The 1,153,433-nt window shown below is 43.6% G+C and overlaps 4 protein-coding genes across 5 annotated transcripts; all 4 read right to left on the reverse strand.

The window, feature by feature from the left end:
- Positions 1-2,438: 2,438 nt before the first annotated feature.
- BMP3 (bone morphogenetic protein 3) lies at positions 2,439-96,815 on the reverse strand. The gene is made up of 3 exons (XM_068271138.1): positions 96,015-96,815; positions 29,518-30,416; positions 2,439-3,356 (listed from the first exon to the last, which is right to left on the reverse strand). Exons 1-3 carry the CDS (start codon positions 96,322-96,324, stop codon positions 3,165-3,167), a joined length of 1,401 nt encoding a protein of 466 aa, XP_068127239.1. The 5' UTR covers positions 96,325-96,815; the 3' UTR covers positions 2,439-3,164.
- Positions 96,816-191,625: 94,810 nt separating this feature from the next.
- Positions 191,626-192,813, reverse strand: LOC137505415 (piggyBac transposable element-derived protein 4-like). Its single transcript, XM_068233525.1, has one exon. The coding sequence runs from the start codon at positions 192,811-192,813 to the stop codon at positions 191,626-191,628; it is 1,188 nt and encodes a 395-aa protein (XP_068089626.1).
- An 88,829-nt stretch (positions 192,814-281,642) lies between these two features.
- CFAP299 (cilia and flagella associated protein 299) lies at positions 281,643-915,952 on the reverse strand. Its single transcript, XM_068271140.1, has 6 exons — positions 915,800-915,952; positions 873,972-874,102; positions 720,123-720,213; positions 375,712-375,854; positions 300,637-300,766; positions 281,643-281,802 (listed from the first exon to the last, which is right to left on the reverse strand). Exons 1-6 carry the CDS (start codon positions 915,908-915,910, stop codon positions 281,707-281,709), a joined length of 702 nt encoding a protein of 233 aa, XP_068127241.1. The 5' UTR covers positions 915,911-915,952; the 3' UTR covers positions 281,643-281,706.
- Positions 915,953-1,077,642: 161,690 nt separating this feature from the next.
- FGF5 (fibroblast growth factor 5) lies at positions 1,077,643-1,146,044 on the reverse strand. 2 transcript variants are annotated; one of them, XM_068271141.1, is made up of 3 exons: positions 1,145,178-1,146,044; positions 1,107,663-1,107,766; positions 1,077,643-1,078,379 (listed from the first exon to the last, which is right to left on the reverse strand). In XM_068271141.1, exons 1-3 carry the CDS (start codon positions 1,145,500-1,145,502, stop codon positions 1,078,029-1,078,031), a joined length of 780 nt encoding a protein of 259 aa, XP_068127242.1. In that variant the 5' UTR covers positions 1,145,503-1,146,044; the 3' UTR covers positions 1,077,643-1,078,028. The 2 variants fall into 2 exon arrangements, with proteins under 2 accessions (XP_068127242.1, XP_068127243.1); XM_068271142.1 differs by lacking the exon at positions 1,145,178-1,146,044 and adding an exon at positions 1,123,177-1,123,193.
- Between the last annotated feature and the right edge of the window lie 7,389 nt (positions 1,146,045-1,153,433).

Below are 1,153,433 nucleotides of genomic sequence, written 5' to 3' on the forward strand. Positions count from 1 at the left end.
GCTGGGCTGTATAGGCAGATCCAGCCTCTGCATGCAGATAACATTCTTCAAACCCACCTCGGGTTCTCTTTAAGAGAAAACAAACAGTAGTATGAAATAGAGAATGATGACATCTGCAAACGTATGGTATTTATCTTATCTGGATATGTATCATTTCTATACATAAAGTGTTATAGTACTTATGCTAAAATATAGGGATGGTAGTAAATGCCCATTTCCGCTGAAATTCCGATTTCTGCCAATGCCAATTACCGTTTTTTGTTCTGATTTTCCGTTCTACCGATTTCCATTTTTTGCAATTTCTGAGGAGTATTTTGTCATTACATCCAACAGACAATGCAAAAAAATGCCCCAAAAACCTGGAAATCAGAGAAACTGAATCTTGTGATTTGTCTTGTGATTTGTCTAAAATTACTGCAGTTATCCGATTTTTGCTGAAAATGTCTGCATTTGCTTATTGGTCCAATGCTTTTCTGTGTTTGATCTAAAATTACAGAGCTGCGGTAAATCCAATTTGTATAATTTCAATTTCCGATTATTCTTTTGAATAATGCAGTACTTGCACTACTCATTTCAGCTCTGTTGTAAAATGCAAGCAATGTCACTCATAATGTTAACATTACATACAAGAGTCATCACTAGCCAGTACTTCCTACTCGTTGCTCATAGAAGTGCTGATAACATCTGCACAGGGATGATAGAAAATATATACTGTATATAGTTTACAAACAGGGAGAGGGAATGAGCTCTGATAAAGCAGTGTGATTATTTTAGATTAGTACCTTACAGATCAGTACACAGTGTGAAAGCAGGTGATTTGGGCATCAGAGTTTGGTTAAACCACCTGCTTTGGTATAAAGTCTGATGGACTAAGAACACAGCTCAAAACTTATGTGACTTAGAAGGTTTCGTGGACCAGGTGTCAAAACCAAAGCTAAAGGGACAAAGATGAGGAAAGCTGATTATTGGTTATGGTAACATGATAAATAGAAGGATTAGGAGGATTAAGAGCAGACATTAGGCTAGGCAATTCTTAGGAGAACTCATAGAGAAACATGAGATCAGTTTGATCAGCTGATAGATTTGTAAGGCACTGAGTTACTGGTCAGTGGCATAACTAAGGAGCTTGGGGCCCCAACGACAGTTTTACATGGGGTCCCAAGCATTCTAGTGTCAGATATGTATAATCAGAGTAAGAAAATAGCTTGTTAAGGATTACCACTATTCAATGCACAAATAGAAGTGTCCATTATCAGCATAACACCAATAAAAAGCTAATAAGTTGGATGAAAGAGGACCCCTAGTGGGCCCCTCTGGGTCCAGGACCCCGGTGCGGTTGCAACCTCTGTATCCCCTATTGCTACGCCACTGCTGGTCATAATCATGCATTAAACCATGAGGTCATCACAGTAAATCAGAACCTTACAAATCTATTAGCTGATCACATAACTGAGCACATGCTTATCCATGAGTTCTCCTTAGCGCTGCCATTCCTGATGTCTAATCTTAATCCTCCTGCTAGGTGGCATACTCTATCGCTTCTCTCCACCGCTCCTAAGTCCCGTATTTACTTAATTTCGTCTTCCAAGAGCAAAGAGCATACAGAGAAGGCAAAGGGGCGGGGAGGAGACATGAAAGGGGTGGGGGAAAGGCAGTGTAGGGCTAATGAGAGCTGGGAAAGTGGTGTTCACAGTGCAGTGCGGGGTGGGGGGGGGGAGCAGAGAATGTCACAGATGGGACACAGAGGCATGTCATGGAACAGAGAACATGCCCCTGTGTCCCATCTGCTCTTATCTTTGTCATTTTCTACATAGCTAGATTTCATAGTTTTACTAGTGTACAGTGTCATCTTACCTTGCAGGCCAGGGCTGCAGAGTGTGTATTATCTGTCACATGTGGCCTGCCATCTGCAGACCGAAGTAACATTTTACACTTGTTTCAAATACTAAAGCATTATTTCTTGTTCTAAACACCCGAGAATGTTTATATTAGAAGGGCACAGCAAGGCCAAGCAGTAAGGCAACGCTGTAGACCTTATGATTGTAGCAGCGCCCTTCAACTATCATATTTAACGCTGTAGACCTTTACAGCTCTTTGCTGAGAGCATTGACAGAAATAAATAAAAGCATTCGGAAAAAAAATACAAAAATAAAAAAGATATGTGTGAAATTGTCCATGTAAAATGATTTCCCATAACTAAATCAGGTTCTTGGTATCCCTGTTTCTCTTCTGCAGCATGGTAATATTTTTTTTCACATTAAATAAATGATCATCTTTAGGCTTCCATTGTAAATGTCATGTGACAATCAGGTTTTTATATTGTGATTTTCATATTTTGACATTTTAGGGAAAAACAATCACTGTGCCTACCAAAATACATTCTGTATCCTTGTAACAAAGCAGCAAGCAGATTTATTTTTGTGGAACTGTATAACAAAATTAAATATTGTTTATTTTACATTTTTTTTTAGCATTTTTCATGTCCATTTTGTTTACACTATTTAAAAAAGTGCTGGTTAAAAAAAAAAAATAGAAAATCAATAAAATTTTCAATTATGTTACACAAACTCAAAACAAACCACTTCCCATGATGTATATGTTCAGACTATTTAAAAGTACTAACGTGCAGAGAAGAACACTCGATAGTCCTTCAGATCTTCTGAGCATCAAATATTTAACTTCCTGTCCATTCTGTGGTAACAGATGTGTGTAACAGACACAAGAAATGCACGGACTGTATACATATATAAAACAAAAAAAACAAAAAAAAAATGAAAAAACACCATAGGCAGGTGAATGCTGAAAGTCTGAAGGCACATTACATTACAACTTCAGCTGTTCAAATTTCTAGTCTTTTTTTTCCCAGTACAAAAATAAATGTGTCTTTGAAAAAGTAAAAAGACTCCTGTTTTCTTTAGAGCTTATTTGATTCAAGAGCTTATCTTCTCCTGTGCTATATGTCAGTTTTCAATGAGTTCACTGACCAAAGTCCAGCATTAATTGAACACAGCAGACGTCCATAGCCCGGTATTTTATAATATATACTTTTGTAATTTTTTTTTGCATTGCTCTCTTTCTCACCCAGGCTGGAACATTTCAGGAAACGGTTGTAGTGAAAGTGCAAATCTGAAGTTTACTATGAACAGCTTTGAAAGCTTGAACTGTTATCTGCAGGCGCAGGACTCCACTGTCATGTTGGGATAAACCTTGAGCACAACATTCTTATTTTCATCAAAAAACAGAATGCTGAGAGACGACATTTTTTCTGGAACGCAGCAAGGCTCGGGGATGCCAGGTACCACGCCCACCGCACGCACAATGCTCTGGATAGTGGCGTGGTTGGATGGCTTCAAGGACTGCAAAAGAATAAGAGTGACATAATCAGAATGTGAATAATTGATCACATAAGCAAACATTCTATTTCACATGTTGTACACATAAATTATATTATGAAACTAATGAGATCATCTAACTTGTAGATGAACCAGTTCACTGTGGGACAGCACTGGACAAATGATTCTATTTCTCTTCTGATTCAAATATCAGTAAAGTCTGTTAAGGTCAAAAAAACATTTTATGTTCCAAGGCTTTTTTTTTTTACTGTTCACACTAGATGGATCCCCAAAGATGAAAAAAAAGTCTGATTTTACAGCTGACTGCTAGCCGGTCTCAATCATGTGATCACTGCATGGCCTCTGCATTGGTGCAAAGACCAGTCTTATATTAGAGGGGATGGGGCTTGACATACAAACTAAATAGTTTAGCCCAGTGTTTCTCAAGCTTGTCCTCGTAACTCCCCAATGGTGCATGTTTTGCAGGCAACCTCACCTATACACAGGTGGGGTAATTAGCCACTTCAGGATTCTGCGTACGCATAAGTACGCCCCTGAATCCTGAAGCGGTTTCCATGGAAACGGCCGCTTGTATGAGCGGCCGTTCCATGTCAGTTCACGGAGGGTGTCTCTGTGAACACCCTGCGAGCCTCCAATCGCGGCTCGCAGGGTAAATGTATATACGTGGGGAAGATCTTCCCCGCTGTTTACATACATACGGCACTGGTGCGCAGCAGCGCCGTAGAGGAGATTGGCGATCCCCGGCCTCTGATTGCCCGGGGATTGCCGGATTGCCGGCATCTGATAGGCTGAAGCCTATCTGAGGCGGTGCAGGACAGATTTCCGGATTTCCGCTCACAGGGGGAGGGAGAGGGAGGGAAGGAGGCCAGAAAGCGTTGCGGAGGAGGGCTTTGAAGAGCCCCCCCCCCGCAAGCGCAAACAGCCGGCGGTGATCAGACCCCCCCCCAGCAGGACATCCCCCTAGTGGGGAAAAAAGGGGGGAAGTCTGATCGCCCTGGCTGCTATCTGATCTGTGCTGCGGGCTGAAGAGCCCCCGCAGCTCAGATCATCCAAACCACCCGAAACCCGGAAGTGGTTAGTGGCTCATCTAGGGGGATTTCATGTAGCAGAGACACTAACTATCCCACCTGTGCATAGGTGAGGTTGCCTGCAAAACATGCTCCGTTAAGGGAGTCATGAGGATGGGTTTGAGAAACACTTGTTTAGCCAAATTTTGGGACCACCAAGTTTTTAAAGGAATCTCATTAGTTACAGCTGACTGCATTGTTAAGAAGGTAAGTCTACAGAGTGTACAGCTTTACCACCTGATAGGTTTACAACATTTTTACAGGATCCCTGTAAAGTGAAAAGTCATTAGTACAAAAACCCCTTGTCTTCAGTAAGCTGATTCAGATCATTTATCATGTAACATAGAACTAGTAATTATGCAGGCCTTCATAGCACTAAAACATTTTTTTTCTTTCTGCAAATCAGATACTTTCACTATTTATTACTTTGAACCACACTTATGTTGTAAAGCAGGAGACAAGAAGGATGCATTTCTCTGATTTTATTAATTACTGTTTAGTGCGTATGAAGCTGATTTGCATTAAATATACAGTACATACAATAATCAATGTCTGATCCATTGACCCTTTGAATGTCTATTCAGCTGAAGTAGGTAAAATGGATGCTGCATAGACCACAATGTTAATTCCGGCTATAGCAGTGGCAGGAGGCAAAAAATGGTAGTAGGCGGCGCAGGAGTTTTAAGCAGGGAAGGGGGCAGATATTGGCAGAGATTACAATGTAGGGGGTAGATTAGTGTTAGGCATCAGTAGAAGGAGGGTTAGTGTGAGAAGAGGGTTAAGTTAGGATGTTGATAAAAATTTTACTGTCAGAACTGGCCACTGCTCAATAGCAGAATGTCAGCAATTAACTGATCTTCTACTTGTGGCTATTCCCGGTGCCCAAATAACCATAGCACCTTATTTACATGTATGATGTACAGCGCCCCCTATCCTACTGGAACTATTCCTATTCTTTGAACTGTGATTGGCTGCAATATTGTGTTTTGTCTCTTGTTCCTTTACCCTTTCCACTTTCCATGTATGTTCCTCCAAGCCTTACATGTATGTTCACATGAACTTTCATGCTTACTATCAGCTTTGAACATCAAACAATTATCAAATGTCAATATTTGTCCCAAATCCATTCCAGTCAAGTCTGAGCTCATTTAAAGCTCCTCCTGTTTTATTTTGGGTGTCTGTTTTTTTCTTGCTGAATGTTGATATCCTTAATATGAATATTAGTCATGATGCCCATTAGAGAACGCACACTAGAGAATAGTGGTCCTGGGTGCACACACCCAGGGCTGTGGTCTCCCCTTGTGTGTGTGCCCCCACTGCATGCAACAAACTAACCTGACACAGATGCAGGGACATGGAAGGACACAGACACAGGGGTTTTATTATATAGGATGTCACATTTTTTTATATTTCAACAATAAATGGGTCAGTTTCATTTCTAGATATTGACTACTACATCTCAGCATGACCTGTAGCTGTTCTAAACTGCAACACATTTCACAGATTCAGTTCTATGGTACTTACTTCAGGCTTTCTAGCAGTCAGAACCAGGGATATGATAATGATTGGCCCTTCACTGTAGCAAATGCACTGTATATTTTAAATAGATTGCACATATGTACACAACATATGTACTGCCTCTATACTTGAGTCCGTTTTTCCTACTCTGGAGTAACGGATAGCTTTTCACAGTTAATTGATACATAATGTCTCTGCAGACCCTGTGAAGCCATGCCAAAAGCTGAACTAGCCAAAAACATTGTAAACATGAGTCAGACACTGTTGCTGGTAACATACATTTTAACTGATCCAGCTAGACTATATAAGAACAAGTAAAGAAAAGGCATAATGTTTGCACTATTCTGTTCTGTAAAGCTCAGGTGATTTGTGCTTGCCAGGAACTATTTGTCATTTACTCTATTTTTCCATCTTAGCTAGATACATAAAGTGTACTGTTATATATTGTTCATTTTTGTTGAAGTCTATGGCTTGTATTCACAACCTTTCAACATTTAACTCTGTGTCTTTCCACATGTGCTAGTCCCATGTGCCAAATAAATGCAGGGACAGCTTCACCCTGTTCTGTTGTGGACAACAATGTTAATACTCACTTCCTTTTGTTTAGTGCACAGGCCAGGATGACTACTGTGATCATCGTTAATGAGAGACTGTGCACGTGATCTAGCTAATACACATCTTGGAGTAGACCAATGATGAAAAAAGTAATAGTAATCGTCAAAACATCAAGCCATGCACAGTCTGAGCCTACCAAACAATCACCACATGACTATACAAAGTGAATACTTGGTTATTTCATGCTTGTCAATTGCCTTGCTAATGGTCCATTTCTTTGGCTTTGGTATTTATTTTCACCTGCTTGGTGACAATCTGTTGTGTGCTTGTGAACTAGATGTATTAATACTTTTTTCATAATCTTTTTATTCTTGTTTTAAGTTTTTGGGGAGAATTATAATAATGAGGATTTAATAATATTATCTAGCATACCTATCTCTGGTTTAGCCATACTGTTCTTATTTCTTACAAAAGAAACGTTTTTCCTAACAATTTCTACATAATTTATACGTAGAATGTTATATGAATCAAAACCTTTAAACTATGAAGTACTTTAACCACTTCAGCCTATCTGGATGAGAATACTCATCGTTCGGCAGTATTTCCATGTCAGTAGTTGTGGAAGGGAAGCAAGGCTTCCCCGAAACAATCGCAGTCCTGTAATGAATGGAAATGACCAGGATCAGTGGCCATGTCCTTTCATAATTAAGAACGTGAATTAAAGTAAAAAAAAGAAACACTTCCTGGCAATCCAGGGAGTGTTTCTATCGCCATCTAGTGGTGAAAAGTTAACTTACTTATCGGTATGCCCGACATTGTGCCCGACATGCGATCAAATGGGTGTAAAACGTTTAGCTAGCACTAGGCTAGTTAGTACAAGTGTCCAGATCAGATCCCCCCCGATACCCCTGTTAACATATTATCCAGTCTGGATCCAGCGATCGTGCAGCCTCCCTGCACAGCTTTCGTCTCTCTATTGGGAGGATCGGGTTTGCGCATTACGTAATGACATCGGCAACGTCATGTGCGATCCTCCCCATAGTGAAGACTGAAGCTGTACGGGGAGGCTGCGCTGATCGCTGGATCCAGGCTGGGTAATGTATAAACGGGGGAGAGGCAGGGATCGAGGACCGCTGGACACTTGTACTAGCTAGCCTAGTGCCAGCTAAATGTTTTACACCCATTTGATCACATTAATTAACTTGGGGACAAAAACTGGCAAAACCTCCTGAGCTGCGTAACGCTCAGGAGGTGAAATTACACACACCACACATTTTTAATAAAAATAAAAAAATATAATGAATCCCTTCTAAAGCTGCTGATGTGCATCTACTGCACCTGCGTGAGAGCTGCTCTCGGTCACGCTGACGTCATCTGGAGTGTTCTGCGCAGGCGCAGTACACTCAAGATAACATTAGCGTGATTGACAGTGTCGCTCGCGCCGGCCAGGTCGGCATCTACACTGGAGGGGAACCTGAGCCACCAGCTGGATGTGGAGCTGCGGCGAGGGCACAGGTCTGCTGCCAGGGGCTGGAAGAAGCCCCAGGTAAGTACATCTTTTTTTAAATCAGCTCTTTCCCTTTAAGGACGTAGCTTTTTTAAAGAGACTCCGTAACAAAAATTGCATCCTGTTTTTTATCATCCTACAAGTTCTAAAAGCTATTCTAATGTGTTCTGGCTTACTGCAGCACTTTGTACTATCACAGTCTCTGTAATAAATCAATGTATCTTTCCCTTGTCAGACTTGTCAGCCTGTGTCTGGAAGGCTGCCAAGTTCTTCAGTGTTGTGGTTCTGCTATGCACTCCCCCCTCAGGGGGGAAAAAAACACACAAATGATCTCTTGAGATTCAAAAGGAATGCTGTATACAGCCTGCTTGTGTATGGATGTATTTTCTATGTGTGGACATACTGTACATCAATCTACTTCCTGTTTTGGTGGCCATTTTGTTTGTTTATAAACAAACTTTTTAAAACTGTTTTTAACCACTTTTAATGCGGCGGGGAGCGGCGAAATTGTGACAGAGGGTAATAGGAGATGTCCCTTAACGCACTGGTATGTTTACTTTTGTGCGATTTTAACAATACAGATTCTCTTTAAAAAACATGTATGTCATGGGATATCTTACTGTTAGTACATAAGGGCTTACAATTGACAGGACACAAAAGAAAAATCCCCAAAGAGAAAAAATACACCTTTATTTCCAAATAATATATTGGAGCCATACATTGTACTAGGAACAAAATTTAAATGTTGTGATAGTCAGGACTAATGGGAAAGTAAATTGGGGCGTTTTATTTATAGTAGCATTGCTTAATTTTTAACTAGAGTGGATTGAATTGGATAAATAGTGTATTAATTTCTGTATTTGCGTACAAAATGAATAGAAAATAAAGCAATTACTGAAAACAAGTATCACCCACAAAAAGCTTAATTTGTGGCAAAAAAAACAAGATATAGATTTTTTACGTGTGATGAGTAGTGGTAAAGTTATTGGTGAATGAATAGGAGGAGCGCTGACAGGGGAAAATTGCTTCCGTCCTTGAGGTGAAAACAACTGTAGGCTGAACCAGTTAAACAAGTGTTCCCCAATCCTGTCCTCAGGGCCCACCAACGGTGCATGTTTTGTAGAAATCCACAGAGGTAGTTAATTAGCTCTGGTGAGACACTAATTACCTCACCTGTGCATGTTTGTGGTTTTCTGCAAAACGTGTACTGTTGGTGGGCCCTGAGGACAGGGTTGGGGAACTCTGAGGCCAGCTGCCCTCTTCAAGGCCAGTGAATATTCATATTGTATTTCCCTCTAAAATTTGTTAGAAGAAGATTTTTCACCTGCATCAGTTCATATCTAGGCTACGGCATAGATTTCAATCACTCACTGCCACATAGTCATGCTCTCATCACAACCCAAATACGTACTTGTAATTTAACTGACTCCCTCGAGAAATTTGGGTGACACCATAGGTGCCCATATTAAAAAAGTGAAATACCTGCTATAGACAGAAACTAAGAAATCAAAACTTCTATGCGGTGGAACTCTGTAGGAACAGCGGTGGACATGCTGGGAGCTGTAGTTCGCCAGAGTTTGGCTACACTGTAGCTGAACTGTGATGCAAAATAACAGTGAGTGGGGGTGGTTAGTGTCAGGAGTAGGTGGGGGTGGTTAGTGTTTGAAGTAAGTGAGGGGGTGCTTGGTGTTATGCTTCCCTACAAGTTACTTCCTGCTGAATATTGATGAAGTGGGAGCATTCTGTGTAAGGGTATTCCTAAATTATGCAAAGAAGGACTACCAGTAAATGGTGATACCATGGGTGCATACCAGTTGCTGTGTCATTCGTTATGTAGTAGTTCTACAAAGTGCAGTAGTGCTAGTGTAACAGAAATGCACCATGGCTAAATATCCCCACTTAAGGAGAGCTACATAAGCAAATCAAAAATTGTAGATTCAAATACAAATAACTGGTATACTCCAAACAACAAATGGCACCAAAACACTGTATAAAACATCATCTCAATGGATAGGGAGAACCAGGGATGACAAGTGAGGCACAGAAATATACCTTTAAGAAGGGGTAATGTAGAACATTTTGTGAGAATATTTTATCTATTGGGAATGTCTGTAGCTCTAGCACTACAAGGACATTAGATTCTTCATATTTTGACCTTCTTATAATACAGTATATACCATACACTGTTTGTGAATGTAAGTTATTTATATATAATGGGGACCTGCCACCTAATTATATTTAGCAATATAAATCTGGATCTATATATGCGGGTATAGCATTTTTTTCAGGCACTGTATTGCTTTACTTGCTGCTTTTATTTTTTGTATTAGAATGATCCATTCCTATCTGTAATCAATAAAAACAATAAAATCTATGTATTATTCAGTTGATAGAACTGTTTATAATGAGGGGGGCAGGGTGGACATGACAGCTCTTCAGTTTTTATACCCCTACTGAGTTGTGCCCCCACTGATACAGTTTGTGAATCTTTGTTGCCTGTATGTATTCTGGAACAGATAACACAACAATTATATGACCTGCAATCTGTTTTTTACTCTACATGTATGGCTATAGCGTGGTTGTTAAATCAAACTATCACTTCTACAGTACAGATAATCAGTGACATGGTAATGATCACCTGATCGTCACCCCGCCGCTTCCCTCCATAGCAACAGAACACATTGCTAGCCTCAAGGCTAGGGATGTGTCTCTACAACATCAATCCCCAAATTGTTGCTCGAGGGATCATTTTCCGATCCCCAATAGGCGACAATTATCGGACGTGACGTAGCTTTTGTATTAACTCATTAACTGCGACAAGTTACTTCAATCTCAAAAAACATTTTATGACTATACAATAGAACATCCTACAGACCCCAGTTCAAACTCATGGTGTTGGGCTGCAAGAATGGGTCTGGTCCATGTAAGGGTTACAGATGACATTGAAATTTCCAAAAGGGGAAGTAGCCTTTAGCTACAAATAAAGAAGTCCTATTGGTTTTCAATGTTGCCGATAATTCATAAAAGAAAACAAAGTATGAGGAATTAGGGAGGCCCCCTGGTGGTCACGTGTCATTTAATTAGGAGAAACCTGTTCAAGTGCTTAAAGGGGAACTGAAGAGAGAAGTATATGGAGGCTGTCATGTTTATTTCCTTTTAGACAATACCAGTTGCCTGGCAGCCCTGCTGATCCTCTGCCTCTAATACTATTAGCCATAGCCCCTGAACAAGCATGCAGCAGATCAGGTGTTTCAGTGGTTCAGACTTATAAGTCTGATCTGACAAGACTAGCTGCATGCTTGTTTCTGGTTTTAATCAGATACTACTGCAGAGAAATAGACCAGCAGGGCTGCCAGGCAACTGGTATTGATTAAAAGGAAATAAACATGACAGCCTCCATATACCTCTCTCTTCAGTTCCCCTTTAAGTACTATATATGAAGATGTGGAACTCAGTGAGTTATACCTAATATCTATAAGTTATATTTTTATGCTTAGGATAGGCTTTATTTTTGTGTTTAGGAAGACACTTGTTTCAGTTTTAGTGGGAGATAGTGACATTCTCACCTGGAGCCAGTTTCCATTTTTCCAAGAATCAGCTTCTTCCTTGACCAATTTGACCACTTGAGTGAAAGCTTGTTAAAATCAGAAGTTTGGCTGATAATTTTATGTATAAGCTATTCTGCTGTTGCACTGGGTTGTGGTAATCATGGTCAGTGATTTGATGGGTTGCTTGAGAGAGGTTGGGAGAAAAGAAAGTTACCTTAGAAAAGCTGTCTCAAAGTGTTTGGAGATTTTTGTGGCTTTTAATGGTTTCCTTCCTTTTAGTATGACCGAAATAGAGGCACGTGATAATGGAAAGTTTTTAGGATGAATTTTGGCTTTAGGAGGCAATGAACCTTGTCAGTTATAAAAATCTTGTTCCTCTGTGCCAGGGAGTATGGATTTTATGTCTCTGCATGTATTTCTTAAGTTTTTTGGCAATATTAATTCAGGGATTCAGACAGTTCCTGCTAGTCTTGTCTTCCATGTCTGCAGTTTTCATTTTTAGCCATTGCACTTCTTCCTTTAGTTCCCAGTGGGCATCCCCAATTATCTTATGAGCTGCAACATGTTCTGACAAGGTGGATTTAATATGAAAAACTCTATGAATTCAGCCATGAAGCTTTTCACTTCGGGATAGAAAGAGTTAATGTCAGATTGTACTGTTTATTTCCTCTTGAAAACAAGAGCATTTCTTTTACACGTATTTGTGAGTGGGCTAGTGTGAGTTTGGGGTCATTCTGTAAAGGTTCCTCTGTTTACTGTGTTCCCCAGTGTTAGTTAGTCCTCTGTCCGGCCTGTGACTTTATGGTCTAGGCTTCCTTATTTTTATTCTTGCCCCAACAAAATGTCTAATTGAGTGGTATCTGGCAAGGAGACCTCTCAATCAGAGGAGTTTAGCAGGGGTAAGTCTTTGCTAAGTGTCTCTTCTGGTTCTCCCTTAATTGCAGTGCATTGTTGCTGCTCCCCACCACTTTTGCACCTGCCTGGGAAAAACTAAATTTTTACATTGGAGTAACAGGGTTCTTCATTCCTTTTCCCACCATACATTCAGTATGTGATTGGTGTAAGTCAATGGTGGTGCTTCAAGTTTTACTACCTTAATTAACGTCCCTAAATTCCCTGACCCTTATTTTGAGGCTCCTCTGCAGTAGTCTGAAGTTAAGCATTCATCTACACTCCACCAAACTCTTGTTTATCATTTTTATTAAAACAATAATTTGCCTTTGACATCTCTGAGCTTTTCTGTGCAGACTTAAAAAAAAACCAGAATTAAATATTTTTCTTTTGACTATTTCTTCAACTTGAAAGAAGAATGTGCTACGCTATCAATGTCAACCAGCTATAATTAACCTTTGGGCTCCGTGCCCAATCAGTTAGAGGCTCGGGAATTCTGAAAATACAGGTGGCCCAAATTGGTTGAACTTACAGAAAATGTTACAAACACGTCCAAAATTTCCCTGCTTGTAAATTGTAGAACTTGATATTACATTTCGAAAACATGTGCTATATCCAATTCCACCCAACCCCATTTCACAAATGAGAATGGAAGCCAATTCATACTTTCAGTTCCACAGATAAACACCGCAAGCAAACTGTAGAAGCATTAAACCTAAACTTCAAGCCCTCTATTGTAACCTGAACTCACATAGCTTAACTAAAATGAGTACTCTATTCCATGTAACAAAAAGCATAAAGAGGACCTATACCCGTGAAAACAGATTAGGTATAATCGGCTTTAAATATATGTATTATTTTCATTTACTATGATTTTATGTTTGTATAATAAGACAAGTCCCTTCAAGATAAAACAAATCAATAACACACTATTAACTTATATCCTTGTCCTGGAAGCACTATCTAAATAAGCAATCTGTTGTTAGCTGTTCTGAATGCATTTTGTTTATGTTATTATTATGCATGTTGTATGCAGTTCATTATCATTGGACCAAACTAGTGTAGAGGTCACAGACAAAGATAAGTTCATAATCTGTATTCTGCTTGCTGCTCTGCATAAGGACATATGTGCAAAAATGAGCAACAATGTGACCTTTTCACCTCTTCCTGCAGTTCACCATTACTTTGAGTGACAGTCATTATTATTACGGGAAACTACAACCTGTAAGATCTTTTTTTCAGATATGAATAATGTGAACGTCATTTTCCTGTAAATAAGCATAGAACGTAGTGATGATTTGAAGGCTTTTTTCACCCCAGGGCCCATATGCAATTAACTTGTCAATAAAATGCCCTTTAAACTACCAGCAAGCAAGTAAATATTCAAAATAATTTTGATAGTACTTTTTCACCTACTTTTTGGTACTTTTTCAATTGCAATATACTGAAAAGTTCTCCCAAGAGAAAACTCAGGAGAAAAAGTGAATTGCATATGGGGCCATGTGTGAAAAGCTAACAAGGTCTTATCCAGATCCTCTGCCATAGTGGCTAGTGTTGGGCGAACATCTAGATGTTCGGGTTCGGGCCGAACAGGCCGAACATGTCCGCGATGTTCGGGTGTTCGACCCGAACTCCGAACATAATGGAAGTCAATGGGGACCTGAACTTTTGTGCTTTGTAAAGCCTCCTTACATGCTACATACCCCAAATTTACAGGGTATGTGCACCTTGGGAGTGGGTACAAGAGGAAAAAAAAATTTAGCAAAAAGAGCTTATAGTTTTTGAGAAAATCGATTTTAAAGTTTCAAAGGGAAAACTGTCTTTTAAATGCGGGAAATGTCTGTTTTCTTTGCACAGGTAACATGCTTTTTGTCGGCATGCAGTCATAAATGTAATACATATAAGAGGTTCCAGGAAAAGGGACCGGTAATGCTAACCCAGCAGCAGCACACGTGATGGAACAGGAGGAGGGTGGCGCAGGAGGAGAAGGCCACGCTTTGAGACACAACAACCCAGGCCTTGCATGAGGACAAGAAGCGTGCGGATAGCATGCTTTGTACCACCATGCAGTCATAAATGTAATAAAGATAAGTGGTTCAATAAACAGGGACCACGCGGCAACGCTAACCCAGCAGCAGCACACGTGATGGAACAGGAGGAGGCGCAGGAGGAGAAGGCCACGCTTTGTGAGACACAACAACCCAGGCCTTGCATGAGGACAAAAAGCGTGCGGAGAGCATGCTTTGTACCGCCATGTAGTCATAAATGTAATAAAGATAAGAGGTTCAATAAACAGGGACCACGCGGCAACGCTAACCCAGCAGCAGCAGCAGCAGCAGCACACGTGATGGAACAGGAGGAGGCGCAGGAGGAGAAGGCCACGCTTTGTGAGACACAACAACCCAGGCCTTGCATGAGGACAAAAAGCGTGCGGATAGCATGCTTTGTACCGCCATGTAGTCATAAATGTAATAAAGATAAGAGGTTCCATAAACAGGGACCGGCAACGGTAACCCAGCAGCAGCAGCAGCAGCAGCAGCACACGTGATGGAACAGGAGGAGGCGCAGGAGGAGAAGGCCACGCTTTGTGAGACACAACAACCCAGGCCTTGCATGAGGACAAAAAGCGTGCGGATAGCATGCTTTGTACCGCCATGTAGTCATAAATGTAATAAAGATAAGAGGTTCAATAAACAGGGACCACGCGGCAACGCTAACCCAGCAGCAGCAGCAGCAGCAGCACACGTGATGGAACAGGAGGAGGCGCAGGAGGAGAAGGCCACGCTTTGTGAGACACAACAACCCAGGCCTTGCATGAGGACAAAAAGCGTGCGGATAGCATGCTTTGTACCGCCATGTAGTCATAAATGTAATAAAGATAAGAGGTTCCATAAACAGGGACCACGCGGCAACGGTAACCCAGCAGCAGCAGCAGCAGCAGCAGCACACGTGATGGAACAGGAGGAGGCGCAGGAGGAGAAGGCCACGCTTTGTGAGACACAACAACCCAGGCCTTGCATGAGGACAAAAAGCGTGCGGATATAGCAGCAATGCTTTTTGCCGCCATGCAGTCATAAATGTAATACAGATGAGAGGTTCAATAAACAGGGACCGGAAACGCTAAACCATCCCAGATGTTCATCGGTCATGTTACTTGGTTGGGGTCCAGGAGTGTTGCGTAGTCGTTTCCAATCCAGGATTGATTCATTTTAATTTGAGTCAGACGGTCTGCATTTTCTGTGGAGAGGCGGATACGCCGATCTGTGATGATGCCTCCGGCAGCACTGAAACAGCGTTCCGACATAACGCTGGCTGCCGGGCAAGCCAGCACCTCTATTGCGTACATTGCCAGTTCGTGCCAGGTGTCTAGCTTCATGCCCGGTTTCAGGTCCAGCGGTGCCAGCCACAAATCCGTCTGTTCCTTTATTCCCCTCCAAATTTCCTCCCCTGTGTGCTGCTTATCCCCAAGGCAGATCAGCTTCAGCAACGCTTGCTGACGCATGCCAACAGCTGTGCTGCACTGCTTCCACGATCCTACTGCTGCTGGTGCTGGGTTAGCATTTCCGGATGAGGTACAGCTTTGAGATGCGTTGGAGGAGAAGGAGTCAGAGAGGTAGGTGCTGCTGTTGTTATCCAGCTGTTTGCGGCGTGGGCAACACCCGCGCCGTAGCAGGTGAGGAATCGCTGCCAGGCTCCACAAGGTTCACCCAGTGCGCGGTAAGGGAGATGTATCGACCCTGGCCGAACGCACTCGTCCAGGTGTCAGTGGTGAGGTGAACCTTGCAGGCAACGGCATTCTTCAAGCTTCGGGTTATTTAGCTGACCACGTGCTCATGCAACTCAGGCACTGCAGAGCGCGCAAAGTGGTAGCGGCTGGGAACAACGTAACGTGGGATGGCCACTGACATCATGCCCTTGAAGCTGTTTGTCTCCACCACTCGATATGGCAGCATTTCGCAGGCCAGAAGCTTGGCTATGCTGGCTGGCTGTTACTGCCACGGCCCGGGGGTCATTTGCTGGCAATTTCCTCTTGTGCTCAAACATCTCAGAGACAGACAACTCAACCGTAGCGCTGCACACCGAAGGGCTGTTGGTTGTTGTGTTTGATGAACACTGGGAGACCTCAAGAGCACTAGTCCGGAAAGTGACAGTGTCAGCATCGTCTGATGTTTGTGAATGTTGTGAACCACGCAATGGCTGGGCTACTGCTGCTGCTGAGGCGGGTCTGGTGGTGAGTCTGGTGAACCCAAGGGAGGCAGTGTTGCTGGTGGTACCCTGTCCTGCCGCGTTTGCCCACAGAGTGGGATGTTTGGATAGAATGTGGCGGCTCATGCTGGTGGTGGAGAGGTTGTTAATACTTTTCCCCCTGCTCAGGCGGGTCTTGCACACCTTGCAAATCGCCATGGTAACATCCTCAGTGCAGTCTTCAAAGAAAGCCCAGACTTTAACTGGCTGAGGACTCGGACCTCGTGCGTGATGTGCTGGTGCTGCTTAACCCACTGCTGGACGCTTGAGAGGTCATCCAAGTAATTATCTGGTCCTGTTCTTTTGGATCTGTGAGGGTTGTTGTCCTGGACAACATGGGCAGTATTGAGTGGGTTTTCTTGGGTGCTCCCCTGTGGCCTGTACGTGAACCGTCAGGGGAAACACCTCTTCCCTTGCCCCTCCCTCTTTCACCGGATTTCTTCCTCATTTCACTTATCCTTAAAGTACACGCTGACTGGCAGCAGTACAGTGGCAGTACAGAAATGCTATACAGTGGTGGGTGAGCGGTGTACCACTATTGTCAGCAGTGACACAGAGCACAATGCTATACAGTGGCGGGTGAGCGGTGTACTACTGTTCCCAGCAGACACAGAGTGGAAGTAAACACAATGCTATATAGTGTGGCTGAGCCGTGTACACAGAGTGGCATTAAACACAATGCTATATAGTCTGCTATATAGTCACCCCGAACAGGGTGATGTTCTGCAGAACCCGAACAGTGGCAAACACTGTTCGCCCAACACTACTGGGAGGGAACGCAGATTTTAGTACCTAAACACACGATACAACATGTTTTCCGGGGTCGGACTCTGAGGCACATACAGATGGTCCCGATCATCATCCTCATCATACAACTCTTCTCCTGAGTCTGACCCACCCACCACCTCTGCCACCCCAACATCCCCAGACACAGACCCCTCATCGTCCTCAACATTAACTTGGGATGCTGGCCTGAGCCAGACCTCCTCCTCCACATCAGGCCCCATCATCTCCTCAATGGCAGCCCTCATTAATCGCTCTGGCGACGGACTGATGGACACAACGTTCTCCTCCGGGGAGGGCTGCTGCTGACCACTGGCTGCTGGGGTGGATGTTATAGCTTGCGTGGGGCGTTGGCTGTTGCTGTTGTTGGGAGTGCTGCTCACAGCGGAGGTCTCTGGGGAACTCATGTTGAGCTCATATAGTGGTTGACGGTGAGTGGAGTATTACTGATCCCAGCAATATACACACTGACTGGCAGAGTACGCAATGCTATATAGTGTGGCTGAGCGGTGTACACAGAGTGGCAGTAAACACAATGCTATATAGTCTGGCTGAGCGAGCGGTGTACTACTGTTCCCAGCAGAATCAGAGTGGCAGTAAACAATGGTATATAGTCTGGCTGAGCGGTGTACACAGAGTGTCAGTAAACAATGGTATATAGTCTGGCTGAGCGAGCGGTGTACTACTGTTCCCAGCAGAATCAGAGTGGCAGTAAACAATGGTATATAGTCTGGCTGAGCGGTGTACACAGAGTGTCAGTAAACAATGGTATATAGTCTGGCTGAGCGGTGTACACACAATGCTATATAGTCTGCTATATAGTGTCAGTAAACAATGGTATATAGTCTGGCTGAGCGAGCGGTGTACTACTGTTCCCAGCAGAATCAGAGTGGCAGTAAACAATGGTATATAGTCTGGCTGAGCGGTGTACACAGAGTTTCAGTAAACAATGGTATATAGTCTGGCTGAGCGGTGTACACAGAGTGTCAGTAAACAATGGTATATAGTCTGGCTGAGCGGTGTACACAGAGTGGCAGTAAACACAATGCTATATAGTCTGGCTGAGCGAGCGGTGTACTACTGTTCCCAGCAGAATCAGAGTGGCAGTAAACAATGGTATATAGTCTGGCTGAGCGGTGTACACAGAGTGTCAGTAAACAATGGTATATAGTCTGGCTGAGCGGTGTACACAGAGTGTCAGTAAACAATGGTATATAGTCTGGCTGAGCGGTGTACACAGAGTGGCAGTAAACACAATGCTATATACTCTGGCTGAGCGAGCGGTGTACTACTGTTCCCAGCAGACACAGAACAGTGAACAGAATGCTATATAGTGTGGCTGAGCGAGCGGTGTACCACTATTCCCAGCAGACACAGAACAGTGAACAGAATGCTATATAGTGTGGCTGAGCGGGCGGTGTACCACTATTCCCAGCAGACACAGAACAGTGAACAGAATGCTATATAGTGTGGATGAGCGAGCGGTGTACCACTATTCCCAGCAGACACAGAACAGTAAACAGAATGCTATATAGTGTGGCTGAGCGAGCGGTGTACCACTATTCCCAGCAGACACAGAACAGTGAACAGAATGCTATATAGTGTGGCTGAGCGAGCGGTGTACCACTATTCCCAGCAGACACAGAACAGTGCACAGAATGCTATATAGTGTGGCTGAGCGAGCGGTGTACCACTATTCCCAGCAGACACAGAACAGTAAACAGAATGCTATATAGTGTGGCTGAGCGAGCGGTGTACCACTATTCCCAGCAGACACAGAACAGTAAACAGAATGCTATATAGTGTGGCTGAGCGAGCGGTGTACCACTATTCCAAGCAGACACAGAACAGTGAACAGAATGCTATATAGTGTGGCTGAGCGAGCGGTGTACCACTATTCCCAGCAGACACAGAGTGGCAGTAAACAGAATGCTATATAGTGTGGCTGAGCGAGGTACACAGAGTGGCAGTAAACAGAATGCTATATAGTGTGGCTGAGCAAGCGGTGTACTACTATTCCCAGCAGACACAGAGTGGCAGTAAACAGAATGCTATATAGTGTGGCTGAGCGAGGTACACAGAGTGGCAGTAAACAGAATGCTATATAGTGTGGCTGAGCAAGCGGTGTACTACTGTTCCCAGCAGTGACACAATGACAGGGGGGACCCTGGCTAGTGTGGCTGGAGCGCGAACTACCCTGCCTGCCTACCCAAAGCTAAACCCACAGACAAATGGCGGAGATATGACGTGGTTCGGGTATTTATTTACCCGAACCACGTGACCGTTCGGCCAATCAGAGCGCGTTCGGGTCCGAACCACGTGACCCGTTCGGCCAATCACAGCGCTAGCCGAACGTTCGGGGAACGTTCGGCCATGCGCTCTTAGTTCGGCCATATGGCCGAACGGTTTGGCCGAGCACCGTCAGGTGTTCGGCCGAACTCGAACATCACCCGAACAGGGTGATGTTCTGCAGAACCCGAACAGTGGCGAACACTGTTCGCCCAACACTAATAGTGGCATGGTTCTACCATCTACATTACATTACATTACATGGTGTTTGTCATATATACTGTGCCAATATGCAAATAATCTAATGGATTTAACTAATTATAATTACAATAGCTTTCCTCAGATTATGCCCCTGATCACTCAGTGGTCACCCCAGCTCCAGGAAGAGGCACAGGTCTCTGGAAATGCACAGGACACCGGATTACTCTAGTCACCGACCCTGAACAAGCATCAAAGGTTGTTGACCAAAGTCTGACTGTATTAGCTACATGTTTGTGTGTATTTCAGACACTACTGCAGTCAAAGATATCAGCAGGACTGCCAGGCATCTGGTATTGTTTGAAAGTAAATAAATATGGCAGCCACCATATGCATCTTTTGTCAGTTTCCCTTTAAGGACACAATGCAGTTATTATCAGGAAAGCTGAGTAACTGAAGTAGCCACTAGATGGAGACTCTACAAATCTATATATAAAGTAAAGTTAAAAATATAATAGCAAGGATGAAAAAAATGTTAAAGCAAAAATAACACATTACAAACCTAATTGATGAGCTCAATGAAAATACATAAAAAATAATGAAGCTCTCAGACTGCTGCTTGTTTCTGGAAGAGGCCTAACTCAGCCAGTGTTCCCATGTCTATTGGCCTTCTGTTGCACCTCAAAATCAATATTGAATTTGAAGGAAAGTAAACAAAGGTTCTTAGAATAAAAAATAATCCACAGTTGTTCAGAAATCATAGATTTCACCTGTAAGTTTCAAACAACCATAGAGTCTAAAACTATTCAGTGCTCTGAACTCCCTTCCTAACCCATTGTCTCCCTCACTTGCTCTGTGTGTGTTATCTCACAATGTGAAATATGATTACAGAAAAAAATTGTAAAAAATATCTGATATAATAAGTAGCTACAGTTTGCAATAGTCTGTCTTCCAAAACTCCTGGCATCAACCTGATATCATTTTTTAATGCAGAAATAAAGTCAAATAATGAAGACAGCCTGATGAAAAACAAAGTTGTAGTAGTAAGAGCAGTAACCCCACAGCAGAGTTATTGGTGACACTGTCCTCTCTTATTTATGCACATGCTCAATCCACATGGTAACTTTCAATGGTAACACTTCCTGTCTTACACCTTTCTCTGTCTTTGTTAACCCTGAGACTCTGCCAGTAGAACCTGCATTCATACCTCCTTTCCTAGCAAACACATAACCTTCTTCAGACCTCTACACCACTTGAAAGCAGATGATACCAATACTCTGGACCTCTTCTGACGCTTCTCTGTCTATTCTCTATAAAGTTTCATGTTGCCTGTTGGCCATTTCCTTACAGATGGCAAACAAGTACTTAGAATTCTGCTGGAATATCACTAAAATTTTCATCTTACCCCTCACCTTCAAAACCTACCCCCGAACTATAAACACAGGCAAGTTGCCTTGGTGTCATCTTTGTCTCTTTATTCTCTTTCACTCGTCCAAATACATCTTGCCATTCCAATCTGTCCAACATTTTTAAGATACACTAATTTCTATGCCCAGATCCCACTAGTACATGATGTCACTGACTTTTGTCTTCTTACACTTTGTATTACACTAACTAGAGCCTCACTTCTAGAGTTAATCATGAACAATACAGCTAGACCTCTCTGTCCTTCTCACTATTCCCTATCTGCTGCTCCTCTCTGTAAATATTTACGCTGGCTTCTATTTTACCTCCAAGTTAATCCAAGCTGCTATGGCTACAGGGGCGTAACTACAAATCATTGGGCTCCCAGCAAAGCTTTGATGGGGCCCCCAATGTTCACACCCTTTCCCTTGCTTGCCCCTGGTGACCCTTATAGCCTGGGGCCCATCTTGCAAGGGTCATAAAACAAGTGTGGCCAATGTAATCTTCATACCCATAACACGTGTAGCCCCCAAACACACCTGCTCTAAAGGATGGACTCCTTTATTATAGGGAGTGAAGTCATAGTTGGGTCCCCTTGAAAGCTCTGAACCCCCTTGCGGTCGCAGGGGAAGCTCCTCTGTAGTTATGACTATCTCTCCACTGCTCCTGTCCTGCTAACATTTATGTCATTCAAACCTCTTGCAATGCACAAATTTAAAACTTCTCTAGAGCTTCCCCCACTCTTTCGAATTCTCTCCCTTTTCCAATAAGTCTTGCTCCTAGACGGGAATTGCCCGATACCAAATATGTATAGTTTTCGGTTGCTTGACAGTTTGAACAACAAAGGCCGAAATTTAACACTAACCTCTGCCACAAACCAAATGCAAAGCAGCGCACATCCAAAACCACGTACAAAAGCTTTGGGCACAGGTCCTCTTCACTTCTAAACCTGCCTGCTGCTTTGCTGCATCCGCCATATGAGGACACAGCAGCAGGCAGCACAGAGCTTTTGTAAGTGGTTTCTGCTGCGCGCTACTCTACATGATGATAGAGGCATGCCCCATAACTTGAGACCGGATGGTTGAGTTCCAGATAACCAGGACTTTACTGTAATAATAACAATAAAATGGACAGTAAAATTAATAATAATAAATGTTTGTCCACATGATGCCCTATCCTTCCCTATTTCATTACCTCATTTAAAACTAGCAAGGATGCCTGTAGGGGAGTTCTGACAATAATGCATTTAAACAGTCAGCTCTAATATAAAACAATTTGGAAAAAGCAGGGTTTTTTTCCATTTAACAGGTCAAAGACTAATTCCCAGCTCCCTAAGTATTGAATTCTTCCCCATCACACTCTTTACCTCTCATCATTTTCTAAAGGAAAATTAAAAAATGTTTCCTTCTTCTTTAAAGCCTATGAAACAAATAATAAATTCTCCCCTGCTATGACCCTTCATTCCTCTATTGCATTTTGCTGTCTTTTAAAATCATAAATATTGGATAGTAGATGTATGGTTTTAACTGTCAGAATAATATTTGTGTGAACTTACCAGGTACGGTTCATGCTTATCATTGAGAAAAACTGAATGTTTTTTTAGCATGCACTTTTTTCGCATTCAAATTCGCGATTGTATGTGAACTTTTATATGCCTTTTTTGCCGCAGCTAATGAAAGTCAAGAGGAATTTGCATGCAATGTGCAAATTTATGGTACTAGATGTAAGGTTTTTTTTCACACATGCAGGAGTGAGATACTCCAATGACTTTCATCATATGTGCGCCAAACCCTGCCTAAATTTACAGATTTAATTATTAGATGAATGATAGCCTTAAAAAGTTCCCCAGTCCCCATTCTTTTCCCATAGAATGGGGGTTTAATCTTATATTATAAAGAAATAGGACCACAACAGCTTTCATTTTTGGCAATCCTAGCTTCCACGCACTAACATAAGTTGGCATTTGACAATTGCATGTGAATGCTTCATCAAATATAAGGCATACATACATACTAGATCAGTGTTGCTCTTAAAGGGGAACTATGGAGAAAAATTGTAAAATGTAAAATATGTGTAAACATATACAATTAAGAAGTACATTTTTTCCAGAGTAAAATGAGCCATAAATTACTTTTCTCCTATGTTGCTGTCACTTACAGTAGGTAGTAGAAATCTGACAGAAGTGACAGGTCTTGGACTAGTCTATCTCTTCATAGGGGATTCTCAGGGATATATTTATTTTCAAAAGCACTTAGTGAAAGGCAGTTGCTCTGTCCGACTGCCAAAAAACTGTGTAGCGAGCAGGGAAGCTGGTCAGCATCATTGTTTAAATCCTTTTTAGGGAATATCTGTATAAAGAATAAAAGCCTTGCTGAGAATCCCCTATGAAGAGATGGGCTAGTCAAAAACCTGTCACTTCTGTCAGATTTCTACTACCTACTGTAAGTGACAGCAACATAGGAGAGAAGTAATTTATGGCTCATTTTACTCCGGAATAAACGTACTTCTTATTTGTATATGTTTGCACATATTTTAAATTGTACAGTTTTTCGCTGTAGTGCCCCTTTAAGGACTGATGCTTGATCATTAGGGTAACATGTAGGAGGAATGAGCACTGTAGAGACACATCTCACAGCAATAGTGTGTACTGTAAATGAAGAGGGAAAGAGGGCGAATGGGGCAGAGCACAAGTACCTTCCAACAGCTGGGTAAGATCAAGTACAATGGGCTCAGTTTGTCATTTAGCAATCTAGCGGGATGGAATACTAAATGAGGTCAAGAAGCAGCTATACATACATTAGATTCTGGACTGAAATGGTGGCAAATGACAATCTTGGCCAAGGACTATCTAGCATGTGTAAGAAGCAAAAACTGCTGGCAAAAGTTTACTGAATTTGTTAAAAAAAAATGTGGCTCAGCCACTTATGCAAATCTATACACAGTTCCCTCCCACTCAACACCAGAATTCACCACCAACACTGAGATGTTTGGCACACTCAGACATTTGCATTAGATGTGTCATCCATTTCTGCTACTCATAGGACATAGGCTGAGTGATGGTATAACCTTTAATATTTTTACACCACTAACAATTTGGCATTTTCATTCAATACAGCTAGGCACTTAGCATTGTTTCACACCAACAGTGCTTTAAAGAGCTTTTGTGTTCAACCAATGCTTTGCAGCGTTTTAAAAGGCACTTGGACAATACAATTCTATGGGCTATTTCACACCAAATCCCTATAAGATCACTCCAAAATTGCTCCAAAAAGAATAGCGCTTTTTGGTGTAAAACAGTCCTCATGGCATTAATAGAAGAGTGTGCTTAGTGCATAGTTTTTATTTTCTCTTTTGTTTGGAAGGGGGTATCTGAATCTGAGTTATATTCAAACAATCGTCGATCAATCACTGTTCATTATCTCAACTGAGGAGGAACAGCCTGATACCATTTGTAGCTAGAGAATGCTGGTAATAGAGAGAATTAGGACAATAATAACTAAATCTGCTGATTGCTTGTTCTTTTGAGAATGCGTAGCTGTAAGTAACTCGTGGTACTATTTTCATAAATATAATTTTATTATGTACTACTCAAATTAAGCAGCAAGCCGTCACTAACAGAAAACCAGAGCATGGAGGATACACTTTTCCCAATTTTTATAATTAAGTATGGTAAAATAATCTCCAAATCATGAATGCATGACAGTAGCCTAGATAAGGGTGTCCTAAATGTTTCATGTTATTTAATATAAGAATGTCAAACAGCATACAGCACCCATTTAAAGGTCTGGTGATTAATGATATAAAAGAGAGACTAGCCGAATTTTTAATCTTTGGCAGCCTGTCTAAAATGAAGATAGCTGTAATAAAGTTCCGGTTTTGTAACATTCTCTGCCCAGTTAACTCACTGAACCTTGGCCTTATTTACCAAATGAATTACTTCCTGGAGCAGGTTTGGATATAATCATGGATGTAATCATTTGAAGCTAATTGTAATCAAATATTCAAAATTGTTTCCTAGAATTACTAGTTTTGAGACAAAAAAAAATTACGAGACAGGAAAGCGGGAAACCTAATAACACAAGACTGGAATGGCATGGGCAGAGATTGCCCTGAGAATTCAGCGAACCCCATGGTCTCCTTATAGTTTTGACCAATCAATTTATTAAAACCTACACATTTCCTTCACATTGAGATTTTCCACCATCAGAAATGTTCAGTACATTATTTAATCTTATTTTTTTCATTTAAAGTAAGAAACATTGTCATAGGAGTAGTGTTCATGAGTCAATCCCTTATTCAGATCCTAATGATTGGTACTGAATTATAATGAGCATCCAAATACATGAGCATCCAAATACATATTTTACAAGCAGTCCTATAACTTAGGGTGTATTCACATTGTAATAGTTGAAAAAAATGCTAAAATACTGACTGGAGCTTTTGTAGGATTTGCCTGGGATTGACTGTTACTTTAAGCTAAATGGTACTTGTTTTTATTTTGTTTTCTTTTGTTTTGCTGGGGCTGGCAGGTATATCCACTGATTGTTATGTAGGTCAAGTCACTAGTCAGCACCACCAAAATGCCAGTATCAGGATTCTAATTAAAGCCAACCAGCAGTAGGTTGTAGCAGAAACTGTCCTCATGGGGGGAAATGGTAATGCAAGTATGAACAGCCATAAACAGTCTAGGAATGCTGTTGGAGTTAAAGGACCACTATCGAGAACATCTTAAAATGTAAAATACATGTAAACTCATTCAAATAAGAAGTACATTTCATCCAGAGCAAAATGAGCTATACATTTCTTTTCTCCTACTAAGCTAAAAGCTGCCACTTATAGTACGTAGTAGAAATCTGGTTAGAGAAACCGAGAGCCCAATATAGTGTAGTATGTTCAGCATAAAATTAGTAAAGATAATTAGTGAGAAGAGTATACTCACAAACGTGGGTTACCACAAAGGCAACCACTGTGTAGGCAGGTGAGGAGATTAGACCTGTCCTCACTCAGGATTAAGAAGTCGCTCTCTGTAGATCAGAAACGGGGTAGATCACCCCTCCACCAGGGGTGGACACGGTACAGCAAACAGGGAACAGTGGTGCCAGCCGGGTAGAAGTGGATAAAACCTTTAAAATTTGCTTGGAGGAAGCGGTGGACTTACCTCCATAAAGCAGACACAAAAGAAGGTCTGTATAATAATAATCACATTTATTATATAGTACCCCAAAAGTGCAACGCGTTTCGCAGGCCACGCCCGCTTCATCAGTTGGCTGATGGTGTAATGGTTAAGGGCTCTGCCTCTGACACAGGAGACCAGGGTTCGAATCTCGGCTCTGCCTGTTCAGTAAGCCAGCACTAATTCAGTAGGAGACTTTGGCAAGTCTCCCTTATACTGCTACTGCCAATAGAGCGCGCCCTAGTGGCTGCTGCTCTGCTCTGGCGCTTTGAGTCCGCAAGGAGAAAAGCGCAATATAAATGTTATTTGTCTTGTCTTGTCTTGTCTTGATCAGGCAATAAACGTGGGGACAAACAGAATTTCAGCAGTAGCCGAATAGCGCCTCAATGCACTCGTAGTCTCCTGCTACTGCTGAAATTCTGTTTGTCGCCACGTTTATTGCCTGATGAAGTGGGCGTGGCCTGCGAAACGCATTGCACTTTTGGGGTACTATATAATAAATGTGATTACTATTATACAGACAGTCTTTCGTGTCTGCTTTATGGAGGTAAGTCCACCGCTTCCTCCAAGCAAATTTTAAAGGTTTTATCCACTTTTACCCTGCTGGCGCCTCTGTTCCCCGTTTGCTGTAGTAGAAATCTGACACAACCGACAGCTTTTGAAGTAGCCATTCTTCACTAGGGGGGGGGGGGGGGGGGGTTCTCAGGGTTTTCTTTATTTTAAAAACCACTTAGCAAATGGAGGTTGCTTCCTCCAACTGCACAAAAAGTGTAAAGCAAGTAGGGAGACTGGCCAGCATCTTTATATAAATCCTTTTCAGGGAGTGTCTTTTGAAAGAGACTCTGAAGCGAGTCTAAATTCTCTTTTTTAACTTGTATTCATTTTAAGCACCATAAGCCCTGCTAAACTGCCGCTATCCCACGGCAAAACGAGGGGTTTATACCCCCCAAATCCCCTCCGCTGGGTCCGGGGACCGCTTCCTGCTTGAGGCAGAGCTTAGGGCTGTAGCGAGTCAATCCCCGCTGATCGCCGCCTCTACCCGCCCCTCTCATTCTTCCTTCACTGAGATAGGCGGGGAGAGGTGGAGATCCGCCGACAGATTGACACGCATGGAGGCAGAGCTGCAGCTCAAAGCTCTGCCTCCATGAGCAGCAAAATCCAGGACCAAGAAAGTTGTGGATTTTGCAGAGGGGATTTGGGTGGTATAAACCCCTCGTTTTGCCGCGGGATAGCAGGAATACAAGTTAAAAAAGAGAATTTAGACTCGCTTCAGAATCTCTTTAAAGAATAAAGGCCATGATGGGAATCCTGAAGAGAAGGACTAGTCTAAAACCAGTCGGTTCTGTCAGATTTCTACTAGCTACTGTAAGTGACAGCAACATAGGAGAAAATAAATGTATGGCTCATTTACTCTGGAAGCAATATACTTCTTATTTGTATGTATTAACATGTATTTTAATTTTTTTCACGATAGCGGTCCTTTAAGAAACAGGCATGACATTTATGGGTACAAGATGTGCCAGGTGTCTGGTAGGTACTTAAAGTGGACCCAAATTAAAAATACAAGATTTCAGAAATAAAATCCATTTTCTAAATTATAATGATAAATTGCAGCCTTTTTTCAGCTGCATGATGACAAATATAAAATATTTTACATTCATTGGAGGAACCCCTCCCTTCCTTTCATATTGCCAGGAATTTCCGGCAAACTGGTGGAGGAGATAAAAAAACAAAAACAAAACACAGGCTGCTACTGATGATATCACAGGGGAGGTGATTTCAGCTTGTGTGAGATTTCACATAGAGGACACCCCTGTGAGGGAGGGTAGCTGATGACAAACACACCCATGATCTAAATCCTCCTACTAAGCTCAGAAGTAATGGCTGCCACCTGAATAACCCTACTTATGAAAAGAAAAGGGTGAAAAGCATGCACTGAAATGCTCATAGACTTAAAGGAGTGTTTATTTATCTTTGTATGTGTCAGAGTAGTGCAACTAAATATTTTGAATTAAAAAAATGTTTGGTTTGAGTCCTCTTTAAAAAACGATGAATTCTCAGATTGACTAAAAAAAACAACAATAAACATGGACTAATCATTGCTTACATTTCCTGTCCCCTCTCTGACAACATCCTCTATTTATAAACTCTATCTGTATTCATCTTGAACTTATTGATGACGCCATATCATATCTTATGCTATATTTTCACATTAAATGATTGAATAGCCTACTTCTGTTTGGATGCTCATGTGCTACAAAACAGAACTTCTTGAAGGGTATGACTCCTGAACGCCAGTTATGTAGTTATTAAAATGAGTGAAAATAACACTAACATCACATGCAGTACTTAGCTTTTGTGATCCACCAGGATGTAAAATCTTTGCATTACATGAATTTTTCCTGTAGAGGTGATTTTAACTGACCCCTGGAACCTCAAAAGTGCCTGACTCTCACCCCTACCCATAGAAGTCCTTCAAACTGAGGGCAATATATCAAGCTATTTATAATCAGCTGTTTGAATATGGGAAACTTCCACTTCAAAGTATGTTGTGTTTAGCTTTACTGGTTCTTTAAGGAAACTGATAAAGCGGTGTCGGAATGCCTGGTTTTAGCAGAAGTGTGAAATGTGGGGAATAACAAATGCAGCAAAAAGTGCAACATGAACCTCCACCAGCGGACAAAAGGTCATACTTTTCTACATAACAAGGCATTATAGTTTGGATACGGTACAAGAAATCCTTACACATAAACCATGAGTTTTTAAATCTCACTATTTTAACAACTACACTTACAGAACAGATATAAAAATTTTACTTATTTACAGTTTCATTGGGCTCCCTAATAAAACAGCTGGAATATTTTATTAAGAAAAAAAAAAGATGTTCAGTTCATAAAATGAGATACACTTTCCTGCCTGGTACTATGTGAACCTACACTTTGATATAAAAGCCAGTGTTAAAATACTATTAAAATATTTACTGTACCTTTGACATTGGGAACTGGCATGCACCTGAGCAGTAATATGCATCAAAGGATTTAGGGGAAATAATCCATTCGCTCCAGCCGATATCCGCAAAATCTACTTTTAGATAACGTCGAGCACAGTTGCGTGGCTCATTCCACTGCTTTCTTCTGGCTTTTTTCAGAGTGTGTTCATCAAACTGCAGGGTTTGCCCTTTCTGCCGCCCGCTCTTCCTCAGCTTTTTCTTAGATTTACCCTTCTCTGCTGGCTGTACTTGAAGAGCTTTGTAAGGTTTCTTTTCTACCCAAGTCTCTTCACCTTCATTGTATTGGTACTCTGCTCCTGGCAGCTCATTGTTTTGTAAGGGCAATAGAATATCAGTTGACCGTCTACTCCTCTGCTCTATAGGTCCTTGTTTCCTATGGGTCTTATGAACTACAGGAGCTCGTTGTCCATGCAAACTAGCAACCACACTGTCAGGCTCAGAAATGGCTGAGTCATTGGCGTAAACCAGGATATAAGGTTTATGTCCTAGCAGTTGTCGTCTTCTTTGACTGGCAGTGTCAACCGTCATGTTAATGGCAATGAGGGTTTCACCACGTTGTTTGGCTTCACACAGTATTTGAGTAATATCCTTCCAGTGCCAAGCTGGTATGTCACGGTAGGCGGTAGAAATGTTTATAAGAAAAGTACCCAGAACTCTTGTTTGGTTCTCAAGGGATGCAAAACTAGATACTGCTAAATCTATGGAGATATCAGGCTTTTTGTGTCCACGCCTGGGACAAGACGTTGAATGCAGGCATCTCAAGGTTGTATTTAAAATATCTCCAAGATAATAATGAAATGTGGCTGACAATATATTTTCTGAAGTAGTAAGTGATGTCAAATTGAATATGTGTTGATTAATATCTTCATTGTCCCCTAGGAAAAAAATAAATAGGAATCAGTAAGCAGTCTTAGTACAGTCTTGTAGTCCTAAGGTTCACAAGACATGACCATAATAATTTAAATGTTTCTTATATTTAGTATCAAAATACTTTTATTTGGCAAAGTGTCATGCATGTTGTTATAAGTATACAAAAAATGAGTCCCAACATGGGCTCCAAAGTATTTTACAGTACAGCAAAAGTATAAAACAATGTATAACAGTAAATATAAAAAGGAATAAAAATATTCATATTTCCAAACATGCAGAGATATTCTGAGTACTTGTTATAAAGACATTTAAGGGTTAAAATTGTATTGGCTGTTTCTATCTCATCTATTTATTGCAGAATGCATTTCTTGGGGGTCTAGTCAGTCAAATCTCTATAAGCGATTGGGATCCTTTCGATAAACCTTTCACAATGCACGGAATCCACATCTTCTGAAAATGTGTGCTATTAGCAGAAATAATTGCATTTATATGCTCACATGGAAGAGGAATGTTGATTTTGTCTAATACTTGTGGGTAGAATAATAGTGATGAGTTCCAGTAAGCTGCTATGCGAGTTTTTGTAGCCAAGGCAATAAACTGAGTTACTGCATATTCTAGAATATATGTTGACCTTGTGTATAAATTGACCTCAATGTTTGACCCTCTTAACCACTTGAGGACCTAGGGCTTTCTACCCCTTAAGGACCGGCCACTTTTTTTCCATTCAGACCACTGCAGCTTTCACGGTTTATTGCTCGCTCATACAACCTACCACCTAAATGAATTTTGGCTCCTTTTCTTGTCACTAATAAAGCTTTCTTTTGGTGCTATTTGATTGCTCCTGCGATTTTTACTTTTTATTATATTCATCAAAAAAGACATGAATTTTGGGAAAAAAAATGATTTTTTTTACTTTCTGTGCTGACATTTTTCAAATAAAGTAAAAATGTCTGTATACATGCAGCGCGAAAAATGTGGACAAACAGGTTTTTGATTAAAAAAAACCCATTCAGTGTATATTTATTGGTTTGGGTAAAAGTTATAGCGTTTACAAACTATGGTGCAAAAAGTGAATTTTCTCATTTTCAAGCATCTATGACTTTTCTGACCCCCTGTCATGTTTCATGAGGGGCTAGAATTCCAGGATAGTATAAATACCCCCCAAATGACCCCATTTTGGAAAGAAGACATCCCAAAGTATTCACTGAGAGGCATAGTGAGTTCATAGAAGATATTATTTTTTGTCACAAGTAAGCGGAAAATGACACTTTGTGAGAAAAAAAAAGAAAAAGTTTCCATTTCTTCTAACTTGCGACAAAAAAAATTGAAATCTGCCACGGACTCACCATGCCCCTCTCTGAATACCTTGAAGGGTCTACTTTCCAAAATGGGGTCATTTGTGGGGTGTGTTTACTGTCCTGACATTTTGGGGGGTGCTAAATTGTAAGCACCCCTGTAAAGCCTAAAGGTACTCATTGGACTTTGGGCCCTTTAGCGCAGTTAGGGTGCAAAAAAGTGCCACACATGTGGTATCGCCGTACTCAGGAGAAGTAGTATAATGTGTTTTGGGGTGTATTTTTACACATACCCATGCTGGGTGGGAGAAATATCTCTGTAAATGACAATTTGTTAATTTTTTTTACACACAATTGTCCATTTACAGAGATCTTTCTCCCACTCAGCATGGGTATGTGTAAAAATACACCCCAAAACACATTATACTACTTCTCCTGAGTACGGCGATACCACATGTGTGGCACTTTTTTGCACCCTAACTGCGCTAAAGGGCCCAAAGTCCAATGAGTACCTTTAGGATTTCACAGGTCATTTTGAGAAATTTCGTTTCAAGACTACTCCTCACGGTTTAGGGCCCCTAAAATGCCAGGGCAGTATAGGAACCCCACAAATGACCCCATTTTAGAAAGAAGACACCCCAAGGTATTCCGTTAGGAGTATGGTGAGTTCATAGAAGATTTTATTTTTTGTCAAAAGTTAGCGGAAAATGACACTTTGTGAAAAAACACAATCAAAATCAATTTCCGCTAACTTATAATTGTTTTTTTTTCACAAAGTGTCATTTTCCGCTAACTTGGGACAAAAAATAAAATCTTCTATGAACTCACCATACTCCTAACGGAATACCTTTGGGTGTCTTCTTTCTAGAATGGGGTCATTTGTGGGGTTCCTATACTGCCCTGGCATTTTAGGGGCCCTAAACCGTGAGGAGTAGTCTTGAAACCAAATGTTGCAAAATGACCTGTGAAATCCTAAAGGTACTCATTGAACTTTGGGCCCCTTAGCGTACTTAGGGTGTAAAAAAGTGCCACACGTGGTACCGCCGTACTCAGGAGAAGTAGTATAATGTGTTTTGGGGTGTATTTTTACACATACCCATGCTAAGTGGGAGAAATATCTCTGTAAATGACAATTGTTTGATGTTTTTTACACACAATTGTCCATTTACATAGAAATTTCTCCCACCCAGCATGGGTATGTGTAAAAATACACCCCAAAACACATTATACTACTTTTCCTAAGTACGGCGGTACCACATGTGTGACACTTTTTTGCAGCCTAGGTGCGCTAAGGGGCCCAACGTCCTATTCACAGGTCATTTTGAGGCATTTGTTTTCTAGACTACTCCTCGCGGTTTAGGGCCCCTAAAATGCCAGGGCAGTATAGGAACCCCACAAGTGACCCCATTTTAGAAAGAAGACACCACAAGGTATTCCGTTAAGTGTATGGCGAGTTCATAGAAGATTTTATTTTTTGTCACAAGTTAGTGAAAAATGACACTTGGGGTGTCTTTTTCTAAAATGGGGTCACTTGTGGGGTTCCTATACCGCCCTGGCATTTTACGGGCCCAAAACCGTGAGTAGTCTGGAAACCAAATGTCTCAAAATGACTGTTCAGGGGTATAAGCATTTGCAAATTTTGATGACAGGTGGTCTATGAGGGGGCGAATTATGTGGAACCGGTCATAAGCAGGGTGGCCTTTTAGAGGACAGGTTGTATTGGGCCTGATCTGATGGATAGGAGTGCTAGGGGGGTGACAGCAGGTGATTGATGGGTGTCTCAGGGGGTGGTTAGAGGGGAAAATAGATGCAATCAATGCACTGGGGAGGTGATCGGAAGGGGATCTGAGGGTTTGGCCGAGTGATCAGGAGCCCACACGGGGCAAATTAGGGCCTGATCTGATGGGTAGGTGTGTTAGGGGGTGACAGGAGGTGATTGATGGGTGTCTCAAGGTGTGATTAGAGGGGGGAATAGATGCAAGCAATGCACTGGCGAGGTGATCAGGGCTGGGGTCTGAGAGCATTCTGAGGGTGTGGGCGGGTGATTGAGTGCCCTAGGGGCAATTAGGGGTCTAATCTGATAGGTAGCAGTGACAGGGGGTGATTGATGGGTAATTAGTGGGTGTTTAGGGTAGAGAACAGATGTAAACACTGCACTTGGGAGGTGATCGGACGTCGGATCTGCGGGCGATCTATTGGTGTGGGTGGGTGATCAGATTGCCCGCAAGGGGCAGGTTAGGGGCTGATTGATGGGTGGCAGTGACAGCGGGTGATTGATGGGTGGCAGTGACAGGGGGTGATTGATGGGTGGCAGTGACAGGGGGTGATTGATGGGTGATTGATAGGTGATTGATAGGTGATTGACAGGTGATTGACAGGTAATCAGTGGGTTATTACAGGGGAGAACAGATGTAAATATTGCACTGGCGAATTGATAAGGGGGGGTCTGAGGGCAATCTGAGCGTGTAGGCGGGTGATTGGGTGCCCGCAAGGGGCAGATTAGGGTCTGATCTGATGGGTAACAGTGAAAGGTGGTGATAGGGGGTGATTAATGGGTGATTGATGGGTAATTAGTGGGTGTTTAGAGGAGAGAATAGATGTAAACGCTGCGCTTGGGTGGTGATCTGATGTCGGATCTGCGGGCGATCTATTGGTGTGGGTGGGTGATCAGATTGCCCGCAAGGGGCAGGTTAGGGGCTGATTGATGGGTGGCAGTGACAGGGGGTGATTGATGGGTGATTGACAGGTGATTGACAGGTGATCAGGGGGGATAGATGCATACAGTACATGGGGTGGGGGGGTCTGGGGGGGGGTCTGGGGAGAATCTGAGGGGTGGGGGGTGATCAGGAGGGAGCAGGGGGGGGATAAAAAAAAAATAGCGTTGACAGATAGTGACAGGGAGTGATTGATAGGTGATTAGGGGGGTGATTGGGTGCAAACAGGGGTCTGGGGGGTGGGCAGGGGGGGTCTGATGGGTGCTGTGGGCGATCTGGGGCGGGGGGGGAAATCAGTGTGCTTGGTGCAGACTAGGGTGGCTGCAGCCTGCCCTGGTGGTCCCTCGGACACTGGGACCACCAGGGCAGGAGGCAGCCTGTATAATACACTTTGTAAACATTACAAAGTGTATTATACACTTTGTATGCGGCGATCGTCGGGTTAACATCCCGCCGGCGCTTCCGTATGGCCGGCGGGATGTTGCGGCGGGTGAGCGGCACCAGGCGGAGGCGGAGGATCGCGTCACTGATGACGCGATCGCTCCGCCCATGCCCCTACAAGGACCGCCGCCATTTGTCAATACGGCGGTCCTTGCGGGGTCCTCTTCCCGGCCGCCAATTGTATATACGGCGGTCGGGAAGTGGTTAACCTACTTGGCGGTATGATTCTTTCCAGATTTTAAGGTCTAAAAGTGGTACAATTTTTTATGTGCTTTTAGACCCTAAAATTCAGAAAACATACCTCGAAGAGATTCTGCAGTAGCCCCGGAACAGAACTTTCCTCCCTGGGATCCAGTGCTGCAGTTCTTCCTCCTGTCCTCCAAGTGGCACGCTACCTCTAAGGTGAGATCACTGTATGTCATCACGTGAGAAACAGCGATCTCACCTGAGGCATTTAGAGCCTTGGGGACCTGAAGAAAAGCGTCCAGATCCTGGGGGAGGTGAGCTATACACATGGCTCCGTTGCACTGACTGCATATTCCTTCCGGCAGCTACTCCAAACCAGGCTCAGGAATACCGATCCCATTACCTTTTTTCACCAAAATTCTTGCTTTAAAGCTGAGAATACATAGTAGTTTGTGTAGAGGGTATAGCACAGAGTCTGGTTTTAGCCCTAATAGTGTGATTTCTCAACCCAAATAACTATGTAACCATACTCCTTTGGATGCGGTTTAAAGTTATTGGTACCACTGTTTAAGTTCAAAATTTGCTCTAAAATCCAGGTACCATGCTTTTTGAAAGGGAACGGACATGGCCCTGGGAGAGCTTATTTAAAACAGAATATAAGAGCGATAGTGTTCATTTTTGCATTTGGTCATGTATAATTATCTCCTCAAAATAAGTCAACTGGGGTACCTGTTTTATATTTGTGGAGTGAAATACAGTGACAAATGTGTCTTGCTCTAAATCACTCTGGTGGCAATGGTTGTCTAGAAAATGGTCACAGCTCAGCGTTGCCCCACATAACAGGATGTTTTGTATGGTAAATCCACCATAGAAATTTAAGTAGTGTGGTTTCAGTATCTGGGTTGTGAAAATTTTTTTAAATCTTACAACCCTATTCAAAATATCACACAAAGATAAATATAATTAGAACCTGTTGTCTGGGGACTTTATTTCCTTTTGACATATATCAAGACATGTATAGGCACAGCTCTAGGGAATAAACAGAGACAAGGGCCCCTATTCCAATCACTATTTCTCCTAAGTTTCCTCCTAGGTGATATTTTCACATCTTATCAATAAAATGCATTTTAAACCAGCGGCCAGCAAGAAAATACTCAGTAAAAATGTTGACAGTACCTTTTTACCTACTTTTTGGTACTTTTTTTTAATTGCAGAATGCTGGAAAGTTATTTTAAACAAAAGATGAAAAAATATCTCAAAAGAGAAAAGGTGAATTGAATAAGGGCCCAGGAGGAATACCATACAATAGGCCATATAGATTAAAGGTAGGCATTTATTTACAGGTTAAGGTTAGTGTGCAAAAACTAGGGTACACTCATCAAAGGAGAACAGTTGGTGAAGGTTTAGTACTTGGTACAGAGGTACAGCGGAGAGTGGTTAAAAAATTAGGGAAAAGTAAAGGGTCAAGATAGCCTTGTGAGTAAGTAGGGCAACAGTTGAATTTTGGAAAAATTCTGATATCCTGCACCAAGAGAGAACCACCAGATCATATTCTTTTAGTATGTTAGCATTGCTATTTTTACTATTTAGAATATTCTCCTCGTGTTTGCATGGGCTTGCTCTGGGCACTCTGGGTTCTTCCCACATCCCAAAAACATACTAACAGGTTAACTGGCTTCCCCCTAAACTATGGTAGGGGCATTAGTAAGCATAAAAGTGCTCTATCAAAAACTACAAAAATGAACTTTATAACCAATAAACCTAAATAAATTAGCCTGAAAAGGTAACTAAATAGTCTAAACAATTAAATATCAATCAATGAATATGATCTGCACTAAATAACTAAGTAATTATGCAAATTAAGTATAAAATATTTTTCATTCACATAGAGCTGTTTTTGTTTTCACACTTCACTTTACTTTCTTCAAAGCTCATGTTTTTGGGAAAAACAGTATCTAACCTGCAATGTATCCAATATCCCTCTATACCCAAGCTGCATGGCAAGACAGGTCAGCTGAGAGCTAGTAGCTAATTTACTGTGACTGCCCTCAGTACTGGTAATGGTCATATAATATAACAGGATACACTGAGAGTATGCAGCATCGTATAACAGCCTGGAGAGCACGCATAAGAGGCACAGTTTTTGAAGACAGTTTTAGTTGGTTTATTACTTTGTTTCCCTTTCAAATAGCATGTTGTCAGATATTACAGATATACGGTACATCGTTTTTCTGCTTATTGCTGCTTTACCATGATTATTCTTTAGTGTTTTGTTTCTCAGAGCAAATCTATCAGTCTTTTTATATTTACCCAAAAATATATAATAATAGTTTGTTTATTGCTTTAAAAACATATTAACAGCATAATTAAGCAGACAACCACTAGAGGGAGTGGTTGCAATTTACACACAATCTGTTTGTATATATACACATTGATAACATGAACTGGATGATAAATGTACCTCAGCACTGACAATACCAATAGGCTATAGCCACTGATTTATTTAATTCCTGAAGCAATCATTCATAAAGCCACCGTATAATATATTTGCCTAACTATAAAAGTCCATGGATACACTTCCAATACAAAGAGAAAACACACATTTTTACCCATCCTGTTAAGCTTCCTTCATAGTTTGTAACTGCGCCCACACTGGCGAAACTGGCAGAAACACGGATTCTCAGGCTAAGAAACACTGGAGAGCTGTAAAATAGGGCTTTGTGGAAAATATAAGTAAAGTACGGCATGTGTGTACATTCAGCCTGGACTGGAAGCAGACCAAAGAATATGAAAAGCAGGCTCACTGTTTTATTCACAGACTCAGTGTGCCCAATCTTTTATAATCTAATTACACATGTGTCTCGTTTGGGTGTTCATCCTTCGGTGCAGCTGAAAAATGAGCTGTCATAAATTTTTAACAGAAACTAATTAGTATGAGAGTATTAAATGATGTAGTAATCCCTTTAATACAGTGAGTGAGATCCGTGAAGGAGTCTTTAAAATGAAATTGTTTGCTAATAAGTCTAATGTGATGGTCAGCTGTAAAAGCATTACCTACACCAAACAGCAGAAAAGTCTTTTATGTCATCGTGTAACGCGAGCCAAAGTGGATTTCCTAAAATGAGTGGTGAATTCCTGTCAAGGGTCCATGTAAGCGCTGCTTATAAGGGAAGTGGCCAACCTACAGTAAGAACTGGCTTTTAAACTGGTTAGTTTGTCTGGGATGTTAGTTAATACATTAAAAACAATGTGCTTTCTCTTGCTTTTTAAATAGGTTATCGTTACTAACATTATTCATGAGTCTGTTTCAGCCTTTTAGGAATCCTGACCTTGAAATACCCCAGTGATGTAACTAGCTAGTTAATTGATAAATTAAATTAGACTTGGACATGCCTCCCTGCACCTGTAGGTGACAGATGGGATTTAAACATGTATAATAAAATACAGCCATGCTTTTTTTCACTGGATAATGATGACTAAAGCATCTTGTTACTGTATGGAGAGAACTAGACCAAATGCAATGCCTTAATTTCAGAATAGATTGCAGATATACATTTCCTAGTAATTTGTCAGTAAACAGAACCCTGATGGTCTCAAGGAAATGTTATTGTCCTGCGTCACTGTAAGTCCTGAGAACTATGTTATACTATTTAGACTTTACCTTAGGCAACAGGTGAACAGTCCTACACCATGAAGAAGACCAGTGGCATCAAACACTCCAAGAAGTGCCAAAAGAAAGATCTTCTTACTGCATACTGACAACGGTATTAAACTATCTAGGCTTAGAGGAAATGGTCAGGTCAGGTGAAGTTAGTTTTAACAAAAAAGATTAGGATATAGATTAGGGTTGTGTAATGTTTTAAAAGTGTCGTTTTGGGTTAGGCTTATGTCAAAGGTTAGAATAGTGTTAGGCATTCAAAGGTAAAAGTTAGTCCAAGGTTAAATATAGGGATGCCAGCAGTGAGAAATGGGTTATACTCAGTCTTAGACAAAGGAAAATAAAGTTTACATTTAAAAATGGGGCTGGTGGAGAAGGGTAAGTTAGTGTTGGGCTAGGTCAGGGGAGATTATTCAGAAAAACAGAATATCAAGATTTCAATATTTATATTTTAACCACTTAATGACATGCTGACTTATAAAAACGTCCTGCTAGAGCCTCTTAATGGCTCCAGGACGTTTTTCTAAGTCAGACAGTGCTGCTGCCGCAGCGCGCTCCCACGTGTGCATTCCCCGTGCGCGTGCACGTGAACATAGTGAAAAAAAAACACCAAAGAAAAAATACACCTTTATTTCCAAATACTATATTGTCACCATACTTTGCACTAGGGACATAATTAAAATCTTGTGATAACCAGAACAAATAGGCAGATAAAATGTGTGGGTTTTATGCACAGTAGCAGTGTTTATATTAAAACCATAGGGGATGAAATTAGAGAAATAGTGTATTTTTTCATTTTTTTCTTGTTTTTCCCTTTAAAATGCATAGAAAATAAAGTAATTACTGAAAACAAATATCAACCCCAAAAAGCCCAATTGGTGGTGAAAAAAGCAAGATATAGATCATTTCATTGTGATTAGTAGTGATTAAGCTATTGGCAAATGAAAGGGATGAACACTGAAAGGTGAAAATCGCCATTGTCCTTTACGGTAAAAACGCCTTTGGGGTGAAGTGGTTAATTGATTTTATTTATTTAGCATTAAAATTGGCCTGCCATCTTCCGCAGTTCTTTACAGAGTATATAGTCTTGTTACAAACTATCCCTCAAAGGAACTCGCAACCTAAGCCTAATATAGTCATATATCCATCATACGCTTATAATAATTTTGGGAAGAAAGCCAATTAACTTCTGTGTATGATTTTTGGGTATGTGCTGAGAGGAAATCCATGCAAACAGACATGCATATACAGTAGTGTCCTGGCCCAGATTTGCACCAGGATCCAACAATCCTATAAACTATAATATTTACCCTGATAATCTGAATCCAGTTTAATTGTGTGAGGATATTGGCATCATATACAAATGTACATGCAGGCAAAAGGGTTGTGTGTACTCTTAGAATACATGCATCCGTTTTAAGCAGTAGGCATTCCTTACTAAGCATACAGTATATAGATTAACCATATATTGATTATATAAAGTCTACTTATACCCGGCAAAAAAAAAAAAATCTAGTAAAATGATGTGTAATATCTGAGAACTGTTATATATTCCCTAGGTCCCATGCTCTCCGACTTCTGTCATGCGCCAGTATTGCTTGTTATGCTTTGTTAACGAAATGTCATGTCTGTACCTGTCACATATTTATTTGCAGGTTCTTCAAATCAGGGATGAGTTGACATACCATATAATAGTTTTCACCCACTGCATGTACATTTTCACAAAAATATTTTTTTTTGCGTGCTTTATTTAAAAAATGGTGGATCTTTACAGAGGTCTTTAGGATAGATGCGTCAAAAGGACAATCACTACTTATCTTATGCATCACTGCTAAATATCAAGTAAATGTAAATCCTTACCATAAAACTCAAGTCAACAGAGGAGGCCAAGGTGACATAAAAAGTAATGGGCCCATACTGCTCTGAAGTGGGCAATGCCCTTGTCTTACTGCAGACAACATTATGGGTGTGGGGTCTTTAAGACCTATACATAAGGAAAATTACTTTTCTGTAGCTGCTACTTAAAGCAGGATATTTTATTTTTGTACATGACCTTGACTGGATGCTAGTAGTAACATTAGTATTTTCACAGTGAACAAACCATGCTTACTTAAAACTCCGACATCTGCATTGGTTTCTTGTAGTGTATATACTATTAGGATATTTTCCTTTTCATTTTGAGACATAGGAAAAAGGGGGGGGGGGTAGGGGTAGTTGGGTATCAAGCCAAAAATACTGTAGAAGGATTGGTTAACTTTACTGCACTTAAAAAAATGTCTTTTTTCATCTGTGATGAATGTGGTTAAAGGGACACTTAAGTCAAACAAAAAAAATGAGTTTTACTCACCTGGGGCTTCCAATAGCCCCCTGCAGCTGTCCGGTGCCCTCGCCATCTCCCTCCGATCCTCCTGGCCCCACCGGCAGCCACTTGCTGTTTCGGTGACAAGAGCTGACAGGCTGGGGACGCGAGTGATTCTTCGCGTTCCTGGCCACAATAGCACCATCTATGCTGCTATGGCATATATCATATACCATATAGCAGCATAGAGGGTGCTAATGTGTCTGGGAACGCGAAGAATCACTCGCGTCCCCAGCCTGTCAGCTCCTGTCACCGAAACAGGAAGTGGCTGCTGGCGGGGCCAGGAGGCTCGGAGAGAGACAGCGAATGCACCGGACAGCTGCAGGGGGCTATTGGAAGCCCTAGGTGAGTAAAACTCATTTTTTTTGTTTGACTTAAGTGTCCCTTTAACCAAAATACATTTACCTTGCCTTTGCCTAAAACTAAGCAGCAATGACATGGAACAAAGGAATGATACTGGGCAGTGCAGTGGCTCAATAGTTAGCATTCTTGTCCTGTAAAACTAGATCCCCAAGCTCCAAAACCACAGAGGATACCAAATGTGCAGCGTTCCTATATTCTGGTCATGTCTATTTTGTTCTTTTCCATGATCTGTCTTCCCAAGTCATACTAATAAATGAATTTCACCCCCCCCCCCCAAAAAAAAATCTGCCCCTATGCCGTAATCAATATTATATGGCCCTCTGAGGGCCCTTTTCCACTACGGCGTTTGCGATGGCTGAATCGCAAAACCGCAAACCGCTAGTGATTTTTCAAATTGCTACAGCTTGCTTTTAACATAGGAATCGCGGTAGGTCATTTCCACTACCGTGATTCGTTTTTTACCCGATCGCGATCGCGCGGCGGAGTGTTTATTGCCGCGATTTTGCTATGCAATGCATAGTATAGCAAAATCGCGATCACAAACGTCGGAAAATCGCCACGAAATTTTGTGCATTTGCTGAATCGCAATCACTAGCGTTCAGCGCGAACACTAGTGATTGCTAGTAGAAAAGGGCCCTGAGGCACAAATGGGGTAGGCATAAAATGTACAAATTTTAAAGTGGAGTAGACATTAGACTATATCTATATCATACCCAATAAACAAAACCTCGAAACGCGAGGGCATTGCAATTTACACAAATCCCAAGCGCTGCAGTGCGAATAGTTTCATAAGGAAACAGTGTGCACAGCCCTTTGTTCATCACTGGCGATCAGCAATGCACTGAAACGCTGCAGAAAAACGCCTCAGTGTGAATGGGCCCTTACTGTAACTAGACAAGACAAGATGCTGCAAGGTTAAAAACAAGATAATGAATATCAGGTAGCTATTGATTGTTTACCTGATCATCCACAAATCTATTGTTTAGGCCTAGAACATGTTTAATGTTCCCTGCAAAGTGCTGGTAGAAAGGATACTGTTACAAAAGTGCAAACAGGCAACTCTAAAAACCTTCGCTGGTTCGGCTATAGCAGATCAGAAAAGCACTACTTCATAATGTTAATATATAAAATAAAAATAATCCCGTGTTGACAGAAATAAAATATAGGATTAGAGGAGTTACACTTTAAAGTGTGAAGGACGCAGCAATTCTATGACACACAAATATGGATTTCACAGTGTATCACAAATTGCAATAAAAGCCAGTAGGTGGAGCTGTATTCTAAAACATTGCAAAGACAACACAAGAAAAATGCCACATTATAGGATTAATCAGACTAGCACATGTCTCCTGTGCTTTTCAGTTAAAAAATGGTCACAATTCTCCACTTTAAACGCAAATGTATAGATTTGCAGGAAAGCTAATTAAATCAGGATGGCGATGATGATTGATAACATACAAACTGAATACAGTATATACTACTACCAAAGCTGCTAGCCTAGTAAAGATCACAAGGGGCTATTGTGAACTAAGTGCTACAGTCACATTTAGCATACATAACTGACAAAGGAATAGACCGTGTATAGTTACGTCTAGATGCACAAAAAGCTAAATAAAGTAAAACAATTACAATACAATAATTTAATTTAATTAATTTCTATAGCGCTTTTCTCCCATAGGACTCAAAGCGCTTCCTATCCTATCCAAACCAATATTTGCTTGGTATTGGTAACGATGAGCACATGTGAACCAGCATGTTTTCATCAGCTGTACAGTGATTAAAGGGGAACTTCAGCCTAAACAAACATACTGTCATCAAGTTACATTAGTTATGTTAATTAGAATAGATGGGTAATATAATCTCTTACTCACCCTGTTTTAAAAGGACAGGCAAATGTTTGTGATCCATGGGGGCTGCCATCTTTGTCATGGGGGCAGCCATCTTTTTGGTTGAAAGGAGGTGACAAGGAGCATGAGACACAGTTCCAACTGTCCTGTGTCCTGATAACCCCTCCCAGCTGCACACGCTAGGCTTCAAATCTCAAATTCAAAATGTAAAAAAAAAAAAAATTACACCAAAACAGCAGAACGAGAACAACAAAATCAGAAATCCAATCATGCTTTGCACAGCATCAGGGGAAAAAAGCCCGGGCAGTTTTCTTCTGTGCAGCTAAAAATGAGGCTTGTATAAGGGAAACAAAGTTCTGATGCTGTGAAACTGTTAAAGAAACACAAAGCCTTTTCAGTGCTGCTGAGTTGATTTTTAGTCCGGAGGTTCACTTCAGCACCAATATGCTGACAGTCATCAGGTGGTAATTACTTTTATCTACATGAATTCAGCTAAAGGCAAGCCAGTATTTGTTCCAGTATGTGCAATTGTGTCTTTTGTTTGTAAGGGCTTTATTCACACAGGTGTTTGAAAGGGGGCATTCAGTGAACAGTTCTGACACTTGCACGGTGCCAACTCAAACACCATGTGCAGAGGAAAAGACCAAGGTGGTGGCATGTGCCTGCATGAATGTCATGTTACTCTGAACTGCAGGTATCATTCAATCCCATGCTGCGATTCCAAAATGGGTCATTCCTTATGATGACTTCAAGCAGCATCTACATCTGCCATGGTGAGTGATGACTGACTGCCTTTAATTATGCTGGGAGTGGGATTTGTTCAGACTGCAGTGTTCTCCCCAGAATTTTTTTCCAGCCGGGTGGCATGAAATAGTAGCCAGGTGGGGCAAAATGAGAGAATGCAGGGCTGGTGCTTCTGTGCTCAACTCCGCTTCTAGCATAGGAGGAGGTGAGCTGATAACAACCAGGTGTTCATCAAAACTAGCTGGGTGGAGCACCCAGCTAAAAGAGCCTGGGGAGAACACTGGACTGATTTGAAGATGCAGGGCAGCTATGAATGAAGGTTCATGCACAGATAGCTGGGACTTTCCAATGGCACTGCCAAGTGCAGAGCCTACAATGTGCTGCCTAGTTTTCTCCAGATGCTTGCAGGTGGTATCACTGAGGAGAAGCTTGCTGCTTGTGAGGTGAGCTTTCATTTTTTCAGCTTACCAAAGAAAAATGTTTGGTAAAATGGTGTTAAAAACAAAACAAAACCTTGAAAAGTAAATGGGAACTTGGTTAATCCATGATGGAAAAGCATCTGGGTGCCCCAGGTTGTTGCCACTCATCCAGTGTGGAGAGAACAACCACATCAGCAGATTACAATTGTGCAGGAGTTAGATGACCAATGCTGAATGATTAAGACCTTTTGCTTTTAAAGATGATTATTTTTCAGCAGGATTTATCATCTCATGTGTGCACTGGGAAAGGAGTCTATGTATAGCTTCCTTCCCTGGCCATTGTAAGAACCCAGCTTGCAGTTGAACAATAAATGGATAGTCAGAGTTTTCTGTAGTTCTGAAACAGGAGTTTAATGCTTATGGCCAGGATTTTTTTTAATTCTTGTGACCTCCTCCATAGCATCCCCCCTCTTCAGCAAAATTAACTACTATTTAACTATACTACCCACCAAAGTCCACCATTATACTTATGTGTTGACATCATGCTAGGTCTTCTTACCATGTCTCTGTTGTGTATTGCAGGAGGGCTTCTGCATCACAGCAACTCCTCCTACTGTAGTCATTTTTGTGAGGCAGTGTGACACTATCCTCTCCCCCCCCCCCCCCTTTTGATGCTGATTGGAGGGCAGCATATCTATTGAAACCATTACCTTTTCTCTTGTTTTGACCAGTGACAGGTGGATATGGCTACATCAGAGTGATCTGTCAGGGGATGCAGCATTGGGGTTTTTGTTCTGAATCTTCTGGGATGTGGCACAGGACATTGTGGGAGGGAGGGCGATTATATGTCTGCCTTTCAATTTGTTGAGTACTCCCGTAGGTGAGACTATGTCGGATTTTGAGGAGTGGAAGTACATCTTTAATACAGGTGAGGATTAAAATGAATTCCTGAGTTCGGGCTTGAAGGGTCATCTACTGAAAAAGATGTCTTTAATAGTGTCATTGCATTGCAGTGTTTAGTATTATAGCACAGGGCCGGATTCAGGCCTAGGTCACCTAGGCCATGGCCTAGGGCACCACAGAAGCAAGGGCACCAAAGCAGCAGGCTAAACTGGTGCAACATTTGCAAGCTTGCAAATGCTGCAGTGCAGGGAGATCAGGCGAGCGCCTGACTGCGGTACTCTGCTGCTAGCTGTCTGTGCGGCAGCCATCTTGCTCTCTGTGCATGTTTGCATTGTGGGTGGCGGCTATGTACTTGGACAGCATTGGAGACAGAGGGGAAGAGGAAGCTTCTGCACTGGAGATGAGCTAAGAAATGAATGACATGGATGGCTGCTGCGGTGTGAAGGTGAGCTGGTTACCTATACTGAAAGGGGGGGGGGATTAAGGGAGTCATCTGGCTACCTATATAACTATACTGGAGGGAAAGTGGGGAGAGGTCATCTGGCTACCTATACTGGGGAAAGGGGGAGGAGTCATCTGGCTACCTATACTTGGGGGGGTCATCAGGCTACTTATACTAGAGGGAAGAGGGGGGGGCGGCTGGTGACATTGGCCTAGGGTGGTAAAGAGTACAAATCCAGCCCTGTTATAGCATGCTGGCATTTCATAGGAATTAATATCCAAAGCATTTACCAAAGCTTTCACCACAAGTAGAATCCAGTTCCATCTAGGTTACGTCATCCCTTTTCCTGTCTGGAGAGCAATGAGGAAAATGTACTTAAAGGGGAACACAGAGAGCAGTAAAATCAGATGTAGCTTTAATGTTCCACTTTATCTGTGTATTAACCACTTTACCCCCACGCGTACGGATTTCTTTGTCCCTTTTTCTATCCTTTCACTACCAGGGACGGAGAAATCCGTACTTTCCGTGATCCCGCCGCTGCCCGCGCTCCCGCTCGCTCTAGCGCGCACTCCCGCTCGTAAACACGCCGCCGGCCGCTCGCCCGGAGATCAATGAACGGGAAAATCCATTCCCGTTCATTGATCTAAGCCCCGCAATGATCCGCTGCCTCTCCGATAAGCAGTGCGATCATTGTGGAAAAAAAAAACTTTCCCAGCCTCCTAGTACTTCCTGCAAGCGTCCGGAAGGACTATATGACTTTTTTGAAGTCGCTACACATTTGGCATTCTTCATAGACATTCTAAATGCTGGAGATTCCCTGTGACATATTCCACTCACTGTCACACAGACTGTGACAGTCTGAATCACTTGCTGGCTTCTGCAGCTGCTGCTGACTGTGGCTTGCTAGTCTGCATGTCTCCCCTCCTGCAGAACAGTCTTTTCACAGCATTTCTCATGTGTGGGAGACTCCCTGACTTCACTACAGATTTATGTTATGAGGCAGAGCCAGGTCACCGTTTTGCTGCTGCCCAGAACACTTACTTATATTCCTGTCTGGCTTTGATGCGGACGGAGCTGCCAGCAACAGTGCTAGGGATGCCTCTCTCTCAGAGCCGGATTAAGGCCAAATGGGGCCCTAGGCAGGGTAACCATCTTGGGCCTCCCCTCCCAACCCTACATACCTATTTTGTTTCTCAAGCAAATGCAAACATAGACACTCGAGGTGACATGTGACATGATAGACATGTGTATGTACAGTGCCTAACACACAAATAACTATGCTGTGTTCCTTTTTTTTCTTTCTCTGTCTGAAAGAGTTAAATATCATGTATGTAAGTGGCTGACTCAGTTCTGACTCAGACAGGAAGTGACTACAGTGTGACCCTCACTGATAAGAAATACAACTATAAACACTTTCCTAACAGAAAATGGCTTCTGAGAGCAATAAAACAATAAAAAGGGGAATTTCTTATCAGTGAGGGTCACACTGCAATCACTTCCTGTCTGAGTCAGGACTGAGTCAGCAACTTACATACCTGATATTTAACTCTTTCAGGCAGAGAAAGAAAAAAAAGGAACACAGCCTAGTTATTTGTGTGCTTGGCAGTGTACATACACATGTCTATCTCATCATGTCACATGTCACTTCGGGTATCCTTTAAAAGTTCTGTCACTCAAAACAGTGTTTCATTATTGCTTCAGGTGGCATTATACCAGGAAACTCAGCACTTCTCATCTACAACTGACTCTGCTTGGGTGGAAAGCATTCTGTGTAGTCAGCCGTAGTGTATTTATATGGCTGATATTGTTTTCTACATATACATGCTTGTTTGGCTTTGTGCTATGTAGCATGTATTATAAAGAGAAGAGAAGTGGAAGGCATCTTGTTGTAGAATACAATAGCAATCAGCCAAATAAATCCACAATGGCTGACTGAACTGACTGATTTCCACCCAAGACGAGTCGTTTGTAGATGAGAAGAGATACCTTTTATAGACAAAACACTAACCTCTCTACATGGATTTATAGGGAGACAGAAAGGGAATTACATTAGATGGTAAGGTCAGCCGTCAGGGAGGGGATTATGTTAGGCAGAGTGGTAAGGTTAGGTGTGGATCAGGAATTTGTGATATGGGAAATTGTTGGGGTTAAACTAAGGAACAAATGGAATTAAACACAAAATAGCCAGCCAAATATAAAGTTACAAGGCTGGAAATATGCCTCTTCTCACACCAAATTTACCTAGTCACAGTTTAAAACACAGTGGAACAGGGCTATGCATTGTAATAATTAGAAATGCAGTAGTAACCTATAGCTGGAGGTATAGCAGGTGGGACTGTCAGCAACTCAGTGCTGGACAAAACACACGCATTACCTGAGATGCTAGCGTGAACTTGTGCTCTCCAGCAGCTGCAGCTCAGTCATGCCTCTGCACTCATTCATGTTCCCAGCACCTTGTGACCTTTGACCCTGGACTGTTGAAGCATGGCGTCTACTGGCTGGAAGCAGGATCAGACATTACACTGACTTTCCAGCTCCCTATTATGCAGACAGCAGCTCTCTGCACTCCCTCCCCCCTCATATGCACACGCAGTACTGTAGCAGGAGAACTGTGTGCACAGTGCTGACAGAAACAGCCATCCTGCCGACATGCCAGGCACAGACTGATCCTCTCCGGTTGCTGATTGGCTCTTATGATGTAAATAAAACTCGTAATCATTCTGCAGCAGCTAGCATCTATGACACTGCTCGTTCTATGCATCCCAGGCCATCACAGCTTCTTAAATCGCAGGGGATTTGCCTCTGACATGCATTTAGAGAAGCAAAGAGCAGTGTTATAGTTGCTAGCAGGAGGGGGATGATGCAAAGGGATTGCTGCATCCAACAACCGATGACTGGCCTGCGCTGCGCTGTCACACTGAGCCTGAAGCTGGAGGCACTATTAAACTTCAGGAGGAGGGAGGGGAAGGGCCAATAACTTCAGCAGCGTCTCCCAGCCACAGTGAGCTGAGCACACTGACTAAAGTCAAGTGGTGCGGGCTGGAGCGGAGAGCGTCTCGTTACCATGGTAACGGTGACGCTTAGCCTTTTGGAAACTGATTGCCGCTGCAGCAGGCAGCCATGGTAAAAGAATCGATCAGCTGCCAGATAATTACATGCTGGGGCCCCTTAGCCGCAGCGGCAGCAGCAGGCATTAACACACAACATATTACATGCTGAAAGGGCCCTTTAGAGCCTGCATGGGGCCCTAAGCAGAAGCTTGTTGTGCCTGGTTGAAGATCCGGCTCTGCTCTCTCTCTCTCTCTCTGAGTGACTGGAGAGAGGCGCCAAGAAGATAAATGAGAGGCTCACGCCATGGTCGGAGGGAAGAGGACGCTACACTCACTGCAGTCACTGCCTCCTCAGATAGGAGTGAGGAAACCTGTAAAGTTCACCTCCCACTCAAGTCCTATATGCCTAAACAGCATGTGTGCAATCCGATCACATAAATTTGTATGGCCCTAATTAGCTCATCTTGGTCATGTGTTCATGTCTCACTTCAAACCCACATGTTCATGACTAACCAGTGTGAGACTTTCAAATTAATCACATGGTCAAAAGCTAAAACAAATCTAAAGCTGCAGCAGAGGGATGATTTACATCCTACTCTGTGCAGTAAGATAATCAATGTGGGTAGGTGGAAATTTCGAACTGTCCTAATGGTTGCAAATAAGTGTTATTTGGAATTAGTAGAAATTTTAGAAAGTCATATCTACTAACAGATTTTAATAAACCGGTAAGTATAATAACATAATATGACTAAATGGCTTGTGTACCACTGAATATGGTGTATTGATTTTTTTTTGCCCAAAACTGGAGGTTCATTTTCAAGGTACATTGTGTGACCTTTCCAGCTCCAGTTATCTTACTGTAATATTTTGGTGTTGGCACCTTTGGGCACCTAGTACAACTTCATAGGTATTTCCAGATGCTCATAACCTCACCCCGATAAAGTGATTTCATAATGTGATCCCATAATGTGCTCAATAATTAAATGACATTTTATATAGCTCTAATTTAATTACCTGATCTTGTTTTGATATAAATTGATCATAAAGTGCATGGCCAAGCTGCTGTCAGAGTCTGTGAGGGACAGGGCTGCACCGTAAATCAATCAGATTCTACATGTTTGCAGCTTAATTGATTCTACATGGGTCAACAATCATGAGATCAACAACCACATAGCTCTGTACTTCACCAAGTGGTACAAAGCTAGAGAGTGCCATGCTTTAACCACTTCCTGACCAGAATTCTGCTGATGTGCTGATCTGATATGCTGATATCTGATCAAAATGAAGTGGAACAAAATGGCAATTAAGCACATCACCCCAATCAATCTCCTTTCAGAAATCAGTTGTTTATGTCCTAGATCAGGTGACTAGCTAACCATGTGTGATTACATTTAATCTAACATAATAGCAGAATGAGTTAATAGGATGAAGAAGACTCAATTATTATGTTTCTACACAGTGTTGACATTGTCCGCAGTGCTTTACAGAGTACATAATAATGACACTACCTGCCCCTCACAGTTCAGTCACTGCTATTGTCCCCATCAGAGTCTAACATCGATTCTGGGGGGAACCAGTTAACTTATCAGTACGGTTTTGAAATATGAGTACAAACCTTAGTGTTTAGAATAAAACAGAAACAATAAAGCATAATTATACTGTCAGTACAGTTTGAGTTATCAAAAATAGACCTATACAATAGCTTTAAATTTAACAGCAGGCTGTAGAATCTTTCAGCAGAAACGGATACTCTAGTATGTGAGACCTGTGAAAGCTGGCAGTTTTGCTAATATATGTAAGTTTCTTGTCCCTCTAGACACTAGAGGTCACTATTATACTATTATATTTGACTGAGTAGTGTCCACCCTGGTGCTGGAGGGAACAGAAATGGACTGCAATCACCAATGATCCAGGCTTCTGCAGACCCCAGTGGTCTAATTTGTCAGTCCTTCTGCCAGTTTTAATGCTGCTGAACTAACTACGCCCAAAATAAATGCTAACACAAAGCCAATAAACTGCTATAGCTCAAAGTAACCAACAACCAAAGCGACTCAACTCAGCGCATGTTGTGTGCCACATATTGCCTGTTATCGGTGCAGATATAGCTGCAATGCTATAGTCTGCGCCTGCATACTAGTAATTCAGGTGCTGGCAATTTCCTCTGTTAGTTGCACTTCAGGTTAAATTTCAGTTGCAGCCAATTTTTTGCTGTATTGTTTTCATTTCAGCTGCAGCCTGATTAGGAGTGCTGCCAATTTTTCGCTGTTCTTTATAAAGAATGCTGGCAATAGCTGGAACCCAAATTATGTGTGCCCCCTGAGTTGCTACGACTCAGAGGGGTAATTTTAGATGCTTATACCCCTGAACAGTCATTTTGAGGCATTTGGTTTCTAGACTACTCCTCACGGTTTTGGGCCTCTAAAATGCCAGGGCAGTATAGGAACCTCACAAGTGACCCCATTTTAGAACGAAGACACCCTAAGTTATTTTGTTAGGTGTATGGTGAGTTCATAGAAGATTTTATTTTTTGTCACAGGTTAGTGGAAAATGACACTGTGAAGCATACATTTGAAATCGGCGCCGGTAGACTTGGGCGCAGGATACATATATAGCTGATCCTGCTTCTGCACAAGTCCGGGCCGATTTAATTACTATTCCCCCTCCAGGCCGACATGGATAGTGGGGGAATGAAATAATTCGGCTTCCAGCGACTGCTGGAGGCCGAATTATTATGTTTTTAAGCAACTTTGGCTCTGTCTTCTGACGGAGCCGACGTTACTCACTGAGCGCTTCAATAGGAATGATTCCTATTGAAGTCTATGGAGGCGCCGGCTGCGCCTAAATATAGCAGCGGTGAAAAGCACTGCTCCGACTGTGAAATAAAACAATAAAAATCAATTTCCGCTAACTTGTGACAAAAAAAAAATCTTCTATGAACTCACCATACTCCTAACGGAATACCTTGGGGTGTCTTCGTTCTAAAATGGGGTCACTTGTGAGGTTCCTATACTGCCCTGGCATTTTAGGGGCCCTAAACCGTGAGGAGTAGTCTAGAAACCAAATGCCTCAAAATGACCTGTGAAATCCTAAAGGTACCCATAGGATGTTGGGCCCCTTAGCGCACCTAGGCTGCAAAAAAAGTGTCACACATGTGGTATTGCCGTACTCAGGAGAAGTAGTATAATGTGTTTTGGGGTGTATTTTTACACATACCCATGCTGGGTGGGAGAAATATCTCTGTAAATGGACAATTGTGTGTAAAAAGAATCAAAAAAATCTCAATTACAGAGATATTTCTCCCACCCAGCACGGGTATGTGTAAAAATACACCACAAAACACATTATACTATTTTTCCTGAGTACGGCGATACCACATGTGTGACAGTTTTTTGCAGCCTAGGTGCGCTAAGGGGTCCAAAGTCCTGTGAGCACCTTTAGGCTTTACAGGGGTGCTTACAATTTAGCACCCCCAAAATGCCAGGAGAGAAAACACACCCCACAAATGACCCCATTTTGGAAAGTAGACATCTCAAAGTATTCAGAGAGGGGCATGGTGAGTCCGTGGCAGATTTCATTTTTTTTGTCACAAGTTAGCAGAAATGGCATCTTTTTTTTTTGTCACTAAGTGTCATTTTCTGCTAACTTGTGACAAAAAATAAAATCTTCTATGAACTCACCATGCCTCTTAGTGAATACTTTGGGATGTCTTCTTTCCAAAATGGGGTCATTTGGGGGGTATTTATACTATCCTGGAATTCTAGCACCTCATGAAACCTGACAGGTAAAAAAAAAGAAAAGTCAGAGATGCTTCAAAATAGGAAAATTCACTTTTTGCACCATAGTTTGTAAATGCTACAACTTTTACCCAAACCAATAAATATACACTTATTGGGGTTTTTTTTTATCAAAGACATGTAGCACAATAAATTTGGACAAAAATGTATATAGAAATTTAACTTTATTTGAAAAATGTCAGCCCAGAAAGTTAAAAAAAAACATTTTTTTGACAAAATTCATGTCTTTTTTGATGAATATAATAAAAACTAAAAATCGCAGCGGCAATCAAATAGCACCAAAAGAAAGCTGTATTAGTGACAAGAAAAGGAGGTAAAATTCATTTAGATAGTAGGTTGTATGACTGAGCAATAAACCGTTAAAGCTGCAGTGGTCTGAATGGAAACAAAGTGTCAGGTCCTTATGCGGTTAAGAATTGGAGGCCTAAAATTCTAGAAATAAAAATGTACCGCTTTTAGACCCATAAACTCAGACAGAAATAAACCTCCAGGGAGGTTCAAGAGGAACTGCAGTAAAAATAGCATAATGAAAAGAAGTGCCTACCGTATTTTTCGGACAATAAGACGCTCCGGACCATAAGACGCACCTACATTTAGAGGGAAAAGAAAAATATACCAAACCTGGTGTGTCCATGGTCCAAGAGCATCTTGTGGACCTTTTCACCAAACGCTGTCTATGTATATACCACTGTGCCACACGCTATCCCCTCTGTATATACACCCCCAGTCTATATCCTCAGTCACACACTACCCTCATCTCTATATACCGCCTATCACCTATGTTAAAAGCACATTTGATGTCTGTGGCATCCTTAGTTGCATTTTATGTCACAAGCTAGAGAGTTCAAATCATGATACATACAAGCTGGCAGTATAATCAGAAATATTAAAATACTGTATACTTTTACTTCATAAGTCAGCACCCTAAACAACTTGAAATATATTGAAATAAGCATGTCAAATTATAATGACCACGCTGGTTGCCCAGCACTAAAGATTACAAATCACACATATAAACACATAATTTTCAATCAAAAAGCAAACAGCAGATTTGTAAACACCAGGGCCCAAATGCAATTCACTTTTTCACTTGAGTTATCTCCAAGTTGACATTTTCACACCTTGTCATAAAATCCATTTTAAGCCACCAGTAAACAAGAAAATACTCAAAATAATTTTGATAATACTTTTTCTTAACTTTTTGGTACTTTTTCAGATCACAAAATGCTGAAAAGTTATTTAAAAAGAAGTTGAAAAATTATCTCCTAGGAGAAAACTCAGGTGAAAAAGTTAATTGCATATGGGCCCAGGTGCCCACACAGAAGCAGCCTGCTTTTTTTTAAAAAAACTGTCACCTGTCTTGACTCTGCTCTGCAAATTACCAGAGTCTGGTGCAGAGAGGCCACCATGCTGCCTATGGCACTCTCGCAGCCGTAACACGTGCAAGCAGAGAGAGTGCATCTGGACAGAGGACAAAGCGTGCGGTGAAGGTAGAGGCGATCGTAGCTGGAGGCGGTGGTAATTGTAGCTGAAGATGAAGGTGGACAAAGCACTGATGCCGATCGGGACTGGAGACGGAGGAGGCACTGGTGCCAATCGGGACTGCTCTGCGGGTTACCGGAGTATGGAGCAGAGAGGCCGCCATGCTGCTTCAAGCCCTCTCACAGCCATAATGCATGCACGCAGTGAGAGGGCTCCTGGACAGAGCGTTCGGAGGTATTCGTAGCTGGAGGCGGTGGTGATCGTGGATACAGATGGAGGGTTAGGACTGGAGGTGGAGGAGACGCTCATGCAATCAGGGCTGGAGGTGGAGGAGACGCTGATGCCGATCGGGGCTGGAGGCGGAGGAGACGTTGATGCCGATCGGGGCTGGAAGCGGAGGAGATGCTCATGCGATCAGGTCTTGGAGGTGGAGGCGACGCTGATGCCGATCGGGGCTGGAGGTGGAGGAGGCATTGGGGCTAGGGGGGCGGAAGTGGTGCCAATCCTGGCTGAAGATGGTGGAGGTGCTGGGAAGGATCAGGGCTGGAGACCGGGGACTTGAAGCGCATGGCCAGATAGGTTGATAGTGCTACCACTGCGCATTCTGCAATTTGTACTCTAAATTAACGTACATTCGGACTATAAGACACACTAGGTTTTTCCCCCCACTTTTGGGGGAGAAAAAGTGCGTGTTATGCCTGGCATACACGGCTCGACTGCAGGCTTATCAATCGAGCCGCTGATGGCTCGATTGATAATATCCGACAGGTCCGATGACCTGCCGGATAGATTCCCTGCTCGATCCCCGCCGGCGGACAATAGCGGGGAATCAAGCGGCTGATAAGGAGCGCTGGCGGGGACGAGCGGGACGAGTGGGGACGCGGCGGGAGTCAAACCGACGGCTAATCGTGTATGCCCAGCATTATAGTCCGAAAAATATGGTAATTTTTTTTACAATAATTATTTATGAATTACTTAGTCATTGTTTGCCCATTGTAAAATCTTGCCTCTCCCTGATTTATAGTCTGACATTTATCACATGGTGACATTTTTACTGCTGGCAGATGATGTCTGTGGAAAGAGATGATGCATTTTTGGCAGTTGGAAACAGCTGTTATTTTTCCCACAATGCAACAAGGCTCCTACAATGTGATGTCAGCACCTTGGTACCGACATCACACTGTGGTAGGGGTTTCACCCAGGGCCGGTTCTAGTCTTTTTGCTGCCTGAGGCAAACTTGTGAGGATGTGACCACCCCCCCCCACTCTTCCCGAACTGGAATGATCGCACAGCACCAGAAAATTTGCACCACACGTTATAGCTGCAGTGAGCCCACGCAAAAACTCCCTCAGTATAGGTAGGTAGCCAGGTACAAGTGCCCCCAGTATTGGTAGCTAGGTACAGTTGCCCCCAGTATAGGTTAGCCAGGTACAGTTGCCCCCAGTATAGGTTGGCCAGGCACTCTCTTCACTTCCAGTTTCTGCCCGGTGCTGCTCACAGACTTCTGCCACCTGAGGAAGTCACCTCACTTGGCATCATGGGCGGACCAGACCTGGTTTCACCACATACAAAGCCCCCTGATGATCTGTTTGCGAAAAGGAAATATTTTTCATTGGAAAGGAGGTATCAGCTACTGAATGGGATGAAGTTCAATTCTTGGTTACGGTTTCACTTTAAGGAACTATTTATTCCTTCCAAAGAGAAAGGAACACTCAAAAATAGAAGTACAGATGTTGATTCTACGTGAGGATTCATTATGAAGATGAGCAGACTGTAGGTCATTTGCGGGAAGATAAAAGTGTTTAGAGACAAGATGTACATTGTTATGCACATGCACAGGAAGAGTAGAGGAAGACAACTGCACATATCTTTCATTCAAATCTTTTTGTTTGAACTTGTAGATGAAAATAGCACACAGCAGCGCTGTAGCTATACTGAACATTACATGGATAGACTTCTGTAAGGAAATGTCTTATGACAGTCAGTCATTTCTTTTCCATGTATGATGCCTTTATACAGAATATGCCTTTATACTGTATGATGACTTCATACAGTATGCTGTCACCACTACTGGATGTAGTAACAGGTTGGAGAGATAGGTTGCAGATATATTTATGTTTATTCTCCACACACACGTTGTTTCACTCTACAAGTCAAAGTGTAAAATAACACAAAGCTTCTTCATGAATATATCAGCTTTCAAAACCTCAACTATTTCATCACCAGGTTTGCCAAGTGTGTCATCTGGAAGAAAAGCCTATAAAGGCATTCATGGCTTATGCAGAATGATATGGCAGTGAAGATAATATTTTATGGGTATCTGCTATTTTTTATTAATAAGTCACTGTTTTAATTGCAAATCTGCATTTGATTTCCTGACTTTCAAAAATGATTTGCACGACTAGAAACAGAACATAAAGTAACCACACTGAGGTACATTCATGGCCTTTTCCTAAGTTTGCGTATTTCAGTGCCTTATTAACTAAACAAGAAATAGATATAGCATATTAATTTTCCATAGGTATCGATAGTTATCTATTCTGGTTATATTGCGCACCACTAGTCAAAGAGCTTAAAAATATTAGCTTTTAGTTCACCTAAGGTGTGTATTTGTTCCTTGGAGACCTCACAATCTAATCCCAAGAATAATTATAGTCTAATGTTCCTATTAATATCTAATGTCAATTTTAGCAGGAGCCAGCTAACTTTGCACCAGCATGTTTCTGAAGTGTGGGAGCAACCCGAGTCCAGTGAAAACCCACATAAGCACAGGGAGGACAGACAAACACCATGCAAACTCCATGCAGTGAAAACCCACATAAACACAGGGAGGACAGACAAACACCATGCAGATAGTGCTGGGACAGATTTGAATTTGGGACTCTAGCACTGCAATGCAAAACTGCTGTCCATTAGGCCCGGTTCACATTAGCGGCTGCTATCCGGAATCGCCGTGCCGGAGCCGTGCCGGAGCCGGACCGCATGCGGACCGGACGAAACGGACGCACGGCATAGCAATGAAAGTCTATGCGACCGTTCACATGCGTCCGTTTCGTCCGGACCGGAGCCGGACCGGATCCGGACTCCGGCGTCCGTTCCAACATGCGCTATTTTTTGGTCCGGCTGGTCCGGCTGACGTATCCGGACCGGAGCCGGAATGTTGCATCCGGCCAATGGAAACCAATGAGAACCGGAGAGCGCACAACACACTGGCTATAAAAACCGGATGTTGTACCACACTTCCTATGCTGACTCTATGGTATGGTGGCCATTTTGGATGGGGACCACATGGCACCAGCGTTCACAGAGTGGAGCAGCAGTGACTTCATGCTGGAGCTCTTTGGCAGCAATATGGAGCAGGATCTGTCTGATAGCGAGGGGGTGAGGCCCTACACATCAGAAGACCTCATCCTACAGGTGCAGCAGGTACCAGCCCTGTGGGACAAGGGGGATGCGGACCACAGCAACATCAAAAAATGCAGAGGCCTGTGGAAAAAAATTGCCAAGCTGTATGTGGAGGACTTTGAGCACTTGAGCAAGAGACAGCAAGGCACAGAGGGTATGTTGACTAGAAGTTTTTGGGGGGGGCTTGTGGTTTAAGCTTGTGATGTACTCCACTTTTGCTATGGATTTGTGTCACCCACGTGTTGCCCACCCACCCGTGGCCCACCCACCTGTTCCCCACCCACCTGTACCGCACCTGTGATGTATCCCACCCACCTGTACCCCACCTGTGATGTACTCCACCTGTGCTGTATCCCACCCACCTGTGATGTATCCCACCCACCTGTACCCCACCTGTGATGTATCCCACCCACCTGTACCCCACCTGTGATGTATCCCACCCACCTGTACCCCACCTGTGATGTATCCCACCTGTGATGTATCCCACCCACCAGTACCCCACCTGTGATGTATCCCACCCTCCTGTACCCCACCTGTGATGTATCCCACCTGTGATGTATCCCACCCACCTGTGATGTATCCCACCCACCTGTACCCCACCTGTGATGTATCCCACCCACCTGTACCCCACCTGTGATGTATCCCACCCACCTGTACCCCACCTGTGATGTATCCCACCCACCTGTACCCCACCTGTGATGTATCCCACCCACCTGTACCCCACCTGTGATGTATCCCACCCACCTCTACCCCACCTGTGATGTATCCCACCCACCTCTACCCCACCTGTGATGTATCCCACCTGTGATGTATCCCACCCACCTGTACCCCACCTGTGCTGTATCCCACCCACCTGTGATGTATCACACCCACCTGTACCCCACCTGTGATGTATCCCACCCACCTGTACCCCACCTGTGATGTATCCCACCTGTGATGTATCCCACCCACCTGTGATGTATCCCACCCACCTGTACCCCACCTGTGATGTATCCCACCCACCTGTACCCCACCTGTGATGTATCCCACCCACCTGTACCCCACCTGTGATGTATCCCACCCACCTCTACCCCACCTGTGATGTATCCCACCTGTGATGTATCCCACCCACCTGTACCCCACCTGTGATGTACCCCACCTGTGCTGTATCCCACCCACCTGTGATGTATCCCACCCACCTGTACCCCACCTGTGATGTATCCCACCCACCTGTACCCCACCTGTGATGTATCCCACCTGTGATGTATCCCACCCACCAGTACCCCACCTGTGATGTATCCCACCCACCTGTACCCCACCTGTGATGTATCCCACCTGTGATGTATCCCACCCACCTGTGATGTATCCCACCCACCTGCGATGTACCCCACCTGTGCACATAAAACATACACAATGACCAATTATTATACATCAATTTATTGTAAAAAATTAATACATTTAAAATCACTCAAAAACTTGAAACTCCAAAATAAACACATTTCAACAAAACATATTAAAAACCAAACATTCACCCTCGTCCTGGTGGTGTGGTAAAATAAAGTCTCAGTTGGTCCCTGTTCCGCAGTGACACTACCCTTGGCCTGGTTGCATACCTCCGCAGGGGCATTAGTGGAAGCACATTCGGGGGTTCCGGAGTCTCTCTTTCCTCCTGCCGCACAAAGTTGTGGAGGATGCATGCTGCCTTCACCACGACAACTGCGTTGCCCGGTTTCAGCAGCATGGGCGTGTGGAACACCCTCCACTTTGACACCAGGATCCCAAATGTGCACTCCACCATTCTCCTTGCACGGCTCAACCGAGCATTGAAGTGTAGCTGGCTGGCATCAAGTCCCCTGTCTGGGTACGGACGCATTACATGGTCGGACAGGGCGAAGGCCTCGTCCCCCACAAACACATAGGGGTAGGCCGGTGCCCTTGTCCCAGGCCAGGGTCTGTCACGGGGGAGACGCAGTCTGCCTTCCTCCATCAGCCGGCAAAGGGTCGTACGCTGGAAAATTCCAGAGTCATTGGAACTACCGTACGACCCCACATCCACGTACACAAACTTGTAGTCCGCATCTGCCACTGCCATTAGAACAATGCTGAAGTATTTTTTATAGTTGAAATAATGGCTGCCACTCCCCACGGGTTTCTGAATCCGGATGTGTTTCCCATCCAGTGCGCCAACACAATTAGGAAACTTGCACTCGGTCCAGAAGCCCTGGGCGATCTCCTCTCATTTCGTGGTGTCCGGCACAGGCATGTATCTGGCCCTCAGTCGCGTCCAAAGGATCCTCGAAGTCCTCACGACGATGCCTGCCACCGTGCTCTTCCCAATACGAAATGTGACATGTAGCGATGTATATGTTTGTCCAGTTGCGATGTACCTACAAGAGAAATAATCGAAATCAATTTTTCATGTCGTTACAGGAGAAAGGTTCAAGACAAGGTGGCGCAATATACGGGATGCATACGTGAAATGGCTACGGAAGAAAAAACTTGCCGAACGAAGTGGCAGTGGCGGGGGAAGGCGACAAAAAGACTACCAATTTGCCAAGCAATTGTCTTTCATCAATGCAAGCCTGGAACCTAGACTGTAAGTACCACTACTGTGGGCAGGAACTGAGAGCTCATTTACCATGACTTCAGCCATGTATTGCTATGGCCTCAATTCCCATGGCTAGCGAACTTTTCTCACAAGCTTTATCAAATGTTGGGTAGAAACGGTTGATAAAGTGATTGCTAGTGTTTGCTAGCTCTGTGAATTGACGCCACATGCTGTTTGGCACACCAATAAATATTGTTTTTATCTACAGGACTGAAGACAATTTGGAGCAAGAGGAACCGACCCAGGAGGCACGGTTCAGCAGTGAGGAGAGCTTGGTGGATGATGACGTCGCCGATGTAACCTATTGCCCCGAGGAGAGGAGTAGGAGGAGGGAGTCCTTAATCCCAACTCTCTCCTTTGATGATGACTTGGCAGAAGAGAGCTTGGATGTTGAGGTTGCAGGACCGAGTGTGGAAGAAGCTGAACCTCCACAATCGACCGCTATGGAAGCTCCAGGGGAACAAGAACAAAGTGAGGAGCACCGAGAGACTGCAGCACAACCAGCGCGCAGGGCAACCCCGACACAGGCCAGAGGACGGGAAGATGCTGCCACACCACCAGTGAGGACCACCACACCAGTGAGGCGTCGAGGTACCCTCCCCCCAACAAGGAGAGAGACAGAGTCCGAGATGTCCGGGGCTGTCTCCGGACTTCTCGGGATTCTTCAGAGCCACCAAACTCTCATAACCCGGCAGTTGCAAGATGAGGACAGGGGCCATATCATGGAGCAGTACAAGTCCCACATCACTTCACTGCAATGTGAGCTCGACGCTGTACATGGGCACTACAGGGACGAGCTTAAAATGATGCATGAGATGCACAGAGGAGAAATCGACCAACTGCGTTCGCAGCATCATCAGTCGGTGGGCCAGCTGCAGAACATGATGCAGCAAATGCATCAACAAAGCAAGGAACTACTGAAATTGCAGGCACACCCGTGTTTTCACACTGTGATGTCTCTAATACCATATCTGGAAAAGGTGCCTTCCCAAAACCTGATGGCGTGCCATTCCAATTTGCTGGAGGTGATTAAACAGCACATGGACACGCCATTATTGCAACCACCAATTTTTAGACCCCCACAACCAACAGCGGTGCCCACCTGGCAATCATCACAGATGTACACCGGCTACAGAGGCAGTCAATATGGGCCACCGCTGTCAGGGTCCAGCTCATCCACGACCAGCACCCAAGAGAGTCCAGATTTCCAGGCAGCAACTCCCACCTTTTCGAGTAGTGGTGCCGATACAATTTGAAAAAAAAAGTCAAATTGTTCCTGGACATGCTCCTCTGAATACCTCCGATCCTCGGAGGAAGGATACCATCACAGGGCTTTTTAACTTTTGGTTTTGCTGGACTTGAACTTTAGGGCCTGGTGTCCCCGAAAGACACTACCTGGGTCACAACCTTGTGCCTGTTGCACTGCACCTGTAGTCCTGCACCTGTGCCTTTGATTCCTCTTGTTCCTTACTTTGTTGATCCTAATCACTTGCACAAGACCCTTGGAGCCATGGGTGAAGGACACCTTCACTGGTCAGTGAGAGGCCTAGCCTTTTCACTGACCTGTGTCCTTCATCCATGGCTCAGAGGGTCCTGTGCCAGTGGTTAGGTTTTAGAAGCACTAATAATTTAGGGCCTGGTGTCCCCGAAAGACACTACCTGGGTCACAACCTTGTGCCTGTTGCACTGCACCTGTAGTCCTGCACCTGTGCCTTTGATTCCTCTTGTTCCTTACTTTGTTGTTCCTAATCACTTGCACAAGACCCTTGGAGCCATGGGTGAAGGACACCTTCACTGGTCGGTGAGAGGCCTAGCCTTTTCACTGACCTGTGTCCTTCATCCATGGCTCAGAGGGTCCTGTGCCAGTGGTTAGGTTTTAGAAGCACTAATAATTTAGGGCCTGGTGTCCCCGAAAGACACTACCTGGGTCACAACCTTGTGCCTGTTGCACTGCACCTGTAGTCCTGCTCCTGTGCCTTTGATTCCTCTTGTTCCTTACTTTGTTGATCCTAATCACTTGCACAAGACCCTTGGAGCCATGGGTGAAGGACACCTTCACTGGTCGGTGAGAGGCCTAGCCTTTTCACTGACCTGTGTCCTTCATCCATGGCTCAGAGGGTCCTGTGCCAGTGGTTAGGTTTTAGAAGCACTAATAATTTAGGGCCTGGTGTCCCCGAAAGACACTACCTGGGTCACAACCTTGTGCCTGTTGCACTGCACCTGTAGTCCTGCTCCTCTGCCATCGGTTCCTCTTGCTCCTCACTTTGTTCTTGTTCCTAACCACTTGCACAAGACCCTTTGAACCATGGATGAAGGACACCTTGACTGGTCGGTGAGAGGCCTAGCCTTTTCACTGACCTGTGTCCTTCATCCATGGCTCAGAGGGTCCTGTGCCAGTGGTTAGGTTTTTAAAGCACTTCAATTTTAGGGCCTGGTGTCCCCGAAAGACACTACCTGGGTCACAACCTTGTGCCTGTTGCACTGCACCTGTAGTCCTGCTCCTCTGCCATCGGTTCCTCTTGCTCCTCACTTTGTTCTTGTTCCTTACCACTTGCACAAGACCCTTGGAGCCATGGATGAAGGACACCTTGACTGGTCGGTGAGAGGCCTAGCCTTTTCACTGACCTGTGTCCTTCATCCATGGCTCAGAGGGTCATGTGCCAGTGGTTAGGTTTTTGAAGCACTTCAATTTTAGGGCCTGGTGTCCCCGAAAGACACTACCTTGGTCACAACCTTGTGCCTGTTGCACTGCACCTGTAGTCATGCACCTCTGCCATCGGTTCCTCTTGCTCCTCACTTTTTTCTTGTTCCTAATTACTTGCACAAGACCCTTGAAACCATGGATGAAGGACACCTACACTGGTCGGTGAGAGGCCTAGCCTTTTCACTGACCTGTGTCCTTCATCCATGGCTCAGAGGGTCATGTGCCAGTGGTTAGGTTTTTAAAGCACTTCAATTTTAGGGCCTGGTGTCCCCGAAAGACACTACCTGGGTCACAACCTTGTGCCTGTTGCACTGCACCTGTAGTCATGCACCTCTGCCATCGGTTCCTCTTGCTCCTCACTTTGTTCTTGTTCCTAACCACTTGCACAAGACCCTTTGAACCATGGATGAAGGACACCTTGACTGGTCGGTGAGAGGCCTAGCCTTTTCACTGACCTGTGTCCTTCACCCATGGCTCAGAGGGTCCTGTGCCAGTGGTTAGGTTTTTAAAGCACTTCAATTTTAGGGCCTGGTGTCCCCGAAAGACACTACCTGGGTCACAACCTTGTGCCTGTTGCACTGCACCTGTAGTCCTGCTCCTCTGCCATCGGTTCCTCTTGCTCCTCACTTTGTTCTTGTTCCTAACCACTTGCACAAGACCCTTGGAGCCATGGATGAAGGACACCTTGACTGGTCGGTGAGAGGCCTAGCCTTTTCACTGACCTGTGTCCTTCATCCATGGCTCAGAGGGTCATGTGCCAGTGGTTAGGTTTTTGAATCACTTCAATTTTAGGGCCTGGTGTCCCCGAAAGACACTACCTGGGTCACAACCTTGTGCCTGTTGCACTGCACCTGTAGTCATGCACCTCTGCCATCGGTTCCTCTTGCTCCTCACTTTTTTCTTGTTCCTAACCACTTGCACAAGACCCTTGAAACCATGGATGAAGGACACCTACACTGGTCGGTGAGAGGCCTAGCCTTTTCACTGACCTGTGTCCTTCATCCATGGCTCAGAGGGTCATGTGCCAGTGGTTAGGTTTTTGAAGCACTTCAATTTTAGGGCCTGGTGTCCCCGAAAGACACTACCTTGGTCACAACCTTGTGCCTGTTGCACTGCACCTGTAGTCATGCACCTCTGCCATCGGTTCCTCTTGCTCCTCACTTTTTTCTTGTTCCTAACCACTTGCACAAGACCCTTGAAACCATGGATGAAGGACACCTACACTGGTCGGTGAGAGGCCTAGCCTTTTCACTGACCTGTGTCCTTCATCCATGGCTCAGAGGGTCATGTGCCAGTGGTTAGGTTTTTAAAGCACTTCAATTTTAGGGCCTGGTGTCCCCGAAAGACACTACCTGGGTCACAACCTTGTGCCTGTTGCACTGCACCTGTAGTCATGCACCTCTGCCATCGGTTCCTCTTGCTCCTCACTTTGTTCTTGTTCCTAACCACTTGCACAAGACCCTTTGAACCATGGATGAAGGACACCTTGACTGGTCGGTGAGAGGCCTAGCCTTTTCACTGACCTGTGTCCTTCACCCATGGCTCAGAGGGTCCTGTGCCAGTGGTTAGGTTTTTAAAGCACTTCAATTTTAGGGCCTGGTGTCCCCGAAAGACACTACCTGGGTCACAACCTTGTGCCTGTTGCACTGCACCTGTAGTCCTGCTCCTCTGCCATCGGTTCCTCTTGCTCCTCACTTTGTTCTTGTTCCTAACCACTTGCACAAGACCCTTGGAGCCATGGATGAAGGACACCTTGACTGGTCGGTGAGAGGCCTAGCCTTTTCACTGACCTGTGTCCTTCATCCATGGCTCAGAGGGTCATGTGCCAGTGGTTAGGTTTTTGAAGCACTTCAATTTTAGGGCCTGGTGTCCCCGAAAGACACTACCTGGGTCACAACCTTGTGCCTGTTGCACTGCACCTGTAGTCATGCACCTCTGCCATCGGTTCCTCTTGCTCCTCACTTTTTTCTTGTTCCTAACCACTTGCACAAGACCCTTGAAACCATGGATGAAGGACACCTACACTGGTCGGTGAGAGGCCTAGCCTTTTCACTGACCTGTGTCCTTCATCCATGGCTCAGAGGGTCATGTGCCAGTGGTTAGGTTTTTGAAGCACTTCAATTTTAGGGCCTGGTGTCCCCGAAAGACACTACCTTGGTCACAACCTTGTGCCTGTTGCACTGCACCTGTAGTCATGCACCTCTGCCATCGGTTCCTCTTGCTCCTCACTTTTTTCTTGTTCCTAACCACTTGCACAAGACCCTTAAACCATGGATGAAGGACACCTACACTGGTCGGTGAGAGGCCTAGCCTTTTCACTGACCTGTGTCCTTCATCCATGGCTCAGAGGGTCATGTGCCAGTGGTTAGGTTTTTAAAGCACTTCAATTTTAGGGCCTGGTGTCCCCGAAAGACACTACCTGGGTCACAACCTTGTGCCTGTTGCACTGCACCTGTAGTCATGCACCTCTGCCATCGGTTCCTCTTGCTCCTCACTTTGTTCTTGTTCCTAACCACTTGCACAAGACCCTTTGAACCATGGATGAAGGACACCTTGACTGGTCAGTGAGAGGCCTAGCCTTTTCACTGACCTGTGTCCTTCACCCATGGCTCAGAGGGTCCTGTGCCAGTGGTTAGGTTTTTAAAGCACTTCAATTTTAGGGCCTGGTGTCCCCGAAAGACACTACCTGGGTCACAACCTTGTGCCTGTTGCACTGCACCTGTAGTCCTGCTCCTCTGCCATCGGTTCCTCTTGCTCCTCACTTTGTTCTTGTTCCTAACCACTTGCACAAGACCCTTGGAGCCATGGATGAAGGACACCTTGACTGGTCGGTGAGAGGCCTAGCCTTTTCACTGACCTGTGTCCTTCATCCATGGCTCAGAGGGTCATGTGCCAGTGGTTAGGTTTTTGAAGCACTTCAATTTTAGGGCCTGGTGTCCCCGAAAGACACTACCTGGGTCACAACCTTGTGCCTGTTGCACTGCACCTGTAGTCATGCACCTCTGCCATCGGTTCCTCTTGCTCCTCACTTTTTTCTTGTTCCTAACCACTTGCACAAGACCCTTGAAACCATGGATGAAGGACACCTACACTGGTCGGTGAGAGGCCTAGCCTTTTCACTGACCTGTGTCCTTCATCCATGGCTCAGAGGGTCCTGTGCCAGTGGTTAGGTTTTTGAAGCACTTCAATTTATTAGGGCCTGGTGTCCCCGAAAGACACTTGGGCAGCTATGCCCTACAACTCTTCCAGCACAAAGTTGGGGGTTGGTGTTCCTTAAAACTGACCGGGCTATACCATAGATATGTTATTTTTTTGTCTTCCATGTTGGAAGAATGTTTCCATGTTGGAAAGTGGTTGTTTTTGCAATAAAAAAATTTGTTTTTACATACCTCAGTGTGATGAGTAGTTGTTCTTGTGGTGTGACTGCTCTCCTGAACGTGGTATCCTTCTTCCTAAGGTCATCCTTCACCATCTCCAAAAGGGTATCAAACCTGTCAGGAGATGGAAAGGAAGAAGCTGTAAAGTATGTTGTGGGACAAGGTGTTGGGTGGAGGATGGGGGAGGTGTGTTTACAGAGGTTTGGGAGTGTTGTGGAGGGTGGGGGTGTACTGTATAGCTAGGTATACAGGGGTGTGGGGGTCAGGGTGGTGTGTTTAGCTAGGTATACAGGGATGAGGTGTTGTGGGGGTGAGGGTGGGGTGTTTAGGAATGGTGGGGGTTGGTGTATTTAGGCCTATATACTTACAGGGGAATAGACATCCGAGTGTAGCTGTAGAACTTCTGTGGGTGTCGTCTGAGGTCCCGGTAAAGGGCCTGGAACTCTCCCTTCCTCTGCCTCCTGGCTAGTAGAGGGTGCACCCACCATCTCCTGCGAGGAGCACGCCTTCTCCCCACATAGTAGTAGGTAAACAACAGGAAGGAGAGAATTCCCAGGTAATAAGCGTAAAAAATGACTGGATCCATGGTCCCAACTGCTGTCTCTGTATCCAAGGATGGTCTCCACACGTCCAGCTGTCTCCAACAATGACCCCAGAGCTTCTGCTGACCTCCCAGAACCCCAGGTATTTATACAGGTTGTTATCTCTTTAAGAATCCGGATCCGGACCGGAACCGTGTTCATACCGCACGGAAACCGTATGCAACCGGACCGGATCCGGACAGGAACCGTACGGTTCAGGTCCGATCCGGCTCCGGTGCGGTCCGGACATCCGGTGCGGTTTTTGCAAAACCGCAAGTGTGAACGGGGCCTTACACATACATGTACAAAGGTTCCTGGAAAAAGGGAGCAGGGGTTTGCCACTAGTAGAATATTGCTATGATTAGTGATACTACTGAATTCCAATTTAAATATTTACCAATAATTATTATGGCTAAATCTAACCCTACTCTCACACAGGACCCTCCCACTACCAATCCTTAACCCTAAACCCCTAAGAACTCCGCCCCCGTGGCAGCTAACCTTAAGACCTTCCCTGATGGTGCCTAACCCACATCCCCCCAAACCCTTCCTCCCCCTCTACTAGAAAGCAGCGATGTGCAGAAAACAAGGTAAATTTTAGCATCTGCAAGCGCTGATTAGTGGTAATAATTTCAAATAGGAGCACCCAATAGAATCTCGGGCCCCAGGTCTTGCGGAAATCAATGCATATCACAGCCATTATAAAAGCTGCGATTTGTGGCAAAGAAGGTACATTTTGGTGCCCGGAGGCAGCCGATAGTGGCCATCATGTGCCTAAATTTCCTTTCTTTGCCGCTAATTGCAGCTTTTATAATAGGTACCGATGGGGGCATCATTTTTTCCGAAAGGGCTCTTGCGCCCTTTTTTCTGGCTTTGGCCAGAAGTGAAGCAAAATAGATTTCCTGCAAGATTAAGGCTAGGGATAAGATTAGGCAACATCTCTATCAAATCTATTTTGCTTAACCAGAAATCACTCAAACGTCAACTTCTTGAAAGATTGTTCCTTCCACACTCTAAAAACATACTGATAAGTTAACTTTTTTGGGGGGTATTCGACTATGACTATGGTAGGGATTTAATTGCATGCTGCTCTGACGGACAATTAGTGACATGACTATGTACTCTCTAGATCAGGGCTTTTCAACCTTTCCACTAATTGTACCACTTTTATTGCCTGAAAACTTTCAAGTACCACCAGTGTGCCTGCGCAGTAGATTGGATGCGATCGGGCTTGGCTGTTTCTGCTGGAGCCTGAATGGAGAGCAGCTACTGTGCATGCGCACACCGATTAGGAGAAATATGGGGCTCCCAGCACTGGATCCCATCTACTGAGGAGGAAGGGGGAAAACCTCTTTAGGATAGAAAGGCCTCCCCTTCCGAGGTAAGTACCTAGCCCCCGGGGCACTTTTTTCTTACAAGGTACACTTTAAGAAAAAAAGGCATTTGGGAGGGGAAAAGTAGGAGGCATTGGTGGGGAAAAAACTACAATTAGATTGCTAGTCTACATATTATCAGTATTGGCAATCTACAGGTAGATTGCCAATATAGGTAGCCATACAAGTCCCCCCCCCCACACACACACACGCTTGATTATAGGTAGCCTGGCCCCGCCACCAGAGAGCTGAGAGCTAGGCAGTGACTCACCACAAAGTTCAGATCCCCCCTTGCTCCCTCCTTGCTGTGCTGCCCTGCGGAATAGTTCACACCTCAGATCATCGGTAAGCCAGCCGCAGTGATGAGACAGCCAGGCAAGCGGTGCACAGTGACGGTGTGTATACTTCAAATGAGCAGTGATGTCACTTTCTGTATCTGCGCCATTACTGTGCACCGTTGGCCTGGCTGTCTCCTCCACACTACTCTGAGGTCTGAAGTATGCTGCAGAGCAGCACAGCAAGGAGCGAGGGAGGGGGAGCCAAACTTTGTGGAGGCAGGACAGGACCAGGATAAGTGGCAGGTGGACAAAAAAGTGGCAGGCAAACCTGGTGTGTACCACCTGGCCAACAGCAAAGTACCACCGGTGGCAAGCGTACCACAGGTGCAAAGCCCTGGTCTAGAGAGATTAGCCTGTCTAATTAGGTCTTATCAACAAGTAAACAGCAAGTGTAAATTAGAGCTGTCAGGTGTGCTACAATGTGCTATAGTTTGGGCTAATATGTACACAGGAGGTTAACCCCTTTGTGTTCCTAGGACACCAGAAAGTATACACTGCAGTGTTTTTGTAAGATTTCTGTAAGTTGTAACAAAGAAATGTTTTTCTTTAAAGTTATGATGCTGTTGCTTATCTCCTTAGAGCAGAGAGGAAGCTCTCAGTTTAGGTCCGCTTCAAAAGCTGACAGAACCAACAGGTTTTGGGCTAGTCCATCTCCTCACGATGGAGTCTCAGGGTTTCCCTTTGTTTTCAAAGGCATTTGCTGAACGGCCATTGTTAAGTCTGACTGCCAAAATAGTGTGCGAGTAGGGATGCTGGCTGGTCCTATTTTGGCAGTTAGACTTAGCAACTGCCATTTAGGGCCCTGCTGGGCCGATTTGCATCATTTTTTTTGCAACACACAGCTAGCACTTTGCTAGCTGCGTGTGCACTCCGATCGCCGCCGCTCCGCGCCGATTAGCCGCCGCTCGCCGCCCCCAAATCCTGTTCTTTGAACGGGATTTCCTGATCGCAGATCGCCGGAGGCACAGCGGCTATCATGTAGCGAGCCCTAGGCTCGCTGCATGATTTAAAAAAAAAAAAAAAAAAAAACTGCTGCACTGCCCCCTGGCGGTTTTTAATAGACCGCCAGGAGGGTTAACTGCTTACTTTTTCAGTATAGTGGTCCTTTAAAATGGTAATTTGATAACAACCGTGAAGGTCAGGATGTACTGCTGCATTGCTGAGCTTACTTCAGTAATGTGCTACAGACTCATGTGCTGTGCTGTGTTCTGACAATAAACTGCTGGTGCATCTCTGCGCCAACACACTGCTGTCTCATTTCAATTAATACTGCCATGCAGAGCAGCACACGTGCCATACATTTTTGTAAAGAGAAGTAAATGGTTGGCACTCCAAAAAATTGGTACAGAAAGATCTGTAATTCATCCTGTAATGAAGATAATCCAAAATTTCCAAAGCAACAAAGTATCACTTTATCAAGAAAAAAACAGTGCAAGTTCATCTGAAAAACAACTCCGCCCGCAACAATAAATCACCACAATGCATAATAAATAAATACATTTGAAGTAGCCCAAGAAAAAGAGGGTGACCATCGTGGAGGAACACAAGTACCAAACACTAAGGTAGAGAATGTGTGGACAAGTTTCAAAGGTGGCTAAAAGCGCTAGCCTGGAAAGAGAACCACTATGAAAGTTGAAGCCAATAAATGGGAGCAAGATAAGAAGATAAAAAGCCAACATAGGCTTTTTCCTCCACTCCCTCTTTAGGGCTCGTTTCCACTGTTGCGGTGCGGAATCGCCTGGATTCCACCGCGGAGGAAATCGCATGCGGATGCGTTTTCGCATGCTGTTTTCCCCGCGATTTCGCATGCGATTTCGCATGGCTAAGAAGCAGGCGAATTTAACCATGTCACTGCCTGTGTAAATTTCCATAACATTACATGCGAAATCGCACGTGAAATCGCGGGGAAAACCGCATGACAAAGACGCATGCGATTTCCCTATTAAAAGCATTGCAGGCGATTCGCCCGCATTCCAGCCGCACGCGAAATCTGACGGCTCTGACGTGCAGATTTCCCCCGCACACCAAAACGCACCCGCACGACGCACAAGTGGAAACAATCCCATCCACTTGTATTGCCTATGCGAATCCGCATAATTCGCTATAGTGGAAACGAGCCCTTACAGTTATCCATATAATAATTCCTTTTTTTTTTTTGTATAGCGCTTTTCTCCTGTCGGACTCAAAGTGCTTGCGAGGCAGCCACTACAGCGCACTCAGTAGGCAGTAGCAGTGTTAGAGTGTGTTGCCCAAAGAACTCCTTACGGAATAGGTGCTGGCTTATTGAATAGGAAGACCCAAGATTTGAACCCAGGTCTCCTGTGCCAGAGGCAGAGCCCTTAACCATTACACTATCCAGCCACCATATCTGACACCTGTCACTGTTTTTAGAGATAGCCAGTTTTAAATTGTGCAAATCATCACAAAGCATCACGCAAATCTAGCCTCCAAAACACAAAATGAAGTGGCAAATCAACATTCAACATTAAGGACCTCAAGGCTTGTGTTTGCAAAATAAATAAAGTAAACAATTGGAAAAGGATAGTCGAAAAATGGAAGTTGAAAAATGACAGTTGGAAAATAATGGCAGTTGAAAAACAGTTGAAATTTGGCTGTTGGAAAATGACAGTTGAGAAATGGCAGTTTAAAAATGACAGTTGAAAAACAACAGTTAAAATTTGGCAGTTGGAAAATGAGAGTTAGAAAATGGCAGTTGGAAAATGACAGTTAAAATTTGACAGTTGGAAAATGGCAGTTAAAAAACAACAGTTGAAAAATGACAGTTGGAAAATGGCAATTAAAATTTGACAGTTGGAAAATGTCAGTTGAAAAATGACAGTTGGAAAATGGCGGTTGGAAAATAACAGTTGGAAAATGACAGTTGAAAAATGGCAGTTGAAAATGACAGTTGAAAAATGGCAGTTAAAACATGACAGTTGGAAAATGGCAGTTAAAAAATGACAGTTGAAAAATGGCAGTTAAAATTTGACAGTTGAAAAATGACAGTTAGAAAATGGCAGTTGGAAAATGGCAGTTGGAAAATGACAGTTGGAAAATGGCAGTTGAAAAATGGCAGTTGGAAAATGACAGTTGAAAAATGACAGTTGGAAAATGACAGTTAAACTTTTAACTGCCATTTTCCAACTGTCATTTTCCAACTGCCATTTTCCAACTGTCAAATTTTAACTGCCATTTTCCAACTGCCATTTTCCAACTGTCATTTTCCAACTGTCATTTTCCAACCGCCATTTTCCAACTGTCATTTTTCAACTGCCTTTTTCCAACTGTCAAATTTTAACTGCCATTTTCCAACTGCCATTTTCCAACTGCCATTTTCCAACTGTCATTTTTCAACTGCCATTTTCCAACTGTCAAATTTTAACTGCCAATTTCCAACTGTCATTTTTCAACTGACATTTTCTAACTAATTTTCCAACTGCCATTTCCCAACTGTCATTTTCTAACTGTCATTTTTAAACTGTCAAATTTTAACTGCCAATTTCCAACTGCCAATTTCCAACTGTCATTTTCCAACTGACATTTTCTAACTGTAATTTTCCAACTGCCATTTCCCAACTGTCATTTTAACTGTCATTTTTAAACTACCAAATTTCAACTGCCCGTTTCTAACTGTCTTATTTAAACTGTAATTTTCCAACTGTCAAATTTCAATTGTTTACCACTACTACAGTGAAAAAAGTGAGCAGTTGAAGGAGAAATTAAGTGAGAGGCATATTGAGGCTTCCATATTTATTTCCTTTTAAGCAATGCCAGTTACAGTTACTATCATGCTGATCCTCTGCCTCTAATTCTTTTAGCCACAGCTCCTGAACAAGCACATGCAGATCAGGTGTTTCTGACATTATTGTCAGATCTGACAAGGTTAGCTGCATGCTTGTTTCTGGTGTGATTCAGACACTTCTGCAGAGACATAGATCAGCAGGGTTGCCAGTCAACTCATACAGTTTAAGGGCTCTTTCACAGTGCGACTTTAAAGTCGCACGTTACAACAACATGTAACGCACAGTAACTTACAGCAATGAAAAATCAATGGGCTGTTTACAGTGCAGATGTTGCGTTGGTGTCTAATGTTGCACGTTAAATGAAAGTGCTGCATGCTATGCGTTATACACGTTTTTAGCTGCGTTAGACTGTTTGCACATGCTCAGTAACGTTTTCTTTTTTTTTTACGCATGCGCCATTTTTGTTCTATCACTGTGCGACGAAAACGGCGCACCAAACGCAGCGCTAAATAACGTCAAAGTTATAGTCTTTCAATGCGTTGCATTGGGGGCACATTATGCGACCTTAACGTCGCACCAAACGCAACGTCTTACTGTGTAAAAGGCCTAAAAGGAAATTAATATATTGCAGCCACCGTATTCTTCTTACTGAAGTTGCCTTTAAAGGAGTTCTTTTGCATCCTAAGAATGAAACAAGCTGACAAGTAAGTCAGCTGGTAAGTACCTGGGGCTTCTATTGGCCCCCTGCAGCGGTAATGTCCCACGCCGTCCTCTTTCGATGCTCCGGGTATATGGGAGGGGAAAAGTAGGAGGTATTGGTGGGGAAAACGACTACAATTAGATTGCAAGCCTACATATTGTCAGTATTGGCAATCTGTAGGTAGATTGCCAATATAGGTAGCCTTGCAAGTTTCTCTCCCCCCCCTCCCCCGCATACATATGAACTGCCCGCCAGGCAGAGCCAGATTAAGATCACACAGGGCCCCAAGCAGAGCAATAAATTTGGGGCCCCCTCCTCAGCCACCCTGTTGAAAGGATGCCTCCCCCCCCCAGTATAGGTGACCAGATGTCTCTGCAGTATAGGTAGTTGGCTGTCCCCCTACTATAGGTAGTAGCCAGATGTCCCCCCCCCCCAGAATAGATAGCAAGACAACTCCCCAGTAAAGGTAGCCAGATGTTCCCCCAGTATAGGTAGCCAAGTGACACCCCCCCCCCCCCCCACTATAGGTAGCCAGATGTCAACAGATGTATCGCCACTTTAATTCCCCAAGGCTTATTCCTCCCCCCACTCACTTACTGTATGTCCTCCCCTTTGTCACCATCTCCCTCTGTCAGGCCACACATCTTTACTGATCTCCCTCCTGGCACCATGATCCCTGGCTCACTGAGGGCTCTTTCACAGTGCGACGTTAAAGTCGCACGTTATAAAATACTTTAACGCAGAGTAACGCAAAGCACTACAAAGTCTGTGCGACATTCACAGTGCACAGTTGCGTTGTGTGTAACGTGTAGCGTTATTAAAAAGTGCTGCATGCTGTGCATTTAACAATGAATCTGCTGCGTTGTGTGTGTTGTACATGCTCAGTAATGTTTTTTTTCCTTTTTTAAACTGTTCCTCATGCGCCATTTTCGTTCCATAGTAAATACATTTTGTAACATGCGACTTTAAAGTCACACTGTGAAAGTGTATATGCGTTGCTTTAGCGCCGCGTTGTGCGACCTTAACGTTGCATCAAACACAACGTCCTACTGTGTTAGTAGCCTCATGCTAATATCCGAAGTTTCGGTACGCCTACTTCTATCACTGTTTTCACTACCCCCCTCCCCCCCCTCAACATCCATGCCTTTTTGGTGGTCAGTTGCAATGCATCACTGCCCACACACAACCCACTTTACTATAGTATGAAACCCTACAGGCCACATCCATACTCAGTACTGACAGGTGATTCGATGATAGTGAAATAATCTGTCAGTAACAATTGATGCATGTATGGCCAGCTTTAGAATATGGTTTCTAATAAGATTGGAGAGAGGAGAGAGAAGGCAAAGCAGGTGGTTTTGTTATATGGCGCTCAGCACCGGTTACCCAAACCAGGAGCCCCATAGCAGCAATAATTTGCTGTGCGGGACGCGTAAGGGAAATTCGGGGCTTTGGTGATTGCCGCACCCCAAATTACACTTCCCTCAGAGTTGCGATGACTTGGAGCGAGAATGGTATTTATCGCCACCGGGGAGATTATTGGCAGCAGGAAAGGCCGTCATTCGGCGCTCCTGGCGCCCAACTCACCTACAGCGTACAAATACTCAGGGCTCAGACACACTATAAGCGATTTTCTGAGTGCTTTTAGCCATCAGAGCTTTCTGAGAGCTTTTTAAAAAAAACGCTCAAATTGACTTACATTAAAATCATGGTAAAATCACGATTTTGGTAAAATTGCTCAGAAAAGTGCTTATAGTGCGTCTGAGCCCTTATGCAGAGAAGGGGAGAAACGGTGAGGAGAGAAAAGCTGAGAGGGAAGAAGATATTTGCCTCACCAGAATTGTACTTTTATTTAGCTTTTCTGTATGACACAAGAAGACACAAACACCCAGCACTAGGGGAAGAGGGAAACAAAGGTGAATGAGGGAGGGCTGGTGCACACCAAGAGCAATTTGAAAAGTACTTGGCTAATGTTACCCTATGAAAGTGTTCCACAGCGGCATTGTGTTTTTTTTAAAATCGCAAACATGCAGCATGTAGCATTTTTTGGAGCAATTCATTCAAAAAATCGCTCTGAAAATCACCTTACAAAATCGTACTCCCAAACTGCTAGCGATTGCTATTGCGATTTTGGGGTGCACTAGCCCAGAGAGAGGAGGAGTGGAGAGAAATTGAGAATAGCCTGAGATGGAGCAGAGAGCTTCTTTGTATTGCAGTCCCACATCACACAGAGGCTACTTGCCTGCAATAGGATTCCTGTCCCTGCTAGTCTCTCACACAAGTCAGAAAGCAGCACTCCTGGAGTCTAGGGACCGTCAAAAACTTTTCAACTTGTTTAACACCTTATCCACACATGCAGTCATTATAACATAGGGGAGAGACCAGACAGATATTTTCCCACAGACCCTCCAGGCAAGCTCTGCATCATGCTGTGTATATTTACCAGCTTGCCTGCCCTCTAATTGCACTTTTATCAGCTAGCCTAGTGCTTCACATTGCCTTGCAACAACAAACCTGAATACACCAGATGCTGGACCAGCCCTAAATCACTGAATAAAAGGTGGTCTGGGGGTAAATCTCCCCCCTTCTCCCATGTAATAGATACTTTGCTCCCCTCTGCTCACACTTTGCAAATTGCATCTTTTTAGCTGCCAGATAATGCAACAGCATGCCAAACTAACAAGATTCACGTCTGAGCTTGGCTGTGGCCACACTCAGGTATAACTGGGGTGATAAAACTAACGGTAAATGATGGTGCTATCATGCAAGAAAAATTAACTACAGATGTAGCCTTAGCCCTGGCTAGCAAGTAGTTCTGCTGTGTGTTTACAAAACATTTTTATTAGTGGAGAACGCTGGACAGAGATCACACAAATAACATTAGTCATTCCAGACCCCAGCCTGTGTCTGACAGCTAAACTAAGGAGGAGAGGGGGAGGAAGATCCAGGAGGAAACATTGTCTGTATGTGTCTTATTATCTGTTATGCAGAGCATTCCTGAAGACTTTGTTTTTTACTGACCATAAAGTGTTACATCAACAGGGGCAATAAATCTTTAGCAAAGAAACAGTAGTAGGACTGGCACTCAAATGGTTCCTGGAACAATAAATCTTTATTGGGGCTGCCGGGGGCCCCTGACCTTTCACTAGATCAAAGCAACTGCCTCTTTTGCCTGGTGGATAATCCGGCTCTGCCGCCGGGAGACTGGGGCGCCGGATACAGCTGGTATACGGCTATTGCTGGAAGCCGAATTGCAGTGTTTTAAAAGCAACTTCAGCACTTCTGATGGCGCCGAAGTTACTGACTGTGCGCCGCTATAGCCATAATTCCTATTTCGGCCTATGATGGCGTCGGCTGCGCCCAAATCTCCTGCACTGTTATTACAGTGCCCGCCCCCCCGCGCATAATTATAGGTAGCCTAGTCCCACCATCAGGGAGCTGAGAGCTAGGCAGTGACTCACCACCATCAATATTGTCGTATGTATATCCCATATGGAAACAAAATATCTAGGAATAAAAAAAGGCCTCTATGGATGAATAGAAAGGTTAAAGATAAAATGAAGAGGAAAAAGAATGCCTATAAGGTCTTAAAACAGGAGGGGACCGAGGCTGCACTAAGCAATTATAAGGAGTGCAATAAAAATTGTAAAAAAGAAATTAGGCAGGCAAAGATTGAAGCTGAAAAAAAAATCGCTAAGGATATCAAATCTAACCCAAAAAAGTTTTACAAGTACATTAACTCTAAAAAAAGAAAGGTTGACTATATATGACTCCTAAAGGATGAGGGTGGGAACTCAATGGTGGATGACCAAGGTAAGGCAGAGTTACTAAATGCTTTCTTTGCTTCTGTCTTCACAAAAGAAACAGCACTGTTGCAAATTACAGAGGCAGAAGAGTCTCAATCTTCTAACTGTAATATTAAATACTTAACGCAGGAAGAAGTGAAGGCAAGACTAAATAAATTAAAAATAGACAAGGCACCTGGCCCGGATGGCATGCATCCTCGGGTCCTAAGGGAATTAAGTTCAGTTATAGATAAACCCCTTTATCTTATCTTTTGCAACTGGCAGAGTCCCAGTGGATTGGCGTACAGCCCACGTTTTCCCATTATTTTTCCCATTATTTAAGAAGGGCAAAAAATCAGATCCAGGAAATTATAGACCTGTAAGCTTAACATCAGTTGTATGCAAACTATTTGAGGGGTTACTAAGAGATACTATACATGGCTTCATAGTAGAAAATAATCTTATTTCTCAGCATCAACATGGGTTTACTAAAGACAGGTCCTGTTTGACTAGCATGCTCAGCTTTTATGAGGTAGTGAATGCTAATATGGATATTGGGAATGCTGTAGATGTGATATACTTGGACTTTGCAAAGGCCTTCAACACTGTTCCCCACAAAAGTCTGGTGCAAAAGTTGAGGATGCAAGGACTGGGGAAGAGTCTGTGTTCATGGATAGGGAACTGGCTAATGGACAGAAAACAAAGAGTTGTGGTCAATGGATCGTACTCAAAATGGGAGACTGTTAGCAGTGGAGTCCCACAGGGGTCTGTTCTGGGTCCAGTGCTCTTCACTTTATTTATTAATGACCTAGTAGATGCAGTAGTGAGCAATGTTGCTATTTTTGCAGATGATACAAAATTGTGCAGAATCATCAACTCTCAGGAAGATAGTGTCATATTGCAACAGGATCTGGATAGGATGGCTATATGGGCACATACATGGCAGATGAAATTCAATGTTGACAAATGTAAAGTCATGCATTTTGGACGTACTAATGGTCTAGCACCATACAAAATAAATGGAGAGCAGCACAGCAAGGAGCGAGGGAGTAGGAGCCAAACTTTGTGGAGGCGGGTCAGGACCAGGACAAGTGGCATGCAGGCAATAAAGTGGCAGGCAAACCTGGTGTGTACCACATGGCCAACAGCAAAGTACCACCGGTGGTACGCGTACCACAGGTTGAAAAGCCTTGCTCTAAAGCACCAAAGAAGATGTCAGCACTAGGCAGATGAATAATAATAGTAGTAAATTGCAAAAACATCTCCTGAGAGCAGGGCTGGTTCTAGACTTTTTGCTGCAAAAAAACAATGTTGCGAAAATATTAAAATTTAAAATATCTGTAAATATATACAAATAAGAAGTACATTTCTTCCAGAGTAAAATGAGCCATAAATTACTTTTCTCCTATGTTGCTGTTACTTACAGTGAGTAGTAGAAATCTGACATTACCGACAGGTTTTGGGCTAGTCCATCTCTCCATAAAAAAACTACATTCACTAAACCTTCTTTTCAAAATGATCACTAGTTTCCAGAGACACAAACTGTTGGAATGTACAATACAAGCTGTTGGAAAGTAAGTAATAGTGAAGGTGAACACAGACAAGTAGAGATCCTGAGTTTCTCTATTGCTTAGGCCCCATTTACACTTACAGAGTCTCTGAAGTCTCTTTTTTTACCTTATTTTGTTAAACAATACTCTTCAGCATTAAAGGAGTCATCAGGCAAAAAAAAAAATGAGTTTCACTTACCAGCGGGAATGCGTAAAAATGTACGCAATGCGGCCCGCCGACCCCGAGGTCGGCAAAAACTAAACTAGCTGACGGAGGGGGACCAGAGCAGCAGCGAGTGACTACGAGGGCACAGGATGGCTGCATAGGGCTGGTAGAAGCCCCAGCTAGGTGAAACTCATTTTTTTTTCTTTGCCTGATGACTCCTTTAATGTCCAAGTTGAATCGCTGCATCCCTGCGGCAGATGAGTGATTTATTACTGAGAAATCGACCTGCAAAGTTCCATGACTGATCGGGCTGCCCTGGAGAGGCTGAGCTTTGAGCTATAGCTCTGCCTCTCTGCAATCAATCTACGCGGATCTTTGCCTCCTCCCCGCCCCTCTCAGTGAAAGAAGACCGAGAGGGGTGAGGATAGGCGGCGATCGGCGGAGATTGACTGCGGAGGAGGCAGAGCTACAGCGTAAAGCTCTGCCTCTTCAAGGAAGTAAAGCCCTGCAAGCCCGGGATCTTTCCAGGGCTACATTTCAGTAATAAATCACTCATCTGCCGTGGGGATGCGGCGATTCTACTTGGGCATTAATGCTTAATTAATGCTTAAGAGGATTGTTTAACAAAATAAGGTAAAAAAAAAGAGACTTCAGAGTCTCTTTAAGAACAACTGAGTAATGCCCATGTTTCCCAATGACTAAGTTCACACTATACGCATTTTAACTAAAAGATTTTTCATAATGTACTACTATGGAGAAGAAAAAAAAACTGATTAAGTGTAAATGGGGTCTTACTGAAGCCACCTTTATCAGCAAAGCAAATGGTCAGTTTCCGTACATTTTCCCATCTTATTTTCCCACCTACCTGTGTAACTTAAAGTATATCTCAAGAACAAAAAACATATTCACAATATGTTTATTTGGAACCTGACATTTCATTTACATGGCACCACTAAAAATCTGTATTGCTTCTGTCTGGGAGGGTCCTCATCCCTCTGCAATACTACTATACTTTATTGTCTGTTGCCTTTTTCAAATCAACTCTATGTGTAACGGTTGGGTGTAGCAACTCAGATGTCTGATCATATTGTGATCTGCAGAATCACCAGCGATGCAGACGCTATACTTGATTATGTGGTGATCTGCAGAATCACCAATAATAACAGTATAGCTTCTAGGATGATATGAGTGTAGTGCTTGGTGCAACCTTAACTTTAATAGTTTGCAAGGCCTTACCAGAGGGGCTGGTAAGGCACTATCAGTACACCCACTGTACAGCTTTGAACAGACCTTCCCAGAGGACTAGAGAAGGTACCAACAAAGAGAATACAGAGAATAGGCTAACTAGTCCTTACCAGAGGAGCTGGCTAGGGACTACTGACGAATAAATTACGAGTGCTCATCAGTGGAGCTGATGAGCCTCAGAACCAATAAGGCTAGGCCTCTCCAGAGGTGCTGGTGGGCACTAGCTGCGAGAGCACTGATAAGTACGGCCAGACCTTCCAGAGGAGATGGCTATGTACTATCAGATACAGAAGCCGTAATAGAGTACAGTAACTAATAGTTTTGCGAGACCTCACCAGAGGGGCTGGTGAGGTCCTATCAGTACGTACAAGAGTACAAGCCCCAGCAAGCTGGAGATGCAGATACTGTGGAGATAGAATCTCCCGAGGAGCGGGTGATTCAGACTGTACTGCAACCTAGTGATCACCTGAGGAGCAGGTGATCAAGACTGTACTGCAGCCTAGAGGACACCTGAGGAGCAGGTGTTACAAACAATACTGCAACTAATGATCACCTGAGGAGCAGGTGATTAAGACTGTACTGCAGCCTAGAGGACACCTGAGGAGCAGGTGTTACAAACAATACTGCAACTAATGATCACCTGAGGAGCAGGTGATTAAGACTGTACTGCAGCCTAGAGGACACCTGAGGAGCAGGTGTTACAAACAATACTGCAACTAATGATCACCTGAGGAGCAGGCGATTAAGACTGTACTGCAGCCTAGAGGACATCTGAGGAGCAGGTGTTACGAACAATACTGCAACTAATGATCACCTGAGGAGCAGGCGATTAAGACTGCACTGCAGCCTAGTGGACACCTGAGGAGCAGGTGTTTCTATACTAAGAATCCCTCACCAGAGGCTAGGCCCTCTGGTGAGGACAGAGTGGTCAGACAGGCAAAGTTCGGCAACAGAGAGGACAGTATCAGTACAGAATCGTGAGGCAGGAGGGATAACGGGTAATCAGGCAGAGGTTCAGCAACAAGTCAGATAGGCAGAAGTACAAAATCAGTGAGCAGATGCAAGGTCAGAGTCTAGCCGGAATCATACACAGAATAATCAATAACAAAGTAGCAATATCCTAGTCTAGGTATGAAGTCCTTGGTTTCAACACCTGGGATCTAGTCTAAGGTCTGAGCGCTAACACGAATGTATTCACGACAGCAGACAACCCCTGAATGAAGCCCGGAGGCTTAAGAAGCAGAGGGGACCTCACAGGCACGCCCCCTGCAGTCAGCCAATCCGGGGCACCGTGAGGCTCCTCTGACGTCAGCCGACCAGCAGGTCAGCTGACGAGCCTCCTCCGAGCATAAAGGTCCTGTCTGTGGGCGCGCCCACGCGAGACAGCGACCCTGAGGGCACAAGACAGTCCTGTCCTCGGCGTCCTAGACGCCAGAGGGACGGGCAGGGGCACGGAGGCAGCTGCAACGGCGGTGCAGTCCGCCGCAGCTGCACTCGTTACACTATGGTTATTTTAATACGCTGAAATGCTTTATCATACCAACAGGAGATAAGAACGTCCTCAGGTACATCTAGAGTGAGTTCTTCTGGGTTTTATTCAGACAGGAATCATGGTCAGCCAGACCAGGGCATGATTTGGATAAAGTGCTAATGAAGTGACAAATAAAATCAGTAAAACAGTCTAGTGAGAACACAGTACTATATTTTCCTGTCCTCTGTTAATTCTGCACTCTTGTTTCTATGACCGAAGATAATCTATACAGTTTTCTTTATACCACTATAGTTTTAACTACTGATCCTCATGACAGGTGATTCCAAATTCCATATCCAGTTATTCAGGTTTGTAACAGAGGCACCTTAAGATACTGTGTTCTACCTAATGCTGAGAATACACGGTTCATTTTTAAGCTGATAAGATGGTTCGATAGATAATTTCTGACATGTCCGATCTCACTTTCGATTCCATGGCCGCTCGTTTTCTGATAGAGGTGAATGGAAAAAGATAAGAAAAACGAGCGGAAGATAAGTGAATCGAGAGCTGAATCGAGTGGCAAAAACGATCGAGAGCAGAAACGCACGGCAGAAACGAACCGTGAATTCCCAGCATTGCTCTTCAGGTGTACTACATCTACCAGCATGCTGTCTTCTTTTTAATCCAAGTTTATCAATACTGGAAAAGCTACTGAAGACACTAATATGCTTTGAAAAAGGAATGGTCCCAGCAGACCGCAGCATGTTTGGAGTGCAGACACTGATGTCGGTGCTGAGGTATATTTAGAAATACAGTGAACTTTAAAACTTGACATGATTAGTGACTTTACATAAATCTGATTTAATTCAGTTATCCCAGGTGTGGGGCTTGGAAAGGACTCTACAGACAGCCACACAGATGAGGTCTGCTCTGAAATATCAAACATCACGTTCTAGTGAAAATGCATGTTATCTCCTGGGCCAGGGTGGCTGGAGAATTGTACTCTTTGTACATAAGGAAAGAGAGTAGAGAGCCAACTACAACTCCCACCGATCACACGAGCAGGGCTCTCGAGCAGCAGATCTGGAAAAAGTATTCAGTATCAAGCAGATAAGGGAGTTCAGATTCAAAGCAGGTGTTTCATGCATAACGCCTGATTTTTTACGTCTCAGCAAAGACATTCAAACAATTTAGGAGGATGATGTGTTTAGAAAAAAAATAACTAACATGTGCTTTTAATAATTAAACACCCAGGAAAGGTTAGAAGGTTATATGTTAAATGTGGGGTAAAACGCAAGAGCTCTAAGAAATGGATGCACTGTTTCTATCTGTTATGTTATCTGTAAGTTAGTATGTGGATATACCAATCTGAGTTAAAAAAAACAAACTGTAGTTTAATGTGTAAAAAAAATAAATCATCCTGAATGCGAATAACAATTCAAGTTCACCAAGATTTTAATTTAGAAGTAAATGTATCACAAAGCTAGGCAATACTGAGCATGGTGAAAAATTCATTAACCTAAGATTAACTTTCATCCATCTTCGTACCTTTTACCCTTATCTACCCTCATCTGACTTTAGGCTCCACCCCATAAATTTCCAAGCATCACTATTGGTCCTTTTACAATACATGAGGCTTTTATATGCTCAATGCACATTTTAATTGCTGTCAAAATGTATTTATTGAGAGTAAAGATTACAGATACACTGAGCCTTATATTCCCATGCATATTTCACTGAAGGCTTATTGTGATTTTGGTTTGCTTTGTCAGAAACTCAGTTATCACCCAGGTCTGTGAAACAAAATGTGGTCCTGCCTAAAGCCTTGTACACACGCTAGATGAAACTTGGCAATAACGACCCCATCTGCTTAGAATCTAGCGTGAGTACATCAGCCCCTGACGCCTCAGCCAGCGATCAACCCTGTGGATCGACTTGGTGGAGCGCTGGCCAAGAGCATTGTTCCTGTAAATCGCCTCACCCTCTGTGTGACGCTCTATCATGCCCCTCCACATAGCAACAGAACTCATCACCAGTCTGGACACTAACAACGCACCTGTACAGCGTCAGCCCTGCATTGTTGCATTGAGTCCTGATCCCTTGTGAGCAAATTGCCTTGTACTTGTGTATGAAGTTTTAGATGTTAAATAGATCCAGATACATGCTTTATACATAATATAAACATAAAAAGACCTCTTTCTGCGAGGTTATGCATGACTTCCTCACACATAACCTCTTCCCACACACAGCATCAAGACTTCTCTGGGCATGTTCAAGGCTCAGACCACACCTTTTCACACGCACATACCCATCTTTATCTCTCTGTCTTAACCATCATCCTCTTAGCCATAGCTCTACTTCCTCAACTTGCTTTATATGATATTCGCCCACATTTTAAACTGTCTTGATTATGCAGAATCCTTTTCTCCATCTATGTCATCATTTGTACTTCTCATGTATGGAGGTTTGTCACCTGCACCCCCAGCAATGTACAATGCTAAAGAATATGTTGGCTATTTGTGGATCAGCATTACCTGCAGCTTTCAGAAATAGATTACCAACTAACGTTTCATTTAGACATTGAACAGGAGCCATTCTCATTGGAGGTGGTTGTGTCATGTTTCCTTTGAAACTGCAGCGGTTTCTATTCACTTTCTTTATTATTTAAATAACTCAACATCCTCCTGTGAGACGTCCCTTTGCAAACTCTGCCCATTAAAAGGCAATGGGATTTCTGAAGTGAGACAAGCTCATGATGGGTGTAGTTTCTGTAAATAGCTGTGAATTACAATCATATTTGTGGGGCCCTAAGGAACCCTAGTGACGTGACTGGAGCTCATCTTTAAAGGCATTATCTATAGGTTACAATCTCAAGTACCCCTAGACATACTTCTGTTTGGCTCAGGGGGTATAAATTGTAAATATAAAAAATGTAATAAGGAATTACTAATAGCAGCAGGTAAAACACCATATTTCATTAAGCAATACTTACTATAATAATGTTGAGAAACCCTGATCTACAGCAACATTTTGCTATCTTGACAAAAAGCACATTTCCGAGTTTCCTATAGCTAGTTCGCACACTCTCCAAACGGAAGCACCTAACATTCCCAAATCACCTTACCCAGTAATCGTGTAATCAGAAAAAAAAGGAAGTCACAGCAAGGCAATCTGTCAGTATTTATCTTTATATTTAAGATTAAAAAATGCATGCATTTTCCATGGGCTTGCTGATTTTACAACAGTCAGCCCCTTCAGGGACCTTTTTAAATCTGATATGCCTGTAGATCTTTTATCACATATCATACGTTCTCCCCAAGGGCAATCAACTGTGCTGCTGCCTTATCTTAGTAAAAAGTAATGCTGATTGGGCAAAAATTTCCAGCCCTCTTCATTGACACGTATTTTTAATCCTGGTTTTCCAAAGCTGAAGCATTATTTTTTATAGCATGAAGAATTGGTATGTAACATGCACATTATCACACGTTATCCAGAAATGTACTGTAGAAAATGTGTTAAGGTAGCCATACACCTAGTGATGTATGGGCAGATTTGACCAAGAGACAAATCTCTCTCTTATCCAATCTGATAAGAGAGAGATCTGTCAGCTGCCCATACACCACAGGTCGATTCCTGATCAATTTCATGCTGAAATCGATCCAAAATCGGCCCTGTGCGCTGCCTCACTGCTGTGCTCCCCCCAATGCCCACCAGGCCAAAGTGATACATTACCTGTCCATGGCCTCTGCCTGCCTCCCGCTGGCCTCCAGGCGCATTCTCTTCTTCGCATACATGCATGCACCATGTGGTCTCCTAGTAAGGGTGCGCATGTGTGACATCACACGTGCGCCATTACCAGGAAACCACGTAGGGTGCGCGTGTATGCGGAAGAGGAGAATGTTTCCGGAGCAGTGGGGGAGCAGAGGAGGCCACGGACAGGTAATGTATACACTTTGGCACGGTGGGCACAGCGGCGAGGCAGAGGATGGTTGCGTCGATCGTTGGGAAATTGCAGACCATTCCCGCCACTAACCTGACCAACAAACTTTGGCCCAACTTCTTGCAGCATGCGCTATCGACAAAGCGACCAATTTCAGGACTGAAATTGGTCACTTTGTCAGTCGGGCAAGCACTTGGCAGCACCGACTTTCATCCAATTCGATTATAATAATCAAATTTGATGGTCGATTGGCCACCAAGTCGTCTGATGTATGGCCACCTTTAGGATAACATGGTCTGTTACCGCATAGAGATGTGGACATGCCCATACAGATGTACGGGCAGGAAATTCAATTATATACAAGGATGAAGACGCACTCCCAGATCACTGGGGAGTGTAACGGTCAGCCTGTCAGAGCACCGACAGACACACTTACAGTTATTCCAAAGGTGACCAGCACTTCAAAACATATATGGACATGGACGGATCTATGCCAACAAGATAGCATCCATGCTGCATCTTTGAATACTTGCCATGATGTACCTGGCCTTGGAAAACAACTTTATCTTTGTGTAGTGATTGACTCACTGTGGACTTTTGGCTAAGTTGGTACTATTGGCTGTCATTGTCAACTTGGCCAGCATTTCTGAATAAAATGTACAAATTTCAGGCGAACATGATTTGAAGTGCTGGTCGTCTAAATTACTGGGCGGCAAATACACATGCCTCAACCAGTTCAATGCAACATGTATAGCATGAACCAGGGGTCTAGTCGTGGGAAAAGAGGTGAATGGACTCACCCAAAAAACTCCTGCGCGCGGCGCGCCAAAAAATGGGCTTGGTCAAGCATAACATGGGCGTGGTCATGGGTGGAGCCAAATATACATGACCTTAGCAGTGGTGTAAAAGGTCTGCCAGGGAAGTTTGAGCTCTGCCATAGTGTATCCCCCAAAAATAGATGTAATCTGACAGCATTTCACCAAAAAGACACGTAATCTGGCAGAAGTTCCTCCAAAATACAGATAATATGGCAGTGGTCCTCACAAAATAGACAATCTGGCAGCAGCAGTTCCCCCAACATACACACAATCTGGAAGCAGTTCCCCAAAATACGCAAAACCTGGCAGCGGATCACCCAAAATACAAGTAACACCCAAAATACATGTAATCTGGCAGCAGTGGTCCCCCAAACATACACAACCTGGCAGCAGTTCCCCAAAATATGCGTAATCTGGCAGCAGCCATTTGCTTAACATACACATAATCTGGCAGCTGTTTCCCAAAATACACTTAATCTGTTAACAGCGGTTCCCCAAAAATACAGATAATCTGACAGCAGTTCCCCCAAAATAGGTACCGCCAGCATAGGTAGCCAGGTCTCCCCAGTATAAGTAGCCATGAGTATAGTTGTCCCCAGAATAGGTAGCCAGGTGTATAATGTCCCCAGAATAGGTAGCAAGGTGTACAGATGTCCCCAGAATAGGTAGCCAGGTATATAGATGTCCCCAGAAAAGGTGGCCAGGTGTATAGATGTTCTCAGTATATGTAGCTAGGTGTATAGGTGTCCCAAGCATATGTAGCTAGGTGTATTGGTGTCCCCAGTATATGTAGCCAGGTCTATAGGTGTCCAGTATAGCCAGGTCTATAGGTACCCCAGAATAGGTAGCCAGATGTCCCCACTAGGAGGGGAGGCAGCGCAGAGAAGAGGGATCGGTGGTGGGCAAAGCGGTGGGGAAGGGGGGACGTCCTCCCCTTCCCTCACCTTGGGGCTCCCACCTTCCTCACTCTCCCCCTCCAGAACTAAAATTTGCTGGTGGCTGGCAGCGGGAGGGACTTACCTCTTCCTTGTTCCAAGCACCGAGGAAGTAGTCATGTCCAGTTCATGAGTGATTGCACAATTAAAGGTAAAGAGGCGCCGTGGTTGAAATAAAGGCATCTAAAAACAGCTTAAAATCGAGGAAATAATATGAGGTGGCTTACCTCAATAACGAAATCCTTGTATATGACAAAATATTTTTATTTAGCACAGGCAACACATTTCACGGGTCCAAGCCCGCTTCATCAGGCCAGTAAAAGTGCCAAAAGTGCCAAATGATGGCACTTTTATTGGCCTGATGAAGCGGGCTTGGACCCGCGAAACGCGTTGCCTGTGCTAAATAAAAATCTTTTGTCATATACAAGGATTTCGTTATTGAGGTAAGCCACCTCATATTATTTCCTCGATTTTAAGCTGTTTTTAGATGCTTTTATTTCAACTAGGGCGCCTCTTTACCTTTAATTGTGCATAACTATACCCCCAAACAATCTGTGTTTGAGGGGTGGTGACAGACCACCTGTGGGTGCCCCACAGTGGACACCTGTCCCTACTTTTTCAAGGAGAGCGACCACATCCAGGTCCCGGCTGGGACTACCCCGAGTGGAGTCGGGTTTATGGTCTCCACCTGCTTCCTACGGTTGGTTGCCCTTGCAACCTCCTTTTGTGAGTAGTAATTTATTGAAATTCCTTTTTTCAATTGCATACTAATATACTACACTATTGGGCTCCCGTATTTGTCTCCTATATTTTTTTCCCTGCAAGGTGCTGAGACACCCCCACTACACTTCATGAGTGATTGGTTCATTTGAACCGGTTCATCACACTGTTGAGTTGAGTGAACCGGCTCATCACACTGAACCCAATCAATTCAGTGGATGAGACAGGAACTGCAGCTGTACACTGTGTGCAGCTGCAGTTCCTGTCTCATCCACTGAACTGATTCGGTTCAGTGTGATGAGTTGGATCACTCAACTCACAGGAAAGAACCGGCTCAAATGAACTAGACTTCACTACTTACCCGGCACTTGGAATGAGACGGAGGTAAGTCCCGCCCACTGCCAGCCCCCGCAAATTTTAGTTGTGGGGGGAGAGTGAGGAAGGGGGAGCCCCAAGGTCAGGGAGGAGCGGAGACATCCCCCCTTCCCCGCTGTGCCCATGATCTCTCCTTCTTCTCTGCGCTCTCTCCCTCCACACATGCTAGGGTGGACATCATTCACCCTCTGAAAAAAGCAGATGGACGTCGTCCACCCGCGTTCAAGCCCGACTCAACCCCTGGCGTGAACTCACCCTAAGTGTACTGCCAAGGGACTGCAGAAGACATAGACGAGTCTTTGGAAAGTAGAAGTATTTAATTAAAGCGGACCTCCAACGTAAGTTAGCATTAGTGTCTCTAACTCTATAAATTATACTGCATTACAATACCCAGAAATTCCTTAACTCACCCCCTCCTCCATGCTACACCATATAAAGTGAAGGTCCCATCCCCATTAGGGCATAACACTGGAGGCTGGGTCACCTTCTCCACAGCCCAGTCTCCAGCTCTTTACCTAACTCTGAGCTCTGTGGCCGAAGTGTAATAACACAATATTCCTGTTTGAAGAGGAAATTCTGTGTGTTTACGCTGCAGCCACAGAGCTGAGGGTACACTACAGAGTGGAGGTTGGGCTGTGGAGGAGATAACCCAGCCTCCAGGAAAAATGCCTTAGCTTTATTCCGTAACAAGCACCTTATATGGCATAGTATGGAGGAGGGAAATTGCGGCTATCGTCATGCAATATACCTTAATACTCTAACTTGCACTGGAGGTCTACTTTAACATTTGTGTTTGGCAACCACTTAACATAGATAAATTCAATATAGACAGCTATCTCTGGGAGTCCCTCACAACATCAAGCAGATTCCGTACCTCTCACATAATTCTCACTGCAAGAACTTGCTTGAAGCAACAAAGAGGAAAACAATTTTCTTGTACAACTGTGACCATTTCTCATAGTTACATAATTAGTTGGGTTAAAAAAAAAAGACATTTGCCAATCGAGTTCAACCAGAAAGTATGGTACTAGCATAACACTAACACTAGCCTACACCTTACATATCCCAGTTGATCTAGAGGAAGGTGAAAAACTCTTACAGGGCTTGGACCAATTAGGCCTAAAAGGGAGAAAAAACTTCCTTCCCAGTTACAAATTGCAATCAGATAAAATCCCTGGATCAACACTGTTGGGAATTACCTAGTAATTATAGCCATGGATCTCCTTCAATGCAAAGAAAGCATCCAAGCCCCCTTTACATGCATATATAGAATTTGCCATAACTACTTCCCATAGTAATATTTCCACATTTTAACCCCACTTACTTAAAAAAAACCCTTCCTGAATAGGTGGCAGAAACTTTTTCGCTCCATACCCAAGTCATGTCAAGTTGCCCTCTGCACAAACCTAGTGACAAAAGGCTCATCTGCCAAGCTTTTATATTGCCTTCTGATGTATTTATACATGTTAATTAGATCTACTATATGGCTTCTTTTTTCGAGACTATATAAGCCCAGTTTATGTAACCTTTCCTGGTAAATGGGGACCTTCCATCCCTCTGATCAACTTTGTGGCTTGTCTCCTTGTGGCCTTACTAGAGAGCTAAACAGAGCAAATATTATGCTAGCATCCCACATTTTTATTTCCCTTTTAATACATCCCAAATGGTACCGTATTTGCTTACAATTATTTAACTTGTCAACCAGTACTCCTAAATCCCAAGTTTGATGCACCCATCTATAGCCCATTTATTTTATTCAATATTACTCTGTCAAAGTTCTCAAAACTTCTGCATGTCTTTGGCTATTCTACCTATGCAAAACAAAAAAATGAAGCTGGTCACAAAAACTGGTGTCATACTCAAATTGAAATCTATTCTTTTCAAACTGAATGGATAAACATTTGTGTTTATTAAGAGCAGAGTTTCGCAAGAAAAATCTCCAAACTCACAAATCGGCCACAGACCCGGGGAAGCAGAAGATACATTAGCAAATGAAAACCATCAGTTGACGAAAAATTTCCTGGCAACTGTGTTTGTTAACTAGCTGCTGGCTATTTGATTGGCAGCTGGTGGTGTTCAAGATCTGCAAAGTAGATACATTTTCTACTCATTCCTAATTATGAGTGAATTCGAAAGTCACAGGAAAGTTACAGGCAACATGCTACTTGCTTCTAGTCAGAGCATTAAGCCCCATCTACACGATACGATTCTTTATACGATTCAATTTACGATCCGATTAAATCCGACATGTCCGATCGGGATTCGATTCGATTCAATTCGATTTGCTATTGTTTGCAATGGCAAATCGAACTGAATTGAATCGAATTCTGATCAGACATGTCGGATTTAATCGGATCGTAAATAGAATCGTAATTGAATCGTATAAAGAATCGTATCGTGTAGATGGGGCTTTAGACTTAGCTGCGGACAGTGGTTATCAAAGCAATACAACTCAACTAACACACTTTTTAAAGGAAAAATGAGGAAAAGATCCAAGTTCCTTGTTTTATTAAAAAAATAACTACACATCTACGCTATGAGTATGTCATGAACTTGACTGTGGCATGTCCTGTTGGTTGCAGCTGAGCAGTTACCAGAAGCTCAGAGCTGTGGCTGTTATGAGCAATCCTTCTCCCTGTTTCTTGTCTGTCTACTCCTGCTGTCATCTGAGCTGGATCCTCCACAGTGCATCCCACACTTCTTTGTGATATTACCCAGTAATGCCTGTCTTTGCCTAGTGGGTTCTGGTATTATCTCTGTCTTCCTTCCTTCAGTCTCTATACTTTGCGCAATAAGGCTTGGGTGTATCTGTGTGCTGGGTAAACGCATCAAGTCTCTCGAAGGTGACTGCAGTGGAGATTGGGGCCCAGAGACTGAAGCAACTGCCTCACTTCTGCCCCATCTTCCTTGGCTCTGGTTTTAGCAAATTATCCAGTAATTCTCCACTACAGAACCATGGGAAAATTTTCAAACAGGTATGACAACTCCAATTCATTAAACCTTTTGGCTGTAAAGTACCATTTCAGCACCCAGCAAACCCAAAAGTATTCAGCATTAGAGATGAAGGATCAAGGAGATGCTAATGTTCAAAGTTGATGCAAAATTTTCCTGCAATTTGTGTGGAGCTTGGAACTGTGATTGGCCTGCAAGTAACCTGCAAGTGCGTGTGATTGGCCCAATCCAAGAGTTCCTAATTTTCCAAGTTGCACATTTTGTGTTTTTGTGATCTGTGTGCATCTTGGATTTGGGCCAATCACACACACTTGCAGGTTACTTGCAGGCCAATCACACGCACTTTCAGGTTACTTGCAGGCCAATCACATGCAATTGCAGGCTACTTGCAGGCCAATCACACGCACTTGCAGGTTACTTGCAGGCCAATCCCACGCACTTGCAGGTTACTTGCAGGCCAATCACATGCAATTGCAGGCTACTTGCAGGCCAATCACACACACTTGCAGGTTACTTGTCGGCTAATCACACACACTTGCAGGTTACTTGCAGGCCAATCACATGCACTTGCAGGTTACTTGCAGGCCAATCACACGCACTCCAGGATGCATACAAATCCCAACAAAATTTGCAACAACTTGGAAAATTAGAAACTCATGGATGGTTTCCATTTAATGTTTTAACAAAAAGTTAAGGTAGATTTACATTTTAAGAGGGGTTTTTTTAGGACTTTCTAACTTTGCTAGGTGCTGCAAATATATTTCCTGAGTAACATGTAAAATGATCTCAAGAAAAAGATTTGTGTAGAAATGTTAATGAAATGAATGCCCAAGTGAAACAAATCATGAGACAAGTATATTGAAAAGTTCCATGCATTTATACACTGCTCTGGTATTTTGGATTTGAATATACTTTAAAAAAATGAATGTTTTGGAGTTCAGAGGCGCATCTGAGGGGTCAAGCTAACAAATCAAAAGATTACATGTCATTAACATAAATGATATAAAACATTACTACATTAACTACTATTAATCATTTAGTTCTTACAGCCTCATGAAACATACTGTATTCAATCTCCAAAAGAATCTGCTATAGCCATTAATTAATACTGATGATGTAAAGTTTCCAGTATCTATAATCATACTCTGATCACTAAGATATAGTGCATAGATGACCTCTCCCTTGCACATGAGATCTGCGAAACCTACTATTTTATTTGCAAAGCACTGATAAAATAGCAGCCCGACAAGCCAAAGCACTAGTTAATCATTGCCCAGGCTGAGGTGTATATGATATAATTAATTCGCATTACATAGATTGGACTGCCCTAACACTTTTCTCACTGCCAAAACATTTACCAGAGGCCGTAGGGACCCCAGATGTCTGGCTTCCAATTAAGAACTCATCTTTAGGAAGCCCTTAAAACATGAAGCCTGCACACACAGCATGGAGATAATCCCCTGTTAAAGGACAAGTGAGATGGAGGTAATGCTGTGCAGTTAACAAAGTGAATCATTCTACACTGTATCACTGTGTACAATGGGAGGACAGGGAGCCAATGAAAGTCCCAGTGTTTTTACCCATGCGCTGCCCTTTCCAACTCTCTCCTGTTTACTCTGGCAGAGAATGGATTAATGTAATTAACTCCACACTCTTTCCGCTGCCAAAGGTGTGATCAAAACACAACACAGCATTGCTTCATCACAATCTGCACTTTTATACGCACTCTGCAGATTTTTCCACTGCGAAATGATAAATTGATGTCTGAAATGTGAGTGGAGGTTTTATATCAGCTCAGGTTCTCCTCCTGTGTCTAGAGAGGGTACTTGGATCGCCTGTGGGTATGCACCTGCTCACAAATAGACTCTTGCAAGAACTTTACAAGCCCTGCATTGCTGACTTCTTCAGGAGACCTGAGATTTGTTCAACATGCCTCCTAGCCTTGTTCCTACTGAGTATTACCGGCTGCACAAATACCGACCAAAAGAGGCTACAGCAACAGGCTTGTCGCACATATTAACCTCTTCGCCTCTCCGGAAAACTTCAGCCTGATCTTAATAGATTTCAGATTAAAAAAGTGTCCTTGAGATTCAATAACAAATGAAGGTTCAGGCTGGAGGTAAGAATGCAAACGGACTGACATTTTTCCAAATAGGCTGTCAAGATGCTTTGTCTTCATGTTATCATAAGAAACACATGCTGGCAAGCATTCCACTTATTCTGTGAATGTGGACATTGTAAGGGAAATAAACTGGACTGTGACACTTAACCACATGCAATACTCGCTGCTCACATCCTTACCAACTACATCCTATCAATAGGCAAAGTGGGTACTATTTTGGGTCAGAGAAACCCTAGGTAGTCAGTTGTTTGATTTGACATTTTGTTTTATTGATTGAGTGTGTGCAGAAGAGTGAAGCACGATGAGTGATTGCCAGGCACATAGCTTTTTCATTAGATTTGTGCGGAAATCTGATTGATTGAGAGTTGTGCACAGTGGTAAAGCAATGTTCCTCTGTTTTCCTTTTTAACGCTGCATATTGTTTGCCGAACTTTACCATAGTGTCATCAACGCATCATTGCATTTTCGTCCTAAACCAAGCTAGAGTTAATTTTCTTATACTAAATGGCAGTGTAGATCCTGCCCTAAGTACAGGTATATTTATATTATATATGTACAATAAGGTATGTAGACATGACCAGCTTGTCATTTGGGCATTGCAGCCAAAATAAAAACCTGTGCTGACTGAGCTGAGAGCACAAATACAAGTTCAGCTGAGCATGCATGTTTATTACTATGGAGGAAGGAGGAGGCATCCCCAGCACCAGAGAAAATCCAGCCTTGTCAATAGCTTTTTCCCCCAGCAGAAGTGAATCAGAGCCCCAGGGGACGCCTGTACAGATAGACAGACTGGCCAGCCTGACTGTAAACATCCAAGCTTACTGACTGTCTCTGGTGTCTGTTCACAGATGCACTTGGCTACAGGTGTATTGAGTTAACATGAAACTATTCCATATACACACACATATTTCTCATATATCAAACAGGTGTTGCCCTATTTGGACTTATTTAAGGGCTGGTTCTCACGGGAGATTGCAGGTTGTTTTCTGTTGACTGTGGGTTAAGCGCTCCTGGGTTAAGCGCTGCCCATTCAAGTGAATGGCAGAGCTTGTCTCTTACTTTTTCCGATGTTTGCGCGAACGTCGCGTATTGATCCTGATTTTTCCTGTAATTTCAGCCGATCCTGGAAGCAAAATGCAGCTAGCGGGGTCGCTTACCGCCGCGTCTCCGTGTCACCCTGTGGGATTGAAAACCGATGATCACGGCAGAAAGCCGCTGAAAGCCATCAAATGCTCATCTGTACACTTGCAGAAAAGCATTTGACCGAAACGCCGCAGGACGCCCGGCAGTCGCCCGTGTGAACCAGCCCTTACGTCTTGGCACAAAAAAGCCCAAGAGAGCACTCCGCCATACAAACAAACATAGAATGGGTAACATAGTCTGTGCCGCCAAATGCTGACACTTGACTGGCTGCCATAGATTAATTGTTATTCTTATTATGGCTTTATATAGCACCAGCATCTTCATGAGCTCCAGTGTGGCCATGTGTTTAATACGTTCTCTGTTAATGAGGGTCCTAGCTCAAAAAGAAAATGATGTTTGGCAGGTAACAGGGACCTATTCTGCAGCAGTAGTATAGCATTGCACCATGTTAGCAATCACTTTTGCAAGGTACACACTATGAGATTTTTTGGCAGATTTACTGTCAGATCGATTATTTCCAACATGTCTGATCTGATTTTCGATCGATTTCTGATCATTTTACGATCGATTTTCGACTGGTTTCTGTTCACTCCTATTAGAAATCGATCGGAAAATGATCGGACATGTTGAAAATAATCAATCTGACAGTAAATCTGCCAGAAAATCTCATAGTGTGTACCTAGCATTACAGCAGAAGGTTTTGAACAAGGATGATACATGTATTTACAAATTAAATAGTATATAAAACAACAGGGCTTTCTTTGAGGCAAGGAACACACTTGTCCTAGCTGTTTTTTCACACGATTTTGAGGTTTCTGTCCCTTTGAGCTTGCACTTTTCCATACTCGATTTTCTGTGTTTGTTTGCAATTTTCCATATTGCAATAAAATATTAGGAGCATGCGTATCGTACGGAAAAAAGCCAAAAGCTGTCGGATTTAAAATTGCGGGGGTAAAATGCGAATGCGGAATATGAAGGCAAGCAAACAATGTGCGATTCCTGAGTGGACCATTAACTATAATGGCTAGTGTGGCAGTGTGGGTTTTGCTGTGCGTGGCAAAACATGCCAAAATGTAACTAGTGTGTTCCTTGCCTGAGGGGTATTCAGATTTGGTTTAGGAATTTTATTTGGAAGAAGTTTGAGAGATAATGTTATGTCACTTTATAAAATAGTTACAAACACCACAATTTATAATGAAATTGCAAGTGCAGTTGTAGCTAACAGCATGAGACAAACTTTCATATAGGTCACATAAGTACACAGTCTGCTCCATCCAATGCTGTGCACTGTAACTTGGTCAGTTACCACAATATATAGGTTACATCACTCCTAATACTGTATGTAATCTTTACCTGAAAAACTCTGACTAATAGCAATGGTACAATAGTTACAGTTGTAAGATCTGACATGACACAACTAAGATAAAACATACCCAGTGATGATATAATCTTGATTGTACAATTTTACTAAACTTTTGTAATAAGTAAAAAGTGTAAAGCGACAGAATATTCTTTAAATTGATACTTAATGTAGACCCTCATATAACATAAAAGTGGTAAGATCATACAACCAAGATTGTATTGTTAGTGAGGGGAGAGAGAGAGAGAGAGAGAGAGAGAGAGATGTAATTTACATAGAAGTTAAAAAAAATTATATATCCATACACTTCTAACCACTATTATGAAACATTAATTTGATAATGACTTGATAACTGAAGGTACATATATCTCAGGTATATGCAATAAATGACAGAATTTATGGATGCTCAGAATTTGCTTATAGTCTGATAAAGAACAGATCCCAAAAGCAAGTTAGGTATAGATTTTGCAGCATGTATAGAAGAGGTGCACAGATGACATTCTTACTGCTACTCACCATTCAGAGCTCTGAAACTTCTCACCGTGTTGCCATCCTTCAGGGGCAGCTGGTGCCTGGCAGTGTCTCTTCCCCTTCCTCCACCACCAGCACCACTGTATTTATCGTAGAGTCTGAGCATATGCTCGGAGACGGTGTCCCCTATGGGCAGCACAGCTTCTTCATGCTTGTCAGGATCAGCTGCTCCTAGCACAGTCCCAGAGCTAGCGCTCCTCATGCCAGCCAGACCTTCCTTTGCGAGTTCCCCAAAGCACAGGCAGCTGCTGCAAGCCAACCACAGCAGGAGCCAGGCAGGGCACTCTGCAGCCATCTCCACAGCTGCAGCAATGACAGACCGGGCACCACAAAAGTCAACCAAGTCCAGAATTTAGATAGTAACCGTTTCTTGTTCAGTGCATATACAATAATTTATTCATACAAAATCCACAAAATATCTCCCCAAATGCCTACTTTACAGAATGAAAGTGAGTGTGACAGGCTGCTAATGAAGTGTACGATATCTGTGCAGATGTTCTTTGCACTCAGCGTTCCTTTGGTATATTGGAGTGATGGTGATCAGTCCCTGCTGCCTCTTGTGTAAATCTTGTCTGTGCTTTCCTACGCCTCTTGCCAGGACTTTTGACTGCTGTGAGAGGCGCTGCTTGGCCGTGGTTTTGTGTGTAAGTTCAGGGCTGAACTATTCAGCCTCCTATTCAGAAGACAGCCAATAGCAGGTCTCTGCTCTGACAAACCTGCAAAGCTTACAGCAAGAGCAATCCATAGTGCTACTGCAGATAGCTCCTAGCGCAGCTGCTGCTGTGTGTGTGTTCTTGTCGCTTTTGCTCCATTGCTTTCATCCTGGCTGCCACCACACCTCTAAGCTCCACCTTGGCAGAGAAACTACCACCCAAACCTCTATCCTAATTGATTATTCCTTCCTGCTGAACAATGCACATCTGTCATTTATGTACCAGCACAGCTCCTTTTACTCACTACTGACATTTTCTACATGCATTCTTTCATCCACTGACAGAAGTTGAAGTAAAAACAGCTCAGTGTAACTCACTATGTTTGAAAGCTGAACTCCAGGAAAAAGGACACCTGAGCCCATATGCGATTCACTTTTCCTCCTGAGTTTTCTCCTAGGAGATACATTTTCATCTTCTGTTTAAAATTACTTTTCATCATTTTACAATTGAAAAAGTGCCAATGAGTAGTTGAAAAAAGGACTATAAAAATTCTTTTGAGCATTTTCTTGCTTGTGGTTTTAAAGGCATTTTATTGACAAGTTTCAAAATATAACATAGGAGAAAACTAAGGAGAAATAGTGAGTTGCATATGGATACGGGCGGATGTGGGCAATATACTGTGCCAGCACGGTGGCGTAGTGGTTAGTACTCTCGCATTGCAGCGCTAGGTCCCCGGTTCAAATCCCAACCAGGTCAACATTGGCAAGGAGTTTGTATGTTCTCCCCATGTCTGTGTGGGTTTCCTCTGGGCACTCCGGTTTCCTCCTACATCCCAAAAAGATACAGATAAGTTAATTGACTTCTCCCTAAATTGCCCCTAGATTATGAAACATGCCCTACACGACACTTGCATAGACATATGCATTGTGAGCCCCTCTGAGGGACAGTTAGTGACAAAATAATATACTCTGTACAGCGCTGCATAAAATGTTGGCACTACATAAATACTTCAATAAACAAATAAAATATACCGCCCATGGCAAACACTGAAATTGCACCCCCAGTCAGAGCCCCATTCCCCTCTAAAAACAGAGATGGTACACTAGGCTTAAAGGGACACTGTAGAGGGGTCGGGGGAAAATTAGTTGAACTTACCCGGGGCTGATAATAGTCCCCCGCAGACATCCTGTGCCCGTGCAGCCACTCACTGATGCTCCGGCCCCGCCTCCGGTTCAGTTCTGGAATTTCAGACTTTAAAGTCTGAAAACCACTGCCCCTGCGTTGCCGTGTCCTCGATCCCGCTGATGTCACCAGGAGCATACTGCGCAGGCCCAGCATGGTCTGTGTCTGCGCAGTACGCTCCTGGTGACATCAGCGGGATTGAGGACATGGCAACGCAGGCGCAGTGGTTTTCAGACTTTAAAGTCTGAAATTCCAGAAGTGAACCGGAAGCAGGGTCGGAGCATCGGTGAGTGGCTGCGCGGGCACAGGATGTCTGCGGGGGACCATTAGAAGCCCCGGGTAAGTTCAACTCATTTTCCCCCGACCCCCTACAGTGTCCCTTTAATGTATATTTACTCGGGGCTTACTCCAGCCCCACGAGCAGCGCTGAGTCTCTTACTGTCCTCCTTGGCCCTTCCATTCTGGCGCTACGACTGCCGGTAATCCGGCCAGTCCCTGCCAGTAGAGGTCTTTTGTGCATGCGCAATCGGCCGCGAGTGCGCCCCCGCCGTGCTCCTGTCCTATGCAGCGTTCCTCCGGCACAGAACGCTCCTGGGGACACGTAGCCGAGTCGTGCATGCGTGCACCCATTGGGATTACCGGGAGTATGGCGAGGGACTCAGCGCTGCTCATAGGGCTAGAAGAAGCCACGGATAGGTATAAATTAAGCCTCGTGAACCATCTCTGGTTTACTTTAAGGTTGCCTGTGCTTTCTGGCTCTGGGTATTGCCTCTCTGTACTCTTGACAATTGTGCGGTCCATAGATACCAGAGTTTAATATGCCCCCGGATACATAAATTGAGAAGCCATGGTCCCCTAGATATTAGAATTAAGTAGCCATGAGACCCAAAATTAAACAAATAAATTAATAGTCACATGCTTCCAGATAGTAGAATAAAGTAGCCCCATGATTCCAGATAAAAGAATCAGATATTCCTATGCCTCCAAGTGCACCCTATATACATAAATTAAGTAACCATGTTGCCCAGATAACAGAATTAATCTGATCTGAGGTCTGACAGGTTGGTACAGGGGCAGGTATGATGATGCAGCACAAGGACCGGCATGACAGTGCAGCACAGGGGCAGGCATGGCACCCATCGTGCTGTAGAGCCCATGGCATGAGCCATGCCTGCACCCCTCTAGATGTGCCACTGCATATGGGCCCTGAAGTGAGAGGGATGCCATATGTATTTCCTTTTAGAGCAAACCTGAAGTGTGAAAACACTCTTCAGGTTTGATACTTACCAAAGAAGAGGGATACTATAGAGCAGAGCCGGGACAAGGTCCTCCAGCACCCAAGGCTGAGATAGCAAAGTGCGCCCCTCCATCCCTCCCACCACAGCCATCACACACTGATTGCTATTAGACTAAGAAGCGCCACAGGGCCCACAACCTCCCCAACACCTGAATATCTAGTTATATGGCTTGCAGTCACTGCCATGTATCCCCTTTTCTTATTTCTTTCTGATTCAAACACAATTAGGAATGACAGCTGAATGAATTTTGCGCCCCCTCCTACACTGCGCCCTGAGGCTGGAGCCTCTCCAGCCTATGCCTCGGCCCGGCCCTGCTATAGAGCCTTTCCACTACTCTGTGCTGCTCATCGTTTCCCGAGTACTTACAAAGATAAGTGCAGCTGGATTGCACATGCTCAGGTCCAGGCTTGCGCACACGCGTTACTTATGCACACGCGTTACTTATGCACTCGTCTTCAGATGTTATCAAAGACTTGAGTACTTCCGAAGGCTGCCTGAAATGTACTGAAGCGCTATTTGACCTAACAGGTTGAAGAAGTTTACTTAAGCACAGCGCAGGAACGACGGCCAGGACAGGGGAACGGGAATGCTCTATAGTATCCAGAGCCGTACCTCTTTTTAGGTAAGTATCAAATCTGAAGAGTTCAGGGTCACTTTAAACAGTGCAAATTACCTGGCTGCCCTGTTGATCCTTTGCCTGTAAATTATATAAATTCGGATCATTTAATGCTACACAGTGCTGTCCCATTCAGTACAGTTAATGCTAGGTACACACGATGCAATTTTCTGACAGCTTTACAGTCAGATTGATTATTTCCAATCTGATTTCCGATTTTTCAAACGATTTTTAAAAGAAATGAACGGAAAATAAATTGAAAAATCGATTGGAAATCAGATTGTTCATGTTGGAAATAATCGATTTGACAGGAAATCTGTCAGAAAATTGCATCGTGTGTACCTACCATAAATGAGGTGAGTTTTACAATATAGAGCAAGACAGATGCCATGTGTTATTTGTAAAAAGCATGGCCACATCAGGGTCAGATTTAGCACTAGGCATTGTAGGCTTGAGCCTACAGGCACCATGTGCACAAAGGCAGCAGTGCACATCAGTCACTCTGTCACCCGAGACAGTGCTGCACAACTGCAGCCACCTCTGACGAGCATCCACTCAGTTTATTTCTTTGCTGCAGGCGTATGTTGGTCCAGGGGGAGGGGGACTTTTCCCCAAAGCCACTGCCTCCTCAATCAGTGATGATGGCCAAGTCGGTGCAGTAATGTATTTAAATTCTCAGTGCCGCAACCACTTGGATTTAAGGCCACATCCCCAGTTCACCCACACCAGTCAGAACATTCCTGCCCGCCATTGTGCTGGCCAGAGTGCATGGCATTAGCTGAACTTCCTCCTACTCACTGACAACCGGAAGCCTAGGCTGCTCGCTAGTGGCTAGCTGCGAAATTCCATCTCCCTCCTGAATCAGCATTTTTTTCTAAAACTTACGATATCTTCTCACAGTCCAGGTCCCAGCTCTGCAGCAGCAGCCCAAACCCAGGTCTGTGGCCATTGAATAATGAAATGCGATTTGGATGTGGCCACAGAGCTGCTGGATGGACTGTAAGAAGAAAAATGTCATGGTGCTTTTTCCGACATGATGGCAGGGCTTTTGGATATATTTAGGGTTTTACATTGAGCGGGTGAGTAAATGATATTTTGGTTTGTGAATTATTACAAAACCAATCATTCACAAACCGAAAATGTAATTTACTCACTTACTAGCTGAACAACTGTAAGGCTGGTTTTACATCTATTTTATGCATTATGGATGGTTGGGACGCATCCCACCACAATGCAAAAAATGACAAACATATGTCCCTGAGGCAGAGTGTGCCAACAGGGTCATATGGATAGCGCTGCGCCACACTCAGTGATGCAGTCCCTAGGCAGGAAGATCATCACTGAGATTCCCGTCTGCGGCAGGGGGCGGAGACACACCAAATCACTGAACACTACTTATAATTACCTGCCTGTGAAACTATCACACATTTTGTGCTATTAGTACATGTGTTATCAGTATAAGAAAAGAGGTGTGGCTTTGGGGTAGGGCCTGTGCTGACGCATGGCGTTTAGGGCGCCAGAACTTCTGTATCTATAGGCTCCTGAGCTGTAATTCCGGCCACTTGTGTTGCAGAGCATTGGGAGAGTTTGCCTGGTCCTTAGCAAAATGTCCTAAGACATAGGTAAAAGAGCCCTTACTGCTTCCGTGTGGTGACAGAACCTATTGATTTTTTAGTGAAAGGCATGACACAGAGATGTTATGATCATGCCTTAATATTTAATGTTACATTTTCATATTAAAACTAGACCTAAAATTGAAAAACACACAGCAGGACTGCTGGTGACTGGTTCAGTATTGCTAACTGGCCTGTGATGCAATATTCTATAGACAGTAGCAGGGGCACTAATAGGATCTCATCTGAGACAATCTGGGGCATCCCCAACCCCCCAAAGCAACAAGCGCTGGCTTCAGCCATGCATGCACACTCCCAGCCCTCCCCTGCTAGGCACCCCACGTTGTATGAACACCAGCAGACTCCAGAGACAGACAGCGAGCGACAGTGCAGCTAGCCAGGAGGTGGGCATACCTGATCAGCAGTCCCACGCCGCTTGGCTGTATCAGTGCAGAGCTTCCATCTCCTTCCTTCCTTCTCTGCATGGTGCATGCTGCCCAAACTAGAGGCTTGACTCAAATTGATGATGTGGCCACTCAGAATATCCATATGCAGCTGCATCATCAAGTCGAGACAAACCTCTAGCGGGGGCAGACAATCAGGGCACCATGGCAGAACCTTCTTGTCCTTCGCCACTAGACAGTAGGATGTAAAGTCCTGACTTTGTCAGACACTTGTCACTATCTTCTAAGTAGAACCACATCGCTGCTACCTACTTTCAGCATGACTAGCTTTACAGTAACACTAGGTAGTGAGCATGCGCATGTGCCATATGACATTAGTCTATAGGAGCTAGAACTTGCCAGATTTAGACAAGCTTGAAGGCAGCAATGAAATAAGAGTAAAGAGTGCCAAACTACACAGAACTTTCTCCACTATGTGTTTTTTATAAAAATGTTGTTGGCCTTTAAAACCAAACATTAATTTCCTGCAAGCCTGCAAAATAATGCAATGCAATGGGGGTGGGGGGTGCTTGAAAAATTCTGGTGCCCACTGCCCAACAATAGTGGTCACAATGCTTGCCAAAGGGATAAGAATTTGAAGCCCTACCATGCAATGCATCCTTCACTGCTGAGAGATCAATTTGTAAACAGATAAACAAAGCAAAAAGGAACTTCATGCTCCCAGGTCCCTGTCTGCTGGTCAGTATGGTCAGTATTGGTCAGTATGCTTGAAGGATGAGAGCTAGTATTATTGTATTATTCATGTGATAAACCCCCCTCCACCCCCCCCCCCCCCCCCCCCCACCACCACCACCACCACCACCACCACCACCACCACTACAAACACACCCAAAAGCTTAGGTCAGATTAGGAGTGGTTATTATTTAGTTAGTATTTATGTAGAGCTGATATCTTCCGCAGCACTGTATATGATCTTGTCATTAACTGTCCCTCAGAGTAATAGCCATAGCAGCTGCTATGGGGCCCCAGAGCCTAGTTCGCCCAGATGGTACTTAATATATTCCCCATTTTGTGTTTCTCCACCCTCTGACTTTGTCTCAGTGCCTATGAACGATATGCAGTGTTGATTGCATGATAATGTAAATTGTCCAATTAACTCATATCCATAGGGGAGGGTCAGGTGGTATTGCTTAAGAGTACCTTCATCTGAGGGCCCCATGAAAGTTTTGCTATGGGGCCCCATGATCTCCAGTTACACCACTGAAGGGTCTCACAATCTTTAGGGGAATTTAATTTAGGGGAAGCCAGTTAAATTATCTGTATGTTTTTTGAATGTGAGAGGAAAACAGAGTGCCCAGAGGAAACCCAGGCAGACACGGGGAGCGCATACAAACTCCATGCAGATAGAGCCCTGGCTGGTATTCGAACCAAAACCCAGTGCTGCAAGGTAAGAGTGCTATCCACTACCCCACCATTCTCAGTATTATCACACCAACTCCTATGTGAGGTAAATCTCATGCTAACAGTAGTAAACACTGTGCATCTAAATTAAAGCAAATCTGAAGCGAAAATGAACTTATGAGATAATAAATTGTATGTGCAGTACAAATAATTCATAGAACATTAGTAGTAAAGAAAAGAATCTCATATTTTTATTTTGAGTTTTATAGCTTTATGTATAACATAGCATTATACTGTCACAGTGGCAGAATCCACACTCTGAATTTTAAGCTGTAAAACGGAGCAGAGCTAATGACCCTTTGAATGTTCTTGCAGTAAAACCTTATTTCTAGCTTTCTCTCACTGTTTCTCGGCTGTTTAAGCTTTTAAAAAAACAGCACTGAGTTGGACCAAGTTGGTCAAATAGGTCAGAGAAGCTCTTTTGTATAAATAACAACTCAAGTGTTTCAACTCTTCCTGTACCAGAAAACAATAGGAGACTCTTTACTTTGCTATTAATGTTCTATTTATAAACCATACTACACATACAATGTATTATTTTCACTTCAGATTTGCTTTAAGTAATCTGATTTATGCTAAAATTACTATAGCCTTTCTGGTCATCAGTAAAAAATACCCAATGTATCTTTAGCTACAGTGTTATTCAGACAGTGAGGCCAGAGACACACTGGGCCATATGCAATTAGCTTTTTCACCTGAGTTTTCTCCTAGGAGACAATTTTTCATCTTCTATTTAAAGTAACTTTCCAGTACTTTTCAAGCAAAAAAGGACCAGAAAGTAAATGAAAAAGTACTATAACAATTATTTTGAGTTTTTGTTGCTTTCTGGTGGCTTAAAAGGCATTTTATTGACAAGTTTAACCACTTAAGCCTAACTGGACGAAAATTTTCGTCCAGTTAGGCTGCGCGCACTCTCGCGGGTCGCGCACGCTCCCGCAGGCCCCCCTGTGCGCGCCCCCGCTGCTGGCCGCTAGCCCACCGATCAGTGCTAGCCCACCGATCAGTGAAAGGGATTATAAATCCCTTTCGCTGATCGGACCCCCCCCCCCCCCCCCCCGTAGAAAAGCCGACAGCATCTCTTCAGACGCTGCGGCTTTTCTGAGCTCTGGTCTCCTTTCTTCTGCCTGGGAGCGAGATCGATCGCTCCCAGGACTTTTTGATTGTGGCCATCTTGTGGCCAAATAGCTAACTACACCAAAAACACTTAACACTGAATAAAATACATTTACAAACATTTACAATTCCCTGTTTACCTCCCACACCAAAAAATACCCACATACAAGTTTAAATTAAAAAAAAAAAAATTACAATAAAAAAAACAAAAAAAAACATAAATAGTTACCTAAGGGTCTGAACTTTTTAAATATGCATGTCAAAGGAGTATATCAATATGATTTAATAAATTATGGGCTTCTAAATAGTGATGGACGCAAATTGAAAAAATGCACCTTTATTTCCAAATAAAATATTGTCGCCATACATTGTGATAGGGACATAATTTTAACGGTGTAATACCCAGGGCATATGGGCAAATACAATACGTGAGTTTTAATTATGGAGGCATGTATTATTTTAAAACTATAATGGCTGAAAACTGAGAAATAATGAATTTTTTTCCGTTTTTTTCTTATTCTTTCTGTTAAAATGCATTTACAGTAAAGTGGCTCTTAGCAAAATGTACCACCCACAGAAAGCCTAATTGGTGGCGGAAAAAACAAGATATAGATCAATTTATTGTGATGAGTAGTGATAAAGTTATTGGCAAATGAATGGGAGGTGAAAGTTGCTCGGATGTAAAAAAATTTCAACCCTGTGGGCTTAAGTGGTTAAAAATACCACTTAGGAGAAAACTCAGGAGAAAAGGTTAATTGCATATGGGCCACTGTGAGCGCTTTCTAAGCACTTTTTCTGACCATCAGTGTTGTCTGAGAATTTTGTTGTTGTTTTTTTAAACTCTCCCATTGCATTAAAATTGCGGTAAAATCACCACGATTGTGATTTTTTGAAAAATCGCGATCTTGATGACCACAATTTTAATGCAAAGTCAATGGGAGTGTTTTTTTTTTTTGTTTTTTTTTTAAACGATCAGAGACTGCTGATGGTCAGAAAAGCACTCAGAAAGTACTCACAGTGTGTCTCAGGCCTGAGGAAGGATTCACACTTGTCCAAGAGAAAAATGCTTGCGAGTATACTGTACATACCGTATATGCAATTCCACATTTTGCAATTTTTTTGTTTACGGTTGTGCGAATGTTTGTGTATGTTTTTGTATTTATTTCTTTTGTATTTTTTTTATTTTTGTATTGTGTTTTGTTTTTCTGCCTGAAAGAAGCTATTAAAATGACAAACACATATACACACAGGTAGACACAGTCAGACATACACACATGTACAAACATCCTTTATGCTTTCTTAAATTTTAGTTTTTATAATATAACACGGTGTTTACTTACAGCTGTTCTTCGCACCGCACCACCAGTGATTTAATCAACACACATATATACAAGTATGAATGAATAATAACTAATTTTAGCTTGTTCATATGGCCATGCATACTCAGTATGCCATACTCCTGTTATCATGCTTTGTTCAGTCAACTGTGTTATGACCTAGTAATAGAGTGGTTGAACACTTACACAGTTCTGTGGTCACAGATTTGCTTGAATTAATGAATTCTGCTGGTATGAGAACGGCGCAGCTAAGAAAGGATTTATTTTTTGTAAAGCTCTAACCAGCAATTTGAAATTTTAAGGACTATTTTAGTTAAACTCACAATTCCCATATTTGCTATCTCAAGTTCATACGATAAAATCTTTTATATAGCTGAATATGAAGTCTGTCAGGTATTTAAGTTTTAATGTTCCTCTACAATGCATACTTTTTTACTTTATTTTTATTATTGCCCATACAAGCTAATGATTTAATAGGAATACAAGCTCCAAACCAAAGCTTAGTAATAGGAAACAGGTGGGTACCCTTGGGGCATCCAATAAATTTTAAAAGTACTGGCACGGTCATCCATTCCTTTTATAGATAAAATAGACTTATAATATGTGTTGCATATTAATTATTCATTTATTTCATGTTATTTGTGTTTGCAATTAAACACCTGCCGCTTGGAGGTAGTGAAACGAATGTTGGTTAAGCTTCAGTTGCAGAGTAGTGTAGTACTCTTCAGTGCCAGAGGTTTACAGTTGTGTACCTATAATTTCTGTGTGCTGAACATCTGCACAAACCACATCTGTTGTTCTGTATGCATAATCTTACACTTTGTAAGCTGGGTTATTAAAGGTAAGTATTTCTATTAAAGAGGAACTGTACTGAAAATAGCATAATTAATATAATTGCTTATTTTTTACAATATTCATTTATAAGTTATTTAGTCAGTATTTGCCCATTGTAAAACCATTCCTCATCCTGATTTATAGTCCGGAATTGAATACAGGTAGTGATATATTTGGTCTTGTCAAGTGCAGCTCTGCAGAATGTTTGTTTGCTGAGAGCTCCAACACCAATACAAAATGTACAAGAAGAGAATCAGCCTAGCACGGGGAGGGCAGGGTTAAATACCAATAAACAGGGATATTTGTGCTGAAACCAGGAAAATTACCATAAACGTGGCCTTGAAAATGTCCTGCTTTCTACTTTACATCACTACAGTACCTTTTTAAGAGGTCAAGCTGGCTCTGGGGGCTAAACTTCCTCCCCCACAGTGCAAAACTGGTAACATTGCACCTGGGGCTAGCATCTTTCATATCTCCATGTAGGTGGAAATCCGTTGTATTCTATTGGAGTATGTAAATAATGTTTTGCAGAAAATTGATCTGCAGTTTCTTGTGTCAACCCGGAGGAGGCAAGTCCACCCTCCTCATTTTTAAAAGTTTTAGATCTTTTTATCCTTCTGGTGCCTCTGTATCCATACCTCATCTGAAGATTATGGGCAGATTCGACAAATAGACAAATTTATCTCTAATCGACTCTGATACAAGATAAATTTGTGTCTTTGTCGAAGCCCAAATACTGCAGACCGATTCTTGTCTGATTTCAGTATGAAATCTTCAGGGAATTGGCCATCTGCCCTGCCGCTGCCCCCCTAATGTATATATGTGCCCCATGTGTGTGCATAGCGTCAGTCGCAAGACGCTATGTGCCGTATGTGTGTATGCGGCTGATAGAACCCAGAGAGACGGACGGACACCATGCTGAGGCTGACACAGGTAATGCATAAATGCACACACGGGAGGGAGGGGGCACATTTATACATTAGTGGGGCAGCAGCGGGGGGTTTGACGCTCTGTCGCTCGTTCTGAATCGGCTGCCATACCGCTGGACACCCGATCGACCAACTTCGGGCCGACATCTTGCTCCATGCGCAATCGACTAACGCCACCAATTTCGGCCCGAAATTGGTCACATCGTCCTTCGGGCCTGCACTTGGCGGCACCGATTTTCACCCAATTCGATAATAATAATTGAATTGGTTGCTCAATCGGCCACCAAAGTCGCCTGACGAATGGGCACCTTAAGTTTTAAGATACATGAGAAAGGAATGTCTCTTATATAAGTAATGTGTAGCTATCTACAGCAGCCACTCAGTAGATAGCTACAAATAATTGCAGGGGCTGCTCCCACTATAGTTACGCCCCTGGGCAAAAAGAGTGCTGATGTTCATCTACTGATTACTCAGCAGTCAGCAATAGCAGCAACAAATATAAAACGATCTCTTGAGAAAGTGATCTTCTTTCTCAAGTAACACTTTTGCTATAAAGAATGTGCAATAATAAAAAGATAACAGAAAGTGTTTAAAGAATGTCAATCAATATTATATACATGTACACACCAAATGGACTTTACTGATGCATGTTAAAGGCTTTCTGCAGGCTCAACTTCTACTAATTGGATGCCTCGCTTTCTTGCTGCTAGTGCACTTCATTTACCACTTCCAGACATTGATAATTCAAATCTACACCTTGTTTTGATCCTGTTATACCTGCCAGGGCGTAGATTTCAATCATCCTGCCACACGCTCCAGCCCCTCGCGTCGCACTCTCCCCGCTGCAGATCACTTGCCCTGGCGTCTATATGACAGCAGAGCTGTGTGAGCCGACCAGGAGCCGATTCCATTGGCTTACATTGATGGACAGCGTCAGAAGCGGCTCCTGACCTGCTCACACAGCTCTGCCGTCATAGCACAACTACTGCGCCTGCGCAGTGCGCCGCGGACCACGTGGCCATAATTGACAGCGCCGCTTCGCCCAGGCGCAGTAAGGCCTACCCCACGGTTGGCCTCTGCACCGTGCTGGGAGCCCGGTACGGTAGCGGAGAGCAGAGCGGTCAGCGTGGGACAATCGGCTGCAAGGGGCTGGAGAAAGCCACAGGTGAGTAAACTTCATTTTTTACATTTTGTCTGATGATTCCTTTAAGGGGACAGAGACTGCTGGTTTGGAAGTGGCTAAGAATACATGTTTACAAATTGCTATAAATACCTGAATTCACTGATTAGCAGTGCCATCAGCTGACCTCCAACCCTTTGGGTGGCCACACACTATACTAAAAAAGATCAAATTTTACGGTAATTCGGCAAAAATGATCGGTTGCTCCGAAAAATCGAATGCTTTTTTTTTCATTCAGTCGACAAATCTGATTGAATTTCCCATTTTTATTCGATAAAAGAAGATTGGGAGTGTTGGATTTTCTGATCAATTTTTATGAAAATTGATTGTCAATTACTTGATGTACAGACCTAAGCTACTTTTTCAATAATTTTTTTTTATAATTGGAAAAAATTTTACATATGTATGTGATACATTGGTCAGATTTTTGAAATGTTACAACCAATTAGAAAAATCGATTGCAATTCTTGAAATGAAGATACTTAAAAAATTGTATGGTGTGTTGCCACCTTTTGGCTTTTACTGAGGATTGGCAGGCTTCCCTTCTGCCCTTCAAACCACACCTTAGCACTTCAGCCCACCCCTCTCAATTGAACCCAGGAAGCTGACTGGGGAGTGTCAGTTTAGCCAAACCTCCCCTCACAGAACACAATACTCCTGCAGTTAAGCAGGGATAGGGGGACCACCAAATGTAGCAGGTTGTTCATGTGACTGTGTTGCTAATCTCTGAATTCAGATATTTATAGCATTTATAATGATGCATTCATCGTACTGCAACGCTCTAATACCGCCGGTTACGGCGTTAGCAGTTTGAAATCGGCACCAGAGTGAAGAGTTTCTAGCAAAATATATATGACATTTGTTGTAGAAATAAGTTTACATGAAAAAAAGTTGCAGAAAACCTCTGCTGACTTAGGCTTACAATAATAAGATACTATAAGAAATTAAATATGCTCGACTTAGGTTCAGTTGCTTGGGTCTCTCTGCAGCAATTTGGATCAGCAAACATGCCGCACACATGTAACTTCAGTGTATCGGGCACCCACCTGCATGCTCACACCACTGTTTGTTTCCAGTGCAATTGGCTTGAACTTTCTGCCACACTCTTGGTTTAAAATTATGCTGCAATGCTGCTAGTTTCTTTTCCTATATAGGTCTGCACATCGCTGTGGGCCAAGCAATCGGCTGAAGGATCCCATTTGCAGGTGACATAATCCACTGGTTTGACTACCCTGTCTCGTTCTGCTTGGGTTGACAGGAAGTGTAAGTGTGCAGATTGATTTTCTTGCCCTCCGTATTGAATAAAAATATCCATTACACCTTAGCAAAGGTTCTGCAGAGAGGGTCAAGTATGTGGCCATTTTTATACAGCATGATGGAAGCAGGAATAAAACCTTCATCTTATTAAAAGTGTATGATTGAATAGAATATTTACTTTTATTACAATTCTGGGGGCTGTTATCTTTGCCCAAGGGCAGATACTTACTAAAACTGTGAGAGCCATACTGAACCATAAGACGCACCTAGGACAAAATCCAGGGGAAAAAAAAACGAAACCTGGTGTGTCCATGGTGCAGGGGTGTCATGTGGAGTTCCTTTTCCCAAGCTGCTTCCATAATCCCCTCCAGTTACAGAAATTACAGCACAGTGGATTCAGCACAGATGCTCCCTCAGCCCCTGATCCAATCTGCTTCAGCTGGTCTGCGACTCTTCTGCTATCTCTCTTACTGCTCCTGACAACATACGCAATGTAATTACTTCATGTAATTTTGGCAAATTCGATTCTGATCGTAATTATGATTTCATAGGTAATCTTGATTTCACGTAATTTAGTGTAATTTTCATACAAATGCATTAAAGTCTGTGAAGCATAAGAAAACAAATTGTCACTTATGAGAAAACACATTTTTGCACAACATATTGAGTCTATGAATGAACAAAGAAAAATGTTCGCGTGTAAGAAAACACATTTTTGCATAAATGCATTCAAGTCTATGGGCATGACAGTTATATTTTTGGAAAAGATGATGCACCTTTGCAATATTATGGCTTATAATTGTAATCATTTTACTCATGAGGTAAATTATAAAGTGTTTGATAAAGCTTAGTGAATTGAGGCCTATGTCCAGTTATGCCCCTGCTAGCCACTAAACAAAATTCTCTTTATTCTATCCCCTAATACTAACTCTCCAACAATAGCACTTAACCCTAACCAGCACCCCAAACTGTTTCTTACTGTCCATAGTTTTCACTTCCCTGCACTAAACCATTGCAATCAGGGCCAAAATCTTGACAACCAATACTTCAGCTATACAATACCAGAACACTATTGTTGTCAAGATTTTGGCCCTGATTGCAATGGTTTAGTGCAGGGAAGTGAAAACTATGCACAGTAAGTAACAGTTTGGGGTGGCGGTTTAGGGTTAAGTGCTAATGTTGGAGAGTAAAGCAGCCCATACACTCAGCCGATTTTCTGGCCGACCGATCGATCGATTGCAAATCGGTTGGCCAATCGACCGATCGATGGCCGATTTCGATCGATTTCGATGGATTTCCATCGAACTTGCAGGGTGGAAAATTTAGGTCGATCTGATGAGATTGCTTATCAGTTTGCATTGGCCTTAATGGAAATCTGATGGCAAAAAAATGCCATCAGATCGAATTTCAATAGATTTCAAACTGAAATCTATTGGAATTCTATCCTGGTAAAAAATGTTCTAAAAACGCATCAGATAGATCATCAGATGCATTTCTTATCTATCTGCTGCCAATCTGACGAGTGTATGGGCACCTTTAGTATTAGGGGATAGAATAAAGAGACTTTTGTTTATTGGCTAGCAGGGGCGTAACTAGACATCACTGAGCCCCCCTGCGAAACTTTGGAAGCCCCCCACCCCCCTTACTTTCTGCACAGGAAAACCGAGGACCAATGTGTTTTCCTCATGCAGATAGAAACCCTTAGGCAGGGAACACACTTGACTGTTTTCGTGCGCGTTTTCTGCACAGAATAACTGAGAACTCATATTAATCAATGTGCTAGCACACACTTACTGTGTTGTTCGCACGCAGAAAAAAACTGACATTCTGCATGATGACTCTGCACATTTTGGCAGTTTCATTTACATCAGCTGCTGTGAAAAAACGCGTGCGTTTTCCTGCATGGAAACACACTTGGACCTCGATTCATCAAGACTTATCGAATTGGTTAACGACAGTTTGGTAAAATACCGAATTCGTTAAGTTGACTTCAGGATTCATCAAATTTATCTACAGCTGTTAGCGAGCATTCGGTAATAATTTGGTAATCATTCGTTAGTGATGCGTTAAAATGGAAGAAAGTGCAATTCATGAAAATAAAAGTGGGCGTGGTTTAGCGTTACATTTAGGATTAGTTATCTCCTTCACTGCTCTGTCGTTATTGTCAGATCATTGCTGACAGAGAAGATGGAGCTATTTGAAGTGGTTATGTATCAGCTGAGAGGGATTCAAAGGCGCAGAAGGGCAAGAATATGGTCTAGAACCATATTAATTTGCAAGAGAAAGGATTTATTTGCTATAAAAGGACATCTGCATTTCTCTTGAATCATCTTGTAAGAGAACACAGACAGTGCCAGGGTTAACTAATTTGCTAGCTGCACTATATTTTTTTTTAGAAAAGGCTCCTATCAAATTGTGGGATTGTCCCAAGCCACTTCCAGAATCCTGGTCCAGGTGTTGAGCCCTATTCAGAATGTTGCTACATAGTATTCAAAGCACTGCCTTTTACCCACAATTCCATGGGAATCTTATGGCCTTGTGTTAAATTACCGATGTAAAATGGAAATATCGCCACGTTACCGAATGGTTACCGAATTGTTATCGAATTCACACCTTGATGAATACAACTAGAAATCGATAAACTTCGAATTCGGTAATTTAACAAACTGGAAAAAGTTATCTCAAAGACAATGATGAATCCAGGCCTTGGTGTGCAGAAAAAGTATGGAGAAAAACGCGCGCGGAAAACTTAAAGTCAAGTGTGTTCCCTGCCTTAGACTTAAGAAATGTCAGGCAATCTATGCTACCCCAAAATCTACTTACCCGGGGCTTCCTCCAGCCCCTTGCAGCTGACAAGTCCCTCGTTGCAGCTCTGCTCCCAGTACATACATACATACACACACACACACGCTATATGGAGGAACAATAATGACATGCTGAACATAAGATATAGTATTCACTGTAACTTTGGCAAAACATTCAGAATGTCACTGATTGATACTGTTATTATAGGATCTTGGACTCAGTATGAGACAATAAGCTCTCAATGAGGCAGTGACCGTTAGACATCAATCTTTCCCATTCCACTGTGTCCAGTAATCAGACACCTTAAGGTCACTAGCCTGTGTGTAATAAGAATCTAGGAATCTCTTCTGAGGGAAGGTCTACAACTTTTTTTTAACGTGTGACTGCTTTGTTTGTAACATTGTACATGAAGTCATCAGAACTGCTGCAGTCTGAGACAGATGTTTTTCTACAAACCCTAGGGAGCAGGGACAGTGTACAAATTTCAAAGTGTGTATGATTCCTTATCTGTGTGGTAGACACATGCAGTCAACATAACAATGGTAGGAGAGTAGAATACATTTTCTCTCCATGCCCTTAGTTGTCAGTCCCTTAAACTTTTCCCCCCACGGTGGCTTCTGGGCCCCCCTGCGGAGGCATCCCTTGCAGGGTCTATTGTTATGCCCCTGTTGGCTAGGCTTGAGAGGTTAGTGTAAGGTGTAAGAAAGAGGTTGATGTTCAGGGGTTGCAAGTACGCATCAGGAAAGGGTTACTGTGAAGGGGGAGGTTAATATTAATCACCAAGAAAAAGTTAAGGTTTAACGAGAGAAGCTATGGTTAGATTCCGGTAGGGGGATATGTTAGTTGTGGGGATCATTTACAGCCAGTTGTATTACAGGTGAGAAACAACAACCGCACCACTGAAAATACCATCACATAGTCAAAGTGCAGTGCCAGTACCAGAATCAAACATGCTAAATTCAAACACACTAAGCAGGGCTGCCATCTAAAAAAACACACACACACACACCACACACACACACACACACACACACACACACACACACACACACACACACACACACACGATTAAATAAAAATTGATAGATGTATGGCTACCTTAAGTTGTCACAACCATTCAGATTAAATAATAATGTAGTCACACACCTCTAGATAAAATAATTAAGTAGCCAAGAGCCTCCCAATAAACAAATTAAATAGTAGCTGTGTCAAGATAAAATAATAAAAAATGAGGATAGTAGCTATGTAAACACAGTGAGTAAGTAACCATGTTCCCCAGATAACAGAATCAAGTAGCCATGCGCCCATATATATCAATATTTGGTAGCCAGATGTGCCCCTAGATATTAGGCAGCCATAGCTGTCCCCCAATTAGCAGAATTAAGAAGTCCTGTGCGTGCCCCATTTAGCAGTATCAGGTAAACCCCAAGTTCTAATTAGGATTGGAACTATAGCATTTAGGTGCTAGGTGCTGGCTGTGGTGGGTGGGAGGGAGCATCAAAGTGCTGGCTGGAGTGGGTAGGTGCTGGTTTGGGTGGGAGGGAGCTAGGTTGGATAGGAGGGAGGCTAGGAGTTTGCTGGGGTAGGTAGAGTGCTGGCTGGAAGGTCTGGGTGCTGCCTGGTGTGCGTGGGAGTTCTGGGTGCTAGCTAGGGTGGGTGAGGGCTGGGAGCTGGCTGGGGTGGGTGGCAAGGCTGGTTGTCTCACAGACCTCAGATCAGGGTCCCCCCCCCCCCCCCTCACTCACAGCAGACCTGCAGATAAGCACAGCTTGTCTGAGTAACAACTCACCCGATTCTATCACATAGTTATATATAGTTACATAGTTACATAGTTATTTTGGTTGAAAAAAGACATACATCCATCGAGTTCAACCAGTACAAAGTACAACACCAGCCTGCTCCCTCACATATCCCTGTTGATCCAGAGAAAGGCGAAAAAAACCTTACAAGGCATGGTCCAATTAGCCCCAAATGGGAAAAATTCCTTCCCGACTCCAGATGGCAAACAGATAAAATCCCTGGATCACGGTAGTCTTCATTGCTCTGCTCTCTCCTGAAGCCCTCTAATCATTCTGCTCTGCCTCCATCTGTGCCCTGGTTCTGCATGTTACCTGAGTTCATCCGACATGCAGGAAGACCGGGGCAGAGAGAGCCAGAGTAGAAGGATCGCAGAGTGCAGGAAAGAGTGCAGAGAAGATAGAAGTCTCGCGTTGGAATCAGGTGGGTTGTTACACAGATACCGTGGCTTCAGAGGGCAGGGCAGCAGAAAGGGGACAAGGATTTTTTTATAGATTGTTGAAGCTGGGGCCCATGTGGCAGAGCTACTGTTCGGACCCCGGATGCCCCATACTGCGCTATTGGCTGTATTGCCTTGATGGCGGCTCTGCTAATTTGTCCCCCCCCCCCACACACACACACACATGCATAAAGCTGTTCAGATAATTATTTGAACAGCCTTACTGTCCTGACTGGCTTCTACCCCACTTACCAGTCCTCTGAAGGCTCTCTGTGTCCTGACACATCCCTTATTGGGCAAACTGGGGTATACCCTACTATGGTTAAACTGTGTAGCTCTTCTGCTTTACGCACAGTGGCACTCCATCACATGCATTGAAGTGTCACCAGTACCCCAGCACATGAAGCAAACCAGGAGGAAGAGTCAAAGCATATTAAAAAAATTATAAATCGGTAAAGACACATTTCTGAGAATAAAGTGTTATTTATTTATTTGTAACATTTCCAAACTCTATTGAATCAACCTATCCATTTGTATGAATGCAAATCCATTTTCATTGTAGCCATAGTAGTATAAAATAAGCTAAGGTAATTTTTTTTTTTTACTTTATCTAGAATACTGATTCTGTGATATTAATGTGCATAAGAAAATGTCATGTGGTATGAAATCACTGTGCAAGAAAACCACTAACTGATCTTCTACTTCTATAAAGATGAACTGACCATATTTGAAGGCTGTATAATATGGGGAGTATCTTTAGAAACAAGTTGCTCTACTACAGAAACATTATAAAGGAACTGAGCTTAACACATCAAATCTGTTGGGGGAAGGTAACCAACATTATTAGTCATTATTTATTTGAAGAACTAGTGACTTACTCACTCCAGAAACCAATAGGGATGCAGTTATTGTTCAGTCTATTCAAAACCACAAGATCAGGTGACATATCTAGCACCTATGTATGCCTTTGGGTGCCAATCTACCGTTGTATTTTTCTAAATGTCATAAAAAATTGTACAGTGTGCTGATGCATGCAAAAATCTAATTGTGATAAAACATGACACCAAGTACACTGTGTATGTGCTGTATTTTGTCAAGACATGCAGTACAAGTATTGATATATTTATGTCCCACAGATGATGTAATAGTCTCAAATAAGTCATAATCATACTGAATTTAGTCATTCTACAGGAGATGCTCTCTTGAAAAAAAAGAGCTTTTTATATTACCATTAATTTATCATACATACCGTAAATATATTCAAGCTAACATAGACATGAATCAGAGTGGAATGTTTCTGTGTTGCAGAGATTCTTTACCATCTCACATCTGTATATCATACAGAAGTAAATGGCTAACAAAGATTATCATAGATTCAACACAAAGCCGTTTGAATGGGGGCTGGACAGATAGGCCTTTTATCACACTTCCAACAAGTAGTCTGTGTTGTTAACAGATAAGAGAGGTCTAGACTATTACCTAAACAAAGAGACTTTTCACTCATTTTACTCAAAATGTATTCTACTCCAGACATGTCATTATTACATAGATTTTGGAACACAAATATAGAGTGTCAGTCATCCTTTTATCTATATAATCATTGCCACATCTAAAGCAAACCTTCTAGTAACGCAGTCTATTAGTCACTGACATAATTTAACTTAACATTTAAATAGTTTACAAATGCCATTGGTTTCACTTTCTAAAATGTTAAAAGGAACATACAATTGTTTTTGTTTAGATTGATTCTAATTTCATTTCTTTGCAGACTTGTAACTGTAGGTTTGATGTGTTTTTTAATTAATTATTAATCCATTTTTTTAATTAACCGAAATTGGGACCATGGTAGGTAGAATCGACGCCGCATCTTTGGCTCTCTAACTCTGATGCAGCATAGATTCTACGCCCCAGCTTTCTGCAGTCCCGAGACGATCGGTACTCACAACAGGAAGTAAACTCAGCTGTCATGTGACAGCCAAAATTCCTCCTATGGGTAAAGAGCCAGTTTCATTGACTCCTTACCAGGTGATCACTGCGAGGCAATTACAGAATGGCCGTGTTAAAACAGGGCTCTGGTCCTTAAGGGGCCAGAGTGGCAGCGTCTGTAATGAGTTTATCAATTTTCCTTTTACAAGATAAAATAAAATACAAAAAAATAAAACATTCTGATGGATGCATATAGCTTGTAAAGGCTCCCTGCGTAGACATTATAAAGGGTGCTCTAATGTGCATACAATATTTAATATTAATATTATACTTTAATAAATAACACTGCATCAAAAATAATTATTCACAAGCCTGAATCTACACTCTTAAACTCCTCTGATCTGTCAGGAAAAGAAGTCATTAAGGGAAAAGTTTTTTACTTCAGGTTACGTTCAGTTTGGCAAAAAAAAAAAGATTTTGGTATAACTTGGGAAAAATTATAACCGTTAAACCTTAATTTTCATATTCAAATCTTCAAAACAGCAGGCCCTGATGCAGTTAAACTTCTTTCTTAGTTTTCTCAAAGAATATTAAAAAATAGGGTCTCTTTTTAAACTTGATTCATCACTATGTTTGTATGTTTGATTATCATGGGTTTTCACAATGGATTAATCATGGAATGTATAATAAAGCATTTTATAATTTTATGTGAAGCACTTTTATCCATATAATATTTGTTGTTAGTTTTTTTTGTTTCACATTTTACAGATTTGACATCTAATATTTGATATTCCCCATAAGAAGACCAAGTTATTCCTTGTTTTAATACTTTTTTCAGTGACTAGCTGGCAAAAACATATCTAAAATTGTTTTTCCCAAATTTTGATCATCTCACTGTCACGTCACATTACTGACTGATAATGTTCCCCAAAATTTGAACAGTTTATGTATCTGAAGCATGAAATGTATTATTACTTTTCTTAAATACTTTTTAGTGCTTTTTAAATTGGGCCTGAACTCTTGCACAAGACAGAAGGAAAACATATAGAAATGCACCCTGTATGTATTTAGAGTGTTTAGCTTGTCTAATTCCCCCTCATTTGTGTCTAATCACAAGTCGTAATTTGATCTCTCCCCTGTGTCAGATGACTGCCACAGCTCATTTGAAAGCACAGGATGTTAACAATATGTCTGCTTCCATGAAAGCAAGAAGTAGAAATCAGGATTTTTATCAGCTGTAACAAAGAAATGTTTTTAACTACATAACGACCGCATCACACCGAAGGACGTGACCGCGGCGGCAGCCCCAGGACTGCCTAGCGCCGACCAGCGTCAAGTCCTGGAGCAGCAGTTTCCCAGGAAACGGCCACACGCATGCGCCATCGTTAACAATATGTTGTACACGAAAGGGCAAAGAAATCCCCTTTGTTTACATCCGTACAGCGCTGCGGTCTCCAGCAGTGTTGTACGAGATCAGCGATTCCCGGCCTCTGATTGCCCAGGGATCGCCGTCCTCACATAGGCTGATGCCTATGAGAGGCGGAGAACAGGACGGATCGTCGTGTTCAATCAAGTGGGCAGAGGGGAGGGAGGAAGGAGAGGGAGGAGGACGGAGCCAAAGAGAGCCTCCATGAGGCAATAAAACAAATAAAAAACAAGTGCAGCAGCGATCTGACATCTCCGGCGGCATGTCCCCTTAGGGACAAAAATAGGAGGTGAGTCCGATCGCTGGGCTCCTTAGCTGGGCTGTGCAGGAGGCTGAAATGACTGCACAGCCCAGTGCAGCAAAAAAGGACCTAGTCGTTAGGAGGGTTTAACACTGCGGTCGTCAAGTTGTTAACTTGCAAGGGACTGAAAATGTATTTTGCAGATACGAAGAGAAAATATCCTGAGATATGTTTCTCCAGGAGATCTTTCAATTAGATCAGGGTCACAAAGTCAGATTTTTGGTGTTAATGGTTCCTATTTAGCATTGCTTAAAGTGGATCCGAGATGAACGTTTATTCATTGCATAATTGTGTTCCTTACATATAGTTTATAGGGCATTCCTTAAGCCAAATACTTTTTTTGTTTTGTTTTAATACTCTAATTCCCTATAAACTAAACAAGCCTCGCCCACAGCTTCTCCAAAACGCCAAGGCACTCAGACCCATGTAGCAAGGGCTTATGGGAGCTCAGTCTGGGAAGGAGGAGGAGGAGGTTACTAGCCAGAGATTTCAGAGGCAAAGGGGAGGGAAGAGTGAATTTTTTACAGGCTGAGGGGTGGACATGCAGTTGCAGATTACCTGTATAATGATGACAAACAGAACATGGCTCTCTCATTGTATCACAGGAAAAAATCCTCATAAACTGTTGAAGCTGTATGCAGCAAGATTTGCTGTGTAAACTATCTAAACTTTAGATAAGATATATAGACAGGTTACTTGTTATAGTTAGTTTTTCATCTCGGATCCGCTTTAATTTTGATCATGTGCAAAATGAAATTTACTACAGGAAAAAATATTCATGTGAAAAGGGAATTTAGTTCTTCAAATTCAATAAAATTCCATACAAAACATCTAATTTCTGAGGATAATTGCACACTGTTTAAAAGGTCAGCTAAGCTGCAAAATAATGGTGAATTCACCTGCCTTTCATAACAGTCCACACTGTTATTGTATGATTATATTATTGTATTATTTGTTGCAGTGCTCAGTTTCACAAACACATGGAGCCCAATGAAGGTGCAGCTTTACTTGAAATGTCAAACTCAATCGGTCCAATCCAATTATTTTTTCCTAAGTTTTTTCCTAGGGGTTGCAGTAATTTTTCATTTTATTTTCATCTTCGGTTTAAAATAACTTTACAGCAATCTGAAATGGAAAAAGTACCAAAATGTTGGTGAAAAGGTACTATCAAACTGATTCTAAGTATTTTCTTATCTGCTGGTGGCTTAAAAGGCATTTCATTGATAAGGTTTGAAAATGTCACCTAGGAGAAACCATGAATTGGATCAGGCCCGATGTGTGCAATTTGGGGGTTTTCTTTCTTTTTCTTGAGTTGGTTTAATATTATTTGTATATTGGTTACACTACTGGTCGATTGCCACCAGATCGACCATTAGATAGATCCCTCTGTGACCTAATCTGATCAAAGAGGGATCTATTGGCTGCCTACACTGCAAACAGATTTTGAAACAATTTCACTATGAAATCAATTCGCAATCTGTGGAGTTGCCGCTGCCGCCGCCCCCGGCATACATTACCTGATCCTGCCAGCGCGAGTCCCCCGGTCTCCGCTGTCTCTTCTCCGCTTTGGGCTTCAGTTTCACTTTACTTCCTGGCAGGGGAAGTTTAAACAGTAGAGGGCGCTCTACTGTTTAAACTTCCCCAACAGGAAGTAAGTGAAGCCAGCCGGAGCCCAGCGCGGAGAAGGGACCAGGGACAGCGGGGACACGCTCTGGCACATTAGGTAATGTATTGCCGCTAGCGTTGGTCATCGGACATTCGAACGCCGCTATCGACACACTCCCGACCCGCCGGCGATTGAGTGAAATTTTCTGCACGGACAGATCGACTGGATTGATCGATTTCAGACGGAAATCAGTCAGTCAGTGTTTGCGCATCTATTTCACAGCAGATTCGATCACAGTGATTGAATCTGCTGTCTATCGGCGGGAAATCGAGTGTATGGGCACCTCTACTTTGATAGGTGAATGATTTCCCCCATCTTTTTCTGATTATAGGGCAGGCATATACTGGTTCTAAATTGACTGTTAAAGACCTAGCGATTTTTCGCTAGAAATTGGATTGTTAGTGGCCACCAGATTGGTATGCACAGATTTAGACCAGTATTTTCATTATTGTTGTTAATGTTTTTTTTTTCATTCAATGAGGTTAATCATATGAATTATTCATATGGGCACAGAAGCAGTATTACACCCTATGCATTAATTGGGATATAGCAGGAAAAAAACAGATTTGGTAATGCACTTGAAAAGTCATCACAGAGTGTGTGGGGTGGCTCGTACTGTGTATGCAGGGGTAGCTGCTGCCTCCCTTGTGATGCGCCCCATACCACGTTCCATCCTCTTACACTTCTACCTCTTAAACTGGAACTGTATGAAGACATCTAAGGTCAACTTAAAGGTCTGGCATGGGATCTTTGTATTTCAAGGTCGACACTTAAAGTGGATCCGAGATGAACTTTTACTCATTGCATAATTGTGTTCCTTACATATAGTTTATAGGGCATTCCTCAAGCCAAATACTTGTTTTGTTTTGTTTTAATACCCTGATTTCCTATAAACTAAATAAGCCACACCCACAGCTTCTCCAGAGTGCCTTGGCGCTTGCAAGGGATTGTGGGATTTCAGTCTGGGCAGGTGAAAAAGGTGTTACTAGCTATAGATTTCAGAGGCAGAGTTTTCACAATCTGAGAGCTGCAGTGCAGATACAGATCAGTTGCCTGTGTAATGGAGGAGATAAGAGTGGAGTTTTCACAGAATATGCAGATTAGCATGCCTAGATACAGATAAGCTTGCCTGTGTGTGTAATTGTGTAATAGTGACAAGCAGAAAACATGTCTGCTCCCATTGTATCACAGGAAAAAATATTAATATTACTGTTGAAGCTGTTTGAACATAGATTTGCTGTGTAAACTATCTAAACTTTAGATAAGATATATAGACAAGTCACTTGTTATATTTAGTTTTTCATCTCGGATCCGCTTTAAGACATAGGACTAAGAAATGTTACTATAATAACTGAGAAAGGCTTGTTTACAATCATACTGGTTATACACATTTACTACAACCAATCATATTTATAGTTATAGTGAGGTGCTTTGATTTTTGGAAATGTTCTTCTCAGGCACCAGTAAATCATTGCAATAGATACAGTATAACCATTTTGGTGCTATGAAATATTAAATTTGACTGCCAAACTCCAGGGGCGTTCCTAGGGTCCTTGGAGATCGGTGGCACCTGGGGGCACTAGGTGGGGGATATATGCGCCGTGGCAAAAAAATGGGCGTGGTCATGCAGTGAGTGGGCGTGGCCATGGGTGGGGCCAATCGTACATTAGATTAGGACAGCGGTGGCGAACTTTTTGGAGAACCGAACTGCAACCCACAAGTCACTTATCTATCGCAAAGTGGCAACAGCAATTTAAACTAAATATACTATACAAACGTTTTAACACATACATGAACATTCTGGAAAATCCAAGTTGAAAAACTGTGAAGATAAACAATTTCATCGATCCTACTGCTGAAAAAATATATTCATTTTTTTAGAACCTCCCAGTTTTATTTTCTGTTTCAAAAAGCTAAAAAAAAGTAGGTTTAATGCTATTGTCTCATATGATGATGATTCAGCTTTTCCCATAGTCTCGCAGTTAGCAATCATGTGACCCCCAACAAGACAAATTCAGCAATCATGAGGCCCCTATCAAGACAAATTCAGAAATCATGAGGCCCCCAACAAGACAAATTCAGCAATCATGAGGCCCCAACATGACAAAGTCAGCAAGCGTGAGGCCCCCAACAAGACAAATTCAGCAATCATGAGGCCACCAACAAATCATGAGGCCCCCAACAAGACAAATTCAGCAAGCGTGAGGCCCCCAACAAGACAAATTCAGCAATCATGAGGCCCCCAACAAATCATGAGGCACGCAACAAGACAAATTCAGCAATCTTGAGGCCCCCAACAAGACAAATTCAGCAATCTTGAGGCCCCCAACAAGACAAATTCAGCAGTCATGAGGCACATAAATAGACAGCATTTCACCTAAATAGGCAGAATGTCCCCTTAATATGGTAGACACCTCTCACCTGGCTTCTGAATTCTCTTCTACTGGCTGCTGTGCCTGGCAATACTGTTTTTGGCTGGATTGGGGATGATGTGTGAGCTTAAAGGCCTGACAGTGATGCTGTGGCCTGGCTGGCGGGGATGCTTGCTGAGGCCGATGTTGTGGCTGGGTTGGCTGGCAGTGATGCTGGGCTGTGCTTGGCTGGTTGAAGTAAATGCTGGCCTGACTGGTGGTGATGCTGTGGCCTTTTTGACAGTGATTCTGGGCTGGTTGGCTGGTGGTGATTCTGGGCTGGTTGGCTGGTGGTTGGCTGGGCTGGTTGGCTGGTGGTGATTCTGGGCTGGTTGGCTGGTGGTTGGCTGGCCTGGATAGTTTAATTAGCAACAGGTGCCCCATAGTTAAGGTAGCGCCAGGAGGACCCCAGTTTAGGTAGTGACAGGAGCCCCCCAGTTCAGGTAGGGACAGGAGCCCCCCAGCTCATTTAGTGACAGGAGCCCCCCAGTGTATGTAGTGACAGGCACCCCCAGTTAGATAGTGAGTGACAGCAGGGACCCCCAGTTAGATAGTGAGTGACAGCAGGGACCCCCAGTTAGATAGTGAGTGACAGCAGGGACCCCCAGTTAGATAGTGAGTGACAGCAGGGACCCTCAGTTAGGTAGTGAGTGACAGCAGGGACCCCTAGTTAGGAAGTGAGTGACAGCAGGGACCCCCAGTTAGGTAGTGAGTGACAGTAGGGACCCCCGTTAGGTAGTGAGTGAGTGACAGGGACCCCCGTTAGGTAGTGAGTGACAGCAGGGACCCCCATTAGGTAGTGAGTGACAGCAGGGACCCCCAGTTAGGTAGTGAGTGACAGCAGGGACCCCCAGTTAGGTAGTGAGTGACAGTAGGGACCCCCGTTAGGTAGTGAGTGAGTGACAGGGACCCCCGTTAGGTAGTGAGTGACAGCAGGGACCCCCATTAGGTAGTGAGTGACAGAAGGGACCCCCAGTTAGTAAGTGACAGCAGGGACCCCCAGTTAGGTAGTGACAGCAGGGACCCCGGTTAGGTAGTGAGTGACAGCAGGGACCCCCAGTTAGTGAGTGACAGCAGGGACCCCCAGTTAGGTAGTGAGTGACAGCAGGGACCCCCGTTAGGTAGTGAGTGACAGCAGGGACCCCCGTTAGGTAGTGAGTGACAGCAGGGACCCCCGTCAGTTAGTGAGTGACAGCAGGGACCCCCGTTAGTTAGTGAGTGACAGCATCGACCCCCGTTAGGTAGTGAGTGAGTGACAGGGACCCCCGTTAGGTAGTGAGTGACAGCAGGGACCCCCATTAGGGAGTGAGTGACAGAAGGGACCCCCATTAGGTAGTGAGTGACAGCAGGGACCCCCAGTTAGGTAGTGAGTGACAGCAGGGACCCCCAGTTAGGTAGTGAGTGACAGCAGGGACCCCTGTTAGGTAGTGAGTGACAGCAGGGACCCCCGTTAGGTATTGAGTAAAAGCAGGGACCCCCGTTAGGTAGTGAGTGACAGCAGGGACCCCCGTTAGTTAGTGAGTGACAGCAGGGACCCCCGTTAGTTAGTGAGTGAGTGACAGGGACCCCCGTTAGTTAGTGAGTGACAGCAGGGACCCCCGTTAGGTAGTGAGTGAGTGACAGGGAGCCACGTTAGGTAGTGAGTGACAGCAGGGACCCCCATTAGGTAGTGAGTGACAGCAGGGACCCCCAGTTAGGTAGTTAGTGACAGCAGGGTCCCCCAGTTAGATAGTGAGTGACAGCAGGGACCCCCAGTTAGATAGTGACAGCAGGGACCCCCATTAGTTAGTGAGTGACAGCAGGGACCCCCATTAGTTAGTGAGTGACAGCAGGGACCCCCATTAGTTAGTGAGTGACAGCAGGGACCCCCATTAGTTAGTGAGTGACAGCAGGGACCTCCATTAGTTAGTGAGTGACAGCAGGGACCCCATTAGTTACTGAGTGACAGCAGGGACCCCCATTAGTTAGTGAGTGACAGCAGGGACCCCCATTAGTTACTGAGTGACAGCAGGAACCCCCATTAGTTACTGAGTGACAGCAGGGACCCCCGTTAGGTAGTGAGTGACAGCAGGGACCCCCATTAGGTAGTGAGTGACAGCAGGGACCCCCATTAGGTAGTGAGTGACAGCAGGGACCCCCATTAGGGAGTGACAGCAGGGACCCCCAGTTAGGTAGTGAGTGACAGCAGGGTCCCCCAGTTAGATAGTGAGTGACAGCAGGGACCCCCAGTTAGATAGTGACAGCAGGGACCCACATTAGTTAGTGAGTGACAGCAGGGAACCCCATTAGGTAGTGAGTAACAGCAGGGACCCCCATTAGTTAGTGAGTGACAGCAGGGACCCCCATTAGTTACTGAGTGACAGCAGGGACCCCCATTAGTTAGTGAGTGACAGCAGGGACCCCCATTAGTTACTGAGTGACAGCAGGGACCCCCGTTAGGTAGTGAGTGACAGCAGGGACCCCCATTAGGTAGTGAGTGACAGCAGGGACCCCCATTAGGTAGTGAGTGACAGCAGGGACCCCCATTAGTTACTGAGTGACAGCAGGGACCCCCGTTAGGTAGTGAGTGACAGCAGGGACCCCCGTTAGTTAGTGTGACAGCAGGGACCCCGTTAGGTAGTGAGTGAGTGACAGCAGGGACCCCCGTTTAGTGCCAGGCGAGCTCCCCACCCCACCTACCTTGCCGGGTGTTCCGACGTGATATAAAGTGTTGGAGCACCAGCCGCGTCAGACCTCAGGATCAGTGGGCGACCCGACCAGATAGAGCGGGCGCCGGGCACAAATATGCGGAAGTGATGTCACTTCCGCATATCAGCGGTGTCCGCTAGGTCCTAGCGCCCGCTCTATCTGGTCGCCCGGCGCTGATCGAGGTCTGACGCTGCTGTGTGGCAGTGGGGACAGCCGGGGGGCAGCGGCGGCCGGGAGATCCATGGCACCCCAGGACAGATTGGGGGCACAGCCCCCCCCCAAAATAGGGCTAGCGACGCTTCTGCCAAACTCTAAGTCAAGAACTACCCAACATTTAACAGCAAACCATCACAAAACAATTAACTCTAAACAAACTATTACCCAGCACCTAACACAAATCACATCCTCACTTATAACCTCATAGATTCCCCACACCAGAACCATAAATTATTGACAGCATGTTCACAGCCCACTGGTAAAAATATTAACATAGTGTCAGTCAGTATATCAAAATAGTATTTGTGCTGTGTTTTATATACAATGAAACAACATCAACAGAAAAACTGTTCAATGTAGATGATGGTGGGAATACAGAGCAGTTATCAGAATTCACAAGGCCCCTTACTACCTGCTGACACATGGCTCCTTCCAGACACCACCCCCCATTTACTCTGTCACTGACATCCATGGCACAGACAGAACCCTGCAGTGTAAAGAAGAACATAACTTAGAGCGCAGGAAGACCATGACAGTGTGAATAAAGAGCTCATGTACAGAACTGTGACCTCTCTTACTCATAGAAATGACAGGGGAAGTCTTTTGATTGCCATACAAAAGTGATTACTCCATTAAAGCAATACATGCAGCCTTTCCTTTTTATTTCCACATGTGAATGTAGCAATCATTTTCATCAATGTTAGCCTAGCAAAAGAATAAAAAAAAAAACTGACGCCAGTATTTAAAAGAAGAAAAAAATGTGAGAGAGACACAAACAGGGAAAATGTTGTTGAAAGTAAAAAAAACAAAAGACAGTGGGGCACCGCCAATCATTTGGGTCCCCTAAATTAGTATTAACCTGATTGCATTCCCATGGCTACAAAAAAGGCTGTCAAAATTTTGTCAAGCACTTAATTGCATATTAAAATATACTAAATGATTTCTAATAACCTCTACTTCAAACTAAAAAGGAAATACTATAATTAATAAAGAACATTATAAAAACAATCGAAATACAACATCAATGCCAAACTACAGAAAATCACAACTATCTAGGCAACAAATCACTGATGTTACAGCGCTTCTTCCCTTTGGCTTTTAAAATTGCCATTTTGTGATGCTTTTTTAGTATCTACATTAACGGAAAGAAGTATTTGATCCCCAGCTGATTTTGCTTGTTTGCCCTCTGACCAAGAAATCACTTGTCTATAATGGTACTGGTAGGTTTATTGTAACTGTGAGAGAGAGAACTAAAGAGCCCTCAAAAACCCAGTGCTTCAAAATCAGATCTTAAGTGCATTGTACTGAGTGAAATAAGTATTTGTGCCCCTATCAAAAGATGACTTAGTACTTGGTGGCAAAACCCTTGTTACAGAGGTACATTTCTTGTAATTGGCCAAGAGGTGTTCTTACGTGACACCTTTTGCTGATCCTCTCCAAGTCAGTAAGGTTTTGAGACTCATGTTTAACAACTTAAACCTTCAGCTTCCTACACAGATTTTCTATTGGATTGAGGTTTGTAGACTGGTCTGGAGGACCTTCATGTGCTTCTTCTTGATCCATTCCTGTTGCCTTGGCCATGTGTTTTGGGTCATTGTAATGTTGGAATACCCATCCACAACCCATTTTCAGGGAAGGAGGTGCTCACCCAAGATTTCACAGAACATCCGTCCATTGTTCCTTCAATGCAGTGAAGGTGTCGTTTTCCCCCAAAGAAAAACACCCCCAAGGCATAATATGTCTAGTGTCCAACTCCATGATTGACAGTGGGGATGGGGTTCTTGGGATCATAGGATGCATTCCTCCGCCTCCTCCAAAAATGGTGAGTTAAGTTGACGCCAAAAAGCTCAATTTTTGTCTCATCTGACCACAACACTTCCACCGAGTTCTCCTCTGGATCATGTGCTGTCTTGAGCAATGGGAGTTTGCTGGCTCTGCAAGATTTGAGTCTTTCATGGAGTAGTGTGTTATTAGTTGTTTTAGTGATGATTATGGTCCCCCCTTATACTTATTGGCTGCTTTGTCACTATTCCCATGATCACTTCAACTCCAGGAGATGAGATCTTGCATGGAACCCCAGATCGAGCAAGACTGACAATTATTTTTTGTTTATTTGATTTGGAAATTATTGCACGGACTGTTGTCACCTTTTCAGCACGCTGCTTGGCTATAGTCTTATTGCCCAGTCCAGGCATGTGCAGGCCTACAATCTTGTTCCTGACATCCTTGGACAACTCTTTGGTCTTGGCTATGAAGGCTAGTTTGAAATCTGACTGATTGTTTGCTTCTGTGGACAGGTGTCTTTTATACAGGCTCTGTAACAAGCTGGGATTAGGAGCACTCCCATATAGTGATGAGCCGAACCTCCGATTTTAGGTTCGCTAACCGGGTTCGCGAACTTCCGCAGAAGATTCGGTTCGCGAAAAAGTTTGCGAACCGCAATAGACTTCAATGGGGAGGCGAACTTTGAAAAATAGAAAAAAATATGCTGGCCACAAAAGTGATGGAAAAGATGTTTCAAGGGGTCTAACACCTGGAGGGGGGCATGGCGGAGTGGGATACACGCCAAAAGTCCCGGGGAAAAATCTGGATTGAACGCAAAACAGCGTTTTAAGGGCAGAAATCACACTGAATGCTAAATTGCAGGCCTAACGTGCTTTAAAACATCTTGCATGTGTATACATCAATCAGGTAGTGTAATTAGAGTTCTGCTTCACACTGACACACCAAACTAACTGTGTAACGCACCGCAAGTTACCAGCTGTTTGTGTAGTGATGGCCATGCTGGACTACTGCGCAACATGCCGAGATTGCTCTTCCTCACTCAGTGATGTCAGGTAATGTGTGACTGCCTTATCAACTTTCCATGGCATTGTTAAAAAGCTTACGTTTTGTTTTTAAATTACATTTTCTACTTGCTGTGTACTTGTTCAGTACCGCTACAATGAGAATCCTATGGAGGCGGGCAAGTCTGGTATTGTGACCCCGGGTAACGGCCGGGGAATGAGGGTTTGAATCCGGTGTGGAGTCTGAGCAACGGCTACCACTACACATCCAAGGAGGGCAGCAGGCAGGCATGCACGCCCGCCCCGAGGTAGTGACCAAAAATAACAATACAGAAGGAGGACTTTCAAGGCCCTGCTGTGTATTTGAATGAATGTACTTTAAATCCTTTAATGAGAACCAGTTATGGCGGGCAAAGATGACACCACATTCCATTCAGGAGAATCATATGGAGGCGGGCAAGTCTGCCATTTGTGACCATGGGTAACGGCCGGGGAATGAGGGATGGAATCCGGGGGGAGCCTGAGCAACGGCTACCACTACACAGGCAAGGAGGGCAGCAGGCAGGCATGCACGCCCGCCCGCCCCGAGGTAGTGACCAAAAATAACAATACAGGACTCAGGAGGACTTTTGAGGCCCTAATTGTAATGAATCAACTTTAAATACTTTAACGGGAATCCGTTATGGAGGGCAAGTCTGCCATTGTCACCACGGGTAATGGGCGGGGAATAAAGGTTGGATTCCGGCCCGAAGTGGGAGTCTCCTGAGACCCATGCTGTACCTGCCCTGACCGTGCTTTGCAGACCAGGCATCTGTGGTCAGAGGTGAGTTCACTCAACACAAAAGGTAGTTATATGCAGAAAGGTGAGTTCACTGAACACAAAAAGGTAGCTATATGCAGTGAGGTGAGTTCACTCAACCCAAAGGTAGTTATATATGCAGTGAGGTGAGTTCACTGAACACAAAAGGTAGCTATGTGCAGTGAGGTGAGTTCACTCAACCCAAAGGTAGTTATATATGCAGTGAGGTGAGTTCACTGAACACAAAAGGTAGCTATATGCAGTGAGGTGAGTTCACTCAACCCAAAGGTAGTTATATATGCAGTGAGGTGAGTTCACTGAACACAAAAGGTAGTTAGATGCAGTCAGCTGAGTTCACTTAACACAAAGGTAGTTATATGCAGTGAGGTGAGTTCACTCAACCCAAAGGTAGTTATATATGCAGTGAGGTGAGTTCACTGAACACAAAAGGCAGTTAGATGCAGTCAGCTGAGTTCACTCAACACAAAGGTAGTTATATGCAGTGAGGTGAGTTCACTCAACAGAAAAGGTAGATATGCAGTGAGGTGAGTTCACTCAACTTAAAAGGTAGTTATATGCAGTGAGGCAAGTTTACTCAACACAAAAGGTAGTTATGTGCAGCGAGGTGGGTTCACTCAACACAAACGTAGGTGTATGCAGTGATGAGGTGGGTTAACTAAACACAACAGGTACTAGTAGTAGGTAAATGCAGTACTGGGTGGGTAGTACAATGTGCAGCTCCCTGTCACACACACAGGTAATCACTGAATGTGCTGCTGATGCTGGTGGGCTGCTGGCAGTGGGACACACACAGTATGAATTAGCAATGCTGTCTAAGCAACACAATTGTCTCACACACATAGGTAGTCACTGAATGTGCTGCTGCTGCTGGTGGGCTGCTTGCAGTGGGACACACAGTATGGATTAGCAATGCTGTCTAAGCAACACAAGTGTCAGTTTCAAACACAGAAAAAAAAATTGATCACACGAGCAGGATGAGCTCTGAAAAGAGCTAATCAGAATCAGAGTCGAACAGCTTGGGAGAAGAAGGTGTTCTTCCACCTGGTGGTTTTGGATGGTATAGCCCTATAGCGACGGCCCAGCGGGATGGAGCTTAAAGTGGCGGCTGCCCGGGTGAGCGGGGTCACGGGAGATCATGGTGGCCCTCTTCCTCATCCTATTGGAGTGGAGGAGGTCGAGAGGTGGAAGAGGAGATCCGATGATCTTCTCCGCGTCCGTTATGACTCTCTCCATTTTGTGTTTGTCGCTGGCCGTTGCACCAGCATACCAGACAATGACTGAGGAGTAGAGGATGGATTCTATGGTGGAAGTATAGAAACTGGTCAGCAGCTCCCTGGGCATGCCAAATCTCTTCAATTGGCGCAGGAAGAACAGCCTCTGCTGAGATTTCTTCTGGATTTTGGTGGTGTTCTGTTCCCACTTCAGATTGTTTGTCAGAGTCGTGCCGAGGAACCGCACAGATGTCACCCTAGAAACTTTGGTTCCCCCAATGAGGACAGGTGGGAGGGGGGGAGGGTTTCTCCTGAAATCAGCGACTAGCTCGACAGTCTTTGCTGCGTTGAGGACTAGGTTGTTGTCCTTGCACCAGTTGCATATTCTCTCTACTTCGCTGCGGTACTCCAACTCCCCGTTTCTACCAATAAGGCCAATGATAGTGGTGTCATCTGTGAATTTGATGACTTTCACAGAGTCAGTGGATGAGATGCAGTTATTGGTATAGAGGGAGAACAGTAGAGGTGACAGAACACAGCCTTGTGGAGCCCTTGTATTGGTGGTTCGAACACTGGAGAGGTGGTTGCCGAGCTTCACCTGCTGCGTTCTGTTTGTCAGGAAGTCTTTGATTCATGCCCGAAGAGTAGGGTCAACTCCGAGCTGCGTCAGATTGGTTCTGGGGCGCTATTATAGCAATAAGATTCAGCTAGGAGCAAGCTAAGAAGGCAAGAGCCTGACTAATCTGTCCCTAGGAGAACAAGTCTGCAGCAGCTGTCCCTAGTCTGTCTCTAGCAGGCACACAAGTGAGGCTAATGGCCGCCGGAGCCTGCCTTATACAAGGGGGGGTGGAGCTCCAGGGCTTAGTATAGCCAGATTGGCTACAATGCGCCTGCTTACTGTGATGCAGAGGGTCAAAGTCGACCCTCATAGAGCATTATGGGGCGAATCGAACTTCCGGGAAAGTTCGCCTTCGCCGGCCAAGGCGAACCACCCTGGGTTCTCTGGCGAACACGTTCGGCCCATCTCTACTCCCATACAGAAGGTGCTTCTAATCTCGTTACCTGCATACACCTGGGAGCCTGAAATCTTGCTGGTTGATAGGGGATCAACTAGTTATGTCATGCATTACAGTTCACATCAAGCTATGACTTCAGGGCACATTGCAATTACAGACTAGTCATTTCTTGGTCAGAAAGTAATCAAGCCAAATCAGTAGAGTTTCAATTACTTTTTCCCACTCAGTGTATATGTATTATTATTTTAACACTCAAATATTTGCTAAGTTAGCCAAAGTAGTTGTTGGCAGCATTATGGCTACAACAGATTGTTTGTGTACTGCAATACCAAGCTAACATTAAGTAATGAGATATGTTTAATTTTTAATAGTTTGATGTACTGTAGTTGTAGAGAATGATTTGGCAGTACTGTGAAGATTATACAAATGTTTGCCTATACAGATTGGCGCTTTATATATCAATAATAATAATAATTGTTGAATATATCACTTTACCATTCCAAGAGAAGTCTGTAAAAGATACATTAGATCTAGCTGTGCTTAGAGAGGAGAGCAGAAGGTGGCATAAAGTCTTTATTTCTCACAGTTTGGATGATGCAGATGAGGGCAGCAACATCAGAGACAGTGATATGAAAAAGTATTTGGCCATTCCTGATTTCTTATTTTTTTGCATTTCTGTCACACGTTTTAGATCATCAAACACATTCAATGCAAAAAATAACCCGAATAAACACAAAATGCAGTATTTGATGATTTTATTTATTAAGGAAAAAAATATCCAAACCTACATGACCCTATGCACAAAACGAATTGCTCCTTAAGCTCCTTAAGCTTAATAACTGGTTGTGCTACCCTTAACAGCCACAACTGCAATAAAGCATTTGTGATAACTGGCAAAGAGTCATTCACATTGCTGTGCAAGAATTTTGGCCCACTCTTCTTTGCAGAATTGTTTTAATTCAACCATGTTGGAGGATTTCAGAGCATGAATCGCCATCCTAAGGTCATACCACATCATTTCAACTGGATTCAAGTCTGGACTTTAAACTTTAAGCCACTTCAAACCTTCATTTTATTTTTCTAAGCCATTCACAAGTGGAATTGCTGGTGTGTTTTGGACCATTGTCCGGCTGCACAACCCAGTTGTGCTTCAGTTTAAGGTCATGAACTGATGGCTGGGCATTCTCCTTCAGGATTTTTGGTAGAGAGCAGAATTTATGATTTCATCAGTCATAGCAAGTAGTCCAGTTCCTGAAGCAGCAAAGCAGCCCCAGACCATTACACTACCACCACCATGTTTGACTGTTGGCATGATGTTCTTTTTCTGAAATGGAATGTTACTTTTAGGCCATCTTTCACACCTTCCAAAAAGTTCAAATTTTATTTCATAGGAATCTTAGGAATCACCAAGATTTTTTTTCAGAAGTGAGAAGAGCCTTTTTGTGCTTTTTGGTGTTTTTTTTTCCTTTTGGAACTCCGCCATGCAAGCCATGTAGGTTTAGTCGCTTTCTTCCGGTTGAGTCATGAACACTGACCTTAACTGAGGCAAGTGTGGCCTGAAGTTCTTTAGGTAATGGGCAAGCATGGGCGTCCGCACATATGGCAAAACCGGGCATCTGCCCGAGCCTGGCCGCCCGTATGCCCCCCCTGGCTGCGTGCCCGTGCAGCCAGCAGGAGGGGAACAGCGCAGAGAAGGGAGAGAGCTATGGGCACAGTGGGGAAGGGCGGACGTCTCCCCCCCCTTCCCTCACCTTAGGGGGCTCTCTCTCCCTCGCTGTCCCCTCCGGAATGAAGTGTGCAGCAGCTGGCAGCGGGCGGAACTTACCTCCTCTCGCTCCTGCGCCGGAAGTTCTATTGCCGCACTCTGGTCTGGATCAGGCCAGAGTAGCGGCTAATCCATCCGGCGCGTGCGACGAGAGGAGGTAAGTTCCGCCCGCTGCCAGCCGCTGCACACTTCATTCCGGACTCCGGAGGGAGAGCCCCCTAAGGTGAGTGCCCATAGCTCTCCCTCTTCTCTCCGCTGCTCCCCTCCTCCTGCACACATGGCCACTTTTTCTGGGGACATATCCCCCTGGCTACATATACTGGGACATATACTCCTGCCTACATATACTGGGACATATACCCCTGCCTACATATACTGGGACATATACCCCTGCCTACATATACTGGGACATATACCCCTGCCTACATATACTGGGACATATACCCCTGCCTACATATACTGGGACATATACCCCTGCCTACATATACTGGGACATATACCCCTGCCTACATATACTGGGACATATACCCCTGCCTACATATACTGGGACATATACACCTGCCTACATATACTGGGACATATACCCCCTGCCTACATATACTGGGACATATACCCCTGCCTACATATACTGGGACATATACCCCTGCCTACATATACTGGGACATATACCCCTGCCTACATATACTGGGACATATACCCCTGCCTACATATACTGGGACATATACGCCTGCCTACATATACTGGGACATATACCCCTGCCTACATATACTGGGACATATACCCCTGCCTACATATACTGGGACATATACCCCTGCCTACATATACTGGGACATATACCCCCTGCCTACATATACTGAGACATATACCCCTGGCTACATACACTGGGACATATACCCCTGCCTACATATACTGAGACATATACCCCCTGCCTACATATACTGGGACATATACACCTGCCTACATATACTGGGACATATCCCCCTGGCTACATATACTGGGACATATCCCCCTGGCTACATATACTGGGACATATACCACCTGCCTACATATACTGGGACATATACCCCTGCCTACATATACTGGGACATATACCCCCTGCCTACATATACTGGGACATATACCCCCTGCCTACATATACTGGGACATATACCCCTGCCTACATATACTGGGACATATCCCCCTGGCTACATATACTGGGACATATCCCCTTGGCTACATATACTGGGACATATACCCCCTGCCTACATATACTGGGACATATACCCCTGGCTACTTTTTCTGGGGACATATACCCCTGCCTACATATACTGGGACATATGCCCCTGGCTACATATACTGGGACATATACCCCCTGCCTACATATACTGGGACATATACCCCCTGCCTACATATACTGGGATATATCCCCCTGCCTACATATACTGGGACATATACCCCTGCCTACATATACTGGGACATATACGCCTGCCTACATATACTGGGACATATACCCCTGCCTACATATACTGGGACATATCCCCCTGGCTACATATACTGGGACATATCCCCCTGCCTACATATACTGGGACATATACCTTGCCTACATATACTGGGACATATACCCCTGGCTACTTTTTCTGGGGACATATACCCCTGCCTACATATACTGGGGCATATCCCCCTGGCTACATATACTGGGACATATACCCCCTGCCTACATATACTGGGACATATACCCCTGCCTACATATACTGGGCACATATACCCCTGGCTACCTGTTCTGGGGACATCTCTACCCCTGGCTACCAGTTCTGGGGACATCTATACCGCTGGCCACCTATTCTGGGGACACCTATAGACCTGGGGCTACCTATTTTTGGGGAACCACTGCTGTCAGATTGAGTGTATTTTGGGGAACTGCTGCCAGGTGAGAGGTGTCTACATATTAAGGGGGCATTCTGCCTATTTATGTGAAAAGCTGTCTATTTATGTGCCTCATGACTGCTGAATTTGTCTTGTTGCGGGCCTCATGGTTACTGACTTTGTCTTGTTGGGGGCCTCATGATTTGTTGGGGGCCTCAAGATTGCTGAATTTGTCTTGTTGGGGGCCTCATGATTGCTGAATTTGTCTTGTTGGGGGCCTCATGATTGCTGAATTTGTCTTGTTGGGGGCCTCATGATTGCTGAGTTGGTCATGTTGAGGGCCTCATGATTGCTGAATTTGTCTTGATGGGGGGGGGGCCTCATGATTGCTGAATTTGTCTTGTTGGGGGTCACATGATTGCTAACTGCGAGACTATGGAAAAAGCTGAATCATCATCATATGAGACAATAGCATTAAACCTACTTTTTCCGCTTTTTAAAACAGAAAATGAAACTGGGAGGTTCTAAAAAAAATGAATAATTTTTTTCAGGAGTACGATGGATAAAATTGTTTATCTTCATAGTTTATTTTCAACTTAATTTTCCATAATGTTCATGTATGAGTTAAAACGTTTGTATTTAGTTTAAATTGCTGTTGGCACTTTGTGATAGTAAAGTGACTTTGCAGTTTGGACACTCGACCTCCAAAAGGTTCGCCACCACTGTCCTAATGTAATGTCCCACCATTGCTTAGTTCATGTAAACTTGTCTCCACCTACGACCACACCCACATTCTGGTTTATGACCACACCCATTTTACGGCGCATGACGTAGCTCCATTTTTTGGCGCGCCACACAACAGCAGCCCAAATCTTTTTACTCCCCACTTTTTGCCCCCCCCTGGAAAATTTTCTGCGGACGCCCATGTATACTATAAAATATGATTTTCTTCTTATTGTGATAAGGATTTATCTCCTGGAATTTCAAATAAGACACTACAAACAATTTATGAGGCAAGACATCTAAGCCACTGTAATTATTGAGTGTTAAATCATACATGTGATCTGTTTGTTCCAAAAATAGAAAACAGAAATGCACAACCCATTCACTAAATGTATTTAAATGTTGAATAAAGTGGCAGTGATATAACCTGAGAGATGTCAAAGTAATGCTGTAACGATTGTGGAATCGTCTCCGTGGTCAGCGCACCAGACGTGCGCTGACGCGGAGGATTTCCTCCACAAGCGTATTATTGCGGACACCCAGGCTAGGTGCTATGCACCCGCAGAGGGCAATTCCCACCGGCAGATGGCGCTGTGGAGTGCAGGCGAACACAGCCGCTGCACAGCCACAGATGCCAAATGGGAATTGTACAGATCCGGGACAAGGTACAATCAGGCAGGGCTGGATAGCCCACAGGGAACAGAGCAAAAGGACAGAACCAATGTGTGCCCACCAAATTAGTCACCACCCAGCGACGGCGAACACACAACGGTGGAAACGAAGTAGGAAACGCAATCGCAAGAATGGCGATTGCCAATAGCGACACAAGACTGAGCAGGACAGAGCACAAGGGTAGCAAAGGCACAGCAAATCATACAATAAGGAGATACGGAAAATAATAAACGCTAGCTAACCGCGAACACCGCACTCATTCGCAACAGTGCACGCGGTTATGCGCGATCTCCACGTGATAAGCACAATAGAGACAAGCACGCCTAACTAACCAAAGACAGACAAACATGAAACAGAGAACGCGAGCGCTTGCTTAACGGTTACCTCACCGAGCCTCCAGCAAGCATAGCAGACAAGACAGACACACGAAAACAGGGACAAGCGACAGAAGGATCCCCAGCGCTAGCGAAAAGTAGCTAGCGCGATCCCAGGAGACAGAGTAGCAGAACAGAAGGATCCCCAGCGCTAGCGAAAAGTGGCTAGCGCGATCCCAGGAGACAGAACAGAAGGATCCCCAGCACTAGCGCTAGGGCGAGTGTGATCCAAACACACGGCAGACAGAACAGATGAGGTAGGCAGAAACAACCGCTGTTCCAACCTACACTCCAGACTCAATCAGAAGGATCTACAGGCGCTAACGCTAGGGCTTGTACGATCCAAACACAAGACAGACGGAACAGGCAAAACAGATAATACAACCTGACTGGACTAGAAGGGGAGCCTAAAGCAACCCCCAGGAATTAACTATACTAGATAGCAATGGCTGACACTCCAGCAGTGTCCATCAGGAACAGACCATGGAAGGGAAATGTCCAGCAAAGCATTCTGGGAGCAGAATGCTTTTATAGTGCTAGTCATCAAAAGAAGGCAGGTAACGGATTTGCATGACTAATGTATGCAAATTCCTCAGCAACACAAGCTGCAGAACTGACAGAAAATCTCTCTTAAAGAGACCTGCAGAATGCAGACGTGAACAGTGGTCAAAACGCTGCCTGTCTGCACAGGCAGCTGAGCAGATTCTCACAGTACCTCCCCTTCTAGGGTCGAATTCCAGACGACCCTCAAAACCGATATTTCCAAACCATTCGAACAGAAGACTCATGAAGGTCGGGGCAGCCCGACAAGGTCCAATTCCAGAGTCAGTCCACCCGAAACCGACCTCATCGGAAACAGAAGCCACCGAAACATGCCCACCAGTACTACCAGTCTCAGTATAACACCCATCAGGACTGTGAACGCCAGAGAAGAAGCCATCGACACCCTCCAGACAATACCCACCACCTTCCAAGGAGCGTCCGAAAATACCAAACCTGCCACAATACCTGTTCGAAGTGTCCCTTACAACACAAAAGCCACCGTTGATCTTATCCAGGGTACCAAGCAAAATCTCTCCCGGAATCTCCCAGAACCTTTTGAAGCTCCACAGAGATCCCAAGAGGGTAGAACAATCACCAGGCTCACATGGAGAATTACCAAGAACCCCCATGGAACCAATGACAATTCCGGATTCAGAATTACGAGGACACCCATCAAGATCAAGACTTTCAGGGACCACTTCTGGGCATGCAAGCAGGCAGGCCATATCAGAGCATGTCTCCACCGAGGAAGCATCTGAGTACGCTGGTAACCGAGGCACACTTGAGCTTTCTGGGTCACAGAGCACACTGGGGTACACCAGCACAGGAGAAACCTCAGGACATGTCGGGGAACTGCCAACCTCAGAGTCCGGCACGTCAAGACCAAAACCAGTACCGGGCAGAGAATCATCATGAGTGGAGGTCACAGGCACTGGACTTTCAAAAGAAGACTCGGATACAAATTCAGAAATTTCTGTGACAATAATATCATCATTGACTACACAGGCGTGAAGCTCCATCAGAGCTGAAAAGGTAGCCAGCAAGGCAGCAATGCCTACTGAAGTGGGCAACACCTCAGAAGGACTTGGGGGGCAGGAGACGTCTCCTACAAGTTCTGCACCCTTTGGGAGGAACTCGGAGATCTCCAGGAGGTCAGACAGGACCTCAGGAACATCCTTTTTCAAGTTTCCTAAGAAGGATTCTGACCTATCCATGTTACAGGGCAAGGCTTGAACTTTATTTTGTGAACCGGGCAGATGTCCCAGGGAAGGTTCCACCATAAACTGAGACTGAATTTCATCATCAGGACAGGGATACACAGAAATATCTAGTGAAACTAACTCTGGCTTTCTGAGTTTCGTTTCACTGCAGGGAAATTCCTCCATAGCAGTCAAACCAGACTGCAATTCCAAAATAGCAGAGAAACAGGTAACAATGGTTGCAATACCTAGACGAGCCTCTAGGGACACTGCAGGACATTTTAAACAAGGTAATATTGACTCATCCAGATTACTGGGTGGAGAGTCAGTACTTACTTCAGAATCAGACTCGCAAATGTCAATGCGAGTGGACATAATGTCTTTATTCATGATACAGGGCAGGCTCAGAGACACCTTCTCTGGACAGAGCAAAGGTGCTTCAGTATCAGGTTTACAAAACCAAAGTGCTGTCTCACTCTTAGACTCGGCTAACGATGTCGAATCCGAGGAGACAGAACGCAAAATTTGCGAATCCACAATCGCTTTAGGTTGCGAAACCGAACACTCCAAAGACAGGGATTCTGAGGTCTCCAGGCTGGATTGCTGGATCTCAGAAACGCCAGCTGACAATGTATCTTTACAAACGTCACCTGAATGACGTACACGTAATTCATTCAGAATCAATTTCCACATACAAATCAGCGGACTCACAAAGTCAAATTCACACCCCTTTTTTTCTCTTAAGGCAGAAGCATAACTTATACATGCTCTCAAGACAGATTCACTTCTGGCAATGTAGTACTCACAAAACGACTCTGAATCGTTCTCCAATTCATACACCAACGCTTCGAGCTGTTTTTTCTGGAACGGGGGCTCCCATTCACACCTGACTAGGTCTGAGCATTCATACTGAACAATGTTAGGGGAAGTTGTGACAACAACATGAGGAATCATATTAATTTTACTCTTGAAACTGCATCGTTTGGGAATTTTCCCCATAGCGAGATCATAGATGGGGGATCTTAAAGTAGTACTGAGAGAAGATCTGTTTTTACATGACAAGGGATCCCACAAATCATTGACAAAGCTGACACACTCACGCCGATCACAATCGACAGGAACATCTGAGAAACCGGCATCAGATCGCACAGATTTAACCTCTAAACAAACGGGAGAAACTCCATCAGAATTCACGCAGGTGTCCACAGTCAAGGCACACCCATTCATTTCAGGTCGCACAGTGTCCAAACTCACTTGCTTTACTCCAGAAAGACAGGAATAATCATGTGACAATGGTGTCTCTTTATTGGAAATAATTGGTTGGTGTGTGTGCAATTCGTCCAAAATAGTCTGCCACACATAAATCACCAGATCCACATCACACTCATCACATTCATCAGAATCGATCAAAAGGTACATAGAGTCGAGACAATCATTCAGGTCATCCGCGCTCTTTGCGATATAAAAATCGCAAAAGGCTTTCCAATCGAAATCAAACTCTTCCAACAAGGCCCCAATCTCCCATGAGGCAAATGGCGGTTCAAACAACCCAGTATCTAGGTAATCTCCATATGGGTTGGGGTCAGGAACGAGGACAGACTTTTTAACTGCTTTAATGTAGTGTGCGATCCTACCTATAATAGGATCCACATATGCCTTTGCCTCAGGCAATGACATCTGAACAAAATCGAAGGTTCCCTCTGCCCTGGGAATTTTGGTTTGGCTGGACATTCTGTAACGATTGTGGAATCGTCTCCGTGGTCAGCGCACCAGACGTGCGCTGACGCGGAGGATTTCCTCCACAAGCGTATTATTGCGGACACCCAGGCTAGGTGCTATGCACCCGCAGAGGGCAATTCCCACCGGCAGATGGCGCTGTGGAGTGCAGGCGAACACAGCCGCTGCACAGCCACAGATGCCAAATGGGAATTGTACAGATCCGGGACAAGGTACAATCAGGCAGGGCTGGATAGCCCACAGGGAACAGAGCAAAAGGACAGAACCAATGTGTGCCCACCAAATTAGTCACCACCCAGCGACGGCGAACACACAACGGTGGAAACGAAGTAGGAAACGCAATCGCAAGAATGGCGATTGCCAATAGCGACACAAGACTGAGCAGGACAGAGCACAAGGGTAGCAAAGGCACAGCAAATCATACAATAAGAAGATACGGAAAATAATAAACGCTAGCTAACCGCGAACACCGCACTCATTCGCAACAGTGCACGCGGTTATGCGCGATCTCCACGTGATAAGCACAATAGAGACAAGCACGCCTAACTAACCAAAGACAGACAAACATGAAACAGAGAACGCGAGCGCTTGCTTAACGGTTACCTCACCGAGCCTCCAGCAAGCATAGCAGACAAGACAGACACACGAAAACAGGGACAAGCGACAGAAGGATCCCCAGCGCTAGCGAAAAGTAGCTAGCGCGATCCCAGGAGACAGAGTAGCAGAACAGAAGGATCCCCAGCGCTAGCGAAAAGTGGCTAGCGCGATCCCAGAAGACAGAACAGAAGGATCCCCAGCGCTAGCGAAAAGTGGCTAGCGCGATCCCAGAAGACAGAACAGAAGGATCCCCAGCACTAGCAAAAAGTAGCTAGCGCGATCCCAGGAGACAGAGTAGCAGAACAGAAGGATCCCCAGCGCTAGCGAAAAGTGGCTAGCGCGATCCCAGAAGACAGAACAGAAGGATCCCCAGCGCTAGCGAAAAGTGGCTAGCGCGATCCCAGGAGACAGAACAGAAGGATCCCCAGCACTAGCGCTAGGGCGAGTGTGATCCAAACACACGGCAGACAGAACAGATGAGGTAGGCAGAAACAACCGCTGTTCCAACCTACACTCCAGACTCAATCAGAAGGATCTACAGCCGCTAACGCTAGGGCTTGTACGATCCAAACACAAGACAGACGGAACAGGCAAAACAGATAATACAACCTGACTGGACTAGAAGGGGAGCCTAAAGCAACCCCCAGGAATTAACTATACTAGATAGCAATGGCTGACACTCCAGCAGTGTCCATCAGGAACAGACCATGGAAGGGAAATGTCCAGCAAAGCATTCTGGGAGCAGAATGCTTTTATAGTGCTAGTCATCAAAAGAAGGCAGGTAACGGATTTGCATGACTAATGTATGCAAATTCCTCAGCAACACAAGCTGCAGAACTGACAGAAAATCTCTCTTAAAGAGACCTGCAGAATGCAGACGTGAACAGTGGTCAAAACGCTGCCTGTCTGCACAGGCAGCTGAGCAGATTCTCACAAATGCCTAAGAGTTAATCAGGTATTTTGGCAGAAGTTCAGGTACGTTAGCAGACATCCAATTCTGTGACATATGAATGGCTGTGCTGCGTAAGACAAGCTGGCTCACTTTTGTTTCTACCTTCAGAGTCTAGGCAGGTTTAAAATTACTTTTTGAGTAATGGTTTATTTTTTTGCCACACTATATTATATAATTAAAATGTCTTGATAGGAAGTAACTAATAGGAGGCATTGCTAAAGTGAAGGTCAGTGAACTCGTAAAGAAGGTTTCCAGGTTTACCGAATAAATAATGCCTCCAAAAGTGGGGGGTCTGTTTATATGTGAGTTATGTGTGGGGGTGTGGTTATAGTTACCTTTCCTCGTTCGTGGCAGCGTTTCCTGTGCAGCTCTGCTAGCTAGATGTCCAGGTTTCACTTCCTTCTTGTCCTGGGAGGCACTCTGCCCCACATACAGGGGGTAGATTAGGGGGAGACATGGGGGGGGGGTTAAGCTTATCCATGGGTCACCTATTATTAGGGTGTTTCAGGGGGGAAGGTTTGGGGAGTCGGCCTATGCAAGCGACAGCTTATAAACGAGTATATATGGGTAGTCCCAGGATAAATCTAGACAGTAGATAAAATATAGCAAACATCTTGATGGGCAAATGTATATCCAATCAACAATGCCCAATGTGCATCAACAGTTTAATCAACCAAGCAGGCCTGAACTGCACCAGGACACTCTCTGTAAAAAGTTTGTATGTTGTTCCAGTATTTGCATGAATTTTCTCTGGGTACTCTAGTTTCCTTCTACATCCAAAAAATGTAAAGCTAGGTCCCCCAAAATATTGACCTTAATCCCCTTGGGCAACACTGTTGGGCCAGTTTGTACAGATGCGTGTCAGCTATGTAGCTGACAATACTTTCAGTTGCTATGTGGGGGTGGAGGGACAATGGAGTGACACATGCATGACTTCACGTTGCAGGTGTGGGAACACTGTGCACAAAGGAGTTGGCCGTCGCTCAGTGAATTTGATTTGCTGGGTGGATCTCTTGCTGAGCAGTGGATGGGGGCTACTGCACACACGCCTGACTATTGGCTGAGGCGGTCGTTATCTGCCGCCTCAGCTGACTTAAGTCATGCGTATGTAGGAGGTTTTAAACTACAACAGGAACATAAGACAATGACTGACTGTAGTAGAGATTAGATTGTGAAATGCTCTGAGGGCCAGATAGTGACATGATCGTATACAATATGTTAAAGCACTGGGAAAGATGTCAGCGCTATATAAATAGAATATTATTATTTAGTATTTATATACCACTGACATCTTCTGCAGTGCTGTTCAGAGTATAAAGTCTTGTCACTTAATTGTCCCTCACAATCTAATCCCTATCATTTTCATATATCCATCATAGTCTAGGGCAGATTTTAGGAAGCCAATTAACTTATCTGCATGTTTTTGGGATATGGGAGGAAACCAGAGTGTCCAGAGAAAACACGGGGAGAACATAGCAATTTTGTGCAGATAGTGCCCTGGCTGGGTTTTGAACTAGAGACCCAGTGCTGCATGGCCAGAGTGTTATACACTGCACCACCTTAATAATTTATCAACTTAAATACATTATAGGTATTCTTCTGATACCTGGGAAAATACTAAAGGATAACGTAATATACCTGACATATATCAGATCCCAGAAGAGTAACAATTATTTACAGCGGTGTAGAATTTTACAATTCCAAGAATTATTTTAGATTTAAAAAAAAAAAATCATGAGTCCTGGGCTGGTTTAACATGACTTATTTAACTGAATAGCCTTCCAGTGTTCAAGCTTTTTATACACATTCTTCAGAATAATTGAGAGAGAATTGAATTAATTTGACAGCTGTTGTCACAGTAATACTGTATATCTTTTAGTTAGTATATATTGTATGGATTATGTGAAAATTTAAATTAAGCAGTATTATAACTTTAGTGAAGTCTTGGCAATTGACCTGTGGGTCTTATACATTTATAGGTGTTAAAAAGCTTTCTTCAAGTGAATTAATGCCTCATTGTACAGGGTTTTACATTTAATTCAATTATCAAATTAACACCTAAAAAGTTGGGCCATGTTTTAACTCCCCTGGGTTATTAAAATAACCTGAACATTAGAATAGTGTATTACGCATGTTGGTGGGTGATTTCCTTCGCTTTTGGTGAGTTATCTTCATTTCCACACCTCACTTATTACTTACTGCTTTACTTTCTTTCTAATTTTTGTATGCTTTTTTTCACCCCCCCCCCCCCCCCCCCCCACACACACACACACACTCTAAAGTCTCTTTTAACCTCTTCTTCTCCTTCAAATTGCAAGGTGGGTTGGAGGCACCCAGGGGTAGTAGGATAGTGGTTTGGCAAAAAAGGTGGGAAGAAAGGCTTACCTTCAAGAAGACATTCCCACAGTATGAAATTTTGCTAATAAAAAATAATCTTACTTTCTGCATAATACTTTTATTTTAAGAACATTTCATACTGTGGGAATGTCTTCTTGAAGGTAAGACTTTCTTACCACATTTTTGCCACACCACTATCCTACTTCCCCTGGGTGCCTGCTACCCTCCCTGCAGTCTATACAAGTAATCCCTCACTGAGGGAAGCTTTGACTGCCTCTCGTAGAGTGAGACCGCACCCCCTTTTGTTTGGAGCAGCGACACTACACTTGAGCCACAAGGCCAAGTGGGGATGGGGCTTCCCCACATCCCCATATACAGTAAGTGGTTGCTTTTCTGGCAACCCAGCCTTGTGAGTAAATAATTTTACATTACTGTTGTTATCCTGGGAACCTAAAACAATATATATTTTTTTAACTCAGCAAGTAATTTTATTGAGGAAAGTGTCAGTTGACAGTATCAGACATTCTCTGTACGCAGGCAGGATAGCAATGAAAGTATAAACATTTCATCATACAGTGGAAATGTGATGCGGCAGAGAAAAGACTTGAATACATGACCTTGCTGGATAGCAGAAGATGGTAACAATTAAACAGTTTAACAACTAAAACAATTGTAATAGGGTAGAAAAAATACCCTGGGCCCCGCCTTGGCCAAATACACCCAAGAAAAATAAAAAAATAAAAAATTAGTATACTTATCACCGTGTCAAGAAAGAGGGTATGGTCAAGAGCGCACTGCTTGTGTCCAGGGGTCCCAGATAAACTGTTATTTGGCAACAGCACCACGTCGCTGATAAATGACAATTTGTAAGACAATTTGTAAGACATAAAGAATTAATTGCGTAGTATATTTATTATATGTATTCGGTGAAATGATATTGAGCAAGCAAATGTTAGGGTTAAGAGCCACAGAGCAGCCCATCTTATCATACAAAAATGTTATTACTTGTTGCCAATATAAGTTTACCTCAGGACCACATCATATGAAAAATGGTACCTTGATCAAGGGCACCTAAAACTATATTACACAAAACTGGGCTCCATATGTCCCTGTGTGTTTTTTCGTTTCTCTACAAGTATCCACTCTCCTTCAGAGATGGTCAGTGAGATACTAATAATTATGGCTTGCATGAAAATTGAATGTAAATGGAACACATCTTGGAAAGTCCCTATGTCCATGTCATGGACATGAAGCTCAACCCCACCCAGTGCCCAGGAAAGGTTGTGGTAACTACCACCACATCTGTGGTGACAGATCCTTCAGGGTGACATATAGAGATGGCCCAAACCTCCAATTTTCAGTTCGCAAACCGCAAAAGTTCAGTTCGGGCGAACTTTTGCGAGCCGCAATAGACTTCAATGGGGAGGCGAACTGTGAAAACTAGAAACACTTATGCTGGCCACAAAAGTGATGGAAAAGATGTTTCAAGGGGTCTAACATCTGAGTTTTTGCATGGATGAGTGGAATAGTCACCAAAAGTCCTGGGGAAAAATCTGGATTTGACGCAGAGCAGCATTTTAAGGGCAGAAATCACATTGAATGCTAAATTGCAGGCCTAAAGTACTTTAAAACAGCTTGCATGTGTATACATCAATCAGGGAGTGTAATTAGAGTACTGCTTCACACTGACACACCAAACTCATTGTGTAACGCACCACACACAGCTGTTCAGCTGTTTGTGTAGTGAAGGCCGTGCTGGACTGGTGCACACCATGGCGAGAGTGCAGGCCATGGCGGTTTTCAAGCCCATATGGTCGCCGGGCTGTGGTAGCTCAATGATAGAACAACAGTGACTGTCAAATTTGGTCTGTCCACAATGAAACAACGACCTTATTATTTTGGGTGTGCGCCTACCCAGCTCCCCCCCCCCCCCCCCCCCGAGGCACTCATATAGCCGTCGGTCATTGCTTCATTGTGATAAGCAAGCCCCTTTACCGCGGCAAGGTAATGATTATGAAGGGGAATTGGCACATGTACATGCCTTTTGTTTTGTTGTTGCAGCTGCAGTGCAGCCAGAAAAATTAGGCAGGCATGTACACGCACCAGAAAAATTTGTATAGCTGCTGCTGCTAGCAGCAGCCTTAAAAATTCAGGAATCCACCTGGAGTCCTGGACCCTGTTGGTGGTGGCGGAGAAGGCAGTCAAGCGGCCTGCGGACAGAGGTGCTGTGTGGGGAGTAGAGATGGCCCGAGCCTCCGATTTTCGGTCCGCGAAACTTCAGTTCGCGCGAACTTTCGCGAACCGCAATAGACTTCAATGGGGAGGCGAACTTTGAAAACTAGAAAAGTGTATGCTGGCCACAAAAGTGATGGAAAAGATGTTTCAAGGGGTCTAACATCTGGAGGGGGGCATGGCGGAGTGGGATACACGCCAAAAGTCCCGGGGGAAAAATCTGGATTTGCCGCAAAGCAGCGTTTTAAGGGCAGAAATCACATTGAATGCTAATTTGCAGGCCTAAAGTGCTTTAAAACATCTTGCATGTGTATACATCAATCAGGGTGTGTAAATTAGAGTACTGCTTCACACTGACACACCAAACTCACTGTGTAACGCACCGCAAACATGAAGGGGAATTGGCACATGTACATGCCTTTTGTTTTGTTGTTGCAGCTGCAGTGCAGCCAGAAAAATTAGGCAGGCATGTACACGCACCAGAAAAATTAGTATAGCGGCCGCTGCTAGCAGCGGCCTTAAAAATTCAGGAATCCACCTAGAGTCCTGGACCCTGTTGGTGGTGGCGGAGAAGGCAGTCAAGCAGCCTGCGGGCAGAGGTGCTGTGTGGGGAGCGACTTAGTCTTGGGGCAGACAGTCACACGGCGTGCAGGCAGAGATGCTGTGTGTGGGGACTGACTTAGTCTTCGGGCGGCCAGTAGCCCTCCGGGATCCATGCCTCATTCATTTTGATAAAGGTGAGGTACTGAACACTTTTGTGACTTAGGCGAATTCTCAGTGACAGGCACAGTGACACTGCATGCGCTCACATAGGTAGGTGGGTGCACTGTGAACAACAGGTAGGTAAATGCAGTGATGGGTATTATAATGTGCACCTGTCACACACAGACAGGTACCGGACAGGCACAGTAACAATGTGTGCGCTCACGTAGGTAGGTGGGTGCACTGTGAACAACAGGTGGGTATATGCAGTGATGGGTATTATAATGTGCACCTGCCACACACAGACAGGTACTGGACAGGCCCAGTGACACTGCATGTGCTCACGTAGGTAGGTGGGTGCACTGTGAACAACAGGTAGGTATATGCAGTGATGGGTATTATAATGTGCACCTGTCACACACAGACAGGTACCAGACAGGCACAGTGACACTGCGTGCACTCACGTAGGTAGGTGGGTGCACTGAAGTGAACAACAGGTAGGTATATGCAGTGATGGGTATTACAATATGCACCTGTCACACACAGACAGGTACCGGACAGGCACAGTGACACTGCGTGCGCTCACGTAGGTAGGTGGGTGCACTGTGAACAACAGGTAGGTATATGCAGTGATGGGTATTACAATGTGCACCTGTCACACACAGACAGGTACCGGACAGGCACAGTGACACTGCATGCGCTCACGTAGGTAGGTGGGTGCACTGTGAACAACAGGTAGGTATATACAGTGATGGGTATTATAATGTGCACCTGGCACAGTAGTAATTATACCACCAAGGGGCCAAAGGCCAGCTGCAACTCACTGACAGGGCTGTATAAATTGCAAGGGGGCCACACACAAAAAAAAATAGATCACAAGAACAAGATTAGCTCTCAAAAGAGCTGTTGAGGGGTGCATTTTTAGCAATAAGAATCAGCAAGGAGCAAGCTAAGAAGCCTACAAGAGCCTAACTAAGGTTTTCCTATAGGTCTCTGCACAGCATCTCTCCCTTCTCTAATTACTGCAGACACACGAGTGAGTCCAAGGCCTGACGCTGCCTGCCTTTTATAAGGGGGGGGGGGGCTGATTGGCTACAATGTGCCTGCTGACTGTGATGTAGAGGGTCAAAGTTGACCCTAGTGATACACTATGGGGGCAAATCGAACTCGCCGACGAACCGTTCGGGCCATCTCTAGAGACATATGCTGGAATCTCGGATTATTAAAGAAGCTGCCAGTTACCTAGAATCCCCTTGGGTTTGGATTGGGCGTAGGCATAAATAAATATCCCTTACCCATTACCACAAAAAGAAAAAAACTGGAATAAAAAAAAACACTTTAACAAACAAAAAGTAATTTCCTAAGAAGAAAAACATTTTTTCCTTTTTTTTTTTGCTTTCTTACTGTGGCGTGACGTAATCCAAGTATATTGAGCTGTCCTAATTTTTGCCATCTCTTGGGGTCAATATTGAAAAAGGAGCCCTGGTAAAAGTATCGTTGAATCTCCCACTGAGTTTCCACATTGATTTAAGGGTTGAAACAAGAAACAGTTAAATCATGTATGGCCTTTTTGACCACAAAAATCTAATACTTTTTACTGCTTGGTCAAATAATTTGAAAATAATTTGACAGGCATTAACAAGAGCCATAATGTTATCATTTCTGAGACTTTGATTAGAATCTCCGGGTCTGGAGGGCGTGGCCTGGTCGTGAGAGGAAATGGCCACTTAAACACAGAGCGCTGTGTCTTATCTCTACAAAATGGCACAGACAGACTCGCGACTCCACTGTTTGGGTTCACCATACTGTAGGGTGACCATATTTTGATTTCCAAAAAAAGAGGACGATTGGCATGGCCTCCAGACGAATTCAGACAAGCTTCTTGGTGGTTGATGAACATTATTTATTATACTTCTGTCTGTGTCGCTCTCTGCTCTGATCCCTGGCCTGTCTGCAGTCTGCACTTCTCCCTGTCTGTGTCTGTAACGTTCTCTGCTCTGATCCCTGGCCTGTCTGCAGTCTGCACTGCTCCCTGTCTGTGTCGCTCTCAGCTCTGATCCCTGGCCTGTCTACAGTCTGCACTGCTCCCTGTCTGTCTGTGTCACTCTCTGCTCTGATCCCTGGCCTGTCTGCAGTCTGCACTGCTCCCTGTCTGTGTCGCAGATTGTGCAGCTCTGTTGGTACTGCGCATTCTCCTGCACAACGTGTGTGCTACGTCATCCTCCACCGCAGCAGCGTATAAATCATTACTGCTCCCACAGCCCAGCGTGACTTCACTATACTCCGCCCTTCTCCGCTGCCCCTCTGCTCCGCAATTTAAATGATTGTTTTTATTACTTCACATTTTCACACACTAGAAAGAAACATTCATAAACACTGCAACAGCAGAAAGTCGGGCATACACTGTAATTTGTCCAGTTCTGATGACGTGCACGTGATGACGTTACACTTAAGCATGCTGGGCTGCTCATTCTGTCATTACACCGGACATTTTCATGAATTTCTAAAACCCGCCAGGACGCCCCGGACAGGACGTAAAAAGTGGGCATGTCCGGGCAAAAGAGGTCGCTTGGTCACCCTACCATACTGCCATCCAATTCCTTACACTCCAGAGCTTTCTGACTATATGGTCAGAAACAAGAAAACTGGTAGGACCTCAGCAAAGGACTTCTTCATTTCAAACTGTACAGCTATGCAGTGCTTGACTCACAGGCTGCTGGCAAGCAGCAAAAACAGCTACAGACTGCCACAAGAAGTGCCCAGAAGAAGTAGAGAAGCAGGCTGAATCTATTAAAGAGCTGGAGCAAGGGTATTGGGCTTCTTCTCCAGTGGACACTTCACCACAGAAGCAACCTGCATCCAATTGTCATGCAGCAGCAGCAGCATAAGGTTAAATTAGCATGAGAAGCCCACCGAATCGTCCACAAACATTTCAAAATGTGAGGTATTTTGCTGACATATCACCCATGGCAGCAGCACAAAGTACAAACATGTTTTAATGCGACTAAAGCTCTGAGAGAAAAAGGAATACCCTACAAGTGGGGGTTCCCTACAAAATAAATTGTGGTGAAACAGGGTCACACTTTTCTTTTTAAATACCCAGAGGAGGTCATATCTCAGCTTCAGATGGATAGGCTTGCCCTCTCCCTTAAAGAGAACCTGTACTGAGTAAAAATATTTAAAATAAACACATGAGGTAACTTCAAATGAACATTGCATAGTTACCTTGCCATCAGTTCCTCTCAGAAGCTCACCATTTTCTTCTGACAATAATCTCTTCCAGTTCTGACAATATTTTGTCAGATCTGAAATATATCAGTTGCTGTCAGTAAAATAGCAGTTGCTGTCAGTTATAGCTGAGAGGAAAACAGATGTAGGTAATGTCCATGTTTCCCTACTGCTCAAGTGGGTGATGTTACAGTTTAACTGTGTGCTGACCAGAAAGCTGTTATGGGTAATGGCCATTTTCAAAATTGAGGACGGAAAATTCCCTTGATCACAGTGAACAAATAGGACGCGGGTCAGGAGAAAGACACTGGGGAGTAGACAGGGCCGGCCTTAGGTTTCACAGCGCCCTGAGCGAAACCGGATTTTGTTGCCCCCCCCCATAAGTAGCATAGTTGTCCCCATATAGGTAGCATAGTTGCCGCCAGTGTAGGTAGTATAGTTGCCCCATATAGGTAGCATAGCTGCCCTCAGTGTAGCTAGTACAGTTTCCCCTAGTGTAGTAGCATGGTTTCCCCCAGTGTAGGTAGTTTGCCCCCAGCAGTGTAGGTAGTTTGCCCCCAGCGTAGGTAGCTTGCCCCCAGCGTAGGTAGCTTGCCCCCAGCGTAGGTAGCTTGCCCCCAGCGTAGGTAGCTTGCCCCAGTATGCCCCCAGTGTAGGTAGCTTGCCCCAGTATGCCCCCAGCGTAGGTAGCTTGCCCCAGTATGCCCCCAACGTAGGTAGCTTGCCCCAGTATGACCCCAGCGTAGGTAGCTTGCCCCAGTATACCCCCAGCGTAGGTAGCTTGCCCCAGTATGCCCCCAGTGTAGGTAGCTTGCCCCAGTATGCCCCCAGCGTAGGTAGCTTGCCCCAGTATGCCCCCAGCGTAGGTAGCTTGCCCCAGTATGCCCCCAGCGTAGGTAGCTTGCCCCAGTATGCCCCCAGCGTAGGTAGCTTGCCCCAGTATGCCCCCAGCATAGGTAGCTTGCCCCAGTATGCCCCCAGCGTAGGCAGCTTGCCCCAGTATGCCCCCAGCGTAGGTAGCTTGCCCCCAGTGTAGGTAGCTTGCCCCCAGCGTAGGTAGCTTGCCCCAGTATGCCCCCAGCGTAGGTAGCTTGCCCCAGTATACCCCCAGCATAGGTAGCTTGCCCCAGTATACCCCCAGCATAGGTAGCTTGCCCCAGTATGCTACCACTGTAGGTAGCTTGCCCCAGTATGCCCCCAGCGTAGGTAGCTTGCCCCCAGCGTAGGTAGCTTGCCCCAGTATGCCCCCAGCATAGGTAGCTTGCCCCTGTATGCCCCCAGCGTAGGTAGCTTGCCCCAGTATGCCCCCAGCGTAGGTAGCTTGCCCCAGTATGCCCCCACCGTAGGTAGCTTGCCCCAGTATGCCCCCAGCGTAGGTAGCTTGCCCCTGTATGCCCCCAGCGTAGGTAGCTTGCCCCAGTGTGCCCCCAGCGTAGGTAGCTTGCTTCAGTATGCCCCCAGCGTAGGTAGCTTGCCCCAGTATGCCCCCAGCGTAGGTAGCTTGCCCCTGTATGCCCCCAGTGTAAGTAGCTTGCCCCAGTATGCCCCCAGCATAGGTAGCTTGCCCCAGTATACCCCCAGCGTAGGTAGCTTGCCCCAGTATGCCCCCAGCGTAGGTAGCTTGCCCCAGCATGCCCCCAGCGTAGGTAGCTTGCCCCTGTATGCCCCCAGTGTAAGTAGCTTGCCCCCAGCGTAGGTAGCTTGCCCCAGTATGCCCCCCCCCTCCTTTATGTGGCAGCGGGCCGGGCAGAGACTGACTCACCTGACATCCAGCTCCAGCGCCGACGTCACTCTTCTCTCCCTGCTCCATCTGTAGTTAGAGCAGGCTACAAGAAAATGGCCGCCGTTTGTCTGCATTTGTGGACGTCGGCGGCCATTTTCTTGTAGTCCTGCTCTAAAGACAGACTGAGAGGACACCGGGAGACAGCGGGGCGGCAAGGGGCGACAGGGCACATGCGCCCTTGAGAGCACGGCGCCCTGAGCGACCGCACAGGTCGCTCATAGCAAAGGCCGGCCCTGGGAGTAGACTACATGGAAGGTAAGTATGACTTGTGTATGCTTATTTTGACTTTTAATTTTCAGTTCAGGTTTTCTTTAAGCCTCACTATTGTGCCAAAGACTGGCAGGCAGTGGGGGGCACACAGAGAAAATCCAAAACTAGCCCAAGTAAATCACCTCAGGCCTTAGAAGAAGACACATAACTGTCTAGCATTAAAGCATTTTTTTATATATGGCCCTTCAGCAAGCAGTTACTGTATATGCTACCTTTAGAGTCATAAGGAGTTTTATATGTTTTTATATTAACTTAACTTTTATTATATTTTGCTACCTATTGATTACAACTCAGGTCATACTGAAAACCCAACTGAACTTAGTTTCCAGGGAAGTTAGCTTTTTGGGGGGCAACTTTGTCTCATTTAATAAAATGTAATAAATGTTTTGGTGTATAATGTATTTCCCTATTCGTCTGTTAATAATGTTAATAATAAGGCTACTGTGGCCATTTCAATCTAAGTCACAGTGTGCGTCCGAGTTTTTGTGTTTGTGTTTTGTTCTGCAGGGAAAAAGATGACAAAAATTAACCCATCTTTCTTTGCCTTAACCATTTTGGGACCACGTGCATTAGATTCTACGCTGCACTAGTGGCTGTTCTAGCCTGATACGGCGTAGAATCTACGCCACCCATCGTTACCACTCCCCGATGCGATCATGCGCACCAGAGAGGGGAGATTATGCTGTCATATGACAGCTGACATCTCCCCTGAGTGATCAGCAGCCATTGCGTATAGCTGCTGATCACATGATCACTACGATTGCCGGCAGATCGTAGTGATCACTAACAATGCTGCGGTGGTAAAGGGTAAGGAAGAGGATCCACTCACCTCCCTGCTGTTGCCACGACGATCGGCACTCCCCTCTGTTCTGGCCGGTATCTCTGCTTCCTCTGACGTCAGCGATGGGTCCCGGCTTGATGACGTCATCAAGCCGTGACCCGGAACTGAGCGGCAGTAGGAGCAGAGATGTCAGCCAGAGCAGAGGGGTCCCCTGCGGCTCATCACTGGAGCCTGGAAGGTGAAGGATGGGTGCCAGTGATGGGGGACACTGGGCTACAGGGCGGACACTGTGCCCAGAAAGCCCCACTAGGGATCTCGCTGCCTGACCCCCCAAACACCCCCCCCCCCCCCCCAGCAAAATGCCTGGCCCTTAAGGGGGGAGAAGCGGCAGGTCCCGACAGGGTTAAAGTAAGCATGTTTGTGTCTGTATGTTCTGTGCGTGAGAGGGACTGAAATAGAGAGATTGAGAGAGAAAGAGAGAGAGAGTCTGAGAGAGAGTCTGAGAGAGAGAGGGGGAGAGAGAGGGGGAGAGAGAGAGAGAGAGAGAGAGACAGACAGAGAGTCCCATATGCAATTCACTTTTTCTCCTGAGTTTTCTCCTAGGAGATAATTTTTCATCTTCAATTTCAATAATATTTAAAATAACTTTTTAGCAAAAGGTACCAACAAGTAGGTGGAAAGTACAATCAAAATTATTTTTAGTATTTGTTTGCTTCCGGGTGGTTTAAAAGGCATTTTATTTACAAGTTGTGAAAATATCACCTAGGAGAAAACTCAGGTGAAAAAGTGAATTGCATATGGGCCCGGGAAAGAGAGAGATAGAGGGAGAGAGATAGAGGGAGAGAGATAGAGGGCCATATGCAATTCATTTTTCTCTTAAAGAGGATCTGTGATGCATTTACAGCATAGTAAAATAAACATATAACCTTTTACCCCGTTATGACCTCTCTTCATTTTTCCTATTATCGCTGCTCCCCACTGCCAAAAAAATAGGCCAATTAATGCCTATCTAACCTACACTGGGGGAAGCTGCCTATCTAACCTATACTGGAGAAACCTACCTATTTAACCTACACTGGGGGAAGCTGCCTATATAATCTATACTGGGGGAAGCTGCCTATCTAACCTACACTGGGGGAAGCTGCCTATATAATCTATACTGGGGGAAGCTGCCTATCTAACCTACACTGGGGACGCTGCCTATATAATCTATACAGGGGGGAGCTGCCTATCTAACCTACACTGGGGGAAGCTGCCTATCTAACCTACACTGGGGGAAGCTGCCTATATAATCTATACTGGGGGAAGCTGCCTATCTAACCTACACTGGGGACGCTGCCTATATAATCTATACAGGGGGAAGCTGCCTATCTAACCTACACTGGGGGAAGCTGCCTATCTAACCTACACTGGGGGAAGCTGCCTATATAATCTATACAGGGGGGAGCTGCCTATCTAACCTACACTGGGGGAAGCTGCCTATCTAACCTACACTGGGGGAAGCTGCCTATATAATCTATACTGGGGGAAGCTGCCTATCTAACCTACACTGGGGGACGCTGCCTATATAATCTATACTGGGGGAAGCTGCCTATCTAACCTACACTGGGGGAAGCTGCCCATCTAACCTATGCGGGAGGAAGCTACCTATCTACAGCCAAGCAAAGCTCCAGGGCCCCAGCCCAGCAAAGCAGAGCCCTCAGCAAAGTAAACCCTCCAGCCTAGCAAAACCTCCTGGTCCCGGCCCAGCAAAGCATACAGCCAAGCAAAGCCTAGTAAAGCCCCCAGCCCAGCAAAGCCCCCCAAAATGCCCCCAGCAAATTTCCCAGCCCAGCAAAGCCCTAGCAAGTCACCTAGCAAAGCCAGGCCGGCTCAATATCACTGTCAGCCAGGCCGGCACACCATCACCGTCAGCCAGGCCGGCACAGCACCACCACCAGCCAGGCCGGCACAGCATCACCACCAGCCGAGTACAGCGCACAGGCCAGCCAGCCGAAGGCAAGACAGAAGCCAGTTGAGGGGCTTATATATGTGAAATACTGCCTATTGAATATATTTAAGTTACGCCACTGCTATGTTCAAGTACATTTGGCCCCACCTATGACCACGCCCACTTTACATGGCATGACCATGCCCAAATTCATTATCTCTTGGTGCCCAGGGGTGCCCCGGATCTCCTAGGAACCTAGAAACGCCCCTTCTCAGTATAATCTTGAACATGCTTTTTAACCTTCTTTTTAGTACTTTTTCAGTTTCAGAGTGCTAAAAAAATATGTTAAACAGAAAATTAAAAAATTTCTCCTAGGAGAAAGCTCAGGTGAAAAAGTGAATTGCATATGGGCCTCAGTCTCTCTCATATGCAATTCACTTTTGCTCTGAGTTTTCTCCTAGGACATAATTTTTCATCTTCAAATTAAAATAACTTTGTAGCACTTTTTAATTGAAAAAGTACCAAAAAGTATGTGAGAAAGTACTATTAAAATAATTTTGAGCATTTTCTTGCTTGCTGGTGGTTTAAAAGTCTTTTTATTGAAAATTTGTGAAAATGTCACCTAGGAGAAAACTGAATTGCATATGGGACTGAGAGAGGGACTGAGACCCATATGCAATTCACTTTTTTACCACAAGTTTTCTCCTAGGAGATAATTTTTCATATTCTGTTTAAAATCGTTTTTCAGCCCTCTGCAACTGAAAAAATACCAAAAGTAGGTGAAAAAGTCCTGTCAAGGTATATTCTTGCATTTTCTTGCTTGCCGGTGGCTAAACTACTTAAGCACCACGTCACGCCAATGGGCATGACCTCGGCGGCAGCCCCAGGACTGCCTAACACCAATAGGCATCAAGTCCTGGGGCTGCCTTTTGCAGAAGTTTGTGCACACGCTGCGCATGCATCTCTGTTTGGTAGGCGGAGCTCTGCCTTCAGTCTCCCAGCAGCGATTGCCGCTCGGTGACTGTTAGAAGGCGAAACCGCCGTCTATTTACTAGGTACAGCGATGCGATCTAAGGCAGCGCTCTACAGGGGACAGCCGTGTCACTTGGCTGTCCCCTCCAGAGGGACAAAAGCGATCCGCTGTGAAAGGCTGATGCCTATCACAGCCGATCGCGCTGATTGGCTGGCGGGGGGGGAAGGGGGGGAAGAGGAAAAAAAATAGTAAAAAATATTAGAAAAATAAAGACATAAATATTTATTATTAAAAAAAAAAAAAACATGCTATAAAAAAAACTTTTTCTCTTGAGTTTTCACCTAGGTGATATTTTTAAATTTGTTAATTAAATTACTTTAAGGCTTCTTGCACACAGGGACATTACAGGCGCACGTTAGTGCAGCCTGTAACGCTCCCCCAATGCACAGCAATGTAGCACAAGTGGGCTGTTCACACTGCCCACGTTGCGTTACATTGTAACGCAGCAAAGTGCTGCATGCTGTGCGTTCTCCGCGGCTAAGCCGCGTTAGACTGTTTGCACATGCTCAGTCATGTTGGGGAGGAGGGGAGAGCGGCCGGGCACATGGCTAATTAATATTCACTGCACTCAGTGACGTGCAGTGTTTACTTCCTGGAGCGGCCGCTCTGTGCGGCGATTGGCCGGGCGGGACCACGTGATGCCGCATGCGTCCAAGAGTAGGCATCACGGATGGCAGAGTGAGCTGCACAACGCGGCTCACTCCGACATCCACACCAGAGAGCACCAGGCGTTGCGTTAGGGGTTATGTGCCCTATAACGTCCCCTAAACGCAACGTCCTGGTGTGAAGCTAGCCTAAACCACCAAAAAGCAAGAAAATACTCAAAATAATGAATATAGTACATTTTTACTTCTTTTTGGTAATTTTTCAGATGACAAATTATCTCCTAGAAGAAAACTCAGGAGTAAAACTTAATTGCATATGGGCCATAGAGAGAGCAAGATTGAGAGAGACAGCGATAGAAAAAGTGAATTAGGAGAAATTAGAAGAGAGATAGATGGATAAATAGATGAGAGAGAGAGAGAGAGAGAGAGAGAGAGAGAGAGAGAGAGAGAGAGAGAGATTAAAGTGAAATTCCACTTTCCTGTTGCCTATCATCATACAGATGGATTGATCTATTGACTCTGCCTTCCCCAACTCCTCATCCCATCTCCATGATGAGACTGTAATCCTGACAGTGCTGCACAAATCTTTTTGTAATGTGATATTATTAAAAATTACATTTTATTTTTATTTTCAGCTGGCATTGGACCATAGGTACAAACTGTCTTGTTTACAAGACTGCAACTAGGGCTGTGTTTGCAGTACAAACTGCCTATTTTGCTCTTCCTGTACAAGCTGCATAGAGCAGAAGCCTTTGGAATATTTTCCCCACAGTTGCAGCAATTACTGGGAGCATTTTTGCTATTCCCATCTACCTGTCTCTGTTGGAATACTGTGGAATGGTTATGTTTGTATATACAAGATAAATACTGTATAAGCAAGCTTGGCTAATAACTGTCATTAATCTACGCAATGTATTCAATGGACTGACTGCATATTTCTGAGTGGAAGGTGTACATTGAGGCAGGGTTCACATTTGTTAAAATTTGCATGCAATTAGCGATTTTCTGAAAACACGATAGACGTACTGTACATATAACGTATTTTAATTGCATTGCATTTTATTTGTGTTCCTATGCCAATTTGCATTAATGATTTTTCTGCATGAAAAACTTAGATGGCAGGTTTGCTTATTTTCATGTGCAATGTGCGCTTTGTGTTTTAATTCAAGTCCATGGGAAGCAGAAAAAAATCCGAAATTTTTTTTTTTGCACAAAAAAAATTGTTGCTTGGAACTTAAGTCAATTATATCTATATTTCCTTTAAAACAATTATATTTGTATTCACAGAAAAATCTGATGAAAACGCATACAACAAATACAAAAACACACACTAATGTTTGTTTAAAAAGAATACACAAATTGTGTGTGTGAAAAGATACATGCTTTTCCCCAATGAGTGTGATGCTCTCTAAGGATTTTGCTGAACCACAGGAATAGTGAATCACTCCTCAAATGTATCTTCTTCTCTGCCACCGCACAGTTGTATAACTAAAAAAATAACAAAATGAAAAAATATAAACATAATAAAAAAAAAATAAACAGAAAATTGAGAAGAAAAACCTAATATGGAGGTTAGCACTTACTTTAGGGTTAACATAAACTGAGCATCTGGGTGCTAGTAAGTGCAGCAAAGTTCTCAAACTCATAAATGGTATATGTTTTGGGGCGGCAGCAAGCATTTACTAACTGATGCCGGGGCTACTCCATAGTCTATATGGAGGCCTCCATCTTCTCTGTCCCTATACCAAAGGTTGAAGTACCCACGGTGATGTCATGTGTCCCAGGCTGATGCGGTCCATGCCAGGAGATGTAGTTCTTTAACCCATTCAGGTTCCGTGGTTTTCACGTGAGAAATGTTCACCTCCCATTCATCAGCCTATAACTTTATCACTACTTATCACAATGAACTGATCTATATCTTGTTTTTTTCCGCCACCAATTAGGCTTTCTTTGGGGGGTACATTTTGCTAAGAGCCACTTTAGTGTAAACGTATTTTGACAGGAAGAATAAGAAAAAAATGGAAAAATTCATTATTTCTCAGTTTTCAGCCATTATAGTTTTAAAATAATACATGCCTCCATAATTAAAACTCACGTATTGTATTTGCCCATATGTCCCGATTATTACACCGTTAAAATTATGTCCCTATCACAATGTATAGCGACAATATTTTATTTGGAAATAAAGGTGCATTTTTTCCATTTTGCATCTATCACTATTAACAGGTTTAAAATAAAAAAAATATAGAAATATTTCATCTTTACATTGATATTTAAAAAGTTTAGACCCTTAGGTAAATGTTTTTTTTTTTTATTGTAATGGTTTTTGTTTTTTTATAGTAAACATTTTATTTGGGTAGTTTTTGGAGGGTGGGAGGTAAACAATAGATTTATAATGTAAATGTGTGTTTATTTTAATTTATTTTTACTTTCAGTTGTAGTATTACTTTTTGGCCACAAGATGGCGGCCATGAGTTTGTTTACATGATGTCATTTTAAGCGTAACACACGCTTAGAGTGACGCATCGGGGAGGGAACGGCCAGAAAAGGCGCAGCTTCCGAGAGAAGCTGTCGCTTTTTCAGCGGGGGAGAGGAATCAGTGATCGGGCACCATAGCCCGATACATTGATTCCCTGGCTACCGAATCCGCGGCCAGGAGTGCGCGTGCACGCGTGAGATCGGCCGGTAGCGCGCATGGTTCCTGGACATAGTTTCTACGTCCAGGAACCAAAATAGGTTAATGTGATTAGAGCACAACATCCCCACTGGTACTTCACCTGTATTTCTGCTGTAACTTTAACATTGATTTTAAAAACTACAATCTTTTTGACCAACCCCCCCCCCCCCGCCCCCTTTTCACACTTTCTGCCCTAACATACCTAGCAAATTTGGGGATTCTAGCATGTTGAGGGTTGAGGGGATTAGAGCTTAACCACTAAAGTCGGCTGTTATTTTGCTGAATTTTTGCAGTCGAATCAGGTGTTTTTCAGGTCAGCTAGATCTGAATGAGAACAGCCATATTCTGGTCAAATATAATCCAAACACCAACACTAGTCACCACCAGCCCCATTTACTGTTTTATTTCTAAGAATTTAGTGGGGCTTTAATGGTAATTTATAATAAAAATAATTAACAATAAACAAATCTCAAAACACAATGCAGAAAATGCCTTCTCACCGTATTTTGGTTTTAAATTACTGTGAGTACAGTAATCTTTTGTAAAATAAATATTGCAAACAAAATCAAGCTACCCTGGTGTAGTGAACAAATACAGAATGACATGTATTTCAGCTTGCATGCAGTTGTTTCAGACTACACTGCAATCATCATTGCAAGGTTTTCACAATTATAACTCTACACTTTACACCAGCAGTGCTGGGGGCTCAACTGGCCACACCCCCCGAAATACATGAGTTTACCTGGCTTCATCCACTTTACTTACATAATGACTAAACCTCTTCATTGAAGTGAAAGTTATGATGAAAATGTAACGTTTTATAGAAGGCGGTGCCAGTGCTGCACTATCGCTTATTATAGAGTGTTTATTATTACTTATTAATTCAGCTTTCTATTATGAAGAGTAAATTAGAAAAAAAGGTAAAAAGTTGACAACCTCTTTGCTTTCAGCTATGCTTACAAGTTCCCTGTGGTCATAATTACCCTAATATACCTCCCTAATCCCTCATTTCCCAGCGTTATTATGTGAAGCATTTGTCAGTGTACACTTGCCTGCCTTCAGACACTGTCGTGACACGCAAGGTAAACCAGGCAATTATTATATCAAAAGGGTGGTTTCAGTCCTTGTTTAATAAGATAATCAGCCTGCCGAGGATTAAACTTGTGCAACATGAATCATTTTCCAACATGAAATATATTTCCCCTGAGTTCCGAAATGTAACTGCCTACTGTGCTAGTTCTGAATATTATTATCTTCATCATGACTGTAGAAGATTTCACCTCTCAGGGATCTGCTATGTCTGACACACTCACTCACATCACTGGCTAATGAGTGAAAAGTGATGAAAGAGCTTTAAGTAGGGTTTTTTTGAAAAGTGGCAAGCACATTCCTGTCGGAAACTTATCCTGCTGTCCGTGAGGTGTTTCTAAAGAGACTATGAAAGCTGTCATTTTCACACATCTTACATGATATGCATCCTGAGCTGTGAAGTAGCCTCTTGACCTCTTGCCACCCTCGAGTTTCTCAAGAAACTTTAATAAAAGTCTCATAATGCCTGTAATGTATTTTCATTTCAAGCATGAAAACTGGGAAGGTCAAGCTGTCAGCAAAACATGAAAACACCCAGAAGCTAGACTGATGTGAATAGTGCTCCTGCTGTTTGCTCTAGGAGGACAGGCTGAACTGTTTAATTACAAATTGAACTCAATTATTATCCATGTAGAATCTTCAGAAGTGACTTTATTCTATAGTGGTGCTCACCTTTTTGCTTGATCTGTGTGTTCTTTTTTCCAAATTTATTGACATAGTAAGTGTGCTCAAAATAAAATGTTGGGTTTAAGTTGCATGTCACCTACTTGTTCTTTAGAAGCAAGAAGTTTGGAATCAGGACGATACTATTTATTGGCTGACTTAAAAGAAAAAGAGTAAGCTTTCGGCTTATGAGCTTTCGTCAGACTCTGTTCCTGTATGCTGACAAGATGTTAGAAAACACAGCTTATATACATTCACATCAGAAGGAGATACATAGATTGTTTTGCAAATATAAATAAATGTCATTCATATGCTAACACGGTACAATACTCTCCTACTCTGTAGTGTTTTTCTTTGGAACTCTTACAGTTGTTCTTTAGAAGTAATAGTAATACAACACCCTTACACATTCTACTTCCTATGACACAGTGGTAGCTATAGGCATCCATAGACAACTTTCCAGAAGTGGACACTTTTTTTGTACATTATAAAAGTAAGGGACATTGGCCCTGATTCCGGATGTGGGGATAAAATTGACGCTCTATATAGCTGAGAGAAAGCACTGCCAGCACTGAAAAAACAACTACTTGTAAAAAAAGGGGGGGGGGGGGAATGACTGCATGTAACGATTTGTGTCAGCAAGGAACAGAATTTTGATTATTAGGTGACCTGCAGTATCACCTATAATGCAGATATATACCTGATTATATGGTGATCTGCAGAATCACCTATAATACTGGTATATAAGAAACTGATGTGACAACAAATAGCAATGAGTGATTGGTGCAACAGTAGTACTGATAGCTTTGGCAATACCTCACCAGAGGAGCTGGTGGGTACTAACAGTACAGTGCCCCTCACCAGAGTCAAGGGCCCTCTGGTGACAGTAGAGTGGTCAGACAGATCGGGTTCGGCAACAGACAGACAGATGCAGTACAAAATCAGGAGGCAGAGACAGGAAGGTATAAGGAAGCAGAGTCGGCAGCAAGATCAGATGGGCAGAGGTACAGAGTCACTGAGCAGAAGAGTAGTCAGAACGAGCCAGAGTCATGCACAAATAATAACACAGTAATGTAAAACTTTAAGGCTATCAAACAATTCCTATCTTCTGTGAAATCCCCGGTTTCCTCCCGGATCAAAGCACACCGGAACTATCTAAGGGTTTGAACGCTAACACAGAGTATTTGCAACAGCAGACAAGTTGTGAGTGATTCAGCTAGGCTTATGAAGCAGAGGAGACCCCTCTGGCACGCCCCCTCCTAACAGCCAATGAGGAGCAGCGAGCGTCTCCTCTGACGTCAGCCGACCGGCCGGGCAGCTGACGCGCCTCCTCCCCGCATAAAGGTCCTGTCTGTGCGTGCGCGCACGCGACAAAGCAACCCTATGTGCAACTGACAGACCCGTCCTCGGCGTGCTAGACGCCTGAGGCACGGATACATAGCTAAAGAGGGAGCTGGAGGCAGCTGTGGTGGTAGTGCTGTTCACCGCGGCTGCCTCTCCAACGTTTGTTACACTGCAGCATTAAAAGGGATTTGCAAAACAGTCTATTAACCTCCTTGGCGGTAACCCCGAACGTAGTTTGGGGTAAGCCGCCGGAGGGTACCGCTCAGGCCCTGCTGGGCCGATTTGTCTAATTTTTTTTTTGCTGGACGCAGCTAGCACTTTGCTAGCTGCGCCAGCACCCCGATCGCCGCCGCCGCGCGCCCGATCGCCGCTATCCGGTGCGGCGCGCGGCCCCCCCAGACCCCGTGCGCTGCCTGGCCAATCAGTGCCAGGCAGCGCCGAGGGATGGCCCGGGACTCCCAATGACGTCCCGACGTCAGTGACGTCGGTGACGTCATCCCGCCCGTCGCCATGGCGACGGGGGAAGCCCTCCAGGAAATCCCGTTCTTTGAACGGGATTTCCTGATCGGAGATCGCCGAAGGCGATCGAAGAGGGCGGGGGGATGCCGCTGAGCAGCGGCTATCATGTAGCGAGCCCTGGGCTCGCTACATGATATAGAAAAAAAATTTTTTTTAAAAACTGCTGCGCTCCCTCCTGGCGGATTTTTTTATACCGCCAGGAGGGTTAAAGAGGAACTCCAGTGAAAATAAAGTAATAAAAAGTGCTTAATTTTTACAATAATTATGTATAAATGATTTAGTCAGTGTTTGCTCATTGTAAAATCTTTCCTCTCCCTGATTTACATTCAGACATTTATCACATGGTGACATTTTTACTGCTGGCAGGTGATGTCACTGGAAGGAGATGCTGCTTGCTTTTTTGGCAGTTGGAAACAGATGTTATTTCCCACAATACAACAAGGCTCCCACAGTGTGATGACATCAAACTGTGGGAGGGGTTTCACCAAAAAATCAGCCATACAGAGCCTTTGATGATCAGTTTAAGAAAAGGAATAGATTTCTCATGGGAAAGGGGGTATCAGCTACTGATTGGGATGAAGTTCAATTCTTGGTTACGGTTTCTCTTTAAGTCTCTTTGGCCTCACTTCTGGTAGGGTTATCAAACAAATTACCTCATGTGAGTTAATTTACCTCATGATGTAATGACATTTAGCAATTCTGGTAGGTTTTAGTCCTGCTTTACCTCATGAGGTAATTTACCAAAAATAGCTATTCTCATGGAAATTAGGGGGCATGTTAGCACATAATTTACCGATCAGTTTAAGACCTGCCTGTACCTGGAGGTAAAGTCAATTTGCATGCATTTTGCAGTTTTTAGTGGTGTTCCTATTGCTGTTTTAGTGTCGTTCCTATTCAGGTTGTGTAATAGAAAAGAATTGTGGAAATAAAACTACAAATATTTACTGATTTTTTTAAATTTTTTTTTAATAAGGGATGTTTATAATTGCACTTTTCATAGGTTGCTACATAATCAAATACACCTTCCTCCCTCAAAAACAAATAAAAAAATCTTCCAAACTAATGGAAGACAGATCCAAATCCTAACTTATGGAAGACAATTAAAGACTACTATTATTTATTTACTGAATGCTTACCACTGAAATACCTCATGTTTTACCTCACTTTATGCATTTACTTCATGTTTTACCGCATGTTTTACCTCATGTTCGGAAATTGAGAAAAATCTTTCCGAATTGCTATATAAGGAGGTAAATACCTCATGAGGTATTTTACCTACAAAAAAATATTTACCTCACATAGCTACCAGAGTTGAGGCCAATTGTGTTAAGATCTGTGATGATTTTTATGCCCTTATACAGCTTATCCACTGATCTAGAGTCATGCGACAATGTTGTCTGTTTGTTAACCAGGAAGTGTTAAATAAAGTTTACTCAGAGAGCAGAGGAAAAAAAAGAGAGAACAGTGTGTGATCCTGAAAGAAACCAAAGCATGGTGCCTGTGTGCAGTTTATCCTCTGTTACAGATCTGCTGTAACTTCCAAAACAAGATTACAAAAGCAGCATCAGGGTGGCTATCCCATCTTTTAAATCAAAATGACAGCACTTTGAAACATTTTAGAAATTTTGTAAAATAATATTTTAATGTGAAGCACACTACTCTACTTTGAAAAAGAAAAGTGTTCCAAGCTTGTGGAGTATCATAATTTTTCAGTCATCCTTCTTAAAGAGACTCTGAAGTCTCTAAAAAAAAGTCTTTTTATTTCACAAATATGTTTAATATCTTAGCCCTAACTAAACTGCCGCATTCCCGCCACTGTAAACTATCTAAATCCCCCCTAACTCACCCTCCCTCTCCCCTGCAAAATCCACGACTTTCTTGGTCATGGATTTTGCTGCCCTAAGAGCTTCCGTGTGAGGCAGAGCTATGAGCTGCAGCCCTGCCTCACACACGTCTGTCAGCGGCAGATCTCCGCCTCTCCCCCGCCCCTCTCAGTGAAGGAAGACTGAGAGGGGCGGGAGAGAGGCGGTGATCCGGGCTGAAAGATGCGCTGAGAGGCAGAGCTGCGGCTCATAGCTCTGCCTCTCACAGAAGCGCTGCCCGTATTGCCCCCCGGGGAGTTTGGGGGGATTTAGATAGTTTACAGCAGCGGGAATTCGGCGGTTTAGTTAGAGCTAAGATATTAAACATATTTGTGAAATAAACAGACTTTTTTTTAGAGACTTCAGAGTCTCTTTAAATCATTTGATCATGTAGTATGTTCCTCCTTTAACAAGACTTCCAAGCTCAATGGGGGAGCAGCAGTGTTACACAGTTCCTCGCTAATACCAGGCAGGGCCGGCCCGCTCATGAGGTGGGGTGAAACTTTTGCCTCAGGTGGCAAAATTCCAGGGGCGGCACCCGCCCGTCCGTGGGTGCGGGGAGCCGGCCGCCGAGCTGGAGGGGTAGCTGGCAGCCCCTCCAGCTCGGCGGCCCCCCAGAGCGGGGGGGGGGTGGCGGCGGAATTTTTTTTTTTGCCTCAGGCGGCAAATAGTCTAGGGCCGGCCCTGATACCAGGAGGCATTATTTTGAGCTAACTGGCACCTTTGTACACACTTTAGATTGACCTCATTCAGAGTAATAAATTCTGATCATTTCAGAATGAAATTTGAACCTCATACAGCTATACCTTGACATTGCTGGTCTTTTGTTGGAATTTTACTGGTCAGTTTGATGCCCTGATTACTTTTTTTTATATGAAAGTAGTAAAGGGCACTCTCACAGCTTGGCACTACTAATGCATATTAGTAAATCCTACAAGTGTGTATGGAGTATCAGCACACCACTGGCCTGAGATTATAGGCTGAAATAGGATACTTGTGTTTTAGGGATACAGGCTATAAGAAGGAGTGAGCACACTGAAAGTGCAAAACTAGGACTAAAGCAACAACACAGTACTAAGAAAGTAAATACCGCTTTAGGGTCCACTACACTGCTCATATACAGTACAAAATACCTACAATAACTGGAGTCACAAATCAAATAAATACAAGAATATCTATTAACACAGCATTACAAATCTGAAAGGAGCAAGGGATGCTCTCTAAAGCACACTTCAATGTTAGGTCCTGAACAATATTCAGTAATATACCTGAGCCCCTTGGCATTATGCACATTTTTATCTTGGGGTTTATTGGCACATTAGACCCGGGCTGTAGTATTTGTCTGGCTTACCTTCCCCCAACCCAAGTTTCATGTCTATTATTATTATTATTATTGTTATTTAGTATTTATATAGCGCAACATATTACGCAGCGCTGTACAGTGTGTATATATATATATATATATATATATATATATATGGCCAGCCTTGGGAAAGGTCAGGGGTGTTGCGTGAATCCACCTTATCACTCATTCCCCCCCTCCAAAAAAAAAAAATATTTATCTCTGTGTCAGTATGTGGTATTGTTTAGATACTGGTGGCCAGAAACTCTGTAATACAGTTTAGATTGATCTGAGAATGCTATTCAGTATCAGTATAACACCAGTATGTGCATGGAATGGATATGGATTTCACTGTAAAATTATTTTACTGACTTGCAGTACGTTGTGTTTAAAGGCTGCTGAGCCTTTTCTTTAGAAAAAAAAAACAAAAACCCTGTGATGCGGGGAGCATGGGAATGTGCCTGAAAATTTTTTTTTATTTTTTTTTAGTTTAACACTATTCTAAGAATATTTCTGAAGCCCTTTGTTGTGCAGTTCATTACAGGCAATTCATTACATTTCTGTACGTACCTAACTTATATGGCTCATGAAAAGTTACGTTCCTTTTCCTTAACAACATCGTAGTACAATATGAAGGGAAGGAAAACGATTTTATTTTCACTAGGCCATAAGATTAGTCATTAACTATATTAACTGTTTCATTGGAATGTTCCTGCCTCTTAATGTCCTAGCAACCTGCTGATTTTTAGCACCCTCTCACTTTCCCATAACTTGCGGTTTATTTATTTAATGTCAATCTCATTTTGTTTATTTATTTCATGAAAGGTAATATTGTTCCCCTGACTTGTCCTGTGTTCTTGTTTAAACATTAACAGTAGTGCATATATACTGCTCCTTTTTTTTTTAGGTACTATTTTGTCCAAGATAGCAAATCTTTACCTGTAGAGTATTTTACTCATTATGTTAGATTGCTCTTTTTATCAGAAGCTTAACTCGTGTTAGTAAACTCAATGATATGGAACACTTTTAACCCTTCCCAATCCTATGTCAGACTATGTCCGACATTGGCCTTTTCCTCCATGGGTCCAATGTCAGACATAATCCAACATAGGGACACTGGCTGTCGCTAGATGGTTTTGTTGCTGGGTAAATACGACACTTTGATCAATGTCTGTCCCGTTCTCCACCACTGCGGCACATAATATAAATATTATGTGAGCGCATTTGGGCTTGCCCTACGGCTTCCCCCTATGCAGATCAAAGTATCAATCATGGTCCAATACTTTGATTCCCTTACAACACTACACTACACTACAAGTAGATTGTAAAGGACTCCTGGGTACATCGCAAATAATTTTTTAAAATAGTGCACCGGACGCTGACTGTGATGCGCCGCTGTACCATCTAATTGTGCTGCTCTTTTGCCCTATGCAGAGCTGCATGCAGGCAGCAAGAGGAGGCACAGAGAGACGTGCGGCAAGAGAGCCAGGGGCGGACCTTCCACTTCTTCCTTCCTGGCTCGCCCATCTTCCTACTCGGCCACCGCTCAGCTGCCCTCCACCACCACATTGCAATCCCCCTTGCTGGTGCTGCATGCCGGCTCGGAGACCCCATATCAGCGGCGAGGAGAGCAGAGTGGTGACCTTGCAGTGGCATATATACATGCCGTTATTAGGCCACCTGTCACCTTTCTACTGCAGGTCACCACTGATATGAGGTCTACACGCTGGGCATGCAGCACAAGCGAGTGGGATCCAAGTGTGGAGGAGGAAGGCGGCCGCCGCTTGGTCAGGTTAACAGCTGTGGCCAGTGGAGGGTGGCGGGGAGCATACTTGGCTACCTATACTGGAGCACATATGCCTGGTTACCTATACTGGAGATATGCCTGGCTACCTATACTGGAGCACATATGTCTGGCTACCTATACTGGAGTACATATGTCATGCTACCTATACTGGAGCACACATGTCTGGCTACCTACACTGGAGAACATATACCTGGCTACCTATACTGGGGCTCATATACCTGGCTACCTATAATGGAGCACATACACTAACCTAAAGGATTATTAGGAACACCTGTTCAATTTCTCATTAATGCAGTTATCTAACCAACCAATCACATGGCAGTTGCTTCAATGTATTTAGGGGTGTGGTCCTGGTCAAGAGTCAAGACAATGGCCTCAATTCACTAAGCTCATCGCCTGTCTTCATTAACGTTTCTAGAGTGGTCACCATGGTGATGATGTGGTATTCAGGAAACATTTTACCTCAGGGAAACCTAAAGTTAACTCTTCTGTCTTTAAGTTAACGCTTCAATCCTTAAAATAACTCCACAGTTAAAGACAGGCAGTGAATTGAGGCCAATGGCCTCAATTCACTAAGATCATGTTGGAGATAATAAGGCAAGAGAAAACTTACCTCCACACAGTGAGAGAGTTATTTTATCTCTTCATTCCTTAAGTTACCTCTTCTGTAGTTAATTTACCTCCTCTGTAGTTAAAGAGGAGCTGTTAGGTATAGGGTCTCAGAGAAAATAAACACATATATCAGTAGCTAAAGATTGGCTGTACTTACATTACATATGCATTTCACTGTCCACGTTTGGATTTCACAGAAATTGTATATAGTATATGCAGAGAATGATGCTCCTGACAGCTCATGGCAGGTTCCATGTTTGTGAAGCCAAATGTGTCGTCATGTCCTGCCTGCTTCTGATCACAGAACAGCTCATACTGAATAACACAGTGTGCAGTGCATATTAATGAGCCATGTGGCTAGGAACAATAGCGGACTCCTGCAGTGTACTCTGCCAGGAGATTTATCTGTGCTGTGGCTGGACTGAGTTTTAGAAGCTGCTGAAACTTGATCCCGTCTTCTCCTTAGCAGCCGAGGGGAGGGCCCCAGAATGCTTTGCAGTATGTTATGCGGCTTGCGTCCTGCTTAGCTCTAAGCATTGCTGATAAGCATACATCAAAGGTAAGATAGATCTTTATCTTCAGTAATGTCTTTTTGGCTTCCTTCTAAACTGTTTAACACAGGAGACTAGAGGTTTAAATTAGCTTCTGCAGCCTGACAGTTACTCTTTAAGTTACCTCCTCTGTAGTTATTTTCACACACAGTTAACCTCCTTGGTGGTAACCCCAGGCAGCGCTAATGGGCGGATCGGGACTCCCTTAGACGTCACGACGTCCATGACGTCGGTGACGTCATCCGGTCCCGTCGCCGTAGCGACGGGGGAAGCCCTCCAGGAAATCCCGTTCTTTGAACGGGATTTCCTGATCGCCTATCGCCGGAGGCGATCGGAGGGGCTGGGGGGATGCCGCTGAGCAGTGGCTATCATGTAGCGAGCCCTAGGCTCGCTACATAATTTAAAAAAAAAAAAAGCAAAAAAAACGGCAGCGCTGCCCCCTGGCGGTTTTTAATATACCGCCAGGGAGGTCAATAAACAGCCTGTCTTTAACCTCTTGAGGACTGCAGGGCTAAACCCCCCTAGTGACCAGGCCATTTTTGGTAAAATTGCCCACTGCAGCTTTAAGGCCAAGCTGCAGGGCCGCACAACACAGCACAGCAGTGATCCCCCCCCTCTTTTCTCCCGACCAACAGAGCTCTCTGTTGGTGGGGTCTGATCGCTCCCCCCATGTTTATTTTTTTAATAATAAATATTATTGTTCCTGCTTTTTTTTTTTTTTAAAACTGTGTCTTTAAAACCCTTCCCTCCCTCCCCACAGCCAGCCAATTACGGCGATCGGCTGTCATAGGCTTCTGCCTATGATAGACGGTCGCTCTCTTGTCCCCCAGGGGGACAGCCATGTCACACAGCTGTCCCCAGTGCAGCGCTGCTGCTGATCGCAGCGCTGCACAGCGTAAATAGATGGCGATCACGCTGTCTAACAGACTTCCGAGCGACAATAGCCGCTCGGAGACTGAAGGCGGGGCGGAGCTCCGCCCCCCAAGCAGGAGATGCACGCGCAGCGTGCGCGCGATCTCCTACATTAGCTGGCCCCAAGACTTTACGCCAATCGACGTTAGGCAGTCCTGGGGCTTCCGCCGCGGCCACGCCCATCGGCGTGACGCGGGCGGCAAGAGGTTAACTCTGGAGTTATTTTAAGGATTGAAGAGGTAACTTAACCTATTTTGGTTCCTGGACGTAGAAACTACGTCCAGGAACCATGCGCGCTACCGCACGCTCCCGCGGCCGATCGCGCGCGTGCACGCGCACTCCCGGCCGCGGATTCGGTAGCCACGGAATCAATGTATCGGGCTATGGTGCCCGATCACTGATTCCTCTCCCCTGCTGAAAAAGCGACAGCTTCTCTCGGAAGTTGTGCTTTTTCTGGCCGTTGCCTCCCCCCTGCGTCACTCTAAGCGTGTGTTACGCTTAGAGTGACGTCATGTAAACAAACTCATGGCCGCCATCTTGTGGCCAAAAAGTAAAACTACAACTAAAAGTAAAAAAAAATTAAAAACCTCACACAATTACATTATAAAACTATAGTTTACACCCCACCCTCCCAAAAATACCCAAATAAAATGTTTAATATAAAAAAAAAAACATTACAATTAAAAAAAAACAACATGTAAATATTTACCTAAGGGTCTATACTTTTTAAATATCAATGTAAAGATGAAAATATTTCTATATTTTTTTTATTTTAAACTTGTAAATAGTGATAGATGCAAAACGGAAAAAATGCACCTTTATTTCCAAATGAAATATTGTCGCCATACATTGTGATAGGGACATAATTTTAACGGTGTAATAACCGGGACATATGGGCAAATACAATACGTGAGTTTTAATTATTGAGGCATGTATTATTTTAAAACTATAATGGCTGAAAACTGAGAAATAATGATTTTTTCCGTTTTTTTCTTATTCTTCCTGTTAAAATGCATTTACAGTAAAGTGGCTCTTAGCAAAATGTACCCCCCAAAGAAAGCCTAATTAGTGGCGGAAAAAACAAGATATAGATCAGTTCATTGTGATAAGTAGTGATAAAGTTATAGGCTAATGAATGGGAGGTGAACATTTCTCAAGTGAAAACGACGGAACGCGAATGGGTTAAAGACAGAAGAGTTAACTTTAGGTTTGCCTGAGGTAAAATGTTTCCTGAATACCACATGCCTCATCACCATGGTGATAACTCTAGAAACATTAGAATGGGTAGCCTCAATACTCCAGTCAATGGAAAGTTGAAGTCACCCATAACTATGACCTAATTTTTACTTGCAGCTTTTTCAGTCTGCTGTAGTAATTGTAGTTCTGCAGCTTCATGAATATGTGGTGGCCTGTAGCATACCCCAATAAGCAATTGGCAACCTTTATTTCCACCATGAATATTTACCCAAACGGACTTCACATCTTCACAATCTTCCTCCATCTCATCCTTCAGGACAGCTGTAAAATAATTCTTAACAAAGAGACAAACCCCTCCACCTTCTTTCCCTGTTCTATTATACCTAAACACATTGTATCCCTCTAAATTCACTATCCAGTCATGGCTTTCATCTATTCATGTCTCAGTTATTCCCACAGTGTCATAGCCTTTGTCAATCAGAATGAACTCTAGTTCGTCCATTTTATTTGCAAGGCTCCTAGCATTGGTTACCATGCACTTTATGTTTTTACCACCACATTTTCCAATTTTGGTTACATGAAATTGGCTACTTGAAGTTTTACCAACCTCCTTACTCTTTACACTGTCCCCACCCCCATAATGTTAGGCTCCCACTGTCTTTTTACCTTATCTTGTCTACATATTGAGACTTTACCCTCCCACCTCCCCCCAGATCCTAGTTTAAAATCTCCTCCAACTGTTAAGCCAGCTTCTCCCCCAGTGCAGCTGCACCCTCCCCATTAAGGTGCAGCCCATCCCTGCTGTAGAACCTGTAGCCGACTGCAAAGTCTGCCTAGTTCTCCAGGAACCCAAACCCCTCCTTCCTACACCAATTTCTCAGCCACTTATTTAACTCCCTAAGCTCCCTCTGTCTCTCAGATGTAGCACATGGCACTGGCAGTATTTCAGAAAATACCACCTTGGAGGTCCTTGCTTTAAGTTTATCTCCAAGTACCTGAAAATCCTTTTTGAGGACCTTCCATCTCCCACTAACTTTGTCATTGGTGACAATGTGTACCATGACAGCCGGGTCTTCCCCAGACCCACGCAATAATCTGTCAATTCTTTCCACTACATGCCGAACCCGAGCGCCCGGGAGACAACAGACTGTACGGCATTCACGGTTTCTTTGACAGATTACCCTATCTGTGTACCTAATAATTGAATCCCCTACCGCCAGTATCTGTCTAGCCTTAGCTGCACTCCTATTCCCTTTCTTTATGCCCCTTGGTTGCTAAGGGACACATCCTGCTGCAGTATTGCTACTCCAGAATCATCCTCCCCAATATTACGCAAACAAGCATACTTATTAGGGAGGGACAACTCGGGACTAGCCTCCCTGCCACTTTTTCCCCTAACCCTTCTAACTGTGACCCAACTAGCGGCTACCTCTTCTTCTTGCTCCGGCTGTACTCCACCCACCTCATCTTCACTGGTTCCCTCCAGTGTCTGGATCGTGAGATCCAAGCTCTTCTCCATGTTGTGTATGCTTCTCAGTGTTGCGAGATGCTTATTTAGCTCTGCGACTTCCGCCTCTAATTGAGCAACACGCACACACCCAGGGCAACCGTAAACACCCTCAATCTGCTGATCAAGGCATGCATACATGTTGCAGGATGTACACTGTACTGCATTGTCCAACATGATGACTATTGTATGGGGAAAAATTACTTAAAGTAAACTGTGGTGGTAAAAGATGAAACGGGAGAGTGAGTGAAGCTGGGGTGGAGGAGATGGAGAGTGAGCAAAGCGGGGGAGTGAGTTAAGCTGGGGAGTGAGTAAAGCTGGGGTGGAGGAGAGGGAGTGAAGCTGGGGTGGAGTGAGTGAAGCTGGGGAGTGAGTGAAGTTGGGGTGGAGGAGAAGGAGAGGGAGTGAAGCTGGGGTGGAGTCCTCAAAACTCAAAGAATACACCACAACGTGCCTAGCACATTCTAACCAATGCAAAAAAACACAATATTGGTTGAAGGGTAATTATTTTTTTTATTTTTTTTTTTAGTCCTTACCTGCTGCTTAAAGTATTTGCTCCCCTTTTGTGCCTGTGTTGTAACGCCTGTTTTTAACACCTATGCCACTTGTGTCGAAGCCAATTAGTGAGCAAGTCACAGACTGAGCAAGCTCAGGTACTGAGTCCTGAAGCTGTCCAAATACCTCCTGTTACAGTTATTTTTTAAAAATACTTTGCACTGTAGCCACTGGAACTTGAAAACATTTAGAAATGGCCTTGTAGCCCTTTCCTGACTTGTGAGAAGCCACATTGCCCAGCCGCTGGTCCTCACTGAGCTCCTTTGTCTTAGCCATGACTGTCCACAAAGCAACTGAGGAGAGCTACTGTTTTTCACTGGTTGAGTTGATTAAAACAGCTGCTCCCAATTAATCAGGGTAATTAGTATGCTTTAGAACAGCTTGGACTATTTCAAATGGTATAGAACTTTGAGTTTTCCCACAGACTGTGACAGTTTGTAAAGGGTATGAATAATTATGGACTGGACACTTTTTGCTCACATGTAAATAAGAGCTGAGAAATGTTTTTCTCCACAATAATGCCTCTTGTACACCGTCTTACTATATTTTGGGAGACACCTATGTCATTTCCTGTCAAAAAATTACTTGCTGGTTGAATAAAAGTAACTTTAAGTCAAAATTTGCAGGGGTATGAATAATTATGGGCAGCAGTGTATGTCTGGCTAACTATACTATGGCACATATGCCTAGCTACCTATACTGGAGCACATATATCTGGCTACCTATACTATGGCACATATGCCTAGCTACCTATACTGGAGCACATATGTCTGGCTACCTATTGTTAGGAACTCACCTGGAGATTCCCGCAATGCAACCGCTCCTGATGTAAGTAACGTTGGGTCCTCCACTTCCGCATGTCGAAGGCCGTCCTCCGCTGGTGATGCGCGCACTGGGGATCGCTCTGCGCATACTGGTGGGCGGATGTCTCGCTCCTTTCGCCCGCAGTATGGTCTAAGGCGGTGACAGAGGTAGTGTCAGCTGACAGGATAGTCAGCTGACACTTAGGCAGGGGTTTATTTAATAAATATAAAATAATGGATGCTGACCCTGGCTGGGATTGAACCCTGGTCTCTTACATCAGAGGTGATGCCCTTAAGCAGTATGCTATAGCTGACACACAGTCAATATATTTTGCTACCTGTGTCAGCTGATCTCTTGGTCAGCTGAAACTTAAACAGGATTATTGCCTGCATGTGATTGGCTTTGGCTGCTGTGTGCATGTAGCTGGCCACTGATTGGTTGCATGAAGTATTTAAACCTGCTGAGTGTTTTCTGTCATTGCCCGTGATAGCTTTGGCTGTGTGCTTCTGTTGGGTGTGAGTTATTGCTTATTGATTATCTGTGTACCGACTTTGCCTGGAATCTGAATACTCTCTGCCTGCTGCCTGAACCGACCTCTGCTTAGAATCTGACTACTCTCTGCCTGCCGCCTGAACCGACCTTCTGCTTGATACCTGACTACTCTCTGATCTCTGCCCAGACCGACCTAGGATTTCCTGACCTTGATTTCGCCTTCTCCTTGCGTACCTCAATACTTCTGATTATACGTATATGACCTCGGATTGTTACTGGACTTTTCTTATCGCCTGTTAGGTTCGGGTGAGTTACATAGTTCACTCTATGTTCAGCTCCTATGCCTTGCACCTACAAGGCCTGGGTGTAACCGAAGTCGGGCAGGTGTTGTTTCAAGCGGGGAAGCGCCACACAGGGTGAAGAAGGTGGGGATGGATTGGGGCATAGGAGCTGAGCTGTGAGCTGATAACTTGCCAAGCCTGACATTACTCCTATACTGGAGCACCTATGTCTGGCTACCTATACTGGAGCACCTATGCCTTGCTACCTATACTGGGGGAACATATGCCTGGCTACCTATACTGTGGCACCAATGCCTGGCTAACTACAGTGGTTTGCAAAAAGCATCCGGCCCCTTTGAAGTTTTCCACATTTTGTCATATTACTGCCACAAACATGAATCAATTTTATTGGAATTCCACGTGAAAGACCAATACAAAGTGGTGTACACGTGAGAAGTGGAATTAAAATCATACATGATTCCAAACATTTTTTACAAATAAATAACTGCAAAGTGGGGTGTGCGTAATTATTCAGCCCCCTGAGTCAATACTTTGTAGAACCACCTTTAGCTGCAATTACAGCTGCCAGTCTTTTAGGGTACCGTATTTTTCGCCTTATAAGATGCTTCCGGAATATAAGACGCACCCAGGTTTAGAGGGCAAAAACCAGGGAAAAAATATATATATACTAAACCTGAAGCGTCCATGTTCCAGGAGCGTCTTGTAGGTGTTCTCCCCTAATTGGTATCCTCTTGTGTCCCCTTCTGTCCCCAGGTGCCCCCCCCCAAATGTCACCTTCTGTACTCAGGTGTCCCCTTCTGTCCCCAGGTCTCCTCCTAGGTGTCCCCCCTTCTGTCCCCCGGTCCTCATTTCTGTCCTCCTAGGTGTCCCCCCTTCTGTCCCCCGGTCCTCATTTCTGTCCTCCTAGGTGCCCCCCTCCTGTCCTCAGGTGCTCCCCTCCTGTCCTTAAATGCCCCCCTCTTGTCCTAAAATGCCCCCTCCTGTCCGCAGGTGCCCCCCTCCTGTCCCTGATACATTTCCCATGTCCCCGGTACATTTCCCGTGACCAAGTTTCCCTCCCCCGTGTCACCGCTTCCCTCCCTCATGTTACCGCTACTTCCCCGTGTCACCGCTAAAGTTCCTGGGTGTATCTGCTCCCCATTTAAATGAGTAAGTGTGTAGCTGCAGGCTCTTACCTCTCCAGCAGCGCCCGCGGAATAGCTGACCTTTTCACTGCCGTACTTCTCGCTCTAGTGTTGGCTTGTATTGATGACGCATCAGTACAAGCTGCGGTCACTAGAGCGAGAAGTGCGGCGGTGAAGAGGTCAGCTATCCCCGCGGGCGCTACTGGAGAGGTAAGAGCCTGCAGCTACACACTTACTCATTTAAATGGAGATCAGATACACCCAGGAACTTTAGCGGTGACACGGGGAAGTAGCGGTGACATGAGGGAGGGAAGCGGTGACACGGGGGAGGGAAACTTGGTAACGGAAAATGTAGCGGGGACATGGGAAATGTATCGGGGACACTGGTAATGGAAGTGGAGGTGCAGGACAGAGCAGGCAAACAGGCAGGGAATACCGACATGGCGGCGGGTTCCGGTTCGAATCGTCAGGTATTCCCTGCCTTTGCCGTATAAGACGCAGGGACTTTTTCACCCCATTTTTTGGGGAGAAAAAGTGCGTCTTATATGGCGGAAAATACGGTATGTCTCTACCAGCTTTGCACATCTAGAGACTGAAATCCTTGCCCATGCTTCTTTGCAAAACAGCTCCAGCTCAGTCAGATTAGAGGAACAGCGTTTGTGAACAGCAGTTTTCAGATCTTGCCACAGATTCTCGAATGGATTTAGATCTGGACTTTGACTGGGCCATTCTAACACATAGATATATTTTGTTTTAAACCATTCCATTGTTGCCCTGGCTTTATGTTTAGGGTCATTGTCCTGCTGGAAGGTGAACCTCCGCCCCAGTCTCAAGTCTTGCAGTCTCCAAGAGGTTTTCTTCCAAGTTTGCCCTATATTTGGCTCCATCCATCTTCCCATCAACTCTGACCAGCTTCCCTATCCCTGCTGAAGAGATGCACCCCCCATGATGCTGCCACCACCATATTTGACAGTGGGGATGGTGTGTTCAGAGTGATGTGCAGTGTTAGTTTTCTGCCACACATAGCGTTTTGCATTTTGGCCAAAAAGTTCAATTTTGGTCTCATCTGACCAGAGCACCTTCTTCCACATGTTTGCTGTGTCCCCCATATGGCTTGTGGCAAACTGCAAACGGGAATTCTTATGCTTTTCTGTTAACAATGGCTTTCTTCTTGCCACTCTTCCATAAAGGGCAAATTTGTGCAGTGCACGACTAATAGTTGTCCTATGGACAGATTCCCCCACCTGATCTGTAGATCTCTGCAGCTCGTCCAGAGTCACCATGGGCCTCTTGACTGCATTTCTGCTCAGCGCTCTCCTGTTCGGCCTGTGAGTTTAGGTGGACGGCCTTCTCTTGGTAGGTTTACAGTTGTGCCATACTCCTTCCATTTCGGAATAATCGCTTGAACAGTGCTCCGTGGGATCTTCAATGCTTTGGAAATCTTTTTGTAGCCTAAGCCTGCTTTAAATTTCTCAATAACTTTATCCCTGACCTGTCTGGTGTGTTCTTTGGACTTCATGGTGTTGTTGCTCCTCCCAATATTCTCTTAGACAACCTCTGAGGCCGTCATAGAGCAGCTGTATTAGTACTGAAATTAGATTACACACAGGTGCACTCTATTTAGTCATTAGCACTCATCAGGCAATGTCTATGGGCAACTGACTGCACTCAGACCAAAGGGGGCTGAATAATTACGCACACCCCACTTTTCAGTTATTTATTTGTAAAATCATGTATGATTTTCGTTCCACTTTTCACGTGTACACTGCTTTGTATTGGTCTTTCACGTGGAATTCCAATACAATTGATTCATGTTTGTGGCAGTACTATAACAAAATGTGGAAAACTTCAAGGGGGCTGAATACTTTTGCAAACCACTGTATACTGAGGGCACCTATACCTGGCTATCTATACTGGGGCATATGCAAAGTTTAGCATTTTAAATGTTGGTAGATCTCTAGGGCTCTGCAATTTTCAAAGTAGCTTGTGAGTTTAAAAAGTGCGGGCACCCCTGCTCTAGAGCAAGGATGTACAGATCCTCTGGATCACTGCTGCCACTGCAAATTTATTGTTAATCACAAACTTCTAGAGACAGCAGTGATCCAGAGGGTCTGTATCTTCCTGCCAGCACACCAAAAAAGAAAAGTGTTGGGGGGACCCTATGTGATCACAAAATAGGATTGAAAAGGGTTAAATTACCTGGTAAGGAGCCCCTTTATTAGTAAATATTCATAAAAATGCATGCTGCAGACTTCCCAGAAGGTTCTGTCCTCTTCCTAAACAGCACTGTGTTGGCTGTTGAATCATTAAACTGGGCTGCTTTAAGTCCTGTGACCAGGTCTTTCAGCCTAGGAAGTCTTACCTGACATGAAAACAATGGACATATTGGGGTTGATTCATCAAGCTGAGCTGCTAAAGCAGTGCGGCTTAATGACAGGAGCAAGAGCTCAGTGCGCGCTATACTGCAGTAGTGCAGCTAGCGTGCACTGGTAACTTACGCTTGTTCCTTCTAACTAACAGCCATTCCACTGAACCCGCCCTGAGCCTGGGTGGGTCCAGTGGCTTTAATTGACTCGATCCCCACACTTTGATTTGATTTTTTCGAGTGCCTCCAGCCACCTTTCAGTAATCACTTAAATTCCTTCTGTAAATTACAAATACAAAGTTATATCACAAGCCTAGAATGAAAAGGGGGATCATTCAAGAACAAAAGAGCCCTCTCCTGAGGATAGGCATGGTTATTAGGTGTGAGAGCCTTTCTATTAGCAACACTTGTGTAAAATGGAAAATAAAACTCAGCAAACAAACAGTATTCAGAATACTTGGCTCCCCTGTTACCCAACCAATCTACTACCACAATATGAAACAGCCATGAGATCGTCCCTTACTCCAAATAGGAAGTTTAGACAACAGAGCACATCATCTGATAGATACTGAAGATGTGGCCCAGAGATATGGACACCAACTCATATTTGGTGGGCTTATCCTCAATTCATGAATTCTGGTCGAAAAATAGCAGAGTACTTTAAAAAGGTAAAGAAAGTCCCCTAATGCTATGACTGTCCTCTGGCGATTTGGAGCAGCGCAAAAGTTTCCACTCACAAATTAGTGAACATGCGTATAGAGGTTGCAACTTTGGTGGGCAGGAAGCTGATCATGGAGATGATGGAGGAAGAGCAGATCCGAAAACCCTCCATATAACTAGAGGAATAATGTCTCTTTCATGATACACCACCCAGAATAATCCTAAACATTTAAGTCTAGATATACTCTGTTAAGTGCTGCGGAAGATGTCAGAGCTATATAAATACTAAATAAAAACTACAATACTTATCGGATAATAGAGGAAGATGGACTTTACTAGATTTAGAAGCAACTGAGTGGAAAGGGAGGATGACACTGAGTGGGAGTGTTTTTTTGTTTGTTGTTGTCTGTTTCTTCGCCTCCTTTATTTTTAAAGATTATTCGAGCTTTTCCTTTTTTTAAATTTTTTTTTTGTTACAAACAATGATGTAACCATAATAATAATAACAACCAACCCCTTGGTAAGCAGTGTTGTGATGAAGCCTTGACTGCTTAAGGAGAGAAAAAAAAGAATACCTTTTAATATCCCAGTGCTAGACAACACCATGTTTGCCCATTGAAGATGTAGGCAAAGGACTGAATTGTCCAAGCTACTGGTCAATGAGTGTTGGTACCTGTAGAAAGGCTACTTTCACTGCTGAACTGATTTTGCTGGCTGTATGCTGGCTTGTTCCATTTAAGTACCTCTGTGATTAGACCACACTTGAACTCTTTACATGCTCACCGTAAACTCACACATGCCAGCTGAAGAAGATGTGTAGTGTACCATATTTTTCTAACATCTCTGTATTGTCACTTGCTTCCCTAATACAAATTACATTATACAACAAATTTGCAAAGGCTCAGAGGTGACTTCCATAAAGCTACTGTTTAATTTACAATACAGAGCCATTGTTTACAAAAGTGCAAAGTGGTGGCTTAACATTGGATGCTCTGTATAAAAGTAATACATCTAGGACTACTTCTATAGACATAACAGATAAACAGATTGAGAGAGCCCCAGCACAGTGGCCATATGCTTTTACTGAATTTTTAGTGTAATTGTGCAAATGTAAACAGGATCAGACAGGAATCCCTTGAAATACGTTATTTGGCATTGATGTTTATTGGATGGAATGTAATACCCGCAATTCAGTCATACACCTCTTCTATGGATAAAGCATTTTTAGAAAGATGTACTATGCTGTCTTGTAACTTCTGTTAAACAAATTCCTCTTCGTATGGACCTGTTGTGTTTCCATAGAAATAATATTAAATGTAATGTAAATTAAAGCAACAGATTTTGATCAGTGATTTATACAGCGTAAGTGGTATGTGAGAGGAAGTGCAGGGTAATACAAACTAAACCTCAGAACGTTACATTTCACAATATGACAGGTCATCAATTGCACGGCGGGCTGTTTGGACAAATGTGTGCTACAACCAAAGCTCAGAGAGATCTATTAACTGTTAGCAATTCCTTTTAGCCTGTGTTATGATGATATATATATATATATATATATATATATATATATATATATATATATATATATATATATATATATATATCCACCCCCCCCCCCCTAATTGTGGTAGATCCAGTATTTTGGCAAAGTTAATTGTCATTTACAAACAGTAGGGTATTGTACTGTGTGTTAGTCATCAGTAAAAGAAATAAGTTTGAATTAGGGTGATACAATTTATTGGCTAACTTAGAGGTAACAAAGTAAGCTTTCAAATAAAAAGCCCTTTTCAGACTTTGTTCCTGTAAACTGATAAGATGGTAGAACATAATCTTTTCAGTATACAGGAAATCCGAAGAAGGCTTATTAGTCGAAAGTATGCTTTTTTTTTCTTACCTTTAAAGTGAACCCGAGGTGAGAGGGATTAGGAAGCTGCCATATTTATTTCATTTTAAACAATACCAGTTACCTGGCTGTCCTGCTGATCCTCTGGCACTAATACTTTTATCAAACACTGGGTCCGTGTGGACAAGCCCTATAAGTACATAGATATACAAGCGTATCACTTGCTCGAGTTAATATCTAAAATAGATCAATGTGAAATCACATAGTTATGTAATTCCTCAGATGGGGTTTCTGATAGAAATGTACAGTGCAAGCTGCTAAGTATGGAGGTCCTTGCTGATCCCCCACACTCCTGGTATGGCCTGTCAGAGTGTGGTGTAGCTATTCCATACAAAATAAACAATCAGGCCCCACTGACACTGAATAATGCACTCCAACAAAACTCCTTATCATGAATGGAAGGGATCAATGGCCCAGATAGAGAGTTGTCAGTAGGTAACAGTGCATACATTCAGAATGACAGGTAGGAGGTATATACAAAGAGTGGATCGTGCTCTATAATAAAAGTGCTGTAATATGGTTCTCTGACATGTTTCACCTCACGGCTTTTTCAAAAAGATGCTATACATATTTACAGTAAAAATGTGGTAACATATATACACAGTGCACCCCCCACCAGCAGTATAACCCCCAGCAAATGCCCCAGTCAGAGCTGTGCGGCCGCGTTCGGCGCAGGATTAAGTACTGTGGGGATATGAAGGACACGCCCATAAAGGCGTGGATGTCCGGTATCCGTATACCTGTTCCGGGGCAGATGCGGAATATGGTGCATAATTGGCTACGTCATACGTGTGTCCCGGTGTCTGTATGGATGCATAGCGTTGGGACAGCAGGTGACGCGAGACCGGCATCGCTTACAATGACGTTACTTCCGGAGACGTCACTTCCGGATTCCGCGTTCAGCTGCTTACTAGTATCGAGCGTTGGTATGGTAACCAGACGCTCATTGTCCTGTGCGAGTCAGCGAGTTTGTTGTATGTACACGTTGGCATGGTAACGGCGGCCATTTTGGATGTATGTTTACATCTTAATATATATATATATAGCGCCTGTGTACAACGCCTCCTCGTAAGTATTAGAGATTGTAAAACAATCAAGCCGCAACGCCACATATCCAAAGAAGTAGGGGAGGAGGGAAGGGGGAAACTGTCAAACCCTCCATATATTTGTTAGGACACACTATGTATTATTGATTGCACATAGTGATTTCTGCCACCTCTCTGGGCTGGGCAGATACATCTGTGAGCCGCAATATTAAAACGATTGTGAACAATTTAGGAGTAAAGTGAAGTGAAGGCAGGAAATAGCTAATGGGACGCATTAGGGAAGTGGATGTCCTGAGAAGCATTGTTGGGACATAATAGAAACAAGGGGCACATACTATCTCTCCAATGTGGAGACATTACAGCTAGCCCTACCAGGTGAAAAAACATGACCTGGATCATGTACACTGAGACTGCTTTTAGACAGGTAGTGTGTATCCCAGTGTACCATGTCTATCTATGTCACAAATCCCTAAGGAGTTCCCATAAGGGTGATGTATAGACACACATACATGTATATGTAAATATCTATCCCTCTCCAAATGGATCCGTAATCATATTTTCATAGAAAACAGGCTAGATTAAAGTTCTCATTCAGGCCAAGAGGTGCGACTGTATTTAAACAAAAAATCCATTGGGACTCAACTTGTGTTAATTTTTTGTCCAGATTGCCTCCTCTGGTATGCTTTCTCCATTGTTGTATACCCCAAAAGGATATATCAAACCTGGACTGTGGGTGTACCTGGTTCATATGCCTAGCTATCGGAGTATCATTTTTATGCTTTATATCTCCAATATGTTCAAGTACTCGCTCTTTCAGAGCTCGTGTTGTCTTACCCACATACCAAAGGTTACACTTGCATCTCGCTCCATACACCACAGATTTAGTGTTGCAGGTGATGAAGGAGAGAATCTTGTAGCATCGACCATTTTGTGGGCATATAAATTGCTTAGTTTTGGCATATATTTACAGGCTTTACACCTTCCACAATGGAAAGATCCATTTGGTTTAGATGGTAGCCAGGTTTGAGTCTGAGATGAATTATTAGAGAAAGTACTATGGACAAGGAGGTCCCTCAAGTTGGCTGCTCTCCTATATGTCACCAATGGATTGGGGGGCAGGAATTTGGACAGATCTTTATCTTTCTGTAATATTGGCCAATAATGTTTGAGGATCTCGAAGACTGCATGTGATTGTACTGTGTACGTACCAACCAGGCGGGGGACAGATCGAGGTTGACTGGCTGGATCAGAGGATTTATTTGTATTTATACCAGCTCTCTTTCTGGGGTTCTTTGTAAGTGTATCTACACGAGGAGTATTTTTTGCTCGAATGTAGGCTCTATCAATCACTCCATGAGGGAAGCCTCTCTGTAGGAATCTATTATTTAGAGTTACACACTCTTTTTCAAAGCTCTGTTCACTTGAGCAGTTCCTCCGCGCTCTGAGAAACTGTCCAGTAGGTATACTTTTGCGTAAGGATAGAGGGTGGGAACTGTCCCATTTTAACAGAGAGTTGGTGGAGGTCGGTTTACGGAAAATTTCGGTTTCCAATTTCCCAGTGTCACTGATCGTAATAGTCAGATCAAGAAAATTAATCTGTTTGTCATTCACTTCAGACGTAAATCTCATCCCTATTTCATTCCGATTGAGTAGTAACATAAAATCGTCAAAAAGTTCTCTAGGTCCTTCCCATAGGATGATGATGTCATCAATAAAACGCCCCCAATAGGTGATGTGTGAGGTGTAAAATTCCATGACCTCAGAGAATACAATCGTGTCTTCCCACCAGCCCAGGAAGAGGTTTGCATAGGATGGGGCACAAGCCGTCCCCATCGCACTTCCCCTGAGCTGGTGGTACACCTTACCCCCAAAGAGAAAGATATTATGTGTCAGGACAAACCGTAATAATTGCAGTAGTGTGGAATTATGTTTTTCCAAATGTTGTCCCCTTGTACAAAGGAAGTATTGTATTTCCTTGATCCCTAGCTTGTGCTGTATATTGCTATACAGGGATTGAACATCTATACTAGCGAGCAAAGTATCAGCTGGGACCTCAACATCCTGTAACCGTATAAGAACGTCCTTTGTATCTTTCAAGTATGATGGTAAAGATTCTACAAAAGGGCGTAGGAATTTATCAATGTATTTACTAATCTCATCAGTTAGGTTCTCACATCCTGACACAATAGGGCGTCCTGGTGGTGGCATCCTTTTCTTATGTATCTTTGGTAATGCGTAAAATACCGCTAAAACCGGATGGTCGGTGGCGCGCTTTAATCTGTCATAGTCCCCAGAGTCCATTCCCCCACTATCAAAGCATGATTTCAAAAGGGACTGTAATTGTGTCTGATGTTCTTTTAGTGGGTTACAGGGCAAAACTGCATATTGGCTAGTGTCGTTCAATAGCTCCATGCACATATCCTTGTACATATTTACATTCATTACCACTATGTTCCCCCCTTTGTCTGCTGGTTTTATAATTATTTCATCATTCTTTTTCAGTGTATCAAGGGCTAATCTTTCCTCTTTATTCAAATTATCATGCAATTGGACCCTTGCAGTGTCAGATTCCAATTTCCTAAGGGCTCTTGTAACCATGTCCACGAATGCGTGAATCTGGGGATACTGTGTCAATGAAGGACAATATGTGCTTTTGCTCTGCATACCACTAGGTGGGGCCAGTTTGTGTGTGCCCTCTAAATTTTCCCTCATTAAATCTTCCAAGGCTTCTAAGGCCTCTTTTTCATTGCGATTCGTTTTTTTGTCTTTGGCTTCTTTTGATTCAAACATTTTAAGTAGCGCCAGTTTCCTGGCAAAAAGGTTCACGTCTTTGACCCATTCAAATGCATTATACTTAGCTGTAAGTACAAATGACAGGCCCTTAGTAAGTAGGGAGGATTGGACCTTAGACAGGGGATATGATGACAAGTTAATAACACGCATAGTGCTTTCATTCTCAGCTTTATTAGCTACCATTGATGGTTGAGTCCCCCTCGTTTCTGGCCAGTGTACCCCCAATGTTTCCTGTCTCTCAGGTTTTTTCTGGTCTGGGTTTCTTCCTCCGTATTTACACATTGTGAGCTTGGAATTCTCGGAGCAATATCTAAAAAACCTTCCTGAGGATTTGACCTTATATATCTTTTATTAGGTGGTCTTTTGGGTGTATTTTTTCTGTACTTTCTATGGCCTCTCGGGACAGTAGGTTCAGCTGACGTATTAGATTCACTGCCTGACTGCGTTTCAGTGTCAGACGGATGGGTGGGTTGTTGTTCCGTGGGTACTTTTGGTTGGGTTTTCTCTGCCCATGTATAGACTTTATTATTTTTAAAATCAAGACAGTCCCTCTGGAACTTTTTTTGTTTTCTGGTCTTAATTTCTTCAGTATACGCTTGTACTTTTCTTTCTAATTTAGCCTCGAATTTTTCAAAGTCCGGATGACCGGATAGCTCGAGGAGCAATTTTTGTTCACCCAATAGTTTCTCTCGAATTTTTTCGGAGTATTTAAGTTCGTAATCATGCAAGTACTTAATCTGTTCTAACGTTTGTCTCGTTTTAAGCTCTTCCCACCCTGTCATAAATGTTATATCGTCAGTATGTGAATGGGGTCTGGTTAGATTACGCAGGCCCCTAACTGCGATGTTTTCTTTTAGGTAGACAATAAAGCTAGCCACTTCCCAGGATGATCTGGTGAAGTCTTTGTAGGTTTTAAAAATGTCTCTTAAATACTGGCTCTACGTCTGTATCTGCACTGTATGTGTCTACATCATTGTCCTCCACAGTATTAATACCGGTGAATGTATCCCTAGCTACATTTTTTAGGGATTCTATTGTGGGTAGGCTTTCGGATAGATAGGCCATCCCACAGAAGTCGGTGCTCGGTACACCAAAGGCACAAATATGAACAGCAAACACTATCCGAGTTAGGTACCAGGGAAATATATATCAAACACTGGGTCCGTGCGGACAAGCTCTATAAGTACATAGATATACAAGCGTATCACTTGCTCGAGTTAATATCTAAAATAGATCAATGTGAAATCACATAGTTATGTAATTCCTCAGATGGGGTTTCTGATAGAAATGTACAGTGCGAGCTGCTAAGTATGGAGGTCCTTGCTGATCCCCCACACTCCTGGTATGGCCTGTCAGAGTGTGGTGCAGCTATTCCATACAAAATAAACAATCAGGCCCCACTGACACTGAATAATGCACTCCAACAAAACTCCTTATCATGAATGGAAGGGATCAATGGCCCAGATAGAGAGTTGTCAGTAGGTAACAGTGCATACATTCAGAATGACAGGTAGGAGGTATATACAAAGAGTGGATCGTGCTCTATAATAAAAGTGCTGTAATATGGTTCTCTGACATGTTTCACCTCACGGCTTTTTCAAAAAGATGCTATACATATTTACAGTAAAAATGTGGAAACATATATACACAGTGCACCCCCCACCAGCAGTATAACCCCCAACAAATGCCCCAGTCAGAGCTGTGCGGCCGCGTTCGGCGCAGGATTAAGTACTGTAGGGATATGAAGGACACGCCCATAAAGGCGTGGATGTCCGGTATCCGTATACCTGTTCCGGGGCAGATGCGGAATATGGTGCATAATTGGCTACGCCATACGTGTGTCCCGGTGTCTGTATGGATGCATAGCGTTGGGACAGCAGGTTACGCGAGACCGGCATCGCTTACAATGACGTCACTTCCGGAGACGTCACTTCCGGATTCCGCGTTCAGCTGCTTACTAGTATCGAGCGTTGGTATGGTAACCAGACGCTCATTGTCCTGTGCGAGTCAGCGAGTTTATTGTATGTACACGTTGGCATGGTAACGGCGGCCATTTTGGATGTATGTTTACATCTTAATATATATATATATAGCGCCTGTGTACAATGCCTCCTCGTAAGTATTAGAAATTGTAAAACAATCAAGCCGTAACACCACATATCCAAAGAAGTAGGGGAGGAGGGAAGGGGGAAACTGTCAAACCCTCCATATATTTGTTAGGACACACTATGTATTATTGATTGCACATAGTGATTTCTGCCACCTCTCTGGGCTGGGCAGATACATCTGTGAGCCGCAATATTAAAACGATTGTGAACAATTTAGGAGTAAAGTGAAGTGAAGGCAGGAAATAGCTAATGGGACGCATTAGGGAAGTGGATGTCCTGAGAAGCATTGTTGGGACATAATAGAAACAAGGGGCACATACTATCTCTCCCATGTGGAGACATTACAGCTAGCCCTTCCAGGGGAAAAAAAGATGTAAACATACATCCAAAATGGCCGCCGTTACCATGCCAACGTGTACATACAACAAACTCGCTGACTCGCACAGGACAATGAGCGTCTGGTTACCATACCAACGCTCGATACTAGTAAGCAGCTGAACGCGGAATCCGGAAGTGACATCTCCGGAAGTGACGTCATTGTAAGCGATGCCGGTCTCGCGTCACCTGCTGTCCCAACGCTATGCATCCATACAGACACCGGGACACACGTATGGTGTAGCCAATTATGCACCATATTCCGCATCTGCTCCGAAACAGGTATACGGATACCGGACATCCACGCCTTTATGGGCGTGTCCTTCATATCCCTACAGTACTTAATCCTGCGCTGAACGCGGCCGCACAGCTCTGACTGGGGCATTTGTTGGGGGTTATACTGTTGGTGGTGGGTGCACTGTGTATACATGTTACCACATTTTTACTGTAAATATGTGTAGCATCTTTTTGAAAAAGCCGTGAGGTGAAACATGTCAGAGAACCATATTACAGCACTTTTATTATAGAGCACGATCCACTCTTTGTATATACCTCCTACCTGTCATTCTGAATGTATGCACTGTTACCTACTGACAACTCTCTATCTGGGCCATTGATCCCTTCCATTCATGATAAGGAGTTTTGTTGGAGTGCATTATTCAGTGTCAGTGGGGCCTGATTGTTTATTTTGTATGGAATAGCTGCACCACACTCTGACAGGCCATACCAGGAGTGTGGGGGATCAGCAAGGACCTCCATACTTAGCAGCTCGCACTGTACATTTCTATCAGAAACCCCATCTGAGGAATTACATAACTATGTGATTTCACATTGATCTATTTTAGATATTAACTCGAGCAAGTGATACGCTTGTATATCTATGTACTTATAGGGCTTGTCCGCACGGACCCAGTGTTTGATATATATTTCCCTGGTACCTAACTCGGATAGTGTTTGCTGTTCACTAATACTTTTAGCCAAAGACCCTGAACAAGCATGCAGCAGATCAGGGGGTTCTGACATTATTGTCAGATCTGACAAGATTAGCGGCATGCTTGTTTCTGGTGTGATTCAGACACTACTGCCGCCAAATAGATCAGCAGGCCTGGCAGGCAACTGGTATTGTTTAAAAGAAAATAAATATGGCAGCCTCCATATCCCTCTTTCCTCAGGTTCACTTTAAAGGACTTCCCAAGCGAGGAGAATTACAATCTGTTTACTCACCTGGGGCTTCTTCCAGCCCCTAGGAGCCGTTTCAGTCTCTCGTCGCAGCCTCGGTCCTCCTCGGTGTCCCGCTGGCCGCTTGTAATGATCGCGATCGCTGGGGGGGTGGGCTCTTCTGCGCCCCGCGCATCCATGTCATGCACATTTCACCTGTGCAGTAGTTGTGTGCAGACGCAGTATGCGCCAGATGACGCAGACACACGGGCACGAGTGCCAGCACAGGAGCAGAAGAGCCGACCCCACCGGCTGGTCCCGATCATTACGGGCGGCCAGCAGGACACCGAGGAGGACCGGTGGTGCGGTGAGAGACTGAAACGGCTTCTAGGGTCTGGAAGAAGACCCAGGTGAGTAAACAGATTGTAATCCTCCTCGCTTGGGAAGTCCTTTAAAGAGGAACTCCAGTGAAAATAATGTAATAAAAAAAGTGCTTAATTTTCACAATAATTATGTATAAATCATTTAGTCAGTATTTGCGGATTGTAAAATCTTTCCTCTCCCTGATTTACATTCTGACATTTATCACATGGTGACATTTTTACTGCTGGCAGGTGATGGCAGTGGAAGGAAATGCTGCTTGCTTTTTTGGCAATTGGAAACAGCTGTTAATTCCCACAATGCAAAAAGGCTCCCACAGTGTGATGTCAGAAGCATTGTCCTGACATCATACCGTAGGAGGGGTTTTACCACAATATCAGCCATACAGAGCCCCCTGATGATCCATTTGTGAAAGGGAAATGATTTCTCATGGGAAAGGGGGTATCAGCTACTGATTGGGGTGAAGTTCAATTCTTGGTTACAGTTTCTCTTAAAGTTAGCAAAAAAATGGTATCATCCTGATTCAAAACTTCTTGTCATTTACAAGGGAGCATCTTATCTCTGATAGGCAGAGTTGAAGTGTGGATTGGAGAAGTCAGTGACAGATGTGTAGCTAGATTATGGCACCAAAGCCTATAACCACTACATCCTATTTTACCGTCAGAAGGGAGAGAGCCTCAGGTATTGAGGAAAGAAGCACCTTAATACTAAGTGTGATTGTGTGATATAATACTACAGCTATTCATTCATCTCATGGGATGTTATAGCAAAATATGAAGTACTAAGCAGTGTGTGTTTTGGTGAAACAATGCATAAATCACATTTTCAAGTTGATATCAGCAGATGTGCAATGTAAATCCTATTGCAAAGTTTGGGGCAGAAACAATGCCTCACATGATCGCATACACAGCCAAACATGCAAAAGCTGCAGGAGGTAGGATGTGTCAGGTCCAGGCTTGAAAACAGCAAGAGGATGCATCAGTCAGTGGCTGGAGGAAAGGTTTGGCCATAATTGCTAGTGGATGATATGGTCTGCAAGAAACACAGGACTCCTATTCAATTGAGCTTTGTCCAACATTTTCTCTCAAGAGATGAATTTTCCTCTTATGTAAAAAATTATTTTGCAGCACATGGCAACTAAAATAGGTACTAAAAATAGGTAAATACAGGGGATCTATTCTGGGGTGGCCTGGATGTCCCCCAGGCAGAGTCAGCTGTGGTGCCTCAATGGCGGGCATGCTGGTAGCTATGGTGTATAAATGGGGGGTATGCTGGGTGCTGTGGTGCCTCCATGTGGACATACTGGGTGTTGATTTGCCATGATGGGCACTGTGAAGCCTTTATGTGGGGGCATGCAGGAAGCTGTGGTTCTTCTTTGGGGGCATTCTGGGAATTGTGGTGCCTTAATATGAGGCCCATGGGAGCATGGGAGGGGATCCACTAGAAGGATGGAGAGGAGGCTTCATCCAACATTTTTCTGGGCAGGCCTACTTAGACTCCTGTTAAGTTCATGTAAATGTGGCTCCACCCATGACCACACCCACATCTGGTACGTGGCCACACCCATTTTCCAGCTGGATTGCCCAAAAGTGCCCTGAATCTCTTGGGATCCTAGCAACGCCCCTGGGTAAATAAGTCATATCAAACTTTTTTTTGAGTACTTTCTGGCTTACTGTGGGCTTAAAAAGATGTTTCATTGATAAGGCATTGAAAACATCTCCTGGGAGAAAAAAAAAGATTGAATTGAGTCTGCAGTGTGTTGCAGTGTTGTGCTCAAATGTTATGCTCAAAGCAGCCTAACAGCACTTGCTCTACAGTTCCGCTATGGACTCTAAGGGGAGATAATTAGTTATATGTACAGTACAGTGTATAATTCAGCTATGCCCTTGTAAATGGATTGAGCACTACTGATCAAGTGGATTATATAATAATTCAGCAGACACTTTGTCTTAATGAATAGACAAAGGAATCTCCAATGCTTATTCCTCACCATATTATGTCAGTGACATTTCATTTCCCTTCTGACACTTCTTCCAAACCCTGGAGCCACTGAACATGACAGAGTTACCTTTGACACAGAGAACTTAACTTCTTGAGTAGGATCTTTGAAATCCAATACTGAATCAGCTAATACTATTTTACTGTTCTAATTAAGATGTCTCATATTACATACATTTATTGTATCCTTTCTAATAGTTGGTGTTGGCTACACATTAGAGATGGTAACAATATTTCACAACCTTCTCTGAGAAAAGGAATGAATGTCGGCGCCAGCAGTGAAGAGCTTTAAATCTGAATGCACAGGCACTTTTCCAAATATTTAAAAACTGAGCCAAGGAAATGGAATGGCTGCTGGTTAGTTAACCAGCTGCCAGCTAACTGACAAGCAGATACTGAGTCTGTTAGCTCAGGTTCAAATCACAGGAAGTTTGCACATAAAGCTGAATTTTAAGTTGATATCTGGTTCAAAGTTACCATACTAGTAGATTACATATTAACCTCCTGGGCGTTTCAATTCTCCCTTAATTTCTGTCCAAAAAAGTCTATGGAATTTTCCAATGAATTTTTTTTTTAATATTTCAGGCCTGTAACTTACCAAATCATTAGCAAACAAGGTTCTAGTGCTTATCCTAAGCATAATAAAATAATAAAACATGAAAATCATGGCAAAGAAAACATTTAATAGTAACAATACGTAAACAAAACATCTTAATTCACATCAAGCAGCAGTTGCAGCACAAAAAGTATTGAAACATCAATACACTTCCTGAGTATGAAATATTTTAAAGCAAGGGACAGCACAAAGTCCTATATCACATTCAGGGCAGTAAAAGCGCGTCTCCTTGCGCACCTTTTTTCCATTCGGCCCCCTCTTAGAGCAGCACACCACGCACATGCGGGTAGGTGTTGCTTTGCGCTCAGTGGGTGGCACATGCTCTACAAAATGACGTCCTGTTAGTCGCACTGGATTTACGACATAGGAGGCACGACGTCCTGGTCTATTCGCCTCAGATTGTGGTTGCTGATGTTGTAAGCATATTTCCTCACAAACCTTCAAAATGTAGTCAAAGTGAGGAAGAGGCCTGTCATTTTGTTTCTTGTAGAGGACATAAGAATTCCAAAGACACTGCTCCACCAGATGTCTAAAGATTTTTTTGTAATATTTGCGCTGCTGTTTGCGCACAACGGGGTAGAATGTTATGCACTGGTCAGCACGGTCCACCCCACCCATTGTCTGATTATAATCCAGAATGACCTGGGGTTTCTGGATTGTCTTCCCAGCACGATTCTTGGCTGCAGCAGTGTCAGTGTTATGGACTGTTGACAAAACGGAAACATCTTTTTTGTCCTTCCAGCGGAGGGCCATCAGTTTACCCTTCTGCCATGCTGTGATTTCCCCTGGCTTCAGCTTCTGAGCTGAAAAGGCTGATGGCAGATTGCGACGGTTAGGCCGGACAGTGCCATATGAATCAGTCTTGTGTCTGATGAGGTGTTCATATAGTTCAGGGGAGGTGTAGTAATTATTTGTGGTCAGGCAATATCCCTGACCAAGAAGCGGTGAAATGAGGGAGAGGACAGAGGCAGATGCAAGGCCAAACTGGCTATAGCTGGGGTCAAATTGTGTGCCTTTACCAGTGTATATAATGGCATTCCAAATATATCCGGAATTAGATTCGCACAATACAAACGATTTTATCCCAAATCTGGCACGCTTGGAAGAGATATACTGTTTCCAGGCAAGTCTCCCCTTATACGCCATTAGGCTTTCATCTACGCTAACGTCTCTTTCTGGAACATACACGGACTGAAATTTGCGTATGACCATTTGAAATAGGTCGTAGATCTTCCACAGTTTGGGGGCAGGATGGGTGGCCTCATCAAAGGTCTCATTATTCATGAAATGCAGGTTTTTCATGATGAGGCTAAATCTGTTTTCTGACATGACAGTCACAAAAAAAGGTGTAGCAATCAGTCGGTTGGTGCTCCAATATGATGTCTGGCGGGGTTTCCCCACAACCCCTTGGAGGATGAGGATGGCCAGGAATAGCCATATATCATCCTGGGTGACTGGTTCCCACCTTTTTCCCCTAGCAAACCTCCTGGGGCAGGATTATTCTGGGTAGGGTCTTTAGCGATCCATGTGCGGATGCTCTCAACCTCTTCGGTGAAGTCATCGCTGTCAGACTCTGAGTCAGATGATGACATGTTCGCCACATAGCTGTCACTTGAGTCTGAGAATAACAGCTGCTCATCCTCGCTGTCATCAAACTCCTGCATCAGGGTTCGCGGGGAGAGGCGTCTACGGGAGCTGGAAGCCATTACAGGGCAGGCGGCAGAAAAAACGTAGTCGTTATTCGGAGCAATGGTCAATCCAGGTGGCAATCAAAGCGTCGTCGTTATCCAAAAGCAAGGGTCAAATCCAGGCGGCAATCAAAGCGTTGTCGTTATCAAAAAGCAAGGGTCAAATCCAGGCGGCAGTCGATAGAATAGTCGATAGTCCAAGCAAGGGTCAAAACCAGAAAAATCAGCAGAAATATCAGTGCAAGTGTCACCAGCAAAATCCAAACAGCAAATGGTGTTTTTTTTTTCCTATGTGTTATTTTATTTATACTGTTTCAAACTTGTTATTTTTTACTGAGTATTGGATTGGATACATGTGTATTCAATCCAATACAAATTCAAATTTACCGCCGCGCCCCCTAGCGTCGACTTCACGTGCGACGTCATTGCGTGTGGCTAAAGGAGAGGAGGAAGGAGACGCGAAAGGAGGAGGGACCGGAGGGAACGGAGGGGACCAGAGGACGGGATCGGTGGCCCAGAGGACGGGATCGGTGGCCAAGAGGACGTGATCGGAAGGCCCAGAGGAGAGGATCGGAGGGCATAAGAGGGTGGAGGGACGCGGAAAGAGATGCGAACCGGAGGGGACCAGAGGACGGGATCGGAGGGCGGGATCTGAAGGCTCGTCCTGACCAGAAGGCATCAGAGACACTGGGGACCGTCCGGAGAAAGGGGACTGCGCACCCTGTACCAGGGCAACCCATGGTAAAGTGCTGGGAAACTTTTTTTTTTTACCCCGACACTGTATCGGGATTATCTAAATGGGCATCTTTTTTCACCCCGATACAGTGTCGGGATTATCTGCCAGAGGGTTAATGCAACCTGCTCCAAACAGGCGTGGGATAAAATGTCTGATTAAAAGTAAACATATTTAATAACAGTACACAGCTCTGACGTTTGTGTAATAGAACACAGGGGCAACAATTTATTAAACTATATGCACTGTGCAATGGAACTGGATATATATTGCCACTCAGTCTTCCTTGCATTGTTTCCTATCATAGGCAGGTGCAGTTCAGGGATGGGGTGGGGTCTGGGGAGCCAGAAGCCAAGGTGGTTGAGGGCAACCACTGGTAGATGAGTATGGGTCTGCTGGGGTTTTTGGGATAGTGGGATTTGGGATGGGGTAGAGGAAGTTAAACATAAGGAAACTGTAATGGATAGCAATGAATGTGGTTCCACATATATATTTTGGCTCTCCTCTTCCTTGCCATGTGACAGTGCCTATTCTCATACAGGACTCTGATGTCTGAAGTCCTTACACAGCCAGTAGATGTGAGAAAGGTATTTGTCCTTGCTATCTGAAAAAAAGTGGAGTGCTGCATTATGGTTTAGAAACATGGAAAATATATTATTAGTTATTCAAAGCGCTCAAGCTAGTGGTCACATTAGTTAAAATCAGAGTGCGCTTACACCTGAGTACAGCAATACTCCTCAAAGAGTGATACGCTGGTGAAGGGCAATGTTCTCCTTGATCTACATTGAGGTTACGGGGAGCCGCAAGACTTGCATAGGCCATTAAGGGTGGGCGGTCTGTGTGTGGTTCATTTACTCGGTCCAATGTGATGGATTTCAGTCTCGAGAATAGGTGCACTGATTGTTTTTAGACATTTTTACCTTAGAGGTCTCTATCCCCTTATATATTATTTTCACTGGTATTAAGACTACAATAATATATTTTCCATTGTTTACAATAAAAGTCCAGCGCACATCTCCACATAAATGCAAATCACAATCCAGAAACAAGTGCTGATGCTTCAATTTGCACTTGTTACTGGATTGTGACTTTTATTGTAAACAATGGAAAATATATTATTGTAGTCTTAATACCAGTGAAAATAATATATAAGGGGATAGAGACCTCTAAGGTAAAAATGTCTAAAAACAATCAGTGCACCTATTCTCGAGACTGAAATCCATCACATTGGACAGAGTAAATGAACCACACACAGACCGCCCACCCTTAATGGCCTATGCAAGTCTTGCGGCTCCCCGTAACCTCAATGAAGATCAAGGAGAACATTGCCCTTCACCAGCGTATCACTCTATAGATGATGCAATACACAATACTTCTCCTAAATGATGTATTACACAATGCATACCGTAAGTATGAACTGACGCAGAAAACCTTCTTACAAAAATGTTAAAATGAAACAGAAAACAAATACTGGCCTTGGTAGTTGACAGCTGTCATTATCTGAAAATGTAAAGCAGTTATATCTACCAAAGGTGGCTACTTTGAGGAGTGAAACGTTTAGAATACATTTTAGTTTATATATGGATTCCATAACTTCAGTTGCTTGTTTGTTCTACACTTTTATTTCAGAGTACAGTGAGACATTGAACTGCTGAAATTTCAATAGAAAACTTTTGACTACATATATGAAATCAAAATTCATACAATCTGCCGTTGACCTTTTCAAAGAGAACACGCTACATTTGCTTTTGTAGTATAAAGAACATCACCAGGACTTAAAAGTGTATTTGAAATGACTATTTACTTTTCAAAATAAGGAAGTGGGACCACCGTGTCAAATGATACGGGACAGGAGTCTCAGGGCTGGAGAAGTCAACGAGCTGGGGCAATTGCTTTTGCAAGTTGAAACCATTCATCCATCTGACTTTAAAGATGAGTGGAAAATAGAGCCTGAAGATGTGTTTTTCTTTTGGTAAATACTGTATATGGTATAAAGGGCTGCACCTGCAGCAGTTCAATAAATTCTGCACCTGTGCTTTTGTTTTGCTTTCAGTGAGTAGTTCCCTGGTCTGCATCAGTCCTCCCCACCTCCCTCACACAGACACCCTGCAGACAGATACAACAATGACTTCCATTCATCTTGGCTGCCCTTCTGTATTCTTAATGTTAGAGATTTTCTTCCTGGTATACATTCTCCCACTCTAATGCTGTGACACAAAGAGACAGCAGCACAAGGCCAAAGCACACAGGAACATTCAAAATAATGTGTTCTCTAGAAATGGAGAACAATCAGGAAACTACACGAGTAGCTAAACAGACTTGAAGAATCAATTTGTTAAGAAAAACTTAATTTTGTTGATTAATCCATTGTATTTTACATAGTTACATAGTTATTTGGGTTGAAAAAAGACATATGTCCATCGAGTTCAACCAGAAAATGAAGAACAACACCAGCCTGCTCCCTCACATATCCCTGTTCATCATCAAGCTGGCAGAAATGAAAAATGATAACTATTATACATGATTTAGTTAGTATGATTTTTTATGTTCAGTTGTTTCTTGCTTTTTTATGAACTTCTCTGTAGACTCCTGTCCTTATTTCACATAAAACACAATGTGCTGCTAGGACGGATCCAGTTGGGGCTCTGCAGTTGTGCCCTTGCTGCCTTGCACCGACGAATTGTGCTTGGCATAGGCCGCAAGTCATTTTTTATTTAACATAAAACTCCAGTTCACACACAGATGTTTTCCTATGTTTTTGTAGGCATAGTTACAGATCCTGTTTATGTCTATGCAGAAGTGCCTAGATTAGCTAGTGCCAAATAAATCACTTGTAAAATACCTGATAAGGATCCCAGACACTGGCCACTTCCTACACAGCAGACTGCCTGTGCTGTGGGCAGTAATCTTCTGGGACAGACTCAGACTGTGCCAGCCCACTTCCATTCTGAACAGTGGAGACAATGATATTCAGACTCCAGAAGCAGCCAAACGCACAGAGCATAACGTATTACTCACAGCAGCATCTGGTCATGTGGTCAAAAGACAGGATTTTCATCTGCAGTAAGCTCGCATTTTCACACATTTAAAGTGGCCCTGAACTCTTGCACAGCACAGAAAGGAAACACATAGAAATGCACTCTGTATGTATTTAGAGAGTTTAGCCTGTCTAATTCCCCCTCATCTGTGACTAATCACAACTGTAATTTGATCTCTCAACTGTGTCAGCTCAGGAATCTCTGCTGCCTCAGCAGAGCAGCTAATTTGTAAACACAAGATGTTAACCCTAAGCATGCTTCCATGAAAGCAGGAAGTAGAGACACTGCATATGTATTGCATGATTTGTATCAGCTGTAATAAAGAATTGTTTTTCTTTAAAGGTCATTATGCTGTTGCTTATCTTTTAGAGCAGAGAGGATGTTCTGAGTTCAGGTATGCTTCAAGCACTCTGAGCTGGATGTTAACTTTAACAGCATATTTGTTTTAATTTTTAAGAAGAGACAGGCCTCTCTTTTGGAAGTTTTTAGCCGTAAGCGTTACATGGATTTTGCACAAAGCAGCAATTCATTTTTGTCAAGCATGTAGCTGGGGAAGCAATGGTAGATCAATATCCTCATTGTTTTTAATGCATCGAGCAGTATAGAGGTGGCAGGGTGGCAGATTATTCCATTATTCATCAGATTTGTGTTGATGAATCAAATGATGCAATACAGTACATCAATTGCTAAACGTAGTCCAGGAATAATCGATTATCTGCAGAGTTGGTACACGTCCCATGTTACAGCTAGCTTAGAAAAGACTCGGAATCGGCACTCTAAAATTTCACCACAGTAAACAGGCTTTTTTTAGTCAGGCCGAGTTATTTATCCTCATTGGGTTTATACTGCTTAGGCTGCTGTTTAAGTAATATTAATTAAATTGGTCACTTAGCAAGATGATGGCATACAAGTAATATACTGTACAATCATTTTCCTAAATCACTTTGCAAAGTGTGCTTTATGCGGGCAAGTTAGCTGTGAATTATGAAGAACATGACCTCTGTTAAACAAGACGCAGTAAGCCTACACATCATCTTCTTCCCATAGTGCAATTGATTTCACTATATAATATGTTCCAAGAATTAGTCCTTTACCAGCAAAACACGAGCTACTAAATATTACTTTAGCAGTTTTTTTTTTTTTAACAAATAGTCAGTTAATGTTTAATTTGAATCAAGGAGGAATCTCCTATTGAATCCGTAACAATCTATTATATCTGTTTTTGGTAGCTTAGTTTTGTTAGGCTGGTTAAAACTGGGCTGTAATTAGGTCGGTGGTATAGTTTACTACTACAGCTCCTGAATTTGCTGTTAACTCCAGGTTCATATCTTGAAAGAGCATCTGGGCACTTGTAAAGTGATTTGAAATAAAGCAGGCCTGCACTTTCTCAAAGCAAGTTGTGTTTATAGATGAATGCTGAACAGCTAATTCTCTGCTTCTATGCTGTCTTGGCATTACAACAGTGCCAACCCACATCCCAATTATCTATCTCTTAGTGTTTCTTAGTGTTTGGTGTGGCTTACTAGTGTTGTCAAACTTCTGTCATTTAGGATTACTCACAAAGATGTTAACATTTTTGGATATATTTTTAGCAAATTAACGAACACATTTTTTGATTGCTTTGTATGGGGATCCTGGTCTTGTTCAGCTCAGTGCTCTATGTTTCTCTTAACTAACCAGCTACATACCTTGCCTATTTTGGAATTTTATCTGCTAGTTTTGTTCATCAGTATCAACACAGCTGGGCCAATTCACCACTGCTACTTCAGTGATAACCTAGTACTCTCTACAGGGATCCTATTCTTTATCCAGCCAATCAGGTCAGGATGAATACAATTTGTATGTGTTTAGAATGTAGCACCCTTGCTTGGATAATATGTGATCACTGTAATGGTGGTCATACATGGTACAATTTTTTCATACAATCTTACCATTTTTATGTAATATAAGGGAGCTGCCTAAATTATCCTTTCAGTATATTCACTTAATTTACCCTTATACTACATAGAAATGGTAAGATTGTATAAAAAAATTGTACCATGTATGGCCACCATTAGGGGTTGCTGAAAGGAATGTAAACAAATGGTTTCTGCAGTGTTTAAGCATAACCCAAAAGAGTGTTGCAATACTTTCTAATCTTATAGCAAAACACAGCCAAAAATGTCAATCTAGGCTTGCTAGATCACCAGTGGTGTATTACTGAATGGGGATCCTCAGAGCTCACTGGAGATTCCATAGTAAATTAACACAGTATGGTATTGATTGAGCTATGTTAGAAGCATTTACTAAGACACAAATAAAATAAGCAGTTGTGAAAACTGGAACAGCCATGGACAATGCTGTGGTTTGCATTGCAGTTCATCTGAGCACAGAACATCTCTTCAGTGATTACTGGGACTTGGTAAATAAGCAATGCTAATGTATCTTCTTAAGAAAGTAAGAGAAGGTTAGTGTCAGGGGGATGAAAATGAAGTCAGAGAGATGAAGTTACTTGGATAAATTAGGATTAGCAGTAGATTAGTGTTAGGTCTTTTTTTTCAAGGATTTAGGTTAAGGTTAGGTGACAGATTGGGTCACAGATGTCAAACCCATGACACATGGGCCAAATGTGGCCCCTTCTTGCCATTTTATGTGGCCATTGAAAGCTTAAAATGTGCATCATTGTAAGCAGTAAAGGAACTGTACACTGCCTTCCTCATCCAGAGGAAGTCGTGTTTCTGTTTGAAACATTGTCAGTTTAAGCACAGGTGCAGCAACAGCCTACACGACCCCTCCTTGGATACAAACTCCTCCATGTGGCTGGTAAAACACACACACACACCTACAAATTTCTTCCACCTGGCATTCTCTCTCCACATAGCAGAGTAGTACAGCGGAGCAGTGTAATATTTTCCTGCTCCTGCAGTTCGCCATGCCTCTACTGTTCTTCCCAGCAGCTGCACACTCTATATTTCCTACAGATCACATGACATGCAGCCAGAGGTATGCAGGATAGAGCATGTGACTGTCAGGAAGGTCGGAGTTAATGCGAAGCAGCACTGGAGCAGGAAAATACTAAACTTCTGCTCTGCAGAAGGACAGTGTGAGCGGGTTCCCAGGCCCTCCCACTATCGCTATAATTATGCCACTTAATTTGAAACTGTTCAATAAATGTCGAATCTTATTACAATTTTGGACCACAAATTAGACTTTGTTTTATTTTTTGGCCCCTTCCTTTTTTTAGTTTGACACCACTAAATTAGGTTATGGTTTTGGGGAAAATGTAAAGTTAGATGCAAGGTTAAAGTTAGACGTATAAGGAGGAAGGATGACAAGTAAGCATTAAATGCAGAGTTAAACACGATAAGGGTGAGGCTAAAGCTGGGGATAATACAGGAAGTAGTGTGGGTTTGTCTGGATGGGCAGTATCACAGCCGGTAGAGGTCACATTGGAGCAGATAAAGTCGGGGGTGTCATATTTAAATATACAGTCTGATGTTCTGTGCCCAGTTATACAGTACCAAGCTACGGGATCCAAAATCATATGAATGCAGCCAGTAATGTAATACAATGACACACAGTTTTACATGATCCATTGTCGGCTATACTATAGCTGAGTGCCCACCACTATTTCCAGCACCCAAATTAACCTCCTGGCACTCAGTTCTAGTCTAGCCAAATGCCCATTACCCCAAACACATTCGTCTGAACCACCTTAGCTGAAGATTCCTCAGTTATACTATAGCTGAGCACCCATTAACCCAACACCACCACTATCCATAGCCAGAGTTGTGCTAGACAATGCATTCCCTGCTGCTAGACAGATTTCGGCTACATAATAGCCAAACTCCAATGTCTTGTGTGCTGTGAGAAAACGCGGAAAAGCCGCCGCGTGTACTCAAAACAGGGCGGCTGATTCTGCGTCCAACGCGGCGGTTAGCACGCATGGACCTACACCTAGTAGTATGGACAAACGCGGAGAAACCGCCGCATGCTTTGATAGCGGTGCGGCGGATTCCGCGTCCAGCACAGCGGGTGCTTTACAACACATGTCTGGTGTGGCTGGGACTGATAGTCCACACAGGTTCAGAAGGACGCGCGCGCGCGCTGAGAGGCAGAACTTATATGACAGCCAGAAGGGAGTCAGCTGACCAAGCCGGTCAGCTGACGGTTCTACCACTTTCCATTGGTCCAGCACTTAGGGGAGGCGCTGGAGAGCGCTTTGCTATATATACTGGGTGCTGGTCATTCTCTGGTTGTCTGCCGTTGCGATCACTACGTGGTAGCACTCAGACCTTTTTGTCAGAATTTGTATTATTTCTGAAATACTTCAGACTAGTTCCAGGGTGTTGACGATCAAGGACCTCACACCCATAGACTAGGAATACTGTGTATTATCTGTGTTATACTTCAGACTAGTTCCAGGGTGTTGATGACTACGGAGCTCACACCTAAGACTAGGAATTAGCTTTATCATCCTGTTATTCTTCAGACTAGTTCCAGGGTGTTGATGACTACGGAGCTCACACCCATGACTAGGAATTAGCTTTACCATTCTGTTATTCTTCAGACTAGTTCCAGGGTGTTGGTGATCAAGGAGCTCACACCTATAGACTAGACATTGTTGATTATTTGTTATGACCTTCTGCTTTCCTGACCTCTCTTCTGATCTCTGATTTTGTACCTCGCTATATCTGATACTCCGTTGCCAAACCTTGCTTGTCTTAGGACTCTGTATCCGTCTCTTTCCACTGTATCTTATCTGTCTGTCTGTTGCACTCTGGTCCTTCCCTCTCTCAGCCTGACTCCTCCCCTTGAGGAGCTTCAGGCCATTGGAAGGAGCTTGCTCTTGGGCAGTATTCCTTACTGCTTTGCACCCTCAATACGGGTGCTCTCCTCAAAGTATTACTGTTGCACCAAACACTCATCTTACTCAGGTGTCCAGAGGTTAGAGGTATATCGGATTATCGGTTATACTGTAGATCATCAATAATCGGGTATATATCTGTATTCTCGGTGATACTGCAGATCACCGATAATCAGATCCTCTCTATGTTACACCGATCGTTACAGAACGGCAGACCAAATACAAATGGACGCACTCACCGGCCGTCTGGGCACACACCACTTCAGTGGATAACATCAACCAAGTGCTGGGTAATTACCAGGCGTTAATTGACGCTTTGTCCGGGTCTATACAAACCCTCCAGACGGCTGTGGATGAAGTGCGATCTCCTCCTAGCACAGACATACGTATGCCTGTACCTGAAAAGTTTTCTGGTCACAGATCTGACTTCCGAAATTTTAGGAGTAGAGTGTTATCATACTTTGAGTTGAGACCTAGATCCTCAGGAACTATGGCCCAAAGGGTCACATTTATTAAAACTTTGTTATCAGGTGATTTTCAGACCTGGGCGTGCAGTCTGCCCACCGGAGACTTAGCCCTGACCTCTGTGGAGGAATTTTTTAAAGCCATGGCTATAATTTACGATGATCCAGACATTGCCTCGACTTCTGAGCGGAAGCTCAAACTGTTACGTCAAGGCAAGAGTCCGGTTGAAGAGTATGCTGCTGAATTTAGGAGGTGGTCAGTGTCAGCCAGGTTGGACACCTTTGCCCTTTTGGATTGTTTCTTATCAGGGTTGTCAGATGAGGTCTCCGATCTTATGTTAAGTCAGCCTGAACCTAAGTCCGTCGATGAGGCCATTTCATCGGCCATTAGGATAGATCGTCGGCTGCGCTATCAGAGACAGACCCGGGGTAGAAACCATGGGAGAATGGTATCCCATGCTGCGCCCCCTGTGACTCCACCTCCTCCCGTTTCGCCTCCACCTGAGCCAATGCAGATTGGTCGGTCAAAAGTCTCAGGCGGAGTGGAAACGCAGGATATCAGAGCAGCTTTGTCTTTATTGTGCAGAGGAGGGTCATAAAGTACAGAATTGACCTAAGAAATCGGGAAACGCTACTGCCTAGGAGTAGTTGGGGGTAATACCCTAGGCGTGCAATTTTTACCCCTAGATGATGATCGGTTGCTTCTTCCTTGTAATGTTTCATGGGAGGATAAATCTGAAGTCACTGAAGCCTTCATTGACTCAGGCTCAGCGGCTAATTTTATGGATTTTGAATTTGCAAAAAAATTGGGTATTCCGCTCACCCCGGTAAAACCACCTATTCAAGTTACGGCAGTGGATGATTCTCCTTTGCAGTGTAACAGTCCTTTGTCACAGATTCCAGAGGTGGAAGTCACTATAGGGGTGCTGCATAGGGAGAATTTGCATTTTTTGTGTTACACATGACAACCTCCACGATCATTCTTGGCATGCCTTGGTTAAAACTTGACTCCCCTCAGATTAATTGGGCCACTGGTCAGCTAACTAGCTGGTCGTCCCATTGCTTTCATCATTGTTTAGCAAAGGTAGCCTTGGGCCAGACCAAGATTCACATGGAGGGAGTGCCGGATCAGTATTCTGAATTTTCAGACGTGTTTTGTCCGAAATCAGCCGATAAACTTCCTCCACATCGCCCTTTCGATTGTCCCATCGATCTCCGGTCTGGTTGTATGCCCCCTAGAGGTCATCTCTACAATTTGTCTGGGCCGGAAAAGTTGGCCATGCAGGAGTACATCCGTGAAAATCTAGCTAAAGGGTTCATTCGCCCTTCCCGGTCACCTGCTGGAGCAGGTTTCTTTTTTGTGAAGAAAAAATACGGAGGTCTACGGCCATGCATTGATTATCGTGGTCTGAATAAAATCACAGTAAAGAATCGCTATCCTTTGCCTTTGATAGACGATTTATTTACTCAGATCACCAATGCTAAGATTTTCTCAAAATTGGATTTGCGGGGTGCATACAACCTGGTGCGGATCAGAGAGGGCGATGAGTGGAAGACGGCCTTTAACACACCTGATGGGCATTACGAGTACCTGGTGATGCCCTTCGGGTTGTGTAACGCTCCGGCCGTCTTTCAGGAACTCATTAATGAGGTGTTCAGGGAGGTTTTGGGTAAATTTGTCCTGGTATATCTGGATGATATACTAATCTTCTCAGATAACCTCTCAGAACACAGGGCTCATGTCAGATTTGTGCTGCACAAGCTAAGACAGAACATGCTTTATGCTAAATTGGAGAAATGCATTTTTGAGGTTACATCTGTCGCCTTTTTGGGGTACATAATTTCTACCTCGGGCCTTTCTATAGACCCTGCCAAAGTCTCTGCTGTCCTGGAGTGGCCTCAGCGAGTAGGACTGAAGGCTCTCCAGAGGTTCTTAGGGTTCGCTAATTACTATAGAAGGTTCATAAAGGGGTACTCCACAGTCATTGCACCCCTCACCAGTCTCACAAAGAAAGGGGCAGATACCAACCACTGGTCCCCTGAAGCTTTGGCTGCTTTCTCCACTTTGAAAGAACTATTTTGTTCTGCACCCATTTTGACACATCCTATTGTGATGATTTGCTCAGCTGCCTGTGCAGGCAGGCAGCTTTTTGACCATTGTGTAGGTTTGCATGCTGCAGGACTCTGGAAAGAAGAGCTTCTGTCAGTTTTGCAGCTTGTGCTTGCTGAGGAATTTGCATATGTTGTCATGCAAATTGCCTGGCCACATTCATTGGAGGCGTGTACTATAAGTACTATGTGTGTCCCACAATGCTTTGCTGTTCATAAGGAGTCTTCCTGTGAAACACTCTGGAGAGTGTCAGCCATGCTCTTGGTTTGAAGATCAGCTTAGAGTAATTCCTGGAAACTGTGCTAGGCAGATTCCATAGTGCAGTTAGGATTGTTTATCTGTTTGTTTGTTTGTTCTGTTGCTGTTGTCCTGTCCCAGCGGTGGTCGACAGGAAATGGTTCTGATCTCTGTTCTTGGAGTATAGCTGGTTCAGCGGTTGCTACCAGCTATCTCTTCTGTTCTGTCTCCTGGGATCGCGCTAGCCACTTTTCGCTAGCGCTGTGGATCCTTCTGTTCTGTCTCCTGGGATCGCGCTAGCCACTTTTCGCTAGCGCTGTGGATTTTTCTGTTCTGTCTCCTGGGATCGCGCTAGCCACTTTCCGCTAGTGCTGTGGATCCTTCTGTTCTGCTACTCTGTACCTGGATCGCGCTAGCCACTTTTCGCTAGTGCTGTGGATCCTATCTCTCGCTTGTCCCTGTTTTCGTGTGTCTGTCTTGTCTGCTACGACCGCTTGCTGGAGGCTCGGTGAGGTAACCGTTAAGCAAGCGTTCGCGTCCTCTGTTTCATGTTTGTCTGTCGATGGTTAGTTAGGCGTGCTTGTCTCTATTGTGCTTATCACGAGGAGACCGCGCATAACCGCGTGCACTGTTGCGAATGAGTGCGGTGTTCGCGGTTAGCTAGCGTTTGTTATTTTTCGCATCTTCTCATTGTATTATTTGCTGTGCCTTTGCTACCCTCGTATTCTGTTCTGATCTGCCTTGTGTCACGTCTGGCGATCGCACCTCTCGCGATCGCGTTCCTATTCCATATCTGCTGTTGTGTGTGCGCGGTCGCGGGGTGGCGACTGGATTGGCGCACACACATACAACCTGTCCCTTTGCTCGTTGTCACTCGCAATCGCCTCTCTTGCGATTGCGTTCTGTGCTCCGTACAATTCCTGTCAGGCATTTGTGGAGGTACAGGATTGGTTCCTCTGCACTCCCCAGCGCCATCTGCCGACAGGAATTTCCCTCTACAGGTGCGTAGCACCTTTTGCTGGGTGCCTGCAACTATACGCTTGTGGAGGATTTCCGCCGTATCAGCGCACGCGTTGTGCGCTGATCACGGAGAAAGTTCCACAATCTTTACAGTATGAACAGCCCAACCCAAAACCCCAGTGTAGACGGATTTTCCGATTTGTACGATTTTGTCGAATATGGCTCTTGTACCTTTAAGAGATTTAAAAAACTTGAACCTGAATCAGCAGACAAATTTTTGTCTGAGTGTACGAAACTGTTAGCGAACCCTGAATCCCAATGCACCCCAGTGTCTACCTGGGCCCCCCAAATGGTCTACATTCTGTTGGGGGGCGAAATGTCAATGTGGGCTTATGATGTGTTAGATCAGGGGTCCCCAACCCCCGGTCCGCGACCCAATACCGGGCCGCGGGGCGTTTCGCACCGGGCCGCGGCAAATCCCCTGCCTCACAATGATTTTTTTGCTGGTGACTACCGTCCCGCCCCCTCCTTCATTAGCCGCAAGTGCATGCGGCTACATCTCCGCCTGCACGCATTAGAGCGCAGCCGCGGAAGCCAGAAGTCACGCCCAGCCCAGCCCATCCCATCTTTCTCGGCGTCAGCGTGTGTAGCCTATGCAGCTGCGCTTTTCCCGGGCAGTGTGAGGCAGCGAGACAGGGGGATAGCGTGCCGTGATAGCGTGGCCGTGGTGGACCGTATTCAAAATACATTCTCTTCTCGGTAAGGCAGCTGTCTATATACCAGCGTTTTTCCACCTTTGAATCTAGCCTCACTACCTGTTCCGATACTTCTGTGCTGCATAGGTCAGGCCTTAGGCCTGGGATTGTTACACATGCAATTTAACAAGTATGCAGTGATCATAGTTATGTGCAGTTTTTGATCCACCTCTTGCTGGCTTGTTTGCGGGCTAACTATACTTGCTATACTGGGCTAACTATACTTGCTATACTCGGCTAACTATACTTGCTATACTGGGCTAACTATACTTGCTATACTGGGCTAACTATACTTGCTATTCTGGGTTAACTATACTTGCTATTCTGGGCTAACTATACTTGCTATACTGGAATAACTACTTGCTATACTGGGCTAACTATACTTGCTATACTGGGTTAACTATACTTGCTATACTAGGCTAACTGTACTTGCTATACTGGGCTGACTGTACTTGCTATACTGGGGTAACTACTGGCTATACTGGGGTAGCTATACTTGCTATACTAGGCTAACTGTACTTGCTATACTGGGGTAACTATGCTTGCTATACTAGGCTAACTGTACTTTCTATACTGGGGTAACTACTGGCTATACTGGGGTAGCTATACTTGCTATACTAGGCTAACTGTACTTGCTATACTCTGGTAACTATGCTTGCTATACTAGGCTAACTGTACTTGCTATACTGGGGTAGCTATACTTGCTATACTAGGCTAACTGTACTTGCTATACTGGGGTAGCTATACTTGCTATACTAGGCTAACTGTACTTGCTATACTGGGGTAACTACTGGCTATACTGGGGTAGCTATACTTGCTATACTAGGCTAACTGCACTTGCTATAGTGTGGTAACTGTACTTGCTATACTGGGCTAACTGTACTTGCTATACTGTGGTAACTGTACTTGCTATACTGGGCTAACTGTACTTGCTATACTGTGGTAACTGTACTTGCTATACTGTGGTAACTGTACTTGCTATACTGGGGTAACTATACTTGCTATACTAGGCTAACTGTACTGGCTATACTGTGGTAACTGTACTTGCTATACTGGGGTAACTATACTTGCTATACTAGGCTAACTGTACTTGCTATACTGGGGTAGCTATACTTGCTATACTAGGCTAACTGTACTTGCTATACTGGGGTAACTACTGGCTATACTGGGGTAGCTATACTTGCTATACTAGGCTAACTGCACTTGCTATAGTGTGGTAACTGTACTTGCTATACTGGGCTAACTGTACTTGCTATACTGTGGTAACTGTACTTGCTATACTGGGCTAACTGTACTTGCTATACTGTGGTAACTGTACTTGCTATACTGTGGTAACTGTACTTGCTATACTGGGGTAACTATACTTGCTATACTAGGCTAACTGTACTGGCTATACTGTGGTAACTGTACTTGCTATACTGGGGTAACTATACTTGCTATACTAGGCTAACTGTACTTGCTATACTGTGGAAACTGTACTTGCTATACTGTGGAATCTAAGAAAAAAGGGGGGGCTGCTGCCGCTAACACTAGCCACGCCCACTCACCCCTCCCACCCCCCCACCCACCCCGCCCCCAGGGGGGCCCCGGAGAAAATTTTGGTCGGGATAGTGGGCCCCGGGCTCAAAAAGGTTGGGGACCCCTGTGTTAGATCATACCACCCTGAGTCAAAGACCCCTGGAATTCTTGGCCTTTTTAATTCACAATTGGCTGAGATTACCTCAATTACCATACCACCTTAATGAGTTGTTGTCAGCAGCTCAATCAGCTGTTCCATCTACTCTTTCATCCATAAAGCAGCCATCCAAAGCCTCTAAGTCTAAACGTAAAAGATCTAGGAAGGCTTCCCAGCGGAAAGATCCGTTGCCCATAGCAACCACAAATAAAGAGGTTATTTCTGTCAAGTCTGAAATGGGCAAAACCATGCAGTATGATAATGATGTTTATAATGCATCTGCTGATCAGTTTCCAGGTTTTTTGCCCCAATCCAAAGCTTATGTGGATCCTGCTATAGGTAGGATCGCACACTACATTAAAGCAGTTAAAAAATCTGTTCTTGTTCCTGAACTCCACCCCTATGGAGATTATCTGGATACTGGCCTGTTTGAACCCCCATTTGCTTCCTGGGATGTTGGGGCCTTGCTGGAGGAATTCAATTTTGATTGGAAAGCCTTTTGCGATTTTTACATCGCAAAAAGCGAAGATGTCTTGAATGCTTGTCTCGATTCTGTGTACCTTCTGATTGATTCCGATGAGTGTGACAAGGATGATGTGGATCTGGTGATCTATGTATGGCAAACGATTTTGGATGAGTTGCACACACACCAACCAATTGATTCCAATAAAGAGACATTGTTGTCGGATGATTGTTCCTGTCTTTCTGGGGTAAAGCATGAGAGTCTTGACTTTGTGCAATCTGAAATGAATGAGTATGCTGCTGTGGTTGATTCCTGTGCGAATCCTGAAGGATTCTCTCCTGACAGTGTGCAGTTTGAATCTGTGCGATCTGATGCCTGTTTCTCGGATGTTCCTGCAGATTGTGATCAGCATGAGTCTGCCGGTTTCCTCAAGGATGTGTGGGATCCTTTGTCATTTAGAAACAGATCTTTGAGATCTTCCATCTGTGACCCTGCTATGGGGAAAGTTTCTCGACTGTGCAGCGTCAAAAGTGAAATTAGTGTGCCTAATAAAGTTTATCCTGTTGATGTCGCTATTTCTTCTGCAGATGAGTCTCTGTCTCGCCCTGTTCTCACCTGTAAGGGCCCGTTGCCTGGGGACAGTTGCTGCAGCGTTTCGGTCCTAGATGCCTTGCAGTTTGCTCCGCAGATCGCGGAGGTTTGCGCTATGGATGCGTCAGTTTCACAACATAAAGTGATTTTTGATTCGCAGGTTTTGCGTCCTGGCTCCTCGGATTTGACATTGTTGGCCGAATCTAAGAGTGAGACAGCGCTTCGGTTTTGCGAATCTGACTCTGAAACATTGTTGCTGGGTCCAGAGAGAGTTTCTCTGAGCCTGCCCTGTACCATGAATAACAATTTGATGTCCAATCACACTGACATTTGTGAGTCCCTTTCTTGCTCTGAGGGAAGTGCTGATTCTGCACCCTGTACTCTGGATGAGTCAATGTGGCCTTGCTTAGAATCCCATGCAGTGTCCCTAGAGGCTCGTCTGGGTATTGCCACTATACTCACCTGTTTTTCTGCAGTTTTGGAGTTGCAAGCTAGTTTGAATGCTACGCAGAATTCTGGGTGCAGCGAGATTAAAGTTAGGGAGTCAGTGTGTGGTTCAGTGAATATTCCTGTACATTCCGCTCATGATGATGAAATTCAGTCTCAGTTTATGGTGGAACCTTCATGGGACATCTGCCCTGTTCACAAAATAAAGTTACAGTTTTGCCCTGTAACATGGATAGTACAGAATCATTCTTAGAAAACTTGAAAAATGATGTTCCTGAGGTCTTGTTTGATGTTCTGGAGGTCTCCGAGTTCCTCCCAAAGAGTGCAGAACTTGTAGGAGATGTCTCCTGCCCCCCAAGTCCTTCTGAGGTGTTGCCCTCTTCCGTAGGCATTGCTGCCTTGCTGGCTACCTTTTCAGCTCTGGTGGAGCTTCAGTCATGTGTAGTCAATGATGATATTGCAGTCACAGAAATTTCCGAATTTGAATCTGAGTCTTCCTTTGAAAGTCCAGTGCTTGAGACCATTGCTCGTGATGATTTTCTGCTCGGTCCTGGTTTTGGTTTCCTCGTGTCGGACTCTGAGGTTGGCAGTTCCCCAACATGTCCTGAGGTTTCTCCTGTGCTGGTGTACCCCAATGTGCTCTGTGACCCAGAAAGCCCAAGTGTGCCTTGGTTACCAGCATACTCAGATGCTTCCTCGGTGGAGACATGTTCTGATTTAGCCTGCCTGCTTGCATGCCCAGAAGTGGTCCCTGAAAGTCTTGATCTTGATGGGTGTCCTCGTAATTCTGAGTCTGGAATTGTCATTGGTTCCATAGGGGTTCTTGATAGTTCTCCATATGAGCCTGGTGATTGTTCTGCCCTCTTGGGATCTCTGTGGAGCTTCAAAAGGTTCTGGGAGATTCCGGGAGAAATTTTGCTTGGTACCCTGGATAAGATCAACGGTGGCTTTTGTGTTGTAAGGGACACTTCGAACAGGTTTTGTGGCAGATTTGGTATTTTCGGACGCTCCTTGGAAGGTGGTGGGTATTGTCTGGAGGGTTTCGGTGGCTTCTTCTCTGGTATCCACAGTCCTGATGGGTGTTACGCTGAGACTTGTAGTGCTGATGGGCATGTTTCGGTGGCTTCTGTTTCCGATGAGGTCGGTTTCGGGTGGACTGACTCTGGAATTGGACTTTGTCGGGCTGTCCCGACCTTCATGAGTCTTCAGTTTGAGTCTGTTGCTAATAGCAATTGTGAGGGTCGTCTGGAATTCGACCCTGGAGGGGGGGGGGGGGGGGGGGTACTGTGATGATTTGCTCAGCTGCCTGTGCAGGCAGGCAGCTTTTTGACCATTGTGTAGGTTTGCATGCTGCAGGACTCTGGAAAGAAGAGCTTCTGTCAGTTTTGCAGCTTGTGCTTGCTGAGGAATTTGCATATGTTGTCATGCAAATTGCCTGGCCACATTGATTGGAGGCGTGTACTATAAGTACTATGTGTGTCCCACAATGCTTTGCTGTTCATAAGGAGTCTTCCTGTAAAACACTCTGGAAAGTGTCAGCCATGCTCTTGGTTTGAAGATCAGCTTAGAGTAATTCCTGGAAACTGTGCTAGGCAGATTCCATAGTGCAGTTAGGATTGTTTATCTGTTTCTTTGTTTGTTCTGTTGCTGTTGTCCTGTCCCAGCGGTGGTTGACAGGAAATGGTTCTGATCTCTGTTCTTGGAGTATAGCTGGTGCAGCGGTTGCTACCAGCTATCTCTTCTGTTCTGTCTCCTGGGATCGCGCTAGCCACTTTTCGCTAGCGCTGTGGATCCTTCTGTTCTGTCTCCTGGGATCGCGCTAGCCACTTTTCGCTAGCGCTGTGGATCCTTCTGTTCTGTCTCCTGGGATCGCGCTAGCCACTTTTCGCTAGCGCTATGGATCCTTCTGTTCTGTCTCCTGGGATCGCGCTAGCCACTTTCCGCTAGTGCTGTGGATCCTTCTGTTCTGCTACTCTGTACCTGGATCGCGCTAGCCACTTTTCGCTAGTGCTGTGGATCCTATCTCTCGCTTGTCCCTGTTTTCGTGTGTCTGTCTTGTCTGCTACGACCGCTTGCTGGAGGCTCGGTGAGGTAACCGTTAAGCAAGCGTTCGCATCCTCTGTTTCATGTTTGTCTGTCGATGGTTAGTTAGGCGTGCTTGTCTCTATTGTGCTTATCACGTGGAGACCGCGCATAACCGCGTGCACTGTTGCGAATGAGGGCGGTGTTCGCGGTTAGCTAGCATTTGTTATTTTCCGCATCTTCTCATTGTATTATTTGCTGTGCCTTTGCTACCCTCGTATTCTGTTCTGATCTGCCTTGTGTCACGTCTGGCGATCGCACCTCTCACGATCGCGTTCCTATTTCATATCTGCTGTTGTGTGTGCACGATCGCGGGGTGGCGACTGGATTGGCGCACACACATACAACCTGTCCCTTTGCTCGTTCTCATTCGCAATCGCCTCTCTTGCGATTGCGTTCTGCGCTTCGTACAATTCCTGTCTGGCATTTGTGGAGATACAGAGGATTGGTTCCTCTGCACTCCCCAGCGCCATCTGCCGACAGGAATTTTCCTCTACAGGTGCGTAGCACCTTTTGCTGGGTGCCTGCAAATATACGCTTGTGGAGGATTTCCGCTGTGATCAGCGCACGCGTTGTGCGCTGATCACGGAGAAAGTTCCACAATCTTTACACCTATCCCTTTATTGTAGAGGTGGATGCCTCAGAGGTCGGGGTGGGGGCTGTGCTGTCTCAGCGTTCTGGGTTGCAGGGAAGATTACACTCGTGTGACTATTTTTCCCGTGGGTTTTCACCAGCAGAGAAAAACTACGATATAGGCAACAGGGAGCTCCTAGCCATTAAATTGGCCTTTGAAGAATAGCGTCATTGGCTAGAAGGACCAGAACATACGATTACAGTTTACACTGATCACAAAAATTTGGAGTGCATTGAGGTGGCTAAGAGATTAAGTCCCCGTCAGGCTCGATGGTCACTGTTTTTCTCGAGATTCAGATTTGTAATTACGTATACTCCGGGTAGTAAAAACATTAAAGCGGATGCTTTATCCAGATGCTTTGAGCCAGAGACAGCACAGCCCTCAGACCCAGAGACTATTATCCCACAGAAGGTGGTATTGGCAGCCACAGAGACCTGGAAGAACTGGATGGAGACTTTGGGTCCCTTCCAGCAGGATGTTCCTGAGGGAAAGCCTGAAGGGGTCATGTTTGTACCATTGCCATTTTGTCTCCAGATATTGCAAATGTTCCACTCCCACAAAAATGCTGGACATCCTGGGGCCGCCAGAACACAGGATCTTGTTGCTAGGTGTGCTTGGTGGCCTTCATTGGCGACGGATTGCAAGGAGTATGTGAAAGAATGTGCAGTGTGTGCAAAAAGCAAACCCTCCCGTCTGGCACCTGTGGGAACATTGTAGCCTTTGCCCACCCCGAGTGAACCATGGACCCACTTATCCATGGATTTTGTGGGTGAGCTCCTGAGGTCTGAAGGCATGTCGGTCATCTGGGTGGTAGTCGACAGATTCAGTAAAATGGCCCATTTCGTGCCCCTAAAAGGACTCCCATCGGCCCAAGAGTTGGCCGATCTTTTCATCATGCACATTTTCCGGCTACATGGCATCCCGGAAAATATAGTGTTAGATCGGGGAGTTCAATTTGTTTCGAAGTTTTGGAGGGCATTTTGTCATCAATTGGGCATGGAACTGTCGTTTTCGTCGGGCTACCACCCACAGACCAATGGTCAGACCGAGAGAATTAACCATTCACTGGAACAGTTTCTAAGGTGTTATGTCGCGGATGCGCAAAATGATTGGGTCAAGTTCTTGCCGTTTGCAGAATTTGCACACAATAATTTGAAAAGCTCTTCCTCTGGATTCTCTCCATTTCAGGTGGTAACTGGAAAGTTGCCTAAGTTCTCCCCACTGCCAGTAGCTTCCACTCCGTTTCCAGCTTTGGAGGCTTGGCAAGAGTCATTTAAGAACATTTGGGGAATCGTGAAAAAAAATCTAGAGAAGGCCTTTCAGAGTCAGAAAAGTCAAGCTGACAAGAAACGTTCCATAGAATGGAAGTTCCGGCCAGGAGACTTGGTCTGGGTGTCCACTCGTCATTTGACTTTAAAACAGCCTTTGCCCAAGTTAGGACCCAGATTTGTGGGCCCTTTTCCAGTAACCAGGAAAATCAACAATGTTACTTATGCCATTGATCTTCCTGCCAGCATGCGTGGGGTAAGATCGTTCCATGTATCCCTGCTTAAGCCAGCAGTACATGTAGGTTCCACTCCTCGTCCTCCTGTGATGGTGGATGACCAACCTGAGTATGAAGTGGAAAAGATTTTAGACTCACGTATAGTACAGAACTCGGTACAGTACTTGGTTCACTGGAAGGGTTACGGCATAGAGGAAAGAACATGGGTACCTGATTGCCGCATGCATGCGGATGAAGTAAAGAAGGAATTTCACACCCTACATCCTGAGAAACCGGGTAGGAGCTGTCCGGAGTCCACTCCTCAGGGGGGGGTACTGTGAGAAAACGCGGAAAAGCCGCCGCGTGTACTCAAAACAGGGCGGCTGATTTCGCGTCCAACGCGGCGGTTGGCACGCATGGGCCTACACCTAGTAGTATGGACAAACGCGGAGAAACCGCCGCATGCTTTGATAGCGGTGCGGCGGATTCCGCGTCCAGCATGGCTTTTGCTTTACAACACATGTCTGGTGTGGCTGGGACTGATAGTCCACACGGGTTCAGAAGGACGCGCGCGCGCGCTGAGAGGCAGAACTTATATGACAGCCAGAAGGGAGTCAGATGACCAAGCCGGTCAGCTGATGGTTCTACCACTTTCCATTGGTCCAGCACTTAGGGGAGGCGCTGGAGAGCGCTTTGCTATATATACTGGGTGCTGGTCATTCTCTGGTTGTCTGCCGTTGCGATCACTACATGGTAGCACTCAGACCTTTTTGTCAGAATCTGTATTATTTCTGTTATACTTCAGACTAGTTCCAGGGTGTTGACGATCAAGGACCTCACACCCATAGACTAGGAATACTGTGTATTATCTGTGTTATACTTCAGACTAGTTCCAGGGTGTTGATGACTACAGAGCTCACACCCAAGACTAGGAATTAGCTTTATCATCCTGTTATTCTTCAGACTAGTTCCAGGGTGTTGATGATCAAGGAGCTCACACCTATAGACTAGACATTGTTGATTATTTGTTATGACCTTCTGCTTTCCTGACCTCTCTTCTGATCTCTGATTTTGTACCTCGCTATATCTGATACTCCGTTGCCAAACCTTGCTTGTCTTAGGACTCTGTATCCGTCTCTTTCCACTGTATCTTATCTGTCTGTCTGTTGCCGACCTGGCTTGTCCGACCTCGAGAGCTATCTCCTCTGTTTAGAGATAGTTCACAGACCTGTCAGTGACACTCCACCATTGGTGTCACTTACACTCTGGTCCTTACTTCTCTCAGCCTGACTCCTCCCCTTGGGGAGCTTCAGGCCATTGGAAGGAGCTTGTTCTTGGGCAGTATCCCTTACTGCCTTGCACCCTCAATACGGGTGCTCTCCTCAAAGTATTACTGTTGCACCAAACACTCATCTTACTCAGGTGTCCAGAGGTTAGGTATATCGGATTATCGGTGATACTGCAGATCATCAATAATCGGGTATATATCTGTATTCTCGGTGATACTGCAGATCACCGATAATCAGATCCTCTCTGTGTTACACCGATCGTTACATGTGCAAACTACATTCTTGGTGCAGCCATAGCCACTGATTACATTGGGGGCTATGGTAATGCCCAAATCACCAGGCACGCCATGCACCTAAAATCCATTCTTCGCCGTTTTGAGTTATGCCTTACAATGGTCTGTACTGTACTTTCATTTCTGGTCCCCTGATACACCTATATCTCTTTCTGCTTACATATGGAATAGTCCATGTAATTTATACCTATTTACTCCTTTAAACTTTTCTTTCATATCGGGTCAATGCCTCTGTGCCATCTCAAAAGTGACCTTCAGCTTTCTTGATCAACTTCCCAAACATTTCTATATTATCATATCGTTAACATGATAAAAGACCCAGGGAAAAATGTATTTGGTTTATTAGTTAAGTGGCTACTGCTTAGAAGAGGTAACATGATTACCGTAGTTTGTTGGTGGTCTAACACCAAAGGCATCCTTGACCTAAAAGTTAAGGTATCACGTTAAAACTGCCCCAGGTGTTCCTTCGCTGATATGAACTAGAAAACAAGAAAAAGAGATTAATGCAAACTAGTGTAGTATGTATAAAATATTTAGCAGACAGAACAGATGGGCAGATTGAGACTGTATTTTGTAGTGTTTCAGCTGATCATACTCCAATGTGCGGAGAAGTACTCATAGGAAAGGGAGCAATACCTGTCAAGTCAAACTTGATGCAAACTAGAAACTGGAGTGTATACATCACTACCCGAACCTGGAAGTACCGTAAATCTACTCCGACTGAACACTGCCTTCCACCGACCCTGTTTTTCTTTAAAATGCCTGTTTCACAAATCCAGTTCTATGGATAGCACCTGCCTCTTATCCTAATAATCAGTTTTCTGACTAATTAAAACAAAGGATATCATTTTCTGGCTAACCTAGAAGTTGAAAAAGGAAAGGTTTCCATATATGACCTTCTTAAGACTCTCATCCTGTATGTGAGGCTGAACCTGTAATCCTATTTCTAAAGCCTTTTCACAGTAATTAACATTTATCACCTTAACTTTAGAGGAGTTATGACAACGTAATTAGTGATAGTGAAGGGCCTTTTGGTAATTGAAAAATCCCCATACATAAATGTGAAATGTAACTGAAAGAATAACCTATTTTTACTAAACAAATTCATAGGTCTGGAAAAACGGTTTTGTTTTTAAATGATGCACTTCATCTGGTCGTTTTTTGTCTCAATTTATTTGTTTATTTTTTTACATTTAAATTTAGTTACTTACTAATTTTATTTTATGTATTGTCATTATTGCATTCCAGTTCCTGGACTTTTATGGACTTGGAATGGTGTGGGTGCAGGTAGGGAACCATCAAGTGAGAAGTAGGACCAGCAGGTGAATTTTTAAAGTAAATCTGAAGGTTTTTTGTTGTTGTAAAGTTTCATACTTATGTCAGTTTGGGGAAGACTCTGTATGCTCTAGAGGCTTCCCCGATCCTCCAGGACCCCTGTGCCGCTAGCCAGACAATGCGCAGGCTCATAGGTGGCTGCACCCGCGCAGTAGCACGGAGAAAAATAGACATGCTCAAGTGACCCTGTGCTACTACGCATGCTGTGCTCACACATGGAGGGGTGTGTGGTGGCGAGCAATCATCAACTTTAAAGGAGAAGATTGTTTAAAGGGTCCCAGCGTAGTTTGATCTAATAGTGAATTGGCCCATTTTCACTTACTGAATTTTTTCACAGAATTGCAGTGTATTTTGTTTACAATTCGCCTGTCACTTTTTTACAAATTCGCCAGAACATTTCAGGATGAAGATGCATTGAAGACAATGGGGCAGACTTTAGCGGTTAATAGCAAAGCCCCCATACATGTTATAATAACAATGGGTATGTTAACCAGTTGAGGACCGTAGGCTTACACCCCCCTTAGTGACCAGGCTATATTTTACAATTCAGGGCTCTGCAGCTTTAAAAGCTCGCTGCAGAGCCATAATACTTAGCACACAAATGAATTTTGTCCCCTTTTTTTGCCACCAACAGAGCTTTCTGTTGGTGGCATCTGATCGCTGCTGCTATGTTTGTTTGCTTTTTTATTAATTTTCTGATTATTTTTTAATAAACAAATTCTATTTTTCTTTAAATTTAACTACCCATCATCCCTCCCCCCGAGAGCCAATCTGTGTGATAGGCTCTCATAGGCATCAGACTATGAGAGCCGATCACTTTTGTGGCCAATGGAGGGGACAGCTCAGTGTCAGAGCTGTCCCCGTACTGCGCTGCTGTAGATCGCAGGGCTGTACACTGAAATAAACATTTTTTTTAAACTGTCTGCTAGTGGCACATCAGCGCACTCGATCGCCTGCAATCTCTTCCCTTAGGACTTTACACCAATTGGCGTTAGGCGGTCCTGGGGGAGCTGCCGTGTTCACGCCAATTGGCGTGGGGCGGTCATAAGAGGGTTAAGGAGAAAAGCCTTCCTCCCATCAAGGACAGATGGCAAAGTCCCCCCAGAAGGAGAGCAACTGCTGCACTTTTGAAAGGCACTGCAACAGCATAGTTACTGATGGAGATTGGGGTTTCTTTGTAGACAGTGTGATATAAAACATATCTCATACGTCTTCTTTTTTTCTTACTACTTATAATTTCTATTAAAGGTACTGTACCTTTAACATTTTTATCTATTGTTATGTTTTAAATAAGATTGTCCTTTTCTGGCATTGTTCAGTAGAGTATAATGGCAATGCGAAAGCAAATACAGTATCTGCAAATATGTAACTTAATTATAATAAAAAACACACAACACGTGATTGCATAATTATTTACCCACTTCAACTGAGTGTTTATTGTTGCAAATTTGGCAGCAATTGCAGCTCAGATTCTGGATGGATACGTTTCTATATCAGCTTTGCAAGTCTGAACACAATTGTTTTTTCCCCATTCCTCTTTGGAAAACTGCCCAGTTATATTAGGTAAGATGGGTTGTTTTGAAGCCCATAATAATGATAATCGATTGTGCACATCAAGAGATTATTTTTAAAAATACGATTAGAATTTTTGATAGCTCAAATGATTTTTCGCTAGAAATTGGACTGTTAGTGGTCACCTGCTCTGGTTGAACTCGATGAACGTATGTCTTTTTTCAACCCAAATAACTATGTAACTATGTAACCTTTAGGTAGTCATACCAGATTGTATGCAGTGGTGTAGCTAAGGAGCTGTGGGCCCCGATGCAAGTTTTACATTGGGCCCCCCTAAGCATTCTATACATAGCAATTGATACAGTGCACCAAAACCTGACAATGGCAACTACGGTGTCAGAGGTGCCAGAAGGGGGTGGGGAACAGTTTGTTAATGATTACCACTATTCAAAGTATCTATAGAAGTGATTATTTTCAGCACAGGACCAACAAGAGCTAATACTACAGTTGAGGGAGGGCCCCTCGGGGCCCCTATGGCCCAAATGTAGTTGCAACCTCTGCAACCCCTATTGCTACGCCCCTGATTGTATGCTTGAGTATGCTTGCCTAAAGAGATTAATTTTAAGGTTGCATTTGAACATATTCAGAACTGGTGAGTCCTGAATGAGTTGTGAGTGAGTGTTCCAGCTGGGGAGAGGCTCCTTGGAAGCCATGAATGGGTACTTGGACAGAAATTAGTACAGTGGATGAGAGGAGGAAATAATTTCCCAAATAGAGAGATTCAGGATGATATCTTGGAATTGGTGCATTGACATATAGAGGAACCTCGTTATCCAGAGCTGTATAAATTAGGATTAGAAGCTTGAAGTGACAAGGTAGCCAGAGGGGAGGAGTATATGGGGAATATGAGGAATGAAAAGCAAGGTGGATGAGTGAAGTAGCGTAGTTCAGTAGTGGTGTCTGTCAGTTCCTGGTAGGTTTCACAGGAAGGCATTCATCATCAAGAGCCATCAAGTCAATGTCAACTCATGTCGACTACTTGGGTAGAGTGTCTACAGAAATAATTGTCTTCCATTTAGTTCTCATAACAGTGATGTTTCCATTGTGCTTGTCATTGATTCGTCTCAATTAAAGTCGGTCCCCTTCTTTTCTTTCTCTCCCGGTTCCATGCATAATAAACTGTTTTAAAGTTCAAAGGCATCAGTATGCTCTGTCACACTTTTCCACCATCCAGCTTTCATGATCATAGAGTATGTTTGAAAAGACCAAAGCTCCTCAAGTCTTTTTTTGCTTGCTCAGAGATACAATTAGGCTTCTACATCTTTTAAAGCCTTTATTGCAGTCCTTCCAATTATTTGTCTTTATCCAATCTCTTGGCTGCTGATTCTTATTATATTGATCCCTGAACCCAAAAGGTAAAAATTGTGTCCTACTTCAATATTTTACTCTGCAGTACTGACAGCTGATGTTGAGCCTGTTGTGATTACCTTATTTTCTAATATATTTAGTTTAAATCCCAGTTCCTTATATTGGGCCTGATGCACTACACTGTGCTAAAGTGGCAATGCAAGAGCACATGGCAATTTTACAGTTATTAAAGCTGGGGGATCACTGCACATTAACCTTTTAGCAGCACGGGTATTACCGGGTTAACATACACATTGCTATGGTAATGCACGACTCACTCGTGGTGCTAAAGGGTTAACGTGCGGTGCCCTGTCTTAACGTGCGTGCGAGGTAATGTACTGCAATAAAGGTTAATGAGTGGTGCCCTGCATTGCCAGGAGTGCTCTGGGCAAGCATGGTTTATTCTTTTGAGAACCACAGATCGCAGATAAAATATTCTCTTTTTTCCTTCCGTTTAAAATTACTTTACTGCACTCTGCAACTGAAAAAGTGCCAAGTAGATGAAAAAAATTATGTTGAAATTATTCTGAGTATTTTCTTGCTTTTATTGATAAGGTGTCAAAATATCACCTAGGAGAAAACTTGAGAGAAAAAGTGAATTGAATAGGGGCCATTATGTGATAAGACTTAACGCATGTTATTCTACTTAGCAACAAAATATCTTTTAAAACTCCAACAGTAAATAATTAATCAAAACTATTTTAACCACTTGAGGATCACAGTCTTGCTACCCCTTAAGGACCAGAGCCTTTTTTTCCATTCAAACCACTGCAGCTTTCACGGTTTATTGCTCGGTTATACAACCTACTATCTAAATGAATTTTCCCTCCTTTTCTTGACACTAATACAACTTTATTTTGGTGCTATTTGATTGCTGCTGCGATTTTTAGTTTTTATTATATTCATAAAAAAGACATGAATTTTGTTAAAAAAAATGATTTTTTTTTTAACTTTCTGTGATACAATTTGTCAAATAAAGTAAAATTTCTGTATACATTTTTGTCCAAATTTATTGTGCTTCATGTCTTTGATTAAAAAAAAACATTCAGTGTATATTTATTGGTTTGGGTAAAAGTTATAGCGTTTACAAACTATGGTGCCAAAAGTGAATTTTCCCATTTTGAAGCATCTCTGACTCTTCTGACCACCTGTCATGTTTCATGAGGTGCTAAGATTCCAGGATAGTATAAATACCCCCCAAATGACCCCATTTTGGAAAGAAGACATCCCAAAGTATTCACTGAGAGGCATGGTGAGTTCATAGAAGATTTAATTTTTTGTCACAAGTTAGCGGAAAATGACACTTTGAAACAAAAATAAAACAAAAAAGGTTTCCATTTCTGCTAACTTGTGACAAAAAAAACCCCACCATGCCCCTCTCTGAATACCTTGAAGTGTCTACTTTCCAAAATGGGGTCATTTGTGTGGTGTGTTTACTGTCCTGGCATTTTGGGGGGTGCTAAATTGTAAGCACCCCTGTAAAGCCTAAAGGTGCTCATTGGACTTTGGGCCCCTTAGCGCAGTTAGGCTGCAAAGAAGTGCCACACATGTGGTATTGCCGTACTCAGGAGAAGTAGTATAATGTGTTTTGGGGTGTATTTTTACACATACCCATGCTGGGTGGGAATGACAATGTTTTGATTTTTTTTACACACAATTGTTCATTTACATGGGTATGTGTACAAATACACCCCAAAACACATTATACTACTTCTCCTGAGTACAGCGATACCACATGTGTGGCACTTTTTTGCACCCTAACTGCGCTAAGGGGCCCAAAGTCCAATGAGTACCTTTAGGATTTCACAGGTCGTTTTGAGACATTTGGTTTCAAGACTACGCCTCACGGTTTAGGGCCCCTAAAATACCAGGGCAGTTTAGGAACCCCACAAGTGACCCCATTTTAGAAAGACAACACCACAAGGTATTCTGTTAGGAGTATGGTGAGTTCATAGAAGATTTTATTTTTTGTCACAAGTTAGCGGAAATTGACACTTTGTGAAAAAAAACCCAATAAAAATCAATTTCCGCTAACTTGTGACAAAAAATAAAATCTTCTATGAACTCACCATACTACTAACGGTATACCTTGGGGCAGAGGCGTAGCTAGGATTTTCAGTGCCCGGGGACAAAGACTATTAATGCGCCCCCCCAAAGTCAAGGTTGCGGCGCGCGCAGCGCACCGCACCAAAAAGGGGCGTGGTCACATAATAAATGTGGGCGTGGTTATGGGTGGAGCCAAATGTATATGGAGGTTAGCAGGCTCACGCTCACCCACCCTCCCTCAGTATGTACCTTCCAGCATGTTCCAAGACAAATTCAGCAATCATGAGCCCCCCCCATCAAGACAAATTCAGCAATCATGAGGCCCCCAACATAACCAACGCAGCAATCATGAGGCCCCCAACAAGACAAATTTAGCAATCATGAGGCCCCCAACAAGACAAATTCAGCGATCTTGAGGCCCCCAACAAATCATGAGGCCCCCAACAAGACAAATTCAGTAACCATGAGGCCCCCAAAAAGACAAATTCAGCAGTCATGAGTCACATAAATAGACAGCATTTCACATAAATAGGTAGAATGCCCCCTTAATATGGTAGACGCCTCTCACCTGGCAGCAGTTCTCCAAAATACACTCAATCTGACGTGGTTCCCCAAAAATAGGTAGCCCCAGGTCTATAGTTGTCCCCAGAATAGGTGGCCAGCAGTATAGATGTCCCCAGAATAGGTGGCCAGCGGTATAGATGTCCCCAAAACAGGTAGCCAGGGGTAGAGATGTCCACAGAACAGTTAGCCAGGGGTATATGTGCCCAGTATATGTAGGCAGGGGTATGTGTGCCCAGTATATGTAGCCAGAGGTATATGTGCCCAGTATATGTAGCCAGTGGTATATATGCCCAGTATATGTAGCCAGGAGAATAATATGTGCCCAGTATATATAGTCAGGCGTATATGTGCCCAGTATATGTAGCCAGGGGTATATATGCCCAGTATATGTAGCCAGGGGTATATATGCCCAGTATATGTAGCCAGGGGGTATATATGCCCAGTCCACATAGCCAGGGGGTATATATGCCCAGTATATGTAGCCAGGGGTATATATGCCCAATATATGTAGGCAGGGGGTATATATGCCCAGTATATATAGGCAGGGGTATATATGCCCAGTATATGTAGCCAGGGGTATATATGCCAAGTATATGTAGCCAGGGGGTATATATGCCCAGTATATGTAGCCAGGGGTATATATGCCCAGTATATGTAGCCAGGGGTATATATGCACAGTATATGTAGCCAGGGGGTATATATGCCCAGTTCACGTAGCCAGGGGGTATATATGCCCAGTATATGTAGCCAGGAGTATATATGCCCAGTATATGTAGCCAGGGGTATATATGCCCAGTATAAGTAGCCAGGGGGTATATATGCCCAGTATATGTAGCCAGTGGTATATATGCCCAGTATATATAGCCAGGGGGTATATATGCCCAGTCCACGTAGCCAGGGGTATATATGCCCAGTATATGTAGCCAGGGGTATATATGCCCAGTATATGTAGCCAGGGGTATATATGCCCAGTATAAGTAGCCAGGGGGTATATATGCCCAGTCCACGTAGCCAGGTTGTATATATGCCCAGTATATGTAGCCAGGGGTATATATGCCCAGTATATGTAGCCAGGGGGTATATATGCCCAGTCCACGTAGCCAGGGGGTATATATGCCCAGTATATGTAGCCAGGGGTATATATGCCCAGTATATGTAGCCAGGGGTATATATGCCCAGTATATGTAGGCAGGGGTATATGTGCCCAAAATAGGTAGCCAGGGGTATATGTGCCCAGAGTAGGTAGCCAGGGGTATATGTGCCCAGAGTAGGTAGCCAGAGGTATATGTGCCCAGAGTAGGTAGCCAGGGGTATATGTGCCCAGAGTAGGTAGCCAGGGGTATATGTGCCCAGAGTAGGTAGCCAGGGGTATAGGTGCCCAGAGTAGGTAGCCAGGGGTATAGGTGCCCAGGGTAGGTAGCCAGGGGTATATGCCCAGTATACGTAATTAGGGGTATATGTGCCCAATATATGTAGGCAGGGGTATATGTGCCCAGAGTAGGTAGCCAGGGGTATATGTGCCCAGAGTAGGTAGCCAGGGGTATATGCCCAGTATATGTAGTTAGGGGTATATGTGCCCATTATATGTAGGCAGGGGTATATGTGCCCAGAGTAGGTAGCCAGGGTTATATGTGGCCAGAGTAGGTAGCCAGTGGTATGCCCAGTATATGTAGTTAGGGGTATATGTGCCCAATATATGTAGGCAGGGGTATATGTGCCTAGAGTAGGTAGCCAGGGGTATATGTGCCCAGAGTAGATCGCCAGGGGTATATGTGCCCAGAGTAGGTAGCCAGTAGCCAGGGGAATATGTGCCCAGAGTAGGTAGCCAGAGGTATAGGTGCCCAGAGTAGGTAGCCAGTAGCCAGGGGTATATGTGCCCAGAGTAGGTAGCCAGAGGTATAGGTGCCCAGAGTAGGTAGCCAGTAGCCAGGGGTATATGTGCCCAGAGTAGGTAGCCAGAGGTATAGGTGCCCAGAGTAGGTAGCCAGTAGCCAGGGGTATATGTGCCCAGAGTAGGTAGCCAGAGGTATAGGTGCCCAGAGTAGGTAGCCAGGTGTCCCCCTCCCCAGCAGGAGGGGAGCAGCGCAGAGAAGAGGAAGAGCTGCTCTCTCTCCCTCGCTGTCCCCTCCAATGTCTGTCCGGTGGCTGGCAGCGGCGGGCGGAACTTACCTCCATCTCGTCGCAGCGCCGGATGGATCTGCCGCTACTCTGGTCTGGTCCAGACCAGAGCAGCGGCTGCGCACCCGAACTTCCGGCCGGTGTTCCGACGCGGCGCTGGAGCGTGACGGAGGTGAGTTCCGCCCGCCAGTGCCAGCCACCGGACAGACATTGGAGGGGACACCGAGGGAGAGAGAGAGCACCTAAGGTGAGGGAAGGAGGGGGGAGATGGCCCCCCTTCCCCACCGTCCGCACAGCTCTCTCTCTTCTCTGCGCTGCTCCCCTCAGCCAAAAAAAAAAAACCCCGAAGCTCAGCTGGGCGCCCTTGGGGACCCGGCGCCCCGGGGCACTTGTCCTACCCCGACCCCCCTAGCTCCGCGCCTGCCTTGGGGTGTCTTATTTCTAAAATGGGGTCACTTGTGGGGTTCCTATACTGCCCTGGCATTTTAGGGGCCCTAAACCGTGAGGAGTAGTCTTGAAACCAAATTTCTCAAAATGACCTGTGAAATCCTAAAGGTACTCATTGGACTTTGGGCCCCTTAGCGCAGTTAGGGTGCAAAAAAGTGCCACACATGTGGTACCGCCGTACTCAGGAGAAGTAGTATAATGTGTTTTGTGCTGTATTTTTACATATACCCATGCTGGGTGGGAGAAATATCTCTGTAAATGACAATTTTTTGATTTTTTTTACACACAATTGTTCATTTACAGAGATATTTCTCCCAGCCAGCATGGGTATGTGTAAAAATACACCACAAAACACATTATACTACTTCTCCTGAGTATGGCGATACCACATGTGTGGCACTTTTTTGCACCCTAACTGCGCTACGGGGCCCAACATCCTATGAGTACCTTTAGGATTTCACAGGTCATTTTAATGCATTTGGTTTCTAGACTACTCCTCACGGTTTAGGGCCCCTAAAATGCCAGGCAGTATATGGACCCCACAAGTGACCCCATTTTAGAAAGAAGACACCCCAAGGTATTCCGTTAGTAGTATGGTGAGTTTATAGAAGATTTTATTTTTTTGTCACAAGTTAGCGGAAATTGATTTTTTTTTTCACAAAGTGTCATTTTCCACTAACTTGTGACAAAAAATAAAATCTTCTATGAACTCACCATACTACTGACGGATTACCTTGGGGTGTTTTCTTTCTAAAATGGGGTCACTTGTGGGGTTCCTACACTGCCCTGGCATTTTAGGGGCCCTAAACGTGAGGCGTAGTCTGGAAAGCAAATGCCTCAAAATGACCTGTGAATAGGACGTTGGGCCCCTTAGTGCACCTAGATTGCAAAAAAGTGTCACACATGCGGTATCACCGTACTTAAGAGAAGTAGTATAATGTGTTTTGGGGTGTATTTTTACACATACCCATGCTAGGTGGGAGAAATATCTCTGTAAATGGACAATTGTGTGTAAAAAAATAAAAAAAATTGTCATTTACAGAGATATTTCTCCCACCCAACATGGGTATGTGTAAAAATACACCCCAAAACACATTATACTACTTCTCCTGAGTACGGCGATACCACATGTGTGACCCTTTTTTTCACCCTAACTGCGCTAAGGGGCCCAACGTCCTATTCACGGGTCATTTTGAGGCATTTGGTTTCAAGACTACTCACGGTTTAGGGCCTCTAAAATGCCAGGGCAGTATAGAAATCCCACAAGTGACCCCATTTTAGAAAGAAGACACCCCAAGATATTCCGTTAGGTGTATGGTGAGTTCATAGAAGATTTTATTTTTTGTCACAAGTTAGTGGAAAATGACACTTTGTGAAAAAAACAATAAAAATCAATTTCGGCTAACTTTTGACAAAAAATAAAATCTTCTATGAACTCGTCATACACCTAACGGAATACCTTGTGGTGTCTTTTTTTTCTAAAATTGGGTCACTTGTGGGTTTCCTATACTGCCCTGGCATTTTAGGGGCCCAAAACTGTGAGGAGTAGTCTGTAAACCAAATGCCTCAAAATGTCTGTTCAGGGGTATAAGCATCAGCAAATTTTGATGACAGGTGGTCTATGAGGGGGCTAATTTTGTGGAACCGATCATAAGCAGGGTGGCCTCTCAGATGACAGGTTGTACTGGGCCTGATCTGATGGATAGGAGTGCTAGGGGGGTGACAGGAGGTGATTGATGGGTGTCTCAGGGGGTGATTAGAGGGGAAAATAGATGAAATGAATGCACTGGGGAGGTGATCGGAAAGGGGTCTGAGGGGGATCTGAGGGTTTGGCCGAGTGATCATAAGCCAACACGGGGCAAATTAGGGCCTGATCTGATGAGTAGGTGTGCTAGGGGGTGACAGGTGGTGACAGGAGGTGATTGATGGGTGTCTCAAGGTTTGATTAGAGGGGGGGGGGGATAGATGCAAGCAATGCACTGGCAAGGTGATCAGGGCTGGGGTCTGAGGGTGTTATGAGGGTGTGGGCGGGTGATTGGGTGCCCTAGAGGCAAATAGGGGTCTGATCTGATGGGTAGCAGTGATAGGTGGTGACAGGGGTGATTGATGGGTAATTAGTGGGTGTTTAGAGGAGAGAACAGATGTAAACAATGCACTTGGGAGGTGATCTGACGGCGGGTTTGCGGGCGATCTGATGGTGTGGGTGGGTGATCATATTGCCCGAAAGGGGCAGGTTAGGGGCTGATTGATGGGTGGCAGTGACAGGGGGTGATTGATGGGTGATTGACGGGTGATTGATAGGTGATTAGTGGGTTATTACAGGGAAGAACAGATGTAAATAATGCCCTGGCGAATTGATAAGGGGGGGTCTTAGGGCAATCTGAGCGTGTGGGCGGTTGATTGGGTGCCCGCAAGGGGCAGATTAGCATCTAATCTGATTAGTAACAGTGATAGGGGGTAATTGATGGGTGATTGATGGGTAATTAGTGGGTGTTTAGAGGAGAGAACAGATGTAAACAATGCACTTGGGAGGTGATCTGACGGCGGGTTTGCGGGCGATCTGATGGTGTGGGTGGTGATCAGATTGCCCGCAAGGGGCAGGTTAGGGGCTGATTGATGGGTGGCAGTGACAGGGGGTGATTGATGGGTGATGAACAGGTGATTGACAGGTGATCAGGGGGGATAGATGCATACAGTACACGGAGGGGGGGGGTCTAGGGGGGGGTCTGGGGAGAATCTGAGGGGTGGGGGGGTGATCAGGAGTCCCCAGGGGGGCAGTTTAGGGAATAAAAAAAATTGCGTTGACAAATAGTGACAGGGAGTGATTGATGGGTTATTAGGGGGGTGATTGGGTGCAAACAGTGGTGGGCAGGGGGGGTCTGAGGGGTGCTGTGGGCGATCAGAGGGAAGGGGGGAGATCAGTGTGTTTGGGTGCAGACTAGGGTGGCTGCAGTCTGCCCTGGTGGTCCCTCGGACACTGGGACCACCGGGGCAGGAGGCAGCCTGTATAATACACTTTGTATACATTACAAAGTGTATTATACACTTTGTATGCGGCGATCGTGGGGTTAATAACGTTCGGAAGCGCCGGCGGGTTGTCGTCGCAGGTGAGCGGCGCCAGTTGCCGGGGGAAGCGACTGTCATCAATGACGCGATCGCTCCCCCGGCAAGCCGAAAGGTGGTGGTTAATATTACTTTTTTAACTACTTTTTATTACTTTTTCAATTGACAGGTGCTTAACTTTTTTTTAGATAATATGAAAAATTACCTCTTAATTGAATATGGACCAGTCTCTTTTGTTTTCTTGTTCAGTAATTATGCAAGTTTCATTATAGTACTTGTGCTTATCATGTGTCAAATATCTTTGAAATTGCCTGTTTAGCTGTTTTATGAATGCTATTTCTTACACATTTTTTACTTTCTCCCCGCCTCTTTGTAATTTCCAAAGCCTAGGCTGTCATATTAATTTCATCTCTTTCTTGATCTTGGTAAGTCTGCTTTCATATTCTTCTTTGGCTGTAACGCTGTTTTCTTTCCACAACCCTTCTGTCTATGACCACCTTTATGTAAACTCATTTTGTATATTTGTAAGATTCTATTTGGGGGTCTGCATAGTTGTGCCATTCTTCCGGAGTTTGAACATCTAACTGAATATCAGCAAATCATAATATGTGCTACAGTCTGAGCCTCGCAATGTCTTAGCTCTTCCATTTCCTAGCACACATATTGAATTCAGTGTTATGCTGGTAAACCCCATTGAGAGGTATCTAGGTATACAAAATGTCTCTGAAGCAGGTTTTAGCAATAAGCAGTTTACTGGCTTCACAGCATTCAGTGAGTGTCTTCTGCCTCCTATGCAATATACTACTCTCTGTCTGCCGCCTGCACCGACCTCTGGCTGGATTTTGCCTACTCTCTGTCTGCCGCCTGCACCGACCTCTACCTGGATTATGACTACTTTCTGCCTGCTGCCTGCACAGACATCTGTCTGGATTTTGACAACTTTCTGCCTGCCGGCTGCACCAACCTCTGCCTGGATTTTGACTGTTCTCTGCCGGCCGCCTGCACTGACCTCTGCCTGGGTTTTGACTACTCTCTGCCTTTCACAATTTTTTTTGTTAAATTTATTCATAAATTTCATTAATTCAACAGTTTTGTGTTCCAGTCTTTTATTTATATGCAGAATGTCTGCCAGGCTTTTATTCTGATATATTTTGGTGAGTTATGACTTAAGAATTGGAGACCTAAAATTCTTGTAAAATACCGCTTTCAGACGCATAAATCCATACAGAAATGCACCGCCAGGGAGGTTAAAGTGTAACCAGAGATGGGGAAAAAACAAAACTGGGGCCTTCCTCCAGCCCCCTTCAGGCTATTGCCCCCCTAGCCTTCCTCCCATGCCGCCTCAATCCTCCTGCAAGTCGGCTTCAGACGGCGCATACGCAATCCAGTGCTCCTAGCGCCAGGAGCTTTCTACACCAGCACAGTAGTTCTGCGCAGGCCCAAAATGTGACAGGGGACTTCTCAGACGTACTGGGCCATCCAGCGGGGGATCCGAGCAACCCGGGAGGACTGCAAGGGAGCCAACTGCCAGAAAGGGGCTGGAGGAAGCCACAGGTACATATACATTTTTTTTTTACCTCAGGATTCCTTTAAGCTATATGCACATTTAAACTACTGTTTCCAAAGCTTAATTTATTGATTGTATTTGGCAATTGTTTAACCCTCCTGGAGGTTTAATTATTTCCGCCAGGAGGCAGCACAACAGTTTTTTTTTTTTAAATCATGTAGCGAGCCTGGGGCTCGCTACATGATAGCCGCTGCTCAGCGGCATCCCCCCGCCCGCTTCGATCGCCTTCGGCGATCTCCGATCAGGAAATCCCGTTCAAAGAACGGGATTTCCTGGAGGGCTTCCCCGTCGCCATGGCGACGGGGCGGGATGACGTCACGTCATTGGGAGTCCTGATCCACCCCTCAGCGCTGCCTGGCACTGATTGGCCAGGCAGCGCACGGGGTCTGGGGGGGTGCGCAGTGCGACGGCGAGCGGCGATCGAGCGCGGGGCGGCGGCGATCGGTGTGCTGATGCAGCTAGCAACGTGCTAACTGCGTCCAGCAAAAAAAAAAAATTAAGTAAATCGGCCCAGAAGGTCCTGAGAAAACCTCCTGCGCGGCTTACCCCGAACTATGTTCGGGGTTACCGCCAGGAAGGTTAACAATGAGTGGAAGTCCCTACATGAATGACAGCCACCTGGAAACAGAGATCTCTCCTGCTGCATTGCTAAAGAAACCTGGGCAGACCTGCACGCACTTTTCAATCAATCAATCAATCAATCAATCAATCAATCAATCAATCATGATGGTTTCAGTCTAATGTGTGTACAAAGCTTTAAACTTAGCCATGTGGTTATAGATATAATCCTTTCCACGCTCCTCTGGTGTGAAAGGAATTCCAAATGATCAGACTTGAATGATTAATGTATCAAAAAGAAAATTTAAACAATAAAAAAAAAGTAGAAAAATAAATACACCCACACATATCATAACTTAAGGCAGGGAGAACAATGAAGTCATGTGAAATACAATTTAGGCCCTGTGTACATGTCAGTGCCAACATGTCACTCACATATTAATATATTTAAAAGTGTGGTGAAACCAGATCACTTATTTCTTCTCTGTCAGTATCAATCATTATAGTTAAAGCGAGAGTTGTTACAAGGTTTCATTTTATTGTCCATTTTATTCCAAGAACAATGTTAATGCCAAAGCACTATATTCACACTGATGTTTATAAGAGGCAACTGAGGTTGGATTACCATGGTTAGAGAAAAATGGAAAATACATGTTATTCAGCAAGATAAAGGCTTGTGTGAGTGAGTGAGTGTGCATTGCCATGCAAGTGCACAAACTGGAATTCACAACATGTTTTGCAGTTGAAATGAGTAAAGAAGGCTTATAAAAACATTTATCAGAATTTTACTGCTGTCTTAGTTGAAGAGATTTCTCCTCATTTACTGACCCAGTAATAGGTTCACAGTGAGCAAGTGAAAGATGATATCACCAAAGGTGACACAGTCATCAGTGAAACACATTTTTTTTGTAGCTGTGTGGGAAAGACAAAGGGTTCATCCCTAATGTTCCTATTGCTGTCTTTATCCCTGAAAAATGTTCTCGGTTCCTGTCTCACTGACACTCAGTGGATGAATCCATTTGGTGACACTGTTACAATTGCGATTGTCAAATCTGTGGGTGGGACATCATCCAAGACCTCCTCATTGGACTATGTCCCACCCACAGATGTAACAATCGTGATTGTTGACAGTACCAGCTAGTAGATTCATCCTATGACATTCTGAAATGCTGATCGGTCAATACTGGCACTGTCAGCAACTAATTAAAGTGAGGCACACTCTTCCTAAGGGGAAAACTTTTTTTTTTACTATTTTTAATATATTTTTTTATATTTTACTTGTTTTTTTCCTCCTTTTGTACAGTTCCTATACAGGTTGTTTGGCATGATCAGCGTTTGTGGCCAGGCAGGCTTTTCTTCCATATGCCAAACATATCATGTCATGTTCTTGGAACATACAACACAGTTGTTGAGGCACACCATGTTGTTTGTGTACTGGGGGTATTTGCTTAAGAGTTTTAATGAAGCATTGAATCCTTTGTACCCATGGAACCAAAAGAGCTCAGTTGCCAATCACTAAGGCCTCTTTCACAGTGCGACGTTAAAGTCGCACGTTATAAAATGTTCCAACGCAGACTAACGCACAGCAATGCAAAGTCTGTGCGACATTCACAGTGCACACGTTGCATGGTGTGTAACGTGTAGCAATATTTGGAAAGTGCTGCATGCTGTGCGTTTAGCAATACATTTGCTGCGTTGTGTGTTGCACATGCTCAGTAATTTTTTTTTTAAATGTAACGCATGCGCCGTTTTTGTTCCATCACTGTGCAACGAAAAGGGAGCACTAAGAGACACATAACGTAGTACAAAATAACGTCCAATTTTATAACCTACATGCGCTGCGTTAGGGGCATGTTGTGCGACTTTAACATCGCATCAAACGCACCGCCCACTGTGAAAGAGGCCTCAAGGTCTCTTTGAATATGTTCCACTAAAGAAGTCTTGCTCCAGCATAGTATGAGATCTCAACCTGGTGACTACTGTGCTGTTCATCTCAGTGCACCTTCCTTGGTGCAAAAAAGAAAGAAAAAAAATGAGATGCAGGAGCTTCATTAGACCTACAGCATGCACAATTATGCCTAATTTAAAGAGGAACTCCAGTGAAAATAATGTAATAAAAAAGTGCTTAATTTTTACAATAATTACTGTATGTATAAATGATTTAGTCAGTGTTTGCTCGTTGTAAAATCTTTCCTCTCCCTGATTGACATACTGACATTTATCACATGGTGACATTTTTACTGCTGGCAGGTGATGTCAGTGGAAGGAGATGCTGTTTGCTTTTTTGGCAGTTGGAAAAAGCTGTTATTTCTTACAATTCAAAAAGGCTCCTGTAACGATCGGTGAAGCACAGAGAGGATCTGATTACCGATGATCTGCAGTATCACTGGGAATACAGATGTATACCAGATTATAAGTGATCTGCAGTATCACCGATAATCCGATATACCAGCTAACCTCTGTTCACCTGAGTAGAGTGTAGTGTTTTGGTGTAACAGTAACACTTTGAGGACAAAGCCTCAGCGCAGTCAGAGTACTGCACGTATTCCTTCCGCAGACCTGGACTCTCCAAGACGGGAGGAGTCAGGCTGACAGTAGGAAGGATTGTCTGAAAGTAACCCTCTGGAGGAAGAGTCACTAACAGAACGGGGAACCGCCTCTAACAGTAAGGTCAGTTCTCGAGGTCGGACAAGCCAGGTCGTACACACACGGACAGATGAAGTACAAGATCAGGAGTCAAAGGCGGAGTCTAAGTACAGGCAGGGGTCGGCAACAGGGTATCAGATATATCGAGGCACAAGATCAGGAGGCAGAAGCAGGTTCTTAGGATGAGCCGGGGTTCGGCAACAGAGTATCAGAAATATCGAGGTACAAGATCAGAGTTCAGGAGGATAGTCAGGCAGGCAAAAGGTCAAAACAGATAATCACAATCAAACTAGTACTTTAAGCTATCAACAGAATCTAGCTAAGTGTAGGATTACAGCTCCAGCTGGTCCCGGCACACTTGCGGATCTGACTACGGATCTGGGTGCTCCCACGTATGTGATCGCAACGCCAGACACCAGAGAAATGACCAGCCAGCAGTATATATACACACTCATCTTCCCAGCACCTCCCCAAGTGCTGGACCAATGCGGAGTGGAGCCAGAGTTAGCTGACCAGCCTGGTCAGCTGACTCACTTCGGGCTGCTATAAATGACCTGCCTCTCCGCGCGCACGCGCGTCCTTCTAAACCTGAAGGGACTACGAGTCCCAGCCACAGCAGCCCCGCTCTGCGGTGTCTCCGCAGCGGGGACATGCACGCTAACCGCCGCGTCCGACGCGGCGGTTATACCGCGCTCCGCCATGCCCTGCACTGGGACAGCCGCCTCAGACTGAGTGGAGGCGGCTGCCTCCCCGTGCTTAGCCACATCGTGCGCGGAAAGAGCCGCCTGACGCTGACTTTTCTTCCGCGATTACTGACAGCTCCCACAGTGTCATATCAGAACTTCAGAGCTGTGAGGCGCTGACATCACACTGTGGGAGGGGTTTCACCACAAAATCAGCCATACAGAGCCCCTGATGATCCGTTTGAGAAAAGGAAGAGATTTCTCATGGGAAAGGGGGTATCCGCTACTGATTGGGATGACGTTCAATTCTTGGTTACTGTTTCTCTTTAAGCAAGTCACTTTGGTTATATTTAGTATGATGGTATATACTGTGATTAGGCCTTCATATTTTGGGTTATGAAATATCCCACCTGTATGATGAAATATCCCACCTCTCTGAAGCAGTTAAGGCCTGTACCCAATACATGATTTCTACAATGATTCTGACAGCTGACGATTTTTTGATCGATGAGTAATTGTTTCCAGGATCTCGCAATATTGGTACATGCGCGATTACATGAACGACGTTTGGCAACATGCGGCAATAACAAACTTCACGGCGGATCTTTAAGATCCCTGAGGACACCACCCAAAGTACCGCGATCGCTTGACTTCCTATTTGCGGCCGTCGTATGCCATCACATGTAGCCACGGGCAGGAGGATTGATCAGGGAACGCTCATCGTCGGAAGACTTCACTGAGATCCATCTTCCTGCATAGTCAGGTGAGTATTCAGCTTAAGTTATGCATGGGAAAGTGGAAAGAAAGTGATAAAAGACCGGTAGCAATATGGATAGATTTCACAAAAAGTATGATAGGAACACCACTATGAAAACTAGAGAATGTGAGGTTTTGATTAGTCTGAATGTAGCTTTTTCGGTGCCAAAGCAGGGTTTGAATGGGAAAAGGGAGAAGCTTAGTATGAAGGCTGGGTTATTGTAAAAGTATGTTAGTATGAAGATAGAAACAAACTAGAATGCACTGTGCAGCACAATTTTGTACATGGAATCTACAGTACTCTATTCATTGTTTCTGCGGATGTGCAAGTTTTAGACTGTGTTTTTTGTTGTGTTTGTTTTATTTTTTTGATTCATTGGGCTCCATTCTCAATCGCACATGCGGCAATGGATTTTCTACTGCAAAATTACCGTCAGGTGTAATTTCCGCATTTTTTCCAAATTCACAAAAAATTTCTGGATGTTTTCCACATGCGAGTATATTGTGTAAAACATGTGCAGAAACAGGGGGAAACAGAAGGTAAACATGCAGAAAAAAAGTTGTAAAAAAAAAAAGTTTAAAAGTCCTGCAAACACAGCGCTAAAGGTTCTAGACTCAATTTAACTCAATGGGAATCTAAATATATCACCAGGTACTTGTAGGTGATATAAAATCTGTAGAAATAAGACACCCCTTTTTCATTGTGAATTCCGTCTCTGCAGAAAATAATTTTTATTTACCGACTTTTGCGGCCATTTTTCCGCATTATTTTTTCCCGCACTTTTTCCACATGTGGAAAAAACAAGCAGAAAACTTTGTGAGTGTCAAGGTGGTCTTATTTCAGTTGGGAATTCACCGCAATTGGATTACGGCATGCAGAAAATCATTGTGAATAAAGCCCAATGTGTGATATGATGTGCCGTTAACCTATGCTTTTTGATATTTTGGGTTTATTACACTAGTGCCCATTGCATTTTGTTTTATTTTAGTTTACATTTCACTTTTTCTTTGTTTCTAAACTATGTGATTGACAGGCATAGTGGACAAAGGTGATAGATTTATTCTTTTTGTCAATGGTTAGTCATTTCACAGAAATGTAGATTTGGTGGAGCATGAATTTTAGGCCCCAAAGCAATGCAAAGGTTGCTAAGGTCAATAGTGTAGTTACTTGAACCATCCTGTGCAAATATGGTATCTAGAGATATAATGCCACCCAGAAAGATGACACCAGGTAACCCAACACCTGAGCCAAAATTAGTATTGTATAGAAACACTTCAGCCATATTATTAAGTCTGAAGGTATGTCAAGTAATTTCAGAGATGTGTATACAGTGGAGTCTTGGTTTGTGAGCACAATTTGTTCTGAAAACATGCTTGTAATTGAAAACTCTCTTATATCAAAGTGAATTCCCCTATAAAGTTTAATGGAAACTCAGATGATTTGTTTCACAATCCAAAAACCATTATAGAAAAATATTTAATACAAAGTACTGTATTGTATAAAGTAACAATGTAAAAAAGACTTTCACTATAACTAACACAATCATTGCTATCTGTTGGCAAACCTCAACGTCATGACCTGTGCTTTAAGTATCCTGCTGCTAGCAACACTGCACATTTCCACTATCTCCCAGCAGATGTCTCTCCTCATATTGTGAACTCTGCCGGTCTATGGCTTACCAGCAGATGGAACTCTGTGAACATTCTGAACAGTCACCTGACCAATGCGCTGCATATATAAGGTTGCCTCTGCTATGCAGGAGCTGCTAGATCATTGTGTGCTAACAGCCTTGAGATTCTGGTCATCAGCCCTAGTTCCCAGTGTCTTGTTCCTTGCCCAAGTTATCTGGCTCCGTGGTATTGACCTCCTGCCTTGTCCGATTACTCTCCTTGCTTACTGTCTGTGTTATTTGAAATGCTGGTTATTGACCCTTGCCTGTCTAAAAGGTTCATACAAACCAACTAACAATCTGTCCAACTATCTGACAAACTTGTCTGTTGGAAAATAAGTTGGGTGTGTGTATGGTTGGCAAACAACTGGATGACCAACTAATAACAGGTTGTTTGCCAGATGCAACCGGAGGATCAATCTAACCAACTATCATGCAGGTTGAAACGTGTTTACAAGTCTTTTGAACAAATTTGTTGTTTTTGAATGCGGACATGTTGTGCAGTTTGTCATTTCGTTTTTGTGCATAGTATTTACGTGAGTTGGTTGTTTAGTTGGTTGGCGCCTATGTACGTACTTGTCATGCAAACAACTTGTATGGTTGGTCATGTTGTGCGGTTGGTTGTACATTAAGCTGGATGTGTGTATGAGCCTTAACGGTTCCCCTGTGTGCTGATTTGCTTCTACATTTCTCTATGATTCTTGCCATTGTGTATATATTGGGTGATCCATGTTTTTGCATATTTGCTGTTATATATACTGTATTAGTTTAGTTAGTCAGGGTTGAATTTGTGGTGTTTCTAATTGTACTATTGCATGCATATTGTTGTGTGTATATTACTGGAGTGTGTGTGTGTGTGTGTGTGTGTGTGTGTGTGTGTGTGTGTGTGTGTGTGTGTGTATGTGTATATATATTGCACTATATAATATATATATATACTGTGCAGCGCTGCGTAAGATGTTGGCGCTATATAAAAAATACTAAATAATAATAATATAAATTAACATGTTTATATATAATTTAATGTTATTTTGAAATGCATGGTACAAACACTTCACTGAGAAGGACAGACAGCCTGCAAAAAGTCCATAGACATATCATACAGTGACAAAATATTTCACATATAAAGCTAAATAAAGCATTTATAGCCTCTATGCAGTAGAGTCAAGAAAGGATTGCCACCCCCCAAACATGTTATTCACTTTTACATCCATTATGCAAACCTCAGCATTTCCTTGCAAGGGATCTCCTGTTACTGTCTTGTCTTGATAACAATCTGAATGCACAGATCATTACCTTTTTTGTGTAGCTTTAACAAGAAACATTTCCAATGACAGTGGCTTTTGCCTACTTTTGGGGATTTCACAGAAATGTGACATTGTACAGTGCCTACACACAGATTAGGTACATTTAAGTACAGTCCTGCAGTGTCAAACCACCACCTCAGTTGTAATGGCATGACACAGTATAGGTTTAGTGCTTGTATATCAAGACGTTGCTTGTATATTAAGTCAAAATTTCATTAAAAAATTAGCTTGTCTTGAAAAGCGTTCTTAACCACTTCCCGACCGCCGTATATACAATTGGCAGCCGGGAAGTGCACCCCGCAAGGACCGCCGTATAGACAAATGGCGGCGGTCCTTGTAGGGGCATGGGCGGAGCGATCGCGTCATCCGTGACGCGATCCTCCGCCTCCGCCTGGCGCCGCTCACCCGCCGCAACATCCCGCCGGCCATACGGAAGCGCCGGCGGGATGTTAACCCGACGATCGCCGCATACAAAGTGTATAATACACTTTGTAATGTTTACAAAGTGTATTATACAGGCTGCCTCCTGCCCTGGTGGTCCCAGTGTCCGAGGGACCACCAGGGCAGGCTGCAGCCACCCTAGTCTGCACCAAGCACACTGATTTCCCCCCCCCTGCCCCAGATCGCCCACAGCACCCATCAGACCCCCCCCCTGCCCACCCCCCAGACCCCTGTTTGCACCCAATCACCCCCCTAATCACCCATCAATCACTCCCTGTCACTATCTGTCAACGCTATTTTTTTTATCCCCCCCTGCCCCCTGCTCCCTCCTGATCACCCCCCACCCCTCAGATTCTCCCCAGACCCCCCCCCCTGTGTACTGTATGCATCTATCCCCCCTGATCACCTGTCAATCACCTGTCAATCACCCCCTGTCACTGCCACCCATCAATCAGACCCTAACCTGCCCCTTGCGGGCAATCTGATCACCCCCCCCCCACACACACACACACACCAATAGATCGCCCGCAGATCCGACATCAGATCACCTCCCAAATCCATTGTTTACATCTATTCTCTCCTCTAAACACCCACTAATTACCCATCAATCACCCATCAATCACCCCCTATCACCACCTGTCACTTTTACCTATCAGATCAGACCCTAATCTGCCCCTTGCGGGCACCCAATCACCCGCCCACACGCTCAGATTGCCCTCTGACCCCCCCTTATCAATTCGCCAGTGCATTAATTACATCTGTTCTTCCCTGTAATAACCCACTGATCACCTGTCAATCACCTGCCAATCACCTATCACCCATCAATCACCCCCTGTCACTGCCACCCATCAATCAGCCCCTAACCTGCCCCTTGCGGGCAATCTGATCACCCACCCACACCATTAGATCGCCCGCAAACCCGCCGTCAGATTACCTCCCAAATGTATTGTTTACATCTGTTATCTTCTCTAAACACCCACTAATTACCCATCAATCACCCATCAATCATCCCCTATCACCACCTGTCACTGTTACCTATCAGATCAGACCCTAATCTGCCCCTTGCGGGCACCCAATCACCCGCCCACATGCTCAGATTGCCCTCAGACCCCCCCCCCCCTTATCAATTCGCCAGTGCATTAATTACATCTGTCCTTCCCTGTAATAACCCACTGACCACCTGTCAATCACCTGCCAATCACCTATCACCCATCAATCACCCCCTGTCACTGCCACCCAACAATCAGCCCCTAACCTGCCCCTTGCGGGCAATCTGATCACCCACCCACACCAATAGATCGCCCGCAGATCCGACATCAGATCACCACCCAAGCGCAGCGTTTACATCTATTCTCTCCTCTAAACACCCACTAATTACCCATCAATCACCCATCAATCACCCCCTATCACCACCTGTCACTGTTACCCATCAGATCAGACCCTAATCTGCCCCTTGCGGGCACCCAATCACCCGCCTACACGCTCAGATTGCCCTCAGACCCCCCTCTTATCAATTCGCCAGTGCAATATTTACATCTGTTCTCCCCTGTAATAACCCACTGATTACCTGTCAATCACCTATCAATCACCCATCAATCACCCCCTGTCACTGCCACCCATCAATCACCCCCTGTCACTGCCACCCATCAATCACCCGCTGTCACTGCCACCCATCAATCAGCCCCTAACCTGCCCCTTGCGGGTAATCTGATCACCCACCCACACCAATAGATCGCCCGCAGATCCGACGTCCGATCACCTCCCAAGTGCAGTGTTTACATCTGTTCTCTACCCTAAACACCCACTAATTACCCATCAATCACCCCCTGTCACTGCTACCTATCAGATTAGACCCCTATCTGCCCCTAGGGCACTCAATCACCCGCCCACACCCTCAGAATGCCCTCAGACCCCAGCCCTGATCACCTCGCCAGTGCATTGCTTGCATCTATTCCCCCCTCTAATCACACCTTAAGACACCCATCAATCACCTCCTGTCACCCCCTAGCACACCTACCCATCAGATCAGGCCCTAATTTGCCCCGTGTGGGCTCCTGATCACTCGGCCAAACCCTCAGATCCCCCTCAGACCCCCTTCCGATCACCTCCCCAGTGCATTGATTGCATCTATTTTCCCCTCTAACCACCCCCTGAGACACCCATCAATCACCTCCTGTCACCCCCCCTAGCACTCCTATCCATCAGATCAGGCCCAATACAACCTGCCACCCTGCTTATGACCGGTTCCACAAAATTCGCCCCCTCGTAGACCACCTGTCATCAAAATTTGCAGATGCTTATACCTCTGAACAGTCATTTTGAGACATTTGGTTTCCAGACTACTCACGGTTTTGGGCCCGTAAAATGCCAGGGCGGTATAGGAACCCCACAAGTGACCCCATTTTAGAAAAAAAGACACCCCAAGGTATTCTGTTAGGTGTATGACGAGTTCATAGAAGATTTTATTTTTTGTCAAAAGTTAGCGGAAATTGATTTTTATTGTTTTTTTTTCACAAAGTGTCTTTTTTCACTAACTTGTGACAAAAAATAAAATCTTCTATGAACTCGCCATACACCTAACGGAATACCTTGGGGTGTCTTCTTTCTAAAATGGGGTCACTTGTGGGGTTCCTATACTGCCCTGGCATTTTAGGGCCCCCAAACCGCGAGGAGTAGTCTAGAAAACAAATGCCTCAAAATGACCTGTGAATAGGACGTTGGGCCCCTTAGCGCACCTAGGCTGCAAAAAAGTGTCACATGTGGTACCGCCGTACTCAGGAAAAGTAGTATAATGTGTTTTGGGGTGTATTTTTACACATACCCATGCTGGGTGGGAGAAATTTCTATGTAAATGGACAATTGTGTGTAAAAAAAATCAAACAATTGTCATTTACAGAGATATTTCTCCCACTTAGCATGGGTATGTGTAAAAATACACCACAAAACACATTATACTACTTCTCCTGAGTACGGCGGTACCACATGTGTGGCACTTTTTTACACCCTAAGTACGCTAAGGGGCCCAAAGTCCAATGAGTACCTTTAGGATTTCACAGGTCATTTTGCGACATTTGGTTTCAAGACTACTCCTCACGGTTTAGGGCCCCTAAAATGCCAGGGCAGTATAGGAACCCCACAAATGACCCCATTCTAGAAAGAAGACACCCAAAGGTATTCCGTTAGGAGTATGGTGAGTTCATAGAAGATTTTATTTTTTGTCACAAGTTAGCGGAAAATGAAACTTTGTGAAAAAAAAAACAATTAAAATCAATTTCCGCTAACTTGTGACAAAAAAATAAAAACTTCTATGAACTCACCATACTCCTAACGGAATACCTTGGGGTGTCTTCTTTTTAAAATGGGGTCATTAGCGGGGTTCCTATACTGCCCTGGCATTTTAGGGGTCCTAAACCGTGAGGAGTAGTCTTGAAACAAAAATGACCTGTGAAATCCTAAAGGTACTCATTGGACTTTGGGCCCCTTAGCGCAGTTAGGGTGCAAAAAAGTGCCACACATGTGGTATCGCCGTACTCGGGAGAAGTAGTACAATGTGTTTTGGGGTGTATTTTTACACATACCCATGCTGGGTGGGAGAAATACCTCTGTAAATGACAATCTTTTGATTTTTTTACACACAATTGTCCATTTACAGAGTTATTTCTCCCACCCAGGATGGGTATGTGTAAAAATACACCCCAAAACACATTGTACTACTTCTCCTGAGTACGGCGATACCACATGTGTGGCACTTTTTTGCACCCTAACTGCGCTAAGGGGCCCAAAGTCCAATGAGTACCTTTAGGATTTCACAGGTCATTTTGAGAAATTTTGTTTCAAGACTACTCCTCACGGTTTAGGGCCCCTAAAATGCCAGGACAGTATAGGAACCCCACAAATAACTCCATTTTAGAAAGAAGACACCCCAAGGTATTCTGTTAGTAGTACGGTGAGTTCATAGAAGATTTTATTTTTTGTCACAAGTTAGCGGAAATTGATTTTTATTGGTTTTTTTCACAAAGGGTCATTTTCCGCTAACTTGTGACAAAAAATAAAATCTTCTATGAACTCACCGTACTACTAACAGAATACCTTGGGGTGTCTTCTTTCCTAAAATGGGGTCATTTGTGGGGTTCCTATACTGTCCTGGCATTTTAGGGGCCCTAAACCGTGAGGAGTAGTCTTGAAACGAAATTTCTCAAAATGACCTGTGAAATCCTAAAGGTACTCATTGGACTTTGGGCCCCTTAGCGCAGTTAGGGTGCAAAAAAGTGCCACACATGTGGTATCGCCGTACTCAGGAGAAGTAGTATAATGTGTTTTGGGGTGTATTTGTACACATACCCATGCTGAGTGGGAGAAAGATCTCTGTAAATGGACAATTATGTGTAAAAAAAATTAAAAAATTGTCATTTACAGAGATATTTCTCCCACCCAGCATGGGTATGTGTAAAAATACACCCCAAAACACATTATACTACTTCTCCTGAGTACGGCAATACCACATGTGTGGCACTTTATTGCAGCCTAACTGCGCTAAGGGGCCCAAAGTCCAATGAGCACCTTTAGGCTTTACAGGGGTGCTTACAAATTAGCACCCCCCAAAATGCGAGGACAGTAAACACACCCCACAAATGACCCCATTTTGGAAAGTAGACACTTCAAGGTATTCAGAGAGGGGCATGGTGAGTCCGTGGCAGATTTCATTTTTTTTGTCGCAAGTTAGAAGAAATGGAAACTTTTTTTTTTGTTGTTGTCACAAAGTGTCATTTTCCGCTTACTTGTGACAAAAATTAATATCTTCTATGAACTCACTATGCCTCTCAGTGAATACTTTGGGATGTCTTCTTTCCAAAATGGGGTCATTTGGGGGGTATTTATACTATCCTGGAATTCTAGCCCCTCATGAAACATGTCAGGTGGTCAGAAAAGTCATAGATGCTTCAAAATGGGAAAATTCACTTTTTGCACCATAGTTTGTAAACGCTATAACTTTTACCCAAACCAATAAATATACACTGAATGGTTTTTTTTAATAAAAACATGTTTGTCCACATTTTTCGCGCTGCATGTATACAGAAATTTTACTTTATTTGAAAAATGTCAGCACAGAAAGTTAAAAAAATCATTTTTTTGCCAAAATTCATGTCTTTTTTGATGAATATAATAAAAAGTAAAAATTGCAGGAGCAATCAAATAGCACCAAAAGAAAGCATTATTAGTGACAAGAAAAGGAGCCAAAATTCATTTAGGTGGTAGGTTGTATGAGCGAGCAATAAACCGTGAAAGCTGCAGTGGTCTGAATGGAAAAAAAGTGGCCGGTCCTTAAGGGGTAGAAAGCCCTAGGTCCTCAAGTGGTTAAACCATTGTACTTGCAATCCAAGGTTTTACTGTATTGCTACATTTTGCATTGCTATATGAGTAATACCTTGCAGCACTGTGAAGATGGCCAGGGTCAACAGTGTGGCCACTTGACCTATACTGTGCAAACATAGTACCTCAGGATATAATGCCACCCAGGAAGGTAACACCAGGTAACCCAACACCTGAGTCATAATTAGTATTGCAATAGCAACACTTCAATAATTCAAGTGTGTCAAGTAATTTCAGAAATATGTACAGTATATTGCCACATTCCTGTTTCCCGGCTATCTATATGTGTACAAATAATATTACACCTATCAGTGTTTCATTATAGGTTCAGTACTTTTATTTTTAGAAGGTCTGATCCTTCTTTCTAATTGGTCACTGAGTGAAGTGACTCACTCTGAATAGATTAAAATTCCTGTTGGTTCTAATCATTTCAATGGTTTTAATGATCTATGGATTGTTGGTGGCCCGTATCAAAATAACTGTCCATACAAATAACTTGTGCGGACACCTTGTTCTTTTCCCTAATTTGGGGAAATCTGTCCTCAACATCCATGTCTTTAAAAAAAACATGTTTGTTTGTCCTGTGAATATAAATCTTGACCTACACAGTTACATATAGCTATTTGGGTTGAAAAAAGACATATGTCCATTGAGTTCAACCAGAAAATAAGGGCCTGTAGCATTATAAAATCATTGGCACCTGTTAGACTAAATCTGAATGACACACTACTCTCCTACTCTGCTAATCATCCAGTGTTAATACTAACCATTCGAGGGTCGTGTAAGAAGTAAAATATCAATCCAGGTCACTAAATCTGCTAAAGGTTTTGTTGCTTTGTTCAGAATGATTTTGATTTTCAGAACTGCCTACCTGCCATAATTCTGCTCTGATATCTGTCACTGCAATGTTCTCTGACCTGCAAATCAGGACTTTGAAACTATTAAAAGGCTAAAACAGCAAGTACCAGTCCTTAAAATTGGGACTTTTTTTTAAGTAAAAAGATTTATTAACTTTGGGGTCATCTCAAGTGTTCATTCGTGAGCAATTCTTTTTATAGTCTGTTCTTGATCTTCACTGCATACTTTTACAAACTATAGAACAAAACTGGTATGTCTGAAGCCACTTAAATGACTCCTGTACTTCTCATACAGAGCAGACTGAGACTATTTTTATTTTCTCTGAAATGTAAATTAACATAGCTTAATTTCTCTTCTAAATTAAATGTGTCTATTGTGAAGTATGGAAACAAGAACTAGAGTGAGTAGCCACCTGCTGAGGATCACGGAAGCATCAGGTTCAAAGGAGATTCACTCACAAGCTGCATCGCTGTGCACTACTCGGCAGAGGGAAACAGGAGAGGGGCCATGGAAAGGGAGGAATGATGTTGGCACCCCTCCCTGCATCCTCCGACTTCCCAATGCTAATCCACTCCACTGGCTGGAGCCTTGTTCGCTTTTGCCCAGGTGTCACCCCTTCCATTGTGAAACTCAGTGCGGCCCACCCTCAACACCCCACTTAGTATGTTACTAGCATTAATGGCTAATCAGAATGATAAAATGCTAGCATTTGGAGAGCTGCACACAAAATAAAATTTTGTCTTGGGAACTCTTCAACTCTGAAAATTGTATTTACATGGGTACTTCATCTGCATAATTATACTACTGAAATCAGCGGGACCAACACCAATCAATGCAAACAGGTGACTGATACAAAAAAGTCAATAGTTCAGTGGTCAACACACTCAAACTAAATAGCACTAGAATACCACAGTTTGTAGCTACTGCACATCCCTCAAATCAACTGGGATTGCTGTAAACCCAATATATACGTCAAACCACAGATAGCTGATGCTCCTGCGCTGCTCCAGATTATAAAGCAGATACACCTTTAAAAATTGAAGAAAGACTGCAATTAGCGTAAAACTGCAATCCTATTGGGCCACCACCACACCACTACACATGCAGATATGCCCTTACACTGTGTGACCGGTGAGTAGATCACTAAAATCTAAGCACCATAGATGGGGTCTCCCCTCCGCTCCGGTCACATCAAGGTTTCAAAGATCCTTAAAGAGAACCCGAGGCGAGGTTCTAACAATGAAATCCCCATACAGAGGCTGGGTCTGCCTAAAGAGCCCAGCCTCTGTTGCTATTTAGATTCCCCCCAAGCCCCCCCCTGCGCTCAGCGAGACCCCATAATTCACAGCCGCGCTGTGCGGCTGTGTTTACTTTTGTAACGTCAGTCTCCACTCTCTCCTGCCTCCTGCAGAGCTCCGGTCCCCGCCCGCATCCCTTCCCTCTAATCAGCGTGGAGGGAAGGGACGTGGGCGGGGACCGGAGCGATGCAGGAGGCGGGGGAGAGCGGAGACTGGCATTACACATGTAAACTCAGCCGCTGCTGACACGCTCAGTGTCGGCAGCACGGCCCCCCTAATATTTTTAGATCATTTGTGGAAATCATGAATGCTGTGTCTTCCTGAAAAAAAATATATACATACCAGGGGCTAAACACTGCGATTACGGGAGACCATGTCTTTGGAGCCTAGATGGCAGTGATCTACTCATCGGCCACACAGTGAAAGGGCATATCTGCACATTTGGTGGTGGCGCAATACGATAGCAGTATTTCCCTAGGTGATTGATGCAACTCCGAAAAACATGTCCCAGTCAGTAAGGCTTAGTTGGGTGTAGTTATAAAGTAAAGACTTTTTGGTTAAGTACAATAAACTATAAAATCTAATTACAGATTACAAATCATTTACTTAACAGCTTTGATTTTGCAAATAACTGGTATAACAGATATCACAATATTACAAATTGCAATACCACTTTTTAAAATAAATGATACATTAAAAATAATTTTAATCACTGTCGATTTTGTGGTTTTAAAAGTAAACCATAATGAAGAAAGGAATTTTTGTAGTTAGCAAGAGTGGACAACGTACTTGCAAAAAGTTATTTAAGACTTGTCATTTACAAGAGTAAATAAAGCTGTATTTATCATTTGATAACTACTCAAATAACAGATCTCCATTTGTTTTCTGATAAATAATTACTTTTCAGGAGGACAGCCAGATAAATTGGCAAGCGAATTCAGTAGATGTATCTTGAACAATAACAAATCCAAAAAATTAAATGAATAGGGAAGGTCACTGAGATGCCAATAGTTCTGTGTCTATGCTAGATTACGCACATTTTATTTACAAATGTATGCAGCATGAACATGAACTAGTCAAATCTCACCAAGGTGGAGCTCCTTTCATCCAGAAGAATCAGTATCAATTTTATTTCGCCAAGTAAGTTTGCACCTACAAGGAATTTGTCTTGGCAGTTGCTTAACAATCACAAACAAAAACAATACAAGGACAGACAGTGTGTATATTACAAGTCAAGGACATTATAAGTATAGTGGCAGTAAGCAATGTGAGAATTGTTCATTTACAGTTCTGTGCTGATTACTATCAAGTCCTGGCAGCTCTAACGTGGTTCAGCATTAAGTATGGCTACCGCTTGAGGAAAAAAGCTGTTCCTGTGTCTAGAGGTTTTGGTAGCGATTGACCGGAATCTTACTCCTGAAGGCATGCGCTGGAAGATGGAGTGAGCTGGGTGAGAGGGGTCGGAGGCAATTTTGGTTGCTCTTTTTCTGCACCTGCTAGCGTAAAGATCCTGCAGGGAAGGTAAGCTACAGCCAATTATCCTTTCCGCTGTTCGGATGATGCGCTACAGCCTCCCTTTTCTAATGCTGAGCAGGAGCTGAACCATACAGTCATAGATGATGTTATGGTGAATTCAATAATTGCAGTGTAGAACTGCACCATTAAATTTTGAGGTAGGCCAAACTTTTTCATCTGCCGTAGATGGTACATCCTCTGTTGCGATTTCTTGACAATAGTGGCCGTATTGTTATCCCATTTTAGTTTGTGTGAGATCGTGGACCCAAGAAACTTGAATGACTCTACCTGGGTTATTGTGGATCCATTTATGGTTAAGGGGAGGTGCTGGGGGGGAGATCTCCTAAAGTCTATTATCATCTCCATGGTTTAGAGAGCATTTAGTTCCAAGTTGTTGCTGCAGCACCAGGAGGAAAGCTGTCCGACCACATGCCTGTATGCAGATTCATCCCCGTTTTGTATGAGACCAACTACTGTTGTGTCATCTGCAAACTTCAGAACCTTAACAGATGGATCTGTGGAGATGCAGTCATTGGTGTACAGTGAGTAGAGCAGTGGGGAAAGCACACAGCCCTGGGGTGCCCCAGTACTGACGGTCAGAGAGCTTGATGTGTGTTTACCAAGTCTAACACGCTGTCTCCTATCGGTTAGGAAATCGGTTATCCATTTGCAGATGGATTCAGGTATGTGTAGCTGGGAGAGCTTGCTGTGTAGCAGAGATGGGATTATGGTATTAAATGCAGAGCTATAATCTATAAATAAAATCCTGGTGTAGGTTCCTGGGGTGTCTAGATGCTGTAGTACATAATGCATACACATGTTCACGGCATCATCTGCGGATCTATTAGGCCTGTAGGCAAATTGCAGAGAGTCCAGCAAGGGATCTGTGATAGATTTAAGATAAGCCATTAACAGTTTTTCGAATGCTTTCATGACCAATGATTTCAGGGCAACAGGCCTGTAATCATTTAAACATGTAGGTTTTGAATTTTTTGGGATTGGTACAATAGTTGAGCATTTAAAACAGGCCGGAACAATTGAGAGTTCGAGAGATGCTTTGAATATGTCTGTGAATACAGGAGCTAATTGATCGGCACAGAGTTTCAAGCATTTCGCAGACAAAGAGTCTGGCCTCATTGCTTTCCTAGTGTTTTGTCTTTTGAAGAGTTTGTTAACATCTGATTGGCATAGTGTAGAGCATGCACATCTGGGGACAGGTCAATAGATTGTGTCTGGCCTCCTGTGTTGTGTAGATGTTGAGGCACCGCAGGGGGTGGAGACGTTGGCTGGCAGGAAGAGTGTTCAGTTTGCCTGCTGCAGAGATGGAAATTATGCAAATTGACTTGGTGTGTTTGGCTTTTGTTGCTAGTGTCAAACCTGCAATAAAATGTATTCAGTTCATTTGCAAGCTGCAGATTGTGTAGTGAGGGCAGAGATTTCCTCCTGTAGCTGGTAATTTCATGCAGAGATTTCCATATTGTGAATGAGTCGGCGTTTGAACATTGTTTCTCAAGTTTTTTAGAATAATCTTTTTTTGCGTCAGTAATGGCTCTCTGCAGCTTGTATTTCGCAGCTTTGTACAGGACTTCATCGCCTGTACGATATGCCCTTTCTTTATCGAGGCGCAGCTTCCTAAGATGTGATGTAAACCAGGGTTTATCGTTATTGTACCTGGTGCACTTTTTTGTGGGGATGCAGGACTCTTCACAAAAGGTAATATATGATGTCACAGCATCAGTGTATTCATTTAGATCACTGGTGGATTCTTTAAATATATTCCAGTTTGTTAAATCAAAGCAGCTCTGTAGTTTTTCTACAGCTTCACTCGTCCATTTCTTAACTGTGGTCACTACAGGTTTGGCAGTTTTTAGTCTTTGGATGTATGTTGGGATAAGCTGTACAACAGCATGATCAGAGTTCCCCAAAGCTGCCCTGCTGACAGAGTGATACGAGTCCTTAGTCGTAGTGTAACAGTGATCAAGTGTCTTACCTTCTCTAGTTGCGCTTGTGACTTGTTGCCTGTATTTGGGGAGTTCTTTGGAAAGATTAGCACTGTTGAAATCCCCTAGTATGATAAAAAAAGAATCTGGGTACTCCCTTTCCACCTCGGTGATTTGATCTGCGAGATCTTGGAGCGCAGGCTGCATACATGTTTGTGGAGGGATGTACACAGCAACCAAAATAAATCCAATTTCAAGCTGCATAAATTTGCATACAAAATTTACATAATCCTACATAAACTCAGAAATATTTGCATCTTACTGACCATCCTTAGAAATGAAAAGTGCTCCTCGGTGCTTGCTGTAATATGCAGCACTTTTGACAGCAAAAAACAATGATAATGGGTGATTTACCAAAAAATTCTGAACACACCCTACAGACCCTGCCTGTAGTAAGTACTAACAGATTAAAAAAAAAAAAAACTAGGATACAGCAACACAAAACAGGAACAATTGTGTGGTGCTTAAACAAAACACCCGACTATAAACTAGTTAGATTAATTTGCAACAGGTCAATAAAATAAATGGTTATTAAAGAGACTCTGTAACATTAAAAATCTCCCCTGGGGGGTACTCACCTCGGGTGGGGGAAGCCTCCGGATCCTAATGAGGCTTCCCACGCCGTCCTCTGTCCCACGGGGGTCTCGCCGCAGCCCTCCGAACAGCCGGCGACTGTGCCGACTGTCAGTTCAATATTTACCTTTGCTGGCTCCAGCGGGGGCGCTGTGGCGACTTTCTGCACGGAAATAGACGGAAATACCCGATCTCCGTCGGGTCCGCTCTACTGCGCAGGCGCCGGAAACTTGCGCCTGCGCAGTAGAGCAGACCCGACGGTGATCGGGTATTTCCGCCTACTTCGGCGCCGAGAGGCATCAGAGCGCCTGCGCAGGAGCCAGGAAGGTAAATATTGCGTCACAGCTGTACGGAGGGCTACAGCGAGACCCCCGAGGGACGCAGGACGGCGTGGGAAGCCTCATTAGGATCCTGAGGCTTCCCCCACCCGAGGTGAGTACCCCCCAGGGGCCGTTTTGTCGTTACAGTTCCTCTTTAAAGGCATCCCAGAAAAGCTGAATTTCTCTGAAGTAAAAATATAGACAAATATTCCAGCATTAATTTGAATAATTTTGAATAATGTTTTTACGTGAAAAAATGCAAATGTTACAATTTCATCATCTACTGTACACAACTAACATTTTCAGAGAATCTGGAGAAATCTCTGTATGCAAGGTACAAGGCTGAACGCCAATACTGGATAACTTTGATCTTAAAACCAAACATGACTGTAAGCAAAATAATTGTATGGACAAAGTATTAGTAAGTGAATGCAGTTTATCAATGTAACACAGAATCAAGTTAAAACGTAATCAAGCAAAAAAGATTCAGACACACCACTTCTCATTTCAGGTGGACAGAGGCAAAGTGGGAAATGGAATTTTAGATTATTTGTGGAAATCATGAATGCTGTGTCTTCCTGACTAAAGAGAAGGGCTATATAGCTTGTTATCAGCACGCAGTTCAAGTGCCAGCCTGTTGAGGCATAGGAAGCCTTCAAATCTGGATTCTGGAAAGGCACCAATAATGATGTTGAAGCAACATATGATGTTGTTCAGACAATGTTTTTTTTTTTCTAGGATGACAATGGCCTCAATTCACTAAGCTTAACTCCTGTCTTTAATAACTCTTCTGAGCTGTTTTACAGTTATCACAATTATATCACCATGGTGATAACTGTAAAACAGCTCAGAAGAGTTATTAAAGACAGGAGTTAAGCTTAGTGAATTGAGGCCAATGTCATGCCACATTCTGAACATATTACAACATCAACATTATATACTAAAAGAGATCTGTTCCTAAACTGGACTTTCCTGCAAGCCTGTCAACCATTGAAAACATTTGCTACATTCTCAAATGAAAAATAAGATAAAGGAGACCCTAAATTGTTGAGCAGCTGAAATCCTATATCAGGCAAGAATGATTAAGCAACTTTCAAATGAATAGCAACTGAACTCCTCCATTCCCAAACATTTACAGACTGTTACCTGAAAAAAAATCCTCACCTTAGAAGAGGGAAAACTCTGAACCCAATAGCCCCAACCTGGTCCTCTCTCTGTCTCCTCATACCCCCACTCTATGTGTTTTCAAATCAAATACAGCTTTACTGGCATGACCAAGATTCATACAAGCATCGCCAAAGCAGGGAGAAATGGGGGATATGGAAGGGGGTGGGGTATGGGGTACAATGGGTTAGCTTTCCTTCACTGACTTCACTAATCCATTACTTTCTAAAAATTAATGTGCTTTTTTTTCAAACTGGTGGCATTTTACATGTTGTAAATTAACATTATCGTACTTGATGGCAAATTTTAAGTTTTTAACCTTTGCTTGAATTTACTGTATCCCTCCGTCTATATTGTTACAATAACATTCTACTGTAGTTATGTTCATTGTTTGTGTTAGAACACATTGGGCACAATACAATGAAACCACCAGCAAACAAGAAAATACTCAAAATAATTTTGATAGTACTTTTTCAAGGAAGGGAAGCGGCGCTGTAGAGGAGGCGGGGGAGTGGCAGAGAGTGACAGTCTGCATGTAAACAGCCTGCTAGCGACATGCAGCGTGTCGCTAGCACATCAGTTTGATTTATGGGGGACAGCTGAGCACAGGGGACGTCCTGGGGGGGAACAGTATAATAGCAGAAGCTGGTGATTATATGCAGAACTCTCTGTGTGGTAATTGAATTCTTAAAACCCACCTCAGGTTCTCGTTAAGGTCAGCAGCATGCAACATCAAAGGGTGCTCTACGTATCTCTCTAGCGGCTGCTTGTGCGTAGACTGGAGCCGACTGACGGCAGTTACGGCGCCCGATTCCCGAAGCTGCAGACAGCGAAGGACGGCGGTGTGGGTGCGATCCATGTGGATGGGGCTGGAGGAAGCCCCAGGTATGTATAAATCTTTTTTTATAGTTCAGCTCTGAGTCCCTTTAACCCATTCAGGTTCCGTCGTTTTCACGTTAGAAATGTTCACCTCCCATTCATTAGCCTATAACTTTATCACTACTTATCACAATGCACTGATCTATATCTTGTTTTTTCCGCCACCAATTAGGCTTTCTTTGGGGGGTACATTTTGCTAAGAGCCACTTTACTGTAAATGCATTTAAACAGGAAGAATAAGAAAAAAATGGAAAAATTCATTATTTCTCAGTTTTCAGCCATTATAGTTTTAAAATAATACATGCCTCCATAATTAAAACTCACGTATTGTATTTGCCCATATGTCCCGGTTATTACACCGTTAAAATGATGTCCCTATCACAATGTATGGCGACAATATTTTATTTGGAAATAAAGGTGCATTTTTTCCATTTTGCATCTATCACTATTTACAAGTTTAAAATAAAAAAAATATAGAAATATTTCATCTTTACATTGATATTTAAAAAGTTTAGACCCTTAGGTAAATATTTACATGTTTTTGTTTTTTTATTGTAATGGATTTTTTTTTTAAAGTAAACATTTTATTTGGGTACTTTTGGGAGGGTGGGAGGTAAACAATAGATTTATAATGTAAATGTGTGTTAATTCTTTTTTTTTTTTTCAGGTGTAGTATTACTTTTTGGCCACAAGATGGCGGCCATGAGTTTGTTTACGTGACGTCACTCTAAGCGTAGCATGCGCTTAGAGTGACACATCGGGAAGGGAACGGCCAGAAAAGGCGCAGCTTCCGAGAGAAGCTGTCGCTTTTTCAGCAGGGGAGAGGAATCAGTGATCGGGCTCCATAGCCCGATACATTGATTCCTTGGCTACCGAATCCGCGGCCGGGAGTGCGCGTGCACGATCGGCCGCGGGAGCGCGCGGTAGCCCGCATGGTTCCTGGACGTAGAAACTACGTCCAGGAACCAAAATAGGTTAAGCTCACTTTGCTTTTAGGCATATGTTTGCCTAGCATCAGGGCCGGGCCGAGGCATAGGCTGGAGAGGCTCCAGCCTCAGGGCGCAGTGTAGGAGGGGGCGCACAATTCATTCAGCTGTCATTCCTAATTGTGTATGAAGCAGAAAGAAATAAGAAAAGGAGATACATGGCAGTGACTGCAAGCCAGATAACTAGATATTAAGGGGTTGGTGGGGTTGGGGGCCCTGTGGCCCTCTTAGTCTAATGGCAATCAGTGTGTGATGGCTGGGGTGGCAGGGATGGAGGGGTGCACTTTGGTGTCTCAGCCTTGGGTGCTGGAGGACCTTGTCCCGGCTCTGCCTAGCATCCTCCTTGGTAGTAGAAATCAATTCTAGGTTTAGATGGGCTTTAAATAAATTGGGTGTAATAACCTTATTTTGAAAAACAGTTAAAAAAATGAGCAGCTGAATAGAACGATCAGGCTAAAGGTGGCCATTCATGATACCCTGTTTAGTGAATGAGCATATTTTTGACTAGATTGTTTACATCATATAATATATTATGTGAAAACAAATCAGCTGATGGGCCCAATGAACCCTGAGGATTTGTGCACATCTGAAATCGAAATAGCTGAGGTCAGCATTTTGCGATTTTGAAAGTGATTTTTTTCCCCCTCCCAGCACTTTCCCCCTCCCAGCACTTACCTGGGCACTACGATTTTTTGCAATCGCTTTTCTATGCACTTCTGCAGAGGGATTTGTGTCAGGAAGTGAACTATTTGACCTGGAAATGAATAAACACAATGTATTTATTCATCAAAGCTCGAACGCAATCACTGCACAAAGCAATTTTGTTGGCGTTTTGTGCTTTTCCTATACCTTCCATTCTAGCAAAATTACCTTAAACATGGTGCAGGGAGCGCTTTGCTGAGCGGATCGGAAATGAACCACTCATATGTGAACACTCTCATAGGGAATCATTGCACAAGCGTTTTTAGGGGCGAATTTTTTAAATCGCCAGCGCTTAAACAAAACGCAGAACATCCTAGGTTTGAACAAGCCCTCAATGATCACAGTATTAATCAATCAGCATGGCAGATTTTTTCATAAATAAGATCACCATGGGGTTTCGACATTAGGAATTGTTTGAATCTTTTTATGCTGTAGATTGATTAAATATCATTTTTTCTTTCAATTGAAATGATCTTATTGAAAATGCATTTGCTCGCTAAAAATTGTACCATTGATAGGTGAGCTGATTGAGCACCTGAGCATTCTAGCCGCAATTGGACAAGTCTGGAAATGAACTGCGCAGAGACTGTAAAGGAAGGTTTGGGTGTGGTGTTCACCAATCAGTGTCTGCTGCCACGACTACAAGTAAGGATATTTTAAATTACAAAATCACTTGTGTAGCACTGGTATTTTCAATGAAAGTTTAGCTTTTTATCAATAGCTACCGCATGCAGCTGTTCCATGTTTGCCCCAGTTTTAGCACCACATTTTTAAGCCTGAAAACAATTGTAAATACATGACCAATAAGCAGAGTTAATCTTTGCTTCTGTAACTTTCTTTTAATCAATTGTAATGATCTCTGGTTTGTTAATTGTCCAGGTGCATCTTATTCACTAAGTTATCCAGCTTGCCTTAAGCCTGACCCGCTGACCCTGTGGACATCCCCTGGCTTTACCAGCATTCTTTTATTAGTGCTTTGTCCTAGGTCCTGACTTGCTTCACCACCCTCTGCTTTGTGTATGTGCTTTTATTAGCCTTCTTTTGTATGTTTTCATTAAGATCACACAAAAAGCAAAATAATGTCTCACAACCCAGCTGACTATCTATCTATCTATCTATCTATCTATCTATTTATCTATCTATCTATCTATCTATCTATCTATCTATCTATCGTAATGTTTAAATTAAATTGTGATGGTCGGAAGCTCTTTTTTTAACCACTTGCCGACCGCACACTCATAACGTGCGTCGGCAAAGTGGCAGCTGCAGGACCAGCGACGCAGTACTGCGTCGCCAGCTGCAGCCTAATTAATCAGGAAGCAGCCGCTCGTACGAGCGGCTGCTTCCTGTCAATTCACGGCGGGGGGCTCCGTGAATAGCCTGCGGGCCGCCGATGGCGGCTCGCAGGCTAGATGTAAACACAAGCGGAAATAATCCGCTTTGTTTACATTTGTACGGCGCTGCTGCGCAGCAGCGCCGTAAGGCAGATCGGCGATCCCCGGCCAATCAGCGGCCGGGGATCGCCTCCATGTGACAGGGGACGTCCTGTCACTGGCTGCACAGGACGGATAGCGTCCTGTGCAGCCCAGATCTCCCGGGGGAGCAGGTAGGAGAGGGAGGGGGAGGATTTCGCCGCGGAGGGGGGCTTTGAGGTGCCCCCCCCGCAAAATGCCAGCCAGGAGGAGCGATCAGACCCCCCTGCACATCATCCCCCTAGTGGGGAAAAAAGGGGGGCGATCTGATCGCTCTGAGTGCCCTTTGATCTGTGCTGGGGGCTGCACAGCCCACCCAGCACAGATCACCTAAACCAGCGCTGGTCCTTAAGGGGGGGGTAAAGGGTGGGTCCTCAAGTGGTTAAATAATGCTGCTAACATTATTGCATTAGTATTAAAGACATGGGAAACACCTGAGAGCTCTACCCACTGCCATTCGCTAGCATGAGTGGAGGTGACAGTAGGTGTGTTTTCATATATATGGGTTTGGCAGCAGTCACTGGAGCATTTTTCTTTAACCACTTGCCGACCGCACACTCATACCGTGCGGCGGCAAAGTGGTAGCTGGAGGACCAGCGACGCAGATCTGCGTCGCCAGGTGCCTCCCTAATTAATCCTGTTAGATCACGGAGCGGGTCTCCGTGAATAGCCTGTGAGCCGCTGATCGCGGCTCGCAGACTAAATGTAAATGCAGGAGACATTTGTCTCCTTTGTTTACATTGTATGGCGCTGCTGCGCAGCAGCGCCGTAAGGCAGATCGGCGATCCCCGGCCAATCAGCGGCCGGGGATCGCCGCCATGTGACAGCGAACATCCTGTCACAGGCTGCACAGGACGGATAGCTTCCTGTGCAGCCCCGATCACCGGGGGGGACAGGTAGGAGAGGGAGGGGGGGGAATGTCGCCGCGGAGGGGGGCTTTGAGGTGCCCCCCCCGCAACATGCCACCAGCAGGAGCGATCAGACCACCCCTGCACATCATCCCCATAGGGGGGAAAAAAGGGGGGGGATCTGATCGCTCTGCATGCCAGCTGATCTGCGCTGGGGGCTGCAGAGCCCACCCAGCACAGATCACAAAAATCAGCGCTGGTCCTTAAGGGGGGGTAAAGGGTGGGTCCTCAAGTGGTTAAAAGTTGCTTCACACCAAAAGTGTTTTTCTACAAGTTTCTACAATTTAGTGTGGACTATTTCCCACTAGAGTCATTTGCTTTAATAAAAGTCGCGAAAGCTCTGCTTGTAGCATTTTTGCAGCGATTGCGCTTCTGTAGAAAGTATAGAAAAGCAAAAGCATCGTGAAAATGGTTTACTAAAAATTGTAAGCCCTTTTTGGTGTAAAACAGCCCTCAGAGGTGGTTATACACATATGCTCCTTACATCTGCATTCAGGCTTCACTCTAATCCACAAAGGTATACTGTATGCAGGTGGTGATAAGGGTGCTGCTCTTCTCCCCTCAGTCACTGATATGCTGCAATACCTACCATTACACTTACACTACAGCAGTTGTAAGCAGAGTAGCTAATTGGTCTTTCATGACCAGGAGAGATGCAGACACTTACAGACCTAAAGAGCAGATGCTCTGTAATCCACCTGCAAATAGTCTACTGTCCAGTTGCTGGATAGTGTATTGACATAGGAGGCCAGAGCTTGAATTTAGGCTCTTCCTACTCAGTAAGCCTGTACCTATCCAGCAAGGAATCCTAGGACAAGATTCCCTCACACTGCAGGGTGGCATACTGAGAATGCCCTTAGTGGCTGCAGCTCTCAAACGCAAACGCAAGTGCTATACAAATGTTAGAGCAGAACAGAATTAGAATAGTATAGCTGCTGATTCATTATGAAGTGAACAGCTGATCCATTCCACAGACAACAGCTCAGTGGCTAATTAGAGGTGGCAAAGGGGAATCTTCTATAGTGGATTCTTGCCAGTGTGGTGTCGATATAGCGTTCCTAGTTAGGTAGCCAGCTGTGATGCTGGTAGCCCCGACTCTGCATAAAGGAGTTTCCTTGGAGGATGAGGTTGTAACAGAGGAGCGTGCAGGACAGGCAAAGGGTACATAGGAAGAGGTATCTCCTTGGCTTGTGAGGACCTGGAGTGGATGCCACAGCTCCATTAACAATGGCCACACTGTAGCCCCTCCAGACTCCTGCATGGTAAAGCTGCAAGTAGAGCTAAGCACTGATGGTTAGCATAGCCCTTCAGTCTGAGATCAGCTGGGGAGGGCTCTGCCTATCCCCCCTCCAACACCCACCTTACTACCAGCCCAGTCCGTGTTGCTAAAGCAGATCACCCTGTGTCCTGCCAGAACTTCTGCCTGGTAGATCATGCAAACACTCAAGCCCAAATCACTCATCTGCCTGGCATTCTCACAGGGCAACGCATCCTGACACTGTATTCCGAAAGTCCTTGCTGACTGGAGGACTGCCAGTACTAGGCATTAGGCCACGGATCAGCTGTCGGTTTTGTGATCAATAAGCTGCTATATGATCTGGATATAGACTTTTGTGTGCGTAATACCAGAGTGGCCACTTGGTCAACAACTTAATACGCAAGTTCCCAGGTTTGTTCTGTGCTCAGTACTTTGTAGTATGAAGAGAGAACAGTAATAGCATCTTTGTCTCTGAAAAAAAAATATCACACTAAATGTTAAAAAAGGCCTGGCAGTGAGCTGGTGATAGCAAACTGGGTAAGATCTTAGCAGTTCTCTATCCATAGACAAGATTTGCAAGCCAGAACGATTTCCAATTTTCAGTCTTGACATGAAAATAAAGTTTACTGCCACTTCAGGTTAGTATTTTAATTATCATAAATAATAGGGTGTCAATGACCCTATACTTTTGCAGTAATGTGCTAACAGAAAGGGCTAGGAGATCCATCACAAACAATCACAAACAACCACACCCCTTTGACTGGTGGCCTCCAGTTCTCTGTCTTACCTGTAAGTCCGCTATTAGGTAGAGATGCAGAGATATCCAGAAGTTCCAACTAATCAGGTGGGGTATAGTCAGTGCCAATAGCAGGAAAGACTGTCAGCTGGAGGCTCAGGGCCTGAGGAAGAGTCTGAGCTTTTGTAAAGCATTTCCTATTCCCCTCTCTAGCCACATTATTACATAATTAGGTTGTTGGGGAGACAAAAAACCCAACATAAGTGATTTTAAAAGTTTGCCTCTGCGATAGCAGCAGTCATTTTCATATCAGCGCAACACGCTGGAAGGGGTTTTCTGGCTTACAGCTCTTGTTTGCAGCAGCTAAGGTAGAACTGGAGGGATCTTAAAGATAGCAAAGGAGGTTCATTTATAAAAGGAGACCATAATAATTTGTGCAGTTTATAAAAACATATTTTTGCGAAAAATGCTGCGATTTTTTTTCCCAAAAAGTTGGGTGGAATGGAATAGTTTCCCTTCTTTCTTCTCTACATGATGTATGAAGCTTAATTTCAGGCACACAGCTAAACAAATACAAGATGGTTGAGCCTGATTGGCAGACATTACAGCCCTTCACCTAACAGACTGCGATAGCAAGCTATGTATGTATTTCATGAGATTATATCTAGTTCCAAAAAAAAAAAAAAAGGTAGAATGTATTAGAGCTGTATGTTTGCTTTTTCCTTATCCATATGATAAGGAATATGATAAAACCCTACTAGTTTTTCAGAACTTAAAGGGGGACTATGGCGAAAAATTGTAAAATTTAAAATATGTGCAAACATAGACAAATAAAAGTAGTTTTTTTCCAGAGTAAAATGAGTTATAAATTACTTTTCTCCTATGCTGCTGTCACTTACAGTAGGTAGTAGAAATCTGACAGAAGTGACAAGTTTTGGACTAGTCCATCTCTTCATAGGGGATTCTCATGGGTTTATTTATTTTCAAAAGCACTTAGTGAATGGCAGTTGCTCCGTCCAATTGCCAAAAAAGTGTGTAGCGAGCAGGGAGCCTGGCCAGCATCATTGTTTAAATCCTTTTTAGGGAATATCTTTATACAGAATAATAACCTTGCTGAGAATCCCCTATGAAGAGATGGACTAGCCCAAAACCTGTCGCTTCTGTCAAATTTCTACTACCTACTGTAAGTGACATCAACATAGGATAAAAGTAATGTATGGCTCATTTTACTCTGGAAAAAACATACTTCTTATTTGTTTATGTTTGCACATATTTTATATTTTAAAACTTTTTCGCCATAGTGCCCCTTTAACTGCTACTTCATATCAATTCTTACTCTGAAAGGAATTCAGGTCTTTAAGGTTGTGGGTAGATTCTGCATTGTGTAAAATTTACTAATAGAGAGACAGGATAAGGTAGAAGCAGGGCCGTATCTATTAAGAGGCACCCGTGGGGGGGGCGGCCACCTATAGTTCAATATTTTTCATTTTTTTTTTTTTATTCATAAACTTAAATTTTTTTTTCTTTTTTTTGTTGGGCGGGGGGGGGGGGGGGGTGCGGGGGGAGCGGCGGAGAGCGCACCTACAGATGACGAGGGGAGCTCTCACCCCCGCCCTCCAGCACAGTGGCAGCGGCCGGCCAGGAGTCAGGACATGATCCTGGTCTCTGCATGCCGCCTCCTGGTCTAGTGACGTCACTAGACCAGTAGGCAGCATGCAGAGTTCAGGATCATGTCTGCCACTCTGCTGGAGGGCGGGAGCGAGTCGGGAGAAGCGTGAAGGACGCGCTGGCAACTGCAGCCCAGCTTCCCAGCCAGGAGCCAGCTCGCCCAGCCAGGTAGGTACCCAGCCAGCACACTGCCCAGCCAGGTACCCAGCCAGCCCGCATGCCCAGCCAGGTACCCAGCCAGCCCGCATGCCCAGCCAGGTACCCAGCCAGCCCGCATGCCCAGCCAGGTACCCAGCCAGCCTGCATGCCCAGCCAGGTACCCAGCCAGCCCGCTGCCCAGCCAGGTACCCAGCCAGGTACCCAGCCAGCCCGCATGCCCAGCCAGGTACCCAGCCAGCCCACTGCCCAGCCAGGTACCCAGCCAGCCCGCATGCCCAGCCAGGTACCCAGCCAGCCCGCTGCCCAGCCAGGTACCCAGCCAGCCCGCTGCCCAGCCAGGTACCCAGCCAGCCCGCATGCCCAGCCAGGTACCCAGCCAGCCCGCATGCCCAGCCAGGTACCCAGCCAGCCCGCATGCCCAGCCAGATACCCAGCCAGCCCGCATGCCCAGCCAGGTACCCAGCCAGCCCGCATGCCCAGCCAGGTACCCAGCCAGCCCGCATGCCCAGCCAGGTACCCAGCCAGCCCGCTGCCCAGCCAGGTACCCAGCCAGCCCGCTGCCCAGCCAGGTACCCAGCCAGCCCGCATGCTCAGCCAGGTACCCAGCCAGCCCGCATGCCCAGCCAGGTACCCAGCCAGCCCGCATGCCCAGCCAGGTACCCAGCCAGCCCGCATGCCCAGCCAGGTACCCAGCCAGCCCGCATGCCCAGCCAGGTACCCAGCCAGCCCGCATGCCCAGCCAGGTACCCAGCCAGCCCGCTGCCCAGCCAGGTACCCAGCCAGCCCGCTGCCCAGCCAGGTACCCAGCCAGCCCGCATGCCCAGCCAGGTACCCAGCCAGCCCGCATGCCCAGCCAGGTACCCAGCCAGCCCGCATGCCCAGCCAGGTACCCAGGTAGCCCGCATGCCCAGCCAGGTACCCAGCCAGCCCGCATGCCCAGCCAGGTACCCAGCCAGCCCGCATGCCCAGCCAGGTACCCAGCCAGCCCGCATGCCCAGCCAGGTACCCAGCCAGCCCGCATGCTCAGCCAGGTACCCAGCCAGCCCGCTGCCCAGCCAGGTACCCAGCCAGCCCGCATGCCCAGCCAGGTACCCAGCCAGCCCGCATGCCCAGCCAGGTACCCAGCCAGCCCGCATGCCCAGCCAGGTACCCAGCCAGCCCGCATGCCCAGCCAGGTACCCAGCCAGCCCGCATGCCCAGCCAGGTACCCAGCCAGCCCACATGCCCAGCCAGGTACCCAGCCAGCCCGCTGCCCAGCCAGGTACCCAGCCAGCCCGCTGCCCCGCCAGGTACCCAGCCAGCCCGCTGCCCAGCCAGGTACCCAGCCAGCCCGCATGCCCAGCCAGGTACCCAGCCAGCCCGCATGCCCAGCCAGGTACCCAGCCAGCCCGCATGCCCAGCCAGGTACCCAGCCAGCCCGCATGCCCAGCCAGGTACCCAGCCAGCCCGCATGCCCAGCCAGGTACCCAGCCAGCCCGCATGCCCAGCCAGGTACCCAGCCAGCCCGCATGCCCAGCCAGGTACCCAGCCAGCCCGCATGCCCAGCCAGGTACCCAGCCAGCCCGCTGCCCAGCCAGGTACCCAGCCAGCCCGCATGCCCAGCCAGGTACCCAGCCAGCCCGCATGCCCAGCCAGGTACCCAGCCAGCCCGCATGCCCAGCCAGGTACCCAGCCAGCCCGCATGCCCAGCCAGGTACCCAGCCAGCCCGCATGCCCAGCCAGGTACCCAGCCAGCCCGCATGCCCAGCCAGGTACCCAGCCAGCCCGCATGCCCAGCCAGGTACCCAGCCAGCCCGCATGCCCAGCCAGGTACCCAGCCAGCCCGCATGCCCAGCCAGGTACCCAGCCAGCCCGCATGCCCAGCCAGGTACCCAGCCAGCCCGCATGCGGAGCCAGGTACCCAGCCAGCCCGCATGCCCAGCCAGCCCGCATGTGGAGCCAGGTACCCAGCCAGCCCGCATGCCCAGCCAGGTACCCAGCCAGCCCGCTGCCCAGCCAGGTACCCAGCCAGGTCCCCAGCCAGCCCGCATACCCAGCCAGCCCGCATGCCCAGCCAGGTACCCAGCCAGCCCACTGCCCGCTTTCCCAGCCAGCCCACTGCCCGCTTTCCCAGCCAGCCCACTGCCCGCTTTCCCAGCCAGCCCACTGCCCGCTTTCCCGGCCAGCCCACTGCCCGCTTTCCCAGCCAGCCCACTGCCCGCTCGCCCAGCCAGGTACCAAGCCAGTCCACTGCCCGCTTTCCCAGCCAGGTACCCAGCCAACCCACTGCCCGCTCGCCCAGCCACCCAGCCTGCCCACTCGCCCAGCCTGGTACCCAGCCCACTGCCCGCTCGCTTAGCCAGGCAGTGGCTGGATAGTGTAATGGTTAAGGGCTCTGCTTCTGACACAGGAGACCTGGGTTCAAATCTCGGCTCTGCCTGTTCAGTAAGCCAGCACCTATTCAGTAAGGAGTTTCTTGGGCAAGTCTCCTTAACATTGCAACTGCCTACTGAGTGCGCACTAGTGGCTGCCTCGCAAGTGCTTTGAGTCCGACAGGAGAAAGGCGCTATACAAATACTTGAATTAATTACTCAGCCTGCCCACTGCTTGCTCACCCAGCTACCCAGCCAGCCCACTACCCGCTCAGCCAGGCCACTGGTGTTATGCTGCCCACTGTGTGATTTACTGCTGAAATGCTGCCCACGTTGTGATTATTTTCTGGTGAAATGTTGCCCACATTGCAATTATTCTCTGCTGAAATGTTGCCCACATTGCAATTATTCTTTGCTGAAATGTTGCCCACATTGTGATTATTTTCTGGTGAAATGTTGCCCACATTGCAATTATTATCTGCTGAAATGTTGCCCACATTGCGATTATTCTTTGCTGAAATGTTGCCCACATTGTGATTATTTTCTGGTGAAATGTTGCCCACATTGCGATTATTTTCTGGTGAAATGTTGCCCACATTGCGATTATTTTCTGGTGAAATGTTGCCCACATTTCGATTATTTTCTGGTGAAATGTTGCCCACATTGCGATTATTTTCTGGTGAAATGTTGCCCACATTGCGATTATTTTCTGGTGAAATGTTGCCCACATTGCGATTATTTTCTGGTGAAATGTTGCCCACATTGCGATTATTCTTGCTTAAATGTTGCACTCATTGCGATTATTTTCTGGTGAAATGTTGCCCACATTGCGATTATTTTCTGGTGAAATGTTGCCCACATTGCGATTATTTTCTGGTGAAATGTTGCCCACATTGCGATTATTTTCTGGTGAAATGTTGCCCACATTGCGATTATTTTCTGGTGAAATGTTGCCCACATTGCGATTATTCTTTGCTTAAATGTTGCACTCATTGCGATTATTTTCTGGTGAAATGTTGACCACATTGCGATTATTTTCTGGTGAAATGTTGCCCACATTGTGATTATTTTCTGGTGAAATGTTGTCCACATTGCAATTATTCTCTGCTAAAATGCTGCACACATTGCGATTATTTTATGGTGAAACACTGCCACATTATGATTATTTGGCACCTAGGGGGGGGGGGGCCCATCCAAATTCTCACAAGGGGGCCCAGTGATTTCTAGTTACGCCCCTGACTACTACCTAAACTGGGGATACCTATAGACTTGGATATCTATACTGGGGACACCTATAGTATGTCTACATTTGGACACCTATAGACCTGGCTACTGTACTTATACTAATTATTTATATAGCGCCAACATATTACGCAGCGCTGTACAGAGTATGTATTGTTTTGTCACATAACTGTCCCACAGAGGGGCTCACAATCTAATCCCTACCATAGTCATATGTCTATGTATGTATCGTAGTCTAGGGCCAATTTTTAGGGGAAGCCAATTAACATTATACTTATCTGTATCGTATGTTGTTGGGATGTGGGAGGAAACCAGAGTGTCTTAAGGAAACCCACACAGACAAAGGGAGAACATACAAACTCCTTGCAGATGTTGAACTTGCTAGGATTCGAACCAGGAACCCAGTGCTGCAAGGCGAGAGTGCTAACCACTACGCCACCATGCTGCCATACTACTGAACTATATTGCACTTACATCTTCAGCAGTACTTCACGGAGTACGTAGTCATGTCACTGACTATCCTCTGAGGAGCTTACAATCTAATTCTCCCATAGTCTAATGTCCTACCATATTATTATGTATTTATATAGCACTGGCATCTTCTGCAGCACTTTGCAGAGAACAGTCATGTTACTGACTTTTCTCAGGGGAGCTCACACTCTAATACCTACCACTATTTTGTGCGAGAGAACACTGGCTAATGTGTGGGGTTTTTTTTTGGGGGGGGGACATTTCCTACTTGCTTTTTTAAGGTCACTTTACTCATACCCGGGGAGAAACCATGGCCCCACTGACTTTGGGCTGCACTCTTACTAAGATATTTTAATTGGCCACACCCACTGTGTTATGGACACGCCCATTGCATTCTGTGGCCACGCCCATTTGTTCTCCTAGGGGGCGCCGTAGGTTTGGTGTGCCTAGGGGAGCCCAAACCCTAAATACAGCCCTGGGTGGAAGGTATTACTACTCAATACCACTTTGAAAAATAACTTCTACAGAGATTAAAAATCAAGCTGACCTGCTTTGATTAATTCCTCTACCTAATGTATTTATCTTGACTGTTTTAAATAATAGTTGTTGAGATTCCAATGATTATATTCCAACCTTTATTTTATTAATTTCAGTTCCCCAAAATGTTTGTTTATTGTCTGTTTAATATTTCACATATTATTTATAGCAAGGCATTATCACAGTACTCATCTGCCATGATCGTCTCCCTGAAGGGCCCAGTGCACACCAAAACCGCTAGCAGATCGTCAAAACGCTAGCGGTTTTGGGAGCAGAGAGACGATATTTGACGGGTGCACACCGAGCGGATTTTGTATGAGATCCGCCGGACGCATCCGCATCAGCATCCGCGTGGCTAATGTACCTCTATGGGCTGGTGCACGCCGGCGGTTTGAGGTTTTAAGCAAACCGCAAACGTGCAGCAAGAGGTACGTTTGCGGCTTGCTAAAAACCTCAAACCGCCGGTGTGCACCAGCCCATAGAGATACATTAGCCACGCGGATTTTCACAGCAGATGCGGCCGGCCGATACAGTGATTATCATGCTATTAATGAACACTGTGGTAATTGTAAAAAGACAGCCCACAATAACACACTATATTCATTATAATTAATATTCATTCATCACAATAGATGGTAATCACATGCCATAGCTTTTTCAGGGCAGCGTATGTTTATAGTCTGTTCAATAGCTGGAATTTACTGTATTATTGTAAGACTCGAGGCAGCTGCGGCGAACAGCACTGCCGCCGCAGCTGCCTCCATGCGGCCATCCACCCGTCCGGTGTCTAGGATGCCGAGGACGGAACTTTCGCTCGGGCAGGGGGTCACCTTAGCGCGAGGGCGCGCGCATAGACGGAACCTTTAAGCGGGGAGGAAGGCCGTCAGCTGACCTGCTGGTCGGCTGACGTCAGAGGAGTCCCACGGCGCCCAGGATTGGCTGATGGCAGGGGGCGTGCCGGTGGGGTCTCCTCTGCTTCTTAAGCCTCCGGGCTTCATTCTAGCTTTGTCTGTTGTCGTGAATGCTTGCGTGTTAGCGCTCAGACCTTAGGCTAGTTCCCTGGTGTTGATGCTAAGGATTTCACACCTAGACTAGGATATTGCTATCTTGTTATTGTTATTGTTTAGACTAGTTCCCGGGTGTTGATGCCAAGGACTTCACACCCAGACTAGGACATTGCTTACTGTTTGATCTCCTGTGTATGACTCTTTGCAATTACCCTGACTCTGATCCTGCTTTCCGATCCTGTACTTTCGCTTATCTGCCTACCTGTTGCTGAACCTCTGCCTGATTACCGATTACTCTCTTGTCTCACGATTCTGTACCGATACGTACCTTCCTGTTGCTGAACCTCCACCTGATTACCGATTACTCTCTTGTCTCATGATCCTGTACTGATTCTTACCTCTCTGTTGCCGAACCTTGCCTGCCTGACCATTCTACTCATCAGTGGGCCCTCGCCACTGGTGAGGTGTTAACTACGCCAGCTCCGCTGGAGAAGCAGTTCTGCTAGGCCATAGTTCAGCCTTATTACCTGCTCGTTAGGTACCTGTCATTGTAGTATTACTGTGTCTCACAGGCTGCAGTACAGTCTGTCTCACCCGCCCCTCGGGTGTTCATTTGCCTGCAGTATATTCTGAAACAACCGCTCCCCGGGAGATTCAGCCTCTTCAGTATTGTTCCTCCAGCTTGCTGGAGGTTGTACGGTAGTGCACGGTCAGTGTACTGTTTTGTACCTCACCAGGCCCTCTGGTGAGGTCTCATTAACCATTAAAGTTACGGTTACACCAAATCACTACACTCTCTGCTCCTTGTCTGCTATACTAGTATTATTGGTGATTCTGCAGATCACCCATAATCGGGTATAGCGTCTGTATTATTGGTGATTCTGCAGATCACCATATAATCAGACATCTGAGCTACGACACCCTACCGTTACAATTATATAAAAGAAACTTCAAAAAGGAAAATAATACCAGTAGAGCTGAAAAATCAATACCATTCAATCATGATATAGGCATACAATCATAACAAAAGGGAAAAACAAATGGCCCATAACAGGTAGCTGTAAGAAGCAATCTTATGAATCGGATTCTTGCAATATACTGCAGAATCCCCCATTAACTTTAGAGAACCATGGTTGAGTCGGAGACTCTATATACAGAGTTCTTCTTTAACCCCCTTGGCGGTATGAAAAATACCGCCAGGGGGCAGCGCAGCAGTTTTTTTTTAATTTTTTTTTTTTAAATCATGTAGCGAGCCCAGGGCTCGCTACATGATAGCCGCTGCTCAGCGGCATCCCCCCAGCCCCGCCGATCGCCTCCGGTGATAGGCGATCAGGAAATCCCGTTCAAAGAACGGGATTTCCTGGAGGGCTTCCCTAGGTCGCCATGGCGACGGGGTGGGATGACGTCGGGACGTCATTGGGAGACCCGATCCACCCCTTGGCGCTGCCTGGCACTGATTGGCCAGGCAGCGCAGGGGTCTGGGGGGGGGGGGGGCCGCGCGCCGCACTGGATAGCGGCGATCGGGCGCGCGGCGGCGGCGATCGGGGTGCTGGCGCAGCTAGCAAAGTGCTAGCTGCGTCCAGCAAAAAAAAAATTATGAAAATCGGCCCAGCAGGGCCTGAGCGGCACCCTCCGGCGGCTTAACCCGTGTCCAGCACGGGGTTACCGCTAAGGAGGTTAAGAGACATTCTAAGAGGGAAACAGTTCTGAGGTTTAGTGTACATTTTGCTTATGTTTCAAAAAAGCGACGGAGCGGTATCAGCTCAAATGTACAGACTGGCCGGCAGTAGCGGGGTAAACATAAGTGTTGTCATATTTCTGAAAGGTAAACAATCCTAGTAGAACATAAAACAATTCATTTCCTGGTAATGAGGAAGGAAGTGCCATACAGCAAAGTCACCTAGTTCTGAAATTCAGGCAACGAGAAGTCTCAGCTAACCGGCATGCCTGTGGGATAACGGGGACTACAGTTTTGGGGTATTGGGGGGTGTTGAGGCATTTTAAATAAATACTTACCGGACAGGAGCCGCTTTCATTGGCTCCTGACGCTGTCTATCAATGTGAGCCAATGTGATTGGTTCTTCGTGATCATGTGGTCAGGAGCCAATGAAAGCGGCTGCTGACCTTCTCACAGAGCTTTGCCATCTTATAGAGTGCTTGCTTACAGGATGGAATTAATAAAAAATGACTGTGGCCATCTTGTGTCCAAATAGTAAAACTACATGTACATAATTTTTTTTTCACACAAAACACAATAAAGTACTTTTTAAATTAACTGTTTACCTCCCACACCCAAAAAATACTTAAATCAAATTTTTAACTTAAAAAAAATAAATAAATTACAATGTGGAAAACAAAACATAAATAGTTACCTAAGGGTCTGAACTTTTTAATATGCATGTTAAACAATGACAAAACTGACAAACAATGATTTTTTTCCCATTTATTTTCTATTATTCCCGTTAAAATGCATTTAGCATAAAATAATTCTTAGGCAAAACGTACCACCCAAAGAAAGCCTAATTGGTTGTGAAAAAAACAAGGTGTAAATCATTTTGTTGTGAGAAGTAGTGATAGCATTATTGGCGAATGAAAGGGAGGAGCGCTGAAAGGTGAGAATTGCTCTGGTCCATAAGGAGAAAACCCCTCAGTGGTAAAATGGTTAAAGAACACCTTGACTAAGCAGAATCTGTGCAGTGCCATTGTTGACTCCCTTTTTAAAAATGCTACTTTCTGGGCTGCTGTGCTGGCCTTCTGCCTTTTACAATATCTGGCATCTAATACTCCAGAACAAATGAGCAGATCAGGTGCTCTGAACCTAACTTAGAAACTACTCCTTCAAAAGATCAGCTTGACCACTAGGATGTGCACCCAGAATGTTTAGAGGAAATGAAAGATGGCTGCCTCTATATTAATCTGTATTTAGATTTCCTTTATATGCTAATAAAAATCTCTGCATATATAAGAAAACACAATAAGGTAAGAAGCAACATTCTTTTGTAGCTTTTAGTTGCAGCCTCAATTTATCCTTTTTCAGTCCAGCTAACCCCTGGTTGTGCCAAGTCCCCAGGAACTCCTGTAAAATCATTGTTTTCCTAAGCTAATAAAAAGAGCACTCATGCAAAACTCAAGTACTAATGTTATGCTGTAGCCAGAGCCTAAAGAATTGAGAAAAGCTGCAAAGAAAGGAAACTATAAAACACCTTTCAGTAAAGTAACTGACTTGCCAGCATTCTTACAGCATTTACGAGAGCTTTTCGATGGTGTGAACCACTTTGTATGTGTTATATGGGACCTGGTAAGGACACACAATATTCAAACTGTTTATCTGCTGGGAAAAGTAAAAAAAGTCAAGCGCAAATACATTTTAGGATAACACCAGCTAACACTGAAAAATAAAATAACTTTGACTAAAAGTTAATTACAATAATTCTGCAGGTGCTGTATATACAGTATGTTCTTAAAATATAAAAGTTGTTGCACTTTATTAGAATTAGCTTTGGAATATTATATTGCTAAAAAAAAAAAATACATTCTATTCTGTGTATCAAGGCAAAAGTTTAAAATACTTTCACACTGACACGTTGGGGTGCTTTGTACAGTGACAGACACTGTTTTTTTTTGCACTGCAACATGCTGCAATTCAAAGTCTATGCAGTTTACACCTTGTCAGTTGCAATGCCATGCATTGGTACAATACAGAACATGTGGTGCATTTCCAAAAACTGCACACAGCGAAGCACACATTAGCCAGGGAAGAAGCACTTTGGTCAGTTGCTTCTTTGCCGGCATTTTATCGCACGCCACCAAAAATATATTTTTTAGCAGTCTTAAATGCATGTTATTATGCAACATAAAGTAAAGTCCCAGTGATAAACTAGATTCTAGAAACAAATTAGGGCCTGATGCAATACGTTTTGGAAATAATGTGATACTAGTGGACAGTGGAGTCCACTGTCAACTGGGCCCATTTGGGTCATCAAACTCCTGTTTGTATGGTGAGCTTTATATATTTTTTTTGCCTAAATTAGGTGATAAAATTAAGGCCAACTAGTTCAACAATGATAGGAACCAAATGTAAACATTTCAAACAGAACAGGCTTTTGAGCAGTGCAGATTGTCCAAATGATGGGGCTATTATTGAAGAAAAGTTACCTACAGATGTACTTGGCTAGTTTGCTGGCATGCTTTAATTCTTACTTGTTTGCAAGCTGCTCCTGTGTTGACAGATCACAAATAAATCCTTCCAGCTCCAGCCTTTGTCTCCGGACTCTACAAGCAAGGGGAGAGGAAATACTGTGTAATTCCTTGGGCCATATGCAATTCTCCTTTTCACCTGCGTTTTTCTCTTAGGAGAAAATTTTTCATTTTCGATTTAAAATAACTTTACAGCACTTTTCAACTAAAAAAGTACCGAAAAGTAGGTGAAAAAGTACTATCAAACTTATTTTGAGTATTTTCTTGCTTTCTGGTGACGTAAAGGGCATTTTATTGACAAGTTTAAAAATATCACCTAGGAGAAAAGTCAGGAGAATAAGTTAATTGCATACTGGCCCTTATCTTAAGAGCTAAGCATTGCTGAAAACTAGAGATTTTATTTAACAGACCTGGTTCAAAACTTCCTGTCTGTAAAATACAAGCTTCAGCTTATTAGCTAGTTTTAAAAAAAACCCAGAAAGCTTTCAGTTCGCAAGCCTTCTTCAGACCCTATTCATGTTGACTGACAATGTTAAAACATACAAACCGAAGGAGGTAGAGAGATTTTTTATTTTGCAAATATAAGTGTCATCCAGATATATTAATTATAAGCGATCTTGCAAGGGTTGTGAGGTATTTATGGCAAATAGTTAAGACCCTTGTTTTTACAGGGGGGACACTCCCGGGGGCACAGTGATTCTGGGGGGAGGGGGGGGGGACAGTACTCCAGTCTAGCACCATGCCAGTGGAAAATATGATCTCCTGCTTTCTCCCCAGATGTATTTATGAATCTCCATTTGCATGCAAGAGATTACACAGTCCCCTCTGAAATGATCCCTTTGGAGGGAGGGGGAAAAATGCACATAGCACACTACATAAACATTTGGGAATGTGGTCAACTTAATTTGGGTTTGTGCAAATTTAAGTGGGGAATGGTCATCAGAACTGAAATGTGGTAATAGCTCAGTCACACAGTGGTGTACAATATAAGCAGGTCAGTATATACACATTACCCGAATAATGTAATTAAGCAACATGACCCCCAAAATCATAATTGGGCTACCTGTCCCCAAATAACTATTAGGGCCCTTTTCCACTATCGCAGTTTCCGCCGCGATTCCGCAGAGTTTCCCCGCACATGAATCGCACGGGGAAACTCTGCCATAGGGGATGACAGCGCCGCGGCAGAATCACTTGCAGGAGCGATTCGGCCGGAACCCCCCCGCAGAATTTTGCGGCGGAGGCTGCGAATCCCATAGCCGTGCATGGCACGGCTCATGTATTCGCCTGCGATCCCGCCCACCCGCTCAGTGCCGGCGTGCGTCTGCGAGACGCACGCCGCACTAGTGGAAACGAGCCCTTAGACAGTAGCATATCTCCAAAAAACAACTAGCTTGCCTTCAAAGTGAGAAGTTATCACTATGCTTTGTCTGCATGTCACTTTTAGAACTCATGTTCCATCCATATTTATAAGATCCTACACAAGTTCATCTCAAACCACGCGCTCTGCTTTTCTCTTTTAACTTCTCACTACTCACCTCTTCTATAGAACTTCTCCCAGCCTTTCTTAGGCCTCTTTCACACTACACACTGCTCAATGCGCAGTATATATTTTTTTCTTCATGAAAATATTACAGAACTCACTTGATGGCTACATTAGGGTTTCTTGAGATAAGAGTCAGGCACATTTTGATGAGAAGTACAGCATTTGGGTCTCCACATACCAGCAAAGTCAGCATCAGAAGCAGTATGTTAGAGATACAGTTAATTAATGACAGTACAGTCTGCTAGAATGCAGCAATTTGCATAGCAATGCCTCTGTATTCTTCTTTTCTTTCCTAAAATATATTATGCTAGGTGCTATAGACCTATCGTGCAGATAAACTGAGAAAACATCTTGTAGCAAAACCTCAAGAGAAAGGTTAGCTGAATCAGAGCAAAGCTCTCCCTGCAACTGAAGATGTCTAAATACTTATTGGCCTAATGAGGATTGGATATTATAATTTCAGTTCTTGATTATCAGGGTTTAAACCGCCAGGAGCATCCTTCTGCACTGTTGTTCATTGCCTGGTGCTGGATTGTCAAACACATTGCTACAATTATAGAGATAGGATTAACTGAAACTAATGATATGTAATTACTTAATTTAACAGGTGTCAAGAAGTAACAAGTCTTGTCAGAGTATGGAGGAGGGGTTTTAATTGATTTATTTGAAGTCGTTTTACTGGTCCCTTCTCTGGATTGGTGAGTGTGTGTGGCTTTTTTTTTTAGAGTCTTATCTCCTTGGCATCACGTAAAATTAAAATGTTATGCAGTTATTATTATTATTATTATTATTTATTGTATTTATAAAGCGCCAACATATTACGCAGCGCTGAACATTAATTTAGGTTACAGACAATATTTAGGGGTGACATACAGCAATATGACAATACAGGAATACAAGAAAACCAGATCACACAGCACAGTATTAGTACAAGGTAATGCTTAGTCACTGGATGAAGCATGGAGATTAGGCAAGTTAGGTTCACTCAAATGCATGGCATGGGTTCACAGTAATGGAGGTGCCAGATCAGGTAGGACACAAAAGGAGGAGGACCCTGCCCAAAGGCTTACAATCTCGAGGGAGAGGTAAGGACACGAATGGTAGGGGACCAGAGTTCAGCTGTAGGTTTAGAGCACTTGTGAGGGGTAGTAGGCCAGAGTGAAAAGGTGAGTTTTGAGGGCTTTCTTGAAGATGTTGAAGGAGGGGGCTGCCCTAATGGGTGGAGGTAGGGAGTTCCATAGTGTTGGAGCAGCTCTTGAGAAGTCCTGGAGGCGAGCATGGAACTGGGTGATGCGGGGGGTGGTTAGGCGAAGTTCATTGGAAGAGCGGAGTGAGCGGCTAGGTGTGTACCTCTGAGTAAGATCGGAAATGTAGGTTGGACAGGTTTTGTGGACAGATTTGTAGGTCAGACACAGTATCTTGAATCTGATTCTGGACTGGATAGGAAGCCAGTGGAGGGATTCTAGGAGGGGATCTGCCGTGGTGGAGCGATGGGAGCAGTGGATAATTCTGGCTGCCGCATTCATGATGGACTGCAGTGGGGCTGTTCGGGTCATAGGGAGACCAGACAGCAGGGCATTGCAGTAGTCAAGACGGGAAATTATGAGGGCATGGATGAGGAGTTTGGTGGTGGCAGAGGTCAGGAAAGGGCGAATCTTACAGATGTTACGAAGGTGGAAGTTGCAGGACTTTGTGAGGTTTTGGATGTGGGAAGTGAAGGAGAGTGTGGAGTCCAGGGTGACACCCAGACAGCGGGCTTGAGATTTAGGGCGAATGGTAGTGTGGTTAACAGTGACATGCACATCTGGGAGGTTCGTGGATGGCCGGGGTGGGAAGATCATAAATTCCGTTTTGTCTAGATTTCGTTTCAGGAACCTAGCAGACATCCAGGAGGAGATGGCGGATAGGCAGGAGGAGACCTTGTCCATGGTAGTGGTGGATATGTCAGGGGTGTGGAGGTAGATCTGGGTGTCATCTGCATACAGATGGTAGTTAAAACCCATGGAGGAGATAACCTTGCCAATGGAGGATGTGTATAGGGTGAACAGTAGGGGGCCAAGGACCGAACCTTGAGGGACTCCCACCGAGAGGTGGTTGGGGGTGGACGAGGACTCATTGAATGTGGTCGTGAAGGAGCGGTTGGAGAGGTAGGATGAAAGCCAGTACAGGGCGAGATCGTGAATGCCCAAGGACTGGAGGGACTGGAGGAGTAGGGGATGATCTACTGTGTCAAAAGCTGCTGACAGGTCAAGGAGGAGGAGAATGGAGTATTTACCTTCAGCTTTAGCTAAGGCAAGGTCGTTGACCACTTTGGTGAGAGCAGTTTCGGTTGAGTGGGCAGGCCGAAATCCAGATTGGAGTGGGTCTAGCAGTGAGTTAGCATTGAGGTACTGGGTCAGGCGTTTGTGAACCAGACGCTCAAGGAGTTTTGAGGCAAAGGGGAGGAGGGAGATAGGACGGTAGTTGGAGGGTAGCGAGGGGTCGAGTGAGGGTTTCTTGAGCAGGGGTAGTACAATGGCCTGCTTGAAGTCTGTGGGGAAGGTGCCTGTGGATAGGGAGAGGTTGAACAGGGTAGTGAGGACTGGGGCCAATTCCGTGAAGTGAGGCTGGAGTAGATCCGAAGGGATGGAGTCAAGGGGGGAGGTAGTGGTATGGGAAGTCTGCAGTAGGTGGTTGACTTCCTCGGTGGTAGTAGGAGTGAAGGATGTGAGGGGAGGATAGGGTGGAGGAGGAGCTGGTTGGGAGGGGGTGGGAGGTGAAGATTGGAGATTGGATATTTCCTGGCGGATGGAGACAATTTTGTTGGTGAAGTGGGTGGCTAAATCTGTGGCAGAGAGGGAGGAAACGGAGGGTGGGGGGGTGGGTTTAAGCAGGGAGTTGAAGGTGGCAAAAAGACGCCGGGGGTTGGAAGCTTGTGCTCCGATGAGCTTGGTAAAGTATTCCTGCTTCGCATGAGCAAGGGCAGTGTGGAACTGCAGCAGGTTGGTCTTGTACTGTAGGAAATCTTGGTTAAGTCTAGTTTTTCTCCATTTCCGTTCAGTGGCGCGTGTTTTCCTCTGGAGGATGCGAATATGGGTAGTGCGCCAGGGCTGGGGGTTAGGGGGTCGGTTATGGCGAAATATTGGTGGAGCAGCTTTCTCTAGGGCTGATGAGAGAGTTTGGCGATACTGAGCTGCAGCAAGATTAGGACAGGTTAGGGTGGGGAGAGTGGAGGAGAGGGCATGGAGGGGGTCAGCAAGGACACTAGGGTTGAGCTTGCGTAGGTCTCGCTGCCATCGACCAGGTGGGTGGGTGGCTAATTTGGAGGTGCCTTCCGTGAGGAGGTTGAAGGTGAGAAGGTGATGGTCTGAGGGTGGAAAGGGTGCAATGTCAAGGTCTGCAATGGTGGTGGATTTAGTGAGTACAAGGTCGAGAGTGTGACCTGCAGTGTGAGTGGGGGTGTCGGCGTGTTGTACAAGTCCAAGTGAGTTGGCAATGGTGAGTAGCCGGGTCACAGCAGAGCTCTGGGCTTCATCGATGGGAATATTGAAATCCCCAAGGATGATGGTGGGGAGGTCAGAGGAGAGGATATGAGGGAGCCAGGAGGCAAGGTCATCGAGAAATTGTGGGGTGGAGCTCGGAGGGCGGTATAAGACCGCAACAATGGCAGGGAGGGGGTGGTAGAGGCGAATGGTGTGGGCCTCAAAGGATGTGAATTGTAGAGAGGTAGGTGGTGTGAGGACACGGAAGGTGCAGGATGGGGAGAGGAGCAGACCCACCCCTCCCCCGGTCCTGTTGTCTGGTCTGGGGGTGTGACTGAGGTGAAGACCCCCATAGGAGAGGGCAGCCTCTGCGGCAGAGTCAGAGGGGGTGAGCCATGTCTCAGTGAGTGCAAGGATGGTGAAGGATTTGGAGAGGAAGAGGTCGTGGACTGCTGTAAGTTTGTTGCGGACGGATCTGGCATTCCAGAGACCGCAGGGTAGGGGGAGTATGTGTTTGTGGGTGGGATGGATGGAAATAAGGTTGGAGCGAGGATGGGTGTTGAGGTTATTTGTGGACAGAGGGCTGTGAAGTGTATGGAGCAGGTCAGCAGGGGATGCTTGTCTGGCAGCAGGCTGTGGCCCAGGATTGGGTGATATATCACCAGCTGCAAGTAAGAGTAGGAGGGAGAGAGTAAGCAAATGTGAATGGGATTTAAATGTTTGTGAGGTTTTTGAGCTGCTGGAGGGAGAGAGAGTCTTCAGGAGAGCTAACAGCTCGTGAGAAGCTGAGTAAGGTGAGGAAAGCAGAGCAGGTGAAATGAATATGGTGTGTGGTACATTGGGAGGATGCATATTGCAATGCAACTTGTAGATGTTTGCAGACAGGCAGAACATAAGAAAAAGTGCAGTAAACATGGTAATGGTCTCTGATTATAACCAGGAAGTTTCCAACCACTAAACAGTTTAAATGAGTATGCAGTTAGTGCAAGCAAACCTGTGTAAATAAGGAAGCAGAGTCTACTTGGCTGTGCAGCATATGTCCAGCAGTAGCATTTTTAGCAACAGCATTGGAGGCAGTTGTGGATGCAGAGTAGTTGTTTCCAGCAGAGTCCTGTGGCTGTTGAATCCTGTTTGAATTCCTGGGTGAATTCCTGGTAAATTCTTGGTAAGTTGTGAAGCACTTTGTAATAAATGGCACTTCGGAATTAAATGGCACAAGTGACCTAGGCCACGAGTGACCAAGTTCCAGCTCTTAAATAGGTATGGTAGCTGCCATGGCTGAATTGGAAGTGATTCTCAATTAGAAATTGGGAAAACAGTTCAGCTGAGGATGGGAGTGGCTACCAAAAACCAGGCCTGCTCCAATAAATAATTACTGCTCACTGGGCCGGAACACAAAGGATTCACAAATGTAATATGGGAATTTACTAACACTGCTGAACTACTTAAATTTATATTAAACAATCTTAGTAGCAATGTATGCAGCAGTGTACCAATTAAATCGTGCAGATAACGTTTGGAGTCACAGATTGTACAGCAGACTTTGCAAGGGAGTAGCAAGCATCCCAATTAAATCGTGCAGATAACGATTGGAGTTGTCAAGTTATGACGTCTATGTAAAGTAAACTGTACAGGACACATTAAAGAAATCACATTTAGTATTACAGTGATATTTTAGGTGAGATGGTGGACAATTTCTAAGTAAGAAGCTAGCCATGGAGCTGTCTTCAGCAACCGAAGACATAACAACAAAACTTTTATTGACTAACTGTACAAGATTTCTTTGCAAGCTTTCGAAACGTTAAGTTTCTTCTGCAGGCATGTTTCAGAACTGGATCAGAACCATACATATGGTCTAAAGTGGTTATGGTGGAATCTGAAAGCCCCCTTAAATAATTATAGGACTTCCAAATGTAAAAATGTTATTTAAAGCTGACTATGGTTCTGATCTAGTTCTGAAACATGCCTGAAGAAGAAACTTAAACTTTCGAAAGCTTGCAAAGAAATATTGTACAGTTAGTCATTAAAAGTATCACCTAAACAACTTTTGTTGTTATGTCTTTGGATTCTCTCCATGACTAATATCGGACCACATGCAACTGTTTTCAGCAACATGCATCACTTTTTTCCTCCGTGTTTTTATTTCTTAATTTTTTAAAAATGCTGAATACAATATAAAAACTGTAGCCTCTGAAACTGCTTGTGCCCCATGCTAGCTAGCATTACCAGAATGGCTGAGCCAGAAAATACCAACCCGCATAGTCTATAAGGGGTACTCTGCAGAAGAGAGGTAGAAAACCTTCCTTTTCTTCTTTCTCCCGCACAACCCCCTTGTTCATATCATCCACACCTCATGCTTGGAGAGGTAAATGTACCTATCCCATACTTGTGGCAGTATGTTCTAGAGTGGTTATGTTGGAATCTGATATATATATTTATATATATATATATATATATATATATATATATATATATATATATATATATATATATATATATATATATTCTCATTATCTTCTCTTGCGATGTCAAATTCTGCATGCTTCTTCTTTCATTTCCATATGTATATTTCTCTCTTCTTAAGAATTATTTTCTTCTAGTTTTCTATTATTCTATTTTTCTGCTTTCTTTCTTCTGTAAGCTTGCTTGCACGGCTGCCCGTGGCACTACAGCCACACCTCCACGGCACCCACCAACATCGCAGCTCCTGGTACACCTCTCCCATCTCTCCAGTGTTGGCCTACATAAAATGCAGCTCAATATGGGTATAAATATTCTACCATATTTTTTGTTTTTATTACACAGTGTTCTGCACACATATTGGTGTCGTCTTTCTTCCATTAGGTTAGAAAGAAAGAGAAAAGAACACAAGCCAGAATTTTTCCCCATTGACTTCAATGAGATCAAATTCAGCTCACAGATGAACAGGAATATTGCTACTGATGCAGTGGAACTGCAGCATACATATGAATAATTAATCATGTACATATTTCTCTTACACATACAAACCAATGCATATGTGGAACCTCTTGAGTGGAATGATTTAGTGTTTGTCAGTCAGGCTTCTAAACTGGTGCATCTCATTATATTTTTCCTGTGTGTCACAGATGCCCAGAGCAGACTTTGATGAATAGTTCTTTAAGTAATCAATGGTGGTACAAAGTGATTTGGAAAATTATTTCCTGGTTAGCAAGTTCTGCAGGTTTCAAACTACAGTGTAGAGATGAAAGGACTCACTCAGGTACTAATTATGCTTGTAGACCTCTGTTACATGTCTAGAAGTAGATGCTCCTGCTGCCTTCTGAATGACAAGTTTCATAGGGAAAAGCCAATATTATAACGCTACTGCAGCATTACCAAGTATGGCTTGGAAACTGAAACACACTCAAAAAGCTGAGCTTTAATTTACGGAAATTCTAGTAAACATATTAAGCATTACTTCTGGAGCTAAAACACGTCCACATCACAGGAATTGGTTTCCTACTCTAATAACATCCCATGGGCATGGAAACATATACCTGGGTTCCAGTGATTAAAGTCTGCAGTACAAAATGTCATGCAATCTATTCATCAGATCACTGTGCTACGTGGCTTGTTAATAGAGTTTGTTTATGTTGCGGTCCTATCCCTCCAGAGCATATATTTACACAAATGAAGCAACATTTCTTGGACAACAATGTGTTTTCTCTCTCCAACTCATCGTGTATGACATAAATGTTACATGCAGCTCACTTACAACGCATTGCCTTGCAGCCTATTTATATTAAAATGATCATGGTAGTAATCAACAGGAATTCTTTAATATGATTTTACTATTTTCATCATGAGAACAATGTAGTAACTTTTCCTAGGAAGTTTTTGGCTCCAAATGACCATAATATTATGAAAAGACTGAAATTATTATTTTACAATTTTAGAAATGTCATAGCATTAGCAGTCAGTACTTTATAAGAAAAGGGGAATGCAGATATTTTCCAGGATTGGATATTGAGTTTCATTCTGTGAGAATTTTAGGTTGAAAGTCCATGTAAAACCAAAATGAAAAATAAATGGATACGTTGTATGTCCTTATGCAGTGCTTCGGATTCACTATATTGCTAAAGTGCGATCGCGATTCGCGCAAATTGCGTGCGCAAAAGTCTGCGATCGCGCGAATCGCGGCACTTTGCGTGCGCAAAAGTCAGCGAATGGCACTTCACGTGCTAACTGTTTAACACACCCGGGCTAAACAGTTAGCACCGCTTTGTGAATCAAGCCCTTAATGTATAACCTATTTGTTAACTAATACTTGGCTTCTGTTTTTTAGACTGCCAATACCTTCCCTGGATGCCATTGAGGAGGAATGGTCATATGAAAATGTCATTAAAACTACAAGATTACATGTTGTTAATCCATTGTAAGATATAGGAAATTCCTCTCAAGCATGGAGATACAGAAAGTTGTAAGTATCTCCTGCCTGCCCTGGTTCCTGTGGCAATCAGCTCTCACCTGTGGTTTGTACTGCAGCTGTTCTGTATTTGCATGTAACTGGTCCCAGCTTGACGACTTCATATATCTGGGACCCAGTAGAAGCGATAGAGAAGGCCAGCTGCAGTACAATGCATGGGAGTGCCATGATCTCTCCTAGACCATGTCCATTTCCTTACCAGCAGTGTTTACTGCTGCTGATCTTTGCCAGGAGGGGTGGGGGGCAACTAGACTACCGGGTACAGCTATATGGGGGGAAGGGGAAACACTAGACTACTGGGTTCAGCTGCAAGAGGGGAGGGGGCACCACTAGACTACCAGGGAAACCTATAAGCGGGGGGATGGACACTAGACTATCAGAGTACGCTATAAGGGAGCGGATCACCAGGAAACGCAATGAGGCAGGTGGGAGGTACCATTTGACTAACAGGGACAACTGTAAGGGGTAGTGAAGACCTTTAGACTACCAGGATAAGCTGTAAGGGGGAGGGGGACAACTAGGCTATCAGGGAAAGCTATAGGGAGGAGGACACTAGACTACTAGGGAGGGTTATAAGGGGGAAGGGGAATCATCAGGTCTAGATGTGAAATGGTTAATAAGGTGGTCAGCAATGGAGTTTTTCTGGATCCAATAAGTGTATTTTTTTCATTGGTTCTCTGATAAAGTCACTATTTGAGGTGCTGCTGATTTGCATTGGCTGTTATCATTTAAAGCACTGTTGCTGATAGTTTCCGCCATTTAAAGGCTTCCTATATGATCCTGGTTGCCCATGGAGCACGCCCTGAGTGGCTGCAGCTCAGAAGGGATTTGAGTCCACTAGGAGAAAAGCACAATATAAATGCTCTTTGTCTTGTCTAGAAACTTCTTGATCTTTACATAAGGAGCCTCCCTGTCCTCATTTGGCCAGTAGGATGTCTAATAACTGGCAGGGTGTATGTGTTAATGGCTTGTAATGTTGTTCTTTCCATTGAGTTGGCTCTTGGATGTTACCGTTTTACTTGCCTCCTGATCTCATCAACTATGGGATATCTAGGTACTTATAACAGGTCTGGTAAAAGTACATACCAAACATACAAATATTTTATGTCTGGTATGTGACCAGCTGCTCCAACACCAACAATCACAAGTAGGCCGACCCCTTGGAGACCTGCAAAAGAGAATAGTAATGGGCTCTGACTGACAGAAATGGCACTCCACTTTAACTCTCTGTGCCATTTGCCAAAGTGACATACAGAAATCCCTGGGCTCTTCATCCACTAATGAATCTGTGTTGGTGTTCACCATCACTACCCACAAAACCAGATACAAGCCTGCCGCTCCTCTCTCATGCAATGCCTCCAAAGGGACTGCTGTCTTGCTGTGGTTGCTGATGTCACATTTAAAAAAACGGATATTCTCTTAATCTGTGCAGTCAAATGTATGGAAAATATAAGTATTGCTCCTTTACCTACAACAAACAAAATACTTGCTGACTGTATATTGGTACTTAATGTTACAATGTACTGTATGCACTCAATCTTTATCTTTTTTGCACGGTTTAGTAATTGATTGCCAGCTATTAAACCTTTATTGCTCTGGTGCTTTATGACCTTGGTTACCATTTGCAGCGGGTGCATTATCACTAGGTTTTTCTTTCCCATCTCCTACTACCACTATGAATGGTGCACCAAGATCTTCAACCACAGGGACCTTGTGTCACATGCAGACAACTGGTTACTGTTAGTACAGATGTATTCTATCTACCCTTCTACTTCAGGTTCACTTTAGCTACAATACATGTAAAAAGATTAAACCAGTTCAGCAGTAGAGATTTACGCAGATCTATAAGATCATGTTACATCCAGCCACTGCTTATATTAAAGGTAGAAATTGGTATGTCTTTCTCCATTTGGACCAACTATATTTGGAACTTATCTAAATCCCCAAGGCCTAGGGCAGTGCCTTTATCTGTAGTTCCACAAGATTGTGTTTGACTGGATATTTCCTTGTCAGACATTATTAGAAGCAGTAGGCAGAAGGCAGTAAAGGGCACACTCTATGGGGTGCATAAACAATGTATTGAGTAAATATATTGTCAGCCTGCATGTAATTGTAAGTCTTTGCCTGCTTTTACTTAATAAATTGTTTTTGCAAGTGGTACACCCTTCATCTCCCAAAATTAAAGGAGACTTGGAAATAATTTGACAGCGCACATAAGAGCTGCTGTTCTCCTATTTCACCCCCTGCCACATCTATCCTTTGAAGTTGACGTTTGAGTGTCGGATGCTGTCTCTTCTGATCTTCAGTACAAAAAAAGGAGACTATGAATGTTTATATCTATTTAACCAAGCTCCAGAAAGGAAAGCTATACAAAAGCATTGTCATTATGCTCTACTTTATTATTGATTTTTGTCTGCTTTCTCAATGATCATAACTTGGCTAAAATATATTACATATTTTATATGTTATTGCCATGTTTATTAATAATAACGTCAGCGTGTTTGAGTCAGTGGAAGGCCACGCAGTGTGGGTACACTTATGAGTTGCCATGGTGATATGCCACTATGATGGAGGAGGCGGGGAGCAGTGGGAGTGTGGCTCCAGAACTTCCCTCTGCTCGGCACTCATTGCTATAATCACAAAGGGGGATCAGCCAGGCAATTATTAATGTCTATGTACAGTATCTATACTGATAAAAGGGGGGGGGGGGAATTTATGGTAAACAACTAACAATAGGTACAAGAGTTTTAAAAAGTGAGTTCCATCCCAGTTTAAAGCAAATCTTTTAAAGTGAAATAAAAAAAAAAAACAGATACTCACCTATGGCGAGGGAAGACTCTGGGTCCTATAGAGCCTTCCTGTTCCTCTCCTGGTCCCCTCGTTCCACATCCTCCCCGTGTATAAATACACCAATGGGTCAATGACTGCTGTGTTCTGCCATGGGAGGCTTCGAAAGTCTCTCACACACTCGCACATGTGCAGTATGGAGCTGTCTGTCTTCAGGAGCACTCAAGCTCAACCCACTCTGATCTCAGTTGTATACATTCACAGCTCATGTTTGCATTATTATTATTTTTTTATTACACAATACTATGTTCACATGAAAAATAAAAGAGGCAAAATAGTTTTGCTGTCTCAATCACCTTTATTGAGCACAAACTGCTGTTTATTCTCATATGAAATGACAGGTTAGGTCTTACGTCTGGTGATATGATCGTAGATAACAGCTTGTATGTAAAGGTCACTCTGTATAGGGGTCCGAGATGAATTATCTCCTGGTGAAGCCTGAATATCAAAGAAAATAACAATTTACTCAAGAGAAACCAAAATGTTTATTAGACAACTATGTACTCTGTTACACTTGGATATGGCATTACCAGCATTTGTTGACAAGAGTATAAAGCAACAGAACTGAATGATGTTTTTATAATTGTAACATTGTACTGCCATTTTCTATATTGCCGTACAGAGCAATGGTTTATGTATTGTATAACATGTTTTGTAGTTACAGAATATATACAGTATTTGTCCATTGATTGGTGGTGGTGAGGTAGCAAAGCTTTCTAGAAGGTGCATGAAAACCCCCTGCCCTTTGCTAGTGCTCAGTCATAGTTATTGTGTGCATAGATGACAGGTGCTGAATGACTAAGCTGACCTCATAATTGATTAAATGACTACAAACACATATATAATATAACACAGCGATGTGTTGTCAATGTTGAGCTAATATATATACAGGTGCAACTCAATAAATTACACTATCATTAAAAAAGTTAATTTATTTCAGTAATTGAATTCAGAAAGTAAGATTAATATATTATATAGATTGATTACACACAGAGTGATATTGTTCAAAGTTTTTTTCTTTCAAATTTTCTGATTATGGTTTATAGGTAATTAAAACCCTAAATTCAGTATCTCAGAAAATTATAATACTGTAAACAAGTGAAAAGAGGAGGTAGAGAGGGGAAACATTGGGGGAAGCGGGTTGTGAAATGAATTGGACAGGCAAACCCCACCATGAAGTTGCATCAGAGCACAGCAAATGCTGTCCTCAGATGTTTTTTTGGCTGTCAAGTACTGGCACCGTGTGTCAAACGTGACATGCGCAGTGTTACCAAATGCTGCCTGCAGGTAATTGCAGCCGAAAGGCGCTTGTAGGAGGCAGCTGGGAGGCTGAGCTGCCCCACAAGTGAGCAGTTCAAGGTCTAACAGATCTAGCAGCGTAAGTGTCACAAGAAAGGGTGGAATGATGTGATGCTGCTGATGCTAACGGTCTGCATTATGAATCAAACAAAATGCCAAAACTGCATGGAATTCCAAAGAAATCTGAATTTTGTCAATTCTAAGTTTACATTGTAAAATCATGAAACTGTAATTTATCGCAAATATTTTTTTCTCACTAACCATTAGATTTATTATGGTTAGTGTAAATTTGAAAAAATATATTCAGAATAGATTACAAGTTCTCTTGGAATTTTTGCTTTCATGTCCCTCGTGCATCCTAAGCAGAGATGAGCACTGTTCCGGCGTGTACAGGGGCTTGATCCATGGCAGAAGGGGTTAACTTACCTGTGTCGCCACCTCTTGTGCTGCGCTGCACGCTGCCCTGCATCTTCCCGACACTTCCCCCTTTAATTACATGTGGAGGCAGAAGTGTTGAGAACATGGAGAGTGGAGTGCTGCCCATCAGTGAGGTGTTGCCACAGGTAAGTTAGCCCCTTCTGTGGTGGACCATACCACTGCACACAGGTCACTTTTGGGTTAAAAAATAGGCCACAAGCTATAAACTGCCAATTGTCTAAACACCCCATGCAGCAGGTGCAGAGTGTGCTGCGGAGCATGCTGCAGTATGTATAACTACTTGCTTTCTCTAGTGTCCTGTGCAGCTTCTGAGCTGGTTAGTGACCACTAGTGCTCCAGGCTAACTGTTATTTTATTGCAGTGAGCTTGGAGCTCTAGTGGCCAGTTCAGAAAGCTGCTAGGAACACCAAAGGGTGCAAGCCAGAGTGATGACAGGTAGAGCTATACATACCGCAGCATGCTCTTCAATGCACTCTGCATACAGGAGCCCCTGCAGCATGTCACCTGCGTTACAACACTTGTGGATAAGCCACCCTTCCCACACACACTCCCCTTGATAAAGCGAGGTGACGCTCGCGGAACTAGTGGGATCTTGTCCTCTGAGGGGATTCCTTGTTCCCTGCTGTGCTGCTGAGATTGACTTCACCATTTCTGGGCTAAGTATCTCCTATTTTTTGCACTACTCCACTTTATGCTCTTTTTCCTATGGGCTGCTCCTTTGCCTTAATTTTCTATTAGGCATCTTATCACTAGTAATACTGTATAGCTGGATAGCAATTGTGCACTTTATTTCATAATTTTATATACGCGATATATATTCATGTGTTTTTTTTGTTTTTTTTAGGTTTCATTGCACAGGTGTTGTTTATTGGTCTTGCATCACACTAGGTTGTATACTGAACCCGGGTTCTACCCCTGTTGGGATCAATATTGAGCCTACTGTGGGGTTTTATATCTGACAGCAGCATTGTGTCATTATACAATATATTGCATTTAGAGTGATTGTTTCATATGCAGCAGGGATCATGTTGGAATATTTGCTTGGTTTTTAAATGGTTTTATTCTTAATTGAATCATCAGTACTGTGATTATTAATATACCCAATGTTGAATAAAGATTTTTGTTATACTTTTTCAAATTTTGCTGTGGGAGGTGCTATTTTTTAGGGCTTTCTTCCTCTACCATATAATTTCCCACACACTTTACACCCAAAATTAGGGTGTCAAAAATATGGCCTATCAGCAATGATATAAGGTAACTTTCACAATTTTTGAATCAGAATTTTGTAAATTTTGACTTTCAACTTTAAATTGTAATATTCTGATGTGAATGTCAGAATTTGGAATTCCGCTTAATCATTGCACCTATCCCTATATGCTGATGTTCGATATCCAGTCAGAAGACTGTGCTCATTATCTCAGATCAGATTACTCTCATTGTGCTGTGTAGATGGGGTGAATAACTGAATGAAATGGCTGGACAGTGTACTGGTTAAGGGCACTGCCTCTGACATGGGAGACCAGGGTTTGAATCCTGGCTAGGGTCAGTACCTATTCAGTAAGAATTCCTTGGGCAAGACTTCCTAACACTGCAGGGTGGCCTCCTAGTGGCTGCAGCTCTTGAGCGCTTTAAGTCAAACAGGAGGAAAGCGATATGCAAATTTTCAGATTATTATTAAAGCTTTTGTAAGTCATTTGGCAGAGAAGACATATTCTCTTTCCCATGTGTATTTAGCATTCTGTCCGGAGTTAGTTTCAGCTTGCTCGGTGAATTTAGATCATAAACGATATACTTGGCTAAAACGGTTCAGCTTCTGCAAACACTTTACACACTGTCCATATTAAAATAAAAAGTCTGCAAATGGCTATGGGTACACTTTGAAGCAGCTATGCCACTTTGCCTCTGAACAGTTTTAAAGCCTGTTAGTAAACATTTCATATACACATGATGTAATTAGACACTCTCATCTGGAAGACAACAGAGAAAGCCTATAGCACCAGATGCACTGAAGAAAATTGATGTCATTAATTTTGTTAACATGAAAAAATCTGGTTGAGTTATTCTCGTTTGCTCAGGTTTGCAGCTGTAAAGTCTGAATAAACAATCTTGTGAGCATTTTTCTGTAGTGATTAAAGCAGTACACTAAAGTGCAATCTACACAGCACTGTAGTGCATATCAGATATAACCCTAGGTAAAGAAACAGTAACAATTTACCATCATTAAGACAGACATACCAAATCATGTTTCCATTATTAAACATGCATTCAACAAAAAGGAGGATCCTGACTTCACAATGTTTGCCCGAGTACAAAGCTTAGTAATGTAAATATTGATTGTAGTTTATAAATAAGACATCTGAGTTAATCCTTGCAGCATCATTAAGTAGGGTCATACATAGGAAGCAGCTGCTGTAAGGTAAACATGATCAATAATATTAATAATGTTTCTAGTTTGTTTAAAAGTGAATTGTTTATTATTGCTTTTCATGAATTATGTGAATGTGCCTTCCCACCTAGATATACAGAGTTGATCCTACATATCCAGATTATACTTCCTGACATATATGAGTTAATAAATATACAGGTATCGTAATTGGTTCAGTGCAAGACCCGGAGACATGACTGGTCTTAACGTGTGCTACTGGTCAAAACGGCAAAACTATCTCAGAATAAAGACAAATATAAACAACCCGTTTTCTAAACTTGAATATTTACAGTGGAGGAAATAATTATTTGACCCCTCACTGATTTTGTAAGTTTGTCCAATGACAAAGAAATGAAAAGTCTCAGAACAGTATCATTTCAATGGTAGGTTTATTTTAACAGTGGCAGATAGCACATCAAAAGGAAAATCGAAAAAATAACCTCAAATAAAAGATAGCAACTGACTTGCATTTCATTGAGCGAAATAAGTTTTTGAACCCTCTAACAATAAAAGACTTAATACTTAGTGGAAAAACCCTTGTTTGCAAGCACAGAGGTCAAACGTTTCTTGTAATTGATGATCAAGTTTGCACACATTTTAGGAGGAATGTTGGTCCACTCCTCTTTGCAGATCATCTCTAAATCCCTAAGGTTTCGAGGCTGTCTCTGTGCAACTCTGAGCTTGAGCTCCCTCCATAGGTTTTCTATTGGATTAAGGTCCGGAGACTGACTAGGCCACTCCATGACCTTAATGTGCTTCTTCTTGAGCCACTCCTTTGTTGCCTTTGCTGTATGTTTTGGGTCATTGTCGTGCTGGAACACCCATCCACGACCCATTTTCAGTTTCCTGGCAGAGGGAAAGAGGTTGTCGTTCAGGATTTCACGATACATGGCTCCGTCCATTTTCCCGTTAATGCGATTAAGTTGTCCTGTGCCCTTAGCAGAAAAACACCCCCAAAGCAAAATGTTTCCACCCCCATGCTTGACAGTGGGGACGGTGTTTTGGAGGTCATAGGCAGCATTTTTCTTCCTCCAAACACAGCGAGTTGAGTTAATGCCAAAGAGCTCTATTTTGGTCTCATCAGACCACAGCACCTTCTCCCAGTCACTCACAGAATCATTCAGGTGTTCATTGACAAACGTCAGACGGGCCTGCACATGTGCCTTCTTGAGCAGGGGGACCTTGCGAGCCCTGCAGGATTTTAATCCATTGCGGTGTAATGTGTTTCCAATGGTTTTCTTGGTGACTGTGGTCCCTGCTAATTTGAGGTCATTTACTAACTCCTCCTGTGTAGTTCTAGGATGCTTTTTCTTCTTTCTCAGAACCATTGATACCCCACGAGGTGAGATCTTGCGTGGAGCCCCAGAGCGAGGTCGATTGATGGTCATTTTGTGCTCCTTCCATTTTCGAACAATCGCACCAACAGTTGTCACCTTCTCTCCCAGCTTCTTGCTAATGGTTTTGTAGCCCATTCCAGCCTTGTGCAGGTCTACAATTTTGTCTCTGACATCCTTGGACAGCTCTTTGGTCTTTCCCATGTTGGAGAGTTTGGAGTCTGCTTGATTGATTGATTCTGTGGACAGGTGTCTTTTATACAGGTGACTAGTTAAGACAGGTGTCCTTAATGAGGGTGACTAATTGAGTAGAAGTGTCTAACCACTCTGTGGGAGCCAGAACTCTTAATGGTTGGTAGGGGTTCAAAAACTTATTTCACTCAATGAAATGCAAATCAGTTGCTATCTTTTATTTAAGGTTATTTTTTCGATTTTCCTTTTGATGTGCTATCTGCCACTGTTAAAATAAACCTACCATTGAAATGATACTGTTCTGAGACTTTTCATTTCTTTGTCATTGGACAAACTTACAAAATCAGTGAGGGGTCAAATAACTATTTCCTCCACTGTATATAGATGTCTGACAATTCTTACTGTAATTTGGAAAAGTTTGATTTCACTTTAATATACATCAGGTAAAATGGAAATTTTGCCTTGGCTACACATAATAGTGAACCAGAGGTCAGACTTATATGGAGGCTGCCATATTAATTTCCTTTTAAGCAATACCAATTGCCTGGCTGTCCTGCTGATCCTCTGCCTCTAATACCTCTGCCTCTAATACTTTTTGTCATAGACCCTGAACAAGCATGCAGCAGATCAGGTGTTTGACATTGTCAGATCTGACTGGATTAGCCGCATGCTTGTTTCTGGTGTAGGTCAGACATTACTGCAGCCAAATAGATCAGCAGGGCTGCCAGGCAACTGTTATTGATTAACAGGAAACAAATATGGCAGCCTCCATATCACTCTCACCTCGTGTTAACATTAAAGGGAACAAGAATGGAGAGGGATCTAGTGGCTGCCATATTTATTTCCTTTCAAACAATATCAGTTGCCTGGCAGCCCTTCTGATCTCTCTGGCTGCAGAAGTTTATGGATCACATACTTGAAATAAGCATGTGGGTAATCTAGTCAGACTTCAGCTAGAACACCTGATCTGCATGCTTGTTCAGGTTCTATAGCTAAAAATATTAGAGACAGAGGATCAGCAGGGCAGCCGGGCAATTTGCATTATTTAAAAGGAAATCAATACGTCAGCCTCCACATCCCTCTCAGTACAGGTGTGCTTTAATCAAACATACTGAAGTCTTGTTTACAGAGACCATCCCATACACAAGAGCACTTTTCTGCAGAGGTTTTCAAGCATTTATTTTAAAAGCTTAGAAGACATTGATGTACATCAAATAGTCACTTAAAGCGGATCCAAGATGAAAAAGTAACTATAACAAATAACTTGTCTATATATATTATCTAAAGTTTAGATAGTTTACACAGCAAATCTAGCTGCACACAGCTTTAAAAGTTTATGATTATTTATTGCTGTGATACAATGAGGGCAGCCATGTTCTGTTTGTCACATTGTCACAGGCCTGAGGGCTGGAGATGCTATGCTATTAGCTTTCCTGTGTGTAAATTCAGTCCGCTCTCCTCCTCCCCCCTCCCCTCTGCCTCTGAAATCTCTGGCTAGTAACCTCCTCCTCCCGCCCAGACTGAGTTCCCATAAGCCCCTGCTACCTGGGACTGAGTGGCAAGGCTCTCTGAAAAGCTGTGGACGAGGCTTGCTTAGTTTATAGGGAATTAGAGTATTAAAACAAAAGAAAAAAAGTATTTGTCTTGAGGAATGCCCTATAAAGTATATGAAAGGAACACAATTATGCAATGAGTAAAAGTTTATCTCGGATCCACTTTAAAGTTGTAGTTGATGGGGAAAGCAGATTCAGGTTTAGGCGACCAGCAGAACCTGGTTAGGTTTGGTATGAGTGCTGATTGGAAGTAATGACACTGTCCCTGTTTGAAAACTCAGTTGGACCACTGTATTCTTTAGTGTTCTGTGAGGGTGAGTATTGCAGGTATGCAATAGAGTATTACATTAAAGGATACCCGAATTAACATGTGACGTGATGAGATAGACATGGGTATGTACAGTGCCTAGCACACAAATAGCTATACTGTGTTCCTTTTTTCTTCCTCTGCCTGAAAGAGTTAAACATCAGGTATGTAAGTGGCTGACTCAGTCCTGACTCAGACAGGAAGTGACTACAGAGTGACCATCACTGATAACAAATTCCAACTATAAAACACTTTCCTAGCAAAAAATGGCTTCTGAGAGCAGGAAAGAGATAAAAAGGGTCAATCGTCCATAGATTTTAGCTCTGGCCTACTTCAATAAATGTGTCATTGAGCAAAAACAATAAAACAGTTAAAACTTAAAAAGTAGATTTAAACAAAAAATAAAACTGGAATATCTTAAAAAGTAATTTTTGGGAGAAGGAAGATAGATACAATTGTTTATTTCATTAGTTTATTTTCGCTTCAAGTGTCCTTTAAGCAGTGGCATAACTACAAATAATACTTTGTTGGGGCCCCCAATGTTCACACCCTTTCCCTTGCCTGCCCCTGGTGACAGTCACAGTCTGGGTCCCCACTTTGCAAGGGTCATAAAGCAAGTGTGGCCATCATAATCTTCACAACCATTACAGGTGTAGCCACAATAACACGTGATCTGAAGGATGGACCCTTTATCAGAAGGAGTGAAGTAGTAGTTGGGCCCCCTCAAAGCTCTGGGCCCCCCTGTAGTTGCGCCCCTGGCGTTAAGCATTGGAGAAGTGGTAATAAGAATCTTGCTATATTACATCAATGACACAGTGATGAAACAATTAGCCGTGTTGCTCCATTTTGGTGGTGAAAGTGACAGCCAAGTGAATGATGGAGCATGTTCAGTGAGACAACATTGCCTATACTAAAAAACTGTTGCTAGATAAAAGGCCAATTTAAGGCGGTATAAAACCCTGACATAATATTCAATAAAAACATGCTTTCCTACTTTTTATATGTGGTACTGTTATCATATTTGCTGTGAGCTGCCTTTGCATTTTATTCATAACTGGTCGTGTTTCATCTTGTAATATAAGTAGAAATGCTTTCTGAGGGTCTGACTGTGTTCAGGAGAGTCTGCAGTGTCAGAGAAGTATTTACTTAATTGCATCAAGTGAGGAATGTAAACACAAGATAACATTATCTCCAGTTCGGATGCGTCCATCTTTCTCTGCAGGGAACTTGTAAGTCCTGTGTTTAACTAATTGAATGCTGTTCTAGTAAAAAAAAAATGGCGGTAGTATATAATATGCTGTAAATAATTGTTTAGAGGAAAGAAATGCTGGGTTTCATTCCGCTTTAAGGGGAACCTAAAGTAATGGAAAAAAAACAGTTGAACTTACCTGGGGCTTCTACCTTCCCCCTGTAGCACCCTGTGCCTGCGTCGTGACCAGCCGATCCTCTGGTCCCCCACATTGACCCACTTTTAGTACCAGTGGCTCAGCAGGTCGATGGCCACTGCGCATGCACAGGATATTCCCGGCGATGGTAGCACGATCGAGGAGGCGTGTGCCCAGGGCCTCGCAGGCGCAGTGGCCATCAACTTGCTGAGTCGCCTGAATCAAAAGTGGATCGCTGTGGGGGACCAGATGATTGGTTTTTCACAAAGGGCGTCTGCAGGGGAACGGTAGAAGCCCCAGGTAAGTCAAACTGGTTTTTTTTTCCATGACTTTAGGTTCCCTTTAATGTGAGCATGCAGCTCCACCTGGCACATCATTCGAATGGACTTAGTGTCAGAGAAACTGAGAATGTGAGTGCACCAGGTGGATTTCCAGAGCCCTCACAAAAGAAAAGATGCAATGATGAGTTTAAGTGTGCAGGAACACTTTTCAAACATTTTTAATCTCCTAAAGCTGATGTGTGATGAACCTTGTAATTATCATTTTGACCCAGAATCAAAACAAAAATTCAGTGCCTGGAAATTTCCACTGCTCAGAAAATTTAAATTTTTTGGTAACTAAAAATATTAATTCTGCTGTTCTTTGCTTTACAGTATAATCCTGTGTTTCGCCAAATACTGCAGATTGAATCACAAATGGTGGTTATATATATATTGATTTTGTCTCCCACAAACGTTGCAACCATTGGTGGTGGAATATATTATCTAATCAGTGACTTTGTATGAGTACTTTGTGGGGGCCATTCACGCTCATTATAAGACTCTGGCCAAACACAGGCCTACAGGCAATGTGAACCTATATATGTGTTAGTATGTTGCTACACAGTTAGTGCACTTTCTGCATCAATAATCACCCAAGTAATCCATGATTGTATGATTGTGTGCATGAGATGCAAACTATGCTCGTGTGAGACCTGTCATATGACCTCAGAATTATTTTATAGCATATGGCTCATAGTTTTGCCATTTAATATTGATTTAATAAAAATATGAATTTAGAACTGATGAGTCACCTCAACATTCATTGATTCACTATATACTGATGTTGAGATCATGCTCCAATTCGAAGTAGTTAGAAGTATTTTGCTATTAGGTGGTAGTGGTAGAAAGGAGCTTTCAAAAAAAGTTTGTAAAATCTCCCTCCACTCTTCATCATAGGTGGTTCTTTGATTTGGCCAATGATTTATTATGCTTAGGGGTTGGCCTCAAACCCCCTAACCTCTACCAGCCCAGCAATACACTAACCTTGTCCACCGAGTTCCTTTTTATTATATTAAGTATTTAATAAATCTTACATTTTATTATTGAAGGCCATGTAGTATTTGGTTAATTTCCCAGACCAGCATGCCAGGTAGGTTTTGTTTTGGCTGCGTTTTAGTAATTTTGCCTTCCTTGGGGGTGGAGATCTGGGTGGATTGTATAATCCATAATTTAATATTAAATTGGTTCCAGCCTGTAAAAAATCCAGAAATTACTTATTGGGACATTCAGATTTCAAACTACTTAAAGGAAACCTGCTTTAAAAAAATCATCTTAAAAGGCTGGATACATTTACATATTTAATGAATGATAATAATTAAGGACATGCCAGTTTCTTGTTTTTTTATTTCATGTTTGTATATATTTTTTGAGTAATATTTTTAGTTGCAAAGGTTTTTATTGTTTTTTCAACAGCAAACAATGGCCCAATAAGGCTTGGCACAATCATAGTACATAACATACACATTTGAGTAATATTTGTATGGTCCAGTGAATTTGCCTTCTTAGAATGACTGTTGTTTCCATTGTAAAAAGTGTTGAGCTTCCAACTGTCAATTTGAAAGTGCTGAATTGCAGCTGAAACAAGAAACATGACTGGTTCCTATGGGCAACAAGCACAAACACTTCCCACACATGTGAACCTGTGATGCAGGATTATCTCTCTCTCTCAGGAAAAACGGACCTAGGTTAGAAGAAGACGGATGTCCACTAATCCTGGCACTAATATCACATGACCGTGCTTTAAATGATGGAATGTGGACAAAGGGTCACTTTAAGTATGTGACCAAAATGCCAAGAAAATGACCATTTACGCTCCAAGGTAATGCACACAACCACTGAGTTTGAAGCTTAAAGTGGCTATGCTGGACCACAGCGATTGTTAGAAGATTGCCCATACTTCACTTGCAGTAGGATCTAGTATTTAATTAGTACAACGTGTGGGCAAACACTGATAGACCAGAACCAGTGGTGATCTCACGAATGGTCGTGATCACGGGTACGCGTGATTCACGCCCATTTTTCCGCATCACAAACGCCGTGACCCGCATGCCGTGATCCGCATGGATCACGACATCGCGTCAAATCCGGATCACGGCATGCGTACACAAATACGGGTCACGACCCGTTATCACGGCCGTGATGCGGATTTTTCCCAAAACATGTCACTGGGCCAATCAGAGGCCCCTGACGCAGGCTAGAGCAACCAATCAAAGGAGGGGAGGCTTACTACCCTGTTGAAACTTCCAAACAGTTGTACGCTTGCCCATTGCCCAGCACGCAATAGAACACGTACGTTTTTACATGTACGAGCCAAAGTAACGCATGCGCAGTTCGTGAGTATGGGTACTGACCCGCTATTACGCATTAAAGACTATGGCATGTACATACATGCGGATTTTTTTACCTACCGATACGCGAGTACTGGTAATGCTGCAAGCTAATGCGCAATGAAGACTACGACACGTACATACATGCGGATATTTATGTACACATCGCCTACCTATCCGCATGCGCATGCGCACTCTCAGCTGTTAACACGTACATTTCTACGCATGGCGGCATGGCGATACGCATGGAAAGTATACGGGTTACGACCAGTCACGACACGGCATTGCGGAATTTTTGCCATACTGAACACGGGGAAAGACGGGGTCGAGCCGGTTGCGGCAAAATACACGGGACGCAATCACGGGTTGACACGGATGCGGCTACAATAATAACGGCCGCATGCGGATCCGTGATCAAGAGGTATTCAAGCATCACTGACCAGAACTTGTGTTTTGCTTTTTTTGTTTTGGTTTACAAATGAACCAGGCCCATGTTATCATTCTCTGTTAAAAATGCTTCCAGCACTTTGCAGATAAGCCAAGTTTTGCTCATCTATAAAACTTGGCTAATCACTACTTCTGTGCCTCTAGGTGCCTCACAGAGTGTGCAATTCTGCATTTTTCATTCATTATTGCTAAGGGGGAGGCTTTGAAGCTTTAGTCATAAATAAGGCAGCATGCAATTTATTAGGGGCTTTAAACATGACTCAATGACATCACTAAGCATTAGTGAAAACTGATTGGATGGCAGTTGTTAGAAATACAGTGTTGCTTCAGTGCATGACCTTTTCGTAATAACAAGTAGCATTTGCATCCAAATTGTAAATTAGTGAAACTAACCTTGGCAGCATGTGGTACTAAGTCTACTCCCAGCCTTTGATGTAGTTATGCTCTATTGAGTAACTACCAAACAAACTTTATTATATGGTTTAATAAAGAATGGAATGTATTAAATTAACATTCAACAAAAAACAGCAGTATAAATAAACAAACATTAAATTATTCTCTTTTTAGGAACAGGAAGACACATGTATTATGTTTGCCCTGGTTTACGTAGCGGACTAACGAAATCATTCAGAAAATCTTGTCAGATTAGAATTGTTTTACCGAAGATAAGTCACATGTAGCAGTTTGTAATTATGCACAGTTATCCCTTCTTTAGGCTGGGTGCGCACATAACATAACATGAAAGGCTGCGTTTTATGTCATGTTTTCACAGTGTTTTTGAAAACACAGGCATACAAAAAGACATTATTGCTAAAAGAACCAGTTCACCTGAGCCCTAATTTGCATCAGTTTAGTCTGCTCTGCTGGAGGCAGATAGTAGATGATTTACCTTCATCTTGTTCTCCTCCCTATTGGGTAAAGTTCCCTCTATGAAATTATTTTCTGCAGGGTGGGTGTTCCCCAGCTGGTGAACAGTTCTCACTCTGCAGCATCTCCCTGTGGTGGTGAAATATAACACTTAATGGCCAGCACTACAACTCATCAGATTCTTATCAATATGTTATTCTGCTGTGGCTGCAGTGCAAGTCAGGGCCTGATGGAACCCCATTTTCTACTGAGGTCATAAGGCTATCCCACAGTGTCACTTTATGCGTATCCTTAAAGTTAACCAAAGAGCTCATAAAGTAAAGAATCCATAATTACCCGGGGCTTCCTCCCACCCCATAAACACTTGTGAGTCCACCGCCGTCCTCCGAAATCAGCCCCGGTATGTTGCTAAATCGCGCCAGTCCTCGCATGCACAGAAGACCCAGACTGGACCCGACTGAGCAAATTATCCGTGGTGATCGCGGCTGAATTTTTGGGGATTTTTTGTTTAATCAGTATATACATGATATGTAGGATGAGATTAAAGGCACTATCACTGTGTTAACGCTTAACACAAGCTTTGAAGTATAATATAATCCATGGAAGATGTTTCTAGTTTATAACTTTGCCTATACAAAAAAGAAGTTGGGCTATTGCAAGCCAAATTAGTTTCAGTGTGGATACACTAAATTTAACGTTAAAAAATACCAGGATTTAAAAAACAAAGAGCCTATAATGTAAATGCTTCCAGGATTGGTAAATGTCAGCAGCAATAACTCACCTGCTCGCCCATAAATTATTACAAGTTTGAAACTCTACCCCTTCCATTGGCAAAACCACTGTAACAGTTTTTTCCTAAAGTTTTCCAAAGATGTGGCCACACCCACCTATGTTTCCTCAGTCCACCCCCAGCTCAGCAGCCACAACCTAAAAAGCAGCTGCCAGGCTGGGTAAGGGCTGTGACAATGCGGCTACAGATCTTCAGAAGACTTAAGATGAAAAAATAGTCATGGCAGTCTTGTTGATGGAGGGGGTGGAGTTTCAGAACTAAGTGGGTGAGTTACTGCTGCTGACAACTACAGATTCTTGCAGCCGACACAGAGCTTTACAATAAGGGCTCTTTCAAGCCAACTGAGACTGACAGACCACTCAAATTACTCTTCTTTGCAACCATGACAACAGTAGTCTGTGTAATTTAGTGTCTGTGTACAGTTAGTGATATATATGACTGTAAACTCCCAGTACAAAAAACTTAATTCGATAAATACATCCATAGGCCAATTAAGAATTGTATAGTGCAATAAATATGGAAAAGCATTAAAGTGAAATAAAACTCTGACATAACATTCAATAAAAATGTTTTTTCCTACTTTTTATTACCCGTACAGTTACCATATTTGCTGTTGTGCAAAAGTAATACAGTGGTTTGCAAAAGTATTCAGCCCCATTGAAGTTTTCCACATTTTGTCACATTACTGCCACAAACATGAATCAATTTTATTGGAATTCCACGTGAAAGACCAATACAAAGTGGTGTACACGTGAGAAGTGGAACGAAAATCATACACGATTCCAAACATTTTTTACAAATAAATAACTGCAAAGTGGGGTGTGCATAATTATTCGGCCCCCTTTGGTCTGAATGCAGTCAGTTGCCCATAGACATTGCCTGGTGAGTGCTAATGACTAAATAGAGTGCACCTTTGTGTAATCTAATGTCAGTACAAACACAGCTGCTCTGTGATGGCCTCAGAGGTTGTCTAAGAGAATATTGGGAGAAACAACACCATGAAGTCCAAAGAACACACCAGACAGGTCAGGGATAAAGTTATTGAGAAATTTAAAGCAGGCTTAGGCTACAAAAAGATTTCCAAAGCCTTGAACATCCCACAGAGCATTGTTCAAGCGATTATTCAGAAATGGAAGGAGTATGGCACAACTGTAAACCTACCAAGACAAGGCTGTCCACCTAAACTCACAGGCCGAACAAGGAGAGCGCTGATCAGAAATGCAGTCAAGAGGCCCATGGTGACTCCGGATGAGTTGCAGAGATCTACAGCTCAGGGGGGGGATTCTGTCAATAGGACAACTATTAGTCATGCACTGCACAAAGTTGGCCTTTATGGAAGAACGGCAAGAAGAAAGCCATTGTTAACAGAAAAGCATAAGAAGTCCCCTTTGCAGTTTGCCACAAGCCATGTGGGGGACACGGCAAACGTGGAAGAAGGTGCTCTGGTCAGATGAGACCAAAATGGAACTTTTTGGCCAAAATGCAAAACGCTATGTGTGGCGGAAAACTAACACTGTACATAACTCTGAACACACCATCCCCACTGTCAAATATGATGGTGGCAGCATCATGCTCTGGGGGTGCTTCTCTTCAGCAGGGACAGGGAAGCTGGTCAGAGTTGATGGGAAGATGGATGGAGCCAAATACAGGGCAATCTTGGAAGAAAACCTCTTGGAGTCTGCAAAAGACTTGAGACTGGGGAGGAAGGTTCACCTTTCAGCAGGACAACCACCCTAAACCTAAAGCCAGAGCAACAATGGAATGGTTTAAAACAAATCATATCCATGTGTTAGAATGGCCCAGTCAAAGTCCAGATCTAAATTCAATCGAGAATCTGTGGCAAGATCTGAAAACTGCTGTTCACAAACGCTGTCCATCTAATCTGACTGAGCTGGAGCTGTTTTGCAAAGATGAATGGGCAAGGATTTCAGTCTCTAGATGTGCAAATCTGGTAGAGACATACCCTAAAAGACTGGCTGCTGTAATTGCAGCAAAAGGTGGTTCTACAAAGTATTGACTCAGGGGGCTGAATAATTATGCACACCTCACTTTGCAGTTATTATTATTTTTTAAATAATGGAATCCTGTATGATTTTCGTTCCACTTCTTACGTGTACACCACTTTGTATTGGTCTTTCACATGGAATTCCAATAAAATTGATTCATGTTTGTGGCAGTAATATGACAAAATGTGGAAAACTTCAAGGGGGCCGAATACTTTTGCAAACCACTGTATTTACAAATTACAAGTTCCCAAAGTACAGTTTATCTGCTCTTAAAGCTGTCATTGTATTTTATTCATAGCTGTTATAATTATAAATTAAAATCTTCTATCGAGCTCTTCTGAACTGTGTGCATGCTTGAAGCAGAGAGACCTCGTTTTCAGCACAGCTATGAATGTAACTGAGGAATGTAAAGAAAAGACAATGTTATCTTCTCTTCAGATGAAGATTATAAGCTGAAGGGGCTTTCTATGGCACGACAAAGTGCAGTGTTTAACTGTCTGAATGCTCTTCTGCTAAAAAAATTTTTTTGTGGTAGTTGGTTTAAAGCTGCAAATATTTTTTTGAACTGCTGAGTTTCAAACCACTTCAACATTGTTTTCCATATTTATTGCACTATACCGTACAATTCTTAATTGGCCTATGGATGGATTTATTGAATGATTTTTTGTACTTGCTGTACTTTTTTGCACGTTTTGGAAAATTAAAGATAAAGCTCATCTTCAGTACTGGTTTCCTGATATTTTTCTACCTATGCACATCCTTGTATTTAATTATGATCTTGCTTGGTGAAGTGGAATGCCATTAAGGATTTATGCTTAACCACCTTACAACTGCCTAACGCCAATTGGCAGTCACAAGGTGGCTCCCCCAGGACCGCGTAACGCCGATTGGCGTGAAGTCCTGTGGGAGTATTTTGCAGGGGATCGCGAGTGCGGATGTGTGTGCAAGCATCCCCGCTGAATGATGGAGCAGAGCTCTGACATCAGCCTGCTAGCCCGCGATCACGGCTAGTAGGCTGCTAGAAATTGCGAAAAAAATTCTAACGGTTGCACAGCGCTGCGATCTACAGCAACGCTCTGTCACTGAGCTGTCCCCAGCAGAGTTGGGGACATCAGAGCTGATGCCTATGAGAGACGATCATGCTGATTGGTTCTCCGGGGGGAGGGAGGGTAGGAATTTTAAAAAAAAGTAATTTTTATTTTTAAAAAAAAGTTTAAGTTATTATTAATAATAAAAGGTTGCAGCAGCAATCAGATGCCACCAACAGAAAGCTTTTTTGTTTTGCTCCATGCCTTTCAAGAATGTTCTCCTTTCTCTGCATCAGATGTTTTTTATGGTGAAGGATGTGTTTTTTTCTTTTTATATATTAACATCATTTTTTTTAACTAATATATCAACTTTGCCAGGTGCATGTTTTGGGGCTGTCATAAAGATAGCAGCCTCCATATTTGTATCATTTTAGGTTGCCTTTAACCTCCTAGCCGGTTATTCCAAGCTGAGCTCGGGGTAACACGCGCAGGAGGATTGCTCTGGCCCTGCTGGGCCGATTTTCGCAATTTTTTTTCCTACACGCAGCTAGCACTTTGCTAGCTGCGTGTGGTACGCGATCGCCGCCACTAAACGCAGATTCGCCGTGCCGAGCCGCCCCCCCAGACCCCTGCGCAGCCAGGCCTGGCCAGGCAGCGCTGAGGGGTAGATCGGGATTCCCTCTGACGTCCCGACGTCCATGACGTCTGTGACGTCATCCCGCCCTGTCGCCATGGCGACCGGGGAAGCCCAGCAGGAAATCCCGTTCTGAACGGGATTTCCTGCTTACTCTGATCGCCGGAGGCGATCGGAGTGGCTGGGGGGATGCCGCTGCTCAGCGGCTATCATATAGCTAGCGCTAGGCTAGCTACATGATTTTTTAAAAAAAAAGTGCTGTGCTGCCCCCTTGCTGCGAGAATTGGACCGGCAAGGGGGTTATACGCAGTTCCAGAGTTTTTTATCCCAGTCTGCCCCTATAACAGATCAAAGTAATCTGTCATTTCCCCCTCCCCCTCCCAAAAAATAAAGTAAAAAGCTTACACACTGGTTACATTTTCAGCTAAATGGATTGGCAGACTTCTTGGCAGTCTGTGCACTGCCCCAGTCTGCTGAGGATCACCTTCCCCACAAGCTATCCCTAGAGGGAGGATGACCCTTCACAATGCCCTGCACCCCAACCCAGGATCAATTACAGGATAAAATAGTTAATTTGGGCGCACCACCTAAAATGGTATAAATTGGACGTCAGGCGCCCACTGGCAATAGAAAGAAACATCAGTATAACGCGTTACAATATGGTTAGAGTGTGCAAGGGTTAGGCATTTAGGAAGGGGTTATGGTAATTAATTCGACCCTGCTACAAATTGTACTCAGGCTATAAGAGGAAACTATGACTATGGTGGGGAGTACAGTTAGTGACATAAGTTGTGTGTGGTCCGGTATTAGTCATGTAGAGAATCCGAAGACATAAAAACAAAAGTTGTTTAGGTGTACCTTTAATGACTAACTGTGTAGTTTGTGACATGACTATGGACTCTGTAAAGCGCTGCAGAAGATGCCAGTACTGTGTAAATATGTACTGATAATAATAGATTAAGGGGGGTAAAGAGACAAGATTTATGAGTTATTCACTGCAGGTAAAATCTTAGGCTATAAATGATACCAATGCTGTTTTGCTCACTAGATACTATTCTTTTTTTTTGCCCAACCACTGATAATACAAAATGTCACCACTTGGGTTTGGGATTGCTGAAAGAGTTGTCTAAATGTAGAAGTGCAGAGAATTCTGGTGATGATATTTCACATAAGGCATTAATAACAAATAATATAAAGAGTAAAATCCAGTTTCTCAACAGCTATACAGAGCGGAAAAAAAAACAATTTTAGGTGTAGCTCACCTTAAAGTTCACCTTTAATTAACACCTTTAATTAACAGTCATTTTGCCAACACCATTACTGTTAAAATAACCAAAGCAGAATTCTGTGTACTGACAGAATCGGTTGTAGCAAATGCCATGTTTAACTTCTACAGTGACACGATTACTTTAGAAAAGCACTAAAGACATTTTATGGATGAAAAGTTCTTTGCAAAGTCAAGAATGGGGATAGTACACACTTTACACAGGACATTTATCACTATAACTACATTGTAAGTCAGGAAGCATGTTTAAAAATACAGCAAAAGTGACATTTATTTGCTTTTCTAATGAACTACCTGATACATCTGTGTGTTTAAAACTGTATAATGAAAAGGTTCCATGATGGATTCCCTTTTACACAACCTAAAATAACAAGGAATACATATTTCTACGTGTGACTGAGCTGTGAACAATGACTCTCTGAGCTTTAAAAGACCATACAGATCCCTCATTTCAAACAGATCCTTAAATATATAAACACACAAAGGAGTAACAATATTAGTCCTCGAGTTGCTAAGTGATACCACTTGTGAAGCCATGAAACGCAGGCAGTAAAAACAGAGCAGAATCCTTAAAACATATGGTAATCTGAGAGGAGAAGTGAAAATTGCTGCTTTGCTCTGGGAAAAATATTTACCTTAGGATCCACGTTTAGTATTTTCCTGTCCCTCTTATTTTTAAACAGTAATCCTGATGAATTTTCTGCAATCACTTGGTAATTTGGACTTGCATTTGAAGTTGAAACGTGGGTTTCCCAGTTGTAAAAACTGCAAGAAAGAGAAACAGGGAAATCATTTCACCAGCTATACTGTGAAGGCATTCTCTCACACGCTTAGGGGGGAACTCTAGGCTCCTAGGAAATCCCTTTACAGATTTCAACCACTCCCTTGATTAGGTTCATTTTAAAAACTTGCAAATACCAGATTTTTAATATCCTGATGACAAAATCATTCTAGCTCAACTTTGCTATACCAGCTGCAAGGCTACTGACATACTGCCTTCTTTAACACGTTTGTTAGACTCAGCATTACACTTCTCATTATCCCAAGCAGTGACTGCCACCTGTTAAAAGACCAATATAGTGAACATGTGTACATTTTAAAATATATGTGAATTAGTTGTACAGTTATCCTATAGTAAACTATGTTCCTTTAAAAAATGTGATGGATCTGACATATGTTGGACTAATCCATCTCCTCACAGGGGATACTTAACCACCCTGGCGTTCTATTAAGATCGCCAGGGCGGCTGCGGAAGGGGTTTTTTTAAATAAAAAAAAAACTATTTCATGCAGCCAACTGAAATTTGGCTGCATGAAAGCCCACTAGATGGCGCTCCGGAGGCGTTCTTCTGATCGCCTCCGGCGGCCAAAAGTAACACGGAAGGCCGCAATGAGCGGCCTTCCGTGTTTTGCTTACTTCGTCGCTATGGCGACGAGCGGAGTGATGTCATGGCCGGAACTATTTGTTTCGGCTGCGCAGGGCTCAGGCGGCTGGAGGGGACCCTCTTTCGCCGCTGCTCGCGGCGGATCGCCGCAGAGCGGCAGCGATCAGGCAGCACACGCGGCTGGCAAAGTGCCGGCTGCGTGTGCTGCACTTTATTTGAACAAAATCGGCCCAGCAGGGCCTGAGCGGCACCCTCTGGCGGTACTGGACGAGCTGAGCTCGTCCATACCGCTAAGGTGGTTAAGAATGCCTTTATTTTCAAAAGAGCTCCCTACTCCACAACTGCGCTTTCCAAACCCTAAAAGAAATTTTAAAACACGCACATAGTGCGAAGTATTGTATTAAAAAAACACAATCTGCACCCCGTGCATGCACTCCTGAGGGTAGTGCCTCCACCGTGTATGGGATCTCAACCACTCTCCCAATGTGATTGCACTCACCAAAAGCGCTTCTTGAGTATAAGCATATCATATATAAAGATGTCAGCCGAGGAAAATCTTCATATAAAAACTTTCCAATTTATTGCCACAAGTGATACAGGTTGACAGCGGGTACATACGATCCTACCGCGGATTATAACAGAGTCGCACACCACCACACTGCCTCTCCTGCTTCTTCCTCGTACTCCTGTGACGTCAGCGCCCACACCTCCGACTCCGCCCTACGCGCTTCGTCACGTTACGTGACTCATTCATTCGTCACGTTACGTGACTCAAAAGAGCTCCCTGGATTACAGCAGCACACTCCAACTGCCAGAATAATCTACACAGAAGGAGACTGGCTTTCCAGCACCATTGTAAATTTCCTTTACAGGGTGTGTTTTTGAAAAAAATAAATAAAATGCTGAAAATTCCTAGTGAGGAGATGGGCTGGTCCAGAATTGGCCAGCTCTGTTAAATATTTACTGTTTATTACTTGTAGCAACAGCTACAAAGGAAAAAAAAATAATTTGCAGTCTATTTTAGTCTGGTACAAACATACATCAAATACAGATGCATTCTGAATATTACAATATTTAGTGATAGTTATCCTTTAAGAGGCTGTTAACTGTTTTAAGGTTGATGCCAACTTTTAGTTCTGTTGGTCATCCTGTGAAAAAGGAATTAGTAAATACATTAACTAATTACCATTGTCATTGTAAAATAAAAAGTGAGGTAAATAATTTGGTTCCGCAACTGCAGGAACATACAAGCAATGACAGAGGACTTACAATATCATGATTTACCCTTATACATCTGTGGGTACCAAATGTCTTTTTGTAAATTTGTCTACTCCAGACAAAATGTCACATGTCCTCTTTAAGTCTCATTTTACAATTATTTTGTCTTGTAATTTGTATTATTAAATACATTGGATTCACTGTCTCTGCTTAAAGCAGACCTGAATTCAGCACTTCCTCTCTGCTCTAAAAGATAAGCAACAGCATAATAACCTTGAAAGAAAAACATTTATTTGTTACAGCTGATACAAACCCTCCAATAAATCTGCAGTGATTCTACTTCCTGCTTTTAATGGAAGCAGACATATTGTTAACATCCTGTGCTTTTACATTAGCTTATCTGCCGTGGTAGTCAGCTGACACATCAGAGAGATTAAATTACAGTTGTGATTAAGCACAGATGAGGGGGAATTAGACAAGCTAAACTCTCTAAATACATACAGTGTGCATTTCTCTATGTTTTCCTTCTGTCCAGTGCAAGAGTTCAGGGCCACTTTAAAGGCAGTACTGTAGGGGGGTCGGGGGAAAATGAGTTGAACTTACCTGGGGCTTTAATGGTCCCCCGCAGACTTCCTGTGCCCGCACAGCCACTCACCAATGCTCCGGTCTCGCCTCCAGCTCACTTTTGGAATCTCTGACTTTAAAGTCGGAAAACCACTGCGCCTGCGTGGCTGTGTCCTCGCTCCTGCTGACTTCACCAGGAGTATATTGCGCATGCCCAGTATAGTCTGCGCCCTAGCAGTACACTCCTGGTGACATCAGCGGGAGCGAGGACAAGGCTGCGCAGGCGCAGTGGTTTTCTGACAGTACCATATTTAAAGTCGGAAATTACAGAAGTGAATCGAAGGTGGGGACCGGAGCATCAGTGAGTGGCTGCATGAGCACAGGACGTCAGCGGGGGACCATAAGAAGCCCCGTGTAAGTTCCACTCTTTTTCCCCTTACCACCCTACAGTAGTCATTTAAGCAGCCATGGAAGAATGCACAGTTAATGAAAAGTTTGTATCATCGTAGAAGTAATGTGTCGGCATCATAAACCATAATTGTCTCAGGCTAATCTAAAGAAAATCTCACATCAGAAATAGTCAGAAATTCTAAAAAGCTCACATCATAAATAATCAACTTTCATACTTGTCCTATCATTTTTAGTGACATTTAGGTACAAATACAGTTGTTTACACTAAAGCATAAGACAAACAAGTAGACATCAAAATCAACAAGCCTAGAAAGACTCATTAGACCGCATAGGAGAAAAACACATTATATACATGTTATGTTTGGCCTCTATCAACTAATAATTTCCCTTCTGATAAATTGTATGCTGGCTCATGGACTGTGAAACCTTATCCTATGGAAATATAGACTTTCTCAGGATAATCTTCGTTAACAGTCTTTTTGCAAACTATCAGCAAACTATCACAAAACCCTCCAACCCACCTACAATAAGAGAAATATAAAACAATGTAAGAAAAAAACTAAAAAAAACCTTAAAAGCACAGCTCAAAATGGAATAGAAACCCTGCAGATAAAAATAACATAAGAAGATAGAAATATACATAAAAAGAAGATGCCACAAGATACAAATATACAAAATAAAAAAGAAGGAAAGAAGGATGCAGAACAGAAGAAAGTATACAGCCCAGCAGGGGAAATAAGGACATACATGAAAGTATAATATTACGGGTGGAAAAAAAATAAAGAAGAAAATACATTTATTTTATTATTTTTAATACAATAATATTTTGTTTATACAGTATTTCAACTAAAGTTTTAACTTACTTTTATAAATAGGTAGAAAATCATTTATTTGCATGTAAAGGAGAAGACTTTTGGGAGATGCCCTTATTACTAAAGGGGCTTCCATATTCAATATTATTATTATTATTATTATTGATTTATAAAGCGCCAACTTATTCCGTGGCGCTGTACAAAGTAAGAAACAAACATGGGGTACATAATACAGACAATGGTGTACACTAATATACAAGATACATAATTAGTGACAAAATACAAAAAAATGATACTGCATACAGAATACAAAATACAGAATTGGTAATGACAGTGATAAAAGTAACATGATGAATAAAATGTATAATGATTTCCAAGACACAAAAGGGGGAGAGAGCCCTGCCCTTGCGAGCTTACAATCTAAAGGTAATGGGGGGAAACAAGAGGAGGGGTAGTATACGATAAAATATATAAAGGCAGTGTGTTTTAGGATACCTAGTAGGAGTGCAATTTGGTCTTAGGACAAAGGGAAGTGGCCTAGGGTAGCGCATATGCTTGTCGGAACAAATGAGTTTTTAGAGAGCGTTTAAAAGTAACAAAGGTTGGTGAGTGACGGATGTGTTGTGGGAGGAAATTCCAGAGAAGGGGCGAAGCGCGTGCAAAATCTTGTAAGCGTGAATGTGAGGAGGTGATTCTAGAGGAGGACAACAGAAGATCGTGTGCAGATCTGAGATTACGATTGAGTTTGTATCTGGAAATTAGTGATGATATGTACCGGGGAGAGAGATTGTGGAGAGCTTTGTAGATTAGGGTTAGGAGTTTGAACTGGATCCTCTGGATCCAGTTCAGCTGAGTTCAGTACCGACTGAAGCGGGGACAGTTTGTTAGAAGGTAGTCCACAAAGTAGTACATTGCAGTAGTCCAGACGAGAAATTATAAGAGTATGTATTAACATTTTGGTTGTGTCTTGAGTGAGAAAGGGACGGATGCGAGATATATTTTTGAGTTGGAGATGGCAGGAGCTGGTTATGGAGTTAAGATGAGGAATAAAAGAGAGAGAAGAGTCAAATATTACCCCCAAGCACCGTGCTTTGGGAACTGAAGTTATGGGAGTGTTATTAACATTTATAGTTACTTCAGGCAGAGAGGTGGCCAGAGACGGTGGAAAAATTATTAGTTCCGTTTTACTCATATTAAGTTTTAGGAAGTGAGAGGACATGAAGGAGGATATAGCAGACAAGCAGTCAGGAACACGTTTGAGGAGGGAGTTAAGGTCTGGGTCCGAGAGGTACAGTTGCGTATCGTCTGCATACAGGTGGTATTGAAACCCGAATGAGTTGATTGAGTCACCAAGACCGTGCATGTAGATGGAAAAGAGGAGAGGACCAAGGACAGAGCCTTGAAGAACCCCAACAGACAAAGCATGAGGAGAAGAGATCTGATCTGAGTAGGAGACTGTGAAGGACCTTCCAGAGAGGTAGGAAGATAACCATGTGAGAGCAAGGCCCTTTATTCCTACATTTGAAAGTATTTGTAAGAGTAAGGTGTGGTCAACCGTATCAAATGCTGATGACAGGTCAATAAGGATGAGTATGGAAAATTGACCTTTGGATTTGGCTGTAAGAAGGTCATTTGGTAAGGGCCGATTCTGTGGAGTGGTTGGAGCGAAAACCAGACTGGAACTGATCAAGTAGGGAGTTAGCTGATAAATAATGGCTTAATTCTGCATGTATGTGGCGTTCAATTACTTTGGATGCAAACGGGAGAAGTGAGACTGGGCGGTAGTTGGCGAGTGTGGCAGGATCTAGAGATGGTTTTTTAAGTACTGGTGTCACAACAGCCTTTTTGAGTGGCGACGGAAAGATGCCAGTGGAGACGGACAGGTTAAATAGCGATGTTAGTGCAGACATGAGAAATGAGGATAGGTGCGGAATGAAATGGGAGGGAATAGGATCCAAAGAACAAGTGGTTAGATTAGCTTTGGATATTATAGAGGAGAGAGAATGTTCAGAGAGTGGAGAGAAGGCAGTTAGAGAGCAGTCAATGAGAGGTGTGGAGGTGGGATTTGAGGGCTGCTTGGAGAATTCACTTCTGATTTTGTCAATTTTATCAGTGAAGTATGTTGCAAATTCTTCAGCTGATAAGCAAGATGAAGGAGGAGGAGGAGGGGGATGGAGAACGGAGTTGAAGGTGCTGAACAAGCGTTTTGGATTGTGTACTTGGGCGAATATTAGGGTGGAAAAATGGCCTGTTTTGCCACAGAGAGCGCATTTCTAAAGTTGTTCAAGGCTATTTTATATGTGATGAAGTCCTCATTTGTGTTACTTTTCCTCCAACGCCTTTCCGCTGCTCTAGAGCATCTTTTTAACTGTTTAGTGTCAATATCAAGCCTTGCCTCCACTAGTACAGAGTGGGGATAAGCCCCTGCTTATGCTCACAGGCATATGTATGCACAGAGCTTTCAAACATGAAACCATTGGCACTGCTAGACATACACACATTTATTTGATCAATATGTGGGAGGCCATCATCTGGCCATTGCAATGGTTAGCAATGTGTAGGTAAATGTGCCCAGACTAACAGGCTCAAGCAACAGGGTACATAACGCCCTGAAGATCCACTCAAGCTACTGCCACATCTGCTGCTCACTGGTGTCTTCCTTGTTCTATCCAGCCATCCATTATGGGTGGCATTTAGCTTTATGATCACATATATTTAGCTTATAACTAATATTGCCTTGTTACCCTATTATTTTATAATCAGTTAACACTATGCTTGGCACTCTTGTTTTTATCACTTAGGCCTCAATTCACTAAGCTTTAACAAACACTTTATCAAACGTTTGATAATTTACCTCATGGGTAAAATCTAATTTTGAATTCACTTATGTGTTATAGATTTATTGAACGTTTTATCGATAAAATGTTCGATAAATCTATAACACATTAGTGAATTCAAAATTAGATTTTACCCATGAGGTAAATTATCAAACGTTTGATAAAGTGTTTGATAAAGCTTAGTGAATTGAGGCCTTATTCTTCTACAGTAGGTGTCAAAACAATAACTACTCATATGGATCATCTTACACACTTATTTTAATAGCAAGCTGCTATCAAGCCAGCTAATATACTTGGGCATTCCAATGGAAACTGGTATTGCTATGGTACATGAGTATATTCATATCCCTTGTATCACTGTAAGCCTCTATTTCTCTATGTTACTCACTCCCCAACTCTTCCATAGGAGTAAGTCATTTCTAATGGTCCATGGCTGCATACCTGCTAATCCCCACATCCCATGCACAGTACCAAATTTATGTGCAATTCTTATTATAACTTTGCGCAGATGAACTACTACCCCAAACATAAATACTGTGACTGGCAATGTATCATCACTTTTGCTTAGAGGCAACATTACAGTATACAAGTGTATGTAGTGAGAAAAATGTACAGGTGGCTTTGTTGGTGTATTGGGTCAGGGCCACAGGATAATAAGGCAAAGCAAATGCACTCATTCATGAGTCATATTGTTCCAAGTAACGCAGTACATAAACATTTCAAACATCTGGAATAAGCAATTAACATATATCATCTTCAGAAAGCATGTTCATAATAAACTCTGCAACTTCCCTTCTCAACAATATGTAAAGTGTAGTTTAGAACTCACTAGCACATGATACCACTCCCAAAGCTATTCCAGTGCTCTGGAATTACAGTGTAGCACTCCTCTGTACAAATCATCTGCTGTGTGGACAACTGTTCTCCATGGGCACTGATGTTTAAAAACTCAAGGACCCTTGGCTGAGCACTGGACATTACGAGAGTAAAATATGTACCACCTTAGGAGAATCCAGCAGTAAAATGATTGTCCATGAATTACTGCACCAGGGAGCAATGAATGCAAGAACGCTTGGACAGCTGAAGGAACAGTGTTACAAGGTTAATATGCTTGCACAGTAATAATTTTTCACATAGCTGGTCACATAAAGATAGCATCTTTTTAGTGCAGAGGACTACTTAAGGTAATTTACAAACAGGATTTGAAATAGAAAAGTATTGCTGTGGTACAGGTGTCAAAAACCTGAGCGATTCTTGCCTTTTTCATGATTGCTAACTCAGTAAAGGACCGCCCTTAAAGCGTTGCTATCATATAAATCCGGCATAGCAGGGTCTGAACGATCTACAACATTAATTATAGATTGATGGTGTACCTTGAAATGAATCAGAGCACTCAGTATATGATTTTATATAAAAAATTGTATTTGTTTATCATACAGCATATATACAAAATATGAACAGTTCCAAGTAGTGTTTCCTTCTAACAGTACTCCATCTCATCAAGGCTTTATAGCCAAGCGATCATCCACCTTCTAAGCACATTCAAAAAAGAATATAACAGTTGTGTTATGTAGAATAAGATCAAAAGTAGTCTCGTCTGTATCAATAGCTGTGTATCTAGTAGCTGTGTAAAACTTGTAGTAATCTTCTTAAAGAAATGGCTTAAAAAATAGCTTCTAAAAAAACTTCTTGCTAACATCTTAACAAAACTTGAAGCTGAAAAATTAATAAAGTAAATCACCAGAATATTAAGCATATTACCCCTTCTCTGTCATCTCTTCAGCATCTAGAACCACATGTGGGAAGGTTGCTTCTGCCTCGTGTGTCTTCTCAGGAGATTGGTAGGCTTGTGCAAACTATGAGCTTTCAGCTCCTACTTTTATAGGGATTGGATGCAATATGGCTGCCTAATCTGCACTTTCCCTAATTCCCAGGTTCTGATTGGCTGAAACTTCTGTGCGTCAATGCTTTATTATGTTTTGAATACCAAAATCATAATATTATTATTTATAAATTCTGATTAGGTAATTTCTGACGCAGTTAATTAAAAATGGACGTCACCAGCCATCTTGTCTGCTGGTTGACTTTTTTGCCCCAGACATTGAACTTCCAAACGGTAAAAAATTTCATTCATGATGCATTTATGATAATGTGTCCTTTTGCTAATTAGTTTGGAATGTGTCTGTCCTTTTTCAGACATAAGATTGGTCAGGTTGACACTGTAACACTGTAAAGAGTCTTCAGCAATGTAAGGCTTATTGAAACATACAGGGCTTCTAATATACCTATTTAATTGCTGAAGACTATTTAGTGTTACAGTGTCAACCTGACAAATCTTATGTCTGAAAAAGGACAGACACATTCCAAACTAATTAGCAGAAGGACACATTATCAGAAATGCGTCATGAATGACATTGTTTACTGTTTGGAAGTTTAATGTCTAGGGCAAAAAAGTCAACCAGCAGACAAGATGGCTAGTGACGTCCATTTTTAATTAACTATGTCAGAAATGACCTAATCAGAAGTTATAAACAATAATATTATGATTTTGATATTCAAAACATGATAAAGCATTGACGCACAGAAGTTTCAGCAAATCAGAACCTGGGAATTAGGGAAAGTCCAGATTAGGCAACCATATTGCATCCAATCACTATAAAAGTAGGAGCTGAAAGCTCATAGTTTGCACAAGCCTACCAATCTCCTGAGAAGACACACGAGGCAGAAGCTACCTTCCCACACGTGGTTCTAGATGCTGAAGAGATGACAGAGAAGGGGTAATATGCGTAATATTCTGGTGATGTACTTTATTAATTTTTCAGCTTCAAGTTTTGTTAAGATGTTAGCAAGAAGTTTTTTTAGAAGCTATTTTTTAAGCCATTTCTTTAAGAAGATTACTACAAGTTTTACACAGCTACTAAATACACAGCTATTGATACAGACGAGACTACTTTTGATCTTATTCTACATAACACAACTGTTATATTCTTTTTTGAATGTGCTTAGAAGATGGATGATCGCTTGGCTATAAAGGCCATGATGAGATGGAATACTGTTAGGAGGAAACACTACTTGGAACTGTTCATACTTTGTATATATGCTATATGATAAGCAAATACAATTTTTTATATAAAATCATATACTGAGTGCTCTGATTCATTTCAAGGTACACCGTCAATCTATAATTACTGTTATAGAGGGTTCAGACCCCGCTATGCCGGATTTATATGATAGCAGCGCTTTTAATGAGTTAGCAATCATGAAAAAGGCAAGAATTGCGCAGGTTTTTGACACAGGGTCAGCACAAAGCAAAACGGCTACTACCAATGAGCTCAAATTTTGAATAGTAGAAATTTTTGTAGCAAAATTTGCAAATACAATACAAAATCATGATGCAAAATTTCAAGCGTACATATTTAGTTCACATCTAATTTAGTTCACATCTAATCATAATTACGATGTGTAATTTGGCAATGACTCATTAATAGTTTTAATGGATTTTCCCAAGATACACAATTTTTTTTTGTGTGAAAATGAGAACTTTATTGAAAATGTGTTTTATCATGCCCCACAGATGTCAATGCTTTTGGCATAAAAGAATTTTATCAAGTCCATGGACTTCATTGCTTTTGGAGAAAATGTGTATTGTCATGCCCATACACTTCAATGCATTTCACGAAAATGGGCATATTCACTCAATTGTGATTGTACTGTCACAAGTTAGGCGATAACACATCAGTGGATTCCATGAATGTTGTTTCTTGTTGCTTGCGAAAATTATGTGAATGTTACACAAAATCAAAGTTGCCCACAAAATCTTTATTACAATCATGTACATTCACAAAACTGAAATGACCAATTATGATCAACACTAATGGCACCACACTCAAGAATGGTAACTAACTAGTTCGCATTCTTCCTTGCAGTTCTGGGATTCTGGGTTCAAACTAAACCTGTAACACTATAAGAAAGACATGTGTACATATTTACTGTGTTACATTGTAACGATTGGTGTCAGCACGCAGAGAGAATCTGATTATTGATGATCTGCAGTATCACCAAGAATGCAGATATATAACTGATTATTGATGATCTGCAGTATCACCGATAATCAGATATATTGCTAACCTCTGGACACCTATAGATATGTGAGTGTTTGGTGTAACAGTAGTACTTTGAGTGATGTACCTGCTGAGCAGGCGATATACAGTAAAGAAACACTGCTCTGGGAGCACAGGAACCTTCCAGCAGCCTGAGGCTCTCCGAGGAGAGGAGTCAGGCTGAAGACAGGAAGGGCCTAAGAGTGAGTGACACCTAAAGGTGGATGTCACTATCTGATCTGGAGACTATCTCTTAAGGGGAGAGATAGCTCTCGAGGTCGGGCACGCCGGGTCGGCAACACACTGACAGATAAAGTACAAAGACAGAAGGCTGATTCGGTATCCAAGTCAAGCAGGGTCTGGCAATGGGATATCAGATATGCGAGGTACCGAATCAGAAGACAGAGGAGTAGTCAGAAAAGCTATAAGTTATAACATATATCAAACAATGCCTATTCTGGGTGCGAGATCCTTGGTCTCAGCACCCCGGAACTAGTCTGAAGAATACACCGATGATAATACAGTTCACTAGACTGGGTGCGAGGTCCGTAGTCTCAGCACCCTGGAACTAGTCTGAAAGATAACACAGATGGTAGTACGGTTACCTAAGCTGGGTGTGAGGTCCTTGGTCTCTACACCCCGGAACTAGCTTGAAGTATAACACAGATGATAACACAGTTCCCTAAGCTGGGTGTGAGGTCCTTGGTCTCTACACCCTGGAACTAGCTTAAGCATAAACAGAATACAATTCAAATAATCTGACTAAGTGTGTATTCCCAGGTCCACCTGGTTCAAACACACTGAAGGATCTGACTAGGTCTGAGTGCTTCCACGTAGTGATCGCAACGGCAGACAATTTTCAAGTGACCAGCAGGAACTATATATGGAGTAGTGCTCTCCAGCACCACCCCTAATTGCTCAACCAATAGTATCCCGCTCAGGAGTCAGCTGATCGGCGTGGTCAGCTGACTCTTCCTGCTTAGTATAAGAATTCTGCCTCTCAGCGCGCGCGTGTATTCCTAAGCCTATGTGCACTAACAGACTCAGCCACACCAGACACACGCTGCCGCGTGCAAACCGCCGCGCTGGACGCGGAACCAGCCGCCTTACTGTTGTTGCATGCGGCGGCTTTTCCGCGTTCTGCCCTGCTACCAAACTCACACTTCCGCGTGCCAACCGCCGCACTGGACGCGGAATCAGCCGCCTACTCAGTAGCACCTGTGGCGGCTTTTCCGCGATCTCTCACATACATAAAATATAATAGTAGATCAATTGTCTTTCTTCAGAAAGTAGCCCTAAAGTGTAGAAGGCACTATAGACTGGGGACCTTGCTGGAGGCAATAGCAAGATACAAAGTCCAGGTTAATCCCCCAGATAACCCCACAACCCAGCTGATGCATCTCCACCAGAAACAAAAATAAACTAAATTATGAACATTAGAAAATATTCCAACTGCTGCCACATATGCCTTTTACACCTATTGATGCAGGGCTTCAAAAATGTACTTGAAAACAATGTAATAAAGTATATAACTGAAAATTATAAACTACAATTACAAACTAAAAATGTAAATGTAATTCATATTATATACACTAGCTGAATACTTCAATAATAAATTAAAACTGAACATGAAAAAAAACATTTTTCCAGAAGTTTTTGCCATGATACAAAGCCCTGGGGAAAGCTTTTTGGTCCACTTTTAACTACATCAACTCACACTAGAAAAGCAAAAGAGATTTTAAGTGGCTCCATACAGTTATTGCCCCAGTAATAGTCTAATTAGGTATAACAACCATCCAAACCACCCATTGTGAATGATTCCAGTTACGTGGCCTGAATGAGCTAGTTTTAATACCTTTGATTCATGGAATTTAAGCAAGCGTTAAAGTTCCTTCACTAACATAGCAATTTACATTAGGGAGCTCCTCTAAATTAAATCTTTATTCACACTACTTTCTTAAACTGGTCATAATTGGTTTTGTGGTCTAGCAAATGATTAATATGTTTTTGATTCCTTCTGGGAACATAAAATATGCAACCATGGACATAATCCAAGGTCACTTAGTCACAATCAGCATCCAGCAACCGCTATGTCAATACCACATAAAGTATACACAGGAGAGGCTAGTGTCTGAGATAGATGGTTGTTTCATTGCATGGAAAGATGTCTCTGATTCGACATATGAAGGTCATTTAGAGCAGCCTGAGATAACTTGAGCAAAACTATTACTCTTCTATGATGCACATAATCCAAGAAAGACATCAAAGAGGGGGAAAAGAAACAAATGCGCTTCTTCCCTAGAGTTTTATCCATGATTGCTCAAATAAAGCTGAATAAACATTTTTGAGATAGCTAATGCCTTTGACATTATAATAATGTTAAACAGAAACCTGATAGACTGAAGATGTATGTTCGTTTAAAGAAAGGCTGTAACAACATTTGCCAAGTACTGTACATGCACTTGTCTCATGATGCAAAGAGATTTGGTAGATGAAGTGGTGTACATAAAAGCCACAAGGCAAAATCTTAAAATAGGCTCCTGATATCATAATCAAAGCACATACTGTAACAGGCAATTTCAGCTGGTGGATATCTGCTTTCTTGCAGGGTTTGTGTTTCATTTTCACTTAGTTTCAGATTTTTACAACAGGTAACAGAAAGTGGAAGCAGAGAAATAAAGATACATGCTGGTTCGTATTGTATAAAATGCAAGTTAGAGTCTATGATATGCATGAAAAATCGTTCACTACACCATCAACTAACCAATATTTGCTTCTTATCTATTAAAACCAATCAATCAAGAAAATGCAAATTTTAGTTTTACAAAAATCCAGTCGGACGATTTTTTTTAAAAATAATCATTCATAAACGATTGTGCCAATCAAATGAGATTATTTTCAACCAATCCAATCAGAATTTCTGATCGATCGAATGATTTTTCGCTAGAAATTGGACCGTTAGTGGCTACTTTAAGTATAGATAGACAGCAGTGCCAGGTGTCCATTGTTGATGGACAGCAGTACCAGGTGTCCATTGTTACTATTTGAAATACACATGGGTAACAACAACATGTCAACTTTTAGATGTTTTTGCATTTAAAGGGTAACTGCGCCTTTGTAGTGACCAGTGCTGAAAAGCTGTAAATGAGGTGTTGATGAATACTTTGATGACATTTTTATTTTGTCTACATGGATATCACAAGGTTTCAGCATGGCCTGGCTTCTGAAGACCCGACTTTCAAGAGCTCACAGGCTCAACTGCAGATGGATGATTTTGACAGTAATTTTAAGTAAGCCCAGATCTGCAACTGCATTGCTTTCCCTCTAAAAACAGAAACGTAATGCCACGGAACAGAAAAGTTCCATCGCACATTATACAACCGTTGTGTCATACACAGTGAAGCATACAGGTAATGAAAACTATGCTTTACTGTCACTGCCAATGAATGTGTTATGTAGTAATGCACTGCATGCACTGCCTTGGGATACTTTAGCCCGTTGGGCTGCATTGTGCTCGATGCAATATGAATGCCCCATAGACTTACAATTGCAGTGTGACTTTTTGCCTTAAAGTGGCATTTCTACATTGCTCTAAAAGATTCCTTACAGCTTTAAAGCTACTATCACAGAAAATTTGTATCAGAACATCACTGAAACAATTAAACACAGCACCTTGTCCTGCCATGTAAAGGCTATTCAGCTTGAAATCTGCATCCAGACTGGAGATAACAGTATCTTTGTTTACATTCCAATGTTGTTACATTTGTGTGTAAACAACTCAAACACTCTCTGAGAAGCTCTCTCAGCTTCAATCATACACACAGTTCAGAACAGCTCGCTAGAACATTTTAATATATAATAAAATGCATTGGCAGCTTTCAGGGCAAGATAAACTACAATTTGGAAACTTGTAATTTCTAGACAGACAATATTACTTGTGCACAAAAGCAAATATGATAACTGTAGGAGTTATAAAAAGCAGGAAAACACATTGTTATTGATTGTTATGTCAGAGTGTCAGACCACTTTAAAATGCCTACATTACATCACAACACAAAGCCCCACTGTGCAAGGCAGGGCTTCTTGGCACGTGACTCGCAGCGCCTAATGCTCAGCTGCTGACTTTTGCCTTGCTATGACGCGTCACGCGTACATGTAATTCAGGGATCCAGCAATTGCCGGACCCCAAATTACTTCTTCCTCCAAGTTGCTACAAATCAGAGGGGGAATAATTTTTAACACCATCTGGAATTTCAGCAGCAGCAGGGTGAGCCATCATTTGGTTTACTCTGCGCCAAAAAGACCAGGCAGTGAAAACACATGTACGCCCACTGTAAACGTAGCCAAAGGGAAGGACTTGTCTGCTGCAGGACCAGAATGCAGGCATGATGCCTGACAACCACCATTCATATAAGAGGGCTGCTGAGGCCTTGTTAAATCTGGGTAAGTGGATAGAATCTAATGAGCCTGAAATATTAAGCTACTGCACAGACAGAATCAGAATGTAACGGAGCTATAGACTATGTATATATTTTCATGGATAAGCAACTGACATTTGTAAAACAAGGTTATCAAGTAGCTTGCAGAAGTACAGTATGTGCATCTTTTTTCCCGAGGGGCCAGAACCCTTTGCAGTTTCCAGATTCCAGCCTTTTGAAAAAAAGAGTTAAAGAGGAACCGTAAAGACATATAGTAGAATATAACTGGTAGTTTATTATTCAGGATACCCACTTTTATCCTAGTTTTAGCAACAGAAACTCTTCACATATCTATAAATTGCTGTATATTGGTATGTACGCCTGCCTAGGCTATGATGTCACGCAGCCTTCTGCCTTACAGCACTCTGGGAAGCCAGGTGTTGTTTCTGGTCACTTCACAACAGACATCACACAGTGATGCACCTTGCCAGCAATAAAAATGTCACCATCTGTGGTAAATTATAAAATAAAAATATAAATTGGGGTGAGCAAAAATTTTACAGTGGGAAAAAACTGCCTGAATACATTAATATTGTACAAAATAAGCAATTTTATTCATTAAGCAATATTCAGTAAAATTCTTCTTTAACATCTGCTCCTAAAATAAACACCTAATACAATTAATAAAAATGTTTGGCTTTATTTAGTCACGCCATTTAGTAATGCACAACAATAGTCAGTAATAAATTCATTGCACTCATCCCAAGACCAGGCCTTCCTCTATGAGGTCCCGTTGCCTGGCAACTCTGCTCCAAATATAACAGAATGTAATTTTAGGATAATTTAGAACTTGTACCATTCATTTGATAATAATTATTGGATCCTAGGCCAAGGATCTGCTACTTAATTCCAGATTTTGCATCTTGGTCCATCCTAATAATGTGGAAAGAGATCAGTCAGGTCATTGTTCATATCCATATTTCCCTGAAGAGGATAACATTTAACAAGGCATATTATTTGCAAATATAGGCAAAAATGAAGATCCACTGTATTCCACTTTTTGTGATTGAGCTCTTGAAAAGCTACAGCTGCAACAATTGATATGCTACTAAGGATTCAACATAAGTCAATTGCATTTTTAGGAAACATCTAAACCTTTAAAAAAACCTTAACTATATATTGGACAATTTTTAATTTATCCCCTACAGAGTTGTTGGGTCACTCACTGATTCACTAAGGCATTTCCAGTGATCCCTGAGTATTCCAAGCGAGAATGCTAGAAAAGATCTAGTAATCCTGCCATGAGCTCATTGAAGAACGCATAATGTAATTTCACATAAGGGGCTCGATTCTCTAAAGTGTGATAACTGCTATCACAGCAGTTATCACGCAAGCTGCCGTGTGCAAAAGGTAGCGCGCGAACAGCGTTATTTTGCGTGATAAGCGAAGGTTTGCACGCAATCACGTGCACTTTACACGTGAAAAGCGCACGTTATCACGCGCAAAGTTTCACTTATCACGCAAAGTAATGCTGTTGGCGCGCTACCCTTTGCACGCAGCAGCTTGCGTGATAACTGCTGTGATAGCAGTTATCACACTTTAGAGAATTGAGCCCAAGATGTGGTATTAAGGCTGTTAAAGTGAGCCTCCGGACTAAAAATCTACTCAGCAGAATTGAAAAGGCTTGGTGTTTCTTTAACAGTTTCACAGCATCAGAACTTTGTTTTTCTTACCAAAGCATCATTTTTAGCTGCATTTTTAGCTAAGCTCCACCCATCAAAGGAAAAAAAGCCCATTCTTTTTTTCCCTGATGCTGTGCAGAGCATGATGGGATTTCCTATGTTGTTATTCACGTTGCCTAGCAACTGGGAGAGGTGCTCAGGACACAGGACAGTTGGAACTGTGTCTAATGCACCCTGTCACCTTCTTTCAACCAAAAAGATGGCTGCCATCATGAAATCAAACATTTGCCTGTTCTTTTAAAACAGGGTGGGTAAGAGATTATATTACCTATCTATTTTAATTATCATAACTAATATAACTTAATGACAGTATGTTTGTTTAGGCTGAAGTTCCTCTTTAATGTCCAAAATAGAGATATACCTCACGGGCTGCGGAAGAGCATTATCACTCAGATGTAGTGATAGTATGACCCATACATTTCCCAGAAGAAATGATCTTATACCCACTTAGGGATCTACAGCAAATCTTACATAGGTTTAAGATGGTGTAATTACAAAGAGGTCAGCATGAGAAACCATACGCAAAATATATTATGTACTAAAAAGACTGAGGCCCCATTCACACTTAAAATAGTAGTACAGAGGCGCCAACAGGGTAAAAACAGTATTTCTTTAAAATGGATAAAATGAAGTAGGTAGCGGTGGACTTACTCCTCCAAAACAGACACAAAAAATTGCTGTTTTAAGCAAAAATCAGTTTATTTACATACTCCGAACAAGGTGCAACGCGTTTCGCGGGTATCTCCCACTTCCTCAGGCAATAAATAGGAGCATATCACTGTTGACAGAAGACAGTATGCTAAGTGCTCATACAGACAGCCAAGATATAAAAAAATTATATATAGAATATTTTCATAAAACGGGCTTTGAATTAAATATATATCTGTGCAGATGTGTGCTCATATTTCTCTCTCCATATACATACATACATACATATATATATATATACAGGATCTTCTAAAAAAAATTAGCATATTGTGATAATGTTCATTATTTTCTGTAATTTACTGATAAACATTAGACATTTAGATTCAAATACACACAACTGAAGTAGTTCAAGCCTTTTATTGTTTTAATATTGATGATTTTGGCATACAGCTCATGAAAACCCAAATTTCCTATCTCAAAAAATTAGCATATTTCATCCGACCAATAAAAGAAAAGTTTTAAAACAAAAAAAGTCAACCTTCAAATAATTATGTTCAGTTATGCACTCAATACTTGGTCGGGAATCCTTTTGCAGAAATGACTGCTTCAATGCGGCGTGGCATGGAGGCAATCAGCCTGTGGCACTGCTCAGGTGTTATGGAGGCCCAGGATGCTTTGATAGTGGCCTTAAGCTCATCCAGAGTGTTGGGTCTTGTGTCTCTCAACTTTCTCTTCACAATATCCCACAGATTCTCTATGGGGTTCAGGTCAGGAGAGTTGGCAGGCCAATTAAACATAGTAAAACCATGGTCAGTAAACCATTTACCAGTGGTTTTGGCACTGTGAGCAGGTGCCAGGTCGTGCTAAAAAATGAAATCTTCATCTCCATAAAGCTTTTCAGCAGATGGAAGCATGAACCCACTTTTGAACCAGAAACAGCGGCAGAAGCGCCTGACCTGGGCTACAGAGAAGCAGCAGTGGACTGTTGCTCGGTGGTCCAAAGTACTTTTTTCGGATGAAAGCAACTTTTACATGTCATTCGGAAATCAAGGTGCCAGAGTCTGGAGGAAGACTGGGGGGGGGTTGTGGTTTTTTGCAGCTATTTTCCCTCGATCACGTTTAGTGCTTCTATAGCACTGAAATGCGATCGCTGGGAAATCGCCTGAAAATGGTGCAGGCTACACATTTGCGTTTGGCGATTTGCATAAATCACCGGCGATTAACGCAAATCGCCCAAGTAAGAACGGGTCCTTAGGGTTTTATAGCACTGGCGCTTTAAAAAGTGCTAGCGCTTGAGCGTTTTGCCGAAATTGCCGGCAAAACGCTCTAGTGTGAATGGGCCCTTAGAGCTCATTTGGTCTTAATTTAAGTTACCTTCCTATAATGCAAGAATAGACAAGATGAAATATACACTTCATTCATTATTTATTTTTTTCTATTTAATTGTTTATGTCAAACACAACAAAAAAGAACAGAGAGCATTGTAAAACAATATCTGAAACGAAAAAAGACAAGAAATGCAGACACAGGTTTCAGATACTTTAGGTGTGGTCTGATACTGAAACATAAATTAAAATAAATTCAAACCTGCTCTGGAAGGAATGATACAAAGGAAACAGAAGGTTATGGGAAATGCCTCTGGATAAAAGATCGATGAACTGGTTGGGAAAAAGAATGAGCCAACTTAAACATGGGTAATTTAAATCACGGAGTCTGAATGAACCCCTTCCAAGGTTATTTCCACAGAACATTTGATAAAGATGTTATTAACGAAAAAATATATGTGGTTTCATAGCAAAATCTTTCATTTCTAATATATCCAGAGAATGATTGCTATAGATGGATAAACGCACTTAAGCAAAAGGTTATAAAACATGCCACATAGAGCGCTTTGGACTATTTAACTTGGACCTCTTTACATAAATGATATCACCAAATGAGTCACAATTAAGGACTTATCTTGTAGCCCCTGTGTATATTACTGCCGAGAGTTTGTCTATGACACCACGACACAAACATATTCTCTATTGGAATGACCCTACTAAAAAAGTGCACTATTATGATTCTAAATAACCTAAAGGAACTTGATAACAATTTTACATTAAGAAGGCTCTGAAAATCTTGGGCAAAAACTATATTACTGTTTAATATTAAAGGGAAGGTCCAGGGACTAGCAAAAACAAAAAACAAAAATCCAAATCCACTTACCTGGGGCTTTCTCCAGCCCATGGCAGGCAGGAGGTGTACTCGGTGCCGCTCCGCAGGCTCCCAGTGGTCTCTGGTGGTGCGCCCGACTTGGCCAGGCCGGCTGCCAGGTCGGGCTTCTTCTGCGCTCCAATCTGCGTCTCACTGGTGCGCGCTGACGTCATTGGACGTCCTCCGGGCTGTACTATGCAGGCTCAGTAGTTCTGAGAGCTTTTTGAAAACACTGGAAACTGGACAATGCAATCCTATGGACCATTTCATACAGAATTGTTTTAGTTAAAATTCCTGCATGTAGCATTGCAATTCTGTAACAAGTATAGAAAAGCAAAAGCACTGTGAAAATAACTTGCCAAAAATGGCTATAAAACCTTCCAAATCCGCTAACACTTTTTGGTGAGCTACAGTATTCATTCCCATTGCTGCCAATTTGCAATGCATTATTTATAAGGAGTGTCACCGTAGAACAGGAGTTCCTTTTGGTGAACAGTGAAGTGGTTTCAGAAAGATATCGTGGCACCAGTAGGTAAATGTGGCATGGCCAATATAGCTCCATACCTGCTAGTACACTTATTAGCCTTCTTTTTAGCATAGTTACGATATGTTTCAGTACTGAGCAATGTATGTTTGTTAGGGAGCATTATTCCAGGGTAGCGCCTTATGTAAAATGTCCATAGATACAAATACAAATGTATAGCAAGGCAGGAACATCGAGAAAAGCTATTTAAAAATCATGATGAAATGACATGACATAGAGAAAGACAAGTTTTACATTAATCTCCTCCTGTTGATCATAATAGTTCATTTTGCTTTTGATGTGTTTCCACTTAATTTTCACTAACATGAATTTGAATGTAATCACGATTTTGTGGATAATCTTGATGTCAGGTAATTTTCATGTAATTTTTTCCTAGTTACACAAAATCTCCATGGAATCCACTAATGTATTTTCTTCTTATTTGCATGCCAAACATTTACGTAGCGTGATGAGCAAATATAGCCATTTTTGTTGTGCCATAATTTTTGCAAACATGTTGCATTTTTACACAGATCACAATATATGCAAAAATATATGAGAAAATATAAACACGAGGAAATAATATATATAAAAAAACACCTTTTCACCAAATGCATTGAATTCAATGGACATGGAAAAAACACATTTTCATGAAATTTCTCATTTTCTGTAAATTGTATATCTTGTGGAAATCCATCATATTTCCGTGAAATTACAAATCGTTACAAATGTATGCATCATAATTATGATTACATATGAAATAAATGTTGCAATAATTTGACATTTTGCATGATTCTGGTGAATTTCATTGCAAAATTACTTGAGATTATCACTACATTGGACAGATAATGAAAAGCCTAAAGAGTCTATAAGGAAATAAGGTAAACGTGAACATTTTAACCGATTCTGCACAATTTGCAGTGAAGAAACCTCTCAAGCTGTATCCAGTCAAATGACAATGACAGTGCATCTAGCCACATTACTACAACCATAGTGGTCATGTTTGAGGAATACGTTTTGGAAAAATCATATTTTCTGAAGGATTGTGTTCTGCCAGGACTTTAGTCTTAATGAGTTCAGACTTCTTTCTGCAGTGCTGAAGATGAACATCACTGCTCCAATCCAGGATAGAACCAGATAAATGCTTTGAAATGTTGCAAGAAACATGGTGAGACATATCCAGATGTGTGCAGAGCAGAACAGAGGTCACTTTCAGCACTTGCTGTTAAATCAAGATTTCCAGTATTAACAACCAAGGTGTACTTTTAGTCTGAACACCCTGTATTTCTCAGTTTCAACATTTGCTATGTTGTTTTTTGTACTATTTTTAATTAACCACGGGGGTTACATGGTTTGCAAATCATCACATTCTGTTTTTATTTATATTTTACACAGCGTCACAACCTTTTTGGAAATGGGGTGGTATTTTTACTACTGTCTCTGACCTCAGTAGGAGATTTCCCATCATTTCCTGTCATGTCATCAAGTAAGAAAGTAAGGGAAGCTTTCCAACCGGCAGACATACAGCAGTATAAATACTATGTTTATGAATGTGAGGCTGAGTTACATGGTGTTATTACTGATCTTTTTACTCACTTTCAGTTGTGTCAGTGTGCTGGCATTTAGCTGTGTACCTTGGATGATTGGTTTATTAGACTTATGTGAGATTTGTCTTATATGAGTGGTCGAGATAGTACACCCATATTATTTCCTCTATAATGCACAACAGAGTGTACTGGATTAAGGGTTTTTCAAGATTCGGGATATGCACAAAAACTGTTGGGACTGAGGAAAGTTATTTTTTTTTTCAAACATATAGTAAAAAAAAAAAGTTGTGGGTTCCTATTCTAGATCTACCAGACCCTGTATTCAGCCATAATTAATCAGGAGAACTGTTGGATGGTGTGTGGTTTCACTGCTGCAGCACTAATGCCATATGCCTATATCTTGATTCCAAAAGTGCCTTCCAAGGAGGGGGAAGCAGATCCTTCCATTCTATGACACCTCTTATAGTATCCACCTGTGGATGCCTGGCATTTGTGGAGCTGAAGTGGTATCTAATTGCAACAATAAAGAAGAAATTGGAAAATGACCCCCCTTCTCAGCCAATGTATACAGGTCTTTTAAAATCTTTGTTCATTGGTCACAAGGGTGAAAAGTAAATAAGCACACAAAAAAGCAATGTTTAACACTTAAGAGAAAAACAAAACGCTTGGTAAAAATAAAGATTATCATTGTCATGATCTACCAATGTTGACAGACAGTTTTGGAAGCTGTGGCATCTCTTTTTTCCATGAAGGCAATCCTTGACATCTTCCATGAAGACTGAACCCTCTTCTCCTTTGGCTGCTTTGTTAGGCACCAGTGGGAGTCTTCTTTGATGGAAGATGAGAGAAGTGATTACCTTCAAGGACCAAATGTTTGGCTTGCAGAGAATTCATGATCTTAGTTTGACCTTTATTAATTAACCTTAAAGAGACTCTGTAACAAAAATTTCATCCTGTTTTCTACCATCCTACAAGTTCCTAAACCTATTCTAATGTGCTCTGGCTTACTGCAGCACTTTCTACTATCACCGTCTCTGTAATAAATCAATGTATCTTTCCCCTGTCGGACTTGTCGCCCTGTGTCTGGAAGGCTGCCAACTCTTCAGCGCTGATCTGTTATGCACACCCCTCTCCAGGCCCCTCTATGCACACTCCCGTGTGTGTGTTATTTACATAAGCCAGCAGTCTCTCTGCTCTCTGATATCAGTGAGAGCTGGATAAAAATCCTCCTCTGTTAGGCTGTAAAAGGAGCTGGCTGACACATACTGAGGAATTACAGACAGGGCAGAGCTGTCTGCAGAAAGAAACAATCAGCCTCACAGCCTGTCACTCTTCAGTGCATGAGAGCTGCAGGGGACAGAAGGTAAACACACAAATGATCTTTTGAGATTCAAAAGGAAGGTTGTATACAGCCTGCTTGTGTATGGATGTATTTTCTATGTGTGGACATATTGTACATCAACCTACTTCCTGTTTTGGTGGCCATTTTGTTTGTTTATAAACAAACTTTTAAAAACTGTTTTTGAGTACTTTTAATGCGGCGGGGAGCGGCGAAATTGTGACAGAGGGGAATAGGAGATGTCCCCTAACGCACTGGTATGTTTACTTTAATGCGATTTTAACAATACAGATTCTCTTTAACAGTGAAGGATACCAGAGCCCAAAAACTTTGGAGACACGGTGGGAGCAGGCATATACTGCTACTAGTCCTTATGCCCACCGCTCCCCTTGTTCTCCTGTCTGCCCCCTTAGTTCACCTAAAAGCCCCCCAGGATCCACTTCCAGTCGGCCAGGTTCGGACTTAGTGCGCAGACGCTGGCCAGGCTGCGCACGGCCTACAGCCCGCTCCCGTGAGTGCACTGCGCATGTATATGACATCATACGCATGTGCAGATCGCTCTGTAGGATGTGTGCAGCCCGGCTGGCGACTAAGCAGCAAGTTCCAACCCGGTCGACCAGAAGAGGATCCCAGGAGGCTTTTAGGTGAGCTACGGGGTCAGATAGAAGAATAGGGGAAGCGGTGGGCATAAGAACAGGTAGTATTATATGCCTGCTCCCCCCATTTCTCCAAAGTTTTTGTGCTCTGGTATCCTTTAAAAGCTCACGAAAACTCTCTTTCTCTAACCCTACCGATTTTTGAGCTCTAACCACAGAACCTATGAAACTATCAGTTTTAGTGAGAGAAACAAATTCTCCTAATTATCATCACTAAAAGGTATAAGTTAGTGGCAAATTACAGCTGTCAGAGCTAATCTAATTAACCAAAAATGTGTTGATTATTCAGTGTTTTCATAGCTTCCGCCTCTCCCTCACAGACGAAACATATTGACTTGTTAGAAGAATATTTATTCATAACTAATCGGGATATAGAATTGCTTTCAGTGCATAGATGAACAGTGGGGAAAACTGCTGTATCAACTAGAATCAGCTGCTTTTCTGTATTATGTGAATGTATAATATGTGGAAACTATAGATATGAACAGTTTTGATTTGTTTGTCAACCGATTTACAATGGAAATTAAATATACTAAGTATAACTTAATGAATAATTTTTTTTTCACAATAAATTTGTATTGAATTTAAAGCAATAACAGTAACAAACATTCAGGTATAAATTGCATCATAGTTCAATGAACTTGACATATATAAACAGAATGTAAAGGTGTTTGAGAACACATAAATCAAGGATATAGGTCACAAGAACATAGGCCTCGATTCATCAACACTTAGCAAATTTGTTAACAACAGTTTGGTAAAATACCGAATTTGTTAACTTCATTTCAGGATTCATCAAAGTTATCTACAGCTGTTAGCGAACATTCGGTAACGATTCGGTAACGATTCGCTAAAACGGAATAAAGTGCAATTCATGAAAAAGAAAGTGGGCGTGGTTTAGCGTTACATTTAGGATTAGTTATCTCCTTCACTGCTCTGTCGTTATTCCTGTCAGATCATTGCTGACAGAGAAGATGGAGCCATTTTAAGTGGTTATGTATCAGCTGAGAGTGATTCAAAGGCGCAGAATGGCAAGAATAAGGTCTGCAACCATATAAATTTGTAAGAGAATAGATTTATTTGCTATAACACGACCTCTGCATTTCTCTTGAATCATCTTGTAAGAGAACACAGGCAGTGTCAGGGTTAACTAATTTGCTAGCTGCACTATAATTTTTTAGAAAAGGCTCCTATCAAATTGTGGGATTGTCCCAACCACTTTCAGAATCCTGGTCCAGGTGTAAACCCTATTCAGAATGTTGCTACGTAGTGCTCAAAGGACTGCCTTTTACCCACAATTCCATGGGAATCTTATGGCCTTGTGTTAAAGTACCACTGTAAAATGGAAATATCGACACGTTACCGAATGGTTACCGAATTGTTATCGAATTCACACCGAATGAGGAAAAACCTTGATAAATACAACTAGAACTCGCTAAACTTCGAATTCGGTAATTTAACAAACTGGAAAAAGTTATCTCAAAGAGAATGATGAATCGAGGCCTATATCTTAGTGGGTATACATATAACAAAGATTCTGATCAATATAGATGTAAGACATCAATCTATCATTTAGAAAAGTGTCATCATCTTGTTACCACCACACGGTATATAATGTATAAGGTAACATATTTAAGAAACCAATAAACCAAAAACCAATATAGGGTGTAACAATGCAGAGGTGTGAAAGTAACAGCAGCTCTTTACCTTACCTGCTATTTTCTTGTAAATTGCTTATTTTTAAAGGAATCATGAGCCATAAAATGCTGCGCCCTGATATACTTACCCCGGGCTTCCCCCAGCCCCTTGCAGCCGACATGTCCCACGCCGCATCTCCGCTCGCAGCAACCGACCCGGGGTCCCCGCCGGTGCAGAGGCCAACCTCCTCTAGTCCACGTTGTCCGCAGTGTACTGCACAGGCAGACAACATGGGCTTGATTGACAGCGGTGCTCATACAGGTGCGAGGTCGCCCTCTGCACCGGCAGGGACCCCGGGTCGGCGGCTGCAAGTGGAGATGCGGCATGGGACATGTTGGCTGCAAGGGGCTGGAGGAAGCCCTGGGTAATTATATCAGGGGGCAGCATTTTATGGCTGATGATTCCTTCATAAAATATTTAGTCAATAAGCAGGCACACCTGCTTTCCCAGAAAGCTCTGGGGCAGATGGCTGGGTGGCTGTGTGCCTAGGCTACACATCAAAGAGAGGGTGGGGTTACATACCAATATACATCAATATATAGTTATCAGAAGCATTAATGATGCTGAAACCAGGATAATTAATGCAAAAATGGGTATCCTGAATAACATATTACATTATGCTTCTTCTTTAAAGAGAACCCGAGGTGGCCTTGTATTACGTAAGTGGGGCACAGAGGCTGGTTGGGCACACTAACACCAGCCTCTGTTGCCCCACTGTGTGTGTCAAAGACCCCCCTGCTCGCCGCTATACCCCCGCAGAGCTGGCGACACGCAGCGTGTCGCCAGCACAATGTTTACTCTAGCGCTGTCTGTCAGCGCCGCTCCGCCGCCTCCTCTGCATCGCCGCTACCCGCCCTCGTCCCTTCCCTCCCGCTGATTGGAGGGAAGGGACGAGGGCGGGTAGCGGCGATGCGGAGGAGGCGTGGGAGCGGCACTGACAGACAGCGATAGAGTAAACATTGTGCTGGCGACGCGCTGCGTGTCGCCAGCACTGCGGGGAGTTTAGCGGCGAGCAGGGGGGTCTTTGACACACACGATGGGGCAACAGAGGCTGGTGTTAGTGTGCCCAACCAGCCTCTGTGCCCCACTTACGTAATACAAGGCCACCTCGGGTTCTCTTTAAAGTGGACCTGAACTCTTGTACAGGACAGAAATAAAACAGAGAGAAATGCACCCTGTATGTATTTAGAGAGTTTAGCCGTTCTAATTCCCCCTCATTTTTGTGTAATGACAAGTGTTATTTGATTTCTCAGCTGGATCAGCTGGCTTCCTCAGCAGAGCAGTTAATTTGTAAACACAGGATATTAACCCCATGTGTGCTTCCATGAAAAGAGGAAGTAGACACACTGCATATTTATTGCAGGATTTGTATCAGGGGGTTGACGTGGGGGGTTGAGGGAGGTAATTCAGGACCAATTACTTCATAATTAAAGTTATTCTTAGACAAATTAGATTTTGTCCCATATACAATTCACTTTTTCCTTGGTGATATTTTCACACCTTGTCATACAATGGCCTTGATTCACTAACCAGCACTAAGCTGGTTAGTGCGCTTTAAAACCTAGTGGGCGCAAACCATGGAATTAATTGTTTTGCACCCACACATCGTGCATAGCCCAAGGCAGTGTGCGCTGCGACGATAACGTTGCACCCGCTGCCCTGTAAACGTCGCACCTGGTGTGACGAAAGCGGTACATCGGGTATCCTGATGTACTTCCCTGGGCTATGCGTGATGTAGTTTTGCGCAGCTATTAGTGCCCACAAAGCTACATTTCAGGCACTGAGTGGCTTTTCACTCTGGCGCTAATACTTAGTGCCGGTTAGTGAATTAAGCCCCATGTCTTTTAACCTCCCTGGCGGTATGATTCCCGCTAGCTACATGCTTCCCCCCTCCCTGCGGCGTCCCCCCGTATGCGTCGATCGCCGCCGGCGCATATGCCCATCCGGAAATCCCGTTCTGAACAGGATTTCCATGAGGGCTTCCCCGTCGCCATGGCAACGGGCCGCGATGACATCACCGACATCATCGACGTCGTGACATCAGAGGGAGTCCCGATCCACCCCTCAGCGCTGCCTGGGACTGATTGGCCAGGCAGCGCACAGGTCTCGGGGGGGGCACCCTCTGATGCGGCGGGTAGCGGCGAATCGGCGCGGGGCGCCAGCGATCGTAACACGCAGCTAGCAAAGTGCTAGCTGCGTGTATAAAAAAAAATTATGCAGATCGGCCCAGCGGGGCCTGAGAAATCCTCCTGCACAGCTTACCGAGTGTCCAGCACGGGGTTACTGCTAAGGAGGTTAAACCACCAGCAAGCAAGAAAATACTATAATTTGTATACTACTTTTTCACCAACTTTTAGGTACTCTTTCAATTGTAAAATGCTTAAAAGTTATTTTAAAGAGAATTTTAAAATTATCTACCAGGAGATAACTCAGGAGAAAAAATGAACTGCATATGGCCTTTTGTATTATAAAGCATTCATAAGTACTACATTCACAGGACTTTCAATAAGTGAACCTATTTTTCACTCAAACACATATCAAATTTTGCTGAATGGCATTTTACCAAATTAGTTTGTAATTAAATATTCACCATTAAAGTTCAGTTTGAAATATCTGAGAGCTTAAGCATCATTGTTAGAAGTGTGCAAATGCGCACAGCTAGTCAGCATGATTGTCTTTAGATGATACTCCACTACTTCAAAGTGCACTGCCAAAACATAGCAATAAAACAGAGCTACAGTGGCAAATGTCATATTCAAAGCTGGACTCTATATATTATTCTATATTCAGGAATTGTTAATACATCAGACTGGAAAGTCATTTCACTTTTTATTCAAAAGCGTGAAACATTAGAATGTGAATAAAAGTCTTTTTCAACCAAGAGTATTTGGAGGTAACGAAATGTCATTATATGAAAAAAAACATTTATTCTATTTAACATTATAACACAGCCTACATGGTTTTATTAGTAGAACAGTTTCATAAGGATATCATATTGTTTGACATTTGCTGAAAGCATGTGCAAAGTTATCAGCTTGCCACCTTTTTGCCACAGCACCTATCTAAATGTTTAAAGTGATCCCAAGCCGAAGCTTGGGATCAAACTAAGATACTTACCTAAAGAGAGGGAAGCCTCAGGATCCTATTGAGGCTTCCCTCGGTGCTCCGATGTCCCCCTTCCCTTAGCGCGGCTTGCCTCCAGTTCGGGGCCACGCACTCCCCTGTTATGACGCAGTAGCTGTGCGCGCATGGCCAGGCATGTGCAGTAGAATGTAGCTGTTCATACACAAGCGGCTACAGCTTACTGTGCATGGGCGGGATTGTGCGGCCATGTTGCAGGAAGAGGAGCTGTGTGGCCCCGATCAGATTAGCAACGTTGCCTTGTCGCTAAAGTTCTGGGGAGCCACACTCAGCGATGGGGGACATCAGAATACCGAGGGAAAGCTCAATAGGATCACAAGGCTTCCCTTCCTTTAGGTAAGTATCTCATTTTGTACCCGAGCTTCGGCTTGGGTACTCTTTAAGGAGTGATTTGCATATTCCCTACCGGACATGAAGTTATGTATTTTGGAAGTAACTCCTTGCTACTGTAAAACTGAAGATGTGCAAATACCCTTTTAAGGAAGACAACATTATATTTAGCAATTAAGGCATTCATTTGTATTAAATAAATAAATACATACATGGTACATACATACATTGAAAGGAAAACTTTTTGCATTTTAGTGAGAGATGCATTAATTACGATCATGCAAATAAATACATTAATTTCATACATTCCCATAATAGGAAGACAAGGCTTGCAGAATATGTAAAATGATGGGAAGTATTCCTAATAGTTAGTAATGAAATCTGCTACTTTCTTTATGTAAAATTATATATCTCTGTATACATTTCTAAAAATGACTAACCAATTACCCGTATATACTCTAGCGGCAACGAAAATGTACTGCCAAAATTAGTAATCTCTTGCTTGCTGGTGGCTTAAAAGGCTTTTTATTAATAAAGTGTGAACATATCATCTTGGAGAAAAGTATCAGAATCAAACAAAAGAGCAGGGTCAGCAACAGGTAATCAAATAAGGCACAGTACAAAGAATTAGACAAAAGAGGTCAAAGGCAGGATAAACAGGTTTAGGCAACAGGGAGGCAAAGACAGGTTTCAGGACAAGGATCAGGTACCAAGATGTCCAGAGACTCAGGCCTGGAAGCACAAAGTTCTGGCAACTGGCTGGAGAAAATGGCAGTGTTTATATAGGCCATGCAATTAGCATGATTGGTAACAGTAAGCAGGTGATGGTGTGATCCTGCAGAACGTGCTCCTGAACCACCCGCAGGCCAGACCAAGAACTGCAGGTCTTTCTCACAAATAGCATAAGGCCACCTGCTGGTGGATGGCAGAAATCCAAGGCTGCTTAAAGGACTTACGAGGCCAAGTCCATAAAAAAAAATGAAAAAAGTTAGCTACCTTGCTCAGCTTGTTAGGCACGGAGGACGCCATCCGCGCCCTCCGTGCCGTTCCGCCTGGTCCCCGCCGCTGCACAGCCCCCCGAACGGTCCCCGACCGCGCGGCCCGGGTCGGGCTCCCCAGCCTGTACCAAGATGGCCGGCGGAGCTGGCCGCGGCTGCGCAGTCCGCATATCAGCGAGTGCGGCTGCGCAGCTCTAAGGCCAACCCCCCGATCCACGCTACTGTTGCGTGGATCGGGGGGTTGGCCTTAGAGCTGCGCAGCCGCACTTGCGGCTATGCGGACTGCGCAGCCGCGGCCAGCTCCGCCGGCCATCTTGGTACAGGCTGGGGAGCCCGACCCGGGCCGCGCGGTCGGGGACCGTTCGGGGGGCTGTGCAGCGGCGGGGACCAGGCGGAACGGCACGGAGGGCGCGGACGGCGTCCTCCGTGCCTAACAAGCTGAGCAAGGTAGCTAACTTTTTTTTTTTTTTTTTTTTTTATGGACTTGGCCTCGTAAGTCCTTTAAAGAGACTCAGAGATGAGTCAAGTGGCTGTTTTTTTTACTTACCCGGGGTTTCCTCCATTCCCATAAGCATGGATGTGTCCCTTGCTGTCCTTCTTAGTGCTTCCGTTAAGCCGCAATTTTCTCCGGTAAACGGCTCAGAGACGTCAGCGGGGGGGCCTTCTGCGCATGCGCTGACCTTCTACACAAGCACAGAAGACCCCGGCTGACATCACTCAGTCAGACTGAGCTGAGTACCGAGGGTTGATTGAGGCTGAATGGAGGATTCCGTGAGGACTGCGAGGGACGCATCCATGCTTATGGTGCTTGGCGGAAGACCCGGGTAAGTAAAAAAAAGACCACTTGACTGATCTTTGAGTCTTTTTAAAGTCCACAGTGCCCTCTGCTGGTGGCACAATGAAAGTCCAGAGCAGTCCAAGTCAATACTGCCTCCAGCAGGCAGGAGAAGGCAGTAAATAATTACTAACATTTATACATCTCCATCTGCCTTCTGTGGTTGGTTGCCCCTCATGCAACCTTCCTTTGAGAGTACCAACTTTGTCTTACCACCTACTATTTCCCCTTTGTGTTGTACTGCCCCATTTGGGCTCCCATTGCCTCTGTGTTTCTCTTTTTTAGGGTATTTGGTCACCCTCCCTTGCAGTTATATTTATATGTAGAAATGTTAGTTATCTAAAAGGATGCTGATGTAATATTTCAGGTGGAATAGTGACATTCATTTATTATTTGTACCTGTGATGAAGGCCACATGCTCCTAGTCCTAACCAAACTATTTCAATGACCAAAACATCAATGTACTTCAGACAATGTTGATATTCACTGTACTGATGTTGCTATAACAGTTCTGCAATGTTGTATTTATCACTGGCAGAATAGCCAGTATCATCTGGATTTCTCATTCCTAAACTGTGACAAGGAACACAGTTTTACAGTATCACTGTTTATAGCAGTGAATATGAAGCATATTCAATTGTTGAAAAAACTCTTTTTTATTCATATTAAAACCCTGAGCCAATGGAAACCACATATTTACAACTAATGTCTAATATTTCTAATGTTAGAATATAACTAGTTAGGAAAAACTTAGTTGGAAAAAGGTCTTACTTCAAAGTTAGGATTCAGAGTGCTGCAGTTATCTGTCAGTTGAACAATACATAAATGTTCTATACTTTTTGAATAAAACTTCAGTTGTGTGTGTTTGCTTTTCAAAGACATATTAGAGGGATTATAGTATTTAAATTTAGCTTTGATATACACTATGAAATTTACTTATAATACTGTTATGGTATTTACGAAGTGATTCATCATAATTTTACAACCACTGGGACCTTAACAGCTAGTAGGCGTATGCTTCCATTTAAAGTGGACACATTTATGCAAAACTTCATCTCTGTGTTGCACACGTTTTTTGCTTGTTCTGCCAAGCAGAGGGACGTCAAGTATCTTTCTAATACCAGCTAAAAAAGGGATACTTCCACTACTGTGTGCTTGGCTAGTCCCATAAGGAGTATTTGCACAACTGGTAGTCTTTTCCTGCAGCCATTCCCAACTAAATGTTCACATCTGAGGATTTCGTAATGTTGTGCTCTAAATCCTACTAGCTTGGTATCTTATTTCGTATCTTTAAGCTCAGTGATGCAATTCAAATACCCTGTTCAGTATCTATTCAAATATGGAGAGGAAACTGAACATCTTTAGAACCCTCAGTTTTTAAACTCCATTTCCTGGTACAGCATTATGGGCATCCTTGTTCAGTGCCCTGTGCTTCAATGGAACTACACTGTTTGAAAATGACTTGTAGACAAGGGTTCAAGACTGTTTATTCAGGAAATGTTCTTGACACACATATAAATTGTGCTGAACATATCAGATGACCACTTAATCTATGTATTCACTATAGACTACTCTGGAAAAATAGTCCAACATTTCTATTTCATATTTTGTTCTTTACTTTGTGGTTGCAAAAACTGAATCATATACTCTGTGCAACGTTTATCATAAGAGAAAAACAATTATATCAACTGTGTAAAGATCCATTGGAACACATTAATTTATTTACAGTGTATGAGCTTTATTGTGATATGTATAAAAAAAAGAGTAAACAAAAACACTTAAAGGGGAACTGAAGAGAGAGGTATATGGAGGCTGCCATGTTTATTTCCTTTTAAGCAATACCAGTTGCCTGGTAGCCCTGCTGATCCTCTGCCTCTAATACTATTAACCATAGCCCCTGAACAAGCATGCAGTAGATCAGGTGTTTCAGACTTTAAAGTCAGATCTGACAAGACTAGCTGCATGCTTGTTTCTGGTGTTATTCAGATACTACTGCAGAGAAATAGACCAGCAGGGCTGCCAGGCACCTGGTATTGATTAAAAGGAAATAAATATGGCAGCTTCCGTATACCTCTTACTTCAGTTCCCCTTTAAAGATTTGGTTGAATAAAACACTACCAACTGGAGTTTACCAATAGAAAAAAAAGTAACACAGTATAGAAAATTGACCAGTCCTGATTTAAGGAATCCAATTAACCTGAGTCCAAATGTGGTCCTCCTTTATAGAAATGGAAATCTATTTGCCTCCATCTAGGTACATGGTTTCTTTTTTTCACTCTCTTTTCATTTACCAAACAAGTAATGGGTACTTGATTTGAAGAAGACATTGGGACAATGATGGTTTGCAAGGACTGGAGTGAGGAGTTGTGTCTTGCTTGAGTTTGCAAGTTGCAACCTTTTCTTGACATATTGTTTGTTAGGGAAAGTATTTGTGAAATATCCCTGAATGTTCTGAGATGTTAAAAAGCAGCATCACCAGTTATTAGTTGGCATGCACTGCAGCTGTTACCAGGAGCACACTGATAGCTTAAAGGACAACTGAAGTGAGAGGGATATGGAGGCTGCCATATTTATTTCCTTTTAAGCAATACTAGTTGCCTGGCAGCCCTGCTGATCCTCTGCCTCTAATACTTTTAACCACAGACTCTGAACAAGCATGCAGCAGAGCAGGTGTTTCCGACATTATTGTCAGATCTGACAAGATTAGCTGTATGCTTGTTCATGGTGTTATTCAGACACTTTCGAAGCCAAATAGATCAGAAGGTCTGCCAGGCAACTGGAATTGTTTAAAAGAAAATAAATATGGCAGCCTCCATATACTTCTCACTTCAGTTGTCCTTTAAGGTAGCCACTAACAATATAATTTGCCAAACGATCGTTCACAAATGATTATTCATATGAATGATCGGAAATGATCAACTGGGACCACAAACAGACAAACATCTTTTGACCAATCCAATCAGATTAATGGGATTGATCCAAAATCATCTTGAGTAAATGATCGTTCATTAAATTGTATTGTTAGTGGCCGCCATGTCTAAATCTGTGGAGAAAGAAGATACAGTAAATCAGGTCCTTACTGTATATGCAAGAAACCCCAGAGAGTTGTAGGAACAAATGTACTGTATCTTCCTTCAGGGCATTATCCCAGGGAGTTTTATCAAGGAATGTTCCCTGTGAGGAGAGAAACATTTAGATAGCTGGCTCCTATTTGTAGTTTCACTGCAGCTGCCAAACCTCCTCTGGTGACATTACAAATGGAGAAGGAGATACAGAACACTAGACAAGCAGTACACCAAATACATTTTGTTTTTAACTTTGTTTTCAAACAAAAGGATTGAGTGTGAAAAGCAGTTTGATGTGGTGAATAATAGCTTATAACAGGTCCTACAATAGGGAAGGAGAAATAATCTGATTGCTTAATTATCTGATTGTTATGATATTCTTTCTGGAGTCCACGAAAAAGGTCTGTAATTACTTTTAACTAAACTTTGCTTATGGAATAAAAAAAAAAAAAAAAAAACAACTGATTGATAAGTTGCTGCCCAAGTCCATAGCTGCCGGCCACAATGCAAACGTGCACAGGCAGCTAGCAGCAGAGTACCCCGGTCAGGCGCTAGCCTGATCTCCCTGCATTGCAGTATTTTCAAGCTTGAAAATGCTGCACCAGTTTAGCCTGCTGCTTTGGTGCCCCTCCTCCTGTGGTACCCTAGGCCATGGCCTAGGTGGCCTTGGCCTAAATCCGGCCCTGGAGGCTAGTAGGCCTGTCTCAGCCAGTAAGCTGTTGCTGTGTTGATGTAGTAGTGAGTGGTGTTCATGCACAGCTGGAATGCCAATGCTGGAATGCTTTGAATATGTGACACTTCTCTATCCCAATGTTTTTTAACCACTTCGGGATGGCGGTGATTGAAATTTACACCATGTTTTTTTATGCATTCTCGCTGCTTTCGCTGCTCCTGCCGATTTTATCGCTGTCTCCCCACCGCAGCTCACTTGCCCTGCTGTCTCTATGATGGCAGAGCCTTTTAAGCCGGTCTGACCCTGTCATCAATGTAAGCAACTTCCATTGGCTTACATTAATCACACGGTCAGAGGCCAATGAAAGTGGCTCCTGACCGGCTCACAGGGCTCTGCCATCATAGAGACGGCAGAATGAGTGGCCTGAGGCTGCGTGTGTGCAGCATGGACGGCGGTAGCGATGGGTATGTGCGGCAATTCGTTATGTGGCAGTTTCTGGTAGCAGTGGTCTCTGGTCCTTAAGGGGGCAGAGACCGCAGGCACTTAAAGCGGACCCAAACCAAACATTTTTTTAATTCAAAATAGTTAGTTGCGCTACTCTGACACATACAAAGATAAATAAACACTCATTCAAGCCTATGAGCATTTCAGTGCACGCTTTTCACCCTCCTCTTTGCATAACTAGGGTTATACAGGTGGCAGCCATTAGCAATTCCTCCTTTGCTGGACACCATCTACTCCAACAGTTTGACGGATTCTGTCTGGCAATATGAAAAGAAGGGAGGGGTTTCTCCAATAAATGTAAAAGATTTTATATTTGTCATCATGCAGCTGAAAAAAGGCTGCTATTTATTATTATAAGTTAGAAAATAGATTTTATTTCTGAAATCTTGAGCGATATGGAAGCTGCCATATTAATTTCCTTTTAAACAATACTAGTTACCTGGCAGTCCTGCTGATCTATTTAGCTGCAGAAGTGTCTGAATTACACCAGAAACAAGCATGCAGCTACTCTTGTCAGTTCTGACAAAATTGTCAGAAACATCCGATCTGCATGGTTGTTCAGGGTCTATAGCTAAAAGTATTAGAGGCAGAGGATCAGCAGGATAGCCAGGCAACTGGTAGTGCTTAAAAGGAAATAAATAGGGCAGTCTCCATATCGCATCTCGGGTTCACTTTAAGCTGTTGTTCTGAAAGCAATAACTGTCTTTTTCCCAGCAGATAGACGAAATATCGATAGCACCTTTTTCAGCCAAACTACTTGTCATGTAAGTATGTACCTTTAAGGTGGTGACTAATGATACAATTTTGTAAGTGAAGGTTTACGAACGATTATTCGTTTGCACGATCGGAAATTATTGTTTGAGACCACTAATGGACGAAATCATCTGCTAACTATTCTGATCAGATGAATGAAAACAATCCAATTTTGGATCGATCCCGTCAATCTGATTGAATTAGTTATAAGATTTGTGTCCATTAGTGGTTCCAAATGATCATTTACAATCGTTCATACGAATAATCATTTGCTGAATCATTAGTGGCCACCTAGAGAAACGAGAAACTCCGACCAAGAATTGAATTTTATCCCAATCAGTAGCTGATACCTTCTTTTACATAAGAAATCTATTCCTTTTCACAAACGGATCATCAGGGGGCGCTGTATGGCTGATATTGTGGTGAACCCCCCCCCCCCCCCCCCCCTTCCACAAGAGTTTCTGAGGACTGTGGTACTCCTGGCAGTTTTCTGTCTGTGAACCCTGTTGCATTGTGGGAAATAGCTGTTTACAGCTGTTTGCAACTGCCAAAAAAGCATGCAGCAGCTACATCACCTGCCAACAGTAAAAATGTCACCATGTAATACATGTCAGAATGTAAATCAGGGATTTAAAATGTTTTACAATGGGCAAACACTGACTAAATCATTTATACATAATTATTGTAAAAATGAAGCACTTTTTTTATTACATTATTTTCACTGGAGTTCCCCTTTAAGTCTGAGAGCTGTAATTGGTCACACCTGATAAACTGTTTATACTTTCACAAATTCCCACCACCATCACTAACTAACACAAATTTCCTCTATCTTGGCAGTTTAGAATGCAACAACTGTGGTCATGAAGCATAGTAACGTTTGTCATTTACTTGCATAGCATACTGGTTCAAACTAAAACACCTTTAAATCTTGAGAAGGAATACAGAAAGCTCAGGAAACTCACCTTTTTGAGGTAAGAAAAGCAATGCACATGTGCAAAAGGTGGACATGCAAAAATGGTTTTATAGAACTGGCTAAAGGAATTAAAGCAAACTAGTAAAGAACACTTTTTTTCCTCCAGGGTCGGGGGGTAAGACAGGGTTGCAGCCGGAGTCCAACACTTTTCAACATATACATCAACAAATTAGCCTCAGCCCTAGAGGCTTCACCAGCACCAGGACTCACCCTGCATGACACAACAGTGAAATTCCTACTGTACGCAGATGACCTCTTACTGCTATCGCCAACTAAAGAAGGTCTACAAGACAGCCTAGAAATCCTGGAGAAATTTAGCACAACATGGGCACTCCCCATTAATCTAAAGAAAACCAAAACCATGGTGTTCCAGAGGAAAAACAGGTCAGCCCAGAGCCCATCCTTTATTCTCAATGACTGTGAAATCAGCAGAACTGATACATATACCTACCTTGGTCTGGAAATCAACCAATCAGGAAGCCTTAAGTCAGCCATGGAGGCCCTAAAAGCCAAAGCATGACAAACGTTCTATGCCATCAGGAAAGAACTGTACCACCTCAAACCACCAGTAAATGTCTGGCTGAAAGTATTTGACAGTGTCATCACCCCAATCCTACTGTATGGAAGTGAAGTATGGGCCCCACCACCTACCCTGATCAATCAAAATGGGAATCCAGCCCAACAGAAATATTCCACCTTGAGTTCTGCAAACACCTTCTCCATGTCCACCGGAGTACCTCAAACAATGCCTGCCGAGCTGAGCTGGGGAGATTCCCATTACTGCTTGAGATACAGAAGAGAGTGCTGTCCTTCTGGGCCCACCTACAGAGCAGCAGCCCTGACTCACCCACTACAAAGCCATGCTGCACAATGAAGACCAAGAAAAGCTGTGTGCGCTGAAAGTCGTGGTCAGCTCTATACTCTCTCCAACCCCCGGCCCACAGGTCATAACAAAAGTCCAGATAAAACACACCACAGCTAAGAGCAAAGAAGACTATGTGGAAAAATGGAGGAGTGAAATAAAACAGTCACAAATGCTAACCATATACCAGTCTCTACAAAGAGAATATAAAATGGCCCCATACCTGGAAAAGCTGCAAAACTCTCAAGAGAGGAAAATCCTGAGTGTCTACAGATTGAGTGCTCAGAACCTCGAAATAGAGTCTGGGAGACACAGACAGACGTACAAACCCAGAGAGGAGAGACTATGCCAACACTGTGAGCAGAAGACCATTGAGGATGAAAGCCACTTCCTATTACACTGCCCCAAATATACTGCAACCAGGGACACTTACTTTAAGAAATTGTTGGAACTATTCCCAGACTTTCTCACACTAGAAGATGAGAGAAAAACATATATCCTACTGGGAGAAGATGAATCCACAGTGACAATCGCTGCACACTATGTCACAGCATGCCACAGACTGAGAGGAGCATAACAGAACTGTAAACCTAAAAATGTCCACAGACTGCTTAGCCATTGTCCCCCTACCCACCCCCTCCCATGTCCCCTATTTCCCCTTGCTTTGGCAATACCTGTAATGAATCTTGGTCATGCCAATAAAGCTATCTTTGATTTGATTTGATTTATGTAATGAGAGGGATGTAAAAGATGACAACTTTGTCTCTCCTTCAAACAAGACAAAAAGAAGATGAAGAAAACCTAACTGTCTAGTAGTTATTATTCTGATACTGTTCCTTTTATAGCATCTGAGCCACTGGCCCGGAACACATATGCAGATCAGGTGATATGTGTCAGGCCTGACTCCACTGACTGCATGCTTGTTTTAGGTGTGTGACTTAGATCTATTGAGGCCATTTTAACCACTTAAAGACAACTGGACAAATATATTTGTCCAGTGTTGTTGTAAAGACTGCACCACCAGTTTGTTACTAAATGAGGCACATGTGGTATTATTTTAACCGTGATGAGTTGTAGAATTCATTTTGGTGTGTCTAAAAGCTGTGACCCACGTTACACATGAAAAATAGGTAGGGACAAACTCAATCAAACATAAAAAGTCATTTTCAGAATTATGATCAAACTTGGGAAAGTTTTAGCAACACTACAAGAGACATATGTGGTATCATTTTAACCGTGATAGGCAGTAGAATAGAGTTTAAAGAGTTTTAGGGTTGAGACCCATGTCTTGTGTATTCTTTTTAGTCACAAACTGAATCAAAAGAAATGAAATTTTGCATATTCTGTACCAAAATAAAAGACTTGTAAAATGAAAACAAAGTGACAGAATATAAAAGAAAAAATATATATTGTTACCTTAGGAACCTGGCTTTTTAAATATGTATGCCATGAGGGAATATTACTATTATTTTTTAAAATAAGGTCTCGTAATCATTGATAGTGTACAATGAGAAAGCAAAAAACAAAAAAACAGAAAAAAGACACCCTTACAATATTGTCACCATACATTGTTCTAAGAACATAATGTATATGTTGCAATAACCAGGATGGATGAGCAAATAAAATTAGTGGGTTTAACTTATAGTCAGCACTGTTTAATGTAAAGCTATAATGGATGTAATTGGAGAAATAGTTAGTTTTTTCTATTTGTTCCCTTATTTTCCCTTTAAAATGCATAGAAAATAAGGTGATTACTAATCAAAATTAACACACACTAAAAGCCTAATTTGTCCTGAAAAAAACAATATATAGATCATTTGGGTGTGATAAGTACTAATAAAGTTATTGGCGAATGAATGGGAGCAGCACCTATATGTGAAAATTGCTCTCGGGCTGAAGTGGTTTTTAAATGTAAAAATATAGCTGCCTACACAGTCTTTTCATACTTCCTGTATGACCAGAGAACCCTAAAAATATGCAGGTTGAGATCAGCTTTGTATGTCATTGGTGGGCAGCAAGAAGGGTAATATAGAGTGACTTTTAAAAATACACTATGAAAGATCCCCATGTCTAGTGATTTTTTAAAAATAAAGGGTGACAAATTACTTGAGATCCAAAGATGCTTTACGTATTAAGAATTTAACTATTTAAGTCTCTACATGCTTTGCCATCTCATAAGTGGTCTCAGTGTAGACATAGACTTTCAAGTAGCAGAAAATTCACAATGCTGCCTTAAAGGGAACCTGAAGTTCATTCATTCTCTTATAGACAATGCCAGTTGCCTGGCTGTTATGCTAAGCTTTAGTTGTTTTTGAGTTACATACCTGTAACTAGCATGCAGCCAGTTAGACCAGAGTAAAAGCAACTGCATACTTATTCTGGGCCAGTGACATTACGTATTAGAGAAAGACAGAAGTCAGGCAACTGGCATTGTTTAATAAAGAAAGAAGATGGCATCCTCTATAATCCTCTCACTTCAAGTTTGAAAAAGTTAAGAATGTTAGGAGTTAAAGAGAATCTGTACTCTAAAATTCTTACAATAAAAAGCATACCATTCTATTCATGATGTTCTCCTGGGCCCCTCTGTGCTGTTTCTGCCACTGCTTGTAATTGCCAGTTTTAGGCAGTGTTTACAAACAAAAGAAATGGCTGTTACCAGAATGTGATAGGCTGAGAGGAGCTCAGTCTGTGACTCACACAGAGCCTGCAGGGGACGTGGAGAGGGTGTGTATAGCTTCTATCCTATTACAAGCAGAGCTGCACATTCCAGCCTGAGTGCCTGAGCCCAACAAAGCCGTCAAAGGAAAGAAGATTAGATTATATAACAGAGATAATAAAGCCACTGTGCAACTAGGAAAGTCTGCAGTAAGACACACCACATTAGAACAGGTATAAAAACTTATAGGATAGAAGAAATAAGGCTGAAAATTTTGTTACAGAGTCTCTTTAAAGGGAACCAGAGAGGATCAAATATACATACCTGGGGCTTCCTCCAGCCCCATACGCACGGATCGCTCCCACGTCGCCATCCTCCGCTGCCTGGAACCACCGATACTGGGTCCCGTCATTACCGCGAGTCGGCCGACGCATCACAGTGGTCTCCCTCCATACAGGTACGCGTGCGGCTGCCTACTGTGCAGCCGCATGCGTACTGGTATGGAGGGAGCCCCTGCGATGTGGACAATTGGCCGCGTCCGCCGGAAGTGACGGGCCCTGTATCGGTGGATCCAGGAAGCGGAGGATGGCGGCGTGGGAGTGATCCAGGCTTATGGGGCTGGAAGAAGCCCCAGGTTTGTAAAAACTCTTTTTCTATTTTAAAAAAATCATTCCTCTCTGGTTCCCTTTAAGAAAAGGAAATCATGTTTGCTGTAGCAATATAACTATCATGGCCTCAGAACCATTGTCTTGTTACAAAGATGAACACCAAATATCTTCTAAGTGGCACAGCTGTTGTCAATTGCCCCAAATAGGTTATTTGGTTATCTCCAATATGAGATCTGAAATGACTTCATGTTAAAAAGAGATGATAAATTCTGATGTAGATTATATTCAACAGCAAGTATTAAATACAAAAATAAAAAAAACACTGCGACGTTACATGCATTGCAGCAATCAATACCTGTATCATTGCATCTTAAGATCATGGGTTAGGCATATTTTCGATTCAGAAAATCTACATTCACATCCAGATTTAGTGTTGTAGCTACAAAGCCACCCCCAACTACTATAATGAAGAACTGATGCAGTGGCTAATTTGCAATAGGCATTGGTGGTAAACCCATTTAGAGCCAAGGCTGCATTTACGGTTTAGTTGTACTTCATTTATTTAATTTACTAACTAAAACTACAACTGTCAGCAGCACTGGCATTTTGGGGGGACTGACCTGAGATCCACTTTGTACAAGAACATGCATATTTGATATCCTTAACCAAGACTTATTTACAGGAGATATCATAATTCATATATTTAAATGCAAATGTATTATCCTATGAGTACTATTTTGAGGGTGGCTATGTGAAAAATAATCACATCAGCTCAGAATTTACAAAATCCTGGATTTTAAGGGCTTGTCAGAAAAATGACTTTGTCATAAATCATGAGTTTATTCATACACGAGGAAGAAAATCTAAGTAAAAACAGACAGAACAAGTCGAAAAAAGTAGCTTAGTTTTGGATCCTTTTATAAACATAAAGATTTCCCTCAAATTAAAAAAATACAGCATTACATTAAATGTATCACAAATTCCATACCTCATAGTGGTATAGATTATTGGAAGAAAGGTGACACCTTAAATTACAGCTGAAAAATCAAATATATCTACAAGTCAAGTCAACAGTCAAGACGTAGGGATGAGTGAAAGTGGCTAAATTTGCTTTATCTTTAGTTCTACAAAGCTTGTGGAATGAGGAACTTACCAAGGAATGTCTTTAAAATGCAAAATTAAGTGGCATAGTGCTCTTTAAAATGGTAATTGGTGCATCAATTAGGAATTCTAGGGGAGGCAATACTAATAACATACATTTTAACTAGTACTGCTTTTGGCCCGTTAAATTGACCCTGTAATTGGGATATTGTGGCCTTCAAATATATTTCATTTTAAACAACTGCAAAGGCCTGGATGTTCCCCTGATTTCTGGCTGCAATAGTGTCTAAATCACATCCTTGAAACAAGAATGTGGTTATTGCCATTAAACTATAGTCACTTTTGACGCCTTAGGCAAGCTCACAGGAATACGCATGCACAGCACTGTCACAACTACCATTGTAATGCCCAGCAGGTTATGTGATAGACATGTGGACAAGCTGCAAGTTCAAGTTCATGGAACTTCCTTCATCTAATAGAATCATGCACCATCCAATAGAAATGAAGAAACTGGTTACTGTCAGTAAAGGAATGTATTTTACAATACAAAAAGATGTCTGGTTGAAGCTAGATTCTATATTTATATATCCACCTGGTTAATTCAACATTTTCTAAGAAAAAAAAATATTCTTTGATTTTTATTGACAAGAGAATGCTACATTTACCAAATGCAGATGGACACTGGTACAGTATGTTACTACACTGATTAATGGAACGTTTCTTCCATAAATTCACTTTTAGATTTTATTACTGGTTGACTTGAGTGTTGTATGACGAGCGCCTATCCTGAAAATAGATAGACCATAGGATACCCTATATATCAGTATATATGAAGATCATACATTGTACATTGCATAGTGTAATGTAAACGTTAAAGTACATGTGTTTCACAGCTAAACCCATGCTCCACACATTTTGTCCTCTTGGGGTGATTAATGTCTGTATCTGTATAATTTCAAATACATGACATGCCAAAAATCTATTTATGCTTCCCAGATTATGCTTAGATTTTGCAAAGGTAATTAACATTTGTTAAAAATTATACACATCATTTTTTCTGTGTTTTAACCTTTGTACCTCTGATTGCAATTATTTCAGTCTAAGTATGGTTTCTGCTAGGTAATATAAGGACAAACTTAATGGTTTAATTAGTGTGGGAAAGATTTCAGGAATGTCACTGGCCTGTTTTTGGCAAAGCATAGTTTTAAATGTAGATAAAATAGGCATCTGAACTGGCTCAAATTATTGCAAAATGAAATATGGTTATATTTTGTGTGACTAGCCAGAAAATAGTTACTAATCATAAAGTACATGTACATATATAACCCGCATATAACCATATATGTTATATAAAATAATGATGGTAATCAGAATTACATTGGTTAAACCACAACTCAAAGGACCATTTTTAGGGCTGGGATTTGGAAAAGATGCATATAATTGGGGATTAGTAAAATGAGAATTATATAATATTATGTAATCTGTGAAGGCAGGTATGTTTTAATGTTCTCATCTTTATGATGTATACTTAGGTCTGTAACCAGATTGCTTCCTTTGTTACACCATTTAAAGGGGCACTATCGCGAAAAATTGTACAATTTAAAATATGTGCAAACATAAACAAATAAGAAGTACGTTTTTTCCAGAGTAAAATGAGCCATAAATTACTTTTCTCCTATGTTGCTGTCGCTTACAGTAGGTAGTAGAAATCTGACAGAAGAAACAGGTTTTGGGCTATTCCATCTCTTTATGGGGGATTCTCAGGGACTTATTTATTTTCAAAAGCACTTAGTGAATGGCAGTTGCTCTGTCCAACTGCCAAAAAACTGTGTAGCGAGCAGGGAAGCTGGCCAGCATCATTATTTAAATCCTTGTTAGGGAATATCTTTATAAAGAATTAAAGCCTTGCTAAGAATTCCCTATGAAGAGATGGACTAGTCCAAAACCTGTCACTTCTGTCAGATATCTACTACCTACTGTAAGTGACAACAACATAGGAGGAAAGTAATGTATGGCTCATTTTACTCTGGAAAAAATGTTGTTCTTATTTGCACATATTTTACATTTTACAATTTTTCGCCATAGTGCCCCTTTAAAGCCAATCTAAAGTCAAACTCCAAAAGTCCATGGTTGACTTGTTTGTCCATATACAGTGCTTTATACTATTCCTTAACTCACCAGTGTTATGCACTGGCGAGGCCAAACATTATTAGAACAAATATGATTTAAATCATGAGAATAGAAGAGGAAGAGAGGCAGGGTGGGCAGGCACTTGATTATTGAAGCATTCGGTAGAGGCACAAGGTAACCAGAAACAGAAGTCTTCAAACCTTGCAGTGTGCTCAAAGCCTGTAGGCTAGGATCAGTGTATGAAATGAAATGCAAGGAGAAGCCATTCAAAAACAGTTCATGCATAAATATTTAATGCAAACCATTGTACTTATTGTGGCAGGTGCAGGGGTGCTGGGAGAGCAGTGGGTGCCGGTGGTGCAACTCCGACACCCACTGCTCTCCCAGAACCCCCGACACCCACTGTTCTCCCAGAGCACCCAACACCTACTGCTCTCCCAGAACCCTAGCACCTGCCACGACAAATACAATGTTTTGCATCGTTTTGCATTGAATGTTTATGTATGAACTGTTTTTGATTGGCAAACAAACCGCAGTAGTGCCAAACCTATCCTTTCTCCTTGCATTTTGTTCAAATATGATTTAAGGGTGGAAAGTTGGGTGCAAAAGCTACCTGACAAGTAGCGGGAGCTGAGTCCACCCGGTATGCTAATTGCGGCTACAAATAGTGGGCACGTCACCCATAAACAATATTTATATGGGTGCCAATGGCGCGGCCAAACTTCCACAGTGCCGCCAGCACCAAAATTTTCTTTTTCCCAGAGAGTTTTCCTGATATCCAAAAAGCATTTGCCAATGTTATACTTTACACTTACACACAAGTGGGATAAGGGGTGCATGTATAATTTATATGCACAATATTTTTATGTTCATTGTTAGAATATTGTTTAAATGCTGCTGTCAATATTCTGCTATCAGTTTTGCTATGTTTCTTTCTTCACCTTATCAATCCCATATTCCTCAATGATCCCTTTATCAAACCCTTCCCCTCATGTCAATCCCAAACTAATTGCTAACCCTAACCCCCCCTCTATGTAAATGCCTTCCTGAACCTAACCTGAACACACAGTGGGCCTGATGCTGTAAACTAACGCTCGTTACCGTAGCAATGCTCGCCATACTTGAGTACTGTGGGTGGCACTAATGCAGTAACTTGCAATGCAGTGCTGCGGTAGTACCCCCATAAGTCTTAAATTTGGCCTAACCCTAGACTGAAACTGTAATTGATACTCTTCTCCTGCCATTTTCCTTCTCTTGAAATGAGCGCTGGCCTGGCACTTGGGTGTTGTATAGCCAAGCACCAGTAATTGGTTTTATTAAATGAACTGGGCACCTATGTTTAGTACATGTTTAGTACATGCTACAGGAAGCCGAATGCTAAAAGCAATAGCTGGCGGCTATACAATGACCAATCGTGGATGCACGTCACCACTGAGCTGAACATTTACACTGGACACTATGGTGGTTCCCAAATTAAACCAAAGCACTAATCAACTGCTTCATATGCAGTAATAGAGGACAGAGGCGCCAAAAGGATAAAAACTATTATTAAAAGTTTAAACATGCTTAGGAGGCAGTGGTGGGCTTACCTCCTACAAGCAGACACAATAAGCTGTGTATTCAAAACAAAGTAGATTTATTGGTACACTCCAGGGGATCATTGCAACGCGTTAAACAGGTATAAACCCGTTTCCTCAGGCAATAGACAGTAGGAGTACACAACAGCAGTCTGTCCGGGTAACACCTGGTGGAGGGGGATACCCCTTTCTTTCTTCTTGCCTACAGAGAGCGACTTCTTAACCCTGAGTGAGGACAGGATAATCTCCTCCCCTGCCTTTACAGTGGTTGCCTGGAGGTAACCGTGGTTTGCGAGTATATTATTGTACTCTAATTTATATAACCCATCCATCAGTACCTACTGCACTATATTGGGCTCTCGGTTCTCTCCTCTTTTTTGCATATGCTTCATATAAAGGGCAGCCTTACTCAGGTTGCTTAGCTGCTGTGCTTCTCTTTGCCTGTAATACTCGCTGAACCTCTAACCCTGAAAAGGCATCATGAGTTCACGTCAGGTTTCTCTTAAAATGCACTTTGATTGCAGTAACGTTGCGCCAGCTGTTCCAGTGGCAACTAGCACAACTTAGAATGATTAGTGTGTGCACTAAATCTAGCCAAATGATCTTCCCTTCAAGGGAAATGTTTTTTTACAGTATGTCCCATAGCAAAGCAATATTAGATTCTACTAAAAACTCAATACAGTGTGATACATAAATCCCACGAGGCAGACTATTATGCATTTATCTCTTAAAGCATGTGTTTTGCAAAAAATGTATTCTTTATGGAGGGCCATTATTCCTCAGATCATTGGTGGGTCATGCATACCTCACTTAAACTCCGACAGATCTTTCTCCATCACAGAAGTTGCATTCACTGTAATAATAAAAGGGAACCCGGACAACCTGTTACATGTACTCCTAAACCACGCAACTACGTGCATCTTGTTTTCCTAATAAATTGAAATCTGCATTTAAAAAAATGAAATTGAACTAAGTAATATTTACAGTACATAACACAGGCCAGATGTGGAAGTAAAGATCTCCAAGCTAAACATTTACTGAGTTGGCAGGAGCACACTTCTTCCCTACTCCATCCAAATATGTTAAGTTTCAATGGACTGTAATTTCTTCTTATTCCTCTAACCTCCCTGGCAGCGCTCTGTTGCCTTGTTTACTGAGTAGTGGCTTTTAGTTACTTACCCCTCTCTTGCACAGCTGTGCTTCAGTTTTGTATAATAACAACCCGTTTTACATCTCATACTAGATTTATTGGTCAAGCCGCTCACATTAGTGAAATATGAAAGCTGTCATTATTGTCTCATGCCACATTTCCCATAATTGTGCTCTGATGAATTGCTGTAATGCATGCCCTTAACCTTTATCGCAAGCACATTTTGCTATACACAGAAAGTGAAAGACAGGCACAAAGAGTTAATAAACAATATTACATCTGGATTTAAATGTGCACAACGTAACACTTTATATAATACGCAGAAACGGCTATATTGCTATGTAAGAGATGAGAGTACAATACGCAATGTTAAAGGCATGCACTTAGCACATACCTAATGGAATCAATATGAAGAGGCAACTGCATCCCTGCTTTTATGTTTATAGAGTGTGGAAATAAAAATAAAACAAATAAAAAAAATAAAAATAAATACCAGTGTAAAAGCTCAAACTCCATATGTATTGGGAGTTATAACTCAATTAAACTCAAACTTGAACATGTTACATTTTGAAAGCACACATGTTGCCCAGTGTAAATTTCAAGTATTACTTTTGGCATTGCATTTTCTAATTTAGAGATTGTGTTATATTTGTGCTTAGGTGCACCTGCACACCAATTCAGACACATTGCTCACCCCCACCACTTGGCCTCATTCCTGTGTACAAAGTGGGTCCAAAATCCTGCTTCCTGTGAACTACATGTCTATGCCTAGGTGTACAGCAGGATGTGCCAGCATAGAGACCTGCACAAGCCCCCGACCAGGGTTCGAATCTCGGCTCTGCCTGTTCAGTAATCCAGCACCTATTCAGTAGGAGACCTTTGGCAAGTCTCCCTAACACTGCTACTGCCTATACAGCGCGCCGTAGCGGCTGCTGCTCTGGCGCTTTGAGTCCGCCAGGAGAAAAGCGCGACATAAATGTTATTTGTCTTGTCTTGTCTCCCACCACTTATACATTTATATGAATAGGAATGAGGTGGGCGGTGAGCTGCGCAGGTAAACAAAGAATGGACAAAACTGCCCATGTGCAGCATAAGCTCTTATACTTCCTAGATGACAATCACCACTGTTCTGTATCTATCTCCTCTCTTTCCAACACCTCTTGTGCAGCTACTGTGTCTTTATGAGCTTCCTAACTTGCATTCTGGGACAGCAGAGTGTCTGAGAGGTGGACATACAAGCTATAATCACCACTCCAGTAAGATCTACATAACAATCAGGGAACACAGGACATGTGCTGGTGCAATTCTCATGCTCCACCCTTGTCAATCTCCTTTTCACTGTCATTTCAGTCCCTCGGTCATATGTTTTCTACAGAAATGCTGTGAAATGTAGTCTAGTTCCTGCACATACTTGGTCACATGGTCGCTCTTGATTGACCCACTCACCAGCTGAATTGCAGGAAAGGCTACTCTGCTTCATTTCAATTAAAGTAGAAATTCATAATGTGGAGAACTTCCACAGAGGAACACTTATTAGAAAAATATTATTCAAATCACACGAAACTCTGTTGAGCTCATTGATTTGGGAGTGGAATTGAGAGGAGAGAACTGCCTGCGGTTGTGACTGGAAGAGTCATAGGAGGGGCCAATGCAGTAGTGATGCATGGGGGGGGCGTACATATTAGAATGCCGCCGGTGAGTTGGGCGCAGAGTGTGCTGAATAGCGGCAGCTTTAAATACTAATCCTCCACCGAGCGGAGGGAAATTTAGGCAACCAGCTAATCCCCTGGAGAAGCATTTCCCTTTTGAAGAGTTTGGAAGAGGTGTTTCAGGTAAGGAGAACAAGGGATCTAAAGGCTTCATAGAATAGGGTGTCTGTACCGTCAGGGCCTGTAGCTTTTGAGATTTCTGCTTCTTTACTTTCCCAGTAGATTTCATCCTCTGTGATAAGGACAATCATATTCTTGTAGTGCATATTTGCTCACTGTTACAATAAGCAAAATTTAAAGGGAACCTGGAGTGAGAGATATATGATGACTGCCATATTTATTTCTTTTTAAACAATACTGGTTCTACAATAATACTAATCTACAGAGTCACTTACATTGCATTAATCTAAGCCTAACTATATGCACTCATCTGTAGCAATAATGTTTCATCTCGTCTCCTCAGATATTGATAGACAATTATTTTTTGAAAAAAGTTTTTTACCTGACAGTCCTGCTGATCTCTTAGGGGCAGTAGTGTCTGAATCACACACCTGAAACAAGCATGTGGGTAATCTTGTCAAATATTTGTCAGAAACACCTCATCTGCATGCTTGTTCAGGGTCTAATTATTAGAGGCAGAGGATCAGCTGGACAGCCACGTAACGTGCATTGCTTAAGAGGACATCAATATGTCAGCCTGAAAGTGGGGTCAGATAAGGGGGGAGCTGGGCCCCTTTACACCCACAATCATCTGCCTTTTTACAAAGCATGTGGTACATCATGTGATGATTATTTCGCTTACATTAAGTTAACAAATAACTTACAAATGTAATTGTGGTCATCCATGGGGCCATTTTATTTTTTGGCATTTCATAAAATTATCAAAAGAAATATTCCATTTAATCAAATATACCCTAGGAGTGCGCACACATCCAGTCTTGATTGGCTAAATTTGCCACTGCCATGTAGCATGATAACTTACCTACGCAAATTTTACTCAAAATGTGTAGGCTCTTGTACTACATAGAAGTGGTAAGATTGGCCAATCAAGATTGGATGTATGTATGACTGTACGCACCTTGATTATATTCCAAAAAACAGATAATGAAGGAAAAAAAAATAAAACCCATGTATAATAATAAACTAAAAAAGATACTGCAATTATGAGTTTGAATGCTTTGAGTCGCTTAGAACTTGCTGTGTGGAAAAATTCTGCAGGCTTCCTCCCATCTTTCTCCAGTTGGTAGCAGAATTGAAGCAGCTTGTAAAATAGATTACCAGTACAAAAGATGCATTTAAGCCAAAGTGCATTATGAAACCTCTATATATTTTATTAGCATTTAACATTTGTCATAACGGCCACTGAAATAGTTTATAGTAGCTCAATTCAGAACAAATATCTTCACAGGCATGTCAAAAGATTTTCTATTAAATCTGGGAATGTGCAAGTCCTGGTGACTCACACACTTTCCTTCTTCATAAATTCTCATTGGTGACATGATGAATGGAAGGGTAAGCATCCAGCATATCAAAATCCGTTCAAAATAAGCTGTTCATGATTTAGATTCAAAAATCAGTATTTCAGACATATATTACTGTTTCTGTACTGAATAAAGTCATGTGTTTGTAATAAAAACGCCAGTTATTACATTATTTGCTTTTCATTCACATAAGCAATACCAGTTGCCTGACTTCTGTGCTGATGCTCTGCCTCTGATACTCTAAGTTTATGGCCCAGAATGAGTATGCAGATCAGATGCTTTGCCTCTGGTCTGACTATTGGCTGTGTGCTTATTGCAGGTGCGCAGCCCCGGTCCGCCCATGACGCCAAGTGACGTCACTTCCTTAGGCAGTGTCAGGGCGGAATCCCGTCCACCCCCCTCCCTGCCCGGCTGGCGCTGGTTCACCTTCCTTATACAGGCAGCGACCGCCTCCTGGAGCATGAAATTCTCGGCGGGTCCCCCTTCCTCACAGACGTCAGACCTGCAGGCAGCTCAGTGAAGACAGGACAGCTGCTCATAGCAGTGCCGCATATGACGAAGGAAGTGATTACCTCGGATATAGGCGTTGCTATGGTGACCGCGCGCCTTCCTTCCTGCAGCACTGCCATAGCAGCGCTTATACCAGAGGCAATTACATCCTTCGGCATATGTGGCACTGCTATGAGCCACTGTCCTCTTTTCCTTGTATGCGGGTCGTGATCTGAGGTTTGTGAGACAGGGGGATCTGGAAAGAATTTTATGCTCCAGGAGGTGGCCCCTGCTTGTTTCAGGCAGGTGAACTAGCGGTGACCAGGGAGGGAGGGGCTGCAGCTGCAACTGGGGGAACCTACCTACCTGCCTAACCTATATTGGGGGAACCTACCTACCTGCCTAACCTATACTGGGGGAACCTACTTACCTGACTAACCTATACTGGGGAACCTACCTTGCTAACTTATACTGGGAGAACCTACCTGGCTAGTTTATACTGGGGGAACCTACCTGGCTACCTTACTCTGCGGGAACCTACCTGCCTAACCTATACTGGGGGTGCATCCTCACAAGTTTGCTACAGGCAGCAAAAAGTCTAGAATCAGCCCTGCATGTGCGTGACTCACAAACAACTAAAGCCTAAAGCTGTTCACATCCAAGTTTCACGAAATGTTTGCCATTTTGCATCGTTGCATTGCGGTCTATGAGGCCAAATTTCAGCCCCATACATGATATCAACATGATGGTATTTGCAGTATATCAAGGCAAGCAAAAGCAGCATGTGAGATAAAAAATAGCAAAAATTACTTCTAGTTTATGAAACAATTATTTTTAAAATTTAGAAGCCCTGGCCCAGCTGGGGTTGGCAATCTTACCGGGGGGGGGGGGGGGGGGGAGGGGGGGGGGGCAGCGGCGCCCTGGAGGGAAGTGGAAGTGCAGCCCTGGACCAGATAGACTTCTAGGGGCTGTAAGAAACCCCAGGTAAGTAAAGCAAAACTTTATTTTACAGCTCCGATATCCTTTAAGTGAAAATTGGTCAAATTTGCTACAAAACCAAGTCCGCAAATTTCCTCTGCTCATCCCTACTAGGGTTGTGATCAGTAATTCTGTTTATTTGCAGGACACCTGCAACACAAGATGATTGTAAGTTTTCTGCATCAGTATATTCTAAACATTACATTCTACACGGCCACACTGAACAAAATATGACAAGTGAAATATCACAGTGAAGCCCAGATGATCCAGGATAGTATTACAAAGAGCAGTAATTAGTGCTACGAACAGCAGAAGTAGCTGACTGAGCAATTAGTGTGTAACATTTGTACAGTTTCATGTTTCCTACAATTTGGGTAGTACCAAGAGTAGGGTTAGGCATCAGTAGAGGGAGAGTTCTGTGTGAGAATATGGTTAGGGATAGTAATAGTAAAATATCGGAATATAAGAATAAAAAAGAAAATTGGCTCTTGGGTGCATACTTTATTATATCAAACCTATAAATCTAAGCAACATCACATCTAAAAAATTCATATAAAAAAGCTCCATTCTAGTACAATTATAACACCCCATTTATCAAAAACCATCCTAAGGAGGCTGCAGTCCTCCGTCCAGGCAAAAGTCCTGGTATTAAAGTGCACTGAAAAAAATAAGGCAAAAAGTCAGGCAGGAAATTACTGGTGCAAGCGAAGCAAGGATAGTTTCCAAATGCAGCATGTAGCAACAAAAGCATGCATATGTGGATAGAGCAAGCTGGTTAATGCTAAATATCAAACTTCCAAATTAGTAGGCAAGTTGAAAGTCCTCAATTAATATACTCCATGTCAGGAACCGGCCCGCGGCATGCCTGCGTATACGGTTCCCGACTGCGGGTTTTACCAGATCAAGCGGGGAGCAGCCTTATTCAAGCTACAAACAAGGCTGGGATCTCTCAAACGCTCCTTACTGCCACCACTAGCTGTTGCTAGACACGTCCACTCGGCTGTCTAGTGCTCAGCGCGCAATCCGCTTTTTCGTATTGGGGTCAGCTTTGCGCTTTAGGCCGAATACAGAAACAACACGCGCACACGCACACACACACACAGTACAGTTGTACAGTAACACGGAACAATCAGGCACTGACTTGTAATGCAAGTTACACTGTCGTGCAGCAAAACCACTAACAGTCGTTCCGAACGATACTGTTAGCCACTCTGCTGTCGAGCGCAAAAGTGCCCCATACACACAATGCAATTACAATCTCATACGGTAGTGTTGCTCAAACGTACAATCAGGCATGGACTTATACACAGTTACACTTCAGTCTCTTCTAGGCTATGAGTGTTAGTTTAGTACAGCAGTAGTCAAACTTATTAAATAACGAGCCAGGTGACACCTTCAAAAGCCAGACTAGCTTTTAGCAGACATACATATCTGAGGTAGTACCCAGTAGACAGAAAAATGAAATAAATATGTTTCTGTATTATCCTTAACATCATCACCACCCAATTATATCACAACACCTCCTCCGTTAACTTGGTGCAAGGCAGATGATCTTCCCAGATCATCCTGCCAGCGTCTACACTGTTGGTTCTGCTTGATGGGACAGCCCATCCGAATTCCCATGATTGCTCCCCTTCCTATGTTGAATAGTGAAGCTATAATGTTGGAGAACTAAGCTCCATCTCAGCAATTTGCCATTGTCCCCAGAAACCCGATGTAACCAACTAAGAGGGTTGTGGTCGGTGACGACCGTGAATACGCGACCGTAGAGATAGTGCTGCAGCTTTTGTAGGGCCCATACAATTGCCAAGCACTCCTTCTCTATGGTGGCGTAAGCTACGTCCCGGGGTAGCAGCTTCCGACCTAAATACAGAATCGGATGTTCCTCCCCAGTTTGGTTTACCTGGCTTAACACAGCACCTAGACCAAAGGCTGAGGCGTCTGTCTGGACTACAAACCGTCGGCTGAAGTCTGGTGCTTGCAACATGGGAGGGCTGGCTAGGGCCCTCTTCAGAGCTGTGAATGACTGTTCACATTCTGGTGTCCAGAGAATCTGCTTGGGCAGTTTCTTTTTTGTGAGGTCTTTCAATGGCTTGGCGAGGGCACTGTAGTTGGGGACAAACTTTCTACAGTACCCAGCAGTTCCTAAGAAGGACTGAATCTGTTTCTTCATTTGGGGGGTGGGCCAGGACACAATGGCATCTACCTTCCCAGTATCTGGACAAAGCTCTCCCCCACCACCACATGTCCCAGGTACTGTACCTGTTTCATACCTATCTGACACTTGCTAGGATTGACTGTTAGTCCTGCTGCAGTGATGCGTCCCAGAACCTGTGACAGCTGCGCTAAATGGTCTTTCCAGTTGGCGCTAAACACGGCGATGTCATCTAGGTAGGTGACAGCGCAGTGTTCCAATCCTTTCAGGAGACCATTTACAACCCTTTGGAAGGTGGCTGGGGCGTTTTTCACTCCAAAAGGCATCACATTAAATTCAAACAGACCTGAGGGGGCGATAAAGGCAGACCTCTCCCGTGCCACAGCTGTCAGAGGGACCTGCCAGTATCCCCGACTCAAATCCACGATTGTTAGATATTGTGCGTCAGCTAGCTTATCTAACAATTCGTCGACCCTCGGCATTGGGGAAGCATCTGAAGCAGTTATCAAATTTAGTTTTCGATAATCTACACAGAACCGAGGTGGTCTGGTCCCATTTGGGTACTAGCACTACAGGTGATGCCCATGCGCTGTGCGATCGTTGGATCACCCCTAGTGACAGCATTTCCTAAATCTCCTTGCTAATGAGGGCCTGAACCTCAGGGGAGACTCTATATGCTGACTGTCTAACCGGCTTGTTATTTCCGGTGTCAACATGGTGTACAGCCAGGCTGGTCAGACCAGGGCGGGCTGTAAAGGTACCATGGTAAAGGGTCAGCACATCAGATAGTCCAGCCTGATGCTCTGCTGTCAACTCCGGATTGATCTGCACCTCGGTAACAGAGTCGGTTTCCTGGGTGAAGGCCAGGATGTCAACCAGGGCCTCTGCTTCACCGTCCGGTAACAAACTGCAGACAGGGAGAGCGCAAGCGGTTCTATCATGATGTTCCTTTAACATATTGACATGGTAAGTTTTCAGCTGCTTACCTCGGTCATCCAGCGCGACCACATAGGTCACGTCACTAATCTTCCTATGTATGGTATAGGGCCCATCCCAAGCGGCCTGCAGCTTATTCTGTCGCATCGGGTTTAGGACCCACACCTTGCGACCTACCTCATAAACTCTCTCCCTAGCCCCATGGTCATACCACTGCTTCTGGGTGAGTAAGATTCTCTCGCACCAACCCCACCAGGGTGTCCATCTTTTCCCGGAACTTTAGAACGTATTCCACTATGGAGACCCAGGGACCTATATCCTGCCCCTCCCAGGCCTCTCGAATGAGATCGAGGGGTCCGCGTACCCTTCTCCCATATAAAAGCTCAAAGGGCGAGAACCCGGTGGATGCCTGGGGCACCTCACGATAAGCAAACATTAAGTGGGGCAGGTAGTGCTCCCAGTCTCTTGCTTGCGATTCAACAAACACCCTTAGCATCTGTTTCAGAGTACCATTGAACCGCTCACATAACCCATTTGTCTGGGGGTGGTAAGGGCTGGCCATGATGTGTTCTACCTGCATTTGCTTACAGAGGCATTCCATTAGGCACGACATGAATTGCGGGCCGTGATCAGTGAGCATTTCGCGGGGAAAACCGACCCATGAGAAAATGCGCACTAATGCGTCCACAACCTTGTCTGCCCGTATGGAGCTCAGGGCTACAGCTTCAGGGTAGCGAGTGGCATAATCTACCACCGTGAGAATGAAACGTTTCCCTGTGCTGCTGGGTATTGCTAGAGGCCCAATGATGTCAACAGCAAGTCTTTGGAAGGGCTCCTCTATGATGGGCAAGGGCCTCAGTGGGGCTTTGTCTGTGTCACCTGCTTTGCCGACCCACTGACATGCGACACAAGACCGGCAAAAATCGGCAATATCTGTCCCCATGTGGGGCCAATAAAAATTGTGGACCAGCCAGGGGTACCTCATGTGCTATTCTTAAAAGCTGCTCCCTGTACCTGTGGGGAACAATCAACTGCCGGTCTGCCTCCTCCACTTCAGACGGCTCAGAGGGAATACCCTCTCTGTACAGTCTGCCTTGCTCCCAGTACACCCTCACTTTGTCGCCCTCAGCTGGTGCCCTGTCCGCCAGACCCCTGAGCTCTCTCAGGCTGCTATCAAGTCGTACAGCCTCAGAGAACTCAGTGCTGTCGGCCACAGGCACCAGGGAGGTGGCAAACTGAGAGGCCTCTGGGTCCTCAGAGCCAGGCTCGGAAGTGGAGGAGCCCGACCCAGTGACATCAGCCCCTTCAGTGGACAATTCTTCTGCTGCAGCCCGGTGAGCACTGCGGTAACCACTGCAGGTGACGGAGCGTTCACTGTACACATGTCATTATGCAACACATCACATATTATTACATCAGCATTATCTGTATTCATGGTAACAACGTGTCCCCCTCCAGGCTTGGGCACTGGAGATTCACTAGGGCTGGCTCCTAGTACACAGTCCTTAGCCCCTGGGGGCCCACCAGCACCCCCCACTTGCACAGAGTTATCAAACAGTACCTTGCAAGAGTCCTGAACTTTTGCTGGGGATGCAGGCTCCACAGGGGTTGGAGTAGGCTCGTACCAGGCCACTAACCGTCCCAGGTCAGTACCCAACAAAATGTTTGTGGGAATGGCATCCGTTACCCACACTTCTTTCATTCCGCTGCCGGTCCCCCAATCCAGGTGGACCAAGGCGGTGGGTATGGCGGGGGTGACACCCCCAACTCCTTGGACTGCCATAGTCTTGCCAGGAATGTACTCCTCAGGGTTCACAAGCTAGGGGTGCACTAGAGTCACCTCTGCTCCAGTGTCTCTCAGACCGGTGGTAACTGTATCCCCAACCGTGTCAGGTTGCAGATTCTCTGCATAGCTACCTGCATTCCTGGTGGCACACAACGCATTTCGGGCCCCGCCAGAGTTTGGGGCTTCCTTCTTCTTTTCTGGGCACGTAACACTGATGTGACCCGGTTTGTTACAGGCAAAACATTTCCGAGTGTCAACGGTGGCTGTTTTACCTCCAGGAGGCTGCGGTGCTTGGCTCTGCTGGGTGCTCAGAGGGGAAGGTCTTGCGGTCTTTTCTCCCTTCCAGCTGGGCGCTGTAGTCCTCCGAAAAACAGATGCTCAATTGGATGTGTAGGAATCAGCGACTTTCGCGGCCTCATCCACGGTCTTCGGCTCTCGGTCCCGTACAAACTGCCGGACCTCAACCGGGCAAGTGTGGAGGAACTGGTCTTTTATTATCAGTTCCTGCAGGGCATCAAAGATTTCCACCCGCCAGTCCTTTTAACCACTGCTGGAAGGCAGTGCGCAGGTTACAAGCAAGATCCAGGTAACTGTCATTAGGACCTCGCTGCACTGTCCTGAAACGTTTGCGATACACCTCTGGCGTGAGGTGGTATCGTGCAATGATGGCTTTCTTAATTGCCTCAAAGTCTGCTTCTTCCTCCTGGGGGAGACTCACAAACGACTCCAGGGCTTTGCCTCTCAGCCCTGGTGTGAGGTATATTGCCCACTGCTCACGGGGCACCCCATACTGTCGACAAGTCCTTTCAAACCCCTGTAGGAAAGTGTCTATGTCAGAGTCTTTGTCCATAGCGGGGAACTTATCCAGGGGGATTCTGTGGACTCGCTCACCTTCGCGTTATGCAGGTCCAGCAGACCGGTTCTGCTGCTGAAGTTTAGCCAGCTCCAGCTGGTGTTGACGCTCAGCACTGGCCCTCTCTGCCTGGAGTCTTTCCCTCTCGGCCTGGTGTTGCCATTCAGCTTGTTCCCTCTCAGCCTGGAGTCTGTCCCTCTTGGCCTGGAGTCGCTGTGCAGCTTGTTCCCTCTCTGCTTGCTGATGTTCCAGGATCAGCTTTAGGCGCAGTTCGGGATCAGCCAAACCTAGTAGCTGTAGGTTGGCTTCCAGAGATGTCATCTCCATGTTCGGTGGATCGCCCGGGACATCGTCTCCACTCGCATTCTGTGGCGGGAGCGATTCCTCTTCTGGCATGTCGTGAGCGGCATCCGCTGGTGGTGGAGCACGGGTTTGCTCTGCCTCATCATACTCCTTGAGGGCACGAACAAACTGCTCCTTAGTCTAGCCGCTCACCGTCTCGATGCCTTTGTGCTCACACAGGTTGAGTAGTATTTCTTTGCTTTGCCTTGCATAGCTGGTTGCTTTCTGAGCCATCGCGTTGCAAAATAAAAAGAAAAAGGGGGAGGGGAAGCAAAATACAAAGTGTGTATCCTTGAAAAAAAAGTATATAGATTCTGCACTGAGAAGACTTCTGTAGGCTAGTCGCTTCTAACAGCTTCCAGCCTTTAGTACACAGAATAGAGAGCTAAACTGCGTACTAATGTACTAAACGTTCCCACCACTGCCAGCCAATTATGTCAGGAACCAGCCCGCGGCACGCCTGCGTATACGGTTCCCGACTGCGGGTTTGACCAGATCAAGTGGGGAGCAGCCTTATTCAAGCTACAAACAAGGCTGGGACCCCTCAAACGCTCCTTACTGCCACCACTAGCTGTTGCTAGACACGTCCACTCGGCTGTCTAGTGCTCAGTGCGCAATCCGCGTTTTCGTATTCAGGTCAGCTTTGCGCTTTAGGCCGAATACAGGAACGTCACGCACACACACACAATACAGTTGTACAGTAACAAGGCACAATCAGACACTGACTTGAAATGCAAGTTACACTGTTGTGCAGCAAAACCACTAACAGTCGTTCTGAACGATACTGTTAGCCACTCTGCTGTCGAGCGCAAAAGTGCCCCATACACACAATGCAATTACAATCTCATACAGTAGTGTTGCTCAAACGTACAATCAGGCATGGAATTATACACAGTTACACTTCAGTCTCTTCTAGGCTATGAGTGTTAGTGTAGTACAGCAGAAGTCAAACTTATTAAATAACGATTTAATATTCCAGAAAAAAGTGGAACAATGCAGAAAAGAATATATACAAAAGATGTACAAAAAACAAAGTAAAAAGTTACAAAATAAAAGTTACCACGATACACACAAGGATATTTGCAAAAAATAAAAATGAGATAACGTTACCAGGATATCGATCCGAACGTTGTTTGCGGGAGGACGCAACTTCTGGTCAGGAACAAGGTTGGTCCTAGCATTGTGCTATCTCCAAAGACTACAAGTTGTGACTGTCCTAGCTGCTGTTTTATAGTCCCAAGTGTTGCCTTGGGCAAAGGATGTTTCATCCCACAATCTAATGCAATTTCCCAGACTGTGACAGGCAAACTTCAAAGCTTTTCCTGTCACACTTTGCAGACTTCAAAGCAATTCCACTTCCAGCCTACTATTCAGACTAAGAGGTAGCCGACCACCTGTGTAGGCTTCAACCTGGTCGGGTAATTGTCTAAGTAAGTGTTTCCTTGCTACTGGCTAGGTAGACAGTTCCTAATTAACTGTCCAGGTTCCTTTGCCTATTGAATGTAACTGGTCTATTTAATGAAGACAATGGCAGTTCCCTTGCTCTGCCCTAAATGCAAATATAATCTACATCTACATACAGACTCACATTAGCCGTTTCCTGGAGCCAGGTGACACCTTCAAAAGCCAGACTAGCTTTTAGCAGACATACATATCTGAGGTAGTACCCAGTAGACATAAAAATGAAAGAAATATGTTCCTGTATTATCCTTAACATCATCAGCACCCCAATATATCACCACACTCCACAATCTCAGTCACAGATTGAACATCAGACAGGAGTGTGCATGCAGATAAGTAAAGCTCCTATGCAACACAGGGCATGCATGCAGTTTGCATAGTTGTTGTAGCAAAGCAGTATAATTTGTCCAACAGACCCATTCGCAGTCCATAACCATGCTCTATATATAAATGTCCTCCAGTAGACAAAGGTCTCATACTTGAGTCACCATTATGTGTTTATAACAGTTCATAGCTTCACATTAGAACTTCACAAAATATGTCTGAGCCATACATAGTTACCAGTCCCATTCGTTAGAAGGAAAGTCCAGATAGGGGGTTATTTATTGAAGAGGGTGATTCACAAGCACTTGTTACCATGACATGTTTAGCTGAAACTCCATATCAGCCTCTTCAGATGGAAAGCGCAGTGTGGAGATTCCCCATGTAAAAAGCACTGGGGCCGCCATTATTATGTAAAATATCGGAATTAGTACTGCACAACAGCAGAATCTCAATCATTTTACTGATGTTCTACTAGCAGTTATCTCTAGTGCCCATTTTGTATGTACGCGAAAATTATCATTTTTGAAAAAAAGTTTCATGTTTTCAATGTACATCAGGACCTTTTCTATGTAGTTTCTGCCTTATCTATGTCATGGTATTCCTGGAGACAAAAATAAGGCAGCTTCAACTGAATACCTTCTTATTAATTATAATAATAATCCGAACATTTGTATAGGCTGGTGGCTGCATGAAAAAATGCTCACTTTCAGTTATGCTGCCGTTTGGTCTATTGCAGGGAATCAGAGAGCAGAAAAAGCATGGCCAGTTGGGCACCTCATTGATTTGCAAAAAAAAATGGAAATCCTTCTGCAACAGAGAAAATTCTCATAGGTTCATGGTAGACCAATGAGAATCCTTCCTGTTGCTAGGTAGGATACACATTGATTTTTTACAATCCAACCAGGAAGCCGCATGCTTCTTCTGGACTCCAGGATGAGCGGGGACAGCGGCAGACAATGGCAGAAGCGGTGGACGGTACGGCGGAGTGATGGCGATGCAAATACAGCAGATGGAAATGGAAGGTAATGTGAATGGCACCAGTGCATTCTGAGTGGATGCCCTTACCAAACCATTCCCCAATCTGCTGTGTTTGTATCGCAGTGTGAACCAAGCCTAATTCAAAGTCACATACATGAGTCAAATACAGTTAAAGCACAAATGAAGTGAGAGGAATATGGAGGCTGACATATTTCTTTCCTTTTGAACAACACAAGTTGCCTGGTTGTCCTGCTGATCGTCTGCCTTTAATAGTTTTAGCTATAGACCTTGTGCATAAGCATCAAATGCTCTGACTGGAATCTGACTAGATCAGCCACATGCTTGTTTCAGGTGTTTGATTCAGACGCTACTGCAGCTAAAAAGATCAACAGGACTGATAGGCAAGTGGTATTGTTTATATGGAAATAAATAGGCATCTCACATCAGGTTCCCTTTAAGTCCCGTGGACTAACCATAGTAAATCCTATGTCCTGTTTGTGGTTGTTTTAACTGCACAGGTCATATGATTTATGGACCTGCTGTCACGCACTCCTGCCGCGACCACACACATTCTGTCATTAGACAAATAGGCTCCTGATTAAGTGATCACTACGATTACCAGTGATTGTAGTGTCCCTAAAGGAAGGCAGGCAGTGAGAATGGCTCTCATGTTTCCTCGCTACCCCAACAATCTTCTCTCCCCTCCTTCTATCCTTACACTGCCTCTTGTATTGGATCCTGGCTTGATGAAGTCATGAAACTAGGACTCAGCATTTGTGACAGTACGAGGCTGGATGGGGTACTTACCCCAGCATCACTTCCTGCAGCCGATCTCTACATATGAAGGGTAGGGGAAAAACTACTAGACAGCAGGGAAGTTTACTAGGACCCACTAGCCACCAGGGAAAAATATGGGGATCTACCAAGCGATTGTATAGGGGACCCACAGGACACCGCTGAAATGTATATGGGGTCTACTAGACACCAGGGAAACATATGGGGGTCCATTTGACACCAGGGAAAAGTATAGGGGACCACTAGACACCAGGAAAACATATAGTGGACCACAAGATACCACAGAAACATATAAGGGACAACAAGATACCACAGAAACATATTAGGTACCACACTAAACACCAGGGAAACGTATGGGGGACTACTAGACTACCAGAAACGTTTATTGGGGGGCACTAGACCACCAAAGAAACAAATGGGTAAGACCACCAGGGAAATATTTGTGGGACCACTTGACCAAGAGTGAAGTATAAAGGGGACCCCTAGACCACCAGGGAAACATATGGGGAACCATTTGACTACTAGTGAAGTATATGGGGGACCACTAGACCATCAGGTAAGCATATAGGGGGCCACAAGACTACCAGGGAAATCTGTAGAAAGGACATAGATCACTGGTCAAATGGGGCAATATTAGGGCAAATAGGTAAACAATAATAGTGGGGATGCACTTAAAACGATTACAATAAAATAATCACTATGCCACCGTGTGAGTTTGTATGCTTTCCCCGTGTCTGTGTAGGTTTCCACTGGGCAAGCCGATTTCCTCCCACGTCCCAAAAACATACAGATAAGTTAATTGGCTTCCCTCTAAATTGTCATTGTCATTTTATTGATTCCAAAACCTTTAGAACTAATTATTGGAACTCAAATTGGTTTGGTAAGCTCAGTGACCCCTGAACTACATACACAGGTGAATCCAATTATGAGAAAAAGTATTTAAGGGGGTCATTTGTAAGTTTCCCTCCTCTTTTAAGTTATTCGGAAGAGTATCAACATGGGGGTCTCGAAACAACTCTCAAATGACCTGAAGACAAAGATTGTTCACCATCATGGTTTAGGGGAATGATACAGTAAGCTGTCTCTGAGATTTAAGATGTCTGTTTCCACAGTTAGGAACATATTGAGGAAATGGAAGACCACAGGCTCAGTTGAAGTTAAGGCTCAAAGTGGCAGACCAAGAAAAATCTTGGATAGACAGAAGCGACGAATGGTGAGAACAGTTAGTCAACCCACAGACCAGCAGCAAAGACCTACATCATCTTGCTGCAGATTGAGTCACTGTGCATCGTTCAACCAGTCGACGCACTTTACACAAGGAGATGCTGTATGTAAGAGTGATGCAGGGGAAGCCTTTTCTCCGCCCATGGCACAAACAGAGCCATTTGAGGTATGCTAAAGCACATTTGGACAAGCCAGCTTCATTTTGGAATAAGGTGTTGTGGAATGATGAAACTAAAATTGAGTTATTTGGGCATAACAAGGGGCATTATGCATGGAGGAAAAAGAACACAGCATTCCAAGAAAAACACCTGCTACCTACAGTAAAATATGGTGGTGGTTCCATCATGCCGTGGGGCTGTGTGGCCAGTGCAGGGACTGGGAATCTTGTCAAAGTTGAGGGACGCATAGATTCCACTCAGTATCATCACATTCTGGAGACCAATGTCTAGGAATCAGTTACAAAGCTGAAGCTGCGCCAGGGCTGGATCTTTCAACAAGACAACGACCCTAAACATTGCTCAAAATCCACTAAGGTATTCATGCAGAGGAACAAGTACAACGTTCTGGAATGGCCATCTCAGTCCCCAGACCTGAATATAATTGAAAATCTTTGGTGCGGGTTAAAGAGAGCTGCCCTTGCTCGAAAGCCATCAAACCTGAATGAACTAGATATGTTCAACCGCTCCTTCACGACCGCCTTCAATGAGTCCTCGTCCACCCCAACCACCTCTCGGTGGGAGTCCCCCAAGGTTCGGTCCTTGGCCCCCTACTGTTCACCCTATACACATCCTTCATTGGCAAGGCTATCTCTTCCATGGGTTTTACCTATCATCTGTATGCAGATGACACCCAGATCTACATCCACACCCCTGACATATCCACCACTACAATGGACAAGGTCTCTTCCTGCCTATCAGCCATCTCCTCCTGGATGTCCGCTAGGTTCCTGAAACTAAATCTAGACAAAACAGAATTTATGATCTTCCCACCCCGGCCATCCATGAACCTCCCAGATGTGCATGTCACTGTTAACCACACTACCATTCGCCCTACCTCTCAAGCCCGCTGTCTGGGTGTCACCCTGGACTCCGCACTCTCCTTCACTTCCCACATCCAAAACCTCACAAAGTCCTGCAACTTCCACCTTTGTAACATCTGTAAGATTCGCCCTTTCCTGACCTCTGCCACCACCAAACTCCTCATCCATGCCCTCATAATTTCCCGCCTTGACTACTGCAATGCCCTGCTGTCTGGTCTCCCTATGACCCGAACAGCCCCACTGCAGTCCATCATGAATGCGGCAGCCAGAATTATCCACTGCTCCCATCGTCCACCACGGCAGATCCCCTCCTAGAATCCCTCCACTGGCTTCCTATCCAGTCCAGAATCAGATTCAAGATACTGTGTCTGACTTACAAATCTGTCCACAAAACCTGTCCAACCTACATTTCCGATCGTACTCAGAGGTACACACCTAGCCGCTCACTCCGCTCTTCCAATGAACTTCGCCTAACCGCCCCCCGCATCACCCAGTCCCATGCACGCCTCCAGGACTTCTCAAGAGCTGCTCCAACACTATGGAACTCCCTACCTCCACCCATTAGGGCAGCCCCCTCCTTCAACATCTTCAAGAAAGCCCTCAAATCTCACCTTTTCACTCTGGCCTACTACCCCTCACAAGTGCTCTAAACCCTCAGCTGAACTCTGGTCCCCTACCTTCCGTGCCCTTACCTCTCCCTCTAGATTGTAAGCCTTTGGGCAGGGTGCTCCTCCTTTTGTGTCCTACTTGATCATGCACCTCTATTACTGTGAACCCATGCTATGCATCTGAGTGAACCTAACTTGCCTAATCTCCATGCTTCATCTAGTGACTGACTAAGCATTACCTGGTACTCATACTGTGCTGTGTGATCTGGTTTTCTTGTATTCCTGTATTGTCATATTGCTGTATGTCACCCCTAAATATTGTCTGTATCCTAAATTAATGTTCAGCGCTGCATAATATGTTGGCGCTTTATAAATACAATAAATAAATAAATAAAATAAATAAATATGTTTTGTATAGAGGAATGGCCCAAAATACCTTCAACCATAATCCAGACTCTCATTGGAACCTACAGTAAGCGTTTAGAGTCTGTAATTTCTGCAAAAGGAGGATCTACTAAGTATTGATTTCATATATTTTTGTGGTGCTCAAATTTATGCACCTGCCTAATTTTGTAAATCCAATAAACTTCATTTCACTTCTCAAATATCACTGTGTGTGTCTCCTATATGATATATTTAACTGACATTTTATATCATAACAACCAACAATTTATACAGGAAAATCATGACGATTAACAAGGTTGCCCAAACTTTCGCATCCCACTGTATATAGACAATGGTAGGGATTAGATTGTGAGCCCCTCTGAGGGACAGTTGGGTGACAAGACAATATACTCTGTACAGCGATGCGGAAGATGTTGGCGCTATAAAAATATGAATAAATTATACTGTTTAACCATGTCCATTTTTAAGATCATATGAAGAATTCTACTATGTGCTTAAAGGAATACTATCGATGTATGCATTTATTTTTAAATGCTGTATGTTGTAGCACACATTAGGGCAAGTACTAGGAGCAATTTGATTTCTCACACAGCTGTTCCTCTCAGCTGTAAAATCCTCCGTCAGTTTTGGCGTCAGTGTTGGATACAAAATGTATCTAATACTGAGCTCCCAGAGGGCTAGACCATGTCTCTGCAAAGGGGAGATGCTATCAACTCCTCAGTTTATAGTTTAATTATCACCTTGCTGAAAGAATCTTGTGGATATGGTGGTAAGGGGTTAAAGATTCTAGCAATGTGTGTTTATTATCTTTGCTTCTCTTTACTGATAAAGATACTAATAATGCTAATTGTAAACAGTGGTCTGCCCCTCTCAGCAGCTTGTAAAGTGGATGCAGCCTGGAGTGAATCGCCTCAAGCAGGCAGCCAGTCTGAGTGTAAACACAGACTATTGTTATAGCTAGTTATATTCCAGCAATATTCCAGCTCATTTAGTTACCTGTTACCACCTCAGATCAGCCTATTTCTCCTCATGTCTGCTGCATGCTGTGAGTGACACAGTGAAATATATTTGTGAGCTGTGTGACAGAGTAACCAAGCAGCTCAGGGTGACCCAAACTACTATGAGCTGTGTGAGAAATGAATTTTTAAGCAGGGATAGTGAGAGAGAGACCTGGGTGAATAAGTAAAGTGCCCCTTGCGCTAGTGGTAATGTGTACACTAATATAGAGTATTTAAAAAAAAAAAGTCGTTTCAATCAATAGTACTCCTTTAAAGGACTCTGAAACTGGGTAAAAGCACTGGTTGTGATAACTTGCCTGCTGAGCTTTTAAGTCCCTGGATGTGTCTCACGTTCCCTGTAGGCCCTTCCCCAGCGTTGTTGGGTTGAAGGCACAATACCACAAAATATGAGAAATGCAGATATAGTCATATTATATAAGGGAAAGGGTGACAGAGGAGACTGCAAGAACTATAGGGGAATATCTTTATTGAGCACTAGCTGATGGCCCTGTGCTGCTCGTGTATGTATTTGGCTGGTGTTGGCTCTGCCCACTTTTTCTAACACTAATACACAATTACTCAATTACTCAATGACCCAATTTGTGAGCTTTTTAAATGAAACACATCTGATTGGCTGTTTGTGGTTCCACCCCATTTTCTGAATTTGAATCCCAGTCACCCAATGACCAACTGTACCAGGTTTGAGGCTTGTGCCATTAACTGTGCAAGAATGGCAGCAATTAAATATTCCCCTTGAAAATCAATAGGTGAATTTTGATTGGCTTTTGTAGGCTTCACCCAATTTTCTGAATCTTAATCCTAGTCACCCAGTGAGCAACTGTGCAAAGTTTCAGAGCCCTACCATTAACAGTGTAAGAATGGCTGCAGTTTACATTTTCCCAGTGAAATGTGTATTTATTTCCGCCCACTTTTTGGTTATGGGGATAAAGAATAAGTATCCTATATGTTGTTCCAGGTAATGTACTATATGTGTGCCAAATTTCATTCAAATCTGTTCAGTCATTGTTGTGTGATTGCATAACAAACATCCAAACTTTCGCATTTATAATATTAGTGAGATTGCTGGCAAAGCTTTTGAAAAGGCCAGAAACCCTAGCAATGCACTTCTACCCTGAAAGCCAATGTGGCTACCGCCTCGGATGATCTACAGATGATATAATATGTAGTCTCCGTCAACTCCAAGAAAAGTGCAGAGAACACCAGGTACCACTCTACATGGCCTTTGTAGACCTTAACAAATCCTTCAGCACAGTAAGTCGCAAAGGACTTTATGCTGAATAGAATCGGGTGCCCACCAATTTTGCTGTGTTTGACGAAAGCTTTCCACAATAACATGCAAGGTTCTGTAATATTTGATGGTGAAACACCCGAACCCTTCGATGTAAATCGCTGCGTTAGGCAAGGTTGCGTGCTAGCGTCCACACTCTTTGGAATCTTTTTCTCGGCACTGCTACTGGTAGCCTTCAAAAATTGCAATGTTGGAGTCCATTTGCACTCCAGAAAAGATGGAAAAGCTCTTCAACATCAGTCTCCAAAAGTCCACGACCAAACGTCAGGGTATAATCGCCAGAGACCTCTTATATACAGATAATGCTTCACTTGTCGCAGACTCAGAAGAGGAGCTGCAGGAACTTGTTACAAGATTTGGTTGTGCCTGTCAACTATTTTGTATGAGTGTCAACACCAGAAAGACCGTTGTTATGGTTCAAGGAGCATACCAGCAGCCCAACATTGCACTATCCAATAGCAAAGAAATAGACTCTAGCATTGGCAAGGCATCAACAACTTTTGGGAAGCTTCATGCTCGCCTTTGGAGAAACAAAAAACGTATCACTACCCCCGAAGTCCTTGTGTACCAGACTTGCATTCTGAGCACTCTTTAGTACGCATCCGAGACATGGACAACATACGCCAAACAATAACACTAACTAAATTCTTTCCACATGCGCTGTCTAAGATCTGTTTTTGGGAGTCACGTGGAAGGACAAAATGAGCAATGAGGCTGTTCTCTCAAAAACACACTGTACCAGTATCATGGCAATCCTCAAGCAGGGAAGATTCCGCTGGCTGGGTTACATATATAGAATGGATCCAGAAAGATTACCTCAACAGTTTCTGTTGGGTCAAATTGCACATGCAAAAAGACCAGTGGGATGACCTATGCTTCGATTCAAAGACTCTTGCAAGCATGCTATGGATTGCTTTGGCATTAATACTGGAGGCTGGGAGAAACTGAAATTAGATCCTTATGGCATCAAGATCTAAGTATCGGCACTAAAAGACACAACAAAGTCTGACTCGAAAATCTAAAGCAGAAAAGACTTTGCATCAATTTAGCCCCCAGGGAACTAGCACCACTAGACACCAGGGAAATGTATAGGGGGCCAGTAGATACCAGGAAAACATAAAGATGACCACATAAAAATGACCACCAGGGAAATATATATAGGACTATTAGACACCAGGGAACTGTAGGGGACTACTAGACTACAAGGAAAGTGAAATGGGGGACCTCTAGATCACTCACTCTGATCTCACCCTCTCTAATGGCTTTCACTGATTTAACCAAACAGTGTCTTTCTTCACTAATCTCTACAGTTAATCTCACGTCCGTGTGTTCTGAAACCTATTCCCTCTTAGCGTATCCCCAACTCTCCACTTCTTTTATCCCTGCTCTAACAACTATTTTCAACCACTCCATCTCAACTAGCATTTTCCCTTCCTCATGTAAACAAGCAACCATACCACCACTAATCAAAAAACCTTTTTTTTTTGGAACATACAGCCCTCTCAATCATCCACTCTCACTTCTTCCCTTTGTTTCCAAACTGCTGGAAAACACATCTATTCAGAATGACTTCCTGTCTACTAACTCCTTGTTAGACCCTCTCCAGTCTAGCTTCCGATCTCACCATTCCACTGAAACTGTCCTCACCAAAGTTGCAAACGTCCTCCTCATTGCAAATATAAACAGACAAAAACGATATTGAAGTTATAGTTTAGTAAAATGGGCACCAAGATATGCTGTAAAATATGGTTTATAATAATGATATTGTACTTTTGCCCCTGTAACCTCAAATTTTAAATGTAATAATTTGGGCACCAGTGCAAAATTGGGCAAAGTGCTAAAATATAGTTTAATTTCATTACATTTTACTACTTCATTCATATAGTAGAATATCTTTAACCACTTAAGCTCTCAGTCGTTTTCACTTTATGCATCCGAGCAATGTTCACCTCCCATTCATTAGCCTATAACTTTATCACTACTTATCACAATGAACTGTATCTTGTTTTTTCCGCCACCAATTAGGCTTTCTTTGGGGGGTACATTTTGCTAAGAGCCACTTTACTGTAAATGCATTTTAACAGTAAGAATAAGAAAAAAAATGATACAATTCATTATTTGTCAGTTTTCGGCCATTATAGTTTTAAAATAATACATGCCTCCATAATTAAAACCCACGTATTGTATTTGCCCATTTGTCACGGTTATTTCACCATTTAAATTATGTCAATATCACAATGTATCGCGACAATATTTTATTTGGAAATAAAAGAGCATTTTTTCCGTTTTGCATCCATCACTATTTACAAGCTTATAAAAAAAAAAATAGAGAGAAATATTTCATCTTTACATAGATATTTAAAAAGTTTAGACCCTTAGGTAAATATTTATGTGTTTTTTTTTATAGTAAAGTTTTTTTTTTTTTTATTAAACATTTTATGTGGGCATTTTTGGGAGGGTGGGATATAAATAGTGTTTTATTTGGGGAAATATTTGTGTATTGTAATGTTTTTTTACTTTTACTCGTAGTTTTACTTTTTGGCCACAAGATGGCAATCTCGATTTTGCTTACATGACGTCACTCTAAGCGTATAATGTACACTTAGAGGGACATAGCTTCAGAAAAAGCTTAGCTTCCGAGAGAAGCTGTCGCTTTTTCAGCGGGGGAGAGGAATCAGTGATCGGGCACCATAGCCCGATACATTGATTCCTGGGCTACCGAATCCGCGGCCGGGAGTGCGCGTGCACGCGCGCGATCAGCCGCGGGAGCACGCCTGTCCTCCTTGACGTTTTTATACGTCAAGGAGGACAAAGTGGGTAATACTTACCAATATTTATCCATAACCTAAATACTCTTACTCTCACACAAAATCCTCACGTCCAGGCGGCTGCTCTGCTGTGGTGCCGTGCGCAATCGCAAGGACGCCCCGGTAGCCCTGGGATCAGTGAACGGGAACATGGTTCCCAATCACGATCCGTGTCCCCAGCAGAAAAACCGAAGCTCTCTTACTAGAGGCTTCAGTCTTTCTGCAAAAAAAAAGTTTCCCTGTTCTCCTTGTGCTTCCAGTGATCGAGAAGCACAAGGAGAAAAAAATAAACTCAAGGTGGCCATCTTGTGGCCAAATAGTAAAACTACATCTACATACATTTTACATTAAAATTTGCACATATAATAACATTAAAAATTAACTTTATTTCCCACACCAAAATATTACCCAAATAACATTTTTAATGGAAAAAAATTACAATAAAAAAAAAAAACTACAAAAAAAACAAATAGTTACCTAAGGATCTGAACGTTTTAAATATGCATGTGAAGGGGGTATACTACGAAAATGTTTTAAATTATAAGCTTGTAAATAGTGATAGACGCAAAACGGAAAAAGTGCACCTTTATTTCCAAATAAAATATTGGCGCCATACATTGTGATAGGGACAAAATTTAAATGGTGTCATAACCGAGACAAACTGGCAAATAAAATACATAGATTTAATTATGGTAGCGTGGATTATTTTAAAGCTATAATGGGAGAAAACTGAGAAATAAAGATTTTATTCCATTTTTTCTTATTAATCCTGTTAAAATGCATTTATAAAAAAATAATTCTTAGCAAAATGTACCACCCAAAGAAAGCCTAATTAGTGGCAGAAAAAACTAGATATAGATCAATAAATTGTGTTAAGTAGTGATAAAGTTATTAGTGAATGAATGGGAGGTGAAAATTGCTCTGATGCATAAGGTGAAAAATCCCCGCGGGCTGAAATGGTTACGTAAGATACTTTGTAACATAGTTGAGAATCGCGGAAGCTGCTCCATGTGCTGCAAAAAGTTGAAATGTAAACGATTTGTTTGAGAAAGCATAGGGAACCGTTATAGAAACAATTATACAGTTTTACAAACTATTATTTGTTTAAATAATGGGTTATTGTAATCAATAAAGTTGGTATGGAAATGAAAGTTGAAGATAACAAGCAATATAGTTGTTTTATATTTATGGTGTGCCCTTTTTCAAACGATATAGTTGTTTTTTATATATTTGACACCCATAGAGAAAAGATGTGCATTGACGTGAATGTGGAGCCCTTTTTAATACGTGCCATCATTATGTTCTACCATGGGGCACCATTAGACCACTAGTGAAGTGTATGGGGGAACCACTAGGCTACTAGGGAAATCTGTATAAAGGATAAATGTGGAAATAATAGGATAATAGGGCAAATAGGGAAATAATAACAGTGGGGATGCAGTGAAAATGTTTTCAGTAAAATACACCGTTTAACCATGTCCACGTTTAAGACCACGTCCTCTACATAATAGAAATTTTATTTATCCTTTCTCCCTTATTTTTACCATTAAAACTACTTTTATTATTTTCTCAGTTCAAGGTGAAAAGCACACACTGTAACAAAAACTCACCTTTATTTAAAATCTCATCACGAAAAATTGTGACAGGAACACAATTTAGGTTTTGTGATAAACAAAAGAAATAAAATGTGTAGTTTTTGTGTAAAGTAGCACCTTTTATTTAAACACTATAATGGGTGAAAACTGAGAAATGAAAATGACATTTTTTCTATTTTTTCTCTTCTTTTTTTTGCTTCAAAAAGTATAAAAAATAAAATATTCTTGGGAGAAAAGACTATTTTTCCCAGAGTCTTGAGTAGGGATAAAGTAATTGCTGATTAAAGCGGAACTGAAAATTGAATAAAAATAAGGTGTTTCACTTACCTGGGGCTTCTGCCAGCCCCTTGCAGCCTTCTTGTCTCGCGCCAGTCCTCCATGATCCTCTGTTCCCCGCCGCCAGCTAGTTTGGTTATTGTTGTACCCTCGACTTATAAGTCGACGGCAACTTCGCCTGCGTGCCCTACACTACATGTATCTTTCTTCGCATTCCCGCTCGTAATAGCATCCTGCTATGCATGGCCCGGGGCGCGCAGGCAGTTGCCGCGTCGGCGGTAACAAAACTAGATGGAGGTGGGGGAACAGAGGCTCGTGGAGGACTGACGCAAGACAGGAAGGCTGCAAGGGGCTGGCAGAAGCCCCAGGTAAGTGAAGCACTTTGTTTTTATTCAATCTTCAGTCTCGCTTTAAATAGGGACATAGTTAAAATGTCAAAACAGCCCTTATTCTTATGGGGATTTTATATGTGGGTATTTTTTTTTTTTTTATGGAAACATGAAAATACTTCTATGTTCCATTTTAACTACACATGGTTTCACCTGTAATGAAAACATTTTTTTGCTATAGATGAAAAAAGATAGCAATCCTACTTGTAAAGAACAGGAAGCAAGTGAGATCTCAGATCATTTCAGGGCAAAACCAAAAATGCATTACAATTGCATTACTGATCAGGGAGCAATTTGGGAGTGATTTAGTATATTTATGTTGTAAGTTCACTTTTCGTGAACTTATAAATATAATAAATTACAAATGCTAAAATGCAAATATAATTCATAAAATAATTTAAAAAAAGAGCCTTTGAAATGTAAAACCTCCTGGAAGTAAGTTTATAACATAGGTTGTAAAAACATTAACGTATTTGGTTAATATTGTACATATTTCATTACTCTGGAGCCCAAGGGTTCACTTATGCAAAAGGAGAAAGCAAATAAAAAATGGTTTTGTGTTTATTTTTATAACACGTACGTTATCCGGCACTACAAATATATACAGAAGCTTTGGATGGTATATTTACATATAGGATTTCCAATTGTACACATGCAGTATAGTTATTATATTCAAACTTTATTTCTTTAAACTTCAGCACAATAAAACATAATACATCTGGAATATGATCTAAATCTAGTTAAAACCTCTTGTCCATAATAAAACAGTTCAAGATAGCTGAAAATATTGTGGCTTGCATAGCTGAGGTTCAGAGAGCACAGCCAATACTGTATTTAAATCCTTTAAAACCGCAACCACAATTAAAGACCACCTTAACTTTGGCTAAAGCCGCTGGTCACTGCATATCTTGGCAAAGCAAATAAGTAAGGGTTTCAATAACTACAAAGGATTTCATTTGCTGTAATATAGATTCATCTAAGCAAGTTAACATAGCAGGCATAACATCTGCTATGGCTACAGTTACATATTATATCCCTCAAAAATTAAATTGTTGAAAGTAAAATAACTGGTAACTTATAATCTTCAAAATGTAAAAAGTCCACATGCCAGAGATATTTACTCTGCTGTCCATGGATATTAACATTTTTACATAGTAATACAAAACATAAGGCACATTAAGACACGGTTTCAGCATAATAATGCGTTTCCATGAAAATAAGACATGGACTTATATTAATTTTTGCTCAAAAAGATGTGTTAGGGCTTATTTTCAGGGGATGTCTTATTTTATCATGAACAACAATCTTCATTTATTCTTGAACAAAAAAAATAAATAAACATTTATTTAAATCTAGTCTTGTCATCACATTTTGGAATATCGTCATAACTTTACAAACCCTAAATTCCATCATGAATTTCTTGTGACTACGGTATTTACTTTTTCCATGTACAACAATCAACATTTACTGAGAGGCTGGCACTTGCCAACCCTTATTGTTTTGGGTCTTGTGTGGTGTATTTTGAATGTAATTCTTGGAGAAGGGTCTATCTGTTTTGCTGCATTCTATTGCCAGTTGATGTAACTTTTGTAAAGGTATCCCATAGCTGCCTGGACACTATTTAAATGGTCTTTTTATGAACTGTGACTATGGCTTATTTTTGGAGCAGGGCTTATAACATTCTTAAAAATCCTGAGAAATCATGCTAGGGTTTATTTTTGGGGTTGGTGTTATATTCAGGGGAAACAGGGTATATACTCAGTTTACATGTACATCAGCAGCTATAATTCCATGTGAACCTCTCAAGTCATATATAGTACCCAGGTGGTGTAGCTACCTCCTTCCTCCATGCCCGACTTTGTGACAAAAAAAACAACAACGTTTTTTTTCTTTTCTTGTTATCTCTCCAAAGCATGCATTCACCCATTTTTGGGAAAGGAAAAACAGACACCCTCTTCAGGGGTCTTTAATTCAAATCTAAACCAAACATTCCTCTACTTTGACCCATTTCTGCTGTGGCCTACAAGATCCAGCATGTCAGATTTTTAAATAACCTTGGCAGACCTGGGGGTCAGCTATACACACTTTAGATTATATGCAGAGACTGCTCTGACCAGCCACCTTGGGTGAGAGCGGTCTAGCATGAGTACAAGGCTTATGGTTAAATCTTAACTTTTATTCAGAAATCAGGGCAACATAAACAACATTGTAAAGATAATGATAATGAAACAAAGTATGCACTTATAGGGGAAGCTACAAACAAATAAGAAAAAATATGTACAGTACTATAACTAGTTATGAGTGGGTATTCAAAGTCTAACAAATGCTTATTCAGTGACAGAACATTATGATTACTTTAACAATGATACAACCCTGCACAATACTAATGAGACTTTTTGTTTAAAAAGCCCTTGGTTTGGGCTTGAAAGCACCTCAAACTTTAGTCTCCTAAAATGTGTGACTATTTTGTGTAACTGAGGGGGAGTGAGTGGTTGCTTCTGTCACAAAACAAATCACCCCTCCCCTCGCACCTACAATCGGTGCCGCTAAGTGCATGCCCGAGAGGCAAAGTGACCAATTTCAGGACAAAAATTGGTCGCATTGTTGATCACACATGCTGCAAGCTGTCGGGGCAAAATTGGTTGGTCATGTGTGCGGCAGTACGGCGGCTGATTTCGGAACGAGCGACCAAACCCCCACAGCTGCCACTGTAATGTATAAATATGTCCCCCATATTTGCATTTGTACATTACCTGTCCTGTAGAAGTCTCCGCGCGGTGTCCGTCCATCTCTCCAGGCTCTGCATACATGCTTGTAGCGCATAGTGTCTGACGTCAGGCACTATGTGCCATCAGTGTGTACGTGTGTATGCGGCTGTTAGAACCCGGAGAGATGGAGGGACACTGCGCGGAGCCTACTACAGGACAGGTAATGTATAAATGCACACACTGGTTGGAGCACATTTATAAATTGGGGGGCAGCGGGGGGCAGATGCAGTGGGCTCAGCTGATTCCTTGAAGGTTTCATGCAGAAATCGGACGGGAATCGGCCAGTAGTATATGGCCAGCGTCGACAAAGAGACAAATTTATCTCTAAACAGATTCGATTAGAGATAAATTTGTCTCTTTGTCGAAACTGCCCATAATCATCAGGTGTATGGCTACCTTGCTACCTTTAGATTTGAAATACATAATAAACCAAACAATTGAGAGAAGAATGGGAGTTCAGAGTTCACACTGGAAAGCAACGCATCCGCTGGGATATCTACTGTATGTTTACTATACATTTAATGACCATTAGCAAATAGCTTATCATCACTGGTACCTTAAGTCAGTGGGGCGTGGGAGAAGTTTTTTCTTGCCACTAAAATATGCTTCAAAGTCTTCAGTTTTCAGTCGATGAGCAAAATCAATATAGCCAGACAGCTCCTGCCCATGAGAGTTTTTGTCTCGAATGAAGATAATGGACTGAAAAAGATAACAAGTGAAAATGAAGACAGATTCCTAAGGTAGATTAACAAACAATATAGCTATTTGTTACATCCAGGTTTTTGCAAATCAACAAGCCAACTACAGTATTGTAAAGCACTTTTTTTCAGGGAGATGTGCAGTGGTCTCCATATTTCTTCCAGTACTTATTTACTTATAAATGCCAGTACTACAAACATATCTATTAACACTTTTGTATTGTACAGTATAACAATATAGTAGTTAATAACTGTACTTGAATGCTTCTTTTTACAATCCAGATCATTGGGAATCCACTGCACTACTGAGTGCTTGCACATACCAGAAATTCAGAGAAAACTCACCTTGAATAAGTTGGATTGAAAAATGGTGCAGGCAAATTTGGGTGCAGGGTTAAGCTAAAAGACAGCTCATCCTGCCATAGCAAAACTCCTTACTTCGCTAATTACTAATCCCACTCTGAGTTTTAGAAACTCTGGGGCAACATGTAATTTGGGCACCGGCTATTGCCAATTGCAAAACTACCGTACTAATTTTAGCTCCGGTGTTCAAGTCACTGGTGGCGCCCAATGGTGCAGCTCTGTGCCAAAATAAGATGTTTAGAAAAACATTCCCTTGAGAATTTGCCAGCTGTTAATTTAGAATGTGCTACCTGTGTGCTATTTGGAGTGTGCTAGCTGTCGTATATACATCAGGTAACAGTTTTTTATCCCGCACACACTTGATATAGACCAACTTTTAATAGGAGTGCTCAAGCCAAATTTTCAGGACTGTTGCATACTGGTACTGGTCTTTGGTAATGAAGATCCTGACTTTTAACTTAGCTGTAGGGATAGCAGTGGTTCCTGGATGTTTGATTTGCATGATAGAACTTGCATGTGAGTGTGCAAAGGGCTAATTGATTTTGCTAGTCCAAAACCTGTTGGCAAGAGGTTTAGAGCTGTCAGTTTAAAATACTTGATGTAAGCAAAAATGGCAAAGTAAAAGGTAATTTTTAGTGGATTTCTGTCTGGGAAAATGTACATTTTATATGTATGTGTACATATGTATGTTAAATGTTCAATTTTTTTTGCGATGGTGGTACTTTATGATTTAAAGCCATATCCAAAATAAGACAAGCATTTCCCCATTTCAGTAGAAGACAGTGGGCAGGGTCAGAGAAATCATTTATTTCTCTGCGAGCAAGATAACTGTGCATTAGAGATGTTGCGAACGTAGAATTTTCCGTTAGCGAATAGCGAACTTCCGCAAATGTTCGTGAACATGCAAACCCGGCGAACCGCCATAGGCTTCAATGGACAGGCGAATTTTAACCTCCTTAGAGTCAGGCTCGGGACGGAAATCCACAGCTCAAAGCGGTAATCTAATTTTTGAGTACGTTATATGCAGGAGCTGCTGCAGATCTCTCTGCAGTATGTTTTTTTTTCTTATTATTTTTAGGGTCTAAACACTTGTGAAACTATTTAGCAGCTTTTAGACCCTCGGTCTGTAAATAATCATAATGCCAGGAAGGTTAAAACCTACAATGACCAGAAAAGTGATGGAAAAGTTGTTTCAAGGGATCTAACACCTGGAGGGGGTATGCCGGAGGGGGATCCATGCCAAAAGTCCCACCAAAAATTGTTGACACAAAGTCGGGTTTTAATCCCTAAAGGGCAGAAATCACATTATGCACAGCTCTGTGTGTCAGTGGGCTGTGGAGTGTCACACACAGAGAGATGCAATAGTACTATCAGAATACAGTGAAATAATAATGCACTGGAGTGGTGCATGCAACTTAATGAGGCAACAACAATAGCAGTAGTGTGCACACAGCTCTGGGTGTCAATGGGCTGTGGAGTGTCACACACAAAGAAATACAATAGTACTATCAGAATACAGTGAAATAATAATGCACTGGAGTGCTACTTTGCGTGCAACTTAATGTAGCAACAGCGGTAGTGTGCAAACAGCTCTGGGTGTCAGTGGGCTGTGGAGTGTCACTCACACACAAAAAAACATGGATGACCGATGTACTAGCCCTTAAAAGGGCTGTTTGGGGTGCTTTCACTGCAAGTGAGGAACAAGAACACAGGTCCAGCTAATGCTTTCCCTACCTATCTGCAGCAAGTCTGACCCTGCTCTCACTAACAGCCAGCAGCCAGCAGAGAATGAATCCAATATGGCCACCGCAACTGCTTTTTAATAGGGGGGTGGGGAGTCCAGGAGGGGGATCTAGCTGATCGGCTGCCATGTGTCTGCTGACTGTGCGGTAAGAGGTCAAAGTTTGGTTCCATGAAGTTGTTTAGAGGGCGGGTTAAATTTGCCATATGTTTGCAGTTCCCCTGAGAACGCGAACAACAGAAAGTTGCCGGGAACTGTCCACCGGCGAACTTTTTGGACCATCTCTACTGTGCATCCAGCACTGTTTGTTTACAGCATAGATCCAGCTTTAAATATAGCCTTGTGACATATCACATAACCAACATTCTTAGGGTCTAGTTTACTAAGCCATCGCTTGGCTTCCATGTTTTGCTATGCATCACAGATATCATTCCTGTCTTATTTGTAAAGAAATTTGCTACAGTTATGCAGTATGATGTCTGGTGGATACATTTTTCCAGCAGGCATGCATTTGAATTCATATGTGCATATGCTTATGAGTGTTGAAAGTGAGACAAAGAAAACAATAGATTATAAAAAACATAGCTCCCATTCCAGGAATGTGTAGCCTCCCTCCTGCCTGGGTATGCAGGTTGGAGACAGAAGGAAAGCAGATCTGAAAGTGTGTGATCCCTATACTTCTAAGCCAAGTGGCTAGTAACATTGAGGTAGGGGGATAAATGTACCTTGAAAGGGGGCAGCAAATCTATTCTGATTTGCAGAGTAAACTGCTCCTATTGTTGTGGGACAACCAGCGAGTACACATGTTTTTTTTTTAATCTGGTCACCTTTTTTAGTAAGAGAGTGACCAAACTGTCAGCCTCACCCAGGTGAATAAGTCAAAGGTATCACTTTAAAGGTGGCCATACACAATTCAATTTTTCAGGGTTTATTTTCTGACCAGATCTCTTTGATTTTTCTGCTTGTTTGAATAATCAGGAAAATATCAAATGATCAAATAAGAAAAAAAAACAGTTTTTATGTTTTTCTATTCGATTTTTCTAAAATATCCAAACCAAATTTTTTTTAAAACAAAAATGAAAAACTGATCATTTTTTCTCAATTAAAAAAAAATAAAAAATTCTTGAACTAAACTTTATTGAATTCCAAGTTTATTGTCCAACATTTTCTTCTGTTCTTCATCTTGTTTTCTTTAGCTTGCTTGACAAGCCATTGTCCTACCATAAATTCTTACTGCATTCCCAATGCAACATAATGGGCAACAAAACCCAACAAAACCCCAAATTAAACAAGGCAAATTCAATCAGATTGAATATAAATAGTGAATAGAAAAAAAGTGGTAGCCAACATACAACTTCAATAGTGAAGTGTGCTGGTTAACCCGCAGTACACCTTGTTTCTTGCCCTATATAGATTCAGCTGGTTGGTTGCTCAAAACTGTGTGACTACCAAGGTAGGAAGAAAAACTGAGGCAAGTTGACTGTTATTTACACAAGTAATGTAGCTTGAAATGCCAACATAGCACATCTCAAGTTATGTACAGAGTGCCCACATTGGTAAAATAATCCATGTTACAGAAATGGCTAAATGTGTTTTATTCTAGCAATGCATATTGTGTGCATACTGCATGTCATGTGCGCAATGCAAATTACGTGACTTGCATAAATACAGCTAAACTGCTGTACTCTCCTTGCGCACAGCAATTTATCAGGTGCATCATCCCCTATAGAACCTATCATGCAGTAACAAAATGAGATATTTACACAGATACAGGCCATGTTAGCACATAGAATGATACCCCTTTCTGATTCATAAGGTAATGCTTCCCTGTTTTAGAGGAGAGGGCCTGTATAAGAAAAGCGAACGTAGGATAACTTTCTATTTTCTACTAGTTGCTCAATCGGCTGCCAGGAACATTTGAAAGATGCAGCTTATACACAGTCCAGTCCTCCCACATCATTTTAAATTTGACTTGAACTTCTTCCAGTGAGCAAATCCTATGCATCAGCAGAGTTTGAATTAATCTACCTTTGAGTAGTGAGAAGTGAATTACTCCATCTTTTTAGTGAAAGGCAATAATCCAGTTTGCAGCGAGTAATACGCAATGATACAGTTGTCAATAGCACCTTAGAAAAACTTGGATTGGGAAACCAAAACTGGGCTTGCTGAATAGCGAATGAACCTTTTTGTTCATTGTTCTTATTTTCCCCATAATTTAACTGTTCACTTCCCATATGAGTTCCCATCTTTTGCAGGTAAATGTTCCCACAAAAGGTGAAATAGTTGTGGCTGAGGATAAACTTCTTGAGAGGTATCAGTGCTTTTGTGTTTGCAAACTGGGATTACATTGTCATGTGGAGTATTGATGTACAGCACTTCTACATTCATAGTAGCCAGTACGGAGGAGGATGTGCTGCAAGGCATTCCCATCCCCTCAAGTATGGATGCCATATCCAGAGAGGAAGAGGAGGAGAGCAGCAGATGGGAAGGTGAGTAAAAGAAGAGATCCTATACTCCACCATGCTCCTCTGCATCTGCCACAAGCACCAAGGAATAGGACTGCTGTTCCAACCCACTAGGACCACCAGGGAATGGTAAGAGCCTGCACCCACCAGACCACACACAGCAACTTAGATTTCCTGACACCACAGTGAACACACAGATATCCCTGACAAAAACATCTGAAGAAATTGCCTATGAATACACATAAAAACAATCAAGTTAGGCATCACTCATCAATCGCAAACATCAGTGGGACAAGTGAATTGCCTGTTAAACTGTGAGATGTGGAGTGTTTTTTTACTTGTTTGTTTTTGGCAACAAAAATTCAACTTTGCTGACTTGAAGTACCAAAGTACTAAAATCTGGTTTGAACTTTCAAAGTTGAATTTTGTTGAAATTCACTAATCTCTGGATGAGAGCCTCCAACAGTGAAACCTAAAATGTGAGACTATCAGTGAAAGCCACATGTTAAAGAGTAGTTTCAGAAGTATATTATAGGTAGATTGTTGTTTTATATAAAACAGCAGTAAATTGTGATCTTGAGTTTACCTCTTGCATTTTTACGCTTTGCTGTTTTTGTTTTTTTTCAATTCAAAAAACATTTTTATTGGCCATAAGAAAATCCCAGGTGTGATTTTAGCCGTCGGTATTCTAAAACTGCCAACACTTTCCATATGCAATGTCTTCTGAAGAGAACCTCCCATTTTTTCATTATATGCTCAATTTTCAGATGCCTTATTTGTGGCAGCTTTTCACACATACATTAAATGTTATCTCTATGAACATTACTCCTTCCTGCTTATTAAATTATATAGTTTTCCCACCATATACAAGATATACAACATGATTATGATTTTTTCAGCGTGTATTACATCCTCAGCCAGAATCAGGAATAGTTATATTGTTATAGTCTGGTTAATGGGTTTCCTAAAACAGGATCATATATCTGTAGTTTAACTGTTCCGTAAAAAAAGAGAGAGAGAAGATTCCATTTAGCATAAACCTATCCTCATTCCTGCTGAGATTATGCATTTTTCTGTTCAACAACATGACATTTTCCTCTCCTGTTGAGAGTTAGATTAAGAAGTGCTATTTATCTAGTCACACTAGTTCATCAGAACAAAAGAAGGGTCAACAGCACTTAACATTCCCTTTCCATCTCCCACCCGTGACTGCGCCAGATGTTGCAATAAAATTCACCCGGAGGAACTCCAAATACCCACAACAAAGTCACGTGTTGAAAGAGAGCCACTTGCGTTAATATGGCACTTATTTTCTGTAAACACCTAGGATGAATGGTTAACAAAAATCAACATAATCAAGCACAGCCAGGCTTCACAAAATGCTGCTTATTACTAAGCAGACGAGCTAAAGCTTATTATACTAGGATTAGAAAGCAAACATTACACTCAGGTGTTTATTTATAAGCTACAAACCTCTAATAATCAAATCCCAAATTCAAAGGACCAGATTGGGAGGGCATTCAACAAACTCAAATCATATATATGTATATGTCTGCATTTTTCCAGTGTTTTTGGAAAATGAAATTAAACATTCGAGTATGACAAAAACAAAAGTGCTGTGACTTCAAATAATAATAACAATAATAAATAATAGCACGACTTAAGGGGCTTTGTCCTAAGAAAAAGTATCACTGGTATTCTACTTGCCTTTGTAAAGAATGTCTTCTGCAGCTTTATAAAGTTTATCACCTGAGTCAGCATCACCAAAAAAAAAAAAAAAACTACATGGATGTTGAATTGTACAGAACCAGGCCTAAGAAACGTCATCCAATCCTGCACACCAACATTACACTGCAGTCCATTTACTCTTGGCCCTGTCCTTTTCAGTGCTAAATAATTTCAGTTATATATAGCAAAAACAAAAATTTGCTTTCCTAACACAGAAAGAATTTGCGATAATTCAGGTTGGAGTGAGCTCGAGATGTCTCCCAGAGCACCACTGCTGAATATATGCAAATTATTATTATATTATTATTATTATTAGTCTGTACCTCTCGGTTTACAAGCCCTACTCCATAGAGCCAAATTAATCCATGCCATGCACTGATGAGGATCAAACAATCCGAAACAGTCTGTATGCATGTTGGATTATTATGGCTATGTACAATTTAACAAGCTGACACATCATTGCATTCCAGCGGTTCTGGAGATGTGTTTAGCTTCTAAGGGTACAATGGTTAATTTGCATATATTCAGCAGTGGTGTTTTGGGAGACATCATCTTTGTTTTTCTTAACATCTTAGTAAGGGGGCTTTTAGGACCATTGTAGTCCCTTACACACTCCAATGAGTTCTGGGTCACCATGAGCTTGCTGGTTAGTCTATATATAGCAAAAAATGAAAACAGAGTCAGGCACTACGGTGGCTTGTGATTACTGTTACTGGGCCAAACTGCCTCTGAAGACGCTGAGTTCAGCTAAACGATCGTTAGAAGGGCCGCCGCCCCCAACTCGCCCCAAAGCCTTTCTTACAACAAGAACGGGTCTGTCAATTTGCATTTAATATGTGTTGTGCTGGCAGCATACTGTGTTTTAAACGGTTGTAAGCCGACACAATAAAGCTTTTTTAACCACAGGAATACGGGAGTGCCCGGGAAATGTATCTACTATAGAGGATAAATAATTTCAGTACAGCTCTGCTCTCTGTTTATCTCAACTCTGGGAGATCTTACTGGGACTTCTGCTTCAGTTATATTTTTAGGGGATTTTAGGCTTTCTCCTTGTTTTAAGGAGTGAGTGGTCATTAAAAGGTAGGTAAGATTAGGCATTAGGAGTTTGGTTAAGGTGAGGCTTTGGTGATGGTAGGGAAGTAGACATTGGAGATGTTAAAGTTAGGAATAGAGGTGGGGAATTAGGGTTAGAAATTAAATATGGGGGGTTAGTCATGACTGAGGAGAAGAAAAGTTGTTCAACCATCAGCACTGTAGAGGAGCAAACTGTTAATTTTTGCTAGACTGATTGACTCCTTTAGACACACTAAATAATGCAGTGTAAAGGAGGTGAGGAACTCTGCAAAACCCTTGGATGCTTGTATTTGTTTACAGTGGTAATTGAAAGTGGAGCTGTGAGGAGAGTTTACCACTGATTGACCAAAAGAAACAGGGCAGTCAAGGTTATCGGGTCAGCCCCATGTGGGTTTAATCAGTATTGACTATCCAAAAACTCTCGCCAGTCACTGCTTGAGAGTTTCTAATCACAATTCTACTATAAATACTGGGACATTTCCATGTATCAGAAAATGCCTTTATTCTAATGCATATTCTGCTCCTTGCAGAAGATGCTTTTGCATGAAATACTAGCTCATTCCTAGTTTGCGTTTGAAAATTCTCCCCACATATACTGTATAGTATGCATTACTTCAGAACCATACAAACATTTTTGCAAAAATATTTTGTTAACAAAATATTTTTGCATTATTATAATGAGTATTTCTTCAAAAACACCTTTCTGTACTTTCAAATTACTTCAATGCACTTTCAAGAAAATTATTTTTAGCTAAATTTCTATATATTTTGTAAAAATTCTACTTTTCATAATAACTTCAGGAAAGTGAACATGGCCATACACACTATCCAATATTAAGTGTATTGTGCCACCTATTTATATTGATGCAGTACTTCTCTTCTTGAACTGCAATCACATCTCTAAAAACAAGAGTGCTCTTATATACAAATTTCAAATTTCTAGGAAAGCCTGAGTTTAAAGGACAACTGTAGTGAGATGTATGTGGAGGCTGCCATATTTATTTCCTTTTTAAGCAAAGCCAGTTGCCTGACTATCTGCTTATCCTTTGCCTCTAATACTTTTAGCCACAGACTCTGAACAAGCATGCAGCAGATCCGGTGTTTCTGACATTATTGCCAGATCTGACAAGCTTAGCTGCATGCTTGTTTCTGGTGTAATTCAGACAATTCTGCAGCCAAATAGATCAGCAGGACAGCCAGGCAACTTGTATTGTTTAAAAGGAAACAAATATGGCAGCCCCCACTTACCTCTCGCTACAATTGTCCTATAAGCTTCCTTTCTACCACCTCTCAAGTTTAACAATCACTTAGTGGAAATGTCCATTATAGTAACAGGCCAATAGAGAGGCCTGAAAGACATTTCAAACATACTGTGCCTTATTCAATTCACTTTTATTCCTAAGATTTTTCATAGGAGGTAATTTTTCATCTTGTGTTTAAAATAACTTTAAAGCACCCTGCAGTTGAAAAAGTCAAAACAAACTCTGAATATATTCTGCACAAGTATCTGTGATGCCAGAGGTGCACACATGTATGCAGGTTCCTAAAGCTAGCTTAGTTACATGTATACCCTATACAGAAATTTCACTGCAATGATTTGTACACCTTATCTCCTTATATTCATTATTAAAGAACTATGAATGTATTCAATATGATTACGGTTATTGATATAAATAATAGTCTGATTTTACAGCTCAAGCATTTTAAAACCTTCTTTACGTAATGAATGAAAATAACCCAATAATGCTGGTTTGTCTTACGGATTTTCCCATCATTACCTCTTTTTAAACAATTATTTGTCTCCTCTACAAAATCTCCTCAAAAACGCCCATCTTCCTTGTTTTCTAATGTGTTCATTACTGAAGCTACCGGTGTTATTAGTCAACATGCTGTACTGCAGAATTCTATGGAGAAGGGTTTACAAGTAAACCCTTACACATTGTGCATGAGAGAAACATGGAACTACCATTGCCGACCTTCTTCTAAAGCTGTTGCCTTGCTGTAGGGCTGGCCTTCTAGCTGAGTAGAGAATAATGGAACACAAACAAGAGAAAGCAAAGAAGGGATTTGCTTGAAGAGATCAAAAAACTTATAGACACGCACTTTAAAGACAAAGGCTATAGGACCAATCAGCTAAATGTTCCTCTGCAAACTTTTGCAAATATTAAGTTGTAGCTGAAGAGGAAAAAAATGCCCAAGTTAGATATTTACCTCAGTAGCTGGAAGCCTCTGGATGATCCAGAGGCTTCTCCCATCCTCCTTGTCCCCACCAATCCAGTGCTGGGACCCTCTGAACCTACTCAATAAGGACTTGTCGAATAGATTTGCAGCTCTGCACTCCCGCCCATTTATGAGAACAGTCGAACTACAAGGCACTAGATGGCCTACACAGTATTATTATTAAGTATTTATATAGCCTAAATCTTCTGCAGTGCTGTACAGAGTATATTGTTTTGTCACTTAACTGCCCCATAATCTAATCCCTACTATAGTTATTTGTCTATGTATGTATCGTGTAGTGCATGTATCATAGTCTAGGGCCAATTTAGGTGGAAGCCAATTACCTTTTCTGCATGTTTTTAGGGTGTGGGAGGAAACCGGTGTGCAGACACGGGGAGCACATACAAACCCCATGCAGATAGTGCCCTGGGTGGGACTCAAACCAAGGACCCAGGGCTGCAAGGCATGAGCACTAACAATTACACCACCATGCTGCCTGGGCACTAGCTTGGAACTACTTGTGCACAGTGTTTTCCTCCATGCACGAGTCTCTCCAATGCTATTGCACAGGCATAGGCTGCACAGGCATAGTGTGCCTGTGCATGGCGACAACCCTCGCGTAAGGGTGAGAGCCCGAGTTGAAGCTGCAAGAGAATAATGGATCCCAGATTGGGCAGAAGTATAAAGACAAAAGCCAAGTACAACTTCCAAACTGATACAAGCCGACCTCCAAGGTCCATCAGTGTCTGATAGCAACATCTATCACTTTTTGATTGACAGAGGGCTCAGTGGAAGAAAACCAAGAAAAACTCCACTGTTGAAAGAAAAACATAAAAAAAATAGTGACATTTTCTAAAATGCATATTGGAACAGTTTGCTCAGAAAGAGAGTTTCAAATGACCAGGTGCAAAATTCTTATTAACAGCTACAAGAACTGTTTATTTGCAGTGATTGCCTCTAAATGTTTTGTCACGAAATATCAGGTTGAGGGTCCCAACTTTTTATTCCATACCCATTTTTTCAATGGGTTGGTACCAACAAGTGTCCATCTTTGTGTATTAGTATCAGGTGAATATAGAGGCTGCATGTAGCATGAACAAATTTTGCAGGGGCTTTACAGAGTATATGGTCTTGTCAGTAACTGTGACTCAGAGAGGCTTACAATCGAATCCCTACCATAGTCTTATGTCCATTGTGTTCTATCTATCTATCTAACACATATCAGCTAAAAGGTAAAATAGTAAAACAAAGGTCTGTGCTGACTGTTCATAACGATTACGGTACTTCGGTGTGAGTCCTGGCACACTCAAGAACTGCATCCACATACTATGTGATATCATGATTAGGCTTCTGCAACAGTGCAGATCATGAAGTGGTCACAAGGGGGTGGGGAGTACTGTCAAAACCTTCAACTTCCTGAAGTTACAGAGAATCCACTGAGGCTCCCTGAGCTTTGCTTTTACAATCAGACATTGAAGATGGGCAAAGAAACTGCTGCCATGCCTTAATGTTTATTCATTTTAACTGAGAAGTTTTCAGGTCTACTTTAATGGTGGTCCTTATAAGTGAGAAGTTTTAAAGATTTCATCCGGTAGTTCATCACAGTGTTGGCTATGACAGCTTTACTGTGTGCTGATGACTTATTTTTTCTGGGAAATAGAACTGAAGCTTGTCCTTTCAAACAAAGCACAACTAAACTTGAGACACTGAAGAATGACAGATTACAAAGAAGAGTTCATGGAAACAAAGCCAGACAGTTCAGCCATTAATCCTTTCCACAGGCCAGTGTTGTACCAACAATATAACAGGTGCTCCTTTTTAAACCCATCTGTAGATTTTTACAGAGACAGCCTTCAGCAACTTCCAAGGGGGATATTTTATTATGCTTGGCAGACGGGACAGTTGAAATAATGGAGAAAAATCTGAGTCTAAATAACTAGCACCTTGGTAAAGTTCTCCATTATCTCCTTACTTTAATCTAGTAAAAGCTAGTTATCTATTCTGGCAAAAAAGCATGATTTCAAATCTGATCATAAACCTTAAATATTAGTCAAATATTTGAATACAATCCAATAGTCCAATATACAAGGCCCTGATAACGAAGGCACTTCTAGAGCAGCTTGAATATGCCTCAGTTTGGTGTGAGCGACCAATTAAGCCAAAAGTGCAAAATGTTTGGATTCAGGAGATCCCAAACTTGGACAACATTGAAATCAATTGAGAAAGCTTCTGGAGGCTTGTTTTTCTGTTCTCTGAAGCTGCAGCAACCAAAGGCATGTGAAGACAACCAAATATTGAAGGAAAATATGCTAGAATGAAGGTGCTTTAAAAAAATGTTTAAACAAGGTGGAAACACGTACAGCATTGGGAAGGATACATTTTGTCTGACTTGAAGGACAATTCAAAGGCTTCAATATATAGCTTTGTGAGGACAAGCTATTACACATCACTATGGGTAATTTAGAGTTGTGTTTCTCAGCATTATCATATACTGTACTCCATCTGAAAGATGCAATTTACTAGGTGCCCCCTGTCGTGCATAATATCATCTTAAGTATCCCTTGACATAAATTTGTTAAGAACATCCTAGAGTTGTGAAGGAATGCTTGTAGGGGCCCAGAATCACTATAGGCTCAAAGAGACCAAAAAGCCCTCTTCTTAAAAAATCTCAACTAAACGGAACATCACCCTGCCGACAAAAAATATGTGGGACCTGCAGACACATTTACTCCACTGACAGGGTAACGATACCAGGTTCACAACAGGAGTACAGAGTACAAGGTAAATTTTCCTGTGGGTCCACCAATCTGGTATATCTGATCATGTGTGCTAAATGCCCCAATGTTATGTACGTGGGAGAAACTGGACAAACACTGCGCAAACGTATGAATGGACACAGGCACACTATTAATGATACCAAATCTGGACTCCCAGTTGCTACACACTTTCGGTCCAACGGACACAGCATGGATGATCTTCGTGTCAATGCCCTGAAGGGCGGCTTCAAAACGTCAAATGACCGATTAATAGCAGAAACAAAATTTATAAATTGGTTCAAAGCTGTGCAGAAGGGTTTGAATAAGGACAACAACTTTCTATATTGGTATGAGATTGATGATATATGAACTGTCTCAGCCACTCTAGCTGAAGTTGTGAACTAAGAATTTACGATACCTCTGGGTCAATCCTAATACCAGGTCTGTGAGCAATAGAGTAAACAAGGATCCTTATCTTACCCCATTTAGATGGTCTGTTTGTATTAACCACTTGCCGACCAGGGGATGTTACACTGATCGGTGCTGCGTGGGCTCTACAGCCCGCAGCACCGATCAGCAGTGCAGCAGGGCGATCAGACTACCCCCCTTTTTTCCCCACTAGGGGGATGTCCTGCTGGGGGGGTCTGATCGCCGCCGGCTGCAGTTGCTTAGCGGGGGGGGCTCTTCAAAGCCCCCCTCCGCAGCGCTTTCAGCCCTCTCGCCAGCTCCCTCCCTCTCCCTTCCCCTGTGTGCTGCGCAGGACGGATTTCCGTCCTGCGCATTGAAGGATAGGCTTCAGCCTATCATATGCCGGCGATCCCCGGCCAATCAGAGGCCGGGGATCGCCGATCTGCCTTACGGCGCTGCTGCGCAGCAGCGCCGTATGATGTAAACAGCGGGGATTTCTTCCCCGCCTGTTTACATTTTGCCGGCGAGCCGCCATCGGCGGCTCTCCGGCTGTTCACGGAGACACCCTCCGTGAACTGACATGGAAAGGCCGCTCGATCGAGCGGCCGTTTCCATGGTAACCCGCAGACGACCAGTTTACGCCAATCGGCGTTAGCTGGTCGTCAAGAGGTTAAGGCATCTTAATGACGTATTTATGCTTGAAAAAAATATCTGTTTTCCCTTTTGATGTTGCATGTATATAAGCTGCCTGTACCACCAGCTTGCAAACTAACAGGATGTAAACCTGACGAAGGCTGCAAGGCCGAAAGCTTGTTTATTCTTATTCATTTGTAGTTAGCCAATAAATGGTTTTATCCTGATTTAAAACTTCTTGCTTAAAAAATCTATGCTTAACCACTTCCCAACTGAGGGGTTTTACCCCTTCAGCATCCGAGCAATTTTCTCCTTTCAGCGCTCCTTACATTCATTCGCCTATAACTTTATCATTACTTATCGCAATGAAATTAACTATATCTTGTTTTTTTCGCCACCAATTAGGCTTTCTTTAGGTGGGACATTATGCCAAGAATAATTTTATTCTAAATCTGTTTTAATGGGAAAATAGGAAAACATATGGGAAAAAAAACATTATTTTTCAGTTTTCGGCCATTATAGTTTTTAAATAATGCATGCTACTGTAATTAAAACCCATGAAATGTATTTGCCCTTTTGTCCCGGTTATAAAACCATTTAAATTATGTCCCTATCACAATGTTTGGCGCCAATATTTTATTTGGAAATAAAGGTGCATTTTTTTCAGTTTTGCGTCCATCCCTAATTACAAGCCCATAGTTTATAAAGTAACAGTGTTGTACCCTCCTGATATAAATATTTAAAAAGTTCAGTCCCTAAGGTAACTATTTATGTATTTTTTTTAATTGTACATTTTTTATTTTTTTTTTAATTACAAAAAAAAAAAAAAATGGGGAGTGTGGGAGGTAATGAGTTAATTTTTTTTGTATAAGTAATGTATGTGTGTGTGAAAAATAGTTTAGGGTGTAGTTTACTATTTGGCCACAAGATGGCAACAGTTTAATGCGACCTCCAAGCTTCCTTCCGGAAGCTTGGAGGAAGTACAAAGAGGCTGGTATTTTTTTTTTTTTTTTACAATGATCGAGCTGCTTAGCGAAAGCAGCAGATCATTGCGGGGGCAGAGATCAACGAACGGGAATGTATTTTCCCGTTCATTGATCTCCGGGCGAGCGGGCAGCGGCGTGCACGATCGCGGGAGTGCGAGCGGGAGAGCGGACATCGGCGGTAGCGGCGGTAGCGGCGGGGGGTGCGTATATCTACGCTCCGGGCGGGGAAGTGAAGTCCAAAGGAGCGTAGATATACTGTACGGCGGCGGGGAACCAGTTAATATAAATTTGCTATAGAGCTGCATTAATCCATGCCTTGCACTGATGAGGCACAAACTCTGTGAAACAGTTGTATGTATGCTGGATTAGTATGGCTATGTAAAATGTATAGAGGAATAAAAAAAATGACCAGCACACCATGTAATAATGTACACTGACCAGATGTCCCATTTTACCTGGGACAAGTCCCAGGTTCAGGGTCCCCTGTCCCAGGCTGCAATGTGTCCCAGGTTATGTCCCACTTTTGGCTCAGGCGTGGGGCTCTGTGGCCGCATGAGGTAATGTTTGCCTCATTTACCATTTGCGGAGTCGGAGTAATCGTTTTCTGATGCATTTCATGTGTCAGAGGTGACGGCTATTGCAGTTCCTGTGTCAGAGGTAACAGTTGCTGCAGTTATAATTTGATGGTCATAGAGACTGCATTTGCTACAATGGGGTTATTGTTGCAGCATTTGGCATTTTTGGGGCTCATGATTATTAAATGGTTTGCTAATACTGTAGCATCAGCAACTTCTGCAGATTACATGCACAATCTAATCCCACCATAGACATAGTCTAATGTCCTATGATATTTTTATGTATTTATATAGCACTGGCATCTAAGGCAGCACTTGAGAGAGAATGTAGTCATGTCCTTGGTGGAGCTTACAATCCACTCCCGGCCATAGTCAAAGTCTAATGTCCCGCCATATCATTATGTATTTATGTAGCACTTGCATCTTCTGCAGCACTTTACAGACTAGTCATGTCATGGGCTGCCATCCATGATGCAAATCTCCCATTTCACTACATCATTGTGGGAACACTGCTTTTTCTTATGTGTCTGGGGAACATTGCCTAATTACCTTTAGGGTCACTTTGCCTATCTGTGTTTTGGGAGGAAACTCTGGCTCACTGCCTCAGAGTTACATTACAGTTCACTCCGTCCACACCATGTCATGGACATATCCATTTTCCTACTGTGATCATGGACACGCACATTTTTTGGCGCAGCGTGCTACACAAACACACACACACACACACACACACACACACACACACACACACACACACACACACACACACACACACACACACACACACACACACACACACACACCACCTCCGTCCCAGGTTGAGCCAAGAAAAATCTGGTCACTGTATCCAAGTCATACATTGTAACAAAGACTCAAGGTCAGCAATCACATATGGAGTGATCAGTAGAAAAGATCCAAAGACCCTGACAGCCCCGTTTCGTATACCTTTATCAAAGGGTCAAGGAGTTTTCCTCTTAGCAGCAGGTCCTTGACCCTTTGACAAAGGTATACGAAACAGCGCTGTCAGGGTCTTTGGATCTTTTTACCGATCACTCCATTTGAGATATTCTTCGGACTTTGGTGCTTTATATGGCTCACTTTGCTTGAACTGTCCCCTTGTGGGTCAGCATCTGGATTTTTGCTCTGCTGCTTATAGGCACCTATTTCTGTACAACAGATTAGCATGATCTGGAGTTGATCTATACTATTGTATGTGACCATTGTATTTTGCTATACAATTTGCTATACTTTATGCTATTGTATCATATGCTATTGTGATTGTTGTATACACTGTCCAATATTGATCTTATCATTATGTGATTGTTGACTGTGAGTCTTCGTTACAATATATCACTTCTTTGCATTATTACATGGTGTGCTGGTCATTTTTTTTTATTCCTCAGTAATATAGGACCCTGCAGGATCTGGTTTACAGACTTAAAGTGAACCTCCAGACTAAAAATCTACTCAGCAGCACTGAAAAGGCTTGGTGTTTCTTTAATAGTTGCACAACATCATAACTTTGTTTTTCTTATCCAAAACTCATTTTTAGCTGCACAGAAGAAAACTGCCCGGGCATTTTCCCCCTGATGCTGTGCAAAGCATGATGGGATTTCTGATATTGTTGTTCTTGTTCTGCTGTTTTGGTGCAATTTTTTCTTTTTTTTTTTTTATTTGAATTTGAGATTTGAAGCCTAGCGTGTGCAGCTGGGAGGTGTGATCAGGACACAGGGCAGTTGGAACTGTGTCTCCTGCTCCCCGTCACCTCCTTTCAACCAAAAAGATGGCTGCCCCCATGAACAAGATGGCTGCCCCCATGAAATCACAAACATTTGCCTGTTCTGTTAAAACCGGGTGGGTAAGAGATTATATTACCTATCTATTTTAATTAATATAGCTAATGTAACTTAATGACAGTATGTTTGTTTACGCCGAAGTTCCCCTTTAAGCACCCACTGATGTTATTGCTTTTTTTTTTATTTTGTTTGAGGTGTGCAGACCTTTTCTAATCGTTTGCTACATGTAAAATGTTTAGGCAGGCAAAAGGCTCTGTAAAATTAGTAAACTATAGGCGCACTGTATACCAGCAGTTCTGAAGGTGTGCCTGGGTTTTGTAGGCACAAACAGACAATTTTGCAAATTCAGCAGTGATGCATCATGGGATATCTTTCTTGTTAACTTAAAGCTGAAAAATTGCAAATACCATCTGTTTTAAAGGGAGTCTGAAGCTAGAATAAAAATAAAGAACAGATACTTACCTAAGTAGAAGGAAGGCTCCGGGTCCTATAGAGCCTTCCCATTCTCCTCCCGGTGTCCTTGTTCCTCCGTTAGCAGTCCATTCAGTCAGAATATAAAGCTACTTGTGTATAATGCTTGGGAATATACTGTTATTATATTAGCATGTCATGGCAAAATGGGATGTGATTTAAGTATTTCGCCTCTGATAAAGTGGCCCATCTGTTGAGCAATGGAATGCACATCAGGCTGTGCAGTTTGTAACAAAAAAAGTTACTTTTTTATCTAATCACTTGTTCAGATACTTGTTTTATGCACTTTCTTCCTGTTTTATCGGAATCTATAAAAGCTATCTTTAATGAATCACTAGTCTCCTTGGAAATCCACTGCCTCCTGATGTTTTAAACTTTTTAGATACTTTTATCCTTTTGGCGCCTCTGTATCCATACAAAGGAAGGGGTCAGAAATCCTTTCTGCCTTTTAGGGCTGGTGCACACCGAGCGGCTTTTTGGGCGTTTTCAGATCCGCTTGCGGCTGCGGATCTGCTTGGTCAATGTATCTCAATGGGGTGGTGCACACCAGAGCGGCAGGCGGTGGGTGAGGCATTTTTTGGATTTCGGATGCGTTTCTGCCTCAATGTTAAGTATAGGAAAAACGCAAACCGCTCTGAAAAACGGCACTTCAGAGCGGTTTTGCAGGCATTTTTGTTACAGAAGCTGTTCAGTAACAGCTTTACTGTAACAATATATGAAATCTACTATACTGAAAACCGCAGCAGCAATCCGCAAAACGCTAGCAAATCGCCTCATAAAAATAAAAAAAAGCGTTTAAAAATCTGCTAGCATTTTGCGGATCTGCTAGCGGGTTTTGGTGTGCACCAGCCCTGAATCGGAGACTGAAGCGGGGGTATATGGAGGCTGTCATATTCATTTCCTTTTAAATAATACCAGTTGCCTGGCAGCCCTGCTGATCTCTCTGGCATCAGTAGTGTCTAAATCACATGCCTGAAACAAGCATGCTGCTAATCTAGTCAGAAACATCTGACCTGCATGCTTGTTCAAGATCTAGGCAGAGGATTGGCAGCACAGCCAGGCAATCTGCATTGTTTAAAAGAAAATGAATATGTCAACCTCCATATCCCTTTTACTTTAGGTTCCCTTTAAGAGGAAGGGGCTTATCTCCACCTCATTGCCGAGGAAAGGTAGGAGTTACTACTGCACACCTATGACAGTTAACTGAAAGTGGTTGACTTATAGTAATGAAAGGAATATTTTTTTTGTGGTATATGTTAGTCTGGACTGGACCTATCCTTAACACCCTCCCCTCCAGCAGTATAACATTCACAACTGGGACCTTTTAACACTTCTGCTCCGCCTTTGCTTGAGTTTAAAGATCTGGGGCAATTTTTAGTCTACAGGACAAATAGAGCTTTCTTTTGATACCATTTAATTATAATACATGTGGAGTTTTTAACAGAAAAGATGTTTAAGAATTGAAACTGTGAATTTTCTGAAATTTTCAACCCAAAATATGTAAAAATCTCAAATTGCAGCAGTAAAACTTTCAGAAACAGATTATTCCATATGTTTTCTATGCAGAAATGTGCAAATTATGTTGTTTATTTATTTACTAGGCCTAAGGCCCATTTAAAAACAGGCATTAGACTGTGTCCGCGACCCCCGCACTACCTCATTAGCGTGCACGCTGCGCTCGCACATGCCTGCTCACGGCGCATGTGCACACGCCCTTCTGGGCCGTCCTTCCCTGCTCTCAAGAGCCGCACGTCATTTCCCCAGGGCAGTGTCTGTGCGTCCCCGCACATGTGCAAAATGGAAAAAACACACACAGGGACATAAGACGTAGAGACACTTGCCTATTATTATATAGGATGAGGTACACTGCAGGGGCACTAAATAGAGGTGGGCATTACGATTTTAAGAGAGAAAATGTGATAATTATGCCGTCTTAGTGATCAGTAGCCAATCAGCATTGCTCCTCATTCATTCCAGAAGGTCTCAGCTGTCGACATGCACAAGACTGCTGGAGTAAAAATCTACTATGAGTCAGAAACTATAATTCATAGAAAGGCAGCAGATTTTATACGAGAGTTCATGAAGTGTTTAATTAGTTGGGAATGACAAATCCTATTTATCTGAAGTGAAGTAATTTACTTCACTTTACTTGGTTGAGCATAATTAAAGTGGACCCGGCCTCTTCCATATAACAGACTAAAAAGTTTTCATTCCACATAGAAATGCTGTAAAAATCAACTGCACTGAGCTGTTTGTTTATTTAGCTACAACTTGAGTGGAATTAGTGTTATCGGTAGGTGTGGCCTCAGCACTTGCTGTACAGGAAAAGACAGATACTTTAACCCTTTCTGTGCTCCCTGAAAGTGTTACCAGTACATTTTCAGGGCTTTTTTTTAGGATTTCTGTACATTGTAATGAAGAATTTGTTTTCCCTAATGGTTATCACACTGTTCCGAATATTTTAGAGCAGAGAGTAAGTTCTGTGCTCAGATCTACTTTAATCATACATGTTTGAAGTGACGAGCACATACCAAGTTATTAATTTAATAGTTTTTTTTTGCCACTGCCATAGTGTAACATAACTCATATTGGGCACTTTATAGCCCATCAGGAAAGTTTCAGCCTGCCCCCCCCCCCTTTTTGGCTCACATAGGCATTTACTCTAGAAATTTTGTGCAAGGCAATAGACTATGACTATGGTAGGGAATAGATTGTGAGCTCTTCTGAGGACAGTCCATGAAAGGGAGGTGATCACAAGCTGCACACGCATCGCACAGCAAAGCTGCAACCAGGAAGTAGTAAGTTGTTCCCCACTCGCTGCCACTGCGATACATTCTGGAGGGGGAAGTGTGGAGGGGGGGGCAGGTGAGGGGGGGTGGCCCCCTCCCCACCGCTCTATACCCGTGCTGCCTGCTCCTTCTTCCTGTGCTGTGCCCCCTCCTGTTCCCAGCCCAAAGACCGGATCTGTAGTGCTCGGGGGCAATGATGTCATGTGACGTCACTGTAATTAAAAGTCCTACTGGGCATTTTCCCGAGCTCCCGGCAGCCCATTCCGACCCTGCTTGTATACGTTAAACTGGTTGTGTATCCAGGGTAAACAAAGTAATGTGATTCCCACTCATGCATAGAGAGGGACTGCATGGTCCCATGCTGGTTAGTGCCACCAGTTTGTTACTCACCAGGTACTTACCTTGTGGGGTGGTCTTGGAGACAGTCCAGTGTGGCTAAATATGCTTGTCAACTGTTTATGTTTTAATGTTATGTTTTATACTGTGGAAACTTGCGCAATTAAAAACTGTTTAATTTTTAGCTGTTTATGTCAAAATTCCTATTATAGCTAGGTGACATGATAGTAGCATATTCAGTTACGGATATGCACTGTTATAGTGACTATCTGACTGAATTTTTTACATGGGCCAGGAGTCTTTTTCTGCCCCATTCACTCCCCTTAAAACGGACCTGCACTCAGAAGTCCTCTCTGCTCTAAAAGATATACAACAGCATAATAACTTTTAAACAAAAAACATTTTTTTATTACAGCTGATACAAATCCTAAAATGAATCTGCACTGTTTCTACTTCCTGATTCATGGAAGCAGACATCTTTATAACCTGCAGTGCTTTCAAATGAGCTTAACCGTCATATGACACAGGGGAGAAATCAGATTATAACTTGGGATTAGACACAAATGAGAGGGAATTAGACAGGCTAAACTCTCTAAATACATACAATGTGCATTTCTCTATGTTGTCCTTCTGTCCTGTGCAAGAGTTCAGGTCCACTTTAACCCTTTCCACTCGGAGCCTTTTCCTAATGGCAGTCGTTTCTGCCATTTTTAAGAAATGCACTCTCCCACTCTCTTTCCCAGTGTAACATGGAGCGTAACATAATAGCATGGTATGTCTTATATTAACCACTTCCCGACCGCCTAACGCACAGGGGCGGCCGGGAAGTGGAGCCCTTAAGGACCGGCTCACCCACAGAGGCGGCGGTCCTTGTAAGGGCATGGGCGGAGTGATCGCGTCATCCGTGACGCGATCCTCCGCCGGCGCCTGTCACCGCTCGCCCGCCGCAACATCCCGCCGGCTATACGGAAGCGCCGGCGGGATGTTAACCCCGCGATCGCCGCATACAAAGTGTATAATACACTTTGTAATGTTTACAAAGTGCATTATACAGGCTGCCTCCTGCCCTGGTGGTCCCAGTGTCCGAGGGACCACCAGGGCAGGCTGCAGCCACCCTAGTCTGCACCCAAGCACACTGATTTCTCCCCCCCTGCCCCAGATCGCCCACAGCACCCCTCAGACCCCCCCATGCCCACCCCCCAGACCCCTGTTTGCACCCAATCACCCCCCCATCAATCACCCATCAATCACCCCCTATCACCACCTGTCACTGTTACCCATCAGATCAGACCCTAATCTGCCCCTTGCGGGCACCCAATCACCCGCCTACACGCTCAGATTGCCCTCAGACCCCCCCCTTATCAATTCGCCAGGGCATTATTTACATCTGTCCTTCCCTGTAATAACCCACTGATCACCTGTCAATCACCCATCAATCACCCCCTGTCACTGCCACCCATCAATCACCCCCTGTCACTGCCACCCATCAATCAGCCCTAACCTGCCCCTTGCGGGCAATCTGATCACCCACCCACACCAATAGATCGCCCGCAGATCTGACATCAGATCACCACCCAAGCGCAGTGTTTACATCTATTGTCTCCTCTAAACACACACTAATTACCCATCAATCACCCCCTATCACCACCTGTCACTGTTACCCATCAGATCAGACCCTAATCTGCCCCTTGCGGGCACCCAATCACCCGCCTACACGCTCAGATTGCCCTCAGACCCCCCCTTATCCATTCGCCAGTGCATTAGTTACATCTGTTCTTCCCTGTAATAACCCACTGATCACCTGTCAATCACCTGTCAATCACCCATCAATCACTCCCTGTCACTGCCACCCATCAATCACCCCCTGGCACTGCCACCCATCAATCACCCCCTGTCACTGCCACTCATCAATCAGCCCCTAACCTGCCCCTTGCGGGCAATCTGATCACCCACCCACCCCAATAGTTCGCCCGCAGATCCGACGTCAGATCACCTCCCAAGGGCAGTGTTTATATCTGTTCTGTACCCTAAACACCCACTAATTACCCATCATTCACCCCCTGTCACTGCTACCTATCAGATTAGACCCCTATCTGCCCCTAGGGCACTCAATCACCCGCCTACACGCTCAGATTGCCCTCAGACCCCCCCCTTATCAATTCGCCAGGGCATTATTTACATCTGTCCTTCCCTGTAATAACCCACTGATCACCTGTCAATCACCCATCAATCACCCCCTGTCACTGCCACCCATCAATCACCCCCTGTCACTGCCACCCATCAATCAGCCCCTAACCTGCCCCTTGCGGGCAATCTGATCACCCACCCACACCAATAGATCGCTCGCAGATCTGACATCAGATCACCACCCAAGCGCAGTGTTTACATCTATTGTCTCCTCTAAACACACACTAATTACCCATCAATCACCCCCTATCACCACCTGTCACTGTTACCCATCAGATCAGACCCTAATCTGCCCCTTGCGGGCACCCAATCACCCGCCTACACGCTCAGATTGCCCTCAGACCCCCCCTTATCCATTCGCCAGTGCATTAGTTACATCTGTTCTTCCCTGTAATAACCCACTGATCACCTGTCAATCACCTGTCAATCACCCATCAATCACTCCCTGTCACTGCCACCCATCAATCACCCCCTGGCACTGCCACCCATCAATCACCCCCTGTCACTGCCACTCATCAATCAGCCCCTAACCTGCCCCTTGCGGGCAATCTGATCACCCACCCACACCAATAGTTCGCCCGCAGATCCGACGTCAGATCACCTCCCAAGGGCAGTGTTTATATCTGTTCTGTACCCTAAACACCCACTAATTACCCATCATTCACCCCCTGTCACTGCTACCTATCAGATTAGACCCCTATCTGCCCCTAGGGCACTCAATCACCCGCCCACACCCTCAGAATGCCCTCAGGCCCCAGCCCTGATCACCTCGCCAGTGCATTGCTTGCATCTATTCCCCCCTCTAATCACACCTTGAGACACCCATCAATCACCTCCTGTCACCCCCTAGCACACCTACCCATCAGATCAGGCCCTAATTTGCCCCGTGTGGGCTCCTGATCACTCGGCCAAACCCTCAGATCCCCCTCAGACCCCCTTCCGATCACCTCCCCAGTGCATTGATTGCATCTATTTTCCCCTCTAACCCCCCCCTGAGACACCCATCAATCACCTCCTGTCACCCCCCTAGCACTCCTATCCATCAGATCAGGCCCAATACAACCTGTCATCTAAAAGGCCACCCTGCATATGACCGGTTCCACAAAATTCGCCCCCTCATAGACCACCTGTCATCAAAATTTGCAGATGCTTATACCCCTGAACAGTCATTTTGAGACATTTGGTTTCAAGACTACTCACGGTTTTGGGCCCGTAAAATGCCAGGGCGGTATAAGAACCCCAGAAACTGACCCCATTTTAGAAAAAAGACACCCCAGTGTATTCTGTTAGGTGTATGACGAGTTCATAGAAGATTTTATTTTTTGTCAAAAGTTAGCGGAAATTGATTTTTTTTTTTTCACAAAGTGTCATTTTTCACTAACTTGTGACAAAAAATAAAATCTTCTATGAACTCGCCATACACCTAACGGAATACCTTGGGGTGTCTTCTTTCTAAAATGGGGTCACTTGTGGGGTTCCTATACTGCCCTGGCATTTTAGGGGCCCTAAACCGTGAGGAGTAGTCTAGAAAACAAATGCCTCAAAATGACCTGTGATTAGGACGTTGGGCCCCTTAGCGCACCTAGGCTGCAAAAAAGTGTCACACGTGGTATCGCCGTACTCAGGAGAAGTAGTATAATGTGTTTTGGGGTGTATTTTTACACATACCCATGCTGGGTGGGAGAAATCTCTCTGTAAATGGACAATTATGTGTAAAAAAAATCAAACAATGGTCATTTACAGAGGTATTTCTCCCACCCAGCATGGGTATGTGTAAAAATACACCCCAAAACACATTATACTACATCTCCCGAGTACGGCGATACCACATGATTGGCACTTTTTTGCAGCCTAACTGCGCTAAGGGGTCCAAAGTCCAATGAGTACCTTTAGGATTTCACAGGTCATTTTTGTTTCAAGACTACTCCTCACGGTTTAGGGCCCCTAAAATGCCAGGGCAGTATAGGAACCCCACAAATGACCCCATTCTAGAAAGACGACACCCAAACGTATTCCGTTAGGAGTATGGTGAGTTCATAGAAGATTTTATTTTTTGTCACAAGTTAGCGAAAAATGACACTTTGTGAAAAAAAACAATTAAAATCAATTTCCGCTAACTTGTGACAAAAAAATAAAAACTTCTATGAACTCACTATACTCCTAACGGAATACCTTGGGGTGTCTTCTTTCTAAAATGGGGTCATTAGTGGGGTTCCTATACTGCCCTGGCATTTTAGGGGCCCTAAACCGTGAGGAGTAGTCTTGAAACAAAAATGACCTGTGAAATCCTAAAGGTACTCATTGGACTTTGGGCCCCTTAGCGCAGTTAGGCTGCAAAAAAGTGCCAATCATGTGGTATCGCCGTACTTGGGAGAAGTAGTATAATGTGTTTTGGGGTGTATTTTTACACATACCCATGCTGGGTGGGAGAAATACCTCTGTAAATGACAATCTTTTGATTTTTTTACACACAATTGTCCATTTACAGAGTTATTTCTCCCACCCAGCATGGGTATGTGTAAAAATACACCCCAAAACACATTGTACTACTTCTCCCGAGTACGGCGATACCACATGTGTGGCACTTTTTTGCACCCTAACTGCGCTAAGGGGCCCAAAGTCCAATGAGTACCTTTAGGATTTCACAGGTCATTTTGAGAAATTTTGTTTCAAGACTACTCCTCACGGTTTAGGGCCCCTAAAATGCCAGGACAGTATAGGAACCCCACAAATGACCCCATTTTAGAAAGAAGACACCCCAAGGTATTCTGTTAGTAGTACGGTGAGTTTATAGAAGATTTTATTTTTTGTCACAAGTCAGCGGAAATTGATTTTTATTGGTTTTTTTCACAAAGTGTCATTTTCCGCTAACTTGTGACAAAAAATAAAATCTTCTATGAACTCACAGTACTACTAACGGAATACCTTGGGGTGTCTTCTTTCTAAAATTGGGTCATTTGTGGGGTTCCTATACTGTCCTGGCATTTTAGGGGCCCTAAACCGTGAGGAGTAGTCTTGAAACGAAATTTCTCAAAATGACCTTTGAAATCCTAAAGGTACTCATTGGACTTTGGGCCCCTTAGCGCAGTTAGGGTGCAAAAAAGTGCCACACATGTGGTATCGCCGTACTCAGGAGAAGTAGTATAATGTGTTTTGGGGTGTATTTTTACACATACCCATGCTGAGTGGGAGAAAGATCTCTGTAAATGGACAATTGTGTGTAAAAAAAATTAAAAAATTGTCATTTACAGAGATATTTTTCCCACCCAGCATGGGTATGTGTAAAAATACACCCCAAAACACATTATACTACTTCTCCTGAGTACGGAATTACCACATGTGTGGCACTTTTTTGCAGCCTAACTGCGCTAAGGGGCCCAAAGTCCAATGAGCACCTTTAGGCTTTACATGGGTGCTTACAAATTAGCACCCCCAAAATGCGAGGACAGTAAACACACCCCACAAATGACCCCATTTTGGAAAGTAGACACTTCAAGGTATTCAGAGAGGGGCATGGTGAGTCCGTGGCAGATTTCATTTTTTTTTGTCGCAAGTTAGAAGAAATGGAAACTTTTTTTTTTTTTGTCACAAAGTGTCATTTTCCGCTTACTTGTGACAAAAAATAATATCTTCTATGAACTCACTATGCCTCTCAGTGAATACTTTGGGATGTCTTCTTTCCAAAATGGGGTCATTTGGGGGGTATTTATACTATCCTGGAATTCTAGCCCCTCATGAAACATGACAGGGGGTCAGAAAAGTCATAGATGCTTGAAAATGGGAAAATTAACTTTTTGCACCATAGTTTGTAAACGCTATAACTTTTACCCAAACCAATAAATATACACTGAATGGGTTTTTTTTATCCAAAACATGTTTGTCCAAATTTTTTGCGCTGCATGTATACAGAAATTTTACTTTATTTGAAAAATGTCAGCACAGAAAGTTAAAAAAATCATTTTTTTGCCAAAATTCATGTCTTTTTTGATGAATATAATAAAAAGTAAAAATCGCAGCAGCAATCAAATAGCACCAAAATAAAGCTTTATTAGTGACAAGAAAAGGAGCCAAAATTCATTTAGGTGGTAGGTTGTATGAGCGAGCAATAAACCGTGAAAGCTGCAGTGGTCTGAATGGAAAAAAAGTGGCCGGTCCTTAAGGGGTAGAAAGCCCTAGGTCCTCAAGTGGTTAAAGAACACATTATAATGTTTAATTTAATACCTTATTTGGACAGTTTGGTATCTTCTCTTGGCTGATAGCAGAGAAGTTGGCCAAGGTATGGTAAATTTTAAAGCAATTTCCTGGGTGTAATCCTGGCTTGCGTGAGCAACTTTCACAATAATAGGTGGTTTTACGCCGGCCACCTGGGGTCTTCCTGTCACTGCACACTGTGTAGTCTTTGGTATTTCGATTGGGAATTAGAGCAATGAAATGCTGGCTATCATTTAGATAGTCGTCCATGTCCAATGCATAGGATGCCATCCCATTGCTCCTCTCTGCATCTTTGCAAGGACTCTGCAAGGAATCTGCAATGGAATCTGCAATGGAGTCTGAAAGGAATCTGCAAAAAGGAATCTGCAAGAAGGAATCTGCAAAAAGGAATCTGCAAGGATTCTGCAATGCATTTGTCACTTCCTGGTAGCGCTGATCGCGCACTTCCGGTTTCAGCCAGTGGGGTACTTCCTGTGTGAGCATGTAGTCTACATACCGGGGTACACTAGGTGAGAGAGATCGGGCATTTTTGGGGGACAGATGCGCCTGCAAACCGCCGCTCTATTTATGTCCCACTCTGCGGGACATACAAGTGCAACGGGAAATTAGTGATGTCCCGCTATGCGGGACATACGAGTGGAAAGGGTTAAGAAACTTCAGTTGTTATCTATGTAAAAGAGCTTCTCTTATCTCAACTTGTCTCACTATTTCTTGTTTAAGGTTTTGCTGCAGGGAAGTTCAAAGGGTCATTAGTTCTGCTTTTTTATTTTTCATGGTTTAAAATACAGAGTGTAGTTTGTAAACTGCAAATATTAGAGAATAATGCAATGTTATGAAAATAAAGCTATATAATTAAAAATAAAAAATTGAGATTCTTTCCTTTGCTACTAATGTTCTATTAATTATCCATACTACACATACAATTCATTATATCATAAGGTTTTTTTTTGTTTCACTGTCACTTTAAATTGTACCCGAGGTTACGTGTGACTAGGGATGGTCAATGAGATGCAAATAATTTCAAGGTGATGCAGGGTTATGCAAGTTTTGTATGCAAATGTATGCAGCTTGAAAATGATCCATTCAAAATTCTACCTCAGCAGGATTTGATTGGTTCATTTTCAAGCTGTATAAATTTGCATAATGCCGCATTAACTTGAAATTATTTGCATCTCATTGACCATACCTACATGTGATATGATGTGGTAAACCTGTGTATGTACAGTGCCAAGCATACAAATACCTAGGCTGTGTTTTTTTTCTTTTTCTGCCTGAAAGAGTTAAACATTCATTCAGGTATGCAAGTGATAGATTCTCTCCAGTCGGGACCTGTACAGACTATAACATAATTCTAACTGAAAAGGAATTACAGCCATTAAACTCTTTCCTGGCAGAGAACGGCTTCTGAGTGCAGGAGATAGATAAATGAAGGTCAATATTTCATATGTTTTAGCTCTGAGGCATGGAAATACTGCGTCATTGAGCATAGACAACAAAACATTGAATCTACTTTTTAAGTTTTTAAACATAAAAAACTGCGGAGTATCTTAAAAAAGGTCATTTTTAGGAGAGGGGTTAGATACAATTGTTTATCTGATCGGTTTATTTTCACCTCAGATTTACTTTAACTGGAGGGAATGGGAGGGTTATAGGAGGGAATATCACAGCAAAACTGCGTCAGCCAAAAGCCAACTTTTTCAAGGATTTATTAAGGAAATTTGGAGGAGGGGGGAGACGAAAGGACAGTACACAGAGGTATGTGGATCCAGCATGAACATACCTCTGTGCTTAGCTTAGGCAGCTTTGCTTCAGGTCAGGTATACTTCAATAATAAGTACACCTGCTGTGCATGTGTAAGATCCGAAGGTTCAATCACACCACAGCCACTCTTTATGATGTCTGTCTGTTTTCCTGATGTTTGTATGACATTCCTATAAAAAACACAAAATGTACTGTTAGGTTAACTGGCATCTGACCAGTATAAATGCTGGGGGCAAGGGCAGTGTACAATGTCCTCTGTTAGAGGGTCTGCACTCGTCATTATATGCAATGCAATATACTGGAAATGATATTTTATTGTAACAAATTTTAGATTCAAGTTATGATCTATTAATAGTAACCTTGTTAAGACTGCACATATAATCAATTACACAAATGTATAAACCCAAGAGTTTGTTATGAGCAGTGAACTGGAGCCTGTTGACTAGCCACACAAGCTGCTCATACCTCAGCACTCCCAATCACTGCTTCACCTGCTCATATGGTGTGCACCTGTGAATTATTGGCACAAGATACAGGAACTGCGCACAGCGCAAGGCCAAGTAACCCTCTGGTGACTCTGGAGACAATATATTCTCAGAGTTCATGTACCATATTACATTCCATTATGGTAACACTATCACACCTCCCAGGTGAAGAGGTGAACTCCACGGCCACTGCGTGCTGCCCATATGTCTCAGGTATCAAAAACACCTGTACTGAAGCATTCGCTTCTAACCTTTCATAAAAATAGAGAGCCCCTACATATTTCTCCCGCAATGCCTTCAGGCAGACAGCCTACTGATTAATCTTTGGCTGCAGAATTAAAGCTATTCCCAGAAGATATACAGCTTCATGAGCTTTTAACATATTTTGAGTTGACAATGAAGAAATCCACATGTAACTTTCTGACTTGGCTTTGCTAAAAGGCTGAAGAAAAATCAATAGTCTGGCCACCACAGCACGTACATATTTCTGCTGCGAGCGTGAGTATTGTGATACAGTGCACACATATGAAACACTGTATAGTATTCAGAAACCAAAACAGCACTCCAAACCTTGTTGGGAATACATTTCGATTAAGAATTTGAAAAGGTGGTACAACCAGTTATTTAATGAAAGGGGAATTTATTTTTCACATGGGTGTTGCCAGCATTATTTAATTTTGGTTCTTAATTAAATAAGTAATATTGTGGAAAATATTATCAAATATGCAATAATATAATATATCTGGTAGGGAGGCAAACACATTTTGCAAGCATACACATTTGGTTTAGTAAGAAGCACAGCAAAAAAAAAATGACTTTCACTTACCTGGGGCTTCTTTTATTTCCCACACTCTGAACATTAAAAAAAAATTGTTTAACAAAATAGGTAAAGTTGCCAGGTAACTTCATACAGCCATATTGCGGCTGTATAGTGATCCTTAGCCAAAGCTCTGCCACTTCTACGGGGTTCCCAGGGGGTCCTTACGCACTGTGTATGGACCCCCTGGAAACCCCATCATGAAATGAATTGCTGTTCCATTTATATGTGTAAATTTACACTACCATTAAGTTGCTACATTATCTGTCATTTACCGCATTTAACTGTATACTTTTTCCTATTGAAACTTTAAAATCGATTTTCTCAAAAAGTATAAGGTCTTTTTGAAATGTTTTTTCTCTTGTTCCCATTGTTCTACTTAAAGTGACAATGAAGCAAAAAAGAAAAAAATTGAATGATATAATGAATTGGTTGTGTAGTACAGATAATGAATAATTAGTAGCAAAGAAAATAGTGTCATATTTTTATTTTCAGGTATATAGCTTTTTTTTTTTTTTTTATCGCATTGCATCATTCTCTAATAATTGCAGTTTCCACAATACTCGCAGCATTTTAAATGATTTCACAGAGCAGGCTACTGACCCTTTGAACTTTTCTCTGCAGAAAAAAACATAAACAAAGAAGAAACAATGAGAGACAGTTGAGATAAGTGCTTCAAAAGACAGTGCTGTCCACGACTTTATAAAGTCGCAGAGCTCACAGAAGCTCTTTATCGGAATTCCGATTCTATCCGTGATCACCATCATGGCCAATCCAGAAGTTGGCAGAGCCATGATCGGAATCACTCGAATCTGTGATCGGGGATATCTGAGTAACCCTACAGGACAGTACTGGACCAGAAATTATCAGATTTAGGTGTGAACCAGGCCCAAAAGTGTTATTTCCCTTTGATGATAAATAGAACAACTGGCTTCTATTATGTATAAATGTCGAACAAACTAAGATAAGAATATCTAGAACATATGAAAAATGGATGAAGGGCACAGCAGGCATGTGGCTAGCCAGTTGGACAACCATGACCTAGGTAATGAAAACAGAACTTACTCACTGTGCAAAGTGCTAAAAGTTCACCAGCCTAACATTTTTGATACCATGCATCCATAAATGCTAGAAAAAGAAAGCAAACAAGTTTTCAAAATTAGTTGCTGCACATGTTGAAAAGTAATTAACGCCGTGCCTGTCTCTTCCCAGATGGGATGTGACCCACAGCAGGGTCTAATTGGAGAGGGATGCAGAGAAACATCTCGATAGCTTGAGCATGTCGCAGGTCAAAACACAGCTGACAAGTTGCAGCAATAAAACAGATCCAAGAAAACAAACAGCAAAATCAAATAAAATATGTTTAGGTAAACTCCTTCAAAATCATATTCAGGCAAGAAACTGACTCTTTCCAGATGGAGAATCCTCAGTTACAAATACAAACTCAGAGAAAAAAGTTGACAATAGCAAATAAAAGATTTCCCAGGCCGTGCAACACTCATAGCTAACTGCTTACAGGTGTGAGCAATACCAGCAGATGAAGAATATTAAAATGCAATAGCTTTGGAGTGATGACATGTGTGATCATAATATAATCATCACTAAGTGCAGTCAGGCACCTGCTTAATGTGTTTTTTTTTCCTATTTTCCTGGCACTACACTTCAAAAATGAAGTGCACAGCTATCTAAAAAAAAGAAAAGAAGATACAGATATATATACACACACAGACACACATATATAGCCTGCCATTCTTCAAGGTAAGGCATTTTGAAAAGAAAAAAGTTAAAAGGAAAAGGAGAGTTGAAGTAGTAGGGAGAGTAGTAATTCTACTGAGCACTGACATAAGAAAGAAAAATATTAAAGAATCTTCTAAAGCTTTGCCAAAACCTACTCACTCACCCTCCTCATATAAAACAGTCTGTCTGCAAAACTTCTGTTTTGATTGCCCAATCAATGACCAATTTTACCACCTCCATGTAGTAAGAGAGCTTACCTGCACAATCTGTTCATAGTGTTCACAATCTTTTGGCCCTCATACTACAAGGAAGGGGTAAAATTGGGCAGTGATTGGACAATCAAAATTGAATGTGTTGAGGGTTAAGATTAGGTGCCTAACGGGGAGGGGGGGTCTAAGGTTTGGCACAACCATGGGAGGGTTCATTGCGAGTATAGAGAGAGGTTAGATCATAGTAAATTATTGGTAAGGATTCACAATATTTTACTATATGAATGAAGTAGTAGAATATACAGATATTCCACTACCACTATCATGCACCCTTTTTAACACTAGCTCCTTTCACATGTATTCCTTTAAGCCCCTCATAACATCCTACTTGTTCTGGGTCATTCTGTACCACGACAAAAAAAGACAACAGTACCTGGCACCAAATGTAGCAGGGCAGACACACCAGGGCTGGGACCAAGATGCAGAGCGTGCTCATCCAAGAAACTTTGCCATCCAATCAAATTGAAGAAAAAAGCATCAAGTATCAAGTGCCTGACAGCTGTTTCGCTGGTTTAAACCAGCTTCACATACTGCCTCTGAAGAAGCTGGTTTAAACCAGCGAAACAGCTGTCAGGCACTTGATACCCCCACTGCATGTACCTGCTGTCTCCCCCACCGGAATAAAGGGACTTTTAAAAGAAGTGGTGCCCCGCTTTTTTCTTCAATTTGATTTGATCATTCTGTACCACATTCACAATTTGTCCGATTTGGCGGTCACCAGGCTTTAGGGGGAGAGAACCCACTACAAAAAATGTAAGAAGGTCTGATTCATAAGTAGCCTTTCTATTTAGGAGCACTGCAGGATGCTGGAATTTATCCAACACACTTACACTGGACCAGATATGAATATGACCTCTGACCTGTCCTTTGTTTTCTTCATCAATCCACTGCAACAGGTTCGTGACCACTGAAATCCAGGAATGAGTTAACATCATTTTTTAGGTTGTTTGGGAATTGGGATGATTCCCTGTGTTGCGATCAGGCAAATCCGTAAACAGTAAGCAGCTCTATAATCCACATGAGATAACTAAAGGTGGCCACTATATGGTCCAATTTCTAGAGAGAAATTATTTGAGCGATCAGAAACTCTGATCGGATTGGTTGTAAATAATCTCTGTTGATGGGCACAATTGATTACGAATGATTATAAAAATAGTTGTCTGATTAAATTTTCATCAAACCAAAATGTGGATTTTCTTGTTGGTTGTGATAGGACGCAAAGATGGGTTCATTGATGGTGTAGTGAACAATTTCACTTCCGATCAGAATTTCTGATCGCTGAAATTATTTTTTGCTAGAAATTGGATCGTTAGTGGCCAGCTTTAAAAACAGAAAGAAAGAGTGTTCTGAGGGCATTGACAGTACATGCAAACCAAGACAGGTCTCACCTGGAAAGTGTGGGCTGTCACAGAGTTCTGCCTATAACAGTATGGGCTGAACTCTATGACAGCCTACATTTTCCAGGTGAGGCCTGTCCTGGATAGGACAGCGTTTGTATGCACTGTCAATGCCCTCAGAGCGCTCTTCCTTTTTGTGTTTTAGTTAAAGAACAAGCAACACCCATTCTAACCTAGAAATAAAAAACACATATATAAGTAGATAAATACTACTTCTACTTACATAACAGAAGTATTGTGCTATCCACGTAATGATTCCTGTGAATTTATAAAGGAAAAGCAGAAAATCCTATTCTAAGCAGTGGCCATCTTGCTAAGCTAATGCTGACATCATATCCTCCCTGACTCTTGTTTCCCACCTCCCTTCTCTTGCTCATTGTGTATTCATTAGCTGCCCTCCTCCCAGAGTCTTCAGACACTCCCACTGAGGTGTACACTAACAACTGCACTGTCTATTTTTTTTTTTTATTTACACATGCAATCACTGAGTCACCTCAGCCTTGCTTATAAACACAAGTAATCAGAGGGTGTTTCTGATAAGCAGCTAGATAGGGAAATAAATGGAAGAGGAGGAATATATTATAGATAAAAAGAACTCCCAGCATTCAACTCTTTCGCACTGTTTGGCACTAGGGCCAGTGCTCCTTAAAGTATGTGATAACTACAAACCATAACAGCAGAAAAAGTTTTGCAAGTTTTGAATGCAGGATTAGCATCTTTATCACTTAATACTCTCAGACCAGTTGCTGTTAAAATTTGACTTTTATGGTGACAATACCGCTTTAACATAATTTTTTAACTGTGCAAAAAAACTTTGAGCATTCAAATGAAGCTTCCCAACTCTTCACTGGGCCTTATAACTTTTATGAAGAAATACCAAGGTTTCAGTAAACGCTACTGTAAATGAATAATTCTGTTATATGCTCATATTGTATTCATAAAATGCCCTTTCTTCCGCCTATGCACATAGCAGAAGCCATTTTTTTATGTCATTTGGTTAACCATCATATTGTGTATGCAAAATCAATTTGAAATGTGGGCAGAGAAAGATTTTGCAGCTTTTTGTTATACCGAGACCACATTTTCAAACTTATCCTGCGGATCCAGTTTAAATATCATTCTGTTGTTTCAACCATGTAAACTGCAATTGACTGATACTTTTCCTAAACTAACTGGTTTCCCAGATTATCCCGTCATAACATTTGTGAATGGTCAGCTAACAGTATATTGGCCTCATGTGTTAGTCATCAGACTGATTGAGCAACTACTGATTTTTCCTGCTAACTGTATACTAACCCTCATCACATTTCTTCCCATTTAGGAGGTATTGGTTTGCCTGATAAGAATTTGTGTCACTGCACTTTCGTTCTCTTGCTTAAAGGACAACTGGGATGAGAAGAATTTGGAGGCTGCTATATTTATTTCCTTTTAAACAATACCTGTTGCCTGGCAGCCCTGCTGATTTAGCTGAATCAGAATCAGATTTTATTTCGCAAAGTACAATGGGGATTGTACCCAGAATTGGTTTTGGTACTACAGGGTTGGTAGTTGCACAGTAGCATACAGTAACATACAATGCTACAGAAAACAACAGTATAGTGCAATATGCATACAGAAGATAGATACAGTAGAGTATACAATGTTAGGCACAGATAAAGACTCGTGAAAGATAGACCCAGGGGAAATTAAAAACAATGGTGCATGAGCCAGCCTGGGGCCCTGGGAACTCTCACTGCCCGGGGCCCCAGAACCAGCATCTAACACCATATGTGAGCGCAGCCAAACCCTTGGAGCTGCCACCCCCAAGGCCTGTCTCCAACTGCTCTAAAACTTACCAAACACACAAATGGAGAAACTCACTCCCAGTTTCTCCATTTGTGTGTTTGGTAAGACCCAGGGGAAAGACTAAGGGGTAATCTGTTGCTATTTATGGCACTCAAACGCTTCTGCTATTTGGCTGCATTACAAACAAAAATTCAAAAGTTCAAAGTGTTGCGCAAATACAGTCAGCAGCTGAATCTGATCAAGGATACCCAACTCCTTAAAACAATGATATATAATTATAATCAGACAGCGCTAGGAAAATATTAAAACTTTAATACGACCTCAAAAATAGAGGCAACAGTGTACGTAGCCAATAGGCATAGTTTGGTTAAAAGCATATCATAATAACATGCAAATGTAAACATATAAAACATTGAGCTGTGAAACTCATAAAAACACTGGATAAATATCAGGTTCAGCTGGTGATAGAATTCCTAAGGAAGGTGCTGTGATTGATCGTCAATATGACAATGCCTAGTCTCAAGAATCTGGGTAAGTGGGCACCCAACTGCCTGGTTAGGCGACTGAGTCAGACCATTCAATCTGAATGCTATACTCTGATGGATGTTGAAATCTTTACTCCAATTTGTAACAACACCTGTTGGTAGCATAGATTAAATACTGCTCCTTTAAGAGAGATAGCAGCGTGTGCTGCTCCTGGGCAAAGATGGCTTTTGGCCCAATACTTGATGCTGTAAGGTTCTGACAGAAAGTTTCCTTAGTGTCCTGCTGCCTTTCAATAGTCCAGTAAACGGACAACTTTACACAGGGATCCTTATTCACTTAAGAACAGTCCAGTGAATATGCAACTTGATAATGAAATCCTCATATGCATTAGACAAGATGTCTTCGTACTCACGGTCCGCACTGATCTGCTTGTGGGTGGCCTGAGTCCTGGAGGGAGCCGCTCTATCTCGCTGGCCCCGGCCGGCAGCACAGCGAGAGAGTCTAGACGAACTGCACTAGAGGGTGAAGATGCGCAGTGTCGGGCAGACTGCCCCGCTCCCTGAAAAGTGGCGCTGCCGAGGAGATGAAAACCACGGAGTTCCGATCACCAGACCGTAGCGTCCTGGAACTTGATAACCACGCCTCTTCCCTGTAATGTGTGACGTCACACGTGATGCCTGATGCTGATGTTTCGGGAGGAACGCCTCCCTTTCTCAAAGCTGGCAACACGAGGGATAGAGGGTGCTGGCTTATAAGCTGTGCTGGTGCGCTGATTGTCAGTTAAATGCATAGAGTTCTAATTCTTTATTCAGTCCATGCGGAATTAAAGTATCTAGATTGAAGATCCAATTTGATTCTCAAATCAAATCATATAATGGGCTCAGCCCATTATAAACAAGACCATAACTGCTCCTTTAAGGGAACTAAGTTCTCTGCAATAGAGAAAGTAGAGAAAGCGTGGAGAGGGGGAGACTTTATTCTGCAGATGTCGAGAAGAGAATCAAATTGGATCTTCAATCTAGATACTTTAATTCCGCATGGACTGAATAAAGAATTAGAACTCTATGCATTTAACTGACAATCAGCGCACCAGCACAGCTTATAAGCCAGCACCCTCTATCCCTCGTGTTGCCAACTTTGAGAAAGGGAGGCGTTCCTCCCGAAACGTCAGCATCAGGCATCACGTGTGACGTCACACATTACAGGGAAGAGGCGTGGTTATCAAGTTCCAGGACGCTACGGTCTGGTGATCGGAACTCCGTGGTTTTCATCTCCTCGGCAGCGCCACTTTTCAGGGAGCGGGGCAGTCTGCCCGACACTGCGCATCTTCACCCTCTAGTGCAGTTCGTCTAGACTCTCTCGCTGTGCTGCCGGCCGGGGCCAGCGAGATAGAGCGGCTCCCTCCAGGACTCAGGCCACCCACAAGCAGATCAGTGCGGACCGTGAGTACGAAGACATCTTGTCTAATGCATATGAGGATTTCATTATCAAGTTGCATATTCACTGGACTGTTCTTAAGTGAATAAGGATCCCTGTGTAAAGTTGTCCGTTTACTGGACTATTGAAAGGCAGCAGGACACTAAGGAAACTTTCTGTCAGAACCTTACAGCATCAAGTATTGGGCCAAAAGCCATCTTTGCCCAGGAGCAGCACACGCTGCTATCTCTCTTAAAGGAGCAGTATTTAATCTATGCTACCAACAGGTGTTGTTACAAATTGGAGTAAAGATTTCAACATCCATCAGAGTATAGCATTCAGATTGAATGGTCTGACTCAGTCGCCTAACCAGGCAGTTGGGTGCCCACTTACCCAGATTCTTGAGACTAGGCATTGTCATATTGACGATCAATCACAGCACCTTCCTTAGGAATTCTATCACCAGCTGAACCTGATATTTATCCAGTGTTTTTATGAGTTTCACAGCTCAATGTTTTATATGTTTACATTTGCATGTTATTATGATATGCTTTTAACCAAACTATGCCTATTGGCTACGTACACTGTTGCCTCTATTTTTGAGGTCGTATTAAAGTTTTAATATTTTCCTAGCGCTGCATTACAAACAAACAAACACAGAACATTTATATCGCTCTTTTCTCCTGGCGGACTCAAAGCGCCAGAGCTGCAGCCACTAGGACGCGCTCTATAGACAGTAGCAGTGTTAGGGAGACTTGCCCAAGGTCTCCTACTGAATAGGTGCAGGCTTACTGAACAGGCAGAGCCGAGATTTGAACCCAGGTCTCCTGTGCCAGAGGCAAAGCCCTTAACCATTACTCTATCCAGCCACTGCTTACACTATCCAGCCACTGCATTTGTGTCGGAATAACACCAGAAACAAGCATGCACCTAATCTTGTCACATTTGATGATGTCAGAAACCTGATCTGATCTACATATGCTTGTTCAGGTTCTATAGCTAAGACTGAGTATTAGGGGAAGAGGATCAGCTGGCCTGATCATATCGTCCATATCCAGCCTCCATATCCCTCTCACTCCTTTACGCAATAAATAAAACACTTTATAATTCTGAACAACTGTTCCAGTGTTACATATATTGCATTACAACACCTACAGGGCTGGAGTTCTGGAAAGGCCTGAAAGGCCAGGGCCTAGGGCAGCTGCTGTTCCGGGGTGGCTGAATATGGGGAGGGGTTACAGCTTATGGAAGAGGAGGTTATACATGGAAACAGCAGACTGTAAATGACAGAGGCCCATATGCAATTCACTTTTTTCTACAGAATTTTCTCCCAGGAGTTCATTTTTCATCTTCTCTTTAAAGTAATTGTTCAGCACTTTGTAATTGAAAAACTATAAAAACAAAAAAGTAGTTGCAAAAGTACTCCCAAAATTATTTAGAGCATTTTCTTGTGTTCTGGGGGTCTAAAGGGTATTTTATTGTGATAATGTGTGAAAATATCACCTAGGAGAAAACTCAGGAGAAAAAGTTAATTGCATATGAGCCACACAGTGTTAAATAAAAGATACTTCATCACAGGCGTGGAGCTAGGGGGGGTCGGGGTAGGAGAAGTGCCCCGGGGCGCCTGGTCCCCAAGGGTGCCCAGCTGAGCTTCAGGGTTTTTTTTTGTTTTTGGTTTTTTTTTGCGGGGGGGGGGGGGGAGCAGGAGCAGCGCAGAGAAGAGGGAGAGCTGTGCAGACGGTGGGGAAGGGGGGCCATCTCCCCCCTCCTTCCCTCACCTTAGGTGCTCTCCCTCCCTCGCTGTCCCCTCCAATGTCTGGGTGGCTGGCAGCGGCGGGCGGAACTCACCTCCGTCTCGCTCCAGCGCCGGGCGGAATTTCAGGTGCGCAGCCACTGCTCTGGTCTGGACCACACCAGAGTAGTGGCAGATCCATCCGGCGCTGCGACGAGACGGAGGTAAATTCCGCCCGCCGCTGCCAGCCACCCGGACATTGGAGGGGACAGCGAGGGAGGTAGAGCAGCTCTTCCTCTTCTCTGCGCTGCTCCCCTCCTGCTAGGGAGGGGGACACGGACACCTGACCTGGCTACCTACTCTGGGCACATATACCCCTGCCTACATATATTGGGCACATATACCCCTAACTACATATACTGGGCATATACCCCTGGCTACCTATTCTGGGCACATATACCCCTGGCTACCTACTCTGGGCACATATACCCCTGCCTACATATATTGGGCACATATACCCCTAACTACATATACTGGGCATATACCCCTGGCTATTTACTCTGGGCACATATACACCTGGCTACCTACTCTGGGCACATATACCCCTGCCTACATATATTGGGCACATATACCCCTAACTACATATACTGGGCATATACCCCTGGCTACCTACTCTGGGCACATATACCCCTGGCTACCTACTCTGGGCACATATACCCCTGGCTACCTACTCTGGGCACATATACCCCTGCCTACATATATTGGGCACATATACCCCTAACTACATATACTGGGCTTGTTTTATAATTCAAACCACACTGGTCCTTTCTATCCTGGTTCATTTTCCTTCATAGTAACATTTTAAAACTAGTAATATATCAATTTAAAGGTTGGGAATAAAGTTTAGAGTCAATCAAACACATGTTTAGTAGAGATATATACATATTTACATAGAAAGAGCGACAAAGTCCTGAAAGAGGGACAAATGAGGGTGAAAGAGGGACAGAGGGACAGGGCTCCCAAAAAGGGACTGTCCCTCCGAAAAAGGGACAGTTGGGAGCTATGCATATACCCCTGGCTACCTACTCTGGGCACATATACCCCTGCCTACATATACTGGGCACATATATTCCTGGCTACCTACTATGGGCACATATACCCCTGCCTACATATATTGGGCACATATACCCCTAACTACATATACTGGGCATATACCCCTGGCTACCTACTCTGGGCACATATACCCCTGGCTACCTACTCTTGGCACATATACCCCTGCCTACATATACTGGACACATATACTCCTGGCTACCTACTCTGGGCACATATACCCCTGGCTACCTACTCTGGGCACATATACCCCTGCCTACATATACCGGGCACATATACCCCTGGCTACCTACACTGGGCACATATACCCCTGGCTACCTACTCTGGGCACATATACCCCTGGCTACCTACTCTAGGCACATATACCCCTGCCTACATATATTGGGCACATATACCCCTAACTACATATACTGGACATATACCCCTGGCTACCTACTCTGGGCACATATACCCCTGGCTACCTACTCTGGGCACATATACCTCTGCCTACATATACTGGGCACATATACTCCTAACTACATATACTGGGCATATACCCCTGGCTACCTACTCTGGGCACATATACCCCTGGCTACCTACTCTGGGCACATATACCCCTGCCTACATATATTGGGCACATATACCCCTAACTACATATACTGGGCATATACCCCTGGCTACCTACTCTGGGCACATATACCTCTGGCTACCTACTCTGGGCACATATACCCCTGCCTACATATATTGGGCACATATACCCCTAACTACATATACTGGGCATATACCCCTGGCTACCTATTCTGGGCACATATACCCCTGGCTACCTACTCTGGGCACATATACCCCTGCCTACATATATTGGGCACATATACCCCTAACTACATATACTGGGCATATACCCCTGGCTATTTACTCTGGGCACATATACACCTGGCTACCTACTCTGGGCACATATACAGCTGCCTACATATATTGGGCACATATACCCCTAACTACATATACTGGGCATATACCCCTGGCTACCTACTCTGGGCACATATACCCCTGGCTACCTACTCTGGGCACATATACCCCTGACTACATATATTGGGCACATATACCCCTAACTACATATACTGGGCATATACTCCTGGCTACCTATTCTGGGCACATATACCCCTGGCTACCTACTCTGGGCACATATACCCCTGCCTACATATACTGGGCACATATACCCCTAACTACATATACTGGGTACATATACCCCTGGCTACATATACTGGGCATATATACCCCTGGCTACATATACTGGGCACATATACCCCTGGCTATATATACTGGGCACATATAACCCTGCCTACATATACTGGGCACATATACCCCTGGCTACCTGTTCTGTGGACATCTCTACCCCTGGCTACCTGTTCTGGGGCCATCTATACTGCTGGCCACCTATTCTGGGGACACCTATAGACCTGGGGCTACCTATTTTTGGGGAAGCACTGCTGTCAGATTGAGTGTATTTTTGGGAACTGTTGCCAGGTGAGAGGTGTCTACCATATAAAGGGGGCATTCTGCCTATTTATGTGAAATGCTGTCTATTTATGTGCCTCATGATTGCTAAATTTGTCTTGTTGGGGGCCTCATGGTTACTGAATTTGTCTTGTTGGGGGCCTCATGATTTGTTGGGGGCCTCAAGATCGCTGAATTTGTCTTGTTAGGGGCCTCATGATTGCTGAATTTGTCTTGTTAGGGGCCTCATGATTGCTGAATTTGTCTTGTTGGGGGCCTCAGGATTGCTAAATTTGTCTTGTTGGGGGCCTCATGATTGCTGAGTTGGTCATGTTGGGGGCCTCATGATTGCGGAATTTGTCTTGATGGGGGGGGGGGGGAGCTCATGATTGCTGAATTTGTCTTGGAACATGCCGGAAGGTACATACTGAGGGAGGGTGAGTGAGCGTGAGCCTGCTAACCTCCATGTTCATTTGAAGGGGCGTGACCAAATGTGGAGCACCCATAACTGCACCCACATTTGGTCACGACCCTTCACCTTAAGGGGCGCATTAATAGTCTTTGTCCCCGGGCGCTGAAAACCCTAGCTACGCCTCTGCTTCATCATACCAAATATTTCAATAACATACTATGTGATTTTATGATAAGCATGTTAAATTGAACAACCTACTGTTATTTTAGATCAATGGTTGGACTGATATTTAGTCTCTGAAAGCTAAACATTTTACAGTGTATCCTGGTCATGAGTGAAGCTGTCTTTGCGGGCCTCCTAAATAAGTATACAGATTGGGTTTTGTGATACACCTGTTCTCAATACTTGTTCCAAGAGTGACTCAGGATGATGGATGGCATTTGCCCGGGTATGTGTGTTTTCAAATATATGCCCAAGTTGGGATTTAATGTTCGCGAATGCTTCCGCATGTTGTTTGGCATTCAACTGGCAAACCTCATTGGCCTCGATTCACAAAAGTGAGTGTGGTAGTTCAGGGAAGGGCGGGAAATTACCGGTAGCGGTAAATGAGGGTTTTTTGCAGTGAATTCATTAAAAAAATTATGCGAGATGATTGCGATAGCAGTCAGTAAGTGTGCAGTAAGTGTGTGGTGTGGTGCGGAAAGCTGTCGGTATAATTTGCTGAGTGCGGTAGTTTGCCGCTGATGTCCTAATGACAAGGTGCATGCTGGGTAGAAGTGGGCAGTTTTAGACACACGTGACTTATATATATATATATATATATAATTTTTTTAATTATTATTCTAATAAATTATCTAACTCTGTACAATTTCTAAAAACTTGGGTGATATTACAACCACCCTTCGTCCTTTGTATCCTTAAAAATTCCAAACATTAAGTTGAAAGGGCTCCATTTGTCACCTAAAATGCTAATGAGTAGAACAAACTCGCCAGGTCTTTGCTGGCGATAACAACACGTTATTTATCACCCTTTTTTTTTTTCATGAATTCACTTAATAAGTTAAGTTTTTATTACCGCACTATTACTGCACTATTACCGCATGCTGTAAAACATGCGTAAAAACAGGCATAACATTTTATGAATCCACTATCAACAACATACCATGCGGCAATTTACCGCTTTGGTGATAACGCATGCGGTAATCGTTTATGAATCGAGGCCATTGTGGGTAGATGGCCCATCACTACTCAGGAAGAATTATAGCCAAAAAGTAAGTAATGAAGTTAGTAATCTCACATATTTAGAAAAAGGTCTGTAATGGCATCAACTATACTTTTTGCATGAAGGGTGTACTTTTACAACTCTAGTTATTTTTTCTTCTTCTACAGAATGTAACAGTTAGATGCCCTGTCACTTAAATTCAATTGTCTAGGTTCTGGAAGCATGCTTGACAATAATGGGGTTGCCAAAAGCAGGAAGTGAAGCAAACTCTCTACAATGATAACGGTAATAAAATATTTTATCCAGGAAGATGGTAAAGTATTTAAAGATTGTTTAAAAATATTTGTGAAAATGTTTTAATATTGTCTGCTTCCCCCTTAAAAAGATTCTTATCATGTGTTGGAATCTCATTATCAGGGATGCAATGAGAGATGCTCTATTCCCACCTCTACTCAAAACCATGGATGGTTAATGAGATGCTACTAATTTCAAACTGCTGCAAATTTTGTATGACCTAATCTCCTTTGAAAATCAATCAAGCAATTTGCTTGATCCACTTAAGGCTTGGCTCAGAGTCAGACGGGCGACTGCTGGCATTTGGGGATGCTGTTTGCAGCCGGAATCGACCAATGCTCGCACAGAGAAGAATGGGAGCGTTCATCTGAATGCATTTACTATCATTTGCCAGCGAATGTGGAAATGTTGCGGTTGATCAAAATTTTTTGCTATGATTTTCCATGTAGCGTCCCATGCAATTGCATGCTCACTGTGGGGATCAAAACGCAACAACGGAATGATGGGAGCCAATGCCAAAAGCTGCTTGGTTGCAGAAAAGCATGTAGCATTGGCTAAACCAGAAGCCCCCCAAAGTCCATGTGAACTGGCCCTTAAAGGATGCACAAGTTAAAAAAGGACAGAAAGGCTTTACTTACCTGGAGCTTCTTCCAGCCCCTACAGGTCTATCTGTCCAGCGCTAAAGTTCTGCAATATTTTATGACTTATAATCAAGTTCTTTCCATTTTTTTGTCTATTTTAAGATGCTCTTTCTTGTGTTTAGTGTTTTTATTATTATTATTATTTAGTATTTATATTGTACAGTGTATATATATATATATATATATATATATATATATATATATATATATATATATATATATATATATATATATATTGTCACTAACTGTCCCTCAAAGGAGCTCACAATCTAATCCCTACCATTGCCATATGTCTATATTATGTAGTGTAAGTACTGTAGTCTAGGGCCAATTTTTTTTTAGGGGGAGCCAATTAACTTATCCGTATGATTTTGGAATGTGGGAGGAAACCGAGGTGCCCGGAGGAAACCCACACAGACACGGAGAGAACATACAAACTCTTTGCAGATAGTGCCCTGGCTGGGATTCAAACCAGGGACCCAGTGCTGCAAGGCGAGAGAGCTAACCACTACGCCACCGTGCTGCCCGTTTATATTGTATATTATTATATTGCTGTATTTCTAAGACAAATGTTCAGCTTAATGTGAGGAGGTCTTCCCCTCTAGGTGTTGATAGACATGCCTGGAAGAGGTACATCACACAGCTTTTAACCACTTGATGACCCAGCCTTTACCCCCCCTTAAGGACCAGCGCTATTTTTTGTGATCTGTGCTGGGTGGGCTCTGCAGCCCCCAGCACAGATCAGCTGACACGCAGAGCGATCAGATCGCCCCCCCCTTTTTTCCCCCCTATGGGGATGTTGTGCAGGGGGGGTCTGATCGCTCCTCCTGGCTGGCATGTTGCGGGGGGGGGCACCTCAAAGCCCCCCTCCGTGGCGAAATTCCCCCCCTCCCTCTCCTCCCTCTCACCCCTGATGATCCGGGCTGCACAGGACGCTATCCGTCCTGTGCAGCCAGTGACAGGCTGTCCCCTGTCACATGGCGGCGATCCCCGGCCGCTGATTGGCCGGGGATTGCCGATCTGCCTTACGGCGCTGCTGCGCAGCAGCGCCGTACAATGTAAACAAAGTTTACATTTAGTCTGCGAGCCGCAATCAGCGGCTCGCAGGCTATTCACGGAGACTCGCTCCGTGATCTAACAGGACTTTCCTGATTAATTAGGGAGGCACCTGGCGACGCAGATCTGCGTCGCTGGTCCTCCATTTACCACTTTGCCGCCGCACGGTATGAGTGTGCGGTCGGCAAGTGGTTAAAGCACACACCCACAGATTATAACTTGAGCTATGATTAAAGAGACACTGAAGCTAAAAAAAATATGATATAATTAATTGGTTGTGTACTATGAATAATTAGAAGAAGAATAGCAGCAAAGAAAATATTCTCATATTTTTATTTTCAGGTATATAGTGTGTTTTCTAACATTGCATCATTCTCTAATATGTGCAGATTACACAACACTCTGCATTCAAAATGATTCTTTCAGAGCAGTCTGTGAACTAATGACCTCTCCTCTGGCAGATAAAAAGAAAACTGTTCACTTACAGTTGAGATAATAAAAGTCAGAAGACAGCCCTCTCCACCACTTTGAAAGTCATAGAGATGAATGGCTTTTTTGCATAGAGATAACAACTTGAGTTTCTTAACTCTTCCTGTACTGTAAACAATTACACTGATGTTCTGATCTTAATGTTTTATTTCTTAGCTGTGCTACACATACAAATCATAATATCATAATTTTTTGTCGCTTCAGTGTCTCTTTAAGTGCCAATTGGTCAGGATGCGTGATGTCCTGTTTCCATGAATAAAGACTTTTATGCACTTCACAGGTGGGCTGAGCAGTCTTTCCTTGTAAAAGGTTCTGCTGTGCTCGAGGATGCCAATGTCCCTTCCATAAGATCATGACCCACGGCTGAGTCGTTGCCTTCTGCGCATGCGTCAGTGGGCCGCGTGTCTGTTGTGATTGCATGGCCGGGAGCAATCTGCGCATGTGCAGGTCAAGTCTTAATCAATTGCGCAAATGCAGAGAACGCCCGACCACAAGAGTGCTATCCCAAAAGGCGCGTGGCCCGCTCCCGCATGTGTAGAAGACCAGGACCCAGACCCAGGTCACGATCTAATGGAGGGGATAGTGGCAGCCTTGAGCACGGTGGAACTACAGAGTGGGACAGATACACTTCAAGGGGCTGGAAGAAGCTCCAGGTACAGAATACAGCGTTTATATCATTTTTTTAACTCGTATCCATTAAGCAGCATACACTTGCATAAAATAAGCATGAACTCAGAATTATCTGTATCTCATTCACCATCCCTAATTATAACTATGCCAAAAAGTTGATTGAGTCCCACTTTAAATATGACAGCCATATGGGAATTTTTAAAGCATTTTTATGATTATATATGTAATTATTTGGCTAGAAATAATAGGTTTTACCAGCAGGTGGCACTATACCTGAAATTAGACCCGTGGTCCCAAAATAAGGAGAATGTGAAAGGCCAAGCTAAGTTTTCTACTCAGAAGCTGCAATCAAACTTACATTTAGTCTAGAAACCCCCTGAAATGAAAGGGTATTTTCCATCGATGTTTGACGCAATGTGGTAGGAAATGTACTGTATATTTTCTTCCAAGAGCTGCCTAATTGAAACAAGTGATCTCTGTGCACCATGTATGAGATGAATATTCTACTGCTAGCCACACCATTATGTGCAAAAAATACAAATAGAAAGATTAATCCTCAAAAGTAAAGCTGGAAACGCAACCTCAGGGTCTATCAGATTAACGAATTTGTCTTGACTGTACAAACACTCGGTAATCTTTTTCAATGGTAGTTTTTGTTTGCAAATATTTATTCAGTGAGCAAGTTAATCAGTTTTTCTGAACTGTGACACTATGTTTGCGCTGGAGTTATTTCTTGTAAAAGAAGTTCCTAATCCTTAAAGTGTTCAGGGAAATAAGATCACGACTACCTGTTTTGGGCCAGATCAGGCAACTATCTTATGTCTTGGAGTTCCCCGGAAGGCTCCGCTGGCATAGTTCCATCAAACAGAGGGGAAGGATTTGGGTAAAGATGGAAAATCTTGCCTAGTCTCTCATTTTTCATCCTCATAAGCAACACTTGATGATCCCCTTCCTCTCTCCACAGCAGAAATAACAGCCACTCAGCCAGGCTAAGAATCCATGTGTACAGATTGTTTGACAACAGGTGCCAGCCTCAATGGCTGGTTGGATCATGCCTAAACATCTGATTTCCTTGAATATGCATAACATTCTATAATATATTTGTTATTTAAAAATGTTTTATTTGTAAAGCATAATGATCTCCTGTGCAGAGAGACTAGCATAAAAAATAACACTTAGCACCTGTAGCTCTTACCAACATATTTTGGACTAATCCATCTCCTCATTGGACATGCACAGTTTCCTTTATTAGTTCAAAAGCATTCCCTTATGAACCATACAAAGATGCCAGGTGGCCTGCCTACCCGTGTGCCACTATTCTGGCAAAGGAAACGCTTTAGGAGTTTTCGTGATACTGTTCCTTTAAACAGATATTAGCTATAACTTCTTGAGGCATTCATTTGTGGGCAATGTAGACATTCTTACTATAAGTGGATGACCTTACTGCCAAGTGATCAAATCCGAATGCCATGAAAACAGGCTACTTAAAGGAATACTATCGATACCCAAGTGTTCTAAAATGACAATGTACAAATAATGTCTAAGTAGCTGTGTAAACATTTTCCTACTTTTCATGTTAAATATCAGAGGCAAAAGCTGTAATTTATTGAGGGTATTATTTAGCTATATTGGGACAAATCAATTGCAGAAGGGGTGTCTGCTTCAATACACAGCCAGAGTTGCATATCAGACTACAGAAAGCAAATATCAAACATATCAAACTCTGAAAGCAAAAACAGTATGAAAAGCTGTGAGAATTAGTTACATGTCCTCTGCTCTCTTCAGACACTTCAGTCAGAAACACAGGACACAGGAGCTGCAGCTCTTGGGAGCTCTCTCTCTCTCTCTGTCACACACAGAGCTACACATAGAGTTAACTGATCAAGTGTGAGGGTAATTTCCCCTCTCCTCATGGCTCAGTCAGCCGTCAGTTTTGGCGTCAGTAAACTTTGAAAGTATTTTGATAACAGTAAACAATGAAGTTGCTACTAAAATGTATACACCAGTACTTAGCAGCACTTCCCAAACAATTCCTGTGTCAATTGAAAAAAAATATGTGAATCGATAGTATTCCTTTAATACAACTGATTAAAAAGAATATTTCAGAAACTTTCCATGCACAGTACTGTGAAATAATAAAATACATTGGGGCTGATCCAATTCACTTTTTCTCCTACATTTTCTCCTAGGTCAGTGATAGGCAAATTTGGCTCTCCAGCTGTTAAGGAACTACAAGTCCCACAATGCATTTGCCTTTATGAATCATGACTGTGGCTGTCAGACTCCTGAAATGCATTATGGGACGTGTAGTTCCTTAATAGCTGGAGAGCCAAGTTTGCCTATCACTGTCCTAGGTGATGATTTCACATCTTATAAAATAAATGCCTTTTAAGCCACCAACAATCAAGAAAATACTCTGAATAATTTTGACAGTACTATTTCACTTACTTTTTAGTACATTTTCAATTGCAGAGTGCAAAAAAGTTATTTTACACAGAAGATGAAAAATCACGCCTTAGGAGAAAACTTTGGAGAAAAAGTCAATTGAATAAGGGCCATTTTATTTTATTTAAAGCTCAAGACCAGGATAACCAAAATACCTTTATCCTCACCTGAATCATAGACTGATTACATGCAGTCATACTGCTTCTGTCTATTTCTCATAAAACAGTTGCACTTCTAAATAAATATGAGCACTGTATGTATGAAGGTGGTCAGGTTTTTTTTGTTTGTTTTTGAGGTTTTTTTCCAGAATCCATCCCTTCCTGTCACGGGAGGCTGCTTAAATGTTTGTATTTGCTCTAATCATATCCAGTCTTCATTACTGCCACACCCTACTCTGTGGTCTACCAAAATCCTGACTGGCACCTCTCCAGTCCCTACTGAACTCTGCTGCCTGCCTCATCCACCTCTGTTCTCGCTCATCTAATGCAGTCCCTCTCTGCAGATTTCTCCTTTGGCTAAAAAGGGAGGCGCGCTAACAGGTGAAAATTGCTCAGGTCTATTAGGGGAAAAATCCCTTGGGAGTGAAGTGGGTAACGATAGTAAGTTGCTAGTCTGATCCAAGAGGTGCATATACCATTGTTGCATTACAATGTGGTATACTGTATATTATGGTACTGTAGTGGATAGCACTTTGCTTTCCAACAGTAGGGTTCCAAGTTTGAATCTTGAATGTTTTTGGAATGTATTTGCATGATTTTGTATGTTCTCCTTATCTTTGTGTGGGTTTCCTCTAGGCATTGTGGTATCCTCCTACAAGCCAAAATATAAAGTTTACTGGCCTCTCTCAAGAAAAAAAAAATAGCTTAATTTATGTTAAATGGCTTTCCCCCAGTATGTTGGGCTTGGCTATGGCTACAGCTTGGCTATAAGTACACATGCCCCAAAATAGCTGCTTGCTTCAGCTGACCAGGTGCTTTGACCCTATGGGAGAAAAGCGCCATATAAATGTTAGCTAGTTAGTAGATATCCAGCTTCATTTACCTATGTACAGTTCCCTTTAAATGGATGCTTACTTCCATTATTTGTAGAGTCGGCACTTTTTGCATTCCCGGAGCCTTGGCAGAAGGGTCGACACTCCCTCCCTCTATGATAAGTTATGTAAGGGAGATACCCCTAGTAGAGGGTTGTTTTCCTCTATTTATGAGGACTTGATAGTGGCCAATGTTGATTTTAAACCTAAATATGTCCTGGACTGGGAAGTAGAGCTGGGAATGGTTCTTACAGATAATCAATGGTCACTCATTTATGATAGAATACAGAAATCCTCCCCATCCCCTTGTCTAAGAGAAAAAGCCTTAAATTAAGAATGAGATGGTATAACACTCCAGTTAAGCTCCGTAAGATTTTCCCTGCTCATTCTCCATCGTGTTTTAGGGGCTGTGGGGGGACGGGTACACTTGTACACATCTTCTGGGACTATGTGGCTGCACAGTCTTTTTGTACCAAAGTCTGGAACTTGTTTAACCTCCTGGGCGATAATCCCGAGCTGAGCTCGGGGTATATCGCGCAGGAGGATTTCTCAGGCCCTGGTATGCCGATTTGCATAATTTTTTTTTGTTACACGCAGCTAGCACTTTGCTAGCTGCGTGTAACTTCCGATCGCTGCCGCTCGCCGCCGATCCGCCGCTACCCGCTGTGCCGCGCAGCCCCCCCCAGACCCCTTGCGCAGCCTGGCCAATCAGTGTCAGGCAGCGCTGAGGGGTGGATCGGGACTCCCTCTGACGTCACGACGTCCATGACGTCAGTGACGTCATCCCGCCCCGTCGCCATGGCGACCGGGAAAGCCCAGCAGGAAATCCCGTTCTGAACGGGATTTCCTGCTTACTCTGATCACCGTATCTGGGGTCTTAACCCTCTGGGCGATACAATTGTATCGCTCAGAGGGTTAAGACCCCAGATACGGTGTCTTGTTCCCCTGCTCAAACTCTTCTATTTATGCAGACAGTTCCACTCCTCATAAAACATAAATATATTAAGTCACTGGAGTCAGCTTTCATAAAATGTATTTGGCAATGCAAAAAGCCCCAGGTAGCTCTTTCAAAACTTCAAAAGGCAAAATGAATAGGAGGAATGGGCCTACCAAATTTAGGACAATATAACCTAGCTTCTATCTTACGCCACATTCAAGACTGGATTAAGGGTACAAGTAAATACTCAAACCTATCACTAGAGTTAGAAATAGCAAAACCCTGGTCCCTTCTTGGCCTCCTGCACTCTAAGATATTTGAATTGCCACTACGTTTAAGATAAAATGTCATCTTTAGGGACAGTGTCCAAACCTTGAGAGCAATACGCAGGAAACTACACCTCCCATGCCATGTATCAAAATACATGCCTATCTGGGGAAACCCGCATTATCCAACAAGTATTGCTCAAAAACAATTTTCTGACTGGGACCTTAAAGGTATAGACAAACTTGGGAAATTGTTTAACATAGAAACAGGAAAATGTTGACACTCCGAGAACTGGCGGCCAAATACAGTATCACAAAAGCTGATTTCCTTCTGTATATGCAACTAAAACCAATGGTCCAATCACATGTAATAGATATAGCGAACATTGCCCTACCCACAGTCTTTGATAAACTCATTAATCCAGGGGGTGCCCTGAAAACTTTAGCAGATTTTGCAAGAGCGCGCTGGCACACTTAGAGGAGGAGTATTTTAGTAGATCGGCATTTAAGAAATGGCATGAAGATCTGGGTGAGGAAGACATTGAGAATAAAACAGTGCAGGGTCTCCAGGTTTTCAGAAATCACATCAAAAATGAACAATTCAGGACTTCACACTTTTTATTCACACATAGAGCAAAATATGCTTTCAATATTAAATACCGTATTCCACCTGCCCACTACAGTCCAGAATGTCCTAAATGTAAGCTTCCAAATGCTAATTTATTTCATTGCATCTGGTCCTGCTTTGCTATTGACCATTTCTGGGACAAAGTATTGCAAATAATATGTGTGGAAAGTCTATCACAAAAAATGCAACGTTGTGCCTATTTCACTTCTATGAAGGTAAGGATGATAATCCACAATTGAGACCGTCGGACTTATTTCATATAATACTGGCATCGCCAAGGAGAGGAGAGTAATCTTCCAACACTGGATAACCTCGCAACATCCCACAATCTCAGCTTTAAGAAAAGAGTTACTTGCACTTTTCACACTGGAGAAACTCAATACCCTCCAGTCTTTGGAGCTTTATACCAAAAATGTTTTCAAAACATGGAGAAAATACATCTTATCTTACAAGCCTTTACCCCAGCTGAAATTAACATTTGAATGGGTCACTTTGCCGTGACGTCTTGGTACTGCTTGGAGGACATAGGAGGCGCTTTAGGTCCTCTCGAATATAAAAAATGGACTTCGGCATTGTCTCCAGGATGTCTGAAAAGCGCAAATACTGTACTTCTGTAAGTGAAACATACACCAGTTTGGAGCCAGGGTATTATTACTACTGGCCTGCACATAGAGAAAGGGGGGTGGGGGAGGGGGGAGGGGGCCGGGGTGTTCTTTTATTTTGTGTTATAGAGTTTATGCTTCTGCTAATGGTGCCCACTCTTCTTGAAGAGACTTGTCAATCAATCTCTGTGTGGTTCACCTGAAGTATCTTATTCTAACTCTTTTTTTTTTTGTGGGTTGTAAAATTTTAAAAACTTTTCAATAAAAATCAGAATCAGAATCAATTTATTTTCGCCAAGTAAGTTTGCACCTACAAGGAATTTGTCTTGGCAGTTGCTTAACAAACACAAGCAAAAACAATACAAGGACAGACAGTGTGTATATTACAAGTCAAGGACATTATGCAAGTATAGTGGCAGTAAGCAATGTGAGAATTGTTCATTTTCAGTTCTGTGCTGATTACTTTCAAGTCCTAGCAGCTCTAACATGGTTCAGCATTAAGTATGACTACCGCTTGAGGAAAAAAACTGTTCCTGTGTCTGGAGGTTTTGGTAGCGATTGACCGGAATCTTACCCCTGAAGGCATGCGCTGGAAGATGGAGTGAGCTGAGTGAGAGGGGTCAGAGGCAATTTTGGTTGCTCTCTTTCTGCACCTGCTAGCGTAAAGATCCTGCAGGGAAGGTAAGCTACAGCCAATTATCCTTTCCGCTGTTCGGATGATGCGCTACAGCCTCCCCTTTTCTAATGCTGAGCAGGAGCCGAACCATACAGTCATAGATGATGTTATGGCGGATTTGATGATTGCAGTGTAGAACTGCACCATTAGATTTTGAGGTAGGCCAAACTTTTTCAGCTGCCGTAGATCCTCTGTTGCGCTTCCTTGACAATAGTGGCAGTGTTGTTGTCCCATTTTAGGTTGTTTGAGATCGTGGACCCAAGAAACTTGAATGACTCTACTTGGGTTATTGTGGATCCATTTATGGTTAAGGGGAGGTGCTGGGGGGAGATCTCCTAAAGTATATTATAATCTCCATGGTTTTGAGAGCATTTAGTTCCAGGTTGTTGCTGCTGCACCAGGAGGAAAGCTGTCCCACCACATGCCTGTATGCAGACTCGTCCCCGTTTTGTATGAGACCAATTACTGCTGTGTCGTCTGCAAACTTCAGAACCTTAAGGGCCTGTTTCCACTACACGCAGATTGGATGCAGAATGGATGCAGAAAAATTTACTCCAATGAATGCCTATGGGAAAATCTGCATCAGAAAAATCGCGTTTAGTGGAAACAGGCCCATAGGCTTTCATTGGAGTCAGTTTTTCTGCATCCATTCTGCATCCAATCTGCGTGTAGTGGAAACAGGCCCTAACAGATGGATCTGTGGAGATGCAGTCATTGGTGTAAAGTGAGTAGAACAGTGGGGAAAGCATTCAGCCCTGGGGTTCACCAGTACTGATTGTCAGAGAGCTTGATGTGTGTTTACCAAGTCTAACATGCTGTCTCCTATCGGTTAAGAAATCAGTTATCCATTTGCAGATGGATTCAGGTATGTGTAGCTGGGAGAGTTTGCTGTGCAGCAGTGATGGAATTATGGTATTAAATGCAGAGCTGAAATCCATGAATAAAATCCTGGTGTAGGTTCCTGGGGTGTCTAGATGTTGTAGTACATAATGCATACACATGTTCATGGCATCGTCTGCGGATCTATTAGGCCTGTAGGCAAATTGCAAAGAGTCCAGCAGGGGATCTGTGATAGATTTCAGATAAGCCATTATCAGTTTTTCAAATGCTTTCATGACCAATGATGTCAGGGCAACATGCTGACAGAGTGATACGAGTCCTTAGTCGTAGTGTAACAGTGATCAAGTGTCTTACCTTCTCTAGTTGCGCTTGTGACGTGTTGCCTGTATTTGGGGAGTTCTTTGGAAAGGTTAGCACTGTTGAAATCCCCTAGTATGATAAAAAAAGAATCAGGATACTCCCTTTCCACCTCTGTGATCTGATCTGCGAGTTCCTGGAGCGCAGGCTGCATACATGTTTGTGGAGGGATGTACACAGCGACCAAAATAAATGAAGAGATCTCACGGGGTGAATATTAGGGTCTGCAGTTTATGAAGAGTGTTTCCAGCCCAGCCAAGCATGTCCTCTTAATAACTGTAACATCCGTGCACCACCTATCATTAATATAGAAACAGAGTCCTCCACATTTGGTTTTGCCAGAAATAAGTGGGTCTCGGTCAGATCTGTAGAGTGTAAATCCATTTATCTGCAGAGCATTGTCTGGAATAAGCTCAGAGAGATGAAAGTCCTTCTTTGTTCTGATCAGTAGTTGAAGCTCATCTAGTTTGCTACATATGGACCTGATATTAGAGAGTATTATTCCAGGTAGTGGAGAGCGCAGTCCTCTGCGTCGAAAGCGAGTCTGGATCCCGGAGCGCTTGCCTTTTCTTCTAAGCCTCACTGCCTGGTTCAGCACTGTAGCTCCACTGGTCAGAATCCCCAGAAGATCAAGAGTAGATGAAATATCCAGGGGTAGATTATATTTAGCTAACTTCTGAATGCTCAGTAGTTGTTCACTGGTGAAGGTTATCCTGGTTGGGTTGCACAAGGCAATGTTGAAAAACAAAAATATTCCTCCTCCTATTTGAAAAAAAAAACTCTTCTATTTGCTAATGCCACTGTAATCCCCCGGATTTCTAGGCACTTTTACAGTGCTTGCCTGTTGGCTGCCCAATGGGTTATTGCATTTAATTGGAAACAACCTACTCTTCCATTCTCTCAATTTGAGCAAAGGATGGAACTCATTATGGATACCGATAGACTGGCCAGTATCGTTTCCTCTACTTATGAAAATTTTCAGATCCAGTGGTCCGATTACTCTGTTTACAAATGTAATTCTACTGTTACTTAATGACGTGTCTACTGCATTTTATACCAGTGCCTCAGCAATGTATTGCAAAATTGTTTTAGGTTTTAAGTTTGATTTGTTATCCTACCATAATCTTACCATATTGCATTTGCCTGTCTGACATATTCATGGTATTTAACTATATTTGTCTGTATTATACTCAGTTGATGACTTTGTCTGTTCTTTATACTTAATAAATGCCTTTTGTAAACTAAATAGATGCTTACTCTCCTCCACTGAAGGCTATTACTCAGCTGAACTGTGATTCTAAGTAACTGAGGCCGACAAAGTGCTTAGTTGCATATTTGAAAATCTCCTTTGTAAAAGCTATAATTTTACCATGTGATACAAGCAAAGCAATTAATTGTAGGATTTTATTTATTTATATAGCGCCGACATATTACGCAGCGCTGTACAGAGTATATTGTCTTGTCACTAACTGTCCCTCAGAGGGGCTCACAATCTAGTCCCTACCATAGGTTAATTTAAAAATGTGACTGAGCAATGGAAAATTGCCCACATAGCCAGAGGTTAAAGCCATAACCAGCTAAAGATGAGCATTTTGTATTTTGTTCAAGTAATATGTCAGTTTACTTTGGGTACCTATGATGTCTATAAAACATTAGAGTATAGAAATTTAAATAGAACATTGATTAATCAACCTCATATCACATTGCTGTATTGTTCTACAGCAGTATATATCTTTTCTGTCCGGCAAGACCACAGACACATTATTTAAAATGAATTTGCCTTCATCAACAGTGAGAAATGCGATAGATAGAGAAGAGTGTGTGTGTGTACGTGTGTAGGTGTGTGTACCAAGCCTGCGTGTGTGAGTACGTGCGTGTGTGTGTAGGTGTGTGTACCAAGCCTGCCTGTGTGTGTACGTGTGTGTACCAAGCCTGTGGAAACCTACCCATCAGGTCTCAGTAAGCTTCTTCCTCTGTGATAAACAATCCAGCACTTGTACATTTTGCTGCAGGTGTCTAAGGGTGTCAGCTGGTCTCTGTTTATTATTGGTGTGCTGTGTACAGGGAGGCTGGCCAGGCCATCAGTAACAACTCTATGCAAACGGGTCAGGGAAATGAAAATAAAGCCTGTACTGCTGGAACTTTTAGGGTCTGAGGTTTTTCTGGCAAGACCATCCCGAGTTCCTCTTAGGTGCTACTTAAAAACTGCTACTTGTTTGACTTGGAAGAAACTTCACATAACAAGTCCTATGTGAGATATGTAGAGCAAAGAAACCAGATGTGTGCAGGTGTGCTGCTTTTTTATTTTAAGTTCTGCCGGAGAAACACTTCCTTCGTCTATTTCTAAGGGCTTTTTTTTTCAGAAGTCTGTTTATACAATTTGTTTTTAAGGAGAAAAAAAGAGACTTGTAAAAATAGCCAAATCTTCATTTGCATGATTTTGAACATTAAAGTCCTTATTTTAATCAAATGAAGGAAATATGCCAGGCTTGCCGGCACCTGTCTAAATGCTAGATCCATTTCAAACCCCAAACTGCAATATAACATTAGGCAAGCGAGGCTGGCTACGCGCAGCTTGATAAAAAACAAGAAATGTGACCGGATTTAGCGCTGCTTGCAATAACTGGGCTGTGAAGAGGTGCAGGATTTCATTGGAAATGTTGGATTTTCCAACACGCAAGTAACAAATCACTGTAAACTGTTCCTTTTACTGTGGAAAGAGGGGAACAAAGCTGTCACCATCTGGAGGTTACATCTATTCCTGGTCACAAGACAGGAGACATATGCAGGTGCCAGGCTTTGTGATAATGACCAGTTATCTCACTGCTTGTCATCCTAGTCCAAGCATTAGCCCATCTATCTTCACTCTAAATTCATCAAACTACAGTTACTGATTTTACAGTGTGTATTACACCATCTAGATTGAAAGCTTATAAGGCAATGTTCTTGCCTTATTGGTTCTTGTTTTTGGTGTACTTTTGTTGTACCAAACTTCGATGTACTGGTATTACAATACAGCAAAACTGAACTGAACTAAAAGTCAGAATAAACATACAGGCGTCATACTTACCTCCTGTGTAGTCAATCTCTTTCTTCTCTCCTGCATCCTATTTGTCCACTCTGATCAATGGAATACTTCGTCCTCCATTTTAAAAAATGGCCACTACCCCATAACAGCTCCCGGGTCAACACACCATTTAAGAGAAACTCCAGTGAAAATGTAATAAAAAAGTGCTTCATTTTTACAATAATTATGTATAAATGATTTAGTCAGTGTTTGCCCATTGTAAAATCTTAAATAACTGATTTACATTCTGACATTTATTACATGGTGACATTTTTACTGTTGGCAGGTGATGTAGCTGCTGCATGCTTTTTTAGCAGTTGGAAACAGCTGCAAACAGCTATTTCCCACAATGCAACAAGGTTCACAGACAGGAAACTGCCAGGAGTACCACGGTCCTCAGAGTTTCTTGTGGGAGGAGTTTCACCACAATATCAGTCATACAGCTCCCCTGATGGTCTGTTTGTGAAAACGAATATATTTCTCATGTAAAAGGGGGTATCAGCTACTGATTGGGATAAAGTTCAATTCTTGGAGTTTCTCTTTAAACTGTAATATCGCCAACTTGAGCCATTGGGAAACATGGACATTACCTTGCACAACAGTTGTCCTTTCAGTTATACCTGACAGCAAGTGATATATAACTGACCGCAACGGATATATTACAGTACTGACAAAATCTTGGCAGAACTGGAAGGAATTGTTGTAAGAAGAAAATAGTGAGCTTTTGAGAGGAACTGATGGCAAGGTAAGTTATTCATTTGCAGGTACATCATGGGTTTATTTTAAATAATTTTACTCGTACAAACATAACAGTACTACTGTTCAGGTTCACTTTCGTTGTACTATGCATGAACTGATAATATATAAATGTATGGTACCCACTTTTGTGTACAATGCATTCTGAACAGCACCTCAAAGGAGGACGGCATTAAATAAAAGTTTTAACCCTTCTTTCCAGCATCCTTGAATGTAACTGCCCTATGTATCTAATCAAAGAGATCTTCATGTTCCCCACCTAGGTGTAGGAGCCAGAAGAATCTCTGTTGATATGTGCTAAACTCCTGCCTTCAGCTGCTACAGGTCATAGTTTTGTGTGTAGTTGGCAGGTTTCTCATTCAGTATAATGCCATCCATCCACAAGGTTGTGCATAACATTAATACCAAGGATGGTGTGGTTTTCCTTTTGTAGTAAATGGATGGCTATATCTAATAAAAATAATTATAGGATGTAAAACAGGGATAACAACCATGATGGTTTCATACAGTAAATGTACACTTTTCCACAATGCATAAAAAGATTCCCCAAACAGTAAGGCTGTGTAGCAGTAACCTTTCTGAGCATTGGTCAGCTGCTTCCCTTGCTCCTTAGGTCCCCCAGATTTCTGAAAGGCGACTCCATTCTTGCCAAATCCACCTATGTTCACATGTGAGATGATGCCCTCATTGATGCACACATAGGGCTCGATTCACAAAGCAGTGCTAACCCAGTTAAAGACTTTAGGCGTGATAACCATTGTTATCATGCCTAAACTCAGTTTAGGCATGATAAGTTTAGGCATGCTAAGTTTAGGCATGCTAAGTTTAGATAAGTTTTAGATCGCGCGCAAAGTCCCGCACGCAAAGCAGCGCCATTAAACTCTATGCAAAGTGCACCAGACTTTGCTAGCGCAAAACTTTTGATCAGCTGTGCACTGCGGTGCTAACCCAGTTGGTGCTTAAACTTATCACGCCTAAAAACTTATCACGCCTAAAAACTTATCACACCTACACTTATCATGCCTAAACTTATCATGCCTAAACAGAGTTTAGGCGTGATAAAGGGATTTTCACTAGCGTGCTAACTGTTAGCACCGCTTTGTGAATCAGGCCCATACTGTAAAAAGAAGGGCCGTTAGCAACTGTTATTTTTGCACAGGTTAAAGCATAAAAATGGCTCAACCTGCTGCTGCAAATTTCCCGGCAGCGTTAACTACTATTCCCCCTCTAAGGCACCGTAGAGTGGGGGTAAGATGCAATTCGGCTTCCAGCGATTCATAATTTGGGCTCTGTCTTCTGCTGTTGCCCAAATTCCTCACGGCGCACCGCTATAGATGCAATTCACAGGCTGTTTATATATGGCCTGTCAGTCTTCCAATGCTGCACATGACTGCATGTGCATGCACTCTCCAAAGTGCAGTGATTGGAGTAAGGGAACATGTGTTCCCTGAGCCAATCTGTGCCTGTTAATTTTAAAGATCACTGTTATAGCCAGTAACAGTAATCATTCTATCCATATGGTAAATGGTCATGAGACTCATGCATAGGCGGACTGGCCTTGGGGGATGGGGGGCGGTCTCCCCCCGGGCTGCCTCCTGCCTCTGTGTTTTGGGCCGCTGGCTGGATGTCTCGCAAGAGAGGAAAGGGCCGACTTATTTCCTCTTTCCCTCTCTAAAAATGGTCCCCTCCTGTGTGCTGGTCCGTAGATAGGCTGCAGTGATTAGTCCCACCAGCGGCTGGCCCGGCAGAGGATCAGCTGAGTGGCCAGCATGACCAGTACTGCAGGCAATACACATCACTGCTCTTCTTCCTGCTAGATGTTGCGCCCCTCCCCCTGTCTTACCGGCGATTTCAAAGTGTGTCATCAGTGACTTCACAGGTGAATGAAGAGAGAGCAGCGGGGACTGGGAGCATCTCTGGAACACATATAGAAGGCAGCGGAGACAGGACAGTGTAAGTTGTAAACTCCGGAGATTAGATTGATTGCCAGCCGGACTTTCTGACCTCCCTTATCTTTTGTTCTGACAGTGTGTGTGTCTCTTCTTCCCAGGCCCCCCTCCTCCCCTGCTATCTCCTCTCTCCCAAATGTTATGGCTTCTTTCATCAGCATGTCCTTCCCGAATGGGACAGAGATGGCTGCAGTCCTGTGTGACCTTCACTGTAACGGTTTCTCTTTTCCTCATGCTCTCTGTCTTCTTCTGTCTCCCTCACCATGCCCCCCATCTTTTTCACGTACTCCATTTCACTTTCCCATATTCCTGTCCCACTTGTCTAATGTTCATATATCTATTCCTCTCTCCCACAAAATCTCTATTATACACACACGCATCCTCCCACCCATGGCATATTCCACAGCACATTACAGAGTACATAATCATGACACTGTTCTCATAGGAGCTCACAATCTAATCCTACCATAGTCATAGTCTAATGTTCTACCATATTATTATTATGTATTTATATAGCACTGACATCTTCTGCAGCACTTTACATAGTACATAGTCATGTCACTGACTGTCCTCAGAGGAGCTCACAATCTAATCCTACCTAACTTTCCTAAAGGTGCGTAGACATGCACTACTTCCGCCAACGACGGGTCCCCCAGACCCTCCCGTTGGGTGGACGTTCTGCCGACAGTAGCACGTGTGTACACACTGTCGGCAGACTGATAAGGCTGTTTCGGAACGATCCGCTCAGAGGACATATTTGCATATCTCATAAAGTTTGTGAAAAGGTATTCTGAAATGAAGACGGTCTTGCATGATAATCTGATCCTGCAATGTGAAGGACATTATACCTGAAATTGTTCTGTGAGGCCATCATGTCGGAACTTATTTTGTAGGCAATGTAATACTGTAGCTGCTGATTTTTTTTTTTTTATTAAGGTGCATGGTGGCCGCATGTACTGCATGGCATGTGGTTTATATCATATGGGTGGGTTCTATAGTGTGTGATTTTTGTTTTGCTTTTTTTTTTGGAGGGGGAAGGGTAACACAGGTTCCTTGCCTGGGGTGACAAAAAGGCTAGTAACAGCCCTGTTTCTTAGGAAGAGGTTTCTGCAGCAGCGGGACATTGTGTTCATACGACTACAGTGATCCCTTCAGCTACGGAGTGGTAATAACAGATAGGGCACCCTGGATATTTACTCACTTATAGTTTGTTAACCACGCTCTCCCCACAGCTCATATAATGTTAATTTCTTCCTTCGTGGGGAGAAACAGTACAGATGGATGATGATCTGGGATGAGGAGTCACTCAGATGCTGCAGATTTTTCAGCTGCACATTTTGTTTCACTGTATCTTAAAGGTGCTCTACTGAATTGAGATCTGGTGACTGTGGAGTCGATAGGAGAACACAATCATTATAATGTGCAAGAAATCAGTTTGAGATGGTGTGAGCTTTGTTACATGGAGCATTATCCTACTGGAAGTATCCGTCAGAAAACAGAGTTATAAATCCAGCTCCGATTGCGCTTTCTGTCATAACCTGAATGGCGGTCACCCCGACCCAGGCTTTTGATTACTGCTAAAAGCAATTTTTATTTTACCCCAAGCCTGGGTCGCTGGGGGTGGGGGGATCTGCATGTATTTGCATGTAATGCTGTGCTGCTTTTCACTTAATTAGTTTGCTCACAAAAAATATATGGCTTTGGGCTGGGACTGCCGTGAAAAGGCCTCTAGGTTGTGTTTCCCCCCAGGCCAAAAGGTCCCAGTCCTCCCCTGAACTCATGTCCTCTTTCCCTACCTCTATCCTTCCACTGCTGTGCACAATCATGACCACTACGCACGATTGCTGCCACTGTACATGATCACAAGCATGTGCGCATGATCATGTGCACATACATACATTTCCTGCTTGTGTTGCTGTGGGGCATTGTGCGTGTACACACACACACATGCATACATGCACTCTTCCAATGACTCCCTGAGGGGCACTGATCAATGCAAGGGTACATGAGTTCCCTGAGCGGATCTGTGCCTGCTTTTTGTGAATGACTGCCATTACAGCCAGTAACAGTAATACTTTTAAGGCTGGGGCCACACCTGCTTTGCAGAAAACAGCAGTTTTAATGTGCACTTTGCCCACAATAGACCTCTGGCACTTTCTGACAGTCTATGGTAATTTAGGTGTAATAATAAAATAGTAAATTTAGTGATACAGTTATGACCAAAATTAGCACTGAAAAGTGAAAATGGCTCTTGACAGAAGGGTAAAGCAGTCCAAGAACGGTAGTGGTTAAAGCAAACCTGATCTGAAAACAGATAAACAGCTGTATCTATAGTCCTAAATATCCCTTTCCTGGATTCCCATAGTCTTATTTTGATGTTAAAATTAAAAGTCTAAAGTTTTGAATGTCACAGGAAAATTACCAGTTTTTAACTTGTTATGCAGCTTTTATATATACAAATTTTAAACTATGGAACCTTTTATCTGTTTCCGTCATTTAGAAGTGTTTCTCAGCTGTGCAGTAGGTTTATGACCTCAAATCAGTTATCCCTGATTGCTAAGCAACAGAGACAGTCATTTACAGCTTTTTATGGCAATGAAAAGGGAATACCCAGGCTAGCTCTAAGCAGGAATGGGACTGTACATAAACATGCTCACCACGTTACATGTCAGATAACATATAAATCATTTCTATAACTGTTGTATATGGATTATACTGGTATCCTGGACTGTATCAATGTATTTGACTAGCTAGGCCAATTAGAGCATATAGACATAATGGAAGTGTGTTAGAGGGCAGCTATTATTCTACCCCTGCCTAAGCATTTTTTTACAAACATTGCCACATCCACACCAAGATCATCCACCAGAATAAACCAAAGACAGACAGATACTCTAGGATGCCCTCAGCTGGCTGCAAGAATCCTTGGTTCCTTTAATTGTTTGCAGGGCTATAGACTACTAGAGCATCTCCCAAATTAACATCAATCTTTCACCTCAGCTGCAAATGTACTTTTATGCTGTAACATGTTAGCCATAGATATGCAGAATGAAATACATTACAATGCACTCTGCTCTACTCATCGTGCAATAAGACTTTACGCACATAATTATGCTTAACACAGTTTATTGCATGTACCCTCAATAAAACTGAGGTGGGAAAAGCAGGTCTATTTGTGCACTTATTTTGTGTAAATAACTGTATACTGCCTAAAGAAAAAAAGAAATCTCAATAATGGAATGTTACAGCATATCCAGTTACGTTACCTTATGATGAATCACAAACACCTGGTTATCAATAACACATAAACCTTTTATCAGTATTGAGCCCACCCTGCAGTAAATCATTTTTTTAACTCCCATACATTTATCTGCTTTTGAGACATGACATTTCGGATCTTGACTTTCAGGTCCTCGGATCAGCTCTTCAATAGTGAGCTGGAATCGGTCCTGTTGCTATTGATATTAACTCAGTGTGCGTTCATCTTTCAGTTTGGTAAAGGATTTACACATTTTAGCAGATAATATCCATTCTACTTAACAAAACAACTCGTTGGCAAACCCTTGCAGCAGTATTGCGGCCAAGGTTACTTTGTCTGTACTTTATGGACGCTAACAAAATTAGGTTTACTCACCTTTGAGAAGAGCAGATTATATGACATATTACCATCCTACCTAATAAAAGCCCTGGGATCTGTGGCAATGGGCAGCGTCCATTTCAGATGCGGAGCTGCAGGTTCCCTACACCTTTTATGAGGTTGGAGGAAAATAAGCTAAATCGACAGCTGAGGTTACAGACTGCCCAGGAAGCTTATGGTGAACCAGAACTCCTAGGCTTAAAGTGAACCTAAAGCCAGTTAAAAAAAATGAGATTAACTCACCTGGGGCTTCCCTCAGCCCCCTGCAGCCGATTGGTGCCCTCGCAGCTCCGCTACGATGCCTCTGGACCCGCCGGCGACGACTTCCGGTTTCGCCGTCACCGGCCGACAGGCATGGGAACGCGAGTGATTGTTCGCGTTCCCAGCCTGTATATCGCCCGCTATGCTGCTATTGCGACCTCCTGGCCTCTCCCGCAAAATGACGGCAAAAATCGCAGGCGTTTTGCGTTTCTAAGTGTGAATGGGCCCTTAGAAGGATTTGGATATTGTTAAATTACTATACAGGTTTTCCTACATTTCAAGAAACAAGTATTAGAAAAATGATCCAGGGAATTTTTCTGGTGCATGAAGTTGGGAATTTTTTTTCTCTTTTAATCACTATGTTCTGAAGACTGTGGCCTATATGCAATTATCTCCTAGGTGACATTTTCACAACTTGTAAATAAAATGTTTTGGGCATAAGTTTCAGAATGAACCCTATACAGACACGCTGCTAAGCTCCCAGTCACTTATCATGTACCACTGTATGGAGAGGGAAGGGAGAGAGACATACAAGGTGCACCACATTGCAGAAAGTTCACACGACATTTCTACAGAAACAAAAGAGGCATCAGGCTTAAGGTAGCCACTAACGGTCCAATTTCTAGCAAAAAATCATTTGAGCGATCAGAAATTCTGATCGGAAGTGAAATATTGTAATAAATCGTTCACTACACCATCAACTAACCAATCTTTAATTCCTATCTATCACAACCAACAAGAAATTCAAATTTTGGTTCGACGAAAATTCATTCAGGCGACATTTTTTTTCACTCGTTCATAATCGATTGTGTCCACCAATGGAGATTATTTACAACCAATCTGATCAGAATTTCTGATCGCTCGAACGATTTTTCGCTAGAAATTGGACCGTTAGTGGCCACCTTAAAGTGAACCTTAAGTCTGTTAAAAAAAATGAGTTTAACTCACCTGGGGCTTCCCTCAGCCCCCTGCAGCTGATTGGTGCCCTCGCAGCTCCGCTCCGATGCTCCTGGACCCGCCGGCGACGACTTCCGGTTTCGCCGTCACCAGCCGACAGGCATGGGAACATGAGTGATTCTTCGCGTTCCCAGCCACAATAGCGCCCTCTAGGCTACTATTGCGGCCTTCTTGCCGCAATAGTAGCCTAGGGGGTGCTATTGTGGCTGGGAACGCGAAGAATCACTCGCGTTCCCATGCCTGTTGTCCTGTGACGGCGAAACCGGAAGTCGTCGCCGGTGGGTCCAGGAGCATCGGAGCGGAGCTGCGAGGGCACCGATCAGATGCAGGGGGCTGAGGGAAGCCCCAGGTGAGTTAAACTCATTTTTTTAACAGACTTAAGGTTCACTTTAAGCAATATTTTATGGTGGATCACAAAATAAGAGAAAATGGCTGAAATTAGTTGCGACAATAGTTTCAATGTCCTCAGCAGACCCGGGTTATTTTTAAGGATTTTTACAGCTGCACTGCATTTCTTACAGTCTAAGATCAATATAACCTAAGAATCCTGTCTACCCCCAAGTTCCTCTCAATACCTTTGGAACAGGTTACTCTGTTATGCATCTCCTAAGCTATGGAACTCCTTACCCCATGGAAATGTGACAGCTCCATTCCTGGTAATGTTTAAATCCAAACTGACCACCCACCTTATTTCTCTAGCATTTGCAGACATGCTCTATCCTCAGTGTTAAAAATCCATCCAACCACGGGTTACTGAACTTACTATGTACACGTGCTTCAGGAATGCTATTGTGGTTATCCTTGTTCTGCAACCCATTGGGGGTCGAGATACCTTTGTTATATTAACCACAATGCAGACAACTTTTATGCTATCTGTATTAAATTTGATTTCACAGTAGCTATTTAATCATCTAGCATCACCTGCCTAAAGGTGGCCACTTACGGTCCAATTTCTAGCGAAAAATCATTCAAGCGATCAGAAATTCTGATTGGATTGGTTGTAAATAATCTCTGTTGATGGGCACAATGGATTATGAACGATTATAAAAACAGTCGCCCGATTGGATTTTCGTCTAACCAAAATTTGGATTTTCTTGTTCGTTGTTATAGATAGAAAGCAAAGATGGGTTCGTTGATGGTGTATTGAAAGATTTCACTTTTGATCAGAATTTCTGATTGCTCGAATGATTTTTCGCTAGAAATTGGACCGTTAGTGGTCACCTTGAGCTATATTACACAGCCACCCATAATATAGCACCGCTGGTTGTAAAATGGAAGAAAAATAAAAGGAAGAAATAAAGGGAAGAAAAATAAAAGCCCCCTTATAGATACGTATCCCACACACAGCTTATAAATTATAGTGTGGTGACAAATGTTAAGAATAATCACACTTTAAATCTGCTTCTAATTATATTAAAATAATACAATGCAGTTTGTCATTCTGATTGTCATTTATAAGTTAATTAAAATTAAACCTGCACCTGAAAAGAACGGCAGCCTTCCTGGCTCAATTAAAAAATCCACAGGTCTGTTTGAAGATAAACAAAGACTATATTATTCCGCAGACAACATGTCTAGGTTCAGCAGAATGCTTTGTGTAGAACATTGTTATTATGAAGCAATTAAATGTGCTGTGTGTACTTTGACTAGGAATTAAAACCGAAGTACATCATGTAATAAGGTCTAGAACTGAAGCAACTTTTAATTTGACTACAGTATTAATCATTGTCTGGACTGACGGCATGAAAAGACCAGAGGCTAACTTGGCTTTCAATTTTGCCTTCCATTTTCATATATTTATTCAAGAATGATCCTATTTTAGGTTTAGGGCCAGTGTGCATGGGCATCTGCCAGCGTGCAGAAAAGCATTTGACATCTTTGCGGCTTCCGGTGTTTCTTCTGCCTGCAGAGGGTCACGGAGACGCAGGGGTGAGTGACCCTGGAAGCAGCATGTTGCTTCCAGGGTCGGCTGAAACGACGGGAAAAATTAGGATCGGAACACAGCATTCGCGCAAACTCTAAGCGGTGGCAAACTTTGTTATGAAATATATAAAGATTGTGAGCAGCCGTAACTATAGAGCACTACTCTATATGAGGCGTACCAACCAAGTAAAATGTAATCATGGAGTAGATATAAATCAACCTGTTAGCTTTGCATGTGCTGGCAAAAAAGTTTTATTGATACAAAATATATTTAAAGGACAACTGTAACAAGAGGGTTATAGAGGCTGCCATATTTATTTCCGTTTAAGCACTACCAGTTGCCTGGCAGTCCTGCTGATCCTCTGCCTCTGATACTTTAACCTACAGCGCCTGAACAAGCATGCAGCAGATCAGGTGTTTCTGACATTATTGTCAGCTCGGACAAGATTAGCGGCATACTTGTTTCTGGTGTTATTCAAACACTACTGTCGCCAAATAGACCACCAGGATTGCCAGGTAACTGGTATTGTTTAACAGGAAATAAATATGGCAGCCTCTATATACTTCTCACTTCAGTTGTCCTTTAAGGAAACAGCATGATATCTCCATAAAAAAAAATACTTAGAAACACAAGGAAGAAAAGGAGCACTCCATCACAGTTTCCACCAATCAACACCATCTGGTTAATGCTCAGTGCGATCACCCAGCTACTGGCTATGCAAATCACATTGGCAATCAATATGAACTGATTTTGTGTGGAAACACCATCAACGCACACCACTGAGGCCTCTAAAGCAGCTACATCTAAAGCATAGGTTGCCTAGAATATTGCATCACCAGTTTTCTCTATCTCCATTATTCCTGCAACTATTAAAATGTCTTTCCAGTGGCTGAACACATCAATCACTAAACTGGATTTTGCAAAAAATGATGACAGTTCCTCATCCAACATCTACTGGTATGAAAAATATGTGTGTGTTTTGTCAAACCAAAATAGCCTGCGTCAGACAACAATACTTTGCAATACTCGAGCTGCAATCAGACATTTGTGTTGGGCTGAGGATGTCCTCACTCAGGTCCATGGGTGTGCACCTTCCATCGCGAGCTGGCAGCTTCAGTCGGGTGGCTCCTCCGCCTCCGCACACAACTTCCGCCTGGTGAATGGACATACATAGGCTACAGGTCCCGAGTCCAGGGCACTTACTATGACTTCCACCCCGTCTTCTGACATGTTTCACCCCGCCCACTGAGGCTTTCTCAAAGCAGAATGGGGCTTTGTCCACATCATCGTAAGCCTTCCTTTTTTTCAAAATGTAGCTTAGTGATTGATGTATTGAGCCACTGGAAAGACATTTTGATTGAAAAGCAGTCTGTTTCATACTGAAATCATAGCAATTATTTCTACGGTTGCATTTGCAATTCTCATTTAGGGAATGAGAATCACTCCCTGAATGAGAATTGAAAACATAATCCAGGCATAATAGTGGGTTTTTTTCAGCAATTTTCAGTGTGAAACAGGGCCCGAAGCAATGTGGATATACATGTGGGTAAGGGAAAATCGCCTCATTGGGATGACATTAAATCCTGGGTTGAAGTTCCTCATTAAAAAGGAGTTGTAACCAAGGATTGCACTTCATCCCAATCAATAGCCGATAACCCCTTTCCTATGAGAAATCTTGACCTTTTTTGAATAGATCATCAGGGGGGTCTGTGTGGCTGATATTGTGGTGAAACCCCTTCCCACAGTGTGATGTCATGACCATGGTCATTACAGTTTCCTTTATGTGAATCTTGTTGCATTGTGGGAAATAACAGCTGTTTCCAACTGCTAAGCAACCAGTATTTCCCTCTGTGCATATGCAGATCTATAAAAACACAACCTTTTAGCTTATTACATTGTTAGTGCGTTTGGTTAAAGATAATGGCAGTTGGTGCTGTCTAGTTCTTTCTTGTCTGCCAGTAGTAAAGATGATGACATGCATGCTCACTGTAGATCAAATACCATGAACAAAATACATTATGAATATCAATCATTTCTTGATCTCTTCTATTTTTTAACTTCTCACTGTATTGATTTATTTTTTCCCCCTACTACTATTTTTCGGTAAAGTTCCTCTTTAAAGAGAATCTGTATTGTTAAAATCGCTCAAAAGTAAACATACCAGTGCGTTAGGGGACATCTCCTATTACCCTCAGTCACAATTTCGCCGCTCCTCGCCGCATTAAAAGTGGTTTAAAACAGTTTTAAAAAGTTTGTTTGTAAACAAACAAAATGGCCACCAAAACAGGAAGTAGGTTGATGTACAGTATGTCCACACATAGAAAATACATCCATACATAAGCAGGCTGTATACAGCATTCCTTTTGAATCTCAAGAGATCATTTGTGTGTTTCTTTCCCCCATGCACTGAAGTTTCAGGCTGCTCTTCCTGCAAACAGCTTTGCCCTTGTTTGTAATTCCTCAGTATGTGAAAGCCCAGCCAGCTCAGAGGATGATTTATCCAGCTGATTAGAGCAGCTTCTCTCTTATCTAAATAACACACAGGCAGTGTGCATAGAGGGGCCAGAAAGGGTGAGTTCATAGCAGAACCACAACACTGAAGAACTTGTCAGCCTACCAGACACAGGCCGACAAGTCTGACAGGGGAAAGATACATTGATTTATTACAGAGACTGTCATAGTAGAAAGTGCTGCAGTTAGCCAGAACACATTAGAATAGCTTTTGGAACATGTAGGATGATAAAAAACAGGATGCAATTTTTGTTACGGAGTCTCTTTAAAGGAATACTGTAGGGGGGTCGGGGGAAAATGAGTTGAACTTACCCGGGGCTTCTAATGGTCCCCCACAGACATCCTGTGCCAGCGCAGCCACTCACCGATGCTCCGGCCCCGCCTCCGGTTCACTTCCGGAATTCAGACTTTAAAGTCTGAAAACCACTGCGCCTGCGTTGCCGTGTCCTCACTCCCGCTGATTTCTCCAGGAGTGTACTGCGCAGGCACAGACCAGACCAGAAAAGACAATGAAGGTGTGCAACCACATAACCATTGCATGCAAATGGACAAGTAAGGAAAGAAGTTCTGACAAAACAGCTGCACCACTAATAAGTTATGCAAAAGTATAAATGTTAATTGAATCCCAATTAATAACAAATGTTTAAAATCACGTAAAAGGTACATATAACACCAAGAGAGTACCCCTGCATAATTGAGTAATGTGGGGGTGACCTAAACCACCTAACCCACTGAATGAATCCTAGCAGCTGTACATAAACCTGAACTTAGATCAAAAGATTCACGAAAGGAATGATGTTGGCCCAGGTCAGAATTGTATGAAACTGAATGACTAAAGTGAAAGTGTAATCAAAAGTTAACAAATAATATACTCATTGAAAATAAGGAATGATAAATAAATAAAAGTGATGATGGAGATTCATGACAACTGAAACCACGATGCGTGATTACGCATTTAAAAAAGATTGTATTGGCCTGAATTGTTTCTAGTTTGACCAACATGGAATAGATAGTTCATATGTCCTCCCGACATGCTTCTAGAAAGTCAGTCCATGTAAGAAAAAAAACAGATCAATCCTGCACATAGACTTGGAGGGATTTAGCCCATTCCTCCAAAAAGAACAGCTTCAGCTCTAGGAGATTGGTGAGTAACTATCTAGTCTACCCCAAAAATTAACACACCATACAATTTTCTGGCAGATTTACCTGCCAGATTGATTATTTCCAACATGTCTAATCTAAAATTTCGATCAATCTTTGAATTTTCCAATCGTTGTTCAGATTATTTTTTTCGATTTTTTAATCAATTTTTGTTCAGTTCTATGAAAATGGATAAAAAAAGATCAGAAAATCAAAAAAAAAATCGATCGAAATTCAGATCGTACATGTTGTAAATAATCGATCTGGCAAGTAAATATGCCTAAAAAATGTTATGGTGTGTACCTGGCATTAAAGATAGAGCTCTTAGTTTGCTGGAGAATGTTATCTGTGCCAGCTAATGTATCACATTATATGTATCCTTTCACTGGACTTCACTGAGCATTGTCATTTAGCTGCATTAAATAAATTGTAGCCAGAAGGTACTCAGTGGCCAAGAGATGGAAAGCTTAAAGGACACCTGAAGCGAAAATAAACGAATGAAATAAACAACTGTATCTATCTTCCTTCTCCTAAAAATGACTTTTTAAGATATTCCACAGTTTTATTTTATATTTCAATCTACTTTTTAAGTTTGAATTGTTTTATTGTTTTTGCTCAATGACACATTCATTGAAGTATGCCAGAGTGAAAATCTATGAACTATTGACCCTTTTTATCTCTTTCCTGCTCTCAGAAGCCATTTTATGCTAGGAAAGTGTTTTATAGTTGGAATTTCTTATCAGTGAGGGTCACTCTGTAGTCACTTCCTGTCTGAGTCAGGATTGAGTCAGCCACTTACATACCTGATATTTAACTCTTTCAGGCAGAGAAAGAAAAAAAGGAACACCGTATAGTTATTTGTGTGCTAGGCACTGTACATACCCATGTCTATCTCATCATATCACATGTCACTTCGGGTACCCTTTAAGCATCAAAAATGGGATTATGCTGACAAGAGGTGTTAAATTAAGTTAGAATTTAGAGTTAGTGAAAGGTGAGGAAGGGTTTTGGGGAATGACAAAATTGCTAAGACTGAGGGCTCGTTCCCACTATCGCGAATCCGCATGCCTCCAATGCATGCGGATTCGCACATGTAATGTGAGTGGATGGGGCTGTTTCCACTCCTGCGGTGGCGTTGTGCGTTTTTTGTTGCGGAGAAAAAACGCACAAAAGAGGCAACGATTTCGCCTGCGTCGGGAATCCGTGCGAATCGCCGCTAATGTATTTAATAGTAAAAACGCATGCGGTTTTTACATGCGTTTTTACCCGCGATTTCGCGTGCGATTTCGCACCTTTTCCAATTTTATTTTGCCCTGGCAGTGTCATGGTTAATTTCGCATGGCACCCTGCCATGCGAAATCGCACGCGAAATCGCGGGTAAAAACGCATGTGGAAACGCATCCGCATGCGTTTTTACAAGCGTCGGAATGCCGGCGAAATCGCGTCGCAACAGTGGAAACAAGCCCTAAAAGAGTCACAATCTGGCAACAAACAGCTCTGGCACCCATATGACTAAATTCAAATGCATGTATGGTTTAATTAGTTCCTAATCAGTACTTCCTCTCTGACCACAACCTTCTTACAGTCTTATGTTTCTTAGGGCTGGTGCACACCAAGAACGGTTCTGAGCGCTTTTAAAAATGCGTGTGGGCTGAAAACCACTTGGCCAATGTATTGCAATGGGATGGTGCACACCAGAGCAGTTCGTTTTATGCCCAAACACAAACTCGGGTCCTGCAGCATTTTTGCTGATTTCTGAGGCGATTCTGCCTCAATGTAAAGTATAGGAAAGTTAAAAACCTCTCTGAAAAACACTAGATCAGAGCGATTTTCCAAGCATTTTTGTTACAGTAGCTGTTCAGTTACAGCTGTACTGTAACAAAATATAAAAAACGCTACACAAAAACGCTCCTAAAAACGTTAGCAAAATAGCTCTAAACATGCCTAGAATCGCTCTGGAAAACCGCTTCTAAAACCGCTAGCGTTTCTGGATTCGCTAGCGGTTTTTGGTGTGCACTGGCCCTTACCTTTAACATTTCAGCCTCCTGACATCATCTGAGCCCCTGCGCAAATGTCTACACTGGTTTACAATTTAGCTAAAAATCTATTTAAAATATGTGAGCTTTGGCTTTAAGCCCGGTTACACACTAAAAACGTGCAGGAGAATGGCTCCTGCACGCGTTGTGGCGTGTCGTCAGGAACCTGCGGTGCGACGCTGAGTAGCGGCGGTAGTAGTTAATTAACTCGAAGGGGAAACGCCAATTCCCGACGATAAAATGCGCCGGGATGCGTCGTACCGCAACGCATCGAAACGCAGCATCGGGTGTGAAAGGTAAAATGAAAGTCTATTACCTTGGTTAACGCAAAGTATGGACTTTGCGTTAAAACGCCGAAAAAGGGCTCTGGTGTGAAAGAGCCCTAAATGATTCACTAATCTCCCTCTCTGCTCCTCCAATGATCTTTAACCATTTCAACCCGCAGGTATTTTTCACCTTTCATTCCCCAATAACTATCACTACTTTTTACAAAGAAATGATCTATACCTTGTTTTTCCCGCCACCAATTAGGCTTTCTTTGGGTGGTACATTATGTTAAGAATTATTTTATTCTAAATGCATTTTAACGGGAATAATTAAGAAAAAAATGGAAAAAAATCATTATTTCTCATTTTCAGCCATTATAGTTTTAAAATACCACATGCTACCGTAATTAAAATCCACAAATTTGATTTGCCCATTTGTCCCAGCTATTGCAACGTTAAAATTATATCCCTAGTATAATGTATGGTGACAATATTTTATTTGTAAATAAGGGTACATTTTTTTCAGTTTTACATCCATCACTAATTTTTAGCCCATAAATGTATAATAACACACCTGAGGAAGGGATCCGCATGAAACATGTAGTGTCATCGCCTGCTCCAATACAGCTTGTTGCTGCATACAGCTCCATAGTGCCGTGTCTTTCTTTATTGTTTTGTTCATAAATGTATAATAATGTGCCCTCTTGACATAAATATTCATTTTCTTTTTATTCCCTTAGGCCCCGTTCACACTGCGTGCGTTTCCAGCCGCGTTTTGGAAGCACGTGCAGGTGGCCAACACGCACGACATCAGACAGTGCATAGAGTGCTGCTGCACGCATTTTTTGCCAAAACGCGTGGCTGTCCCATTCACTTTTCAGTGATGGGATCAGCCACGCAACGCATACAAATGCGGATGGCGTGCGTTCGGACGCGTTGCGTTCCGCATGCGTGGCCGTCTGCATTTGTAATGTGAACGTGGCCTAAAGTCAGTAGGTATAATTTTACTATTTGGCCGCAAGATGTCCCGCTGAACAAAACCTATGAACGTATAAGTACGCTACATAGGAAACAATGTGTTGCTACATTGTAACTAGGGAAGTGATGCAGGCTTCAATGGAAGCCTGCGATCACAGGTGGCCTGCGGGGCGATTAATGAACAGGAACTTTGTTCCCATTCATAAATCTAACGATCGGTGGCAGAAAGAGTCAGAAATCGTCGGTGGAAGGAAGCGTGGTGGCTCTATTTAAGAATAAACACTGTTTTTGAACAAAAAATGTGTTTATTCTCGGTAAACATGTACGGGATTGGCACAGGGGACTTTTGTCCCCTGCAGCCAATCCCCCCTACTACCAGCAACATCGCTATCACGTGCAAACCCCCCTCCCCCAAACTGCGTCCCTGCGGCTGTAGCAGCTGCTGCCACGGAAGTGAGGCTCACGTCCGCGCGCCAAAAATGGTTAAAGACACTTAAGCCATATTTTTCCACTTCCTCACTGCATAGCTTAAAGGAAAAAAAACCCTTTGTCCAATGAAGCTTGTATCTACCTTTAAAACATATAAAAAAAGCCCACCTCCGCAAACTCTCTTATTCCTCATGCAAGTACCACATGGACTAACAAGCCCAAACCCCTTCCTAAACACAGTGCAGCATGGGAGCTTGGTCAGATCTCTGGAGACTATGTCTCCTGCATTAGGTGTCTTTTTAATACTCAGTATAAGCAGGGTTTAAATCAGCTTTAACTGATAGCTAACAAAATACAGGGTGGGCCATTTATATGGATACACCTTAATAAAATGGGAATGGTTGGTGATATTAACTTCCTGTTTGTGGCACATTAGTATATGTGAGGGGGGAAACTTTTAAAGATGGGTGGTGACCATGGTGGCCATTTTGAAGTTGGCCATTTTGAATCCAACTTTTGTTTTTTCAATAGGAAGAGGGTCATGTGACACATCAAACTTATTGGGAATTTCACAAGAAAAACAATGGTGTGCTTGGTTTTAACGTAACTTTATTCTTTCATGAGTTATTTACAATAAGCACTTGTCACTTTTACCCACCCCAGACCTCACTGTATGCAACATTAATTGGTATTGAGGAAGGGGTTGGGCTCATTGTTGAATTTGTAATATATTAATTTATTTATTGATGTGTGATCCCTGGACCTCTTGGTTTTAATTGTTTTTAAGCCAGTCTTGTGTAACCATATACCTTAATAAAGCTCATTGCATATGTTTGATCCATTCGTGTGTGGTGCGGTTCTTATGAGGATTTTGCTTGGTTTAGAATTATGTGGAACGGTTTATTATCCTCTTCTGCACACACTGCATTATTGTGTAGGATTTAATGAGCTATTTTGATCATTTTTGCACTGGTGCTGCCCTTTGTTTCTAAGGTACATCTAGCCAAGCCTTTTATGTCATGCAGGCGTTCTCCCCCAGAGCACTCTGGGAGATCAGGTGATGTTCCTGCTCATTTCAGAGAGAGGGGGAAAAACATTCCACAGTAATGCACCTTCACAACAATAAAGATGCCAGAATAACTGATACATTTTTTTGTAAATCAGGGTGAGGTAAGATTCTACAATAGGCAAACTGAATAAAAAAAATTACAAATGAACATTGCAAAAATAAGCAATTGAACTCATAAAGTTATACCAGGCAAAGTTCTTAATTAACTATGTTAGTGTTTGTTTCCTAGGCATCACCTTTTTTTTCCTTTGCAATGGGTTAATCCACTGCCTCTTTTGGCTTTACAGTCTCAGTTGGGAGTTGTACTAACACTGATTACATTCTGGGCACCAGGAGGTACACTAAACAACAGCAGCTGTATTGCATCTGGCAAGCCCGTCAAGTTCAGCAAGGTTAAAACTTGGATTCAAGTATAAGCCCTACTGCGAAGTCATAATGTTGAAAACCCAAAAGTAAAACAAAAGGTGTCCAGCATACTGAGAAATCACATTATTTGTATAAATAGACTCCACATTCCTATATAGTTCACAGTGATATTTTCGAATGTGTAACTAATAGCACCTACAACTGGATCTGCATGGACTAGCTGCAGAGATATAGATAACAAGACATATCTTTGAAGTGTGAACTTCTAAGAGGGTAAAGGAGAACTCCATTAAGGCTTATTGAATTGGGCACATAAAAGCAATGGCATTTTGTAAAATATTCACCTATCAAAAATGTTGTGGACTTCCAAAAGTTATTACCTGCAGAATGTTACACTCTCTAGCCAGTTTGCTGACTTATCTATTTGAATTGGGAGATAAGAAAACTAGTATTTGCCATTTCAAGAAAAGCATGCAATACAACGCAAGAAATCTGCTTACTACTGCTAAAGTTCAATGCCACCTTTGTTAAAAAAAAAAAAGAAAAAAAAAAAGGAATTTTTGAAATATTTTTTCAAATAAAATATAGACTGCCCACAAAATTTCCCCAAATGCTTTCATCATCTTGCATGCATAAATATGTGCAGACAAAAGACCACATCAGGGGTGTAACAATAGCTCTTATGACCCACAGGATCATGGGAGGAGGGGCTGTGGGGGCCCACTCCCCCTCCTCCCCCCACCCGCATGCAGAGTAGCACTGCGTGTGGTGTAATATTTAGTTGCTCCAGCACTGCTGGCCTCCTCCATGCTTCACAGCCACACAAACTCTGCTGCCATTCGCTGACTCCCGATCACATGACTGATGTAAATATCTAACTGCTCATCGCGCTACTCCAAAATGTCTTGATTGCCATGAGATTACTGTGGTGAGAGTTTATGATCTAGGGGGACCCATGACAATTTTGTGAGGGGTTCTTGTTATGCCCCTGGACCACAACTGGAGAAGTATCACTTGTTCTTATTAGAAAACTGACACCCCTAATATTTACTTTCCTGGTAGAAAGGCTGAGCCATGCATGTGGCTTTTTCTGCAGATACACTAAGGCAACAAACCTTGTGATGCGCGTATCTAAACTGAGGTGGATGCTTTATCAACAAGAGTGGATCTCACTTACACAAGTAATTGTGTAAACATCACATTCTGAAACTGAACAAGAAACTGTAACATATAGTAGAACATACTAAATTACTCTGGATGCCCATTAGTATTATACATTTTAAAGAAAGACGAGCTAAGTGGAGGTCATTAAATACAGTATGTGTGACATTCAGAAAGGTATAACAGGACGTCTTTGAGACAACAACATCCCAAACAGGTAATTCCAAAATATTAAAATAATAGGTCCAATTAAGGTACTATTAAAGGACCAGCTGAATTTAGCCAGTAGCACTATAAATTGAGATTCATTAAAAACCGGCCTTAAAGGATACCACAACTGAAATGTGACATAATGAGATAGACATGTGTATGTACAGTGCCTAGCACACAGATAACTATGCTGTGTTCCTTTTTTTCTTTCTCTGCCTGAAAGAGTTAAATATCAGGTATGTAAGTGGCTGACTCAGTCCTGACTCAGACAGGAAGTGACTACAGTGTGACCCTCACTGATAAGAAATTCCAACTATAAAACTCTTTCCTAGCAGAAATTGGCTTCTGAGAGCAGTAAAGAGATAAAAAACGGGAATTTCTTATCAGTGAGGGTCACACTGTAGTCACTTCCTGTCTGAGTCAGGACTGAGTCAGCCACTTACATACCTGATATTTAACTCTTTCAGGCAGAGAAAGAAAAAAAGGAACACAGCATAGTGATTTGTGTGCTAGGCACTGTACATACACATGTCTATCTCATTATGTCATATTTCAGTTGTGGTATCCTTTAAAGGGGTTCTTTCGCGAAAAAAGTAGGCAGTTAAAAAATGTAACAGATGACAGGTTTTGGGCCAGTCCATCTTTTTAAGGGGGATTCTCAGGGCTTTCTTTGTTTTCAACACCATTTCCTGAACAGCACTTTAACTGCCAAAATAGCAAGATACCAGCCGTCCTCCCTAATCACTTGCACACTATTATGTCAGTTCGATTTTGCAACTGTTGTCCAGGAAATGCTGTTGAAAACAAAGAAAGCACTGAGAATCCCCCTTAAAAAGATGGACTGGCCCAAAACCTGTCATCTGTCACATTTTTTAACTGCCTACTTTTTTCGCGAAAGAACCTCTTTAACAGCTACAAAGTACAAAACGCATATGGGAAGAGAACATCTATGCAAAATTAAAAACACATTTGTTAAGGAAAACAACAAATTAAATGACAATTCATACACATCAAAAGGTCGCCAGGTAAAATGCATAACAAGGTCTCATTCAACAGATTACACATAGAGATGGCCTGAACGGTTCGCCGGCAAACGGTTGCCGGCGAACTTCCGGGGTTCCCGATCGCGGAGAGCCGCGAACTTTACCGGAAGTTCGGTTTGCCCCCATAGTGCATCATGAGGGTCAACTTTGACCCTCTACATCACAGTCAGCAAGCACATTGTAGCCAATCAGGCTACACTCCATCCTGGAGCCACTCCCCCCTTATAAAAGGCAGGCAGCATCAGCCATTTTTACTCACTCGTGCGCCTGCATTAATTAGTGAAGGGATAGCTGCTGCAGACTCTCATAGGGAAAGCTTAGTTAGGCTTTTGTAGGCTTGCTAGCTTGCTCCTTGCTGATTCTTATTGCTAAAAAAAAACACCCCTCAACAGCTCTTCTGAGAGCTAATCTTATTCTTGTGATCTATTTTTTTTTTCGTGTGTCCCACTGACACTTGTGTTGCATAGACAGCCTTGGTAATTCCTACTGTGTGTGCCACTGCCAGACCCAGCACATTCAGTGACTACCTGTGTGTGTGCCAGGTGCACATTGTAATACCCATCACTGCATATACCTACCTGTTGTTCACTGTGCACTCACCTACCTACGTGAGCGCACACAGTGTCACTGTGCCTGTCCAGTAACTGTCTGTGTGTGACAGGTGTACATTATAATACCCATCACTGCATATACCTACCTACCTGTTGTTCACAGTGCACCCACCTACCTACGTGAGCGCACGCAGTGTTACTGTGCCTGTCTGGTACCTGTCTGTGTGTGACAGGTGCACATTGCAATACCCATAACTGCATATACCTACCTACCTGTTGTTCACAGTGCAGCCACCTACCTACGTGAGCGCACGCAGTGTCACTGTGCCTGTCCGGTACCTGTCTGTGTGTGACAGGTGCATATTCCCATCACTGCATATACCTACCTGTTGTGTTCAGTGCACCCACATACCTATGTGAGTGCACGCAGTGTGATATACCACTCCGTGCATACCTGTTAACTGCACCTGTGTGACTGCACATTGTATTAGTCAAGTCAGTGCATACCTTTCACTTCATCCCCCCAATATGGACAAAACAAAAGGCAGAGGCAGACCACCTGACAGGTCTGTTCGAGGTCGCGCTGTTGTGATTTCATGCGGCCCTCGACCAAAGTACAGTGTTCAGAAAAAGGCGCGTGCCATCAACCCCCAATATTGTCAGGACGTAGTTGACAATTTAACACAGAACGCCTCATTTTTCTCAGCTTCCGCACGGAAGCGTGACATGTCTTCCTCCTCCTGCTCTGATTCTGGCACCCCACTTAACACTTAGTCGGCCGCCACCACCAAAGTGCCATCACCCCAGGGATCAGCGGTGTGGAAATAATTTTGTGTGTCTGCCTCAGATGAGAGCAATGCCATCTGTACTCTCTGCCACTGAAAATTGAGCCGTGGAAAGACCAAGACAACTACCTTATGAAGGCACATGATTACAAAGCACAAACTGCAATGGGATGACCACCTGAGGAAAAGCAGCACACAAAAGCAAAGCCACACACCGCAACCGCAGTGGAAGATACCAGGCCCCAATTTTTTCTCAAAAAAGGCGAAACCTAAACTGTACCGTGATGTTGAAAGGCAAGTGGTGACATCTCTGGCACACAGCATTGGGTCAAGGGTCCATCTGAACATGGATGCTTGGTCTGCAAAGCACGCTCAGGCCTGCCCGAATACTAAGTCAGTCCCCACACACAGCATCTCTGTCTGCACGCTGTGTGATTGCCTGTCCAAGACTAAGACGCTCCCCACACAGCATCTCTGCCCGCAGGCCGCTTGACTGCCTTCTCCGCCACCACCAACAGGGTCCAGGACTCCAGGCGGATTCCTGAATTTTTAAGGCCACTGCTAGCAGCGGCCACTATAATAATTTTTCTGGTGCGTGTACATGCCTGCCTAATTTTTCTGGCTGCACTGCAGCTGCAACAACAAAACAAAAGGCATGTACATGTGCCAATTCCCCTTACGATCATTACCTTGCCGCGGTGAATGGGCTCGCGTATCACAATGAAGCAATGACCGACGGCTATATTAGTGTCTCGGGGGGGGGGGGGGGGCGGGGGCACACCCAAGATAATAAGGTCATTGCTTCATTGTGGACAGACGAAATTTGAGCAGCTGGACAGACACTGTTGTTCTATCATTGAGCTACCACAGTCCAGCGACAATATGGACTCGAAAACCACCATGGCCTGCACTCTCGCCATGGCGCGCACCAGTCCAGCACGGCCGTCACTACACAAACAGCTGTTTGCGCTGCGTTACACAGTGAGTTTGGTGTGTCAGTGTGAAGCAGTACTCTAATTACACTCCCTGATTGATGTATACACATGCAAGATGTTTGAAAGCACTTTAGGCCTGAAATTTAGCATTCAATGTGATTTCTGCCCTTAAAACGCTGCTTTGCGTCAAATCCAGATTTTTCCCCGGGACTTTTGGCATCTATCCCACTCATCCATGCAAAAACGCAGATGTTAGACCCCTTGAAACATCTTTTTCATCACTTTTGTGGCTAGCATAAGTGTTTCTAGTTTTCAAAGTTCGGCTCCCCATTGAAGTCTATTGCAGTTCGCGAAATTTCATGCGAATCGAACGTTTGGCGAAAATCGGAGGTTTGGGCCATCTCTAATTACACATATACAAATCTCACGGTTGTTCTTAATAGTTGAGTGCTAGATTAAAACTGTTATTAACTCAACATGTTTTGTGAACAAAGTTCAATTACTCAGGAGTTTGGTTACAAATAAAGGAATAGAAGGACTGCATCAACTCTGTATAGTAAGTCAAAGTGAAACCTAGCATCCTCTATAATAATCTCCTTGTGTCGCTGCGTCCAGTTGTCTCTGTGTCCCTGTTATTTGCTACTGCGCATGTGCGCAGTACGGACAGCTGAACAGGACCAGGGAGCGAGCGAGGTGGGCGGGCGGCAGGGTGCATGCATGCACATGCGCACTGGCAGCGGCAGTACAAAAAAGACCTAGAGCCCGTTTTTAAATGGACTTAGGTCTACTAGTAAAGATATAATACAGTAAATGGGATAAGGCAATATAAATCCAATTAAACGATCAAAGAAAATCCTCTTTAAGTGACAAAGAGAAGTGTAGGTAGTAGTCCTCTGCAATGTGTGAAGTGAAACATATCCACTGACCCAAGAATGGGAAAAGACAATTTTGGGTTGGTCTTGAACTACTGAATTTCTCCGGACTGTGGGTGACCATGAGCAAAAACACTGGGAACAGCCATAAATCGGCATGCCTTTACTGATGTATGCAGCTCATCAGCGAGCAACACAGCAGAAGTGTACAGTTAGGCTGGTGGTTGCCAGGACTGGAAGGCCAACTCAATGGTCATTTTATGTTCACTGATGACTGAAACCGCCTCCATGTCCTAGTTACAGGTAACTTTGTGTAAAGAGTGGCCATACTGGGAATAGGAAGTGATGATATAGTGGCTGTTGGGAAGACCCCTGAAATTAATCTACAGTTGATAATTTTCATTATCTTGAAACAAGCTCGGATAAGATAATAAAGGGGAATAAAGTTAACATAATGTCATAAGACCAATCTAAAAAAGAGGCCTCTACTCTATGCTCCCTCAGTAGCAGATCCCACAATGAATTGGAATCAGATCAATATTTACATTCTCCTGTAATACAGCAATAAATGTATTTCTACTTTTTCCAGGTAGTTAAGAGTGAGTGTGTCCTAGGACCAAGTTGCAATTGCAAAAATTTTTTTGCAAAAACAATAGCGATTTCAAGGAAACAATATTTGGACCCTTCTTTCCTCTATGAAATTGCTCAAAAATGCTGCATGCAGTGTGATTGCAATTTTGGCACATCACAATTCGCTCCTAAGGGATCATCCCCATTGACTTTCATTCGCCTACTGCTTTTGGAATAGCTGGTAATCACTGTTGATTCCAAAGTGCATCTGAAAGCACTCTAGTGGGTTCCAGGCCGCTGTGCTTGGGGTTTTATTTTTTTGCAAGAATTCTCTTATTTCCTGTGGCTTTTAACATTATCTACACTGGGGGTTACAACGTTGCTGGCACCAGGGGTCAAATAGACTAGATATAACCCATTTTGCAGTGTTCTATAGGTACAGTCATAAAAGTTCACAGTTAGTGTCTTTAGCATGTTTTAAAGAGAGCATAAAATGCACACACTGATTCTTTCGCGCACCGAAAAAAAAATTGTTTCTGACAAATACGTAATGCACTTCATCAAGCAATGAATGAAAACAAAGCAATACAAAACATTTAAAAGTCAAGTCAACTTTGGCATGTGTTTGCAGCATGTGTTGGGTAGAAACCCTGGAGGGAAAGAAAAATTTAGCAGCAGATAAAACAAAGCAGAAAAAGGCATAGATAAAGAGCACCTGGAAGATTTCTCTTTCCCCAGTGGGTGTAAAATTTATGTATGTGCTATTAATGCAGATGAACAATGCAACTGCTTCTAATTTAACATTTTAGCTCATGATTTTAGAATGCTTTGGGAATGTTATGAAGTTTGAAGTTTATTAAGTTAAATACAAGGTGCTTTATACAGAACAAAATAAAATCTATTGTTGTTACTGCTTTAGATTTATGTCAACCAAATGTACAATGCCTTTTTAAATAAGAACTCTGACTTTCAAAATACAAAACTGTTTAAATGTTGCTTTTATCATGTGAGCACCACAGATCATGTTACTTCACTGTAACAAGGCATATAACTCCAGTAACGAACATGAAGCAATACTGCTTTCAGTGTTGATAGGCTAAAATTCAATAGCCTATTATCAACAGCTACATCTTTTTAACTAGATGTTGTTATACAACTATAATATTGTTTTGCCATGAATTATCAATAAGCAAAAACTTTAAATGGGGCAAACCAGAGGAAAGTTCTTTCATAATCTATGGTCTCTTCTGAATGCCTTTATAAAGAGTGCTCAATGCCAATACTGTATTCGAGTATTTGTCAAACGTGCCTTCCTTAGACATGGCTGCATTGCTAAAACATAGTTGTATTGTAACGATTGGTGTCAGCAACCAGAGAGAATCCGATTATTGGTGATCTGCAGTATCGCCAACAATACAGATGTCACCCGATTATTAATGATCTGCAGAATCACCAATAATACGAGTGCAACTAACCTCTGGACGCCAAATACAATAACAGACAATGAGACAGTAATGAAACACATGATATGTGGAAATATCCACCACGCAGTAATTCCTCAGAGGTGTGGTTACCTTTGAATGGGAACCCCGTGTGTGAGATCCTCAAGCCAGACAGAGAGAGGAAACTCGGCCCCAGGCAGTAATCGTCTGCTTAGGGCAGGCGTCTCGGAGAGGCAAGCCTCAGAGATAGCCCACCAGTGGGAGACGTTCCACTGGAGGGAGAAAGGTCAGACAAGCACAGGTTCAGCAACAGAGAGACGGCAACAGTACAGGAACGGAAGGCTGATTCAGAGTCGGTAAACAGGCAGGGTCGGCAACTTTGAATAAGATAGGCAGAGGTACAAGATCGGCAAGAGAAGAGAGTAGTCAGGGATAGCCAGATTCAAAACACAGATAAATATACAATATAATCCTAACTGAGGTGTGACGTCCTTGCTATCAACACCTAGGGACTGAGCTAAGTTCTGAGCGTTTACACCGAAGTATTCACGACAGCAGACAACTTGCTACTGATCAGCAAGTCCTATATGTAGCCAGAGAGCTACCCAGCGCCGCCCCAGAGCCCCAGCCAATCCATACTACTGCTGGAGTCAGCTGACCGGCCTGCTCAGCTGACTCCCCTTCTGGAGGAATAAAGTTCCTGTCTCCTCGCGCGTAATGCGGAGACTCAGAGCCGGCGAGAGAGCGGGCGACCCCCCAGGCAGCAACTGTGCCGCGGAGTCCGCCAAGCTCACGGACTCCGCCGCCTGCCCTACTCCACCCGCCGGCAAGATTGCGGCGGTCCCTGTTTGAGACGTGGAGTCCGCCGCCACATGCGTTCTGGCGTCGGCTCCGCTGTCTCTTACATGTATCTATTGTTTTTCAAGCAGTTACATGCAATATTTGTGAATTACCCACTAGATGAAATTCATTTTTCAAGACCATGGCAATAAAAATATGAAATAAATGGGTAAAACCCTGCCAATTTTTTTTTTTTTTTTTTTTTGTGACTAGCCCAATTTAGCTATTACTAATGATTGCTGGAAATTAATGTATACAGGATTATCAGTAAAAGAATATTATAGCTCCCAATTACAGACTTTTGAAAAATGTATGTCTGTAATCTGGTTTAAAGTATGTCCTGCTATGCTGCCTTAAATTACATCTTGGACAGAATTATGAGTGAAGAACCCTCACCCCACTTTTCACACCTAGGGCTCACAGCTTTTTGAATAACATATTTTTACCATACACAGCCTAAATAGTGCACATAAGCAAAGAGAGTCAGATTATCTGTATCTGGAAGCTGGGCTGCTTAGTTTTCTGGCAGGGTAAGGCAAATGAGGGAGGATTGCTACGGCAGCAAACATTCACTATTGAATAGGTGCACGAGCATGTGAGTCAGGGGCACGCGTATACATGATAGTGGCAGCGGTGGTTTTTAGTGCTGGACGTGAGTCTTACATCCAGAAATCTTTCCAGCAGCTAATTTGGATGTGAGGTATCTATGTCCTAGAATAGAAAGTGGTTAGGCAGCATTTTGTATCCTAGTAACTTAAAGGCAGCCTCCAAGTCAATTAGAAAAAATCCAAAAAGGCTTATCTGTCTCTTAAGTATACACAGTTTCGAACATGTTTTATTGATTGATGGCTTTTATTTAGTCTTTTTTCACTCCATGTTGAGTACTTCTTTAGTTTTATCAAACTGAATCAATTAATTAATTATTTTCTGAGGTGTCTTTTTAGTCTTTGACCTCCCTAATTGCTTTCAATAACTCAAAGAATACTATGTACTCTGTTATCTCACCACCACCTTCTGCCGCTACCCCCATATCCACCTATCTATGAGTTAACATTAAGTCGCAAGTTTACAGATAATTAGTTGTTACACATTTCTTGGAATACCTTATTTTATCAACTCTCTACTTTTTAGAGGCAGCCATGATGCAAATCAATCTCCATGACTTAAACAGCAAGCTGATAAAGCTTAGTAATATACTGTGGGATGCGAAAGTTTGGGCAACCTTGTTAATGGTCATCAGTTTCCTGTATAAATCATTGGGTGTTAAGATAAAAAATGTAATTTAAATATATCATATAGGAGACACACACAGTGATATTTGAGGAGTGAAATGACGTTTATTGGATTTACAGAAATAATTGTTCAAATAAAATTAGGCAGGTGCATAAATTTGGGCACTGTTGTCATTTTATTAATTCCAAAACCTTTATAACTAATTATTGGAACTTAAATTGGCTTGGTAAGCTCAGCGGCCCATGACCTACATACACAGGTTAATACAATTATGAGAAAGAGTATTTAAGGGGGTCAATTGTAAGTTTCCCTCCTCTTAATTTTATCTGAAGGGAAGCAACATGGTGGTCTCAAAACAACTCTCAAATGACCTGAAGACAAAGATTGTTCACCATCATGGCTTAGGAAAAGGATACAGAAAGCTGTCTCAGAGATTCCAGCTGTCTGTTTCCACAGTTAGGAACATATTGAGGAAATAGAAGACCACAGGCTCAGTTGAAGTTAAGGCTTGAAGTGGCAGACCAAGAAAAATCTCGGATAGACAGAAGCGACGAATGGTGAGAACAGTCAACCCACAGACCAGCACCAAAGACCTACAACATCATCTTGCTACAGGTGCAGTCACTGTGCATCATTCAACCATTCGGTGCATTTTACAGAAGGAGATGCTGTATGCGATAGTGATGCAGAGGAAGCCTTTTCTCCGCCCACAGCACAAACAGAGCCACTTGAGGTATGCTAAAGCACATTTGGACAAGCCAGCTTCATTTTGGAATAAGGTGCTGTGGACCGATGAAACTAAAATTGAGTTATTCGGGCATAACAAGGGGCGTTATACATGGAGGAAAAACAACACAGCATACCAAGAAAAACATCTGCTACCTAAAGTAAAATATGGTGGTGTTTCCATCATGCTGTGGGGCTGTGTGGCCAGTACAGGTACTGGGAATCTTGTCAAAGTTGAGGGACGCATAGATTCCACTCAGTATCTGCAGATTCTGGAGACCAATGTCCAGGAATCAGTGACAAAGCTGAAGCTGCATTGGGGCTGGATCTTTCAACAAGACAACGACCCTAAACATTGCTCAAAATCCACTAAGGCATTCATGTAGAGGAACAAGTACAACATTCTGGAATGGCCATCTTAGTCCCCAGACCTGAATATAATTGGAAATCTGTGGTGTGAGTTAAAGAGAGCTGCCATGCTCAGAAGCCATCAAACTTGAATGAACTAGAGATGTTTTGTAATGAGGGATGGTCCAAAATACCTTCAACCAGAATCCAGACACTCATTAGAACCTACAGGAAGGCCTACTGAAAAAGGAGGATCTACAAAATATTGATTTCATTTCTTCTTTGTGGTGCCTAAATTTAGGCACCTGCCTAATTTTGTTTAAACAATTATTGCACACTTTCTGTAAATCCAATAAACTTAATTTCACTTCTCAAATATCACTGTGTGATCACTCCTATATGATATATTTAACTGATTTTTTTCATCATAACAACTAACGATATATATAGGAAAATCATGACGATTAACAAGGTTGCCCAAACCTTTGCATCCCACTGTAGTTTTGGAGGTGCACTGATGTTTGTAAAAAAAAACCTGTCAGGGATTACTATGGTAAAATCAAATTCTATAGGAAGATACACATGCCCAAATTTCATGGAACTTGAGTCTCACGTATTTTCTATTTCAGAAAGGTACGTTGAGCTCTTTCTTGAATTGCAACTGGCTGTCCAAATAAGAGGGAGAATGAGGGGTTTTGGCACTAGGCACTTGTGAACAATTTTCAAACGACACTTGTACAGAATACTAAATCATTCAAAGAACAGGTCTAAGATGCAGGAAAAGCAGATGTTTTTGTCTGGGATGGCTAGTTGTTTGAATGACCACCACACATCTTTGGCAGATTTATCATGATATATATGTAATGCACTATGAGAGAAAACTCTGCTTTTCTGATAATTTTTGCAAGAGTATAATTTGGAGTGACCAGTGTGTTATATGTGTCTTGATCTATTGTGCCTATACTGGTGATGACCTCTATGGCAACTTTGGAACTACAGTGAGATCTTGAGTACTGTGTCCTTGTGAAACAAGAACAGGTGCTTTTGGGTGCATGCCTATTCTACTTTTTTGCAGAAGGACTATGTGGTGTCAGGTTAAACCAGTAATTAAAGATGTATTCCAGAACAAAAAGCAGAAGTAAACAGATACAAATCTTTTGCCAGAAGAACAGAATAAGCAGAAAGATTCTGAAGTGAAAATGCATCAGTACCTGAGCTATTAGGTCCATGTAGGCGTACTCCCTCCTGGTTCTAGAGTTGCAAAATGGAGGAAGGAGAGAAGGAAAAAGTTGCTGTCGAATTATAGAGGCATGTTGCTGCACTTACATGGAACCAATAGGTTTCTGACTCAAATACTAACAATATATTCTGGGAGAACAGAACCCCCCACCCACCCATTAGGGAAGTTTCAATAACATTTGTTTTGTAATCTTACAGGAGTTAGGATGGCCTCATCTTGCATGTGGGGATGGCTATTGACCGAGAATTCTTGTGCGATAATACTGAAGTATAAGGGAGGCAGCCTCAAATTCTTGTACTCAGCGATGTCTTTAACCAGTTGACAGAATAATCCTTACTATGGCTACTAAAGCAAGCCACGGATTAAGCAGCTACAAATACATCCTGGAAGACCATGAGACAAGCTCACCTAAATTAATGAATTTAGTAGTCTTTGATAGATAGTTTTAGACTGGGGAGTTTGAACATATCTATTCTGCACAACTTTATCTATGGGCTCAAGAAAGAGGAATTGGCTTTCAAGTGTGTAAGTGGATAAAAAAAAAGAAAAAAGTAGATTTATCAAAGGGAACAGGAAAAAAAGAGTGGTCCAGTTGGGGGAAGAATTCTAGAGCTGGCTTTACTGTATGGATAAAGTAGCAAAATATACTGGTATGCAACCATGCATGGGCCAAGTGAAAAGAATTTGTTTGTATTAAGAATCAAGATGGACATGGCTGAAATAGCTATAGATATGATTATTTCAGCTGGCCTGCTCTTTTCAGTTTTGAATTATTTCAGCTGGCCTACTATTTAACAGACTTGGCCATCATATTTCAGACTGCTCTGTGCTGAAATAGTACTTAGTGGAACTGTTTCAGTAGACAATCGCAAGGGAATCATGCAATGATATGGAAGTGAATAGATGAAGTCCTTTTAGCAGCAACCAACATTATTGTAACTAACACTAATGCAATGGGCCACAACCCAACAAATAAACTGATCAGCCATCAGTGTTTATTCACTGGGTGTGGCAGGCATTGTTTTCAGGGTCACATGCTGTCAAATGGGGCACTACTGACTGGTTTGGCAAATCAAAGTAGCATAACGTCTTTTTGACCCAGGCAAATGATAGCACTGACACTAGAGGATATCACTGATTGTAGTTAGAGGCTGGTTTTACTGGAATCTGAAATAATAATAATGGGATTCATGAAGCTTTATTCACAGGGGCATAACAATAGCCGTAGGGGGCCCCAGAAAAAGCAGGGGGCCTCGAGGGGGGAGATGTTCTTTTTCGTGTCCTGAGAGGCTAACAACTAAGGGCACGGAGAGAAAAAGCTTTCAGCTCTCTGCACAATTGTTCTAATGACTGCATCTGCTCAGCCGCTGATAAAGAATCATACAAAGTTTTGCAGACAAAGATTTGTAGACAGGCCCTATTCAGTGTTTAGCAGGGTCTTGTGTACAGCGCCCAGCCAGAGATAGGGGCCCCATCCAAAGATTTGCAGGGGGGCCAAGTGATTTCTAGTTACGCCCCTGTTTATTCATTTTTTTTCTTGACTAGAGTTCTTTCTCCTATCTCTAATCATGAAAAGGAATGCCTTTTCTAACACATAAGAATCTGGAGTATGTGAATGGAATGTATATGTTACAACCAGATCCTGAAGTTAGCCACTTTGGGATCTGGCCAGCCAATACTCAAAATGGCTGACTGATGTGGCCAATGCAACAAGCACTTACTTCTTTTGGACTTTGGGTGGCCAGAACGTGACCTGACAAGAGCTAGCCAAATCCCAAAGAACAGCTGTTGTGAGAGCAGTGGCAGAGGAGCAAACAGCTTCACAGGGTTGACATCTGTACATTACCCAGCTTCTCCCCCTGCTTCTTGCCCCATGTCTTCTCACATCTGTCTTCAGGGAGAGGATATATGGGGCTGTCCCCTGTACCTGCACTCTCACCCTCCCTGCTGTGTGTGTGTAGTATTTCCAGCTGTTATTGCAGCCTGTGACACAGGCTGCAATAAAAGCCGGGGCCCCACACACACAGACACAGCAAGGAGCGAGAGAGTGCAGGCTGCCCTGTATATTTATTTGCTGGAGCCCAAGGTGAGAAGAGGATGCAAGGGGCAGAACAAAAGAACAAGGGAATACAGATGCTACTGCTGTAACTTGTGCTGCTTGCCTTTCATTGTGACTTGGCCGCTAGCCAGGTCCTGTCATTTTGCACTCTGGACGAGCAAAGTCTGATAACGTCAGTGAAATACAATTTATAAAGCAAAACATTGGCAGCAGTAGCTGGCCACTTTGCATATTGGTGGCCAGGCTTTGGGATCTGGCCATTACATATATATCATTTTCAACACAAAGTTTTCACTTTAACTGCTTCAGGACCACGTCACGCCAACGGGCGTGCATGCAGCGGCAGCCCCAGGACCTGTTGCTGGCTTTTTGCAGGAGATCGCGCACGCTGTGTGCACATCCCCACTGCGTGCACATCTCCGCTTGGTAGGCGGAGATCGCGATCGCTGCTCAGAGACTGTTAGACAGCGAAACTGCTGTCTAACTCTAATTACCCTGTACAGCACTGTGATCTAAGGCAGCTCTGTACTGGGGATAGCCGTGGGGACAGCCGTGTGACACGGCTGTCCCCTCTATTGCTGTGGAAGTGATCCACTGTCATAGGCTGAAGCCTATGACAGCCGATCATGCTGATTGGCTGGCGGGGGAGGGGGAAATATTACTAAAAAAAATAGTTCAAAATATTACCAAAATAAACAAATAAATATTTATTAAAAAAGAAAACAAAACACCTAGGTTGCGATCAAAGAGAAGGGGGGAGGGGAATCACTTTTATGCTGAGCCCTGCAGTGAGTACTTAAAGCTGCAGTGGCCATTTTTGTGAAAAATGGCCTGGTCTTTAGGGGGGTAAAGCCTGTGGTCCTGAAGTGGTTTACTGGAGCTGAACAGTAGTGGTAAAATAGAGGCCATATAGGTGTGGCCATATGTGCTGAGCCTTCCCCATGTTTCTCATCACAAAACCAGAGGCTCCATTTCTATCCAGTAGCAACCGCGACTTTAGTAAGTCCCAGAGGTACTCGCTCTGCACATGTGCAGTATGTTAGTTACACCTCTGTGTCTGCTCGTGCCTTTTTACTGCACTTTCCTCTCCTGCTGCACTTTCCTCCCGACTCTTCACACAAACTGTGGTATGTGACATGTACGCTGATATTGCTTATAGCTTTATACAGAGCCACATCAATCAAATATGCCTACAGCCTGTTTATAAGCTATAGGCTTGCTATACACCAGCTATTCAGCATATGAGCCTGGCTTCATGGGCAAAAAGGCATGATTTGCATAATCAGGAGTGATGCATCGTGGAAAACCTCAGTTGCTCACATAGAGCTAAATTATTGCAAATACCTTCTGTTTTAAGAAGGCAAAATATATTTAGTGTTGCTTTTTAGTATTAGGGCTTTTTGGTCTCTTTTAGCCTATTATACTTTCATAGTGGGTCGGGGTCACCATCAGACTTGCACGTATGTCCACTTAAAGTGTCACTGAAGTGAAAAAAACTTACGATATAATGAATTGTATGTGTAATATGGATAATGAATAGAACATTAGTAGCAAAGAAAAGAGTCTCATATTTGTATTTTCAGTTATATAACTTTTGTTTTTTTGTTTTTTATAACATTGCATAATTCTGTCATATTTGCAATTACAAACAAGACTTTATTTTAAACTATGAAAAAGGGCGGAGCTAATCACCCTCTGAACTCCCCTCCAATGGTTCTTTGATGTATAAGTGCTTCAGAAAATAGGACTGGCTCCAACCCAAGTTGGGTCAGATAGCTAAGAGAAGCTCTTGTGCACAGATAATAACTGATTTTTTTTTTACCTCTTCCTGTACTGGAAACAATATGAGACTCTTTCCTTTGCTACTAATGTTCTATTTCTTAGCTGTACTACAAATACAATTCATTATCTCATACGTTTAGTTTCACTTCAGATTCCCCACAAACATCTCCCATTGTCCTTTAGTTTGTAAACATACAAGAGAAATGTTGTCCCCTTGTAGTTTCTTGTAATTGCTGTATGCTTTGTTAGACATTTATGTTGTAATTAAATGTGAAGAAAATGGCACTATATGATTCCTTGACAATAAATAATCTAAGTGCATTGTAGAATAATATGATCAAAACATAGTAGAAGTACAAAGAACTACAGCTAAAACAAATATTTCATTCGAAGTTATGGGTTCTATCATACATTTCAAGCTTTAAAATAGTTTCTGAAAGGCTTCCAGGAAACACCATCCACAAAAATGTATAATATAATGAATACGCTTCTTCTCGAGGCAGTGCCCCTATCATTACTTTGTCTTTTATGTTTAGCAATTTTGGCTTTAAAATTTCATATGAAACACACTTTGAATGGAGCTTATTTAGGCCTTGTGGGCCATCATTATACTTAGAGAGGTAGGATCTACGTTCAAAGAAAAGGAGCATCCGGGTTTAGGAAGGCAGAAACATGTTCAAGGATTTATTGTGGTTAAACTTCTACCATCTCCAGAGATGGATGGGGTTTCTTTTGTGGTATGTATAATATTTTTCACTACCAATCCTTGTTATTTTTCACGTATGAAAGTGCTAATTTAGAGATACCAGACAAAAGCAAAATTAATGCAAGCATTCCTAGAGCTTTCTGACACCCGCGCCCTTTATATGCTTAATATAAAAGGGTGAACTGAGTTGAATGACATTGTACACACATTCAGATTCAGTAGGCATGATAGTACAGTCTGCAGTGGCGTAGCTAAGGAGCTATGGGCCCCAGTGCGAGTTTTACACTGGGCTCACGTCAAGCACTCTATACATAACAATTGATGCAGCACACCAAAACCTGGCAAGGACAACCACAGTGTCAGAAGTGCAAGAAGGGGATTGGGAACAGCTTGTTAACGATTATTATCATTCAAAGCATCTATAGAAGTGATCATTACAAGCACAGGACCAATAAAGAGCGAATACAGCAGTTGAGGGAAGGCCCTACGAGGCCCCTCTGGCCCAAGGGCCCTGGTGTGGTCGAGACCTCTGCAACCCCTATTGCTACGCTACTGACAGTCTGTTTACCTGAACATCGTCTACTAACTTCAGGCACCACTTTTTTGCTGATTTAAATTGTTTTGGTAGTAAAAAAACAGTAATCACATTAACATTTGGGAGCAGAGATGCCAACAGGATCCATAAAACTCTTGGCTTAAAGTGCACCTGGGATGGTATAAAAATAAATAGATACTTACCAAGAAGAGATACTTACCTAAGATCCTCCATAAGCTTTCTATCTCCTCCTGCCCCCCACCAAAGTCACGCATGGATTCCCGGAACATATCCTTCAAGAACTTGTTGGATATGTTTATGTGGTCGTGTATCATATACTGGGTGCAGCTGTACTGTGCCTGCACTAGTACAGCTATGCTTGCATAATGCCAAAGCTGCTAGTATACAGTTGCACTAGTGCATGAAGAGGAGTACGGGTGCAAACTTCAAGAAGGTCCCAGGCAGCGACATTGGTCTGGAGGAGAACGTGGAAAGCCTCTGGAAGATCCAGAACCTTCCCTCTTCTCAGGTCAGTATCCATTTTTTTATTATTTTATGCTGCTTTGGGTTCTCTTTAAGGGTTCCTCTTGGACTTGAATGTATGGTAAAATGTTGGGCCACCCTTATGCTCAGTTCTGGCATACTAACTGTACCCACCTGATGGAGGCACTACATTAGAGTACTTTTTTTTAAGCATACAAGAAGAATGCTATAGGACTACACTAGTTCTTTAATAAGCACAGAATATAAATGTATAGTTTCTTATTAGAATGTTTTTTGTTTGAGGAACCACTGATATCTCCTTCAATCTATTCCAAGACCCCTGTTACCCCCCCCCCCCCCAAAAAAAAAAAATAGAAAGAAAGAAAAAAATGACCCACAGCTGTATACACATACAAGGTGATTGATAACTATGTGTTCTATAAGATTGTACTTTTGACAGCTAAAGCTATCATTCTGCAACCATTTCAGCCATCAGTTTGATGTATATACAAGCATCCCTGTCTTCTGCACTTGAGATAATGTGCAAAATAAACAATATTTTTGTCTGATTATATGAAAAACATTATATGGTGCCAAGCAGAGATGATTGTGCATGAACAGTGCTTCTTTGCAGAGTTTCAGGTGAAGTATTCATGGATAATCATTTTGGCTGGCAAACGTTGCATGCTTGTATGTGGCTTTGATGGGTATATACTTCATCATTCCTTAGAGACTTACCCTTGTATTAGCAATCTAAAAGTTTTGATTTTAGTGGCTGATCACTGTTGTATACTCCTTTAGAGGGATGCCCATTGCATCTCATGTTCTCTCCATATAGGCATGAACATGCACATCCATCCAAGCCAAATGGCATGTTAATTTGCAGATGTTTAACTACTAATAATCTCATGACTGTATTCAGGTTTCAGGTTTTGGGTAAGGTTAAAGGGATACTGTAGGGGGGTCGGGGGAAAATGAGCTGAACTTACCCGGGGCTTCTAATGGTCCCCCGCAGACATCCTGTGTTGGCGCAGCCACTCACCGATGCTCCGGCCCCGCCTCCAGTTCACTTCTGGAATTTCTGACTTTAAAGTCAGAAAACCACTGCGCCTGCACGCCTGTGTCCTCGCTCCCGCTGATGTCACCAGGAGTGTACTGCGCAGACACAGACCATACTGGGCCTGCGCTGTGCGCTCTTGATGACATCAGCGAGTGAGGACACGGCAACGCAGGAGCAGTGGTTTTCAGACTTTAAAGTCTGAATTCCGGAAGTGAACTGGAGGCGGGGCCGGAGCATCGCTGAGTGGCTGCGCCAACACAGGATGTCTGCGGGGGACCGTTAGAAGCCCCGGATAAGTTCAACTCATTTTCCCCTGACCCCCCTACAGTATCCCTTTAAGCACCACCAGGGGGGTTTAAGATTAGGCACCACCAGGGGGATCTTGGGGTTAGGCACCCGGGGGGGGGGGGGTAAGGTTAGGCACCAACACCGGAGGGTTCTGTGTGAGAGTAGGCAGAGATTAGGTTATAGTGAAATAAGTATTAAAGATAATGGCCTCAATTCACTAAGATCATGCTGGAGATAATAGGGCAAGAGATAACTCGCCATCACACAGTGGGAGAGTTAGCTTATCTCTTCATTCCTTAAGTTACCTCCTCTGTAGTTAAGTTACCTCCTCTGTTGTTATTTTCACAGAATTCTGGAGTTATTTTAAGGATTTAAGAGTTAACTTAAAGACGAGTTAACTTTAGGTTTGCCTGAGGTAAAATGTTTCCTGAATACTACATGCTTCATCACCATGGTGATAACTATAGAAACATTATTAAAGACAGGAGATAAGCTTAGTGAATTGGGGCCATTGTACTACATGAATGAAGTCGTATAATATCGGTAAATTAACAACTTCAGCCTACAGGTGTTTTCACCTTCAGGACGGAAGCAATTTTCCCATCAGCGCTCCTCCCATTAATTTGCCAATAACTTTATCACTACTCATCACACATAAAGCTTTTTGTGGGCGATACCTTCCCACAAATAATCATTTTTTTTTTCAAGTAAAGTCAATTATATATAAGATAGTTTTCAAATGTGTGGCCAGCAGTAGACTAGGAACTTGATTTCATAAAGTATTTCCATATTTATTATGTACAGATGTTTGTCATTTGCAGCACTTTCTATTATTCTGGCCTGTATAATATGTTAGTGTTTTATAAATAAAGATAATAATAATCAGGTAGCCATTCTGGTCTACAGATTGAATATTTTTAGTACCATTTTATTTGGATCAACAGAAGGTTATGTTGGTAGAGGCACTGGGCCCAGTGTGAATGATTTTGCCAAGCAGTATCAGGTGCATATTTAACTTTGGCATCTGTAAGTGTTTTTTCTAAGTATTTTTGCTCATGTAACTGGTTTGTGAATACAAGTAATTAGAAACAAAAGTTGCAGGTTGCTGCTTGTTTATATAGCGTTAACAAGACAGACTCAAGTGGAACTCTCTTAAAAAGTTCAAGTGCATGAAAAAACAAAATAAAAGCTCAGTGTGGTATCATTATCCATCAGCAGAAACAAGGATACTTAAAGCAAACTTTAACTGTATCTAAAAAGTCAATGGAACACTACAGCTGGGTAAAAATTCTACAGCCTACTGATTGCCAGTGGCCCATTCCAGCTCAAAATCGATCTCTTTCTTGATCGGAAGCAGATTGGACATGCTGGAAATTATTGATGGCAATACTGGCTATCATTCCGTGTATATGTCCTTATGATCCACCTTTGATCAATAGCCAAATCTGATCGGAATTTGGAAAAATAGCATATGTGTGTATACCAGCTTTCTTCTGAAGCCGGTCGATGTTAAATCTGATTTGATCAATTGCTTAAATAGGATCTGAAGGAAAACATTGCATGGTAAGTATCCAGCTAGAATGTTTATTGCAGTCTTACCCACCGTTCTTTCAGATCTGTTCTTCAAATTGATCCATCACTGAGCCCCAACAGGTCCCTGTTAAAAAGTAGTGTTTCTCACACCGAGAGGCTACATACTCATAGCTACTTGCAGTTGAAATTTAAATTAGACAGCCATGGCTGCAGGAGTGACTCACGTTGCATGGCGTTCCATGTCACTCTTATGCCTCCCCCTTCTGGGTTGAAGCAGAAAGCATGGGCGTGACATGGAGCACGGCGTGAGAGGCGATGTGGGACGCATTGGATGAGATGGCCACATGGATATGTTAATCCCAACTCTCTTGCGGTCACATATGTCTCATCTAAATTGTGATTCTGGGTGGCTACGAGTGTGTAGCTACTCACTATAAGCGGCACTATTAAAGAGGAACCGTAACAACCGTAGAATGCAGTGAATTATTCAGAATAACCACTTTTACATGAAATATCCTGATTTCAGCATCAGAAATACTTCCTATAGCTGTATATTGCTGTATATTGGTATGTAGCCCCGCCCTCCAACTGAGGCTTAACCTAGGCTGTTTATTATGCTAATTTCTCTCCTCCCTCCTGATCATTTTGGGAGACCAGAGGTTTTTACTACTGACTTTAGAACTCTCAGTAAACAAACATTCCACAGAGATCCCTTACTTGCCAGTACTAAAGATGTTGCCGCTTCTGTTACATTTCAGAATTTAAATCAGGAACAGGAAAGATATTATAATGGGCAAAATATTGACAAAATTATTTATAATTGAATATAATAAAAAAAAAAAAAGCAATTTGATTCATTATGTTTTGACTACAATTACTCGTTAATGAAATCATGTAGGTCCCTACTCCCTACATGATCTTTAATTTGATGTTTTCTTTTATCTTAAGCATTGATACAGAGGCCTGTGATTGACTACTTGGGGAAGAGGAGGTGCAGGACTGCTTTCCTTTGTGATCCACCAGAAATCTGAGGGGTACAATTTTACCATTGGTGGCACGGTGCTGTAGTCGCCTAGCAGTGTTAGGGTTCCTGGTTCAAACTTGTCCGTGTTTGTGTAAGGTTCCCCTGGACAATCCCATTTCTTCCAACATATCAAGTACATACAGGTAAGTATGGATCGTAAGCTTCTCTGACAGTTAGTGACATGACTACGTGTGTGCTGCGTGTGTGTGTGTGTGTGTGTGTATACAGTATATACTGTACTGTATATATATATATATATATATATATATATATATATATATATATATATATATATATATATATGTTATATTGTGACAGGGAGTCACAGGCTCTCATAGGAAAGGTTATGGATGGTGTATATGTAGCACCTCGTTTAAGGTTTTTGGTCAAATAAAGCTCCAGGGAAAAAACAAACAAACACCTGTGTGTGCTAATTTGGCTTTTTCAAAAGCCGGTTAAGGGTCCTGGAGCTGGCCAGGGAAGTGTGGGTGGGTTCCCTGGCCACCTGGCCCAGTCCAGGTATTACACCTGTGCAGGGTGGAGCACAGGTGCTGAATAAAGGTCAGCCAGTCTGACCAGGAAGGAGCTCACTTGGTTCCTGTACTCTGGAGGGAACAGAGCTCTCACATGGGAGAAAAAGCTAAACTCTGCATGTACAATGTAAGTTGCCATGTTGTTTGTATGTTTTGCTACAATACTGTTTATGTATAGTCAGTCAGGGACTGGAGTGAGACAGGTAGTTGCTCAGCCGAGCTAGGTTTTGTTTTGTTTGATGGACTGTTTTGTATTCACTGGCAACTGTTTAATTTTCATAAATAAACCAGGCAGGAGCCTGACTTTTACAATATTGGAAGCCTGCTGTCTCTTCTATGAACTGTCTTAACCCTGTTGCTATGGGTAACCGCTACAAAATATATATAGATATAGGGATGGTTGACCTTGAAAGTGTTGGAGTGGAGATATGTAATTTGTACACAGTTGCAAAGAAAATCTTGATTAAATTAGGATTTATAGTGATAGGTTTAATAGCCTTGAAAGGTCATATTTGGGGAAAAAAATAGAAGATGACTCGATGTGAGGAGGACTGAAAGTGTCAGTGTTCAGGGCTGTGCTTTTCCAGGTGCAGCTTGTTCAATGGGCCTGCTGAACGAGCTGCTGGGATTCCGCTGTCCTTCCAGAGAACAACTTTAAACTCACTTGATATTAGACACTCTGCACAATTTGCAAACATATTAATTATCATCTATAACAGGATAGGACATTCAGACTCGAGTTTATGATTCTCTGAATGGTAGCTATTTCACCAAAGGCTTTCAAGTTTCTGCCAAGGAAGGTGTTGATATCTAACAGCTGTACGGGTCCTCTTGAAGGGCATATTATTATTTGCAGTTTTGTACATTTTGTTGAAGGACAGTGCATATGAAGAAGAGACTTGAAAATTTAATGAACAGCTATTAAAAAGTCATACTGTGCAAAAAGGCTTTGCTAGTATGATTCCTGGAAGGGTGCTTTTAGAACTTTTTTAAGATTCAGGCCTAAATAAATAAAACCACACTGCAGTTTCTTAGTGGCAACCGATGTCTTGTAATACACCCCGTGCTGGGGGACTGAAAAAAAAGATGAAATGTGTTTAAAATGGTTTGGTTCTATTATTTTGCTTTATTTCCTAAACTGCTTATTTTAATTTCCTGATGGTCAAAGAAAAGAGACCTCATACATAACCAGGGGCTTTTTTAAGCCTCTGGTTTTAGTCACCTGTGGGACCTGTAGTAACTCGTCCTGGCTGAAATAAAAAGGCTGCAGTAGGTAACTCGCCTCCATGGTGTTTGGTTAAAAGGTTAATCAAAAAAATCAATGCAGGTGTTTTTTTGTTTTCCACCATCTCTTGTACGATTGGGAAAAGAGTAAAGGTGCTCATACACTGGCAGATGGCCAGCAGATTCAATCATCAGATAGCTCTCTGATCGAATCTGATCAGAGAGGGATCTATTGCTGCCAGTGTAGAGCACACAGATTTCAAGTAGATTTCAGCATGAAATGTATAGGAAATCTGTGCAGCCTCCTCTGCCTGCCAAGCTTCCCAGGTCTCCGGAGTGAGCCAGAATAAGGATGAGCTTTAGCAGCACTTCAACTCTCATCATGGGCTGTAGGGAAACACATAACACATGGGGGGAGACCAGCCAGGGGACCATTGGTCATAGGGAAAACCAATGCCATTGCCCTCTCAACCAAGTCCTTTCAAACAAGATTTTCCCAGCATGCTGGATCAATCATTTTAACCCAGTGGTTCTCAAACTTTTCCGGGTCAAGGCACCCTTGATGACTCTGAAATTTTTTCAAGGCACCCCTTAGCAAAAATAATTATGGTTGCCATATTTTGCATTAAATATTGCCAAACTACTGTATATGTATTACAAACACCATATGAAATATTCCCCCTCTAGTTACATAGCATCCCAGTTAGGCAGGCAGTGTCCCCCCTTAAGGTAGGTAATGAAAAGCTTAGGCTTCATCCATGTTACACCTCTAGTGGTCCCCTTTAGTATCCCCCTTTGTCCCTACCAGGTGGTCAGTGTTCCCCTTTAGTTAGGCAACATACCTCTTTAGGTAGGCAGTAGCCCCATTTAGATGGGCAACAACCCCTTTTAGGCAGACAATTACCTCCTTTTAACACCCCTGCCTTTCTTTAGGAAAGCAACATACCCTCCAGACTGATTTATGTTTGCAAGTTAAAGGAGGACTCTGCCTTATTATGCTTAGGGATTTATGGAAGGGTCTCTGAGTAATCATGTTTGATAATTTAGAGGGGAGAGTCCTGCCTTAAATCCCCAAGCATAATAAGGCAGACTATCCCCTAAATTCATAGATAAAATTATGCAGCACTTCCCCTTTCAAATACCAAAAATAATGAGGTATAGTTCCTCAAACATACTTAGGAGTTCCCCTCTAAGAAATGCACTGAGGGTGCTGGAGAGAAAAGAGCAGGGTGAGGGGTGCTAGGAGCAGAGTGGAGCAGAGTGTGAGGGTGCTAGGAGCAGAGTGCGGGGTGCTAGGAGCAGAGTGTGGGGGTGCTAGGAGCAGAGTGGAGCAGAGTGTGAAGGTACTAGGAGCAGAGTGGAGCAGAGTGTGAGGGTGCTAGGAGCAGAGTGTGAGGGTGCTAGGAGCAGGGTGAGGGGTGCTAGGAGCAGAGTGTGAGGGTGCTAGGAGCAGAGTGTGAGGGTGCTAGGAGCAGAGTGTAAGGGTGCTAAGAGCAGGGTGAGGGGTGCTTGGAGCAGAGTGTGAGGGGGCTAGGAGCAGAGTGGAGCAGAGTGTGAGGGTGCTAAGAGCAGGGTGAGGGGTGCTTGGAGCAGAGTGTGAGGGTGCTAGGAGCAGAGTGTGAGGGTGCTAAGAGCAGGGTGAGGGGTGCTTGGAGCAGAGTGTGAGGGTGCTAGGAGCAGAGTGTGAGGGTGCTAGGAGCAGAGTGGAGCAGAGTGTGAGGGTGCTAGGAGCAGAGTGGAGCAGAGTGTGAGGGTGCTAGGAGCAGAGTGGAGCAGAGTGTGAGGGTGCTAGGAGCAGAGCAGCAGGCAGAAATTGTGTTGTACTGAGGACGTGGGGGGGAGGGCAGACAGCGTGGGCTGACAGTAAGGAGAAGGCATTATCTCACTTGTCACACACATTCTACGTTGCACATGCTTTGTCTCTGCAGTCCCTGGCCTGGTGAAGATCCTCTCTCTATTCCAATTCGTACACTCCCGCCTTGCATCACTAGCTGTTCTCCGTGGGGAGGCGGGGCTACTCGGATAGCCAGGCAATGTAGATTAATCCTCTCCCCCTTGCCTCCCACTGTGCTGTCAAACAAAGTACAGGGGGCGGGGTAGGGATCCTCTCTCGCTAGCTCTGCACGCAGACACAGCCAGCCTGCGTCTGTGATAGTACAATGCAGAGCAGGACTTTGAAGTACTGCAGAAGATTAGAACAGTACTGGGAGGGCAGCTGCGGCACCCCTGGGATGAGTTCACGGCGCACCAGGGTGCCGCGGCACCCAGTTTGAGAACTTCTGTTTTAACCAATCATGGATGGAAATCAATCAAAACTACAATGGGTTGGCCACTTTGCAGCATTGATCTCTGGCAGATTCAATCTTTATGACAGAATCTGCTAAATATCAATATTGCAAATCCAGTAATGTATGAGCACTTAAAGAGAATCTGTATTGTTAAAATCACACAAAAGTAAACATACCAGTGCGTTAGGGGACATCTCCTATTACCCTCTGACACAATTTTGCCGCTCCTCGCCGCATTAAAACTTCAGTGCATGAGAACAGGGGGAAAGAAACACACAAATGATCTCTTGGTTAAAACCAGTTTTAAAAAGTTTGTTTATAAACAAACAAAATGGCCACCAAAACAGGAAGTAGGTTGATGTACAGTATGTCCACACATAGAAAATACATCCATACACAAGCAGGCTGTATACAGCCTTCCTTTTAAATCTCAAGAGATCATTTGTGTGTTTCTTTCCCCCTGTTCTCATGCACTGAAGTTTCAGGCTGCTTGTTTCTTCCTGCAAACAGCTTTGCCCTTGTCTGAATTTCCTCAGTATGTGAAAGCCCAGCCAGCTCAGAGGACGATTTATCCAGCTTGTAAAAGATAAGAGAGAAGAGAGAAGCTGCTCTAATCCTAAATAACACACAGGCAGTGTGCATAGAGGGGCCTGGAAGGGGGAGTTCATAGCAGAACCACAACACTGAAGAACTTGGCAGCCTTCCAGACACAGGCCGACAAGTCTGACAGGGGAAAGATAAGCTGATTTATTACAGAGACAGTGATAGTATAAAGTGCTGCAGTAAGCCAGAACACATTAGAATAGCTTTTTGAACTTGTAGGATGATAAAAAACAGGATGCAATTTTTGTTACAGAGTCTCTTTAAAGCAGTTATCAAGGTTTATTTTTCTTTTGCCTATCAGTACTCCTTCCTTTGCCAAAGTGACCAGAGATCAGTGTTCAGTAGCATTAAGAGAGCAATACATGTGTCAATTTTACTATTCAATTTATGACCCATTCAATCACTTTGATTGAAGCGGGGTTATCTATTGCTCCAACATAACCAATTAATTGACTATCAGTTTTGGGCAGTTTATTGATTGAACGTCTGATCAGACATGGTTTGAAAATCTCTGTGCAATGGGGGCAGAGCAGAACAGTGGGAAATCAAAGGCACATAACATTGACTTTCTCCTGCAGATCCATAGCATTGCACTTTATCAAGCTACAACTGTATGGTTAATTGTATACAACCTATCATACATTTGCACCTTTTTTTATATAAGTGTCAGCAGTTATTCATAAACTATTTGCACATCTATTTTTACAATTTTCTACAGCTATGTTTATAATGGCTTTTTATGCACACTAACACTGCGTAGCACTGCCACTGCCACATGCACCTTTCTGTGCCCATTGCAGTTAAGCTCACTACAACTCATCATGTTCTGCATTTGTTTTTCCGAGTTCATCTGCATGTGTATTCATTTTCTGATTTATTGACTGTATTGCTGGAATTTTCTTTCCAAATACCATATTTATCGGAATTTAAGACACGCTTTTTCTCTACTACAAAGTCAGTGCATCTTATATTTAGAAAAATACAATGCGGACCGTTGTCCCAGGTGTCCCTCCACAAATACCTATATATTGAATCAGTCTGCTGCCACCAGTCCCGCCATTCACTGTGGAGTTGGAAGCCAAGGGTGCCCTAAGGGTATTTCTGGTGACAGGTGCACGCCGCTTCCGATCAGCTGGTGCGTAAGTAGTCGCACATAGAGAGCCTCCAACAAGCTTTGGGAAGCCATCTACCAATCAGGCAGGTGGTGTTGCCCCAGACTCGTCAATCACAGCCGCGCACTAAACTGGAGTCAATGGTCTGGCGGGCGGTACCAAGGCTCCGTCACTGGGGCCAGTCAAAAATGTGACAGTCCCTTGAGTTGAATATAATCGAAAATCTATAGGACTATTTTAAGCAAACTGTCCATGCTTGGTAGCCATTGCATTTAAATGAACTGGAGAAATTATGTACAGTGTAACTAGATGAATTTCACTGCGGCTGTGGTCGCGCGCGTCTTCGGGAGCTTACTGCACATGCACAGTATGAGAAAACTTTGTACTGTGCCTGCGCAGTAAGCTCCTGGAGATGCGAGCGGGAGCGAGGACCCGCAGCCATGGCCGTGCAGCCGCATTGACATTCATCTAGTTAGACAAGTAATTGGAAGGTGACCCGCGGCAGGGAACAGAGGATTCTTGAGTGACGGCGCGGGACAGGATATCTGCAGGGGGGCGGTTATAAGCCCCAGGTAACTGACACTTTTTTTTTCTTTTGTACAATAAGTAATTTATACTCTATACATGTTAAGGAGTAAAGGAAGAAAAAAAATAAAAAGAGATCTATTGTAGAAAAAAACCCTCCACAAACTGAACTTGGCTAGTTATCCCATTTATCACAGCACTTACATTCTGGTATAGATATTTAAAGTGGATCCGAGATGAAAAACTAACTGTAACAAGTAACTTGTCTATATATCTTATCTAAAGTTTAGTTAGTTTACACAGCAAATCTAGCTGCAAACAGCTTTAATAGAATATGATTATTTCTTCCTGTGTTACAATGACAGCAGCCATCTTGTTTGTAAACATTACACAGAGGCAGGCTTATCTGCATCTTGAGCAAAAAAAACCTAATCCCCCCTCCTCCCCTCTGCCACTGAAATCTCTGGTTAGTAATACCTCCCCCTCCTTCTGCCCAGACTGAGCTCCCATGAGCCCTTGCTTTTGTCTGAAAGTGCCTTGGCTCTCTGAAAACCCGTGGGCGTGGCTTGTTTAGTTTATAGGGAATTAGAGTATTAAAACAAAAACAAAAAAGTATTTGGCTTGAGGAATGCCCTATAAACAATAGGAAAGGAACACAATTATGCAACGCGTAAAAATTCCTCTCGGGTCCACTTTAAAGGGAAGGTCCAAGCAAAATAAAAAAAGGAGTTTCACTTACCTGGGGCTTCTACCAGCCCCATGCAGCCATCCTGTGCCCTTGTAGTCACTCACTGCTGCTCCAGTCCCCCGCTGGCAGCTTGCCGACCTCGGAGGTCGGTGGGCCGCATTGCGTACATTTTTAGCTAAGGTAAGGGCACTATGACCAAAAGGATACTGAAAGCGGACCTGGACTCAGAACCTCCTTCTCTGCTCTAAAAGATAAACAACAGCATAATAACCTTTAAATAAAAACATTTATTTGTTACAGCTGATAAAAATCCTGCAATAAATCGGCAGTGTGTCTACTTCCTGCTTTCATGGAAGCAGACATAGGCTTAACCTCCCGTATTTACAAATTAGCTGCTCTGCCGAGGACTGCCGAGATTCCTGAGCTGACACAGCCGAGAGATCACAATACAATTGTGATTAGTCACAGAATTGGGGGGAGTTAGACAGGCTAAACTCTAAATACATACAGGGTGCATTTCTCTATGTTTTCCTTCTGACTTTTGCAAGAGTTCAGCTCCACTTGAATCCCCCTTCCCTTTGAAGGGTTTACACAGCGATGTAACCTGTGACGTTTTTTGTGGAGGCACAGTAGGCTGTGGCAGTAGAGAGTAACAATTAAAGCTCGGTTGAAAAAAAAAAAGATAAGGGCAGAAGTCACTTTTGGCAATGAAGGAAAACAGTAATGATGGAAACCAGCCCAGCAGAAATATTGTTTTCTTTTTCTTTCATATCACATTTTTCCTAAATCTGACAGTGAACACTAAAAACAGGATAGGTAAGCTAAATAAGTAATTTATCATTTATTTTTTTATTTTTTCAGTTAATTATGAGCTTCATCCCTCTTTAAAGAGAATCTGTATTGTTAAAATCACACAAAAGTAAACATACCAGTGCATTAGGGGACATCTCCTATTACCCTCTGTCACAATTTCGCCGCTCCCCGCCGCATTAAAAGTGGTTAAAAACAGTTTTAAAAAGTTTGTTTATAAACAAACAAAATGGCCACCAAAACAGGAAGTAGGTTGATGTACAGTATGTCCACACATAGAAAATACATCCATACACAAGCAGGCTGTATACAGCCTTCCTTTTGAATCTCAAGAGATCATTTGTGTGTTTCTTTCCCCCTGCATCTCTCATGTCTTTTCTTCCTGCAAACAGCTTTGCCCTTGTCTGTAATTCCTCACTATGTGAAAGCCCAGCCAGCTCAGAGGATGATTTATCTAGCTTGTAAAAGATAAGAGAGAAGAGAGAAGCTGCTCTACTCTAAATAACACACAGGCAGTGTGCATAAAGGGGCCTGGAAGGGGGAGTTCATAGCAGAACCACAACACTGAAGAACTTGGCAGCCTTCCAGACACAGGCCTGACAAGTCTGACAAGAGAGAGATAAGTTGATTTATTACAGAGACTGTGATAGTACAAAGTGCTGCAGTAAGCCAGAACACATTAGAATAGCTTTTGGAACTTGTAGGATGATAAAAAACAGGATGCAATTTTTGTTACGGAGTCTCTTTAATGGCATGGTAAATGGAGAGGTCTTGGCTGATTTATTTTGATTATCCATGATGTCAAGCAAAGAGATATGAGGTAATATACATCCACATGTTGATTATATAATTCGCTAAAGGCATTCATTTCTGGCATTTTCCAAGCTGTTTAATGGGACAGTTAACCAACTCTGTGTAAGCGTGTGACCCACTGGAACTGTGAAATTGTGATATATTGAATAAAAAGTAAAACAGTTCCTGAACAGTGCTGAAAAATATACTTTTGCTCTGCACAAAGAAAAAGGCATAAATATGATACATGTATGGTGTCTTAAATCGGCAGAGGTTATAAAGTGAGTTATAAAGGATTCCCCATAAGTGTACATAACCATCTGATTTGAACTGCATTTATCAAACATCTCTGAGGCTCAGATAAAGCCACAGAGGATGTAGATCTACAGCATATAACCTGGAAAAGAGTCCAACACGAAGAATCCACAGCACCATGTCAGTGATGTATAGCTCTTTTATTGTTTAAAATGACAAAGAGATAGCCATAACAGCGACAGATGCTATTTCGGACAAAGTCCTTCCTCAAGCTGTGTCAGGCTCTCTCTCACTGGAAAACAGTGGCATAGGGTAGCTGCTATGGGACCCAATAGGGGGGCCCAATAGTCAATTAATGACTCATCATTAGAAGCCTGGCACTAGAGGAAGCCGCACAGACAAGACCAGAGCCGGGACAAGGTCCTCCAGCACCTAAGGCTAAGACATCAAAGTGCGCCCCTCCATCTCTTCCACCCCAGCCGTCACACACTGATTGCTATTAGACTAAGAGGCGCCACAGGGCCCACAACCTCCCCAACACCTTAATATCTAGTTATCTGGCTTGCAGTCACTGCCATGTATCCCCTTTTCTTATTTATTTCTGCTTCAAACACAATTAGGAACAGCTGAATTAATTCTGCGCCCCCTCCTACACTGCGCCCTGAGGCTGCAGCCTCTCCAGCCTATGCCTCAGCCTGGCCCTGGACAAGACGTCTGCAATCGCCGCAGGCATGATGAATGAGGTAAGCCGCCGCTCACATGGGGGCCCGGAGACCCAAGGAGGAGGGAGGAAAGGCACATGGGGGGGAGCCAAACACAGCGGGGACACAAGCAGGGAATCCCCGATGGCGGCGAGTCGGTGGTTCATATCAGCGGGCGTTCCTAAGTCGGGGATTACCTGCCTTTGCTGTATAAGATGCAGGGACTTTTTCTCCCCATTTTTTGTAAGGGTCTTACAAGGAGTTCTGGTTCACCATGAGCTTGCTGGGTAGTTTTTAAACAAAGAAAGCCACTCAGACAGGGGCGTAGCTAGAAATAACTGGGCCCCATAGTAATTTTTTTATGCCCCCCCCCCCCAACCTTCCAACCCCATGCACCTCTCACACATCCCACCCAAACATTCCTCCAGGACCCTCCACCCCAACATTCACACACCTCTCCTAGACCTGCCATCCCTACACCCATCCTAGATCTCCTACCGCAATGACAATAGAAAAGTCAGAGGGAAAAAAAACAAGCCAGGTATAGGTGCCACTGCGCCCCCCCCCCCCAGTATATGTTGGCCAAGTAGGGGTGCAACTGCCCCACCAGTATATACAGTAGTTAGCCAGGTATGGGTGCCACTTGCCCCCCCCCCCAGTATATAGGTTATCCAGGTATGGGTGCCACCACCCCCCCAGTATATAGGTTAGCCAGGTATGGGTGCCACTCTTCTCCCCCCTCCCCAGTATATAGGTTAGCCAGGTATAGGTTCCACTCTTCTCCCCACCCAGTGTATAGGATAGCCAGGTATGGGTGCCACTGCCCCCCAGTATAGGTTAGCCGCCAGGTATGGGTGCCACTGCCCCCCCAGTATAGGATAGCCAGCCAGGTATGGGTGCCACTGCCCCCAGTATAGGTTAGTCGTCAGGTATGGGTGCCACAGCCCCCCAGTATAGGTAGCCAGCCAGGTATGTGTGCCACTGTCCCCCCCAATATAGGTTAGCCAGCCAGGTATGGGTGCCACTTCCCCCCAGTATAGGTTAGCCAGCCAGGTATGGGTGCCACTGCCCCCCAGTATAGGTTAGTCGCCAGGTATGGGTGCCACTGCCCCCCAGTATAGGTTAATCGCCAGGTATGGGTGCCACTTCCCCCCAGTATAGGTTAATCGCCAGGTATGAGACCCACTTCCCCTTCCCCCCAGTATAGGTTAGCCAGCCAGGTATGGGTGCCACTGCCCCCCAGTATAGGTTAGCCAGCCAGGTGTGCCAGCCCCCCCTTCTCCCCGACCCCCTCGCACCTTCACTGAGTGAGTCCTTATGCTCACAAATCCTCCTGCAGCTCGGCTCTCCTGTCCTGCTGTCATTGAAGTCTGTGGGCGGCCACAGTGTGGGGATGATGCTGTGCTGCTGCTGCCACTCCTCCTCCTGAGGGTCCAGATTCCAAGGTACGCTCCTCCATTCGCAGGCACAGCACGTCACAGGCAGCCTCAGTACGGTCCGTGTCTGCGTTGCGGTCCTCCGCTTCCTGGCTCTTTCTTGCTGTCACTCAGCCGCTCATCACTCCTCCTTCCTTTCTTGCTGGCTGGAACTATAATGTAATGGTCGGGTCGGCCAGGGTGAATCAATAAAGTAGTCCCTGGCTCCTCACCAGCTACATGCGGGTAGCGGGGACTCGGGGAGGGGGTGCCCACTTTGTTATAATTATCGGGGGGGGCGGGCCCGGCTTTATTATATTTATATTTAAAGAAAAAAGTCCTCTCTCAGCTGCGGGCCCCATAGCAATCGCTATGGTTGCTATTGCTATTGCTACGCCACTGCTCTCAAAGGCCTTGCCTAAACTTTACAAACTACAGCTCGCCATAGAGCCAGTTAAAACTTGACGTGGAATTAGACATTAATATAAATGACTCAGTCTGGCAAAAAATCGGTTAGATATATCTGGTGTCCGCAGAACACCACATACCAGTTGCTTTAGTACAAGTCCCTAATGAGGTGGTATTCGAACCCTTGTTCATCGGTTCTGGGTAACCACTGTCACCTGTTTGCTGGTGTTGTGCACAAGTGGCCAAAGATTATGGTCATATTTAGTGACCACAGATCAGGATCTCCTCTATATATGTAGCCTGTCAGCTAAAAAAATAATCAATGAGAAAAAGGGAACTAAAATTGTGCCAGATGCTAAGGAATGGTAGAACAGATGCCCGAACTGTTAAATATAAAAACTAGAAACTAGCTATACTGGTCCTGCTATAGCCAGATGGGAAAACACTACAAATATCAGGGATACAATAAGAAACTAAAACAAAATTACCCACAAACATATTGTTAGCATGCTGTTCTTTTTTTTCTTTTCTTCTTCCCTCTTCTTATCTTCTCTACCTTTTGACACTATGCTTTCTCTGCTCTCACTCTTTTCACTGGCTAACTGATTCTTAGGGCTGGTGTACACTACAAGAGCTTTCCTAGGCATTTTGTGATTTTAAAAGCTCCTGCTAATGTTATCCTATGTGTATGTTCTCACTGGAGCAATGTGATTTTGCAAAAAATCCCCCATAGCATTTAAAAACTCTAGCATTTAAAAAACTCTTTTAGTGTGAATCAGCCCTAACTTCCATCATACTCTTCCCCTCCTCCTATTCCTCCGTTTCAAAGCAAATCATGATGTGCATTTAAGGCCCAGCCCTAAGAGCTATCCGTTGAAGTCTATTACCCTTGTTGGGCCAACATAGGTCTTCAATTCAACTGAGAGTTTGTGGGGGGTGGGAGAGAAACCAGTATAAAAGTGAAAATAACATTTAACAAGCAATGACAAGATCTGACAAGCTTTGGCAGCGAGAGCATTCCCTATAGCATTGACATTATCATCGGATCATCATGGCAGAAGCCAATCCATGAAGTGTAAGTTGATTTGATAGTGTTTAGCACTTGCAGAATTGATTATTCCAGATATTAAATACTGTATGCCCCTGGAGAGTATCGAAAAAAACAGAGGAAAATGTTAGCTAATGTTATACTACTTAACTATCTGAAAATCTATGCAGTTTCATATGATAATCAAACTAGCTTTACACCCTTAATGTGTTACTGAAAAGTATGATAAACAGACACGTTCTCAGAAGGCAGTCAACATTGCATCACAAGTTGACTCTCCCACCATAATTAGCTGCTTTTTCACTGGACAAACACTCAGCTTTGACATGTTTTGCTTTTGCTTTCCTCTTTTCCCAATTAGTTCTCTTCAAGTACTTTGCCAGCAGATCCAGGTGGCAGCACACTCTACAAAAGCAAAACAAGGAAGTGTCTGCACTCCAGCATCACATGGAACGGAGTTACTGATTTGGGTGTATGATGTATGACAGAATCCAAGTGCTTTGAGTGTTTTAATATCTATCATGTTAAACAGCTGCAGAGTGTGCAGACTAAGATTCTGTGTTTGAAAACTAAAAAAAGGAACTGCAATTTATATTTGGTGGTATTGTACAGTACATTATGACTGAACTACATGGACTATATACCATATGTTGTGGAACGGTAGCAAAGATCTGTGGCTGGAGAGGCCCAGGTTTTATTCTCAGTTCATAACTTGGAATTTTGATTCAGAGAAACAGTGAGGGAGACAAGAATTGGATCCCCTGGAGAAGTAAATAAGAATGACTAAATCTATAATTGTAAAGATATGTTTATTGTAGCTGTTGGAGACAGAATAACAACAAAAGAACTCTCAAAAACCTGTGCCCCAAAGCCAGAGCTCGATGTGAATTGTAATGAGCTAAATAAGTATTTGATACCCTATCAACCAGCAAGATTTCCTGTATAAAAGACACCTGTCCACAGAATAAATCTATCAATCAGATTCCAAACTATCTATTATGGCCAAGACCAAAGAGCTGTCCAATGATATCAGGGACACGATTATAGACATGCACAAGGCTGGACTGGGCTACAAGACTGTCGTCAAGCAGCTTTGTGAGAACGTGAAAACTGTTGGCTGATAATTCACAAATGGAAAACACAAAAAAAAACGTTCAATCTCCCTTGCTCAGGAGTTGCAAAGGTCATGGGAACGGTGATGAAATAGCCCAGAACTATACTGGGGGAACTTGGCAATGATCTCAGGGCAGCTGGGACAATAGTTACCAAAAAAAAATGGTAACGCACTACTTACGGACTAAATTCTTACAGAGCCCACTCGGTCCCCATGCTCAAGACAGCACATGTACAGGCTCTTCTGCAGTTTTCCAATGCACATCTGAATGATCCAGAGGAGACCTGGGTGAGTGTGTTGAGGTGACATGAGACCAAAATTTAGCTCTTTGGCATAAGCTCAATTTGTTGTGTTTGGAGGAATGCTCACACCCATGACCTCAAGAACACCATCCCGACTGTAAAACTTGGAGGTGGACACATTATGCTTTGGGGGTGTGTTTCTGCTGAGGGGAAAGGACATCTTTACAGCATCAAGGAGCCAACAGACAGTGCCATGTATCATCAAATCTTAGGTGAGCACTTCCTTCCCTCAGCCAGGGCACTAACACTGGGTTGTGGATGGGTATTCCAGCATGACAATGACCCAAAACACATAGCCAAGGCAACAAAAGGATAGCTCAATAAAAAGCGCACAATCTTAATCTAATAGAAAATCTGTAAGGGGAGCTGAAGGTTTGAGTTCTCAAACATCAGCTGACTTGGAGAGGATCTGCGAAGGAGTGTGAACTAAAATTCCTCCTGAGATGTGTTAAAACCTGTTGGTAAACTACAAGAAATGTCTGACCTCTGTGATTGCCCACACTGGTTTTGCAGTCAAGAACTAAACCATATTTTAATAGGGGATCAAATACTTCCTTAACTCAATACAATAGAAAAAAGGGGGGTTCACCGCTGCACTGCAGGCTGTCAGAGACAGTGCTGGACCCTTGGTTGCTCACTCCAAACAATGTACAAGATAGGAAGGGATTTGCCCTTAATCATAGCTACGATTAAGGGCAAATCTGGCCCGAAACATGTCAGCTGTGCCTTTTACTGATATGAGGATACGTCCTAAATTATTATTGAGCGTTAAGAAGAGACATTGTTGCAGACCTTCCCTTCCTATCTTCACTCAATACAATGCAAATCAAGCTCTGACTTTTGAGGGTTCTTTTGTTGTTATTCTCACAGCTACTTTAACCTCTTGAGGACTGCAGGGCTAAACCCCCCTAGTGACCAGGCAATTTTTAGTATAAAAGGCCACTGCAGCTTTAAGGCCAAGCTGCAGGGCCGCACAACATAGCACACAAGTGATCCCCCCCCCTTTCTCCCCACCAACAGAGCTCTCTGTTGGTGGGTTCTGATCGCTCCCCCTATGTTTATTTTTTTTTATAAATATTTGTGTTGCAGCTTTTTTTTAAAAAAAAAACTCTTCCTTTAAATCCCTTCCCTCCCTCCCTCCCCACAGCCGGCCAATTATTATGGCGATCGGCTGTCATAGGCTTCTGCCTATGAGAGCCGATCGCTCTCTTGTCCCCCAGGGGGACAGCCGTGTCACACGGCTGTCCCCAGTGCAGCGCTGCTGCTGATCGCAGCGCTGCACAGAGTAAATAGACGGCGATCACGCCGTCTATTGCCGCTCGGAGACTGGAGGCGGGGCGGAGCTCCGCCCCCAAGCAGGAGATGCGTTCGCAGCCTGTGCGCGATCTCCTGCAAAACAGAGCCCCAGGACTTTACGCCAGTTGGCGTTAGGCGGTCCTGGGGCTGCCGTCGCGGTCAGCAGGAGGTTAAACCTATCATTACAATTATACACTGGTCATTTCTTGGTCAGATGGCAAATATGCAAAGTCAGCCGGGGATCAAATAATTCTCTCCATCACAGTATATCACGCTACTTTAAAGAGACTCCGTAACAAAAATTGCATCCTGTTTTTTATCATCCTACATGTTCCAAAAGCTATTCTAATGTGTTCTGGCTTACTGCAGCACTTTCTACTATGACAGTCTCTGTAATAAATCAATGCATCTTTCCCCTGTCAGACTTGTCGGCCTGTGTCTGGAAGGCTGCCAAGTTCTTCAGTGTTGTGGTTCTGCTATGAACTCACCCTTTCTGGCCCCTCTATGCACACTGCCTGTGTGTTATTTAGATAAGAGAGAAGAGAGAAGCTGCTCTAATCAGCTGGATAAATCGTCCTCTGAGCTGGCTGGGCTTTCACATACTGAGGAATTACAAACAAGGGCAAAGCTTTTTGCAGGAAGAAAAGAGCAGCCTGAAACTTCAGTGCATGGGGGAAAGAAACACACAAATGATCTCTTGAGATTCAAAAGGAATGCTGTATACAGCCTGATTATGTATGGATGTATTTTCTATGTGTGGACATACTGTACATCAACCTACTTCCTGTTTTGGTGGCCATTTTGTTTGTTTACAAACAAACTTTTTAAAACTGTTTTTAACCACTTTTAATGCGGCGAGGAGCGGCGAAATTGTGACAGAGGGTAATAGGAGATGTCCCCTAACGCACTGGTATGTTTACTTTTGAGCGATTTTAACAATACAGATTCTCTTTAAGCACTGATGGCTCACACTATGCGCACTGCCAAGTGGCAACACACTAAAATTCCTGGTGATTGGGCATTTTTATGTTATATCTTTCACATCAGCATGGTGTTAGGTGATGCATTAGGAAACAATCTAGCCAGCAACGTTTTGTCAAGCAGGGACATGCTGGTACACCTATACTGAGAGGATGGAAATTGAACCCTGTAGGAAAATGTAGCATAATACTGTACATGCAGCACACTGCCACTCACAATGTAAAGTGAGAACGATACCAGATAAATGATGGTACTTTTTCTCCTAGACAGGGGCATTGCTAGCCCCAAAGATCAGTGGCATGTGCCCCGGATCTATTCTGGGGTGCGTCGGATGTCCACCAAGCAGAGTCAGGCAGCGGTTGGTCTCCAGATTCTGCAGACATTTCTTCTGGGCTTCTCCCCTTAGTGTCTGAGAAGGAATCAGAAGCTAGAACTCCTAGCATCTGATTCCTGGATGCTAGGGGGAGAATTGCCAGCTAGAGAGGATCTCTCCAGACTTGAAGAGTGGATGGAGGAGATGAGTAGTTCCTCCCGCTGTGCTATTCTGATGGATGGGGAGGTTTGGCGGGAGGAACAGTGAGGGCACACACGATGATGTATGCTCCCTACGAAGGCTCCGCAGCTTTCAGCATGTCACCACAACACCCAGCATGCCCCATAGAGGCCCCACAGCACCCAGTAGGCCCCATAGAGGCACCACAATACCTAGCATGACACAACACATACCCAGCATGCAGTTTTTTTGTATTAATGGAGAGGGGAGCTTCAGCCAACATTTTGCTGGGCAGGCCTACTTAGACCGCTGTTGAGTTAATGTACAGTTTGTTCCACCCATGACCAATCCACTTTCTGGTCCGTGGCCACACCCATTTTTTGGCTAGAGTGCCCAAAAGTGCCCTGGGTCTCTTAGGATCCTAACAACGCTCCTGCTCATAGACACTCATTTTAATGCGGGTTATATTTCTAAGTGCTGGAACTACAGAATATCGTGACACCCTAGATGCAGATTGTCTTTATGCTACATCATTCATACTTCTGGTAGCCAAGGCCAGTCCAAAAGAAAAAATCAATGTGCATAGAAACTGGGAAATTGAAAATATCAGTGAGAGAACGTTATCATAGTTATCTGTAAAGGACAAGGGGGGAAAAGGAGGGGGAGAGCGCACTCAATAGGCAATTTGAGAAAACTGGTTAGCCAACCGTGGAATAATCTCACCTGAGATTCTTGCCGATTAGCCCATATGGGTTGGTCGGCTGAAGGGCTTTTGTCCCACTCAGAACTGGGGACCAGGTCTTTCCAGCGATCTTCCTCCACAAGATGTACTGGCACATATGCTTCTCCATCCACTGAACTTCAATCCTGGATCAGATGTATTTCCACTCCTCGCAGATGCTACCTACCGCTATAGGCGGCCGCATTTATGCATAGGAGTGTTTGCACAGAGGTGTCTTGGATGTGCAGGAGGGATCAGGTTTGTACCTATAATACTCCACGCAGCTCTGTATGCTTTACACTTGTAAGCCACAGGCTGCAGGAGCTCTTGGAGCCAGGAACTGGCTGTTTGTGTGAGTAGTAATGGCTGAGAGAAACTCCACTCTGCGTGTCTTGCACAAGCAAGCAGCAGGCACCTGGAGGTAAGTTTGTGAGCTGACAAGCAAGTGCGTGGTAGAAAGGATAAAGGCGGCCGCCGTGTAGTGTAGTTAAAAGTATTTATTCTAATAAACAGTAACGCGTTTCCGAGAGCTCACCTCTCTTTCATCCGGCCTGTGCAGACACTCCTATGCATAAATGCGGCCACCTATAGCGGTAGGTAGCATCTGCGAGGAGTGGAAATACATCTGATCCAGGACTGAAGTTCAGTGGACGGAGAAGCATATGTGCCAGTACATCGTGTGGAGGAAGATCGCTGGAAAGACCTGGTCCCCGGTTCTGAGTGGGACAAAAGCCCTTCAGCCGACCAACCCATATGGGCTAATCGGCAAGAATCTCAGGTGAGATTATTCCACGGTTGGCTAACCAGTTTTCTCAAATTGTCTATTGAGTGCGCTCTCCCCCTCCTTTTCCCCCCTTGTTCTTTACAGATATCTTCACCCCCCAGAGTGGATTTCAAAGGAGCAGCACCAACTAACATACTTTGTCTATACTTTACATCGGTATTGCCAAGATCGCTCCCTCTGTCGAATACAGAGGTCAAACAACCCTTTCTTCCTCAACGTTATCATAGTTGTCCTAACTCTCCCAAAATAGGATTGAAAATAATTCTACAAGCAGAAACCCACTTCACAAGAATAAATCAAACTTTTGCAACAATGAGAACTTCCAACCTGTCACATTTGTCTAATCTGTCATCCAACCTGATCATTTGTCTGATCTGGCCATTCAAAAATATTAGGTTAACAATATTGTTTCCAGTCATCCCAATCAGTATGATAGTTTAGACATGCATCATACAGTATATGGTGCATTTTATTTGATCCATTAAGTATTTATCCAAGTGAGCATCTGGTTGAATTGTACTACTGGATTCCTACAGTTTTATGCTATTGTCCATTGTGACAATAAACTATTTTAAGCTTTGGTTCAAGCTTCATTTTATTTTTATTTAAGTGGGGTCTAAAGCAGTGCATCAGGAATGTATGTGGGATATTTTCTTTGAATCCAGAGACCCCTGTTAAAGGACAACTGAAGTGAGAGGATTATGGCGTCAGCCATATTTATTATTAAAAGTTGCCTGGCATCCTGCTGATCTTTAATGCATCAGTAGTGTCTGAATCACACACCCGAAACAAGCATGTGGCAAATCCAGGCAAACATCTGATCTGCATGCTTGTTCAGTGTCTACAACTAAACGCATTAGAGGCAGAAAGGATTTTATAAGGAATGTGTGCACCGGGGCTCTTGAATAATTCTAAGAATCATGTTCACTGTTATAAGGGGGGGGGGAGGAATGGGAAGTCATAGAAAGATTCAGTCAGGTGCCCATACGTCATTTGATATTGTGGCCTGATCAGTTTTATATATATATTTTATTGGATCGGAAGAGAATTGGTGCAGAAACATGCCACCCTTTCTCTCTTTCAATGAAATCAGTTGAAAAGGATTGATCAGACATGCTGGAAAATCTCAGTTTGAAAGGCTCAATCAGGTGCGTGTCAGCAATGGCATTTGATATTGCAATGAACAAAGTACCTGAAGGCTCTCTGGCTGGTGTCATTCCGAATATAAAGTGCCCCTCTGGTGCCCCGTCTGTGTGTTTTAAAGTCCCACCTCTCTGCCAACCTGATTCCTGTCCTCCTCTGCTCATTGTGAGCACCTGTAGCACACGGCACTGACACACATGTGTGACGTCACGTGCCAACCCATCTGGTGCCGTTGCTGACGCCAAAGACTGGAGGAGGCCAGGACTTGCACCCTCGGGCAGGTGAGACTTTAAAACATTGCACACAGGCATGGGGGGAGGCACTTTACACTTGGAGATGCCCAGCAGGCAATGGCAAGACAATCTGTAATAGATTGAAAGCAATTGTAAATACAGTGGCTTGCAAAAGTATTTGGCCCCCTTGAAGTTTTCCACATTTTGTCATATTACTGCCGTAAACATGAATCAATTTTATTAGATTTTCACGTGAAAGACCAATACAAAGTGGTGTACACGTGAGAAGTGTAACGAAAATCATACATGATTCCAAACGTTAAAAAAAAAATGAATAACTGGAAAGTGGGGTGTGCGTAATTATTCAGCCCCCTGAGTCAATACTTTGTAAAACCACCTTTTGCTGCAGTTACAGCTGCCAGTCTTTTAGGGTATGTCTCTACCAGCTTTGCACATCTAGAGACTGAAATCCTTGCCCATTCTTCTTTGCAAAACAGCTCCACCTCAGTCAGATTAGATGGACAGCGTTTGTGAACAGCAGTTTTCAGATCTTGCCACCGATTCTCGATTGGATTTAGATCTGGACTTTGATTGGGCCATTCTAACACATGGCCCAGTCAATGTTTTAAACCATTCCATTGTTGCCCTGGCTTTGTTTAGGGTTGTTGTCCTGTCGCAGGGACTTTTTCCCCCACTTTTGGGGGTGAACAATTGAGTCTTATAAGGCGAAAAATACGGTAAGTCTGAAGAAGGCTTATTAGCTGAAAGCTTACTTTTTATTTACCTCGAAGTTAGCCAATACATGTTATCATCCTGATTCAAAACTTCATAAATTACTTGAAAGGGCAACAACCATTTGCCTGTCTGTATCTTTACATTGCTTTCCTAGACTATTAACTAAGAATGCCTTTAACCACCTTGGTGTTCAATTTCCCCAGGATTTCCGTGCAAAAAGTGTTTCAATGAATTTCCAATAATTTTAAACCATTTTTTTTTTTTTGCAATCAATTATTTTTTTATTTTTTATATTGAATGCAATACAGGTTATTGTGAGATGATGTTGTTGATGATGTTGATGACGCTGTGTGACCCTGGTGTCATCAACGCCGATCGGTGGGGGACATGTCATCGCCGAGGGACATGTCATCGCTGAGGGAGAAGCAAAATCCACCAAGGGACATGGAAGAAGGCACTGGGTAAGCAATCAGAGGTACGTGATGAGGGATCAGCACGCAAATGGTGAGTATAAGACCTAGATGTGTAGCCAGGTATATAGGTAGCCAGATGTGTAGCCAGGTGTATAGGTAGCCAGATGTGTAGCCAGGTATATAGGTAGCCAAATGTGTAGCCAGGTATATAGGTAGCCAGATGTGTAGCCAGGTTTTAGGTAGCCAGATGTTTAGGGAGCCAGATGTAAGGGTAGCCAGGTGTATAGCCAGATGTATAGGGAGCCAGATGTAAGGGTAGTTAGGTGTGTAGCCAGTTATAGGTAGCCAGCCAGTTATAGGTAGCCAGATGTGTCATCGTCCCCCCTCCCGATTCCCTGCTCCCCCGTCTGAAGCCCCTCTATGCGGTGGGCAGGGGGGTCCCTTCTATGCGGCGGGGGGGTCCCTTTCTGTATGGGAGTTGTCCCCCTTCTGTGCGGGCTGGTGGCCTGGCGGGGGCTCCCCCTCTATGCGGTGGGGGGGTCCCTTCTGTATGGGCTGGTGGCTGGGCGGGGACTCCCCCCTCTATGGGGGAGTCCCCTTCTATGCGGGCGGGTTGTGGGTGGCCTCTCTCCCTACCTCGTACCATCTCCTCTCCCTCCCTCCTGATCCCCTCTTCTTCAAACCCCCTGATCTGAAGCCCTTTGAGGTCTACTCACCCAGGGCCCTCTTTAGCGGCGGCAGCAGCACTTCTGCCTCCATCGCCGCAGTGTCGTTCTCTGTGTAGTTACAGTACGAGGCATGGCCTCGTACTGTAACTACACCGACCAGGACTTCGGCGATGGAGGAGGAAGTGCTGCTGCCGCCGTTGGAGAGAGCCCTCGGTTGAGTAGACCTCAAAGGGCTTCAGACCGGGGGGGGGGGGGGGGGTTTGAAGAAGAGGGGATCAGGAGGGAGGGAGAGGAGATGGAACGAGGGAGGGAGAGAGGCCACCCACAGCCCGCCCGCATAGAAGGGGACTCCCCCATAGAGGGGCAAGTCCCCGCCTGGCCACCAGCCCATACAGAAGGGACCCCTTCGCCCACTACATAGAGGGGGAGCCCCCGCCCGGCCACCAGCCCACACAGAAGGGGACAACTCCCATACAGAAAGGGACCCCCCCCCCCCCCCCCGCCGCATAGAAGGGACCCCCCCACCCACCAGATAGAAGGGGGAGCCCCCGCCAGACCTGCAGAACTCTGCCCCACTAATCCGCTGCCAAGGGATTCCCCAGCGTGGCTGGATGCTAGTTCTGCACGCTGGGGGTAGCACAGATCGCTACCCGCAGCATGCAGTCAGGCATCCAGCCATCCTGGGGAATCCCTCTGATGAGGGAAAAGGGAAGCCGGCGGGGCAGAAAAACAGGAAATCTCCCTTGCAGTATTGACGAGCTCAGCTTGTCAATACCGCTTTCAGCATGTTTCTGCTGGACGAGCCAGGCTCGTCAATACCGCCAGGAAGGCTACAGAGTTCTACATAAAATGCAGCAACAACACAAATCCAGTCTGCCCCATTTGACTACAAAACATTCATTAAGCAGTTTCATTTTTTTAAGGATCTTAGATTATCTCTGGAATTTGGATTGAGGGAGACTTTTGTATTACCAATAATAAAGCTTTAACTGACAAGGGTTGAGGGACATTTACTTCTCTCTTCTGACAATTAATACCAGAGGTATCAAAGAGTTCAAACCGACCTTCACTCTAGAGAAAAAAATAATGTGGTCCATGTTGCAAGATTTCCTCTCACTTCCTGTCGCTTCTCCCCCACAGAGCAACAAGAAGTGAATGAAATTTTCCATACTGTGAACTCACACAGCAATAAAGACACTGCAGTGGTTCTATTTATCTCTGCCCAAATACAAAAAAACCTTAGGGGTTTACTTATGCTTTAAGACAGTCAGTCAATGGAAGGGGGGTCACAATACAGCTCACTCCTGCATTTTCTTCAGTGAGTGTCACGATGCACTGACTTGCTCCAAGTGGAACTGACCTTTAAAAGGTAAACCTCACAAAACCTAAAAAAAGATCCTAATGTTTTCATCAACAAACATCATAGTCCTAAAATTGCACACCCCTCATAAACTCAAACTGCCAAAGAAGGTATGTTTCAATAAAACTATTTTACATTTTCAAACACTATTGGAACATTTGAAGTTTCAGTTCCCTGATGCTGGATTTTAAAAGGATGTGACTGTTTTACCATAACGTTTTCCCTCTTTTAATTATGCTACAGAGGTGGACTATTTCGGAAATATTGCTCAATTTCGGAAGGTGACAGCAATAGCTGTATTAGATTTCCACAAATGTTGTCCTGGTATTGACATGAGAGCAATACAAAAGTACGAGAAACTATACTGTATCTACATTTTTCTAATTATTCTCTAGACCTATAATCCACTGTAGCTGCTTTTTTGAATTATTATTACAACAAACAAAATCAAACACAAAACACCCCTTCTATTCCTAGCTGTTAAGCTTGGGGGTGTAATCTCCACAGTCAGCATACAACACATAAGCTGACGTGAAGGAGGTACACACACCAGCACAAGGGATCAGGATATCCCCAGTTTAGTGGAGGAGAGGACTGACTCCAATAGGAGATTGTGGTGCACAGAGCCGGTGCAGATCTGAACAGCCACAAACACTTTCGTAATAACGTCTCAGCGCAAAGTAGCGCTGAGCGCATAAACCAGGACTGAGGAGATCAGGACAGGTAGACAGAATGAACGCTTGCTAGCTAGCGATTACTTAGCGACAGCAAGCGTCCAAAACCAGACAGACTGGAATGAGGCAGCCAATGCGTTGCGGCGATGGCGTGCCTCACAAAGACAGGACAGGAGAGACAGGAAATAGCAGGATCGAGATAGATGAACGTAACACAGATAAATATACAATAAGTATGTTTTCCTAGCGTATTACAATTACAGCTATCAATGAAACTATTCGTAACGTCTGACTAACATATGTATATATTGGCAATGAACCGATATATGACATAAGCAGGAACTCTGACTAAGACTGAAGTAATACAGGGAACAGGACTCAGAAGGATTCGCTATCTCTTCGCAGAGATGAACGCAATCCACAAACAGGACCAGGAACAGGATTCAGAAGGATTCGTTATCTCTTCGCAGAGATGAACGCAATCCACAAACAGGACCAGGAACAGGATAACTAGCTCAGCACGGGTGTTCACGATACGCGCAAACTACCAAAACGTGCTGGAAAACTGACTAACTGAACACAGGAAATAAACAGTTCGTGTACGTATATATCAGCGACACTGATATATTAACGTAACACGAATACAAGGAAAATAACAAAATGCGCAAGTATGCGTATATATTGGCGATGAACCAATATATGACACAAGACAAGCAAGTAGCAACTTCTAGAACAAGAGCAGAACTAGGAGGACTCGCTGACCCCTTCGCAGGAGTCAGCGCAGTCCACACGGACCAGGAACGAGGTGGGGCACGAGCAGAGTAACAGATAGAGTCTGAAACTATGATAGCCCATGAGACATTGCAGGAAGCAGTTCTTTATACTGAGGTCATCCAATGGGAGCAGACCTGCAGATTCCCACACAAGTGAATGGTAATTAATCACAGGCTGATAGCAGGAAAAGGCAGACAATGATATGCAGCCTGCAGGAAAGGGACCGCCCCTCCACTGCAGCAGACAATGTTTGTTTACACAAAAGCATATTAAACTGTCATTAACTTCAGAGCGACTGCAGATGGAATCAGCAACTAGTTTAAGTGCAAACCAAACTATGCAAGCAAATGCATGTAATGACATTAGAACTGTTTGGTTTGCAATACCACTGCAGTCAGCAGTAAACGCTGCAGAAGCGATCATAACAGTACCCCCTCCCTTAAACGCGGCCTCTGGACGCCTATGAAAACTGACATATTTCTCCTGAACCACCCAAACCAAAAAATCAGAAGTGGGAAATCCAGCAAACTGATCTGACTGAAAATTCATGAAGGTCGGATCCGTCCGACAAAACCAAATTCCCAAATCAGTCTCACCAAAACTAGACCAATTGGAACCAGAACCTACCGAACCATGCCCGTCAGCACTACAAGCCTCAGTGTGATACCCATCAGAACCACGACTTCCAGAGAAAAGCCCCCAGAAACTCTCTGAGCGATACCCACCGCCTTCCCGGGACTGTCCAAAAACGCCAAAGCCTTTGCAATGCCCACCGGAACTGTCCCCACCAACACAAAACCCACCGTTGAACCAGTCCAAGGTACCAGGACAAGTTTCCTCAGAGATCTCCCAGAACACTTGGAAGCTCCAAAGAGATCCCCACAGGTCAGAACGCCCCTTAGGCTCACATGGAGAACCATCAAGAACCCCTATGGAACCCAGGGCAACTCTAGAGTCAGGGTCACAAGGACAAACATCAAGATCAGGGTTTTTAGGGACCAGAACCATCTCCGGGCATGCAGGCCAACCGGCAACATCAGAACATGTCTCCACTAGGGAAGCGTGTGAGCACGCCAACACAGACACACTTGGGCATTCTGGCATACGAAGCACATCTGGGCACACTGGCACAAGAGAGACTTCTGGGCATGTCAAGGAACTGCAAACCTCAAAGTCAGTCAAGGTAGGACCGAAACCAGGACTGGGCAAAAAAAAATCATCATGACTAGACTTCACAGTTACTGGATTGTCACTAAAAAATGCAGGATTAGACTTAGATGTCTCTGATTCCAGCAAAGTTATTAACAAATCATGTTCAGGGGCATTTACAAGACAGGACAAATCTTCTGATGTATGCACCGAACTAGACAGGGTTCCCATAACTTCTTCTGGACTAGACAGAGACTCATCAAATACACTGGATTGGAGCTCATGAAGGGCTGCAAAACAAGTCAGTAGTGCAGCAATCCCCACTGAACTAGGCAAAACTGAGTAACTCACTGGACAGGAAGGGGACTCAGGAATTTCTGCCACACCGGCCAGAGAACCAGAATTTTCCAGGATACAGGGCTGGGTTTCAGAAACACTCATTAACCCGGACTGAAATTCTGAGATTTCTATTATTTTTTCCAGCGAGTCAAAATTATCCATGTTACAGGGCAAGACTTTTGAAACATTCAGAGGACAGGGCTGGAGTTCCTCGGCTGTTACAACACTGGAGAGGGACTCAACAACATTGGTTAAATCAGACTGTGTACAGGGCAAGGTATCTGACACACTTGCTGACGAGGACAATATTTCAATGGCTTCTGCTTCGCTGGGCAGAAATTCATCAAGTTTTATTAGAGCAGACTGTAATTCCAAAACAGCTGCTAGACAAGTGAATATTACTGTAACACCAACTGAGGTAAGCAGTGCCTCAGACTGTTCTGCTAGAGGGTTTGAAGTATCCCAAGTACTGGGTGAAGCATAAGACTCTGTGACCACAGCTTCACTGGACAGGATCACCGAACAGTCCACATTGCAGGGCAAAACCATGGAAGCACCTGCTGGACAGCATAATGATTCTGTGACCTGAGTTTCATTGGAGAGATCTACTGCACAATTCATGGTACAGGGCAAGTTCACTGGAACATTTTCTGAACACGGTAATAATTCTGCGATTTCGGACTCACATAGCAGACGCTGTGAGTTATTCATGAGACTAGAGTGAGGTGTAGAAACAGGAAGATCAAAACACAATGTTTGCGCATCTAAATCACCATTCAATTGTGAAATTGGAAAATTCAGATGTTGGGGTTCTGAGATTTCTGGACAGGATTGCTGGGACTCAGAAACTGATGTAGTGCATCTATTGGCATCTGCTGGATCAGACAGGAGTTGAACTTTATTAACACAGGTAATTTCTGCAGAAGTATTTGCAGAGACAGGCAAGATTTTTCTGGTGTCTGTTTCACTGAACAAAGACTCATGAGTACTGGCTAAGCTGGACTCAGAAGTCAGCAGGACCTCTGGGTCCTCTGCTGAGAAATTTGTGCATGGCAAGATTAAGGAAGTATTAGTAATTTCTGTCTTACTGGGAAGTAACACTGAGTTATCCATGGTACAGGGTGGAATTACAGGAACTTCAATTTCACACAAAAGGAGCTCTGAATCACTCGCTGAATCAGCCAAAGGTGCTGAAGCAGGCGAGTCCTCAGGAACTGAGGAAGTGGAACAATCTCCACTAGACAGTGTGTCTTCCCTGGTATCAACTGATTGAATCGCATAAAAATCGTCCAGAATCATTCTCCACACATCGATCAATGGAGCCACAAAGTCATACCCACACACACCGGTTTTTATTAGGTTATAGGCAGACTTAATGCATGCATTAAATACTAATTCACTCTTTGCACTGTAAAACTGACAAAATGAACTTGCATCTTTCTTCCATTCATAGACCAGGGCTTCCATCTCTCCTTTCTCAAATGGAGGATCCCATGCATATTTAACAGCTGAGCATTCCGGCTGATCATAGTTTGCAAATGTGTTAGTGGCAGAAACATACATTGGGTTATTTAGCAGGTAATTGGCCGATTTCTTATTCCTAAGGATTTCCAATACCTGTAGCAAGTGTTGAACTGTAGTGTATGCAAATTTCCCTTGCTGCACGAATAAATTGATCTGTTCAATACTCTGTAATATATCTTCATAATCATATTCAGATAATTCATTTAAACAAGAACTTTTATTTTCCCTGGCTAGCAATGAAAGTTCATTAGTAGTTTCATAGGTCCATTTGACTCCCCTGAATGGTGACTGAATTTCATTATCTGCTACTGGCGGAGTCTCATTACAGATCTGATGCGCAGTCGCCAAGGGCAACGACTCCGCTGATTGTAACGCTTTTCTTTTGGAGCGTTTACGTTTGGCTTTAGACCCTGCTGCCTTAGCAGAAGAAAAGTTATCAGAACAATTATCTGCTTGCTGATTATTTTTGTAGGCAGTAGAAGGAGCAGCTGATTGACAAGCTGCCAGGAGCTTATCAAAAGGGCTAGGCAAATCGGTTTTGCGCAGCCAGTTATGGATCACAAACGCTAGAAATTCCAGTGGTCTTTCTTTTAAATTGGTATGATCCAAGACATCGTAGGCCCACTGAAACAATCTTCCCTTAAATAAAACATAAACTAGCTGGGGGGCCCACGTTGAAACAGGAGTAGCCTGGAGCTCAGGATTGGCCAGGAACCTGGCACATTCAGAAAAAAACTCATTTTCTGTTTCAGAATTGAGCTTCTCAAATTTCTTAAAGGAACAGGAACCATAACAAACAGTGTCATTTTTGCTGGGAACCCCCCCCCCACAATGGGGATTGGTAATGGGGCTATCATAATGTTAAGCTTGGGGGTGTAATCTCCACAGTCAGCATACAACACATAAGCTGACGTGAAGGAGGTACACACACCAGCACAAGGGATCAGGATATCCCCAGTTTAGTGGAGGAGAGGACTGACTCCAATAGGAGATTGTGGTGCACAGAGCCGGTGCAGATCTGAACAGCCACAAACACTTTCGTAATAACGTCTCAGCGCAAAGTAGCGCTGAGCGCATAAACCAGGACTGAGGAGATCAGGACAGGTAGACAGAATGAACGCTTGCTAGCTAGCGATTACTTAGCGACAGCAAGCGTCCAAAACCAGACAGACTGGAATGAGGCAGCCAATGCGTTGCGGCGATGGCGTGCCTCACAAAGACAGGACAGGAGAGACAGGAAATAGCAGGATCGAGATAGATGAACGTAACACAGATAAATATACAATAAGTATGTTTTCCTAGCGTATTACAATTACAGCTATCAATGAAACTATTCGTAACGTCTGACTAACATATGTATATATTGGCAATGAACCGATATATGACATAAGCAGGAACTCTGACTAAGACTGAAGTAATACAGGGAACAGGACTCAGAAGGATTCGCTATCTCTTCGCAGAGATGAACGCAATCCACAAACAGGACCAGGAACAGGATTCAGAAGGATTCGTTATCTCTTCGCAGAGATGAACGCAATCCACAAACAGGACCAGGAACAGGATAACTAGCTCAGCACGGGTGTTCACGATACGCGCAAACTACCAAAACGTGCTGGAAAACTGACTAACTGAACACAGGAAATAAACAGTTCGTGTACGTATATATCAGCGACACTGATATATTAACGTAACACGAATACAAGGAAAATAACAAAATGCGCAAGTATGCGTATATATTGGCGATGAACCAATATATGACACAAGACAAGCAAGTAGCAACTTCTAGAACAAGAGCAGAACTAGGAGGACTCGCTGACCCCTTCGCAGGAGTCAGCGCAGTCCACACGGACCAGGAACGAGGTGGGGCACGAGCAGAGTAACAGATAGAGTCTGAAACTATGATAGCCCATGAGACATTGCAGGAAGCAGTTCTTTATACTGAGGTCATCCAATGGGAGCAGACCTGCAGATTCCCACACAAGTGAATGGTAATTAATCACAGGCTGATAGCAGGAAAAGGCAGACAATGATATGCAGCCTGCAGGAAAGGGACCGCCCCTCCACTGCAGCAGACAATGTTTGTTTACACAAAAGCATATTAAACTGTCATTAACTTCAGAGCGACTGCAGATGGAATCAGCAACTAGTTTAAGTGCAAACCAAACTATGCAAGCAAATGCATGTAATGACATTAGAACTGTTTGGTTTGCAATACCACTGCAGTCAGCAGTAAACGCTGCAGAAGCGATCATAACACTAGCAGTGACACCAGTCAGAGTGCCCAGTATCCCCAGCAGTGACCCCCTTACCTTGGGGTAGAGGAACACCTGGTTCGGCCCACTGCACTGCAGCTGGGCCCTCGTACGTGTAGCCCTCGCCGAAGAAGTACTTGTTGCGTAGCAGAACGTGGTACACAGTGTGCTCGTGGTACAGCCCCTTCGCTGCGTGCACCACCACCTCATCTATGCTGCCCTTCACGTGCGCGCACTACTACAGGGACAAAACCCGCACCTGGAGGACACCGCTGTGCCCCATCCGCACCAGCTACTCTGGCTGCTTACACTTCTTTCTTCTCTGTTGGGACTGCAGCTTCACCTGGAAGACGTTGAACGTCCGGACCACCCATTCGCCAGAGCTCCGACATCAGGGCGGACAATGCTCCTCACACTGCCGGGTGAAACGGCTGGCCACACCACCGCTGGAAGTGCTTCTCCCAGCTCCTGCACTGCTTGTAGAGCTGCCATCTGACCAAGCACTAAGGCTCCTTCTGACCACGGATCTGCCGGCCATCCGCAAACCACCGCTTCTGGTGGCCACGCCATAGTACACCTCAAATGTACTTGCGGCGGCATCCATCACAGGGGGCGACTGCTGTGCACAGCTGATCCTCTGACATGGTAAGGGGGGAGGCGCAGACATCCAAATTTACCACAAGACTTTCAAACATTAACAAAAGGGAGCAACGGCTGCCATGATTGGACGGGCTGGTGGCAGTGCCCCCTGCCTGATTGGCCGATGGCTCCTAAATGTCACTGATTGGCTAAGGCGGTGCATCTGGATTCCGCCATTTTTGAACATAACTCCTCATGTAAATACTATTCCCCTCTTTGTTCTAGCAATATCTTCACACACACACACACACACACACACACACACACGCACGCACGCACGCACACACACACACCTGACACCAGTACTTGACACTTATGTCTTCAGAATCCAAGAGGTTATTTTTAACAATTACCAAATTGCCAGACAAGTGCTGAATTCTCCAGTACCAGCAGCAGCCTAAAGGTTACAAGGTACTCAACTCCCGAAGAACCTGAACCATTAGGATTTTTGCATAAAATCCTGATGGTTCAAGTTCTACATAACTCAAGTGGCTGCCTTCTAACTCTTAAAGCACACCTCCTCAACAACAACAAGTCTGGACAGCATAGTGCCTCCCTAACAATTGCAACTCCAAACCCCCATCAGTCCCCTTCTAGCAAGTGCAGCCAACTCCTACAAGTGTGGACATCATAAATCCCTCTGGCCCTCCCTGACAACAGCTATGGCTGCCATTCCCCTCTCCTAAGAATAGCCATGGCATTAAACATAACTCCAAGACACATAACATTTATATTGCACTCTTCTCCTGGTAGACTTCAGGGTTACAGCCACTTAGCGCACACTCCACCTGCCTGGATAATTAGGGCATTGACCAAAGACTCCTTATTGGGTTTTTTTGCACTGGCTTGAGCCCGGATTTGAATCCTGATAAAAGGCTAAAACCCTGCATCAAAGGTGGACCCTGCATGGGAATGGAGGGAGAGAGGCGATATCCCTTAGACCCAAGGCCTTCACAGGGGTCAAAAGAGATATTGTTACTGCCCTACCAGAAAGGTCCAGTGGTGTATCATCACATCAGGAAGTGGTTTTAGTAATCCTGGTCTCTTCCCTATGTGTCACTTCACCAACATTGGCTACTGACCTGCATCAACCAATTAGAATGCCTCTGCTTACTGACGTGTCCAGAGAAAAATCAGGTCAAATCGTTTGTGGTTCTCTTTAGCTGGGTTATATAAACCTTTATGAATCAGAGAAGTGGTTTTAAAAAATGACATAGCTTCTGACAGTTAAGACAGCTCACATATGCTGTATTCCACCTGTGTACCAAATGATTTTTGGATTTAAGCTTCAGTAGAACAAAGCCTCTCTACATTGTGTGTGTCTGTGTGCGTTTATATAACACTTATGGTGGTAAAATGTGGAGAGTGAAATATGTAACAGTTTCTATTTCAGAGATAATGTAAAAGAAAATAGCAGAGCAGGTGACACAAAATGAGGAGGAACAGCAACGTAATATGAAACATTTACCATTTACCCGTATGGTCCATGGGAACATTATTGCAGGCAATACAGTCAACTAAGTATTCTAGGCTCTGGAATCCTAAATGTAATACATTTATGGAAACTCCAGCCATTTACGAAGTACTGTACATTAAACCAGTCAGGCCACATTCACAGCGGCCAATGCGTTCCCTGTAAAAGCAGGAACACAATGGGTTGGGACAGCAGCACCGCACATTTGCGTTGTGTACAGGGAAGCATAAGTCAATGAAAATTATGCTTTACTTTTACCGTTAACGTGCACATTTAGCAGTAAAACACTGCAGTAGTGCGTTACAATGTCACAACCAGTTATATTGCAAGGTAGGGCATTAGAGTGTGGTAAGTTTTGTAGCAAATCGCTCGTTACACAGCACCGCAATGCACCACTGTGTGAATGTGACCTCATGGGTATAAGGCTAGGCCAGGCCAAAACTAATGACCATTTCCTCTTTATGTTACGCTTCTTTAGAGCCACAAATCCAGCCCTGCAACAGACATATACAGTATACAGTATAATGACCATACTTTAGTAACTAAGAGGGCATCTCCAGACATCAGTAGGAGATTTTACCTGTCCTACGTGTATGCACAGAAAACGCGGAACACAGTTGTAAGTTCTTAGGATTTTACTATTCTGCAAAGGAGTACTAGTATTTTTTTTTGACCAATAATAACTTTAAAGGATTCTGTCAAACATTGCTCTGCCCAAGATGTAAATCTTGAGTATACAAGCTGCACTAGATACAGTCTCTTCAGTTTAAGAATTATTGCAATGTCTTCGCCGTTGGCGCGGGCATTGCCAAGTTGGCAACAGCATCCCAACTTTTGACAAGTAAGATTCAAATTGAGCCAGAACCATCATCAATGCCGGGAGACACATATTTTCTTTCATTGACTGCCAAAAAGTTTAAAAGTTAGGAGTTGCTAAGTTTACTCAGTAGGTTTCTCACTTGCTGTTTATAATCACTTACTGGAATGGACAGCAGTGTAGGTACATCAGGCTGTATGTGGAATGAATACAAAATGAAGATTTCAGATGACTGTCAGAAGAAGAAGAGTGATAACTTGCATAGAGCTGGTGATTCCTTTTTTTGGTTTGGGATGGACTTAAAGGGAAGGTCAGAGGAAAAAAAAATCAAGATCTACTTACTAGCCAGGTCAGCATCTTCTGCATCTGCGCGAGATGCACTCACGTTAGTGCTCACGTGGCCTGGAGCATACTGTACTACTGTGCCTGCGCAGAACGCTCCCAGCCACTGGATCGCAACTGCAAGCGGCGCGGCCGTACTCATGTGCTGGCGCAGAAGATTCTGACCTGGCGAGGTCGACATCTGCAATGGAGGGGACCCCATGACACTAGAGCTGCAGCGAGGGACATGTCGGATGCCAGGGGCTGGAGGAAGCCCTGGGTAAGTAGATATTGATTCTTTATTTTCCACGGATGTGTCCTTTAAAGCGCTATAATAATTAATATAATGTACTACACGGTTTAAGCCAAAACTCAGATATCGACAACTTTAGGTGTAAAGTTTTATTTTTTGTTTTTATCCTTCCTGACCATTGTCACTTACAGTATACAGTACTATGCTATGCTGCATCAGATTAGTATTTGCTCCTACTTGTGGCTCACCTCGGTCCTTCATTCAAGCATCCATGAATATCATTAGCATAAGGTGCACAGCCAAATATCAAGGTTTGGGTGGAATAGACCAAGTAGTTGTAGCTTTAAATGGGGGATTTGAGAATAGTAGGCTTATGTGCACATTTTCAGCATCAGAATTAGCAGAGGTATAGAAGACGTGTTAGGGTTAAGTTTGTATGAACACAACACATTAACCTGAGGCAAGCCAAGCACAATCAAATTAACCAATGTGGGAAAAATGAATAGAACAAGTGATTAAAAGCTGCCAGATTTATCCTGTATAAAAATGTTGCTTCCCTGGCTGTTATGCTGATCATGTTTCCTTAAAGAGGCACAGCAGAGAAAAAGCAGAATGCAGTAAATTAGTCAGGGTACCTAATTTTATGGTAATTTTTTATTCTGGTTTCAGCATCAGAAACAATTCCTATTTCTATATATTGCTGTATATTGGTATGTAACCCCGCTCTCCCAGTGATACTTGGCCTAGGCTGAATAGGTATGTGGAATTCTCCCTTTCAGAGCATTCTGGGAGGCCAGGGCCCATATGCAATTCACTTTTTCACCTGAGTTTTCTCCTAAATGATATATTCAAACTTGTCAATAAAATGTCTGTTAAACCACCAACAAGAAAGAAAATACTTATAATAAAGTTGATAGTACTTTTCCACCTACTTTTTGATACTTTTTCAATTGCAAAGTGCTGAAAAGTTACTTTAAATAGAAGATGAATATTGATCTCCAAGGAGAAAACTGAGGAGAAAAAGTTAACTGCATATGGGCCCAGGTATTACAATATTTCTACTGGCTTAAAGCGGAATATAACCCTGCATTTCAACTTTGCTCTAAAACAGTGCTGTCCAACTGGCGGCCCGCGGGCCGCATCCGGCCCGCCAGGCCACCTGCTGCGGCCCGCTCGTCTCCCTGGGATGCAGGCATGGCTTGCGCTATGGGCGCCATGCCTGCTCCCTCTTATTGTGGCCTCTCCTATGTCCCCCCGCTGCCGCTGCCTCACAGATCAGACCTCACAGATCGCGGCGACTGAGGTAAACAAAGGGCGCATGGTACCCGCACGGAGTACGTCACATGCGGAAGTGAATCATTAGTCACTTCCGCATGTGACGTTCTGCCGCGCGGGTGTCATGCGCGCGCTCTGCTTGCTTCAGTCGCCGCGATCTGTGAGGTCTGATCTGTGAGGCAGCAGCGGCATCGTCAGCGGGGACATAGGAGAGGCCAGCGGGGACACCGGAGAGGCCCGCGGGGACACAGGAGAGGCCAGCTGGGACACAGAGGTAACGGACTTGCTACTGGTGGGGGCACCTGTCACTAGCTGGGGGGGCTCCTGTCACTATCTAAACAGGGGGGGGGGGTTCAGGCACCTGTCACTATCTAACTGGGGGGCTCCTGTCACTATCTAACTGGGGGGGCACCTGTCACTATCTAACTGGGGGGGGACACCTGTCACTATCTAGCTGGGGGGGGGGCACCTGTCACTATCTAAGTGGGGGGCACCTGTCACTATCTAAGTGGGGGGCACCTGTCACTATCTAGCTGGGGGGGCACCTGTCACTATCTAAGTGGGGGGCACCTGTCACTATCTAGCTGGGGGGGGGGCACCTGTCACTATCTAAGTGGGGGGCACCTGTCACTATCTAAGTGGGGGGCACCTGTCACTATCTAAGTGGGGGGCACCTGTCACTATCTAGCTGGGGGGGTGCTCCTGTCACTATCTAGCCTGGGGGGGGGGCTCCTGTCACTATCTAGCTGGGGGGACACCTGTCACTACCTCAACTGGGAGGACACCTGTCACCTGGCATTTCAGCCCACACATCATCCCCAATCCGGCCCAAAACACTATTGCCAGGCACAGCAGCCAGTAGAGGAGAATTTAGAAGCCAGGTGAGAGGTGTCTACCATATTAAAGGGGCATTCTGCTTATTTATGTGAAATGCTGTCTATTTATGTGCCTCATGACTGCTGAATTTGTCGTGTTGGGGGCCTCATGATTTGTCGGGGGCATCACGATTGCTGAATATGTCTTGTTGGGGGCCTCAAGATTGCTGAATGTGTCTTGTTGGGGGCCTCATGATTTTTTGGGGGCCTCATGATTGCTAAATTTGTCTTGTTGGGGGCATCATGATTGCTGAATTTGTCTTGTTGGGGGCCTCATGATTTGTTGGGGGCCTCATGATTGCTGAATTTGTCTTGTTGGGGGTCACATGATTGCGAACTGTGAGACTATGGAAAAGCTGAATCGTCATCATGAGACAATAACATTAAACCTACTTTTTTAGCTTTTTAAAACGGAAAATAAAACTGGGAGGTTCTAAAAAAAACCACATTTTTCAGGAGTAGGATGGATGAAATTGTTTATCTTCACAGTTTATTTTCAACTTGGATTTTCCATAATGTTCATGTATGAGTTAAAACGTTTGTATGTAGTTTAAATTGCTGTTGCCACTTTGCGATAAGTGACTTTTGGGTTGCAGTTTGGACACTCGGCCTCCAAAAGGTTCACCACCACTGTCCTAATCTAATGTCCCACATTGCTAAGTTCATGTAAATTTGTCTCCACCCGTGGCCACACCCGCATTCTGGTTTATGGCCACACCCATTTTTCGGCAATGGAACCCTCGTGTTTTTGGCCACACAACTTCACCATTATTTTAAATTGCATTTTGTGAAAAGTGCTGCCAATCTAATTATCCTTTAATTGCATTTTTGCCGGGGGGGCCTGCGGCTCTAGCAAGAACCTTCGGCCCTCCACCATGGGGTCTGAAAAAACAAAATGACCCCTCATGCCCATGAAGTTGGACAGCACTGCTCTAAAACATTATTTACAGTATATTATATGCAACCAGCATTTTTTTTTTACTAGACCAGCATTGGAAGGGTTACACACAGAGGTTTAAAGTTCCTGGAGAGAAATGCAGACGCATCCGAAGCTTACATAGATACATTTTGTTTACTTAAATGTTTCTAAGTGTTGAATGTAACTCACTCTCTCTGACTGTGCAGGAGCTGGAGGACAGCCAAAGAGTGTGTAACATTTCTCACTTGTTACATTCTATTTGGTTAAATGTATCTATTTGAACTTCGGATGCGTCTGCATATCTCTCCACGGAACTTTAAACCTCTGTATGTAACCCTTCCAATGCTGGTCTAGTAAAAAAAAAAATGCTGGTCGCATATAATATGCTGTAAATAATGTTTTAGAGCAAAGTTGAAATGCAGGGTTATATTCTGCTTAAATACTCTCAGTAAACAAACATTCTGCAGAGATCACTGGCGGGACTAAGGATGTCACAATCTGTAATTAATTTCAGAATGTAAATCAGGAAGAGGAAATAGTTTCCATTTGTCAAATAATGGCTAAATAATGTATAAACAAATATTGTAAAACAAAAAAAAAGTTACTTTATTCAGTGCATAAATTTCAGTATGGTTTCCCTGTAACACTGAATCAATGCACAGGTAGACAGAGCAGGTGTGTTGATGCAAGACTGACTCCACTGGCTGTATACTTGTTCCGGGTATGTTACTCGGGCCCTCCAGAAAAATAAAATAGCATAACATGCAGGTACCACCATCTTTGAAAAAAGGATAAAGATGATAACCTTATTATGTCTTGCTTTTTCTTTTACCTTCTTCAGGATTGCTTCATGTGCTGAACCATTCCATTCACTTACGTTCATGGGATGTACTGAGATTTCTACCTAAGAGAAAAATGTTAAACTAAACCTATCCTTAAATGAATCTTTGGGGGGAATTGGAGAGCCTAATCTTTGTATAATCAGTGTTATACTCAACACAGCGTATGTCTTTTCTCATATTGAGAAACACTGCAAAAAGGTGCTTGTTATGATATACAGTTTCCACATGCAGGTGTTCCTAGGAACACCTGTCCAACTGCCTATTCATACAAATATATAATCTGCCAATCATGCAGTGATAGTTCTATGAATAAAATCAGGCAGATGCCGGTCAGAAACCTTAGTTTACATCAAACACCAGAACAAGGAAGAAAATTGTTCTCAGTAATTGCTACCACCTGTAGCACTACTATTTTGTAGGATATGTATCCATTTGTCAGTTTTTCTATGCATTTTCTGCACAGGAAACTGAGGACCAATGCTAATCAATGGACTAGTTCACACTTGAATGTGTTTTTCACATGCAGAAAAGCAATTCACACAAATGCAGAACTGTCAGATAATTCATGTAGAAAAACTGACGTACAGAAAAACTGACGAGTGGAGACAGGCTCATACTGTACATTCCCATATTAAGTGGCAAACATTAGCCACACCATGTTAACATCTATGACACTTGGGGTAGGAGGCCTACCAATTTTACAAAGGTGTTTGGTTGGCAGGTAGGCCTCATGGCTAATGACTCATGGATAATGACATACCAGGTTGATTTGATCTTTGTTGCTGGAGAGGCTTTCGTGCAAGCCTCAAGCAATTCCCCACAGCCATCATTGTGTAAATCAGTAAGGTTAGGCACCCATTTATTTTTAAGATGAGTGGAGAATTTTTCAAAGCTGAATGAAGACTTTTTCAGGCCTGCCTCTTTTAAGGATGTACACACAGAAGACACTGAACCCCCTGGTCCTTGTGTGCTCATCAACCCAATAATAGGATAACGGGATAACTAAGCAGACATTAATGGAAATTGTGCCCTGAAGGCATGTTTCACTTGTGGACATAGAAAAACTACACTTTAAGAATACCATAGATACCAGCCAATTCAGGAAAAGGTCTAACCTCCCATGTGTCTAACTACTAACACCTGTTCCAAAATAATGCATACCAACTTATTGCCAGGGTGGGTTGCCCTCCAATATAATTAAGAGGAGACTTTTTTAAATTACTATTTTAGAGTGGGGCCTGTTTACAGGACATGAAAGATTCAAACTGATTCTGCATTTTTTGTGAGGGTTTGTGTCACTGAACTTAGCTGTCCTTTAGCTTTACTTACCCTATTATAGTAATATGCCCCTATTATACCTTAAGCACATTTTGGGGAACCATTGAGTTATCTGTAACTTTTTGGGATTTGGGAAACATTAAAGTACCTGGAGAAAACCCACACCCAACACAGAGAACATACAAACTTCATGCAGATGGTGTCCTGGCCCAGACTTGAACCAGAGACTGCAAGACCAGAGTGCTATCCACTATGCCACCAAGCCGTTTTTTCCTGTCACAATACCTCATATTTAACCCCTGCCTTCTTTGAACTCTACATAAACAATATCACCATAGAATCCAACCCTTTTTTAACACTTCTGTGGTTAAAAAAAACAGAAATGGGTCAGTGTGAATTTATTTGGGGAGTAACACAATTATGATAAAGTTAATTTTGCCTATAACTGCAGTAAGAGGGGCTTTCACGCCCGGAGTTTTATTTTTCTGTTCAAGACAGTAATAGAGCAATATTAATCATACAGAAGTCTGATTAGGAAGTTTACATACCTTGGTATTATTTTTTTTAAAGTCTTGGAGCGGGACTTGTGTTTGTGGTGTCACTGGGCCCTCTAAGCCCATACAGCAACCTACTGAGAGTTTATGATGAGCCCTGAAAATTGACCATAGTTAAAAAGTACCTGTACTGAAAAAAAAAAAGGACCCAAAGTGGGCACTTCGTTAAGTAGAGGGCCACTCCAACAAAGGCTTGTTGACAGAACTTGGGTGCACTGCATGGCTTTTTTTTTAATAAACCTGGGTGGTGGCTCCTTACAACTGCACAGGTGCGAGCAGTCTTGTGTCTTCAGTCTTACTAAACCTGGGTGGTGGCTCCTTACAACTGCACAGGTGCGAGCAGTCTTGTGTCTTCAGTCTTACTAAACCTGGGTGGTGGCTCCTTACAACTGCACAGGTGCGAGTAGTCTTGTGCCTTCAGTCTCACTAAACCTGGGTGGTGGCTCCTTACAACTGCACAGGTGCGAGCAGTCTTGTGCCTTCAGTCTCACTAAACCTGGGTGGTGGCTCCTTACAACTGCACAGGTGCGAGCAGTCTTGTGCCTTCAGTCTTACTAAACCTGGGTGGTGGCTCCTTACAACTGCACAGGTGCGAGCAGTCTTGCAGCGGGGCGATGCTCATTTTCATATGGGAGGTCCCATATGACCGTTAAGTAGAGGGCCACTCCAACAAAGGCTTGTTGACAGAACTTGGGTGCACTGCATGGCTTTTTTTTAATAAACCTGGGTGGTGGCTCCTTACAACTGCACAGGTGCGAGCAGTCTTGTGTCTTCAGTCTTACTAAACCTGGGTGGTGGCTCCTTACAACTGCACAGGTGCGAGTAGTCTTGTGCCTTCAGTCTCACTAAACCTGGGTGGTGGCTCCTTACAACTGCACAGGTGCGAGCAGTCTTGTACCTTCAGTCTCACTAAACCTGGGTGGTGGCTCCTTACAACTGCACAGGTGCGAGCAGTCTTGTGCCTTCAGTCTTACTAAACCTGGGTGGTGGCTCCTTACAACTGCACAGGTGCGAGCAGTCTTGCAGCGGGGCGATGCTTATTTTCATATGGGAGGTCCCAGCGCTAGAACGTTGAGGAGGAGGGGGACAGGGTAAGCCTCTAGAGCAGGGTTTTTCAACCATGTGCTCAAGTATCACCAACAGTGTATGTTTTGTGGAAATCCACAGAGGTAGTTAATCAGCTCTGCTGAGACACTAATTACCTCACCTGTGCATGTGTGTGGTGTTCTGCAAAACATGCACTGTTGGTGGTACTCGAGGACAGGGTTGAAAACCCTGCTCTAGAGGATACTTACCCAGGTAAGTATGTGACTTTTTTATTTTATGTTGCAGGTTTGCTTTAATTGTTTGCACTTTTTCACAGATTCGTTCCACAGAAATATCTATGTATAGAGTGATAAACTCTCATTTTTATTCCTTTATTTTATTTCTGACCCAAATCTTAATGAAGACCAATTCCTTTTAGTTTTTTTTTTTGCATATCACTATCTGAGTGTGATGTTTTGCTTTGTAAAGTGATACATCGTGTGCTAGAACAAGACCTCTTTATAACTTGGTTCCTTAGTTTCCTGTAAACTTACAAACATAAATACACGAATGAGACAAGAAGAAGTTAGTCAGCTAATTAACCTGTTACTGTGTGTGGAGGAACTACGGGTGGCATTCAGCTTCACAGAGGAATCACCACTGCTGCTCACATTCTACTGACTTGGCTGCCTCCCATCCCTGGTTGGAGAGAAATCACCAGCTGTGTAAAGCTTCAAATTCCTAGTTTCCATTCCTGCTAAAGAACTGGCAAGTACTGATTTGTCTTTCCTGATCTTTAAGCCTCCACCAGTCTAATTTCACTATTTTTATATTTGCTGCAGCCCAGTAAGCAGGGTTAAGTTTGGCTGTTACCTTTCTATATTCATGGATGCCCTGTGACTCTAAACTAATATTTGAAAAAGCTACATTTTCAAAGGGCTTGTTTTATATGGAACATGGCAACCGTTCTGCATTCTCAATACCAACACCTGCTTTTTATGGTTTCTGTCTCTTACGCAGCGGCTCTATAGAGCTGCCTGACATTTCTGCGAGGGAAATCCTTTAGCGTATAAATAGCTTCAATTTCGTCTATAATTGCAGCGCGAATTTAACAAAATAAACAACGCTGATAGTCCAATTAGGATTTAAAGGAAAATGTACTGCATAAACAGATTTTACTTAAATAACAACAGAGTTTTACAGCTGTAAGGAAAATAGACTTTCCACTTGAAGAATATGTTTTTCATAAGTACGTTTTTTTAAGCTTTGCCTGTCACATTTTACAGCCTCTAAGTTGCCATGTAAATTTGACACATTTATTTGGATTTTTGAGCAACTAAAAAGGCTCAATATCTGCAAGCTGTTTCCACTTCCTGACAGTGGAAAAGTCAAATATAGTTCTAGGAAAGGAACAGAAAAATAAGAGATGCACGTTGGCTTTTTATTGTGTATTGTTATATAGCCCCAACATAAATTGTGATGCTGCATAGATAAATATTTTACAGAGAAGTTACATTAACAAGCAAGGGCAAAATAGATTAGAAAAAAAGACTGTTTGACAACCTTGTGCTACATTTATATAAAGGGGTCAGTCAGCAAATACAGCAATACCAAGATGCAATAGGAGAGAGGATCCTGCCCATACAAGTTTTCAGTCTAAGGAACCTTTTTGGCTGAGAGAGCCATACGCGCCACATATTTTAAAATATAATTTTGTGAGAGACATACGATATGTTTCAAACGGGCACAGTGTGCATGTGCAGCAAAGCTGGCTGATGGTGTAATGGTTAAGGGCTCTGCCTCTGACACAGGAGACCAGGGTTCGAATCTCGGCTCTGCCTGTTCAGTAAGCCAGCACTAATTCAGTAGGAGACCTTTGGCAAGTCTCCCTTACACTGCTACTGCCAATAGAGCGCGCCCTAGCGGCTGCAGCTCTGGTGCATTGAGTCCGCCAGGAGAAAAGCGCAATATAAATGTTATTTGTCTTGTCTTGTCTGTTGCCATGGTGATGTGTATATAGTTGATGTGCAAGGCAGAGAAAGTGTCAGACACGTCTTCAGCTTCTCTTGGGTTTCAGCAACATCAACCGTTTCCCCAAGAGCCAGACAGGAGAAATACCGACTAACAGCTTGTACAATTAGCTTTTTGGGGGTTGATTCACTTTTTGTAGGACAAGATCCCCGCACTTTGGCCCGATAGGCTGCCTGTCAAGTGACAGGCTGCCTATTGGGCCAATCAAAGTGCAGGGATCTCGTTCAACAAAGTCCCTGGACCTGATAGGATCCAGGGTGGGACAAATGGAGCTGCTGTTATTTTTTTTTTTGGGGGGGGGGGGGGGGGCGCGAGTAACTTAGCAGTGCACACTACAGCCATAGTGTGCCTACTCTGAAAATGTTACTTGCGCTGCCACACCAAGCTGTGCTGCTTGAGCAGTGTAGCTTAGTGAATCAACCACTAACTGTGAGCCAGATGTAGCCATAAAAAGAGCCACATCTGGCTCCCGAGCCATAGGTTCCCTACCCCTGGTCTAAGTGGTAAGGGTGGACACAGGAGGTAATTTAGGTCAGGAATGATGAAAACCGGTAAATGAAATAGAACTATGAGATTCATGCTTAGCTAGCTGGAAGCAGTGACAGTTCAGTATGAAGCAGGAAATTTGGGTGCCCGGCGGCCACTTGGTAATTTGCTACCCAGCATAAACCGCAATGTTAATTGCAGCTAAAGAGGAACCCACTGTATAATTTGGGTAATGGCTCCAAAGTTTGGCTGTTATATAGCGGCACTTGGTGAATAGTGCTGCAGCGGTGTAGCTGAAATGCGTGAACTCGGCTGCGGCAGTGTAGCAAAAATGAAAGTTTGCCTAACTTATAGCCAAGTGTTAGAAGGTCAATCTTGTCTCAGTGTAGTGGAAATAAGCATTTGGCTTTACTGTAGCTGAGTGAAAGCAAGTTCATTTTGGTGTTGCAAGTTAAAGTGGGCGTTTGGCAATAGTGTAGCCAAGTGCCGCAAATATCGGAGGAACAGCTATTCTTATTGATTTATATAGCGATAACATATTCCGTGGTGGTGTACAAGGTAAGAAACAAACATGAGGTACATAATAATACAGACAATGGCATAAACCAAATATGCACAATACAGAATTGGTTATTAAAGTGACAAAAGTAACAAATAATGTGTAACAAAGTCCAAGACACAAAAGGGTGAGAGAGCCCTTTCCTTGTAGGCTTACAATTTAAAGGAAAGTGGGAAACAAGAGTTGGGTTAGTATACAATATATATACCTAGAGGCAGTGTGCTTTTAGGCCATATAGTACTGTCACACGCCCTCTAGTGGCCGGACCGCTCAATGCCTTCTAAGCCATTTCAACCCACGGACTATCCATCCTTGTAGATGCAATCAGTGCGCTGAAACCACCGGAATTTGGCAGAAGACAGGCTAGGAGGAAGTGTTGGAGCTACAGTAATACAAAACTACACAATATTTTTAGGTATCTACCACCACTCATGTACCGGCTGAGAAAAACCATTTGACTATTCGAGACCTGAAAATAAAAATTGTTAAAACACTCTACTTTGGCTTTAACAATACAATACTTCCAGGTAGCAAATCTTCAGAAAGGCTAGGATTCTTTTTGCTTGGATGAAAAGAAGGGTTGCATCTGAGACAAAAAGGGAACTTAAACCCAATAAAAAAAATGAGTTTCACTTCTACTTCTACCAGCCCTCTGCAGCCATTCTGTGCCCTCAACGTCACTCCCGTATCCTCTGGTCCCCCGCCGCAAGCTACTTTCGTTTTTGGGCCACTACGCGTATCATTGCACGCATTACCACAGTTACAGGACGCTATAGTGGGTGTCAACCTGTATCTTTGTACGCATTGCACCTGCAACTCCTCTGGCAGCACAGAACACCATGTAATCATTAAATGATGCTGGCACTCATTTAAGGGGGTACAGCTGCAGTGCTTGAGCTGGCAAAGGCCCCATTCTCACTCTAGAGGAGGTACAGAGCCTTAGGGGGTGTGTGTGGGGGGGGGGTGCTTGACAAGTGGGTGACTGTAAAAAAGGATTAAAATATATTTGCCTGGTTAGAGTCTTTAAACTGATAGGCAGTTAAAGGTGCTAGTTGTACAACGTGAAAATGTGGTAGGAATTAAAGGCTCTAATCCCTGGACCAGAGACTTTTTTTTTACTTTTGCACTTCCTGATCACTGTGATTGGCTCCCAGTGGTCAGGAGCCAATGAAAACAGCTCCTGACCGGTGCACGGAACTCTGCTCTCTAGAGCCGTGGCGGGAGCAGCCAGTATTAAAACTGCACTGCATCAGGCTTAGGCAGCCACAAGTGCAGCGTAGCTTTAACTATCAGCAGGGCCAATGTAGTTAAATAACTTCAGAATGAGTTTTGCAGTTGCAAAACTACTGTGTTTTCCCTAAAGTAAGACCTACCCCGAAAGTAAGGCCTACCTTATATTTCAAGCATGCTTGAAATATAAGATCTACTCCGAAATTAAGACCTAGCTGGGGGCACGCTTTGTGTATGGGGAGGTGTGTGGTCTCTTACCGCACCTGCCTTGTGGCTGCGTCCCCCTCCGTTCCAAGGTATTTCTCCGGTGGCAGCGGCAGCGGCATAGTAATCAATCTGTGAGGGCGCCCTTTGACCCTCACGCAGTACGCTAGGTCGGCTCTGCGCTGGCGCTCCCCTCTTAATAATAATCATCAGCCGGGCGCACATGATGACACGAAGGGAGCGCCAGCGCAGAGCCGACCTAGCGTACTGCATGAGGGTCAAAGGGCGCCCTCACAGATTGATTACTATGCCGCCGCCACCTGAGGAATTACCGGTACTTGGACCAGAGGGGGACGCAGCCACAAGGGAGTTGAGGTAAGAGCCTCCCCATACATACAGCATCTAGCCCCTCCCACCCCCGAAAATAAGCCCTAGCACACATTTCCTCCCCAAAAAGAATATAAGACAGTGTCTTATATTCGGGTAAAGATGGTAACTATGAAACAAAATTTGTCAGCTTTGAGAAACTGCATGTGAAATGAAGCTCTTTTTATTCTCAACACCAGTGACTGAAACTACATACTTCATTGTTATGAAATCCTCCTGGTCTATGCAGACAGCAGTAGCATACATCCTACTTAGTAAGATACCTGGTTTCTGTGCTGGTGTACTGTGCATGTGCAAGGTCGCATGAGCAGTATGGTGGAAAGGAAGTGGGCAGCAGGGAGGCACAACCTAATGTTCATTAATCTGAAACGGGTATAATGGCTTGTGTAACTATATTGCTATACATATATAAAGAGCTACACGTTCATGCACATTGATTTCTTTTCACTGAGGTTTACACCAGCCTCCTGTTTTCCTAGCTATGCCTCAGGACATGGAAGGAATCCCCTGTGACGCATCTTATTGGCTGGTAGTTCACAGGTTCTGGCTTGCAGACACTGGGCTCTAGAGCAGCTCTGACATTAAAAGATGCCAAATTTGCCTGACTTACTGTGCACTTATACAGGTAGCAGGCACACACTACTGATATTATAAACAGTGTTTCTTTCTGTCTATTGTTGGGCGTATGTAAAGCTTAGTTTAACGCAGTGTTTAGTTCTAAATCTACATATTATTTCAATGCAGTGTGATTTGTTGTTGACCAAGTTGATTAAGATTAATTTATGTAGTCTCAGCAATTTTCACCTTAAGGGACATAACGTTTTTGATCTCAGATTCCCAAAACTGAAATCAGAAAGGTGAAGATTAGATGAATAAATGGCCGGAGAAAATGCATTTTTTCATGCTGGTTCATTAAAAAATGGGGAAGAATATCTGGGGAGAATAATAAACAGCTACTTAACCACTTGCCGACCGCGCACTCATAACACGCGTCGACAAAGTGGCAGCTGCAGGACCAGCGACGCAAATCTGCATCGCCGGCTGCAGGCTAATTAATCAGGAAACAGCCGCTCACGAGAGCGGCTGCTTCCTGTCAATTCACGGCGGGGGGCTCCGTGAATAGCCTGCGGGCCGCCGATCGCGGCTCGCAGGCTAAATGTAAACACAAGCGGAAATAATCCGCTTTGTTTACATTTGTACAACGCTGCTAACAGTAGCAGCGTTGTACTAGATCAGCGATCCTCAGTCAATCAGCGGCCGAGGATCGCTGTCACATGACAGGCAGGAGCCTGTTAGAGGCTGCACAGGACAGATCCGTTCCTGTGCAGCCTCTGATCTCCGGGGAAGGGAGGGAGGAGAGGGAGAGGGGGGAATCCTGCGGTGGAGGGGTCCTTGAGGTGCCCCCCCCCCCCCCCCGCCAGCCACACGCAGGCAGGAGCGATCAGACCCCCCCCCAGCACATCATCCCCCTAGTGGGGAAAAAAGGGGGGGCGATCTGGTCGCTCTGCCTGGTGTTTGATCTGTGCTGGGGGCTGTAGAGCCCACCCAGCACAGATCAGCGAGATCAGCGCTGGTCCTTAAGGGGGGGTAAAGGCTGGGTCATCAAGTGGTTAAAGTAGGTGTGGTTAGATAATTACCTTTGTTAAAAACGGTGCGATGTTATTTTATACTAGTATTATATAATAATTACAAGGCTTTAAAGTGGACCTCAACTCTTGTACAGGACAGAAGGAAAACATAGAGAAATGCATCCTGAATGTATTTAGAGAGTTTAGCCAGTCTAATCTATATCTAAATTGCTTGCATTTACCTGTACCTCCCCCCCCCCCTATTGTTATCTTACTGTCTGCTCAATTCACACCTTCTCATCCACCCAGCTCTAAGTATTTGCATAGTCCACCCCCATGCTGGTCAACTTCCTGTCCAGTTCACAGCTGATTGTAGTGGAGGCTAATGCTATCTAGATCAATCTTATTCAAACACTAGGGCTGTGTGGATGTACATAAGGATGCTGTGTAGTCGGCTTTGACGATTGTCGGCTCGCGTTTTAAGGATCGCTTTAAGGATACACTATATAGAATTTACCAGAATTCACCAGCAATACAGCAGCATTAAGCAGTCACTGAGGTATTTGCATTATTTATAACTTTAAACACTGCTAAACATCTTGTGATACACAGACAATCCCTCCCTACTCTCAAACTCCATGACTCCTCCACCTTTCTGCACAACTCTTCCTCCCCTTCCTCCACTACCTACATATTACAATATGCTCTTCCTCCACCTGCTCCTTCACCACCTGGTCCACACTAAGCTCACCTTATCTAACTCTAGCCTCCCATTTTGCCCTCCACCCCCACGCATCTCCCATACCACTTCAGCACTGACTCCCTGCACACCCCACTCCAAACAGGTCTCCACCCCCCTCACAGTCCCTTCCTGCACCCACACTCACTCCCTCTCCTCCCTCATTCCCATCCAGACCTCCCACAAACATACCAACCCTCTCTCCTGCGGCCTCTGGAATGCTAGATCAGTCCGTAATAAACTCACTGAAATCCATGACCTTTTCTTTTCCAACTCCCTCACCCTCTTTGCCCTCACAGAGACATGGCTCACCCCCTCTGACTCTGCTGCAGCAGCGGCCCTCTCTTATGGGGGGCTTCACCTCAGTCACACCCCCAGACCAGAAAATAGGTCCGGGGGAGGGGTGGGACTGCTCCTCTCCCTATCCTGCACTTTCCGTGTCCTCATGCCACCCCCTTCCCTAAACTTTACCTCCTTTGAGACACATGTTATCCGCCTCTACCATCCCATTACGGCAGTCATCGCAGTCCTTTACCGCCCCCCCCCCCCATCCACCTCCATTAAACAATTCCTAGACAACCTGGCCTCTTGGCTCCCACACACCCTCTCCTCTGTCCTCCCCACCATCTTACTTGGGGACTTCAACATCCCCATGGACAGTCCTTACTCCCCTGAAGCCTCTCAACTGCTCTCCCTCACTACTTCCCTTGGCCTCTCCCAACACACCACTTCCTCCACCCACCGCGCTGGCCACACTCTCGACCTGATTTTCTCTAAATCCGCCACACTCCCTAACCTGGACATCACACCCTTCCCCCTCTCCGACCATCACCTTCTCACTTTCTCGATCTCCCCATCATGCTCCCCCCACCCTCCACCACCTGCAGGTTGTTGGCAGAGAGATCTGCGTAACCTAGACCCAACTGCACTAGCCAACCCCCTCCACTCCCTCACATCCACCCTCCCAAACTTTACCTGCCCAAACCAAGCTGTGGCCCAATACAACCAGGCCCTTTCAGCAGCCCTAGACATTGCTGCACCCCCCACATTCCGCCCCAGCCGTCCCATCAACCCCCAGCCCTGGCACAATGCTCACACTCGCAACCTCCAAAAACAGACACGCGCCTATGAACGCAAAAGGAGGAAATCCTGCCTCAACTCCGACTTCTTGGAGTACAAGGCCAACCTGCAGCTGTTCTATTCCGCATTAACTGATACTAAACAAAAATACTTTGCTTTCAAATTCTAAAAAGCTGTGCACTAATGTTCCCTTGAACAGACTCATCTCATGTAAACATAAGTTCAATCCTAGTTTTCAGTCAGGTGTGCTGTCTTGCTTCTGCAGTTGGTGATCACTGTCTCCGCTTTGGTATTACACCACCACCACACCCCAAGCAGTGGGCACTCACCAAATCGTATTGACCCTCTATTAGATGGGTCTCCAGTGCCTATGGGGTTATATGGCCACCCCCTGCCTTCTCGAGCACTCTCGTCCACTTGTTTCAACCTTTCTCATGGGATCATCACACCTCAAAAGACAACATTCGGAATAGCCATAGCGTAAAACCATAAAAACTGTTTATTAATAAAAGAAAATTGCACTCACAAGCATGGAGGTATTCATAGAGCGCAGAGTTTTTGTGGGCTCTACCCCAATCGGTGGCCGCTGGGTGGGCTTAATTGCGCTGGTATGGTCAGCTCCTTCCGGCGTCCCCCTCTGCCTCCAGGTCCCTCCTTGGCTACTAGCTTGACTAGTTTCATCGCTATATGCGACTCATCAGAAGCATGAAGGACGGAGCTGACCATACCAGCACAATTAAGCCCACCCAGCGGCCACCGATTGGGGTAGAGCCCACAAAAACTCTGCGCTCTATGAATACCTCCATGCTTGTGAGTGCAATTTTCTTTTAATAATAAACAGTTTTTATGGTTTTACGCTATGGCTATTCCGAATATTGTCTTTTGAGGTGTGATGATCCCATGAGAAAGGTTGAAACAAGTGGACGAGAGTGGTCGAGAAGGCAGGGGGTGGCCATATAACCCCATAGGCGCTGGAGACCCATCTAATAGAGGGTCAATACGATTTGGTGAGTGCCCACTGCTTGGGGTGTGGTGGTGGTGTAATACCAAAGCGGAGACAGTGATCACCAACTGCAGGAGCAAGACAGCACACCTGACTGAAAACTAGGATTGAACTTATGTTTACATGAGAGGAGTCTGTTCAAGGGAACATTAGTGCGCAGCTTTTTAGAATTTGAAAGTGGACTTTGTATCTGTATTGTTAGCTGGCGCACCACCGTATTGAATACACCTGAGTTCTGATATCAGCGCGGTTTTTGCAAAAAAATACTTTGCTGCCCTGATCGGATCCCAAGCCTCCAACCCTCAGCGCCTCTTCACCACCTTCAACTCCCTCCTTAACCCCACCACTCCTCTCCCACCTCCGTCCTCTCAGCCACTGATCTGTCCACCCACTTTACTGACAAAATAGCCAGCATCCGACGGGAAATCTCATGCCTCCACTCCACCACTTCTTCCTCTCCCACCTATACCTCTCCCCCACGCCACCCACCACTCACTGCCTTTACTCCTATCACAGAGGATGAAGTCAGCCATCTCCTAGCCACTTCTCCTGCCACCTACAGCCCCCTAGACCCTGTGCCATCCAACTGCCTCTGTCCTCACTTCCCTGTTCTGGCTCCTGTCCTCACCTCTCTGTTTAACCTCTCCCTCTCCACGGCCACCTTCCCCTCTGACTTTAAACAGGCCACTGTACTTCCCCTACTTAAAAAGCCCTCACTAGACCCCTCACTACCATCAAGCTACCGCCCTATCTCCCTACTCCCTTTTGCATCTAAACTCCTGGAGCGTCTAGTCCACCAACGCATGACCCATTACCTTGACTCCAACTCCCTGTTTGACCCCCTACAATCAGGATTTCGGCCAGCCCACTCCACCGAGACTGCCCTCATCAAGGTCGTAAATGACCTCACGCTTGCCAAGGCCGAAGGAAAATACACTATCCTTCTCCTCCTAGACCTCTCATCAGCATTCAACACTGTCGATCACTTCCTCCTACTCCAGTCCCTGCAATCTGTGGGTATCCAAGACCTTGCCCTAGCATGGTTCTCCTCCTACCTCTCAAATCGCTCCTTCAAGACCTCCTTCAATGGTTCCTCCTCAACCTCCATCCCACTTTCAGTTGGGGTCCCCCAAGGCTCTGTTCTTGGTCCCCTGCTGTTCTCCATTTACACCACCTCCTTTGGAAAACTCATCTCCTCTCTGGGTTTCAACTATCACCTATATGCAGATGACACCCAGATTTACCTCCATACCACTGACCTCTCCACCACCACCATGGAGAAGGTATCCTCTGGCCTCTCGGCTATTTCATCCTGGATGTCTGCCAGGTTCCTAAAATTAAACCTGGATAAGACTGAACTCCTAATCTTCCCACCCCGTGCTGCCTCACCCCCCACTGACCTCTACGTCACTGTCAATGGCACAATCATTCATCCAACCACACAAGCCCGCTGCCTGGGTGTCACCCTGGACTCGGCCCTCTCCTTCACCTCCCACATCCAAACCATAGCTAGGGCCTGCTATTTCCACCTACGCAACATCTCCAAGATCCGGCCTTTCCTGACCCCAGACACTGCCAAACTCCTTGCCCATGCCCTCATCATCTCCCGCCTGGACTACTGCAACTCCCTCCTGTCAGGCCTCCCTCAAAACCGCATAGCCCCCCTACAATCCATCATGAACGCAGCAGCCAGACTCATCTACTCCTCCCACCGCTCTGTCTCCACGACTCCCCTACGCAAATCTCTTCATTGGCTTCCAATTCACTTCAGAATTAGCTTAAAGGTCCTATGTTTGGCCTACAAATCCATACACAAATCCTGCCCAATCTACATCTCTGACCTGGTCAGCAGATATACACCTGGCCGCCCACTTCGCTCCTCCAACAAACTCCTCTTAACCACCCCACGTATCTCGCACTCCCATGCACGACTGCAGGACTTCACTAGAGCTGCCCCCATCCTGTGGAACTCTCTCCCACTGCCCATCAGGCTCGCTCCCACCTTCAAAAAAGCACTCAAAACTCACTTCTTCAAGGAGGCCTACATCAACTCAACACTGCCCTAATCCTTTCTGCCTATAACTTCTTGCCGCACCCCCTCCTTTTGTGTCACCAACCCCTCCCTCTAGATTGTAAGCCTTTGGCAGGGCCTTCTCCCCTTGTGTCTCATACTTGACTGTGTGCACTTTACCCAGAATTTGGAACTTGTTACCACTACTACTCCAGTTTATGATCTGGCATTGTACTACTGTCTGCATTGTGTTGTGTATCTTTTTGCTATTACCTGTATTGTTGTATCTATTGTCTATTACCTGTATTGTTCTGTCACCCCTGTTATCATTGTCTGTAACCTTATTTATTGTACAGTGCTGCGTAATATGTTGGCGCTATATAAATCTAATTAATAATAATAATAATTCCCCCTCATATGTGACTCATCACACTTTTTAATTTGATCTTTTGGCTGTGTCAGGTATGTTGACAATATGTCTGCTTCCATGAAAGCAGGAAGTAGAAACACAGCAAATTTATTGCAGGATTTCTATTAAATACATTTTTTTCTTTAAAGGTTATTATGCTGTTGCATATCTTTTAGAGCAGAGCGGAAGTTCTGAGTTCAGGTCCACTTTGAGGCACCTATACAATGCAGAGGGGCAGTAAGGGGGAGGGGAGGGTGTGTATGTGTAATGCAATACTATTATTATTATTTAGTATATACAGTGGGTTGCAAAAGTATTCGGCCCCCTTGAAGTTTTCCACATTTTGTCATATTACTGCCACAAACATGAATCAATTTTATTGGAATTGCACATGAAAGACCAACACAAAGTGGTGTACACGTGGAAGTGGAACAAAAAATCAGACATGATTCCAAACATTTTTTACAAATAAATAAGTGCAAAGTGGGGTGTGCGTAATTATTCGGCCCCTTTTGGTCTGAGTGCAATCAGTTTCCCATAGACATTGCCTGATGAGTGCTAATGACTAAATAGAGTGCACCTGTGTGTAATCTAATGTCAGTACAAATACATCTGCTCTGTGACAGCCTCAGAGGTTGTCTAAGAGAATCTTGGGAGCAGCAACACCATGAAGTCCAAAGAACACACCAGACAGGTCAGGGATAAAGTTATTGAGAAATTTAAAGCAGGCTTAGGCGACAAAAAGATTTCCAAAGCCTTGAACATCCCACGGAGCACTGTTCAAGCGATCATTCAGAAATGGAAGGAGTATGGCACAACTGTAAACCTACCAAGACAAGGCCGTCCACCTAAACTCACAGGCCGAACAAGGAGAGCGCTAATCAGAAATGCAGTCAAGAGGCCCATGGTGACTCTGGATGAGCTGCAGAGATCTACAGCTCAGGTGGGATAATCTATCCATAGGACAACTATTAGTCATGCACTGCACAAAGTTGGCTCTTATGGAAGAGTGGCAAGAAGAAAGCCATTGTTAACATTGTTAACAGGTTCCTCCTCAACCTCCATCCCACTTTCAGTTGGGGTCCCCCAAGGCTCTGTTCTTGGTCCCCTGCTGTTCTCCATTTACACCACCTCCTTTGGAAAACTCATCTCCTCTCTGGGTTTCAACTATCACCTATATGCAGATGACACCCAGATTTACCTCCATACCACTGACCTCTCCACCACCACCATGGAGAAGGTATCCTCTGGCCTCTCGGCTATTTCATCCTGGATGTCTGCCAGGTTCCTAAAATTAAACCTGGATAAGACTGAACTCCTAATCTTCCCACCCCGTGCTGCCTCACCCCCCACTGACCTCTACGTCACTGTCAATGGCACAATCATTCATCCAACCACACAAGCCCGCTGCCTGGGTGTCACCCTGGACTCGGCCCTCTCCTTCACCTCCCACATCCAAACCATAGCTAGGGCCTGCTATTTCCACCTACGCAACATCTCCAAGATCCGGCCTTTCCTGACCCCAGACACTGCCAAACTCCTTGCCCATGCCCTCATCATCTCCCGCCTGGACTACTGCAACTCCCTCCTGTCAGGCCTCCCTCAAAACCGCATAGCCCCCCTACAATCCATCATGAACGCAGCAGCCAGACTCATCTACTCCTCCCACCGCTCTGTCTCCACGACTCCCCTACGCAAATCTCTTCATTGGCTTCCAATTCACTTCAGAATTAGCTTAAAGGTCCTATGTTTGGCCTACAAATCCATACACAAATCCTGCCCAATCTACATCTCTGACCTGGTCAGCAGATATACACCTGGCCGCCCACTTCGCTCCTCCAACAAACTCCTCTTAACCACCCCACGTATCTCGCACTCCCATGCACGATTGCAGGACTTCACTAGAGCTGCCCCCATCCTGTGGAACTCTCTCCCACTGCCCATCAGGCTCGCTCCCACCTTCAAAAAAGCACTCAAAACTCACTTCTTCAAGGAGGCCTACATCAACTCAACACTGCCCTAATCCTTTCTGCCTATAACTTCTTGCCGCACCCCCTCCTTTTGTGTCACCAACCCCTCCCTCTAGATTGTGAGCCTTTGGCAGGGCCTTCTCCCCTTGTGTCTCATACTTGACTGTGTGCACTTTACCCAGAATTTGGAACTTGTTACCACTACTACTCCAGTTTATGATCTGGCATTGTACTACTGTCTGCATTGTGTTGTGTATCTTTTTGCTATTACCTGTATTGTTGTATCTATTGTCTATTACCTGTATTGTTCTGTCACCCCTGTTATCATTGTCTGTAACCTTATTTATTGTACAGTGCTGCGTAATATGTTGGCGCTATATAAATCTAATTAATAATAATAATAATTCCCCCTCATATGTGACTCATCACACTTTTTAATTTGATCTTTTGGCTGTGTCAGGTATGTTGACAATATGTCTGCTTCCATGAAAGCAGGAAGTAGAAACACAGCAAATTTATTGCAGGATTTCTATTAAATACATTTTTTTCTTTAAAGGTTATTATGCTGTTGCATATCTTTTAGAGCAGAGCGGAAGTTCTGAGTTCAGGTCCACTTTAAGGCACCTATACAATGCAGAGGGGCAGTAAGGGGGAGGGGAGGGTGTGTATGTGTAATGCAATACTATTATTATTATTTAGTATATACAGTGGGTTGCAAAAGTATTCGGCCCCCTTGAAGTTTTCCACATTTTGTCATATTACTGCCACAAACATGAATCAATTTTATTGGAATTGCACATGAAAGACCAACACAAAGTGGTGTACACGTGGAAGTGGAACAAAAAATCAGACATGATTCCAAACATTTTTTACAAATAAATAAGTGCAAAGTGGGGTGTGCGTAATTATTCGGCCCCTTTTGGTCTGAGTGCAATCAGTTTCCCATAGACATTGCCTGATGAGTGCTAATGACTAAATAGAGTGCACCTGTGTGTAATCTAATGTCAGTACAAATACATCTGCTCTGTGACAGCCTCAGAGGTTGTCTAAGAGAATCTTGGGAGCAGCAACACCATGAAGTCCAAAGAACACACCAGACAGGTCAGGGATAAAGTTATTGAGAAATTTAAAGCAGGCTTAGGCGACAAAAAGATTTCCAAAGCCTTGAACATCCCACGGAGCACTGTTCAAGCGATCATTCAGAAATGGAAGGAGTATGGCACAACTGTAAACCTACCAAGACAAGGCCGTCCACCTAAACTCACAGGCCGAACAAGGAGAGCGCTAATCAGAAATGCAGTCAAGAGGCCCATGGTGACTCTGGATGAGCTGCAGAGATCTACAGCTCAGGTGGGATAATCTATCCATAGGACAACTATTAGTCATGCACTGCACAAAGTTGGCTCTTATGGAAGAGTGGCAAGAAGAAAGCCATTGTTAACAGAAAGCATAAGAAGTCCCGTTTGCAGTTTGCCACATGCCATGTGGGGGACACAGCAAACATGTGGAAGAAGGTGATCTGGTCAGATGAGACCAAAATGGAACTTTTTGGCCAAAATGCAAAACGTTATGTGTAGCAGAAAACTAACACTGCAGATCACTCAGAGAACACACCATCCCCACTGTCAAATATGGTGGTGGCAGCATCATGCTCTGGGGTTGCTTCTCTTCAGCAGGGACAGGGAAGCTGGTCAAAGTTGATAGGAAGATGGATGGAGCCAAATACAGGGCAATCTTGGAAGAAAACCTCTTGGAGTCTGCAAAAGACTTGAGACTGGGGCCGAGGTTCACCTTCCAACAGGACAACAACTCTAAACATAAAGCCAAGGCAACAATGGAATGGTTTAAAACAAAACTTATCCATGTGTTAGAATGGCCCAGTCAAAGTCCAGATCTAAATCCAATCGAGAATCTGTGGCAAGATCTGAAAACTGCTGTTCACAAACGCTGTCCATCTAATCTGACTTAGCTGGAGCTGTTTTGCAAAGAAGAATGGGCAAGGATTTCAGTCTCTAGATGTGCAAAGCTGGTAGAGACATACCCTAAAAGACTGGTAGCTGTAATTGCAGCAAAAGGTGGTTCTACAAAGTATTGACTCAGGGGGCTGAATAATTACGCACACCCCACTTTGCAGTTATTGATTTGTAAAAAATGTTTGGAATCGTGTATGATTTTCGTTCCACTTCTCACGTGTACACCACTTTGTATTGGTCTTTCACGTGGAATTCCAATAAAATTGAATCATGTTTGTGGCAGTAATGTGGCAAAATGTGGAAAACTTCAAGGGGGCCGAATACTTTTGCAAGCCACTGTATATAGTGCCAACATCTTTCACAGTGCTGTACAAAGTATATTGTCTTGTAACTTGACTGTCCCTCTGAGGAGCTCACAATCTAATCCCTACCATAGTCATATGTCTATGTATGTATCATGTAGTGTATGAATCATGGTCTAGGGCCAATTTAGAAGGAAGCCAGTTAACGTATCTGTATGTTATTCGGATGTGGGAGGAAGCCTGAGTGCCCGGAGGAACCCCATGCAGACATGGGAAGAACGCCGCTTAGATAGATAGCTGAACCGAGGACCCAGCGCTGCAAGGCGAGAGAGCTAACCTCTACACCACCACGTTGCCCATGTAAGATGAAGCATTAGTTTCAGTGCACAGCTGAATTTTCAGTGTTGAACCTCCACCATATAGCATTCAGAATCAGAATTATTTATTTTACCAAGTACAAACGGGGGGGGGGGGGGGGGGGGGCGGTTGTACCTGGAATAAGTTTTGGCTCATACAGGTTCTGGAAGGATGGGGGGGGGGGGGATAATGTCCAAAAGCCAAGAGCCGAGGCTGCCATACTACAATGCCACCAGATGCACTTGCCGATCATCTGTCATCCCTGGGAGGAGGAGGGGGGGGGGTGAGCAGAGGGAGGCGAAAGTTCAGCAGTGATGACCCAGTTCTTCATGAATGAAACCTGCGTTGATGGCTGTTGCTGCTGAGAATCTAGATTGCTGAAATCTGTCATTGCCGGCCAAGGCGTTCCAGTTCAAAAGGTGCTGTAGTGTTTATTTCTGTGGTGGGTCCCAACTCCTGGGCAGCATTCAGCATGACTGGTCAAGATAATCTGGCTGTCAAAGAAGAGTCTGGCTGCGGCGACCCTTATTTCCAGTTTAGTGGCTGGCATCATGGAGGGGCTGAGCTAGAGTTGTCCCTGCTGCTGTGAAACAGCAGCAGCCAATGGATTGATGGATGGAGCCAGCATCCAGTGAGGCCAAAAGCTTCCCGTTCAGTGCGGTGTCTTCCTACCTTAGTGCAGCCCTGAACTCCTGGGTAGCAGTGGTGGACTCCTCAAGGCCTGTACCTGTACAGACAACAGACCCTGGCAGTGGCAAGGTGGAAAAAAACTCCAGGTCCCGGACTCCACACAACCAGCGTCCCAGGCTACACCGGACCACACTGCACACCTTCAGGGGGAAAACAAGGTGAATTGGTAGAGAAAAGGGAAGAAAAACAAGAAAAAGCCCAAACCCTGTGACCATGGCTGCCAATTAAGGCGCCATATTTCCAGCAGTTTAACATAATGTAAGCAATCCTTCACCTCCTCACCAAACCTCGACACATCAGTTTCAGTTATTTGTTAAAGCAGAAGTCTCCTGTTTCAGTTTGAAATGAATGATCCAGCCACACACAGATCCAGTAATTAATGTATTCCTCATCTTTTTTGCTCATCTGATTAAAGGCTCTTTCTCAGGCTACCTTGTGATAATTAATTGCTGTCTTATTATCATATAATCTTTGAGTTACACAAAGCAGGACTGCTATTGGTTTTCCCTTTGGGAGTGGGAAGGAACACTTTTAGTAAAGAACGAAGGAAGAACCACACTGACCACCCAGAAGCAAAAGGCTCTGCTACAGGAGGCTAAAAGACAACTGCCAGGGGAGTCCTGTAAATTAAACACATGTTCAGGTTTATTCTCATCTAAAGATAAAAAGCATAATGCATTTTTTATTCTTTTTTGGTAAAATTGCTGTTGATGTCACTCTCAGAGTTGTAAAACATCTGGACCGAGAAATACAATATCATCAGTTATAATACACAACAAAAATGTAAGCCTTAAAGAAGACCTAAACCCCATTCAATGTGACTCAGTCTCCACATGTAGGGCATGATGCATTAGGAAAATGCAAAAACGCATTAGTTAGAATTTGCTCACAGGAATCAAAATGATGGTAGAAAAAACAACTCAATTACGGATTCCTGTTGGTGGATAAACTATTACCTCATGATTGCCTTTCTTTGCTAACTCTAGTTGGAGGCTTATGCTCATACACATATCATTCTGTCAAGATTCAATACAAACATGGAGGAACAGACTTCAGCTGCAGTGCTCCCAAGCAGGTGAAATCAGGGCTGGCTGATTGGCAGAAGGGATGAAGGGAGGGTGCACTATTTCTTTCTTCCCTTCCTCTTCTAGGGTACCCCTGCTGTGTTCCCTTATAGCAGAGTAGCAGTGCAGCGGTGGTTCTTGAAGAAGAGTTTCACCTGCTCTGTACACCCATGTTTTTCTGCACGCTACATGATTACATGCGATGTGTAGGAGGTCAAGACAGGCAGAGAGTGGATGTAATTTCCTGTCACACAACAGAATAGGTAATTACCATATACCAAAACATATCACATGACTGTCCGTTAGGACAGGCAAACAAGCTTTTTACACTTTTGATTGCTGTGGTGTACATGTTCAATAATAGATTTTTTTCTTTGCTGCTCTGCATGTGGAGAGCAAGTCATACTTCAAAGTTTAGGTGCACTTTAAAGGAACACAGATCTAAAACACAACAAATCTGATGAAATAATTCACTACAGGATATTTTGTATTATAAATCACATGCATAGTATTTATTTAGCTATTGTTACTCATTTTGAATATTATGGTGAGCATAGGATGGCACTGGTGATTAATGGAATTATAATACTTTACTTATAAAGAGCCAACATATTATGTAGTGCTGCACAATAAATCAGTAAAGGATATTACATTAGATATGCAAGATAAACACAAATGAACACGATAAAAGATAGAAAGGTCTGTGCCCCAAGAGATGGAGTTAGAGTTGGGAGTAATATGGAAAAGAGATAATTCTGAAGATGTATCGCATTAATTGTTACTGAATGATTAGAGCAGAGGGGAAGATGGATAAACAATTTGTAAGACATGTGAGAGATCCTTTGCAAAAAGTTAAAGGTAAGAAAATTATTATAGCAGGAAAAGGGCACAATAGGGAGCGGAAGACAGCAGAACATCCGGGGGGCAGTTTGGGGTCTATTTGTATTTACCTGTGACCCCACCCCAATCTGTCCTTATTAAGACAGTCATTTACAGGTTCTGTCATTTTTAGCATTTCCCCAAATAAAAACTAGTTTTATTGTTGACTGTGTTCTCACTGGAGAAATTTCCTGTTCTTATTAACTCTATTGCTGGGAAAACAAATGTGAGGCAATCACCCCAACTGATCAAGACAGCAGTAAAGTTATGAAGTAAAAAAAAAATGTGGCTAGCATTTTACTTTAAATATACCTACATGAGAGTCTAAACCTTCCTGGGACGTTTATAGTTAAATTTAAATACAGTTGTAATGTAAAGATCAGAAGGATTGTACATGACACTTCCAGCCTGGGTAGTTTATATTTATTGGTTCAGAAGTGTAAAAATATTTGGTGGTAAAATGAACCCAGCGGATGTTTTTGCTGGCAGAAATGAACTAATGGCAACTGTACTGCTTATTGTGAAAGAATTAACAGCTGAGCATGTAAGTATTTAACTTTAACTGTTACAAAAAGACAGCCAGTATTTTGCGATTAATTGGATTATGTTGGCTTTCCACTTCCCACCCAGATCATTTGGCACCTTTGTTATTTACTTATCCCCCAAAAGGTTAATAAAGAGATGAAAGCTTAATGTTTCTTAATGTGTACTGACTACTCTTCCATCAGGTACTTTTGTAATGCTGTAATACCTACATGTATCAGTTGTATGTAGGATAAAATAAACAATGAATCATTATCATTATTGGCTAGATATTACTTTCTACCTGCAGAGTTCAATGAACAAATTTTAAAAAATAAACATTCAATCTAAAAAATATTGACACATTATACAGGCTTAATAAAATTAGGAATTGCACTCACATTGCACATTACTGCAATTGCACCATCACTATACCTTCAATAACTCATGGCCTAGTGTGGTCCAGATGAGAGTTGCAAACAAGTTTTTAAGCATAGGCAAACCTAGGGAACAGGTAGCACGGATCATTTGCTCGAATTGGTTTTGGTTATGCAAGTAGCATAACATGCAGTATATTAGCAACACATGCATTTCCTAGTTGATGCAGGTTGTGCTATTTGAGCCATGTGACTGACATAAATAACAGTATAATTGTCATGCACTAACTATGCATGGTAATTTTAATGTAGTTAAGTGAATATCCCCACTTGTTTCAATATGCCCACTCTCCTTATAAAATAAAACCACGCAAGGTAATGCAGACTACCAAAAACAAGTAAAGAATACCAACAATGTGCAGATATTACCAATGAGGTAGAATTGACCAAATATAGGCTATAAGAAATTATACTAATAACAAAAAATTGTGACACATAGTTTCTAATCACAGAGTACTCTGGTCTCCGCCTCAATGTAGCCATTCAGCAATGTTCCTACACAGACTTCCGATGTCACAAAACATGCACTCTGGCCTTGATAAAGGAATGCTGTTGCACACTGAATGATGGCAATGAAGAAAAGACAAGAGGACCTGCAGCTGGAGTTGGTATTCATGCTTCGCTGCTCTGCTGTTTGGATTGGGGGAGAGAGTTGGGCTCCCTTAGTTCCCTCTGCAGTCACAGGAGTAGTGGGGGTTATGGTTATGCCATTGCCTGCCTGCAGTCTAGATGATATTTACCCCTTATAAAGCGGAGCCAACAACTCCCTCCCCTGTCTTCATAAAATACAGGGGGGTGGCGCCCCTTGGGCGACATCGCGGGGCTGGGATGTACAGACACATGCAGTCCGTTGCTATGTGGGGTCGACGGAGGGCTGTATGCATGATGTCATGCTGCAGGAGCAGCGTGCACAATACAATGGGCCCTCGCTCAGACCAAGATTATTGGCTGAGGCGGTCTTTATTGGCCATTCCAATGTAGCTTTAAAAAATACCATCCCCCAGACAGACTGCAGCATGGACAATAATCATTCCGATCCCCACCCCATAATGCATGCTTTTTTAGAGTGCACTGAGCACCCAGGACACTTTTTTTTATAATGAACCTCATAAAGTGTGCGGTTGGGGGGGTCGCTATTGCTTACCTACAGGGCACTGCTCCTCTAGCCACTCCACATGGAGTCTGCAGCATCCAGGAGTTCAAAGATTCCACTTGTGGAGTGTGCTCTGCAATGCATGCCAAAAGCTGTAGATCGTAGATGTGAGTACATCTGTCATTGGGAAGATGTACGCATTGTGGGGGTCAGAAGCGCCCTTTGAGGTAATAAAAAAAAAAGTTTCCTGGGTACTCAGTGCACTTTAACTTCTCAAACAACACCTAATTCATGTGCGCGAGTGCACGTATACACAGACACATACAAAGGCAGACACACACAAACACACAACACTACACACAGACACAACACAAACAGACACACACAGCACTACGCACAGACAGACTATACACACACACACACACACACACAACACCACACATACACACACACACACACATACACACACACACACAACACCACACATACACACACACACACACACACACACACACACACACACACACACACACACACACACACACACACACACACACACACACACAGAAATAAGGATAAGGAACCCATTACCAGCTACTTCTCCTGCACAAAGTTTTTTTTCTCCCTCTCTACCCTCTACTCCATCTCCACTACCACCAACAGGGAAAAGATAACACAATTCCTCACTGCAGCCTTGAACTACTGTCGTTCAGAAGCAGCCTGTCCAATGCCTGCAGAGTCCAGGGAAAAGGCAGCAGCAGCATAAGCTGATCTGCCCGTGCATGCAGGTTTAGGACGAGTGCTGTAATAACAGCGTAGGAGATTTGGGGGCAGCCGGCGCCACCATAGACCATAATAGGAATTACAGCTATAGCGGCGCACAGTGAGTAACTTTGGCGCCATCAGAAGACGGAGCTAAAGTTACTTTTAAAACACTGTAATTCGGCCTCCAGCAATAGCTGGAAGCCGAATTACATAATTCCTTACCATCCACGTGGACCTGGAGGGGAAATAGTAATTAACGCCACCGGGACTAGTGCAGCAGCAGGATAAACCATATATCGGCTGTATCCTGCGCCCAAGTCTCCTGGCGGGAATTTCATACGGTTTATAAGCCTGCCTGCTGAAGTGTCCTTGCAGTTCAGTCTCCATGAGGGGGTAGGGGATTGGCAGGGGAAGGGAGGCATTATAGTTACGTTGCCACTTGCTGGGCAGCAATGATACAGTGGGGGGCGGACACTCTGCAGAACGGGGCAGCTGCAGTTACATCATGGGTGATTGGGGATGTTTCTCCCAGCCGCCTCTGTCTGTACAGTACAAGGCACCTGTAGGCTCGTGCCTACAATGCCTACTGCTAAATCTGTCCCTGGCAGGTGGCTATAAGACTATGCAGCTCCAAGTTTTTGCTACTGTGATATAGTTGTAATCAGGCCTATTAATCACAAATAGAAAAATCGTCCTCAAATACGGATGAAGAAATAAATACTGTACAGTGTTTACCTAAAACATCTCTCGTGTGGTACAACAACTTAGGGCTAGAGATTGCCCGAACCTCCGATTTTCGGTTCGCGAAACCGAGTTCACGAACCTTCGCAAACGTTTGTGAACATGCGAACTTCCACGAACCGCAATAGACTTCAATGGGGAGGCGAACTTTAAAAACTAGAAACACCTATGCTGGCCACAAAAGTGATGGAAAAGATGTTTCAAGGGGTCTAACATCTGAGTTTTTGAATGGATGAGTGGGATACACGCCAAAAGTCCCGGGGAAAAATCTGAATTTGACGCAAAGCAGCGTTTTAAGGGCAGAAATCACATTGCATGCTAAATTGGAGGCCTAAAGTGCTTTAAAACATCTTGAATGTGTATACATCAATCAGGGAGTGTAATTAGAGTACTGCTTCACACTGACAGACTAAACTCCCTGTGTAACGCACCGCAAACAGCTGTTTGTGTTGTGATGGCCGTGCTGGACATGGCGGTTTTCAAACCCATATGGTCGTCAGGCTGAGGGAGCTGAATGACAGAACAACAGTGACTGAGTGTCCAGCTGATCGAATTTGGTCTCTCCACAATGAAGCAACGACCTAATTATCTTCTTAGGTGAGGTGTGCCCCCAACCCCAACACACTCATGTAGCCGTCGGTCATTGCTTCATTGTGATACGCAAGCCCCTTTACCACGGCAAGGTAACGATCACGAAGGGGAATTGACACATGTACAGCGCAGCCAGAAAAATTAGGCAGGCATGTACACGCACCAGAAAAATTATTATAGCGGCCACTGCTAGCAGCGGCCTTAAAAATTCAGGAATCCGTCTGGAGTCCTGGACCCTGTTGGTGGTGGCGGAGGAGGCAGTAAAGCGGCTAGTGGGCAGAGGTGCTGTGTGGGGAGCGACTTAGTCATAGGGCAGGCAGTCACACGGCGTGCAGGCAGAGATGCTGTGTGCGGGAACTGACTTAGTCTTCGGGCGGGCAGTAGCCCTCCGGGATCCATGCCTCATTCATTTTGATAAAGGTGAGGTACTGAACACTTTTGTGACTTAGGCGACTTCTCGTCTCTGTGACAATGCCTCCAGCTGCGCTAAAGGTCCTTTCTGACAGGATGCTCGAGGCAGGGCAAGACAGAAGTTGGATGGCAAATTGTGACAGCTCTGGCTACAGGTCAAGCCTGCGCACCCAGTAGTCCAAGGGTTCATCGCTGCTCACACTGTCTACATCCACACTTAAGGCCAGGTAGTCGGCTACCTGCTGGTCGAGGCGTTGGTGGAGGGTGGATCCGGAAGCGCTAAGGCGAGGCGTTGGACTAAAGAATGTCCGCATGTCCGACATCACCATGAGATCGCTGGAGCGCCCTGTCCTTGCCTGAGTGGACATGGGAGAAGGATTACTGGCAGTGGTACCTTTATTCCGTTGTACTGTGACATCACCCTTAAACGCACTGTAAAGCATAGTTGCCAGCTTGTTCTGCAAGTGCTGCATCCTTTCTGCCTTCTGGTGATTTGGAAACATCTCCGCCACTTTGTGCCTATACTGAGGGTCTAGTAGCGTGGCCACCCAGTACAGCTCATTCCCCTTGAGTTCTTTTATAAGGGGGGGGGGGGGTCCCTCAACAGGCTGGACAGCATGAAAAATGCCATCTGCACAAAGTTGGATGCAGACGTACTATCCATCTCCTCTTGCTCTTTCTCAGTGATGTCAGCTCTCCTTCTCCCCCCAGCCACGACCAATACCGCAGGAAAGTTAAGCAGCACAAGCCCCCTGCGACACCTACTGTGGTTGTTCTTCCGCCGCCTCCTACAAAACAACACCTTCCTCATCATCTGACTCCTCTTCCCCACACGACTCTTCCTCCTCCTCCTCCCCCTTCTGTGCTGCCGCAGGTGTTGAGGAATCATCTTCTTCTGCGGAGAATTGATCCCACAACTCTTCCTCCTGTTTCTGTTCATGTTCATGCTCCTCCACAGCTTGATCCACCACTCTACGCACGGCAGGAAGAAAGCATATGGGATCAAATCGCTGATGGCGCCTTCACTTCGACTCACCAGGTTTGTCACCTCCTCAAACGGCCGCATGAGCCTGCAGGCATTTTGCATGAGTGTCCAGTACTTCAGCCAGAACATCCCCATCTCCCCAGACTGTGTCCTTTGACTGTAGTTGTAGAGATACTGTTTGACAGACAGAGAGGTAGCACACGGTTATACAACACAGCACACGATTATAAATGCAAATAGGGTATAAGTTGCATGTAATTGGAATTAACAGAGACCCAGCAATTCAAATTCAAGTTACTCCATGGCAAATGTGTCATAACTGGGGTTGCAAGATGAAAAAGGATACACCAGGGAGAACCTGCCAAAGGCTTACAATCTAAAGACTAACAAAGTAAGGATAATTCCAGGTAGCTTAACACCGAACCAGATACTGTTCTTTTCGTTTCCATCAAGTTTCCTAAAAACAGTTATAGCAGCTGCAGGCTGAAGTTGAAGATAATATTTAATGACATTCAGTAATAAGTTTATGCAACAAGAAATTCAATGAAATGGTCGCGCATCTAGCCAAGATGCACCTGACAAACACTCACTGCATAGGGCTAATAAGCCTCACAAAGGCACAACTGTGCTCATTGGAGTAGAACAGGTGCATTAAGAACTAATGCATTAAGAACGAATGCATCTCACAATACAAATAAAGGAAGCAAATTTATGCATTACACGTTATTCAACTTATTTTTTAGGGGACCTTACCCTTCTCTTATTGAGAGAGACATCGGTTCCACGCTGCGAAACATGTTTGCAGGGATGCCGCATGCAGTAATAAGTTAACTTGTGCAGCGATTATACGTGTTAGAATACAATTTATAAACGAAAGTAGAATTACTCTTTAATGCGCCCCTCTCCTGTGTCTAACACTAGCTGCAACCAATGATAACCCTAAAGATGCCCATTACTGATAGAGTCCCACGGCTGATCGATCATTTCCAATCGCTCTTTATTCAATCACAAACGATGGGTTGTGCCCATTAACCAGTTAAGGACCACAGGTTTATACACCCCTAGTGACCAGGCGATTTTTTACAATTCAGCACACTGCAGCTTTAAAAGCTCACTGCAGGGCCATAAAACTGAGCTCACAAATGAATCTTGTCCCCTTTTCTTGCCACCAACAGAGCTTTCTGTTGGTGGCATCTGATTGCTGCTGCAACATTTTTTTTTTGTTTGTTTTATTTTTAAATAAAATGTACTGTTTTATTTAAATTTATCCCCGCCACCCCTGCCGAGATCCAATCATGCTGATCACCTCTCATAGGCATCAGTCTATGAGAGGAATCAGCTTGCGAGCCTCTCCTGGGGACAGCTCAGTGACAGAGCTGTCCCCTGTACAGTGCTGCACTAGATCACAGAGCTGTACATGTAAATACATGTCTTTTTTGTCTTGTAACAGCCGGCTAGCTGCGATCACGGGCTAGCAGGCTGATCGCTGCGGCCGCTTCTCTCCCCCTTCAGGGAACGGGCGCTGAGCGTGCACTTGTTCCCAGCAAATCTCACGCATTGCGAGATGACGCAATCCTGGGTTAGGCGCTCTGTGGTCGCAATTCTGGGTGAGCCAGTCGCAGAGTGGTTAACAATCAAATTCCTACTAACCAATTCAATAAGATCAATAGAATTTATAATTTTTTTGGGACGCTCCCATTGACCTGATCGGATTGTTTTGTAGGAATTCAGCTGTTCAGCAATTAATAGGCATGACCAGTCATTTACTGTAGCGATTGGAAACGATCAATCGCCCTTGGGATTGTATTGTTAATGGGCACCTTTAGTTTAACTTTTTCCTATACTTACCCCTTTGCCTTCCAGATGTAAACATTTGGTCTAACCTTTGACCAAGGCCTTACTCTAACCTGTGACCTTCCAAAAAAAAACAACGAATCCCCATAACACTTAATTTCTCTGATTTTACTTAGCACCACTACTAACAATACTTATATAACCAACATATTTCTGCATGGCCTCATAGTATGCTGTTTAGATTACTGTAACAGCCTCCTGTGTGTCATACCACCAAACAAACTGGCTCCACTCCCATCTTTCTTCTTTCTCTTGTACTGCTGCTTCTCAGACTAATGTTTCAAGTCCTACCCCATACAGTCACCTTATTCAATGGCATGCACTGATGAGGGTCCGAAACTGTATGTATGTTAGATTTTTTTGTGGCTCTGCACAATTAACAAACTGACACATCATTGCATTCCAGTGGTTCCATAGGTATGTATAGCTTTCAGGGACATCAAAGGGATGATTTGCATATTCACCAATGATGGATTGTGGGACAACTCATATACTCACTCCAACTTGAATATTCACAAATACCTTCTGTTCGAAGAAGACACATTTCTGTTTTGCTCAAAATTGATGTATGAGTACCTTCCCTCCACTTGCCTCACACAACTTCTGCTTTTGCTCTTTTGAAAACAAAAGGATGAAGGGCACACTTTGCTAACTTCATTTCTGAGTAATATCTGCTGTGCCCAGTGGGGGCATTGAGAGAGGAAAAAAACACTCCACTACATAGAAGATTTCTGAATCAAAGCAAACCTAAACTGAAAATAAATCAGATAATTAATTGTATGTTAAGTAATAATAATAAATAGAACATAAGTAACCTAGAACAGAGTCTCATATTTGTATTTTCAGTTTAAGAGCTTAATTTTTTAGCTTGAATTCTTAAACCACGACCATTGCAGTCTGCTGCAAACTAAACAGAAGTTAAAGAGAAACTCCGACCAAGAATTGAACTTTATCCCAATCAGTAGCTGATACTGCCTTTTACAAGAGAAATCTATTCCTTTTCACAAACAGACCATCAGAGGGCGCTGTATGACTGATATTGTGGTGAAACCCCTCCCACAAGAAACTCTGAGTACGTACTCCTGGCAGTTTCCTGTCTGTGAACCTTGCTGCATTGTGGGAAATAGCTGTTTACAGCTGTTTCCAACTGCCCAAAAAGCATGCAGCAGCTACATCACCTGCCAACAGTAAAAATATCATCATGTAATAAATGTCAGAATGTAAATCAGGGATTTAAAAGATTTTACAATGGGTAAACACTGACTAAATCATTTATACATAATTATTGTAAATATGAAGCACTTTTTTTATTACATTATTTTCACTGGAGTTCGTCTTTAACCACTTAGCAACCCTTGCCACGCTTATCTACGCCCCTTTAAAATTCACCTGGGGCACAGGGGCGTAGATAGGCATCTCCTGTTTGTTTTCCCGCTGTGAGCGTTCGCGTGCGCGATCGCGTGCACGCGAATGCGCGGTCGCGTGCACGTGGATTTGCGGTCGCGATCGGCACCTGCTGGTCAGCCAATCAAAGTGCTTACAAGTTTGAATGAGCACTGCCAAAGCCAATGACAGTGCTCATTCATTCAGAATGTGTGTAAACACTGAATCAGTCACTATGCTGTTACAGTTACTGAGATCACTCGTGAGAGGATCTCAGATAACTAATACAGCATTAGTGAGTGATCAGCATCAGTTAGGTTTTTTTTTTAAACAAATTTTACCCCCATTAAGCCCATTAACCCTTGCCTCCCTAAAATGTTAAAATTGCTGTGGTTTTTAGGGGAAAAACCCTGTGGTAGAGAAGTGGTTAAAGACCCTTTGACCTCTTCTGCACTAAAGCCTTATCATTAGTCTTTTCCCAGCCAGATAAAACCAATTTGCCTTCTATTTACTTTTGGGTAGGGCTATTTGACAAGCTCATTAGCATAAATACATTTTTAAAACTTGCGTTACAGGAAAACAGAAAGACACTGCAGACAATTTCTTAGTAAGACTGGTGCTATATGTATAGGTGCAAGATCAGGAAATCTGTCCTTACACTTTAAAGCTAACCAGTAGTGAGAAAACTAACTTCAGGTTTGATACTTACCACAGAAGAGGAAGAGCTCAGGATAGCATAGAGCCTTCCCCTACCTCCACACGGCGGGTTATTCCAGCACTGTCTTCTGGAGTAGCTATTCAATATGCTCAGAACCCCAAGTAATTTCAAGGATGAGCAATTACCTACCAAGCCCCTGATGGGCTGTACGCAGCGAAACGCGTAGGACGGAGCCTCCATGTGACGTCACCTTTGATGTGCGCAACATCGTGAGCTTGGCCGGTTTGAAGTACCAGCGGCGTAGCTGTAAAGAGCGCGGTTGAGCGGCAGTAGAGCGTGGTAATACCTAAGCGGGGAGCGAGCGGGCCATCTGGGAGCTAACTCCTCCTATCCCATTTGTGTATTTTACCCGATATATATCACCGCCATATTGTTTTTATGGACTTTTATGGAACATTTTATTAAAGAAGTAATGCACCATTAGAGGACGGTCCTCTGTCGTTTTTTTATCTATTTATAAGCTGAACCACATCAGGAAGTGGATTACAAGTCGGAAAAGAATCCATCTGGATTACTGACACAGTGCCCGAGAGGCGACGGGGGGGGGGCCTACACCCTGGATGCGAGAGTTGGTCGTTAGACCTTTGGATCTGGTGAGTCTGTACCCTAAAGGGACTTATTACCTTAACTGATCATTGCACTGAAGGAAGAGCGCAGACTTTTTTTTACTGCCATTAACCTACCAGGCCTGCATGGACCGGGCGCATGCACCTCCGCAGAGATGTGTTTTTCTTAATCTCTAAAATGCTCTAATTCTTGTGATCTCAACAATAATCAGAAGCCTCTCTTTGCACAATGACGTATAAAACATTACATTTTTATTCAAAAACGCAGGGTTTTACATAATTTTGGAGTGGGCTCCATCCCGCATCGGCTCACTTGCTCCACCTGTCTCATAACTCAATTTTCAGTTCCCTGCTGCTACCGCATGGTTCCTGTGCATCTTCTGTGTCAGACTCCTCCCTACTGGATCAGAGGATGAGTCATGGACTGTAACAAAACCAGCAGGGAGTAGGGATGAGTCCTGGATTGTGATGAAACCGGTATGGAGGAACCTGACATGGAAGGGACACAAGAGTTGACATTGCGACAGTCAGCTTGGGAGACCGTGCGGGGTGGAGCCCACTTCAAAAGCTTGCAAATCCATGCTGAAGTGTGTTTTCAAATACAAATTGATGTTTTTATTTTGGCATTGTACAATGAGAGGCTTGTGATTGTTTAAGTCACAAGATTCAGAGGCTTGGAGAGAGTTATAGAACATAGGAGGAGGAGGGGAGCTGACCTAATGTATAGCCCAGTATACTTTAGGGCCTGTCCATTTAATCGGGAGGCATCTCAATATGCATCTACCTTGGAGCCAGAGAAGGCTATCCTACTCTCTACTGTAATCATACTGTAACTCACTCGGTGAGTGTCATTCCTCATGGAGTCAAAGTAGAGGAATCTATGAACTGTTTGTGTGGAGCGCTGACTGCACTGCGCTGTCATCATTATCCTACCAGGTAGTTTTGGGGAAGTGGAAGAAAAATGGAGCATATGGAGAAACACTACAAAATACAGGGAGAACATGCAAACAGAATGTACCAGGATTCAATCAGACAAATACGCCCTCCCTGATTACATGGTTGTGTATGACATCATAGGTGAGATGGGAAAGTATCAGACATAAGATGGAAAGTGGATGTGGTTTCTGGTATGATAAAGAATATTACATCTCCTTAGTTGTGAGCCCTTCTAAAGAGTGAACTTAGTGTCTTTCCTGGTACAGTATTTTTTTTTAGGTTTGAAAGGTTTTTTTGCATGCTTCAACAGGTTAAAGTTTTTCTAGGCTCTCCTGGTTTTTGATGTACAGAACCGATGTGTTACCACATTTGCCTCAAATGCAGAACATACCTTTTATATCACCTAGAGCGTAAGAGAAGTGCCAGTTTAAAAAGAAATATGCCTATTTATTGTCACAGTCTCTCACATATTAGCTCTTGCCATTCATTGTAACTATACAAATAGGAAAAAGGACTGTGATTATGAAGCACGCTGCGCAGTCCTTAATGTTCTGAGAATGACAAACAGGCAGATAATTGATGTTTACCGGCATTAATGTTACTCTTAGCAGGTGCTCAACTTCTGAGCCTCTCACACGGCAAATACATTCCACAGCACAAAGCCACAGGTGGAAGTTAATTAATCTCAGGTTTATAGGCCTCCGTAAAGAAGCAGTGTGCACATAGAGTGAATAGAGTGACAAGACCAGTAATTATTTAGTGATGGTGATTGCCTTAAGTAAAAATGCATTGAAGGCAGAACTTTAAAATGAAAAGCTATTTTGTTGTTTCTCTCTTCTCTTTATTTAATCTTCTCCTGCAGGGCCTCTTCCCCTACCCCTTCCTGTCTCCTATTACAAGATCTTATTCATAGCTTCCAGCATTTTTTGTTTTCTTTTCCACATGTAAACTAAATTTGTTAGTGGAAGGTGCTGATCCCCTCTCTTCTCCCAAAGCCGTCTTTTGCCTGCCACCTGACGTCAGTGGAATTATGGTTTTAACACAGCGCTTTCCAAAACCTATCAGCCTTATCATCAACAAAGGTATAACAACACCTGTAACAAGTTCATCCAGCCTATCTAGTTGCTTTAAGGGTAAACACCAATCACTGTACTGTAATATATATATATATATATATATATATATATATATATATATATATATATATATATATATATATATATCCCTTCAAAATTTGTGCCAGATTAGGAGCCTGTAGCTTTATTTAATGCATTTCAGCTAGGCAAACCATAAGATAAACGGACGATGTAACCAGAGTTACTTAACTATGAATATAATACAATATAAAGCAATGTAATAAATAAAATTGGTACTTTTCCGTTAGCCGAGCGCAACTGAGCTAAGTAATGTAACCGATTCTATGTTTTTTACTGGCCTTCTTGCTGCAGCCAAATGTATCAAAAGTGAGTTAATTGAATTAAATTAAGCTGACGGCAATGTAACAGATGAAGCCCCCGGCTTCGGCTCTTGCTCTCCTCCCCTTGCCTCTCTCCTATAGAATACTGGCAGCCGGCAGGGACATGCATGTCCCCCAGAGTCGTTCGTCGCGGCAGGGAATCCTGCCGTTCGTTCTTGCAGAGCGGGTGCTGGCAGAAGCAATGTCTGCAGCCTCACCGCTGTGCTTGTTTCTTGCAACGAACGACTCTCTGCCAGTGTTCTATAGGAGAGAGACAAGGGGGAGGAGAGGAAGCAGAGCCGAAGCCGGCAGCTTCATCTGTTACATTGCCGCCAGCTTAATTTAATTCAATTAACTCACTTTTGATACATTTGGCCGCAGCGAGACGGCCAATAAAAAACATAGAATCGGTTACATTACTTAGTTCAGTTGCTCCCGGCTAACTGAAAAGTACCATAAAATTAATCTTTTATCACTGCTAAACTTAGTTCACCACGTATTCCCTTTGCGGCAGTATATCTACACCATGCAGTACTCCAGTTCTTGCCCAGGGGCGTAGGTATTTGTCCATTACCACGAACGGCCGTCACTCACGTGTGCGCTTGACCTTCGCCAGATGTTAGCCAGAATATCAGGGAATGGGAACACAGTTCCCTTTTACTGATTGTGATCAATGATCAATGACCACTGGTATCCATGAGATGCTGTGGTCATTGATAAAGCATAACACATACATGTGTTACTTCCTTTTAGCATACTAACAGTACGCACAACAAGTAAAAGTGTGTGTGTGGGGGGCACATCTTTGTGGCCAAATAGTAAAATTACAGCTACATACATGTTTTAAATAAAATACATACATATACGATTAAAATTAACCCCTTATCTCCCCCACTCTCCCATAGTTATTAAAATAAAGCATTTGCATATATAAAAAAATGACATAAATAAAAATACATAAATAGTTACCTTATGGGCTGAACTTTTTTTTAAACGGAACCTAAACTAAGGAGGACATGGATTTTTCCTTTTAAAATAATACCAGTTGCCTGACTCTCCTGCTGATCCTGTGTCTCTAAGGCCTCGTTCACATCAGGGCCGTTTCTGTGCGCTTTTTACAGCGCACTGCCACGTGCGATCAGCAAGGTATTTACTTTCCCATGTAACTAAATGTAGCTGGTTCACATCTATGCGCTGCGCTGAGCAGCGTTACAGAAACGTAGGGTTGCAAGCATTTCTGTGCGTTGAGCTGGAAAGCGCACATCAATGCAAGTGAATGGGTGCGCTTTTTGTACAAGCGCATAGAAGCGCATGCGTTTTTTACCCCTAATTGGAGAAAAAAATACATTTGCATACAAAAACAAGTTTGACAACTGCTGTTGGTACAACAAGCAAAACGTGCTTTAAAGAAGTGCAGCGCAACGCACAGAAACGCACACTAAAGCGCGCACAAGCGCATGCGTTTTTTACCATGCGCTTTCACACGTTTTTCAGCGCAGCAGATGTGAACGAGGCTAAGCCACAGCCCCTCAACAAGCATGCAGATCAAGTGCTCTGACTGAAGTCAGACTGGATTAGCTGCATGCTTGTTTCAGGTGTGTGATTCAGCCACTACTGCCACAGAGATCAGCAGGACTGCCAGGCAACTGGTACTGGTTAAAAGGAAACATTCATATCACTCTCAGTTTAGGTTCTCTTTAAAGGGACCCTGACCTCTAAAAACAAAGTATGCGTTGGAGGGACGGGGAGAGGAGCCAGGACCACGCCGGGGGACCTCCCGACCTACGGTGGGCTGCAGAAAGCCCCAGGTAAGTACCAATTTTGTTTATTTTTAGAGCTCGGAGTCCCTTTAAATATGTATGTCATGAGGGTATATTACTGTTGTTTTTGCAAATATGGGTTTGTAATTAGTGATGGATGCAAAACATAAAAAAAACCCTTTACTTCCAAATAAAATATTGTCACCATACATTGTACTAGGGAAATATCTTAAATGTTGTAATAACAGGAACAAATGGGCAAATAGAATGTGTGGGTTTTATCTATTTATTCACAGTAGAACATTTTATTTGAAAACTATAATGGCTGAAAACTGAGAAATTATGATTGTTTTCCTTTTTTTTTTTCTTATTATTCCCATTAAAATGAATTTAGAATAAAATCATTCTTAGCGAAATGTACCACCCAAAAAAAGCCTAATTGGTGGTGGAAAAAACAAGATATTGATAATTTCCTTGTGATAAGTAGCTATAAAGTTCTTGCGAATGAATAAGAGGAGTGCTGACAGGTGAAAATTGCTCTGGTATAGAAGGGAAAAAAGACATTTAGTAGGGAAGTGGTTAATGCACTGTAACAGCAGATTTAGTTTTAATATGTTCAATAATACATTTTCAGACACCGTTGAAGCCCAACTATACTTTCTATTGTCCCCGCCAACTAACACTAAACAGTGCCCCCTCCACTCAAACTATTTTGCCCAGTTAGATTCATGTAGAGCCACCAAGGTTCCACAATTGATGCCAGACTTCTGGGTGGATCTCTGTTGTCCTCTAAATGTGGGCCACTGCACCATCAATTGGCCTGGCCTTCTGCTGTCACCACTGGGTGAAGACATGATTCTCACACTACTCCACCATTCCCTTTGATAGCGAAAGGTGAAGAGGTGTAATAGAGTCACTGATGTCAAACACAGTATATTGGCCAGTTAGGTGGGCATGGCCAGTTAGGTGGGTTGCCTGGAGGTGGGGTGCATCAAGGTTATGTAGCACTAAGGTATGTGGGAGGGATTTGGAGCCAGAACAATACAAATGGGGCCAACGTAGCTCCATGTAGGTTCAGGTATTAAAACTGTCCAGTCAAATAACACTGAAATTGAAGACCCCATTGAATTGACTCCATAATCAAGAGGCAGGGTTTATTGTGTTGTCTGATAACATAGCAATCACATAAACTTTCTTCCAGTCAATGAGAATAGGGATCTAAGACTTTTTATCTAAATGACTTTCAGTGATATAAAAAATAAATACATAAAATTATCCTCACTGTCTATGTCTTACTCCTTTGCTTAAAGCTCTCTGAGCAGAGATACACCTGCACCATCTTTGCTGCTCAATGGAAATTCATTTGTACAAACATGATAGATGAAAAAGTGAATAATTAAGGTACGTAATGGCTACTAGAAATAGGAAAGATTTGGGTGGTATTACTGATGCACTTCTGCAAATTGCATTGAGTGGGTGTGTCATTTTCAAGCTGTATGTTTGCACATGCTGTCAGAATTCTAGCGGTTTTATTTATGCAGGAAAAGCGGTCATATGTGTATGTATATATAAATATTAATAATCAATACAGTTCTTCTAAAGAAAGAAATAATTATTGTTAAAACCTATAATTTAATAATTTGAATTACATTTAATGCTGGATTCTGTCAGTGATAGTTAGAGAAATCTGCAGGCATGGCAGTCACAGCAGAAACTGAGACTTTAAGCAAACAGGCTGCCAGCAAGGCAGAATGTGAGCTATGATCAGTGTCTTCCATTCATTCATCTTCAGGTTGTTTCCATTCTTATACCTGTCACTTTTTCTGTTTGAAATTTGCAGTTATTGTTCATCTATGTGTGCAGCCAATTGCTACAAACAGTTGTGTTCTAAGATTGTGACTCTTTATAATGTGGTGCTTTGGTACTGGTAAGTGGTGTGGTGGGTTCCAACACTTCTCTATTAAACATTGGTTCTACTGGCAAAGTACCTCTCTTTGGGTGTGTATAACAGTGCAGTTAGCTGAAAACTTTCCATTTTGAAGAGGGCCTATATGATAGCTCTCTATCAACTCAGTATGTAGTGTCTTTGCAGCAAGAAGAGGAGAAAGCCGGGCACTGCTACGTAAAGGCCCTGTATTGTGGATGGGTTACAGTGGCATACAACAGTCGGGGAGAAAGGCCTGAAAGCTGTTTCGCAAGGTTAAACCTTACTTCATCAGAGGCAATACCATATATTTCCTCTGACGAAGCAAGGTTAAACCTTGCAAAGCAGCTGCCAGGCCTGTCTCCCCACTGCTGTGTGCCACTGTAACTGAGCAACAATAAAGGGCTTTTACCTAGCAGTGCCTGGCTTTCTCCTCTTCTAGCTGCAAGTGAACTTTACTGATCAGGAGTATGCTACAGGTGAGCCCAGGTGTGGTGAATCCATCTCTGCTGCATACTGGTGCCAGTATTTTTTCCTCTTGTTTTTTCTAGTATGTAGTTTCTGTTTGTGGTATTCGATCAATACTTCTTGTTTGATGGCTCATATCTCTATTTGGGACAAAGAGCATGTAACTATAGTAGTGTAAATATAGTAGTAGATTTATAAACAAGAAGTTAATATGTCCAACTAGGCAATTCAAATGCCTCTTCCCCCTCCTATACACCGGCACATATTCCTTTCTTTTACCTTTTCTACTTCTGACCTTCTTCTGCACCATGCTGTCCTCCCTTCTCAGTCTCTTTTCTGATGCCAACTACTAAATTCAGAAGATCTAAAATGCCAACTTCAAATACAGTCTATTTTCCAGTGAAAGTTGCTTTTTCCCGATGCATTCTTTATGTCTGCATAAGGAGCTTCTTATTACTGTTGTCACAGATATGGGATCTCTTAGGCCCCGTTCACACTGCACGCGTTTCCAGCCGCGTTTTGGAAACGCGTGCAGGTGGCCGACGCGCACGACATCAGACATTGCATAGAGTGCAATGTCTGATGTTCACACTGCATGCGTTCCGGACCTGTGCGGTCCGGGAATGCATGCTGCACGCATTTTTTGTAAAAACGCGTGGCTGTCCCATTCACTTTTCAATGAAGGGATCAGTCACGCAACGCACACAAACGCGGATGGCGTGCGTTCGTACGCGTTGCGTTCCGCACGCATGGCCATCTGCGTTTGTGATGTGAACGGGGCCTTAAGCTGTTCATACCAGGAACTGCAGTCCCAGAAGCGGTCCATCTCCAGGTAGGTGAATTATTAAGGGATTTCAGGAGGAGGAGAATTTATGTGAAATAAGCTTCATGAAGAGACTTGGCAGACACATGCAGATCACAAACACAACACCCCTGATTAAAAAACATTATGCATTTACGCACCTTTTGTGTCTTCCCTATACCTTTAGATTCTAAGCTCATAAGGGCAGGGCTTTCTCCTTTTTGTGTCTTGTAAAATACTGGATTTTGTTCATCACTGTACATTTGTCACCATTACTATCATACAGTCTTCTATTTCTGTATTTTGTATCATTGTCCTGTATACCAATGTCTATATATTATGTATCCTTTGTTTCTTCCTCTGTACAGCACTACGGAAGATGATGGCACTATACAAATAATCAATAATAATATTTACAGCAAAAAGAAAACATGTACACTGCGCTTTCTGTTGCCATTAGGGATGCTCATTTAGCATCCACAGAATTGAAATTGGAAAATGGAAATCAGATTACCGTGGAAATACCTCATAAATGCAGTTTGGTAATCTTAGTCCAATCACAGAACTTAGAGGGATTGGACCAATCAGATGATGAAGAATTTTTCTGCAAAAATTGAATTATTGCTGTAATTTTAGACCAATCACAACACTTGGATACTAGTCTGTGGTATTCTAATTACCGTGGTAAGATTCTGCATTCTCTGATTGGTCCAGTAATTCGGAGTCAACTCAAAGAAGTTGCCTTTGCTAGGGTGTGTGTGTGTGTGTGTGTGTGTGTGTGTGTGTGTGTGTGTGTAATTCTGAGTCAACTCAAAGAAGTTGCCTTTGCTAGGGTGTGTGTGTGTGTGTGTGCGTGTATGTGTGTAGTGATGGGGGGAGGCATGAGATCAAAATAATATTCCAGAGAATTCCTATTTTGCTGGCTGTACACACTGTCTAGGGCTAATAAAACGAATAGTGCACTTTTCAGTGATATACTTTGCTTTATGGGGGGCAGGGTGCTGATAAGTTCCTGGCTTTGTTCCCTTCCAGTTGAAATAGAAAAACAAGTTTGGGGGCATATGACAGCCTAATATCTTAGTATGTAAGCGGTGAAATATCAGTTTGTCATTCTTAATACTTTTTTTTTCTTTATTGAGAAACTGGAATGGCAGAGACATAAGCAAGTTTCACATAGTTAAAGTTACGGGTCGTCATGAAGTTTTTGTTCTCTAGGTAAAGTCAGCAAAGGATATTTACAATGAGATGTCAGAAAACACTGGGGGAGAAGTGTCCATCCTACAGAACTGTCGAAAACTGTATATTTTTTTCAATGCTGGGCATTTTACCATTGAAGATGAGTCCGGCAATGGGGCCTTCCCAACCTTAATTGACCCGACATACTGCAATGCTATCCATGACCTGATTATTGAGGACTGTCAAATATCCACACAAAAAAAGCCCAGACATTGGACATCCCATGGGAGTATGTTGGGTGGGTTGAAGCATCCAAAGACATTTTAGCCTATTTTGATCTTTTTGACTCAACTAGTGACTGAGGATGAAACCTTGCTCTATGATTCTGAAACTAAGGAAGAGTCAAAGGAATGGCGTCAGTAGGTCGGACAAAGAAGTTCTGCTCCCAGAAATTGGCCAAGAAAGTCATGGCTTCTGTTTTCTAAGACAAAGATGGTATTCTGTTGGTGGACTACCTACCTCAAGGCTCTAGTACCACCTGACAGTATTTGTGCTAATTTCCTGAACCAGCTGAACCAGGCAGTTAAGATGGAAGACTGTGGAAAGTTGACCAAAGGGGTCTTTTTTTTTTTTTTGCAGGACAATGCACCTGTACACGGTCAACATTGTGGCTGCTGTTTGAAAGTGTATCTTTTTCAAATTTATAGCAGTTCCAAGATGGTAAGTATATAATAAAGTTGTTATAATTTAACAAACCTAACATTGCTTGTTAGCTGAATCATTGGTGCTTTCAGAGCCACCCAGAACTTCTGCATGTTCACAGCCACCCAGCATTTAAAGTCTCTTCAGCTACTTAAAGTGCCCAATAATGATAAAATATTCATAATAATCGACTGGCTGATAAACAATTGCAAAACAATTGTTTGTCCCACAAATGGGAAGAAAAAGGCAACCAACCCGATAATCAGTGGAATCCTTCTGAAAAACGGATTGACGGAATGACCGATCATTTATTGTTGATTGCCACCACCAACTCCGGCTGATCCAATTAATTGGAGGGTCGATCATTTGGGAAATAGTATCGTTAATGGGCACCTTAAAGAGACTCTGAAGCGAGAATAAATCCCTTCACCCCCAAATCCCCCCCCCCCCGCACATCATACATTTGGTCGCTCCTGGAGGCAGGGCTAACCGCCGCAGCCCTGCCTCCAGTCGCGTCTATCAGCAGCGCATCGCCGCCTCTCCCCCGCCCCTCTCAGTGAAGGAAGACAGAGGGGCGGGGGAGAGGCGGAGATACGCGCTGACAGACGCGCGTGGGGCAGGGCTGCGGCGGTTAGCCCTGGCCCAACCAGGAAGCGCTCCTCCGCTTTACGGAGGAGATTTGTGGGATCAGGGACCCCCGTTAAGTCGCGGGATAGCGGCGGTTTAGCAGGGGCACACATGCCCCTGCTATTTATGAGGTCTGAAGCGAGATTTATTCTCGCTTCAGACTCTCTTTAAGCATTTCTCTGAGAATGTGTCCTATCTTTACCTGCCAAAAATGTTGTTACGAGTAATAACACAATGGCAGCTAGCCATGTCAACTGCAATAACAAAAACAAAATAAGGGATGTCTTATAAATATCATATTGTGGGTGCTTGCATATATAATTCATTCAGGTTAATTGGATAAGTATTATTTAGATTTCTGCAAATGCCCTTAGTACAGCAGATGTTCCCCTGGAGGAATACTTGCAGACATATAATTAGAGACAGGAGCTTCTAACACTTTGTGCACCATTTTAAAAATGTAACCTAAATTGTCGATTACATGGCTATAATCTGACAGCACTTTGCAGCTGGTGGAAAGATAATTCATATTTACTAAACACAGATGTTACTCCTTCATGATTAGAATGTTATTTCCTTTGTGGGGACATGCAGTATATGTATATACAACACTTTTCCTTCATAAAACTTTTTTCAAACTTTGGTTTTGAAAGAGCAAACTCGGCATTCTTTGCCAGAGGCTACCGCTAGAAAAGAGGTCACAGAGCTCTATCAAACCAATGTAACTGCTGTCATCCATACAATAGTATCACAGCTATGTCAAAAATTTAGAGTGAATATGTAGTGCTATGCGTATTGTCTTGAGGTTCTCCAGACCTAAAGATCATTGGAGACTATAAGTGATCTTCCTCAACACAGAGCCAAGAGCACATTTAGGGACGACACATCAAGCCCCCAAAGAGTTACTGCTTCAAAGATATTTTTCAATCATGTACCATGGGTTCAATATACCGGTAATTTGAAGGCCAAGTGAAGATTTAAAAAAAAAAAAAACTTAAATAAAACTTTGTTGTTGTTTGTTAAAGAGGATCTGTAACATCAAAAGATCCCCTGGGGTGTACTCACCTCGGGTGGGGGAAGCCTCCGGATCCGAATGAGGCTTCCCACGCCGTCCTCTGTCCCACGGGGTTTTGTTAAAGAGGATCTGTAACATCAAAAGATCCCCTGGGGTGTAATCACCTCGGGTGGGGGAAGCCTCCGGTCCTGAATGAGGCTTCCCACGCCGTCCTCTGTCCCACGGGGTTTTGTTAAAGAGGATCTGTAACATCAAAAGATCCCCTGGGGGGTACTCACCTCGGGTGGGGGAAGCCTCCGGATCCGAATGAGGCTTCCCACGCCGTCCTCTGTCCCACGGGGGTCTCGCTGCAGCCCTCCGTACAAGATGACGTCATTATTTACCTTCCCGAAACCTGCGCAGGCGCTCTGACGGCTGTCGGCTCCGAACTACACGGAAATACCCGATCGCCATCGGGTCTGCTCTACTGCGCAGGTGCAAGTTTCCGGCGCCTGTGCAGTAGAGCTGACCCGACTGAGATCGGGTATTTCCGTGTAGTTCGGAGCGGAAAGCAGCCACAGCGCCCCCGCTGGAGCCAGCAAAGGTAAATATTGATTTTACAGTCGGGTCTGTCGCCGGCTGTTCGGAGAGCTGCAGCGAGACCCCCGTGGGACAGAGGACGGCGTGGGAAGCCTCATTAGGATCCGGAGGCTTCCCCCACCCGAGGTGAGCACCTCCCAGGGGATGTTTTCGAGGTTACAGAGTCTCTTTAAGGCTAGATTCACAGTGGGGAATTGTGGTGCATTATAACAGTAGCATTGTAACACAGGATGACGCACTGCACATTGCAATGTGGCACGGTCTGACAGAGTTCGGTATCCAAATGCACTGCATGCAACACTAGTAACAGTACAGTGTAGCATACTTTTTATTAACTGTGTGTTTCACTGTATTCAATGCAGTTATTGGATGACATGCAGCATCTATTTCCCATTCTGTTGTGTTTCCACTGTTACACTGAACACAATGCAACTCTCACTATGAACCAAGCCTAAGGTTAGCTAGCTGACCGACTTCCTCCAGAGAACCGAGAAGGAAGCTTCAAACGCACTCTATGGGTAAAATAACAACCCTAGTACAATCACACAGCCCTCAAGCATAGCAGTGTTTGGGCACGTTAAAAAATGCACCTCAACTGGGTTCAAATCTCCCTACTCTCATTACTGTATAATATTAACACAATGATATATGGAACCAAAATTATTGTGCATTAAATATTGTCAAAAGGGGGCAAAGTATAATCTACAAGTCTAACCTGCTCCTGGCTCAGCCCATACCATTCTGATAGTGGCTGAAAAATGACCCTTACTATTCTTTTGTCACCTAAAAGACAGGAAAAACAGCTGAAGTTGCTCCTGGTTATGTTCTTGTGGCTAACAGGGATGATCACAGATATGCAAAATTTTCCGAGTTGATGCAAATTTATGCTAATTTTTATGCAAATATATAAGCAGCTTAAAAATGGAACAATCAATTTAAACCTGGGTTTAAACTAATTGGTCCGTTTTCAAACTGCATACATTTGCATACAAATTTGCATAATTTCAGAAAAATTTGCATCTCATTGATCATCCCTAGTGGCTAACAGCTGCTGTCAGAGTTGCCCTCACAGAATTAAAAAAAAAAAATCTACAAACAGGGCTTGTTGCAGGAAGTGGATTTTGCAATGTGGACAAGGGCAAAACGAAATATTTTATTATTATTATTATTATATTTGTATTTGTATTGTAATTTAAGTATCATTTGTTTCACTTAATCTACTTATTTTTATACTGTGGATACATGTATTACTTGAGTGTTTCTTTGTAAACATTGATTGTCTTTTTTTACTGCGAATAAATTATTAAATTATTTCTCCATGCACTAAAGTATAGATCAGTAATGTATCCCTTTTTGTGTAACACTATTCTAAAATTCTGTGTGCTGGTAACTAGGTATTGCAGACTTTGCATATAGGGTTAAGATCAAAGGTACATTGCTGAACTGGTGGGAAGGTCATGTTTCTTTTGAAAACATGTGATGGTAGATATCTGTGTATGTGTAGGCAAGGGTTAATAGTTGACTTAACATTTGCTCATATTACCTCTCTCAGCTGGATCATAATTAAATTACTTTCCAACATGTAGGGCAAAGTTGATATGGTTTTTGTCATAAGCACCTTCCAAGAGGAAGGAGGTGATATTAGCAAATCACAACTTCTAAAAGATAATTCAGTGAACTAATACTTGAGTGTATTTTGCTATCCCTAATGACCCCTTCACAAGTTAATTAACAAGACTTTTTCACTCATCCCCATCACTGACCAGTGCAGCATTGCCATATACATCTAGTCATTAACAGCTGCATGTATCATTATGCTGAAAGGATACAGTCTCCACTTCACTTCACTCAGCTCAGAATGAGGACACCTGTAGTGTTTCCAATGTTTTTGTAGTGTTTCCAAAGTTTCCTACAGTGTTTCCAATACTTTCTATTATTAGTTTATGCCATAGTTTAATAACAGAAATCAAAGGGGTGCAGTGTGTCTTGAGCTGCTGGAGAGGAAGCTCAGTTCCCACTTGCTATGGTCCGTTCGGCTCAGAGTGGAACAGCCCAGTTCAGTTTCCACTTCGTTTTATGGTTGTGTTTGTGTCCTGGGTGGATTTATTTCCACCATAGGTCTCTATAGGAAGAACATCAACTGTCCGGAAAAATAAAGCCAGTCGGGACTTTGCATTGTGTTTACTGCCACGCAGCAAATGGATCCGTTAAAAATCGCAAGTGGAAGCTCAAGCTATTTTTAACTTTAGATCCGTTTGCATGTCTGTTGCCGCACAGCCAGAAGAAAATGTACCGAATGAGAATGTTTTCTTTATAAGTGGGAACCGAGCCTTATCCACTAATGAAGAGAAGTTGAGCCCTTACACTGGCAGCTTTATAACAAAAATAACTGTACAGTATGAGACTTATGGCAGTGCTGAACTAGTCTGTTTTTGCCCCCAAAATGTATATAGGCTGTCATGTTACCAATTAACCCTCCTGGCGGTATGAAACATTCCGCCAGGAGGCAGCACAGCAGTTTTTTTTTTTAAATCATGTAGCGAGCCCAGGGCTCGCTACATGATAGCCGCTGCTCAGCGGCATCCCCCCGCCCGCTTCGATCGCCTTCGGCGATCTCTGATCAGGAAATCCAGTTCAAAGAACGGGATTTCCTGGAGGGCTTCCCCCGTCACCATGGCGACGGGGCGGGATGACGTCACTGACGTCAGCGACGTCATTGGGAGTCCCGATCCACCCCTCGGCGCTGCCTGGCACTGATTGGCCAGGCAGCGCATGGGGTCTGGGGGGGGCGCCGCAACGGATAGCGGCGATCGGGAGCGGGGTGGCGGCGATCGGTGTGCTGGCGCAGCTAGCAAAGTGCTAGCTGCGTCCAGCAAAAAAAAAAATTATGTAAATCGGCCCAGCAGGGCCTGAGCGGCACCCTCCGGGGGCTTACCCTGTGTCACACACGGGGTTACCGCCAAGGAGGTTAAATAAAGTTATATAAATATTCTTGCCAGGTAAGTAATTAGGAACCCATAACTCTGGCGAACATGTAAAAGGATAGACACATCACACTCATGTCTTCAAATATTAAGATATGGCAAAAAGGTACATGTGATATTCTGTTTGTTGGGAATAAAGAAATCAGTCCTGTTTAGCTGAATGTTCCTATTATATGTGGCTTGGTAAATTGACAGGTAAATTGGATTGTTAGAGGGCACCTTTAGTCTTTGCATAGACAACATAACTACTTTGGTGGTGGTATCCTTGCAGTCACTGTGATAATGGTACTACCCCTACTTGTGGGATTTGTGGCAAAGTTTAAGCTGTAGAAATGGACAAAAGCTGTCTTCCCAGTCTTTGTGTATCTGAGCATGGATTCACCTAGAAAGTAGAATTAAGGTTTCTAGTGGCTCTGAACAACTCTAAAGTGCTCTTGCATCACAGCAGTAGCTGCTCCCCTAAACAACAACTAACAAAATTAGTTTCTAACAGAGTTGGCTTTGTTTGACCACTTCTTCAATACAGAAACTGTACGTCTAACAGGTATTGTAAAATTTTTGTTTCATGGCTCCACTAGGATTGGAGTTACACTCCACTCCAAAGTCTGCCCTTGTGCCCTCACACTAGCTGCAGTGAAGTTCATCACCACATTCCATATGCACATGGTTCAAGTTCCACCACTTAAAGCACAATGGATCAATCATCATCAATGGCAAATTCCAAGTATCTGTGAGCCATTCTTTATCACCATGTTCTCTCCTAAACAGCCTGTTTGATAAATGGCACCTGTCTCTCCTTTACAAGCCCACCTAATCACATTGTAGGCATGAATCATTTCTGATGGGAGGACATTCTGGGCATCTACACAAGAACAGAGCTACGGAGTCGGAGGTATAAAAAGATCATGCTGATTTGTGTCTCTATAATATTTGGCCTTTCTGTGGACTGGTAAGCTGAAATAAAAAAGATAACATAATACTATAATGATGACACAGAAGCATTAAACCTGTTCTTACTGAGGTAAAACTGCAGCTTTCAACCTAACATATTCATAAAAGTCACAAGCAATATTAGGCCCCACAGTATATAATACTTTCCTATGACATATTACTCTCTTATGAATGAAACAAAAAGACTGCAGCTGGAAATGAAAAATAATGGTACGCCAAATCAATTTCACATGAAAGCCTGAAACCCTCTGCTTCTTGTCAGGGTGCAATGCCCCTCAGAGACGTTTAATGGTTGTACATGCCAGATGTGTAGACTACTTTGTTTTCTTTATTCATGTTATCACAGCCTGCCATTGATCGCTATATATGTTCTCTACCCTTCCATGCAATAATTTATGACTCCTTCGATAAGAACAATTTGTCAGTTCAAACACAGACATCAGTTGCCTGATTAATGTAGATTAAGACACTTTTTTCCTGCTTTAAATCAGAGCTGTCACAGTCCTTACACTTCCATGTTGTCATGATGTATCTGAATAGTTTAAACAGAAGTGGCCTCGTTAAGGACCTTGAGATGCCAGATTTATCATTAGTCCATTATTAATCCTCTTTATCACACAGTAGAATTATGCGTGCTTGTTTCATCTAGTGCCTCAGCTAATGATGTCATGCACTTTAGAATCAAGTACAATATGTGAAGCTTAGCTACCAAAAGAGAGGACTGCAGTTATTATCCTGAGAAAATATTTGTATAGTGTACAGTATATAGTTTGTAAACTAGTTTGTAGTAGATATTTTTTTTTTTTTTACAATATTTTTATTTGAAAGAAAATGGTTTGTGATACATGGAATAAAACACATAAAAGTCAAGAAATATGGTTATCAACAGAGTATCACTGATGAAGAAAATTCGAACAAACATAGCGTTTTAAAACTTGGTAACAGCAAATCGAATGCAGTATTGCTCATACAAATAGTAGACTATACAACAGCGCTACTTGAAAGGTGGAGAGAGTTTAGTGTATCTTGGGGTGCAGTAGGTGGGTTAATCTGAAGGCTGTTGGCCTAGGGGGAATCTTAACATCCAGGGGTCCCAAATTCGGTCAAAGATATGTATTGTTGATTTGAGCATATGAGTGATCTGTTCCATGCGGTAGAGCCACCAGATTTTGTGGACAAACCAGGATGGTGGTGGTAAGGGGCCTTTCCAAAATTTAGCAATAAGACATCTGTTGGCCACACACATTAAAGATACCAGCTTGTTCTGGTGTGAGTTAAGGCCTGGGCAGTCCTTACTAAATAGTGCGGTGCCCATATCTTTAGGTACTGGAAAACCTAATGTTAGAGTGATTTGTTGGAAGCATTCGTCCCAAGTCTTGGAGATTGTAGGGCAGCTCCACCAGCAGTGAACCATGTCCGCGTCTGTGTCATCGCAGTGGAAGCATTTAGGGGTTGGTATGGCTTTAATTTTAGCTAATTTCCGGGGGGTGAAATACCAATGGTACAATATTTTATAAGCTTTTTCCTTTAGTACTATGTTAGCTGAGGTTCTGGCCATATTGTCAAAAATGGAGGTCCATTCTTCAGGGGAGTCTATGGCTAAGGCATTGCTCCATTTTTCTATAGGAGGAATAAGGAGTGGTAGGGTGTCATACCATAATATTGTATATAGTTGAGAGATTAACTTTGGTCTATCTGCTCCCTGAATAAATTCCCGTTCGACCTGTGAGGGTTTAGATGTTACATCTAGTTTTAGAGAAGATATGATGTAGCTTCTAAGCTGCAGGTAGCAGAAGAAGTCAGAGTTTGGGAGGTTGAATCTGGTTTTCAAATCTACCCAGGAAAGTAATTTGCCTTCACTAATCACAGAATTGATATTCTTGATGCCCGCCCTTTTCCATCTATTCCAGTTAGGTGATTGGGCGGTGAAAGGGATGTTGGCGTTATTATATAAGGGCTCTAAAAGGGCATGTGGGTAGCAGATGTTAGCCTTTTTCCTCCATGACAGCCATGAGCTAACTGCTTGTTGAATGAAAGGCGAGAGCCGGAGTTTGTCTGGAAGTGGTGATCCGCAGGGGAGCCACAAAATATCAGAGACAGATATAGGCTGGATAATTTGAGCCTCGAGGGAGACCCATCTAGGGGGGGAGGCAGTAATACCCCAGGCCATATTTTGAGCTAGGCGTGCTGCTTTATAGTAGAATGAGAAGTTTGGTAAGCCTGTGCCCCCTTGTGATTTTGATCGAGCTAAGTAATTAAACTTGATTCGGGGGGTCTTCCCCTTCCAGACAAATCTGCAGGATTGACTCTGTAGTTTAGCCAGGTCCCTATGTGGTACAGGGATCGGTAGGGCTCTAAAGAAATAGAGAATCTTTGGGAGGATATTCATTTTAATTGAATTTATGCGCCCAAATAAGGAAATGTTGTAGTCCTCCCATTCCAGAAGTAGAGTTCGAAGTTTCTGAAACAGGGGTGTGTAATTAAGTTTATATAGGTCCTCTAAATTTGAGGGAAGGGTAACTCCAAGGTATTTCACCCCCTTGGGCTTCCATGTAAACCCAAAAGATTGGTGTAAAGCCATTTGCTGGGTCTCTGATAGACAGATAGGGACTGCTTCTGATTTAGTAGTATTAACTTTAAACCCGGACACCCGGCTAAAACCGTCCATGAGTGTTACAAGGTTAGGTAATGACACTTCTGGGTTGGAGAGGGAAAACATTGTGTCATCTGCGAATAAGGATATTTTAAACACCTCTTTACCTACTGTTAGCCCATGGATATCCGGGGATTCTCTGACTCTAATAGCCAATGGCTCCATGCACATAGCAAACAGCAGGGGTGAAAGTGGACATCCCTGCCGCGTGCCATTTTTAATGTTCACTTCTTCGGATAGAAAACCCATATTGCAAATTTTTGCTGTGGGTAAGGTATATAGGCTGCGAACAGCATTTAAAAAGTGGGGACCTACTCCAAATTTCTGCAGAGTTATACGAAGAAACCTCCAATCTATCCTGTCGAACGCCTTCTCCGCATCAACTGAAAGGAGCAGAGAAGGCGTTCGACAGGTATGGGCCCAGTGAATTAAGTCCAAGTTTCGCCTAATATTATCGGTGGTTTGTCTGCCCATTATAAACCCTGTTTGGTCAGGGTGAATGACTCGACAGAGTATAGGGTTGAGTCGGGTTGCCAAAACTTTCGCAAACACTTTAAGGTCTGTGTTAATTAATGAGATCGGGCGATAATTGTTACAATGTGTGGTGTCTCTGTTAGGTTTGGGTATTACAACAATATGTGCCCTGAGCATGTCCGGAGGCCATTCTATGCCACTGAACATCACATCGTTGAAAACCTTAGTAAGGAGTGGGACAAGTCTAACAGACAGTTTTTTGTAGTAGGCCCCCGTATAACCGTCTGGCCCGGGGGCTTTGGAACTTTTTAAGGACTTAACAGCGGAGGCTACCTCTTCCGTTGAGATAGGGTCGTTTAGTATAGTTCTTTCTGATTGAGCTATTTTGGGGATGTTGGTAGAAGATAAATACTCTGCTACTTTGGAGGCTGGAACTGTCAGTTTATCAGTCACCGACCCGTCATATAGTTTCGAGTAGTATTTTTTAAATTCTGCGAGAATTTCTAAGGGGTTATGTAAAAGTTTCCCTTGAGAGTTACGAAGAGGTAGTAGTCTGGTCTGAGCCTGTTTCTGGTTGAGGCGTTTTGCTAGTAGGGAGTCTGGCTTATTAGCTTTATCATAATATAGTTGGCCAAGGAATCGAAGGGCTTTCTCAGTTTTATGGGCAAGTAGGCTTTTGAGCTCTTCCCTGAGTTTATTTAATTCAAGGAGCGTGGAGTCTAGTTTAGTGTTAGCATGCTGGAGCTCTAAAGTTTTAATAGAGGCAGTTAGCTCGGCTATTCTCTTCTCTCTTTCACGTTTAAGTCGAGAAGCTTTTTGTATCAGTTGTCCGCGAATTACTACTTTGTGAGCCGCCCATACCATGGCAGAAGATTGTTCTTGCCCTGAGTTGAGTTGATAATAGGAGGCTATGGCTTTATCAAGTTCTGTGACATAATTGGGGTCTGTTAAAAGGGTTTCGTTGAGTTTCCAAAAGTTGGGTCTGGGAGTGTTTACCCAATTAGAGAACGTGGCTAATACCATAGAGTGATCTGACCATGCTATCTCTGAGGTATCTGCATCAGTGAGAGAAGAGATAAGCCCAGCAGCTATAAAAATAAAATCAATTTTGGAGTAGGATTTGTGGGGGTGAGAGTAGAAGGTGTGTATCTTTTCACCTGGGTGTAAAATACGCCAAGTATCCCAAAGGTTGAAAGAATTTAGGATATTCATTAATGCGCGGGGGGGAGACAGGCGCTTTCTGGATGGTGAGGCAGGGCTTGTTAGTGATGCAGGGTCATCAATCTTGGTATTAAAGTCCCCGGCAAGCACAATGGTGCCCGAGCATTTGCTGAGCATAATGTTATGGAGTGATTTAAAGAAATTTACCCTTCCCTCTGTTGGCGCGTAGATATTAACTAGGGAGAACGAACGCGCTCTTATTGTCCCATTGACTATTAAGATATGACCATCTGAGTCTCTATAAGTAGAGCACATTTCAAAGTTCAGCCTTCTGTGGACGACAATAGCCAGCTCCCCCTTTTTGTTATTATTGGAAGAATAAAAGTGTGAGGGATAGTTTTTGTGCCAAAATTTGGGCTCTTTGCCTTTTTTAAAGTGTGTTTCCTGGAGCATCCAGATATCCCCTTTTTTCCTGCGGTATTCGTCTGAGGCTTGTCTGCGTTTAGCAGGCGAGTTTAGGCCCTTTACGTTGTGAGAAATAACCACCACTGGGTTTGGCGGGGTTTGTTGTCTCGGAGGAGGGCTAGCCATTGTCATCCACAAGCAGCCGCCATAAGTCATGCCAAAATATAGGATGCACTTTCTGTTTGCGTGTATAGTAGCAGTGAACAAAATAGTACTGTAAGCATTGAGCAGTTAGTAGGTTGGATATAAAGTTAGATACCCTATGCCAGATATGATTATACCAAGTTGCAAAAACCGAGTTAACTTTGATATATGAACAGGGGAATAACAAACATGGAGTGAACGAGGGGGAGGGGGGAAGGAGGGGAAGGGAGGTGACAACAAGGGTAGGTGCAAGCCTTCAGTAAACGACGCGAACAGCGTATCAGCCCAGCTCAGTTCGGCCTAGAGTCGAGAAAAGTTGTGCTCTGAAAAAACAGTTATGCCGACACACTGAAAATGGCTAATGTCATAAACAATAATAGGGACTCAGTAAATGAAAGTGCAAAGTTAATCAAACCGAGTTTGCTGGTGAGGTTTGACCTTTAGTAGAGCGCAGTCTGCTGGATGAGCGCACAGGCAGCGTGGTCCACTCCAATGCCGGTGGGGATCTGCGCGGGGTTCCAGGGGCTGGTGAGGATGTCCTTTGATCATCTTGTGGAGCGGTGCGGGCTTCGATACATCTCAGGAGCCTAGGTATGTCGTCAGGGGAAGTTGCCGTTATTTGGGCCCCGTTATGGGTGACGATCAGCCTGAAAGGGTATCCCCATCGGTATTTGATGTTTTTTGCCAGCAGTGCCGTGGTTAAGGGTTTCATTGCACGGCGCCTTGTCAGCGTAATTGGAGAGAGGTCTTGATAGATCTGCATAGTGTAATCTAAGAAATCAATAGAAGGGAGATTCCGTGTTTTAGCGAGAATTGCTTCCTTTGTAGAGAAGTAGTGGCAACGTAGTATAATATCTCTAGGAGTAGCGGTATCTCTTGGTTTAGATCTAAGAGCTCTGTGTATTCTATCGATTCTGTATTCTTCTTCAGGCATGCCAGGGGCCAAGAAGTGAAATAGTTCTGAAGCAAAGTCAGGGAGTTCAGTTACTGTTTCAGGCACAAATCTTATGCGCAGGTTGTTCCTGCGGTTTCTATTGTCATGATCTTCCTGCCCATCCTTAAAGAAGATACTTCAGTTCTGAGTTCTGCAATGTCAGCTTCTGCCTGATGAAGACTTTCCGTTAGCTTGTCCAGCCCTGTCTCTACAGTATTAACACGTTCTCCCAGTGCAGAAATCGCAGATTTGATTTCATTGATCACTTTGTTATTAGCTGCACTAATAAGCTTTTCAATATTGCCCAGCAGTGCAGATAAATCAGCTTTTGTGACGGTGTCTGCCTTACTTTGTGCGCTGGAGTTGTCTGGCGAAGAAGGAGCTGTGGCAGACTTTGCAGCGGCGCCATCTTTGTTGCCTGCCGTCTTAGACTTCTTGTTGAAGAACTCCGAGATGGGAGCCTCCGGCTCGGTCGGTTTAACTTTCGGAGGCATGGCTAAGGTGGTAGCTGTGTCCGCAGTTGATTAAAGAGAGTTCCGTGCTCGTCGGCGAGTGCCCGGGCCGTTTATCGCTGGGTGATATGTGGAGCTCTTACTCCATGCGACTGCTCGCGGCGGCCTCCAGACTCCGCCCCCTGTAGTAGATATTTTTTAATGTTTTCAGATGCTATGCATGGAAACTGCTGCCTATCTAAATTGCTGCTGTGCATGAAATTGCTGCCTATGTATCTGTGCCCATTGGAATATAGTCAATAAAAGAGGTTTGGTGCAGACATTATAATCTTGCAACAAAATCTTCATGTTTGTACAAGTCGTAAATAGAATCACAGATTCATTCAGTGAAAACCAAAAGTTCTCCTGTCAGGTTAGCAATGTGAATACATATTTTCATGCTACAGGTCTGATGGGGCATAAATCTGCCATGGAGTGTAAAGAAAGTCACTACATATGCTTGGATTAACATCAATGTGACTTTTCTGCAACAGAACAGAATAACGGTTGGTCTGGAAGCAGCTGAGGATATGCATGGTGGACCAAAAAGAAAAGTGAGGGTCTTATGTAGATCTCCACTTTCCACCATGCTCAATAAAAGAGTGTAATTGTAGAAGTCAATATTAAAGGACACCTGAAGTGAGAAAAGGCATGTACACACCTTTAATGGGTGTCGCCCGTCAGGGATCATTGCTGCACACGCATGCAGCTGTGTAGGTGACGACACGCTGTGTTGCTATGCGGGGGTGTGACGGAGGGATGACGAGGAGTGCATGTGTAGCGTCATGCGGTGAGGGGGAGCAGCAAAAAAAAAATTAGATCGGTGTTGAGGAGGTTGGGTAGATCCGCCCTGTGGATCACTTGCGGGTTTGCCATGCTGCCATACACACATTTGATTATTGGCTGAGGTCTTTATCGGCCGCCTCAGATGACTTAAGTCAGGCGTGTGTACACGGCTTAAGATATGGAGGCTGTCATATTCATTTCACTTTCAACAACGCAAATTGACTAACAGTCCTGCTGATCCCCTCCCTCTAATACTTATAGCCATAGACTATGAACAAGCATGCAGATCAGATATTTGACTCAAGTTAGACTGGAAAATATGGCAGTCTCCATATCCCTCTCACTTCAGGTGTCCTTTCACATAAGATGGATGTCTTTCAGCCTGTCTGATTGTGCCTGGTAAAGTTATCAGTGTTTTATCTATGGGAACCAGGGGACATTTGCAGTAACAGTTTGAGTCAGGCTGCATAGGAGAAATGATGATTCTATCAAGCCTGTAAATCCAATGAGGGAAAAAAAACGGAAACAAAAACACTAAGCAGGTTGAAAATGCAAAAATTCCCTGATTTGGGTCTAAAGTATCTCATTAATGAAGCATAAAATACACTGATGTAAGATGCATTTACAATATACATCAATATGATTCTTTCATTCATTATCCTTCAACACTGTGTACCTTTCAGTTCCATTAGCTATTTATTCTTTATCTTGCTTTCATGTTCTTTTACACATGAACACACAAGGAAATCATCCATGAACATTCATTGTTACTGTTCTATTCAGTTTGTTTTTTACCTCCTTAGAGCAAAGTTGACCACACACCGTAGTGCTGATCATTAGCAAAACACTTGACTCCTAAAAGATTCTACAGTAGTATGTGTTTTAGTATATTATTACGCAAGAAGTAATATAAGTTAAGTTCCTGGCATGCAAACATTTGAAAAAGTGTGCTAATTTAGGTGCGATGTTAAAAAACAATATCAAAAATGGTAAATAACAATTTAAGCGCAACATTAAATAACAATAATCATAATAAAAATGGTAAATAATGTAATGGCGGTATTACATTATTGATACATTTACAGATAGTCTACAACCTTACAATAACCTAAGCTCCCTACTCTCACACAGAACCATCTCCTGGTGGAGCCTAATCCTAAAACCCCCCGGTGGAGCCTAATCCTAAAACCCCCTGGTGGTGCCTAACCCTAAGACCACCCTCCCCCGGTGGTGCCTAACCTTAAGACTCCCCAATCCTCACTAACAATAATACGATAAATAACAATTTAATGGCAGCTGCCCGCTAATTAGCGTAACGGCTAACAATAATACGATAAATAATAACCAATAACAATTTAATCACAGCCGCCTGCTAAACAGTGCAACGGCTATCAATATTACGACAAATAACAATTGCGCCCACCTTTGGCTGTGCTTTTATAAACTGCTCCTCCTGGCTTTGCCCCCTTGGGGCACATGACAGCCTAATATCGTAGTATGTAACTGTGCAAATATCAGGTGTTTGCAAATTTGAAAACTATTTTTACATTTATTGGGAAGCTGCGATGGCACAAGCAAGTTTCACCTCCTTGGAGTTACTGGCCATCAAGTTTTTGGTTTCTCCAGGGAAAGTCAGCAAAAGTCATTCACACTGAGATGTCACAAACTCTGAGGTAAAAGTGTCCTCCGTGCAGCACCATTCATGCAGGTAGGACCATGCAAGAAACATAACTAAGGAACCAGTGGCGTAGCAATAGGAGATGCAGAGGTTGCAACCACACCGTGGCTCTTCGGCCAGAGGGGCCCTCCTTCATCCATTTTATTAGCTTTTTATTGATGCTATGCAGACAATAAACATCTCTATGAGAATTGAATAGTGTTAATCTTTAGCAAGATGTCAATAAAGTGCTTGGAGCCCTGTGTAAAACTTGCACCGCGGCCCCAAGCTCCCTAGTTACGATACTGTAAGGAACCTCTCGCCAGGACAGCAAGAGGATCCTTCTTCCATGTTCAGCAGCACACCTTTATCAAGCATAGAAACCTTTTTCCACGCACACATCCCATTTACAGCATTCCTGCTTATTCCGTGACCAACCACCTCTGTGGTGAGCATCCCCAGTCCCTGTGCATCACTATTTCTCCATGTGTATCCGGCTGTGCTAAGCTTCATCTGACAATCATCAAGATCAGCATCTGAACATGTGCATATGGCTTGAACTTGCCCATAATTCCTTTACATTCTTTGATGCAACTAGAAAAATCTGTTCTTATAATCTTTTTTTCTTATGTATGGCATTAAAAAGGTGATGCTGTTTAAAAAAAAAATGACAGTGTAGCATATGGGTAATTACACAGGCCAGATGAAGGCGCACTGAAGCGCAGGAAGTACTTCCCTTAGACCACTTTAAAAATAGAGAAATGCCTCATAAGTTGTAGACATACTTATGCTTTCCAGCAGCTTCATTCATAATTCCTTCAAAGAAAAAAGATCAAGGTAACTGACAGGATCCTGTTATGGCAAATCCATGCTGTGTACAGCACGACGTCTGGCTGCCTGATAGGCAGCTAGTGATGACTGGTTTGATCTTTGACAACTTGTTCTATTTAAAGGTGTAAAACTGTTGATGTTAGTTTATTGTTCACAAAATATATCCATACGAAGTGTTTCAATGTAACTCTGTTCTCTCCGTAGAACGACTGCTTTGTGTAAGCTACAGTAAATGTACTAACTAGGATAAGAATTTAGATATTAAACAATACATTTGATAAGAAAACATATTAAGGAAAAACTGTGACTTTTATAAACGGAAAAAAAAACGGATACTTAGCTTGAGAGAGGGAAGCCTCTGGATCCTAAAGAGGCTTCCGCATCCTCCCACGTCAAGTCCCTTCAGCGCTGGGACCCCCGAAGAGCCAACCTGCGCATGTGCAATAAATAGCACCATCCGGCTCAGGCTATGGCGGAACTAGCCTCCCGATTTGGCCCGGCTTTTCCCCAAAAGAAAGCAGAGTGGGAACCTGCTAGTGCGCCTGCACAAGCTGTAGATAAGTGCTGACAAGGTCTTTTTCGGGTGTCCCAGCACTAGATAAAAACCACTTAAGTTCTTAAATTGTATTTGTAAAACTGCAGTATTTTGTGTTATGCCAGAGTGTCCACCCAGAGCGATGTGAGGGGGCGTCGTGGCCACACTGGCATTCAAACAATCGAAAAGACGGGTCCGCACTCAGTCTTGATAGGGATCAATATTAACTGGTTTGCTTTCCACGGTTTATAACCCTTAGGGCCAGTTCACATTTGTGCTAATAAAACGGTCTGTTCAAGGATCAGAAGGGAATGGATAGGAACGGATCCAATGTTAACCTCTGTTTACCTGTTTACACATTTAGTCCACATAGTATCACATAGATTTAAGCAGACTGATTAACCCTTTTCATCATATCCTCAACTTATATTGCTGAGGTTAACATCAGGGTCACTTGAATGCCTTGTAAACGATCCTCAACACAGTGTCTGGAAGTCAAGCTAACTTCTTGCAGGATTCTCACATGCTTGGTGACATTGTAGCTGTTGAGTACCTCACAGAATTAGTTTCTTGGCTGCAAGTTAGTCCAGGGCCACACTTACTGCAGCTTTCATGTGAGGGGCACTGGATGTGAATTTAGAGTTCTGCCAAACAGCCATGCTCTTTGCCAACTCTCTTCAAATGCCACTGGCTTTCTCAGGTATTTTATAGCTCCTTTACTAGTTTCTCTTCAGAAGAGATGACACTTCAGAAAACCTTTTTTCCTCAAAGCAGAAAACAAAGTTCCTTTTCATGGGGCATAACATGTTTCAAGTCGGTTCCACTCATTCCCCACCTAAAATGTATCTGGCTTAACACCAGGGATTTCACTTTATTGTAGGTACGTTTGAAATGCATATATCCTGATGCATTTTGATCAGTGCTCCAAAACATCTGCACAAATTGGTGTACTGCCCAAAAATTATCATTTTTTCAGTTGGCTGCAATTCCAGTACACTTGGGTTATACCTGAAATTCTATCATATTTAACATATTTTTGTCTACTCTCTGTATTTTCTGCTATATAAACCTTATATTAGCATTTCAAGGGAAATAAACCTACTGTGAAATTCTTCAGTGTTTTTCATCTATGATAATGCTAAGGTTTTTATTACGTAAAAAAAAACAAAAAGACGTGTGAATGCTCGTATCATACATTGTATACAAAAGTGTTTAATAAAATGTGCACTTTTCTTTATTTTGAGTGCAGTAAACAGTTTGTAAAAATATATTTTGACATATACATAGGAAAGCAGCAAAGGCAAATCTTGAGTATGTGTTAAAAACGCTCTAAAATGCTGATTCTTAAATATTTGACAGTTGCTCATAGGTCAACAGGTCTGCTGACATGCACAGGTAGAAATCTTGCTGTTGATTTACAAAAGTTATATCATTAAGTATCTCCACCAGTCAATCTGTGTCAGATGCTCCTGTTCACCAGCTGAGCGCTTGCTAGCATTCGGCATGGATGATGGAGAGACGCCCAAACCCCCCTCCATGGAGGTGCATCAGAGCAATGGTTGCTATCGTCAGACGCAACATAAGAGGTTGCTTCAGCATCAGGTAATGCCAACATGTGTCAAACAGGCAGTGTTACCAAAAACTGCCATTCGACTGCATGTAATTGCTGATGACTGGCGCTTGTGGCCATCAGCTAGGCGGCTGAACTGCCCGACAAACAAGTAGTTAAGGTGCCCATGAAAAGAGACCTTAAAGCACACCTGAATTGACCTAAAAAGCAGTAAACTAAACATGATAATGTGTGTATTATACAATAGAAAGGGATTGCGCTCCAAATGGTTCAAGACAAAACACCAGGGGCTCACATCTAGTCACCGTCTCTTTGTTATACCAATCTTGTCCAATCACACTGCGCTCCTTGATCAAATGACCCCCACCGCAGAGGTACACTAATCAGCCCTGGAAAAGATTACAAATCGCACATAGTGCTCAATATTGTTTGGGTAATAGGACCCTTGCCACCACACTCATGCACTCCACCACGATGTGCCCACCAATTGGGGATCATAGTTGTACACCCCTCTCTTGGTATGCACTCATCGTGGTGATACTAGTAATTCAGCGTGCCAGTACTTAAGGTACTATAGCTCCACTTCTTCTCTCCTTCCAATCCCACAACTGATAAGGTTCGATTCAAAATCCAATTAAAAAAAGGCTTTTAATTGCTAAAATCCATAAAAAACAGACGTATATGCTAAAAAACAACTCAGGGGGTTCAACGTAGAGTACAGCTACAAGCAGGGGGCCCTGATGAGTCATTTATGATGAAACGCGTAGGGGAGGAGCCTGGTGACACGCTGACGTCTAACAGGAAGGGAAGCGAGGCACAGCGCTAGCAGGCTGTATCCACGGTACAGCCACTGCTGCTTGTAGCTGTACTATACGCTGAACCCCGAGTTGTTTTTTAGCAGATATGTCTGTTTTTATGGGTTTTAACAATTAAAAGCCTTTTTTTTACCGGATTTTGAATCGGATCTCATCAGTTGCAGGATTGGAAGGAGAGAAGAGGTGGAGCTGTAGTACTTTGAGTACTGACATGCTGAATTACAAGTATCATCACGGTGAGTGCATATCAAGAAGGGGGTGTACAACTCTGATCCCCAATTGGTGGGCACATCCCGGTGGAGTGCATGAGTGTGGTGGCAAGGGTCCTATTACCCAAACAATATTGAGCACTATGTGCAATTTGTAATCTTTTCCAGGGCTGATTAGTGTACCTCTGTGGTGGGGGTCATTTGATCAAGGAGCACAGTGTGATTGCACAAAAATGTGTGTATTATAGGATCCTGATGCTTGCATGCCCCCTTGGTTTGCCAGACTCCACTCAGTTGCACCCCTCTGCCCCCTGTTTGTTGTGTGACTGAACTACAGTTGATCAGAAGCAGTCTCCAGGCGATCAATTTATATTCCCTGTATGTCTACTCTACTGCCTGGGAGTGTACAGCAGCTCTGGTCAGAAGCATTCTGGGTAAGCACAAAGGCTGCTTGCGTGCATGCCCAGAATGCAAAGTGGCACAACAAAGGTGAGCCTACAAAACAAGGAGACTTGTAAGCATCAAGGCCCCCGTATCACACACATTATCATATTATTTTTACAATTTTAATGCCAGTTCAGATGTGCTTTAATTCCTTATTAGCATTAGCTCATGATTAATCTCTCCTTATCTGTATATCTTCTGAATTATTTCTCCTCATCTGTTTATTTCATCAATTACCTCTGCTTATAGGCAAGGTTGGATAATCTAATGCTAGGTACACAGAAGTATTTTCAGCAGATAGATCATTCAATAGATAAATTCCGTCATGTCCAACATTATTTCCAGTCCTTTTTTTCTGGTCGATTTCTCATAGAAGTGAATGGAAATTGAAAAGATAATAGAATCGAGTAGAGAATTGATTTACCTTTCCTTAGCCATCTGAACTCATAATTTACTGTAATTCTCCTTATATGTATTATCATTCCTTAAAGGGATACTGAGCAGGTTTTAAAACAAAATTTGCAATTACCTGGGGCTTCCTCTAGCCCACCATAGGTCGCAAGGTCCCCCAGTGTCCTCCTGGCTCCTCTCTTGGTCCTGTAGGTGTCTTTGTTAATTGGCGACTTCGGCATTAAGTCACCAGTACGAGCGAGTCCCTGCCATGCACGCTACGCATCATCACGCCGGCTGTTATGCATCAGCATGTGCGGTTCTCTAAATCTGAACTGTGCATGTGCAGGACTCTCACGCCGGCTGGCGTGATAACAGCCACCGTGATGACATATAGCAGGTGGCGTGATGACGCGTAGCGTGCACGGCAGGGACTCGTACTGGCAACTTCAGGCCGAAGTCGCCAATTAACGGAGCCGCCTGTGGGACCAAGAGAGTAGCCAGAAGGATGCCGGGGGACCTCGCGCCTACAGTGGGCTGGAGGAAGCCCCAGGTAAGTGCAAATTGTGTTTTTAAAACCTGCTCAGCATCCCTTTAAAGCTGAGGTGAAAAAGAAGTAAAGGTGAGCTATGATATAAGCTTAGTGAGATAGCTAAGAGAGACAAAGAGACGAGAGCATCCTTGCCCCCATCAGCATGCACAGCATATTTACACCTTAAGATAACCCACCATACACTTGTATCTTGCCAAACAAAGGGCTCGATTCACAAAGCGGTGATAACTCAGTTATCACGCCTAAAAGACTTTAGGCATGATAAGCCGTGCAAAGCTGAGTTATCACCGATTTGTGCTGCTCTTCGCGCGAAGCTTCCGCGCGCAAAGTTTTGCGCGCGTAGCGCACCGTGCTGCGCGCGCAAAGTCCCATAGGGCTCAATGGACACTGCGCGCGAAGCATGGCACACTGCGCGCGCAGCGCGGTGCGCTACGCGCGCAAAACTTTGCGCGCGGGAGATCGCGCGAGTTTCTTCTTATCACGCCTAAACTGAGTTTAGGCGTGATAAAGGGCTTTTCACAGGCGTGCAAACACTTTGCACCGCTTTGCGAATCAAGCCCATAGAGTCAAAAAGATAGATGCCTAATCAGAATCTGATTGGAGAGGAAGCTATTCCTCCCACACACAGCACATTGATTTTAAATAGAATTTAGCATGATGATTAGAAAATTGTTGATGATTGAAAATCTAAGCTGATGAAAAATTGCAGTGTAGCACAGCTCCATGCAGTGCAGTGCTATGGGCTATTAACCCTCCTGGCAGTTTGCTAAAAATCCGCCAGGGGGCAGCAAATCTGTTTTTAAAAAAAAAAAAAATATTTTTCATGTAGCGAGACAAAGTCTCGCTACCTGATAGCCGCTGCTCAGGGGCATCCCCCCAGCCCCTCCAATCGCCTCCGGCGATCGGAGATCAGGAGATCCCGTTCAAAGAACGGAATCTCCTGGAGGGCTTTCCCCGTCGCCATGGCGACGGACGGGATGACGTCACCGAGGTCATCGACGTCGTGACGTCAAAGGGGACTCCGATCCACCCCACAGAGCTGCCTGGCACTGATTGGCCAGGCAGCGCACGGGGTCTGGGCGGGGGCGGCCGCGGCACGACGAATAGCGCCGAATCGGCGGGTAGCGGCGGCGATCACATTGCACACGCAGCTAGTAAAGTGCTAGCTGCGTGTAGCAAAAAAAAAAATATGCAAATCGGCCCAGCGGGGCCTGAGCGGTGCATTCCAGCGCATAGCCCGTGCTCAGCACGGGCTTACCGCCAGGGAGGTTAATCTACTAATGCCCCTGCCCAGCAGTTAAAAAATAAAGGGAAAGGAAAAACTTGAGGCAGTGTGGACTGGGCTGTTTATAGGCATAGACAAACCAGGCAAATGCATGGGGTGACAAATGCTTGAGGGGGTACCAAGGAGCTATTCTTATCACAATATGCTTTATGGAATTCGTATAGACAACTGCAAGTTACATTACAAAAATGGATTGGGTCAAGCAACAGCTGCCTCACCTTGGGCTCCAAAATGGCCATATGCAGTCCTGAGTGCGTAAGATGTATTTCTATTATTTCCCAAACCAGAATCAGCAAAAACAAGCTAATTTACTAACAGCACACAAGCAGTTTCTACAGAACATACTGAAAGTGACATGGCAGTGATATGGGAGTTGAAAGGGAAAAAAGACAAGCGTTAGGATTCTAGAGAAAAAAAGTGAAGCAATCAAGTGCAGGTCTTTGTCAAATGGAAAACATGGACATACCTGTTTACAGTATTTACATCCATGCAAATGAAATACTGATGGTTTGAGAGTATAAATAGTCAGTCAGACGCATTGTGCAGTCTGAAGCCTAAAAAATTACCTGTTTTTAATAGCCAGTCCTCTTCAGCATTAAAGCTGCTGCCGCATTCCTACGGCAGAATGAGGCCTTAATCACCCCAAAATCATGACCTGGAAAGTTGTGGATTTTTGCCCCAGGATTTTGGGGTGATAAAACCTTGTTCTGCTGCAGGGATGCGGCGTTTCAGCTATGGCATTAATGCTGAAGAGGACTGGCTATTAAAAAGAGGTAATTATTTGGGCTTCAGATTCTCTTTAAAGAGTAACTGTTAGGCAAAAAAAGCTAATTTAAATCTCGATTCTCCTGTGTTAAACAGTTTGGAAGGAAGCCAAAAAGACAATACTGAAGTTAAAAAATCTACCTTACTTTTTTGTGGCTGAATAGCAATCATCTTTTTCCCCAGACTGCTAAGGAGGCCGCAGGCCGCACATGTGAAGTTGCAGAGCATGCTGGGAGGGTTTTTTTTCTCCCTACTGCCCTCCCTGTTCCTCCCCTTCATTTCCCTGTCCCTCCCTAATTCATTGCTGCAGCCTGATTGGCTGCTTCCTTTCTCCCTCCTGGTTTCCCTCCCACCCTTCTGAGTGACAAACCGAAAGCCCCCCCAGAGTGACATCGTGGCATGCCCGCACCCCCCCCACAGAGTGACATCGCGGCATGCGAGTGACAGAGCTGGCGACATTCGCGCACCCCCCCCCATAAGTAACAGAGCTGGCGATATGCCCACCGCTCCCCTTATTCCGGAGACTGGTGGGAGTGTCTGAGGGCTGGGGGCTGGGAGGGCTAATGAATAATAAACCAGGAAGCAGGGTAAGGGAGGATATTACATCACGACTGGCTTCAGTCAAGACAGTCAAAGATGGAACCTGCCAGGAGCAATAAATCTCTGCAAATACTATATAAAATTTCTGTGAAATGCAAACATGGACAGTGAAATGCATATGTAATGTAAGTACAGCCAATATTTAGCTACTGATATATGTGGTTTTTTTCTCTGAGACCTTATACCTAACAGCTCCCCTTTAAAGCAAACCTGAACTGAAAGCTAACAGTCAAAATAAAATATACACATAATACTTACCTCCAGTGTAGTCTGCTCATCCATCTTTCGCTTCTCCCAAGTCCTGGTTGTCCATTCTGATCGATGGAATTCTCTGCCCTTCAGTTTAAAAATGGCTTCTATTAACCAGTAATATCATTTGAGCCATAAGGAAACACGGACATTACCTTGCACATCAGTTTTCCTTTCAGTTTCAGTCCAGTTATAACTGACAGAAACTGATATATTGAAAAAAAAGGCCCTAATGCTTTCAGCTTCTGGAGAAAAAAGTCTGAGAAGATCTTGTCAGAACTGAAAAGAATCGTTACGAGGTAAGTACATAAAATTCATTTTCAGGTACATCATGTGTTTATTTTAAATAATTTTACTTGTTTGAGGTTCACTTGAAGGACATGACTGGTGTTTCCTGACCTTCCACAAGCCTTGGTCTTATGACTTCAGAGAACAATAACTAAACACGGGTTGCAGCACATGATGGGAGAGCTTTGGCCACCCACAGTGGTATGGAAGGTGGACCCACTTCCCACCTCGGGCTCGCCCTTCAGTGCTTACCCCTCCAGCATTATTAGGAAGCAGCAGCGGGCAGGTAAAGGGAACGTGGACATACGTCTTCCGCATTCCATGTGCGGGAGGTCCGGTCTCTGTAAGCGTCTGACGCTACTTTCTGTTCATCAGGAAGTAGCATGAGGCACTTACAGAGCCCCGACCTCCAGCGCATGGAAGAGGTATGTCCGCACTTTCACTGTTCCTGCACGCTGCTGCCTATTAATGCTGGAGGGGTCAGCGCTGAAGATAGAGTTGAGGTGAGGGAGGGGGGAGTGGGCCCCTCTCCCTGCCGCTGTGGGTGGCCAATACTCTCCTATCATGCGCTGCGAACCTGGGGGCACCTAACTGGCCACCTATACCTGGCTATACTGTGGGTACTATGCCTGGGTATACTGTGGGCACCCATGCCTGGGTATACTGTGGGCACCTGTACCTGGTTATACTGTGGGCACCTATACCTAGCTATACTGGGGGCACCAATGCCTGGCTATACGGTAGGCATCTATACCTGGCTATACTGTGGGCACCCATGCCTAGCTATACTGTGGGCACCCATGCCTGGGTATACTGTGGGCACCCGTACCTGGTTATACTGTGGGCACCTATACCAGGCTATACAGTGGGCACCTATACCTGGCTATACTGTGGGGACCCATGCCTGGCTATACCGTGGGAACCCATGCCTGGCTATACTGTGGGCACCCATGCCTGGCTGTGCTATGGGCACCCATGACTGGCTATACTGAGGGCACCTTTACCTGGCTATATGAAAGGTACCTATACCTGGCTATACTGTGGGCACCCATGCCTAGCTATACTGTGGGCACCTATACCTGGCTATACCTTGGGCACCTATTCCTGGCAATACTGGGGGCACCTAAACCTAGCTATACTGTGACCACCAATACCTGGCTATACTGTTGGCACCCATGCCTGGGTATACTGTGGGCATCTGTACCTGACTATACGGTGGACACCTATAGCTGGCTATACTGTGGGCACCCACAGGGGCATTGCCAGCAAACAGGCGAGGCACGCCCCCGCTTGGGGCCTCACACTGCGGGGGGCCTCGCTCTGCTGCTGGCACCGGGCAGCGGGCGTGCGGGCACCAGGCGGAGCGGCGGGGAGAGAGAATTTCCCACTTACCTTCCTCGATCCTGCCAGCTTCTATCTACTTCCTGACCCGGCGTCTGTCGCTATGGTAACAGCGCCCCCTGTGATGATGTAACTGCATGTCATCACAGGGGGAGCTCTTACCGATGCAACGCGCGCCGAGAGAGGCTGAAGATAGAAGCTGTGTGCAGGATCCAGGCAGGTAAGTGGAAACTTCACTCTGCCCGCTCCCCCCCCCCCCCCCCCCCCGCTGCGCACATACTGGGGCCATATTCCTATCTAACCTATACTGTGGACATATACCTATCTAACCTATACTGGGGGCATATACCTATTTAAGCTATACTGGAGGCATATACCAATCTAACCTATACTGGGGGACATATACTTATCTAACCTATTCTGGGGGCATATACCTATGTAACCTATACTGGGGGCATATACCTATCTAACCTATACTGCAGACATATACCTATCTAACCTATACTGGGGACATTTACCTATATAACCTATACTGGGGACATATACCTATCTAAGCTATACTGGAGGCATATACCTATCTAACCTATACTGGAGGCATATACCTATCTAACCTATACTGGGGGCATATACCTATGTAACTTATACTGGGGGCATATACCTATGTAACTTATACTGGAGGCATATACCTATCTAACCTATACTGGGGGCATATACAGTACCGATCTAACCTACACTGGGGGCATATACCTATCTAACCTATACTGGGGGCATATACCTATGTAACCTATACAGGGGACATATACCTATCTAACCTATACTGGGGGCAAATACCTATCTAAGCTATACTGGAGGCATATACCTATTTAACCTATACTGGGGCATATACCTATCTAACCTATACTGGGGGACATATACCTATCTAACCTATTCTGGGGGCATATACCTATGTAACCTATACTGGGGGCATATACCTATCTAACCTATACTGCAGACATATGCCTATCTAACCTATACTGGGGACATATACCTATCTAACCTATACTGGGGACATATACCTATCTAAGCTATACTGGAGGCATATACCTATCTAACCTATACTGGAGGCATATACCTATCTAACCTATACTGGGGGCATATACCTATCTAACCTATACTGGGGGCAGATACCTATGTAACCTATACAGGGGACATATACCTATCTAACCTATACTGGGGGCATATACCTATCTAAGCTATACTGGAGGCATATACCTATTTAACCTATACTGCGGGCATATACCTATCTAAGCTATACTGGGGGCATATACCTATCTAATCTATAGTGGGGGCATATACCTATCTAACCTATACTGGGGCAAATATACTGGCTACCTATATTGGAGGCACCTACCTATCTAACCTATATGGGCTACCTATACTGGGGTGGGACCTATAGCTGGCTACCTATACTGCGGGCACCTATACCTGTCTCCACGTTGGGGGCGCATTTTACACCTCACCCTGGGTGCAATTTAGCCTAGAAACTGCTAGTATTTGGCTCCACCCACATCATGTTTTGGCTATGCCCATTTTTTGCCCTATCTGCTGCTTTGTTTTGAAGTGTGGCTATCCATTTCGTGGATGGGGGCCTCAAGTTATGGACTGCTTGGGGCCACCAAAACCTTAGCTGCACCCCTGGGCACCCATGCCTTGTTATACTGTGGGCACCTATACCTGACTATAATGTGGGCACCCATGCCTGGCTATACTGTGGGCACCCATGCCTGGCTATACTGTGGGCACTGATGACTGGTTATACTGAGGGCACCTATACCTGGCTATATGAAAGGCAATTATACCTGGCTATACGGTGGGCATCCTTGCCTGGCTATACTGTGGGCACTTATACTTGGCAATACTGGGGGCACCTAAACCTAGCTATAGTGTGGGCACCTATACCTTGCTATACTGGGGCACCTATACCTAGCTATACTGGGGGCACCTATATCTAGCTATACTGAGGGCACCTATACCTGGCTATACTAGGGGCACCTATACCTAGCTATACTGAGGGAACCTATACCTGGCTATACTGGGGGCACCTATACCTAGCTATACTGTGGGCACCTATACCTTGCTATACTGGGGGCACCTATACCTAGCTATACTGGGGGCACCTATACCTTGCTATACTGGGGGCACCTATACCTAGCTATACTGGGGGCACCTATACCTAGCTATACTGAGGGCACCTATACCTGGCTATACTAGGGGCACCTATACCTAGCTATACTGAGGGAACCTATACCTGGCTATACTGGGGGCACCTATACCTTGCTATACTGGGGGCACCTATACCTAGCTATACTGTGGGCACCTATACCTTGCTATACTTGGGGCACCTATACCTAGCTATACTGGGGGCACCTATACCTAGCTATACTGAGGGCACCTATACCTGGCTATACTAGGGGCACCTATACCCTGCTATACTGAGGGATCCGATACCTGGCTATACTGGGGGCACCTATACCTGACTATCTGTACTAGGGGCACACGGCGGTGAGCTTCATGCATCAAAACCATTTGGTTCTTGCACCTACACCTGGGGGAAGGGGGGGGGGGCATCCAAATTATTGCAGGGGGCCCAGTGATTTCTAGTTACGCACCTGCTTGCAGTAATGCTATTTTCTTGTATGGGTGCCACATTTCGATTTTCTCTCAACAGGAAACTTACCGTATTTCGCGCCGTATAAGACGCTCTGGAAAATAAGACGCACCCAGGTTTTGAGGGCAAAAACCAGGGAAAAAAAAGGATATATACTAAACCTGATGCGTCCATATTCCAGGAGCGTCTTGTAGGTGTTCTACCCCCAATTAATGTCCTCAATATTCCCCCATGTGCCCTCAGGTGTCCCCCATGTGCACTCAGTGTCCCCCATGTGCCCTTAGGTGTTCCCAGTGTGGCCCCCCGGTGTCCCGCATGTGTCCTTAGTGTCTCCCATGTGCCCTTATGTATCCTCAGTGTAGTCCTCAGGTGTCCCCCGTCAGCCCTTGGGTGTTCCCAGTGTAGCCCCCAGGTGTCCCCTATGTGCGCTCAGTGTCCCCCATGTGCGCTTAGGTGTTCCCAGTGTGGCCCCCAGGTGTCCTTAGTGTCTCCCATGTGCCCTTAGGTATCCTCAGTGTAGTCCTCAGGTGTCCCCCGTGTGCCCTTGGGTGTTCCCAGTGTGGCCCCCAAATGTCTCATGTGCCCTCAGTGTTCCCCATGTGCCCTTAGGTATTCCCAGTGTTGCCCCCAGGTGTCCCACATGTGCCCTCAGTGTCCCCATGTGCCCTTAGTGTAGTCCTCAGATGTCCCCTATGTGCCCTTGGGTGCTCCCAGTGGGCCCCCAGGTGTCCCACATGTGCCATTAGGTGGTCCCAGTGTGGCCCCCAGTGTCCCCATGTGCCCTTAGTTTAGTCCTCAGGCGCCCCCATGTGCTCTTAGGTGTTGCCCCCAGGTGTTCCCCATGTGCCCTCAGATGCCCCTTCCCCTCATCTCCCTGTGTGGTCCGCTCCCCTTCCCCTTGTAATCAGTGTAGCGGCGGCGGCGGCATGTATGTATCAGCGTTGCCGGTATCACTGCCGGGCTCCCCGCGCTGACTGCTTTCCCAATCTTTCCTCCCCGCATATGTGCGCGCCCCCCCCCCCTGGTGTCCGCGCTGCCCCCGCTTGTGTGTCCGCTCCCCCCGGGTGTCAGCATAGCGCTGGGCAGTCATACTTACTCCAGCCGCTCTCCGGGAATGCAGACCTGGTCTCCTCTCTGTCGCTCCTCTAGTGATGGCTTCATCAATGACGCGTATTACAGAAGCCATCACTAGAGGAGCGACAGAGAGGAGACCAGGTCTGCATTCCCGGAGAGCGGCTGGAGTAAGTATGACTGCCCAGCGCTATGCTGACACCCGGGGGGAGCGGACACACAAGCGGGGGCAGCGCGGACACCAGGGGGGGGGGGGGCGCACATATGCGGGGAGGAAAGATTGGGAAAGCTGTCAGCGCGGGGAGCCCGGCAGTGATACCGGCAACGCTGATACATACATGCTGCCGCCGCTGCTACACTGATTACAAGGGGAAGGGGAGCGGACCACACAGCAAGCCAATGCAGGGAATCCCAGATAGCGGCGGGTCGCGGTTCTTATCGGCGGGCGTTCGTAAGTCGGGGATTTCCTGCATTTGCCGTATAAGACGCAGGGACTTTTACTCCCCATTTTGGGGGGAGAAAAAGTGCGTCTTATACGGCGGAAAGTACGGTAAGTGAAAATAGACTGATGAGATAAACAATTGTATGTAGCCTCAGATTCCTAAAAATGACTTTTAGATATCCCACAGTTTTATGTTATGTTTACAAACTTAAAAAGTAGCCCTGTGTGTTGTCTTAGCTCAATGACACAGTCTGCCCTGTGAGCCAGAGCTAATATATATGATCTACTGACATTTTTTAATCTATCCCAGAAGCCCAGTTATATGCCAGGAAAATGTTTTATGGCTGTAAATACTTATCAGTGAGGGACACTATAGTCTGACAGTGTCATGACTGGAGAGAAACTGTCTGTTGCATACCTGAATATTAACTCTTTCAGGAAGAGGAAGAAGGAACACAGCATAGGTATTTGTATGCTTGCCACTGTACATACACAGGTCTATCTCTTCATGTCACATGTCTTTTAAGGTTTACTTAAAATTAGTAGTTCACTTCTGAGTAAAGTGATCTTTTTCAATTCCCTGGCACGTTATATGAAGTGATCATAAAACTATCACAGAGTGTGAGGCAAATAGTGGAGGAAAGCAGACTTCTCACTCACATGCTTTTTAATCAGTAATAATGTGTATGTATGTAGTGTATATATACATCGTGAACATCTGCCATATGACTTTTACTTGGATTCTGCCTGCTTTGGTATGACTGATACGCATTACAAGTTATTATCATGAACGCATTTGGGATTTTCCCTGTGCTTCAAACACTAACTTAGAGTTTTGTTATGGTGGACGATTAATAAAAATAGGCCCCCTTGACCATTGGCTTTTTTATTTTATTGCCTCCCAGCATGACATTTATAATCTGACTGTGTCTTTGGAGGGTGGGAATTTGAAATCACTACACATTATGTTGATTCTCTTTAGATTACTTTTTTACACCAAATGCTGTGCTTGCTGTTTGGAGAATCCATTTTAACTTATGTTCACGGCGCAGGTATTCTACAGAGTGAACAATGCAGCTTTAGAGATGACTGAATCTATAAAATAACTTCAAGAAGAGTTTCCTGGTGAACATTATCTTAGCCAGGCAGAACCGGAGTAAGAACAAATGGAGGGTGATTTACTAAACAACGTGCAATCCTACCGACCTGTATAAGGCCCGGTTCACATTAGCGGTGGCCGTCCGGAATCGCCGTGCCGGAGCCGGACCGCTTGCAGAACAGACGGAACGGACGCACGGCATAGCAATGAAAGCCTATGCGTCCGTTCACATGCGTCCGTTCTGCCGGACCGGAGCCGGACCGGAGCCGGACCGGATCCGGACTCCGGCGTCCGTTCCAACATGCGCTATTTTTTGGTCCGGCTCCTCCGGCAGCCGTATCCGGAGCGGAGCCGGACTGCACCATCCGGCCAATACAAAGTAATGAGAGCCGGAGAGCGCACAACACACTGGCTACAAAAACCGGACGTTCTACCCCACTTCCTATGCATTTTGGATGGGGACCACATGGGCCCAGCGTTCAAAGAGTGGGGCAGCAGCGATTTCATGCTGGAGCTCTTTTTGGCAGCAACATGTCTGATATGTCTGACAAGGAGGCGAACAACAGGAAGGAGAGAATTCCCAGGTTTACGGGTAAAAAATGCCTGGATCCATGGTCCCAACTGCAGTCTCTGTACCCACGGATGGTCTCCACACGTCCACCTGTCTCCAACAATGACCCCAGACCCTTCTGCTGACCTCCCAGACCCCAGGTATTTACAGGATGTTATCTCCTTAAGAAACCGGATCCGGACCGCAACCGTGTTCACACCGCACGGAAACCGGATGCAAACGGACCGGATCCGGACCGGATCCGGATAGGAACCGTACGGATCAGGTCCGGTCCGGATTTGGTGCGGTCCGGACATCCGGTGCGGTTTTTACTAAACCGCAAGTGTGAACGGGGCCTTAGGAAACAGCACACCACTGACCGTTACATTTATAACATCACTGTGCAGACACGCCTGTGAGCATGTGCAGTGTGTCAAAAGTGGCACGTCGATTTACTGTATTTTCAAATTCAAAAAGTCAAAAAGCCCTTTTAACCACTCTCTACCATTCAGGCTATTATTACCTAGAAAAGTCACAGGCCACAGACAATGGGGTTCCATCTCCTGACCAATACCAACATGTAGGGCAATCTGCAAAAACACCTTTACTTTTTCAAATTGTCCTTGTTTAATGTTAATGGACTCATGTTCACCTGCTGGTGGGGTGGGGGTACATGCCAATATACATATGGGAACAGTCTTTGGGGGGTTTATGGTGGAATCTGGGAGCCTCCTTTAATAATAAGGGAAACTTTACTTAAAATAATGACAATAAAATACTTAAATAATAGAAAAAAAATATTTTAATGATTGGGTGGGTACCGGTTTTGATGTACACCTGTGCAGTGTTTTCTAAATATAAAAACATACTGCTATCCATTTAAAAGGCTGCATCCTTTTGCTGAGGATGGTGTGTGACACGTGCAGCAGAAAGCATGTGTGGCATAAAGCCTCCATCACTGGCTGCCATACCTGCTGTTTACCACACTTCAGGTGTTCAAATACCCTGTACTAACATCATTCACCAATTACATGCATAGATGCATAGACTTCCCCATCACTCCCAACTGGAATTAATGTGCCCACACCTTTTTCTATTTTTCCGCTCTATTCCCAGCAAAGTAGATCACTCTGATCAAATCCACTAGGAACTAATTCCCCCCAAACGTCCTAGCAATTGACCGCATCTATGTGTTTTACGACCTGCTGTAAGTCAGTGGATTAGTCCAAGTGTTGAAATTGAGTAACGAAGGCTTCTGCACTGTGTATTTATTTACTCCTACAGGAAGGTAAGAGATTCTGAAAGTCTTATAACAACAGTACTCCAAACAGAACACTGTTGTCAAGGTTGCAAAAAACAGCAATCTGAGCTTATTGCCAGTTTGGGAAAATCCTCTTTCCTGCCCATTAAGGCAATGAAAAGAGAACTTTCAATAGGATAAATAGACTTCTAATAGACTAATATAATAATCATCCTATGAACTATGTGTCCTCGGCCAGAGTTTCAGTCTCATAAACTTGCCTTAAACTCAAACTAGACTAGAAAATCTTTACTGTACATACATAACATATATATATATATATATATATATACACATATCAGATTTGTAAACTGCCTGCCAAATGTATGTACTCAATGCACCTGAAATGTTATACCCTTTGTTGCTACATTCTTATATTTTAAATGGATAATTAAGGCATACATTCTTAATCATGTTCAAAGGACCTTTCATTACAACAATTTGAGCTCAAGCGGCACAGTTTTTAAAAGAAAGGAGAATCAACTTTGATCTTGTCTCACCAACGCATCCATTAAAACATTTATGTGGGAGATTGAAAGTACAGCCGCTTTGCCACATACAAAACACATGACCATGCATAACAATCTCTTTTTACCAAAGCCTTAAATGTCCTCAAAGCAGTTATTAGACTGTAAATGAAGTGCTTGAATTGTCAACCTAAAAGCTCTTTCACAGTAAAACCCAGACAATACAGTCTGCTGGTGCACATTGTTTTGAAATGTATTTCAGCAAGGTGTAGAATAAGACAATCTTTATCTCTTCTTGAGGGCTGTTGTAATCAGTATTTTTGTAAAAAAAAAAGGTAATGTTGCCATGAGCAAATGAAAATAAACAAATACATGCAACCCACTTTATAACATTATAAGCAGCATATTGAGATGCCAAGTTTGAGTTTTGACCTGCACTGTAATAAATAACTTGTGACAGGACGTTTGTAAAAGGCACCATCCTGACACTGGGCTGGCTAGAGCATCATTATTGTTCTTTGAATCAGTCTTAATATTCAGATCATGCCAGTCTGCATGGAGGCAGCATATGCTATATACAATTCCAGAAACCAGTTTGCTCAGTAGGCTTGTAAAAGGACTAACTAACTACCCCTTTTCAATTGAGATAAGAGCACACATGTCTGGTGCACAAGTCTGCTAGCAAATGAGCAGGGTTGTCAAACGTATTTCGTGTTTTTGTTTTGTCACAAAAGGCACAAACATTTTGAACAAGCCAAATAGTGGGAGTGTGGTCTGGAAAGAGTGTGGTTTCAGGGTGATAAATTGTTCTTGGCCCATTTACACCTAAACGATTAGCAGGCGATTCCTACTAATCACTAAAGCGACAGCGCTTTTTAACCACTTTACCCCCACCTGTACGGATTTCTCAGTCCCTTTTTCCCCCGTTACCACCAAGGGATGGAGAAATCCGTACCTGACGCAGCTCCCGCCGCTGTCCGCGCTCCCGCTCGATCGTCCGCATGCCCCAGCGCTCGTGCACGTCGCCGCCCGCTCGCCTGGAGAGCAATGAACGGGTAAAACCTTTCCCGTTCGCTGATCTAAGCCCCCCGCAATGATCAGCTGCTTCTACGAGAAGCAGCGTGATCATTGTGAAAAAAAAGTTGCCCAGCCTCCCTAAACTTCCTGCAAGCATACTTCCTATACGCTTGCAGGTCGCATAAACAAAAACTCACTAAAACTACACCCTAAAGCATTTTTCACATACAAATACATTAGCTATACATTAAAAATTAACTCGGTACCTTCCACACTCCCCAATTTTATTTTTTTTGTAATTAAAAAAAAAAAAAAAAAAGAATACAATTAAAAAAATACATAAATAGTTACCTTAGGGACTGAACTTTTTAAATATTTATGTCAAGAGGGTATAACACTGTTACTTTATAAACTATGGGCTTGTAATTAGGGATGGACGCAAAACTAAAAAAAAATGCACCTTTATTTCCAAATAAAATATTGGCGTCAAACATTGTGATAGGGACATAATTTAAACGGTTTTATAACTGGGACAAATGGGCAAATAAATTTCATGGGTTTTAATTACAGTAGCATGCATTATTTAAAACTATAAAGGCCGAAAACTGAAAAATAATACATTTTTTCCCACATTTTTTCCTATTTTCCCATTAAAACACATTTAGAATAAAATAATTCTTGGCATAATGTTCCACCTAAAGAAAGCCTAATTGGTGGCGAAAAGAACAAGATATAGTTCATTTCATTGTGATAAGTAATTATAAAGTTATAGATGAATGAATGGAAGGAGCGCTGAAAGGTGAAAATTGCTCTGGTGCTCAAGGGGTAAAACCCCTCAGTGGTGAAGTCGTTAAAGCGATAGTGCTTTGCTACCCTATGGCAGAGTTCTCACTGCCATGATTAGCGCTGATCGCGGGCGTTTTGTGATTAGCGCCAATCGCAAACGCGTTACTTGCAGCATTTTCTGGGCGATTTAGCAGCGCTCGCGGTACAGTGCTTACAAAGCGCTGACCGCAATCTCTCTGAAATCGCAGAAAAATACACGATTTTTATCACGCTAATCGTGGTAAAATCGCTAGAGCAAAACGTTTGGTGATTTTAAGTGTGAATGGGCCCTTAAACACCCAAATTATGGTGTCCTGTTGCTGCATATTACAGTCCCTTTGTTGATTGAAGTCCTGGTTCTGCACTTCCATGCAGGCTGAAAGCCCAGGGCCAGACCTCCTCCTCCTGATTTCTCATTGTTTCGGCCAACAGTTTTTATGACTTAATGAATGCAAATTTAGATTCTGGGAAAGCCATAGATGTAGTGTACTTGGACTTTCCAGAGTCTTTTGACACTAATCCCAATAATGGCCTGATACAGAAGCTGAGGATACATGGACTAGGAGAAAATATGTGTACATGGATAGAAAACTGGTAAAAGTGAGTCTGAAGCCATACTGTAAAAAAAAAAAAAACAGATACTAACCTAAGGAGAGGGAAGGCTATGGGTCCTATAGAGCCTTCCCGTTCCTCTTATGGTCCACTCGTTTAAGCGCTGGATCCCTGACTCCAATCCCCCACCGTGGGAGGCTTCAGGAGCCTAAGTGCTCGCGAAGTCGGGTGGCTTCATACTGATTGCACGAGAGAGCGTGCTCAAACATGTAAAGTGCGGAGCAGCCCATCTTCAGACACTCATCTTGGGCTCCTAAAGACTTCTGATGCCTTCCACAGTGGCAGAGAGCAGTCTCCAACCCACTGGTCGGAGACTGCTAACAGGGATCCAGCGCTTTAAAACTGGGACTGAGAGAGAAACGGAAAGGCTCACTACGTAGTCCAATCCTGTTTTAATATATTTTTTAATTATCTAGCAGATGAAATAAATAGTAATGTTGCCATCTTTGCAGATGATACAAAATTATGCACAATTATTAACACTAAGCATGATAGTGGCATTTCACAACATGATCTTGGCAGCATGGCCATATGGGCACATACATGGAAAATTACATTTAATGTAGACAAATATAAGGCTATGCACCTTGGATGTGCCAATAGCAGAGCACCATATAAGATACAGCTTGGAACTTCAGACTTGGAGAAGAACTTGGGAATACTGGTTGATAAAAAGTAACAATTATACTCAATGCCAAGCAGAAGCAGCTAAAGGAAATACAATTCTGAGATGCATAACACGGAAAATAAAATCAATACTAGTATACTACTCTCTCTGCATAAATCACTTTGAGGCCACATCTAGAGTATGGAAAAAGTTTTGGGCACCACACTGTGGGAAGGGCTTTGACATACCGGAACAGGTACAAAGAAGGGCTATTAAATTGATCAGGGGGATGGAAGGTCTCACCAAGAAATGTTAGACAAACTGAGATTATTTAGCTTGGAAAAAATATATCTAAAAGGTGCCCTGATTGACATGTATAAATACATCAGAGGGCTTCACAGATAGGTTTTTTTGTGCCTAGCCCTGTACAAAGGAAAAGGGGGCATGATGTGTATAGAGGAAGAAAAAAATGCTACTTCTATTTAGGAAGGTGTCCTTTACAATAAGAGTGGTTAAAATGTAGAATATTTTACCCCAGTATTTTTAACGCAGCAAACTTTTATGGCTGTAATTTGCTCATCATTGAGGTTTACTATATTCCCGACAAGGTAACTATCGGGCAGCAAAATGGAAAAAGATATACAGCTTAGTTATTAATATATTTTGCAGTGTATATCTCATCATGTCACATGTCGCCTTGGGTACACTTTAAAGGACTTACGAGGCCTGTTTGCTCAAATTTTTTTTTTAAAAAAGTTAGATACTTGTGTCACTTTGTGAGGCCTCGTAAGTCCTTTAAGAGCACCTCAAGGACCGAGACAGAAGATGTAGCATGAGGTGTCCCAGGTATGGACCACAGCAAGGACACAATCTGCATAAAGTGTGTATTATCTCCCCTTTCCTCCATGCTCTTCTTTCCTACTACATCCCTTAAACATACTAGTAGGTTAATGGACTTCCCCCAAAATGGTCCCAGATTACATTAGGAACATTAGTCTCTAACTATCATAGCAAGATTAGGTTGTAAGCTCCTCTGACAGACTGCTAGTGACATGACTATGTTTTTTTTAAAGCACTTTAAAATATGACAGTGCTATATAAATGCATACTGCCACTACTACTACTAATAATAACGGAATGTTTTTTTTTTATTGTTTTTTTTTTTGGGGGGGGGGGGGTTATTAAATGAGGAGAAGGAACTTAAAGGATGATTGAAGTGAGAGGGAGATGGAGGCTGCCATATTAATTTCCTCATAAGCTATACCAGTTGCCTGGCTTTCCTGCTGATTCTCTGCCTCTAATACTTTTAGCCATAGACCCTGAATAAGCATGCAGCATATCAGGTGTTTCTGACATTAATGTCAGATCTGACAAGATTAGCTACATGCTTGTTTCTGGTGTGATTCAGACACTATTGCAGCCAAATAGATCAGCAGGACAGCCAGGCAACTGGTATTATTTAAAAGGAAATAAATATGGCAGCCTCCATATCCCTCTTTACAGGGTACCTGACCTGATGCCACACTATAAGATAAACATAGGTACATAAAGTGTTAGTTCTAAGAAACTGCCTGAAGGTATCTATGCAAATCATAGAAGTTCAAATCTAGCCCGAGGTCCTGGAAAGTAAACATAAGGCAAAATCCTTTTTATCTGGCTGAGGATAACATTTTAGTGCTGAAAAGTTCAAGGGTCATTACTTCTGTTTGTCTGAATGGAATAGGTTTTAAATCAGACTGTCATAGCTGAAACTGTTTCCATGTGGTTAAAGTGGAAGTACTTCCACTGTTCCCTTATTGGTATTTTTCTAATTGTGGGTGTATTTAAGTTTGTTTTTTTATGTAATAGTAATGCATCTTTTTGTTTATTCCTTTAGTTAAGTATTTAGCCACTCCCCTGTGACATGCTGCTGAGGCAAGGTATCATGTGCAGTGCTAATTATGCTGGAAGCTGATAAGCTTCCCTTGATTATAATAAGCAAGCATCTGGTATATAGTAATGAGGGTATTACTCACTCCCTAACTAGCATTGTATTAACATAAAACACATTGCCCCCATCATAAATAAATCCAACATGTTTCACTTCCCTAATTGGAAGCTTCATCAGGGGATACAGTACAAAGTGCCAGAGTGCTACAGTGCTAAAGTGTCAAGTAACAGAATAATACAACAATCAATTCATCAATATAGCATATCTGCCATGATCAGCAGCCAAGCGACCATGCTGGAACTAAGCCTTTATATACTGACCAGGTGGGAGCAAAGAATCACGGGAGGGGAGAGTTCCAACAGTATTGGACATTCCCCTTATTCACACAGTCTGATTGGTAATCAATCCTGTCAGTTAGAAATAGAACCAATCATATATGTCCTATATATGGCCCCATGTAAGCCACTGTGCTTTAACCTTCCTGGCGGTAAGCCCGAGCTGAGCTCGGGCTATGCCGCGCAGGAAGATATCTCAGCCCCTGATGGAGCGATTTGCTCCATTTAAAATGCTGTACGCGCAGCTAGCACTTTGCTAGCCGCGCGTACAGCTTGATCGCCGCCGCTCTGCGGCGATCGCCCGTACGCAGCGGCGCAAGAGGGCCCCCCCCCCCCGCCAGAGCCCTGCGCTGCCCGGACCAATGAGTTCCGGGCAGCGCTATGGGCTGGATCGGAGGTGTCTGACGTCAGGACGTCGGCTGACGTCCATGACGTCATTCCGATCGTCGCCATGGCGACAGGAGAAGCCAAACAGGGGAGCGCGTTATATACGCGTTCCCCTGTTTGCTATTGATGCCGGCGACGATCGCACTAGAGGGACACATGCGCCCTCTAGTGGTGTTTCATGTAGCTACCACTCTGGTAGCTTTACATGAAACACAAAAAAAAAAATTAAAAAAAAAAAGGATTTTTGCGATTTTGGCAAAAAAAATTAACCGCCAGGAGGGTTAACAAAACATCTTATGTGGATAACAGATAATTCACATAGATTTCCATCTTCCCTATATATCATGTTAATCAGGGAAATGTAGATGAAGTGCCTGCTGAATAAATACCTTAGAATGCTGTGATAGTAAATGGTGGCTTTTGATTGGTCCCCCGCCATCCGTAGAGTCATAAGCGGGTGGCCAATAGGCATAACGCTGACAGGCAGAACCACCAATTAAAAGTGCTTAGCGGAGGGCAAGAGACATCACAGGTTGTGTGTAAGCGTCTGGTTAAACTCAAGGTGGTCACACACGATACAATAAAATAATCCGATTTTACAGCAATTCGATAAAAACGATCGGATATCCCGAAAAAATCGAAAGCTATTTTTTCATTTGACTGAAAAATCCAATCGGATTTCCCGTTTTTTTCGATATTTATCAATCCGGAATGCCAGATATTTTTCTTCAATCTTTCTAAAGATTGTATGGTGTGTGTTAGATTGTTAATTTATTAATATACACACCCTAGCAATTTTGTCAGAGTTCCCAATCATTTTTATCATAATTGGGGAAAAATGTAACATATGTGTGTGTGGTACATTGGTCATATTTTTGAAATGCTACAATAAGTCAGAAAAATTGATTGCAATTCTTAAATTGAACAGATATTTCAAAAATTTGTATGGTGTGTGGCCACCTTTACACATATGCCTCCAACCACCAATCCGGATGCATTATGTATGAAGGGGAGGCGTCACAGTGGGGAAATGGAGCGGTCCCAAGTTACAATAGCAACGTAACAACACATCGTTCAGCTTATTTATATCCCGCAGACGCTACAAGTTTGTTACCAACACTGACGAGACTACAAGTCCACAGGGAGACAAGCACTTGTGTAGGTATACACTCCCACAGCTAATAAGCATATTCAGGAGGTAGGAGCTGGAGGAAGGATACAGTGTCACGGGGAGACAAGCACTTGTGTAGGTGTACACCCCCTACAGCTAATCAGTATGTTCAGGAGGTAGGAGCTGGAGGAAGTATACAGTGTCACAGGGAGACAAACACTTGTGTAGGTGTACACCCCCTACAGCTAATCAGTATATTCAGTATATTCAGGAGGGAGAGGCTGGAGGAAGTATACAGTGTCACAGGGAGACAAACACTTGTGTAGGTGTACACCCCCTAACAGCTAATAAGCATATTCTGTAAGGCCATAGTGACAGTATAGAACACAGGCATCTTGGTAATTTGGTGGTGGGACAGTTCTGTTGATCCTAATGTTTTACATGGGGGCAAATATACATGGGTCTATAGACATTTGAGGTAATTGACTTGGGTATATATATATATATATATATATATATATATATATATATATATATATATATATATATATATATATATATATATATATATATATGTATATGTATATATATATATATATATATATATATATATATATATATATATATATATATATATATACATAGAGGCCTGGTGCACACCAAAAACCGCTAGCAGATCCGCAAAATGCTAGCAGATTTTGAAACGCTTTTTCTTATTTTTCTGCAGCGTTTCAGCTAGCGTTTTGCGGTTTTGTGTAGCGTTTTTGGTGTAGTAGATTTCATGTATTGTTACAGTAAAGCTGTTACTGAACAGCTACTGTAACAAAAAACGCCTGGCAAACCGCTCTGAAGTGCCGTTTTTCAGAGCGGTTTGCGTTTTTCCTATACTTAACATTGAGGCAGAAACGCATCCGCAATCCAAAATCTGCTGCAGCCCGGGAGTATGCGTTTCTGCAAAACGCCACCCGCTCTGGTGTGCACCACCCCATTGAAATGCATTACCCTAGCAGATCCGCACCCGCAAGCAGATCGCAAACCGCAGCGGAAACGCTCCGGTGTGCACTAGGCCATACTGTACATATACATATGGTTTACTGGTGGATATATTAATAGGGTTAAGACATGTCTTTTCTATTTGATGCTGCTGTGTTTTTCCTCTCTTACAGATGATTCTGGGCTGTCCCTAGGAGCTCATGTGGAGAAGCAGTTGCTGTGCAGATGTGAAGAGGAGCTTTCTGTTGATTGGCAGCTGTCAGTTAGAGCCAAGTTCCTTTCGGCCAATCACAGATGAGGTCCTCTCAAAACCTCTGGTTCTTTGCCTGGCTCCTCAGTTGTCAGTCAGGTGTCTTATTAATTAGCATAAGATATGTTATGTACGTACCACTTAAATTACCAAGGAGGGAGAGGCTGGAGGAAGGATACAGTGTCACAGGGAGACAAACACTTGTGTAGATGTACACTACCACAGCTAATAAGCATATACAGTAGGGAGAGGGTAGAGGAAGGAGCTGGCTTGCAATTGACACATGCAAGCCAGCATAAGAGGTTACACTCTAATGTATTATTTATAAAATAATACATTTATTCCTTTATTTTCATCAGAGTACTAATATTTTTAACGTTTTATGTAATTGGTATTGCATAATTGGTAAGGGCTCTGCCTCGGACGTAGGAGCCCTGGGTTCAAGTGCGCTTTAGTGGCTGCCTCGCAATCGCTTTGAGAGAAATCGCTGCCAGTACTGGAGTGGGGCACAGGATACAGCCGATATATGGTTTATCCTGCTGCTGCACAAGTCACAGCGGCGTTAATTACTATTCCCCCTCCAGGTCCACGTGGATGGTGGGGAATGATGTAATTCGGCTTCCAGCTATTGCTGGTGGCCGAATTATAGTGTTTTAAAAGTAACTTTAGCTCCGTCTTCTGACGTCACCGAAGTTACTCACTGTGCGCCTCTATAGCTGTAATTGCTATCATGGTCTATGGTGGCGCTGGCTGCACCCAAATCTCCTGGATTCCTTGTGTTCTAATGAGTATACCATTGTGGTTTTACAATGTGTTTTATCAACCATATTTTACTCTACAGCTGTCGCATTACTTTGTCATACAAGAAAAGGGATTCAATAAAGTTGTTGTTTTTTTAAAGTAGAATATAGGTCGGCTTTCAGCATGTCTATGTCTAGCCAAATATCTGCTGTGCTCATGTTCAAAATTTGCCAGGAATACAATCATCACTGTGAAGAGTTTTGTCTGACGTTCTCTCTCTTGTCAGTCAACCCAAAACGATAAAAGGTTCTTGCTGAACGCACCAGTGCCTTCTCATTGTGCAATGTGATAAAAACCTAGTTGTGGGCAATGAAAACTCACAATGAAAGGAAACAACCCAGATTGCATGTTGTTTGCAATTATCTCAGTCATACATTTCTGCCTTTGTTTGAAAATCACCCACTACATAAAGATGTATTACTTTTCTATGGGAGCCATCAATTACCTTTTGCTTAGTAATTAAAGGCTGGAGAAGAGGCATGTTGCTTTTGCAATTTCAGGAATGTCTGAGGATCAGCCAAATGCAGCAGTACATTATTATTCATACTCATTAGTGACTACATCCGTCACGAAGGTCCCTGTCAGCATTAGCAAAGAAAAGATGAAAGTGCAAGTAACGTTTATTGTAGATCATAAAGTGTCTTCTAAATCATAAAATGACTTCCACATTCTAGATATGCGGTATCTTGTCTCTAAATGATGTCTGATGTACGGGGGTTAACCAAAGGTGGCCACACACCATACATTTAAAAGATCCAATTTTTCACCAATTTGATAATTTCAACCGGTTGTTGTGAAAAATCGAGCGCTTTTCTATGCTTTTGATTAATAAATCTGACCGAATTTCCCATTTTTTTCTATTTTTGGAGATTGGAAATTTCAAACCAACTTTATCAATAATAGTATGGTGTGTGATGGATTGTCAATTACTTGATGTACAGTTCCAAAACATTTTTCTGAGCTTTCAATTAATTTAGTTATGATCGGGGAAAAATTGAATATAGGTGTGTGGTACATTGGTCAGATTTTTGAATTGTTACAATCAGTCAGAAAAATGTATTGCTATTCTTAAATTGAACAGACATTTAAAAAATTGTATGGTGTGTGGGCACCTGAAGGCTCGAAAACACTGGACACAAGTGATAATGCAAACCTGGTCTGCTATTAGTTGGCAAAGGTTTCCAGTCCTTGCCTGGCTCATGCCAGATCATAACTAGGTGTGCTAAAGGATTAAGCTACATACACACGTTCAACAAGCGCACAACGTGCAAACGACCACCCGCACAACACAACAAACCGAACGACCTGGCGTACCGCACGACCTGTATGTCCACACGTCCGGACGGATAAACGACCAACTCATTTACATACTGCGCACGGTAGCAGAACGACGGATTACACATTGAAAACAAGTACAAGTCATTTAACAGTCGTTCAAATGACTTGTACACACGGACCATCTGCACAATATCAGATGACCGTAGGCCAACATAGATACGACAGTTGGATCGGGCGCAACGCCTGTTATCAGTTGCTCGTCAAGTCATTTGCACGCATACACACGCCTGATTGTTGTCATCCAACAGTCTAAAAAGGACTAAAGTCGGATGACAATCAGGCAGTTTTTTGAGCGTGTACAGGCCTGTAGGGAAATAGTGGTTGTGCAACTGCAGTCACGTGTGTCACGCACATGCAACTGCACTATAGCCTCTTTTAGGGCAAGTTCACACTACAAAAGCTTTTTAAGCGCTAGTGATTTTGAAAAGCTCCTGCTAATGCAATGCTATGGGGGATTTTTACCAAATCATATCGCTCCAGTGAGAACAAACACATAGGATAACATAGCAAGCGCTTTTAAAATCACTAAGCGCTTACAAAAGCTCTTATAGTGTGAACAAGCTCTTAAACAGAAGGCTGAAGGCAATGAATCCACCACCTGCTCCTGTGCACTGGATGGGCACATGTGGTAAAGAGGGGACCCCCCATTGAGCCAAATATGAGCATGGCAGCAGATGTACTCAGATAAGACATGATGCAGGATTTTTGCTGCCAGGTAACTGGACCTTGTGTCAGGCACTGACGTGTGATGTTTGAAATGTTGCCATAGGACAATTGTAACAAGAGGGATATAGCGGCTGCCATATTTATTTCTTTTTAAACAATACCAGTTGCCTGGCAGCACTGATGGTCTATTTGGCTGCAGTAGTGTCTGAATCACACTAGAAACAAGCATGCAGATAAGCTTGTCAAATCTGGCATTAATGTTAGAAACACCTGATATGCTGCATGCTTGTTAAGGGTCCATGTTAAAAAGTATTAGAGGCAGAGGATCAGCAGGACAGTCAGGCAACTAGTGTTGTTTAAATAGAAATAAATATGGCAGCCGCCATATCCCTCTTGTTACATTTGTCCTTTAATTCTTCCTTTGACAACATACAAAGATCAGAAATCTGAAGATGCTTGGTGATCAGCAGATGGAAGGCTGAAGTGCCCGACAAGTGTGCAGTTCATTACTTATGTTAAAATTATACGCAAGAAGTTTTAAGTCAGGATGATACCATTTATTGGCTAACTAAAAATGAATAAGAATAAGCAAGCTTTCGGCCTTGCAGCCTTCGTCGGGCTTACATCCTGTTAGTTTGCAGGCTGGTGGGACAGACATTTAAAACTTCTTGCTTTTACTGATGGTTAAAATTATACAAACATTATATGCTAAATATTGGTGGAGTTTGTGGTGGTGATGGTGGTCTTTTAAGGTTAGGCATCAGTAGGGGTCAGTTAGGGTTAGGCATCAGTAGAGGGAGGAGTTGTGTGAGGTTTAAGGATAGTAAAATAATGAAGAATTGCAACAATCAATACAGTTCAAATCTAAAACCATTACAGCTTAAAGAGAACCCGAGGTGTGTTTAAAGAATGTTATCTGCATACAGAGGCTGGATCTGCCTATACAGCCCAGCCTCTGTTGCTATCCCAAACCTCACTAAGGTCCCCCTGCACTCTGCAATCCCTCATAAATCACAGCCGTGCTGTGAGGTTGTGTTTACATCTGTAGTGTCAGTCTCAGCTGCTCCCCCGCCTCCTGCATAGCTCCGGTCCCTGCCCCCGTCCCTTCCCTCCAATCAGCAGGGAGGAAAGGGATGCAGGCGGGGACTGGAGTTCTGCAGGAGGCGGGGAGAGCAGCAGACTGACACTATAGAGATAAACACAGCCAGCTCTGACAAGCTGTTTGTCAGCAGCGTGGCTGTGATTTATGAGGGATTGCAGAGTGCAGGGGGACCTTAGGGGGGTTTAGGATAGCAACAGAGGCTGGGCTGTATAGGCAGATTCAGCCTCTGTATGCAGATAATATTCTTCAAACCCACCTCGGGTTCTCTTTAATTAGCACATTGATCGTTTCATTCATACCATTGTTATGGTATTCTGGCCTTCTTTATTATGCTAATAAGAAGTGCTCATTAACCTCCCTGTAGGTGCATTTCTGTCTGGAATTATGGGTCTAAAAGCGGTACATTTTTTCAAGAATTTTAGACCTCCAATTCTTAAGTCACCAAAATATATCAGAATAAAAACCTGGTAGACATTCTGCACATAAATAAAAGACTGGAACACAAAATTGTTGAATTAATTACATTTATCAATAAAGAGGTCAGTGCAGGCAGCAGGCAGAGAGTAGTCAATATCCAGGCAGAGGTTGGTGCATGCTAAGAGTAGTCAAAAACCAGGTAAAAATCGGTAATAGCAATGCAGAAGCACTTAGCTCAGAAGCAGTTGGGAACCAAATGACTATATTGTTAACATCCTGTGCTTTCAAATGAGCTTATCTGCCATCTTTGCCATGGCAGTCAGGTGACACAGGGAGAGATCAAAGTACAACTTGCGATTAGAGACAAATGAGGAGGAATTAGACAGGCTACTCTCTCTAAATATACCGGTATATATATATATATATATATATATATAAATATATATATATATATATATATATACAGTATATTAGGGCTGCACGATTTTAGGGGAAAATCGAAATTGCGATTTTTCTCTCAGAAATCGCAATTTCGATTTTCCCCCGATTTTTTTCAAATCCTGCTTTTTGCACTTGAGGGGGGGGGGTTGTTCACGGTCCGCAATGCCCGGTCCGCTGTCTGTAACTTGCTTCTGGCCCCGCTGTGCGCGGATTGGCCAGAAGCAGTGAATATGTATAAGTGTTAATGAGCGGGCGGGTGGGGGGGGGGTGGATCCACTCGAGCGAGCGGCGGGCACATACAGCATTACTAATCACTGGCTAGCGATGGAATGACGGCAGCGGTAGGCGGAGCTGTATGCTCTGTACAGCTCCGCCTACCGCTGCCATCATTCCATCGCTAGCCAGTGATTAGTAACGCTGTATGTGCCCGGTCGCTCTCTCGAGTGGATCCGCCCCCCGCTCATTAACACTTATACATATTCACTGCTTCTGGCCAATCCGCGCACAGCGGGGCCAGAAGCAGTGATCCTCAACACTAGCAGCTTAACTAACAACATTAAGCTCGACTGAGATTTTCAGATTGTGCTGCAAGGAGGGTACGTCTGAGTCAAGCGCAGATAGTACCAGGTACTATCTGCGCTTGACTCAGACGTGCCCTCCTTGCAGCACAAGCTGAAAATCTCAGTCGAACTTAATGTTAGTTAAGCCGCTAGTGTTGAGGATCACTGCTTCTGGCCCCGCTGTGCGCGGATTGGCCAGAAGCAGTGAATATGTATAAGTGTTAATGAGCGGGGGGCGGATCCACTCGAGAGAGCGGCCGGGCACATACAGCATTACTAATCACTGGCTAGCGATGGAATGATGGCAGCGGTAGGCGGAGCTGTACAGAGCATACAGCTCCGCCTACCGCTGCCGTCATTCCATCGCTAGCCAGTGATTAGTAATGCTGTATGTGCCCGCCGCTCGCTCGAGTGGATCCGCCCCCCCCCCGCCCGCTCATTAACACTTATACATATTCACTGCTTCTGGCCAATCCGCGCACAGCGGGGCCAGAAGCAAGTTAGACAGCGGACCGAAAAACCAAAGGCACTGACGATCAGCAGATCGTCTTGCCTCGAACCGCGGTTTCGGTTTTGAACCGAAAAACCGTGCAGCCCTACAGTATATATATATATATATATATATATATATATATATATATATATATATATATATATATATATATATATATATATACAGTATAAATATATACATACATACACACACACAGACCACCTTAGTCTCAGACCGAGCTCAGCTCGGGATTACCGCCAGGGGGGTTGAAGGGAATTTGAAGTGAAACTAAACTTATAATTGTATGTGTAGTATGGCTAAGAAATAGGACATTAGCAGCAAGTCTCATGTTTCCAGGTACAGGAAGAGTTAAAGTGAACCTAAACTCTTGCTAAGGACAGAAGGAAAACATAGCAAGGCATCTTGTATGTATTTAGAGAGTTTAGCCTGTCTAATTCCTCCTCATTTATGTCTAATCACAAGTTGTTATTTAAACTCTCCCCTGTGTCACCTGACTGCCGCAGCAGATAAGCTCATTTGAAGGCACAGAATGTTAACAATATGTCTGCTTCCATGAAAGCAGGAAGTAGAAACACTGGAGATTAATTTTAGGATTTGTATCAGCTGTAACAAAAATGTTTTTCTTTAAAAGTTATTATACTGTTGCTTATCTTAGAGCAGAGAGGAAGTTTTGAATTCCGTTCCGCTTTAAGAAACTTCACTTGTTATCTATGGAAAAAGAGTTCTCTGAGCTCTCTGACCCAACTTGGATCAAGTATAGTGCTGTTTTCTGAAGCACTTACAGATCAAAGAAACAGTGAGATACAGATTCAGATAAGGTTTTACTGCAGGGAAGTTCAAATGATCATTAGCTCTGCTCTGTTTCTTAGTTTCTTAAAATACAGAGTGTGATTTATAAATTTCATATATGACAGAATGATGTAAGGTTATATAAGTAAAGCTATATAACTGAAAATACAAATATGAAACTCTTTTCTTTATTAATAATGTTCTATTAATCATCCGCACTACACATACAATTCATGATATACGTTTATTTTCACTTCAGTGTTTTCACCTCAAGGTGTTAAAATTACCATTCGTCCCTGTCTTAATAGAACAAGCAACTGTGTATAAGAACTCCCTAAAGCACTCTGTGCTAAGAATAGCTCTGTGGTGCCCCTTCTGCAGGTGTAAACATAGGCATCTTCTTGGCTTGCGTTTTCTTAAAAATGGCCCTGTGTCGCGACATGTAATAAAGGTGCCTGAAAAAAAGGGCACTGGATATTACCCCTAGTACAATTTTGGTAAAATTACTGATATTTTATTACTAAATTACCATAGTAAAATATCAATAATATTATTATTATTTATTGTATTTATAAAGCGCCAACATATTACGCAGCGCTGGACATTAGTTTAGGTTACAGACAATATTTAGGGATGACATACAGCAATAAGACAATACAGGAATACAAGAAAACCAGATCACGCAGAACAGTATGAGTACAAGGTAATGCTTAGTCAGTCACTGGATGGAGCATGGATATTAGGCAAGTTAGGTTCACTCAAATGCATAGCATGGGTTCACAGTAATAGAGGTGCATGATCAGGTAGGACACAAAAGGAGGAGGACCCTGCCCAAAGGCTTACAATCTAGAGGAAGAGGTAGGAACACTAAAGGTAAGGGACCAGAGTTCAGCTGTGGGTTTAGAGCACTTGTGAGGGGTAGTAGGCCAGAGTGAAAAGGTGAGATTTGAGGGCTTTCTTGAAGATGTTGAAAGAGGGGGCTGCCCTAATGGGTGGAGGTAGGGAGTTCCATAGTGTTGGAGCAGCTCTTGAGAAGTCCTGGAGGCGTGCATGGGACTGGGTGATGCCGAGGGTGGTCAGCAAAGTTCATTGGAAGAGCGGTGTGAGCGCCTAGGTGTGTATTCTGGACTGGATAGGAAGCCAGTGGAGGGATTAAAAAAGGGGAGCCGCCGTGGTGGAGCGATGGGAATAGTGGATAATTCTGGCTGCCGCATTCATGATGGACTGCAGTGGGGCTATTCGGGTCATAGGGAGACCAGACAAAAGGGCATTGTAGTAGTCAAGGCGGGAAATTATGAGGGCATGGATGAGGAGTTTGGTGGTGGTAGAGGTCAGGAAAGGGCGAATCTTACAGATGTTACGAAGGTGGAAGTTGCAGGACTTTGTGAGGTTTTGGATGTGGGGAGTGAAGGAGAGTCCAGGGTGACAACCAGACAGCGGGCTTGAGAGGTAGGGCGAATGGTAGCGTGGTTAACAGTGACATGCACATCTGGGAGGTTCATGGATGGCCGGGGTGGGAAGATCATAAATTCCGTTTTGTCTAGAATTAGTTTCAGGAACCTAGCGGACATCCACGTGGAGATGGCTGATAGGCAGGAGGTAGATCTGGGTGTCATCTGCATACAGATGATAGTTAAAACCCATGGGGGAGATAACCTTATCTTATATTTATCGATATTTTACTATGACCTTATCTTATATTTATCGATATTTTACTATGACCTAACCTAACACTACTCTCACACAGAACCCTCCCTCTACCGATGCCTAATCGTCAGCCTTCCCTCTACCGATGCCCAACCCCTAACCTTCCCTCTACCGATGCCCAACCATCTCTCTACTGATGCCTCACCCTTAACCCTCCCCCCATGCCCAAGTCTTAACCCCTGACAAATAGCGAACATTTGGGCGTCCTGTGTAGATTGATAGCCCATAGTGTTGAACTTCAGATTTTTTTTCTCCTGCCTAAAGCTAAATACCCAATGGCAGACCAGGGCCAGATGGATTGGGGATCAAACGACCATACTCCGATCCATCTGGCGTCATTGGTGGTGTCGGAAATGAATGAATGATTGTCTCTGGTCGCGTGCATTGTTAAACATCAGCAGTAGAAGGATGGATCACTACAACCACCAACATAACCAGCAGGAGCCTGGGATCCCAATGCATCGATTCTGGCAGTAAACAAGAGAGGATGTCCAGCTACACCGCTGTTAGGGTAAAAGGATGTCTCCAAATTTTATTTAACACATCAGCGAATACACAGAAAACAGCTCACGCTTATCGGAGCCCTGCATGGCTCCTTAATCATAGCTAACATACAACAACTAGACACAGATTTAAATAGTCAAATTCCCACCTAAAATGGGCGTTGCTACTTTTCTTCAAGTGACAAATACAAAGATACATTTAAAATGGCTATGCCAGTGTATACAATAGGATATAAAAAACCTTCTAGTAACAAAGTCAAAACATCAAGTGTCAATTTACAAAATGTCAATAGCACCCTTTCGCAAATTTATAAGAAAGACATTGTTATCAAAAAATGAAAGAGAAATATATCTGAAGTTATTTGTATATGCATGATGAAATGCACAGACCGAGGAAGGGAAAAAACAGGAAGGTTGGGATGGATATGGAGAGAGGGGGGAAGGGGGGAGTGATAGGGGAGAAAAAGAAGAAAGGAAGTGAGGTAACAACTAATCTGGGGATCAAGTCCTAACATCATAGGTTCGACTGATGTCTAGACTCGAATTTAAGCCCGCCGGTGTACATGTACCCAATTTCCATATCCATGATGCCTCTCGTTTCAGCAAGAGCTTATGTATATCTCCCCCTCTAGGTGAGCTAACTACCCTTTTAACCCCCTGAAAACCAAAACCCCTTATATCCCCACGGCGCACATTCACAAAGTGCTTAGATACACTATTATTATTATTATTGATTTATAAAGAGCCAACATATTCCGTGGCGCTGTACAAAAAAAGAAACAAACATGGGGTACATAATAATACAGACAATGGTGTACACCAAAACACAAGATACATAATTAGTGACAAAATACAAAGAATGTGTAAGGCTTGGTGGTGTATTCTCCACAGTCAGCATGCAACGCATGAGCTGACGTGGAGGAGGTACACACACTAGCACCAGGAAACAGGCTATCCCTAGTATAGTGGAGGGGAGGACTGACTCCAAAAGGAGATTGTGGCACACAGAGCCGGTGCAGATCTGACAGCCACAAACAATGCTTTCGTTATAACGCCCCAGCGCAAAGTAGCGCTGAGCGCACAAATCAGAACTGAGGAGATCAGGACAGGTAGACAGAATGAACGCTTGCTAGCTAGCGGCTACTTAGCGACAGCAAGCGTCCAAAACCAGACAGACTGGAATGAGGCAGCCAATGCGATGCGGCGATGGCGTGCCTCACAAAGACAGGACAGGACAGTCAGAAAACAGCAGGATTAAGATAGATGAACGTAACACAGATAAATATACAATAAGTATGTTTTCCTAGCATATTACAATTACAGCTATCAATGAAACTATTTGTAACTTCTGACTAACATATGTATATATCGGCAATGAACCGATATATGACATAAGCAGGAACGCTGACTAAGACTGGAGTAATACAGGGGACAGGACTCAGAAGGATTCGCTATCTCTTCGCAGAGATGAACGCAATCCACAAACGGTAACAGAACAGGATTCAGAAGGATTCGTTATCTCTTCGCAGAGATGAACGCAATCCACAAACAGTAACAGAACAGGATTCAGAAGGATTCGTTATCTCTTCGCAGAGATGAACGCAATCCACAAACAGAACCAGGAGCAGGGTAACTACCTCAGCACGGGTGGTCACGGTACGCGCAACCTACCAAAACGTGCTGGAAAGCTGACTAACTGCACACAGGATATAAACAGTTCGTGTACGTATACATCAGCGACACTGATGTATTAACGTATCACAAATACAAGGAAAATAATAAACGTGCTGGTGTGCATATATATTGGCAATGAACCAATATATGATGCAAAGACCAGCAAAGTATCTTTAACAAGAAACACGATCGGGGGCTGAAGCGACAGCAAGGCAGGCTTAAGCTGAAGCTATGAAAACCCAAGGAAACCCTGCAGGAAGCAGATCTTTATACTGAGGTCATCCAATGGGAGCAGACATGCAGATTCCCACACAGGTGAATGATAATCAGTCACAAGCTGACAGCAGGGAAAGACAGACAAGGCTATGCAGCTTGCATGGAAAGACATCAGAACTGCCTGAGCTGCAGCACTACTTCCAGCAATAGCTGCTGCAGCAGCGATCATTACAGTACCCCCGCCTTTAAAAGTGGATTCCAGACGCTTTTCAAAACTGAAATTTCCAACAAAACAGTCTGACTGATAATTCATGATGACCGGGACAGCCCGGCAAGACCGAATTCCAGAATCAGTCCCCACAAGACTGGACCCATCAGAACCAGAACCTACAGAACCATGCCCATCAGTACTACAAGCCCCAGTGTGACACCCATCAGAACCATGATTTCCAGAAGAAAGCCCTCCGAAACTCCCTGAGCGATACCCACCGCCTTCCAGGAACCGTTCAGAAACGACAAAGCCTTTGCAATGCCCACCGGTACTGTCTTTACCAACACAAAACCCACTTTTGAACCAGTCCAAGGCACCAGGACAGGTTTTCTCAGAGACCTCCCAGAACACCTTGAAGCTCCAAAGAGATCTCCATAGGTCAGAATGCCCCTTAGGCTCACATGGAGAACCATCAAGAACCCCTATGGAACCTAGGGCAATTCCCGAGTCAGGGCCACAAGGACAAACATCAATATCAGGGCTTTCAGGGACCAGAACCATCTCTGGGCATGCAGGCAGACTGGCAATATCAGAACGTGTTCCCACTAAGGAAGCATCAGAGCACGCTAACACCTTAGACACACTTGGGCATTCTGGCACACAAAGAACATCTGGGCACACCGGCACAAGAGAAACCTCTGGGCATGTCGAGGAACTGTGAGCCTCAGGGTCAGCCAAGACAGGACCAAAACCAGGACTGGCCAAAAAAAAATCATCATGACTACACTTCGCAACTACTGGACTTTTACACGAGAATGCTGGATCAGACTTAGATGTCGCTGATTCCAGCAAAGTCAGTAACAAATCAGATTCAGGGGCACTAACAAGACAGGACAAATCTTCTGATGTATGCACTGAACCAGACAGGGACTCCACAACTACCTCTGGACTGGACAGAGACTCATTTAATACACTGGATTGGAGCTCATGAGGCGCTGCAGAACAAGTCAGTATTGCAGCAGCCCCCACTGGACTAGGCAAAACTGAGGAATTCCCTGGACAGGAAGGGGACTCTGGAACCTCTGCCACAGCGGCCAGAGAACCAGAATCTTTCAGGATACAGGGCTGGGTTTCAGGAACACTCATCAGACCGGACTGAAATTCTGAGATTTCTATTATTTTGACCAGAGAATCAGAATTATCCATGTTACAGGGCAAGACTTCTGAAACATTCAGAGGACAGGGCTGGAGTTCCTCGGCTGTTACAACACTGGAGAGGGACTCAACAACATTGGTTAAATCAGACTGTGTACAGGACAAGGTATCTGACACACTTGCTGACGAGGACAATATTTCAATGGCTTCTGCTTTGCTGGGCAGAAATTCATCAAGTTTTATTAGAGCAGACTGTAATTCCAAAACAGCTGCTAGACAAGTGAATATTACTGCAACACCAACTGAGGTAAGCAGTGCTTCAGCCTCCTCTGCTAGAGGGTTTAAAGTATCCAAAGTACTGGGTGAAGCATAAGACTCTGCGACCACAGCTTCACTGGACAGGATCACTGAACAGTCCATATTGCAGGGCAAAACCATGGAAGCACCTGCTGGACAGCATAATGATTCTGTGACCTGAGTTTCATTGGAGAGATCTACTGCACAATTCATGGTACAGGGCAAATTTATTGGAAAATTTTCTGAACAAGGTAATAATTCTGCGATTTCAGGTTCACATAGCAGATGCTCTGAGCTATTCACGAAACTAGAGCGAGGTGTAGAAACAGGAAGATCAAGACACAATGTTTGCGCATCTGCTGGATCAGACAGGAGTTGAACTTTATTAACACAGGTAATTTCTGCAGAAGTGTTTGCAGAGACAGGCAAGATTTTTCTGGTGTCTGTTTCACTAAACAAAGAGTCATGAGTACTGGCTAGGCTGGACTCGGAAGTCAGCAGGACCTCTGGATTCTCTGCTGAGAAATTTGCGCAGGGCAAGGTTAAGAATGTATCAGTGGCTTCTGTTTTACTGGGAAGTAACACTGAGTTATCCATGGTACAGGGTGGAATTGCAGGAACTTCAATTTCACACAAAAAGAGCTCCGAATCACCTGCTGAATCAGCCAAAGGTGCTGAAGCAGGCGGGTCAGAACGCCAAATTTGCGAATTCGGAGTCACAAAAAAATCATCCAAAATCAGTTCCCACACATCAATCAATGGAGCCACAAAGTCATACTCACACACACCAGTTTTTATTAGGTTATAGGCAGACTTAATGCATGCATTCAATACCAATTCACTTTTTGCACTGTAAAATTGACAAAATGAACTTGAATCATTCTTCCATTCATTGACCAGAGCTTCCATCTCTCCTTTCTCAAATGGAGGATTCCAAGCATACTTAACAGGCAAATCATGGTTTGCAGATATGATTGTAGCAGGGACATATATTGGGTTAATTAGCAGGTGATTGGCAGATTCCTTATTCCTAATAATCTCCAATACCTGTAGCAAGTGCTGAACTGTAGTGTATGCAAACTTTCCTTGCTTTACAAATAAGTTGATTTGTTCAATACTCTGTAATATCTCATCATAATCATACTCAGATAATTCTTTTAAACAAAAATCTTTATTTTCCCTAGCCAGGGAGGAAAGTTCATTAGTAGTTTCATAAGTCCATTTAACTCCCCTGAAAGACAATTGCATTTCATTATCTGTTAATGGCAGAATCTCATTATAGGTCTCAGTCGCTAAGGATAACGATTCTGCAGATTGGACACGTTTCTTAGAACGTTTGCGTTTTGCCTTTGACCTTGCGGTTTTTGGTGATTTATTCAAAGCTGCAGGAAAATTATCAGTAACACTTTCTGCTTGCTGCTCATTCTTGCAAGCAATTGAAGGAGCAGCTGATTGGCCTGCTGCCAGGAGTTCATTAAGAGGAAAAGGCAATGGATCTATGCGCAACCAGTTATGGATCACAAACGCTAGAAATTCCAGCGGTCTATCTTTCAAATCGGAATGATTGAGAACATCAAATGCCCACTGGAATAATTCCCCTTTAAACAAAATATAACTTAGTTGGAGTGCCCAGGTTGAAACAGGAGTCGCTTGGAGATCAGGATTGGTCAGGAACCTGGCACATTCAGAGAAAAACTCATTTTCTGTTTCAGAGCTAAGTTCTTCAAATTTCTTAAAGGAACAGGAACCATAATTAACAGTGTCATACTTTCTGGGAATCCCCCCCACAATGGGGATTGGTAATGGGGTTTTCATAATGTAAGGCTTGGTGGTGTATTCTCCACAGTCAGCATGCAACGCATGAGCTGACGTGGAGGAGGTACACACACTAGCACCAGGAAACAGGCTATCCCTAGTATAGTGGAGGGGAGGACTGACTCCAAAAGGAGATTGTGGCGCACAGAGCCGGTGCAGATCTGACAGCCACAAACAATGCTTTCGTTATAACGCCCCAGCGCAAAGTAGCGCTGAGCGCACAAACCAGAACTGAGGAGATCAGGACAGGTAGACAGAATGAACGCTTGCTAGCTAGCGGCTACTTAGCGACAGCAAGCGTCCAAAACCAGACAGACTGGAATGAGGCAGCCAATGCGATGCGGCGATGGCGTGCCTCACAAAGACAGGACAGGACAGTCAGAAAACAGCAGGATTAAGATAGATGAACGTAACACAGATAAATATACAATAAGTATGTTTTCCTAGCATATTACAATTACAGCTATCAATGAAACTATTTGTAACTTCTGACTAACATATGTATATATCGGCAATGAACCGATATATGACATAAGCAGGAACGCTGACTAAGACTGGAGTAATACAGGGGACAGGACTCAGAAGGATTCGCTATCTCTTCGCAGAGATGAACGCAATCCACAAACGGTAACAGAACAGGATTCAGAAGGATTCGTTATCTCTTCGCAGAGATGAACGCAATCCACAAACAGTAACAGAACAGGATTCAGAAGGATTCGTTATCTCTTCGCAGAGATGAACGCAATCCACAAACAGAACCAGGAGCAGGGTAACTACCTCAGCACGGGTGGTCACGGTACGCGCAACCTACCAAAACGTGCTGGAAAGCTGACTAACTGCACACAGGATATAAACAGTTCGTGTACGTATACATCAGCGACACTGATGTATTAACGTATCACAAATACAAGGAAAATAATAAACGTGCTGGTGTGCATATATATTGGCAATGAACCAATATATGATGCAAAGACCAGCAAAGTATCTTTAACAAGAAACACGATCGGGGGCTGAAGCGACAGCAAGGCAGGCTTAAGCTGAAGCTATGAAAACCCAAGGAAACCCTGCAGGAAGCAGATCTTTATACTGAGGTCATCCAATGGGAGCAGACATGCAGATTCCCACACAGGTGAATGATAATCAGTCACAAGCTGACAGCAGGGAAAGACAGACAAGGCTATGCAGCTTGCATGGAAAGACATCAGAACTGCCTGAGCTGCAGCACTACTTCCAGCAATAGCTGCTGCAGCAGCGATCATTACAGAATGATACAAAATGCAAAATATAGAATTGGTAATGACAGTGATAAAAGTAACATGATGCATAAAATGTATAATGGTTACCAAGACACAAAAGGGGAGAGAGACCTGCCCTTGCGAGCTTACAATCTAAAGGGAGTGGGGGGAAACAGGAGGAGGGGTAGTATGCAAAAAATATATAGAGGCTGTGTGTTTTTGGATACCTAGTAGGAGTGCAATTTGGTCTTAGGACAAAGGGAAGTGGCCTAAGGTAGCACATACGCTTGTCGGAACAAGTGTGTTTTAGAGAGCGTTTAAAGGTAACAAAGGTTGGCGAGTGACGGATGTGTTGTGGGAGGGCATTCCAGAGGAGGGGTTAAGTGCGTGCGAAGTTTTATAAACGTGAATGTGAGGAGTTGATTCTATAGGAGGACAACAGAAGATCATGTGCCGATCTAAGATTGCGATTGGGTTTGTATCTGGAAATTAGTGAGGATATGTACCGGGGTGAGAGATTATGGAGAGCTTTGTAGGTTAGGGTTAGGAGTTTGAACTGAAACTGATACACTAGAGATCTGGGTAGCATAGGCCTCATTTCTGAGACATCGTGCAGGTCGATTGTAGTGCTATGAAATTCGTTGTCGCAGAAGACGTGTGGTACAACCCACGTACTGGAGTCCACAATCAGCACATGTGATTAAATACACCACATTGTTAAACATTGTTTAACAAATTTTCATTAAACGATGTTTTGCAATATTGCAAAAAAGATCGTTGCGCAAATTTGCCCGCAAAAATCATTTAGAGGGTATGCGGCTTCACAACAAACATCTCATTCTAGTAAATCACCACTATAGTTTAAATATTAAAGGCTTGTTTTATACTGCAAAGCTAATTATGTTTCATTGCAGAAAATAATAACTCATGCTTAATTTTCAAACCCTGGCCCCAATTCTATACACCTGCTATTATGCATTACAATAAAATTAAACTATTTCAAGAATTTGGCACATCTGAAATCTTTTTTTTTTAAAGTATGCTGGTAGCTTCCACTGTGACCTGGATGGAAAAGTGTGATTCCTGTTTGCAACAAAAATACTGATGAACCCTCTGATGAAACTGAGGGAGAGAACACAACAGCTGTGCTACAAAGATAAATATCAAATACATGCATCCGGCTAGATGGTACTACTAGACTGGAGCTAACATTCCTTTTGTTTCATAAAGTGAAATAGAAAATGCTAAGGAATGCCTAGCCTTCCCCTCCGCTTTCCAAACATATGGAGTGACCTCAATGGGTGAAACACTATTTATACAGGTGCAATAATACAGGTCTTTGCGGGCTGCTCTGCAATGATAATGCATGCAACATGCCAAAAAAAATTCACTCTGTGCATTACGCTCAAAGATACAATTCCAAGCAAATTTTTTTTATTAACAGACAGTCTCCATAAAAACTAATGTCTTTTAGAGCTGGTTAAAGTGTCATTTAACACAACACCTTTTTAAAGCTGAGAATAATAAAGATCTGGAAATATGTCATTTCTGGTAAAGGAAACAGCCTAACATAACAGTATTGTCTTCAATATACTACGTATGTTTGCAAGTTTTCACTTTCCTTTACATAAGGGATGTTTCAGTCATTATAGGTCATGTTCCCAAAGATACATACACCTCAGTTTGTTTTTATTTGCTTCTTATTTACTTATTATATTTATAAAGCACCAACATTTTACGCAGCACTAGACATTAGTCAAGGTTACAGACAATATTTAGGGATGACCTACAGCAATAAGACAATACAGAAATACATGCAAACCAGATCACGCAGCACAGTACGAGTACAAGGTAATGCTTAGTCAGTCATAGGATGGGAGCATGGAGATTAGGCAAGTCGTGTTCACTCAAGAGTTTACTCAGATCCACAGGATGGGTGTACGGTGATGGAGGTGCGTGAACAGGTAGGAGACACAAGCAGGAGGAGCTTGCCGAAGGCTTACAATCTAGTTTAGAGGTCCCCAAACTCTTTCGGTCAAGGGCCGGGTCAACATACTTCAGAATGCTGGGGGGCCGAAACATTTATAAAATGATGTTGAAAAACATTACATTGAATCTAGGTATTGATTCCCCCCCAATCACACCTGGGGAGAACTCCCAGCAGCAGCCATTCAGTCATACAGCACTTGAAGAACGTCTTTGTGCACCAGACAGGGAAGCATACCCAGTTGACATCCTGCCATCCAGTTGAATAGCAGTGTCACCTAATGCAGTATTGGATTGGAAGCCAGCAAATTACTGCTCTCTGGCTTCTACAGTATGTGGATGAGTGATGCTAGCACTGCTATTCTATATGCAGACAGACAATATTTAAAAGGTACAGTGGGGCGCATCTATATCCATTTTGTGTTTGGGGGGGCCAGTGGAAAAGCCTTGGTGGGCCGCATTCAGCGAACAGGCCTTAGTTTGAAGACCACTGATCTAGAGGGAGAGGTAGGGACACGAAAGGTAGGGTGCAAGGTTCAGCTGCAGGTTTAGAGCACCAATGAGGGGGGGTTGGTCAGAGTGAAAAGGTGCATTTTTAGGGCCTTCTTGAAGATGTTGAAGGAGGGGGCAACTCTAATGGGGGAGGTAGGGAGTTCCATAGTGTTGGAGCAGCTCTTGAGAAGTCGTGGAGGCATACATGGGACTGGGTAAAGCGGGGGGCCATCAGGCGAAGTTCCTTGGAGGAGCGGAGTGAGTGGCTAGGTGCGTACCTCTGAGTAAGATCGAAAATATAGTTTGGGCAGTTTTGTGGACAGATTTGTAGGCCAGACACTGTATCTTTAAAACAGATTCTGGACTGGATAAAAATCCAGTGAAGGGATTCACAGAGGGCAGCTTCTGTGGTGGAGTAATGGGAGGAGTGGATAATTCTGGCTGCCGCATTCATGACGGACTGCAGTGGGGCAATTCGGGTCATAGGGTGACCAGACAGAAAGGCAGGAAATTATGAGGGCATGGATGAGGAATTTGGTGGTGACAGAGGTCAGGAAAGGGTGCAGATGTTGTGGAGGCGGAAGTTGAAGGACTTTGTGAGATTTTGGAAGTGGGGGGTGAAGGAGAGTGCAGAGTCCAGGGTGACACCCAGACAGCGAGCTTGAGAGGTAGGACGAATAGTGGTGTGGTTAACAGTGACATGCATATCTGGGAGGGTCAGGGATGGCTGGGGTGCGAAGTCATAATTTCCTTTCTGTCCAGGTTTAGTTTCAAGAACCTAGTGGACCTTTGGGCTTTACTGCACAGGGGCTGTCTGGGCTGCGTGTGGCCGGAAGTGCTATGTGCATGTGTACTCCAGTGACCTGGAAGAGGGTCCCCCCCCCCCCCCGTTTATGTTACTACTTTCACATATGGCATCCTTTAATGTTGAATTATCTGTAAAATATATAAATGATTGACCTTTTTTTTCTATCCCCTCCACTTAGAAGCTGTTCTCTTGCAGGAAAGAGTTTTATGGTTGTAATTCCTTATCAGGGAGGGTTACACTTTAGTTCAGATAGGTTCCAACTGGAGAGGACTTGTCCCTTGCATAGCTGAATGTTAACTCTTTCAGGCAGAAAAAGAAGAAAAGGAACACTGCAACAAAGGAATAGTTATTTGGTACAAGTCTATCTCATCATGTCACATGTAACATCGGGTCCTCTTTAAAATGAGGTCACTTGATATTTTCATATAGGTATAACAGCCATTAGCCTCATGGTTGAGACTACCCAAGTTCCAGTGAAGCCTTGTAGGGAAACTACTGTGTTATTTTTTATTTAGGATTTTGAGACTTGAAAACAAATTTGACTCACTATTCCAAGTGTTCCTATTTATGTGAGAATCATAAGCTGTATATGTACAGCACCTTAACAAATTAAGCAAAAGACTAACCACACTGTGCGCACGCGCGCACACACACACTCGCACTCACACACATCTGTAGACTATAAAAAATAATATCCAAGATTTCACAGGGACACTTTCTCCAGAAGAATATCCTGATACACTACTTGAGAAAAGAGCACTGTAAGGATCTGAAATGTGAGATATTATGTTTTGAAGAATAAGGCCAGTTCACAACCCCGTGTCCCACAGTGTCTCGGTTATATGTATGCAGAAAAGCATTTGACAGCTTTCTGCTGCTTTTGGGAGTGATTAGTGTTTTTCACCCCTGCAAGGGGACACAGAGGCGTGGGGGTAAACGGCCCTGGAAAAAAACCTGTTGCTCAAACGATGAGAAAAATTGGGATTAAAACACAGTGTTTGTGCAAATGACCGTAAACAACAGGAAACTTCAGTACTGGCGCTGCCCATTCATTTGAATGGGAGCGCTTAGAGGACGAGTGCCACGGCTGGCAGCAAGAAATGTGCAAGCATCCATGTGAACCGTCCCTAAACTTTGGAATTTTGCTATATCGGCAAGCGTGCAGTCTTTTTGCGCTGTTATGTTCCAGAAGGTGGCAGCAAAAACGAATTCAGAGAAGACATTTTACCAGGGCTGTGGAGTCAGAGTCAGAGTCGGAGTCGGAGCAATTTTGGGTGCCTGGAGTCGGAAAAAAATGGACAGACTCCGACTCCTAATGAATTTAAACTGTAATTAAAATAGAAAATATGATAAAATGTTCTATTTCTCAGATAATAGTCATCATAAATAATTTATATATATAGTAATAGCTGTGCTTAGTCTATAAGAATGAAATAAACCAATCAAAATTAGTTACTTGTGCTGCTTCAATAAAGCAGTCCCTGTATTTTTAAAGTCAGATATACACATCTGATTGTGACTGTATATATGATGTGCACACAGGAATCTCTTATATATACTAAATAACATCTATGCTGTAAGAATAAAGCCTGGTGTGTAGCTGTGTCACTAATAGAGATGGTCAATGAGATGGAAATAATTCTGCGTTGATTCTGATTTATGCAAATGTATGCACTCTTTTTGCTCATGAAATCAAATAATTTTATATGTTGTTAAAATTTGGTTTGGTGACTACAAATTAAAGGGTACCTGAGACGGATGAAGAGAAAAGTTTTATACATACCTGGGGCTTCCTCAAGCCCCCTTCAGGCTAATCAGTCCCTCGCTGTCCTCCACCACCACCTGGATCTTCTGCTATGAGTCCCGGTAATTCAGCCAGTCGGCGCAGTCCAGCCACGTGCCACTCCCACAGCCAGGAGCGTTCTGCACCTGCGCAATAGTGCTACGCAGGTGTAGTACGCTCCCAGCGGCAGAGTGTGTGCATGCGCGCTACGCCAGACTGGCTCAAGTACCTGGACTCATAGCAGAAGATCCAGGTGGTGGAGGAGTACAGCAAGAGACTGATTAGCCTGAAGGGGGCTGAAGGAAGCCCCAGGTATGTATAAAACTTTAATTTCATCTGTCTCAGGTTTACTTTGTTACACAGTAGTACTATTCTCTACATATGCACTTCCCACAGAGCTGCAGGGAATCCACTGAGAATGTTGTGCACATTGAACACAGAGGTGTTGTCTATCACCAATAAACCTGGTTTAGATTGTACTTAAAGAATGTGAAATAGAGGAAGAATAGCCTCATCCCCCTGCAGAGTACCTGCACATCACTCTTACATGTACCCAGAGTTACATTGCCTAGGACCTGATAGATGTTCTTTGTTCCGGTCTGTACCTTCTACAAGTACTCTTACCAAGGACTAGGTTTAGTCTATGACTAAAGGGAATAAATATAGTAGTCTACATATCCTTCTCACTTCAGTTGTCTTTTAAAATTCCTAAGCATTGGCAGTTAGGAGACAAATTTCATGTTACATACTGTCAATCAACAAGATTGTAATATTATTATTATTATTATTATTATTTAGTATTTATATAGCACCGACATATTACGCAGCGCTGTACAGTGTATATATATATCTTGTCACTAACTGTCCCTCAAAGGAGCTCACAATCTAATCCCTACCATTGCCATATGTCTATATTATGAAGTGTAAGTACTGTAGTCTAGGGCTAATTTTTAGAGGGAGCCAATTAACTTATCTGTATGTTTTTGGAATGTGGGAGGAAACCGGAGTGCCCGGAGGAAACCCACGCAGACACGGAGAGAACATACAAACTCTTTGCAGATAGTGCCCTGGCTGGGATTCGAACCAGGGACCCAGCGCTGCAAGGCGAGAGAGCTAACCACTACGCCACCGTGCTGCCCAGCAAATTAGTAATATGCAAATTAGAGGAGTCAGAGTCGGTGGAATCCTAAACTGAGGAGTCGGAATTGGTGGATTTTTGTACCGACTCCACAGCCCTGCATTATACTGCAAACAAGGGACACAACCCCCTTCCCTTTCAACAAAATAGTACTGCATCTGTCCATTTATGAACCCTATCACCATGAGTCTCTCATCAGCATCTGCATTAGTTATTAAGCAAATCAACGGTCTGTGGTTGACCTGTTGCACAGTGTTCTGGTATATAACCAAGAATTCACTCAGTAAGATTTGAAACTCCCCTTATCAGATATGTGTGTGGTATGAGATAATGAATGTAATGTACAGTTCCCTTGGCAACAGTACTGTACTCAGTCATTGGGTCACATACTTCATCACATTGTTTCTCAAAGCAGACAGTACACATTTGGTGATTAAATGGGAGACACCCCTTATTTGTACCTCAGAGACAAGCTATGCTAAGGCCACATCCTAGTTGCTATGATCTCATACAGTCCTCAGCTAACAGAGAAAATATAGAAACTTTTCATGCCAAATCATAAATAAAAATAATATAAACTACATTTTTGTACTTAGGCTTAATGTGTGGGATTTAGAGCAAAATTGAACAGGCAACTATGAATATCTCAAGCAATCAGCTGTGATGTTTCATTTAACACCTATCTCGATGTCACCTCAGCTTCATTCTGGCTCTAGAATAATATATACTGCAATATCCACATAAATAAAAAAGTTAGATGGGAGGACATATTAAAGCGTACACTAAACTAATACATTCTTTACATTCTTTTTCAGCCATATCTGAAATATTATACAGAGACATTTGTGTTGACTTACCTCTCAGCTAGCTACAAGCAAGTAAGCTAGGATAAATTGTTTATCCGCACACAAAAAGACAGTCAACCCAATTCTTCAGGTTAATCACAGAAAACAGAAGCCACTAATCTACAAATAATTTGGTATCTGTTTTTTTGTTTGTGAATAAACTATTTATCCAAGCTTACTTGGTTGTAGTTACATGAGCGGTAGCCCAAAACAGACTTTTCTACGGTTTGTAGCTTTTTTTTTACCGACAGCTCGGTAAAATATTGGACTCAATAAGTTGATTTCAGGATTCATCAAAGTTATTTACAGCTGTTAGTGAGCATTCATGCAGAAGGTAGAGACAGGCACCATCAAATAAGTTTCAGTTCTTTTCTTGATTAAAATAAAAGACACATGACCGTAAAATTGACGACGTTTCGGAGGAACACCTCCTTTCTCAAGCCCTGTCCGTGTCTGACTAACCATTACACAAACTCTCTTTATATATTCTAACACTGGAGAAATCAACCACTCACATGAAGTGCCACTATGTGGTGACCAATCCCCTTCCGTCTCGTCCCGCGGACCTGATGGGGAACTTCTCATTATTATTCATGTGTACACAGAGACGTCATGTCCCACGTGGCAGGGAGGAAAGGCAGGACCCGCGCCGCCACAATCCGCTAAGCGCCGACCAATAGCGTGAGCTCAGCCGATGACATCACCCACCAGGGCCGTCTACCATCTGGCAGACCTGATGGGGAACTGAGCGCTACGCTGCAACTCAAGGAGCCGCCTACTGGTCTCACGTCATGGAGACACGTGCGCGTTTTTTTTTTCCCGCACACGTGACCTTCAAACGGCCTGCCGCAGACACGGGAGCGCCTTCCGCCCCACCACGTGGTAAATGCGTAACCCTAGCAACAACTCAACAATAACAAATACATTGAAATGAACGAAGAGCTCATTGAACATCACTAAATTGCCAGTTCATTCTCTAACCCCACATTAACACGCTATATACACCTAGAATATCTACATAAGTGAAGTCATGTCGTAGTCTCTATTGAGTCCTCTGGGTTCTAATGTGTCTAACCTCCTAATCCAAACTGCTTCACAGTGTAGAAGTTTTTTTTATCTCTATTGCCCCCTCTACATAAGGGACCTATTTGCTCTATAGCCTCATCTACACGCGTAGATGAGGCGGCGATCCCCCGGCACGAGTAGCCGCCGGATCGCCTCTTCCGCATCCCCGTCGCGTCCCCACTCGCCCGCGCGTGCACCGGATTCGATACCCGCTCGTCCCGCGCCGCTTATCTTCCGCTCGATTCCCTGCAATTGTCCCCTCGCGGGGAACAAGCAGGGAATCTCGATTGATAAGCCACATCGCCGCCTCATCTACGCGTGTAGATGAGGCTTAATATCTGATACCTTAATTGGCTAACATTATGTCCTGCTTTTTTAAAATGGCATGGAACAGATAATTCCATTGCTGGTTTTCTTATGGTACTTTTATGTGCTGACAACCTATCTTTCATTCTTTGTGTGGTTTGGCCCACATATAGTAGGCCACACAGGCATTTTAAACAATAAACCACATATCTAGAGTTACAATCAAAGTGACCATTAACATATTATTTTTTACCACTGTCACAGGAGCCCTAGTGGCTGACCGCACTTAGCCTTCTAAACGGTGCCAGCGCACAGATCGTGCGAACTCTGGTCGCAGTCAATGCGCAGGAACCGTTAAGAATTAGCCGCAGACAACTCAGAAGGGAGCCTGTGAGACACGGGTGATTACAACTTCACCCACTGGTTCAGGGTACTGCCACCACCGCGGTTACCATGGGACCGTGGAGCCCATTAACTGACTAATCCTGCGAATAAAACGGTTAAACACACGATATTCTGTCTAGCCAACAACAAACAAACAGTAGCGTATCTTCATAGACCCGGGATCAGTTCTGCGTGTGCTGATAAGCAGGGTAGCGGATAGTGAATGACTTGGAGAAAGTCGTTTATTCACGCAATATAAATAATTAATATATACAGACAATGATTAAAATCACAATTATTAAGACAGTAATAGCCAGTATAAAAAATAAAAGAAGGGAGAAAAATACTTAGTTCCTGGAAAGATGTCCTTTTTGTGGGAAAACAGAGTTCTGGGTTTCAATTTGAGTTCAGAGTTCAGACCAGGTGGATGCCAGCATATCCTCAAGCTGGCATCTGATGAGTGCAAGATGTTTCAGTCTGGAGGACACTGAGTTTGGGTCCTCAGCCATTCTTATGCCCCTGCTTCAGTAGGAGGGAGTGAGGGCGGGGAGCCATACACCCCCTTAGAAGATGAGATGAGCCCTCCCCTTATCCTGGGGGCTAGAAATCATATCTACCCATATATGGGCTCTATCTCACAGAACCGTACAGGTCAGGGCAGATTTATTAACATTTTCAGGTCTGTCTCGATTTACCCAGCGCCCTGATACCAGACATGAGGGGTGGGACCCCTGTGGTATCATCAGGGCATTTTCAAACTGCCTAACTGGCAGTCCTTACCTCAGAATGTTCTGAAACTTCCTCAGAACCAGCACCGGGGCTCATGCTACACTTCCCCCACGTTTGGCGAAGCTGCCATCTCAGGAACCCCAGAAATATGACAGATCTGGGAAGTTATGGATTATGCTATGAGACTCAGCAGCTAGAACACATCCTGAATAAACCTAACAGCTGGCTTCCCTTTGATCTTTACCAGTGAGCAAGGTGTCAAGACCTCCCGGAGATTTGTAGCCTGCCTGGCTGCACCTAGGCATCCTGCTCACCCCTTGGTTAATTAACATCTACATGAGATCAGCTAGGTGTCACCTTATACCTGATGGATGGGCCATCCGCACAGCTTGAAGCCAGGGACTCTCTGGGCCCAGGCTCATTAGCATATCAAAAGAGCCATCCAGCCTTTAGGATGGTGCTCTCTCTGCTAAGAAAAGGACTTCAGCTCCCCCTACACACTCAACCCCGATTGTATCGATTTGAAGCGCAATCGATGCAGGGAATCGAGTGTGATCGCTTTTTCTTCACGGGCGGTTCCAGGACGCGCCTGCGGCCCCGCAACCATCCGTGACAGCCCTCCCTGGGGAGAAGGCAGATAGACATTCATCAGCAAGATGTGTGTCGGTGCCGCTAACCTGCGAGATCTGATCTAGTTCCCCGTTGGTGTTCTGGGGTCGGCTGCCCGCTGCGTGTCGGCCAACCTGGCTGACGGGTCTCGGGTTGCCGGTGCGGCGGGAAAACCCATTGGAGCCTGTGGCTCGGTTCCCCTGGACCGGGCGCGGTCTGCTACCCTCAGGGTTGACCCGACATGGACCGTTCTGGACAGGGCGTTTGCGCCACTGCAGTCGGACGTGGTGTCTGCCGGGACTGCTGACAACGGGCAGTGGGTTGGTTAGGTCAACAACCAGCCCACGCGGGGTTCCCCTGCTAAGTGGCTGTGGACCTAAGGGGACCCCGCGGGAATCCCTGGACCTTCCCAGCTCCTGACAGACGGCACATGCCCTGCAGTAGTTTGCTACATCCCTGTTCATTCGGGGCCAATAAAACTGGTTCCGAATACCGGCAAGTGTCTTGTGGACACCCGAGTGCCCTGTCAGAGGATTACCATGTGTGGATTTTAGCACATGTCCCTTCGATCTTTACCAGTGAGCAAGGTGTCAAGACCTCCCGGCATCCTGATCACCCCTTGGTTAATTAACATCTACATGAGATCAGCTAGGTGTCACCTTATACCATCCGCACAGCTTGAAGCCAGGGACTCTCTGGGCCCAGGCTCATTAGCATATCAAAAGAGCCATCCAGCCTTTAGGATGGTGCTCTCTCTGCTAAGAAAAGGACTTCAGCTCCCCCTACACACTCAACCCCGATTGTATCGATTTGAAGCGCAATCGATGCAGGGAATCGAGTGCGATCGCTTTTTCTTCACGGGCGGTTCCAGGACGCGCCTGCGGCCCCGCAACCGTCCGTGACAACCACTATGTGGGTGGGTGACCTAGCCACCTTTAAAGAGGAGCTGTTAGGTATAAGGTCTCAGAGAAAATAAACACATATATCAGTAGCTAAAGATTGGCTGTACTTACATTACATATGCATTTCACTGTTTACGTTTGGATTTCACAGAATTTGTATATAGTATATGCAGAGAATGATGCTCCTGACAGCTCATGGCAGGCTCCATGTTTTTCTGTCAAATGTGTCGTCATGTCCTGCCTGCTTCCTGATCACAGAAAAGCTCGTACTGAATAACACAGTGTGCAGTGAATATTAATGAGCCATGTGGCTAGGAACAATAGCTGACAGTGCTACGCGCTGGACTGATTACAAGCTGCTGTAACGTCTCATTAGCAGCCGAGGGGAGGGCCCCAGAATGCTTTGCAGTATAGTATGCGGCTTGCGCCCTGCTTGGGTCTAACAGCTTTACTGATAAGCACACATCAAAGGTAAGAGAGATTTTTATCTTCACTAATGCCTTTTTGGCTTCCTTCTAAACTGTTTAACACAGGAGAATAGAGGTTTAAATTAGCTTCTGCAGCCTGACAGTTACTCTTTAATGACATTATTACAATGGACACATCCCATCCATGGGTATGTCCCTTTAGGTCTACTAGATGCTAATCAATCTTTGTGCTCTTTTAGTACCTAAATCCGCATGGACTAATTTATCTTTCAAGGTTGGTGCTCGTTTATATGACATAAGAGGAGAATTTTTAAACTCACTAATATTAGGAAAGTTATCTCTAAACAGATGCCAATGTTTATGTACTATTTTAGCTATGTTCTCACTAAACACATTAAATTGTCTCACAAAGGGAATTCTTTTATTTTGACTCCTTCTCCTGTTTGTTATGTCTGCCCCATCAGGGTTCTGTCTTGCTCTGTTCAACATAGGTCCTGGATATTGTCTTTTTTTTAAACTTTTTTTGCATCTCATCTAGTCTAATTTTACACCTTTCCTCATCTGCGACTATCTGTTTAACTCTTTGAAACTGGCTGTTTTAGTATGGCCTTTTTGGTGGTAAGAGGATGGAAACTATCATAGGATAATGTTGAATTAGTGTCCGTGGGTTTTATATACAGGTCTGTAGTCAGTCTCCCATTGTTAAGTATAACCAACATATCTAAGTAACTAATTTCCTGTTTGTTGCTACCCACAGTCAGCTTAATACATGGACACTGAGACCCATATGCAATTAACTTTTTTTCCTGAGTTTTCTCCTAGGAGGTAATTTTTTATATTCTATTTTAAATAACTTTTCAGCACTTTGCAACTGAAAACGTACCAAGAAGTAAGTGAACAAATACTGCCAACATGATTTTGAGTATTTTCTTGCTTGCAGGTGGTTTAAAAGGCATTTTATTGACAATTTTGAAAATCTCACCTTGGAGAAAACTAAGGAGAAAAAGTTAATTGCATATGGCCCTGTTATTCTAACTGAGACACCATTTCATTGAGGCTCGAACGTGGCCCCGCCCACCAGAGGCAGGACAAGATCCTCCAGCACCCAAGGCTGAGACTGCAAACAGCGTCCCCTCCATCCCTCACACACTGATTGCTATTAGACTAAGAGGAGCCCCAGGGCCCCCAACACCTTAATCTCTAGTTATCTGGCTTGCAGTCACTGCCATATATCCCCTTTTCTTATTTCTCTATGCTTCAAACACAATAGGGGAATGATGGCTGAGTGAGTTGTGCACCCCCTCCTACACTGTGCCCTGAGGCTGGAGCCTCTCTCGCCTCTGCCTCGGCCCAGCCCTGCTGCCCACACACTAAAAACTTCATCAATATATTGCATCCAACACAAAGCATTTTGCAAAAAAATCTTGTTGGGATATACAAAAGTCTCCTTATATGCATTCATAAAAATATTTGCATAGGTGGGAGCCACATTCGAGCCCATAGCTGTGCCTTTAAGCTGTAAGAAAAAGTGATCCTCTACCAAAAAATAGTTACAAGTTAACAGCATCCTCAACATACCACATAAAAAATTAAACTTATTTCTTTGAAAAATCTGATGTGCATGTCAGGATATGTTCAACTGCCTCTACACCTCCATCATGTGGGATGGAGGTGTAGAGGGATTCCACATCCATTGCAACTAGAAGGGCTCCTTCTGGAATACAAGTAATTGTATCTATTTCCTCTAAAAAAGTGGAGGTGTCCCTAAGGTATGGTATGATTTTCCTGCCACAACAAATGGTCTCAACACTTCATCAAGGTATCTGGAAATAAGTGAAAAGATTGAGTCTATTCCTGCCGCTATTGGGCGACCTGGTGGTTGTGTACAGTTTTTATGAATCGTTGGACAAATATAGAACACTGGAATAACAGGATCCTGTTGTATAAGATATTGGCTCAATTTTGTATCAATAATGTCCTCTCGACAAGCCTGAGTAGCCATATCTTTTATCAAATTATAATATCTCAATGTTGGAGTCCAATAGACTACGACATGGCTTCACTTATGTAGATATGCTAGGTGTATATAGCATGTTACTAAACTACAAAAGTATATATTTTTTTTGGCTCAATGTGGGGTTAGAGAATGAACTGGCAATTTAGTGATGTTTAACGAGCTCTACGTTCATTTCAATGTATTTGTTATTGTTGAGTTGTTGCTAGGGTTACTCATTTTCCACGTGGTGGGGCAGAAGGCACTCCCGTGTCTGCGGCAGGCCGTTTGAGGATCACGTGTGCAGAAAAACAAACCGCGCATGTGTCCCAATGACGTGAGACCAGTAGGCGGCTCTTTGAGTTGCGGCGTAGCGCTCAGTTCCCCATCAGGTCCGCTAGATGGTGGGTGGTCCTGGTGGGTGATGTCAACAACAGAGCTCACGCTATTGGTCGGCGTTTAGCGGATTGTGGTGGCGCGGGTCCTGCCTTTCCGACCTGCCACGTGGGACATGACGTCTCTGTGTACACATGAATAATAATGAGAAGTTCCCCATCAGGTCCGCGGGACGAGACGGAAGGGGATTGGTCGCCACATAGTGGCACTTCATGTGAGTGGTTGATTTCTCCAGTGTTAGAATATATAAAGAGAGTTTGTGTAATGGTTAGTCAGACACGGACAGGGCTTGAGAAAGCAGGTGTTCCTCCGAAACGTCATCAATTTTACGGTCATGTGTCTTTTATTTTAATCAATAAAAGAGCTGAAACTTATTTGATAGTGCTGGTCTCTACCTTCTGCAAGTTTGATTGGGAGTGAAGTGCTGACCTTCCCAGTGACCAGGCACATAGTGGTGAAAATTTCTGGAGTGCATTACCAACAGCATCTACAAACTACAGTTAGCGAGCATTCAGTAATCATTCGGTAATGATGCGATAAAAACGGAAGAAAGTGCAATTCATGAAAATTAAAGTGGGCATGGTTTGGCGTCAAATTTAGGATTAGTTATCTCCTTCACTGTTCTGTCGTTATTCCTGTCAGATTATTGTGGACAGAGAAGATGGAGCCATTTGAAGTGGTTATGTATCAGCTGAGAGTGATTCAAAGGTGCAGAAGGGCAAGAATAAGGTCTAGAACCATATCAACTTGCAAGAGAATGGATTATTTGCTATACCAGGACATCAGCGTTTCTCTTGAATCATCTTGTAAGAGAACACAGGCCAGGGTTAACTAAATTGCTAGCTGCACTAAATTTTTTCAGAAAAGGCACCTATCAAGCTGTAGCTGGTGAACTTGTGGGATTGTCTCAAGCTACTTCCAGAATCCTGGTCCAGGTGTTAAGCCCTATTCAGAATGTTGCTGCGTGGTGTTCAAAGGACTGCCTTTTTACCCACAATTCCACGGGAATCTTATGGGCTCGTGTTAAATTATCTCTGTAAAATAGAAATATCGACACGTTACCGAATGGTTACCGCATTGTTATCGATATTTTATTGAAATCACACCGAATGCGGAAAAACCTTGATGAATACAACTAGAAATCGATAAACTTCGAATTCGCTAATTTAACGAACTGGGAAAAAGTTATCGCAAAGACAATGACGAATCAAGGCCATAATCTGCTGAGATGTCAGATGTCCCCAATTTGAGGGAATCTGTTGTCTTGCAACACACAGAATTTGCATTATCTGAAACCTATTTAGATAAGGAATGCAATTAAATCGTATATATGTAACAAAGCAATCTGTGGAGAAAGGATAAAATCTGGTCCTAATAAAGTTTGTGTAATAAAACTAATATCATACCAGTATGAAGTAATTAATGGACAGGACCATAAAATGTGGTATAAGGAACCTACTTGAGAACATCCCCTCCAACACAGATTAGAAGGGTGTTTGGAAAATGTAGCAAGCTTTACTGGTGTATAATATTATTTCAAAAGTATTTTTTGAAAGGTTTCCCAATGTGTAATACATTTAGAATATTTTACTATACCCAAGGAATCAAATGTTATATCTTTAGTATCAAGAGAACATGCTAATTCTGTGCTCCAAAATTCTAGATATTTAAGTAGAGATTCTCCTAAAGGATTAGTTAGATGTTCATACCATAAAGAGATCCCCTTTTTAAAGTTTTTGGGGAGGACAATTGTACCAGTAAACATCCTGGAATAGAGGGAATTACTATCTTGTTATGAGATATGAAATCTTGAATCTTTAGATATGTGGGAAGTGAGGAGCAAGGTAAATGGAATTTATCTTGTAATATCTGAAATTATTGTACTTGACCATGCAATATTAAATCATTTAAGTACCTCAAACCTCCCTCCGACCAAGATACAAGATCTAAATCTTTAATATGAACGATGATGTACATTATTGGGGGAAAAAATGTTCTCAGCTTTTATTCACATTCGAGCAAAGAGTGTCCAGTCCAAAAATATTCATACCCTTCTCAAAAATCAATAGAAAAGCCTTTATTGGCTATTACAGCAATCAACCGTTTCCTTTAATTGCAGACCAACTTTTTGCATGTCTCCACAGGTATTTTTGCCTATTCATCTTTAGCAATGAGCTCCAAATCTTTCAGGTTGGAAGGTCTTCTTGCCGTCACTCTGATCTTTAGCTCCCTCCACAGATTCTCAATGGATTCAAGTCAGGACTCTGGTTGGGCCACTCCAAAATGTAAATGTTGTTGTCTGCTAAACATTTCTTCACCACTTTTGCTGTGTGTTGTGGGTCATTGTCATGCTGAAATGTCCATTGGTGCCCAAGGCCAAGTTTCTCTGCAGACTGCCTGATGTTGTTGTTGAGAATCCCTATGTATTGCTCTTTTTTCATGGTGCTGTTTACTGTGATTAGGTTCCCTGGTCCATTGGCTTGAAAACACCCCCAAAGCACTAGGTTCCCACCACCATGTTTGACAGTGAAGATGGTGTTCTTTGGGTTGAAGGCTTCTCCTTTTTATGCCAAATGAAGGAAACCTCATTGTGAACAAACAATTCAATTTTTGTTTCATCTGACCATAACACAGAAGACCAAAAGTCTTCTTCTTTGTCCAGATGAGCATTTGCAAAGGCCAAGCGAGCTTTTGTGTGCCTTATCTGGAGAAGTGGCGTTCTCCTTGATCTGCATCCATGGAACCCAGTAGTGTGCAGTTTCCGTTGGATTGTCTGCATTGAGAAATTGCCACCAGCAGAGCCCAGATTCACCAGGATGGCCTTAGTGGTGGTCCTTGGATATCACCTCTCTCACTATCCTCCTGGCCAGCACAGGTGTCACTTTTGGCTTCAGACCATGTCCTCTGAGATTTAACACAGAGCAGAACATCTTGTATTTTTTTAATAATACTTTACACTGCAGCCACTGGAATTTGAAAACATTTAGAACAGCTGTTCCCAATTAATCAGGGTAATTAGGATGCTTTAGAACAGCTTGGTCTATTTGGAATGGTATAGAACTTTGGATTTTCCCACAGACTGTGACAGTTTGTGAAGGGTATGAATAATTTTGGACTGGACACTTTTTACTCAAGTGCAAATAAAAGCTGAGAAATCCACAATAATGCCTATTGTACATCATCTTATTATCTTTTGGGAGAGACCTATATAACTTCCCGTTAAAAAATTACTTGCTGGTTGAATAATTATGAATAGTGTTTGCTCCTTTAAGGCAGCGTTTTTCAACCGCTGTTAGTGTGCCGCGGGATGTTGCCTGGTGTGCCGCAGGACTGTCCTCTTTCCGCCCCTATCCCCCCCCCCCCCCCCCCCCCCGTGGCCGCCGCTGTTATTACCTTAGCAGCGGCCGCTCTCCCCTCTCCGGCGCCTGTACTTTACAGCAGCGTATCTCCCGGCTGCTGTGTGTGATGCGACAGGAAGCAGGGCTCGGTTCCCATAGTAACGGCGATACACGTCGCCTCTACAGGAAGCCGATGCCCTGCTTCCTGTCGCATCACACACACAGCAGCCGGGAGATACGCTGCTGGAAAGTACACGTGCTGGAGAGGGGAGAGCGGCCGCTGCTAAGGTAATAACAGCGGCGGGGACGGGCGGGGGGCACCACCTACCTATACTGGCCACTATACTAGCCACTATACTAGTTATACTGGGGCACTATACTGGCTATACTGGGGCACTATACTGGCTGTACTGGGGCACTATACTGGCTGTACTGGGGCACTATACTGGTTGTACTGGGGCATTATACTGGCTGTACTGGGGCATTATACTGGCTGTACTGGGGCACTATACTGGCTGTACTGGGGCACTATACTGGCTGTACTGGGGCACTATACTGGCTATACTGGGCACTATACTAGCTATACTGGGCACTATACTGGAGCACTATACTGGGGAACTATACTGGGGCACTATACTGGGCACTACCTGGCTAGCTATACTGGGCACTATTCTAGCCATACTGGGGCACTATACACCTATACTGGGCACTATTCTAGCCATACTGAGGCACTATACTAGCTATACTGAGCACTATACTAGCTACACTGGGCACTATTCTAGCCATACTGGGGCACTATACTAGCTATACTGAGCACTATACTAGCTATACTGGGCACTATTCTAGCCATACTGGGGCACTATACTAGCTATACTGGGCACTATACTAGCTATACTGAGCACTATTCTAGCCATACTGGGCACTATTCTAGCCACATTGGGCACTATACTAGCTATACTGGGCACTATACTGGCTATACTGGGGCACTATACTGGCTATACTGGAGCACTATACTGGCTATACTGGGGAACTATACTGGCTATACTGGGGCACTATACTGGGCACTATACTAGTTATACTGGGCACTACCTACCTATACTGAGCACTATTCTAGCTATACTGGGGCACTATACTAGCTATACTGGGGCACTATACTGGGGTAACTATACTAGCCATACTGGGGCAACTAAACTCCCTATACTGGGGCAACTATGCTAGCTATGCAGCCGCACCCTATAGCCAGCTGCGCACGGCACTGTCCACTAGGTCGCGCAAACACCCGCGCCCCCCCTCCCCCCCCCCCGCCGTTCCCTGGAGAAAAATTTGATCAGAAAGTGTTCCCCGGGCCGGAAAAGGTTGGGAACCACTGCTTTAAGGAGCCAATCAAAATAGTCTGGATGCCCTGTCGTCAACCAATCAGGCTAAGTTCCTACAAAAGAACCCTCCCATCTAGTAGAGAACCTGATGGGAAACTGCATCTATTTTTATCCTCCAATCACTTTAAAATGGCCAACGGAATAGGAGCAAGCACTATTTAAAGCAGATTGTGTTTGTATGTTGTTAGAGGGCTTGTCAGCTTGAGAAAGAGAGGATGCTCCTCTCGAAACGTCGCATAGACTTGCCCTTTGTACTATTCTTGATGATGTAGCCACCCTGGCGTTCTATTTCCCCAGGATTTCCGTGCAAAAAGTGGTTCAATTAATTTCCAATAATTTTCAACCAATTTTTTTTGCAATCATTTTTTTTATATTGAATTCAATACAGGTTATTGTATTGAATTCAATAAAAAAAAAGTGTTTGCTGCGAGATTTTGATGATGCTGTGTGACATTGGTGCCATCAACGCCGATCGACGGGGGACATGTGATCGCCAAGGGAGAAGCAAAATCCGCCAAGGGACATGGAAGAAGGCACTGGAGAAGCTATCAGAGGTACGCGGCGAGGGATCAGCATGCCAATGGTGAGTATAAGACCCAGATGTATAGCCAGATGTATTAGCCAGATGTGCAGCCAGGTGTAGTTAGCTAGATGTTTTGCCAGGTATATAGGGAGCAAGATGTTTGCTGGTGTATAGGAGACAGATGTGCAGCCAGGTGTATAGGAGACAGATGTGCAGCCAGGTCTAGGGAGTCATATGTATAGGGAGCTAGGTTTGCGGGTGCCTCTGCCCCCCCAACCCCATTGCCCCCGATGCCCCCTAACTGTGGCCGGGTGTCCCTTCTGTGGGGGGGGGCTCCCCTTCTGTGCTGGCTGGTAGTGGCCGGCGGGGATCCCCTCTGTGGGGGGGGGGAATCCCCATACTGTGCGTGTGGGTGGCCCTTCTGTGTGTGCATTGGGGGGGGGCAGGTATCATCCTTCTATGGGGGCTAGTCGTGGTGGGTCGGGGACACCCCCTTCTGTGGTGGGTGGGAGGTGGGGGTCCCCATCTATGCGGGCTGTGGGTGGCCTCTCCCTCCTCTTCCCCCATCCCTCCCTCTCTGTCCTCCATGCTCCCCCTCTCACCCCTGATCCTGTGTCCCCCCCACTACACACAGCATACAGAACTAGCATCCAGCCACCCTGGGAATCCCTGTGCAGCCGGCGGGGCAGAGAATGTGTGGGGCTGTGCAGGGATTCCCCTTCTTTGCCGGCGGGTGGCTGGTGCGGGGATCCTCTCTGTGCGGGGGGCCGGGGATCCCCGTACTGTGCATGCGGGGTGACCCTTTTGTGTGTGTGGGGGGGCGGGTATCCCCTTCTATGGGGCTGGTCTTGGCCGGTCGGGGACACCCCCTTCTGTGGTGGGGGGAAGGTGGGTGTCCCCATCTATGTGGGCTGTGGGTGGCCTCTCCCTCCTCTTCCCCATCCCTCCCTCTCTGTCCCCCGTGTCCCCCCCCCCCCCGATCCCGTGTCTCCCCCCTGTAAGAAGCCCTGATCTACTCACCTGAGGGCTTTCTCCTGCGGCGGCCACGATGGACACCCTCCTCCTCCATCGCGAAGTCTCGTGTTCTCTGTAATTACAGTACGCAGCTTGGTGACGTCACCAAGCCGCGTACTGTAATTACACAGACCGGGACTTCGGCGATGGAGGAGGAGGGTGTCCATCGTGGCCGCCGCAGGAGAAAGCCCTCAGGTGAGTAGATCAGGGTTTCTTACAGGGGGGAGACACGGGATCGGGGGGTGGGGACACGGGGGACAGAGAGGGAGGGATGGGGAAGAGGAGGGAGAGGCCACCCACAGCCCACATAGATGGGGACACCCACCTTCCCCCCACCACAGAAGGGGGTGTCCCCGACCGGCCAAGACCAGCCCCATAGAAGGGGATACCCGCCCCCCCGCACACACAAAAGGGTCACCCCGCATGCACAGTACGGGGATCCCCGCCCCCCCCGCACAGAGAGGATCCCCGCACCAGCCACCCGCCGGCAAAGAAGGGGAATCCCTGCACAGCCCCACACATTCTCTGCCCCGCCGGCTGCACAGGGATTCCCAGGGTGGCTGGATGCTAGTTCTGTATGCTGTGGGTAGCACAGATCGCTACCCACAGCGTGCTGGCAGGCATCCAGCCATCCTGGGGAATCCCTCTGATGAGGGAAAAGTGCAGCCGGCGGGGAAGAGAAACAAGAAATCTCCCTGGCGGTATTGACGAGCTCAGCTCGTCAATACCGCTTTCAGCAAGTTTTTCCTGGACGAGCTGAGCTCGTCAATACCGCCAGGGTGGTTAAATAAAGAAAGAGCTTGAAATACATAAGACGGTGCTGGGTCTCTTCTCTTGAAGGGACAGTTAGAGACATGAACTGCATGTTCTTTCTAAAGCCATCTAGAAAATGTTTTGGCACTAAATAAATGTATAATAATAATACTGTATGTGGAGGAGGGTCTTACTTCCTGCATGAATGCAAATTCCATTAATATCTCTGTAAAGGTAGAATAGCAGCAGGTGGCTTAACGATTACCTTAGAAGTGTGCATTTTTAAAGAGATTTGCAAAACTGGAAGCATGCACTCAGAAATAATCAACAGCATGCCGTATAACACCATGGATAGGACATTTTGATACTCAAATTTTGTAAGTAAAGTGTACGAGTCAGCCTATGCACCGGTGATATACCGTAGGTGACATGTTTGGGGCATCATATGCAGAGTGTGCTGCAGAGCACTAAGGGATGTCCTTACTCCAGCCTCCATCCTTTAGTGTTCTCGACACCTCCTGAACTGGCTGCTAGAGCTCCAGGCTTAGTGTGTACACATGACAGTGAGCCTGTGTCTAGTAGCCAGTTCAGAAGCTGCACAGGGCACTACAGGATGCAAGATGGAGTGACGATAGAAAGCTATACACACTGAAGCATGCTCAGCAGTGCACACATCGGCATGTGGGGCGACAGCAGAACATTGGGGGGTGGTCAATTGGCAGGTCATAGCTTTCGGCCTATTTATTTAGGCCAAACGTGTGTGTGTGTGTGTGTGTGTGTGTGTGTGTGTGTGTGTGTGTGTGTGTGTGTGTGTGTGTGTGTGTGTGTGTGTGTGTGTGTGTGTGTGTGTGTGTGCTTGTCCACCGGTATATACGGTAAGTTGTTTATTTATCTTGTTAATATGTGTCCCAAAATGTAGTAGTCATGGTGGAGGTCCTTTAAACAGGGCAATAGGTAATAGGTTGAAAGATATAGCAACCATTTTTAATCTGAGAACAACAACTGAGGAACCTATTATGTAGTTACAGTGGTGTGGAAAACTATTTGCCCCCTTCCTGATTTCTTATTCTTTTGCATGTTTGTCACACTTAAATGTTTCTGCTCATCAAAAACCGTTAACTATTAGTGAAAGATAACATAATTAAACACAAAATGCAGTTTTAAATGATGGTTTTTATTATTTAGTGAGGAAAAAAAACTCAAAACCTACATGGCCCTGTGTGAAAAAGTGATTGCCCCTCCTTGTTAAAAAATAACTTAACTGTGGTTTATCACACCTGAGTTCAATTTCTGTAGTCACCCCCAGGCCTGATTACTGCCACACCTGTTTCAATCAAGAAATCACTTAAATAGGAGCTATCTGACACAGAGAAGTAGACCAAAAGCACCTCAAAAGCTAGACATCATGCCAAGATCCAAAGAAATTCAGGAACAAATGAGAACAAAAGTACTGTAATTGAGATCTATCAGTCTGGTAAAGGGTATAAAGCCATTTCTAAAGCTTTGGGACTCCAGCGAACCACAGTGAGAGCCATTATCCACAAATGGCCAAAAACATGGAACAGTGATGAACCTTCCCAGGAGTGGCTGGCCGACCAAAATTACCCCAAGAGTGCAGAGAAAATTCATCCAAGAGGCCACAAAAGACCCCAGGACAACATCTAAAGAACTGCAGGCCTCACTTGCCTCAATTAAGGTCAGTGTTCACAACTCCACCATAAGAAAGAAACTGGGCAAAAACGGCCTGCATGGCAGATATCCAAGGCGCAAACCACTTTTAAGCAAAAAGAACATTAAGGCTCGTCTCAATTTTGCTAAAAAAACATCTCAATGATTGCCAAGACTTGTGGAAAAATACCTTGTGGACCGCCGAGACAAAAGTTGAACTTTTTGGAAAGTGCGTGTCCTGTTAAATCTGTCGTAGAAGTAACACAGCATTTCAGCAAAAGAACATCATACCAACAGTAAAATATGGTGGTGGTAGTGTGATGGTCTGGGGTTGTTTTGCTGCTTCAGGACCTGGAAGGCTTGCTGTGATAGATGGAACCATGAATTCTACTGTCTACCAAAAAATCCTGAAGGAGAATGTCCGGCCATCTGTTTGTCAACTCAAGCTGAAGCGATCTTGGGTGCTGCAGCAGGACAATGACCCAAAAGACACCAGCAAATTCACCTCTGAATGGCTGAAGAAAAACAAAATGAAGACTTTGGAGTGGCCTAGTCAAAGTCTTGACCTGAATCCTACTGAGATGTTGTGGCATGACCTTAAAAAGGCAGTTCATGCTAGAAAACCCTCAAATAAAGCTGAATTACAACAATTCTGCATAGATGAGTGGGCCAAAATTCCTCCAGAGCGCTGTAAAAGACTCGTTGCAAGTTATCGCAAACGCTTGATTGCAGTTATTGCTGCTAAGGGTGGCCCAACCAGTTATTAGGTTCAGGGGCAATTTCTTTTTCACACAGGGCCATGTAGGTTTTGATTTTTTTTTCTCACTAAATAATAAAAACCATCATTTAAAACTGCATTTTGTGTTCAATTATGTTATCTTTGACTAATAGTTAACGGTTTTTGATGAGCAGAAACATTTAAGTGTGACAAACATGCAAAAGAATAAGAAATCAGGAAGGGGGCAAATAGTTTTTCACACCACTGTATATTATTTTTGTGCATTTGAGTTTTATATGCTGTAAGACTATAGTAATTCTAAAAGTGGTCCTTCTTTAGGCAAGATGAAGAACTGGATTAGACCTGTACAAAACAAAGTTTCACACAGAATCCTATGTAATAAAACCTAAGTGTCACTGTGCCATCGGCGGATGGGTGCACACGCATGTGACAGACCTAGAGCCTGTTTTTAAATGGGCTTAAAACACTGAAGGGAAATGGCAAGCTTTTAAACTTATACTCAATCAATATTGTAGTATGTATATCCCATATGGAAACAAAATGTCTAGGAATAAAAAAAGGCCTCTATGGATGAATAGAAAGGTTAAAGATAAAATGAAGAGGAAAAAGAATGCCTATAAGGTCTTAAAACAGGAGGGGACCGAGGCTGCACTAAGCAATTATAAGGAGTGCAATAAAAATTGTAAAAAATAAATTAGGCAGGCAAAGATTGAAGCTGAAAAACAAATCGCTAAGGAAATCAAATCTAACCCAAAAAAGTTTTACAAGTACATTAACTCTAAAAAAAGAAAGGTTGACTGTATAGGACTCCTAAAGGATGAGGGTGGGAACTCAATGGTGGATGACCAAGGTAAGGCAGAGTTATTAAATGCTTTCTTTGCTTCTGTCTTCACAAAAGAAACAACACTGTTGCAAACTACAGAGGCGGAAGAGTCTCAATCTTCTAACTGTAATATTAAATACTTAACGCAGGAAGAAGTGAAGGCAAGACTAAATAAATTAAAAAATAGACAAGGCACCTGGCCCGGATGGCATGCATCCTCGGGTCCTAAGGGAATTAAGTTCAGTTATAGATAAACCCCTTTATCTTATCTTTTGTGACTCTCTTGCAACTGGCAGAGTCCCAGTGGATTGGCGTACAGCCCACGTTTTCCCATTATTTAAGAAGGGCAAAAAATCAGATCCAGGAAATTATAGACCTGTAAGCTTAACATCAGTTGTATGCAAACTATTTGAGGGGTTACTAAGAGATACTATACATGACTTCATAGTAGAAAATAATCTTATTTCTCAGCATCAACATGGGTTTACTAAAGACAGGTCCTGTTTGACTAACATGCTCAGCTTTTATGAGGTAGTGAATGCTAATATGGATATTGGGAATGCTGTAGATGTGATATACTTGGACTTTGCAAAGGCCTTCGACACTGTTCCCCACAAAAGTCTGGTGCAAAAGTTGAGGATGCAAGGACTGGGGAAGAGTCTGTGTTCATGGATAGGGAACTGGCTAATGGACAGAAAACGAAGAGTTGTGGTCAATGGATCGTACTCAAAATGGGAGACTGTTAGCAGTGGGGTCCCACAGGGGTCTGTTCTGGGTCCAGTGCTCTTCAATTTATTTATTAATGACCTAGTAGATGCAGCAGTGAGCAATGTTGCTATTTTTGCAGATGATACAAAATTGTGCAGAATCATCAACTCTCAGGAAGATAGTGTCATATTGCACCAGGATCTGGATAGGATGGCTATATGGGCACATACATGGCAGATGAAATTCAATGTTGACTAATGTAAAGTCATGCATTTTGGACGTACTAATGGACTAGCACCATACAAAATACATGGGATACAGTTGGGGACATCAAACTTGGAGAAGGACTTAGGAGTACTCATTGACAACAAGTTAAATAATCGTACTCAATGCCAAGCAGCTGCAGCTAAAGCTAACAAAATTTTGGGATGCATTAAAAGGGAAATAAAAACTTGAGATGCTAGCATAATATTGCCCCTGTTTAACTCTCTAGTAAGGCCACATCTGGAATATGGAATTCAGTTCTGGGCACCACATTACAAAAAAGATATTGCAGTTTTAGAGTAGGTGCAGAGACGAGCAACAAAATTGATATGTGGGATGGAAGGTCTCACTTACCAAGAAAGGTTAGATAAACTGGGTTTATTTAGTCTAGATAAAAGACACCTTAGAGGGGATCTAATTAACATGTATAAATACATCAGAGGGCAATATAATAGCTTGGCGGATGAACTTTTTGTCCCTAGGCCTTCTCAAAGGACTAGAGGACATGATCTGCGCATGGAGGAAAAACGTTTTAGCCATTTATTTAGGAAAGGGTTCTTTACAGTTAGAGTGATTAAGATGTGGAATGCATTGCCACAGGAAGTCGTTATGGCAAACTCTATACCTGCATTTAAAGGGGGCTTAGATGCTTTCCTTGCGTTGAAAGACATCCATGGCTACAATTACTAGGTAATGCCTAATGATGTTGATCCAGGGATTTTATCTGATTGCCATCTGGAGTCGGGAAGGAATTTTTCCCTTTAGGGGCTAATTGGACCATGCCTTGTAAGGGTTTTTTCGCCTTCCTCTGGATCAACAGGGATATGTGAGGGAGCAGGCTGGTGTTGTACTTTATACTGGTTGAACTCGATGGACGTATGTCTTTTTTCAACCAAAATAACTATGTAACTATGTAACTAATCATATATATATTTTTATAGCCCTAATGTCTGTCTGCGCATGTGGACACTATATTTGATCTGATGGTGGCCATATTGGGTAATCACTATCAAAAGAGCATCAGATGCTTGAAACAATCCTATTTATCCACAATTTTGAAAGGATGGAGTTTTGTGTGACATTATGTCCAATTAGCTTCTTTCCTCCATTTTTTTGTTTTGTTCCAATACACACCAAGGGAATAAACATGTGTATAGCAAAACATGTGTTACTGCAATACTTTTCTATGAGAAATACTTGATTTTCTGGAAAAATGTCTGGGGTGCCAACAATTTCAGCCAAGACTGCACATACAGTCAATTCCCTTACTCTAGTCTAATGTAGGGTATGCAGCTGGCACTTATTATGCAATTTTGATAGGTGCTGGTGCATCTCCAGTCACAGAAATGGGACAATACTGTTTTCCACGTATCCAAGTTGAAATACAATAATGTTTTATTAGATGATCATTTTCATTATATCCAACAATTTTGAACCCAACACTTCTATGTGTACACATTATCAGTATGCATGCCCGGCAATGGCTATATGTGAACTCCCTAAGCTGAATCCCAATCATTGGCAATAGTACATCACTTGTCTGCTCAGTAGCAGGTGAATCTGCTGCATTATTGAATTTACAGTGTACAGGGATCTATTGTAGACATTCTGAATGACATTTCTTCTGAATGAAGTCCTTGTATTAGGTCATGCCATTATGACTTCAGCTCCAGTCTCAAACATTTATTCAAATCGGCCACACCCTTTTAGCACCAGAATGCGTATGGTCCACAGACTTCTGGAATTAAATCATTTGAAGCAATCATTCAATTAATGTGTTACCACAAAACACAAAAGGACTCAGAATACAAAAGTGAAATAATGAAAAACAGAATGTTTAACACCCTACATGACATTTACCAGATTGCTGATCTTCTTTAATAATAAAACCAAAACATAATTGCCTGCTTTGCTGAGATCTAGAATTTCCATAATTTGCCAGACATTTTTAGTTTTAGTTAATGAGCTACAGACCTTTCATTAACTGTTAAGAGTGGGTGTGGATGGGATATTGCTTTATTTTAATTAAATAATTGTGGGTGAGTTACTTGGGGGCGTTAAACAATGCCGTAATGCAACACTGTAACTAGCTCCTAATCCTCTGGCTAAAGCCCATCAATTATGTTCTGTAACAGATAATCTTCACAAAATATGTCATATTAAGAAAAGATTTCTGTAAATCAGTTGGCTGCTTTTAGCTCCAACTTCCTTAGTGATTTAAAAATGCTGCACGCAACCGTTCGCTACCCCCCTTTCCCTTCCTTAAACAATAAATAAATACATAATCCATGTTAAGTCTATCTGTTTATAAAATAACACACAATACGTCAGATACCAGTGAAATGTGAGAACAGTTATAACATGGATCTTTATGTAGAGCGATACATACAGTATATACAAGACACTAAGCCGGTTAGCTGAAATGTCTTTCTTCCAGGCCAAGGGACGTGGACCTCTTTGCATTTGTTGCCTTATATGATTTTTTGGTTTGTTTAATTGCAGTTACCATTGTTGCGTACGTAGGTCCATACAACCCATGCAGCAGGGCTGGGCCAAGGTAGAGGCAAGAGAGGATCCAGCCTTAGGGCGCAGCGTAGGAGGGGGAGCACAATTCACTCAGCTATCATTCCTCTATTGTGTTTGAAGCCGAGAGAAATAGGAAAAAGGGATACATGGCAGTGACTGCAAGCACGATAACTAGAGCGCCTCTTAGTCTAATAGCAATCAGTGTGTGATGGCTGGGGTGGGAGGAATGGAGGGGCATTTTGGTGTCTTAGCCTTGGGTGCTGGAGGTCCTTGACCCGGCTCTACCAGGCAGGCATACAGTGCAGCCATACTGCACATGCATGGGTCTGCGTTCCCAAATACGTAAAATACGTGTGAACACAGTTGTTTGTGTAATTTATGTACTGTATATGTATATGTTTAAAAGTGTTGCTTTTGTGGATTGCTGCATACCTAACCTTATGCATGTACACAGCACCTGATGTTTGACTAAAGGAGCATGGGACTGATGGAGATATTATAAGAACAGCAGAACAGATTTAAATCAGTTATAAACACTAGAGCTATAACTAGAAGACCTCTTTTTTGGACAAGGAAGGTGGGGAAGAGCCTCATTGTCAATCAACAATAAAACTAAGTTGTTTTGTGTGAGTCCCCACTCCAAGCCACGTGATTTTGTCGGCTTGGCAAGGGATGCAGTGGGGAAGGACATTACATGTTCACCCATCTTGTGCATGTATTGGGTGCATACGTAATAACCTCAAGTTGGAGAGGAGCCATATTTTGTGACATACTTTCACCCTTAAAGTGGAGCTGTCAGCCATGCTATCTCAGGAAAAAAAACATATATATAAGTAGATAAATACTTGCTCTACTTATATAACATATGTATTGCACTGTCCACATTTTGATTATAGTGATTTCTCTATAGTAAAAAAAAAAGAGAAAACACCTCTTAGAATTTTCCATTTTGTCTGTGTCTATCTTGAAGCCAAACCTGACATAATTTCCTCGATTACTCTATCTGTGTATAATTTCCCGCCCCCTCCCAGTCTTCAGACAATCCCGTCCAGCTCTGCAGTAAAAAGTGCATTGAGAAATATTGGACAATCAGAGAGGAACAGAGGTGTGGGAGGGGAAAACAAGAGGGAAAGAGGTGTCAGCCTATCAGGCTGCATTAGTTAAGTCTGAGGGGAAAGTAAAGAAAAAAAAAGGAAAACCCAGCATGCCCTGAAACTTCCTTTGTGCGGCAAATGTACCAAATAAGAGCCAGGGAAACTGGGGAATGATGTTTTAATGGAGAAGAAAAATAAGAGTGATTTTTAACTTTTGGATTGCCTGGTTAGCAAACTTATTACTTGTTTACCAGATAAAAATAAAGAATTGATTTTATGCCCGACAGTTACTCTTTAAAGAATGCTATACCGCAGTATATCTTCCAGCAACTCACTTGCCCAAAGGAGAAAACAGGTTTTTGCCGTTTTCACCAAACAAAAATTTAGCAAACTGCTTCATTATCGCAGATTAAACAATACAAAAGGCAAATAATGTCACAGTTAAAACACTTTGCTGATATTCAAAATAGAGACCATAATTACAGTGATGTGAAAAACTATTTGCCCCCTTCCTGATTTCTTATTCTTTTGCATGTTTGTCACACTTAAATGTTTCTGCTCATCAAAAACCGTTAACAATTAGTCAAAGATAACATAATTGAACACAAAATGCAGTTTTAAATGATGGTTTTTATTATTTAGTGAGAAAAAAAACTCAAAACCTACATGGCCCTGTGTGAAAAAGAAATTGCCCCCTGAACCTAATAACTGGTTTGGCCACCCTTAGCAGCAATAACTGCAACAAGCATTTGCGATAACTTGCAACAAGTCTTTTACAGTGTTCTGGAGGAATTCTGGCCCACTCATCTTTGCAGAATTGTTGTAATTCAGCTTTATTTGAGGGTTTTCTAGCATGAACCGCCTTTTTAAGGTCATGCCACAACATCTCAATAGGATTAAGGTCAGGACTTTGACTAGGCCACTCCAAAGTCTTCATTTTGTTTTTCTTCATCCATTCAGAGGTGGATTTGCTGGTGTGTTTTTGGTCATTGTCCTGCTGCAGCACCTAAGATCGCTTCAGCTTGAGTTGACGAACAGATGGCCGGACATTCTCCTTCAGGATTTTTTGGTAGACAGTAGAATTCATGGTTCCATCTATCACAGCAAGCCTTCCAGGTCCTGAAGCAGCAAAACAACCCCAGACCATCACACTACCACCACCATATTTTACTGTTGGTATGATGTTCTTTTGCTGAAATGCTGTGTTATTTCTACGCCAGATGTAACGGGACACGCACCTTCCAAAAAGTTCAACTTTTGTCTTGTCGGTCCACAAGGTATTTTCCCAAAAGTCTTGGCAATCATTGAGATGTTTTTTAGCAAAACTGAGACGAGCCTTAATGTTCTTTTTGCTTAAAAGTGGTTGGCGCCTTGGATATCTGCCATGCAGGCCGTTTTTGCCCAGTCTCTTTCTTATGGTAGAGTCGTGAACACTGACCTTAATTGAGGCAAGTGAGGCCTGCAGTTCTTTAGATGTTGTCCTGGGGTCTTTTGTGGCCTCTCGGATGAGTTTTCTCTGCGCTCTTGGGGTAATTTTGGTCGGCCGGCCACTCCTGCGAAGGTTCATCACTGTTCCGTGTTTTTGCCATTTATGGATAATTGCTCTCACTGTGGTTCGCTGGAGTCCCAGAGCTTTAGAAATGGCTTTATAACCTTTACCGGACTGATAGATCTCAATTACTTTTGTTCTCATTTGTTCCTGAATTTATTTGGATCTTGGCATGATGTCTAGGTTTTGAGGTGCTTTTGGTCTACTTCTCTGTGTCAGATAGCTCCTATTTAAGTGATTTCTTGATTGAAACAGGTGTGGCAGTAATCAGGCCTGGGGGTGACTACAGAAATTGAACTCAGGTGTGATAAACCACAGTTAAGTTATTTTTTAACAAGGGGCACAATCACTTTTTCACACAGGGCCATGTAGATTTGGAGTTTTTTTTTCTCACTAAATAATAAAAACTCATCATTTAAAACTGCATTTTGTGTTCAATTATGTTATCTTTGACTAATAGTTAACGATTTTTGATGAGCAGAAACATTTAAGTGTGACAAACATGCAAAAGAATAAGAAATCAGGAAGGGGTCAAATAGTTTTTCACATCACTGTAACTACAGATCATATTGATTGAACAAGTTAATCACTGCAACATATTTGCGCGGTTCCACCTTTTGTGTCGCAGGGAAAGTTTCTGGACACTGCGAATGGGTACACACCTCCCTGGTGGACTCAGGGCCGTAACTAGAGGGGAGCAGCCCCTGCTAGCAGGGGAGCCCAGTGCTGTGGGGGGCCCCAACTACTAACATTCCCTTCCTCCGATACAGGGGACTATACTTTAGATCAGGTGTTTTGGTGGCTACACTTGTTATGGGTGTGAAGATCATGATGGTCACACTTGTTTTATGAAGGGCACCAAAGGGAGGCAAGGAAAGAGGTGTGGACATTAAGAGGCTCCATGAATACACCACTGCTGAATGTGAGTCTGGAGGATATGGGAAATTGAGTTTGGTATAACAGATATGACAGGCTATTTTTTGTGATGAGCATCTTTATGTTGCACAGTTCTAATCTCTCTCTATATATATCGTCTCACCTCTAAGTATGGATAGCTTATAGCAATTTTAGTAAAATTTTAGGAAAACCTTTTTAACCTCTAAACCTATTTGAATACTCTAGATACCATAGAAGAGTATGTATGGTACGATATTATGTAACATTGCTAGTTATGATTTGTATTTTTTTTTAACATGTATTGACATTTTAACTTGGCTTTTTGCACTATGGGTGCTATCTAAATAGCAAATCAGCTCCTGATTGGTAGGAAAGAACTAAGCCTATGGAAGCCAATTAAGCATCAGTTGTCAATGATGTTGTTTCCTAGTATATAAGAAGCAGGGCCGGCCCGCTCATGAGGCGGGGTGAAACTTTTGCCTCAGGCAGCAAAATTCCAGGGGCGGCACCCGCCCGTCCGTGGGTGCGGGGAGCCGGCCGCCGAGCTGGAGGGGTAGCTGGCAGGACGGGGGTATTGGGCCTAGCGGCAGGGAGGGGGGTCGGACCTCCGCTCCCCTCAAGCCTTAAATACAAGCAGCCACTATGTGTAAGAGGCACGGGCGGGTAGGACTCACCTCTTCCTCGTTCCAAGCGTGCGCTCCACTGACGTCACTTCCTGCAGCGTTGCAGGAAGTGACGTCAGTGGAGCGCACGCTTGGAACGAGGAAGAGGTGAGTCCTACCCGCCCGTGCCTCTTACACATAGCGGCTGCTTGTATTTAAGGCTGGAGGGGAGCGGAGCACAGGGGACCCAGGCGAGGGAGGGGGGGTACGACCCCCTCCCCGCCGCTAGGCCCAATACCCCCGTCCTGCCAGCTACCCCTCCAGCTCGGCGGCGGAATTTTTTTTTTTTGCCTCAGGCGGCAAATAGTCTAGGGCCGGCCCTGATATGAAGCTTTCTTATTTGTATTGCTTGTACTCACACTTTACTCAATCTGCACACAATAGTTTGCTGATTACTTCACATTCACAAAGGTTAAGGGCCCCTTTACACTTGTGCGATGCGGTGTTCCCAAGGCAGGGGAGCCCGCTATGGAATCACTGCACCTCACAAATCCGTACTCCTATGTCTCTGCGGTCATATAGGCCCCTCCACCCAGTGATGTCCTCCCTGCTGGACAGGAAGTACGTCACTAGGATTCTCATCGATCCGTGCATGCGCGCTGCACTGCGTTCTGTCATTCACACTTACTGCGTCACCATAGACTTGCATTACTGCATAATCAAAGCGGTAGGCACAGATCATGTGGTAACGCACAGATGACTGTATGGCAGCTATATTGCAAATTAACTACTTCCGGCGCATAGCGTAAGTGTGAAAGTCCCCATAGACTTTTAATGACTTAGCAGTCTCTTGCGGTTAAATAGCTTACCTTAACCCCACAGTATAGCAGGGGCCTCATACGGCAAAAGCTGTCTGAACACTTTCCCTGCAGCCACACATGATGCACAAGCGTACTGCCTGCCTGTGCCTGCTGCTGCAACTGCCTGTGAACAAGGCACGGATCAGAGATGGACACTGCATCACCGAATAGCCTAGTCCCTTGGCTGCAGGTTGTAGAGTGTGGGACTTCCCTCTTACAAGCTTTTTGCCAGCTTTCATTTAAGGTGAAACCTGTCTACAGGGCCATATCCCCTCTGACACACAGAAACGGTGAGCCCTTTTTTTTTATTATTGTTCATAGATAAGAAGGGAAAACACTGCCTGACCCTCATTCAAATCACTTTTTCTCCTAAGCTTTCTGCTAGGAGTTCATTTTTCATTCCCTATTTAAAATAGCTTTTCAGCATTTTGCAACTGGCAAAGTACCAAAAAGTAAGTAAAAAGTTTTGTTAAAATCATTCTCAGTTTTTTCTTGCTTGCTGGTGGCTTAAAAGGTATTTCATTTATTAGGGCCCATATGCAGTAATCTTTTTCTCCTGAGTTTTCTAGGAGATAATTTTCGTCTTTTTTTAAGTATTTTCTTGCTTGTTGGTGGTTTAAAAGGAATTATATTAAAGCATGAAAATATCCCCTAGGAGAAAACTTAGGAGAACAAGTGAATTGCATATGGACCCTGAGAGAAAGCTCAGGAGAAAAGTCTACAGAATAAGGTCCATGTGCAATTCACTTTTTCTCCAGAGTTTTCTCCAGGTTTAGATTTTTACACATTGTCAATAAAATGCATTCTAAACCCCCAGCGAGTAAGAAAATAATCAGAATAATTCTGACAGTACTTTTTCCACTACTTTTGGTACTTTTTCTATTGTGAAATGCTGGAAAAGTATTTTAAAGAGAAGATGAAAATATATCACCTGGGAGAAAACTGAGGAGAAAAAGTGAATTGCATATGGGCCTAATGCTTGGGACACGCTATGATATTTTCTGGCAGATTTACAGTCAGATCGATTATTTCCAACATGTCCGATTGTTTTCCAATAGAAGTGAATGGAAAACAGTCGGAAATCAAACGGAGACCAGATGGACATGTTGTAAATAATCAATCCGACAGTAAATCTGCCAGAAAATCTCATAGTGTGTACCTAGCATAATTGTCTTATCCATATATTTCTGCTTCAACACGATTAGAGTTCTAAACAATTGTGCAGCACTGGCAAAAGCCTTCTCTGCACTGCATTGTAGGAGCTCACATACTGTATCTATTCATTGTAAGGTAAAGAAAGGAAATTGTTAAGCAAATTACAGCCACTTAACTTTAACAACAAAATGAAAGGAACAATTGGTACAGATCGCAGCGAAGCATATAATGCCAGCTAAGATTCTGCCAAGGCACAAGTTTCCTTGTGATGCAAGAGAGTATGAGATGGAATGCAATTGACAGCTTTCCAGATACCCACTCCTGAGACCCTGTGCTTACAATTCCAGTAGCTAGGATTAACATAATTGCAATTTCACTTTGAGAATATTGTACAGTTCTTTTCATGCCCAACCATTCAAGCTGCTGGCTCTTTGGCACAGAAGCGTTGATAATTATTTAAAAGAGAAATTGTTAAATAATATCTGACACTCCATTGTAACAAAACAAGCAGATACATGTTTTATTGTTATGAATTACAGATTGTTTTACTTTGATATTGTAAGAACAATACATGTGAAACTGTGAGTAGAGATGGCCTGAACCTCGGATTTTCGGTTCGCGAACCGGGTTCGGAACTTCCGCAAAAGTTAGGCTCGCGCGAACTTTCGCGAACCGCAATAGACTTCAATGGGAAGGCAAACTTTGAAAACTAGAAACACTTATGCTGGCCACAAAAGTGATGGAAAATATGTTTCAAGGGGTCTAACATCTGGAGGGGGGCATGTCGGAGTGGGATAGAGGCCAAACGTCCCCGGGAAAAATCAGGATTTGATGCAAAACAGCGTTTTAAGGGCAGAAATCACATTGATTGCTTAAATTAGCACTGCTTCACACTGACACACAAAACTCCCTGTGTAACGCACCGCAAACAGCTGTTTGTGTAGTGACGGCCATGCTGGACTGGTGCGCACCATGGCAAGAGTGCAGGCCGTGGCTGTTTTCAAGTATCAATAAGAATAACTCGCACACCATGCAAAGAACGTGGTTGTTTTCAAGCCCATATGGTCGCCGGGCTGTGGTAGCTCAATGATAGAACAACAGTGACTGTTCAGTTGATCAAATTTGGTCTGTCCACAATGAAGCAACAACCTTATTATATTATGATTCACCACTCTACGCACGGCACACTCCAGGAAGTAAGCGTACGGGATCAAGTCGCTGATGGTGCCTTCACTGCGACACACCAGGTTGGTCACCTCCTCAAACGACCGCATGAGTCTGCATGCATTTCGCATGAGTGTCCAGTTGTTGGGCCAGAACATCCCCACCTCCCCAGACTGTGTCCTTCTACTGTAGTAGTAGAGGTACTGGGTGACGGCTTTCTCCTGTTCTAGCAGGGGACAGAACATAAGGAGGGTCGAATTCCAGCAAGTCAGGCTATCACAAATCAGGCGTCTCACTGGCAACTTGTTTCTCCGCTGAATGTTCGCAAAGCGTGCCATGGCCGTGTAAGACTGCCTGAAATGCCCACACAACTTCCTGGCCCGCTTCAGGACATCCTCTAAGCCTGAGTTCTTTTACACAAATCTTTGAATGACTAGATTCAGCACATGTGCCATGCAGGGTACATGTGTCAGCTTTCCCAAATTCAAAGCAGAAATGAGATTGCTGCCGTTGTCACACACCACGTTGCCAATCTCCAGCTGGTGCGGGGTCAGCCACTGATCCACCTGTTTGTTAAGAGCAGCCAGGAGAGCTGCTCCAGTGTGACTCTCCGCTTTGAGGCAAGACATGTCTAAGATGGCATGACACCGTCTTACCTGGCATGCAGCATAGGCCCTGGGGAGCTGGGGCTGTGTAGCTGGAGAGGAGATCGCAGCACCAGTGGAGTTGAACTGCCACTCAGCCAAGGAGGAGGAGGAGGAGGACAGCGAAGAGGATGTAGCAGGATGAGAGGAGGTGGCAGGAGGCCTGCCTGCAAGCCGTGGAGGTGTCACAAGTTGGTCCGCTGCACAGCCACGTACTCCCTGCTTGCCATCGGTCACCAGGTTGACCCAATGGGCTGTGCAAGTACTGGGTGTACCTGTCCTGACTGTGCTTGGCAGACCAGGCATCCGTGGTCAGGTGGACGCTTGACCCAATGCTGTGTGCCAGAGAGGACACCACTTGCCTCTCAACTTCATGGCACAGTTTGGGTATCGCCTTTGTAGAGAAATAATTGCGGCCTGGCATCTTAAACTGCAGTGTCCCAATGGCCACACATTTACAGAAGGCCTCAGAGTCCACCAGCTGGTATGGTAACAGCTGGCGAGCGAACAGTTCCATCAAGCCAGCTGTCAGACGCCAGGCAAGGGGGTGACTTGGAGAAATTGGCTTCTTCCGCTCAAAGATTTCCTTCACAGACACCTGGCTGCTGTGGGCAGAGGAACAGGAACCACTCAAGGTCAGAGGCAGAGTGGAGGAGGGTGGCTGTGAAGGTGCAAGGGAGAAAGCGGTTGAAGATGCTGCACTTGAAGGAGGAGAAGGAGGGTGGCTTTGCTTTTGTGTGCTGCTTTTGTTCAGGTGCTCTTCCCATTGCAGTTTGTGCCTTTTCTCCATGTGCCTTCGTAAGGCAGTTGTCCCTACATGGGTGTTGGCCTATCCACGGCTCAAATTTTGGAGACAGAGAGAACAGATGGCATGGCTCTGATCTACGGCAGACACATTAAAAAATTTCCAAACCGCTGAGCCCCCCTGGGGTGATGGCACTATGGTGGCATCAGCAGCTGACGTTGAAGGGCAAGTTGGCTGGCTGTCCATAGGTGGCGATACATGGCGCTGGACACTGCCACCAGCTGTTTCTGGCGACGAGCTCCGCCTGCTCCTTTCAGGAACTCGTCTCCTCCTACTCCTCTCTGACTCCCCCTCTGAACTGTCCCCCTGTTCATCTCCTCTATTGGGAACATACGTGACATCCATATCATCGTCATCATCATAATCATCCTGCCCAGCTTCGCTTGCCTCAGACACCTCCAAAACTGCACCAACAGCAGGTACTTCATCATCCTCCTCCTCACACGTTAAGTCCGTAGTGTCGCCTAACTCAGACATATGAGGTGGTGTAACTTGCTTAGCGCCTTCATCTGGTTGTAACAATAATGGCTGTGCATCTGTGATTTCACCACCAAATAACTCCTGTGAACTGTCAAATGTAGTGGATGTGGTACTTGGAGTAGCGCTGGTTGCTGCGGAAGATGAGGTGTTCTGTGTTAAATAGTCAACCACGTCCTGACAATCTTGGGAGTTGATGGGACGTGCCTTATTCTGAGCACTGTACTTTGGTCCAGGGCCACAGGAAATCACATCAGCACGACCTCGCACAGACCTGCCGGGTGGCCTTCCTCTGGGTCTGCCTCTACCTGTTTTGTCACAAACACACACACACACACACACACACACACACACACACACACACACACACAAACACACACACTTACACACACAGGTACTGGACAGGCACAATGACACTGTGTGCACTTACGTAGGTAGGTGGGTGCACTGTAAACAACAGGTAGGTATATGCAGTGATGGGTATTACAATGTGCACCTGTCACACACACACACAGGTACCGGACAGACACAGTGACACTGCGTGCGCTCACGTAGGTGGGTGGGTGGGCGCACTGAACACAACAGGTAGGTATATGCAGCGATGGGTATTACAATGTGCACCTGTCACACACAGACAGGTACCGGACAGGCACAGTGACACTGCGTGTGCTCACGTAGGTAGGTGGGTGCACTGAAGTGAACAAAAGGTAGTAGGTATATGCAGTGATGGGTATTACAATGTGAACCTGTCACACACAGACAAGTACCGGACAGGCACAGTGACACTGCATGCGCTCACGTAGGTAGGTGGGTGCACTGAAGTGAACAACAGGTAGTAGGTATATGCAGTGATGGGCCAGCTGCAACTGACTGACAGGGCTGTATATAATGCAAGTGGGCCACACACACACACACAAAAAAATAGATCACAAGAACAAGATTAGCTCTCAAAAGAGCTGTTGAGGGGTGCTTTTTAGCAATAAGAATCAGCAAGGAGCAAGCTAACAAGCCTACAAGAGCCTAACTAAGCTTTCCCTATAGGTCTCTGCACAACAGCTCTCCCTTTTTTAATTAATGCAGGCACACGAGTGAGTGAAAAGCCTGACGCTGCCTGCCTTTTATAAGGGGGGGGGGGGGGAGTGGCTCCAGGAGGGAGTGTAGCCTGATTGGCTACAATGTGCCTGCTGACTGTGATGTAGAGGGTCAAAGTTGACCCTCATGATGCACTATGGGGGCGAACCGAACTTCCAGAAAAGTTTGCGGTTCTCCGCGATCGCAACCGTGGAAGTTCGCCGGGAACCGTTCGGGACATCTCTAACTGTGAGCTCCTTTTTTGCTTGTCTTGCTTTTTTATAAGACAAATCCAGAGTAATAATATAAAACAAGTAAAAAAAATACCCAAGAAGAACTTTCCTAATAAACAACCTAATTAGAAAAAAAAAGGCAAAAGAACAGCAGCACAAAAACTTAGTGTCCCTCTAAAGGATATTGTCCTTCCTGTTGTTTCCTTTACATGATTTTGATTTATGATTTACCTCTTTATAAGGGTTCTTTGGGGGCTTGCACTACTTTCAGTCCATCTCTGCTTGCTTGCTGAAACATGCAACCACTAATGCTGAAATGTGCCATCATCTATACTCACTCACTCCCACATCACACATCCAGGCCCTTACTAAAGTCCCTTTTTTTCTAGATGATAATTTCACACCTTGCCAATATACACCTTTTAAGCAACAAAGAAAATATCTGAATAATTTTGACAGTACTTTTTCACATACTTTTTGAGACGTTTTCAAATGCAGATTGCTGAAAAGTTACTTTAAACAGAAGAGAAAAAATTATGTTCTAAAAGAAACTTTCCATATGGCAATGTGATGCAATGGAATCACATTGACCATGTGCATTAGCACAAAGTCAAGGTGAGCAGAAACAACAGACAACATTCACGGTACTATGCATATCACTGCATTTCCACTTCATAAAAAAATACCACCTATGTTTTTTACCATATGGGCAAGGGTGCAAAGATATTAAAATGATTTTACCTGGATAGAATCTTTTAGAGTGTTAGTGATTTGACCCTGCGCTCTCTCCATATGGGATCATCATCCAGATTATGTAATTGTGGGGTCATTCATTGCAAAGAATGACGACAAAGAGGACATGCTCACATTTCCACTGCATGTAAGTTCGTTGTAACGATCGGTGTAACACAGAGAGGATCTGATTACCGGTGATCTGCAGTATCACCGATAATCAGATATATAAGCTAACCTCTGGACACCTGAGTAGAGTAGGAGTGATAGGTGCAACCGTATTACTTAGAGGACTAGGCCTCAGAGCAGTAAAGAGTACTGCACAAATTCCTTCCAAAGACCTGAACTCTCCCGGGGGGAGGAGTCAGGCTGAGAGTAGGAAGGACAAACCTAGAGTGACATTTAGGAGGGAGTGTCACTACCAGGACTGGGAACCGCCTCTAACAGTAAGGTCGGTTCTCGAGGTCGGACAAACCAGGTCGTAACCACACAGACAGATACAGTACAGATTCAGAAGGCAGATGCGGGGTCTAATAAACAAGCAGAGTTCGGCAACAAGGTAACAGAAATATCGAGGTACAGAATCAGGAGGGAGACGCGGAGTCTTAGGGCGAGCCGGGGTTCGGCAACAGAGTATCAGAATAGCAAGGTACATGATCAGAGTTCAGAAGAATAGTCAGGCAAGCAAAAGGTCATAACAGATAATCACAATCAAACTAGTACTTTAGACTATCAACAGAATCTAGCTAAGTGTAGGATTACAGCTCCAGCTGGTCCCGGCACACTTTAGGATCTGACTCAGGTCTGAGTGCTACCACATAATGATCGCAGCGGCAGACAACCAGCAACTGAACAGCCAGCAGTATATATACTAAACACTCTCCAGCCCCTCCCTAAGTGCTGGACCAATGAAACGAAGCAGGGTTGTCAGCTGACCGACTTGGTCAGCTGACCCTTTTCTGACTGCCATATAAGTTCTGCCTCTCTGCGCGCACGCGCGTCATTCTGAACCTTGGTGGACTATCAGTCCCAGCCACACCAGTACTGTCTTGCAATGTGCTCACTGACCTGTGCGCGGGGTTGGTCGCACCGCCATCAGCACCGGCGGCGGCCTCCCCGCGCTGAGTCAGACTGTTCGCAACAATCCCCTTGCGCGCTAACCACCGCGTCAGACGCGTTCCGCCATGCTATGCGCGGAAAGAGCCGCCTTCCGCTGACTTATAGCGGCGGCTCTTCCGTGTTTCTTCACATTCGTGACATAAAAAGGAGACCCACTGAGGCTGACAACGAGTATTGGTGTTCCAATATGAGTCACTCTTGTGTTCCACTCAAACATCAGTGGTTGAATTTGTACTGGAAAAATCCAAATATTGTCAAATTGTGGGGTTTAAAGAGGCTCTGAAGTCTCCTAAAATTGCACTTTTTATTTAAAGGGAACCTAAACTAAATAATACCAGTTGCCTGACTCTCCTGCTGATCCTGTGTCTCTAATACTTTTAGCCATAGCCCCTCAACATGCATGCAGATCAGGTGCTCTGACTGAAGTTGGATTAGCTGCATGCTTGTTTCAGGTGTGTGATTATCCCACTACTGCAGCCAAAAGGATCAGCAGGACTGCCAGGCAACTGGTATTGCTTAAAAGGAAACTTCCATATCTCTCTTAGTTAAAGAGGAACTTCAGCCTGAACAAACATACTGTCATTAAGTTACATTAGTTATGACAGGGAGCATGAGACACAGTTCCAACTGTCCTGTGTGCTGATCACCCCTCCCAGTTGCTAGGCAACGTGAATAACAACATAGGAAATCCTATCATGCTTTGCACAGCATCAGGGGAAAAAAAGCCCGGGAAGTTTTCTTTGATGGGTGAAGCTTAGCTAAAAATGCAGCTTAAATGATGCTTTGGTAACAAAAACAAAGTTCTGATGCTGTGAAACTGTTAAAGAAACACCAAGCCTTTTCAGTTCTGCTGAGTAGATGTTTTGTCCAGAGGTTCACTGTCACCTCCTTTCAACCAAAAAGATGTCTGCCCTCATGAAATCAAACATTTGCCTGTTCTTTTAAAACAGGGTGGGTAAGAGATTATATTACCAATACCAGTAGTGGATTTTGCTGCCCGGGAAGGCAGAGCTTTGGACTGCAGCTCTTCCTCCATTCACATCAATCCCCGCGGATCTCTGCCTCTCCCCCACCCCTCTCAGTGAAGGAAGACAGAGAGGCGGCAATCAGCGGGGATTGACACGCTGTGGAAGCGCTCTATGAGGAAGCGTTCCCCATGTTTAGCCCAGGGGATTTGGGGGGTTTAAATGTAGTGATCTGCTGCGAGGATGCAGCGTTTTAGCTTGTGTTATACTGCTAAAGGTACCTGTAAATAAAAAGTGCAATTTTAGGATACTTCAGAGTCTCCTTAAAGTGAACCAGAGACGAAGCACCCTCATGTATTTTACCATACTGTATATATCAGTGGGAATATTAGAGAAAACACCTACCCTGCTCTCAGTTTCATTGTTCACTGCTTAGCCTGCTTGTTATCAGCCCTGATAAAATCCCTGACTTAGCATTCAGTCTGGCTTTGCTCAGGAATCATTGTTTCCACTGATATGTATGGTAAAATACATGATGGTGTTTCGTCTCTGGTTCACCTTTAACTAGTTCCCCGCCCACGTACAGTATATTTACGCTCCTTTGGACTTCACTTCCCCGCCCGGAGCATAGATATACGTACCCCCGCTTCTACCGCCGCTGTCCGCTCTCCCGCTCGCACTCCCGCGATCGTGCACGCCGCTGCCCGCTCGCCCGGAGATCAATGAACAGGAAAATACATTCCCGTTCGTTGATCTCTGCCCCCGCAATGATCTGCTGCTTTCGCTAAGCAGCACGATCATTGTGAAAAAGAAAAAAAAAAACCCAGCCTCTTTGTACTTCCTCCAAGCTTCCGGAAGGACGCTTGGAGGTCGCATTAAACAAAAAGTTACTGTTGCCCTCTTGTGGCCAAATAGTAAACTACACCCTAAACTATTTTTCACACACACATACATTACTTATACACAAAAAATAAACTCATTACCTCCCACACTCCCCTTTTTTTTTTTTTTGTAATAAAAAAAAATTAAAAAATTTACAATTAAAAAAAATACATAAATAGTTACCTTAGGGACTGAACTTTTTAAATATTTATATCAGGAGGGTACAACACTGTTACTTTATAAACTATGGGCTTGTAATTAGGGATTGACACAAAACATTTAGAATAAAATTATTCTTGGCATAATGTCCCACCTAAAGAAAGCCTAATTGGGGGCGAAAAAAACAAGATATAGTTCATTTCATTGCGATAAGTAATGATAAAGTTATAATGAATGTAAGGAGCGCTGAAAGGAGAAAATTGCTCAGATGCTGAAGGGGTAAAACCCCTCAGTTGGGAAGTGGTTAATGACTGGGTTTACATAGTAATACTGTATCCATTTTGATGGATTTTGTTTTCTGTTTGTTTCTGTTTTGCTTTTTCCTTCGTATTTCTTAGATTTTTTTTTTTTAAATCAGCTTGGTCAATCACACCCGATGCCCCTTTTAGCTTCTTGACTTATGCAGGCTGGTATTGCCAGAATGGCTGATCCAGTCAGCATAGGGCTCCACTGCTTGAACAACACCAGCCCACATGGTCCTTGTGGGGAAGGGGAGGTTCTGCAAGAAAGGAGCAGGTATATATTTTCTCCCTCTTGCAAAGATGTTAGTCCATGTCAAGGACAAGGGCCTCATTCCCACCTTGTGCTCAGGGAGGTAGGAGTAACTACACCCACACCTGTGAAGATATACCTGACCAATTGGAATAGGAGCCAGGCCGCAGTTTGTGGCAATTGTGGCAATGCACCAATCAACCCTCTCCCAAATTAGGAACTTTAAAAATATGCTTTGATATGTTGGTAACTGATTTGGAAAGCTAAATACTTCTTCTGTAGTCCATGCACACATGGAATCATCTCTGAATATGGTTTCTCTATAGAACACAGATCGTGTCTGCATTTGCCTTTGACCCATGGTTGATGTTTGTATACGGTGTGCCTCTGAGGAAGTAGCTTTTGGCCGTGAAACATGAGTCAGGCAGTCTTTTCTGTGAATTGGAACTCTGAATGTATATCCATACGTCTTGTCCGCAGCTTGAAAGATATTTTGATTGAGAAACTGTTCATACAAAATCCCATTTCTTGTCTGGTGGAAATTGTTTTTGTGCAGCATTTTAGGGGTGGAACAGAACTACCTATTTTTATTGTGTACATAGAGCTAAATACTTGCACATACCAAAAGCAAAATTATACTTGAAGGGGCACAATAGTGAAATGATGCTATTCCTATATTCCTATTATCAGTTGTGTGATTGGGACAGCATGCATTTCTCCATAGAGCTTGTATGCAAAAAACAGCTCTTCAAAATTAGCAATAAAGCAGATGAATTATGAAGCAGATGAATAACTTGAAGCAAGCTGGATTCGTACCCATGAGATCTGTTTACAAGTCTAAAGTGTTACCCATAAGCCACACTTCTGCTGTAAGGGTACGTATAAATAAAAGTTCTGCAGGGCTCTTTTTCAGAGGTAGAAGACAGAAGTGCAGTTTACCACAAACAAGTACCTGATTTCAGAGCTTAAAGAGACACTGAAGCGAAAAAAAATTATGATATTATGATTTGTATGTGTAGTACAGCTAAGAAATAAAACATTAAGATCAGATACACCAGTCTAATTGTTTCCAGTACAGGAAGAGTTGAGAAACTCCAGTTGTTATCTCTATGCAAACAAGCCATTAAGCTCTCAGACTAAGTTAGTCATGGAGAGGGCTGTTATCTGACTTTTATTATCTCAACTGTAAGTGAACTGTTTACATTTTCTCTGCTAGAAGAGAGATCATTACTTCACAGACTGCTCTGAAAGAATCATTTTAAATGCTGAGTGTTGTGTAATCTGCACATATTATAGAATAATGCAATGTTAGAAAAAACACTATATACCTGAAAATCAAAGTATGAGAATATTTTCTTTGCTGCTAATTTTCTAGAAATTATTCTTAGTACACAACCAATTATATCATATATTTTTTTCCGCTTCAGTGTCTCTTTAATGAAACTTTTTCACAAAGAATCTTACAGCAAAAGCTCAAAGGTAATGCTTCTGCCTTCTAATCAGGACCTTATGGGTTTTAATCCAGCTTGCTTCAAGATATTTAGCTGATTCATAATTCATGTGCTTTATTAGTAAATGTGATGAGTCAGCAGAAGATTCATGGTTCACATGCACTGAGAGGTTTGTGAGCGGAGATGAAAATTAGCTGCACAAATAAATGGTGTCTGTGGGCAGAAAGAGCAGGTAGGCTGCAGGAGAACATCCTGTTGCTAACCCCATTGCTAATATCTTGCCAAAGAGCCTGAAACAGCTGTCCTCAAGTTATGTTAAAAAGCTCTGTAAAATTAACAGGCTAAAAATGTGCTATAAATCAGCAGTTTTTTTTACTTTAATTTTATATAACGCCGACATATTATGCAGCCATGTACAGAGTATATTGTCTTGTCACTAGCTGTCCCTCAGAGGGGCTTACAATCTAGTCCCTACCACAGTCATATGTCTATATGTGTATCGGTGATTTTCATGTATCGTAGTCTAGTGCCAATTTTAGGTGGAAGCCAATTAACTTATCTGTATGTTTTTAGGATGTGGGAGGAAACCGGAGTGCCCGGAGGAAACCCACATAGATACAGTGAGAACATACCAACTCCTTCAGGGACATACAAAATTATATGCATATCCAGTAACTGTCCTGAAGTGGTACATTATAGCAATAACAGTTCATGTCTGTAGCTGATACCCACTTTCCCATGAGAAATCTTTACCTTTTCTAGAATAGATCATCAGGGGGCTCTGTATGGCTGATATTGTTGTGAACCCCCCCCCCCACAATGTGATGTCATGACCATGATCCTGAGAGTTTGCTGTCTGTGAACCTTGTTGCTTTGTGGGAAATAACAGCTGTTTCCTAATGCCAAGCAAGCAGTTTCTCCCTGTGTGCATAGAACTCTCAGTAACAAACATTCTATACAGATCACCTGACAGAACTAAAGGTCTCACCACCAGTGATACATTTCAGAATGTAAATCAGGGAGAGGAGAGATTTTACAGTGGGCAAACGTTGACTGAAACATCTATACATGAATATTGTAAACAATTAGCAATTTTATTCATGATTTCATTTTCACTACAGTTCCTCTTCAAAGACACCCTTAACCACTTGCTGACCGCCCACTGCACAGAGACGGCCGGCAAGTGGATCCCGCAAGGACCGCCGCATGCACAGAGGCGGTGGTCCTTGTACGGGCATGGGCGGAGCGATCGCGTCATCCGTGACGCGATCCTCCGCCGGGGATCGATATTGGGCCATTTAGCCTCCAGCTCGCCGGCCACTTAGCAGCGCCAGCGAGCGGAGGACTATACAAATCAGCCAATCAATGCATATAAGGCACTTTGTTAGGTAAACAAAGTGCCTTATACATGCTTCCTCCTCGCCTCGTGGTCTCATTGTTCCAGAGACCACCAGCGAGGAGGAAGCAGAAGTGAGTATACACTACACATTGGGGTTTTTTTGCCCACAGCCCCCCTGATCTCCCACCCCAGCCTTTAGACCCCCCCTGATCACCCCAGCAGACCCCTGCCAGCACCCTTGCACCCCTCTAAAACCCCCACCCCCCCACCTGTCACTAACAAGCGACGCTATCCCCTACTTTAGGTCCCTAACTGCCTCCTAATCACCCCTGATCCCCCCCTACCTTTAGATCACCCCAGACCCCATCCCAGACTACCCCCCTGTATACTGTATACATCTGTATACAGCTAGCTTACCCCCTGATCCCCCTCTGATCGTCCTCTGATCACCTGTCCATCATCCCTCAGCACCCCCACCCATCAGAGCAGACCCTAACTGCCCCACGGGGGCAACCGATCACCTGCCCAGACCCTCGATTGCCCTCAGACTCCCCTCCTGATTACATCCCCTGCGCATTGTTACATCTATCCTCCCCAGAAAACACTAACTGATCTTCGATCAGTAACCCCCTGTGTCTGTCTCTCATCAGATCAGGACTCAGTCTGCCCCGTGCGGGCTCCTGATCAACCCCCCACTCCCTCAAATCGCCCTCAGACCCCCCCCCCTAATCACCGTCCGAGTGCATTGTATTTGACTGTGCTGTGATTGTAATCGATTGTGCTGCAATTGTATTCGATTGTGCTGCAATTGTATTTGATTGTCCCGTGATCTGCTTCGATTGTCCCGTGATTGTTTGATTGCCTCTGAGACCCCACTTCCCACCAACCCCCACCCCACCACCACCCCCACCCCCCATCACCTTCCGAGTGCATCAGATTTGATTCTGCGGTGATTGGATTCGATTGTGCTGTAATTGTATTTGATTGTCCCGTGATCTGCTTCGATTGTCCCGTGATTGTTTGATTGCCTCTGAGACCCCACTTCCCGCCACCCCCAACCCCACCCTCCCCCCCACCACCTCCAACCACCACCTTCCGAGTGCATCAGATTTGCTTGTGCTGTGATTGGATTCGATTGTGCTGTAATTGTATTTGATTGTCCCGTGATCGGCTTTGATTGTCCCGTGATTGTTTGATTGCCTCTGAGACCCCACTCGCCACCCCCCCCCCAAACCCCCACCACCTCCCAACCCCCCACCCCAGATCATCCCCCTGTTACTATCCTAGTGATCTAAAAACAGTGATCAGTGAAAACTGACACTTTTTTAGTATCACTAGTGTTAGCAGTTAGGCCAGTTAGCTAGGCCCCTTTGTTAGGGTCAGTTAGTGCCCAGCCCACTGCACCGCATTCACCGATTAGTCGCCGATTAGCGCCATCATTGTCGCTAATCAGCATTGGTACTATATAGTATCTAGTGATCATTCCTGATCGGACAGATCTATAGCAGTACATTAGGGTCACCTTAGTGTAGGCTCCACTAAAAACGCAGTGTTTACCCGATCAGGCCTGATCGTTCGCCCGCACTTGCGTTCAGCCGCCCCACTGTAGTGACAGACTTTTTTTTCTGATCACTGCAAAAACACTGTACACTAGCTGTGGTGCTGTAAAAACAGTGATCAGTGAAACTGACACTTTTTTAGTATCACTATTGTTAGCAGTTAGGCCAGTTAGCTAGGCCCCTTTGTTAGGGTCAGTTAGTGCCCAGCCCACTGCACCGCATTCACCGATTAGTCGCCGATTAGCGCCATCATTGTCGCTAATCAGCATTGGTACTATATAGTATCTAGTGATCATTCCTGATCGGACAGATCTATAGCAGTACATTAGGGTCACCTTAGTGTAGGCTCCACTAAAAACGCAGTGTTTACCCGATCAGGCCTGATCGTTCGCCCGCACTTGCGTTCAGCCGCCCCACTGTAGTGACAGACTTTTTTTTCTGATCACTGCAAAAACACTGTACACTAGCTGTGGTGCTGTAAAGAGCAGTTTTGATTTTTTTTTTTAATCAAAACTCAGTGACCACTGCTTTCTACCTCTCAAATACTCCCTTTTGCTAGGTAGGTGCTCTTTTTTTTCTGGGTAGTCTCGGAGGAAAACCCCATAAATTTAGCAGTCCACAATGGCAAGAAGGGGGATTTCCGATGAGAAGGTATACAGGTACATGGACCAGTCGGATGAGAGCGCTTGGGAAGACTCAGCCGACGAATCATCCGGGTCCGAATTTGAACCTGTGGAAAGCAGTGGTTCTCTGACCGAAAGTGATGACGAGGTTTTGGTCCCGGCTAGAGCCAGGCGTACCAGACCTCATGTCGTTAGACCGCAGGTGGCGCAGGATCCGCCTCAAGGGCAGCAGGGTGGTGCTAGCGATGATGAGAGTTTTCTTGGTGAGGCAGGCACCAGCAGCGCAGCATCTCCTGGACTTAGTACCAGTACTTCCGTAGACCCTGGTGAAGTGGTGAGCGCCAGCATGGAAGTTGAAACTGGTACGGTGGCATGTGCAGTAGTACCCCCGTCGCAGCCACCAAGAAGACGGGCCCGTAGACTCCCGGAGGTGCTGGCACATCCAGATTGGCAATCCCCTGATTCCGCCGCACCCGTAGTGCCCCCTTTCACCGCCCAGTCTGGAGTCCAGGAGGCGACAGCTCATCTAGGAACGGCCCTAGACTTTTTGCAGCTGTTCATCACCCAGGTTCTCTTGGACTTAATTGTGGTTGAGACCAACCGTAAAGCACCGAGCACCCGGAGAGCAGCTATGCCCAGCCTTTCCGGTGTAAACCAGTCCAAGTTTCCGAAATTAAAATCTTTTTGGCCCTTATCCTTCACTTGGGACTAATGAAACAGAATGTATTGCGGTCGTATTGGTCTACGAACCCAGTACATCATGTTCCCTTGTACTCTGCTGCCATGTCCAGGACACGATTTGAGTCCATCCTGTGCTTCCTGCACTTCAATGACGACAAAACCTGTCATGAAAAGGGCCACCCTGCTTATGACCGGCTCCACAAAATTCGGCCCCTCATAGACCACCTGTCATCAACATTTGCAGATGCTTATACCCCTGAACAGAACATCTGCGTAGACGAGTCCCTCTTACGCTTTACCAGGCGCCTTGGCATCAAACAGTACATCCCATGCAAGCGCGCCCGGTATGGGGTGAAACTGTATAAGCTCTGTGAACGGGCCACAGGCTATACATGTCGTTTTAGGGTCTATGAGGGAAAAGACTCAAAATTGGAGCCGGTCGGATGCCCTGACTACCTGGGGAGCAGTGGAAAGGTTGTGTGGGACTTGGTGTCACCCTTGTTCCAGAAGGGGTACCATCTTTATGTGGACAACTATTACACAAGTGTGGCCCTCTATCAGCACTTAAAGTTAGAAGGAATCCGATGCTGTGGCACTGCACGGCCTAGTCGCCAGGGCTTCCCCCAACGGCTCGTTACCACCAGACTTGAACATGGGCAGAGGGCCGCCTTGCGTACTGACGACCTGCTCGCGGTGAAATGGAGGGACAACAGGGACGTTTACATTCTGTCCACCATTCACACAGACACGACAGTCCAAATTCAACGGGCAACTGAGGTAATTGAAAAGCCCCTTGTCGTCCACGAATATAATCTCAACATGGGAGGGGTGGACTTCAATGACCAAAGGTTAGCGCCCTATTTAATTTCCCGGAAAACAAGACGCTGGTATAAGAAAGTGTCTTTTTATCTGATTCAATTGGCAGTTTACAACAGCTTTGTTCTCTACAGTAAGGCTGGGAGAACTGGATCTTTCCTTCAATTTCAGTAACAGATCGTACTGGACCTCCTGTATCCAGGAGGTGCCAGGCCCCCCCCCAGATGCAACTAGCCGACTGCATGGAAGGCATTACGCCTATCAGCTTCCGAGTACCCCAGGTCAACGCATCCGAAGAAAACATTGTCGTGTCTGCAGCAGTGCTAGAAGAAGGACTGACACCAGTTTTTATTGTCCCAAATGTGCTGACCAGCCTGGCCTCTGCATAGGGGAGTGTTTTGAGAGGTACCACAAGCAGGTACACTATTAGAACCTAGGGAACTCCAGACACAGGAGTAGGCACACACTCAGTGGTATTTCGCACATTGTCCCAGGGGGAGGAGAGGTAAGCTTGAAAACCAAACAAACAGGTAAGCATAAAAGTCGGAAGAAGGCTCGGTTTCCATGCTTAATATTGCTGATCTGTAGTGGGTTGGCGATATAAGACGGCATGTTTGAATTTCCCTTGAGTGTGGACACCCCCGGTTTATATGTGATTTGGGCCTATGATGATACTTTAATGCCACACAGAGTCATCTCTATTGGCAGGCATATTGCTGTATACTACAGGCATAATGCTGTATACTAAAGTTCTGAGGCCCAGTCACATAAGTTGGTGGCTCACCCTGAGTGCAGGGTGGCACGGGGTGTCTCTCTCCTGAGGTTATCACTGCCATTGATGTGGAGGAAGATCTGCCATTGATGTGGAGCAAGGTATGTTTGCCATTCATTTTTCCTTTCAGCCCAGAGTGCATTACCCGTATACCCAATATAAGGAGTATAGCAGAAACTCCTAATACTGGCCATACATGTAATGATTGCAGAGACCCTAAAATGCCAGGACAGACTCCACAAATGACCTCATTTTGGAAAGAGGACACCCTAAAGTATTCTGTGAGGTGCATGGTGAGTTCATAGAAGATTTTAGTTTTTGTCACAAGTTAGCAGAATTTTTTTTTTTTAATTTTTTTTTTTTTTTACAAAGTGTCATTTTCCATTAACTTGTGACAAAATATAAAATTTTCAATGACCTCACCATTCCCCTCATGGAATACCTTGTTGTGTATTCTTTCCAAAATGGGGTCATTTATGGGGTTTGTTAACTGTCCTGCCCTGGGCGGGGTGCTAAATTTTGAGCACCCCTGTAAAGCCTAAAGGTTCTCATTGGACTCTGGGCCCCTTAGCGCAGTTAGGGTGCAAAAAAGTGCCACACATGTGGTATCGGCGTACTCAGGAGAAGTGGTATAATGTATTTTGAGGTGTATTTTTACATATACCCATGCTGGGTGGGAGAAATACCTCTGTAAATGACAATCTTTTGATTTTTTTACACACAATTGTCCATTTACAGAGATATTTCTCCCACCCAGCATGGGTATGTGTAAAAATACACCCCAAAACACATTATACTACTTCTCCTGAGTACGGCAATACCACATGTGTGGCATTTTTTTGCAGCCTAACTGCGCTAAGGGATCCAAAGTCCAATGAGCACCTTTAGGCTTTACAGTGGTGCTTACAATTAGGCACCCCCAAAATGCCAGGACAGTAAACACACCCCACAAATGACCCCATTTTGGAAAGTAGACACTTCAAGGTATTCAGAGAGGGGCATGGTGAGTCCGTGGCAGATTTCATTTTTTTTTTATCGCAAGTTAGAAGAAATGGAAACTTTTTTTTTTGTCACAAAGTGTCATTTTCCTCTAACTTGTAACAAAAAATAATATCTTCTATGAACTCACTAAGCCTCTCAGTGAATACTTTGGGATGTCTTCTTTCCAAAATGGGGTCATTTGGTGGGTATTTATACTATCCTGGAATTCTAGCCCCTCATGAAACATGTCAGGTGGTCAGAAAAGTCAGAGATGCTTGAAAATGGGAAAATTCACTTTTTGCACCATAGTTTGTAAACGCTATAACTTTTACCCAAACCAATAAATATAGGCTGAATGGGTTTTTTTTTATCAAAAACATGTTTGTGCACATTTTTCGTGCTGCATGTATACAGAAATTTTACTTTATTTGAAAAATGTCAGCACAGAAAGTTAAAAAAAAAATCATTTTTTTGACAAAATTCATGTCTTTTTTGACGAATATAATAAAAAGTAAAAATTGCAGCAGCAATCAAATAGCACCAAAAGAAAGCTTTATTAGTGACAAGAAAAGGAGCCAAAATTCATTTAGGTGGTAGGTTGTATGACCGAGCAATAAACCGTGAAAGCTGCAGTGGTCTGAATGGAAAAAAAGGGTCTGGTCCTTAAAGAGAATCTGTATTGTTAAAATCGCACAAAAGTAAACATAGCAGTGCGTTAGGGGACATCTCCTATTACCCTCTGACACAATTTTGCCGCTCCTCGCCGCATTAAAAGTGGTTAAAAACAGTTTTAAAAAGTTTGTTTATAAACAAACAAAATGGCCACCAAAACAGGAAGTAGGTTGATGTACAGTATGTCCACACATAGAAAATACATCCATACACAAGCAGGCTGTATACAGCCTTCCTTTTGAATCTCAAAAGATCATTTGTGTGTTTCTTTCCCCCTGTTCTCAAGCACTGAAGTTTCAGGCTGCTCGTTTCTTCCTGCAAACAGCTTTGCCCTTGTCTGTAATTCTTCAGTATGTGAAAGCTCAGCCAGCTCAGAGGACGATTTATCCAGCTTGTAAAAGATAAGAGAGAAGAGAGAAGCTGCTCTAATCCTAAATAACACACAGGCAGTGTGCATAGAGGGGCCTGGAAGGGGGAGTTCATAGCAGAACCACAACACTGAAGAACTTGACAGCCTTCCAGACACAGGCCGACAAGTCTGACAGGGGAAAGATACATTGATTTATTACAGAGACTGTGATAGTAGAAAGTGCTGCAGTAAGCCAGAACAGATTAGAATAGCTTTTGGAACTTGTAGGATGATAAAAAACAGGATGCAATTTTTGTTACGGAGTCTCTTTAAAGGGATACTGTAGGGGGGTCAGGGAAAAATGAGTTGAAGTTACCCGGGGCTTCTAATGGTCCCCCACAGGCATCCTGTGCCCACGCAGCCACTTCCCAATGCTCTGGCCCCGCTTCCGGTTCACTTCTGGAATTTCAGACTTTAAAGTCTGAAAACCATTGCGCCTGAGTTGCCGTGTCCTCACTCCCGCTGATAGCACCAGGAGCGTACTGCGCATGCCCAGTATGGTCTGTGCCTGCGCCGTGCATTCCTGGTGACATCAGGGGAAGCGAGGACACGGCAACGCAGACGCAGTGATTTTCAGACTTTGAAGTCTGAAATTCCAGAAGTGAACCGGAGGCGGGGCCGGAGCATCGGTAAGTGGCTGCGCGGGCACAGGATGCCTGCGGGGGACCATTAGAAGCCCCGGGTAACTTCAACTCATTTTCCCCTGACCCCTCTACAGTATCCCTTTAAAGGGGGTAAAGCCCGCGGTCCTCAAGTGGTTAAGCTCCATTTACACTACAATGGAAAAAAGTAATTTTTCCCGATTGGAGCCAGCGCAAAAACAGGGATATAAACAGATCCTGCCTTAAACATAGAATTTGTTCCAATTCGTGAAAGCAGATTCATTGGATCAGCTCCAGTAATCAAGATGTCATTGGAAAACAGAGTCCCAACCTGCATGATAATCTCTCGATGCTAATGCGTCTACCATACACTATACTCTAGGGAACATAACTACTCCAGATGAAGTAATAAATGCCACTGAATCAACACCGTGCATTGGATATACTGTCTGCTCTGCCTGGCTGGCTTTCACATGCTGTAGTGTTGTAGTGTGAACCGAGCCTTGCTTCATAACACAAAGTATATTACAAATCAGTAACAAACAAGGGTACGCTTTAAATAAATGTTGTGTATTGCGTGCTGAAGAGCTGGGTGGTGTTCTATAAACAGTGGAATGTGGAGAATTCATTTTTTACAGTAAAAATAAAGCATGATTGATATTGCACTGTTAGGCCACATGTATGTTTCCTGCTGTTTACATGCACGTAGTAACTGGTGTAACAAGCAATGTTAAGCATGTCTGGCACAAAACGTTGGATTTATATTAGGCATTTCATGAAGACATCTGGGAGGAAGGAAGCACAGCCTCACATCATTGTTGTTTTGGATGCTGATGAAATAGGGTAGCCTCGGCCACTCACCATACACAGTGACTGTATGTGGAAATTATTGAAGTGGAGCTCAACATGCTTTGCTTACAATACATGCTCAGCAGCAGAAGAGGGCACTGAAACTAGAGAGTGCAATGCTTACATAATAAAATATTACCTGCTAAAAATCTTTTGTTGTTTTCACCCACATGTTAAAGTCCCGCACCACCCCTACAAACTTACAGGCAGTGGAGCAACCCTATATTCTGTGTGTGATGATGTCATATGCATGTGCACACATCCACATAAGGGTTGCCCCAGGTAACTGAAAAGGGCTCGGGACCTGGGGGAATTGAACAGCAGGGGGAGAAGTGGGGATAGGTAAGTAAGGCTGCTTACAATGCTGAAAGCCATTTAGGCATCTATGGCTCAAGTGAAAATGCCCTTTTACACCTGTAGAGGTTTGCACTTTGTTTTTTAATGGGTGTTCTCTGTTTAAATTAACAAAGCAACACAGAATGGGGCGTGAAGCAAGAAGCCAAATGAGGGGTTGAGATTATTGATAGCAAGGGATAAATGCACAGTCTTCATGTCACTAATAAGGTGGCAACTGGCAAGCCAAAGATGCAAACTGTAAACAATGTTGATGGCAAAGCAAGGGGTAGAGGGAGATAGGAAAAATACACATGGCACATACACCATGGTGATGCTGAACAGGAAAGGGGAAAGAAATACAAGCCCAATATAAAAAGTATAAGCTCATATTGGTGTTTGGGCCAGACTTTTTTGTACTATTTCAGTAGCTATGTAAACGTCCTGGTGTGAAAATCCTCGTATATATTTAATAAGAAAGCTCATGCTAGTGTTCAGTGGTTTGCCTGGGTGTGCATTTATAAACCATTACCTGCTCCTGTTATCCTACATTTGGACAGCGTTTGTGTTATATTGGCCTGACATATTTTAAGTGCTTGGCAAGGAAAAGCATAATGTATCATTCTGGTTGGCATTCTCCTAGCATAAGACAAGCTGCAGTGAACTCTAGATGCCATTAAACACAATAAAACACTTATTCAAATAACAAAATAAAAAAATAATAATACATAAATTATTGTGCATTTTTGGTATCTGACATTAACGCCAGTGTGAAAGTTAGCTAAAATAATTAAGCATTTAGAGTCCCAAATACCAGAATTAAATAGCCACTATGACCCGCCAGATACATTGTTCTCCCCAGGCTCTTTTAGCCGAGTGCTAAACCCAGCTGATTTGGGTGACCACCTGGCTGTCACCGAGTTGCCTCTTAATCCTCCTCCTATGCTGTAAGCAGAGTTGCTCCGGCCCCGCATACTCCCGTCATGCTCCACCCGGCTACTTTTTTATGCCACCCGGCTACTTTTTTATGCCACCCAGCTGGAAACAAATTCTGGGGAGAAGACTGCAGATACATAAAATAAGTCACCCCCTCCCCCCATATAAAAATTAAAAAAATAAGTAGATATGCACATCCAGATAAAATAATTAAGCAGTCACATTCCTGAATACAGTATAAAAGGATTAAGTGGCCATATGCCTCAAGATACAATAATTAAGTAACCAGCCGCCCCATACACAAAAATAAGCCATGTTCCTACAGATACAACAGCAAAGTAGCCATGTGCCTCCAAACAAAAGAATCAAGTTGCCACTGGCCTCCAGATAAAATAATTAAGTAGCCATGTGAATCCAGATGAAAGAATTATGCTCTATAAGAATTAAAGGACAACTATCAAAGTTAACTAAAATTCTAAATGCCACATACAGTGGGATTTGAAAGTTTGGGCAACTTTGTTAATCATCATGATTTTGTTACAATAAAAAAATGTCAGTTAAATACAGTGGTTTGCAAAAGTATTCGGCCCCCTTGAAGTTTTCCACATTTCTTCAAATTACTGCCACAAACATGAATCAATTTTATTGGAATTCCACGTAATAGACCAATACAAAGTGATGTACACGTGAGAAGTGGAGCAAAAATCATACATGATTCCAAACATTTATTTACAAATAAATAACTGCAAGTGGGATGTGCGTAATTATTCAGCCCTCTTTGGTCTGAGTACACCCAGTTGCCCATAGATATTGCCTGATGAGTGCTAATGACTAAATAAAGTGCACCTGTGTGTAATCTAATGTCAGTACAAATACAGCTGCTCTGTGACGGTCTCAGAGGTTGTCTAAGAGAATATTGGGAGCAACAACAACATGAAGTCCAAAGAACACACCAGACAGGTCAGGGATAAAGTTATTGAGAAATTTAAAGCAGGCTTAGGCTACAAAAAGATTTCCAAAGCCTTGAACATCCCACAGAGCACTGTTCAAGCGATCATTTAGAAATGGAAGGAGTATGGCACAACTGTAAACCTACCAAGACAAGGCCGTCCACCTAAACTCACAGGCCGAGCAATCAGAGCGCTGATCAGAAATGCAGTCAAGAGGCCCATGGTGACTTTGGATGAGCTGCAGAGATCTACAGCTCAGGTGGGGGAATCGGTCCATAGGACAACTATTAGTCGTGCACTGCACAAAGTTGGCCTTTATGGAAGAATGGCAAGAAGAAAGCCATTGTTAACAGAAAAGCATAAAAAGTCCTGTTTGCAGTTTGCCACAAGCCATATGGGGAACATTGCAAACATGTGGAAGAAGGTGCTCTGGTCAGATCCAAAAATTGAACTTTTTGGGCAAAATGCAAAATGCTATGTGTGGTGGAAAACTAACACTGCACATCACTCTTAACACACCATCCCCACTGTCAAATATGGTGGTGGCAGCATCATGCTCTGGGGGTGCTTTTCTTCAGCAGGGACAGGGAAGCTGCTCAGAGTTGATGGGAAGATGGATGGAGCCAAATACAGGGCAATCTTGGAAGAAAACCTCTTGGAGTCTGCAAAAGACTTGAGACTGGGGCAGAGGCTCACCTTCCAGCAGGACACCGACCCTAAACATAAAGGCAGGGCAACAATGGAATGGTTTAAAACAAAACATATTTATGTGTTAGAATGGCCCAGTCTTTTGCAAAGAAGAATGGGCAATGATTTCAGTCTCTAGATGTGCAAAGCTGGTAGAGACATACCCTAAAAGATTGGCAGCTGTAATTGCAGCAAAAGGTGGTTCTACAAAGTATTGACTCAGGGGGCTGAATAATTACGCACACCCCACTTTGCAGTCATTTTTTTTTTAAATGTTTGGAATCATGTATGATTTTCGTTCCACTTCTCACGTGTACAGAACTTTGTTTTGGTCTATCACATGGAATTCCAATAAAATCGATTCATGTTTGTGGCATTAATATGACAAAACGTGGAAAACTTCAAGGGTGCCGAATACTTTTGCAAACCACTGTATATCATATAGGAGACACACACAGTGATATTTGAAAAGTGAAATTAAGTTTATTGGATTTACAGAAAGTGTGCAATAATTGTTTAAACAAAATAAGGCAGGTGCATAAATTTGGGAACCACAAAAAAAAAAAATGAAATCAGTGGGCCTGATTCACTAACCAGTGCTAACCTACAGGGGTCACTGAGCTTACCAAGCCAATTTGAGTTCCAATAATTAGCTCTAAAGGTTTTGGAATCAATAAAATGACAACAGTGCCCAAATTTATGCACATGCCTAATTTTATTTAAACAATTCTTGCGCACTTTATGTAAATCCAATAAACTTCATTTCACTTCTCAAATATCACTGTGTGTGTATCCTATATAATATATTTAACTGACATTTTTTATTGTAACAACCAACAATTTATACAAGATCATGACAATTGACAAGGTTGCCCAAACATTCGCATCCCACTGTATATTTCCAGTAATTATGTAGCCATATACCCTATAAGAATTAAAGGACAACTATCCAAGTTAACTAAAATTCTAAATGCCACATATATTTCCACTAATTACTAGCAAATAGCAATACAAAGGCTTTTTTTCCATCTTTTTATTTTTTCATGTGAAGAGAATATGACATTTACAGTTTTTACTGTGGGCAATACTATGGAGGACTGTGTCCAGCACATCCAGCACACTGAAACAATCCTCACTGGCTGTAATCATGTGAGTAAAATGTCTTCAGAATGATAGAAAGCAGAGATATAGCTTCAAATAGTGTGTAAATAACTCATCAGCTGTTCCTCAATCTCTATCTGCCTCGGACAGTGTAAACAGAGATTGCATCCAGGAAGAGCTCTCTGTAGCTAAAAAAAATCTCTCTTCTGAAAAGACTTCTGATAAGCTTTGTATTGTTACTGGTTAAAAGCTCTATAGGTATGTGGGGTTTACAGAAGGAAAGTTTCTTTGATAGTTCCTCTTTAAGTAGCCATGTTGTCCCTGATAAAAATAAGTAGTTATGTGCCCCCTAGTATCAGTATTAAGTGCCTCCAGCATTCCAGTAAGCAGTATTAGGTAGCCAGGTGTGCCCCTGGATTAGTTAGCCAGATGTCCCCAAACCCAAATGTGGTATCAGGTAGTTATGTAAGTCCCCCAATTAACAGTATTAGAAAGTCCTACAGGCCCTCAGAAAGTATTAGGTAGTCGGATGTGCCCCCCAATTAGCAATATTAGGTAGGTCAATAAGCCCTAAAAAGTATTAGGTAGTATATGTAAGCACAGGTGCAACCCAATATTAGGTATTCAAATGTGATCTCCAGTATTAGGTAGCAAGAGGTGTCCCCAGTATTAAGCAGCCAGAGATACCCTCAGTATTAGGATGCCAGATGTACCTCCCATGCAGAGTGGTGAAGAAAGCAGAGAGATAACTCAAGTATTTGTGATTCTGCATCGATATCCTCCTTCCTCCTCCAAGCATTACCTTCTCCATGGCTCTAGCAGTGCCTCTGATCACATGACCCACAAGCATGTACTGTATATATTGGTTGGTCACATGATCAGTGACGCCGCTGGAGCCAGGGAGATGTTAAGCTGGAGGAAGAAGGAAAGTCACGTATTTGGATCATGGAAAGTTGAGCTCCTTCTCCACTTGCCTCTCTGCAGTTTAGTGTGCTCGCCAAAGGTGTCCTTTTCACCAGAAAGTCCCATAAGGTCCAAGGCAGCTGCCTCAGAACAAGGATCTAAAGGTTTAAAGTCCAGTTTGCAGTACAAAGCTTGTGGTTGCAGAAATGAACCACAAATGCAGTGAGTCTGTGAGGATAAACAGAAGACACTTGCACTTAAATTAAGGAAGAGTAATCTTACCCAGCAGAAGTTGCCACAGATAAAAAAGCAAAATGACCGGTATAAACAGAGATGCAGAATAATCAATAGATCAACTAGTTCCTTATCACAATTGTAGATATCAACCGTCCTGTGCATCACACACCAACCATCTTGCAGGACTGACTTGCTAAAGTAACCAGCCATATTTTTTTTTTTTTTTACCTAAAAACGCCATTTGCAGAGGCATCTCTGTCCCTTGAAAATATAAATCTGACCATTCTAGAACATGAAACAACTTTGATTATATCTGTACATCTCCTTCATCGTTGTTAGTATACCGAACTGCTGCAAGCCACTGATCCGCCTCAGATGCTACTTCTTCCATGCGTGACATCACATAATTCATCCTCTGTACTTGGCTGCAGGAAAGTGGACAGTTAAGTAGTAAGGATATCCTAAAAATGGAAACTGAAGCGTACATTCTAAGCTGAGAGTCAGGCCAACTGTTTTGGAGAGATACCTCCAAATATAACTTTTATGAGAGAAAAAGTATGTAAAAAAAGTTGATGAAAAACATGTTTCAACGGAGAAAGTTCTTTTTTGTATAAACATACAAGATGGAGTATCCTCTGATTTTAAACCAATAGTCAAAAGAATGATTAATTATATTTATTACTTACTGTTATATAGGATTATGTAAAAGCAAAATGTTATACTACCACTGGATAGAAAGTGCATTACTAATAGCTGGTAAATATATGGTTAATTCAGAGTTTAACATGAGCAGGCAAAAGCCTGAAAGAAACGGTTTCCTATGTGTCAACATTAATCTAACATTTCTATCCTCCTCACAATCCACTTACATTTCAGACATCTTGACAGCTTATTTGTGAGGTTGTTACACAGCATGACTACCACATAAACATGTCAGCGTTCAAGAGGGAGGGAGAGAGAGACAGAGAAGGGAACATCTCTCTAGAGGCCAGAAGGACTTGATTTAACAGGATGCAATAATTGGTTAACACAAGAAATGTGTGTTCTTTACAGCTCTGGCATGGGATCTAAAAGTAAGCCACTACAAAACACTGAGGCCAGTGATAATACAAAAAACAATGCTGTAAAATGAGCAAGCAACAGTTTTTGCCAATCAGCTGGAGGCAGAAAATAACTGAAAAGAGGTATTTTGGATTGTACCAGCCTCCTGACTTTAGTCCAGTGATATAAATGCCTGATATTAATGAATTGATTTTACAGACTAGGACTGTGAAGCAGAACCTTTGCAACCTATTTGGAAAGATCCTGCGAGACTGCTACATTAAAAACTATGATTTAATAATGGCATCTTTCCTTTGTGTTAAGCGCCAGGTTAAACCTCAGTTAAGAGTTTCACATATTGAGCCTAGTGTTGGGCGAACACCTAGATGTTCGGGTTCGCGAACGTTCGCCGAACATCGCCGCGATGTTCGGGAGTTCGCGCCGAACTCTGAACATAATGGAAGTCAATGGGGACCCGAACTTTCATGCTTTGTAAAGCTTCCTTACATGCTACATACCCCAAATTAGCAGGGTATGTGAACCTTGGGAGTGGGTACAAGGGGAAAAAAAATATTTGAAAAAGAGCTTATAGTTTTTGAGAAAATTGATTGTAAAGTTTCAAAGGAAAAACTGTCTTTTAAATGTGGAGAATGTCATGTTTCTTTGCACAGGTAACATGCTTTTTGTCGCCATGCAGTCATAAGTGTAATACAGAGAAGAGGTTCCAGGAAAAGGGACCGGTAACGCTAACCCAGCACCAGCAGCAGCACACGTGATGGAACAGGAGGAGGCGCAGGAGGAGAAGGCCACGCTTTGAGACACAACAACCCAGGCCTTGCATGAGGACAAGAAGCGTGCGGATAGCATGCTTTTTACCGCCGTGCAGTCATAAATGTAATAAAGATAAGAGGTTCAATAAACAGGGACAGGGCGGCAACGCTAACCCAGCAGCAGCAGCAGCAGCAGCAGCACACGTGATGGAACAGGAGGAGGCGCAGGAGGAGAAGGCCACGCTTTGTGAGACACAACAACCCAGGCCTTGCATGAGGACAAAAAGCGTGCGGATAGCATGCTTTGTACCGCCATGCAGTCATAAATGTAATAAAGATAAGAGGTTCCATAAACAGGGACCGGTAACGCTAACCCAGCACCAGCAGCAGCACACGTGATGGAACAGGAGAAGGCGCAGGAGGAGAAGGCCACGCTTTGTGAGACACAACAACCCAGGCCTTGCATGAGGACAAAAAGCGTGCGGATAGCATGCTTTGTACCGCCATGCAGTCATAAATGTAATAAAGATAAGAGGTTCAATAAACAGGGACCGGTAACGCTAACCCAGCACCAGCAGCAGCACACGTGATGGAACAGGAGGAGGCGCAGGAGGAGAAGGCCATGCTTTGTGAGACACAACAACCCAGGCCTTGCATGAGGACAAAAAGCGTGCGGATAGCATGCTTTGTACCGCCATGCAGTCATAAATGTAATAAAGATAAGAGGTTCCATAAACAGGGACCGGTAACGCTAACCCAGCACCAGCAGCAGCACACGTGATGGAACAGGAGGAGGCGCAGGAGGAGAAGGCCACGCTTTGTGAGACACAACAACCCAGGCCTTGCATGAGGACAAAAAGCGTGCGGATAGCATGCTTTGTACCGCCATGCATGCAGTCATAAATGTAATAAAGATAAGAGGTTCCATAAACAGGGACCGGCAACGCTAACCCAGCAGCAGCACACGTGATGGAACAGGAGGAGGCGCAGGAGGAGAAGGCCATGCTTTTTAAAACACAACAACCCAGGCCTTGCATGAGGACAAAAAGCGTGCGGATATAGCAGCAATGCTTTTTGCCGCCATGCAGTCATAAATGTAATAAAGATGAGAGGTTCAATAAACAGGGACCGGAAACGCTAAACCATCCCAGATGTTCATTGGTCATGTTACTTGGTTGGGGTCCTGGAGTGTTGCGTAGTCGTTTCCAATCCAGGATTGATTCATTTTAATTTGAGTAAGACGGTCTGCATTTTCTGTGGAGAGGCGGATACGCCGATCTGTGACGATGCCTCCGGCAGCACTGAAACAGCGTTCCGACATAACGCTGGCTGCCGGGCAAGCCAGCACCTCTATTGCGTACATTGCCAGTTCGTGCCAGGTGTCTAGCTTCATGCCCGGTTTCAGGTCCAGCGGTGCCAGCCACAAATCCGTCTGTTCCTTTATTCCCCTCCAAATTTCCTCCCCTGTGTGCTGCTTATCCCCAAGGCAGATCAGCTTCAGCAACGCTTGCTGACGCATGCCAACAGCTGTGCTGCACTGCTTCCACGATCCTACTGCTGCTGGTGCTGGGTTAGCGTTTCCAGATGAGGTACAGCTTTGAGATGCGTTGGAGGAGAAGGAGTCAGAGAGGTAGGTGCTGCTGTTGTTATCCAGTGGGAGGTACGGCGGTGCAGCTGTTTGCGGCGTGGGCAACACCCGCGCCGTAGCAGGTGAGGAATCGCTGCCAGGCTCCACAAGGTTCACCCAGTGCGCGCTAAGGGAGATGTATCGACCCTGGCCGAACGCACTCGTCCAGGTGTCAGTGGTGAGGTGAACCTTGCAGGCAACGGCATTCTTGAAGCTTCGGGTTATTTAGCTGACCACGTGCTCATGCAACTCAGGCACTGCAGAGAGTGCAAAGTGGTAGCGGCTGGGAACCACGTAACGTGGGATGGCCACTGACATCATGCCCTTGAAGCTGTTTGTCTCCACCACTCGATATGGCAGCATTTCGCAGGCCAGAAGCTTGGCTATGCTGGCTGCCTGTTACTGCCACGGCCCGGGGGTCATTTGCTGGCAATTTCCTCTTGCGCTCAAACATCTCCGAGACAGACAACTCAACCGTAGGGCTGCACACCGAAGGGCTGTTGGTTGTTGTGTTTGATGAACACTGGGAGACCTCAAGAGCACTAGTCCGGAAAGTGACAGTGTCAGCGTCGTCTGATGTTTGTGAATGTTGTGAACCACGCAATGGCTGGGCTACTGCTGCTGCTGACTCTGAGGCGGGTCTGGTGGTGAGTCTGGTGAACCCAAGGGAGGCAGTGTTGCTGGTGGTACCCTGTCCTGCCGCGTTTGCCCACAGAGTGGGATGTTTGGATAGAATGTGGCGGCTCATGCTGGTGGTGGAGTTTGTTAATACTTTTCCCCCTGCTCAGGCGGGTCTTGCACACCTTGCAAATCGCCATGGTAACATCCTCAGTGCAGTCTTCAAAGAAAGCCCAGACTTTGGAGCACCTGCCTTGCTGGCGATTTCTGTTTGCGCCTCTTTTGCCTCTCACTTGAACTTCCACGCTTGCGGTGCCTAAAAATTGCGCGCCGCCTACCTTGTGGCACAAGGCGAACTCGTGCAGCAGTGGGTTCCTCAACAGACTCATCTGTGCTGCTGCTACGACGGCGATGTTCTCGTTCACAAACAAAGTCTGGGTATATGTCCACATTGTCCATACCCTCCTCTTCCATCTCCTCAAACTCGTCATATGTCATTGTGGGGGGCCGCCGCCGTGGAGTAGAGCTCCCCAGAACAACCTCTGCGCAGCTCACTCCAACGTCGTCTGGTTATCTGGCAGTTGTGTGCGTGGTGTCGCTGCCGGTTGTGTCAGCTTTGTGCCCACTGGCTCCTTGTAACTGGCTGAGGACTCGGACCTCGTGCGTGATGTACTGGTGCTGCTTAACCCACTGCTGGACGCTTGAGAGGTCATCCAAGTAATTATCTGGTCCTGTTCTTTTGGATCTGTGAGAGTGGTTGTCCTGGACAACATGGGCGGTATTGAGTGGGTTTTCTTGGGTGCTCCCCTGTGGCCTGTACGTGAACCGTCAGGGGAAACACCTCTTCCCTTGCCCCTCCCTCTTTCACCGGATTTCTCCCTCATTTCACTTATCCTTAAAGTACACGCTGACTGGCAGCAGTACAGTGGCAGTACAGAAATGCTATACAGTGGTGGGTAAGCGGTGTACCACTATTGCCAGCAGCGACACAGGGCACAATGCTATACAGTGGCGGGTGAGCGGTGTACTACTGTTCCCAGCAGACACAGAGTGGCAGTAAACACAATGCTATATAGTGTGGCTGAGCCGTGTACCCAGAGTGTCAGTAAACCATGGTATATAGTCTGGCTGAGCGGTGTACACAGAGTGTCAGTAAACAATGGTATATAGTCTGGCTGAGCGGTGTACACAGAGTGTCAGTAAACAATGGTATATAGTCTGGCTGAGCGGTGTACACAGAGTGTCAGTAAACAATGGTATATAGTCTGGCTGAGCGGTGTACACAGAGTGTCAGTAAACAATGGTATATAGTCTGGCTGAGTGGTGTACACAGAGTGTCAGTAAACAATGGTATATAGTCTGGCTGAGCGGTGTACACAGAGTGTCAGTAAACAATGGTATATAGTCTGGCTGAGCGGTGTGCACAGAGTGTCAGTAAACAATGGTATATAGTCTGGCTGAGCGGTGTACACAGAGTGTCAGTAAACAATGGTATATAGTCTGGCTGAGCGGTGTACACAGAGTGTCAGTAAACAATGATATATAGTCTGGCTGAGCGGTGTACACAGAGTGGCAGTAAACACAATGCTATATATAGCGTGGCTGAGCGAGGTGCACAGTGGCAGTACACACAATGCTATATAGTCAGGCTAAGCCGTGTACACAGAGTGTCAGAAAACACAATGCTATATATAGCGTGGCTGAGCGAGGTGCACAGTGGCAGTACACACAATGCTATATAGTCAGGCTAAGCCGTGTACACAGAGTGTCAGAAAACACAATGCTATATATAGCGTGGCTGAGCGAGGTACACAGTGGCAGTAAACAATGCTATATATAGTCTGGCTGAGCGAGCGGTGTACTACTGTTCCCAGCAGCGACACACAATGACTGGGGGGGGGGGGGGACCCTGGCTAGCGTGGCTGGAGCGCGAACTACCCTGCCTGCCTACCCAAAGCTAAACCCACAGACAAATGGCGGAGATATGATGTGGTTCGGGTATTTATTTACCCGAACCACGTGACCCGTTCGGCCAATCAGAGCGCGTTCGGGTCCGAACCACGTGACCCGTTCGGCCAATCACAGCGCTAGCCGAACGTTCGGGGAACGTTCGGCCATGCGCTCTTAGTTCGGCCATGCGGCCGAACGGTTTGGCCGAGCACCGTCAGGTGTTCGGCCGAACTCGAACATCACCCGAACAGGGTGATGTTCTGCAGAACCCGAACAGTGGCGAACACTGTTCGCCCAACACTAATTGAGCCATTTAGATAGGACTAGTGTATTAACCCTTTCCAATCCTATGTCAGACTATGTTTAACATTGGCCTTTTCCCATTTCTAGGGGTGGGTGAGGCAGGTGTCTGCCCGTGGAGCAGTGCAGGAGGGGGGAGCAGCGGGTACACAGACACAGCCACGGGTAGGGGGTCCTGACTCCTCCCTCCCTCTCCTCTGGCCCTTCTGTGCTCCCTCTCCATTACAGAGCTTTAACAGTGGGAATTGGTTATAGTGAACACTCACCTCCATGTTCCATGTAATAGAGGTCCATGTGCTGCCAGGCTTCTCTGTCAGTAGCACCGCTCACTCTACTTCCGCTAATCAGGAAGCAGATTGAGCAGCAAAGCAGACAGAGAAGACCGGCGGCACATGGACCTCTATCGCATAGAGCCCAAAAGAGATGAGTTTTCACTGTAACTGCTTTCCAGCACTTGTGCAGTAGTGCGCCACCTGGCCAACTTATGGGGGCTCTTACAATGGAACGAAGGGGGACAGAGATGAACAGGGGGACGTTAGGCATGAGGACTGCTTCCTATACATGCCTGCTCCCTCTGTTTGTGTAGAGCAAGTCAGGTATCGGGAGCACTGCATGGCCAGACAAGGGGCATAATTATCTTGTTGACACTTGGTCATTAATTGGACTAATTATTTATTATTACAGTATCATTAGTTAGTATTTATATAGCGACAACATATTTATAGCGCCAACCATAATAGTTTTGTCACTTAACTGTTTCTAAGAAGGGCCATAGGATGACCATGCTGAGACAAGAAGGTGAAAAGCAGACATATACAATCAGTGTATTAGTCTAGGACATTCAGTGGACATATTCATATGTCCACTCGTAGTCTAGGGCCAATTTGGAGGGTAGCCAAGTAACTTATCTGTATGTTGTTGAGATGTGGGAGGAATCTGACATGCTCGGAAGAAACCCACACAGAGGGAGAACATACAAACTCCTTGCAGATAGTGCCCTGGCTGGGACTTATACCAGGGATGCAGCATTGCAAGGTGAGAGTGCTATTCACTATGCCACTATGTTGCCCACTCAGTGTCATCATACTAATTGGACCAATATACAGACAAGTGACACATGAAGGTGAAAAGCAGATATAAACATACTGTACTGTAATGATACCAGAACATTAGCAGCTATGTGATTGGGGCCAGTTAAATTACTTATGATCACTAAAGCAGGCATAATTTGCTGATTACAACAGTAAGCTTCACAAATATAGCACATGGACTCATCTGAAAAAATTGGACACAGGTGGCGAAAGCCAGCTAGGAATCTGTGCAGCCTTGGTTGGACATATCACATCTGTCATCAAAACACATCTGTACAAAGCCTGCTTGACCCTGTTCATTTGCTGTACTATTTGACAAATATTGCATGAGATGAAGGAATGTCAAGACTAAACTTGCCAATACAGATGTACAACATATGCATTTTCATTAGCCTAAGGCAAAATTACAAGCCCTGGAAATCACTGCGGTGGTTTGGCATTTGGAATCTTGCAATGCAATTAACTTACAGGCCAGGAAAGTTATTAGAATCCTCATATCACTTTCTGAGCATTTCAGACAATTAGGCTTGTGGCATGTGCCTGTGATGTTCATCAAGACCAAATTAACAAAAAATAATACAAGATTTATTACTAGGACTTGTTTTTTTCTATAAAAGTGAATATTTTACAAAGAGTACTTAGACATGCAGCAGTTCACTAATTAAATAAACATGGTTTGCAAGTTGTCATCTGGCCTATATTAATATTGGAACAGCAATTCACTGTGGGAGCAGCCATGTTGAAGAATAAGCAGGCCAGGCCCCAAGCATATAGCAGTACTGAAGTTCTTCTACAGAACCAAGGCAGGGAACACACTCGTCTTAGTGTTTTTGCATGCAATTTCAGATTTTCTTCTTTTTTGATTGCATTTTACATGTGTGATTTTCCACATTTGTTTACAATTTTCCTGACTGTGGTGAAACACGTTGCAATTGAAAATGCACACACATTGCAAAAAATAAATAAATAAATAAAAAGCAGAAGCATGTCCAATTTTAAAACAAGGGAATAAAAATGTACAAATGGAACACTAACGGATGCAAAAAAATTTCCGAAACATGAGCAGGCCATTGACTTAGCAAGGCTGTGCACATTTTGCTGCCTGTAGAAAACCTGTAAGAGGGTTTCCTGCTTAAAGGGGACCTGAGATAGGCGAATAAAGGCAAAATATACATACCTGGGGCTTCCTCCAGCCCCTGCCGGCCTGATCGCTTCCACTCTGTCCTCTTACGACATCCATCCGTCCACAATTGGACTCGGAAAGTCCTCAGGTCTGGGGCCAACTGCGCTTGCGCGGTCCAGCTCCCGCCGCGTTCACGTCACTTTGAGTGGTCTGCTCCTGTGCACTGCGACGGCGCCTGGAGCAAGATGAGGGAGCGCGATTGGCCGGACTGCGCCTGTGCTGCCTGGTCCCGACTGGGCCAGTTGCGGGCGAAAGAGAAGGCGACTGAGGACAACAAGGGAGCAATCAGGCCGGAGGGGGCTGGAGGAAGCCCCAGGTATGTATATATTTTTAAAGGGGCCCCATCTCAGGTACACTTTAAGAAAAACTGACAAAGGAATTTGTTTACTTTTTTTGGTGAAAAAAGGATTCAGTTTTGATTTGCAATGATTATAACAATTGTAACAATGAATACAAAACAGACAGGTCTGAACCCTCCCCTTTTGGAATCACGCAGGTGACCTCTTGTACTGTAGCCTCAAGTCATGCGATATCCTATCAGTAATCTCCCGTTATGATTAGTCAGAACAGAAGCACAATGTGGACAGAAGCACTCTATATTGCATTAACCCAATTTATTCACCTGCGATAAAAAGTTCACTCATAAGATAGACAGATAAAATGTACATATCACAAATTGCATGGGGCGTATCCGCCCTCCTGTCTCTCTCCTTCTACATAGGCGTAGTGATGCCAAAACGCATAATGACGCTGTAGGCACATTCAAACTGTGTCACCAAGTTCTGATATCAGGCATAATTACAAAATACTGGGATCCCCGAAAAAGAAGCCGTGAACTGAGCAGGGCCAAATTGGTTTGTTTCATGCCCAGCTTGTTAACAAGATTATTAATGTGCCAAAAGAGATCTATACAAAAACACAAAACCTTGTGCAGATATTTGCAGATACGACGAGAAATACTGTAAGTTACAGCAGGACCTATTTAGCTTGAATCTGGATTAAGGTAAGGTTAGGATTGTGGATCACAACACTGGTCTGTGAGTCCATCATTTTGCATGTGTAGAGATATTAGTGCAGAAGTGTACCATATGCTTGCGGTGCATTCCAGTGGAAAGCATGTGCCCCAGTGCACTGCCTGGCAACATCCTGTGGCATGTGCTGTAATGTTCTGTGATGCATTCTCTTGTAATATAAAGGAGGAAAATCACACCATAATAAGCATGCAAAAGTTTTTGTCTAACTTGCCCTGTCACGTTAATTTAGTGTGAACAGACTCCATTGAAATAAACAATTCATGTTTTTTTCTGAATCTTGGATGTGTTGTAAACGGCAACCAAGTGTAGGGCAATCTGACTGGTGTAGACCGGTCCTTTCACTGTCCAAGACAGCACTTGCTGTGCCAGATCTACCCTAACTACAATCATTATTTTACATGGAATTATTGGAAGATTCTTTGAGAATTAGAGATCCTGCCACTGCTAGTATTTCCAGATTTTTTTTATCATTTCATTATTTTAATTTTACATATTTTCTTTTTTGAGCTTTCTTTAACAAAAAAGTGGCATTAGTACAAAGTAGTATTACATAAGCAATGACAATTGGTACAAGAGTCTCCTATGCCTATATCACGTTATGCAAAGACGCATAGAATAGTATCAACGAAAAAAAAATCAAGACAACTTGTTACAAAGAAAAATCAAATAATGCCAACTAGGCATGATCAGAATAGCAGAAAAAAGGAAAAGGTATTTTTTATTATTATTATTAATTATTTATATAGCTACCGACATCTTGGTGGAGTGCTGTACATATTACAAAACAAATAATGGTGAGCATAGAAACATGAGATTTTCAAAACTCTGTACTATCAGGACATACAGCAATACACATACTTACATCGTTGGTGTATGGTTTGAGAAATCAACAACACTGGTGTATGTCCATATGTAAAGTTACAACAGAATAAGAAACACTAGGAGGAGCCCCTGCTCTTGCAAGCTTAGAATTTAGAGTGTAGTGGGTTGGAGACATTAGGGGAGTAGACAGGATTTAGAGGATGAGACAGTAAACCTCTAACGCTACCTATAGCAAATTATAGGCTTTTCTGAACAGGTGTGTTTTTAGAGTACATTTGAAAGTTTCCATGCTCGGAACATGATAGACTGACTATGGGAAAGCGTTCCAAAGGAGAATTGGTGCTTGTGAGAAGTCCTGAATGCGGGAGTGAGAGGAGGTAACTATGCTAAAGGACAAGAGAATCTACTGGGAGAAGCCCAGTTTCTGGGTGGAGTGGTATCTGGAGATCAGTGAGGAAATGTTAGTTGGTAAAACTTATGTAGAGCTTTGTATAATAGGATGAGGAGTTTAAACTGGACCCTTTGGGTAATAGGTGCCAATAAGGAGATTGGCAGAGGGTCTGCATCAGATAAGCAGCAGCAGATGTGGATGAGGTCGACAGCAGAGTTCAGTAGGGACTGGAGAGGTGCCAGGCAGGTTTTTGGTAGACCGCAGAGTAGGGAATAGTCAGGACAGGATATGATTAGGAGTATGCACAGGTAGGAGTACCTACGTTTCTGGGAACTCAGATGGTGTTAAGCAAGTTTAAATACCTCCCGTGGTTGCTAGATACAGTTAAAATTATAAGATGACTTTTTCAGTATGGCCATTAAATCTTCAATTTGCTTGATTTCTAATACTTTATTAACCAGTTCACCCCCAAGGGTTTTTACTCTAACGGACCAGAGCAATTTTCACTTGTCAGTGCTCCTCCCTTTTATTCCCTAATAACTTTATTACTACTTATCACAAGAAAATGATCTATACCTCGTTTTTTTCGCCACCAATTAGGCTTTCTGTGGGTAGTACATTTTGCTAAGAATATTTTTATTCTAAATGCGTTTTAATGAGAAAAAAACTAAAAAAAAAGAAAAAAAATCATTATTTCTCAGGTTTTAGCCATTATAGTTTTAAAATTAAACATTCTCCTGTGGATAAAACAAACACATATTATTTGCCCAGTTGTCCCGATTATTAAACCATTTAAATTATGTCCCTATCACAATGTATGGCGACAATATATTATTTTGAAATATAGGTGTTATTTTTCTGTTTTGTTTTTTTTTGTTCTGGCCATAATTACCAGGCCCAATGTAATAAATTAAAATTAATTTCCCCCCATAAAATATAGATAAAAAAAGCTGAGTCCATAAGGAAACTATTTATTTATTTATTTTAAGCTGAATTTTTTTACAAGTGTTTTTTTTTTTGGTGGGAGGGTTGTAAGTGTAATTTTATTAATGATGTGTATGTAATTGTGTATGTATGTATTTTGTATGTGACCCTTTGGGTAATAGGTGCCAATAAGGAGATTGGCAGAGGGTCTGCATCAGATAAGCAGCAGCAGATGTGGATGAGGTCGACAGCAGAGTTCAGTAGGGACTGGAGAGGTGCCAGGCTGGTTTTTGGTAGACCGCAGAGTAGGGAATAGTCAGGACAGGATATGATTAGGAGTATGCACAGGTAGGAGTACCTACGTTTCTGGGAACTCAGATGGTGTTAAGCAAGTTTAAATACCTCCCGTGGTTGCTAGATACAGTTAAAATTATAAGATGACTTTTTCAGTATGGCCATTAAATCTTCAATTTGCTTGATTTCTAATACTTTATTAACCAGTTCACCCCCAAGGGTTTTTACTCTAACGGACCAGAGCAATTTTCACTTGTCAGTGCTCCTCCCTTTTATTCCCTAATAACTTTATTACTACTTATCACAAGAAAATGATCTATACCTCGTTTTTTTCGCCACCAATTAGGCTTTCTGTGGGTAGTACATTTTGCTAAGAATATTTTTATTCTAAATGCGTTTTAATGAGAAAAAAACTAAAAAAAAGAAAAAAAATCATTATTTCTCAGGTTTTAGCCATTATAGTTTTAAAATTAAACATTCTCCTGTGGATAAAACAAACACATATTATTTGCCCAGTTGTCCCGATTATTAAACCATTTAAATTATGTCCCTATCACAATGTATGGCGACAATATATTATTTTGAAATATAGGTGTTATTTTTCTGTTTTGTTTTTTTTTGTTCTGGCCATAATTACCAGGCCCAATGTAATAAATTAAAATTAATTTCCCCCCATAAAATATAGATAAAAAAAGCTGAGTCCATAAGAAAACTATTTATTTATTTATTTTAAGCTGAATTTTTTTACAAGTGTTTTTTTTTTGGGTGGGAGGGTTGTAAGTGTAATTTTATTAATGATGTGTATGTAATTGTGTATGTATGTATTTTGTATGTGTAATATACTTTTTGGCCACAAGATGGCACTAGTGAACACTTCGTTTTTTTTACACTTTATTGAAAAGTAACAATTTCCTGTTTTTGTGAATGGACGTAGCCGCTGTTCGCGGTCACGTCCATTCACTTCAGGCACTGCGATTGGGTAGAGGACCGAATCCCCAATCACTCAGCATGGGATACCGGCGGAATCGGCGGCAGTAGCGGCGCACACACGGCGGCGGCGGGAACGCGCGACGTATTAAAACGTCATGTTGCTGTTAATAGGGTAAAGCATGACGTTTTAATACGTTAGGGTGTCATTAAATGGTTAATCAGCATCTCCCTTGCTGTTGGGGAGTGAGAGCACCATGGAGCCGCAAGTACATTTCTTAGCAGCACTAAGAATGTTAGCTGTAAGCTTACCAGCTTTATGTGACTTTCTTGGAAGTGGATGTCCCAAAAGAAAAATGAGCGGTTTTAGTACTACCTGTGATTCCCCGATCTCACTTAACAGCTGGGCAAGTGATTTCCAAAAAGTTATAATGCATATGCAATGCGAGAAAATATGAAGCATTGTTCCTCGTTGGTTCTGGCATCTCAAAGAGCAAGCTGATGAATTTATTACATATTTCCAGATTTAGTATAATAGAGGACGATAATATGTGATGATGTCGAGTAAACCAGGGATATGATTATGTTCAAAAGACAGCATTGCACTGTGTCAAAGATGCACATGACCATCTTTTTTTAATTTTTTTTGTTTTTTTTTTTCATAAAATTTATTGAAGAAGTAAGAATATTTCCAGCTCTCATATCAATTCCAATACAACATATCATCATATTCTCTTCTCCAATTTTCAAAATGACAAAATACAAAATAAACAATACCCATAAAGAAACCCCCCTCCACTCTCTCCAATCTTCAAATTAACAATCTCGAAAATAACTCAACATTATTAGAATTTCTTCTTTAAAGATCCCATCCGCTAATTACCATCCAAAGTACTAAAAAAGTAAAAAATTATAATCATTTTTAATTACAGGAAGCTCCTTCCCCTACATCTCTACCATATCTCCATACTCCTTAGTATCTTGAAATTCACTCCATTTTCCCAATTTAACATTAAATGCTTCCAATCTATCCTGCTGCAAAGCAATCTGATTCTCGATACTCTTCACCATATTAACCCTCTCAACCCATTCTTTCAGGGTTGGAGAAGCCTGGCATCTCCACTTAACTGGGATTTAACTTTTAGCCGCATTTAGAAGCTGGGGAACAAAAGATCTCTTATATTTACCAATAGACATAGATGTTCCATGCAGTAATACCTTATTGTAGCCAACCTATCTAGTGTTCTATACCATCTTGTCAATAATTTAAAGTTAATTTCCTTTATTCTAGAACTAACTGATGTAGCATGGGCCAACATGACGATCTTCCACTGCCTTCATGTTAAGAAAATCATAAATAAACATCAGTAAAAGTACACATTTGTATTACAAACTCTGTTTTATTCTTTGAAGTACCCGTGTTTACTTTATAACACAGATAATCAACAAAACATACTATTAATCTGAGAGGCACATTGTAGCAAATGACCAAAAACTAATCTGGCCCATTTATGTTCCCACTAGAGGACCACTGGTCAGTTTGAGAACCTCTTGTGCAAAACAAACAAACTTCTAGTGCAAGTGCTAGCTTCACTTTACTAAAAAGTATAAAAAATGTACTTTTGTTGAGAAAGAAAAGCAATCCTTGCAGTTTATATCAATAGAGTACAGGGCCATTTTTGGGACTGGGTGAAATGGGTGATGCACCTTGCCAGCAGTAAAGATGTTGCCATCTGTGATACATTTCAGAATGTAAATCAGTGTGAATTGCCAAAATAATTAATAAAATAATGCTGTAAAAAAGAAGCAATTGTATTCATTAAGTTATAACGAGGAATGCTCCTCTTTAAAATCACATAGGTCTATGTACAACAAAATCCCCGTTATCCAGAATTCAGGCAACAGGAGTTCTCAACTAACCGGCATGCCTGAGGGATAAGGGGGACTTCTGGGTGGGGGCTTTTTGGGGGTGCTGGCAGGTAGGAAAATACTAACCGAGCCTCCAGTGATGTGTAGCAGCCTCCCTGTACCTCCTCGCGTGCTCCTACGCAATTTGTCAGTGCCACTGCTCTGTCCATGCTTTCGGCGCTCTCATGATCCCGGCACGGGCACGCACCTCACACTGAGCACTTCATGTAAAGACACAGTCACTGCGCATGCACGGCACAACTATGGTTCCAGAAGAGATAAGAAACATTTCCAATACATGGTTGACAAATGTGACAGATCCGTTTGCTTGTATTTTGAGGCCGGAGTTCTTTGGGTGCCAAACGAAAACTAAAAAAATATTTACAGTGGTAAAGTGCAACGTGCAAAGGCAGCAATTAGAAAAAAAGAAAAGTACTCACATGCAATGAAGAGGCTGTCAGCCTCTTTTGAAGCGGGAGTCGCCTATGTGGTGCATTAAAGCTCTGTGTTTGGTGGTCCTGCGGTCCCGCTCACCCTCTTCATTGCACGTAAGCACTTTGTTTCTTGTTTCTAATTGTTGCCTTTGCAATGTACTTCCATTTATCTCCCTCCATTGTTGTTTACCCCTTTGGGGGAGGCTCCTGACACCTATCACTTATATTGCAGATATAATTGTGTTTTGTTGTCTCTGCATTGTCACTTTGTTGAACCACATTCTTGGTTTTTGTATTTAACTATTTATTACATGTAATCAGTAATTATGTATATTTTTATGGCACGTCTGTATTTTGGATGCGGAGGACCTGTGATTTTGTATTACTATTGGATATTGATTGCGGATGCCATTCCTATCACCCCTTGGTGATTTTTTAATTGCTTTTATTTGGATTGGATTGTAATTTGTCAGTAAAGAGTTTTGGACTATATATTTCGGTTAGTGTGGTGCTGTGTAAGGGTACTTTTTCTTGTTTTATGTACTTTCCCCAGGTTGCTGTCATGAATTTTAACGTGCTCGGTCTCTGTTTGGCACTTGAGGGCACCACCTGCAGTTTGCAGAATGAAGAAAAGAGAGGAAAGGCATCTAGCCTACTATAGTTTACAGGCTTCTAGCATACTGTACAAACAAGGAAAAATTCTCTGCTACCCCTCCACAAAGACAAGGACGCCACAGATGTCTTAGACATAATTAGAAACCAATTGACACCCATTGTTGTTTAATCTGCACTTAATGAAATTAGTATTCTGTTTTAGAGGTTGGATTAAACAGTATGTTTCAAATAATAACACATGGAAATGAAATGGCCAAAATTCATAGAATTCTTTAGCTAATATTTTGTTGCACAACCTTTATAGGTCATTTCATTGTTTTAGCTAATCTTAGATGATTTCAGCTATATATTTTGGGCCATTACCCTATTGGAGGGCAGTATGTTTAAAGGATACCCGAGGTAACATGCGACATGATGAGATAAACGTGTATGTACAGTGCCAAACACACTAATAATTAATAATCATAAATAATAAGAATCTAAAAATCTGTATAGCGCTTTTCTCCTGTCGGACTCAAAGTGCTCAAGAACTGCAGCCACTGGGACGCGCTCAGGAGGCCACCCTGCAGTGTTAGGGAGTCTTGCCTTGAACTCCAACTGAATAGGTACTGAACCTAGCCAGGATTCGAACCCTGGTCTTCCATGTCAAAGGCAGTGATCTTAACCAGTACACTATCCAGCCACTAATACACTATCCTACTATGCAAGTGTTGCTTTTTTTTCTTTCTCTGCTTGAAAGGTTTAAAATCAGGTATGCAAGTGACAGTTTTTGTCTAAATCAGGACTGGGTCAGACTACAGCCATAAAACACGTTGCTAGCAGAAAATGGCTTCTAAGAACAGTAAAGAGATAAAGGGGGTCAATAGTTCATAGATTTGAGCTTTGGCATACTTCAGGGGTAGGGAACGTTGGCTCTCCAGCTGTTAAGGAACTACAAGTCCCACAATGCATTGCAGGAGTCTGACAGCCACACTCATGATTAATAAAGGCAAATGCATGCTGGGATTTGTAGTTTTATCACAGCTGGAGAGCCAAGGTTCCCTACCCCTGGCATACTTCAATGAATGTGTCACTGAGCAGAAACAATTAAATAGTAAAAACTTACAAAAGTAGATTTAAATATAAAATAAATCTGTGAGATATCTAAAAAAAGTCATTTCTAGAAGAAAGGGAATATATGCAATTGTTTATCACATCAGTTAATTCTCACCTCGGGTGTCCTTTAAGCCAAGAATATCTTGAGATTTTGTTTACAGATTCAAAGTATCCCCTGCCAGAAGCAGCAAAATAGTCTCCTAATATTTCAAAGTAGGTATGGTGTTCTGCTGACTTTGAACATGTTGTTGTCTATGGACATAGAGCTGATGAGACTTGCCTTAAAGTTCCAATGTTGTCTCATGTTTCCAAAGGATATTCTCCCAGAAGCCTTGTGGCTTGTTAATGTGCATTTTGGCAAAAGTCAGAGTGACTTTTTTATGTTTTTTTTCAACAGTGGACCCCACCTGGATTTTCTTCCATTAAGGGCACTGTTATTCAAAAACTGAGAAATGGTACAGTTATACACTAATGGACTTTGACCTTGGAGTTCAGCTTGCATCTCTTTGAAAGTCCTCAGTCCTCAGCTTTTTTAGGAGGTGGAATCTACCACTGTCATTATCCTTCTACTCATTTTAGGGCCAATTTTCTTTTTTATGGCTGTGTCCAAGGAGGCAAGCTACAGTCCCATTTAACATAATATTTGCAACTGTAGTCATAGGAACATTAAGATGCATGTGTTGGATCTATAGCCTTTGCCTTCAACATGATTGTCTAAATTTTTCGCTGCTTATGTATCATCCTGGCAACCAATTTTGTGAAAAATCTATTTACTTCCCTGGCGAGATCAAACCATCTTTGGAAAAGCAAGAGAGCCAAGAGATCAGAAGAAAAATTGGTACTTGTGGACGTGTTTAAATCCATACTGAAAACCCACCTGTTCAGTCAGGCTTTTTCAGAAAAATAATTTTATCCTCTGTGTTAATACTTCGTCCTACTACCAATTACTGAATCTATAAGAGACTAAGCGCTTTGAGCCCTATGAGAGAAAAGTGCTATAGAAATGTAATTATTATTGGTGTTATTGTATTATCCCATTCACTGAGTTTGGCACCTAGTCCAAGAACTGTGTGACGTTCCCAAGTTAGGAGTTGTTGCAGAATTGTGCCTTGCATTTGGATGTCTCAGTCTTTAGAGATCACTAGCACTTTAAGTTACCCCCTTTACCCCCTGTACCTTCTCCACCGGGCTAGCATCCCCCCAGCAGCTTCCTCTTGGCCCACAGTTTAGACAGAGTCTGGCACAGGGGTTCGGTTAGAGGTTGACGGGATTTAAGCAAGTATTTATTAGTGGTAAAGTTCCAGCCATTGCAGCCTCAGTGATTGTTGGGCATATTATATCTACAGAAACCCCAAGACTGACAGCCAAGTGCAGGGGACATGCCTCCTTCAAATCCCACTAGGTCAGGCACCGTGCATCACACCGACTCAGGACCTGGCACCAAAAATGGTCAGTGGGATAATACTGTTATAAACTGTTCTAATCACCTTTTTCCGGCACCAGCAACTTCTTATAGTTGCATCTCACGGACTGTGAGATAACTTGACTCTCAACACAGCAAGCAGGAGATAGACTTTCTCAGGCTTCTTCAATATTCACGTTATTTATTCAGGAAACAGAAATACAGACAGATACAGTTCATCATATCCTAGCCACGCCAATCTTCATGTTGCGTTACAAGCTTCTTGATTAAACTTCCTGCTGAAGTCAATCAGGTACCTTCTTTCTAACCTACGTTATCCTAGACTACCTATGTACAGCATACATTATATCAGATTACATATAGAATGAAAAATACTTAGAGGTTCCAGTCAGCATTGAGAGCTAGTGTGAAAGTAAGAAGCAGAGTGAGCTCCCATTGCTCACTCGGGCTTTAATACCGACTAGAAAAGAGTTAAATATGACATCATCTTCGCCATCCCCTAGATCAGACTATTGGTGGACCCACTCGTGGTGTCATCATACACACCTACTCGATTAATATTCAATGTGGCTTTTGACATACATACAAGAATTCCGGTATTTAGTAAATATGGCTGATGTTTATTGTTCTAGTGGTGTACATGCACAGGTCAGGGAGACCTGTGGCCTTGTCCATAGAACAGCTTCTTGGTATGTTCTAGTTCTGACAGAACTGAAGATTTTCTCTCTAAGAGAAAATCCCCTTAAAGGGCAGGTCTGCTCCCCAAGCCTTTTTGACTAACTCAGTCCAAATAACTGAGGCCTACTTAAATTATAACAAATACATAAGCAGCAATAGTGAAATAGGAACAGGCAGCAATGCGGTATTATCAGATCCCAGATGCTTTTTATACCAGGATGTGGCAATATGTAAATACCAATTTTTCTTCTGATTTATTCAGAAAACTTGCTCCTCTCTTCTTTGCTTTCTCTGCTCTATATTCAGCGTGGGATCAGAAATCAAGGTGAACCTTTCTCCATTCAATTCGAAGCACAATTAGAGACATGTGCGATACTAATTAAAGAAAATGGCTTGTTTGAAAAATCACTGTATTCTAACTGATTATCATTTTTTTAGGGGCACCACCAAATCTGTCCAGGCCATTTTAGAATATCCTTCTACAATAACAGAGTAACCAAGCAGCTCAGGGTGACCCAAACTACTAGGAATGTATAGGGGGATAAAAGGAACCAAAAAGCCCTCCTACTAAAAAAGCAAAGCTTGGTGTAATTGCCTTCTTAAAACAGAAGGAAATTTGCAATAATTCAGTTATAAATGAAAATTTGTGGTTACCCACAATACACACCTACTAAATATGCAAATTATCCCTTTTCGCCCTTGTTAAGCCAAGCAAGCATCCAGAACCGCTGGTTTATAGCAAGCCTATAGCTTTAAGTTTTACACAGCCATATCAAACCCACATGTAGACAGCCTGTTTCGGACTTTTGGTCCTCATCAGTACATGGCAGGGATTGATAAGGCTGTATGAAATAGGGCTTGGTCGAGTACAACAGAGTAACCAAGCAGCTCATGGTGACCCAAACTACTAGGAATGTATAGGGGGATAAAAGGAACCAAAAAGCCCTCCTACTAAAAAAGCAAAGCTTGGTGTAATTGCCTTCTTAAAACAGAAGGAAATTTGCAATAATTCAGTTATAAATGAAAATTTGTGGTTACCCACAATGCACACCTACTAAATATGCAAATTCGTTTGTAGTTTGGGTCACCCTGAGCTGCTTGGTTACTCTGTTGTACTGGTCCAAGCCCTATTTCATACAGCCTTATCAATCCCTGCCATGTACTGATAAGGCCCAAAAGTCCGAAACAGGCTGTCTACATGTGGGTTTGATATGGCTGTGTAAAACTTAAAGCTATAGGCTTGCTATAAACCAGCGGTTCTGGATGCTTGCTTGGCTTAACAAGGGTGAAAAGGGATAATTTGCATATTTAGTAGGTGTGCATTGTGGGTAACCACAAATGTTCATTTATAACTGAATTATTGCAAATTTCCTTCTGTTTTAAGAAGGCAATTACACCAAACTTCTACAATAAGCAATACTTCTCTTTCCATATTTGCTTTGCTGTACACAATGACATATCAATGGCACACAGGTATACAGGGGGCAGTTTATTTTTATTTAACCACTTGTCAGGAGTTAGCAGATTTACTAAATGTGTGCAACGTTAGCTGATATGCACTTAAGCATATGAAATTACATCTCATTAGTGTTCAAGTACTGTATACTGCACTTTCCAGAATACATGAAATAATTCATGTCACTGTCTCTCAAAGTAGCTCACAATCAAATATCCCTACTATATAGTCTATGGTTAATTTTAGGGGGAAAGAAGTTTCCAACCTGGTTTTAGCATGAGAGAGCCCATGCAAATAAGGAAAACTAAAAACACCATACAGACAGATTACATCTTGGAATCTAGTACTGCAAGAGTGCTTGCCACTTGGCCGCCCTGTTGCCCATGCTCCATGCCAATTGCCTTTTAAATGGTTATTTCATACAAGTTGTTAATAAAGTAAGTTAGTAAAGAAATGTTTAATAATATATTAAAACATAAGGTGTTGCTTGTGTAATCGTGTACTATGTTTAGTATATTGTGCTTTTAGGATGAATTAGACTCTAGCTTTTTAAGCATTTGCTGCATTGATGCTGCTGGTTCTCACTCACACCTAATGGAAAAGAAAAAGACACAGTGCAAGGACATGGACAAACTTTACAGCTATCTGTATCGCTGAAGGCTAAGGGCTCCTTCTACAGGGCACTAACAGAATAGCCAAAATCTGCAGAGCACAAAATGTATTCAGTCCGATAAAATTGTACCCAACTTTAGATATACTGTAGAATAATAATTCCCTATTCTGTTATATAACCTTGATAACACTTCTCTATATGTCTCTTATAAGTGTGGAAATGTAAGTAAAATGAACAATTTTCAGTTTCAGAACTAAAACATTTTAACCACATATAAATTATATATTAACTAGTTGAATGTACTCTATAGTCTAGACTATGAATGGATGGGATGTACAGAGTTAACGGTGCAAGAAAAAAACAGTAAAAGGTTAATAATGCCAGCAGGGGTTAGTAGATGGTTAATAGCGCCAGCCAGTGAAGAAGAGGATTATGAGTGATGGAAATGTGGAACATTTGGAGAGTCAGCTTCAGGGCTGTGGAGTCGATACAAAAATGATCTGACTCCAACTCCTCAGTTTATGCTTCCACTGACTTTGACTCCTCTAAGTTGCATACAACAATATTGTTGATTGTTGATTGAAAGCATGTAACATTAAAGGCATTTCATCACTGCCGAATCCTATGAATTTTAAAGCTATATTAAGATGGCATCTGCGTGCCCGGAAGCTGACACTCTACCCTGTCAGCCATTCTTGCCTGTCATTGCCAAAGACGTGAATGTCCCAGCATGTCCTTTGTATAATATGATTCAAATCCCCCATATCAGCCAGGTTCCAGCGTGTAGCCAGGCCAGGGCCATTTTCTGCAAGGGGACAGATCTGTGAACCTGAATCCAAACTACACAGGGTTACAGTAAATCTTATTAAACAATGTGTTGAGACATTCTAACTTTAAAGCATTAGCATACCTCTGTGTTGTTTAAGTACACCAGGGATGCATTTTAACTAAACTTAGGATACTGCTGTAGAGTAGCTGTTAAATACAAATCAAAACTAGTCCTTGGTAAGAGTACTTGTAGAGGGTGAAGAAGGGAACAAAGAACATTGATCAGGCCATAGGCAATCTAACTGTGATGTGCAGGTACTCTGCAGGAGAATGAGGGGATTCTTCCTCTATTACACATTCTTCATGCACAATCTGAACCAGGTATACAGGTGATAGACAGCACCTCTGCATTCAATGTACACAATATTCTCAGTGGATTCATAACAGCTCAGCTGGGAGTGCATATAGAGTATACTATATAGTACCACTGTACTCTGTAGTCATCAACCCCAAATTTAACAACATATCAACTTAATTGATTTCATGAGCAAAGGGGCACTCCCTTTGCTCATGAAATCAATTAAGTTGATATACCTGTGCATACAAAATTTGCATAAACCTGCATCAATGCAGAATTATTTGCATTTCATTGACCATCTCTATTAGTGACACAACTACACATCAGGCCTTATTCTTAAATCAGAGTGTTATTCATTATAAATAAAAGATTCCTGTGTGCACATCAGACCTTGTACAGTATATAGTCACAAATTAGATATGTATATCTGATTAAAAAAATACAGTGACTGCTTTACTGCACAATTAAGTCTGGAAACACACTGGAGAACGTTTTTTTCGGGTTGTTGTCATTTTGTAAAAAACTCTTTCGTTGACTTGCGTTAAAATCATGGTATAATTGCGGCAAAAAAGCCTTGATTGCGATTTTTAAAAAAATTGTACCGCGATCTTATTGCAAATCAATAGGAGACAAAAAAGACCTAAAAAATGGTTTGTCGCCAGTTTTTCGATTGGTTTATTTCATTTTTGAGGACTAAACACTGCTATTACTGTATATATGTTATTTATGATGACTACCGTATTTTTCGGACTATAAGACGCTCCGGACTATAAAACGCACCTAGTTTTAAAGAGCAATAACTAGGGGAAAAAAAATACTAATCCTATGTGAGTCCATGGTCCAGGAGTGTCTTATGGACCTTTCCTACCCACTCACCAAAGAAGTCTGTCTAAATTACACCGACAAGCTACACCCCTGCTGCCCCCATAGCTACACTGCATTACAGAACACCCCCATCCTCCCCAGCTACACTAATCAATCACAATTAAATTTCAGGTTCTTACCAGCATGGGTGGCAGTAGCTGGGTCTGGTCTCGGTGTCCAGGCTGCAAATGACTCTACTGAGGTGCGCAGAGGGGATGCAGTGCGATCCATAGTGTTTCCAAGTCTTTCTGATGTAGCCACTGTAATTACCGTGAATGCTTTTCTTTTGATCTTATTCTTCAATTATGCCCCGCAGCAACGCGATCCATTGCCCACGCAGCAGCGCGATCCATTGCCCCCGCAGCACCGCGATCCTCAGCGCTTCCAAGCAGCATAGGAGCAGCCGCTGTAATTATTGGCAGTGCTGTAGCTTTGATTCCTGTGCCACTTTATGCCAGCGCATCAGCGCGATCCCAGCTGACAGGCACATCTTCAGCCACTATAGCGGCAGAGTCCTCTGATGCTTCAGTAGTTCCCTGTTTACTGGCGCCCAGTGGCGTACCTACCATAATGCTGCAGGTGCCCACAGCACCGGGTGTAGCCATAGCTAGGGGTGCCACTGTGGTGATCACAGCACTGGGTGTAGCCATGGCTAGGGGTGCCGCTGTGGTGATCACAGCACCGGGTGTAGCCATGGCTAGGGGTGCCACTGTGGTGATCACAGCACTAGGTGTAGCCATGGCTAGGGGTGCCGCTGTGGTGATCACAGCACCGGGTGTAGCCATGGCTAGGAGTGCCACTGTGGTGATCACAGCACTAGGTGTAGCCATGGCTAGGGGTGCCGCTGTGGTGATCACAGCCGCGGGTGTAGCCATGGCTAGGGGTGCCGCTGTGGAGATCACAGCACCGGGTGTAACCATGGCTAGGGGTGCCGCTGTGGTGATCACAGCACCGGGTGTAGCCATGGCTAGGGGTGCCGCTGTGGTGATCACAGCACCAGGTGTAGCCATGGCTAGGGGTGCCGCTGTGGTAATCACAGCACTGGGTGTAGCCATGGCTAGGGGTGCTGCTGTGGTGATCACAGCACCGGGTGTAGCCATGGCTAAGGGTGCCGCTGTGGTGATCACAGCCCCGGGTGTAGCCATGGCTAGCGGTGCCGCTGTGGTGATCACAGCACCGGGTGTAGCCATGGCTAGGGCTGCTGCTGTGGTGATCACAGCACCGGGTGTAGCCATGGCTAGGGGTGCCGCTGTGGTGATCACAGCACCGGGTGTAGCCATGGCTAGGGGTGCTGCTGTGGTGATCATAGCACCGGGTGTAGCCATGGCTAGGGGTGCCGCTGTGGTGATCACAGCACTGGGTGTAGCCATGGCTAGGGGTGCCGCTGTGGTGATCACAGCCCCGGGTGTAGCCATGGCTAGGGGTGCCGCTGTGGTGATCACAGCCGCGGGTGTAGCCATGGCTAGGGGTGCCGCTGTGGTGATCACAGCACCGGGTGTAGCCATGGCTAGGGGTGCCGCTGTGGTGATCACAGCACCGGGTGTAGCCACGGCTAGGGGTGCCGCTGCGGTGATCACAGCACCGGGTGTAGCCATGGCTAGGGGTGCCGCTGTCTTAATCACAGCACTGGGTGTAGCCATGGGTAGGGGTGCTGCTGTGGTGATCACAGTCCCGGGTGTAGCCATGGCTAATGGTGCCGCTGTGGTGATCACAGCACCGGGTGTAGCCATGGCTAGGGGTGCCGCTGTGGTAATCACAGCACTGGGTGTAGCCATGGCTAAGGGTGCCGCTGTGGGGACCACAGCCCCGGGTGCAGGCATGGCTAGGGGTGCCGCTGTGGTGATCACAGCACCGGGTGTAGCCATGACTAAGGGTGCCGCTGTGGTGACCACAGCCCCGGGTGCAGGCATGGCTACGGATGCTGCTGTGGTGATCACAGTCCCGGGTGTGGCCATGGCTAGGGGTGCCACTGTGGTGACCACAGCCCCGGGTGCAGGCATGGCTAGGGGTGCCGCTGTGGTGATCACAGCACCGGGTGTAGCCATGGCTAAGGGTGCCGCTGTGGTGACCACAGCCCCGGGTGCAGGTATGGCTAGGGGTGCCGCTGTGGTGATCACAGCACCGGGTGTAGCCATGGCTAAGGGTGCCGCAGTGGTGACCACAGCCCGGGTGCAGGCATGGCTAGGGGTGCTGCTGTGGTGATCACAGCACTGGGTGTAGCCATGACTAAGGGTGCCGATGTGGTGACCACAGCCCCGGGTGCAGGCATGGCTAGGGGTGCCACTGTGGTGATCACAGCCCCAGGTGTGGCCATGGCTAGGGTTGCCACTGTGGTTATCACAGCCCCGGGTACAGGCATGGCTAGGGGTGCCGCTGTGGTGATCACAGCACCGGGTGTAGCCATGGCTAAGGGTGCTGCTGTGGTGATAACAGCACCGGGAGTAGCCATAGCTAGGGGTGCCGCTGTGGTGATCACAGCACTGGGTGTAGCCATGGCTAAGGATGCCGCTGTGGTGATCACAGCACCGGGTGTAGCCATGGCTAGGGGTGCCGCTGTGGTGCTCACAGCCCCGGGTGTAGCCATGGCTAGGGGTGCCGCTGTGGTGATCACAGCCCCGGGTGTAGCCATGGCTAGGGGTGCCGCTGTGGTGCTCACAGCACTGGGTGTGGCCATGGCTAGGGGTGTTGCTATGGTGATCACAGCACTGGGTGCAGCCATGGCTAAGGGTGCCACTGTGGTGATCACAGCACTGGGTGTAGCCATGGCTAAGGGTGCCGCTGTGGTGATCACAGCCCCGGGTGTGGCCATGGCTAGGGGTGCCGCTGTGGTGATCACAGCCCCGGGTGCAGGCATGGCTAGGGGTGCCGCTGTGGTGCTCACAGCACTGGGTGTAGCCATGGCTAGGGGTGCCACTGTGGTGATCACAGCCCCGGGTGCAGGCATGGCTAGGGGTGCCACTGTGGTGATCACAGCACCGGGTGTAGCCACGGCTAGGGGTGCCGCTGTGGTGATCACAGCACCGGGTGTAGCCATAACTAGGGGTGCCGCTGTGGTGATCACAGCCCCGGGTGTAGCCATGGCTAGGGGTGCCGCTGTGGTGATCACAGCATCGGGTGTAGCCATGGCTAGGGGTGCCGCTGTGGTGCTCACAGCACTGGGTGTAGCCATGGCTAAGGGTGCCGCTGCTGGCGCCCTCTGATGACCTGCGACCTACGTGGTCATCAGAGGGCGCCAGTAAACAGGGAACTACGGAAGCCTCAGAAAACTCTGTCGCTATAGCAGCTAAAGATGTGCCTGTCAGCTGGGATCGCGCTGATGCGCTGGCATGAAGTGGTACGGGAATCAAAGCTACAGCACTGCCAATAATTACAGCGGCTGCTCCTATGCCGCTTGGAAGCGCTGAGGATCGCGGTGCTGCTGGGCCAATGGATCGCGCTGCTGCAGGGGCAATGGATCGCGCTGCTGCAGGGCATAATTGAAGAATAAGATCAAAGGAAAAGCATTCACGGTAATTACAGCGGCTACATCAGTAAGACTTGGAAACACTATGGATCGCACTGCTGCCTCCCCTCTGCGCATCTCAGTAGAATGGAGACAAGCGCCAGGATAGGTAGATTTGTGCTACATTCGGACTATAAGACGCAGTAACTTTTTCTCCCCACTTTTGGGGGAGAAAAAGTGCGTCTTATAGTCCGAAAAATACGGTATTATCTGAGAAAAAAGACAAGTGTATCATTTTTTCTATTTTAATTACAGTTTAAATTTATTAGAAGTCAGGGTACTCCAGGTACCCAAATATTGTTCAGACTCTGAATCGTCAACTCAGCCCTGATCAACTGTGTATCAGACATGGTATGGTATTTAGTGCTTACTTGAAGACACTCGCTGCAAAGTATTTATCGGAGTATACATTAAAAGCATGGCAAGAAAAAAGCCAGAACGTATTGCTGTGCATGAAAAGGGTACACATGGTCTATAAAATGAAGTATGGTCAAGTGTATTAACATATAATAGCATTGCTCTAAAACAAAATCATACATCATTATATGTGAATCATGTGTTGCATAGTAAAAGTAAAGTTTCTCTACAAGAGTAATATTTGCAAAACTCATATTTCAGTGTCTTGTAGATGCTGGGGAGTTAAAATGTAATCCCACCTTCGATTTAAATGTAACTGTTATAAAGGTCCCCCAGACACCTCCATAATAGTAGTCACTTTACCAGTCAACCATACCAAGTTTGGGGAAAAGTCCTGCTTTAGTGTCCTTTGTGTCTTAACTCTTACCTTGTTCAAGATTTTCCCCGGCCTCAGGATCCATATTACACGGGATATCTGGTTATGTGCCATGGGTCAACAAGAGGAAGTGGGATTATATGCCTTAGGGCATCCCAGACTTCCCTCTGACCACCAATCACCTTACCTCACTGCAGCAGCTGTAAGCTCAGTTGAGCTGCTGGGGAGGAAGATGACAGAGGTGACAGATACACACATGGCCAAGGAGAGGGAGACAGCAAGACATAGCCACTGAATGGCTGGTCAGTAATAGATGGACATACCCGGCTGTAGTCATTGCCGCTGACGATATCCAGTGCTGCTGTTTTTAGTATTGTGAAAGTTTTCCCCTGGGCCTTAAAGGACAACTGCAGCAAGAGGTATGTGGAGGCTGCCATATTTATTTCCTTTTAAACAATACCAGTTGCCTGGCAGCCCTGCTGATCTATTTGGCTGCCGTAGTATCTGAATAACACCAGAAACAAGCATGCAGCTAATCTTGTCAGATCTGAAAACCCTGATCTGCTGCATGCTTGTTCAGGGTCCATGCCTAAATGTATTAGAGACAGAGGGTCAAGAGGAAAGCCAGGCAACTGGTATTTTTTAAAAGGAAATAAAGATGGCAGCTTTCACATACCTCTTGCTACAGGTGTCCTTTAATTCCTCTCTGCCTGGTGCCTAAAATCACCCCCCCCCCCCCCATGACTAGTGCACAACTTTAACCCCTTCCTGCTTTGTGCCTATCCTTAACCCCCTGGCTTTGGGGCACATTTGGAATCGGTGCCAGTAGTTAATTCAGCATGGCCACTAAACGTCACCCAAATAGGTGACAATACTCAGGTACTTGAGGTATGCTTTTAGCAATCTTAGCACAGATTCTCTCCATCTGATCTTACTCTGGTGGATCCTAAAGTGAAATACTTTTCCTTAGGGCCAAAACACACTATGAGCTTTTGTCCACTTTTCAGCAGCACATCATTGTTACACAGTGATACGCTTTGCTGAAAAGCGGAAGCATGTTAGTGTATTCAGGTCTTTACACATAATCCTAACCTCTTCCTCAATGTTAAAACCTTCCTAATTCCTAACCCTATCTGCCCCCTAAATGTTAACCTCTTCCTGCAATTATGAAACCGTTTGTTATGAAGTGGTCGGTTTCACTGCCAGTGCTCGGTTCAACAGTTCAAAACCCAGGAGCTTTTTGGGGAATTTTACCCCAGAAAGGTTGGCGTCAGTGGCAGTCTTAAGCTATTATATATCCACCTATGAAAGTTTGGACCCTGAAACTAGAATTCAGCTCCAGGGTTGAAGACAATGGAAGTATCAGTTAGCATTATGACTTATATGAACAATTGAGGTAGGCTATTGTTAAGGGAGGTTGGTTATGGATGCCATGGTTAGAAGGTCAATGTTAGGATCAGTAGTTAGGGTATGGCATCAGGAAAAGGTTGACACTATAGGAGGATGTTAGGGATAGTGTCAAGAAAGGGTTAGTGTTAAGGATGGGCAGTTAGGGTTAGGCATCAAGAACAACGGAACATTAGGGTTAGGGATCAAAAGGGGAGTCAAAAAGGGGTCGAGGTTAAAGTGAACCTTAAAGTGGTCTGAAAGTCAGCATTTCTACTTTGCTCTAAAAGATTCCTCACAGCTTTAAAACTACTATCCCAGACATTTTTCTTAGCAAAACATCACTGAAATGGTTAAACAAAGCACTTTGTCCTGCTATTCAGCTTCAAATCCGCATCCAGACTGGAGATAACAGTATCTTTGTTTACATTCCAATGTTGATACATTTTTCTGTAATGCTGGGCATACACGATGCGTTTTTTCCGCTCGATTCTCCGCTCGATCAATTTTGTCGCTCGATTCTCTTATCTTCCGCTCGTTTTTTTCCTTATCTTTTTCTATTCACTTCTATGAGAATTTGAGCGACAAAACGATCGAACGGGAGATCGAACATGTCAGAGATTATCTATCGAGCAATCTATCTGCTGTAGAAGCTGTCTCTGCTTTAGGCACACAAACACCTCAGAAGAACTCATTAGAAGATTTTAATATATATTCAAAAGCAGTTGGAATAAAATGCAATGACAGTTTTCAGGGCAAGAAAAACTACACTTTGGCAACATGTAATTTGTAGACAGACAATATTACTTGTGCACTAAAGCAAATATGATAACTGTATGACTAATACAAAGTAGAAGAACACATTTTTATTGAATGTTATGTCAGAGTTTCAGACCACTATAACTTGGGATGAAAAAAAAAGTTTCACTTATCTGGGGCTTCCACTGGCTCCCTGCAAACGTCCTGTGCCCGTGCCAGTACTCTAAGATCCTCCGGAGCCCTGCAACCAGCTAGTTACGTTTCCGGCAACTGGTGAGCCACTGAGCCAATGTGGCCCTGGCCGCGTGTGTCCTCGATCGTATTTCTCATTTCTCTCAGTGCCTTCACTTTCTGCACTACCTGAACTTGCAGCTCCTCATCTCCATATTACATCTGTGCACTCACATGTGGCTCATATGTAAGACTGGTTTATGTGCCTGTTTTCCTGAACAAAGGAAAGCCACTTTCTTTCTCTACACACAGCACAAGATAGATTCTGCTTTAATGATGTATTTTATTATACAAGGACATACAATTTCTGTTCCTCTAACTATTCGAGAACATATTGAGCATAAAACAGTCATGTTTTAGCCACACAAACTATTTTATTAAAATATAGCGATGTACAGCGATGTTACATCGCTATACATCGCTATAGCGATGTTTCTTGCAAGTATTTTATTAAAATTTCATTCTAGGACCACATATATTCCTAGCACTTATGGGCAATAATATCAGGTCATTATCTTAGATCTTGGATTATGCCTAGGTACTACATTTACCCTTTTTTTTACTTGAATGGACATCGTAGCACGCGGTAACTTTAGCATTTAGAAGAAAAAAAAGTGCCTTAGATGCACATACTAAAGTTGACCAAATATAAGATGGTACTGGCTTGAAATCCTAAAACCTAGCGGTGGGCCTCCATAAATAAAGTCTCTAAATGGCTACATTTAAGCCAGGAATGAGGACTTGTTTACCTCGGAAGGCCCACCCTTAGAAAACAAAAGGTGTCAAAAGTGGAATTATCCGTGTAATGTATCAATGTATCTCGAATATCACTGAAATTAATTTTAGTTGAACCAAACCAAATAGCATATATTTGAGGAGAACTGCCTTTTGACTTCCACCTGAAAAGCAACACTACTGCCTATCTACCCTCTGCTATCTGTAATACTGATAAGGATACTGTGAAGAGGAAGGTGTGCTGGACGGTGAGATGGAGGGTTCATTCTTAAAGCTTTCTTTCAGTATGTCCCACCTGGTGTGTGTGCAGGGCTGATTTCTGGAAAGGCAACAAAGGCCCAGGCCTTGGGCAGCAGCTGGCTGAGGGGTGGCTATACATGGAAGAGGGGTTGCTGCAGATGGAATACAGATATAAATAGGGAGCTGCAGCCCAAGGGATTTGTATCTGTATATAATTAAAGGGGGCTGCTGTACATGAATGCTAGACATGGAAGAGGGGTCTGCACAGGGAATAGGAGGCGGGTGATGCACATGGAAGGGGGGCTAAAAGACAGTTGGCCCAGGGTGCAAAAATATAAATCTGCCCTTGCGTGTGTAATCAGGTAATGGAGCTCATTTACCAGTTTTCATATATCATACTCTACATTTTAATGCCTCGTACAGGAAAATCTGTACATATAGTTATTAAAACTTCACATCTAAAAGTTATTTTCACTTTATGGACTAGGGCAGTTTTAATATTGTAGCTCAGTCCCTTCTGATTCATTGGTTTCCTCTCTCTTTCAGTGTACTCTGGTAAAGACTGGGTGACTATTCAGACTCTGTACCTAGGTTAAACCTTCAGCAACTACTGGGAGGCAGGGTCTACAGAACTTGTATTCAAAAGCATGGTAGCTCCCCTTATAATAACCCCTGTGTAGTGCCCTCTTATAGTGTTCCCTTGTGGTGTAGTGGTGTAGTGGTTCCCACCCCAGCCCATGCAGAGATTGGCATTGAAAGTATGCTGGGAACACGGTATTGTTAATTTATAAAGTGCCATTATCTTCCATGGCGTTGTACAATAGTTTACAAAGCGATAGGTTACAGATAAACGACAACTGAGCAGGTCAGTGATGCATCACACATGAAGGTGGAAAATATGTAACAACTTTACACACAGCAATAATAACACATAAAGAGAAAGAGCCCTGCCAAAAGCCCTGCCAAGCCTAGGAGGTTAAGGGGTGACACAATAGGTAGGGGGAGCTATGTTTAGAGTGGTAGAGCCATATTAATCCATGCCATGCACTGATGTGGATCAACCAACTCGAAACAGTCTGTAAGCATGTTGGACTAGTGTGGCTCAGTACATGTAACAAGCTGACACATCATTGCATTGTCATATGCTCACTCCAACATGAATAATTGCAAATACCTTCTGTTTTAAGAAGGCAAATTTCTGTTTTGCATAGCGCTTTTAGTAAGAGGACTTTTTGGTCCTTTTTAGACCCTGACATACTCGTAAGTTAGTTAGTGTGGGCGAGTGACAAACAGCTTGTGGAAGGGAGTTCCAGAGAAGTGAGGAAATTTTAGAGAAGTCTTTTATGTGAGAATGAGAAGAGGTGACTAGAGAGGAGGAGAATATAGTTAGTGTAGCAGAGATGACATGCAGGACAGTATCTGCACACAAGTGTAGTTAAATATGCAATATATCTTATATATCTCCATATATGTAGCAGTGTTAGGAAGTCTTGCCAAAGGTCTCCTTACTGAATTAGTGCTGATTCACTAATGCTTAAAAGACTGCCAGTTTTATTGTTGTAGACCACCTTTTGCAATAATCTATTGCTCATTTAAGTAATATTTTATTTATCGGGGTATAAGTACCAAAAGAAAGACCGTTTTCTGCCTCTAAAGCAGCCTTTGCTAATTAAATGAGTAGGTGTACCTCCGAGAGGCAAAGAGCACCGAGAATCCAGGAGCCTCACTCAGGTCTTTATTCTGGTGGTGTTGGTAGTCGTCCTGCTGGCTGTAAGGGGTTCTACTAACACTAAGCACTTCGATTAAAATAATGAAAACATTAAAAGAGAGTGTGAGTAGCTACTTACCTCCTGGAATGAATAGCCAATATAGTTCTACTCTTGATAATATCATCTTTGCTAATTATAGGCACAGGAGTTGACTTTAATGGTAAAACAAAGTGTTTTGGTTATGTATTGTGCCCATTCCTACAGTCAGTGGCCTACGTTAGATATAAACAACCTCATTTCTAATGTTGTAAAAGTATTTTACAACAGGTACTTTTTAGGCCATTGCACTGTTGCAGAACTAATGATTTTTTGGCAGAAAATGTGCTTTATGTTGTCGAGTTCAAAACCGAGCTCCAAATTCTTGGTAATCTCCTGATTTTATTATTCCGTGAAAAGATTGAAGGCATGTGATTCCAAAGACAGCAAAGCAGGGTAACAGTAAATTCGGGCGCCTGAGGCTAGTGGACAAATCGGGCGCCGCCATTCACTCCTATAATAAATATCGTTTAATGGGCGCCCGATAGGAAAAAAGGGCGCCGGAGAAAAATAACGTTTTAAAAGCGGCGCCCGGAGACTTAATGTTTTATTACTGCTTCTCATGATTACACATTATTTAATGATTTATACATTTTTAAATAATATTTTTAAACGAAAAACAGTACAATATTTTTTTTCAAACATTATTTTTAAACGAAAAATAGTACATTTTTTTTTTTTACATTATTTTTAAACGAAAAAACCAACAGGGGGGTCTTAGGTTTAGGCACCAACAGGGGGGTCTTAGGTTTAGGCACCAACAGGGGGGTCTTAGGTTTAGGCACCAACAGGGGGTCTTAGGTTTAGGCACCAAAAGGGGGGTCTTAGGTTTAGGCACCAACAGGGGGGTCTTAGGTTTAGGCACCAACAGGGGGTCTTAGGTTTAGGCACCAACAGGGGGGTCTTAGGTTTAGGCACTAACAGGGGGGTCTTAGGTTTAGGCACCAACAGGGGGGTCTTAGGTTTAGGCACTAACAGGGGGGTCTAGGGGTTAGGGGTAGGTACAGGGAGGGTTACTTAGGCACCAACAGGGGGGGTCTTAGGTTTAGGCATCAACAGGGGGGTCTAGGGGTTAGGGGTAGGTACAGGGAGGGTTACTTAGTAATTTTTTTTTTAAACGTTATTATACGTTTCAGTATTTAAACGAAAGATTAACGTTTTTACAATTGCCGATTTAATGCACATTATTTAATGATTTATAACTTTAAAAAACATTAATTTTAAACGAAATACAGTACAATACATTTTTAAACGTTATCCATGCTTATCGTTAAAAACCCGGCGCCCTTTGTTCCCAGCGCCCCTTTTTAACGTACACGCAAAGCAGCCCCTTTTCCTCAAGGGTACTTGTTTTCCTGAAAAAGACAGAGGTTATGCTTCACCAGATATCTCTTATTTGGTTTCCAGAAGGTTTTTGGCCTATTCAGGTGTGTTTTGGCTGACGTTAGTCAGCCTTTCTTTTGATCCTCGTCTGTCAGCCATGGGTTCTTCTTGGATTTCTTTACAAAGAGGCTACTTTTGTAAAAAAAAAAAAATGGTGTGAGCTGAATATGTCGTACAATGTGTGTCAAATTTAGTCCTAAATGGATAATATAGCAAGGTTGACATAGAAATACTAAATGAGTAGATATAGTTTTATAAAGTGTGGAAGGAACCTCTTCTGGATGAGATTAAAAAAAATATTCCATAAGAAAAAGAGATACTATCTCTTTTCTTACTATATCCAAAACTAAAAATATATTCGAGATGCTGGCATCTTTACTGCTGGCAAGATGAATCGCTGTGAAAATTTCTAGCCCATTTCCAATAGAGATGTACGGTTGTGAAGGAAGGAATGAAAGAGATGAACCTCTGATGTATGATAAAACAGTTAATTAGCACTAGATGTCAAACAGGAAACCGGGCAGCAGAGTACGAGACAGCTGTCGTGCGAATCAGTGTTTGTCAGCAGAGTAGTCAATCAGCGATCGGCAACGTAGGATTCTGCAGGAGTCAGTAATATGGAATTGAGCAGCTGGAAGTTTAGAAAAGAAGGAATCAGTGTGGGATGGGATCGAGCATCAGTGGAGGAAACTCAAGCATGGACAGGAGAAGCCGATACCAGCAATGCAGAGTAGAGCATGTTGCAAGGTCAGGTAGGCAGAAGCCAGCAGCGGTACATCAGAACAGGAGTAAATACAAGCTAGGTCAAATAAGTCAAAATCAAACACAGGACATTTGGAACAGCAAGTTAAAATACAGGTCAGGGGAACTGAATCACACAGCACTGGACACTCGCGTATATGGGTTTTTAGTAAAGAGCATGTGTGTATACCAATGCACAGGTATACACTGTAAGATACATGGCCATAGGCACCAGCATACATGCTTATATGCTTTAACAGAAACAGCAAGTGATGTACAAAAAGGCAACACTATCTTACAACCACATGCTTGTATCTCTCTTATACATCCCAACATTTTATTTGCTTTTATGACTGCGGCTTATCATTGAACACAGCAGTGCAGCTTACTGTTAACTCATATTGCCATATTCTTCAGCTCAACACTGCTTTGAATAAACCAACATTTTAATAATGTTTTTATGATGACACATTACATACTGTCAGTTAGCTTTCATGATACAAATGTGCATTTGTTAACATCTTGTAGCATTTATAACACTTTGGCATACACTGTTTCCAAGTGACCTTGACTTCATGTCCTTGCCTCCTACTTTTCCCCGTTTATAAGCATGCATTATTATTCTCTATAAGTCAACCTTGACTTACCTTTGAGTTACCTATAACAAAGATAAACTACTGGACAGTTAATACCTTTACATAAACTGAAATGCAATATCGCTGGGAATTCCTCTTTAATTTTAACTTTAAACTTGATCTTTTGGCTGCATGACTGACCAGCTTATTAGCTGTACTGAACAAGGTTCTATCAATGCAGAACGTCCCAGGTCCACAGACCAAAGACAAATACTGCTATTGTATGGAATGCTGCCCCTTGTCAAGTTAATATAGGGATACCTGACAGCTATTATTTTCTAGTGTAAGGAATTACACTAGAAAGATAATAATTATATATTAATAATTCAGATATGTTCCACTATAACTTTCTAAATTAGAGAATTAATTTCTGCTGAAACATCCTGCCAAGCCTAATTAAAATGAATGATATTCTTGTGGAGTCATTAATAAGGTCGGTTATCTCTTCTGTAGATCATCTGATACAGCAAGACATTGGCAATGCGTAGGGTATGCGATGCCTTAGAAGCCAGCAGAGCCCTGGACTCTTATCTGACTGTATCTACACATGAAAAATGATCTTTTATTCTACAGTTGCTGTAGGATTCTGTGTCCAGCGCAGAACAAGTCATCTGTGCAGTCCTAGAACACAATTTTAGACTGTTTGGAATGCTTTCTTGCCTCAACTGTAGGAAGTAGAAACAAAAGCACAAAGGGGGCTTATTGTTTATCATGTCAGCTCCAGCTGCCGTGGAATCGTTTCTGTTACAGGACTGAAATATGTTAAATGAAATAAAGCATGCAGCTCACGTTTAATGGTTACAAAGAGAGGACATGTATTGGTGACTTAGGCCCTATTTACATTCCATCTATGTCTTTTATTAACCTAATGGCTAACAGTAGGCTGAAAATAAGAGAAGCACTGTATATATCTGACTCAGGATCTAACTTAATGTGTGCACTCACTCGTGTCTAATGCACAAGGAGGTCCACAATTCCCAAAACTTACAAGTGCTAGTGAAAATATACAGATCTCCAGTTTCCTGCTATTCTGCAGCTAGTAAGCTGAAAGCCTGCTCAGTGTAATCTTCTCATCTATTACAAAGGACAATATACATGAATGGTATGCTGTAGTTGCTGCTCAGTCATGGATGCTCTCAAAGCTTCGCCATGGTGTGGCTATTGGCTAATACTATGTATCTTATTTATTTTATATAAAAAAAGGACTCTATGTTAGAAAGACCCACTTGAAGCATCACATCTGTTCAGTATACTCCCACACAGCCTATGCTCTTAATTGCTGCAACCCAGCAATGCATGTACATGCTTTAGATCCTCCAGTCTCAATAAGTGGTATGTCTAGTCTGGATATATTTCTGTTGGGCTCATTGAGTACTTCAGAATATTGTAGTCAAATCATTATAGTACGTTTTTAGAAGAAGCAAAAAAAAAAAAAAAGGAATCACACAAACAAGTAATTTTTTGTTAATTAAACATAATACCTGTTTGGACCAGGTGGGATCCGTCCTGTAGGTATGTGACATATAGAACATGCATAGAGAGAGTGAAGAAAAAAAAAAGCAACCAAGGGACTTTACATTTTAGCAATAAAGGGCAGTTTATGAAGTCAGTGCCCAGACACTTCTGCTTGTCTCTTACAACTCACTGTCAGAATACCATAGCCGAGTGTTTTCTGTGACCCAGAACAGTATTTCATGCATCAGTACAACAAGCCAAAACACACTCAAAAGGTCAGAACATCAAGAAAATACTTTTTTTTTTTAGTCTTGCTTCTTTATATGCTTTAAACCATTGATCTCCATGACTTTCTGAAGTGTTAAACACAGACCACCACTAGCTCCACTGCAAATACACTTAATCTAAACCTTTTGCCTCATCTCAAGTACTCTTGCTTTTACAATGGAGTGATGTAGGGCTGGAATACATAGAGATGTGAACATTTTCAGAACTGACAAACACAAAATGTTCACTTTTGTTGTGTTGCAAACAGCATCACAAGCATTGGGTCACCAGTACAAATCCCAGCCAGTGCACTTTCTGCAAGGAGTTTGTATGCTCTTCTCATGATTGTGTGGGTTTTCTCCTGGCTCTCCGGTTTCCTCCTACATTCCAAGAACATACAGATAAATAAATTGGCTTCCCCTTAACACTTGGCTTCCCCCTTCCCCTTGAATTGTACCTAGACTACGATGGACATATGGACTTTGATAAGGTTAGATTGTGAGCCCCAAGACTATATACTTTGTATAAGTGCTGCAGAAGAGGTTAGCGCTAAATAAATACTAAATAATAATAACAATAATAATAACAACACAGTACTGGCCAAAACACAAATGTTGGGTTTTGCATACTTTGCTGCTTCAAATTTTGTTTTTAATCTCTATGGTATACTAAACAGGGAATCAACTACAAATCATGGGGGCCCCCTGCAAAACTTGCATCCCCATATAACTATGGAGGAGAGAGTCAAATTGCCTCCAAAGAACCACAATATCTGTAATAAGGCAATTGGTTCTTGGCGATAAGTCAACTCTTTCCTCCATTTGCTTACATTGTTTTTAATCATGTCATATTTTTGGTACCTCTTTACCTAGTTATATGATCTAGACAACAGCTGCTTACGGCTGTGGGAATGATAACAGTACAGGTATTAATGATTATGGTGGACCTTAGCAAGGGATTAGAGGGATGAAGAAGTGAGTTCAGCAACAATGCCTAAATTATGAAAGATATTATACATTTTACATTTATTTATATTAATATTTCTTCAATGAAAACTGAATTAACCACAGCAAGACAAATAATATTAAGATGTTACAGTAGTAATAAACCTGAAAGACTAGTTCACAGTGCTCAGTTGCATTACAGAATAATTCTGCATGTCAACTCACTGCCCATACAGTTCCATGGACCTATTTATAGTACTACATTGTAACGGATCCTGTTATTCAAACTTGTTGCATGCAGGTATTGAATTCTATGCCCAGTCTCCATTGCAGTTCACACACATTTTAACGCATTCGTCATGCAATGCACCACTGTGAATCCAACCTAAGTGCACGTTTTTGTGCTCATTCCAGCAACACAGTAGTGATACATACTGGTACATATTTACTGGTACATATTGCTGGAATCAGCACATACATACACACGTGTACCCAGGCCCTTAGAAACTACATTTGTCAAAAGACTAAAAAAAAAATATCAAGCAACAAGCTTCCTTTAGCAAAGTACGCCACTCAAAAATCACAGCAAAATAGACTGGGTGTACCTTTTTCTCTTATTGCCAGCGGAGTGACTTGTTTTTATTTAGAGCTAGTAAAGTGCATTTATTACTAATCAAATCCTAAACATAACATACCATACCATGAAATATAAAACTTCAGAATGGAATGGTTTATGATCACAGCTATCTTTTAACTTACTAACAAGCATGCATGGTTATGTGTGTATGTGTGAGTCCAGTCATAAGTTGTATAGTTTCCTAGAATTCAGAAATATACCTTGCAATAAAATCAAATAACATCATCATCTATTTTGTGTGCAAACAGCCCCCTGGGCTAAATAAGAGCTAAATCTCATCTATGTAATGTAAGTGAATAGGCACATAGCACTTGAAAAAAATCAGCTATTTTCAGAGTGGGAAAGTTTTAAAGGTGAAAGGTGACAAAGTTGTGAATAAATGTTCCTTTCAAAGAAAGCCCATTTAGCACAGCCTAGGCTGGAAAGATTTACCTTACCACAAATGTTACTTCCTTTAGACTACTGCATTTTAACATTTAGATTTCCTGTGGACACATGAAACCAAATGACGTCTGAACTACTTGCCTTTGTACATATATATATCAAACATTTTTCCCTTTTTTTGCCCACATGACATACTATGGAGCAGTAATCATGTACATTTTTTCTGAACAACATGAAATGTCAAACTTAAATACGTGCTGGCATGCAACGATAGTCAAGGTATGACCCTGGAAACAACAAGGCATTGATAAACTGAGAAAAGTAACCGGCTGCAGTGTCACTTGTTGCAGTATAGTAGAACAGGCCAGAGGTAAGAGTACAATTTGTTGCAGCATGCTGGACTATGTTTGCCACCTGTTCAGAGTTTCCTGGGACAAAGCTAAGCTTTTAACGTTTACTTGAGCTCAGGTACAAATTGAGATACTTACCTAAAGAGAGAGAAGCCTCAGGATCCTATTGAGGCTTCCTTCAGTGCTCTGATGTCCCCCGTTGCTAAGCATGGCCCCCGGAAGATTAGCGACAAGGCTGCGCAACTCCTCTTCTTGCAACCTGGCTGCGCAGTAGCTGGGCAAGCCCGCCCACGCATGTGCAGTAAGCCAAGCCGCGTGCTCCTGCACATTCGCGGCCACGCTGCAAGAGAAGCTGCATGGCCCCAATATGGAGAGGGGCAGCGCTTAGCGACGGGGGACATCGGACCACTTAGGGAAGCCTCATAGGATCCTGAGGCTTCCCTCTCTTCAGGTTAGTAACTTATTTTGATCACAAGCTTTGGGTCGGGATCACTAAAGAGTTGTTCCTGAAACTGTTTAGAAGTACAACCGATTTTCAGAAGTGAGTAATTCTATCATGAAAGCTTATCTGTGTATATTATATCAAACTTTCATTATTAGGGATGAACTTACGAAACATTTTAGAGTTACGATTTTAGCATTGCAATTTACCGTGTTTTGAGTGTAAACTCAGAACTTGGAATTCCTGAAATTCTGAGTTCCGAGTTTTGTACCAAGTTGTATATTGAAGTGAATAGCGCCGACTTTCGCTGTTAATTGCAAAGCCCCCATATAAGCAATAGTCTCCATATTTGCTAGGTATGTTAGGCACAATAGAAGGAACGTGTAAAAAAAATTCATAGAGACCTCACAGTTTTTGAGAAAATTTACTTTAACAATTCAAAGGAAAATAGTTTTTTGAACCTGGGTAAAATGACATTTTGCTGTGGTACACTAATACTCCAAGTTTTGTATACATTTTACTTTCATATTTTTTTAAAAACGGCACTCCCTCTTGACTATCACTGCAATACTGCCATAAATCATTAAATGGAATAGTCTCGGAAGACATGGCTAAGTCATCATTCTCTGCTGTACAGTATATACATAGGCTATGCTAGGATTGGTGTGTTGCAAAAAATATAGATTGCGTGGATAGTGATCTGACAAATATCTGCACTTTATCATTTGAGATGGCCCGAACAGTTCGCATGCGAACGGTTCCAGGCGAAGAACTTTTGCGGAAGTTCGATTCGCCCCCATAGTGCGCCATTAGGGTCAACTTTGACCCTCTACATCACAGTCAGCAGGCACATTGTAGCCAATTAGGCTTCACTCTCTCCTGGAGCCACTCCCCCCTTATATAAGGCAGGCAGCTCAGGGCTTTACACTCACTCGTGTGCCTGCATTACTTAGTGAAGGGACAGCTGCTGGCAGACTCTCATAGGGAAAGATTAGTTAGGCTCTTGTAGGCTTGTTAGCTTGCTCCTGGCTGATTGTTATTGCTAAAATAGCACCCCACAACAGCTCTTTTGAGAGTTAATATTCTCCTGATGTTTTTTTTTTTTTTTTGCGTTGCCCACTGACACTAACATTATACAGCCCTATCTGTTGCAGCTGGACCTTGGTAATTGTTATTACTGTGCCAGCCAGGCCCTGCCTAACTATCTGTACTGGGATACCTACCTATGCCTACCTAACTACTGGGGCACCTACTTACCTATACGGGGACACCTACCTATGCCTACCTACCTATACTGGGACTTCTACCTATGCCTAGCTAACTACTGGGGCACCTACCTATGCCTACCTACCTATACTAGGGCACCTACCTATGCCTACCTACCTATACTGGGACTCCTGCCTATGCCTAGCTAACTACTGGGGCACCTACCTATGCCTATCTACCTATACTGGGACACCTACCTATGCCTACCTACCTATACTGGGGCACCTACCTATGCCTACCTACCTATACTGGGACTCCTACCTATGCCTACCTACCTATACTGGGACTCCTACCTATGCCTAGCTAACTACTGGGGCACCTACCTATGCCTATCTACCTATACTGGAGCACCTACCTATGCCTATCTACCTATACTGGGACACCTACCTATGCCTACCTACCTATACTGGGACTCCTACCTATGCCTAGCTAACTACTGGGGCACCTACCTATGCCTACCTACCTATACTGGGACTCCTACCTATGCCTAGCTAACTGCTGGGGCACCTACCTATGCATACCTACTGACAGTGGGTTGCAAAAGTATTCGGCCCCCTTGAAGTTTTCCACATTTTGGCATATTACTGCCACAAACATGAATCAATTTTATTGGAATTCCACATGAAAGACCAACACAAAGTAGTGTACACATGATAAGTGGAACGAAAACCATACATCATTCCAAACATTTTTTTACAAATAAATTACTGCAAAGTGGGGTGTGCATAATTATTCGGCCCCCTAAGTCAATACTTTGTAGAACCACCTTTTGCTGCAATTACAGCTGCCAGTCTTTTAGGGTATGTCTCTACCAGCTTCGCACATCTAGAGACTGAAATCCTTGCCCATTCTACTTTGCAAAAAAGCTCCAGCTCAGTCAGATTAGATGGACAGCGTTTGTGAACAGCAGTTTTCAGATCTTGCCACAGATTCTCGATTGGGTATAGATCTGGACATTGACTGGGCCATTCTAACACATAGATATGTTTTGTTTTAAACCATTCCATTGTTGCCCTGGCTTTATGTTTAGGGTCATTGTCCTGCTGGAAGGTGAACCTCCGCCCCAGTCTCAAGTTTTTTGCAGTCTCCAAGAGGTTTTCTTCCAAGTTTGCCCTGTATTTGGCTCCATCCATCTTCCCATCAACTCTGACCAGCTTCCCTGTCCCTGCTGAAGAGATGCACCCCCTGAGCATGATGCTACCACCACCATATTTGACAGTGGGGATGGTGTGTTCAGAGTGATGTGCAGTGTTAGTTTTCCGCCACACATAGCGTTTTGCATTTTGGCCAAAAAGTTCCATTTTGCTCTCATCTGACCAGAGCACCTTCTTCCACATGGTTACTGTGTCCCCCACATGGCTTGTAGCAAACTGCAAATGGGACTTCTTATGCTTTCTGTTAACAATGCCTTTCTTCTTGCCACTCTTCCATAAAGGCCAACTTTGTACAGTGCAAGACTAATAGTTGTCCTATGGACAAATTCCCCCACCTGAGCTGTAGATCTCTGCAGCTCGTCCAGAGTCACCATGGGCCTCTTGACTGCATTTCTGATCAGCGCTCTCCTTGTTCGGCCTGTGAGTTTAGGTGGACGGCCTTGTCTTGGTAGGTTTACAGTTGTGCCATACTCCTTCCATTACTGAATGATCGCTTGAACAGTGCTCCGTGGGATGTTCAAGGCTTTGGAAATCTTTTTGTAGCTTAAGCCTGCTTTAAATTTCTCAATAACTTTATCCCTGACCTGTCTGGTGTGTTCTTAGGACTTCATGGTGTTGTTGCTCCCAATATTCTCTTACACAACCTCTGAGGCCCTCACAGAGCAGCTGTATTTGTACTGACATTAGATAACACACAGGTGCACTCTATTTAGTCATTAGCACTCATCAGGCAATGTCTATAAGCAACTGACTGCACTCAGATCAAAGGGGGCCGAATAATTATGCACACACCACTTTGCAGTTATTTATTTGTAAAAAATGTTTGGAATCGTGCATGATTTTCGTTCCACTTCTCATGTGTACACCACTTTGTGTTGGTGTTTCATGTGGAATTCCAATAAAATTGATTCAGGTTTGTGGCAGTAATGTGACAAAATGTGGAAAACTTCAAGTTGGCCGAATACTTTTGCAACCCACTGTATACTGGGACTCCTACCTATGCCTAGCTAACTACTGGGGCACCTACCTATGCCTATCTACCTATACTTGGGCTCCTACCTATGCCTACCTACATACAAGAAAATAATAAGGTCGTTGCTTCATTGTGGACAGCCCAAATTTGATCAGCTGGACAGTCACTGTTGTTCTATCATTGAGCTACCACAGTCCGGCGACCATATGGGCTTGAAAACCGCTATCGCCATGGTGTGCACCAGTCCAGCATGGCCGTCACTACGCAAACAGCTGTGTGTGGTGCGTTACACAGTGAGTTTGGTGTGCCAGTGTGAAGCAGTACTCTAATTACACTCCCTGGTTGATGTATACACATGCAAGATGTTTGAAAGCACTTTAGTCCTGCAATTTAGCATTCAATGTGATTTCTGCCCTTAAAGGGATACTGTAGGGCGGTCGGGGGAAAATTAGCTGAACTTACCCGGGGCTTCTAATGGTCCCCCGCAGACATCCTGTGCCCGCGCAGCCGCTCACCGATGCTCCGGCCCCGCCTCCGGTTCACTTCTGGAATTTCTGACTTTAAAGTCAGAAAACCACTGCGCCTGCGTTGCCGTGTCCTTGCTCCCGCTGATGTCACCAGGAGTGTACTGCGCAGACACAGACCATACTGGGCCTGCGCTGTGCGCTCTTGATGACATTAGCGGGATCGAGGACACGGCAACGCAGGCGCAGAGGTTTTCAGACTTTAAAGTCAGAAATTCCAGAAGTGAACCGGAGGCGGGGCCAGAGCATCGGTGAGTGGCTGCGCGGGCACAGGATGTCTGCGGGGGACCATTAGAAGCCCCGGGTAAGTTCAGCTCATTTTCCCCCGACCCCCCTACAGTATCCCTTTAAAGAGGAACTGTAACGACAAAACGGCCCCTGGGGGGTACTCACCTCGTTTGGGGGAAGCCTCAGGATCCTAATGAGGCTTCCCACGCCGTCCTGCGTCCCTCGGGGGTCTCGTTGTAGCCCTCCGTACAGCCGTGACGCAATATTTACCTTCCTGGCTCCTGCGCAGGCGCTCTGATGCCTCTCGGCGCCGAAGTAGGCGGAAATACCCGATCGCCGTCGGGTCTGCTCTACTGCGCAGGCGCAAGTTTCCGGCGCCTGCGCAGTAGAGCGGACCCGACGGAGATCGGGTATTTCCGTCTATTTCCGTGCCGAAAGTCGCCACAGCGCCCCCGCTGGAGCCAGCAAAGGTAAATATTGAACTGACAGTCGTCACAGTCGCCGGCTGTTCGGAGGGCTGCGGCGAGACCCCCGTGGGACAGAGGACGGCGTGGGAAGCCTCATTAGGATCCGGAGGCTTCCCCCACCCGAGGTGAGTACCCCCCAGGGGAGGTTTTTGTTGTTACAGAGTCTCTTTAAAATGCTGCTTTGCATCAAATCCAGATTTTTCCCAAGGATTTTTGGCGTCTATCCCACTCATCCATGCCCCCTCCAGGTGTTAGACCCCTTGAAACATCTTTTCCATCACTTTTGTGGCCAGCATAAATGTTTCTAGTTTTTAAAGTTCGCATCCCCATTGAAGTCTATTGCGGTTCGCGGAAGCTTGCGAACCCCGTTCGCGAACCTAAAATCAAAAGTTCGGGCCATCTCTATTTACCATAACTGTAATTTAGGCTTTCTAAAATAATGTGCAGAGAGCAAGAGAGAAGTCACACAATTTTACCAAGCTCCTATGCATAGTGCTGAGTGATGTCACAAGCAAAATAGTCGTGCGTATGCATATATGCATGTTTAAATTAGACAGTAGTAATCAGCTACAGAAATCAAAATTACAGAAGAACCATAATGTGGTAAGTACTATGTGCATTTAAATATAAACTTGGATTTTTTAGCTTAAAATGCCACCTAATATGGAGTGTGCAATGAAATGCCATGCAATGAGGAGTGTGCAGCGTGCAGTGAAATGCCATTTAATTGGGTGTGCGCAGTGTGCAGTGAAATACCGTGCAATGCGTAGTGTGCATTGAAATATGCTAGATAGGGACCAGTATGGCTACCCCATTTTGTTGCAGCCGGCTGGTCTCCTCAGTTCAGTCACTGCCTGCCCATGTGTCCTCCATGTCTTCTGTGTACAGCTGCAGGATCCAACCATGGTGGCTGTTATTTTAGGATAAAGGGGAAAGAGGCGCCCAGAGAAGATGAAATGCGTTAAAAACAAATAAAATGAAAAAAGGTGAGGTGGCTTACCTCAATGTAGACAAATTCCCATATTCATAGAATTTTATTGCACTGGCACAGGTCAAATAGCATTGCCTAATAGTGCATGTAGCCACAAATAAGGCGTCTTATTTGTGGCTACGAGCACTATTAGGCACTGCTATTTGGCCTGAGGAAGTGGGTATGCACCCACGAAACGTGTTGCCAGTGCAATAAAATTCTATTAATACGTGAATTTGTCTTCATTGAGGTAAGCCACCTCACTTTTTTTTATTTAATTTGTTTTTAATGCATTTTATCTTCTCTGGGCACCTCTTTCCTCTTTATCCTGTGCCTTCACCCTCCTTTTGGAGGGGGACCAACCCTCTTTGGCCAATATAGGTCATTTGAGGTTTGCTTTTTATCAAGAGTGCGACCATCACCAACTCTGTCTGGTCACCTGAGTGGAGTCGGGGTTATACTTCTCCACCCGCTTCTAGTGGTCGGTTGCCCTTCTGCAACCCACATTTGTGAGTATAAACCATCGCATATTTTACATACTTCTGGTACTGTGACATACTGCACCATTTGGGCTCCTGTTGTCTGTGTTTTCTTTCTGCAGTTTCTTTTTTTTTTTATTATCCCTACTTTTTGTCCAGTTGTTTTAGGTTCAGCTGACAGCAATGGTCATTTAATCTCTTTCTAGCTGTCTACAACTCACTGAGACTAAATAAAAGCAGCAGGGGAGATGCAAGAATAAGGCTGTAATACAGAGGGAAAGAGGAGACCTGAAGATATATTGCATCTGGACATAGTGGACATTGGGGTTGATTCACAAAGTTTACTTATTTTGCACCTTAACTGTAAGGAGTGCAAATACATGATATAAACAAATAAGGAGAGATAACTCATGAGATAAAGAGATAAGAAGAGCTAAACCATGAGTTATGTCAAATAAGGAGAGCTAAACCATGAGTTATGTCAAATAAGGAGAGCTAAACCATGAGTTATGTCAAATAAGGAGAGCTAAACCATGAGTTATGTCAAATAAGGAGAGCTAAACCACGAGTTATGTCAAATAAGGAGAGCTAAACCATGAGTTATGTCAAATAAGGAGAGCTAAACCATGAGTTAAGTTAGATGAGGAGAGATAATTCATGAGTTAAGTCATTTATGGAGAGATAAATTGTGGGTTAATAAATAAGGTGAGATAATTTAACAGAAAAGCGTTGTGAATCAAACTCAAAACTTTGTTACACACTCTACACCTTGGGGGTACCAGTGTGTGGTGGTGGGGGGTTAAAGGCCCCCTTGGTTTGTAATTGGGTTATTTTTACCTGTTCTCTCTTACTGAGGTAGTAAAGATGGGGCCCACGGCCGGCATGGGGCTGGAGGAAGCCCCAGGTAAATATAAAAGCTGCTTATTACATCTATGGTACCCTTCAAAGGGCTGGTTTACACACCCTTCTAGCGATTAGCCACTGTTCCATTCAAATAATGGAAGCGGCTGCTTAAACTGGCTTTTCCCGTCGTTTCGTGAGGGAGGCTCTGATCCAGTTTTATAACACTCCAGAAGAAGAAAGTGAATATTTCAAAAGCTTGCACTAAACCATGTACTGTTGGTCATTAAAGGTATTACCTGAAATAAGTTTTAAAATACCAGAATTGTTCAGAAGTCCTGCAATGTGCCATGGCATAGGTGTGCCTTTGCATTTTGCCTACTGGTCCATAGTAAGTCTAACTGTGTAGCAGTGCAGTACGCTGGTTATTTATTTTTTAAGTAAAATATGTAATGTACTTCTAACGCATTCATCACCTATCTTTAGATGAAGTTCAGACAATTTACTTTTAGTAGTTTCACTACAGTTTATGTGAAAGTGCTTTATATAAGGCTTTGTTTAGCAGAATGATTGAGGAGCCTTATGCGTTTCAAGAGACCATTCATCATTCCATATTTGTTTCTCTTCACAGATGGAAGCTGAAGGTGTTACCAGCATAGGTCATAACACACACCAGGTACCTCTGGTGCTGCTGGTATACATATGTGTTCCACACACACCAAGGACACTAAAGCCTACACACTGTGCATGCCTTTGTTAGTTCTCCATTTCCCAGTTACAACATGTGATTCTGAAGAGCTTATGGGAAACAGACGGAAATGTTATATGGAAAGTGAATTGAAAAGTATAGTTTCCTTATGAATAAAGGCTCATAGTATGAACAAATATATATATCATAGAAAATAGCAATAGCAGTTATTTTATAAACATTACTGTGATGACTTTAGCAGAATGTTACTGGAACGATTACTACTCCTTTTATATAGTACGAAGTTGTAGTACTTCTTTGTTTCTTGGAATTTCTCCCTTAATGACACACCAAGGCTAGGTTCACACTTGGAACAGATGCACAACCGTGCATTACAGTGTATCCTGAGTGAATAAGCAGTGCCGTATCGTAGTGTCCGGTGGGTGCATTCACACTACACCGGTGTGCATCCGTGCCTCCACTGCCGCCATCACCATTTGAGTCTTCTTGCCGCTACTCACCTATCTTTGGTCACCATTTGAGTGTTACACACATGCTGACACCGCTGCAGGTTTCCAGGACAAGTCCCAGTAGGTTTAGAGCCCTGACAGAAACAAAGGCTACCACTGGTTAGAGCAATGGGATTCTATCTAGCAACAGGGAGATCCTCATTGACTCCAAATTTCTTATTTTAACATGAGCAATCTCAAGCTAATGGTGAGAAATGAAGAGTACTTCAAATAAAACTGTGGGCAATTCTAGAAAAATACATCTATATGGGGCAAAAGCTGCTATTTTCCTTCTCAGGAAGGCTCCCTCTATTCTCTGCTATCTTTTATAGGTTCCTCCTCCCTTGCTGCCACTGCAATGGTGGTGAAAGTGTTTATCCTTGTTTCCCAAGATGGCCACCATGTCCCATGTAGGGTCGACTTGCTCGATCAGGTGCGTGGCGGTAAGGGAAAGTGATATTGGGACAAGCGATGAACCCCCCGGCGCCATTCCCGCAATTGTGTGTATGTATGTAATGTATAAATGTGCTGTATGCGCATTTATACACTACCTGTCCCTTGTTGCAGTGTTCAATTACCCGCTTACACACTGCGGGCGCATAGCACGCCAGCGCGTGACATCACACACGTACCATGCCCGCAGCGTGTATGCAGATGATTGAAGAGAGGCGGAAGACAGACGGTCACCGGGACACAGGACAGGTAATGTATAAATGCACAATACAGCACATTTATACATTAAACACACACACATTCATACACACACAGCAGCGAGGCGGAGGATGCAGTGGGGGTGGCCGATTCACGATTTCATGCTGAATTGGGCAGCTGACAGATCTCTCTCTAATCAGATTCGATCAGAGAGAGATTTGTCTCTTGGTTGAATCTGCCCATCACCGCTAGATGTATGGCAAAGTTGAAGTCATTAAATGTATTACCTAAACAATTTTGTTTTTATGTCTTTGGTTTTTCTCCATGACTAATAGTACCGGACCACACGCAACCCACTAAGGGCAGCAACAGAGAGGAGCATTGCAAACTAGTTCTGAACTAGTCAGCACTAGCACTGTTCTGTGTTTATTTTTAATTTGACTTTAGTGGGACCTTAATGGAAAGAAAGCCTTCAGTTCTTTCTTATATTGCCTAAAAAGACTTATTTTACATGTGTGTACAACATTATGATTTTTGGAATACAAGGTGCTACTGCAACTTTTTTTGATTTTTTTCCTCTTTGTGCCATTCAGTAACAACCCTCTGGTATGGAAAAATACTAATTCATCTTCTATTTTCTCTTTGAAAGAGTTAGATTTGTTGATGTTTTCCAGACTGTATACTATAAATCTTGATAGCAACTTTCCACATTTCCCTTCGCATATTTTTTATGATATCATTACCTTAATTATTGCTCAATTCAAGAGAGCCAAAGAAATGTTTAACTTCTGAGAAATCAAAATAGTATGTCAAGTGTAACAGACAATTTTGTTCAAGAGAGTTAATTCAGAATTTGTTGTATTTATATAGTGGTCCTAAATGTAACACTTGTAAGTGGTGAGGTGTTGATTCTCTTATGCATGCTTTAATTTCATGGGATTGTACAGGCATACAGCTATTAGAAACCTTCCTGTTAGCAGAAGGATTATAGTTCGAAATACATTTCTATAGTGTACATTATATAATTACTGTCTATAAAGTATCTACAAGCAGTTGATCTTTATGTTGTGTCTGTTGGTGTAGGAGTTTTGTTTATCAAGTTTATTTAAAGCCCAATTGCAGTCAAACGTGTTTTGTAACCTTTAGATATAGTGGGTAAGGGTTACAACTTCTGTCAGGGTTTTCCTGTTGTCTTTTCCTTCACTGAATTGATGTTCTTTCACTTCCTGCCCCTGGAACTCCTACCAATTAGGACCAAATTATGGCAATGAACGTTAATTCAATGCTTAACTATTGCACAGTGCAGTTAAGGGAATTTTCCTTATTTACTGCATTGGTCAGATTTTGCTACACATCCAATACTTTGCTGCTATCCATACAAAACACATGACAACATGTACAATATGGCTTATGAGTTTAAACGCTCATTTTCATATCAACATCAACATATAATATGATGCGATATACTTATGCATGTAAAGTCCCAATCCTACTTACAACCAAGCTGTGTTGCTGTAAGGGATAAGAATCCAGTGTTATGATGCACAAACTTTTGGTAAATTTGCCGTACCCAAGCAGTGCACAGTAATTTTACTAGCACTAACGCCAGGGTAGTAGCACACGTAATATAGGGTAGTATTAAAGCAAGTTGTGCTAATTGTGTAACATGCGCTACTCCCTTGGCATTGGAATCTCTAAAATTGCCAAGTGAAGCCTGTTTACAGAAAATGTAACTGAAAGTTAGTGCATCAGGGCATGTATGTAGCAACACTGTCACTGATAATTAAATAAAGTTGATACATTTCTGTGTGGGAAGACATTCCTCTTAATGCAGAAAACAAATAAAACAAAGTGTAGTATTTCAGGATTTGCCTGCAGGGAAAATGGAAAACATGGAAAAACTGTTGACATTCACTTGTGACAGTAAAAATCAGGAAAACCCTGTTTAGAATTGAAAATATATAAATTGTAAATATTCTCAGTTTATTGGTACTTCATGTTTGCTTAGAGCATTGTGGTCTTTTTCCTAAGCACTTCATTTTTGATGAAATGCCAGCCTCGTTTCTATGATGCCCTCTAGTGGCGCCTCACATTGCGTGCACCATTGCAGGAGGTCATAGAGACAGGACTGAGATAGACAAGCTGGAGAATCTGGATCCTGGAGGCAGGAACTGGTAAGTAAACACTCCACTGTGCGCTCGCCCACTCTGCATTTACTGAGACCAACACTTTTGGGCCACTTTTTTGGGCCCCAAAACTTGGCTTCTACTTGATTATATACAGTACATATATCTTGTCACACATATGAATAAGCAAGTCAGTTACTGTATGTGTACATCCATATACAGTACACATTCAGACAGTTTCAGTTATGTTAAAGGAAAACTTAAGTGAAGCTAAAAAAAAAATGCCCTATGCCGTCACCCCTCGATGCTCCTGTTGCCCCCAGTGCCTAAGTTTTGATTTCGGCAACAGAGCCAGTGACCGGCCACTGCGCCTGCGATGCACTGGCTGCACGCATCCTCGATCATGCTCCAGCCCAATGGCATAGCTAGAGATTATGGGGCCCCATGGCAAAACTTTCATGGGGCCCCCAGATGTAGGCACTCTTGAGCAATGCCACCTGACCCAACCCTATGGATATTTTTATTGGGCAATTTGCATTCTCATGCAATGGACATTGCATATAGTCCATGGGCGATGAGACAAAGTACACAAGAACACAAAAAGGTTAATAGTGAATACTTCAAGTACTACCTGGGCCCCTCTCTGCTCCAGGGCCCCATAGCAGATACTATGGCTGCTATGGCTATTGCTACACCAATGCTCCTGCCGTTGGGAGTGTCCTACGCATGTGCAGTACGATAAAATCTTCTCCCAATCATATGACATGCCTCAGGAGCATTTGCAGAAAAGTGTGTGGCTATCAGGAGGCAGCACTGAAGCAGGTAAATAATAAACTCCTCCACTGTGATTCGCTGCAGAAGGGGGAGGAGCAGGATCACCATGGTCGCTATAGTTAATTAGTTTGAGACTGTTCAATAAATGTTAGATCTTAATTAAAATTTGGCCCATGACTTATACTATGTTTTATATTTTGGCCCCTTACGGGATTGAGTTTGACACCCCTGATCTAGAGATAGACTCCAAATAAGTGGACATAACTTTTCTCTGACTTTCCTGATATGCATACTAGTTTTAGGAGAATAACACAGGAATTATCGCAGCCAGAGGATGGGCAAATCAGCCAAGCAACTAGCACTCTGAGGAGGGCAGCAACGGCAGCTTCCCTGTTGCTCTTATAACCGGTTCTCTTTACCTATTTTTAAATGTGTGTGAGCAGGAAAATTTAATTTAGTGTGATAAAATGTCTCGGAGAGGCATTCCGAGAACCAAGTCCTACTGTTTACGAGTTGCGTAATTCCAACGCCACATTAGAGGAAAGACAAATTATTAACTTATGCAACAGATCAGATATATGTTTCCAAAAATAAACATGGGACGTATGCTCAATTGTACAAATATTAGTTTAGCGTTCCCTCCATGAAGTATGGATGAATGGGTCTGTAAGATACACCTATCACTTTCCCATAACCTTACGTTAGACTGGCCTCTGAGCTCTCATGAATGCCCTTTCATTGCACATACCATTAAACATATATCAGAAGAGCAGAACATACTTAGCCGCTATCAGACGTGCTTCCAGCTCACAGCCTTCAACAGAGTTCTTAATGTCACAGCCAATAGTCAAAACTTTATGTCAGGAGAGAATGGTTGCACAGATTCAACTTCCATGTGAGCTGTCTGCTCTGATCAGAGTGTTTCATGTCACACACAAATAGCATGATAGGTGTCTGACTAAATCAGCAGAAATGAACATCAAGGCTTTTCATTAATGAATACTTCTGAATGAATCTTTCAGAGTGAGGCTGAGAACGAAGAATACAAACTAAAATTGCAAAATTGAAATCTCTGTGATACTAATTGTAGTTCAGCAAGTAAAACTATACCTTTTTCAATCATTTTAATCCTACTGTACGTTCTAACAGCAGATAATGAAAGGATGTGAAGGAAACAGAAATAGCGATTAATGTCCCTCTAGAGCACCTTCAGTAGTGATTTATGCTTTCGAGAAATCAACGATTCCAAAAGCGCTTTGCTATTGAAAGGTTAAGGGAGTGAGTCCAAAGCAAGGTTGTGATCACAGGCCGATTGCAAAAATGCCACAACTGCATTCATGCAAATGAAGGCCAATTCACGATTGCTCTGAAATCAAGGCAAAACAAACAGTACTTTCGCTATTCAGAAATAGAGCGCAATTTCCAAATCACTGAGGATCGCAGATCATGGTCACAAATGGGCCCCTAGCCTTAATCTGCTCAGAATCAAATTGTCATGTCATAGATGCTTATCAAAGTTGAATACAAGGCTAACCCAGGCGCCATGAAACTGATGAGATAAGCAACTCTATCTATCCTTCTTCTCTTAAAAATGATTTTTTTTAGATATCCCACGGTTATATTTTATACATAAATCTAATTTTAAAGTTTTACTGTTTCATTGTCTCTGCTCAATGACACATTCATTGAAGTATGTCAGAGCTAAAATCTATGCACTATTCACCCTTTTAATTGCTTTCTTGCTCTCAAAAGCCATTTTCTGCTAGGAAAGTGTTGTATGGTTGTATTTCCTTATCAGTGAGGGTTATGCCATAGTCTGACCCAGTCCCAACCTGGACAGAAACTGTCACTTGCATTCCAGATGTTTAACTCTTTCAGGCAGAGAAAGAAAAAAAATGAACACAGCATAGTAATTTGTGTGCTTGGCACTGTACATACACATATGTATCTAATCATATTAAATGTCATTTCGTGTATCCTTTCAAGATCAGAGAAAAAAAATGGTATTTTAATCAAAGAGTAAGTATCATTTTTTAGGTTATGAGTGTCTTCGTAGTTTTATTCCCTCCAAGTAGCAGTTATGATTAACTTCCTGACTTCACACATGTAGAAACAGTGGCAATCTGCACACTTGGTAGTTACACCTTGAAAGAGGTGAATCATATAATAAAACTAGCGACCTTAACCCGTTTAAAAACGGGCTTTAGGTCTGTTTCTTAACGCCGCCACCACTGCATGTCAGTGCGCAAGCGTGCGCACCTGCCGCACATGGACGCGCACACCCGCGCACGTGCACACCCGTCCGCCCACGCACATGACTGCCCGGCTAACTGGCCCCGGCCTTCTGTCCCAATGGCTGTTCAGGCTGTCTGTGCTGCGCACATGCGCAGTAGCAAAAAGCACGGACCCAAGGACACAGAGACAGGAGTATGCAGGGACAGTTAGGTTTTATTATATAGGATGTACACTAACCACAATGATTCCAACTGAATGAATAAGCTGAACACTCTCTCAGCTGCTTGACATTTTTTTTTATTTATTTTTAATTGTGAATCGACCCTTTACCAGTTTAGTAAACTATGCTTTGGATAACTGATCATGTAAGCCCGTGCTTTCTTTGGGACATATCACCAGGGAGCTGAAGGTTTCCTAGTGGTTATCTAGTGCCCTGAAAGAAGTATGGGCTTCAAGTGACCCTGTAATGAGGAGAATATTACCAAAATATGCACAAGCCCATTGCAGTAGAATGAGTGTACAATACTATCTGTGTTATGATCCTCACTAGCACAAGGGAATATGTCTCAGTCTCAAGCATTCTGCATAGCCAACTGTCAACATAGTGGATGGAACTTAAGGTAGCCATACACTGGTCGATTTGCCATCAGATTCGACCAACAGATAGATCCCTTTCTAATTGAATCTGATCAGAGAGGGGTCGTATGGATGCCTTTACTGCAAACAGATTGTGAATCGATTTCAGCCGGAAACCGATTCACCATCTGCTGAGCTGCCGCTGTTGCCTATCTCCCCCCCCCCCCCCGCATACATTACCTGAAGCCTGGTCCTGGGCATCTTCTCCGCATCACGGCATCCGCGGTATGATTTTGTCACTCCAGTGACAGCGGAAGTTTAAATAGAGCGCACTCTATTGGTACTTCCGCTGTCACTGCAGTGACACAGGAAGTTATACACGGATGCCGTGATGTGGAAGGTGATGCGGAGAAGATGCCAGCCGGGAGCCGGGAGGTGATGCGGAGAAGATGCCGGGAGCCAGCTTCATGTAATGTATACCTGCGTCGATCGTACGCCGCTAGCGACGGGCTCCCTACCCGCGGGCGATCGACGGTAATTTCCTGCACGGAGCGATCGTCGGGACCGATCTATTTCGGGACGAAATAGATCGAAATTTAGCGTTTAGCGTGAACTATGTGACAGCAGGTTCGATCCCAGTGAATCTGCTGTCGATCAGCGGGTAATCGGCCTAGTGTATGGCCAGCTTTAGCCTAAATGGAGTTGACTCTTCTTCTTGTGTCAGTGCTCCTGGCCATACTGGGCATGCCTGAGTAAGGACTGGGCATGCCCTGTACAGTGAAGCCACTAGTGCACAGATTTTTTTCTTCTGTGCATGAGTATTTCACTCTACTGGGAATGCACATACCTTACTCATGCATGCTCAGTACGGATGCATTCATAAACGGAAAAGAAAAGAAGCGCAGTCACAAGGCACCTTTTAAACAAGCTCATGATGAATAGGTTTAGAGGTAGAGTGCTAGAGCAGTGAGCTGTAAAAGTTTTCGGGAAGCTTCTGGAGTATCCAGAGATTTCTGACCATCGACATAGGTATCCAATTTTTGGGAGTTTTTTTCCAATTCAGGTACGCTTTGAGTTCTTCAAGCATTATATACTTCAACATGCAATAGAAATGATTATGCCATAGCTCTTACACATCCTAAATATTTAGCCATGTCTCAGCTAAACACATCCAAATCAGTTTCCACATCAGCAAAATGCAAGTAGAGACAACATACATTTCAGAGCTAGTACATCCTTCAGCGCTATTTTCCAATGTACAGTTATCTATTTACAATCCAAAGTACTGTACTCACAGTCATCTTCCCATTGCGGTTTGCTTCTTCCCTTAAGGCTAATGCTTTCAGGAAATTATCTTTCAATTCCTTTCCTGCACTCGACAATATCCTGAAAAATAGAAAAACAATAATAGTGATTAATATGCCTTAGTGTTTTGCATATGATACATAGCCGAGCTGACAAAAAGCCAAAATATTTCTGCAGGTTAGAGACATGGGTACCCTCGCCAGAGTTAAATATCACGCACAGCTTGCTTCTTGTGCAAGTGCATTCATGCCATAACTAAGCCGTACTAAATCACTTAATATTACTTTATAAATAAAAAGTTAAAAAGAGTCTTTCCTTTTACAGGTGCAGCAATAGCTTCACCTCCAAACGTCTCCAGGGTCATCCAGGCAGACACAGATTAATATAAAGAAAACACATTTAAAGTTTGCAATTTGTCTCCTCTTCAAAATGTAATGTATTCACAAAGTAGAACAGTATAGCATCCAACGTGGTTGGGCTCAAGGTCCATATTTTAATCTTATTAGAGATATTTCCAACGCTTCAAGTGTACGTGTGCTGTCTGTTTTCCCACATGACCCCAATACCTCCTTGCACAGCTTCAATCATTTCTAATGGCACACCTTCAGAATGGACTGAGTTAGAGTAATGCATGGCTATTTTTACCACTGAGTGTTGTCTTTCATCCTATTTTTGGTTTATTTCCAAACTATTTGCCGCTTTCTAGTATAATCTCATTATAGTAGACTCCAAAGGACCAGGAAAAGGGGTTTACTACTGTATATCAGAAATTGTCCTAGAAATGGCCCAGCATGCCCTGGTAAATCCTTTGCTGCAAAGGACCAACTCTGTCTTCCCATTGGAGGTACAGTACAAGCACTTGTACATTTCGTGGACTACAAGGTTAAAGTGAAATTAAAGACAAGAAAAAAAATGAGATGAACTCACCTGGGCCTCCTGGCCGCAATAGCAGCATAGGGGGCGATATACAGGCTGGGAACGCGAACAATCACTCGCGTTCCCATGCCTGTCGGCCGGTGACGGCCAAACCGGAAGTGTTCGCTGGCGGGAGCAGGAGCATCTGAGCGGGGCTACGAGGGCACCGATCGTCTGCAGGGGGCTGAGTGAAGCCCCAAGTGAGTTCATCTCATTTTTTTTTTTTGGTGACTTTAGGTTCTCTTTAAGGATACCTTGGGGCTGCATAGCCAGGCTGGACAAATCCTTGGTACAGTATCCAGGGCTCCTTAAAAATTACAGACGTCACTGAATAGAGGCAGCCAGTTGCTTATTGTGAGTGGCTTGGATGCCTCCATGGGTGGAACTTGCAGCAGGTGTCTTGCAGAACTTTCTGCTAAAACTTGAGCCAATCATGAAGCCTCTTTTCAAAATGCAGCCAGTCATAATAAGCCACTCGCACCTGTAATGTGAATGGCTCAGATACTTCTGCGGGCAGGACTTAGCGTTCTACTCTCCACTCTTTTTAGTTATGCGGTGAGTAGGCCCGCTCTGATCTGCACTACAAACACAAGTAGCCTGTACTGCACTCCACATGCTACCAGGATCGTCATCGCTAATAAGGGAAGAGATACCTGGGAGTGCCTAAACTCCCATGGGAGGACTGTGACGATACTTTTATCGGTAATTGCAAAGTGGAAGTGGTAACACTGCATCGTCTTTTGTTTATTTGTATCAGAAACACAGAGGCTCCAGAAGGATAAATCAATGTTCGAATTAAAAATAGTCCGATGGAGCACAGCTGGGAACCTGAGAATATGCAAACCACAGATAGTCGGATAAGTTGCTGTCTTTCTGATCTTTCATTTTGCGGGACTTTATAAACATAATGCTGAAGAAGCCTTCTCAGAGCAGCATTTTTACTTCTATTGGTTGTGGCAACGACCTTCACCTACAAATGCTTCCAAAAAAGAAGATCTTTTGTGAGAAGTGCTGTCATATCACAAAATTCTTCTTTGTTTTCTGTCAGTGGACTAGTGATTCCCTTTACATAAAATAATAGTGCATATCAGCAAAGTGGGAGGAGGTTCTCCAACCACTGACAATCATGAAGTCATTGGCGGCACTCTGTCTCATCCACTTACACCTGTGTCTCCTTCCCTAATGTTACCAACCCACTACCCTCTAGACTGTAACCTCACAAGGGCAGGGACCTTCCCCTAGTGTCTCTTATTCTGCTGTAATTAATCATATGAACATGTACCACTATTGGTGATGTATCAAACCACACATCAATTATGTACAGTATGTATTTGTACTTGTATTGCTGGATGTTCTGATAGAGAGAGATACAGAGTATGAAGTTCTCCTGAATCTATGCTCCCCACTATTTGTTTTGTACTATGGACCGCGCTACAGAAGATGTTGGTGCTATACCAATAAAATAAAATATCAAAAGTTTTGTGAACTACGTTTAAAGCTGCAGGCTGTGGGAATGCTCGTTTTGCAGTAAGACTGTTGGGTTAACTATAATATTGGGGGAAAGTTTAAAATTCTGAGAAAAGCTAAATGTGTGTGGCATGCTCATCATGACAGTATGTTTAATTCTTATCTTAGAAAAATAGAATTAAAGAATGCTTTAATATTTGGACAGTGATTTAATGGAAGTTTTGAAACATGCAAAAAGAGCACTGTTCTGTAAACACACAAATCAGGTTAATCAGGACCATCTGTGCATTGTACATCTGCTATCACGATTAAGAGTTCATACAAAGAGTTTGTTACAAACAATGCTCTGCTATGGTTGCAAGCTTTTAAGGACTAACTTAAATAGGTTTTCTACTTTGCAAAGATATTTGCCAGTTCCTGCAGCTTTCAGATTTCCAGGATGGATCTCTTTCTAGGTGAGGCTTTTTTTTATACACTTTTAGAAAAGATGGGTGGCCAGACTGACATGTCATGGAGAATTACTGGCAAGTGATCTAGCCATCATTGGTTACTAAGTAACTAAGTAACTGTACAGCTGCTAACTAGCAAAACAATCTATGAAAGTACTGCATGACTACAGGGTAGTAGGACGAATAAAACTTTTATTTTACCAAAGCCACATTAGGTCAGAAGGTTAAACCACAAACATTTACACTGACCACAAATGGACTGCTTATCAGAGAAGCTTAGGTCCTGATAAAGAGGTCAACTGCTCTTTCACTATATGCTACACTTTCTCAATCATCTGAAACACAAATAAGGAAGCTGTTTGATAGCACAATGCAGCAGATCGTGTCATGGATGGCAGAAAATTGGAACTTGGATTTCGGTCAGCTGGATAGCATACTAGTAAGGCTGTTGCCTTTGACGTGGGATTTGAGCATTTGACCAGGAATCGAATCCCGGCTTAAGCCAGAACATAAAACAGTAAGGAGTCTTTGGGCAAGGCTCTCTGATTCTGGTTGCATGTGAGAGCGCTCGAAGGGACTGCAGCCCTGAAGCACTTTGAGTCTGCTGGGAGAAAAGAGCGATATAAATGGTTTGTGTCTTGTCTAGTCTGTAGAGGCTGAGGAATAAGAAGATACAAACTCACTTTTGATTGCACAAATAACCCTCTTCACAAATTATGCAATAATATAGTAAATTACATAAGTATAACGCTCCCTCTATATACACATATCAGTATTCAAGAAAAGCAGCAAAAAAGAGGGTTTACAACGCGTTCAGTTTTATCAAACATAACTTCTAATAACCAGCAAATCGTTAAATGGAGGCGCCCCAAGGGTATTGCTCTTTTTTGTTTATCAGTTCTCACACTGCAGCCACTGTAGAGGTGAATCCTTTTCACCAAATGCAGTATATGTCAAACAAAAACAGCAGCGCTGTGTGGTCAATGTCAGGATAAACTTGTACCAAATGCAGTATATGTCAAAAGTTATATATCAAGTTTATCCTGACATTGTCCACACAGCGCTGCGGTTTTTGTTTGACATAACTTCTAATAAGTCTCATCAAATTCCAAGTGGACAGGCAAATAAAAACAGGAATACATCATGGTAATATCATTGAACACAGCCTGACGCATGTTTCGCGATCATAAAAGGTCACTTCTTAATAGGCATTTAGTGTAGTTATAGGTCTCAGTGAGTATATCAGAAAATACACAGGTCTAAAAATATATATACAAAAACAGCTAAGCTGGCCACGAGTCAACAAGTGAAGATGCTGTTAGCACTTCATGTAGCTTAGTGAGCCCTTACTTCTGGCAGTTGCGCAATTCTGCATCTCTGAATTGCCACTGGAGCACTATGCCACGTTAAAGAGGAACTTTAATGAAAAACAGTAGTAGAGGGAAAAATAAATCAATACATCACAATGTTAAAAAATAGAAGAGAGATCAATAAATGATTGATGGTCGAAATTTGTTCATGTTGGAAACAGCCGTTTTTTCCCCACAATGCAACAAGGTTCACAGAAAGGAAACGGTTATGACCATGGTCATGATATCACACTGTGGGAGGGGTTCACAACAATATATGCCACACAGACCACCATTAAGATCTATTTGAGAAAAGGTTAAGATTTCTTCATGAGAAAGGGGGCATCAGCTAATGATTGGAATGAAGTTCAACCCTTGGTTAAAGGTTCTCTTTAACCCTGTTGTGCCTTACCTGCCTACAATATTGGTCTATCTAGTTTCTGAGTTCTCACACTGTGCTATTACCAGAACATGTGAATTAATGATTGCCTATTGCCATGACCAAAAAGAGAAAGTCTGCTCCTGCAACTACTGTTTTTTTCCAAACAGGTTGTTTATCTAACCTTTTGAGTGTCAAAACGGGATTCACTGGCTGCGATTTAACACCTTAGAAAATAAAAAGCACATATCCCTCAAAATCTAAAATGAATATGTCTTCAGTTAAATCTAATCTGAATTTCACCTCTGCTATGTTCTACAAAGCTAAACAGCATTGCTTCACTTATGCATAGTGTTATCTTTCCTTGCTTGACAGAGCTTCACAATGTGCTGTGTCGGTTTCAAGGGGGTTGCAAGCTTGCTTTCTGCCAATTTTGAAAATGGCATTTCCTGCATAGCTCATAATTCTATTCCCTTAGAGTGAAAGTGTTTATCATAGAAGGTTATAGCAGGGTCAAACAGTGAGTCAGCGCTGTCATAGACATTCACTATAGGAGTCAACAGTGAGAAGGGTAATTTTCTTTTGAAAACAGTTTTGCAAACAAAAGAATGTTGGAATTCTCTCTGGAAAGTGAATTCACCCGTAGCATTAATGTGCAAATATGTTTCTAAGGTCAGCATGTGGCATCCTGGTCTGATGGTAATTACTGGAGTACAAAAGTAGGCAGACCGTAATATAGAGCTGTGGGTGCTTGGGAAGCATTATAAATAGGAATCAATATATGAGGGATATTTTAATGGGGATCTATAAGGGGGTGTGTTATTATGGGAGAGGTATAATAGCATGGTGGGGAAGGAACTGTAAAAGGAGCAATACATGGGCTAGATGTGGAATAGAGGGGCTGGAGTAGAAGCTAAACATGTGTTTGGCCACATCTTTTATGGGAGATTCACCCTACCATTTGCAAATGTCGGGAATGGATGCCAAACTATTGTCGTAACGTTTTATGTTGTAGTAGTGTGGAATCTGTAGCTATGACAAATTACCATGGTGGTTGGGAGCATTCTGTGCTTGCACAGTTAGTAAAAATTGCTACTGCGCATGTCCAAAATTGTCCTGGCTGCAGGAGTGCAATTGAGGAGGCACACGGCCGGGGCTGCTCATGTGCAGTGGCCCCAGACAGGACAAGTCAGTTAGCCTTTGAAGGGGGACAGTGACTGCGCAGAGCAGTGCAAAATGACAGCGAAGGACCAGGAGAAATTCAGGAGGCTGGAAGAAGCCACAGGTAAGTTAAACTGCCCAGATTTTCTTTTGCTTTAATTACCCTTTAAGCTAACATTATTTCAAAACAGTAGCTGTTTGGCTAAATTTCAATGGCTGATGTCTGGTGAATCTGTGTGTGGTCATGCAAAGGGTTAATTACTTTTTCTGTTTCATATTCAGTCACAGTCCCTTGAGCACCTTTAATTCACTTTAAGCACATTAGGCTCCCCACCCGGGAGATTAGGCTGAACTTTGTATTTTGTGCATTCCCAAGGATGCAATCTCACAATGCTTTCCTTTTTCTTCGTTTTGCTCATTTTAATGTTTTTTTAGGGTCTTTTCAGACATATTTCATAACTTTGTCATTGTGATGCTGATGACAACCAACTGATAGCATTAGTATTCTTCAAACCTGCATATACATAAGCATAAATTAATGCAAATATGTACAAGCACTTGCGTGTACATTCTATACAACTTAACATTCATGATTGTGGATTTACTCCCCTGGCTGAGGTTGAGGTTAGAAGTTCATAATCCATGCACTAATAATAGCAATGGAATTCACCCATATGATAAAATGAGCCCTTCTGCTTAATTGGGTCCAGTCCAAAAACTACAATATTTAAAAATAAATAATGCTATGAAAATAAACTGGAAAACAGAGGGAACTATGGTTATATATCAACATAAAAGCTTCCCGGAATAGAAAAAAAATATACTCATAAAAGTAACTACAAGGTCAAAGTACTGATGTATTATTAACCTAAGGTAATAAATCTTATTTTATCTGGATTAATGCAAACTCTTGGTTCCAAGAATAACAGCTTAACGAGTGTTAATAAGAATGTTGATTTTCCGGATAGTAACAAAACAGAATCTTCATAATGGTTATTGTGGGATCAACGGCAATTTTCTGCCAAAGTAAACACAAAGAAATAGATCTAATGTAGCTGGAAAACATCTTGAAGACACAACTGACAGAAATTTAATAAGGCTACATTTTATGACAGTTTGTGTTAGTTTTTGCAGTTAACCCATTTGTTATGCAAATGTGTCTTACATTATGGTTATTTAAAAAAGGTGGTGCAATAGTTACGATAATTATACTAGTGGCTTTCATGTACGAGATCGCACCTATCAACATACAGACATATGAATGCCACATGACACTTTATTTCTCTGCTTGCGTCCATAAAGGCAGCCAAGTGCAGTATTGGTAAAGCTTTATTGTTAAAATTTATAAAGCCTGCTCTGCCTCAAAAGCTCACTCAGATTTCATCCTTTTAACAACAAGGGTGACTAATAGCCAAGATTACAAATCTACTCCGCATACAGATCTTGCAATTAGAGGGACTTCTGACTGCATCCTGCTCAACGACCCCATTTGGCCATGGTTCACTTGGAGTTGAGTGGATTACCCAGTCTGTGAGATAAGCACACTTTTTATTTTGTCAGTGTATTCATTGCTGCCTTTGCCACATCAATAAAATGGAATCACACTATAGAAGTGCTCGCTCTCCCCTTTAGTTGAAAATACATAAGGAGGAATTGTAAGAGAATGTATTTTAGCTACACTGGCCCATTATATCACGGTCACCCAAAGACCCAGCTGGACTCTGAGTTTTTAATCACATCATTTGTTTTAATTTTGATCATGTTTGTTTGAAGGGCAACTATCAAAGAAACTGTAATTGTTCACTAATTTTCTTTCTTCACCTTGCACTTTTCTTCACTAATCTCTAAAGGTTCATACACACCTATGAACAATCTGTCCAACTATCTTCCAAACTTGTCTGTTGGAAGATAAGTTGGGTGTGAGTGTGGTTGGCAAAAAAAACGGATGGCCAACTGATAACAGGTTGTTTGCCAGATCCAACTGGAGGATCAATCTGACCAACTATCATGCAGATTGGAATGGGTGTAAAAATATTTGAACGCAGTTTGTCTTTTAGCTTGCGTGCATAGGATTTGATCGAGTTGGTTGTTTAGTTAGTTGGTGTGTGTGTACGTACTTGTCATGTAAACAACTTGTTGTATAGTTGGTCATGTTGTGTGCTTGGTTGTGCATTAAGTTGGACATTTGTATGAGCCTTAAAACCCATTTCACTACCTGTGCCCTAAACTCTATTCAATCTTAGTATCCCCCAGGTCCCCCTTTATTCTAGCTTTAACAATGCTTTTTAAACTCTCCATCTCTACTCGCATTTTTCCTTCCTCATTTAAACATGAAATTCTAACACTACTATTAAAAAAACCCCTCTTTGGACCCTGCAGTCCTCTCCAATTGCTGACCAGTCTAATTTTTTCCCTTTGCTTCCAAACTGCTGGAACACCACATCTACTTAGATGTAGATTTTTCTACAGTAAAAAAAAAAAAAGAAAATCCTTCCTAGGATTTTCCATTTTGATTCTGTCAAATCTTGAAGCCAATGCAAAAATCATTTCCTCCCTTACTCTGTCTGTGTATACTTTGCCAGTCCTCCTCCCAGTCTTCAGCCACTCCCGCCCAGGTCTGTAGTAGAAAGTGCATTGTCTCAGCTTGAAAAATATTGGCCAATCAGAGAGGAACAGAGGTGTGGGAGGGGAAAACAGGAGGGAAAGAGGCTTCAGCCAATTAGGCTGCATTAGTTATGTCTGAGGGGAACGTAAAGAAAAAAAAAAAGAAAGCCCAGCATTGCGGGAAACTTCCTTTGTGCGGCAGAGGTGCCAAATAAGTGCCAGGGAAACTGGGGAATGATCTTTTATTGAGAAGAAAAGTAAGAGTGTTTTTTTTTTTACTTTTGCATTGCCTGGTAAGCATCCACATTACTTGTTTACCAGATAAAAAAATAGAATTGACAGATACACTTTAAAAACACTGCGCTCATTACAATTGAGACAGGAACTAAACACCTAATGGAGGTCGTTTGCTTACAAAATAATTTGCATGCAAAGGATGTCGTACTTGACCCTTTTACGCGATGTGGTCATCCTATCAGAAGCTAGGCATTAAAAACAGAAGCATGAACCTCGCTCAACCCTAACCTCCGTTTAAAATGACCCAAAAACACAAGCAGGTAGCCATTAAAATGGAGGAAGGTTGCAGCTTATGTTGTATTGCTCTGCCTGCTCTTCTGCTATGTTTGTTTTAAAAATCAAGAGGATCGTCCTCATAGGGATATGTAACTGCAAAGAATCATCCACATTTTTGTCAACTAATACTATGAGTTTCAGTTAGCAGTAGGGTTAGTAATTGTATCCTAAAATGAATGGTCGGTTTGCAGTCTCAGAGCAGAGAGCAACTAGACAGGACAAGAGTCTGTTGAGCTGTAGCTACAGTGTTAACAATAAAGATAATCTCTCAGAAGTAGAGAAGAAGTATCCCTGACCTGAGCAGTACCTGCTGTTCACTAGCTGAGAATGCCCACTGTTCTGGCAGTTTCCTCCCTTCTAAAGTGATCCCTTGATAATAATTTTCCAAAGGGAATTTCCTTGGTATTGTATTCTAATATAAAAATAGTGCAATTAATGGTATAGTTCCATCTTAACATTACTAAAAGCAACAAAAAATACAGGAAGGTAAGCCAGGATTTTAAATCAAAACAAAGCTTTTGTACATACAGGCCTGGAAAAGATTTACAGTGAGTTAATTAATTATAAATATAAATAGCATGAAACAAAATTCTGAAGCACAATCACAATGCTTAAACCTTGTTAACTACATGCATGCCAGATACATGATAAATATGTTATCTCAGTCAAGGTCTTTTTACAAAAGGTTATCAAGGAATGTTTGTACTTTTTACTTTCTTCTTCACTAGAACCATAAATTAATCTAATTAACCATGGGAAATGTAATGTGCTAAAAACTACAAGGTTATTTAACATAGAAAAAAAATGAAATCTAGACATCCCACATTTTTAAAGCATTAAATAACCTTTTGAAATATAATTCAGAACACAAGAAAAATATTACTGACATTCTTTTTGGATTTTTAGAAATACTGAAAAGGGAGTCCTTTGATTAAACCTTTTGGTTCAAAAGTAGGTTAGAAATGCCCAAAAGATTACTAGTAATAGCCATGGTTATTAAAAGTTCCCTGAACACAAATTTCATGGAACTATTATTTATGTATTTATTATTTAAGTATTTATATAGCGCCGACAAATTACGCAGCGCTGTACAGAGTATATAGTCTTGTCACTTACTGTCCCTCAGAGTGGCTCACAATCTAGTCCCTACCATAGTCATGTTTATGTATGTATCGTGTAGTGTATGCATCATACACACACTCTGTGTGACTGTATCTCTCTGTAAGGTTCATTTTTAATGTATTGATGCTTGGCCTCATAATGTGTGTTTACATTTGTTAATATTGAAATTTGAATACAAATCTGTATGTATTAAATTTATTTATAAACTTAGTTGATACTACTGGATATTTCTAATATTGCGAAAGTCTCAATTTTATTTTATGATAGAAAGATATTTTACTTTTATTTACTGTTTCGAACATGGGGTAAACCTCTCAAGAGACTAAACAGCCCAAATTGCCCATATGAAAAAAACAAATATACATAGGAGTCAGTTTCTCTAAGAACTTAATGTTAACAAAATTAAAGTCTGAGAGCTAGAGGCTTTTGAATAGGGATGAACAATGGGATCCAAATAATTCCAAGTAAATGCAGGATTATGTACATTTTGTATGCAAATGAATGCAGCTTGAAAATGGACCAATCGATTACATCTTTGTGGGACTGGATTGGTTCTTTTCCAAACTGAATATATTATTATTTGCATCTCATTGATCATTCCTACTTCTGAAATTAATTGCAAAGTGAAAGTAAGGTGATTTTGGCTTTTGAGATTCCCTACTTTTCAGGTCAGTTATTTAACTCATTCTTTAGATTGTAAGCTCACAAAGTAAGGGCTCTCTCATCTTTTTTGTCTTGGATTTTCTTTATACATTTTATAAATCGTGCTACTTTTGTCTCTGTAATTACCAATTCTTTATTTTATATTGATTCTGTATTTTGTAACAATTTTGTATTTTGTATGTTGGTGGATAACATTGTCTGTATTATTATGTACCCCATGTTTGTTTCTTATTTTGTACAGGACCACGGAATATGTTGGTGCTTTATAAAACAACAATAATAATAATTCATAATATCATCAAGTTAAATAACAAATAGAGATGTTTTGGCTGAGATGATAAAAGGGCCATACTTGACAAATACATAAAAAAATTGCTAAGTGCATATTACAACCTCAGTAGCCTGTGTCTCAGGAAAATGTTATTATTTAGACATGCAGTTTCTAGTGAAGGCAACCATTCATTATTTACTTCTGATCATATGTTTACTCTATTGATCAAGTCTGTGAATGATTTTCTTAAAGTAAACCTGAACTGTGATTAAACTCAAGACATAATTCATTGCATGTGTAATAGCAAAATTATATTGAACTGTCCAGGTGTCTCATATTCTCTTTGTTTTATTGTAAGGGACAGCAATGTCAGTTAGATGTAAAACCTGGTTCATTGGCTTCAATTCACTAAGGGCTGTTTGGTTAAAAAATGAGGTTGGTAAAATATAGCATTCTATATCTTAGATTTTGTTTTCATTTAAATTTACTGCGATTTTCACACATGCTGTAATTGACCAATTAACATGGCTTCAATTCACTTAAGCTGGCCATACACTGGCCCGATTTGCCGCCGTTTCGACAGCAGATTCGATCACTGGGATCGAATCTGCTGCCAATCGTTCGCGCTACACGCCGAATTTCGATTCATTTCGTCCGATCCCCTCGATCGCGGCGTGCGGAAAATTACCATCGATCGCCCGCGGGTAAAGAGCGCATCGCTAGCGGCGTTCGAGTGCCCGACGACCGACGCAATAGAGCCCGCATACATTACCTGCTCCGCCGGCGCGACTGCCCCCGCTCGGCTCCGCTCTTCTCCGCTCTGGTCTCCGGCATGCCTTCACTTATTCCTGCCCGGCAGGAAGTTTAAACAGTAGAGGGCGCTCTACTGTTTAAACTTCCTGCCGGGCAGGAAGAAGTGAAGCATGCTGGAGCCGGAGACCAGAGCGGAGACGGAGAAGAAGAGCGGAGAGAGACCCGGGAGTCGCGCTGGTGGAGCAGGTAATGTATGCGGCGGGGGGGGGGGGGGGAGCGGCGGCAGCAGCACCACCACCACAACAGATTGTGATCGGTTTCAGGCTGAAATCGGTTTACAATCTGTTTGCAAAAAGGTGGCCATACGATCCCTCTCTGATCAGATTCGATCAGAGAGGGATCTATCTGTTGGTCGAATCTGATGGCAAATCGACCAGTGTATGGCCACCTTAAAGACCCTTTTGGTAAACTGTATAAGTCTAACCAGCAGTGGAGTAGATCTTGGCAGCAAGCTATGTTCTGCTCTGGTAATGTTCTCCCACTTCTTTGTTGTGACATTACAATAGTTAGATGCATCCCCAGCATCCCTCTGGATTGGCATGCCTCCTTTTACCCTCTCTGAATCTATGTATATGTCTTTCTCAACATTTTTGTTTAATAGGCTGAGTTTAGATGAACTTTTAATAAACATAACACATACCATGCTTTGGATTATATCACTAGTTGGTCTTCAGCATCATAGAGCCGGAGTCTAAAGGGTTACCCTCCACAGGGCTGCAGGAAAAACAGTTTACAGTGCCGGCTCTCTTCTCTGCTCCCTTGGGGAGATAAACTTGTCCCACCCGGCAGTATATTGTCACCAATGGAGGAAGTAGCAGGATGGGGTGGCTCCTCCTATTGGGTGGCTGCTATGCCTGTAATATTTTACTGAATGCTAATAGTTGGTTACCGACTGCTGTAGCCTGGAGATAAGTACCAAAAATCTCACTTGGTTTTACTGCATGCTCTAATGTTTGTGAATTGACATTTACTGTTATTATTGAGGTATTTACCACACAAGTCAGTAATTTACCTCACTGGTCAGTAATTTCAGCATGCCATGCGGTAACAGCCTTAGTGGACTGACATTTTTATTTATTTATCTATTTTATTTATTTATTGTATTTATAAAGTGCCAACATATTATGCAGCGCTGTACATTAGTTAAAGAGAACCCGAGATGGGGTTCTAAGAATGATATCTGCACACAGAGGCTGGGTCTGCCTATACTGTACAGCCTCTGTTGCTATCTCAATCCCCCTAAGTTCCCCGTGTGCTCTGCTGTCCCCCATAAATCACAGCCGTGCTGTCGACACGCAGCGGGCTGTGTTTACCTATGTAGTGTCACTCTCGCCGCTCACCCCGCCTCCTGCATAGCTCCGGTCCCCACCCGCATCCCTGCAATCAGCGGGGAGGGAAGGGACGCGGGCGGGGACCGGAGCTATGCAGGAGGTGGGGGGAGCGGCAAGGGTGACACTACATAGGTAAACACAGCCCGCTGCGACACGCTGCGTGTTGACAGCGTGGCTGTGATTTATGGAAGACAGTAGAGTGCAGGGGGAACTTAGGGGGGATTGAGATAGCAACAGAGGCTGGGCAGTGTAGGCAGACCCAGCCTCTGTGTGCAGATATCACTCTTAGAACCCCACCCCGGGTTCTCTTTAAGGTTACAGACAATATTTTGGGGTGACATACAGCAAAAAGACAATAGATGAAAAAACTACTTTAACCTGGTGAACTGGCCCTTTAAATTGTATAGATCACCTCAAAAATATTCCTGAGGGAAGGCAGGTTGACATACTCCAAAAATGCACACAATTTAACAACCACTGCCACTCAACAATCTATTTGCAAAAATGTTTATTTATAGAAAAAGCGTGACCCCATCCCATCATAAAAACATGAACCCAAGACAATACATGAATACATGCAAACCAGATCACACAGCACAGTAGGAGTACAAGGTAATGCTTAGTCAGTCACTGGATGGGAGCATGGAGATTAGGCAAGTGGAGTTCACTCAGATCCACGCCCCCCTGAAGAAGCCGGAAGCTGGCGAAACTGTCCGGAGCGCCTTTCCTCCTGCAGTGGGCGCCACGCCGCCCCGACCCGACCATTGCAGTTGCGGCCCTTCCATCCACTAGTGTTGGGCGAACAGTGTTCGCCACTGTTCGGGTTCTGCAGAACATCACCCTGTTCGGGTGATGTTCGAGTTCGGCCGAACACCTGACGGTGCTCGGCCAAACCGTTCGGCCACATGGCCGAACTAAGAGCGCATGGCCGAACGTTCCCCGAACGTTCGGCTAGCGCTGTGATTGGCCGAACGGGTCACGTGGTTCGGACCCGAACGCGCTCTGATTGGCCGAACGGTCACGTGGTTCGGGTAAATAAATACCCGAACCACGTCATATCTCCGCCATTTGTCTGTGGGTTTAGCTTTGGGTAGGCAGGCAGGGTAGTTCGCGCTCCAGCCACGCTAGCCAGGGTCCCCCCTGTCATTGTGTCACTGCTGGGAACAGTAGTACACCGCTTGCTCAGCCACACTATATAGCATTCTGTTTACTGCCACTCTGTGTACCTCGCTCAGCCACACTATATAGCATTCTGTTTACTGCCACTCTGTGTCTGCTGGGAATAGTAGTACACCGCTTGCTCAGCCACACTATATAGCATTCTGTTTACTGCCACTCTGTGTACCTCGCTCAGCCACACTATATAGCATTCTGTTTACTGCCACTCTGTGTCTGCTGGGAATAGTGGTACACCGCTCGCTCAGCCACACTATATAGCATTCTGTTCACTGTTCTGTGTCTGTTTGGAATAGTGGTACACCGCTCGCTCAGCCACACTATATAGCATTCTGTTTACTGTTCTGTGTCTGCTGGGAATAGTGGTACACCGCTCGCTCAGCCACACTATATAGCATTCTGTTTACTGTTCTGTGTCTGCTGGGAATAGTGGTACACCGCTCGCTCAGCCACACTATATAGCATTCTGTTTACTGTTCTGTGTCTGCTGGGAACAGTAGTACACCGCTCGCTCAGCCAGAGTATATAGCATTGTGTTTACTGCCACTCTGTGTACACCGCTCAGCCAGACTATATACCATTGTTTACTGACACTCTGTGTACACCGCTCAGCCAGACTATATACCATTGTTTACTGACACTCTGTGTACACCGCTCAGCCAGACTATATACCATTGTTTACTGCCACTCTGATTCTGCTGGGAACAGTAGTACACCGCTCGCTCAGCCAGACTATATAGCATTGTGTTTACTGCCACTCTGTGTACACCGCTCAGCCAGACTATATACCATTGTTTACTGACACTCTGTGTACACCGCTCAGCCAGACTATATACCATTGTTTACTGAAACTCTGTGTACACCGCTCAGCCAGACTATATACCATTGTTTACTGCCACTCTGATTCTGCTGGGAACAGTAGTACACCGCTCGCTCAGCCAGACTATATACCATTGTTTACTGACACTATATAGCAGACTATATAGCATTGTGTGTACACCGCTCAGCCAGACTATATACCATTGTTTACTGACACTCTGTGTACACCGCTCAGCCAGACTATATACCATTGTTTACTGCCACTCTGATTCTGCTGGGAACAGTAGTACACCGCTCGCTCAGCCAGACTATATACCATTGTTTACTGACACTCTGTGTACACCGCTCAGCCAGACTATATACCATTGTTTACTGCCACTCTGATTCTGCTGGGAACAGTAGTACACCGCTCGCTCAGCCAGACTATATACCATTGTTTACTGCCACTCTGATTCTGCTGGGAACAGTAGTACACCGCTCGCTCAGCCAGACTATATACCATTGTTTACTGACACTCTGTGTCTGCTGGGAATAGTAGTACACCGCTTGCTCAGCCACACTATATAGCATTCTGTTTACTGCCACTCTGTGTACCTCGCTCAGCCACACTATATAGCATTCTGTTTACTGCCACTCTGTGTCTGCTGGGAATAGTGGTACACCGCTCGCTCAGCCACACTATATAGCATTCTGTTCACTGTTCTGTGTCTGTTTGGAATAGTGGTACACCGCTCGCTCAGCCACACTATATAGCATTCTGTTTACTGTTCTGTGTCTGCTGGGAATAGTGGTACACCGCTCGCTCAGCCACACTATATAGCATTCTGTTTACTGTTCTGTGTCTGCTGGGAATAGTGGTACACCGCTCGCTCAGCCACACTATATAGCATTCTGTTTACTGTTCTGTGTCTGCTGGGAACAGTAGTACACCGCTCGCTCAGCCAGAGTATATAGCATTGTGTTTACTGCCACTCTGTGTACACCGCTCAGCCAGACTATATACCATTGTTTACTGACACTCTGTGTACACCGCTCAGCCAGACTATATACCATTGTTTACTGACACTCTGTGTACACCGCTCAGCCAGACTATATACCATTGTTTACTGCCACTCTGATTCTGCTGGGAACAGTAGTACACCGCTCGCTCAGCCAGACTATATAGCATTGTGTTTACTGCCACTCTGTGTACACCGCTCAGCCAGACTATATACCATTGTTTACTGACACTCTGTGTACACCGCTCAGCCAGACTATATACCATTGTTTACTGAAACTCTGTGTACACCGCTCAGCCAGACTATATACCATTGTTTACTGCCACTCTGATTCTGCTGGAAACAGTAGTACACCGCTCGCTCAGCCAGACTATATACCATTGTTTACTGACACTATATAGCAGACTATATAGCATTGTGTGTACACCGCTCAGCCAGACTATATACCATTGTTTACTGACACTCTGTGTACACCGCTCAGCCAGACTATATACCATTGTTTACTGCCACTCTGATTCTGCTGGGAACAGTAGTACACCGCTCGCTCAGCCAGACTATATACCATTGTTTACTGACACTCTGTGTACACCGCTCAGCCAGACTATATACCATTGTTTACTGCCACTCTGATTCTGCTGGGAACAGTAGTACACCGCTCGCTCAGCCAGACTATATACCATTGTTTACTGCCACTCTGATTCTGCTGGGAACAGTAGTACACCGCTCGCTCAGCCAGACTATATACCATTGTTTACTGACACTCTGTGTACACCGCTCAGCCAGACTATATACCATTGTTTACTGCCACTCTGATTCTGCTGGGAACAGTAGTACACCGCTCGCTCAGCCAGACTATATAGCATTGTGTTTACTGCCACTCTGTGTACACCGCTCAGCCACACTATATAGCATTGCGTACTCTGCCAGTCAGTGTGTATATTGCTGGGATCAGTAATACTCCACTCACCGTCAACCACTATATGAGCTCAACATGAGTTCCCCAGAGACCTCCGCTGTGAGCAGCACTCCCAACAACAGCAACAGCCAACGCCCCACGCAAGCTATAACATCCACCCCAGCAGCCAGTGGTCAGCAGCAGCCCTCCCCGGAGGAGAACGTTGTGTCCATCAGTCCGTCGCCAGAGCGATTAATGAGGGCTGCCATTGAGGAGATGATGGGGCCTGATGTGGAGGAGGAGGTCTGGCTCAGGCCAGCATCCCAAGTTAATGTTGAGGACGATGAGGGGTCTGTGTCTGGGGATGTTGGGGTGGCAGAGGTGGTGGGTGGGTCAGACTCAGGAGAAGAGTTGTATGATGAGGATGATGATCGGGACCATCTGTATGTGCCTCAGAGTCCGACCCCGGAAAACATGTTGTATCGTGTGTTTAGGTACTAAAATCTGCGTTCCCTCCCAGTAGTGTTGGGCGAACAGTGTTTGCCACTGTTTGGGTTCTGCAGAACATCACCCTGTTCGGGGTGACTATATAGCAGACTATATAGCATTGTGTTTAATGCCACTCTGTGTACACGGCTCAGCCACACTATATAGCATTGTGTTTACTTCCACTCTGTGTCTGCTGGGAACAGTAGTACACCGCTCACCCGCCACTGTATAGCATTGTGCTCTGTGTCACTGCTGACAATAGTGGTACACCGCTCACCCACCACTGTATAGCATTTCTGTACTGCCACTGTACTGCTGCCAGTCAGCGTGTACTTTAAGGATAAGTGAAATGAGGAAGAAATCCGGTGAAAGAGGGAGGGGCAAGGGAAGAGGTGTTTCCCCTGACGGTTCACGTACAGGCCACAGGGGAGCACCCAAGAAAACCCACTCAATACTGCCCATGTTGTCCAGGACAACAACCCTCACAGATCCAAAAGAACAGGACCAGATAATTACTTGGATGACCTCTCAAGCGTCCAGCAGTGGGTTAAGCAGCACCAGCACATCACGCACGAGGTCCGAGTCCTCAGCCAGTTAAAGTCTGGGCTTTCTTTGAAGACTGCACTGAGGATGTTACCATGGCGATTTGCAAGGTGTGCAAGACCCGCCTGAGCAGGGGGAAAAGTATTAACAACCTCTCCACCACCAGCATGAGCCGCCACATTCTATCCAAACATCCCACTCTGTGGGCAAACGCGGCAGGACAGGGTACCACCAGCAACACTGCCTCCCTTGGGTTCACCAGACTCACCACCAGACCCGCCTCAGCAGCAGCAGTAGCCCAGCCATTGCGTGGTTCACAACATTCACAAACATCAGACGATGCTGACACTGTCACTTTCCGGACTAGTGCTCTTGAGGTCTCCCAGTGTTCATCAAACACAACAACCAACAGCCCTTCGGTGTGCAGCGCTACGGTTGAGTTGTCTGTCTCTGAGATGTTTGAGCACAAGAGGAAATTGCCAGCAAATGACCCCCGGGCCGTGGCAGTAACAGCCAGCCAGCATAGCCAAGCTTCTGGCCTGCGAAATGCTGCCATATCGAGTGGTGGAGACAAACAGCTTCAAGGGCATGATGTCAGTGGCCATCCCACGTTACGTGGTTCCCAGCCGCTACCACTTTGCGCGCTCTGCAGTGCCTGAGTTGCATGAGCACGTGGTCAGCTAAATAACCCGAAGCTTGAAGAATGCCGTTGCCTGCAAGGTTCACCTCACCACTGACACCTGGACGAGTGCGTTCGGCCAGGGTCGATACATCTCCCTTACCGCGCACTGGGTGAACCTTGTGGAGCCTGGCAGCGATTCCTCACCTGCTACGGCGCGGGTGTTGCCCACGCCGCAAACAGCTGGATAACAACAGCAGCACCTACCTCTCTGACTCCTTCTCCTCCAACGCATCTCAAAGCTGTACCTCATCCGGAAATGCTAACCCAGCACCAGCAGCAGTAGGATCGTGGAAGCAGTGCAGCACAGCTGTTGGCATGCGTCAGCAAGCGTTGCTGAAGCTGATCTGCCTTGGGGATAAGCAGCACACAGGGGAGGAAATTTGGAGGGGAATAAAGGAACAGACGGATTTGTGGCTGGCACCGCTGGACCTGAAACCGGGCATGAAGCTAGACACCTGGCACGAACTGGCAATGTACGCAATAGAGGTGCTGGCTTGCCCGGCAGCCAGCGTTATGTCGGAACGCTGTTTCAGTGCTGCCGGAGGCATCATCACAGATCGGCGTATCCGCCTCTCCACAGAAAATGCAGACCGTCTGACTCAAATTAAAATGAATCAATCCTGGATTGGAAACGACTACGCAACACTCCTGGACCCCAACCAAGTAACATGACCGATGAACATCTGGGATGGTTTAGCGTTTCCGGTCCCTGTTTATTGAACCTCTCATCTGTATTACATTTATGACTGCATGGCGGCAAAAAGCATTGCTGCTATATCCGCACGCTTTTTGTCCTCATGCAAGGCCTGGGTTGTTGTGTCTCACAAAGCGTGGCCTTCTCCTCCTGCGCCTCCTCCTGTTCCATCACGTGTGCTGCTGCTGCTGCTGCTGCTGCTGGGTTACCGTTGCCGGTCCCTGTTTATGGAACCTCTTATCTTTATTACATTTATGACTACATGGCGGTACAAAGCATGCTATCCGCACGCTTCTTGTCCTCATGCAAGGCCTGGGTTGTTGTGTCTCAAAGCGTGGCCTTCTCCTCCTGCGCCACCCTCCTCCTGTTCCATCACGTGTGCTGCTGCTGGGTTAGCATTACCGGTCCCTTTTCCTGGAACCTCTTATATGTATTACATTTATGACTGCATGCCGACAAAAAGCATGTTACCTGTGCAAAGAAAACAGACATTTCCCGCATTTAAAAGACAGTTTTCCCTTTGAAACTTTAAAATCGATTTTCTCAAAAACTATAAGCTCTTTTTGCTAAATTTTTTTTCCTCTTGTACCCACTCCCAAGGTGCACATACCCTGTAAATTTGGGGTATGTAGCATGTAAGGAGGCTTTACAAACCACAAAAGTTCGGGTCCCCATTGACTTCCATTATGTTCGGAGTTCGGGTCGAACACCCGAACATCGCGGCCATGTTCGGCCTGTTCGGCCCGAACCCGAACATCTAGATGTTCGCCCAACACTACCATCCACCACACGCTGAGTCCAGTCTAGCCAACGGGGACTCCGGTGCCTGAATCTATGACGGTTGGTCTTGCCTGCCTGGATCTTATACCGCTGATCAGTATGGACCATATCACCGAGAAGTAAGGTGAACAAACTGATTCCTGCTTTCATCTCCAGCATGGATACGAAAAGCTTGGCATTTACCGGGATCTGGTGAGATTATGCAGTCTATATAAACAGCTTTGAACTGTGAAAGATGTTTGATGCGGCGATGGCTGCTTGCTGATTTGGCATATACTGCTGTCACTAACCTTGGCTTACCTGCATGACAAGTGCTGGTCATATGCTGGTCTTTGCACTAACAACACGCCTGCAAGGGTGATGCAATTTTTTGGTGGAGATATTAAATTCCAAATGACTTTTAGTTGTTTTTTGGGGGGTTCATTTTTGATCTCTAACAAGTCCTAACCTCAGTGTGATCCATATACGACCATTGTATGTGTGTGTGGATGTGTGGTGAGCTGTACTGGGTGGCCATCCCATGTGGTTTTTAATAGCACTCTTTAAATTTTGTATTCTAATGCTTAAAAAAAATGTATACTTTTTTAGTACTATTGTTATGATTAGTGATTTATTTCTTTAATTTTGTAGCTGGATACGTATGTTCTTCTGTTTAGTTGCCACTTTCAGATGAAATTGTATAGTCCATAGGATGGGTGTACGGTAATGGAGGTGCATGATCAGGTAAGAGACATGAGGAGTAGGACCCTGCACAAAGGCTTACAATCCAAAGGGAGAGATGGGAACACGAAAGGTAGGGGACCAGAGTTCAGCTGTGGGTTTAAATCACTAGTGAGGGGGGTGGGGGGTAGGTCAGAGTAAGATGGTGAGTTTTGAGGGCCTTCTTGGGAGGGGGAAACCCTAATCGGTGGAGATAGGAAGTTCCATAGTGTTGGTGCAGCTTTTGAGAAGTCCTGGATGTGTGCATGGGATTGGGTGATGCAGGGGGCAGTCAGGCGAAGTTCATTGGAGGAGCAGAGTGAGATTTGGTAAAATGTTCTGTAAAATTAGCTGTTTTATGGATTATCGCATGCAGTAATTCTTAGTGAATTGAAGCCAATCACTCCTAACAAAAATAAATAAACAGCAGTGAGCTTGAGAGAAAGCTTTAGTTATCAGGAACTGTTTGCTCAACCAGTTAAGTGTTTTGTCTTTTATTTACTTTTCACGACAGGGGGCCGAATTCAACTTGCTGTCCCACTGCCTCATTTGCACAGATAACAGCAATGGTTTTTAAAAACTTACTATGCAAACAGATATAACGGGACCTCATGCTAAGTACACATGATACAATTTTCTGACAGATTTACATGCACGCTCTGATTTCCAATCAATGTTCTAATCCATTTTCTGTTCACTTCTATTAAAAATCGGTCAGAAATCAGATCAGGCATGTTGGAAATAATTGATCTGACAGTAAATCTGTCAGAAAATTGTATAATGTGTACCTAGCATCAGACAACTTATTAGTAGGACTTATTAGTAGGACTGATGCTAGGTACACAAATTAGTACTATGCGTACCCATGTTTGTCTCATCCTGTCACATCCTGTTCATGTATGCTTTAAAGATATTAGTGTACTTATATTTAATATGTTAGTGTACTGTGAATGTATTTAAAATAATTCTATAATCAAAAATGCAGAGTGATTGTATTACTGATTTTGCTTTTAATCTAATAAAAAAAAAGTTAATCTCTGCCAGTATTTACATTTAAAATGAGCCAGGAGCAGCTCGTCCTTCATACTCAGCATCTGAATATTTTATCAACATGTTAACAAAAGATATGTTAAGTCCTGCAGAAGCAGAAAAGTTAACGTCCAAGCACTTTATGTAAACCAAGATAACCACAGACAACAGCGTTTCAATATTTTTATTGACTAAGAAGCAAAAATAATAAGCATAGCACATTAAACGTTCTGACAAAATTTCAGGAGTGAGTCTAGGGGTGTGGGCCAAAAGTAAACAAAATACAGCATCGAGCTTAATTAAAGGAACGCTATCGATCTGCATATATTTTTTTCAATTGAGATACGAATTGTTTGGGAAGTGCTGCTAAGTACTGGTGTCAGTTAACCATGTGTGTAACTCTGTGTGAGAGAAAGAGAGAAAGCTCACAGCTTTTGTCACAGCTTTTCATACTGTTTTTGCTTTCTGAGAAAAATACTCTGTAGTCTGATATGCAACTCTGGCTGTGCATTGAAGCAGACACCCCTTCTGCAATTGATTTGTCCCAATATAGCTAAATCCTACCCTCAATAAATTACAGCTTTTGCCTTTGTTATTTAACACGAAAAGTAGGAAAATGTTTACACAGCTACTTAGACATTATTTGTACATTGTTTGGGAAGTATGCTGAGAACTACAAGGTGAAATTCAACACCTACTAAATATATATGATCATGAAAGAATAGTCAAATGGTAAATAAATCAACCATTAACAACACATAGGAACAGTTAAATGATGTGCCAACTGGGTCTGTCTATCGTTTACTTAAGTAATACATGAATTAAGAGTAACCTAGTTTGAAGTCGAGGGGCTGTATAAAGAGAGCCAAAGGAGCTCAGCTGGGGAGAATCAGTAAAGGAGCTAGTATATATAGGCTTAAGTAATTTTAATCAAAGATAAACCTTGGACATCATTTTCGGTGGTAGTTAAAAAGGGGAGCCATAACTCAGGATTGAACTTTATACCAATCAGTGGCTGAAACCACCTTTCTCATGATAATTTTTTACCTTTTCTGAAAAAGATCATTGGGGGGGGGGGGGGGGGGGGGGATCTGTATGGCAGATATTGTGGTGAAAACCCTTCCACAGTGTGATGTCATGTCATGACCATGGTCCAGACAGTTTGGTGTCTGTAAACCTTGCTGCATTTGGGGAAATAACTGTTATTTCCAACTGCCAAGAAAGCAGCATCTACCTCTGTGCATAGAACTTTCAGTAAACACTCCATAAAGATCACCTGGCAGAATTAAAGCTATCACCACCAGTGATACATTTCAGAATGTAAATTAAGGAGAGGAAATATTTTACAATGCGCAAATAATTACAATATAATCTATAAGTGAATATTCTACAAAAGAAGCAATTTGAATCATTATGTTATTTTCACTACAGTACCTCTTTAGGCAGCATGTTCTGTTTAATGGAAAGGGAAGAGGAGAAGAGGAACATGTAAAGCTCCATAGTAAGAGCAACAAAGACCTTTCTCCCCTTACAAAAGTAGCAAGTAGCCAGGCGAGTGCAATCTGTCCAAACAGATATCTTTAATGGAAACCAACATTATGAGACACCTCCACACTCTTTAGATTTTTGTAGACATTCACAAATAATTGTTTGAGTTGAGGAATATCGAATGTCTATATAACTTAAGTCAAGGTTTCCCTTACACAAGGCACAAAAGCAAGGTTTTGTTTTAAGTATACTGATTAAGAGAGAAAAGAACATTTGCAGGAAAATATAAAGGGGCAAAGGTAAAACTGCCTCCCACTGTACATCATTAATTGAAGGAGCAAGGAAAGGGCCAAGCTGGATATTAAAGTAGACATATCAGAGAAATCTCCCTTCATATGAATCAGCAGAGCACATGTCAGAGTAGGGTCAATGTAGTTTACTGATTTCATTAGAGGTCTGCTTCACAGTTGTGCCTCAATGCACTTGTCATCTCAGTACTCCAGACAACTTCTACTTGATTAAATCGGAACTATGGTTTTCTTTTAATTTTCTTTGATTATTATTTAAATGAATGCAATTGACAGATAAGACAAAATTTGATTTTGTGTTACGAAGCAAAAAGTCAAGTTATAGAGAATCAAAAGCACTAGGATTTCAGAGGGCTAAAAAGAAGCAAAAGGTCCCTGTACTAAAAATATAATGCACCGTGTATACTAATTGCTGTTCTGCCTGATTAAAACATAGAGCCATGTAAATTCATAATATACACCGATGAAGAGCAACCTAGCCTGAAACAGCTGTCTCTAAGTTTGATTATATTGTATGGCCTTTTGTATTTGCTAGACTGCGGTCTAAAAAGGTCTTATGCTGGGCATACATGCTGATGGTTCGATTGATAATATCCGACAGGTCCGATGACCTGCCGGATAGATTCCCCGCTCGATCCCCGGACAATAGCGGGGAATCGAGCGGCTGATAAGGAGCGCCGGCGGGGACGAGCGGGAATCGATCCGCGAACACGCACGGACGAGCGGGGACGCGGCGGGAGTCGATCCGGCGGCTAATCGGCTACCGGATCGACCCGTGTATGCCCAGCATTAAAAAGGGTTTTCTGGCAATCAGTCTACATCAGTCACTGAAAACTTTGCCTTAATGCCTAGTTCATGGTAAGTAAAGAGCTCCTACATTGATCAGTGCAACATTTGAGTGTAGTGATAGGCCTGATTTAGATCTTGCCTAGATCCATACTGATGGTACAGCATAAAAGACTATTGCACCTTTCTTATTCAGGAGTGATTTTGGCTTTATTCTGAGATTAGTAGACTTTGATAATGTACATGATTATTATTAACTAGTAGACCCAAGCCCATTTAAAAACGGGCTCTAGGTCTTTTTTTGCCACCGTCACTAGTGCGCATGCGCGCGCCTGCCACGCACGTGCCCACACCCGCCTGCCTTGCTCGCCCACCTCGCTCCTTGGTCCCGTCCAGCTGTCCGTACTGCGCACATGCACAGTAGCAAAAAACAGGGACACAGGGACGGCTGGACGCAGCGACACAGGGATTTTATTGTATAGGATGATTTTATATACAGATACAATACAAGAGCACAAATGTTCCAGTAACTAACACAGGCAGTTGTTTAATAGCACACACTGACTCAACGGAATGTATACATAGGTCTATTTATGATCCAGTAAACAGTACGGGGTTTTTTAAATTATGCACATTTGTTTTTTGTACTTGTTTAAATAATACACTAGTCTAGGTAAGCTGCACTGTAAAGGACCACTACTGTGAAAAATTGTAAAATGTAAGATGCAAGCAAGTTTAAAAAATGTATATTTTCTTCTATGCACTATCAATTTATTTATTTTTCCCATGTCACTTGTATAAGGTTGCAAAAATCTGACAAATCTGATAGGTATTGGACTTGTCCATCTCCTCATGGGGTATATTCTCAGAGTTTTCATTATTTTCAGAAGTACTTACTGAATGGCAGTTGCTCAGTTCAACTGCAAAAATAGTGCACAAGCAAGTAGGCTGGCTGGGATCTTTGGGAGTATTCTTATTGGTTCACTGAGATGTGCTCAGGGAGAATTCCCATTGGTCTTTTGCAATCAAATGGGATCTATACAAAGGAGCTGAGCAGTTGTGCCAGCAGCAACAGGGGTCCCGAATGGATGACAGCAGGTGAAAAATTTGTAAAACATACGCAGTGACTAGCCTAGTGAGAACGGGCATTGTCCATTCTCATAGGCCTCTACTGATTCCATTAGCATCTGCTTCGTCCAGCCAATCCGCAAAAACTGCGTACTGCCCATACTTGCATTTCATTCATCGGAATGGACCAAACGGATCTGTTCTGGACCAACTTATTAGAACGGATCCTATTGCTTTGCATAGGATCCTGTCACATCCATGCCGATCCGTTCCATTTAGTTATGCGAAACTCAACTTGCAAAACAATGGCAAATTGAATCGACTCGAATCCCGATCGGACATGTCGGATTGAATCGAATTAATGAATTGAATCGGACAAAACATTTTATGGTGTAGATGGGGCTTAAAAGGAGCCACCAGTAAATACCATGGGGCACAATCAGTTACCACTGTTAAAAAAAAAAAAAGTTGAATCCATGGAACCCTTGATTTGCATGTGCCCCAAGGATAAGCTATAACACAAGCCTGGTGTAGAATGAGACCTCCTGTATTACAGCTTGTTAGCTGCAGACAGGGGATGATCAAACAAAAACAGTGTATGAAGTTATGCACTCCTAGGATAAGAATGTGTCAGCAATAAGCAAAATGCACTAAGCAGACCTTTGATATTCAGTCATTGTCAACATTGTTTCTAATACCAGTGAAAGAAGGGAACAAAATACATTCTCACTGATTCAGGAACGTTTGCCAGTGACATCCAGGATAACCTGAAATTGTGCTTAAAAGTACTTAAATATTCACCCATAATTATGTTTTCATAAATGTCAAAGCACAATCTCAAACCATTTGTTTTTCTCCTGGTGGAATTAAAAAAAGGAATTTTTCATTTCTGTTTTGCGGTAACGTATTTTGGGTGTAACTACAATATGTTTTGTCTGACATGCATGATATCCCCATCAAAGCATTTCTTTTTCATGAGTATGTACAGTAGATAAAACCTACTTTCATGTTAAATATAAAACATGATTTAACTAACACCCAAAGCTGAAAAATAATAAAATAAAAACTAACATTCAAGCACTGGCTTTCACATTTGTTGAAGAAACAAGTTAGAGAGTTTAAAAACACAATTTTTGGATAATACTATCAACTGGGTCCAGTAATTCAGATACAATAACTCAATATATATTGCAACGCTAAACAGACCTGCATAGATTTAGCAGTACTATAGAAAAAGCATACAGACCTTCTTAAATTCATTTTTCAGGTTTTCTCCTAGGTGATATATTCAAGTTTTCTCCCAGGCGATGTCTTCCTTGGGAAGGCGGCACCTTTGATTTATTGGCTGTTGACCAGCACATATGCGCAAAACATTTTCGGGATTCCCATCTCTTGGGCCCCGTATGTAAGTTTTTAAAATATTTTTATTTCTTGGTATCAAATACCTATCTTTTAAATAAACGGTTACACTTAGAGTGACACTCTGCTTGCTTTTTATGCTAACATCCTGGTACTGGACTGGTTCCAGCAGAGTGGTGGACCACTGCTTGGTTCTCGGATTGATGAATGCGATACATACAACCTTATAATGTTGGTTGTCAGTAGCTGGTTAAACTACTTCGTGACAGCGATCACTGAATGCATAGGAGATGCGGGTACCACTATGGCGAAGTTTGAGAGACTGTATGACCTGCGCTGATATTGATATTTTTAAAACAAGAAAATTCACAGAATAATTTTGACAGCACTTTTTTAAGTACTTTTTGGTACACAATTTCTCAAATTCCATTCCCTATAGTTTTAAAATAAACAATGCTACTGTACATAAAAACACATATTATATCTGCCTATTTGTCCTGGTTATCACACGATTTAAATTATGTCCCCAGTACAAAGTATGGTGACAATATATTATTAGGAAATAAAGGTGTATTTTTTCTATGTTGTGTTTTCTTTTTTCTTATTACACACTACCAAATCCTTAGCAAGCAAAAATAAGAGTAACACACTCTAATGGCATATAATATGTGTGTGTGTGTGTGTGTGTGTGTGTGTGTGTGTGTGTGTGTGTGTGTGTGTGTGTGTGTTTTATTTTGGTACAAAGTGTATGTATGAAAACAACTGGTCATGACTGGTCACCGCTGCAATTAACTAGTTAACGACCGCTCCACGACAATTGGAGTCGACGTGGCGGCAGCCCCAGAACTGCTCAATGCCAATTGGCATGAAGTCCTGGGGCGGAGTTTAGCAGGAGATAGCATACGCCAATGCGCACGCATCTCCGCTTGAATGAGGGCCCGTTTCCACTAGTGCGGTGCGAATCGCTGGGATTCCACCGCTGACAAAATCGCATGCGGATGCGATTCCGCATGCGATTTTTGCCGCGATTTCGCATGCGATTTCGCATAGGCAGGCTATCAGCGATTTTAACCATGTCACTGCCTGGCTCAATGTACATTAGTTTTAGTGCGAATTTGCACGCGAAATCGCGGCAAAAAACGCATGTGCGACTTCCCCTATTAAATACATTGCCTGCGAATCGCCTGCATTCCACACGCAGGCGAATTCTGCAGGCCCTACCGTGCAGAAAAATCCTGCACAGAAAAACGCACCAAAAAACTGACAAGTGGAAACAGTCTCATCCACTTGTATTGGTTATGCGAATCCGCATGCAGACAACGCATGCGGATTCGCTCTAGTGGAAACGGGCCCTGAAGGACCTCCTCTCCGTCATCAGACTCCTATCGGCGATCGCCACTAGGAGACTGTTAGACGGCGAAACCGCCGTGTGTTTACATTGTACAGCACTGCGATCTACAGCACGGCTGTCCCCCTGGGAGGCACGAGAGCGAGCGGCTCTCATAGGCTGATGCCTATGAGAGCTGATCACTGTGATTGCCTGGCGGGGGGAGGGATGTATAAATAATTAAAAAAAGGCTTAATTTATTAAAAAAAATAATAATAATATTTATACAAAAAAAAAAAAAAACATCCCAGGAATGATCACAGCCCACCAACAGAAACCTCTGTTGGTGGTCAGAAAAGGTGAGGGGGGGATCACTTGTGTGCTGAATTATACAGCCCTGCAGCGAGGCCTTAAAACTACAGTGGCCTAAATTATGAAAAATAGCCTGGTCACTAGGGGGTGTAAGCCTACGGTCTTCATGTGGTTAAAGAGGGCAAATAAAAAGGGAGGATTGAGTCAGCGTCAATCGTTTTCCAAGGAGGAGGAGACGTTCCAAGTCCCCAATCCAGAATCATACCCAGTTTAGCCGCAAGATAGTAATGCCATAAACCGGGTAGACCAACCCCCCCTTATAGTGGACGTTTATACAAATCTTGGGCCCAAACTCTAGCCTGCTTATGTTCCCAAATGTACCTATTAACCTGAGCCTGCATACCTGCTATAGACTGTTTAGCAATAGTGATTGGAAGCATGCGGAAAAGATAAAACAATGTAGGCAACAGAATCATTTTGCATACTAAACATCTTCCAAGCCAACTCATTTTATACGGAAGCCAGCTCTTAAGCATATTAGATAAGGTACGATAAATAGGAGGAAAGTTTGTCTCATACAGGTCCTGATAACGAAGGGGGTAAGAAATACACCAAGATATTTAAATTTGGGCTTACACCAGGTAAAATCAAAATTTGTCTCAAGCAATTTAATCGTGTGGAGAAGGAGGTTGATCGGCATTGCCGTGGACTTAGAGGAATTAACTCCAAGTCCTCAAAAAGAGACAAATTGGCTCAATAGGCTAAACAAATGAGAAAGTGAGGTGACCAGTCTCGTTAGGAACAGGAGAGTGTCATCCGCGTATAGTGCTAATTTATAATTACCTTCCCCCTTAGCCAGAAATATCAGTTGCTGCCTGATGGCCATCACCAAGGGCTCCAGGGCAAGGGCGAACAATAAATGTGATAGCAGGCAACCTTTCCTTGTGCCCCCACAAAGACCTATTGGAAGAGAGGTTGCCCCATGAATTTGAATAATAGTGGAGGGATTATCATAGAGTGCCAAGATAGCAGAAATGAAGGAACCGGAAAAACCAAAGCCCTTCAAAGCTGTTATATACTGCCACCCAACAGAGTTAAAGGCCTTGCTAATATCTAGACCCAGCATGAGAAATTTAGTATTATGAAGTTTGGTATCTTGCAAAATATTAACTGCCAACCTCACATTATCATAACCCTGTCATCCAGGGATAAAGCTCATCTGTTCTCTACCTACCAAATTCCCAACTATTGATCCCAGTCGTGTTGCTAAAATCTTGGCAAAGATTTTGATGTCATTGTTTAAAATACATATTGGCTGAAAACAGGTAGAATGATCAGTACCAGGTTTAGGGAGAAGAGTAAGGGAGGCAAGCAGCATTTTCTGGGGAAATTCACCTCCCCTAAGAACCTCATTAAACAGAGCTGCCAATGGGATGGAACGAATAATATCACATTTCTTATAATATTGGCCTCAATTCACTAAGATCATGCTGGAGATAATAAGGCAAGAGAAAACTTGCCACCACACAATGAGAGAGTTATCTCATCTGTTCATTCCTTAAGTTACCTCCTGTGTAGTTAAGTTACCTTCTCTGTAGTTAAGTTACCTCCTCTGTATTTATTTTAACACACAATTAACAGCCTGTCTCTAACTTTAGAATTCTAGAGTTATTTTAAGGATTAAAGAGTTAACTTTAAAGATCTCACCTTAACTTAAAGACAGAAGAGTTAACTTTAGGTTTGCCTGAGGTAAAATGTTTCCTGAATACTACATGCCTTATCACCATGGTGATAACTCTATTAACGTTATTAAAGACGGGAGATAAATTTAGTGACTTGAGGCCATTGTTTGGGTTGAAAGCTGTGCTGTTCCAGTTGTATATTGGACACAATGTGGGCTTCACGACTGCTGTCTGGAACCTCCTGTGTATTCTCGATGTTTATTTACAGCTGTGGTACCACTGCTAGGTGCCATGACCTCCTGCTTTTACCTTCTGCTCTCTGTGCTCCCATCGCCAGGGTCCAAAGAATAAGGAGCTGCTGCCATGTGCCACCAGCTATTACGCCACTAAAATAGCTATATATTGTTGTAAAAAAAAAATCTGAGTTGTCTGGGTTAAAAACTGTGCTCTCCCAGTTGTGTATTGGACACAATGTGAGCTTCACAATCACTGCCTCATACCTCCTGCTGTTGTTCTCGAGTTTTTTTTACAGCTGTGCTCCCACCTCCAGGGGTCACGGCCTACTCTGCTAAAAACTCCTCCTCCTGCTGTTATAATAATTTATTGGAATTACAGGCTGCTGCAGTACCATGGCCAGGTTCCATAGCCTTCTCTGATACCAGCTAATCCGCCTGCTACTCAAGCCAATGTAACATGCATGATGCCACAAAAAAAAATAAAAATAAATAACCGCAAGATTGAGTACTAAAAGAAGAAGAAGATGGTGAAGAAGAAGTAGATGGTGAAGAAGAAGAAAAAGAAGATTGTGAAGAAGAAAATGGTGAAGAAGACGATGGTGAAGAAGAAGATGGTGAAGAAGAAAAAGATGGTGAAGAAAAAGAAGAACAAGATGGTAAAGAAGAAATAGAAGATGGCGAAGAAGAAGAAAAAGAAGATGGTGAAGAAGAAGAAAAAGAAGACGGTGAAGAAGAAGAAGATGGTGAAGAAGAAAAAGAACAAGATGGTGAAGAAGAAAAGGAAGGTGGTGAAAAAGAAGATGGTGACGAAGAAGGTGGTGAAGAGGAAGAGGAAGAAGATGATGATAAAGACGAGGAATATGAAGATTAAGAAGAAGTTGATGAGGAAGAACTACAGCTTGCGCGATTTATATCAACTAGCGGACCCGCGGCGTACCATACGCCGCATAAGAGGGTAGCAGACAGGAAGGGGGTATTGGGCACAGCGGTGGGGAGGGGGGGTCGGACCCCCCCTCCTTCACCTGGGTCCCCCATCTGTGCTCTCCCTCCAGCTTATGCTCGGCATCAGCCGCCGCCGCTATTAGTAAAAGGCAGCGGGGGGGGGGGGGGGAATGAATGAATCACCTCTTCCGCGTTCCACTGTCGTCACTTCCTGCAATGGCGCCCACTGTATCGTAAGTGGACGGCATTGCAGGAAGTGACGACAGTGGAACGCACGCTGGAAAGCGGAAGAGGTGAGTCATCCCCACCCACTGCCTCTTACTAATAGCGGCAGCTGCTGCTGAACTTAAGCTAGAGGGGGAGCGCAGATGGGGGACCCAGGTGAGGGAGGGGGTGGTCCAACCCCACTCCCCGCCGCTGTGCCCTATACCCCCTTCCTGCCCGCTACCCCTTCCAGCTCAGCGGCAAGTGTAGGACCACCCCTGGGGGCAGGGCGCTACTTCTTCATCTTGCTTGGACCGGCCCCTTCTTCTTGCTTGGACCGGCCCCTTCTTCTTGCTTGAAGGTTGAGGCACTTAGCCTATTATATATATATATATATATATATATATATATATATATATATATATGATAATATATATATATATATATATATATATATGCACAGTGGGTTGCGGAAGTATTTGGCCCCCTTAAAGTTTTCCACATTCTGTCATATTACTGCCACAAACATGAAACAATTTTATTGGAATTCTACATGAAAGACCAACACAAAGTGGTGTACACATGAGAAGTGGAACGAAAATCATACATGATTCCAAACATTTTTTACAAATAAATAACTGCAAAGTGGGGTGTGCATAATTATTTGGCCCCCTTTGATCTGAGTGCAGTCAGTTGCCTATAGACATTGCCTGATGAGTGCTAATGACTAAATAGAGTGCACCTGTGTGTAATCTAATGTCAGTACAAATACAGCTGCTCTGTGAGGGCCTCAGAGGTTGTCTAAGAGAATATTGGGAGCAACAACACCGTGAAGTCCAAAGAACACACAAGACAGGTCAGGGATCAAGTTATTGAGAAATTTAAAGCAGGCTTAAGCTACAAAAAGATTTCCAAAGCTTTGAACATCCCACGGAGCACTGTTCAAGCGATCATTCAGAGATGGAAGGAGTATGGCACAACTGTACACCTACCAAGACAAGGCCACTCACCTAAACTCACAGGCCGAACAAGGAGAGCGCTGATCAGAAATGCAGTCAAGAGGCCCATGGTGACTCTGGACAAGCTGCAGAGATCTACAGCTCAGGTGGGAGACTCTGTCCATAGGACAACTATTAGTCATGCACTGTACAAAGGCCTTTATGGAAGAGTGGCAAGAAGAAAGGCATTGTTAACAGAAAGCATAAGAAGTCCCATTTGCAGTTTGCCACAAGCCATGTGGGGGACACAGCAACCATGTGGAAGAAGGTGCTCTGGTCAGATGAGACCAACATGGAACTTTTTGGCCAAAATGCAAAACGCTATGTGTGGCGGAAAACTAACACTGCACATCACTCTGACTGAACACACCATCCCCACTGTCAAATATGGTGGTGGCAGCATCATGCTCGGGGGGTGCATCTCTTCAGCAGGGACAGGGAAGCTGGTCAGAGTTGATGGGAAGATGGATGGAGCCAAATACAGGGCAAACTTGGAAGAAAACCTCTTGGAGACTGGGGCGGAGGATTACCTTCCAGCAGGACAATGACCCTAAACATAAAGCCAGGGCAACAATGGAATGGTTTAAAACAAAACATATCTATGTGTTAGAATGGCCCATTCAAAGTCCAGATCTAAATCCAATCAAGAATCTGTGGCAAGATCTGAAAACTGCTGTTCACAAACGCTGTCCATCTAATCTGACTGAGCTGGAGCTGTTTTGCAAAGAAGAATGGGCAAGGATTTCAGTCTATAGATGTGCAAAGCTGGTAGAGACATACCCTAAAAGACTGGCAGCTGTAATTGCAGCAAAAGGTGGTTCTACAAAGTATTGACTCAGGGGGCTGAATAATTACGCACACCCTACTTTGCAGTTATTTATTTGTAAAAAAATGTTTGGAATGACGTATGATTTTCGATCCACTTCTCACATGTACACCACATTGTATTGGTCTTTCACGTGGAATTCCAATAACAGTGATGCATGTTTGTGGCAGTAATGTGACAAAATGTGGAAAACTTCAAGGGGGCCGAATACTTTTGCAACCCACTGTACATAATATATATATATATATATATATATATATATATATATATATATATATATAACCTGCCCCCCCCCCCAAAAAAAAATGTATTTATTAATTAGACCTTCACACATATATAATTGATATTTTTTTCTAAAAACATGATGCATAATGCATCATTTCATGTCAAAAAGGGTTTAGAAGCAATTTAAATGGCATTTGTGATTCCGACTGGTGATTCCAGATCCAATGCGCGATTTTGATTTGAATCCGAATTCTATTCAGAGTTCCAAATCTTTCTGTGATCGTGATCATAGCCTATCGAGAAGTGGGCAGAGCTGTGATCAGATTCACTCAAATCCATGATTAGAGGTATCCGAGCACCCCTGCCTGTAAGAAAAAAGTGCCCCTGGGGGAGGCCTTTGTATCCTAAAGAGGCTTCCCCCTTCCACCTCAGTAGAGGGGATCCAGCGCTGGGAGCCCCAAAGTTCTCCTTGTCAATGTGTGTGCATGCGCAGTAGCTGCTCTCCGTTCAGGCTCCGGCAGAAACAGCCAAGCCCGATCGCGTCCAATCTACTGTGCAGGCACACTGGTGGTACTTGAAAGTTTTCAGGCGATAAAAGTGGTACAATTAGTGAAAAGGTTAAAAAAAGCTGTGCGTTAAACACAAATACAAAAGCTGATGGAGACCCAGGAATCGCAGGAGAAAAACAGCCCTTCATGTGTGTTTTCTGACTTAAAGGACAGGCGCAAGGTGAAAAAGAAAAACAAGATCTACTTACCTGGGGCTTCCACCAGTCCCTGGTTACAGTTCTGCCTCCATTGCAGATGCTGACCTCGCCAGGTCAGCATCTTCTGAACCTGCGTGAGCGCAATGCCGCACCGCTTGCAATCACGCTCACGTAGCCTGGAGCATTTTGCGCTGGCGCAGAAGTACTGCGCCTGCGGAAAAAGCTCCAGGCCATATGGGCATCATTGCGAGCGGTGCAGCTGTGCGCTCGTGCAGGCACAGAAGATGCCGACCTAATGAGGTCGGCATCTGCATCCGAGGGGACACTGGGAGCTGCGGCAATGGCCAGTTAGGCTGCCAGGAGCTGGAGGAAGCCCTAGGTACGTATCTCTCACCTGTCCTTTAAAAGTGTATTATATTATAAGATCTACTTTCTGGAGTACACAGTGAAAATAAAAGGTATCAGAATTTTTATGCATTGGAGGAACATTACACTCACCTAAAGGATTATTAGGAACACCATACTAATACGGTGTTTGACCCCCTTTCGCTTTCAGAACTGCCTTAATACTACGTGGGATTGATTCAACAAGGTGCTGAAAGCATTCTTTAGAAATGTTGGCCCATATTGATAGGATAGCATCTTGCAGTTGATGGAGATTTGTGGGATGCACATCCAGGGCACGAAGCTCCCGTTCCATCATATCCCAAAGATGCTCTATTGGGTTGAGATCTGGTGACTGTGGGGGCCATTTTAGTACAGTGAACTCATTGTCATGTTCAAGAAACCAATTTGAAATGATTTGAGCTTTGTGACACGGTGCATTATCCTGCTGGAAGTAGCCATCAGAGGATGGGTACATGGTGGTCATGAAGGGATGGACATGGTCAGAAACAATGCTCAGGTAGCCCGTGGCATTTAAATAATGCCCAATTGGGACTAAGGGGCCTAAAGTGTGCCAAGAAAACATCCCCCACACCAATACACCACCACCAACAGCCTGCACAGTGGTAACAAGGCATGATGGATTCATGTTCTCATTCTGTTTATGCCAAAATCTGACTCTATCAAGACTCATCAGACCAGGCAACATTTTTTTAGTCTAAAGCTGGCCACTAACGGTCCAATTTCTAGTGAAAAATCGTTTGAGCGATCAGAAATTCTGATCGGACGAAAAATCGTTCACTACACCATCAACTAACCAATCATTGCTTCCTATCTATCACGACCACCAAGAAAATCCAAATTTTCGTTCGACGAAAATTCATTCGGGCGATATTTTTTTCACTCGTTCATAATCGATTGTGTCCACCAATGGAGATTATTTACAACCAATCCGATCAGAATTTCTGATCGCTAGAACGATTTTTCGCTAGAAATTGGACCGTTAGTGGCCAGCTTTAAACTGTCCAATTTTGGTGAGCGCGTGCAAATTTTCACACCATTCTTTGTAAACCCTAGAAATGGTTGTGCATGAAAATCCAAGTAAATGTGGCCATACACTGGTCGATTTGCCATCAGATTCGACCAACAGATAGATCCCTCTCTGATCGAATCTGATCAGAGAGCGATCGTATGGCCACCTTCACTGCAAACAGATTGTGAATAGATTTCAGCCTGAAAGTGAGCACAATCTGTGCAGCTTCCGCCGCCCCTCCCCCCCCCCCCCCCTGGCATACATTACCTGTTCCGGCCGGCACGAGTCCCCGATGTCTTCTTCTCCGCTCCGGCTGCTGAACTTCCTCTCCAGGGGAAGTTTAAACAGTAGAGGGCGCTCTACTGTTTAAACTTCCTGCCGGGACAGGAATTTCTGTGTAGCTGCAGGAACGGTCTGGAGCCTGAAGCGGAGAAGAAGATCAGGGGACTTGCGCCGGCCGGAACAGGTAATGTATACCCGCTGTATTGCGTCGGTCGTCGGGCATTCGAACGCCGCTAACGACGAGGTTCTATGATACAGGGAACGAATGTACCCAAATAACTAACAGTGTAGCCTGTCTCCTTTACCTGCTGCAGAGATCATCAAGGCACTTCTAGGGTATAAGAAGATTGTACTGGTATTTGATTGATTTGGTACCTTCAAGTCCAACTGATTGACACAAACCCCAAAAGAACAGTTAGCATGGTTCAGGGGAGCAGCAACAGGCAGAGGTCAGCACCTTGCAATAATAGTGATGACTTGCATTGACACCTGAAAGATGCCCTGTGAGGTCTTAACTCCTGATGCTTTATCAGGCCAGTTTCATCTGCCTGTGCACTGTATGTATGCGTTCTTTGGGGTAATGGATATGGAGCTCAGAAAAGGTGACAGGTGTACTTTAAGAAAAACAGCCATACTCCCAGCTCACAACTTCATCAAGTACTTAGGAATCCAGCTGTTACAGGCTTGCTTATGTCCAGTGGTATGCTTCAAAATTATTTACCACTGCCTTCTTAAAACAGAAGGCAATAATTAAAGGGAAGGTTCACGCATAATATGAAAAACAAACTACACTTACCTGGGGCTTCTTCCAGCTCCTGGCAGTCGATCGGTGTCCTTGCCGCAGCTCCTCTCCCTCCCGGCGTCTAGCGGTGAAGAAGTCGACCTCGCCAGGTCGGCTTCCAGGTCGGCTTCTGTGCGCTCCACGGTGGGGGGTCACGTGGTGTAGGGACATCATCGGGTCTCTACTGCGCCTGTGCAGTAGAGACCAGACGATGTCCCTACACCACGTGACCCGCGCCGTGGAGCGCACATGAAGCCGGCCCGGAATCCGACCTGGCGAGGTCGCCTTCTTCACCACTGGACGCCGGGAGGGAGAGGAGCTGCGGCGAGGGCACCGATCGACTGCCAGGAGCTGGAAGAAGCCCCAGGTAAGTGCAGTTTGTTTTTTATATTATGCGCGGATCTTCCCTTTAACCCTCCTGGCGGTTTGCTAAAAAATCGCCAGGGGGCAGCAAATCATTTTTTTTTTTTTTTTTTTCATGTAGCGAGACAAAGTCTCGCTACATGATAGCCGCTGCTCAGCGGCATCCCCCCAGCCCCTCCGATCGCCGCCGGCGATCGGCGATCAGGAGATCCCGTTCAAAGAACGGGATCTCCTGGAGGGCTTCCCCCGTCGCCATGGCGACGGGGCGGGATGACATCACCGACGTCGTGACGTCATAGGGGATTCCGATCCACCCCATAGAGCTGCCTGGCACTGATTGGCCAGGCAGCGCACTGGGTCTGGGGGGGGGCGGCTGCGGCGCGACGGATAGCGGCGGATCGGCGGGTAGCGGCGGCGATCGGGCACTGCACGCAGCTAGCAAAGTGCTAGCTGCGTGCAGCAAAAAAAAAATTATGCAAATCGGCCCAGCGGGGCCTGAGCGGTGCCTTCCGGCGGCATAGCCAGAGCTCAGCTCGGGCTTACCGCCAGGAAGGTTAAGCTTTAAGTGAGCAACTGTGGTTTTCCCATGATGCATCACTCTAAAAAATGCAATGTTGGTGACAGCGGGCCTTGGGTGCTGGAAAGTACAAATCTGAGCCTGCTTATGAGTATATACTAGCTGAAAGTTCAGTACTCCTCAGGTTGCCATCTCTCTAAAACAGAAAATCAGGGATTGATAACAAATATGCAGTCATGACCAAAAGTTTTGAGAACGCCACAAATACTGGTTTTCACAGTTTGCCACTTCAGCTATTATGTTGGCAATTGCCATATACTTGGGAATGTTATAAAGCGTGATCAGATGAATGGCAAAGTCCTTTCTTTGCCATGAAAATAAACCGAATCCCCCCCCCCCCCCCCCCCCCCCAAAAAAAAAAAATGTCTAGTGCATTTAACCCCTGACACAAAAGGACCTGCTGAGATCAAAGATATTGTTGCTACTAAGACTGCATCTAAATCAACAATTTATTGGATCATCAGGAATTTAAGAAGAGATGTTCATGTCAAGAAGTCTTCAGTGTGCCCCAAAAAGTCTGTCAAGCACCAGGTTCATCTCCAAAAGATGATTGGGCTGTGAGAACAGGGTGCCACCAGTGCAGAGGTTGTTCAGTGATGGCAGCAGAAGGTTGTGAGGGCATCTGCACGCAGACTGTGGCAAAGACTTTTGGAGGATGGCCTGCTGTCAAGAAGAACTTTAGTCTAGCACTATGTCTGTTTGTCAAGAGTCCTGCAAAAGTTGGTACAGTAAAAGGGTTTCAAAGGGGGTGGAAATGGAGCTGGAATTACACACAAAGCATTACATATAAGACTGAAGACATGGTTCTTTTCTGTCGCTTTTTGTAAGCATTAACGGTGTTTGGTCTTCTATTACCCTCTTAAGGTGCATACACACGTACAACTTTGTGCCTGATTGTCGTTTGGATCGGTGGATTGATCGACTTGTCAGGCAAAAAACAGGTCGTTTAAACATCACATACAGATGTCCAACAAAGCATCCGACAAACTAATTTGCATGTCGTCTGACAGACTGGACATTTAGTCATAAAAGAAGTGCATCATCATATTGATAGAAATCCTGGTATCCTGCACCTCTACATGCATTCGCCGACGTATTAGTTGGTTGTTTGTACACACGTATGGACCTGTCGTTTGAACGACAGTTGAGGCAAAAGAGCTGTTATCAGTCGAGCGACTACGCGTACACACCTCCAACTTGTCGTTCAACCAAGAAGTCGGACTACAAGTTGGTCAGAAAAGTTGGATGTGTGTACGTGCCTTTAAACTGAGGGAAAATTTAAAATCCTGGTTATCTTTTAAAGCGGAATGAAGCCCAGCATTTCTTCTTTGCTCTAATACATTATTTACAGCATATTATTTACAACCAGAGCTGGGACAAGGTCCTCCAGCACCCAAGGCTGAGACACCAAAGTTCGCCCCTCCATCCCTCCCACCCCAGCCGTCACACACTGATTGCTATTAGACTAAGAGGCGCCACAGGGCCCACAACCTCCCCAACACCTCAATATCTAGTTATCTGGCTTGCAGTCACTTCCATGTATCCCCTTTTCTTATTTTTTCTGCTTCAAAGACAATTAGGAATGACAGGTGAATGAATTGTGCGCCCCCTTCTACACTGCGCCCTGAGGCTGGAGCCTCGGCCCGGCCCTGTTTACAACCAGCAATTTTTATTACTAGAACAGCATTCAAAGGGTTAAACACAGGACTTAGAAGCTCCCCTGCAGGGAAAGCTGGACGAATCCGAACTAGAGATAATGTTATCTTGTGTTTAATTGTATCAAGTTAGAAATGTAAACAAACCCTTCTCTGACACTGCAAAATCTCCTGAAGACAGTGAGAAAATCAGAAAGCATCAGAAAGCATTTTTGCTTACGTTAGAAGATGAATAAAGCAGTTATGAATAAAATGCAAAGTCAGCTTTCAGAGCAAAAAAAGTGTACTTTGGGAATGTATAATTTCTAAATAAATAATACTTATGCACAAATGCAAATATGATAACCGTATGGCATATAAAAAGTAGGAAAACATGTTTTTATTGAATAATATGTCAGGGTTTTATACCACTTTAAGGCCGAACTACAGCCTTATCTTGTGTATACTGTCTAAGCACATCCTCTAGCCATCGCCACAGGAGACATGTTGGGACAAAAGCACTGTGCATACAATATAATCTGATTGTCACAGCATATACTCTGATTTTCTTGGGCTGATTTCTGAGAAGCCTGGGACTATTGGAATCAAATATAACTGCTTGTTTCAGGATATTACCACAGCAGTAGTTAACGATACATTTAATGATTACAATCACAATAATACTGCTGACTGTGTGGGAGGGAGTAAGTCACACAGAAAATGCCTCTGTCTGCTGTATGTGAATTATCCAGTGTTTATGTGATCTCTTGCCAGCGAGGAAGGAAATGGAATGTTTCTCTGACACTGTCCCCATTAATATCAAATGCTGTCATTAGCATTCAGCAGCAGGATCTGAGAGAACTAGCAATTTAGTGAAATGTATTTTGTCATTCAGATTTTAGTACTAAATACAGTCCACATGAGCGTAGGGAGAGAATCCTTTGCAGGGTCACTAGAAATTCTTTACACACCCCTGTCTAACCCCTAAATAAAAGCCCCAAGCTGATGGGCAAACATTGCATTTTGCCAGTCGCCAAGCAAACCCATAAGTCTGCAAACCTACAAATCCTGATAAAAACAGGGGTTCGCTGCCGAACCGGAACCACGAGCATGCCCATAACCCATACAGGCTGAGTATTCCTATGTTCCCTTGCCAACCCATCACTTCTCTCCTCTTATCCTGCCTAGTGTACCTGTTCACTCTCCATCATATCTGTAGCCAGGCTGACATCACGCTGGGGTTGAGGAAGCATAGAGAACTGGATGAGTGGGCTGGATAAACCAAACACGGTTGATCCAGCGCAGGAGACTTGGGCGCAGCCAGCGCCACCATAGGCCATAATAGGAATTACGGCTATAGCAGCGCACAGGGAGTAACTTTGACGCCGTTAGAAGACGGAGCTGAAGTTACTTTTCAAACACAATATTTAGGCTTCCAGCAATTGATGGACGCCAAAATATTTCATTCCCCACCATCCATGGCAGCCTGGAGGGGGAGTAGTATTTAGCGCGGCCGGGAACTTGTGCAGCAGCAGAATCAGCCATATACCGGTTGTATCCTGCTCCCAAGTCTCCTGCGCCGATACCTCTCGTACACGGATAAACCGGGTGAAGGAAAGCAGCCGTCTGACTGGCTAATACACCTAAACACCACCCATCCAGCCCTCCCATTTAAATCTCTATGCTTCCTATGCCCTAACATGATGTCAGCCTGGCTCCACGCATGATGATGAGTGGGCAAGCTAGGCAAGGAAATGTTAGAGGTGGGACAAGAGCTGTAAGGCTAAATGGTGATTCTGCAAGCAAGCGTCAAACCTGTGATTAAGCATTCAGAGACAACCAAACCCATTCACAAAGTTAACACACCAACACCAAATTTTAAACATTGACATTTTTCACAAAACAGTGGCTTTTTATACACATTGGCTAGGTGTTCACTGGCAATTATATCTCCAATTGACATCAATGGCTTAATGGCTGGGAAGGCCCAGTATAAGGGATCGCTCCTCTAGGCCGCAGTATGGTCTGAGGCGGCGACAGAGGTAGAGTCAGCTGATACTCAGGCAGGGGTTTATGTAATAAATAATAATATATGGATGCTGACCCTGACTGGGATTGAACCCTGGTCTCTAAAGTTGGAGGCAATGCTCTTAACCACTATGCTATAGTTGACACACAGTCAGGATGTTTTGCTGGTTAGTACTGGTTACTCAGCTGACATGTATCGCCACCCGTGTCAGCTGATCTCTCTCTCAGCTGATACTTAAACAAAATTAATGCCTGCGTGTGATTGTCTGTTTTGTGCATGTTGCTGGCCACTGATTGGATGCTGTCAGTCAGGGGCGTCGTTAGCCCTATTTTGGGGGGCACGTGCCCCCAATCTGTCCTAGGGTGCCCCGAATCTCTTCCCCAGGGGTGCCCGGCACTGCCTGCTGTCCCCTCCTGGCCGCCGCTGCCCCCCCCCCCCCCCCGGCTGTCCCCGCGGCCAGAGCGTAAGACCTCGATCAGCGGCGACCAGATGGAGCGGGCGCTAGGACCTAGCATACACCGCTGATATGCGGAAGTGACGTCACTTCTGCATATTCAGCGTGGTGCGCCTGGCGCCTGCTCTATCTGGTCGGGTCGCCCGCTGATCAAGGTCTGCTGGCTATGAGGTGAGGGGGGTCCTGGTCACTAACTACCTAACGGGGGGGGGGGGGGCGCCTGTCACTCACTATCTAACGGGGGTCCCTGTCACTCACTATCTAACAGGGGTCCCTGTCAATATCTAAAGGGGGTCCCTGTCACTCACTACCTAATGGGGGTCCCTGTCACTCATTATCTAATGGGGGTCCCTGTCACTCACTATCTAATGGGGGTCCCTGACACTCACTATCTAAAGGGGGTCCCTGTCACTATCTAAAGGGGGTCCCTGTCACTCATTATCTAAAGGGGGTCCCTGTCACTCACTATCTAACGGGGGTCCCTGTCACTCACTATCTAAAGGGGGTCCCTGTCACTATCTAAAAGGGGGTCCCTGTCACTATCTAAAAGGGGGTCCCTGTCACTCACTATCTAACGGAGGTCCCTGTCACTCACTATCTAAAGGGGTCCCTGTCACTCACTATCTAAAGGGGGTCCCTGTCACTCACTATCTAAAGGGGGTCCCTGTCACTATCTAAAGAGGGTTCCTGTCACTCACTATCTAAAGGGGGTCCCTGTCACTCACTATCTAACGGGGGTCCCTGTCACTATCTAACGGGGGGCCCTGTCACTCACTATCTAACGGGGGTCCCTGTCACTATCTAACGGGGGGGGGCCTGTCACTCACTATCTAACGGGGTCCCTGTCACTCACTATCTAACGGGGGTTCCTGTCACTCACTATCTAACGGGGGTTCCTGTCACTCACTATCTAACGGGGATCCCTGTCACTCACTATCTAATGGGGTGTCCCTGTCACTCACTATCTAACGGGGGTCCCTGTCACTATCTAACAGGGTCCCTGTCACTCACTATCTAACGGGGGTCCCTGTCACTCACTATCTAATGGGGGTCCCTGTCACTCACTACCTAACGGGGGTCCCTGTCACTCACTACCTAACGGGGGTCCCTGTCACTCACTACCTAATTGGAGGCGCCTGTCACTTACTACCTAACTGGAGGCACCTGTCACTCATTATCTAACTGGGGGTCCCTGTCACTCATTAACGGGGGTCCCTGTCACTCACTAACTGGGGTCCCTGTCACTTGCTATCTAACCTGGGGGTCCCTGTCACTCACTATCTAACAGGGGTCCCTGTCACTCACTATCTAACAGGGGTCCCCGTCACTCGCTACCTAACCTGGGGGGCGCCTGTCACTCACTACCTAACCTGGGGGGCACCTGTCACTCACTAGCTAACCTGGGGGTCCCTGTCACTCACTACCTAACCTAGGGGCCACCATATTAAGGGGGCATTCTGCCTATTTATGTGAAATGCTGTCTATTTATGTGCCTCATGACTGCTGAATTTGTCTTGTTGGGAGCCTTATGATTTGTTGGGGGCCTTAAGATTGCTGAATTTGTCTTGTTGGGGGCCTCATGATTTGTTGGAGGCCTCATGATTGCGGAATTTGTCTTGTTGGGGGCCTCATGATTTGTTGGGGGCCTCATGATTGCTGAATTTGTCATGTTGGGGGCCTCACGATTGCTGAATTTGTCATGTTGGGGGCCTCATGATTGCTGAATTTGTCATGTCGGGGGCCTCACGATTGCTGAATTTGTCATGTCGGGGGCCTCACGATTGCTGAATTTGTCTTGTTGGGGGCCTCATGATTTGTTGGGGGCCTCATGATTGCTGAATTTGTCTTGTTGGGGGCCTCACGATTGCTGAATTTGTCATGTCGGGGGCCTCACGATTGCTGAATTTGTCTTGTTGGGGGCCTCATGATTGCTGAATTTGTCTTGTTGGGGGTCACATCATTGCTAACTGCGAGACTATGGGAAAAGCTGAATCCTTATCATATGAGACAATAGCATTAAACCTACTTTTTTAGCTTTTTAAAACAGAAAATAAACCTGGGAGGTTATAAAAAATGTAATACATTTTTCAGGAGTGGGATGGATGAAATTGTTTATCTTCACAGTTTATTTTCAACTTGGATTTTCCATAATGCTCATGTATGAGTTAAAACGTTTGTACAGTATTTAGTTTAAATTGCTGTTGCCACTTTGAGATAGATAAGTGACTTTTGGGTTGCAGTTTGGGCACTCGGCCTCCAAAAGGTTCGCCACCACTGCCCTAATCTAATGTCCCACCATTGCTAGGTTGATGTAAATTTGTCTCCACCCGTTACCACACCTACATTCTGGTCCATGGCCCACCCATTTTTCGGTGCGGCGTGATAAGCGCGCCACACAACGTGATCCTTATGTTTTTGGCACACTAGCTGCAGTGTGCTGAATTCTGCTGCCTACAGCATGTACAGTATACGCTGTTCTCTAGTGCCTGCACTGTGTGCTGATCTACCTCCAGTGTCTACAGTGTAAGGTGTTACTCTGTGCCTTTACTGATTGTAAACCAGCTGTATTGTATGCTGATCCCTGCTACTTTCAGTAGCAGAAAAGAAGTTTAGGAAAATGTTCCATAATTCCTGCTGAGCTCATTTTGACCTCTACATACTCTGCACTTGTATCACTGGTTGTCCTGATTGTATATTATGTTGAACTGCTTATGCATATATGCTCCCAGTTGTTGTTTTTGTATATTGTACAGCACTACAGAATATGGTGCTATATAAATTAAAAATAAAAATGTAGCTTTTTGTCTCCTCACATCTCCTTCAATAAGCAGTTGTATTGTGGTACACTTTTAAATTCTATGGGATACAAAACTTAAATATATAGTTATCCCTTCAGGCAGACCTTTCACACTATCAAAAATGTTTTAAACAAGTGTGATTTTTTTTAAAATTTACACATACTAGGAAAAGAACGTAAATGATTTAAGATCAGAGAATAGAGTTATGTGAAAAAATAAATTGAATATCTATTTAAACTGCATCAATCATAACCTAATCCATTTTGAAATGTTGGAAAACCTAACATGACACAGTGAGGAAAATATACAGCATGTACTTTAGTATATTCATTTACAGCTGACTTTTATTTGTACAACCCTATACCATTAGGAGAAATGTAATCATCTGCAACTCATTGAACATTTGAAAATACAAATGAGTTTAACTTACATTCTGGTATGTAGATGTTTTCACTGAATCATCAAAATCCAGACGGTTTTTAAAAAGCATTATTTGTTAAAAGTGTTGTCAGATTTCTATTACTTTTTTTTTCTTATCAGTGATTTTTTTTTTAGTTTTAACTTACTTCTCCATAAAAGCACCAATTGAAAATGTACAAAAATACTGTGAGTTACCATGTACAGGTAGTCCCCGACTTATGAACGCCCAACTTTCGAATGACCCGCCGATACGAACGGCATGGATTCTGTGTTTCCATGGGAACAAGTCAAAAAAAATTTTCAAATTGGACTTTTTGAGAAAATGGATATTAAAAAATTCAAAGAAAAAATGGCTTTTAAATGTGTAAAAGCAGTTACAGAGGGCATAGGTAACAAAGAGGGAGACACTGGAGGCACAGGGGTGATCAGAGGAGGTACAGGGGACAAAGTTGACACAGTGTTCGGACTTAGGAACAGATTCAGGTTAAAACGAACCTACAGTCCCTTTCTTGTTCATTAACCGGGGACTACCTGTATTATTAAACATAGATTTGTATCACAAACAGAGAAATAACTATGAAATATTATTTAAATAGTAATAAAAATGAATGATCTAAATCAGGTGTGGACAAACGTATTCAATTGCGAAACACATTCGCTATGCACTCGCTATGCTACTCTGATAAGGCGTGTTAACTTTGATAAGGTGTGTTATCTCTTATAAGGAGTGTTAACTCAGATAAGGCATGCTCTTTTTCTTAGTGAATCAAGCCCATTATATGAATAAAAAAGCTAAATGTAACTTCCTGGAGTGGCTGGTTAGTGTACTGGTTAAGGGCCTAAGTCTTGGCTCTTCCTGTTCAAGCCAGCACCTATTTACTGCTATTGCCTACTGAGCGTGCCCTGGTGGCTGCAGCTCAAGTGCTTTGAGTTGGCCAAGAGAAAAGCTCAATATAAATGTTGTTTGTCTTGTCAGATACGATAGATTCCTTTTATAGTAAACTCAACCTGGAAAAGTAGCTTAACTATATCAGAAGTTTATTAGCAGGATTGGTCATAAATTGTATATTTATACAGACACATTTGATGGGACCTGAGGACTGAGTTCATCATAACCAGAGGTTTACTATATTAGAATTTACTACAACAAGATTGTACTGTATAACCTAAATTCCATCATACATTTGGTGCCAGTTGTGACACTGACTCACCTATCTTGCGCTGGTTCAGTTGCTGCAGCACAGTCACGTCTTCATACACAACGTGGAACTTTCCATCCCCTCCCCTTTGTAGCAAGCAATTGCTAGACCCAAGTGCGCTAATGGGTCCGATGCAAATCTCAAACACCTTGGGTTTCAAGAGTTCCATAACAAAGTTTTCTGAAGAGGATGGACAGCAGGGCAGTGATAGTAATTTTCACAGATGGTACTTTGTAAAGCCAGATGTTTGCAGGGTGCGAGCTGGGTTTCATCTTTTATACCTAAAGTACATTTTAGAGTGCTAGACATTCTATGTATAAAGCTAGAGGAGAGCTGGACAGGACTGTAGAAGGTCCTTAATCCAAACACAGGACCAGTAACTGCTCCTTTGGGCAAGGACACACAGGATATGTCTCAATCTATCTGCGGCTGCCAGGTTGCACTTCAGAATATCCAGGAGCTCAGTGATCCCCTGGTCCAGATCAGGGAAGAGATCCCCCAGCACACCATCTGTCGTATTACTGTTGTTTCAATTTTTCTTTTTTCATCCTTATCCAAGTGGAGAGATTAACAACAGTGCCATGGGCTGTAAACTCCATAAAATGGTGCGCACAGTGCACACAGGAACACTAAAGAGGAACAATGCTTAAAGTGGATCCGAGAAACTTTTACTCATTGCATAATTGTGTTCCTTTGATATAGTTTATATGGCATTCCTCAAGTTAAATACTTTTTTGTTTTGTTTTAATACTCTAATTCCATAACTAAACCTGCCTCGCCCACAGCTTTTCGCAGTGCCATGGCACTGTAGCAAGGGCGTATGGGAGCGCAGTTTGGGCAGGAGGAGGAGGAGGTTACTAGCCAGAGATTTTATAGGCAGAGGGGAGGAGGGAGGAGGAGAGGGGACTGAATTTACACACAGGCAAGCTGATAGCATCTCCAGCCCTCAGCCTGTGACAAACAGAACATGGCTGCCCACATTGTATCACAGGAATAAATAATCATAAAATGTTGAAGCTGATTGAAGCTAGATTTGCTGTGTAAACTATCTAAACTTTAGTTAAGATATATAGACAAGTTACTTGTTATAGTTAGTTTTTCATCTCGGATCCGCTTTAAAAAAAGCTTTGACCATTTTGCACCCATAGCAGTATAAATAGAAAATACAGAAATACTACCTAGCTACTCCTCCACCTTTGTTTAACATTTTGATAAGTAGATTCAGGTTACCACAATCTTTAAAACTGCAAACACATGAAAAACGTTTTTTTAATGCAATTTTATTTGCATTTGCAGTTCTGGGAGCCTGTGTAGTAGTTGTTCCAACGTGATCCTGCCTCCACAGGATGCCCTGGGGGGAGATGATTTAGCCTCCAATTATATCTGTATATACACTCGTATAAGCAGAGTTTTTAAAGGCCAAAAATGTGGCCTTGACTTATACATGAGTCAATAGTCAGTTGTGCCCCCCCAGTGCGCCCTGCATCGCAATGTGAATAGTAGGGCTCAGTGCTAACGTCAACGTAATCCCCGCCCCCTGCTGCCATCGACATGTGCAGAGTGTCTTACAGTGCTACTGGTACAATTGGTATCTGTTATCTCCCCTCTCCCCCCGCACACCACCATATCGGCATGTGTGTCACTGCCAAGACCTTCATTGTGGCCTTTGTGTCCCCCTGTTGTGTGTCCCCATTGGGATATGCAGAGCAGTGTGTGTGTATGTTTTACTTGCTAGGTCATACTGCATAGATTTCACTGTAGCATCAGTCGCAGGCTCATTGTTATGATGCCCTATAGTGGCACCTTTATAACATGCATCACTGCAGGGATCATAATAATGAGCCTATGACTGACCGACAGAGTAATCTATGCATGGAATGACAAGTGACACACAGCGTATAATATTTACATTGCGGTTTGGGGTGCACGGGGGGGGGGCTGCATAGGTTTTCCATAAATATGGCTTTTAAAATATTTCACGACCATCAGATTAGGGCTAGTTCAGGATAATCCAGCTCATAAAATCAACATGCCGCCAACACGGCTATTACTTACAACTGCCAAAGTGTCAGATTTGGGCTGGATGATGTACTGGTTAAGGGCTCTGCCTCTGACACGGGAGACCTGGGTTCGAATCTTGGCTCTGCCTGTTCAGTAAGCCAGTAATTCAGTAAGGAGTTCATTGGGCAAGACTCCCTAACACTGCTACTGCCTACTGAGTGCGCTCTAGTGGCTGCCTCGCAAGCGCTTTGAGTCCGACAGGAGAAAGGCGCTATACAAATACTGCCATTATTATTATTATTGTCAAGTATCAGAGCAAAAATATAGATTCCCTGCCTTGTTATTAAATTCAATCAATAGTGGAGATGAATTTCCAAAAGGATTGCTACAGACTAATGTTGTTGCATTTGTTACTTTCGGCTTCTACTCAAGTTAAATTATTTTTCCCGGTTTTAAAGTAAAAGTTGGGAGACGGCCTATACTCGGGGCGGCTTATACTCAAGTATATATGGTAAATTAATATGTATACTTATTAAGTAAACAGGATTTCATAATAAAATTGTATGTTAATTATTGCGCAAGGCGTGATCAGTTTTTGATTTAGGTCCGAGATGGCCTTGGGATTGTCCATCATTTTCTATCATTTTGGTTTATCAAGTGCTCAGGCTCTTCTTTTTTTTCTCCATGCCCACACAGACAATCAAAAACAAGACATTTCTCCATTGTATAAAATCATAAAGGACAAAGAGGCACCATCAGTTGCTGAACAGTGGCTCTTTAACCAGCCTGGCGGTATGGACGAGCTCAGCTCGTCCATCACCGCCGGAGGCTGCCGCTCAGGCCCTGCTGGGCCGATTTTCTTCAAATAAAGAGCAGCACACGCAGCCGGCACTTTGCCAGCCGCGTGTGCTGCCTGATTGCCGCCGCTCTGCGGCGATCCGCCGCGAGCAGCGGCGAAAGAGGGTCCCCCCAGCCGCCTGAGCCCAGCCGGAACAAAAAGTTCCGGCCAGCGCTAAGGGCTGGATCGGAGGCGGCTGACGTCAGGACGTCGGCTGACGTCCATGACGTCACTCCGCTCGTCGCTATGGCGACGATCTAAGCAAAACAAGGAAGGCCGCTCATTGCGGCCTTCCTTGTTTATTCTGGGCGCCGGAGGCGATCGGAAGAACGCCTCCGGAGCGCCCTCTAGTGGGCTTTCATGCAGCCAACTTTCAGTTGGCTGCATGAAATAGTTTTTTTTTATTAAAAAAAAAACCTCCCGCAGCCTCCCTGGCGATCTTATCAGAACGCCAGGGTGGTTAATGAGGCATGTTCTCCAAGTACAGGCATAGCCGTGAGGTATGCAGTACAAGTACATAGGTACAAGCCAAATTATGTATGGAACGTCATCATAGTGTTGTGGCAGATGTGGGAGAGAAAGTGGGTAAGGGGGCACAGCCGTTTTCAACTGTTTTGCATTTCTCTATGAGACGCTTGGACTGCAGCGTGACCAAGCGTGTCATAGAGATGCAAAAGGGCCGTCGCTTGGTAGCATCTGTGCCCCCGTACCCAACTCCTCTCTCACATCTGTCACAACACTATAATTACATTGTGTACGTGATTTGGCACGCACCTATGTTATTGTACTGCATACCTCACAGATATGCCTGTACTTGTAGAACATGCCACTTTAAAGAGCCACTGTTCAGCAATGGATGGTGCCCCCCTCTTTGTCCACAACTCTTTCTTCCATGTTTGCAAGCTGGTGCACACCGCCAGTACAGGAGGCACAGACAAATTATGAGATGCATTCAGATCAACCTTTTACTCAGTTATACCTCAGCAGAATGCTGCACTACCTTTTTCTCTCATAAATGCAAGGATGCCAATATTTTTGACCATGACTTTGTATATACCTATATGTATATTTCTATAAAAACACCCACACTGTAAGTTTGTTCAGGGTCTATGGCTGAAAGGATTAGAGGCAGAGGATCAGCAGGGCAGCCAGGCAACTGTTATTGCTTAAAAAGGAAATAAATATGGCAGCCTCCATTTAACTCTGACTTCAGGTTAACTTTAAGGGTACAAAATAACCAAGCCTAGTAACGCACACATGCAAAACAGCAGCTCACAGAGAAGGTCTGCAGTTGATTATTTTCACCTGTTGCTCTTTACTCTCCACTCCCTTTAACCATCCGTGGCCCAAAAAACAAGTGAACTTTATAAGTTAATTGATGGTACTGCCAGTATCAAGTATCACATCATTACATTCTTTATAGCGGTTTTGTTTTGAAGATGTACGTTATAAATGTTCCTACAAACTGCACAGCCAATAAGACAACTTAAGATTTTAGAAAAATACACAAAGAAAAGCTTCATTTTTTTTCCTGACCGTTCTCATGTAAAATCGCTGGATTACCTCCAGGAGGATTGACCTTGATGTGTCAATTCAAACGTATTCTGGAGCTGCAGCACAACAGCGTACACTTGCTTGTGGAGTGATGTGATGACAATCAATACTTGCACGCTGACATCAGAGACTCCAGAGAGCCATCTACCAAAGCTGTCATGCACTGGCAGATTAATAAAAGCTTGTCTGAGGCCACAAACCCTGACTGCATGGGGACAATGTTTAACACCTGTTCATAGCTGGATGAGCATGAGCTCAGCCTTTTAAACTCCAGTTCAGGGGTGTTAAATGTAGAGTTTGGTTATATCAGTAAATAAAACATGATAATGGGGCTCCTTGTAAAATGCCTTAAAGGGTAACTCGCCCCTTCTATACTAGTTTGGGTAAGCTAGTATGGTTAGAGCAGCAACATATTTAGATCCAGAAATAGAATCCAATGCCTATTCAGTGACATTATAATCATACAGGGTCATGTTCTAGCCTGGAATGTGTGTATGTTGTTACAATGTTGAGACTTTAGAAAAAATAGTACAACCATCGTATGAGTAAAAAGTCTCACCAGGCTTGCATTGCTGCAGAAGTTCCTGCAGGGCACAGTTTACTCACTGCCTGTGCAATTTATGAAAGTCACCAAAGATGGAAAAAGGAAGGAATTTTTTCTAAAGAGATATAGAAAGCAATAACAAAATGGCATTGATCTTACTCACAGGTGTCACACTTTAGCTCTCGAGGGTCATATGCATTCCAGTGTTTAGAATAGACTGAGAAATGGAGAAATGTGACCTACTTGAAGAACCCCACCTTTCCTGATTCAGCCCCATCAATTAATTTGAGAAGTGTCAAAAATGTGTGAGGGCCTCGGCCCTTGAGAACTGGAGTTCGACATCCCTGTACTAAATTTAAAACTGCAACATAAGATTAGGGTTCATATGGGGTTTGGATTAACAGCTATGGTATCAGACAGACCTCACACATTTCTATAACTACTGGGAAATGTGTGAGATTTTGCAGTCCTGATTTAATGTGGACCTGTGTCATAGATTTCAAGTTAATTAAGGGTAAGGTTGTAATTTCTGCTTATAGCAGCCTCACTAAACGTTAATGCATTACGTCCTTCTTTTTATAGTTCACCACAAAGAAAGTCAGTCAACTTGGAGTTTATTTAAGAACAACCAGCATGTTTTAAGTTTTAACCACTTGAGGACCACAGTCTTTTCGCCCCTTAAGGACCAGAGCCTTTTTCTCCATTCAGACCACTGCAGCTTTCACGGTTTATTGCTCGCTCATACAACCTACCACCTAAATGAAATTTGGCTCCTTTTCTTGTCACTAATAAAGCTTTCTTTTGGTGCTATTTGATTGCTCCTGCGATTTTTACTTTTTATTATATTCACCAAAAAAGACATGAATTTTGGCAAAAAAATGATTTTTTTTTAACTTTCTGTGCTGACATTTTTCAAATAAAGTAAAATTTCCTATACATTTGAGCGCGAAAGTTATTCTGCTACATGTCTTTGATAAAAAAAAAAAACATTCAGTGTATATTTATTGGATTGGGTAAAAGTTATAGCGTTTACAAACTATGGTGCCAAAAGTGAATTTTCCCATTTTCAAGCATCTCTGACTTTTCTGCGCACCTGTCAGGTTTATGAGGGGCTAAAATTCCAGGATAGTACAAATACCCCCCAAATGACCCCATTTTGGAAAGAAGACATCCCAAAGTATTCAGTGAGAGGCATGGTGCGTTCATAGAAGATTTTATTTTTTGTCACAAGTTAGCGGAAAATGACACTTTCTGACAAAAAAGAAAAAAAAAGTTTCCATTTCTTCTAACTTGCGACAAAAAAAATGAAATCTGCCACGGACTCACTATGCTCCTCTCTGAATACCTTGAAGTGTCTACTTTCCAAAATGGGGTCATTTGTGGGGTGTGTTCACTGTCCTGGCATTTTGGGGGGTGCCTAATTGTAAGCACCCCTGTAAAGCCTAAAGATGCTCATTGGACTTTGGGCCCCTTAGCGCAGTTAGGCTTCAAAAAAGTGCCACACATGTGGTATTGCCGTACTCAGGAGAAGTAGTATAATGTGTTTTGGGGTGTATTTTTACACATACCCATGCTGGGTGGGAGAAATATCTCCGTAAATGACAATTTTTAATTTTTTTTTACACACAATTGTCTATTTATAGAGATATTTCTCCCACTCAGCATGGGTATGTGGAAAAATACACCCCAAAACACATTATACTACTTCTCCTGAGTACGGCGATACCACATGTGTGCCACTTTTTTGCACCCTAACTGCGCTAAGGGGCCCAAAGTCCAATGAGTACCTTTAGGATTTCACAGGTCATTTTGAGAAATTTGGTTTTAAGACTACTCCTCACGGTTTAGGGCCCCTTAAATGCCAGGACAGTATAGGAACCCCACAAATTACCCCATTTTAGAAAGAAGACACCCCAAGGTATTCCGTTAGGAGTATGGTGAGTTCATAGAAGATTTTTTTTTTTGTCACAAGTTAGCAGAAATTGATTTTAATTTTTTTTTTCACAAAGTGTCATTTTCCGCTAACTTGTGACAAAAAATAAAATCTTCTATGAACTCACCGTACTCCTAACGGAATACCTTGGGGTGTCTACTTTCTAAAATGGGGTCATTTGTGGGATTCCTATACTGCCCTGGCATTTTAGGGGCCCTAAACCGTGAGGAGTAGTCTTGAAACCAAATGTCGCAAAATGACCTGTGAAATCCTAAAGGTACTCATTGGACTTTGGGCCCCTTAGCGCAGTTAGGGTGCAAAAAAGTGCCACACATGTGGTATCGCCGTACTTGGGAGAAGTATTATAATGTGTTTTGGGGTGTATTTTTACACATACCCATGCTGGGTGGGAGAAATATCTCTGTAAATGACAATTATTTGATTTTTTTTACACACAATTGTCCATTTACAGAGAGATTTCTCCCACCCAGCATGGGTATGTATAAAAATACACCCCAAAACACATTATACTACTTCTTCTGAGTACGGCGATACCACATGTGTGACACTTTTTTGCAGCCTAGGTGCGCTAAGGGGCCCAACGTCCTATTCACAGGTCATTTTGAGGCATTTGTTTTCTAGACTACTCCTCACAGTTTAGGGCCCCTAAAATGCCAGGGCAGTATAGGAACCCCACAAGTGACCCCATTTCAGAAAGAAGACACCCCAAGGTATTCTGTTAGGAGTATGGTGAGTTCATAGAAGATTTTTTTTTTGTCACAAGTTGGCGGAAAATGACACTTTGTAAAAAAAAAAACAATACATATCAATTTCCGCTAACTTGTGACAAAAAATAAAATCTTCTATGAACTCACCGTACTCCTAACGGAATACCTTGGGGTGTCTTCTTTCCAAAATGGGGTCACTTGTGGGGTTCCTATACTGCTCTGGCATTTTAGGGGCCCTAAACCGTGAGGAGTAGTCTTGAACCCAAATGTCTCAAAATGACCTGTGAAATCCTAAAGGTACTCATTGGACTTTGGGCCCCTTAGCACAGTTAGGCTGCAAAAAAGTGGCACACATGTGGTATCGCCGTACTCAGAAGAAGTAGTATAATGTGTTTTGTGGTGTATTTTTACATATAACCATGCTGGGTGGGAGAAATATCTCTGTAAATGACACATTTTTGATTTTTTTTTACATACAATTGTCCATTTACAGAGAGATTTCTCCCACCCAGCATTGGTATGTGTAAAATTACACCACAAAACACATTATACTACTTCTCTTGAGTATGGCGATACCACATGTGTGAAACTTTTTTGCAGCCTAGGTGCGCTAAGGGGCCCAACGTCCTATTCACAGGTCATTTTGAGGCATTTGTTTTCTAGACTACTTCTCACGGTTTAGGACCCCTAAAATGCCAGGGCAGTATAGGAACCCCACAAGTGACCCCATTTTAGAAAGAAGACACCCCAAGGTATTCCGTTAGGGGTATGGTGAGTTCGTAGAAGATTTTATTTTTTGTCACAAGTTAGTGAAAAATGACACTTTGTGAAAAAAACAATAAAAATCCAATTTCCGCTAACTTTTGACAAAAAATAAAATCTTTTATGAACTCATCATACACCTAACAGAATACCTTGGGGTGTCTTCTTTCTAAAATGGGGTCACTTGTGGGGTTCCTATACTGCCCTGGCATTTTAGGGGCCCTAAACCGCGAGGAGTAGTCTAGAAAACAAATGCCTCAAAATGACTGTTCAGGGGTATAAGCATCTGCAAATTTTGATGACAGGTGGTCTATGAGGGGGCAAATTTTGTGGAACCGGTCATAAGCAGGGTGGCCTCTTAGATGACAGGATGTATTGGGCCTGTTCTGATGGATAGGAGTGCTAGGGGGGTGACAGGAGGTGATTGATGGGTGTCTCAGGGGGCGGTTAGAGGGGAAAATAGATGCAATCAATGCACTGGGGAGGTGATCGGAAGGGGGTCTGAGGGGGATCTGAGGGTTTGGCCGAGTGATCAGGAGCCCACACGGGGCAAATTAGGGCCTGATCTGATGGGTAGGTGTGCTAGGGGGTGACAGGAGGTGATTGATGGGTGTCTCAAGGTGTGATTAGAGGGGGGAAATAGATGCAAGCAATGCACTGGCGAGGTGATCAGGGCTGGGGTCTGAGGGCGTTCTGAGGTGTGGGCGGGTGATTGGGTGCCCTAGGGGCAGATTAGGGTCTAATCTGATGGGTAACAGTGACAGGTGGTGATAGGGGGTGATTGATGGGTGATTAGTGGGTGTTTAGAGGAGAGAAGAGATGTAAACACTGCACTTGGGAGGTGATCTGATGTCGGACCTGCGGGCGATCTATTGGTGTGGGTGGGTGATCAGATTGCCCGCAAGGGGCAGGTTAGGGGCTGATTGATGGGTGGCAGTGCCAGGGGGTGATTGATGGGTGGCAGTGACAGGGGGTGATTGATGGGTGATTGACAGGTGATCAGTGGGTTATTACAGGGAATAACAGATGTAAATATTGCACTGGCGAATTGATAAGGGGGGGTCTGAGGGCAATCTGAGCGTGTGGGCGGGTGATTGGGTGCCCGCAAGGGGCAGATTAGGGTCTAATCTGATGGGTAACAGTGACAGGTGGTGATAGGGGGTGATTGATGGGTGATTGATGGGTAATTAGTGGGTGTTTAGAGGAGAGAATAGATGTAAACACTGCGCTTGGGTGGTGATCTGATGTCGGACCTGCGGGCGATCTATTGGTGTGGGTGGGTGATCAGTTTGCCCACAAGGGGCAGGTTAGGGGCTGATTGATGGGTGGCAGTGCCAGGGGGTGATTGATGGGTGGCAGTGACAGGGGGTGATTGATGGGTGATTGACAGGTGATCAGTGGGTTATTACAGGGAATAACAGATGTAAATATTGCACTGGCGAATTGATAAGGGGGGTCTGAGGGCAATCTGAGCGTGTGGGCGGGTGATTGGGTGCCCGCAAGGGGCAGATTAGGGTCTAATCTGATGGGTAACAGTGACAGGTGGTGATAGGGGGTGATTGATGGGTAATTAGTGGGTGTTTAGAGGAGAGAATAGATGTAAACACTGCGCTTGGGTGGTGATCTGATGTCGGACCTGCGGGCGATCTATTGGTGTGGGTGGGTTATCAGATTGCCCGCAAGGGGCAGGTTAGGGGCTGATTGATGGGTGGCAGGGACAGGGGGTGATTGATGGGTGGCAGTGACAGGGGTTGATTGATGGGTGATTGACAGGTGATCAGTGGGTTATTACAGGGAATAACAGATGTAAATATTGCACTGGCGAATTGATAAGGGGGGGTCTGAGGGTAATCTGAGCGTGTGGGCGGGTGATTGGGTGCCCGCAAGGGGCAGATTAGGGTCTAATCTGATGGGTAACAGTGACAGGTGGTGATAGGGGGTGATTGATGGGTAATTAGTGGGTGTTTAGAGGAGAGAATAGATGTAAACACTGCATTTGGGAGGTGATCTGATGTCGGATCTGCGGGCGATCTATTGGTGTGGGTGGGTGATCAGATTGCCCGCAAGGGGCAGGTTAGGGGCTGATTGATGGGTGGCAGTGACAGGGGGTGATTGATGGGTGGCAGTGACAGGGGGTGATTGATGGGTGATTGACAGGTGATCAGTGGGTTATTACAGGGAATAACAGATGTAAATATTGCACTGGCGAATTGATAAGGGGGGGTCTGAGGGCAATCTGAGCGTGTGGGCGGGTGATTGGGTGCCCGCAAGGGGCAGATTAGGGTCTAATCTGATGGGTAACAGTGACAGGTGGTGATAGGGGGTGATTGATGGGTGATTGATGGGTAATTAGTGGGTGTTTAGAGGAGAGAAGAGATGTAAACACTGCATTTGGGAGGTGATCTGATGTCGGATCTGCGGGCGATCTATTGGTGTGGGTGGGTGATCAGATTGCCCGCAAGGGGCAGGTTAGGGGCTGATTGATGGGTGGCAGTGACAGGGGGTGATTGACGGGTGATTGACGGGTGATTGACAGGTGATTGACAGGTGATTGACAGGTGATCAGGGGGGATAGATGCATACAGTACACGGGGGGGGGGGGTCTGGGGAGAATCTGAGGGGTGGGGGGGTGATCAGGAGGGAGTAGGGGGCAGATTAGGGACTAAAAAAAAAATAGCGTTGACAGATAGTGACAGGGAGTGATTGATGGGTGATTAGGGGGGTGATTGGGTGCAAACAGTGGTCTGGGGGGTGGGTCTGAGGGGTGCTGTGGGCGATCAGGGGGCAGGGGGGGGGAATCAGTGTGCTTGGGTGCAGACTAGGGTGGCTGCAGCCTGCCCTGGTGGTCCCTCGGACACTGGGACCACCAGGGCAGGAGACAGCCAGTATAATAGGCTTTGTATACATTACAAAGCCTATTATACACTTTCCGTGCGGCGATCGGGCAGCTAGTAACCCGCCGGCGCTTCCGAACGGCCGGCAGGTTACAGCGAGCGGTGGGCGGAGCCAGTCCCCGGCGGCTGATCGCGTCACAAATGACGCGATCGCCGCATAGCCACTCCCGCAGCCGCCCCCGCCGATGGGCGTATTGCGGTCGTTTGGGCCCGGACTTTGCCGCCGCCCATCGGCTGGGGGCGGTCCTTAAGTGGTTAAATGTAGTAAATAGATTAAAAAGAAAAGGCAGGTAAGCATAAAGACACTAGAAAATCTTGTATACAACAGTATAATGCTGACAGTATATATTATTTATAAATAAACAGATTGCTTTGCATTGATGTGTTACATAGTTACATAGTTATTTTGGTTGAAAAAAGACATACGTCCATCGAGTTCAACCAGTATAAAGTACAACACCAGCCTGCTCCCTCACATATCCCTGTTGATCCAGAGGAAGGCGAAAAAACCCTTACAAGGCATGGTCCAATTAGCCCCTAAAGGGCAAAATTCCTTCCCGAATCCAGATGGCAATCAGATAAAATCTCTGGATCAACATCATTAGGCATTACCTAGCAATTGTAGCCATGGATGTCTTTCAACGCAAGGAAAGCATCTAAGCCCCCTTTAAATGCAGGTATAGAGTTTGCCATAACGACTTCCTGTGGCAATGCATTCCACATCTTAATCACTCTAACTGTAAAGAACCCTTTCCTAAATAAATGGCTAAAACGTTTTTCCTCCATGCGCAGATCATGTCCTCTAGTCCTTTGAGAAGGCCTAGGGACAAAAAGCTCATCCGCCAAGGTATTATATTGCCCTCTGATCTATTTATACATGTTAATTAGATCCCCTCTAAGGCGTCTTTTCTCTAGACTAAATAAACCCAGTTTATCTAACCTTTCTCGATAAGTGAGACCTTCCATCCCACGCATCAATTTTGTTGCTCGTCTCTGCACCTGCTCTAAAACTGCATTTTATAAGATAACAGTGGTAGTGAAAGATTCATTTTGAGTAATAAGCAAATAATATATGTCACCTTTCCCTAAATATTGTCAGGGATCCCCAATTTGGAGCAGTTTTCTTACTAGGATTGATGGGTAAAAGTTGGAGACTCCTCTTTCCAAGATGGCCACTGCATCCCAGCTGATACACATGTGGTTAGAGGAGGAGAGCAGAGGAGTTGAAGTTGTTTAAATGTTGTTTAGGGTCATGGGACAGTAAGGAAATGAGTGAGGACTACTTTGCAAGGGAAAGAGCATTCCTGAGCTGCAGCTACAACTAAGGACCAGGTGGGATTAGAAACTTGTCAGCTTGAATGCTACCATGCTTTGGGCTACTTTTTTTTATTGATGATGCAATAAAGGACATTTGATTTATTTTATTCTATGGAAGGAGTGCAGAAGTTTTGAGCTTGCAGCTTTTTTTATAATGCTGGTAATTTACTGTAGTAGTACTACACCCTCCAGTACCGGTCTGCCCTCTTGGAATTCCTTTTGAGTGGTTTAATGTGTTAATTCTGCCAGGATTGTCTGTTGATTCAGAGTGTGTGTGTGTGTGTGTGTGTGTGTGTGTGTGTGTGTGTGTGTGTGTGTGTGTGTGTGTGTGTGCGCGCGTGCGTGTGTGTGCGCGCGTGCGTGTGGTGGGAGTGTTGATGAGGACAGCTGAATTCATGATAGAGTGGATGCTGTCTCATGGTCAGTGGATAGGGAGGTAAACCAATGTGCCCAGGGGTTGCAAAGTACCAGCTAGGAAGTGGAGCTCTAGGTTGAGATCTTGCACAAGTGAGTGGGGTGCAGTGCTGGGGGAGGAGGCGACAGGGAAGATTGTTAAAGTTAGAAGGTTGCTGTCTGAGATAGGATATTAAAAGTTATGATCATATAAGGAGATGCTTTAAAGGGGGAAACTGGCAGTGGGGCAGTTAGTGTCTATGGGGACATTGACATCCTCAATCATGATAGAGGGAATGTTAGTGAAGAAGAACTGGAGAACTCATGCAAAGAAATTGTCTATAAAGGTAGAGGTTAGTCCAGGAGTTCAGTAGATTACTGCAATCTGGAAGTGGTAGAAGAGTAGAAACAAACAGCATTAACCTCAAAAGAAGAAAGAGACAGTGAACGTGCGTGTGTAATGAGTTAAAAGCAAGTGTGTTCACCCCACCCCTACATTTGCCAATAAAAGTCCACCACATGCAAGTGCAGCTGTAGACATAGTATCAGATAGAGTTGGCCATGTCTCAGTGAGCCCCAGGAAGGTGAAGGAAATTAACAGATCATGGAGGTGGGCAGGTTTGTTATTGAACTATCCCCAAGGCCACACGTAACTTCCCTGAGCTGATTAAATAGGAAAGTAAGCTGACATGGCTGAATTGGAAGTGGAACTTAAATAACACAGTTGACTAACAACACATACTGCTGCAGTCCCAAGGACAGTTTATCAAGACAATACCTCCTCAACAGAATCTAGAAGAGGTCTGTGGGGTCTGAATAACAGGAAGTTAAGGATTTATTGACATAAGGCAATGATTCTCAACATTCTTTTGTTATGTACACCCTGATAAAAGCCCATACTTGACATGTATCCCTTGTAAAAGTAAGATTTCCCAAGTACCCCCAACTCATACATGCATTAATATAAATCCTAAATGTGTATACATGCATTACAATTTTCTTTACTACCTTTAATGAACTAAGGTACCTAATCAATTGTCTTCATATATGGTTCAAATTGTTATAAAACCTTGCATTTGCTGTATCATGCCTAAGTACCACCTATATATGTTGGGAACCTAGGAGGGCAGACTATATATATCTGTTAAAAAAAAAGAGTAAAGTTACAGATTATGATATATAACAGCATAAACATAAGCATAAAACAGAAACAAAATGTGCAGAGATGAATAAAAAAAAACCCTTTAAGTTATGGATTGCGCTGATTGCTCTCATATTAATAATATGATTTATACAAACTTGAAATACTTGATCCACGCGAAAAAGATACACTCACGCATCATTTTGAATTATTAGCTGTATTATAAAAATGCACAGTACCTGCTAGCTCTCTTTGGAATCACACAATTTATCACATCAATAAAATATATGCATGAAAAGAAAATTCCATGAATATCAGAGCTGTTAATTTACTGAATGCTTGACTTGCGCACATAGAAAATTCACTTGAAATAAACCTGATGTCTTTAAAAAAAAATGAGACAGTCACTGGGCGAGACAGACAGAACCATAACTTACCGGCTTCCACTGTCTCACTGTTCAGTGCAGTCGTCACCATTCTTAACTGACATATGTAAATTCTGGAAACCGGAGGCATATGTCTACTCTGCCCCATGTAACTGTGCTCACATGTAGTAATTGTCTAAGCATCACACAGTGGATGGAGCATGCCATGATGTAGTGCAGCAGCAAAGGGCCCTGACCACTGCAGAGAACACTCATTACCTCAAATGACAGAAGTAGCAGTCACATAATAGAGTTGACTGCTCTACCCAATGCCAACCTTAAGGCTCGTACACACACACAGACAATCTGCCCAACTATCTTCTAAACGTGGTCTGTAGATAATTGCGTGTGTCTACAGCTGTTAAACAACAAGATGACCAACTGATACCAGGTTATTTGCCAGATCCAACAGGTGGATCAACCTGCCCAACTATCTTGCAGGTTGGCTTGTGTGTACAAGTCTTTTGAACAACTTTGTTATTTTTGAATGCGGATATGTTGTGCAGTTTCTTGTTTAGCTTGTGCACATAGTATTTAAGTGAGTTGGTTGTTTAGTTGGTTGGCGTGTGTGTATGTACTTGTCGTGTAAACAACTTGTTGTGCATTATGTTGGATGTGTGTATGAGCCTTTACAGGAATCAATGTAGCAATGCAGTAGCCAGAAATGCCCTTAGTATAGGTAGCCAGATGTGACCTCCAGTCAGTACACCAGCACCATAATATGTTCTGTTAGACACCCTCTCGCAGACACACCTATTGTCTCCACCCCCACCCTTTAGATTGTAAGCCTCTGGCAGGGCCATCTCCCTTAGTGTTTCCAGCTTGATTATGCAATCTTACTGACAATCACCCCTCTTGTGGACTAGAACAGTCTCTATTTTGACCTATGACACTATTATCAAATCATTTGCATGATCTTGTTTTGTTGTGAGTTTCCTGTATGTCCTACCTTGTATGTTAACCCTTTTATCTATTGTGCAGCGCTGCGTAATATGTTGGCGCTATATAAATACAATAAATAATAATAATAATAAGTATAGGTAGCTAGAAGAAGCCCCAGTATTAGGTAGCCAGAAGTTTTCCTCCCTCCCCAGAATGTGACTCCCAGTAAAGGTAGCCAGATGTAGTCTCCCAGTATAGGTAGCCGAGGAGACCCCAGTATTAGGTAGCGAGACATATTTTTCCTGTATAGGTTGCCAGAGGAGCCCCCTTTATCCATACACGGCATCTTTGTCCTCATCCATACCGCCAAAAGCTGTGAACATGTTTTTATGCTAAACAGCTGTTACCTAGTTTGGAGATTCCACCCCTATCACCCACCTTCCTGGGCATCCTACATATTCAGTTTTCTGTGAGCATATTCATGGTATAAAGTATACAGCACAGATTGTTGTTCTCCATTTCCTCCTTTCTTTTACTGCAGATGACAGCACGTTTCCTTCCCGTCTAGAGGAGAGCACCAGTCTTGCTGGTTGGAACATTGGCAGTTTGAGACTGTTCAACAAATTTTAGATCTTAATAATCTTTCTGGCCAGCAATTTAGACTGTGTTTTTTTATTTTGGCCTCTTATTATTATTATTATTATTTATTGTATTTAAAAAGCGCCAACATATTACGCAGCGCTGCACAATAGATAAATGGGTTAACATACAGGTAGAACATACGGAAACTCACAACAAAACAAGATCATGCAAATGATTTGATAACAATACAGTGTCATAGGTCAAGATAGAGACTGTTCGAGTCTACAAGAAGGGTGGTTGTGAGTAAGATTGAATAATCAAGCTGGATACATTAGGGAGGAGGGCCCTGCCAGAGGCTTACAATCTAAAGGGTGGGGTGGAGACAATAGGTGTGTCTTTTGAGAGGGGGTCTAACAGAACATATTATGATGGTGGTGTAGGGGGGTATGCGAGCGTGAAGAGGTGAGTCTTGAGAGCTTGTTTGAAGGTATTAAAGGTGGGGGCGAGTCTGACGGCTGGTGGGAGAGAGTTCCAGAGAGTAGGGGCAGCCCTGGTGAAGTCCTGCAATCGTGGGTGTGACTGAGTTATGCGAGGTGCGACTAGGCGCAGGTCATTGGAGGATCGGAGGGGGCGGGCTGGTATGTGCCTGTGGACCAGATCAGAGATGTAGGTCGGGCAGGTCTTGTGCACTGATTTGTAGGCCAAGCACAGGATTTTGAAATTGATCCTAAAGCTGATGGGGAGCCAGTGTAGTGCTTTACAGAGCGGAGTTGTAGAGGCGATGCGGTGAGAAGAATGCATCAGTCTGGCTGCCGCATTCATTACCAATTTAAGTGGGTCAGTACGGTTAGAGGGGAGGCCAGATAAAAGAGAATTGCAGTAGTCTAGGCGGGAGATGACAAGAGCGTGGATAAGGAGTTGGTGTCAGGGGACAGGTAGGAGCGGATCTTGGAGATGTTGCGGAGGTGGAAGTTGCAGGATCTGGCAATACCTTGGATGTGGGCTGTAAAGGAAAGTTCAGAGTCCAGAGTAACGCCTAGACAGCGGGCTTGGGAGGTAGGGTGGATAGTAGTATTTTCAATAGTGACGTGCAGATCTGGGAGGGGTGCAGCTGTGCGGCGTGGGAATATTAGAAGCTCAGTCTTGTCCAAATTAAGCTTCAGGTACCTGGCAGCCATCCAGGAGGAAATGGATGTGAGGCAGGCAGAGACTTTGTCCATGGTAGAGGAGGAGAGATCTGGGGTGTGGAGATATATCTGGGTGTCGTCGGCATACAGGTGATAATTGAAACCCATGGAGGAGATGATTTTGCCAACTGAGGCAGTATAGAGTGGGAACAGTAGTGGTCCTAGTCCTTATGTGATTGACTTTGATGCCCCTTATTTAAAATGAACCCAAAGTGAGTTTCCATATGAGAGGGTAAAATAGCTGATCAGGTAAAATAGCTGATCAGCACACATCAGGCAGCCTTCAGAACTACTCACTCCCTCAGCTCGTCCAGAACGCTAGGGAGGTTAACTCACAATTTAATTTCTCCTTAAATTACTTCAATCGTGGTAGATCTCTCCTTTTTTGGCTTAACTCATGATTTATCACTCCTTATCTTTGTATCTCATGAATTATCTCTCCTTATTTGTTTATCCCATATATTAGCTCTCCTTAAAGGACTTCCGATGCAAACTTAAAAATCAATTTTGTACTCACCTGGAGCTTCTTCTAGCCCCGAACACCAGTCTCAGTCCCTCGCAGCAGCCCCGGTCCTCTTCAATGTCCCTGCTGGCCGCCCACAATGATAGCGACCTGCCAGCGGGGTCAGCCCCGGGCACCTGAGCGGGAACTTGTGCCTGTGTGGCCACGTCATCTGGCGCATGCTGCACCAGTGCACAACTACTGGCCGGTCAGCGCCGGACACCAAGGAGGACCGGGGCTGCGGCGAGGGACTGAGATGGCTGTGAGGGGCTGGAATAAGCCTCAGGTGAGTAATAGATATATTTTTAAGTTTGCATCGAAAGTCCTTTGAGGTTCAGGTGAAAAAAAGGTAAGCTTTGTCAATCAACACCACATTAATAAAATGCCTCCAGCAAGCAAGAAAATACTCAGAATAACTTTGATAGTACTTTTTCACCTACCTTTTGGTACTTTTTCAATTGCAGAGTACTAAAATATTGTTTTAAACAAAAGGTGAAAAATTATCTCGGGGTAAAACACGTAGGAGAAAAAGTTAAATGAATAAAGGCTAAAGGCCACTAGTCAAATCTTTTTTCTCCTAAGTTTTCCTTCAGGAGATAATTTTTCATTTCCTGGATTACTTTTTTCAGAAGTGTCCATCCCCCCTCCTATCCAGTTATCCCACAGCATGTTCTTGTGACTCGATGCCTTCCAGCAGTTCCTCCAAGAGACGTAAAGCAATTCTGAACTGGGCAGGTGCAAATCAACCTGCTCAGTAAAAGAGGGCGTATGCGGGTGAGCGCTTGCTTTTCACGTTAAACATGCTGTTGCTTATTGCAAAAATACAATTTTTCCTCACTGTACTTATTAGGTGTTATACTGTTAGCATATCTAAATGATCTAATTAAATGTGATCAGTGGCGGCTCCAGGAATTGTTTTTTAGGGAGTGCTATGCAGGTGCAGGACTAATTTCCGGGGGAGCTGACGGCCGCGGCAAAAAATGGGTGTGGCCACAAGCTGCGTCGCGCGAAGCGCGCCGCGGCGAAAAATGGGCGTGGTCATGAGCGGATGAGGTCGGCGCTAGCTGTAATTTAAAGTGAACCCAGGGTGAGAGTGATATGGTGGCTGCCATATTTATTTCCTTTTAAACAATTCTAGTTGCCTGGCAGCCCTGCTGATCTATTTGGCTGTAGTAGTGAACTGAATTATACCAGAAACAAGCATGCAGCTAATCTTGTCAGTTCTGACAATATTGTCAGAAGCCCCTGACCTGCTACATGCTTGTTCAGGGTGTATGGTTGAAAGAATTAGAGGCAGAGGACCAACACGGCAGCCAGGAAGCTGGTATTACTTAAAAGGAGATAAATATGGCAGCCTCAATATTATTCTCACCTCGGGTTCCCTTTAAAAGTGCAACGCAAAGACAGAGGGCCCAAGTTTTGGTGACCCTTTCCCCAGAAAATTCACATAATTATGCAGGTTTTCTCAAGAAAATACACGTAATGTGAGCAGATTTGAACAAAAAACATGTTCAATAACCCCAATATGCACAATCGGTAGCAGATATGACCCCAATACGCACAATCAGTAGCAGATATGACCCCAATATGCACAATCGGTAGCAGATATGACCCCAATATGCACAATTGGTAGCAGATATGACCCCAATATGCACAATCGTAGCAGATATGACCCCAATATGCACAATCCGTAGCAGATATGACCCCAATATGCACAATCCGTAGCAGATATGACCCCAATATGCACAATCCGCAGCAGATATGACCCCAATATGCACAATCTGCAGCAGATATGACCCCAAGATGCACAATCTGCAGCAGATATGACCCCAATATGCACAATCCGCAGCAGATATGACCCCAATATGCACAATCCGTAGCAGATATGACCCCAATATGCACAATCCGTAGCAGATATGACCCCAATATGCACAATTGGTAGCAGATATGACCCCAATATGCACAATTGGTAGCAGAAATGACCTCAATATGCACAATCCGCAGCAGATATGACTCCAATATGCACAATCGGTAGCAGAAATGACCCCAATATGCACAATCGGTAGCAGAAATGACCCCAATATGCACAATCGGTAGCAGAAATGACCCCAATATGCACAATCCGTAGCAGATATGAACCCAATATGCACAATCCGTAGCAGATATGACCCCAATATGCACAATCTGTAGCAGATATGACCCCAATATGCACAATCCTTCCTCAGCAGTTTTGACCACAATCCGCACCACCTGAAAAAGAAAAGAAAAACCCATTTACTCACCTACAGCCAGAAGACCTTCTTTCCCGACCTCCTTGTGGCGCGCAGCGCCCGCGCGCCCACGATCCTCTTCCTTCCCGACGTCACGAGACTTCCTGCCTGCATGCTGAGAGCAGGGCTACGGGAAAATGGCTGCCCGAAGCTCTGCACTGCAGACTCGAAGTCTCCAGAACAGGGCTTCGGGCGGCCATCTTACCGTAGCCCTGCCTGCTGCTCCGTGCTGCCGCTGTGTGAACTGACTTGGCGTCTTTTAGACGCCTGAAGTCAGTTCACTCCAGGGGGTGCTTTGGGGGTGCTTGGACAATTCTAGGGGGTGCTTGAGCACCCCCTTGCACCCCCCTGGCGCCGCCCCTGAATTTGATCAATTTGCCAATGTGTTACCAACAATCAATGAGTCTTGTATCAGAAATACAGAGGCACCAAAGGGATAAAAACGTTTGAATTAAAAATAGAGGAAGTGGTACTCACCTTCCCATAGAAGATTCAACAAGAAATAGTGGTCCAACAGCCTGCTTTGATAATGGATCAGCTGCTCTTGTTCCACTGCCTGAGAAAGTGGGCTGTGTCCCACGAAACACATCGCAATTATTGGAGTACATTATTAAAGAATACTTTTGAAACGCTTATCTTGATGAATCTTCTATGGGTAGAGGAGTACCTCTTGACCTATTCTTAATTCAAACATTGTTTTAATCTTTTGGTGCCTCTGTGTTTCTGATAGAAGTATTACTAGTCAAACTTTGGTGGATGGGTCTACCCCTGTTCTTCCTGCCAACAGAGAGCAACATCGTAATCTACCCTGAGAGACCGGTCAAGTTCCCCTAATGCCTTGAAAGATAAGCAACCTACCTAGTGAGTATATCTTATGCTGTTTTCTTTTTACCATATTGGACAAAAATATTATAGTGGGCTCTCGATTTTTCTATTTTATCAATAAACATGTGCACTAACAGGAAATGGTAAAAGTAGAAAACCTATTCAGCACCCTCTAAGCACCCGAGTACCCTTTTGGCCTTACCATAACACCTGCAGAGCCACCTTGTAGATTTATGTACTTGGAAAAGCCCTGCGGCAGATATCAGTACTATAAAATGTACATAATCTGTAATCAATCTGTAATCAAACTAAAGAATAATGAACATGTACCATATAAATATTAGAAGCACTTACTGAATGGCAGTTGCTCAATCCAACTGTTATTATTATTATTATTTATTGTATTTATAAAGCGCCAACATATTACGCAGTGCTGGTTACAATAGTGGGTATATACTGTAAATATTTCATAAATACTATAATTTGTTCTAAATGGAGATATATTTCTACATTGTCAGATTAATTTCCATGAAATGAAAATGAGAAGCTAAAAGCAGTAGTACTGCAAGTAATTTGCTGACTGGAAAAAGAAATGCACATCTATTACTGACCACAATATAAGCCTGTTCTTTCAAAACAGATTCTTGGACTTTCTCACAATTAAATATTTCAGGTCTGTGAAAATACCATCTGCAATTAATCCTCCCTGTAGCAATAAATAGAAATGGTTTTCCTTCACTGCATCTGAAATTGAATTGTATGTGCCCAGCAATGTGAATCCTGATTAAATTATAGTGCACAAATGTAATCATGCTCTGGGAAGGACACTAGTGTTTTCCACAGACATATCCAACACAAAATCTATCTATCCATCTGAATGACTATATAGGTTCATATTTATAAAGTTCCGGCTGACTTTGACACACACTGTTTGCCAGAGTTCACCACCTGTTCACCGCTGTCTGCTGGCTATAGTGTGTGGATAAATTAGTTCCCTGCTGAACTGATGCAGAATTCCAGTGGAAGACAGTGTAGCAGTGTACATTCTGAGCAACTTTATTTCTGGTCAAACTGTGTCTTTAGTAGCTGTAACTACATTTACAATTCAACTCTAGTGTTCTTAAAAAACTATATTGCTTTTATGACAGACACAAAAAACATTTGTTATAAAAAATTATTTTCCATCAAGAGTTTGGAGACAGGCATTGTATTTAAATGATACTTTCATGCAACTACAACAGAAAACAGTATACTGCTATATTAATGAGGAGGGAAAGAACTCACATCTAGAGCAAGCCCACTTAAAAGTAAATTTGAGAAGAAACTCTAAAATGACTGTATGCAAGTAGGATTAGTATGGCTGTGTAACATGTATAGGCTATAGCCACACTGTATGTCAGCAGCCTTCTGTTTTGAAAAGGCAATGCAGCATTATATTAAACTATCCCAGATAATTCTAAAAGAAAATGTGAAAAACATCCGTGAGCTGAATCCCAAGAGGCAGTGCGTCATGCAGCAGGACAACGATCCTAAACACGCAAGTTGTTCTAGACAGGTGAAGAAGATGAAAAATAATGTTTTCAAACGGCCAAGTCGAACTTTTCGGACCTTAACGGCGCCATATCAAAAATTGAGAGCACAATCCACTTACACACACAGAAAATGTTATTGGACCATTTTTAGAATACATTTTAAATAAATCCATGGCCACATAGAATAATTTTGTTTAGTTTTTTTTTTAACCAGGTGTTCCTCATGTGCTTTAACCACTTAAAGAGAACCCGAGGTGGGTTTGAAGAATATTATCTGCATACAGAGGCTGGATCTGCCTATACAGCCCAGCCTCTGTTGCTATCCCAAACCCCCCTAAGGTCCCCCTGCACTCTGCAATCCCTCCTAAATCACAGCCACGCTGCTGACAAACAGCTTGTCAGAGCTGGCTGTGTTTATCTCTATAGTGTCAGTCTGCTGCTCTCCCCGCCTCCTGCAGAACTCCAGTCCCCGCCTGCATCCCTTTCCTCCCTGCTGATTGGAGGGAAGGGACGGGGGCAGGGACCGGAGCTATGCAGGAGGCGGGGAGCAGCCGAGACTGACACTACAGATGTAAACACAGCCTCACAGCACAGCTGTGATTTATGAGGGATTGCAGAGTGCAGGGGGACCTTAGGGGGGTTTGGGATAGCAACAGAGGCTGGGCTGTATAGGCAGACCCAGCCTCTGTATGCAGATAACATTCTTCAAACCCACCTCGGGTTCTCTTTAAGGACTGCAGTCATAAAACCCCTTAAGGACCAGAGCCTTTTTTTCCATTCAGACCACTGCAGCTTTAGCGGTTTATTGCTCGGTCATACAACCTACCACCTAAATGAATTTTACCTCCTTTTCTTGTCACTAATACAGCTTTCTTTTGGTGCTATTTGATTGCTGCTGCGATTTTTACTTTTTATTATATTCATCAAAAAAGACATGATTTTTGTCAAAAAAATGACTTTTTTTACTTTCTGTGCTGACATTTTTCAAATAAAGTAAAATTTCCTATACATTTGAGCGCAAAAGTTATTCTGCTACATGTCTTTGATAAAAAAAAACATTCAGTGTATATTTATTGGTTTGGGTAAAAGTTATAGCGTTTACAAACTATGGTGCAAAAAGTGAATTTTCCCATTTTGAAGCATCTCCTACTTTTCTGAGCACCTGTCATGTTTCATGAGGTGCTAAAATTCCAGGATAGTATAAATACCCCCCAAATGACCCCATTTTGGAAAGAAGACATCCCAAAGTATTCACTGAGAGGCATGGTGAGTTCATAGAAGATTTCATTTTTGGTCACAAGTTAGCGGAAAATGACACTTTGTGACAAAAAAAAGGGAAAAAAAAGTTTCCATTTCTTCTAACTTGCGACAAAAATTTTTTAAATCTGCCACGGACTCACCATGCCCCTCTCTGAATACCTTGAAGTGTCTACTTTCCAAAATGGGGTCATTTGTGGGGTGTGTTTACTGTCCTGGCATTTTGGGGGGTGCTAAATTGTAAGCACCCCTGTAAAGCCTAAAGGTGCTCATTGGACTTTGGGCCCCTTAGCGCAGTTAGGCTGCAAAAAAGTGCCACACATGTGGTATTGCCGTACTCAGGAGAAGTAGTATAATGTGTTTTGGGGTGTATTTTACACATACCCATGCTGGGTGGGAGAAATATCTCTGTAAATGACAATTTTTTGATTTTTTTTTACACACAATTGTCCATTTACAGAGATATTTCTCCCACTCAGCATGGGTATGTGTAAAAATACACCCCAAAACACATTATACTACTTCTCCTGAGTACGCCAATACCACATGTGTGGCACTTTTTTGCAACCTAGGTGCGCTAAGAGGCCTAACGTCCTATTCACAGGTCATTTTGAGGCATTTGGATTCTAGACTACTCCTCACGGTTTAGGGCCCCTAAAATGCCAGGGCAGTATAGGAACCTCACAAGTGACCCCATTTTAGAAAGAAGACACCCCAAGGTATTCTGTTATGAGTATGGTGAGTTCATAGAAGATTTTTTTTTTTTGTCACAAGTTAGCGGAAATTGACACTTTGTGAAAAAAAAAACCCAATACAAATCAATTTCCGCTAACTTGTGACAAAAAATAAAATCTTTTATGAACTCGTCATACACCTAACAGAATACCTTGGGGTGTCTTGTTTCTAAAATGGGGTCACTTGTGGGGTTCCTATACTGCCCTGGCATTTTAGGGGCCCTAAACCGTGGGGAGTAGTCTTGAACCCAAATGTCGCAAAATGACCTGTGAAATCCTAAAGGTACTCATTGGACTTCGGGCCCTTTAGCGCAGTTAGGCTGCAAAAAAGTGCCACACATGTGGTATCGCTGTACTCAGGAGAAGTAGTATAATGTGTTTTGGGGTGTATTTTTACACATACCCATGCTGGGTGGGAGAAATATCTCTGTAAATGAAATTCCAGTATATTAGATTTTTTATACACACAATTGTCCATTTACAGAGAGATTTCTCCCACCCAGCATGGGTATGTGTAAAAATACACCCCAAAACACATTATACTACTTCTCATGAGTACGGCGATATGACATGTGTGACACTTTTTTGCAGCCTAGGTGCGCTAAGGGGCCCAACGTCCTATTCACAGGTCATTTTGAGGCATTTGTTTTCTAGACTACTCCTCACGGTTTAGGGACCCTAAAATGCCAGGGCAGTATAGGAACGCCACAAGTGATCCCATTTTAGAAAGAAGACACCCCAAGGTATTCCGTTAGGTGTATGGTGAGTTCATAGAAGATCTTATGTTTGTCACAAGTTAGTGAAAAATAAAACTTTGTGAAAAAACAATAAAAATCAATTTCCGCTAACTTTTGACAAAAAATAAAATCTTCTATGAACGCTTCATACACCTAACAGAATACCTTGGGGTGTCTTTTTTCTAAAAAGGGGTCACTTGTGGAGTTCCTATACTGCCCTGGCATTTTACAGGCCCAAAACCGTGAGTAGTCTGGAAACCAAATGTCTCAAAATGACTGGTCAGGGGTATAAGCATCTGCAAATTTTGATGGCAGGTGGTCTATGAGGGGGCGAATTTTGTGGAACCGGTCATAAGCAGGGTGGCCTCTTACATGACAGGTTGTATTGGGCCTGATCTGATGGATAGGAGTGCTAGGGGGGTGACAGGAGGTGATTGATGGGTGTCTCAGGGGGTGGTTAGAGGGGAAAATAGATGCAATCAATGCACTGGGGAGGTGATCGGAAGGGGGTCTGAGGGGGATCTGAGGGTTTGGCCGAGTGATCAGGAGCCCACACGGGGCAAATTAGGGCCTGATTTGATGGGTAGGTGTGTTAGGGGGTGACTTGTGGTGACAGGAGGTGATTGATAGGTGTCTCAAGGTGTGATTAGTGGGGGGAATAGATGCAAGCAATGCACTGGCGAGGTGATCAGGGCTGGGGTCTGAGGGCGTTCTGAGGGTGTGGGCGGGTGATTGGGTGCCCTAGGGGCAGATAGGGATCTAATCTGATGGGTAGCAGTGACAGGGGCTGATTGATGGGTGATCAGTGGGTGATTAGATGGCAGAACAGATGTAAACAATGCACTTTGGAGGTGATCTGAGGGTTAGGTCTGGGGCAATCTGATGGTGTGGGTGGGTGATCAGATTGCCCGCAAGGGTCAGGTTAGGGGCTGATTGATGGGTGGCAGTGACAGGGGGTGATTGATGGGTGGCAGTGACAGGGGGTGATTGATGGGTGATTGATAGGTGATTGACAGGTGATCAGTGGGTTATTACAGGGAAGAACAGATGTAAATATTGCACTGGCGAATTGATAAAGGGGGGTCTGAGGGCAATCTGAGCGTGTGGGCGGGTGATTGGGTGCCCGCAAGGGGCAGATAGGGGTCTAATCTGATGGGTAGCAGTGACAGGGGGTGATTAATGGGTAATTAGTGGGTGTTTAGGGTAGAGAACAGATGTAAACACTGCACTTGGGTGGTGATCTGACGTCGGATCTGCGGGCGATCTATTGGTTTGGGTGGGTGATCAGATTGCCCGCAAGGGGCAGGTTAGGGGCTGATTGATGGGTGGCAGTGACAGGGGGTGATTGATGGGTGGCAGTGACAGGGGGTGATTGACAGGTGATCAGTGGGTTATTACAGGGAAGAACGGATGTAAATAATGCACTGGCGAATTGATAAGGGGGGGGGTCTGAGGGCAATCTGAGCGTGTGGGCGGGTGATTGGGTGCCCGCAAGGTCTAATCTGATGGGTAACAGTGACAGGTGGTGATAGGGGGTGATTGATGGGTGATTGATGGGTAATTAGTGGGTGTTTAGAGTAGAGAACAGATGTAAACACTGCACTTGGGAGGTGATCTGATGTCGGATCTGCGGGCGATCTATTGGTGTGGGTGGGTGATCAGATTGCATGCAAGGGGCAGGTTAGGGGCTGATTGATGGGTGGCAGTGACAGGGGGTGATTGATGGGTGACTGACGGGTGATTGACAGGTGATTGACAGGTGATCAGGGGGGATAGATGCATACAGTACACAGGGGGGGGGGGGGGGGGTCTGGAAAGAATCTGAGGGGTGGGGGGGGTGATCAGGAGTACCCAGGGGGCAGTTTAGGGACTAAAAAAAAATAGCGTTGACAGATAGTGACAGGGAGTGATTGATGGGTGATTAGGGGGGTGATTGTGTGCAAACAGTGGTCTGGGGGGTGGGCAGGGGGGTCTGAGGGGTGCTGTGAGCGATCAGGGGGCAGATCAGTGTGTTTGGGTGCAGACTAGGGTGGCTGCAGCCTGCCCTGGTGGTCCCTCGGACACTGGGACCACCAGGGCAGGAGGCAGCCTGTATAATACACTTTGTAAACATTACAAAGCGTATTATACGCTTCCTATCCGGCGATCGTCAGGTTAACAACCCGCCGGCGCTTCCAATTGGCCGGCGGGTTGACGTCGCGGGTGGGCGGAGCCTATTGCCAGCGGATGCGCGCGCATACCAGCGCGCAATCCCCGGCAAAACAGTGCCCCAGGACCTGACGCCATTCTGCGTTACGTGGTCCTGGGGCTGCCACTTTGCCGCCGCCAATATGAAGTAGGCGGTCGGCAAGTAGTTAAGGACGTATGAAAATCAGACGATATCTTAGGGCACATCCATATAAAACTACAGAAAACTTTGTTGGTTTCATAAACTTTCAAGCACCACTTAATTGCTGCGTACTAACATTCTGCATCCATTCCTTGTATAGTAAAAAATATACATATTGTACTAGAGTGCGGGAATGCTGAGAAATGTAGTCTGGAATCTACTGTTCTTTCTACTTCACATGTCACATGATCTCATAATCGATTGACTGTCTGCACCCAGAGAGGAGAAGATGAGATCTGTAGTGGGTTATGTTAAGCACATGTGGCCCATTAAACAATTATTAGGTCCACCAATGTTTATATTCACATCTTAACCGGACTCTATTGTTCAATGTTGTATCTAGTTGGGCTTAACCACTTCCTGCCAAGGGCTGAAAAGTACAAATACGTGCGTGTGCACAAGCATGTGCAAGCACTTCCGCATTGCATATGCAGGTGTACTTTGGCAAAATAGCTAATTAGGTTTTTTTAAGCTGATACCCTGCCTCTAATACCAAATGAGCCAGTGCTCCAGGACAGGTGTGCAGATCTCATCGTGTCCTTTCATTGTTTTTTAAGTAGCATTTAGTGGTTTATCTTTTCTTAAAGTGAGTCTGATGCTATCATAAAAATAAAAAACACTCAACTAAGGTGAGGGAAGGTTCTGGGTCCAACAGAGCCTTCCCGTTCTCCTTATTCCTCCACAGGCTCCTCCGTTTGAATCTCCCACCGCGGGAGAGTTTGGCAGTCTGCGGAAGCACTTGGTGTGTACTGCACACGCGCGAGTGCTCAAGAGAGGGTGCTCGCACATGCGCAACACTGAGCATTCAGTCTTCAGAAGACTGTCAAAGCCAGAACAACCCAGAAGAGAGCAGTCCACAACTGAACGGCTGTGGACTGCTAAGGCCCGGTTCACACTGGCGTTCTTTTGCGGACCGCAGCCGGACCGCAAACGGAACTGACGAGTAAGGGTCCATTGTTAATCATTGCTAATCAATGGACCCGTGCGCACTTGTCCGTTCCTCCGGATCCCGGATGCGGTCTGGCCTGCGGTCCGGAATTTTCCAACCTGCTCCAATTTTCCGGACGGCTCCTCCGTCCACCGCCGCCGGACCAGATCCGGACAAGAAATCCAGCACAACTGGAACTGATGAGAAACGGAAGTGCACAACACACTTCCGGATGAAAGCCGGATGTCCTACCCCACTTCCTGTGGGGTTCTCTATGGTACAGGCGGCCATGTGGATGTACCCAGCGCCGGAAAGCCCCCAGCCTCTCCACAGCCACCCAGAACACAGCGGAGGACAGGGAAGGACCCGACCATCCAGACACAGGGCCCCACGGGACGAGGAGGATGATATCCGCACGGCAGGTTCTCCCCAAGAAGGACTTCAGCGCTTTTCCAGACTTTCCAGGCCCCTCTTTGAAAACGGATCCAGGATGCATGAAGAACGGAAGACGATCCGGATGAAAACTGAACGTGACCTGACCGGATCCTGATGGCCTCCTGATGGCGAACGGATGTTCTCAGAACGGACCAGACCCGTGCCACCGGTAAGTATTTGCTCAAAACGCAAGTGTGAACCGGGCCTAATGGGGGAGTCTGCGGGAGAACGCGGGGACCGTGAGGAGACTGGGAAGGCTATAGGACCCAGAGCCTTCCCTCTCCTTAGGTCAGTATCTGTTTTTTGTTTTTTTAACAATAGCTTTATACTCCCTTTAAAAAAAAATCTTATTATCAGACATTACCTCAGATTTTATTTTATCCAGGCTGGTTGGGAGACACAAAGCAGAAAACGTAGTCGATTGGCACTTCTGCCTGGCAGGACGGGGTTAAAATCCCTGCAACATTTGTATGCTTGTTGGATCAAGCCTCCCTCTCCGTTAATACAAAAAAAAACTCCCACTAAAATGCAGCATATCACATAACTAGGCAGAGATATCTGGCTTCTGTGCTGGCTGCTCTGGCTTTCTGATTGGTGTGCTGGCCTGCTGCCAGTCCCCCACCCCATAGCATTCCCTGACATTCTAGTGGACCCCCTCCTATTGATGCACCACAGCTGCCAGCATACCCCCATAGATTAACCACAGCTCCCTGCATGCCCCCATAAAGGCATCACAGCACCCAATATGCCCACATAAAGGCACCATAGCACCCAGTATACTCCCTGTTGCTGTGTGCTGTGGTGCCATGCTGGGTGCTATGGTGCCTCTATGGGGCATGCTGGATGCTGTAATGCCATTTTGGGTGCCGTGTAGTGCAATGCTGGGTGCTGTGGTGCCTCTGTGGGGCATGCTGGGTGCTGTGTAATGCCATGATGGATGCTGTAATGCCATTCTGGGTGCTGTGTAGTGCCATGCTGGGTGCTGTGGTGCCTCTGTGGGGCATGCTGTGTGCTATGCCGGATGCTGTTTAATGTCAGGCTGGGTGCTTCTGTGGAGCATGCCGAGTACTGTGTGGTGCCATGCTGGGTGCTATGGTGGCTCTACTACTGGGGGACATCTGGGGCGCCACAGAATAGATCCGGGGCACGTGCCTCTGATCTTTGGGGCAAGCGACGCCCCTGGTGAACAACAATAATAACATTTCTATAGCGCTTTTCTCCCATAGGACTCAAAGCACTTAGGCTCTCTCAGATTCAGTAATTGGTAGTAGGATGAAGTATTCACACAACAAACATTATATTTCTGCAAATGCCAAACTGAACAGGTGGGTTTTCAGTCTGGATTAAAACACGTCCAGAGATGGAGCTGTCCTGATCTGCTGAGGTAAGGAGTTCCATAATGTAGGAAGAGAAGGCTCTGGGACCTAAAGATTTCAGGTGGATTTGGGTATGATGAGATTATTAGAACCCGTGGATCTGAGATTTTAGGGATTACTATGCAGCTGCAACATTTTCTTTCATGTATCCAGGGCCCAGATGATGTAGTGATTTAAATGTCACTAGGCCGATCTTGAATAGGATCCTCCATTCTATAGGTAGCCAGTGAAGGGAGTGCATGACTGATGTTATGTGGCAGTGACAGGGTTGGTTGATTAACAGTCTGGCAAGTTGCCCCCCCCCCCCCACAGCTCTGAGCCCCCCCCAAAGCTCTGGGCCCCCCTTTGGTGGCAGGGGCTGCTAGTTACGCCCCTGCTTGGTGCAACTTTTGGGCAGAGATATCATGCTGGGGAAGCTGGTTTGGGTAGGATAAATTCATAAGGTTCATCTATCTATTCAAAACCAGCAGAGCCTGCAGCATGTATTGGAATGCATTTAGGCCTTATAAGAATTTACAGCAGGCATAAACTGGGAGGCATTAGTGTTACATCTGCTACACTATATAGAAATATTGTACATCACAGTTAATGTTAATTGCTCTGAAGTTTACTATATTCAGCTAACTATATTGAAACAGGCAGAGAGAGATAGACTGCAATTTTTTTGTAGGTTGTCTAGGTTGTTAGTGTACTGGTTAAGGGCTCTGCCTCTGATACGGTAGAGGCAGAGCCCTTTGAATAATGGCTCTTGCTCTTCAGGAAGCCAGAACCTATTCAGTAAGGAGACCTTGGGCAAGACTCACTAACACTGCTAACACTGCTACTGCGTGCGCCCTAGTGGCTGCAACTCAAGAGATTTGAGTCCATCAGGAGAAAAGCACAATATAAATTTGTCATGTCTTATACCTCCGTCGTTATATTAAAGAAAAGGAAAACATTTACTACTGTGCTATGTATTATAATTTTTCCTGTTATAACAAAATGCAATGGGCTTGATTCACAAACCCGTGCTGTTAGCACGGGCATGCTAAACAGTTAGCACTTGAAGTGCCGCTTGCGGACTTTTGGGCGCGATAACGCAGACTTTTACACGCAAAAGTCTGCATTATCGTGCACAAATACCCGTGATAGCGCTATCACGAGACTGCGCACGCAAAAGTCCGCGAGCGACACTTTACGTGCTAACTGTTTAGCACGCCCGTTCTAACAGTTAGCACGGGTTTGTGAATCAAGCCCAATGAGTTTGCCAGAGATGTGGGGCTCACCATGCCACTTTGGTGCTACTTGGCTGCTCTAGTTGTCCTCTGCAGTGCCAAACACTTGACAGAGATATACACTGACTGATGCACACAGTTTGGGCTCAATTCACAATGAAAGAGAGTTCTAGGAATGATAACAGTTCTTCTCCTTTCCTACCACACCAGAACGGCTTTAATAAATGGTCGTATGATATTTTTTCAGCATGAATGTGGGAAAAGTGAAGAGTGATATGTTTGTCAGTGTGGTTCCAGTGTTGGGTCATCTTCTAGAGAGGGAAGACTGAGCGGCTAACCCATAAAAGTGCATACATGTGAACTTATGCTTTCCTTATTGTTCGTTAGTATTTTTTTGTTTACCAGATTCAATGCACGTTGGGAAGGTTAGTGAAAGGAGTGGAGAGGAAGAGGTTAGGGTTAGGAGTGGAGAGGGAGAGGTTAGTGTTGGGAGTGGAGAGGGAGAGGTTAGCATTAGGACTGGAGAGGGATAGGTTAGTGTTATGACTGGAGAGGGAGAGGTTAGTGTTGGGAGTGGAGAGGGAGAGGTTAGCATTAGGACTGGAGAGGGATAGGTTAGTGTTATGACTGGAGAGGGAGAGGTTAGTGTTAGGAGTGGATAGGGAGAGGTTAGTGTTAGGTGTGGAGAGGTTAGTGTTAGGTGTGGAGAGGAGAAGTTAGTGAGAGAGTGGAGAGGAAATAAACATGTCAACCTCCATATAACTCCAGTCCTTTAATTGCTTGTAAGTAGCATTGAGTGTTTTTTCTTTTCCTATTAGAAAGTCTGATTCTCAGACATTCAGTTAGGTTTTGCTTTTCAACCAGTCCAGATGGAAGGAAAAAAAAAAAAGCAAAAAACATTGGTGATTGGTACTCCTGCCTGGCAGGAGGGGTTCAATTCCCTGCAGTGTTTGTATGCTTGTGCTTCTGCCAGCATCTTCCATGTCTACCAGCAATGATCTTACCTGCAAGAATGGAAAAAGTAATGTGAATATTAATCCCTTTGTGTTTGTTAAGCCGAGATGTCATTCTGGGAAAGGCGTTTCGGGTAGGACTATTTCAGCCTATTCATTTACAGTATATTCTTTCATAGAATTCAAAATGCTACAGTCTGTATAAAATGGGTATAATAAGTCCTGTACATTATGTTGTTTATTCACAAAACACATCTCACAAATTATCTTTTTATTCTTATTTTTCAAGTCATCTCACCTCAATTCATTAAAAAAAAAAATCAGATAACAAAAGATAACTAAAGCGATAAAACAGAACCGGCCCTGATTACTGATATGGCAGTGCTCGGACCGTAATAAGGGCGCTGTTCAAAGAGGGAGCCCAAATTACTATCAAAACAGCATAATTTAGATGCCAGCAATAGTTGGCAGCTGAATTACGTCTTACCCGAGTTCACGGCGGCCTGGAGGGGGAATAATGCTACCAGGACTTTTGCTGGAGCAGGTTGAGCCATTTTTCAGCTTTGCCCTGCGCCTAAATTTCCGGTGCCTTAGTTGTATGCATGCCTTAGTTGTATGCATGCCTCTTTTCTTTTTGTTGAATGACAGTACATTGCCTTCTACAGTCATTTCCATAAGGAAGGGAAGATGGATAGTGTAGTTGCTCAAGTGTGCCCATAGCTGAAGGCCCAATGAAAAAAAAACTTTGCTATGGGGTCCAATGACTGATTGAAGCCAAAATAAAGTTAAATATAAGTATTAGTAAAAAAAAAAAAAAATTTAAATCCTCAGGATTGGCCTGGACAGCGTGATCCTGTCAGTGTGGAAGATCTCTCCTGGTAGTTCCTGGCAGTTCTTCCAAGCAGCATGTTGGACTTGGCAGGTAAAAACGCTGCCCTGTTCAATGGCTGACTAGAGGGCTATCAGAAAGTCAAATTTCTGTTCACAGACTGAATTCCTCTTGGTACCTAGGTCCAAAGAGATTCAACAACAATCAGGTAATCTGTTTTAATAATGCCTGCTGACATATCCACAAGGTGTAGGGTTGTCCTGGAGGAAATCATTTTTGTTTTACAACACAAATTAATTATACTTAAAGGGGCACTATGGCGAAACATTTTAAAATTTAAAATATGTGCAAACATAGACAATTGAGAAGGTATGTTTTTTCCAGAGTAAAATGAGCCATAAATTACTTTTCTCCTATGTTGCTGTCACTTACAGTAGGTAGTAGAAATCTGACAGAAGTGCTTTTGGACTAGTCTATCTCTTCATAGGGGATTCTCAACAAGGCTTTTATTCTTTATGCAGATATTACCTAAAAAGGATGGCGAAAAATTTTAAAATTTAAAATATGTGCAAACATAGACAATTGAGAAGGTATGTTTTTTCCAGAGTAAAATGAGCCATAAATTACTTTTCTCCTATGTTGCTGTCACTTACAGTAGGTAGTAGAAATCTGACAGAAGTGCTTTTGGACTAGTCTATCTCTTCATAGGGGATTCTCAACAAGGCTTTTATTCTTTATGCAGATATTACCTAAAAAGGATGGCGAAAAATTTTAAAATTTAAAATATGTGCAAACATAGACAATTGAGAAGGTATGTTTTTTCCAGAGTAAAATGAGCCATAAATTACTTTTCTCCTATGTTGCTGTCACTTACAGTAGGTAGTAGAAATCTGACAGAAGTGCTTTTGGACTAGTCTATCTCTTCATAGGGGATTCTCAACAAGGCTTTTATTATTTATGAAGATATTCCCTAAAAAGGATTTAAACAATGATGCTGGCTAGCTTCGCTGCTCGCTACACACTTTTTTGGCAGTTGGAAAGAGGAACTGCCATTCACTAAATGCTTTTGAAAATAAATAAGTCCCTGAGAATCCCCTATGAAGGGATGGGCTTGTCCAAAACCTGTCTCTTCTGTCAGATTTCTACTACCTACTGTAAGTGACAGCAACATAGGAGAAAAGTAATGTATGGCTCATTTTACTCTGGAAAAAAACGTACTTCTTATTTGTCTATGTTTGCACATATTTTAAATTTTTAAATTTTTCACCATAGTGCCCCTTTAACCACTTGAGGACCGTGGGCTTTAACCCCCTTAAGTACCAGGCACTTTTTTTCCATTCAGACCACTGCAGCTTTCATGGTTTATTGCTCGCTCATACAACCTACCACCTAAATGAATTTTGGCTCCTTTTCTTGTCACTAATAAAGCTTTCTTTTGGTGCTATTTGATTGCTGCTGCGATTTGTACTTTTTATTATATTCATCAAAAAAAGAAAAGACATGAATTTTGGCAAAAAAATGATTTTTTTAACTTTCTGTGCTGACATTTTTCAAATAAAGTAAAATTTCTGTATACATGCAGCGCGAAAAATGTGGACAAACATGTTTTTGATTAAAAGAAACCCATTCAGTGTATATTTATTAGTTTGGGTAAAAGTTATAGCATTTACAAACTATGGTGCAAAAAGTGAATTTTCCCATTTTCAAGCATGTATGACTTTTCTGACCCCCTGTCATGTTTCATGAGGGGCTAGAATTCCAGGATAATATAAATACCCCCCAAATGACCCCATTTTGGAAAGAAGACATCCCAAAGTATTCACTGAGAGGCATAGTGAGTTCATAGAAGATATTATTTTTTGTCACAAGTAAGCGTAAAAAGACACTATGTGACAAAAAAAAAAAAGTTTCCATTTCTTCTAACTTGCGACAAAAAAAAAATGAAATCTGCCACGGACTCACCATGCCCCTCTCTGAATACCTTGAAGTGTCTACTTTCCAAAATGGGGTCATTTGTGGGGTGTGTTTACTGTCCTCGCATTTTGGGGGGTGCTAATTTGTAAGCACCCCTGTAAAGCCTAAAGGTGCTCATTGGACTTTGGGCCCCTTAGCGCAGTTAGGCTGCAAAAAAGTGCCACACATGTGGTATTGCCGTACTCAGTAGAAGTAGTATAATGTGTTTTGGGGTGTATTTTTACACATACCGATGCTGGGTGGGAGAAATATCTCTGTAAATGACAATTTTTTAATTTTTTTACACACAATTGTCCATTTACAGAGATCTTTCTCCCACTCAGCATGGGTATGTGTAAAAATACACCCCAAAACACATTATACTACTTCTCCTGAGTACAGCGATACCACATGTGTGGCACTTTTTTGCACCCTAACTGCGCTAAGGGGCCCAAAGTCCAATGAGTACCTTTAGGATTTCACAGGTCATTTTGAGAAATTTCGTTTCAAGACTACTCCTCACGGTTTAGGGCCCCTAAAATGCCAGGACAGTATAGGAACCCCACAAATGACCCCATTTTAGAAAGAAGACACCCCAAGGTATTCCGTTAGGAGTATGGTGAGTTCATAGAAGATTTTATTTTTTGTCACAAGTTAGCGGAAAATGACACTTTGTGAAAAAAACCAATAAAAATCAATTTCCGCTAACTTGTAACAAAAAATAAAATCTTCTATGAACTCACCGTGCTACTAACAGAATACCTTGGGGTGTCTTCTTTCTAAAATGGAGTCATTTGTGGGGTTCCTATACTGTCCTGGCATTTAAGGGGCTCGAAACCGTGAGGAGTAGTCTTGAAACAAAATTTCTCAAAATGACCAGTGAAATCCTAAAGGTACTCATTGGACTTTGGGCCCCTTAGCGCAGTTAGGGTGCAAAAAAGTGCCACACATGTGGTATCGCCGTACTCGGGAGAAGTAGTACAATGTGTTTTGGGGTGTATTTTTACACATACCCATGCTGGGTGGGAGAAATAACTCTGTAAATGGACAATTGTGTGTAAAAAAATCAAAAGATTGTCATTTACAGAGGTATTTCTCCCACCCAGCATGGGTATGTGTAAACATACACCCCAAAACACATTATACTACTTCTCCCGAGTATGGCGATACCACATGTGTGGAACTTTTTTGCACCCTAACTGCGCTAAGGGGCCCAAAGTCCAATGAGTACCTTTAGGATTTCACAGGTCATTTTTGTTTCAAGACTACTCCTCACGGTTTAGGGCCCCTAAAATGCCAGGGCAGTATAGGAACCCCACTAATGACCCCATTTTAGAAAGAAGACACCCCAAGGTATTCCGTTAGGAGTATGGTGAGTTCATAGAAGTTTTTATTTTTTTGTCACAAGTTAGCGGAAATTGATTTTAATTGTTTTTTTTCACAAAGTGTCATTTTCCGCTAACTTGTGACAAAACATAAAATCTTCTATGAACTCACCATACTCCTAACGGAATACCTTTGGGTGTCTTCTTTCTAGAATGGGGTCATTTGTGGGGTTCCTATACTGCCCTGGCATTTTAGGGGCCCTAAACCGTGAGGAGTAGTGTTGAAACCAAATGTTGCAAAATGACCTGTGAAATCCTAAAGGTACTCATTGGACTTTGGGCCCCTTAGCGTACTTAGGGTGTAAAAAAGTGCCACACATGTGGTACCGCCGTACTCAGGAGAAGTAGTATAATGTGTTTTGGGGTGTATTTTTACACATACCCATGCTGGGTGGGAGAAATATTTCTGTAAATGACAATTGTTTGATTTTTTTTACAAACAATTGTCCATTTACAGAGAGATTTCTCCCACCCAGCATGGGTATGTGTAAAAATACACCCCAAAACACATTATACTACTTCTCCCGAGTATGGCGATACCACATGTGTGGAACTTTTTTGCACCCTAACTGCGCTAAGGGGCCCAAAGTCCAATGAGTACCTTTAGGATTTCACAGGTCATTTTTGTTTCAAGACTACTCCTCACGGTTTAGGGCCCCTAAAATGCCAGGGCAGTATAGGAACCCCACAAGTGACCCCATTTTAGAAAGAAGACACCCCAAGGTATTCCGTTAGGTGTATGGCGAGTTCAAAGAAGATTTTATTTTTTGTCACAAGTTAGTGAAAAATGACACTTTGTGAAAAAAAACAATAAAAACCAATTTCCGCTAACTTTTGACAAAAAAAAATCTTCTATGAACTCGTCATACACCTAACAGAATACATTGGGGTGTCTTTTTTCTAAAATGGGGTCACTTGTGGGGTTCCTATACCGCCCTGGCATTTTACGGGCCCAAAACCGTGAGTAGTCTGGAAACCAAATGTCTCAAAATGACTGTTCAGGGGTATAAGCATCTGCAAATTTTGATGACAGGTGGTGTATGAGGGGGCGAATTTTGTGGAACCGGTCATAAGCAGGGTGGCCTTTTAGATGACTGGTTGTATTGGGCCTGATCTGATGGATAGGAGTGCTAGGGGGTGACAGGAGGTGATTGATGGGTGTCTCAGGGGGTGGTTAGAGGGGAAAATAGATGCAATCAATGCACTGGGGAGGTGATCGGAAGGGGGTCTGAGGGGGATCTGAGGGTTTGGCCGAGTGATCAGGAGCCCACACGGGGCAAATTAGGGCCTGATCTGATGGGTAGGTGTGCTAGGGGGTGACAGGAGGTGATTGATGGGTGTCTCAAGGTGTGATTAGAGGGGGGAATAGATGCAAGCAATGCACTGGCGAGGTGATCAGGGCTGGGGTCTGAGGGCATTCTGAGGGTGTGGGCGGGTGATTGAGTGCCCTAGGGGCAGATAGGGGTCTAATCTGATGGATAGCAGTGACAGGGGGTGATTGATGGGTAATTAGTGGGTGTTTGGAGGAGAGAACAGATGTAAACAATGCACTTGGGAGGTGATCTGACGTCGGATCTGCGGGCGATCTATTGGTGTGGGTGGGTGATCAGATTGCCCGCAAGGGGCAGGTTAGAGGCTGATTGATGGGTGGCAGTGACAGGGGGTGATTGATGGGTGGCAGTGACAGGGGGTGATTGATGGGTGGCAGTGACAGGGGGTGATTGATGGGTGATTGACAGGTGATCAGTGGGTTATTACAGGGAAGAACAGATGTAACTAATGCACTGGCGAATTGATAAGGGGGGGTCTGAGGGCAATCTGAGCGTGTAGGCGGGTGATTGGGTGCCCGCAAGGGGCAGATTAGGTTCTGATCTGATGGGTAACAGTGACAGGTGGTGATAGGGGGTGATTGATGGGTAATTAGTGGGTGTTTAGGGTAGAGAACAGATGTAAACACTGCACTTGGGGGGTGATCTGACGTCGGATCTGCGGACGATCTAATGGTGTGGGTGGGTGATCAGATTGCCCGCAAGGGGCAGGTTAGGGGCTGATTGATGGGTGGCAGTGACAGGGGGTGATTGATGGGTGACTGACAGGTGATTGACAGGTGATCAGGGGGATCAGGGGGATAGAGGTATACAGTACACGGGGGGGGGGGGTGATCAGGAGTCCCCAGGGGGCAGTTTAGGGTTAAAAAAAATAGCGTTGACAGATAGTGACAGGGAGTGATTGATGGGTGATTAGGGGGGTGATTGGGTGTAAACAGGGGTCTGGGGGGTGGGCAGGGGGGGGTCTGAGGGGTGCTGTGGGCGATCAGGGGGCAGGGGGGGGGAGATCAGTGTGCTTGGGTGCAGACTAGGGTGGCTGCAGCCTGCCCTGGTGGTCCCCCGGACACTGGGACCACCAGGGCAGGAGGCAGCCTGTATAATACACTTTGTAAACATTACAAAGTGTATTAGACACTTTGTATGCGGCGATCGTGGGGTTAACATCCCGCCGGCGCTTCCGTATGGCCGGCGGGATGTTGCGGCGGGTGATCGGAGTCAGGCGCCGGCAGAGGATCGCGTCACGGATGACGCGATCGCTCCGCCCATGCCCCTACAAGGACCGCCGCCTCTGTGGGTGAGCTGGTCCTTGCGGGGTCCGCTTCCCGGCTGTCTCTGTGCGTTAGGCGGTCGGGAAGTGGTTAAAGGGGGAAAAGATTTACTTAGACTTTAGATTCCCAGCCTCAGGCTGTATCTAGAGTTAAGCACTAAAGGGCTAGAACCAAGGATGGTAGGGTAAGTTGAAGACACTATAAATAATGGGAATGCAAGCAGAGCGTTCCTATCAATCAAAGCCACTCCCACTAACTTCTAAAGGTGCCGGTTAAAGGGAGCTGGAAGTGAAAGAAATATGGAGGCAGCCATCTTTATTTCCTGATAAACAATGCCAGCTGCCTAGCTGTCATTCTGAGCTTTTGGCTTTAGATTTTTTTTTAGTCACTCACTCGTAGCAAGCATGCAGCCAGTGGAGTCAGGCCAGAGTCAAAGCATCTGATGTGCATGCTCCTTCTACGCCAGTGTTTTTGAGCGTAACAAACAGGATTAATGTCTGATGAAGGCTGCACACTGCGAAAGCATACGTATGTAAGGCATAACAGGTTATGTTCCCAATCAGTCTCTATGCCCCAATCTATTGCCACGGCTCTGAGCCCGGCCCACGGTCTTCACCTATAGACAAGCCTCCGAATGAAAAGGACACATTATTTGTCTCCTGACTACGGTTACCCCAGGTCTCAACGTGCAAGGCATACAGACTGAAGTAGAGAGGACAATAACCCACCAGAACTCCAATGAGGCTAGTTACACAGTTCAATAGTTCATAAGTATCACACAGGGCTATTACCTTGATTCAGGAGGATTAGGCCCTCAGCGTCTAGAGTGCCAGTAATGAAAGATGTACCGGGAACAGGCAGTCTAGGATCAAGGTATATATGAGAGAGTTCATGCAAGGTTATTCTACAGGCAGTGAGTGATCCAGGTAATATATATGAGAGTTCATGCAAGGACCGCATGCAAGGTTATTCAAGCAACAGACAAGGATTAGTTCAAGTATACTAGGGTGTCCAGTAACAAACAGTGGTTAGTCCAGATAGCATGCAAGAGTATCCCGTAAACAGGCAGAGGTCGGTCCAGGCGGAAGACAAGAGTGTCCAGTAAACAGGCAGAGGTCAGTCCAGGCGGCAGGCAAGGGTGTCCAGTTAACAGGCAGAGGTCGGTCCAGGCAGCAGGCAAGAGTTTCCAGTAACAGGCAGAGGTCAGTCCAGGTGGCAGACAAGAGTATCCAGTAACAGGCAGAGGTCGATCCAGGCAGCAGGCAAGAGTATCCAGGAATCAAAGCAAGGGTTAATAACAGCAGACAAGAATGGTCAAATACTAGCCAAGGGTCGAGATCTAGTAATAGAACAATGTGAGTGCACACCCAGCAACTAGTCACAGCTATGCTTATCATGGGCAATGATTGGGAGCACTCTGCAGGTTTAAATATAACTTTCATCCAATCAGTGGCCGGGCACACTCCGCACATCCAATCACACAGTGGTACACCTACCTAGGTGTCATTTTTAACGTCAGCTGACACTGCGCCCAGACCTGAGTCAGCGACATCATCAGAAACAGGCAAGTTCCTTATACATACTCTTATTCTTTTAAGTCAGCCAATAAATGGTATCATACTGATTCAAAACTTCTTGCTTTTACTGACGGCTAATATGGTACAATACTCTAGTGATCTCCTAGAAATAACCTCCTCGTTTATAATATTTCACATATGAACAAAAAGTATTCTTGATATATAAATTATTGTGCCTCCTTATCTGTACTGCTATGCATAGAGAATGAAGTACACCTATCATTAAAAACAAACAAACATAACATTAAAAAAAAAAAACACCACAAAGCTAAACCATGGGCTAAGCAGGCTTTCCATCCAAGATGTGTCACTAGTGTTAGTGTATCTTGGAGGTCTTCCAACACTTCACCCTAGGCAGTAAGCCACCTCACCCACCCCTAAAAACAGCCCTTGTAGTAGCTTTACTTGAAAATACACACATTTAATTGCAATAATGAGAAAAAGAACAGGCAATGGTAAAATTAGGCTAACATCATACACACACATTCTCTCATTACAAATAATATAATGAGTGCCCAATAAAAAACAATGGTAGGCTTTTGGCAGCAATTCCTACAGACAACATAATTAAGCAACATGATCTCAAATAATATAATTATGATTCCAATTAACATATTTAGGCACTATGACCCACAAATAATATGCCCCACCTCACATGGCATAATTAGGCAGCATGTACTTCAAAAATAATTATGCAAATGTCCAATGACATACCCAGGCACCATGATGACCCCCAAAGAGTATAAGCACCACAATATATATACTTAGTGTAAGGCTTTGTGGTGTATTCTCCACAGTCAGCATGCAACGCATGAGCTGACGTGGAGGAGGTACACACACTAGCACAAGGAAACAGGCTATCCCTAGTATAGTGAAGGGGAGGACTGACTCCAAAAAGAGATTGTGGCGCACAGAGCCGGTGCAGATCCGACAGCCACAAACAATGCTTTCGCTATAACATCTCAGCGCAAAGTAGCGCTGAGCGCATAAACCAGAACTGAGGAGATCAGGACAGGTAGACAGAATGAACGCTTGCTAGCTAGCCGCTACTTAGTGACAGCAAGCGTCCACAACAAGACAGACTGGAATGAGGCAGCCAATGCGTAGCGGCGATGGCGTGCCTCACAAAGACAGGACAGGATAGTCAGGAAATAGCAGGATCAAGATAGATAACCGTAACACAGATAAATATACAATAAGTATGATTTCCTAGCGTATTACAATTACAGCTATCAATGAAACTATTTGTAACGTCTGACTAACATATGTATATATCGGCAATGAACCGATATATGACATAAGCAGGAACACTGACTTAGGACTGGAACGATACAGGGAACAGGACTCAGAAGGATTCGCTATCTCTTCGCAGAGATGAACGCAATCCACAAACGGTAACAGGACAGGATTCAGAAGGATTCGTTATCTCCTCGCAGAGATGAACGCAATCCACAAACAGGACCAGGAACAGGATAACTAGCTCAGCACGGGTGATCACGATACGCGCAACCACCAAAACGTGCTGGAACTGACTAACTGAACACAGGATATAAACAGTTCGTGTACGTATATATCAGCGTCACTGATGTATCAACGTAACACGAATACAAGGAAAATAATAAACGTGCTGGTATGCATATATATGGGCAATGAACCAATATATGATGCAAAACCAGCAAAGTATCTTTAGAACAAGAAACACGATCGGGGGCTGAAGCGACAGCAAGACAGGCTTAAACTGAAGCTATGAAAACCCGAGGAGTCCTGCAGGAAGCAGATCTTTATACTGAGGTCATCCAATGGGAGCAGACATGCAGATTCCCACACAGGTGAATGATAATCAGTCACAAGCTGACAGCAGGGAAAGGCAGACAAAGCTATGCAGCTTGCATGGAAAGAGATCAGAACTGCCTGAGCTGCAGCACTACTACTTCCAGCAATACCTGCTGCAGCAGCGATCATGACAGTACCCCCGCCCTTAAAAGCGGATTCCAGACGCTTTTCAAAACTGAAATTCCCAACAAAACAGTCTGACTGATAATTCATGATGACCCGGACCGCCCGGCAAGACCAAATTCCAGAATCAGTCCCCACAAGACTGGACCCATCAGAACCAGAACCCACAGAACCATGCCCATCAGCACTACAAGCCCCAGTGTGACACCCATCAGAACCATGATTTCCAGAAGAAAGCCCTCCGAAACTCCCTGAGCGATACCCACCGCCTTCCAGGAACCGTTCAAAAACGCCAAAGCCTTTGCAATGCCCACCGGGACTGTCTTTACCAATACAAAACCCACTGTTGAACCAGTCCAAGGCACCAGGACAAGTTTCCTCAGAGATTTCCCAGAACACCTTGAAGCTCCAAAGAGATCCCCATAGGTCAGAACGCCCCTTAGGCCCACATGGAGAACCATCAAGAACCCCTATGGAACCTAGGGCAATTCCCGAGTCAGGGCCACAAGGACAAACATCAAGATCAGGGCTTTCAGGGACCAGAACCATCTCTGGGCATGCAGGCAGACTGGCAACATCAAAACATGTTCCCAGTAAGGAAGCATCAGAGCACGCTAACACCTTAGACACACTTGGGCATTCTGGCACACAAAGAACATCTGGGCACACTGGCACAAGAGAAACCTCTGGGCACGTCAAGGAACTGTGAGCCTCAGGGTCAGCCAAGACAGGACCAAAACCAGGACCGGCCAAAAAAAAAATCATCATGACTAGACTTCGCAACTACTGGACTTTCACACAAGAATGCAGGATCAGACTTAGTAACAAATCAGATTCAGGGGCAGTAACAAGACAGGACAAATCTTCTGATGTATGCACTGAACCAGATAGGGACTCCACAACTACCTCTGGACTGGACAGAGACTCATCTAATACACTGGATTGGAGCTCATGAGGGGCTGCAGAACAAGTCAGTATTGCAGCAGCCCCCACTGGACTAGGCAAAACTGAGGAATTCCCTGGACAGGAAGGGGACTCTGGAACCTCTGCCACAGCGGCCAGAGAACCAGAATCTTTCAGGATACAGGGCTGGGTTTCAGGAACACTCATCAGACCGGACTGAAATTCTGAGATTTCTATTATTTTGACCAGAGAATCAGAATTATCCATGTTACAGGGCAAGACTTCTGAAACATTCAGAGGACAGGGCTGGAGTTCCTCAGCTGTTACAACACTGGAGAGGGACTCAACAACATTGGTTAAATCAGACTGTGTACAGGGCAAGGTATCTAACACACTTGCTGACGAGGACAATATTTCAATGGCTTCTGCTTCGCTGGGCAGAAATTCAACAAGTTTTATTAGAGCAGACTGTAATTCCAAAACAGCTGCTAGACAAGTGAATATTACTGCAACACCAATTGAGGTAACCAGTGCCTCAGACTCTTCTGCTAGAGGGTTTGAAGTATCCAAAGTACTGGGTGAAGCATAAGACTCTGCGACCACAGCTTCACTGGACAGGATCACTGAACAGTCCATATTACAGGGCAAAACCATGGAAGCACCTGCTGGACAGCATAATGATTCTGTGACCTGAGATTCATTGGAGAGATCTACTGCACAATTCATGGTACAGGGCAAATTTACTGGAACATTTTCTGAACACGGTAATAATTCTGCGATTTCGGATTCACATAGCAGACGCTCTGAGTTATTCACGAAACTAGAGTGAGGTGTAGAAACAGGAAGATCAAAACACAATGTTTGCGCATCTGAATCACCATTCAATTGTAAAATTGGAAAATTCAGATGCTGGGGTTCTGAGGTTTCTGGACAGGATTGCTGGGACTCGGAAACTGATGTAGTGCATCTATTGGCATCTGCTGGATCAGACAGGAGTTGAACTTTATCAACACAGGTAATTTCTGCAAAAGTGTTTGCAGAGACAGGCAAGATTTTTCTGGTGTCTGTTTCACTGAACAAAGACTCATGAGCAGTGGCGTCCCTACCATGGGGTGGCCAGGAGCGCTCCGCTCCGGGTGTCAGCTCCAGGGGGGGTGTCATCAAGGCCTCCCCAGAAGCCTTGATGACACAGGAGGGGAAGCAGCGCTGAAGGAGGGGTGGCAGCGTCGGCGGGGAGGGGGGAAATCCCCCCCCACATCTCCCTCACCTGGGTCCCCTCCTTCGGCGCTTCCCCTCCAAGGGCAGAACGGGCACTGACAGGCCGCCCTCAGTTTACCCGAGCAGGGCTACGGGAAGATGGCCGCCGAAGCCCGCATTGGAGACAAAAATAGACGGCAAGATGGCCGCCGACGCCATCTTGCCGTCTATTTTTGTCTCCAGTGCGGGCTTCGGTGGCCATCTTCCCGTAGCCCTGCACTGATGACGCAGCAGGAGACGGCGCGGGACATTCAAGAGGAGCTGCGGAGGCTGCCTGGGATTCGGAAGAGAGGTTTCATCTGCAGGTAAGTGAATGTTTTTTTTTTCTTTTACAGGTGCACCGGACCGGCCACCCACCGCTGCTGCCCACCTACCCACCGCTGCTGCCCACCACCTACCCACCACTGCTGCCCACCTACCCACCAGGCTACCCACCGCTGCTGCCCACCTACCCACCGCTGCTGCCCACCTACCCACCACTGCTGCCTACCTACCCACCAGGCTACCCACCGCTGCTGCCCACCTACCCACCAGGCTACCCAGCAGGCTACCCACCGCTGCTGCCCACCTACCCACCACTGCTGCCCACCTACCCACCAGGCTACCCAGCAGGCTACCCACCACTGCTGCCCACCTACCCACCACTGCTGCCCACCTACCCACCACTGCTGCCCACCACCTACCCACCACTGCTGCCCACCTACCCACCAGGCTACCCACCGCTGCTGCCCACCTACCCACCGCTGCTGCCCACCTACCCACCACTGCTGCCTACCTACCCACCAGGCTACCCACCGCTGCTGCCCACCTACCCACCAGGCTACCCAGCAGGCTACCCACCGCTGCTGCCCACCTACCCACCACTGCTGCCCACCTACCCACCAGGCTACCCAGCAGGCTACCCACCACTGCTGCCCACCTACCCACCACTGCTGCCCACCTACCCACCAGGCTACCCAGCAGGCTGCCCATCTACCCACCACTGCTGCCTACCTACCCACCAGGCTACCCAGCAGGCTACCCACCACTGCTGCCCACCTACCCACCACTGCTGCCCACCTATCCACCACTGCTGCCCACCTACCCACCACTGCTGCCCACCTACCCACCAGGCTACCCACCACTGCTGCCCACCTACCCACCAGGCTACCCAGCAGGCTGCCCACCTACCCACCAGGCTACCCACCACTGCTGCCCACCTACCCACCGCTGCTGCCCACCTACCCACCGCTGCAGCCCACCTACCCACCAGGCCACCCAGCAGGCTGCCCATCTACCCACCAGGCTACCCACCACTGCTGCCCACCTACCCACCACTGCTACCCACCTACGCACCACTGCTGCCCACCTACCCACCACTGCTGCCCACCTACCCACCACTGCTGCCCACCTACCCACCAGGCTACCCAGCAGGCTGCCCACCTACCCACCAGGCTACCCAGCAGGCTGCCCACCTACCCACCACTGCTGCCCACCTACCCACCACTGCTACCCAGCAGGCTGCCCACCTACCCACCAGGCTATCCAGCAGGCTGCCCACCTACCCACCACTGCTGCCCACCTACCCACCACTGCTACCCAGCAGGCTGCCCACCTACCCACCACTGCTACCCAGCAGGCTGCCCACCTACCCACCACTGCTGCCCCCCTACCCACCAGGCTACCCACCATGCTACCCACCTACCCACCACTGCTGCCCACCTACCCACCAGGCTACTCAGCAGGCTGCCCACCTACCCACCACTGCTGCCCCCCTACCCACCACTGCTACCCAGCAGGCTGCCCACCTACCCACTAGGCAATCAGGCTGCTCACCCTTAACCACCTACCCACCAGGCTATCAGCTTGCCAACACTCAAATCTGCTACCGATATTGTGTATTTTGTGGTCAGATCTGCTACCGACATTGTGTATTTTGTGGTCAGATTAACTGCCGACATTGTGTATTTTGTGGTCAGTTTAACTACCGTCATTGTGTATTTTGTGGTCAGTTTAACTACCGTCATTGTGTATTTTGTGGTCAGTTTAACTACCGTCGTGTATTTTGTGGTCAGTTTAACTACCGTCATTGTGTATTTTGTGGTCAGTTAACTACCGATATTGTGTATTTTGTGGTGAAATCTGGTGCTGACATTGTGTATGTTCTGGTCAAATCTACCGCAAGATTGAATGATTTTTTTCTGGTCAAATCTGCCGACATGATTGAATGTATTTTCTTGTGAAATCTGCTCACATAACGTGTAATGTCTGGTGAAATGTTCTCGCATTACGTGTATTTTATGTTGAAAGCTTCTGACATTTTGTGTATTTTCTGGAGAAAAGCTGCGCAATGATGTGAATTTTCTGGAGAAAGGTTGACTAAAACTTGGGTGCACTTTTAAATTAGCTCCGCCCCATCCGGTCATAGCCACGCCCATTTCAGGTGGTGGACCGTGGGTGGGGGGGGGGGTGTCTTTCAATACCTAGCACCGGGTGTCAAATGCCCTAGGTACGCCACTGCTCATGAGTACTGGCTAGGCTGGACCCAGAAGTCAACAGGACCTCTGGATTCTCTGCTGGGAAATTTGTGCAGGGCAAAGTTAAGAAAGTATCAGTGGCTTCTGTTTTACTGGGAAGTAACACTGAGTTATCCATGGTACAGGGTGGAGTTACAGGAACATTCACAAGACATGGCAGGGACTCAGTAACTGGAGAAGTGGGACAGTCTCCAATTGACAGTGTGTCTTCCCTGGTATCAACTGATTGAATCGCATAAAAATCGTCCAAAATCATTTTCCACACATCGATCAATGGAGCCACAAAGTCATACCCACACACACCAGTTTTTATTAGGTTATAGGCAGACTTAATGCATGCATTCAATACTAATTCACTTTTTGCACTGTAAAATTGACAAAATGAACTTGAATCATTCTTCCATTCACAGACCAGGGCTTCCATCTCTCCCTTCTCAAATGGGGGATCCCATGCATACTTAGCTAAACATTCAGGCTGATCACAGTTTGCAGATATGATTGTGGCAGGGACATATATTGGGTTAATTAGCAGGTGATTGGCAGATTCCTTATTCTTAAGAATCTCCAATACCTGTAGCAAGTGTTGAACTGTAGTGTATGCAAACTTTCCTTGCTTCACAAATAAGTTGATTTGTGCAATACTCTGTAATATCTCCTCATAATCATACTCAGATAATTCTTTTAAACAAAAATCTTTATTTTCCCTAGCCAGTGATGAAAGTTCATTAGTAGTTTCATAAGTCCATTTAACTCCCCTGAAAGACGATTGCATTTCATTATCTGTTAATGGCAGAATCTCATTATAGGTCTCAGTCGCTAAGGATAACGACTCTGCAGATCGGACACGTTTCTTAGAACGTTTGCGTTTTGCCTTAGACCCTGCTGCCTTTGGTGATTTATTCAAAGCTGCAGGAAAATTATCAGAAACACTCTCTGCTTGCTGATCATTTTTGCAAACAATTGAAGGAGCAGCTGATTGGCCTGCTGCCAGGAGTTCATTTAGAGGAAAAGGCAATGGATCTATGCGCAACCAGTTATGGATCACAAACGCTAGAAATTCCAGCGGTCTCTCATTCAAATCGGAATGATTGAGAACATCAAATGCTCACTGAAACAATTGCCCTTTAAACAAAATATAAACTAGCTGGAGTGCCCAGGTTGAAACAGGAGTCGCTTGGAGATCAGAAATGGCCAGGAACCTGGCACATTCAGAGAAAAACTCATTTTCTGTTTCAGAGCTAAGTTCTTCAAATTTCTTAAAGGAACAGGAACCATAATTAACAGTGTCATACTTTCTGGGAATCCGCCCCACAATGGGGATTGGTAATGGGGTTTTCATAATGTAAGGCTTGGTGGTGTATTCTCCACAGTCAGCATGCAACGCATGAGCTGACGTGGAGGAGGTACACACACTAGCACAAGGAAACAGGCTATCCCTAGTATAGTGGAGGGGAGGACTGACTCCAAAAGAAGATTGTGGCGCACAGAGCCGGTGCAGATCCGACAGCCACAAACAATGCTTTCGCTATAACGTCTCAGCGCAAAGTAGCGCTGAGCGCATAAACCAGAACTGAGGAGATCAGGACAGGTAGACAGAATGAACGCTTGCTAGCTAGCCGCTACTTAGTGACAGCAAGCGTCCACAACAAGACAGACTGAAATGAGGCAGCCAATGCGTAGCGGCGATGGCGTGCCTCACAAAGACAGGACAGGATAGTCAGGAAATAGCAGGATCAAGATAGATGAACGTAACACAGATAAATATACAATAAGTATGATTTCCTAGCGTATTACAATTACAGCTATCAATGAAACTATTTGTAACGTCTGACTAACATATGTATATATCGGCAATGAACCGATATATGACATAAGCAGGAACACTCACTTAGGACTGGAACGATACAGGGAACAGGACTCAGAAGGATTCGCTATCTCTTCGCAGAGATGAACGCAATCCACAAACGGTAACAGGACAGGATTCAGAAGGATTTGTTATCTCCTCGCAGAGATGAACGCAATCCACAAACAGGACCAGGAACAGGATAACTAGCTCAGCACGGGTGATCACGATACGCGCAACCACCAAAACGTGCTGGAACTGACTAACTGAACACAGGATATAAACAGTTCGTGTACGTATATATCAGCGTCACTGATGTATCAACGTAACACGAATACAAGGAAAATAATAAACGTGCTGGTATGCATATATATGGGCAATGAACCAATATATGATGCAAAACCAGCAAAGTATCTTTAGAACAAGAAACACGATCGGGGGCTGAAGCGACAGCAAGACAGGCTTAAACTGAAGCTATGAAAACCCGAGGAGTCCTGCAGGAAGCAGATCTTTATACTGAGGTCATCCAATGGGAGCAGACATGCAGATTCCCACACAGGTGAATGATAATCAGTCACAAGCTGACAGCAGGGAAAGGCAGACAAAGCTATACAGCTTGCATGGAAAGAGATCAGAACTGCCTGAGCTGCAGCACTACTACTTCCAGCAATACCTGCTGCAGCAGCGATCATGACACTTAGACAGTATGACCCCCAAATATAATTAGGGACAGTGAACTCCAAACATCATAAGGCAGCATAACCCCCAAATAACATAATTAGGCATCAAGATGACCCCCCAAGTGACCTAATTAGGCATCATGACCCTGAAATAATGTAATTAGGCTTAGTGAACCCCTACTGTTCTTTGGCACATATGTTTAATAGCCCTTACATTTTGCTGTTGAGTATGACATTACTTGTTAAAAGGACAGACAATGTTCTGCTGTTAATTCATAATATTTTACTTTGATAGGGTGTCCTAAATTGACACAGATTTGTAGTGCAGGCATATATAACACATTGAGGTTGATTCACTATCACTATAGCTCCCCTTACTGCAGGCTTAGCGTGCCTTATCAGAGTTAACATGTCTTATTAGAGTTAATGTGCCTTATCAGAGTTAACGTGTCTTATTAGCGTTAGCATGCCTTATCAGAGTAGCATAGCGACCGCTACAAACTTATGCCTGCTAATTGGCAATGATGAGAGCTCCACTCGTCGTGCACTGAGCCCCTACGGGTCCAATCACTTTAAAGGACATTATCCATGCACTTTGATTGACCCAATAGGCTGCCTGTCAAGTTTCCTGTCAAGTGACAGACAGCCTATTGGGCCCATTAAAGTGCTGGGATAATGTCCTTTAAAGTGATTGGACCCGCAGGGGCTCAGGCAGGACGAGTGTAGCTCTCGTCATTGCCAATTAGCAGGTGTATGTCCGTAGCACTCGCTATGCTGCTCTGATAAAGCATGAACAAGGCACGTTAACTCTGATAAAGCATGTTAACTCTGATAAGGCACGCTAAGCTTTCAGTAAGGGGAGTTATAGTGATAGTGAATCAACCCCAATGTTCTACATTGCTGTAGTGGTGGTGTGCGATATTACTGTACTATTTCCTGCTATCGTTTAACTTAGAATGCCGGGCTCCTAAAAGGGAGCATAGCCTGCGTCAAGACTTTAAATTCTGCGAGTGATGTTAAACTGCATGGCAGAGAATAGATCACATAATGAGCGATGCTTGAGGACTGGTCAAAACACATCTCACCACAAACACCTAAAACCAAGTTTAGTTCAGAACATTGATATTCCAAGGTACATATACTTATAGCATGACAGTTCTAGAATAAACATGTTTATATCCATAAGTACCAAACAGAGGTAAACACTGGGAGTTACAAGGAACATTGGGATGATTCATGCCAGATGTGTTTAAAAAAAAATCTTCATGAAATGTTCAAATGTAACTCTTCACAGTTCTGCAATTCATTATTTTTAAATCATGAAATATATATTTTGGAAAATGATGTCTGTTACAGACGTTACAAAATTGACACCATGTGCCACATCACAGTATGCAGGTATATATTATAATCAGGGCTGGTTTTAGACTGATGAGGTCCTGGGTAGAAATCAAAATGGGTGCCTTTTGCTGGCACACTGCAGACGTGGTATAATATATTTTCAGTTTAAACTCAGTGGCATTTAAATGTCCGTTAGAGGCGCCAAACTTTTTCACACCTGCACTTAAAGTGCACCTTAACCCTGGGCAGAAAAAAAAGTTTAACTTACCTGGGGCTTCCCCAAGCCCCTTGCATCGAAGCACTTGACGGCCGAAAGGTGAAGAAGAGTACGCAGAGAACAAAACTAACCCACGGCGGGGACCAGAGGACACTGGAGGACTGACGAGGGCACAGGACGGCTTCAGGGGGCTTGGGGAAGCCCCAGGTAAGTAAAACTTTTTTTTTTGCCCAGGGTTAAGGTTCACTCTAAGGCATATTCGTACATTTATACACAAAATTAGCGCATATACTGTATGTAAAAATATATATAGAGGAAAAATGGTCGCTAGATAATACTGACAGTAGAATATCGGTAATGTTACTAGAATGTACTAGTCCCGATATAAGAATATCGAATAATCATACCGATATACTAGTATCTCCCTCTGTACCCTAATTCTTACAATAACCCTTTATATGCCTAAAAGTAACCTCCCTGCACCTTCACCTAGCATTAAGCTCACTAATGAACACGCACACGGCCAGCCCGATAATAAAAAAACCCAAAGTCCAGATACAATTTAGGAAAACTGTGGTGCACAAAAATTCCTTAAAAATAAAAAAAAAAGGGGTCCATGTGCGCTAAAAGGGAATCTGTTTGTTTTGTTGTTTTTTTGAATAAATTATGAGGCAGCTTCCCATCCAGTCTTTAAATTGTGCAAGGTCAAAATACATGGTATAGAATCCCTATCGCTCTGCATTCCTTCCTAGAGTCTGAACACTGCTAGCTTTGCTTGTGTATAGAACCACTGCTGATTATTTTTGGGAGTTTTTCCTGTGCAGGCAGCACTATTCTCCTCTCTGGCTGCTTCAGACAACCCTTTCTAAATCTCATGTTAAAAATTTTCACGCAATGTTACAATTGTTTGGATTTTACAGGTTGGTTAGTTTTGACAAGAGCCTCATAGAATGTTTAGATACCTTTGATTTGTTTGATGTTTCCTTGAAGAAGGTATACTACCGCTCTTTAAAGGTTTGCATCTAGGAAATTAGAATTACTAAGAAAGTGCCTTGCTTGTAGGTACTTGTAAAGTTCTCTGAAAGATTAAATCTATTTTTAAGTGTTCCAAATTGGATAATGGCAAGCTGCGCACACACTACATCTGTCAAGAAAATGTCTACTTATTCACATGTCACTAAGTCAAAGCTCTCTATAAGACTGTGTAACCACTCTTATAAGTATCTTTTGAGAACAACTGAACTAAGAGGGATATGGAGGCCATATTCAATTACTTTTAAAGTATACCTTAGCGCCAACTATTTTTCAAAAAGGACAACAAACCTGTGTGGTAGGAGTTGTGCAAAAGCTTACCACATCTCCCGTGCCCTGGCGCCTCCCTCTGTTCTCCGGTAATGATCCAAGTCCTTCACTTCCTGGTTGGTGCAGTCGGTGCCCTCTGACCCGGACATACTGCGTTGCACATGCGCAGTATGTCCGTTTGGGCACCTTGCAACCGCGCTCCCCGATGACCCCAAATGACGTAAGCGCGGTCGCAAAGTACCCAAGCAGAGATACAGTTCTCTTCCACTGCCATGGTCTGTATTGCTCCCTTTATTTTCCATGGTCTATATTGCTCCTAATATTTGCCATGGTTGGCATGTCGCTTCAGCTATTTTCCTATTTTTAGTGTATATTACTTGTTAGAATTTGATAGCCAGAGAGAAAGGTTTTCAGAATCTTTATCTGCATTAAAATAGCACGTTATATAATGATTAAATTAAAAGTGACTGAGTTAAGAGAATATAGGGGATATTAATTTGGATTATTGATCCTTGGTAGTATACAGTAGTTCAGCTTGTATGATTTGAAGATAACCTAAACTGAGAAGGATATGGATATTTCCTTTTAAAATTATACCAGTTTCCTGACTCTCCTGCTGATCCTGTGTCTCTAATACTTTTAGCCACTGCCCTACAACAAGCATGCAGATCAGGTGCTCTGACTGAAGTCAGACTAAATTAGCTGTATAATGTAAGAGTGAACAGAGGCGCCGATAAAAGGTTCTAAAAGGCTTAAAATCCCTCAGGAGGTGGTGGTGGACTCGCCTCCCCGAAGCAGACAAGATACCGTCAGTTTTATGACAACAGGTTTATTAATATACTTCAACACAAACAGTGCAACGCGTTTCACGGGTATGTTCCCGCTTCCTCAGGCAATAAACAGATAGGAGTACACAGTATAGTCTCAAGGTCACGATTAGCTCCTCTTAAGCCTTTTAGAACCTTTCATCCTGCTGGCGCCTCTGTTCACTCTTACATTATCAATATCCACCCCTGGTGGAGGGGTGTTGCCCCTTATTTCCTTATCTACAGAGAGCGACTTTTAATCCTCAGTGAGAACAGGTCTAATCTCCTCACCTGCCTATACAGTGGTTACCTAGGAGGTTGGTGGCCTCCGGAGGGCTCTCCAAGTGTTGCGCTGCTACCCGGTTTGACTGCCGCGCGGTCAGCCTTCCGTATTACTTCCATAATACGGAAGGCTGACCGCGCGGCAGTCAAACCGGGTAGCAACGCAACACTTGGAGAGCCCTCCGGAGGCCACCAATACGGGGGAGAGCCTGTTGAAAAAAACTCATGCTGCAATAAATTAAAAGCTTTTAAGTCAATACAGTATTATGCTATGAGAGATTCTTTTATTTGGAGGTAAATTGTCAGCAGTTTTTGGATACTATCAATTGGCATAATCCACAGTTGGAATATTAAAGAGAACCCGAGGTGTGTTTAAAGAATGTTATCTGCATACAGAGGCTGGATCTGCCTATCCAGCCCAGCCTCAGTTGCTATCCCAAACCCCACTAAGGTCCCCCTGCACTCTGCAATCCCTCATAAATCACAGCCATGCTGTGAGGCTGTATTTACATCTGTAGTGTCAGTCTCAGCTGCTCCCCCGCCTCCTGCATAGCTCCGGTCCCTGCCCCCGTCCCTTCCCTCCAATCAGCGGGGAGGGAAGGGATGCAGGCGGGGACTGGAGTTCTGCAGGAGGCGGGGAGAGCAGCAGACTGACACTATAGAGATAAACACAGCCAGCTCTGACAAGCTGTTTGTCAGCAGCGTGGCTGTGATTTATGAGGGATTGCAGAGTGCAGGGGGACCTTAGGGGGGTTTGGGATAGCAACAGAGGCTGGGCTGTATAGGCAGATCCAGCCTCTGTATGCAGATAATATTCTTCAAACCCACCTCGGGTTCTCTTTAAAGACACAGATCGATAAGGTCGGGGGTGACCTGGGAATAACCCCAAGGCGTGATTAAGACCTAATTGGAGGTCTTGGAAGAGGGTGAGACCTATCCAATATTTGGTGTGGTGGTGGTGAGAGCCAAGCTACAATCATAATACAGAAGAACTATTTATGAAAGAGAGGCTTTCCTCCTTCAATAGCAGGACTGTGAACTGTCTTTTAAAATATTGGCGCACTGCCTGCTTTGTTTGTACACATTTGCGCATCTTAATTGTATTTATTTTAAGGATTGAAGAGTTAACTTTAGAGATCTCTCCTTAACTTAAAGACAGAAGAGTTAACTTTAGGTTTGCTGAACAGTACATGCCTTATCACCATGGTGATAATTTTAGAAAAGTTATTAAAGACAGGAGATAAGCTTAGTGAATTGAAGCCATAGTCTGGCTGCTGCAGTACATTGGGTTTATTGTGTATCAGGGATACTAACCAGGAAACCTGTACCATAATGTATATAGCGGAAGGGATAAGACTGAGTCCCTAAACCATTAATCTAAATAAGCATGGCTGTCAAGGTTCTATTGATCTCAGCACTGGTGATAGATACAGGCAGTCTCTGGGCATGGAGTCTAAACGAGAACGGGTCTTCACCAGCACACCCTGCAAGGGATTATGGACCGTCACCCCTAATGAGTGGCGGACTACTTTGCTGCCTGGTGCTCTCCAGGTCACGACCCCTATGACTATCCCACTAGAGACAAGAAGAACAGAAGTGGTACCTTGCCGATATAGAAGGAGTACAAAACAGGACCGACTAGCGAGACTAATAGAACTGGACAAACTAACTGTACTGGACAGTGCAGACAGGATGGGACGGACAGAAAGGACTGGACAGGATTTACTGGAAACGACAGACTGAATGGACAGGATGGACGGGAGTGGCTGGATGGAAAGACAGGACAGACTGGATAGGACGGACTGGGCAGGACGGACTAGAAGGGACAGGCTGGATGATACAGGCTGAACAGGGACTAGCTGGATAAGTATAGGAGTATTATGGCAGGGGCTGCAGGATAAGTACCAAAGTACTGGAATGTACAGCTTGGAAAAGGTAGCCTTGCGGGAACAGGCTGGGCTGTACTGATAGGGTTGTATTGACAGGGCTGTACTGACAGGACCAAGACTGGCAGACATAGAAGACGGGTAGTGAGAGGGCAGACAGACAAGCAAGGATTAGGCATGCAGACTAGACTGACTGACATGACAGAGCAAAACCACTGACTGAAAGGCAGGGTAGCCAGGCAGGGATCGAAGGCACAAGATTGTAGAGACGATGTGGACACTCACTGTGGCTGTGTAGCGCTGCAACAGGACTGAAATGGCAGCAGGTCAGGGTATTAAATATCCTAACCTCCGCGCAAATACTGTGGCCACGCCCCCCCCCAGGACAAAAAAAGGACAGGGCATGCATGCCCAGCAAGCCAAGAACGGCGCTTCCGGGAGTCCGCTGGGTCGGCGGTCCCCGGCTAATGAGGAGTCATTGCTGGACTAGAGGAGCAATAAGTAATTGGTGGTGCTACAATGGAAATTTAATCTTCTCCCTGTTCCTTTAGATTGTAAGCTTGCAAGGACAGGGCTCTCTACCTTTTGTCCAATAAAAAGTAATTGCACATCCTCAACCACGTAGTGTAACCTGCATTACTGTCGAGACAAGAGTGACGTCACAAAAGGGCATTATTTACATAAACAAAAAGTAGTGCCATCACTTTGCTTTGCAGGTATTTATATGCAATCTTTATTCAGTACAAAAACTCAGAAAGTGACCATACACAATTAAAATCATTTAAAATATGGAGCGCTCCAACATTGAACCACACTCACATCGCATGCACCCTCTATGCACTCACACATCGGTACCGGTACCAAAAGTAATTCAGCTTCCTGAAATGTGTGTGTGTGTGTGTGTGTGTGGGGGGGGGGGGGGATGGGAGGAACTAAGAGGTGGTCAAATGGAGGCACTATGTCCAAGCCGTGAAGCGGATGACCTAGACAAGCATATGAATGACAGCAGCAAAGCCTGGTATGGCTATCTTCACCTGCAGGTGCAGGACTTACCAAATCTGCAAGTCTCGCCGTCCTCAAAGGCTCTGCTTTTAATATTGAATCTTCCCCGGGCCTCAATTCAAAGGCAATGGAGATGTGCTCAGTTCCCAACACTGTCAGCGTGCATGCTATATCATACAGGTCCTTCGCCGGCAAGAGAGACTCTGGAGCGCTCCAGGATTCGGAGGATTTAATTCCTACCATACACCACATCAATTTCCAATAAATTCCAACAGGGAATTTTTTGAAAATCAGTCGAACTGCAGAGTAGCACTGTTCGATGCAGTGCAAAGCAATAGGCCATTGATTCGCCAATGTTCTTTCCCCGCCCCCGTCTAACCTGTGCAATCTATACTAATGATCGATCTTTAGTCAAAATCGATAAAAAATGATCAATCTGACATTTTGACAAATCGATTCCTAGAGGATGAATCGAATCTGCAAGTAACTGAATGAGAAAATCAAAGAGTATATGGCTACCTTTAGTTTTAGACAGAATTTCAAAGCTTCTAAAAGCTTCTATAAAGATAAACTAGCTTTGGCTGTATGGCTAACGGTAGCCAAGCATCTAGCGATGTATGGGCAGATTCAACCAAGAGACAAATCTCTCTTATCAAATCTGATAAGAGAGAGATCTGTCAGCTGCCCATACACCACAGGCCGATTCCCAATAAATCTCCTGCTGAAATCGATCCGGAATCGGCCTTGTGCGCCGCATCCACCAGCTTGCCACTCTGGCCGTGTCCCATAATGTAAATGTCCCACACTGGCTTACGGGATTCCTCCTGCATACACACGCGCCCCACATGGTTTCCTAATAAGGGCGCATGTGTGTGATGTCACACCCGCGCCTTTACTAGGAAATCACGTGGGGTGTGCGTGTATGCAGAGGGGAATGCGCCTGGAGCATCGGAGGGACAAGCGCAGGCCACGGACAGGGAATGTACAACTTACATTGGGCATGGGAGGACATTTTCATTAGGGGGGCACAGCACTGGGGGTTTTGTCGCGTCCGTCAAGCGTCAAGAAATTGCATGCTGATCCCACCACGCAACCGATCGAGCAAGTTGGCCCAACATCTTGCAGCAAGCACGATCGAGAATGCGGCCGATTTTCATCCCGAAATTGGTCGCAAAGTCGGTCAGGCATGCATTTGGCTGCACCAATTTTCATCCAATTCGATTATAATAATCTAATCGAATGGTCGATCAGCCGCCAAGTCACCTGATATATGGCCACCTTTAGTTAGGAAATACAGTGTTGGTAATAGTCTAGTACAATTTAAGTTATACAAAACACAGATAACAGAAGCAGTTCCTAGTCATCAGGATAATATTAAAATAGCTCTAGTGTTGCGTTCTTATAATTTCACCTTGGCTGGTATGCAGGGAATCTTTAGAACATTCTGTGTACAAGATGAAATTTAAAAGATAAACTGCTGTCTACCAACTATTTGACATGAATTGAGGAATGGATTTGAACATGATTTAAAGGATTTATTTGAATGTGACTCCGTGGGATGGATCTGAATGTTATAAAGGAGACATTTGACATGCGCACCAAGATAAGCTACAAAGACGGTAGGCAAAACAGTGCAATATACTATTGGTCAAACCAGGACACAAACCCAATGATTTAATATACAGAAAAACTTCAATCAATGTATAAAAAGCATTAGGAAGAACATTTGAGCTGAAAGTACAAAAATGTCATAGTCATGGTCTATACAATTTACAATCTACAGATCATTAGCAATAACAAAGAGTAAAGTTCATACTGAATATGCACAATGTACTGTCCATCTGACATGGCCAGAGACATATACAGGCTGCCACAGCATCAGGCCCACAAGGGTCCTTTTCCACCAGCAATCACTAGCGTTTGCACTAAATGCTAGCGATTGCGATTCAGCAAAGTCCTTTTTTTCCCGGCGACTGCGATTTTGCTATGCGCTGCATAGCAAAATCGCGGCAAAAATCGCTCTGCAGCGTGATCGCGCTTTTGTAAAAATCTAATTGCTGTAGTGGAAATAACCTACTGCAATTCCTAAGTTATTTAGCAAACCCTAGCGATTTGCGATTTTGCAATTCAGCAAACACCTCTAGAGGAAAAGGGCCCTTAGGCTGATCAGTGTCCCTGAATGTAAACAAATGGAGTAAAGGCTGATACACACGCCCCAACAATCTGTCCAACTATCTTCCAAAGTTGGTTTGTTGGAAGATAGTTGGGCGTGTGTACAGCTGGAAAACAACCAGATGACCAACTGATAACAGGTGATTTGCCAGATCCAACCAGTGGATCAACCTGCACAACTATTTTGCAGGTTGGAACATGTGTACAAGTCTTTTGAACAACTTTGTTGTTTTTGAATGCGGACATGTTGGGCAGTTTGCCATTTAGCTTGCGTGTATAGTATTTACCTAAGTAAGTTGGTTGTTTAGTTGGTTGCGTGTGTGTACGTTCTTGTTGTGTAAACAACTTGTTGTGCGGTTGGTCATGTTGTGCATTATGTTGGACGTGTGCATGAGGATATGCTACCAAAATATTACCCCCCAGACAATGCTGTTTCGGCTCACTTGTCCGTCCGCAGTGGGCTTTTGTTTGCGCGTTTTTTAAAGCGTTTTCCGGCAATTTTCTGCATATTCGCTCATTTTTGTAAGGGTTTTTGTAAACGCTTTTGCAGAGCGCTTCCTTCTTTTGATCCGGGAAAAAGACCCAGAAACAATAAATACAATGTATTTTTATTTTAAACGCTCACGCAATCGCTTGCCAAAGCGATTTTGTGAGCGCTTTGCGTTTTTTTCCTATACCTTCCATTGAGGCAAATCGCATCAAAAATGGCTCAAGCACCGCTTTTCAAGGTGGATCGCAAATGAACCGCTATGATATGAACTCTCTCATAGAGAATCATTGCACAAGCACTTTCAGGGCGATTTTGAAAGTAACCGCAATTAAAATTTTACAAAAATGGATATAATGTGAACAAGGCCTCAGAGCCAATTCCTCCTTCTTCATTGGCAAGGCAGTAGAAGGCAGTGAGGCAATGAATTGTATTAGGATGAGCCATGGTCCTGGCATTCTGATCCAGTTTTAAATACAGCACTAACCCAGTCCACTGCACTAAGCCAGGCCTTGTGACATTATGTGACCTGCTTTGCAACATCAACCAATGCAAGCCTCCCTAGTGCAGCTAGCCAGAATCAAGCCTGATGATTGTCAACTCCAATATGGCTGCGTACAGAGGCAGACAGGGGAAGGGAGTGTTACAAAGTAAATGTAAAGGTACACAGCACTGCAATAATTTCATGTTCACTGCACATCTTTTGCAGAAGTAAATGGCATCACATATGGCTTGTGCTGTTGTGCGGATTTAAAGGAATATTGTAACCCTTTTTATCTATGTAAAACGGACTACTGTGGTATGTTGTGTCTTTCGGGACATACCTTTTAGTCAGTCAGTCCATGCGGTAAGAGTGCCGGTTGCCTCGGTACAGTCATCTGAAATCTCAGACTTTAAAGTCGGAGATTTGAGCTCAGGAAGAAGAAGCGCTCTTCCCTGCGTTCCAGCCTATGCACGCCCCCTCCAGCTACTTTACCCGCCCATCTATGCACGCTCCCTCACTCATAATACGTGTCCCCGCACTGCAGCTGTCCTCCAGCCCCTCCAGGCGCGCTCCTGCAAATGTGAATCTCGTTGTCTCTCCAGATAGGGAGGGAGAGGTCGGGCTGGCCTCCCCGCGGTGGGGATATGGCATGGAATATATTTTACCTTTGAGCTGGCTCAGGGAATGATGCGCTGCAGCAGTGCACGATGTAACTCTGCGCGTGCACGAGAAGACGTTCTGCACATGCCTGTTAATGACGTCCTCTCGAGCACAGCGCAATAGGGAAGTTCCCAAATCATCAGTACTGCTCAATGCCCCAGAGGTAGATGAGGGGCTGGCCGCCATGTTGGATTCCGGAGATACACGAAGGGGGGAAATAACCGGCAGAATGGGGGTGGAGAGCGGCGACATCTGCGGATTCTGCTACAGGCAAAAAAGGAGACACGGTATATATATTTTGTGTGGGGGGTTGGATTAGGGTTACAGTATTCCTTTAAGGATACAAATTTTCTGTAGAAAAAAAAAATCCTGCATGTATGCTTTTTATTTATAAAATAATCTACTCAGTAGATCGAGACAGTTTTGATTAAGTTTCTTTAGGTAATCAGAAAGGACCACCTTGTTATAGTTGAAAATGTAACATTACTTATCCAGTTACAGAGTCATAATCATCTTTATTCGCCAAGTACGGCATACCCGTAATTATTTGTGGTTCACAAGGCAACGGCAGTAGGACAACATTTACAAACAGAGAGATGACATTGACACAAGCATGAGAAACGTACAATTAGAACTTTGGGACAAGCGTTAAGCTTGGAAGTTTAGCGTGGGCTGCTAGGGAATTGTGCTGTCCAAGGGGCTAGAATGCCGCAGGAGGGCAGACCTGGTGCTCCCTCCCCTGGACGTTCTGGAGGGGATGGATTTGTAATCGGGGCCTGATCAGAGGAGCATGAAGAAGTCCCAACTGCCCAGATGGGAGAGGTCATGTGAAATCCTGGTGGCCCTCATCTTCATTCTAGTACAGTTGAGGAGGTCTTGTGGTGGCAGGGGAGCGTCATTGATCTTTTCTGCTGCGTTTATCACTCTTTGGAGTGGTGATAAAATCTGTGACAGGTACAACCCTTCATGTCACAGATTTTTTCTTTCCACTAATCCATTGGGGGTAACAGTGTAATCAGAACGCTTAAATCCAATGTGACCAACTCTTTCTCTAAATTGTTTCACTCAGGAATTAACTTCGACCGATTATTATCTTTCTAGATAGCCGCTGGGTATTATCTTATAAGATCTGTGCCTCCCTCATCTCCAATTCACTTTTTACCTTTTCTAAACATACCTTGCACTTTGCATTCTTGGTCTTGATTTTGGTTCTATTCAGTCTGCCTATGGACAGTGTAATTGGCAGGGATATTTTAATTTTTTACAAGATTCTGGGTATGTTCTTCTCTGCTACATGAGTTTGCTGCGGGCATCCTTTGCTGCTCTCCTGATGGAGATCACTGCAGCCTCCCAGAGCAGTAGTGTATCCTCAGATGTCGGATCCATATTGGGCTCCTTTTCCTTCACTGCACTATTAGGTTGGTGTGCTCTATAGGCTACAAGCCACTTATCTTTCCTGTGCCTGTCACGTCAGGACTGCTGTACGGGATGCACTGCTAAGTTAAGTCACGTCTGGCTGTGTTGTGGGCTAGTGCTTTCTGCTTTGGGATGCTTTTTATTTAGCTCTATTTCGGGAGAAAAGGATCAAGTATCCGCCTTCTCCTCAGACACCCCCAACTACTGATCTTATTGATGAAAACATTTCTATGAAGGCTACCTCTGATTACAGGTTTCATTGGTTGCTTAGTTTCAATTGCTTAGGTTTGCTGTAGTGTTAAGTAAGGGAGGTAAGTAAATAAGTAACAGTTTCAGAAAGCATATAAATTAATGGCCGATAAAACTGTTAGCTTATATGGGTTTTCTCATGTGAAATATTCACACATTCCAAACTGGTCTAAACCTAAATAGCCTTCCATAAAACACCGTTTTAAAGCACCACGCAGCAGTTCTTAAATTCCTCTTATCATCTGTTTGCCCAGGAGAAATATATGTCAGAAAGAGCAAAATTGGTGTTTTGAAATCTGTATTAACAAAAGGCAGACTGAGGTTAATAAACTTCACGCCCCAACAACACAAACAAAAACTGATCCTTTCTGTCTTCGGAGAATGCAAGAATGCAATACATTTTACAATCCTTAGGACACACAGCTCGTTTTCCCTACATCAAGTTCTAGAGTACCTGTTCCCTAATTGCAGACCATATGCTTGGATTTCACATCTGGAAAATCTGTTTTTTGGAATTGTCCCAAATGTGAAATTTGAACTGTTCACCGCTCTTTGCTGATGTATCATATGAGGAAAAAAGCCAAAGATACACATGGAATGCTAAGCCCCTTGCAGCCATGAAAAACACACAATATCAGCTTATATAGCTGTGAGTAATCTTCTGTGGCTTGCTATGGAAACAGATTTTTAGAATTTGTGAAGCTAATTAACTAGCTTGGCAAAGACCAGAATTTGCAGAACAAACATGTCACATATATATGGCAAGTAACTTAAGTACGTAAGTATAAGAGAAGGCTATACATATGTTGTTTTATGCTGATACAGGTATTTCTTTTATAATAGTATAATTGCAAATTCTAGGCAAAACTTTGTAACAACCAATATGACAGAAGGCTGGGCTTGCAAATAAACTGCAGATAAGATCGTATCTATGCTTCTCATACTTTGTTGCCAATCCCCTCTGTGTTTATAGTTAAACAAATTATGCTAAGGCTAAATATGGTCCATAGATTTTAGAAATGTGCTTGAACATGCAGCCGTGATCTGCTTGCTTGCTTCAGTTACCTGCTTAATAACAGCCAAACATTCTCTCAGACTTAGCCAAACATATAAGTTTGTGATTATGCAAACTGGTAAAGAAGGGACTTGCAGCATCAGCACAGTATCCCTCAGATATGGTTTTCCATCCATCTGTTATTTACAATTAGATCTGTCAAGGGTAGGTGTCTGCAGCTAATCACAGATATGAATAGGTGTATCCAATCTATCTAAAAATAGGCAAATCAAGTGACTGGATATAGTATGGAAACGTAAATATAAACTATAGACTTCATGAAAGCTGCCATTGCTGACCTCTCTCTAAAGGAAAAGGCTGCTTGTTTGGCCCCAGTGGAGGTAGTGGTGGTGCAATGATTATTGCTTTAGTTCTCAGCTGACCTGCTGTCATTTGAAAGATTATCATTAGAGGTCTGGTGGGCTGGATGATGGCACTAAAGCTGGACCAAAGACCCCCTAAGGTGAAAGTTGCCTAAGGTTACTCATTGAACTCTGTGACCTGAGATGATCTTATATAAATGTTCTTATATATCTCTTACCCTAGACTATACAGTATTTCTCAGGTTAATCAATAGAATACATTGATTGTTGATTTGGGATTTCAGTTAATTTCTACTTCATGCTGTAAGAGATTGTAGATATACAGTGTTTCTGTATCTTTACATTGTTGGGAATATGTAAAACAAACGTCCATGTGCATTTGTTACCACTACTGCCACCACGTATGATTGCATTTGATCCCACTACTGAGACCACGTATGATTGCATTTGATCCCACTACTGCCACCATGTATGATTGTAGATGACGGCACACTGGCAGAGCAGAATACAGGAAGGATTTAGGTGCTTTATTAAACCATGTAGCTACAGATTATTATAAGTTTACTGCAAGGATTATACAACCTTTATAGTCCAGTGGGAAAAAAAAAGCTTCAATAAAAGTGATGTGGCACAGACAAGAGACCCAAGAGCAGCATATTCAGTGCATCCAGACAGAGAATTGACTACAGTATAACAGTTTCACAAATGTGGCTCAAGCGATTAGTCTAATATAGTATGTAGGGCTGAATAATCCAAAAGGTTCAGAAATGTTACTGTTCACAATAGCCCACAGGAGTCTATGATGAAGGGCAAGCAGCATATACAGCTCTGAATCCACTGCAGCCTTTTTGGCTACCTTCAGAGAATCCAGGCTGGTATACCCGAAGGGCTCAGAAAAATTGTCTGACCAGTTGGTTGTACCAGGGAAGCTTCTTCATTCCACTACTTTCTGTAGTTCCATGGGGTTAGAGAACCTGCACTACAGCTGGCTGTCTCCTGAGAATCAAAACCCCCCAAATCTGCCCTCCTATAACAGAATAAATATCCTCAGGTTGCTGACTATGCAAAGCCAGCTTATCAACAAAGGAGGTCATATCTGGCATTTGAAGAGAGCATGTCAAGGGGAAATTGAAGGCCCGTACACAAGCTACGTGGATGTCACTCGATGGGGATCAGGACCCAATCCAGTTTGGGTGACATCTTTGGGCCGTGACTGTACAGACACATAGCTGGCATCCAGGCCAATGACAAGTGCTGTTGCAATGCTGGGGGTGGGGCAGAGGGCTGATGGAGGGGCGCAGATGTGACCTCATGGGGTCTAGCACAATATTTTCATGAACTTTATGTATCCTCTCAGGAAACCTCTGCACAGAAGGCAGACTGGTCAAGCACCGGTGCATATGCTGATTCATTCATGTTTCTTTAAAACCTATTATAGACAAAAACAAATAACAGTAAATATAGTCCTGGTTAATTCTGCATTATCTTGCATGTTTACCATCCAACACAGCTACTTTTTGGAGGATATCTGTGTCCTCCTGTCCAGCTGATACCAGCTGATTGCTGATCACCAGTTGGACATGCATGAGGGCATGCTACCTAGAGTTAGCTTATGAAAACTCTGACTCAGTGGCATGCATGCAGAGCCATGGTGAGAGTTCAAAAGTGTAAGGCAGACAATGGGTAGGGTAAGAGGTCCCACACCACTACATTATGGAAAATAGCTATTGCAGGGGGCAAGATGCACAGAGCACTGTTATACTCACAGTATGCTGTCAGTTTTGTTTTTATTTTGTGTTTTACATGGGCTTTAAAGGGAACCTGAAGTGAGTAAAATTATTTAAAACAAACACATGATGTAGCTGCAAATGAATATTACATAATAACCTCACAGTCAGTGCCTCTCAGAAGCTCACCATTTTCTTCTTACAGTGATCCCTTCCAGTTCTGACAATATTTTGTCAGAACTGAAATATACCAGTTGCTGTCAGTTATATGTCAGAAGCTGTCAGTTACAACTGAATGTGCAAGGTAATGTCCATGTTTCCCTATGGCTCAAGTGGGTGATATTACAGTTTAACAGTGTGCTGACTAGGAAGCTGTTATGGGGTAATGGCCATTTTTAAAATGGAGGACGGAGAATTCCATTGATCACAGTGGACAAATGGGACGCAGGAGAGGAGAAAGAGATTGAGGAGTAGACTACACAGGAGGTAAGTATGACCTGTGTATGGTTATTTTTTGATTTTTGATTTTCAGTTCAGGTTCTCTTTAAAGAGAGACCATGACCAAGAATTGAACTTCATCCCAATCAGTAGCTGATACCCCCTTCTACATGAAAAATCTATTCCTTTTCACAAACGGATCATCAGGGGGCTCTGTATGGCTGATATTGTGGTGAAACCCCTCGCAAAAGAAACTCTGAAGGACCATGGTACTCCTGGCAGTTTCTTGTCTGTGAACCTTGTTGCATTGTGGGAAATAGCTGTTTGCAGCTGTTTCCAACTGCCAAAACAGCAAGCAACAGCTACATCACCTGCCAGCAGTAAAAATGTCACCATGTTATAAATATCAGAATGTAAATCAGGGATTTAAAAGATTTTACAATGAGCAAACATTGATTAAATCATGTATACATAATTATTGTAAAAATAAAGCACTTTTTTATTACATTATTCTCACTGGAGTTCCTCTTTAAGGGAAAAATGCCTGTTGCAATTTAAAGGGGAACTTCAACCTAAACAATCATACTGTCATTAAGTTACATTAGCTATGTTAATTAAAATATATAGGTAATATAATCTCTTACCCACCCTGTTTTAAAAGAACAGGCTAATGTGTGTGATTTCATGAAGGGCAGCAATCTTTTTGGTTGAAAGGAGGTGACAGGGAGCATGAGACACAGTTCCAGTGGAAAAATGCCCAGGCAGCATCAGTGGAAAAATGCCCAGGCAGTTTTCTTTGATGGGGTGGAGCTTAGCTTCTAAGCAGCTAAAAATGAGGCTTGGGTATGAAAAACAAAGTTCTGATGCTGTGGACCTGTTAAAGAAACACTAAGCCTTTTCAGTGCTGCTGAGTAGATTTTTAGTCTGGAGGTTCACTTTAAGAGCAGTAAAGCCATGGTTATAGAACATAAGTTAATGTTCACACTTAATGGTGTAATCACCTAATCACCCTGCTCTGGTGTACCTTGTAACAAAGTTTCAGGTTTTCACCATGTCAACAGGCTGCCAGGTTTCTACTCTCAGAGAGTCTGTAACATTGTCCTATGTGGACGACTGCTGACAAAGTTTTTCAAAGATGTCCTCAACATGCTTCAACTTATACGGTTTCTAATCAGCATTGGAACTGTTATATGGTGGGCTCAAAAGCCACAACTGCAGAGGACAATTTACAATGCAATTTAAAGGAATAAAATACATTGCATGGATGCAGTCTGGAGTTCCATAGATGATATATGGAAAATATGTGCAATTACCCATGCTTATGCAGATATTACATGTTTTTGTTTCATGCAGTGCTACACCTACACAGTCAGAAGCATCCTGATAAGTGGAGTCGAGGGCGGGTTGGGGAGTGCATGGAAAACATCATGAACATGAACACAGTGCCGCATGAATGTAGATACCAGCATTTTTATTTAAGTATTTATATAGTGCCAACATATTATGCAGCGCTATACAGAGTATAATGTCTTGCCACTAACTGTCCCTCAGAGGGGCTCACAATCTAGACCCTACCATTATTATATGTCTATGTATGTATCGTGTAGTGCATGTATCATAGTCTAGGGCTGTGGGAGGAAATTGGAGTGCCCGGAGAAAACGCACGCAGACACGGGGAGAACATACAAACTTACCTGGCTGGGATTCAAACTGGGGACCCAGCGCTGCAAGGCGAGAGCGCTTATCACTACGCCACCATTATGCCCTAACCACTACTCCACAAGCATTCCTACACACTGCTTCCTCTAGTTAAGACTTCTGAAGATGAGGGGCGACCAGTGAAACATCTGTAAGCTAGTGGGGCCTCCACTGCACTTAAATGCATGAATTAAATCTTTTTTTGTATTGATCTTACCTATGCGTGCCAACTTTTTCTTAATGGACTTAATTCCACCTCTATATGGCAGCTAGGACGGTTATACTGCAGAGATAAAACTATGCTGTGTTCATTTGCTGGGTACTGATCCACCTCTTTCAAGAGAAATGTGTTTTTCAGGTATCAAACTAAATTTTTTAAAACCTTCGGGCATCAGTACTGATCAGTGCATATTTAAAATCAATACCAAAGTAATGGGGAACTGTGGGATTGCCTTTACTCAACCCCAAAGACTAACAGACTAACTCTTGCCTGCCCTAAAAACAGACCTAAAGTCTTATGCCCAAACCCTGACCTTTCCTGACCTTTCTATCCCCCAGAACTAGAGACCCTTAAAGGACGGAAAGTACTATGGATGCAGCTCCGTCTCCAAATGAACAGATGTAAAAAGTTGCTTAGCAAATTTTACCTATTTGGGGGTTTTGTTTTAAATCTTTCAACTTGTTTTTGTAATGTTTTTCTTATCTGCAAAAATATCTGGAATATTTTAGGAAGGAAAAAGAAATACTTATCAAATCATATTTAGTCTGCCAATTTGCAAACAGCGATCTAGGAGTGGACACCTACAATGATTTATTTGTTTTGGCAGGTTTTGGCCTGGAATGTATTTCTATGTTGGTTGTAAATTCCTCTTAAGTGTCTTGGGCTGTTGACTAGGGATTAGGAGGAATGTAAGGTCCATGACCTGAAGCAGAAGCAACAGCTTGTCTGTGAAACGGACTATATCATGTCAACTCCCAACTTGAGGAATACAGACAAACAGCAGGTGTGGAGCTGGTGTCTAATACACTTGCTGGCCTCAGTGATCTCTATGAAGCAATAGAAAAACCAGGATGATTTGTGACTTAATCCGCTTGCTGACTTTCTGCAATAGTATATCCTTTTCATTTTGTACAGTTGATTAAAATAAGAAACTCCAAGAGAAGAGACCCAGCACTGTCTTCAAGTGTATTATAAGCTCTTTTATTTATTTAAAGCATCAAAAAGACAAAAGGGGCAAGTCTGTGCGACGTTTCGAGAGGAGACTCCTCTCTTTCTCAAGCTGACAAGGCCTCTGAATACATGAAACCCAATCAGCCTTAAATAGTACTTTCTCCACTAGGGAGCCAATCAAAATGGTCTGGACGCCCTGTCATCAACCAATCCGGCTAAGTTCCTGCTTGTAGGCCCTCCCATCTGGTGGAGGAGCTGATGGGGAACTACATCTATTTATATACTCCAATCATTTTAAAATGGCCACTGGAGGGCCGACCAATAAGGGTAGAGCATGTTCTGAATAGGAAAAACGTCATTCAACCGCCACGCAGAAATCCGCATTGAAAATCCACATGTGGTTGAATTCAATGCGTATGCGTAAAAATATAGGCGTAAAAAACCCGGAAGCATAAATCGTCTAAGCCATAGACGTTCCAATCCAATTGCCTATACCGGTCACGCACTAAACTTATCTTTTCAGACTAAAAAGTGTACATGCTCCTAACCCTTAATAGGGATGAGTGTCAACAATATATATGTAACGATTTGTTGTCAGCACACAGAGAGAATCTGATTGTTGATGATCTGCAGAATCATCAACAATACAGATGTATACTTGATTATGGATGATCTGCAGAATCACCAATAATACAAGTATGACTAACCTCTGGACACCTAATGAGTAAAGTGCTAGATGAACTGAAGGCTATCTCCCGAGGAGCGGGAGATGTAAACGGCTTGGCCAAGAGCCACCTGAGGGGCAGGTGGCCCTGGGCAGTGCAGAAACTATCTCCTAGATAGTGAGGACCTGGTAACCAGGGATAATGATATCAGATGTTAAACCGTACTGCAGCCAGAGTAAGAGACCACTGGCTGCTAACAGGCCGGACTCTCTGAGGAGCAGGAGTCCTGGTTGCAGCTGACACCTGGTGAAATGGTGTTAAGATAAAGTACAGATAAACTGAGCACTCAGGGAGAGTGACAGCTAGAGTGGTTGGGCAGGCCAGGTCGGCAACACACGAGCAGATCAGGTACAGAGAGAGAGAGACTGATTCGGTAACCGGGTACGGGCAGGGTCTGGCAACAGGTAGGCAGATATGCAGAGGTACCGAATCAGAAAGCAAGAGAAAGGTTGACAGAGCAATTGGTCATAACATATAAGTATAACAAAGTCCTAGACTGGGGTGTGAGTTCCTTGGTCTCGACACCCTGGAACTAGTCTAGAGAATAACACAGTAATAGCACAATGTTCCTAAGCTTGAGTGTGTGGTCCTTGGTCACAAAACCCTGGAACTGGTCTAAATATTAACACAGCAATGACACAGTATCCCTAAGCTTGGGTGTGAGGTCCTTGGTCACAACGCCCCGGAACTGGTCTAAAGTATAACACAGAAATGACACAGTATCCCTAAGCTTGGGTGTGAGGTCCTTGGTCACAACACCCTGAAACTGGTCTAAAGTATAACACAGCAATGACACAGTATCCCTAAGCTTGGGTGTGAGGTCCTTGATCACAACACCCTGGAACTGGTCTAAAGTATAACACATCAATGACACAAACATAATCTGGCTAAGTGTGAATTCCCAGGTCCTCCTGGTTCTAACACACTGTGAGATCTGACTGGTCTGAGTGCTCACACGTTAGTATTCGCAACGGCAGACAACCAGCAACTGACAGGCAAGAAGTATATATAGTGCAGCGCTCCTCAGCGCCGCCCAGTCCCACTCAGCCAATCACCCACTGCGCTGGGATCAGCTGATCGTCCTGATCAGCTGATCCTTCTCCTATTGGCATAAAGGTCCTGCCTCCTAGCGCGCGCGCGCACGTAGCTCTCCACCTGTGTGCACTACTAGGCTCAGACAAACCAGACGCATGCTGCTGTGCGGAAACCGCCGGTCTGAACGCGGAGACAGCCGCCCTGCTGCCAGACCGCGCGGCGGTGTCTCCGCAATCCATTACAATATAATAGGAGAAATCTGAAAAATCAAAAAAATTACAAAACTAACGCTAGGTGTCTGGCGGCCACCCACTGCAGCAGACAGACACCGAACATCTCAACAAAGACAATAATCACATCTCACCCTCCCAGACTGGCGTCCGCCTCAATAGCGGCGGCCAGTCTGGGCTGGCGAGAACAAAAATTACCAATTACCAATTCTGTCCCGACTGGCGTCCATCCCTGGCGGCCAGTCGGGAAAGAAACAGGCAAAAAACCAAAAAGATATTTTGAAGGCCAGCCCGGACCGGCGGCCACGTTCCAGCCGCGGCCAGTCCAGGAGGGCCAACAAAATAACATAATAAAAAAAAAAAAAAATAATAATAATAAATTAATAAAACGAAGATTCATTTGTGTACACGAATCAACTGTTTCTCCGCCTATATTTTTACGTATACGCATTGAATTTAACCACATGCGGATTTTCAATGCGGATTTCCGCGTGGCGGTTGAATGACGTTTTTCCTATTCAGAACATGCTCTACCCTTATTGGTCAGCCCTCCAGTGGCCATTTTAAAATGATTGGAGTATATAAATAGATGTAGTTCCCCATCAGCTCCTCCACCAGATGGGATGGCCTACAAGCAGGAACTTAGCCTGATTGGTTGATGACAGGGCGTCCAGACCATTTTGATTGGCTCCCTAGTGGAGAAAGTACTATTTAAGGCTGATTGGGTTTCATGTATTCAGAGGCCTTGTCAGCTTGAGAAAGAGAGGAGTCTCCTCTCGAAACGTCGCACAGACTTGCCCCTTTTGTCTTTTTGATGCTTTAAATAAATAAAAGAGCTTATAATACACTTGAAGACGGTGCTGGGTCTCTTCTCTTGGAGTTTCTGCTTCCTGTCCCTGGAGACAGAGGGACAACGACCAAAAGCATGTCGCATCTAGATGGTTGGGTGCTGCCTGTAACTACTCGTCCACTACTTGATTAAAATAAGAGCATGATCCAGTGGTTATTTCCATATGAAAGAATATAACTATTTAATGAAGGATATTCTAAATGTAGTATGTCTTTAATCACTGTCTAAAGACTACAAGAGGGATAATACTAAGTGAGAATCAGAGAAGGAATCCCTTCAACACTACCAATGGTGCATACTTATTATAGTATCCACTTAGTCCATTTGTAGAATAACCCATCAAAGAATGCCATTCGAAGGAGGGTGAATTAGTGCCATAAGCAAATTTACTATATTTTTTTTAAATCCTGTAGCACCTCTCAGCTGATAGCTTCATTCAAAGTAGAACTCTGGATAAAACCTTAAAAAGTCATGCTGCACCCATGTACTGTTGTACCTTTTATTATTTGCTATGTCTTCTGATTTTCTCAAGCAGTTGCTGAAAAAATTATATGGCTGCACTGCATGTCCTGGAATTTTTGGCCTCTTGCACACTGCATGCATTTCAGATTCCGATTCCGCTTTTTAATCTGTTTTTACATCCGATTCCGATTCAGATTTTTAATCTTAACTGCATGCTGCGTTTTTTGATCCGTTTTTCTGTTGAATGTATTCAAGGAAAATCGGAAACGGAATCGGAAACGGAATCGGAATACGGATTTGCAGTGTGCAGGGAGCCTTTAGGTGATTTGACTTCTCTGTTTGTCACCTAATGTCCAGCAGAACTACAAACTAACATGAACCATTCCATTTTCAATTTTCTCTGAGGTATACCCGATATGAAACTAAGCTACCTAACATAGGCACAGAGCCTTGGATCCATATACTTGTGTGTGTTGTCTTTTCCTCTCCTCATTCCCTCGAAACAGATATACTGTACAGTGGAACCTTGGTTTGCAAGCATAATTCGTACCGGAAACATGCTTGTAATCCAAAGCACTCTTATATCAAAGTGTATTTCCCCATAAGAATTAATGGAAACCCTGGTCATTCGTTCCACAATCCAAAAACACTTATAGTAAAATAGTATAAGATAAAAATGTAAACATGACTTTCACTATAACGAACATAATCATTGGTGTCTCTTGGCTCATCCCACCCTTTTTTGTGTGGCTGGCTTATCCAGTGACAGTTACTTTTGAGGATGTCATGGAAATGTGACTTTGCACAGTCTCTACACTCAGATTAAGTACAATTAAGTACAATCCTGCAATGTCAAAGGAAGAAGAACCATCGGTTCAGTTGTGATGACGTGACACATGTATACCTTTTTTTGCATGTATATCAAGACATTGCTTGCATATCAAGTCACAATTTCACCAACATTTTTGCACTTGAAACAAAAAGAAAAACCGAGAGCCCAATATAGTGCAGTAAGTCTAACAATTGTTGGCGAAATAATTAACAGATGTGGATATACTCACAAACACGGGTTACCACATAGGCAACCACTTGAAATGCAGGTGGGGAGTATTAGAACCTGACCCCACTCAGGTTTAAGAAGTCGCTCTCTGTAGATAGAAAGAAGGGGACAGTCCCCTCCACCCAAGGTGGACTATATACTGTGCAAATTTGGACAGAGGCGCCAGGCAGGTTAAAATGATCTAAAAACAACTAAAAAGGAGGAGTACAGGTAGACTTACCTCCAGAAATGATGGACAATCGAGATTGTTCAAATCGCAAATAACAATTTATTTTGGCACTCCGCAACGCGTTTCGCAGATATAACCCGCTTCATCAGGCAAGGAGTGCAAGCACAAAAAGGTCCAATAGTGGCAATGTGCCTCTCAAGGGCGCATTGCCACTACTGGACCTTTTTGAGCTTGCACTCCTTGCCTGATGAAGCGGGTTATACCTGCGAAACGCGTTGCAGAATGCCAAAATAAATTGTTATTTGCGATTTGAACAATCTCGATTGTCCATCATTTCAGGAGGTAAGTCCACCTGTACTCCTCCTTTTTAGTTGTTTTTAGATCATTTTAACCTGCCTGGCGCCTCTGTCCAAATTTGCTCACCAACATTTTTGCTTGTATTGCAAAGTGCTCTTAAAGGGAATCTGAAGTGAAAATAAACTTATGATATAATGATTTGTATTTGTAGTACTGCTAAGATATACAATATTATTAGCACAGGTATGAGTCTCATATTGTTTCCAGTACAGGAAGAGTTAAGACACTTCAGTTGTTATCTATGCAAAAAAACTCTGAGCTCTGTGACCAAATTGGTCAAATTGGTTGTGGACAGCACTGTCTTTTAAAGCACTTATCTCAACCATCTCTCATTGTTTCTTGTTTGTTTATGGTTTTAATGCAGAGTAAAGTTCAAAGGGCCATTAGCTTGCTCTATTTCATCATATAAAATGCTGAGTGTAGTGTTTAAAATGCAATTATTAGAGAATGATGCAATGTTATAAAAAAAAGCTATATACCTGAAAATTAAAATATGAGACCATTTTCTTTGCTATTAATGTTCTATTAATTATCCATACTACACAACCAATTCATTATATCATAAGTTTTTTTTCACTTCAGTGACACTTTAAAGCAAATTACTCTCAATCTAAGGTTTTACTGTAGAAGATCTTGGATCACAGCACTAGCCACATTAGCAGTGTAGAGGGCACAGTTATAGATCCACAATTAGTTCCCTGGGGTCAGTATAACCAGCTGAGCTCATCTATACTCTTGTTCAATTATTTTGCCTTCAATTCACTAAGGGCTGTTTGGTGTAATGAGCGGTGTCAGCACACAGAGAGAATCTGATTATTGGTGATCTGCAGTATCACCAAGAATACAGATATATACCTGATTATTGATGATCTGCAGAATCACCAATAATACAAGTATAACTAACCTCTGGACACCTATATAGTGTGAGTGTTTGGTGCAACAGTAATGACTGAGTGGGACCACCCGAGGAGCAGGTGGTCCTTGGCTGAGTGACACCTGGAAGGTGGGCGTCACAAAGAGGTCTGGAGACTAATCTCTCAATGGAGAGGGATAGCTCTCAAGGTCGGCCAAGCCAGGTCGGCAACACACAGGCAGATAAAGTACAAAGACAGAAGGCTGATTTGGTAACCAGGGGCAGGCAGGGCTGGCAACAGGTAATCAGATATGCGTAGGTACCGAATCAGAAAGCAGAGGGATAGTCAGGAATGCAATAGGTCATAACAGATATCAAACAATGCCTAGTCTTGGGTGTGAGGTCCATGTTCTCAACACCCAGGAACTAGTCTGGAGTATAACACAATGGTAACACAGTATCCCTGGTCTTGGGTGTGAGGTCCGTGGTCTCAACACCCTGGAACTAGTCTGAAGTATAACACAATGATAACACAGTATCCCTAGTCTTGGGTGTGAGGTCTGTGGTCTCAACACCCTGGAACTAGTCTGAAGCATAACACAATGATAACACAGTATCCCTAGTCTTGGGTGTGAGGTAGTGGTCTCAACACCCTGGAACTAGTCTGAAGTATAACACAATAATAATACAGAAGTAATCTGGCTCAGTGTGAATTCCCAGGTCCTCCTGGTTCTAACACACTGTGGGATCTGACTATGGTCTGAGTACTTTCATGTAAGTGTTCGCAACGGCAGACAACCTGAGACTGACCAGCAGTAACTATATATAGAGCGGCGCCCTCCATCCCTGATCAACCAATAGCCACTTGCTCTGAGATTAGCTGACCATCCTGGTCAGCTGATCCCTCCTCGTTTGTCATAAAGGTTCTGCCTCTCAGCGTGCGCGCGCGTATTCCTCAACCTGTGTGCACTAACAGACCCAGCCACATCAGACGCACGCTGCTGCGTGGAAACCGCCGAGCTGGACGCGGAATCAGCCGCCTTGCTGTCAGTCCGCGCGGCGGCTTTTCCGCAATCTATTACAGTACCCCCCCCCCCCACACACACACACACTTCCCACCAGGCTTTCCAGGATGCGAGTCATGGAATTCCTTCTTTAATTCCTCTGCGTGCATGCGACAATCTGGCACCCAAGTTCTCTCCTCTATGCCATATCCCTTTCAGTGAACCAGATACTGCACGGAGTTCTGCACAAGCCGGGAGTCCAGAATCTTTTCTATCTCATACTCAGGTTGGTCATCAATCAACACAGGGGGGGGGGGGGGGGGGAGAGGGTAATACACGTGCACCGCCGGCTTGAGCAAGGACACATGGAATGATCTCACACCTCGCATGCTGGTAGGGAGATCAATAGCATAAGTGACATTATTAATTTTTCTGGTCACTGGAAAGGGACCTATGAATCTAGGGCCCAGTTTGGGTGACAGTTGTTTTAGAGTCAAATGTCGTGTGGACACCCAGACCAAATCCCCTGGAGAGAATTCCCATTCAATGGAACGTCTCTTGTCAGCCTGTTTCTTCTGGTTATGAAAAGCTTTACCCAAATTTCTTTTATCCATTCCCCAAATTTGCTTCAAGGCCCTCTGCCAATCCTCCAGGGCTGGAAACGAAGTAGAAGCTACTGGCAATGGGGCAAACTTTGGTGACCTTGCCGAGACCACCTGAAATGGGGAAAATCCTGAAGAGGAACTTTTCAGATTCTTGTGTGCAAATTCTGCAAACGGCAAAAACTTTACCCAGTCGGTTTGTGCATCTGCAACATAACATCTCAGAAACTGTTCCAGGGACTGGTTGACTCTTTCGGTCTGGCCATTGGTCTGTGGGTGGTAGCCTGATAAAAAGGAAAGATCCATGTCTAACTGATGGCAGAATGCCCTCCAAAACTTAGATACGAATTGGACTTCCCGATCTGACACTACATTTTCCGGAATGCCATGCAGCCGGAAAATGTGCTGGATGAAGAGATCAGCCAATTCCTGGGCCGAGGGGAGTCCTTTCAGGGGGACAAAATGAGCCATCTTACTGAATCGATCAACTACCACCCAAATGAACGTCATGCCCTCAGACCTGGGGAGTTCACCCACAAAATCCATGGACAAATGGGTCCAAGGTTCACTCGAAACTGGTAATGGCTGTAATGTTCCTACAGGTGCCTGACGGGAGGGTTTGCTTCTAGCACACACTGCACACTCTCTTACAAACTCCTTACAGTCTGTTGCCAATGACGGCCACCAAGCACATCTAGCAAGCAGATCCTGAGTTCTGGTGGCCCCAGGATGCCCAGCATTCTTGTGGGAATGAAACAGCTGCAACAGTTGTAGGCAAAAAGGCAATGGTACAAACAGGACCCCCTCAGGCTTGCCCTCTGGAACATCCTGTTGGAATAGACTCAGAGTGACAGTCCAGTCTTTCCAGGTCTCAGTGGCTGCCAGGACCACCTTCTGAGGTAGAATGGTCTCAGGGGCTGAGGGCTGTGCTGTCTCGGCCTCAAAACACCTGGATAAGGCATCAGCCTTGATGTTCTTACTACCAGGGGAATACGTAATTACAAATCTGAATCTCGAAAAGAATAACGACCACCGGGCCTGTCGGGGGCTAAGCCTCTTAGCGCCCTCAATGTACTCTAAATTTTTGTGGTCCGTGTAAACTGTAATAGTGTGTTCTGCCCCCTCTAGCCAATGTCGCCATTCCTTAAAGGCCAACTTCATGGCTAGAAGTTCCCGGTTGCCCATATCGTAGTTTTTCTCTGCGGGTGAAAACCTACGGGAAAAATAGGCACATGGGTGGAGTTTTCCCTGCAAACCAGAACGCTGGGACAATACAGCCCCCACCCCTACCTCTGAGGCATCAACCTCCACGATAAAGGGAAAGGTGACATCTACATGTCTCAGTATGGGTGCAGAACAGAACAGTTTCTTTAGAGTGGAAAAAGCAGCATGGGCTTCTGTGGACCAGTGGTGAGTATCTGCCCCTTTCTTGGTGAGACTGGTGAGGGGCGAGATCACCGTAGAGTACCCTTTTATGAACCTCCTGTAGTAGTTGGCGAACCCCAGGAACCTCTGGAGTGCCTTCAGCCCTACAGGCTGAGGCCACTCCAAGACAGCAGAAACCTTTCCAGGGTCCATAGAGAGGCCAGAGGTCGAGATTATGTACCCCAGAAAGGCGACAGAGGTCACTTCGAAAATGCATTTTTCCAATTTAGCATACAGCAGATTCTGTCTCAACTTCCGTAACACAAACCCAACATGTTTCCTACGTTCTGAGATGTTGGATGAAAAAATCAGTATATCGTCTAGATACACCAAGACGAATCTGCTCAACACCTCTCTGAACACCTCGTTAATCAGCTCCTGGAAGACGGCTGGGGCGTTACACAACCCGAAGGGCATCACCAGGTACTCGTAATGCCCGTCGGGTGTGTTAAAGGCCGTCTTCCATTCATCACCGTCCCTGATACGCACAAGGTTGTATGCACCCTTCAAATCCAGCTTCGAGAAAATCTTTGCATTGGTGACCTGGGTAAACAAATCGTCAATTAAAGGCAAAGGATAACGATTTTTTACTGTAATCTTATTTAAGCCCCGATAATCAATGCAGGGACGGAGGCCTCCATCCTTCTTTTTCACGAAAAAGAATCCTGCCCCTGCTGGTAACCGAGAGGGACGAATAAAACCTTTAGCCAAATTTTCTCAGATGTATTCTTGCATAGCCAATTTCTCTGGCCCAGATAAATTATAGAGGTGACCTCTAGGGGGCATACAACCAGACCTGAGATCGATGGGACAATCAAAGGGACGGCGGGGAGGAAGTTTATCCGCTGATTTGGGACAAAACACGTTAGCAAATTCTGAATACTGGTTTGGCAACCCTTCCACCTGAATCTTGGTGTTACCCAAGGTTACCTTCGCTAAACAATGATGATGGCAATGGGTAGACCAGCTCATTAGCTGACCTGAAGCCCAATTGATCTGAGGGGAGTGAAGCTGTAACAATGGCATGCCAAGATTGATCGTGGAAGTTGTCATCCGCAAAACCAGAAATTGTAGACTCTCTTTATGTAACACCCCCGCCGTGACCCTTAACTCTGGGGTCTGAGACTGAGGTTATTTACTCTGCAGAGGAGAGTCGTCCACTGCAGTGACCAGAATCTGTTGATTCAAAGGGAAAATAGGTATCCCCAATTTCTTCGCAAATTCGTAATCCATAAAGTTGGCTGCTGAGCCAGAGTCTAGGAAGGCCTCAGTAGCAACTGTTTGATCTTCCCAAGATATAGAACAAGGGAGGAGCAAACTTTTATCGTTTAGGGGTAAAGACTGCGCGTCTAGGGTATTACCTCCGACTACACCTAGGCGGCAGCGTTTCCCGACTTCTTGGGACAATTCTGCACTCTGTGACCCTCCTCTGCACAGTATAAACAGAGCTGTTCTGTCTTTCTGCGATTCTGCTCCACCCGGGACAATTTTGACCGATCAATCTGCATTGGCTCCGGCGGAGGTGAAACGGGTGGAGAAGAGGCGTAGGAAACATATCTCACATTGTTCCTACTCCGAGTCTGTCTCTGGTAGTGTAGGCGACGATCAACCCTGACTGCTAATGAAATGGCCTCATCAATAGACTTCGGCTCAGGATGTCCCAACATTAGTTCAGAGACCGCATCAGACAACCCTGACAAAAAACAGTCCAGAAGTGCGAATGACCCCCATCTAGCTGATACTGCCCATTTCCTGAACTCAGCTGCGTAAATTTCAACCGGATCCTTGCCTTGCGGCAAAGTCTTGAGCTTCCGCTCAGCGGTAGAGGCAATGTCCGGATCATCATAAATTATAGCCATTGCTTTAAAAAATTAGGGCCTCATGCCCTGTCTGGAGACTATATGCCCAGGTCTGGGAATCCCGTGACAACATAGTTACATAGTTATTTTGGTTGAAAAAAGACATACGTCCATCGAGTTCAACCAGTACAAAGTACAATTCCAGCCCGTCCCCCACATACCCCTGTTGATCCAGAGTCTTAATAAACGTAATTCTCTGTGCCACGGTTCCTGATGAATTAGGCCTCAACTCAAAGTATGACAACACTCGATTTTTAAAATTCTGAAAGTCAGATCTGTGACCAGAAAACTTTTCGGGCACAGGCATATGCAAGTCTGTACCTGGAGGAGATCGCACTATATTCACAGCCGTCTGAAAAACTTGTGCAGACCCAGACAAAGCGTTGATCTGGATCTGATGACTGTCCAGCACTTGGATGAAATTTTCCACCGAGGTGGTGAGTGCATCAAGACGGCTGTTAAGTGCGTCCATTTGGTTTTGGTCTGCCGTTCTGTAACGAGCGGTGTCAGCACACAGAGAGAATCTGATTATTGGTGATCTGCAGTAACACCAAGAATACAGATATATACCTGATTATTGATGATCTGCAGAATCACCAATAATACAAAGTATAACTAACCTCTGGACACCTATATAGTGTGAGTGTTTGGTGCAACAGTAATGACTGAGTGGGACCACCCGAGGAACAGGTGGTCCTTGGCTGAGTGACACCTGGAAGGTGGGCGTCACAAAGAGGTCTGGAGACTAATCTCTCAATGGAGAGGGATAGCTCTCAAGGTCGGCCAAGCCAGGTCGGCAACACACGGGCAGATAAAGTACAAAGACAGAAGGCTGATTCGGTAACCAGGGGCAGGCAGGGCTGGCAACAGGTAATCAGATCTGCGTAGGTACCGAATCAGGAAGCAGAGGGATAGTCAGGAATGCAATAGGTCATAACAGATATCAAACAATGCCTAGTCTTGGGTGTGAGGTCCGTGTTCTCAACACCCTGGAACTAGTCTGGAGTATAACACAATGGTAACACAGTATCCCTGGTCTTGGGTGTGAGGTCCGTGGTCTCAACACCATGGAACTAGTCTGAAGTATAACACAATGATAACACAGTATCCCTAGTCTTGGGTGTGAGGTCCGTGGTCTCAACACCCTGGAACTAGTCTGAAGCATAACACAATGATAACACAGTATCCTTAGTCTTGGGTGTGAGGTCCGTGGTCTCAACACCCTGGAACTAGTCTGAAGTATAACACAATAATAATACAGAAGTAATCTGGCTTAGTGTGAATTCCCAGGTCCTCCTGGTTCTAACACACTGTGGGATCTGACTATGGTCTGAGTGCTTTCACTTAAGTGTTCGCAACGGCAGACAACCTGAGACTGACCAGTAGTAACTATATATAGAGTGGCGCTCTCCGGCGCCACCGATCCCTGATCAACCAATAGCCACTTGCTCTGAGATCAGCTGACCAACCTGGTCAGCTGAACCCTCGTTTGTCATAAAGGTTCTGCCTCTCAGCGCGCGCACGCCTATTCCTCAACCTGTGTGCACTAACAGACCCAGCCACATCAGACGCACGCTGCTGCGTGCAAACCGCCGAGCTGGACGCAGAATCAGCCGCATTGCTGTCAGTCCGTGTGGCGGCTTTTCCGCAATCTATTACATTTGGTAAAAAAGAATAGGTCTGTAAAATACTGCATTCTGTATTTTAGACTTTTTTTTTCCTGTATTCATTAGGATTTACACCCAGGCGGTAATAGTTTGGTAATTTACCCACAAATGTTGCTTCTATTCAGTATGACCTGCTCTGTAAAATGTAGAAATCTAACCAGCTGCGGAGTAGGGTCTCTGCAGAAAGCTGTGTTCTGCGACAATGACATGTAACAGGGACACCATATTACACGGGATGCAATGGGGAAGAAGCATGGGGCTATTTCAATATAATTTACTGATTAGCTGCCTCATGCAATCATGCCCCCTTTTGAGACCAAAAAACCCTACATTAACTATATACTAATCCCACATTCTTTGAATCTGGATCCAAGTCAGAAAAACTGCTTGAATATCTTGAACCTCTTAAATCCTTTATAATTATATACTGTAAATACATATGGGTGCAAAAGCATAGGAACATAGAGAGCCATGTTTCTGATTCATTTTCCACTGGTCTTAAAGAGGAACTCCAGTGAAAATAATGTAATTTAAAAAAAAAATTGATTCATTTTTACAATAATTATGTATAAATTATTTAGTCAGTGTTTTCCCACTGTCAAATCTTTTCTCTTGCTGATTTACATTCTGAAATGTATCACATGGTGACATTTTTCCTGCTGGCAGGTGATGTCAGTGGAAGGAGATGCTGCTCGTTTTTTTTGTGGCAGTTGGACCTAGCAGTAAACAGCGGTTATTTCACACAATACAATGAGGTTCACATACAGGAAACGGTCAGGACTAGGGTCCCGACATCCCACTGTGGGAGGGGTATCACCACAATATCAGCCATTCAGACCCCCCCCCCCCCCCAACACCGATGATCCGTTTGTGAAGAGGAAAAGATTTCTCATGTAAAAGGGGGTATCAGCTACTGATTGGGATGAAGTTCGATTCTTGGTTGCGGTTTCTCTTTAAGTGTGGGAATCTGCACCGTTAATACAATCTAATAAGGGAGTGTAAAGGTGGCTGGAAAAAAACACCATTCCCAATGCAGTGTGCAAAAACTTCAATATTTATTGTTGTACAAAAACCAAGCATCAAAATGTAAGTAGCACTTATAAATCACATTAAATACAATTATGACAGAACTGTCAAAACTGTAAGATAAAATATGTCCGGCCCACGCACACTAAGCACACCTCACATACAACAGGACTCATACTTACATAATTGCTTTGATGGATTAGCATAGTAATGCTGATGGCTCAGAGGAAGATTCTTCAGATGATAATAAGGTTAGCTACGTGAGGCAGTTTGTTGAGCACAAGTACAAAGCACAGCCAGTAAGAGTGTGAGCAACACATCAAAGTGGTCCCATCAACTAGTGGTCTCCCCATTTCCCTGCTACCAAAGTCCTTATACTGTAATTGGTAGCCAATATGCTGTATGACAGAGCAGAAATGGGGCCCGAGGCAAGATAGCAGTTTTTGCCAACTGCCGATGGTCATCTGGCTTTTTTTTTTTTTTTTAGTAAGATTTTCTGGAGGCTAGCATCCATCAGGCCCCTAGTTTCACTCCAGGCCCTATGCAATTTGCCTTGTGAATGATCCGACACTGTCGCAGAGGCTTGTGCGGCACAATAAATGGCACATAATGCAAGTTCAGAGACTCGCCAGTAATTTTACCGATATTCTTCTAATCCTCATACACTAATACTCACACTAACCCTCCCCTATCTAACACTAGGTCACAAGGCATGAATGTGGACTTCTCCTTCAAATGCTATCTATAATAAAGCTGAAACCTTAACGGGGATCTGGGACCAATAAACTTTGGCTTGATGTGTAGATACTATTGACTTTTTGGTAATCTAGGGATAACACTCTGAGTCATAGAATGGGTACATGAGACTGAGGTTACTAGTACTTGGGAGTACAATATTTAGAAAAGTTGATCGATGGCAAAGGAGGGTAAAGATGCTGGTTTATTTGACAAAAATAAGCCCTCACAGGGGAGAGTAAGTAAGTGCAAAGCGAGTAGTTGTATCACTTCTCAGGAGCCAATGGATGTCTTAGTAGCCCAGGCAAGAAGATTCATATGATGGGCAAGTTAAAAAGTACATAATCCAAGTGGGTGTAGGATTTGACAAATATACAAATAATTACCGTAAAACAACGTTTTATGTCTTTTATCCATTTTCTATGCACTGCACTAGTCCTTCAAATACTGAATGAAATATCGCATAAGGTAAAAAACCTTTGTGAATTGTTGTTTTTAATAACGATGAACTGTAACAGCATGTGTGAATACTCAAAAACAATATTTTTTTACCACATGAGTGAATTCGCCTCACAAGAAATTTTCACCAAATAGGTCTTAGTGAATAAAGCTCCAGTGAATTAACCTATTTAGTCTGCTACAGAAATGTTTAGTCACATTGCATTGCAAGTTTCTCAATTGTAGTGCTAGATGTTTGAGTTTTTGCAACTTTCTTTTGCTACATCTAAAATAATAAATAAGTGTTAACACCAAGTGTTGCTTCAGATTTAACAATATAAAAGGGTGTGCCAAGTCTACTAGCAGTCCATTAGGCTGGGTGACCCAGGGCAAAGGAGCATTTGCACTGTGTCAGTGGCACTTTAAAAAACAATGCATCAAAATTAATATTGAATACAGCATCTCCTATAGCAGGGGTAGGGAACCTATGGCTCGGGATCCAGATGTGGCTCTTTTGATGGCTGCATCTGGCTCACATACAAATCAGTAGGGGTTGATTCAGTAAGCTACACTGCTCAAGCAGCGCAGCTTAGTGTGGCAGCCCAAGTAACATCTTCAAAGTAGGTATGTTACTGCTGTAGCATGCACTAATAACTTACTCACGCTCCCCCCAAAACGAACAGCTGCTCCAACTGTCCCACTCTGGACCCTGTCAGGTCCAGTGACTTTGTAGGACTAGATCCCCGCACTTTGATTGGCTCAACAGGCTGCCTGTCATTTGTCAGGCAGCCAATTGGGCCAAAGTGCGAGGATCTCGTCCTACAAAGTGAATCAACCCGCCAGTCAGCTAGCTAATTGTACAAGCTGTTAGTCGGTATTTCTCCTGTCTGACACTCGGGGAAATTGCTGATGTTGCTGACACCCAAGAGATGCTGACGACGTGTCTGACACTGCCGCTGCCTGGCGGATCAACTGTGTATACATCACCATGGCAACAGGGACATGAACCCTACTGTCCCAGTTTGAAACATATTTTATGGCTCTCACGAATTACATTTTAAAATATGTGGCGTTTCTGGCTCTTTCAGCCAAAAAGGTTCCTGACCTCTGTTCTATAGGAAAATGTAAAAAATAGGTTGCATCCTTATATGTGTAAAGTGAAATCATGACCCTGGGATCTCAACCGGAGGTACCTAGTGCCCCATTTCCCAGGTTGAACGGTCCGGTTATCTGGACCATGCTCTCTAGGCACTGTTTCTTTTTCTTTTTGATGTGTGTGTTAGTGGTAGATTTGTGTTAGATTCTTATGTTGGCATTTGCCTATTATATTTGATGTGTTATTATTTGCTTTGCTACCTCAAGCATTTTGTATTTGTTGATCTGTTCAATAAAGCTTTTTAACAACAACAAAAAAATGAAATTATGATATACAGGGAGTGCAGAATTATTAGGCAAATGAGTATTTTGACCACATCATCCTCTTTATGCATGTTGTCTTACTCCAAGCTGTATAGGCTCGAAAGCCTACTACCAATTAAGCATATTAGGTGATGTGCATCTCTGTAATGAGAAGTGGTGTGGTCTAATTACATCAACACCCTATATCAGGTAGGGCTGCACGATTTTAGGGAAAAATTGAAATTGCAATTTTTCTCTCAGAAATTGCTATTTCGATTTTTTTCACGATTTTCTTCAAATCAAACTTTAGCACTAAATTCACAATACCCCAGTATAGTTTAGCCAGGTAGGTGCCTCCAGTATAGCTGCTCCAGTATAGGTTAGCTAGGTTGGCGTCTCGAGTATAGGTAGCCACTATAGTTGCCACTAGTAAAGGTTAGCTAGGTAGGTGCCACCAGTATAGTTGCCCCCAATATAGGTTAGCTAGGTAGGTGACTCCAGTGTAGGTAGCCAGTATAGTTAGCTAGCTAGGTAGGTACTATAGTTGCCCCATAGCTTAGCTAGGTAGGTGGCTGCCTCCAGTATACAGTAGGTAGCCAGGCAGCATAGGTGTTGCGGCAGGGATAGAGCGGACAAAGTAACAACTTACCTTCCGGGATGACACCGGCAGCTCTTATCTAGCTTCTTCCTCTCCCAGCCATCTATCGCGTTAGTACTGTGACGACATGCGGTAACGTCATCACAAGGGGTGCTGTTACCAACGCGACTGATGGAGGGAGCTGCAGGGGTCCCTGAATGTGAGTTGCGCTAGTTATACGCGTGGAATGCGACGGGTAGTGTCGGGTTGCGGCGGGACGCGGAAAAATAGGTGCGGTAAAAAAATTGTCACCTTCGCGATTATGTAATCGCTGTACCCCACATTGCGATTTCGATTTTAAATCAATATATTGTGCAGCCCTAATATCCGGTGTGCATAATTATTAGGCAACTTCCTTTCCTTTGGCATAATGGGTCAAAAGAAGAACTTGACAGGCTCAGAAAAGTCAAAAACAGTGAGATATCTTGCAGAGGGATGCAGCACTCTTAAAATTGCAAAGCTTCTGAAGCGTGATCATCGAACAATCAAGAGTTTCATTCAAAATAGTCAATAGGGTCGCAAGAAGCGTGTGGAAAAGCGAAGGCACAAAATAACTGCCCATGAACTGAGAAAAGTCAAGCGTGCAGCTGCCAAGATGCCACTTGCCACCAGTTTGGCCATATTTCAGAGCTGCAACATCACTGGAGTGCCCAAAAGCACAAGGTGTGCAATATTCAGAGACATGGCCAAGGTGAGAAAGGCTGAAAGACGACCACCACTGAACAAGACACACAAGCTGAAATGTCAAGACTGGGCAAAGAGATATCTCAAGACTGATTTTTCTAAGGTTTTATGGACTGATGAAATGAGAGCGAGTCTTCATGGGCCAGATAGATGGGCCCGTGGCTGGATTGGTAAAGGGCAGAGAGCTCCAGTCCGACTCAGACGCCAGCAAGGTGGAGGTGGAGTACTGGTTTGGGCTGGTATCATCAAAGATGAGCTTGTGGGGCCTTTTCGGGTTGAGGATGGAGTCAAACTCAACTCCCAGTCCTACTGCCAGTTTCTGGAAGACACCTTCTTCAGGCAGTGGTAGAGGAAGAAGTCTGCATCCTTCAAGAAAAACATGATTTTCATGCAGGACAATGCTCCATCACACAAGTCCAAGTACTCCACAGCGTGGCTGGCAAGAAAGGGTATAAAAGAAGAAAAACTAATAACATGACATCCTTGTTCACCTGATCTGAACCCAATTGAGAACCTGTGGTCCATCATAAAATGTAAAATTTACAAGGAGGGAAAACAGTACACCTCTCTGAACAGTGTCTGGGAGGCTGTGGTTGCTGCTGCACGCAATGTTCATGGTGAACAGATCAAAACACTGACAGAATCCAGGGATTGCAGGCTTTTGAGTGTCCTTGCAAAGAAAGGTGGCTATATTGGTCACTGATTTGTTTTTGTTTTGTTTTTGAATGTCAGAAATGTATATTTGTGAATGTTGAGATGTTATATTGGTTTCACTGGTAAAAATAAATAATTGAAATGGGTATATATTTGTTTTTTGTTAAGTTGCCTAATAATTATGCACAGTAATAGTCACCTGCACACACAGATATCCCCCTGAAATAGATAAAACTAAAACAAAACTAAAAACTACTTTCAAAAATATTCAGCTTTGATATTAATGAGTTTTTTGGGTTCATCAAAAATACAACTTGCCTAATAATTCTGCACTCCCTGTACATTTGCCCTCTGTCATCTTTTGTATTTTCTTGTAGAAAGTCCCGATAACAATATATATGGCCAAATGTAAATGGCCATATGCCCATCTCATACCAGACAACATTGATTAATTACTGTGCATTTACTCCTTCTGTTGTTACAGAATGACCAATATAACAGCATCAATCCATCTCATTAGCTTTACTGCTAACTATAGCACAGCGGGGCTACAATGATGATGTATCTAGGATACTAAGAACTATTTAAAGCATCTGCACGCTTTATTATTTAAAGTTTTAATGTGAACCCAATAACAGGAAGGTCAGGGATCTGTACGGGGGAATTTATGACGGCATAGTTCCATTTTAATTAGTGCTGATGAAAAAAATTAAATACCCTAGCCAGCATGCTATAGTTGACACAAAAATAGGGAGCCTGCTCAGAGCGAATAGAACCACTTTCAATGCTGCAAATATCAGAGAGAAATAAACTAATCTTCTGCCTGGCTGATTAAAGGAACTCTAAAGTAAAAAAGAGAAGCCTCCTCCATGGCGCTCACATAGGCGGGAGCATTTTGCACTTGCACAGTTCATAAAAATTGGAACTGCCCATGCCACAAACGTTCCATGTATGCGCAATACCCTATAACTGGCTCAGTCGGACGGCTTTTGGAGGGACACAGCTGCTGGTCGGAGCAGAAGGGAACAACTGGGGGGGACCTGAAGGTCTACAGGGGACTGCAAGAAGCCCCAGGCAAGTGTAACCGGGCACCTTTGTTTTACTTTAGGTATCCTGTAAAGGACACCTTATACCAGAAACAAAATACATTCAATCATGACAGAAATATAAATGAAAACATTATAGAAGTTAACTGCAAATATTTGATGCTGAAATTAAAAGTTAATCAGCTTTTATGGTCACTGCAGGTTTACTCCAGGACTGACAATGATTCATTTAAAGCATACATGACCTTAGGCAAAGCTAAGGTAAGCATATAGGTATGTTAATGCTGGAACCACATACCTCTGTGCATTGTTCATTCCTCTCCTTGTTACCTCCCTCCACCCCTCCCTAGTCCTCGTAATCACTCCTTTGGCTAAAGTCAAATTTTTTGACAGACACGGGCAGGCTTGTGGCAACCTTCCCTATTATAACCCTCTCATTTCCTCCTCTTAAAGTGTACCTGAAATGGGGTAGGAGGAAAAAAGTATACATACCTCCAGCCCCCTCCAGGCAGATCGCTCCCTCGCTGTCTGCCGCCGCCTCCTGGATGTTCTGCAATCGGCCCCGGTAAGTCTTCCGTTGGGGTAAGTCGGCGCAGGAGCAGCCTGCCCACACATGCTCCCCTGTCACGCTTCCGTGGCTGGGAATGTTCTGCTCCTGCACTGCAGTACTGCTCAGGAGCAGAACGTTCCCAGCCATGGGAGTGCAAGGGGAGCAACTGCAGAAGAACCGGGATGCATAGGAGGAAGGTGAGGGAGTGATAAGCCTGGAAGGTGCTGGAGGAAGCCCTCCCCCCCCCTCCCTTTGTCTCAGGTTCACTTTAAAAGAAGTGAATGGGGTGGGGAAGAGGGGAATGGGAAATTGATAGGAGGGAACATCGCAACTATCCTATCTTTGATTATGGGAATCAGGGAGAACAAGGAGAGGAATGCACAGAGCTCCAGCATTCACGTACCTCTGAGTTTATTATAGGAATTGTTGACTTGGGTCAGGTGTGCTTTAAGTACCGTTAACTCGTTTAAAATAAAAAGCAGTAATTAGAAAATGATATTTCCTGACACGTAACTCTTACTTTCATGAAGAAAAAAGCAGCAGATTTTTTTGGAATATTGTGGAAAAATAACTATTGAAACATGCTTTCACCATCACGGATGTAACTTCCAACATGCAATAAGGCCTAGTGCACACCAGAGCGGTTCGGCTGCATTTTGCGATCCGCTTGCGGCTGCGGATACGCTTAGGTAATGTATTTCAATGGGCTGGTGCATACCAGAGCGGGAGGCGTTTTGCAGAAACGCATACTCCCGGGGTGAGGCATTTTTTGGATTGTGGATGCGTTTCTGCCTCAATGTTAGTATAGGAAAAACACAAACCACTCTGAAAAACGCCTGTTCAGAGCGGTTTTGCCGGCGTTTTTGTTACAGAAGCTGTTCAGTAACATCTTTACTGTAACACTATATGAAATCTACTACACCAAAACCGCTACACAAAACGCTAGCTGAAACGCTACAGAAAAAGAAGAAAAAGCGTTTCAAAATCTGCTAGCATTTTGCGGATCTGCTAGCGGTTTTTGGTGTGCACCAGGCCTTAGTAGCACATTCACTGATAAGTGAATATAACCCTTATTATTTGCCCATACATTTGATGAAAATTCGAAGACACACTGGGTTATAATAACTAAACTACAGCAATAATCGGTTTCAGAAAAATTTTCGAGGGGGAGGGATGCAAGATTATCTGCTTACAGACGTACCAGAAGTACAGGTGGCACAGGAAGCATGGCACAAAAAATGGGTGTTGCCATGATATAATGAGAGCAGAGAAAAATGTACATGGCCCTATCAGCGGGGTGCCCCCCTTCTCCTTGAAGAAAGAATAAGGCCCTAAATACCAAACAGACATATGTGCCCCCACTTACCACCACAGATAATGTTCCCCACGCCCTAGACTCTCACAGCCAAATCTAAGCCCCTCCTGGAGACCACCTCTGTGCCCCACGGCAAAATTATGGCTCAAACATCAAATCAACAAGGTCGATCAATAACTTCCAGCATGTCCTATCTGCTTACGATCAAGAAAGGGATTGATTGTGCAGTAATTATGTCTAAATTGATGCCTTTCTTGATATAATGCAAAATCGGACATGCCAGAAAATAGTGGCAGACTCATCAATCTGACAGGAAAATTGCATCATATTAGACTTTAATCTCCATGTTCCTAGAACACTCAGCTCCACCCCCAGCATTCACACCTGCTCACATGCCTGCATTATGCACGCAGGTCACATGTTATGGAGGTCAATAATGAAAGAAGTAAGGGTTTGCTTTCTCTTGTCAGGCTTTGCAGTAAATATGGCATCCTGCCTGCAGCATTAGAACCATCAAATGGTATTGTTTACGTTGTTAAAAATGTGACTTCTAGGTTTATTCTTTTTTCTAAGACATTAGATGCTGCAAGAGGTCCATGAGTCCATGGCCATACTGTGATTGGTCAGTAGAGAGGGCTTGAACCTCCGATTTTCGGTTTGCAAACCTCGAACTTCCGAAAAAAAGTTTGCGAACCTGCAAACTTTTCAAACCGCAATAGACTTCAATGGGCAGGCGAACTCGAAAAATGGGCAGGCGAACTTGAAAAACTACAAACACTGTTTCTGGCCACAAAAGTGATGGAAAAGAGGTTTCAAGGGGTCTAACACCTGGAGGGGGGCATGGCAAAGTGGGATACATGCCAAAAGTCCCGGGGAAAATTACAGATTTGAAGCACAGCAGGGTTATAATCCCTAAAAGGCAAAAATCGCATTGCATTGCTAAATTGGAGGTCTAAAGTGCTTGAAAACATCTTGCGTGTGTATACATGGATCAGCAGTTAGTGTAAGTAGTGTACTGCTTCACACTGACAGACCAAACTCACCGTGTAACGCACCGCAAACAGCTGTTTGTGTAGTGATGGCCATGCTGGACTGGTGCGCACGATGTCGAGAGTGCAGGCGATGGCGGTTTTCAAGCCCATATGGTCGGGCTGAGGTAGCTCAATGACAACTGTCCACAATGAAGCAACGACCTTATTATCTTGGGTCAGGTGTGCCCCCCAACACACTCATATAGCTGGTCATTGCTTCATTGTGATACGCAAGCCCCTTCACAGCGGCAAAATAATGATCACGAAGGGGAATTGACACATGTACATGCCTTTTGTTTTGTTTTTGCAGCTGCAGTGCAGCCAGAAAAATTAGGCATGTACATGCACCAGAAAAGCTATTATCATGTTTGGTAGCAGCCGCTGCTAGCAGCAGCGGCCATAAAAATTCAGAAATCCACCTGGAGTCCTGGACCCTGTTGGTGGTGGAGGAGAAGGCAGTCAAGTGGCCTGCAGGCAGAGATGCTGTGTGGAGACTGACTTAGTCTTGGGGCAGGCAGCAGCGGCCGGCAGGCAGAGATGCTGTGTGGGGACTGACTTAGTCTTGGGGCAGGCAGTCACACGACGTGCAGGCAGAGATGCTGTGAGTGGGAATTAACTTAATCTTCGGGCAAGCAGTAGCCCTCCAGGATCCATGCCTCATACATTTTGATAAAGTTGAGGTACTGAACACTTTTTTGACCTGACTGCTGGTGATATAATACAAAGTGCAGTCACACAGAGGCAGTGAAAGGGATGCACTGAATGTGCTGGGCCTGGCACAGTACAGCAATTAGCAAAGGCCAGCTGTGACAGACAGGGCTGTATATGCAGTGTCAGTGGCACACACACACACACACACACACACACACACACACACACACACAAAACAAAACAAACCATCGGAAGCACATTAGCTCTCAAAAGAGCAGTTTTGGGGTGCTTTTCATCAACAAATATCAGCAAGGTGTAAGCTAACAGACCTCCTAACCATCGCTTTCCCTATCTCTCCAATAAAACAGCATGTGGTCACACAGGTGCAGTGAAAGGTATGCACGGACTGGTATATAAAATAGCATGCGGTCGCACAGGTGCAGTGAAAAGTGATGAAGTGACTGGTATTATAATACAATGTGCAGCAGTCACACTAGGCACTAAATGTGCTGGGCCTGGCACAGTATAGCAATTAGTAAGGGCCAGCTGCGACAGACAGGGCTGTATATGCAAGTGTCAGTGGGCCAAACAAAAAAAAAAAACACATCACAAGAACATTAGCTCTCAAAAGAGCTGTTTTGGTGGTGCTTTTCAGCAACAAAGATCAGCAAGGAGCAAGTTAACAAGAGCCTAACTAAGCTTTCCCTATCTTTGCAGCAACCTCTCTCCCTTCTCTCACTAATACAACAGCACACAGAGTGAGAACATGGCCGACGCTGCTGCCTTTTATAAGGGGGGGGGGCTCCGGGAGGGAGTGCAGCCTGATTGGCTGGCATGTGTCTGCTGACTGTGATGTAGAGGGTCAAAGTTTAGCCCAATGATGTAGTATAGGGGGAGGGACGAACTCACTAAGGGTTCGCGGTTCACCGCGAACTCGAACCAGCTAAGTTTGCGTGAACAAGTTCTCCGGCGAACCATTCGGGCCATCTCTATTGGTCAGTAGCTCTAGGCAAGCAGTGCTTCTTTTCATTAACATTTGCAAATTAGAGGCTCTGACACATGACAATGAATGACCACTTCTAGATCTAATTAATGCATGCAGCCCAAGGAAGAGACAAAATAGGGGGTGCTTCAATATGTAGTTTTGGTTTCAGTGGATTCTCACTGAATCGCTGGATGTCATTTTTGTGTTATACAAAATACTAATTTTCTTAAATAAATGCATTTTTACTTAACATTATTGTGACATTCAGTGTTCACTGAAGATAATGTGATATGTACTTTTCTATCTGAAACACCAAGATTTATTGGAGTATGTATTGTTGCAGCGCCCCATGAGTTGGGTGCTGGGTGGCACTGCTGCTGATAAAATATCAGTAATTTAGACTACCAATATTTACTATTCACTAAATGGCACCCATTCTCACTTGAACCCTCCCCCCCTCCTAGCGGCGAAACAGAATCCCTCCACCTAACCTTAACCCTGCCTCTGAGTGCCTAATACGAACCCCGCCCCCCCCCCCCCCCACACACACACACACACCTCTGCCTAAAATTAACCTATGAACATTGGAGCCTAAACAACTGCTTGTTGTAGCCAATCATCTATGATCAGCTTCAACAGCCTCCGTAGAAGCGCGTTACAGCGCGAAACGGCTCTCAGGCGAGCAGTGCCCAGCACCCACCGTCACCATCACACCTCTGAGCACCGGTATGTCCATGTATGCTGCACAACTGTTTTGTATTTATGCATTCGGACTGTGCCTCACTTTTTGAAGAATAAATGTACATTGCAGTGCCGATCATTCCTGCTCCTTCTCCTTCTTCCATGATCAGCTTCATCCAGTAATACCTATGAACTCACTGTTTGGCCGCCCTATTACCGATAATCCCGGCAACCAAAATGACTTGATCCGGTTTTATTGCAAGATTGCTGCAGTGTTTCGTAGTATCCAATAACCTCTACACCATTAGAACATGCAAGAAATAAAGGTGACTGAAGATGCTATCCCAGGTCAAACAAATCTTTATTTCTGGTTGCTTTGTATTCATTTCAAAATGCTGAGTTCCCAAGAGCGCCTGGAAAAATAACACAAGGACAGGCAATCTGGAAAGACGAAGGCATCTTTTTGAATTATACTTTGTTCCTTAATTTGGAAGAAAAAATAAAGCCACATTCAATCAATTTCCACGGTTTGCTTTAGGAAACACTGTACTCTACATTTTGTTTTGTTTACAGAGAACTCATTGCTTTGCGGAAAAACATTATTTTCCTCTTGTTTAGCAGGTGTATAAATAGGATTGTATTTCATTTAGTATGTCTTGACTATATCAGAGCTGTTCCTCAGCTGTAATAATAAACCACTAAAAATAGGCAAGGCATTATGATCATACATTACTGTATGGTTCTGTTTTAAAAGCATTTCCATTATTGTTGAGTTATTTACACAAGGGTGGATACAATTATAATTCATGGAGCTACAGGAACTTGTGAAAAGCCTTCTGGAATCATAAAGCAGACTCCTGTAACCTAACTAACCAATTTTGTCACTGAAGAAGCGTCTCAGGTTACTAAAAGCTCTCCCCTGGGCTCTGTATTATTAGGTCAGAAATACTTTAGAAATCTGTATGTACTTACAGTGAGAAAGAGAGAGAGAGAGAGAGAGAGAGAGAGAGAGAGAGAGAGAGAGAGAGAGAGAGTGAGTGTGAGTGTGAGAGTGTGTGAGTGTGATAACACCCTGTAAATAAGCAATAGGTAGCTGGCAACCAATATAATCTTCACACCACATATTCAGTCAGCATCCAAATAATGACTAGCATCTCAACAAGTGAGGTCTCTAGGTCATCTCAGCCAAAAGATTTAAACGTTAACAATAAAGAAGTGAGTGCTCCTCCCTTTTGTCTGCAATGGTACCTCAATGGGGGGGCACACCTTGAGGTTATACAAATGCTAACGTAAACATTCAAAAACTTGCCAAAAGTGTCTCATATTCAATATGAAATTTATTAGCATCAAGCCAACTTGAAGAGACCCCTTTCCCATAACCCCCTAAAAACAATACTGCAGCTGGCAGCTGTACCTATATGTGCATCCTAACCACAAAGCTGGCTGTCTAGGAGGACATTTAGCAGACCTTGCTCTAGGTTTATGGCCTGGAAGGAGGGTGTGAGGTTGTTGTGTTGTGCATACAGTGTGTTCCACAGCCAGCTGTGCGGTCAGGATGCACATTTGGGTGCTACTGAAGTACTGTTGGAGGGGGGGGGGGGGAGGGTAGATATGGGATAGGGGTCTCATCAAATTGGTTTGATACTAATAAACTGCATAGAACAGTTAACAATAAGTGTTAATAACATCACTATAACGTCAGTTCCCAAAGCACTGTGCACAGTATTTCCCACAATGCAATGAGGTTCACAGACAGGAAACTGCCAGGACCATGGTCCTCACAGTTTCCTGTGGGAGAGGTTTCAAGACAATATCAGTCATACAGAGCCCTCTCATGATCCGTTTGTGAAAAGGAATAGATTTCTCATGTAAAAGGGGTATCAGCTACTGATTGGGATGAAGTTCAATTCTTGGTTTGGTTTCTCTTTAACACAATAACAACAGAAGAACAAGAAACATATACTATAAAGAAAGAAAACTATTCCGCTCAGCACAAGCAAAGTCCAGTTAATACCCACATAGTCCCTGATAAGAAAAAGGGATGAGAGCAAGAATTAACTGTAGAAAATCAAAGATATGAAAGGACCACGAACATTCAGGGATGTTTAGTGATAGGCCCTTAATGCTCTATGTTTTTCCATAGCACCCATGGAAGCCAGACAACATCAAATGTATCAACATTATCTAATCTAGCAGTCATCTCTTCCCCATTCATCTTTCTTCTCACTCTTTCTCTGCTGCTCCTCTTTGTTAAGCTCTTCATTGGCTACCAATTAACAAAAGAATCCGTTTCTATTTCTTAACCCCAACCTAAAAAGCTTGCCACAATGTCTCTTCCCTGTACTTCTCACTAGTTTCCAGATAGCAACCGAACCACAATCTCAGATCTGAACACAACATTCTTTTGTCTTCCTCTAGAACCTCGCTTTCACATATACAAGATTTCTCACATGATTCACCTCTCCTCTGGAATCCCCTTCCACAACACATGAACCACTCTCCAACCTTCAAAATTTTTAAACGGTCCCTCAAAACTCACTTTTTCAGACAATCATACACTCTAACTTAGGCCTTTCCCCCTTTTACCTCTGGCTGAGTTGTACTTCCTACTAGATTACCTAAAAACACACTGCCTCTATTTATGGACATTGCATACTACACCACTCCCCCCCCCCTTTAATTTCTTTAGACTTAAGACCACAAATAAAATGAGTTGAATTTACCTGGGGTTTCTTGCAGCCCCCAGGAATCCTCCTGTGCCCACGACACCGGTCCGAGTCCCTCCGACCAGCAGCGATGATCCATTGCAAAGCTGGCTGGTTGCCACCAGTCGGCGGTTACTGCGCATGTGTGGCCCCAAGCTGCATGCACCCTGATCGCGCTGCTGTGGCCGGGAGCACTCTGCGCATGTGCATTAGCGATTTTCGTGTACTGCACATGTGCAGAAAGCTCCCAGACTCCACAGAAGCACGATGAGGAGGCGCATGGCCGGCCAGCTTAGCGGAGGTCGCCGCTGCTGGGCGGAAGGAATTGGACCGGCATCATGGGCACAGGACTCCAGAGGGCTGCAAGCCCAAGGTAAGTTAAAAATTTTTTAATTTAGATTTTAAATGTCCTTTAACCACTTCCCGACCGCCTAACGCACAGCGGTGGCCGGGAAGTGTACCCTGCAAGGACCGGCTCACCCACAGAGGCGGCGGTCCTTGTAAGGGCATGGGCGGAGCGATCGCATCATCCGTGACGCGATCCTCCGCCGGCTCCTGACGCCGCTCACCCGCCGCAACATCCCGCCGGCTATACGGAAGCGCCGGCGGGATGTTAAACCGACGATCGCCGCATACAAAGTGTATAATACACTTTGTAATGTTTACAAAGTGTATTATACAGGCTGCCTCCTGGCCCTGGTGGTCCCAGTGTCCGAGGGACCACCAGGGAAGGCTGCAGCCACCCTAGTCTGCACCAAGCACACTGATTTCCCCCCCCCCCTGTCCCCTGATCGCCCACAGCACCCCTCAGACCCCCCCCTGCCCACCCCCAGAACCATGTTTACACCCAATCACCCCCCTAATGACCCATCAATCACTCCCTGTCACTATCTGTCAACGCTATTTTTTTTTATCCCCCCCCCTGCTCCCTCCTGATCACCCCCCCACCCTCAGATTCTCCCCAGACCCCCCCAGGTACTGTATGCATCTATCCCCCCTGATCACCTGTCAATCACCTGTCAATCACCCATCAAGCACCCCCTGTCACTGCCACCCATCAATCAGCCCCTAACCTGCCCCTTGCGGGCAATCTGATCACCCACCCACACCAATAGATCGCCCGCAGATCCGACATCAGATCACCACCCAAGCGCAGTGTTTACATCTATTCTCTCCTCTAAACACCCACTAATTACCCATCAATCACCCCCTATCACCACCTGTCACTGTTAACCATCAGATCAGACCCTAATCTGCCCCCTGCGGGCACCCAATCACCCGCCTACACGCTCAGATTGCCCTCAGACCCCCCCTTATCAATTCGCCAGGGCATTATTTACATCTGTCCTTCCCTGTAAAAACCCACTGATCACCTGTCAATCACCCATCAATCACCCCCTGTCACTGCCACCCATCAATCACCCCCTGTCACTGCCACCCATTAATCAGCCCCTAACCTGCCCCTTGCGGGCAATCTGATCACCCACCCACACCAATAGATCGCCCGCAGATCCGACATCAGATCACCTCCCAAGTGCAGTGTTTACATCTGTTCTCTCCTCCAAACACCCACTAATTACCCATCAATCACCCCCTGTCACTGCTACCCATCAGATTAGACCCCTATCTGCCCCTAGGGCACTCAATCACCCGCCCATACCCTCAGAATGCCCTCAGACCCCAGCCCTGATCACCTCGCCAGTGCATTGCTTGCATCTATTCCCCTCTCTAATCACACCTTGAGATACCCATCAATCACCTCCTGTCACCCCCTAGCACACCTACCCATCAGATCAGGCCCTAATTTGCCCCGTGTGGGCTCCTGATCACTCGGCCAAACCCTCAGATCCCCCTCAGACCCCCTTCCGATCACCTCCCCAGTGCATTCATTGCATCTATTTTCCCCTCATACCACCCCCTGAGACACCCATCAATCACCTCCTGTCACCCCCTAGCACTCCTATCCATCAGATCAGGCCCAATACAACCTATCATCTCAAAGGCCACCCTGCTTATGACCGGTTCCACAAAATTCGCCCCCTCATAGACCACCTGTCATCAAAATTTTCAGATGCTTATACCCCTGAACAGTCATTTTGAGACATTTGGTTTCCAGACTACTCACGGTTTTGGGCCCGTAAAATGCCAGGGCGGTATAGGAACCCCACAAGTGACCCCATTTTAGAAAAAAAGACACCCCAAGGTATTCTGTTAGGTGTATGACGAGCTCATAGAAGATTTTATTTTTTGTCCAAAGTTAGCGGAAATTGATTTTTATTGTTTTTTTTTCACAAAGTGTCATTTTTCACTAACTTGTGACTAAAAATAAAATCTTCTATGAACTCACCATACTCCTAACGGAATACCTTGGGGTGTCTTCTTTCTAAAATGGGGTCACTTGTGGGGTTCCTATACTGCCCTGGCATTTTAGGGGCCCTAAACCGTGAGGAGTAGTCTACAAAACAAATGCCTCGAAATGACCTGTGAATAGGACGTTGGGCCCCTTAGCGCACCTAGGCTGCAAAAAAGTGTCACACATGTGGTATCGCCGTACTCAGGACAAGTAGTATAATGTGTTTTGGGGTGTATTTTTACACATACCCATGCGGGGTGGGAGAAATCTCTCTGTAAATAGACAATTGTGTGTAAAAAAAATCAAAAGATTGTCATTTACAGAGATATTTCTCCCACCCAGCATGGGTATGTGTAAAAATACACCACAAAACACATTATACTACTTCTCCTGAGTACGGCGGTACCACATGTGTGGCACTTTTTTTACACCCTAAGTGCGCTAAGGGGCCCAAAGTCCAATGAGTACCTTTAGGATTTCACAGGTCATTTTGCGACATTGTTGGTTTCAAGACTACTCCTCACGGTTTAGGGCCCCTAAAATGCCAGGGCAGTATAGGAACCCCACAAATGACCCCATTCTAGAAAGAAGACACCCAAAGGTATTCTTTTAGGAGTATGGTGATTTCATAGAAGATTTTATTTTTTGTCACAAGTTAGCGGAAAATGACACTTTGTGAAAAAAAAACAATTAAAATCAATTTCCGCTAACTTGTGACAAAAATAAAATCTTCTATGAACTCACCATACTCCTAACAGAATACCTTGGGGTGTCTTCTTTCTAAAATGGGGTCATTTGCAGGGTTCCTATACTGCCCTGGCATTTTAGGGGCCCTAAACCGTGAGGAGTAGTCTTGAAACAAAAATGACCTGTGAAATCCTAAAGGTACTCATTGGACTTTGGGCCCCTTAGCGCAGTTAGGGTGCAAAAAAGTGCCACACACGTGGTATCGCCGTACTCGGGAGAAGTAGTACAATGTGTTTTGGGGTGTATTCTTACACATACCCATGCTGGGTGGGAGAAATATCTCTGTAAATGGACAATTGTGTGTAAAAAAAATCTAAAGATTGTCATTTACAGAGATATTTCTCCCACCCAGCATGGGTATGTGTAAAAATACACCCCAAAACAAATTATACTACTTCTCCTGAGTACGGCGATACCACATGTGTGGCACTTTTTTTGCACCCTAACTGTGCTAAGGGGCCCAAAGCCCAATGAGTACCTTTAGGATTTCACAGGTCATTTTGCGGCATTTGATTTCCAGACTACTCCTCATGGTTTAGGGCCCCTAAAATGCCAGGGCAGTATAGGAACCCCACAAATGACCCCATTTTAGAAAGAAGACACCCCAAGGTATTCTGTTAGGACTATGGTGAGTTCATAGAAGATTTTATTTTTTGTCACAAGTTAGCGGAAAGTGACACTTTGTGAAAAAAAACAATACCAAATCAATTTCCGCTAACTTGTGACAAAAAAATAAAATCTTCTATGAACTCACCATACTCCTAACGGAATACCTTGGGGTGTCTTCTTTCTAAAATGGGGTCATTTGCAGGGTTCCTATACTGCCCTGGCATTTTAGGGGCCCTAAACCGTGAGGAGTAGTCTGGAAATCAAATTCCGCAAAATGACCTGTGAAATCCTAAAGGTACTCATTGGACTTTGGACCCCTTAGCACAGTTAGGGTGCAAAAAAGTGCCACACATGTGGTATCGCAGTACTCAGGACAAGTAGTATAATGTGTTTTGGGGTGTATTTTTACACATACCCATGCTGGGTGGGAGAAATCTCTCTGTAAATGGACAATTGTGTGTAAAAAAAATCAAAAAATTGTCATTTACAGAGATATTTCTTCCACCCAGCATGGGTATGTGTAAAAACACACCTCAAAACACATTGTACTACTTCTCCGGAGTACGGCAATACCACATGTGTGGCACTTTTTTGCAGTCTAACTGCGCTAAGGGGTCCAAAGTCCAATGTGCACCTTTAGGCTTTACAGGGGTGCTTACAATTAGGCACCCCCCAAAATGCCAGGACAGTAAACACACCCCACAAATGACCCCATTTTGGAAAGTAGACACTTCAAGGTATTCAGAGAGGGGCATGGTGAGTCCGTGGCAGATTTTTTTTTTTTTTTGTCGCAAGTTAGATGAAATGGAAACTTTTTTTTTTTTTGTCACAAAGTGTCATTTTCCGCTTACTTGTGACAAAAAATAATATCTTCTATGAACTCACTATGCCTCTCAGTGAATACTTTGGGATGTCTTCTTTCCAAAATGGGGTCATTTGGGGGGTATTTATACTATCCTGGAATTCTAGCCCCTCATGAAACATGACAGGGGGTCAGAAAAGTCATAGATGCTTGAAAATGGGAAAATTCACTTTTTGCACCATAGTTTGTAAACGCTATAACTTTTACCCAAACCAATAAATATACACTGAATGGGTTTTTTTTATCAAAAACATGTTTGTCCACATTTTTTGCGCTGCATGTATACAGAAATTTTACTTTATTTGAAAAATGTCAGCACAGAAAGTTAAAAAAATCATTTTTTTGCCAAAATTCATGTCTTTTTTGATGAATATAATAAAAAGTAAAAATCGCAGCAGCCATCAAATAGCACCAAAAGAAAGCTTTATTAGTGACAAGAAAAGGAGCCAAAATTCATTTAGGTGGTAGGTTGTATGAGCGAGCAATAAACCGTGAAAGCTGCAGTGGTCTGAATGGAAAAAAAGTGGCCGGTCCTTAAGGGGGGTAAAGCCCACGGTCCTCAAGTGGTTAAAGCAGGAAGCATAATCTGCCACATATGTGTTTATAGGTGCAGAATGAATAAGATACTATATCCACAAACATACTCATTCTGCACTTATACACACACACACACACACACACACACACACACACACACACGCACTATGCGGCTTACTTTCAGGCAGATCTTTCTATAAGGCAGAAGGAATCCTGATTAAAGTATTAGTACTCTGTCACTGCAACTTTAACTTGAAATAATAATGTCTGAGAAGAAGGGGAGCGGACTCACGCAAGCAGACACCAGCCAGCCAACGAAAAAAAGAGAAGGGGCAGGACTCACGTGAGAGCCACTAGTGATAGCGAGCATCAGCCTCAGTAAAAATAGGCTTAGGACCTGTACACACTGCTGCACTTGCGCTGACTTTTTAAAATCGCGATTTTTAAATCGCAAACCCTTCATGAAAATAGAAAAAAAATCGCATTGCACCAGTGTGTACATGTCGTCACGATTTTCATGATTTTTCAAAAGACCTTGTGATTAAAACCGCATGCGATTTTAAAAATGCAGCACAAGTGCAGCAGTTTGTACAGGCCCTTATGTGAGACGCACCGCACGCACGCTGGTGGCATTCATCACCATGGCAACTACTGTACTCCATCTCAGAGAGAAGTACAGAGACAATCCGCACCGCAGACGCAGCACTAGCAGAGACAAATAGCGAGGTGGGCGCCAGGCACACAGCGAGGAGGTAGAAACCAATCCTGTGTCCACGTGACCTCTCAGTGACAAGCGTCAAGAGGATGTAGCCTGCCCAGCCTATGTGTGGGCCTATGCCTAAAGCAGCCTCCATATCACTCTCACCTCGGGTTTCCTTTAACCTCCTTGGCTGTAACCCCGAGCTATGGTCGGGGTGGAAAACCGCAGCTCAGAGCGGTAACCCCGACCTACACTCGTATCCATCGGAGGCTCTATGCAGAGCAATATGCGCAGCAGGCATTTCAACTCACCTCCTGGGAAATCCCGATGTCGCCCACCATTCTTCTTCTGCTCCTCCAAGGCTCTGCTTCCCCCTGGTGAGATTGGCATCTGTCATCATGAAGACAGCCGGCAATCTCACTTAGAGTTACAGCGCCACCCGGAGGACGGAGGGAAAACTGCAGTACTGGAGCCCAGGGAGGTGAGTAAGTGCTGGGGCTTCTGCAGACTCTCTGCTGGTATGATTTTTTTCATGATTTTAGGGTCTAAAAGCACAACAACAATTTGAGCACAAAGAGAATAAAATACAATAAATTCATGTTCATGGACCAACCAATCATAAGCATACCAAAAAGAAGTCCATACTGAACCCAATAGCAAAAAAGTGCAACTCCATGCAAGATGAATAATAATAAACTTTATTTAAGGAATGTTCATAAAAACAATTAAAAAAGGATCAGAGCTCCACACTCTGCGCACAGCAGACAATATATCTAAATACTGTAGAATAAATGTACAAATCTTGCGCAAACATAAGGGGAAAAGGTCACATCAAATGGGTACAGAATACAAATACACTGCCAGAAAAACACATGCATCCACAAATGACTAACAGCTCATGTATAATGAGCCGTGCACCACCATCTGATGAATGGACCCACTTACCCCCAGAATGCTGTTGTCCACTGAGCGAGGCTGGGCTCAAGAGCTGTCTGACGCGTATCGGACTTCCGTCCTTCGTCGGAGATCTCGGACGAAGGACGGAAGTCCGATACGCGTCAGACAGCTCTTGAGCCCAGCCTCGCTCAGTGGACAACAGCATTCTGGGGGTACGTGGGTCCATTCATCAGATGGTGGTGCACGGCTCATTATACATGAGCTGTTAGTCATTTGTGGATGCATGTGTTTTTCTGGCAGTGTATTTGTATTCTGTACCCATTTGATGTGACCTTTTCCCCTTATGTTTGCGCAAGATTTGTACATTTATTCTACAGTATTTAGATATATTGTCTGCTGTGCGCAGAGTGTGCAGCTCTGATCCTTTTTTAATTGTTTTTATGAACATTCCTTAACCACTTTACCCCCGCGCGTACGTATTTCTCCGCCCCTTTTTCCATCCTTTAAAAACCAGGGACGAAGAAACACGTACTTTCCGCGTTCCCGACGCTGCCCGCGCTCCCGCTCGTAAACACGCCGCCCGCCGCTAGTAAACACGCCGCCGCCCGCTCGCCCAGAGATCAATGAACGGGAAAATCCATTCCCGTTCGTTGATCTAAGCCCCGCAATGATCAGCTGCTCTCCTACGGGCAGCGCGATCATTGTGAGAAAAAACTCACGTGTCCAGCCTCCTTATTCTTCCTCCAAGCTTCCGGAAGGAAGCTTGGAGGTCGCATTAAAACAAAAAGTTACTGTGGCCATCTTGTGGCCAAATAGTAAACTACACCCTACACATTTTTCACATACAAATAAATGACTTTTACACATAAAATTAACTCATTACCTCCCACACTCCCCATTTTTTTTTTTTTTGTAATTAAAAAAAAATTAAAAAATTTACAATTAAAAAAAATACATAAATAGTTACCTTAGGGACTGAACTTTTTAAATATTTATGTCAAGAGGGTATAACACTGTTACTTTATAAACTATGGGCTTGTAATTAGGGATGGACGCAAAACTGAAAAAAATGCACCTTTATTTCCAAATAAAATATTGGCGCCAAACATTGTGATAGGGACATAATTTAAATGGTTTTATAACCGGGACAAAAGGGCAAATACGTTTCATGGGTTTTAATTACAGTAGCATGCATTATTTAAAAACTATAATGGCCGAAAACTGAAAAATAATTATTTTTTTCCCCACATTTTTCCTATTTTCCCATTAAAACACATTTAGAAAAAAATAATTCTTGGCATAATGTCCCACCTAAAGAAAGCCTAATTGGTGGCGAAAAAAACAAGATATAGTTCATTTCATTGCGATAAGTAATAATAAAGTTATAGACGAATGAATGGAAGGAGCGCTGAAAGGTGAAAATTGCTCTGGTGCTCAGGGGGTAAAACCCCTCAGTGGTGAAGTGGTTAAATAAAGTTTATTATTATTCATCTTGCATGGAGTTGCACTTTTTTGCTATTGGGTTCAGTATGGACTTCTTTTTGGTATTTAGGGTCTAAAAGCACATGAAAAAACTGTACTGCTTTTAGACACTTAAAACTTTAAGCTGAATCGCTCTAAAAAAATGCTACATGCAGCACATTTGAAATTTTAACCAAATCGCAATGCTACTGTGGGAACACCCTCATAGGGTGACACTGCACTAACGCTTCGTTGATCGCAACCAATCAGCACATTGCAATCGTCACTGGTGTGACCCAGCCCTCACTCTGTTTTACATTCTGAAATGTATCACAGGTAGAGATCCCTTTACTGCTGTCAGGTGCCTCACGGCAGAATGTTTGTTTACTGTGTGTTTTGAAGCCAGCAGAAATAATGCCTGGTCTCCCAGAATGCTCTTGGAAGAGATTTCTGCATAATAAACAGCCATCCCAATATACACTAATATATAGATACTAGAAGTATCTCTGATGCTGAAACCAGGATAATGAGTGTAAAAGTGGGTATAATGAAACATTTACTACCTTCTACTCTCTCACTGGAGTTTCTCTTGAAATTCAGCCTGATCTTTACATTTCTGGCCATAAACATCACCACCAACTTACATGTATGCCTACTGCAAGGAGTCACCCCCTTTAGCCCCACTTCTGCCGAAAACCTTTTTTCTGAATAGCAGCAATAGAGCATGCAGTAACAATGGTCCTTATTTTTCCCCTCAACTTTTTAAGTAGTTGCTCAAATAGCTGACTGAAAACACAGATTCCCTGTCAAACAAAAGTCATTCTAGTGGTCGCTGGATGCCAGTTTTTTCTAGCTCTTTAAAAACACACTCTCAGATTTTACCTAATGTAATGACTTCTATGTTTACATTTTCCAATACTTTAATGTTCTAAATGCCTTTTCTAAAGGATAACTTATCTACAATGATTCCAGGTGCATAAACATTGTTGCTTGTGCAAAGAAATGGATATGTGCCGGTCAAAAGCTACCCAAACACACCTGCATCATGTCAAACCCAAGGTCATGCTGATCAAAGTAAACATCTGAAGGACATGAACACTTGTCATCAAAAACTTCTCAGTGGGACAGTTGTATAATAAAATTGTTATAGGCCTGCAGAAGGAAGTGCGCAAGCACTACAGACTGGAGAGCCTGCAAAACATTTTCATTCCATTGTTTGTTTTTCAGGTCACTACTGTCGTGCTAGCTGCTTATCTGACAAAATGCTATTTTTAACAACCCGTATATTTACTCAGTTTGTTTTGTCTTACGCTGCATGTATCTGGCAGGGAACAGATGCAGATGTCATACTATGATGAATGATTATATAAGCATGAAATATATATATAAAACGGCAGAATGAAATAGCACACATCACAAATACAGATGATCACATGCACAGTTGCACACATGCAAATGCCCCCAAAATATCTTGGCTAAATTGTTGTACTTTGTCGTTTTGAACAATAATGTGCTCATACAGCTTTAGGAAAGGCAGTCAAATGCATTTTAACATTGTACATAGCTATTAGATATTCATGGCATTCATTTGCATAACAGCCTACAGGGGTCCTATGGGACCAAACAAGTTAGAATAAAGCTATTGTTTACTTTATGGACTGAATGCATTCCTCTCTTAGTTAAAACTGCTTACAAACTGGTCTGAACATAAATTTAACCCTTTTAGCTTCTGGGGTCTCATTCACATTTTTTTCCCAGGTAGCTTAGTCTTTTTACACAAAATCAGTTCATGCCATGGGTAAAATTTCCCATTTGACACAGCAGATAAATGACTATAAATGTCACAATATTGATCATTAGAGCATAGATGTGCCATCAAATCGATGCTATAATATGCTGAATTATTAAAATGCTACAAGCCTTTGTCTTTAAATTTACATTTCTGGCTGATTCAATTACACTTTTTTCTTCATTTTAAAAATGATTATATAAAACAGCAGTTATAGGTAACTGACTAATATAAAACATTTCCCTGCCCATTTTTTATAAAGATTAGGCTTAATTTAGAAACGCATATCGGGCTTGATTCACAAAGCGGTACTAACCTAGTTAGTACGCCTAAAGACTTTTGGGCGTGATAAGCATTGCACTAAGTAGGTTAGCACCGCTTTGAAGGATAAACTCGCGCACAAAGTTTTGCGCGCAAAGTCCGGTGCGCGCAAAACGTTGTATAACTGCGCGCAAGTTTATTTTATCACGCCTAAACTTAGTTTAGGCGTGGTAATGGGCTTTTCACCAGCGTGCTAACAGTTAGCACGGCTTTGTGAATCAAGCCCATCCTCTTTTAAAGAAAATTTGGTTCTTTTCCGTTAGCCGGGCGCATCCACTAGGTGGCGATAAAACTCCACCAGAGTTACATCTTTCCCTACTATCCATGGCGGCCTGGAGGGGGAATAGTAATTAATGCCACCTGGTGGTTGCGCCCGGCTAACTGAATAGTACTGAAAATTTAAAATAAATGCCCCTCTTAAAATTGAAATATTTGCATTTTAGCTACCTGTATGTACCTATAAAATCAGCAATAATGTTATTACTACTTACTGCATATATATATTTTTTTATATATTTTTTTTTCTTTAGGTGCTACCAATAGCCATACAGTCCCTAAATTTCTGCTGTAGCCCTCTCTGTCCCCTGTACACCCAAGGTCCTGTGCATGCACTAGTGATGGTCATGTAGATTTAAATAACTTCGAGTTGATGCAAATGTTTATACAAATTTATGTAGCTTGAAGATGAACCAATCAAATTTTACCTCAGCAGGATTTGATTTTCAAGCGGCATACATTTGCATAAAAATGTGCATACATTTGCAGCAACTCAGTTATTTGCATCTACTTGACCACCACTAGCATGCACTATAAGAGGTGCAGTGTTGAACAGAGAGCAACAATTCTTACAGTTATAGTGGCATGTAGTCAGCTTTAGCTGTGTGATGCACAGAGCCTTAGCAAGGGGTGTCCTTGCAATACTGTTGCTTCTTGGCAAGATCCTTCAACAGACACACATTATATACAAGATACTAGAGCTTCACACTGTGCTTGCCATAGAATGAGTTGTACACTTTTTTCTATTATTAATAATAGGGTTATATAATGGGTCTACTCTTTATACAAATGCTAAGCATAGTTCTAACTGAGCGTAATGATAAATAAAAACAACTGTACTGCTGCAGAAGTCTTCATATGAGATTCAGTCTCGCAGATAGTATTCTTATTTAAACATCTGAAAATCCTGTCACATACAGGGAGTAGGATACATGTGGACGCTCATGAACAATCTTCTTTTAAGAACAGCAAATTGTAACCAACAATATTTGGCACTTGTGGTTTGTCTATTCCAGTCTGTTACTTGGTTTCCTGCAGCCTAAAGACACAGTAAAAAGCATCTAAAGAGGAACAAATGAGGCTGCCGGAAAGGAAGAGAACACTCTACCACAGAAGACTAAATAATGACTATGTTATTGCTGTCAAGATTGGTACTCGTGTTTCAATGATCAAACAGAACAGCGGAAGCTACCAGGGAAATCTTGATTTTACTGTCACTAACAGAGCACTTGGGACATTCTGGGCAGGGATTCCTCTTGATGTGTTCCAGCGCTCGCCTTGTTTCTGCATACATTTTTAGAAAATATGTACTGTCCTTGTGCTTTCATCATGGTCTGTTGGTTGTGCTTGGATATTTTTTATGTTTATTCTTTTTTCAAAAATTAGTAGCTTACAGTCAAATGTGGTTGCACATCAGATATCTTCCAGCTCGGTCACCCCAACTGATCTGTGCAACACATGTCTTGGTACAAGATCAGATCTGTAACTAGTATCCTTACTTGATGCCAAGGGGAAGCACATGCCTATAAAACTGTTTCTAATTACACAAAAGGTCTACAAGGAATGTGGTTACACAAATGTGCCTTACTTTTGCTGAGTTTTCTGGGAGAGCCTGGAAGCCTCGGCGGCAGCTTTTCTTGCTTCAAACTCTTCCCTCTTTAAAACTTCTCCACTTCCTCTGTAGCCCAGTTCAACCAGCTGTCGGGCTAACTCTTCATCCTGGACAAACAATGGCTTGTGGGTGATTACAGTGTGTGATAGGAATATGTTGGTGCTTTATAAATTAATAATAATAATAATAATAATTAAAAGGCAGCTTTATCACAAAAGGAACATGAATATATCTGTTTTATTCTGAACCTAAATACTGTGTTTCTCTTGCTTGTACCTAAATGCTTTTAAAGGACCACTATCACAAAAAATTGCAAAATTTAAAATACATGTGTATGCACACATATACTGTACTGTACATATACTGAGTGGCCAAAAAATTAGAGACACCCATTATTTGAAAGTAAACCAGTCCAACAGTGACAGAGTGATGTAACGATGCAGAGTTGCTTATATAAGGAACGCTCAGCTTCAAAAGACATAGTTATCGGAAGTTAATGTCAAAATGAGGAAGATGGAATATTTAAGTAACTTTGAAGAAGGGATAATTGCCAGGGCAAGAAGAGCTGGTGACCATGGTGCACATGCACCATCAGGTCCCACATTAACTAGGCAACAGTAACCAGGAAGTAACAAAGAAGGACGGCTCATATATAGCGGCAGGCGCCGTCTATGCGCACGCCCTCCTTCTCCTTCGCATTTAAACGCCGGTCTGGCGTGTACACTCTGCGGTGTCCTCTCTCCTTTCAAAGCGGGGTGACGCCCGCGGAGCTAGCGGGATTGTCCTGAGGGGAGCCGACTGTTCCCTGCTGCATGCACCTGGTCCACCTTTACCTGGGGATAAGTATCTTCTTACCAGCACCTCACATTCCTCTCATGCACTTTACACTATAGGCTGCTCCTATTACGTTTATTGCATTTTATTGCACTCAGATATATTTATTGATTGGTTTGATATTTGTCTTTTGTATTTGTTCTACATGCATATGCACTTTCATGATTTTTTGCACATATTATATACTGAACCCGGGTTCTGGTAATAGTGGGCTCTTGATAGACGCCCACTATGCTGATAGTATTGCATCATTTAGAGATCTTTTCAGGTGCTGTATAACTCATTATCATGTCATTATATTATGCCATTTATCCACATTAAGTGATTCATTGATTATGACATTATTAATTATTGATTCCTTTCAGCAGGGTACAGATTTTGCAGCTGTTTTTATTGGTTTTAGCATTTTTGTGTTGAATCTCATTGTGTCCCTTAATATTATTATTTTTGTTTAAAATTTAATAAACTTTTTTGTAATCTTTTAAATGGTGCTTGCCATGTGGGCTTTCTTTCTCTTCTATAGTATGTATTCCTGATTTTGAGCCCTAGCACATTTGATGCATTGTTTACATTGCGGGTGTTGCGGACAAACATATTTCTTGTGTCCTAGTCTTAAGGTGTCCTTTCCTATGTCACCTTCTCGGTCCAGCACCCTGCAATTTATGTATATGTAGAGCCGTCTTATTGTTGAACTGCTCATTGCATTTCTTTATTATAACACGGTGAGATTCAACATGGAGGGGTTTATTGACAATTTGGAGACTGTATGGAGTAGAAAGTTTGAAGCTGTTTTCTCTGGGATAGACCCACAGGGTGGGGGTGGTGTTCCTGATGAGGCTAAACAATTATGTAGAAAATTCAAAGACCTTAATAAAATGTATTTGAGATTGTGGTGGAATGTTCATAGTCTCAAACAATACAAGGATGAGAAAATTTATCCCAGGGGCCTGAGGGTCCAGATTTTCCCAGCTTGGGAGGTTGAGGATGAGTATAGGACAACCTGGGAGATGGGTCTGGCCAAATGTTCTGTCATCATTATCGATATGTTAATCGAGCATGATCAAAAATTGTTGGCTCAGAAAAAAGCAGAAATAAAAAAAATTGAGGCCTCACTTATGACCCTTGACAGGAACACCATTGTCCAACCTTTCCTTAAAGAGAACCCGAGGTGTGTTTAAAGAATGTGATCTGCATACAGAGGCTGGATCTGCCTATACAGCCCAGCCTCTGTTGCTATCCCAAACCCCACTAAGGTCCCCTTGCACTCTGCAATGCCTCATAAATCACAGCCGTGCTGTGAGGTTGTGTTTACATCTGTAGTGTCAGTCTCAGCTGCTCCCCCGCCTCCTGCATAGCTCCGGTCCCTGCCCCCATCCCTTCCCTCCAATCAGCAGGGAGGGAAGGGATGCAGGCGGGGACTGGAGTTCTGCAGGAGGCTGGGAGAGCAGCAGACTGACACTATAGAGATAAACACAGCCAGCTCTGACAAGCTGTGTGTCAGCAGCGTGGCTGTGATTTATGAGGGATTGCAGAGTGCAGGGGGACCTTAGGGGGGTTTGGGATAGCAACAGAGGCTGGGCTGTATAGGCAGATCCAGCCTCTGTATGCAGATAATATTCTTCAAACCCACCTCGGGTTCTCTTTAATTAACTAAAATTGGATATGGAGAGTTTTGAGAAATTTATTATTGATGGTAAAAAGAAGAAGTTGACTAGGGATCGTCAGGATTATGACAATGGAGCAGCCTATAGGTGGAGACATAGAGGCAATGGGAGAAAGCGTAGGAGACGCCCCAAACCTAATAAACCTAATGGGCCAAATGGTGGAGAAATTCCACGGATAGTATTGCATCATTTAGAGATCTTTTCAGGTGCTGTATAACTCATTATCTTGTCATTATATTATGCCATTTATCCATATTAAGTGATTCATTGATTATGACATTATTGATTATTGATTCCTTGCAGCAGGGTACAGATTTTGCCGCTGTTTTTATTGGTTTTAACATTTTTGTGTTGAATCTCATTGTGTCTCATTGTGTATTATTATTTTTGTTTAAAATTGAATAAACTTTTTTGTAATCTTTCAAATGGTGCTTGCCATGTGGGCTTTCTTTCTCTTCTATAGTATGTATTCCTGCTTTTGAGTCCTAGCACATTTGATGCATTGTTTACATTGCGGGTGTTGCGGACAAACATATTTCTTGTGTCATATATAGCGGCAGGATGTGAAGAATGTGATGCAGCTGTAGACGCAGGTTGTGCAGTGTGAAGGACGGCGCTTGGACACAGTGTACAGCTGGAAGATGGATAGAGAAGAGGAGTGCACTGCTGGATTGGTAAGTGCTACCCTGCAACTGTAGATTCTGAATATAAAATACACTGACTTTTTACCCCCAGGTGTCACTCACAGTAGGTTGTAAAAATATGACAGATCTGAGAGGGGGATTCTCTGGGTTTTCTAAAAGCACTTACTGAACGGCAGTTGATAATTACAACTGCAAAAATAGTGTGCAGGCCGGCATCTTTGTATAGATCCTTTGAGAGAGTGCATTTGTAAAGAATGACACCAAGAATCCCACATAAAGATGTGGACTAGTACAAAACCTGTCAGATCTATACTACCAACTCTAAGTGATTGCAACACAGGAATAAAAGTAATCTATAGTGCATTTTACTATGGGAGAAATCTACATCTTATATGTGTGTGTGTGTGTGTGTGTGTGTGTGTGTGTGTGTGTGTGTGTGTGTGTGTGTGTGTGTGTGTGTGTGTGTGTTTTTTAAATTGTGGTCCTTTAAAATGGTTGTGACAGATGGTTCCTCAGCCTAACCCTGCACAGAGATTTAAGATTAATTGCACCGCTGAATACATATGGAAATTCACATAGCCCCCCAAGGCTACATCATTTTTATTTTTTGAGTTCCTCTATCATGTAAGTTTAAATAACCTAGCCAGGTTGGTCTGCCATTTTTTTTTACCTTTCCCTGAGTGTAGTGTAAGCAGGCTCTATTGCAGCTTTTTAACCTCCTTAGCGGTAACCCCGTGTGTGACACGGGGTAAGCCGCCGGAGGGTGCCGCTCAGGCCCTGCTGGGCCGATTTACTTAATTTTTTTTTTGCTGGACGCAGCTAGCACTTTGCTAGCTGTGCCAGCACCCCGATCGCCGCCGCCGCGCGCCCGATCGCCGCTATCCGGTGCGGCGCGCGGCCCCCCCCCCCCCCAGACCCCGAGCGCTGCCTGGCCAATCAGTGCCAGGCAGCGCCGAGGGGTGGATCGGGTCTCCCAATGACGTCCCGACGTCGGTGACGTCATTCCGCCCCGTCGCCATGGCGACGGGGGAAGCCCTCCAGGAAATCCCGTTCTTTGAACGGGATTTCCTGATCGCCTATCGCCGGAGGCAATCGGCGGGGCTGGGGGGATGCCGCTGAGCAGCGGCTATCATGTAGCGAGCCCTCGGCTCGCTACATGATTTAAAAAAAAAATAATTTAAAAAAAACTGCTGCGCTGCCCCCTGGCGGTATTTTTCATACCGCCAAGGGGGTTAAGCAGATCCGATACCTGTTTATACCTTGCAGCTAGAGGAGTTATAGTGTGGCATCTAGATCTGTTCTTAAAATGTATCTGATGCTGCACACATCCAAAAGTGGATAGTTTTACTGTGAAACAAGAGATAGCTCTGGTGAGGCCCTGACATGTCCCATATGTCAAAGTCTCTAGTTTTAATTAATTTTAGGGACAGGTGGGTTTTGCAAATTCGGAGGATGCTGAGCACAAGTTAAGTATTCTTCATCAATTGTTTGATTACAGCACCCATCCTGCTGCACCCGTAAGTAACTTAACAGTCAAAGCAGATTGCCATTTGTTTTTATAGCTTTCCCTCTCCAATGGGAACATACTGTACAAGAGATGATATAAACTTAGGGATTGCACCGCTTTTCTGTAGAATTGTACCAGATATGAAAGCGCATGGTAATCAATAGGCTCATTCACATCTAATGAGGTTCACGCATGTGGATAAAAAAAAAATCAGCAAAATATTGGGCACCGTTTGCGATTCCCATTGCTGACAGTCAGTTACTGCAAGCCAACACAAGCATTATTTAAAATGCACATTGCAAATGAAAAATTGTGGAAACCACTGACATTTTCCACAGACATAATATGTGTTCAAAATTGATTGCAAGTGGATCGATTGGGTATGTTGGGGGCAGCAGATTACAGTTATCAAAAGTGAAAGAAAAATTGACCAGTGTATTGTGACCTTAACTCTGATGATAGGTCCTCTTTAAAGTCAATTTGCAGAAAACCACTTTTCAATACATGCTATATCTTTAAGAAAGAAGGAAATAAAAATGATTTTCGCTTATTATCTAAAGCCAGTTTTCACACTTCCTTATCAAGCTATACAGTGGCATATTTAAATATTTACCATGGCCTTAAGGTGGTAGTGAGTAAATACTTAGTGAAGCAACAGTGTGGGTGGGACGAATGTTAGTACAAGATTAGGATGAGTTCAGCTGAGTTGCATTCCGATACTAAACACATTTATTAAGATAATTTTAACAAGACTCCAGATTACTTCAACCATGCATAAAACCCAGGCGAATAAATGCACATACTCCTCTATAGCCATGATCCTTAGAGTACTGCATGTGTGTGCTTGCATGTTTTATTTATGTGTTTACTAACTCAGACAAGTGAAATATATGTTTATGGAGCTTCACAATTCCCCTTAACAAGACAGACAAGTGTGGTTGGGGATCTGCACAGCTTCCTTGGTTGATGGGTGATTGACCAGGGATACCAGGCAACATCCAACGCATAATCAAACTGGCCCAAAACAGCCAGCACACCATGTAAAATGAAGATTGATGATTTCTTAAAATGAATCTAAGGTGAAAAATGAAATTCAGGTTGTATATATGCCTACGTAAAGGCAAGGCTCTGGATACCATAGAGCATTCCCGGTCCTTGGTCTGTTCCATTGTTCCTGCACCATCCCAGGTGGATGCTATTCAGCCTGTTACGTCAAACAGGTCTAAAGCGTTTCTTGTGCAGCCATCGGAACTACTTTGAGATGCAAACAGTTCCGAACTCGAGCGCATCCATACAACAATGCGCAAGTCCAAGCTCATGCCTGTACAGTACAAAGGCTATGGAGCTACTCTGGGGTGCAATTAATTCTGAAGGCTATATGAGGAGTACCAAAGACCTAGAAGAATGAGTGGCTTCCACAGGGGACGGTGCAGGTAAGATATGATGGACTGAGGTCCGGGAAGGCTCTATGGTATCCAGAGCCTTCCCTCTACAAAGGTATGTATAAAACCTGAAGTGAAGTGAATTTTTGCACTTGAGATTTGTTTTAAATGTGAAATAGACATTTGCCTTCTTTAAATTGACACTGAAGCAAAATAAAAACTCATGAGATAATGAATTGCTTGTGTACTACGGATAATTAATAGAAAATTAGAAACAAAAAAAATAATGTTATATTTTTATTTTCAGGTATATAGCTTTTTTTTTTATAACATTGCATCACTCTCTAATAATTGCAGTTTCCACAATACACTCAGCATTTTAAATGGTTTTACAGAGCAGGCTACTGACCCTTTCTCTGCAGTAAAACCATATACAAAGACAAAACAGAGATAAGTGCTTCAAAATACAGTGCTGTCCACAACTTTATAAAGTCGCAGAGCTCGCAGAAGCTCTTTTGCATAGATAACAGCTGACGTTTCTTAACTCTTCCTGTACTGGAAACAATATGAGATGCATATCTGTGCTAATAATGTTTTATTTCTTAGCAGTTCAAAACATACAAATTATTATATCATAAGTCTATTTTTACTTCAGATTCCCTTTAAACCGGAGATATTTCCAATAATTACACTTATTATAGAAGGGAATTTACCCTGTATACCCTCCAGCTGGCTTTAGCAGGTCTAGTTTTCAATTTTTAGGGGTGTCAGGCAGCCTCTCACTAATTACTGGCATATTTATTTGCAAGTCAGATCCTGCTTTTAAGGAGCTAGAGTAGTATTAGTGTAATCACCATGGACACAAGGAGCTTGTAAGTTCTCCCATGTTTTGTGTGGGCACCTAGTGCTTGCACCTAGTAAGTCTGTGTCTTCTTCAAAGTAATTAGTGGAAGGGTTTGCTATAACCAGATGAAAAACTGGTCAATGTAGACAAGACAAGACAAGATACAAAATATTTATATTGCGCTTTTCTCCTGGCTGCAGCCACTAAGGGGCACTCTATAGGCAGTAGCAGTGTTAGGGAGTCTTGCCCAAGATCTCCTACTGGATAGGTGCTAGCTTACAGAACAGGAAGAGCCGAGATTCAAACCCAGATCTCCTGTGTCAGAGGCAAAACCCTTAACAAGAACTGATTATAAGGAATACGTTTTAGCCAACAAGGCCATGAATAGGTGACAGACTGTTGGAACCCGTGCCCAATATCTGCTGCTGTGTATTTATGTGCAATTACTTTTTTAAGGTTCTTTGTTGAACTGATATTTTAGAATATTTCTTTTGAATGACTTTTTAGAAGAAGAACTGTGACCAAGGATTGGACTTTATCCCAATAAATAGCTGATACCCCCTTTCCCAAAATAAATCTTTACCTTTTTCTCGAACAGATCATCATGGGTGTCTGTGGTCTGTGGTGTGATATTGTGGTGAAACCCTTCCCACGGGGAGATATCAGCACCTAGGTCCTGACATCACACAGTGGGAGCCTTGTTGCATTGTGGGAAATAACGGCTATTTCCAAATGCCTAGCAACCAGTATTTCCCTCTGTCCATATGTATATCTATAAAAAAACAACCTTTTAGCCTGTCGCATTGTTAGGGGGTGTGGATATAGATAACGCCAGTTGGAGCGGTCTATTTTTTCATGTCTGCCATTAGTAAAGATGATTACAGGCTGAATGTGGATCAAACAAAATGAACAACTTACATGGTGAATATAAATCATGTATTGAAGTTGAAGAGAAATCGAGAGCCCAATATGGTGTAGTATGTCAAAATTGATTGGATAAATGAAACAGTGAGATGGTAATACTCACAAACACGGGTTACCACCTAGGTAACCACTCATTAGGCAGGTGAGGAGATTAGACCTGTCCTCACTCAAGATTAAGAAGTCGCTCTCTGTAGATAGGAAGAAAGGGGGTAGATCACCCCTCCACCTGGGGTGGACTCAAATATATTGGTAGGTGCACAGAGGCGCCAGAAGGATAAAAGTACATAAAATTTTTTAAAAATTGCTGGGAGGAAGTGGTGGACTCGCCTCCGTTAAAGCAGACACCAAGGACTGTAAATATATAGATATACACAGCCCACTTCTTCAGGCAATAAGCAGGGGATAAACAACAGCAATTCAGTTATAGCAAGCAGAGCACCTCCACAGAGGTGCTCTGTGGAGGTGCTCTGCTTGCTATAACTGAATTGCTGTTGTTTATCCCCTGCTTATTGCCTGAAGAAGTGGGCTGTGCCCGCGAAACGCGTTGCATCTTTGGGGTATTTTCAATAAATGTGTATATCTATATATTTACAGTCCTTGGTGTCTGCTTTAACGGAGGCGAGTCCACCACTTCCTCCCAGCAATTTTTTAAAAATGTTATGTACTTTTATCCTTCTGGCGCCTCTGTTTACCTACCAATATAAATCATGTATTGAGTTCTCTTATTTTTACTCTGCAAATATATTGATTTATTTTGTTCCCCTTTTTTATACAGTTCCACTTTAAGTAATGTAGTAGTACTAGTTACTGCCCAAGATGAGTTTGTGCCACAAAGAGTGACTGGCAGGGACTATTCTATCCTTAGACAATTAAAGTGTACCAGAGATCAAAAAAATAAAAGAAAATTAATAATACCTGGGGCTTCCTCCAGCCCCATCTGCTCAGATCGCTCCCACGCTGCCGTCCTCCACTGCCAGCAGCTACAAGAACCGGGTCCCGTCACTGCCGTCAGTCGGAGCCAGTCTATCGTAAGAGATGTGCGCTGTTTGCTTATCTCTCTCTCTCTCTGGAGAGATACGTAAAGGGTGCACTTCTGCGTAGGCTGGCTCCGATGACGTCAGTGACAGGACCCGATTCTCGTAGCTGCGTGCGGCCAGTATGTATTGGAGCCCCAGGTATGTATCATTTTTTTTTTTTTATATGTGATCTCCCTTTAATAAACCCTGGATTCACCCTTTCTGAAACAGGATGTATGCATGTTGGATTGATGTGGCTTAGTAAAATGTATTAGCTATAGGCTCACATACACCAGTATGTGGTTCTGGATGTGCAGCATTGCTTTCAGGGACATAAAGAGACGATTTGCATATTTGGGAGAGATGCTTCATGGGAAACCACAGCTGCTCACTTAAAGCTGAACTATTGCAAATACCTTTTGTTTAAAAGGGAACCTTAACCCACGGCCCAAAAAAATTTTTCACTTACCTGGGTCTTCCCCAAGCCCTCTGCAGCCGTACTGTGCCCTCACCGCTCCTTCGAGTGTGCTCCAGGCCCCGCCGCTGATTAGTTTTATTTTCTGCAGACTGAGAGGGGTCTGGGGGAAGCCCCAGGTAAGTGAATCTTTTTTTTTTTATTTTGCTGTGGGTTAAGGTTCCCTGTAAAAAGCCAAAAATTATATTCAGAGTAGCTTTTTAGTAAGAGTGCTTTGCAATCTCCTTAACCCTTTCCACTCGTATGTCCCGCATAGTGGGACATACGGAAAAACCCGATGCGCTCGTATGTCCAGCTATGCGGGACATCCCTGCAGCGGCAGTTTGCAGCGCTTTCGGACCGCCGCAAACCGCTGCTCTGTATGCGCCGGTTTGTAGGCATGTAATACTACATGCCCACACTGGTAGTGCCCCCCTTCCCCATACCTGATGACCCCCATCAGCGGAATAAGGAAGTGACATTTAGATTTAAATGTCACTTCCGTTTCTTTCTTGTTTTTTGTTTTGTTTTTAATAAAAAATAGCTGCAGATTCAGTTTTGCAAATTCCATTCTGCAAAAAAAAATAAAAAATGAAAATCATTGCAGATTACATTTTTTTTTTCTTGCAGATTGCCTGCAAACTTGTTAACAGAAAGAATGGCATCCTATGGGATGGACTGGGGGAGGGTGTAAATAGTAGCCAGTATTTTTTTGCTAATCTGCCCAATTGAAATACCAACGATTGCATTGTGTGTAGGGACAGTAAGACCCTGGGTGGCGGGCATAAAACCACCTATTATTGCGAAACTTGCTCACGCAGGCCCGGATTACACCCAGGAAACGGTTTTTCAATTTACCATACCTTGGTTTCTCCTCTGCTACCAGCCAATAGAAGATGCCAAACTGTCCAAATACGGTATCAAATTACACGTTATAATGTGTTCTTTAAAATAAGATATACCATGTTCATGTGTTATGTTCCATGTTAAAATGGGGGAGAGTGTAAGAGGAAGAGCGCATTTCCTTAAAAAAAAACTCAGAGCAGAAACAACTTCGTTTAGGAAAGAACTCCGAGTGGAAAGGGTTAAACCTGCCTAGTTGTTCTAGGTCACCATGCGCTTTCTGGGTATTTTGGTATATACTGTGCTTCATCTATGCATTTGGGCTGTTCAACTTTAATTTGCTCACTGGAATTATCCAGCAGACATGTGTTAAAATGCAATAAATGTCATGGATGGGGTCTATTCTACAGAGACTGGATGGGTAGTTAGATTTATAACCAATATATAAACTTCTCTTTAGGACTCCCTCCTTTCCTACTCCTATAATTCTTGCACACTTCTTAACTCTTAAATGAAACATCAGACCTGGAGGTTAAGCAAAAGGCAAAGCTTCTCTGATTTATTCTTAGGAGAGTGAGAAGGGATCAAGTTTATTTACCGTACATTTCTGGAAAACTGCTATTACAGCATTTAATTATATTAAAAAAAACATGTTAAGAGGCTGATAAATCCATATTGTTAGGATATTTTTTGTAAGGTCAAACAAACTGTTTTTTGAAGAAATCACTTTTTTTCCAGTACAAGTCCAAGCTGTTCTAGCTAATGTATCTTTGTCTCTGGTTTAAAGAAAACTCATGCTGGCCTCACAAGCAGAAAGGTTGAGAAATCCTTGGGCTAGCTTACCAACAACTGTGAAGTGTGGGGCCTAACTGCACAATCTACCCAAATTATAATGAGTCCAGTTGATTTCATACCACACAATTATACAATGATAATGGTGGCCAATAATGATCCAATCTTTTTCATCCAATCTTACCATTTATATGTAATATAAGGGACTGCCTATAGACTTCCTCCCGTGAACTCCATTCTTGTTTAGTGTTTTACGTATCGTAGATTCACTTACAGGGATGTTAGCATATGCCAGAGACCTTTGTAAGACTCTAGGATTCTTCTTCACCTCATTGACCATTCTGTGCTGTGCTCTTGCAGTGGTCTTTACAGGATGGCCACTCCTAGGGAGAGTAGCAGCAGTGCTGAACTTTCTCCATTTATAGACAATTTGTCTTACCGTGGACTGATGAACTGCAAGGCTTTTGGAGATACCATTATAACCCCTTCCAGTTTTATGCAAGTCAACAATTCTTAATCGTAAGTCTTCTGAAAGCTCTTTTGTGTGAAGCATCATTCACATCAGGCAATGCTCCTTGAGAAAGACAAACCCAAAACTAGGTTTTTATAGGGCGGTGCAGCTGTAACCAACACCTCCAATCTCATCTCATTGATTGGACTCCAGCTGGCTGTTATCTCACTTCATTTAGCTCTTGGAGATGTCATTAGTTTAGGGGTTCAAAAACGTTTTCCACCTGCGCTGTGAATGTTTACATGGTGTGTTCAATAAAAACATGGAAACATTTAATTATTGGTGTGGTATTAGTTTAAGAAAAATGCGGTTGTCTATTGTTGTGATTTAGATGCTCAGATCACATATTATGATCAATTTGTGCAGAAATCCATATAATTCCAAAGGGTTCACATACTTTTTATTGCTACTGTAAATGCTAAATAATAATAATCATACAAACACGACCAGGATACTTTGCTGAAGTTAGTATCCTGAAGTATCAGGAACAGCTGTTATTCATATTGTACTTACTTTTTGCCACCTAGTTACTACAATGTCAGGGAGGTGCTTTAGCTGAAGTGTAAACATTACTGATATATTATACTCTTGAAGCTGTCAGTTATCAAGAGTGCTGTCAAGAGTAAAAAGAAACCAAGAGGTTTTGTTAAGTTACAAACATCACCATGGGTGAAGAGAGCAGCATTCATTTCAGGCAGTAAATCAAATTTAAACAAGGCTAACACTTAGAAAGATTAAAATACTTACCAATTCCTTGAGCCCCGATTCCCATCCTATTATTATTATTAATTTATAAAGCACCAACAAATTCCATGGCGCTGTACAACGTAAGAAACAAACTAACATGATACAAGCTAAGATGATGGCATACACCAATATACAAAATACAGAATTGATACACAATACAGAATCGGTTGTTTCAGCGACAAACATAAAGTGATAAATAAAATGTATTATAAATTCCAAGACACAAAAGGGTGCACACAGGGCAAGTCGTGTCTTTATTTGCTTGTTTCGGGGCGCACGATGCCCTACAGCACTGCGCCTAGTGCATTAACTTTTTGGTGCATTAATGAAAACAAACTTTTTTACATGCACAAACGTTAGGATATACGAGAATTCACACAAAGCATGCTCTGTTGCCTATAAAAAGCATACTCCCCCTGTACCTGGCACTGTTAGTTCTTACAGCTTTGGTTAGCCTTAACACGTGTGCCTGAACCACTTTGAGCCTGATTGATTACCGACAGTGTTCTCCCCAGGCTCTTTTAGCCGGGTGCTCCGCCCAGCTAGTTTTGGTGAGCACTCGGCTGTCAGCGGCTCACCACCTCCTATGCTGTGAGCAGAGTTGCGCACAGAAGCATCGGCCCTGCATTCTCTCATCTCGCCCCACCCGGCTACTTTATCATGCCACCCGGCTGGAAATTATTTCTGGGGAGAACACAGACCGATGTTTGACCTCGGCTTATGTTCCTGATTATGTTTGACTTCTTTGTCTACTCTGAAAACTTTCCTGTTATAAATTTATGATTGAACTCAGTCTGCCCTAATCTCTGGCTTGTGACCCACTTACGTCTGTCTGCAGCCTGCTGGGTGGGGTAATGACCTGTGGCTTCTAGGCAGCAAGTTTGTTGCCCACTAGGGGTAGTGGCTTATAACCCCTTTCAGGGTGCTATGGTAAAGACCTGTAGTCACTAAGACTCCACGACTTGGGAGAGCCCACCCCTACCACTAGTGGCGGGATCAACAGAACCTGCTTCTGACTCATAACATAAATACAGTAAAAAAAAAAAAATAGCCATCCCAGACTAGAAAAGCTACACACACACGTTAGATTTTCCTAAGCCAAAATAATAATTTGTGTTTGTCTTAAGTGAAAATCTAAAGTTTGTAGATGTGTCTCTCAATGCCACTGAAGTAGTCAATAATGATTGTGCTGGTTAACAAACAACTGTCCAGCTGTTTTGTCTTCTGCTCGTCCCCTCCTCTCACTTCTTTATAGAACTGAACATGTTGCTCAGCAGAGAGATGAGCAACACATGCGGAAAGTAATTGCTCCAAACCGTCACAAATTATTGTTTCAGGCGACAGACATTTTACAAGTGTGTTTGGCTTAAAGCAAAGCTGAAGAGTCCTGTAAAAAAAAATCAGATATGTACATATGGCAAGAGAAGGCTCTGGATGTCATAGGGCCTTCTCATTCCTCTCTCAGTGTCCTGAAGCTGTCCACCATTCCAATTTGCTGCCTGTGGCAGTCCTCAGAAGCACTCGTGTCTCTAAGTGCTTCCCAAGACGGGCAACTCTGTACTGCACATGTATGAGTTTGAGCTCAAATATGCGGAGTACTGAGCTACCCTTATTTAGAGGTACTTGGAGACACGAGTGCTTTCCGAAGCCTTGCAGGATTCCCCAAAGGTGTATCCAACCACTTGGTTGAATAATTTAAAATGGGGGGGTGTTTCAAAAGGCGGACCGAGGATACAGAGAACGGACCAGGAAAGCGCTATTGGATCCGGAGCCTTCCCTCTCCATAGGTGAGTGTCTGACTTTTTTTTTTTTTTTTTTTTTTACAGGACGCTTCAGTGTTACTTTAAGTCTTCACTCTTAGGTCAGTTTCAGTTTGGAGATTCACATTCGAACAGACGCCCATTTGTGACTTATTCTTTTAGTTTCTCCAGCCTATAAGTGCAAAATATGTTACGGAGTTCATCTCAAAATTCACAAGTAAATGCTTGATCAAATCAGAGAAAACACCCTTAGCTGATTTTTTTTTAACTCACTGTAATATTTCAGCTCACGCTGAAAGCATTAAGGTTCTCTAGAAAGTTCTACAAATAGCAGAGTATTTTGAAATGTGGTGTTCCATGGGCCAACAACATCATAATTGCATTTATACAGCATTTCATTCTTTAAATATTGGCAAAAGCACTGTTTGGAAGATTTACTGTTCCATTATAACTTAATAATGTTCCATCCAAGAACAAATTAACATCTTCAAAGTAAACACAAAAGCTTTGTAAGTTTTCAAAGCATTTGTGACATTTAAATGATTATTTAATTACATGGCAAACATAGCTCAACACATTGTGGCAAACAGTAACCAATCGCTTGTTTGCTTTGGACAGTAAAAAGATCAGCAAAAGAACCAGAATACGTGGCTGCAATAGGTTCATTACATGCACCAAAACATTTTACAGCGTCAAAACAAAAAGAAAGAAATAACACGATCACCATGATTTTCAACAATTTCAAAGCAAACCTATAACAAACATATGTAGCATATAAACTGGGCATATGATGAAAAAAAGTATACATAAATATAAAGTATCTTCAATGCAAACTGCATGTGAAGAATTTGCTCAGCTTCTGAGAAACAGGAGGCTTTATTAGAAGGCATGGTGGGAAGAAAATTAGTTGAGATCATTTCAATGATCCTTCATGTTAAAGCAAACCTGAAGTTTGCAAACAAACATTTTTGATACTTACTTCAGGAGAGGGAAGTCTTTCTTCCCCCTTCCTCCTCTGCAAGGTGTTCCAGGACGGAGACTCGCCTACACAGTAGCATGGACCCACTCGAGCTTCAGCAGAAAAAGCAGAGCTCGATCGGGTCCGAAGCATTGCTGGAATGGCCGGTGGAGGAGGACGGGGAAGGCTTCCCTCTATTCAGGTAAATACCCATTTGGGGCTTTTTCCCTAGAGGTACCCTTTAAAGCAAAAATAGAGATTCGTCAAGAAGAAAGGGGTTTTATTGGAAACATGTAAATGTACATAGGTAACACAGTAGCTTGCACTCTCGCTTCACAATGTTAGAGTCAGAGATTCAATTCCTGGGTAGAAAACTTTGTGGAGTCTGTATATTCTCCTCATGTTTGGGAAGGGGGAGGGGGATTCTTCAACTTCCTCTCATACCCTAAAACATAGTGGTAGGTTGATTGGCTTCCCCTTAAGAAAATATCCCTACGAGTTTTTCATTTCCCATAGGAAAGCATTGTGTGAGAAACGCATGTGTTTATCACAACCCACGCAGAAAAAATGTACTTGCCGAGAGTTACTTTCACGCACCTAAAAACTTACTGAAAAACTCACATCACTGTTTTTTTTTTTTGTGTGTGGCCCATAAAGAAACATGTGCAATTCTGCATGCGTTTTCTGCGATGTAGAAAAACACATGCAATTCTAATAAGTTTAACCCTAGCCTTAGGCTAATGTCACACTTGTCCATGCAGAAAGTGTGACCCTAGTATTTGACAGTTGGCTTCACACATAAAAGGTGTACATTTCTAATCCAGTCAGGTAGAACTGATAGAAAACTGATGCAAAACTAATAGGACAGAACCAGACTAGACCAGAAATGTGCAGATTTATGTGTGAACCAAATCTAACTCGATATATATGCCATGTGGATGTGAAAAAAGATGGTCCCTGAATTTATTTTTTTTTACAAATCAGAGGTCAAATTTATAAAAAAATAAATAAAAAAAAGGAGGAAAAAAAAAACAATGTGCACCCAGTTTTATTCCATGAATTAAAATGGCAAACACACACACACTATATGTATTCTTAATACAACTATGTAGTTAATTTTTTCCCAACTAAATTTTTGCTTAATATGAATGATTTGCAGAGTTCTGACTGCATACAATGCTATAGTGACAAATGCTAGAGAAAATTTCATACTAGAAAGGATGTAATAGCAGTAAAGTGTCTGTGAGAAAATGCGGAAAAGCCGCCGCGTGTGTCAGAACAAGGCGGCTGATTCCGCGTCTAACGCGGCGGTTTGCACGCGGCCTACATCTGCTAGTATGGCTGAACGCGGAGAAACTGCCGCATGCCCTGATAGCGGTGCGGCTGGTTCCGCATCCAGCGCGGCGGGTGGTACACAACACATATCTGGCGTGGCTGGGACTGATAGTCCACACAGGTTCAGAAAGACGCGCGTGCGCGCTGAGAGGCAGGACTTTTATGACAGCCTGAAGGGAGTCAGCTGACCAAGCCGGTCAGCTGACGATTCAACCAGTTCCCATTGGTCCAGTACTTAGGGGAGGCGCTGGAGAGCGCTGTGCTATATATACTGGGTGCTGGTCATTCACTGGTTGTCTGCCGTTGCAATCACTACGTGGAAGCACCCAGACCTTTTTGTCAGAATCTGTGTTACCATTCTGTTATACTTCAGACTAGTTCCACGGTGTTGATGATCACGGACCTCACACCCAAGATTAGGGACTTGTGTTACCATTCTGTTATACTTCAGACTAGTTCCAGGGTGTTGATGATCACGGACCTCACACCCAAGATTAGGGACTTGTGTTACCATTCTGTTATACTTCAGACTAGTTTCAGGGTGTTGATGATCACGGACCTCACACCCAAGACTAGGGACTTGTATTACCATTCTGTTATATGTCAGACTAGCTCCAGGGTGTTGATGATCACGGAGCTCACACCCAAGACTAGGCATTGTTATTATCTGTTATGAATTTCTGCTTTCCTGACCTCTCTTCTGATCACTGATTCGGCACTTCGCTATACTCTGTTGCCAAACCCTGCGTGCCTTAGGATTACCGAATCAGCCTCCTTTCTTTGTACTTTATCTGTCCGTATGTTGCCGACCTGGCTTGCCCGACCTCGAGAGCTATCTCCCCTGTTTAGAGATAGTTCACAGATCAGTCAGTGACATCCTCCTATTGGTGTCACTCTCGCTCTGGTCCTTCCTACTCCCAGCCTGACTCCTCCCTTCGGGAGATTCTCAGGCTACTGTTAGGTTCTTGTTCTCTAGTGCAGTATTCCTTACTGCCTTAGTACCTGTTCTCCAGGTATTGTCCTCAAAGTATTACTGTTGCACCAAACACTCATATCACTCAGGTGTCCAGAGGTTAGCAATATATCTGATTATCGGTGATTCTGCAGATCATCAATAATCAGGTGTATATCTGTATTTTTGGTGATACTGCAGATCACCAATAATCAGATCCTCTCTGTGTTACACCGATCGTTACAGTTTCTTCTTTGTATGTAACTTTTTAATTTCATATATTTTTAAGACTACATGTAATTTTTTTTAATAATTAGGCAAAACATACAGTATCTTATCTTTTTATATATTGTGTTAGCAAACTATGAAATACTACACATTAATATATAGTGTCATCTCTTTGTATTATATATATTTTTTTTTATTTAGTACTAAAAACCAAGTATAGAAGATATTTTTTTTTATTATTTTTAATTGCTCATGAACTACAAAATGAACTTAAACCAAACACTGAAAAACTCACCATAGCAACCTAATCATAATGTTTGTTTAGTTCTCCTATAACTGTAAAAATAAAACCTAATTTAACTTTTTCTAGACTGGTTACTGTTTCTAAACACCAATCTTAATTTTTGGGATCTACATGCAGGCTTAATAGGCAACATTTTCAGTGAACAGAAAAACATTACACATGCGCATATACATTACACTGCTGCAAAACAGAGGCGTAGCTATGGGTGGGCAAAGGGGACCATGTGTCCCCAGGCGCAGCACTGTGAGGGCTCTCAGCACGGCTGTTGCACCCCCACATGCATGAAAGGTGGCTCAATGGCTGCCCAAAGTGCCCCTGCTTCTCTCCCTCCTTCTGCAGAGAAGCGCAGAAGCGTTAGCAGCAGAAAAATGTTATTTAAAGGGGGACACATCTGGCTTTCTAAACGGGTGGAACGGGGGGCACACCTGGCTTTCTGAAAGGGTAAGGGGGCACATATGGCTATTTTAACTACTTAAAGACCGCCTCACGGCAATGGGCGTGGTCGCGGCGGCAGCCCCAGGATCACCTAACGCCAACTGGAGTCAAGTCCTGGGTCTGTTTTTTCCAAGAGTTCGCGCGCAGGCTGCGCGCGCATCTCCTGCTCGGGGGGTGGAGCTCCGCCCCGCCATCAGTTTCCGAGCGGCAATCGCAGCTCGGAAGACTGTTAGACGGAGTAACAGCCGTCCTTTCTGTTAGTACAGCGCTGCGATCAGCAGCGGCTGTCCCCTTGGGGGACAAGAGAGCGATAAGCTCTCATAGGCAGAAGCCTATGACAGCCGATAGCAGGATTGGCTGGCTGGGGGGGAGGGAGGGGTTTACAAAACAATTAAAAAAGGAGGGATGGTAAAAAAAAAAAAATCACCAACATCAATATTTATAAAAAAAAAATAAACACGGGGGGGGGGGGGGGGGGGCGATCAGACCCCACAAACAGAGAGCTCTGTTGGTGGGGAGAAAAGGGGGGGGATCACTTGTGTGCTGTGTTGTGTGGCCCTGCAGCTTGGCCTTAAAGCTGCAGTGGCCAATTAACAATAAAAAGGCCTGGTCTTTAGGGGGGTTTAACACTGCGGTCCTCAAGTGGTAATAACATTTGACTCTACCCATGACTACTACCACATTCTAATGTGTGGCCACCCCCATTTTGTCCGGGGGTGGGGGGGGGGCGCAAAAACTGTCTTTGTCCCAGGGTGCTGAAAACCCTAGCTACGCCTCTGCTGCAAAAAGAGGCTTTTTACAAAGTCAAGTCTTCTGACTTGGTGACTGATAATTAGGCCCTATTATCTATTGAACATTGTTAATGATCCATACTGTACTTACAAAGCCAACATATGGAGCTTAACATGCCAATGTTAATCTATAATTTACTGGTAAAAGATTTTCATAATAAAAAAATGAAATGCATTAAAAACATAAGAGGGTTTTTAGGTTATGTATGGCTGTGGGAGGGATTTGGAAAAAAATGGAAAAGGGCTTTAGGAAGGCTAAATTCTACCTTTGTTCCATTGACCTACTATTACTACGCAAAAGATTGCAAGAATAAATCCCTCAGTTTACTGCACTGGCATTGCCACAAAAGGAGGCAGCGCATCCTGTCCACCGTGCAAAGGGCCTTGATTTCAGGAAACACATTCCACAGTGCACAATTCTCTACTCACTAGATATCCCACTGCCTAGTGCAGTAATCTGCAAAGTTGGCTCTCCAGCTGTTAAGGAACTACACCTCCCACAATACCTTTATGAATCATGACTGTGGCTGTCAGACTCCTGCAATGCATTGTGGGACTTGTAGTTCCATAACAGCTGGAGAGCAAAGTTTGCAGATCACTGGCCTAGTGGGCAGGCAGTTTGCCTAATATCTCAAGTAAATGAGAGGTGGATGTGCAATCCAGAACCAAGGAGTATGGGGCTCCATTCCCTGAGCAATACTAGCTCAAATGGTTATCATTGGAGGTACCTTGCAAAAGGAAGGGCAGAAAAGCTGTCCCCTTTGCAAACATCTTTGTTATAAGGTAAAGGGCTTACAGTATATCCCTACCTGTGGTGTGAAGAAAGAGATGGAAGAAATAGCGGTGTGGAACTTATGTATAATCTGAAAGCTCCTTAATAACGAGGTCCCCGATATCTTCCTGCTTAAAGGTATACAAGCAAAAAGGAATAATTAATGACCCCTTACCTCTTTATCACAAAAGTTTATAATGTAAAAATTCCCACACCATAACAAGAGTTTAATTAAACAAACAAGCCTGCATTTTAAAAAAAAGGCTGGTTTTGTGTAGTATAGTTACAATAACTGTTTTTCAGCAATCAATTTAGATCCAATATAAATAATTTATGTAAATAATTTAATAAAAAAGAAATGCATAGTAATGTAAGCCCCTCTTTAAATATTTTTTCCCTCAGGCTGTTCCCCTCATCTTTTGCATAAATAATAAACATACACAATGTTTATATCTTTTGGTTGAAAAAAAAAGGAATTCTTTAATTTTAGCCCTCAATAGGATAGTTGTGTGATTGGTCCAGAAAATAGCACAAGACTGACCATGAACAAGTTCCTACTGCACTTTCTTGAAATTTTCCTGGTGGAAACATGCTCCCTTAAGGCCCATACACACGGGCTACAACTGTTGCTGTAAACACATGGCGCGCGCATGTTGCGGCAACAGGTCCTCCATGTGTATGAGGCGCGCGCAAGCAACTGTTGCTAATCAGAGCTGTCTCCAGGCGATTGACTTGTTCAATCCCCGGCAACAGCTGTTGCAGCAACCGTACCTAGTCTCAAGTCGGTGCAGTCGTGTGTATGCTAGTCTCTAGCAACTCTTGTGAGTCCGACAGTTCATTGAACCTGCGACAGAAGTTGCTGAGCAACAGTTTCCGCTATGTTGCAGACAGGTTGTTGCCGCGTGTATACAATCGTTGCTTGTATACAACTGTCGTTGCTGGAGACTTTCAACTGTTGCTTGTCTCCATGCAACTGCAGACATCCGTGCCTCATGTGTATGTAGCTTTATGGCCCATTAACACGGGCTACAACTGTTGCTGGAAACACGTGGCATGCGCATGTTGCGGGGACAGGTCCCCCGTGTGTATGAGGTGCGCGCAAGCAACTGTTGCTAATCAGAGCTGTCCCCAGGCAATTGACTTGTTCAATCCCCGGCAACAGCTGTTGCAGCAACCGTCCCTAGTCTCAAGTCGGTGCGGTCGTGTGTATGCTAGTCTCTAGCAATTCTTGTGAGTCCGACAGTTCATTGAACCTGCGACAGAAGTTGCTGAGCATCAGTTTCCGCTATGTTGCAGACAGGTTGTTGCCGCGTGTATACAATCGTTGCTTGTATACAACTGTCGTTGCTGGAGACTTTCAACTGTTGCTTGTCTCCATGCAACTGCAGACATCCGTGCCTCGTGTGTATGTACCTTTAAGGCCCATAACACGGGCTACAACTGTTGCTGGAAACACGTGGCGCGCGCATGTTGCGGGGACAGGTCCCCCGTGTGTATGAGGTGCGCGCAAGCAACTGTTGCTAATCAGAGCTGTCCCCAGGCAATTGACTTGTTCAACCACCGGCAACAGCTGTTGCAGGAACCGTTGCTAGTCTCAAGTCGGTGCGGTCGTGTGCATGCTAGTCTCTAGCAACTCTTGTGAGTCCGACAGTTCATTGAACAGTTTCCGCTATGCTGCAGACAGGTTGTTGCCGTGTGTATACAATCGTCGCTTGTATACAACTGTCGTTGCTGGAGACTTTCAACTGTTGCTTGTCTCCATGCAACTGCAGACATCCGTGCCTCGTGTGTATATAGCTTTAAGCTTAAGCTTTAAGCTTAAACCATGGACATTTCCTAAATGTATTACCTACTGGACCTATTCATAAAAAAGTGAAAATTAGACAAAGTTACAGTAAGTTGCTACACTACACACTGTCATAGGAGGCAAGTGTAGATTTGTTTCTAAGTGAATGAAATACTTGCAATGTCTGTATGGTAATTCTGAAAACTAACTTTTCATAGTCTTAGTAAATTGACCCAGATCCTGAGGAAGATGGCCGTCTGCCATTGAAACATGTCGATCTAAAAGGAGTTATGAGCAAGCTGATAGAGAAGCTACCAGTGTGGACACTCTTGCATTATCCACGGGCTGCTAAAACGAGCCTGGATCCTGACAGCCGCGTTGGAAAGCAAGGTGGAACGCAATAAACTCCAGGGGGAAGTGACGTCACTCTCAGTCAACCACTTGTCCGGAAGCTGTAGGCAGAGCTGATTTCACCGCTACTGTACTGCTGGAACTACGCGGATACAGTTACGCATAGGAAGCGGACGTACTGCACTCTGAGTGGGGGACTTAGTGCGAGGCTACCGGCCGGAGCCCGCATGGAGAGAATCAATAACTGTTAGAAGACGCGTGAGTAACCTTATGAGAAATGCGATTAAGCACTACTATTGCAAGCACTCCTAACAAAAGCTATTTGGCAGCTCTATTAGAGTGGCAGACTACAGTGTTACAGCAGACTATAGTGCTACACAGAACTTGTGGGGGCAATTTTTGAACAGAAGAGATCTATATTTGTATACATTTTTTCTTATTTAGGTTATTTTTTATCATTTTTTGTCTCTTTTGGATCAGGTGGCTCCATTGTGTGCAAGCTGTGAGTGATTTATGCATGTGAGAACACGGCATAGGAGAGTGCATACCTAATAATAGTATGAAATATGTGAGTGAATGTTGTTGGTTTGAAATATTCAGATGACCATTGTTTTAATTGTGAGCAAGCCTGGCATTTTTATCAGACCTTAATATTTATGGGTTGGTAAAAAATAAAAATCAATTTCCACTTACCTGGGGCTTCCTCCAGCCCGTGGCAAACAGGAGGTGCCCTCGCCGCCGCTCCGCAGGCTCCCGGTGGTCTCCGGTGGCCGACCCGACCTGGCCAGGCCGGCTGCCAGGTCGGGCTCTTCTGCGCTCCAAGGCCCGGAACTTCTGCGTCCCACGCCGGCGCACTGACGTCATCGGACGTCCTCTGGGCTCTACTGCGCAGGCGCAGTAGTTCTCCTGCCTACCACGGGCTGGAGGAAGCCCCAGGTAAGTGGAAATTGATTTGTATTTTTTACCCACCCTCCCTGAACCTTCCCTTTAATAAACAAATTTATATACCTAGAAAAACTGACGTTATCCTTTCATATATATATTGGATTGTGTGCATAATAACTATACATCCTGGAATAGTCCAGCCAGTGGTTGCTGGATAGTGTAGTGAAATTATAATGGTGCAGAGTGCGCCCATCCACTCAACTTTCCAAATACTGGTTACTTGTTTTAAGCGTATATCCACAAAGTTCAGAGTCTTCGCTATCATAAATCCACAGATCAGTCTATTAATATATATGTAGACAGCGCTCCTCTTCTTACATCTCAACCTGCAGGATTAAAACCTGGACATAGTGCATTACTGTTAAACTTAACACACTGACACCCCAGTGCTTTATAGTGCTCCACACGTGCTGCACACTTAGTGCAACGATCCACACGGCCCCTACAGAAATGCAGGCTCACCAGATGTAATCCACCTCGTTTTTCAGGTGGGTCTCTCACATGAATCAATAAGCCAACGAACTAGCAGCTTCAGATCTCCAAAAGAGTTTAATCCAGATTCCTCTTAAAATCACAATAAAAACAACAAGGCCAACATAGCGTAAAACCATATAACAATAGCTGCCAATGCCCTGCGCTAAGGTGCACTCACGTCATAAGGATGAATAATGCGCATATCAAGCCTCACGTAAGCCTTGCGGTGTCACCTCCAATGCGGTTTCGGCGTCCCGTCTCCGCTATGGCGCTTCCTCTCGTGTATAGGTTGTAGCCGGCTCGCGTTCCCCAACCTGCTCCCAGTGACGTCAGGCGCTCCAAGCTCCGCCTTACGCGTTTCGTCCGTCAAGGACTCATCAGAGGCTGACGTCACTGGAGCGTCCGACGTCCTTTATACCAATTTCCTCTTACGCTGACTCCAACGCAACCCGTAGGTCGCGTGCGTGTACGTCATGTCGTTCTCATTGGCATGCGCTGGAGCGCATCGGCCATCCCGTCGTGCGTTTCAATTTAGTTTCCGTATCAGTGGGCCTTTGATCTTAGATACACCACATCACTGCTTCAATGGCGCCCTCTGCTGGACACCTACCTAACTATTTCTGCTTCATATTTAATACACATACAATCTATAAAACAGAATTTTAAATTTAAACTTTGGATTTTTGTACATACTCTTTATGCTTCCTTCTCAACTACTTGATCTATCTTCTATAGAATGGCTTATCTAATGATCAATGCCCCATCTGACTCTACATACATGGAGGTGACCCCCCTATTATTCACCTGCATTTCCCATTTTTTGTGGGTTTCCACCTGAGTGTCTACTTTACTTATGCACCCCTAGTTCATATATATACCCTTACTCATTAAGTGACCCTCTGACGTCAATGGCCTCCTATTCAAACAGCATACAATTACATAGATGTCCCAAAAGGGTCCCCATTTACAAGTGTGCCATATTTGCCATATTTTCTATGGCCACCCATGGGGGAGAAACCTGTGGCCTGTGACTAATTACCCTGTGCCCCTATGGTTCCTCTGCCCCCCCAAAAAAATGCCCTCCTAGATAATAGAGGTGATGGTGAAATGTGCCCCATGATTTAGTTTGTACTACGGCCACAAATTTCTCACATCTTAATGTGCATCATCTACCCCACAAAACCCCTCCTCCAAAGCTATAGGGTACTCCCCTGAGCTAATCTAAGACCCCCTACCCCTACTTGTGAGTCTTTTAAATCTCCAGTTCTCACAGGTCATTTGTTATAAAGCAATTTAAAGGGAAGGTTCAGGGACTAGCTAAAAAAAATAAAAATCCATTTCCACTTACCTGGGGCTTCCTCCAGCCCGTGGCAGGCAGGAGGTGCCCTCGGCGCCGCTCCGCAGGCTCCCGGTGGTCTCCGGTGGCCGACCCGACCTGGCCAGGCCGGCGGCCAGGTCGGGCCTCTTCTGCGCTCGAGGTGCGTTCCACGCCGGCGCACTGACGTCATCGGACGTCCTCCGGGTTGTACTGCGCAGGCTCAGAACTACTGAGCCTGCGCAGTACAGCCCAGAGGACGTCCGATGACGTCAGCGCGCCGGCGTGGAATGCACCATGGAGCGCAGAAGAGGCCCGACCTGACCGCCGGCCTGGCCAGGTCGGGTCGGCCACCGGAGACCACCGGGAGCCTGCGGAGCGGCGCCGAGGGCACCTCCTGCCTGCCACGGGCTGGAGGAAGCCCCAGGTAAGTGGAAATGGATTTTTATTTTTTTTAGCTAGTCCCTGAACCTTCCCTTTAAATCAAATTCCACATTCATGCCCTGGGGCACCATGGTTTTTAGGTTATAGATCCATCGCCCCTCTGCCTGAGAGATGTCCCGGACCAAACTGGACCCCCTCCATTTCTTCACATGGGCCTCTATGCCCATGAATTTCATACCTGCAGGGTTACTGTCATGAAAAATCCTAAAATGATTTGACACACTGTGTGTGGCCAGGCCTTTTCTAATGTTGGCCACGTGTTCACCAATCCTTTTATGCAATTTCCTAGTGGTACGGCCAACATATTCAATATTACAGGGACATTTAAGTAGATATATTACCCCTTTTGAATTACACGTGATGCATTGTCTTAATGTCACCACCTGTCCTGTATTGTTTGATGTAAATGAACCCCCCCTTTGCGGCAATGCTTCTCTGCACCCCCTGCAGCTCCGGCACGGAAGGAAGCCCTTTTGTCCCAACATATCCCCAGCTCGTATAAGGGGTGGATTGATGAAACTTGGTGCCAATTGTGATTTCAAATTCGGGGCCTTTTTATATATGAACCCCGGTCTGTCAGGCACCACCTTATTCAGGACCCCATCCAGCCGCAAAATGTTCCAATGTTTTTTGATTATATGTTCTATGTCCCTGTATTGGCCATTGTAATTCAATAATATATCAAAGTCCCTGTTTTTTTGTGGTATTACATCATTCACTCTATTTTTGAGAAGGTCTCCTCTATCCATCGCTGTTATCTCTTCCACCAGTGTATTAAGGGTATTCTCCTTATATCCCTTTTCTATAAATCTTTGTGTAAGTATTTTACTCTGTTTTTTGAAAGTCTCCACCTCAGTACAGTTTCTCCTTATCCGCATCAGCTGTCCCTTAGGTATATTCTCAAGCCACCTCCTGTGGTTGCAACTTTCTAGTGGGATATACCCATTTTTATCCATAGGTTTAAAAAAGGTCTCTGCATTCAATAAATTGTCTTTTTTCTTAATAACCAGGTCTAGGAACTCGACCTGGTCATATGACTGATTAAATGAGATTTTTATAGGGCTCCAATGATCGTTGGCCCTGTTACAGAAGACATCTAACGCCTCCTTAGGTCCCCTCCAAATAAAGAACAGGTCGTCAATGAACCTGTTCCAGGAGGTTATGTACTCTGCCCCCTCTGTTGTCAACAGTTCTTGCTCCCATTTGGCCATATAAATATTTGCCACCGACGGTGCAAATTTTGCCCCCATGGCACAACCCGTGCGTTGTACATAAAATTCCTTCTCATACCAAAAATAATTGTGTTCTAATGCATATTTTAATAACTCCATGATGAAGTTTATCTGCTTGACCTTTAAATTGCCCAATTGTTTCAATGCTTCTTCCACAGCTTGCATTCCTTCCTGGTGGGGAATAACCGTATAAAGAGACGTGACATCCCCAGTGATCAGGACGTCACCCTCTTCCATCCCCATGTCACTTATTTTTTGTAATAGATGTTTGGTATCTTTTAATAAGTGTGGCAATTGACCCACAATATTTTGAAGGAATATATCGATATACTCACCCACTCTTTGAGTGAGCGAACCCACCCCGCTGACAATAGGTCTGCCTGGGGGGTTCTCAATATTCTTGTGAATCTTAGGATTACAGTAAATTACTGGAATGCGTGGATTTGTGGGTAATAGATATTGAAATTCATTGGTGGAGATGATGGTCTCCTTCTCACCCCGCATCAGTATATCTTTTAACTTTAGTTTATATTCACATGTAGGGTCTTTTCTTAGTTTCTTATATGTTTGCTCATCCTTAAGTAATCTACACATTTCATTCCTGTACTGTAGGGAGTTCATCATAACCAGGCCCCCCCCCCCCCCCCTTTATCTGCTGGCTTCAGAACTAAGTCATTGTTTTCCACCAGTTCAAGGATTTGTTGGTTTATCTGTTTGGAGTTCCTGAATTTCTTTACATCCAATTTCTCCACATCTTGGAGTATTGCACGCTTAAATGTATCAATGGTATTTTCTTTAGAGGTATCTTGGGGGTTGAATAGGGATCTGTTTTTCAGGTTCGTGTGCACATATTCTTGTGGAATAGGATTAGCTCTATTGGTGGGGCCCTCACGATTCAGAAAATATTTTTTCTGTGTCAGTCTTCTAACATATTTATGGATGTCTACATACACCCCAAATGTATTGAGTTTACTAGGTGGTGCATAATTAAGTCCTTTGTCCAAGAGTCTTAGCTGTGGCTTAGTTAATTGAATACCACTTATATTGAATATGCCCCCCGTTTTTACTTCCTTCTTCTTTTGCTGCTCTCTCCTTCCCCCCCTAGATCCTCTCCTGTTCTTTTTTCGCCCCCCTCCCATTCTTCTTCCTGATACATATATGGATGTCTCCATCTGGGTCCCCGGTTCACCCCTAAAAAACGGTCATCATACTCGTTTAATTTCTCATATCTATTTGATGTTGGAATTCCATCATACTCATATTCATATTGCCCATTCCCTTGGTGGGGGGTCTCATCTCCTTTCCGTTGTCTTAAATTATAAAATCATTCACCAAATCTTCCTCGATTATGGGGATATTTCGGAGGAATTAATTTTTTGGGACTTCTACGTATTTTGGGTCTGCCGTTCAAGGGTGGTCCTCCCCATGCCCCGTGGGGTACCACCTTCATATTCTTCCCACTCACTTTCCACCTCTTCCTCCTGTATATATTCCTTATCTAATTCTACACCAATTTGTCTGTCCCGATTATCTCGGGCTTCGTTTGTTTGAGTATCGGGTGCAGTGTTGGCCCCCGTTTTTTCTGTTGGAGTAGCCCCTTCTAGTTGGTTTTTTGCTTTAGTATTTATGCCATTTTGCCACTTATAGGCCTTCTTTTGCTTATATTCCCCCCAATCATTAAGGAATCTTTTTTGTCTGATTTCTATAATTTCCTGTTCATTTTTTGTCAATTTACCTGTCAATTCCTCCATGTGTCTCTTATAACCCTCATTTTCTCTAAAAGGCTCCATGGCTACTTTTAACTGGTCAATCTCCCCTTCCAATCTATCCAATCTCGCTTGCTTCCTTTTTGCAAGGATCTTTAATAGATTTACCCCACTTTGATTCAAAAATTCACCCATTTCCTTATCATTTGCTTCATTATTTTCTCCATCCTGAATTAAGAGGTCCCACTTGTATCTTTTGGGAACTATATCTTCCTCAATATATCGTTTTAGGCTAGCATGCTCCCACCATGCCACCTGCTCCTTCAGCATAAGGTTGTGCAAGCATTTAAAATTTCCCTCAAGTGTTTCTATTCTAGCTTTAGTGGGTTCTTTGGAAAAAATGCCCGCTACATTTATGGCTGACCTATTTCTCAGGGCGAAAGCATCCATAATTTATACCTTGATTTTAAAATTGTAATGTAAATTACCACAGTGGGGAAACTCACACCACAATGATACTAAAATGATTAGTGGTTACAAACAAACATGTCACAGAGATATTGAATGTATTATAATGAATATTGGGGGCAGCACTCAAATGGGATAGTGGAAATATCCTTGCAATGAAATTATAATGGTGCAGAGTGCGCCCACCCACTCAACTTTCCAAATACTGGTTACTTGTTTTAAGCGTATATCCACAAAGTTCAGAGTCTTCGCTATCATAAATCCACAGATCAGTAATATATATGTAGACAGCGCTCCTCTTCTTACATCTCAACCTGCAGGATTAAGACCTGGACATAGTGCATTACTGTTAAACTTAACACACTGACACCCCAGTGCTTTATAGTGCTCCACACGTGCTCCACACTTAGTGCAACGATCCACACGGCCCCTACAGAAATGCAGGCTCACCAGATGTAATCCACCTCGTTTTTCAGGTGGGTCTCTCACATGAATCAATAAGCCAACGAACTAGCAGCTTCAGATCTCCAAAAGAGTTTAATCCAGATTCCTCTTAAAATCACAATAAAAACAACAAGGCCAACATAGCGTAAAACCATAAAACAATAGCTGCCAATGCCCTGCGCTAAGGTGCACTCACGTCATAAGGATGAATAATGCGCATATCAGGCCTCACGTAAGCCTTGCGGTGTCACCTCCAATGCGGTTTCGGCGTCCCGTCTCCGCTATGGCGCTTCCTCTCGTGTATAGGTTGTAGCCGGCTCGCGTTCCCCAACCTGCTCCCAGTGACGTCAGGCGCTCCAAGCTCCGCCTTACGCGTTTCGTCCGTCAAGGACTCATCAGAGGCTGACGTCACTGGAGCGTCCGACATCCTTTATACCAATTTCCTCTTACGCTGACTCCAACGCGACCCGTAGGTCGCGTGCGTGTACGTCATGTCGTTCTCATTGGCATGCGCTGGAGCGCATCGGCCATCCCGTCGTGCGTTTCAATTTAGTTTCCGTATCAGTGGGCCTTTGATCTTAGATACACCACATCACTGCTTCAATGGCGCCCTCTGCTGGACACCTACCTAACTATTTCTGCTTCATATTTAATACACATACAATCTATAAAACAGAATTTTAAATTTAAACTTTGGATTTTTGTACATACTCTTTATGCTTCCTTCTCAACTACTTGATCTATCTTCTATAGAATGGCTTATCTAATGATCAATGCCCCATCTGACTCTACATACATGGAGGTGACCCCCCTATTATTCACCTGCATTTCCCATTTTTTGTGGGTTTCCACCTGAGTGTCTACTTTACTAGGAGGGCATTTTTTGGGGGGCAGAGGAACCATAGGGGCACAGGGTAATTAGTCACAGGCCACAGGTTTCTCCCCCATGGGTGGCCATAGAAAATATGGCAAATATGGCACACTTGTAAATGGGGACCCTTTTGGGACATCTATGTAATTGTATGCTGTTTGAATAGGAGGCCATTGACGTCAGAGGGTCACTTAATGAGTAAGGGTATATATATGAACTAGGGGTGTATAAGTAAAGTAGACACTCAGGTGGAAACCCACAAAAAATGGGAAATGCAGGTGAATAATAGGGGGGTCACCTCCATGTATGTAGAGTCAGATGGGGCATTGATCATTAGATAAGCTATTCTATAGAAGATAGATCAAGTAGTTGAGAAGGAAGCATAAAGAGTATGTACAAAAATCCAAAGTTTAAATTTAAAATTCTGTTTTATAGATTGTATGTGTATTAAATATGAAGCAAAAATAGTTAGGTAGGTGTCCAGCAGAGGGCGCCATTGAAGCAGTGATGTGGTGTATCTAAGATCAAAGGCCCACTGATACGGAAACTAAATTGAAACGCACGACGGGATGGCCGATGCGCTCCAGCGCATGCCAATGAGAACGACATGACGTACACGCACGCGACCTACGGGTCGCGTTGGAGTCAGCGTAAGAGGAAATTGGTATAAAGGACGTCGGACGCTCCAGTGACGTCAGCCTCTGATGAGTCCTTGACGGACGAAACGCGTAAGGCGGAGCTTGGAGCGCCTGACGTCACTGGGAGCAGGTTGGGGAACGCGAGCCGGCTACAACCTATACACGAGAGGAAGCGCCATAGCGGAGACGGGACGCCGAAACCGCATTGGAGGTGACACCGCAAGGCTTACGTGAGGCCTGATATGCGCATTATTCATCCTTATGACGTGAGTGCACCTTAGCGCAGGGCATTGGCAGCTATTGTTTTATGGTTTTACGCTATGTTGGCCTTGTTGTTTTTATTGTGATTTTAAGAGGAATCTGGATTAAACTCTTTTGGTGATCTGAAGCTGCTAGTTCGTTGGCTTATTGATTCATGTGAGAGACCCACCTGAAAAATGAGGTGGATTACATCTGGTGAGCCTGCATTTCTGTAGGGGCCGTGTGGATCGTTGCACTAAGTGTGCAGCACGTGTGGAGCACTATAAAGCACTGGGGTGTCAGTGTGTTAAGTTTAACAGTAATGCACAATGTCCAGGTTTTAATCCTGCAGGTTGAGATGTAAGAAGAGGAGCGCTGTCTACATATATATTAATGGATAGTGTAGTGGTTGAGGGCTCTGCCTTTGACACAGGCAACCAGTGTTCGAGTCTCGGCTCTGCCCGTTCAAAGCGCCATCCTCTGTATTAACTTTTTTTGCTCCAAGTATTGGTAGGGGGAAGGGGATACCCCAGACCTTGAGGAATAGGCAGCTGTAAATTAATATAGCAGCGCCCTTCAATTAACTCGTTTAAAGTTACAGTAAGTTGCTACACTACACACTGTCATAGGAGGCAAGTGTAGATTTGTTTCTAAGTGAATGAAATACTTGCAATGTCTGTATGGTAATTCTGAAAACTAACTTTTCATAGTCTTAGTAAATTGACCTCTGAAACATTTTATTTACGTACATTATACAAATATTTGCCATATTTTAACTCTAAAAAGGAATTTGAGGTGTGAGACCTATGGAAGCTGCCATATTTTAAACAATACCAGTTGCCTGGCTGTCTTGCTGATCTTTCTAGTCAGTAGGGTCTAAATCACACACCTGAAACAGGCATGCAGCTGATCTTATGAGATTTGTCATAGACATCTGATGTCCATGCTTGTTCAGGGTCTATGGCTTAAAGTATTAGAGGCAGAGGATCAGCAGGACAGCCAGGCAATGTACATTGTATAAAAGGAAATAAACATGTCAGCCTCCATATCCCTCTCACCTCAGATTCCCTGCTGCAAATAGCAACAGCAAAAGTCACTACACATTATTTTGTGTATTCATACTAAAAACATTATTTTTGTACACTAAAAAATGACTTTCTATAAATATAAAATACAAAAATAAATAAATAAATAATAAAAAATAAATAATAAAAAACTATAACAAAAAAAAAAAAAAACTTATCATAAACTGAGATTTTAGTCATGTTCACATTAAAGCACCAATCATGATGTCTGTCATTTTTCATTTTCTTGCTTGCAAAAAAATAAAATACAATGAAACTGACAGCCCATGTAAATCAATGGGCTAATTTGCATACATTGTGATTTTCACACACATGAAAAAAAATGTCAACCTATTCAGTTTTTTTTAACATAATTTTACATTGACATAGTGTTGCACCAAAACACGCGTCTTTTCATGCGTATGAAAGAGTGTTGTATGTTTTGGAAACATGAGCAAGAATCCTTTACACAACAAGGCAAAACAAACTTGAATGCAACCTAACTAATAATCCAAACATTTACGTTACCCATTACTGCATGTGTATTGTACTATGCAGAGAAGTACAATTTTCATGTAAAACTATAAAGACTATGTGCATATGAAAGCTAAAAATGAAATAATACTGCCATCTAGTGTTTTAAATGATTATGCCCGAAAAGTTTACCTATTTAGTAAGCACCACAGGATTGAAAAAATGCACTACCCCAAAAGATGTGCCACGGCTAGCTCGGACACCACTGGAGTTCCAGCAAGTTCTGTTTTGCCATTACATCGGACTGGGGGCTGCACCGGCCAGTGTGGGGATTGTGGGTACTCTGTCATATACCGCAGGTGAGTTACTCGCTCCCATTGGCTCACACAAGTGTTACACTAGTTCCCCATCAGGTCAGCTTATATATAGCGGTAGGGGATTGGCTGATTTTGTTTCATAGCCTGTCATTGGTGCATTTGAATGTCTGGTGTGGTATTTAAACTGTTGTTTCAATGTACAACATGAGACTGTCCTAGCTTGATAAAGGAGCATGTCTATCACTCCGAAACGTTTCTTGTACTGTATGACAGTCTGCAAATAAATCTGTAAAAGAGCATTGGATGGTGCCAGCTTCAATTTCTTCTTCCTATATAGTAAGCAGAAACATAAACATTGAGATACTCGCTGCTGGCTTCTCAGATAGTCCAGCCGATCTCAGTGGGCCCTTGGATCAAATTGTTGATAGTATTCTTTTTAGCATTTATTAAAATGAAATGCACTTTTAATGAAGATCTATATAATGCATTAAAGAAGAACTCCAGTGTCCTAGAAAATCTCCCATATATTGCAAATCTTTCACTTTCAAATGTCTAAATGGTCTATCAAAATGAGGTATGAAGGCTAGTTCACAGTTGCAGTGCAGAATAATTCGGCATGTCAACTCACTTCCCATACAATACTATGGGCCTGTTCACAGTACTGTGTTGAAACTTATTGTGTTACTCTAACTTGTTGCATGCAGGACTTTTTTTATTTTTTTATTAAAGTCTATGTCCAGTCTCCTTGGCAGTTTATACTCATTATAACACGTGCACTATGTAACAGACCACTGTGAACCTAGCCTGAAAAATCGAAAGACTATCATGAATAGATTCTAGATAGCAGTAAACGTAAAATAATATTTTAGAATAAAAGAGTTGTTGCTGCACCTAGCATGAAAATGTTATAGACAGAAGCACTGCTACTGTGAGGGTATACTAAAATGGGACTGGCACTAAAAACTATAAAAAAATATAGGAAAGTATGCGCCCCAAACAGGGCCGGCGCTACCATTAAGGCAAAGGAGGCAGCTGCCCCAGGGCCCCAGAGCTTGTAGGGGCCCCCAGTGGCTACAAGAGGAAAAAAAATTTCAAATCGGCCTTATAGTTTTTGAGAAAATCGATTTTAAAGTTTCAAAGGAAAAAAAAAATACACATTTAAAAACCTGCCGACTTTAATGGTTAATAGCAAATCCACCTTAAATGCTAGAAACCCTAAATTTGCAGGATATGTTAAGGAGATCATTAGGAATAAGAGGAAAACACTATTTTTCAAAAAGACCTTATAGTTTTTGAGAAAATCGATTTTAAAGTTTAGAAGGAAAAAAGTATACTTTTAAATGCGGTAAATGTCACTTTTAGTAGCAAACCTAACGGTAGTGTAATTTTACATGCATCAAACGAAAGCGCAATAAATTTCCTGACAGGGTTTCCAGGGGGTCTATACACAGCCGCAGCGCTTTGGCCAGGGATCGCTATACAGCCGCAATATGGCTGTACGAAGATCCCTGGCATTTTTTCCTATTTTCCCAATTTTTTTTTTATGTTTAGAGTGTGGGAATTTAAAAAAAAAAAAAAAATTATGTGGGGTCCCCCCTCCTGAAACTTTTTAACCCCTTGTCCCCCATGCAGGCTGGGATAGCCAGAATGTGGAGCTCCGACCGATTGGGACTTCACACCCTGACTATACCAGCTGCAAAAAAGGTCCCCTAATGCCGATTTTTGTTCCAGGGTATATGTTGGGGGGGGCCCCAGGTTTATTTTGCCCTGGGGCCCCATTGCTGCTTAAACCGGCCCTGGCCCCAAACAACCTACCTGGGTTCCTTATGCCAGAGTCATTAATTGCATACTCAAGAAGCAATAATATCCCAAGATCATTTTCTTTCAAGTAAAATATCAAGTCTGAGCCAAATGAATCAGAATTTGTAATAGAAATGTATTCCATAATGTAAGGCAAACAAACTTCACTGTCAGTTCAGATTTGCAAAATTATCCAAATAATATTTGTGCTTATGTATATTCAGGGCTGTGGAGTATATTGTGAAATAAAGTATAATAAGGTATGAGAGTTGGAGGCTGGTCCTGAGTGATCACTCCTTGGACAACAGACACACTGTAGGATACCACCACATATTTTTATGGAAATGCATGGCCAGTTCCACTAGCCAAGTCTCATGCATGCAAAATGCTAGAACCTCTGTATGTACAGTACATCACTGTCACTTTCAAGCAAGATGGTACCAGGTTTGCAGGAACTGCCTGCTTTCAACTTTTACCCACAACAATATCCATACAACACAAAGGGCCTGATCCAATTCACTTTTTCTCCTAAATTTTATCCTGGGGATATTTTCACATCTTCAGTATAGAATACTTTTTAAGCCACCAGCAAACAAGAAAATTCTAATTACAATATAATATGTTTGAAAGTACTTTTTCACAATTAAAACCCGGCCACTCCACAGCCCGCAAGAGGACCATGATCTCTCTCCACCACTGCCCGGACTGCTCCACGCTGCCACAGCTGGAACTAGGGGATCAGAACATGCTGCCCGATTAGGAATCAGGCTGCTACACCGCCACTGTGGTCTCCAGCCCACGCATGTGGTAAAGCCTGTAGAAGCCTCAACCAACAGCCACTCCATCCTCACCAGAGGTACTCAGCCTACCCATGTGGTCCCCCACCAGCAGCCTGAACCGGCCCCACCAGTAGCTGCTACAGAGCCACCAGATGTCTCCAGCCCACCCACGTACCTCCCCCAGATGGACAGCCTGCATCGGCAGCCACTCCATCGCTGCTGGAGTTCTCCAGCCCAACCGTGTGGTCCTCCACTACCACCGCCGAAGTGCAGCTGCAGATCCCACACCGCAACCTCTGCCTTGGCACTCCCGTGCTCCATCTCCAGCTGCACCAGCCCCAGTCACTCAGAGAAGCAGGCAGCTGAGCTCCGCTGCAGCCATGTCACCGCTCCAGTCACGACCAGCAAGGAACCCACAGCAGCACCAGTACACACAGAATGGATACCCTTAAGGTGCGTACACACGTCCAACTTTTCTGACCAACTCTCGTTCAAACTTGTCTTTTGAACGATAAGTTGGGCATGTGTATGGGCAGTAAGCGTCTAGACGACCAACAGATAACGGGCGGTTTGCCCGATCCAACCTGCAGCTCAACTAACCAACTATCGTGCAAGTTGGCCACGTGTGTACAGTCGTTTGAACGACTTGTTGTTTGTTTGAATGTGGGGTATGGTGAGCGCACGGCATTAAAATGATTTGGTTGCTTAGCTGGTCAGCACACGTGTACGTAAAAATCGTGCAAACAACCAGTCATTCAAATGTTGGTCTGTTGGTCGTGCATTACGCTGGACGTGTGTACGTGTTTAGCAAATCAGTTGCTACATGAAAATGATCTGAGAGGGAAATGCACCTGCAAATTAACTCAGCCATATTGATAGATGTACTGCAAAGAAAACAATCTGGCATATTAAACTATCCAAGGGGAAGTGGATCTGAGGACAGGCTATGAAAGTCTCACTCCTTGCATTCTTAAAGGGAAATTTCACTTTTCCAAAGAATTCGGAATTTATGTTATTACTGAGTACCTGTAATGAAAAAAGTGCCCCATAGGGAGAATCCTCTGGAACTTAAATATGCTTCCCTCTTTCTCCTCTGCAGGCTTATTCCAGCTCTGGGACCCCCAAAAGAGAGCATGAAGACACTTGTCAGCAGCTCACAAAGGCATACTAACACTGTCCTGCTTGGTTTTCTTCAGAAAAAAGCCGGATAGAGTCCACGTTGCTGCACAGGCGTGCCCGATCGGATTCAGCTATTTCTGTTGGGGCCCAAGCATGTTGGTGCTAGTGCACAGGGAACCCACTCTGTAAGGTTCCCATCGCTGGAACGGGCTGGCTTATCAAAACATAACCTTTTAAGCCACCAGCAAGCAAGAAAATACTCAGAATAATTTTGACAGTACTTTTTCAATTGCAGAGTCCAGAAAAGTTATTTTAAACAGAAGATAAAAAAACTTATCACCTAGGAGAAAAAACGTAGAAGAAAAAGTGATTTGGATTGGGCCCATTGTTATTTGCACAGAAGTTTCTTTCCAGGAGAAATTCTGGTCATATGTAGACCCTCCCCCATTCGGAACAAGTATAACCATCCTGTACCTATATAAATAAGTACAGTCATGTGTGCTCTCCTACAATATGCACAGCCACTATATGCCCTCCCTTTAAGTTCAGCTCACTCAGGTTCAGGATGGGAAAGGGACAAAATGTAAAGCAAATCTAAAGTAAAAAAGTTTAACTTATCTAGGGCTTCTTGCAGCCCCATGGAGTCATCCTGTGTCCGTCCGAGTCCCTCCGGCATGCAGCAGTGACATGCGCAAAGCTGGCCGGCCGCACGCCTCCTCGCCGAGAGCGATCAGTATGTGCGTGGCCCAGGACCGTGCATGTGCCAAATGGCAGCGACCGGCCAGTTTTGGAGGAATTGCTGTTACTCAACGGAGGGATTAGGAATGACAGCAGGAGGCACAGGATGACTGCAGGAGGCTACAAGAAGCCCCAGGTAAGTTAAACTGATTTTTATTTTCACTTAAGTAACCCTTTAAAATAAATCTGAAGTGTTAAAAAAAAAATAGATGCCATAGTAAAGGTAAGCCTCATGTCCAATCCCGTGCCAGTATGCGTCATATACCATCGCATGACACATGCCAGGAGGGGTGCAAACATGTAAATCACACTGAAATTCTACTTTGATGTCTCACATGTACACTTTCCTGCTGTGTATATAAACTTAAACTACCCTTCCTTAGTTCATTACCTTAACCCCTTCCTTCTTAGTGCCTAACCTTAAAGCATAACTGAAGCGAGAGTGATATGGGGGCTGACATATTTATTTTCTTTTAAACAATGCAAGTTGCCTGGATGTCCCCTTGATTCTGTGCCTCTAATTGTAACCATAGACTCTGGACAAGCATGCAGAAAAGATGTTTCTTACTGAAGTATGACTGGATTAGCCACATGCTTGTTTCAAGTATGTGATTCAGACACTGCTGATGCCAGGAAGATTAGCAGGACTGCCAGACAATTGGTATTGCTTGAAAGGAAATAAATGTGACAATCACATGTCTCTTGCTTCAGGTGTCCTTTTATTCACCTTATCCTTGTGTTAGATCTGTGGCAGCCATTAATCCTTCCAACAGCGAACTGAGCATTACCCAGTTGTGGAGTCTAGGAGACTACAGGTCTAGGCCAGAGCAAGGCATGATTGACTTTGCAGCCTAGTTTCCACCGGGTCACCCCTAGGATAACTCAGCTAGTGGTCGGGAGAATGGTAACACCTAAGTGAGGAAAGTCCCAGTAGGCAGGTCAGGGCAGACTGCAGAAAGGCATAAATATTGTCCTGGCCAGAGATCAGGGCAGGTAGCAAACAGGTGTACACTGTATCCAAGCCAAGGGTTGAGGCAGGCAGCAAACAGAGGATTCAAGGTCACAAGCCGAAGTCAAACCAGGGGAGGGAGATCATGAATAGTTAGGCAGGCTGGGTCACAACTAGAGAATCAGCAGAAGCAGCAGATCGAAATACAAGATACACAGGAACCCACACTTTAGCTGTCAGAATAAACAGCACTTGTTACTGGACAGAGCTATCCTTTTATACTGTGCAATGGACAACTTGGCGCTTAATGCTGTACACTGTGCCAGCACAAACACCGAACCTCAACTATGTACGTGCAAGGCTCAACACTCCGCTGAAGTACACATACCCTAGCCACAGTCATTATACTGTGGTCAGCAACAAGGGCACGCATGGAGAATAGTGGGCACCATTGCAGGAGCAAGGTAACATGGGTAAGACACTTGGTGTCAAGGTAGGACAAATCAATAGGTAGGGTATTTCAATAGGAACACCTGCAAAAGAGCACCCCTGCTAGCAATATGATGACTTGGGATCCAGAAGCACCAAACCTCCAAGCGTAGCCACTTTAAGCACAGAAACGCTCTGCACCAGGCAATTGGTGCACAATGGCAGAAGGCAGCATTATACTTTGGAGAAACAGAAGAATAAAAATAATAAACAGGGTGTATCTAATAAATGTTATTCAATGTATTGGGAAGCCTTTGTGCCATTGGCACTTTTTCATAGTGTAGCAGTTGTGAAATGGAAGTGCATTTGGCACATTTCCAAGCTTTATACATGTGCATCTTTTATTGTTGCGCAGCTGAGCCTTTGAGACATAGAATATAACACTTAGCACATAATTTGCATCTGATTTGTATTCAAGGTATGTATTTAGCCCCAAGGGGCTGGGCATATCTCTGGAGTTTTCACTTCACTTGCAGCCTGTGAGCGCTGCCCATTGCTTGCTGGTCAGCAACTGTCAGCCTTGATCACCCTGTTCCCCTACACCATATTTGCTGGGCAGCCACTTTTACCTTTCTCCACCCCTCTCCTAGTTACATTTGTCACTCTTTTACCCTCACCCACCCTTGCTGGTAAGCCACTATCACCCTTCTCTCCTCCTCCACTGTTGCTCATAAACCGATATCACCCTTCGCCCCTTACCCCACCCCTGCTGATCACCCACAGTCACATCTATCCCCACCCCTGCTAGTCAGCCACTGTTACCTATTTCCCTTCACTCCACTCCTGCTGGTCATGTACTGTCAAATCTCTATCCTGACATCGCTCCTGCTAGTCAGCCACTGTCACCCTTCACTCCATTCCTGCTGGTCAACCTTTCCACTAACTTTACCCATACTGGCCCTCTACTATTACCCCCACCCCACCCTGCTGGTTAACTACTGTCACCCTTCTTTATTCATCCTACTCCTGCTGGTAATCTGCTGTCACTCTTCTGCCTTCACCCCACCCTTGATTGCCTCTACTGTCACCCATCTCCCTCGATGATGGTCATCTACTGTCACCCTTCTCCCCTCACCCAACTCCTTGCTGGCCAACCACTATCACCACTATAACCCTTCTTTCCTCACTCCACCTTTGCTTGTCATCCATTATATCGCTTCTCCCCTCACCCCAACAGTGCAGGTCAGCCACAATCTCCCTACTCTCAAAGGTCATCCGCTGGTACCCATACTCTTCCACCACAGCCTTCCAAAATAGATATTATGTAGAGTGACCAGACGTCTCGGATTGCCCGGGACGCGTCCCGGATTCGGGGTCCGCTGTCCCAGGCTGCATGAGGTCCCGGGAAACGTCCCGCTTTCAGCAGCGGGACGTCCCGGCCTCGGGACTCTGGCCACTCTATCCTCATGAACTGGCAGCGGCGTCTATAGACGCCGTGCCAGTTCATTGCCTGCAGCCCCACTCCAGCCTCCTTGGTCTTCCGGTGTCTGTTCCAACACCGGCAGGCGAGCAGGGCTATGGCAAGATGGCTGCCGAAGCCCTGTACTGGAGACTGTTTGTATCTCCAGTACAGGGCTTCGGGCGCCATCTTGCCGTAGCCCTGTCAGCGTGGGAGACGAGCAGGAGGAAGGTGGTCCCGGGAGCAGCTCGCCAGAGGCCGGAGACCTCTGCCAGGTGAGTAAATGCTTTCTTTTCCAGGTGAAATTTGCTCCCATTATGTTTCTTTTCTGGTGAAATGTTTGCCCGCATTGCGCTTTCTTTTGTGGTGAAATGTTTGCCCGCATTGCGTTTCTTTTCTGGTGAAATGTTTGCCCGCATTGCGTTTCTTTTCTGGTGAAATGTTTGCCCACATTGCGTTTTTTTTCTGGTGAAATGTTTGCCCGCATTGCGTTTCTTTTCTGGGGAAATGTTTGCCCGCATTGCGTTAATTTTCTGGGGAAATGTTTGCCCGCATTGCGTTAATTTTCTGGGGAAATGTTTGCTCGCATTGCGTTAATTTTCTGGTGAAATGTTTGCCCGCATTGCGTTAATTTTCTGGTGAAATGTTTGCCCGCATTGCGTTTCTTTTCTGGGGAAATGTTTGCCCGCATTGCGTTTCTTTTCTGGGGAAATGTTTGCCCGCATTGCGTTAATTTTCTGGTGAAATGTTTGCCCGCATTGCGTTTATTTTGTACTGACATGTTGCCCGCATTGCGTTTATTTTGTACTGACATGTTTGCCCGCATTGCGTTTATTTTGTACTGACATGTTTGCCCGCATTGCGTTTATTTTGTACTGGTCTGTTGCCCGCATTGCGTTTATTTTGTACTGACATGTTGCCCGCATTGCGTTTATTTTGTACTGACATGTTTGCCCGCATTGCGTTTATTTTGTACTGACATGTTGCCCGCATTGCATTTATTTTATACTGACATGTTGCCCGCATTGCGTTTATTTTGTGCTGACATGTTGCCCATTGCGTTTATTTTCTGGTGTCCGGGGTAACTGTTACTGCATTTATTATTTAATGGTCATAGATGGCTATGTTTGCTGCTTTGTGGTTACGGTATACTATTAGCATCACACAATATCTGCACACCCATGATGCAAAGTCTTGTTTGTCCACATCATGGCGTAAACACTGCTTTCGGTACTTATCCGTTAGCCGGGCGCATCCGGCAGGTGGCGCTAATTACTATTCCCCCTCCAGGCCGCCATGGATAATAGGGAAAGATGTAACTCTGGTGGAGTTTTGTCGCCACCTGCCGGATGCGCCCGGCTAACGGATAAGTACCCTGCTTTCTTATGCCTCGCTGTTACATCATTACGTTAGCTCCGCCCATACAATGTCATGGCCACGCCCATTTTTCGCGCGGGGCGCTCCTCAGTCCTCCCCACTTTTCGCCGCGGCGCGCTCCCCCCCTCCCTGTCCCAGGTTGCACCCACAAAAATCTGGTCACTCTATATTATGGGCAAGTAAAGGCATGCACAGTAAATGCGGAGGGGGGACACAATTGTCCGCAATTTTGGCCCACTCCCAGACTGTAAAAATAGGTTTCACAATTTTGTTTCCGTGTCCCTTGATCTCCAAAATGTAAATATTAGGTTGCCATCCTTGGTTATATTTGCCTGAGAACTAATTAACACATTGTGGAAAGCTCGTTGTTTTGCTTTACACTAGCACTGCTGTAGCATTGATGGATGTCTCTGACATTATTACCTGATGTGCACGTGACTGGCTGCTTCCCAGTCACCTGTGAGGGAACCATGGGCTCCTCTGTACTGTAATGCAGTAGAGGAGGGACTATCTACACCTTTATTCTGTACAAACCATCTGCACTACCGTCACATTTGATCCGACTTTTAAATCGTTCTTTTATTAAATGTAAAATGTTTCTGTTTACAGGTAAACTCGCAGGTTAGCGTGCAGCGCATCCCGTACAAGGTACTCCAGCAACCTGTTTGCCACGGCGGAATCTGCATACCTCCAGATAGTAGAGGTCCAATGAATTGATCTGCGAGTCCAGAAAGTCTTCGTAAGTGTTAAACTGAGTGATAATCCCATCCATAGCAGCGCCGCTTTCCTCTTCCTCCATCTTGCCGTATCCAAGTGTGTCGCGTCGGTAGCAACTGGGGGTGGCGCACGCGAGCTACGTCACGCAGCATTCAGAATAGCCAGCAACCAATCAAGCTAGATCAGTGCCGCCGCGCTGAGTTTGACAGTTCGGTTCTAGCAAAAGAAAGCGCCGATGTAATTACCGGATTGAGCTCTGTGTGGGTACGGGACATCCCCTAGATCTGGTGGCTCTTCTATTTTCTGGCCAAGCATTACTGGCTGGCTACTTCCAGTGCAGAAAGACCTCCCTGGTGTCTAAATTTAACCCCTCTCTGCCTCTAACCTTAGCTTTCTGCCCAACGTTAACCCCTTGCTGCCTGGTGCCTTAGTGCTCCTATACACAAGCTAACTTTGGGCAGTTTATCATTATGATCAATTTTACTGTCTTTCAGTCGGCCAATTGCACCTAGTGAAAAAGGGACCTAAGTACCAAACACGCGTGAAATGATTCTGTACAATTTGGTTAATGATTCTACAAAATGATCATTTGGAGCCACTAATGGACAGCAAACTCCTAACCAATTCGATCAGATTAACGGGATCGATCTGAAAATTGGATTAATTTCATTAATCTGATTAGATTACCATCAATAGTGGTCCCAAATGATCGTTTCCAATCATTCATATAACGAATCGTGCACAAATGATCAATTGGAAAATGTTATCATTTGTGGCCATCTTACATCGATTATGATTAGTCTTTTGCATATGCAATTCCTAAGGTGGCCACTTATGATACAATTTGCCGAATGATTGTTTGGGACAACTAATGGACAAAAATCGAACTAATCCGATCAGATTAAGGAAATTGATCTGATTTTTGGATCAGTCCCGTCAATCTGATTGAATAGGAGATTGTTGTCCATTAGTGGTCACAAAAGATCATTGATCTTTTGGTCACAAAAGATCATTGATCACATCAGGAGCAGGGCAATGCAGCAGGTGTAACGTGTGCCAGGAGCATGCCGGATGTAGCACTTGCTAAGTGGCACTTGCCACGTGTAAGGTGGCACTTGCCAAGTGACACTTGGCAAGTGGCACGTGACACTTGGCAAGCGATACGTGCCAAGTGACACTTGGCAAGTGCCGAGTGATACTTGGAAAGTGCCGAGTGACAGTCATGCAGCAGAGGAGAAGACACTAGTGCACACTAACTGTCACACTGGCACTGCTCACAGCCAGGGGCGGACTGGCCCGGGGGGACGGGTGCCGGTTTCCCCCCGGGCCGTCGTCTCAATAAACAATCAGGGCCGCCAGCTAAGTGTAGGAACGAAAATAGAATTTCAGCCCCGCCCCCAGCTCTCTCTTACCAGCCACAAATTGCAGGGCATTGGCTCAGCACTTTCTCCTCTCGGTGTGCTGCTTCCTCATTGGCTGCAGGTGATGCACTCCACACCCGGAAGAGAAGCTGAATCAAAGCAAACACACTGCAGACACATGTAGCAGCCAGCTAGATAGCATGCAATGAGCCCGGCCAGCCCACTGTAAGTTTCTCTTTTTCTGTCAGTGAATGTGGGTCAGGACTCCCTCCTTGGATTACTAGCAATGTCATGCTTATTTTTTAATTGCAAAATAGCTAGGAATTGTTAAAAAGAAAGTATTCCTTGCAGCCTTGGAAACGATCCGACCTCCTATCAATGCAGGCTGGTACAGCTACTACTGGGTGCCTGGGCTGCTGCAGGAAGCTGGATGGCATAATACTATGTAATGTCAGGTTGCAGGGACACAGACTGCTCAGCTGGCTTGCAGTCAAAGTGTCCGTGTCTCCACCTGAACTGCTCACCCTGCACTGTGGTTTTCACTTGTACTGGGCTCCCTCCCCCACAGATAAGGAACGGACATATGCCTGTCACTGGCACTTGGCAAGGCTGCATGTCTGTGAGATGAGACTGGTGGGGATGAGTTTAGCACAGTGGAAATTATCCCTAACCTCTCCATCTGATTCTTAGAACACTAGTATCAACAGGAGCAGAAAAATGATAAGCAAGCCTGGCCCTGGAGCACTAGGCCCTAAGGTATGATGGAAACTATGGGGGAAGGGGGGAGGGTTTATAGTGAAGGGAGCTGCCAGAGCCAAGTGACCAAAAGACACACAAATACTAAGGTGCCCATACAGATTCAACTAAGAGACAGATCTCTCTCTAATTAGACCCATACACTATTGGCAGATTCCCAATCCTATTTCAGCATTAAATCTTTCAGGAAATGGTCTCTAGACACTGACACTGGCTGCTGCCCCCCCCCCCCCCCCCAAATGTTAAGGTGGCCACTAACAGTCCAATTTCTAGCGAAAAATCGTTCAAGCGATCAGAAATTATGATCGTATTAGTTGTAAATAATCTCCATTGGTGGACACAATCGATTATGAACGAGTGAAAAAAATGTCGCCCGAATGAATTTTTGTCAAACCAAAATTTGGATTTTCTTGTTGGTTGTGATAGATAGGAAGCAAAGATTGCTTCGTTGATGGTGTAGTGAACGATGTATTACAATATTTCACTTCCGATCAGAATTTCTGATCGCTCGAACGATTTTTCGCTAGAAATTGGACCGTTAAAGGCCACCCTAGATTCCTCTTCCCCGTGCACGTAACTACGTTACCTGTCTACTGCCCCGAATGTCCTTTACACTTCTGCATTGGCATCCCACATAGCTGCCGGCATTATAACGACATGGGGGGCGTGTGTGACATCACACATGCGTCCCACATACTATATGCTGGTTGTCACATGGGACGTGAATGCGTAAGTACAGCAGACATTCGGCAGACTCCTGGTGGCAGGGGATAGGTAAAGTATGTACATGCATAGGCACCAGACGGACATATAACATTTGGAAGGACAGCAGCTAGGGAATCCATTGCAATCATTGGCAATTTTGCGTGCTGTTACAGCCACGCACCCAATTGTCCATGTTAACCCGAGATTTCTAAGCATGTCCAATCAAAACATTGGACTCATTTCAGCATGACATTGGTCGAATAGTCAATTGGGCATGGATCAGCTGATTTTGGCACGGGCTCTGAGAGCCGAGCGCCGAAACTAGGCGCCCCATAGCAGCAATGCTATGCTGCGTGCCCTGTGTAGCGGTAATTTGGGGCTCTGGCAGCTGCCAGACCCCACATTACATCTTCCGAGTTGCGACAACTCGGAGGAAGAATAGTATTTAACGCCGCCTCGAGTTTAGCGGCAGCGGTGAGAGCCGACATTCGGCTCTCTCGTGCCGAACTGAGCGGCGCCGAATTAATATGCAACCAATTGGGTATGCTTGTTCCAGCACCGATTTTCATCCATTCGATGATAATAATCGAATCGCACAATCTACAGATGTATGGCCAAAATGTATCGCTGAAGTACTGATGCACAATTCAGCGAGCATTCATTGATTGCAATTTAAAGCGTGAAGTGAACAAAATAAAAAAAAAGTCAAAAACCTATGGAGAGGGAAAGTTCTGTAATCAATACCTACCACACACAGAACATCAATTTTCAATACATTCCAGCAGGGAATCTATTAAAAACAGATAAACTGCAGTATTGTACTGTTCAATTTGGTGCAGCACTTTTAGCCACAGATCTACCACTGCTTCTGGACCGTGCCTAATTAATTTAGCCTAGATTTTCTGTCCTGTCTGTTGGACACTTTTTCAATCGTTTCTGTGTCATAATCAATCGAAATGTGATCGTTCAGACATTTTAAGGGGATTGATTCCTAAAAAAATCTGTGTGTGCGGGCACCATGAAGCGCATCAGAACTTTAATGTATTACTGTTTTACGTTAATATGTGCATTTGGGCTGGGGCTGTCATGACAGGGCCTCTAGGCTGCGGTTTCCCCCCAGGCCAAAAGGTCCCAGTCCTCCCCTGCTCACAGCACAGCAGTTCTGTAGAAAGCTAACAGTGGTACTACTACTCTAACAACTACTAGCACTGACTGCTGTACTAAAGTACTAACTACACAATAAAAAAATAATCCTATCCTCTAATCCAGGCATGTCAACCCGGTCCTACGAGGGCCGAGATCCTCACACATTTTTGATACAGCTCAAATGAATTAATGGGTCTGAATCAGGAAAGGTGTGGTCCATCAGGTAGGAATACATTTAAGTTAGGGAGGGTAGAGATGAGCAGCATGTTTCTTGTGCCTTTAGGTATGTGAGAAGCACATAGTGGGGAGCAGTAGTAAGATAAAATGGGTATCCAATGTCCTATTGGATACCCATTTTATAAGGGTTTCAGAGGAATATACCATTGTTTAGGTCTAGTGGCAGTGGACCAGATTTATCAAAACAATACCGACAGTTTTTTCTTCTTAAACTGTTCTTACCAGCGGGGGGACTGTTCTGCATGATAATAAACTTCTCAAATCCTAGGTAATAGTGGCAGTTTAGCGTGGATTTCTAGAGCAGCACTACAGTTAAGAAAAGTGAAAATCTATCCCTAAACTGTCACAGATTAAGAACTGCTTAATAGTGCAGCATGATTTGTGAAGAGCTCCTCCCCCCTGCTGCCAGGTGTCCTGTGAAGCTGTTCTGTGCTTAACCCTTCCAGTGCTGGGCAATAATGCAATACAGCAAATGTATTGGTTACCTCAGCAACAGCAATTTACCTCACACACTGCACTGTTTGAAAAACCTTCTGTAACGATCGTTGTCAGCACACAGAGAGAATCTGATTATTGGTGATCTGCAGTATCCCCAAGAATACAGATATATACCTGATTATTGATGATCTGCAGAATCACCGATAATCCAAGTATAACTAACCTCTGGACACCTATAAAGTGTGAGTGTTTGGTGCAACAGTAATGACTTTGAGTTGGACCACCCGAGGAGCAGGTGGTCTTTGACAGTATGGCGATACCGCCCTCTGAGAAGTGCACAAACCTTCCAGCAGCCTGGGACCTCCAAAGGGGTGGAGCCTCAGGCTGAAAGTAGGAAGGACCTGACTGAGTGACACCTGAAAGGTGGATGTCACTAGTAGGTCTGGAGACTATCTCTAAAAGGAGAGAGATAGCTCTCAAGGTCGGGCAAGCCAGGTCGGCAACAGATATCAAACAATGCCTAGTCTTGGGTGTGAGGTCCGTGGTCTCAACACCCTGGAACTAGTCTGAAGTATAATATGATGGTACACAGTATCCCTAGTCTTGGGTGTGAGGTCCGTGGTCTCGACACCCTGGAACTAGTCTGGAGTATAACACAAAGATAACACGGAGTCCCTAATCTTGGGTGTGAGGTCCGTGGTCTCAACACCCTGGAACTAGTCTGAAGTATAACACAATGATAACACAGAGTTCGTAATCTTGGGTGTGAGGTCCGTGGTCTCAACACCCTGGAACTAGTCTGAAGTATAACACAATGATAACACAGAGTTCCTAATCTTGGGTGTGAGGTCCGTGGTCTCAACACCCTGGAACTAGTCTGAAGTATAACACAGAGTTCCTAATCTTGGGTGTGAGGTCCATGGTCTCAACACCCTGGAACTAGTCTGAAGTATAACACAATGATAACACAGAGTTCCTAATCTTGGGTGTGAGGTCCGTGGTCTCAATACCCTGGAACTAGTCTGAAGTATAACACAATGATAACACAGAAGTAATCTGGCTCAGTGTGAATTCCCAGGTCCTCCTGGTTCTAACACACTGTAGGATCTGACTTTCACGTAAGTGTTCGCAACGGCAGACAACCTGAGACTGACTAGCAGTAACTATATATTTTTTTTAACCCAAGAACAAGTTTATTGAAGAACCGGATGTACATACAGCATTGCCGGTGGAGGCAAAAGAGAAGCATAGTGTACAGAGTATTGACATACTTAACAGTTTTCCATAAGAACACTGGTATGAATTTTTCCAAGGTATTAGAGACATAGATGTGGGGGTATGAAAACATTCACAAATCAAAGGAAATAGACAGACAGAACTGACTGTATGTATTGTATAGGCAGTTATATGTGTATGTATTAGAGGGGGTAGGGAAGGAATAATATTTATTTCTCTATCCAGCGATCCCAGATCAGGTTAAACTTAGAGGGTATTTTCCTATGGAGATATACGAGTTTCTTGTACGGAAGTGCACGATTCACCCTTGAGATCCAGCTTTGTTGAGTAGGGGTTTCAGAGGAGAGCCATTTAAGTGCAATTTCTTGACGAGCTTGAAAGAGGGTTTGTGTAACAAAAAGCTTGGTATTATTGTCAAGCTCCTCGTCAGTTATGAGGCCGAGCAGGCACATTGCCGGATCCAATCTTACAGAGCATCCCATCTTATCATGCAGGAATTGGACAATCTGCTTTCAAAAGGCGTTAATGGGGGGACATTCCCAAATCAAATGGTAGAATGTAGGAGAGAGAAAGGAGCATTTAGGACAATTGAGTGATGTTGCATGTTTAAATTTGAGGATTCTAGCCGGGGTAAGATATGCCTGGTGTAAGATATATAGCTGGGTTAATCTTTCTCTAATTGAGGGAGAAACCAACCTAACTGCATGAAGTATATCATCCCAATCATCTTTCTCTATCGTAAGGCCACATTCAATCCATTTTTCCCTAGAGGGAGTGTTAAATACATCTGTTTTATATTGTAGTATAATTGAATATAAGTTGCCTATCATATGTTTAGATTGGCCATTTTGGATAGCATTAAGGATATCCGAGGTGTGTAGCTGAGGCGAAGATGACCGGAACTGTGCTTTATAGGCGTGTAAGAGCTGGAGGTATCTGAAGAGGTATGTGGGAGGTAGGGAAAATTTACTGGCTAAATGAGGGAAGGAAGCAAATTGCCCGTTTTCATGCAGTTGGCCCAAAAAAACAATACCTTTTGAGATCCACAGGTGGGGATCAGGAATGGAGGCAAACTGGGAGAGGTTAGGGTTATTCCAAATTGGGGTATGATATTCCAACTTGGAGTATGAGAAGTACTTGAGGACCCAGCGCCATACTTTAATTGCCTGATCGAGCAATGTATTAGCTTGTTTACCATGTGTGACTGTCCCCCGGAGGAGGTCAAGAGCAAGCGAGGTTCCCCGAGGATCCATACTGTAACCATATAATTCAGGGTTGTATGCTGTATCAGAGGTAAACCAAACCGCCAGCTGGTGAAGTTGCGCAGCTACATAGTATTTCTCGAAGGAAGGGAGTGCTATCCCACCTTCCCCATTAGGATTTTGTAGAAGTGTATATCTAAGTTTTGCTCGGCCATTGGCCCAGACTAGGCTGAGTATTAACGATCGGAGTTTTTTAAAGAAGTGCTGGGTAAGGTATATTGGGGAATGATGGACAATATATAGGATTTTGGGTAAAAGGATCATCGTTACCAAATTAGCTCTCCCAGCAACTGATAGAGGCAGCTTGGTCCAGACTTTGCTTTTGTTTTGTACCAGCTGGAGAAGTGGATACACCTCATTTTGTATGTACGCCTTAGGGTCAAGTTGTACAGTTACTCCGAGATATTTGAACGAAGAAACTATTTTTAAGGGACAGGAGTTGTTTAGGGAATTTGTGGGTTCGTCTATTAAAAGAACTACGGATTTGTCTTTATTGAGTTGCAGGCCAGAGTAATACCCAGATTCTTGGATTATTTCTAAGGCTAAGGGGAGGGAAATATTTGTGTCAGCCAAGTAGAGGATCGTATCGTCCGCGTACATGGATACTTTTTCATGGGTGTGCTCGGTCTTGAGTCCCATTATGCCTGGATGCATTCTAATGCGAGAGGCTAAGGGCTCTGACGCTAAAGCGTATAAGAGGGGAGATAGAGGGCAACCCTGGCGGGTGCCTCTTTCTAGTTTAAACTGTTCAGATATCCAGGAGTTTGTGCATACACGTGCTGATGGGGCAGTATATAGAAGCTGAACCCATCTCACAAATTTATCACCAAATCCAAATCTAGCTAATACCGCCTGCAGATAAGGCCACTCGACGGTATCAAAGGCTTTGGCCATATCAAGGGAAGCCACTGCCCTAGAGCCTTGATTCAGATGGGAGCATTGAAGATTGGCCATTAATCTGCGGATGTTTATAGATGTATTTTTTCCTGGCATAAAACCAGTCTGGTCTGGATGTATTAGGTCAAGTATTACATTATTCAGCCTAATGGCCAAAGCTTTGGCAAGAATTTTAATGTCAACAGGAAGGAGGGAAATGGGCCTATATGACTCACACATCAGCGGGTCCTTGCCTGGTTTTGGGAATACTACGATTAATGCATTACGCATGGATGATGGTAGTTCACCTTTTTCGAGAGCAGCATCATATGTTTCCAGCAGTACAGGAGCAAGCTCTTCAGAGAATCTTTTGTACACTTCGACGGGCAAGCCGTCTAGGCCTGGGGCCTTTTTGTTAGGGAAGCTGGCTATAGACATTTCGATCTCAGCTACTGAGAATGGTTCGTCTAATTGGTTACGCTGTTCTGGGGTTAGTCTGGGAAGGGATAGCTCTGAGAGGTAGATCTCTGAGTCTGCCTGGGTAGCTAGGGATTTGGATTTATAGAGGTTCTCGTAGAAGCAGTAACTATATATAGAGCGGCACTCTCTGGCGCCACCCATCAGTGATCAACCAATAGTCACTTGCTCTGAAGTCAGCTGACCAACCTGGTCAGCTGATCCCTCCTCGGTTGTCATAAAGGTTCTGCCTCTCAGCGCGCGCGCACGTATTCCTCAACCTGTGTGAACTAACAGACCCAGCCACACCAGACGCACGCTGCTGCGTGCAAACCGCCGAGTTGGACGCGGAATCAGCCGCCTTGCTGCCAGTACACGCGGCGGCTTTTCTGCGTTCTATTACACCTTCCTAACGCCTCCTATTCCTGACAGTTTAAGAAGGAATCTGCACTATTTAGGGATTTCTTAAGATGTCTGAGACAGTTCTGCACGGATTTCTAAAAACCTACCAATATTTTGTCTGAGGCCCAGTGCACACCAAAAACCTCTACAGTATATACACTACACTAGCTGACTAAACTATAACAATGAAATCACTATCTAACTATAAATGAGTACAATCAATGTGTGTAGAATGTGTTCAGGAGGTAAAACCCTAGGTTTAACAGTTGAAAAGCACTTGCTAAGACACGCAGGAGCACTAGAGATGCTCTCAGTAGCGCTCAGTCACACAGCAAGGACGGGCTTTCTAAGATGGCCGCCGCCTTATGTAGAGGAGGGGAGGGCCAGGCTCCCCTCCTCTGATTGGTTGCTAGGGCCTCGGCTGGGGGCCTTCTGATTAGCCCGATGACGTCATCCCCTGGATACCGAAGGCGAATTCGTGATCACGCGTAATCACGGCCGAATTCGAGAGCGCCTATTCGGGTACATTCGAATTCGGCAGCAGCATAGCTCTTCGAATTCGAATTCAGCAACCATAAAAATCTACCCGTGATCACGGGTAAATTCGAATTCGCGATGCCTGGCGAGCACCACTGGTTGTTGCATTGTTGAAAAAAACTGTTTACAGCTACTTCCAAAAGGTAACTACATTCATATACAAACATTTTACTTTTTACTATGTAATTAATGTAAAAGTGCTAATCCAGACCAAGAATGGATTCACAATGTACTAATAATGATTACACAATTTGCTGAAAGATGTGAAAGGGAAAATAATTTCTCTACTAATACTTTTTCAATGCACTTTCCCTTTAACCAAGTAACATAGCATTTCAGTAGTCATCACGTTGAGCTTGTACCACCCAACATGGCTGAAGACGCAAATTATTATTTGCCTTCCTGTTCAGATTAGTCGTAGAGTGCAGTTTTACACAATCAGAACCAAACAATCAGTTGCGTTGCCAGGCCTCTGTGGCTGCTTGACGACACTGAGGCCACTAACATGGTTGCATCCGCTACTGAACAAAAATCACCATCTCGAACACTGATGTGTAACTGAAAAGTCCACACAACTGCATCAGTGGACTCAGTCCATGAAAGTAGCTGGGGGCGGTGGCCAGAAGGATAGAAACAAGAGCGCGTGGCAAGAGTAAAGCTCAAGGTGCCGTTACTATACACGTTTCACACAAACAGCCCTGTAAATATACGACATTAAGCAAATATCATGGCACTATGCCAATTCCACATTATTCTATAGTAACACATGTAAAACACAACCCCACAAAATACGTCACACACATTTTTAAAATGTATACTTTCTGAACGTGCATGACATGTCCCTCAGGATGTCCACACAGACACTGTAATAGAACACAATCTTTGTCCCAGCCACAATAACTGAAAAATAACATCTGTTTGCACTTTGCAAAACACAGTGCAAAAAATTACACCACTATTTTATGTAAAAAAAAAATTAAAAAAATGTCATCGAGTCAATTAGAACATTTGCTGGTGTGATGCACGTAGTAAACAACATCATCAATGCAAACAGACACAATCGTATGCCAGATACACTTAAAGCCGGTGGTTACCGATTTAAAAACCAAAAAGTCAGATACTCACCTAATGAGAGGGAAGGCTCGGTCCTAATGAGCCTTCCCTCTCCTCTCCCGGTGCCCTCGGTGCTGCACTGGCTCCCCCGTTCGCGTCCGCCGCCGCAGGGACTTCAGAGGTCTTTGGGAGCACTCGGGCTTCCGAAGACGGGCCGCTCCATACTACGCACGCGAGAGTGCGTCATAGAGGGCGCTCGCGTATGCGTAGTATGGAGTGGCCCGTCTTCGGGAGCCCGAGTGCTCCCGAAGGCTTCCGAAAGCTCCCTTCGGCATGCGGAAGTGGCAGTATTTGACCGAACTGGTCGAATACTGCCACGGGGAACCCTGCGCGGGACCGGGCACCGGGAGAGGAGAGGGAAGGCTCATTAGGACCGAGCCTTCCCTCTCCTTAGGTGAGTATCTGACTTTTTGGTTTTTAAATAGGTAAACATTCACTTTAAGAAGTCCATCTCAACACATTACAGCCTCTGTAAACAGCAACTGTCTGTACTAGTGATATGTGTGAATACCACCTGACATACTGTACTCCAATAAACAGACCAATACACATACGTACATACATACTGTACATACAGGCGAACAGAGTCACACACACACACACACACACACACACACACACACACACACACACACAAACACACACACACTGCCGGTGGCGGGAATACTGAGTTTGACACCTGTCACGAGTGTGGGGCAGAGTGCTGTCACTTCTATGATCTGTGAATCTTGATTACGCTATGTCCGCACATTCTGTTTGAGTTTCAGATACTGACAGAGATAGAAGACTGCTGGATGTTGTTATATGCTGTCTATGCTGATCTGTGATACAATCAGCCACCTCATCTGGTGAGAGTACCTGGTGGAATTATATTTGAAGTTGGAATTTCTTTACCAATTGACTCAATTCAATTCAGTTGACTCAATTGAGAGACTTGAACTGTTTATTTCATATGTTGAGCGCCTGCACAGATTCTTTGTGTTCTAGCACTGTGGCCTCCCTTTTGGTTACAAGGACGCCTTCTCCTTGCCACATTCTCCACTTTTTCTAATATGTTTAGTCGACTTCAACTATTGTTGACCATATGCATTTTGCATGCAAGATGTGTCTGTCACTGCTTATTTCAGCTGTTGCATAGGCATGTTCATAACTTCACACAGCCTCGGACTGACCCACCGAACTGCCGATGATTCCATCGGTGGGCCCCGCCTCCTAGGGGCCCCAGGGGGCCCCAGAGCCGGCACAGCGCAGGAAGGGGGGAAATTGGGCACACAGAGCGGCGGGGAGGGGGGAAGCTTCCCCCCCTCCCTCACCTAGGGGCCCCCCTTCCGCGCTCCCCCTTCCACACTCCCCCTCCCTCCAAAATTTCAGCCAGCGGCAGTGAGCGGGGAATAGCTTGCCTTTACCGGCATGAAGACATCAGTCATCAGAGGTGAGATCCATCGCTCTGCGTGCCGCTGGCTGGTCTCTGTCTCTCCTGCAATGCACTGACCAATCACGCTCTCAAAGGAAGTACTGCAAGAGCGTGATTGGTCAGTGCATTGCAGGAGGACGGAGACCAGCCAGCGGCACGCAGAGCGATGGATCTCACCTCTGATGACTGATGTCTTCATGCCGGTAAGCTATTCCCCGCTCGCTGCCGCTGGCTGAAATTTTGGAGGGAGGGGGAGTGCGGAAGGGGGAGCGCGGAAGGGGGGGCCCCTAGGTGAGGGAGGGGGGGAAGCTTCCCCCCTCCCCGCCGCTCTGTGCGCCCACTGCCCCCCTTCCTGCGCTGTGGGACACCTGTGACCTGCGCCTGCGGCCTGCCTACCTAAACGGGGGGGGGAGGCCTCCAGGTGAGGGAGGGGGGGAAGCTTCCCCGCCGCTTTGTGTGCCCACTGCCCCCCCTACCAAGCTGAGGGGGATATTAGACCTACCTAACTGGGGACACCTGTGACCTGGGGGGGGCTCCAGGTGAGGGGGGGGGGGCTCCAGGTGAGGAAGCTTCCCCCCCTCCCTGCCGCTCTGTGCCCACGGCACCCCCATCCAGCATGGAGGCCCCCACTAACAGGGGACTTGACTTTGTGGGGATATCTGCCGCCAATCTGTCTGCATTTTGTGGGGATATCTGCCGCCAATTTCATTGCATTTTGTGGGGATATCTGCCGCCAATCTATTTACATTTTGTGGGGATATCTGCCGCCAATCTGTTTGCATTCCGTGGGGATATCTGCCGCCAATTTGATTGCATTTTGTGGGGCTATCTGCCGCCAATCTGTTTGCATTCTGTGGGGATATCTGCCGCCAATTTGATTGCATTTTTTGGGGATATCTGCCGCCAATCTGTTTGCATTCTGTGGGGATATCTGCCGCCAATTTTATTGCATTTTGTGGGGATATCTGCCGCCAATCTATTTGCATTTTGTGGGGATATCTGCCACCAATTTGATTGCATTTTGTGGGGATATCTGCCGCCAATCTGTTTGCATTTTGTGGGGATATCTGCCACCAATTTGATTGCATTTTGTGGGGATATCTGCCGCCAATCTATTTGCATTTTGTGGGGATATCGGCTGCCAATTTGATTGCATTTTGTGGGGATATCTGCCACCAATCTATTTGCATTTTGTGGGGATATCTGCTGCCAATTTGATTACATTTTGTGGGGATATCTGCCGCTAATCTGATTGCATTTTGTCGAAAAATCTGCTGCCATTTGACTACTTGATGAATTATCATGAGGCATGTAACTACTTGATGATTTTATCTAAAATGTATCTGGTCGGACCTAATCTCTGTGAATAAAACCGCTACTTATTTTGTGTGTTTTTTTTTTTTTTAAGTCTGCCCATGACCCATCATGACCACGCCCATGTTCCAGTGCGTGGCGACACTCATTAATTTTTGCTGCGGCGTGCTGTGCGCCTACCATAAAATCATGCAAAATTTCTAGAGCACATGTATATGTGAGCCCAAAATGGGATGTGGGGGGGACAGTGGGGCGGGGGACAGGCTGAAACTTCCTCGGTGGGCCCTTAGTGTCCCAGTCCGACCCTGGCTTCACATATGCTATCTATCCATTTTATCCTATCTATCCATTTTATCTATTTCTTCTTTTTCCCTTATATTTTTCCAGTCAAGGATTTCTCCAAAGAATCTGTTCTTCTCATTATGTGAATAAAGTATTTGAGTTTTAATAGCAGTATCACCCCTTATAGTGAACATTCTGACCTTATTTGTATCCACTGGTTAGATCTTCTGGCAGTCCAGGGAACTCTCAGTAGCTTTCTCCACACCCACAATTCAAAAGCATCATTTTTTCTTCACATCCCCTTATTTATAGTCCAACTTTCACAGCCATATGTTACTACTTGGAAGACCATAGCTTAACTATCCTAAACCTTTTTGGTAAAGTATTGTCTCTATCCTTTAGTATCTAGTCCACAGTTTTTCTTTGCAGTTATCTCAATAAATGTGCCCCACTGATTCAGGTGGATTAATTAACTGAGCAAAAGCAAAAGTAGTATTAATTGCAAAGTACACTGCATCGTTATAAAACATTACCGTAGCTCTGGTGTTACATTTGTACTGTGAACCAAAATTCCGGTTTTACTTTGTAGAACTATTCATATAGCATTTAGGAGGTACTGTTTATGTTTCATGCTTTTGCCTTTGCATAATTTAGCATAATTTACTTTTGGCAGTACATTACAGCAAATAGTCCCAGCATGCCTACAGACTTCAGTGTTTGTTGCACTCAGAAGTGCTATGACAAGGCCAGATGGGGTGCCAGCTTTTGTTCAGATACTGGAACCTCACAAGAGTACCCAGAGGGTTAATTGCACTGAAGAACTACTAACCATGTAACTATTTTCTTTAACATTGTATGCTTAAATAATGCAAGATAACATCTGTTTAAAGAGCAGGATAATTAAAATTCTAAGTTTTGTTAGTCAGTTTTGAGATACAGTTATGACTGCTCATTTAAAGTAATTTTCTCTTACAGATTTTTAGCATTTTCTTTTCAGTTATGTAGTGTTAAAGTACTAATAGGCAATTTGTGTGTAAATTGAGTGTGGGAAGTGATTTAGTCTGGTTGGTTTTTATAGCATGTACAAGCTGGTGTTCACTTAATTAAGTAAGCAATAACATAACACATAGTATATATTTGTAGTGCAGGCTGTAGCCCGTCTAATTTAGTAAAGTATTTTCTCGCAGTGGCTAAGTGGTGAAGAACACCAGCTGCATAGAGTTTGTGTATATCACAGTGACCATGTCACCAAGAGCCCTGCAGGGGAAAAGCCTATTGGTGGTGACCACCAGATGATCTGTAGGGTCAGCATAGCCACCAAGCAGATGTCATTGAAACAACTAAAGCTACTGAGAGCAATGTCAGGATCTACAAGCCACACGTAGGAATTAGCAAAGCATGTACAGTAGCAGCATTGTTGGAATATGCCTCGGTTGGATTAGCGGGATTCAGAAAGCAAGCTGTATTGAAGAAAATAGATGAGGATATTCTGGTCTTTTTTTTTTGGGGGGGGGGGGTGAGGGGGAGGGATGGAGACAGCAAATGTAACCCAAGGACTCCTTACAGAATGGGTGCTGTCTTACTGAACAGGAAGAGCCAGGATTTGCACCCAGGTCTCCTGTGTCAGGTTCAGAGCCCTTAATAAAGCGGAATATAACTCTGCATTTCAACTTTGCTCTAAAACATTACTTACTGCATATTATATTAAACCAGCATTTTTTTTTACTAGACCAGCATTGGAAGGGTTACACACAGAGCTTTAAAGTTCCGTGGATAGAAATGCAGACGCATCCGAAGTTTAGATAGATACATTTAAGTAAACACAATGTAACAAGTGAGGAATGTGACTCACTCTCTCTCTGTGGCCCAGTGCACACCAAAACCCGCTAGCAGATCCGCAAAATGCTAGCAGATTTTGAAACGCTTTTTCTTATTTTTCTGTAGCGTTTCACCTAGCATTTTGCGGTTTTGGTGTAGTAGATTTCATATATTGTTACAGTAAAGCTGTTACTGAACAGCTTCTGTAACAAAAACGCCTGCAAAACTGCTCTGAACTGCCGTTTTTCAGAGCGGTTTGCGTTTTTCCTATACTTTATATTGGAGGCAGAAACGCCTCCGCAATCCAAAAAATGCCTCACCCCTGGAGTATGCGTTTCAGCAAAACGTCATTGAGATACATTGACCAAGCGTATCCGCAGGCCGCAAGCGGATGCAAAAACGCAAAAAAACCCGCTCGGTGTGCACCAGCCCTGTGTCCGGGAGCTCCTGCACAGTCAGAGTGTGTGTCACATTTCACCCTTGTTACATTGTGTTTACTTAAATGTAGCTATCTAAACTTCGGCTGTGGCAGCATTTCTTTCCATGGAACTTTAAAGCTCTGTGTGTAACCCTTCCAATGCTGGTCTAGTAAAAAAAAAAATTCTGGTTGCATATGATATGCTGTAAATAATGTTTTAGAGCAAAGTTGAAATGCAGGGTTATATTCCGCTTTAACCAGTACACTATCCAGGCACAAGATTAGATTGGGTAAGGTTCATGGGCGTAACAATCACCCCTGCGAGGGGCCTAGAGGCTTTGGGGGCCCCTCCTCCTTCCTCTCCTCAACCCCAAGTGCAGCCAATTAGCAAAAAATCCTCCCTATTCGGTTCATAAAAACTGTATGCAAGAGCATGTGTATTTTTTCCTCCTTCCATATTCTGCTTTATAGCAGAACACTCTCTGCTGCCATTCGCTGTCTCCTGATCACATTGGGTTCTGGGACCAAAGGGGCCCCATGCTATCATTTTTGCAGGGGGGGGGGAGCCCTATTATGTCTAGTTATGTCCCTAGTTAGGTTAGATTACATTACATTAGGGCAGTGCCTCAAGGAGTGTGTGGAGTTGTATGTGTATTGGAGTGGGTGGCCGGTAATAAATTAATTGTGAAGAGGACTCAGCCATACAGCCCCTTGGACACTGTTCTAAGGCTCCTTATTTATGGTTCAATAAAGTATGTTGGTTACTTTGTATAAGTGACTGAATGCTATTATTGTTGTTGACTCTCTTATAGAATAATTAAAGGACCACTATTGAGAAAATTGTAAAATCTTAAATGCATGTGTATGCATATGTATAAAATGTACATTCATTCCAGAATAAAATGCACTACAGTAGAATCTCACTATAGTAAACTCTGATATAGTGAAACTCTGGATATAGTAAAGTAAGTACTTTTCTTGGTCCCTTGTAGTTTACTATAACGGGATTCTGCTGTATAAATTACATTTTTTCCTATGTTGCTGTCACAGTAGGTTGAAAAAATCTGTCAGGTCTGAAAGGTTTTGAACTAGTCCATCTCCTCACAGCAATTGTTCAATCCTTCTGCCAAACCAGTGTATAAACAAGTAGGGAGGCTGGCCAATATCTTTGTATAGGTCTTTTCCACAGAGTTCTTTTGTAAAGAATAAAAGAAATGCATGAGAATGTGGAGATGGATTAGTCCATTAGGGCAAACCTACAGTAGAGGTTTAAATAAAATTCACAGAATACATGGGCATCCTAACCATAAAAGAGAAAAACCTGCCGAGCTTATGACGCAAGTATCTGTGATAATAATTACATAACTACTTGTGCAGGTGTCTGACCTAGAATAAAGCTGATTGCCCCTCTGTTCATTAATACCTTCCACCAACCATTTTACAGACCAGATTCATCTACTGGACACTTAATGGACCCATAAACTATAAAATATTTTTGCTCAAATAGACGTTAAATTTGACACAAACAATTTGTCAGAAATTGTGGCTACCACAGCATCGTGGTTGTCCAGCAATCAACCCACGGGCGACATCCCATGATTGGGACAGGTGTTTTTTCCATGATCGACCATCAATCTTGATCATAACCTCAATCTCGTGTACATCGTGGGGTGATCGGCGCCGTGGCCAAATAATGTATGGGTAGCTTTGCTGGGTTGAACATGTTCTACATGTACAGAATGCATCCAGGGCTTCTCAAGTGGTATATTGTCATTGGTATCTGTAGGCATCATACACTTCTTTCTGGAAACAATGTCAGTGTAGACTTTCTTAAGAGACACTGGAGAGAAGCCTTGTAGAGATCCCCCAGTTTTTAACACTATTATTTTGATGCTGTAACTTGGCTACTAGATTTTTAGCTCAGTGCTACATCAGCATTTTATAATTTTTGTTAACCAACAAATAACAGTACCCAAATTAAAATGACAAACATACATACAGTATGCATAATGTACCTTCTGTTTAGAAGTTAGGCACAGTGATTGCTTTGCTGTTTCTTTTTTTCTGAATAAATTGTATTTATAAAGCGCCAACATATTATGTAGCCCTGGACAATAAATAGGGATACTTACATTGCAACAAGGGGTGACAGACAGAGAGGTAGCAAACAGTTATACAACATAGCACAAGGTTATACATGCAATCAGGGTATAAAATGCGTTTTACAGAGACCCGGCAAAACAAGTCTGAGTTGGTTCATGAGAAGGGTGTCATTGCTGGGGTAGTAAAATTAAAAACGCGGTTTAAAACCCGGACATAATATTTGATAAAAACATGTTTTCCTACTTTTTATATGCCATACAGTTATCATATTTGCATAAGTATTATTATTTATTTATAAGTTATAGGTTCCCAAAATTACAGTTTTTTGCTTTGTGAGCTGACTTTGCATTTTATTAATAACTAGTTTTATCCATTCATTCATTCATTCAAGCAGACATGCTTTGACTCTCTCTTTGTGTCCAGGAGCTTCTCCCCAGTCAGAGAATGTGTCACATTCCTCACTTGATACATTTAAAGGGGAACTTCAGCCTAAACAAACATACTGTCATTACATTACATTAGTTATGTTAATTAGAATAGATAGGTAATATAGTTTGTTACCCACCCTGTTTTAAAAGAACAGGCAAATGTTTGTGATTCATGGGGGCTGCCATCTTTGTCATGGGGGCAGCCATCTTTTTGGTTGAAAGGAGGTGACAAGGAGCAGGAGACACAGTTCCAACTGTCCTGTGTCCTGATAACCCCTTCCAGCTGCGCACGCTAGGCTTCAAATGTCAAATTCAAAATGTAAAAAAAAAAATTTGCACCAAAACAGCAGAACGAGAGCAACAACATCAGGAATCCCATCATGCTTTGCACAGCATCAGGGGAAAAAAGCCCGGGCAGTTTTCTTCTGTGCAGCTTAAAATGAGGCTTGGATAAGAGAAACAAAGTTCTGATGCTGTGAAACTGTTAAAGAAACACCAAGCCTTTTCAGTGCTGCTGAGTCGATTTTTAGTCCGGAGGTTCACTTTAAAGTGAACCGAGCACCTTTTTTATCATTCAGGACATTTCTATAGCACATGAAAAATGCATGCCGACAATCTGTTTCATTATTAAAATAAACGTTCATTTTACCTTGTATTTTACATTCAAAGTAGATTAATTACCCTGTTTCAGCAGGGCTGCCCGGCCGTCCCCGGCCGCAGAGCTTTCAGGTTCCTAATTGTTTTATTGGGCTAATTACCAAGAGGTAAACAATGCTATTAGACAACAAAGGGGGTTAGTAATTAGGACTGTTTCTTCAAAGACCTAGTTTGTGTCAATGTGTCAAGATAGCATCTCTGACTTCTGTAAATAAGGAATGTGAGAAGGGGAGGGGGGAACATGGCAGCTTCTATGCCAGGAGAGATTCCATTGAAAGAGAATGTGCTCAGTTCCCTTTAAGTAAACACAAGATTACATTATGTATACTTCGGATGCGGCATGCTCTGCTCAGAGCCGGATTAAGGCTAAATGGGGCCCTAAGCAAAGCAACTGATTTGGGCCCCCCATCATGTCGTAATAGAATCAAAAGATGCAGTTGCACAGCAACATGCCGCACACACCGGGGCAGCCGAGCTACTGGCTTATGCCTTTTAGTTTTCGCTATTTTCGCGATCGAAATTGCAGCCACAGCAATTTCGATCGCAAAAATAGCGAAAACTAAAAGGCTTAAGGTGGCAGTTTATCTATCATTGGAAAGAGGAGAAAGAGAGCTTCAAAATGATATGCATCTTTCCATAGTTACATTGTATTATACAGCACGACTTTTCTCCAAAGTCGGCAGCTCGATTCAGCACTGCTGTGGCCACGATTTAAATCGCGAAAATAGCGAAAACCAAAAGGCATAGGGCGGCGGTTTATATATCATTGGAAAGAGGAGAAAGAGAGCTTTCAAATGATATGCATCTTTCCATAGTTACTGCACTGCTCAGAGCCCCTTTAACCATTATACCATCCAGCCACCGCTGACAGGATGGCGAGGGCTGGTTTATGTGCTGATGGGGCCCCATTGACTCTGAATGGGGCCCCAAGTGACTGCTTTTGTTGCCTGGTTGGTAATCCGGCCCTGGCTCTGTTGGCAGGGAAGCTTCTAAAGCCTGTGTTTAACCCTTTGAATGATGTTCTAGTAAAAAAAAATGCTGGTTGTATATAATATGCTGTAAATAATCTATTAGAGCAAAGAAGAAATTCTGGGTTATATTCCGCTTTAAGAAGGACACACTAAGAGGGGGAGGACCTGCCAAAGGCTTACAATCTAAAGGATTACACTACAGCAATCTGTTGCTTACAAATGATTGAAGAAGGTACAAAGGTTGATTGTCTAACTGGATTCTCACAGTACAGTATCTATGGGTGATTGTATAGCAATCATCCACCTATATATCCATTTACTAATTTTATAGTAATTGGAATTTTGCCTTAGTGATTGGTCATCTGAAAAAAAAATGTTAATGATCTGTGTTTTCCTTTGTCAATGGCTTTAGCAAATGCACATTGTAATGTTTTTGGAGCATGTTAGTTCGCAGAAGATCCAGCATGGTAATTTGGGTGCACAGCTTTTGGCACTGAGCTACATATGACTGACCTGAGCCATACTGAAAAGGTCTATGAAAAATAAACTTACTGGGATAAAACCATGTGCAAACCTCCCTTGGCCCTTGCTCTTCTATTTCTTCTATTCTTGTGTCTTAAAATCACTGTACACTGTCGCGATTCAGAGCGATCGTGATCAGCGCTTTTATAAGCACTGAATCGCAATCGCTCCATAATTGCGAGAAAATGCTGCAGGTAACACGTTTTGTGATTAATCACAAAACGTTCACGATCGACGGCAATCGATGAAGTGAGATCACTGCCATAGGGCTACAATTGCGCTAGCGCTTTAAAAAGCGCCAGATCTTCGGCAATTAGCGGGAATCACCTGTTAATCGCCCTAGTGTGAATGGACCCTAAGCTGTCACAGCGGAGAAGGAACCTACAAGATAAACAAGAGAAGGGAAGGTGGAGCCTTCTTGGAGAGTGAATATCTGCTTCTGTCTCTCTGGTTACATTTTAAATTCCATTGCCTTAATTTCTGCTTTAAAGTTGATATTCTGCGTTTGCAGTCTGTGGTTACCGGTACTTATAATATAACTGGCTTTATAGCAGGCTGAAAAGTTTTTACCCAGGATGATATCATTTATTTGCTGACTTTGAAAGATTTAAGCCTCAAACACACGCTCAACAAAAGTCTTTTAAATGAACAATTATCAAACAACGTTTGTTGAAACAACAACAAGAATTGTTTGCTATTGTTCAAACATCTGATAAGATACAGCTCAAGTCAATCCAACTGTTTAGACTTTAGCTGCATTTTATCAGTTGTTTGAACAATAGCAATCAACTTTTTTTGGTTGTTTCAACTTGTTTCACAACAAAAGTTGTTTGATAATTGTGCATTTAGAAGACTTTTGTTGAGTATGTGTATGGGCCTTTACAGAGTAAGCTTTCAATATAGTAATATCTTCCTCACACTACACACTCTGAGTACAGGACTTTATCATAATCCACAGTGGGGCACAACCACAAAAAAAGCTGTTTGACAATCTTTTGGTAAACAGGTTTAGAGGGGTACTGTGCTGTCAATTGTATTAGCTGAAAATATCGCCAATAATAGTTCCCTTGGAGTCCATCTGGTGACCCCCCGATTGTGCTGCTGTAAAGCCCGTGATCCAGCTGGGTTGCGGGCCATGTGCTGTCTTGGCTGTCTGCACTCCCTAATTATGCTCCCATAGCTGGGAGCATTCTGTGCAAGCACAGTTACAGTTTTTGGGAACTATGCATGTGCAGAATGGTCTTGGCCATGGGCATGTGGCCAGGACCGCACATGTGCAGTCACAGAATTTACAGAGCTGACAGTGACAGCAGCTATTGAACCATGAGGATGGCAAGAGAGCCAACGGACTACAGGGGACTGGAAAAAGCCCCAAGTAAGTAAAAAACCTTAAATTTTTTCATCTCAGGTAAACTTTAAGTGAATCCTAGGCAATCGAAAAATGTTTTACTGTGCGGCTTGTGTCCTTTTTGCCCCCACCGTTGCCAGACATGGATCCTCTAAACATACCCTACAAGAGTCAGTTACAAACGCTTGTCAAAAATATTCTCATGGATGCATTCCCCACCATACACGAGCATGGCCGCACTGAGCCTGAGCAGTAAACCAAAGTTGTGAACTTTCAGATGGTTCCATATAGTGACAGTGGTCTCAAGGAAGAAGTGGAAAGCCCCTGGAGGATTAGTAAGTATTTAACTTTTTGATCTTCATTTGCCTCAGGTTCACTCTAAGTCCAAAATACATAATTTCCTGTCTACTTTCTTTTAAACTTATTGCATTCACTGATGACTAACAGGGTACAATACTAGGGCTTTCTTTTGGTGGTCTCTGATCACTCCTCCGATCGTTAACTTTTGTTTGTTTTTTATTTATAAAAAAGTATCCCTTTAAAAAAAACAACTATTTTCTTTAATTCCCCCCTTCCCTCTCTAAATTGTCCCTAGAGAGCGATCGGTTCTTGTATCTATGCAGGGATTAGATTGTGATAAATCAAGAGAAAAGTTGCAGCGTGCACCTTCCGTCAAATGGATTTATTATCCTCAAAAAGTGACAGCCAGTATATCAAGGAAACAGCCAATTATGACACTACAAAGCATGGTACAGTCCAATGTGCAAAACCATGGTGTAATACACCTCTTACATGACCATGGAGGCAGGCTCAGCAATCCTGGAGGTGGGTGCGGGCACTAGATGGTGGGACAACGGCCGTTTCGCGTCTGATCAACGCTTGGTCACGCGTACCACTGTGACCAAGCGTCGATCAGACGCGAAACGGACGTTGGCGACTAGATTGGCGCACACACATACAACCTGTCCCTTTGCTCGTTCTCATTCGCAATCGCTTCTCTTGCGATTGCGTTCTGCGCTTCATACAATTCCTGTCTGGCATTTGTGGAGGTACAGAGGATTGGTTCCTCTGCAGTCCTCAGCGCCATCTGCCGACAGGAATTTCCCTCTACGGGTGCATAGCACCTTTTGCTGGGTTCCTGCAATTATACGCTTGTGGAGGATTTCCGCCGTGTCAGCGCACGCGTTGTGCGCTGATCACGGAAGAAGTTCCACAATCGTTACACTGCAGGGGACAAAAGTCCCCTGTTCCAATTTGAGCATGTCCGCCTAGAATAAACACTGTTTTTGTACAAAAACAGTGTTTATTCTTACATAGAGCCGCCGCAGTGATTTCTGCCGGTTTCCGCTGTCTAATCGTTACATTTATGAATAGGAACCATGTTCCCATTCATAAATCTCCCCGCCAGCACTGTGATCGCAGGTTTCTATTTGCGTCACTTCCTTAAATACAATGTAACAACACATTGTATCCTATGTAGCGTACAAAGTACGCTAATATGATTTTTGCCCAGTGCGGACATCTTGTGGCCAAATAGTAAAATACACCTACTGACTTTAGAGGGAAAAAAATAATATCTATGACAAGAGGGCATATACTTATTAAATAATTGGCTAAAAATTAGTGATGGATGTTAACAACTTAAGCCCACAGGGTTTTTTTTTGCATCTGAGCAACTGTCACCTCCCATTAATTTGCCAATAACTTTATCACTACTCATCAAAATGACTTGATCTATATCTTGTTTTTTCTGCCACCAATTAGGCTTTCTTTGGGTGATACATTTTGCTAAGAATTAATTTATTCTAAATCCATTTTAACAGAAATATTAAAAAAGAAATGGAAAAAAAATTCTCAGGTTTTGGCCATTATAGTTTGAAATTAATACATGCTACCGTGATTAAAACCCATGTATTTTATTTGCCCATTTGTCCCGCTTATTACACCATTTAAATTATGTCCCTATCACAATGTATGGCGCCGATATTTTATTTGGAAATAAAGGTGCATTTTTTCAATTTGCGTCCATCACTATTTACAAGCCCATAATTTAAAACATTATATTAATAAACTCCTTTGACATGCATATTTAAAAAGTTCAGACCCTTAGGTAATTATTTATGTTGGGGTTTTTTTAATTGTAATTTTTTAAATTATTTTTTTATTAAAAATTTTATTTGGGTAATTTGTGGTGTGGAAGGTAAACAGCTAATTTTAAATGTAAAATAATGTATTTGTTTAATAAAAAATAGATGTGGGTGTAGTTTTACTATTTGGCCTCAAGATGGCCACAGTCAAAAAGTCCTGGAAGCGTGATCGTATGTTTCCAGGAAGCATTAGGAGGGCGAGAAACTTTTTTGTAACTCAGAAAAACCGCAGCCTCTAAAAAGAGGCTGTCGGTTTTTCTGCGGGGGGCTTCGATCAATGAATGGGATCTATAATCCCATTCATTGATTGCTGGGCTAACGGCCGGCGGCGGGAGCACACGCGGGAGTGCACGCAGCCTATCTGGACAAGAATGTTCGTCCAGATAGACTTAAGTGGTTAAACTGAAAAAATGCACCTTTGTTTCCAAATAAATTTTGTCACCATACATTGTACTAGGGATATAATTTTAATGTCGCAAAAACCGTGACAAATGGCCAAATAAAATGTGAGGTGTTTTATCATGGTAGCATGAATTATTGTAAAACTATAATGGCTGAAAACTGAAAAATAATGAATTTTTTCCATTTTTTCTTATTATTCCCATCATAATGCATTTAGAATAAAATAATTCTTAGCATAATGCACCACCCAAAGAAAGCCTAATTGGTGGTGGAAAAATCAAGGTATAGATCATTTCATTGTGATAAGTAGTGATAAAGTTATTAGTGAATGAATGGGAGGAGCACTGACAAGTGAAAATTCCTCTCTTCCATAATGTGAAAAATACCCGCGTGCTGACATGGTTAAAAGGAAACAAATATGCCAGTTTCCATATCCCTCTCACCTCAAGTTCACTTTAACTCAATGGCCCACATGCAATTAAGTTTTTTTTTCCTTAGTTTTCTCCTAGGAAATAATTTTTCATCTTGCTGTAACGATTGTGGAACTTCCTTCGTGACCAGCGCACAACGCGTGCACTGACACGGCGGAAATCCTCCACAAGCATATAATTGCAGGAACCCAGCAAAAGGTGCTAAGCACCCGTAGAGGGAAATTCCTGTCGGCAGATGGCGCTGAGGAGTGCAGAGGAACCAATCCTCTGTACCTCCACAAATGCCAGACAGGAATTGTACGAAGCGCAGAACGCAATCGCAAGAGAGGCGATTGCGAATGAGAACGAGCAAAGGGACAGGTTGTATGTGTGTGCGCCAACCTAGTCGCCACCCCGCGACAGTGCACACACAATAGCAGATATGAAATAGGAACGCGATCGCGAGAGGTGCGATCGCCAGACGTGACACAAGGCAGATCAGAACAGAATACGAGGTTAGCAAAGGCACAGCAAATTATACAATGAGGAGATACGGAAAATAACAAACGCTAACTGAGCACGAACACCGTACTCATTCGCAACAGTGCACGCGTTCATGCGTGGTCTCCACGTGATAAGCACAATAGAGACAAGCACGCCTAACTAACCATCGACAGACAAACATGAAACAGAGGACGCGAGCGCTTAACGGTTACCTCACCGAGCCTCCAGCAAGCGTTCGTAGCAGACAAGACAGACACACGAAAACAGGGACAAGCGAGAGATAGGATCCACAGCACTAGCGAAAGTGGCTAGCGTGATCCATTAAGACAGAACAGAAGGATCCACAGCACTAGCGCTAGGCGAGTGCGATCCAGGCAGACAGAATAGCAGAACAGAAGGATCCACAGCACTAGCGGAAAGTGGCTAGTGCGATCCAAGGAGACAGAACAGAAGGATCCACAGCGCTAGCGCAAGATGCCAGCGCGATCCAAGTGAGACAGATCAGAAGAGATAGCTGGTAGCAACCGCTGCACCAGCTATACTCCAAGAACAGAGATCAGAACCATTTCCTGTCGACCACCGCTGGGACAGGACAATAGCAACAGAACAAACAGATAAGCAATCCTAACTGCACTAAGGAAACCTGCCTAGTGCAGTTTTCCAGGAATTACTCTAAGCTGATCTTCAAACAGAGAGTAAGGCTGACACTCCTCCAGGCGTGTTACACAGGACTAAATCCTTATGACCAGCCAAGCATTGTGGGAAACACATAGTACTTATAGTACATGCCTCCAATGAATGTGGCCAGGCAATTTGCATGACAACGTATGCAAATTCCTCAGCAAGCACAAGCTGCAAAACTGACAGAAGCTCTTCTTTCCAGAGTCCTGCAGCATGCAAACCTAAACAATGGTCCAAAAGCTGCCTGCCTGCACAGGCAGCTGAGCAGATCATTACAGTACCCACCCCCCCTCCAGGGTCGAATTCCAGACGACCCTCAAAACTGCTATTAGCAAAAGACTCCAACCGAAGACTCATGAAGGTCGGGACAGCCTGACAAGGTCCAATTCCAGAGTCAGTCCACCCGAAACCGACCTCATCAGAAACAGAAGCTACCGAAACATGCCCATCAGCACTACAAGTCTCAGCGTAACACCCATCAGGACTGTGGATACCAGAGAAGAAGCCATCGACACCCTCCAGACAATACCCACCACTTTCCAAGGAGCGTCCGAAAATACCAAATCTGCCACAAAACCTGTTTGAAGTGTCTCTTTCAAAACAAAAGCCGCTGTTGATCGTATTCAGGGTACCAAGCAAAACTTCTCTCGGAATCTCCCAGAACGCCTTGAAGCTCCGCAGAGATTCCAAGAAGCCAGAACGCTCACCAGGCTCACATGGAGAGCTACCAAGCACCCCCATGGAACCTATGACAGTTCCAGATTCAGAATTAGCAGGACACCCATCAAGATCAGGACTTTCAGGGACCACTTCTGGGCATGCAAGCAGGCAGGCTAAATCAGAACATGTCTCAACTGAGGAAGCATCTGAGTACGCTGGTAACCGAGGCACACTTGGGCTTTCTGGGTCACAGAGCACACTGAGGTACACCAGCACAGGAGAAACCTCAGGACACGTCGGGGAACTGTCAACCTCAGAGTCCGGCACGACCAGACCAAAACCAGGACCGGGCAGAAAATCATCACGAGTAGAGGTCACAGGTACTGGTATTTCAAAAGAAGACTCGGTCTCAGGCTTAGTAATCTCAATGACTGTAATGGTATCTGACAGAAATTCATCATTGACTACCCATGACTGAAGCTCCACCAGAGCTGAAAAGGTAGCCAGCAAGGCAGCAATGCCTATGGAAGAGGGCAACACCTCAGAAGGACTTGGGGGGCAGGAGACATCTCCTACAAGTTCTGCACCCTTTGGGAGGAACTCGGAGACCTCCAGAATATCAAACAAGACCTCAGGAACATCATTTTCCAGGTTTTCTAAGAAGGATTCTGAACTATCCATGTTACAGGGCAAAACTGGAACTTTATTTTGTGAACAGGGCAGATGTCCCAGGAATGGTTCCACCATAACCTGAGATTGAACTTCATCATAATTAGCGGGATGTACAGGAATATTTACTGGAACACACACTGACTCCCAACTTCATTCTCACTGTACCCAGAATTCTGTGTGGCAGTCAAACTAGCTTGTAACTCCAAAACTGCAGAAAAACAGGTGAGCAGAGTGGCAATACATAGACGAGCCTCTAGGGACACTGCAGGGTATTCTAAGCAAGGCCACATTGACTCATCCAGAGTACAGGGTGCAGAATCAGCACTTCCCTCAGAGGAAGAAAGGGGCTCACAAACGTCAGTGTGAAAGGAAAACATGTTTTCATTCATGGTACAGGGCAGGTTCAGAGAAAGCGTCTCTGAATAAGGCAAAGAAGGTTCAGCATCAGATTCGCAAAACCGAAGCGCTGTCTCACTCCTAGATTCGGCTAACAATGTCGAATCTGAGGAGTCAGAACGCAAAACCTGCGAATCAAAAATCCCTTTAGGTTGTGAAAGTGATGCTTCCATAGCGCAAACCTCCGCGATCTGCGGAGCAGACTGCAAGGCATCTAGGACCGAAACACTGGAGCAACTGTCACCAGGCTACGGGCCCTTACAGGTGTGAACAGGGTGAGACAGAGACTCATCTGTAGAAGAAATAGCGACATCAACAGGATAAACTTTATTAGGCATATTAATTTTACTTTTGACGCTGCATAGTCGAGAAACTTTCCCCATAGCAGGGTCACAGACGGAAGATCTCAAAAATCTGTTTCCAAATAAACAAGGATCCCACACATCCTTGAGGAAACCGGCAGACTCATGCCGATCACAATCTGCAGGAACATCCGAGAAACAGGCATCAGATCGCACAGATTCAAACTGCACACTGTCAGGAGAGAATCCTTCAGGATTCGCACAGGAATCAACCACAGCGGCACACTCATTCATTTCAGATTGCACAAAGTCAAGACTCTCATGCTTTACCCCAGAAAGGCAGGAACAATCATCCAACAACGATGTCTCTTTATTGGAATCAATTGGTTGGTGTGTGTGCAACTCATCCAAAATCGTCTGCCACACATAAATCACCAGATCCACATCACCCTCGTCACATTCATCGGAATCAATCAGAAGGTACATAGAAGCGAGACAAGCATTCAAGACATCTTCGCTTTTTGCGATATAAAAATCGCAAAAGGCTTTCCAATCAAAATCGAATTCCTCCAGCAAGGCCCCAAAATCCCAGGAAGCAAATGGGGGTTCAAACAGGCCAGTATCCAGATAATCTCCATAGGGGTAGAGTTCAGGAACAAGAACAGATTTTTTAACTGCTTTAATATAGTGTGCGATCCTACCTATAGCAGGATCCACATAAGCTTTGGATTGGGGCAAAAAAGCCGGAGACGGAACAACATCATTATAAACATCAATAGGGAGTGTTTTATTCCGATGCTTGCGTTTTTTAGTTTTTCTCTTTTTAGCCACTTTGCATGTCTGCTGTTTAAAACCTGAAGTGGCAACAGACACATTGAACTGATTGTCATACTGAAAAGTTTTGCATGGAAGGGAAAGATCAGCTGACTTATCAGCAGCTACACATTTAATCAGAGCAGGTGGTAAGCCAGGCAGTTTAAACCAGTGAGAGAATATCACTGCAAGCAACTGATACAGATTACCATTCCAAGAATTATTTTTTAGCACATCATATGCCCAGGTGAACAAATCGTCTTTTAAGAGCACATAGGCAAACTGAAGAGCCAACGTAGACGGATCAGTAATCTGAAAGGTGGGATCCAGACAAAACCTCACACATTCAGAAAGAAATTCCGCTTTGGTCTCTGAGTTTAGCCTTTTAAAGCTCTTAAAGACACAGGACCCAAACTCCACAAAATCGTACAGATCAGAAATTCCGTCTACACTGGGGTTTTGGGTTGGGCTGGTCATACTGTAACGATTGTGGAACTTTCTCCGTGATCAGCGCACAATGCGTGCGCTAATACGGCGGAAATCCTCCACAAGCGTATATTTGCAGGCACCCAGCAAAAGGTGCTACGCACCCGTAGAGGGAAATTCCTGTCGGCAGATGGCGCTGGGGAGGTACAGAGGATTGGTTCCTCTGCACTCCCCAGCGCCATCTGCCGACAGGAATTTCCCTCTACGGGTGCGTAGCACCTTTTGCTGGGTGCCTGCAAATATACGCTTGTGGAGGATTTCCGCCGTATCAGCGCACGCGTTGTGCGCTGATCACGGAGAAAGTTCCACAATCGTTACACTTGCATTTAAAATACTTTTTAGCACTTTGCAATTGAAAGAATAACAAAAATGAGGAAAAAAGCTATTGTCAAAATTAGTTTAAATATTTATTTCACTTGCTGGTGATTTAGAAGGCGTTTTATTACATTTTCAAAATATATCACCTAGGAGAAAACTCAGGTGAAAAAGTTAATTGCATAGGGGCAAATGATTGTTAGATCACTAAATCTAAATGTTGTCTGGCATCCACTAGAGGGAGTATCTACAAATATCTTTATGGGACTCCTCACAATGGTGTTTACAGGCAAGCACTGAGAAATGCTAGGTAAACCTTACAATGCTAATTCAGAATGCGCACATACTAAAACGTACCCTTCAATATCCATTTGCATTGAGTAGACGTGTAATGCATATAGAAAATGTGTTCATGTAAAACTGTCAGCAGGCAATGTATCCTTCCGTTTTTCAGTTTGCCTCTTCTTTTTTTCTCAGAGTATATTGCACATTCAGGCATATGTCTTGTCAGAAATAATTACTCAACAAGTACTCACGCCAATGCATTGTGGTTTAAAGCTACTGTAAATCATTTATGTTGTGTAAATTATTTACAAGGCATGGCTTTCACAGACATAATTCTGTTTTGGACAAGAAATGCAGCTCCAGCTTGGCTTTCCTCTGTTAGGAAATTAATCACATTTAATTGCTTTACACACAATACCTAGCAATTATTAAAGATTTATTCTTGTTAAAGTGGAATTCTAGGCACCTGGGAAAAAAAACCATAGCGAGCAAATTCACGCCTCCTGCATGTTTTACTATTTCAGTCTAAAATGATTTAGAGATGCTTGTTTTTCTTTGTCAGGAGAGAGGGCGATTTTGGGCTGCTTTCAGCATGAGATCACAAACTGGACCGTTGGTTCAGAGGCCTAGGACATGACATCTTGCTATTTTTATACAGTTTATTGGGGCTTAATGCCACTAGCCTTTCATAGAGCATGGGTCCTCTGGTATTTTTTTTTTATTTAACCTCTTGAGGACTGCAGTGTTAAACCCCCCTACCGACCAGGCTCTATTTTTGTTGCACTGGGCTGTGCAGGCTTTTCAGCCTCCTGCACAGCCCAGCTATGGAGCCCAGCTATGGAGCCCAGCGATCGGACTCACCTCCTTTTTTTGTCCATAAGGGGACATGCCGCCCTAGGTGTCCGATCACTGTGGCAGTAGTTGTTGTTTTTTTTTTTGCAGCCTGCATCAGGCTGTCTCACCCTCCCTCCCTCATCCCCTCCATTCACTGCATTTGAACAGGACGGCGATCCGTCCTGTTCCGCCTCTCATAGACATCAGCCTATGAGAGGACGGCGATCCCCGGCCAATCAGAGGCCGGGGATCGCCGATCTCGTTCAGCGCTGCCGGAGACCGCAGCGCTGTATGGATGTAAACAAAGGGGATTTATTTCCCCATTCATTTACAAACAGCCTGCTAGCCGCGATCGGCGGCTAGCAGGCTAATCACAGAGCTCCGCTCCGTGAACGGGCAGGGAACGATCACGCATGCGCGTGGCCGTTCCCTAGGAAACTGCAGCTCCAGGACTTGACGCCAATTGGTGTTAGGCAGTCCTGGGGCTGCCGCCGTGTTCCCCAACCCTGTCCTCAAGGCCCACCAACAGTACATGTTTTGTAGAAAACCACAAACATGTACAGGTGAGGTAATTAGTGTCTCAGTAGAGCTGATTAACTACCGCTGTGGGATTTCCATTGAGGACAAGGTTGGGGAACACTGCTAGATAGAAGATAGTCCAGAGGCTTCACAAATGTTTTTACACCGCACCGTTTCCAGTGTTGGGTTCTTTGGTGTTTTCGCATGGTGGTGGATGAGTGTGGTATGCATGTATGAGTACTGTCCATGAAGCACTTGTGTACACAGGAAAAAAGCAATGGATAAGCACCTTTGTTCTACTGGGCCTGCACGGACCTTACTTGCACTATGAACACATTAATCCACGCAAGTTCGTGCTTGCACACTGCAAAAACATATTTGTAGTGCTGGGTCGACTATGTTTATTGGGACCCAGTGCTCTAACTGTGGACTATCCAGAGTCTTCTCACTACCGAGGTAAGTGTCTTCTTTTTTGTTTTTACCTGAACATTCCTTTGTAATCTTGTAATTTAAAATTACCTAAAGAATCTCAGTTCAGTTTTTCAACAGCAGCAATAGTGGGCAAGGCTGCTGCTTAACTCAACATCACCATGCTATTGTTATGTTTTATTTATAAAGCACTGACATCTTTTTTTTTAGTGCTATACTTAGTACAAAACAAATAGTGGGAAACAGAGATAAATGAGACGTTTATAACTCTGTGCAATCAGGACATCCAGCATTTCAACTACATAGATGTTGAAGTGTGGTTTGAGAGATCACCAATACTGGTACAAACTGATGCATGTTCATATGATAAATTGCAGCAGAATAAGAAACACTAAGAGGAGGTCCTTGGCCTTGTAAGCTTACATTCTAGAGTGTAGTGGGGTGGAGACACTAAGGGAGGAGACACAGGTGAAGCAGTTAGCCTGCAATAAGTGATGAGCACAAATTTTGCATAGACATAATTTCGCATCGTAATTTGCAATTATGATGCAAAATCGTTATGTGAAATTTTGGGAAAATTGTAAGTCATTTCATCTGTAATTGTAATCATTCGTAATTTTGTGTACATTTTTGCATAATTGTATGCCGACTTTAGTGGCTAATAGCACCGCTCCCCCACACATATTATTTCCAATGCCATAAAAATGCAAACGAAAAATGTTTTTTAACCATTTACCGCCATCCTAACGTATTAAAACGTCATGCTTACCGCTATTAACAGCAACATGACGTTTTAATACGTCGCGCATTCCCGCCGCTGCTACCGCCGTGTGTCCGCCGCTACCGCCGCCATTACCGTCGGGATCCCGTGCTGGGCGATTGGGGAAGAGGACTGAACAGTCCTCTACCCAATCGCAGTGCCTGGAGTGAATGGACGTGACCGCGAACAGCGGCTACGTCCATTCACATAAACAGGAAATGTAACAGTTTAATAAAGTGTGTAAAAAAAAAAAAAAAAAAAGTGAACACGTCCTATGAGTGTTCACCAGCGCCATCTTGTGGCCAAAAAGTATATTACACTTACAAAATACATACATTTTCAAGTATATACACATCATTAATAAAATTACACTTCCAACCCTCCCCCCCAAAAAAAACACTTGTAAAAAAAAAAATCAGCTTAAAAAAAATAAATAAATAGTTACCTTAGGGACTCAGCTTTTTTTATTCTATATTTTATGGGGGAAAATTAATTTTAATTTATTACATAGGGGCTTGTAATTATGGCCAGAACAAACAGAAAAATAACCACTTATATTTCAAAATAATATACTGTCGCCATACATTGTGGTAGGGACATAATCTAAACGGTTTAATTATCGGGACCACTGGGCAAATAAAACGTGTTTGTTTTATCCACAGGAGAATGTTTAATTTTAAAACTATAAAGGCTGAACACTGAGAAATAATGATTTTTTTTCTTTTTTTTTCTGTTTTTCTCATTAAAATGCATTTAGAATAAAAAAATTCTTAGCAAAATGTACTATCCACAGAAAGCCTAATTGGTGGCGAAAAAAACGAGGTATAGATCATTTTCTTGTGATAAGTAGTAATAAAGTTATTAGGGAATAAAAGGGAGGAGCGCTGACAACTGAAAATTGCTCTGGTCCGTTAGGATAAAAACCCTTGGGGGTGAACTGGTTAAACTGTTATTTTTCTGAGTTTAAAAAAAAAATTCTGTGCATTTTTTAATTAAATTTTCTCAAAAACTAAACCGTCTTTTTGAAAAAAAAATGTTTTTGACTTGTACCCACTATTCTCAATATATGCCATGTTGGTGTCAAAAGCATGTATGGGCGCTTTTCTATCTACTGCTAAAGTTGGCACGAAATTACGCGAAAATGTACGTGAAATTATGAATCGAAATTAAGTACAGACCTAATTGCAAAAATTTACATGAGATTTTGCATAATCGTAATTAGCTGATTATGATCATCACTACCTCCAATGCTACCTATGGCAAATTATAGGCGGGTCAGAAAAGGTGAGAGTACATTTGAAGGTTTCCAGGCTCAAAGCATGATGGACAGAAAGTTGTGGGAGAAAGTTCTAAAGGAGAGGTCACGCTCTTGAGAAGTCCTAGATTCGGCATGAGAGGATGTGACCAGTCTGGACAACAAGAGGGTCTCATGAAAGAAGGAAAGATTCTGGAAGGGATTGTACCGGGAGATTAATTAGAAAGCGCTTGGAGGTGACAACTTAAGTAGAGCTTGGCATGATAAGGTGAGAACTTTAATCTAGATTCTTTGGGAAACTGGTAGCCAGTGGTGATTGACAGAGAGGGACTGCCTTCAGAGGAGCGAGAGGAGAGATGGATGGATGGCAGCAGAGTTCAGTAAGGTATGAAAAGGTGCCAGTTTGTTTGTTTGGTAGAGTAGGGTGTTACACTAGTCAAGATGGGATATGATTTGAGCATGTAAGATTCTGTCAAAGGAAGGACTAAATTCTAAAAATGTTTTTTTTAAAATAAAAGTAGCAGGAGATAGTTAATATCTGGTCTAAATGAGAGTGATGATTTCAGAGTTATCCTCAGACAGCGAGCTTCAGGAGTTGAGGTTCCTAGGGTATTTTCTACATTGATGGTAATTATGGGTGGGGTAGCAGAGAGATAAAGTCACAATCTCCGTTTTGCTCATGTTAAACGAGGTAACGAGATCAGGGGCTGAGAAATAGATTTGGGTGTCATCAGCATAGAGGTAATATTCATTCTGCAGAAAGGTGGGGTAAGGCCCCTTTTACACTTAATCAGTTGTTCTCAGTTAAAACTGAAAGAAAAGTGATTTTCAAAGTAATGCCCATGTTTTCCTATGACACATTGGCATTACTTTGAAAATCAGTACCAGTAACACCGTACACAGGCCTAGAAAAACATTTCTGCCTGCCAGTGCCAGTTTAAAGACCCTTTCACATAGAAATTTAATAAAAAGAAGATGACCCTGTGCGGCCTTAGTGTTAATGCTGGTGATGTAATAGGTTAATGTCTTGGGCGCAGCTTTTGGTGCTGGGTGGTGCCAGTTTTTCTTTTGTTCACGTAGAAAATAAAGTGGTTGTTTTACCAGTGGTTATCCTGTTGAGGAACCATTGCACTACTGAAAAGTTGCTCTAGGGATCTATAGGCTCTTTAGCTGTAGTACTTACAAGCAAAGTTATTGCAGTGTTAGTTCAGAGTCTCAGTAATAAACTGTAGAAAATGTATAGATCATATCTGGATGGCAAATACCAGTGCCGAAATGATGTGCATGAGCTTACCATGCTGGTGTCGGTGAACTTCGAGATTTTAGAGACTTATGACTGGTTAGAAAATAGCAAATATTTTGAGGCCCAACACCAGGCAATGGGCTCGATTCACAAAAGCGTGCTAAGTGTTAGCATGCCTGTGAAAAGGCCCTTAGCACGCCTAAAGGGCTTTAGGTCGTGCTAAGCTTCGTGCGCTAAGTTATCGCGTGGAACGGTGCACCGGGTGAGCCAAAAACGGCACACTAGTGACGATTCGGGCGCACCCGGTGCGACCTTATAGGCACACTGAGTGCACCGTGGTGCGCTGTTCCGCGCACACCGAGCGGCACTAAACTTTGCACGCGATAAGTAAAAGCTGTGGGCGTGCTAACTACTTAGCACTGTAGTTAGCACACTCAAAGCTTTTAGGCGTGCTAACTAAGTTAGCACAGGGGCGGACTGAGAACTCATGGGGCCCCCGGGCAATAGGGGATTATGAGGCCCCGTACCAGTGTTGGCCCCTATTCCACGTTATTTTTTACAGACTAAGATATAATAATTTACTGACAACAGATAATTAACACTGATAAAGAACCCTGCGCCGCGCCGAAAAATGGGTGTGGTCATGTAACAGAATGTGGGCCTGGCCATGGTTGGGGCAAAATATACATGACCTTAGCAGTAGTGTAAAAGGTCTGCCGGGGAAGTTTGAACTCTGCCATAGTGTTTCCTCCCAAAATAAATGTAATCTGACAGCATTTCACCAAAAATCCATGCAATATTGCAGAGGTTCCTCCAAAATACAGATAATATGGCAGTCGTTCCCCCAAAATATGCGTAATCTGGCAGCGGATCACCCAAAATACATGTAATCTGGCAGCAGTGGTTACCCCAAAATACACATAATTTGGAAGAAGCGGTTTCCCCAACATACACAATCTGGCAGCGGTTCCTCAAAAATACACTTAATCTGGCAGCTGTTTCCCAAAATACACTTAATATGGCAGCTGCGGTTCCCCAAAAATAGTTAATTTGGCAGCAGTTCCCCAAAAATAGGTGCCCTCAGTATAGGTAACCAGGTCAAAAGTTATCCCCAGTGGAAGTAACTAGGTCTATAGGTGTTGCCTGTGCAGGTATCCAGGTCTATAGGAGTCCCCAGTTTAGATAGCCAGGTCTATAGGTGTCCCCAGAATAGGTAGCCAGGTCCATGGGTGTCCCCACAATAGGTAGCCAGGTCTACAGGTGTCTCCAGAACAGTGCAGTTTCTAGGGTAAAATGCACCCAGGGTGAGGGTGTAAAAATTGCGCGCCCCCCCTCCCCCCAGAGCAAGGTATGGGTGCCCGCAGTATAGGTTAGCCAGGTCTAGTTGCACTTAGTATAAGTCCCCCAGTATAGGTAGCCCAGAATAGGTACCCCAGTATAGGTAGCCAGGCATAGGTGAGCCAGTATAGTTGCCCCCGCTATAGGTTAGCCAGGTAGGTGCCTCCAGTATAGGTAGCCAGTATAGTTGCCCCCAGTATAGGTTAGATAGCCAGGCGCCCCCGGTATAAATTAGGTAGGTGCCCCAGTACAGGTTAGCTAGGTGGGTGCCTCTAATATAGGTAGCCAGAATAGTTGCCCCCAGCATAGGTTAGATAGGTAGGTGCCCCCAGTATAGGTTATTTAGGTAGGTGCCTGCAATATAGGGAGGCAGTATAGTTGCCACCTGTATAAGCTAGGTAGGTAGGTGCCCCCAATACAGGTTAGATAAGTGCCCCCAGTATAGGTTAGATAGGTAGCTGCCCCCCCAGTATAGGTTAGGTAGGTGCCCACCAGTATAGGTTAGATTAGGTAGCTGCCCCCCCAGTATAGGTTAGATTAGGTAGCTGCCCCCCAGTGTAGGTTAGATAGGTAGCTGCCCCCCAGTGTAGGTTAGATTAGGTAGGTGCCCCCAGTATAGTTTAGATAGGTAGGTGCCCCCCAGTATAGGTTAGATAGGTAGCTGCCCCCCAGTGTAGGTTAGATAGGTAGCTGCCCCCCAGTGTAGGTTAGATTAGGTAGGTGCCCCCAGTATAGGTTAGATAGGTAGCTGCCCTCCAGTGTATGTTAGATTAGGTAGGTGCCCCCCAGTATAGGTTAGATAGGTAGCTGCCCCCCAGTGTAGGTTAGATAGGTAGCTGCCCCCCAGATTAGGTAGGTGCCCCCCAGTATAGGTTAGATAGGTAGCTGCCCCCCAGTATAGGTTAGATTAGGTAGGTGCCCCCCAGTATTGGTTAGATAGGTAGCTGTCCCCTATAATGGAGGGGGGAGCCGGAGCCACGGGGAGGGCAGCCCGACCTCTCCCGGGCCACCCTCCGTGCTCCCCCCATTAGATGCAGAGCGAGCAGCCGGGAAGTGCTGTTTACAACTCACCTCGCTGGCACCAAGCCCTGCTCTCTCGCCGCCGGTCTTCTCCTATCTGCCTAAACGCGTATACACACGCTGCTTCCGGCTAAACAGGAAGCAGCGTGTGTATCAGCATGTATACAGAGAGAGCAGACTGGGGGCGAGAGAGCAGCGCTTGGAGCCAGCGAGGTGAGTTGTAAACAGCGCTTCCCGGCTGCTCGCTCTGCATCTGAGGGAGGAGCACGGAGAGGGAGGGAGAGGACGGGCTGCCCTCCCCGCGGCTCCGGCTCCCCCCTCCATTACAGCTCCCCACTCCCAACAGCGCCCCAGGCGGCGGCACGGCCCTAGAAACGGGCCTGCTCCAGAATAGGTAGCCAGGTCTATAGGTGTCCCCAGTACAGATATCCAAGTCTATAGGTGTCTCCAGTATAGATAGCCAGGTCTACTGGTGTCCCCAGTATCTGTAGCCAGGTGTATAGGTGTTCCCAGTATTTGTAGCCAGGTCTACTGGTGTCCCCAGTATATGTAGCCAGGTGTATAGGTCTCCCCAGTATAGCCAGGTCTATAGGTGCCCCCAGTATATGTAGCTAGGTCTGTAGGTGTCCCCAGTATATGTAGCCAGGTGTATAGGTCTCCCCAGTATATGTAGCCAGGTGTATAGTTGTTCCCAGTATTTGTAGCCAGGTCTATAGGTGTCCCCAGTATATGCAGCCAGGTGTATAGGTCTCCCCAGTATACCAAGGTCTATAGGTGCCCCCAGTATATAGGTCTATAGGTGTCCCTAGTATATGTAGCCAGGTCCAAAGGTGCCCCCAGTATATGTAGCTAGGTCTATAGGTGCCCCCAGTATATGTAGCTAGGTCTATAGATGTCCCCAGTAAATGAAGCCCAGGTGTATAGGTCTCCCCAGTATAGCCAGGTCTATAGGTGCCCCCAGTATATGTAGCTAGGTCTATAGGTGTCCCCAGGAAGGGAGGCAGCCAGTGAAAGGGAGCTGTGGGCAAAGTGGCGTAGAATGGGGAACGTCTCCCCCCCCCCCCCCTTCTCTCACCTTGGGATCCACCTACCTGGCTCTCCACTCCGGATTAATGTTTAAGTCTCGGACGGTGCAGTGGCTGACAGCGTGCGAGGACTTACCGCTGCTCTTCCAGCCGGCGGAGGGAGCTGTGATCTGTGCGCCACTAGTCTGGTCTTGAGTAGACCAGACTAGATCACAGCTCTCTCTGGCGTCTGTGTAACAGTGGTAAGTCTCCGCCCGCTGTCAGCCGCTGCACCGTCAGAGACTTAAACATTGATCTGGAGGGGAGAGCCAGGAAGGGGGGCCCTAAGGTGAGGGAAGGGGGGGGGAGACGTCCGCCCTTCTCCACCACTTTGCCCACAGCTCCCTTTCACTGGCTGCCTCCCCTCCTGCTCAGGGTGCTCTGGTGCCCCCCCCCCCTGGCCACGGGCCCTCGGTCTGTGCCGAGTTCCCGAATGGTCAGTCCGTCCGTCCCTGAGTTAGCACGCTTTTGTGAATCAAGACCAATATGTCCAACCTAGGTTCACAGTAGCAGAGCTTATACTGTATGTGTCTTATATACACTCCTTGATTAACTGTATTTCATATTTAAAGTTCCTGGCCAGGGACCTCTACATTAGCGATTTTCAGTATAACAGTTATTCTTGCCATTCTTCAATTAAATTTTTCTCCTAAGTTTTCCTTATACTTAGATGATATTTTCACCTTATCAAGAAAATGTCTTTTAAAGGACTACGTAAGTCAAAATAAAAAGCAGTTTAACTTACCTGGAGCTTCTTGTAGCCCCCTGGAGTCCTCCTGTGCCCACGACGTCCGTCCGAGTCCCTCCAGCAAGCAGCGCTTGAAGCAACAGATCCATGGCAGAATCACAAGTGTGGACTGTCAGTTTTCCACTGTGGTTAAACATATATAAAAATATCGGTTTATCTCTGCAGTGAGAATGAGCTTGATAAAGCAAAAGAGCAGTTACTCAGAGGTGACAGCAGTACAGAATAGCAAAGCAACAGACCAGAAGCCAGACAAATGAAAAGGTCAAAAATGCATCATATGCAAAATATTCAAGGAAATCACCAACCAGTGGAACAGCTCACGCCATCAACATTCATTTTATTGTCCTGGCGTTATGCAATGGTTTTCTCTTTAGAAAAACCACTTCAGAGAATTTGCAGGAGTGCAGGCTTGGATGAAACAAATGAAGAACAGAAGGACACTAAGGAATATGACTGGACTATTTATGGGAAATAAACACACCAAAAAAGGAAAAACAAGTAAACAACATCGGAAAACAGAGTAGCTGACAGTAACTTATGAAAGCATTGCACAACACTTCAGAGAATAACTGACATTTCTAGGTATCAAAGGAGTGATCTATTAAAAACAGCTTTATTTCATAAGATATTCAAACAGCAGCAGTGATGTGTAATGTTTCAGATCTTACAGAAAGTATCTACTGGATTTTTCTTAAATACCATTTTTAATATTATCTAATATCCAATCCATCCACATGTGTGTCTGTTGAATAGATGTTTCCTGCTTTGGAAACGCACCTTTATGTCTGTTTCCTCCTCACTTGGCCCTCTTTCAGGTCTGTTGTACATATTTGTATTAATAAATGTTTGCTAAAAAGAAAGTTTATATTATTATATATATATTGTGCTGACATCTTGCACAGCGTATAAAGTCTTGTCACTAACTGTCCCTCACAGGGGTTCACAGTCTAATCCCTATCATAGACCTATGTCTAGGGCTAATTTATGAGGGAAGCCAATTATCTTATCAGTATGTTTTTGGGATGTGGGAGGAAACTGGAGTGTCCGGAGGAAACTCACGCAGACATGGGGAGAATACACACCCTTTGTGCAGATAGTGCTCTAGCTGGGATTCAAACCAGAGAACCAGCGCTGCAAGGCAAGAGTGCTATTCACTACACTACGGTGCTGCTCATTGTGTTGCATGTTATGTCTAACCATCTCAATTGTGCTATTCTGGTGAATACTTATATTCTGATGAATACTACCACCTTTTTGTCATATTTGGCTGTGTTTTCGTTCAGAGAAGCCATTTTCTAAACGAAAATGGCATTATTTTTTTGAATGGGATTTATTCCCACTGCAAGTCACCAAAGAGGGATTTACATTGTTTTCATAAATATGACATAATCCAGCAGAGGTGTGCATCCAAAATAATAAAGATTTTACAAAGTTACTTTTTAGCCTTGATTTATAATGATGTCCCCTGATTAAAGAGTTGTTGCAAATGGACATTTTCTTTGCTGTTAAAATGTCATTTTAACATTAGTAGCAGTGTAGATTGACTGCAGGTAACCTGCAGTTTGAAATTATTTTCTCACTTTGACTTAAAGGGTGCAAACACACATGCAATTTTGACTCTCCAATCACTGGCCATTTTTACCACCTCCATGTGGTATGAGAGCCAGCAGATTTTAATACTATGAACGGATTGTGTAGGTAACCTCTCATACTACATTGAGGTGGTAAATCATTGGCCAATCAGAATTGGATGTGTGTATCAGGCTTAAGTGTACTTAGTTTAGTTTGCCTTTTTAACCTTACTAAAGGTATGTGCGATAATTCAGATTTAAAGAAAACCTATACTGAAAATTAAAAGTCAAAATAAACATACACAAGTCATACTTGCCTCCCGTGCAGTCTACTCCTCAATCTATTTTTCCTCTCCTGCGTCCTGTTTTTCCACTGTGATCAATAGAATTCTCCATCCTCCATTTTGAAAATGGCTATTACCCCATAACAGCTTCCTGGTCAGCACACTGTTAAACTGTAACATCGCCCACTTGAGCCATAGGGAAACATGGACACATCACTTCTCCTCTCAGCTGTAACTGACAGCAACTGATATATAACTGGCAGCAACTGATATATTTCAGTTCTGACAAAATGTTGTCAGAACTGGAAGGGATCACTGTAAGAAGAAAATGGTGAGCTTCTGAGAGGAACTGATGGCAAGGTAACTATGTAATGTTCATTTGAAGTTACCTCATGTGTTTATTTTAAATATTTTTACTCAGTACAGGTTCTCTTTAAGTGTGTAACTGTGGTTACCCACAATGCACCACTACGGAATATGCATATTATCTCTCGGTTCATTGTAGGCAACCACAGCTACACACTTAAAAACGATCACAAATATCTACCGTTTTAAGAAGGCAAACCACACTAAGCATTGCTTTTTTTTTAGTAAGAGAACTTATCTGTCTTTTTTTGGTCCCCTATGCTTTTCTAGTGATTTTGGGTCACACCGAGCTGCTTGGGTATTCCTGTTTCTGCGGTTTGACCTCAAGGTGAAATCAGACTCTGATCTGGACTCAGAACTCAAGTGCTTACTATGAAAGCATTGCATTGCTGAGCCACAAGATGGCAGTCTGTGAACAAAAATGTAGGTCTCACATCCAAGTTGTACTTTGTGACTTTTTCATGGAAGAATCTTGTACTAAGGTGACCATGTACTGTTAAAGTGGATCCGAGATGAACTTTTACTCCTTGCATAATTGTGTTCCTTACATATAGTTTATAGGGCATTCCTCAAGCCAAATACTTGTTTTCTTTTGTTTTAATACCCTAATTTCCTATAAACTAAACAAGCCACACCCACAGCTTCTCCAGAGTGCCTTGGCGCTTGCAAGGGATTCTGGGATTTCAGTCTGGGCAGGTGAAAAAGGTGTTACTAGCTAAAGATTTCAGAGGCAGAGTTTTCACAATCTGAGAGCTGCAGTGCAGATACAGATCAGTTGCCTGTGTAATGGAGGAGATAAGAGTGGAGTTTTCACAGAATATGCAGATTAGCATGCCTAGATACAGATAAGCTTGCCTGTGTGTGTAATTGTGTAATAGTGACAAGCAGAAAACATGTCTGCTCCCATTGTATCACAGGAAAAAATATTAATATACTGTTGAAGCTGTTTGAAGATAGATTTGCTGTGTAAACTATCTAAACTTTAGATAAGATATATAGACAAGTCACTTGTTATATTTCGTTTTTCATCTCAGATCCGCTTTAAGTTGGCCATACACTTACAGATCCCTGTCCTATTAAATCTGTTATGAGAGGGATCTATTGCTGCCACAGACTGCACATAGATCTTTAATATATTTCAGTATGAAATCTGTTAAAGATGTATCTAATTGCAGCATTGCACTGTTTGATGCAGTGCAGCGCTATGGATCGTCGATCTGCCACCGCTCAGACCCGCCGCCGATCGATAGCTTCCATTCAGAGAGATTGACCGATTTCAGACGATTAATCTGTCCATCCACTGCATCGATTTCTAGCAGATTCAGAGTAATCGATTCAGCCAGACATCGATGGGAAAAATCAATAAGCGTATGGCCACCTTTTGACTTTCGGTAAATTACCATTATCTCCCTGAATTCAGACACTGACATGGAGTACTGCGTACATTTGAAAAAGGTGCCTGATATAGCTGAAAAAAAGCCAATTGCGACTACAAAAGGCGCCTGATGTAGCCGAGATGCCAAATTCGGCTAAAAAAAGGCGCCTGGTGTAGCCGAGATGCCAAATTCGGCTACAAAAGGCACCTGGTGTAGCCAAGATGCCGAAATCGGCTACAAAAGGCGCCTGGTGAAGAAGCTAGTTTTAGTTTGTAAAAAACAGTTGTCAGTCATGCACTCCTGAAGCTCAGCTAAGTATGTGTATTGGAATATAGTAATGGTACGTATGTACTTGTTTTGTCAACAAAAACAGAAAAAAACTATGTATTTTTCATCTAGCTCTCTTTTGTCCAATCAGTTAGGTAATTAAGGTGACACCATGCTTCAGAGAACGTTAATGAATCATAATTTTGTCAGGCTGGTCTAATGCAGGTAACAACCATTATTTACATTTTTGCTCAATCTGAGTTTTGGCTTTAGCAGATACATTTAATAAGGTTTGACAAGCATACATACCATTTGTTGATAACCTGTTTTATATTTGCTGTTGCTAAATATGACACCTTCGTTGTGTAAAACAGGCATATGTTCTTTGCACGCATTGCAATGTGTACACATCTGGAGGGGGAAAAAAGGCAGAAATTGACTAGTATACTTTTTTTCTCCAACTGTCTTTATTTTTTATTTCCTTTTCTCTGTTTTGAAAAATGTACACAATACAAAATAACATATTAAAAACTACAATGAAATATCAATATACAAAAATTATTGGATACAAAAACACTGCTCAGATTATGCATAAGGCATCACCTACTGCGAGACCATAGTGAGAAGTGTAAGTATACAACATGAAGCCAAGTATTAACATCCCAGAACATAAGCCAAACTAAGGAATAGGGAGTGTCATCCAAGTTGACCTGGGTTCAGAGTCGTAGCTATGGGTGGGTAAGGGGGACATGTGTCCCTGGGTGCAGCACTGTGAGGGTCCTCAGCACGGCCGTTGCACCCCACATGCATGAAAGGTGGCTCGCTAGCAGCCCGAAGTGCCCCTGCTTCTCTCCCTCCCTCTGCAGAGGAGCGCAGAAGCGTTAGCAGCAGAAATAGGTTATTTAAAGGAGGGCACATCTGACTATCTAAATGGGGCGAATGGGGGGGGCACATCTGGGTTTCTCAATGGGTAAGGGGACGCATATGGCTATTTTAATAATATTTGACTCCACCCATGACTATGACCACATTCTGATGTGTGGCCAAACTCATTTTGTCTGGGGGGGCACACAAAAACTGTCTTTGTCCCCAGGCGCTGAAAGCTCTAGCTACCCCTCTGCCTGGGTTCCTAAATCTTATCGAACCTTGGCCCTAATTCTCTGAGGGTTTTGTTTGCAAAATATAGGTCGAATGGACCAATTGAGTAAGATCAGATCTGGTAAGGAGGGCCTGACCACCATATTTTAGCCAGCAGGGCTTTAGATGCATTGAAAAAGTGGCCTATTAGGATATTGTGATGCATGCTTAACAATGTAATTGGTTTATAAAATAGGGCCATCCATGGGTCAGGTTGAACCAACACTCCCAAGACTTCAGAGGCCAGGGTGAAGCAAACTGTCCAAAACTCGTAACCTATCCGACAACACCACCAACAGTGCGCCTGGTCAGCAGGGGTCTGACACCCCCGAAGACACACCAGTCGACAGTAGGCCCCATTTGTCCAACTTTTTAGGGGTACTAAACCAGTCATACAAGATTCTATAACTCCTCTCCATGAAGTCACAATTAGTTGAGGAGCTGGCCAGGGCCATGAATAATTCAGTCCACTCTTCTTCATCCCACTAAGTATTAAGTCTATTTGGTCACTTAACCATTGCAGGAGAAGGGCCCTCCCAGAGTCTAGCAAAGTAGTATAATTTTTCTTAAAGTAAACCGTAGCTGAGAAAAGTATGGATTCTGCCATGTTTCATGGTTTCATGCTTGCATTTTGGCTTCAGCAGAATCTGACTCAGAGACCTTGAACAAGCATGCCAGTGGAGTTAGATTGAAATCTAGGTAAATAATTCACATCCTTGTTCTGGGTCTGTTCTAGCCTGCAACCTTCTGAAACTGACGAACTGCCCTTCTTGAGTTATGAACTCATGATGATATCTATGACTTTATGACTTTAATTACAGCCACAGACACTCTTTTTTAATATTTTTTATCGTTCACACTATGTTTTTTCTCTGTAGCTTGTTTGAATTTTTCTCACAGAACTCAGCACCCATTCGCTTGTTTCACACATCTCACAACCATATACACAAGTATCTGCAAAGATGCACATACATTATTCGATTTGCTGCATCAAAAATTCAGCAGGTTCGATCATAATGAGATTCAGAGATTGATGCCGCAATGTGTATTGAAGTGGCATGCTGGAAAGATCTCGCTCGAAAGGGCCCAGTCGGGTGTGATACTATCAGCGTATGAGAGTGCAGAGCATGAAATCTGTGGAGTTACCTACGCCTGCGAGTCACAAAATCATGTCTTGCTAACATATGTCCATCTCATTTCACTGGCAAAGAATAATCTTCCCACAGAACCTTTTTGTTAGATAAAGACTTGCAGCTGCAAAATATACTTTTTGTATCAGTTTGTTTTAACTATGTGTAAATAAATTTTTTTTAAAAACAAAGATTGATATCCAATAAAAAATACTTTTGTTTTAGCAAATAAGTGTTTGCAACAATATGGTAGCAGGACAAGAGTGTAGGATCACCCAATGTATTTATACCTGATGGTTTTCAGCTCTATATTGAATGGTTTTATTTATCAATTAACCACTTTACCCCCCGGGGTACGAATTTCTCCGTCCCTTTTTCCCCCCTAAAAAAAACAAGGGACGGAGAAATCCGTACCTTCCGCGCTACCGCCGCTGTCGGCAATCCCGCTGCTTGTGCGTGCTCCCGCCGCTCATGCATGCCGCCGCCCGCTCGCCCAGAGATCAATGAACGGGAAAATCCATTCCCGTTCATTGATCTAAGCCCCTGCAATGATCCGCTGCTTCTGTTAGAAACAGCGCGATCATTGTGATGTTCCCAGCCTCGTACTGCTTCCTGTAAGCGTCCTTCCGGACGCTTACAGGTCACATGTAAACAAACTCACTGTGGCCATCTTGTGGCCAAATAGTAAAACTACACCCTAAATCATTTTACATATACAAATACATTCGTTTTCCACAATAAATTAACCCATTACCTCCCACACTCCCCAATTTATTTTATTTTTTTTTATTAAAAAAAAAAATACAATAAAAAAAAACCATAAATAGTTACCTTAGGGACTGAACTTTTTAAATATTTATGTCAAGAGGGTATAACACTGTTACTTTATAAACTACGGGCTTGTAATTAGGGATGGATGCAAAACTGAAAAAAATGCACCTTTATTTCCAAATAAAATATTGGCGCCAAACATTGTGATAGGGACATAATTTAAACGGTTTTATAACCGGGACAAATGGGCAAATACATTTCATGGGTTTAATTACAGTAGCATGCATTATTTAAAAACTATAATGGCCGAAAACTGAAAAATAATAATTTTTTCCCAAATTTTTCCTTATTTTCCCATTAAAACACATTTAGAATAAAATAATTCTTGGCATAATGTCCCACCTAAAGAAAGCCTAATTGGTGCCGAAAAAAACAAGATATAGTTCATTTCATTGTGATAAGTAATAATAAAGCTATAGACGAATGAATGGAAGGAGCGCTGAAAGGTGAAAATTGCTCTGGTGTTCAAGGGGTAAAACCCCTCAGTGGTGAAGTGGTTAATACACTAACAAGAGAAACAAAACAAAAAAAGAAACTAAATCAAATCAGTAGTTGGTGTGCCCACCATTTGCCTTGAAAACATCATAAATTCTGCTAGTTTTCATGAAATTTGGTGAGTAAGTTGCTCTGCACATATACGAGGAAGAACTTCTCTGGACTTGGTGGTGTAGAGATCAAGACTTTACGGGGCCATTCAATTTCTTCTTCTTCCTGGACTCCTTGCTCCTCATTTAACTGATGATAATTCTTGTCATTGACTGTATATCTGAGGTCATTATCCTGCTGCACTACGAATTTGAGACCTATCAGCTGCTTCACTGGTGTCACTGTATGATGAAAAGGCATCTGGGTGTTCTTATTAGTATTAATTCTGACAGAATCTACAACTCAATGCACAGAAATGCTACTCCAAACAGATGAGGAACTGTAACTATTTTTACCTGTTCCAGGCAGAGACTTGTCATTGCGCTGCTCTTCAGGCCTGTCCTTCATTAGACACAGATATATCATACTTGAACCATTTTTCTGCATAACAGGTCTTGAGTTTTGGAGGGAGATAAAGTAATTTAGCCATTAGTCTTCCATGACCACTTCTGACATGAAATTTCCAAACTATTTACCAGGGTCACACTGGTTTCTGTCAGGTCTGACCGGATAGTACCATTGGACAACTTCCCATTGTGAAAGGAGGTCAGCATGATGTGTATTCCATTTGCTGCACTAAGTTTCCTTGGCAGACCATTGTGTTTATTGTCCTCAGGGTTGCCTGTCTTCTTTTGCTTCTGTAGAGTAGCTTTGACAGCACATGTAGAAACACCAGCACTTCTTTAAACTTCTGCTATGAGAGACCTTATTAATAAGACCACAGAGTCTTTTTCCTTACCAATTTCAGTTTGATTTAATGATTGTATTGTAACCTACATGTTATTTTGTTAATTATTAGTGATGTTGCTCTTCAGATTCAAGTCTATCTTAAATTTGATCCAAATATGGGCTATTTGAATTGGTGCAATTAAACCTAATGCCAAGGGCATGCAGGGTACAACTTTGAGTGGTTTTCTGTACCCTACTGCAGTCTGAATGATTGCAGCAACTCACGTTTACCAGACTTCCATGTCTGTCTGCTCTGATTTCACACTTTTGGCTTTCAGAGGTGAACATTACCCGTTCCAGCTAAAATGCTGAGGCCAACTACTGCCAAAATCTAATATGGTGACTGGAGATCCTGCAATGTCATTGCCCATATATGGATTTGGGTGTCAGTTTGCTGTGGGTTAACTATGTAGCGGTATAGCAGGTGGCAATAGTTTCCTCAATCAAGGCTATACGGATTACATTATAATTAACTTGATTGGATTATAGTACTGAAAATTACCATGCATTGCTGTCTTGTCCTGTTTTCATTAAATACATTTTAGAGCCCTGGGTGAAAGTGGGTATTGTGGCTTCCAGACTGTACCATAATCCCCCTTCAAATACTATGCAAGGGCAATGACATAGTTGGGATTCTGGCGACCATCTTGGTGGCAGACCTTGGCATAAAATTTATCTGAGCAACGTAGTTTTTAATAAAAAAGAAAGTGGTAGACTGAACTGCTATCTCTCTACTAACAGATGCAGGTCTACTATATTTAATGGCATGCCAGGAAAATTAGCTCCTTGAATTTATGTTACATGGTGAGGAAGAGCTTAAAGAGAAACTATCAAAGAAACAGTCATTCTGTAACCCCACATACCTATAGAGCTTCTAGACAGTAACAATAGAAAGCTTTTTCAGAAGATTCTGATCACAGCCTGTGTGAAATGAATACTTTGTGTATCAGCTGCACCATGTAGATATGTGTCACTTCTCTGTCACTATTCACACTGCTTTCCCACAGATCATATGAGAACAGCTGAGAGATTTTTCATCTACAGAAAAATGATCTGAAGGGAGGAGTCTTACTTTATTCTTGTACTTGGATGCTTACACCCCCCATTCAGAATGAGCTCTTCCTGGCTGTAATATCTGTTAACTTTAGAACTGCCTGAAGCAGAGACACAGGAATGGCAGCTGATGAGTTATTTGCACACTATTTGATGCTATATCTCTACTTTCTGCTATTCTTCAGTCACAGGATTATAGCCAGTGAGGACTGTCTCTGTATGCTGGATGTGCTGGACACAGTCCTCCATAGTAATGCCCACAGTAAAATGTGTTCTCTGTAAATGTCATATTTTCTTCACATAAAAAATGAAAAGGTAAAAAAAGCTTCTGTATTGCTATTTGCTAGTATTTACTGTAAGTAGATGTGACATTTAGAGTTCTAGTTAACTTAATAAATATCATAATAACTGATAACTATGATAGTTGTCCTTTAAAGAGAAACTCCGACCAAGAATTGAACTTTATCCCAATCAGTAGCTGATACCCCCTTTTACATGAGAAATCTATTCCTTTTCACAAACAGACCATCAGGGGGCACTGTATGACTGATATTGTGGTGAAATCCCTCCCACAAGAAACTCTGAGTACGTACTCCTGGCAGTTTCCTGTCTGTGAACCTTGCTGCATTGTGGGAAATAGCTGTTTACAGCTGTTTCCAACTGCCAAAAAAGCATGCATCAGCTACATCACCTGCCAACAGTAAAAATGTCACCATGTAATAAATGTCAGAATGTAAATCAGGGATTTAAAAGATTTTACAATGGGCAAACACTGACTAAATCATTTATACATAATTATTGCACAAATGAAGCACTTTTTTATTACATTATTTTCACTGGAGTTCCTCTTTAAGAAGCCAATACTGTACTTTGACATTCTTTAACAGTAGTGGGTTTTAGGTTCCATTTGTTTCACCACATTAAATCCCTGGTGGTCCTGTTTCTACACAACTTAATGGGGTACTCTGTATTTGTAACTGACAGTTATTAAAAGGATCCTCCAGTCAGCTGCTGCTGATTGAATACACAGGCACAGTTCCCTGTGGCCTGTGATCAGTAACTCATGACTTGTTTACAAGCTAAGTCAGTTGCCAGCAAAATAGTTATAGTAGTGTCCACACATAGAGGTTACTTACAGGTTTGTGATGTAGAAACGACAGGTCTTCTATCTTGGTGTGTGTTCCTGCCCTGTAGCATTTCTCCTGTGACCCTTTAAGCTTGATTGTCCCATTAGTGAACATAACCAAAAAATATATGATGACATGCACTATTGAGGGTTATTTACTGCCATCTAACTTGAAAGGTGACAATTCCAGCAACATACAAAAGCCATATCTTTTTATTAGCATGGAAAGAATAAGAATAAAATAAAGAATAAATATCCACAAAATATGGACATGCATTTAAAAAAAAAAGTTTTGGAAGCTTTTTTCTGCTTTGACACATTACTAATGGAGGCTATTATAAATTGCATTTATTAATTCATCATACCTATGTGAGGCCTATTTTTTTAATAGAGGTAACTGATGACAAATGGACATTTTGCTGTTCACCGTCAGATTGACTTTTGAAAATCGGCTTAGTTATATAGTAACAATTTTTTTAATGGCAATGATCAGTGTTACTTTAAGTGCTGATCCAAAGCTTCATTGACTTAAATGGGGCCTCAATAAAAGCCTCTATTGATATTCATTGTAACTGCAAAACAACTGCTTTTTTACTGGTAATCACTGGTAGTAATATTTTTATCATTAACCTCCTCGCCGGTTATCCCGAGTTAAGCTCGGGGTAACCTGCGCAGGAGGATTTCTCAGGCCCCGCTGGGCCGATTTGCATCATTTTTTTTATTGCACACAGCTAGCACTTTGCTAGCTGCGTGCATATTACGATCGCCGCCGATTCACCGCTACCCGCCATGCCGCCCCCCCCCCCCTCCAGACCCCTTACGCAGCCTGGCCAATCAGTGTCAAGCAGCGCTGAGGGGTGGATCAGGATTCCCTCAGACGTCCATGACGTCGGTGACGTTATCCCGCCTCGTCGCCATGGCGACCGGGGCAGCCCAGCAGGAAATCCCGTTCTGAACGGGATTTCCTGCTTACTTTGATCACCGGAGGCGATCGGAGTGGGTGGATGGATGCCGCTGCTCAGCGGCTATCATGTAGCGAGCCCTGGGCTCGCTACATGATTTAAAAAAAAAAAAGTGCTGCGTCGCTCACTTGCCGACACAATTGGAACATCAAGGGGGTTAATACTTTTGCAATGAAGAAATCAGCACAAGCCCCACCCAGGCACTTTAACCCCTATCACTTATACAGGTTGCTAATACCAGAATGGCTGGTGTCCACAAGTGTGTGCTGTCAGAGCCTAAGAACTTATCCCCACCTACAGAGCTAGCCTCCAGCAGGGGCGGGTGGTGACTTAGGGAGGAATCTGAAAGCCACCCCTCCTTCCCCTTTATTGAGGGAGTTCTCATATATAACTCCAGGGGAAGTGAGTATGGGGATACATAATTCCCATTTTCCAAATTCCTACAAATAGTTAACAATAAACACCTAACACTTTAGAAAACTTAAACTCTCTCAACAACCTGGCCACACTACTAAATTCTGCCTGTATACTACAAAGGATACCCAGAAAAAGCATCTTTGAATTTCCTGGTGAGGCTACCCACAGGTCCATTAATCCAGAGCAATGAAAATCCTTCCTTTCTCATGATTTTCATTGGTCAGCGGACCAATGGAAAGCCCTGGCAGGAAACTGAAAGACTATTTTTGCCAGGGCCCCTATCTTAACACTTAATACTTAAAAGAGAAGAAACCCTGCAAAACCCTGCAAAAAGCATCTTTGCATTTCCTGGCTGTTCCCCACAAGTCCATTAATATAGGCCAATGAGAATTCTTGATTCTGAGGATTCTAATTGGTCCTATAATAGGACAATGGGGGCCTGGTGGGAGATTCTTTGGCTCCCTTTCACGTTATAGTATAGTGTCTCCCTCTCACTATAATATATATTGAGAACTGAGCTTCAGCAAAGTGCACAGAGAATGGATCCCCACACTTGCTTCCCATTGGTTCACTTATCTTTCCAATGATAATTTTCAGTAAGAAGAAATGAAGGCAGTAGGAGAATGTCCACCCTAACTGACAGTGTACCATTGAATTCCTAGATCTAGGTAGGCTGGTAGTGTTCAGCTGGTGTAGCTCCATGCTCTCTAGCTTAGTATACCAGTCTGCATCAGGAGAAGTTGTTCATTGGTTTTTATTTATTTATTTTTTATTTTATTTTTTGGGGGGAGGAACTATAATTTAACAACACTTTACATAAAATATATGAAAAAATAATTAAATTATGCATAAAAATAATAAATACAATTCTTAATTGTTTTAGCCACTATAAAACTGGAGAATGCTGTATCTCCTGGAGGTCTATAAATTAGCAATTCAGTTGTTCACTGCTTTATAATTGGGGCAAAGGCAGATATCAATGCTGCTGATATTTGGTGTACACTGACAGTGGAAATCAGTGCACAGGGAGCAGCATATCAACACTTTTATTAATGTTTTGCGACCAGCAAAAAAAAGTGCCATTATTCCTGTAGAGATAATAGAATTTTTAATGGGAATCTGTTGATCGCTTCCTTTTTTTTTTTTTTTAATCCCCTGTCGTTTCTTTGTCTAAACAGGGCAAACACATTTAAATCCTGTAGAACAAATATTTTTTTTTATAAACAGACCTGAATATGTTTGAGCTGTATTCACTGAGTAGTATAACATCAAGGTACTGCCAAAGACCCAAGTTTTTATTTTGTAATTTCACTGCCTGTGCTTTTACATGGGCTGCAGCTGAGATTGGAATCTATCAAATTACAGAGGGATTCTAAAAAAAATGATAACAGACATATAATAAAGACCCAGAAATGCTCACTGAGATGGTAGAACAACAGACACAGCAATGCTTCCTCTCTGACTTCAGAAGTCAGAAATATAGCATATCACATAACTCTAAACTTTGGCATTAGAATTCAAACGTTTTTCTCTACATAAAGGTCTGAGCTAAATATTCAGAATTCTGAGTTTGGGAACATCTGTGTTAATTGGCTTAATTGTACCAGAAGAGGATGTAGGTATTGTGTGTTGCATCTACTCTTATGTGATCAGCAGGCCATCCTTTCTCTCTATCTCTCTGTCATGCTACAGTGCAGTACAGTGGAATTGTATGAATAGTTTTTAGAGTTATTTACAGACCCGTGTGATCTTCTATATTTTACAGTATGTGGACTACCATTGAAGAAGTAACACCTACTCTGCTGTTAAAGGTTACAAAGGGGTTAGTTACCTCCCACTGTGTTGCTTTTCTTACTGTACCTTTCAACGTAACCTTGTCTGACCTGAGCTTGTCATCACTGAGATACATCATCAACCAGATGAATGGGTGTTTCTTATTTTTGGCCAGGATTATTGCACATCTGAAGACACATAGAGCAATTAGTGAATAGTATTCGGAATACCAGTCCACCTAACCTGTATTTTTTATCTAAAGATTCATAATTTATGTATATATTACAAAACAAACAAGAAAGAATTGTCATAAAGAAGAAATAAATACAGTACCCCACAATGTAGCCTGAGAGCATTGTAAATATTGCTGACAGAAGTATTTTAATCTAATTTCTGGGGTACAGTTTCTAGACCAACAACAAGTAAATCATTCATCAGGTGTTTTTTTTCTTTTATGTTACAGATTGCTGTTGGTTACACGCAGGGTCGAACTGGGACACTAAGGGCCCACCAGAAAAGTTTCAGCCTGGGGCCTGCCCCCCCCCCCCCCCAAACACATGCGCACGCACTCGGCACGGGATGGCCCTCACCATTTTGAGCTCACTCACACATGTACTACAGAAATGTTGCACTATATAAATACATCAGTTGTTAGGAGTCATTAGATTATGGTAGGGAATAGATTGTGAGCACTTCTGAGGATAGTCCATAACAGGGAGACCGACACATTCGGGGCACGCAGCATACACAAAATAAGTAGCGGTCACTGGCGTACCAATAGGGGATGCGACCCCTGCCGTCACGGGGGGACCCGGGGCCCCCCTAGGGCCCACTCAGGGACTTTTGGGGGCAGGAGGGGTCGCAGCATAAGAGGAGAGTGTGGCAGATCAGTGGGGAGGGGGGAAATTCCCCCCCCCCTACCTCACCTCGGGCTCTCCTCTCAGCGCTCCCCCTCCTGAAATCATTGGTGACAGCGGGCAGGCAGCAGCAGCGGTGGCGGCAGGATGAATACATTACCTCCTTCTCGCTATAGGACTTCCGTTCTCTAAGAGCTTGTTGCAACTTCCTGTGTAAACAGGAAGTTGCTCTTAGAACGGAAGTCCTCCAGCGAGAAGGAGGTAATGTATCATCCTGCCGCCACCGCTGCTGCTGCTGCTGCCTGCCTGCTGCCACCAATGATTTCAGGAGGGGGAGTGCTGAGAGGAGAGCCCGAGGTGAGGTAGGGGGGGGGGGAATTTCCCCCCTCCCCACCGATCTGCCACACTCTCCTCTTATGCTGCGACCCCTCCTGCCCCCCAAAAGCCCCAGAGCGGGCCCTGGGGGAGGGGGCCCGGATTTTTTTTTTTGCAGGGGGGCCCGGGGATTTCTAGGTATGCCCCTGGTAGTGGTGCTATTGACAGAGAGTGGATCTGACCAGATAAACTTTAGATAAGATAATCAAGAAGTTACATGCCTCATGATAATTCATGAAGTAGTCAAATGCCGCTAAATAAAAATATTAAGTAGTCACACACCTCCAGGTAAAATAATTAAGTAGCCAGATGCCTTACAATGAACAAAATAAATAGACAGGTGCATAAAAAAAATTCAGTAGCCAAATGGGCCCTGTATACATAAATTAAGTAGCATGCCATCACATAATTCATCAAGTAATCATATGCCATCAGATAATTCATCAAGCAGTCTCATGCCATCAGATAATTCATCAAGTAGCCACATGCCATCAGATAATTCATCAAGCAGTTTCATGCCATCAGATAATTCATCAAGTAGTCACATGCCATCAGATAATTCATCAAGTAGTCACATGCCATCAGATAATTCATCAAGTAATCACATGCTGCCTAATAAAAATAAAGTTGTAACAGTCAACCAGATAAAATAATTAAGTAGCCAGGTGCCTCTCAATAAACAAATTAAATAGACAGATGCCTCAAGATAAAACAATTTAGTATCTGTACAAAGAGGCAAAGAGGCGTGCACCTTCCGTCTTGGGTTTATTTCCATATATGTGACAATTCCGTATTACAGTGCTTAATCATTATCATTGCATACTACGTATAAATTTTCCGTGCATACAAGATCTTACGAGTCCTTGAATATGTGGGTCATCATGGTGGAGGTGGGTGGTGGGTAAGGTGGCAAAGCGTTGGCCGTTTCGCGTCTCCTGACGCTTGGTCACGCTGCAGACCACTGTGAATGGGAGCCGTGAACTTCCGGGATTAAGACGGAGTATAAGCTCCGCCCCTTCCGGTCACGTCATTTCTCCCATAGCTGAGCTGGTTGTCATGGCTTCTGGGACGCCGGGCTTTGGACGGAAACCAATGTTCCGCTTTAACGTCATTGGTCGAGCCTGGGACAATGAAAGTCTATGGCCCAGATTGTAAACAGTCGCAAATCCCTTATGACGGCGCGTGTATATGGCTATACCATACTCCTCTGTTTGAGGATGCGTTCGGCGCTTACCTATAAATACACAGTGCTACCCTAACTGGGGCACATGTGCAGCGGGCTTACTATCTGGCCCGCCCACCCGCATACGTCATTATTGCACGGCTGAATTAAAGGATTCTGTCATCCCTCTGAACTCAGCGTTCCCATTGTCATGACTACCGTGTAGTAAGTGTTTTTTGTGTGTGAATAAGTGAACAATTAAAAACACTTGGGGATTATGTTTCAAATTTGACATATGCTAAAATATACATTCAATAGAAATACCTAAAGGTAGGGCATCTACCAAGGGGCTAGCATTTGACAGCTAAAGTTCTATACAGCCTGTAAACTACAGGAACTGAACTTGACTCTATTCATTAACAACTTTTTATCGCTCTACATAATCTATAACTTCCAAAGCGATACTATCTGATGATGTGCATTATGACCATTTCTAACACTTACAGTTACTAAGCATCCTGATTCCAATACTACATCCACAGAATACAATATACATATAGTATCAAAAAGTCCTTTTCATAAAGAACACTCTTTCAGGGGTCCAGCATACAAGAAAGTTCGGTTTTATCATTGAGGCCTAGCGGGTAGTGTTAGGCGAACATCTAGATGTTCGGGTTCGGGCCGAACAGGCCGAACATGGCCGCGATGTTCGGGTGTTCGACCCGAACTCCGAACATAATGGAAGTCAATGGGGACCCGAACTTTTGTGGTTTGTAAAGCCTCCTTACATGCTACATACCCCAAATTTACAGGGTATGTGCACCTTGGGAGTGGGTACAAGAGGAAAAAAAAAATTAGCAAAAAGAGCTTATAGTTTTTGAGAAAATTGATTTTAAAGTTTCAAAGGGAAAACTGTCTTTTAAATGCGGGAAATGTCTGTTTTCTTTGCACAGGTAACATGTTTTTTGTCGGCATGCAGTCATAAATGTAATACATATAAGAGGTTCCAGGAAAAGGGACCGGTAACGCTAACCCAGCAGCAGCACACGTGATGGAACAGGAGGAGGCGCAGGAGGAGAAGGCCACGCTTTGTGAGACACAACAACCCAGGCCTTGCATGAGGACAAAAAGCGTGCGGATAGCATGCTTTTTACCGCCATGCAGTCATAAATGTAATAAAGATAAGTGGTTCAATAAACAGGGACCACGCGGCAACGCTAACCCAGCAGCAGCAGACGTGATGGAACAGGAGGAGGCGCAGGAGGAGAAGGCCACGCTTTGTGAGACACAACAACCCAGGCCTTGCATGAGGGCAAGAAGCGTGCGGATAGCATGCTTTGTACCGCCATGCAGTCATAAATGTAATAAAGATAAGTGGTTCAATAAACAGGGACCACGCGGCAACGCTAACCCAGCAGCAGCAGACGTGATGGAACAGGAGGAGGCGCAGGAGGAGAAGGCCACGCTTTGTGAGACACAACAACCCAGGCCTTGCATGAGGGCAAGAAGCGTGCGGATAGCATGCTTTGTACCGCCATGCAGTCATAAATGTAATAAAGATAAGAGGTTCCATAAACAAGGACCGGCAACGCTAACCCAGCAGCAGCAGCACACGTGATGGAACAGGAGGAGGCGCAGAAGGAGAAGGCCACGCTTTGTGAGACACAACAACCCAGGCCTTGCATGAGGACAAAAAGCGTGCGGATAGCATGCTTTTTACCGCCATGCAGTCATAAATGTAATAAAGATAAGTGGTTCAATAAACAGGGACCACGCGGCAACGCTAACCCAGCAGCAGCAGACGTGATGGAACAGGAGCAGGCGCAGGAGGAGAAGGCCACGGTTTTTGAGACACAACAACCCAGGCCTTGCATGAGGACAAAAAGCGTGCGGATATAGCAGCAATGCTTTTTGCCGCCATGCAGTCATAAATGTAATACAGATGAGAGGTTCAATAAACAGGGACCGGAAACGCTACACCATCCCAGATGTTCATTGGTCATGTTACTTGGTTGGGGTCCTGGAGTGTTGCGTAGTCATTTCCAATCCAGGATTGATTCATTTTAATTTGAGTCAGACGGTCTGCATTTTCTGTAGAGAGGCGGATCCGCCGATCTGTGACGATGCCTCCGGCAGCACTGAAACAGCGTTCCGACATAACGCTGGCTGCCGGGCAAGCCAGCACCTCTATTGCGTACATTGCCAGTTCGTGCCAGGTGTCTAGCTTCGATACCCAATAGTTGAAGGGTGCAGATGGATTGTTCGACACAGCTACGTCATCTGACATGTAGTCCTTGACCATCTTCTCCAGGCGATCGGTGTTGGAGGTGGATCTGCACGCTTGCTGTTCAGTGGGCTGCTGCTGCATGGGTGTCAGAAAATGTTCCCACTCCAAGGACACTGCCGATACCGTTCCCTTTTGGGTACTAGCTGCGGCTTGCGTTGTTTGCTGCCCTCCTGGTCGTCCTGGGTTTGCGGAAGTCAGTCTGTCTGCGTACAACTGGCTAGAGGAGGGGGAGGATGTCAATCTCCTCTCTAAAGTCTCCACAAGGGCCTGCTGGTATTCTTCCATTTTGACCTGTCTGACTCTTTCTTCAAGCAGTTTTGGAACATTGTGTTTGTACCGTGGATCCAGAAGGGTATAAACCCAGTAATTGGTGTTGTCCAGAATGCGCACAATGCGTGGGTCACGTTCAATGCAGTCTAGCATGAATTGAGCCATGTGTGCCAGAGTCCTACCAGAATCCTCATCATCCTCTTGTGAGCGTTGTGATAGTTGTTGTGATGCATCATAGTCGCCACCTTCCTCCTGGTCTGCTTCTGCTGACCATTCGCGTTGAATTGTGGAAGTCCAACGTGCACCGCTCTGGCCCTCGTCAGTGGTGGCATGAAATTCCTGCTCCAACTCCAGCTGTTCCTCCTCCTCTTCTTCGTCATAGCTGCTGGGGCCAGCGTTCCCTGAGGCGGATGGCCTGATGTTGGTACCATCACGCTGATCGTTTTCTCCTTCAGATTCCCCCAGTTGCATCATGACAGCTGTTTCCTTGATTTTTAACATCGACCTCTTCAGTAAACACAGCAGTGGTATGGTAATGCTGACTGAAGAGTTGTCACTGCTCACAAGCAACGTGGATTGCTCAAAATTTTGGAGGACTTGGCAGAGGTCCAACATGTTGGCCCAATCGGATCCACAGAAGCTTGGCAGCTGTCCGGATGCGCCTCGGTACTGCGCCGTCATGTACTGGACCACTGCACTCTTCTGCTCACAAAAGCGTGCTAGCATGTGCAGCGTAGAATTCCAGCGCGTAGGGACATCACACAGCAAGCGATGGTGGGGGAGATTGAAGCGCTCCTGCATCTTGGCGAGTGCCCCCGAAGCAGTACTGGAATTTCTACAATGTTTGGCCACTCGACGCACCTTCAACAGAAGATCGGCCACGCCTGGGTATGTCCTCAGGAACCGCTGAACTACTAGGTTCATCACGTGCGCCAGGCAAGGGATGTGTGTCAGCTTAGCCAACCTTAAAGCGCGAATGAGATTACTCCCATTATCACACACAACCATGCCCGGTTTCAAGTCCAGCGGTGCCAGCCACAAATCCGTCTGTTCCTTTATTCCCTTCCAAATTTCCTCCCCTGTGTGCTGCTTATCCCCAAGGCAGATCAGCTTCAGCAACGCTTGCTGACGCATGCCAACAGCTGTGCTGCACTGCTTCCACGATCCTACTGCTGCTGGGTTAGCGTTTCCGGATGAGGTACAGCTTTGAGATGCGTTGGAGGAGAAGGAGTCAGAGAGGTAGGTGCTGCTGTTGTTATCCAGTGGGAGGGACGGCGGTGCAGCTGTTTGCGGCGTGGGCAACACCCGCGCCGTAGCAGGTGAGGAATCGCTGCCAGGCTCCACAAGGTTCACCCAGTGCGCGGTAAGGGAGATGTATCGACCCTGGCCGAACGCACTCGTCCAAGTGTCAGTGGTGAGGTGAACCTTGCAGGCAACGGCATTCTTCAAGCTTCGGGTTATTTTGCTGACCACGTGCTCATGCAACTCAGGCACTGCAGAGCGCGCAAAGTGGTAGCGGCTGGGAACCACGTAACGTGGGATGGCCACTGACATCATGCCCTTGAAGCTGTTTGTCTCCACCACTCGATATGGCAGCATTTCGCAGGCCAGAAGCTTGGCTATGCTGGCTGTTACTGCCACGGCCCGGGGGTCATTTGCTGGCAATTTCCTCTTGCGCTCAAACATCTCTGACACAGACAACTGAACCGTAGCGCTGCACACGGAAGGGCTGTTGGTTGTTGTGTTTGATGAACACTGGGAGACCTCAAGAGCACTACTCCGGAAAGTGACAGTGTCAGCGTCGTCTGATGTTTGTGAATGTTGTGAACCACGCAATGGCTGGGCTACTGCTGCTGCTGAGGCGGGTCTGGTGGTGAGTCTGGTGAACCCAAGGGAGGCAGTGTTGCTGGTACCCTGTCCTGCCGCGTTTGCCCACAGAGTGGGATGTTTGGATAGCATGTGGCGGCTCATGCTGGTGGTGGAGAGGTTGTTAATACTTTTCCCCCTGCTCAGGCGAGTCTTGCACACCTTGCAAATCGCCATGGTAACATCCTCAGTGCAGTCTTCAAAGAAAGCCCAGACTTTGGAGCACCTGCCTCCTTGCTGGCGATTTCTGTTTCCTCCTCTTTTGCCTCTCACTCTAACTTCCACGCTTGTGGTGCCTGAAATTGCGCGCCGCCTACCTTGTGGCACAAGGCGAACTCGTGCAGCAGTGGGTTCTTCAACAGACTCATCTGTGCTGCTGCTACGACGGCGATGTTCTCGTTCACAAATAAAATCTGGGTCTCTGTCCACATTGTCCATACCCTCCTCTTCCATCTCCTCAAACTCGTCATATGTCATTGTGGGGGGCCGCCGCCGTGGAGTAGAGCTCCCCAGAACAACCTCTGCGCAGCTCACTCCAACGTCGTCTTCCAGATCTTGTCGGCCGACCTCCTGCAATTGCAACCCCTCCTGCCCAACTTGCTCTGGGATTTGGGTTTCCGAGTCCTCCTCGGACTCGCCTTGTATTTCAGTGCGCGGTGCATTTCCCACAGTTAATGGTTGTGAATCCGGGCACAACATTTCTGGCTGTTCCTCCATTGACCTTTCATAGGTGGAAGTTTGTTGGGCTGGGAATAGCTCCTGCGAATACCCCATTGTGTCCTGAGGTAATTCATAGGACTGGTTATCTGGCAGTTGTGTGCGTGGTGTCGCTGCCGGTTGTGTCAGCTTTGTGCCCACTGGCTCCTTGTAACTGGCTGAGGACTCGGACCTCGTGCGTGATGTGCTGGTGCTGCTTAACCCACTGCGGACGCTTGAGAGGTCATCCAAGTAATTATCTGGTCCTGTTCTTTTGGATTTGTGAGGGTTGTTGTCCTGGACAACATGGGCGGTATTGAGTGGGTTTTCTTGGGTGCTCCCCTGTGGCCTGTACGTGAACCGTCAGGGGAAACACCTCTTCCCTTGCCCCTTCCTCTTTCACCGGATTTCTTCCTCATTTCACTTATCCTTACAGTACACGCTGACTGGCAGCAGTACAGTGGCAGTACAGAAATGCTATACAGTACCACTATTCCCAGCAGCGACACAGAGCACAATGCTATACAGTGGCGGGTGAGCGGTGTACTACTGTTCCCAGGCCCAGCAGACACAGAGTGGAAGTAAACACAATGCTATATAGTCTGGCTGAGCGGTGTACACAGAGTGGCAGTACACACAATGCTATATAGTCTGGCTAAGCCGTGTACACAGAGTGTCAGAAAACACAATGCTATATATAGCGTGGCTGAGCGAGGTGCACAGTGGCAGTACACACAATGCTATATTAGTCAGGCTAAGCCGTGTACACAGAGTGTCAGAAAGCACAATGCTATATATAGCGTGGCTGAGCGAGGTGCACAGTGGCAGTACACACAATGCTATATATAGCGTGGCTGAGCGAGGTGCACAGTGGCAGTACACACAATGCTATATATAGCGTGGCTGAGCGAGGTGCACAGTGGCAGTACACACAATGCTATATATAGCGTGGCTGAGCGAGGTGCACAGTGGCAGTACACACAATGCTATATATAGCGTGGCTGAGCGAGGTGCACAGTGGCAGTACACACAATGCTATATTAGTCAGGCTAAGCCGTGTACACAGAGTGTCAGAAAACACAATGCTATATATATAGCGTGGCTAAGCGAGGTGCACAGTGGCAGTACACACAATGCTATATATAGCGTGGCTGAGCGAGGTGCACAGTGGCAGTACACACAATGCTATATATAGCGTGGCTGAGCGAGGTGCACAGTGGCAGTACACACAATGCTATATATAGCGTGGCTGAGCGAGGTGCACAGTGGCAGTACACACAATGCTATATTAGTCAGGCTAAGCCGTGTACACAGAGTGTCAGAAAACACAATGCTATATATATAGCGTGGCTGAGCGAGGTGCACAGTGGCAGTACACACAATGCTATATATAGCGTGGCTGAGCGAGGTGCACAGTGGCAGTACACACAATGCTATATATAGCGTGGCTGAGCGAGGTGCACAGTGGCAGTACACACAATGCTATATATAGCGTGGCTGAGCGAGGTGCACAGTGGCAGTACACACAATGCTATATATAGCGTGGCTGAGCGAGGTGCACAGTGGCAGTACACACAATGCTATATTAGTCAGGCTAAGCCGTGTACACAGAGTGTCAGAAAACACAATGCTATATATATAGCGTGGCTGAGCGAGGTGCACAGTGGCAGTACACACAATGCTATATATAGCGTGGCTGAGCGAGGTGCACAGTGGCAGTACACACAATGCTATATATAGCGTGGCTGAGCGAGGTGCACAGTGGCAGTACACACAATGCTATATATAGCGTGGCTGAGCGAGGTGCACAGTGGCAGTACACACAATGCTATATTAGTCAGGCTAAGCCGTGTACACAGAGTGTCAGAAAACACAATGCTATATATATAGCGTGGCTAAGCGAGGTGCACAGTGGCAGTACACACAATGCTATATATAGCGTGGCTGAGCGAGGTGCACAGTGGCAGTACACACAATGCTATATATAGCGTGGCTGAGCGAGGTGCACAGTGGCAGTACACACAATGCTATATTAGTCAGGCTAAGCCGTGTACACAGAGTGTCAGAAAACACAATGCTATATATATAGCGTGGCTGAGCGAGGTACACAGTGGCAGTAAACAATGCTATATATAGTGTGGCTGAGCGAGCGGTGTACTACTGTTCCCAGCAGCGACACACAATGACTGGGGGGGACCCTGGCTAGCGTGGCTGGAGAGCGAACTACCCTGCCTGCCTACCCAAAGCTAAACCCACAGACAAATGGCGGAGATATGACGTGGTTCGGGTATTTATTTACCCGAACCACGTGACCGTTCGGCCAATCAGAGCGCGTTCGGGCCCGAACCACGTGAACCGTTCGGCCAATCACAGCGCTAGCCGAACGTTCGGGGAACGTTCGGCCATGCGCTCTTAGTTCGGCCATGTGGCCGAACGGTTTGGCCGAGCACCGTCAGGTGTTCGGCCGAACTCGAACATCACCCGAACAGGGTGATGTTCTGCAGAACCCGAACAGTGGCGAACACTGTTCGCCCAACACTACTAGCGGGCCCATTGCTTCAGTTCTCAAAATCATTTTGGTTTCCCTCCTCAATAACAATCTCTCCCTATCCCCACCTCTTGATGGGGTCTCTTGTTTTTCTAACGCTAAAAAGCGTAAATTGAATCTTTCTGTGGGGTGCTCACTTCTCATGTGCTGAATAAGTCGGGTGCAGCCCTTTCTCAATTTTATAGTACTCATATGCTCACCAAACCTACCTTTCATTGGTCTGGTCGTTTGTCCTATATAAAACCGACCGCAAGGGCACGTTAATGCATATACAACAAAATCGGTTTGACAGGTAAAACATCCTTTTACCTGTATCATTTCCCCACCTATTTGCACAGTCTTCTGATTTATCAATTTATTACACCACTTGCAGTGGCCACATCTATAGTTTCCCTGGGGTAATGTGGCTGTTAACCAATCTTTGTTTCTGGGAGAGGTGAACTCACTGCTAGTAAGTATGTTCCCTAGGGTGGGTGCTCGTCTAAAGGCCACTCTGGGAAGCTCATGCGATATGCATGCCAAGTCAGGATCTCTTTTGATCATAGACCAAATGGAATGTATGGCCTTCCTGATTTGGTCAGCCTTCGAGGTAAAATCAAACATAAAAATCGTTCTCGCTGCTTTGTTTTCATCTCTCTCTCTCGGGGTCAAAAGTGACCTCCTCGCCTGTCCCCAGGCCCTGCGTCTAGACTTTTTAAGCAAGTCAGAATCGTACCCTCTTCTCTGGAACCTAGCAGTGAGTTTGTCTGCTTGTGCAATGAAATCCTCATCCCTGCTGTTATTACGCCGTAATCTTAAATATTGCCCATAGGGAATGGCTTCTGTTATGTGTCTAGGATGGAAACTTTGTGCATGGAGAATTGAATTCATAGCTGTGTTTTTCCTATAGCCCTTCGTGATCAGTTGATTGTCTTCGATCGTTAATTTAACATCCAGGAATGTCACTTCGTGGTCATTAATCTCAGATGTAAATTGCATGTTCACATTATTAACGTTTAGATATTGCATGAACTCCACAAATTCATTCTCTGTCCCCGACCACACCACCAGGATATCATCCACGTACCTGGACCAACGTCTGATGTACTTCCCGAACGGGTTAGTATCCGAGAGCACAGCAGACTCCTCCCACGCCCCCAAGAAGAGGTTAGGGTAGGAGCATGCCACAGGGGTCCCCATGGCTGTCCCGGACACTTGATGGTACCAGCTGCGGTTAAACATGAAAGCATTATGCGTTAACACAAAATTAAGACATTCAAGGATGAATTCAACGTATTTTTCATCTTTATTGGTACACAACAGATACCGCCTGACCGCAGCTATTCCGATGTTGTGCGGGATCCTGCTGTACAGACTGACCACATCAATCGTAGCCAGTCTGTCTCCGGGCACCCATGTGGCACGCTCCACCATCCTTAATACCTCAAGGGTGTCCCTGAGGTAGGATGGCACCCCCCTCAAAAGGGGGCGCAGGAGGTGGTCCAGGTACCTGGATAACCTCTCTGTGAGGGACCCACAGCCTGAAACTATGGGTCTTCCCGGCGGTGAGGTCAGGGATTTGTGGAGCTTAGGTATGTGATACCACACTGGTCGTCGTGGATAAAGTGGGAGTAGATCTGAAGCCAGTTTATGTGATAAAAAACCTTTTTCTACCCCTGTGCGCAATAGGGAGCGCAATGCATTTTGATATCGCATGGTGGGATCAGAAAGGATAAGGTGGTATATCTCTCGGTCATTAAGCTGTCTTAAAGCTTCATTGCGATATTGTTCATTGGACATAATGACGAGGTTACCTCCTTTATCTGCCCTTTTTAATATCACCTCGCGATTCCTTACCAGCCAGTTTAATGCTCTCTTTTCTTCTATGTTCAAATTAGAATCAACTGATTCATCAATTACTGCTTTAACATCTTTAAGTGTACTTTCAAAAAAATGTTCCAAAGTAGAACCTGGAGTTGTGGGAAAGGGCTGCACCGACCTACATGCCCTGAATGAGCCAACATCACCCAGACTGAGCCTTCCAGAACCCAAACTCTCTAAACCTTCTTGTTGATCAGTTTCCATTAAAAGATCTTCCAATACCTGTATAATCTCCTCATCAGTGGGGTTCGACTGCACAAATGGAAAAAACCCAAGGGTGCTAGTTTCATTATCCCCTATCATTTGAGGAGGAGGGAAAAGGAAAGTATGGTTAGTTGCTAAAAACCCCTCGGTGGGAGTCTGCAGGGGAGTAGGAACATTTCCATCCATACCTGCTACACACCCAGATGTCATTGGGGCAATAGGGACAGACTGCAATGGCATTCCACCCGTCATTTCTCCTTGACTGGTGGGTTGAGGAGAGTCTTCTTGTCTGAATTTCTGTCTGAAAGTCAAATGTGAAACATAATCCGCAAGTGTTTTTAATTGTTCACTTATCCACACACAAAAAACACTTACTACACGGTAGTCATGACAATGGGAACGCTGAGTTCAGAGGGATGGCGGAATCCTTTAATTCAGCTGTGCAATTATGACGTACGCGGGTGGGCGGGCCGGATAGTAAGCCCGCTGCACATGTGCCCCAGTTAGGGTAGCACTGTGTATTTATAGGTAAGCGCCGCACGCATCCTCAAACAGAGGAGTACGGTATAGCCATATACACGCGCCGTCATAAGGGATTTGCGACTGTTTACAATCTGGGCCATAGATTTTCATTGTCCCAGGCTCGACCAATGACGTTAAAGCGGAACATTGGTTTCCGCCCAAAGCCCGGCGTCCCAGAAACCATGACAACCAGTTCAGCTATGGGAGAAAAGACGTGACCGGAAGGGGCGGAGCTTATACTCCGTCTTAATCCCGGAAGTTCACGGCTCCCATTCACAGTGGTCTGCAGCGTGACCAAGCATCAGGAGACGCGAAACGGCCGTCGCTTTGCCACCTTACCCACCACCCACCTCCACCATGATGACCCACATATTCAAGGACACGTAAGATCTTGTATGCATGGAAAATTTATACGCAGTATGCAATGATAATGATTAAGCACTGTAATACGGAATTGTCACATATATGGAAATAAACCCAAGACGGAAGGTGCACGCCTCTTTGCCTCTGTACAGATGTGATTGGACCTTTCCTTCAGACATATATGCGGAGCACACGTCTTGTGACAGGCAAATGAACTGCATACAGTGGGTCTCATAGGAAGTTGCCTGTGTTATTCATGCTGAGGTCTATAATCTTTTGGCCGGGAAGTGCCACACAATTGCTTTCTGTTTCTCGAGTGATTTAAAACAATTTAGTAGCCAAGTCCACCCTGGATACATAAATTAAACAGCCATAGTTACATAGTTACATAGTTACATAGTTATTTTGGTTGAAAAAAGACATACGTCCATCGAGTTCAACCAGTATAAAGTACAACACCAGCCTGCTCCCTCACATATCCCTGTTGATCCAGAGGAAGGCGAAAGTCCCAGCTGCTTACCGGTAGCCGTGTTTCGGCGAGTCCTCCAGGACGGCTGCTGCTGAGACATTGTTGTCTCATCTCTCAACTGGAAACACCTGAAATAAATTGCAAAGTTAATTGAGCCTGAGCCCATAAAGGGACTCCTCCCTCCAAGCTTCCCCAGTTTAAACCCGAGCACCCATTCACCTATTTTTGACATCATATTCTTATATACATATTTTAGGGTTGGGAACTCAGGCAGCCGTCCTGGAGGACTCGCCGAAACACGGCTACCGGTAAGCAGCTGGGACTTTCTCCCATCGTCCTCCAGGACGGCTGCTGCTGAGACCAGCGAGAAATTTACCTTAGGGAGGGATGATGGCCTGCAGAACCTTTCGTCCAAAGCTTTGGTCCTGGCTCGAAAGCAGCTCCACCCGATAGTGTCTGATAAACGTAGTATATGATGACCAGGTTGCGGCCTTGCATATCTGTTCTAGGCTTGCTCCAGACCTTTCCGCCCAGGATGTTGCCATAGATCTTGTAGAGTGTGCTGTTACTCTAGAAGGTATAGTAGTGTTGGTGGATTTGTAAGCTAGCGTGATCACTTCCTTCACCCACCTAGATATGGTGCTTTTTGATGCTTGTAAGCCTTTACTTGACCCTGCATAAGAGACCAGTAAATGACTAGATCTCCTCCAATCGGCTGTTCGCTGTAGATAAACTAGGACCGCCCTTCTGACATCTAGTGTACTCCACTTCCTTTCCCTATCATTGGTTGGATTTGTGGAAAAGGAAGGCAAAATTATCTCTTGTGATCTATGAAAGGCTGACGCTACTTTAGGTAAGTAAGCAGGGTCTGGTCTAAACACTATCCTATCAGGATGTACAACCATGTAAGGGTCTTTAATGGATAGGGACTGAATGTCACTAACTCTTCTTGCAGACGTAATGGCCACTAGAAAGGCTACCTTCAGAGACAGATATTTCAAAGGGATCTCAGATAATGGCTCAAACCTTTCTGAGGTTAGGAACTCCAGCACCATAGACAAATCCCATGGTGGAACTAATTTCTCTGAAACTGGTTGAGTTCTAGCTACTGAGGTTAGAAAATTCTTTACAAACTTATTCCTGGATAACTGTCTATCCAGGAAAACAGAAAGTGCGGAGATATGAACCCTTAGGGAACTAACAGCCAATCCCATATCTACCCCGCTTTGCAAAAATTCCAAAATAAATTTTAAGTCATTAGTTCTGACTCCACTTTTTTTCTTCCATAACAAAAAAGCTTTCCAAATCTTTTCATATTTTTTTCTCGTCGAGGGCTTTCTACATTTTACCAACGTAGAAACCACCCTTTTTGAAAACCCAAGCTTTCCTAAGATACTTTCTTCAGTATCCAGGCTGTCAGGTTCAATAAGTGAGGGTTGGGGTGAAACCGTCCCTCCTGAATCAATAGATCTGGACTGTCGCCCAAATGCCAAGGCCCCTTGACCACTAACTGTTGAAGATGCGGAAACCAGGTCCTCCTGGGCCACCAGGGACCTATGAATATTACACTGCAGTCTGATATCTCTATTTTCCTTAGGACTCTGGGAATTAGCCTGAATGGGGGAAAGGCATACAGGAGACCCACAGGCCATTCCACCATCAAAGCATCTAATCGATTTTCTGGAACCCCCGGGTGTAGAGAACAGAAGTCGTTTAGTTTTGCATTCTGAGGACTTGCAAATAAATCTATTATTGGCCATCCCCACTCCTGAACAATCTGTAGGAAAACTTGATGATTGAGCTGCCACTCTGCCTCTATCGTCATTCCCCGGCTGAGAGAATCCGCCCATCTGTTTTTTACTCCCTGGATGTGAGTCGCAGTTAGAGATATTAGATTGGTCTCTGCCCAAGCCATTATCTCCAATGATAGATTTCGTAAATTCTTTATTTTTGTACCCCCCTGCTTCTTGAGGTAGGATACTGTTACTATGTTGTCTGAGTAAACCAGAACTTCTTTGCCCCTGATGTGACATTGAAGCTGCAGAAGACCCAACTTCACCGCCATCAGCTCTTTGAAATTCGAAGAGCTGGCTATCATCTCCTGATTCCAGGAGCCCTGTACCTGAAATTTTGAGTAATGAGCTCCCCATCCCCATGAGCTGGCGTCCGTATAAACCTTCGCTGGTGACGATTGGAACCATTGACGTCCCAGAGACAAACGACTCTGGCAAGTCCACCACTGTAGGGATAATTGAATCTGATCTGGGCAAAAAACTTGCCTGTCCAGACTCTTCTGACTCATGTCCCATACTGAAAGAAACCACATTTGAGTGTCCAGCTGAGAATGGGAAACAAACAAAAACTGGGGAAGCTTGGAGGGAGGAGTCCCTTTATGGGCTCAGGCTCAATTAACTTTGCAATTTATTTCAGGTGTTGAGAGATGAGACAACAATGTCTCAGCAGCAGCCGTCCTGGAGGACGATGGGAGAAAAAACCCTTACAAGGCATGGTCCAATTAGCCCCTAAAGGGAAAAAATCCTTCCCGACTCCAGATGGCAATCAGATAAAATCCCTGGATCAACATCATTAGGCATTACCTAGTAATTGTAGCCATGGATGTCTTTCAACGCAAGGAAAGCATCTAAGCCCCCTTTAAATGCAGGTATAGAGTTTGCCATAACGACTTCCTGTGGCAATGCATTCCACATCTTAATCACTCTTACTGTAAAGAACCCTTTCCTAAATAAATGGTTAAAACGTTTTTCCTCCATGCGCAGATCATGTCCTCTAGTCCTTTGAGAAGGCCTAGGGACAAAAAGCTCATCCGCCAAGGTATTATATTGCCCTCTGATGTATTTATACATGTTAATTAGATCCCCTCTAAGGCGTCTTTTCTCTAGACTAAATAAACCCAGTTTATCTAACCTTTCTCGATAAGTGAGACCTTCCATCCCACGCATCAATTTTGTTGCTCGTCTCTGCACCTGCTCTAAAACTGCAATATCTTTTTTGTAATGTGGTGCCCAGAACTGAATTCCATATTCCAGATGTGGCCTTACTAGAGAGTTAAACAGGGGCAATATTATGCTAGCATCTCGAGTTTTTATTTCCCTTTTAATGCATCCCAAAATTTTGTTAGCTTTAGCTGCAGCGGCTTGGCATTGAGAACCATTATTTAACTTGTTGTCAATGAGTACTCCTAAGTCCTTCTCCAAGTTTGATGTCCCCAACTGTATCCCATTTATTTTGTATGGTGCTAGACCATTAGTACGTCCAAAATGCATGACCTTACATTTGTCAACATTGAATTTCATCTGCCATGTATGTGCCCATATAGCCATCCTATCCAGATCCTGTTGCAATATGACACTATCTTCCTGAGAGTTGATGATTCTGCACAATTTTGTATCACCTGCAAAAATAGCAACATTGCTCACTACTGTATCTACTAGGTCATTAATAAATAAATTGAAGAGCACTGGACCCAGAACAGACCCACTGCTAACAGTCTCCCATGTTGAGTACGATCCATTGACCACAACTCTTTGTTTTCTGTCCATTAGCCAGTTCCCTATCCATGAACACAGACTCTTCCCCAGTCCTTGCATCCTCAACTTTTGCACCAGACTTTTGTGGGGAACAGTGTCGAAGGCCTTTGCAAAGTCCAAGTATATCACATCTACAGCATTCCCAATATCCATATTAGCATTCACTACCTCATAAAAGCTGAGCATGTTAGTCAAACAGGACCTGTCTTTAGTAAACCCATGTTGATGCTGAGAAATAAGATTATTTTCTACTATGAAGTCATGTATAGTATCTCTTAGTAACCCCTCAAATAGTTTGCATACAACTGATGTTAAACTTACAGGTCTATAATTTCCTGGATCAGATTTTTTGCCCTTCTTAAATAATGGGAAAACGTGGGCTGTACGCCAATCCACTGGGACTCTGCCAGTTGCAAGAGAGTCACAAAAGATAAGATAAAGGGGTTTATCTATAACTGAACTTAATTCCCTTAGGACCCGAGGATGCATGCCATCCGGGCCAGGTGCCTTGTCTATTTTTAATTTATTTAGTCTTGCCTTCACTTCTTCCTGCGTTAAGTATTTAATATTACAGTTAGAAGATTGAGACTCTTCTGCCTCTGTAGTTTGCAACAGTGCTGTTTCTTTTGTGAAGACAGAAGCAAAGAAAGCATTTAATAACTCTGCCTTATCTTGGTCATCCACCATTGAGTTCCCATCCTCATCCTTTAGGAGTCCTATACAGTCAACCTTTCTTTTTTTAGAGTTAATGTACTTGTAAAACTTTTTTGGGTTAGATTTGATATCCTTAGCGATTTGTTTTTCAGCTTCAATCTTTGCCTGCCTAATTTCTTTTTTACAATTTTTATTGCACTCCTTATAATTGCTTAGTGCAGCCTCGGTCCCCTCCTGTTTTAAGACCTTATAGGCATTCTTTTTCCTCTTCATTTTATCTTTAACCTTTCTATTCATCCATAGAGGCCTTTTTTTATTCCTAGACATTTTGTTTCCATATGGGATATACATACTACAGTATTGATTGAGTATAAGTTTAAAAGCTTGCCATTTCCCTTCAGTGTCTTCCCCTCTTAGTACATTATCCCAGTTCACCAAACTTAGTGCCTGCCTAATTTGAGTGAACTTTGCTTTTCTAAAATTCATAGTTTTAGTGGTCCCGCTGCCCCGTGGCCTGTCAGTCACCAGATCAAATGTTATCATGTTGTGATCACTATTTCCCAAATGTTCTTGAACCTGCACATTTGATACATTATCTGGTCTATTAGAAATGATCAGATCCAGTAACGCATGCCCCCTAGTTGGTTCAGTTACCATTTGAGTCAAGTAATTGTCCTGTAGTGCTGCCAGAAATCTGCTGCTTTTACCAGAATGGGTAGCCTCAATACTCCAGTCAATGTCTGGAAAGTTGAAGTCGCCCATAATTATGACCTCATTTTTACCTGCAGCTTTTTCAATCTGCTGTAGTAATCGCAGTTCTGCAGCTTCATTAATAAGAGGTGGCCTGTAGCATACCCCAATAAGCAATTGGCAACTTTTATTTCCACCATGAATATTTACCCAAACGGACTCCACATCTTCGCAATCTTCCTCCATCTCATCGTTGAGGACAGCTGTAAGAGAATTCTTAACAAAGAGACAAACCCCTCCACCTTTTTTCCCTGTTCTATCCCTCCTAAACACATTGTATCCTTTTAAATTAGCTATCCAGTCATGGCTTTCATCCATCCATGTCTCGGTTATTCCCACAATGTCATAGCCTTTGTCATTCAGAATGAACTCTAGTTCGTCTATTTTATTTGCAAGGCTCCGAGCATTGGTTACCATGCACTTTATATTTTTTTTTTTTTTTTTTTTTTACCACCACATTTACCAATTTTGTTTACATGAAATTGGCTACTTGAATTTTTACCAACCTCCTTAATCTTTACACTGTCCCCACCCCCCTCTCCACCCTCCATAATGATAGGTACCCACTGTCTTTTTACCTCATCTTGTCTACGTATTGAGACTTTATCCTCCCGCCTCCCCCCAGATCCTAGTGTAAAATCTCCTCCAACCGTTTAGCCATCTTCTCCCCCAATGCAGCTGCACCCTCCCCATTAAGGTGCAGCCCATCCCTGCTGTAGAACCTGTAGCCGACTGCAAAGTCTGCCCAGTTCTCCAGGAACCCAAACCCTTCCTTCCTACACCAATTTCTCAGCCACTTATTTAACTCCCTAAGCTCCCTCTGTCTCTCAGATGTAGCACGTGGCACTGGCAGTATTTCAGAAAACACCACCTTGGAGGTCCTTGCTTTAAGTTTATCTCCAAGTACCTGAAAATCCTTTTTGAGGACCTTCCATCTCCCACTAACTTTGTCATTGGTGCCAATGTGTACCATGACAGCCGGGTCTTCCCCAGCCCCACCCAGTAATCTGTCAATTCTTTCCGCTACATGCCGAACCCGAGCACCCGGGAGGCAACAGACTGTTACGGCATTCGCGGTTTCTTCGACAGATTACCCTATCTGTGCGCCTAATAATTGAATCCCCTACCACCAGTACCTGTCTAGCCTTAGCTGCACTCCTATTCCCTTTCTCGTTACAGCAGTCTGCCCCTTGGTTGCTAAGGAGCACATCCTGCTGCAGCATTGCTACTCCTGAATCATCCTCCCCAATATTACGCAAACAAGCATACTTATTAGTGAGGGACAACTCGGGACTAGCCTCCCTGCCACTTTTTCCCCTACCCCTTCTAACTGTGACCCAACTAGCGGCTGCCTCTGCTTCTTGGTCCGGCTGTACTCCACCCTCCTCATCTTCAACGGTTCCATCCAGTGTCTGGATCGTGAGATCCAAGCTCTTCTCCATGTTGTGTATGCTTCTCAGTGTTGCGAGATGCTTATTTAGCTCTGCGACTTCCGCCTCTAACTGAGCAACACGCACACACCCAGGGCAACAGTAAACACCCTCAATCCGCTGATCAAGGCATGCATACATGTTGCAGGATGTACACTGCACAGCATCGTCCAACATGATGACTTTTGTGTGGGGAAAAATTATTTAAAGTAAACTGTGGCGGTAAAAGATGAAACGGGAGATTGAGTGTAGCTGGGGAGGAGGAGAGGGAGAGTAAGTAAAGTTGGGGAGTGTGGGGAGTGAGGGGAGGAGAAGGGGGGGAGGGGGCGGGAGGGGGGAGGGGGAGGAGGGAGGAGGGGAGGAGGAGGGGCGGGAGGGGTGGAGGAGTGGAGGTGGAGTGAGTGAAGTTGGGGTGGAGTCCTCAAAATTTAAAGACTACACCACAGCGTGCCTAGCACATTCTAACCAATGCAAAAAACCGCAATATTGATTGAAGGGTTTTTTTTTGTTTTTTTTTAGTCCTTACCTACTTCCTCTCACCACTCTCTTTGTGCCTGTGTTGTAACGCCTATGCCACTTGTGTCGCAGCCACTTAGTGAGCAAGCCACAGACTGAGCAAGCTCAGTACTGAGTCCTGAAGCTGACCAAATACCTCCTGTTGCAGCTAGTCCCTCCCCCTAGCCAATTGCCTGCTGCAAAACAAACTAGAGGGAAAAGAAAAAAAAATTGTACTTTTAAAAGCTGACACTTGCTGCTTAATATCAGATGAACCACAACAGACAATCCACCAGATATTGCAGCAGCAAAAAACAATATACAAACAGCAATGTAATATAATTAGTGCTCACAATTCCCAGCAGTGAAGTGAAGCAGCCCTTCACCAAGATTAGACCAAACAAAAGAATTATGATAACCAAACAAAAGAATTATATAGCCATGGGCCTATAGATATCAGTATTAGGTAGATAAATGTGCCCCTAGATATTAGGTAGCCATAGCTGACCCCCAATTGCTGGCTGGGTGCAGGGTGCTTGCTGGGTGCTGGTTAGGGCAGTGTGCAGGATGGGTGCAGGGACAGGGTGCAGGTTAGGGCAGTGTGCAGGATGGGTGCAGGGACAGGGTGCAGGTTAGGGCAGTGTGCAGGATGGGTGCAGGGACAGGGTGCTGGTTAGGACAGTGCGCAGGCTGGGTGCAGGGACAGGGTGCTGGTTAGGGCAGTGTGCAAGCTGGGGCAGGGTGCAGGGACAGGGTGCTGGTGTTTAGGGCAAGTTCAGGCTAGGGGCTGGGGCAGGGTGCTGGTTAGGGTAGTTCAGGCAGAGTGCAGGAACAGAGTGCTGGTGGTTAGGGCAGTTCAGGCTAGTGACTGGGGCAGGGTGCTGGTTAGGGCAGTTGTGGCTGGGGCAGGGACAGGGTGCTGGGGCAGGGTGCAGGGACAGGGTGCAGGTTAGGGCAGTTGTGGCTGGGAAAGGGTGCAGGGACAGGGTGCTGGGGCAAAGTGCAGGGGCAGGGTGCAGGGACAGGGTGCTGGTTAGGGTAGTTGTAGCTGGGGCAGGGTGCAGGGACAGGGTGCTAGGGCAGGGACAGGGTGCTGGGGTAGGCTGCAGTGCAGGGACAGGGTGCTGGGGCAGGGTGCAGCAGCGGGTCAGGGTGCTGGGGCAGGGTGCAGGGACAGAGTGCTGGGGCAGGGACAGTGTGCTGGGGCAGGGTGCAGCAGCAGGGACAGGGTGCTGGGCAGGGTGCAGGGACAGGGTGCAGGGGCAGGGTTAAGATGGGACAGGGTGCTGGGGCAGGGTGCAGGGGCAGGGTGCTGGGGTAGGGACAGGGTGCTAGGGCAGGGTGCAGTACAGGGAGCTGGGGCAGGGTGCAGGGACAGGGTGCAGTGCAGGGACAGGGTGCTGGGGCAGGGTGCAGTGCAGGGACAGGGTTCTGGGGCAGGGTGTTTGGGCAAGGACAGGGTGCTGGGGTAGGGTACAGTGCAGGAACAGGGTGCTGGGGCAGGGTGCAGCAGTAGGGACAGGGTGCCGGGTAGGGTGCAGGGACAGGAAGCAGTGCAGGGACAGGGTGCTGGGGCAGGGTGCAACAGCAGGGACAGGGTGCTGGGTAGGGAGCAGGGACAGGGTGCAGGGACAGGGTGCAGCAGCAGGGTCAGGGTGCTTGGGCAGGGTGCAGCAGCAGGGTCAGGGTGCTGGGGCAGGGTGCATAGTCATGGTGCTGGGGCATTGTGCAGGGGCATGGTGCAGTGCAGGGGCAGGGTGAAGTACAGACCTCAGATCTCGCGATGACTGGTCCCTGCAGCCCGCCGCCTGGCTGTCCCTGAATCCCTTCTTATAACGACAGACCTCAGAGCGCGGCGACAGCAGGGTCACAGGCTGCACACGCTATGCGCGCTCAATGTACTCCAAATGTGGAGGTGACATCAGAGGTCAATGACGTCACTTCGCATTTGGAATATGTTCAGTGTGGATAGCGTACGTTGCCTGTCACTTTGCTTTTGCCGCGATCTGACGTCTGTCGTTATAAGAAGGGATTCGGGCCAGGGCAGGCTGCATGGAAGGGGGGCCCCCAGGTGAGGGAGTGGGGGGGGGGGGAGACTGCTGTTATGGATGTTATGTTTGTGCAAGTACAACTCTATGATGTATGACTGTGGGGTTTACTTCCTGTGTCCAGTAATTACTGTTATTTATGACACTGGTCATTCTGCTAATAACATGGCTCCTGCACAGTAGTCATTTGTGCTGTGTTTATTTATACCACATGAAATAACTGCCCCCCCCTCCCCGCTTCTCCTCCTTCCTGCGCTGTGCCTGGCTGTGACCCCTCCTACAGTGCTCGGGGCCCTCAGGGCCCTGTAAGTAAGGGGCCAACCGGGCAGAATCCTGAGCTCCTGTCGGCTCAGTCCGAGCCTGGTTACACGTCTCTACAACCCCAAGCAAGGGAAAGGTCTTTATTTCCAATCTAGAAGAAAACACTAGGGGCCTGATGCACAAAATAGTGTTAATACTGGCATGAACATACAGTGCGTAGTAATATTACCCTTACTTCTGGAAGAAAGTGCCGCAAGTTAGGCTATTAGCCTGACCTGCGGTACTCGAGACACACTATCATTGCTACAGTAATGAGCGTTACTAACGGTAGCCTTCATTAGTAACGTGACAGCAATAGTTGAACTGCTCGAGTACAGCGGATTGCACTAATAGCGTAACTTGTGGTACCAGCTGCCGGAATTAACCACTTGCCGACCGCACACTCATAACGCGTGTCGGCAAAGTGGTAGCTGCAGGACCAGTGACGCAGATATGCGTCGCCGGCTGCAGGCTAATTAATCAGGAAACAGCCGCTTGCGCGAGCGGCTGCTTCCTGTCAATTCACGGCGAGGGGCTCCGTGAATAGCCTGCGGGCCGCCGATCGCGGCTCGCAGGCTAAATGTAAACACAAGCGGAAATAATCCGCTTTGTTTACATTTGTACAACGCTGCTAACAGTAGCAGCGTTGAACCAGATCAGTGATCCCCGGCCAATCAGCGGCCGGGGATCGCTGTCACATGACAGGCAGGAGCCTGTTAGAGGCTGCACAGGACAGATCCGTTCCTGTGCAGCCTCCGATCTCCGGGGAAGGGAGGGAGGGAGAGGGGAGTCCTGCGGTGGAAGGGGCTTTGAGGTGCCCCCCCCGCCAGCCACACGCAGGAGCGATCAGACCCCCCCAGCACATCATCCCCCTAGTGGGGAAAAAAGGGGGCGATCTGGTCGCTCTGCCTAATGTTTGATCTGTGCTGGGGGCTGTAGAGCCCACCCAGCACAAATCTCTGTAATCAGCCCTGGTCCTTAAGGGGGGGTAAAGGCTGGATCCTCAAGTGGTTAAGGGTAATATTGCCATGCACTGTCATGGCAGTATTAGCACAAATTTGTACATTAGCCAATTAACATTTTCTCTTTAGTTTTGTAACGATCGGTGTCAGCACGCAGAGAGAATCTGATTATTGGTGATCTGCAGTATCACCAAGAATACAGATATATACCTGATTATTGATGATCTGCAGAATCACCAATAATACAGATATATTGCTAACCTCTGGACACCTGGATAATGTGAGTGTTTGGTGTAACAGTAGTACTTTGAGTATAGCACAGGAAAAAGAGACAGTATGGGCAATACTGCTCTAGAGAAAGGAAACCTTCCAGTGGCCTGAGACTCCCCAAGGGGCGGAGTCAGGCTGGAAGAAGGAAGGTTCAGAGAATGAGTGACAATCAAGACAAACGTCACTGAGTGATTTGGAGACTATCTCTTAATAGTAGAGATTGCTCTTGAGGTCGGGCAAACTAGGTCGGCAACACACGGTCAGATAAGGTACATAGACAGAATGCTGATTCGGTATCCAACGTAAGCAGGGTTTGGCAACAGAGTATCAGATATGCGAGGTACCGAATCAGAGATCAGAGGAGTAGTCAGGAAAGCAATAAGTCATAACAGATATCAAACAATGCCTAGTCTGGGTGTGAGGTCCTTGGTCTCTACACCCTGGAACTAGTCTGATGTATAACAGTAGTGTGATGTGGGTGTCAAAAACACCCTCTAGTGAAAAGATACAGGAGACAAAAGTGGGAGCCCAATGGTGTAGTATGTCAAAAACAATGGAACGTAATAAAAGTAAGACACTACTCACAAAGGTGGGTTGCAGAGGGGCAACCGACCGCAGGAAGCAGGTGGAGACAACAAACCCGACTCCACTCGGGGTGGTCCAGCCGGACCTGGATGCGGTCGCTCTCCTTGGTAAAAGAAAGGGGACAGATATCCGCCATGGTCGAAGCCACGTGTGGTCTGTACCCACCCCTCAGACGGGTGAGGTAAGGGGGTATGATTGCACAATAAGGGTATAAGAGGCGCCCTGGTGTAATAAAAGCATCTAAAAACAGTTTAAAAACGGGAAATAAAAGGCTGTGCTACTAATAAAAACCTTTGTAAAATACAAAGATTTTTTCGTCACTGAGGTAAGCTACCTCAAATTTATTTCCCGTTTTTAAACTGTTTTTAGATGCTTTTATTACACCAGGGCGCCTCTTATACCCTTATTATGATGTATAACAGAATGGTAACACAAGTTCCCTAGTCTGGGTGTGAGGTCCATGGTCTCTACACCCTGGAACTGGTCTAAGCATAAACAGATTGATAACACAGGTTCCCTAGTCTGGGTGTGAGGTCCGTGGTCTCTACACCCTGGAACTGGTCTAAGCATAAACAGAATGATAACACAGGTCCCTAGTCTGAGTGTGAGGTCCGTGGTCTCTACACCCTGGAACTAGTCTAAGCATAAACAGAATACAATAGAAGTAATCTGGCTCAGTGTGAATTCCCAGGTCCTCCTGGTTCAAACACACTGCAGGATCTGACTAAGGTCTGAGTGCTTCCACGTAGTGTTCGCAATGGCAGACCACCAGCAACTGGCAAGCAAGCAGTATATATAGTTGCTGGACTCTGCCGCCCCGCCCGAGCCACTCAGCCAATCAGGAGTCCAGCAGGAATCAGCTGATCGTCCTGATCAGCTGATACATCTCCTGCTGGTATAAAGGTCCTGACTTCAGGCGCGCGCGTGCGTAGCTCTCCATCCATCTGTGTGAACTAACAGACTCAGCCAGACCAGACGCACGCTGCTGCGTGCAAACCGTCGTGTTGGACGCGGAAACAGCCGCCTTACTGCCAGTACATGCGGCAGCTTTTCCGCGATCTCTCACAAGTTTTCTCTCAGGAAATAATGTTCTTCTTTATTTTAAAATCTTACCAATAAAATGCCTTTAAAGCTCCCACCATGCAAGAAAATACTAAAAAATTAGTTTGATATTACACCTTTACTTACTTTGAAGTTCCTTTTCAATTGCTAAGTTCTTAAAAGTTATTGTAATGATCCGCTCAGCTGCCTGCGCAGGCAGGCAGCTTTTTGACCACTGTTCAGGTCTGCATTCTGCAGGTCTCTGGAAGAGAGACCTTTTGTCAGTTTTGCAGCTTGCTACAGAGGAATTTGCATACGTTTGTCATGCAGATTGCCTAGCCACATCCTTTGTAGGCTTGCTCTATATATACCATGTGATATCACAGACCTGGGCTGGTCATAAGGGTTAGTCCTGTGAAACACTCCTGGAGTGTCAGACTTGCTCATTGTTTAAAGATTAGCTTAGAGTAATTCCTGGGACTGCACTAGGCAGATTCCCTAGTGCAGTTAGGATTGCATATCTGTTTTGTTTGTCTGTTGCGATTGTCCTGTCCCAGCGGTGGTCGACAGGAAGTCGTTCTGATCTTTGTTCTTGGGGTATAGCTGGAGCAGCGGTTGCTACCAGCTATCTCATCTGATCTGTCTTGCCTGGATCGCACTCACCTTGCGCTAGTGCTGTGGATCCGTCTGATCTCCATCTCTCTTGCTGTACTTTGGATCGCACTTGCTCTGGCGGAAAGAGCAGTGGATCCAGCTCGCTCTGTTTCTATACTTGGATCGCACTCGCTCTGGCGGAAAGAGCAGTGGATCGTATCTCTCACTTATTCCTGTTTTCGTGTATCTGTCTTGTCTGCTACGAACGCTTGCTGGAGGCTCGGTGAGGTAACCGTTAAGCAAGCGCTCACGTCCTCTGTTTCATGTTTGTCTGTCGGTGGTTAGTTAGGCGTGCTTGTCTCTGTTGTGCTTAACACTGTTGCGAATGAGTGCGGTGTTCGCGCTTAGTTAGCGTTTGTTATTTTCCTTATCTTCTCATTGTATGATTTGCTGTGCCTTTGCTACTCTCGTGCTCTGCCTTGCTGTAGCCTTGTGTCGCCTCTGGCAATCGCCTCTCCCGCGATTGCGTTCCTACTTCATATCTGCTGTTGTGTATGCATCGTCGCGGGTTGGCGACTAGTTTGGTGCACACACATACAATCTGTCCCTTTGCTCAATTTCATTCGCAATCGCTTCTCAGGCGATTGCGTTCTCACTCGGTTTCCTTAGTTGTGTGTCCGCCGTCGCAGGTTGGCGGCTAGATTGGTGGACATACATACATTCCTCATTTGTGCTTATTCAGTCTTGTGTCGCTATTAGCAATCGCCATCTCTGGCGATTGCCTTCTCACCTGTTCTTCATGGTTGTGTGTTCATCGTCGCAGGGTAGCGACTAGATTGGTGGACACACATACCCTCTGTCACTTTGATCTCTCTCTTTCAGGGCTATCTTGCTCTGCGTTTCTTCCCTTCGTACAATTCCTGTCTGGCGTCTGTGGCAGGGCAGAGGAGCTGTTCCTCTGCACTCCACAGCTCCACCTGTCAACAGGAATTTCCCTCTACAGGTGCATTGCACCTTTTGCTGGGTTCCCTCAAATTATACGCTTGTGGAGGATTTCCACAGTGTCAGCGCACGATCACGGAGAGAATTCCACAATCGTTACAGTTATTTTTTTAGATAAGTTCTGAAAAGTAATTTTTTTTAGATAAGATGAAAATCTTTTGGAAGAAAAGTTAAATGGCTCAGGGCCTATGGCCCCTATTCAGTTAACCTTTCTCCAGCATTTACTCCCACGAGATATATGTCCTCTTGTCTACAAAATTATATTTTTGCACCTGGCAATTGAAAAGTGATGAACAGTAGGCAAATATGTATTATCAAACTCACTTTAAGTATTTTCTTGCTCGTTGGGGACTTAAAAGTTCTTTTATTGACGGGTGTGAAAATACCTCCAGTAAGAAAACTCAGGAGAAAAGTTAAATGAATAAGGGTATATGATATAGCCCTCACCAAACAGGATCAACTTCATGCTCTTCATTTGCAGAGAGCCAGTGCTGCTTTCAGAGAATGATGCAATGAAGGTTGAGAAAATAAATTATATCTATCAAAGAAATGGGAAAGCAGAGAGAAATCACAACAGCCAGAATGTCCCAACAAGCTTGCCCAAACTGAAAGTGTCAGGTCAGTACACAGCAAGAAAATATTTACTGGACTGTCATTGTGTTATTCCAATCAGAAGCATCATTGAGAGTCATTACAAAAAGCCAAAAAGATCTCCAAGGAGGGAGATACATACAATTTGATATTAAGGTGGCCCCTATCGATCCAATTTGTAGCGGAAAATTGAGCGATGAGGTAATTATGATCGGAAGTGAAATACCGTAATACATCGTGCACTACACTATCAATGAACCAATCTTTGCTTCCTAGTGCTGCTCGGATACCCCTTTTCAAAATCCAAATTGATCCGGATCCGGATACCCAGATATCCGGATCCGAATCGGATATCCGAATCCGGACTTTTTAGTATCTCTCTCTCTCTCTCTCTCTCTCTCTCTCTCTCTCTCTCTCTTCAGAAAGTTGGATTATCTGGGTAGTTCGGATATCTGGAATCCGGATGAGCACCACTGCTATCTATCAGAACCCACAAGAAAATCCAAATTTTGGTTCAACAAAAATCCAATTGGACGACTGTTTTTATAATCTTTCGTAATCTATTGTGTTCATCAACAGAGATAATTTACAACCAATCCGATCACATGCGATCAGAATTATCTGATCGCTCAAATGATTTTTAGCTAGACTTTGGACCATTAGTGGCCACCTTTAGGAGCAGTGGATGAACAATTGAAGCACTAGTAAGGGATAAGGACGTTTTAACAATTCTAGAGGAAGATGAAAGGGATCAGTATTATAAAACCACGTACTGTATATTCTACCACTCCAGGATCACTTTAATATTAACCACTTTACCCCCACAGGTGCGGATATCTCCGTCCCTTTTTCCACCCTGTCAACACCAGGGACGGAGATGTCCGCACCTCCCGCCGCTACCTCCACTGTCCGCGCTCCCGCTCGCTCGTGCACGCCGCCGGTCGCTCGCCCGGAGATCAATGAACAGGCAAAACCGCTCCCGTTCGTAGATCTAAGCCCCCCGCAATGATCGCCGGCTTCTATGAGAAGCAGCGCAATCATTGTGGGGAAAAAAAGTTTCCCAGCCTCATAACACTTCCTGCAAGCGTACTTCCTAGCGTACTTGCAGGTCGCATGAGCAAAAAATTACTGTGGCCATCTTTTGGCCAAATAGTAAAACTACACCCTAAAGCATTTTTCATATACAAATACATTAGTTTTACACTAAAAAATTAACTCATTACCTCCCACACTCCCCAATTTTTTTTTGTAATAAAAAAGAAAAAAATTACAATAAAAAAAATACACAAATAGTTACCTTAGGAACTGAACTTTTTTAAATATTTATGTCAAGAGGGTATAATACTGTTACTTTATAAACTATGAGCTTGTAATTAGGGATGGACGCAAAACTGAAAAAAAATGCACCTTTATTTACAAATAAAATATTGGCGCCAAACATTGTGATAGGGATATAATTCAAACGGTTTTATAACCAGGACAAATGGGCAAATAAATGTCATGGGTTTTAATTACAGTAGCATGCATTATTTAAAAAACTATAATGGCCAAAAACTGAAAAATAATGAATTTTTCCCAAATTTTTTCCTATTTTCCCATTAAAACACATTTAGAATAAAATAATTCTTTGCATAATGTCCCATCTAAAAAAGCCTAATTGGTGGAGAAAAAAACAAGATATAGTTCATTTCATTGTGATAAGTTCTGATAAAGTTATAGACGAATGAATGGAAGGAGGTGAAAATTGCTCTGGTGTTTCAGGGGTAAAACCCCTAAGTTGTGAAGTGGTTAATAAATAGGTGTATTCCTAGGAGAGTTGAAGGTAGGCAATGCTTTATCATCCCAGTCTATTGCAAAGCTTTATCATAAACCTGATTAATATTTAGCCAACAAAAGGTTTGTTTATATGATTTATGAAGTTGAACATGCCACAGTACACAATAGCTTTCCTTGTTGAATAAATGTCTTCAAGTACTCCATAAGGCTCCGCACTATCTTGATAAAAATGTTATTACATTCAAAAATTATTTAAAACAGCATAATAAGCATGTGACATGATGCACAGCAGTTCAGACTTTCAGTCCTTTCTCAAACTGCCACAAAACACAATGCACACACTGCTGATACCCACCTCCTATACGGTATATATCCTAGGCGAAGACCTGATAGGAGACTGCTTATTAACATATTATGCCAAATATACAGTTGAATAAATTACCAGATGACACTATCCCAAAATGGGGCGGTTTGTACTATTCAAAGTACTCCATTCATGAGGAGAATATGGAAGTTACCATTGGTGATTGTTTTCATAAAAATACTAGTTTGGATAAGTTAATAGTTTGTCAATCACTCACCTAAGTATGCAGATTAAACTTTCTGATTCTCATTCAGCATACTTGTTCCATGGGGCTGGGAGCACACATGGCTGTGCGGGAAATGTCGAGTTTTCCGTCATGTGTGGGTTTTTTTGTGTGCGTTCTTTGTGCATTTGCGTTTTTTTCGCATATGCGTTTTTCTAGCGTTTTGCATCACACTGTCATTTCAATAAACGCACACACACACACAACAGAGACTCGCATGCGCAAGAAGGGTGCATGCACATCTCACGTCCAGGAACCTACAGGAGCACTAAACTAGACGTGAGACTTGTATCCAAAAACCATAAGTGGTTAAAATACTGAATTAATTCATCTCCGTCAGCTTCTCCTTTATGCTTTCGCGGGTGTGGGTCCATGGGTTCTCTCTCACATATACTTTTGGGCCCGTCCTGTTGCTCAGAGCTTCTGGGCTGAATGGCAAGCTTTGGCGTCCTGTATTTTCCCCGTTTCAGTAACTGTCACTAAATTGCAAGCTTTACTTTTTGCTCCCTACACTGGGATCCCCTGTCCGTTTGGAAGGCTATATAGGTATTTGCTGTTGGCCAACATCTGGATAATTGCTTCTCAATTGAAAAGCCCTTTGCTTACTTTATCATTAATTTATGATAGGATTAATATTTTGCCTATTTTGAATATTTTACTACTGCATGAGGAAACATTACTGCATGAGGTAAATTACCGAACATTACATTTTCACCAAACAGGTCTTTGTGAATTGAAGCCCTAAGTAGAAAAGCCAAAGGATCTGCATTACAACCAAGCAGTCAGTGTGTTCAGAAATAGGTCAGTAATATAAGCTTCCATATTTCTCTCATGGCAGGTGTACTTTTGAAAAAATAAGTAATTGAAAATGCACGGACTATCTGTTTTATTCCATGGAGAATCTCATTTTGTGAAGTAATGAAAAGCAGGTCGTAGATTCTTTTTTTCAAACTGTTGATATGTCCATACCGGGGAGGGAGAAACCAGATGTGCATGCTTTACAATGCCATATAAAAAAATTATAAATTTCTGAAGCAGTCACGCCAAACAGAAATTATGTGCTTTCTTATGTGTCTGGGGTATTGTGTGTGTGTGTGTGTGTGTGTGTGTGTCTGTGTGCGTGTGTGTGTGTGTGTGTGTGTGTGTGTGTGTGTGTGTGTGTGTGTGTGTGTGTGTGTGTGTGTGTCTGCGTGTGTGTGTGTGTGTCTGAAATGCATACCAGATGTTTGTGGCACTACTTAAGCACTAAATAACCAAGCACACACGCAAATATACGTCAGTCACACGCAAACTATTATTGCATGCTCTGTTAATGTGTCAACCAGACTGTAATAACACAGATGAACATTTACTATTAGTGCATTATTTACCTGAACGTTATATCTACCACGTCTCATAAAATTATCTCAATGACATGTCAGTAACAATATGACCAGGATGTAAATGTATTTCTTGCCTTGCTTCAGCTAAAGCTTGCTACGTGCTATTGGACCTGCGAAGACTGTTTTATTCCTCATAATGTAGATCCATGGTACATTCATGCACTGTGTATATTTGTTCCACATTTACTCTAACAGATGCCTCACATTTTCATAGCATAAATCACTTTTATTGTATAATGTTTACCATAAGCTCCTGCAGATAAAGTGGTTAATCAATGCAATTAACTACCGTGTAGTAATAGTAATTCACCTCTGCACAGCATTTTCTGTTGTAATATTTTATCCCAGCCAGTAGCATAAGAGTTAGAACACAAGTCTAATAACGCATAGGTGTGACTATTAAACATCTCCATACATGACTGCATCACACAGTAGAAGCAGGCTTTAATATAACATCACTACATCTGCAAGCATTTACATGTATGGAACACAGTATGGAACACTTATAAGCAAACAGAAGGTTCTCTACATGATTTTGCTGCACTCAATCTATATTCTGATGCCAAAAGATGCCAAATTGGAAATATATAAGATAAAATGTCTGTGTTTAGTAACATGAAGTCGCAGTAGGGGGGCACTTATTATAGCTGAGCTCCAAAGAGGCAACATAATCGACAGCTGAAATATATTTGGAAGTCCGTCCAGCCAGTTCCATGATTCATATCATCCAGCAACGAAAAAAAAACTGCATAACCATCCCTGTGCCCTTTAAAGTGGACCTGAGCTCTTGCACAGGACAGAAGGAGAACATAGAGAAATCCACCCTGTATGTACTGTATTTAGAAAGTTTAGCCTGTCTAATTCCCGCTCATCTGGGACTAATCACAAGTTTACATTTGATCTCTCAGCTGTGTCAGCTGGCTTCCACAGCAGAGAAGCTAATTTGTAAACATAGGATGTTAACGCTACGTCTGCTTCCATGAATGCAGGAAGTAGATGCACTGCAGATTTATTGCAGTAATTGTATCAGCAGTAACAAAGGAATGTTTTTGTTTAGAGGTTATTTTGTTGCTATATTTTAGAGCAAAGAGGAAGTTCTGAGTTCTGGTCCACTTTAAGACTGATGATTGGACAGTGGAAATCATTAGCCCCCTATTATCAATAGAGATGGTCAATGAGATACAAATGATTTTGGTTTACTTGTAAATTGGATGAAGCTTGGAACTGGGCCAATCAAAATCCACTAAGTTAATTTGGTTTATCCAATTTCAAATTGCAACAATTTGTATGCCAGCCAGGATTATTTGCATCTCATTGAGTCATCAACATCACTGTTCAATGCTTTGTCTGAAATGCAGTTTTCTCCTTTGTATCTATGAGAACAGTTGTTAAAGGATTACATGAAGCCTATTACTTCAGGTAGCCACTGCACTCGAGTGCAGTGATTGGTTGCAATGACGGAGCCGTGGTCCCACCCTCTAAACCATCGGCTCCACTAACAGTGAAGAGCAGGCAGTGATTGGCAGTGCCCCCTGCCAATCGCAGGTCATCTGAAGGCTGGCTTAGCTATGCTGCCACTCCGGGGACAGTGAGTGATCAGGGGACACTGGGCACATGCTGCAGAGGAGCAGGTTATCTGAAGGCTGGCTCCACCTGTGTCCTACTCCTGTGCCATCATCTGATGGCTGGCTTTCATACACTGCTGCTTCAGGGACATTGAGGGATTAGGAAACGGGGGCACATTAAGATGCTGTAGCGGGGCATGTGATCTGAAGGCTGGCTCCACTACAACACACTGCCGCTCTGAGGACAGTGAGCGATCCAGACACAGGGGGACACTGGAAGAATAGAGAAGGATACAGGGGGACACAGGAAGCATACAGGTGGCAGAGGTGGACACAGGAAGTCCACAGGGGGACACAGGAAGCACAGAGGGGAACACAGGAAGGCCACGGGGACACAGGAAGCAAAGAGGGGGACACAGGAAGAAAAGAGGGGGACACAGGGGGATGGAGGAGGACACAGGTAGACACAAACGGTACAAGGGGGACACCAGAGGTATGAGGGAGACAAAATGATTGAGGGGAGAAGATCCATGAGATGCTCTTACACCATGGACGCACCAAGATTAGTATTTTTTTCCCTGTTATTTGTCCTGTAAACCTAGGTGCGTCTTATAGTCTGGAGCGTCTTATGGTCTGAAAAATATAGTAGATATGCACAGCTACTCAGTCAGGACTTACCAATCTCAATCAAAGCAAATTGGAGCAAATTTATCACAGCCAACAGAAAAAAGCAGCACAAACATCTATTGTTTCAGTTTTGCAATAGCTTTCCTTCCATTTTGCATCCACTTGTGTTGATAAGTCTGCCCCATTGTCTTATACCTGGTTAATAATAAAAGCCCATCTTTAATTATTCTTGCCATATGCAGCAAACACATTCCTGTGTGCTAGATGGCTGTGGATGTAGCTGAACTGTCTGTCAACAGGTCTTGTCCCATGTGCCATGTGCTTCTCTGCCTTTCCTGTGCTTCTGTGCCATCTCCCTGCAGCTTTAGAGAACATGCCGGAACATTCTCTCTCTATCTCTTGTCTTATCAAATATCCCCAGTCACTAACATAGATAGAGCTTTCCACCCCTCCCTTCTAACAGAGCATGTCCAGTGTTACTAAATGATTTCTGGCCATTTATGAAAAACACATCTTCCCACATACACTGGCATGTTCCCAGTTATATGTACTAGAATGGGGGAGGGGAGAGATTTCAGCTTAAGAGCAGGAAGGAGTCTGCCAGCAGCAAACAAGTCATCAAGTAAGTGTTCTGGAAACAGCATTCATCACAAATTGTGGGAGGAAGAAGATACAGAATTGTCTTATGCTTGCTTTCACTATCCGTGACCCGACCCAAACCGAACCCTCAGCTCGCTACCCGCAACACAACCCACAACCCATTTAGAATCAAAACAAGTAAACAAAACCCCAATGCACATTTCGGGTAACCCCCCCGCAGGTACCTGACCCCATGCAGTCGCCTACCCTAAACAATCACTGATGTGAAGTTTAAAAACAGGCCAGTCATAAAACCCTTCTATAAAAAGAGTAATGGATTTATAACATAAAGAAAGACTAAGACTTGCGTAGGCTCGGGATTCAAGGCTGAAGGACGCAAGCCTGAAGTTGTGATGGTTGGGGAATCTTGGTAAAGTAGATGGGGTGCGATGGAGTAACAGAAATAGCATATAACATGTATTTGATCATTCTTTCTTGAATACATTTATGGAATACATGGTAACTTTTCAAATTCGCCTGGAATTCATGTTTAATGGACACCTGAACTGAAAGGGATATGGAGGCTGCCATAGAACAATACCAGTTGTGTGGCAGTACTGCTGATATATTTGGCTGCAGTACAGTAGTATCTGGTTCACACGCACGAGAAACAAGCATGCAGGTAATCCAGTCAGACATCAGTCAGAGCACATGAGCTGCATGCTTGTTCCGGGTCCATGGCCAAAAGTATTAGAGGCAGAGGATTGGCAGGACAACCAGGTGTGACGCCGTCGATATGACATATCGAATGTGTCATGGAGTTTTGAACGCCAGTTTCTTCGCAAACCAACCAAACTGACATTTGTTGGTTTAAAATCCCCTGTTTTTTCTCTTACTCTCTGGCTGCTAACAAACCCTGGCTCTTTGGTAGCTTCTAATTACAAAATATCTCACCTACATGGGACCGGGTGTTTCCTGGCCTTATGTGGCCCCCTAGAGAGTTTATAAGCTCATCCATCAGATGAAGGGTAGATATCAGCTGACAGAAGCTCATAAATTGCGGTTTTCTCCAGTCCGATTGGCCCCAATCTCAGCAGGAGATCCGCCCCCTATGCTGCTGCCTGAGCTTCAAAAGACTTCTGACCTTAGGAAAACCTATCTGTGACCTCACATATATGAAATCCATCTTTTGTCATAAAGATGACTTTCCAAATAGGCAACGGCCTTTAGAACCCGCTTATTATGAAATTCGGAACCAACCACACAATTGGATGTTTCTGAATTCAAGGTAAGCCCTGCCAAAGCAGAGATATGCATTTTGGGGTCATCGTTCACTCTAAACCCCCCAAGTTTGATATCATTGTTATCGTTAAATTCTGATTGGCCTGAAAATGTTATTAGATTTAACATAACCTGTATGGTTTGAAGATCAGCACACCTATCATGACTCAGATATAATTTTGTGTTCATGCGAGGGGTGGGTAGATCTCCTGTTCCAAAGAGGTGTGTGATCCACGCCCCCTAACCCCTCCTTCCTGGAGTGGGGGCTATAACCACAGAGAGCCCAGAAAGCTCAGGGTCCTTTACCTTTCATCTGATGCCTAGTAACATCCTGGCAGCCCGCAAGGACACGGGCCAAAACCTCCATCTTGGAACTATTTCTAACAAAGGCTTGTTGGCCGCATGGCAACCGCCATTTTGGACTTTACGCCAAAGACTTGCGATTGCCGCATGGACTACCAATAACGGTATTTGAATTGTATATTCGGACATTCTGTTTCTTTTCTTCTCTTCTCTCTGTCAAATCAATCTGTTCTAAAATAAGCTGTGTGTATGTAGTTTAGAAATAAACTAACGATTTTTATCGTTCAGTCGTGTGCCTTTTCTGGTCATCTGATTGCTGCTATAACGAATCTGCCCTCTGAAGAGTCAGTCATACTACCGCATTGTTTTATGATTTGCTTATAAATTGTTGATTTGCTAGCTAGGTTGTAAATAACCGTTTCTTCCTTCTAGGATTAGCTAGTAGCAGATTTCCTGTGCGAAATCGAAGACTTTCGTTTCTCGATTGTAAATACAATTCGAGATTGCAGCATATAGGGACCCAGTAACCTTTCTTTAACGTCACATTGCTCACAGTCTTTAAGCCGTCGGAAGTGACTATTCCCCGAACGGTGACTGGAGCGTGTTGAACGTGATTGGGCTGGCTACCGTATTGTGACTGCGGAAGTCTCTTTCCTCCCTGAACTGGAAGAGTGGTGGCAGTGTAGTTACCCGATTTCCAGCGCGAAATCGATATCTTTAGTTTACCGATTGTATATACAATCAGAATTGTACATGTATGGGCACCTCCAACCGATGTCAACCGTTTACTACGCACACAGTGAATTTGCCTCCAGCAGTCTCTAGTGCATGAGACCTGCATGGCAACAGTGGCCTAGTAATATGGGATTGGTGGATATTTGTCCCATTACATATTGTCGGCAGCTGCGCGACCAATCTTTGTCAGTCTGTTCACCGTACTTCCTGCATATGCTAACGGGAGCAGATTAGACGGGATTGGCACGCTCTGCCGCTTTTTCTTTCTTCAACCTCTGACGATCCAGCAACCGGTCTCGTTGTCCGTCTGCGCCCGTACTTCCTGCGTACGCTAACGGGAGCAGATCTCGACAGGATCGCGGGGCTGGATTGTCACATTGGTGGCAGTGGTGGGATAGCACACCCCAAAACCCGGCATAGCCAGCTTTTGGGAAATCAGAGCGCAAAGATCTGACAGACTCAGTCTTTGCAACCAGAATAATAAGACAGTGGTCACTAAGTATCCTGTCTTGCAGAACCGAAGTTCTGGGCACAAAACGGTACACATTGATAGCGAATAGATTGGTCTACATTTCCTAACTTTTTCTTTACTCTACCCTATTCTTTCTTATACTCTTCTCTTCTGAACGTCTGATTCAGTTCAGGTTCACCAAAATTGGTCAGTTCCTGACGTGCAAGCCCTCTGCGAATCGCACAGCATTGCTGCTTGTAGCACAAACAAGGCTGAGCTGGTGGCATTACCCCAGAGATGGAATCCTTGTCGCCACCTTGCTTAATGCCTCTATTCCCTGAAGTCCTGATAACCCCGGAGTGGTTGGCAAACCTGACCGGCGAGGATCTGCGCTTGTACCAGGAGTTCCGAGAATGTCAGCGCCAGCATGAGGCAGAGATGCTCCAGCATGAGGCGGAGGAGCTCCAGCGTGAAGCAGAGCACCAAGAGTGGATGCGCCAGTTTGATCTCCAGGCCAAAGAGCGACGGCGCCAGTGGGATCTCCAGGCCAAAGAGTGACGACTCCAGCGTGAATTGGAGTTGGCCCAGCTAACCCAATCGAATCATCACTCTTCACTATGTGTTTCGGTAGAGAGCAGCAAACCTCTACCCGTGACCCCCACAGCAGAACTTCCTGCCATGGAAGAGGGCACGGAACGAGACTGTCCTGTATGCACCACTGAGAGGGCGTACCACCAGGTTCCTGTACCTGACAGCCAGATAACCCTGGTGCTGGACAGTCACAGAACACTGTCCCAAGACTTGGAAAGAGGTAAGTCTACTGCATTCGCTCCTCCTGGTCTGGTGAGCTTTGTGCCACCGAGACCTGCAGCTTCTGCTATTGCTGCATCCAAGTATGACACACCTGCCATTTGCACGTGCAGTCTTTGTGGCGCGACCGGCCACATACAGTTCTTCTGTCCCAAGAGGAATAGAACGACCGTCCCTAGCCCGAAGATGGCTAGCTACCCTGATCCGTCACCTGCATCACCCTCTGCACTGCCTGTCAGCATGTCAGAGATGCTCTACGGTTCCGGAAATCGTCACAGTGCTCCAGTGGACGACCAGATCATCTTCTGCTCCGGTTCTCCAGAAGCAGATGTCCCCTTGATCTGCTCCCACCTTGCCACAGAGGAAGATATTCTCCCACAAAAGCTCCTCACCCTGACTGGAGTCAGGCCCAACCACCACAACCCTGTTATCCCAGGTCCCGGGAAGGCCGGATGGGGGGTGGGTTTTCCAGAGCGGGCCAGTGCTGAGATTTCCTCTCCTCCTGTGCTTGGCACTGATCTAGGCACGCTTGTGTGCCCTTCGGAATTTTCTGCTGATATGCAGGAGTTCCCAGCAGGACTCCCTGACCACCAAGTACTGTACAAGCCTTTGGGAAACCAGGGAGATGTCAACCCCTTACCTGCTATTGCTACTGTACCTAACGCCGCTGGGCGGAGGGTACCCTCAGATTTATATGTACCAGCAACTGACTGTCTTTTATCTCTTTCTGCACCTGTTATTACTAATGAAATTGCATGTGTCAGTGATAATTGTGATAGAAACGCTGTACATTCTTTGGCCATTACATGCCCTATGGCCAGCCGCATTAACTCAGAGCTGACAGCAGGGATTCCCTCTGACAATTCTGACTTTCAGGCGGGTGACACTCATGCTAAAAATGACATATCATGTTACGCAAATGCTTTTGATAATGTTGTGCATGTTTGTGAGAGTACGCTGGATGACGCTTTCAGTGTCAACGGTAGTCTGGACTCAGGACTATCTGGAGAAGTCTCGACTTCCCCTGATATCTCTGACCCCCAGACCAATGTCAATATTGACGTGATTTTGATTTACCCAAAAGGTGATGTTTATTGTGGTGTACCTGTGCAGACAGACACACATAGTACTGTTGGTAACCTGAGCTCAGAGCCTGCAGGCATTCCTGTCAGCTCTGACCCCAGAGAGTTTGGTTTTCAGCAGCTGACCTCAGATCGCACTGGGCAGCTGGCTGAGATTTGTAGTCCCACATCCGTGAGGATACTACAGAGCGACTCCGACCTGTGTGTACTTAGTGGCCAGCCCACTAAGCCGCCAGCAGCGGAAGCTCCACTACAGGTGTACAGGGAGAATGGTAACTACTCCAGTGAACCCATTCCCCATGTAACTGACACCCCAGGTGAAAGCACGGTCCATGTTGATCTGTTAGAAGCCCAGTCAGACAGAACGCAGGTAGTTCTAGAAGAGTACGGCCAATTAGAGCAGGAAGACACAGGTCCCCTGTCAGGCTTGATAGCTCCCACACGAGGATTGGCAGATGATGTGAAAGTCACCCCCCACCTCTCGTACTCCCAGAAGGCCTCCCTGAAGCGCACTGCGCCCCCACAGCGAAATCTTCCCAGCAACCCTGGGCAGGATACAGCAGTTCCCAGAAGGGACCCGGGGACTCACAAGCCCTTATGGCAGATCCCCTACAGCACCTCTCCGGAGGTGCAAGCAAAAGTAAAGATGAAGTATAAGGAGATGTTACAGATGGCTGCCCTCCGCAATGCTCTAGCTCACAGACCGCCATGTTCTGTGAGGCCTATAGGATGCCGGACGACATCCCAGTAACTGTTGCGTATCCCATGACTCCCCTCGGTGATCTGTTGGATTGGCTGGCATCCGCCAACTACCTAATGATCATGGATCGGAGCTACAGATACTGGCAGATTCCAACCGTGCCTGAGGCACGCCTGGAATCCACATTCACCCTGCCCTTGGACTTAAACGCCTCGATGCGGATGTCTTCTGGTAGGAGGAATGCCCCAGCCACCTTCCAACAGGCCTGGAACGACCTGTTGAAGGGCAAACACGGTTGTACAGTCACGTACCCGGATGAAATCCCTGTGTTCTGCCCGACATGGGAGCAACACTGCGATCACTCGTCCCTGATACTAGGACAGCTGTCAGCTGACAATCTGACCGTTAAGCCCAACAAATGTCAGATTGCCATGACTGAGGTTCACTACCTAGGGCACAGAGTGGGCAGTCAGACCCTGAAACCCCAGATAGGGAAGGTCGACGCCATTGTGGCATGGCCTCAACCTACCAACAAAAAACAAATCCAAGCCTTTCTGGGAACAGCAGGGTACTATAGGAAGTTTGTTCCGTCCTATAGTACTTTGGCTAAACCACTGACCGACGCAACGGGTAAAAAACAACCCAACAAGGTCACGTGGAACCCAGCACTAGAGCAGGCATTTCGGGCCTTGAAGGAGGCGCTGGCTAGCGCTCCTGTCCTCCAAGCTCCCGACTTCTCCCGCCCATTCATTGTTCAAACGGACGCCTCCGACCACGGTCTGGGCGCCGTACTTAGTCAGGTAGATGCAACCAGGAATGAGCATCCTGTCCTATACCTGAGCAGGAAGCTCCTTCCTAGGGAGGCTGCCTACTCCACAACCGAGAAGGAGTGCTTAGCGATAGTGTGGGCCCTCCAAAAGTTGCAATCGTACCTACATGGGCGATCCTTTATGGTCATCACCGACCACAACCCCCTCAGCTGGCTGAAGCGGACTGCTGGTACCAACGGGAAACTCCTCCGCTGGAGCTTAGCGCTCCAACAGTACGATTTCACCATCCAGCACAAACCGGGAATCCGGCATCAGAATGCCGATGGGCTTTCCCGCTGTAATGAGCCCAAGTAGCAAGTTGGTATTGCTTCAGTTCAAGGTCCTGCTAACCGATCCTTCCCCAATCGTGGAAGGGGGGGGAGATGTGACGCCGTCGATATGACATATCGAATGCGTCATGGAGTTTTGAACGCCAGTTTCTTCGCAAACCAACCAAACTGACATTTGTTGGTTTAAAATCCCCTGTTTTTTCTCTTACTCTCTGCCTGCTAACAAACCCTGGCTCTTTGGTAGCTTCTAATTACAAAATCTCTCACCTACATGGGACCGGGTGTTTCCTGGCCTTATGTGGCCCCCTAGAGAGTTTATAAGCTCATCCATCAGATGAAGGGTAGATATCAGCTGACAGAAGCTCATAAATTGCGGTTTTCTCCAGTCGGATCGGCCCCAGTCTCAGCAGGAGATCTGACACCTAGGCTGCTGCCTGAGCTTCAAAAGACTTCTGACCTTAGGAAAACCTATCTGTGACCTCACAAATATGAAATCCATCTTTTGTCATAAAGATGACTTTCCAAATAGGCAACGGCCTTTAGAACCCGCTTATTATAAAATTCGGAACCAACCACACAATTGGATGTTTCTGTAAGCCCTGCCAAAGCAGAGATATGCATTTTGGGGTCACCGTTCACTCTAAACCCCCCAAGTTTGAGATCATTGTTATCGTTAAATTCTGATCGACCTGAAAATGTTATTAGATTTAACATAACCAGTATGGTTTGAAGATCAGCACACCTATCATGACTAAGATATAATTTTGTGTTCATGCGAGGGGCGGGGAGATCTCCTGTTCCAAAGAGGTGTGTGATCCACGCACCCTAACCCCTCCTTGCTGGAGTGGGGGCTATAACCACAGAGAGCCCAGAAAGCTCAGGGTCCTTTACCTTTCATCTGATGCCTAGTAACATCCTGGCAGCCCGCAAGGACACGGGCCAAAACCTCCATCTTGGAACTACTTCTAACAAAGGCTTGTTGGCCGCATGGCAACCACCATTTTGGACTTTACGCCAAAGACTTGCGATTGCCGCATGGACTACCAATAACGGTATTTGAATTGTATATTCGGACATTCTGTTTCTTTTCTTCTCTTCTCTCTGTCAAATCAATCTGTTCTAAAATAAGCTGTGTGTATGTCGTTTAGAAATAAACGAACGATTTTTATCGTTCAGTCGTGTGCCTTTTCTGGTCATCTGATTGCTGCTATAACGAATCTGCCCTCTGAAGAGTCAGTCATACTACCGCATTGTTTTATGATTTGCTTATAAATTGTTGATTTGCTAGCTAGGTTGTAAATAACCGTTTCTTCCTTCTAGGATTAGCTAGTACCAGATTTCCTGTGCGAAATCGAAAACTTTTGTTTCTCGATTGTAAATAGAATTCGAGATTGCAGCATATAGGGACCCAGTAACCTTTCTCTAACGTCACATTGCTCACAGTCTTTAAGCCGTCGGAAGTGACTATTCCCCGAACGTTGACTGGAGCGTGATGAACGTGATTGGGCTGGCTACCGTATTGTGACTGCGGGAGTCTCTTTCCTCCCTGAACTAGAAGAGTGGTGGCAGTGTATTTACCCGATTTCCAGCGCAAAATCGATATTTTTACTTTACCGATTGTATATACAATCAGAATTGTACATGTATGGGCACCTCCAACCAATCTCAACCGTTTACTATGCACACAGTGAATTTGCCTCCAGCAGTCTCTAGTGCATGAGACCTGCATGGCAACAGTGGCCTAGTAATACGGGATTGGTGGATGTTTGTCCCATTACATATTGTCGGCAGCTGCGCGGCCAATCTTTGTCAGTCTGTTCACCGTACTTCCTGCGTATGCTAACGGGAGCAGATTAGACGGGATTGGCACGCTCTGTCGCTTTTTCTTTCTTCAACCTCTGACGATCCAGCAACCGGTCTCGTTGTCCGTCTGCGCCCGTACTTCCTGCGTACGCTAACGGGAGCAGATCTCGACGGGATCGCGGGGCTGGATTGTCACACCAGGCACTTGGTATCTTTTAAAGAGAAATACATATGGCAGCTTCCACATATTTCTCAGTTCAGATGTCCTTTAAAGAGACTCTGTAACAAATTTTTCAGCCTTAGTTCTTCTATCCTATAAGTTCCTATGCCTGTTCTAATGTGCTCTGGCTTACTGCAGCCTTTCCTAATTGCACTGTCTCTGTAATAAATATTATCTCCTTTCCTCTGTCGTGTCTGTCGGGCTAAGGCTTGAATGTGTGGAATGTGAAGAGCTGCTTGTGATTGGATAGAGGTGATACACACCCTCTGCAGGCCCCCTGCACACCCTGTATGACTCGCACACTCTGTTTATGTGAGCCTATCACAAGCTGGTTAGTTTGTTTGTAAACACTGCCTAAAACTGTTAATTACAAGCCAGGATTGCAGCAGAGAGTGGCAGAAACAGCACAGAGGGGCACAGGAGAAAATAAGGAATAGAATGGTATGCTTTTTAGTGTAAGAATATTAGAGTACAGATTCTCTTTAACAACAACCTCTGGGTATTAACTTATTTGTGAAATGGGTGAATAGAAAAGTGCTTTACATAAACTTCCATCTAGAAGGTGAGAAGAAACAGCATATTCCTAGGAGCAGACAGGTATGTTACACATAACTTTTTGCATATGCTGGCATCCAGAGAATCAGCAAAGGTGTGCTGGAGTGGAGGTAGTGAAGGGGTGTTGTTCTTCCTTTGATAAACTCTCTCATATCCTCAATTCCTCCAATCGCAAGAATCATAATGTACACCTGGGCCCGTATGCAATTCACTTTTTCTCCTTAGTTTTCTCCAAGTTGATATTTCTACACCTCATCAATAAAATGCTTTTTAACCACTTCACATCCAGACCATGTTTCCCACTTATGGACCAGAGCAGTTTTGACAGTTTAGCTATGTCCTTATTTAATCAGAAATAACTTTATTCCTACTTATGACACAGAAAAGAAATATATGTTGTTTTTTTTTCAAGACAAACTTGGCTTTCATTGTATGACATTTTTCCCTCGAATAATTTTGTTTTCTATGAATTTTAATCGGAAAACAAGGAAAAAAATAGAAAAACACATTATTTCTCAGTTTTACCAATTCCGGTTTAAAAATAAAACGTGCTACTGTAGATAAAAAACACAAATTTTGTTTGGCTATTTTTACCACTTATCACAAATTTTAGATTATGTTCCTGTCTCAGTTTATGGTGAAGATATTTGATTCTGAAATAATGCTACAGAGTGTTTTTATTTCACTATGAACTGAGAAAATAAAAGTATTTTTAATGGTAAAAATCAATCTCACTAGCTCAGGATACATATAATACCGTTCACCAATTAGTGCTGCATCAGATAGTGCCAGAAATGTGCACAGGAGCAAGCCCAATCCTGCACAGCACTGCTTCTGCTACAAGACGTATATCTACTGACTCGTAGCTTAGATGAAGTCACAGAGGACGTAGATCTACTGTAGTGGTGGATAAAGTGGTTAACCTCCTTGCCGGTTATCCCGAACTCAGTTCGGGGTAACCTGCGCAGGAGGATTTCTCAGGCCCCGCTGGGCTGATTTGCATAATTTTTTTTTGTTACAAGCAGCTAGCACTTTGCTAGCTGCTTGTAACTTCCGATCGCCGCCGCTCGCCACCGATCCGCCGCAATCCGCCGCGCCGAGTTGCTCCCCCCCGCCCCAGACCCCTGCGCTGCCTGGCCAATCAGTGCCAGGCAGCGTTGAGGGGCGGATCGGGATTCCCTATGACGTCCCGACGTCCATGACGTCGGTGACGTCATCCCGCCCCGTCGCCATGGCGACCGGGGAAGCCCTGCAGGAAATCCCGTTCTGAATGGGATTTCCTGCTTACTCTGATCGCCGAAGGCGATCGGAGTAGGTAGGGGGATGCCGCCGCTCAGCGGCTATCATGTAGCAAGCCCTAGGCTCGCTACATGATTTAAAAAAAAAAAACAACCTCCTGCGCTGCCTCCTTGCCGGAGGAATTGAAGCAAACCAGGAAGCAAGAGACTACACTGAATAATTTTGACAGTATTTTTCCATCCACTTTTGGTATTTTTTCAATTGCAAAGTGCTAAAAAGTAATTTTAAACAGAAGATTACCGTACTTTTCGCCCTATAAGACGCACTTTTTCTCCCCAAAAAATGGGGAGAAAAAGTCCCTGCGTCTTATACGGCAAAGGCAGGGTATCCCCGACTTCCATACGCCCGCCGATGCGAACCGCTGACCCGCCACCATCGGGGATTCCCTGCCTGTGTCCCCACAGCGTCCTCATGTGTCCCCACTGGCCTGGCCTGCCCCCCGCTTATGTCTCTGGCCCCCCCCCACCCGCATACTCCGGGTCCCCGTGCAGCTTAACGGCAGAAGCTTACCTTCTCCATCTTGCCCGCGGCGATTGAAGACATCTGGCTTCAGTGTGCGGCTTCCTCTAGTGCCGGCTTCTAATGACGCGTCAGAAGCCGGATGTCTTCAATCGCCGCGGGCAAGATGGAGGAGGTAAGCTGCTGCCGCTAAACTTCACGGGGACCCGGAGACAGAAGCGGGGGGGCCGGAGACAGAAGGGGGGGGCAGGCAAGGCCAGTGGGGACACATGAGGATGCCGGGGGGGGGGGGGACAAGAGGACACAGGAGGGCGACCACATGGGGGACCAGAGGACACAGGGGGACCACAGGGTACAGGTGGGGGACAAGAGGACACAGGAGGGTGACCACATGGGGGACCAGAGGTCACCACAGGGTACAGGGGAGGACTAGAAGACACAGGAGGGCGACCACATGGGGACCAGAGGACACAGGGGGACCACAGGGTACAGGGGGGGACAAGAGGACACAAGAGGGCGACCACATGGGGGACCAGAGGACACAGGGGGGACCACAGGGTACAGGGGGGGAAAGAGGACACAGGAGGGGGACCACAGGGTACAGGGGGGACCAGAGGACACAGGAGGGTGACCACAGGGGGGACCAGAGGACACAGGGGGGACAACAGGGTACAGGGGAGCAAGAGGACACAGGGGTGGCAACCACAGGGCACAGGGGGGACCAGAGGACACAGGAGGGCAACCACAGGGCACAAGGGGAGACCATAGGGCACAGGGGGGCAACCACAGATCACAGGGGGGGGACCAGAGGGCACAGGGGGGGATACCAGAGAACACAGGGAGGAGACCAGAGGACACAGGGAGGAGACCAGAGGACACAGGGGGAGACCACAGGACACTTTAGGTAGACAAGGTGAGATAAGAGGGCACATGAGGTACACAGGAGAACAGCATTTGAGGGAGGGCATGTACAAGACACTCCTGAAATATGGACGCACCAGGTTTAGTTTATTTTTTTTCCCTGTTTTTTGCCCTCTAAACCTGGGTGCGTCTTATATTCCGGAGCGTCTTATACGGTGCGAAATACGGTAAACATTACCACCTAGGAGAAAACTCAGGAGGAAAAGTGAATTGCATATGGGCCCTGAAGTGAGAGGAATATGGAGGCAGCCGTATTTATTTCTTTTAGTGATAATCGTAATTTGCTAATTACAATTATGCTAAATTTTCACAAATTTTCACAATTACAGCCATACGTAATTACAATTTGGACATTCAATTCATTTTGTTTATTCCATTCGCAATTTTGCGTTATTTCCACATAATGTTGTGCTGTCTTTAGCGGTTAATAGCAAAGCCCACATACGCGCTGATCTAATGTCACCAAAATTGCTACGTATGTTAAAGAGTGGGGGTAAGTGAAATGCAATGGAAAAATAGTTTTTAAATTGTCATCTTTCTGAGTTTAAAAAAACATTTTTCTTTGCGTTTTTAAAATCAGTTTTCTCAAAAACTATTTTTTTTACTCGTTCCCACTCTTCTCCTTAAAGAGACACTGAAGCAAAAAAAAAAAAGATGATATTATGATTTGTATGTGTAGTACAGCTAAGAAATAAAACATTAAGATCAGATACATCAGTCTAATTGTTTCCAGTACAGGAAGAGTTGAGAAACTCCAGTTGTTATCTCTATGCAAACAAGCCATTAAGCTCTCCGACTAAGTTAGTCGTGGAGAGGGCTGTTATCTGACTTTTATTATCTCAACTGTAAGAGAACTGTTTACTTTTTCTCTGCTAGAGGAGAGGTCATTACTTCACAGACTGCTCTGAAAGACTCATTTTGAATGCTAAGTGTTGTGTAATCTGCACATATTATAGAATGATGCAATGTTAGAAAAAACACTATATACCTGAAAATAAAAGTATGAGAATATTTTCTTTGCTGCTAATCTTCTAGTAATTATTCATAGTACACAACCAATTCACTATATCATATTTTTTTTTTTCGCTTCAGTGTCTCTTTAAAGGTAATATCCGAGCTGGGGAAAAAAATGACAGCTACTTACCCAGGACTTTCTCCAGCCCCTAGCAGCCGCTGTGTCCCTCGCCGCAGCTCCGCTCTCAGCCGCTGGCTCCCGGTCTCCGACGGTGCAGAGTCCGACCTTGCCAGGCACCGCTGTCAAACTCGTCAATGAAATGCCTTCTAAATAACCATCAAGCAAACATATACTCAAAATAATTTTGATAGTACTTTTTCACATACTTTTTGGTACCTTTTCCATTGCAAAGTTATCAATCGAAGATGAAAAATTATCTCTTAGGAGAAAACTCAGGAGAAAAAGCGAATTGCATATGGGCCCAGGTGTTCTGACTGAAGTCTGACTGGATTAGCTGCATGCTTGCTTCAGGGGTGTGATTTAGACACTACTGAAGCCAGAAAGATCAGCAGGACTGCCAGGCAACTGGTATTGTTTAAAAGGAATTAAATATGGCAGCCACCGGATAACCTCTTACTTCAGGTTTATTTTAACATAACCCTGAAGTAAAGCCAGGCACTATAAACAGAGTACATGCCAAGTATGTGATCCTCATAGACAACTGCATGGTAAAATGTATTTTTTCATTCCAGAGCCATATCAAGATGAAGTATACATTAAGTATGTACTGTATTTTTGCACAATAAGACACTCCAAGGTTTAGAGGACAAGAAACAGGAAAACATATTCTCAACCTGGGCACCTTCATAGTGCAGGTGCATGTAATGGAGCATCTTCCCCCAAGCTGTCAACCCCTTGTAAGCTAATAGTGCTCCCCCAGGGCCCCAGCAGAGTAGTGGAAGCCGGAGCCAGGTCTCCCCCCCCCCAAACTGTCTCGCCTCCTAAGCTATCACTCCTCCCCAGAGCCCCAGTATAGTAGCGGTCACTGCTGCTCTGGTGCTAGGTCTCTCCCCTGCCCCCCCATGCTGTCTCTCTGGCAGCTCTGAGCTAATCTGAATCCTCATGGCCCTGCAGAGTATAAACATTATGAATGAGTTGAATGTTCTCACCGGCATGCTCCTCCGTCGTGTGGCCTGGCTTGTATCATCACTGGCGCCCTCTCACAGGTGACCCAGCAATGCGCATGCGTGTCAGGGGAAAAGCCCAACTGTTAGAAAAAAGCCCATTTTTGACTTTTCAAGCGTTCCTTATAGTCCGTAATGTTATGAATTGCTTCACTGACCATCAGGGGACCTCAGGAGTTCAGCCTGCTTTACCCTTAAAGAACAAGCGACACCCATGCTAACCTAGAAATTAAAAACACATATATAAGTAGATAAATACTACCTACTTCTACTTACATAACAGATGTATTGTGCTATCCACATAATGATTCCTGTGAATTTTATAAAGGAAAGGCAGAAAATCGTATTCTAAGCAGTGGCCATCTTGCCAAGCTAATGCTGACATCATATCCTCCCTGACTCTTGTTTTCCACCCTCCGTTCTCTTGCTCATTGTGTATTCATTAGCTGCCCTCCTCCCAGAGTCTTCAGACACTACCACTGAGGTGCATGCTAACAACTGCACTGTCTTTTTTTTTATTTACACATCCAATCACTGAGTCACCTCAGCCTTGCTTGTAAACACAAGTAATAAGAGGGTGTTTCTGATAAGCAACTAGGCAGGGAAATAAATGGAAGAGGAGGAATATATTATAGATGAAAAGAATCCCAGCATTCAACTCTTTGGCACTGTTTGGCACTAGGGCCAGTGCTCCTAAAGTATGTGATAACTACAAACCATAACAGCAGAAAAAGTTTTGCAAGTTTTGAACACAGGATTAGCATCTTTATCACTTATAACACAATGAAGAACAGAGGCGCCAAAAGGATAAAATGAATTCTTAAAACTTTTAAAATTGCTTAGTGAGTTTGTGAGTATATATTATACTTGTTTCATTTGCCCAATGAACGCCGCCGCCCGCTCGCCCGGAGATCAATGAACGGGAAAAACCTTTCCCGTTCGTTGATCTCTGCCCCCCGCAATGATCAGCTGCTTCTATGAGAAGCAGCGATCATTGTTAGAAAAAAACAGTTTCTCAGCCTCCTAACCCTTCCTGCAAGCGTACTTCCTGTACGCTTGCAGGTCGCATAAACAAAAATTTACTGTGGCCATCTTGTGGCCAAATAGTAAAACTACACCATAAAGCATTTTTCATATACAAATACATTACTTTTACACTAAAAATTAACTCATTACCTCCTACATTCCCCAATACTTTTTTTTTTGTAATTAAAAAAAAAATTACAATAAAAAAAAAAAAATGCATAAATAGTTACCTTAGGGACTGACTTTTTAAATATTTATGTCAAGAGGGTATAACACTGTTACTTTATAAACTATGGGCTTGTAATTAGGGATGGACGCAAATCTGAAAAAAATGCACCTTTATTTCCAAATAAAATATTGGCGCCAAACATTGTGATAGGGACATAATTTAAATGGTTTTATAACCGGGACAAAAGGGCAAATACATTTCATGGGTTTTAATTACAGTAGCATGCATTATTTAAAAACTATAAAGGCCCAAAACTGAAAAATAATAATTTTTTTTCCCCACATTTTATAGCTCATATAGCTCATTTTATTGTGATAAGTAATTATAAAGTTATAGACGAATGAATGGAAGGAGCGCTGAAAGGTATAAATTGCTCTGGTGCTCAAGGGGTAAAACCCCTCAGTTGTGAAGTGGTTAATACATTTGTGTTTATATTTTTTAAATCAATAAGTGTATGCTTCTTAAAAATGATCAGAGCACTTTCAACACTGGCCAATAGTAACAATGTTTTAACTGTATGAAACATCTGCAGCATATTTCTACAATTATTTTTATTTTCAACAGAAATACCAAACACAGCTGTAAAATATTTTTATGAAGTTGCCTGCGTTAAACAAAGAGTATTAAAGGAAACCATCTGACATTTTACCGTTTCATAGTGTAGTGAGAATTTTGAAATATTTTTTTTTCAAAGAAAATAGTTTATATTTGAATTAATTTACTGGACCCTAATTATCTGCAAAATGGAACACACCCTTGGTATTATAACTCTCTTTATGCCAGAATACTATAATGAATTGTAGATGTATTTCATAGCAGAGTGTAGTAAGTGACTAACCAATAGCTGGGTAGAATGTGACTGCTATGGAAGCATTAGATCACAATGGATTCTGTAGAAGAATTGTACCAAAACGGTGCAGGGTGAACAAGACTGCTTTAAAAAAAGATGATATAAATCGACAAGGGGGACTGCATAGTAGCAGGTAATAAAATAACTCCACCCTGGTGACTAGTTTCCAGGTTTGTGAGACGCAGACGGTACAGGTAAAAGGGAATAATTAGTAGGCAGTTTCTTTTTTTATCGATGGGATGACCTTATGAAATATAAGGCACAACAGATGGGGGATGTATGAGTCCTGAGGAAGTGCTGTATAGGCCTAAAACAGCTATTAACTTTCATTGACCTCTACACTGCCTAACACCTCTCTCCCTGTTTTTTTTGTAGCTGGAACGTTCTGTAAGTTATAAACCACACATTATTGTTTAACCATTCTTTTTGTGAATGATTTTAAAAATCATTTGGAACAAACTGTTATTGCAATTTAACTACAAAACTCTCTGTTTCATTTATATTTGACAAAATAACAGGAAATGTGAGGAGAGACAGGTATATTGCTCCCAAAACAGTGTTGTTTCAGTAACTGTTTTTCGTTTCATTCACCATACTATAGTCTGTCTAAAGAATCCACTTCACTTCAAAATGTTTTGTAAGGCATCACATAAGGTGATTATTTTTGATTTAAAGCTCAAACTTGTCCTGCTCAGTGAAGTTAAAGTTACCTGTGCACAGTCAGAAAAGACTGTTAAAAGCTTCTTTTAGAGCAGAGTTTCTCAATACTCTTATAGCAAGGATAAAATACATTTATAGAACATGGTGTTTGTTAATTATTCCTCTTCTCTACCCCTCCGTAATCCATCCGCCTGATAAGCCTGATAAGCCGGCCGGCCACTGCGCAAGAGAGACACTGGAGCGTTCTGCGCATGCGTCGTGCCAATTTTTGCTTACTGCACAAGCACAGAGCGATACCGTCCACAAGAGTGCATTGGAGGAGGCACGGGCCATGCATCCAGCACTAGAGGGGGACATTGAAGGAAGGGCAGAGTGCAGGTTTACGGCCATTGACCAGCAACACACCCCCGTGTTGTATTGCATTGATCTTAATTTGCAAATTTTTTGTTCTATATATATATCTTGTATTATTTTTCTTTAACCACTTCGCATTCCTGGGTTTTTACCCCCTTCAGATTCCTGACAATTTTGATACTCAGCTGTGTTGCTTTTAATACAGTAATAACTTTTTAATTACTTATGCTATCTAATTGAAACATGTGGTGTTTTTTTCAGGACAATCTAGGCTATCTCTCAGTAATATTGTTTCCAAGCAATTATTTTATTTCATATGCATATGACAAGGAAAAACAGATGTAAAAGTAGAAAATATACATTTTTGTCACTTTTTACCCTGCCTAATTTTCACATGACAAGTGATTTTGATATAAAACACTTCAAAAAATGTTCTTTGGCCCTTCCTGGTTAAAATGATGTGCCATAGGCCTTATTTTGTTACTAGCTGACCACGTAGTGGGCCTTTATAAGAGACCTGCGTATTTGGATTTTTGAAGGGCATTTTTTTTGCTTTCCTTTTTATAGCGTCACGCTTCCTTCACAGAGTCCTATGTGTGTCAGAACAGAAAATAAGTACTACAAGTGCCACCATTTTGAAAAGTAGAGATCCAGGGCCATACAAAGATGGGTATATTGTGTCCGTTACATTTTTGTGGTTTTGCTGAAAATTGCACAAGTGTGACCACTTGTTTGAAAATAAATATTTTTTTGACTGTTGGTGACAGTTTGTCGCTAAGCATTTTGAAAGTGACAGGTGCCACTGAAATAAAACACTGGAAAATGTATTCTTCAGCTTCTCACGATGAAAATGATGTGCCATAGGCCTTATTTTGTTACTAGCTGACCACGTAGTGGGCCTTTATAAGAGACCTGCGTATTTGGATTTTTGAAGGGCATTTTTTTTGCTTTCCTTTTTATAGCGTCACGCTTCCTTCACAGAGTCCTATGTGTGTCAGAACAGAAAATAAGTACTACAAGTGCCACCATTTTGAAAAGTAGAGATCCAGGGCTATACAAAGATGGGTATATTGTGTCCGTTACATTTTTGTGGTTTTGCTGAAAATTGCACAAGTGAGACCACTTGTTTGAAAATAAATATTTTTTTGACTGTTGGTGACAGTTTGTCGCTAAGCATTTTGAAAGTGACAGGTGCCACTGAAATAAAACACTGGAAAATGTATTCTTCAGCTTCTCACGATGAAAATGATGTGCCATAGGCCTTATTTTGTTGCTAGATGATCACGTAGTGGGCCTTTATAAGAGACCTGCGTATTTGGATTTTTGAAGGGCATTTTTCCGCTTTCCTTTTTATAGCGTCACGCTTCCTTCACAGAGTCCTATGTGTGTCAGAACAGAAAATAAGTACTACAAGTGCCACCATTTTGAAAAGTAGAGATCCAGGGCTATACAAAGATGGGTATATTGTGTCCGTTACATTTTTGTGGTTTTGCTGAAAATTGCACAAGTGTGACCACTTGTTTGAAAATAAATATTTTTTTGACTGTTGGTGACAGTTTGTCGCTAAGCATTTTGAAAGTGACAGGTGCCACTGAAATAAAACACTGGAAAATGTATTCTTCAGCTTCTCACGATGAAAATGATGTGCCATAGACCTTATTTTGTTACTAGATGATCATGTAGTTGACCATTATATTCAGCCTGTGCAGGAGCAGCAGAAAGAATTTGTGGCCCCTTCATCCGCCATTGTCAATATAGAATCCTATGCAGGGCAAATGGCAACATCCACCGCAGAGACTGCATAGCCACTAAGTGCTGATAAATCAAATATAAAATGAAATGAAATATCCACTGCATTTTGCCAGCTTTCGCTGTTTCCACCAGGCACCACGTTGAGGTAGCAGCAATGCCTAGCTCTTTTTTTTTTTTTTTTTACTTTTTTTGTCTTTTTACTTTTCTTTTACACTTTTTTTATTGTTTGATATTCATTTATGTGTATAACTGCAACAAAAAAAAAACATGAACAAAATACAGTCATAAACAATGACCAACTGTAAAAATAAGAATATAATGTGGTGGCCCGCTGGGAATGGTGGCCTTTAATTAATGGCACATGCCTTAGGCTGCCCCTGGTCTATTTTCTTTATTTTTGGAAACATTTTTTTTTTCAAATAGAGCTGGTGGCTACAGAATTTTTTTTTGGAGATAGGCATGGTTCTAATAATTGGTGACCGTATGGTATATTTTATAACACGGAGTAAAGCAGAGGCCTGGGTTGGAGGGACAATCTGGACAGTAATATCTTGTGTCCTTTCTTATTTGATGTTTGGCACACACTTTGCACCTCTTCTGAGGATATTTTTTCAGGGGATTAGGAGGGAGTGCTTCCATAAAGTGCCTGTCGCAGAGTCTGATGATGTCTTCGCATTGGAATTGGTCACTGCGTACTGGTGTTGTGCCAGATCCAAAAAGGAAAGATGCAATGATCTGTTCCTGGAACTGCAGGTATGACCCGGTATTGCCTGCTTTTCTGTATGCCACATGGGCGTTGAACATTGCCATTTGTAGCAAATAAATCCCTACCTTCTTGTACCAGGATTTAGTTTTTCTAGCTACCAAATATGGGGCCAACATCTGGTCGGACAGATCCACTGCTCCCATATGCTTGTTGTAGTCATCAATCGCAATAGGCTTGACAGTCTCTGATCGGCGAGACGTCACTAACACTGTGCCCTCTGTGTGCATGGTGGAAAGCATAAGCACAACTTTTTTGTCCTTGTATTTTAGTGCCAGGACTTCATTGCTGCGCAGACTACAAGTCTCCCCCTTTTTCAATTTTTTTTTCAGGACTTCTTGCGGAAAGCCTTTTCGGTTTGCCCTGATGGTACCACAGGCAACGGTGTCAGCCGAAAAAAGAAATTTAAAAAGTGGCAAGCTGGTGTAGAAATTGTCTACAAATAGATGATACCCCTTATTTAGTAAGGGGGTCATGAGGTCCACCACAATTTTTCCATTGGCTCCCATATCTGCTGGGCACCCCTCTGGCTGTAGCATGCTATCTCGCCCCTCATAGATGCGAAATGCAAAGGTGTACCCTGATCCGCTTTCGCAAAGCTTATAGAGCTTTACCCCATACCTGGCTCGTTTACTGGGGATGAATTGTTTGAATCCAAGCCGGCCATGAAATGGCATTAGAGATTCGTCAATTGCAATTTCTCTTCCAGGCACACAAATTTCACTGAATTTTGAATTAAGGTGATTTATAAGCGGCCTTAATTTAAAAAGCCGGTCTCTGCCTGCATTGTCTGGACTCTTGTTTTGACTATTGTCATTGAAATGCAGAAATCTCATGATCATCTGATAACGCAGCTTTGGCATAGTTGATGAGTACAGAGGGGTGTGGTGTATGGGATTTGTACTCCAGTACATTGCGAGTTGCGATTTTTTTGTTAGCCCCATGTTGAAAGTTAGGCCTAGAAACACTTTCAACTCCGACAAGTTTGTTGGTGTCCATTTCCGGGTATAAGTGGACCTGGGGTGGGACTCAATGAATTGAGCGGCATACAAATTTGTCTGCTCGAAAATAAATTGCAAAAAATCGTCATTGACGAATTGCTGGAAAACATCGACTGGTGACATATTCCCTGTCATGTCAACCATTAAGCCACTGTTTGCAATGAAAGCAGGGATTTGGGGTGCTTGCATGTTTGGCGGTACCCACAGTAGGTGTGACATGTCCAGTGGTACCTGCTGACTTTGCTGCTGGCTGCTAGCCCCTGGAGCACTAGTGCCATCTAAAATGTCCATGGGTTCCTGAGGACTTTGCTGCTGGCTGCCTGCCCCTGGAGCACTAGTGCCTGCTGTGCTCCCTCCTCTGCGATCTGATGACGCCTGTGTCTCAGAGTCGCTGCCACTGGGAACTGATGCAGTGACAACAGGATGCACAGTAGCAACTCTTGCCTGCTCTGATGGCCCTTCACCTTCATCAGAGCTGGAGTCGCCGTCTGACAGCGGGTCGGAATGTTCAACCGGCAGCCATTCTTCGCCGTCAGATTCGCAGTCAGATTCTTCGTCGCTGCCGCTAATTTCCATCAAGGCAACGATCTCCTGTTCTGTGTATCGCCTCTTTGCCATTTTTTATAAATAGGGTACAGAACAAGATAAAGAGATAATAGATAGAAAGATTTTTTTTTTTTTTTTTTTTTTTAAATGAGGATGAGGAAAGTGCTGGGGATGGAAGTAGAAGAGAGGACGGTGATGTGAGGGGGAGAGAGATGAGATCAGAAGATCAGATGATCATATGACGATCAACTGATCAATAAGGGGTCAGCAAACTAAAACACTAATAGGGGGGGAGGGGGGCAGTATTAAAAGGGCCTAGGACAGCTAGATCAGCTAGATTAGTACAGTGTGATCAGTACAGTGTACTGAACACACAAGGGATAGTTAGGCTGGGAAGGGGTTAAAAACAGCAATCAAATATAATTTATTTTCACTAGTGGATCACACAGCTCACACAGCTCTGCACACAAGCTGCTCCACCTCAGATCTCACACTGACGAGAGATCTGAGGCTTCAGCAGCTTTAGGTGGCAACAATGTAATGTTTACATTGTCACAGTGTGAATGAGAGCTGCCATTGGCTATGGCAGCTGTCATTCACAGTAAAAACGATCTCCTTGGTTCTGTGAACTTCTGTTCACATGCACCAATGAGAGGATCGCGCGGACGAGCGCGGGCGCGCACAGCGCTGCTTAGACTGCAGGACGTGAGTTTCACGTCTGGGAATGCAAGCAGGGACAGAGCATGACGTGAAACTCACGTCCAGGAATGCTAATTGGTTAATCTCCTTCATGGCTTTATTGCTCCCCCACTGCTCTTTAATGCTGTCTTATATTTTTTCATTTTTTTATTTTTAATTGTTTTGCCAATCCTATTGCTCCTATTTTCAATCCCAAGTGTAGGGCTAGATAATAGCCGCTTGGACACTCTGGATGAGCACCCAGCTGCATTTTGTCACGTGTGGCCACGCATAGTAGAACAGGAATTACTTTGCATACTACTTAGGCGCACAACCCGCACTATATATTAAGGACCCGTTCACTTACATACTCACCTCTGGAGAAGCAGGCAACCACAGAAAGCAAGACGGAATGTGTGGGGCCCCGGGCACTTTACCTCTGCTACACAGGTAACACTTGTTGCAGCTTTCAATTTCTTTTCAGCGCCAAACTTTTACATCTTAAAGCATTATTACGCATGCTTGAGGGGTTTTATTTGGTCACCTTGATGTTTTTTGATGGTGCTGTAATCATTATTTTTGTGCTTATCATGGCAGCTGCATTTTTTACAGTGTGGTTTGATTTCCTGTGATGGTATGAAAATTAGCAAATTGTAAATCTGCATATTCTACACATGCGGAGCCCACGCGCTGTTTTGTTTTGGTTCTAACTTGTGTCCCCAATAAAGTATTCATTATTGTTTACAATTGCTGGCTTATATTGTCATTAAGATACCCTAGGTGAAGCATTTTGTCTGTCACAGATTTTAACTGCTTGCGACAGCCCCAGGGCCGCCTAATGCCGATCGGCATAAAGTCCTGGGGCAGCAGTTTGCAGGAGATCATGCGCAGGCTGCACGCGCATCTCCTGCTCGAGGGGCGGAGCTCCGCCCCTCCTTCAGTCTCCAAGCGGTGATCGCCATTCGGGAGACTATTAGACGGCGAAACCAGGAGACTATTAGACGGTGTGACACGGCTGAAGCCTATGACAGCTGATCACAGTGATTGGCTGGCGACATCTGTGGCATTTTTCTGTGTGATCATACTGCACATTTCAGAGTGGCCTTTTATTGTAGCCAATCCAAGGCAGACCTGTGTAATATTTATGCTGTCTAATCAGCACATTGATATGCCACTCCCGTGATGTGGGATGGATTATCTCGGCAAAGGAGAAGTGCTCACTAACACAGATTTACACAGATTTGTGAACATTATTTGAGAATAATAGGTCTTTTGTGTATGTAGAAAATGTTTCAGATTTTTGAGTTCAGCTAATGCAAAATGGGAGCAAAACTGAAAGTGTTCCGTTTATATTTTTGCTCAGTGTACATGATACATGTTTTTAAAAAGCAGATGATATTGTGGAGAATAGTCAGAAGATACTGACCCATGTGCAATAAACTTTTTCTCCTGAGTTTCCTCCTAGAAGATCATTTTTTATCTTCTATTTAAAGTGGAGCAGTCAGCAATACTATCTCAGAAAAAAACACATATATAACTAGATAAATACTTTACATAACATATGTATTGCACTGTCCACATTTTGATTTTAGTGATTTTTTATAGTAAAAAAAGCGAAAATCCTTCTTAGTATTTTCTATTTTGTCTGTGTCTATCTTGAAGCCAATTCAGACATAATTTCCTCCCTTACTCTGTCTGTGTACCATTGCCCGCCCCATCCCAATCTTCAGACACTCCCACCCAGCTCTGCAGTAGAAAGTGCATTGAGAATATTGGCCAATCAGAGAGGAACAGAGGTGTGGGAGGTGAAAACAGGAGGGAAAGAGGCTTCAGCCAATCAGGCTGCATTAGTTAAGTCTGGGGGGAAAGTAAAGAAGAAAAAAATAAAACCCAGCATTCCCTGCAACTTACTTTGTGTAGTAGATGTACCAGATAAGAGCCAGGGAAACTAGGAAATGATGTTTTATGAAGAAGAAAATTAAGAGTGATTTTTAACTTTTGGATTGCCTGGTTAGCATCCTTATTACTTGTTTATCAGATTTTTGATTTTATGCCTGACAGTTACTTTTTAAAGTAATTTTCAGCACTCTGCAATTGAAAAGGTACCAAAAAGTAGGTGAAAAAATACTGTCAAAATTATTTTGAGTATTTTCTTGCTTGCTAGCAATTTAAAATGCATTTTATTGAAAAGTTTAAAAATATCACCTAGGGGAAAACTCAGGGGGAAAAAGTTAATTGCACATGGACAATGTGTCTAAACTAAAATACATAATATGTTCCTTAAAGGAAACCAGAGATGAACGCTTTGGCACAAAATAAACATATCCCCCAATAAATTTTACAAAAAAAAATAAAAAAATAGTATACCTGGTATTTTCGCCGCTCTGGTGTGCCGTTTTTTGTGTTGTTTTTTTTACTAAAACTCCACGCAATTCATAGTTCATCAATAAATCATATTATTTAGTGGACTGTGTGCAAAATGAAATCACCATTTCTAAAAACCTCTTATGAATAACAAATATAGATTTAAAAAAATAATTTTTCAATTTTCCTCGGCACCAGCAGCTCCTCCCATCTCATAATAGCTTTCTGTGATGCTGCCAGTATACATAGCAGGAAAGCAGAGCCACAAGGGGGCAGGCTTGGGCTTGAAAAGACATCAGAGAAGACAGACTCAGCTATAATAATTCCTGAGCAAAGCCAGACTGAATGCTTAGTCGTGGATTTTATCAGGGCTCATAACAAGCAGGCTGAGCTGTGAAGAATGAAGCAGAGAGCAGGGTAGGTGTTTTTCTAATGTTCCCTCTGATATATATGGTAAAATAAATGAGGGTGCTTCATCTCTGGTTCACTTTAAAGTGAACCTGCACCAAGTAAAATTGTTTAAAGAGAAACTCCGACCAAGAATTGAACTTTATCCCAATCAGTAGCTGATACCCCCTTTTACATGAGAAATCTATTTCTTTTCACAAACAGACCATCAGGGGGCGCTGTATGACTGATATTGTGGTGAAACCCCTCCCAAAAGAAACTCTTGAGTACGTACTCCTGGCAGTTTCCCGTCTATGAACCTTGCTGCATTGTGGGAAATAGCTGTTTCCAACTGCCAAAAAAGCATGCAGCAGCTACATCACCTGCCAACAGTAAAAATGTCACCATGTAATAAATGTCAGAATGTAAATCAGAGATTTAAAAGTTTTTACAATGGGCAAACACTGACTAAATCATTTATACATATTTATTGTAAAAATGAAGCACTTTTTTTTTATTACATTATTTTCACCGGAGTTCCTCCTTAAAATATACAAATCATGTACTTGCAAATGAATATTGCATACTTATCTCATTGTCAGTTCCTCTCAGAACCTCTCCATTTTCTTCTAACAATAATTCCTTCAAGTTCTGACAAGATTTTGACAGAACTGAAATATATCATTTACTGTCAGTTACATATCAGTTGCTGTCAGTTATAACTGAAAGGACAACCGATGAGAAAAGCAATGCCTATGTTTCGCCATGGCTCAAGTGGGCAATATTACAGTTTAACAGTGTGCTGGCCCAGTTGCTGTTAAAAGGTCATCGCCATTTTTAAAGAGGAACTCCAGTGAAAATAATGCAATAAAAAAAGTGATTCGTTTTTACAATAACTATGTATAAATGATTTAGTCAGTGTCTGCTCATTGTAAAATCTTTCCTCTCCCCGATTTACATTCTGACATTTATTAGATGGTGACATTTTTACTGTGGGCAGGTTATGTAGCTGCTACTAGCTGTTTTGGCTGTTAGAGACAGCTGTAAACAGCTAATTCCTGTCTGTGAACCTTGTTACATTGTAACAAACTGGTTACCATCATATATCTGCTGAGGAAAACGGACTATTCAATTTATTGATGAATTAATACCTAATTTTAAGGAATTTTTTATAAGACTGTGTTTTATGAGGAATCATAGGAAACATTTTTTTCTTTTTTCTCTTTTTTATCATATAAGAGAGGCCTCTCTAGGGATGAATGTTTATAATTGTGTTTTGACACTGGAATGAGTGTATGTGTTTTCTATGTTTTAATGAAAATTAGTGCTGAAGATATCAATAAAATAGATAGATATAGCGCGTGTCAGTATTATTTAAGTGGATTTCTTTAGAGAGGAACTACAGTGAAAATATTGTAATAAAAAAGTGCTTCATTTTTACAATAATTATGTATAAACTATTTAGTCAGTGTTTGCCCATTATAAAAAAATGTATTCTCCCTGATTTAAGTTCTGACATTTATCAAAGAGACAAGGGAGAACAAAAAAGGTGACTGGCACTCGTTGCACACTGGCTAAGTCAGTTGGAATTTGAGCAGACTGTGCTCTCCACCTATAGAAACTCACATTTTGATGCCCAAGAAAAAAGCAGGTCCGGCACCAGTCTCAATGCTTCAAAAGTAATTTAATCCAACAGCTACAGTAAGGTCATTAGGGGTACAGAAAGAGCGGCCTGTTTCGCAGGTCTCCCTCCTTCGTCAGAGGCCAAGAAGCAGGGAGACCTGCGAAACGGCTGTCAGGCCGCTCTTTCTGTACCCCTAATGACCTTACTGGACCTGTTGGATTAAATTACATCTGACATTTATCACATGGTGACATTTTTACTGCTGGCAGGTGATGTCAGAAGAAGGAGACGCTGCTTGCTTCTTTGGCAGTTGGAAACAGCTGTAAACAGCTATTTCCCACAGTGCAACAAGGCTCCCACAGTGTGATGTCAGAACCATGGTCCTGACATTACACTGTGGGAGGGGTTTCACCACAATATCAGCCATACAAACCCCCCTGATGATCTGTTTGTGAAAAAGAAAAAGAAAAAAAATTCTCATGGGAAAGGGGGTATCAGCCACTGATTGGGTTGAAGTTCAATTCTTGATTACAGTTTCTCTTTAACCGATTTAAAGAGAATCTGTATTGTTAAAATCGCACAAAAGTAAACATACCAGTGTGTTAGGGGACATCTCCTATTACCCTCTGTCACAATTTTGCCGCACCTCGCCGCATTAAAAGTGGTTAAAAACAGTTTTAAAAAGTTTGTTTATAAACAAACAAAATGGCCACCAAAACAGGAAGTAGATTGATGTACAGTATGTCCACACATAGAAAATACATCCATACACAAGCAGGCTGTATACAGCCTTCCTTTTGAATCTCAAGAGATCATTTGTGTGTTTCTTTCCCCCTGCAGCTATCTTCCACTGAAGTGTCAGGCTGTTTCTTCCTGCAGAGTGCAGACAGCTCTGCCTGTATGTAATTCCTCTGTATGTGAAAGCCCAGCCAGCTCAGAAGAGGATTTATCCAGCTTGTAAAAGATAAGAGAGAAGAGAGAAGCTGCTCTAATCTAAATAACACACAGGCAGTCTGCAGAGAGGGGCCTGGATGGGGAAGATGCATCACAGAACCACAACACTGAAGAACTTGGCAGCCTTCCAGACACAGGCTGACAAGTCAGACAAGAGAGAGATAAGTTGATTTATTACAGAGACTGTGATAGTAGAACGTGCTGCAGTAAGCCAGAACACATTAGAATAGCTTTTGGAACTTGTAGGATGATAAAAAACAGGATGCAATTTTTGTTACGGAGTCTCTTTAATGAAAATGGGTGTTATTTTACGGATTATCCCCACATGTACTGATTTACAGTTTATTTCTTTGCTTGATAGTGAGTAAATTCTTATGAACTATGACTTTTGCACATTATCTATCCATACACCATCTGTTTTTTGTTTTTCTTTTTCTTAAATGATGTACAGTTGACATCAATAAATGAAATATGTTTTAGAAACATGATACCATCTTGTGTAGCTAGAGTTGTAAGACATTTTTAATAGTAACCTATACAAAGTATAAAAGACATATTCTAAAGCACAGTTTGTAGAAGCTGTTGAAAGTCGGAATAGTTTTGACTCCCAATTATCACTTATTTTTTTCAGCACACAATATGTTCCTGACAATCATCTTCATTACAGTATGGAGGAATGTCTGAGCTATAGGCTTCACATGGGCATCCCAAGAGACAGGTTTGCCCAGCACATGCATGGAAATGTTTGTTAATTGGCTACGACATTGATGAATGTTACGTGATTTGTCATTGTAATAAGTCTTGTTCCTCTAAATCTTTCAAGCGGAGATCTCTGCATTATGCATTTCTATTAGTATGAGGAACACTAATATCTGTGATCAGTTTGTAAGCTGCATTCACTTATTTACTGCCTCATTTTGCTTTGCATTCCTTTCATTTATGTTGTTTGATGAAATCCACAGAAATCCTCCAGGTTACAATAAAAAAAAACATTACCAAAGAACAATATACTCTATATAACATTTTATTGAAAAATACAAGCCTTTAAATCTACCATACATAGTATTTCTACTTTCAAAGCTAGTATGAATAGCATATTACTGAGGTCATTAAAGGATTACCATACATCAAGCAAAACCAAAAAATGAGTTACATTACAGACAGTTGGTAGTTTCCTTCTATTAGATTAGTGGATAAAAAGTCAGCTGTGGAAAATATATTTCCTTCTTAAAAGACCTTGGTTTTAAGCATCCATTGCTTTTGTTAATCTTCTGAATAAAGATACGTAAACTTTTAAAATCTTTTGGTTACTTTACTGATCTGCTAAACAGTTCCTACAGCTGTTTATATTTCTGGGTAGGATGTGTAAAGTTATTGAGCTATTGCCATTTCTTTAAAGGGAACCTGAAGTGAGAGGGATATGGAGGCTGCCATATTAATTTCCTTTTAAACAATACATATTCCCTGCGGACTAACTAGCCCGGTGATTGGCTGGTGTTGTATCCACCTCCTGATTGGTTCCAGTGCTCGAGACAGCGCCGGTTGAGGCAAATATGTAGCATCTGACAGCAACTACGGTGAGTTGAAGTTGCATTGTAGTGGTTTATCAGTTCCCCATCAGGTCCGCTTGTGATCCCATTCCCATCCACCTCTGTGGGTGTATATAATTCATGGTGGTATGTTTCATCTTCACTTTTGGCTAAAAGTAGTTTGAGAAAGGGCTAGTTAGCACGAAACACCGTCTGTCACTGCTGCCTATGTCACAATAAAAGAGCTATAATACCGATTGGTGGTGCCAACCCATCTTTACTTTTTAATTATAATTTGGAGGGGACTCTTCTGTTTATATTCTAATTGTGGTTTTTTTTTGGGGGTGGAATCCTGCATAATGTGGATGTGTACTCTGGTAGAGCTGTAGGGACCATTATTTTTGATAATGTTTATTTTGTATTGTTATACCCTGTATGCTGTTGTACAGTGCCACAGAAGATGCAGGCGCTATATTAATCAATAATAATAATAGTGCACACACTGCTAGTTTTGGGGGGTTTTGAGGGAACACACTGCCTAATTTCTGTGTGGCGAGTTTGCCTATTTAATTATAATCTAAGAATTAGTTGTTGTGCTTATTTTGTTATGCCTCTTGACTGTTTGTTTGGTAATTAAAGCCTTATTTTTTATTCAAGGATTTTATTCTGCCTCCAAAGTTTTGCTTGACAGGCTTTAATGAATAAGTCAGCACAGATCCCGGGCTGGAGAGGAAAGGTCTGCCATAAAACACTTAACTGTCAAGGAAGTATGCTCCATATGGCTGGATAGTGTACTGGTGAAGGGCTTTGCCTCTGACACCTCAGCTCTTCCTATTTCAGAAAGCCAGTACCTATTTAGTAAGGAGATCTTGGGCAAGACTCCCTAAAACTGCTAATGCTTACTGAGTGTGCTCTAGTGGCTGCCTTGTAAGTGCTTTGAGTTTGGCAGGAGAAAAGTGCTATACAAATACTGGAATTATTATTATTGTTATTTTGTCCTTTCATGAGCAAGATCAGCCCTAAACGAACCCCTGTTTCACCTATGATATTTAATTTAGCACTCATTTTTTTAAGGTAATGGTGGCTGCAGCAGGTCAAAGATCACTGTGAGTAATACGCCTGTGAACAGGTTAATGGTCTTTCTAGCTAGTCCACAGCCTAAGATACCATTCCCTAGACAGGAAACGTGGTAGACTCACTGCGCTTGGTGTTCACGTTTTCAGCAAATCATGCTGGAGCCAAAAATGGCATTGATTATAACATCAAAACACAAGAAAAATAATATAATATATATACTGTATGTAAAAATAACAGCCTAGAACAATGCAAAGGTCTCAGTCCAATTGCTATAAAAATGTAGTCCATCAAATTCTGGCACTTTATCTTCATAAATCAGTTTAAAGAATCAAAAATCTTCCAAAAACCACAAGATATGCAATAACGGCAATACATCCACCTCACCCCATAGAGGTGCAGATTCAACGGATAAGAAGACAGATATGACTGTCATCAAGCGCATGTGGGGTGTAGCCGTCTGGTGTAAACGGCTAGTTGCAACTCTGTCCACCAAAGTATGCAGGTTTTCCTAATGCATGTAAAAGAATGCCTCAAATAGTGTGATACCGCTTTAATCATTTATGGAGCGCGGACGTGAGCCTCACGTCCACAGCGGCAGCTGCTACAGACGCAGGGACGCGCTAGTCACGTCCCTGCAGTTTGGGGGGCTGTGTGCGCAATCGTGCGGGCAGATGCCCCGCATCACGATTTAGCCGGCATCAGGGGGATTGGCTGTAGGGGACAAAAGTCCCTTGTGCTAATCTGTACATGTCTGCTGAGAATAAACACTGTCTTTGTTCAAAAACAGTGTTTATTCTCAAATAGAGCCGCTGCGCTTCCGTCCGCCGCCGATTTCCACTGCTTGCCGGCGCTGATCGTTAGATTTATGAATTGGAAAAAAGTTCCCATTCATTAACCTCCCCACAGGCCACCCGTGATGCAGGCTTCCATTGAAACCTGCATTACTTCTTAGTTACAATGTAGCAAAACATTTTTTCCTATGTAGCGTACTGTACACTACATAGGGATTTGCTCAGAGGGGACATCTTGTGGCCAAATAGTAAAATTACACCTACTGACTTAAGTGATTATAAAAAAATGAATATGTATGTCACGAGGGCACATTATTATAAATTTATAGGCTAAAAAATAGCGATGGATGTAAAACTGAAAAAATGTACCTTTATTTCCAAATAAAATATTGTCACCATACATTATACTAGAGATATAATTTTACCGTTGCAATAACCAGGACAAGTGGGCAAATAAAATGTGTGGATTTTAATTACGGTAGCATGTGATATTTTAGAATTGCGAAATAATGATTTTTTTTCACTGTTTTCTTAACTATTCCCGTTAAAATGTTTTTAGAATAAAATCATTCTTAACATAATGTACCACCCAAACAAAGCCTAATTGGTGGCAGAAAAAACAAGGTATAGATCATTTTTTTTTGTGATAAGCAGTGATAAAGTTATTGGGGAATGAAAGGGAGGAGCGCTGAAATGGGAAAATTCCTCTCGTCCATAAGGTGAAAAATACCCATGGGCGGAAATGGTTAAAAACATCAATTTATTCTACTAAAAGCAATAGCAGCAACACTCAACTTTTAAATAGGTATGTCCCATCAAGGAGCATACAAAAGAGCATATTATTTGTGAAGCATACTTGCTGTTCCCTGCACGCACTGGGAAATGCAGGCTGACCCGGTTTCGTCCAAGCGTGGAAGAAACACCCTTGATAACGTCCATGCTCAGACAAAAGTGTTCAAGTATTACCGCTAGGTGGCGATATCGGAAACTGACAAATAAGACCAAAGGGAGCGTATGAAGGAGAGAAGACGTGGCCGGCATTTCGCCGTTCGCGCAGGGAATGGCAAGTGTGCTTCACAAAACATATGTTCTTTTGTATGCTCCTTGATTGGACATACCTATTTAAAGGGAAACTTCAGCCTAAACAAACATACTGTCATTAAGTTACATTAGTTATGTTAATTAAAATAGATAGGTAATATAATCTCTTACCCACCCTGTATTAAAAGAACAGGCAAATGTTTGTGATGTCATGGGGGCAGCTATCTTTTTCATGGGGGCAGCTATCTTTTTAGTTTAATGGAGGTGACAGGACAAGGAAATGCGGTAGGACAACCACTCCAGCAGCTCCCCTGGCCCCCCCTTCAGCACCCGGAAGACCAGGACCACATGGTGGAATACAAAACGGATCGGTGAGCTACTGTACTGTTTGTGCTTGCTATATGTGCTTGCTCTGCATGCTTCCCTGCACCTTGAATTGGCACCCTGCATCACGGCTGTTTTTTTTTTTTTTTTCACACTCTCCCATGCCGCTCAGCACTTGGGGTACTAATGTGCCTGCTCTGTATGCCCCCCTGCACCCTGACAGAACTCTGCGGCCTTGCCTTTTTCGTATGCTGCTCTGCTCCATCCCGCCCCAGCCACCTGCTCAGCCCTTGACTGAGCACCAACTGAACAAGGCATGGGCAGAGTTCAGCCAGTCTCCCAGCACACTGTCACCTTATCTAGAGAGGAGCTCCTGTACTGGGAACCCCTAGTCCACAACATAAAAGGGCCCCCCCTGTGGGAGGAAGTGAACGCCCACATCAAGCAGCTAACCGCATACCGCGCCACGAACAAACGCCGCCACAGGGGGAGGAGGGCAGGTGCCCGAGTGAGACTCAAGAAGAGGGGCCTACACTCTCCCATCCCTGCTATCCTCCTGGCGAATGTGCGCTCACTCCCGAACAAGATAGACGAGCTGCTCCTCCTACTCGGCAGCAAGCTCTCGATCAACGCGAACACCCCGGTCCTCTGCTTTACTGAAACCTGGCTGATAGACAGTATCCCCGACAACTCACTGCAGGTGCCAGGTCACGTCATCTTTCGAGCAGATCAGGACCAGGCCCTCTTCGGAAAAAAACGAGGAGGAGGCATATGCTTTTACATAAACACTGCCTGGTGCACCAACAATACTGTCCTCAGCAAGACCTGCTCCCCTGACGTCGAGCTACTAGCGATCAACTGCAGGCCTCGGTACCTACCCAGGGAGTATCCCTCCCTTGTTCTCATTGGGGTCTACATCCCCCCTGATTCAAACACCAAGAATGCCCTGCAGACTCTCACAGACAGCATCTCGCAGTGGGAAACGGCTCTCCCTGAAGCCCTCATCATCATCCTGGGGGACTTCAACAGCGCTAACCTTCGCCAGGAACTGCCTCGGTACAAGCAACATATCACCTGCCCCACCAGGAATCAAAACACACTGGACCACTGCTACACAGTCCAAAAGAACGCATACAAGGCCATCCAGGGAGCTGCTCTGGGTAACTTAGACCACAGCCTAATTCATCTGATTCCCACCTACAGGAGGATCCTTGAAACCACCAAGCCTGTCATCAAAACTGTAAAAAAGTGGACAGATGATGCGAAGCTGACACTGCAGGCATGCTTGGACTGCACGGACTGGTCGGCCCTAGAGGCACCCTCCTTGGAAGAATGGTCAGAGAACGTAACCTCCTACATCAGCTTCTGTGAGGAGTCGTGCATCCCTATTAAGACCTACAAGGCCTTCCCCAACAATAAGCCCTGGTTCACCAGCAAGCTGCATCGGCTCCGAAAGCTCAAAGAGGAAGCACACAAGTCCAGCACTCCTGCTGAGTTCAGGGAGGCCAGAAACACCCTGAATCGTGGACTAAGAGCAGCAAAGAGAGCCTACTCCAATAAGCTAAGCTTCTGTTTCCAGTCCAACAACTCCCGGGAAGCTTGGAAAGGCCTCAGGGCAGTCACCAACTTCAAAACCGCCCACCACCAGGCGACCCCTAGCATCCAACTGGCTGAGGAACTAAACAAATTTTATTGCAGATTCGAACACCTCCCCACACCGACGAACATTCCCCCCCTTCCTCCCCTCCTCAAGGGGCACGAAGCACCGATGGTAATCCAGTGTTAGGATTCTCTTCAGTCCCTGTTGACCCTCCCACGAAGGAAGAGGCGTTACCCAGTAGTGGAGTCTAGGTGACCACGGGTCTTCACCCACACTCCCTTGAGGGGAGTGCAGGACCACAACCCCAGGAGGGGGATGTGGAGCTTCGCTGCCTAGTGCCCTACCAGGTCACTACTGGGATTGCCTCAGCGAGTGGTCGGGAGAACAGGTGACACTGATTGTGGAGTAGACTTGGTCCGAGGGAGGCTGGAGATTCCAAGGCAGGTGGAGTATGCTGAAGTCGAGATAACAAGCCAGTGGTCGGGGCAGGCGGAGATCAACGGTGGTCGGGGTCACAAGCCAGGGGTCGGGGCAGGCAGCAGACAGAGAATATCCAGTAGGCAGAGCAGAAGTCGGGGCCGGCAGAGATCAAGCAGTAGTCGGGGTCACAAGCCAAAGGTCACAGCGGAAGATCAGGATCAGTAAGCAGGAACAAGGTTCACCAACAGGGAGACAAGCTGTCAGAACGAGCAGCACTGCATCTAAGGGCAGTGCTGCTTATATACCCTAGATTGGCGCCAGAATTAACGCTCTGCACATGCGCAGAACGTGTGCCTCCGTTTGCGCGTGCGCCGCTACTGCGCACGCGCGCGGCCTAATGCGCGCGCAGCATCTTGTGCGCATGCGCACTGCGCGCCACGCCGCGCGCTGCTCAGAACAACAAAGTTTATGCCAATGAGGCCCTACGCGTGCGCACACGCGATAATCTACTGGGACGCTGCAGATGGCCGCCATGGTGAGTGTAACATTGCCCCCCCCCCCCCGAGGGGCAACCTCCGGGTGCCCCTAGGACCTGGCTTGTCAGGGAATCTCTGGTGAAATCTTCTTATTAGTAAGGGGGCATGTATATTAGTAGCGGGTTCCCAGGAGTTCTCTTCAATTCCAAAACCTTTCCACTTGATCAAGTACTGCAGGGAATTTCTTACCCGCCTGCTATCCAATATTTTCTCCACCTCAAATTCTTCGGACCCCTCGACAAGAATTGGTTGAGGCGGCTCAAAGGAACGACCGGGAAACGTGTTGGGTAAAACCTTCTTTAGGCAGGAGACATGGAACACCGGGTGAATCCGAAGTGAAGCTGGCAGATTCAATTTAACTGTTACCGGATTGATCCTTTGTACCACAGGAAAAGGACCGATAAACCTAGGAGCAAACTTCTTAGAGGGGCAGTAGAGTTTAAGGTTAGTAGTGGAAAGCCATACTAGATCCCCAGGAGATAAGTCTGGTCCTCCTCTTCTGTGTCTATTGGCAGACCCTTTACTTCTTTCCTGAGTCTGTTGCAGAACACTGTGAACCATGTCAAAGTTCCGTCTAATATTTGAAATTCTTTCCAGTACTCCCGGACAATCAGAAGAAACATCCAGGCCAGGCAGAAACGTGGGGTGTATTCCATAGTTAATGAAGAATGGTGACTGATGGGTGGATGAGTGAACCGAATTATTGAAGGCAAACTCAGCGGTGGCCAACAGGGAATACCAGTCGTCCTGGGAAGCAGCAGTGAAGCATCGGATATATTGCTCCAATGTTTGGTTCGTCCTCTCTGTTTGACCGTTGGTCTGTGGATGGTACCCTGAAGAGAGGGACAGTTTGATTTGGAGACCCTTGCAAAGTTCTTGCCAAAACCGTGAAGTAAATTGTGACCCCCGGTCGGACACGATATTGGATGGCAGACCATGAAGTCGCACTATTTCTTGGATAAAAACTCGGGCAGTCTCTGCGGCTGAGGGAACTTGTTTCAACGGAAGAAAGTGGGCCATTTTAGAAAAGCGATCCACCACGACCAGAATAGTTGTGAATCCCTCTGAAGGGGGTAGATCCACTATAAAATCCATTGCGATGTCGCTCCATGGCCGGGTTGGGACCGGAAGAGGGTTCAAGAGGCCCCAGGGACGGGTACGAAGATTCTTAGAGCGGGCACATGTTTCACAGGATGTAACGTAGGATTTACAGTCCTTGACCAGTTCGGGCCACCAAAACTTTCTTTGTAAGCGTTCCTGTGTCCTGTGAACCCCAAAGTGTCCTGCTAATTTATTGTCATGGCAGGCCTGAAGAACCAGCATACGTGTGTCGGTAGGAACGAAGATCTTGTCCTGAAAGTAATAGAGGCCTTCCTTACTTGGTAGATCCGGAGGCGTACTGAGTTGAGAGGAAGCCTGTTTGATGAGTTCCAGGACATTAGACTGTAATAATAGAAACTGTTGTGGAGAAAGAATTGTTTCGGGTGCTGGATCAGGTACCGCCTCAGGTTGAAACATTCTTGATAGTGCATCCGGCTTAACGTTTTTGGACCCAGGGCGATAGGTCAAGTGGAAGTTGAACCTGGAAAAGAAGAGCGACCACCGAGCCTGACGTGGTCTTAACCTCTTGGCTGAACGTAGGTATTCCAGGTTCTTGTGGTCTGTCAGGATTAGGATTGGTTGCTCTGCTCCTTCTAGAAGGTATCTCCATTCCTCAAAAGCGGCCTTAATGGCAAGAAGCTCCCGGTCCGCAACATCGTAGTTCCTTTCAGCCGTGTTTAGTTTTCGGGAAAAGAACGCCACTGGGTGGAGAATGGATCTTGGACCAAACCGCTGAGACAAGACAGCTCCCACAGCGACCTCTGAGGCGTCCACCTCCAGAACGAAAGCCTTAGCAGGATCAGGATGTTTTAAGATAGGTGCGGATGTGAAACAAGACTTCAGTTTCTCGAAGGCAGACTGAGCAGCAGGAGTCCACTTAAACGCACGAGCCGTGCTGGTCAACTGGGTGATAGGAGCCACAATCTGGGAGAAATTCTTAATAAATTTCCTGTAGAAATTAGCAAAGCCAATAAAGCGTTGGACGGACTTACGATCCACAGGTGTTGGCCAGTCTAGGATAGCTATGACCTTCTGAGGGTCCATCTCGACTCCTCCTGGAGAGATCTTCAGGCCTAGAAACTGTATATTAACTTGGTCGAATTCACATTTTTCCGGCTTTGCATATAATCCATGAACGCGGAGACGAGCTAGAACCCTTCTTACATGAAGGTGATGCTCTTCCAGGGATGAAGAGAAGATGAGGATGTCATCCAGGTATACTACCATGAAGTGGTCGATAAAGTCCCTGAAGATGTCGTTGACAAAATGTTGGAATGTAGCTGGAGCGTTGCATAATCCGAAAGGCATTACTAGATATTCAAAGTGACCAAACCGGGAACGAAAGGCTGTCTTCCACTCGTCCCCTTCTCGGATTCTGATCAGATTGTAAGCTCCACGCAAGTCCAATTTGGAAAAGATACAGGCGGACTGGAGCCTCCGGAACAAGTCGGGCATTAATGGAAGAGGATAGCGATTCTTGATGGTGATCTTATTGAGCTCCCGATAATCGACACAGGGCCGTAAAGAACCATCCTTCTTCTCAACAAAGAATATTCCGGCCCCTGCAGGAGAGGTAGACGGACGGATGAAACCCTTGGTGAGATTCTCTTGAATGTACTCCTTAAGAACTAGAGTCTCGGGCTCGGATAAAGGGTACGTTCTTCCGAAGGGAATGGGAGCTCCTGGTTGAAGATCAATGGGGCAGTCATAGGATCGGTGCGGAGGTAAGGCATCTGCTTTGGATTTGTCGAATACATCCAGGAAATCATGGTAGACTGCAGGAATAATGTCTCTCTGGGGAGAGTTCATACAGAACAAAGTTCCTGCACGAGGGAAGCAGGAACGCAGACAATAATCTGACTGGAATGCGACTTCATGAGAGACCCAATTGACAGCAGGGTTATGAGTTTTTAGCCACGGCATTCCAAGGATCACTGGAAATAAAGGAGAAGGCAACAGATCAAAACTCAGATATTCCTGATGTTCCTCTTGAATGGTAACCAGAAGTGGCAGGGTTTCAGTGGTAATAGGACCGGAACCAATGGCAGATCCATCTGCCAACTGGATGACCAGGGGTTGGCGCTTACGGCAGGTAGGGAGCTGGAGCTGTTGCGCCAACTGGATGTCCAAGAAACATGAGCAGGCTCCAGAGTCCACGATGGCTTTAATCATAACGCTCCTTCCTTGGGGGCCCTGTAACGAGAGAGTGAGCGGAATATGAGAGGAGGCAAGCGGGGGAGCAGGAGAACCACTTGCACATATTAGAAAGTCAAGCTCACCAGGTGGTCTGATCGGGCAGTTGATCCGGAAGTGCCCAGAAGCTCCACAATATAAGCACAGATTGGCAGATCTTCGACGCTGTCTTTCCTCCAGCGAGAGAGCGGGCCGGGCTAGACCTATCTGCATAGGCTCGGGCTCGTCCAAACCAGGGGAAATGGACGGTGGAGGGATAACAGCAGGTCTCGGGCTGGGTAGACTCCAAGCTGGTCGAGGAGCTCCGGCCCTTTCGGAACGTCGCTCTCTGAGGCGTCTGTCGATCTGTATAGCCAGCTGGATGAGATCTTTAAGAGAATCCGGAACCCCCACCCGGGCCAGCTCGTCTTTAAGGGTGTCAGAGAGTCCCTGCCGAAACTGGAACCTTAGGGCAGAATCGTTCCACGAGACATCCGCTTCCCAGCGGCGGAACTCCAACATATAATCCTCGACTGGTCTTCTGCCCTGCCGAAGGGACTGGAGGGCGCTCTCCGCAGAAGCGGCTCTACCGGGATCATCATAGATCTCTGCCATGGTCTCAAAGAACAAATCAAGGCTTAGTAGTGCTGGATGACGTTGCTCCACCAAACGAAGGGCCCACGCCTGGGGTTCCCCTTGAAGAAGGGATATCACAGCTCCTACCTTGATTTCTTCACTGGCAAAAGTCCTAGGTAACAGGGAAAAATGCAGACGGCAGGCACTTTGAAACCATCGGAATTTGGAGCGATCCCCTGAGAAACGTTCAGGCAGAGGTAAACGAGGTTCAGGAGGAGCAGCAACTGCACCCTCTCCGACTGGAGGAGGAACCACCGGGGCAGCCGCGGGCACAGCAGGAGGGACTGCAGCGGCATCAGCAACAGGCCCAGTACCTCGGAGTTGGTCCCGGATCTCCTGATAACCCTTCTGGACTTCATCCATAGAAACACGTAGTTGTGTCACAAGGTCATAAAGAATCTCCACGGGAGAACGAGTTCCACCAGTGTCCATCTTGGCTGCTCGTTACTGTTAGGATTCTCTTCAGTCCCTGTTGACCCTCCCACGAAGGAAGAGGCGTTACCCAGTAGTGGAGTCTAGGTGACCACGGGTCTTCACCCACACTCCCTTGAGGGGAGTGCAGGACCACAACCCCAGGAGGGGGATGTGGAGCTTCGCTGCCTAGTGCCCTACCAGGTCACTACTGGGATTGCCTCAGCGAGTGGTCGGGAGAACAGGTGACACTGATTGTGGAGTAGACTTGGTCCGAGGGAGGCTGGAGATTCCAAGGCAGGTGGAGTATGCTGAAGTCGAGATAACAAGCCAGTGGTCGGGGCAGGCGGAGATCAACGGTGGTCGGGGTCACAAGCCAGGGGTCGGGGCAGGCAGCAGACAGAGAATATCCAGTAGGCAGAGCAGAAGTCGGGGCCGGCAGAGATCAAGCAGTAGTCGGGGTCACAAGCCAAAGGTCACAGCGGAAGATCAGGATCAGTAAGCAGGAACAAGGTTCACCAACAGGGAGACAAGCTGTCAGAACGAGCAGCACTGCATCTAAGGGCAGTGCTGCTTATATACCCTAGATTGGCGCCAGAATTAACGCTCTGCACATGCGCAGAACGTGTGCCTCCGTTTGCGCGTGCGCCGCTACTGCGCACGCGCGCGGCCTAATGCGCGCGCAGCATCTTGTGCGCATGCGCACTGCGCGCCACGCCGCGCGCCGCTCAGAACAACAAAGTTTATGCCAATGAGGCCCTACGCGTGCGCACACGCGATAATCTACTGGGACGCTGCAGATGGCCGCCATGGTGAGTGTAACATCCAGGAGGGGGATGTACTGCGCCAACTCCATAAACTCAACAACAGGAAAGCCGCAGGCCCAGATGGCGTGTCATCGAGCCGCCTTAAAACCTGTGCGGCACAGCTAGCTCCCATCCTCACCTCAATTTACAACAGGTCCCTAAAGGAATGCAGGGTCCCCCCCCCCCCCGTCTCAAAAATTCTACAATCATCCCAGTCCCCAAGAAACCGGGAAATGCTGATCACAATAACTTCAGACCTGTAGCCCTCACACCCATCATCATGAAGGTCTTTGAGCTACTGGTCCTTGCTTTCCTCAAGAGCTCCACCAATGCCCTCCTTGACCCCCATCAATTTGCATATAGAGCAAATAGGTCAGTCGAGGATGCCATCAATATCAGCCTGGCATACATCACGGAGCATCTCGACAATCCTGACTCCTACGCCAGGATCCTGTTCTTGGACTTTAGCTCGGCCTTCAACACAATTCGGCCAGACATTCTGCTCGGCAACCTCACGCAACTCGGGATCGATCCATCCCTCTGCAGGTGGGTGGGGGACTTCCTCTCAAACAGGACACAACGGGTCAAGCTCGGGGACTGCTCCTCCAGCGTGAGAACCACCAACACAGGGGCACCACAGGGGTGTGTTCTGTCCCCACTCTTGTTCTCCCTCTACACCAACAACTGCATCTCAAATGCTGACTCCGTTAAGGTCATCAAATTTGCGGACGACACAACCATCATCGGCCTCATTAGCAAGAAGGAGGAGCAGGCCTACCGCAGCGAGATAGAGAGGATCTGCAACTGGTGCAAAGACAACAACCTTCTCCTCAATGCGGCCAAGACTGTCCAACTGATTGTGGATTACAGGAAACTCCCTCATGCCCTCCCTCCAGTCTCCATTGGGGAGACCGAAGTCACCAGGGTACCGTGCGTTCGGTTTCTAGGCACCACCATAACCAGCGACCTCAGATGGGGGCAAAATACCACCAAAACCCAGAAGAGTGCCCAGCAAAGACTATTTTTCCTGCGCCAGCTGAAGAAATTCGGCATCCCACGGGAGCTGCTCACCAGTTTCTACTCTGCCACAATTGAGTCCATCCTGTGCTCCTCCATTATTGCCTGGTATGCAGGGGCAACAGCTAGCGACAGGCATAAACTACAGAGAGTAATAAGCGCGGCAGAAAAGATCATCGGCACGCCCCTGCCCCCCCCTTGACCTCATCCACACTGCCAGATTGAGGAAAAGAGCCTGCAAGATCGCACAAGATCCATCCCACCCAGGTAGTCGCTTCTTTGAGCCACTCCCACTAGGCCGCCGTTTCAGAACAATCCACACCAGAACCACAAGGCGCAAGCACACCTTCTTTCCTCAAGCTGTTCTCCTGCTGAACACTTGTCCATCTGGGCCCCTATAGTTCGGTTCGCGGACCACCCAGCTCCCGAGTCACCCTAAACCAGGTCTAAAGTACTTCTCTCAGTGCCTGGCATGTACAATATGTATATGTTCTCACTTCTTTTTTAAATCTCACCAATGCATGTATGTCTGTCTCTTGAATTACTGAAATGCGCTGTCTCTCGTAACTATCGAATGTCTCAAATGTCTTAATGTCTGGAATGTCTTAATGTCCTGAATGTCTTAATGTCTTGAATGCTTTGCCATGTGTACCACAACCAATTCCGGGTATGTCTACAGCATACTCGGCGAATAAATGGATTCTGAGTCTGATTCTGATTCTGAGGGAGCATGAGACACAGTTCCAACCGTCCTATGTCCTGATCACTCCTCCCAGCTGCACGCGCTAGGCTTCAAATTTCAAATTCAAAATAAAAAAATAAAAAATTTGCACCAAAACAGCAGAACGAGAACAGCAACATCAGAAATCCCATAATGCTTTGCACAGCATCAGGGGAAAAATGCCCGGGCAGTTTTCTTTTGTCCAGCTAAAAATGAGGCTTAGGTAAGAAAAACAAAGTTCTGATTCTGTGAAACGGTTAAAGAAACACCAAGCCTTTTCATTGCTGCTAAGTAGATTTTTAGTCTGGAGGTTCACTATAAAAGTTGCTGCTATTTCTTTTAGTAGAATAAATTGATGTTTTTAAAGCGGTATCACACTATTTGAGGCATTTTTTTACATGCACTGAGAAAACCTGCATACCTTGGTGGACAGAGTTGCAACTAGCCATTTAGACCAGACGACATGCACTTGATAAAAGTCATATCTGTCTTTTTATCTTGTGAGTCTGCACCTGTATGGGGTGAGGTGTAGGTATTGCCACTATTGCATATCCTGTGGTTTTTGGAAGATTTAATTGAATGCCAAAACTCTCTTCCTGAGGAAAGGGGGTTGACCCCAGCCTGGGTTCAGGTTGCTAAAGATGGGATAATCTCCCCTTTCAGCTCCTCCCCACTAGGGAGAAATTGAAGGGTCTGACCCTCAGACTGTCTGGGTCCTTCTATGCAGACTTCAACTCTTGATCCATGCATACTGGATCAATCTGCTAGCCTGATTGGACCTCAGGCTCAACACTTTTTTATTAGGACTATTAACAAAGGACTACCTACCAACATCTTGGACTTACAATTCCAATCGACACTGTAATTCCATAGACTGCTTCGAATTTATTCAGTTTTGTTTCTACTTTAATCCTAAAATTTTACTATATCATCTCATTCTTTTGTTTGATAATGTTTGCCATTTTCCTGTAATCTCTTGTGCACAATGTTTCTATAAAATAAAAAATAAAAAAATTATTTCAGTCTTTTGTACTTTTTCTGAATATCCTCTGCAAAGAATCCTGCCTTTCGGAAAGAATGTTACCATAATTATTTTATTATTATATTTTTATACCTGTAATGCTGGGGGGGGGGGGGGCATACTGTGTGTCCACCCAGCACAACACAGCTAAGAGGTGGATAATGGAAGAGGCTGTACAGGCTGCCCAGAGCGACTGCAGCTCTGGACTTCCGATAATACGCAATGGCAGTGCAGTGCGATTTTGCGCTGCTCCTGCAATAACAGACATAAAGACAGATACAGGACAGACTGGAGTGAGATAGCCAATAGCAACCGCAGCAATAGCCACCTCGCAAGGACAGGACTAGGAGGGCAGAGGCTGGCAGAATGAACGCTTGCTAAACTAGTCACTGACTCAGTGACAGCAAGTGCCCATAAACAGGACAGACTGAAACGAGGTAGCCAATCGTGAACGCAGCAATGGCCTACTTTGCAAAAACAGGACTGAGCTAGCTAAGCACGGGTGATCAGGATAAGCGCAACCTACCGAAACGTGCTGAAAACTGACTAGCTAGACACAGAATACCAACAGTTCGAGTACGTGTATATCAGCGGCACTGATATATCACCGTAGCACGAATACAAGGAAAATAACAAACGCTGACTAGAATATGTACCGTATATACTCGCATACAAGCCGAATTTTTGACCCCCAAAAAGGGGGCCAAAAGTTGGGGGGTCGGCTTGTATGCGAGTCATGTTGGTCCGCGGGTCCCCCCCCTCCGCTGGTCCGCGGGTCCCCCGCTCCCCCCACGTCCGCCGCCGCTGCTATTACCTGCCCGCATCTTCTATTCTTCTCTCCGTGCTTGTAAACATTCACAGCAGCGCGCCCGGCGCTGCTACTGTGACGAGGCAGGAGGCAGGAAAGAGCGCGGCTTCCTGTTACTATGGGAACCGCTCTTTCCTGGCTCGCCGCTCGTCACAGTAGCAGCGCCGGGCGCGCTGCTGTGAATGTTTACAAGAACGGAGAGAAGAATAGAAGATGCGGGCAGGTAATAGCAGCGGCGGTGGGGGTGGGGAGAGCGGGGGACCAGCGGAGGGGACCCGCGGACCAGACTATACTACCTACACTGGGCACTTTACTAGCTATACTGAGCGCTATACTGAGCACTATACTAGCTAAACTGGGGCACTATACTATCTATACTGAGCGCTATACTAGCTAAACTGGGGCACTATACTATCTATACTGAGCACCATACTAGCTAAACTGGGGCACTATACTATCTATACTAAGCACCATACTAGCTAAACTGGGGCACTATACTATCTATACTGAGCACCATACTAGCTAAACTGGGGCACTATACTATCTATACTGAGCACCATACTAGCTAAACTGGGGCACTATACTATCTATACTGAGCACCATACTAGCTAAACTGGGGCACTATACTATCTATACTGAGCACTATACTAGCTAAACTGGGGCACTTTACTAGCTATACTGAACACTATACTATCTATACTGAGCACTATACTAGCTAAACTGGGGCACTTTACAAGCTATACTGAGCACTATACTAGCTATACTGAGCACTATACTAGCTATACTGGGCACTATACTAGGGCACTATACTAGCTATACTGGGACACTATACTAGCTATACTGGGACACTATACTAGCTATACTGGAGCACTATACTAGCTATACTGGGGCACTATACTAGCTATACTGGGGCACTACCTACCCATACTGGGCACTTTACTAGCTATACTGGGCCAAACTAGGGGAATAAGGCGGCCAGCATTTCCTACCCCCGGCTTATATGGGGGTCAATCATTTTCCCCTGGTTTTTCAGGTAAAAGTTGGGGGGTCGGCTTATATGCGGGTCGGCTTATATGCGAGTATATACGGTATATATCGGCGATGAACCGATATATAACATAAGCAAGGAATACTGACTAGAATCAGGAACAATACAGTGAACAAGGCTAGGTAATACAAACTCTCTATACTAGAAGGAGTACGTATATATGTCCCTGTGGGAAATGTATAATATAGCTCCACAGGATAACTGAACTAGAACGTAACAAGACAAGGAATATGTTTCACAGTATCAAAAGACCCAGTCACAGCTTAGACCGAGCTAAAGCTGAAAACTATGATGGGCGGAGCATGCCTGCAGGAAGCAAACCTTTATACTGAAGTCATCCAATGAAAGCAGAGATGCAAATCTCCACACAGGTGAATGGTAATCAGTCACAAGCAGGCTGGCTTGACTACCATTCCCTAGCTGACAGACTATCACAAGCAATGCATGCAGAACTATGCTAGCAAATGCATGTAAAGGAATCAGAACTACTTGACTGCAGTACCTCTGCAGCCAGCAGTACAAGCTGCAGAAGCGATCATGACAATACCTAGTTAGGTGTTGAACTAACTTTTTCCTACAGCAATAGCTAGAGTTTCAATTGCATCTTCTCATGCTCATTCTTTAATGAGTAGTGGTGGCAGCTTACCTGATCTCTGAATGAGGTTGCAGATTGTATAGCTTGTACATACAATCATAACTGTATTGTACTCGCCCAACAATCCAACATGTTACTTTGTCTGCAGTGCTGAATGCCTTTAGAAGACCATCAATGTCTGAGGCCTGAATGGCAAGCTTGACAAAGGGAACATGAACTGGATGGTGCTGTCACAGTGGTGGCAGACAGACTTTACTCCACTTGTTGTATTTTATCAGTATAAACAGTGTATTTCCATGTGTGCCTTAATGGAGAAGCATGTCTGGTTGCTATGAGAGATTTGCAGTGAATCTAGTTGATCAGCCGGGGCCTTGAGCAAAGCCTGTGTTTCATAAATGACTTTTTACAACCACACACTGCATATGAGTAAATAACAAACAGCAAAGACAATGGCTGAGTCCTCAGACACTGACCCCAGCCCCCGCGAATGGCATTGAGGAAATGGCTACACAAGCTGAGAGGAAACTGAGTTACCTGGTTTGTCAACACAAGAGTTTCTGGGAAGAACATGTCCTCTTTCAACTAGAACCAAATAATTTTTACAACCAGGTTTGAGGAGCTTGTTAATCTGTTATGGCGAAGGACTGTGCTAACTGCAAGTGGACTGGCTACAACACCCCCAACAGGTTCCTCTCCTCCCCCAGCTGCGGAGGGCAGTTACTATTGATGTATAACACAGAGGAGGGGTCTACATACCTGTGGTGTCCAGATAAAAGACTTGTTTTTGGGGAGTTTTCTCTCTCCTGCCACGCTGATATACATGAGATGATAATGGATTCAGGGCACAGCTAGCGAATGCGGTGTGTATGGATTGTAAGGTTAGACTAATAATGCTCCTAGTAGTACTGTACACTGAGCCTGCAATTATGTAATCATATATTTTTTATACTGTAACTTGTATACAAGATCTTCTCAAAAAATTAGCATATTGTGATGAAGTTCATTATTTTCTGTAATGTACTGATAAACATTAGACTTTCATATATTTTAGATTCAAATACACACAACTGAAGTAGTTCAAGCCTTTTATTGTTTTAATATTGATGATTTTGGCATACAGCTCAGGAAATCCCAAATTTCCTATCTCAAAAAATTAGCATATTTCATCCGACCAATAAAAGAAAAGTGTTTTTAAAACAAAAAAAGTCAACTTTCAAATAATTATGTTCAGTTATGCACTCAATGGGCCTGATTCTCAAAGCGGTGATAACTCAGTTATCACGCCTAAAAGACTTTAGGCGTGATAACCTTTGCACTAGCGAAGTTATCACCGCTTTGTGCTATAATTCGCTCGAAGCTCCCGCGCGCAAAGTTTTCTTTTATTGGTCGGATGAAATATGCTAATTTTTTGAGATAGGAAATTTGGGTTTTCATGAGCTGTATGCCAAAATCATCAATATTAAAACAATAAATGGCTGGAACTACTTCAGTTGTGTGTATTTGAATCTAAAATATATGAAAGTCTAATGTTTATCAGTACATTACAGAAAATAATGAACTTTATCACAATATGCTAATTTTTTGAAAAGATCCTGTATATGTAAATAAATTCCCTTGTATATAACCCTTTGAAAGGACCTCAGGTGTCTGGTCATTAATATAGAAATAAGTAACAAGCTAGAGTACATTCTACACCACTGCTAGGTCTATCTCCTGTTACGCTTTGCTCATAACCAATCATGAGCATGTTTTAGCACATTTTCCCTTCCTTGGTACCCATAGGTGCCCAGGATCTACTGGGATCCTAGCAGTGCCCTTGCAGATGCTTTCCTTTTGAACTGGTTTATTTTCTTATAGCTGCTGTGAAAGAGGCTAGCTTGAGAGGAAATGAGGCAGTGGGGCAAAAAAAGTATGTGGTCGCAGATACCTTCAAAAATTCATACCCTACTTCCCCTACATAGGAGTATGAAAGAAAAAAAAAACATTGCCTAGGAGAATGGGAAAAAATGTGAAAAGAAACTATTCCTTGTAAACAGATGGTTCAAAATTAAATCCCTTACTAGTTAAAGAAGCTCATTCCATACAGGGATGAGCAACATAATTTTGCAGAATTACTACCATAGCACCCGCACATTTCTGTGTTAATGAGGAATTTCCACGGTTGTAGCCTTTAATTTTGTCATGTGTGTTTTTTTATGACAAAATGTTTCCAGCAATCTTTTATTTTTAGTTTTTATCAGTTCTGTCATCTAGATGAGTGTTACCAGGTGTTATTGCAAAAGCCAGCCTCGTTAGTCAATCATATCCTTCTCCTTCTATAAAAACCGGTTAGGGTGTTTGCTCCTTATTCTGGGTGTAGTTCATGTACCACCCCATTTCCAAAAACGCTGTGATCTTGTGTACATTGAAAATGAAAAATGAATGTGATAATTTGGAAATCAATTAAACCCTATATTTTATTGAAATAAATACTAAGACACATGAAATGTTAGAGATGCAACATTTAACGGGCTAGGTCTGTCACTGCACATGCGCCCACCGCACGCACGTCGCACACGCTGCCCGTCTGCCCTTGGCCCGTCATCCCTTGCCGCACGTCACTCCCCCTCAGTGTCTCTGCGTCCCAGCACATGCACAGAGCGCAAAAGGGACACACACACGGACATGGGACGCAGAGACACATAGGGATTATTATAGAGTATATGCTAATAAAATATGCTAACTTTGAATTTATTGCTAGCAACATATTTCCAACAGGTTTTCATGATATCGTGTCCAAGTGTGGTCTCCAGCCTGCACTCCCCCACAACATAAACTGAGGTGCAAGGTCAGTCCGCCAGAGCACCAGGTCGGACACCCAGTATAAAGTTCACAAGGACCAGCACACTCAGGGTTTTCTTCCAAAACTCATAGAAATCTTTATTACAGAATCTTCAAAATCGTAAACATTAAAATACGTTAGCCGTCAGGGAAAATCCAGCAGTACGATAACCGCCAAAGACGGTCAATGTCCATTGAAAGCCTAGTCCCCAAACAGACGGAGTATTTATAACAGTCCGGTAGACAAAGGTCACCATCATACAGGGGCGCCTGGTGGCACAGGCAGTACAGGCAACTGCTTGGAGCGCATTGGTTGCCAAGGACGACACTGCTGGACCATGTAGTGTGCCTGTCAATCACACACCTTCATTCCTATGCTGACCGCAGCTGCGTCGCTGCTAACATGTACACTCCCCTGCCGGCGCCGAGGTCCGCCCCCAGGACCAATAGAGACAAAGCCCATATGCTCTGCCCCTCCTTTATTTCCCTGCCTTCCTCCAACACACTCCCAGTGTGGAGCTGTGATCTCTGTCTTTAACTCCGCCCCCCTTCCCCACCGGCCGGAAGTTTGTACACACTGCTCGGGCCACCTGACCTTTGACACTGCATGTGCCCGGCATGTGAGCGATGAAGTTGATGGTCACATGGACGGTGAGCACACTGATGGGCACATGGGGTCGGGGCACTGGTAGAGAGACACAGACACAGAGAATCAGCAGCGGTGACTTGCTGTGTAAGTGATAGGGAGCATGAAACATGCATCCCACCTTCTTTCCACATTAGTGAGACCTGCCCATACTATAACCAGGTATGAAGATATATATATGCTATTATGCTGCCTAAATGAATGCTGAATGTGGAATTATTAAAAGTTACTGCACTGTTACTGTTGGTGCCCGATTCTGCTTTCTGCTTTGCATATGTATAGTGACCTGCTTGGCATGGACTTGGGGAGGCAGACATGACTAGTAGCAGCTGGAAACAGCATGAGCAAAATCGGTGTGCACAATACTGTGAAAATCATGGTGCTGTTGTTCAGTCAGGAAGAATATAGAGGCAGAGGAGACAGACGAGCTCCGGACTTCTATCGCTGGGAAGTGAGTGAAGCTGCTGCTTTGATCCTCTCTGCACACTCATCCGTACTCTGCAGAGGGGAGGGGGGATGCAGGGGGGCTGGGGGTCTGACATTTACTGGGGTGAAGGCAGAAGGTCACCTTACTCTGGAAGCACATCCAGCTTTTAATGGGGTAGGGGAGGCTATCTCATTTTGGGGGTATGTCAGGCTATCGGGGGGTGGGAGGGAGAATGCTAAATTATTCTGGAGGCATATCTGGTTATTACTTATGTGGGGGTGGCTACTTTATTCTGGAAACACAACTGACTTTTACTGCTGGTGTGGTGTGGGGGCTAACCTTATTCTAGGGGCACATCTGGCTATTACTGGGGGGGTCTAGGGTTAGAGATTCCTAACACTGAGGGCAAATGTGTTACATGTACTGGGGTGGGAATTTTTTTTTTTTGGGGGGGGGGGGGCGCAACTTGGAATCTCTGCCTCTAGTACTGGGGAACCTTGTCCCGGCCCTGTCAGCTGCACCTGCTGCAGTATTCTGACAGAGGTCTAGGGAAATGGAGGTTTTTTACTTACCTGGGGCATCTTTCAGCCCCCTGTAATCATTCAGATCCCTCGCTGTCCCCCGATTCCCATCCGTTGTGCTGCAGCCAGCCCAATTATTGTTTGTGACCTAGCTGGGTTGTGCAATGCTGCGAATGCGCTGTCTTGGCTGCACACCTTCTCAATCACGCTTCCATTGCCAGGAACATTCTGCGCATGCAAGTCTGTGCAAACTGCACAACCACACAATGCTCTTGGCCACAGGAGCACGATCAAGGAGGGGCAAGACTCAGACAGTGCATGCATCATAGTGCGCTACGCAGTATGGTTTCAGACTTTAGTTAGGCTGAAAGTAGCACAATGGAGAGGACACCGATGGACTTGAGAGACTACAGGCTAAGAAGCCTCAGGTAAGTAAAAATCCACTTTTTTTTCTATCTCCGGTACACTTTAAAGGACAACTGTAGTGAGAGGAAAATGGAGGCTGCCATATTTATTTCCTTTTAAGCAATACCAGTTACCTGGCTTTCCTGCTGACCCTCTGCCTCTAATACAGGCATGGGCAAACTTGGACCTCCAGCTGTTAAGGAACTACAAGTCCCACAATGCATTGCAGGAGTCTGAAAGCCACAGTCATGACTCATAAAGGCAAATGTATTGTGGGACTTGTAGTTCCGTAACAGCTGGAGGGCCAAGTTTGCCCATGCCTGCTCTAATACATTTAGCCATAGACCCTGAACAAGCATGCAGCAGATCTGGTGTTTCTGACATTATTGTCAGATCTAACAAGATTAGCTGCATGCTTGTTTCTGGTATGATTCATACACTACTGCAGCTATATAGATCAGCAGGGCTGCCAGGCAACTGGTATTGTTTAAAAGGAAATAAATATGGCAGCCTCCATAAACCTCTCACTACAGTTGTCCTTTAAAGTGAAACTTAAAAACATACCTAAGAAGAGGGAAGGTTCTGGAGCCCATAGAGCCTAGCCTGTCCTTTCTCCATCCCATAGTTCCAACTCCGTTCCCCCTTCAAATCATTTGACTTCCTAGATCAAATACTTTTTCTGGACACCTTGCGCAGGCTTCAAAAGACTAGCACTTGTGTACTGCACTCACATGTGTTCATACTCACACATGCGCAGTAGGATATGCCCATCTTCGGAAGCAGTCATGGACACGAGTACTTGCAAAGCCTGCACAAGAAGTCCCGAAGACACAGCCGGGCATGTGAATTGAATGGGGGACACAACGCTGAAACGACAGGATGGAGAGAGGACCACAAAGGCTCTGTGGGATCCAGAGCCTTTTCCCCTTGATTCAGGTTCACTTTAACTGTAAAAATACTTGTGGTGGTTTGAAAATGTCAGTATATGTCAATAAATGTAATGGTATCCTCGTGGGATCTAAATTTGATCTGTGAGAACAAGGCATCTGCATTTGATCTGTGGGGACATGGTATCTTTGTTTGATCTAAATTTGATCTGTGGGAACAAGGCATCTGCATTTGATCTGTGGGGACATGGTATCTTTGTTTGATCTGTGGGGGACATGGTATCTTTGTTTGATCTGTGGGGGACATGGTATCTTTGTTTGATCTGTGGGGACATGGTATCTTTGTTTGATCTGTGGGGGACATGGTATCTTTGTTTGATCTGTGGGGACATGGTATCTTTGTTTGATCTGTGGGGAACATGGTATCTTTGTTTGATCTGTGGGGGACATGGTATCTTTGTTTGATCTGTGGGGGACATGGTATCTTTGTTTGATCTGTGGGGACATGGTATCTTTATTTGATCTGTGGGGACATGGTATCTTTGTTTGATCTGTGGGGACATGGTATCTTTGTTTGATCTGTGGGGGACATGGTATCTTTGCTTGATCTGTGGGGGACATGATATCTTTGTTTGATCTGTGGGGGACATGGTATCTTTGTTTGATCTGTGGGGGACATGGTATCTTTGTTTGATCTGTGGAGGACATGGAATCTTTGTTTGATCTGTGGGGGACATGGTATCTTTGTTTGATCTGTGGGGACATGGTTTCTGTTGTTGATCTGTGGGGACATGGTATCTGCATTTGATCTGTGGGAGACATGGTATCTGCATTTGATCTGTGGGGGACATGGTTTCTGCTGTTGATCTGTAGGGGACATAGTTTCTGCATTTGATGTGTGGGGGACGTGGTATCTGCATTTGATTTGTGGGGGACGTGGTATCTGCATTTGAATTGTGGGGGACGTGGTATCTGCATTTGATTTGTGGGGGATGTGGTATCTGCATTTGATTTGTGGGGGACATGGTATCTGTATTTGATTTGTGGGGGACATGGTATCTGCATTTGATTTGTGGGGGACATGGTATCTGCATTTGATTTGTGGGGGATGTGGTATCTGCATTTGATCTGTGGGGGACATGGTATCTTTGTTTGATCTGTGGGGACATGGTATCTTTGTTTGATCTGTGGGGAACATGGTATCTTTGTTTGATCTGTGGGGGACATGGTATCTTTGTTTGATCTGTGGGGGACATGGTATCTTTGTTTGATCTGTGGGGACATGGTATCTTTATTTGATCTGTGGGGACATGGTATCTTTGTTTGATCTGTGGGGACATGGTATCTTTGTTTGATCTGTGGGGGACATGGTATCTTTGCTTGATCTGTGGGGGACATGATATCTTTGTTTGATCTGTGGGGGACATGGTATCTTTGTTTGATCTGTGGGGGACATGGTATCTTTGTTTGATCTGTGGAGGACATGGTATCTTTGTTTGATCTGTGGGGGACATGGTATCTTTATTTGATCTGTGGGGACATGGTTTCTGTTGTTGATCTGTGGGGACATGGTATCTGCATTTGATCTGTGGGAGACATGGTATCTGCATTTGATCTGTGGGGGACATGGTTTCTGCTGTTGATCTGTAGGGGACATGGTTTCTGCATTTGATGTGTGGGGGACGTGGTATCTGCATTTGATTTGTGGGGGACGTGGTATCTGCATTTGAATTGTGGGGGACGTGGTATCTGCATTTGATTTGTGGGGGATGTGGTATCTGCATTTGATTTGTGGGGGACATGGTATCTGCATTTGATTTGTGGGGGACATGGTATCTGCATTTGATTTGTGGGGGACATGGTATCTGCATTTGATTTGTGGGGGACATGGTATCTGCATTTGATCTGTGGGGGACATGGTATCTGCATTTGATCCGCAGGAGACATGGTATCTGCATTTGATCTGTGGGGGATATGATATCGGCATTTGATCTGTGGGGGATATGATATCGGCATTTGATCTGTGGGGGACATGGTTTCTGCTGTTGATCTGTGGGGGACATGGTTTCTGCATTTGATGTGTGGGGGACGTGGTATCTGCATTTGATTTGTGGGGGACGTGGTATCTGCATTTGATTTGTGGGGGACGTGGTATCTGCATTTGATTTGTGGGGGACGTGGTATCTGCATTTGGTTTGTGGGGGACATGGTATCTGCATTTGATTTGTGGGGGACACGGTATCTGCATTTGATTTGTGGGGGACATGGTATCTGCATTTGATCTGTGGGGGACATGGTATCTGCATTTGATCCGCAGGAGACATGGTATCTGCATTTGATCTGTGGGGGATATGATATCGGCATTTGATCTGTGAGGGATATGATATCGGCATTTGATCTGTGGGGGACATGGTTTCTGATGTTGATCTGTGGGGGACATGGTTTCTGCTGTTGATCTGTGGGGGACATGGTATCTGCATTTGATCTGTGGGGATATGATATCGGCTGTTGATCTGTGTGGGGGGGGGGGGGGACGACATAGTATCTGCAGGGGACATGGTATCTGCATTTGATCGGTGGGGGACCTGATACAGACCATTGTTGTTTTGGGGAAAATGTGTCTGAACTTATTTCTGAAAACATGGTATCTGAACATGCTCTGAGGTCAGCATGTTAACTTTTTTTTTTTTTATTGTTTTTTTCTTTTTTATTTCATGGACATGGTGGAAGCATGAGAAGGGGGAAGAGAGGGGGCGCCACAGGTTTTCTTGCCTGGAGTGACAAAAAGGCTGGAGGAACCCCTGTCATCATATAAAAAGTCCAATCATCCAATGCAAATTGAATGGCTGTCCTGCTGATCCTCTGCCTCCAATACTTTTAGACATAGACCCTGAACAAGCAAGCAGATCAAGTGTTTGACTGAAATCTGACTGGATAAACTGCATGCGTGTTTCAGGTGTGTTATTCAGACACTACTGCAGCCAAAGAGATTAGCAGGACAGTCAGGAAACTGGTGTTGTTTAAAAGGGAATATGTGAGAAAATGCGGAAAAGCCGCCGCGTGTGCTACTGAGGAGGCGGCTGATTCCGCGTCCAATGCGGTGGTTTGCACGCGGAAGCATGTGTCTGGTAGCAGGGCAGAACGCGGAAAAGCCGCCGCATGCAACAACAGTAAGGCGGCTGGATCCGCATCCAGCGCGGCGGTTTGCACGCGGCAGCGTGTGTCTGGTGTGGCTGAGTCTGTTAGTGCACATAGGCTTAGGAATACACGTGCGCGCGCTGAGAGGCAGAATTCTTATACTAAGCTGGAAGAGTCAGCTGACCACGCCGATCAGCTGACTCCAGAGCAGGATACTATTGGTTGATCAATTAGGGGTGGTGCTGGAGAGCACTACTCCATATATAGTTACTGCTGCCCAGTTGCAAATTGCCTGCCGTTGCGAACACTACGTGGAAGCACTCAGACCTTAGTCAGATCCTACAGTGTGTTTGAACCAGGTGGACCTGGGAATTCACACTGAGCCAGATTACTTGAACTGTTATTCTGTTATGCTTAAGCTAGTTCCAGGGTGTAGAGACCAAGGACCTCACATCCAGACTAGGGACCTGTATTATCATTTGTGTTATACTACAGACTAGTTCCAGGGTGCTGAGACCACGGACCTCGCACTCAGACTAGGGAACTGTATTATCATTTGTGTTATACCTCAGACTAGTTGCAGGGTGCTGAGACCACGGACCTCGCACCCAAGACTAGGGAACTTGTGTGATCATTTTGTTATACATCAGACTAGTTCCAGGGTGGAGAGACCACGGACCTCACACCCAGACTAGGCATTGTTTGATATCTGTTATGACTTATTGCTTTCTTGACTACTCTTCTGTCCTCTGATTTGGTACCTCGCATATCTGATATTCCGTTGCCAGACCCTGCTTGCCTTGGATACCGAATCAGCCTTCTGTCTTTGTACTTTATCTGTCCGTGTGTTACCGACCAGGCATGTCCGACCTCGAGAGCTATCTCTCCCCTTAAGAGATAGTCTCCAGATCAGATAGTGACATCCACCTTCAGGTGTCACTCACTCTCTGGCCCTTCCTGTCTCCAGCCTTGCTCCACCCCTTGGAGAGTCTCAGGCTGCTGGAAGGTTCCTGTGCTCTCAAATCAGTGTTCCTTTACTGCCTAATATCACCTGCCCAGCAGGTTCATTACTCAAAGTACTACTGTTACTCCAAACATTTACATACCCATAGGTGTCCAGAGGTTAGTAATATATCTGTATTATCGGTGATTCTGCAGATCATCAATAATCAGGTATATATCTGCATTCTTGGTGATACTGCAGATCACCAATAATCAGATTCTCTCTGCGTGCTGACACCAATCGTTACAGAACGGCAGACCAAACCCAAATGGACGCACTCCGCAGCCGTCTCGATGCACTTACCACCTCTGTGAAAAATTTAATCTCAGTGGTGGACGATCATCAGACCCAGATTAATGCCTTGTCTGGGTCTGCGCAAGCCCTACAGACAGCTGTGGATACAGTGCAATCTCCTCCTAGCACAGACATACACATGTCTGTACCTGAAAGGTTTTCTGGCCACAGATCTGACTTCCGAAACGTTAAAAATCGAGTGTTGTCATACTTTGAGTTGAGACCTAGTTCTTCAGGAACTGTAGCACAAAGAATTACGTTTATTAAGACACTATTGTCAGGAGATTCCCAGACTTGGGCATATAGTCTCCAGCCAGGTGATAGCGCGTTAGCCTCGGTTGACGAATTTTTTTAAGCTATGGCTATAATTTATGATGACCCGGATATTGCCTCTACCGCAGAGCGGAAGCTCAAGACGTTGCGGCAAGGCAGGGATCCGGTTGAAAATTACGCAGCTGAGTTTAGAAAATGGGCAGTTTCAGCCAGATGGGGCTCATTTGCATTATTAGACTGTTTTTTATCAGGGCTGTCAGACGCGGTCTCAGAGTTAATGTTGAGTCATCCTGATTCCTGAGCCCAAATCCATCAATGAGGCCATTTCATTGGCCATCAGAATTGATCGTCGTGTACGATACCAAAGACAGACCCGGGGTAGGAACAATGTGAGGTACTTGTCCTACGCAGCGTCTCCTTCTGTTCCATCTCCACCTGCTTCACCCCCACCGGAACCAATGCAGATTGGTCGGTCGAGATTGTCTCAGGTGGAACGGAGACGTAGGGAAACAGAGCACCTCTGTCTATGCTGTGCCGAGGGGGGGTCATAAAGTGCAGAATTGTCCCAAGAAGTCGGGAAATGCTGCCGCCTAGGTGTAGTCGGAGGTAATACCCTAGGCACGCAGTCTTTACCTCTCGATGACAAACGTTTTCTTCTCCCTTGCACTATATCCTGGCAGGATAAGACAGAGACTACTGAGGCCTTCATAGACTCTGGCTCAGCAGCTAATTTTATGGATTATGAGTTTGCTAAGAAATTGGGGATTCCGATCTCCCCACTAAAACAACAGATTCGGGTCACTGCAATGGATGATTCCCCTCTGCAGAGTAATCACCCTCTTTCCCAGACCCCAGACTTGGGGGTCACAATAGGGGTGTTGCATAAACAAAGTTTATCATTTTTCGTGTTACGAATGGCAACCTCCACGATCATTCTTGGCATGCCATGGTTACAAATTCACTCGCCTCAGATTAATTGGGCTACGGGTCAGCTAACAATCTGGTCTGCCCATTGCTATCATCATTGTCTAGCAAAAGTAACCTTTGGTAAAACCAAGATTCACATGGAGGGATTGCCAGATCAGTATTCAGAATTTGCAGACGTGTTCTGTCCCAAGTCAGCAGATAAACTTCCTCCACACCATCCCTTTGATTGCCCCATTGATCTCAGGTCTGGTTGTATGCCCCCTAGAGGTCATCTCTATAATTTATCTGGGCCAGAGAAGTTGGCCATGAAGGAATACATCCAAGAGAACTTAGCTAAAGGTTTTATTCTCCCTTCTCGATCCCCAGCAGGGGCAGGGTTCTTTTTTGTGAAAAAGAAAGATGGAGGCCTCCGGCCCTGCATTGATTATCGAGGCTTAAATAAAATTACAGTAAAAAATCGCTATCCTTTGCCTTTAATAGACGATTTATTTACTCAAGTCACCAATGCTAAGATTTTCTCAAAACTGGATTTGAGGGGTGCTTACAACCTTGTGCGGATCAGGGACGGTGATGAATGAAAGACGGCCTTTAACACACCCGACGGGCACTACAAGTACCTGGTGATGCCCTTCGGGTTGTGTAATGCCCCGGCCGTTTTTCAAGAGCTGATTAATGAAGTCTTTAGAGAGGTGTTGGGCAAATTCGTCTTAGTATACTTAGACGACATACTAATTTTCTCGTCCAATCTCTCAAAGCACAGAGATCATGTTAAGTTTGTGTTACGGAAGTTGAGACAAAACATGCTGTACGCTAAGCTAGAGAAATGCATTTTTGAAGTGACCTCTGTTGCCTTTCTAGGGTACATAATTTCAACCTCTTGCCTCTCTATGGACCCTGGAAAAGTTTCAGCTGTTTTGGAGTGGCCCCAACCTGTGGGACTGAAGGCTCTCCAGAGGTTTCTGGGGTTCGCCAACTACTATAGGAGGTTCGTAAAGGGGTACTCTACGGTGATCTCACCTCTCACCAGTCTCACAAAGAAAGGGGCAGATACTCACCACTGGTCCCCTGAGGCCCATGCTGCTTTCTCCACTCTAAAGAAATTGTTTTGTACTGCACCCATTTTGAGACATGTCGACACCACCTTCCCCTTTATCGTGGAGGTAGATGCCTCAGAGGTAGGGGTAGGGGCTGTGCTGTCTCAGCATTCTGAGTTGCAGGGAAAGTTACACCCCTGTGCCTATTTTTCACGTAGGTTCTCACCCGCAGAGAAGAACTACGATATAGGCAATAGGGAACTTCTAGCCATTAAGTTGGCCTTTGAGGAATGGCGACATTGGCTAGAGGGTGCAGAACATACCATTACTGTCTATACTGACCACAAGAATTTGGGGTACATTGAGGGCGCTAAGAGACTTAGCCTCCGACAGGCTCGGTGGTCATTATTCTTCTCGAGATTCAGGTTTGTAATCACGTATACCCCTGGTAGTAAGAACATCAAAGCTGATGCTTTGTCCAGATGTTTTGAGCCCGAGACAGCACAGCCCTCAGACCCAGAAACCATTCTTCCTCAGAAAGTGATTCTGGCCGCCACTGAGACCTGGAGGGACTGGACAAAAACGTTGAGTCCATTCCAACAGGATGTACCTGAGGGGAAGCCTGAAGGGGTCATGTTCATACCATTGCCTTTCCGTCTTCAAATTCTGCAGTTGTTCCATTCCCACAAGAATGCTGGGCATCCTGGGGCCACCAGAACTCAGGACCTCATGGTGAGATGTGCCTGGTGGCCGTCATTGGCAACTGACTGCAAAGAGTATGTAAGAGAATGTGCAGTGTGTGCTAGAAGCAAACCCTCCCGTCAGGCACTTGTTGGGACATTGCAATCATTGCCAGTCCCGAGTGAGCCATGGACCCATCTGTCCATGGATTTTGTGGGCGAACTCCCCAGGTCTGAGGGCATGATGGTCATTTGGGTAGTAGTCGATCGTTTCAGCAAGATGGCCCATTTTGTCCCCCTGAAAGGACTCCCCTCAGCCCAGGAGTTGGCCGATCTCTTCATCCAACATATTTTCCGGCTGCATGGTATTCCGGAAAATATAGTGTCAGATCGGGGAGTCCAATTTATTTCTAAGTTTTGGAGGGCATTCTGCCATCAGTTGGACATGGAACTATCTTTTTCATCAGGCTACCACCCACAGACCAATGGCCAGACCGAGAGAACCAATCAGTCTCTGGAACAGTTTCTGAGGTGTTATGTGGCAGATGTTCAGACCGACTGGGTCAAATTCCTGCCATTTGCAGAATTTGTACACAACAACATGAAGAGCTCCTCCTCAGGTTTTTCCCCATTCCAGGTGGTGACAGGAAGGTCACCTAATTTCACCCTATTACCAGTGGCTGCCACCCCGTTTCCAGCCCTGGTTAATTGGCAGAGGTCCTTTAAGCATACTTGGGGAATGGTAGAAAGAAATTTGAGGAGGGCCTTTTAGAGTCAGAAAAAACAGGCTGATAAAAGGCGTTCCATAGAGTGGGAATTCCTTCCAGGTGACTTGGTCTGGGTGTCCACACGACATTTGGCGCTAAAGCAACTGTCTCCCAAGTTAGGTCCCAGATTTGTGGGTCCGTTTCCAGTGACCAGGAAAATCAATGATGTCACTTATGCCATTGATCTCCCCACCAGCATGCGAGGTGTGAGATCGTTCCATGTGTCCTTGCTCAAGTCGGCAGTACACGTGGATACCGCTCCCAGCTTGCACCCTCCCCCCCCCCGTGTTGATTGATGACCAACCAGCAGGGGCGTACCTACCGCCCCTGCAAGGGATGCGGGGGCGGGGGGCCCCGAGGGGAGAGGGGGCCCGCAGCTCTGGGAACCAACACCCGCCCGCATGCATTAACTAGCAAGCGGAGGAGTATATGACACAAATTGGAAGCAGGCTTTTGCTGTCTGGTGCGGAGGCGGGCACTAGGACCTGGAGGCATACTTCTCGTCAAGCTCTGTATGCTTCCTTATCAGCCCCCCTCCCCGCCTCCTCAAGCACGCTAGACTCGCATGGCGAGGTACTCCGTTGTGGGCTGCCACGAGTCTTCTTTCTTCTGTAATCTCCTGCAGACAGGGTGATAAATGAGGCCAAATGTCATGTCTGCAGCTGCGGAGGCTGTCTGTGTGTATGTAGTGTGTGTGTGTCTCTGTGTGTGGCTGTGTGTCTGTGTGTGGCTATGTAAGTAGTGTGTCTGTGCGTCTCTCTGTGTGGCTACCTATGTATGCAGTGTGTGTCTGTGTGTGGCTATGTATGTAGTGTGTGTGTGGCTATGTATGTAGTGTGTGTGTGTAGTGAGTGTCTGTGTGTGGCTATGTATGTAGTGTGTGTGTAGTGAGTGTCTGTGTGTGGCTATGTATGTAGTGTGTCTGTGTGTCTCTCTGTGTGTGGCTGTGTATGTAGTGTGAGTGGCTGTGTATGTAGTGTGAGCGGCTGTAGTGTGAGTGGCTGTGTATGTAGTGTGTGTGGCTGTGTATGTAGTGTGTCTGTGTGTCTCTCTGTGTGTGGCTACCTATGTATGTAGTGTGTGTCTGTGTGTGGCTATGTATGTAGTGTGTGTGTGGCTATGTATGTAGTGTGTGTGTGGGGCTATGTATGTAGTGTGTGTGTGTGTGGCTATGTATGTAGTGTGTGTGTGTAGTGAGTGTCTGTGTGTGGCTAAGTATGTAGTGTGTGTAGTGAGTGTCTGTGTGTGGCTATGTATGTAGTGTGTCTGTGTGTCTCTCTGTGTGTGGCTGTGTATGTAGTGTGAGTGGCTGTGTATGTAGTGTGAGCGGCTGTAGTGTGAGTGGCTGTGTATGTAGTGTGTGTGGCTGTGTATGTAGTGTGTGTGGCTATGTATGTAGTGTGAGTGGCTGTGTATGTAGTGTGAGTGGCTGTAGTGTGAGTGGCTGTGTATGTAGTGTGTGTGGCTATGTATGTAGTGTGGCTGTGTATGTAGTGTGTGTGGCTGTGTATGTAGTGTGTGTGGCTGTGTATGTAGTGTGTGGCTGTGTGTGTCTCTGGATCTGCTCTCTGCCTAATTTCTGTTTTGTGGGGGCGCCTCAGCCTGCCTGGTTTCTGTTTTGTGGCTGGGGGTGCCTGCGTTTAAAAAAAAGTCATTTTGTTTGTGGTATATTGCCTGGGGGTGGGGGGCAGATGGGTTTGATGGGGGGGCCCCATCCAAAGTTTCGCAGGGGGGCCCAGTGGTCTCCAGTTACGCCCCTGCCAACCAGAGTATAAAATTGAGAAGATTCTAGACTCCCGGCTTGTACAGAACTCCGTGCAGTATTTGGTACACTGGAAGGGGTATGGCATTGAGAAGAGAACTTGGGTACCAGAATGGCGCATGCATGCAGAGGAGTTGAAAAGGGAGTTCCATAACTTGCATCCTGAGAAGCCGGGCAGGAGATGTCCGGAGTCCACTCCTCGGGGGGGGGTGGGGGGGGGGGGTTGGATGGACAACCAGGTGGACCTGGGAATTGGGAATTCACACTGAGACAGATTACTTGAACTGTTATTCTGTTATGCTTAAGCTAGTTCCAGGGTGTAGAGACCAAGGACCTAACATCCAGACTAGGGAACTGTATTATCATTTGTGTTATACTCCAGACTAGTTCCAGGGTGCTGAGACCACTGACCTCGCACTTAGACTAGGGAACTGTATTATCATTTGTGTTATACCTCAGACTAGTTCCAGGGTGCTGAGACCACGGACCTCGCACCCAAGCCTAGGGAACTTGTGCGATCATTTTGTTATACATCAGACTAGTTCCAGGGTGGAGAGACCACGGACCTCACACCCAGACTAGGCATTGTTTGATATCTGTTATGACTTATTGCTTTCTTGACTACTCTTCTGTCCTCTGATTCAGTACCTCGCATATCTGATATTCCGTTGCCAGACCCTGCTTGCCTTGGATACCGAATCAGCCTTCTATCTTTGTACTTTATCTGTCCGTGTGCTACCGACCAGGCGTGTCCGACCTCGAGAGCTATCTCTCCCCTTAAGAGATAGTCTCCAGATCAGATAGTGACATCCACCTTCAGGTGTCACTCACTCTCTGGCCCTTCCTGTCTCCAGCCTGGCTCCACTCCTTGGAGAGTCTCAGGCTGCTGGAAGGTTCCTGTGCTCTCAGAGCAGTGTTCCTTTACTGCCTAATATCACCTGCCCAGAAGGTGCATTACTCAAAGTACTACTGTTACACCAAACACTTACATACCCATAGGTGTCCAGAGGTTAGTAATATATCTGTATTATCGGTGATTCTGCAGATCATCAATAATCAGGTATATATCTGCATGCTTGGTGATACTGCAGATCACCAATAATCAGATTCTCTCTGCGTGCTGACACCAATCGTTACAGAATACATATGGAAGCCTCCATATCTCTCGCAGTTAGGGTGTACTTTAATGTTGATGAAGGTGAGTCCACCTATACCAATGTTCCTTTTATGACTTCCCCGACTTCCTACTTTGTCATCCTGCAGGAATAACTCCACCTCAGCTGTTGAGATTGAGATGTGAGGTCTCTCTCTTATCCATCATCCGGAATGAGGTTGTGTTGATACTTTCTTACATTCCTCAGCTTAGTTGCAAGTTCTTAATTTGTGCTTTTTTGTTGGTGATCTGTTTCTGTTTGAAAAAAAACTTTTGTTAGTAATTGAAAAACAATAAATTGGCCATTTATGTTACAACCATGACGTTTGTTCATTCAGCTCTTTCAGCAATTGCCTCAGAAAGATCTTGTTTGAAAAATACTTGTTTCATGCATTTCGGTAGTTGCATTTCTTCGGACTTCACTATCATCAGGCATTGTAGGATCATTATGTTGGGTATTAAGCAATACTAGTTCTGAAAAAACATTCAAGAAAATATGAACTTTCGGTAATCCACTCAACTACCTTTTTTGTTATCCACTAACAATGTTTTGTGGCATCATGGCATGCTACAGTTTGAGTAAAATTTTTGAGTACACTAAAAATAGTAATGTTTTTACACAGTGGTAATTGCTCTGAATAAGAACACTAACTTTTTGTGACCTAACAGAGTACTAATAAAATTTTAATGCACTGGTTTATGGGTCCATGAATATTCATTATTAATGGCATTAACTTCTTGTAAGCATTTTCACTTGTCCTGAGATTTAACTTGATCCAAGACTTGACTTGTTCAAAAGGTTAACTCTTCTGAAGGAGACATTGGTTCTGATGCTTATGGATCATTATTTTTGTAATAAGAAGCAGGTCTTTTTAGCAATTGGTGGCTTTCCGTTAGTGCCTTATTTGCTTCCTTTGTTTTGCTGCTGTAGGTAAAAGGGAAAATGTAGTTACTAGATGTAAGACATCTAATTATTGCTGTTGCTCCCATTCTTATATTTATATGTTGCAGTCTATGTGCTTCATGTGGCTACTAAAAATGACCCATGGTCATTCCTGCACTGCACCCATGGTCATTCCTGCACTGCACCCATGGTCATTCCTGCACTGCACCCATGGTCATTCTTGCACTGTACTCATGGTCATTCCAGCACTGCACCCGTGGTCATTCCTGCACTGCACCCGTGGTCATTCCTGCACTGCACCCATGGTCATTGACTGGATAGTGTACTGGTTAAGGGCTCTGCCTCTAACACAGGAGACCAGGGTTCTAATCTTGGCTCTTCCTGTTCAGCAAGCCAAAACCTATTCAGTAGGAGATCTTGGGCAAGACGCCCTAACACTGCTGCTGCCTGTAGAGCGTAACTTGGTGGCTGCAGCTCTGGTGCTTTCAGTCTGCCAGGAAAAATGCGTGACATAAATGTTATTTGCCTTGACTTGTCTATCTGTCTTGAAATATAAAAGGTCTATCTTGAAGTATAAAAGGTTTAAATAAGAAACATAATGGGTGATTAACTGCTAAAGTAATACTATAACTATCTGATCATTACAACGTTGGGTAAGTACTTTACATTGTAAACAAAGAAATATATCAGTATAACAAATCTTAAAAAGAAGAAAAATGATATACCGGTACAAAAAAGTCCACAGCCAAAGTCCAATTTTCTGATAAAAACTTTTACTAGATGTATATGTAATATACTTCAGCACTGACAAGATTGGGACTGGATTCACACTTAAATGTGTTGAGTTGCATGGATACTATCCAACTCAACGCAACTTACCGAAATGCATCTAAGTGTGAATCCAGCCTGATGGTTATGTCTTCCCCACCGATAAAGGAAAAACGCTTACCATATTTTGCTCAACAGCAGTACTTTCCCAATCAATCTCCACTGTATCTCTCATCGTTAAGGGTTAATCCAGTAACCACTCTGAGCATTCCATAATGTCAAAGAAAGGATTAAAATGCTCCTAAGTGTGCACTAAAACACCATTTATTGCACTTTTCATAGAATACAAATGTAAAAGAAAGTGACTTACATGTAGGCCTGTATTACAGGGACCCAAGCGGATAAACACACCTTAACCATTTCAGTCCGCGGGTATTTTTTATCTTATGAACGAGAGGAATTTTCACATTTCAGTGCTCCTCCCATTCATTCCTCTATAAATTTATCACTACTTATCACAACAAAATGATCTATACACCTTGTGTTTTTCCACCACCAATTAGGCTTTCTTTGGGTGGTACATTATGCTAAGAATTAATTTATTCTAAATGCATTATAATGGGAGTAATAACAAAAAAATCGAAAAAAAAATCATTATTTTTCAGTTTTCAGCCATTATAGTTTTAAAATAATTCATGCTACCATAATTAAAATCCACACATTTTATTTGGCCATTTGTCCCGGTTATTGCAATGTTAAAATTATATCCCTAGTATAATGTATAACATAATTTTATTTGGAAATAAAGGTGCATTTTTTTCAGTTTTACATCCATCACTAATTTTATCCCATTATTTAATAATTACAGTATATGCCCTCTTGACATAGATATTATTATTTTCCCCTCCCCTCCCCCTAAAGTCACTAGGTGTATTTTACTATTTGGCCACAAGATGTCCCCGCTGAGCAAAATTCTATGTAGCGTTCAATTACGCTACATAGGAAACAATGTATTGCTACATTGTAACTAGAAAAGTGACGCAGGCAATCACATTGCCGGCGGGGAGATTTATGAATGGGAACATTGTTCCCATTCATAAATTTAACGATTGGGCAGCAGAAACCGGCAGAAATCACGGCGGGAGATAGCTCGGCGGCTTTATGTAAGAATAAACACTGTTTTTGAACAAAAACAGTGTTTATTCTCAGTGGTAATGCACAGATTGGCACGGGGACTTTTGTCCCCTGCAGCCAATCTCCCCCTGCTCCCAGTAACAGCACAATCGCGGGCATCCCCTTTCCCCTTTCTCTTGGTTTTCCTCTTCATTGTCTGTCTCTCTCCTTTTTCCCTTTTCCCTTTCCCCTTCCCCTCCACCATGGAGAGAAAGAGGATTTGTCACTGCAGGCCTTTCTTGTTCTTTTTGCTTTATTTGCCTTTTCATTTATTTTCTCATCAAATGTATGGTGTGTTTATATTGATTTTTGATATTGGCACATAGCAAAAAGATCCGCACATTGAGTGAGTAGATGGATTGATGTGTGTGTGGACAAGGCAGTGTTGATATTTCTCCTATCTCATAGCACTAACGTGCTGAGAATATGTGATCTAGCAATAACTGCCTGCCTGTCATCAAAGGTAGCTATCTACTTTTCCTTTAACTTGATGAGAGTGGATTGGCACGGCTTACGTGCCTTGAAATACAGCATTGTTACAACTGAGGATGTGGGGCCGTGATTACCCTTTAAGAAGGCGGCTCACCTCCCTAAGCCCCGCCCTGATAAAGCTTGGCGATGCCAAGCGAAACTAGTAGGCGATTGGTTGCTGCCATCTAGCCCACTGACCCCCGACCTAGAGGCGGTGACGTGCTGGGAGTTCCGTTGCGGCGCGTGGAGTCTGGCGTCTCATGCCTGAAGCATCTGACCTCTTCCTGGGGAGAAGGCCTAGCACGAGGCTGCTGTGCTGGTGGATCTCTGGGCATACGGTGAACTGTGCACAGCGGAGGCTGACGACATGCGCTAGATGACAGGGCGCACACGTGTTGTACCAGTTGTCCAGCGGAATGAGCCGGGTCTGCAGCAGCATTAGGTTTCACGCCGGAACACATACCATAAGCGGGGGCCCCCATTGGATTACAGTATTCGCAGCCCGCCTGAGCGGCTGGTATAACATAGCCAGGTGAAGCTTAAAAGTGCATTGCTTATGACGGACACTCAGGAGGTCGTGAGTATAATCACTTGTTGGGTGAATGCAAGGCAATAGGCATACCGGTTCTCCTGAATGAGACTTTACTACGTCTGTTTGGATGATACTGGACAAGCCGCTTCTGACATCTGCTTTTTGTGCTGCTTCCCCTTTGTTAATGTCATTTGCTACTCGCTTAAGCCTTCTATAGGCGGACTGCTTCTTTGCTGTTCATGGGTTACCCCAGTGCTTTGGTGTGTGTGTATGGGAAGGTGTGCCAGTGTGGTTTGAATGACAGCTATGGTTTTTAAATGACAACAGCGCTGTTGGTTTTATAGCTCCGTTGTGTATTGTTTATTGATCTCGCTTTCATGTATAGCCAATAAAGTTTTTTCTACTTTTGCATACACCGTTGTGTCCTTAGGAGCCCTTAGTTCAAAAGAATTTTTGTAATACAAATACGGTTCAGGACACTTATCCTCACTTGGAAAGGTGATGCATTGCTACCACTTACGTTCCTACAATTCCTTTACCCTAGTCCCCTGTCTATACAATCGCGGGCATCTGCCCGCCCGATCATCTGCAAACCCCCCAAACTACAGGGACCTGACTAGCGTGTCCCTGCTGCTCTAGCAGCTGCCGCTGCGGATGTGAAGCTCACGTCCGCGCAGCATAAATGGCTAAAGCATACCCGAGGTGACATGTGACATGATGAGATAGACATGGGTATGTACAGTGCCTAGCACACAAGTAACTATGCTGTGTTCCTTTTTTTCTTTCTCTGCCTGAAAGAGTTAAATATCAGGTATGTAAGTGGCTGTCTCAGTCCTGACTCAGACTTGAAGTGACTACAGTGTGACTCTCACTGCTAAGAAATTCCAACTATAAAACACTTTCCTAGCAGAAAATGGCTTCTGAGAGCAGGAAAGAGATAACAAGGGTCAATAGTTCATACATTTTAGCTCTGGCATACTTCAATGAATGTGTCACTGTGCAAAAACAATAAAATAGTTAAAACTTAAAAAGTATATTTAAATATAAAATAAAACCATGGAATAGCTTAAAGTCAATTTTAGGAGAAGGAAGATAAAATTGTTTATTTCATTAGTTTATTTTCACCTCAGGTGTCCTTTAATGTAAAACCATAACACACCATCACTGCATATCTGTCCACCACGCCCAAGAATTATAAGCTGGATTCACAACCAGTTAGGCCCCGTTCACATCACAAACGCGGATGGCCATGCGTGCGGAACGCGTGCGGACCGCAACGCGTACGAACGCACGCCATCCGCGTTTGTGTGCGTTGCGTGGCTGATCCCATCACTGAAAAGTGAATGGGACAGCCATGCGTTTTTACAAAAAATGCATGCAGCATGCGTGGCCGGACCGCACAGGTCCGGAACGCATGCAATGTGAACATCAGACATTGCACTCTATGCAATGTCTGATGTCGTGCGTGTCGGCCACCTGCACGCGTTTCCAAAACGTGGCTGGAAACGCGTGCAGTATGAACAGGGCCTTAGAGTAATGCGATTATGACATGTCCGACCTCCATCCAGTGTCTGTTCCGTCACTGCAACATATCAACGGAATGGACAAATTGTAACATATCTAAATGGATCCTATGATTGAAATGTCCATTCCTTTTTTGTAGTCTGTTCTGTGAAATTGACTAATTTAGGACATATTGTTAAGCCAGCCTTAGGTGGGCCTACGTATATTTAAAGGAAATCTTTAGTTAAGTAGTTCAGTTTAACTTACCTGGTGTTCCTCTAGCCCCCTATAGTCCTTCAGGTTCCTCGCTGTCCTCTGCTCTGTTGTGCCTCTGTCAGCCCCGGGAAACTACTGTACGGACTACTTGCGCCTCATTAATTGCACTCCCGGGAGCATTCGGTGCATGGGCAGTCACATGCTTTATGAATAGTACATGTGCAGAACACTCCAGGCCACAGGAGCACGGTTGAAGACATGGCCAGTAGAGTGCATGGGGTGACAGTGGCACAACTGAGCAGATCGGGAGGGCAGCAAGCGATCTGAAGGACTCCAGGCAGCTGGAGGAAGTCTCAGATAGGTTAGACTGAACTTCTCAGGGCCCTTTTCCACCAGCTGAATCGCAAAAACGCAAACCGCTAGCGATTTTACAATTGCTACGGTTTGCTTTTTAACATAGGAATCGCGGTAGGTCATTTCCACTACCGCGATTCGTTTTTTCCGGGAACGCGAACGCGCGGCGGAGCGATATTTGCCGCGATTTTGCTATGCAGTGCATAGCATAGCAAAATCGCGGCCGCGAACGTCGGGGAATCGCCGGTAATTGCGATTCAGTGAATGCTAGCGATTGCTAGTGGAAAAGGGCCCTTACTGTCACTTAAGATTTCCTTTAAATCCGCCCTGCACTGTGACTCGTAATGCTCAGTGGACCCCTGTAAGATAGCATCTATTTAATGGTGTGACTAGGCCAAAAATTCCTGCTTATAATGCTGTGAGTAATATATTTAGCAGTGCAGTGTATGCCTCAGTTATACTTTATTTGAAAATATGGCAAAAAATGATTTATGAATACTTTATAATCCTCTGGAAATTAGCTGCGTGACCATCCGTGATCTGCTGGGAACATTGTGGTGGATATAATCTGCTTATCATACATCACTTCTCTCTCCACATGAAGCTGAAGAAAACTGCTGTTGCCATCCCTGTGTTTAAAAATGGCAGCAGCAATGAATTTACCAAGGTACAAATGATACATCTATAGAAGCTGAAAGTGATGAATCTGCAATAATATATATTCTGAGATTCATGAGAGTGTACACTTGTAAAGGCTGCATACTGTATTTTGATTTATGAGAGACATAAATAGGATGTCAGTTAGGTTTATTAGTTTGCGGTATTCTTTGTACTCAAGCTGGGGAGTCAATGGACTCAGATGGATTATACTAAGAATGTCAACCATGTTTTCTAGGTATAGAGAATTGGTTTTGTCATTCCTCAATAGATTTTCTCCTGTAGCCTACCACGCTAATAATAATTGCAACTTTAGATTCCACTGTTTATTTGTATATATCTATATGTATATATACAGTGCTGCCTATAATTATTCATACCCCTGGAAAATTTTGACTCAAAGCTACTTTTATTCAATCGGCAAGTAATTATTTGACGGGAAATGACACAGGTGTCTCCCAAAAGATAATAAGACAATGTACAAGAGGTACTATTTTGAAAAAAAAATTCTCAGCTTTTATTTACATTTGAGCAAAAAGTGTCCAGTCCAAAATACCCTGATTAATTCGGAACAACTGTTTTAATCAACTCAACAACACGTGAAAAACAGCAGCTCTCTACACTTAGTTTGTGGACAGTCAGTGCTAAGACAATGGAGCTCAGTGAGGACCTGCAGCTGTGAATTGTGGCTGCTCACAAGTCAGGAAAGGGCTAAAGGGCCATTTCTAAATGTTTTCAAGTTCCAGTGGTTCCGGTGCAAAGTATTATTAAAAAATACAAGATGTTCTGCACTGTGGAAAATCTCAGAGGATGTGATCGGAAGCCATTAGTGACACCTGTGCTGGCCAGGAGGATAGTGAGAGAGGTGAAAAGCAATCCAAGGGTCACCACCTAGGCAATCCTGGTGAATTTGGGCTCTGCTGGTGGCAATGTCTCAAGACAGACAATCCAACGGACACTGCACACTGCTGGGTTCCAGGGATGCTGACCAAGGAGGACGCCACTTCTCCAGCTAAGGTACACAAAAGCTCACTTGGACTTTGCAAATGCTCATCTGAACAAAGAAGAAGACTTCTGGTCTTCGGGGTTATGGTTAGATAAAACAAAAATTGAATTGTTTGGTCACAATGATGTTTCCTTCTTTTGGCGTAAAAAAAGAAAAGCCTTCAACCCAAAGAACACCATCCCCATTGTCAAACATGGTGGTGGAAACCTAATGCTTTGGGGTGTTTTTCAGCCAATGGATCAGGGAACCTAATCACAGTAAATGGCAACATGAAAAAAGAGCAATACATGAGGATTTTCAACGACAACATCAGGCAGTCTGCAGAGAAACTAAGACTTAGGCACCAGTTAACATTTCAGCATGTAAATGACCCAAAACTCACAGCAAAAGTGGTGAAGAATTGGTTAGCAGACAACAACATGAATGTTTTGAAGTGGCCAAGCCACAGTCCTGACTTGAATCCAATTGAGAATCTGTGGAGGGAGCTAAAGATCAGGGTAATGACAAGAAGACCCTCCAACCTGAAATATTTGGAGCTCATTGCTAAAGATGAATGGGCAAAAAATACCTGTGGAGATGCAAATATAAATAGAGAAATATGCAAAAAGCTGGTCTGCAATTATAGGAAGCGTTTGATTGATGTAATAGCCGATAAAGGCTTTTCTTATTGATTACTGTGAAGGTTATGAATAATTTTGGCCTGGACACTTTTTGCTCAAATGTAAATAAAAGCTGAGAATTTTTTTCCCCACAATAATGCCTCTTGTACATCATTTTGTTATCTTTTGGGAGACATCGATGTCATTTCCTGTCAAAAAATTGCTTACTGGTTGTATAAAAAGTAACTTTAAGTCATAATATGCCAGGGGTATGAATAATTATTGGCAGCAGTGTATGTTATAGAAGTAGAGCAAGTATTTATCTACTTATATATGTGTTTTTTTTTCTCTGATAGTATAGCTGACAGCTCCTCTTTACAGAAAAAACATTTTATTACAGTTGATAAATCTGCTTTCTTGGAAGCAGACATAGAGTTAACATCCTTTGTTTACAAATTAGCTGCCGAGGCCAGCTGACCCAGCTGAGAGATCAAATTGCAGTTGTGATTAGTCACATATGAGGGGGGTTAGGTAGGCTAAGCATACAGCGTGCATTTCTCTGTGTTTTCCTTCTGTCCTGTGCAAGAATTCAGGTCCACTTTAAGGCCCAATTACAAACGTGCTGCAAAATTGCTGCCGGGAGTTGTCTTGGCTATTTTTTTCTAAGCTGTCACGGGGTAGCATAGGAACTAATCAGTTTAAAGCAAGAAACCCTGCCAGTGATAAACTGGCATAAGGAAAAATACTGCATTTTTTATATCTACTAATCTCCAATTTTAAGGGCTGGTTCACACAGACACTTGGCGGCGTTTACCGCCAAGCGTTCGGGACTCATCGGACTCATCAAGTGAATGGGAGCGTTTAATATCGCGCGGTTACAGGCGATTACCATTGAACTGCACAAACGCGGTGTTCCGATCCCGATTCAACGTGCCGTTTCGGCCGGCCCTAGAAGCCGCGTGTGACGTCCAGGGTCGCCTAGCTGCCATGGCTACATTTTCCCTTGCGGGTACGAGAAACGCCGATCGTGAGAGGAAACCGACGATTGCTGTACCGCCGCCCCCGAACAAGACATCACAGGACGATGAGGCTTCCCGGCCACCAAGTGTCCGTGTGAACCAGCCCTAAGGGGTTGAGCCTTTTCCATAGCTTTGGACAAGACTGCTTTGTGGGGTAAGGAAGGGGGCTTCACTGACTGCTCTCTGCAGCGTATCCCCCCCCACCCCCTCCAATTTTAACAGCCACATGGGCTGGTTCGTCTTAGGGGGCACATATCCATGCTGGCTAGCTCTGAATTTCCATCCTTAGCCTGATTGGGGAACAATGAGTCACCAGTGGTTGGGAGGAGACCCTATGCTGTTTGGTTTTCAGTTGTCAAAGAGAATACAGTGGGTTGCAAAAGTATTTGGCCCCCTTGAAGTTTTCCACATTTTGTTACATTACTGCCACAAACATGCATCAATTTTATTGGAATTCCACGTGAAAGACCAATACAAAGCGGTGTACACGTGAGAAGTGGAACGAAAATCATACATCATTTCAAACATTTTTTTTACAAATACATAACTGCAAAGTGGGGTGTGCGTAATTATTCGGCCCCCTGAGTCAAAACTTTGTAGAACCACCTTTTGCTGCAATTACAGCGGCCAGTCTTTTAGGGTATGTCTCTACCAGCTTTGCACATCTAGAGACTGAAATCCTTGCCCATTCTTCTTTGCAAAACAGCTCCAGCTCAGTCAGATTAGATGGACAGCGTTTGTGAACAGCAGTTTTCAGATCTTGCCACAGATTCTCGATTGAATTTAGATCTGGACTTTGACTGGGCCATTCTAACACATAGATATGTTTTGTTTTAAACCATTCCATTGTTGCCCTGGCTTTATGTTTAGGGTCATTGTCCTGCTGGAAGGTGAACCACCGGCCCAGTCTCAAGTCTTTTGCAGTCTCCAAGAGGTTTTCTTCCAAGTTTGCCCTGTATTTGACTCCATCCATCTTCCCATCAACTCTGACCAGCTTCCCTGTCCGTGCTGAAGAGATGCACCCCCCGAGCATGATGCTGCCACCACCATATTTGACAGAGGGGATGGTGTGTTCAGAGTGATGTGCAGTGTTAGTTTTCTGCCACACATAGCGTTTTGCATTTTGGCCAAAAAGTTCCATTTTGGGCTCATCTGACCAGAGTACCTTCTTCCACACGGTTGCTGTGTCCCCCACATGGCTTGTGGCAAACTGCAAACGGGACTTCTTATGCTTTTTGTTAACAATGCCTTTCTTCTTGCCACTCTTCCATAAAGGCCAACTTTGTACAGTGCATGACTAATAGTTGTCCTATGGACAGAGTCTCCCACCTGAGCTGTAGATCTCTGCAGCTCGTCCAGAGTCACCATGGGCCTCTTGACTGCATTTCTGATCAGCGCTCTCCTTGTTAGGCCTGTGAGTTTAGGTGGATGGCCTTGTCTTGGTAGGTTTACAGTTGTGCCATACTCCTTCCATTTCTGAATGATCGCTTGAACAGTGCTCCTTGGGATGTTCAAGTCTTTGGAAATCTTTTTGTAGCCTAAGCCTGCTTTAAATTTCTCAATAACTTGATCCCTGACCTGTCTTGGACCTGTCTTGTGTGTTCTTTGGACTTCATTGTGTTTTTGCTCCCAATATTCTCTTAGACAACCTCTGAGGCCCTCACAGAACAGCTGTATTTGTACTGACATTAGATTACACACAGGTGCACTCTATTTAGTCATTAGCACTCATCAGGCAATGTCTATAGGCAACTGACTGCACTCAGATCAAAGGGGGCTGAATAATTATGCACACACCACTTTGCAGTTATTTATTTGTAAAAAATGTTTGGAATTATGTATGATTTTCGTTCCACTTCTCATGTGTACACCACTTTGTGTTGGTCTTTCATGTGGAATTCCAATAAAATCGATTCATGTTTGTGGCAGTAATGTGACAACATGTGGAAAACTTCAAGGGGGCCGAATACTTTTGCAACCCACTGTATATACTAAGCACAAAAACAATGCTGCACAGAGTGTAAAAAACACCTTTTTCTTCCAACATTTTAAAATCAATTTTCTCAAAAACTACAAGATCTTCTTTAACAAAAAGTGGAGGGGACACTGAAGCTGGAGGTTCAAATCACGGATGGACTATTGCAATACCTCAATGCCGGCCTTCCAAGTAAAGACCTACACCACCTGCAGCTAGTACAGAAAGGTGCCACAAGACTGTTAACAAGCCAACCCCGGCAGTGCCACATAACACCAATCCTTTGCTCACTACACTGGCTACCCATAAAAATGAGAACCCTTTTCAAAATCGGAAGGCTAACATTTAGATCCCTACATGATCCAGGCCCCGGATACCTGAAGGATCTGTTGCAACTGCATCACATCTCCCACAACCTCAGATCAAAAGGCTCCAATAACTCGACCACCCCCAGAGTTTAACCAAAAACCTTTGGAGCCAGAGCTTCCTGTCATGCTGCCCCTACCCTGTACAGTGCCTTGCCAAATGTAATCAAGACAGCTCCAGCCCTGGACACGTTTAAATAAAAACTGAAAATCCACCTGTTTAGTCTAGCATTTTCAGTATGATCACATAATGTTCCCCTGTACGCACCACTATGTACTGAACTGAGACACGCTTTTGCGCTTTGGGTCCTATGGAGAGAAAAACGCTTTAGAAATGTTTTGTTGCTGCTGTTGAAGCAGAATCTTTATCCATTACTCTATTTTCTAGATTAGCACAGTGTAGAGTTATCATTTTATTGCTATTGGCACTTTGATATTTCCCCATATGGGTAACTGGGATAACTTTGACAGCACATTAGAGGAGCTTCTTGTGGGAATACAAGTGGGAATAGAAAGTCAGCAAAGACCTTGACCATTTCTACTATCTCAATCTAAAAAAATGAGTTTAACCTTACAGAGTACCAAAGGTAAAAATCACAAAATATGTCATGACAGTCTTAATGAGGATGGATGGGCGGGGGTGGGGGTATCACAGCATTAAATACTTTTCTTTCCCGATGTCTTTGGATCACAGGTGACATTCGATCCCTTCCCCAGCACTGCAGTCGGCGGCAATGTTTCTGCAGGCTGCTGAAGCTCTTTAGAAACCTCTGCGTGTGCTGCCACAGCCCACTCCAAGCTAAGCAGCAAACATTTAGGTAATGGCTGCCTAGATGGGGCAGGCAGCGGAAGTGCAGGTGAGGGTGGCCAAAGAAAAAGAAAAAAATGCCAGATCCCATTCTCCGAGGTGGTGGTGGGCGGCAATCACCTGCTTGGATGAACGGAACCAAGACAGGTAAGTATTTAACCCCCCAAATAAGACAGGACCTGTCATGACAGGTTCTGCCATTTTTAGCTTAGGTACAGTTTAACTACCTAAAGATCGGCTCACGCCCATGGGCGTGACCACGGTGGCAGCCCCAGGACCTCCTAACGCCAATTGGCTTCAAGACCTGGGGCCGGCTACTGCAGGTAGATCATGCGCAGGCTGCTTGCGCATCTCTTGCTTGGGGGGCAGAGCTCACCGTTTTGCCGTCTTTTTACTAAGTGCAGTGCTGCTGCGATCTGCAGCAGTGCTGTACTGGGGACAGCTTTGTGACACGGCTGTCCCCCTGGGGCACAAGAGATCGATAGGTTGTCATAGGCTGAAGCCTATGACAGCCAATCGCCGTGATTGGCTGGTTGAGGGGAGGGAGGTAAACAATATACACAAATAAATAAGTAGATTTAATTAAAAAAAATAGGGTAGGGGCGATCAGACCCCACCAACAGACATCTCTGTTGGTGGGGAGAAAAAGGGGGGGGGGGTCACTAGTGTGCTGTGTTGTATGGCCCTGCAGCTTGGTCTTAAAGCTGCAGTGGCCAATTTAATAAAAAATAGCCTGGTCTTTAGGGGGTATAGCACTGCAGTCCTCAAGAGGTTAACATTAAGCAGATGTGGGACTTCACTGCAGGCCCCAGAAATGGACTACTGTGGAGATTGGACCTGCTGCACAGACAGGTCAAGCAAAAACTGAAATAACTGAAGGATTCAGGTTCCATCCTTGCCCCTCTCTTGCTTTCCCTATGTAGATTTAAGTGGAAATGGCCTAAAGAGATTTTCTGTATTCCAATAATAAATCCAAAGCAGTTACAAATGCAAATATATTCAATTTTTATTCATTTTATGTTTCAAGTGTGCTACATGGAAGTCATTATATACCTTGAGTATTAACCATAACGTTTGAGGTTCACCATGATCATAGCCATAGTCTTTCACTCTTCCTTTGCAATAACATGATATATATTATATTACCTTTATTTAACACATTTTGTTTTGCACCAGATCATAGTATTTTGGAAGTTATGTAGCGCCTCAGTGTGTTGGATCCACTGAGCATTTTACCCACCGTCGTTTAAACCATCTTTCTATCCCGCAGTTAGAAGTGAGCGGACTCTCTAGTGATCTAGAAGAGCAATGATGTGCATTACACAATTCCTGCGTGGCACCGTGGTACACCACTGGCAAAGTATGACAATATAACCACTACTGAAAGCAAAGTCACACGTTATCCAAACCGAAATTTCAATCTGTATTTAACAGGACTGCTGTTCTTCTTAAGTGGTGGCTTTACAGTTTTGGGTTTGCTAGACACAGGTGGCGTCTTTTTCTTTCCAGGAACTGCCACAGTGAAGGAGAGTTCAGGTGGATCTGTGTGTTTGATCCTGGGGAGGAAGTGAGTTGATATGTGCTGAGGTTTGACTCTTGGGCTGGAACCTTTTTTGGCTTTGCCCCGTTTATTAAGCGCCACGTACCACCTTCTGCCTGTTGTTTCAGTTCTGTAAGTAGCTGAGGCGTAGGTGTTATAGCTGTTTTCCTGATACCTTTCCATAAACTTGCAGTCATCAGTAAACTTAGGCTGAAAAACAAAGGAAAGAAATATTAGTCCATAATCAGTACAGTGGACCTATTTAAGCTGATCATACATGTATTATTTTTTTCTGGCCAGTTCAAGTAGGCATGGAAGGAGAGGCAGGGGATCAATGGCCACATAGCATTGCACTGCATCAAGCAATGACCACATAGCATTGCACTGCATCAAGCAATGACCACATAGCATTGCATTCCTTTAAGAAATGACCACATAGCATTGCACTGTATCAAGCAATGACCACATAGCATTGCACTGCATCAAGCAATGACCACATAGCATTGCATTCCATCAAGCAATGACCACATAGCATTGCACTGTATTTAAGCACACCTGAATTGAGAGGGATATGGAGGCTGACATATTTATTTCCTTTTAAACAATACAAATGGTCTGCATGTCCTGCTGATCCACTGCCTCTAATACTTTTAGCCTTAGACCCTGAACGAGCATGCAGCTCATGTGGGATTAGCCGCATGTTGGTTTTATGTGTGATTTAGACACTGCTGCAGCCAAACAGGACTGCCATACATGCCTGCATATTTGCAGCTGTTCTTTAAGGGAACGTGAGGTAAGAGACATGTGGAGGCTGCCATATTTATTCCCTTTTAACCACTTAAAGAGACACTTAAGCTAGAAAAAAAAATTAGTTTTACTCACCTGGGGCTTCTACCAGCCCCCTGCAGCAGTCCTGTGCCCTCGCAGCCACTCACTAATCCTCTGGTCCCCCGCTGCCAGCTAGTTTCGTTTTTGCCGACAGACCCGTCAGGACTGGCCACGCGTAGCTTTTTCCGCATTCCCGACTGTAATTAGCGCTAATGCGGGCCGCAAAATATACGCGTTGTCGCATATCTATGCGTGCGTAATGCGGCAACACGTATTTTTGTACGCGTTGCTGCCCGCAATAGCGCTAATTACAGTCGGGAATGCAGAAAAAGCTACGCGTGGCTAGTCCTGACGGGCCTGTCGGCAAAAACGAAACTAGCTGGCAGCAGGGGACCAGAGGATTAGTGAGTGGCTGCGAGGGCACAGGACTGCTGCAGGGGGCTGGTAAGAAGCCCCAGGTGAGTAAAACTCATTTTTTTTTTCCTGGCTTAAGGTTCACTTTAAGGATGATAGCAATTTTCACATATCAGCGCTGCTCCCATTCATTCACCAATAACTTTATTACTACTTATCACACCTAAATTATCTATAAATTGTTTTTTTTTCAGGACAAATCAGGCTTTTTAGTGTGTGAAAATTTTGTTTAGAAATCTCCTTATTTTCCATGCATTTTAAAGGGAAAATAAGGGAACTAATAGTAAAAACACACTATTTCTCCATTTACATCCATTATAGCTTTACAATAAACAGTGCTAACTATACGTTAAACTCACACATTGTATTTGCTTATCCATCCTGGTTATTACAACATTTAGATAATGTTCCTAGTACAATGTATGGTGACATTATTGTATTTCGAAATAAAGGTGTCTTTTTTCTGTTTTTTTTTTTCACTTTCTCATTGTACACTATTGATGATTACAAGACCTTATTTGCTAAAATAATACTAATATACCCTCATGACATACATATTTAAAAAGCCAGGTTCCTAAGGTAACAATACATGTTTTTTTTATGTTATATTCTATCACTTTGTTTTCATTTTACAAGTCTTTTATTTTGGTACAGAATATGCAAAAATTTTAATTTCTTTTTATTCCGTTTGTGACTAATAAGAATATATAAGACATGGGCCTCAAACGTAAAACTCTTTAAAGAGAACCAGAGACGAAGCACCCTCTTGTATTTTACCTTATAAATCAGTGGGAACATGACAGTAAACACCTAATCTGCTCTTTGTTTCATTGTTCTCTGTTTAATCTGACTGTTATCACCTCTGATAAGAATCCCCGACTGAGCACTCAGTCTAGCTTTGCTACGGAAAGATTATAGCTGAGGCTGTCTTCTCTGGTGTATTTTCAAGCCCAAGCCTGCCCCCTTGTGGCTCTGCTATAATGACTCAGCTATAACTATTCCCTGCAAAGCCAGACTGAATGCTCAGTCCGGAATTCTTATCACAGCTGATAACAGACACTTTTAGCAGTGAGGATGAAACAGAGAGTATGGTACGTGTTTTCTCTAATGATCTTACTCTATTCTACTACTTATTACAGTTAAAATCATACCACATATGTCTCTTGTAGTTTTTCTAAAACTTTCCCAAGTTTGATCATAATTTTCAAAATAACTTTTTTATGTTTGATTGAGTTTGTCCCTACCTATTTTTTATGTGACGGGGGTCTTTAAGACACACCAAAAGGTATTCTACAACTCGTCATGGTTAAAGTTATACCACATTTGCCTCATTTAGTAACCAACTGGTTGTGCACTCTCCACAACTACATTGGACAAATATATCCATCCAGTTGTCTTTAAAGCGGATCCAAACCAAACATTTTTTTAATTCAAAATATTTAGTTGCACCCCTCTGACACATACAAAGATAAATAAACACTCCTTTAAGCCTATGAGCATTTCAGTGCATGCTTTTCACCCTTCTCTTTTCATAACTAGGGTTATACAGGTGGCATCCATTACTTCTGAGATTAGTAGGAGGTTTTAGATCATAGGTGTGTTTGTCATGAGCTACCCTCCCTCACAGGGGCATCGTCTATGTGAAATCTCACACAAGCTAAGATCACCTCCCCTGTGACATCATCAGTAGCAGCCGGTGTTTTGTTTTTGTTTTTTATCTCCTCCACCAGTTTGCCAGAAAAATCCTGGCAATATGAAATAAATGTAAAATATTTTATATTTGTCATCATGCAGCTGAAAAAAGGCTGCTATTTATTATTATAATTTAGAAAATAGATTTTATTTCAGAAATCTTGTATTTTTAATTTGGGTCCACTTTAAGTGGTTAAACAATACCTGTCAGTCCTGCCTTTGGCTGTAGCAGTGTCTGCATCACACTCCTGAAACAAGCATGCAGGCTAATCTAGACAGTCTTCAGTCAGAGCACCTGATCAGCATGCTTGTTCAGGGTGTATGGCTAAAAGTATCAGAGGCGGGTGATAAGCAGGACAGCCAGGCAATTTGCATTATTTAACTGGAAATACATATGGAAGCCTCACCTCGGGTTCCCTTTAATGCTTCATTGAGTTCTTTTGAACATGGGTTTTTTACTCTAATAAATCTGGATAAAGATAAAATGACCCCATCTATCTACTGTTACCCCCACCCACTCTTACTATATAAGAGTACTTTTACAATGATTATGTAGCGTTAATTCAGCAGGAATTCACACTAGCTTTAAACTGTTTTTATTGGAAATGCTGAGGCTCATGCATTCTCTAAAGTGTAAGTAGATACTTTCTCTAATTTGTGATCATTAAAAGAGAAAATATAGTATGCTTTACAGACTCATCTGTATCATGTTGCTCCTTTGTGCATTCTGTGGCTTGGGGCCAGACGACATCTGCCGTCCTGTTTTTTAACAATAATAATGTTTGCAAGTGATGATGATGACCTTCAGGCTCTTCATTAAAGCCATTCGTTATGTAATGAAATCATTTAATATCTACAATTTGCTGGAAGGGCTTCTCGAACATTTATTTATCAGTAATTGCAAGGAAGCCACAGTGCGCTAAGGTCAATTGCTTAATTTTATCAGCGCTACCTTTTCTGCATATAAAACACATAAACAGTTATTATAGATATGGAGATCATCTCATTTTTCATAGCACATTCCATTCTTGCCAAGCTCACTGTATTTTAAGATGTGGAACTTTTTATTGTTTTGTCCGATGTATGTAAGGGAAGTAGAAGGGATATAATATAAATATGGGCCCATTTTTGTGTTCTGTAGTTTTTTTGTTTTTTACCACAAATGCATACAAAAAAGGATGAGTTTGTGTTATGGTTGCTCTAAGCATGAAACAACTGTTTAGACTAGCACAAGAACCCAACGGGCAGCATTATTTAAAAAGAGTTTAGTATTAATTACCCTACTGGCTACTGCAATATTTTGTACTTTGCACTTAGTTTTGCAACTAATCTAATATACAAAATTCAGCAACAAATAATTACCAAAAACATCTTCAGAACACAGTAGGGTCTGGGTTCAAATTTCCCACATCCCCAAGGGTCAGACAGCAGACCAGCTTACTAGCTCCTCTCCAGACCAGGTTACTGATGATGTAAGGGTGTCCTCATCTCTATAACTGGACAGTGGGATCAGGAAACACGGAACAGGGGGAGAAGCCACTCTTCAGTTTGTAATGAATCTATCAGCGGTCACAATGCAACCTGCCAGTCTACATCAACAGTCACAATTTGGGCTCCTAATCTCTGCCAATAGTCACAGTGTGAGCTCACAATCCCCGCCAAAAGTCACAGTGTCATTGGTGTTCTTTCAGCAGTTCTATTGGCAGTCACAGATGGTTCCAGTCCATGACAGTTGTTATGGAGTACTAGAAAGCTGGAAAATCGAATGTCTAGTCCTAAAAAGCTGGGTCACACTGTGGGAGCAGCTAGAAAACTGAGACGGATTTTGGTGACACTAGGAGACCAAAAGCATTTGAAAGCTAGAAAATACTAAGGTGTGAGTGGGGTGCACAAGAAAGTGTGTCATGCCACTGTGAGCCCTTGCATTTGTGTACAGTGAATATGTTGTTCACTCTTGGCTCCATCCTCTCTAGCCATTCTTACAAATAAGGTTCTGTCTATACCTTTGCTTTAAGAGCCCTGCATTTATATGTGTGGCCAAATGATTTTCTTCTAATCTCCTGAGTCCCCGATGAGATTAGCGTTTTCAGCCTATTCTATTAAAAGTGTAGTCATTAAAATTAACTGGATGTAGAAAGCAAGCACAAGTATAACATGAATTTCATAAAATGAAATTATATGAAACACAAAGTTCACTAAGAATTATATACTAAGGCTATCACACACATGTAGTGGGCCAGGCTACGTGATTATGTACATGCTGCCAGATCACGGGACAACAGGCGGCCAACGGGGATAGAGACAGGACACATGAGGGAGCATGCTGGCTGACTGCGTTCCACTGCCAACACTGTGCAGGGGCCATGGGAAAGCACTAGATGTGGGGAGATATTGGTGACGCCCTAACTTGGCCCTGAACTGTGGAAAAGGTGGTTCAAAAGATGTTTTATATATTTCAGGTTAAAATGTATTTACAGTGTGTGGCAGTAATAGATCCCTCTCTGATCAGATATCAATCACAGAGGGATCTATCTGTTGATAAAATTGTGTCACCCCCTGCCAATGTACGAGTCCACGTAATTTTTTAAAGTTTGTCTCTTATGGTGTGGTACAAGCACAATTAAGAAGACATTTGCACACTAAAAAACTGTGCAAGTGTTGTTGAAAGTTTAATGTTATGCCCATTGCTTTCATTCTAATGGGTAATACTGCTTCACTATGCTGAAGTAAAACTGAATCGTCTTTACATCTCTTTTAGGATATTTTCCCCATTAATAAATGGAAAAGTCAGAGCTTCAACAATTGTAAAATGTGTCAATGATATGAAACACTAAAATATAACCACACCTGTTCAATACTTCTCTATACTGGCATCTTAAGTAACAGCAGTGGCTTATGGGATTATCAGTACTGAAATTATTTTATTCTCCACAAACTTCCGTTCAGCTAAATACAATTTTATTAGGGAGAAAACATAAAACAGTCATCAAATGTCTGTGGAACTTGCTTGGATTAGGCATGGTCTAAACATGTAATATGATCTAAGACAAGTTGATGAACTCATGGCATGGAAGAAGAATGCTTTAGAAGATGCAGATTTTAATGGCGTGTGGGGTTAACTTATTTGTTTTTCAAATTGGGGTGTACTTTGCATCTTTAAGTTAAAGAAAGGAAGTTTATGAAAATGTAAAAATTACCGTACATGTTTGACTAATCAGAAACAGACATATTTTATAATCCACCTTTATTCTGTAAATCTTGAAATACATCATCTAGAACAGTGTTTCTCAACATTATTACAACATGTACCCCTTCATTAATAATTGTTTTGGCCAAGTACCCCATAATGTAGGCAACAAGTACCTCAGATGAATAAATATTTGTCAGGAGGAGTACGCCATAATTGTGTATGAATATTATACTTCCAATCTTACAGTAATGGATTAACTATGACAAGTTCAGATACCTCCTGAGCCCTACTAATTTTCCCCTTGGAGCACGTCCAGGGGTACTTTAGTAGGGAACCATCTGTAGAGAAAGCAGGTTTCAGGTCCAGCTATTTCTTAGAAAAAATTACTCTAAGGGACAATCTGCATGACCTCTGTGTGGAAAAGATCAGGATACTTTACAGTGTGACCAGTAAGTATGTATTAACTACACGTTGCTAATTTAGGCTTGGATCACATGGACAACTGCCAGCGTCCATCCCTGAAGTTAACCGCCAGGATTCACTGCGTTGTGCATCGAGATGAATGCGAGCGTTCACAGTTCCATATTCACCAAGGGGCTCAAAACACAGCGCGATGATGAATCGATGGGAAACAATGTCAAACAATTTTCTGCTTTTGTACAAGAAAAGCATTCGACATTGGTGAAACAAGCTGCTGGCAGTCGCCCGTGTGAACCAGCCCTTAAAGCGGATCTGAGATGAAAAACTAACTATAACAAGTAACTTATCGATATATTTTAGATAAATTTTAGATAGTTTACACAGCAAATCTAGCTAAAAACAGCTTCAACAGTATATGATTATTTCTTTCTGTGTTATAATGAGAACAGCCATATTCTGCTTGTCATCATTACACAGGCAAGCTGCTCTGCATCTCCACCCCTCTCTCCTTCCCTCTCTGCTCCCTTGCCTCTGAAATCTCTGGCTGGTAACGCTTCCTCCTTCGGGAAAAAACGCTCTTACTTCCCAGACTGAGCTCCCATGGACACTTGCTACAGAATGCTTAGGCACTGGAGGAGCTGTGGGTGAAGCTTGTTTAGTTTATAGGGAATTAGAGTATTAAAACAAACAAAAAAAGTATTTGGCTTGCCCTATAAACTATATGTAAGAGGCACAATTATGCAATGAATCAAAGTTTATCTCGTATCCACGTTAAAGCGGACCCAAAGCAAACATTTTTTTTAATTCAAAATATTTAGTTGCACCACTCTGACACATACAAAGATAAATAAACACTCCTTCAAGCCTATGAGCATTTCAGTGCATGCTTTTCACCCTTCTCTTTTCATAACTAGGGTTATACAGGTGGCAGCCATTGCTTCTGAGCTTAGTACCGGTAGAGTAGGTTTTAGATCATGGGTGTGTTTGTCATCATCTACTCTCCCTCACAGGGGTGTCCTCTATGTGAAATCTCACACAACCTGAGATCACCTCCCCTGTGACATCATCAGTAGCAGCCTGTATTTTGTTTTTGTTTTTTATCTCCTCTACCAGTCTGACGGATTCTGTCCTGGCAATATGAAAGGAAGGGAGGGGTTCCTCCAATAAATGTAAAATATTTTATATTTGTCATCATGCAGCTGAAAAAAAGGCTGCTATTTATTATTATAAGTTAGAAAATAGATTTTATTTTTGAAATTTTTAATTTGGGTCCACTTTAAGGCTTACAATATTTTTAGAGGAATGATGAGCAGCCAGCATTAACATTAACTCATCTCTAAGAGTGGTAAACTGCAGGCAATAGCTCAGTCTGGGGTGCGTGGGTAAAAGTGACACCATCCTCCCATCCGATGTGAGGAACCAACCCAGTGTTTTTTGCGTCACACCCTTTGGGAAACAATGTTCTAAAGATCATTTTTGATAAATACTTAACATTTTATAGAAACTGTAATTGTATACCTAAGAATAAACAGAATTAGAGGATTGTTTATAGTTAAATTCTGCCTGTAACAAAATTATTTTTTTATGAAAATATAGAGCATTTTGTTTTCGCCATTCAAAGTGTCCAATGGGAAGGTAACTCTGATTTATGAGGAGCTCTGTACATGGAGTACAGAAACTCTGTTTATTTATTTATTTTATGTATTTAAGTATTTATATAGCGCCAACATATTACGCAGCGCTGTACAGAGTATATTGTCTGGTCACTAACTGACGCCAGAGGGGCTCACAATCTAGTCCCTACCATATTCATATGTCTGTGTATGTATTGTGTAGTGCATGTATCATAATCTAGGGCCAATTTTTAGGGGGAAGCCAATTAACATATCTGTATGTTTTTGGGGTGTAGGAGGAAACTGGAGTGCCCGGAGGAAACCCACACAGACACATTCAGAACATGCAAAGCTCTTGCAGCTGTTGACCTGGCTGAGATTTGAACCGCGGACCCAGCGCTGCAAGGCGAGAGTGCTACCCAAAACGCCACCATGCTGCCCAAGTTTATGTAAGAACATTGAGAACACAAGAAGTCATAAGAGAGGAGACCCTCAGCTTAATCTGCCACTTGACCTACTCATCCTCTTCTGTTGGTTTTATGGTAGCACCTTCTTTCCTTGTGCTACCTATCCAACAGCTCCCCTCTCATTCTATGTGCAATGTCCATGTACAGCAGTCGCTCTCTATGGCCTCGATTCATAAAGCATTACCTCATGCGGTAATGCTGAAAACAGCAGACTTTACCGACCACTTAGCAAAATGTCAATTCATAAAGGCTGTTACCGCATGAAAAGCTGACATTACCGACCAGGGAGCTAAATTACCGACTTGGCTGCAGTTACCGACAACACATGTCAGTAAATTGTCAGCAAATGTCAATTCATAAAGCCTTCAACATGCGGTAAGCCTGGCGGTAGTTACCGACACCTCTGGTGAGGTCTTAACAAGTTACCGACAGCTCTGACAGCTCTGATTAATGCAAAGTGCAGAGATCCGAAAGTCTGTTTGATTCATCTGTGGAGAGAGCCAGAAAGCCCTCTGTGTGAATCATTTCAGCAGGCAGGGAAAGACTGTGTGACTCATCTGTCTGAGTCATCAATGGTAAGAGCCGGCTGTGTGAGTAATTTCTGCAGGCAGGGAAAGACTGTGTGACTCATCTGTCTGAGTCATCAGTGGGAGAGCCAGAGAGAGCCGTCTCTGTGATTCATTTCTGCAGAGCAAAGAGGGAATCGGGACACTGCTCTACTCTACCGCTCAATGGGCTGCGGTAATTTACCGACCTCCAAGGGCAGCTGGGGAAATCTTTATGAATTAGCACACAGACCGGGAAAATACCGAGTGCGGTATTTTCCCGACAAGATTTTTGTTATCGCACTGCTGTTTATGAATCGAGGCCTATGTCTCTCCTTTTTCATTCCATCCCCATTTGCAGCTGCCCTTTTCCATTTGGAGGCTTCTCTACCATATTCAACAGCCCCTTTTCCATGTCCACCTGTCCTTTTAGGCAGCAGCCACCCAAGGCCAGGTCTTTGTGGCCTTTCCAGAAAACTGGCCCTTGAAATGTGTAAGATGTCTTAGAAAGACCCCCTTATGCATTAGCTGGGGGTGAGTTGTTTATCTGAATGCTGATTGTCAGGTAAATTTGAGAGCACCATAAAGTAATTCACCTCAGAACCATGAACCCTTTCAGGCCAGGGGCTGTCCAGTGTCCAATCCTCTCTCTGCCCAAATCAGTGGGTTTTGTGCTTTGGGGAATGGGAAGCATCTTTTCCCCACTGCTCACAGCCGTAGCCAGCTGATAAACAATGGATGCACAGTCTCTCTCTGATCATTACTGGTTCCTATGGCTAATGGAGAGGCTAATATATCGGTTCCAAGAAGAAGGAATATCTATTTTATAGCTTTGCTGTGCTTTATCAATGAATGCATGGTTGAGCGCTTGAGTTAATCCTTAAGTTAGGTATGAGAGACAGCTGAAAGTCTGTCATGAATCATTCTGTAATATCAAATGAGATAATTTATACATGACATGGTCATACGCATTCATTTATGTGCCTAATTATGAGCTATTAATGGAAAACTTTTCTTATGGGTTTTTGAGTGTTTAGGAACGCTAAGACAAAGTGAATGCTAAAAATGAGATAAAACAGGCATTAGAGGCACAAAACAGGTTAAGTGCATCAGCTCCTTTGTCATGATATAAGATTAATTTGTAAGCTGCGTTCACATATTGAAAAACAGCATGAATAGCATGGCTGCATGATACACGCTATATGCTTTTATAAAGCACTTAGCTGTTTAGAAATAATTAGCCCATGAAATAACTCGCTGTCATACCAGAAGAAGAACAGATGTTATTTTTTGCTATATCTTTTGTTTGGATCTATAATCATTAAACATTTGGATCAAGTTTCTCTATTAATTGTGTTTGCTTTTTGTGAATTGGGGAGTTGCAGTTCATAACCTTGGAGTGTAACCTGTCTAATTGGAATCCACTTACAGCACTCTGCCTTCTCTGATAATTAACCAGAAGGTGGATGGTTTAATTTAATTTTACCTAGTGCCCTTGACATAAATCATTTTACGAGAGGCATTAATAAGGCTTCATAACGAACTCATGGTAGATCAAAAGCAACTGATGATGAAGACTTCATTTTAAAATAACAAGCAAGATAACGTTTTTTTTTCTTCAATGCAAAATTGAGTTTCTAGCAGTTTAAAGGAATACTTAAGCCTGCTAAAAAATGTCTTTTACTCACCCGGGGCTCCCCTCAGCCCCTTGCAGCTGAACGGTGCCCTCGCAGTGTCCCTCCGATGCGCCTGGACTCGCCGGTGGCCACTTCCGGTTTGGCAGTCACCGGCCGCCAATAGCGCCCTCTATAATGCTATTGCGGCCGGGAACGCGAATGCTATTGCGGCCGGGAAGCGGCTAATCAGCCGCATTCCCAGCCTGTTGGCCGGTGCCGGCCAAACCGGAAGTGGCCGCCGGCGAGTCCAGGCACTTCGGAGGGACGCGGCGAGGGCACCGTTCAGCTGCAGAGGGCTGAGGGGAGCCCCGGGTGAGTAAAAGTCATTTTTTTAGCAGACTTAAGTATTCCTTTAAAGCCAGTTAATAGTTAGACTAATAATACTATTAATGTAGGTAGTGCATGCATAAAAAATAGGTTGTTTATATGCTCAACAAATGGCATGGTGGCATTCTGGGGTACTTTAGCAGCCAAATAAAGTTTTACTTTACAGGGACGTTTTTTTCCTGCTGCTGGGGAAGTGTGCCTTCCCCAGTCTGGCAGGCTCGGCAGGGTATGAAGAGCAGGCAGCAGGGAGCTTTTATAGTTTCCTGCCCGGACGGCTGGATCAGATTCTCCTCCACCACAGCGTCGATGCAATCCTGACATGTCTTTTGGGTACTGCTCTGGGTCTCTCGGGACCCAGAAGATATGTCTGAAGTTCAGAGCCATGGGTGGAGGAAGAGAAGAATCCAATCCAGCCATCCGCAATAGATAACTATATAACCACCTCTCTACTGCCCACTCTACATGGCTGCACTAGGCGGCCAAACGAGATTAGCTGGCAGACATCAAAATGAAGAGTAGTTTTCAAACAAATTATCTCATTTGAAACTGCTGAAAGTTTAAAGCAGACCTGCATTCAGAAATTCTCTCTGTTCTGAAAGATACGCAAAAACATAATAACCTTTAGGCCGGTTTCAGACTACCCGCAGGCATTAGCAGTGGGCTGCACCGCCAAAAACAGGCCTTCGGAGAGTACTGCGTTAGTATGTGGTAATCCCCTTCAGCTTGGCCTTAAAGCTGCAGTGGCCATTTTAGTTAAAATGTGCCTGGTCTTTAGGGGGGTTTACCACTGTGGTCCTCAAGTGGTTAAAGAAAAACATTTCTTTGTTACAGCTGGTACAACTTCTGCAATAAATCGTCAGTGTGTCTACTTCCTGCTTTCATAGAACCAGACATAATGTTAACATCTCGTGTTTACAAATTAGCTGCTCTGCCGTGGCAGAGTTGACACAGCTGAGAAATCAAATTACAGTGGTGATTAGTCCCAGATGAGGGAGAATTTGAAAGGATAACCTCTCCAAATACATACAGGATACATTTCTCTCTGTTTTCCTCCTGTCCTGTGCAAGAGTTCAGGTCCACTTTAAAGGAAGTCCGAGAGTGGCTACGGTGGCTACCATTTTGATCCCCTTATAAAAAAAAAATGTTTGTTGATTTGCTGTTGTGCTGCTAAACATTTAATTTCGGGTAGGTCACTCCTGAAACATGCATACAGCACAGCATACTGGGTCAGACCTGAGTAAAGCACCCAACCTGCGCTCTCATACTGAGTCAATTATCTACAAACTGTTTTAGCTATCTTGCCCAATATTACTACTTAAAGCAACCCTGGATGGGGGAAAACAACAGAATGAAGCCCATGAAGTTTACCTTATGCTAAGAAGCCTGATACGGCTCATTGTCTTACACATCCATCCCGTACCGCGTACATGGGGGAAGCGTCCAAAAGGCTCTTGAACTGAAGGAGCCAGTTGAACAAGAAGAGGACTGCGGATTGGAAACAGAAGGGACTCTGAAGTCAATAAGCAGTGTCAGGTGTAACCCTCTAAAAGTGTAATGTACATGTGTAATGTTAAATTAGCATGTTAAGTGAACTGTGCCTTTAAAAAGGGTTATTGTGAAGTAGGAATGTAATTTGCCTTTATTCTGTGAAATTGACATACTGTGTGCACTGCGCCTTTAACAGCAGTATTTTGGAATCAAAACAGCGCACATAGAGAGAGACCAGGCGCTTAGATAGTCGCATAGACTGGGTTGCTAGGCAACCCAGTACACAGAACGGGGAACCTTCTAGAAACGGGGAGGAGAGGACAGAGCAGAGACAGAGGGGGCATGGCAGAGGCTGAGGGAACTGGTTGATACCAGTTCTTCTCACAGATTTTCAGTCAGTCAGGAGGCGGCGGTGAGGGAGGAAGGAGGCCATTGAGAGCAGCCGTAGCAGCCACCCCATGAGGCAGAGCGGGGGCCCGGCGGCAGCATCCAGACCACCAGCAGAGCGGGGGCAGCAGTGACAGAGCCCAGGCAGTGACCGGAGGCAGTGTTGGAGATACAGCAGGCAAGATCCAGGCGAGCGCAGGAGGAGGAAGACCCTGTCAGGCCAGATGAGTATAGGCCTTGTGCCAGCATCAAGCCACAGATTGTGATCAGAAGAGGGACAGAGTTTAGTGGAGGTTTTCTGAGTATAGTGACAGTTAACCCAAGTTACTGAAGGGCATATTCTGATGAGAGTGGTGTGACTAAAATCTGCCTGTCTGATAAATCCTTAAAGAGACAGTAACATTGTGATGATAATCAGCTTATTAATGCAAGATAGTGCTGCCCTGCCAAAGCAACAGAGACTGTAACTAAATACTGTATATGAAGTGTGAGTGCCTTTTGTCATCAGAAAAGTGAATAGCCTCTAATACCCCCTCAGAACTAATACAGCTCAGCCACTAGCAGTGATCCTGACTCAGAGACATTTTTCCTGTTAGTCTGTTCAGTTATAAATCATCAGTTCTTCAGTTGATTTGTGCATCAGTTATCTACTAAAAGCCTGACATGAAAAGTGAACCAAAGTGTTATTTAAGTGTTACCTAAGTGCACGGCCTAAGAAAGAGAAAGAGAGCAAACGCCGTGGAGATAAAGAGAATCTGTCAGTGAAAAATAACTAAATCTGTTAACCTGTCAGCAGTAAAGGAGAACATTGGGGGGAGGATGTACACTGCATCTTGTGTTAATAAGTAACTTAGGCTCCCTGCACACTGCAAATCAGTTTTGCCTTTCCGATTCCGATTTTCAATTCCATTTTCCCTGAATGCAATCAACAGAAAAACGGAGGAAGAAACGCAGCATGCAGTAACGATTAAAAATCGGAATCGGATGTAAAAAACGATTAGAAATCAGAATTGGAATCGCATGCTGTGTGCAGGGAGCCTTACAGCGAGAAGCGGAGTGACATCTGACAGAGATAAAGAGTCAACAAAGTTGGAGATTCAAGTGTTGCAAATAACAAAATTAGAGCTTATTCAGCATAAAGTTCAAATAGTTTAAGAAAAAAGTAAAATTGAAGGAGAGTGAGATATTGATGGTATAGCTGGGTGTATCAAATAATGAAAAAGGGGTTAGAGAAATAAAAATAAAATCACAAAACTGACCGTTTTGTGATTTTCTTTTCTTTTGTTTTTATTTCTCTAACCTCTTTTTGATTATTTGATTCTTTCTTTATTTTGTTTATTATTTTGGGATTCCCTATCCAAGAAAGTGGTGCCTGAGAGATACAGTAGTTTGAGTATTGCGGTATAAGGAGCAAAAGTCTGAGAGATTTTCTGAGTAAAGTGAACATTCTTTTGCATGCTAAATTGGCAACCAAGAACTGTAGAAATAGCTTCAGTACTATCGAAAAGAGAGTCACGAGTCCCCTAAGGTTTTGCTGAGCAATATAGCTTGGACTTGGATACAAGGGACTGAGACTGTATAGGAACTGAATTGCTCAGTAGACCTGACCCTACCCAAGCCCCTATACCTCAGTGAATGGTAGTGTGTTCAAAGGTGTTGTACTGAAAAGTGGTTGATGATTGTACAAGAAGACCTGTTGTAGTTCAATTTATGTATAAAGTTTCTGTGTAACTTAACCTTTTTATTTTGCAGCTTTTACCGGTGCACCGGCTGTGAAGAGGAGAAGATTGTATTTTGACCTGTGATGTGCAAGGAAAGTGTATTTTTGTGTTAAGAGTTATACGGGTTGTGAAAAGTTACCAGTTGACCACTGTTAGGTCACAAATAAATCCTTGATATTCGCATCTGAGTCAGTGTCTGGTGGATTTCTCTCAGCCGGGGCCGAGTGCTAAGGATAAATAGGCTACACAGGTTTCTCAGCATAAGGCAACCTAGCACTCCATAGGCTTGATTCATTCCCCCCCCCAATTCAGGGGTACGGTACTTTAAATGTAACATCAGGACTTACCTAAACAATCTGTGTATTGTATCTGTATATTCCCAATCTGTTAGCATTTATGCAACATACGTGTGGTGTTACACCAACTAGGCAGAGGATCTGTAGAATAACCAGGCAGCCCCATGGTTCTTTCACTTCCTGTTTTCTTTGATACCAAAACATTACAGCTAGTTTGATGGTTATCAAGAGTTACTATCATATTTTTGGAATAATTATACCGTGCCAGGCCATTGTTTATATCATTTAAACTTACTTCAGTTGTTGTATAAAGCTACCCATACACTGGTCAGTAATGCCCCTTGTATGGCAAGGAAACAATCAGACTATATATTGTGTATATCAGACACTGGGTTTTGTATTTCTGTGAGAGTTGTGTTGCTTTCTTTTTTTTTTTTTAAATCAAATTCCCTTTATTACAGTGCATTAGACTTACTTACAGTATACCCTATACTTTCCACTATATAACTGCAACATCTTGACAGTTATGAACTGTCAGAAGATAGTTCAAGCATAAATAGTTTTTAGAGATGGCACTAAAGTGGTGCAACAGGTGGCAGAGTACAGACTTTTACTGAAAGTAATAATGTATATACATATATATATATATATACAGAGAGAGAGAGAGAGAGAGAGAGAGAGAGAGAGAGAGAGAGAGAGAGAGAGAGAGAGAGAGCAAGATTGTGTCCGATGAAGTCCCATGCTTATCTTCCTCTTCTATTCATTCAAACTACTGTACATAGGGAGTAATGCTCAGGATTAAATCAGTGAAAATTATCAGAAATCTTTTCAATGTCCAAGCATGACTGGGTCATGCCCAGAATTGGATTTGGCATATACAATTGCTCAGAGTAGAAATAAGAAAATATAGGTAATACAACAAGCATAAACAGGAGTGACACCAGGATGCAAGTAAGACAGTCTATCGATCTGACACCTGCAGCCTTATGCCTGGTACGCACCATGCAATTTCCCATCAGATAGATGGGTCGATAGATAATTTCCGACAGATCCGATCGGATTTCCGATCATTTTTCTGATCGATTTTCTGATCACGTCTATGCAAATCGATCAGAAAAATGATCCAAAATCCGATCAGACCTGTCGGAAATTACCTATTCAATCCATCTATCTGACGATGATTGCATGGTGTGTACCAGGCTTTAGGGGGGATGATGGGAGTGGGTGCTGGAATTAACCGCAGAGGGGAAAAAGGAGTTCCTATGCCTCTAAGTGCTTGTGAGGATTGCCCAAAATCTATGGCCTGATGTTACATGTTGTGGCCCTGTCTTAAAAGGGTAGGAATCATTCCATAATAAGCAGTTAGGGCTCAGACACACTATAAGAGCTTTTCTGAGCATTTTTTAGCCATCAGCTCTTTCTGAGAGCTTTTTAAAAAATGTTCCCATTGACCTACATTAAAATCACGGTAAAATTGCAGTAAAATTGCGATTGCGGTAAAATCATGCAATTTTACCGTGATTTTAATGTAAGTCAATGGGAGCATTTCTTTAAAAAGCTCTCAGAAAGCGCTGATGGCTAAAGAGCGCCCAGTAAAGCGCTGATAGTGTGTCTGAGCTCTTACACATGGTTGGGTACATGCAGTTACTACCGTCTAAATCTTTGTTCGGTTTTGAATTATTGCATAAAAAACTGTTACAACAGATAATACAAATATAATTGCTGCAACCTAAACCACTGTGATCAATGATGTGGTTATTTATAAAATGTGCTGTACAGAAGAGAGTTTCTATCTAGAAACACTATCCGACTTCTGGAAAGTGTATACCGGTATGTAATATATAATTTATTTTGGGTTATATATTGTATATATTGTTTAAGAAAAGTGGCACAGCACAATCACTTCATTCACTTTACTACAGTGTGATCAATACACAGATGATTACAGTTGTCAGCCATGTGAGACAGAGCATCAAGGAACCTGACGACGGTGGGAAGACTCCTGGGGAGGAGATGAATGTTAGTTTTTGGAGGATATATTAAATACTTGAAAATAAACCTATTTGAGTATAAACAAAGCCCCCATTTAACTGAGATTACAGTTGAAAATGACTGACATGACTACAAACTGAGGATACCTTTGCCCCCCACCATCACTCTAACAGCACACCACTCCACTACCACAGCACTTCCACCACCTGTGTTTTTGTCATGGTCAGTATAGTTTTAAGTACCATCTTTTTGCTGGCTGTGCATAGAAGGTTTTTAGTATATACTAGTTGTCAATATGTACTTTAGATGTTTCTGGTTAATGTTATTTGAATAAAGCTTGTATTACTTGTTGATTGATAAGGACCCAAAACCCAGTTTTTCCATTTCTGAGTATTATCAAATATGTCATTGCTGAGAATTTACAGCATGAAAGCATTGGAAGCGGTGGCTTGATTCTGTAATCAACTAAGAATGTTACTGACTAAGAAAACAGACCTTAATAAGTATAATGCTGTTTTATTTAATTTTGTAGCCATTTGTGCTAATAAATAGCACAAAAAGCACTGGGGAACATGGATAATGTGCTATTATTCACAGTGGTAATATTCTACAGCTAAACCTAACCCTACTCTCACACAGAACCCTCCCCCTTGCAATGCCTAACCCTAACCACCACCTCCCTTACACCTAACCTTGAAAACCCCCACGCCTAACCTTAAAACCCCCCTTCCTGATGCCTATCCAAGGACTCCCAAGGTGAGATTAAAAAAAAAAACTATTTGTACTTACCTGGGGCTTCTTCCAGTCCTTACAAGTCATGAGTACCCCTCGCCACAGCTCCGGTCTTCCTCTGTCTCCCACTGGCAACCTCTAAAAATTGCCAACCCCGTAGTACACTCCCGATGACACAGGCACTCTTGCAAGACGCTGACTGATCCAGGGGTCAGCGATCCTCAGAGGCAGCTGTTGGGAGACAGAAGAAGAAGAAGGCAGCTGTTCGGAGACAGAGCTGCGACGAAGGACACACGTGACTTGAAGGGGCTGAAAGAAGCCCCAGGTAAGTAAAAATAGGTTTTTTTATCTCACCTCGGGAGTCCCTTAAATCCCCCCTTCTCAATACTAAACCTTAACAACCCCCAACACACACACACACACACACACACACCGCTTCAAAAAAACAAAAAAAAAAAACAACATTTGTGAAAAACTAAAATTTCCACAAACAACAAATGCCTGCTATTTATTGGGTGTCTCCGGCACACAAATTTCCATTTGTGGACGAAATTCCTATAGGTGCCTATGGCGGCACCAAAACTACTACAGTGCCACTGACGCCGAAATACCCTGTTTCCAAGAAAAGGACCCTGACTATTTGATTAGCACCTCACTTACAGAGTGATCAGATAACACTATAAAGAAAATGTTCAAGGATATTTGCATTTGTAGTGATGGGAACATGCCCAAACAAATGTGGGGGAAGTTAATTCACATGCAGAGACACACACAATGTGAAATTAGCACATAGTGTGAATGCAGCTAAGCTCAGAGTAAGGCTGCAATCATACTGTGCGCTCATGGGCTGCATAGCCAACAGAACTTGCAAGCACTGTTCTCCTGAGAGTAGATTTTTCTCTTTTCTTATTTGCATTAAAACAACCTTTTTTTTTTGTCTTTTTAGATATCTTTGTGCTATTTCTTAATCAATGTCAACAGCAAAGGCTGCTCTGTGCAGAAATGACACTGTTCTTGCAAGCTCCAGGAGACCTATGTCTTAATGAAACAATGACTTCTCCAAAATGATAAACAGTCTCACACTCTGTGGCCCTGATTTCCAAATTTCTTTGCAGTGCTTCATGTAGCATTGTTCCATAATCACAACTATGTGTGGTTGGGAGTAGTTGTGTAGGTGTACAGGGCAGGAGCCGCATACGTCCAAGCACCCGTGCCTTCTGTCATTATTCATTATCAAAATGTATTGAATTATATTTATTTCACATCGGTGGATGCTCTTGTTGCTTACCTTCCTAATCGTACTATCACTGAAAAGGCATAAAACATTTTAATTAACGGAGACTGGAACCAAAGACAAAATCATTCCACACTCTGGAATGAACATTGCCCCTAGAAATGGTCAACTAGACATAAATTGAATGCACGGTTTTTGCAGCTTGGAATTGCCAGAAAGTGCATTTGCTTGGCTCAATACCAAAATGCATATAATTTGCCTGCAAGCTAGAATTATTGGCACATTTTTAGCTATCTCTAATTGTCATGCATTATCAGGGAAGTTTTGGTGCCCCCAGATATGGCTATAACAGGACATTCGGACGCTGTAGGTCACAGTTTGTAGGGTGGACTTGACGCCCACATTTCCTGTAACTGCAGTTTGTAAATCAGGTGGACCCATTGCCCGCTATTTTATTGGGGTCCAGAGGCACTCGCTATTTGTAGTGGTGGTTAGTTTTACACATGGATAGGGGAGATCAGAGTTAGGAATAGAAAGGGGAGGGTTAATGTCAGGAGTGAGTGGGGAGGGCTAGTATATGGAGTGAGTAGGGGGGGTGGCTAGGAATAGGAGTAGGTGGGGGTTGTTAGTGTTAGGCTTAGATACAACAGCATAAGCCAACAGCACCATGGAATATGTTGGCGCCTTTATAAAGCAATAATAACAATAGATGGGGGAAGGTTAGTGTTGGTCATAGATAGGGGAGGGCTAGCATGAGAAGTGAGTGGAGGAGGGCTAGTATAAGGAGTGAGTGGTGGTGGTGGGGTGGTGGTTAGGGTTAAGAGTAGGTGGAGGGGGTTAGTGTTGGACATAGATGGGGAAGGTTAGGGCTGTGGCGTAGCAATAGGGGGTGCAGCGGTAGCCACCGCATCGGGACCCTTGGGCCAGAGAGGCCCTCCCTCAACTGCAGTATTAGCTCTTTACTGGTCCTATGCTTGTAATAATCACTTCTATAGATGCTTTGAATGACAATAATCATTAACAAGCTGCTCCCCATTCCCTTCTTGAACCTCTGACACTGTGGTTGTCCTTGGCAGGTTTTGGTGCGCCGTATCAATTGTTAAGTATAAAGTGCTGGGGGGGGGGGGGCCCCATGTATAACTCGCACCGGGGCCCCTAGCTCCTAAGCTACACCACTGGGTTAGGATAAGGATTAAATACAGGAAGGTTCAAGTGAGAATTACCACAGTTTACCTCTATGAATGAGTCATTTTAGTATAGACTGGGTAGAGTAAAGAGTAGAGAAGAGTTTGAACACATCATCAAGTTTTCATTACCACCATTCATTTCCTGTTCCAGTGCCCGTGAGAGTACAATATTTAATTATGAAGTTTGCAAGGATAGAACTTGATGGCAAATCATACAGAGAACAGTAAAAATCCAAAAGAAGTTTTAACACCTTTCCACACTATTGAGAACTATTTCTTTCACCTGGAATTTCGTTTTTTCTTAATTCATAGAAAGTACACAAAACCAAGAACGGACAGATCAGAAACAAGTATATGTACACATTATGAAAGATCAAATATTCCCTAATAAGAGATGTTAAGCATTGAGAGATTAGATACCTAACAATCTTGTGAGAAAATATAAAACAGAGAGGCTAGGAAGATCATGAGGATCACTTTTCCAAAATGGTCACCATCTGGATCTTGCAGTCCTTGAAATTTTGTATTACTATTGAGGTTCCACTCATTTAACTATATAGAACGTCTGTCAGCGTGTCTCTAGATGCAAGATACTGTATCATGATATCAAAGGTTCTAGTGGCGTCATTGCTGAATCGAGTATAAACAGGTCAGAGACTGACAAGCAGCACCGGCAGGGAAATGGGAAAATCCACATGGAGAGACCTGAGCCACTGCATTAAGTGTTATCTTGGCTGGAAGCAGCTATGGGGGCTAACATTTAAAGGAAGAACCACTTTTCAGTGTTTAGGGTCACTATGGCCCAAAATGTAGCCCTAATGTAGGTTTACTTTTATGGGGATATACAGTTATTTGACTGTTTTGGAGCATAGGAGATGGATTATGCAATAATAGATTAAAATTGAATTTTAATTGATTTTTAAAAAGCTGAGCCCACAGTTTCAGTATCAAGATGAATTGACTGAATAGGATCCAATTTCACACTGGAGATTGACAGTGTTGGATAGCGCTAAGCAATGTTTACAATACAGACAAGAATTTTGCAGAGCATGCTGTTTAACAGCAGGAAAAACATTGAGGTATTTGCTGATTTTATACTAGATAAATCCTCCATATATTCTGTATCACTTTTTGTCACTATAAATCATGTATTTGTTGTCTTAAGGCAACTGCCATGCGGTAAGCTTCCTTCTAAAGACGCTGCAGCCACCTGTCCATTACTAATCCTACCCAGGAGGTTTGCAAATTCACAGCTAACCATTAAAGAACAGCAGTATTTGCTGCCTTCCTTATGTTGTGAAATGTAGGCAGTGTAAGACAAAACATGTGATATGAGCCTTTTAATTAGTCTTTGATACGAATACAGAGCTGGAACAGTATGTTTAATTGATTGGACATGACATCATGTGTACTATTAAAAGTGGCATACCAGATAAATATCATGGGTCTTGGCGCAAGCTACTTGAGTTCATAAGATAAAATGAACCTGAGTTCCAGAAATCTGATGAAGCCCCAACATATGGGGATCTCAGTTGTGCAACTACAGACTTAAACCTCAATATTGAGGTTTGCTCACCCTCCAGACTGATTGACTGAGCCTGCATGTTCATTCCCTTGGAAGATAGAGCAGGAGAGTCATAAGACATTCCTGGGGCTGTACTGTACACTGTAAAGCTATTTACGCAAGTTAGCTACCTCTCCTGAAATGATCTTTTGTGAAGTTAGCTAATGATGCATATAGAGACATTCTTACTCAGCTCCCTGCCAAGCTGCCTGTTCTGTCCTATAAAGATGGAGTAGCAGAAGAATAAGCAAAAGGTGTCCTGCTGCATGCCACAGGGGGAAACACGGTAGCGGTCATCTCAGCTCAGCAGACTGACAAGGAGGATGTATTTGACATTATGAAAGGGGCCACAGGAATAAGACAAGGCCACTCATGGAAATGCCTAAGGAGTTAATACATTCACACATGTTGGGTGGATCGAGTCTTGGCTTAGTACTCTGTTTTACTGATGTCTGTGGGAATTTCTCCCCCAGTATCTGTAGATAAATTCCAATAGCCACTCTAATAGCTGCAACTTTGGCAGGCATTTTTGAAACAGCCAGTGGCCGCCAGCAAAACCCCATATAAAGTAGGTGGCAGATGACACCAGAGGTCACAGCAACAAGGAAGGAGCTCCCCTCCCACCTGCCCTTTTGGCACTAGTTAAAACATTTTTATTGGGGATGTTTTATCTATTCAGATAGGAAAATGCAATGGGTAATGTCACCCTGATGGGCTGACATTTGTATGAGGACTTCAATAATATCGTTTTTTTTCATGGTTTACAAGTTTCCAAAAGTGGTGGTTTATAATTTGATTGAAATGTTAATGCCATATGGTTATGTTATTGTTTAACCCAATAAAAATATTTGAGCTCCACTAAAGATGGCCGCCGCAGACTTTACTAAAATAATGCCTGTCTTTCATAATCACGGTGTGTTAAGTTTGCTTATTTGAGAAAGGAGGATAGGGTTTTGGTTATAAAGTAATCCACTAGTGCAGCCTTTCTCAACCTTTCTACCCTGGAGGAACCCTACAAATAACTTTTGGATCTCAAGGAACCCCTGCAAACATTTTTTGATCTCAAGGAACCCCTGCATTTATTTTGCAGGAGGCATGGTCTTTGAAAGTATGTGTGGCTGTTTATTTCACTACCCCTATTACACTGTCACTAATTATACTGTCTCCTGACCCCCCAATTTATTGCTTCTTGTTACAGTACCACCTATTATAGTGTGCTCTATTATACTTCCCCCACGATGGGGGAAAATGCCAAGGAACCCCTGCAGAGTACTCAAGGAACCCTGGTTGAGAAAGCCTGCACTAGTGTTTAGACTGCTGTATCTGTTGTTAATTTTTGTGAAGAAGTCTAAAATAGTCAGTGATGAACCTTTGCTGTTGTACCTTGTGCATCCTTTTGATCTTTGTGTCTGGAATGACTATGCATAAAACTTATAGCATTTGTTAAAAAAAAAAAAAAACAAAGCGGGACACTGTATTACACAACACACACTAAAATGTGCCATCTGTTTTTTAATGCTACCTCTGTAGACTTTGATTCTTCCCAGTTATTGCCAAAACCTCAATTCTTTGGTGCTATTGTATATGTGTTTCCTTCCACTCACATGGTCATTCTCAATCCCTATGTCCTACCGAGCAAGTAGAAAGTAATGTTCCAGTCCAAATTAGGACTGACTCCAGGAGTTTTTAGTTGGTTCTAATGCCTGAATTTGAAGGTGAAGCAACCTAGAGGAGCTCCATAGCACAAGGGCAAAAGATCAGATCCAAGTAATTATAGACCTGTAAGCTTAACATCAGTTGTGTGTAAACTATTTGAGGGGTTGCTAAGAGATGCTATACAAGACTTCATAGCAGAGAATAATCATATTTCTCAGCATCATCATGGGTTTACTAAGGACAGGTCTTGTTTGACTAACATGCTCAGCTTTTATGAGGTGGTGAATGCTAGTGTGGATATTGGTAATGCTGTAGAGGGGATATACTTGGACTTTGCAAATGCCTTTGATACTGTTCCCCACAACAGTCTGGTGCAAAAGTTGAGGATGCCAGGGCTGGGAAAGAGTCTGTGGGCATGGATAGGGAACTGGCTAATGGATAGAAAGCAAAGAATTGTGGTCAATAGATCATATTCAAAATTGGTTACTGTTAGCAGTGGGGCCACATAGGGGTTAATACATTTCAATTTATCTATCAATGACCTAGTAGATGAAGAAGAAAAGTAATGTTGCTATTTTTGCAGATGATACAAAATTGTGCAGAATTATCAACAATCAGGATGATAGTGACATATTGCAGAAGGATCTGGATAAAATGGCTATATGGGCAAATAAATAGCAGATTCAATTGAATGTTGAAAAATGTCATGCATTTTGGTCATGCCAACGGTCTCACACTATACAAAATAAACGGTATACTGATGGGTACATCAAACTTGGAGGAGGACTTAGGAGTACTGGTCAACAGCAACAATAAGTTAAATAATCACATTCACTGCCAAGCCAATGCAGCTAAAGCAAATAAAATTTTTGGATACATTAAAAGGTAAATAAAAACTGTAAGGAAACGCGGAAAGGCCGCCATCTCTCGAGGTTAGGCGGCTGTTTCCGCGTCCAGCATGGCGTCACAACGCGGAAAAAACACCGCATGCCGCATAGGCAGTGCGGCGGAATCCGCATTGGTAACGGCGGAATCCGCATCAGAGGCGGCCCCCGCACTAGATACATTGCATGACAGTACTGGTGTGGCTGGGACTGATAGTCCACCAAGATTCAGACTTACACGCGCGCGAGCACAGAGGCAGAGTTTAAATAGCAGTTAGAAGGGTGTCGGCTGACCAGCTGGGTCAGCTGACAAATTCCACTGCTCTCATTGGACCAGCAATTAGGGAGGTCCTGGAAAGGTCCTAGAGTATATATACTGCTGGTTGTTCACTTGCTCTTTGTCTGGCGTGCGATCACATATGTGGGAGCACCCAGATCCGTAGTCAGATCCGCAAGTGTGCCGGGACCAGCTGGAGCTGTAATCCTACACTTAGCTAGATTCTGTTGATAGCTAAAGTACTAGTTTGATTGTGATTATATGTTATGACTTTTGCCTGCTTTGACTATCCTCCTGAACTCTGATCTTGTACCTCCATATTTCTGATACTCTGTTGCCGAACCCCGGCTCGTTCCTTGACTCTGTTTCTGCCTCCTGATTTTGTACCCCGATATATCTGATACCCCGTTGCTGAACCTTGCCTGTACTTTGACTCCGCCTTTGCCTCCTGATCTTGTACTTTATCTGTCCGTGTGTGTACGACCTGGCTTGTCCGACCTCGAGAACCGACCTTACTGTTAGAGGCGGTTCCTCGTTCTGTTAAGTGACCCTTCCGCCAGAGGGTTACTTTCAGTATATCCTTCCCGCTGGCAGCCTGACTCCTCCCGCCTTGGAGAGCTCAGGTTTGCGGAAGGAATCTGTACAGTACGCCTTACTGTACTGAGGCCCTGTCCTCTAAGTGTTACTGTTACACCAAAACACTACACTCTACTCAGGTGAACAGAGGTTAGCTAGTATATCGGATTATCAGTGATACTGCAGATCACGTATAATCTGGTATACATCTGTATTCCCATTGATTCTGCAGATCACTGGTAATCAGATCCTCTCTGTGCTTCACCGATCGTTACAAAAACTTGCTATGCTAGCCTAATATCGCTCCTGTTTAACTCTCTAGTAAGGCCACATCTGGAATATGGAATTCAATTCTGGGCACATTACAGGAAAAAAAATGCCGTTTTAGGGCAGGTGCAGAGATGAGCAACACAATTGATTAGAGGGGCTGAAAGGTCTCACTTACCAGGAAAGGTTAGATAAATGAACATGTATAAATACATCAGAGAGCAAGCTTTTTGTCCATAGGCTTGTGCAAAGCATGATATGAGCATGGAGGAAAAAAAATAGCCAGTTATTTAGGAAAGGATTTACAGTAAGAGTGATTACAATTTGGAATATATTTCCACAGGAAGTAGTTATGGCAAAATCAATTGCTCCAAGTTCACCTCTACCAACCCTAGTATAGATCTGTAACAATGGTGTGGGACATTAACATAGTGAATGTCACAACGAACAACTTATAAAGCCAATTATGCAGTGGTCACCTCAATTTTTATTATTTAGATCTGTTTCCAGAGCAGAGAACTTGTCATGTCCAAAGAATTAGGTTTTCCTGCATTTTCCAGTGGAAAATAATAATACTACGAATAATAATAATTTAATAATATTTATGTAACCAAGAGTACAATGTATTTCAAAGACACTTAAAGAACTACTGTCGTGAAAATCTTAAAATTTTAAAATATATGTAAACACATACAAATAAGAAGCATGTTTCTCCCAGAGTAAAATGAGCTATAAATTACTTTTCTCCTATGGCGCTGTCCCTTACAGTACGTAGTAGTAATCTGACATTACCAACAGATTTTGGGCTAGTCCATCTCTCCATATGGGACTCTCAGCCTATCCTTTATTCTTTATAAAGACACTACTTGAAAAAGATTTATACAAAAATGTTTGCCAGCCTCGCTGCACACTTTTTGGGCAGTTGGACTAAGTTCTTTTTAAAATAAAGAGAACCCTAAGAATCCCCCATGAAGAGAAGGGCTGTTTCAAAACCTGTCAGTTGTATCAGATTTCTACTACTTACTGTAAGTGACAGCAACATAGGAGAAAAGTAACTTATGGCACATTTTACTCTGGAAGAATTGTTCTTTTTATCTGTATATGTTTACATATATTTAACATTTTAGAATAATAGCACAAATGCAATTTGGAAAGGTCAAGCTTGGCAGTAGATGAGACGTTTGTAGTTCCATTCCATGTGAATGTGAAACCTATTATGGGTATTTCTAAACATTATTGGTGTCGCTTTGGAAATTATGCCATGACAGACATAATATATAGCAATGACTATCTAAGGTAAAGATTATCCCATAAGAACACAGATTTCTGGACTACAATGTAGAGTGTGATTAGTTACTATAGTCTTTAAAGATTTACAGTGTTTCAAAAATCATGCTCTATTTGTTTCTAGATGGATTAAGCCATTGTGTTTCATGGAATCAATTTAACAGTTTAACTACCATTACTCCAGTAACACAATCAAAATGAAATTTGTTGATATTCACTGTCTTTTTGATTTTACTAGAATGTGGACGACCTACAGTATACTTGTCTTTTAAAATATAGATGTCTCTAGTGCTGCTCCCTTTACTGGGATGGAAACCTGGCACCCTTTCAACTAGTTTCCAGGCCTGATGTTTAATGAAAAACTCTTCCCATTTCTTTCAGGATAAAAAAAAAATGATTTAACTGGTGGGCCCACCCAAACTGTAAAGAATTGACTGCATGTGAAGCTAGTCAGCACTAGGCGGCATATAGTGCTAGTACTTCACCACTGGGGTTGTGTGATCACGCTACTTATGGAAAAACTGGGCATGATGACATGAAACAAAATAGGCAGGTGTAGTAGCAGAAAGGCAGGATCATACAGCTTTTGTGGTGTTAAAGTAAACTTGAGACGAGGGGGATGAAAAGTTTTATACATACCTGGGGCTTCCTCCAGCCCCCTCTGCGCAGATCGCTCCCTCGCTGCAGTCCAAAGCCTCCTAGATGCTCCAGTCGGGCATACTGCGCATGTGTGGCCCAGCTGCACATGCACGCTCGCCATGCTCCTGTCGCTGGGTAAGTCCTGCACCTGTGCAGTACCGCTGTGCAGGCGCAGAATGCTCCCAGCCATGGGAGCCAGCTGGAGGAGTGCGTAGCCACGCACTCCCGCATGCTCCTGTGCCGCCGCTCATTAGTTCGGTGATCAATGAATGAAAACACAGTTCCCATTCATTGATCAAAGTCCCCATTAGAAAGACCGATGGGGTTCTTTTAGAAGCCCCAATCTTTCTAAAGAAAGAAAAAAGTTTCCTGTCCTCCCTTCACTTCTGGTAAGTGAGAGAGCTTGCTTACATACTTTTTTTTTTAATAAATACAATTTATTACATTTACAATTAATTGTTTACCAAAAAATACCCAAATAAATGTTTTGATAAAAAAAAATTATAATAAAAAAACAAAAACAAAACAAAACATATAGTTACCTAAGGGTCTGAACTTTTTAAATATGCATGTGAAAAGGGAATATTACTATTATTTTTTCAAATTATAAGCTTGTAAATAGTGATGGATGCAAAACTGTAAAAATGCACCTTTATTTCCAAATAAAATATTGGTGCCATACATTGTGATAGGGACATAATTTAAATTGTGTAATAACCGGGAGACATGGGCAAATAAAATACGTGGGTTTTAATTATGGTAGCGTGTATTATTTTAAAGCTATAATGGCCGGAAACTGAGAAATAATTCTTTTCCATTTTTTTCATAATATTCCCGTTAAAATGCATTTAGAAAAAAATAATTCTGAGCAAAGTGTACCAACCAAAGAGAGCCTAATTAGTGGTGGAAAAAAACAAGATATAGATCCATTTATTGTGATAAGTAGTGATAAAGTTATTGGCGAATGAATAGGAGGTGAAAATTGCTCGGATGCATAAGGTGAAAAATGACTGAAGGCTGAAGTAGTTAAAGCGGACCCAAACCAAACATTTATTTATTTCAAAATATTTAGTTGCACCACTCTGACATATACAAAGATAAATGAACACTCCTTCAAGCCTATGAGCATTTCAGTGCATGCTTTTCACCCTTCTCTTTTCATAACTAGGGTTATACATGTGGCAGCCATTAGCAATTCCTCCTTTGCTGGACACCATCTACTCTACCAGTTTGCCGGATTCTGTCCCGGCAATATGAAAGGAAGGGAGGAGTTCCTCCAATAAATGTAAAATATTTTATATTTGTCATCATGCAGCTGAAAAAAGACTGCTATTTATTAGTATAATTTAGAAAATAGATTTTATTTCTGAAACCTTGTATTTTTAATTTGTGTCCACTTTAAGGTCCTTACACATGCTAGATTAAAGTCGCCACAAACAAACAAGCGACATTGCACAAAAGACATTACCACGGCAAAAATAAATTACAAGTCTTTTAAATGACATTGTCCTCACATAGCGGTATTCCAAATGACTGCACGATATCTGCCAGTTGACCTGCCAGTTGGATCGAGCAGTATGCCTGATATCAGTTGCTCATTGTTGTCATTTGGCTGCATTTTTTACAGTGATTGTTGTCTGATATGCCTATATCTGTAGTTCGTCGGACATTTCAAATTACTTTAATCTAGTGTGTGTACAAGGCTTTAAAATGCATATATCACTGAGGCAAGTTGGCTTTTGCAACATGTAAGAGTGTCTGTAATTGGAACAACTGGTTTAAACAAAGTTTGTGCCATTTTTTTTCCCCATGGCTAACACGGTACAACACTTTACTGCTTTTCCCCAGAAGGAAAGGTGAAAGAAATTTTCTGTTACATACTAATTGAAACTGAAGTCTTGAAGATTAACTCATAGAAAATAATAATAGTAGAGGAAGGAAAGAATTATTCCACCACAATTCCACAGAGATTTATTGCTGAACAGTCAACTTTTTATTTTGCTTAATAGACAGATGCTGATTACTTTCTGAAAATACCGGTAACATTTATATTAATAAACAGTATGCCGGCAATTAAAAGACAAATGCATGAAATAATGAATGCAATATTTACGTAGTGTAAATTGTTACTTACAGATGCGTGAAGCCTTCCCTTTTTTGACATGGCTAGAAATGAGTTGCTGAAAACTCCTCTTATTCCCACAATCCCCTGAGACACAGCAAATATTTCCAAAATACCTGGAACGACAGAAATCCCAAAATAAAACATCGCTCCCGGGCTTTGGGAAGGGAAAAGGAGAAAAGCAAAACAGCTCTCATTTTCTGAGGATGTGTGCATTTATCTTTCAGGAGGTCTGTGTAAATCTGTCACCCTTTTTATTAGCATTCACTCGAGACTAAAGACTGCTCAGATGTCTAAGCAGCTAGCTGGGAGTTTTCCTTCAGACATCAAGTACTAAGCCACTGCCACTTCCCTGTCTGACAAAGGATAACTGAATGCTGTGTAGAGCACCCAACATTAGGGTTGTAAGGAAATCCAACAACTATATGTATATATTATGTAATATACTGTATATATATTTTTAAAAATATTATCACCAGTTTTAAATCATTGTATTTATAAATGGACATTCATATTTTAGTCACCAGTGAGCAGTGTTTGATCATCAGTACCTTAAGGTGGAATAAAACTCTGACAGAATATTCAATAAAATGTATTTTCCTACTTTTTATTACCCATACAGTTACCATATTTGCTTTTGTGCACAAGTAATATTGCCTGCTTACAAATTACAAGGTCTCAAAGTACAGTTTATTTGCTCTGAAAGCTGCCATTTCATTTTATTCATAGATTTTAATATATAAATACAGTAGCTATTTAGTGAAAAATTCTCATCTGTCTCTGCTTGTCAGCTCAAAACAGTTCCGTTTCAGTTTCGTGGCTCGCTGTAACTAGTTGAAACAAAAAGAGGAATGTAAACAAAAGATGTTATCACCTTTGCGGATGTGGATCACAAGCTGAAGGAGCTTGCCACACAGAACAAAGTGCTGTGTTTAACTGTTTGAATGCTGCTCTGCTACGCCATTTTTTGTGATAGTAGGTTGAACGTTCATGAAAAACAACGTTCATGAAACATTGTAAAATTTAAAATACATATATATAAAATGTAGATTTCGCTCATATTCAAATGCACTATACATTATGTTTTTCCTATGTCTCTGTCAATTACAAAAGGCAACAAAAAGTAATGTAGATCTGACAGGTTTTGGATTAGTCCATCTCCTCATTGGGCATTCTCAGGTATTTTTTATTCACAAAAGCACTTACTGGTAGACAGTTGTTTGGTCCAACTGCCAAAATAGTGTTCAATTGAGTAGGGAGGCATTTTTGTGTAGATCCTTTCCAGGGACTGCTTTTGTAAAAAAATAAATGTAATACTGAGCATGAAGAGATGAATTAGTCTAAAATCTGTCAGATCTGTCAGATTTTTACTGCCTACTGTAAGTGACAGCAACATAGGATAAAAGTAATTCATGGTGCATTTTACTTTGGAAGAAAAGTACATTTGATATGCATGTATTTTAAATTTTACCATTTTTCCAATAGTGATCCTTCAAATTGGTTCACTTGAATGGAATATGTAATTGCAGCTAAAACTGATACTTCTCACTAGTAAAATTAGACCAATTTTTCAGCTTACTATAAGTCTAGCCCACTAAGTTCTTATTACGCTATTGGCTACTTTTCCCCTATCTGGCTTCATTGCTTATAGTAGATATAAACGTACAGTTTCAATATGCTGAAAAGGACAAGTATACAAAAATATGCTACATCAATTCCAAAATGCCTCCTGATCAGTAATGCAATTATCATCCATTTATGCCCTGCTACACCCATGTACTCACAGCAACATGTACAAGGCAGATTAGCTCAGTTTCCCTCTATAGCCCCTTGTTGTGACCTCCAATCCCCAACTGCTGACCATTATTGACATACCTGTCATCTGAAATGAATATCTGTGTCTTTATATCTACACATCAGTTCTGGTTTCTATTTTGTGCAATCCATGTTTTTCTTTTCCTTTCCTATCAGATGTAATGGGGGTTTTGTAGGGAGCACTGCTCTATAAGCTAGTAAAAGGTAGCTTGGTGCATGCAGTTTTGACCCCTGCAGGGGGACATGGAAGCATGGCGGTAAACCATACTGGAAGCAACCTGTTGCTTGGCAGATGACAGGGAAAATCAGTATCAAAGTGCGATATTTGCACAAATGACGGTAAACAATCAACATCAATGGCTGTCCATTCATCTGACAGTGTTCAAAAGATGAGTGCCGCGGCCGTCATTTACTGATGCATAAACATCATGTAAACAACAAGAAGCAAAGGTCTCAAAAATCTCTTCAAAATGCTAAATCAGTGATATGTTGATTTAGCATGTTTGAGCATGCATTTTTTAAAGTAATTTTGGGGCACAAAGAAACAAATGTACTTTAGAATAATAATAATAATAATAACAACAACAACAATAATAATACTAATTAAATAAAATACTATGCTATATATAAAGCAAGAACCAACAAATGAGGCACATTTTTCGCTTTCTCTCAGAGCACCTCAGCACCTCTTTATAGTGTACTAGGTTTAGTTATGACACAGCTATACTTAGATCTGCAAGAAATAAGTAGCCCCCTCATGTATTCTTGTCTTTCAAGAAATGCAGACCTGAAGGTGTTTTGCTGTGTTTTAAGTATTAATGTGCACTATAGGGAATCTACCCACTTGGATGTCCCTGCTTTGAAAATTATTTGGAAGTAAGTATAGATTGTAAACACACAAGCAAAAACATTACTCCTTCAGTAAATCACTAACCAAGGCATTTAGGCCAAACAGCAGCTAGATTATTTTCCTTAGACAAATTCAAGAGACAGATGATTGTAAAACAAAACAAAACAAAAAAAAAAAAAAACAAGAAAAACAAAACACCTCCTTGCAAACACAAAAAATTGATCACAAAGCCGTGAAACTACCAGCTATTCCCATCCACTGCATACACTCAGGGCCAGCGCTACAATAGAGGCAAAGGGGGCAACTGCCCCGGGGCCCCCGACCTCTGCAGGGGCCTCGAGCCACCGACCCTGCTAAATTATGCCTGCTCCCCCTGCTCACACTGCTCCCCGGGGCCCTTGTGTGAAGCTGCAACAGTAATTAACCTATCCTAATTAACCTTTACACATAACACGCGCCGGGTCATAGAGAAGGAGGAGGACTGCGTGGAGAGAGAGTGCCCCGGACTGTGTAGCCGCCACCCGCTGGGATAGGTTAATTACTGTTGCGACTTCACACAAGGGCCCCGGGGCAGAGAAGAAAGGTCCTGGAGCCCCTTAAACCGGCCCTGCATACACTGAAGGAGTGGCAAATAGTATGTTGTGTCGAGGCACTGACAGCTTTGCACCTGTTTGTTGTGGTACAGAGCTCAAGGGCTCATGACACTGCCAGCAAATGATGACTATTTCACACCAAAAAGCACTAGTGATGTTGGAGCAATTTGGTGTAGAACAGCCCATAGGATTTCATTGTCCAAGAGCTTTTCAAAACACACTTGAAAGTGCTGCAATCAGAAAGCTCTTTAAAACTGTTCAACAGCATTCTTGGTGAGAGGTGCATTCTTTAGTTACCCCAGTGCCCTACCCTCACACAACCCCCCCTTCCCTGCCAAACATTCCTAATGTTATCTCACCCCACAAAGTTTGTTTACCACCAACCTCTCCCAACATAAACCATGAACCCCTTGATATGTCTAACACTATAACCTGAGCGAAAGTTGAGCACAAATGATACAATAAAATGATCCAATCTTATGACAATTATTACAAATTTAAAAACATCGGTTGTCCTCAAAAATCTGAAGCTTTTTTTTTTTTTTTCCATTCGAGCAAGACATCTAATTGATTTTGCCTTGTTTTATATTAGTTGATCTAGGGCTTAATTTACTAAGACAAATAGCATGTCTTATCAAAGTTAACACACCTTATCAGAGTAGCATAGCGAGTGCTACGAACCCACAGGGGCTCAGGGCAGGACAAGTGGGGTTGCCAATTAGCAGGAATACGTTTGTAGCGCTCACTATGCTACTCTTATAAGGCGTGTTAACTTTGATAAGTCGTGTTAACTTTGATAAGGGGTGATATTTGTCTTAGTGAATCAAGCCCCTAGAGTGGTGGATTTTTCTGATCAATTTTTATAAAAATGTAGAGGTATAGAGTAGATTGTCAATTTATTAACCTCTCTACGACCGTCTCACGCCGATGGGCGGCCACAGAGTGGCTACCCCAGGACCGCCTAATGCCGATTGGCGTCAGGTCCTGGAGGCGGGGATTAGTAGGGAATGCCTGCTCTTATGTGCGCGTTCCCTGCCAAGATACACAGTGGGGTCCGTGAACAGCCTGCCAGCCACGATCGGAGCTGACAGACTGTTAAAAAAACAAAAACAGCAGTTTACAGTTGTACAGCGCTGTGATCTAGGGCAGCGCTGTACAGGGGACAGCCTGTCAGTTGGCTGTCCCTCTGATCGGCTCCCAGTCTAAACCCTCTCAAAGGCTGATGCCTATGAGAGGGTGTTGCTAAGTGTGGATCGCAGCCAGGGCCAAATTAGGGGGGAGGGAGTTAGAGGAAAAAGAAACGCTTTTTTAATTTAAAAAAAAGTACTTATTAAATTAATAAAAAAAATCGTAGTAGTTGAAGGAAACCAGAGACCATAAGGACCAGGGGTGGTTTGCCTGATCTGTGCTGCGTGGACTCTCCAGCCCGCAGCACAGATCAGGAATGAGCCAGGGTGATCAGACTTACCCCCTTTTTTCCCCACTAGGGGGATGTCCTCCTGGGGGGGTCTGATCTGATGGCCACCTTAACCTAGAACCTCTTACTAACCCTACCATTATGTTATGTCTTCACTTTAAAAGCTGGCCATAGACATAGTACTACAGTATGGAGAGGGTAGGCTGGTGAATGCCTATGGCTGCTGACTAGCCTGTGCACCATGTTCCAGTTGACAATCTTTAGATAAGGGTGTGACTATGCAGCAATGAATAGTGTTTCACTATTTACAGCAGGCTGATGTTGCTATATAAACACAACTCATTCCTCATGAGTAAAATATTTTGCTGTGTCAATTTTATTTGTGCAACAGATGGTTGACCAATATGTCCTTTTAACCGACCAAAAACATGCATCAGTTTTCTCCTCCAGTCTAGTGGAATGATTCAGGACTCCTATTTGGCTGGCAGCAAATATTTCTTGAGACCATGTACAATAAAATACCCAGAATAATCAATCGTCTGATTTGATCTTAATATAACTTGGAAACAATCATTGATGTAACTAAGGCCCCAATGTAATGACTAAGGCCCCGCTTCCACTAGGACTGAAATCAGTTTTTTTGAAATGATAGCAATGTATTTTCTACGACCCGTTTCCGCTTAATGTAAGTTTTTTGTATAGTTGAAAAAAAAACGTGCACAGCCTTATGTCTATGGATCACCTTCTTTCACCTGAAGGGAATATTCACAGTGGGACGTTGCATTTTAATGTGATGTTAAAGTCGCAACACGTCTGCGTTTAGAGGTAACGCATTGCAAGCAGAGAGTTACCATAACGCAGCATTTTTCAATGCGACGTTAACGTCGCACTGTGAACGTCCCATAGGATTATCTTGCAGTGCGGTTAGCTGCGTTTTAAGACTTAATAATGCAGCTCTGCAATTTGCCACTGTGAATGCGACCGAAATCTCAGTTTATGAAATACTCTGCAAACCAAGGTTAAGATTCTGTTACTTTAGGTGAGTGTATTAAATATACAGTACCAGCAATGCATCACTGATCAAAGCTAGTGATGACAGCAAGGTTTATTGCAATAAATGTGTCAGAAGAGAGAGATGAGTTAGAGAAAACAATGACCAGGGAAGACAGGTGAATATGACTTTAGATGACTTCAGTAGATGCAGACACTGGACACACAGGAATCTTTCATCATGTACAATAAAAGTTCTGATATTTGGCTTAACTCCAGATGATTACTAAGCACTATGGTCTTACTGAGCTGTATTTTCTATGCCTTTTAAATTATTTTTGTCATTTCTGTAAGCTGAGATAAAACATTGTTCTTTCATAATACATAATGTATGGACTTAATCATCAGATTTTTTTTGTACTTATTTTTACATTATTACATTAATTTGTTACCTAGATATGCTAGATGAAGGTACTCCTAAATGCTAACCACACAGGACAAAGGTTTCCAGATTGTGTTAAAAGCTTTAGCATGTGCTTTATATCTACAATACCTTTTAACTGCTTAGTGGCCGCTATGCTTGTAAAATAACTCATTGGTAATAAACATGTGTAGCAAACTGTAGAAAACATTACCAATTGAATAAACCAAGCTATTTCATTGGTTGCTCTGGGCATTTGTTTCACTCTTGCGTGTTTTCCTTGCACCTGTCTTTATAAATCATTTCCCCATCATGGCTTCTATAACTGCAGAGGGAGCTCATATGATTGGTATGTAGTAATGCTCACTGATGATCTTGCATACAGCACAAGGAAAGAAAGGAAAGGTGCATCATTCCAACATTTGCTTTTTTCTGAAAATCGAAGCAGAGATTATATTATATTACAAAGGCACATTACGGGGATAACCTAATACATACTCACCTCTCAAAGAGTGTTGCTGCCTCCTTGTCCTTCCCTTGCCAGCTACCCTCTGGTCCTTCCCTTATTTCTTCTGCATATGGCTTCTTTATACCACCACTGTGCCAGTGGTACAGATTCTCCAGCAATGTTGATCACCCTATCCTGTAATTTACGGTAATTCTCATTATGAAACGATAAGGGGAACTGCTTTGATTGACAGGGTCTCTACCGTCTTCTGTTTCTCAATAGAGGCAGGTTAGACAGTTGTATAGACAAACCAGGCACTCACTGCAGACCTCAGAGTGTCACAAGGGAAGACACGTAACATATAAATGAAGGTAGTATCTGCTTCACTCCCTAGGTATGTTTTTCTGTAGTAATACTTCAAGCCTTTCCATTTAAAATCATTGCAACGCATGTAAAATAGAGATAGCATACCGGTAGTGGATTCTATTGACTTTAACAGAAATACACATTGTTGGTAAAGCTGAATGGGGTCTATGCCTTCACTTTACACTACACAATTTTCATGTTTAATGTAGCTATTTCAGACAAATTTTCTTTTGAAAAGCTGGTCATATTACCAAGAAATCCTTCTATAAAGCATAAAGGATTGGACAGTTAAGTGGCTGTTCTTTTAGCTAGTGCACAGCTTTCACTTCCCAGCTTCTTCCTGTGCTGCTGCCAGATTAACTTTTGGAGTCTACTTAAAAGATGAATGCTGTACGGCCAGCACTGCAGCTCAGCACATTCTTATCATCATGAGACTCTGTTGAGGCTAGAGTGCTGGCTAGGATCAGTCAGGTGATCTGTACTGATTAATGCTGAATGACCAGCACTGCAGCTCGGTATCAGTTGAGACATGTTCCAGGGCCATCTGTGTAAAAAAGGGTTCCACCATAGACTACAACCCTTAGTAGAGGGGAGCAGTGGTGTAGCTAAGAAGCTGTGGGCCCTGGTGCAAGTTTTACATTGGGGCTCCCCAAGCACTCTATACAGAACAATTGATATGGTGCACCAAAACCAATCAAGGACAACCACAGTGTCAGAGGTGCAAGAAGGCGATGGGAAACAGTTTGTTAATGTTTACTACTATTTAAAGCATCTATAGAAGTGAATATTATCAGCACAGGACCAATAAAGAACGAATACTGTGGTTGAGGGAAGGCCCCTCTGGCCTCGATGCAGTCGCAACCTTTGTACCCCCTATTGCTACGCCACTGGAGGGGAGCATCAAGATCTGCGCTGGGCAAATTATGGCCTGTGGGCCATATCCTCTCCCACCCCCTCCCTGCAGAGTCGCGAGCAGGTAATAAGAGTGGGTTAAAACTTACCTGATCGATGATTCTGGCATCACGTCTCCATGGCCACAGGGCAGGGCATCATGTAAGACGGCATCATGACGTGCCAGCGTATTACACGCTGGCTGCCAGTGTGTATCACGTTGTCTTGTTATGATGGCGTGCTACTGTGGCCATGGAGACGCGATGCTGGAATCAGCATTCAGGAGAGTTTTAAAGGATGAGGGAATGTATTTTGGGAATGCAGCCGGTGGTCCACAGCATGCAGCCCGGGCCACTTAAAGTTTGCCCGGGCCTGCTCTAGATAGTCCAGAGGCTTCCCCCATCTTGCTCAACCTCGCTGTTCCAATGCTGAGATACTCTAAACATAATAAACAAGCTTTGCAAGTGTAACGATTGGTGTCAGCACGCAGAGAGAATCTGATTATTGGTGATCTGCAGTATCACCAAGAATGCAGATATATACCTGATTATTGATGATCTGCAGAATTACCGATAATACAGATATATTGCTAACCTCTGGACACCTATAGGTATGTGAGTGTTTGGTGTAACAGTCGTACTTTGAGTAATGCACCTGCTGAGCAGGTGATCAGAAGCAGCAAGGAATACTGCTCTTGAGGGCACAGGAACCTTCCAGCAGCCTGAGACTCTCCAAGGGGTGGAGTCAGGCTGGAGATAGGAAGGACCAGAGAGTGAGTGACACCTGAAGGTGGATGTCCCTATCTGATCTGGAGACTATCTTTTAAGAGGAGAGATAGCTCTCGAGGTCGGGCACGCCTGGTTGGAAACACACGGACAGATAAAGTTCAAAGACAGAAGGCTGATTCAGTATCCAAGGCAAGCAGGGTCTGGCAATGGAATATCAGATATGCGAGGTACCGAATCAGAGATCAGAGGGATAGTCAGGAAAGCAGTAAGTCAAAACAGATATCAACAATGCCTAGTCTGGGTGTGAGGTCCTTGGTCTCTACACCCTGGAACTAGTCTAATGAATAACAGATAGATAACACAAGTTCCCTAGTCTGGTGTGAGGTCCGTGGTCTCTACACCCTGGAACTAGTCTGAAGTATAACAGATAGATAACACAAGTTCCCTAGTCTGGGTGTGAGGTCCGTGGTCTCTACACCCTGGAACTAGTCTGAAGTATAACAGATAGATAACACAAGTTCCCTAGTCTGGGTGTGAGGTCCTTGATCTCTACACCCTGGAACTAGTCTACGCATAAACAGAATAACAGTACAAGTAATCTGGCTCAGTGTGAATCCCCAGGTCCACCTGGTTCAAACACACTGTTGGATCTGACTAAGGTCTGAGTGCTTCCACGTAGTGTTCGCAACGGCAGACAACTTGAGACTGGCCAGCAGTAACTATATATGGAGTAGTGCTCTCCGGCACCACCCCTAATTGATCAACCAATAGTAACCTGCTCTGGAGTCAGCTGATCGGCGTGCCCAGTATAAGAGTTCTGCCTCTCAGCGCACGCGCGCGCGCATATTCCTCAGCCTGTGTGCACTAACAGACTCAGCCACACCAGACACACGCTGCCGCGTGCAAACCGCCGCGCTGGATGCGGAACCAGCCGCCTTACTGTTGTTACATGCGGCGGATTTTCCGCGTTCTGCCCTGTTACCAGACGCACGCTTCCGCGTGCAAACCGCCGCATTGGACGCGGAATCAGCCGCCTCCTCAGCAGCACATGCGGCGGCTTTTCCGCGTTCTCTCACAGCAAGGAAGTAGACACTGCATATTTATTGCAGGATTTGTATTAGCTGTAACAAGTAAAAGTTTTTCTTTAAAGGTTATTATGCTGTTGCATTTCTTTTACAGCAGATAGGACGTTCTGAGTTCAAGTTTGCTTTAGTCGTTCTCTGGCAACCAGGCAAGATATTTCACATTTGCCTAGACTAGACTTACACATGGCCTGTGGTGTCTGCTAGAATGCCATGCGCACAAAATCTCGGACCAATCTGTCCAGAGATGGTTGGAACCATTGTCATTCATACTGTAGCTGTGGTTACATTTCCCATTAAAGCCAATTTGGAATAGCATGATATGATATGATAAATATGCATTAGCAAGAGCTTTTCAAATGACTAGCGCTTAGAAAAGGCTGCTAGTGGGTTTGAGTCCTATGTGTACTTATGCACAGTTTTGATATACTTTTAATAAGAAAATTCAGCAGCAGGTGTTCAGTTAAACTCTTTGTTGGTATAAATCAGTTAATTACCAATAATAATTTAAGGAAGAACTATAGTCAAGTAAGAAAAAAAAAAAAATACAAGTCCTTATCAAAGCTTTCCCTAATTGTTAGTTATTTTGATTAATCAATTTGTCTTTGAGATTTTGGCATGCATGTGCGCAGGCCTGTGGTTATTCAGCTGACAAATATGCATATATTAATGAGTACATAGACATTGAGGTATGGATATCTGTGTCTGTTTATACAAATTATACAATATACACAGAAATATATCTGCTTATGTTGCATCTGATAAGTTAACTTTAATTCACCTATTCATCCATCCCTGTTTATACAGCCATACAACAATGCTGTCAGGCCAATCCTAGTTATAAATCAATAAATTCCAGGGTGTTTTACACGCCCAGTGGTCTATTTTGCTTTGGGGATTGATAGTATCAGAATCATCTTGGCCCCAAAACTACCCACACCATCAGTAATGTAGATGGATAGGAAACCTTATAATTTAACAAAGTATGAACACACTGATTGGTAAGTTTGACCAAGAAACCATTAGTATCATGGTGGCCAACAAGCCAAACTGTCCACATCTTGGACAATATGACAAAAAATTATTTATTAGATAAGGTCTAATCAATTAATAATTTGCAAACCAGAGGCAGAATACTATAAAAAGAGGCCTGTAAGTTTCATTCACTATCTAATCATACAGATGCACAATGTTTGTCACCCATAATGATCTTGCATCAATAGTTAGGGTGACACTCTGGGTCATGGACACTATACAGACACACCACTGGACTGCAGCGGAGCTGCATATATTGTTCAATGGGGGGGGGGGGTGATAATGGGCACTGCGCAGCTCAAGATGAAGTAGCTTCCAGAGGGCTCAGGGAAAGAAAAATGTGCTCCTCAATCGCACGTTCATCGGTTTCGCAAAGAGGTCCAGGGTTTTGGATGCTTAAGTGATGTTGTGGCACACCCGTACAGCACACCGAACAACCATTCTGGCCAAGTTCTACCTAGTGTGTGCACTAAATTTAAAGGACACCTGAAGTGAGAGGATTATGGAGGCTGCCATTTTCATTCTCTAATAAACAATACCAGTTGTCTCACTTTTGTGCTGATGCTCTGACTCTAATATTTTAAGTCACTGGCCCAGAATAAACATGCAGATCAGATGGTTGCCTTTGACTCTGGTCTGATTCTACTGGCTGCATACTTGTTGCAGGTGTGTGAGCCTAAGTTCAACATGACAGCCAGGTAGATAGCATTGTTTATAAGGGAATGAAGATGGCAGCCCTCAGTATGCCCCTCTCACATCAGGCTCCCTTTAAAAGGAACCTTAACTCAACTGTAAAAAAAAGAGTTTCACTTACCTGGGGCTTCTAACAGCCCCCCTGCAGCCGTCCTGTGCCCTCAACGTCCTAGGACGATGCTACGGTCCCCCGCAATGGCTACATTTTATTTCCGCGACTGCCCAGCACTGCACCTGCATGGCCTTGGCAGTGCACATCCTTGCTCTTGCTGACGTCGCCATCCCCGTCCTGTGCATGTGCAGGAAGAAAAATCTCGTACTGCGCATGCGCAGGACAGGGACAGGATGCGCGTGGCCACAAGACGTGCAGGTGCAGTGCCAAAAACAAAACTTAGCCGCTGCAGGGGACCGGAGCATCATTTCAGAATGTTGAAAGCACAGGACAGCTGCAGAAGGGCTGGTAGAAGCCCCAGGTAAGTGAAGCTCTTTTTTTACGGTTGAGTTAAGGTTCCCCTTCAAGGTGCACACTAATGATGCAATCTTGGTTATATGTAGTAGAAGAGTGAACTGTGTGAATTTACTTTGAATAGATTGTTTAACTAGACCCTCATATTGCAGAGAAGTGGTAAAATTGTACAATCAAGATTGTATAATTAGTGGCACCTTAAAACCTAGTAAAAACAGAAACGCTGTCTCTCATTACATGCATTTACTGGTGAAAGGCTGTCTCTTATGTGCATCTAGTGGTGAAACACTGTCTCTCATTACATGCATTTACTGGTGAAAGGCTGTCTCTTATGTGCATTTACTGGTGAAACGCTGTCTCTCATTACATACATTTACTGGTGAAAGGCTGTCTGTCATTACGTGCATTTACTGATGAAAAGCTGTCTCTTGTGTGCATTTACTGATGAAAAGCTGTCTCTTGTGTGCATTTACTGGTGAAACACTGTCTCTCATTACATACATTTACTGGTGAAAGGCTGTCTGTCATTATGTGCATTTACTGATGAAAAGCTGTCTCTTATGTGCATTTACTGGTGAAATGCTGTCTCTCATTACATACATTTACTGGTGAAAGGCTGTCTCTCATTACGTGCATTTACTGGTGAAAGACTGTCTCTTATGCGCATTTAGTGGTGAAACACTGTCTCTCATTACATGCATTTACTGGTGAAAGACCGTCTCTTATGTGCATTTAGTGGGGAAACACTGTCTCTTATTACGTGCATTTACTGGTTAAACACTGTCTCTCATTACGTGCATTTACTATTGAAAGGCTGTCTCTCGCTACATGCATTTACTGGTGAATTTTTTTTTATGTAACTACATTAGCTGGTACAACTACATTACAGTTATCCCCGCCCACACGATGTCATGACCACGCCCACTCTTTTTAAATTCCCCCCTTGAGCCCCGCCAGACAGCCATTGTGCCCCTTTTGAGCCCCCCCAAAAATGTGAAGCTGGAGCCGCCGCTGACAATGATTCTGTTAGCTATATAGTGTGTTTTGTTTATATCTTTATTTTATACTATTTTACTATACCTGTTTTTGGATTATGGAACGAATCAAATGGGTGATTTGTAAGCATGCAATATTAAATCCTTATAAGGAGACATAGAATTTTATTTGCTTGGTTGTATAACTACTTTGGAAGTGTGACTGACTAATACATTATATTGGTTGAACACAATTAGCTGAGCATCCTTTAACCATGGAATATAATGTAGATATAGGTCAAGTGTGTTATTGTAAATGTACAATTTCCCATTTCAATTTAAGCTGTGATCACAACAGATTGTGGGAGGAGCCAGACAATTGGTACAATTTTAATGGATCTGACCCAGGATTACATCCTGCAGCCAATGTGTTAATGTGCGCTACAGAACTCCCCTCCCAGTACCCCTTCTTACTGCCTCCTCATCATGGTAATTTCTCAAAGTTTCTCTATTTCGTGTTAGTGTGTTAGTGTCCCCCTCATTATAGTACCCCTTTGTTTCATAATGTTTCCCTTTAGTGCCTTCTCAGAGTATTCCCGTCACTTACAATCATCTTTATATTGTTCCATTCACTGTAAAGCTCCCTCAGTTCATACTGCCCCTCTTTATTGCCTTCTTCCCTTATAGTGTCTCACTACAGTGCCCCTTCAATTCAATGTCCCCTGTTATTTATTTATTTTATTTATTTAAGTATTTATATAGCGCCAACATATTACACAGTGCTGTACAGAGTATATAGTGTCTTGTCACATAACTGTCCCTCAGAGGGGCTCACAATCTAATCCCTACCATAGTCCTATGTCTATGTATGTATTGTGTAGTGCATTTATCATAGTCTAGGGCCAATTTAGGGGAAGCCAATTAACTTGCAGTATCTGTATGTTGTTGGGATGTGAGAGGAAACCGGAGTGCCAGGAGGAAACTCGAGCAGACATGGGGAGAACATACAAACTCCTTGCAGGTGTTGACCTGGCTGGGATTCGAACCAGGGACCCAGTGCTGCAAGGCGAGAGTGCTAACCACTACGCCACCGTGCTGCCCCGTTAATGCCACTCAGTGTTCCTGCTTACTATCGTGCCCTCTCAGTTCAGAGCCTTTAAAGCCACCTCCATATCCCCTCCCCCCCCCTACACTATAGTGCTCCCTCATATTCCTCCTTCCCTACAGATTCCTTTTTTTTCCTGCTCCCTTCCCCCCATTGTGCTCCCATTATGTCCTCCAAGTACATGCTTCATTCCCTCTATTACAAAGTACATACAATAAGGACGCTAAGTTGGTAGTTACTTGACAGGGGCATAACTATAAATAATGGTGGCCCACAGCAAAGCTTTGATGGGGCCCCGCAATGTTCCCTCCCTTTCCCTTACCAACCCCTTGTGACCTTTACAATCTGGGGGCCCATCTTGCAAGGGTCATAAAAAAAGTGTGGACATCAGAATCTTCATACCCATAACAAGTGTAGCCACCCAAACACCTGATCTGAAGGATGGACCCATTATCAAAGGGAGTGAAGTTGTAGTTGGGGCCCCCTTACAGCTCTGGGCCCCCCTGCGGTCACAGAGGCAGCTCCTCTTGACCTGGCTGTCTCCCCATATCCTCCTGCTTCTTGGGCTGTAATATTAGCCTTGGTCCATATCCTTTATCCAGCTCTTGGGTATGTCAAGACATATGGCACATGAAGGCTGGGAGATAAGTACAGACAAAGGCCTCAATTCTGGTAGGGTTTTCAAACAAATTATCTCATGTACGGTAATTCACCTCATGAGGTAATGACATTTAGCAATTCTGGTAGGTTTTAGTCATGTGTTACCTCATGCGGTATATAAAGATGTAATTTGTGAGGTAATTTGCCTTAATTTTACAGAAAATAGCTATTCTCAAAGAGGAAAATACCACATGGGGTATTTACTTCACATAGCTACCAGAATTGAGGCCTTAGGCTCTCATGACAGTTGAAGAAGCCTGAGGACTAAGGATGATCAAAGATATGCAAATTCTTATGAAAATGTTTATGAAAATGTATGCAGTTTGAAAATGGACCAATTAATTTAAACTCAGGTTTAAATTGATTGGTCTTTTTTCAAGCTGCATATATATGCATACAAATTTGCATAATTTCAGAAGTATTTGCATCACATTCATCATCCCTACTGAGGACACAAAGCAGCCAAAGTAGGTAACCATGTACCAACCCTGCTTCTCTGCTGCATTTAGAAGCATTAGACACAGTGCAGTGGTGACAGCAGTACCATCGGTACAGAAGAGACCCTCTGGGCAGGGGCGTAACAATCGCATTTGCAAACATGGGGGGAGCGGGGGGGGGGGGGGGAGGCTGAGGGCACATAGGGGCCCACCCATATATTTTGCATGATGGAAGACATGATTCAGGGGTGGATTTTACTCCCTGGGCTTTTTACAGTTTCTCTAACCATTATGGGTATTCGGAAGTGGAGAGAGCAGCATATTTCTGCTGTATCCAGCAGCAAGCCTATCATCCACCAGGGAGCCGAAGAAGAGCCAGGCATCCACTATCACCCACCCATATGTACCACCCACTATCGCAGGCAAAAATGCAAGGGTCACAAATACTTTGGTATTATGTGTGTGTAAAAAAAGTTTACTTTCAATGCACTAAAAGTTTATATTGTTCTGCTGATCTCACATTGATGTAAACATTGCTGGCTAGAAGCTCTCTACCTGGTCTCTTCATCTGCTCCCCCTCCCTCACTGCTAATGTGACTTAGCCGTTGCCCTGGCAATGTGTCTATATTTACCAGAGGAGGGAGGGGGTAAAAGATTGAAGAGACCAGGCAGAGGTAAGCAGAGCCATATAAACCTCTACTGCTTTCTGCGTAAAATGTATATGTTTTTAAACACAGGGAATGCTTTCAAATGTTCCTTTACAGAGTTTTCAAGAAATACTGGTGTCAGTTTTAAAAAAAGGAACAACATATAAAAACTGACTTAGCACATTATTATTATTATTATTTTGTAGAAATAGTAGTAATAATAGCAGAAGCAGTAGTCATCGTATTTATACAGCAGTGCTTTTTATGCAGTATATTCGGGTACATCAAACAATTCATTTCACTGTGATTTAGTGTTAGGCAATCCTCTATAATAAAACCCCTGTGTCCCTGCTTCTGCCTGTCTCAAAGAAAGAAGAAAAAATGAAGAATCCGAACATTTATATAGTGCTTTTCTCCTGTTGGAATCAAAGCGCTCAAGAGCTGCAGCTGCAGCTCAAGAGGCCACCCTGCAGTGTTAGGGAGTCTTGCCTTGAACTACTTACTGAATAGGTACTGTCCCTAGCCAGGATTCGAACCCCTGGCAAATTTTAACTTAAATTTACTTTTAGTCAATCAGCAAGTCATTTTTTGATGGGAAATGACATAGGTGTCTCCCAAAAGATAATAAGACGATGTGTGAGAGTCCTTATTGTGGGGGAAAAAACATTTCTCAGCTTTTATTTACATTTGAGCAAAAAGTGTCCAGTCCAAAATTATTTATACCCTTCACAAACTGTCACAGTCTGTAGTAAAATCCAAAGTTCTATACCATTCCAAATAGCCTAAGTTTTTCTAAAGCATCCTAATTACCCTGCTTAATTGGGAACAGCTGTTTTAATAAACTCAACAGGTAGAAAAACAGCAGCTCTCTGCAGTTGGTTTGGGGACAGTCATGGCTAAGACAAAGGAGCTCAGAGAGGACCTGCGGCTTCTCACAAGTCAGGAAAGGGCTACAAGGCAATTTCTAAATGTTTTCAAGTTCCAGTGGCTACAGTGCAAAGTATTATAAAAAAAAATGTTTATTACCCACTGTGAAGAGAACATGGTCGGAAACCGAAAGTGACATCTGTGCTGGCCAGGTAGATAGTGAGAGAGGTGAAAAAGAATCCAAGGTTCACCACCTAGGCCATCCAGGTGAATCTGGGCTCTGCTGGTGGCAATGTCTCAAGATAGACAATACAACGAACACTGCACACTGCTGGGTTCCATGGATGCAGACCAAGGAGGATGCCACTTCTCCAGATAAGGCACACAAAAGCTCGCTTGGCCTTTGCAAATGCTCATCTGGACAAAGAAGAAGACTTCTGGTCTTCTGTGTTATGGTCAGATGAAATAAAATTGAATTGTTTGGTCACAATGATGTTTCCTTCATTTGGCTAAAAAAGCCTTCAACCCAAAGAACACCATCCCCAATGTCAAACATGGTAGTGGGAACCTAATGCTTTTGAGGTGTTCTTCAGCCAATGGACCAGGGAACCTAATCACAGTAAACGACACCATGAAAAAAAGAGCAATACATGAGGATTCTCAACGACAACATCAGGCAGTCTGCCGAGAAACCTGGCCTTGGGCACTAGTGGACATTTCAGCATGACAATGACCCAAAATACACAGCAAAAGTGGCGAAGAAATGGTTAGCAGACAACAACATTAATGTTTTGGAGTGGCCCAGCCAGAGTCCTGACTTTTTAGCATTTTTGTGAATTTTTTGCACTAAAAATAGACTATTTTTTTAAAATATTTTTGCATAAAATGAATGATTTTTCACAGTAAAAATAATGATTTGTCATGTTTTCAAGAATGTTTGTCAAATTATGGAAATACAATGTATTTTTTACAACATTTTCTTCGATGCGAAAATTTGCGAGCAACACTGGCATTCAGGTGCTGGATTTTGGTACTAATTGGGGTATAAAGTATTTGAAAACTCTTGGCTTTCTGAATACAGTCTTAGTTCCTAAGACAATGCAAAATGTGTGGCCAAACATTCAAGCAATAAAAGTAATTTTGTGAAATGCACCTGTTAAGCCCACATTCAGCATTCTCCAGATTGCTGCAATCCCAAGGCCTCACAAGAAGCTGCTCCATGTTATACCACACACAAATAGACTACCGGTATATTGTATGGCTTCAGCTAGTAGCAGTTACTGAAAGCTGAAAGCTTGTGCCTCAACATAGCTACTTATATAGTCCTGCTATGAAGACACAAGCTCAAAAAGGCCTTTGTATTATATGTAGATTGTCATTTTAAAATTATTGTGAAGAACCTTTTGAAGTAATTTTCAGTTTATCCTTTTTAACTTCCGGAGGCAACAACAAGATCTGACACGTAAGTAAACTGATCTTGCCATACATAACAGTCAAAATATGGAGTACAGATGTTAATGTGAAGTGTTTACTTTTGCCCTGTTCATTACTATTTTTCCTGTGTTTAGGGTTCCATTTGTTATCTTTCATAACACGTAAGATGTGTAGGCAGATGGGCAGGACCATATGACTTCTGCTTGCTCTTGTAGGCTTATAATTAGTTTCCAGTGCAATGTATGCAGAAATTTAACTGCTTAGCAGCTGTTTTCCCTGTACTGTTCAGTCTGTAATGTGTACTGACGTTTTTTTGCTTGTTACTTGATAATAATGCCAGTTTCACCATGACTCTTGAGTTACAGCTCAAGCTCCCAAACAAAAGTTAGAATGCAATTCAAAATTTACACTGGTTATAGCCATCTTGAAGAATTACCTAGAGGCTAGGTGCACACGCTAGCAGAAACGCTAGCGTTGCGGAAAATACTGCGTTTTTACCGCTAAAGGAAGTCTATGGGCCCCTGGAAAAAACCTATAGAAAAAAATGCATATGCGTTTTGGATGCGTGTGTTTTTAAAAACGTTGGTTTTGTTGCATGATATTCAAAAAACGCATCAAAACGCACATAATGAAAATCAAAGGGAACACAGTGGTATGCAGTTTTCATGCGTCTTCCATGCGTTTTTATATGCTTTTTCTTATTGTTTTGTGATGTATTTCCGCTTCCTGTTGATTTACATATGCGTTTTGTATATGCGAACCGCAAATGCATTAAATCGCTTGCAAAGTGCTTGAAAAACGCATCTGCAGTAAGAAAAACAGTACCGCAAATGCACCAAAAACATAGCGAAAATTCACCAAAAACGCACACAAAAGAAAACATGAACATGACATAAAACGCAGCCTTTCATGTTATATTATGTGTGCACCCAGCCACATGTAACAGAGCTCTGCCTTTAGTATTTTTATACATTAGGTGTAGCAACAATGTAAAGGCTTAGATCCAGCGTTATAGCTAAGGAGTTGTGGGCCCCGATGCAAGTTTTACAATGGGGCCCCTCACGCACTCTATAAATAACAATTGTTACGGTGCACCAAAACCTGCCAGTGGCAACTACAGTGTCTGAGGTGCAAGAAGGGGATGGGGAACAGTTTGTTAATAATTACCACTATTCAAAATATTTATAGAAGTGATTATTATGAGTACAGGACCAATAGAGAGCTAATACTGTAGTTGAGGGAGGGCCCTTTGGGGCCCCTCTGGCCCAAGGACCCCGATGCGGTGGCCCTCTGCAACCCCTATTGCTACGCCCCTGCTTAGATCAGACATTTTTCTATCATTTCATTTAATAAAAAGTGCAATGATAAAAAAGTAAAATTATAGCTGTCACCTTTAACTAGTCTGTGCTTGTGCCAGCCCGGTGGTGCACTTCCTTGATCCCATGGCTGGGAGCATTCTGTGCATGCGCAGCTATGTGTCTTGATGTAGTGCACAGATCGCTCCCATCCACTGGAGCATGATCATGGAAGCAGGCTGGTGCATGTGCAGTACTGCTCAACTTGGCCGACCTGACTGATTTAGCGGCCCAAACAGCAGAGCAAGGAGGATGAGCGTGAGGACAGCAGGGGCCATACAAGACTACGGGGGCTGGAAGAAGACCCAGGTGAGTAAAAGTACAGTCTTTTATTTTAGCTCTGGTATCCTCCAAGCTTCAGGCCATCAGTCTCCTCTGTTGCTGCCAGTCTAACCTCACGGTCCTCACCTGCTTGCTTGCCAGTGCCCAGCCTCACCTACTGGAGAAGTGAGAGATATCAGACCAGGGACCAGAGGGGACAGCAGCACACTGTGCCACCATCCATTCCACCAGGGCCACTGCAGCGCCAGGGCCAGAACCCAGAGGTGACAGCATCACCATCACCCATCCCATCCAGCAGGTAAGCTCAAAGCCTAATACACACGTATGCGGTAAGTCGCCAATGAGGTATCGTTACTCGATCCCTCAGGTGACCTTGCAGGCCTGACACTGTACAGACTAGTCACTGGCAAAAAATTCTGTTGCTATGTAAGGGGGGTGGAGGAACAATGGAGCAGCGCTAGAGTGATGTCACGTGGTGGCAGGGTGAGTGGAAAAAAAACCAATGCTTGGCAATCAATAGTCTTATTTGATTCACGTGGCGGATCGCTGGCTGAGGGGGATTAGGAGCTTCTGCATGCATGCTGGATTCCCAGCCAAGGCAGTTGATAGCGGCCACCTTGGCCAAGTTTCACCTAGTGAGTGTATGGGACTTTGGCCCACACCACATAAGTGTTGCCAACTTATCCCCTTTAAATACGGACACATAGGAGTTATACAGGTCTTGTGGCTAGTTAAATGCAGTGTAGACACTCATTGGGCTCGATTCACAAAGCGGTGATAACCCAGTTATCACGCCTAAAAGACTTTAGGCGTGATGACCTTTTCACCACTGAGTTATCACCGCTTTTTCCTGCTCTTCGCGCGAAGTTACCGCGCGTACGCGCGTGGGCGCGCGCGCAAAGTCCCATAGGGTTTAATGGGAGCTTCGCGCGAAGCGTCGGGTGCTGCGCGCGCACTTACGCGCGTACGCGCGGTAACTTCGCGCGAGTTTCTTCTTATCACGCCTAAAGTGAGTTTAGGCGTGATAAGGGGCTTTTCACTGGCGTGCAAACACTTTGCACCGCTTTGTGAATCAAGCCCCTTATGTGTAATGAGCCTCAAAACCAGCATAACTTAGATGTGTCAGTATTTAAAGGGAGCATTTGGCAACCCTGCACCACATTAGACTACCAGGGACCAATTTGGGAGTACTAGGGGGAGGAGGACTGGGCCAGGACCACCACTAGACTGCCAGGGATGTAGTACAGGGCAGGAGGCGAGGTGGGAGTGATTGTTACCTGTGGGATGGATTGATCCATAGTGCCCCCATGCCCAAGGCTCCCTCCATACTGCCACCTCTGCTCTCTATTACCACATCAATAATGAAGGCTGCCACAATGTGCGCTGGGAGATATAGTACACAGTGCACTATTGTGCTTCAGGAAGATATAGTACATTCGAGTACTACATCCCCAGTGTGCATTGCCCCGCCGGCCTCATTATTCACGCGGCCTGCGCCATGGGCCATGGGCTATGGATCTGCCAGGTAACACTTTCCCCCATCAGCCCCCCCCCCCCCCCACATTTTAAAGGTCCTGTAGGAGGAGGTCTATCTTAAAACCTCTGCAGTCAGAGTAGCTTTACATTTATAGAAAACCACAGCAGAGAGATTGATCCATCTCAGATCAGAATCTGATCAGAGGGAATGAATACTGCCACACACTGCCCAGTGATTCTCTATAAATTTCATCAGTAAACTTATAGTGAATCGAGCTGCAGTGTTCTTATTCTAAGTTTTTTTAGAATCTACTGGGATTTGTATGGAAATATTGTTAAAGGTATCCTTCAGTATGCTAGTTTCACTAAATCGATCAAAAAATGTTTGAACTACATGTAAATATTTTGTCGGCCTTTTGTGTGTGTGTGTGTGTGTGTGTGTGTGTGTGTGTGTGGGGGGGGGGGGGGGGGGGTCTGGGAGAGATGTAGGGTTGTTGAGGTGGGAGATCTGGGAGGAGGGGGGGGAGGGGCCCCATAATTTTTTTTTTAATCATTTCTAGCTATGCCCCTGGTTTTTGCTATACGTTTTATGCTGTGTTTAATGCTAAGACCATAGATAAAATTAAAGTTTCTTTCTACTTTAACAGAGAAAAGCAGGCCGTCTAAGACTACTGTAATCCAGATTCCCGTGCAACCCTGCTATCCATAGCTAGTTTTTTATCTTCAACACATTGAAAGATGTGCATTTGTGTGGGAAATGGAAGGCACATGGGTAGTGGTAGGCCAGTATAGACTTGCAGTTTTAGTCATCTGATATAATCATCTTTTACTATACAAACATCCTGCATGGCTATTTGCCAAGCAGTATATGGCAGTAAAAGTTAGACCAGATTCACAGTGGGGCATTGCAGTGCGGTGTAACAGAGGCACCGTAACAAGGAACGTCTCACTGCAATGTAAAAGCTGAGATGTTTGCAGTGCTGCAGGTGCAGTACGATTTAATGGCAGGTGGCATTCCATTGCACTGCATGCAGTGCATTACCGCAAAACGCACGTGTTTACAGTGACAGTTCATTGGCTGTATGCTTTTGGCCCTGTTCAAATTGCGTTCGGCTCGCATGTCCGTCCATGGTGGACTTTTTTTTCTGCATATTTTTAAAGCGTTTTCCGGTGATTTTCTGCACGTTCGCTTGTTTTTGTAAGCGCTTTTGCAGCGCGCTTCCGTCTTTTGATCCGGAAAAAATAAATACAATATATTTTTTTAAAACGCTCATGCAATCGCTTGCCAAAGCGATTTTGTGAGCGTTTTGCATTTTTCCTATACCTTCCATTGAGGCAAATCGTCTCAAAAATGGCCCAAGCACCGCTTTTCAAAGCGGATAGCAAACAAACTGCTCTGATATGAACTCGCTCATAGAGAATCATTGCACAAGCGCAACACAATTGCACTTGTATGAAACACAAAGGTCTTACAATGTGCAGCACAACTATCCCGTTCTGTTGCATTCCTGCTTTTTTCTGCATTCAGCTTATAGCACTGATATGGACAATCCCAAGGCCGTAGTGCATCAGGACAGATTAATACAGTTCCTGTGCTATGTAAGACATTGTTGACTTGCATTAGATGTTAATATCTTCTGCCACGATTATTAATATTGATGAATTACAATGAATGATGTGCTTCTGGATCTACTTAGTACAGTATTTTTTGGACTATAAGAGGTTCCTTACCATAAGACCCACCTAGGTTTAGAGGACAAAAACCAGGGAAAAAATATATTCTAAACCTGGTGCATCCATGGTGAAGGGGCATCTTGTGAATTATGCCCCCTTTGTACCTTATGCTCTGTACCTCTTGTGTCTCCCTGTGTCCTCCTCTGTCTCCCTTGTGTCCACCTCTGTCCTCTTTGTGTCCCCCTTTTGTCCTCCTCTATGCCCCTTTGTATCCCCCTGTCTTCTCTAGAGATGGGCCGAACGGTTCGCCGGCGAACGGTTCCAGGCGAACCTTGGTGGTTCGCGTTCGCCTGGACCAGGCGAACTTTTGCGGAAGTTCGATTCGCCCCATAATGCACTATGAGGGTCAACTTTGACCCTCTGCATCACAGTCAGCAGGCACATTGTAGCCATTCAGGCTACACTAAGCCCTGGAGCCCCACGCCCCTTATATAAGGCAGGCTCACTGGCCATGACACTCACTCGTGTGCCTGCTGCAAATAGACAGACTAGGAAGAGCTGCTGCAGATTTTTTCTCCTAGGGAAAGATTAGTTAGGCTCTTGGCTTGCTCCTGGCTGATTGTTATTGCTAAAATAGCACCCCTCAACAGCTATTTTGAGAGCTAATGTTTTCCTGATGTGTTTTTTTGTGTGTGCTGCTCACTGACACTGACATTATACAGCCCTATCTGTTGCAGCTGGACCTTGGTAATTGTTATTACTGTGCCAGCCAGGCCCTGCCTAACTATCTATACTGGGACACCTACCTATGCCTACCTAACTACTGGGGCACCTACTTACCTATACGGGGACACCTACCTACCTACCTATACTAGGGGACCTTCCTATGCCTACCTACCTATAGTGGGTCTCCTACCTATGAATAGCTAACTACTGGGACACCTACCTATGCCTACCTACCTATACTGGGTCTCCTACCTATGCCTAGCTAACTACTGAGGCACCTACCTATGCCTACCTACCTATACTGGGTCTCCTACCTATGCCTAGCTAACTACTGAGGCACCTACCTATGCCTACCTACCTATACTGGGACTCCTACCTATGCCTAGCTAACTACTGGGACACCTACCTATGCCTACCTACCTATACTGGGTCTCTTACCTATGCCTAGCTAATTACTGAGGAACCTACCTATGCCTACCTACCTATACTGGGTCTCCTACCAGGGGAGGACTGGGACCTTTTGGCCCAGGGGGAAAATACAATTAGAGGCCCATTTTCACAGCAGCCCCAGCCCAAATGACATTACACACGTGCCCCATATATTCCAGTAGTGCGAGAGAGACTGAGAATAGCCTGAGATGGATCAGAGAGCTTATCTGTATTGCAGCCAAATCACACAGAGGCTACTTGCCTACAATATCAATCCTGTCCCTGCCAATCTCTCAAACAAGTCCCGAAAGCAGCTCCTTTGGAGCCTAGGGACTGTTTGCAAGCAGGCCCTCCTGGAGTCTAGGGACTTTCTTCAAGCAGCCCTTCTGGAGCCTAGGGATTGTTGAATACTTTTCAACCTAGACAATACCTTATGTAGCTGTGCACATGCAGTCATTTTAACAATGGTGAGAGACCAGACAGATTTTTTCCCATGGACCCTGCAGGCAAGCCTCTGCTCTGCATCATGCTGTGTATATTTACCAGCTTGCCCACCCTCTAATTGCTTTGTAATTAGGCATTATTTGCCTCAGCCAGCCTAGTGGTTCACATTGCCTTATACAAAAACATGAATGCACCAGGCATTGTACCAGCCCTAAATCATTAAATTAGAGGCAGCCTGGGGGGAAATCTTCCCCCTTCCCCCCCGGCCAGTCCTCCCCTGTCTCCTACCTATGTCTAGCTAACTACTGAGGCACCTACCTATGCCTACTTACCTATACGGGGACACCTACCTACCTATACTAGGGGACCTACCTATGCCTACCTACCTATAGTGGGTCTCCTACCTATGAATAGCTAACTACTGGGACACCTACCTATGCCTACCTACCTATACTGGGTCTCCTACCTATGCCTAGCTAACTACTGAGGCACCTACCTATGCATACCTACCTATACTGGGTCTCCTACCTATGCCTAGCTAGCTACTGAGGCACCTACCTATGCCTACCTACCTATACTGGGTCTCCTACCTATGCCTAGCTAACTACTGAGGCTCCTACCTATGCCTACCTACATACAAGAAGATAATAAGGTCGTTGCTTCATTGTGGACAGACCAAATTTGATCAGCTGGACAGTCACTGTTGTTCTATCATTGAGCTACCACAGCCCGGCGACCATATGGGCTGGAAAACTGCCACGGCCTGCACTCTGGCCATGTTGCGCATCAGTCCAGCACGTTAGTCACTACGCAAACAGCTGTTTGCGGTGCGTTACACAGTGAGTTTGGTGTGTCAGTGTGAAGCAGAACTCTAATTACACTCCCTAATTGATGTATACACATGCAAGATGTTTGAAAGCACTTTAGGCCTGCAATTTAGCATTTAATGTGATTTCTGCCCTTAAAACGCTGCTTTGCGTCACATCCAGATTTTTCCCCCGGGACTTTGGGCATGTATCCCACTCCGCCATGCCCCTCTCCAGGTGTTAGACCCCGCTTCCTCAGGCAATAATAAACATAGGAGTAACTCAGAAGTTGTGTAGCCAAGTACAGCACCTCTTTTGTAGACAGAGACACGCCTCTGTTGTAGACAGAGGCGCTGTACTTGGCTACACAACTTCTGAGTTACTCCTATCTTTATTATTGCCTGAGGAAGCGGGATAGATACCCGCGAAACGCGTTGCATTTGTTCTGGAGTACGAAATAAATCTTGTTTAAACCATACATAGTGGTTGTGTTTGGTTTTGGGGAGGTAAGTCCACCCTTGCCCCCCTACTTTTATCTGTTTTTACCTATGATCAATTTTTACTCTGCTGGTGCCTCTGTTTCCATTGCAATTATTGTTATCCACCTGGTGGATGGGTGAATACCCCTTCATTCCTACTAGAGAGAGCGACTTTTTAGCCTGAGTGGGGACAGGCCTAATATCCCCATAAGTGCTTTAAGTGGTTGCTTGAACCCGGCAACCCATACTTGTGAGTATATTTCTTATTGCTGCTACCTTGGCATTCCTTTATCATCAATAATACACTATTGGGGCTCTCCATTGTGTTTTTGCTTTCTTTTACATGGGGATGGACATGCCAGACAACTCCAGTGTGAGGTAGCTGAGCTGACTGAGAACCTGAATAGAAAGTGGTAACCAAGTGTGTTTGCATTTATACTGCTAGGCTTTGTAAAATTGGAATTCTGGGTATGTTGTTCACCATCACCAGCCAGTGAGCTGCTGACAGTTGCAAGTGAATATATTTTTACTTATTTTCCATGTCTGTAAAATCATTTCTGGATGCAATCTGAAATATAAAGATAATTTACAATAACATTAAGTTAAAAAATTACTTGCATGGCACTCATATGTTACATCATTTTTTCTACGAATTTTAGTCTAGTCTAATCCTTTTATAGCATTAAAGACAATTTTTAAGTCAGGTTCACTAGAGGCTGCAACAATGTGTTACAGCTACCCACAGTAACCAATCAGGTTTCAGCTGCTGAATAAGGCAAGGACTCTGATTGGTTACTTTCGGCAGCTGCTCTACGTTTACTCCTGTTTTCTTTGCACCTGTGTTAATAAATCAGTCCCATTGTCTTTTTGAAAACTTGTGCACTGCTGTTCTGTTTGTGAGGCAAGACAGATGCCGCAGGAAAGGTCTATGTTGCTGCCTGACTTCAGTGTTTCACGTTCTTTCCTTTGCTAAAAGTCACATTTTCATGCCCCAAGCTACTTTTATATTGACAGCGCATGCAGGCAGCAGATAATAGCTCTGCCATCCCTTTAGTCAGAAGGGCATAATCTATTACTATTTATTTACCTATTAACCTCTCGAGGACCGCAGTGCTAAAACCCCCTAGTGACCAGGCCATTTTTAGTAAAATAGGCCACTGCAGCTTTAAGGCTAAGCTGCAGGGCCGCACAACACAGCACACAAGTGATTCCCCCCCCCCCCCCTTTTCTCCCTACCAACAGAACTCTCTGTTGGTGGGGTCTGATCGCTCCCCCATGTTTATTTTTTTTTAAAGAAATATTATTGTTACTTTTTTTAAAAAAAAAAGCTGTTTCTTTAAAAATCTTCCCTCCCTCCCCTCCTCCCTCCCCACAGCCACCCAATTATGGCGATCGGCTGTCATAGGCTTCTGCCTATGAGAGCCGATCGCTCTCTTGTCCCCCAGGGGACAGCTGTGTCACACGGCTGTCCCCAGTGCAGCGCTGCTGCCGATCGCAGCGCTGTACATGAAAATAGATGCGATCACGCCGTCTAACAGTCTCGCTCGGAGACTGAAAGCGAGGCGGAGCTCCGCCCCCCAAGCAGGAGATGCGCGCGCAGCCTGCGCGCGATCTCCTGCAAAACAGAACCCTAGGACTTTACGCCAATCGGCGTTAGGCAGTTCTGGGGCTGCTGCCGCGGCCACGCCCATCGGCATGACGCGGTCGGCAAGAGGTTAACCGTATTTATGTAATGGTGTTTTACAGGGTGCACTGAACAATTCACATCAGTCACTATCACTCAGTGAGTTCCAGAGTATTGCACAGTTCAGCGTATGTTTTATGGGGAGCCACTTAAAGTACACTTGAAGTGAGAGGGATATAGAGGCTGCTGACATATGTATTTCCTTTTTAATAACACAAATTGCCTGGCTGTCCTGCTGAGCCTCTGCCTCTAATACTTTTAGCCATAGACCCTGAACAAGCATGCAGATCAGATGTTTCTGACTGGATTGTCTGAGTGGATTATCCCCATGCTTGTTTCAGGTGTGTTATTCAGACACTACTGCAGCCAAAGACATTAGTAGGACTGCCAGGCAACTGTTATTGGTTAAAAGTATCTAAATATGGCATCCTCTATATCCCCCTCAGTTCAGGTGTTGTTTTCAGTCTGAACTGATGTTTTGGGGATTTGGGAAGCAAATGGACCACCTGGATAAAACCTACACAAACACAGGGAAAGCATATAAATATCATGCATATGAGTGTTCTGGGTTAGATTTGGCCTCATGGTCGCAACCCATGCATGCATACACACATGACCGCTGTCCAAAGTCCGCCGTGCATGCATGCCAGGTACAACAGGCACAGGGACACAGGAGGATGCATGGATTGGGTTTTATTACACAGGATAGCACGCAATTAAAAAAAAATTGATTTTTATGTATACTGCATAGTATTCCACATATTCACATATAGTTATTAGGTTCAGAATCAAATCTCTAAGCATTGTTTCTATTTCCATATTTTTAACCTCCTTATTTGACTTGATGAAGTTGAATTACGGCCCACAAAACATATCATTGTGCAATAAATAGTTTTTTGAACAATTAGCGGTTTGTCATGTTTGCAGGTAAGCCATCTCTTACCAGTTTATAAAGTGTTTTTCATTATTTCATCTTTCTTTTTTTGGGGTGCACCCTCTCCCCCTAGGGACATATTCACATACCTGAGTGGGAACGGGTGTTCACCACACACACTGACGACTGTCCGGGAAATTTAGGGGCTGGAAGCTGCATGGAAGCCTGGGCACCACCATCGACCACAACAGGTATTGTGGCTATAGCAACTTCAAAGGACAATTTGGGTGCAAGAGGCTCCGGATTTAGCCGAAATGACAGGGGTGGCAGAGAATGCAGTGGAGATGATAGTGACGGGGTAAGTTATTGGACTTAAGTCTAAACTGTGGGTTTAGGTTAGTGTTAGGAGTAGGTAGGGGTAGGTTAAAGTTAGGCTTAGTTAGCATATTTAGATTTGATAGTGGGATGTTAGTGCCAGAAGAATGTAAGAGGGTTAGTGTTGGGCTGAGCTCATGGTAGATTAGTGTTAGTTGTAGATAGTGGAAGCGTTAGTGCGAGAGGAAGGGGTTCCAGTAGTAGACTATCAGCAGTATTGCCAATATTTTCGGCTCTACCATGTGCCCAAATATCCTTGGCGCCCTTTTTGCATATATGTCGCTGATGGGATTTGCTGGTTTGCAACCCAAGTTTGTAAGTACCCGGACTACTATATCCATAATCCTCCATCTTATAATTACTACACTATACTGGGGACCTCGGTGTTCCAGTGTGGGTTTACTTTTGAAGGTTCTCAGTAACGTACAACCCCTGAATACTACTTCCCTGGATAATGCAGAATAACAGAAATAGTAAACATTTCTTGCTGGTGACAGAGCCTGTTTAAATCTCTCAGGAAAGTGACAGCCTTGTAAACATATAGTGCTACTAGTCCGAGCTCTGTGGCCTCTGTGAATGCTCCCTCCAGCTACAGAAAGAAAAGCCCTGCCTGCAGGAGTAAAGAGGACAAAACATAGCTCAACAACAGCTTCATGTATAAAATTCAAAGAACTAAAGGTCAAGGGTAAGTTTACAGTGGAAACCTACACGCTTTACCGCACAACCTTCAGCACACACATTTTATCATGTGCTTTTTGTATACATAGCGAAGTACTGAGTCCGCAGCATTCTGCTAACATGCATATGTATGACTGGACAAAACCTAACCCATAGGGAAACATGGGATATTCTTTCTCCTGCTCTGTGCATTAGTTACGCCTTGTGCTAAAGTTCATTGCTATAGTTTCAGTGTGAAGTGTCTAGATAGTGTGCCCCTGACATAGGAGATCAGGGTTCAAATCTTGGCTTCTTCCCACTCAGTAAGGAGTTCTTGGCCGAGACTCCCTAACACTGCTGCTGCCTCTCAAGTGCTTTGAGTCTGACAGGAGAAAACACTATATAAATGCTGGACCCATTTGACATTTATAAGGATGTTTACATGTTTGTGAGAAAAATAATGTTGAAACTCACCTATGGTGGGGGACAGAATGTGTCAAATGATGCCCCCATATATACAGGCCTGACATTGCAGGAGAGGGAGGCCCTTACTACTCTGGAATCCCTATGGGATGAGGTCAATCCACCACTAGATGACCTCTTGCCCTGCGCCCCTAATAATGTTGAAGAACTCTTTCCCCCCAATACTCATCTAAAGAAAAAGTCTTTGTATACCCCCCCTTTGAGTAATAATAAATATGTATCAGTGTTTTTGGAAGCAGTAGAGAAGGACCTAAGAAGTGGGGACTGGTCAATTCCGATATCTCGATATAACTTGAGCTCAGAAGAATTTAAAGCTCTGGAGGATTTGAAAAAAACTCCAGGAATCATCATAAAGCCAAGTGACAAGGGCGGTAACATAGTCATTCTCGATGAGGGTGACTATGTTCAGGAGGCCAAGAGACAACTTGGTGACTCAGACACATATCAGAGGTTGAGTGATGATCCACTCCCACAGATCAAACAAAGGGTAAATGATCTTCTAGATGAGGCTCTATACACGGGAGTAATTGATCAGAAAGAATGGGAATATTTGAGGGTGGAGGAGTATAATGTGCCCACGGTCTATTTTATCCCCAAGGTTCATAAGCAGTTAGTGAACCCCCCTGGACGCCCAATCGTGTCCGGGAATGGGGGACCCACTGAACGTCTGGGCCAATATATTGATATTAGATTAAAGCCCATTGTGTTGTCGCTCCCGTCCTTTGTATTGGACACTGGGGATGTTTTGCGCACACTGTCAGAGTTCGTGGTTCCCTCTGGGTCCCTCCTGGTGAGCATTGATGTAGAATCCTTGTACACGTCGATTCCCCACCGGGAGGGACTCAGGGCTCTTGAGTTTTATACATATGAGCATTACCCACAGGCATATGCCCACAATGCTTTCATAGTGGAGGCTATGCACTTGATATTGGGTAACAATTGCTTTACATTTGGGGGTCATTTTTACAGGCAGATTCGGGGCACATCGATGGGCGCATCGTGTGCCCCGATGTATGCCTGCCTCCACCTCGGACTCTGGGAACGACAAGTGGTCTATCAAGATACAGGGTTCGAGGAGGGGGTAGCATTGTGGGTGAGATATATAGATGATGTGCTGGTGGTATGGAGGAAAGGCGTGGCCGAATTAGAGCAATTTGTCGGTCGGTTGAACAATATAGAAAGAAATATTAAGCTTACATACAATTATAGCGATAGTAGCTTGTCATTTTTGGATCTACTGTTGACAATGAATGAAAATAGAATTATTACGTCGTCTTATCGAAAGCCAACTGCAGGAAACAGCCTCCTCCATGCCACCAGCCACCATCCAGACGACCTAATTAAAGGAATCCCATATGGACAGTTCGTCCGTTTACGGAGGAACTGTTCCACAGATGAATGTTTCAGAAATGAGTCTAGAGAGATGTATGGGAGATTCCGGGAACGTGGCTACCCACATAAGACTCTCCGACGAGCCCTAAAGAGGGCATGGAATAGAGACAGAGGTGACCTATTGAGCAATGGGGGGAGTAGACCTGACCGAGTAGACAATGGCGAACAGAGTCATAACGATCGAGTCAGACTGATAACTACTTATGGGGCCCATTGGAGTAAACTCCATGACATGCTGGACCGCCACTGGCACATACTGACTGGTTCTACAGAGATTGCAGAGATCATAGATCCAGTTCCTAAAATTACAGCAAGACGAGCAACGAATCTAAAGGACATGTTGGTCAGGAGTGAATATAGAAGGAGTCCAGCACCAACCACCTGGCTAAATAGAACCCCAGTTATTGGAATGTATAGGTGTGGTGGATGTAAGGCATGTCCCTATGTGCATAGGACCAATACCTTTTGGGATAGTGGTGGATCTAAGGAGTATAGTATTCAATCATTTATAAATTGTAATACCCAGAACGTAGTATATATGATCACCTGTCCATGTGGTCTTATGTACATAGGGATGACAGAGAGGGCCTTGAAGTCACGGATCCTTGAGCACATGTGTAACATCATAAATGGGAATCTAGATACGACACTTGGAAAACACTATGCAGAAAAGCATGGATCGAGATTACAGGGTACGGTCTACAAGGGAATTTACAAGTTGGGGATTTCTGTGAGACGTGGGGACTGGAGGAATGAACTCCTTTGTAGGGAAAGTATGTGGATCTTTAAATTGCAGACTTTATCTCCCTATGGTCTTAATAATGAGTTCAACCTAAAACCCTTTCTAAATAAGGTGGCATACACCTGAAAGGTGATTATGCGAAATAATAGCCATTATAAATGATGGAGTGACCAGTGCAGGAATGTATGGAGGCTGTATGTATGGATATCTACTATAACATATCCCCTTGGTGTTAACCATTCCTCTGCTGATATCCCCCCCTGCCTTTCCCTAATAGCAATAGCTTACAAATAGAATGTTATTAATCCCGTGTAGCGTAGCATAGTCAAGAAAACTATCACAATATGTGTGTGATCTATTTGATTGAACGACATTGGATGGGTGGTCCATTTACTATGAGGGCTAAAAGAATGGATATCCCTTTAAATGAGTTGCTGAACTGTGTTGTGCGATGTGGATGCACGCTGTGGAATACGTAGCTGAAGAGGGAGGAGCATGAACAGTATAAAGATGAACTTACTAAGGCCCAATGTACATCCTGACGAATCGCCCAACTTAGGGGCGGGAAACGCGTCGATGGGCGGAGACTGTGCGTCACTGTAGCACCTCCTGCAGACCACACACCGGGTTAACTCACGGAAGCGCTCTCTGGTCCGTATCCGTCCTGGACGAACTGGGGAGTTAGCGTGGCCCCTCCATGCTGGATGGGAGCTTGATATACCGGCAATGATATATGGAACTCATACCCCAAGGTTGTTGGACGAGTGAGCGGAACAGACACTTGCGGAAGCGTGGGTACCCACTAGACTGGATCACACGACAGAAGTGGTGAGATGAAAGGTGCATGCTGATCTTCCCTGTTGGTGTACAATACATATAGCAGTGGCTATTAAGGTCCGGAAGCCTTCATCTTCATATTTGATCTCCCACAGTTATTGCTGCTACGCAGGTGGAACTCGCTTGCCCCCTATGGGGTGCTTTATTGCAGGTTAAGCCCTATCACCCTGGACTGTGGCCACTATAGTATGTGTGGGCGCCCTGGTTGTAAGTGAATGTGCGGGAATGTGCTTGATATGCCGGCTAAGATTAGGTTTTACTGGTCTTGCACGTGCAATACATAGGAAAAGTGACTCTATGATCCTCCAGCATAATTTTAAATTGGTTTTAATTAGCTGATTTTTGCATGCAATCAAGCGAATTGTATAGTTATTGAAGTATAATAAATTGATCTATCTGGTTAACACATCATGAGCCCCAGCCGTGTATATAATTTTTTTACAGAAAGAAAAGCCCTGCCTGCAGGAGTAAAGAGGACAAAACATAGCTCAACAACAGCTTCATGTATAAAATTCAAAGAACTAAAGGTCAAGGGTAAGTTTACAGTGGAAACCTACACGCTTTACCGCACAACCTTCAGCACACACATTTTATCATGTGCTTTTTGTATACATAGCGAAGTACTGAGTCCGCAGCATTCTGCTAACATGCATATGTATGACTGGACAAAACCTAACCCATAGGGAAACATGGGATATTCTTTCTCCTGCTCTGTGCATTAGTTACGCCTTGTGCTAAAGTTCATTGCTATAGTTTCAGTGTGAAGTGTCTAGATAGTGTGCCCCTGACATAGGAGATCAGGGTTCAAATCTTGGCTTCTTCCCACTCAGTAAGGAGTTCTTGGCCGAGACTCCCTAACACTGCTGCTGCCTCTCAAGTGCTTTGAGTCTGACAGGAGAAAACACTATATAAATGCTGGAATTATTATTATGAAACTGGCCCTAATTGTTAAGAACAGAAGAGTTATTTAGTGCACATATATGGATACAGACATGGAACAAATAAAGTCATGGTTCGATAAAAGACTACAAGGTGGATTGCTCACTGTTTCTGTAGTACCTCCAAGAATCTTTCACTTGTGCCACCCCACTAGCCCACTAGATTATAAACTTGCAAGGGCAGGAACCTTCCCATAGTGTTTCTGTTTCTGCTTCTGCCTATTTTATCAAATCAACATGTAACCGTATTGGTGATGTTTCAAACCACACATCCACTAAGTATGTATTTGAACTTGAACTGTTTGATGTCCTGATTGCACAGTGTGTTAAACAGCTCATATAGGTTTCCCACTATCATCTGGTTTGTCCTATGTGCAGCACTACTGAATATGTTGGGGCTATATAAATAAATAATAATTTCTACTCTAAGTTCAATGTAATCCTTGCCCATATGGAAGGGAATATGAACTAACTTTGCAAACTTGTCTCTTAAAATGTGAGGTTTGTGAGACAGAAAAATAGGAGTAAACATTTGTAACTGCTACACTTATGAAAACATATATCAAAACATTGCTAATGTTTGGTCTATCTGGTCAACATGCAAAGACAATGGCCGATATGCAATCCCCTTTTTCTCCTGAGTTTTCTCTAGGTGATATTTTCTCAACTTGCTCAACTGCCACCAGCAAGCAAGAAAATACTCAAATGAATTTTGGTAGTACTTTTTTAAAATACTTAAAAGTTATTTTAAAGAGAATATAAAAATTATCTCCTAGGAGATAACTCGGGAAAAAGTTAATTGTTTATGGGCCAATGTCAAAAGCCCTGTAATTAGTGATTATGAAGCCTACTTATTAAAAAGAACCTGAACTGAAAATGAACAGTCAAAATAGCCATACACAGGTCATACTTACCTCCTGTGTAGTCTACTCCTCAATCGCTTTCTCCTCTCCTGCGTCCCATTTGTCCACTGTGATTAATGGATTTCTCCATCCTTCATTTTAAAAATGGCCATTACCCCCTAACAGCTTCCTGGTCAGCACACTGTTAAATTGTAATATCACACATTTGAGCCATAGGTAAACATGGACATTACCTTGCACATTCAGTTGTAACGGACAGCTGCTGATATATAACTGACAGCAACTGGTATATTTCACTTCTGACAAAATGTTGTCAGAGCTGGAAGGGATCACTGTAAGAAGAAAATGGTGAGCTTCTGAGAGGAACTGACGGTGAGGTTAGTATGTAATGTTCATTTTCAGCTACGCCATGTGTTTATTTTAAATAATTTTCCTCGCTTCATGTTCCCTTCAAACTTCTGGCAGTGGGCGGCATGTATTCATAAACGTAAAGTCATGTCTATTGCTAAGCGTAGTACTATGTAGTACTATGTAGCGGCATTTTCTCACATAGTTTTATACAAAGTAAAGTGCAAGCAAGAATATATGATACAGAAATAATACACAAATATAAATATGTAAGTTAAAAAGCACTCAAATGGACTGGGAGATGGGACAGTAGATAAAAGGCTACATTTTCACAGATTAGAAGTATGATGCAATATGTTGATTTAAATTATCATCTATTAAAACTAGGGCCCTCTCAATTGGATATCAGCAGGCAATGGGCAGCTGCTTGGTTTTGTTGACCAGTACAAAGCTAGCAGTATTGGTGCTGTGATCAAGGTGTAATCAGATTTATGTTGTCAAATATCAAGTGACACACAGTGTTATCTAAGGAAACGATCACTATCAGACATATATCGAGCATTTACCTGATCTAGTAAAAATCTAGTAGAGTATGGGAACCTATTACCATCTATATTCAAACACATGTTTTGCCCTGAATTTCACACACTTGCTCTGCAATCTGTAATCAGATTTATGTTGTCCAATATCAAGTGACACACAGTGTTATCTAAGGAAACGATCCAATATCAGGCAGATATCAGGCATTTATTTCATCTAGTAAAAATCTAGTAGAGTATGGGGACCTATTACCCTCTATATTTACACACATTTTACCCTTAATTTCACACACTTGCTCTGCAATGTGTAATCAGATTTACTTTGCATTCTGGCCTATATGAAGTGGAACGTGGTGATAATCTAAGGAAACGATCTATATCAGGCAGATATCAAACATTCATCTTATCTAGTAAAAATCTAAGAGTATGGGACCCTTTTCCTCTAAATGAACACACATGCATTGTTTAACCCTTAACTTCACACACATGCACAGGATATACAGTAAAGCTATGCTGGAGGTGCCAAGATAACTGTATCTCAATAAGAGGTAAGGGTTTCAGGATATATTCTGTTAAAACTTGGCTTAGCTCTGAAAAAGACCTGCAGGGGTGAGGATAAAATGTGCTTTTAATAAACCACTTTTATAAGAATGCCGTTCACTTAAATAACGGATTATTCAGCATAAAGAAGGCATTATATAAAGTGCATGGCTGTTCTCCAAGTCCTCAGACTTTACCGGAGGCACTTATTTTTGCATAGCACTTGTTTAATTTCGCTATGTATACCGGTGCCTCGTGCTGTGACGGTTTGCTGAACAAGGTGCTTTGCTTTTGTGAAGGTTATTAACTGTAACAAAGTTTGAGAGCGGCTGTCAGTGTAGCCATCTCTTGCCTTGTCTCATATTAAATGATCGAGAACTGGAGCAGCACGTGTCGCAATAGTCATAAATTCAGTGAAATCGCCTGGAAAACAAGTTGAAAGCGAATGGGAGTTGTGAGATTTTTTTATGAGTGCCCTAGGAAGCCTGGAGATAAGCTTAAAGCCGAGCTTGCCCTTTCTAGCATGCACTTAATCTTCAGCTCTGTAGCAAAAACTCATTTTAGATCGTGCTGACAACTAGAGAAGCCTTGCATATCATACTTCATAAAATAGCCTTTTTTCCCAGGCAGCCTAGTCCTTCAGCAAACATTGCATTTCACAGTCTGACTCACAATATTATGCAGAATCCATCATAGTGAAGTGCGGGGAAATGTTATTACAAGGTTACAGTACAGCTACCGTGCAGTCATTACCACCACCTCTTAATATAGACACACAAGGCTGCTGCAATTGCAATGAGGAATCTCTATAGGGTGCCCAATCTGTTTTGCCCAATCTTACCACTTCTATGTAATTTGAGGAACTACCTAAAATATCCATTCAGAGTAGATTCACTTAGTTTGCCCTTCTACTACATATATTTGGTAAGATTGTACAAAAAAAAAAGATTCATTCAGTAGTGTACACCTTAGTAGACAGTAAACGATTAAAGCAATTGTAATACAATATAAAGCAAATAAAAAAACAAATAAAAAACAACAACAATACACGCCCAAAATCCATAATGAATTAAATAACTATAAGCTTACAGCATTGGTGAGTGAGATCAGGTCAGGCACTTTATAAAGGACACCTCTAGTCCAATCAAGTATATAAAGCTCCTTGAGTCTGCAGTGCTTCTGAAGAATTGTAAGGAAACAGAACGTTTGAATAATTCATGGTATGCTTTTAAAACGTATGCCTGGTATAGAGCAAGCGAGAGCGAGAGGATGTTTGGTTTCCTTACGGGTTAAAGAGCTCTGCACTGTGGAAATGCCTTATGCCTTCAGGATTGAGCCAACATCTATGCGGGAACTTTTCGAGACTTCAAGAAAGTTATTCTGTAAATAAGAACTGATGGTCTTCGAGAATAAAGTTTCCAATGAAGTCCCCAATGCTTTTTATGATGTTCTAAACTATTGTAAATATAACACATTGGGGACAGATTGAATTACATTATATGTGGAGGTCGTTGATAATTAATAAAACTCTTTGGGGAGTATATGTACTGTACAATAAGTGTTTATAAATCTAGAGGAGTGGAAGGAAATCAGTTCTACAAGTATTTGGCTTTATATAGGATGCCAGGCATGCCAGAGGGTAGTGATCTGTAATGAGAAACTTACTTAAATGATTAGCTTCATGGGAGCCATTGACTTTGCCATCCGGGTGTATCTGGAGGTGGAAACCAATGCCCACTCTGCAGTACAGGCTGCCAGTCCTGCGCCCCGCTGTGCTCCACAGGGAACCACTGAGGTCTGATCCCAGGGAAGTTCCTGTAGATATGGAAGAAGAGGAGGATGTGGCAGTTCTCCTGACGTTGCTGGACCCTTTGATAAGTTGTCCTTTAGTTTTCTTTTGCTTGGGTGCTGCTGCTGCTGGCACTGTGGTCCAGAGGCTGGATGGGACTAGAAGAAATAATACGACAAACCAGAATGAAGGAAATCTCATTCTTCCAATGGGGAATATCCCAAGAGCATTTTGCTGCCCCAGTGGCTCCTGCGCTAGCAGCAGCCAGTCAAGCTGAGTCAGTGGCTATTTTGCACTGTGGCTGGAGCTTGATGTGTGCGTGCTGAGATGGTAGGCATGGCTCAGTGCTAGTGAGAGACCCAACCTGCACAGTGGCACTGCTTGAGATATTTATAACACTGGTGATCTCACAGCTAGGATGCCTGAACACAGCAGCCACAACCAGGAGACTTCTCCAGGCGATGCTGCTCTGATCCCTGGTTGAGGTCTCCCAAGGAGCAAACAACGTCTTCAAGTTGGATCCTTCTGCAAAGAGATGACGGGGTTTGTGGTGGGTACAGTGCCACCCCTGGGGGATTCTACAAACTCCATAGATCACATGGAGTGGGATCCCAGCTGGACACAGATGTCTTCCATCCTTACATAAAGAATACGAGGTGGGCGATTCCAAAATCCACAAAGTGAGTGGTTTCCTGCCGAGCCCCTGGGGAGGGCGCTGCTCTCAGGTCCATGCTGAGCACAGACCTTATCCACCACTACCTCTGGCGTTCAGTGAGGCAGGATGCTCCCGGAGCTGCATCCCGGAGGACCAATCACAGTGCGCTGGCTGTCATTAGGTCCCCCAGCATCAGCAGTCAGCACAAGCTCAGCTCTAGGGCTGTCATTATTAATTGCAGAGCACTACTTGTCTTAATTATAGAGCCATCATTCACTTGTCGTGTTCTCGCACGCAGCTCACTCTGGCCACCTCTAGGATTTGATTTTTCACTGCAACTCACATAAATGATCTGTTTGGTGGAATACAGCAAGTTATATATACTGTATCTATAGCACGTAGGAACAATACCATATCCTATCACAGCTGTTTATTGAGTCCCTGACAGCTGTCAGTCATCCATTATTTTTTTTTTTATTGTAAGAGCTTCTGCAGCAGGTGAGCTGCAACCCAAGCTGAATGATGACATTGCTAAGATCAGCTGTAGCTGATCACTTTGTCTCTCCGGGTCTGTCGTCCCCCTCATGCTGCTGTGACGGTCAGGCAGAACGAATGTGCAGTTTTTTTTCCTTCTCGGCAGATCTGGAGCATTGCGAGTAGTTGGACCACAATGAATGATTAATGGCAATCCGCTCAGGACACATCCCTGAGAAACCTGAGCATCCAGAGTACCCCTTCCAACAGAAACTCCAATTCTGTCATTCACTAGATGAACTAACATTCTTCAAATGCTTACGTTATTCTAAATTGCCTCAACTCCAGGTTCTGGGGCACTGGGGGTGTTGTTGTGCTTATGTGCATACAATAACCTCACTTTACATATCTTACATAGCATATATGGTCAAGCTATTCTCACTGGTATTAATGCAGTCATTCTCCCTCCCACAAAAGGGTCATTGAACAGTGTACTAGTAAATAAGTAATACTAATACTTACAAATCTGGGCAATTTTAGGTAACCCTAGAACTTCCTACACTTTCAAAATAATAATAAAAAAATAGATTATGCTTAATATCTATTATAGATTTTCTTTTTTAAAGGACCACTATTGCGAAACATTTTAAATACGTGTACACATACACAAATAAGGAGTATTTGTCTTCCAGAGTAAAATGAGACATAAATATTTTTTCTCCTATGTTGCTGTCACTTACAATAGGTAATAGAAATCTGACAGAACTGACAGATTTTGGACTAGTCCATCTCTTCATTAGGGATTCTCAGCAAGGCTCAAAATCTTTATAAAGACATTCCCTGAAAAGGATTAAGGCTTCTTGCACACCAAGACGTTGCATTAGGTGCCACGTTAAGGTCGCATAACGTGCACCTAACACAACGTATGGTGCTGCAAGAGCCGACGGTAGAGTGAGCCGCGTTAGGCGGCTCGAGTCCTATAATGTCTCCCAGAGTGGCGCTGATTGGCCAGCGGGACCACGTGATGCGGAGCGAGACACTCTGCATCACGTGGTCCCGCCGGCCAATCAGCGCCCGCCAGTGCAGTGAATATTAAGTAGCCATGTGCGCGGCTACTGTAGCTGGCTCTCCCCGCCTCCTCTCCGCCCCCCACTGCGCATGTGCAAACAGTCTAACGCGGCTATAGCCGCTCCAACGCCGTAGCATGCTGCACTTTGCACAGAAAGTGCAGCGTTACATGTAACGCAACGTGGGCTGTGTGAACAGCCCACTTGTGTTACATTGCTGTGCGTTGGGGGAGCGTTACAGGCGCACTAACGTGCGCCTGTAACGTCTTGGTGTGTAAGCAGCCTTATACAATGATGCTGGCCACCCTCTCTGCTAGCTTTACACTTTATTTGGCAAGTTCTGTTGAAAATAAACAAAACCCTGAGAATCCCCTGTAAGGAGATGGGCTAGTCCAAAACCTGTCGGTTCTGTCAGATCTGTACTACCTACTGTAAGTAACAGCAACATAGGAGAAAAGTAATTTATGGCTCATTTTACTCTGGAAGACATGTACTTATTATTTGTATGTGTTTACATGTATTTAAAATGTTATGATTTTTGCGATAGCGGTCCTTTAATATCAGCTGCCAGTGCTCTGATAATTGCTGATGAATAATCTTTCCCTAATGGCATTTCTAAAAATGACTAACCAATCACCTTGTACTTTCTGGAGTTTGGCCACGGCCCTTCCATCTTGAGTGATTCCTGAGATATTGCAGCTTATCATGTGACTGCTCCCAGAGTTACAACAGTTAATTCCTGGTACACATGATGAGATCTTCTGGCAGATTTACTGTCAGATCGATTATTTTCAACATGTTCAATATGATTTTTGTTTTTGTGTTCACTTCTATAGAAAATCCATCAGAAATTTGATCGGAAATCAGATCGAACATGTTGGAATTAATCAATCTGACAGTAAATCTGCCAGAAAATCTCAACGTGTGTTGACATAACAAGCCTCAGCTTTATAAACACTAGTCTGATCTTGGACTAGGTGCAGGGGAGGACTGGCCCAGGGGGACGGGGGGCAATTGCCCCCCGGGCCGCCCGAATCTTAAGTAATTAGGGCCAGCCACTGCTATACGCAGCGGCCGCAGACATACCACAGGTGACAGGTTCGAAGTGGGGATTGCAACCTCGCGCGATATTTCCCGGCAAGTTGAAGTATCCAATCAGAGAAGGGGCTGAGGCGGCCGGCCGTGGTGTGCCCTTGTGCATGGCTGCGCCTGCAGTGGATGTGAGCGGCACAAGGACACAAATAGCTTAGGTCCTCTCCGGCCCGGTGGGTTGACCCTGCTTGACTCCGCCCCCCGCCTGGAGCCATTGCCGCCCGCAACGTGCTGCTGTGCCTGCAGTGTCATCGGAGTGAGCTGTCTCACTCTTCAGCTTTCTGTGCTGGGGGGGCTGGGGGCCTGGAGCTGTGGCTACGAGTGGCTGGCTGGCCTGGCTGGAGGAGTCGGACACAGTCCTCCCCTGTGCTGCTGTGCCTGAGGTGTCGTCGGAGTGAGCTGTCTCACTCTTCAGCTTTCTGTGCTGGGGGGGCTGGGGGCCTGGAGCTGCGGCTATGAGTGGCTGGCTGTCCTGGCTGGAGGAGTCGGACACTCGGGGGGCTGGGAGTCGGAGATGCCACCTATAGCTGCTTGCTGCTGTGGAGGAGGAGGAGGTGTAGGACTGAGGAGACAGGAGGATAGAGGAGGTCGGGTCCAGGTCGCCAGAGGAGAAGGTGGTTTTTATAAATTTTGTTTCTGTACTTCTTCTCCCTTCTTGTCACTGAGTTACTCACACTTTGCTGCCTGCCTGCTACTGCTGTCAAATTCAATTCTCTGCCCAGGCCAGTGCCCTCTGAGGTTTTTTTTGTGTGATAATCATCCCCATTCTGACCCTGGCCTGAGGGGGAACGTTTTTTCTTCTTGTGGTGTGATTGGCGGCAGGGGAGGTGGGAGGCAGGCAGTTAGGCACTGTCAAACAGGTAGTTGGAGGGGGGGGGGGGTAGGTGTCAGACAAGTAGTTTGTATGGTGGGTGTGCAGGAGTGGGGTTAGGCATCACCAGGTAGGTAGGTTTGTTTGTGTGTGTGTGTGTGTGTGTGGGGGGGGGGGGGTTGTTTAAAGGAGTTATCAGGCATTTTTAATGAAATAAGTGCTACTTACCCGGGGCTTCCTCCAGCCCCACGCTCCCAGCATGTCCCTCGCCGCAGCTCTGCAGTCAGCCATTCGCTGCCGTTGCCTCCCAGTCCCTGGCGATGGCACCAGTCCGACCTGGATGTCGGCCTGTACTGCGACTGTGCGATCAGCACTGTCAATCACCGCCACGTGGACCGGAGTGTACTCTGCAGGCGCAGTAGTTCTGCGTCTGCACAGTACGCTCTGGTCCATGTGGCGGTGATTGACAGCGCCGCTCGCACAGGCGCAGTCGGCCTGATGTCATCGCCGGGGGCTGGGAGGCAGCGGTAGCGAACAGCTGACTGCAGAGCTGCGGCGAGGGACATGCTGGGAGCTTGGGGCTGGACAAGCCCTAGGTAAGTAGCACTTATTTTCATTAAAAAAAAAAAGCCTGATAACTCCTTTAAGGTTAGGCATCAGACACAGACAGGTAGATTGTGCGGAGAAATGGGGTTAGGCATCAGAGAGAGAGAGTGTGTGTGTGTGTGTGCGTGCGTGCGTGTCTGGGGCTGTTAGTCATCACAATTTGAAGATTTGCACACAAGAAAGATATGGCTTTGGGCTGGGGATGGCGTGAAACGGGCCTCTAGTTTGTGTTGTCCCCCCAGGCCAAAAGGTCCCAGTCCTCCCCTGACTAGGTGCCTGGTCAGAGCCGTTTCAGCTGAGAAGCTAGCATGTGCATAGTTAGGTGCTTCCCAGGTCCACTCAGGACACTTAATGATCCAGCATGCTGGACAGCAATTCATGACTTAGGGCTGGTGCACACCAGAGCTGTTTTGAAGCATTTTTAAAAATGCTTGTAGGGGGAAAACCGCTTGGCTAATGAAAGTGAATGGGATGGTGCATACCAGAGCAGTTTGTTTTTCCTTCAAACGTTTGTTTTGTTTTTTTAATAAGAAAGGAGTTACCACAAGGCTACCACTTCTGATTTGCTTTAAAGAGAACCCGAGGTGGGTTTGAAGAATATTATCTGCATACAGAGGCTGGATCTCCCTATACAGCCCAGCCTCTGTTGCTATCCCAAACCCCCCTAAGGTCCCCCTGCACTCTGCAATCCCTCATAAATCACAGCCACGCTGCTGACAAACAGCTTGTCAGAGCTGGCTGTGTTTATCTCTATAGTGTCAGTCTGCTGCTCTCCCCGCCTCCTGCAGAACTCCAGTCCCCGCCTGCATCCCTTCCCTCCCTGCTGATTGGAGGGAAGGGACGGGGGCAGGGACCGGAGCTATGCAGGAGGCGGGGGAGCAGCTGAGACTGATACTACAGATGTAAACACAACCTCACAGCAAGGCTGTGATTTATGAGGGATTGCAGAGTGCAGGGGGACCTTAGTGGGGTTTGGGATAGCAACAGAGGCTGGGCTGTATAGGCAGATCCAGCTTCTGTATGCAGATAACATTCTTTAAACACACCTCGGGTTCTCTTTAAGTGTTGTGAGAATATCCCCGGCTTCAAGCTCATACATAGTTTACATAATGGAAACAGTTTGATATCTCAACACATTTTGTATGTTAACCAGGGATGTAACTAGAAATCACTGGTCTACTCTGTGAAACTTTGGATGGGCCCCCCCCCCCCCCGAAACTCCCCCTCACCACCCCTTAGCTTTCTGCTCAGATAAACTGAGAATTAACTGCACACATTTTCTCTTTAATTACATTAGTTTCTGTGACAAAACATGCATGTTTTCACACATAAGGATACACATGGTGTGCTGAGAATGCATACGAAAAACCGACAGATGAGTGTGCTCCAAGGCTCAGCTTCTTATTACGCTCACACTGTCCATCTCTGATGGAGCACAACTGGCTCTGCAGACTTTCCAGCATCACTACAGTACAGAGCACTGGAGGGGTAGAGAGGTTGGGGGCTGGGCGCTTTACAGAAGAGCCTACTGCACACTAGAGTTGGGCCGAACCTCCGATTTTAGGTTCGCGAACCGGGTTCGCCAACTTCCGCGAAACGTTCGGTTCGCGGAAAAGTTCGTGAACCGCAATAGACTTCAATGGGGAGGCGAACTTTGGAAAAAAAAAATTCTGCTGGCCACAAAAGTGATGGAAAAGATGTTTCAAGGGGTCTAACACCTGGAGGGGGGCATGGCGGAGTGGGATACATGCCAAAAGTCCCGGGGAAAAATCTGGATTTGACGCAAAGCAGCGTTTTAAGGGCAGAAATCACATTGAATGCTAAATGACAGGCCTAAAGTGCTTTAAAACATCTTGCATGTGTATACATCAATCAGGTAGTGTAATTAAGGTACTGCTTCACACTGACACACCAAACTCACCGTGTAACGCACCGCAAACAGCTGTTTGTGTAGTGACGGCCGTGCTGGACTGGTGCGCACCATGGCGAGAGTGCAGGTTTTGGTGGCTTTACAGCCCATATGGTCGTCTGGCTGATGTAGCTGAATGACAGAACAGTGACTGTCCAGCTGATCAAATTCGGTCTGACCACAATGAAGCAACGACCTTATTATCTTTTGTGTGCCCCCCGAGACACTCATCTAGGCGCCGGTCATTGCTTCATTGTGATACGCAAGCCCCTTCACCACGGCAAGGTAATGATCACGAAGGGGAATGGGCGCATGTACATGCCTTTTCTTTTGTTGTTGCAGCTGCCAGCAGTGCAGCCAGAAAAATTAGGCAGTCATGTACACGCACCAGAAAAATTATTACAGCGGCCGCTGCTAGCAGCGGCCTAAAAAATTCAGCAATCCGCCTGGAGTCCCGGACCCTGTTGGTGGTGGCGGAGAAGGTAGTCAAGCGGCCTGCAGGCAGACATGCTGTGTGGAGGGACTGGGAGCGACTTAGTCTTCTTGGGGCAGGCCAGGCAGCCAGTCACACGGCGTGCAGGCAGAGATGCTGTGTGTGTGGGGACTGACTTAGTCTTGGGGCGGGCAGCAGCCCTCCGGGATCCATGCCTCATTCATTTTGATAAAGGGTAGGTACTTAACACTTTTGTGACTTAGGCGACTTCTCTTCTCAGTGACAATGCCTCCAGCTGCGCTGAAGGTCCTTTCTGACAGGACGCTTGCGGCAGGGCAGGAGAGAAGTTGGATGGCAAATTGGGACAGCTCTGGCCACAGGTCAAGCCTGCGCACCCAGTAGTTCAAGGGTTTCTCATCGCTGTTCACAGCAGTGTCTACATCCACACTTAAGGCCAGGTAGTCAGCTACCTGCCGTTCCAGGCGTTGGTGGAGGGTGGATCCGGAAGGGCTACGGCGAGGCATTGGACTAAAGAACGTCCGCATGTCCGACATCACCATGAGATCGCTGGAGCGTCCTGTCTTTGACTGCGTGGACACGGGAGGAGGATTAGTGGCAGTGGTACCTTGCTGGCGTTGTGCTGTCACATCACCCTTAAAGGCATTGTAAAGCATAGTTGACAGCTGGTTCTGCATGTGCTGCATCCTTTCCACCTTCAGGTGAGTTCGTAACAGGTCCGCCACTTTGTGCCTGTACCGAGGGTCTAGTAGTGTGGCCACCCAGTACAGCTCATTCCCCTTGATGTTTTTTATACGGGGGTCCCTCAACAGGCAGGACAGCTTGTGCTGCTCAACCTTCCCATGGTATTGTTGGCGGCTGAACACAACAGGTATGCAGTGGCGGGTTCACTGAACAGGTATACAGTGGCGGGTTCACTGAACAGAACAGGTATACGGTGGCAGGTTCACTGAACACAATAGGTATGCAGTGGCGGGTTCACTGAACAGGTATACAGTGGCGGGTTCACTGAACAGAACAGGTATGCAGTGGCGGGTTCACTGAACAGTACAGGTATACAGTGGCGG

This window comes from Hyperolius riggenbachi, chromosome 1 (assembly GCF_040937935.1).
Source record: "Hyperolius riggenbachi isolate aHypRig1 chromosome 1, aHypRig1.pri, whole genome shotgun sequence".
In the NCBI taxonomy this organism is placed as follows: Eukaryota; Metazoa; Chordata; class Amphibia; order Anura; family Hyperoliidae; genus Hyperolius; species Hyperolius riggenbachi.

What these genes read in the sequence shown, in the direction of transcription:
- BMP3 (XM_068271138.1), bottom strand. Translation starts at nt 96,324, where the DNA reads ATGGCTGCAGAGTGCCCTGCCTGGCTCCTGCTGTGGTTGGCTTGCAGC. An exon ending in AAGTTTCAGAGCTCTGAATG is followed by an intron (nt 30,417 to 96,014) that starts GTGAGTAGCAGT and finishes TTTTTTTCCTAG; the next exon opens with GGGACAATGAAGATATTAAT. An exon ending in GCCAGTTCCCAATGTCAAAG is followed by an intron (nt 3,357 to 29,517) that starts GTACAGTAAATA and finishes ATTCTTTTGCAG; the next exon opens with TCCTTGAAGCCATCCAACCA.
- LOC137505415 (XM_068233525.1), bottom strand. Translation starts at nt 192,813, where the DNA reads ATGTCAGAAAACAGATTTAGCCTCATCATGAAAAACCTGCATTTCATG.
- CFAP299 (XM_068271140.1), bottom strand. Translation starts at nt 915,910, where the DNA reads ATGGAGGAAGAGGAAAGCGGCGCTGCTATGGATGGGATTATCACTCAG. An exon ending in CCACGCCCCACTGACTTAAG is followed by an intron (nt 300,767 to 375,711) that starts GTACCAGTGATG and finishes TCTTTCTTGCAG; the next exon opens with TTTTTACAACTGGGAAACCC. An exon ending in TACTAAACGTGGATCCTAAG is followed by an intron (nt 281,803 to 300,636) that starts GTAAATATTTTT and finishes TTTGATATTCAG; the next exon opens with GCTTCACCAGGAGATAATTC.
- FGF5 (XM_068271141.1), bottom strand. Translation starts at nt 1,145,502, where the DNA reads ATGAGATTTCCTTCATTCTGGTTTGTCGTATTATTTCTTCTAGTCCCA. An exon ending in CCATGAAGCTAATCATTTAA is followed by an intron (nt 1,107,767 to 1,145,177) that starts GTAAGTTTCTCA and finishes CTGTCGTTCCAG; the next exon opens with GTATTTTGGAAATATTTGCT. An exon ending in AGGGAAGGCTTCACGCATCT is followed by an intron (nt 1,078,380 to 1,107,662) that starts GTAAGTAACAAT and finishes TTTGTTTTTCAG; the next exon opens with CCTAAGTTTACTGATGACTG.